Here is a 1,153,433-nt window from a genome sequence, read left to right on the forward strand (position 1 = left end):
ATTGATTATCTCATGCTCCCACAAACCCAGCACGGCAAACGCTATGTGTTCATGATGGTGGAAGCAGCCACCGGATGGCTGGAAACATATCCCGTGCCCCATGCCACCGCCCAGAACACTGTCCTGGCACCCCAGAAAGAACTGAGTCAGATAATGGGACTCATTTCTGAAATAAGCTCATAGACACTTGGGCCAAAGACCATGGCACTGAGTGGGTATATCACATCCCCTGTCCTGCACCAGCCCCTGGGAAAGCTGAGCAGTAAAATGGGTTCCTATAAACCACACTGAAAACAGTGGGTGATGGAACCTTCAAATGTTGTGATACATGTTTAGCAAAAGCCACCTGGTTAGTCAATACTAGGGAATCTGCCAGTCAAGCTGGCCCTGCCCAGTCATTCTCTCTATGTAATGTAGATGGGGATAAAGTCCCTGTAGTGCATATTAAAAATATGCTGGGGAAGACAGTCTGGGTTATTCCTGCCTCAGATAAAGGTAAACCCATCTGTGAGATTTACTTTTGCCTGAGGACCTGGGTGCACTTTGTGGGTGATGAGAAGGATGAGGGATTCTGATGTGTGCCTCAAGGGGATTTGATTTTGGGTGAAAATAGCTGATGAATTGTATGATGTTAATGGCTAAATAAACTTGTTACTGCATATCATCACTATGGTTGATATATATTATACTAATAGTATCATATTAAGAATCACCCAGCTTAAGGAAAAAGGAACTTTTATAGAGTGAGGACTAATGTCAGCGATTGGTGTCCTGCGACTTCCTCAAGATCGACATCTTCAGCCTGCAGACCATGAGCATGGACCGTGCCAGATACACCAGCTATGAGCTCCAAATGTACCAGAGACTATGTGCCATCCTCCTGCTCCAGCCAAGGTCACTCACTCCACTGACTGAGCAAACTCTGCCTCACCCCTCTTGCCTTGAAAGATTGTAGTGACAGATGGAAGACAAAGTTATGGACTAAATAAGCTCACTATATATTTTGGAGGGCTGGCCCACAGACCAAGGGAATGATATCTGTGTGTATACATCCAGAAACAGGAAAAGGGATGATGATTAATTAGAATGTATCAGACAAAACTGAACCTGAGCATAACAGAAATGGAATGGAATAAGGGGTGGACAATATCCTGGTTTTGGCTGAGAGAGAGCTCATTTTTCTTCTAGGTAGCTAGAATAGCGCTGTGTTTTGGATTCAGTATGAGATTTGGTATGAGAAGAATGTTGATAATATACTGCTGTTTTCAGTTGTTGCTAAGAAATCAAGGACTTACTTTTCAACTTCCCATGTCCTGCTGGTGTGCTGGTGCACAAGAAGCTGGGAGGGAGCACAGCCAGAGCAATGGACCAGAATTGGCCAATGGAATATTCCATATCATATAATATCATGTTTAGTATATAGATGATGGCTGTCCGGGAAGCTCGAACTCTCCTTCCAGGATTGTGGTTTCAGGATCTTATCTTCTCTGGGACTGCTAGCCCGGAACGGGCTGGGCATTGGTTGGCAGGTGGTGAGCAATAGCATTGTTCATTACTTGTTTCTATTTTGTATTACTATTATTATTATTATTACTACTGCTACTACTAGTACGATATTTTATTTCAATTATTAGACTGTTTTTTCTCAATCAACAAGTCTCCTTTACCTTTACCCCTCCAAGTCTCTCTCCCATCCCCTGAGCAAGGGAGGGTGTGTGAGTGGATGTGTGGCTGCTGGCTGGGTTTAAACCATGACAACCTTCTGTATTGTATAGATAGTCTAACAGGTTGGGGGGGAGAGGGTTTAATCATATAGAGTGTTTTAGGGTATTCTGTTTTGTCAGGGGGGAGAAGAAAACTTCACCTGCAGTCTTCTTAAACCTGCAGAGATATAAAACCGATCCAAGCAACAGCAGTTGTTATTCAGAAAGGTCTGTAAAAGTTAGAGCAAGACAAACCATTCCAGTGTTGCCTGAGCACTATTTTGTAAAGCAACATGCTTTTCTGTTACACTACATCAATTTCTTGCTGTGTTCGCTGTCATGCCACAGAGACTACTCCTTAAAAATGTGTCAGATAGTAGGAGTAGCAAGTAACCACATTATTAGCTTTGTTCACAGTATTTGCTTTCTTTCTCCTGTTCCCCCGTGTGTAAGCAAAAGAATTAATTAGTAACAACATGGGTCAGCTGCGATTACTCTTACTGTGGTCCACAGTGAATATTCATATACAGAGAATATTCAAAACCAAACAAGACCTCCCCACTGTGTGTGTGAAGCAGCATGTCCCTGGCCAGTGGGGGAGAAAGGCAAGTTTACCAGCGGTGGCAGGGCTACAAAGCACTCAGAGCTGCACACTCCCCTTCTTTTTTTTCTGGCACTTGACAGGCACATGAGCTAGCCTGGCAGAGCAAGGCAAATACAATGCAAACAACCCGTGAGGTTTTTTTTTTTCCAACTGTGCTTTTTCATTTCTAGCAGCTGTATAACATTTGCCACCTTCACACCAGGCTCCCAGCCAGAATGTTTGCCACAGCATCTTCTGGCTGCCTCTGGCTGTGCCAAGTGGGAAAGGAGGGTCCCTCTGCAGTCAAGTAAGGGCAGTAAGCGACACCTCTGAGCCTTTCTTTGAGCAGCAACAAAAGTTAGATTCAGCGCAATTTCCTATATGTAGGAGAATATGGTATTTCAAGTCATGAAGCTGGTTCCTACAGAAGTGTGCAGATGAGGCTGTGTTCCAGCTGATGATACATCCCGTTCATGGAGAGCCAACAGGAAAGCCTGTGTAGTTAGAAGGGGCTGCTGAGAAGGAAAGGGCTGCTTTCCACCTCCCTGGCTGACTACGTTTTTCTAGTCATGTCCCATCTATAGTCATGTACCCACGTGGGGGACTGGGATACATGGTGATGCTGCTGCTGCAGCCCCACAGGGAGGGGAAAGGCAGGCAAAGTTTGTCTGTTTGAGTGGGCAACCAGGTGTGAACCCTCAAATTAGGGGTGTGGGGCATCTTTGCCCTGAAATAAACACCCCTTTCCTCTGTCCTCCTGCTCTCCATAGCATCCCTTGACTCTAGCGCTGGGAGTCAAATGGAGGTGGAGGCTGGGGGGCAAGCAAGCAGCTGACACAGAGCTATGTGTGGGAGCCCAGCTGTGGAGCACTCACCTGGTGGGCTCTAACACGAGGCACTTACAGGGCTGCGAAAGGTGTTACACCTTGGCAGAGGCTGTACTGGAGCGGCCAGTTTCCGTGCTCTCTGAGGCCAAGTTAATATGCAGCCACGCCAGCTGTGGCATGGGTCAGGATACCAACCTAGGGAAGCACCTGCAGCTGTGTGGTTACTCGAGGAGCTCAATGAGTGTCTCATGCAGCCATGCATGTGCACCCCGCCCACCTTTTAGTAATTAATGGATTTGCCTTAAATGCCTTTTGATTTGGGGGTTCGGTCTTATAATGGATGATAGCTGGATTTGCAAATAAAGTCTTTGTTAATGTTTTTTGGCACTCCACAGCAGTCCCTTAGCCCGTGTTGTGTTAGTGCATCACCCATTTGGAACAAAGAATGGGACACAAGCATTTTTTTTAAATGGGGGGAAAAATTATCCTGCAGTGAAAGAAAGGTTGGCCTTACTAGTGCTGGTAGGAATAATTAGCTACAGGAGCACTGAGCTGTCATGTCGTGGTGGAGGGCTGTCCTGTGCTTGCTGGGCTGCCAGTAGCTTTCTTTTTCCACCGGCATGGCAGTTATTGATCCCAGGCGTTTGTACCAGGGCTCATACGGTCACTGTGCCTGTTCACGTTTGCCTTGCTTTGGGCGACGTGACCAGCACCTCTGGGGAGAACTTCCTGCTGTGGGATGCTGACCTGGCATACAAAGGCCTCCTGCCCCGACACGTGACACTCTCCAGCTGCTGGTGGGCTCACACACCGCTTCTGGTGGGAGCTAGGGAGAAATGCGTGAGCTACATACCTGCCTTTGCAGCCCTGCTTATGAGCCTCAGGTATGTATGTAACAGCCCCTGCTGTTTTTAAGGGGCCCAAACTGTTCTGAAATGACTGCTGGAGCAGAAGGAGCAGTGGTGAACCTTGTCTGCGAACAGGACAACCATTGCCTCTTCCCACTGCCAACCCACCCAGGGGGTGCAAGCCTCTCCTTGGCTCCCTGACTGCCTCTCTCTTGCCCCAGTATCCTCAGCTAAAAGTCCTTCTTGGAGAATTTGGGGAGGAAAGATTTATTTTTCACCTTACAGCAGTAAAGTGGCTCTGAGGTGTTGAATTCTTGTTTCTGCCTCAAATTTCCTCTGTGACCTGGAGCACAGTTGAATTTTCTGGCTGTGATATTTTCCTTCCTTCTGATGAATGTTATAAATTCTGCAGTATATCCAAAGCGTCACACCACTGTGATAAATGGGGTGGGAGGGGGCAAATTTTCTAAGTCTTGACAGATAGGAAACTTATTTTTCTAACTATGCCTCTTGAAAGGTAATTTTTTTCATGACATTCATGGCTCCTGTAATTTTAGGGCATTGGTACAGTTTTTTTGGTTAGGAACTTCTTAGGCACATCATTTTGCATGCACTGACTGACCTTTGGAGGATTCTATTTCTGACCTCATAAACAACGGCTTGGGTGAGACATGACAAGCTGATAGGTTGTGATGATGCGTTCACAGCTGCACACTAATCTTGATGTGACGTGGATGCATGTGTTCATGTCCCAGTGTTTATCAAAAACTTTGTCTATGACTCATATTAGAAGCAGATGCTTGATTTTGATATTTATTTCAAAACAGCTCTGCAGAGTGAAGAGGAAACATGGATATCAGGACTGAGAGACAAATGGATGAAGCAGGGCTGTATTGGTATGATGCCTTTGTTGTTTTGGAGATTCTATTTTTGCTTTATCTAGACCCACAAGCAGGCACACAGGAAGCTGGTTTATTTTTCATGTCATTGCCTTTGTGCAGATTTGAGAAATTAAACTTATCTGGGGTATTAACCTCCGGTATGCCATATTGACCCAACTACAGTGTGTATTCACAGAAGGGCAGCTTTATGTTCTCATCACTTCATAGCATCCTACATGAGTGGGAACGAAAGAGAAAAAGGTGGTGCTAAATGTCTGTTCTATTCAGGGAAATGATACTAGCACTTTGTTTTGCGAAGACAGGAGGGAAACCCAGGAGACTTTGGCTCTGGTCATGCTGTGGCTGAGTCAGTGACAGCTTTAATCATTCACCTGATGGGTGCAGCAGGACTGTTTTTTATCTCCAGGTATTTCACCATTGGTCAAGAGAAACATCTTATTAATTGATTCTTTGAAACAGATCATATGTTTATCTGGTTTTCTTTCACTGCTCACTTTTTGTTTGTAGCTAGTATGTCAAAATGGTCGTATGAGTGGAATGACCATGCAAACAACTCATGTTTACATACAGCTGGCTTGTATTTCCAGTGGAGCTACTGCAGCAGACACACTTGACAGTCTTCCACACTATTACTTCACTGGATTTTCGTTTAAAGAAAGGGAGGAAAAGTGTAGCATAGAGTTTGCCTTAATGTAGCCTGATACAGAGAGTACGTAGGTAGTATTGGTAAAACTACCTAGCTCTAGAGGGGTGTGCCTGTGAATGTAAGTGACAGGGACAATGCCTATGTTAAAGTGTATGACTTATGATGCCAGCAGGACATCACTTCCCAAGAGGTCATCATTACTTTACGGAATAGCCTAAAACTAGGACCCTGACCATGCAAGCATCTTTGTGGCTGAGGGAACCCCTAATAGACACACTGTAATGTGCATTGTAGTAATAGCTTGTAGGGTCAGTGCCTCAGTTTGCCATAGCTCCGCCTCAGAGAAAATAAGTAGAGCTTGTCTCTTGGATGATTTTTATGAGATAATAAAAGTAGCCTGACTATAAAAGCTTCTAGCATCCTGTTGCTAGGTATTTAGTGCCCATTGACATACGAGTCTATTGGCACTAGTGCGTATGCACCTTGAAATTTTAATCTCAAATCACTTTCAATAATCTAACTTCCTTTAGATTTTTATGTTACTGGGATTCAGATTTTTTTTTGAACGTAGCAATGAATTAAGAGCTCCTTCCAATGTATTTTTGAAACTATAAAATGAAATCCCCTGAAGGCCTGCTAAACTTAATAGAAAATCGTAAGAGGTCAAAAATATTAAGTGAATGAAATATACTGAATGTAAAAAGCCAGCAGACAAACTTTAGATGCTGCAAGTTAAATCATCATGGCTGATGTTACTGAAGTATATTCTGCACAACTTACTAATGACTAGGCCATTAAGTTTAACATGTTAATGAAATTTAAGGGCCATAATGAAATACAGGCTAAATTCTCTCACACTACAACTTTTGCCGAATCTAAGTATGTCCGGTATCAGAGCAAAACTAACTTCTGTGCAAATAAAGATGGCAGAATGTGATTTTATAAAAATAATGACCATGTTCCAAGAAAATTCCTAGATTACACTAAAAAGGATAGAGATGGGATGCAGTATTTCTACAAATCACCTGTATGTGTCACTGACAATGATCTCTAAAATCATTCTCCAAAATGCTGTCTGTATATGTTTTCTGAAATCTAAGCCTGACATTGATAAACATGGTAAAACTTGGTGATTGCCACGGATGCTCTACACTGAACTGACTCATGGCAGCCTGGCAAGCTCATCCCATCTCCGTGGGCTAAATACCCTTCAGTAATGGTGCGGCAAAAGCATTCAAGAGTGGACACCTTGCCACAGACCAATAATCCCACAGCACTCAGCAACCGAACAGGAGGAAACGCAAGTTTAGAAAACAATTTTATTAGACAAATTATTTAGACAAATTATACACAGAAAGCTCTGCCACTTGTAACTGAGGCCTCCAAAAAGTGTTTTGTGTATCTGTATAATAGGCAACACATCAAAATAGGCCTATTTTAAATATCGTACATGGTTAACAGGTATTTTTAATAGCTAAAATCACTGCAACATCTGGTATGTCCCTACGTAGCTTGTTGGAAAGAAATTTTCTTTTTTTTTTTTTTGTTTTACTCAGAAGTGTGGATGAGTTCATGAATGTTACAAGGGGGAAGCAAGTTGTGCATGCTTTTAGACACTTGCTACCCTGGAAACAAAATGGCCTTTTGCATGATAAGAATTTGTTCTGCCTTACACAGTAGACAAATATTTGAAGATTTAGTACAAAAAACAGTGACAGTACAAGATGCTCCCCCAGAACAGAATTAGCATTAAAATAGAATAGATCTGAAGAATATACCTTTTAATTTATCCTAAAGCAAATCACATAGGCTGATTCCTATTAATCCTAGCCAAAGAATGAGTTAGGTTAAAATAAGTGTATGGTTGCATTAAAAACCAAACCAAACCAAAAAACTCACAGGATAAACTGCTTGCTTTCTACTTAACCGCATTTTTAGTTTTAAGGATTACAAATTGAAAGCTCTTCCTACGTTTCTAACAGGTAACAGTGTTACTTTAAAAAGCTGGTGCCAAAGTGGGCACTGATTTTGCTCTCACTGCTGTTCTTTCTCTTGTTCTATACAGTTGGCACTAATGTAAAAAATGCATAGCTCCTCTAAATCTAACTTAACATACAAAGGGTTAAAATGAGCGCTTGTTTATATTTTTTTTCCCTTAGAACAATATGTGATTATAATTAAGGCCACATCTGTATTTCTCAAGGGCTTCTTTTTTTCTCCACTAACACCATTATTGTATTGATCGACTGTACTGATCTGGACAAAAATTTATTAACCTTTGATCTATGTTTAAACTTCTCTAGAGCTATATTAGTTGTTCATGAACATGGTGTACCTAAGAGAGAGTTCCATTTGTCTAATTAATTAAAAGTAAAATTATCAAGGTTAGCCTTATAGAATGCTCAACAGCCAACGCAAAACCTAACCAAAGGAGTTACATCTAGGTACAAATGTTAAATTGCCCTGGATGTTCTAATAAAAAAGTATAAAATATGCTCTGTTGGCAAACGATGCAAGTCAGAATAACATTAAAGCAACCTGTCTTTTCTAAATGAAAAGACCCCCTGCACTGTACATCTTTCCTGTATACAACACATTTTTACTAAAGCTTTATTAAATGAATTGCAATAGCAACAGCTGCCATTTTATAGCTATATATACATGTATATATATATACATACCTGTGTGTATATATGTATATATATATATGTATGAGATACTAATTTATTTAACACAACAGAGGCTTCTGCCATATGATACAGTTTACTGTACATAAGAAAAACTTTTTAACACTGTACAATCACATAAAGGTCATATGCACTGGTGCAGTGCAAAAGTAGATTTAACTGTAGTCTTTACTGGCATAGTAATGGCTTTTTGTAATCCTACAAAACTGCATTCTCGTATTGTGGGGCCTGAATGGTCTTTTAACTTCATTTGTTTTGCCTTTTTTTTTTTTTTTTTTTTTTTTTTGCCTTTTTGCCTTTTTTTAAAATTTTTCCATTTTTTTAAACTGCAGGGTTTGCCTTTGGTCCACAGTTAACAGGACACACAGCAGTGGAGCACTGATCAGATGCAGCAGAATATATGAAAAGGACTTAAGTTATTGCAATTATAGTAAAAAAAGGTGGTGAGAGAGGGAGGAGGAGCAAATGCCCTTCTGTAAAGTAATCCTCAGGGTTTTTCTATGCATGAATCGCTGCATGTTTCCTATATTTAAAGTATATGAAAAGCCTGAAGTAACCAACACCTAACGTGGTGATAAATCAAAGAATAAGTTATTCAAGTAGTAAAGAGAATAAGGGGAGACAGAGGAGACCAGACTGAGAAAGCAGAGAAGAGAAGGAGGAAGAGTTGTTACTAATAATCCTGATTCTTAAATAAAATTTAAAAAAGAAAAAAAAAAAACCCAAACTAGGAAATAACCCCCAAATGGATTTAAAAATCCCCTCAAAAAAAAAAAAAAGGAAAAGGAAAAAAGGTTACATCCATGTTAGTCCCACAATATTACAGCTGCTCCTTGCAAAGGGAGTCCTAAAAAAAGAAACAGTGAAGAAACTTGGTCTGATGCTCAGATGGAGGTGCCTCGGTCTGGGTCACTACCGATATTCAGCCCCAGAGTAGGAGTTGGTTGGTAAGGGATAGATGACATTGTTTTGATGGGGCTTCTGAAAAAGCCACCATTGGGTGCCCTGTGCCGGAAAGGGCCAGTTCGGTGCTCAGGCACGCTGCCGAAGGAGAAACCCGAAGCAGCTTTAGCAGACAGCGTGCGGCTCAGAGTCTGGATCTGTTCTGGTATGAAGGTGGTTGTGGTGATGTGAGTGTTTCTGAAGTCACTGATTTGCTCCAGTGCCTGACGTGTGGGTAAAGTGTCAATGTCCAGCGGGGTCAAGTCAATCGATGAGGTGGAGAACTGTTTATGGGGACTGTCGTCATCTGTGCAGAGACTGTTCACACGCCTGTGGAGGTGCTCCAGGTCAATCTCCTTGTCATCCTGGGGAATGAGAAAAACAAGAAGCACCGCTCACCATTGCCATTTGTGCTGGGTCGAAGCTCCACGGTGCGACCAGAACTGCTCAGGAAGCACAACGCACATTTAACTACAGCTGGCTGCTGGCTGACGGCATCTCTGAACTTCACCAGCAAACACCCCCGCCGCCTGAGACTGAGTGGGCTAAGCCAAACTGAGGCAGACCCTTACACCACAGCTACCTTCAAACCCTGAATCTGAACAACAAAACTCCAAGCACTACTTGTAGGTTTCCGCCAGGAAAAGCCAGGCTCAGAGCTAGGTGGGTTGGACTAGCAACAGTTGAGTAACAGTAAACTTCATGCCGTGAAAGCAAAGCATAATCTCAAATGCCTGCGATGATGATGCCAGTTCTTCAACTCCGCAATGAGGACTAAATTTGAATGTCAACATGGGAGGCTCTGAGGGATCAGGTTGCCATCTTTGTCATCCTCTCAGGGTTTAAAGAAGGACTAAATACATCTCAGGTTGCCTTTTACCTTTATAATATAAATTGTGGTGTAGTAAAACCGAACTTCCAGACAAAAAAAAAAGCACTGGTGATTCATCGACATCACACAGAAAAGAGCACACCAGGCAATTTTAAATTATGATACCAACAGAGGGATTCATGCTCCCCTTACCTACAAAGAACCAATTCCATCAATTCTGATGGAATTATGCCCTTGTGGCTGAGAAGAAGGGAAGGCGGCCTGGGGTATTCATTATAATATATCACCTCTCCTCTTACCTCTGTCCCTTTACCTTCTTAAATCTCTCCTCCCAGAGAACTCAATTAAAACAGCTTTGTTTGTTATAATTGAGAATTTAAATGCACAGATGTTAAAAAAGAGGAGAAAGTCCTGGGTGAGACAATAAACCACCTGTATTGTACATACGTATTTCTACTGAACTGCAAAGTTTAATTCAAAGTGGCATTAAGTATACATGTACACAGGTATTCCCTCAGTCTAGGTAGCACAGCTCATTCAGAACAAAAATCAATTTCAACTAACCTTAAAATTTACCTTAATCTCTGTGAAATCTACTGGCTCTTCCAGGCCACTAGAAATATCTCACACTCTAGGACCTCACAGAGGATAATTAGGCAGCCGACAGATGTGCACTGATGACTTCCAGCCTTGATTACTGCAATTCAATGACTGGCTTGATCCAGAGTTCCCTGAATCAATGGCAAAACTCCTAGTATACCGAATAGGCTTGAGAACCCTCCTTTGTCTGGGAATAAAGTCAAGCACTCTGAAAAAGTCCACACCTAGAACAAACTGCAGGAGTTCATCTACTTAGCAAAACAGATCACCGAATATTTGCACTGGTACCACACCAAACACAAGAGACCGACTGGAAGGAGGCTGAGAAGCCAGCTCCCCTCCGGGATTTCACCCTCCGAGGGCAGGGACAGGGAGACAAACCGTCTGGGAAAAGGGGCAGGGAACAGGGCATCAGGGATCTCTCAGGAACTGGGTGATCGCTGATCACAGAGGCTTTGGTGTGAACTCATCATGGGAGGGAAAAAATGCAGTGCTCATTTCTTGGACTTAGCTTTCTGTCTATAGTTTATTTACATGTGGACATAGACATGGATGCACATAACAACCACACAGGTGACACCAAAACCAAACGCATTCACCAAACGCTCTCTCCTAAAAACTTTACAGCTGCATATGGATGCAGAAGAACTGGGGCCACACTGAAAGCTAAAGAAATATACAGAGGCTCCGGTAGCATGTGAAAGCCATGACTATATCTCTGAGGGACAGTCCTAAATATTTTTCCTGGTTTTTGGTGGTTTTTGGTTGGCTTTTGTTTTTGTTTTGATTTTTCCTTTTGTTGTTGTTGTTTGTTTGGGTTTTTTTCTTTTTAAATTTTGAAAAACATACAAATACTTTGTAATTTAAAATGCCAATTGGGAAATAATAAGAATTACATAACTTCTGAGCCTCTATAAGTTACTCAAAATATTCTTCTTTCTTGTCTTACAGAGATGCATTTGGGGCTAGGGTCAGACCAGTGAAAATATATAAGCGGTGATATTCTCCCATGCTTAGCCCACAACCCGATCTCCACCCAATTGATACACCAAAATGAGACCCACTCACAGTAAGATTGTGCATATCTCCATAATATGATCTTTCCTCTTCTCTCTTGTGTGATCAGTAGTGAAATATTCAGCAGTTTTCACATTTAAATTATCATCAGGCTTCAGAGTCAACATCCCATTGAGATTACTGGGGCGGTTCATACTTCTCTCAGAGCTACCGTTTAAGGCTGTCTGCAGACTCAGGCAGACATCATTGAATGGATTACTTCTGGTACGCGACCGAAATGTTATCTTCGCAACCATAAGACAATTTTTTTCAGTATAAATGCTTGCATTCTGGAGCACAAGATGGCAGCCACCAGGAAAAAGGGTTGGCTTGCTGACCACAAACTGGCCCAATCTGACCCCCGACTCTGGACTAGTGGCCTGGAAGAGCCAATGGATTTCATGGAAGCTAAAATGAATTTTAAGAAAGTTAGTTAAGATGTATTTCTTTGCTGAATGACCCCCACATCCAGGATAGTGGGGATATTCAGCACATACGTCCATGTTAAACTGAGTTTTGAGCCAAGCTTTTCAATTTAGCGTTGAGATGCAATTTTAAATGCTGAGCTAATGACCACGTAACAAAGATCAAGGAGGCCAAATTATACCATTTGTGGAAAGTACACACTTGAATTAGAATCTAAGTCTGAAAATTGAAGAAGGAAATTTTATAGTTATATAAAATAGCCAGGTTGTTTTTTTCTTTTCCTTTGTTATTTATTTTTATGTTTTGCACCAGATAAATATGAAGTATGAAGTTCTGAAAGTTTGGATAAACAACAATCTAGTAAATTTTAGGCTTTTTTAATAATTTACCAGTTGAAACTATATGGTTTCCATTCCTGAGAAACCCAATTTAAAGACTAGAGATTTTTTTTTTTTTTTTTGTCTGGTCCAGATCTTGAACAAAAAAAGCTTGGGAATTAAAACAGGCAAGAAAAGTTTAAACGTATTCTAACATCAGTGCCAATGCTGTCTAATTAGGTAGTGTAATTAATCCTGCCTGATTACACAGCATTAGATTAGCAGGAATAAACACAATGGAGAAACTGTAGAGAAGGCGAGACCACTGCAACAAATTAACAGCAATACCCCACAAACTACACAGATGTGTCTAAGCTGCACAGATAGAAAAGCTGTAACTGAGAGTGCTACATTAAAGCTTGTTATTTAGGTTCAGTTTTGGGCATCTCTGCCAAGTACATTTTAATAACTTCCCCCCCACCACCACCCCAACGTTTTTCTAGTATTTTGTAGAGCTAAAGATTTAATTATGAAGGTGAGAAATTTGTTTTAAGACTGTATAAGGCTCAGATGGCTGGTAAAGGGACAGGTAAATTGCCACGGGAAAGAAAGCATTACATATGCAGGTGCAAAAGCAAACTCTGGTGTAAAATAACATATCTCTCCGTGGTCTCTGTCCAAGGTTTTCTGAAAAAAAGTCTGTAGTAGATTTCAGAAATAAGTCTGGCCCAAATCTGAAAAACTGAACATACTCTTGCTTCCCTGGACTTCAGGTGAAACAACGAGAACTGAAATTCATGGAAGTCTCAAGAGATTAACATTTCTGAAAACAGGGATAAGCTTATTTAAGAAGCTAATTGCTGATTAAAGGGATAAACTTTGCAAATCTATTTTGAAAGACTCGGTCACTGATCTTAGGGTATATATTTTTCAAGAAGAATCCAAGAAACCTTTGAACTTACTGGTAAGAATTAGCTCTCACCAAGGGGAATAATGAACTGAATATTGATGTATTAATAATGTACTGTTCTACAAGTAACAGTGTTTTACTCAGAATAGCTGCATATTTATACATCATCAATATAATTTTCCATTCAAGCTTTTCTAGAAAGAATAGCTAACAAGATTTTGAAGAACAACATTTACCTTAAAAAATCAGCAAACTAAGGAAATATCTCTCAATTTGATTTCCCACCCTCTCTAATGCTATAAAGTCAAGGCAGTAATCTTTAGGGTGCATGAAAATTCCCCAGGAGAAATGGAGGGTCTAATACCTCTTTTGATGGAACCCGGGAGCCTTTCCTTTTATTCCACCACGTTTCCAACATTGCAATGAAACAGGACAGGACAATTCCAGCAGCAAGGATGCAGAAAACACCTGCAAAACTTTTTATGTCCAGGGCACCTCCTTTCTGTTTGGTATCCACAGATGAGTAAAGATCACATTGACCATTCTTTGGCCACCACTTATGCTTCAGTATGTCCATGTCGCCATTCTGCTGCAGCTCCAAAATCCTTGAGGAGAAAGCAGAGAGTCAGGGGTTACAGTGGGGCAGTGGAGGTGGCACCTGAGAGTGTGAGGATATAATCCAACTACCTGCAACATTCCCATGTGTCTTGGAAAGCCAAGCAGCTGATGAATCCAGATGGACTGATTTAGCCAGAAAAGAAAGCTTGAACACGGGGTCATCTGTAAGACTGAGCATATGGATATGTATGCTCTACTCTAGATACAGGAAAGCACACACAAGTCTCTCTTTCCTTCTTTTATGACCCTTAATGAAAATGTTTTACTTAATAAACTGTGTTTTCTTAACTGGCTTTCACTACAGACTACGTCAATTGACTTCTACAGTGCATTCGATATTTGACTATATGTATTTTGCATTTTAATTGCTGGAGACATATCAATTAAAAAAAAAAACAACAATGAAAATACAGTTCAGTTGTACCACAGGATACATGTTACTTGATTGTAAACTGATCTTTATTAGGTTACCTACTTGTTGCTTTGGAGAGAGAGCAGAATCATATTAATTGCAGTCAGTGATGACCTAAAGTAACCTTGCTGGGAGCATGTGACCTGCTGGTAAGTGATTTCCATAGGAAGGTTCTTTGCTGGGGAATTCACTTACCTTGCACCTACATACCCAGAACAATGCCAAAGAGTTACTGGGCAGCTTGCAAGGCCAACGTATTTAGTTAGACTTCCTGTGGGATGAACAGTTTAAGAAACGAGAATTTTGTTTGGAAAAAGACTTTCATATGTAGTTCATTTATTCCTGAGGAGAGTGTTTTTTTAAAAACATCCAGAATGACTAGAGTATCAGCTGGGTGCATCTGGTTACCCAAAATAAAAATTCAATGATTACACTTAAAAAGAATAAAACAGGGGGAATGTTTTCTTTCATGTAATAAATTTGTTTTTCATTTCAGAGTTGGAAGGCAAACAATTACTTGTGCAATCATTTGACACAGCATGCAAAAAATCCAAGTGCACACAAACCAGCAGAGGCCTGGGATATTACTACCAGAGACTGTACGGCATCAAAGGGCGAAGAAAAGCTGTCCCACTGACTCAGGGCAACCATAACAGCTCAATGTGGTGGTCTACCTCAACCTCAGAAAAATACATGTATTTTGAAAGGGAGTTATGAAAGGGAGTATGAATGCACCTCGGAAGCGCAGGGTAACTGCTCCGTACAGAGACCATTCAATCTCTAATGCCACTTGAACAGGTAGTCATGTCGATTAAGCCACTAAATTTTCTATGGCACATCCAAATGACCATATTCTTATGCTGTGGTCCTAGCAGGGATGGGAGCCTTCATGCAGCCATCAGTGGCTTAAATCCCAGCATAGCTCTGGCGTGAGCTTCTGCTTCCTACCTAGGAGTAGCACTGATGGCTGAACCCTCAACATGTTCAGAGGGGAACTGCTTGTTCACCTCTGTGCTGTACCAAAGGGAACAGTGCCCTTGAGGAACAGACTGCGGGTGATACGCATTGCTTTGGAAATGCCAGAATCACCTTGTTTGCATAGCTTTGTGTTTATCAGAAGTGGGATAAATTCTGTGCAATGCCTGCTGACAGGACGTTGCTGAAGGTCCACCCCTGCTGAACGGCGAACAAGGTCAGAGGTTGCCTGGGCTATATTTTGAAACGTCCCAATCCCAATGCCAACTTAGGGAAGCCCTATCCCAAGGCTTCCTGATGGGGCAGAGATAAGTCAAGGATGGAAGGACTCTCCATTCTGTTGCAAAAGACAGGATAGCTGTTAGGAGACATCCATGTCCAGAGAAGCTTTGGAGGCGCAGGGACTACATGCAGGATTGCTGTCATTGCTGCCTACAGCTGCCTATTGGGCAGCCTAGTGTAGAGAAGCTGGAGCCAGACCCAGTGACAGGAAGAGATGCAACTGGGACAAACCAGAATGAGCAATTCCGACTATATAAAAGGAAAATAGAAGAGATCAAAAACTGGAACAGAGAATTTGTGGCATCTCCATCCTTGGCGATACTCAAAGGCCCACTGGGGAAGGCCCAGAGCAACCTGACCTAACTGGAACTTCTTCAAGAAAAGGGCTGTTCTGGAGGCCTTGAAGATCCCTTCCTACCATAATTACTCCTCTGTGACTGCAAACAGAGCCTCTATCATGGCATACAGTGCTTACAGACATAACTCACCATAATTCTGGTTCTCACTGCCCTAGCACCCTGCATTAGGACTTAGGTGATTATTCTGGCCCAAATATTCTAGTCTGTCCAGTCTATGCAGCAGATAGCCAGCATAAACAGAATCTTTTGTACAGGTTCTTGTGGAGTAATAGAAGATTGATTTTCAATGCCCAATCCAAACACTTGGCATATGTGTTTTTATGTTTAGAAATGACTGTACCATCTACACAAGGCAGTAACAGAACAACACTGTGGGGCTTATTTCTTCCAGTACCAGCTCTAATCCCTGAACAGGACTATTTTCTCTCTCTTATTCAGTCAGTAATAGAATGAACCATCCAAATGATTGCTCTGTTCTCATTAATTAAATGATTCTTCACTTGTCAGTGTAATTCCTGATTACACAAGCCATCTTTTCAACAACAGGCATTTGCATAAAGACACTGAACTTTAGCTTGTTCTTTAACAGAGATTTATTCCTAATTGTACTCCTGCTAATTACTGTCAATTTTCTTTATGGTTGCAACATATAAGTTCAATTATTTAAAGGAAAACATAAAAAAGAAGCAGAAACCAGGGAGTGTAATTTTATCACTACACGGACAAGCTTGATAAATGGAAAGTTTATCATGAAACCTTGTAAAACTGCAGCTGAAAACAGATGTTGAGAGATAAAATACATACCAAGAGAAATTATAAGAGCATGAATATGTAACTGTATTAAATTCATACAGAGAAAAAGGAGATCCTGCTTCTATTAGACTTAGTAAACTGTTTCTGAATTCGCCCATTTTTGTGGAATCAAATTAATAGTTAACATGTTAAGAAGATTTAACACTACCAACCTGTTACTAGTTATAGAACTTCCTATTTTTGTAGCACATTTTCAGAAATGAAAATCGTACTTTTATTGAAATTCCATGAAAAACAACATGAGGAAGGGAGGTTTCTTGCAAGCGTGCATAGCACGTAGGCACTGCTATACTTGCGTGCTGCAGGAGCTTCCCACACGATGGCACTCTTTCCATAAAAATACGTGCTTTTGCTGCGGTTCCTGGTGGGTGCCCTTACAGACTCTAATCAGATACCTGTTGGGTGGCAGACACTACAATCAGTTTGATACTTGATTTTCATATTTAATAGATGACTAAAATAATAATGCATTAACTAAATGCTCTGAATGGTAATGATGTGCTAAATGCTGTAATTCCAGCAAATGCCTCTTCTCACAAGTCCCAGATTTTTACAACTGAACTTTTCCTTGACGGTCTTGGCTCCCTTGAGCCTGCTGTATTGGCATGGAGTAGTATCGCAACACAGAAGCCAGTAGTAAGAGTGGTAGAAAGTAATAAATAGGGTGCATGAGTTCCTGCTGTTTTGAAATACTATAGTCTTAAAAAGCTTACAAAAGAAGCCTGTATATTGAAATAAACTGATTTGTCTGAAAAATATGACCTTTAAACCTGCTTATGGATAGAGTGCAGGTCTTAACAGCTTTTTCTCTAGCAGGCAAACTGTTACAGTAACATTTTTAAGGCAATGGTGTATAGTTATTAAGCTGCACAAAAGAAAATGTCTGCATGCACTTTACCTAATTTGTTCCCCAAATCACAGTGCCAAGTGATGTCTAGCGGATATAAGCACAGAAAACTGAACTGCCTGTGGTTTCCAAATCTGACAGTGATGTGAACAAATCCTACTGAATCAGTGGGAATAGGGCTGGATTCAACTCAGTAACTACGTACTTTGCTGCTGGCAGTGAAATGTAATTACTCCTGCAAAGTACCCACAGATAAAAAAACCCAACTTACTATGACAGCAAGGTGTCAGGAATGCTACAAAATGGAGACATTTGTGACAACACTGGATTTTTTATCATTTTATTCTGAGTTATCAGTAGCAAGAGATGCGACAGGCCATCTACAATGAGATCAGAAATGCCAATGCATAGTCCGTGATGTCAAAGGTTACTGAATATCAGCTTCCTCACTAGGAATGTGTTATCCAGAGGGATAACTTCACCCTTGGCACTGACAAGGAAGAGGAGATGATGAGGTGCTATTCTGGCTTTAGTCCCCAGGATCAGGCTGCTGCAGAGAGGTGTGCAGAACCATGCAATGAATGCCCACTGTAAGAAGGGGGAGAAAAAGTAAATACATCAAAAAGAAAAAAAAAAAAAAAGCGCGCTATTTGTGTACCTCAGCGGGCTGTGCTTTGGAGGCCTGAGCCAAGGCCCCAGCCCTTGTGCCTGCTCCCGGGTGGATAGCTCACACAGGTTGTGTTTGGGAGTGCTTGGTGCCTGCAGACGGGGCCAGGTAGTTAAAAGACCTCAAGTAATTTCTGCAGTGCCTAGCCAAGAGTCAACCCCCTCAGGCAAAAGCTCCACACTGGAGCTTTTCTAAGAAAAATCTGGTGCCAAGTCTTTGTAGAGTTTGGTTCCACTCGTAAAACAAGACATAAAACTAAGCCGATTTGTGACCATCCTTCAGTTATCAAAGTAGACAGGTAGGAACCCACAAGGAGAGTTTTTTGTTTTAGTGAAGCAGCTGCCTGAATCTTTCATATTCACGGCAGTAACTGGAGTGATGCCAACCCCTACTGCATCTCCCTGAGCAGGCTTTAGGTTTTGGCAAAGAAAGCTCATGTCTCATCGGCAGAGCTCTTGCAGATGCCACCGGCGAGGCTGGCTCAGGGCTTTGGTGCAGGAGAGGAACAGCCACTGCTCATCCCAGCTTGCTGCCTCCTCCCTAGGGAAGAGGCAGACCCAACCATTGGGATGGAAACAGGCAAGCAGGAGGTTCTTGTGGGTCCTTTTCACCTCCTCCCCCACCAGCAGCACCTCATTTTCCCACAGAGGCTTGATGAGTTTTCGTTATTTTGACCTTATCATTGGGGCCTTGCAGGAGATGCTCATTGATGCTCAAAGCATTTTGATGCTATCCCCAGTGCCAACAAATATTGCCATTCCCCAGCTGCCCAACAGATCATGTTTGCATCTTATTACAGCCATGGACTGTTATGAAGCTGCTGTGGAGAGTGAAGGATGTATCTGCAGTTACCTACAGGAGGGGAGTATCCCTGTGTGATTTTGTCTTGCTCAAACACACATGACAAAGAGATAGGGAATGGTCAGAAATAAAACACGAAAGTGTTTAAAGAGCTGGTGGGAAGGCGTTCATTCAAAAATAGCTGCTTGCCTGCAAGCAGCTGCACTACCCAGTTAGCCACCCCTAAACCTAAGCTTAGAATTAAAAGGGACACCAGATCACTGAAAAATACAGCCCAGAAGTGAAGTTGGCACGGGAAGGTGTAGGGCAGAAGTAGCTGACCCGAGGTGAGAGAAAAGGGAGCAGCAGTGATAGTGCCTGCTCCCGAGCAGACTGAGGTGATGCTAGGAGAGCTTGCAAGATGAGCAAAGCATGTGGAAGCAGAGAGATCATTGCTATTCCAGTTCTTCCTTTGACTACAGGTCTTGAAATCTGTAAACAAAAATGCTGGTTTTAGAAGGAGTGTTTTCCCTTTTTCTGTGGTTTGTGTTTTTTTTCCAAGCCAGCATTTTGATGACCTGCCAATCACAGGCTCCACGAGAGGAAATTTTTCACTCCAGCCAAATGCAGCTTGGACTGCCAGATTAGATGAAGCCGCACTCCCTCTCCACCCATTCCCACCACTTAACCCAGCAAAAGAGTGCCCTTGGGTCCAGCTGCAAAGCCTGCTTTCTGGCAGGGACTCCAAGCAGATGTAAAACAAACTAACTTGTGCCCCATGAGGGCAGGCAGGTGGTTGCCTTCTGATCTGCCCTTCAGCAGGGCTTGGCATCACGCTGCTGTCGCTAGGAAGTCAGTGTGCAGAGAAACAAGGATGAGCATCTCACCTTCTAGATATAACAGAAGAATCAGTAGTAAACCAGACCTGCTGTTCAGCATTAAGGATTAGTGTATCAGACAATATTAAAAGAGGGAAAACAGCTGACCTTCCGTTTTGCCCAGCAGTAAACCATTAACTTCAGAAGATGCAGCACTTATGACCTGGATCCCATAAATTAGTATTACTTTGTTCAAATTAGTGAACTTCTTTTTACTTAAATCTGTTAAACTTACGTGGACACTCTCAAATACAGAAGGCTAAACTTACATGAAACGGCATCTGCAGTAATAAGAAATTAGATATTAACTATATTTATTATACAAGTGTGGTAGAATTTTATAAGAACAGCTCTATAATAGTTTTATTCAAGTCACATGGTTTTGTGGAATACTAACAATTCAGAAACCTAGATAAAGGCAAAAATCAAGTTATTCAAGATCTTCTGATTACTTTTAGTATAGAAAAAGTTGAGGTGAGCCTAAGTGGCCTTTCACCATGTAGATCTTTCCTGCTCAGGAGAAAGTAGTGATAAAAAGTATTAGTATCTATTTATAAATCCCAAATGACGAGAGAACATCTACAGACAGTTGCATAAATATCAAGAGTTCATTAAGCTCGGTGCTGTTACAATAAACACCAAATTAATTCATTATGGCAAGTTATGGTACACTGCCAATCTTATTAAAACAAAGAAATGTACTTTCAAGGTATATTGGTTCCTGTGTACTACCCGTATTCCAGTCGTCTCTTAGAAAATTACTTGAAAAATGACAGTGACTAAGCGTTACAAAAAATGCAGTACTTCATGGCCACATGAATGCCTGGGGCCTACTTTTCCTCTTGCTTTCATTACCATAAACCAAAAGCTAGTCCATGCACATGAAGGCAGGAACAGCTCCTGAAGTCTGCAGAAGAATGAAGCAGACTTTGCTGCTCTCCTTGCAACCGGGATAGCTCTGTACCTCCTGCCCTCAGCTGGTGCCGGGAAAGGCTGTCAGGCTGACTGAAATGCTTCCAACATCATCTATGAGATCCAAAGATTCTGGTTCATTCTCATGTTTTCTTGAACACAAAGGGATAAATTAAACACCAAAATGAAATATTAAAATGTTTCTTTTAAGGAAAAAAATATTTTAAAATAAAAGATCATAAAGTGTGGATGCGTATGCCTGGTCGCGAACCTTCTGCGTCACTGACAATGTAAAAGTATCATCAGCATTTGGGTTAGAAGATTAACGACATCTAAATTAATGACGCACTTGTGTTAGAAGACTAACGGTGTCTAGATTAACGACGGCCAAAAGCAAAAGAATTTGTGCTTGTTAGGGAAGAAACAGATAAGAAGGGATTCCTTAAAATAACAAAGCAGAAACTTATCTACCAGCTGTGCACGGTTAGTAGTCCTTATCGAAAGTGGTGAGAGGAACTAGTTTTTGAAATGACCATGCACTAGAGCAACACATGGATTTGCTGTTATTTTTAGAATGTAGAAGAATATATAAGGGTTTTTTTCTAATAAACATTGGAACTTGACTGTTAACCATATTGGTGTGTGTCTTGTCTCACACCCTCATCCTGCAAAAAGGGTTTCCTGCTACAATAAAGAATAACTTCAATCTGTTTAGACTATCTGCTAATGTCCTATGAGAAGGATAAATAAACAGGGAGTTCACTGAACCTGACCTAGCCTTGAATGAATATGCAAGCCTCATCTTCAGCTAAGAAGCAATTACATGAGAAGTCAAATTACTACCATGATTAATCTTAAGAGCTGTAGTGACTAGTAAAATTAAATTTTCATATATTGTATATGTTTGTGCTACTTTTAAAAGTCAAGCACTCATTACAGCTATGACAATATGGTCTTTGCTAATGTCAAATTTGGGCTCCAAAGAATTGATAACAGGCAGAATAAAAGCAAGACAAAAAGACACAAGACACCTGAAAAGGGAAGACAGTATGTCCCACAGAGACCCAGAGTATATCTGCAGTCAAAAAGGGAACACCTTGGGTGGTCTTTGAAAATGTCAGCATCATCCTTAAGCACACTGTGATATTTGGGTTATTGGGGGCAGGAAAAGATCTTTCATTTTAGTGTAAGAATCTGGAAATTATCATCTTTGCTTGGAGTCATGCTTCAGGCAGTGAAAAGCCTCATTCTTATACAAACTACCTACATCCACATTTTGAGAAAGAGAAGACACATCAGTCACATTAAGTCCTGTTAACTGACAGTCTAGAACACCTCATTTTTAAAGAGATCTAGGCAGCACTTGAATATTTGACATTGATTTGCTATTTACATAAGCAAAGATGACAAAAATACATAACTGATGATTCTCAGTTTTTTAAACTTTGTTCAGTGCTTTTTTTTAAGCCCTTAAAAATAAAAACCAAAACCTTAAAGTTTTCTTTTAGATAGTGTTTAAACAAATTATTTACATAGCTCGATTTCCAATCCTCATTTGGATTATAAAGAAGCAAAATCTGTTGTCAGATTTGTACATCTGTTGTGTTTAAAGCTATCTCTAAGGTGAACAGAGCTGTTGATAGAAAAGGAGAAGCTAGACAGATAAATAGAGAGTCTGAAGATCAAATCACAGTAATAAGCTTTGGGTCTGAAATTTGACATTTAAAAATATCTCAGAGGCTTTTATCTCCTAGGTACTTGGTTACAGTAGGGAAAGCTTCCCAGATTCATTCACATCCAGGGTTTTAAACATAGTGGGATTTGAAACCAGTACTTCTGAACATGAACACTGCAGTAACTGACCTTACAGATTAATGTTATACTGAGGAGAGCCCTCTTCAAACAAGCTTCTGGACACTGAGAGTGAAAATTTTTAAAGGTATCACATATGATATATTAGTGCTTCAAAATTTAATTCATTACTTTGATTTGTTTTCCCAGACAAAAGCGTTTCATAGAAAAGCTGTTTCTAGAGACACCCCCAAAACATGTTCTTCCTGTAAAGCCTTTCTCAATTCATACTAATGAATACTCTTCAAATAACACACAGCAGTATAGTGGCTATCTGGGGAAGCCTAAGGAATTGCTGCGATTCTGACTAGGAAGTTACAAGAGTCCCTGCCAAATTTATAGGAGCCACTGAAGAGTGAATTTGACCATCCTTAAGAAAAAATAAGATTTCTTACACTAAATCTTGCAGTTTGAGAAATTCGGTTCCTGCTGTTCAGGTTAGAAGTGTGACAAACCACACTCTGGACACAAGCCTGGCCCAAGTTACAAATAGATCTTCCTGAGATGGGTGCTTCTGGAAATACTGCCTAGCGCACCTTGGCTGCTCTGGGGCTAGTTCTGCCTGCCTTCCCTCCCAAGGTGCATCAGGTAATTTTTTCTCAAAGACACATGAGATCGTAAGTTTCTCTACCTTGATTCAGATCTTTTAACCTCGCCTTGGTGTAGAAGGAAATTATTAGAGTAGTACAGCTCTTCAAGCAAAGCAGCTGCCTGACTGCTGTGCTACACTCAATCTGTGTGCAGCCCTGATGGATGTGATACCTCGCTGCTGCCTTTTGCAACCGTGTTGCTCATATAGGGAGATAAGCTAGGAATTGTCTAGTCACTCTCCTTCACCAGATTTAGCGATTACCTTCAGTAACACATCAGTGTGCCAGACTGCTGACCCTGTGTATGTAGGTTTTCTGCCAACAGGAGAGCTAACTGGCAGATTTTGAAGACAAAGCATCTTTTGGTGCCCTTGCAGGACTACCAGCAATACGGAGAGGTGAAGAAGCCTGGCACAGAAACCCTGCTAGCTATTGGGGGTTACAAAAGTTAATAATTGATGGTTTATTGCCTACCTTCCACTGCAGTGTGTGTCCTAAGGGGGCTGCAATCTACTTTGCATGATAGGAATCAGGGCATTAAGCCGCATGGTGTTTACTGGCAGGATCATACTATGTGAGATTTCCATATTACGGACAAGTGCCTTGATAAGAACTGAGTGCCATTCACTCCAGATAACAATCTGTGGGGGGACTGAGTGTTTACGCTGTTAATAAAGGCATCTCTCACTGGTAATGCTGCAGTTTTTCCAGGAGTCACAGCCAGCTAGCTTGGCTGTATTCTTGTCTCCCAAACTTTGCCTAATCAGGTCCTCTGGTTCCTTCTGCATTGCAATAAGCAAGGGCTGAACCTGTTCATGTGCATAATGGTATTTTTTCTGTCATCTGAGTTTCTGCGCTTCGGAACAAGGCAGTGCAATCCAGACCTACCATTACTTTCTCTGCTGGAGGAAGCAGAGCGGAAGGAATTGGCAGGAGGATCTGAAGCTTTGCATTTCACCTCATACCTTTTCCCTCAAAATCTAGGCCCGTATTATTCATACAAACTTGAGGGACACCTGGTTTGTGCAAAACAAGTTTGTTAGGGAAAATATACTAGCCAAGTCCCTAGCATATCCAAGTCTTCTGTCAGAAGCTTCAGCCCAGGCAGAAGCAGGAGGAAGTAATTACTTTTCTTTGCAACTCATCCATACAGGTCAGAACTGAGACTTTTCCTTTGAGTAAGAAGTGTAAATAAGAGAGTGAGTAAGAGTAAGTTCTTGCCACTGGCAAGAACATTCCCTTCTTAATGCCTTATATTTTTAATATTTCATATTGAAGTTTCCAATGATTACATTCAACAGCAAATGTACATAATCATAAGTTAGAAATAATGTAAACAGGGCAAGTTTCAAAGAGTAAAGCCAATCCTGATTTTTAAATGGAATGTTTAAAAAATAAAAATAAAATAAACTTCCTGACAGAGCAATAGTACAGGATATTGGTTTTTGTCTTTTAAACTCATGAATGATTTTAAAGCATTTCACATTTTACAACACAATTTGTTTTCATAAGCAGTTTTGCCTTCTCTCACTGTGTATCTTGGTTGTCAAAGTCCACATGTTTAAAGTAAGCAATTTTCTTACATTCTATCCCTCAAAGTAAGCAACACAATTTCAGCATTTAGTTCTTCAGTATGAGAGCCACTAATTGTTTCTCAGTGTTTGGGAGGTTTCTGGTGGTTTCAGAGAGGTCATTTGTTTTTTTTCCCCCCTATCCCCAGTCTACTGATAACTGACCTGAAGCTTACACTCCATTCAGCTGAGGGGAATAGCAGACATACGAGTAAGCTTGCATAGCAATGACAGCACGCATCACTTGAATCCTAAAAGTGCTTTAACAGCTTGACCAACCAAATTTGCAATTACAGGAGATGCCCTGAAGCAAAAATCTTTTCATAGTCAGCCAGATCAGATAATGGGCACACTTACCCTCCGTTATTGTACCTACTGTCACTTTTTAAATGAAATGATTAATCCCACTTGCAGTTATGCAATGTCTATGATCCAAATCTCAGAGGAGGAAGTTTGGGAGCAAACAAGTGAACTTTTCCTTCCTTCCTTCTCCCTTTCTTCCCTCTCCCATAGGCACAGCCCATGGAGCAGCTTCCCACAGGGCTGGGCTTGCTCCTGCTCTTAAGACACCATGCCACAGCAGCCTGGCCTGGTTCTCTGCTACTGACAGAAAGCAATGCCAAGGTTTGCCGCATAACATTACAAAACGTATGCCATCATTTTCCTGTGCTTTGTGCCAGATAAAGAAATAACCCCAGAAATAAAACACAAGGCACTCCCAGGTGCTATTCTGTCAACTCCCCTGTACAGAATGCCAATGACTTTGTAGGGAATTTAACAATTTTATAGCGTAGGTCAAAACCAAGCGACTTGGCACCGAGATTCAATTTGGATAAGCCAGTGAGCCTGCTCAGACGATCTGTGCATATCTTTTCCAAGATCAAGAGCAGGAGGTCAAATTCTGCAACTTCTTTTCGATAGCACAAGGAAGCAAGCTCCATCCTTCTGCCAGCAGAGGCAGATCCGAGAGCCAGATGAGGGCTCCTGTTGCTGTCCTGCTGCATGTTGCTCAGCTCAGAGCATGGGGCAGGTTTGGTGACAACCAGGTTCCACCAGAGAGTGTCTCTAGCAAGATCTGCTGCAGTCAAAAGTAGAGTTTGGCGAAGAGACGTAAGAGAAAGGGTGCTATATACAAAACATAAATTCTCCTAAGTTTAGAGGAAGAATCAAGACTGTTCCGACTTCTCTTGAAAAGCTGTCTGGCAGAAGAGATGGGAGCATGAATGGTGGGATATTCCCAACCCTAATTTCCCAGTTCCAAGAAGTAAAAATTTATTTGTGGGAGGGCAAAGGAGGATATTAACAGGTCCTTATTTTTATCCAGCCAGTTCACCTTTCTCTACCTCTGTGTCAGACTGAAAATTAGGATTCCAGTGAATGGCCCTGTTGCCATGCTGCAAATTCACAGCTGCAGAAGATGATGCACAGTAAATCACTGTCCTCTCACTGAGAGCTGCCATAAATAATGCCACAGGAGTTCTCCCCCTGCAACCAGCAGCTGCCTGCAACTGCTGGGAGCAGAGCTGTAACGCAGCCCCCAGGTAGGGAACAGAGAGAAAGTAAAACAGAACAGTCTGAAAAATAAGATCCTGGCATTTATCATCACATTAACTTGTAAGCCTTTCAAAATATTTATCTCTTCTCTACCACAGGAGAATTTCTATAAGCAAGTTGTCATAACTTCAGACAATTTCAGGAATGTGTTATGTTAATTTTCTAAAAGTACCTAATCTTAAAAGTATTTTCATTAACAGCAAGTATTATCGCTCTGCTTTTACTGAGGAGAAAGCTGAGGCAGAGACCATGAAGCCGGCACAGAAGGATCAAACCTCAGATCAGTGGTGGAAGCAGTGGCTGAATCCTGTCCCTACTCTCTGTTCCCTTTCACAGTAGGTATATTTATTTGGGTTTGTTAAGAGAAGGAGGGAAAAGAGAGAAGGCAAGGAGAAAGAGCAGTTTGGCAGGCTGCATGACAGGTGGAAAAGGCCAAACACGTGAAAGTGCATTAGCCATGACTTCCCTGGCCAGCAGCTGGCTGACTCTATTGCTCACTCTTTACATCAGTGACAGCTTTTGAAGGCTTGTGCTGCAGCACAGCCTCTCTCCTGCTGGTCATAGGCATTTCCCAGGCACAGCCCCAGGGTTACTGGCAGGGCAGATCTCTGTGTAGGCTTGGCCCAGAGGGGGACCCTTGAGGCAATGTGCTGCAGGGGAGCGAGCTGGACGGGACATGGCTTTCAGGGTGGCCAGGCAGTACCGCAGCCCCTCAACAGCTCTAGAGGGATTAGAGTGGCACTGGTAGCCTGGCACAAAAGGGGGTGATGGAAGATCCTTCTTGACATTCCCAGTCAAGCTGTGACATTTCCCAGCCCTTTCCCGCCTCACCTGGTACTAGCCCTCCCTGAAACTCTGCACCATTCCTACCTTGGACAAAGTGCTGTCCTTAACTATAATTTTTTCACCTCATTTAGGTCAGACCTCAGAAATACCTGGAGACAAGCTCCAGGGGATACTTCTCTCACAGAGAGCACTTGGCTGAAAAGACAGACCAAGGATAAGGACTGCAGAACATCTCCTAGACACCACCTGCAGGTGGGGGTAAATAGCAAAAAAACTAAGGTAATCTCAGATTCATTCTTCTTACACTTGGCAAAAAGTAGGAGCAGGAGCTTTCTGCAGTGCACCCATGCTGCTTTAAGATTCATACAGCTATGATCAACTATATAAACCAGTTTTAATTAGGATTTTGCTAATCACCATCATGAGAACCTGGCTAAAGTTTCCCATGAATATTTTCCTAGCCAGCATGGAGGAAAAGTGGATTTGCCAGAGTTCTGAATACCTTTTTTTAAATAAAGATTTACTCAATCTCTGAGAATTGGTTAAAAAAAACCCCAGACAACTCCAGCAACATTCAGATATGGCTGTGATTGGCTGTGGAGATAAGTGATGGTAGAGGAAGTGTTTTATGGAGATTGTCATATGGCTATTTAGGGTTGAGCAGATTCCAATGAGTTTTATTGTTTAGACTACTTTCTAATTTTGATTTCAATCATAAACCAAGATTTTTTTTTTTTTTTTCCCTTCCAATCCTCCCTTTTTTGTTTGGGCTTCAGGTCAAACTGGATATTCAGGCCAAATCTCTCAGAAAGATGCACATGCAGGATGTAGGCAAACTGGGCTCCTACACTGTTTGCCCAATTCAAGCAAGGACTGGAAGCCAGATCTTTACAACGGAGATTATCAGGTAGAAAAGTCCTGCCAGAGACAGTGATAAGAGACTCTTGCCCCTGCAAATAAATCTCTAGTTTAGAAAGCTACTGCAGGGTGCAAAAAAATCAGATCTAGGAACCTGCCTGCATTAAGGAGAGCTGTAAGCCTCTGGAAGAAAACAGATACCAAAGATTAGTTTTCTTCTTATTTTTCCCCTGCTCTGAAACATAATTTTTGCTTTCCAGCCCACTCTTCCAAAAACTGGAATTAAATATCCAGCATAGCATTTCTCTAGTGGAGAGGGTCACCTTCAGCTGCACTGCTGTTGGACCAGAGCTCGCACTAGCCACTCATCACCCTCTCTGGCACAGGGATGCAAAAAGGCAAAGCTCACCCTTTTCCTTTGTTCCAGAAAAGCTCTTTAAACTGGTTCGAAACATTATGGAGGACTGGCAGCAACACTTCTCAGAACTCAGAGCAAACGCTTTTCCTCCTGACACATACCTTCTCCCCATTCCCATCTCTTAGGATGAGCAGAGCACAGCAGACAGAAAGATCCCCACCAGCAACACGCTGAGCACAGGGCTATGCCTGCACTGTGGGAATGAACCAACACCTGTTGCCCAAGGAGCCTGTAATCATGGGCTGTGTCTTTTTATTGTGTAATTCCAATTACAGGTGAATGGGAACAAAGGAAATGGAACCAGCTGCAGAATAGGGCAGCAGAGATTTTCCCCTTGCTGGAAACAGAAGCCAGCACAGCAAGGCATCAACTAGTGTAACAGGGGTGGGAGGCATATTTGTTTTAATGCCACTGCTGGCAGAGTGGAAAGCCAGACCAGGCAGCCCAGCACAGAAAGCTTTTGCAGGCAAAAAGATGCTGGCCAGTTTTCTTCTTACACCCATTTTACATTTGAGCAGTAATACTGACAAAAGAGTTGGTTCTTGTTCACGTCTATGAGAGAAGTCAGGTTTTACTTCTTTTCCTGACAGACGATCTCCTTAAGACTGTGCTCATATTTGCAAATTGAATTAATATTTAACATGATATTCTATGGAGTTTTAAAACTTATTTTCAGTGTAAGCTTTGAGTTTAGCCAGGTTTCAAGTGAAACCCTTTAGAGTTAAGAGTGGAGTTCAGAATTACTGCTTGCTTTTTGTTTCTTTTTCTTAAATAAATACAGCAAAGAATAAATCCCATGTGAAGACTCACCACCTGATGAGGGGTTTCAGTAGAAAAAGAGATTCACATTTTATTTTAAAATAATTTTTGGGATGCGCTGTATTTTCAGGTTTTTCTTTTGTAATTTTTGTTCAGAGGACATGAATATATTTTGCATTTGGCACTATCGCTTGTCTTCCCAGTCCTGTGCATGGCCCTGGGGCTAGAAAGAGACTTTACTGGCTAAGTGGCCACATTGGCTTCTGAGATGCTTCAATTTTGAAGTCAGGGGAAGGAGGGCTTTGCTTGCAAGGGAGACATTTGGGTTCATGGGGTTGCTTGAAGTCTTATATCCAGAAAATGTACGGAGAAACCTCCATGATCCTTGGACATGCTGACACTTTGCCTCGGCAACTCTTGTAACAGAGTCTTCTCCCTGAAGTACACACTGAGAAAGGCCAGTGAAAATTTCAGGTTTGCATTTCATTAGCTGTTCAGTGCTTGCAGTTTGCCTTGCTATGGGGGAGAACCACCACAGTGTCACTCTAAAATGGTTAAAAACCAGACAGGAAAATAAAAGATGCATTTCCTTTTCTTCAAATGTATCCCTTCTGAAAAGCTACTATCTGGTTTTCAGGGCTCTGATTCACTACTTTGGGGTGTGCAGTGCTTTAGACCTTCACTATTTCTCTTCAACCTGCAAATGAGGGGATGCAACACACCTCATAATATTTACCTCATAATATTACTTGACTTTTATAGAACACAGATTAAAGAGGAGGCAAAATAGGTCACATGCAAAGCCCATAAAGATTAGAGGATAAAGGCTTATGAGCTGAAGCTGAGACAAGCAATCATACATTCAGGAAAGAGAGGTGGAGATGGGACATGAGCAGAGACTCTGGATATCTGACAGGTTGCAGCACAGTCAACAGGAGGTGATTAGGCTGGTAGAGATAACTGGGTGGCGGAAACTGAGACAGGACATTTAACTAAGGCCACCTACAACAGGGGAAGGAAATCCTGGTAGGGGACAGGGACTTGTGGCACTAACCCTGGCAAAATCCCCCTTAGCTGCAGGGAGATGTCCCCAGGCCGGGAGGGTCAGCGCACTAAGGAGGCATGGTGTTGGTAGGGTCAAAGGCAAATCTCTCCCTAACCACAGCCCATGGCCCCATGGGCATTTAGTGCCTAATTCTCTGTCTAGGAGATTTTGACCTTCTGTGCCACCTTGGAGCTGCTCTCTGCAAACTAAAGGTTTAGCTGAGGGGATGATGTTGTCAAGTTGATTGACCTCATTCAGCTGGAGAGGGACCAGTGACAACATGGGTAAGTAGCCAAGAAAAGTCAATGGGCTAATTTTATAGCTTCCCTGCTTTCTATCTCAGTAAGTCATGTATGAGGGCTTTTATGACAGACTGATAAAAACCAGAGTTACCTGGTAAGTGGCACTGAAGAGACGAGTGCTCGCGTGCTCCGTAGAGACATGGAAGAATGGCACAAAGCTTGTTAGTCATGAGGCCTTAAAATGTAACGATTTTAATTTCTTTTCATACTGACACACTGTTTATAACATCAGTACCTTATCTCCCAAGCTGAGGATTCCAGGGAATGTTTTCCAAAGCAGCTAAATAACATCAGCCTCTCAGGATTTTGCAAAAACAGACCATAGGTTTTGGCAATATTACCTTTCTTGCCACATTGTAAATAGTGGCGGTAAAGGTCCACCCAGTTTATCTCTAACCACAGGACAAGCCTTGCCCATCGCTACATTGCTATTGAATTTTCCTTTATATGCCTGCATCTTAGACATGACTATATCCGTGACTTACATCTGACTCTATCTTGTATGTCACTATATTGCAACAATATCCTGGTGAAGTGCCAGCAGGTTTGGGGAACACCAGCACTTCAAAAGGGGTGCAGCTAGATCACAAGGAGCATATTTAGCAACATTTTCTCATGTGCAGATGCTGTTCAAGGAGAGATTAACATTTCTTGCACTAATGCTTTTTGCTTTGGTATGATACGAGATCTCAGTGTGAGCGCTGAGACCACCAGACACACATGCGCAGCTGTGTTAGAGCAGGGTAGCTGGCAAATTCCATCATCTTTATGGAGCATGCAGTACTGCACATGGCAGTCAAGCAGCAAGGCTATTTTTCCTGTTGTAATTACTTACAACAGCATTTCTTAACCCGTGCAGCACTGCCTCTCTCCTCATCCCACCCTGCTGAAATGCTATAAACAGCAAATGAGGCGTGAAGCCCCCAACTCACCTCAGGAGCCATCAAGTATGGTAAGGTACAAAAAGCTCTTAATTAGGCTACTGTGGCTTAGTGATTTATAGGGAAACACGCATGAAGCGTTTGAGAGGTGCTGAGAGAGGTCCCTGTCTCATAGTGCTCGTACAACCTGAGCTCCAGGTCATTACTGACCTTGACAGATGACTCCCCAGCTCCCTCTTAGTTACAAGGGGCAGGAGGGAAGAGAAGCCATATGAAGCTGCATTTAAGTGTCAGATTTTCCTCCAACATACAGTACCCATCATGCAGAGATAAAAGTGATGCAGCCATAGCTATGTTGCTTAGCTCGATGCCTTTATGGTTTGTATCTGATAAGATGCTGGTTCAGAAAAGGTCTCCAGCAGTGCCACTTCATTAAGAATGGAGACCACAGCCTTTCAAACATGGAGTCTTTCTTATTCTTTAGATTATTATCTGGACCCACTGGGTTAAGTTAAGCAAAAAACACCTCTCAGCTGACTCGTTTCAGCAGCCAGCAGTTGCTCAGTTTTTCTTATTAGCACCTTGTAAAAGATTTCCCAACATGTTTCATTTAAAAAACTTAATAGTTGAAAAGAAAAAAAAAATAGCTAGAAAAATAAGATAAAAGACAACTATAGGAAAAATCATTATCTTAACTACAGAGCAGCTTTGTCCTCTAATGGGAAGGTAATTTTTTCACTAGACAGCTTTGCCCTAATGGAGGATGCACTTTAAATAGGACTGCAGTTTGCACACTGCACTAAACTTCTAACCTCTCACAACTTGTATTTACTGCATTTCGGAATTGTACTAGTGAATAAAACCCACCATTTTTTTTTTTTTTCCAGGATTACAGGTTAATTTTATAGAGCTCTGCTGCTATGGAACTAAATATCCCATGATATTCATCAAAGTAAATCAACAGCAATGGATGCTTTGCTTAGCAGGTTTTTGGTTGGTTGGTGTTTTTTTTTGCTATGGCAGGAATTGCTTTCTCCTCTCTGCAAATACAACAGACAAACTTGCAGAGGTGCAAAACGTGATACTCTGTCTTCTGCCCCCCATGTGCCTGTCAGTCTGCTAGGTGATTCTACGAAATGGTAGCTGAGCCAAAAAGGGATTGTCCATCCCCAAGGAAATATTACCTGCACCCACTTATCCTTCTGAGATTTGATGCTTCAGCTGCAAGGTGAGGGCCTGCTCTGGAACCCAAGCACTTGAAAATGGCATCACTGCTCTGCCCTGAGGTGTCAGGCTGTGCATTACTGGCTGCTGTTGTCTCTGCTCCCATCCCCTACGGTCCTATTATTCTGCAGGTCTCCAAGGTCAAGCTGAACGTGGTGGAGTACTGCGGATGCCTGCTCCACAAGAGACTGCTGAAAAGGAGTTATTGCAAATAACCTTTTTGTTCTGTGATCACTCTTCTATCTTCTCCCTCCAGCAAAACAGGAAAAAAAAAAGGAAAAGGAAAAGCCCACAAGTTCCTTGGTGTAGCTGAGTATCCCTTTGCTAATACTGGGTATTGCACTGCACTATACAGTTGGGAACTTATCTTGATGTTAATTCTGAAAAATCACATCAGCTGAAATCACATAACTTGGAACTAAGTTGTCGCTTTGCATGTTTGGAAATTCATTAAGAGCAACTTAACATGACGGATACTTGGGTGGCTGTGGCCAGGGAGGTGTGTAGCAGATTCTGAAGATATAGCACTATTTTACACAGCTCATATCCTAACAGAAACAATAAAAACATTTCTTTGTTACATGTTTTCCCCTGCAATGTTGTAAGTACTCAGTTACATTCTCTAACAGGGTTATCCTTTTAGAGGGGAATATAGAACCTTTCCTTTTCAGATGTTGTACAAAAGCATGCTTCTCCTGGGTGGGAGTAAAGACTTGGAGAGAATCAGGTTAACTCTGAGACCCGAGGCCATGTGTCCTGAATGAGTTCTTGTAAGACTTATAGAGGACATACAGGATGGAAGATTCAGGCAAACCTTAAGCTGAAGTCTTTACATGGGAGGCCCTTCTGATCAACAGTTGCTCCCGAAAGGTTCAAGGGCAGTTTATAAAAGAGGCATACTCTTTTACAAAGCCAGAAGTGCACAACCATAGCTTTGAAGAACCCGTTGTCAGGGAGGTAAGAAAACTCATGCTCATGATTGCAATGAGAAAATGTGACAGCTATGGGGACTCCTGAAGAACACTGAAATGACTTAAAAATAGGAAGCAACTTTAAGATTCATAGCACTCCTTAGGCTGGAAAAGATGTTTTGTTGCCACCAGCTCACTCTGGTAATCAACATCACCACAAATTTGTCTGCTTCCAGAAGATGTCCTTGAGCTGACAGAAAACACATCCTGCCTGCTTGCTTGGATGTAGGCAGGACAGAAAAGAACATTGGTGCCACAACTTCCCAGTAGTATCTGTAACATCTGTAATATGCCAAATGGGAAGCTGGAGGTAGTGCATGATGTGACTCCTTGCAGCCAGGAAGTATTTCTTATTTGACCTAATGTGTCCTGAAAACTGTCTGTCAAAGTAGAAAAGGTGCTGAAGCACAGATCTGGTCTTCTGGGAGTATGTCAGCAGGAGGATGCTGAATGAATGGTGGCAACACTGGTGCCAGAAGTTCTCTTAAAGCTTCTGAAAGTGTTGTAGATTGCTGCAGAAGTGACTGAAGTCTGAAGGAGGCCAAAAGTATATTTCCCAGCAGGACTGTAGTCCAGTTTAGTAATCCACCTACTACACCTTTCTTAAATAAAGATCCAAGGAACTAGGCTGAAGCAAACCCTGTGGTGCACCACTAGAAGGTGAAAGAATCATTGGATTTGGTCATGAAGGTGACCAAAGCTATCATCAAAAAGCCTTCCCAAAGAACAGCGGAACTCATGGAAACATACTGGTGGCTTTCAGACTTGTGGAAGATCTGAAGCTCACAAAAGGATTGCCCATCTGGCATGCTGGTATGCATGAGTGGCGTGGCCACCGCACTGTCACAGGCAGAGATCCCACAGCAGAATCTCAAGCCACTCACCTCTGGCAGACCCTCAGAGGTAACAGGTACAGGGTTTCCACCTTCATCAGGGACAGACACAATTTTAGGTGCAGCTCTGTATAGAGAAAATGCACATCCTGAACCTAACAAGAGTCAGGCCCAAAGGTCTTTTTCCACTCAATTTTCATGAATTATGTTTTTCTTTCAGTGGTCCATTTTGAGTTAATGATGAGGACATTTCCTCTTCTGTCAAGAATGCATCACCCACCACAGACCCATTCTTGGTATGGACAAGCCATAATAAGATTTACTTCTGATCCTAAGCACTGCTTGGGAAAGCAGTTGCAATTTTCTTAATGTATCTGTGTAAAAAAAATAAATTATTCACCTGCTCAACATCTGTTCAAGATTATTTTTGGCAAAATCTATATATAGTGCAATATAAATAGGAAACCTAAATATTCTGTGCAAAAGTCAAGACACACTCTAAATATTATGACCCTACACAATGCACAGTGTCAAATGTGACAATGACGGCAGGATTTACTGCTCATGGTCCAAATACATAAGCCACCATTAATTCAAGTGCTGCCAGTAGCTGATCAACTTTGTGTAGAAAAACTACACTCAAATGTGAATCAAAATTTGAGTTATGCAAGCTGAGCTTTCAAAAAAATACTGGAAAATATAGTGCTGCAATGGTAAAACAAAACCCACAAATTGTATTTTCAGCACCCAGCTTGGCATATATAATTACTCATTTCCGAGAAGGCAGTTTGGCTCAATTTTTGATAATTTTAACTCAATATTTTATTCATCATGGTGGCTTGTGGAACAGCAGTTAAAGTGGGAATGCTCATACTTGCAATTCCTCTTTTTGTTCAAATAGAACTGCTTGTACTTGCAATTCCCATTTTTGTTCATGCACTTGCAGTCATGGCATTCTTGCAACATTTTTTTCCTAGGGATAGGTGTAATATTTCTGAACATTACCATCAGTAGGAGAAGAGCTGGCTCTGTGTTAAAGATTCAGAAGTAATAGTCAGGCAATACAAATTCAGTTCTTTACCAGGGAACGCCATCCTGTGCTCTCATATAAGAGAGCCTGATTTGCAACTTCTTTGAAGAGGAGGGAAACTAATGCAAAGTGCAAACCAATCTTTTATTCTGAGCTGCCAGGGAAAAATACACTTTCTCTACAAAAATGTAATTCCTTTCAGAGTTTCTACGTCCTCATTCAAATACAATGAATAACCAATAGGCTATATCTACTCTCCTGTCTTGATCCATAAATATCATTATGGAAAGTATTTCTGCAAAAAAACTTTTTCTAAGGGATACTGCAAAGATTGACTCTCAATTCTAAAAATCTGCATTCAAATCTTGGAAATTAAAATTGGGTCTGTACTAACGTTGACATAAATTACTTCTTTTTCTTCTATACTAGAGTAACTTAAAAATACATCATCTCCAAAATTGAGAAGACAGTCTCTTAAATCAGGAATCAAGTCCAGACATTCTTCCTTTAAGCAAAAATCTAAACTTTGACAGTAAGTAATGCAATGCTGAGTTTAGAAAACAAAATGCCTCCTCAAACTTTAGGGCTATTGAGATTAGAAAAGATTATCATCACAGCATGGTCTCCTGCAAAAGAGAGTGGGAGAGAGAGACGATTCCACCCACATCTCCCACTGCAAGCCCAGCTGGTGCTAGAGCGAAGGTACATCTCTCTGAAAGGTAAGATTTAAAATCTTTAACTAATAGAAAATCTTCCACGCCCCCCATCCTTGCCCATGGAATTGTTCCAAAACGTCATTAACATTGTTCAAAAGAAAAACACAAACCAAAAATAACCCACCTCAAGCTTTAACTCATGACTGAGTTCACCTGGCTTCACTCCCAACCTTTAGACTTTACTATGCTTTTCTCTTCTACATTAAAGCACCAAATTCTAGATTAGAGCATCAAAATTTTCTTCTCATGTAATCACACTACAATCACACCACAATTGATCAACTTTTCTCTGTTTCTTTTGATAAGCTGAATAGCTTGAGCTTCTAACATTTTTCATGATAAGTCATGTGTCTCAGATCCCAGACTGCTTTTATAGCTCTGAATTTTTATGATGTATCTGTACCAGAAATAAACTTAGTATTAATGACCAATAAAAATCTCACCAGTGTTGCATACAGAAACAACAACTCCTTTTTGCCTGCTCAGTAGCATCCAACTCGCATATTCAATTCCTATTATTTCTCCTTAGGACTCTCCAAATAATTAATTTTAGGGGCTGTTTGTAATCGAAAAAGATAATTTCATTTCTAACAAAATATTTCATCTGGACTAGAGTAAGATGGTTTGTTTCAGATTTAAGCATCTAAGAACTTTCGTTTTTTAAAGTGAAATGAAAGACAGCTAGATATAGAAATAATTTTGATTATAAAAACTGTTATTAACATTTTTATGTCAATATTTATTTTTGGGACCAATCTCTGAAAAAGACAGACATTTATGTGACCATCCCAGCATATTATTTCTCCTCTTGCCTTCTTTTCCCTCCTGAAATCTTCTCAACAATTTCACAATTTCTATGAGGACTAATTTGGGTTAAAGTAAACTGCAAAACTGAGACACAGTGACTACAAAGGTCTCATTTACATGCAGTTTATTCCATTTTAGAGTGAACCAAGTTAAGTAAGAACACAGTACTCATCTTTCTAAGAAAATAATCTTTACGTGCACAGTTATTTAGATGAAGGTGCATTGTAACAACCTGAATGCAGGGCCCCAATACATGCCAAAGGAAAAGGAGAGTGCACTGAGTCACTCAAGGCAAAAGGCAGCTTGGAGAGAATTTATTAACCATAATGTTAAGTTAGCACTGAGCTGGTGCAGCTGGCAGCTAGGGAAGCAAAGAAATACTCCTGTTTGAAACATGAATACCACTGATCTGAAAATTTTTGAAACTATAAACACTGGACCCAGCATAGTCATTTTAAAGTCCATTTTCAGAGAGCTAATACAAGAGAAGTCAATGCTGGAATAAACCAACACACCTCACTGAACTATTTATCGTCAGAACAATAGCTATGATACACACCGCAACTATTCTGGAAAACAGCCTTAGTATTGCTTTTTAAAAGGGAAGCGAATGCAATAAAAGGTTCTCAGCCACTGCAAGAGCAATAACAATATTAATGTAATTTGAAAAGACGGTCAAAGCACTTTGCTAATACTCGTGAATCATCAGCTGCTTTTGCAATGTAACTGCTGTGTTGTGTTTGGAAATTGCATTTCCCCACTCATTGATATTATTCTAACCATTCTTCCAGTCTTGTCTGGTTTTTAAAGAGTCATCACATCTCCAAGAAAAAGTCAAAATGAGCCTTGGATGTGTTTTTCTCCTGCTTTTCTTACAGAAAGGGAAAATACAGTTGCAGGTGTCCCCTCTGAGCAAGAAAAGCTGTCCTGCCTGACAAGCAGCCCTGCAATGTGACCATGAGATCCTGATGGAGTTGCTATGGTTATAAAGAGGTCCTCGGTGGGAGACATCTTCACTTGTGACTAGGTTTTGACAGAGGCAGAGGGATGCTTGGTGTAGGAAGGAATGAAGGATGAAAAGACCTTCAGCCATTTTATCCATGTGAAAGCAGAGTTACGCTGCATCTGAAGTCTTTTTGGAGAAAGCCCCTTTTCTCCAGGAGCAGTGACCCAGAACAAACCTTGTTTCTGACATACAGGGGATTTCCAAACAGGCCAGAAGTGATGACCATACACAGAAATAAAATAAACAGAAGTGGAGCTGCTCTTGATCCGTGCATTTTCCTGCAGTCTTATGCAAGAGATCACTATACTTTCTGAAGGACAATGAGACTAGAAAAAACCTAATAGATGAGCAAGGACCTGGATATGGCAGGTCCTAAATGAGGTTTTGTGCCCCTGCACCAGAAGCATTAAAGGAAAACAGCATTTGGGCTTTTCATCCTAGCTGCTTCTACTCTTGTTCCTGAAAGAGAACGTGCCTCCTCACTAACAAAGGTTGCTCATGAGGGGAAAGGCAGAGAGGAGATGGGGAAGATGAAGATGGCCTGCCCCAGTTGGGGCAGAATTTAAAGGAATAAAATGTTGTGCATGGGACTGCAGCACTTACAGACTGCTGAGGAGACTAGTTAAATCATCAAACAATAAAAAAGTCCTCTGCCTCTTCTCTGTCCTTTGGGATATAGCCTTTGAACAACAGTCCTCCTCTCTGCCTGCACATTTCTTTCCATCCATGCTCCTCACCCTGGCTGAGAGGGTTGACCATCTGAGATAGCACCGGAGGGGAAGCTATGCTCCATTTTGCCATTTATTAAAGTATTTGCCTCATCATGTAAAATTTGTGGGTTTTGTTTCCTCTCCACATCTTCATCTTAGATTTTCAGAGTAGCCTCTTCCATGGGAGGATGGGGTGGGAGAGCTACATCTTCTGTAAGAGACAGCCACCCTTGTAAAAGGGAAAAATGAACTGAAATCTTTATTTCACAATACCAGGAAAGCTCAAATACTGACAAGCAGAAATCCTTCCAAATGAAGTTTTAGTGAAATAAAGAAGGCTGACCAGAATGTTTCAGAGCGTGAAAAAATGTGAATAATAAACAGTATGAGTTCTGTTTTACTAGCAAATCTCATCACATAAAAAAATCAGTCTGTGAATCATCCTTGATGCTGGCTAGCAGACTCTATGTTCAGAGCACAATGTCTGTACTGTCTATAAATATTACTACAGCCAGTAAACTCAAGGCAATGGCAAGGGGGCTGTAAAACTATTGAGGCTACCATACACTGCAGTGGTTGTAAAAAATGTCATAAAAGAAAAAAGGTCTTTTATTGAATCTTTTGTTTGGGAGAAACTTTGCATTTTAACAGGGCATTTAGCAACCAGCATAACTTTCCAAAAGCAGCAGTCTCTCTGCCCACAGATTGGATTTGGAGCCCTGTGAAGTCTTTCAATGACTTCAGCTAAGAAGTTAGGGCCCATCCCCATCTGAAGAAGTAGGACGTTCAGTGCTAACATGAAGATCAGCTTGCCATCCCCTCTTCCCTGGTCTTTTACAGCTTTTATCACATGTAAGGGGGAAAGCGAGATGTAGCAAAGAGCCTAAAGCCGCCTTTTCTGTTACAGTTTTGTTTTCAGCAAATGGAAACCCCAGTTCGCAAACTCGCTCTCTACCCAGATGATTCCCAGAACCAGTGTGAAGCTTCACTGCAAGTGCAGAGGCAGGAGCTGGCCTCACGGCATGGTGCACAGCGCAAAAGGCCACCGTTGCTCTTGAAGGAGCTACTTCTGAGCTGCTGTTTGCTTTCAGGACACACTTCACGGTTCAGGGTCTGTGAGTGGCTGAGGGGTCACATCTACCAGTTGGTACCAATCCATCCACAGTATGGCAAGGCAGTGCCACTCCTTTCACTTGCAATGAATTCAAGTGACAGGGTAGACTGTAAAGTCTGCCTGTAGTTTTATATGTTCTCAGCTGAGACCAAACTCCAATTGCCTTGCTCAAATACTTTGAATTCAAATATGCAGAAGTTCAGAAAAAAAAAATAAAATTCCTTCTATAAGGTCAATACACAACTGCAAAAGCTCAGTATGGAACTGCAAAGACTGATACCTAAAAAGCTACATCCAAGGCAAGTCCTAGTCAGGATTTACAGGATTATGACCAAATAGAGGGAAATTTAATATTAGAAAGCCAGATGCAACATCCTCTCAGACTACATAGACAGATGTTGATTATTTCAATGGAATAAAAATATATTGTGTACAAAATAAATTATTTTGGAGGTTTGATAGCATTTATCAACATGTGCAATTATAACAAAACATGATACACTCTCAAGATTAAGTATGACTCTCTTGTAATGCCAAATGAGTACTTTGGGAGTTGTTGTTACATATCAGAGGTTTAGAACTTGGCCCTAAGAGCATTAATATTTCCTTTAAGAATAGCACATTAACAGCAAATCCAGCAAAACCCTTCATGGCACACTATAAAACACATCTAAAACAAACTCTACCTCACCCACAAAGAGGTTCAGTCTTTGGATAATTCAACACTTCTCATTCCTATTAAAAAAAAAAATCCTTCAGATGGACATAAATTCAATCTGTATCATCTTTTCTATTACAACAGTCTCTCTATATGAGGACATGCAGAGCCTAATCAAACACAAATGTTTACCTGAACTAGTCAAGATCTGTGACTTTTGTACCAAAGCCAGCATATTGTATCTAATTAACGCTTCTGCTTTTCTGGCCACATTGCTTGAATTGCACCTAAGTAAGTACTAAACCTGTTACAATGGAATTTAAGTGAAGAGTTCATGAGGGAAAAATTGCACTCTGTTAACCTTAGCCTTCTGTCACATCAGCTAGCAACATTTTTAATATAGCCTGTATTCCACCAAAATGCATTCCACAAATAGTTCTGCAACTGTGCTGAGGGGGAAGATGGCAGCACCGCTTCCATCCAAACAAGATTTGCAGAATCACACTATAGGATATAAGAGCAGTATTTGCTCCTGCAGGCATGGTAACTGAATTTCCAGGCTATAATTAGATGATGTGGTTTGCACAGTCTCCAGAACCCCTTGATGGAATTACATCTGCTTGATAAATTATATAGTTTTCAGAACTGTATTTTACACAATGCGTAGAGCCCTGTGTCCTAAAGTCTTGATGGGTATCATCTACCTTCTGCTCCTGACATCCCAAGAGAGGCTTAAAATACAAGGAGCTGCTCTTTGCTCAGGCATGAGGCAGAAAGGGAATGCCCTCCAGCTCTTTGCCTAAAGCACCCATCCTTTCAGAGAGCCCAATTAGTTCTCACTCCCTCGGCTAATGGGAGAGAGAGGAGGTGGTGGGGCAATGGAATGTCCAGTGCTGCCTACAGCTCCTTTTCTTCCCACAGAAAAGCAGTACAAACCCACAGAGCATCAGTCACCAGGTTTTGGTACACTTGGAACACTGCAAGCATGGCAGCATCAGGGACAGGCTGCTGAGTTTGGTTTAACCCAATATGTCTTTATTAAAGAATCCCAGCATTCTCTTATAGTTGAAATTTTAATATGCTAAACGAAGTAGGAATGAAGCAAGATCAAATTTTGGATTTCTCTGATGCCTTTAAATAGGGGACACTATGTGCTAAGGGAGTGGATTTCAATCTGAGAATGTAGAAAGAATTGAAAAATAACCTGTATATAACTGTAGTAGTCCTCACAGTAGCCTAAGCCCCCGAGAACAGATGACGGAACAGGGTCTGCCTTCCTTTATCTATCTCCTGACTAAGAGAGAATACGCAATGAGGTTGGACAGAGAATAAATGAATGGGAAAATAGTCATTCAGTATACTTATTTAATTAGCTCTTTCTGCTTCTAACTGTAATGTGGCAGAATACGAGACTGAACAGAACAAGGTAGCTGCCTATGGCATAATTAGGCCTTTTAAGGAGCGGGAGAAAGGCATCAGTCTGCACAGGCTGGCAGAGAAGGCAACTTCAATGAGCACCCAATTTCCATAGCTGGAAACACATAGGGTCTTTAATTAATGCATCTGATAAAGAATTTAGGGGGTTTTGTTTGTTTTAATTTTTAAAATAGAACACAACCATTATCTGTCAGTTGAAAAGTAGTTGTTGGGTGTTCTTTATGTTAGATGATAATGGAGTCCCCAGCAAAAAGATGCTCCCTAGCCCCAAATATGTACAAGATTATCGTAAGGTTTAACACCTGAATGCTTTTTAAACAAGAGAGTGAGTAGAAATGGGACACGAAGAATGGAGGTCACCAGAAGGGAGGACTGTCCCAAAGCTCTCCTCCTCCACTTTAGAGCCAAAACCAACCACTTTGGATTTTGTCTGAGTGCCCTGGAGCTGTACTCTTCTCCCTTTTCTAACACATAGCAAGGGGCTTCTTAATACTCAGCCACACCCCACCCGCTGCCACACCTCACACAGGGTGGGGGGGACATGGGGAGAACAAACACCTTTTGAGAGGTTATTCAGTCCACTCAAGACACTACTGAAAACACTCAGATTAACTGGGTTACCAGCAGGTTGTAAAACAAAAGCACAGTAAGAGAAAAAGCTGACCTTGTAAAAGAGTGCTCATAGATCTGCATGACATATTCAACACATAGACCATAAAGTATTATTTTGGGCAAAACAAATATTTTCACTGGGCCAAAATTCATATGCATACTTACAGACACTCATCCCTAGGTGAAGTGTAACCCCATTATAACCCTACATTTGTAGCATTAAAATCCAGAGACTCACATAAATTGATTTTTTAATGGATGTTTGATCTCTTCAAAGAATCCTGTCCCAAATTTATGTCTTTGCTGGGACTTCTACTAATGTGTCAAGCCTCCCAACAGCTTCAGTGTCCATCAGCAACATACATCATAGCTTGGCAGACTTCTTTACCTTAAACTAATCAAAGTTTTGCTCTAACCAACATTCCTGTGAGACACAGGACAAGCGTTATCTTAAATGCATCTCTGTTCATTTAACAGTCTAATTTAGGTACAGTAAATACTCATAAGCACAGATCAGGATCATATCTGGTAAGAAGCTGCTCCGATTGAAGTTAATAAATACCTAACAACTGATTTTAGTTGGAATTGGATTGAACTACCCAATAGGTCAGTAAAAATAGTATCTACCTGAAAATGACTATAACTACTCCAAATTGTCCCAAAGAGTTGCATAAAAATAATAGACAGGATCAAATGAGGAATTCATGCCAGGACACCAAAAAACATCCTAGAAAGTAGTGTTAAAAAAGTGTGGTCCAATACTGGTAACAATAGTCTATTCCTAATGCAATGACATTATTGTTTATGCTTTTCTTGGTATTGACAAACACACATTTCCCTGCAACACACAGAGAGAGACTTTACAGATCCTTCAGTCTTATTTATCAGGTAGATAAACATTTCGTAATTTTTTTTTGCTTAGCCATGCTTTGCACGGCATTGCCCTTTCATCTCTTGTAACAATCTAATTATGTAATTAGGAGGTTTTTTCCTTCTTTAAAATTCAATTCAGCCCTGTATTTCAGCATGTTATCTTTATCTGGGGAGATGAGTTACACCTCAACTTAACTTTTATGGTTAAATTTTCAAAGTCTGGTGCTACTGAGGCCATTCCTGGTAGATGTTTGCCATGGCTTGCTCCTGTAGAGCAGGTACCTGAATTTATCATCCTGCAGGATTGCAGCCAGCCTCCCCAGCTGCTCATAAAGCGCTGTATCAGGTAACTCCACACCAATCTGCCCTCATATCCCACCACCCAGGATTGGGACTTGACACTTTCAGTCCAGTCTGTATAGAGGTGCAAGTAGTTTTGACCACAGGGCAGGTTACTTACACCTTTGTGCAAACACAACAGGTATTGGTTAGACACCTGGGGGTCTGACTGCACCCCAAAATCAGTCTCTCTGGGCGTCATGATGATGTCCACTGTGCCTGCATAGGAGCGAAGACCCAGAATTGTGGTGGGAGTTTCAGTCTGGAAACCAGAGATGAAAGTGGGGGTCAGCCCATAGCAGGCAGCTAGCAGGCATGCTGCCCTCACCCGTGTGCAGCAGCACTTGTGGCAACAGCCTGCTTCATTTTCAAGAACTCATCTTTTTTTTTCTCCTAAAGGGAGAAAAAGTCAGGAAACAAGTTGGTAGGTGACGGAGGACTAAGCCAGTGTCTACTAAATTCCTAGAAAGGAATAACCGACTTTTGTCTGTTTTGGATCTCTCCCTCATTTTTCAGGATTATTATTTTATCTTAAGAATGCATTGCTTTATATAATCTTCAGTGCCACTTCTGCAAATAACCTGCTACACCCAGTTTTGAAAAAACAAAGTATAACACCTTTAGAGAAGAGACAGAATTGAGAACAACACTAACAAAACAGATGGTATATCTTGCAAAACATTATTAGTATCTGAAGTCCCTGCCATTCCTTTAATCATATTAGTTAAGCTGAAACAGAGATGTTGCAATTTTCTGAGTGAAATTTGCTCACTGCTAGGAACGAAAAGTGAGCACAGTTAACATTAGACTGGGCAGTGCACCTTCCGGACATGTTTGTAAGCTTCTTAGCGGAAGAAAATAGTCATATGCTTTTCCAATTGTGCTCCTTAGACAAGGAGGTGCTCTTTCCCCTTTCAGATAGGTTTTACTTGAAACAACATATTTTCTGTTACCAAAGGCAAGAAAATAGTAAGTAGGTTTTTTTTTTTTTTTTTGTCAGGTCCAAAGCATCAATTTAAAATTGCTGTGACTAGTATCACTTTAAAAAACAGAACAGGTCGACACAGCATTATTGTTTCCAGACCCATATGCATTTATCTCAGAAACCAGAATATTGGTTTTTCTACATAAGCAGAACTTTAGCATCTCGCCATTCTATTAAAACTGAGATTTGCTACATGAATTAATGGATTTTGTTTACAGTTTCTATTCAGTTTATTTATTGTAGAGAGATACTCAGGTGAGAATGACACAGCATCAGCAAAGTGAAGTGATAAATTTCATAGTGGTCATCGTGTTACTTATTTTTTACTAACAATTTATTAAAAAGATAACATGTACTATATAAAAAAATAATTTAATATATAATATGTAAATATTTGTAAAAATTTATGTAACAACTATGATTTATTAACATAAGAAATAGCTTCTTTCAGGGCTGGGTTCATGGAAGTCAGTGCAGAGCCCTGATATAACCTGAATCAATAAGCTTGGATAACTGACAGCAGCTTTCTGAATACAAAGCATTGATACCAACCTAAGATGGTGGTACAGGAACACTAAAACTATTATTCTTTGAAAGGGCTTGGCCCATAGGTTTCACACAGTGTGTCTCCATTTCTTCTGTCCTTCCTTCCATTTCCTGCTCTTGGTGCCTGCTAGAGCCTGGCAGTGCATGTGATGTGGCTGTTCAATAGACCAAAGTATGAAAAATACTTAATAATGACTTTTTCTCACCACGGTTAGCATGCATGAAATGAATGAGGCTTCCTGCACAAGGGATAAATCTATAACTAAATGTCAAAAACTATAACTCTCTCTGAAGGTAGCTTATTAAGAATTTGCTATGGTTCATTTTACAGTGACACTTCCATATTCAGGAGTGTCAGAGTACAGAGAGGCAGCCTGGGATCAATTCATTCTGACATAAAAAAAAGGAGATTAAAAAAAAGGGAAAAGAGGGAGAACAGAACTGGTATCTAACAAAGCATCTGGACTCATTCAAAGATAAAGCAGATTCAAGATTCATTACTGAGCCCCCCCAGTCCCAATCAGACAGGCTCTGTGACACAGTCAGGGTGATTATAGCTCACTGGAGGAATGCATGGCAGTGCTAAAGCCCCATTTGCTCAAATAGCATGATATAGTTCTTCCTCCCAAATCACGTATTAAAGGTCTATAGAAAAATAACATAAGAATGAAATACACAGTATGCATATGCCAGAAAAGACCAACACCAAGGCTGTTGGGAGGAAAGCAAATTAATGACTATGGTACACTCAGGTTTCTGATACTATTAGTTTTTAAAAGCAATACTGGAAGCAATGCAAGGCTTTGCTTAAAGGCAATAGCAAACCAGCTCTAATTCTGCAGACTGAGAGAGAGCAAGAACATAGGTTTGGGGTTAACAATAAAAAAGATAATCTGTTCTAGGGGCTGCTAAAAAAACTGCAAGTGAAAACTTCTCCTTCGGAAAATGACATATCTGTAGCAGTGTGTCAACCTCACTGGAACACTGATGGGGAAAGCTTCAACACCACTGGAAATGGAAATGTCTCTCTATACTGCCTCCCCCAACACACAAACTTGATTACTGTTTGTCATCATCTTCTGATTGGAAAATGAGGAATGGGCGTTTTCAACCTTTAGAGAAGCTTTTAGACCTCTGTAAAACAGAGAAATTGCAATGGAGGTCAGGCACAGCTCAAGGGAGGGCTGCTTAGCTTGTGTGCTGCCTCCAAACTGCTGCAGAGGAAAATGGTGAAAACAAAGGGGACGTGTGAAAAGCCACAGTGTGTCCCTACTGGCTCAGCAGGACCCCCCTGGCAACGTCTGTCAACAAATGCACGGTCCTGCAGGTATTTCTTTATGAATTTGCTTTCACAATAGCTGTCTGATAGCCGAGATGGGACAGTTACCAAACTATCTGGGTGGTTATTGACTAAGTACTCAATAAAAGGGATTAAGACATGTTCTAGCAGCTCTGTGATATATCACAGTATTCCTGAGAACTACTGTCTCTTACTGCCAAAAGTTTGGTGCCACCTTATTTGTATTTAAGTGCAAACTCCTGGAGCAAGCCTGAACCAGAGATGTTTGCAACATATCTTGGATTTCTTCAGCTCTCAGACTTCTCCAGTTCTGGGGCAAAGCTTGCCCACTTACATATCTTATTTCCAAGTTTTTACACTGAGCTTTATATCCTAGCATTTGTAAATAAAATAAATGAACAGCTGTCTCCTAATCCCTTTTATCTTTTGGGGTTGTTTGTAATTCCACATCAGAAATGAAACCCATCTTCTTATGAACTAAAAGCACCAGCACTCCCAGACCTGTGAATCTTTTATGGAGGTTGACCTGTAAGAGCCTGTTTATGACAAAGAAAATTACTGCCTGGCTCAGATCTTGGACTTTTAGGTGTTGTCTGCCTATAAATCTGCAGACTATCCATAAGAAAAAAAAAAAAAAAAAACACAGGGAAAAAAAATTGGGATGCTCTTCAAGGTTTATAAAAGCAATGGTGATTGTAAACCACCCCAACATAACTTTATGGTCTTGGGTGGGGATAATCTTATCAGTATAAACACAGAGATATCTCTAATAAGCTATCTATTTCCTCTTGGGCCCTCCCATCCCACACTGGCAGTGTCTCACCTCCATGGCTTTGAGCATCAGCAAGGCTGGATGTGGCCTGGAAAGGAGGGATGGTGCAGTGCTGTGGGGAGGCCCCAAAGAAACAAGTCTGGGGAGAAAGTTAACACTAAGTGTCTCTTCTCATCTTCTTAAAAAAACCTATAAATAAATGTAAATGCAAGGAAAGGCGTCTGGCTTTCCAGAATATAAAATCTACTCAAGGCCATGGGAAATTACCTGTGATTTCTAATAGGGGCTTTTCACTATCTCTATTAAAGAAAATGCCTCAAACTGATCATAGTGGCATTACCCAGGCAAGAACAGCTCAAACACTGCTTCTGCTGATTTTTCCCTCCTTATGAAAATGAGGAAAATCTGATGTTAAAAAGTCACTTGACATTGCTGCTGCATCTAGTGCCAGTTTCTCAGATGCTTTATACTGTTTATTAATGTAGAGAAAAATTTAAACAAGATTGAATATTTTAAACAATGAACAAGTCAACACCTCTCGCAGAAATAGATATACAGAGATCAAATGAAAACAAAAAGATAAAATAAATCACTATTTTAAAAAGTGCGTTTAAACATCTTACTAAGGAATTTCCCAATTCCCAGGGCGACTCCACGTGCTCGCACAGAGGATGCCAACAGCTCTAGCGTGCAAGTACGTTGCTGCCTAGAGACTGTTGCTACATGTACCATACTTAAATGCTCCCCATGTTTATTCTCATATGTGTAAGTACATTAACCCTGGCTTCCATTTTGGCAGCGTACTGCCCTGCTTATTTGCTCTGTGCTCCTTGGTGGCTGGAGCTGACTGATGGGCCATCAAAAGCAACGTGAAGGGCAGTGCTGGTTAGGGGGTTGTCTCAAGCCCTGTGCTTTTTGCAAAATTCTTCCCAAGCATATCCTGGCATGGCAGCAACTGTGCCCATGCTCAGGTCCTGAGCCTGATGTGAAATAAATGCTTTGAAAGGGACCGCTGTGGTTTAAACTGATGTGAGTGTGAGCACTTGTAATGCCCTAATGCAGGGTAAGAGGATTCTTTAGTAACTCCATTGGAGTTAAAGGATGATTCACATCAAGCAAAGTTAATTACACAAGCATGTTTCATAATGAAGCCGAAAAAGATTAGATAAATACTTCATTCCAAAACCCTTTCCACTTGTGTTTTTTAAGTGGCTATTGTCTATCATAGCACTTTTGTGCATTTTTAATCACACAATATTTGAGTACAAAGAAACAGGATATGTAAGTAATATATATTACATGTATATTACATTTTATATTAAGATGATTAAAAATACACTTCTGATGCATATAATGCAATAAGGCAGCTGTGTTCTCTCCAAGAGTCAAGGCAGGAGATTTGTCTGGAAACTTCTGGATGGGAGACAGGCACATTTGCAAAGGAACAAACTGAGAAGCTCTCTTCTCCTCTCACCCGACATAATTTTCTGCCTGCTTTGTTCTGCCCATTTTAGAAGAGCTACATTCTTACTCACATAGAGATAATACCTCTTATCCAAAAAAAGCTCCTATTTTAATCACATTAGCATTAATTAGAAGAAAAAAAATGTATAGTCTAATGATGATACTAATTACTTGCAGAGATCTCAATACCTTCAAAGCACTGCATGAGAATGAGTAGAGTAATGCATAACTGTGCATGCCTTTTATCAACTGCAGTATTATTTGATGTTCATTAAATATTGTCTGGAATTAAAATGCACGGTACTTTATAACTGAAAGCCTAATTGTTTGAAAGAATAGAAGCCACAGAAGCAGCTTGCTGTGATGGAAGAAAGTCTAATTTTCTCATCAGAAGAACAAACCACATTTAGCTTAGTGTGTTTACTATTTATCTTATTATTTGAGGGAGCACTGTACATTGCAGTTGTATGTCTGTTTTTCAGAGGGACTGTGGATAAGTACAGTTTATTAAACCCTGCTGAGACAATCTGTTGTGTCTGTCTGTTTTAATGTTGTTATAAGTCGGTTAAGCATGTACCATACTTGTTAGCTGCATATATACTAATTTAATGTATTGATGGGCTGTCAGTACAAATACCTAATGAATATTAAAATACAAACTCAGATACAGAAATGCAAAGCAGAGACAGCATGTGGTCAACATTTGGAGGGACAGGCAGAGAAAGGAAAAGACCAGAGTTCAGAGTAAATGACAGTAAACACTCATGAAATGAGCCTGAAAACAAATCACTAGCAGCTTCCTGGGAAAGATGGAGGAAAATAATAATTAATGGTCTCAAAAATATGGGCTCTAAATATACGCTGTGAACTTTGTCTTCTGCCAGCTGATTTCAATATAAATGAAACAAAGGATGGTTAGAAGACCAGTATACCAGTAAGACAAAGAGAACTAGATAAAACAGAATAGAGACGCTGTACCAGGGGAGGGAGGGGAGAAGGAGAAATCTCCCACTGTCTCTTCCACGATGCTAATTTTCTGTTTAACAATGGCTCTAAAAATGGATAGCAGTCGATACTTTGCATGATCCGCATAATACAGTCTTTCAGCAAAAGCATGTACGTACAAATCTCTCCTGCTCAAGTGAATGAGGCAGGAGTTTTTTGGGCATGTTTCTCCCTATTAGATCATATTCAGAGCTGCAGCCAGCAGCTTGTTAGAGATTCAAAGCCTTGTGCACCATTCAGTCTGAGCTCAGAGGGATGCTGTCTCTCCTTCACGAGGTTTGAAGTGAAAAGTGAATTACAAAGAGAAAGCCCTTGGGCCAAAGGAGAAAATATCAAACTGCTGTGAGCAGGGAGGCAGTGGGTTAGACACGTGAGCAGCCGCAGGGCTGATGAAACCAGGAGAAACAGCCCAAGTCGTGCAGGATCTGCCTGGAGTTCGACTGCTGCTTCCTTCTTTTTCCCTGACCCACCTCTCCAAAATCATAAAAGCGTCTCGAGGGTGATGGGGAATTGGTACACCTACCAGTTGCAGAAAAGAGAAGAAGCAAACAGCAGTTAAATAGCAGGAGAGCAGGAGTGAACTCATAGTGGGCTCCCACCTGGGAACTCCCTGGCAGTGCAGAAGGGACACTGAAAAGGGCCCGGTCCAAAAAGCTACGCCTGGAGCTGGTGGCTCCCTGCACGGACCTCCTCCTCCTGCCCTGCGGGATGGTGACCCACTGCCACCCATCCCGAGGGGACTGCAGGGACCTGCAGTGGCCTGGGGATAAAGGGACTGCAATGCAGATGCTGTGTGCTCATCAGCGTGCAGGGACATGTGGAGACGTTGGGAAAGCTATGCCTCTGCAGGTAACAATGGAGGTACAAACTCAAAGCAAGCTCCATCCACAGTCACTGGGGAGAGTGGTCAGTTTTGATTTAGAGGTGAGTGGCGTTTCTCAGCAGAGACCTTCATGCAGGAGACAACAGGGGGAAAAACCTGCAGATTTATCTATGGCGGAGCCTTCCTAGTTTGCAGCCAACAGCTGTGTTTACTGATGGGGAAGAGAATATGTCTTCATGGATCAAGTGTACAAAGTCCTGTCAAAATTTCAAGCATTACATAAACACTCAGTGGAAAGACAGACAGCAAGCCTTTGAAATTAATGGGAAAATCAGTGGAATTGTGAAATGATGTTAGGAATCCCACATTACATTAAATATACGCTTCCCTGGTGGCATCAGTCACAAAAAGATTTAACAGTAATCTTCTGTTTTAAATACAATCGAATATGATCAAATACCTCACATTGTTTGAGCTAAAAGAGGAGGGTAAACATACAGGGTTCTTTATAATTTCTCTGCCCACTTCGCTTCTCCTGTTCTCCAGTTTCTCTTGAAATGACTTCAAATGTGCCCCTATAAAGTTATGAGGTGTGTAAAGATCTCTGCTTCCCTGATCATTTGGGCTCTGGCTGCTCCTTCTCCAGCCCAGGAGAGGAGTCACAGCAGTGGCCATCAGAAATCTGCTGAGGAACCACAGCTGGCTGGCCGGCTGGGACAGTAAAGCAGAGGAGGAAAGACTAATCATAGCTTGGCAAGAGGTACTTCATCACCTTGACTGTACAGGTAAGCAATCTCCCCAGGTGAAGTGGTATGGGCAGGGACTTTTCTGGTAGAAGAGAAGAATAACTTGCTGAGAAACTTCAGGAACGATCAACTTTTTGGTCCACTAGTAGACGTTGGATGGATGATGGAAAACACAGCTACAGAGACCAGGTGAGGAGAAAGAGCAGGTATTTTGAATCCAAGGGGACCTACAGTTTTAGGATGGTGAAGACCTGAAGCCTGCACTCATTAGAGGTTTCTTACTGAAACCAAAATGTGTGTTGCAGAAAGCTCAGTGCAAAGCCACTGCCAGACTTTTAGTAAAGAGAAGTGGGATATGGACAAGCACTACTGCCGAGGTCAAACCAATTTGTAAGTCACTTTTTCTCCTAATTTCCAGGGTTTCTTTATTTGCTTTCTGCCATCAGAATGAGGCTGGGTACACAAAGGTAGATGTCAAGCAAGCATTCAGTTCAGTTTAATATGATAGAGTGTAAATAACACAGACTACATTTGATGCTCACTAAATAAGACTGCATTATTCCTGTCTCTTGTGGCTTTGTTCATTGTTTCTGGCAGAGAGACATAGAAAGGCAAGAAATAACTTACTCTGAGGTAGAGGTTTTGTTTCTGTTATAACTCACGAAAGGCCTAATCCTGTTGGGTTTGAAAAACTTTGGTGAGACAAAGGATGTTTAATCAAGTATTAAGGTCACATGCAAAACCAAAAAGAAGGAAAATAAAGACAAAATAAAATGGAACCCTTCCTCCAAGAGGCAGAAGGCAAGAAAAAGAAGTAATAGTCTAACTGGCTGCATGGCTAGAAATATTTGCTACGCCCAACAAATAACTGAAACGTCTGAAATCACCCTTTAAAACAGAAAACAGCTCCTGTTGCTGAAAATGTACAAGCCCATATATATTCCACTGCGCAGCAGCAGCGCTGGTCTAAGCAGTGGCACAACAGTAAAAACAAGGCTCCATGCACTCATTTCCCTGAAACTAGGGAGGAGAGGAGGAACGCAGGCTCAGCTCCACGTGCCTCCACCCGTGGAAGGATGGCAGCTGCAGCCAGCTAGCACGGCTCCCAGAGAGCGGGGCTAGAGGGAGGTGAGTGCAGGGCACCTCAGGGACGTGCTGAATGAGGCAGAATAAATCCCTGCTCAGCTGAGGCTGACCTGGTGAGCAGGGGGAGGTGTAAGTGTGCCCACTGGGGCAAAATATTTCCAAATTTAAGCAGCCATCCACGCATCCATCATCCAGGCACCAGAGCAAGGAAAATGACCTCGTTACGACTCACCCATTTCCCTTGCTCAGTCATCTTAACAGCAACTACAACAGAAGAAACCACCCTGAAAGCTTGGTTTAGCTAATATATGCAACCTCTAGTTCCCATCAGTGTCACTCCTGCCTGCCGCCTTCTTCAGCACTGCCACGTGTCTTGCCTTGCTATTACCTAGACGCTAGGCATGTGGGTTAGCTACTGTACAATCCCACTGCTTCAGCAGCAGACTCGACCATCATCTGCTGAGAGTTTTCAAAATACCTCTTTTTGCATTGCTCTGGTCTTGCAATTTCCATGTTGTTAGAGGTCCACAAGATAAACTGGTCTCTGGCACTGTCTTTGGAGGAACTGAGGAAATGGAAATGTATCACAACTAAATTTCAGATTTGAAGCTATGTAAAGTTACTTCCAATCAAGCCATCACTTGTCAAAAATTAAGAGAAGGCCATCATTAGGCCTCATTTCAGCTGGTTTGAAATCAGTAATTAACTTCTCAGAGAAAACAGATGTTTTGCAGGGAATCAGTGATGACATTTTTATGTGTGATGTAGTTTTTGAGCCAAAGGAGGCTGCACATTGACAGTAAACATTATGCCAACAAACCTCGTTAGGTTGGAAGAATCTTCTGCCCTAATTGGGGATGGTTTTCAATGGTGGGGAGATTAAAGCTGAAGTAGGGCAATAAATTCAAACTGCAGTAAGCAGAGCATTAGCAATGTGAGGTGTTCGTATTAACCACTAGCAGAAACAACCGAGGAATAAACACAGCAACAATCAGCTCTGCCCTGCGCTGCTGCCGGCTGAGAAGCCTTGATCTGGGAAAAAAGCAAGCAGGGAGGGAGGCAAAGCAACATTAGCCCATCACAAACCCTAAATTACAGGGCCTTCAGGGTAGGAACACTGTGGCTCACAGGTACTTTGCTCTTGCTGGGATCTCATGTGGACCAGACTGAGTAGCAGTTGGAGGCTATAAAACTGCTGGCAGACCTTGCTGGGCAAGTTGCACCAGTCACAGACATGGAAAGGCTGGGTTTGTCTGTAACCACAGTGCCCAGTCACTTTTGCATCAGTTGGTTAGTTGTTCCACGTCCATTTTTTAAAAAAGCTAGGAATTTGGGACAGGATAGAAAGGCCTGTCTTATCTCACATTGGAAAATGCTGATACAGGCTAAAATCAGCAAGCTCTGTAAAATGCCGCAACTCATTTAAACAAACACATCCGCACACACAAGCATAAGTATTAAGAATACAGCTGACAACCATAAATCATGCTAACCCACTGTGCATGCAGGAAGGGGAAAGAAAGCTGTCACTCGGGTGCTCAGACACCACAGTGATGGGCACCATACAAATGGATAGTGCTCATCTAATATAAATTAGATAGTGGGTGCCTAAAAGAGTACATTACAGAGTACAAAGCACTGAAACCTGGGTAAACCAATAATAGAATATTTCCTGTAGCTAGAAAGACAGGAGTGCCACAGAAGAGTGAGGTTTTTCTTATTAATGACTAGATAAAATACTTGATTCATTCCACTTTGAAAAAACCCAAGGCAGCAGAAGCACAGGGAAATGCAGAGGACAGGTGAAACACCAGGAAAGACAGAGGACAGATTTGCTTTGTCAGGGAAACGAACTGAGTGATCTAACAAGCCTTTTCCATCTCCAGCTCCTGTTCCTGTGTTAAGGGCAGGGTTTTCTTCAATCTGGAGAACTGCCTCTGCCTCAGTCAGGGCAGCATGGGAGAAAACATGCAAGGGGAAATTTCCCGCCCTCTTTCTTGCAGGGGTAGAAGCATGCAAACCTGCTAACCTGCACCCCTGCCTCATCTCGGAGGGTCTCAGCTGCCATGGCTCTGCCCAAGTACCAGTGCAGCCTTTGCTGCTTCAGCTAAGAATCAAACGGGTAGCTTTTCTGTTGAAAAATAAATTTAATAAAACCGGGAAAATAAATTTTATTTTGTTTTGTTCTAAACTGGGATCTACTTGCTGACATGGATCATTAAGTAAAGTAGAACAAAAAAGACTGGGAATGAATGAAAACCTACTTAACAGAGCAGCAGCACTACCTGTAAGGAATAACAACAAAAAAGACAATGCAGAGTGTTTAAAGTGGTAGATGACATTTCATTTTCATCTCATCACGCCAGCATAGTCCAGCTACTCTGAAATTTGTTTATGTAAATCAAAAAGACAGACATAACATACTATGGCAATATGCAATTTGATGAGAGAAAATTAAATTCCACACAACAGCGACACCCAGCACTGTTACAGATGTAGACCCTTGGAACATTTTTTATTATAATCTCTGTTATACAAGGCTTTGAACTGTGGCCATAAAAAAATTGCTTCATTATAAAACTTGGCACACAGCACAAGAAGATTTTAGCCTAGAAGAGTTGTTGATTTCCTTTCTTCTCCCTGCACAGACCAAATCCTAAATTCACTTACAAAACTAAAAACAAATAAATACGTTTTCATTAAAGATGAATTAAGCATGACAAGTCTGGCCTGTCTTACATGTAAAAGAGAGAAAAGAAGGTTGTTCCTCATTTAGAAATATACTGTCTTCTTCATTGGCCACAATGGCAGCTGGGACCTAAGCAGTGAAATCTGGTAACTCTGCATAATGATTTAATTGCTTAGGGTATTCTAACAAGTTCCATAGCATGCTGGATAGCGATTGTTAAAAACAGTTTGCTTTCTTAAAGCTCCCTATTATGCTTCATCTAAATATGTAATCAGAACTGGCCTAAAGCGGCTGAAGCCTGTAAAGCTACAAGTTTTGTATTTCCACTGGGTTGTGTGGGTAACACAGCCCAAACAGACCTTGCAAAACCAGGGTGAGGGAAGGAATCTCCAAGATGTTGCTGAGACAGAAGAAGAAGAGCTCCACAGATCTCTCATGGTAACACAGCCCTATTTGGTCTACTTTCCCAACAGGGACTTTTTGCAGAATCTGATTTTTTTCCCCACAGAAAGGATGCTCGGCATGCTGGAACAGATCTGTGCCAAATGGCAAGAAATCTTGAAGGAATAAACAAACCAGGGAACAACATTTTTTACAAACATCCTCTGTGCAGGCTGACATATACAAAAGTTAAGATGACCAGTGCCTGCATGCCACTAACTAAAAATGAAATTTGAGCATGTTTATGCTCACTAAAGAAGAGGTTGTCAAAGGCAGGTATCAACTTCAGCAAATACTTAGTTGCTTCAGTAGCAAACTGCACAAAAAACCCCAAAACTTGCTGCAATGAGCTGATCCTTGGGTATCTAGCTAATGATTGACAATAAGGGAGAAAAGACTTGCAAAATTCTGAATTATCATTGAATTATCTTTTATTCAGTCAGTCTGGAAGGTGATGTTTTCATGCACTCTTTTTAAAAAGGAATATAAATTAAAGCTGATTTTGCAGGACATATGGAAAACTGAATTCTGAAAAATTAAAATACAGTTCTCCTTTTTACAAATGTGACAGTGCACAAAGTTAAATGCTTTCCATAGTTACCCATGCATGATTACAAAAGATTAAAATAGCAGCTTTATGAGTTTTAATGACAGCAGAAGGCATCTAACCTGTGAGACTGCTGTGTTAACAATATTGGCAGGGACTGTATGAAAGCAAACATCTTCTAGTAGGCTGGGTTGTTCAGTATATGTAGCCCAGACTTTTGAAAAACAAAACAAAAAAATCCTTCTCCATTTGGTGAATTTCATTCCTGGCTATTGTCTCCCAATTTTGCCAATGGCTATCATATACAGGTATCCTTTATGTAATAGATCCCTCTATTACATTTCATTTTCCTGGCTCCTACCAACAGTTTCTAGAAAGAATGCACTGTTATTCACTTAAATTGGACAATTCAACAATAGTGGAGGGAATAATGGAGAGGAACCACAATCCCTCAAAGTGATAATAACCTGCAGAGATATTTCACTGCTCATTTTTTAACCAAAACCTGACATTTCTCATTATTTCAGAGTGCAGACTGGCTAATCCAGAAGTATATCTATCACAAGTAATTCAGGCAGAGAAATGACATTGCAATTATTTTTACTAGTACTAGCCAAAAATGAACTATGTCTCAATGACCACAGATCAAATCTCTCCTACAGATATAGCAGTATACCTGCATTGAAAACTTCCAAGTATTGAAATGAAAACATGTATTTGTCGATCTGAAGAAAGTGTTTATGGAATAAAATCCCTCTGACTCCATTTATTGCTTTCCAATAGCCCATTCCTGTCAAATAACAACAGTATTTTATAAGTTATTTAAAATGTAAAAATCCATCAGAAAGCATAATGAATTTATCTATCAAGTAGAGATAACCATAGTTCTAGTGCAAAATGCTTGCAATAAAATTTCAATCCATGGGAAACACACTGGAGTTGGGCTTTTGCTAGAGACTCAAAAGCAAGCCTGGTTTTGCTAAAAGATTCAGGATCCAGGTGAAGAGCACTGAGGCAATTTATGTTTTTAATCTCACAACTCTTACATGAAACCAAGCTCTTGGTGGCAATCACAAATACTACCTCTGACTATAAGAAAAAGAGAAAAATAGACTTTGTTCTACTTTTACTAAGGCTGTTCTGCTTTTTTTTTGCAATGAAGGGTACCAATGGCACCATAGAAAAATTCAAGATTCCTGTAATTGTTCTACTACAATGAATAATCAGAGACCAAACGTTGTGTTATTATCATCAGCTACATCTCTGATGCAATCTGCATTTATTATTCTCCAGGTTTGCAAAGAATAGAGACTTGCTTGGAAGAACTGTAAGCTTTTTACAACAATGGCATTTTCTTCTGTGCTACCTTTCTCTTTATGCCAAAGGAGTGTAGGTGTGATAAAAGTGAATGGAATTGAGCTCTCTCTTGAAAAAAAATTGAATAACCAAATAAAGGTTTTTTTTTGTTTGTTTGTTTGTTTGTTTGTTTTTTTTTTTCCTGAACTACAGTAATATGTTCACATCAGGCCTCTTCCTATCTTCCTACATGAATGAACAAACTGGTATTACTACATTACTACATGATTGGGATTTTTCTACCAGAGGCCATCTTCAGTTTCAGAGTAAAACAACAAAAAAATAACACCACCACTATATGTATGCCTCTTATATTTATCATTTTTACCGACATTTCAGTACAAAAGATTTGCCATATTGAGGGTTGGAGTCCACAGCTGATGAGGAACAGTATACTATACCAGCTAGGAATTCATTGCTTGGAGATGAATGAGGACAACGAAGGTTGGGGTGTAATAGTGACTAACAACCACTATCATGATGATGTTGCAAAATGGGCAAATGATGTGCCTGAATACGCCAAGCAAAATATTTCTGATTCAAATCATGGAAGGTACAGGTATGATCTCATCTGGCACACTCTGCACAACTGCCCTGACCTACCTTCCAGAAATGAGGACTGGTGCAGGTAAGAGATATAGGGATGAACGGGATAACAGAGACCCTTTTGACAAAACCTTTCTGACGTGCATGAAAAAGAGGAGGACTGAGAGTGAGTGAAGGCAGAAACAGCGACAGAGAAGAGCAATAGGCAAAAGCCAACGTTAACAAAAGCAAACAGTTACACACTGGCTATGAAGAAGACTGGACTGTAAAGAATGCCCTGGGAGTAATACGAAGGAGGAAAACAGCACCAGTAAAGCAACAGGCCTCCCAGGGAAGAACACTGAAGTGAATAAAAATCTGCCAGACTGGTACTGAGATGGCACTTGATGAAGTTATAAAAGGACTCATATGGTGTGCTTGCCTATCATAGCAGGATAATGGATTCGGTGACCCAGCAGATCCCATTGATACTTATGGTCATATAACAGCAATAAAGCAAATTGCCTGTAGCTTTGTCACTTGGGTCTTCTATCAGACAAATTAAGATCTTGGATTGCGGATCTAAAACAAGCACCCCAGCTCAACAGTAATGGGTTTTGGCATGCCCCATTGGTGTTCCCCCAATGGTAGGGGAGACACATGGTGGATGAAGGACACCAGACCTCTCATCTCACTGCTCCTCCCCTTCTCCTCTCTGCCATCCTCCTGCCACTGCCCTTTGGTGCTCCCTCTCCATGGGTCTGCCTGGGAAGCCTGGTATGGGGCACCCGGCTTGCCCCACTGCAAACCCCAAACCTAGCTCCCTGGATAGACAAAATCCAGCGAGAGGGATCTCTGCCCAAAGACCACATCAGAGGCACTTCGGAGCACTTAAGGGGAAGTAACCTCTGGAGACCCTTGTGGGGTGCACAGCTGCCAACAGCTGGCTTTTGAAAACAGTATAGCTTTCAATGGCCTAGAGTAAGTGATCTTTCTAAATAAAATTGTCTATATAATAGTAATGAACCATTAACTTTATTAATGTCAACCAAGCTTACTTAAAATATTATTACAAGTGAGCATATAAATAGCTAAGTAAATGCAAAGTTATTTCAGAGCTCCGCAGGGGATATTAATAATGATAACTTCACTCCGGTGAGACCCTGGAGACTCTACTCAAAAGTTAAGGTTTCCTTATTAAAAATACACTTAAGGCTTCCTGGTCCAGCAGAGATTTATTTACAGCAACCCACTTTTAGTGTTGAGGGCTTATAACACTATTACTCTGGCTTTATTATTAGTGGGTAAAACACATATACTAGTGAGCTGAAGGTTGAATCCAAGTGCTTGATGGATGGATGGTTCAGGAATCACCCCTACTTTCTGCGAGGATTTTACACTCTTTACTCTGTGCTAACTTGTGATATTGGGAAGCACTTTCTTCCCTCTTTCTCATTACATGTCCACAAAGGAATATAAGATTAACGCTCACTTCACCAGCACTCTAAATATCTGTAATCTCAAACCACTATCTGTAGTGCCTTTTGCTGGTAATAATCCTTGATATACAATGTCAGCACAACTATGAAATTAAAGCACGTTATGGCAAAATGCCTTCCAACACTGTTAAAAGTTTTGGTCTCCCACATGAAACGAATCATTACAGTATTAGCTTCCTTTTGGCTTTGCTGTCACGTTCTCTGTAGCAAAAAACTGCCAAGGGTTTTATAATGGCGTCTGCCAACTTGCATCCAACTGCCTCAGAAACACATAAGAGTTGACTCCAGCCATCACTTTATACATAATTTCATCTTAAACAACCCCAAGCCCATAAAAGCCACAGAAGAAAAATTCCCACTTTATTAGCATATCGAACATGTCATGTTCTTGAAATAAACCAGCATCATGAGCCTTTAATTCTCTTTCAAATTCCCCTAAATGCTATCAATCAGAAAACTGTCAGCTCAAGTGTGACAATAAACCTGCTTCCATTCCCCTGAGATACTGGTGAAATGAGTATTATTAGCCCATTTTTTTCCTTTACAGGGGTTCATTACAAAGGAGTGAAACATCAAGAAATGCAGTCTCCAGCACAAGATCAATATTGATACATGCCCTGTTGAGAGGTTTTAAAGTGCTACCTAACACGTGGCAAAAACCTTTGTTATTTTCCAAAGCATGTGGTTAAGACAGATGCTGAGAAAGTGGCTGTGCAACTCCTGCAGGCATGTGACAGAGCCTCCCTGCAGCAAAGCTGAAACATGTATGTGACAACCTGTGTGCAGAGACTTCCTCTTTTCCCTCCATTGTGAAAGCCAGATTCTCAACAGAGAAATAGACAATACTTTCCCAGACTTCTGCCAGTCACTAAGCTAAAGATCCTTCTCCTCCTCTTTATATAAACATAAACTGACCACCAAGCAGCCTGGGATATTTCAAAACATCTTTGTTTCTGTCAAGTTGCTCAGCAAAATAACGAATTCATCCCAAGATGTGCTAGAAGCATAATTTTATCCTATTAGGTGTGTTTGAGTTAAAGCTCTGTGAAGAACTTTCTCCAAATTTTGACAGAAATGTATTTGAACCTGTCCATGGAGCTACGGACTGAAAAAAATTAACACACACTTCTCCCCTTCCCAAAGTTATTTTGCATGGAAAGGGATCTTCTTATTTTAAGAAAAGAAGATCCTAGAAGAGCATATTTGAATAGGTATTTATTGTAATACTGCTTCAAGGCCCCACTCTCCTAATTTTCTCTGTCATTGTCTTACCGAAAAGAGCATTAATAGATTATTCTTATGAACACTTGTCAGGTTTACATAATTTTCTTTATCTTGCATTTTGTCTACCAATTTATGTCTATTTACAAGGATTTCAACTTCCTCAGTCAATACAGACAAAATTCCTGTGGGGGAAATTTAGTGGGTGGAGAGGTTTAGTAGCTGAGGGTATAAAGGCTTCTATTTTGTGTTTATCATCTAGTAAGAATAATTCATAATTCAGTTAGCGGTAATGGCATGCTGTTATCACGTGTGAATCTTCTTCAAGCTTATGTGAAGAGGCTTTCAGACTTAGTTCTGTCTCTGCTTCATAAAAAAAAAATAACCAACCCACCCCACCCCTGTCAGAAGTGTCAATAGGCAGGCCCAACGTTCAAAAGCACTGAGATGGAAATACCAGCCTGTGTGCCCCACCCACAATGTAACACCATCAGATGATGGGAGACATGTGGCTTGCCTCCACTTCTGCAGTCTTTCTTCCCTAGAGCATCAGGGAAGCTGGGGCTAAGGATCAGGGAGAGGCTAAAGGACACTAATGAGAGTCCATGTTTTTTCAAACATGTTTTGGGGCTCCTTTGTAAACTATTTTCTAGTATAAAATGGCCAAACCACATTCAGGATGGGAAGACATCTGACTACTACAGCAACTTGAAGAATGACTTCATAGAGAATGACCCATTTATCAGTTGTTTCAAATGACATTGTGTTTATTAAAAATCAAACCAATAATATTCATCTAAGAGTTAATGTGAAAGACACACAGGATAATGATTGAAGTCAAACTATCTACCAACTGCTACAGCCCCAAACATTCTGGTCACTAAGCAATATTAGTAACTGATATTTTATACTTTAAACTGCTACTTCTTCTGGCCATCAGCTTTCCTACCCTCCTCCAAGCATATAAGTTGCAACCATCCGACAGTAATTGCCATGACAACTGATGCCAGTCCCAAGAGTACAAAAGACAATACTGCCAGCAAAATTCAATAAGCAGTGTAATGAAGTAGAACATATCACAGGAAGCTAGTTGTGAGTTCATGGTATGGACAGTGAGCAATCTGGAGGGCCCTCTGGGTGTCCTAGGGCTATCCACATCCCAGGCTGGAGCACTCACAGAGTTTGCTGAGGGTGACCTAAGTGCCCTGAATAGGATGGAGAGATGCTGCAAAGGAGCAAACTTTGAGTTTGGAGGAGAAAGGCAGCAGGCTGATGGCAGGGGAAGAGCGGTTTAAAATGAAGCAAACAGTTTTGTAGACAGTAGGGCTGGAAAGGCCATTACAACACCTAGTCCAGTGTCCCAGTCCACAAAGAATCTCACACTGATGTAGGAAAAGTCAGGGGAGGACTGTCAGAGCACAAATCAGGATTAGGCACCCTCCTCCCATGCATTTTCAGCTTCCCAAGCTTTCAGTTTACTGGCCTTCCCATCTCTGCCACAAAGTAATCATCTGAAGACAAAAATCTAACATGTTCTTACATAACTGAAAAGAAATACTCACACTTGTTTTTATCTACTCAAGTTCTAATAACCAAGGAAATGCCTAATAATAAGCATAGGTTAACTGCATAGCATCATTATAGGGCTGATTGGGAGTTGGATGACTGAATTAATTGGATCCCTTACCTTCACTGTTTCTCTGATGTGGAACTTTAATTCAGACTTTCCTCATCTTATGATGGCTGATTCTGGAATTATTATAAGCATTCTTTTCTATTGCTTTCTATCAGATAATGGGTTTTTACTTTAAACTTCAACAAAGATTTCAGTTTAATGATTTCTAATGACATTTAAGTATCTAGCTAGTACTAGCCAATTTAACTAACTGCAGTGTTATCATGGAGCAGAGAGGGTAACATAGGAGAAATGGTGTGCTAAGAGCAGCAGTTCTGATTGACAAGGTCTTGAGCAATCGCCTCATAATTTCATAATTTGTTCCTTATTTTGAGTTAAAAAATAATCCCTGAAATTCATACTGTTTCCTCCTTCAACTACATATTACTCCATTTCATTAAAACCAAGTCCAAAAACCTAGCTGAAATTTCTTTGAAAGAAAGCTCCAGTTCAGAGTGGGTAGTAAACCTCCAACCAGGAAGCAATCTCCAGAAAAGTAAATGCTGCCAAGAAAGCTTCCTGCAATCCTGCTGTCAAAGCACTATGACTCAAGGCAAGCACCACTAACACCCCAGATGAAAGCAATCCAGACAGCCAAAAAGAACAGCAGACAGAAATAAGGAACTTTCTTGCTCAGATGCAATGTTTACTGGCAGTACAGCAAGTGGCTCATGAAGTCCAGCATCAGGCCTACGGAGAAAGATTTTGGTTTGTAGGCGGCACGCTAGGTATATTGCCATATCCATGAACAGTAAATCATCAGTTTTACCTGCAGCATCACAAACTGAACTTTAAGAAGGCGCCTCAGATAGGAATAAACTATCCTGTTTATCCAGATCAATATATCAGTGCAGACCTGCAGCATTTCTCCTGCTGAATAAAGATACTGTGCTATTTACAGAGAGATAACCCGCACTATTACTATTATGATTCAGCCCTGTGATAATTCCAGCTGTAATGGATCAGCTAGATGTATATTAGTGATCTAAAGGGCTGTAACATTTAAAAATGTTAGCAAGGAGCTTATTGTTGCCTAGCCAAGATGAAGGGTTGGCATCTCTACTTTTTCCTCAGTTTGGAAAAAGATACTAGTCTGTATGCAAGTGCCTGTGGGGGATGAGAAAGCTTCTCTGTGAGCAAGCAGATCTTCAGAATTGAACCTGAAATGCAGCACTGTGGGAATCATCTTGAATTGCAATAGGCTGAAAGGAGCACAGCGTGGTCTGCTCCCAGTCCTGCCAGCCCAGGACAGAAGTCTCCTGGTGAGAGTTGTTTACCCAGGCTTTATTTCAAACACAAGCAAAAAGATGATGACAGTTCAGCCCAATGAACAGACAAACGGCTCACGCTTCCTCCTAGAAACTGGAAAAAAAAAAAAAAGTCCTCTCTCCTTCACAATAGAACAAATTTCTCACAAACACCAGTTTTGTTTTTGAGGTGGTTTTGAGGCCACCACCCCAAGGGGGCAAGCGCTTACAGCCCACTCTGCACCACCTGGACCCAAACTTTGCCCAGGCATGCCATGGACTGCTCCCTTGCACACACCTGGGGTGTCACCCTGCACAGCCCCGCTGCAGACCCCTATCCCTGTTTGGCACTGCGAGGGACAGCAGGTTTCTATGTGACACTGAAAGAGCTAACAGGGTCCGTGTTAACTGAAGCAGCAGTAGGGAAGTGCTTTGAGCAGAAAAAAGGGAAACAGCCCGTGATGCAAAGCCACCAGGTAATTTGAATTAAGGCTGTCAGAAGGGAGAGGAAGGATGCTGTGCCCGCATGCAGCCAGTGGCTGTGCTGGCTCCGCACACTGCAGCCTCCCTTTAACCTCAGCTATTGCAGCTCTTGGTGGAAGCTCCTTTTCCTAATTTCAGTCCTTAAAAAACCCCCAGTGCCAAAACCACCCTGGATTTCCTCTACGAAAAAAGGCCTCAGAGCAAGTAAACAATTAAGCCATGTGGCCTGCGCTAGGAATAAAGAAGGAAAAGCTGGGAAAATGGCAGAAAAGGGTTGGTGAGAGAAGCCATGGCTTTGCCAGCTGGCCAAGTGATTTGCAGAATTACCGTGGATGTGCTGTTTGTCCCCCCTGCTGCAAGTTGGAGTGACAGCTCCTTCACTTGTAAAGCAGGAGGTGAGGGTATTGCTACGCACTATTCCTCTGCTCTCTGCTACAGGCCCAGCTATGCACACAAACATTTCAAAAAGATAAACGCTTCTGCCAGCACCGTGACTTACTTATATATAAAACCATGTATATATTTGTTCTTGGGTTAAACACCTGTCAGTGGTTCTTTTTACAACCCCTTATTTTCAAGAAGCCTTATATACTTTACTTGGAGCAAGACTGCTACTCAAAAAAATTAAAAATGAGCATGGTAGGTGTTTCTACTTTAAAATGGACGTGAAGATCAACAGACCTTCACTTCTTCTGGGTTTTAACCACGCTTCATTTTCAATTGCTTTTCTTCTATGGATTTTACAATTTTCACCAGATTTATATAAAATGGTGGAAGAACGCAGGGGAATTTGATGCTGCAGGTGAACCCCGATGGCTTTTTGCAAGCCCTGATCGCTGCACAAGCGTGACTGTCAGAGCTGACACATTTCTGTAGCTTTGCATAGTACTTCACAGGCAAAAAAAGAAATGAACATAAATTCCCTGTTTCATGGGGATGTTAATCTTGAGCCTTACATCTAAATTATGCCAAAGACTTTTTTATTGGATTAAATTCTCCTGTCAGCTAAACCAGTATAAATCTGGCATAATTTCATGATCTGAAGATTCACTGCTAATTAACTAAAGTCCCCTCAAATCCAAGGAAATTAATAAAAACAAACAGTATTAAAAAATAGAGTGTATACTTCTTAACTAACTCTAGGCTCAGTTCTGCATGCTTCCTCTCACAAGTTGCTGTAGGAATACTTCAAGCAAAACTGAAAAAAATCAGTCCTGGGCCAGGAACTTCTAATCCCTGCTCTCAAGGCTGCAAATCCATGTTTACTACTCTGCTACTTTTCTCTCCCAATATTACTGTAATGGAGTTTGTTTGGCTTTTTTAATTAAAAAAATTGAATTTTTTAATTAAAAAACCCAACTCCCAAACAACAGCTTACCTATCTTATGGGCTTTCTGTAGGAATCCGATGTCTTTAGAGATACAGATGATCTCTTTGGTCATGTTTAGGCATCCCACCTACAAAACTGCAGCCAATAAAGTTATTGTACCCTTTCATGCTTATTACTAGTTGAAACCTTTCTGCTTTGGTGGGAGAAGCTGTAATACGTAGTTATCTACAAAGCCAGGTAATTAAGTGGCAGCTTTTCTTCACTGCTTTGGAAATTTATCTATTGTTTCAGCTGAAGACAGCAGCAGCAAATATAAGGAAGAAAAAAACAAATTTTAATTACAGTAAGCATAAAAGGATCATTACCCCTCCAAAGAAGTGTGCTTTCCCCCGGGTTCAGTCCTAAACTGTAAGGGCTTTTAGAGTGAACTAGCAAAGTCCCTGCATGCTATTAAGCTCTTGCGAGAGAGGGATGTGCTCATGTGCCATGATAAATTACTACCACTAGGACTTAATCAGGAGTGTAAGCACCCTCTTGGGCTAGGCCAAAACCCCTCGTTATATTGTGCTGTAACCATAATGGACTGATTATTAAAATCCTTCTATTGAGAGTGATCATTAGAGGAATATGATAAAGTATTTGATTAAGAGAAAGTCCAAGTATGACATACTTTACTGACTCACTACCAGGCAGCAGTAAAGAGCAATTTTCAATACCTTGCATATGAATTAAAAAAATTAGATTTTTCCTGATTAATTCTGTTGTATGGGATTATAAATCCTGCCTTGCCCCCCTCTCCTCTCCTCTTTTTTTTTTTTTTTTTTTAATTTTTTTAGCTGGTCATTTAAAGCATCTATTTCTGTTCATTTACTCTAATTTTATTCTGTTTTATCTATTGTTTTATTGAGCAGTTTCAATATTCTGGCTCTATATAAGACTTTTCCCTTAGTCAGGAACTGCAGTCTATAATAACAGCAATCAAGGCAGTTCATTCTGACAAATGTATGTCAGAAAAAGACTGCTGTGACTTTGAAATATTGAAAGTGACTGATAACATAATGTGTGAAGCAGAATAAATGCATACAAATGGAAGTTTTAGCTGAGCAGTCAAAGTATGAACTAAATACAGTGTCAGAGCTCTGCACTGAAAGCTCTACGTGCAGGTGGTTACAATGGCAAATTACTAAATGTACTTTGCAAAAGTGTTTTATTAATGAGGTGGCAAGCACAGTTTTTCCTCTGCCATACTACCCTTCTTTTCTGCTTGCACTTAGGCAAAAAGCAGAATGAAGTCATGTTTCAGTATGAGACCTGGGTCTGGAAAGGCACTTGGTTTTTAGAAAAGTCATCAAAGCCATGGCAGCTGGGATCAGGGCCCTGGTTCATTTTGGGCTAATCTAGCCTGATAGGTACTATAGCAGTGTATGAAACACAGTGTGCAAACAAGAATCTCCAACATATCCAGCTGGTTCATGTTAGCAAATACTTCTATTTGTTTTGACCCCACAAAAAAATACGGAGCCAAGGTACGCTTGTTTGGGAGCCCACTCTGAACCATGTTAGTGCTAGGGACTAAATCTGTGAAATACTTCAAGGGAAATTTGGATCTGAGTGGCACAGCCTAGTTAAGCACACCTACTGTGTGTGCCTGGGTGTCAATGAGCTGCAACCTTGTGCTCCTTGTTGCGCTCGTGCCAGGACAAGCTGCAGCAGCACTACTTCTCTGCCTGGGCTGGGCAGAGGCTCTCTGACGCCTGCAGCAGCAGGATGGCTGGATGTGTGCTCCAGGTGCCTACGTGCTCGCTTCCCATGACGCAGACCCTTGGCGGCTCTGGTACAAAGTGCAGCCCAGCTGGGCTACCTGGTAACTGAAGCACACAGCACAGGAGATTTCCAAAGCCACTTACTGTTTACACCTGCATGCCTGGCAAAAATCTTGACACAAGCCTCTACAGCTTACTGCCTTGGTTTCCTTGACACCACCAAGACTTCTTTGGGATTTGGACAGAAAAAGACCTTATAATACCTCATCCCCAGGGAAATTTTTCCTCAAGGCTACTGAAGTCCCATACGTTCAGAGAGTAAGGGCTTCCCCACCCCATCTTCACTTCCCAACTAATCCAATCCTTTCTAACTACCATGCTCAGACATACTGGTGACTGCTGGGGACACTGTTCAGCTCCTCCCAGTTTCTATCTGTTTGTTCTGGGGAGCAGCCTACCCCACAGGCTTGCTCTGAGACACAGCAGAAAGCTTCTCTGGGTAATTTTCATAGATTTCTCACTTTGTTAATCTCCTCCCTGCATGGAGTTGAGCAATAAGGAACGCTCCATTTATTCACCACTCATAATCATTCACAAGCACCCAGCTCCTCCCTCTTCTCGGTGCCTCACCCTCTCACTCCCTCTGTCCCTGCAACCAGATTTCTTAATCTTTGCATCCTATTTCAGCAAGGGAAGACACCTCCTTTGCAAACCCTGCTACCACTCTTCCTTGGCTCTACATTCCGGAGACTTTCCACACACTTTTTCCTTTTTCTATATCCAAACTTGACTGCAGTCATCAAGCAAAGCTAGCATCTTTCTTCATCTACTGACAATTCAAGGATGGGTAACAGATAGCAGATAGGTATTTTATGGCAGGGGAAATGTCTGCAGGCTGAGGTAGTCCCTGTTGCAGCAGTTCACAGACAGAAGCAAAATTATTCTCTCAGATATGGATAAATCCCTCCAGTTGTCACACCATCTCATTCACTATTTACCAGAGCATATTTCAGTTTTGAAAACAAGCTTTATTTTCAGGCAAAAGCCTTTCATTTTTATCTGGAAAAGAGGACCAGCTGAAGACAAGGTTTATGGTCCAGATAAAGGTTAATTACCTTTTAAGCCAACAAAATAGGTTAGAAAGGATTAATTATTCTCTCCTGTTTTGTTATTCTTGCTCATTTTACCTGAAATAGGTTGACCAATGTTTTGAGCAACTAAGGTCTAGAGTCAGGAACCTTTGACAGGTAGTGCTGGTATGGGGTAGGCGAGTTAAATCCTTACTTATGGTTATTATGGTTCTGTTGTCCAGACAGCTGCATGACTGAATCCTACCAGGGAAAGCTTTGTACTCATTTTCCACCCCACTTTAAAGGCAATGCTGCTGCTCAACTGAGACAGAGTGAGTAGTTAAACCTGTTCCTCTCCAGACTGATGCACACAAATGTAAGAGAAAGTAGCCAGAAAACAAAAAATGTACTACAGGAAAGTGTGCATTAACTGTAAACCTAATCCCTTCTTTAGGAATTCATAAAAAGGCGAGTTCTTGGAGGGAAGCCATTCACTGAGACTTATTTTAGCTTTACTGTCATCAGATTTATAACCAAACGGTTTCAAATTCTGTAGCCATGCACTTACTCACTCTATAAAACTTTAAAACATATGAACAACTGAGTTTGCAATAAATACTGCTTCCATGTAGTTGGATGAGCAACACTGCTTCCACTGACCATATTGCACACATGTCGCTGGGTAGTATCTGGTCATTCTACATGCCAAGTCTGAGGTGCCTAAGGCTATAGAAATGGATAGGATGTAGTAAAGAGTAGCTTGCAAAGAGGTATCTACTGGGAATTTAACACATTAGAATTAGACTGCTATCTTTGGGGTGGTTCATGGGTAACGATGGCTAAATAACATGCATAAATAGCTTACCTGGCTTGCCTTTCCGAAAGTGAGCATTGATTCGGCAAAAGAGAAGGCATGAAGCTGTCTTTTTTGTGGCAACTCCTTCACCACAGCACTGTTTGGATGCAGAGTTACCTTCCCATGATGAAGCTGGAAGGCAGCTCTCTTATTCTCCTAGCTCTACGATGTATGAATGCAAGAAGATCTAATGACTTTCCCTTATGATTTTCTTTCTCATGCTTCATCTCAGTGCTGCTACTTCAGGATGCTTTAACTCACCCTATCAATTAATATTATGGTATATTTTAAAAGTCCACTAATCTGCTTGCTGCCTTTATATGTTTCATTAATTAATTTTCCATTATGTGCTTGTTATAAACTTCAGACCTGCCACTGAATCTTTTAACCCACCTCATCAGTTAATATTATAGCAGATTAAGAAGTTGCTAAAGACTGTGTTTCTGTAGGCATCTCCATCTCTTTCAACTTCTAATCACTAATTTACCGAGAGATCCGCAAGCACCAGATGCACAGCATCAGGAATCAGTAAAACCATTTTTCCTGCTCTTGCAATGCAGTATGTGGGAACCACAGCTTCTCTGTGGTTCTACAGCCAGCAGCCCCTGCTAGCAAGTAGATGTGACTGGATAATAAAGCCAGGAAACACTTCTGATGACAGTGCAGGCATCTTAAAAACCTACAGCTCTTGAATTAGGCAGTTAGTGGAGTAGGATGTAAAGGGACAATATCAAATCTCCTGGTCTGTGGGGAAAGCTGTTAGCAACATACTCATACAGGATTACTGAACACTGTAAGCTTGGATCAGATGGTTGTGGGCTTGATAGAAAAAAGAAGAGAGAATAATGCTGAGAAAAAAGTTTTCTGCTAGGGCTTTATATGAAGTAATGGATGCCATTTTTTAAAATCGGGATGAAGCTATATGTTTTCTTACAATCCATTCGAGGTTACAGGTCCTCAGCCTGGATTCGGTGGCCCAGGAGGGAGCTGCGCAGAACGCGACCACCCTGTGGCTCTGCCAGGGCAGGCAGCTGGCGGGCTGAGCCACGCTTCCACGAGGTGAGTTTCCTGGCATGAAGGCCAATTGCAGTTTATCTTGAAGGACTTGGGACAGGAAAAAGGAAGGTGGCTGTGTTTTGAGACCTAGGGCCCGGTGCAATTCCCAGTTTCACCCATATGAGTGTAACCTAGCAAAAAACAAGGATGGACGGTGTTAGTTTGGATGGACAAGAAATATTACATTGGTGTGTTACTACAGGGTTTTTTATTTAGTATCCTGAGATATATCTGAGAAACTATCTTGCTATTATGTGCTACTCTGAAATTGAGGCTTTTATTAACAGTGACACCATCTGAATCAATTAAAAAATGATTCTCATGTCAGATTGCTCAGAGATCTGGAATTAATTTTGATTTTTTTTCTTTCTCTCACTAATGTAATTTCAGTTATATGAACTTGTGACATGATCTAAGGGCAAGCTCTAAGAATGAAAGTTTTCTATTTAAATTAAGGAGTTTGCTTCAAGTCCAATAATTCTCTCAATTCACAGAGTTTTCTAATTTTATGCAACAATAAGAAAAAAGTTCTTTGGGTGGTGATTTTACTAGTTTCTCTGCTATATTTTTCAGAATATTATACATACAGCTCAGAATAGTATTTCAATTCTAAACAACTAGGCAAAACAAAGCTGAACTCTTACTAAGGCATCCACTGTTCTGGAGATGATCACTGTATTTAATAATGAAAAATCCAATTAGATCATTATTGTCAGTCCTCTGCAGGGTTAGGGTGTAATCCAAACCTCTTGTTTTCCCTGTAGCTGGTAAAGGATAAATCAGAGAGTAAGGGACACTCTCTTGGGTTTTCATGAAAAAATAAAAAAGAAGAGGGGAGGATCTCCTTGAAGAAAGGCATACATAGTCCCAAGGACTCAGAAAAAGAAATCAAAGTAGTTAGGAAGGCAGTAATTTTCCTCAAGCTGGAGTGTTTGGACATCAGTGACCTCCACGACACAGAATGAAAATCTAAGGAGAGAGAATTAATAGTGAGGAGACAGGAAGAACACGTATTTATGACTCAGGGCAGGAACTTTCTAAAACTCAGGGTTTTGCTGATGAGGTAAAAAAAAAGACGAGAGAAAATCCATGCCATTTATTTAAAGCTTATCGCTAATGATTTGCTAGGGGCGAGTCTGAGACACTACACGATGGCTCCCTGCCTCCAAGGTTTTGGACATCCAAAAGTGCAACACTTGCTGCTAGTGAGGTGTCTTTAGGCTTGCTATGAGGAAATCATTGTAAGTCTTCATTTCTTTCTTCCCCCAGGACAGAAAGAAGTGGTTGGTTTCTCTAGCAGCAACACAAATTCTTTGCAACCTTTTATGATTTACGCCAAAGCCAATCTGAGGTTTCTGCAGATGCCGTATGGTAGTTGTACCTTCCATACATTGTGCCATTGCTTACCCCACCTCTCACAGATGACCACCAGGAGGTATGCAGCTGCTGCTTCTTTTTTTGGCACACAGCCAACTTAAAGTGTCCATAAGCCTGTGCTCAGCCATGGTGAGTGCCATTCAGGGAAACACAGCTGATGAGCAACAAGCAAGAGTCCCACACCGTGGGCTCTGAGGGCAATATTGCTTTTCCCCCCCTATTGTCATTGTTTCCTTTTATTTAAAAGTGAAGCCTCAGGGGCAGAACTCACATGGATGCTCTTGGGATATAAGTAATGCAAAACAACTACAGCTTGATTTTTCAGAGGCACTGGGTGTTGACAGCTTCTAGTTACTTAAGTGAAAAGCTGGCTGCTGGTTCCTGATGAGTAAGAAATCAGTGTTTCCTCTCCCTCTGCCTCTGCCGTGCTGTGTGGCCAGGACTGCAGTGCAGAAGAGAGTCAGCCAGCAGAGGAAGAAGGGACGGGAGAGGGATCCAAACACTTTGCTGCCACCCCCTCTTTGACCCCCACCAAAAGCCAGACACCAGCGCAGTGTCTGAGCCATTGCTGCTGCACTGTAGGGAGCACAGATATCCTATGAAATACTCTGAAAAGAGTTTGCAATTATATTTATACCTCCCAGGGGTGCAATGGAAGTTTTAAAGTTTAGGGCTGAAAAGACTTCTTAATAGGTGTCAAATTTAGTGTCAGCACACAGTTCCTCATGAACCAAATGACACATCCTCTTCAAACTCTCCTAGGAAATTTGGCAGTTCCTATTATTAAAGCCTCTGTCATTACTTTGAACGAAAAATATATATATAGAGAAAACTGACATGTTGCCTGCAGGCTGCTGGTGCTCAGAAGGTTAAGTCTTAGTGGCAAAGAAAAGGGGACAGCAGTCTACCTGAGCACATCAACCGGCGGCCTAATGGCATGACCAGGCATGTTTGTTAAGACCTGCAACATGTGAGTGAAGTCATCAGGATGCTACAACAGGTCCATCATTCAAATGATACCCATATTATTTGTGCTACAGTCACACACCTATTCTCAGAATGGACTTGAAGCACATGTTTTCAGAGACCATTAGGCAGAGAGTTGTCACAGGCACTATGTGGGACCCCAGATGGCCACTTTGCATCCCAATACAGCAAAAAGCCAATCTCATTCTGCAGACAGACTACTTGATGTTGCTCATGACTTTGCTTTGGCCTAGAAGAGATTTTCTGCATGTAAAAAGGAGAGGTCTCAAAGACCAGTTTCTTCACAGTGCTTTTGGTTGGCTACCCTCCTTCACTAAACTGTACCTGCACAAAATGCTTTTTTGAAGGCATATTGATATTGCACTTTGAACGGTACAAATTTTCTCATCAAAAACATTTTGTTCACCCCCAGAATGTTAGATTTCCTTGAGTATGGAAAGAATAATCCTGAACAGGGCTTCATCTTCTGTGGTGCGGCTAGAATTAAATTTTTAAAACCTGACAACCGTGCATGGAGTTTCTAAGTGATGTGCTTTTTGCCACACTCTCCACTAATATTTCACTATACCCAAACTTGTGTTTGTAAGAATAATTTTGTTTTTAAATTGCATCAGTTCAAATATGTGGGAGCACTCACTCTTCTCTCTGAGGATATAGGCATCACCTTACACTTGTAAAATTATAAACAGAACGTGAACAAATGCAAGCAAGTGTACCTCAGTGGCAGTGCATTCCTGTGTGATACTTAATTGCATCAACTTAAAATCAAGTATATGTTGAACCTTTCGTGTTAGCTGTAGCCTAATATAAGCATTTTCACTTTCTGGTTCCTTGGTAACTGAAGGCTCATTCCGTACTGGCAGGACTGCATCCCCTGCAAATACACGGGCACTAGCTGGTAGCAGCAGTTTGAGGCTGGGAGCAGGGTGGCTGTCAGCACTGGCTCTGCGCTGTGCTCGGGGCACTGCAGCTTGTGTGCTCCTTCAGTGCAGTGGGTACCCCATAACCAGCTGGTCATCAGCTGTGGTCCCACATCCCAGATGTTGGTATATGGCTACTAGAACCATCACCATGGCTTTGGTCCTCACCACGTTCATGGTTGTTCCAGCCTTCTTTTTAGCATCTCACAAGCTGACAGTGGTATAAAGGGGCATGCCATCATGATCAGCTATGGGAGGAAACGACTTTGGGGAATTTAATTTTTGCAAGGCCCTGGATGTGTTTTGATGGCATCTCAGCATTTCAAATTGATCTCACATTTAGTGTCTTAAGTAGCCTAACTGATGGATATACCCTTGTAGAGACTGGAATACTTCACAGAGCAGGTGAATATCGTTGCAGTCCCCAAAGGCCACAGTATTTTGCATGTGTTAATTCCCTGGAGAACAACATAGCAGATATCTGAGAAATAGAGTGTTTTTGGAAATCCCGACTGCCTAAACTTTACCCCAGTGTTATCTTGACTGCAACTCATGCCCCATAGCATTGGAGAGAAGGGGTGGGTGTTTATACCTATCTCTTTTTCTGTTTCTCTGGGAATCATCTGAACGTTCAGAAAAGGCAATGAAAAGCCTTAAACTCATGCCCATGCTTCCTGCACTGAGACCAAAATCTCCTGTAAGCTTGCCAGACCTTTTACAGCTGCACCCTAGGGATTTAATACTGTGCAGCTTATGAGTTTATATGAAATTTCATAAAAGCGAAGCCCTGTATTTTCACATAAATATATTTATTTCAGGAAAGATCAAGAAATGCCAATATATTTCAAACCAGTTCCCTACTGCATTAAAGAATGTGAAATATTCATGTGAACATTTGCTAATCTTATACAGTGAAATCTATTTCCCTCTCTATTTAGCATGCAGGCTGCAGCAGCTGAAGGTTGTTCAGCCTTTTCATTAGGAAGAAAAGTAAGGATGATTTGTGAAAACTACATGGAAGTAATCATAAGGAACAGTACTGAAGGGTTTTTAGAACAAAACCTTGTAAGCTACCTTGTAAGCACGCTTTCTCTTTCATGTGTTTGTTTCTTATACGGTGTTTCACAGCTTCAAACTGTAAATTTGTATTTATGGACATAATTAGAAGTGCAGTGTAAAATGCTTTCATAATACAGAAATAAAAATTTAAGGGGCAGCACACACATTTTCAGCATATATATGTATCAGGATCTCTAAATTCTCCAGTAGGCAGCATCACTCCAAGCAAATTCCAATTTCTCTGTTCAACCATTATTCTTGATAATGTAATAAGTTACTTTCTCATCAGTGTTAAGTTTTGCGTATCCATCCAGATCCTCCTGTGGCCCAATATCTCACAAATAATCCCTTTCTTCATTCACCTGAACTCTGATAACTGTAGCAGGAAATGGAAAATGAGGAAATCTGAGTGCCTATGATCCCTGATTCCACCAGGGAAAAACATCTGACCTTGGGAATTCATTTAAGTCTCCTTATGCTATGGATTCCCTAAGCATTAAATGGAAATGGCATTTACTTTCTACTGAGAGATGCTAATATTTAAATATTGCTTCGAAGATCCTTAGATAAAAAGAGCTATATATGTGCAAATTTTTATGCTGCTTTCTGCTTTCCTACAGCTTCAAGATATAATAATATACTGAAATGCTGAAATTTTGTTATGAAATAAAATTGTACTTGGAAATGTCAGGTCTGCACAGACCAATGATCCAGAAGTCGCTACAGGCAGTGTATCACAAGAAGATGTAACCTAGCCTCTGCAGGTACTGAATACTGGGTGAAGATAATTGCTTACCAGAAGCAGCTGTGACCATTTCCCCAGTGTACCAAGAACTATAACAAGTATATAAATGATGTCAGAAGCAGACCCTAAGGGGCAGTTCGGATACATCCACCTTGGAGAGTGGTGGTGATGGGGATGAAGAATGCTCATCTATGTGGGCGTGAGCCCTGCCATGCCACTTGGCAAGTTCACTGTATTTAGTAATACAGACACAGGCTATGAAACTCCCCTACATCTTCAAATTTTTGTACTCAAGCTTACATGGGTAATGCTCTGAAGAGGATGACTTAATACCCTGACTAGCACCTGAAATATCTAACAGCTGGAAGCATTTCTTATAAAGATTACAGGAAGAAATTTTTCTCCTTTGTTTTGCATGGAGACCCTGGACATTACAGAGCCAGAGATTTTTAGCAGAGCCAGCCCGGTCATGGCTGGAGTATTAAAGTAAATAATTGCCTATAATGCTAACTGTGATATATAAAGCCTATATCCATTTCACTGAAATTAATTTTTTTTTTGATCCTTTGAACTTTTGTGTTCTATTACTGCTGTGTCAGCACAAAATTCATCCAAATCACTCCCAACATAGAACAGATTCTAAGAATTGAAGCCCTCTCTGTTCTCTGTTTATGCAGTGTGTGTCAGCAAACAGTGATTCCTCTGAATCTGCATATTGTTACTTACTCTTTTTCCCCCTAGGTCATTCTATGGACTGAAGGCCAAGGCAATAGCCTGAATGAAGCGTATTCGTATGGCATAATGGTTCATGTTCATTATGGCAACCACACAAAAGAAATTCCATCACAGCAACTGTAAAATTTTGACACATGCATCTAACACAAACCATCAGAAACTGGGTTGAGAGGATAGGTTCAGAATGAAAAAGGATCATGAGACTAGCCCACATCTTCTCCTAAAAGCCAGACCACAGATATTACACTTCTTAAATGTTTGCTTGTTTTTTATGTTTCACATATATCCTGATTTAGGAATCAATACTAGAGTGAAGCACAAATACTGCAAAGCCACAACACATACAGTTAATTTAGTATTTCTGATCCTAGTAAAAACATAGTGCCTCTAGAGATCTCACTTTTGTAACCAAGAGACCAATTAGTATTGGGATAACTATCTAAGCTTTTGGGTCCTAATAGCAGTCTTTTCACTGAAACATCAAATGTTCTTGTTCATCCCCTTCACTTTTCCCATCAGTGCCCAAGTTTACTCTTTTCTCTTTAACAAAAGGCTTCTGTAAGAGGAAGGGTTGAGTTATGCTGTCCCTCCGTAACAGATGAATCAACTCTTTCCTCATTTTCCTGCTGATGAAGTTCAGCCTCTCTCATTAATGTTTTCCAAAACAAACAAGAACAATTCAAATAAGAGCACTGCAAAGTATTTTTAATGCAGTTTCTAGAAAAGTGAATAATCTTATGTCTCTGAGGAAATGAATGCCTATATAAGAAATGGATTGCAAGCACAAGATGTTTTCCCTTCACTGAAAATTAAAAGAAGGGACCAGAGCTGAGAGACCTTCCCTTAAGACATGCTCCTCTTTCTCCAAACGCTTACCTCTGTGAGAAAACGTCTCTGTAGGGACTGCCGTGCTGCAGCGCGATTCCATATCCTCTGTCTGCAACGGTGTTCCCGACTGTGTAAAAAGAACAGTCTGCATCGTTGATGGCCACGTATTCCAGTACCGCTGCATCCCATACAAAGGCATAGTTTCCATATTTCACCTGTGGTAAACAGAGGAAGAGCTCAGACTATGGATAGTCAAGTCCAAAAGGAGGTCAGTGCAGTTAAAAATGTGACAATTTCAGCACAGTCTGTTCTTTAAATAAAGTGAAGTTTGGGTGCCCAGCAGCTGTCAGCACAAAAAGTTCACCGTGACTGGTGCCATGTGGTGCTCTGGCTGAGCACCGCAGCAGAAATGGTAGAAAAGTGATCTGAGAACAATGTGCCACCAGTGAAACAGTGCCATGCTGGAAACCTGTACTGTCCCTCTTCAGGGAACAAAGGAAACATCAGGCTCCTTCCATCAAAGCTAAATTCCACCCTAAATCCCCACGAAATTTTTTCTTTGAGCTGTAAAACCAACCATTTAGAGGAAAGGTGGGCATTCACACTGGGGTGCGGGAGGGTAGGCATGGCTATGCAGATGGAAGATCACTGCTCAACATAGTCCAGATATCAGTCATGCTTCAGGTTGCCACAGATATCATGAACACCTAATTTGACTTTTGAGCTCTGTGCATGATTGCAGGCAAGATCACACCAATCAGATTTTTTGGGATTGTTTTCCTTAGCATGAAGTGTTTTCACATATATTCAAAGACTTTCATAGAGTAAGATGATGTAAGCGTTTTTAACTGTTTGACTAAGGTAAATCCAAACCAACTCATTATGCTGAAAAGCTTTTAAAGTAACACTACTATCCATTCACATTTGAAACAAGTCCAGATTTTTCTTTTCATTTAAATATATGGGATTTATACAAAATTTCAGCATTTATTCAGAAGCAAGCTTATCAAAATAAGCAATATCAATATATCATTTAGATTAGGCTTTGATGATGTAGACTGTGTTTTTAAAGGCTTTACATATAAAAGTTACTTGAAGCAAGTCATACTGGCTGTTTGCTCACAAGATGTAGTGCACAAGCAATTACATTTGAGACATCTTCTTTTTCATACGTAATTAATATAAATTAGACACTTCAGGCCTGGAAAGGGAATATTTTGTATTACCATTCGTAAGCATGGTAGAGGGAGGATTTGTGCAGATTTTGGAGCAGAAAGGGAGTCATATTATCTGTGGAGTCTGCATGATTGGCAGGATAAAGAAAATTCTTTTCAACACACACACACACACACACACACACACACATGTGCAGGACTGGGTCAGTTTTAATCTTCAGGTTCTGAAAATGGTCAAGAATGGGGTTTTTTTTTGCCTCCCAGTGGAGGCTTAGGTCTATCTAAATGGCCAGGGAATAAGAGATAGAAGTGAACTCCCTGTTAACAAACAGTGCAACTTGCATGCTTGTTTTATAGGCACTGCAACTCACAGATCCCTTCCTAGCTTGGGTTATTCTGATCTTCCTACAGGCACCACTTGGCTAAGAAATAGATAGCATGACTGAGAAAAAAGCCCTTCCTAGGAGCAAATAAAAGGATAATGACTCAGCATGAAAAAGTATCATGATGTGCAGACAGCAAGGGAGGGAAAGAGGAGACAAAAGCAGAAAATCAGAAGAGAGGAAATGAATCCCGAGAAGGATCAGATGGACTTTCCAAACAAAGGAATTAAGGAAAAGTGCATTTCAAAAGAAGAGTAATTTTACATGCAGGGAGATAACCTTTGAGGTGATGGCAAGAGCAGAGAGTTATGTTTTTACACTTGCTTTTGTCCTAACCCACCCTTTTAACGTCCTAGTGCATCGAATTCACCTAAGTGCTTGTAAAGAGACTTATCAGCTGCTCAGCTGGCCAGGAAAAATTCTCTTGATTTGGCTGCCTCACTGTAAAACAACTCACAGTGAGAATGTATAAAAGTGGTAAAAGCACTTACCGTCAATAATATCTGTGATGAAGTGGTATATGTAAGATCCTTAAAGCAGACCTGATAATATCACAGTTCAAGGTTCCCACAAAGATGTTTCTTTTCATAGGTAAGATCACAGTGAGCCTCAATTAAAGCACATGGGGCAGGAAAGAGATTGAAGACCCAGAAGGGATCATCCCAGCCAACTACCTTCAACACATGATTGTTCCATGCAATAAAATACATCCTTTTCAGCATTTTTGCCCTATCCATTTACAAATCTAGGGAATTCAAATCCTTGTAGCAGACCTAAGTTGCAAATGTCTGCCTGCAATCACTCTCTTCATGGAACTACTCCTCACTCTAACAGTTTTCATTGCTATTCATTGTATTCATTTTTACTACTTGTTTTTAAAAAGTAACTTTCTCATGTCATACCTAGTTATTTTTCCTTTTGCATTTCTAAATACTCTGGGGCTGACGTCTTTCAATTATTGATGAACCTTTCTGTTACTTAGCTTTCTTTAATCTTTCCTTGCAAATCAATCAGTTCAGTCCTCCCTTTAGCAGTGACACTACTTTTGAACTGTCTCCAATTCTTAATTTTTATATATGAGAAAAACACCTGTCTTGCTAAGAGAGAATCAGTTATCTGGCAGCTCAGGAGGCATATGATTCCCTTTTTAGCATACCCTTCTTCTGAGAGTCATAGTCTAAGCCATCTGCCCATGGATCTTTCACACGGCTTAAGACTGGGTTTAGGCTAAAGATCTAAAAATATCTGGAGCACTTGCTGATATTTTACAGATTTGTACCTACAAAGGAGAGGTAGCTATACTATGAAAAGGGGGTGTGATGCTCTGTGTGAAAGGAGAAGGGAATTTCAGAACAAAATGTCAATTGAAAACCTATGTCCTTCTCTCTCTCCCTTTTACTATGAGAAGCACATATTCTGTAGCTTTCCAATAGCTATGCTGCAGATTACCACTTTGGACCTCAAAATGAACAGCAAAAATTCCAGCTCTGCATTATAAGAAAAAGTTAAGAAACTTACAGTCAGTCAATTATGGGGGTTAAATGAAAGCAAAATCTCCTTAGAAAAAGAAATGGTTCTTTAATATATGTAACTCACTACTCACAGAAGATCTGCATCCCTGATTCTACATTTCCCCATCATTATATTGTCATTTTGTGTTGAGATAATAACATCTCAGGATGGTGGCAAATCTGAATGCTGTTCACACACGATCACACAGCCCAGGATCGCCAAGGAAGCATCTGTAGGAGGGCAGCACATTATCATTCAGCAGCAACCCCAGCTTTCCAGTCCGCCAGGGCATGGCGAACTGACACTTCAGTCTCCTTGCATCCTGCCTGTCAGTATGGCAAAAGCTAAAAATGATTTTTGGAGTATCTGATGACTACTTCCATAGGAAAAAGAAAAACATTAAGAGAATTACAGGCAAAATTGAACTTGTTAGATGTTCATCAGGATATTTTGCAGTCATGAGCTACACTGGTCATTAAGTGAAACTGGTAGGTACAGTACCAGATAGAAATGCTTGACTTGACTTCATGGTTTTGTGAGCAATTCCAAAGGAGTTACTGTAAAAAGAGTTGTTACACAGAATAGGGGCCATCAGCACATAGATGGTAAAACTATTTCTATAGGGCTGTTATATTTCTGTTTTCTATCACTGCACATTTACAAGATTTTTATTTGCGCAAGCCCTGCCTGTAGATATTGGTTAAAATTTATCTTTGATGACACCGCCAAAACCCAGTTGAGTTATACAAGGAAAGCATTTAAAACCATTACACTGTTGCATATACATATATTTTATGCCAACATGGATGTGGATAGTATTTCTTCCTACAGCTAATCCATTCATGCAAAGTAGGCTGAATAATGTATTTGTTTACAACCCCAGCATTCTAAAAACAGATTTCTAGGTCGAGAAAATGCTAAATTTCAGAAAAAAATAATTGTAAGTAAACAACAACCAGCTACTGCAATTTTTCATACTTGACTTCTTGGACAATTATCTGTTTTGCATTTTAAATTCCTCTTTAAAAGAAATGCAAAGAATCCTCATGAAAGAAAAAATGTACACAGTAGGCTGCAGGTTAAACAGAACTAGCAGTTATTTTCCCTGCAGACCTCTTTTAAATATTTCATCATACATAAAATGTGTTACCTGTTATAAAAACAACAGAACTTTGAAGACCAGGGAAATCTTAAGTTTCAAGTAATTAAAATTATATTAATTTCTTGGAAGAACATCTGAGAATTATTAGACAATGCTGATGAAGCACATTTTCTGAATACACTGTGCCTACCCTCCGGTGGCACAGTGGTGATGTTTTTTTCTACTCATTTCCATTAGGAGTCAGACACCATCTTTCCTCTCTGACCGCTGTACGCCTTTCCCTGCCTATGAAGTTGTCAGTTGTATTTCAGCCAAGAACACATGAAAAGAAACAGACTCTTCCACAGCAGTGACTCCAGCTCTGACCTAAAACCAATCAAGGACACTGATTAATCACCTGCTCCATACCCTCCGAGGGTCACGTTCTCCAATATGGACCATTCCACTGCACTGACTACACAGGGGAAAAACACCACCTGATGCTGCTAGCCCTACGCCTATCAGTGTAGGCCCAAACCTTTGGCATATATAAATATAGAAATTAATTTTTTGGCATAATATTTGCATATTCAGCAAGCATGCAGTAGCTGCAGTCTGTACTCCATTCTATCAAACACCTTCGCCAAGACTACTGTTACATGAGGAATGAAGAAGGAACAAAATTGAACAAGCACTTGCAAACATGTGAGTGAGAGCTATTATACATAATGTGGATATTGTGCTCCAAAGTGGTAAAAGGCAGAGGTAAAATTTGTGGTGGAAGCTTAAATCAAGATTTTTGTGTTGTCAGATGTTGCCAACAGCTGATGGCATTCACAACTGGGTTTTTTCAGCCGAAGGGAATGGAGACACATCAATGTCCAGAATCCTCTTGCAAGAGGCTAATGAAGTTGCTGTTTATCGGACTAGAAGCAGAAGTCAGATCTTCTGCCTTCAGAGAAATTCTCAGTTGCTAATTTGTTTTCCTCCAGGGACAAAGGTTTCAAGTCTTGGTTTTGTTCACAAAGGGCACAGTTTTGGCTAACTTCTGTTTGGATCCCAGTGAAATAAAATACCACATTTCAACTTTGTTGAATAAAACCCATTAACAGGTCTCTCAAAACTAAACTTTCCATAGTTCCGAAGTACAATTTTGGAGCTTCTTGCCCCAAACTCCCTTGCAGGCCAGCACGTGGGGCTGATCTACACAACCTAAAAGTGAAATGCAGTCGTGCAATTGGAAAGGCAGAATACGAATCTGACCAACAGCTCTCTGTGGTGCATGACGGGAGTTGGATTCCCATGGTGGTATTAGAACACAAAATAAAAATTCCTATATACATAAATCTCTGTTCAGTCATCAAGGCAAGCAGCTAATTAAATAATAATAATAATAATAACAACAACAACAACCCTTTAGGATGTAATTTTGCAAGGTCTATAGAAAGGTACTTAAATTCAAGGGGCACTATTTGACAAACATTGAAACTTATTCCTTGTACTTACTCAAACAGAAAAGTGCAGAATCATTTCTAAAAGTATTATCAAGCTAATGCCCAGGAGCAAACAGCAGCAGGAAATGAAACACCAGGGAGCTTAGGGGAAGAAAGAAGAGGTTAGAAATCCCAGCCTCATCTCCTCTTCAGTATGAAGTTTATCTTTCATTACATTGTCATATCAGCTTCAACAGCATGTCTATTTGCTCCAGATAAAACTTCATCAGGAAAAGCATTAATTCCTCAGATGCAACCCACCACCAACTTCTTGAGAAAAGCCTCAAGATCACACTTTTGCTTGTTACACTGGGCAGACCTTGAACAATTCATCTGGAATTAGAAGAATTAACTCAGGTATGAGAACTCTGTAATGAGAGGGCACCTTTGTATTAGAAATTATCAGTGACTAGTGCATTCACATTTTGCTGATGTAATTAAATCTTGCAAGTTACAAGAAAGAAAATAACAAGCAGAGCCAAACAGAGAGGTGGCCAATCAAAGGTAGAATTTCTGAGGGTGGTGGGGGAATGGAGCCAGCTACTTCTCCAGATAACCACAGCAAAACCCTAAAATGCCAGCAGATCACACTGATCACTGATATGCAGTTGAACCACAAGTTCGTTACAGCTAACATCAATTTCAGATGGAAGAGAAATGAGAGAAAAGAACAACAGAAAAAAACCAAACCAAACCATCATCAAAACAGACCTTTGAAAGGTAAGAAACAATTTTTTTTTAATGAAAGCTTCTCATTTATTTTATGACAACTAAGTTCTGTAGATAGTAATGGAGACCATTTTAAGGGTATCACCAGTGAAGGTCACGCACAGAAATGATATGAAATCACTTCCTCAAAAACTTAGATATGTGGTAGCCAAGTGACACTCTCAATGAAGAGGCAAATTTAAATCATTGGAGTGACTCCCCCCTTCTGATGTATTTGTATTTTTGTGGCAGCTAATCCCAAATAATTGAGCATTTAAATGAGGAAATGTACACAGATCAATCCTCTTAATTTGAGTGAAAAAGTAAAATTCTGTGGATTAAAGTATCATGAAGAAGATCAATGCAGGTGAATTTAGAGAACTAGCATCCCTCTTCAAATTAAGTCAATCCAGCATGACACTAAAGGATTCTCATCCCCATTCTTTAGAACAGAAGCAGAGTCAATCTAACTGCAGTTCTTGAACAGTGTTCCTTATTCAAAGAAATACTTATTGAATACCAACTGCAAGGATAGAAAAACTGTCTAAAGTCAAAAAAATACTCATCAAAACCATTCTTCATCTGAAAAAGAACTTTAACCACAAGAAAATTCAGTAACCAATGCTACCAAAAAATTAAAAAGAGCTCATTGAAACAGTTTAATTTTAGAAACTTATTTTAAAGAAATTGATGTAACTTTCATTTTTTTATATTCCTTGTACAAGAGCTCTGACCACTTTCATAGTGGTAATAGGATTCAGGATGTCCCACTATTCATGCAAAAGAATTTAACTATCTTCTTTTGAACCATTTTATCCTTCTCTCTTTGATAAGCCTCTGCTGCCCAGGTTTGGATGAAGCCAGCTTGGCATTGCAAATCTAGACACAGTATCTTGAAGCTCCAAAAGAAATGCTTCCCAGCCTCTTCCACCCCCTCTGAAAATACATTGCACAACAATTCAGCATGGAGACGAGAAGCACTAACTGCTGACAACCTGCACGGCACCTCACAAACTTGGACTGGGGCATGAAGGAACACATTTGGATCATAAAGCTCAGTGCTTCCACATCAGTTTGGCTTTCATATAGACTTTGGTGGTCTTGAAATCTACTTCTTCCTCTGGAAAACCTGAACAAACCCATCAACCTTCTTCTCTAGCAGTGAATCTTCCCCTTAAGTGCAGTGGTTCATGTGGCTGTGGAAAGAAGTAGACTGAGATTTGTCCCAACCCCTTGAGGTTTCTACCTTTTAGTGATACCTGGCATCCCCTTTCCCTGAGAGCTCAGTAAGGGCTACCACAGGGTGTCTCTAACTATTTCATTCAGGACGTAAATTCAGGCTGCTGCACAGACTGGTGCCATGGACGTTTTCCAGCAAAGCACTCTGGAAAAGCTCCACAGAGAAATTTCTGCCCTACGGTATTTCCAGTTAAAGCAATCATTTTAAGCCCTACCAGGTCTTCTGCAGGTGGGTCAGTCCCTTTTGACCACCTAGCCCAGATGGTGGATGCTGCACAGATAAATGTTGCTGTATCCTCAGGTCAGTGCATTCTTAAGAGCCGTTATTCCTCTAACGTGTGGGTTCCTAATGCCACTGCACTGCCCCTTGTCACTGACTTGTCTGGTGTTTGGAGACCTCGCTACTGAATGCATTTAAATTCTTGCAAGAAGGTACTTTGAACCCACAGGAAAGGAAAACATTACAGGTATAAGTTAAGAAGGTTTTCTCTTTCTTTTGCACTTTAGGACCTGTGGAAAACATCAGAAGTTGTGGGAGGAGGAAGACCAGCGCAGCAGCATTTTTTACTCAGTTCAGATTACCTGCTTGGCTATCACACATGCAGACAACTGAGAAGATGACACAACCTAACAAGTTGTCATGTATTGTCCCTGTAGTCTTAAAAACTAGGTCCTCTCTGCTGCTGCCCCCAGCAAACTGCTAGGGAGGGCAGGGTACCGGGGTGAAAAATACAGACAGCTCACCTGCAATCCAAAACACTCAGCATTTTGCAGTCACCAACTAGGAAGTCAAATCCTTCGTATACAACAGTTAATACAAAGAATACAGTTACAGTCATTTAAAACACACAACTAAGCCTCTGCCAGGCAGACCAAGTCCACATAAAGGAGCAGACACATAGGTTCTTTATGTACAAAGGTAAATAAAAATGTAAATAGTGTCCAGAAGGAGTTTTGAGTTCAGACAGCATTCAAACCACTGTAATTTATGAATCTGAGCACTTTTCATATCCAACTAGGGATTTTGTATGTTTATTACAACTCTAATTTCAAGCGATAGTTGGGCTTTTGCAGCCTTACAAAGTGAAATACTTACAGCATTTGCCTTAAAGTGTACACAATTTAGTTCATCTCTGGCTACAATCTGTAGGCATTTCCACTTATCCAAGGCTATAACATTAATTTTGCACACCTCTGTAAATAATGAAAAAAGTGCAAGTCACTGACTCCCATTATATTGGTTTATATTGGTTTCTAATTCATCTTGACCTGCCCACACAATAGCTCAGATGCTGGAAATGAGCATACAGTTGACAGAACTAGGAAACAGCAGCCAAACATCAACTAAAAAAATAATATTGTTATAAAACAATCACTTGATTCCTTATCATGCTAGAGGATTCATTCAGGACTGATGTTTTTCATGAAAGATTTCTAATCCCTTCTTTGTCCTGAAACAGCAATCAACAGAAATTCCTGGGCAGCATACTTGATACAGAGAGATTAAACACAGAGCTTTTGCTTGATGAAAGTGATAAATGGAGCTGGACAGAAATTAGTTATCTTTCTGCACAAGGAGTTTCAGGATTTTGAATTAAGGAAAAGTATCACAAATTTTGGGACCAAAACCAATAAAAAAATATCCAAACTGCAGAATATTTTATTGAAAAAAGTTGACTTCAACCTGAATTATTTTCCCTGCAATGGATTAACATTTCAGAATAAACCCAGAAAAGTTAATAGTTCAATATGGAAATATCCTATGATATGTTGGCAATTTTAGAGCTTTTAAGGATAATGTTTTATAAAAATACCTCCTTCCTTACACAGTTTGTTTCAATTACTGTAATATCCCAGTGCATAAATCCCTAATGGCAAGTCATTCTGGTTTACTTGATCTATGTTTGTAGGTATCTTTAAAATATCTAAGCGTATATAAATAGAATCATTAATACAATAAGCAATTGTATTTTCCGTTTCACTCTCGATTTCCCGTAAGTCTGCTAAATCATGGAAACTTACGTCTCCTTAAATTTTGCCCAAGCCTCTCAGAGTCAAACTTGGACAGAATATGCTGTGAGTCTCATTATATCGTACAAAAGAAGAATAGTTCTTTGGTAAATATACAATGCAATTAGTCAGCCAGCCTTATTTATTTTCTGAATTTGAGTTTGATGTGTATAACCTGTGTCATTGGTGTTCTTTTGAAAAATGTAATACAATTTGGTTAAATTTAAGTACTTGTAGTCCTACCACATTAATAAAAATGCCAAGGCATCTTTGAGATGAGTAATGAGAAAAGTGGAATTAAAATATTTATGGAATGGAAAAAAATTATGGTACAGCGATTTTTTAATTTAAATCATGATGATACAATGCAATCAGCTGATTTGCCTTCTTAAAATGAAGTAGCATTTCACCTAGAACTAGGAACATCAGTTGAGATTTCCTTAGTTCCACAGGACACTTGCAAATAGGTATTTGTGCATGCAGCACAGACAGCTAAGTGCCCAGCTAATCATGTACACCAGTAAATATCTTACTCCAGTGAATTAAGTAATTTCATTAGTTTGCACCAAACAACAGGAAAGGAAAATTAAAAATGCAAGCACAGCATCATAAAATCATCAACTTGACATTCTAGCATTTCACCCAATGTGCAACAGGTAACACCTAGTGTCTGCGTGGGGATGGCTTGAAAAATGCCACAACCTTGTTAGGAAATGTAATCTCATTCAGTGTCACCTTATTAATTTTCCTGAAAAACAAATTGAACCTTGACTAAAAGAATGAATATCTAAACTGATGGTTAATTGTTTGTTACATTTACATCATAGCTTAACTTAAAAATAACTTCTCTTTTACAGAACTATGCCATAAGAGGGATAGTACACTGGACATATATACTAAATGTGGGGAAGTACTGCAATTTTTCTCTGGCTTTGAAAGAATTAGAGAGAAGCCACAGCACTTCACTGCACCTGGGAACACGTGAGCTGCCAGCACAGTGGCAAGGGTAGAGAAAGGGCCTTAACTAGCTGACAAATTAAAAAAGATAAAAATCTACTTGCCCAGGTCTATTGTATTGGCATGCTCCTTGTTCCTTCAGTATGGATTTTTAAATGGAAAAAACAATGAACACAATTTTCTTATTCGCTTGTTTAGGAAGATATCAAAGGATGCTACACAGCTTCTAACAAATTGGCGATACATGCCTGAGCAAGTTTTCAGGAAAAGCAGCTACGTGCCTGCATCTATACACACAGCCCACACAAACATCTATGCAGTTGCACAGTGCTCTGTGTGTAGATATGACTCTTTTCTGTGTTCACTTATATTAAAACGTCACATGCAGTGCAGCTGTACACACAGGGATTATTCTTCTGAAAATATGACCCCTTCAAGACACAAATGGAAAGCGTAATTCCCACTGATGGACATCTACATCAAGTCTAGTGTAGTATATTTGTTACTGTATCACTCATGTTAAATTTGAAAAAAAGATTAATTCACAAGATGTATACAAGAAAGCAGAGGAAATACAATGCCAGCAAAACATATCCGCCTTTATCTTACGTATGACACATCTGTGAAGAATGTATTTTATTGTAGCTGAAGAAGATAAAACCACAATAATATTTTCTCTTGTCTCTTTAGACTTCTTTTAACCGTGTTTATTCTTTTTGTCATATTTCAAATTATTTAGAGCCCAGTAATACAAATTCAATGGGAATCTAAGGCCCAGTACAGGCATCTACATTTGACAGCTACTAAATAAGTAATACTCAGTTCAGTGGACTTACTCTGTACCTACATGGGGCATACGCTCAGAGAAGAACCTAGGTCTAGCAATGTTCAAGATGAATGAACTGAGAGATATAACACAGACCTCTAAGGGCATAAAATATGTCAAGACCACAATAAAAATAAAAATCTACAGATTTAGTACAATATGATAAACATTAAATCAAAACTGCAGTGACATAATGTACATAAAACTTGTCATGGGGTTTTAGGAACACCTCATAGTTTACAAATTTTATGGAGTAGTAATAACTAAAACATACTGAAAGCCATACAGAATGTGTGCAGTATAAATCATGAAAAGATACAATACAATTTGACACAGTATCTATCAAAAAGTGTACCATGTAAAACTGTGGGGACGGAAGAAACTCCACCAGGCCTGGAACTACTTTTAGAAAGAAATTCAAAACAAACCTTCTGCAAGTTTCTCTGTTATTTGGATGTAATTTGTCTTTGTTCAGCTAGAAATGGATCTCGATGTTATATAATGTTATGTAAAGTAATTCTTGCTCTTATGAGATTTTCCTTCCACATTATCTGGTTCATGATGTCTGGAACAGTCGTCTGCTTCCAAATTACTGGATGCAAATACAAACAGAGCTGAGGTCTACCACTGATTGTTTTCAATGGATGCCCAATTTGAGCTAATGATTACTCATGTTGGATATAGGGAGCAATTCACTCTGAAGATACGAGAAAGGGTGTTGTAGAAAGACAGGGAAAAGCTTTGATAGGATGTTCTAGGAAGGTGGAGAAGCAGGTGAAGATGCTAGATGATGAGAGGCTGAATTGGGTGATTCAAGATTTTGAAAAGTGGGATGTTATTCTGGCAGTGGAGAGGAACAGCCAGAAGGTAGTAAAATCCATCAGATGCAAAGAATTTATGTGATCTTGAGTTACATGCTTCGCTGATGTTTCCACTCCTTTCCACTAAACTTCTTTTTAACTTTGCAAAACTGCTATCATGTCTGATAATGTGGGGAGACTCTCAACACCACAGCATGAGAGGACGTATTCAGAAGTACAGTTCTCTAAATTAAGATTATTATTGGCCTCTATGGGAAAACAAAACAATACCCTGAGTATTTTCCACAACGTTGTCATTCCCAAACACATGTTATATTCCATTATTTTAGCCAGAATTTTGGTATGAGCTCTTCTGATTTACTTTTGGGTTTGTCTGCTTTGATTCTCTGCCACGATCTCACATCATGTTTCATTTTTTGTGGTTCTGCTTTCTTTGTTGTGCTCCATCTGCTGCTCACTTTGTTAAATCCAAAATGATTTAATGATCAAGCTAATCGAGAATAAGATACTGTTTAAAGAAAACTGTTTCCTTCATTTAGCTTTCAGCACAACTATAGCATAATCAAAGATGTTCAATTTCATAACAGTATCATCTGAGGGACTGAAAGCATTATGCAAACATTCATTAACTGATGCTCACATTTTCCTTTTGTGAGACATTTTTCCTGCCTTAGCTGTTTACATGACTTGATCTCCACCTACATCATTGTGTGTTGTCTCCAGACTATGCTGCGAACTGCAACATTTGGGACTCCAAGAGATATTCATATAACAATTTGTGTGTAAAGACAAGACTTGAGCAAAATTTTAGCACTTGAGGCAAAAATTTTCATTCTGAAGATACGACTGCTTATAAGCACCTCATTTTTTTTTTCATGACAAATTCTACTTTTGACCAAGCAGTAGCTGTGTGCCTTTCCTCTATAAGGGATGAACAGACTGGTGTCCTCTCTCATACCAATACTCAGTGAAAACCCATGAATGACATGACAGGGTACCAGTGCCCATTAAGAGGCCAAATCCAGCAGCCTCCCCTGTGCATAGTGTCCCATAAAATGCAACCATGCTCAGAACTCCTGTCGTGCACAAAGCAAAATTTAGAAGTTTTCAAATATGATTTTTCATCTTCTTCTGACCACCTGCAGTGTAGGAAGCTAGCCCACATCATTCCTCCATGCTGTAGGACACAGATTATTTTCTTCAGTGTCTTCCAGAGGTCACAAATTCAGACTGTTTCGGACCAAGGTATGTTGCAGTACCTTGGATCAATCACAAGAAAGATGTCCTGGCGATCCATCTCTTATACAAAGGAATACTCAGGAACTGTAGCCAGTGTTTAGCGGAAGACTGATGAGAAATTTTGAGGTTTCCTGGGAATTTGTATCCTGCTTAGGTAACAAGACTTGCTAGTGGGAAGGTGCCACATCCTAGATGTGTTTACTCACAGCTTGAGAATTCCAGCTAGAAAAGTATTTGTGCTGGTTATGGTTGGGATAGAGTTAATTTTCTTCATAGTAGCTAGTATGGGGCTATGTTTTGTGTTTATGCTGGAAACAGTGTTGATAATTCAGGGATGTTTTTGTTAAGATGAGCAGTGCTCACACAGAGTCAAGGCCTTTTCTGCTCCTCACACCACCCCACCAGCGAGGAGGCTGGGGGTGCAAAAGAAGTTGGGAGGGGACACAGCTGGGACAGCTGACCCCAGCTGACCAAATGGATATTCCTGACCATGTGATGTCATGCTCAGCAATATGAAAGCTGGGGGAAGAAAAAGCAGGGAAGGACATTCAGAGTGATGGTGTTTGTCTTCTTAAGCAACTGTTATGCATAACGGAGCCCTGCTTTCCTGGAGATGGCTGAGCACCTGCCTGCTGATGGGAAACTGAATGAATTCTTTGTTTTTCTTTGCTTGCACATGGCTTTTGCTTTACCTATAAACTATCTTTATCTCAACCCACAAGTTTTCCTACTTTTACCCTTCTGATTCTCTCCCCCATCCCACCAGGGGAGAGTGAGCAAGTGGCTGGTGATGTTTAGTTGCTGGCTGAGATAAAACAACAGTATTACAAGAAAATTCTGTCCTGAGGTCAGAGCGATAAGACAACCAAAGTTTCCACTCTTTGATTGATGTTATGACCAGAACCCATTGGTACTTACAAACTTGTATAATACAGCTGCTTATCTACTGTTTTTTCATTACAGATGCATTGTATTTTCCACCCATCTTGAAACAGTCCCTAATATTTATATCCTTCTCTCTGTGATATTCAGCAGGGAATGGGGTCCGTTTTATTTGATTGACTAGCTATTCTGCAAACAGCCATAAATACCAATCAATCCCCTTGCAGTACTAAAGTTTTAGAGCTGGGAATGGTAAACAACCTTCTCCTGCCATTGTAATCCCAGCAAGGGAGTTGTGCAGTCTATCTAGATCAGGTATTTTATGCAAACTGATAAAAGAATGAAATGTGATTACAGCCTGGTTAATATGCTTCTTAAAATACTCCACATGGCACTTTAATCCTCTCTTCCCCTAGCTTGGCTATTAAAAAGAAACTGATTTACTGTAGTCACATTTTCAAACTGGACAACTCTGCCACCTAATTCAAAGAGACATGAACTGTTTGCTGTCAATTTAACTAAATGGTGGAAAGACCACAATTATCATTACTCTTCAGCCTAAGGAAAGAATCTGCTTATTTAACAGATGAATTTTAGCTTTATTTTTGTTGACACACTTTAAGAAAACCAGCTTACCTACCTGGCATACCTTCCTCAATACCATGCTGTTAATTCTAAATTTTTAACTCGATGATCAGAAAGTTCACTCCATCTATACCTCTCTCCAAGAAAAATATGCAGAAAACATCTTGGTTGCTTGAATCAGGTCAGAAGAAGGCAAGAGCAGGAGGCATAATATATGGCATAAAAACCACACAGAATTTCATTTGGCTGTCTAAGGATTGCTTATGAAAGGTGCCGGGCCAATGCCAGAGGATGAAAGGTCTTTTATCATTTTCATTTGTTGCTGTCTATGTAAGTACACCACTGACACATGCCAATCTTGCAGGTTTGAGTAACAGGAGAGACAAAACTATTTTTCCACATCCATCTGATTCTCTGCTCTACTCAGCTGGGACTGCCACATTGGTGACTATAACCATGCAAAAACTACAGGAACTGAAAGTACTGTTCAGGTAGTGTTAAGTATTGCTCCTCTGCACACCCACAAAGGACCTCAGAGAGACAATGTCTGGAGAGAAAGCCCAAATAATGCCCTGCTGGGCTACTCCCTGGTCCATCCCAGGTGCCATCATAGCCCATATGCACAGCCACGACGTACATGCAGAGTCCCATTTTAGTTCAAAACACTCCTCTCCTAGATTTCAGAGTCCTGCACAGATGTTATGAAGCAAGCTATGTGAAACTTCTGGCTGAATGGGATTTGAACTCCCCTGAAATATTTAGTGGGAGTTAAAGAGGTGCATTTTCATTTCATGTTGCTCCAGAGGAGGCCAGTGAATAAGGCTAGAGAGCAAAGCTCCTGTCAGAGCTGCTGACCATGTTCTGACACCAGACCTTAGTGCAGCTTGAGAGTACTGGAGACTTTCTGCTTACTATAATTGTCCTTTAAAGAAATAACTCCCTACATCTCCATCTCAGGATTTTGTTGGCATGCACATGGTTCAAGCTCACAGAAGGTAATCATACATGCTGGCACTCTGCTGAGTAGAACACCAATTACTTTCATGTAACATTTACCCAGATTGAACCACCAGATCTGGTGCTTCAGACTGGTCCTCTTCCTCCTCTCTTTCTCCTTAAACAGAACAGACACTCCCCCCCCAACCACTTGGGGTTCAATAAATTGATATATTCTATCAAAATGCAGTTTTACTGGAGTATTTAACACTATTTATAATCAGATGACAGAGGGCAATTTCAAAAAGCAGCCAGTAGCAAAAGCCTGTTCAGCCTCCAGTCTCCCAGACCAGATGTTTTAACATTAGACCTTAGAGATCTCTCTGGCTCTACAATCTGTACTTGCATTTAAATGCACATAAGTACTTAGAAGCACAGACCTGGAGTTTGTACACCTAAACACCATTTTGGGCATGCATAGGTAAAATTTTGGTTCCTCTTTTGTATTTGAAAAATTAACCTTTTTAAGCTTTATTTCTCTGGATGGTATCTTAAACCACACTGGACTTTCTCCTTCCTCCTATTTTGAGACTAGGATGACTTTAAGGGCATTTAATTAAAGCTTCTGATACTTAGATACTTGATACTTACGTATGTTAGAGACTGGGAAGGTTGATTTTCCTAAGTATTCTGTCAGTGCTTTTTAGTTTACAATTTAATTTTCCTACACCATCCTTATTACTGAACTAGCATTGCATTGCCTACCAGTATGCTTATTAATGTATTGCTTATTTCGGGATGACAGTCTAAAAATTTGCTATCAGATCAGCTGCAGGTTCTCCTTGAGCTATCCTCTTTTGCTTTCCTATTACTTAGAGCTGTAAGAGTATTAGAATTAAAAAATTCTGAATGATTTAATGAGGGACTATTGTGTGTCTTACAGTGAAGACTTGCTACAGATCTACTCATTGCAATCGCAATTGCTGGTCTCTGGAATAGACTTATTGTTTGTTGTTTAGTAACAAGTTATTTAACAGAAATTATACAAATGTCAAACTGTCTTATGAATGATTGGGATAACAGCTCAAAAAATATGAAAAAAGATCTCTGTGTTACCTCTTACACCTCTCTCACCATTTTAGATTTGCAGCCTCATAGTCCAAGCCATTCTTTAGAGCTGTATATATAAATATATATATATATATATATAAATGCTCAAGCGCATTTTATACATCCCTTTCTCATGATTTCTATACATGTCGTTCTTCAGTTACATATATCCTTTAAACAACCTTATATTCAATCCCATCATTTGCATTTGTTAATGCATCACAATGTATTTGGGTATTATTAAAATATGTTAATACACGAAAAATGACAGCTGGAAACATTTAAGCAAGAAAGTGAATACATTACCAAGTTCTGTGCCTGAAGCAAGAGTGTGCTCTCCTGTCTTCATCTATTGATCATTAGACAGAGTCTGCATTTCCCCATATCTGTGCGTGATACGTCCCCAGTGCAGCCCACCACACTGTGAGCCTGCAACTGGGCTTCAAAGTGACAGTTGGGGTTTTGGAAAGCTTCATCTGATTGCAAATTGAAAGCTGCAGAATTCATTGTGCAGATAACCAGTGACACTGTGTAAGCTGATGGAGATAGCAATGGGGATGCGTAATTGCATAGAGAGGCGAAGGGTGGAAAGAAGAAAGTCTCAGACAGCTGGGAAAAAGTTGGAGTAGCTGTTATCCAAACAGAAGGGACAGAGGGTCAAAAAGCAGAAAAATGAAGAAGAGGGAGGGAGCAAAGTGAACTGAGAATTCAGGAGGAAAAGAATGAACCGAGGTTGCTGGAGCTGCGTAGGAGTCTGTGTTAGTCCCCAGACACCCTCAGTACGGTGGTGTTATTCATCTTCATGAACTTGGAAATGTTACAGAACTTCTGTTGGAAAAGCACTAAGTTAATGGAGATAAAATGGAGAAATAAGAGCTCACAAGACTAGACGAATAGATGTCTAATACCTTTCCTGTCCCCTGTAGCCAAACGAGAGGGCTCCAAATGCCAAACTACTCTTCTCTATCAGGCACTTTTATAGAGTTTTTCTTTTTCTAGGATAATGAAAATCCAAAATGAGGAATCGCCGCACAGACACGTCTCTCTGCCATGGAAAGGGACATGAGCCACAGAGAGGGTTCTGTGAGGGAGCTGTGGCTTTACTACTACCTTTGCATGAGTGAGTTAAAAAAAGCAGGGGAAGGACAGGAGGAACCAACAAAGGAGCAGACATAATCCACTTTCTCATTTTTGCCCAAGGCAGCAATTTTTGACAGACCTTTTCCACTGGTGGTTTTGAAAAAGGGATATGAAACTAGATCTGGGCACAAAAAAAAAGTGTGGTTGTTAAACTGCACAAATTCAAATCCTGTCATTACTCTCCCATAGGAAAATGGCCACAAGAAATGACCTGAAGAAGTAACAAAAAATACTTTAAGAAGGACATTTTACTCATCCCAAGCTTTTCTGCCCCATAAGTTGCATGGAAATGCCCCACATCTGATGTGATCAGACTAGGAAAGCATATTCGTAGGAGTTTGTAATTTCCATTGGGGGTCTCTCTTTTTTAATACAGAGCAATCTCAGAGTCCTAAAGGATTACAGGGCTTGTTATGCCATATTCATTCCAACTCCTGATAAAACAAAATAAATGACCACTTGTCATTGTGGAATGATATGCAAGCAGCACACTCAGTTGTTAAAGACACAAGGTGCTAACAGAGCAGAGCAGCGAGTGCTGTGCTCAAAGTCACCCCAACAGTAATAAAACCTGAGATAACGTACGTGCTACTCAAAAATCCAAAGAAGGACCTATCCCTCCACAAGCTGCTGACACACAAGGTGAGATTTGCTGCTCTGCTAGCATCCCAGCACAGCTTCCTCATCCCTCTACAGGTTTTGGTTATTTAAAGCTGCTGGTCATACTTTTTTTGCCGAGTCAATGCCACAGATGGAAGAGTCTGGGAGGGTAGTACACACAATTTCAGCAACTGCATTGGAAGTAGATTTATGGGTTGGAAAAAGTAGAAAAAGTTTATTATCTAGCAAAAGTTTCCCTGCATTGCTTTTTCGTTATATATATCCAACATGTCTTCACTGTAAGATGCTATGTCATCATCAATGTCACTCTAAGCAGTACCCAAATGACAGCTGACACCCTACAAAACTGCCCTCCCAGTACTCTTCTGTCCCAAAGAATCTTCCTCTCCCAAAGCCTTCCCAGCCTCTGCAGCTGATAAAACAGAAGGCAGACCATAATCTTGTTTTGGATTCAGTTGAGAGAGTAACATGCAGCAGAACTTCTATTTTGCTGCAAATATACCCATAAAGACATCTCCTGTTTTTTTCACCCTTTACCAAAGCCTCTAGTTTACTCATGAGGTGGTTTGTAACAGCACCCACGAGAGCTGTTTCTCTTTTAGACCTCTCCTGTGCTAATGCATAATAAAAGCACTCATCACATAGTAAATACTCAGAAACATTTTTTACAGAATATGACAATAGCATTGCTCTGTGAGACCCAAATACGTACAAATTAAGTAAGCTACTCGTTTGTAGGGGTGGGTTCAGCATCCTTTTCTGTTTATGCTACCCTTTTTAACTGGTGCCTCCCTAATACTGAGCATGGCCAGCTGAGAAAACTTCAGCAACAAATAATGCTAGCAAAAAAATGTTCTTTGAGCATTATCCTGATGTTCGGCTTTTACAATCACTGACTGAAAATGCACTCTTTTTCTTAAATTATTTCCTAATTGTCAGTTTTCTTACTCCCTAGTCCCTTCCATAATTTCCCATCCCCTACAAATCCCGGCTTCAGGAGGGAGCACGTAATTTCTACAATTAATAAATTTAATTTCTACTATGATTAAATGCATTACAACCAAAATCAGATATGGAGCTTTAAAAGCTGCAGACACCCACAAGCATGATCTGTAAGGAGGAACTGTGCCAACAGCATACAGTGGATACTACAAAAGGAAGCAACGAGTGCTTGTAGTGGGTGACTCTTTGCTGAGGGGCACTGAGATACCCATCTGCTGGCCTGACAGGAGATATGAGAGGGATGCTGCCTTCTGGGCGCTACAGTCCAAGATGTTGCTGAGAGGGTGCCACAACTTCTCAAGGGCACAGACTACCATCCATTGCTACTCTTTCATGTGGGCATGAATGACAGCATAAGCCAGAACCTGGACAGAACCAAGGAAGACTACAAAGCCCTGGGGGTGCAAGAAAGTACTATTGGTGCCCAATTTATCTTTTCTTCCATTTTATCAGTTAGAGGAAAGGGTGCAGCCAGAAATAAACATATAATGCAAATCAACTTCTGAATTCATGGCTGGTGCTGTCATGAGGGTTTTGGCTTTTATGACAACAGGACATTCTTCGATGACGATATATAGTCTGCTAGGGAGGAATGGGATTCAACTGTCTAGAAGAAGCAAGGGAATCTTTGGGCAGCGGGCTGGCCAGTTTAGTGAAGCAGACTTTAAACTGAAGGACTTGGGGGGCAGGGTCCAAAGCGGCAAAGCTCACGCCATTGCAAGCGAGGCCAACCACAGCAGCCTCAACTGTTCCTTAGCTGCCTCCCAAGATGTGAACCATAAGACCAACAAGTGTATGTATACCAATGCACGCAGCCTGGGGAACAAACAGGAGGAACTAGAGCTCCACACCCAGTCAGAAAGTTATGATATCATAGGAATAACTGAAACATGGTGTGACAACTCACATGACTAGAGGATTGTGATGGATGGCTATAGGCTGTTTCATAAAGACAGGCAGGGAAGAAGAGGTAGAGAAATTGTGCTCAATGTTAAGGAGAACCTTGAATGTACACAAGTCAACTACAGCAATTGTGGAAGCTCTATCGAATGCCTGTGGGTCAAGATCAGAGGGGCTGTCTCCAAGGGAGATCTTACAATAGGCATATGCTACCAACCTCCAAACCAAGCTGATAAGGCCCATAAAGCAATATTTGGGTCACTTAAGCAAGCTTCAGTTCAACAGAACCAGATTCTTGTGGTTGACTTCAACCACCCTATTGTGGTTTAAACCCAGCCGGCAGCCAAGAACCATACAGCCACTCACTAAGCCTCCCCCATTCAGGGGATGGGGACAATTGCAGGACAAAGGTAAGGAGATTAGTTGGTTGAGATAAAAACAATTTAATAATTAAAATAAAAAAGAAGAAGAATAATAATGATAATAGTAATAATAGAAAATACAAACAAGTAATGCACAGTGCAATTGCTCACCACCCACTGACCAGTGCCCAGCATGTTCCCAGTCAGTGACCACAGAAAAGATCCCAAAACTGCAATCCCAGAAGAGAGAGCGTGAGCTCTCAGCCAGCCTCATCTATATATTAAACATGATTATTATATGATGTGGAATATTCCATTGGCCAATTTTGGTCTGTTGCTTTGGCTGTGCTCCCTCCCATCTTCTTGTGTACTGGCACACCAGCAGGACACGGGGAGTTGAAAAGTCCTTGATTTCTTAGCAACAGCTGAAAACATCAGTGTATTATCAATATACTTCTCATACCAAGTCCATACTGAATCCAAAACACAGCACTATTTTAGCTACTGAGAAGAAAAATCAGCTTTATCCCAGCTGAAACCAGGGCATACCCAGACATTTGTTGAAAGAACAATAGAGCAAGGGCAAGTGTAAAGTCTTGCACCTGGGAAAACAATGCAGCAGCGCAGCAGAGGCTGAGCAGCTCTGTGGAAAGGGACCTGTGGGTCCCAGTGGACAAGCAGCTCAATATGGAACAGTAGACTATTCAGTGTGTGCTGCACTGTCAAAGAAAGCCAACAGGATGCTGGGCTTCATTAACAAGAGCATCACCAGCAGAGATAAAGATGTCATCATCCCACTCTACTCAGTGTTTCAAGCCACACCTGGAATACTGTGTTCAGTTTTCATCCCCACTATACAAAAAAGATGTGGACAGGCTGGAGAGGGTCCACATCTGGAGGAGGGCCACAAAGGTGATCAAAAGACTGGGAAGCCTGACATGTGAGTAAGGCTGGGAGAATTGGACTTGTTCATCCTTGAGAAGAGAAGGCTTAGGGGAGACCTTATCACCATGTTTCAGTATTTAAAGGGTGGCTACAAAGAAACTGGAGTCTCCCTTTTTACAAGGAGTCACATGGAAAAGACAAGGGGTAATGAGTACAAGTTAATCCTGGGGAGATTCCGATGGGACACAAGAGGAAAATTTTCACAATGAGAACAATCAGCCACTGGAATAATCTCCCCAGGGAAGTGGTAGATTCCCTTGCATTGGACACTTCTAAGATTCAGCTGGACAGGGTGCTGGGCCAGTTTGTTTGGACCATGCTTTTGCCAAGAAAGATTCCATCAGATGATCCTTGATGTCCCTTCCAACTTGGTATTCTATGGTTACTTGCAAGTGCAAGTGAAAGCAACACTCATGTTGCTTAGTTATTCAGAAATTTAAGGTCTCTCATAAATGAAGCTTGCGATTATACTATTCAGATGTGATGTTGCCATGGAAATAAATAGGGATACATACTATTCTGGCAGCAATTTTCAAAGTTGCACACTACCACAAAAAAGCACATGGAGATATAAGGGGGATAAACTAAGCACTGCCAGCTACAACCTCCTCCTACAGGTAGCCATGAGCAGTTACTCTGTATGCTGTGGTCTCCACTCGCTGTCAAAGCATGGTGTTGTCATCCTACCTTCCCCATCTATCAGAAATATTCAAAGTTCTCCAGAAATTTAAAAAAAGAGAAAAACAAAGGAAACTCTTATTTGTTATCGCTATGGGTGGAGAATGAAGGCTATTTTACACAAAATTAATGCTACTTTTAGCATGTGCTTGAGGATTGTTTTAGACCAAAAGCCTGTCAATGCACCATGTGCCTTATAGTGGCAGCTGCCCACACACTTCTACAGAGTTGATCTCCCACTGTAAGGACAGGGATGCACTCTAGGAGTTTTCCTCATGATGCCATCCTAATTAGTCCACTTCTACACAAGCGAAACCCCAAATGAAATCTCTACCAACAAAGGACTCAATTTTCCTCTCTGGACTGTTTTGACATGTAAAAAGATGACTACAGGGTTAGAAACAGGCTAAGGCGTGAAGTACTTTGCTTTGTATTTGACCATCAGAATGAAGGGTGGGCACCACCCCCATCCCATGCTCACTCCTCAAAGGGCTGTCAGCCATCCCTTCTCCAGCTGAAAAGTCTGTACTCAGCTCTCTTGAAGAATGCAATTGTACAGAATTCAAGCAAAATTAGTTCCTCGGGGTATATTTTGCTATTGATTATTTTACTGTCATTTCTACGGGGTATATTTTGCTATTTATTATTTTACTGTCATTTCTAGTCATGGAATATGATCTTATTTTGATAGGTACTGTACAAAATAACTCGCCAAGAAAAACAGGTTCCCAGATTAGGCACTCCCAACCACTCTCTAGAGAAACTGTCTACGATAGCTTAGGAAAGAAACGGGCACCTAAATTAGGGACCTAAAGTTACATATGATGGGAGTACAGTTGTAGCCATGACAGTTTAAGTATCTAAGTGAATCAAGATTTTAAGAGCGAATTACCTTTGAACAGATGAAGGGATGTATCTGTGGGGGGACCCCTAAATAACCAAGCTTTCAGGCAAACAAACCTTCTCCGAAAACAAGCAGAAAACTTCAAGATTAGAAAATTGTCTCAGAGATTAAAGCTATTATGTTAATCAATGACACAATTCAAGAGAAATATATAGCTGGCACCACTGAAGCTGGAGAAAATGAGAGATAATAAAGACTGATTGCTCAGTATTCCAACCCCCCATCTTTTTATACTGTATCAGACTGTTATGAACTTTAGTTCCCATGCTCATCTTTTGAAGTTAGGCTGTAGCTCTCCTTTGAGGATGAAGGCTGAAAAGTCAGACACAGTGAGGTGGTTTATTCTGGGGTATAGTAGTTCTTTGGTTTCACCCACACCACATCTGTGATGGTATTTAGATGACTATAGCATTCCTCTCTCTCCTCTTATTTAACAGTTATAAAATAAACCAAATGAAGGGAAAGAGCATAAAGAAACCACAAAATAGTGCTGCTCAGTTGATGGGTAGTGATCGTAGTACACCAGAGACCTAGTTGTCAAGGTTTTTGTTAGTGTAATAACAAAGGAGAATGTTAAGGAGTTTGAAGAAAAGACAAGACTACTGTCTTGAGGGAAAACTTCATACCTCACAGAAGAGTTCATGGAGAAAGCATAAAATGCTTGCTTGAAAAAGGAGTTGCACTGAAAGCTCACATGAATGATTTCCAATTCAGCAATGAGAAAGCTACAGGGAGAGCCAGAATTGACCATGAAGAGCTTTGAAACTCAAGACAACACTTTTTTTCTTCTTTTCTGGGAGCATTTTTAATAGACCTAAATGTAGAAAGAGTGTTTTATAAAGGGTCCAGAAAATAACACTGAGAAATACTGAAGTGATGGACTGCAAGTTGTAGGGGTAAATCATAGACATTTTATGGAAGGTAAATTGGAAATACTAAAATAGACACACAAGCTTAAGTAATAGAAAGCTACAGGAAAGAAAATTATGAGGTCAGCTGCTGTAGGTTTTAGACTGAACTAAGCTAATGGTCAGACATGAAAAGACAGTAGAGGAAAACACACAAATTTTTTTTCAGGAGCAGTGTAAGAGAAGCAGAACGGCAAGTTTTCTCCCTGGAGCCACTAGTTGAATTTGTTTGGACTTGAGAATACTCACGGGTGAGATACAGATGGAAAAGTCTTGGATGTAGGATGGCCTACAAAAATTGGAGAACAGATCCGGAATATTCTCCAAAATAATGGAGAGATAAGAGAGAAAGTAAGCAAAGACAGTCGTGGAAGGTAGAATGGCACGGCACCACAGCAGGACATCACTCAGAGACATCTGAGGCTGTTAAAGTGACTGGCAGGCATATGCAGACTGACCTTTGAACAGAAGTCATGAGCAACCTGGATGGCATTTCAGTGAGAGAAAAAGGGGGAAGGTACATACGGGAGCATGCAAGATGAAACAAGAGAAGATGAACTCAGATAAAATTTTCAGGAAACTTTGGAGACAAAAGGATTATGGCAGTAGTTGGCTTGCTTAGGATGAACGCATGTCTGTGCAGATCCATTTCTTGATATGTAACCTGACTCAAATTTTGACTTACATTTTTGTTTGAATAAAGCCCAACTCTGCAGAAAATAACTTTTACAGGTGTTCTACTCAAGATAAAACCTGTGAAAACTCTCTAGAAATTCAAAGTTAGATCAAACTTTAGTATATGCTTAGGAGCATTCATGAGGGAGAGCAAGCCTTTTGTTGAGCCTAACTTGAATTCTGATAAAATGAGGCAGCAGGAAAACAGTTTTTCATTTCATTTTTAAAGCTATGCACAGAATCTTCTTCACACTCTGTTAACTGTCACAGATCAGTTATTATACATCCAAAACACACTGACCCCCTAAGCTAATCCAGATAACTATTAGCCTTTTGATAATGCCTGAAAGTAACATCACACTGCATTTGTAGTGCTTTCTGGTCAGGGTTCTAAATTTTTTTCCCTGCTGCAAGTTTGTTTAAGCCCTAGATATGGAAGCAAAAATACACAGGATTATAGGGAAAAAATCATAAAATCTTTCTTCAGGCTGATTATTCTTTTGAGTCATGCAAACTGAAGCCAATTTGTGACAAGTCTATGAGAAATATGGTTTGCAGTGAAATATACCACACTCCCCCACCCCCATAAATTGACATGTTGACAAGCTATGAGACATTAAACATGCAGTGGATCAGGCATTCTTCCTGTCATTATTAACAGCACTTCACTGGTAAATCCAGCTCAGATTTTTTGTTGAGACTTGCTTTCCAGGAAGAGGATAAGATATGACAAATAAGGTGGAGCCAGACCACCCACGATAATACAAAGTGAGGACAGCAGGTGCATTTGGTACACCCAGGCACTGTCAGCTCCAGGCCACGGACTATGCAGGAGATAGTAAGTGCAAAATAGATAAATTACACCTTCAGCTGTGGGGCTGAATGTATGAAGGCCTTAAAGGTACTCCAGAATTTTATTACTTGTAGAGCAGCAAAAGAACATATCATTTGCCCAAGAAGCATCACCTCTGGAGGCAGAGGGGAACCAGGGAATCAGTGTGTGGGTTGATAATTAGTTTGCTAATCAACAGCTGCAGGGTGTAGCTGATCCCCTTTGTAGTGAATTAAGATATACAGGGGACTGGAGTACAGTCCCAGCATTTTTATATGCTCTTACCTTTTTTGTTTCCTATTCCTTTCTCAGCCACTGTCAAACTGCTAAATCACAGTATAGATCCAATACCCAAAAAGTCTGTCTTGGTTATCTCTTGTTTCAGTGTCTTTTTATTGGCCAACTCCATGGTCACGAATGTTCACAACAAAGATATATGGACTTGCATATATTAACTAGATCACTTTGTGGTATGATCCCTGTATTGGCCACAAGAACGTCAATTTCAATGTCAAATTTGTGAGTAAATCATGATAATTAGTTATTTCAGGACTTTTTTTCCCTGTTGATAGAAATCTTCATGCTGTTGCTACTGCTGAAAACAAGTAAAGACTAACCTTGTCCAGTTATTAACAATATCTTCCAACACAGAATTGCAAATCATTATTACTCCTTTCTTCTCCAGACAAATCACCTTAGTAAAGCTTTGTTACAGCCTATTCATACGTAGTTTAAACAATATTATTACTACTACAGTATTGTCAGGAAGGTAAAAGTGCCATCCACAGTGTCCAGGGAAAACAAACAGGTTCACCAGTTGCTAGCTTGCTTCCATTGGCAATGCAGGTGGGATCACAAGAAAATCAAAATCTCATAGACCAAATTCCTTTTGATAGAGGAGTTTGTTTTAATGTATCATCCAGAAGCATTATTTCGCCTGAGAGTCATTCACAGGTTTCCATAAATATGGAATAAATATTTATCCATAAATATGGCAAAATATTTTTCAGATAGAGTTAAATAGACAGAGGTTTCAAACCCATTCTGATTCTGCCTATGCAGCCTAGGAAAGGAATTTTCCACTTTGTACTGCTGAGAAAAATGCAGACGCTGTAGGCTATGGTATCATGTCTAGAAGAACAAGGTGGGTAGGATAGGGCATTGGGCACTATTATACTCCAGGGAAGAAAGAGCAGACAGGGGCACAATGGAAGCGCTTCATTATATTTTAAATGGGAATAGTTCCAAGGATAGGAAAGCCTGTGGTGCTTGTAAAGGATTAAGCAGGGTAATGCGCTTTTTCAGAAGACATAAAGAGGTATGTAACGTGATATGCTTAAGCCTAAATGATTTTTCTTGGAGTCCTCAATGAATGTTTAAGCAGGCATGACTTAGGCCTCTGTAAATCCTCTCCAAATAAATAACTTCCACAAAAATAGAGGTTCCTTTGACAGAATGAGATGCATATTTCATATCCTATGCAAAAAAGGAAAATCAATTTGAGATACATGAAACACTTGGGAATAATAAAGAAAAAAAGGAAGATAAAAGTGAATATTCTCCAGAACAATCCAAGCATGTATAGGAATACAGCTACACCTTCCCATCCATTTCAATTTGACAGAGCAGGAAGAAAAACAACTGAATGCTTCCCTACCTTCATTTCAGATCTTCAGCTGCTTTTTGTTGGTTTTTTTTGAGAAAGGAAGAGACAATAAGTGGCAGAAAATATCTAAAGTACCTGCACTTTTGAGGCTGTCTCCTGTTTGAGGTATTTAAAACCCTGCTCTCTAGGGTAAATCTACCCAGCTGCTCTCTAACCAGACCTGATAGTGTATATAGCTGTTCACTATGGATGGAAGAGGAGCACACACAGTGTACCTGATTTATGAGAAGAACAGGACCTATAAATATCAAAACCTGAAAACTTACAACAGCATGATCTTCCCATCTTATTTCTCTTGCCTGTCCTGCCCTCCTGCCAGGAAAAGCAGGTCAAAGTGGTAGATTGCCTGATGCAAAATGGGGCTACGCAATCACTGTCATTTGTCTGTATTGTTATTTTCACTCACACAGGTGCCGTTTCCCATAAAGCCACTGGTACAGCAAGTATGCAGTCCTGCTGAGTGAGTGGGATGATGCGATGAGTAAATCAGTGGTTGATCCCTCTCCCCTTCCCCCTGGTTATATATATGTATTAGTATTAAACTGCTACTTTTCTCGAAATAAAAAGAGCGGCAGCTCCACTAATTTGCAGAATAAAAGCAAGGCAAAACTAAAGGACTTTTAAGATATTAAAAAAAATGCTTGGCAAAGCCTCTTCTGTGATGGCTACTTGCAGACCCCATTTAACCTCGGAGAGGGTGCAGCATGGAGTATTATTAAAGAAGAGCATGTCCATTGCATCCATAACATCCTTCCTGCACACCTCTCTCCCATGGCCATCCCTCCTTTCACAGGCCCTTCAAGGTCACTAGGCAGCCTAGTGGAAATCCCTTTCCCTGTACCCATTTGGAAGCACTTGTTAAGTCTCAGCCCTCATGTGGCATTCCAGGAATGTGTGCCGAGGTAACAGACTCAGAGAGTTTGGACAAACTGCTGTTCAGTCATATTTAGTGCTGATTATTGGCGGAAACAAAATGAAGCACAGAGGGAGACCTGATGTTTTAGCTTGTCCAGGTTTATAATCTGGTCAATAGCTCTGATCTGGCCAGTTAAATTTGCTCAAGACACAAAGAACATTTCAAAGTATGTAAGTAGGCTGAGGGGAACCATTAATTCTTTCCTCTGAAATGTTGTGTTTGTTTTTTTCTTTTTAAAGTATGTTACAGAAATTATAATCTCTGCCTTTTATCAATTACCTTTTTAAATATTAATTTTCCTTGCCTAGTATTAGCTTTTAACATCACATTCTTCATCCAGATTTCTTCCTGAGCAAGCCAACTACAGTCTCCCAAAAGCTTCTGTGGGAACAGTGACTGACAAATAATCTTTTTCTGTGTCATTTCTTCTTATAAAATGAAAGAAGGGGAGAAACTGTGCACAAATAGGTGGAGGTATATATTCATCAGAATCAGGCCTGAACCCTCAGGTATTTTACAGTTGGAGAGTGGTTGGCTTGCTCACACACTAAAACTTGTTTTTTCAACATAATTTACAAGTGCTTATTCCTGGGAAGCAGATGCATGGGAAATTAAAGAACTCAGATACTTCTGGTTTTGTAGGTTTTAGGATAGAAACTGCCATGCTTCCAGGAATGAGAAAACAGACTGTAAACTGGAATTACCTGCCAGCATGATACACCAGTTGTTTTTTTCAGCTAAAAGCCATTAGTCAACACAGCTGTGTTTGTCGTGCTCTGGTTTCTGATTCTTCTGAAACCCTTAGTATAACTTGGGAAGGCAAACCAGAAGGAGGGCAGCTCTTTTTTCTTTTTTTTTTTTTTTTTTTTTTATACAAAAGGCAAAACCCAGCTTTATCAGCCCCCTACAAACTGAGCTAAAATATGTTTTCTCAAAAAAAGCAATTTCCTCCAACCAATAAATCTTCAGAGTGTCTTTTTTTTCCTTGCCTTTTCAGCTTATGACTTTATCTAAAGGGGTTTCAAAAATGCAGTTCCCCAGGGCCTCTCTTGCTTCTTCTTTCATGCTGTTTAGTCCTTCAGAGCAAAAAATATGATCTCAGTTATACAGAGGATGGATTAGTGATTTTTAGAGCTCCCAAGAATTTTTGTTATTTTGCAGTTCTTTTATTATCAAGAGTTTAACAGACTCTTTTCTCTTATGCATTAGTATCCAGTGTGAAAACACCAGAAATTACAGGTTTTCCTGGCAAATGGATTTTGGTGGAGACAAAAGGCAGAGTTGGTCTGGATTTTTAGAACCCTCTAAACCAAGCTTAAAACAAGTGAACACACAGCTTCATGGATATTTGCTCTGATCTATCTTCACATTTTGAAGTTTAAAAATAAAATCTATAGAATATGATATTTCTCCAATTTCATTTAAAATTGAATATGAAGACACAATTGGTAGGGGAAAAGTTAGTACACAGTCACTCACTTAACACATATTCATCCTCATACTAAATCCTTTCATGGACTAGTGTTGTTATAAAAGCTGTAGCTTTCAACCAAAAACATGGGAGGGAAACACCGCATTCACAAATGTGCCTTCAAAAATTGACTACCGTTCTCAAATTATTTCCCCACTGCTAAGACCACTACAGAAGTTGGCCGTGAGACTCTTCTTTAAAGCCAGATGATCTTTTTCTGCCTGCCTCTCTCAAAACATACGTGACTCAGGCTACAACTGAAAGCCAAGATTTTCAGTGCCAGGTGTCTACAAAAATAAGTTAATCAATGTCTTGTATCCAAAGTGCTTTAAGCTTTGTACAGTAGATGGCCATATCTTCTGGGGTTCTAAGTCCAGCGATCCTATTCCCATTTTGCATCCTGACAAATGCATCCATCTCTCACACCTATAAATGTTTTCAGAGGAAACACTCTAGGTACTTACATTTTAAAATGTCATTGAAAACAAGCTACATAGCTGAGAAGTTGCAACCCTCTGTGCTGATGCAATGGGCTTGCAGAAATTGATACCCAGATCATTATCTGGGTGCAAATGCATCCCTTACAGTTAAAAGCAACAACTGAGCAACCGTATTAAAGCAGAGCATCCCCAATGGGAAGCAAAAAATAAGTCATACCAGTACCTTTTGAATGCCTGCGGTCGACTCCAAGACGTTGTTCTCTGAGCCGTTACTTCTGTTAATCATCCGCCACATTTGGGAATACATGCTGTCCCTCTCAAAAGGATTCATCCCTTTCACTCGGACGTGCTCATAGACTGCAGAGTCCAAGACAGTGCCATAAGGAATATCCGTCTGCCTTGAGAGATCCTGGAGAGACCTTAATTGTTGGAGAAGAAAAGAGACACAGGAGACTTGAAGCCACATTTTCAAGAGAAAGGAGCTGCAGGCAAGCAAAGGGCAACACACAGGAAGACAGCTGTCAAGCCAGTTTCTTTTGTTGTTTGTCTTTTTTTTTCTTTTTTTTTTTTTTTTTCCTTAAAAGACAAAGTGAGTCTAAAAAAATTGTTTTTATGGTTTAAGACACAAGGAGGAATATGAAGTGAAAGGAAGGGGTAGAAAAAATGAAAATGGTTGAAAAAAAGAATAATGGAGGGAGTAAGAGGATCTGTCAAATGCTGAGCTCCTTCGAGCAGGGGCAAAGGAGAGAAGGAAGCATCTCAGTCCCTCCAGCTATACGCAGCAAGTTTAATAGAAGTTGGGTAATTGCCTATGAAAAGTATGGAGCCACCACATAGCCTGCTGCCAGGGAGAAGGAGTGTTAGCACCAGAACTCAATAAATTTACCCCAAAGCACCTGGGCTGAATACTTCTATGCACTACTGGGTTACCCAGTAAAGAACAGCTTTTTGGTGGTATTCCTGCACTGAACTTTGCACCCATCACACAGGCCACATCCTACACTATTTTCAGCAACCGAAAGTTTTCTGTTGTGGTTTCATGAACTGCCTTTTCATCAAGTTCATGTTATTTAGTCCAGTAAGTTTGTTCTACTTTACATATTATCCAGTCTTATCTGTTCCCTATAAACAAGAAAAAGTAAACAGTTTAGAAGTTGCTAAAGCATCCCAAATATGGTCTTGTCAACCCTACTTTGGACTTAAAAAGTTATATTAGAACCCTTTAAAGTCACCTTACCTCTTGGCCTTTACTTTCCTGTCCTATAGAATTCTCTCTGTACCTTTGGTTCTTTAATGACATTCATTAAAGTTTCAAAATAACTACTGCAGTATGTCTTCTGCCTAAAACCCATTACAGCTTTCCTGGCACAAATTAACTTTGTATAAACTGCACAAATCTAGTGGATAACACCTAAGGACAAATCAAGGGGCTGAATGCTGGCAATAGCAAATTGTAAAAGATCACTGCAGCCACAGAAAAAGGAAGCACAAATGTAGGAAAGTCATAAAATTTCAAGTTGTGTTTCTGATGCATGTAAATACAGAAGATAATGAAAATGGCCCTAGAAGGGGGAAGAGAATTCTTAGGTGTTCCAGGGATCACAATGAAGAAAACAGTAATCGGATCTCAAAGGATATGCATGCCTCTGAACACAACAGAAAGCAGGAAAAGAAGAAATCAATCGAGCTCAATGGCAAGGGTTTAGAGGTTAGTTGAGTCAAAAAGAAATCCTTTGAAAATCAGACATATGGGATTAGAAAAACACTGAACAAGAGCTAAATTCTAAGCAGACAACATATAGCAAATATAAGGAAGGGATAAATTTAACTTTGAAGAGTAAATAATTAATGGTATTAAAACCCCAACAATCCTCTCCTCCTTCTCCAGCAAGAACATAAGCAAAGAATCAATACACATATGGGATCATCAAAGGTGAGCTGCTAGGTGAAACTTTTCCTGAAACCAAGTATATAGGTCTGCTACCAGAGGACTCAGATGCGCCCTTTTCTAGGAAGAAAAATGCGAGACTCTACTAGACTAAGTGTCAGGAAAATAAGTACTGTGGCTAATTTGTAATTGAAAAGTAAAAAAAAAATATAAATTATCCAGTCCAGACAACTACCTGTGAGTTTTGAAAGATTAAATATGAAATGGCTGAGCTATTAGCAAAAATGTGAAATCTCATTACAGCCAGTGTGTGAAAAGGAAGCAGTAAATATTTTTAAAAGACTCTAGTGGTAATCAGGGGAATTACAGAAGTAAACTACTAAGATGTTATACTTAGGTTTAACAAATAAACAGAAATAAGGATACAATTTTAAAGACCAGTCCTGAAGATTAGACATAGCCACCAGTACTTTTCTCTAGGGAAAGCAATTCAATCCTCTATTACACTTTGAAATTACTAAAAAATCCTAAGAATTTCAAAAAGGCCTTCATCTCACCAAACCATATACAGGAGGTGGAAGTTTGGACAGTCTACCAAGGAGGAATTTACAAACACTTCCTGGCAATTCTGGATAGTATTAGTAAACCCAATACTTAGCTAGAATACATACTTTCAAGGGACTTCAAGAGTAGCAAGAGCAGCTTCTGCAGAACTAAAAGGCTGAACAAGGAAACTGTGGACCTCTTGAGGGGAAAGCAGACATGGCTAGGGCTTAGGTGCTCAATGCCTTCTTTGCCTCACCCTTCCCCAACAAGGTTTCCCAGCTGTTTGTGACTAGAGGCAGGGTTCAAGGAGGCAATGAACAACCAGCAGTAGGTGGGCAGGTAAATCCAAACCAGACGAGACAGGGAGTGATTGAGAAAACTAGACCCACAGCAGTCCATGGGACCTGACAGGCTGCATCAAAGTGTGCTGAAAGAACTGGCCAATGTCCTTGCAAGGCTGCTTGCTTCAATTTTTGAAAGGTGAAGGAGACTGGAGGAGATCCCTGACCACCAGAGAAAGGAGATATCCAGACTATAGTCAAAAAAGATGAAAAAGATGATTCATGGAGTTAAGACTGGTCATCCAACATCATGGAGTGAGTCCTCTCAGAGCCCATTTCTGAGTACATGAAGGAGAAGCAGCTGACTGGGAGCAGTCAGCATTGATTTACCAAAGGTAAATCATGCCTGACCAATCTGCCTTCTATAGTAAAATGACTTGGTTTGTGGACAAGACTAGAGAAATTGATGTAGTTTACCTTAACTTTAGCTAGGCTTTCTATACTGTCTCCCACAATATTCTTCTATCCAAACTAGGGCATTAGGTCTGGCTGGGTGGGAAACCAGATGGATAAATTCCTGGTTGGGTAGTCAAGCTCGCAGGTAGCTCACCTGCACGCTGGTAACAGGTATCATGGAGGTCTAACCTGGGACATGTCTTTACCAATAACCTGGAGGAGGTGAGCAAGCACCCTCTTGTCAAGTTTGCAGATAACTTGACATTGGGGGACCATTCAATCGCTCAGGACAGGCTGCCCTTCGGATGGACCTAGAAAGGCTGGAGAAACAGGCCGAGAGGAATAGTGTGAACTTCAGCAAGGACAAATGCAAAGCCCTGCACCTGCGGAGGAATAACCCCCTGCAACAACCCAGGCTGGGGCACAGCTCTGCAGAATGGCACCTTGGTAGACAACAGTGAGCCCTGGTGAGAATTTACCTCTGTTTCACCATTAGGCAAAGTGTTGTGTAGAAGTGGGCGTATGACTGTTGCATTGACAGTCTATCTGTCTGTCAAAAGCATCACTGATGAAAGGCACTAGATAAACACAACATACTATATTTATCCATTCTATTACAGCTGCTGCTGCCAATAAATTTCTGTATCTCCTGACAGTGCTCAGAAGCATAACGAACTGTCACAGGACGCATATTGTAATGTCCTGTAATTGCTGTGTTATTTGTATATTGCTAGAAAAGTGTACAAAAAGTATTTACTGAGTCTCCAATTTCTAATGACAACACCTAGCAAAATTGCAATCATTACTTTGCAAGGCCCTGTATAACCATATAATTTCTAATATAACAAGCAACAAAGCATTCCTCTGAAATATTATTGCTAACTGGTATATAAATGATATGTGTAGCTGCTGCCACAAAACAGCACTGTACAGTTAGCATGGAATAAAACCAGCTCCTCTGTATATCTTGTAGCTATAAAAGCAACCTTGCTGTTTTCAGAAAGGCAAACACACGACACGAGCTGTTAGTCCAGAAGTGTACTACAATCAGGTGTGGGAAGTGTACTACAAACAGTCTGAGAAGCAAGCAAGAGTGCCATCACACACAAAGGCATCACCACCCGCAGGGAAATAACAAGGAGGAGAATTATGTCAATGCCTTCAGGAAGGCATGTTGTAGCTGCCAAGTCTGGCATTAACTACAGTCTCCAGTTCTTTACTGTTTGGTGTGCTATCCTAACACACAGGATGCCTCTCAGCTGCCCTGCTCTGCATCTTTTCACAGCTGCAGATGCTGCTCTATGCTGAGAAAATGATGGCAGGAGGACAAGAGCAAGGTAAGTATGAGTGTACTCTATGGATGTGCTAAATGATGTTGTCAGAAGTAAACCCCAAGTTTTGGGTCATCTGACCCTACGCTGAGGAGTGAGAAAGAAATTTTGCAGCCTTTGAGGTGTACATGTGTGTACGCTGCTGCATAGGCAAGCTGCAAAAATGTAAAAAACCCCTGTCACATCAGTGACTTCATCCTCTCACACAAACATGTCAGATAGGATCGTAAGATATATAACCTCCTTCAGAAACTTTTTTATAACCTGCAACTCTGCAGACTACTGGTATGACATTCACAACCTAGCAGCTAAGGTACAACAAAACAAAGAGAAATGACAAACCTTGACAGAACTAATAAAATTATTAAACCATTGAGGTTCCTTTCCAGAAGACAGAAATTTTATAACTACTTTGCCTCCAGCCTGGTCTGTAGGTTACACGTTGTTCGATGTACCTTTATTCCTGGATTAAACAACTCATTCTCTGTTCAGACAAATACATTTAATGGAGACATAAATCCCCAGCCTCACTCTGTCACTCAGTCTCACCACACAGGTGCCACACCAGATCTCAAACTAAGGAAAAAGTATTTATCAAGTTGATTAATTCCTACGGGGTATCCTTTGATGCCCAAATTTTGATACTGTTATCCACACTGGATGGGAATTCAATTCTGCAATAGTTTTACTGATCTCAGTTGAACTACTTGCAAAGCAAAGCACACATCTGAGTATGGGAATTATAACCCCCCATTTTAAAACATTTATCTCTATGAATTTCTAATTTTGAAACAGTAAGGTAATGGATGATAAAAATTGTTTAAAAGTAAAAAAAAAGCAGGTATAGTTGAAAAAATAGTTTAAAAAGAAAAAAAACCTTTAACCAGGCTTGTATATTGATAAATTCTACTTCTAGGGAAGTGACCATGCAGTCAGGTCATAGTTCAGCTTATTTTTAGTTATCACTTATAAAGCATTGAGGGGAAAAATGTTATGTGTGGGCTTTGTAGTAAGTTTTTTTCTCATTGCAATTATTGGGATAATACCAATATTATCCCATACAAAATATCTACAATATGGGAATATTCTGAGAATGAATTGAGTCATTTGAGGGTGAATTATTAACAGACTCATATATTTTTCAGCATTTGTTGATTTTGTTTAGTATTCTGCACCTTAATCAGGCAGTAGTTGTCAGGTCACTTTCATTTTCTGGTTTAGTACAAATGAATTACTTTGTAATTAAAAAAAAAAAATCTCTGCTTTGCACTTGAAGAAAAAAAAAAAAAAAAAGGATTTGCATGTTCCTTTTCCCAAAGCATGTTCTCTTCTATAAATTCAAATCTAGACTTAGAATTGGTAACATGTTGTTCATATGTGTCAGCCAAAAGTGTTTAAATGGTACACAGAAAATGTAGAGAAACAAGGAATATTATATTCCATAAAGGAATAACCAAATTCCTTTCCAGGTGATTAAATACCACTGAGGTAAGAGGCTTGGGCATCAAAGTATCTTTGTAGATCTGGGTTATAGATTGATTTAGGCTGGCCATGTTAGATTTGACTGTTGCGCAGAACTGTCTGCAAGAAATAGTCACTAAATTTCAGGAGAAAATGACTGATGTCATGGCTTACACTGAAGTCTTTATTTATGACAAATTCAGATAAAGCTTCTCAATTTTTTTTTCTTTTTTTCTAGGACATTAATGATTAATTCACAGGTAGGCTTAGGGAACAGGGCACAGTAAGGCAAGAGATTTGACTGTTGGCAGTGACAGCTGTGTCAAAAACTAGTAACAATGCTTGCTAGCCAGTTTAAAGATCCAGTAAACCACGTTAAAGGAAAGGTTAAAGAACATTCTGGTTTTCAACGTAAAGAAATACCTACTCCAATTACTTCACTCCTGTGTAATTCTCCTTGCAGAAAACTTGTAGGCAGCTGTATAGAGCTGTTTCAAGTTTTGATGATATCTTAGCTTCAAGTGAATCATAATTTAGGAAAGATGTTGTGGAAAGAATGACTGGGCAAAACAAGGATGACAAAAGACATGCTTTACTATGCTATGCCTCCATTATTTGGAGGTAGAGGTCTCACCTATTAAGTATGCAGAATGTAGTGCAAACTTCTTATTTCACAGAAGACAGAAGACACAGACTCTCCTCCATAACACATACAATCTAAAGTCTTAATCAAGCTCCCACGCTTTTAGAAATGTATTAGATTTAAACCTGAAACCACCTAACAACAGCTTTTCATATGACAAGTCCTTTGACTTCTCCTCTACCCAACCCACTCACGCAGCTTTCCTGCAAAATTTCAGTGCCTGTGAGAAGGTGGTGACACCCTCCCTTTACCTGGGAAAACAGTGCAATGCAGTAGTCTCAGTAAAATCAGTCTCTGCCAGTGGACTCTAATTCTGTCCTAAAGGAATCATAAAACACAATAATGGCAATACTGGCTCAGCAATGAAATTCACAGCATCAGCACCTATGAGAAATAGCTCAAGACCTCCAAATTTATTTGGCATTTACCAAGAAAAGCCACTCAATGACTATTCATTCATGTTGCATTTGAGACAGTGATCTAAAGATTTAAGGAAGATTGAGATGATGTTTTGGCATTTGAAATGCTGACTGTCTTGATTTAAATGTCATCTGCAATGTGGGTCAAGTCTGAACAAAAGATGCATCTAGGAACTACTTTATGACTTGTGTGCCTCTACTCCTGATATTGCCTGTTGGCACAAGATGAAAAGCTGAACTCCCGAAGGTATTAGCCATTTGTCTGGAAAAGGAGATTAACACCAACTCTTATTCTTCTTGTTCCTCTAAATTAATTTAGAAATTGTAACAATTTGATCCAAATTAATCAGTGAAGCAGAGAACAAATTCCATCAACTTCAAGTGAGGCTATACAGCAAAGATCTACTTTGAGTCTCTAGGTAAAGGGAACATTTAACTAGTACCCCTAGGGCACTGCCTAACAAACTTTTATATGCTTTTCTTCTCAAAATGCGCTTCTGGATATCATGAAGCACTGACTAGGAAAAGTTGTCCAACCTTCATACCAGCTGAGAAAGGGAAGCTGCAAGATCTCTGAATACAAACTGGTTACACATCCAAAAGCTGAAATACAGTAACTACCAAAAAGTTTCATGGAAATGAAATGTGCTGTGGGCTGCTTGAATCCTCCTATCTTCTGTACATGATATAATAAGGACTGTATCTCCACAACACAATGTAATATCCGATGCTAGCTGGAAATCTGAAATGAAAACCTATTAACTACTTGTTACATCTCTGCAAACCTACTGATTTCAATTTCTTTCATTTTTCTGACTTCTCTGAGGCTGGCTGGATAGCACTACAAGCAGAATCTGGTTTATTTTCTTTACATACTTAAACTAATTTTCATTCTGGCCTTCAAAGCTCCCCAAGGCACAATTTGATGTGTTAAAAAAAAGAAAAAAAAGGAGCATCAGCTTTTTTCTTTATTGCTTATTCATGTTTCCCACTTTGCAGTAATTCAGCATGGTAAACAAACAGCCCCTCTCTTATGTGCGGGTTTGAGTTCCAATTTCGGCAGTTTTGTAAACTGAAGTTTTACACTCCCACCGTAGTTAGGATAACTTCATTCCCTAACGGATACTTAACACATCTAATTACTCTATTTTTGAGCTGCAAGCACCGTTGAAAAATGTCTCTGTTCTTTCATTCCAGGAGCTTTCCAGCTGCAACATTTTCTACTGAATAAAACATGTTCAGTGACTTTGCCTGTAAATAATACAGCACAAAAACCAGCGTAGTCCCAACCGTACATAATAACCTCAGAATTCCACTGAGGGTTTTCTAGTGACATCATAATAAACTGCAAGAAAAAGCTGAAGATGTATTAAATTATAGTTTGGGTATATTTTATTCTTTTTTACATATAAGAAAACTCAGACATTTGTCACAGTAATTTGATCATTTTTCTGGACTACTTCAAAACTAGAAGGGACATAATTTCAAAGCAGGATGCAGAAGCATATTTCATATTTGTAAGGATAAGCTGAATGACTGAATATATCATTATTATTTATTTTGCATGCACAAATTCCCATGTGGTTTCTTCACGCTCTTTACATAGTCAAATGTAAAACTTTTTAAACTTAAAAAAAAAATCATCAACCTCCCTCAAAACCTCAAGATCAATGTTGACAAACATTGACGCAGAATATAATTTTACTCCCTTATAAATTGTGAAGGATTATAATTGGGACTACAGAATCAAACAGTTGGGTTGTGTCAAAATACTCCTGCAGCACTCCATGATCTCAAAGTCTGTTATTCAGATCTCAGAAGAAACTATGATAACTCCCTTTAACTGGTTATGTGACTGTGTCATCGGAATGATCTGCTCATGTGATTTTAGTCTGGTTTACATGTCTCTGTCTTAGCGTGCTTTTTTCTCTAATAGATTAAAATGTTGCGGTTGTTAGCCCAGAAAGGGAGGATAACGACCACAGACACTTCATTTTCCATTGGGAATGAATAAGGCCTGCTAATGCCCGGGCAACTTAGAGCACGGGAAACCAACTTCTCCCTTTGCTCCCCCTCACCCAAGGATCAGGGAGAAAGAGAAGGATGCAGTGCAAGAGGATGTTCCTAATGGGGAGAGTCAGGAGAAAACCAAGCACTCAAAGTGACGGGCTGCTTCTGCTCTTGGGTCTGAGCTTTGGCTTCCCCTTGCAAATAAAACTTGGCTGCTATTGCCGATGTTTACTTGTCTGTGTGCTGCTAAAAGCCTGGATCGGCTGTAGTATGTAGAAAATCCTCACCTAGAGGAAAGGTGTCTTAGTGAGACCGTAGTGATTGACTGGCATGCAGTGATGCTTGAACGTAACCTATGAATTCACAGGAGGCCAAGGCTGCCCCTACCCAGTCTATACCAGTGATTCATTATCTCAGGGCATTTCAAAGAGATTTGGAAAGCAGATGAACTAGAGGCAGCAAGACATTAAGTGATGATATGCAGAAGACAGGGACTTGAATCAACAACTGGAGTGAGAAAACTCAATTTTCCCTAGGGTTAGCACTGAGCCAGTTTCTTACCTTTCTGGAGGAAGAAAGACAGCAGAACATGCCTCTCTTCTTCAAAGTCACTCATCATTTTTGCAAAGAAGGATTTATGGGAAAGGCTAACTTTGCCACTCTCACATATTTTCATGGACTTGCCGTCTCAAGATTATAAACCCGCCATGGAAAAAAGGCCAGTTGCCCCTTGGAGTGCTTGGCTAGCTAATGCTTCACTGCATTTTCTAGTCTCTGCTTTGATCCAAGAGGAAGGATTTGGAGGTGGGGGATGTCACTGGAGCACTGGGATCGAGGATAACTCAGCATGCAGCTTTGCTGAAGGAGAGGAGACTGAAGAACAAAAGGGCAGAGAGGGTAGGAGACCTAGAAAGGTTCCTGTGGTATGCAGAGATGAGATGATCAGGAAAAAAGGACTGGAAAGTGTGACAGAAAAACAGTTCACCATAAAAGGAACTGAGGAAGACAAGGACGTTCATGTTAGGGAGGCATGAAGCAAAAGAACCAATAGACAGAAAAAAAGAGAACAATGCCATCTGTTAATGTGGTAAGAAAGCACCTGGAAGCAGAAGGAGAAAAGATGACTAGTAAGTGAATTCTTATTGTTTGTTGCTGTTAATACATCTTTGCCTTGGCAAGAACAGGTGAATTCATTTTTGAGCTCCCCATACATTGAAGAAGCATTGGGCACCTCCTGGTGTCAGAGCACAAGTATTGTGGGATGCATTTGAGTGGAAACCATAGCCTGAAAACGCACAACGAATTATACTTTCCCATTTCAAAGACTGATACACAGGTTATCTCAAATTCAATTCCTTCTTTCAAAATACACACGTGTGCATACATATGTATGTATATGTGCCACAGAATAATATCTGTCAGAGGCCAACGATGCTGATCTTAAAGACAAAGTGTCTCCAGGGAGACTGGCAGTCTGTGGTATATTGTTATTATTTTAGCTTCCAAACGACTTCTCAGGATGATAAAAATTTCTTCCTTTTCTCACATTAAGTATGACATTCATAGCCCTCTACATGTATATATATATGTTCACCCTCCTTTCCCTCAATTCATTCTTTATCAACTTACTGGATGGAGTTCTCAATGCGTGTGATGGTGAGGAAAGCTGCTAGGTTTGCCGTGTAGGAGGAGATGACAATCAAAGCAAAAAGCCACCAAGCTCCCATCATCAATCGGGTTGCCAGGGTTGTGTAAGGAACCTCTCCTCCTGTGGGGAAGAAGGAAAAGCAAGAATTTTCATCTGGCAGAAGGAAACCCAGATCCTCGTTGCTCATGCATTGCTGAGGAGAACTAGACCCCACGGTCAACAGGGTAACGGGGTTTACTAAAGAAAGGTTCTTTACTAAACTGATCAGGACTTGGAGCCCCACTTTCTATGCAATGAAAAGTACTGAAGGAAGGCCACACTGTCAGCCGTCATTACTGTATTTAATTTCTTTTGGTATTTTGCCTTTAATTGCAATTCATCTGCCAGTCCTGTTGAGTAATGGAAATAGACTTCAAGATCTCAGAAAAAAACCCAGCAGAAGTAAATTCTTACAATGTTCTTTCCTTAGAGATCTTATCTACAAACCTTAATTAAGTTTTTCTTCTGTTCTTGAGAACATAAAAGTTAAAAACCCCATCAAAACACAATTACTTTTCACAGTTCTGTAGGCAGGCAGATGCTCATGAGAACTATATGTATGTGTAAAACTTGCTGCAAGTGATCCTGGACATGCAAAAAAAGATAATCACATGTACTGAAAAATACAAAATTGCTTTGTATTCCCATAGATGCTTTCCTTTAAAATCCAACTGTCATGTAAACAAAACATTAGCAGCAATTAAACTTACCAGGATGAGTGCACACCACTGCTTGTGTGACCAGAGCCCAGTTTATCAAGCCAGGAAAAGCAACAGCATTATTTTTTATTCAAATAGCTTCCCCCAAAACACACTAGTTCAGGGTCTTTTAAAGAACTCTTTCAGTTAAAAACATATGAATCACAGATTTTTATATGAAGCAAAGAATAAATGTTTTAAAAATACCCATTTTGTCTGCAGCATAAATTTTGTCACAGCCACAAGTAACTACTGGGGACAGGTGAGTGCAAAAAATGCTCATAGTCAACTGCTCAAGACATTCACCCTTTTCCTCTCCCCTATACTCAGCAATTTGAAAAGTTGTCATTATTTCTGAGGTAGCGTTCTTAGATGCAAAATCTTATGACACTACAATACCTGGGATTTGCAAAAGTAGTTTGTTACAGATTCGATCATCTGTAAGTATTTTGTGCTGTATCTTCACTTATGTAAAAACTCCTTCACATTTCCCCAGCAAGTAGGTTTAAAGGGAACACAAATTACAATTATTCTCATTCCAAGTACAAACAATTTTCAATTGCGCACTCAAACGAGATATTTAATCAACACTTGAATATGTTTTCTTCAAAGTTTATCCTACCTACACAAAGCATTGGGAACTCCCCATTTCCATACAAAAAACAAATCTGAAGCTTTTTTCCTACTTCAGTGATGTGGAGTTGTACCATATGAGAAATAACTGACTCCATTAATGTAATATTTTTGGTATTTAAGCATTGAAATCCTTTGCCTTTTAAGAATTCCAGTACTGAAAGACAAAATCTATATTAGACCTGTGCAGTCAGAAGTAAATTTCCTTTTTTTTTCCCCAAGATGCCATGTAATTATCTGAAATAAGAATCCACTGATCATATCAGGAGATACTTTTTCAACATAAGGACTTTCAAAGATGAACAGGAACTTCAACATCTGAAGATCCAGTTTTCACTCCTGCATAAATTTTAAGTGGTTTTTAATAGAATATTTCTACTTCACAATAGTTTTTGCAAAATCTTTGTAACTTTTCATTTAAAAATTATTTTAAATAAAAATACAGCAGACAGCTGTATGAATTTGTTGGCAAAGGCTGTTCGCCCTTGTAACTTTTAGGTGTCAATCCCTGCTGATAAGTATCATATTGAATGGAAATGGACAGAGTGACAGAGAAGAAACCAGTGATCTCCTGGACATGCTTGCATTTTCATTTTTCTGCTTAATAAGGGCAACTTCAGGTTCTCATATTTTTTAATTGAAATGAAATGTCAGAAAAGAGAGGACCACTGAAATTCACACACCCACCTTCTGGTTTTCAAGTGAGAATGCTGTGCAACAAGTCATGGCCATGACCATGAAAGTCATCATAGATGCCTCAGCCACAGCACTCCCCTACCGTTCATACAGTGGAGTTTTCCCATACATCAGTAAGGTTGTCCCCACTATTCAGTGTTATCTTTTATCTTTTTTTTTTTTTTTTTTAACCCATGTTAATAGACTTAAAAAACCTGTGAGTGCTGGTCATCCCAAGTGCTTTTAGCTCACTAGGTGTTTTTTAAGTCATTCCTAATTCACAGTTGTACCTTCTGTATCAGCAGTCAATAAATGAAGCTTGAGGACAAAGCTTGCATCCAAGTACACATACAATAAACACAGATCAAAATAATTAATCACTCCTGTGCCTACTCTAAAATCTTTGCACTGATGCTTCTTAAACCACTATTTCTAAAGCAGGAGTGACACTGCAACAGCATAGGTGCATGATTTTTAAGCAGTACAGGCAGAGTACTTCACCTCTCCCAGCAAAAGAAAGAAATAAACAAAAATCAAAGGAGATATTTTGCTACCATAGCATCATTTCTTTGGCATCTATGAGGAGATTTAATGTGATACGGTCTTGTTCTATTGTACTGTTTGCTAAAACACTTCCTGTACCATGACAGCTCACCTTAAGAAACCTCTTTACTACCTTCACCCAGTTTTGTTTCTAAGGATAAAATTTTCCAGAGTTTTCTTTCAGGCCAAAGTTACATGTGTTCTCAGTGCAGAAGAGTATCAAGTCATTCGGGAGAGCAACAATCATTGGTTTTCCATGAACATTACTATGAAAAAGAGCTACAGACCTAACAGTCGCTATTGTTGACTGTAAATTAGTACTCAGAAGGGACATGCATGTAAACATCCCTGGGATCTGCTTCACAATATTTAGTATGAGTTTCATGTGCGTGGACATCTTTACGGATGACAGCATATTCTAGTTACGAGGGGCTATGCACTGGACACACAGTGCAAGGGAAGAGGGAGTCAAGAAGATGAAACAAGTCTTTCCCTGCTATTGTCTTTCATATCACACTAGCAAAGCTTAATAATCTCTAACAGCAAACGGGGCCACCTGATGCCATGTAAACACACGTTGGTGACCAGAGTAAAATCTATCCTATCACACCTCATTCCTATAGCAAAAACCATCAATGGACTTAACTGGTTGTGGTTACACTAAAAACACTGCTGTTGTAGCATGCTGAGAAACCCTTAAAAATATGAGTTCCACTCATGAAACAAGTGGAAATCACAGAAGAAAGTCAGCAGTCCTGGAGTTGCATTGTCATCTTAAGAGACTGACCTCAAATACAGAGGTTGCACTATTGTTTAGACTTGCCCCTTCCAGTATACTGGCAGAAGGGTGTAACACAGCACAAAATGCCACCACCACTTATGCAATGGCTACAGTTACTAGTATAATCCAGCTAACACTTTTGATGTGTACTAAAAATCATTTTAGAATCTAATTTGCCTTTCAAATTTTCAGATTGCATGTGCAGGAAGGAAAAGATATTTTCCTTAGTAAACCGAACTACAAAAAATCAATCTTATTGGGAGTTTTCTGAAAGAGTTGAATTACTGTAGAAGTGACTAAAAAAAATTACTTTTAGTCCTCCCACTCTCATCTAATGCAGCTCTCCTTCATCAATCCTAGACCAGTTTAATGCTGGCCTACTTCAGATGACAGGCTTAGACTGCAACTTATGAATTTGTTTATTCCCAATTCTTTTCAAGTGCTTCATGCTAAATATCAGAAGGCAAGAAAAATAACGCGTTGTCTTGATAATGCAAACAATATAATGCATAATTATGGCAGACCTAAATATCAGGAAAAACCCACCTTAGGGATAAAATGTGAACCCATACAATTCCCATACAGATATCTAATACCTTTTAAGTTATTATCCCTTGTTAGCAGTAAGTTTAAAGGTCTCTTAAGTAAAAAATTGCAAGAGAGGATTACAAGAGGCAAGAAGAAGGAAGGAAATCATGAGTAAAATGGGCAAAACAGGAAAACTGAGGATCGCAACCTGGTGAGATCTAGTTATTTTATAATTCTGGACTAAATTTAAGTAATTCAAAATGCACAGACTGTTTCTCTAAATATCTTGTTTCAGGGATTTGTCAGTTGTTTGCCTGAAGAAAAACTGCATTCACCTGCATAGTCCAGAACTATGAAAGTGTTTCAGATAGAAATGGAAAAAAATATTTTTGGTGGACAGAAAGAAATGGTGAAACATTTCCTGGAGAAGTTTTAACTGTCGTTGGCATTTCTGAGATCAAGCCTGGTGGCAGCCTTCTTGCTGAAAAGTGATGCAATTTTTGTTACTAGTCATCCAGACAATAAATGGGCAAGATAAGGTGTCCCTCTGATTTAGTATCAATTTATCAACTTCACTGGGAATGCACAATACTTATAAATAAAAATAATTTGCTTAACAGCTCAAAAATATTTTTTTTTTTACTATTACTAAGGTGAATAGCTTGGCATCGCGTCCACAATGTTGAGAAAACTCAGAATTGATTTTTGAGAACAATAATGCCCTTTGAATATTAATTACTAAAATGTACTTTCTAAACAACTACACACACAGAGAAAAGCCATAAACCACCTTTACTCCATGTCCTGAATTTTATAACTGTCCTAAATGCGGGGGAAAGTTGAGACCTGGACTGTCTGATGCAGCTATTCCATATGTGAAGAGAGAGGCTTTCATGAGAAGGTTCTACCCTTCTCCTAAAGGAAGGACATTACAAGAATTACGGCTTGCAATTTCTATTTGTGATAAGCACAGGTGCCAGGGAAATCCCAAAGACTAGGTTCTTATAGACAAAACTCAATTTGTCAGCAGTTCTTACCATCAAGGCTACCCTACCATTCTCACTTTAAGAACATATCTCAGTTGTGAGATATTCTCATATTAAAACTGGCTGTCCATGGCCTGGATGAGCGAATGGTCTGCTGGATCAGTCACTGGCTGGTTGGCTGTTCCTAGAGAGTGGTGGTCAATGGAGCTAAATCCAGCTGGTGGCCAGTCACAAGGGGTGTTCCTCAGGGCTCAGTGTTGGGACCATTTCTGTTCGACATCTTTATTGATGATCTTGATAAGGACATAGAGTGTGTCATCAGTAAGTTCACAGATGACACCAAGTTAAGTGGGAGTGTCGATCTGCATGAAGACAGGGAGGCTCTCCAGAGAGACTTGGATAGATTGGATCGGTGGGCCAACGTTAACGGGATGAGCTTCAACAAGGCCAAGAGCCAGGTCCTGCACTTGGGCCACAACAACCCCAGGCATGGCTACAGGCTTGGGGAGGTGTGGCTGGAGAGTGGCTGGAAGAGAAGGATCTGGGGGTTCTAATTGACAAGCAGCTGAACATGAGCCAGCAGCATGCCCAGGGGGCCAAGAAAGCCAACGGCATCCTGGCTTGTATTAGAAATAGTGTGACCAGCAGAAGTAGGGAGGTGATAGTGCCCCTGTACTCTGCACTGGTGAGGCCACACCTGGAGTATTGTGTCCAGTTTGGGCACCTCAATAGGAGAGAGATATCGAGGTGCTGGGGTGAGTGCAGAGGAGGGCAACGAAGCTGGTGAAGGGCCTGGAGAATAAATCCTATGAGGAGAGACAGAAGGAGCTGGGACTGTTTAGTCTGAGGAGGAGAAGACTCAGGGGAGACCTCATCACTCTCTGCAACTACCTGAAAGGACATTGTAGAGAGGTTGGTGCTGGTCTCTTTTCACAGGTGATTAGTGACAGAACAAGAGGGAATGGCTTTAAACTGCAACAGGGGAGATTTAGACTGGACAATAGGAAAAAATGTTTCACAGAAACAGTGCTCAGACAGTGGAATAGGCTGCTCAGGGAGGTGGTGGAGTCACCACCCCTGCATGTGTTTAAGGGTGGTTTAGATGAGATGTTGGGGGAGATGGTGAGAGGAGAACTTTGTAGAGTAGGGCTGATGGTCGGACTCGATGATCCCAAGGGTCTTTTTGAACCTGAATGATTCTGTGATTCTATAACTTTGTCCAGTTTCAATCCTTTAATCTGCAAAAGTCTCTGCTAGATGTCTGCATTGAGCTGAATTTCTGTATAAGTTTTAACAAGATTTTTTTCAGATAATTTTGAGAACCATGAAAAAGATATTAATTGTGACTGTTTTGTTGAGAAACTCCAATACTATCAAACTTGAAAGCAAGGATCTTGATTGTGCCTGGAAAAAGAAGGTGAAGAAATAATAGAGTGGGTTATTTGGGGACAGATATTGGGTTTGCTTTTTCTTGCAAAAATTCTGTCCACATTCAGTGAGTTACTGGCCTTTGGAAAAAGACACAAAGGACTGGGAGTTGGCTGCAGTTTAGCCTTTAGCTTGTTAGAACAGTCACATCAATTATGCTGTGCATCTGCAATTTCCATTTGCACAAATATAAAGTGTAGAGTTCTGTTGCAAAGTTTAGATCAATGTACGTCTTATGTTTTCTTTGTGAAAGGGACATTTAATAGAAAGTATGTGTAAGGGGAGTAGTTTGTACTAACAAAGAGGAAAAGGCATTTTATATTGCAGCTATTTTTGCCATGAGAAACAAAACCTAAAGTTTCACTGGGCTCTGTTATCTTTACAAAACTCTGCAAAGCAGAGCTCTTCAAAGGCAGAATCTTTCAGGGCATTAGCTACTGTTATTGTTCTTTTAAAAACTTTCTTGATAATATAAAATCTCTGCTGTTTTCAATTGGAAATGCTCAATTCAGCACAGGACAAAAAAAATACTTTACAGTCAATGAAGCCTGTACCTATTTCTACCAGCTGTGAAATAAATGCAGCATGGAAGTTGTTGGAAAATCTTGCATTAATTTTTCTTCTTTTCATTTTCATCCATACTTTTCCATTCTTTCTTGAACTGTGAAGAGTGCATTAATTTCCATAACATATAAGCTGGCATGTCAAAACCTGAGTTTGTAATATTACATTGTGTGCTGAAGTTAACACCCATTGACCACAGCAGGCATGACATGTATTCTTCAACTGGAGACTACAATCCCTTCAATTGGTAATGCCTTCCAAATAAGATTGTAAATCAGTGGCTTAATTCTCTAGCCTTGCAAATACTGGCAGATTGCAGGGGATTGGGAGTAGGGAAGGAACTGAGCATGAGGCAGGGCTGGCAGCCAGATTCTACATGATCTGGACAAGTTCAAGAGCCAGCTATCACTTTTATTGACCAAACCAACTGTTTCTCCCCTATACATTGTGGTTTTATTAAAATGTAGTGGTTTGTTTTTTGTTTTTTTGTTTTTTTTTCTTTTAAATTTATATATATAAAGAGACTTTCAGATATTTGTTTCACACATGAGACATTTCTTCAGGTCTTACTTCCTAAAGGGAGTGCACTGCATCTAGGTATTATTACTACCATTCCTATTAATACTGTGACAACACTCCAAGCATATTAGGTAGCAAGTTATAGGAATTATTTTTTTGGTTCACTGGAAGTAGTAGGATTGGAAGGGAACCAATTTTTTTTTTTTTTTTACTAAAGTGATTATCAAAGCTTCCACCAAATCCAAAAGATCAAGAAACATTTTTTTAAAAAATAAAATAGTAAAAGTCTTGTGTAGCAGGGGTTTTCATTGTCAAGATACTGTCACATAATAGTTTTCTAAAAATAAACATGAAGTAAATGAGAAACAAAAACCACTTCAAAAGAGATATTTGAAACATTTAAAAACACTGAAATATTTAGAAATGTTCATATTTTCTTCTATGTCCCATAAAAATAATTTAGTGAAGCCACTGTACATTCATGGAAATGCTGGTATTCATTAATGTTAAAATTTGAAATATTAGATAAAATGTTGATGTCTATCTTCCTAGCATACAATTCCTAGCCTATTCTTTTTGCTGAACACAAGTCAAACACTGTACTTAAGGGACAAGCCAAACATATCCCGACTATACTGAAAGTCTCCTTCTATTTCCTTTGTTGTCAGCTTCCAGCAGTATTCTCTCTCTCTCTAGGTACTGTTCAGTGTCTGGCTCAGGTGTGGCTCCCAGCAATACATTATAAAGCATTTTTCTGTATGCCACTGGTGTACTTAACATGGACGTATTTTGGTTTCCTTTTTCCCGTTATTTCTATACCCTTCCTCCTTCTTCTCTGGATGATTATGAGGAGAATAACTGTTGCTGTACTCATTGAGAAATACTAATGTCTTGTCTAAATATATATGTTCAATATCAGACATTTTAATGGTGGTATCTTCTGGAAATGTTAAGTGTCTGCCTATATTTGTGAAGTCTTTCAAGTTGTTACATCCATATATAAAGATGGAAGAAACACTTGAGCTGAAGGTTCAGTTTGATCTTTAGGTTTTACATTAGATTTTTTTGGTCAGCTTTCTAAATCTGCTCAACGCTCCAGGACTCAGATCAACAAATAATGGTCCCGCAACTCCTCTTCTAAAAAATTGGGTGAAATTTGTCTGGATTTGCTGATTTGAAATTGTCTGACATTAGTAGCTGTCATTTAACATCCTCTGGAGTTGCTCTTGACATGAACAGTATTTAATTTGCTTTTTCACAATCACAGAAGAGAAATATTTATTGCCTTTCTGGCATAACTATTTTGAATAGTATCACCCTTCACCAAAATATCATTAAGCACCATTATTATTAAAGTTTCTTTAGCTCCTAATAAAAATTTCAAAGCCCTCCTTCCTGTTGACTCAGGTCAGTGTACACTTGCTCCCCATGTAATTTCTCCTGAAGTTTGTAACTTCTTTTTCATGTGATCAATATTCCTTTTTCTTTCTATCTGCTCTATATGTGCCTTAAAGATGCTTCAGCATGAGCAGCGTGAGACTTGAAACATGTATCATTCAGACTGAATGCCTGTATTATATCACACATTTTCCCTTATGTATTACAGATACGCAGTAGAGGATCAAATCATCCTCTATTCCAGTGTGATTTGGTGGCTTACAGCAGACACTGACTCCCATCCCATTTTGTGCTCCAGTCATTAGCACATAGTTCCACAAGAAATCAAGACCAATTCTTTCAAAATTCTCAATGCTCCTGAAACACCTAATGCTATTTTGACAGTGACACTCTTCTTCCCCTTCTGCCTACCTTGTCCCTCTGTCTTCTTATTGTCATATGTTCCTAATAGATTTCAGCAACACCATGAAGACCAAATCTATATTGTATGAGTAACTCCAATTATTGTTTATTACTTATATTTCTCACACTGGTCTATAAGCAATCAAAGAATATGTTCACTTAGTCATTTGGTGCCCTGATTAATTTTTTTTTCCCCTTAATGTCTTACTTCTGAACTAAACAATCACTCTCCCATTTGTTGTTGTTAGTGTAATGATCCCCTGACTAATCCCATTATGCTTACTCCCTGGAAGATTATTTCCTTTCAGCTGGGTGGGAAGCACTGCCCTCATCGCCCTCCCAGAAAGCAAGCAATGATGCTCAAGGAAACTCCTCATATATTTCTCCTCTTTATGTGACAGGGAGAATATCTGACACAATCTTTCTTCTCCTTCAGGCTTATTTCAAATCACTCCTAGTCATCTGAAATATGTAAAGTAATTTGAGAAACTGCATCTTATACATGCTTATAGAGCCTTATCAACAACTCTGGAAACCAGCTAACTTAAGGGTATACGCACAACCTTGTGCAGGTAAATGTAGGCTCCCTCCAACTTCCTACCAAGGAGGCCAGGCATGAGCCAGCTCAAATCTAAAATCCATGCTACCTCGTCACTCTTGGTTACTGCTGGCCAGTAATTACCCCCAAGTTATATTTCATATCTTGCAAACTCCCTCTGAAAATCCTCAATTTGCTACTTCTGTGCATTGTTTGCATGAGCCTTTTGCATTTGACTTGCATACTAAGGCTCATTGCTCAGCTGTTTCCTCATTAATAGGAAGAGATTACCCATGCTGAGATTTCAAATGCTGGGGCTAATCAAGGACCAGTGGCACTGCCACTAAGCCCTCATCAAATTGCAGCCCAGTGTACCCATCTCATGAATCTGGTCAGAGAACCTTGACAGAGAACCTGATGGACAGAGAGAAACACCCAAGAGATGGTCCAAACAACCACTTACAAACTTTTTTGTTTGAAACACAGGTTCAGTCATGTTCTTTGAAACCCTCCTCTCTGAAGCTAGAAAATGTTCTAGCACCAAGTGCTATCTAGGTCTAGTGCTACCTAGTGTAGAACACTGCAGCCTACTACAGTGTTGGCTCACCACTGTGTTAGTAACCTACAGAGTAGGTATAAGTTTGAGTTTCTGCTACTTCTATTGTCAAATTATTTTTCTATCTGTCTTCAAATACCAAGCCTGCCCAGGTTGCCACCTCTGCTTCAACGACTTCACTCTAGTGACAGAGAGCTAATCATTTGGCCACCAGACTCCCTTGTAAAACTCTACCAAGATACAGCAGGAACTGTCATAGACATCTTTGAATAAAATTTTGTTTGAAAATTAATCTGCAAAAGTCTGTCAGACAGAGATCGTCACTATATGCTTCCAATCACTTGTTTATACAGAGCTCCCTTTTTCTCCTTGGATCTAATTTATACACAACAGTAGTTAGAGGCTCTATAAAGCTGAAAAATAATTCACGGCAATAGCACTACTAAGAGCAAATCAAGGAGGGCAGCCAAATACAACATCTCTTTAGGTAAATGAGAGTTGTACCTATAAATGTCAGCTTTAACTCTGTCTTATTCCACAGGTACTGAATACAGCCTTTCTATAATATTCACCATTTCCATTTTGAGAACGAATAGATCAGAGTCTCTTTTAAATCACTCCTAAGCTGCTACTAGACCTACAATTCAGCCTCAGAATAATCTAGATAGAACCGTGCTCTGTCTACTACTACTTTTTAAAGCTGCTGCTTTTTTATATCTGTAAACCCAGTTCAAAACCCAATGCCTTATTCATCCTAAACATAATGATCAGGTCTGCAGAGAAGAAAGAGAATGAAAAAGGAGAAAACTTGTTTCATGGGAGAAGTAATAGCAAGCCAAAATCAAAATCAAAATCTAATGGACTTTGTTTAAAGAAGGCTGTATTAAACAAGTTCAAGCCTCTGATTAAAAATGAGAACAGTACAATGATGAACATTTATACTCCCTTTTTCTACTCAGGAAGTTTTAGATAAAACCCAAACGTTTAAATATATAGTGAAAGTATAAAAAAAGGGTCTAATAACTGCATTCCAGAAGAAAGGGATCTAATATGATAATGGAGAGTCTAACCTCTTTTCAGCTGAGTTGAGATTCCAATTTTCTGCATCACTAGCAATGATAATGTTACACAAACAGTATTCAATCATTAAATTAATTCCCATTAAATCAATGTCCTTAAAGGCCAAACAGTCCTTTAATAATTACCTGATTAAAATGATGTTAGCATAACATATTAGTTATAGTATATTTATAATTCCCTTCCCAACATTAAATCATTTTTTTCCACCCATTTTGCTGGAATGGTAACGATGAAGCAGAAGTTGGGAAGGGAAGCACGTAATATCACCACATAGCAAATGTCTGCGGTCTAGCTTCTCCTGGTATTGTTGATACTTCAATATACATTAAACAGACTTCTATTATGTAGTATTTACAGTATGAAACTTCAAGTGCTATAGGAATTAATTCCTGGCTTTTAAGCCTAGACCCACAAAAACAAATTACTTCTTTCAGATATTAACAACTTTGCAGTGGTCAAATTCCATCTTTAAGCAGAATTAGCAAAATATGATGTTTTCAATTGAAAATCAAAGTGCATCACAGATAAAAGAAAATGTTACAAATAACAGCGTGCAGTAATTTCATGCTAATACACTGTAGTGACTTCTGTAACATAATTACACAGAGACAAGGGATGGATAGACTTTAGAGTGCTTCTAAAAGTTCTGGAAAATGTATCATAAAAGTATATTTTGTTTTCCTCTTCTGATGTTGTTACAAAAGAAGAGTAATGACTGCAGCTAAAGGTTGAAAATGGAGGCATCTACTTGTATTTGCTGAAGTTACTGGGAGCTTTTTGATGCAGCATTATTAGACATATCCAGATGCTGAAATATCATGGAAATCTTGATATTTAAAAGTAAATATTTTGATTGCTGTAACTATGACCAGATTGGAACCGTAAGGCTTGCTTCACACCTCTAATGAATAAGTTGGCCAATATCTCTTGTATTAATGCTGCTGAAATGCATTGTTTTATCAGAATACGTAGCAGGGTTTTAAATTTAATTTTGGGGTTACCAAATAAAGTACCATTCAATTACATAATCATAAATGACTGTTCAATAAACTTAGCAATTTTACCAACAGCTGTTTGCTCAAAAGAAGCTCTGACCAGATGATCTTTCATTGCCACTTTTACAACACAGGAGAATAATTTTATGTGATATAATTACACATACATGCAGAGGCAAACACAGACTAGAGCTCAATGTTCATGTGTAAGAAACACAAGTAGTTTCTGGGGATCCTCTTCTGTACCACTGCAAAGTGTGTTTTTAAGATTGCACCTGAATGCACACCTGTATAAAGGCATGACACTTGCAGCCACTGTGGATGCATCAATATGATACATGCTTCCTCGTAGTTTAGAGAATATCAACACCTGATCTTAATAAATAGCCTTGGACACATCATCTATGGTACATATTCTGTGTTCAGTTTTGGGCCCCTCACTACAAAAAGGACATTGAATGACTCGAGCGTGTCCAGAGAAGGACAACGAAGCTGGTGCAGGGTCTGGAGCACAGGTCGTACGGGGAGCGGCTGAGGGAACTGGGGGTGTTTAGTCTGGAGAAGAGGAGGCTGAGGGGAGACCTCATGGCCCTCTACAGCTACCTGAAAGGAGGGTGCAGAGAGCTGGGGATGAGTCTCTTGAACCAAGTAACAAGTGACAGGACAAGAGGGAATGGCCTCAAGTTGTGCCAGGGAAGGTTTAGACTGGATATTAGGAAGCATTTATTTCCAGAAGGGGTTGTTGGGTGTTGGAATGGGCTGCCCAGGGCAGTGGTGGCGTCCCCATCCCTGGAGGTGTTTAAGAGTTGGGTCGACATAGCGCTGAGGGATATGGTGTAGTTGGGAACTGTCAGTGTTAGGTTAATGGTTGGACTGGATGATCTTCAAGGTCTTTTCCAACCTAGATGATTCTGTGATATTCGTAAATGCCTTAGAAGCTGTCACATACAGTTTGCATAGTGGTGGCCCTTCCACAGACTACTGACAGTGTTACATGCAGTGCCTTCTGGGCTGGCAGAACTAACTGTGCACAATGGACTAAAACCAGGCCATCTGTACCTACAATTAACATTAAACTAAACAATGTCATTAATGAGGTATTAAAGTGCTGCTTTAGCTAAAAGCCTGTCATGGAGGACATCATGAACACAAGGGAGAAAGAGTCCCCTTTGGCTGAAACTGAGCAACTATGAACCAAGCAAAACAAAAGACAATTCAGAGACCATAAGGGCACACAATAATTCCAGTCAAGTCTCTGTGTCTTTTGACAGGTACTTTCCCCCATCATCTTTTTTTTTACCTCTGCTCTGCTCTGTGACTCCAGATTTTGTGGGTGAGGAGAACTTTTAAAAAAGATCACATACTGAAAGATAGCTTTTTGTTTGAACTTTAGAAGTATTTTAAAACACTTTATAAGTCTGTTCTTGCAAGCTTTCCAAGCATCCATCATCACAGTGGCACCTGACTACTTCAGAAACAAGTGAATCACAGACATCTTGCATATGTTGGTTCAGTTTTCATGTCACTAATTCTAGTTATCCTTTATTTTTCAGAGTGCTTCTCTTCAATGAACTCCTAACCTTACAGAATTCAATCATCACTCATGCAGGAGCTCTAATTATGTTCCTAAATAACACATTTTAGAATTTAGACTAAAATTCCACTTCAGGTACATCTGTAATGTTGTTATCAAAGTGATCTCTAAAACTCACATGACCTGAAGTAGTACTATGACAGTTCATAGTGAACAGAGGAAAGAAGAAAACCCTCATCCTGTTAAGTTTCACAGAGAATAATGCTATAATGTCATTTATTGATGAAAATCAATACAAATGCTTATGCTTGAAAGTTGAATAACATGGTTTTTACTGCAAATCAGTTATCACCCTCCTTAAGATCATGTCTCAGATTTGTTAGAAGTGAAAAGCAACTACAAAGATGACTTTACTGGATATGGAGGTTTTTCCTCTTTATGGCTAGATATAGAAATGAAAGAAGCTATTGTAAGAATGGAGTACATACTTATACCTAAAAATGTTCTATTAGCAAGTATATCTGGGAATGAACAATGAACATTCCCACTCAACAGATTTCTTCTCACTGTTCCTTAACAGCCTATTTGCAGAAGACTTTCTACCTTTCCCCATTCACTTACATCTTTACTCTAACCTAGTGCGAGGGAAGCAGATTATTCAATCAAAACCACATGTGTTCCTTCATCTCAGTTTCTGTCTCGTAGATGAGGTATTGCACATTTTTAACACAACACCATCTCACTAACTTCAAAAGCACTAAAAAGGTAAAGTCCTGCTTTATGATCCCTCCCTCCCCTATTGACAGTGGAAGAATAAAAATTAAGCAGTGGGAGGTTCCTACACCAGGATGCTACTGTAATGAAGGCAATCCCCTTAATTTGCATGCTGGGAAGCTGACTAAATAAAAATACAAATAAAAACCCAACAGCTCTTGTTTTCCCATATTTGCTGAGAGTGGACCTTCATCTAAGCAGCAATCAGGGAAAGCAATAGGCTGGTTAACTTAAAAAAAAGTTTAACTTGGTATCATTATTTGCTTCCTTTCAATATTAATTTTGGCCTACTCCTTTTATACATATTTTAATATTACAAGAGGTCTGAGGAAATAAAACTCAACAGCTGAAGAAGGGAGACTTTCCTGGCAGCAGCTTAAAAACCTCTTTGCTACTCCTGTCTTTACAGTTTGCAGACAATTTTCCTGGCATCTACCCACCAGTTGGTGTTATGAAGAAATGCTGCACGGGAAGATACAGCCATGGCACAGCTGTTGCAGAGGAGGGACTCCCCATAGACCAAAAAAGCAATGGAAGACTACCATGGGTTCCTCTCTAAACTCACGTTCATCTGGTGCCTTCGATATCCTCTGCTGAAAAAGGCTTATCAGTTTATAGATGAAATTTCTGTCATCCGAGAAGAGGGAGAGTATTTTTAATAAAGCTAAAATTCATTTCTCACTTCCTCCCTACCTTAAATGGCCAAAATTGACAACTTAACCATAAGCTTCAGTACATGAAAATCAAATAGCTGGACAAGTAAAGCTTGCCTCTTCAGCTTCTAAACGTCTTTGCAGGTAAAAATATGGGTTACAGTCCTCCTACATGCAAGAAACATTCAGTTCCTGGCTAAATTGTTCTTCCTCGGTTAAATCTGTGTTATACACAGGTGAACTCAGAAACATCAGAACTGATTACTTAATCTGAATTCTTTATCCAAATATAGTATAAAATCATGTGAGGAATCCTAACAATCAAAGAAACTGTTCTGGGTGGAATATTCACCTTAGGATGCTTTTGAAAGAACACAGAGAGATGGATAGATGCCACAGACATCAAATTTTACTTTTCCTTTTGCCTCATTTGGTCTTGATCAGCATTTATACTATAGCCAGACAGACATTACCTTCTCACAGTCAATTAATCAGGCTTGGAGCTAGTCCTAGGGGAATGAAGGTGTTTTTTGGGCTTTCACAAAGCCATTCATTCTCCACCTCCACACAGAAGATGTGTCAGACACAACATCTCTAAATATACTGCCTCATGTACCCAGTGCTATTACTCAAGCAAGCAGGTGCACACAAGATAGAGAAATCCATTATTTTAGCTGTCTCTGAGAACTGCCTGAGTCTTAACTTCAATTTAGGGGAAAATCCAAGCATAGCCCCTGGCAGTTTAACACTAGTGATATCACATTGCTGCAAACAACTGCCCATGCTACTGAACATTTTAGTTGGGAGTATGGTTATTCCTTGGAATTACATTTTCAAAAAATACAATCAAATAAACCTTTGAAAGTAGCATGCACGTAAAGCCACGTCCAACGTTTGCAAATGTGTACTGTATACATAACAATAATTCTCAGTATATGTTGTCAGTTCCAGTGATCACTTGTAGTTTTCAAACACATTTGAGACATAGGACACAAGTGCCAAAATTTACTTTTTTTTTTTTTATATTGTCATGAGGACTGGCCAAACCATTGAGACATGGAAAAAGTGCATGGGTACCACAGGGCTAGAGTACCCCTTTCAGAGAAGTAACTTTATGAAAGTAAATATACATACTAATACGTAAACCTAGATTTAATATAACAGAATAAGAATTTGGGGGTTTCATGGTTAAAGTTGGAACTATAATGTCACAAATATACCTGCTGCTGCTAGAAAAATGTGGAGACTTGTTTGTTTCCTAATGTGTTTGGTATCTGACTTTCATTTTCCCAGCTTAGTGCTGTGCATTTCAGGCTCAGCAGGTCTGTTCCCTTTGTTGCAGGAATATCTTAAGATCTGAAATTAGTTTGAAGAACAATTAAAATTATTAAATAATGAGGCTGACATTTAAGTTTTGCTTTCTATCAAAAGATATAAAACATGCTTTATGAAAGAAGATAGGTAATAACTCAATTTTACAACTAAGAACTGACATATAAGATACTAACTGAAGTTTCTATAGTCAACCAGCAGATCAGATGCAGAGTCCAAATCAGGAACTAGGTCATAGTCCTAAACCCTTTATAATGGATCCTTTTTTGATTTTCTAAACTTAAAAAATTATTAGGTTTCACCACTAAATATAGCATGTGAAGACATAATTGATTTCTAACACCTTTTTTTCAAAATGCTTTTAGAGTTTTCCTCTGAATATTAAATACATAGAGATTGGTGTACAGTTAATCAAGAGAAAATGTCACTAAGAAAATACGTTGTTACAGCATAATGCTTTCCTGCTGATAGGGATATGCCGAGAGTGAGATAAGCAAGATGGAATAATTTATTGAGCAACAGCACACTGCAGGCAGTGCATTTCAGGAGGATTATATCACGCCTTGGGTGGTAATACAAGGAACAGGACTAAGAATTCTGAGCAGCTTTCACCATCCAAGAAGTATTATAATGACTTAGAAGTGCCAAGGCTTGGAGTCAAGTTTATTGCTCTTGTGAAATGTAATTTAAACAAGGCAAACAGTGCTCATTTACAGGGCATTATGAACATAACTGGCCATTACTGACACCACTGATGACGAATCAAAACCTCCAGTTGTGACCAGCATTTTAAAAGAAGCAAAACATAAGGGGATAAAAAAATGGCCCACCAGTGATGCTTTCACATCATTCATCTCACAACTTTGCTAAGTTAAGCAAGAGTATTGAGATCTCTGAAGAAAATAATACTTTTGAGGGTAATATTTCAAGCACCGATTATCCTATGGTGAAACCCTATTTATAAAACTATACTGAATGTTTGTTTTGTTGCAGTCACTGAGAAGTTATCAAATCTTGAATGATTCAGCTATTTTAAAGATATTTCCTGTTATAGGAAAAAAAAAATCATCTGCCTGGTTCTCTTCCTTACAGATATTTCCAAGTGAAACAGAGCCTTGCATCTTTATCTGCATAATCTAAAATCCTGCCAGCCCAGTTCAGAAATACCTCTCCTTATAGAAAAATTCCAAGTAAATTGAACAGAGTGGGATAAGAGAGAGACAAAGTCTTTCTATTGTGTTTTTCATATTAAATATAAAATACTGTAATTTTCCATATAACTTCATTATTTTGTCTACATTTAGTTGAATTCTGTTAAACTAAGTAAGCTTATTGCTGTATTCTGAAGCAAAATTTGTGAGGATGTTCTCAAAATAAAATACTCTAGAACAGTCCTCTTCAAGTTCTTGGTAAAATTATGCAGCATTATACAAAAAGTGTTGGGAATAACTCTAAATCCTGAACTTCTGCTGCTTAAATCATTGGTTTTCTCTAGTGATGGTAAGAGCTGAATGCTCTCTAGCGTATTTCATAACAAGAGCCCATAAAGTAGTAGGAAGCTAATAGAAAACCTCCAGGAGATTAAACTAGTTTCTCAGCAAGTATAAATAGACAGTGTGCCATTGTAGCAAGTTGATTCAGTTAATCTTGATGAAGTTTTTAGTAAAGATTTTAGTAAGCCTAATTTCCTCTCTGAGACAGTTTTTTGGTCCCTGTTCATATGGCAGGTTTCCAACATTGGCATGTTCTAATAAGGGCAAAATCTGAGGGAGTAGCAACAATATGAGGGCTGGAGAGAAAGAAAAAAGAGGTTGTATGGAATAACGCAGAAGCTGAGCAAAGACTGTATAATGTTGCATTATAATATATCAGTTAGACTTGTAGGAAGGGACCTCTGAAAGTCATCTTGTCCAAACAACCACTGTCCAAGCGTGGCCACCGAGAGCCAGTTGCCTAGGACTGTGTCCATCAGCTTTTGAATATCTCCAAGGATAGACACTCCACAATATCCCTGGGCAACCTGGGTCAGTGCTCAGTCAGCTGCATGGCCCCCAGCATGCACTGGTGCATGGCGTTATTCTTCCCCAGGGGTAGGAATTTGCACTTCTTTGTTGAGCTTTACTGAATATATAAATGCCTAGGGAGGAGCCAAGTCAATGGGGAAGAACATGAGCAGCAGGACCAGTACAGTCACGGGTGACACCCAAGAAGAATGCAATGTGAGGCAGGCAGAGAACAAAACCTGCAAGGAGTGAATTGAGAAGAAGAGGGGAAATATGGAGGGAGAGACAGAGAGGGGAAACTCACTGAAAAGAAAACTTGCCCTTGTTCTTGTGGGACACTAACTTCCTAGACATCTGCTGGAAATACAACACAGCAGAGCGGTACCAGTCCTGGAGATTCCTGGAATGTGTGGGAGACAACTTCCTGACACAGCTGGTGAGAGAACCGACCAGAGAAGGTGCCCTGCTGGATCTCCTCTTTGTGAACAGAGAAGGGCTGGTGGATGATGTGGTGGTTGGAGGCCGACTAGGGCACAGTGATCATGAAATAAGAGTTCTCTATTCTTAGAGAGGCCAGGAGAGGGCTAAGCAGGACTGACATCCTGGACTTCAGAACAGCTGACTTTGTCTTGTTTGGGCACCTGCTTGAAAGGATCCCCTGGGAGACAATCCTGAAGGATACAGGGGTCCAGGAAGGCTGGGTGCTCTTTAAGAAGAAAGTCTTAATGTCTCAGGAACAGGCTGTTCCCAGGTGCTGTAAGAGAAGCCGGCAGGAGAGAAGATCACCCTGGCTGAACAGGGAGCTTTGGCTGCAACTCAGGGAGAAAAGGAGAGTTTACAGCCTTTGGAAGAAGGGGCTAGTCACTCACAGTGATTACAAAGAGGCTGTGAGGCTATGCAGGGTGGAAATCAGGAGGGCTAAAGCCCAGCTGGAAATAAATGTGGCTTCAGCAATCAAGGACAACAAGAAATGTTTCTATAACTATGTCAGCAGCAAAGCCAGGGAGTCTCCATCCCCTGCTAGACGCAGGAGGAAACCTGGCAACAAGTGATGAGGAAAAGACTGAGGTGCTTAATGCCTTCTTCACCTTGGTCTTTAATAACAAGACTAGTTGTACTGAGGGAATCCAGCCTCCTCAGCCAGAAGACAGAGACTGGCAGAACGCCCCGCCCCCCCCAATCCAGGAGGAGACAGTCAGGGACCTGCTGCATCACACAGACACACACAAGTCTATGGGACCAGACGGGATACACCTGAGGGTGCTGAAGGAGCTGGCTGGGGTGCTCGCCAAGCCGCTTTCCATCATTTACCAGCAGGCCTGGCTGACCGGGGAGGTCCCGACTGATTGGAAATTGGCCAATGTGACGCCCGTCTATAAGAAGGGTCAGAAGGATGATCCAGGAAATTACAGGCCTGTCAGCTTGACTTCGGTGCCCAGGAAGCTGATGGAGCAGCTCATCCTGAGTACCATCACGCAACACATGCGGGACAACCAGATGCTCAGGCCCAGTCAGCATGGGTTTATGAAAGGCAGGTCCTGCCTGACAAACATGATCTCCTTCTACGACAGGGTGACCTGCTTATTGGATGAGGGAAAGGCTGTGGATGTTGTTTACCTTGACTTTAGCAAGGCCTTTGACAACGTTTCCTACAACATTCTCCCAGTGAAACTGGCTGCTCGTGGCTTGGATGGGCACAAGCTTTGCTGGGTAAAAAACTGGCTGGACGATTGGGCCCAAAGAGTTGTGGTGAACGGAGTTAAATCCAGCTGGTGGCCGGTCAAGAGTGGTGTCCCCCAGGGCTGGGTTTTGGGGCGACTCCTGTTTAACATCTTTATTGATGATCTAGACGAGGGGATCGAGTGCACCCTCAGTCAGTTTGCAGATGACACCGAGTTGGGTGGGAGTGTTGATCTGCTCGAGGGTAGGGAGGCTCTGCAGAGAGACCTGGACAGGCTGGAGCCATGGGCTAAGCATCAGTGCATTTCAATGCACTGGCCATCATTTCTTGTTTAAATGAAAGGCTTGAGTACAGCATAAAAAACTCCACAGTTCATATACTTTTGTGAACTGAGCCTCCACAGATACACTGCATCTGTATCCTCAAAATTGACTCATGTAATCAAAAATCATATGTGTCTTACAAATACAATAATAATGTATATAAATAGCGATTTCTGTAACAAATGAACGTAAAATTAAAAGTGCAACTGAGAGAAAAATATACCTATATATTAAAAGAGTTTTGAAATGGTACCTAGACTTCAAGATGTAAACTTCAGTGATGGAAGCAGTGACATTAAGTTTCAGTCTACCTTTAAGGAAACAATTAAAAATACTTAAGTTTTGCAACAAGAATGACAGTCATCATAGACCTGCCTTAAAAACTATTGGGCTGGTCTGTGCCCAGACTCTAGTCTAGCCTGTGCGTAGACTCTAGTCTACAGACAATGACTTGGTATTATTATCTGATGTTTCAAATGTTGCAAAAGGTTAAAACTTGTTAACAGAATTTGATCAGAACATCAGAGTTAAGGCTGAAAGAAAATACAAAGTGACACATTGGACTGAACATACCTGCAAAGAGTCTGCAGAGTTTTTTAACTACTTCAGAAGAAACAAGTGAAAGAAGTCATTTCTGTTTCAATCAAAAGAGACTTTAAGTTTTGTTAACAAGTGACTTGTATTTTTGCACCAAAGGACTCTTTTGTCTTCAGAGTCATAGCAGGTCTGGAGCCAGACTGTGTGCTTGCAAATCTTTCCTCTAGCTAGAGGAAAGAAAGAGGACGATGCCAGAACGCGCTCACTTGCCCCAAACAAAGAATTCAGCACTGTCAAAGCATTAGCAATCCTCGGTTCATGCTGCTTTGTTTCTGTTAGTGCAGGATATAAAAGCATCTCTGGCTGTATGTTTTGATAACAGAAATGAGTACCTTGTCATGTTCTAAATCAGCAACTGAAAGACTTCTTAAGTGAACGTGACAGTATTTGAAATGTCCCATGCTGCCACACTTAAGATATGCCAATCACAATTAATAGCAATGGATTTGCTATTCCAAAACAAATAAAACCTGCAGAATTTTTCTGCTGAATGAAGAGCCGCTGAACGAAAACAGGAGCAAAATTACAACGATAGCCAGTTAGCCTGTCAATGGAAATTACTTTCATTTGTCTGTATTCACAAGTGTTAGTAAACAATAATGCTTCAGCTAATACAGTTTTTGTTATATTCAAATTGAATGTGAAATACAGGCTGACATTATAAATAGATCTCTTACTCTTTTGCACTGGATTTCTGAGGTCTTCTGAGCCTTTACATTTAAATAATTTTTTAAGTTTCACATATTTTGGTATCAACCTCAATAAATAAGTGTCATTTTTCCTTCTAGCAAATTAAGGACTGTCCTGCTTGTTGTTTGAAGGAGAGATGTATCTATAGCTTCCCCTCACTCAGTAGAAACCAAGCGAATATTTTATATTATTCCAGTGGATTCTGAAGAGTTGTGCTGAAAATCCACTTGGTAGGGTGATGAGATCTCTCTGTAAATAAATGACTCTCATCTTCAAGTTTGGTGAATCCCTTTTTCTGAAGTCTCAAAACAGTTTTGGTGCTCCCAGCTGCCATGTCCCATGAGTTGACCCTGTTACCATAGGAAGTAGATACAGATCTCCTTGAACAAATTCCTTTTCTTTGTTTTTTGTTTTCTTGGGGTTTTTTTGTTTTGTTTTTCCCCCAGTGAATTCTGCTTTTTTCTGTCATCTTGTTCCACTTCTTTTCATCTAATTTCTTCCTCATCTTCATGCTTGATTCAAGGCTTCCCTTTAAGACCACCTCAAGCACTCATTTTTACTGACTAGCCAAAAAACCTTTTTCTTTGTAAGCTGCTGAGCAACTACTGAAGGGCTCCCTTGTGGGCTACTACTCTGGACCTATGACTTACGAAACTTTCGGACACCAAGCAACACAGGCTTACTTGGATAGACATAAGGCAAACAATTCAGATAATAATTCATGAGACTGAAATGTGTGATTAAATCAGCTTTGTCTGCTTTAAACCTTTACTGGGAAGTCTCCTATAAAGCTTTTAGGGACTAATGATGTTGGGCGTACAGCAGGGATGCTAAGGCTAATACCAAGCAATAAACCTATTTAAAATTACTTGCATTCATGCAGTAAAGAAACTAATTCACAAGTTTTAACCTATCCAGGCAGACAGATGTAATGAGTCTAGTTCTGTAACGGACCAACTGCTCTCTCACAGTTGGATTCCCTAAACAGTTACACTGGGAATATTCTGGACAGAAAGAAAAATTTATAAACCCACCCACATACATTCAAAAAATTTGTAGCTCTCGTCTGGCTCTGAAGTCTTTGGTTTTCTTTTAAAAAAACCCACAACAAACATGAAACAATCTCTTCAGCTTTCCTCAGCTGGCCATCACTGCTCAATGCAAATTATAATTTTAAAGTAATGACTCTAGATCAATGTGTTTAAAATCATACCTCTTGTGGAAATTCTTCTCTTTGGCTTTTTTTCTTTTTTTTTTGATGGTGGTGTTAATTTACCTTTTTTCCCTTCTAGGATTTTCATACTCGATTTTCGTGCATACCTTTAGCTTTTATGGATGTCATCTGATTGATTCTAACAGAAAATAATGTAATTTCTAAATTACCTGTTGCCGGTGTTCCATAAATATGATACTTTTACCTACAGCATTCCATCCAAATTCATGTTAAAATATAAAAAACTATCTGGGTGTTTGGAGGCTGCAGTGGCCATGGGTCTTTGTGGAGCAGATGCTCTGTGCAATTATGAATAGGTGTACCTGCAGTGCCAGTAGCAACTGACAATTACACGGATACGCCAGAAAATATTTGTCCTGTTTTGTTGTCAAGTGTTATTACCTAAATCTTCTTTGTTCTCAGATGAAGCTGTGTTTTCCTACTCCACTTTGCATTACAACCCTAATTTGTAGACCAGAATTTTAAGTAGTATATACCAAGCCAAGATCTGTAGTCTCTGATGTCTTTAGGATGCATGGTTAAAGCTCTGCCAGAAGAGCTAGATCGTGAAGGACTTGGGAATATTAACAGAATGGGGAAGTAGCCTGAGCTACCCCAGATGCTAGAGGGGATTGAGAAAGCATCCAGAAAAGCCAGAGAAGGTTGAGTCTAAACATACAGAAAAACAGATAAATCAGAAGAGGCAGAAAAGCATATCAGATACAAAAAGACCATTTAGCACTGGCGACTAGTCTAAACTTAGCTTAAAAGCCAAATCCCAACATTTTCTGTCTGCCTGTGTAAGAAGATAGCACTCACATTAACTATGAATAGTTTTCCAGCAGATGATGAGAAATACTTTTTCTTCTTCCCCCCTGAGAAAAATCACCTTTCTCGAATTAGACAGCTATAATCAAAACAAGCTAGCAGGTAGTGCTCTAAACTTCTCATGATCCCCACACTGCAGGGCCAAATGTCTTCGAAACCCTATAGCACAAGTACTCAGTCCCTCGCGAGCTGCAGGAGGTAGGTAGGGAAGGGGAAGGTCTCTGTAGCAATGAGGAGAATATACAGATTTTCTCTTGGAGGCAGTGTCTCCCTCTGACGCTTACCTTGTTGCACAAATGATCCATACACAAACCACATGGAGTTGTAGAGCGTTGTGGAGGTCATCGATCCCATCTGAAGACGCGGGGGATTGAGCCAGTTCAAGAGGTAGACCAGTAGCCCTACTAATAGCACAGTGCCAGCTATGCATGCCCACAGGGAGAGGTCAAATGGTGCCAAGCAGGCAAACATGTCCACTGTCTTCTCTGCCTTTCGGAGCAGCACGCCAACTGAGTAGTCCATATAACGTGTTGTGAAGTCCACCACATTTTCTCTGTCGGGGGTGATGGTTAGGGCAGAGATCCCTATATCAGCTCTCTAAGGAAAGAGGAAGAGAGAACAACATGCATAAGTTGGAGCTACAGAAAACATCTTTGTTCCTCTGTGATTTATGGCAGCTAAACTTATGGAGAAGCAGAGGCCAAGGCCGATGTCTTAAGCATCATATATGTAAACCCAGAAACGTGACTAAGGCTTGAACTGAATAGCTGTATCACACATTTTAGTTTCTGCAAGCAAACCTCACTTGGTAGACTTGGGCACATTATCTCTCCACATTGTTATTTTTCAAGGAATCAAAACACTCCAACACAGATCATAGCTGGAGGAAATCTACTTTTGGGCATTTTTCTCAGCCTGGCTTACTGAAGCCATCATAGTCATTGTGGCAGAAGGCAGACCTTGCGTAAAGCTTTTCCAATCAGAGGAAATTAGTTGCCTGACAGAGCCACATGATATCCATTTTGATGACATGATGATCATGACAAAGGGCCACTGCACTGAGGTCACTTGAAATTTTGAAAAACATCAATTCTGGCTGCAGAGTCTGAAGTGCAGAAGAGCAGATATTCCATGCAGTTCCTTTACTATTAATTCCTCTATATCCTCCTGCTAAGCAATTCCTCTCTATGCCAAACCGTTCTGCAGCTATCTTGGACTTGCTTTTACATTTTTTATAATTTAAAGAACCCACTTCAAATGAGAAGAGGATGAATAACATTGCTTGATCTAATCATTGTATTTCACAGCATGTCTGGGTATTAGGTCTCCAGAGACACCAGGCACAACTACAGCAGGTGCTATTTTACTTTTCACAGGTACAATTAGAACTGCAATAAAAACAAGAAAGGATATTTAAAGCAGACATACTAATACCATTTTTAAAAGCCCAAATACTGAACAAAAAGTCTGTAAATTCTAGATATTTTAATATGAAAAGGAGTACTTACAATACTTTAAGCTGCTACTAATTTGATTTAATCCATTTCTGTTGTGCCTAAAGCTGTGTGGTCCTTTGGAAGGGGGTGAGGAGAGTACAAAGGCTTGAAAGCACTGTGTCAAATTTTATTAACTCTCTTGAATTTCTTTCTTCTTGCCCAAAGAAAGCAGAGATTACTAGTTCCTTAGAAATGTGATGTGAAATATTAAGGGGGAAGGCATGGCAGCTGAAACTGATTAGAATCAAATTTGCAAATCATCTGGGCTCTTTTAATGCCATCTGCAAAACACTCTGCAGCTCATGGTACAAACATCGTTTTAATCACAGTGCATTTAAGACATCAGTTTATATGATGTTACTTTAACTTTATATTAATTATTCAGTGGTTTGAGAAAGTCACAAAAGATAGCTGGAGGCCTGATGATTCAGACAAAAAAGGGTTTGAAAATACTGATTTGCTTAAAAGGCATCAATTACGACATCAGCTTTCATTTGTGGGTTAGATTCTCTAGTGTCTTAAATGAAGCTGTGTTGATGTGCACAGCTGAAAGCATGGCTTTCTGAATTCACTTCATGCCCCTTCCCAACAATTTTTTGTGAGTGATGATTTAAGTGCCCTTTCCTCATGGTCAGTAGCAAACTCACTAAACCAAGTAAAAATTTCATCAGAATTGTCCATGGAAACATTCAGATCATCTGAGTCTCTATCCTCTGATTATAAAACTTTTGGTCAACAAGTGACTCAAGTGATTCACAGTATCAGCTAACAGTTAAGTCCTAGCTCCAGTGAGCAAGTTGCAAAGCAGTCATAATTTGAACTGTTTTCCACAATTGTGAATATAAATGCATTTACATTACAAATGTAAAAGTCCAATGCTCTATACCATTGTCAAAACAGGAAAATGTGGTTATACTTAAAGAATAGAGTTGTTTGAGTTTTTTTGGTGAATGTATATCAAAAAATAAAATAGGAATTCAGGGTTAAAGGAGGACACAAGAAAACAAAAAGTCCTAGACTTAGCCACTGCTGTTTAACTTTAGCTGTGTTATTAATTACCAGCACGTTACTAAAGTACTGCCTTACTACACAAGATTATTGTAAGGTGATAATTCAAGTTGTATTTGTAAGATATTTGAAGATTCTCCCCTGAAAAGCAACGTACATAAGTAAAGTTAGTTTTACTAAATAATAGATAAATGTAGGACTGAATGACTAATATATTTTTTCTGTTTTTTTCCCCCATTCTTTTAAAGAGAAACAAATTTCTTCATGAAACACACTGAAGGGCACTGCATGAAAAAGCACAGTATGTGGTATTTGTGAAAATACTTCTATTGTACATCTCCAAAGAGCAGTCTCTTCAAACTCTCCAGCATAATAGTTCCACTCTCGTTACCAGCCAGCTATGACAGAGGAACAACATTGCCCTAATGGAAATGTTGCACTGCCTTTGTCATACTTCAGCAGCAATCATGATAAAATTATGTCCTGCAATTAAAGAGTGGTATTAAAGTAAAACATAAATCAGAGAGTTAAGTCCTGACTTCTAAATATTCCTACGTTCAGCTGTTTAAAAAAAAAAAAAAAAAATTACACTGAAATACGACAACTCCTAACTTATTAAATTGAATCATAAACATCCGTTTACCAGAAACCTACATTTAGCACAGAACCAAGCTTAAGTTAACTTAATATTTGATCTACTGACTGTGAGCATTCTTAATTAGGTACAGATTCTGTCAACTTGTATCAAAATTGGAAGATGAAAAACATTAAATGCTTGTCATTAACATGTCAAATTGGATCAGAGAAGACATCAGTTTGAAGAAGTCAAGGTTCACTTAGTGCTTCTGAGATAGAAAGGCAAGTGCATGCAATTATGTCAATATTTAGATGTAAAGCTGCCAATCTGAATTATAAACATGTAAAGCTCTCCACTAAGTTTTCACAGTGCCAGAATCAACCAACTATCAGTATCTTAGATGTCTGTTTAACACATTTCTGATGAATGAAACTGTGACTCCTGAAAATGACTGACTGAAAAAAACAGCAGAGGGCATTATTTTTCTTTATGTAACCTGTTTACGAATTTGTATTCCTTAACAGCAGTTCTCCAGAGGTCATTGTAGAGCAATGTTATCAGAATCAGAAAGACCAAAAAAAATGACCAAATGGGTCTGGTAGCATTGTTACTGGTGTCACAGAATCAACTCATCAGCAAAGCCTAGAAACCCCTGAAATGTCGTTATGCTATTGCTGAAGCAAGCACATGTCGTACGTATGGAAAGCAATCTTATGATGTTTCCTGTGGTTCCCGATCAAGAACAGGGAAAATACATGAATCTACTTTAAACTGGTCTCATGAGACCTTTCATTTTATCCATTTTCAATGTTGAATCAAGTTTCAATAAATGCTGGAAGCAATAAATCACAGGCCCGCATGTTATGCAGTTATTAATATGGACATGAAAAAATTAATCAGAGAGACATTTTTTCTCAAGTTAACACACATACACTCAAATAATTCTCCTTTTATTCAGCTATTAGTTTTTCTTCTTACTTCATCTCTCTGTGTGCTTTCTTCCTTCCTATGCTACTCACCTTAGGAAGATGCAATTAGAAAAAGAGCCTCATAAGAGGCTTCTACATGGCTTGCAGTTTCTCTTAGAAATGTTTAGGCATGTAATTAGTTTTCCTTCTCTGATGGATCTAAGTTGAATTGGGCAGTTTTCCCTATGTTATTTGCTTCCTGATGGCTCCTCACTGGCAAAAAAGCCTAGCAATCAAGGTAGCATGTTGAAATGTGGGAAATGGTTGATGGATGTGAGTATCACCAGGAAGCCCAGAGACATGCTGGAAAGCCTACTGTCCTCTCCCAGAAGTGGCATTAGCCACTTCTCTTGCCTGTCAAACAAGCTCATCCCTCTGGTAATGTGGACTTGAGGGCAACTAAAGGAAATGCTGTGAAAAGACAGATCACTGAGATAACTGAGACAACTGAGATAACCGAGCAAGAGAAAGCACTGCTCCCCTGAGATGATTTTAGCCTTTCCATAGAAAGCTGATGCTCTCTGAACTAATCCTGTTTGTGAGTTGAAGCTCTGAGGGATGCACTGAAAGCCCCAGTCATTTGACAGGAGAGGGGCAAGAGCACCACGTGCTTCTCTCAGAGTATTTATCCCCTACAGACGTTCTGGTGCAGGTGCTCAGCAAACAGAAAGCTTTCCGTAGTATGGCTACATTCAGTCTATTTTGGCAGAAGAAGGTGTATGGAGCAAGGATGTATCTAACATAGGTCTTGACAATCAAAGAAGGGGGGGCTTGAATCACTTTCCAAATTCAAATTAACAACCAGTTGCTTTGATCTGATGATTCCAGCTCCTATTTTAGCAGCCAACAGGGACCTTGTCTTCGAAGCTGGAACAGAGTGAACTTGGCAAAATGTCACTTCCACAAGGCCAGCTGTGGACCTAGGGCATGTACTTGGCACCGCAGGGCTTCTGCCCTGCACTGCAGCTCAAGCAGGGCTGCTGTAAGCAAGGGCAGCCTGAGATTGCTCTCCCTGATACCAGGACCTGTATCAGAGCCTGCTGCATGCTGAATCAGTTAATGAAAACAGCATATACTGATCTTTAACATAGAAATAATGTGCTTACTACAGCAACTGCCATTTCATATGGAACATCTGTAGGGGCCACAGACATCCTTCTCAATGAGATGCACTGAAAAAGAGATGGCTGCTCTTTTGCATTACCCTCGAGTGGGACTTGTCCTTTGCAGAAATACATTGTTCCCAACTCATTTCTGGCTCACACAATAAAAGGCAAAGAGCACTCTCTGTTTCTGGATTTCGTCCATGTGTTGGCCAGACTATCATGTAAGACTTGGTTGGGAAAACAAGGAAACACTCTGTATTAAACAGGTTAGATCTTTAATTTAAAACTATTCTCTGCTCCTTTGCTTCCCCTTACAAAGTTGCCAAGCAGATAGATATCTGGGTTCTGGGAGCAGAACTCATTTCACAGTAAATAAGAAAGCAGCCTTTCAAGAACAGCTTGCACTTGGTAAGGGGTAGATATACACTGGCTGTTTGCCCAAAGGTTCTCTTTTGACTTAAGAGGGACAGAGAATAGGAGAGAAGGACACAGTGAACCTTTACTGTTAAAATAAGAAAAATAAAATATTACTTTTTTTTTTTAAAAAAAAAAACCCAAACCATGGGGTTTTTCAATTCCAAATTCAGGTCCATTATCTCTTCATACTTTCTAACTGTACAGAAAGATTTTTTAGTCATTAAGACTCATTTACAACAAAACTGTAGCAGACTGGTAAATCTGTCCCACTCATGACATCTGTTTACAGATCTATAGGTGGTTGCTACCTTAAGCATGTTATTAGAGTTGTGTGAGTCTCTGCCTACAAAGGAGACAAGAATGCCACACACATTTTACAGTGAACCATTTGATTCCAGTTTTGAGTTCTACCTTATGAATCATTCCTTTCAAATAAATAAAAACTGTTTCAGGCCCACTCCCATCTCCAGAGCCATCCATCTAGGACTAAGACCCCTCCAGTTTTTGTTATATAGTGGCCTGATGAGTCCTTTGCTGAGTACTGTTGAGAGTAGGATATAGTATAACATCAGATTTAAGGAACAGAAAAAATGGTAAAAATAAGTCAATAGGCCATTGTGGTGTTAAGTCTCATAATTAGACAATGGATTTTTAGTTATTAAACTTTAAAATATGGAGGAAAATACACTTTCCTAAGTGGCTCCAGCTTACCATCTATGTTCACAGCATTCCACTTTCCAGCTTTGTAAGGGCAGGGAGACAGGCAGAAGTTTATTAATACAGTGTAGATGTATGAAACGTGTCACAGGTGTGACATGTGTGGTTATTTTCCATTCCAATAGGCTTTCTACTGCTCAGGGAAGCAGAATAGGTTAAACCTATCACTAAATTTTTTTCCCATGGGGATCTTTTTTTTTTTTCTTCCCTTTATTCTTTTTTCCTTCCTTTTTTTTTTTTTTTTTTTTTTCCCTTTACTGCAAGACATTTTCCAGCAGTTTGCTAAATTTTAGCTGAAGTATTTAATGATTAGGTCCTGTATCTCACCATGTTGCTCCTTAATCTTTGTTGTGATTATCAATTAAATTCCACCTGAAGATTTGGAAAAGTGCTTCCATAAACAACCAGTAAGTTATTTATATGAATATCTATGGCAGTTATTTAAGGATAAACAACACATGTAGGTCTCTATAGCTGTAAAAGCTGCCTCTGCAGGTTAACTAACAGCAAATAATATATATGTATGTTGATGGCACAAATGAGACATCAGCAGAATAGAGTCTGAATAGCCTTTTCTCAGTGGGGGAAACTGCGAGCAGATAAGATGTGAAGAGTGGAAAAAAAGAAAAATAAGGCACATTTATTTAGTTTATTTATGATACAATATTGAACCTTTATGTAAAATTAAGTAGACTAAGTGGTTTATTAATTACCAAATAAAGAATTTATTGCTCTTGATTCATACATCTACATAATGTAAGTGTTATCTATCGATAAAATATTTTCTGTTGATTATATACTTCATGTATTCATCACATCAACATTTTACTTATGTAATGTACACTGATTATTGGAACACCAATGTTTCCTCTTTCAAACAGCCTCTTCAACTCATTTGTGTCAGGTCTTGCCAAATTAATTAGGATGCTGTGCATCTCATTATTTGACTGTATTCAGATTTCATACTGCTGTACTTTGGTTGGAAAAAAGAGATTTCCCTGCTTCTTAAATAGTTACCAGCAAGCTCCATTTCCAGCTTTTTCTTTAGTGCCCAAAGCACCTGGGCATAATATCAAATTCTGGTGACATACGATGAACAACATGCTATCAATGACTCATTAAAAAAGGTTACTGGCTGATGCAAACATAATACACCATGTATTATTTAGCTTTATGAAATGACCTTTATTTAGTAAGTTATTAATAACCTTACCTTAAATACCAGTTCTCCTATCAGTCCATTCCATGACCCATCATCCTGAGGACTCCCATACTTGTGATCTGGTGCAACATAAATTTCATATTTAAAGCCAAGGTAAGTGGCCAAGGCTTCCAGCACATCTATTGAGAAGCCCTGATACTTCTTCGGTTTTCCCAGAACATTTTCAGACACCATAACAAAGGGCTCTTCCTAAAAAGAAAACAAAGGAGGAAACTCTTATTAAAGCAGTTTCATGCAATATTTGGGTGCTGATTTTTTTAAATGTAAAGGAGGAACTATTTAAACACTGTTTATACACAACTTTCCTACAACACATTGTTAGCAGTGCCTCTTACATTCGGTGAAATGCTATTTGTTATGTATTTACTTCAACAGAGAAATTTAATTCTCTATTATGCATTTCAGAAGTATATCTTCTGTTGTAATATTACAACTGAAATGCTTTTCAGTAATGCCTTCTGTCTGCACTTATGCTTGGCAGGGCAGACATACACTCATATGTCTGTCCATAAATACAGAGAGTTTCCACTGACTGGGCAAACACTGTATCTGACAACTGCAACTACTAATTCATGCTCTAAGGAATGAAAAATGTGGCAAAATAGGCCATACCGCAGAAACATGCATTTCTCTTGTCCTTCTGCTGTAATCTGAATCTGAATATAAACTGGTTGATTTCAAATAGTTCTATCGAAAGAACATCCATTTGATTAGTTTAATGGAGAATCACTTACGCGACTTAAGGATACAAATAAGATACTGAAAGTTGGAATTGGTTGGCAAGATTTCAAAACAATATGCTTTTTTTTTTTTTTCCCAAGAGCTTACGTAACTATTTCCTCTATTTTTTGATTAATATTTCTAATAACTTTTCAGAAATAAATTATTTTTTGGCTAACTTCAGTTTCTTTTTTCCCCTCTCTGTTATTCTTCCAGCTATTTAATTTCTAGGCATTTTCCTCCACATCTTTTTAAAATGAAACATATTATTCTGATATATTGCACATTATTCAGATCATATTTCTGAGCCAAAAAAATATATCTGCCATAAATGGATCTCACTTATGTTCATTTTCTCTGGGAACACCTGTCCGATCCACCTAAGTAGAGCAAAACGATCAAATCACCCCAAAAGAGATGAGGACACTGTAAAAGTTTTTTGGTTTGTTTTGCTTTTAAATTTAAATATGCTACATTTCTTCCTTTTAATTCTTTACATGGTGTTGTAATTTAGTATGAGTTTATCAGAAACGTATTCTGAGTTACAAAAAGTTAAGTCTGGCTCATAATGGCTTGGCCCTGATAAGCACATGAAACTGCTTCCTGACCACATCCTCCTAGTCTGCATAACCTACAAGCATACAGAAGAAAACAGAATTGACCTTCTGTAGTATCTGTGGCCTAGACTTTCTTCAGAGGCATTTCTGTTGGTGTTTAAATAATTAATTTTTTTTATCATTCTACTACACATCTCTCTCAATGACTTTAAAGCCAAAATACTTTTCATAAATTTTTCAACAATACTTCAGTAAATATTTTTAGTTTGTTACTATGTCATTCTGTATGAACAGGTATCACTGAATTGCAGGCAGGATGTTCCTGGAGTAAGAAAGCATCATTTGTAAATGCTTGAGTTAACATTCATGAAGATAGCCACATGTTGAGGATGCTGCCAAAGAAGAAAGGATGCAACCAAACTGCACTGGCAAGATGTTCTTTCCTGATTGTAGGAAATCCAGAAAAAAACCCTCAACCACCCAAAACAAAACCAACCCCCAAACCAACCAAACAAAAAAAAACCACCAGGGGAAAAAAAAAAAAAAAAGCTGGTGTTGACTGTCTCAGGTTATTTCCCAGTTATCAGATGGAATTTCTTTCTTCCAAATTATCCAAGATCAGCCAAATGAAATAAAAATAGAAGAGAGCAAGTGCAAGTGAATTTTTAAAGTAGTTTTACAGTGCCTGGGTTCCAAGAACATTGAAGGAATTGACATGACGTTGATGAAAGCTTCTCCTAAATGAAAACACAGAGTGAATTCAGCTTTTCTGATACTTGGATGAGAGATTCTCTACATACAGACCCAAAACTACTGAAAAAAAAAATGTTTCCACAAAATCTAAACACACAATGAATGAAATTCTAAAGATCTGTGTGTACAAAGGGTGTTTTAAAGTTGATAATTTTCATATTAGAAAGGATTTACTCTTATCACTTCTAACCTATTAGAAAATAGTTGCTCATAAACTGAATTTTATTCAGTTAGTTAAAAAGCAATTGCTAATTGTACTGATTTAAAACACCATTTAAAATGCAGTTTTTCCTGACTGATTTCAATCTTTCATTAAGCTATGTAATATTGTTTGCTGTTGAGGGATTTACCAAAAAAACCCAGTGTCTCATATGCTATATACTTAATGAAATATAAAGTCAAATATCTTTATGCAAAGCAACTAACACTTCCCAATTTCTGTTGGAGCCTGGAGCAGCAAAATGTTTAATCATATTCCAAACAAAACAAAAGAAATCTATTTCTGTGGCATTTTTTGGTAATAGTTTACATTTCTCAGAAGGTATTGAAAGAGGACAAAAATATTTGTCTTGACTTTTTTCCTCCTATAAATGCTGCAGGCTGAAATTATGTCAGTTATCCTTCTGTACACTGTGAGGGTGCTATGGGAGCTCCAGAGGAAAGACATATACAGCCCTACAGTATTGATGTTAAAATGATTGTCTCCATCCTTGAGAAAGAAGATCTTGCAGAAGGAAAATACACAAACCCAGCCAACGCATTTCTTACCTACTGAACAGAAAAATAATGAGAACAGCAAATAAGCTCATAGAAAGTAGGTGTCAAAAAGTGACAAGCTAACTGATGAGTTTTGAGGTGGCAAAATTCACTTGAATGATGAAGCTTCCATTCAACTCCAATAAATTGAAGATAATCCTGATGTACTTTCTCTCCAAAGAAAGTGATATTTCAGACTATAAAAGCAGGTCTTTCTCAGAGACGCCATACAATTGCCATCCTTGGAGATACGCAGAACTCACCTGGTCACAGTCCTGAACAACCTGCTCTAACATTAACCCTGCTTCATACAGATGCCATGCAAGATCCCTTCAATACTAAATTGTTCCAGGATGCAATGAAGAGATTCAAGGAAGGCCAGAATTCCTGCTTCTTATTTCTTCCACTTTTGGAGACACCTCTCCAGAGGACTGATGAGCCTCTGTGGGGCAAGAGCAGACTCCACAGACTGTAAAGTCAGGGAAGTCTGGAAAAGCAAAGAAGTCACAACGCACATGACTGAGGAGGGGAAAAAATGGAAACAAATTAATTTCTCCCCCTTAACTTCTTAGCTTCACAAGATGGATGTTCTGCCTCACTGGGCCTCAAAGCCATCATATATATATTTAGGGGATGGCTTTGCATCCAACCTCTATGGAGATCCTTTAAGAGAGGAGCTACTTTCCTTCTACTTTACCCCCAGTGTGCCTCCTTGACAACTGAATGCAGCACTACTAAGAGTATGATAAGGGCTCCTTTTCAAAATAGCTCCACTGTTATCACTGGTTTCTTCTTGGGATCTAAACTGTGCTATCCTGATGAAGAGGTAGATGGGTTTAAGACTTGATGTGGATCAAAGGATTTTTTACACAGTGTTGTGGGTTAACCTTGGCAGACAGCTAAGTACCACACAACCAATACTACCTGCAGCAAAATGAAAGTCAGCAGCAAACAGGTGAAGTTTATACTGGGTGAAGCAGTGCATATTGCTTTTTACAGTTATAAGAAGGCTAAGTCTGGTTCTAGAAACAATTACACCCCGAGCAAGAGAAGCTGCAAAATGTTAGCAGACTAGCCTTCTTAGGAAGGCTAAAGGCAGACCCAAGATTAAGGCAAAATAGCATAAAAAAAGGAAAGTGTTGGGAAAGATGGCATTATAGTACATTGGAGAAGCAGCTCACAAAAACTCTTGTCTCCATCCATTTACCTATTATCACTAGGTTTATAAAAGTTTTTATGGAAGAAGCTACACATTAAGACTGACATAGGTTAACAGCATACTACATATTAAGACTGATATAACTTAACATCTTCCTCCCACCAGAGGAACTAGCTACCTTCTCATGCAATAGCTCTGCTGATGCTTGCCTCCTTTATTAAAGTAATTCTACTACTCAACCACCACAAACCTACTCAATTTTTGTGAGTTGATCTAATTGCCAGGGGTACAGACAAACGCCAGTCAGGACAAGCACTGGAGTAAGACTGTACAAGCAGAAGTGATGGAAGTAGCAAGAATGTGCCCTTTATGGTATCAGGAAATGGTTAAGCAGCTCAGACATCTTACCCAAACCTATTTTCAGATGTTCAACACAATATTTTTTGAGCACATTTCATAAATTAGGGTTTATCATTGAAATAATTGGTTGAATAAGAAGAGTTATCATCACCATTTTCCATATGCAAACCAGAAATGCATGGATTTCATGACTTATACAGCCGAGAAGTGAATCCAAGTGTGCTGGGTCAGGGACAAACGCCTTATCCATAGACTGTTTTCCCTCTATCTTATTTTAATGCACTAAAACATTCATATCTGTGTTCATGAGTCTAAGTGCAGGAAAAACAGTAGTAGAAATCAAGCATTAGATGAGAAGAAAGGAATGTGGGATCCAAACATGAGATGTTGTGGAGGTTTGAACACAGGCGGCAGCCAGGCGCCACATGGCCGGGCCGGCCCTTCACCTCCCCCTCCCCTGTGAAATAAGGGAGGGACAAAAAGGGAGAAAATTCGTGGGTTGAGTAAAAAGAAAGAATTTACTAAATATAACAAGAGAACAACAGTGACAATAGTGAGTCCAAAAAGAAAAGGGTAAAATGCAGCAGTGGCTTTACTGAGAACGGCGACGGCCCCCCCACCCCCAGCAATACACGATGGGACTGGAAACCCGAAATTGGGCGCCACAGAGAGCCCGAGCCCCCCTGTACACCCTGGGCATGGCAGCACATGGTAGGAAATACTCCTACACTGATCCGCACTGGCCCACCGCTGTGCTCTGTGCTCCCTCTCAACCCAGGGAAAGTTAACTCTGCCCTGTTTGAAACCAGGACAGATGCATAGACCCAGGGAGAGAAAAGTCTTACTCCTGAGATGACTGCTAGCCAGGGTAAAACTGCAAGTGGACAACATGGATTGGAAAGTGCCCTAGTCCAGGGAGAACTGACAGCAGGGCAGTGTAGGCACAAAAAGGAATGTCATGCATCCAAAACCAAGCCCTCAACCCCTGCCCTCAATTTTACACAGTGGGAAGGAAGGGGTAGAACATTTATTTTGCTTTATTTTAAACATATCAGTGGAAATCAGAGATTGATAGTATAAATCTTGGAGCAGACTAGATTCAAGATTAGGAGACAGAAATGCTGCACTTTATTATTTGTTCCATCAAGATAAAGGGCTAACAGCTCTGGACTTAGGTTCTGGTGCATGTAAAAATGAAGTAACACAAGGTTTTGTAAGTGCTTCAAGAATCTAAGATTAAAAGTACAAAATACAGTTTTTATTTACTCTGAAGAAACTCTCAGATATGTACCAATAATTTGGATGTAATAGTTGGCCTGGAGCAATCTTTTTACATCCTTTACTAGACTACCTAATAAAGTTAAAAATAAGAAAGAAGAGAAAAGCTTTTGGGCAGAGGAGACTTTCACGTTTGAAAACAGAAACAATATTCAGGATAAACAGCAGAAAGGAACAAGTACCCTCAGTTTAACTTGTTTATGTCAATTAATTAGACAATGAAAGAGAAACATTAATTTGTAACTGTGCTACAGAGGTGAGTGATAAAGTCAAGCAATAAATTCATGCTGTAGAGGAGGCAGAGAGGGAGAGCAAGAGAACAATTGCTTGTGGAGCATTCAGGGAAAACTTTCATGTAGGGAAAAAGTATATCCCTAAATCCAGAACCTCTATTTGGGATTATTTTTAGCAGGCAATAGAAGAGTGATGTTAAAATCCAAACACTGATAGTCATCTTTTAGTTTGTCAGTGAAAATAGGGTTTTGGACATTCTGGTATAGATTCTCTCTTTTTGGACAAATTACAGGAAACTCTCCTGAAAGAACAGAAAAAGCATCATTCAAATCTTCAACATAGCACTCTAAATACGTGAGAGAAAAAAAAGTTGCATTCAGTGTCCTGTTTACAACAATGTGGTGGTCTCAGCCCAGATGTTAATGATTTTACGTACACACCACATCATCAGGAGATCACTGAATGGGCAACAAGGCAGATTTTATCTGTAATTACAAGGGTGGATTCTGTGGCTTTAAGTTGAGACTTATTTCAGGATAATAACTATATGGACCCATGATACACTCCTCTGCTGCACTCATTTATGAAAGTCTTATGCTTGATCTAAAGACAAAAATGCTAAAAAAAAAAATATGCTAGGACATACTTTAAAAATGGAAAACAAAATCAAAACAGAATGCTTGTGATTATTCTCCTGGTCAGATAAATCCTTTTTTTCCCCTTAGTTTGGGCAGAAAAACTTCCTAGACAGGAGGCTATATAGAAATTAACTGAACAAAAAGTTACCGGCTTGTGAGATCATAGAAACGGATCACTTTTGGGATTTACAACACATATTGGGGCTTGACTCTAAAACTGCAGATGGATGGCCTTACGTGCTTCTACTATGTTTGGAAGAGAGTTTTTAAAATTAGGTAATTATATGGGTGGTTAGAATTCATAAAGCATAAGAAAATGACCTCTGTGTCTACTCATCAGAAATTTCTGAACACACTGGAATATAATACTTTAATATTGACACTCTGTATTCATTAAATGAGACTCTATTCATTAAATTTTCCATTCTTCTCTACTGAAAGTAGAAAAAGGAGGAAAAACAGACACAAGAAATGAAGCTCAGTTGTGGGCAAAACTGTCAATCTGTGCTTGGCACTGAGTCTAGAAACAGTGGACAGGCACATTAAATGACTCACATAGCCCAAGCAGAGCCTTGGCAATCACATGAAGTAAATATTCACTGTGACATTTTAAAAACCCTATCACCTGCAAATGCTAAGAAACTGCTCCCAAAACTGAAATTCACTCTCATTACTGGACCTCTCAACTCCCTAGCAATGGCTGCTGGATGACCAAGCACAGCCATTATAACTGACAAGAAGCACTAAGTCTCATAAACCACAACCAAAACATTTCCAAGCACAGGATGCTATTGTCTTGTTAGGCATAATTACTTTTTTCTTGACTCATAAAATAATTAACCCCTCACTTTTAAATGTTAGTAATTTTGCATTTCTTTTCCCGAAAGATTTCAGTGAAATATGCAGCCCCAAATACTTAATTTCCTCAAGTGCTTTATTGACCACTGTTTTGGGGATTTTGTTTGGCTAGGAACAGCACAGCAGCTTGTTACTTTTAATTGAACAGCTATGTACATTATTTCATGGTAGAATCAATGACCAACATTTAATTGAAACATTTAATTTTCTCATTACAGAAATTCTCCCACTAAAAACAGTTACAAAAGTTGCTGCAAAACATAACACATTCCCCACCCCTTAATAACACTAAAACAAAGACGAAGGTTTCAAACCTACAAAATCTTGGATAATTAAGGTATTATACTCATTCAATATTCTATTGTGCCAAAGGGCTGTGTAACAGCATTGGCATCGAAAACCACTGTTCTCAGACCCCATGCTTTACAAATAGACTGATTAGAAAGTCAGTTGTACTATTAGAAAAGTTGTCTTGCCTGCAGCAAGAAGCTAGTTCATGTCCCAGAAGCTGAATACAATATTAAAGGAAGGGGATTTTACATTTGGCCTTTGTTTACCACCGTCCTTATGCATGTGCTTAGTCTTTGTGGGTTTTTTAAACGATAGTTTTATTGTCATCTTCAACAAGACATGAGTTTGTGCTTTCAGTTACAGTACTTTAACCAATATTTTTCCTCCTGAATGAAATGGTGTTTTCTGGATTTATTATGCTATTTAGTTTAGTGTTATTTAGAAGAAACAAAAACTATTAGTCCCCTACCCTAATACATCCCATTGTTCTGCAATGGAACTAAGGCTTCTTTCAAAGCGATCTTGGCAATTAGAATGCAGCCAAGCTTTGTGTATTGATTTTAATTCACAATAACTTAATGCACCTAATAGCTCTTTCTGAACCATTATAGCTATATGATAGGAATATGGATTGAGATCAGAATCGATTGGAGTGTTTTAGAGTATGTCTAAACAGCACAGTGCTAGCTTTAATGTAGCTAGCTCACATACTGGAATTAGCAGAAGTATAGTATGGGTACATTAACCTGCTGGGAGCTGCATTTTACTTCTTCCAGCTGCCATGCAAGAGCTCCTATTCATAACGAATTCACATAATACTTCATGACATTGCACTGTCATGCAGTTCACCTCTTTTTCTATCTTGCATAGTATGGAAGGATAATTTCGAACCGAGTAAGAACTACTTTCTGTTTAAAAGCCAAATTTCCTTTGTGCTCTGTGAACTATATGAATTGCTCTGGAATGCAAATGTGCCCACAGAGCAGACGGGTAAGGGTCAGAGAGAAGATAAGAGCTAAGAAGTCTTGAGAGGTAGCCCTTGACATACAGATGAGGTAGGTTGGTCCTACCAGGTTTTGCATTGCACCTACCTTGCTGCCAAACTGTGGCCCCAGCCAGGTCCCAAACCATTCAAATTCCTTGATATTCACCTCATCTAGTATATAGCACCTGCTGCTTCAGAAAAATGGATTGGAAATATTAACTGAAAACGAAGGGGGCTGGGTTGCCCAGAAGGCTCTGAGGTTAAAGCTTGTAAAACAAATGGTCACAGTAGGCATGTGCGGTGTGAATAACTGTAAAGTTTATGACCTGCCTGTTTTAACATAAGTCAGGTAGCTCAAAGGAACATAAAGCTGTGACCAGTCAGTAGCAATTTCAATTTGGCCCTTGGATAGGCATGGTGGGGGTAAGAGGAACACAAACCTATGGACTGTGTTCCTATGGATTTGATCAGGATATACCCAAGGGTGCTGAAGGAGTTGGCTGGGGTGTTCACCAAGCCACTTTCCATCATTTACCAGCAGGCCTGGCTGACCGGGGAGGTCCCGACTGACTGGAAATTGGCCAGTGTGACGCCCATATATAGGAAGGGTCGGAAGGATGACCTGGGAAATTACAGGCCTGTCAGCTTGACTTTGGTGCACAGGAAGCTGATGGAGCAGCTCATCCTGAGTACCATCACACAGCACATGAGGGACAACCAGATGCTCAGGCCCAGTCAGCATAGGTTTATGAAAGGCAGGTCCTGCCTGACAAACCTGATCTCCTTCTACGACAGGGCGACCTGCTTATTGGATGAGGGAAAGGCTGTGGATGTTGTTTACCTTGACTTTAGCAAGGCCTTTGACAACGTTTCCTACAACATTCTCCCAGTGAAACTGGCTGCTCGTGGCTTGGATGGGCACACGCTTTGCTGGGTAAAAAACTGGCTGGACGATTGGGCCCAAAGAGTTGTGGTGAACGGAGTTAAATCCAGCTGGTGGCCGGTCACGAGTGGTGTCCCCCAGGGCTGGGTTTTGGGGCGACTCCTGTTTAACATCTTTATTGATGATCTAGACGAGGGGATCGAGTGCACCCTCAGTCAGTTTGCAGATGACACCGAGTTGGGTGGGAGTGTTGATCTGCTCGAGGGTAGGGAGGCTCTGCAGAGAGACCTGGACAGGCTGGAGCCATGGGCTGAGGCCAACTGGAGGAGTTTCACTAAGGCCAAATGCCGGGGGCTGCCCTTGGGCCACAACAACCCCCAGCAGCGCTACAGGCTTGGGGAGGAGTGGCTGGAGAGCTGCCAGTCAGAGAGGGACCTGGGGGGGTTGATTGACAGCCCGATGAACAGGAGCCAGCAGTGTGCCCAGGTGGCCAAGGCGGCCAATGGCATCCTGGCTTGTGTCAGCAATAGCGTGGCCAGCAGGGACAGGGAAGGGATCTGACCCCTGTACTCGGCACTGGTGAGGCCGCCCCTCGATTCCTGTGTTCAGTTTTGGGCCCCTCACTACAAAAAGGACATTGAATGACTCGAGCGTGTCCAGAGAAGGGCAACAAAGCTGGTGCAGGGTCCGGAGCACAGGTCGTACGAGGAGCGGCTGAGGGAACTGGGGGTGTTTAGTCTGGAGAAGAGGAGGCTGAGGGGAGACCCCATCGCCCTCTACAGCTTGCAGAGAGCTGGGGATGAGCCTCTTGAACCAAGTAACAATCAATAGGACAAGAGGGAATGGCCTCAAGTTGCTCCAGGGAAGGTTTAGACTAGATATCAGGAAGCATTTCTTTACAGAAGGGGTTGTTAGGCGTTGGAATGGGCTGCCCAGGGAGGTGGTGGAGTCCCCATCCCTGGAGGTGTTTAAGAGTTGGATATACATAATGTTGAGGGATATGGTGTAGTTGGGAATTGTCAATGTTAGGTTAATGGTTGGACTGGATGATCTTCAAGGTCTTTTCCAACCTAGATGATTCTGTGATTCTGTAAATGGAAAGACAGGCTCTGCCTCTATCAAGAGACATTAGCTTCTGTTTTTACAATAAAAATGTTAATAATTAATATTTTGAGGAAATCTAATAACTTCAGAAAAAAGAAAAGTATTTTTCAAAAGATACAGAAATACATATGCAAACGTTTGTAGACAAAGGAAAATGGATTGGGAAGATTAGGGAGAGACTACACCAAACCTAAATCTCTGGCAAAGCAAGGAATACCTAATTAAGGCACACGATGACAAGATGGGTTCTTGTGTGCCAACTACAGTTCTCAGTTATCAACACATCAATTGAAAGAGTACAGCCGAAATGGCTCCTGTTCCCATTTTCTGCTTAGTAAAGTCAAACTAAAACCAGGGCTGGCAACCCTCAGAAGAGAAGCAGGGCAGACGGCTGAGGGCAGGAGGCACTTCAGAACCTTATTTTCTTCCATCTTTGTTTATGGGTCATTGCTCTTAGTCCCCAAGAAAGAAATGCACAAATTCCACTTCTCTCAGCTTCATTGCTTTAATACTGACACATTCTCTGCAATGGTAAACCAAACTTTTTAGTAGGGCCTGTTGTGATAGGACAAGAGATAATGGTTTTAAACTAAAAGAGCGTAGATTCAGACTAGATATAAGGAAAAAAAATGCTTACAGTGACGATGCTGAAACTCTGGAGCAGGTTGCCCAGAGAGGTGGTAGATGTCCCATCCTTGGAAACATTCAAGGCCAGGATAGATGAGTCTCCAAGCAATCTGATCTAGTTGAAGATGTCCTTGCTCATTGCAGGGGGGTTGGACTAGACAACCTTTAAAGGTGCCTTCTAACCTTAACTATTCTATGATTCTACAATTCTGTTCTATATTAAAGATTCAATGTTTTCATTATACACTTAAGTATATTAAATAAACTGATGTGCATGTAATGGTGGCATGTTGTCTGCATATATGGAGGGGAGGAGTAATGTTGAAATATGGCCAATATAATGGCAGAGATAAGGTTACAGAGGTCTGGAATGGATTAGCATCCCAGTGGACCAGCACAGTGTAGAAAGTTTGAGCTTAATTCAGTGTATGGCACTAATACATATTCTGGATGTCTGTGCCTGTGCAGTAAGCTAGGACACGTAGAGTCGGTGCTAGAAGGCACCAGAGCTTAAAGAGCAACTTTTATATGCTAACAGCTCCTGAAATGCTGAATGGAAGTGCAAGTTAGAAAACTAGTAGGTGCTATTTGCTATGCAGGGTAAGTAAGGAAAAAGGGTGAAGAGGGAGAAAGACACATACCAAGTCTTTCCTTGAATGTTCATAATAATTCTAAGTGCCACATAATGCAATTATTACAAACTTTCAGCCTTAAAGTTTGAGAAGCATAAGCTAAAAACTAGGGAACTTCAGGAAAAAACTCTCTCCCTGTGGAACTAGTATTTTCCAGCACTATGTCCTCGCTTTCTAACAATACCTGTCTCAACTAAGTATAGAGGTCTTTCCTTATTTTCAGAAATTAAAGTTTTTATGTGAAGAGCATGAAATAACATAATCAGGCTTAGAACTGAAATAAAAGTACCTGTTTTTTACAATTAAATTGTTTCTAATCCGTACCTTCATAAGATGAAATGTTCACTTAAGAAGCAGTATAAAATGCATTATATAGAGTCTGGGGATAACACGCTCTTGCATTTCCTGCATACTCTGTATTTAAAAATACCTAAATTACAAATAATTCTGACTAAAGTTTCTGAGCAGAATTAGGTCAATACAAACTGTTTCCGCAAACACCTCTCCCTAGTTTGTAATTCTCTATATGTGTTACTATCTTCTGCTATTCCAGTAATACCAACCTATTTTCTCTTATTTGCCTAGAAATATATGTGGTTTCATGGAAATGCAAGGTAAAAAGAACCTCTAAAACCTTCCTTCCTTTTTCCAACTCAGGATAAAAATACCTAGACTGAGAAGGACAAACGTGAACCTACTCTTCCTGGACAGACCTTTGACAAAGCAGAATCCAGAGTCTTACAACTGAATGCCTACGTATTCTTAGCATTAGAAAGTCTAATAGGAGCTCTGAGAGCTACACTTACACTGTGATTGGAGACATTTGGTGTAATATTAATTGTTTGCTTATCCTTAAAATCATTGAGAAAACCTTTGACCAACCAAAAAGCAGTAAGTTCCATTTTTAATTTTAAAGATATGACAATAAGTTTTTAGGAGAGTAAAAAGCGATTCATATTGTCAGCATATACTGTAAGCCATTTTAAAAAAAATACTCCTTACATTAGGAATGAACAAACTAGTATTAAAACCTGTAAAAGTGAATAATAATTTTTTTAGTGTCAAAATTTCAGTTTCAATAAATGCCTGTCCAGAATCATGCCCAGAAATCTGAATTCAAGTTTCCAAATTGGAAAATCTGTCACATGAAAAGATATTCCAATACCAACTGACTTGTCTGTAGGCAATCTCATCATGCATATCTCATAAGTTACTACCATTTCACTAAACATGTTTCTTGATGTGTTTTGTCTATAAAAGATCGATTCTTTCCAAATTTCTTTCAAAGATGGATATGGGCAACAAAAAGGAAATGAAATTAAGACACAAGGGGTTGATGTTGCTTAGGAAATTTGCATTCTTTTCAACTAGCAATGGAATATGTTAAAACTTTAGGTTTTGAAATATTTTAACTATAGCTCACATGGTATATACTAAATACATCACTGAGTTATAGTATTTAGAGATTTTATGACAGAGTCCAGATAGAATTAACTACATCACTCACAGCTTTTATGCCATTCAAACTCAGGTACATAAATAGCAATCAAAGAAGGTTTTATCCCTTACAGGTAAAATAGTAAAATATGTTTGACCATAACACTAATACAACTAATGATGAAGACAGTCAATGTTTCTTAACCTTAGCATCTCCTATGGCATTTCTGCTGCCATAAGAATTTCATGACTGTGCACTATAGTCCAATATGCCGACAATGTGGAGACACAATGTATAATCTAGCACAATACATGCCTTAATTAAAGTTATTTTTTAAAAAGATTGTAGGCACTGGTGTATAGAAAGTGCAGCTTGACAGAATGAAGGATCCACAGAAATGGACACCTCTCAATTATGAAAGTGAGTGAGGAAAGGGATCAGGACTACATGAGAAAAGTGAGCACCTAAAAAATGGGAGAAAATGGAAGAGTCATTATCTATGAGACTGTTCTGACTGTACACTATTATAAAATATTTAGTCAGTATTTCCTGAGGTATCCCATACATAATCTTTGCTGCAGTTGATCTTTATTTTACATTCATTCACTGATATTTCTGTCCTGTCATTTTTTAATCCTTTATCAATTCTGACTGTTCCTCTGCAACTTTGTTTAAATCAGTGTTGGAAGTCAAATCCCAAAGACTAAGTGTCTCAGCTTTTAAAACCAGGACTTATCTTCATATCTTACTTTTCACCTTTTCTCTGAGGGGTAAGTTCAATAGAAAAAGGGTCTGATGATGCAGACCTTGTGCCAGCTCATGTCTCTAAAGATATTATCTGCTTTGAGGTTTGTTTCTTTCCTACTCTGGGCAACAAACACTGGTGCATTTAATGTCAACCATTGAGAATTAAACTAGTCCACATATCATAACACTTTCCCTGGTGTAAATGATGCTTTTTTTTTTTTTTTTTTGCTATGCATGTCTACCCTTCTGCCAGCCCTCTCAGTATACCATGTCCCACAGTGCCCACCTAGTGTCAAGAGTCACCAAATTGCCTCTGGTCCACCTAGCTTTGTGCAAGTAACCTAGGTAATAACTCTCAAGAAATAGTGCATAGGGATGTATGGCAAAGCATAATTCAGTATCACATGCTATTATTTTTCTTTCATTCATCTTGTCTGCATTTTCAGAACCATCCACATATGAAAATACATGCCTCCTGTTTGGGAGCTTTATCGAATATTTGTGACTTTACATGAAAATATTTTGCACCATTAGGAAGTTATACCTTATGCACTTTCAGAAAAAGCTCTGCACTTTTCAATCAAGGTGTTAATTCTTTAAAAGGGGGAATTTCAAACTTTTTCCTTTTTCAAGCAAGAGAGGCTTTTTTAGAAACATGATTTTGCAAATACCTGCTGGCCTATTCATTGTCAAACAGGCCAAATCTCATTCCATTTCTGATGGCTTAAAATTCATATGAATAATTCATTAATTGTCACTGCTACTAAAATGATATTATGAGAATATCTGCTGTATTCTAGCTCTCTTTCAATAAAACAGAGCAGCTGAAAAGGAGGAGAATAAACTGAAATAGCCAAAATGGATATCAAGCTAAATTTGTTCTTGGACAATTGCTCATTCAAGACTATCTGAATTTGTTTGGAGTTATTATGCTGATCTTTGATTGAGCTACATTTCAGAATCTCAGAATACATTTCAGAAATTCACTAGCAAGTCACTTGAACTTAAAAGTAACTTGTCAAACACAAAGTTCAAACTTTGGCTGCATGTGGGGAAGCAGTCCAAGAGAGAGACTTTTAAGTAAGACAAAATAAACGTTTTCTAGAAGTGTAGAAAGTGTGGTACTAATCCAAGTCAGATTAAAATTCTGAATCACGTGTACACAGGCATGACTACAGTTCCCCTCAGAATACAACACAGAGAATTATTTCTTATTTCTATTTATGCAGAGGAGAATATTCCCATTAACTTCAGAGGAGCCAGGATTCACTGCCAAATGGAACCAGAGATTTCCAATTTGGAGACATACTGTATTCTGTCATATTCACAAAGAGATTTTGTTTTGGATTTGCAGAAACATAGCCCATAATTATTAAATTTATCTAGGGAAAGGAATTAGTAGATGGAAGCAGATGATGGGAATTGTTCAGCACTCGCTTTTTGAAGGACTGCTTTGGGGAAATTAGTCGCAATCATTTATCATTTTCAGACTGCAGAATGTTTCATTTCATAATAAGTATAATGCAGTATTACCCAGGTGTTGCAATTTGCAATCCTCTCAAATTCTACTGCGATTTTTAGAACGAGTCCTTTTCAACCTGAAGGCATAACAAAATGAAATTGGAAGAGAAGGATTGCTATCAAGAAAGACATGAAGAGATTCAAATCGTTAATAGATTAACAAATTAATGCTAACTTCTCAAATCTCAGTGAAAAAGAAATCCATTCATATTCAAAGGTATTTTTATTATTATTTAATTCTAACGTAAGCCGCCTTGTTTTCCCGGATCAAGACCATGCTGTTAGAAACGGGCAGAATTAATAACAATAACAAATAATTCATAGTCAGTAATAGATTCTTTACTTTTAGCAGAAATGTATTGACTTAATTGAAAAACTCAGAGAAAGACAGAAAAGGAAGTAGGATAAAGAAAGATCATTGCTAAAATAAAGTTGATGGGTGAAATCCCTCCTGCACTCACATCAAAGGCAAGAATCACATACTTTCATCATACAGGTTAAATATAAATCTCAATTTTGTTCTATCCAGCAGATATAAAACCTGGTGAACACTGATCGTAGCTGTAAAATTAATAGGGATTAATGAAATTCTAGTCAGTGTCTTTGTTGACCGAGTTTTTCTAAGAACAAGTTTTTCTAAATTGAGTAACAACAGAGGGACCAAGAATCTAATTTTAAAATGAGAGAAAACAAGTAGTAATACCTTTTTGATATATATTTACTTCATTTCCAGTGTCACGGCATCCCAGCTAAGACTCCACTCAAATTCAAATATTCTATCTATTTATTCATTCTATTCCAGTAAAAATGACATAATTGCACCATTCTAATAAGCTATGTGAACAAAGGTAGGAACCAAGCTATAATTATCAACAAGTAAAGGTTCTATAAATTTATCCTATAGCGACATATATGTTTGAAGTAATGATATGCTAATGACAGCTATTTAGAAGCCAGCATGTCTTCATGAATAACCTTTACTTATGCATAGTAAGGGCAGTAAGAGAAACTGCTAGAGGGTAAGAACCCTAAATAATGTTCTGTCACCCACAAGGGTGGCAGCAACATCTGTGGATATCCAAAGATTAGAAGAGGTTAGAAATAATTAGCACTTTGCAATTTTGGCATCTACACTGTCCAACTTCTCTTCAGGCATTTGGTCAGTAGCTTCATGTTCTGTCTGTGTCTGTCTGCCTGTCTCTCTCTCTCTCAGCCATTAGAGTTTGTGGGTGAGGGAGAAATGGTATTTTATCTTCCTGATTTCTGGCAGTTGGGGGTAAATACCAACAGTCAAGGGAACTGCTAGTGAAAAATACTGCTTCTGGCTCATGAGTTTAAAGAAGTATTTGCTTACTCTATTCACGCAGTTTACAAAATCCTCACCTCTCATCTTTGCTGAATAAAATCAAATGAATCTCAATGTGTAGTGTGGTTCACAGTTGGTTTTGCCCAGATTGCACTGATCAGCCACACACAGCTTTATGACTTTAAGAGAATAAAGGAAGTTTTATGCTATGATGCCAAAATGAACCATTTGCATCTTTCCCCTATATTGTCTTCAGTGCACATTCTACATAAAAGGAGAGTCAGTTAGCAAAACGATGTTAGCAGATTTTAACAAAGCACAATTCAGACTAATTGTGTTTTTCACTAGTTGTGCATGGAAGTTGTCACCAGTTGTGCTTTAAAACGGTCAACAAAACCAAATGCCTTTTGTGTGCTCATATGAGGCAGCACGTGAGGACTGCAGTGAGGAAACTGAACTGCGATGCGCTGCATGCTGAACTTTAAATGTCTGCCTTCTGTTTTTATTATTAATATAGAATCCTATCAGCATAACTAATGACTTGTATTTTTGCAAGTTGCTAAATATTCATGCTATAATGACTTGAAAGAAGACTGCTCTCTGGCAAGCTAACTAAAATAACTGGAGATTAAATCAGAGTGGGAAGCAAGGGAAGAAGAAGTAAAAAATAAAATCCAAGACAAATTTGAATTTATTTTGCTAGACAACATCTTGTGTCAACAGAAAATTATGCTGAAACATGAGTATCAGGCAAAACATAAAGACCAGTTACTGCTACCACGATGCTATTTTGATGAACATGCACTTAAAGTATGAAAACCCCACCCTATTCCTTTGTCTTTTTCTGTGCATTCACCCTTCTTATTTGGTTGGAGTTTTTTTAGTTTAGTTTTGTTTTGTAGATATTATCACAGGAAGTTTTCTAGTGTACTAAGAGCTGGAACAGACTGGACACCCTGACAGGTAATAGCTTTTAAAGACCCTTCAGATAAATAACTGAAGGGGTACAAAACTGCCCTGTCTGTGGCACTGGCACGCTCTGGTGATTTCACTTTCCACTCCTGACTGAGCCTTCTCCTTCATCATGCAATGTCAGCAAGGCAAATCATGGAAACTGCTCTTGCCTTGTTGTTTATGAGCAAGTGGTCAGGCCCTCAAATGCCGAATTGGCAACGAAAAACGTGAGTAGATAGTAGAGAGAGGGAAGTTGCTCAAAATAACCTTTACAGTTCTGCAGCCCTGGGTTAACTTTGTGTTTGGGTATTGGTTAAAAGATGCCTATACATCCCATTTATTTATTTCCTTCCTTCCTTCTTTCCTTTCTTCCTTTCTTCCTTTCTTTCTCTTTCTTTCTTCCTTCCTTTCCTTCCTTTCTTCCTTTCCTCCTTTCTTTCCTCTTTCCTTCCTTTCTTTCTTCCCTTTCTTTCCTTCTTCTCTAACAACTTCTGCTCCAACAGTCAAAGTTTATGACATGGAATACACTAGCCTCATACCACAAAATACCTTCCTATTCTGGTGAACATTGTCTGTTCAGCTTTAAGCCAACAACTGTGTTGCAGCTGCTTAATGCAAGGTGTCCACACAGGAGAAGAACCTGGCTGAAGAAGAGCTAGGAGTGGGCAGCAAATGTTTTACTGAACTAACATTACTCGCCCTAAGCTGACCTTGAATATTTACCAAGTGTGGCAATTTGTGTAAGATTGCACTCAATTTAGCAAAGTAATTGGAGGGCAGCTACATCTTATGAATCATTTAGAGTTTCAATCAGGCAACTTTAGCTAACAGGGCACTTGAAGTTGCCCTTTATCAATTCATACAGTTGTGTTATATAATTTAGTATGTATCTGTGGAAGAAACACATTCTAATAAGCTTGATTCACTCTGAATGAACTGTACTGATAATTTTATTTTGTGGAAATCACTTCATTGCTCTGGTATTGACAAGCTGAAATCAGACACTCGAACGCTGACTAAGTTCTTGGTAAAATGGTGTACTTAATAAAAAGATGAGGAAAGAGGAAGAAAAATACATTTCTCCTAGTGCAGAAGGATAGGCATCTGCTTACCAGCACAGTCACCACACGCAGAACCACGCCTCGCATGTTATTCTCCAACTTTCTGTCTGTTAGTGACCCATTCAGACCAGTGATGGGATTCCAGCAGCCAAGCTGAAAGAGAAAATAGAAATCATTTCCTCATTGCCCATAAAACTGTGCCAGTCATTCCTCTTAGGTGGCTTTAAGCAGCAACATATGAAATAAACAGAACACCTTCTGGAATCAATGGGATGGAAAGTCAGGGAAAGGCTCGCACACAGATTCATCTTTAAATTGCAAATAAAGCAATTAGGGATATCGGTTTGTGCTTTTAAATACCAGTGTGCAATGGATGACAGCATACAGGGTTTGGGGGTATATGTATTGCTTTAGAAGAGTTCAGGGAGGACTTCTATATTAATGAAAAATATTTTAAAAGTAGCATGGCTGTAACAATACTTCTTTACTTTCAGTAATACACTAATTGGAGAAATAATAGCTATCATAATTTTAGCATGCTGTTTACTCCAGCCCATCTTTTCTAGCAGAACTCTGATGAAAGGAATGACACTAGTTTTATTTAAATTTTATACTACTCATTGATGCTGAAAAAGTGATTTTTAGCCTTGCTAAAAATCACATTTAAAGATGATTGAGGAAAAGATGATTGGACAGGCACATCACGGTATTGAGAAAGGACTGCAATAGATAATGTAGAAAAAGGAACTCAGCTATAAGATACTTTGTATTGGTGTTACTGTATTTCTTGGGCTTCTATGGACAGAAGACTTTTCTCATGGATCTCTCAGGACTAACTGCCTTTCAATATGAATTTAGTAGATAGCGGTGTGTAATTTAGCTTCTCTGAAAATGTAACTTGCCTACATTTTTACATGATGGTAGATGATTATCTTGGGTACAGAGAAACAGACCAAGCAAACACTCATCCCTTGGCACTGCATACAAACATTTCTAGTTTCATTTTTTGAATTCATTACCACATTCATCTGGCCTGTACAATTAGCAGTGTTAAATCTGAAACCCAACAGAAGGACAATGACTGACTTCAGATAATTTTGGAGCAGAGACTCAGTCATGGCATGTAAACTAACTGCCTATGTAAACGTGTTATAAGCTAAAGAGGTAGGCAACTGCAGGGACCAGTTATTGCTCTCAATTGCCCTCTCCATGGACCATGCATGAAATCTATGGCGGGATGCTCATCGTCTGACTTGGGTAGTTAATGTAAGCCTCTAAACTTCATGGTTTTCACATCCTTATTTAAAGGCACAGAAGGTCTTGCTCTGACAAAACCAGGATTAATATCAGTAGGTTACTGCTGGGCCAAGTGGCCTCTACTAAAACTAGTCTCTCAGAGAATTCAACCCTATAATCCGTGAGAAATATCAACCATAAAACATCCAAAACACTACTGTACTTAAATGCACAGTCACAGAAATGGTGGGGTGCCTGAGCCAACTGAAGGGCGCTATGAAAGAAGCGGAGTACCTTTGCTGACCACGATTAAACACAAATTTACAGAAAGCATTATTTTCAGTCCTTCATGGGAAAAGCCTTTGCATATGTATTTCATAGATCTTTCAAAGTGAGATAGGAATCAAGGAACAAACTCTGAGTACACACATTTAGCAATTTAAGAAATGCACCATTTGAAATATTTTTTTTCTTCATTATAACCATTAGGCAATTTTAGAAACTTCTAAATTAATTAATTTCAATATATTTGTATCAATTCTTTGAAGATGCCTCCTTAAGAAACGGGTGCCTCAAAAATTAAAATACCCAAACCTTTCTGCAATGATACAGAGGATAGGTTTGACTTGATCTTAAAAGTCTTTTTCAACGTAAATTTTTCTATGATTCCCAATAGAAGATAGCCTTAAAATAACATAGTAATTTCTCTCTGCCATCTTCAGAAGTGCTCAGAGTTAAGGTTATACTATTGTCTGGGTAATTTAAGGTTATACTATTGTCAGAAGAAGGGTAATGCTGAGCATACTTTTAATCTCAAGTAATAACTAAATCAAGGATATACTGGACTCAGAACTCCAGCAGAAATCATCGGGAGTAGAAATCGGAGGAGGAACTAAAGTACAAGGCATTGCATTAATCTCTTACAATTACTCATCTTTCCAACAGCTCTTTCTAAATAAAATCACAAGCTATCTCTGCTTGGTTTCCTCATCTCATGTTCCCATCTGATCACAAAGACCAACAACAGATTATAGCAGCCATCTCTGCTTCTTCTATACCTCCATAGCGTGTCTAGCTGTTCACAGCAGTATGGGTAGACTACTGTACTGACACACTTCAGGTCCTCATCACTCCTCTGGCAAAGCCCTCCAACACTCTGAGCTGAATAATCTAATTGCTGAAGTGTGTTACCTATAATAATGTAGTGAAACGTAGTGAATATATTTGAAGTGTGTGCCCTGTATACTATATGTGATAAACTACTGCCACCCTATAAAGCAAAGCATTTGATAGGCTACATTTTCTGTACTAAAAATAATGAAAATGGCACTAAGTTCAGAACAAAAGGGCATTAAATTAATTCAGTGATTGTAATTCTTAGTCACATAAAGAAACTAATTAGAACTTAGATCCAATTAGTATATCCAAATGTGTTGGAAATATAATTACCACAGAAACTATAGTGCTTTTGCCAGATTTAAAACTCTAGGAAGTTACTGAAGAGCCTTTGTATCCTTTTGAGGTTAAAGTCCATTTTTAATTATGTAAATTAATGTGTACATATTTATATAATTAGCTTTTTAGCAAGACCCATTCTACCTTTTTTAAGGAAAAAACCCCCAACATAACTGATGCCTAGAAATTTAGGATAGCACTAATTTTCCTTTAAAAAGGCACATTTTAAATTATTGTTAATTTAATTTTCAATTGAATTGTTCCTTTATGCAACACAGTCATGGTGAAGACAAATGTGCAGTGCTTTGCCAATAAAGTTGAAACTGATTTTGAGTGGGAGCAACTTACTATTATTAGGTGAAAACGAATCAACATTTATGACAATTTGAGCTTGTCATTGCAGCAAGGAGCAAATGTAACTATTGCTGAAACAGCAAGACTGGGCTGGTATGAAGCTACTCTTCAACTCTACCTCTCACTTAACCAATTCTGCAAAACATTTTTTGCTTCTGCATTTACTTCCTTCTTGTTTAGTTCTGTCTCTGATAGCTGAAATAAGAGAACAGATCAGGCAATAACAGAATCTCACATGAATTCTGGATGATTTGTGTAGAACAATATGGGCGACAGGAACTCTCTATTGAGCACAGTACTCACCAACTTCATGCCACATGAATTTCATTATTTATAGTGCTTTGTACTTCACTTGTAGTTTATTTTATTTATTCTAATGACAGCATTCACTCTGCTACGTTCAGATATAAAATGCTGAAGATGGAAAAGCTGTCAGTGCTCTGCTTCCTCTGATATCCAATTTACAATCTCTTTCTGATCATCCCACCTTCTAGCTTAACCCCTCCATCATCATTATTAGCTGCATCCTGTTTTGGTGACAGAGCCAAAAATTGACCTCCTTTCCTCATTAGAAATTTTTGCCTATATGAAGTGTGCATTATGTTATGTATATATGCAATTTCCAGACACTAATTTATAAGGAACTTTGAACATGAAAATCTATAATGCCTTTACGACAGAGCTTACAGCCAGATTTTATCTCCTACTTCCTATGAAATCAGTGACTCTACCGAATACCTAAGAGCTTTTTTTTTTTTTTTCTGGCAGAGTGAAATGCAGATTAAAACTATATCAATTAATCGAGAAAAATACATTGACCTGCTGTGATCACAGCTGAGGACAATCACAGAAAATACGTAAAACCAGAAGACTGATATGAATGCATTACTTAAGTGCTTGTCACTACAGGAGAGTGTAGAGTGTTCTGTATACCTCAGTTAACATAAAAAATGTGCAGGACATGGTTCATCTAGCACTGCACTGCAACCACCTCTAAACTCAGGTTGCATCACAGCAACACTGCAGAACAGTCAAGGGCAGAAAACACTCTAGAGAAGCTGCAAGAGGAATCTGAAAGATAAAACACCATTACATCTGCAATTGGAATTAATCAGGACACCAGGATTACTATGGCTCCTCTTTCCTTTAGTTTCCTGGCATGTTAAGGAAAAAAGAAAAAAAGAAGATCTTGGTTTTACTACAGACAGTGTGATAAAACATTTCTAGTGGCAATGCCTACCACAGAGCACTGCTGAGGGACAACTCTATTAGCAGTTCAAAAGAAACTGTGGTCACCCACAGAAATACCAGTCTCCTTGCCTGCAGTACCATATGTTCTTCAGAAACTCCCTTCTCAATTTTCACCCAGGTTCGACCTGCTTTAGGAACTGACATCTTCCAAGATATGACTTCAACAGGAGAAATACATGTTAATATTTCCATTCCAAAGCATAATAAATTCACATGACTGGAAAAGACATCATGAAGCTGTCATGAAATGGCACTCAGCTAGGAGATTCTAACTCCCAGGTGTGCTGGGAAGACTCAAAATGGGATACACAACAATAAAAAAAAAAGAACAAGGATTTTTTTGTGATGTGTGGATTCAGCATTTAAAAAATTTGCTAGGACACCAGTTTAGTCAAAATTGAAGCAGGAAAATATAGAACTAGTTTTGCAAGGAGTATTCTTGATGCCTCTTGTTCAGCTGTTGTTTAATACGTCCAACAGTGACTGGGCAATCAGAGACTACATCCTATAAAGACTCTGTCTCACAGAGGAAATGGCAGAATAGATAAGTTTTGGTTGTCATTCTGATACTGTCAGTTATGTAAAATTTAGTCAGACACTTTGTCATCTGGTTAAAGTGTCCTTTCAGTCCAGCTCCCTAGCCAGCACTCAACATCTGGTCAACGAAGTCTGCAAAAAGTCTGATGGCCAGGGGTTACCTGAGGGCCTTAGTACACTTGGGCTCGATTAAAGAAACAAGGATCAGGTTTTTTTCTTCACAACAATTTTCTAATACGATTGGTTAGCAGGAAAGCTTTCTGTGTTTAACTTTTCCCTTCACTGGAACTCAGGTAATAGTCAGCAAATAATAAGTTGTTAAAATCAATAGAAAACACTGTGTTCAACAAATTGGATAATGTATAGCAGCACTCGTTCCTCCTGCATTCTGTGTGGTGAAACCTATATAGTTCTGTGCATTCAGGTAATTATTTTGTACAGTATGTTTTTTGCTTTAATTTTTCTCTGGACTAAAAGGAATTACCTGCCCCTGGATTCACTCTATTATTTTCAAGTTATGTCTGGAGAATGTGAATACCCAAGTTTAGTTTTATATCCAGTGGCCTAAGTATTATAATTGCACCAGTCGAGGTGGTCTACTTGTTTTATTAACTGATCACAGACATATGAGCAAGTGACCTAAGTCAGAATTTCTCTCCTCAGAGTCAAAGTACATGGCAAAATAACACTCCACACAGTTAATAAAATGTTTTGCTTTGGGGACTGCCCAAATTTCCTTTTCTTATTGAATTGAAATAAAGAAGATAATGGGAAGTTACCTGCTGGTAACCTGATGTTTGTTTGCCTACCAGCTCTTGTCTCAATATTTTCTCAAGGACTTATGCACCCAGATTGGTGTCAGAAGTTATATTTGGATGTTTTAGACCACTGAAAAATGTTGAATATATGGGGAAAAAAGCACAGACTGCAAAGCTGTTCTCACACTGCGTGCTCCATTCATGAAGCTCATGCTTAGTGTTTAGGCCAAACTTCAAGAAGAAGTCTAATGGTATGATTTTTGGAAAGTATAGTAAATCACCACATCTCAAAGGTAATGAACCATCTCCTCAGGCCAGTGGTGTCATTCTAATAGTCCCTCACTTTTTTCCCCTTCATCTCCAGCTTACTTTCTCTATTACTACTTTCCCTTTCACTTGAAATTTTGTGGTTTTAATCTATCATTTCCCACTTCTAAGTATCTTTTATCTTTGGAAAACACCTTTTTTTCCTTCTCTAGTCCTCTCTGTGAATTCAGTACTTCCAGTGGTTCCCTAACCTGTGGTTATCTTGCTCTTTCCTATACTGCAATGCCTCTTGCTATTTCTCTGTGTACTTTCAGCACACTATCTTTTCTCTGTGCTTTCTTTCCCTTGATCTTCCCTGCCATTTTCTGTGCTTTTTCCCTGTCTTGTTCTTTTTGTTTATGGTTTGGGTTGGTAAAGGGACCTCACTTTTCACTTCATCCAGCTTTGACTCATCTTTCAAATCACTTTGGGTCCTTTCTCCTTTCTCTTTAGCCCTTGGATCTCCTTTTCTCTCAGGCAGTCCTCTCAGGAAACTTCCCCTCAACTCCTCCCTCTGCTCTTGTGTTATGAGGGAGATAAGGACTTAACAAAACACATTATTGTATAACCCTGCTTTTCTTGCTTTCACCTTTCAGTTTTTTTCATTCCCGTCCCCTGAAATCCTTACACAACTCTGAAGAAAAGACCCAGGCAGGGATATTAATGAGCCAGATGGTGATCTCTTTCTCACTGACTCTGTATGTCAAATACTCAGAAAAGCCCATTCTTTAACCCAATACAGACATCACCCCTTTTGGTGACTTCACTGTGGATCACTGTGCAGGAAAAGCTCCCCTGGAAATCCCGGTGGGGCTCAGGGATTGCATGGCAGCAAACATTCACAGGGAAAGTATCCATCCTTCCTCATGTGTCTTGTACCACATCCCAGAGCACAGAGAAAGGGTATGTATGCAGGCTACTGGCATGTTCTGGTATTATTTGAATGCCAAAATGACCTTTGTGAGGAGGCAGGTTTTGTTCTCCTTTTGCTGAAAATTGAGGTAAGAATGTAACAGTTGACAAGAGCATGTTGCTAGTGGCTGGGGTTTTGGTCAACTGCTATAATGCCCAGTAACTACCTGAGATGGGTAATGCATTTGCCTTTAAGACGTTATGATTTGACCAGACTTGGCCATATATCACCCAGAATACACTGTAAACTACAGGAAGTCAGGAAGGGGAAAAAAGAACTTCACAGATATTAATGATTAATTCTAACATCTACTTTTATATGATTTTTTTAACAGTATATTTTACTATCTAGAGTTCATGTTATCACCTTGTTATGGCTTATCAGATGATGTAAATTAACTTAAAATAACATAAATAGACTCCTCCTCCTCCAAAAAGAAGATAAAGTAATAATCTTTCCCCAAAACACATACACACTTTCTTTTCATTTCAGGAGGCAAACCATCCTTTAGACTACCAAAGTTCTTCACACTGCTGGAGTAAAACTCATGAATATCACTTTCATTTTACACTGAAAGCTTGCTCACTGATGACTGAATTATTCCAGGGAAATTGATAATACCAAACGAGTTCAGGTTTGTGTGCAGTTTAAATACAGTCACTTAGATTTTTAATTGCAAATCGTTGTCTCCTTTCTCATTAATCATATTAAGAGTTTAAAAGGATGTCTTTTATCTGAATCATGCAAGGTCTGAAAAAAAAATTTTAAAATCAGGCTTTATAAGTGAATTTAGTCCATATCGTGCTGGGACACCACTGCATCTTTATGAAAACAAAGAGAAAAATATTCAGTGTTACTACTTCAGCTCATATTAGATCACAATATTTAAGATTTTTATATCATAGTAAAACCTTTGATCAAACCTGATCAGTGAAAAACAATGAAAAATATTGTTTTCCACTGGATTGTGTGAAGGTCCCTCTTAGGAGCTACAAAACTTGTGTGGCACATTTCTGCTTCCCACCAGTTCCCTGGGAGTATACAAACATTCTTCAATAGATTCCCAGTTTTCCCTTCAAACTTAGTAAGGTGCTTTTGGAGGATTTGATTTTTTCATAAAGGGTCTGACAAACCGGAGTATATGGAGTATATGACTATGCTGTTGCAGGGCTCAAAAATTCTGGGGGCAGTGTTCTAGAAATAAATCAAAATTGTAATAGCACAGAAGAAACCTAGCACTGTTTCACTTGGAGAGAAGTGGATTTACAGAGCAGGATTCTGAACAAACCCAGTCCAATAAACCACATAAGTGAATCCTTCAGAGCAGAGTAAATTGCCCTATGCTGAATACCCTGCTTTTGTGGCAGACCGCTGCCAGTGCAGAGTTGCTTGGGCACCTTCACACCATTGCAGTCAGCTCTGTGAGCAGTCATGCTGAGAAGCATCCTGGCTTTTTTTCTGCAATGAAAATCGCCCCAGGAGTCAGTTCTGAAAGTAAATCCACACGGATAACTGTGTATTAGCTTCACCACTCTCTAAGCTGGGGAGAAAAAGAAAGGCTGTTGTCTAGCTCCAGCCCAGGAGCTGCAGCAGTACAGTAGTAGTACAGACCTGTGCTTGTACTAAAGCAATCTCTGGTTGTTTTAAAGGCAGCTGACAAGGAACACTCTGTTTAAGTATACATGGGGCCCAAGGAGGCTACAGAACATTTGAACTAATCTGAGTGGCACAGCTTTAGTCCTTTTTGAGGTGTAAGCAACATTATCATACCACTGCTTGCACAGAAATGCATCAATGAACTCTACATCTGGTTGTCTTTTCATATGAAGCACAATGTTATGAAGTACCCTTTTTTTTCAGGTACAACATATGGGAATTTCCCTTTCTCTTTGGCAGGCTATAGGATTTGAAATGAAGCAATACTCCACCACTTCTTACTCAAAGGTAGATGTATTTATTTACTTAGCTACTGAATGCTCCTTGAGCAGTACTGCTGCTGTGGTTTTCCTTATGCATGAAAACCAAGTTTCATTCACAGGACTTGGGTAAAGGGTGGGGAAAAGTTCCTAGGAACATACCATGAAAGTCCATGTTCAGAAAACCTTTGAAAGAGAACACTCTTATTTTTAAATATTTACTTAACACTTAGCATGTTTGGCATTGCTACATATTATAATTCTTAACTTCAGCATGAGACACAGAATAAGAAACATGCAGAAAAACACATCCCTGCCTTATTCAAGGCAGTGATGCACTGGCATGAAAACACTCCTTCCAAACCCCACATACAGAGAGGCACGTGTGATAAAATACTATTTTTATCCCAAAGAATGTGGGTCCCTCTCTCCCCAGACACGTTCACCCTCTCATCACTAACATGAGAGACAAAGGAATTAGTATGGAGGTAGTGGGAGAACACGAACCAGTTCAGTACAGATGATATACATATCTTAAGGCATATTGGTGCCTGTCTAGAAGATATTCAAATTTACACAGCATCAAAGTAGCTTACACTTTCTGTTGTTCAGCACAGAATAATTTGCCAGCTCCTTCTTAAATGTAGTACCAAGAAAGAAAGATCTGATCAGAACACCAATTGCATGACAGTGCAACATGCTTCCCAGGCACAGGGGCTATGAAACACCTGCTCACAAAGCATCAACACCACCACTAAAAAAAAGCTGATGGAGCATGAGAAATACACATGAAAGGCCAATTCAGCTAATTTCCATTTTATATATGCATATGTGCAGGCACTCCTGAGAGTGCCTAAAGAATGGAGACCTTTGGTGAAAAGGGGCACACCAAGTTGTTACTTTGATACTGCCTTCAAGTTTCTCACTACAGAGAAGCGAACATGGCAATGCAGCAAGCATAGCACTAGATGATAAACTGCTTTCCGTTGATTCTCCAGATTCCTGTGATGCTTAAATGGGAAGTACAGAGATTGAAACAATCTTTGCTTACACATAGATCAATACTCTCTTCCTAAAATTCAGGATTTATTCTCAGTGTTGACAGAAAAAAAGAGGCTTGCTAAGTTGGTTATGTCATAGACTTACTAGCTTGATGCTGGGTAGTAAATCAAAGCAGCATTTTGTCACTGATGTGTTAGAAAATATTATTCCAGTATAACCCATGCTCACAGGATGTATGGCTAGAGTGTCACCAGTTCTCAGTGCATTATGGACCAGATATTACAAGTGATTTACTGGATCATATATTTTTGAGAGTTTGGTAGTACAGAAAGTAAGGTTGTGGGATGCTTTATCCACTCCCTCAGCACAGAGCAACTTTCTTAGGAATCAGAACTGACAGTGCAGAAATAAAAAAAAATTAGCACAGCAGTGACCAAGCAGAGTATTAGTACCAAGCAACATCTGAGAAGAAGCAACAGCTTTTTCTGAAGGCTGATTTTGGACCATGAGGATTGGGACAGTGTAGAACAGAAAGGTCAAGAGTGAATTTGAGGAGATGGTCGTGGCCAACAACCTCGATTACAAAAGGGAACTTCTTCCCACTAAATGTAACTGCAGTGACAGCAGATGTGTTCACATATGGTCCTAAAGATCATCACAGGAGCCAGAAGTACCAAGCACTGGGAAATATTTGAGGAACTTAGGTCATGGTCCATCTCATACCAGGGGTCCCTCCCTCCATGGGGTCCAGATAATTATTTCTAAGATTTTTGCTTCCAGATGATCTAGCCTTAGTTCCAAAGCACAGGCTTTTTTAGCATCAATAAACTGTTACTGAAATTATTTCTGTGCTAGAGGCCCTGATAGAACTGCTATGTGGTAACCAAATGTTACACTGATAATGATCAAAAGCAATTTCCTCTCTACCTACCAGCACTATAAACTCACCTTCAGCACAGACAATACATTCAGCTTCTTTCATTTCTACATGCCACCACAGGACATCTGCTACATCATTATGAAGCAGAAAGTCTGTCCCTAAGACACAGCTGTGCTCCTCTGGCCTTCTGATGATGCCCTCAATGACACCTCAGAGCCATCATCATCTGACCACCGGGAAAACCATAATTCTGGCTGCACAGCATTTTTTGCTACTGGTGTGCTATACAGCAACCACAGATGAGAGTCCAGACTGTACAACACTTGTTTAAAAAGTTTATGTTACACTTGTGTACATTAGATGACATACATGGTTTATGGCAAGTTTGAAACCCACTGTATCTACTGCTAATCAGTGCTCCACAGAACAGTATCTAAACCCTAGCAGAATCTGTTAGTAGCTGGTTCAATGGAGCCACATACAGGAGTGGGTGCTACTGTATTAGATACAACAGAAGCATGAGTGAGCATAAATTTAATGTACTGAAGTAAGGGTGGGAAAAAAAGCTTTCCTATTAAAGAAGGGCTCAGATGAGTAGTATAATGTTTTGCAAAAAAGTGAAACATTCTTATATGCCTATTATTTACTACTGAAAATTTAAAAAAACACCACAATAAAATAGCATTACAGTGTCCTGGTTTCAGCTAGGATAGACAATTTTCTTCCTAGTAACTGATACAGTGCTGTGTTTTGGATTTAGTGTGAGAATAATCGTGATGTTTTAGTTGTTGCTAAGTAGAGTTTATCTTGAGTTAAGGATTTTTCAGTTTCCCATGCCAGGAAACAGGTGCACAAGAAACTGGGAGGGAGCATGGCCAGGAGAGCTGACCTGAACTAGCAAAGGGATATTCCATACCATAGAACGTCATGCTCCGTATATAAACTGGGGGCAGTTGGCTGGGGGTGCTGATCATTGCTTGGAGACTGGTTGAGCATCAGTCAGCGGTGATGAGCAATTGTGCTGTGCTTCACTTGTCTTTTCTCGGGCTTTATTTGTCTCTCTCTTTTTGCTATATTCATTTTAATTATAATTATTATTATTTTTGTTATGTTTTATTTTAGTCATTAAACTGTTCTTATCTCAACTCACAAGTTTTACGTTTTTTTTCCAGTTCTCCTTTCCATTGCACTGGCGGAGAAGGAGTGAGTGAGCAGCTGTGTGGTGCTTAGTTGCCAGCTGGAGTTAAACCATGACACAGAGGCAGGCTATGACTCTTTCTGATGCATGAAAATCTACTCTGACAATTAGACACAAAGTTTCTAAAGAGTCTTTGAAAACTGCTAAAAAACCCACCACTCTCTTCTGCTTTACCATCAGTTGGACAAAACTGGAAGGTTAAAGAATTTTAGAAAGGAAAACCAGAGTTATGCCTATCAAGACAAAACATTTTTAGTAGATTGCTCTGGAGAACCTGACTGGCTGACAGTGTGAGTGATTTTACAAATTCATTGCTCCATACAGTGCAAGTATTTGCTCTTATTATGGTAAATAAGCTTGTCAGAACAATCTACATATCATAAACATTTAAATGGCAAATGCTACGTAGTAGAATACCTGAAGGCTTAGATGAAGGATCCTTGTGGAGAATAGTAAAGCATTAGTTTAAAAGACAAATCGACACCTCTAATAAGCCCTCTCTAGAACAGCTGAATCAGTAAAATACATTTTTATTACAGATGAAAATCACTGCTTTAATGACACTGAAATTTGCCACAAAAATAAATTAGCAATATATCTTAGTAATTAAAACTACAGCAGTGCATTATAAATCCATCTTGAAAAGGATGGGAATTATATTTGCTAGTGCACCATATTCCCACAATAGATCCTATTTAGCATACACAATGCTGAAATTGCGTAAAGAAAGTAAGAACTTTAAACCACTGAGATTTTTTTTAGTTTAACACTGCAAAGATCCTTCTAAGAACATATATGGCAGTGATTATTTAGCCAGCTAAATGGTTACACTGTGCTGATCACTACAGTGTTTCTAGTATTTAATGTTAAAGGATAATATGAATTTTAAAATAATCTTTCCATTTGAAAAGATCTACTACTTTTAAAGAGGAAGAAATGTCTATTATAATAACAAATCCGTAATTGGGCTCAACTTACCTTCTTGAGCACATTACAGCTACTGTACTTGCCCTGATTGCTTGCTGCTTCCCATTTTCAACAGCACCCACTTGATATGACTGTAAACAATCCGAGGTAGGAACTACATTACTGTATGCATTAGCAGTCCATGTAATGGAGCTTTTTACTGTAATCATAATTATCATTAGAGATATAGCCAGCATCATGTATTTTATCTTCATTTTGTCAGGAGTTTCAGATATACCTTGTTTATGTTGCCAGCCTGACAGCTATTAGGCTGCTTCTCCTGTATAATCAACTAGAGAGGGGTTAGAAATGTCTAAGAATTCTCTCTCTGTATGATTGACCCATGGATATGCCACAATCACAGCCTTTGTGGTATGCTGATAAAAATAAATATGTTAAGCTCCTTCCCAAGAGGAGAAAGAAATTTCTTCAGTTGGAAACATGACTTAAAAATAATAATATCCTTCCAAATGTTAGACACAGCCCAGGAACAGAATCCTGGAGTCCTGTGGGTACCACTGCATTATCTTTCACTGCACGTGTGAAACTAATTATCTTTCTAATTAGTAGGCCCTGAGGTCAACAGCCACACTAGAGAAGGTGGAAATATCATCAGGGCTAGGAGTACTTGCTTGAAAGATGACTCTTGTCTGGGCTACTCTTGTTTGCGTGTTCATCTCTGTTATCGTTGAAACAGAGAATGTTACTGATTAACATAAACTTAGAAAGAAGCCATTATTATTATGTTTTCAAACTTTAGCACAAACTTCCCCCCTTTTTTTTTTTTTTTAATAACATGGTCTTTAAAAACTTTGCTGTCAGACTAACCTCCATCTATGCAATCCCAAGTAATATCCACTACTTCAGGCTGACGAGAGGAAAAAAAAAAGTCAAAAGAGCCTATTACATGGTATGGCATCTATCCATTGTCTAAAGCAGAGATGAAAGCTATTAGCCTGTCAGCATTAGTCCTGATTTAAACACTTTACTCTAGACACTTTCATTAACTGTGTTGACATAGCTATATATTATTCATTTAACCTGCACTTCATTGCACTCTTAATATGCAATCATGTTTTGCAGATGTGAACCTGGATATAAGGCATTCAAGGCTAGAGTGTTGGTTGGTGTAAGTCAGAGTATTTTAGTGAAAATAAGACTCCTTAGTCTAGCTGAGGATACAACCCCATCTCTACATCGGAACATGCTACTATATTTCTTCCTAGAATAAATCCTGAATATGTCTCCATTTTTAGTACAACACCTGGGATTTATGCTCAGCTCACTTTTCACTGCATTAAAACACTCATTAAAATGAGAATTTGTACTGGTTTAGGAAAGGTAAAGTGCCTCTATGCAAGATGTACTAAAACTAAGTGAATAATTCATCTATTTTTCAGATACAAATTTATTCATGGAATAATATCCTCTAATAGATCCTGTTATGGAGATTACAGGCAGTTTCTCCAGAGGAGTCAATAATCAGAAAGCTATTCTGTTTTATTTGGTTGGACACATTGCCCTTAGCAGAACATTATTTCATGATTGGACTATCAGGTTTCTGGCATGAATATCTACATTTATCAATTCAATTCCTACCAGCTTTAGAACCCAAGAAAATAAAGACCACATACTTTCTAAAGTAAGCATTAACAATAACTTAATGTAACTAACACACAGCACACGGTAGTCCTATTCTCATAACTGTCATTCTGCGTTTTTAGAAAATTTGTAATCCTTGAACAATCAAAACTAAGTCCTTAGTCAAACAAGCAGTGGTAAGTCCAAGCCCCTGGCACCTAAACCAGTCTGTCAAGTTGTTTTGTGATTTATTTTTTTTAAAGATAGATTTGAAAACTCAGAGTACTATTAACAATGTATTAAACTATAATGTATTCACTAATGTCCTTCTCCAGCAGCTAATGGGATTCATAATCATCTCACTTTAGTAGCTAAGAGAATTTCCTCAATAATTCTTTGTGGTTACTTCTTATATGCTATTTCCCTGATGAAAACAAGGTTTAAACCACTCCACCAGGTTTATTCCTATCTTTAATGCACTGGCACCTTCTATTCCCATCTCCAGATAGCTATTACGGTCATAGATCTTTTGAAGAAAATTCTCTAATCAGCCCAGTCTATTTCTGTGGTAATTATCGCTATGCTCAGAATTACTATATTGAACAGATAACCTTAACATATACACATTATTTTGAAATGCGCAGGCTTCTGTCTTGCTGCTCATATAGAAGTGTCATTGTAGCTCTGCTGGTGTAGTTCTATGAATGGGCTAGGCTTGTAGGGAGAAGTAATATCTTTTATTAGGCCAAGAGATATAGTCAGGGGAGAGAACAAGCCTTGGACTCAGAAAACTAATGAAAGTCCTCTGAGAAAAAAGAGTTCTTGTTTTTCTTCCAACTGTTATTATTTGGTCTTATAAAAGGTATAACCTTTTTCCTATAGGTCTAACTGTCCTTGGTTATAAGAGATTACTTATGATGGAGATAGGTCAAAAAGGAGTTGTAGAACAAAATAACCCCAAAAGCCAAAAACACAGTTAGGGAAGGTAAAATCATGGCCTAGATAAATAGCAACTCCTTACATAAAATAGCCTGCCTGACAGTCCTGAAGATGGTCTCTTCAACCTCAACACCACGATAGAATTGCTTGCCAAGTCTACTAACCTCTAGACCAAAACACAACAATCACTTTTTTGAAGAGAGTGCACAGATGAGTTGCTAATCAGCACACTGTCATCTATCTGAAGAAAGCAGGCAGGAAATTGGATGGCACTCAGGTGAAGGCTCCCTGTGCTTATCTAGCAAAAATAAGGCTACGGAAAATACAGGCTTGCTGCTCAATGGGCGGGGAACCTAGGACAACCAGCACAGAAACAGCTGAGGAACATGTTTTCTTTGCATCTTTATTGGCAAGGTCTGTTTGTGGGCTTTCCAGCTCCTGTACCGAGGGTCAAGAGTTTGGGGGAATGAATTGCTACCCATTACACAGGGAAATCAATGAGGTGATGCTTAAAAAATCAAACGAGTCCATGGGACTGTACAGGTTATGTCTGATAGGGCTGAGGGGGCTGGTGGATGTCACTAAAAAACTCTGATGTCTGAAAAATCATAGTGATTAGAAAAGACAAACATCACACTCATCTTCAAAAAGCACATGAGAGAGGACCCAGTGAAGCAAAGACTGGCCAACATAACCTCAGTTCTTTGAGGCATTATGGAGCAAAACCCTTTCGGAGACATTTCCAAAGACACGAAGAATAGGGAGGTGCTGAAGAACAGATGGCAGAGATTTTCCAGCCAAATCATGCCTGATCTGCTGATTGCTTTCTGCAGTAAGGAGGACTGGCTTGTTGGATGAGGAAATGGCAGTTTGCTTGGCTTTAGCAAGGCTTTTGACATGGGCTATATTCTTGTAGCCCAGCCTACATTAGCAACAGCATAACCAGCAAAGAGCTGGGTTTGTTCAGCCAGGAGAGGAGGATATGAAGAGGAATCTTACTGCTGCCTATAACTGATGGAGGGGTGGGTTACAGAGCAGATGGAGCCAGACTGCTTGGTAGTGGTGCACAATGAAAGAATGAAAAGCAATTCTCCCAGGTTGCAGCAAAACAAATTCTTTTCTGTTAGAGTGACCAAACACTGGGAACAGAGGACCAAAGAGGTTTTGTTCAAAAGAAACAGCTTTTTTTTGTCACTGCAAACTATGATTTACAAAAGAAAGGAAAATCATTGTAGATGTCATTACTCAAAGGCCATATAGTCACCATGGTTAACAAAACTAAGAATCGGAGGAAGAAGGGAAGGACATGATCCAGGTTTTCGGCTAGACATCAGTGTGATGCCAAGCATGATCTAAAAGAGAAGTGAAGGACAGCCCTTTCCATTTAAGGTGATGCTCTCTTGGATCAAGACAGGACATCCCGTCCGCGTGTTTCACAGGCAGTTGATGCCTTTGAAATGGGAAAGTGAACTTCTGTAAGTAGAGTAAAGAAAAATGGTGGAGATTTTAAAGCCTCTCCTTCATCCAGGCAATTTCTATCTGTATGTTCCACCGAAACAATCCTGTTTTCCTATAAAACTCTGTTTCTTCAAATTCCAGTTTATCAATTAATCCAAATGTTTTTTACAGTAGACAACTACTAATCTATCTGCAAATTTTACCAATGATAGTTGTGTAGTTTCTTGAAGAAGGTTCATAAAATTATTTAAAAGGAAAAGCCATTTTTCTTGAATATAAATAGACCTCAGAACTAACAGCAACTGTAATAAAGAATCATAGCATAAATTGATGTATTACCAGACAGGTATAATAGATGCAGGTTTAATCAGTAATTATTAAGGTCACCCTATGATTTATGCCATGAAGCATTCTTTTTTCAAGTTTGATATTGGCAATTTGAACTACATAGGCTGAAGTTTTCCATTCCAGATGTCAGTTTAGGGTGAAATAAACTGTCATAACTCATACACACATATTATTTGAATTACAAAAGCCGGTGTTCAAATAAATTGGCCATTTTCTAATTTCTGAGTAGTATTCAACCTTGGAAATGCTTTTAAGCCTTTTTTAAAAGTGATAATACAGTAGATAGTGTTTTAGTGTAACTTCTGCCAAGTTCCCCTCCTACTATTTTTCTACTTGTTTCACACTTTCTATCTGGAAAAGTTCCAGGTTTTGTCTTTGACTGACATTTAATTTATTTTTTTAAAAACTAGGGCAAAATTTTTCCAACTCTGCAAAAGGAAGATTGCAGAAAAAGAAGTATTCTCAAAATTATAAAAACCCTAAAGGTGTCATGACCTACTTTTAATGGTATTTGGGACAGGAAGCTCAATTCAGCAAGGAAACAAACAGTCTGAAGTTTGCATATGTTAGCTGAAGCATTTCTGAGATAGGCAAAAAGCTCCATTTACTATTTTCTTTTTTAAACTGTCCTACAACTCACCTGCTAGATCATCTTGGTAAAATCTGCTTTAGACAATTTTTTAAATTCTGCTAATGTACCTTTTCTTGACAGAATGGGACGGAAGTCTTAATTTGTAGCTCAGAACACTAGAATTAGAACTTTAGATTTTAGCAGGCTTTTCAGAGATTGTTTTCAATCACACCACAAAAGGCACTTTTAAGAGTGTTACTAGCACTGAAAACCTGAAGTTTCCTGTGGACTTCATGAAACTGTTTCTGACAGATTAGATAATGGCTTGCCACTAATCAGTCATAAAAAAACCCACAACACTATTTTATGGGTTTGCTTTCTGCCATTTCTTCTTTGATGAAACAGTTCTTTGACCATCATTAATGGCTGTTTGTTCTTTAAAGCAAAGACCTCTTTTTTTCTTGTTGTTTAGTAGAGTACAGGGTTCTCATGTAAAATACCTAAGGAAAAATGTCTCTTTGAATAGGATAAACTTGTCTTTTCTAAGGTAGGCTTGACTCAATGATTTGTTATTTCTCAAGGCATCAGGCTGGCTATTTTGTTCTAACTCTAAGTCTTCTACTTTGAAATCAATCATAGATGCATATTATAATTCGAACCCATACCTTAAAAACCAGTAACACATCCTTCCTTAAAAGCAGAAGAACAAAAGATAGAGAAACTTCTGACACTCAAGAAATAGTATCTTTTCTATTCTTTAGCTAGTACAGAAATCATATTAAAGAAGAATTTTACAAACAGCTGTCTTTCACTCAGGTCCTAAATCAAAGACTCAAGAAACTGATGAAAGTCTGCTGACTTCCAGGCATCTCTGGATCAGAGTGCTCTGGCTTAGACGGTAAGCCCCGTTTTCATTCTGCTCTTCTCAAATTCTTAAGGGATGTGGCTGAAAAATTCACTGTGAATAAATTATCTCACAGAGTGAACTGTCCCACTTCCTGGTGACTTGTTCATAGCTTTCAGGTATTGACAGAATTAAAAACCAGAATATGGCAGAGCCTCAGACCTTCACTTCAGCATTTCACTTTTCTGACTGAATGCCTGAAACTCTTTATCAGATCATCCAATATGAAAGGACTCTGTGATGCATCCTTGGCACAAGTATTTACCACAGAATTCCTAGCCAAAGAAGGAAGATGCACTATGACGGATGACTTCCAAGCTGTCCCCACAGACCTCCAGCTCTGGGTCGTGCCACAAGCCTGGCAACACCACCAGCATTTCTAGCAGCCCCTGTAGACTGCAAAACTGCATGAAATCAAACTCATATCTGCAAATAATAATTTTGGAGTCATATATTGGTTTTAATCCCTGCATCTCTTAGTCCCAGCATTCCTAGACAAAAATCATAAGCAAAACTTCCAGCATATTGTTAGAATTTAGGAAATGAGTTAATAAGGAAAGAGTGTGAAATTCCATAAGAAACAACGGGTGTGCAGTGGGACCACAAAGGATAGGATTAGTTGGAGTACAGAAGTGCTCTCTCTTGAATTTTTTGTGTTAACAATTTTGTAAAACCTCTAATTATTACAGCACAAGACCTACAATTCTAAAATCTAGAGTTTAATATCAGGCTTTTTGGATTTGCTTTTGTCCTTATGCCAAGCAGATGCATTTGCTATGTATTTGCTATTCGCTTTCTCTGCAACAGTGAAACAGCACAACAACAACAACAAAAAAAAATCCAAAAAAGCAAAAGATGACAGAAAAGATACTGTGTGTCATTAGAATAGAAAAATTCATTGCAGCTGCAGAAATCTGTATAATCTGAGTTCATATGCAAGTGAAGAGAATGCACAGAGAAAGAAAACCGAAAACAACTCTTTTGGCTCAGAGCCAGGTTGCACAACATGTAAATTAGCTAGTTCTCACAGACCTCTTCCTAAAGCTGCCATATCAGGTACCTCCTTAAGATTTATGGATAATGGATGCAATTAATGCAATTTAAAATCTTTTCCTGCCACATTCCATTTACATGAATCCAGCAAAGCCAATAAGCACAAGGGAACAGGAATTATGAAGCATAATTTAAAAGCACAGTCAGCATTTTTCTGTAATGAAGCTACTGTCATATTCCTCCAAAACAAAGCTAAAATGAACATGAGGCTTCTTCTGTAGCACAGAATAATCTGCACTTGCAATGCCTATAGTCCCAAGTGGGATATGTGGGAGAAACTTCAGGCGATGAAGAACTTCCCACTGCCCCATATCCAATATCTTGTTGAAATGAGCAAAATCAGACATAAATGGATTTTCTTGCAGAAGACGAAAACACAAAAGAAAGACCCCTCAAGGAAAACCACAAAAAATAGATGAAGATGCTAGCTAAGTGGCTCTGTACCCAATTAACTCAATGAAAATTCAGTATCTTTTCATAAGTCTTCATTATCTCCTTTGATCATGATCTGTCGTTTTAAGACCCATTCTAAACCTTAAAGGGTATCATCAATGTCACATTAAAGAATCACTGTTCCCTTTCCACCTCACACTCCTACTTTTGAAACTGTAGAAATATAATGAACCTCTTAAAATTTATATAGTCAAAATGAAAATGTTGAATGCTGTGATGAGAAGAATTAATTTCCCTTTATCTAGGAGTCATGTTTTTCAAGCCATATATATCTAAGAAGACTATAAATGTGGAATTTCTTCCTTGATGCACTGTTCATTTAAAAGGAGCAATTCAAATAGCCATGGCCAATGCTGTTGAAAACTGTAGTACAATATAGACAAAGTTCCAACACTTCTTCCATAGGGCTCTTATCACTCCAAGTGATCTTCAAACACAATTCAGTAGCAATATGTCTGTTGTGATAAGATTCAAAAGAAAAGGATAGGAAAAAAATGCAACTTAAAAAAAAGCAATTATCTTAATGCTGTCCAATGGACAAGGATCTCATTGTGAAAGATAAACAGAGTGATCCCTATTGACTGTGGCCTTTCCCAACTATTCCATCATCTTCGTCTGTATTCAAGTCACATCAAGGAATTCCAACAATTTGAATAGGCATTGACCTTAGTGCCTCCATTCCCATTCTCTAAATCAGGATAGATTAGCTACCTTCATTCGGATGCTAGGAGTATAGTTTCATAAATGCCTATCACCATTTAAAAGAAATAAACTTTTATGAATAATGTGACACAAGTATTTGGTAAATAACAACAGGCCCAAGTTTAAACTGGAACAGTTCAGAATAAGACTCCAGAAGTCACTTTTGTAACAAAAGTTTCAATCTTTTTAGAAGTTTGTGACATTCCAGCATTCTCTTTGCCAGAAAATCAGCCCCTGAGTTGGTTGCGTAGAGTCTGAGCGCTCCTTTGCTTCCCATACACATTGACAACTGTAATACTGACCTCACCAACTTCCAGTAGAAAGTATGTCCCGTGAAGCTGACTCAAGCAAACAGTCACACAAATTCTATTCACAGTCCCTGCGTATAGCACTCACGGCAACACCAAACATCCTATTTTATGATATTTTGTTTTCAACTCTGTGGCTCTCAAAATTGCATGGTTTATTACATGCTGACAGGCAGCTGATGCTATGGAAAATACAAATCAAGCACCAGATTACTTTTAAGAGAGGCTGAAAGCCGATAGATAGCACAGATGGAATTCTATTAATGCAAGGTATGAGCTGGCCTGCAGATTTAATGCAATAATAGATTTCTCTTCTCCACTTTGTAAAATCAGTTTCCACTGCTGTTAATGAGAACAGTGCATTTAATTTTCCTTGCACCATATGAGCAATCTGATATCACAAACATGACTAAGTTAAATGCTTTCTACCCTGAACGCTGATTTATCAAATACACAAAACCACATCCGTGATATGACACTAGCTTAAGTGCTATTTTAAAAGGGTAAATCACACTGGAATTGTGAAAGAAATTTCAGTTAGTGATGCAAACTGAAATACGATGTAAATGTGCTTAACTTATAAATTCCTGAACTACACAAGCTGATATCTACTATATCTGTACTTTAAAAAACATGTCATCAACAGCTGTGTAGGGCAAAGAGATTTCTGAAAGTTTCCAGACAGTTCTAATTTTGGCAGGAAGTCAGATATCTTTCTTTGCAGGATTATGGTCCATCATCATATATGAAATCCCAACTGGTATGCCTTCTCAGAAATAATGATCCAATATTAAAGATTTAATTTACATACTGAATTACCTGGGATATTTCTGTGTAATTGTTAAAGATTATTAATCATGTCAAGTTGATTAATTTTAATGTGAAACCCAATAAATCTTAAGAATTTTGGACAGCACTTCTAACAGTGACATTAACTAAACTCTGTCCTACATACCCTAAAAATAATTATATTGATGGAGAAAAATTAAGGGATCAATACGCATAAGACTGAAGAAATTCATGACGCATCACCAAATGAGCAGTCATGCAAGAATTGTGATACCACAAATACCAAGGAAGTGTACTTGACTGAAAGAAAAGTCGTTTTGGTTTTTTTGATATAGACATACTAAATCATTCAATCAAGACCTCAAACTCTATCTTGACTATATTTTTGATTTGTGTGATTAGAGTTGATAGTCCTGCTTTTTACAAGTAATTAGGATTCACCGGATTTATTTCTCTCTTTTGGAGCTCCTAAAAGTGGGTAGAGAAGAGTATTATTGGCATGTTGGTTGAGACATTCCTCTATTTCTCATTATAAACTGTAATTTGTAATAGTACTTTTTAATGTAAATTACTACCTTTGCTATTTATTATGCGGTGACATTATTATGATTATTGCTGTTGTTTTTAGATACCTAATCAGTACTAATATCATCATAATGGTGACTGGGAGAAGAATTAAAGCTCCCATTTGGTGAATTAAAATACAAGAAGGAACAACCTCTGTTCCTCAATCGATTTGAGATGTCACTGTCAATCAAGTGCTGCTTTACAGTTCAGCATCTGCTGGAAATATTTTCCTTTTCCACTCAAGCTCAGCTGCAGCTCAGCTACACCATATGTGAATTTTTAGATTTTTCTCATTCACATTGAAGAAATATTTCATTTATAAAATTAAAATGATTAAGACTCTCCAGTTTGATAAGGGTTATTTAGAGATGACAGTTACTCACTAGTGGTTTGGACTGGATTCAAATCAGTGACGTAAAAAAGGGACATTCTGTATGTTTTGTTATCATTTCCTGAGCCAAGCACAATGATGTTTTACATGGTCACATCAAGGAAAAGCATGTAATTTGATCAAGCTGCAAGTGCAAACTTCTTGGCAGAGCCTGAGGGAAAGCAATGACAATAATAAACTGGACAGGCAGGTTGTCAAGAGAAGTGGAAGTACTTTCAACTGCACACTTTTAAAGAAAATCCTGCAGTGGAGGGGCTGAAAATGTTGTCTACAACAGTGCCCCTGGCTACCCTGGAGGTGAAGGATTAGTTTATGAACTGTGAACATGCTATTATTAAATAAACTCAGATAAGAGTTAAATTAATTCATTTATTTAACTCTATTGTTGGCAGTGGAGCAAATTCTCAGTGATGTAAATTGGAATTGGAGCTATGACAATTTCTAGCATGAGAGTGTCTGACCATAGAAGTATTTATTTTGCTTGAAAAACTAAAGACAGTTTATATGTAAATGAGATGCAGCTTTCCGGCTCTGTATAATTTGTCAATATGGATGTTAATTTCACAAAGACTGAGCAATCTCTATTCTTGAATAGTAATAGGACTTGATCCCACCAACCCTTACTTGTAGCAATAACCTTATTATGGTGGTGGGACTAGAGGAACAAAATAAAGGCTACTGTCATGAACATTTTCAAGTGAACACATATCATACGATACTTTCTTTTATATAATTTCTTTGATGTGTTTCCTGGTCTCTTTCAACATAATGAGTGATGCTAAGAGCTAAAATGAAATGCTAGAGCATCTATTAAAAGCCAATGGATTCAATGGATTTTCAGGGAGTAGTATTTTTTGCAATTGCATCTAGATCCAGGTAAAAATATAATTTTATATGGAAATCTGATATCAAAACTAGTGTTACCCTTTCTCCTCTTCATTATAAAAAAATGTATACCTGAATGCAGAAAACATTATGGAACTTAAACCTGTCACATGAAGTGTTTCTTGGGAGAATTTCCCCTCCCAGGAGTTCCAGGTATAAATCTGGATTCTCTGATTTTTTCCCACTCTTCATAGCACTGGAGTCAATTGCAGAGTGCTTTTAAGGATTTGAAAAGAGCCTTAAAGCATCTTTAAAAGCAAGAGCACTAAATCCATTTCAAGGTGTGTCATAAGATCATAATACAGGTTATAGACACAATTCATTTTTCATAAAGAACACATTTAAAGTGTTTTCTCAGACACAACACTAAATTAAATCACTTCACCTGAGAACGACCAGGAATAAAATGCCAAGTGCAGAAAATGAATGAGTCTATTTCATTTCCATTTTCCTTTCATGTTCTCTTTAAAACATTTTAATTTATATTTTAATTTTCTTTTGACCTAATTAGCACTGACTTCAGGACTTTCAGTTGACCGACAAACAGATCCATCCTGATTGTAACATACACATGAGACTCTTTTGATAACATTTTCTAATAATCTTTCTTCAAATCATTCTCGTTGTGATAAAATTTTTAATAATAACCATGCATACTTCTGTGTTACATATGCATCTTGTGATGTAAGTTTAAATTACCTAGAACTCATCTCAAAAGAAAGCTTAGAAGCATCTGTTCTGTTTTAATAATTATTCTAAGCCTCTGCGTTTGGGGCACTAATTTAATTGGTGAATTAGTTAACTTAGTTAAACACACAGTCTTGTTTGATTTTGCTTTGTTTTGTTTATTACAAATTATTTTCTAATATGCTACTATTTTTCTGTTCTCTTTCGGTCTATTTCTCAATTTTTCATTCATTCTTTATACCGCTTCCTCTTTTCTTTATTTCCTGCTGTCTGCTAGATACAATCTCTCCATCCCTGCAGAAAGTAGTGGATATAATTCAGGAACATAATAAAAGCACTTGGTTAGGCTGGGCTTCTATCTACCAAAATGCCAAGGATGTCACTGGAATTTTTGCTGGTACTTAAAATTTTAAGAAAGTGCCAAAATACTCAAGCTCTTTTCAGACTTGGATGATTAGAAAATGGTAACCTAGGAATCACAGCAGTAATAACATTTATCTGGACTCAGAAGTCAACTGCCATAATTAAAACGATGTAGTTCATTTGCTGGGACAGATTGGAGAATGGTCAACCTGTATCATATTGACAATATTAGAAACAGACAACCAGCATCTTCCAGAAAAATTTATTTTTCATACTCTTAATGTCACTTAAGTAGGTGTCAAGTCATTTACCAACACTAAAATAGGTAGAGTAAATAAGTATCTGTCAGCCCCACATGGTTGCTTGTAATATCTACAGAGCACAGAGCCAGCATGCAGGAAGACATATCAACTTTTTTCTAACACTTTTTCCTTGGCAGCGACTACTGCCATTATTCAGAAACAAGCTATAGGGGTAGTCTGAATTTTCAGTCTGACTTTATACAGCAGTTCTTGTCCTAAAAAACCCAAAAGACCTACCTGCCATGTCACAGCACTGCCAAAAGAACATCACTGATGTTCAAACCTCAACTATCAATATTTAGGAAACCAGCTTTATGCAGGATAACACACACAACAAAAGCCTGCTCAGTCCTACTGAACTTGAACACCACTCTAAACAACTAAATACATACTTCATTGCTCTATTATTATTTTTAGTACAGATGAATTTAAGCACGGCCTTAACTGTTTGCCTGAATCTAGCCCTGTACATATTTATTTCTGTACTTGAGACTTAAATCCCCCATAAACAGCCTTGTGCCTTCAAAACTATAAAACATAAAGCATTTAATCCAACATCAGTTTTCTACCTCACTGGAACAAACTGTTAAATCAAGCTCAAAAGCCCAAAGGTAATTTTAAATAAATAAATAAAAACTTTGTTTCTTTTCACTGGAAAAGGTGAGTTGTCCAGGGAAAATCTTCCCTTTTCAGCCCCCTCTTCCACTGACTTCACAAATAAATAAGTAGCACTTTTTTTTCCAGTTTGCTGCACACCTCTCCAGGAGACTCCTTTTACATATGGAACTGTGGGGTTGCAGAATTTGGAACAGGGATTTAAGAGACATGTTCTTTTTGATTGGGAAAACATTAATAGCTTTTAAAAAAATAAGGAAACATGAGTATCTTATGTTTCCTTATTCCTTATGCTAAGAGGATGCAGCTAGAATTTCCATGAGCCGTGCCTGTGCAAAAATATCGGATTCTGCAGATCATTAAATAAGGTTATTTTTTAATTCTTAATTTATTGTTCATTAAGTGCATTTTTGTTTCTTTAAAAACTTACTATAACGCTGTCTTAGCAGGCAACACATACCAAATTTATTCTCTTGTGTCGATGTAGGCCATGGTCCCACACAACATACATTTTGCAGTCAAACTTACAGTTTGCAAGTTGTCAGATTGCTGTACCATTTATTATTCCTGTTATCATCTCAGAATATTTTTATGAGCCAAGAAAACTTTTTTTTTTTTTTTAAATCACCAGGAAAAAGACCCAGAAAATATACCAAAACCAACATTCGCATTTTCCAAGACAGAAGTTTCACAGAACACAGATAATGGTGCCCTTGATGTTTTTGAAATGCATATATTCCTTTGATACTCAAGTTTCAGTATCAAATGACTGGGAAATAAAAATGAAAATCCCTATGCTTCTAAAAAGACTTAAAAAAAAATTGTTGGCCAAAGATACACTTTAGAAAAACCCCTACTAAATTTTTCAGTGAATGAAAAAAATTATTTCTAGTGAATGAAAAAAATTATATACCTTGGCTGTCCTGACAAGTTATCAGGCAATTCAGTTAGCCTGTTCTCTGATAAGTGTAAATTACTCATAAAGAAGAAAAATAATGAAGGAAAAAATCCTTAGTTTATATCATACATTTCACCAACATAAAGCTATTTGATCATCATGTAAAGAAGTGGGGCACAAAATCATGACACACATAAACAGCTGAAAATAGAAGAAATACAGATACAATCTAATTGACAGTGCTGAGGTTTATACTTCCGTTAGATACCTTTACAAGAAAGTCACCGACATCTGTTTCTGGTCGATGGGTATGGAAGTGGGTAATAGGGTCTAAGCGTTGTAACTTTTATATAGATGTCTCTTTCTTTTTCCAAAAAATAACATCAGGTCAAATGTTGCCCAGTTTGATTGCAGATAGTGAAATGTAGTTGTTTTACATCTTTTGATTTCTGAGAAGACCTGGAAGTAGATATCCTATACCATATACATGACTGGATGTCAGCACTGCAATCCCCTTTTCTCTCTCCTCTCAGTTTGCCTAAATTTCTTTATGTGCAAGATTTTTCACTTCACTGATTTATCTGTTTTCTTAAGTAAACACTGACCTTTCTGTCTACTGCCAACTTTCCTCTCAAGTTGTTTTTAACACAGCCCTGTCCTTTGAAAAGTAAACCTGTTAATTTTTGCCAGAGCCAGACAACCCGGCATTTCCAAATTAATGATCTAATCAAACAGGCCTATAATGCTAAAACCGTGATGACAGGTAACTTGGTCATTAGTCCATCTGCATTTTGCTTGCATTTCTTCTGGTAGGCACTTCAGATCAAGTTAAGAGGCATACAGTAATCTCAGTCTGAATAATACCAGTCAGTTCTGCACTTGGGTGGAGGATACATGAAGAAAACCCAAACTGCATCAGGAAATGGAAGGTTGGTCTTCAAAGGCTGTTGTTTGGAAATAGTTAAAAGTATAGTTGTCAGGACTAAATTTGCATGGCCATACTTTAAGCAGCACTGTGCACTTACACTGGCTTTTATTGTGTTGAGCTACTTTTCTACTGATGCTTGCATCTTAGTTTTGAACACAGATTACTTCAGTGTATCAAGATTTTTTTTCCTTTTTGCAAGCAGGAGACTATGTTTCTAACAAGACATGGAATAATGACCTAAGCGCAGCAAGGGGTTACAGATAGGAGTGAAAAATCTCATCTCCAGAAGTTCAATATAACTTGGCGCAAGCCTGTCTCATGGTATGTTTGTGCATCAGGCTCACTCAAGGGAGAAGACAGCCTCTGTGTCTGACACCCTCCCTGAAATTGGTTGTCCACGAAAAGATAAGGCAGTCACTTTGGATGAAAAAAGATTTATTTTTCCTGTGTCAAGGGGGTGGAGAACATCAACTTCTTTTGCACAGGCTGCTAGAAACCCATCAAATTTTTGTAATTTCTGCAGTAAGGCCTGAGTCAGGATTTAACCATAGTCTGAAAGCAAAGCTCACATTGACATTCCATCTCTAACATTAAATCCCAATGCACAAGGAAAATGTTTACATGCAGTTCTTGGATTCAGGCTGCCTCTTATTTAATCAATGTAAAACTTTGCGAAATCTTTGGCAGAAAATACTCTAAGGACTGTAAAAGGACAGATTTTACATTTATATTACCAATAAACATAAGACAAGTTTACACAATTGTAGTTCTGTCTCACAATGAAGTGTTTTCATGCAAAACTATTTAAGGAAAATATATACAATTCTTCATCTACAGTCAGACAAATAAAAGTGCTTTTACAGTAAACAGGCAACATAAGATATTTAACAGCAACCCAAAAAGAGGCTATAAAACCACCACTTTCAACTTTAATGGAGAAAGTAACACTGTGATTTCATGATTAGCTATAAATGCCATGCAGTGCAGAAAGCTTCCTTTACAAAAAAAGATGACTCAAAATGAAACACAAAGTAATTCAGACCACAGCCAAGATGGGGAAAGATAGCATAAGAGGAAAATGAGAGAAGAATCAGATATACAGTTAAAAAAAAAAAAAAAAAAAAGGCACCATTTGGAAAAGGAAATGTAGATAGCAATTTGATCTCAAGACATAACAATGAATTTGCCTGCACAACTTCAGGATGTCTTAGGACAAGGAAGAAATCAAGTGCTGCAACAGGCAGGGCAGGCTGCTCTGCTCCACCATGCCAGAATCTGAGAGGAATCAGCAAAAATGCTGCAAAAAGATGGGGCCGCTCCACTGCTTCACACTTCATAATAACTTGAAGATCCAGCAGGCAACCTTGGCTGCAGCATTAGAAAGATAAGATGGCTATGTTTTTCCCATCTTGATGTGCAATATCCTTCTTTTTCCAAGGAGAATTTTACATAATCCTGTTCTAGAGTAGCCTTTTCTAGTTTTTTTTTTCAGCTTATGTATTATCTATAATTGGATGTCAGTTCAAGACTTACGGACAGAGCTGTAGTTGCACCTACTGTATTCTTGACCCTCTTCCTCAGACTCCTAACTAGTCCCTGCTACACTGCTAACAGCAAATCCTTCTTTTTTTGGGGGTAGTAGCAGTGAAGTGTGAATCTGGTGGAACTCAAGAGTATTTGCCGTCTAGCTAGTGCCCTCTCTCACCTCGCCCTTACTACAGCTTTGTCGTACACAAAATGTACAAATCATCATAGTACACAGACTATCTTCTGAATATTTTACTAGTAAAACCAATATTGCACAGTGATTATTCTTTTCACACAGTTCACAAGTAATTATCAGTGCTCAGAATTAAATCCTGCTATTATTACTGGTAGGACAATAACTGCTGACCACAAATGTGTGTTTGTCCACACAGATGGAGGCATTGGTGTGGAGCAATAAGGGACAACAAGTGAAGATAAAAGCATATAGTAAGAAATTAAGCCCTGTGGAACATAAAATTTTGCAACCTATCAGACAAAATTACAAAGGGATGAAAATATTTGAAAAAGTAAAGCAGGTATGGCTGATAACTACATTCCATCTTGCAGCAATATCAAGTTTTTAAGGTTGTGGTTTAAGCATTTGACTTGAGTCATTCATAAATATGGTCCTAAAAGCCTAAAGTCAAATATTACAATTATTACTTATGTGAGTAATTTCACTGATTTCCACCACTAGAATAAAGGAAGATAAAAGAATGAATGAGGATATATAAAAGGAATTACAATGTTACACACCTACTTTTTATCATACTTTTGCATTTCTGATGTGCTATACTACAACTGAGTTTTAAAATTAAGAATTAGGGGGAAAAAAAAAATTCAGTCTTCCAAAATAATTTTAACAGAAGTTTACATGAATACACGTCCATGCACTTACACATACAGATATTAGTACACATTTGATGAACATGAGAAAGTCAAAGACCTGTGCTTACAAACATGGCCACAGATTTAGAGCATGTACATTTCCAAATACTCAAATTTCCATAATCTAGGCCTGATTTTTATAGAAAGTGCCATGAAGAGGCAATATCAACTGAAATCAATGCCTCATTAGCTCAATCCTTATTAGGTAAACCAGTTAAATCAGTTTACATCTAGAGGACAAAACACAGCTTTGTCACCTGTAAAAAACCCCCCTGAAAATGTCTAGTGGTGTCCAGAGACTTGTAGTTCTAATTTTATCTAGAATAAGCACGGAACAAGCAAGACACAGCGCATAGGTCAAGTGGGCTTGGGAATATGGTATCCACAGAGACAAATTTCTCCTACCTTTCTTCTACCCATGTCAAATAGGCGGAACTCACATCCAGGAAAGAGGGAAAGGGAAGATGCCAGGTTGTCAGTAACCAGAAGAAAAAGAAAGAGATAGAAAGATTATTCCCTGCCTAAGTATTGAGGGAGGTAAAGAAGAAATAATTGAAGAAGGAAGTGGAAGGGACCTTGCATGGCCACCTAACTTCACCAGTTTTTATAAGGCAAAGGTAGTTGTAACTATGCAAACTTCAAAGACAGATCCTTGGCTCATATGAATGTATCAAGGCATCATATTCCCATGCAATGTTTGCTAAGCAAACTGCAGTTCACCATAAGAGTAAAACATGATGCACTTTATTTTAAAGCTCTGTACGACCTTAATGAATGAACAGGTTGGCTTCTGGCTGTTAAAGGTAGACACATCTACTTTAAAAACAAGTCAAGGGAATTGAGAGCCTTCTGTGACTGGATGCACTAAGCAGTAAGAAATTTTTTTTTTTTTTTTTCTACCTGGCTGTTTTTTTCCACTGACTTTTCACCCTAAGCATTAAATCTGGAACTACTGTATTATTTTCCTCCTGTGAATTAACATGTTAGGAAAATCATGACCAAAACCATATTGGGCATAGTTCCTTCTTATACAGCATGATATCCACGTCAGTTGAATGGAAATGTCTACATGAATCAGGCTTACTTACTACGATATTTCATTCAATTAACAGGAACACGTTACTTGATTTATTATAGTCCCATGGCACATCAGTAGCCCACAGGTGCTATGTTACAATATTTAACAAGAGATAGACTATTTAATAAAGTATTTGCGAAGAAATCAGCACCGATTTGTCTGCAGAAACTAAGCATGAGCAAAGTATTTGGCTGTTGACTTTTTTCCTTCTGGTACAGGATGAAACTGCAAAATACATTTTAAAATCTTCAACTATGTTGCAAGTTGCAGTTTGTCATTGGCATTATTAGTCTGACATTTATCCTTTTGTTCAAATAGCTCTGCCTAATAAAATGTCCATATCTTTTTTTTAACTACATAGCTTTCCTATGCACTTGAGGTTTTAAAAGCATTTTAAATATTAACAAAGCTTTGATTAAAATGCAGAAATAGGGGTGGGGGAGCTACTAGAAAAGGCTTTACTCTGTCTCCTTTAGTTTTATGTGGAAGTATTAATCAAAACCTTCATTAATATTGTATGAATTCAGAGCCCTCACGCAATTGGAATGAACATTACTTCCTATTTACATTACTTTACTTTAGGGTACTCCATTTAACAAAAAATGTAGGAGTCAGGATATTTATGCATTTTATGTATAGAAAGTGCTATATTGCAGAACTCATGTTCCAGGGAAACTTCTGGACATAGAAAATGGAAAATTTGAAATTCAGTAGGAATCTCAAGCAGCATTTCCAAAAATACATGTTTGATATGATGATTCCAGCTCTGGGAGAGATTGATTATTGAGCACTCAAGATTTAAGGTTTCCTTCTTTCCTTCCAAGACTTTGGGTGAAAAAATGTGCACTGTTCACAAGCAAAAACATCCACAGCCTCCAGAAAACTGGGAGAGGTTAAACAGAATTATCAACTGTGCTGCTAAATACAGAATTATGGGGGGAAACAACACGTCTGTTATAAAATCACAAATATCAGAAGCTGTCATTGCATGTAAGGGAAAGTCCTTTCTTAGATAAACAGTGTTAAAGGACAAAAATGATAAGAAGAAAGGAACAGTTTCATATTAGCAGGATATTACTAATATCCTGGTATTGGTACTAATCTCCTGGGATCTGTGCAGTTTGACATATTCATACATGATCTAGAAAAGCTGAGGAACAGCAGAGTGACAAAGTTTGTGTACTGTGCTTAATAATTCAAGGAGTAAACATGAAAACAGATGACAAAGATTTCAGATAAATGTCATAGTACTGAGTGACTGTGATACAACAGCAGATGACATTCAGTGTTGATAAATGTAAAGTGAAGTATATCAGAAGGAACTATTTTAACTAGAAAAGGACAAAGGAAGGAGAGGTGTGTGTGTGTGTGTGTGTGTCAGATTTGCATGAATATCAAAATGTTAGAAGGCCTCAAAAAGCAGAAGCAAAAATCCATTAATCCAGGTTCATTAAACACAAAGGCACTATCTTAGTCTAAGAAGTCTTTAAAACTTGCACTGCTGGAAGGTATGATGGTTTATGGAGGGACTGCAATATTTTTCTATTCTTTTTCTATTTCTCCATCAATCTTCAACACAGTATATTAGACCATCCCAACCCCTTCTTATATTATCTGAAAGATTTGTTACAGCCAAAATCAGAACTCTATCATTTATTATCTTTTTTTTTTTTGATAATTATATTACACTGCAAAACACTGAAACAACATGCAGATACTCACACTCTCCCCTTCTCCCATTAATGAAACTCCACTCATTCCTCTACAGTACTGCTTCCTCATACAGTACTGTCCCATACAACACTTGCATACCCAGACAGAAACTTAACAAATTGAACAGTTTTTGTTTGTTTGTTTGTGTTTTGTTTTGTTTGTTTGTTTGTTTGTTTTTGTTGTTGTTGTTTTCCACAACACTGGTTCTACTGGATTAGTCTTGCTCTACATATGAAGAAAAAGACAGAAATTACTAGTTTGGAAAAAAAAATAACCTGCAAAAGAAACAGGCTGTGGGAATTCTGCTACTAAACTTCATTGAGATATAAAATTCACTTGTGGTTCAAACAGGTAGTTAAGAATGTCATTAAAAGGCTTTTTTGGAATCAAATTTTGGACTTAGGATCCAATTTTTAATTGGGGGGGTGTGGGGTGTGGGGTGTGGAGATTGCACAGTAGGCAATTTCTACAAGATAAGAAGAATGATGCAAAACTTACATGATTTTTTTTTTTTTTCTCCCCAATAAGACTTATTCATATCTTCTGGCTATAACATTTTAAATTCCAAACAGCAATACAAAAATGGATAGATATGAAACCCTGAACTAATCTGTGAGCTTCAGTCAATACTATGACTGTTCCGAGTGAGTCGAATGATATAAGTAAGCATATTACATTTATATTCACGGTTCACTTTAATGGTGTAGACTTATCATTATTCAGTATGTGAATTTTATAAACATGTGCAGTTATTTGCCTCTACTAGAAATCCAGTTGAGCGTTTTCATTACATGTATTACACCCAATGAAGTTAAAGGATTTAAAAAAAATTATTTAAGTGTCATCATATGGGGATACAGAGCTTTTCATTTTCAGCATTTTTATTTGCTTTTATCAATTCTCTAAATACATAAAATACAAAGCCAATCTGTATTTACACTGGATGATGTAAGGCAGTTGCTTATCTCATGCTCTGAGATTAAAAAAAAAAATAGAAAAATATTGTCTGTGTTAGACCTTCTCCAGGACTTCGACTAAGAATCAAGTTTACTTAGTTTGTGTTTGACTGCACTCATGTAGCACATGGATATTTGTCAGTTCAGAATGAGTTTATATTTGCCTACAGGAGTACACTGTAAACATAAAGATAAAATCTCCATCCCAGAAAGCAAACAGGAAACTAATTTAAGAGTGGTTCTTCTCGAAAAAAACCAAGCTATTATGTAAGTGTGATGATTAAGCAAAAACTTAAGAGCCTAATAAAATCAGATTTATATAATTTGCCTTATTTTACAAAAGGTAAATGAAACTCTCCTACCCATATTCTATAATACTTGAAATATGTTAAATCCACTTTGTAAATTCTGGTTTATAGCTGTATGCCTTCTAATGCAGATGTCCAGAGTGGTAAATTTGCAGGCAGCGACTTTAAATTTTAGGGTATGAATATATCCAAGTACTACGCATGTTTAAAAAGAAACTGAAATTGTCTTATAAAACATGTTTGTGTAAAATTTGCAGAACCTGTCATTTGAGACTGTTTTTCTAATCTTCAAACCAGAGGTTACTCTAATTCAAGATATGCCAAACTGCTGATGTTTGGGGTGGAGGGGATATATTTCAAGAAGGGACAAGAGAGAAAAGCACCTTAAATTTATTCTAATAAAACTATTCACATTCTGTACATGCCAAATTGGAAGGGGCTTGCGGGGTCACTTGTTTGAAGAAGCTATAAAACTTTGGGAAACAGTGTCATGCTCCACTTCAAGCTCCTCCCTTCACTTTGTTATGCCCATCTATTTAGCTATTTGGGAGCGCATTTTCTGGTGCCTTTCTAATTACACATCAGAGCCTCCACTGTAATTTAAAAAGCATTTTTGCATTTAGCAACGGACTAACAGGCAGAGAAATGAAGTAAAAAAAAAAAAAGTGAAACTTCAGGATTTAAGATGAAACTTTAGGACTCGGGAAAGTTGTATTACACTAAAACAGAGGCAATTTCTTTCTCCAGTCAGAATAAAAATACATTAAAGTATATTCACATAGTAAATAAACATCAAGCGTTATAAACACTAAGGCAAAGGAATTTGAAGAGATAATCTTATCTATTTGTTTGTATGTATATATAAAAATGGTTGCAGATATCAGTGAAGAAGCCATGATACCATGGGTCTGGTGCACCGAAGTTCATACTGTGAATTCTGGGAAGCATGAAGTCTATGCTACCTAAGGAATTTACAAGCTCCCTTTTTATTTTTTATTTTTTTTTATTTTTTAAAATTTTTAATCAAATGACAAAAAGGAAATGTATTTGTTCTTGGCTGGAGCACTACCTTAACTGATATGATGCTGAGGATGTCACTTACACCATTTGATACCTCCTTGCCTCTGAAACTGCTGTGAAGATACTAACCCCATACTGTAGACTTACACATTTTCCAGTTCTCTCTCTTCGTACACCAGATGTCTTGCCCTGTCTTTACATCCCATGAATGGCACAGTTGTACAGCTGGCCTTTGCCAGTTATCCATGGTTTTACTATATGTAACAACAGACTTAGCAGGTAACAGCTAATTATCAGGAAAGACAGCTCAGGCAATCAGCTCAGTTCCTTAAAAAGAATAATAATAAGAAAAAAGATGATTTCTATCGAGGTGTTAAGCTGCATAAAAATTGTAGTGCAAATAGAAGGACAAGAATAGGATTGATTAGAAGCTATGATATGTTCACAGATCATGCTGGGAATCTCTGGTAAGCACAATGCATCTTTAATGCAAATCAATATAGACAGTCTGACGATGGCCCTTGAGAAGGGAAGTGCAATCAAGATGCCGCTCCAGAAGACAGAGCCAGTCCAGCAGTGAGTTCTCTCTTCCCAGCATCAACAGGAGTTTAAGAATTTGTCTGATAATTATGGCCTTTCAAATGATTTTTGCTGTTAAGTAGGCTGTGAAATTCAGGAAGATATTCTGGGTTTTGCCTTACAATGGCACAATTACTCATTGACAGAGCACAGTAGCACCATTGTGGTGAGCTGCTAGCAAACATCAGCCTCACAAGCTGCAGATGATGTATAATTTGAACAGAAGTTGTAAAGTTTTCCCATATTGTCTTGCGAGCTTCAAAACCCCAAAGTTTTTGGAGTCAAAATCACAAAGTTTTACAGTAGCGTTTTTAAAGAGAAAAGTTACAGAATGAAGGCGTGTATGTACCTCCAAACCTCACAGTCTTATTTTCAGATGCTCGGCTGTAATCATTTAGGCCCTGTTCACCAAAGAACAGTAGGTGGGTAGTAATTTTTACAACATTTACTCATTTATTTCAACATGGTGTTTAGTTATACTTTTTTATATGAAAAAATCTTCAACAGTTTCACTAAGCCTCTCCAAAACATATGGTCCTAACCCTACTGTTTTTAGTAGCAAAATGGAGTGGGCTAAGCAGTGATATTCAGCAAAGGAAAAAATGCTTACACTGAAAAGTCAGTAAACTTCTAAAATGTAGTTTACATTCCACATTAATTCAGGAAGTTGAATTAAATGTAGATTTTAAAAATAGGTTGAACTAATTTCCCCTATCCCGTTCTCTGCAAAAGCGTATGTAATTGAACTTGCAGGTTTTTGAAATTAAAATTGAAAGGAAAAAAAAAGCATACTGCTCCCCTAACAAACACATTTCTATCTGAAAGCATTGATTTCTTAAAGGTGTTTCACTGACATTTTAAATGCCACAAACTATATATAGGCACACTGTTGGCAGCAAGTTCTGTTCCTGCACACCAAATGCAGGAGAAGATGAGAGGGCTTGCACCAGCCCTTGCGAGAGATGGTCATGGAGATTAACTGACCCTATCCTTCTGTCCCCCTGCCTGAATAAGTGTGGTGGGGGACGGGAATCAGGAGGGTCACCTCTGAGATCACTTCAAACAGGTTCAATGCAAATGGTTTGAATGAATTGCTTATGCCCAGGCCCCTAGATCACAAAGAGCTACGTGAAGAGCAGCAAAATCCCAAAAGCAGATGAAATGAGCAGAAAGCTTTCCAGGACTGCACTGTGCATGCCCTCTGCACATCTTAACTGGAGGAAACATGCAGGGGGAGAGCAAAGTTAATTATTACCTCAAGGGTAAATCTCAATGTGATCTTTAAGACTAGTGGCTACAGATTCCTTTTGTTTTTTTTTTTTTCCAAGATACTACATCTACTTTTATCTGGTGTGGCATCTGAAGATGTCAGATGATAGTAAATTAGACACAAATTCACAGGAAAGAGCTTTTCTACCATAAAGCACATTTGGTTTTAAGCAAGTACATTTTTTCATGGTAAAAAACCCCCAGACAAGTAACCAAGAAATCACAAATTCCTATATAGTGCTTAAAATTCACATGGGTAAATCACCCTTGGAGCTTGATTGACCATACAGTTCAGAAGATTTTGTTAAATGTATTAAATACCTGTAAAGTTGTAAAAATGCCTTAAATGTTATTATTACTGCTGCACCTTCACTTAGGAACTTAAATCTTTAATTGGCCATATAAATCTAAGTGCTTTCATCTTCTGAGATGCTTAGGACTCTCAGCTCCCATTAACTTCATAAATTTCGATATCTAACCCCTACTAAGCAAAAAACAACGCTCCATGCTTCTAGTGTTTTCATCAAGTATACTTTTAGCGTGGGATGATATTTCCCTCTCCAAGGAACAATTATGTAAATAAAATCAACATATATGTACTTATTTGCATTACACACACTTAAAAACACAGCTAAAATTGCTGTTACATAGTGTACTATTTCATCTTACAATCTTACAGTTTAATGATTAACGTATAAATTTTAAAAATATTTTTAATTACTGATGTGTTAATTTTATAAATATCCTACCACGATAGAATAGGAACTTCGGCTATATGGGCTTTTTTATTTAGTGTATATTCCACCACACCATTTCTAAAGTACTTTAAAGAGTCATAAATGAAAATAGACACCTAAAGGGTATCTAATATATCTAAGGGTTTTCAAGCAGCTTTTCTGAATTTTCCGGAGATAATTTAGCCTTGTTGGAAGAAAAAAAAAAAAAGAAATTAAGCATTCCAGCAAAATGTGTATATATATGTATGTATTTTTGTGTGCGAAGAAGAATTCTATCTAGCCTACAGGAAGATAAAACCAGATTACAGTGAAGAGGATCTATTACAAAGAATAACTAAAGCCAATAGAAAAAAACAATCCAATATGCCACAGATAGACCATGAAGTCTAAAAAATCCACTAATACTCGAACATCAGGAACAAAATTTGAAGAGTAAACATTAAGGACTACCACATGGCAGAAAAATCCGAAACAAGATAGAAATGACCCTAATAAGTGATATCTAATCATGATCGAAGACCATAGCATGACATAAGAGCATAAAATAATGTCCTGCTCATAAATCTGTTGTCAGGACTCACAGTAGCTCTAATCAACTGCTCCATCAAAGCCTAAAACTAAAAATAAATGGCAAGTAACCCTCTTCTAATTCCCCATCCAAGTCACTTGGCTCATTAAACACTTACATTAGAGTGATAGAAGTCTGGTGGGTGAGTCATTTGGCAGATCAAGAAGAAAATACAATTTGATAGCTTCCTTGAGTCAGTCTATCTATCATCATGATAGGGAGGGGCAAAAAGAAAGAAAAAACTGATGGCAAAAATATTAAGGTAAGAAGGTTAGGACAAAAGTTCTGGAGGTTAAGAAGAAAAGAGAAACCAAGAAGTAATATGGCTCCCTGTAAAGCTATTAATCTCAGAAGTTAAACTCCAGGCACAATTTCTTACGACTGTCTCAGACACAATGTATTCATTATTGCTATAAAGAATACCATGATGGCAAAGCTCTGCATTCACCATCGACACCTGGGAAGAGAGGAAATGGGGTAACTTTGCATTCAAAGAGGGATCAAAGGAAAGAATAGGAATAAAACCCAAGAGAGATCAGTAATATGTGCTATGGTCCACAAGCAACCTGTAAGTCTTTTGCAGAAGTGCAGCAAGCAATCCCTCCCAGCAACTTAGGCACCCTCTGAAATAGAGATTTCCAAAAGATGTATGATCACCAGGATGGAAAAGCCTTAGGACTTTAGAAATAGATAGAAAGACCTGGAGTCAGAAGTCCATCTCAACCCTGGGTCATTCAGGATTTCTGAACATCCTGTATGTGAGGCTGGCCAATGTATTTTCGCACAGAGAGCTCTGTGGCCTAGGGCTTCACAGGAAAACTGTAGGCCACCAGCTTTTGCGTGCATGCACCTATATGAACGTATGTATAGGCACATACATTTTAATGAGCTTTGTATGAACTTAAAATGAAACTGAGCTCAGCTGAAAAATTTTCTCAGCTATCCCAGGTCTTTCTAGTGCTCTGTGCTTTAAGAGAGGGGTGCAATTTAAAGACATTATAACTATTTCTACATAAAAAAGATACTCAAATAATAAATTATTTGATCTTAAAATTACAAGCAGGCACTGCATTAAGAATTCTTTTCATTAGCTGAATTATGGGCAGAAGTCTGAGGGCAGTGGCAAAAAGCTAAAAATAAATGTTTCTTCCTGATTAGTCTTTCAACTTACTAGGAAGTCAGTAGTAAAAGCTGGACAATGATCTTCTAACTATATGTAAAGGGGAGCAGAAGAGATATTTATATCCAGCTTTTGGCATTTCACACTAACTGTGTGTACTTGGAACCCTTGGATAGCAAAAACAAAGCAAAAGAAACAACACAGAAAGCCAGCACAGAAAGCAGTTGTGTTCATTCCCTTTCCACACTTCTCCTAAAACACTGTTTCTTCCTCAAAACTCTTCTGTTCCTACAGACAGGGGCACAGGAAAATGAACATCCTAGCTGTTGTATCAGACAGAGACATCAAAAACTAAAAATAAAGAGGAAGAGGTGTCTTGTCATTCTACAACATTATTGAAGGGCTTCTCCCTACTGCCCACTTCTATCTCCTACATGTTTGCCCCATACTCATGTCTCTAATTTGCACCAGTTCTCAGCCTAAAACTCGCCTTCAAGTGGTGATTGTCCAAGACTAGTCAAATCCCATACACAGGCTATGAAGAAATGCACCAGCCAGCCAGCTCTTTATTTCCCAGTTAAAACACTGGCCTTTCTACTAAGACAGAAATAGTCAGTAGAGAATACAACTAGTCATGAATCTGCCTCCTTCAAAAATGCAGTAGGGGATGGGACATATCCCACAAGACTGACTTAAAATAACAGCTACACAAGAAAGAGGGCAGGGAACTGTGTGGCAGCCCTGAGGCACTTTGCAACACTGTGTACCAAGATTGCAGAATCAAATATATTGCATTTTTAAAACATGTCATGATTCCTCTTTTTCTGCTGTGTTGAAAGAGATATGATTGTTTCCCCCTTCAGTAAAGACACAGGCAAAAAATTAATAACCATCTCTCAACTTGGTTCTTGAATTGTTTTTGCTCCTTCTAATTTCCTGCCAAAGCGTGTAGTCAGTTTGCAAGGTGACATTTGCAGAAGCTCCTTACAGATTGATTGGCTGAACTGCTGGGGAGCTGAGAGAATTCATATAAAGGATGACCTTCATTCATTATAAAGTCAGACCTGCTGATATTGCCACATGCCAGGAAAGCCCACCCCCTCTCCAGTCGAGGCTCAGAGAGAGCTGCTGCTGGATGCAGGTCACAAGCAGGACAGCAAACATTAGGTTGGATGATCTGCAAAGCTCCTGATAACCCTCTGGTGAAAAGTCAGGTCATGGTGCTGCCTACCGAATGCTAGACAGGAAAGGATCTCTTTCCATCACATTTCCCTCCCTTTCAGACTTTTCCTTGGAAGCTGCTGCATTCCTGGTGTAGCACAAACTTTCTACCATTGACATGTCTTTTGAACCTCCATCCTTTCAAACCAAGGAGCTCAGGACAGGAGCACTTGTCAAATTTGCATTTGGTACAGAACAAGTCATTGCTCTGTATAAAAACATCTAACACAGTTTAAATAATTTTGCTCTGCTACCAACAACAGTAAATTATGTTCTAAATATTCCGCAGTAGAAAGAAGCATGTCTGTGCTCTGGCAACAGAACAGTATCTGAACTGCTTACATGGCTCTGGACATGTACCAAATTTCTGTTTTCTTTTACATTTTTGGCTTGAAAAAAACACATTGGCAAAAGACAAGACATGTGTTGGTTTATTTTTCCTCGTTCACTGCTTCGTAAATATTGCCATAACATAGACCTCCTGAAATATATGTCTAAACATTACTTTCATCAAAAATTATCCCGTTGGGAGTCGCAAACTATATATACAGAATCTGTGGCATTTCTCATTTATAGTCCCTCCTGCAGTACAACTTCACAGCCTTTCTGAACCAATAATGATATCATTGAAGAATTTGCTTGATTACTTTGAAGTAAAACACAGAATTGACTGAAGTTTAACTACAGTTTTGATTTAATCAGATTTAATCATGGCACAGAAATCAAAGCTCATGTTTTTGTGTCATGTTTCACAAACACTTTCATAATAGCATGTGGTTAGGAAATCAGTCATGGTTTAAGGCCCCATGTATGACTTCTCAATTCACCCAAATATCAGACAAGAAGCATCAGCTCAGGGGTAACTCAGGGAGCTTGCAAAGCTTGATTTTCTTTTCACAGAGATTTGAAGGAGGAAAGATATTTATAGGCTTTGAAATTAAACCGTGAAATTAGCTAGCTAATATCTCCAGATACCTTTTGCAGTTTTGAACTGGCTTCTGGGGCAGCACCTCCCTCTACATGTTTTAGAGGGAGATTACTATTTAACATATGCAATTGAATTAACTGTCTAAAACCAATAGGTTTTATAATAAAATAGTGACTAGCTCATTATTTCAGCAAGCAAATAAAATGTCATTAACTTTTTCACTGCTCACAAGACACAGACTTTAAAGTGTTTTAAAATATTTCTATATGATTATGGAAAAGGATATATTGTCATGATGTTTGTATGATATTGAATACACAAATAAATTTTCCTGTATCAATATGTCCACACATCATAGATCAAACCAGTGAGCTCACTCACAAACTTCAAGCTGACATAAACCATCACAGCTTCACGGATACTTAATCATCCACAATATGCAACTTGCTATGATTTCCTATCAAATAACACCTGCACCAAAGGAAAAATCCTTTTTGCTCTTGGGTGAAGGTTTGTGAAAAAGAGACGAGTTTTAACTCTCACCAAGAGAGGGCAGTGAAATATCTCAGATTATTAGAAGATTCCACACAAGAGCCATATACCTTTATAACACGCATGATAGCAAATAATCTCTGCAGACATTTAATTTTAAATTCTGTGGAGCATTCAGCTCATGCTGTATTATTTTTAACTAATATCCTCCCACCCTTGAGTAAATGTACTGTTGTGTTTGGAACTGCAAAAAATAGAAAGAGCCTATGGATGAAACTATGAGTCCTTACGAAGTAAGATTTTACTTTTTTTCCCTATTTCAAATAGGTTTTTCAAAGCAGAATATTAAGAAACAACTGCCTTCTACAGCCAGGTTCATAGCACTGTGTAAGTTTTATTTTCAGTTTTAGCTGACTTCTCCAGAATGTGGGGACTTCACTGCTTAGCTCTATCCCATACTTCTTCTTCATTCAAAACCCAAAATGACAAGTTAGAGGGCTGCTTTTGTTGCCAGCTCTTAATGATCTTGTTACAGGTAAGCAGCTGTGCTATACTATTCAGGGTGATTGATTTTTATTTGGAAGAAGTTGGTATATCCATTTTTTTAGAATCCAGTATTTTTAGACTGAGAAGTTTAAATTGTCCTACTCCAAAATCTCTCATTAAAATATCTGTCAGAAATCTGTTATTTGTGGTCTCCAAAGGACTGCAGAACCTTCAATTCAGTGGCCTCTTGCAATTCTGACTCTACTGCTATCCCTACAGTTCAAAAAATACAGCAGGCAAAAATCCAAGCACCTTTCTATTTTTTTCACATCCAAGTGAAGATTACTGTATTTCGAGCTAAGATAATAACCAACAACTAAACATGCAACCTTTTAATGGATAGATGTAATCCACTGGAAAATATTTTGTCTTCTACAGAAAGATTTTGGGGTTTGTGTTCAACAGGATTTAAGAGAGATCACATTGATGATAGAAGCTGGCCAATTTGGCACATGATTATATACAATTATATTTGCACTTGCCAAAGTACCTTTCAAAAGATATGGTAAAAGTGTTAAAAAAAAAAATAGAAAGAAAAAAGAGAGAGGGAAAGAGAAATACATTTCCACTTAATCTTATCAATGGTCTTTGAAGATTTAGAGCAGTATGAAGTCCTTTATTTTAAAAATTGGATTTAACTAGACCAGACACTCATATATATGGTCTTTCCCTCTTTCCAAGGCATATGGAATGAATAAGAAAATACAAAAGAAAATAATGATGAATACAAACATTTCTTTAACAAGATATCATAACATTCTGTGCTTTCTTTACTGATGTTTTCATCTTCCCTTGCATAAATGATTTGCCTCAATATTGTAAAGTGGCATAACAAACTAGAAAGCAGTTTCTAATGACTAATGGACTAATAGACAATTTAGATGTTATAAAGCTGTTAGAAAAGAGTCTAGTAAAACTTAGAAGGAATATACAAATGGAACCAAAAAGAATTCAGAGGTATCAATCTGTAATAAATGTGGAGTATGATGTTACATAACTGAACACATTAAAAAAATGAGGATGTGGTACACTATCAGAAAAAGAAGATCAGAACTTCTTATTTAAGTTTCCTATCATGTTTGTCCTTGTCCCCCGTCCCCGTTCCCCCCCCCCCCCCCCCAAATTGTAAAAGCAGCATGAAAATCTTTGCCATGAAATCAGTTTGATGTGAAATTCACTGCCTTTTGGACTGAACAGAAATGCTTCTGTATGTAGGGATGCTAAAAACATTTGTATTCAGTGCATCAATCCCTGTTTAATGCAATCTGTTGGTGGCCTACAGTCACAAAGCGACGTAAAGATTGTATTCTCATGTGGGAAGATATCCATCACTTAGTTGGTCTTGTCATGTTTGCTTTCCTGCAGACAGAAAAAGTGGCAAAGCTAAAAACAAGCAGGGTGTAAGGTCTTTGGCAGTAAAGTTAGTAGTGAGAGCGGACAATAACTTCCACACTGCTGTTTAGTGTACAAAAACCCCAAGGCCACACAGAAAAATCAATTTAACTACCCAGAATCAAGTGTATCAAGAGACTCATTATAACTTTACTGTAGATCAAACTAGCTGTGAAATATTCCAGTCTTTCAAACATACTTGAAAAGGTAATTTCTGAACAAATAGGTCACAAAATATTGGGGAATCCCATTTACCTTAGTCTACACTGACCAAAAGGCTGTACTTCAAAAATCTTCCTGTTAGCAACCAGACACACTGACTATCCAAGTATTGTAGATTGGGCTATGGATAAAATATTTCCATATATCATTACCATTGTAGAACAGAAAGTCCACTTTATCTGTTCCTCTGCAGCAGACTGTTAGAGAGATAATATAAAAATCCATCCATGTGGTAGTTTGTTTTCCAGGTTGTAGCCCCACTGTGGAATGAAGTTCGTGGAATTATGCTCAAAGATGCCCATCCCTAGCTAAAATCCACTGTGTGAACAAAACTGCTCTGACAGTGAACTGGACCCCCTCTCTAATTCAAAGCTTGGACTACCCCTCCTCTAACCTTTTCTAACCAGGTTTTCCCAGTGTGCAAATGAATCTTTCATGCATTTCATGCCACTGCCTACATCCCTGCAGCAAAGCACAGGAATCCTCAGATGTTATTATTTGCTAATGCAACATTACTTGTGATGCACTTCGCAAGACAAAGCAGGCTCACAGAGTCTCCAATGTCAGAAGCAGAACTTGTAATTTGAAGAAAAAAAACAAACGAAGCAGAAGAAACATACACCTAGCAGAAGGTCTGGATGGCTGGTCCAGGGATTGCAAGGCAAGCTAGTTACTGCAGAGCAAAGATGAATAGGAAAATGTAGATAACTCTTAATAAATATAGGAATGGGTACAAGGAAAAAGAGTTTTTAAAACTGTTTAACTGCTGCTGCATGAGTAGGACTGACCTTTAAAAGTTAATAAATATTTTAACAAAATTACATTAATTTACACTGTTCCAGGGAGTGATAAGCATGGTTTAAACATGGATATATGCTACTTAACTAGATCCTAACTAAAATATTTATATAAATATAAAATAGATTTTTTTTTTTTTTTTTTTTACTTTGTATGTTTAGGTCAAATGTGTGCCTCAAGTAATATAATACAGAGCTTAAAATAAACTAACAAGATCTTGACATGCACATTCTATGGGGAAATCACACATTTTATCAATAGTTAATAAATTTAGAGAGCTAAGAGTACCTGAGTACTAATTCTGAATATGAATAAATTTAGAGTACTGAAATATTCTAGAACCAAACTGATGCAAAACACCAGCATCAAGGCTTTAAAGTATAATCTATTATTTTTAAAATCAATCAAGTTATAGTGCAAAATCGGTAGAGGTGTATACAAACTACACATTGCATCAAAATATTAACGTAAAACTTATGGCTCATTATTAAGACACTCCATTAGAATGGATACTTTAAATCAGATTTTTATGAGGTATAAGTACATTAGTTATTATAAAAGTGTGTTTTAAAAAAAAAACCAAACCAAAATGAAGCAAATCCAGCATTTCAGACTAATAGCTTTATGACTAGATAAGGCACAGAAGCAGCATGGATCAGGAAAATATGCAGCAAAGATGAGACTAGATCTAGGCTTGAAGGGACACCATGAAGAAGCAAAGGCAAGACGGAAGAAATACAAAGACTCAAAGCAGCAGGTAAGTGAACTGGGAGCACACAAAACTGCCAAAGATAATATGCAATAATACACAATAAAAGGTAGCACAGTTATCACAGAAGAGCAGGGTGTGGCAGTAACAGAGATAACTCCAGTAATATCTGCAATAACACTGGAATCACTTGAGAATCAGCGAATGGCCCAGCCATAGCGAAACAATCCTTATTTCTTGCTCTAGCCATGGCTTGGCTCCTAATCTCTGCTTTTCTTTCTTTATCCATCTCTCTTAGATAGAAATGTCAGGTAAGTCCATGAAAACAAGGGACTTTATTTCCAGGGGTTTAAGGGAGACACCATTTCCTATACCATAAACTTTACTCTCAATATGTTTCTGCTGACTGCAAATATGTTAACGTTATTAGTTATAGATATTAAGTTATTAGTTTAAATCCAAATGTTATCAACTTCAATTTACTTTTTTTAAAAAATCAAACATACCAGTTCTAGTATATTATGCTACATTTTCCTGAACAAAGTCATAAAATGCTTTACATATATGATTAAAATTAATTTGACCTCAAATTTCAACAGAAGACCTTCTGCAATTTATCCCAACCTATCCTTTTCTGTTTACACAATAAAAATATTCTATCTACTGCTATACTTGAGAAAGAAATGGCCATAATAATTTTCACAGGTATTGAGAAATGGAGAATAGTAGTATTGGAAGTAACGATGAGACTATTTTCTAATAGACATCTCACACAGGTGCCAGACACATCTTGCCAAATTCCTTAAAACTGTTTTCCCCCATTTGTTGCTAACCTAAAGAGTTTCAGTCTTGTTAGTGTTTACAGTTTCATGAAAAGCTTTATTTTTCAGAAAAATAGGTTCTATCACATTAAATTTATTCTGTTTACTGAGATGAAAATGTAAAGTGTTTGAGACCTAATACATATCACTTTTTCTATTACTTCTGCTGTGCATTTCAAAGCAGGAATATGCCATGACAAGAGTATTTATTATTAATTTTTATTGTAACTTACCCTTTGATTAATTATATCATAACTTTTAAACAGGCAAAAATCTGAGCACTGTAATTTTAAGGCTGAATCATAAAAATCTTTCAACACTGTGAGAGAACTATAAATATTATGAAGTCATCGAAAACTTCATCATCCTCTTTATTACTTGCGAAGAACACAAAAGGTGCAAGGAGGTGGCCCTTACCAATTACACAGAAGTAACTTTTTATCTCTGGAAATCACTTTTAGGATTCTTTTAATTACAGGATACATCTATACCCACTTTATGAGAAACGTCTCTCAGCATTGCCATAAATGCAATATTGAGACAAAATGAGATATCACTTCTACTTCTGAAGTTCTTTTGGCAGATAAGAAAACGTAATTGAAAACTTTTACTTTACAATGATGATTTATGCATAGTAAACTCTGTCATATTTTGAAATACATGAGCTGAGTAATTTAGCTGGAAACTACAGTACATTATAAACAATGATACAGCATCCAAGTTGAAATCGCAGGGATGCTTCTCTTTGTCTTCTCAAACATTTCTATTAGTTTCTTATCTGTCTTAAAAACACCACAACAAACAAAGATATACTGTACTTTCAGCTGTGTTGTGCTAACAACAGTGGAAAGCAATTTCCACAGTTTGACGCATCATTTTTCCTCTTTAACTAACCACTGTACCCACATGCATTTTCTGGTCCAACCCACCCATGAGACTCCCCACCTACTCAAGCTGTTCTCCACGGTCAGCACCATTCTCCTCTTGTCAGCGGACATCTGAACCTTGACTCTGCTAACGTAACTCTTTCTGACACTCGCCTAGAGATGACTTCATCCTTCTGAAGAACTTGGGAACCTTTACCAGCTTCATGCATGTTTTTACATTCTTGCCCACTGTAAATCTACTCCCACAGCTATGGAGGCTGAGGGTGGTAGATATTACATATATAGATATACAGATATATAGAGAGTGTTCTCAGTGGAAATCCATAGGCCCTGCATTTTCATTGAATTCAGTTACCAGTTTCCCAACCAGCTTATGACTTGCCTAGCTCCTCTAGATCCCTCAGCCTGTAGAGGGAGGACTACAGGGATTAAATGCTTGGGTTCTCCCTGCTTTAGTAAAAAGTGACATGAATACTCTGGCCACAGAGGCAAAGGTCATTTACTTTATCAGGGCCACTTACTCACTGAAGGAAAATACTGCATACTACTGTCAACAAAATCTCATTCAGCGTCATGCTCAATTAAATACAGTCTTTACATCCCGCCGCCCCCCCCCCCCCTCAAGAAAACTAAACAAAACCCAAACCAACTTGCTTTCATCTCTGCTATACCCAAATATTCAGTGTCTAATAAGACACATTTTCATATTTTCCTGATAGAAAAAATAGACTAGCTTGGAACAGAGATCTTACTGCAAAAGAAGACAGTTCTACCTACTTTAAAGCTTGTACCAGCAAAGTTTTCATCAATATGAGGTTCCAGACCTTTCAGATGTACCATAGGGGCTCATCCATCATTCAGCAGCCTACAAGACAACACAACCTTCAAATGCACAAATGAGAAACAATTTATTGAAAGGCTGGATGAGATGATCTTGTAAATCCAACATGGGCTGTTCTACTATTCTATGATTCGTTATTGTGGGGAGTCATGGTTGGCAAGACATAGCAGGCCATCTAATTATGTCAGTCTTGGCTTGTAGTTCTTGAAGAAAAAAGCAGTTTATCAAATATTGTGAAATCTGTGTAGATCTATTTCCACGTATTATGGACTAAGATCTGTGTTATAAACTTTTGATGTATCAGCCTTCCCAAGGCTGTGCATTGAGCTCTTAATTCTGGGAACTGATAATACCCTTCCAGCACCCTCAAAAGCTAAAGCTAAATGACTCATTTCCTACTACCATCTCTTCATGCCTCCTGTTAAAAGAAGCAGCTCTTTTTTTTTTTTTTTTTTTTTTTTTTTTTTTTTTTTTTTATCATTCCTCTCTCCTGTCTACACAGTTTTCCAATTACTATTCATTTTTGACTAGGATACCCAATTTACAGCCAAATTTGGATGGAAATATTTAACTTACGGAATATATAGCTATTCTCTCCCTCTTCGCATGATAAATTAGCTACAACACTCCCTTCTTTTGGATTAATGGAGGATTACATACACTTATAACTTCTTCTTACTACTGGAAAACGTATGTTTGTTCCAGTTACAAGTATTTGTGAAACGAAGCAATTTTCATGAGGTGATAGCTTTGACTGAAAACAAACCAATTCTAAAGAGCAAAAGACAATAATTGAAAACTTTTGAAAACTTTAATTCTGAAAGGTACCTATAATTCATTGAGAATCCCCACCTTAAAACAAGTAATTCCAAGTTGAGCTAAGTGTTTTATCCTATTAATTTCAAGGATGATGAACCACATTCTTGAAGCAGCACCCACTGAGTGCTCCCTTAAAGGTGAAGAGAAGTCCCTAATGGGATTTCCAAAATCACATAGATGCATTACTGCCTGAGAGGTCAATGAAGCATTAAGTCCATTCTTAAATCATACACCGTTCCTCCTGACATTATTCAAAATGTCAGTTTTGAGGCACTTCAAAGTTCCTAAGCACTTCAGATCTCTGAAGTGAGTTACAAAGCTAATCTGTTCAGCTGAATTCAAACACTTCAGCTCAAAAGCTAAAGCTAAGTGACTAATGAGGAAGCTAATGAGGATAAATATTCACCACAACTTGCCAGCCACTTCTGCAGATCCATGTTCACTGGGAGGCTTTCACAGCTACTCAAGCAGAAGAAAAAGCCACATAACCATAGTAAAGGTATTTCAGAAGTGGCCCAACCAATCATACTGAAAATTAATTGCAAATATTGATTTTTTTTAAAAAGAGAAGTGATATAATCCCTTGTCCTGGTTGACCTGCAGCCAACTGCAAGCAGTTCAAGAAGAGAGGAACACAAAAACGAAGGAAAAATATCTAATGCCTACAAATCAAGTTTCACATGCTACATTAACCTGACCAATTAAAATATAAATTCTCTTTCTCACTGTAGTTATTTAAAAACCCACAATGCTTTTTCTGCTATTCAAAATGTTTCAGGACAAAAAAAATCTCCATTGTGAAAAAGAAATTAACATTGTAGAAATGAACGTTGTTCTTTATCCTTCTTTGCTCTTATGCCCATTTTGAAGGACAGAATAATCACACAGGAGCCTCTGCGGTTAAGCACTTGCCTAGCAGCATCAATAGAAAACAGGAGTTACTAATATGACTCCTAGGGGTTTTTTTTTATTATTATTTTTGACTGATCTTTCTCAAGTTTCCATTGTCATAACAAGATATTAAAGGAAATTAAAAACACAACTTTGAAAGTGGAAAATATTTCTCCTGTTCTTTGCTGTCAAGACAACTGCATTTTCGACAGTAGATGAGTAAAATGTAACCTCTTATCCCGATGAACAAAAATGAGTAAAACCCATGAAACTATATAATTTAAAGAGCATAAAAAAGATTTGTCTCTTTCTAATGAAAGCAATCAGTCAAAATAGGCAGTTCCCAATCCACTGAAAGCAGTTTTCAGTAAGAACATTCATATTAGTTTTGACAAGAATGGAAATTCTGAGAAAAAGAGAGATGGACTCATTCCTGCCAAAATTGCCAAGAGAAATACTACAGAGCACTAAGGTCCCAAGGGGAATTTCTGCTTGACATCAATGCTTCTCCTCAGGATCCCATTGCATGCTCCTCTCCTGTCACCCTGCATTTTCCCTTTTTCCCCACTATTCCCAATGCAGGAACAAACCCCTCTTCACTCCAGAGTGCTGCACTTACTCAGAGGCTTGAAAGATTTTTTGGGGAGTTCAGATCTCAATCCTCTAGCCATATAAATGTCACTGCTAAGAGCCATCCAACTTGCATGCTGAAAACCTGATAAACCCCTGTCTTACTTATTTGAGTTGAATTTTAACCCAGGCACTTAGCGCTATTATTCTAGACTGGGAAATCTGGACACCCTCTTGTCTTACAGCCTAAAATCACCCTTCTGTTTTACAACAGGTTGTGCTGTGTTCAAATGCCTGAGCACACCAGAGCTCAGCAGACATGTCTGACTGTGCTGCCTCTAAGAAGAAATAGGTGGGATAGTATGTCTCTGTTGCACTGTCTTGGCTTTGTGGGCATGTGGGAGTTTGAGTTCTGGGTGATTTTGCTCATAAACCTGATCCTGGCTCTCATGTGTCTTCCTGGTGGATGTCCTGCTCCACAGGTGAATAACTCACAGGGAACAGGTTGCTTGTAACGCTGCCTGTAGTAGCAGATCTGCTCTGCATTTATTAATGATCACTTGGAGGAGGACTTGAACCTTGGTCTTCCATATTCCTGTGGCAGCATCCACCAAACCACTGAATCCATCTGTGGTTTCTTTACTTTGCACTTGTTATCAACACTGAAATGCTCACTCATCCAGACAAACAGCCTGGGGTCAGGGCAAGCACCTGAACAGTCCAGTACCAAGATTTACATTTACTCCCACCCTCCATCTGATTCAGAGTCCAAAACCCGACAAATTCTCCAGATGATACACTACTGGTTACTTTAAGCCAGTCTGACTCTCTGCAGTCTTAGGTTTTAAAAGAAAATGTTTTATTCAAAAGCAAAGAAAGGGGAATTTTTCAGACTTTTAAAATTTTTAAAATTCAGGAATACAATTATGGATAAAGGCATTTTTTCCATTTTCCATTAGACTCAAATATGCATTTGGTTTGACCTTTAAGCTAAATAGAAGTTCACTTTCAAGTAAATCACAGCTCTCTACTAACAATAGTTTCACTGTGATAACATGCAAATTCCCAACACTTTCCAGCCCAATTAAATTTCACTGAACTTTCACAAAAGATTTGCAGAAGCTAGCAGAAAGTAAAGAATTAGTTACTGTATCTTCATATATCGCAAAGCACTGAAAAAGGAAGGAAATGCTACTCTTCAGGAGGTTTACAACAGATTTAAGCACTGTGCTGAACTGGAACAGCAGGTCCCAGATCACCAACGTATTTAATTACCTCTTTACCTTAGTACTACATAGCTTATTTCATTTCTAGTGGGCTGCTTTTGTATTTAAAGTTGCTTTAGAGAGAGTATCATGTTAGTACTGTGCCAGGTCCATCTTTTCTATCAACACTAGAGGCAAAGCAGTCAGACACAGCAACATTTATTTTCAACTCCCTAGAAAATGTCTCTGTAAATTGCAAGTATATCTTTCAGCCACATCATAAATTGCATGTCAGCCTTTAGAAGCAGCTGAAACAGATCACAGCTTAAAGTACTAGGTGCTAATACATATACATTTTTAAAATCACATTGCAGAACTCTACCTTTGATTATGATAACAAAGGGAACAGGTGAACCCATCATTTACCTCAAGTAGCTAACCAAGAAGTACTTTGTCTGCTCTTGGTTATTAAACAGTGTTAGTTAATAAGTACCAGCAGAGCTGCATAACTTCTCTTTTTATCTAATGAAGCAAAAGGGAGTAAGAAATAAAAGACACACAAAAAAAGTTAACTTTGTAAGAAGAGATAGCAGCTTCCCCAAGAAGCTTCCCTCAAAATATACACTTGGAATATATGTTGCTTCCTGATGCAAATGTAAGAAAAAATTATATATCAGATAACAAAGCAATGCCACTACAGTAATCAACAACCTCTCTCAGATGAAGTGAAGGTAGCAATTAATTTTACTAGAATGTAAACAAAAAATGCAATACAATTTTCCCATCTCTGAATAAGTAACACAACTACAGAATGTTCTACATAACCCTTAATAACCTGTGAAATAAAAACCTGCATGTATTGACTCCACAGGGAAGGTCCTGACATTCGCATGGCAGAAAGAGAGGAACAAGGTCCAACACATCCGTCGGACATTATGGCCTAAGGCCTTCAATCACATTCATATGAAATGCTTTGCACTACAGATATCCCTTGGATTAGAAAAGCTAACTTTTCCTCCTCAAGGTCATCAGATTAAAATAATTTAGGATAGAGTCGTACAATCCCACTAGGCAAATGTGGAGGGCTTGAAGCATCCTGGGTTACCAGGTGTCCCACTCAGGTTATCTGTTTTCCTGCATGCCCACAGCTCTATCCTTGATCTGAGGCATGTCTAGGTGTCCTGAATGCAAATAAAGTCTTGACATGGACATCCTGGTGCACGTCATCTCATTCCCCCACAGGGAGGAAACAACAGAAACCATCTTCAGAAGAGAACAGAAACACACAGGAGGTGAGTGTATGCTAACATGGATATGGATACAGAGCAAAATGCACTGTGATCTCCAAATGTCCACACGTGGTAAGAAAACCAGTGTGAGAACATGAAGAAAGTCCTCTGAACTTCAAAAGCTGTAGAACAGAGCCTTTGAGGATGAGCCCATTCGGAATTACAAGGACCACAGGGAAAAAACATGAAAATCACTTTATTTCTGCAGTACTGTTTTCTACACCACTAAGATATAAGACAGTACTCCCCTGAGCTATCAACTCCCTTTTGTTCGTTTGTTTGTTGGATGGTTATTCACGGGAATAGCAGCTTTTATTTCAACAGTATAGATAAAAGTATTGCACTGAAATTTAAATGTCAAAGAATACATACCCAAATGTCAAATACCAACAGACAAATGCCAACAGAGAAATGTCAGAAATACACCCGTGTCTCCCACTGAATACAACTATATCTGCACAAAGGCAAGACATAGCATGTGTAAAAGCAAGAGTTTTTCTGCGGATGGTAACAACACTGGTGTCAATAAAATCAGTATCTGGCAACAATCTGATTGTATTAGCCCAAGTACCTGACCGGCAACACATACAGCCGAAGTGATCCAAGGTCTGCAAGGTGATGGATAGCATTTACAGACATAAGGGTACAAAATTTGTATTTCAGGCAAATCCCACTCCTCAATTTGCTAAGTCATCTCAAGATGAAGGACCCCAACACAATGAACTTACACATGAATGCTCCCACTGCTTTCCAGGTATGACAGTAGCTCATGAAAGCTGAGAGGGGACTTGCAAACAGTTTCTAGTTTCTGCTAGATACATGGCTTAATTTGACCAATGAAAACAAACACAAACACGATTTCCTGGTGTTTCCTTAACTGTTTGCCTCTTCAAGCACTAGGAATATTAACCTATGAACTTTTCAGAAGTAAGCAAATGACTCTGGAACCCAAACAGAACTGACTTCAAGCAGAATTTCGACTCTTGAGGAATTTGAGTGCATTTTAAAATTTCACTTGCTTTAATTAAAACCAATTGATTGTTCCTCAGGAAAGAAAAAATAAATAAATTCTTTACACACTTGACTTGGTATCAACTTCTGGTCCCAACGACTTCAATGGGCCTTTTGTCATTATTTTACCTTTCATTATCTCCTATAAAAGTACTTGGAAACACGTTAATTAGGGAAGTTGCTTTTGTTTAGAAATTTCAGTCAGTCTGGTAATTGCAGCTGCTTCCACTAGAGCTGAGAATTAAAAACGGTTATGCAGTTCTGTAGTCAGACCACTAAATACATGAAAATCTGAAGTGTACTTTAATTAGTGTAGCTAACAAGAATATATCTGACTCCTGTAATTATTGTGATTTGCTTCCAACATTAGTGGCTCATACACTCTAAAGTAAAACTGAATCAAAGATAAAATATGTGAATTTTTATCAAAAGAGTAAAACCAACATATGGCATTTTCCCCTTAAAAATTTCTGATGTAAATGTTTCAGGATCCCCAGCTTGTTTTTTAACTTTGTGACACTGATTATAAATACCATATTTATTTTAAATCATTTTACTTTTCAATTTGGTGTAAAAAAATACATAGGATTTTTTTTTTTTTGAAAGAGATTTCCATGAACAACTACCACATTCTCACAATAAATACAAAAATTTCCTTCTAAAGAAAATTCCTTTCTCTACACCAGGACTCTTTCTAAAGCTTTCTCTGGATCACTGAATGCTGTTTAGAAAAAAAAAAAAAAAAAAAAAAAAAAAAGAACAGATTAGATCTGTTCTGCTCTGGACACTTCCTTCTTTTTAACCAGCTGCAATGCATCACAAAACTTTAACAATAGACACTTATAGTGCAACCTTCAATGGAAAATTTTATGATAATCTCTATATTTAATTTCAAATGTTCATCTTGGCAAACATTAAAAAATACAGCTCTTGTGACACTGAGTTTCATGGTCTAATTATATTCTGTGAAAAACTGTTCTCTGTGACAAACTTCAAATCTATTTCCTTTCAAAGACAATGAATGCCTTTGCCTTGAAATATGATAAAGGGTATACAAGAAAGGTTCAAAAAGCCTGTTGGTACTCTCTCATTGTCTTGCACAACTGTACTATAGTTTAAATTTGAACTATAAAACTAATTTATACCATTGGAAAAGTTGGAAAGGCTAGGAAGTCCTTTTGTACTTCTATATTTGCAAGACCTTTCTGTGGGTCTCTCTTCTCTTCCATGTTTTTGTGAAATGGAAGAGCACAATTTAATGCTTCATTCAAGCATTCACCCAGGCAGGCCTGAAGTCATAAAACAACCCAAGTCAACCAATTAAATTAAATGAAGACATACAGATTTGTTTTAGGAAGGACTACCTGGTTGCTCTAAAGAATGAATAGCTCCCCTCGGGGCACATCATAGAAAATAAGTCAAAATATGTTGAAACAGACTGAATTTATAGGTGAGGAAATAAGGACTCATCCAACATTCTGGTCACCTAAAGGCTTTGTGAAGTGCACCTCCAGATATCAACAAGATGAGGTTCCTTTTAGTTTCTGAAGCATTTGTCAGGAGCTCTGCTCAAGGTGACGTAACTACAGGCACGCGTGTACATTAAGGTATAGACAAAGATGAAACGGCAGGAATGGAATAACAATTCCAATGAACAGTGGAGGAGAAATTTCAGGAGTTTAGAGACACTTTTAACTTCTTCTTTATCTCTCCCTTCTTTCAGAGTACTTATCTGTTACTGCAGAAGGTATGCAAATGATGTACTTCATCATATAGTGACACTGATACATGGAACCAGTTTACATATATTAAGATAACTTTCTCTGTCATTTGCTTTCAATCACTTCATGCTCCTCACATATAAAAATCAGTGTGATGTGATACACTAAATGAAGAGATCTTGGTATTATCTTTCGAGAGTTCTGTCTTTGAAGAAGAATTGCTCCTGGAAAAGCCTATTAGTCTTTTATTTTCCTAAGAGGCACCATATGATTTTTGCTACTTTTGCCATCCTGATGGGCAGTTGTGCAAATTTAAGGATATGCATTGAAAATAGAGACTTGCTTCCAACACTTCTTATACAGGACTATAGATTTATTTTTACATACTAGCAAAACTGAAATACCCAGAAAAAGTAATTTTGTTGGAGATCTATGCCATTTTCTCAAACAACTTAAGTCCAAGTATTTGGACTGTGTGTGGCAGCTGAATACCTAACATTATGCTTATTCTGTAAGAGTTAATTTCTACTAAATCATTGAGTACTTGTTTCATGAAGACAATAAATTTTGTCTATGTTAGAACAGATTTTCTCTTTCTGTACTTATGAATTTTAATCATCTAACAGTTGCAGCATCCCACTTCGACCACAAGTCTCAAATGCCAATATCTGTGCTCTGAGCATTAGTCAATGTAAAATTTGCTATTTTGGAAAGGGTTTGCAAGAGTTTCAAAACAACTGCTTTCACTGGTCTTTTGGGACATCTGACCAGCAGCTTAACACATTCTGTATTGCAAACACCACTGTTATCAGAACACATTACTGCAAGGCCTCTTTGCAATAATAAAATAGATGGGTATCTAGAAGTTCAAGTTTTCCCCCATTCCTTACTCCTCTTAATGATACACAACAGCATGTTATCTGCCATCAAACACTTTACTACTAAAACGGAATACAAGAAAGGTTTTTTAAAAATCAGTAAAAAATAATCTCTTGTTTGAATAGATGTAGCCTCACCTTGCGAATCCCTCTGCCAAGATCTTCTCCATAATTTGTTCCCAAAATTTCAAAATGCACATTGGGATTCCCCCCATTTTCTGCAAACTCCAGTTCTCCAGTCAAGCCGTTCACTCCACCCTATCGGAAAAAAAGAATAATGAAGTGAAAGCTCAGTAGACAATAATAATAACCTTTAGTTTCTCCAAGGTATTTGTACACTAACTATGCACAATACAGACACAACTACAAGAATTCAGACAGTTTTCCGAAGACCGCCTTTCCTTAAAAATTCTGAAGCCTAAGTTGTTTTTCACAGAAGAATCAAACTCTATGCTAAGCAAATGCAATACAAGCAGCAGTCTTATTCTTAGTGTATTTGCACTCCAGTTTTTGTTCTTTGACCCATCAGTGTATATTTATAGACATTCTAGCCTTATTAAAAAGAAAAAAAAAATTTTATGACTAATTTTACCGGAAGAAAAAATAAGGAAAATATATAAACAAAACTGCACAAAAATTAGTTGTTTGTTTATTTTTGCTTTCTGCTCCTAAATATTTTGCACCCAAAAGAGATTTCCACATAAGATCAGGTTGAGATTTGGATAAAGTTAGGTGTTTATTGGGTCAATGTAAGTGATATGCACAAATGATGAGGTCTAGCTGAATATGGTTGTCTTCCTGTTTTCATCCACAACTCTACTACTAAGAATTCATGAGATGAGCAGCAATGCAGCATATTTTAAAACTTGCTTTTACTTTTTACATTTTATCAAAAGGAGTTAACATACTAAAGATGAAACAGTGAATATTTACTATAAAGAATCAGAGTTGAAAAGGCTATACATGCCACAGCAATACTCAAAATATATTCCAGGGCTAATTCAACATGACACACATTTCATCTTTGTGTAAGAACTGTGGCAACCTGAACTGTAAAATCAGCAGAGCCATGTGGAATGCCTACAATGACAACCTTTAGCCTTAAAATATTTCCTCAGTTTCCAAATTCAGAGAAAACTGGATGTTTAACCCACCCCCCTGAAAAAAACTTTAACAATATTTTAAGTATGTATAAGAAAAAAATCTGACTCTGGTGTAAAACCACATGAAATGCATAGCTTTTCTTCAATATATAATGAAAAATTTTTCCAGTTGTGATTCCTCTTTCAGTTAAGAGCTTTATTGTTTGAACTGAAAAAAAAAGGAAAATAAACTCTTGCAATATAATCTACCTAGCTAAGCACGTGAGCCTTGCTGAATCATGATTTTAGAAGTTCTATTCTCACATCTTCAGCTTGGAGAAAATCCAGGAATGAGTACAAAATTTGCATCTCTATTTCAGATTAGTATGAGCTAACAGAATGTTGTCATCCTTTTATAAAACATGAATATGATTATAATAAAAATAAGGAAGTTGACCATTGAGATAATACATTTAAAACTTAATAGAGACCAGTATTGTCACATAAATATTTTATGAAGTTCCGTTTTCAGTTAAAAACCAACAGCCTGATTAAGGGTACATCTGTAGAGTCTTTTGAAAGAAGATTCCAGGTCATTTCCCCATCAGTGAGAGCCAGCCAAGCAATTTTGATGCATGTTGCTATGGTTAGCATGACACTGAGGTTACTTATTAGCCAGAGTACAATCCTGTAATAATCACACTACCATGGCTTTTAGATTGGGGTTAGCACACCTCTGGTGGTTCAGAGTAAAGATAGAGTGAGCTTGTGTTTACCTGCAAAATCATTTGAACATATCCTTAGGTAAATGAGATTCACAAATAGGAACCTTTTCTGATAACTTAAATTTGACTACAACCTATTTACAAACCAGAAATAAAGACCTGCTCCACATACCTTTTTTCTTATACGGCCTCATCTGGCTTTTTGATTAATCATGCTAGAATTTCATGGTACACGTGATGCAGAAATGCCTGCAAAGCAGCACAGATCCGCAAGGCTTGGGATCCCCATCTGATCCCCGAAAGCGTCCATCTGGCTGGTTTCTAGTTCTGCACCACTCTGACCCCTTACCATATAATGCTTTTATTATATTATACTCCTGTTATATTACATTCCTGTATTACTTTCTAAAACTTCCTCCCCCCCTGCAATGTGAATTAGCCCTGTGAGTGTTAGGTAGGTTAAGTATGAAAATTAATTAAACTGTTAAAGACCTCCTGAGCTGCACCATCATTTCAAGTGAGCCACAGCAAGGTCTGGAAAAGGGAAGGGAAAACTCAGGAACAAAATAATGAAAGAAAGGAAATAGTCAACAAAAAATATTAAAATCCGTTGACACAGATGCTTTTTGCAGCAGAAAGTGTTTTCATTTTTTCTCATTTTGTGACAAAGTAGTTTTAAATTGGGAACTTTCAATATAGAAAATTAAAGTGACTTCGTTATCCAGATTGAGTGCTCCAAATAATTTATGGGAAACGAAGATAGAGTCATGTCTAAAGTACAAATGATTTTTTGAGACTTGAGACAGCAATTTAAAATTTTAAATTTTAATTCAATTTTTTTTATAACCTTAGTCCTATTTGATCAAATATGGTACAAAAAATATAATTTGAAGAAGTATTTCACCTCCATTACATTTGAAGTAATGAAATCTACTTTTTAAGAAAACTCAGGATTCTTTGGAAGTACACGGCCCCTAATATATAGCACAGGTTAACAGACTTACCTAACATATTTTGGAATTGAATCTCTACCCAAAACCATTGTGTAAGCTTATTTACCTTGACTTTTAAATGGCTGCAACTGTTGGGGCAAGATACAAATTATAAGTCTGTTAGTTATTTTTATTTGTCTCAAATCCAGCAGTAACCATAACAACAATTTTTGTCATTCATCTATTTTGGCAATTTTATCATGCTTTGAAATTTCCTCATGTAAGAGTGCCTTTGATTAGAGCTTTCTTTCCTAGACTGTGTACATCTGCAAACAGTGTAATAAGAGCTCTGATTAGATGGGAATGCTCCTGGGTTGCAAAGGGCAGAGGCAGAAAAACAAAACAGCGAAGAACCATCCATATAATACCAACAACAATACTAAATCTGATAGGAAACTTCTTGGAGGTCCTGATGCTTCCTCCCTACCTGGGACCTACCTTGCTGGACCTGCAGGCCAGGCAACCATTTTATTGATCTCTACTAGTCCTTATTGTCCCACACAGCCTTCTTACAAGGCTTACATGAGCCTGTTTTATTGCTTAGGGCTGATGGAGTGGGACAGCGTACTGCCTAGGAAGAGTCTCCGGACACTGCTCCAATTTTTCTGCATAGTCTTTCACAGTGTGGATCCCTTTAAAACAGTTACTTGATTTATGGCATTTTTTTATCCCTCTGCTAATGCATAGTGGAAGGAGATCACAGAGGAAATGGCCATCTGTACGATAGCTACTGATCCAGTAACTTCCTGATAGGATTTTTCCAAGTTATTTTAGCGTTAATTATGATAATGGCTAAGAGGCAAAGAAATTTTTCATTTCATTTAACTTGCAGAAACAATGCTATCTGGGGAAAAACGAAGACACATTTATTATCTAGTCTCTCAAATTCTTCTATGGTTGAGCTCCAACTGTGCAATTTCCTGATACATTTAAAACTGAAGAGTGAAATGTCAGTTGTTAGGACAAAAATGTTTTACTTACGTTTCTGATCACTGCTCTGGGCTTTGCAGAGCTGTTATAAAGCTTGGCAATATTGTTAAAGCCTACTTGGGTCCTGTCTAGACTGGCAAGATAAACTACAGTTTATATATACTTAGGCACTACTATACTGTAAGTCCCTGAAGAAATCACTATTTACCTAGCAGTCAGGACCTCACTTGGGAATGTCAGTTTGCCAATCATCAGTTATAAAATATTGTACTTGCTCTCACAGTTCCTGTTCAAACTTCCTCTTTTTTCAAAACATGATTATGCTCAGACAGTAGCTATTTTGTAATCAAAGAAAAAAACTGTGGCTACAGGCATAAAAAATGCTATAAGCGTTAAATATGAGTTTCACATTTTATTCTTAAAAAAATAAGATATTGAAAATTTGTTGAGTTTTGAAGTTGACACACATTTTTAGCTGCTAGTGAAGAGAGTCTAATCTACTAACTGAAAAACAACCTGGCATCTTTTTTGCATGTCACCACAGAACATCACTGACATTTCTGAGACCAGAACTAGTTGACAATTCCACCTATGATTCATGAAAAGCATGAGGTACAGCTCATTTTCCACAAAGGAATAGGCTCTATGTTGCTGCTAGCACAAAAAATTTGCTCTTTGTCAGTAAGCTAAACAAATGTGACTGGGAAGAGATCAGGTAAGCATGAGAAAAGATATATGCAATAACTTGATGTCATTTTTCTGGGTTGATCCTCCATATAATCCTACTTACATTTATTCTCAGGCTATTCGGGAGGATTAATTTTTCCAACAGTAGAATTATTTTCTAGTAATAGTTATTTCCCTCACTGTGAAATAGCTTTACTGAGAAATAAACAAGTTAGCATGTGGTTTGGGGACAGTTCCTATTACAGAAGTGAATTTGGAACTAATTGCTAGAGCTGGCCAAATTAATTAAAAATATTGTGTTTCCTGATTAATTTAACTATTCAGTTCCAGAATGGGTAGAAACAGATTTTAGATTTTAATAATTGTAGTGAGTTTAAAATGATTTTTTAGGCTTTGCCCAATCATCTGGAGTTGTTTGTAGAAATAGTGATGCAGGAATCAAATGTTCATTAGTGAAAAGTAACGAATATAGGGAATGATTCAGACAGCTATTTTGTCATTTCAAAAAACATTTAAAACCAATTCCCCCTCATTCCCTACTCTTCCCTATTAGCTCATTAATTGTAAAGAAATCAGTTTATTTGCTGTCATAGTTCTCCTATTTTTAACAAGTGCTGCTGCAGGTAGAACATCAGCATCCCTTTCTCTTACCTTCTTCAGTGTGTATCTTTATAGAGATTTCCCATCTTTCTTCTTATTTTGCCCTCCAGAAACCAAAGAGAGATTCTCTCTGCAGCTAAAACACTGTCAGATATCTCTGTTTCTGGATGTCTGATTCTATTAGAAGCTATTCTTCTAGAAAAGCTTCCTCTAGAACTGGTGTTTCCTGCTTTTTTAGCAGTAAGAGCTCAGTTGTGTGCAGCAGTAGATGGCAACATCACTTCCACTGTGCTGTTGCCAGGAGAACAGCTACTTCCCTTGCTAGTCCTTTTCTAAGGCAGGCAGGCTGGAATTAGACATCTCTTCCTTAACTCTTTCCCCACCACCACCATAGTTGGCTACAATGCGACACCCACTGAAACTACATTGAGGTGAGGGACAAATTGGGACAAGATGGTGGTTCCCGCTCTGTGATACAGGTTGTTATGAGGGTAAAGTTGTGCAGAGGATAGAAGTTCTTCTTCCAGGAGCATTTAAGAAGTCACAGAACGTATCTTCACCCTCACCTAAAACAAAATCTTCTTATAATATTCCATTATACACTATGTCTTTGGAACAGTGCTGATTTCAAGACCAAAATGAAGAACCTTTTATTCAGAAACTAATCATGTGGTAACTTTTTCATGTTTTGTTTCAAAATTAAGGAAAACCTGTATTTTTTTTTTTTAGAAAAACTTTTTATTTCAGTTGGTTTTAGAAGATTCCAACACGACAGGAGAGAAAATGTATTTAAAGAAAAAAAAAAAACAAGATGGAAATGGAAGCATTCTCAAAAAGAGAGATGAAGTGGCTTTTATTTTTGCTTTCACTACTTTTTATTGCTTTCTGATACCTCATCAGACACTCATCAATGTCAACTTTTTAATTTCAGAAGTACACAGCTGTGATCCTGGAGCTCTACACAAATGCTTTAGTGAAATAAAAGTGAAAGTAAATCATAAAACTGAGGCAGAATTCCTCTTTCTTGTGCAATCCCAGCTTTCAGCTGCAATCTTTAGCTTTCCTCTGCCTAGGGATTGAAATGGTACAGGCATACACACAAACAAGAAATTTCTGTGTTTCATTTTGGATTAAATTTTGACTTTCATTTTTAACATGCTACTTCTAGAAATTAATCTCTGTCAGCACAATGCAGTATAAGGAGTATTTGGATTAGTCAATTTACACCAATAAAATGGTTTCTTATCAAAGCCGTCTCATTAAAATAGCAGAGAAACCCAAAAGCAACAGGATGCAAGCATGGTTAGCTGCACATCAGAAATTTCCTTGGCATTTGATCCATTTTTTAGCAAGCTAACCGCAACCCTGGGATTTCCACTTGCTCCTGCCTTCTTGAATGCTTTTGTATTTCTCCAGACCATTTCTCTTCCTGTTTCCGGGTTAAGAGCTAAATAAACTTATCTTCAGCACAGTGCAGCTCTTCTCTGAAAGGTCACATGGGTTTCTTTTATTAATCGCATTATTTTAGGAGGTGTGAATTGAAAAAAAGGTAAACTGGATAGCTAGGGTTATGTGGCAAAGAATGGAATAAACTCTGAGATGCAAAAAGATGGTAGTAAGAAACAACATAAAAGATATTTATGTAGAACAGGATCAGTCTCCCATCCACAAACAACACAAGCAAGCAAATGGTAATAATGCAAAAATTCAGCAGCCCTTTCCATGGCGAAGTACTAAATTTAGAGATGTTAGCAGGGCTACTAGACTTTGCCCGAAACTCCAGCTCAGATAGTAAATTCTAATTCTAAAGTGGAAATGGGAATTTTGACTTTTCTGTCTCAGGCATCCTATTTGGATTTGAGTAAATAGAAATAGCTGTTAGTGTATTAATGGAAAAGTGTGCACTAGTATTTACAAAATGCAAGTTGAAAAGAAAAGTTCCAGAACCAGCCTTGCCTGAAACATAGCTTAAAGTACATGGGCCTGCCAAATGTCATTTTGAAATTGCTCTGATAGGTTAACAGCAATACAGTTTAGAGTCCCTTAAAGCCATATCCTGCTCCTGAAATAAGAAATGTGTCCTGGGTTATCCTTGCCGTTTCATGACTTCAAACTATTAGAGTGGCAACTGGGGACAGCCACCAAAAAAAAGCCTTGGGCTGTTATATTTTGGAGCTAATGAAGATTGACCTGGGACTGGGGAAAAAGTAAGTAGTGTTCAAAGGAGCCTTACATTTTGCTTGCATGATCATAATAATTACTGGTGTAGTTAAATACCTAACGCAGAACAGTAATTCCTTGAAACAACATTATATTTTAAATTATTTTTTATGTCCTTCTAATGAAAGTCATAAATAAAGTTCTACTTTTTTTTTTTTTTTTTTTAATCTGGCCTGGGTTTTTTTGTATTTACATTGTAGACACTGCCAGCACTTTAAATGTAAGTATACATTACTAGGAAGTACATGCAGACAAATGAGAAGACAGTTTTATGAAAGACATCAATAACATAAGGAGACTGAACTGAATAACTTACAGGAAGGGTAAACTACCAACCTATGCATATTTTGACTAAATACTGACCCAGAAGGTTGTGATAATTGTCTCTAAGTATGTGGAAGCTGTAAACATCATGAAGAAATGGAATAACTAAGAAAAAATATCTTTAAAGACTGAAGAACAGGAAAAGCATCTTGGGCATGAGAATGATTAAGGTATGAAATAATAATCACAGGGAAGCAGCGAGAGTTTAATATTGGATAAAGCACTGCAGAGACTATTATAGGGAACAGTTCTGCAATGGCAGGATATAGACTAGATGAGTTAGAGTTTTCCTCCTTGTTTCTATTATTTCACTATATTAATGTCAATAGCAGTGCAACAGCAAATTCCACAGAACACTACCCAAGTGTAATTCTGCAACCTTTTTTTTTTGTTTTACAAATCAAATGGTAAATTCATCTGCTTTACCTCCTAACCTGTGACACTTTTTCAGTAGGATGTAATTCATGCTCGAAAATTCTACTCGTATGGTATCTTTGGTAAACAAACTCATTGACTTACAAATATGCTCATTATGACATGCAAAAAACCCCAAACCAGTTAAAGACTGTTTTCATTCAGAAACTGTACATATATTGAAACTATTGCTTTGAAAAGACACTGCTGGTACTGGCAAGAATAGTACACACCTGTGAAGGAAATACTGCCTCATGTAAGCATTACAGAAACCAAAGATGAGGAAATAGAGGGAAAAGGTACCTTCTTGATGGTTTCCAACATAGATCGTCCTCCTTGCCAGGGTTTAGAGTTTTTCCTGATGCAGGTGAGGCTGGCCATGCTGTGCCACTTCCTGTCCTCCAGCTTCTTATGAAAGGCATTTGCCAACAGGAGAACAGTGTCGTATATATACAGGTTTGAAATCTGCAAAGACATTAAAAGGGGAGTATTAGCATCATTATTTGTGGTGTCCTGCCAGCAGCCAGAATTTATCATTTGTTTTGCCTCACCCATAATCCTCTTGCAATTTAACAATGTATTTGTTATTAAGAAGAAACTTGTAACAGTCAAAAATTGATATTTTTGGCTCTGGTAAAAACTGCAGCTATGGACTGTCACACTAAAAATGATTTGTAGCATCAAACTACACACATGAAGTACAGGCAACACAATCACTGGCACAGCTCCACTTGCAGGATTTAAAGCTCAACTTGTGAACATAAACAGACTTTCTTTTATTTTTAACCAGTTGCCTGAAACTTTCAAGTTTTCAGTTACCAGATATCTGGACACCATCAAATTATCTTCAAGATTGTTTTGTTCTTTTGAAAACCAGAAACTCTGAAAATTTAAAGTAAACCATTTTATTGTGTTTTTTGTTCATGATTTTTTCAGTAAATTCTGATTGAGGCAATTTCTGGAATTAAATATGACCTGATGAACTCTATATCAATGTGCAGTTGCATGTCTATTCTGCAATTTATAGTTTTTCCTGTCAGAGTACTTGGCAATGGCTGTTAATTCCTTGCAGGATGAAACTCTTACTAAGTGTGTGTATGTTTCATGGTGAGCACAGTTACATGCATACGGTGTGACGAAGTTTGGCATCAAAGAGAGAACAGTTGAACTCAAGAAAAGAAATTACTTGTGTGCCAGTTCCACTTACCCGTGTACGATTTCTATATACGTAATTTAAATGCACACAGTACAAAGTCAGATGTGAAAGATACAATTCAATGTAAAAGAACAGAAGCTCGAAATTCCTGAACACTTATGAAACAAGTAATTTACAATGTAGCTTTATTTCAGTCATTTCAGTCCTCAAATGGCAGGAACATTTATTTATGATACTAACTTTATGATACTAACAGTATCATAAAGAGAAACCTCAGCTCTCCTGAACAGGGATTCTCGGGAAGAGAAATGATGTTCAGAAATGAGAAGGACCTTTGGGAATATTATTTTTAGATAACCTATTTGTCATTTGATGTCATGGGGCCTGAAGTTACTAAGGGAAACTCAAGTTTCCTCAGCTGCACTATGAAGAGGGCTGTAGAGCATTCCCAGTGCCCAAAAACAAATTAGCCAGCAGCAACTTGCTAACTGAGGCAAGGTTGCTGGGTTTTTTCTTTATCAGTCACAGACAAGCCAAAAGACATTTCCTAGATTTGTGGAGTATGTCGATTGCTCTGTGTAAAGTTTTCTCCATACAGATGGTCTGCTCAAAACCTTAAAAAAAGAAGTAAGTTTACAATAGGAAAGCATGCCAACTTTGTGGAGAATGTCCCTACTCTGCCTCTTAAAAATATCCAAAGACTGGGAAAGTCCTGCAGCTAATGGGAGGAGGTATATGCCAAGGAACCATAATAATGCTGAAGATCTGAGACACTGACTGGCAAATCCGCATATCATCTTATAGAAAAAAAAAAGAAAAAGAAAAAGAAAAAAGAATAGCCCCTCTTCCTGTCTAATTACTCCTTTCCATATAACCTATTTTTTATGTTTTTATTTTCTATGCAAATTCCATCTCTATGCTGGCTTTGCCCATGTCATCTGCCATCTGCTCTGCGCAGTTCTCACAGAAAGGTTTTGCGACAGACTTCTTTGCTGCCTAGCATCCAGGAAAGAGGTTGTCTTTCTCCTTACCTTGCCAGAATTCCCCGGGGCATTTTGCCTTCCACATTTTATTGAAGGAGATCTAATGGTCTCTGCTTTCCTTCCTGATAAACTCCCTGGATCCTCTACTGCCTTTGCAACTCTACATTGTTAGTTCCGCAAACACACCGAACTTCTAATCCTTATTTCCCTTTCTCTTTAAATGGCAATAATCCTTCACACTCCCTCTTTCTGGAAGGCACTTCTTTATTCTCACCAAAGCTTTTCCCATGACTCCAGTGGCTGTGAATATTTCCGTTTCAGTATTCACCCAGGAACTAATTTACTTTCCGCAGATGCACAGGCCAGGCATCACTGTGCATGACAGGATTAAAAGCACGGATTGAGGATCTGCGTTCAGATTAATCAAGCATTTTTAAAATAAATTGGATTATTTGTCTGTGTATTGTAAACCTACAAAGAATTCAAAGCATTTCAGCTAAAACCATATTTCCCCAAAGAAGTCAGCACCACAGGGACATTAGTTTGAGGGGGAGAGAAGGAATTATTACTATGCTGTCAGGCAAGTTTATTTTACACAAGCCTTCGCCAAAGGAAAATAAAAACCCCCTAGAGAGCAGAGACAATAAGGTCACTAATGAGACTAAATTGCTACATGAAGAGCTACAGATGCCACGACATCATTTCCCAACAAAATGACATTGCTTTCAAGGTAGCTTCCATAACCTAATATCATGGGAATTGAAGACTATTGTTACAGGTCATGAGGAAGGATGCACTCACTAATCTAAGAGTAATATAGCTGGGCCTTCATCAAGTATTAACAAGGCTCACAAGTACTGATCTCAGCAATTATTAAGCATTGCTATTACTTCACTAATAGTTCAGCTTAACATTTAGAGCAATCTATCATTGATAATGCAAAGATATAGACACGACGATTAATTTCTGCTTCTCAAAATCACCCTTCCCTGTCACTACCAGAAGTATGCTTCATTAGTAACTGTCCCAAAGCACAGGGTGGGGCTGTAATTTGAAGTCACTTTACACTTTTATTCATTTCCCATGTAGATTTACTGAGGACATTTAACGCATTGCCTGGCATCCATTACTGATCCTTTATTTATTCCAAGTCTCTTAGATTAATGGCTGGACACTTGCATTACAAAATAGTATCTAACTGCATAACCTCCTGTTGATGCAATTCACAATTCAGATGTGATTTTTGTTTCAGAACGTAGAATAAAGGTATTTAGCAATCAGATTAAGTATGAGTGATTAATCTGGATTAGCGGTATTTATTTTATGTATACCTAGACTATTGCACATGGGTTTTAGACAAAAGTGTTACAGTACCAAATACTTCTGTGAATCCAGTTTTAACTTCTTGACTCCACAATTATACAAATTTATAGAAATTGTTGTTTTGACTAGGACATTCCTAGAGACACAATGAGAGATCTTCACCAAAATAATTTTCAGTGTTTTAATGAAGATGTTGAAAAAAATTAATTATTCATATAGACTTTAGGGGGAGTAATTCATAAAAAATAAATCAAGAAATCCACCCTTATAATTTCCAGAGAATGTTTCTGATTAGTCACACTTCAATGGCATTAAAAAAAAGCATTAGAAATTTCAATTTATAAACTGTTCTGATTCCCTGCTGGAATAGAAGTTAATTTATAATATTGTTGGGGAGAACAAAGAAGCGGTGAACAAACCCCGCAGCTACTCAAGGGTCTGTGCATTGTACGAAGACACCAGGGGAAACTGTGTCAGAGTTTTTCTTCCTTTCAGATTTTAGTGTTGTCTCACTCAGCTACTAATGAAGTGCATCCATCTCAGGAAAAGCACGAAAAAAGCAACTCAACTATGCAGAACAGTTAAACTAGTCAATCTTCCATCATTCCTTTGAATCAAAACTTTATGGAAGTTTTCAATAGGAATATTACATCTCTCCAAGCTATAGGTTAATCAAGAAGGACAGGTTAAGGTATAAGGTCCAATCTAACACATTAAATGGAATTTGCCAATTTGTAGAGAATAAATTTTGATTTCTAGAACTTTTCTTTCCTAGAGTCAATTCACTGTTGAAGTGAAAATGAAGTGAAAGTGAAGTTGAAAAGAAAAATATATCAAAACGTGAAGCCTCCCATCAATACATGATTATTGTTTTCTGCCTTGCTGTAGTTAATAATTTTGTTCACGAAAACTGTTCTCTGCAATCTCTAGCTGCTGCATGTAATTACACCCTCAGTTTTATGCATTATCCATAGATTACCAAAGCTCCCCCCAGGACCATGCTGTCATAACAGAACAGTGCAACCTAGAGAATTTTCATAGTTCCTAAACAGCCTCTAGAGATATCCTATGAAGCTATTGACCTTACACAGCTCTGCTTATCTTGAGAGCTCTAACAGGATCACTGTGCAGTGTGTTATGGCCATAGTTTTTCACATCATCAGTAGTTCCTTACTGGCTGCTTTGTGAACAATCAGTGAGGCAAAGGCTCTTACAGCTAACCTGAAACAGGACAAGACCAGACACACTCCACCTTTTCCCTTTATATATTTCCATTTTAAGTAAGGACACTCTGCAACACCTCAGTATTTCTCTCCCATTGTTTTCTCTCCTTTCTTTCAGCATCACAAGATGAATGCTCTTTGCTGCTAAGTCAGATATGCTGCTCCTGAACTGTTGCCAATGCAGTCACATTTCCACAACTTTGTAAATGACTATGCAAAAACGCCAAAAGTAAAATTGACATTTTAAGCCAATTTCACACTCCTGATTTGCCATAGCTTTGTCGTGACAAAGTCTAACGGGATATATGAGAGAGATAGAGGACTTGCTCTTGGAAAAGTTGTGTGAAGTTAGGAGGACAGTGACCATGATCCTGTCACTGACTTCATGTGGTAGGAAGGATCTTATAGTTAATTGTGATTTGTAATTAACAAGCCCGAAAATAAGGCCTCTTTGGAACATAGGCATAGATTTAGGTGCGTACACCGAAACACTTGAAACAAATGACACAGGTGCTCCCCAAGAAGGCTTTGCTACTGACAGCACATCTGAGGCTTAGAGAAGCAACTGAGGAGACATTGGCTATGGGGAGGAAACTCTTCTCAGTGAGATGACAAAAAATCAAATTTAGCAGGGCAACAACTACCCCACTGCCTGGAGATCAGGTGGCTTTTTTGGACTTTTTTCTCAATTGCTGTGAAGTGGGCGAGTTTGTCTTGTCCACCAGTCACACTCACTCCTTGCCCAAGTATTTTCTTGTCATGCTATGAGCCATTAAACTACATGTCAGAGAGAACATGAAAAATAAACATTAAATTACACTAAGTCCCTGGGGAAAAAATCTTGAACTTATCTAAAAAGACAGTTCCTAGGTGGAAATAGACTGGTATATGAACTACCTCCATGCTTTGGGAGAAAGGGTCCTTCGGATCACACAGTGATGAAGATATTCTGTGGTTGCCACGGAAACAGCGCTGACTTATGTTTTGGGGGACTGGAAATGTCTGTCGAATAATTGTTAATCTTCCAATTGACCTTCTCACCAGCTCCTGAACATCCACATCATTTATTTCCTGGAAGATAAGGCAAGGGAGAGAATATGCATGAAAGTTAAAATACAGAAATGTTACCACCAGATTATTAACTAAAAATAAACTGATAAGGCCAAGAGGTGTGCGATTGCTACATGGCTATTGTCAAGCTCTGCCATGGCCTCAAAAAGAACATATGCATGCTCTTTAAAACAACAGAAATACCACCCTTACAATAACTGCTAAAGTTTAAAATGTACTGTGCCCAAAACTCACTGAATCTTTGTAGATGGAACTGGGCTTAGTAGTTTCATTTTGGCTTTTCTCTCCCTCTCCTTTTACCTTTGATCTTTTACTTAAAAGTGTTTCATAGTATAGTTGGCAGATAATATGAAAATCAGTAGGAAGTCATACCATGATGTATTTCTAAGTGTAGCATTACTTAGGAGCTGTGGAGGTACAGACAATTATTCAGGCCTTAAGTGTTCATTTCCTGGAAACAGAATATCAGGAATCTATAAACAATGTACAAGTTAGCAGACATCATTTACCAAAAGGGCAAGGAATATGCATTAGAGCATTGTAGGTGTGTATGTGCTTATTTATAGCAAGACCTAATTTAAAACCAACATTTTACTCCACATGGTACCTATTAAAGCTTACAGCTGAACACTTAGCTCTACAGACACACACTTTAAAGGAAAAATAACTAGTAAATACATCAATATGTGAAATATTAAGTTAAATATTAACTTTAAGGAAGGTTAGGGAAATCAGCAAAACAGTTCTTTACATGGTATAAATTCTTGCAGTTTGGGAACATGAGGTTTTACACCAGTGAATGATGAGGCCCTTGGGGAACATGGAGTGAGAAGAGAATGGGCTCACAAGCAACAGCAACTGACTCCAACCTTCATATAAGAACTTGAACTTTAGTTAAATGTAGGCTTTTTCTGATGACTCAAACAGGGTTAGCTGGTAAATTTCAAGGCAATTCTGTGTCTGGATATTTCTGGAAAGCAGGAGAAATAATTTTTTTAAATGTTCATTTTTTTACCTAGACTGTTTCTTGTCCCTAATCTGCCTTAATTTCAGAGGCTGATGCCCCAAACTTTCTAGATGTTTAAATTTGGGGATACACCCCCAGTAAGGGAGGTGCTTGAAGAGCTCCTATTAGCAGCTTTGCATACAGCCACAGTTCATTGAATATTTCTGAATGTCATTTGTGTATTTATAGCTTTTCTTTTTTTAAAGGATACAGCACATCTGCACTGCTACGCCTGTAACATCGTAACTTTTGCCTCTAGCTTCCTGATCTATACCTATAATCAAGAACTTAGGAGACACCAAAAGATAAGACTTGAACTCAAATTACAGAACCTTCCTTGTGAAAAGGAAGCCAAGCGTTTTGAAAAAGCAGCTCTTTAAATCTTAAGACATTTTTCCTAGTAATTTTGAGGGGTTTTTTGAGCTTCAGTTAACATTCTTTAAATTAATTATTTTGAAGCCACTTACGTGAACATACTGCTATTTGTTTATTTCCTCTAAATTTTGGAAGAAAAAAATATGCAAGATGTAAATTTTAACTTCTAGTCTCTTGACTACAGTAAAAGTATTTTATTCTTTTTCACAGATTGTCATAGTTTCTGAATTCATCTGTTATTAATGTTCTTTATGAAATATAGACCTTTCTGCAAACAAAAATAACACATGGCATCAGCTGTGTCCACTGTAATATCTTGCATTTCTGGTCAATTAATTCTTAATGTACCACAGATAATGGCTTCTCTCAGTTTAAGATGCTGTCTTTTCATTTAGTCTGTATCATCTCACTAGCTGCAAGATAAAAAATAAAATAAAATGTTTTAGCAAAATGCATGTCATTTTTTTTAATAATGCTTTAAATATAATTGGAAAGGAGAGCTCAGGAAACTTTTTATCTTGATTTTAAACTATATTCTTTCTCAAGAGTATTTAAAAATGTTTGCCTGGTTTCATTATACACCAAGACTATTAGACTCATTCTAGTAATGTAAAAACTGATACCTGCATGGCCATATTATATTGTTAAATAATACTTTAGAAGAGATTTCTACTTTTAGCTGCTCAAACTATTCTCTTTTCTGCCTCAAAAATGTATTCATTTTATGTGTATTTGGCATTTTTTGGTGCATTTTAAATAGAGTGTTCTCATTTTAACTTTTAGGTTACTACCTCGTATTTTTATACATCACCTGGGAACTAATGACAGAATCTGAACACCAAAGAGATATTTATATGGTTGCCAAGGAGGTATATACATCAATACATTGATGATAGCTATTATTTTAAATGCTGTGAATTCCACTGATTATATCACAAATTCAGATTTTAGGTTAACAATAAAGCAATGCCATGCAAACCCAAATTCAACTTTAGCCATTTGCTATATATTTCTTTGTCATTTTTTAAATACTTGGCATTGACTGAGTGATGAGCCTTTTATATAATGACTCTCCAATATCATCCCTCATTCTTGAATTTTGGATCTGACTTAAGAAAACTATATAAAGCAACTATTGTATGAGAGGAAACAATTTTCATTTGCACTTCAAAGGAGGATACAGTATAATGATATAAGGATGGCAGATGATCTGTTATACAAGCACCAAATGTCAAAAAAAAAATGAAGAAGGTGGCCAAGTTGAACTGAGTTGGCACCTGTATAAATTTAGGCTAGGTTACGTGGGGTTTTTTCCTTGAAAAATCAGAAGTTCTATAAGTAGTTCCAAACCTTTCTTTTGTTGGTCTGAACTTGGAATAAAGGCAAGGCTGTCCTATTTCAAATGGAAGAGGGACAAAATTAGATGTACATTTCCTCTGAGTAGTCAAATAAATAAGAAAAGAAATTATAGTTAAAATTAATAGCTACTTACAGATGAATTGGGAAAAGGGAACTGACGAGGATGACCTCAACATAGCAGGCAGGGACTCCAGTGGGAAGCCAGACTATATACTAGACACCTAAAATACACTGCCGTTCAGCTTTGTCTCATTATTTTAAGATAAGTAACCTCGGCACAGACTTACTATTTACCACAGAGAGACCACACCAGCAGTGAGAGATAGAGAAGGAAAGAATTTATTCACATGCTCCTGTTAGAAGCACCAAACAAAGGCAGCAATACCTCTTCTTATGGAAACATTTTAACTTTGGGCCAAGATGTATTTATCCTATACTGAACATGACCTATTTTCCAGTGCATGATATGTCTTCATCACATCCTTCATGACGCTCAGAGAGGGAAGTGTGTCTTCCTCCTCCAAAAGCCAGCATCAGTGAGCAGGGGGCAGAGCAGGAAAGGGTGGCCACTACACACCCCCTTGAGGCCTGTGGGCTGCCATTGCCCATGACATAGCACACGTGTGAAGTGCTGAATTTCTCAGCACTTTCCAAAGAGGAGTAGCTGAAGTGAAGGCATAACTAGATGAAGCTCCAAGACAAGCAAAATGACATCTTGAACTGCATAATCATTTGCTCCATTATATATCTCTTAGGTTTCTTATGTTCTGAGGAGGATGATGAAAAAGAGAAAATTGATAGGACAAGAAGTCAATTTTTAGCTTTCACAGAGAAAAAAAATCCAAGAGTTCAGAGAAAGCAGGGATAAGTCAACCTGTCCATTGGCTCTCACCTGTTTGAAAAAAAGAGCTGGCAGCTTGGTTGCCAACCTGTACCAAAGAGGGTAGCATTTCACACGTGACCTGCCATCACCACCAGAAAATGTAAAGGTTCAAATGAACCTCTAATGTTACTATTAAAGAGTTATCCCTATTAAAATGTAGAATTATGTGAAATCTTGGAACTGGGTTGTGATTTTAGTACCTGATCTAGCTGCTTGAGATTAAAACATAGTTATGCTCTTCTTCATGGTGGAGTGCATTGGGCTGAAACACAATGGAACAAGCTAAATGCATTGGCCAAGGACTGGCACTCTCCTAGGAAGAACAGGTGTTCATCCAAAAGTTGCCTTTAAATACAACCTTTTGGGTCCCACAGTCCTCTCTTGTGCTATGATGGGCAAACCTGCTGGATCTTTTTCCATAAACTGTTCTTTAAAAGAGTCTGGGGATTTTTTCTTTCTTTCCTCAAAGAAGGAGTTTTTCCAGACTGATGTCTCTGGTAATTAAAAACCTTCTACTAACTTTTGTCCTCAGTTTATTAATGGATGATTTGAACTCATTTGTTCTTGTGCCAACCTTGTCCTCTAGCCCTTCACAATGATGCATTTATTCACACTCTGTATATGTTTATAAACAGAGAGCATATCCTCTTTCAGTCTTTGTTTTTATAGGCTAATCAAGCCAACCTTTTCAATCTCTTCTCACACAAATCAGCTTTTCTGTGCAGCCGTTCCATTCTAATTTTAACAGAGCTGGTCACAACTGTGCACATTATTGCAGATGAAATCCAACCAATCATTTGTACAGTAGCATTAATATTTTCACCTCCTGTATGGTAACTGTAGGCAGTGGAAAGTGTTTTGGGCTGTCCTTGAGTAAACAATTGTAATAGAAAACTGGTGTCAGCCTTGGGCATAGTAAAGATGACCCTCAATGTTTTAACAAAGGAAAATGCTTGAGACAGACATGGATTTAAAATTCCAAAAGGAAATGTATTTCATTTAAGAAGAGCAAAAGAAAGAAAAGTGATGAAAAATCATACACATGCCCCTTCTTCAGTTTCACTAAATAGAACTTAAGCTTACTGTACACTTGTGATTTAAGAGTCATAGAAGAAATATAATTTTACTATCCTGGGATTTTTGAGGTTATATTTACTATTGTACACAGGAAAAGAAGCAAGGAGAGACAGACAGAGGGAGAGAGAGTGTGAGAAATCCATTCTCACATTTTGTTAAGGCATATTTGATCACGACTACATTCAAAACTATGACTCCTGCAAATTTTAAATAAAGAATTGTACCATCTGCTTTAAGGCCCTGAAGAAATAGGAACATTTATTTGGAGAATGTTTCCTCAGCTGACTGCACTGATCAGAAGAGATTTGTATTATTAGCAAAGGACTAATACTATGTATTATGCTTTAGCAAATTATGAATCTTTTCATTTTACGGGAACAACCCCCCTCCTCCCACACATGCATTTCCATTATGATACACAGTCTTCAAGCAAATCTGCTGTATTACATTAAATAGCAACTAATGGGACAATAAAAATTAAAGAACTCTTTCCAGGCATTATAGCATTTAAAGCGAGCAATTAAAATAACAGATGTTACCTCACAAACCTAACTAAAAGCCTGATCACAAAACTGAAGGTGGTATTTCCTTTTGTATTACTATACTCAGTAAGTGTGTTGTATCCCCTTGGCACAATGATGGAAAAGGAAAGACAATTCCATCTTATTTTGGTATCTCAATGAAGGGAATTATTTGAATCATATGTAGATTTTCCAAAACAATTCATTTTCACTGTAATAGATCATCTTAGAATTTTAAATTAGGAGGCCAGAAAAGCAGTGTTACAGTTGACAGTCTGATTTAGTCAATACAGGCACACAAACACAGATGTCTAAGATGTCACAAAAGATTCATGTAAGCCACAAAATGGGTAGAGCTCTGAGATCATTTCACAGTCATATGGTAGTACTGTGGTCATCAACAGCTACCGGACAACCATTAGAATGGACATGGATATGAAGATAGCTGTTTTATATATCACATAGTAAGGGGCCTGTAAATCACTGCATTTCCAAATCTTGCACTGCCAAAGTAGAGACGTGATCTCATTACTGAACTGGTAAAATGTTGCAATAAACGAGTAATGGTATGCAACATTCATTATTTAACTATTATTTAATAGTTAAATTTCTGTTGTAATTTGAACATAGTGATAAGGAAAAATAGGGAAAAAGGTGATTTTTTCCATATCATTATCTACAAGTTTTATTTATTGCTAATCTGATTTTTGTGCCCAAAAAATATTGAGATTATTAGCATTTTGAAACAAACAGGGCTTCAAAGTAAATTACTTAAGTGGGAATATGGATTTAGGTCCAGAAACAGATTAAGCTGAGATGGCATTAGACATGTTCACCTTCTTTAAAACCAACAACAGGAATGACTGAATGAGATAGAGACTAATGACTGTGGTTTGCAGCACAGTTTGTAAGAATAAACTTAACTGTGGCTTTCATCCATTTCATATACAAGACTATTAAGCTAAGAAGGGACGACGTATGTTTCTCTGCGTACATCATTCAGCTCTCCTAGATCCTAGCTTCTCACAGCTCAGAGAAAGAGTTTTGGAGTGGAAAAAGCAGTTGAGTAATAACCACTTCATTTGCTCTGCCATTTGATCTGTTGCAATGTGCAAATAACAATACTCAGAAAGCATAGTTTTTTCCACAGAAACACTTATTTCTAGATAAAAGGCAAAGAGAAAGCATGTACACTAGGAATGGATCCACTGTTTTATTTTGTTTTTTGAGAGCGGAGGAGCTGAAACACAGCTAAAAGCAAGAACCTTCTTTTGAACTTTCTAATTCAAATAGCATTCAAAATGAAAAACCAGTGGTAGCGTCTAACAAACAGCAAGCCAATATATGAGTTTTGTCTAAGAAACTATTGACTAACCTATTGATACAGTTGTTAATGGCGGACTACTTCAGATTTAGTTAACGGTCTTTTTAAAATAATAAGTGTTAATGTTGAAGAATAGAGATGAACACTCTACTTCAAGATTCCACTCACTACAAGTGAAATCTAGTTTAATCTGACAGGAAAAAGAAAACATGTATGTTGTTCACATGACCATCTATAGCTTAGAGCAGGGTTTTCAACCAGTGAGGCCTAATTCAGTGCTGGAAAACACACACATTACTGGTCAGGAACAATATAGAGCCCAAATCAATAATTTCTGCTGGACCTGGGTTGTCTTCAAAGCACTTTCGGAAACATAATTTTCTCCAGGGAAAACTGGTTAAAAATCCACTGGTTTAAATGACTACACCGAAGTACAATCTCACTGCAACATTCTTACTATAACCTTGATGAAAAATGCTTTGGGTTAAATTATCTATTAGCACACTATACTAATGAAAAATCTAGTAGTTAAATATGAAATCAGAAGTGCACAGTAGACCTCAAATTTACACGCACCTTCTCCAATCAAACTTTTATCCTAGGAATATACAGCCCTCACACAGTCTACATGTTAGGGGAGAGTTATCTCCCCAGGGAATTCAGCCATTCTGGACATAAATTGCTTTTCATAAAACAAAAGAAAAATATGAATGTTGTCATATCTAAAAAACCCACACTGTTCAATGTTTTATATGCAAAGCTAGTGTACATATTGACTTGTCATATTCTAGCTGACAAGCATTCATGGAAGAACCTATTTCATAGTTTAAAAACAGGATCTCAGTTTAACTTTCTTTTTTCCTTTCGTGGACATTCATATATGACCTCATCCCAAAGTCCACCAAAAAAGCCTCCCAGTAATATCAATAGGTTTGAGTATCAATCATGACTGAATTCTTAATGGAAAGGGAAAGATGTAATTCTATTATTGCTATTTTTATTATTAATAAAAATCATTAAAATATAAATGAAACACAAGCACTCCACTGTGAAAGATTACATAAAAAAAGACCTTAAAAAGGTCCTCTCAAAACAGTCAGCTCAAGTCAAATGTGAAATCTCAATGAAAGGGGTTTTTTATTTTCCATTTATTCATTCCAGGACTTCTGTTTAAAATAGGCAAGACAAAACAATGAAGTCCAAGAACGTGTCATTATATTTTTATTAAGCAACATCCACTCCCCCAGCATGCCTGAATTTTGTCGTAGCTACTTCTTCCTGTTGGCAAAATCAAGATCAGCATGAACACTGTCAGTAAGCCTGAAAACAGGATTCATGGTTCACAACAATGTTCACTTGACAGTTACCTCATTTATAATGATCCAGTGACAGTCAAATGCAACCAAATTAGTCTCCACGACCTGAAATAGAGAACAAAGCAGCTATCAGTCAGCTTGCTTGTGTAAGCCAGAAAAAAAATGGATGCTCTCTGCAAATGACAAAAAACCAAAGCACACACTCTCAAAGACCTTTGTTATTCAACTGAGGATAGAGAACCTTTAGCGAAATTCAGCAGAAGCATTTGTGTTATTGTTTGTCTTGCTAATTAAACTTGGAAAATACATTTCATTGCCGGCATCACAGAAGAGAATATGTTTCAGTTGACTGAGGAGAAAATTAAATCATTTTTGACTTAATAGTGTGGTTGAGAGGGAGCAACAAAGAGGAAGGCAGAAAATGAATATCAAGTAACTCTTGTCAGATTTGTATAGTGCCTGACTCTTAAGACATTTCCAGTGTACACCTACCCTGGAAGTCTGTGAATTAAAAAAAATCAAAACAAATCCAAACTAAAAAAGCCCACACCACAAATGCTGGAGTTTACAGAAATGCAGAGTGGGGAGGAAAGTGTGTTCTCTTGAGAAAGAGGGCTGTCACGAGGATGATAAATGACGGCCTGTCCCAGGCACCATGCACAGAGGGCCTCTAATCCTCCTCCTATGCATCTTCTCCTTTCTTTTGCTGAAAATTATTCCAGGTGCTGCCTTCTGTACTTCCTAACTCATCTTTCACGCAGCCTTATTCTTTCCCTTCTTGAATCCGCTACACTTTTGTGGTCAGTCATGTTTGATCCACTTTTGCAGTGGAAAGAAAGAGGGAAAAATTACATTTGTTCTGCTTTCATGAGCTAGGAAAGAAATTATTGACAGGAGGGAGGCCAGAAACAAACTATAGAAAAGAATGGACACCTTTCTTTTTTTTTTTTTTTTTTTTTTCTAAATGAAATTGAATTAGCATTGATGCTGAAATAGTTTTAAAACCAAATCAATCCCATTTTATTTGTATAATCTCCATGCCCATTTTGATTCACAATTCAAAACTACCAGATACTTAAAACTGCATTGAATCCCAGAAAAAAAAAAAAAACAAACCAAAACCAAACCCAAAACCAACAACAAAAAGACAAAAATTTGAACAAGGCTTGGAACTTACAGTGTTTTAACGTTTGAGTAGATGACTAGTGCGAGGCTGTTATTACTTGGACCATTGGTTTTTAATGATCACCAACACAGATAGTGGTTGCCAAGGATGATTGCAATTTATATTGTGCCATGCCCAAAGGAGAACAACTTAACTGGCCACAAATCTTAAGAGCAGCGAAAGACCCCATACTGATAACCTTCATTATTAATTCAAAGGCTATTAGAATTGGGGTCACTGCTTATTTACTAGAATGATAGGCAATATTGGAAATTGTGATCTGGAGAGACTGGAAAAAAAGAAAGCAGCAAGAGCAGCAGTATATGCACTAACTTCTTATTCGAAAATCTCACAACACCAATAAGAAATGAGGGGAAATAAAAGCTATAGCTGCTAATGCACTCCTGGAAAATTTCCATATTACCAACAGTAGGAATCAGAGTCTTAATTTTATGTGGAAATTAGACTCACTACTCTTTTTCTGTGGTGACAGCAATATATTTTGTCGTGTTGCTTTGACATTTTTTTTGCATTCTCCACAGTAGGCATCCACATGGCATGTATCAAGGAACAGGATAGAAACTGAATAACTAGGTGATGGGAGGCATCACAACAGGCCTAGACATCATGCTTGAACCAGAGTATGACTGTTCTAATCAGATCTCTCATATCAAATCAGTTGGAAGGCAAACACTTCCAGGAACAGAGAAAGGTTAAAAACGGACAGAGAAGTAACAAAGTTCTCAAGGGAGCATTTGTTCCTTTATATAAAGTTCCCAATCATGGAAAGTTTATGCCATTTACAACATACGCAATACTATTTAAATTTTCCATAAGACCAAACACCTTACCAAAGCAGAAACAATTCTGCTAGTTGATACACATACTTTTTTTTCTGAAAGCAAGCAGAATTTAAAATTTTAAAAAATAAAATTAAAAAGCAACGTCTGACATATTCTGACATACTTTCTGGGGTTTTGTCATGTTCCTGCCAACACTGTCACTCCTAAATTCTGGCTCCAGGATGTCCCACCAGGAATCTCTGCCCTTCCCTAACTACTTCACTCAAGATAGGGTCTCCTGAGGTTCCTGGGGCTCAAAGGCAGCCTGCCAGAGGGATGCCCTCAGAGTCAAAGCTCCCAACGGTGTTAGAGGAATGCCAATGATAATTATGTTCCACAAAGGGCTCCTAAGCTCTTTCTCTGCTTCAAAACAGCAGTCAACTGAAATTTCAGAATGAAGGAATCCACAAAATGAAAATTCACATTTTTCTGTTCAGTTTTTAACAACACAGTAGAAGTGGGGTTGATCCTTTCTTTGTACCTGAATCTTTGGCCAGTCAGGTTTTAATGCACTTTATCTTCCATTAAAACTTTGGTTTCAGATAATTTAGTTCCTTTATAAATACTTGGTTCTGTGCATTTACTTTGCCCAGGGCCTCAAATTTCAATTAGTCAAGGGCTTTTCAACAGACTATGGTTCTAAGTGTCACTATTTTTATTATGTACAGCTCACAGACCACTTAAGCCAGGCTCTGGAAGAGGCTTACTGGGCTCACAAGTCACTCCTATGATTTCAAACAGTTCAGGCTACCTATGATAGATTTATTCACAACTTGTAAATAAAGTGAAATATATCCAATTTTTAGTTACAGTAGAAACTCCTCAGCAGAAAGATCATGTTTTATCCATTAAAGTTTATGCATTTATGAATCTAGTTATTATTAAAGCCATTTTCAAAAAAAGCTTATGTCAAATTGAGATGAACTTGTACTCAGAGACACTCAAACTAATATATCCTAACTTTAGGTGGGCTATGAATAGCCCCTGATTTAAGAATTCACTTTCCCTTTCAGTCTGCCAGAAACTGTGTTTTGGCATTTTCCTTAGCCTATCCACCCAAAGCTTGTTTTAGTATTGACAATGGTTGCTTAAAAAGATGACTGATGATGCCCTAAGTTGCTAGATTTTTTTTTTTTTAACATTTTATTTCATTTAATGTAATACAAGTTTACATGTAAACTGGGACTCAGCATTAGACTGGGATTTCAATGCCATCCTTTCATCCTTGGGCCATTCAGTTTTACGTGATGAAATCCTAGTTCCACTGATATGACTCACAAAAGAGCTGTCCAGTCCAGCAGGACTGGGCTGCTGCATCTGAGTCCCTCACCTCTGAACCTCTCTTCTCTCAGTATGACCTATATCATCCATTTGATTGACTTTAAAGTTGGGCAGTGCACACTCAAATTATGTCGGTATGAACTGAAGGACACTATACTATTATCATCATCATTAATAACTTCCAATATTTTCCAAATATTATTTTTATGTTTTTTAATGCACAGGCATGTTCAGTCTTACAGAAAATAAATAAATACAATACTACATAAACCTTCAGGTTTGATGTTTGAAGGAAAAGGTTGTTCAACCCTAAAGTTTTGTTCAAACGCTAACGTTAATCATATGCATAATCTCACAGTCAGAAGATTCTCTTGATCAGCAGTTATTAAGCACAAGTTTACAAATTTAAGATTATATTAAACCAGCCCAGAAAACCCCCAAACAAACTAAAGCCAGCAGCAACACAACCTACACCCAATTATCTGTCAGTAAAACAGTCATTACTTGGACACAGTGAGCCTCTGCAGTCATTACACATTACACAATGCCCTTGTCTATCTACTGAGTTTGCTGGCTTGTTAACTTAAAAAAGCCACTGCATCTTCCCTTGTAAGGGTTGATAACAAATAAGATTAAAGTAAAAGAAACCAAAAGAACATGGCTGGTTCTGCTTAAAATTGATCATAACTGAAATCATATAACACATCTTCAATAGAAGCATATAATGCAGTTGTGTGGAAGGCTTCTATGACTAATGTTCAGAAAATTAAAACACTTATTTGGCATCTGAGTGATCATCTTTTCCTGGTTGAAACTCAAATCTGCATGCATACCAAGTGAGCTAGCATGAACTTGTGTTCTGTGCCAGGGAATAATGAATGTACAAAATAATGCTTGCAAAGGCATAAGGGCAGTATGAAAAAGAAATCTGATATCCTGTATATTAGACACAATAAAACAATTTGATGGGGGTGTGTAGGAGGCAGGAGCTTCAAGACCCAAAGCATCTGAATACAATGCAAGTTTCAGATTCGTCTGCTGGTTCTGCTGGCTCTGCGACAGGAAGCAGCGCTGTGCATTCCTGAAAGGCAAGGGACAGATTGGAAATTTCCATACGAGACAGAAGGCAGGTGAACATATTGTTTATGCAGCTCACCTCTTAAGCTAAAACCAAGAAAAACTAGAGTGTGCATTCATAATGAGGGCTGAACACCAAAATCCTACATAGATATTAAATGGAAGAGAGCGGACCCTTTCCAAAACAAAGAAAACCATGCACATAATTTGACAAATTCCCTTTTCACACTTCCTCTAGGGGAGATTGTACTAGAATTCAGCTGTGGGTTACTAAACACACAAAGCTATACTGAATAAAGTTAAACACAGCTGCTATCTGAGAGAATATTAGGAGGCAGTATCATACATGCCTACCCTGTTCTTACTGCTTCCTCAGGCATTTGCTTACAACCACCTTTGGAGTTAAGACACTGAAACAGTCTTTGATATAAGCCAAGATGGCTGCTTCTTTGCTTCCAAATATATTTTGCTTTCTTAAGTGTGATGAATCATATCTGCAGTCGCAAAAAGAAGCAGAAACATTAATTCTGTATCAACTGTTGTGCAGTTCAGACTGTTCTTATTTACTGAAAGGGTGTATATTTGAAACAATACTAAAAAAGCTTTTTGTGCTGTTGAGATGCCATTTTTACTGCACCACTGAGTACCTCCCCTGTGCAGGAACATAGATAAGCAGATGAACTCCCGTATGAACTGGGGAGCTGCGTCCTTGCAGTGTAATGCCTGTAGCAACTCACACCTTCCAGTTGTACCCAACTAAATTGGTGTCAGAGAACAAGCAGAGGACAGCCAATATAGCCAACAACTTCAGAAAATTATTTTCCTGAATTCAGCATTTTTTCATCTATAGGCTCTTAGTATTCAGGGTTTTTTTTAATGCCATATCACATAATTCTCCAGTACTGAGAATCAAAGCAGCAAGTTAGCAGGCCAGTTCTGAAATAGATCTCATGAAATTGTAGAAAAACTGAAAAAGAAATTCACTCTCTACCTACTCAACCACTGCTCAGACTGAGAAGTTCATACCGAAGTATTTGAAAACATTGTGTTCATTAGTTGCAAAAATCCTTCAGCAAAGGACACAGCCTATTGAGTACTCAGTGCCATTCACACAGTCATAGAAATTCACAGCAATATAAAAGATCATTCTTAACATCTTTGTAACTTTAGAAATACATTCATGTCAAACTCTAGCAGTTCTCCTAACACCCTATTAAAATAAACCAAACTTCTTCTTCATGAGGAAGGTGTTCCACTTAGTCAAACACAGATGCTATTGAACCAATGAGCAAGAACATGGATGAAGCAGAAGATAATTTTCTTTTTCTAAAGAATTCAGCTACACACCAAGGGAGATTCTGCAGAGAGCAGAAAAATGCTGTCAAGAAGACAAGTGATGAGCAAGGACAAACCATCTGTCATTGGCAGTAACTCCACAACTTCTGAATCTTTGGAAGAGCCTGACAATTTATCACAACTATTTCTATTGTTCATGCTCAAACCTTCACATGGACTAAATGCAAAACACTCTAAAGCAAATAAAGTAGTAGTAGTAGTGTCACCATGCAAGGTTTTCAAATGTGTAATAATAAGCAAGAAAGCAAAATTGCTTCCCAACAAAAAGGGCATGCTATTTAATGGAAAATGACATAAAAGGTTTTCTACATCTCTTCTTCCTTATAATTACGGGCCCACAGGTGTGGGCCAAAACTGCAAGATACAGATCAGAACCCTTACAAAGAAAACCCAAGAAAGCTGTTCTGGATCTTCAAAATTCACCTCCACACATATGCAAAAGTTGGACAAGTCTTGCAAACACCTAATGAGCAGTAATATTGCATGTATGAAAAGAACCATACAGAATCTGACCATCTCAAGTATCACCTGTTTGAAACCTAGGGGAGAGTTGAGACTGCTCTACAACAAGCCACCCAGATACCATGACTCATTTCTCAAAATGCTGAGGAAAAGTGTCTCCAACCAGAGCTAACCTTCCTGTTAATTTTCTGCACCACCAGGAGCTGTGGTAGTGACTGTGAATCTCTTTCTGCTGGACCACCACTGAGCAAACCACATTTTCCATCTGATTTTTCACCGAAGCCAACAGATGGCATTGCATAATCCCTTGTTTTGGAAATAGCTGGTATTGAAATAATTTAGAAAGTGATTTAAAAAGTTAAGTTTCCCGAGAGTTGACCCAGGACACAAACTCCCTGCTAACCATCTTCCAAACATCCTCTATCTAAAATATGTCCCATTTATGTGGTTTTATAATCTGAACTGTACTCTTGCAGCTGGAAGACCGGTAAATTGCTTTTGTCCAATACCACTAGATTTGTTGCCCGTGTCTTTTCATGGAGCAGAGTCACCACTGCTGTTTTATAGATGAATATATGCCTCAACCTAATTTTCTCTCCCAGGGACATAGCAATTTACTGATCACTAAGATACAGTACAAAACAGGTTCCCTGTTCACATGAGACAGAAATCCCACTCCAAGCCCCCAAAAAGAAAAAAAAAAAAAAAAGAAAATAATGCCACCAAACAAATAGAGAAAGTCAGAGGCCATTTCTTAGCGTTTTCTTTAACTGAAGAGATGTGATTTGATTAGTTTGGGCAGCTAGAGCAGTCTCCAATAGTACAGATGGCTTCTCAAGTAGTGGTATGAAAACTGAAATGTGAAAGTTAAAGACTGTTAAACAGCTAATATACAGGTAGTACTAAGAAAGTTAGGTGATAAACTGAAGACTAGCTTAACTGACTAACTTAAGAAGACTAACTTAACTTTTTGGAAAGGTAAATGCATGGAGTTGTACTATTTAGTATGTTGTACTATGTTAAACACTGCAGGACCTGTGCATGGAAATCCTGAGCTTGTCTCCAAGTTGAGGTTTTTTTTTTCCTTTTTTGTCTTCTAGCTGCTAGTTCATTAAACCACTACCATTTTATCAGGCTATCTGTACCTCTTCTTCCTGTTGGTGTCACAGCAAAACCTTTGCTGCGTCTCCACTCTTAGTCTTTGAGCTTCTCAGTAGGGAAATCAGTTGCTGATTTATAAAGCTCATTCTTGCACACCAGAAACTAAAGCTCATAAAAATCTCTCTTCACCGAAGGCAATATTTTTGGAATCTAATTTTAATCTCTACCCATTTCCACTCTTGAGAGGGGAAAAAAATCACACATGGCAATCAATACTGATTATAATTCTTGTGGAGCACCATCTCTTTCTGGGATTCCTTTCCATCAAGTTCCTTCTAAGAAAAAAAGAATACATTGGGTGAAACCTGATAGAGAAATCCCTAGGCCACTAGTTACCAAGGATTAAAAAGGAAGCTTCCACACCACTTGGGGAGGGAGAAGATGTCTTCTAGTCTCCTTCTAAGGAGAGGTGAGATGGCTGACATGGCTTCATTTGCTTGTCTCAGGAGAGCGTGTTTCTTTAAAAAAGAAAGTAGTAGTTGAAGTCCTTGATCAGTTCCCCCCCTCCCCCCCCCTTTTTTTTTTCCCCCAGATTTATTTCAAAAAATGATACTTTTAAACCAAAAGAATTGGGTTAGTCCAATAAATAATTAGTTCCATATTGACTTGGCTTGCCATTGATATTATATTTGAAATAAGTCAAGCTGCAGGGAAGGTTTCATCTCCCTTGCCCTAAGATTTTAGGAGATAGAGGCAGTTCAAGTAATCAGCCCCATGCTAAAGTAAACAAGTCAACAGCTAAATGTTTGATAAAAGTAAATAAACAGAGCATTAATACTTCAATGTGTATGACCATTGGCTTGTATTGAGAACAAAATAAAAACGCATTCTGTCTGGTAGAAATGGTAATTTCAAATTTTTCATTTCCTCCATTACTGAGAAAAATAATGTATTTATTTTATGGGAATCTAAAACCATGCATCCTCCCCCTGAGGTCAGCCTGTAGACTATAGGTTTTAAACAATTCTTATAAGTAATTGACCGTAAGAATAAAATACTCCTTAAAATGAAATATTTTTAAGGATTATTTTATTCTTACAGTCATTTTTTCTATTTCCTAATTTATGTTTTGATTTATATTCTGATTATCTGCATCAAAAGTATCCACTCTGACAAAAAAACCCAAAACAGCCCCCAAAACACCACAGATCTTTTCTGAAACTCCTTGGCTTTAACTCAGATCCACAAATGCATTATGCTACCTGTACTGGAACACAATTGCTAGAAAGCAGAAGAATAGTTTTCTCTATGAACAGTAATGTACCTCCCACTTAGGAACCGCTTATCTCAGAGTAAGAAATTAATTCAAACCGTCATGCTAATTCAGAAATTCAGATTTGGTACTGTTGTACAATTGCCTATACCTTCCTTTCTTTTTAAGAATTATAATCTCGTTTATAAATAACTATATATTGTTCATAGTGATAGTACTAAATTGATGCCTGCAGATCTTTTGTTCTTTATCTGTTTCGGGTTTTTTGTTGGTTTTTTTTGAAGTCTGAAATGTAAGCAGAAATCTTGAGTATATGGGTTGAACATGGGCTTTGAATCAAACTGGTTGTCATAACCTTTGAAGGTGAAGAATCAAAAATAAGAAGCCTAAATATATGCTGAAGTCTCAAAATTTCCTCCTCTGTATGGATTAAGAGCTGGAATCAGAGATTTCTCCCAGCTGTATTGTTTGTTTGAAACACCTCACCATCTCCCACACTTGAACACATTCAGGAGTTACCCTTTAAGTGAACTTGCTCTAGACTGAAGGCTGTTGACAAGTCCTCCAATAGACAAGAAATAATAATGGCCTTGCTGATTTTGACATCTTTATAAGCGACTTCATGAAGGCCAGAATTTCTCAACAACAGGGAAGGCTGGGGATTAATGAAGTTTTTTCATAGATTCAAATTTATTCTATCCATACGCATAAGTTATTTTTCTAAGCAGAATGAAAAGTTCCATTCCTACTTTTGACCCTTTACAGACTTTATAGGTAGCAGCAGGTTTATGCCAAACCTTACTACTATGAAGAAACCTTTCAACCTGTTAACATGACATGAGAAGCTCAGACAAACAGCCAGGTTTTAAACTGCAGAGTTGAAAGAAATGTCATTTTGACAATGGATCATTTTTAATGTAGGCTTTAGGTAATCAGGCTGCTAGTAAAGAGAACTTTGGAGGCTGCAGGAAAAAATACAGATTATAAAAAGGTATCTGTCATAATATCAACATATGCTCTTTTGGTAGCTCATATAAAAATATGCAAATTCATATTTACTATCTCTCTAAATCTGTTGACAAGATGAAAATATATACATGGTGTTTCTAGTTGGGAATCAGGATTAACCAGATCACTTTAGTAAGGCAGTGAACTTCAATGACTAAAGAAAAATACACTTGTGAGGCACAAGACTCCTTCCCAGTGTGCATTAGTATGGGTTGACTGCACTCAGCAAAAGGACAGATTCAAATAAAACTTGAAAAGGAATCACATAAGGGTAGTATTTTAAATAACTTTGCCTTTCTCATCCCTATCTGATTTTATACCTGAGTAATTCTACAGACTGTAGTGCAGTTACTCTGGCTTTATACCAGTTTAAATGAGAAGAAGATTAGTTTATTAGGATGGAAACCACTGTCAGAAAGAGGTGAAAAACATGGGGCTTGAGGAAGAACTTGAAGGAAGGAAGTGGAGAACAGCAATACAAGAAGCAGAGTGACTGATTCAGAAAGCTATTTGGTTTGGTAGTGTGAACAAATACTTTTAGACTGCTGCTTTTTAAAAGCAAGCGAACAAACCCTCCCCCCCCCCCCAAAAAAAAAAAACAACCACCAGTTTTGTTAACAGCAGGCAATTTCCTTAAAAACTTCTTGTCCACCCGAGGTACTAACACCCTAAAATAATTTTAAAAATAAGAATACAGATTAAATTTAAAATAGTAGATTTGGCTGATTTCTGTCCATTTTTTTCTGATATTAGATGTGGATCCTGTTTTCAAAGCTTTGAAAGAATTTAAGTGTAAGAACTATTAAATATATAGATTGAATTTGTATCTTTGAACTGAAAATGCCAAGTTTAGTTCAACTTGTTTTCCCAAGAGTATCAAGAGAATATTTAAGGGCTAGACCCTCTGAATTGCTCAGCATCCCTAAATTAGCCAGATTTTCCTCAACAGGGGCTACAGGGTGCTGGGTGCTTTTGAAAACTTGCCTATTCCATTCAGGTTTTTAAATGTAAATTTTGTGCCTTGAAAATCCAGCCCTGATTATGCTGGCAGTATGTTGTGTATTTTATTAGTGATAAGGAAATGTGGTTTCAACTCCTTTTGCATCCGTTAGCAAACTCAAGATCTAGTCTAACTGTGTAGCAGGGAATATGTTAAACTTCATACACTACAGAATATAACGGTGCTGCTCTTTTTTCTTCTTCGCCATCAGCCTTAAAAGCATTTGTTGCCAAGCATCAGATTGACATTACTGAAACAGAAAGTATTTCACTTTCCTATCACAGGCATTATTAACTAAGGTCACTGCTCAAGTGACTAAGTATCACTAAAGCCATCTGCTCTTTTTGCTCTTCAGCTTTATGGTGGTGCCTCTCCTGGCATTTCACATACCTGTAGAGAACAACAGTGGCAGAGGTTCAAGCAAGATAGCCTGCATTTCTGACTTGCACGTAAACTTAGAATTCAGCTCCTCTCCAAGTACACAGGCTGAAAGCACTATTTTTTTTTTTTTTTTTTTTTTTTTTTTTGGTAATAGGAGTTCAAGAATCAAGAGCAGTTTAATAGAGTTCTAACTGGCTGCAGGCTTGAAGCTCCCTATTAAAAAAATCCTCTCAAAAGCACACATACCAAGGCAAAATCTATTCTAAACATACTGAAAATATTCTGAACACCAAACTGCAATATCAAATATGAAGCCCATTGGTCATTTTCGTTTCTGTGCTTCACAACAGATCAATAAAATGGCTCACTCTTACTAAAGGTCCAAAGGCACTGCAAGCCCAGAAGATCTGCACAAGGACTCATCAAGTCTTAGAGAGGGCATGGATTGAAACAGCAGCCTTTTATCATAATGGTTCTAAATTTTCCTAATAAAGTACCTCCATATTTTGGGAAATTCTGCTGTTACCCTACTTTCAGCAAGTCAACTACATGAACCTAAGCCATAATACAAAGATTTTTAATATTATCATAACATATTTAAGATGAGCAATGTCTGTCTTCAAATCAATCATGCAACACAGTTCAGATTCAGCTTCTCCCCAGAATACTGCTAGGCAGACATCTGCTTTGCATACCTTAAATTTGAAATCCTTCTTATATATCATTGAAAGTCATTAACAAAATAATGTTCAAGATGAATACAAAGTACTCTGTGTATTACCATGTTCCTATAGCTGCTAATGGTTAAGCTAACCAAAGTGCAACAACTCAGCAGAAACTGATACAGGTTAAATTATATTCCAGCACTAAAAAGTAAGAAAACATATACATTTTTTTTCATCATCGTTGGATGTTGGTTTCAAAGGTGGTTCCACACAGTAATTGCATCTGGATCCAAAGTGTCCAAGCAGCATCTATTTTTGTGAAGGAGAGACACTGGGGATACAAACATGACAGAACTGCAGGCTCAGGCACACCCGAAACACACCTGTGGCTGGGACATCAGCTCAGTTCTAATATGGGACAGATCCTAAAAGATTGGAAAGAATTTTATCAGTGAATGAATAGTACAACTGGCCAATGTGTGTTTATTTGCAGAAGATGAAACTTTCTAGCCATCAAGTATGGGTAGATATTCTAAACCACCTCTGTTTTAAGGTATTAAAACCAAAATGCAGAGTTATTCTAGGAGAGGCAAGGGTTGCAATCATAATAAAACCATAAAATTATCAGCATTTAACATACACAGGGTGTTTTGAGCCATTCTTTAATAATTTATAGGGATTAAGTTGCTAAGAATTGTTTCTCAATTTTTCATTGTGGAACAGTTGCCCATTTCTTTTGGCTTACTGAACAAAGAGGCTTAAATTAGATCCTTGCTATCATCTTTTAAAAATAAATTGGAAAGCTTTGATGGGGAAAAGTGAAAAGAATGGGAGAACTTTAAGAAGATTTGAGAATTCCAGAAAAGGAAAAACAGGACGCACCTTGTTAAAAATACAATTAGTTCTGCATTTTAAGTTTGTGAATATAATGATAGCTTTAGCAAAATGAGCTATAAAGAAAAATTAAGACCTTTTCAACTTTTGCAAAAAGAAGTACTGAAGACCATTCTAGTCTAAGCCTGAATTCCAACTGTATTTTTTTCATGAAAAAAAGCTAAACCCATCATTTTAATTGCGCTTTTTTTGAGTTTAGATTGATAAACATCAGTAACTTGACTCATGGTAACAATCCCTTTGAAGTCAGTGTAATTACTCAGTTGATGAAATTACTCATGTGAGGAAAATAATTCATATGTATGAGATTACCGGCACAGGTACTTTGATGTAAATTATGAAAGGCACATTACAGAATGTCATAATTTCTCTAGAATCACATTGCCTTTTCCCACAGGTACCATCAAACATTTTTTTACCTTTAAGCACTGCATTTTTGTGGCATTCTTTCAATCATCCTTTTTGACTAACCTGAACCAGAACAGTGATATATCTTTCCTATTGAGACTATTAATATTACGGGCACATGGTCTTTGCTTTTGGACAGTGATAGAAGCAAACTGACAGAACCGATAGCCAGACAATCCTTGAGGTGATACATGAGCTTTACACAAGAATGATCAACAAGATAGAGCACTATTCTCTCCAGACTGATTGATAGGAAAAACAAGTTGGTTATAAGGTTGTATCTTCAGCTGGGAGCAAGTATATCAGAAGTCCTCTGTGGGCCTCCAAGTATACAGAGTGCAAAGCCGAGCCAGTCAGAAGAATAAAAATAAAGAATAGGGAGAAAAGCAGAAAGAAAAAAATCACAACAATCTAGGAAGGTCTACTATGCAGTAAGTAGGAGAAATACACATCTGTCATGAATAAATTAATTACAGTGAAATTTGCTGTTCACCTAAGCAAAAATCTGAATGTGTGAGCACAGTTATGGCTCACCTCAAATGCAGATAAATCCCAATTTACACGAGCAGACCTGGTGGCAGAGCCCAGTAGAGCTGTGTCAAATGTCAGGTGACTTCCTGAGTCCTTTACCAAAGCTCAGTCAGGGACAGGATTGGTGAAAACCCTTCCCACATCCCTCATCCCTTCCCTGGAAAGGAACCTCACCTACCAGCAAGAATGGATCGTGATCACTGCACACTGCTGTGCAATTAAACATAACTGCTCAGACACCGCTAAATAACTGCAACCGAACGCATGTCTACAGCTGCTTTTAGGGGCACACAGTATACCCTCTACATGCTTTATATATGCCACTGCCTACTCTGGTATGTTCCTGCCCGCTCCAGACCTCTGCCTGGAGTCACCATGCTTTCTCAACTGCCAATGTCACATTTGATCTCCATCAGGAGAAGCACCATCAGGATGAAAAGAAAGATTTCAGAGGCAGAGGAAAATTGCAACAGCGGAGCTGTTGTTGGGTATATTATTTTTTCTGGGTACTCCCCTGCTCTGTTTTTTCAGCCTTTTTGGCTTCTGGTCCACTATTCAGCAAGAGGCCTTCTCCCTGGCTATCACAGTAAGAGCAGCCAGTGAAACTGTGACACATTTGATCCTGCTTCTTGCCACTTGGGTAGAGAGTGCCTTCACATCACAGCTCTTTATGGTACTTTTTCTTATGTGCACACTAAACATTTTGTCTAGAGGTGTCAAGAGAATTATTAAAAAAAAAGAGGAGAAAAAAATTAAAAGTAAAATCTCTTCTGCAAACAACCAGAAACTTGGAGAAGGGAAAGGGAGATACTTTCTATAGATATGTATTAAAGTTCATGAGAAACAGATATGGATTAAAGCTCAGTGAGAGAGACAAAAGTCTATGGAATCGTGAGAAATTCAAGTTCAGATAATCTTCTGCACTGGAAGCCTGGCCAAGTTCAAGGTCCTGTGCACATGGGTCAGGGCAATCCCAAGTACAAATACAGGCTGGACAGAGAAAGGATTGAGAGCAGTCCTGAGGAGAAAGACTTAGAGGTGTTGGTTGATGAGAAGCTCAACATGACCCAGAAACGTGTGCTTGCAGCCCAGAAAGTCAACCATATCCTGGGCTGCACCAAAAGAAGAGCGACCTGGTCAAGGGAGATGATTCTCCCCCTCTACTCTACTCTCATGAGACACTACCTGGAGTATTGTTTTCAGCTCTGGGGCCCGCAACATAGGAAGGATATGATAGTGTTGGAGCGGGTCCAGAGGAGGCCATGAAGATGATCAGGGTGCTGGAGCACTTCACCCGTGAGGACAGGCTGAGAGAGTTGGGGTTGTTCAGCCTGGAGAAGAGCAGGCTCTGGGGAGACCTTATAGTGGCCTTCCAGTACTTAAAGGGGGCTACAGGAAAGATGGGGAAGGACTCTTTATCAGGGAGTGTAGGGATAGGATGAGGGGTAACGGTTTTAAACTGAAAGAGGGTAGATTTAGATTAGAGATATACAGAAGAAATTCTTCACCGTGAGTGTGGTGAGGCACTGGCACAGGTTGCCCAGAGCAGCTGTGGCTGCCCCCTCCCTGGCAGTGTTCAAGGCCAGGTTGGACGGGGCTTTGAGCAGCCTGGGCTAGTGGAAGGTGTCCATGGCAGGGGGCTTAGGACAAGATGAACTTTAAGGTCCCTTCCAACTCAAACTATTCTACGAATCTATGATTACTGCAATTTCTGATGCTTGCAACATAGGTTACAAAATACAACCAACTGAAAAATAGCACTGCGCTGACTAGACAAAAGCTTATTTTCTCCCTGTCCTACAACACACAGTTCATGTATTCATGTATGTACGCACCACACATTTATTCCTATGTTTCAGCTACCATGTCTTGTCCTATGTGCTGTCATTTTTTTCTGAGAGATCAGAAATGTATCTTTGTACATGTGAAAATGTCCTTTACGTGAGTTACAATCCAATCCCTAAATTCAGTTCCCAAATCGGGCATTTTTCAGGATCCTGGAACACTGAAAATTTTCCTCATAAACATCACAGAAAATGTCTTCTACTGAAAAAGATTCCAACTTTGATCCATGACCCTCTGCACACCATAAGATGTCTCCAAAATGGAAGAGAGGCTATCAAAATTGCTTATTGTGTGTCTATTTTGCTCTCCCCCGGGCAAAAGAAGATAAAGGCAGAGCAGTACCGTATTTCTGTCAAAATATGAATCTTCCTGAATGTATGTTTCAATAGCCAATAGATGACTTAGGTTTTTTATATTTATGGCAATAAAAGATACTTTTATCACTATTGCTCTGCACTTGTATGATGCCTAAAAATGGCATCCTAGCATGTGACTACACAATAACTGAAACAAATGAGATACTTCCCTAGCAAGAAGTCATCACTGTTCTTATGATTATACTTTGACATTTTAAAGAAAGAAGTATAATGTTTGCATTTACTTTGAAAACAAATGCAACAAAAACCTTGCAATTAAATATGCAGTACTGTATTTCCCAACCCCAAAACCAAATTTGATCTTAGAGTAGCTAGGATTAGAGGTAACATGACAAGAACTGCTTTAGTTCAGTATGAGGAAGTATGCATGGAATGGAATGAAAAAATCATACTGCTTCATCTAATTCAGCTAAAATAAGGGTTGAAGTGTTGGACTATTTCATACCTTAAGCACAAAACCTCTTTTTGGAGGCAGCAGGCTTTTCATTATATTCCAGGACCAACTCCATTTGTAGTATACACTTATACATGCACCAATGCTCCCCACAGCCACCCACAGCTGTTTTACTTGTTTAAAGGGCATTTAATGTACAAATGTACTTGGCATCACCTAGTTGAAAGAAAGTGCATGGACTGCCTCCTTTGGAGGTCTCTGAGGCTTTGTTCAGTTTTGGCCCTATGGTGTTTTTTTGCAAGTGCATACATATTCAGGGAGATGGAGGCACTGAAAACATTATCCTACGTTAATCAGACCTTTAAGTTCAAGTCCCTACAAGTAAAAATATTGTGACCACTTTTTTTTTTTTTTTTTCTGCTCTTCCTCTGGTCCTAGGGACAAGTGGAAAACACAGGAAGGTGTTACATCATGCTCTCACATGATAAGTGAGCCCATATTTCATGTGCAATAAATTCCCATCTGTTGAGCTTGAGGCAGGACAGTACTTTGCAGATACACAGGCATGGTGAACATGCACCACAGCTCCTGTATATTAACTGTGGGTGCTCTTCTGCACTGGGGCATTTACACCACTTAAAGCTGTCACAATTCATTACTGAGACACTCGAAAGGGCTCTAAGTAAGGGTGCTAGTTTCCCTCTGCTCACTTCAGATTCTGTCACATTATCCACTTACTGATCAGGGCACATATAAATGGGAATGAAGAAAGAGGATATATGGTTCTACATTCCTTTGCAGGGGTAGGTAATATTGAAAGGAACAATTGTGAAATGTGCTACAACAGTTACATGGAACATAATGTAACACGGAATGGCTTTTATTACTTTTTAATACATTTTTGTCCTCAGTGGGGTTCTGGTCCTAGACTCCATTGGAAAACACATTGCTACAAATAAATTATATTAATGATGAGGTAAAAAAACCCCCTGAATTTTCTGAAACCAGTCTCCTGCCTTGAAAAGCAAGCATGAAGGTATTGCTTACCAACTACATGAGCAAAGCAGGAGCATTCTCAGTTATATTCACATTAGCAAAGGTAATATCCAGTTTCCCAATACTGTTGCAGCAGAGTTGGTGTGTGCAAGTGAGCACTTCAACAGCTTTCAAACCTAATTAATGCTGACTGAACACTGCCTGAGGCCTGTCTACAGTAGAGCATGTGTTGGTGCTAGTATGAATGAACCTACAAAGGTACTAAATCAGATAATAAAGTGACCAACATTGATGCAATTGTAATGTATTTTTTCTATATTTTAGTCTGGAAAGCTTCCTTTATAATCTCAAGCACATTAATTATCTGGAGTTTTACCATCTCTGCTGTGTTAAGCATGGAGGAACCCTGAAGGAAGCCATAAGAACGAGGATGAAAATGAACACAGAATCATCACACTGCCTCTGGATTAAACGTACACACTAATAAGCACCTGATAGCTGTTCTGTATAAGCACTATTGAAATATTATTTCTCAGTATCTATAGTAAGTGCCACTAACTACAGATATGAAAGAATACATCCAAAAAACTATATCTGATTTTAAAAATGTGACCTATGAAATAAAGCAAAAATGACACCCTCCTAAAGGGAAGGAAATGTGAGGGAATTTCTGTGGATATTGAATCGCAAAGCACTGAGCGTCAGACACAAAAAACCTCAGACAGAGAAGAATCATTTGCAGCTTACACCTACTTGGCTTATTTCTCATTGTGTTTCAATCTCAGGAAGGGAACACAGATCTTTCAAAGTCTGCACCTTCATTTTCAACCCTCTACCTTCCTCTTTGCTCAGTGACAATATTAAATGAATAGAAAAAGGATATGTGGCCATATTAAATTTGTTCCCAGATTATATCCCTTACGAAGATAATTTTAAGAAGTTTTTACTCATACTAAAGCAAATTATGTTGTTTCCATGACAGCACAGGAAAACCTAGTAAAAGGAGCTTATATTATTTTATGTGAATTATATATGACAATGTCAAAAATGTAGAAGTGAAGGATCTATGTCAGCTAGTGAGATAATGAAGCCAATATAAATTGATTCAGCCTCTGTCCTTACATAACTGGGAAAACTGCTGTGTAATGTTCATTTAAACAAGTGACTTCTCTACCGCAGTACTGTGTTGTAAAATAGGTCCAATAAGCTAATGTTTTACCATCTGAGCTTCTGGTCCCCAAAAAGAAAGCTAAGTCAGCAGGCCTCTACCAATTTATACTTGCTGAGTTTAGACACCTAGATTTAAATACGCATAGTTAAAATGAGTTAAGATTTTATATTTAATATATTTATATCTATTTCATATTGTGGAAAGTAGGTGCAAGGACATACTTCCCCTAAAGGTCTATTTGCTGCCTCAGTCTTAAAGGTAGGAACAAACTTTTATCTACAGCCTCAGGACCTTTGACCCTGCTTCATGCAGTGGAAGCTGTCTGGTTTTAGCCAATTTCTGTTATTTCCCAGTGTTATCACTTCATTCCAATAATAATGGGATGTTATTAGGGATTTATTATGGCAGAAGTACAACTTACTCATGGGAATGAAGAGAAAGTGTCTTTGAAAATAATTACATACAGATATGTAAAAAGATTTTTCCAAATAATTTTGAAAAACAGAGTTTCAGTGTGAAGGGCTCTTATCTGCATTTGCTTTTGTGACAGTGGTATTTTCCGATGCTGTTACTGTGTCTTTTCTTTATAGACAAATACCAATACAAATGACTAAGGATGGAGGGGACTACCATGAGTTAATTTCTTAAATTGTCTCTAGGTCTGTAATTAAACAGCTAAAGAATGTAATAAATACTAAAGAAAAGTTAGCATCTACCAAGCTTATTTTAAATGAATACATGAAGATCAGTCCCAGGCATACACATCCCCATGTGGCCATGTCTCATTTTATTAGGCTTGTGTTTTCTCACGGTTTATCCAATTTCATATTGAATGCACTAAATTCCTGCAGTGCAATGCATTGAGACAGACAGTGGTACAACACCACCTACCCCATAAATCATGGAAACTTACTGTTATATTTAAACCAGATCACCTAAAAGTGCTATAGTGAAAAAGGCAGCATTCTTACAGTGACCACAATCAGCCTGAAGTTAAGCCCCCAGATAGAATACAATATCCCCTGTCAACTGTTTCTCAATGAGATTTGAAGCTGGATGTGAACTTTGAATTGAACTTTGTATTCAATAAGCAAACTCTTTAGCTCATGGATTGCAGGAAGTTGCACATCAGAGCCCAGAACAGTATCAATATACCAGTTTAGATCTTACAAAATAAAGAGTACCCCTTCTCCTTCAGAGGACACTGATTACTGACATACCATGGAAATGCTTGGGAGACATGGGGAGAAGTTTGAACACAAGCTGTTTAAGACCTGTTGATTTACTTGAAGTTATTCAATCCGTTACTGTGCTAAACGAAGCCCTTGGGGTGAAGCATTTACAGTTAATTATGGAACAGGCATAATCTGTCTTGCTTTCAAATTAACAATTTATCATAGCAACAAATTAATTCTCTTTTATTTTATTTTTTTTTTTAACAGAATATTAGCACATCAACCATAGCAGCTAGCCTCATTTCATTCCTATTTTTAAGATGGTTTTTCCTTTTAATTTAGAGAAAGCATGAAATTTTGCCACTGGATCGACAACCTATTGAGAAAGTTTTCATTTTCAGTACAGTTACAGACATAAATTTAAGTAAGACTAAACCACTGTACATAGTCCTCCTGATGAAACCATTAACTTTTTGGACAATAGAACTTTTTTATTTACTTTGTGCTTAGTTTTTACTTTCACACAACACACTAGTGATCCCAATAAACAGACAATTAACAGCTCTAATAAAATGTTTTGTTATGGTTCTTTTCACAAATTAATTGCCTTCAAAATCTGTAGTGTAGTGCTCACTATTCATAAAAAAAAAAAAAAAGAAATAAGTAATTACAGCAAGCAAGATGCTTTCATGTAACAAATTAGCAGTCTGATTGAATCAGAGTGAATGGAACTAAATTCAAATTATTCCACGAAGTTTTGAAAAGAGTTTTCTTCATCAGTAGTTGATTTTCAGTTCCCAGCATTTGACTGAAGTTTTAAAATACACCCCCAGAAAATACACTTATTTCTGTAGTATTTGTGATCTTGTGAGAACCTAGGAATATTACAACAGTTTTTGAAAACTGATTTTTAGGTGTTTTCCAGACTGAAGACTGTTTAGTTAGCTGGACATGCCCCCTGATGCTTATTTTCACCAAATTTTGGGACTGTTTGTGGTTTCTCCATTCATACTACCACATACTGAAAAACACTCAATAATCAGAGAAAGCAGAGCTTTATTTCTAGGTTTTTCTCTCATCATGATTATTGCTTCTTAGAGTGCTCCTGCAGGAGAATCAATAGGGGCATACTGCTGAACACAGAACATTGGGTTCAGTGTTAGAGACTCTGAGCACTTATGAGGACCAGTGGATTATCAACACTCCAAAAAAGTCAGGTTACAGAAAAGTACTTAAGCTATGCCAACTAAATGCAAACATGCTAATGCCAATTATATTTGCTAGTACAAGCATGTGAATATGTTGTCAGAAGCTGATTCTTTTGCTCATAGGCAATATTTACACATGTCCTGCAAAACTATGTTTGAAGAAGTATTTTGATATACAAACCAAACTATTATATTTTTAGGTAACACTGAGAAACTGAGGGTTTTACAGTACAAATTATTTTATCTTAATTTTATAGCTGCATGCTTTTGAAGAAAACCTTTCAGCTACAGGAGAAAAAGTAGCTCTGCATATATGTATACATACTATGTACATGTATTACATGCTGAACAATTTATTTTCTGTGGTATAGTTGCAGCAGAAGTCAGAAGAATAAAAAAAAGTAATTGAATGAAGAACTATTTGAATGAAGCATAAAAAGCAAAAATCTCACATGCAACCATATATCCTTCTATTCAGAAGTCTCTCTGCTGTCCTGAGCCAAAATGATTTATATATAAATTCCTATACATCCTCTGTAGCCCCACTGAATTCTGATAGCAGTTGATTAATCTGAATATACAAAAATATTATCTGGGGAGTTTAACCTTTCTTACAATTTAAAACAAGGAAAGAAGATAACAGAGACACTCCTCTTGGCCCTAAGCCTGAAACAAAATCCTATTAATTACATATAATGACTTCTGCCTTGGCAATTACAAAGCTACCTGTTGCTAAGCCCCAATCAGCATGCTGCACTTTCCTGTCAAATTATATATACATCCAAAATGAAAGTTCCATAACACCTAAGTGAATGATTCTCCACAGCTTGAATCAATGATAGCAATCCTGAGATCTTCACATACAAGCTTTCAAAGGGCATTTTAAATAAAACTACCTTCAAAAAGAAATAAACTAGTATGAAACACATACTTAGATAGTTCCATAATTGCATGAAAGAATAAGCTCATAGAAAACATCTAAACTTTTAATAATAAAGCAATCAGAAAACGCTAGGTGTATGGCCTCAAAATGATCAAGTCTTCTGCCCTCTCATCTGTCCTAAACAAAATCAAATATGAAAACACAGGAAAGAGCAAAGGAAGCAACAACTGGTAAGAAAGCAAGATATGGGGCATCTGTGATACTGACCAACTAAGAGGGAGGAGGACCAGCTTCCCCTTATATTATCTACTCACATGTGGTAATTTCCACAGGTTTGTTATAAAAAAGATGCTGTTCTATAATCCACCATGACACATACAAAAATATAGACTTCTGTATTTATGGTGATGCTTACTAACTGCTAGATCCCTTTAGCCACTGCACTGATGTTCTCCCCGCACCTCAGAGCCGACGTTGTCAGAAACAGACAGGCAAGCAGAGGAAGCTCAGAGATGAGCACAATTGTGTGGCACCTCAAAGCTCCCCCTTCCACCTTCCAACCTTTGCTCTTTTCCTTCCCATTTTCTATTAGTTTCGCTTGCTGTGCTTTTCCTGAACTCCAGCTCAGCATAAAATCCCATTACTAAAAGGTCAAGGCAATAACGATATCTTTATCTGTCTCCTTCTTTTTCCTCCCTGCAAAATATATACACACTGAAGGTGTTATTATGGCTTTATTATTTTAGGTAATTAATAGTTACAGTTCAGAGTAGGAATCGATTACGCTCCATGTTCTGTAGTGCGTTCTGGAGAGCTCACAGTCCATATTAACATACAGTGTACATTACCAATTATATGTAAAACATACAGTTGGTATTCAGTGCAAAAATAGGGAAATAACAGTATGGCAACTATGAGGTTACTCAAGAATCTTAAATCATATAAATAATAGCAGGTAAAACTCAATGCTTAAGGATCTGTACGTTTATTTGCTAGAACTGACAGAGTTATGAAAGCTGATTTCTTGTGCTTTGCCTTAGACACTCAATACAATTTGATGAAAGCTTGTAACAAGTCCTATTTTCTGCAGGGAAAAGGACACTTCTGGTGTCAGCGGAAAGTTTTCTCTCACTCCTTACACACAGACATCCTGCTGACTGCAATTCATTAAACCTCCAAATACAGCCCCAATCTTTCTGTGATACTGCTAATTGACAAATATGAAATGGGGAGCATCCCATCTGGTGCTCTGTTGCAGCAATGACACTTCCCCACGAATCCACCCTCTTCACCTGAGAGAAAGGCCCCTCCTGGAGTGCTTCTGCCATCTTACTTTGCTTCGTGAACAGGCAAAAGAACTAATTCAGTTCTAAAATGATCACAGAATGCTTTGTGTGCAATTTCTAAGCAATCATTCCTTGTTGTGGTTGATTTTTTTACATCTTTTCCCTACAGAACAGGTGCTTGCAGGTCAGCAGGCAGAGACTGCATTGGTCAAGAGTAAATGGAAGAGCAGACAAGGCTAGTTCAGTATATATATATCAAATGTATATACATATACAAAGTCCCTCTAACTTCTATTGTATCATCAATGCATAGCACCACTAGAAGCAGAGTATCTCAGAAGCAGGAACTCAACAACAGATATGTCTGTCCGTTCAGACTGAGAGCCTCTTCAAGTACTTCTCTATACTGCAGCTTTCAGAGCTGAATCAAGAGACAATATACAGGCAATTTTCTTGACCTTTAGTCAGCTGTCCAGACATTGGTAATTTCAGGTATAGTTTTTTTTCTATCTTCTTCTAAAGCAATGAATACATCTCTGAATCCCCTCCCAAACAGGTTGCCTTGCTCAATACAATTCTACTTGAAAAGACATCAACGTACCATTGTCAGTGAAGCATCTCTGCTGCCTTATGTGAACAAAGACAAAACACCCAAACAGCAGAAAACAGGAACAAACTGTTAATGAGAAACAGTGATAATATTTTTCTGGCTTGCTTTACAAATTGTAGACAGAGGGCAAGTCCCTTCACCCTTTGAAAATGACAGCATAAGCGCTACCTGGCAGAGCAGGGCAAAGAGCTATACTACCAGCTCTGTCATACATTATTAAAACTAATACCTAAATAAATCAGGATTGAATCTAAATCTGAAGAATTTCATTTTTTATTTTAAGACAGGCTTGCAGTGTTGAGATTGAAACACTGTTCTGTGCCAGGCTACTTACTTGCAATTCCTGTAAACAGTGTGAATTGACACCACCACAAACCCCTCCCGCATAAATATCAGTGCCCAGAAACGCTGCTCTTGGCGGCCTCACCAGCAGCACTGTAATGAGGAAAAAGAACGAAACGTACTGGTGATCTACCTCGCCTTTCAAACCCATGATTTCTTTTGTTTTACCTGTAAAAAAGGAACTATTGCTGGTCCTACAATGCAAAATTCCCTGTGCATGGCTCTGTCCCTCTGCGGGTGGCAGGGTCCCACTGCCTCTGTGACACTCACTTGGAAATGTGGCCCTACCTCGGAAGGGCAAGGGGGAGCGAGGGCTCCCAGGGCAGCAAGAGCCTGCACACCTAATTGTCTTCTCTCAGCACTGCTTGTATTTTCCAAGAATCAAATGCTGCATCAAATTTGTTGCACAAAATGACAGGCTGAGCTGCTCCCTTCTCTTCACTGAGTTAATAGCATCAGACACATATGCCACTGCAGAGCATGGCCTGCTTGGTGACTGATTTAAGTCTCTTGCTTCATACATTACCTGGATTTTTAAGGTTAAAAGGCTGTCACAGTGCAGGGACTATGTCATTCTTTGCATCCTGTATAGAAGCTAAAGCTGGCAGAAAACTAAGCACAAGACAAGGACAGGGGCAGGATGTTGACAACTACCTGTTGTCAAAAACCTCATCATAATAATAACCTTTCTGATAAAAAAACCCACCACCCTGCACATTTGTTTTAAAACACTTCTTTCTATTTTCTATCATGGTCTTTAGAGATCATATAAATCGTGGAGCCTCATTCTCTCAGCTGGCATGTTCCTAATAAGGCTGCTGATGCAATCCATATTTAAACTAAATTCTTTTAGGATACCAGGAAAACAAACAGAACTGCAAGCTGGAGATAAAAATAGGCCATGTTACTTCAAGGGACCACCATTCTGCCTCTCGTGTATATCTATAAAAATTAACCTCAATTCCCATTCCTTCCCACCTCTTTTTTAGTACACTGTTTGCATCATAAATGCCAGCAAGCAACAAAATTACTATCTTGAGAAATAAGGAGGAATTCTCTGTAGCAGCAGTGATTTCTTTCACTTCCCAGGCTCATTAATTACCAAATATTTTCTTCTGAATGCCTATAGACTATGTCCAATAGAGTGTCTAAGAGCAGATAGTTTAAAATAAGCAATTGCAGAGCTGCTGTAAGACCAGCTAATGAGGTGCCATGAAGCCTATATGCAAACAATTCCTACTGTCGCAGTTTGAATTTATAATGATTTGTAGGATCAGATCTTCTATTATTAGAAGCCATAAGCTCTTAGCATTATCGAAGAAAGTAATAGGAAACAAAACTTTCGAAGTGTTTATTCTCCCATTTCATCATGCACTGATTGTTTAAACTTTAAGGACAGGGCATCTCAGAAGCCCTGCTGCCCAGACAATTTAAAGCAATCATGAAAGTCTGTTCCCATATTCCCAAGAATTTAAATTCACTAATTGCTTTCTTTTACTGCAACACCTAGCTGGGAAGCACTCTTCTAAAGTGCTTAGAAAACTGAGTGGAAAGAACTACTGGGTTTCAAAAAGGAGACCAGTATCAGACTCTGTAATGCTCCATATGAATATCAGAATGAAAGAAGCAGTTCAACAGCACAAATTTTTGCTAGTAAATCTATAAAAGATAAAAAGAAGACAGTTATTTAGAAAAGAAATATTAAGGAAATTATAAGAAAAGTTTGGAACCAACATCAAATTTTCATATGGGAGGAGATAACTTCATGTGTATTTACAACTGATCAAGTTGTCTCATGTACAGGCATTAGTCTCTCATATATTCTAAAATTAAATTATGTTTCCATAGCCAAAATCCTAAATGGACCCAAAATTAGATTTCCTTTCATTTTAAGATAACTTGACCCAGCTCAATGGAATGAAATAGACAACCATGAAGAAATGTGAGGTCCAGGAAAATAAAACTTTTCAGGTATTTATACCTGAAATTCAAGAAAAACTGGACTCAATGCTTTTTAAAAAGCACAATGGATACTATGCTTCAGCATGACTCCAAGAGTTAATCTCAAGATGCCTGCATCTTCATCTTTCTCATGAAACTTTTGCTTTCAGAAAGAATTAATTGGTAATAGAAAAAAAACATTCTATTCCAAGTGGAAAAGTGGATTGTAGAGAAGTCATTCTAGAACAACTTTTCTGGAACAACCATAAAGATTGAAAAATCCGTACTCTTCTCTCTTACAAACTACTCCATTACCTTCTCCCTCTTACATTTTCAGTCACAACTGAGTAAAAGAAAGGTAATAAGAAAGTAAAACTGAGCAGAGTGGCTTCAGATGTAAATGAAAGGAGATAAAACCACAGAACTTTCTCCTAAAAGTTTTTCTCACCTTTATAGCTACACAGTTAGATAAGAAAGCTGGGGGAAAAAAAGAGAAGACAAGAAAGAGGTGTAATTTCTGTAGGGTCTTGACAAAACCCGGAAAATTCCTTTATTAATCACACAGAAATCCAGTACGGTGAAAAGGGCACTTCAGTTAACAAGAGAAGGCTCTTGCGTTCACTTTACTTAAACTGATGTCCAAGGAGAGAGGGGGAGATACAGTGAGCAGAGTGGGAGGTGTGCTAAACAATAACCAGGACAATATCATAGATATGTCAGGCACAATATCATATTATAGCTTGTAGACACTTGACTACCTCTGGGGTAGATCTCTCGCTTATGCATTTATTTTTTCAAAGCTGTATCCTGGATTTTTCTAAAAAACAAACCAAAACAAACAAAAAACCACCCCAAAATGTCCAAACCCTGTTCTCTCCATCTTGATTATAATACAGAATTTACAAGGGGACAGTAAGAAGTAAACCATTTATGAGTAGGATGGTAGCCTGAAGATGACAATAAAGTCAGAGTGCTAATTTTCTAACAGTAATAATCATTTAGAGGGGTGGCCACATTTTCTCATTAGGCTGTAGATGTTTTGCATGCGACTATTTCAAAATGTTTCATGTAACAATTCATTCTGTAGTCTAGGTACTTTTCATTACTCTAATACCACTGCTCTAATATTTCAAAGTGATTCACTCCTACGCTCTCATGAGGTGTTTATTATATATATTTTAATTTCTGCTGATATTTTCTTGTAAAATATTGCCAATTTATGGGTAATAATTTTAGCCATTCCTTAGCTGGAATGCTTGGCAGTGAAGCCAGGAGATCTCAGAGAAATATTCATTCATTTTGGCATTCCTTTCCTGAGAATTTGACAACGAAATATTTTTCAAATTATATTCAGAAACACTTGGCTTACCAGATAGGGAGAGTATTTTTTGTTTGTCAAATGCAACAAGCTGTTTGCATTGCCTGAATTGCCCCTTCCTGAAATAAAGAAACCTCATGAAAACCCGTTACCTAATTCCTAAGGCCTTTGGATTTATACCATAATAATATAATCATTCCCAGCTTACCGACAGTTAAAAAAGACAATTATATAAACCTGATGTTCTGATCTGAGTCAAAATCCATTATGTCCAAATCTATGCAAAAGATTACTTTTCCGCTTCACATGTGGAACATTTCTGCAGATAAAATCTTTTTGAAATGCCTAAGGACAGGATTAATTCAAAGAACAACAGAAATCCCAACTTTTTGAATGGTCATTTGCATCTACATTGCTATCTTTACATCTTAGTCACCAAAATTATTTGAGTGGAATGTGAAAAAGCAAGAGGTAGTGTCAGACTCCTCAGGGTGCCTGATTGCTGGTTCAGTTCTTTCCTCTTCACTGCCTGGCTCCGCCAATAACACACCGAGCTTAAATTGTAAATCATAATAAAGCCAAGCTGAAAACCTTTCCCAGGGGCAGAACATGTTGCTTCTGGACTTTTTTTTTTTTTTTTTTTTCAGATTTATTTCTGTATAAATACAGTGTTTTCTGTAATTGCAATATATGGTTGACTGGTATTCTCCACAGAGCAAGTCAGTTACATGACTGACTTCTCCTAAATTCATCTGCTGTGTTTGTGAGGAAAAATAGCAATATATGTGCACCAATATTCCATGCAAAGCTATTTCTTTGGTTGGCAGTATTTTGACAGTTTAATAGTATAGATTCTATATAGTGTAGTACCTTTTTTAGAATACTTACTATAGGATGTTTTCTGGTGTAAAATATAATCTATACTATAAAAATAAGAGCGTTGCTTTTAAAAATACTTATCAATAATAATATCTCCGTAGCTTTCAGCTTGCAAAAGCTTCTTACATGAGTACTGCTAAAGGGAGTAATTCCATGCTCTGTATTTGCACGTTTCTGTTTTCTTCAAGGTACCATTTAATGAAAGCTTCTTTACATGATATTCATTGCCAGTTGACAGGATTTGTTCAGGGTATTTTATATGCATATAATAACCGTATTGGTCAAAATTTAGATTATATCCAAACCCAAACTGCGTAACTACTTAGCATTTTACTTTTATAGAACTACACATGCTAGAAGGAACCAAAACCAGTTAACGACTGCTCAAATTACTAAGAAAAATAATTTTTTATTATCTAACATGAACAGCCAGATTAGACAATCCACTGATGTTGAGGATGGAAAATAGAAGACATTCACAAGAAATGAGAGGAGCAAAGGACTCATTCCGAAGGGACTGTTTCAGTTCACGGCCCTCTGTTCCTTGAACACAGCCAAGATAAGATAAAAGAAGAAAGGAGGACCTCTGCACTGCTTCTTTCTTCTCTACCTTTAATGGGAAAGGTGCATTAACATGACCTTTCCTTTGATAATATAAAAGACAGGTGGAAATTGTAATAGATTATACGCAGTACTCAGTAAGAAATAAGTGCTGTTTCTAGTTTCTAGTCCAACTTCCTCCCCTCCCCAAAACAACCCCCAACACAACAAACAACAAAAGAAAACCCTTCAAAGGTGATTATAACTTGCTTAGCACATTGTTTAGGCAAGGACAGCAGGGACTCCTCTACCCATCACAGGATCATACTTGTGTTTCTTCTCCCATTGTGTCTGAGAAGGTCATGACTGTTTCTTGTAGCACACTATGCTAGCTACAATCAGGTTAAAAGAGAGGGAAGACCCAAAAGACCTTCTTCCCTTTCTTGCTTAGCTCTTCCCTCCACTGTAAGCAGCCACCTTTCAGATAAAGGCACAGCAGGGCTTACTTTCACCTGGACCTTCCACTACTGCAGCTCAGCATTTTCTTAAGATGGAAAGAGCACTATACAGAAAGACAGTCAAGCTGCTAGCACTGTCTCTACTAGGCACTCAGGTTTGAATGCCAAATATTTATTTCTTCTAAAATAGTAAGCCTTGACCAAAAAGGCAGCTATCAATCTTCTACTTAGTTTCTGAGATGACCTTTTAATTGCTTACAGGAAGATGAGCCCTGTGTTCTTGCTGTAGAAAACCAGAAATAGAAACACAACAGAGATGCCAGAACAGGGCCCTGAGAATCCCTTATTTTTTCTACTTTTTTGCTTGCACTATAGTGTAGAAGCCAGACTACTCAAAAGGAAAGGAAAGAAAAGAAATGGAAGCGACATTTTCATAGAAGTGCTGGACTTTGTTCCTCATTCTGTAGCCACTGAAAACAAAGGAGAGACCTAGCACAATACTTTTCCTTTCTGCAGCATTCTAGCCTGAATCAACAAGTAAGTATTTCAAATGCTTTTTACACTTTAGAAAAATTACACTTTTCATACACTAAGCTAATGAGACTTTCCTCTAGGAGTTTGTTAAGATACTAGAAAAGTTCCTGAATTAAGTGCTGACTTAAGCTTGTTAAAGCAGCTGTTCAGTAACTTTCCAAATAACAAATGATTGCACTAAGTCTTCTAGCTAGAAGAAACATTTACTGCTGCATTTGGACTACATAAACAAGTCCTGACTATAAAGTTTACACAGGTTTTCTCCTGACTGTTCCAAATACTGTTTAGGAATCTGAACTGATAAAGAGTATATATAACTAATTTGCCTCATTTGAAGCACAAATCTTGAAAACTGTGTGAGAAAAAGATGTCAGATATCACAAGACAAACTATATTTCACATTTGTATTATTCAAACACCTGAAATTGAAATGTAAGGCAAGGAAACTTTGCTAGAATGCAAAACAGGTTTTGCTTTAATCTTGGTCTAGTTTCTTCTGCATGACAAAAACTTGGGACTGAGATCCGTAAGTCACCTATGCCGATGTAGCTTAGTCGGTGGGGCGTACAGCTGAGGGTCTGGCCTTCGATGGGTCTGCCATCAGTCCAATTTGAAATGACTCAAGTAAATGTCATTTAAGATCAATCTACCTTCCACACCTTCAATTACTCTTGAAAATATAAACATGCTCCTGTATTTCACAGCACTGAACAGCTTTGTTATTTAGGTCATTTTACCTAGGCTAAACTAAGCCAAGTGGCTAAAATCCATAGCCAAAGGATCCTTTCCAAAGTACTTGAATTTCAAAAAGACAAAAGTGTGGCAGCCACCAAGAAGTGAAGGGACTTTTCCACCTTTACAGAGCAAGTCATTAGCAAGCATAGGACTTTAGATTACTGACCCTTACAATTAATGCAAGAGGCCATCATATATCTTCATGGTTTCTTTTCTCTATTTTATTATAAAAAACCCTGCTTCCATAATGACAGAAGTTTTCAATTTGCCTTGGAAATAAATTTTAACTTCTGGTTTTACATAACCCTGAAAGCCAGGGCTTGTAAATGGAAACATCAGCAGACCCTGAAATGCAGCAAAGCTATAATGCTTCTCTAATGACTTCATCTTGGCTAATGCAAGGTATTGCCAGTCAACAGAGGGTAAAATTTCATTTTGTTATTTATGCAATATGAATAAAAAAATAAATTAGTTTTTTGCTCAATGGCATAAAAAGAAAGTGCTGAATTTTAAAGTCCGCAAATCTCATGCGGATTTCACCTCAATTCAGATATTATACTGGTGTTTGGAAATACGAGCCTTTATGTGAAATTTCCATAAAAATCCAATTTACCTACTTTATAATTTTAAAAGCTTAAAGTACAGTGCATGGTTTGTGTTCTCTGTAGCCTTGAAACCGATTTGGTGTTTTCCTAAGCTTTGTCGAATAGTTTGTGACCTTACTCCTCTCCTCCAAATGCCTGTCTTTAAAACAGTAATACTCAGAATCCAAGAAAAAAACCCCAAACACGTATGTCTGTCAAAGAGATGAGGACAGTAGACCATGGTCCTAAGATGAGAAAATAAGAGTCCTGAGAACAGCTTTAAAACAAAAATAGAAAACCCACCTAATGAGCAAATATACTCAAGTAGAGGCTTCCCTTACTTCTCTCTACATAATTGCCCACTTTCAGCTTATGGCATCACTTCAAGATAGAGAAGTGATCTGGAGAGTGGGGGCAAATAATGTTACTTATTAGGCAACAGAAAATAAATACCTTAAATGAAACTCTGGTACAGTCCATGAAGTATAAAACCTTCTAATTACTGAATTGGATTTCCAGGCTCTCCTTTCTATTATAACACATTACCTTTCAAGACTATAACCATTTTTGTAAAGATGAATGAATCTGTATTACAAGAATCAAGACTTGCAAAGTGTTCTATTCCTGAAAAATGCCACTGAAATTTCCATTATAAATACACTGGTTGTACCCAGAAAAGAGATTTAAAAACCTGGAGGAAGTGTGATCAAGTTTTAGCTCTCTCTAAAATAATACTACTTAAAAATCCATAACCACAGGAACCCAAAGCCACGTGTACTCTAACAGTATTGCCAAATGGTATTTTCATTAATTTCAGGTTTTGCATCTGGACGATATATTAGGAACAAATTTGTGTTTGCTCCACTCATGCTCTGACCTGAATGAAAGTCAGGAGAAGCAAACACTCCATATTAGTATACCCTTCTTGTCAGCAGAGATAATTAAGTGATACTCAGCATTATACCATCTGAACCCAGTTAGCTTTCTACCTGCTCTAACGGGGGACAAAAAAAGCTCATGTCTGCCTGAAATATATTCCACAGGCAACACCCATCAGAAATTCATCTGTTACCAACCTCCTGCATCAAACACAATTACTTTCATTATAAAAACTCCTGTGTGTGTGTGAACTCACAAGTTTATGAGAATATGGTAGTTGTAATATGTTATCTCTAATGAAATATCAGAACAATTTAATCGGACTTCCTCATTTCATCCACATCCAAACATCTTGATATTGTTGTTGTTATGGATTTATGTTTTCATGCCTGTATACTTATTATTATTATTATTATTATGGTATTGTATTTATGCTTTCAGTTATATTTTAGCATCATGAAAAGAAAATGCTTCAGAAGGTTTTATTTTCTTAAATTTACAAACTTTCAAACACTGGCTTTTCATTGCAGCTCATTAAAGTTTAGAGGTCTCAAAAATTATCTCTTCTGATCAAGTCCCTTTACAGCTCAAGTTGAAAATATTCTCTTCTTTATATACACTTAAACATGTAATGGAATTCTCTTTCAGATATTCTGAATGAGTAATATATAATGCATATAGTTGAACTTGTCTATTATTATTTGAGAAGTATCTTTTGTCACTCGAGTCTCTGCCACCTGCACACATATTGTGCTGTTGCTTGATCAGGATGCCAATACAACAGTAGAAGTTTGAATGTATGTCCTTATGACTTGAGATCTGTAACCACAAGGATTTCACATCTACGTTACATGAATTGTCAATAGTGATTTCATTATAAATGTAACACAGATGCATTATTAATAAAAAAATAATTAGATACACCAAATACAATACAGGAGCATATTTAACTCTAAGAGGTACCTAAGGCATGTGTTATACTTTATGGGCATCAAAATATTATACCATAAAGCCAACATTTTTTAAAGAGTGTAGCCAAAGCAATACCTAAGTGCACACTTGAACACTAACCCACCTGCTAGGATTCAAAAAGGGCTACATCATATAGATTTCCACTGAGGAAAACTGTGGGTAAAAATTAGGTTAAATGTTTAACCTCCCTACATGTCAGAGATTGATTTTCAGATATCAGTATAGATTTAATAGCAAAATTTTAAATGTTTAATATATTAAAGAATTTAAACTGAATATTGGCATGCATCTCAAGTAATTTTGCCTTCAGATTTTGAAACTAGATTATTTAGCCCAATCTATATGAATAGCTCGATGGAGTATTGCCATTCCATAACATCAGGAGCCTACCTTAGGTATCTAAATTTAGATTCAAAGCTTACTTCCTTGTCTACATTGTAGAGCAGCAGTTACCTTAAGGACTGATAATACTGATACTGAAAGCCTCATGGCTCTCGGAGCCAAATGCAGGAATATATCTTGGCCTTTTTTGGTTATGGAGTTAAAATCATGATCTCTCTCGATTTTCTGATTGCAATGTGAAAACTTGTTGCATTAATTATGTCTGACATTTTTCAAGAAGTCTTTGCTTATAGCCCTAAATCTTTTCTAATCTAATTTCAAATAATGTACATAAAATCATATGAATGACACATATGACAGAGGTCCTGATCATTTCTGACTGTGAAGGACAGATTCTTCTAGGAACCCCAAGAGTTGACTGTTAAACTCCCAAATTTAATGGTAATTTTATGCTTAATTCTCCTAGGTTCTCTAAATCTTATGTCAAATTTCAGTTTGAGTCACCATATTTTTCCTCCACAACTTGAACAATCGGAATATTTCTGACTTTCTGCCACATGATGCTACTCAAGACAGTAGACCTCAACTCAGGGATATTCTTCAGTACTTCACATTTGACACTTAGTGAGTTGTAATTATTGTTGCTGTTCAATTATATGAAGGGCAAAGCACAATTTTTAGAACTACAATAAAGAAAGTTAAGGACAGTCCTAATCTATATTCATCAAAACAAAGACCATTTTACATTTGCTCACTACATAGATTGTATATGTTTTATGTTATGGTGAAGCACAAAAAAGAAACAAAAGCTCCAGCAACTTAAGTGACAAGGAAAGAGCTTCAGCAAAGATAATTGCAGGAAAGTATATATGAAGTACACATGAAATATCACATACAGGCTGAGAATTGTCATCAGAGTAACCATCTCCATAACTATTTCAAACAGACTTATGAATCTCTCTTCGACACTATTCCATACTCATAAAAAAAGCTCTGAAAAACTGAAATGAATTTTTCATTTAAGAGTTCTCTGAATCCATTCTGCAGTCTCCAAAAAACCTTGAAAGTCTCAGCTCCAGCCTAGAGATTATATGTGTTTAATACAAGATGATGGGCACAATTTACCGTTGTAATCGCGAGGTCTTTCACTGGTTCAACAACTGAGGGTAATTTGATACAGTTCTGAGATACCATATTTGAAACAATGGGAATCTCATGTTTTCTGCTTTTATAACAAACTTCACATTTTCTAAGTAGCTGTATCCCTTGTTCTTGCCTTCTTTTTACTGTCTTTTTCCTAACGCCTCCGAAATCAGTTTCTATTATACAGCAAGAAAGTTGCTACAACAGCAAAACAAAACACTGGATTTCTTAGTTCAACTATTAAAGCTTGTGAAGTACTTTGAAAATGTAAAAATCCATGGATATGTAAAGAAATTTTACTAAAAATAATAAAAGGTGAATGGATATTGGCACTGTTATTAATGTATTTTCTTGTTATGCATCTAATTGTTTCAAAAAAGACAGACATTGTGAAATCACTGTGTAAAACGAAAACCTTTGTCAAGCCTGTATTGAGATCTGCACAGGTAATAAAACCAGTTCCAGTGTCATAGGACAGAGATGGACATTGTCTGACTAACAACCGCAGCATAAGGCCTCCCTGTCTCTGTCAGATACTACCTGGCACAAACTAGTGCCAGAAATAGCAGTCTTCTCTAGAGTGTGAATGGGCATAAGTTAACAGAGCTTGAAGTTCTCAAAAGCAAAAGAAGTCTGTGCTCTCTTGTCACTGAACATGATGTTGAGCATCTGTAGGAAAGCCATTCAGCACCATGTCCTTGAAAGAATTATTTTTTTTGGTGAAGAGGCAGCCTATTTTGAGGCCACACATGCTACCTGAATGAACTCTGCTCAGTTATATTGTTTGCAGTGGTTTAAGTTATGTATGACTTGGCATCACTAATGCCACACAAACACAGAAGTAAATGACCTCTTATTTACCACTTTTGAATTTTCTGTTATTTTCAATTTAGGCAATAAAGATATATGTTTTAGGCCATCTTCCATTCTCTTTCTCATACTGGCAAGTAATTCTTGATTGGTATGCTAATTTCGCAATCTACCATCCTACTGAAATACACTGCTTTAACATTATCAAAACTGAGGTAACTTGAAAACACGTAATTGTTACTAGAAACAAAGGTACATTCCTTGCAAATAATTTTCATAAACTGCTTAGGGATTATATGCATACAGGCAAATAATTTTTTCATACAAATGAAAGATACTCCACTGTACAAGGGAAAACTGCAGTGTGAGAGATGATGACCCTCTGCTTTGACATGTCATGTAGACTCAGGTAGTCTGTGATACTGACTTCCACCTCCGATTAACCTCTTTCTTGCAGTGAGACTTTGGTATTTTGAGATGGTAAGTCTCCATCAGCGTTGCTGAAGTTTAGAAGCATAACTGCCTGTCACATTGTGCGTGAGACTTAAGGTCCTTTAACACCTTACTACTTTTGAAAATTTCCCCTACAGTCTTACTGTGCCAGCTCCACCTTGCTTGTGAGGTAGAAACAGTATAGAAAGTCTATCAAAGATGAAATAAATGCATGCCTTGAAAGAGTTTGATTTAAAGACTGTAATTAAATGGTGCCTCAACATTCCACATTACCAGAAGTGTTTGTTGTTGGTTAACCAAGGGAAAATATTTACCCACCTGTCATAAAAAACAGTATTTCTGATATTACATGAGGAACTAATTGCTATGGACAATTTGATCTTTTAAAATGAAAGATCTGTGGTTCCATCATCACCAAAACAGGAAATATCAAAGATTCTTCTGGGATGCAAAAGGGAAGGAAATGCAACCTTAGAGACAGAGATGCATTGTTGCCTCTTTATAAGAACATACAAATATTGAAGAACACTTGTTTTGGAAAACGTTAAAGGTAGAAGCTCAAAAGGCTAAGTTCTCTTTCCAGAGAATGTGTGTATGCAGGCCAGCTGTGGAGGTAATGTAGATAAATCAAAACATATGCATCTATCTGCGGGAGACTAACAATAGAGAGAAACCCACATGTAATCAATGTGTTCAAACTGCAGAAAATTAAATTTTGTTACTTTTACCAATGACTTAAGAAATTCTCTATGATAGCTTGGTTTATGAAGAACACCTAGGATTTAATCTGAACAAATGCTTGTGGCTTTTTTTTCCCTTTCAGTAATCACAATGGATAGAAGGAAGATGTAGACAATAATTTTGCACCTCAGTGGCTACGGCTGTAAAACAGCCCAATAAATTAAATTAGGATATGCACACTGAATAACAGTTTATATCCAGATATAATGTTCTGATGTATACAAATAAGGCAAGGCATGATTTATATTGAAGTACCAAACTCTTAGAGCAGAGGTATTTTATCCATCCTATGCTTTTACAGTACCTAATACCAGTATGCACTCATCAGGATAGTCTACAAATACTACACATGAAATTGAACACATAGCGTCTTCTGTAGCTCAAATTCCTCCCAGAGGAATCAGAGTTGACAGGGTATGCTCTTGGAAGATGAGAACTTATGAGCAGGTCAGGTACCAGAGAGACAAGTGTCAATGAACAAAAACTTAGGAAACTGGAAAAGATGTAGGTTGCATGGTGCAGTCATTACAACTGAACATACTTATGCACTCAGTGTTACTCAGGTCTTTTAAATATATTTTTTTTGTATTACAATATATTTGAATACATTAACTACTGTAAAGAAAACCTCATTCTTCCTTCACAAGGGTACAAGAACTTCATCTATTAGTTTTATTGGAATTTCCTTTCACTTTTAACTATAAAGGGTTTTGCCATATTTTGTTACCTTAGATGGTTTTAGACTATTTAATTTCCAAGGTTTTCAGTAATAAGTTAGTCTGTGAGTTCTACACACATTTTAATATTTCTTTGTACCAACCCATAGTAGAGCTACATTAAATATTATTTTATGGCTTTATGACAACATGAAGAAACAGTTCACATTTCAAGTTTCAACTGGTGATACAGATGTTGCAAAAAAAGCCATTTCATCTATTTGAAGACTCTTAATAGAAAGTAACATTGTAGCCATATTACATGAAAAATATATAATTATCTGCTAAATTAGAATCATAGCATCATAGCACTTTGGAATAAATAAACAAACAGTTTAACAAATGAAAGAGTTGGCACAAAGGAGTTGCAACATGCAATTAGGGACAGAGAAGGGTGGGACCAAGGCAGTCAGGAAATTCAGCTTGTGTGGGGCCTCAGCACAGGTGAATTATTAACACTGAACATTGCACAGGGAATTCCTATAGGTCAAAATCCGTCTGGACACACGCATAAAGATGAGAGAATTTGCCTTCTGAACGTTAGCATCTGAAGTATAAACTCAAGATAGATAGGTTATGTGGGTTGACCGAGAGATACGTAGACAGGTGGATGGGGAGTACAAAGAAGCAAGAGAATATTCTTAATGGCACAGGAGCAGACTGTCCCCAGCGGCAGAGAAGACCACCCTGGCTAAACAGGGAGCTTTGGCTGCAACTCAGGGAGAAAAGGAGAGTTTACAGCTTTTGGAAGAAGAGGCTAGCCATTCACAGTGATTACAAAGAGGCTGTGAGGCTATGCATGGAGGAAATCAGATTTAAAGCCCAGCTAGAAATTAATCTGGCTTCAGCAATCAAGGACAAAAAGAAATGTTTCTATAAGTATGTCAACAGCAAAAAGAAAGACCAGGGAGAGTCTCCATCCACTGCTAGATGCAGGAGGAAACATGGTAAAAAGTGATGAGGAGAAGGCTGAGGTGCTTAATGACTTATTTGCCTCAGTCTTTAATAACAAGATCAGTTGTTCCGAGGGAATCCAGCCTCCTCAGCCAGAAGAGAGAGACTGGGAGAACAACCCCTCCACAATCCAGGAGACAGTCAGTGATCTGCTGCATCACACAGACACACACAAGTCTATGGGACCAGATGGGATACACCCAAGAGTGCTGAAGGAGCTGGCTGGAGTGCTCGCCAAGCCACTTTCCATCATTTACCAGCAGTCCTGGCTGACTGGGGAGGTCCCGACAGATTGGAAATTGGCCAGTGTGATGCCCATATATAAGAAGGGTCAGAAGGATGATCCAGGAAATTACAGACCTGTCAGCTTGACTTCGGTGTCGGGAAGCTGATGGAGCAGCTCATCCTGAGTACCATCACACAACACATGCGGGACAACCAGATGCTCAGGCCCAGTCAGCATGGGTTTATGAAAGGCAGGTCCTGTCTGACAAACCTGATCTCCTTTTATGACAGAGCGACCTGCTTATTGGATGAGGGAAAGGCTGTGGGTGTTGTTTACCTTGACTTCAGTAAGGCCTTTGACACCATTTCCCACAGCATTCTCCTGGTGAAACTGGCTGCTCGTGGCTTGGATGGGCACAAGCTTTGCTGGGTAAAAAACTGTCTGGATGGCCGGGCCCAAAGAGTTGTGGTGAATGGAGTTAAATCCCGTTGGCGGCCAGTCACGAGTGGTGTCCCTGGAGGTGTTTAAGAGTTGGCTTGACATAGTGCTTAGGGATATGGTATAGTTGAGAATGCTCAGTGTAATGTTAATAGTTGGACTAGATCATCTTCAAGGTCTTTTCTAGATGATTCTGTAAGTATTAGTCACCACAGTAGGTAGTTGTCTCAGTGTAAGAGCTGCCTGTACACTGTCAAGTTAATGACAGGCAACATGACAAAAAATTCTACGGAAAGGTCTGAAGCAGGATAACAAATTGGTTTAGTGTGAATTAGTCGCATGCTCTTTCCACATGCAAAGGAAAGTCACGGCAGAAACAACATCACTCAGAAAGCAAGCAACGAATAATAATAGATGGGCAAAGCAAACGAGAGCTGACATCTGAACACTAGTTAAATTATAAAAGGCAACATTCAATACTTCAAAAAAGGCTCTGAGAAAAAGCCAAAGCTTTGTGTTCTACACCACTAAGAAGACAAACCCAAGATCAGATAGGTGGTTATAGCAACAAGCTACAAAAATAATTTTTCATCAGTACTTTGAATAGCTTCAAACTGGGTGAGATTGTATTTATCAAGACCAGAGAAAGAGATTTTGTAGTTGCAAGCAACACACTGTATCTGTGTGCCTTTTACTAAGCAAGTCTGCACCTCAAAGTTACTTTCTGGAGAGAATTAGCTACATTTAAAAATTGGACAGATGTGAAGATCCTTAGAAATGGCAAAATTGAGCAATAAAGGATGGATGAGAATGTAGCAGCTTGCCCAGAATGCTTTCAGTAAATAAATAAAGATTAAAACTTGCTTAAGTTTAGGTGATTAGACATTGAACAGATGTCTGAAAGACAGGGAACTCATTTAAGTTGGACAAAGATCCAGATAGAGGGAAAGTCTGTGAGTCATCAGCAGATTCTGAATTTATGTTCACAAACAAAATTTTCCGTACATTACGTACATAGAGAAAATGGCAGGAAAAAATTATGCCCAATTGCAGATCCCCAGCATCCATACTGCAAGAGTCATCCATAGGATGAAAGCTTGGGTTAGCAAGAACTATTTGATTGATAAAACTCACTGTAGTAACATTTGAGAGACAAGGGACATACTGGTGCTGATAAATTTTGTTGTCTAATAACTGATACCATCAAATCTTGATGAGACAAGAACCTTACTTTCCACACTAAATGTGATTTTTCATATTTTAAAATTATCATGTGATGAGGATGATATGAATTTATGTTTGTACTTTTGCTATTGTTAATAAACGGAGAACTTAATATCATAGGGAATTAACAGGATAGAAAAATATAATACATATTACTAATGTAGAAAAAACATCCTTGTGCAGAATGTACAGAAATGTGACAGAAGAATCAAATTCTACACACTGAACAAAAGACATTACAACAGCAATGAGTTGTGTCAAAGGAATCCACCCTACAGTTATCATGTGAGATAGGAGCTCCATGAAAAACTGAGCACCACCAGGAAAATTGGTTAAAAGTCATACAAAAGGAATAAAGGAAAATTTTTTATGAGAAACACATTAATTGTGGAAAAGTAGAAAAATGTTATTTATTTGCACAGATATGCTTTGGTATGAAATAAGCTCTTGTGAAAAACATCTAGTACTCTATTTGTCTTAAATTCATGAACTGTTTTTGTCTCAGAAAAAAACCTTCACCGCTAAGTGCTGCATTTTCTGGCAAAAGTGATAAAATTTTCCTTGCTGAAAATCTGGTATTTTTGTATATCACATAATATTAAATAAAAATAGCAAAACCCATGAGGACAAGAAGTGAAGTCCTTGAGCAAGTAGAGGTGCAGGACCAAGCAAACTACAGAATGAACTGAAGTCAACATGGTAAAGAAGCAGACTTCAGTGGAAGTTGAACTATGAACTCTGAGGAGGTTACGGGATTCTCCACACTGACTTTTGAGGAATATGAAAACATGCATCGAATGTAATAGGTGGATTAAACAAAGAAAACCAAAATCTTCAAGCAACCAGAAGCTAAAAGTCCCAGTTTAGTGTTACTGAGTACAGTAGTTGTGATTGACTCACGAAGGCAAGAACCATGTGCAGAAGGCAGACAGCTCATGATCTTCAAATCCCAAGCACTCTGCCTTGTCCTCAGATTGACTGAAGTGAATAAATTAAAGAAGACAAAGTAGAATATTGATAAAGTTTTAAAGGACATCATAAAGGAGCCATACCTCCTAGAAGGCTGTGTGTTACTATGGAGAAGGGCATCTCAAGGGCATTAACTGCTGGTGAGGTAAAAAAACCCAACAAACAACCCACAAATAAGACTTTTTGTGAACACCACCAGATTGACACAAAGGAGGATCTGACTCAGTTACTCCATGAAAAAAGGGATATCATCTGATCAGAAGGGTCAAGGTATGTAAAATTTTATTGTCAAATACAAAATAAGTGGGTGTTGCATCCTGATTTTCCCTCTGATAATATACAGGAGGCCCCACAAAGAGAATGAGCTGTTGGCTGTGGTCTATATGGGCACGAGCAACAAAAGGAGAGGCAGCAATGTGCAGAAAGGAATCTATCCAAAGCAACAGGGAATCAAGCAGTAATCACTTAAGACTGAGAGGCTACAAATAATTCCACGGTTAGAGATGAAGACAGACAAACTGTTTTCCTAAGCAGGTGGCAAAAATCTTTAAAACTGATATACAAAAGGAATGAGACCATAGTCATATTATAAGGATGCTTTCATGCAAATCTTAGAAAGTCAACAAGGCAAGAAGGATGAAGTGAAATACCTGATTTTAAGCAACAATTCATGTACAGGGCATCTTGAAAATCTTGCTCAATGGAACATTTACCAGGCTAAACATTAACGGAATATATTGTGGTACAGGGAAAATTCACTATAGTAAGACTTACATTAAAAAGAAGAGGTAGATATATACAAAAGATCAGTCAAAATAACAAATGCTCTTAAGTGGAAACTGTATGAATTGCATTTAAGTATAAACTATATCAAGTGTTCAGAATGCAAGCAAACTATGGAAATACATTTATTTCTAATCTATTCACTTAAATTGATCCTCAACATTCATTAACTTCCCTTGCCCTTAGTTAACTCCTTCTACTTTCTCAAGACTTTCTGCAACAGAGTACCTCAATCAGAAAAGTAGCTTTTCACAATAAACAATATTACTTCTCAGTTCTGTCAGGGGATGCACATCTGCACCAGGCTTAAAATTGTATCTCACACTCTTACTATGTATGTGTATATTTGAACTCAACAATTTGATCCTGTTGAATATATTTTAAAATCCAAACAAAGTATTTGTCAAAACTGAAAGAAGATCCAACAATATCTCCCAGGGGAATTCTATGCCACTATTCCTCTTCTCCCAAGGGAAAGCATTATGCAACTGAGACATACCTCTTCTCCCTATTTTTTGTAACATACATTAGAAGTATCAGAAACCTTGAGTATATGTATCATGTTTCTTTTTAGTATTGTACAAACATAACAAAAAATTCCTTAAGCAAACACTAACAGTTATACCTCAGGGGACATCACTGCGCTGATAGACAGACAGCCAATATACTGTAAAGCCTCCAATTTGGCTGCTTGATGTAATAAGGATTAGTGAACAGAAAAAACAATATGAGATTAAGATTAATTTTGGATTGAAATAAAAATTCAGTTAACTTCATATATTCTTAATACTGTTTTCTGAAAACTAAATTTCACCTCACCTCTCTCAGATCTCCAGACTAGAAAAAATATTTAGCACAAATAAAAGCATCTGTAAGTTATCAGAATTGACTCTGTATTTCATTATTCGTTCTTTTGCTGAACTTCTGTACTAATAGTACACATTCTTACATATATTTAAGATTGCTTGTGGCAAAATAGCTGTAATAAATCAGATATTAATGTCCTTCTTTCTACCTATGAGTTTACCTTTAGATCTTAGGCCTAAACAGGTGCTTTCATATTTCTTTCTTCATTGATCATTTCCCTCTGAAAATGGACAGAAGTCAGATGATGGCACTGATTTTTGTATGTCAGCAGTGTTTGATGTGGTTCATCAAGTTTTCTATGGTTCATCTCCATGGCAAAGGTAAGGAATACAATCTGAGGGGTTTGTCTCACACTTCAGCACAAGCTCATCCCTGGCAGTGTTCAAGGCCAGGCTGGACGGGGCTTTGAGCAACCTGGGCTAGTGGAAGGTGTCCCTGCTTGTGGCAGGGGGGTTGGAACTAGATGATCTTTAAGGTCCCTTCCAACTCAAACCATTCTATGTGTGACTTCATGATCTCTCACCCCATTCTGCCTCCCTCTTGTTCAATGTGCATGTAGTGGATTCAGCTGCACTTCAGCTTGCATAAGTCTATTGACTAGTTTGAAGATAGCACTTAGCTTTCTGCATCCTATTTGAACATTGGTTTGACAGTCTGCTTGGATTCACTCTTGCAAGCCTAATTAGGATCCTCAGTAATGGCAGGTTGGCAGCCACTATCTAAACAAGATTAAAATGAAGATTGATGAAATGAACAATGAAAAAGTACTTTCAGCCCAAACTTAGAAGTTGGCAACATGGATACTTACATGCCCTAATATGGATGCCTTAACAGCAAAGACAGTAATGTTCTCTCTGTAATGAAAGACTCATGACTGTAATACACCAGGCTGAAATGTAAAGCTCTTGGTTTGGAAGTAAATTTAAAATCTAGTCAGGAGAAGAGCAACGTGAAAAAAGGTCACATAACTCTGCAGAGAATATAGATATTTGAAAATCTGATTTTATTCCAGCTTGGAATGAAACCTAAGAGTTTTGAAATTCTATGAAAAAGATTTCAGAGTTCAGGCTTTCAGGTAGCCTGCCCAGCTATCTTGGAATGACAGACCATAGGAAACTTGCATATTTTGACAGGAAAAAACTCTTAGCTGTCTTCAGTCAGTATCTGAGTTCTTAAAGTCAATGAAGTTTTTCCAGCATTTAACTAATTTACAGAACAGAAACCACAGGCTTTGTTCCTTAAATATTGATCCCAACAGCAGTGTACTGCTGGCATGCTTTCTGCACTATAAGCACACTTTTTGGCTTATGTATGTGTTAGACGATATATATAAAACAGTATATAAATAAAACATGTTTTTATTTTATAATTATTAATTTCTACTTCCTAAAATTAAGGCAAACTGTTTCAAAAAAATAAAAAAGTTAAAAAATCAGAGAAGCATAAATCAGATCCACATTTACATTGCTACTATGAGGATGCGCCAAAGATTTAACAGGGAATATGTTAATAAGTGTGGTGTAATTTACACATTTTAAGCGTACATTTAACCAGCTGGTGTGTGTAGTTTGCAGACTCTTCTCTGTGCTGATTTGCAGAATACAGCTTTTCCAACACTAGCTAATGACTTTGGCTCTATGGTGCACAGTTCAAACCTGGCTGATGGTTATCACAAACCAGTTCTTCAAAGTTGCCCAATTTAGAGTCTGACAGAAAATCACATTGACGAAGAGCTGAGCATGCACCACCTACCCTCCAGACTACCATCTAACTTCATGTGAGACCAAACCACCAGAGCAGTCAGAGAAACAGGTCTACACTGAGAAGGCAAAAATTACTCAAACATTTTATAAACCATAGAATGGTTTATAGCCAGACTGACACACTGAATCACACTCTGAAAGGGACTAGGAGCTACTGTACAGCTAAGGTTTGAAGAGCTCATATCAATTTGAACAGCTAAAGAGACAGAAAGTTATATTTCACCCTTGACAGAACATCAAAGCACCTGAAAAAGTTCTACCCAAAGTACCCTGAGGCTTCCACAAGGTATGTCTCTACTATGCTATCACCTGGGGATTCTGAAGATGCCATGGGCCCCAGTTGCAGGGTTCACATGAAACTGGGATTTTGTAGACCCAACAGTCCTTCTCTCCTGAGAGAGAAAAAATTCAGTACTACAGTGTTTATTTATGAAAAACATATCTGTCTCTGAAAGCTGCAAAGGCTATCAGTATGCATAATCTCTTTGTTCATACATATCCAGGCAATTCAAACATGAACTCTGCTTTAAGGAGATCACACATGAAAAGCTCTCATTCCTCAGAGTGTCTCAAAATGTCAAGTATGGTATTTTTGAGTCTCTGTTTACACCAGAGCTTGTGGGAAGCCGCTTTCATCATTGGTTGATTGAAACCGGAGAAAGCTTGAATCATACACTTTCATTTCCCATTTCCTTACCTTACTTTCCCCTCAGCACATCTCACTTCTTGTTCAAGGCAAAAAAGGTAAATAACATATGTAATAACCTGTGGGATTTTTTCCCATTATAATCCCACAGAGAAATTTCCAGTTACATGATAAGAACCAGTGTACTTCCCTAAACCAAGGCAATGTGGCACTGCCTGAAGGCCTTCTTGTGGCCTGGTCTCCAACTACCTGAGGAGGAGTTAAAAGGAGCCCCTGCTCTGCTGCCTTTATAACCAAATTAATGTCTTATGTGAACCACTTTTTAAGGCTACTTCATTTACCAAATTCCTAAAGAAAGTTGACAATAATCTCTCTCTTCAGTTAATCTCTTTTGAATTTGTGTCCATCTAACTCCTCACTAATGCTGGCTCAGAACCCAGATAAAGCACAAAGACCAAAACAGACTTATACCCTTTTTTAACATGGCTGGCCAACAGTATCATCTCACAAATTTCCTTTTCCTCTTTTTCTTTCTCCTTTTGTTTTCATGTCCAGCCACTACTTCTTAAATTAATTTGTGTTGACAGCATAAACTCCTACTGCTTCTTGTTCTTTATTTGTTTTGAAATAGAGAAACTTCTGTAAGACAAAAATACTTATCTATTTAAAGATAAAGATGGAATCCCTTCCCCAGCAAACCTGACATGCATCTAAAGATTATGTTTCAAGAAACCCTAACAGTCTGGCGTATGGTATCGCTTTTCAGACTTTGTTTCAGAAAATTATAGATTCATAGAATGGTTTGGGTTGGAAGGGACCTTTAATGATCATTAGTCCAACCACCCACTAACCACCTCTACAACATTCAGGTTCATTGGTTACCATGTTATCATCACAACTATTACCAGACCTAAATGATGGGTTCCCACTGTAACATGCCAGGAGCAAGAAGGATGCAATCCGAATCCCAAAGGAGGGCATTCAGTGACTCTGTGGCAAGTTCTGTCCTACATAATCCTGAAAAAGTAACACCACATGATGCACTAGTTACTTTTTCATATTACCATGATTCTTTTGCATTCATCAGAGGACAAACTTTCTGGCAGTTTATGTCAGAGAATCTGTTCTCAGAAGGCTTAATGTTACCAACATCCCAAAGCCAGGTTAGACTAACATACATGTTAGTACTTGTGTAATTAGCTTTCTTTATGAGCAATAATTAGAAAGGTCTATGTTTTTTCACTGCAGAATTTGTGTTTATTGACAGCTTTAGTAGCGCTGACTGCCTAGTCACTTGTAAATAGAGATAAAATGAGTGAACTCTCCAAGGGAGCATAGAAGTCTTATTAAAAGATATAGTCTTTAGTGTGGATGACATTGGAAAACAGTAGATAATATGTTTTTACAAAATCCAAGTGATAGTTTTTACATTTATTCTCACAATCAGCAGAAGTAGCTGTAGTTCTCATTTACGGAAATTCTGAGATGAATCACAACCATTAATTAATTTTTCTTTTGTAATGAGAGCATGCAGGACAAAAATCCAAATCTTTTGAAACTATTTATAGATAGGCTAAATAGTACTAGTCCTAACTAGGGAAAAAGACTGTGGAGAGGTGAGAAACTAATATTGTCTAAAGCTAAAATCAGCTCTTGATATCAGCAGTCCACAACTTGTTATGCTCTGTGGAGACCACAAAGTCAGCTACTATCTGCTAAGTACTTCCAAAATAGAATAACCTTACAACAGTCTTCAAAAGTATCACTGCTGATTATGAAGTGCCCACAAAAGCAAGCTGAATTTTGAGGTACCCATTCGGATACACCTGAGGGTGCTGAAGGAGCTGGTTGGGGTGCTCGCCAAGCCACTTTCCATCATTTATCGGCAGTCCTGGCTGACCAGGGAGGTCCCGACTGGTTGGAAATTGGCCAATGCAATGCCCATCTATAAGAAGGGTTGGAAGGATGATCCGGGAAACTACAGGCCTGTCAGCTTGACTTCGGTGCCCAGGAAGCTGATGGAGCAGCTCATCCTGAGTACCATCACACAACACATGCGGGACAAGCAGATGCTCGGGCCCAGTCAGCATGGGTTTATGAAAGGCAGGTCCTGCCTGACAAACCTGATCTCCTTCTACAACAGGGCGACCTGCTTATTGGATGAGGGAAAGGCTGTGGGTGTTGTCTACCTTGAGTTTAGCAAGGCTTTTGACAACGTTTCCTACAACATTCTCCCGGTGAAACTGGCTGCTCGTGGCTTGGATGGCACACGCTTTGCTGGGTAAAAAACTGTCTGGATGGCCGGGCCCAAAGAGTTGTGGTGAACGGAGTTAAATCCAGTTGGCAGCCAGTCACGAGTGGTGTCCCCCAGGGCTGGGTTTTGGGGCCACTCCTGTTTAACATCTTTATTGATGATCTAGACGAGGGGATCGAGTGCACCCTCAGTCAGTTTGCAGATGACACCAAGCTGGGTGGGAGTGTTGATCTGCTCGAGGGTAGGGAGGCTCTGCAGAGAGACCTGGACAGGCTGGAGCCATGGGCTGAGGGAGTTTCACTAAGGCCAAATGCCGGGGGCTGCCCTTGGGCCACAACAACCCCCAGCAGCGCTACAGGCTTGGGGAGGAGTGGCTGGAGAGCTGCCAGTCAGAGAGGGACCTGGGGGGGTTGATTGACAGCCCGATGAACAGGAGCCAGCAGTGTGCCCAGGTGGCCAAGAAGGCCAACGGCATCCTGGCTTGTGTCAGCAATAGCATGGCCAGCAGGGACAGGGAAGGGATCTTACCCCTGTACTCGGCACTGGGGAGGCCGCCCCTCGATTCCTGTGTTCAGTTTTGGGCCCCTCACTACAAAAAGGACATTGAATGACTCGAGCGTGTCCAGAGAAGGGCAACGAAGCTGGTGCAGGGTCCGGAGCACAGGTCGTACGGGGAGCGGCTGAGGGAACTGGGGGTGTTTAGTCTGGAGAAGAGGAGGCTGAGGGGAGACCTCATCGTCCCTCTACAGCTCCCTGAAAGGAGGTTGCAGAGAGCTGGGGATGAGTCTCTTTAACCAAGTAACAAGCGATAGGACATGAGGGAATGGCCTCAAATTGCGCCAGGGAAAGTTTAGACTAGATATTAGCAAATATTTCTTTATAAAATGGGTTGTTGGGCGTTGGAATGGGCTGCCCAGGGAGGTGGTGGAGTCCCCATCCCTGGAGGTGTTTAAGAGTGGAGTTGACATAGCGCTGAGGGATATGGTGTAGTTGGGAACTGTCAGTGCCAGGTTAACGGCTGCACTAATGATCTTCAAGGTCCCTTCCAACCTGGTTGATTCTGTGATTCTGTTATAGCAATAGTTTCTAATGGTGAACTAAGCATTTTTATTAATGTGCTGTTAATCTGTTTGCAGTTAATTAACCAATTTGGTTGACCAAGTTTTAAAAGAAAGAATTTAAGTTGACATGAAGATTACTCAAGCATATGTGGCAAAAACAGTCAGAATAAAACTACCATGCGCATAGTGAAAAAAGGAAAAAAACATGGGAGACCCTGCAGCTAAATTTCATAAGCAAACTCCATGAAGGGGGTGATAGGATATAAACTTTTACTTTTACTTTAGAGCAAACTAATGAGATAGCTTCATCAGTGCCACAGGGAACATTTTTAAAATAGAAGAAATAATGACTATTAGTTCTTTTCATTTCAGTCTAACAGATGGTCAAAACGATTTAGATATTAACTGACTATGAGTCAAATGTGCTTCAGGGTTAGAAACATTAAAATCTGAATTTCCATGGTCGCTAGGAAATCAGTTATATTTTAGGGAAACTTAGGTAAGCTAATGCACTGGCTATACTTCTATTTACTGGTGGGAAGAAAGGAGGCAGAACAGTTCTGCAAATCAGGCAACATGACTTTGGAGAAAGAACTGGATTAGAAATAGTTTTCTCAGATCTTGCATCTTTTTTTTTCTTTTTTTTTTTTTTTTTAATGTATTTATTCTGTTTGTCTATTGTCCTGGTTTTGGTCAGGATAGAGTTAACTTTACTGTTAATAAGGGGAGGCCTGGTAGATTGGTTATATCACACTCCCACAAACTCGGCAAGGCAAACACTATGTGCTTACAATGGTGGAAGCAGCCACTGTTTGGAAACTTACACCATGCCCCATGTCGCTGCCTGGAACACCGTTTTAGGCCTTGAGGAGGAAGTCTTATGGTGACATGGCACACCAGAACAGATTGAGTCAGATGATGGGACACATTTCCAAAACAACCTCATAGATGCCTGGGCCAAAGAACATGGTATTGAGTGGATATATCACATTCCCTACTATGCACCAGCCTCTGGGAAAATCGAGCAATACAATGGATTGCTGAAAATCACACTGAGAGTAATGGGTAGTGGAACTTTCAAACACTTGACATGCATTTAGCAAAAGCCATCTGGTTAGTCAATACCAGAGGATCTGCCAAGCAAGCTGGCCCTGCTCAATGAAATCTCCTGCATACTGTAGATGGGGAAAAAGCCATGGCAGTGTGCATTAGGAATACATTGGGGAAGACAGTCTGGGTTATTCCTGCACTGGGTAAAGGTAAACCCATGCATGGGATTACTCTTGCCCAGGGACCTGGGTGCACCTGGTGGGTAATGCAGAAGGACAGAGAAGTCCAATGTGTGCCTCAAGGAGATCTGATTTTAGGAGAAAATATCCAATGAATCGAACTGTCAGATAACCCTGTTATTGCAAATGGTGCCCTGAAACATCCTCCTGCCACATCCAAAGCCTCCTGCTCCACTGACTGAGACAACTCCACCTCATTCCTCCATCCTTAAAGAATGTCATGACAGATGGAACCCAAAGTTATGGATTAAATGAACTCAGTAGACATTTTGGAAGGATGGCCCATGGACTAAAGTGATACCTGTGAGACCCAGGAAAAAGGGTCGTGATTCCTTAGGATGTATTTGAAACCTAATCATGAAATAAATAGTATGGAATAAGGGGTGGAGACTGTCCTGATGTTGGACAAGATAGAGCTAACTTTCCTTGGGCTGAAAGGGAGCACAGCTAGATGGCTGGGCCCAGATTGATCATTGGAGTATTCCATTTCATGTGACGTCATGCTCAGTATATAAGGGGACACATGCTCTCTCATTTCCCTTTTCGGTTTTGGTTTCCAGGTCAGTTGGTGGTGGAATTTCTTGTGCAGGTGGGATCGCTGCTGGGGGAGGGCTGCATACTGGTCACTGGTTGGTGAGCAACTACCGTAAAGTACCCATTTGGACTTACTATTGTTACTGTTGTTTTGTTACTATTACTAATTTTTTTTTTTTTTAATTCAACCTACAAATTTCTTTTTTTTTTTTTTTGTCCCTCTCCTATTTCACTGGGGTGGGGGGGGGGTGCGCACATGGAGGGGAGAAGTAAATGACTGGCTGTGTGGTAATTGGCTACCAGCCAAGTTCAAACCATGACAGCTATTTATACCAGAGAGGTAGACCTGGTTCACATCTCGCAATTGAGCTACCCTCTGGCACAGGCTAGAAACCAGCATCATGTGAATATCCATCTATAATAAATGGCACATCACTAAACACCATAAGGCCAAAATGAAGAAATTCCAGAAAGAAGAAAAATGCGAGATATGCTGCAATTTTCTTATGTTGTAAAACACACAAATGTTCCAGTTCATATTGACTTTGGACATAAATTTCAATGAGGGTCTCCTTATACCACCAACACCACACATTAAAAGATGTAAAAGCACAGACCACCATGGTACAATCCACAGGGTGTATTGGTACCACCAGACTTGTCTTTTGTCTCACTTTTCACATCACAAGCATATGAGGCATGGCTGATTGCAAGATGAGCATGCCCATATCCTGCTTCTCCCCAGCTGCTGTTATTAGCAAACTTAATTAAAAAACAAAACCAACGTGCAGCCAACACAAATGTGCCAGCTGAGCTCCAGTCTACTGATAAGTAACCTTATGTTCCAGGAACAGCAAGGTACAGCCTTTGTTCTAAAATTCATATCAGTGCAAAGGACCTCCAGGTGTCTGTCAGCTCCTGGTCTTCTGAATCTAGACCCTCCACATTTGGATAGACTTCCCATTTTAGATACTAAAAGAAACCACCTTAGTTAGCTACTGCAAGCACTGCATTCTGCCCCAGAAATTCCAACACTACATTGTGAACCTGAATTTCATTCTCCTCCTGATACCTTCCTGAAAATACTGAAACAGAAAGCATTGCTTTAAGTTACAGTCATGGTAATGACACATATGATACAAATCCCTCTAAAGCGGTCTTACTGCAACAGTGGACTTTCTTCTTTCATTTTTCTGTAACTAAAATGTTTTATCTTTGAATTTGTAACCTATGGTAAGCAAGTGCATATATAGAATCTATACTAACATCACTCTATTCATCAAGTGTAGGAAAACAGGAATTTTTGCATCCAATCATTGAGCTATGAGATGAATGGACTATACTCAAGGCCGAAAGAGGATAAAAAGTCAAGGAGTAGGACTAAAAGGTAAATCCAAGAACTTTTTCAGATTTTTACTGAAAGGTAAAATCAAGAATTCTCCAAGAAACCTGCTTCCCTTCTTGCAAAAAGACTCTTCTGCTGCATTTAAAAGATGAAAGTTTCAACTTGTTCAGCATTCTGAACATTCCTTTACTAGAGATTTGGAAGATCTTATGAAGTAAAAAACCCTTTAAGCTCAGTTTGCAGCTATAAATTATGTTTAATGCTGGAGAAAGAAAAAAAAAATATATATTTTGTTACATTGTCATTAAAAACAGCAAATTACAGTGGAGCATGCTGAATGGGATTTATCCCACAACAAACTATGATGTAGAGAATGGATTCAAAAAAGGCAAGCATGCTGTGCAGGAAAGTGCAGGTCTAAAAATCTCAAACACTCTTCAAAACAACTGGTGAGAAAGATTACCTTAAAGATTAGCTCATTCAGCTTACTTACAAGAGAGAGGGGAGCCAAAAGTCACTGACAGTCCAAGATCTGATTTTAGCCTCTGAAGACTCTCTTAGATAAAGTCCAGTATAATCAACATAGGCATTTATGACAAAATAATAGGAAAAAGAGATGAAAAGAGCAGTAGGCAAGTTCATATGGCTGCTGCTGATCCTTCACCTTCATCATTGCCACCTAAAAGAGAACCACTTGAACAACTTGTTGCCTTAGAGGCTTCAATCTTGTATTTTATGTAAATAGGATTGTTTAAAAATTCCCAGAGATCATGAATAAACTTTCATAAATAAAACACCGAAAATATCTGAAGGAAATGATCTTTCATATTTGCATGATGGAAAAATTACCTTTTTCATTATTGTTAGTGTCAACCACCTACCAGATACTAGCTACTACTACATTTAGCAGTGACCAGAAAATTATGATGTACATACAAATGTGATAAACCATCAAGTCACCCCTCAGCCTAATGGGAAATCCAACAGGATTCCCATGAGACCTGTGGATGCTTTTTCAGCCTATCACTGAATCAGTTCATCACTGCTGAATTCAACTGACAAATTCTTTCTCTTCCAATTTTCACGTTGCCTTTACAAGAAGAAACTCTTCAGGCAGTAGAGTAAATTTAAAAACATAAAACCCAGGTTAGGTTTCAGATGGTAGATGAATATGCTTTTAGTTTTACAGAAAACATATGGATGTACACAAAATAATGTTATTATTTAGCTCTTATGCACTATACACAGATATTCAGGTATTATTCTTATCAAGAGAAAAAGGAAAAAGTATTGCAGTGTAATTCAGTAACACCTTCAAAGTCACATAGCAAATGCATGGCAGAAGAAGAGAATCCAGTTGTCCTAAATCCCAGTTTGATTCTCATTCCTGAAAGTACCTAGAGCTGTCAGCCTATGGAACACATGTAAAAGGCAAACCAGCAGATTTTAAACGGCAGAAGATCAAAAGCTCAGATTTACAAGATTTCAAAGAGGCATCTGTGGCAAACATTAGCTATTAGCTGAGCTACAAATGCAGCTGTGCTGAAAACAGAGGCAAAGTACCACCTAGCACATGCAGTTAAGGGACGTATTAGAGGATAGTGTTTTCTCCAGAGCTAATTATGTGGACTTCATCTCTGTCTGGAGTCTTCCACCTCTCCCTGGTATGTATGTTATCTGTCCACACCTGAACAAAAATCACTGTCATCTCCTCCCACTGGAAACTACAGAATTTTTGCTACAGGTTTCTGCAGAAGTAGCATCAGGTGCATCGGATCATTACATCCTATTTTTAGCTGCATTCACTTCACCTCATGTCTGTATATCATACTTTTGAGAAAATACAGCATAATTTTATTAATAAAAATAGAAGAATAAAACAACTAAATGCCCTTGTGACATTCCTTAAGATACATGTAAAGCTCAATGAGCACAGCATCACAGAATAAGGTAAAAAAAAAAAAAGGACTGAGCCATGAACTTTGAACACACAAAGGCTGAATAAACCATGTGGAGAAGTTGAATAAACTTTCTTAATTCACAGTAAATAAGCTGTTTAAAGAAATAAGCCTGTTTAGAGTGCTGTGTAACGCTAAAGCAAATCCCTGTCTTCAGATCTAAATGATCTGTCATTTGCTGCATCATCTAAAGCTGAAACCTGGTAAAACAGGGATTATGTCGCTACATGAAAAAAACTGTATTTTTTAAAATACTTAAGTTTAAAATGACTTATTATTTTAAGTATATAAAATATAATAAAACCCAGAACACTTGCCACCAGGAATAATCTCATTTCAGAGACTAGGTGTTACTTCTCATTGTATTCACAGTAATCATTAAAAAAACCACTGTGAAGGTTCCATAACATAAGGCATTTTTAATTTACATTTGCTCCTTAAACATTCACTTTTCTCCTTCTTTTTTGCTTGCCCATTACATGGCAAGAACTGTTCAATTCTTCATTTATATGCTTTATTCTATTTTCCCTGTCTATTTTAATTTAATTTATAAAGAGTTTTTTTATTCATTAAAGTAGTAGTGTAGTTTCTCTTCATCCAAGGTAACCTTATGTCAGTATTGTCCCACATCAGCCTGGGGTAGGAAAAAAAAAAATAATTTGCAAAAATCATGTCTAGTAGATGTCACTAATGCCTAAATGCTACATAATTTTAATTTTCTTTGAAAATTAATACAGACAAATAACACGGTACCTATAGAGATTGGTACAATAAACATGTCTGCATACATAGAGGACTTATTGCTACTAGTCTCAGATTTGGCAGCTGTTAGTTTTGTTGAATATACACTTTATATGTGTGCATGTGACCTTAACATTAAATAGATATTTAACAGTAAACATTTGCAGCACCTCTACCATAAACATTGCACATTTGAAGTCCTGACATTATGGGGCTCAGTAGCTTTAAGTTTACTGCAGAACAGAGCCTTTGGAATAAAAAAACCCCAGTTAATAATCTTTAAGTACAGAAAACATATAGTGTATGTGTACAGTGAGCTGAAGAGCAGTACTCTCACCAGTCTGAGAAATGACAATGCTCACTGCATCAATAGCTTGAAATTGTCAAGCACTCACAGCAGCTTTGTTGGCTGATACACGTTGCCAAAGGTCTGAAATTTTTGCTAAATAAACAGCTGAATCTTGCTGTTGCAGCTAAAGTGTTCTCACTTCTTTCTGTAAGAGGTCACTAATCCTGCAACAGAACCAAGAGAAGGGACCTAGCAAGGGGCAGAAAGGTACACAGTCACATCTGCCGAGTTTGCTGCTGTGGTAGCAATCCCTCCACCGAGGGGAAGAACTGACAGCTGGAGGGGGAATGTCTTCAGCTCCTAGACCAAGGCCTTCAGAGCTTGCCTGTCAAAATTCCAGCAAAAATCCCTGACTGATGCTAGGGCTCTTTCACCCATGGCTTACTGGATTTTCAGTGTGTAAAGTCTTCTGATAGTCAACATAGTTCTCCTCTGTATCTAAAAACCTAAATCAGCTGCATCATCTCTCCCTTGTAGTCTTCTTATCAGCTCCTGGAGTCTTTGCACAGAACTCCACATTCACATGTATTTCTACACACAATTGATAAGGTAGTTCCCTTAGCTAAACAGAAGTACAGTTGTAAGCAGAGATTTACTGACAAAATTTGGCCCCACTGAAGACACCTGGCTTGCTTTCTGAAGTCTTGCTTCCCAAAGTTCCTTTGTTGTCTCCAGAACCTTCACTGGAACCTGAGTTTCCTGGCCTGTTCCTCCTTCTACCCAGACTACTCACACTTGGCTTCAGAAGTCCTTGATTTGCAAGGTAGACTCAGAACAGGGGTGGTTTCTCTCTTCCCTCTGCTAAAATTTTCCTACTCTTGTTTTGAGATGCCTTCCTGCCAAGGCTGACTTGGTGATAGAGAAATTCTTGGCCCAAAGAGTCCCTACTCTTTTGCTAAAGAGTCAGGTGATTTTTTTTTAATCCTTTTTCTACTTTCGTTTTCTGCCACTTGATGCTAGATTTTTGCTCATACTGAGCTGGCAAGGACTTCCTTTTCACTTTCCCCTGTATGGCTTTTCATATCCTGCAAGTTCATCACAGATCAGAAGAACATGTGCAAAAAAAGTCACCCTAAATAAAAAGCAAACAAGTGGCACACAGTTCACATCAGTCATCAATGCTGTCAGACAGCATAGCAATTTCTGTGCAAGATTGTGGGTTCTAAGGTGCTTTTCAGAAACCACAAAAGTTTCAGTGGGAGTATTCTGCTTCACCTGTTGGACCTTGATTATTTGAGGGTGCAGAAAGACCTCACCCTACTGAAGAAAAATGAACAAGTCACTAGTGTATCCTCAGCAAAAGATTCTCCCAGATGCTGCTACAAACTGATCTGGGGAGAGGTCCCAATCTCTGGTAGATGCATACATCCACACCACTTAGCCCCACTAAATGTCACTATTTCAACAGAATTTTTTCTCTTCTGCCCCTCCATCCCCAGGTCAAAGGAGAAGAATCCAGCTTCCTCAGCAGAAGACAGAGACTGGGAGAACGACCCCCCCACAATCCAGGAGGAGACAGTCAGTGACCTGCTGCATCACACAGACACACACAAGTCTATGGGACCGGACGGGATACACCCGAGAGTGCTGAAGGAGCTGGCTGGGGTGCTCGCCAAGCCGCTTTCCATCATTTACCAGCAGTCCTGGCTGACCAGGGAGGTCCCGACAGATTGGAAATTGGCCAATGCAATGCCCATCTATAAGAAGGGTCGGAAGGATGACCTGGGAAATTACAGGCCTGTCAGCTTGACTTCAGTGCCCAGAAGCTGATGGAGCAGCTCATCCTGAGTACCATCACACAACACATGTGGGACAAGCAGATGCTCGGGCCCAGTCAGCATGGGTTCATGAAAGGCAGGTCCTGCCTGACAAACCTGATCTCCTTCTACGACAGGGCGACCTGCTTATTGGATGAGGGAAAGGCTGTGGGTGTTGTCTACCTTGACTTCAGTAAGGCCTTTGACACCATTTCCCACAGCATTCTCCTGGCAAAACTGGCTGCTTGTGGCTTGGATGAGGACACGCTTTGCTGGGTAAAAAACTGTCTGTATGGCCGGGCCCAAAGAGTTGTGGTGAACGGAGTTAAATCCAGTTGGCGGCTGGTCACGCGTGGTGTCCCCCAGGGCTGGGTTTTGGGGCCACTCCTGTTTAATATCTTTATTGATGACCTAGACGAGGGGATCGAGTGCACCCTCAGTCAGTTTGCAGATGACACCAAGCTGGGTGGGAGTGTTGATCTGCTCGAGGGTAGGGAGGCTCTGCAGAGAGACCTGGACAGGCTGGAGCCATGGGCTGAGGCCAACTGGAGGAGTTTCACTAAGGCCAAATGCCGGGGGCTGCCCTTGGGCCACAACAACCCCCAGCAGCGCTACAGGCTTGGGGAGGAGCGGCTGGAGAGCTGCCAGTTAGAGAGGGACCTGGGGGTGCTGATTGACAGCCCGATGAACAGGAGCCAGCAGTGTGCCCAGGTGGCCAAGAAGGCCAATGGCATCCTGGCTTGTGTCAGCAATAGCGTGGCCAGCAGGGACAGGGAAGGGATCTGACCCCTGTACTCGGCACTGGGGAGGCCGCCCCTCGATTCCTGTGTTCAGTTTTGGGCCCCTCACCACAAAAAGGACATTGAATGACTCGAGCGTGTCCAGAGAAGGGCAACGAAGCTGGTGCACGGTCTGGAGCACAGGTTGTACGGGGAGCGGCTGAGGGAACTGGGGGTGTTTAGTCTGGAGAAGAGGAGGCTGAGGGGAGACCCCATCGCCCTCTACAGCTCCCTGAAAGGAGGGTGCAGAGAGCTGGGGATGAGTCTCTTGTACCAAATAATAGGCGATAGGATAAGATGGAATGGCCTCAAGTTGCACCAGGGAAAATTTAGACTAGATATTAGCATATATTTCTTTATAAAATGGGTTGTTGGGCGTTGGAATGGGCTGCCCAGGGAGGTGGTGGAGTCCCCATCCCTGGAGGTGTTTAAGAGTCGGGTTGACATAGCGCTGAGGGATATGGTGTAGTTGGGAACTGTCTTTGCTAGGTTGATGGTTGGACTAATGATCTTCAACATCTTTTCCAACCTAGATGATTCTGTGATTTTGCGAGGAATAGTAGAGAATTTGGCTGGTCCCTCCCTCTCATTTTACATTAATCATTTAGCTAGTAAGAAGACATGCTGTGATACCTGCTCGCAAGTATTTCTGGATTTCCAAGTCCTGGAGAGGGCAAATTATAATTAATGGTTAAAGAAAAGGTGGGGTTTTATCTCCATAGTCAGAAGAGTGTATGTACATCTTAATCTCCATTTTCTTGAGTATATAGGTATAGCTCTCATTTTTGCAATCTCTAGAGATATAAAAGCTGGAGAAAAAGAAGGAATCTAACATAAAAACGCAAGGCTGTTTTAAGAATTAAAAAAAGTAAGAAAATTCAAACCCAGAACTTTTTTACTTAAAAATAAGAATATAAAATAGTCAGAACAAAGATAAATTCTACCACATGGAATCTTCAATTTACAGACTGCCTATTTACACAGTTCAGTGTCTATTTACCCTGGAAAAGTTGTTACTTGCATAGTAATCAAGCCGACGCTTACTACAGCTGCTGCAGAGTGAATGAACCCTCTTCTCAGCTAAACAATGAGGGGGTTCAGCCAAATCAGTCATCCAAGAAAGGACCGAGCAGCAGATACTGTGAGAGATCTGGGGAGAGAGGCTTACAGCTGAATCCAACCAGGCAGCCAAAAGCATCTCCTGGCCAGAAAAGCCATAAAAACCCCAAGGGCATATCTAAATATGCATTTTTTCTTATGAACTTTTAAAATTTTACATGCTAAATCGACTAGGTTAAACTGAATTTCAAAGTTGAAGTGATCATGCAGAAGGCACAGTCTTTGGAATAAGCATGTCCACACTTGAATGGTTTAGGAATATCTTAACCCATAGGCAATTCATAGGCTTTATAACATGTTTGTCCATACAGTACAGCTGTGATTCAACTGCAAAATAAGTTTTTAACATCCGCTGGCAAAGCTATCCCAGCAAATTTCTCCTGAAAAGAGAGACACTGAAGATTGGAGCGGAGTTGTGTAGTTCATTCCCTGCCACCAACAGAAATAAAATACAGCAGTAATCATGCTTCTATTTGAGTAACTTTTCCTAATAAGAGGCTCCTGCTGTCAGTTTTTCCAGTCACACATCATACTCCAAATAAATGCTGTTATTCTGCCAAAACCTGTAAGGTAGCACCTGATGTGAAACACTCTTTTTGAACCCCACTCACAAATGAAGTTAATGACCTTTCCTGGTAGTCTTACAGTCTCCAGGAAAAGAGAAACATTGGGAGATTTCTGTTGTTGGTTTGGGGTTTTTTTGGTTGGTTTTGGATTTTTTTTTGGGGAAAGGGAATTTTAGGCTTGATTTAGTTGGTTTCTTCGTTTTTGGTTTTGGGGTGGTTTTGAGAGGCCAATAAAAAAGTGAGAACTCTAAAATAAACTATTTACATTCTTGGCAACACATACATGGCAACTTCAAAAGATGACAGTGACTTTGTTACTCTGCTCCAGTCTGAGAAATAAATGATAAAGTGTATTTTTTTTTTTTTTAGAAAGAGTGTTTCTCTTTAGGAATACTCCAATACAGGAGTTTTGTTTCACTGAGTTATTGTAGTTAGAGCCCTGAACTCTGTTGCTTTCAGGCTGAAATGTAAAATACCTTGCAATGCCACTTACTGAAAAATAAAACATTTGTGACTTGGTTGATGAAAACAGTGCAGAACAATCTAAAACATGCCCACAAATTGTTTACATTTTATAAGGTACTGCAGACATTTGAATAGAGCAGCGAACCCTCATTACTCAGAACTAGCAAGCTTCAGTGTGTAATGAGGACAGAGAATACCTAGCCAAAAAAAAGAGTGAAAAAATTTCTAAGAAACAAAAAGTCCTCTTCTGACTAAGGTTCCTAACAGGCACTCACTTGAGACTACATATGTGGAGTTAGCTTTTAAGCCTCAGCTTCTGAAGACCCAGGCGATAGGGAAGTATGTAAGTAAGGCAAGTTACAAATAGATCCAAAGAGAAATTATTGCAGAGAGAAAGTGTATGTCTATGGAATGGAAAACAAATTTTTGGCCATTGGTTGGTGATGAAGAGTATAAACGCCTGTAAAAAACCCCACATCTGAAACAGCACAGTGCTGTGTAAAAAAACCCGTGCCATTCAAAGAAATATCACAAGTCATGGTTGAATGTGTATGTCTTTTTCCCTAAATCCTGAAGAGCTTTTTGAAAATTCTGTCCATAGTGCTTGCAGTTTTTGTTTAAATACATAAGAATAACCTTGTAGCCTATTGTCTTAAATTCTTCATTCAGATGCAATACTCCATAAGTTCCATTACCTTATTACTACTCAGTGCTACATAACAGATCATTATTGAAAATGATTTTATATCAAAACTAAAATGCTAATCCGTTAAACACATTTTATCCACAAATACATATATCAAAATAATAATAAAATTGTCAGTTGTAAAGATTTTTTAGTGAGGGACACAATGAACAAGGAAATAACCATAAAATATCCACAAGCTTCAAACAGAAGTCTGAGATCTAATTCTTCTGTATGGTTCCTAAATGCTTTTGCTCATGCAGAACATAGTTATGCTGTTCTCTACGCACATTTTTGTGCATGAAAAAATATCCTTGCACGATGATCTCTGAAGAGAGAATATCTCAATTTTTATTTGGTTTGTGGGGTTTTATGAAGTCAAATAAACTGAATCTTTTGACAAACAGGTGCATTCTTAGTCAACAAAACAAGAAGTTGCCAGTGATAAACACATACCTCTGTTATGAATGATCTGGCTGTCGAGGGGTTCATTATAAGAATAGCCCGTCTCAGAGTATCCCGGTAGCGGTTCAGTTCTTCTATTCGCATAGTGGCAAAGAGCCCTGTGATCATTTTATTGATGTTGTTTTCTACTTTCTGCAGTGCTACATCCATTCCCTGTTGAGATACTTTGTCCAAAAACTCTTGTATTCCACGGATATCTAGGAAAATCAAAAGCCAAAAAAGATGTTAATTGGTAAGTGGAACACAAATAACTGTTCAACTCATCTCACAGAAGCGTTTTGTTCAGTGTCAGGTAGACCCCTGTGGGCTTTCACTTAATATTCATTGGAACTCTTCCTAAGCAACGCTCATGGCATTTCTTAAAATATTAAAACAGGAGAAAGAATGATCACACATCAGCTACTGTCCAAAAGAACCACTAAAAAAAGCACCTAAAAATATTTCTAGCGAGTTTCCTAATTTGGTCATTCAATCATCACACTTGTTCCTTATTTTTCTTACAGGACTTGCACACTAAAATCCATAAAGAGCAGTGAAGCTATGATGACTGTAACACACAGTGCTTCCTTCGAGTGAGGATTGTCAGAGGGCAACTGAGGGGGAAAAATGCAGGGTGCAGATTGTTTTCTTTTGAGGGACTCAAAATGAAGTTATCCACTGCAACACTATGTAGCTTAAATGTACCAAAGTGAAGCCTGGGCTATTCAGTCATCAGAAAGTCTCAATGTTGTTCTAAATTGCACAGCTATTTATTTCCTTCACAAACAAAACAAAAACCAGACATACAGTTGCAACGGTACTGCCTGCTCTTGTCTGATTACCCCTGCTGCTGGCTGAATTTAACAAGTTCTTCCATAACAGAGTGCTCTAGTAGAGCTTTCTGGCTTACTCTGAGTAATCCTTCTTTAAAAAATGACTTGGAATGAAAGAATTCAACAGCAAAATGCTAACTGTGTTCACCACCTAGCCTGTAATGTACTCAATGTCTCCCAAACTAAAATGGCTGCGTACTCACACCTCAACCATGAAGCCTTTGATAGGCCTTCTCCAGTAGTGAATTCCACAGGAGTGAGCAAAGTGCTTGTTGGTGATTTTTCCTGCTCTTTTGAATGGCTTTATCTAAACCCCCAAACTTTAAGCTTAAAATTTAAAATCATGTAATGACTTCATCACTCAAGTACAGCAGGGTCTCCTGGATCTTAGAAAAATCCCTCTAGCCTCAGTGAGTCCTCAATGTCTGACCCCTACTAACCACTGCAGTTTCTCAATCTGTTTTCTGGAACTAAGTCACCAATTCCATGATGCGACTCCTCTACTCAGCAGTTGCTCAGACCTGCTCTCCCAGAGGACATTCAGCAAGACATCCTTCCTTCTCTGCTGGCATGCCAGCTTCCCACACACCCATCTGATCTCATTCAGGGGAACAAGACACAGCCTTAGTGCCAACAGAACATACACTGTCTGATACTGGCATTAGTTACAGGGATAAAAATTTAAAAAGGAAAAAAAAAAAAAAAGGAAAAAGAAAACAGTAACCCAACATCAAAAGGAATTTCCAAAGAAAGATTACTTTGAAAAGAAAGGTTCCTCAGGTTTAGGAATGCATTTATGGTTAAAACCCACCAAAAAAAATTTCTCCCGTTAGACTACCAAATGTTGTCTCTCCTAGGTGCATGGTGTTTAATCCCATCCCTGGGGGATTGCAGCTCCTGCTCTGCTTGCCTCCTCCATGGCTGGTGCTCTATCAGTTCCTTGTCTTGACTGATCATTTTCCAGGGGAATGATCAGACCTGAGGCCACAAGCTGATCATGTGTCTGTCTTCATGAAAAATCTTATATTTGAGAAAGCTTCCAATTAGATTTTCACAACTGCTTGGCTACTCTGAGATCTTTCATCCTCACGTATCATCTTCCCCTACTCCCTGCCCTTCTTATAAAGGTAAGGGGGGGTGGGGAAGGCTCTATTTAATCCTAGCATGGGATGAATAAATAGGAGATGAAGGATCTCAAAAGACTTTATATTACTGGAAACACCTTAGATGCAGTTCACCTGTGATGCGAGAGGCCAGCAAAAGGCTGGAAAACCAGACTGAAAGCAGACTGGAGAGATGACTGAGAATGATAGACTCTAAGCCCTAGCAGAGATGTTACACAGACAGACATAAACTGTCCCAGAAAAGGGCTCTTGGCTGGCCCTTAGGGTAGTCTGTTTTGCAGGTGATAAAAATGGCACCGCACTGGCACATTGCACATTGCAGTAACAGCTCAGGGTAACCCCAAGACAAACCACAGAGAATAGTGGAGGATGTAACTGTTGTTTATCAAGATTGCAGTAGCTACATTCTCATAGGGGTATGCTGATGTGTGACAGTTTCTAGAGGAACTGAATCGCATTTTAAGATCATAGAAAATAATGAAAATCACTTCCTTTGAGGAAAATATTGTGAGGAAGTCTTCTAAAATTTTTCCCCAAAAACTGCCTAGACCCTGGCACTGTCCACTAGCCATTGAGAGAGCAATGCTACCAGCACTCAGCTGTGGTCAGTTCTGCAAACATTAGGCAAATGCAGCTGGAGGTCCAGGCTGCAGGGGGGAGAATTATGTGACTCCGCCCCCCAAGCAAAGCATCAGCAACATGATGGAGAAACATGTGTGATACACCTTGAAAAGATTATGGAGATGTCTTGTGGATTTAATATGGGAACTATGACGGTGGAAGTGTAGGATCAATGCAACTAATGTGTAGCTAGTAACCATAGCAAATGAACGCTACACAGCTCAAAGGGAGCCTAACATGAATACTCCAGCATCCAGACCTGACGGGCCTTCATATGGAAAAGCTGGAAATACCTGAGCTAGAAATGTTTATGCTGACTTAACTGGAAAAACTGTACCAAAACTAAATTCAAGCTTTCCTCTTTTCCAAGTGAATAATCTTTTTACTGAGCTATATGATTTTGGATCTGGGGGGTCAAACATACTCTGAAGTTTCAAGGTTCTGACAAGCACAGGGGATTTTGGCATCTGACTTCAGGTTATGGCAAAATAAGGTATCTGAGAAGTTCTGAGTTTCACATAAGTCCAGCAGCCCTATCAAGAAGATCTGAGGCTTAGACATTCACACCCTGATCTGCTTATTTTCAGCCACAAACAGTAGCATAAAGAAAACAAAGTTCAGACTCAACAGTAGAGAAAAAACTCTCTCTCCCCAGAAGAGACATACTAACTAGAGAGTATTACAGGTAGTCATCCTCCTCCAGCACCTAATTACCGAAAATGATAAAGAAATAGCCATTATAATGTCTTATAATCAAACAGTCCACAAAAAAATTCAACAGGCTTAGTCTTGGAAATCAGACTGTCACAATCAGCAAGTTTTTTCTCTTGTCTAGAGTTCTAAAATACCATGATCTGGAAAGAAATAGTATTTTAGACTTTTAGGTTATTTTAGGCATTCAGCACTGCAACCTCATTCTTCAGACACTGCAGAAATACCAGTATTACTAAACACTTGGAGAATAGTTTAAACATGAATAAAATACATGCTTACCCTAAAAATAAAGTTCCATAAGAGAATCAGATACTAATTACAGCTTCTATTTAATATCTAAATCAGGAAAATTAAATTCAATCTAATCAGAGATGTTAGAAATTTTTTTGGCACTTTAAATACCAATTTAAGAAGCAACAAAATTATTTGTACTGCTAGAAATATGCCTAGTTTTATGCAAATGACAAAATAACAGCTTTCCACTTTAACCCCTTCATTCTAAAGTTCGTGAAGCTCACCCACTCTGATAGTTACCCAACATCCAAACAAATGGAATAAAAACTGAATAAAACTGACCAGTTGGAGTAAAAATTATTGAAGTACAAGGAACACATGTAGTTGGAGTCTAGATACACTATCAAAATATCAGAGGGAAAGTTACTTAGGCTATGAAAGCCTTTTAAAAAACTTCAGTTCTGTAGCAAAAATCCATATATTCTTCTCCAACACCAAAACAGGGTAAGCAGGAACCACCAAAGTTTTATTTGTCCTTTCAAAATAAGAACATAATTTCACTTGACCTGTATTTATAAACACACTGGAGTTATTGGCTGATATTCTGTACAATCTGTATTGTCCCAGCAGACAGATTATGGGATCAAATGGTTTTGTTTGCCATGAATATGTGCAAATATAAACAATGAAACAATGATATTGAATCTTTACCAAACAAAGGGACAAAAGGGACAGAGATCCAGTATTATTCTACAGTTCTACATTTATTAAACCATGCCAACATTACGGTATCCGTGTGATATGCTTTTAGGAAAACAGTACCATTCTAATGAAAAAGATACCAAACCAGGATTCATAAAACTTCCTTACTACTTCTGCCTTTGGCATTGGTACAACACAAAGCTGTAGACAGGAAATAAGTACAGACTTATACCTCATCCTACCCAGTAAAAGAATAGAGGTATCGGGAATGCTCACCTGCTGCTATGAAACAGCAGAGAGAACATCAAAAGCACCCTGCTATTGAAATGCTATTTAAATCATGATGGTGCTTCCAGTATTTCAGCAGCAAGTCACTAGCAATGATCATATTCAAAGCGAATGCCAAAGAACAGATGCTGCCACTGAATGGGCAGCATTATCTTTCCTGCGTGGATTGTCTGAAAGTGGCACATATCCACACTGCACTGTGGAATCATCTTTCTAATGGATAAACTCCTTCTGCAGAAAAATCTGGCAAGCAACCTGTGGCACAGATGGCTCTGCTACAGAGACACAGGACTGTTCATGTCTGGAACACAGGTGTTTCTTGCCCCGAATTTGCTAGCCAACCTGTTGCCCAGCCAGAAGATGCATTTCTATTTTCTATTTAAATCAGATGAGTCACAGTCATTTCCAGAAATGCTGAAGAGCTGCCCATTATCACCAGTATTAATTACCTTGCTTACTGATGAAAGCCAAAGTTACCACATACAGACCAACACTAGAGCCAAAGCTGCTATCTCTTTTCCCAACTCAGTGTCACCACCAGTATTACACTTGGTGTTTTTAAACTGTACAGCCATCACTTCCACTCTATACACACTCTACAAAAGAACATAGTACCATTCTGTAGTCACATACTCAGCATCAGCTACAGGGTTAAACCAGGCTGGAAATTTAGAAGAAACATTCCCAAACATTCTCTTTTTAAACAAAATTGTGGTTGATTTAAGAGGTTGTGAAGTTGGTTTGGAAAGTCTAATAAACAAAGAGCAAGGCAAGCAAAATTGATCAAGGACTCTGTTGGAAATAACATTCTCTGACTAGCCATACATAACCATGCCACAACAAGACAGAGGTCTATAGAAAGGTCTTATGCTCAGCACCACTGATGCACAGAAGGTCCAACACTGGACAAACCAGACTGGCTGCAGCCGCAGCCACAGCTGAGGTGCATGTGCACAGCGTCCTGTGGTCTCCTAAACTCTGAAGACCTGACTGATACATTCATATACAGGTGCCTAGCATAACACCAGTCAAGCTGAGATCTGAATTCAGGTGCCAGCTTTACCACAGGCTTGTCAGCTATTGTGGACCTGACCTAAGAAAGAACTTAGGAAAATAAGCACAAGTCAAATTGGCTGGAAAAATCTAAACTCACAGTGCCTTTTCCATGAACAATCTTTTTGATACTGGAGAAGCAATGAGAACCAGGTATCTTAAAGCCTTCTTTCTTGGCCACCTGGGCACACTGCTGGCTCCTGTTCAGCCAGCTGTCAATCAACCCCCCCAGGTCCCTCTCTGACTGGCAGCTCTCCAGCCACTCCTCCCCAAGCCTGTAGCGCTGCTGGGGGTTGTGGTGGCCCAAGGGCAGCCCCCGGCATTTGGCCTGATTGAAACTCCTCCAGTTGGCCTCAGCCCATGGCTCCAGCCTGTCCAGGTCTCTCTGCAGAGCCTCCCTACCCTCGAGCAGATCAACACTCCCACCCAACTCGGTGCCATCTGCAAACTGACTGAGGGTGCACTCGATCCCCTCGTCTAGGTCATCAATAAAGACGTTAAACAGGAGTGGCCCCAAAACCCAGCCCTGGGGCTCGTGACCAGCCACCAGCTGGATTTAACTCCGTTCACCACAACTCTTTGTGCCCGGCCATCCAGACAGTTTTTTATCCATCAAAGAGATCAGAAGGATTTAAAATCCACAGCTTTCCTCCACACCATATTATAGAAGTTGTATCTTTGCTCTCTTTTCATTAAGGTCTATATATGTGATAAACCTGGAACAGAAGATTACTGACTTCCATGACTTGATCTTAACATGAAAAATTAAAATAAAACGTTGTGGAAAACCCATATTTATCACTGGATCAGATGTTCCTCTCACTTCTTTGTTCTTTCTGGCCCTATGTAACCTTCCTTTCCCATCTTTTCCTTACATCATATTTGAGAATCCACGGCAGTCCAGTGAAGTCCGCATTGACTGGAAAAGGGAAAACATAACTCCCATTTTTAAAAAGGGAAAAAAGGAAGACCCAGGGAACTACAGATCAGTCAGTCTCATCTCTGTGCCTGCCAACATCATGGAATGGATCCTCCTAGAAGCTATGCTAGGGCACACGGAAAATAAGGAGGATATGGTGACAGTGAACATGGATTCACTAAGGGCAAATCATGTCTGACAAATTTGGTGGCCTTCTATGATGGGTTTATACCATTGGTGCATAAGGGAAGAGCCACTGACATCATCTACCTGGACTTGTACAAGGTAGCTTGATGCTGTCTCACATGACATCCTTGTCTCTAAATTGGAGAGACATGGATTTGATGGATGGACCACTCAGTGGATAAGAATTGGCTGGATGGGCGCACTCAAAAGTTGCCGTTAATGGCTCGATGTCCCAGTGTAGAGCAGTGACTAGTGCTGTTCCTCAGGGGTTGGTGTTGGGACCGGTGCTGTTTAACGTCTTTGTTGGTGACATGGACAGTGGGATCGAGTGCACCCTCAGAAGCTACTGACAACACCAAGCTGTGTGGTGAGGTCGACACGCTGGAGGGAAGGGATGTGCCATCCAGAGGGACCTGAACAGGCTTGAGAGGTGAGCCTGTGCAAACCTCATGAAGTTCAACAAGGGCAAGTGCAAGGTCCTGCACATGGGTCAGGGCAATCCCAAGCACAAATACAGGCTGGACAATGCATGGAGAGAGAGAAGCCCCATGGGGAAGGAGTTGAGGATATCAGTGGATGGAAAACTGATTATTAGCCAGCAATGTGAGCTCACCACCAAGAAAGCCAGACATTTCCTGGGCTGCACCAAAAGAAGTGAGGCCAGCAGGTCATGGGAGGGGCTTCTCCTCCTCTTCTCTGCTCTTGTGAGACCCCACCTGGAGTGTTGTGTCCAGCTCAGGGACCCCCAACAAAAGAAGGACATGGACTTGCTGGAGCAGGTCCAGAGAAGGGCCACAAAGATGATCAAGGGGGCTGGAGCACCTCCCTTATGAGCACAGGCTGAGAGAGTTGGGGATGTTCACCCTGAAGGAGAGAAGACTCTGGGGAGACCTTATAGTGGCCTTCCAGTACTTAAAGGGGGCTACAGGAAAGGTGGAGATTTTATCAGGGAGTGTAGTGATAGGATAAGGGGTAACAGTTTTAAACTGAAAGAGGGTAGATTGAGATTAGAGATAAGGAAGGAATTCTTTACTGTGAGGGTGGTGAGACACTGGCACAGGTTGCCCAGAGAAGCTGTGGCTGCCCCCTCCTTGGCAGTGTTCAAGGCCAGGTTGGACGGGGCTTTGAGCAACCTGGGCTAGTGGAAGGTGTCCCTGCCCATGGCAGGGGGGGTGGAACTAGATGAACTTTAAGGTCCCTTCCAATCCAAAATGTTCTATGACTCTGTGATCTCTGTTTCTGTGCAGAGGGAGCAAGTCCCCCAACCCATTTTTGGGGAAAATGATCAGGACATCCTAGAACAAAATATGCCTAGGTTCAGGTATGTCGTATAGGAAAACCAGTATGTATATGCAGTGAAGATTTTCTAAGTTGTACAAAATTAACAGCAAATATTAAACAAACAGCTCACATGCCAAATACCTTTTGTATCCTTATTAGAAATGAGAAATCTACAAATTAGAAGTAGATGTAAAGTTCCTAAAAATTTCAGATCACACTATGACCAGAAGAGAAAGATGGCACTATTCACCAATACTTACAAATTAATCCATCCACCTCTATCATTGCAGTCCATCTAAATTACAAGGCACTCACTCTGCCCTTCAGTTATCTCAAATCTGGTTTACAGTCATTAGCTCATCCTCCCTCTGTTACCATTTTAGATCTGAGAACATTCTCCTCACAGTATCCAGATGATAAATACCAACTGATTCAGCTGTGGCAGTAAAGGTGAATGCACCTGTCATAAATATTCACAGGCTGATTTACACAGAAGACCACTTTATTTGAACAGTTGATGAGAAAAAACATTGTATAACAAATGACAGTGCTCAAATTCTTATCAAGAAAGCTTTATAAGTCTAGCACAGTGATTCTTCCTTACACAATGATGGCTAACATGACAGCAACTATTAATTATGGAAATTCACTGTACACAAGGGAGATGTGCAGCTCCAGCCAGACTCCGGTGGTGCCACTGCTCTGCTTAAAGCCTTGAGCAAAGTGTTCACATTCCTGTGCATGTGTGGATATTTATTAACATGGCTAAGATCTAAACTGAGGAAAACAACAATTTAGCATGATGATTCAATAACACTCCTTCATCTTACTTTCACAGCAGTGGGATTCCCTCTCATTAGTCAGTTAATATGTAATTCAGAGAGCCTCCAAACAAATTAAAAAAAGGCATCTACATAGCTCTTTCATAGTAGCATTTGGGAACTGAAGGAGCAGTTACCTGAACTATTTCATCTGGATGATCTAACTTCAGGGGTAGTTCAAAGTCACTACAAGTAAATTCAAGCTCAACTGTTTCATTACATACAAAAATCTCATTTATATTATCAAAATCACTGGAACCTAACAAGTGTAGATTATATTTCTTAGGGGAAACTGAAAATTTGTAAATGGTGAGAATGACTGTCTTCTCCTCCCTTGCTTGTAATTTCCTGAAATTTCACACATCCAAAAAAAAGACAAAAAATTTTCTCATATTTCTTAATATCATCCAGTTGAGAAAACAAAAATAAATATTTTTTTGTCTCTTTTTGAAGATGTTTGTTTCAAACCATAAGAAAAACAAGTAACTTCAACGTTGCTGGTAATATGAACTACTGTGGCATTACTGAAATGTCTGTGTAATCCTTTTTTTAATGGATCATCCAAATGTCATTTACATTAGCTACTTTTTGTTTCATGCCATATATCAATTATTAGGGATTATCCTTTATGTAAGAAAAACTAATACACAGAGTCTCGAGTAGCTGAATCAATGTTGGGAGAGAGATATTAACTTTTGCACTTTTCAAATCTTGCAAGACTTAAGTTTACAACCTTATTGTTGATTGACACAAGATTTTTCCTTTGGGTTTCTCATTTTTTTTTAACTGGAAAGAAGCAGGAAAAAAAGGAAAGGATAAAAAAGATAAATAAAATTGAAGCCAGAACTAATCCTTTAAGAGTATCAGGTGCTACCTTAGCTGCTCAAAAACAGAAAAAGAGTCAGATTGTGATCACCCCTTACTCATGGAGGCTGACAAGGCAATGTATTCTATAATCCTGTACTTTTGACTGTGTAACCTGCTCTCTACCTCTTCACTCAATTTCTTTTTGACTACAGTTTGCATTAGAGATTTCCAAAAGGCTTCTAGGACTTGCCTTTGAGTAAAACAACCTCTTGCAAAGAAACAAATTTTCCCTGCCTAGTGCCTCCAAAGATGATAATGGCTTACAGCCCAGTACTGTTTATCTTCAGCATTTACTCTTCTGTTAAAAACCATGCCAAACTCAAAGAATTATACTTAAATCCCATACAACTGTACAGCAGAGCTCTATACCTCTGCCTAGATATATGCTTTTATCTAACAGCAAGTAATCTATACTTCTGTCTGTACGGAACAGCAACTCTCCCTGTAGGTCACCGCTGCTCCCTGTTGCTTTTCATGGGCATGAGGAACCACACATCCCCTTCCAAGGAGAAGGCACGGAACAGCAAAGTAACTGTCCTTGCAAGTTACTTGGTAATAAACCATGTGTTGACTGTGTGTGCTCTAATGTTACTTAACACAAATTGTTCTCTGTGCATCAACCTGCTCCTCAATAATTTCTTCAATTGATTAGAAGTCTACACAACAAAAAGGAATATTTTATGAGTGGACTGGTGCTATGAAGAACATAAGCTACAAAAGTAATGCTGATAAACTATGATTTAGAAATATTGTAATAAATATTTTTAGTTTTTTCCTGTCTCTCTGCTTCATCTTTTTCTTGTCTGGTTAAATTCTCAGAGAGAAGTTTACTTTTCAATTTTTTGTACTACTTGACATTTACAATGTTTTTATGTCTAACTCATGCCTTTTTTCCAGTGGAGGTATAATTTCTTCCACCCAACATGGAAAGTACTTTGTTCAATTGTTTCCTCATTTGATAACTGTTCTTTTATTTAGCTGCCAAAATATCAGTTTGCAAACTCCAATTTAATACTTCTGAGAAGATATGAAAACAATGTGTTGAGAGTTGAAAAATACTTAGCAAGTAGATCAGCACAAGGTTTAAGTATTCAAATATTCTTAAAGTCACTTTTCTTCTGACACTTGTAGACTGTGCATATATGAAAAAAACTCATACTTCTGCAAAACCTTGAGATAGCACCTCATTTACAGCAAGTACCCATTACACAGATATTAGGAGAAAGTCTACACTTTTATTTTAAGCTCAGCACTGAAATTTTTGATACAATAAAAAAGAAGCATGGTCCACTAGAGAAATTTTATAGAATAGTTATCTCTGAAGTTGAATAATTTTCAGGTCAACGAAACTATATATTTAATTTTCAGTGGTAATGTCAACCAACAAAAGCAAGTTGTTACCAAAGTTTTCACAAACAGGCACTAACTTGCACTGTAATGAAGTGACACAATAAAGTTATGCAGATGAAAAATAAGTGTTCCTTTCCTTATCTGGATGACATAATAAATACTAATAGAAAAAAAAATTCAATAATAAGCTTGAATTAATTATGTGTTTATTGAGGCACAGTGAACTAAATGAGTAGGGGAAGCTGGCAAAGAGCCAGATGAGTAATAAACAGTTTTAAGACTGTCTGGAGACAGACTTGAGAATATTATAGTCATCAGGCAGCTGAAAACAGCCTCAGGGTAATTATAAGCATTTGCAATCGATTAAAAAGAGCATGATTCTTTTACGAATCTGTATTAAACTTGCATTAAAACTTTAAATGATTTGAAAATGTTATGGTTTCAAGCACATCTTTGTCAGTCGTCATCATATATTTCTGGAAAATATGTGTGCAGGCAAGTGTCAATAGAATTACTCTATATGGTTTGTAAAGAGGATACTAGGAATGGAATCCATGGTCTATATGTACAGATGGGCATCGTCTCAGAATATCACCCTTCTTACAACATAAGAGGCAACTCTCTGGAAGCAGCTCAGCCTTTCGAGTTTCATGTATAATGCCTTCTTCTTCAGGATCTTTAAAGAACAGTACTCCAATCCTACAGCATTACACTCAATTCATTTGAAAACAACCACCTTCCTGAGGCAGGGATGGGGACAATGCTCTCTTATCTTCATAGTTTATCAGATCTCTATGTAGGCTAGAATCCTCAGCAATACAGATCTCACCGCTTTCCTCCTTGGGGCTGTACTTTATTTTGTGTCTTTCTCTGAAATCCTCTCTCAGATTGAGCTTGAGACATCTTTTTACTGATGTGACCAGACAACTCTCACCACTGCCTTCATTCTGTCCTGGTGAAAAAATAATCTGAATCTCCTGTGTATGCTGGGGAGAAAGAGAAGAGATCCATGAGGAAGTTTCTGCAAGACATGTCCTCTAAACTCTTTCCAACTGATAACCTCATTCCTGCCTTTTCAGTGAAGCCCTCAACTACTTCTTCAACCTGTATTTGCTATTGGAATGCCTCCTTTAGCCTTATAGAGCAAATCCCCTTCATAGCCTTAATGCGTGTTTTGTTTCTTTTCTTTACAAAAGTTAAAGTTAAATTAGCATCTAAGGGAACAGCAAATATCCATTGCCAAATATATGTAGTTTTAGTAGGAAGGTCAAAAAATGTAAGCAATTATATCTTAGTCATGGAATCTGTAAATATCACATAGATCAACAGTGATGATTGCATATCAAAGGCACACTGGGTTGAAAAACACAAGGTTAGGCCAGAAATTTGGACAGAGAAGTGGGGTTTCTGAACTTTTTTTTAAATACAAAATACAGAAGGGTTTTAAAACATTACTGCCATCACTTTAAAAGAGAATAGGAAATAAGAAAAAATTGAGTCTCCACAAACAAGCTTATTCCCCCAAACTTTCCAAAGTGCAGAATCTTTCTATCTGCTTTGGCACCACCAAAACATTAAAAAATAAATGTTGTCAAACAGCTAGACTTCCTCCCTTTCATCTTAGAAATGCAGAAATACCTACACCGTAAATTGCACAAAATTCACAATTACGTTTTTGCAATGATTGACTGCATTGTGCAGAAAGAATTTACTACTACAGAAATGTATCTACGTATGCCTGAAAAATACAGTGAACTATAAACTGCCTGAAAAATAAGACATGAATTACAAAAGCTTGCCCCTTGTTGAGACACCACAGAGATAAAAACCAACAATATGCTGTGATTCTAGGTCAGTTACTCTGTTTATATAGCCTGGGCTCACACACTCAGATCTCAAATGACAATTTCATTTGTTTTCCCCTGTGACTGAATGTGTAAGGGTCTTTTTCATGTTACTCTTTGGGGACCGGCCATTGTCAGATGCCACTCTGCGGTTGAAGCAGGTTTGCTGTTTCAAACTGCATTTTATTTGCTTTGAACTTGAAACCATAAAGATGTAGTAACTTGGCAAAACTGCTCAAAATGATTACAGATGTCAGTGGCTCTTTTTATAAATCTAAACTTTGCAATTTCCAAAGTTGTAAGTTATACATTTATAGCGCACAGTCTGAAAATGCCTTCACTGAAAAGGGTACTGATGGTCCTAAGGAAGAGTTCAGAGACTTAGAGGAGGAACTGCCTAGTCTCTACACCTGCTTGTAAGAAGGAGATGCACAGCTACCCTCTGCAGCACAGTGATCCTACAGCTTGAGCTGAACAGTCAAGAATGAAAAGAGTAGGAGTCGATCTGGCTGCTTAAATTGAGGTAAATTTGGCTTGCACATACTGTGTGGATAGTAATTTTAATAGCAGGTTGAAAAAGGCGTCAATCTACTGCTTAATTTTGCTGCATTTCATGCCGCCTACTCTTTAATTCTGCAAGACAACTGTCCTTAATGGCATTTGAAGAAGTGCAGAATTGTCCTTGAATACTTTCCATATCGTCATATGAAATGTTCTTACACAAAAATCACATTTCATGTCCTGGGCTGGCCTTTACCTTTACCTTTACCTCGAGGAACAAAACACACTGAATACAAGGGAACTGAGTGCACTATTTTCACCAGGAGTTTGATCTAGATCATCCCAACAGAGAGCAAGGATGAGGGAAAAGAACACTCATCTCACTCTGATTTTCACAAGTTCATCTGAGTTTATACATTAAAGGTAAAGATACAGTTGCAGTAAATGAAATACAAGCATCACCTAAGTCTACTCAAGTTAAAATGTTCTCTTTTCTCAACTCCTCTTACTATGCGTTAGCCTCACATTTGTAACTGGCAAGGCTCCACCACTGACAATAGACTACGTGCTTTACTAAAATCCTTCACTAGTTACTCAGCTTAACTAAGTCAACAGTAGTAAAATACTTCTTTACTATCAAGGTGGTTTTTGTTTTTAGACTAGTCTGCCTACCTACAATTTTACTTTAAAAAAAACATCAATTAAAAACTTAAATGTCAATTATTTCATAAATGCATTTCTACATCACTTCTTCAACACTGAGCTGGTTCTGACTTAATGAAAGAATTGATTCCTTCAAAGACTAACTTACTTTGTTGGTAAAGAACCTTTAGAGTTGAGTCTTCTAGCATTTATACAGAATTGTTAAAATGTTAAAACTGAATATACTCATCTACTTATATTCAAAAAAGAATTTGGCAGTTTTAAAAAAGGTTAATGCTGGGGAAATAATTCTCAGCCCTGCAGAAAGATACACTTCCAGTTATAAACAATTCTCTAGCTCTCTGCTAATGAAAACAAATCTATGATAGACTGCAAGATAAAAATCAAAAGCAATTCAAGTCATTGGATTAAAAATTCATTACATTGATAAATTGACACATAAGTGGTTGCAGCCTCTTTTAAAGGTGCAAGGGATCTGGTTTAGCACAGTATTTAGTTTGGATATAGGCCCAATTTTACTCTAGGAAATTTATTTTAAATATGAAGGGCACATTTTCTTTCACAAAGCAAGATTATTACTGGACATAATTTCAGTGGTACAGCCAAAGTATTTTGTTATAAATTGTTAGATTAAATCACTATGCAAAATAATTTATCAGAAAGGAAAGTACTGGAATTCTTCTGGTTGCTGGAATCCATCTAACAGCATTTTAATTGTTTCTAACTTAAAAAAGATGGTAACAATGAGAAAAGATAATGGATTAACACATATCAGAACCTATAGTCCCATTACTTCTCAAGTGCCATTTACTGCTGTGGAGACATCACTTAATGTTATGATACACACCTTGAGAAGTAAAGACCACCATGTACAAAAACAGCACTAGGGCAAGAAATTACTATGTTTGCACAAGTGTCAGTTCTACAGAGGATTGTGCAGAACGTATCAATAATCTCTTCCTAATATGAATTTAATTCTAATGCAAGTGTTGATCTTCCAACTAAATGTTACATTAAAATGTCTAATATTAACTGCTGTAAGCAGTTAAACTGACTAAGGTTTCCAACAAGAATTTGATTTTCGGTCTGTATGAGCTGAGAAAAGAAACAAATTTCATACTGTGGCAGATCCTCTCAAGCAAACTAAAGAATGGGACGAGGATGTTCCAGAGAGAATTGTAACCACCCTCAGCTGCACTGACAATGACCAACGGGGTGGCTTACCCCTCAACTTCCACCCTACGTCTGCATGTCCAGGCCTGATTTCTTTCTACAAGAGGCACAGAAGCTAATGGTAATATTCTCTTCCTCAAGCTCTTCTGGAGCTCTTGGGCCAACTCTCTTTTATAGTACGCAAACTGATGCTGGGAGTATTTTTTTTTTTTTTTTAATTAAATATTATTTCACCTCTATAGACCCATCTGAATAAGTGGCTTTCTCAAACATCACAGAATCATAGGATAATTAGAGCTGGATGTGACTTTGCAAGATCACAGAGTCCAAGCTCCTGCTCAGAGCATGATGAATACTGAATTCGAACTTCTCTACTCTGTATTCCATACATTGAATTAATATTAATTCACACTTGGAATTTCTCCACCCCCCCCTCTTCAGTCAATACAGAACTTGGGAAGAAGTGTGCACTGCTAACATACTGGACATGCTTTGAATATATCAATAAAATAGCAGGAAAAGGGAAGAAAGCAACATAATTTGGTGAGATTTAGAATAAACTCCTGGGGAGATTGATCTCCAGGGACTGCTAAGAAAATAATGTCACAGGTACAAGGAAAACTACTGCTATAGATCAAAACGTGGCTAAGAAAATTAAGAACAGGCAAAATACTGTATCAAGCCTATTGATTTCACCTTAATCAGGGTAGTGAGAAAGTAGAGGCATTCCAATACAAGGAAGAAGAGGGATCAGAAAGACAGAGAACAATCCTCATGGTAATGGAAATAACAAGAGAGGCCTTGGGTCAGAGATGGTGATCTGAAACTTCTGCTCTCTTGTTCCTTGTTGAAAGTGGAGGAGGAGATAGTCAATGAAATCACCAACATAAAATTTTATAAAGAAACTGTAGGAAGTGAAAAGATAATATAAACTGTCTACTGCTCTGGGATGGCTGTTGAAATCAAGGATTTCGCAAATTTCAAGAAACATACCTTTGCACAGATAATAGCCCTATTCAGAGTTGCAGTTTCAGTTAGAACTCAGGTTGCATTTTAAATCTTTCTATTCATGGTATTAGTTCCAACTATGCACACACACAAAAAAAGAGAACACAAAACCCAGAAAAACCCATCCAAAACACCCAAACCACAGAAATGGTTAGGAAAGGGGGGCAGACTGTTCAGTATATACTAAATGCAATGTGATAGCAATCAGTGGCCAGTATGTCATTACTTGTAGACTACCAAAGTTCAAATGCCATAGAGGCTGGTAGAAAAACTTAGTATCTGCCACATGTCATGTCTGAGGATGATGTGTCACTGAATAAGATACTGGTATGAAACTTATTCCTTGCTGGCAGGCATCTGAGCTACGTAAGTCACAACACAATGGGATTCTTACCCAGAAATCAAGGACAAAATGACATAGTGTCTGAACTGCATTCTCAAGTTAAATATTGAAACTTGAATAATTTAAAACTAGTATTTACAAAGATAATTATTCAAAAATATTAATTATAAAATTTGTTTGAAGTTTTTAAACTCAGAAGTAAATGCAAAAAGATATCTTTTAGCTGGCAAGATTATGGCCTTCTTCATAGGTACATTGGTACTTAAATGTACAAACTCATAAAACATGAACAAACATACCCTTTGCTGCAAGCATTTTGGATGCCTTTTTAGGTATGTGTTCCTCATCCTATGGCTAATGCTTTTAGGTGTTGCTTTGTTATAAATAGGCATCCTCCTACTCATAATTTTCTATCATTTTAATTTAAAAATTTATTATGTAGCCAGAGAAGAAAAATCTATAACACCTAACCTGAATGAACCAGATATTATGCACAGCAAATTGCTGAAGTGAGCATTTTTCCATAACTTAAAGATTTAACTTTGAAAACAAGTTTTAAAATGTTCACCCAAACCAGTCATGATTGCTTATGAATAATAGATGTATCTGAAGAAAACAGGTCTAGTTTCAAAGCAATTTTCCATAGAAAAAATATCATAAAATTAGCTAGATAATGCACCTATACTACAGAAATCTGTCCAGCTCTCCCTTCAGCTGTATAAAATATCTGTACCAAACTCAGCTGAGTCACCAAGCTGGATGGTGCAGTCTTGTGATGCTGCCATCTGTGTAGCACTTACTCTATCACACAACTACCATCAATTCAGCACCTTTTGGGAATGGAACGACCTCAAAAAAGAAGGAACATTGTCTTCTCCAGCCCCCCTCCTCAAGTTCTTTGCTCTACAGAAGTTCTCTCTACAAGTTTCACATTTACGCATAGCAGCTTATTCTTGCAGAGGCCTCTAGCCTACATTCACCACTTCTTCAGCTTCTGGCCATCAAATATATGTCAACAAAAAGGAGAGATTCACCACACAACAAACAGTTCTACAGAATGTAACATCTTACACGTTGCCTCTTGAATTGTCATCTTATATATTTCTGCAGTTTAAAAAACAAGAGAGCTTGCTAAAAACTTTCATGCTTCAGACACTGGCAGAATAGAAAGCCAGGTAGGTAATTTCTCCATTGATCAGCTAACTCCAACAAAGAAATTATCAAATAAACAAGTAAGTATTGAGGGATTTTAGAAACAGATTTCTCTGAGGTTCTATGAAATGCTGGCAGAACCATAAATGTTCACAAGCAAAACATGAACTATTGGAAGACTATAAAGATGTAATGTGACTGCTTTCAACAGAATTATGGATTTGATAAAAATCACCCTGCTAAGTAAATACTTACCATAGTCGTTATCATAAAAAATAATGAATTTCTGCCAGGCATATTCTGTGACCACCCGCAAGATGACATCGTTTAAGTAGACAGGAGGGCGGACGGAGAGCGTGTAGTCATCATTCCGGTTGCTCCTGGTGAGCCCGCAGCCACTTCTTGGTGTTCCTGCTGTTGAACGCTGGATGAAGAGGTGAGGGATGTGCATGGCATCTGCCAGTGACTGCAGGGATCCTGCTGACGTGCAGCCGATGGAGCTGACAAGGGCCAGGATGCCTTGGTTCATCAGGTCACAGGCTGTAAGAAAACACAGAGATATTCAAGGTGAGAGCAGTTCAGTGCGTAGGGCCTATTTTACTGCTGAAACACAGACACCGGGAATTGAATCACAACAGGTTCAATCAAGTGAAATAAGGATAAAGTCTTGCACATTGAGTAATTCAAGATGTAAAATTCATTAGAATCATGAGCTTTCTTTATTCACTTTGATCTGTCTTGTGGTGAAAGCTGGAAGAATGCCCTGTCCACCTTGCCCAGAAATGAATTATCCCTCAAAAACGAGACCCACCCCTGGGCCTTGTGACGAACAATAAGAACTGATTCCAGCTACTGAATTAACCTGACCACCCAGGGAGATAAGCACACCGCAAAGTCTAGTACAACATCTCCATGAACTGGATCTTTGCATTATACAGAGAAAACTTGAAGAAAAAACAGCTCAGGCTTGTTGTCAACTTTTGAAGACAACAGAGTATGATTACGTACACTAACTTGTCCAAACAGAAACTGAGTTGTTTTGAGACATATATGCAATAACCTTGTGTAACTTATTTTCTTAAAAAAAACCAAAACAAACCCCAAGCAAAAGAAAAACCTAGTCTTATAAATAGCAAAATGTTTTCAAAATTTAGTGAACAGTTTATATACATTTACTCTCCTTGCTTCCGCAAGAAAGGCATGGAATTGTTTATGCAAAAAATATTAACATCTTGTAACTAATGGTCCTGTTAATGAGGGCTGAGTTACAGCAGACAGTCTGAAGTACAATATCAGTGACATCCACATTAATACTAAAGGTGTTTATCATGATTAATGTTAATGCAATCAATAAATATCAAAAGGATTAATAATGATTAGGTTTGTAATTTTGAAGGATTATCCAATGAAATAAAGCAGAGTCAAGTATTTATATTGGATTTCTAACAGACTTGAGAGCTTGAATGAAGAAACAACACGGGTTTATAGCATAATTCCCTAGAGCACACCCAAGGCTAAATATTGAAATACTCAATTTGCCACTGGCAAAACTACACATGCAGTTAACCTGCATTTACACAGGTAAATTAGGTAATGGAACGAGAAAGACTAATATGCATTTATATATGAGTATCCAAAACTAAGCTGTGCAATTACTTATTTTGCAGGAATATTCTGTGCACATAACAGGTGCAAGCAAAAACAAGAAACCAACATGTGAGAATATACTCCCCTAAAAATATGAAAACATATTTTAGTGCCAGACCTGTTATCTCATATCATATGGCTCTTACTCACAGGGAGTAATGTTTTACTCCACAAACACTTATTGATCTCAGTGGGAATATTTACACTGTGAGGAATGAAGTTTCACAGTCAGGCCCATGTGGAGATTGACTTTGTAGGCAAAGGACAACACTGCAGGTCATGAATGCAGAGAACTACCTTCTCCTAAAGCCAGTGCACAATTCTTGTTCAGATACAGAGATCTGGAACTTGCCAGAATAGATTCCCAGGGCATACTGATGGCACGGAGGATGTCGGATGGGAACAATTCTGAATTCCTTCACACAGATAAATATGGGATGCAAGAGTTCCCACAGAGAGGTTTCAAAGTGCTTTGGCTTAGGATAAACTGTTCTCTCTGTATATGCTCTGAATACAGCTCAGCTTTTGGGCCAGCTTCTGGACTTCAGGTTAAAGGTAATGAATTTTCAATAACTACAAGCATCCTTTTTCAGAAAAGTACCAAATATCATTAGCAATTGGACAAAATATATCAATCTCACTAGTTTCTAATATTCAAAACATTTCAAAACAATCTTATTAGTTATTAATCTTTTATGTCACTTGTTACATTCTTCATCATCACTTTCAACAAAGTTAAAAGGCTTGTCAAGTTATCTTTTTTAGGGAGATGCTGAATCTCTTTCTTGATCTGGTTCTCCTGCACCAAGTACTGCAATATCTAGGTTGCATATCCCAGTAAGAATGTTACTGCTTGAGAAACAAACTATTTTGATTGCTATATTGATCTATTCATCAATAAATACCTGTAGCTATCTATATGTCAATAGATATCTTTATAGCTAGATATCAATAGATGAGTCACACTGACGCTGGATTTTGCAAAAGCCTGCTTTTAATTCAATGAAAATTTATGTTGACATGGTCCTGACATCACCTGTTCAAATAAAATATGTAGTGTGACCCTTCAGTCTCTCAAACATGACTTTAAAAAAAAAATCAGAGTTGAACAGCATTACAAAAATAGTTTGAAAATATCTAAATTTCCAGGCACACTTTCAGACTGAGAATAATCACTATACTCCCTGTAATGCTCTGAAGTGGGAAACATGCTTTTTGTGAAAATTGTTATTGAAACATGAAGGGGAAGAAAACAGCATGGAACATTTAGCTCCACAGGGCCGAATGCCAGTACTGACAAACAAACTGAATAAAGGATTAAAATCTTCTCTCTTGACACTGCACCACCATTTGTTACAATAGCCTCAGGACTGAAGTTGCCCCTGTGTCTCTTTCATTCATGATATGCTTATGAGAATCGTGTGTGCTGGGTTGGGGCAATATGCACTTAATTATGCTCACAAATAGGCCTTATTCCTGTACACTTAGAGACTATCTAGTAGACAGAGAGTTAGCTGCTGGAGAAAGGGCTGTTATCTCAGGCAGGTTTTCCCATAGATGAGTGCATGAGTTACAGAGCTTGCCTTTGAGTCAGTCTGACTGGATTATTCTTTGAACAGAAATATAATTTCTACTATATATAGATACAAAGTCAAGCCTATACGATATGTCAAACTATCATGTATGATATTCGTATATTCCTTAGCCAAGCAAAACTTCTCTTGGCTCCAGCAGAAGAGTTGGTTGGTAAAAAGTGTAAGAATGACATCTACATGTTTTCTTAATTCTTCTTCCCCCTCACAAGCAAATGCTCTATTAAATCCTTTTTCTAGTGATCCAAATCTTTCAACTGTATCTTATCAATTGACCAAAAGCTCTAGTTCAAACACATTTGAAATTCTGGTTGCATTCCCTTCCTGAACCTGAAATATCCGAGTTGCATTTTGTCCTAGCTGCATTAAAAAAAATCCACACACCCACACCCACACATATATAAAGGACTTAAAATGGCATTCAAAACTTTGTTGCAATTTAATTTATTATGACCTCCTTAGAGATTGTATTTCCAAGCGGGTATTTACTCTACTGCCAATATGATGCAGGAATATTAGTTTTCCATCATCTATAGAAAGAAAAATATTGCTGTCTTTTAAGCCCTCAGTCAGGATAGTAGAAATGTCTAAAATGGACTTGTACATGCTCCATTGAAAGTTTAACAAAGAAGGAACAGAAAATTATTCTTAGTGTTTATAGAACACTGTTGTTCCATACCATAAGTTATGTTTAAACATAAGTTGTTGAGACATTAATTTGTCCTTATAACCACCAGATAGAAGATACTATTAAAATTGGATCTTCACCAACTAAAGTAATAAAACTGATCACAGAATTTCACACATTGTGTGGAGAGAATATCAAGAATGTCTATAAAAAAAATTTAAAATGTTTCTCCATTGTAGATATATATATAGCACACAGCATGTATAGCACACACTGGCATGCACCCAGCGTTACATTTAATTCTTCAGCTTGTCTTGTCTTTCTCAAAATGCAAAGTTACTGAATTTTTAACACTGGTAGGCTGATTGCCAGTAACAAAAAAGTGATCTTCTAGAGTAAAATATCACCTAATTTAGTTTGGCATGGCATCTAAAGAAAATAAAAAAAAACTAATTTTGTGTTCAACATGCTATTTTTCAAACTAAAGTTCATGGCCAGTGAAATTTGAAATAAATAATTTACATCTAGGCTATCAGCTTGTATAAGTCCTTCCAACAAAGCAGAATTTAAATGGCCATGGTTACAAATGCATCCTTAAAATGTGTTCTCTGTAAAATGGAAACAATGGTAGGTCTTTAAATAACTACCAGTTGCTGTAATTGATTTAAAAAAAAAGAAAAAAGAAGAGCAAGTTTAAAAACAGATGCAGGAATAAATAAAGGCACCAAAAAAAGGACTACTGAGATTTAACTGCTGCTACAAGTGCGAGCATTTTCTTACTTATTTCTCCCCTTTTCTTCCTGATAATAAATCATAAAAAAAAAAAAATCACCCTCATACACCACAAACTGATGAGTCAAACTGAAAAAAATTAGTATAAGATCTCTGAAGACTTCAGTAACAGCCTAATTTTGCTCCCATTTAAATTGCTAGTTAAACAAATTCAGACCAACTCTTAACATTATTTTTTTGAAAGTGTTAAATACTGTCCATAAAGAGTGGGTAGTATCCCTTTAAATAGTAAGAGATGTATTCTAGGGTCCTCTTCATCTTCTATAATTTAGAAACTATTAGGCTTCTTCCAGAACTGTAGTGTTGTTTGACTGAGTATACCTTGAGTGAACAGAAATTAGACATAAACCCTGTTCCCAGAATCCTGGTCCCATGAGCCCAAATTGGACACCCCAATGTCATTATCCTGGACATTCCTTTCAAAGCTGACATCATTTCAATCTCACTGCTCCTGAATGTTTTCCACATACTACCCATATAGAGTAATGCCTCAAACTATGTAGCTGAATGTGAAGCTGGGGAAAAAACCCTCTCTTTACCAATATTTCTCTTTGGGGATGGAGAATGAGGTTTTTTAAACTGTTGTGGTGGTTTTTTTTTGTTTGTTTTTTTTTTTTTTTTTTCCCTGTGCATCTACTTTGTGTTTTGGAAGTGCTCCAAGGACTCTGAAACCAGGAGGGCTTCTTAGAATTGGGCCAAATTAGCTTTCCCTTGATTTCTGTAGAAGGTGAGTACAGCCTTTCCACAGAAACATTTATCTTTTTACTTGCTTTTGGGGCCTGTATGATTCACCACCAGATGGATCACAGGTTCCCTGCAAGGCTACTCAGATTCATTCCCCATTCCAACAAAATAGCCAGGAACCTACAATCTGGTCAGAGGTTGGGGACAAAAATCTAGGCCATAATAACCTCAGGTTTTCAGCATACATTAGCCATGAAGAGAGTATTTACAGATTTATTGCATTCTGGAAATTCATCACCCCTTCCATCACCCTATTTGTATTAATCCACATCCAAATCAGGATAAACAGTTGATTCAAGGGGAAAAATACAACATTAGGCAACTTGAGAACCTATATATGGATATTAGGCAATCACAACTTCTATGTAGCTTTGAAAACATAAGCTATTATTTCTTGTTTACTTTGAGAATAATATGCTGCTGGCTGCTCTTCAAATCTTTTCTTGGTTTCAGGATGCTAATGAAGACTGAGAGACCATAGCATGCAAATTCCCTTTTGCAAAGGGTAAGGAATACGGTTAAAGTCTGGTTTTCTTTCACTGAGGTGTTCTGCTTCCTCCTCCTCAAGTGGCCATGTTAACCTCAATGCAATTTTTTTGGTCTTTGTTGCCTTTAAACAACAGTCTCAAAACATTCATGAATTCACTGCAGAAAGATAATGTATTCACATGAAAAAAAGTCATGAACACTTAGAAGAAGTTTAAACAGATCAGCTACAGGTCTTTTTGTTTGGTGTTCAGAATCTCAAATTCAAGAAGTAAGGATAAAAATGTGATTATGAGACCTACGATCAAGTGAGCCTAGCCTCAAATTTTCCATAAATCTTTTTACTACTTTTGGATAGCAGTTCTACTCTTGCAAATTATTTTTCCTTCATAACACAATGGTTTATTCCAGACTCAGAACTGAATTATTTTGAGGTGACTGACAGCACGTTTTTAATATATCCTGAAAACTATTCAGAAGGAAGTAAGGGTAAGATGTTGGGGGTGGGGTGGGGGTGGGGTTGGGGGGGAAATATTATTGACTGGATTTTAAAGAATCTTCTCTGCAGTGCAAATAATAGACTCTATCCTGTTCCTTTTCTTGATAAGGTTATAGAAAGCCACTTCATTTACATCTCTGTAAACATTAGCCAATCTCCCCCTCCCCTCCACTACATTATACACAACTCAGACTGCTAACAGTATTTTAAATTCACTTGTAATTAACCTTTAAGGGATTTTAGTTTGTCCTGACTGTAAAACAAACTTGTGTTCGAGTCTTAACAGCTGTGCTTCCTAAGCCTTGGGATTTCTTTGTTTGGGAAAAATAATCCAAACTTCTGATATCTAAGAGTAAAATATATTACCAGAGAGTGCACTTGCATTTCCTTTGCATGAAACACTACAACCACTTTTAGATGTTGTTTTTGAAAAGATTTTTGTCAGAGTCTTTTCCAGGTTAGATTCTTCCTGTATACAGGCTTTGCTGATTATGGTAACTTCAAATCCATCACATTAAAATTTAATATCTCATCTGAGCCTTTAAAAAATAAACTAGAAGTCTCACAAGTTTGGAGAGAAGCAAGATTTATACACAAAAGGTATTTTGACACCATCTCTTGCAGGATGCAATAGGAGAGCTTGAAAGAAGCACAGTTTGCAAAGGCTACTAAATTGAATGCTCCACAAGTTCTCTTTTGGGACAAAAGTCCAGATTTTTTACTCTTTTCCTGAAAGCCAACCTGCAGCTCTTCTGTTCAATTCTACAGAGGCACACAGAGGGCATATGTCTTGCCAGATTACAACACCAGGCAGATAAACAGCAGTACAATTTACATTTTTCAAATCTGCTTTCACTTGGTATTCAACAATTGTACACAGACTTTCTTGCAAAGGAGCGATAGCTCATATCCCTTCGAGAATACTGAACTGCTTTGAAAAACATTTTAAAAACCCCAACATTTTAAAGAAGTTACACAGCCACAAATCTTCAACTGTCATCTTCCCTAGCACATGAACATGAGTATACTCCCCAAAAACGTGCCACAGCTTTTCAGGGTGCATATGGTTGAGAGGTAAAAGCTGTGACTGTAGCACTGACAGACCTGGAAAGATGAGACTGTGACAGCCAGCACTGTTGTAGAAAGTTTCAGTACAAGTTCTAGTGGGTGAAGATGGGCAGGGAAAGGAGGAGGTTAAATCAATTAAAATCAGGAGTGACATTCATTGGAGAAAGGTCTAGAGGCACATCACAAAAATGACTTCTAGGATCTTGCCTTCTCAACTGAGACATCCATCTGCAAAGTTAATGTAGCCCATTGGAAAAATAAGGAATGCAAGGAAATCCAGGCCTAGATTCCAAGAATGACTCCAAAATCCTCCCTTTTTTGTGCTCATCCCTCATCAATACATGCTAAATCTTGCCAGCATCCTTGCTCGAAGTGTTACATGAGCAATTTCCATTCATCCATTCAGCAAAATGAAAACTTTTTATTTCATGTGCAGAACCTGATATATTACACTTGATTATCTATTTACTAACAAACAATATTCTACTTTAGTCCACTGTGCAACTTCCTCCACCCTTATTTTGTTCGTCTTTGCCCTTGCACTGTTGCTGAACCTTTAATTTCCCTAACCAGCACTGTTTGAGAAGTTATTAAGCAGCACATAGTGTCTGATACCCTTTTTAATAGCTAGGTTGCCTGCTGCAGAGCAGACAATTGCTGCATAGCAGCAATTAAAAGGAAACAAAAAGGCTGAGTCTTAAAGCAGCTTAATATAAAATTAAAGACGATTTTATTAAAAAGACAGTATCCTGATAAAATCACAGGGACTTGCTCTAGTACTGTGTTCTCTGAAAGTCTGTGTAGAAGTGTTGGGGAAAAAACATCAACAACAGTATCTGTTTGAATCTTGAGCATCAACAGTTTTCATCTTATGGACTTGTCCAAAACAAGTCAGGGCAACATCCTTGTTAGGAGAATAAAATACTGAACTTGATGCCGTTTGACAAAAATTACACTTTTTCCTTGCCACCTATTAGTCAGATTGTCAGACAATTTTCCCTTCCAGCCTTTCTATCTCGGATCTAACTTTACCTTCCTATCTGCTTTTTCTTCCCCTGAGCATTGCAGAACATTGGCTTTCATCCTCCCATTCCATGTTTCCTCCTCCATCTCTTATTTTTTAAAATTTTTTTCCCCACCTACTTCACCCCATCTCTGCCAATGTCAAGAAACAACAAGATCTAAAGGACTTTGCACTGGACTGTAAATCTGAAGGCTCATATCCCTGTCCCACTTCTGTCATTACTTCATTGCTTGACTAATGTGATTTCTCTTATGTTTTGGTGATTATGATACTTTGATACTTCGTAAAACACTTTTGTATGATCTAAATACAAAGGATTACATTTGTGTTCCCCTCCAACCATTTTTTCCAAGGTTAGAAGGTCCATTTCTTAACATAATTCATATTGCCAGAAGTTCCTTTAAATCCCCTCTCTTTTCTGAATGCTCGTCTTTCATAGTTCCCCTTTCTTGCCCAAACTATTAGTATGGAGACAACCGGCTCTGCTGGAGAGATGCAATGTGAAGCACAATACCACAACCTAGTCCAGGGCAGACAAAAGAACACACAGCTGGTAGCGTTAGTTTAATTGGAAGCCCTACAATGGGAAGAGCTGCCTGTGCTGCCCTGGATGAGCTTGGCATTCTCCCAAGCATAGATATTACTGAACAATACTGCTCAAAATAAGACCATCCCCCAAAGGAAAAGAAATTTGTGAACAGCAATCTGGGAGAGCTTTCTTTCCTACAGTGCAAACAGCAAACATTCAGGGAATGTTCTGCTAAGGGGACAGTGGAGCAACTTTTTTTTTTTTTTTTTTTTTAATGTGGCATTGTAGAGACAGAAAAGTTTTTTCATAAGCTAAATAAAGGAACACTTTTTTTTCTGTAAAAAAAGGAAAAAAAGAGTCAATTCTACTAGACAAGTGAATTGAACAGAGCAATTTGAAGAGCAAACAATACTAAGGCCAGATCTTGCATTTGTCATGAAAAAGGGAAACAGACTCTACGTCAAGATAAAAGAGCTTTGTATGAGAATAGAAAGAAAGCAAGGAAGACAGTACATCAGTTGCAAAAAATAAATGGGTGTGAAAAAACTGAGAAGTCTGTAGGAGTTCAGAACATCAGTTCCATTAGCAACTTAGCCACTCAAGAAAACCTTAGATGAGTCAAAACAACTATCAGCATTATTATTTGCTAAGAATAGACATCGTGCCTATTTCACTGACATACAGAATAACAATCATGATAAGAATAAAAATATCAACTACCTTTTATAGAACACTTTTTTATTTGTAGCCTGAAAATGCTTTGAAAAGAAGCTCAACATCTTCATCTCTATTTCACAGAAGAAAAAAACCATATGTGCCATAGGGAATTACTTGCCCAAGGTCAGAAAGCAAAGCAAGGAAATTGTTTTCCATGCCAAGCTAAAACATACACAAAGACTGAAAACAAAATCTTTTGTTGCAGCTTTTCATTGTTTGTTTTGCACATTAATGTGCCATTGAAAGTGTCTTATGTTCTAAGCCCAATGTAACTAAGCTCTATGAAGAGGAAATATTTGAAAGGCAAGGCGATGTGACCTGCAACAATGGGATTAAGTGACAGAGGGACCCCAGAGCAAGACCACTGTTGATTATGAGGGATGGGGTTATGTAACATAATATTGAAACACAGGCATGTACATAATGGGGAGTGAATGAGGTAAATAAAAGCAAAGCTGTAGGTGGGAGACGAAGTCTTGGTGAATAATGCAAAATGCCAGCAGACACGGGGAACATATTATAAGTAGAAGTATTCAATAAAGGAGTAATAATTTTACAAGAAAAACTGCAGATACAGTGTTCAACTGAGAGGAAATTTTAAGATATTGAGGTAAGAAGAAGAAGAAAACCATGGATGGAAAATTCAACTTCTGGAAAATAAACACCCATGATCAGTCTTTTTGGAGAAAGGCGTATACATATATGAGATTGGGTATCTTGTACCAATGACAGAGGAATTCAGCATCTTAGCTTGTATTACTTACAAACATCCTCAACACAGTTTCATATCTGACATGTAGTGTGACTGGTCCTAACAACCCCAGCTACATATTCACTAACAATCGCAGAAGGTGGTGAAACCCAGAACACGACATTTAGAAAGGGTTGAGGGTGCAGTGCTTACATACTGAATATATGAATTCAGAAATGTTAAAACAGTATAGTGGAAGGCATGGGAACAGCAAAAAAACAGAACTCGTTTTTGTAAGGAACAACATTAAAGGAATATGAAGAGTAAAGGGATGTAATCACAGCTTTGAGGTCACAGATAAGGATGTTAAATGTTAGCTGGTAAGTAAATGAGGCAGTGAGGTTTGCAGTTGGGAAGTAATCCATTCAGACATCAAGGAGGAGGACGCAGGTTTCTGCAATGTGGGAGTAGTGGAAGAGAACGGAACTTACAGCAAGGAGGCCAGTGACAGTGACATTGTAACAGCTGAAGTGGTAGATAGCCAATGCATTGACAAATGTGTCAGTTAAAAGGGTACTGAGGAAAAATCAACTTGGTGCATGTTATAGACAAAGAAGCAGCAGGACTTGGCAGCAGCCTCAGTGTGTGAAGAGAGAAAAGACAAAATGTGCCTAAGTCTGAGAGTCTATTTTTGCTCTTACTCCAGGAATAATAATGGTGCAGTGTTCCTTTGGTGCCAGTTGCAACCTTTTACTGAGATTGCTTTGACTTTAATAGTTGCAAAAGATGCCAGTAAAAGAAGGTAATGCAGCTTTTCTTTTCCCTTGACTTCTTTCAATGTCACAGAAAAAGAAATTTGCATAACTCTGAAATGGAAAATACATATTTTCAATAAGGATCATTTGGGTAACACTAAATACTTAACCTTAATACCTTAATTGGAAGTAGCAGTTGTAAACCATGCGCACCGTGGTAAAACAGAATTGCCAGGAGATTTAAAACCCATATCTAACAATGAAGAGATAGATGTCCAACAAAAGACTTATCCAACCAACTACTAGAAATCAATTGGCACAAATCCTATTTGGAATCAGAGGCAAAGCTTCCCTTTGCCTCTAAGTGGCATTTCAGAACTGTATCTCTCCCTGACAAATACAAAACCATGTGGGGAGGAAAAAAGAAGCAGTCTCAGCTTCCAAAACTGGAGCAGTAGTTTTCCACAGCCTGTATAGTGCAAGGCAGCAGTGCCATGTGCAGGAACACCACGTGGAGTGAAGCAGTTGAACTGCTGAGTCTACTTGATCGCTTTTCCGTCAAATGGAAGTTACCATTTTCTTCCTAGCTCTCTTAAAAACTTTTAATTGCTACTGGATCGAAGCACCAGTGCTCGCTGCGTTACTTCAGACACCAGCAACTTTATTCCTTCACTGCAATCTACAATCCTGTGGGTGCAGCATTTCATGTAGTGACTGATGTGATTTTCTCCCCTTCCTCCAGCTCTTTCATGAAAAACACTGCCACAATACCTCCGTAAAACAAGACTCCACCACAGGATTCTGCCTTCTTGACACATTTACTCGTTTTGCATTGGTATCACCTCATGAGTTTTAAATGAGTTGATCTGTCACTATGATGTGTGAATGAGAGAGGAACCAGGCTTGTTGGGTAAATTGAGAGCTCCTGGTTTTGGATGGCAAATAGCGTTATTCCCTTCAGCTTGTTTTTTCTACACAACATCACAGGGGAGGTACAAAACTCAGAGATGTTTCCTTCAGTTGTCAAATGCCTTTCGGGCATCACCTGTGTGTTTAGCTCCAGTACTGAGCTCTATGCCCAAGTGGAAAAAAGGATCCACAATAATTTACCTTGCGTAGCTTGCAGGGATGCCCTGAAACTGGCACTAAACCACAGTACTAAATACCACCGTCTGATTTGCAGTACTACAGATATCATGCTGTAGGAAAGCAAATAGGCAAAGAAGCAAAAAAGAGAACTGACATAAAGTGTATTCTTTTCATTCAGTCATGCCCAATACTTTAGGAAAACAAGAAAATACAGTTATGCCCATTTTACCGCAATATCTGAACTATATAACAGATTAAGTAACACATGTGAAAAGCTGGTGATAAAAACCACAAGTCTGTTTTTCTGCCCAGCACTTAGGTAAGCAGTAAAAGGCTGGTCTATATATATGTACGTGGCAGTCTAAATGCCTGAGGCTGCTGTTTTAATCCTGCATGCACAACAGCAAAAAGGCTGAAGTTTCAAAGCTGTTTCTTTAGGACTGAGTAAAGCACAATTTTCTTAGTAATGTGAGCACTGCCAAGGGCATTGCCTACATGGTCTTTTGCCATTGGGCTGGTCTGATAAAAGAATAGACACTGCCTACCTTTCCCACTGCATCTCATTAGTATGCTGCAAAAGGTTTACCACAGAAAAAACAAAGGTGGTCAGTTTTCAGAAATTTAATTACAGGTCACTAGCTACCAGGAGTAAATAATTTAAAAATGCATTGTAACACATGAGTTGTTTGCATAATTCTACTATATTATCCCATTACCTAGAAGTCATTTTCTGAAGAACTAGTATAAACCAGGAGGCTTAAGCTTAGCAAAGACCCCTGATCTCATTTTACCAGTTTTGAAAGGTGTGAAGTTTTCTGACGTTTCCAAGAGTTATGCCTAAACTTTGCCTATGAATTAGCGAGGAGAGAACCAAGTACACTTTGCTATTTCTCAAGTTTCATATAACCAATTATTTTCCTTTTTAGCAGGGGAATTTCAGGCTGCTAAGGCACTACTAGCCTACAGTTTTCTCTCATTCTCTCCCCTTCTTGATCCTTTTTTTTTTTTTATACCAGCTTATTTTTAATAGGAATGTAGTCATAGAATCAGGTTGGAAAAGACCTTGAAGATCATCCAGTCCAACCATTAACCTAACATTGACAGTTCCCAACTACACCAGATCCCTCAGCGCTATGTCAACCCAACTCTTAAACACCTCCAGGGATGGGGACTCCACCACTGCCCTGGGCAGCCCATTCCAACACCTAACAACCCATTCTGTAAAGAAATGCTTCCTAATATCTAGTCTAAACCTTCCCTGGTGCAACTTGAGGCCATTCCCTCTTGTCCTATTGCTTATTACTTGGTTCAAGAGACTCATCCCCAGCTCTCTGCAACCTCCTTTCAGGAAGCTGTAGAGGGCGATGAGGTCTCCCCTCAGCCTCCTCTTCTCCAGACTAAACACCCCCAGTTCCCTCAGCCGCTCCTCCTACGACCTGTGCTCCAGACCCTGCACCAGCTTCGTTCTGGACACGCTTGAGTCATTCAATGTCCTTCTTGTAGTGAGGGGCCCAAAACTGAACACAGGAATGGAGGGGCGGCCTCACCAGTGCCGAGTACAGGGGTGAGATCCCTTCCCTGTCCCTGCTGGCCACGCTATTGCTGACACAAGCCAGGATGCCATTGGCCTTCTTGGCCACCTGGGCACACTGCTGGCTCCTGTTCATTGGGCTGTCAGTCAACACCCCCAGGTCCCTCTCTGACTGGCAGCTCTCCAGCCACTCCTCCCCAAGCCTGTAGCGCTGCTGGGGGTTGTTGTGGCCCAAGGGCAGCCCCCGGCATTTGGCCTTATGGAAACTCCTCCAGTTGGCCTCAGCCCATGGCTCCAGCCTGTCCAGGTCTCTCTGCAGAGCCTCCCTACCCTCGAGCAGATCAACACTCCCACCCAGCTTGGTGTCATCTGCAAACTGACTGAGGGTGCACTCGATCCCCTCGTCTAGGTCATCAGTAAAGATGTTAAACAGGAGTGGCCCCAAAACCCAGCCCTGGGGGACACCGCTCGTGACTGGCCACCAACAGGATTTAACTCCGTTCACCACAACACTTTGGGCCCGGCCATCCAGACAGTTTTTTACCCAGCAAAGCGTGTGCCCATCCAAGCCACGAGCAGCCAGTTTTGCCAGGAGAATGCTGTGGGAAATGGTGTCAAAGGCCTTACTGAAGTCAAAGTAAACAACATCCACAGCCTTTCCCTCATCCAATAAGCAGGTCACCCTGTTGTAGAAGGAGATCAGGTTTGTCAGGCAGGACCTGCCTTTCATGAATCCATGTTGACTGGGCCTGATCATCTGCTTGTCCATTATATGACTTTTAATGGCACAAGAGCTTATCTGCTCCATGACCTTCCCTGGCACCGAGGTCAGAATGATGGGTCTATAGTTTCCTGGATTGTCCTTTCTGTGTCAATACATCAGAAATTTTCTTTACAAATTAGATGCAAATGTTTTCTTATTTGGTATGTCTGCAGCACCCATACACACAAATATGTATGTATACAAAGAAAATATCACATGACTGTCTCCACCTTCTCCTGTGCACAGTAATACTCTGGGACAAGCTGCATGGGCCAAATGCAAAATCAGGATGAAAAGACAGGCTTCAACTTAAAGACCATATTCTCCATCATTTATGGAAGATGCTTACATTTCTAAGTCATCCTACCACAGAAAAAGTCTAAGGTCAGTATTTAGTAAAGCTTCAATTAACACAGGTGCATATTTAGTATCAGTGCAAGAGATGACCCCAAATCCAGTAATTTTGTCCCCACAAGAGAAAATGAAAGCATTTTCTAGTCTGAAATTGACCTTTGGATTAAGGCAGCTTTCATTCTTTGTTATTTGGTATGAAGGCAGATGAGCAGTGTCAAATACCACGGCATAAGATGATTTGTGCGGAAGTTTGAAACACATATGTCGAATTACCACACTTACCAAAGTAAGAAATAAAATGGCAGACAGAGTAGGGAGAAGAAAAAAAAAAAAAAAAAAAATCCTCTTACTCTTAGTATCACTGACATTCCTAGAGCCAAACTCAAAGTTCAGAAATTGAGGGATATTAAATAAAGAATGGTAAAGAGTAAGCCTAGTAACTCCATGCACCTCTAAGATTTGCAAACAGTAACTGGTAGGGTATTTAAAACACACACACAAAAAAAAACCCACCCAGCCCTGTTCTCAATCTTTTTCGGTTTGAAAAATAAGGACATGGTCCTGGAAATGCAGTATAAAGCCCTGCTTAAAGCAATTTTCCCACTAATGTAACACTCTTAACAGTTTCTTACAGTAAGAAACGTGTTTGGTTGGGGTTTTTTTCTGTAACATCTTCTTTTTTTGACTGCTTGATGTCAATCAGCAGTTAAGGTATCCCAAGATTCTGAGCTTCTGGTGGCAATCTAAAATTGTGACTACACTTCCATTAAATGCCTTGGGAATGCCTCCCAGGTCTGTCATCACCAACATGCCTTTTCCCAATTCCATCTTGAGAGGCCTTATTTCCCCAACTCTTCCTTTCTCTTCAAAGGACATGCAAGTATAGAATCTTGAAGAGACCTATATGAAGCGCTTCAGCCTAGTACCAATTTTTGACAAAATAGGTATCTACTCTTCCCAGTGGAATGACCTGCAGTAACAGTTTCATCATGGAACTTGCGTGTTAACCTCAGTGCTGTAGTCTGTCATAAGGACAGTTAGTTATACAGCTATTCCTCTATCTACACCGTGATTTGCAGTGAAGTCCTCCATGTGACCTTCCACAGAGAAGCCTGGGAGCTCAGTTCCCTTGTATTTCCATCTACAGATTCTTGGGAAGGTCTCCAAGTCTACCACCTAAAGCCAGTTTTGCAGATTTCACTGGAGAACAACAATGAAGTGTACCATAAAAGCTCTTATGAGGTGGAAGGAAGTTTCAGAGAGAGGTGCAGCCCTCAAGCCATCCCCATACATCACCTTTTCTAGAATCCAATTCAGCTGTTTCTCAAAAATGACAAATGTGCTGTTTGGGCCATGGTTAGTTCCCCAGTCGACCATAACCTACTGCCTTGTAATCACACATATACTGAGATGTCACGGTATCACATGTTTCTATCAGCTAAAGGACAGCTTTCTTTACAAGCTAAATTTTTGTACCTGGGAGTATAACAGAAACAGAAATTCCTCTGCCTGCAGAATATGTAAACTGCCCACTGCCTTCCATTATTGTTGTTTTGCTGTTAATAGGAGGTGGCACAGGCTCAGGGATTCACACCAGCACGTCCTGCTGCAGAGCTACGGACTACCATTATTTGTAAAGTGTTTTCTCCTTTCACAAAGGAAGACTATACCACATAATACTGTTTCAGCAGACTGATACCACTGTTTTATTTTTAATAGATACAATTGCAAAGGGGATTGTTAAAAGTACTGTTATGAAAAATAAATTAGACAAAACAATACACTTTATAGGGAAAGCTGTTCACATGAAGAATGATAAAATTAGTTGAGCAACTGTTTTAAAATACAGGCTATGACCACTTTCCTGCAGCTGACATTAAGAGGATTAGCAGTTCTGTGAATCAGAAACCTGACCACTTCACGTGAGGGGATTTTTAAATAGCATGCCCTTATGATGTTAAGTAAGCCTGGACAAGCTAAACCAGGGAAACCTTTACATGAAGACAGAGAGCCTGGCACTGGGGAGGCAGACATCTATGAGAGAGAAGGAGGAACTGCTGGCTGACAAAGATCACTTTTTGTCCGACTTTGCCACTAGTTACAAACAGCCATGCTTCTTTCCACATTCATCTAAAACACCAGCCAAGGGGCACTCCACCTTTCTAGATTTTTTATTTTCACGCCATAACTTCCATCTACAATACCACTTGATTTTCCAAGGTGGTATGAACAGGAAGGGGTCACTGCCAGATATACTATAAATTAAGGCAATTTAAACAAGCTAAAGACCAGGTCTTACAAATTGAACTAAGCTAGCACACACCCCAAAGCTATCAAAGGTACAGGGAAAAAAAATCCAACTAGTCCAATGCAAGCACACTGTAGTATTATGTTTACTTTGTATGCCATGCATTTATTCTGTAATACAACATTAAAAGAAGGACCATTATAGTTAATAACAATTGCACTATGATGTTTACAAATTCAGGTCATTCAGTAGAGATGTATTTAAAGCTGTATGACAGAAAGTGGAATTGAAAATAAAACCTTGACATATTTTCGAGAAATCTATCACTACCACCACACTTGTTCCAGGCAGGATGGATAAAACCCCCAGCTCACACAGGCTACTGCAGGCTTTTAACTATCATGTTACAGACACAGTGTTTGAGAAGACTTAATACAGGACCTCTGCGTAACTCTTACCAGCAGTTGTCTCTGCAAGCAAAAGTCACGAGATTTTAATCCAGAAGGCTGCTGATGACTTCAAATTCCAGAATTTGTGAAATCACAGAATAGTTTGGGTTGGAAGGGATTTTAAAGATCACCTAGTTCCACCCCCCCTGCCATGGGCAGGGACACCTTCCACTGCCCAGGTTGCTCAAAGCCCCGTCCAACCTGGCCTTGAACACTGCCAGGGAGGGGGCAGCCACAGCTGCTCTGGGCAACCTGTGCCAGTGTCTCACCACCCACACAGTAGAGTTTCTTCCTTATCTCTAATCTCAATCTACCCTCTTTCAGTTTAAAACTGTTACCCCTCATCCTATCCCTACAGTCCCTGATAAAGAGTCCCTCCCCACCTTTCCTGTAGCCCCCTTTAAGTACTTGGAAGGCCGCTATAAGGTCTCCCTGGAGCCTTCTCTCATTCAGGGTGAACAACCCCAACTCTCTCAACCTGTCCTCACAGGGAAGGTGCTCCAGCCCCCTGATCATCTTTGTGGCCTCCTCTGGACTTGCTCCAGCAAGTCCATGTCCTTCTTATGTTGGGGGCTCCAGAGCTGAACACAGCACTGCAGGTGGGGTCTCATGAGAGCAGAGTAGAGGGGGAGAATCCCCCACCTTGATCTGTTGGCCACACTTCTCTTGATACAGCCCAGGATATGGCTGGTTTTCTGGGCAGTAAGTGCATGCTGCTGGCTCACAGTTAGTTTTCCATCCATCAGTACCTCTAAGTCCTTCCCCACAGGGATGCTCTCAATCCAATCATTGCCCAGATTTGTGCTTGGGACTGCTCCGACCCATGTGCAGGACCTTGCACTTTGCCCTTCTTGAACTTCAAAAGGTTTACATGGTCCCACCTCTCAAGCCTGTCGAGGTCCTTCTGGATGGCACATCCCTTCCCTCCAGCATGTTGACCGCACCACGCAGCTCGGTGTTGTCAGCAGCTTGCTGTGGGTGCACTCGATCCCACTGTCCATGTCACCAACAAAGATGTTAAACAGTGCTGGTCCTAGTACTGACCCATGAGGAACCAATTAAATTGGTTCACCTGAATCTGGGCTCATAAACCCTTCTCTTTACCCACTTGCTCTACCACAGTGCTAAATTACTTTTCTGTTATGTGATACAGCCCTTGCAACCCAAATGCAGATATTTTCTGAGAGCCTGCAGTACTGGGAAAACTTTTTCATTAATTATAAACTTGTTGTAAAACACAATTTTTGTGGCCCTGCTTAAATGAAGAGACTTACCACTTGTGAGTAATGGCTACACAGATAATCAACACAAAGTGATCAGTCAGGATGTGGAAGATTTGGACCCAATTTTCTTCTTGACTTAACAACACCAACTAATGTGCCCCAGTCCAGGGGAGCCTGTTACTCCTCAGACAGGAATATACTGGGTGCTAAAGCCCCAGACTGCCTCTCTGAGTATTTCACTTTGCATAGGCTCTCAAGTAGGTAATGGAACCAGGACTGTAACCCAGGCGTCCAGCAGCCTGCTACTCTCTCATCAGATACTCTGTCCTTACAGTACAGTGATTGTGAGAGACATAAGTTAAAATCTTTTGTGGCACAAAAAAAATTGTGCCTCCTATATCCTGACTGCGTGCATGAATCACTCAGCTATCATGTAAAAGAAGAAAATCTCCTCCCTTAGGAATTCTGTGAATCTAGACTCTCACCTCGCTTGCTGCTTCTTACAAAAACTTCAGACAAATGTTTCTGCTTCAGGTAGAGCAGATACTTCTTGACTACTAGAATAAAGTTTTTTTTTCTTGTTTTATTCTTTTAATCTCTTCTTTTCAGCAACCAAACCAAGAAGTCTAATTGCACACAGGCATGAAATCCCACATCATCCAAGCTGTCTTTAGTAGACTGCTGAGAAGGTATGTGGAACATATTTCCAGTAAGCATCTTAAAGGAAAGGAATTACAATTGCCTCACTCATCCTAAGGATAAATGATATGGCACTCAGGTGAGATAGGGTAAATGCACATCACTACCATTGTAATTCATGTATTTAATCTTACCCTGTTGTGACCTGTGAAAACAGTAAGGTAACTTATCCCCTTTACTGCAGATGGTCACAGAGCATTTGACAAATCAAAACTTACACTCTATCATAGTACCCAATAGCACATTCTCTATGCCACTGTCTCATAATCTTATTTTCAACTGTAAATGAAATGTCTCTCTGAAATCCATGCACAAAAAAACCTGATATAGAATCTTCAAATCCAGCAATATAAAGAATCCTGTATTGATACTTTACATAGATTTTGAAAGACAAATGTGTATTATTTAATTTAATTGAGGATAAATTATAATATAAAATAAAAATAAGTAAACAATAGGATTTGATTTTTAACCAGTATTTTACCATTGGTTAGATTGCCAGGGAGATAATACTTATGAGGAATTGTCTAGAGGATTCACTTCTTTCTGTTGTTCAAATTAAAAAAAAAACAAAAACAAAAATAAAACCAAAAACCCAACCCAACTAAAAACCTGAGAGGCAAACAGGAAATGCAAACAACACAGTAAAATGTCTGAACATTAAAGAAGAAACTATAAACATATAATGCTTCAAGGATTATATCTTAAAATCAAACCCTTAAACCCTTCAAACCTTTTACTCCCATCCCAAATATTCTCTTACGGAAACTAAGGACACTTTCTGACATACTAAAAACAAAAATACAAAGATGAAAAGCCTCATTTTAGGCACTTACAGGAATCCACCCTGTACTTCCTCTAACTCTGCTTTGCTGAACTGAAATATTTCTATTCTTTCCTGAATATTTCCTGAATATTCTTTCCTGAACTGAAATTTGTTGGCTATCCTAGTTTATGAGACAGGTATGCTTTTAAGCAGGGACCACAGATGAGCACACACAGCTTTATTCATGAGACAGGGAAAACAGATATTGAACTTAGACTTACATGGGAGACAATTTACCTCAACCACATATATTGAGATTTCAGTAATCTCTATTGCGTTGCATCTGAACAAAACCAATACTTCTAAAAGCTGTGCTTTTAAAAACATTTAAACCATAAAAATTACAATGACCAACATTCAAACCTCGTCTACATTTAGTGAAAGTGTGCAGGTGAATGAAAAATTAAAAGGATTGGTAAGTATTTATTTTTATAGACTGAAAATGCTGCAACAGTGGAGACTAAACCAGGATTGTCCCACAATAAGCTAGAAACAGTGTTCATGGCTCTCATCTGGGATAAGGGGAAACTGGAAGTTCAAGATACTGATCCAAAAATCACTGAAAATAGGAATAGGAAGGCAAATGTTTTACATCCTGTCACCTTGTTAACCTGTCTGGTTACTCTGGGACAAAAAAATTCCATTGTGGACATGCATAAGTATTTCCAAATATGTTCTGCTGGAGCATACACAATAGCTCAATTTTTACATATAATTGAAAAAAAGTGTTAGTGTAATTCCCATTAGCAATAATTAATTTGTTCTGAGTGGGAAAACTGGGTCAAATTCAAAGCTGGTATAAGCAAATGGAAATCCACGCTGTCATGGAATTGTGAAAAAAAAAAAAAATCCACTATGCTTCTATTTACCCTTGTTTTCTTTGGTACCATTTTTCCTAGGGGAAAGCTGCCTTATCCCATAACACTTCCTAGAAAGATAAGAGAACTACTAAACCTACCTGACACTACTGCTCTGTATCAATCGGGATGTACTGTTCAGCACTTTGAGGTTAAGAAAAGCACTGTGTAACATCACAAGATTTGTATTAGATTGCTGGAGGTAACACTGCTTCTAATCCTAGCAGAGAGGCTTCATCACTTCTGGTTATTTCTCAGGAAGCAGGGGATAACAGCAAGGATGTTTTCCTCCTCACTTACTACACAAAGGCCATTTCAGGTTGCTGAGTCACTGGATAAGATCTAAGCCATCCGATCATCCTTAAAACATCACACTTAATTAAAACCTTCTTGTTCTCTTCTTTGTCATCCTTCTTTCATCAAATGCAAGCCTGGACACTGAAGCTCAGAATGACATCTTTCTTTGCTGCTGCCAAAACTCACCCTGGCACAAGGGATATCCATGTTTCTAAGTGGCTCAGTGTGCTGGTTTTGGGTGGATAGAGTTAATTTTTTTTCATAGTAGCTAGTATGGGGCTATATTTTTGATTTGTGCTGAAAACAGTGTTGATAATTCAGGGATGTTTTAGTTATTGCTGAGCAGTGCTCACAGAGAGTCAAAGCCTTTTCTGCTCCTCACACCACCCCACCAGCAAGGAGGCTGGGGGTGCAGAAGTTGGGAGGGGACACAGCTGGGACAGCTGACCCAGCTGACCAAAGGGATGTCCCTGACCATATGATGTCATGCTCAGCATGATAAAAGCTGTGGGAAGAAGAAGGAATGGGAGGGGATGTTTGGAGTGATGGGGTTTGTCTCCTCAAGAAACCATTGTGTGTGATGGAGCCCTGATTTCCTGGAGATGGCCGAGCACCTGCCTACTGATGGGAAGTAGTGAAGGAATTCCTTGTTTTGCTTTGCTTGCAAGCACAGCTTTTGCTTTATCTGTTAAACTGTCTTTATCTCAACCCATGAGTTTTTCTCACTTTTCCCCTTCCAACTCTCTCCCCTATGCCACCGCAGGAGGCAGTGAGGGAGCAGCTGTGTGGTGCTTAGTTGCTTGCTGGCATTAAACCACAACACTCGGGCATGTCTCTAGCATAAATGTACTTCTAAAAAAAATTTACAAAAAGAAGCAGCAAATTAATCTTGATTTTTTTTTTTTTTTTTTTTTTTTAATAATGATTCCTTAAAGGACTGCAAGATACTGCCACACTTCTTGATTCATAGTATCTCTCTCGAGGGCTTGTAAAGAGAATGTTGTCAGAGACTCATGCATCTAAACAACTTCACCAGATAGAGAGAAACATAGATAAGAAAAAAAACAGAGCAGGGAAGATAATGTTTATTTTTTCCACTCCCTTTGGTATTTGTAGAGAGGCTATGGAAGAATCAATATGCTCAGATTTATAAGAAAAGCAAGCAGGGGGCCCCAGATTTCATGGCCTTTACAGAAGCAGACTTCCTGTTAGCTCCACCAAAGAAGTGTCAGATCACAATGACAGCCCACATCAGCACCTACCTGAGAGCCATCACATTGACTAAATAGCCTGGAAATGAGGAACTGTGTGAATCATCATCTGGAAAGTGCTAAGAAGCTGTCAAAAAAACCCCAACACACATACACAGGATACCGTATTGTTCTTAGCCCGAAGTGAACACAGAAATAGGTCTTCTGGTTATAAACTATTTTTGGTGCTACAAAGAAGCGATGTGCAAAGGTGATCTCACTAGGTAACAGTCCCCTGCAGAGCAAACAGAGATGGTAACTACTCTTGCTAGCTCACTGGCTGTGGCGTGATTGGCCATGGTGTGCCGAGTCCAACTTCAGGAGCAAAATCTTCTCTGCAGGAAACAGTAACTGATGTTTGACTACAAGCACTATGGTAGCAGTATCATAGAGAAAGCAAACAGCAGAGACATGGCATCCCTTCAAAAAGAAATCAGAAAGCTTCAATGATTTTTATTTTATTTAAAAGAAAGAGAGAGGAAAAAAAGAAAAAAAATCCATGTAAATGCATATTAGTTATGAATGCAACTTGTGAAAATAGTTGTTGGCCTGAGTGCAGGCAAATCAATCCATTATAATTTAAGAGCAAGCTGCTACGATAGAGGCATCTTCCCTACTATATTGCATTTGCCAGTTTAAGGGGAGGGGAAAAAAAAAATGTTGGAACCAGAGACCTCTAGGACTGGGGCTTGCCAATGCCTCGCAGATGTCAGAGAGAACCTTGTTCATCAGATGCAATGATTTATCAAAATGTCCCATATTTACAGCACATGAGAAATGCTCACTTTTCAGAATAAGCAATTTCCTAGGAGTAGGGGCATCTAGATTATATATTCTCATAATATCTAGGATGGAAGAAACTGAATAAAAAAAACTGTTGCCAAGCCAACATGTACTAACTCTCATCAGACTGCAATTTTCGAACAGCACACCACACCCACCATGATGTGAAATATGTAATAGACTCCTTGCCAGAATGACAGACAAATATTTTTCTTTTAAAAACATAATCAGGGGATGGGAGAGGGAAATTGAGATGAATATAACTAAGTAAACATATACATTATCCAAAGATTTCACTAAAATCAAAGTATGGAAAGAAACATCCACATGTCCAGAAGAAGATGGCAGTATATGCTGCATTCATTAACAGCCAGCTTATGGCTTGCCAACTACCTCAACTTTTTCCAAATGCTTTAGCTAGCTCAAATTTGACAGCAGTCCATTTTGGCTGCAAATTTAAAAATATGTCCTTCCGTTCATGTATATTGCAATCATTTTGCTAGTGCTAAAGCTAGGCATTACAATTACAACATGCATTACTCAAGCATTTATGTGCTCTATTTGGTTATTTTTATCACACTCATGCATGCAAGTGTACATCTCAAAACATTCAGACCACATCAATTTTAATTCATTAAAAGCGTAGAAAACCTCTATGTTTGCTTCAGAAATTAATACATCTAAGAGATTCCTTATTCAGGAATGGGAAACATTTCTTTAAATGTCTTATTTTCAAGGTAATTTGTGTTTATTCTTTAGCTTAACTGGCAGTCACGTTAGCTTAGTACGTGGAAGCTGCTTTCTACAATTAAAACACTTAACTGACATTAGTAATCTGGGGTCATTTTCCTATACAATTTGATTTAGGAGGAATATACAGGGAAAAACTCAGATGATTTTCATGAGACTATTTCATACTCCATAGAAACTTCTATATCTGAACTGAACTTGATTTCTTGACATGGCAGTTTCCCAGTATACTTCTGTGACTGAAAAATGACAGTGAACTGAAAAGAGAGCAAGAGAGCACCAGAAAGATATTTGTCTTTTTAACACCTGAGAACTTCTCATCACTTTTTTTTTTTTTTTCATTGATGAAAGTTATATTGCCAGGATCTACCACACTGCATGGTTTATGTGGCACAGGGGGGAGGAACTGTATACAAAAATAGATAAGTAGTCCCGTTATTTAATTTAGCACCTACAGTGCAGCAAATACAGTCCTGGACACTTGCTTGCTTGTCAATATTATCTGATGAATGTGAAGAGCAACTAATACCATAATTGCCAGTGCAAAAAACTGTATTTTCAGGGTGGCCTGTTATAATTCTCCAACAGCATGCTATCTCCATCAGCAATACCAATATTGTGTCTTGCATTTCTGTGTCTGCATGTGGGTACACACACGCAACTACCTCTCCCCCCTTTTGTCAAACCTGTGATTCTCCTGAGGAATTATTTTCTAATTCTTTAGAATAGCAAGGTTGTGTTGAAACAGTTTTCCAGTAATGTAACTGCTTTAATATTCTTGGCATAGTCTTTAAAAAAAAAAAAAAAAAAAAAAAGGCAACAAATAAAATAATAAAATTACATGTGCTAATGGGTGTGTGTCACAAGGTGCTGGCAGTGCAGGAGGCTGCAGGGCAGCCTTTGTGAGGAGAGGCTGGGGCTGCCCCAGGCCAGACACAGAAGGTTCCAGCCAGCTCCAACCAACCCAGAGCAGGTCCGGGCTGAGCCCTGCAGCCACGATGGTGGCACTTTGGGAAAAATGTAATTACAAAAGGGCAGAAAACATGGAAGAGAGGAGGAGGGAACATGGAGAGGGGGAAGGGGTGATGTACATAACAGAGAAGATGAAGGTTGGAGCAGCAGGAGGAGAAGATGCTCCACAGCAGAGGACACATTCCTGAGGAAATGTGGCCTGTACATCCACATAAGGTGAACATCTGATACCTGAAGGGATCAGACTGGGGAGACAACGGTCACTGCTCTTGGTATATTTGTAGCCTGCTTCCGTGTAGCATCAGATTTACCACAGCACAGTAGCAGTAAGCATTAATTTTCATCTCATGTGTTATTACAAATCTCACTTAAACATGATTCTGACATTTTCTAGTAGAAATGCTCAGCTCTTCACAGATCTCTTCCACATCAGTAATGAGTTTCAGCAGTGACAAATGATAGCCTCTGAGTTTTTTTCTCACTCATTTTCTCAATACCTATTTTCTTCAGTATTCCCTGCTGAGTACCCTTTAAAAGTTTGAACTATCTTTTGACATAATAGACAGGGCTAGTGGTTCAATAAAAAAAATATTAAATCTTGCAGGATCAAAACTCCAAATACTACTGGAGGAGGGAAAGAGCCATTGAATAGGTGGGATGTCTATGTCAAATCAATATACCTTATCTGAAAAGCTCAGATTGTTATTTTGTTGTTGAAGACAGGCTAATTCAAACCTTAAACAATTTATAAAAGAAAGTATTTCTAGAAGTGGACCGTTTTACTGTAGAACTGTTAAAAGGCACAAATATATCCCAATAGAAAGCTATTTATTTCATTTTTCTTTGTTCATCCCTTATATGACCCTCTGTTCAGGTATGAGGATTTAATATTAGGAACTTGCTTTTCACATTTATACACCTCTCATTCTAATAGCTAATATCGAAATGCATCACTTAATTTTGAAACATGATAGCAACTTAAAAGTTTTCAAAACTCTGTAGAACTATTTTTGTGTATATTTACCTAGAAGTTAGATACTTACATATGTTTATTTCTGTTAGCCTAAGTCTCCTTTGCCATACATCATTCCAAAGACTATTTCTACCAGCTGGCAAATAAGCTTAAAAATTTGCTGCAATGTACCAGACATGATGAATACCTGTTAACCACAGTCTTAATCAAATAGCCAAAATTCTCTTCACCCAGATGAAACTTGCTATCTAAAACCATCTCCTTTTAACAGATGGTGCTTACCAAATACAGAGCAAGCTAGAAATACAGACAAGACCGTAAACAGATCCATGGTCAAATTCCTCTCAAACTGGGGCAAAATATGGGTACAAAGGCCCAAATTTCCCTTCTTTTCTGTGAAAACTTGCAGGCTGCCTCACTGCCTAGTTCTCCCTATATATTTGATTCAGAAAGAGAAATGTGCTGCTTCCCTGGTGTCACTTCAGTTCGGTTCATGACAATACCTTCAATCTAAAAATTATTGGTTAGAGAGAGGCTTGATAGACAAAAACAGATAGAAACATAAACCAAACAACAAAGCTGTTTAGAGTCAGGTTTTTATATTTGGACATGACAAATCCCATAGCAGCTCAGTAATAACAAATGTATTAACTAGCTGTATTATTATATACTACTGCAGTGGTTTACAATTGTGTACCTTGGTGTTATTAATGATATCATACAAATGTAGAAATTGTCATGAAAAATGCTGGGCTGCAGCACTTGGAAGATGATGAAGATGATGAAAATCCATAGAGAAAACAGTTCTAGTGAAGGCAATGGCTAAACTCTGCTCCTTCAGAAATCCTATTCCTATCAACCTCCTTTTTCTTGGAAAGTGGGGGACTGCTTGCTTATTGTCAGACTCTCATGAAGTTTTACTTCATTAGAAGAAATGTAAAAAAGTTCACAATCACCTACTCCAAACTATATCTAAAATGTCAAATTCTGCTTTTCATTTCAATGACATCAGAAATTTGACAGTTGTACATCAATTATTAAGAGCAGAAGAGGAGACTTCCGTAAACTGCCATTGTTTCTGAATGTCAGTGGTAGCCTCTCCCTCTTTGCATGGGTGTAATAAATGCACGTGTATTATACACACACAAACACATAGTGTACACTTGACATATTTATTATATAGAAGTCTCTGATGATTGATAAAAGTACTGCAAGACAAAATAAAACAGACTAAAAAGCCAGCGCGATGTGCTATCAGAGCAGCCTCATGAAAAGTAATGTCTGAAAACCCCAAGATGTGCTAATGTAATATAAATCCTTCACTTAAATACAGTTTTACATTGAATTTTCTATATTGTAGTCCTATAGTAGTCCTTTAATGAAGAAATCTTCTACTTTTTACATGGTATAAAACTATGAAATACAAGACATTTATGGTTATGCTAGCGATACTTCCAATACATATGGAAACAGTAATTCACCCATTAACTAAAAATGTCTAAAATTTTACCATCATTTTCCATCTCTGTTTCTTTCCCTCTTCCTCCTACTTTTTTAATTAAAGCTTCTGAGAAGCACTGATTGAAATGTCTTTTATCCTCTTATTGCTTTTTAAATTCTTTACCTCAGTCCTTTTATACTCCTCCTTAATCATGAATGCAAATAAAATTCAAAGTGTAATCAGCAGCTGCCTAAGGAGCGTACTAAGCTCTGTTGCCATAGGAACAGTCAAGTCAGTCCTTGACCAGAGGAAGAATCACACCTTTCTCCCCTCACCATCCCTCACCCCCTTCAATTTCAAACCACACCTGCTTCCCTGGAACATGTGATATCTGACAAGTATTTGCCACTGATCTAATGACAAATGACCACCAACATGAAGGTCCTTTACATACAAATTCAGCCGCCATCAGCGGCTTATGTGCTGGTCCTCTACACTGAGCAGCATCCTAGGGTTCATGGGTATGGGGTGAAGGTTCTGGCTGCTCAGAGGTAACCACTCACCCAGATCCTATGTCTCTACAAACAGCACTTCCTCCATCAGAAGTGCTACTTCTTTTTCACTTCAACCTCTAGAGAAATTACATTATTGCCTTCCTATTAAATGTCTCGAGAAAGGTCTAAATGACCCGTTAAACTTCAAGGTTCCAAGAGAGATTTCAGGTTTTCAGATGCGAATAGGAAAATTCACACTAACTCATGACTCATATAGTATCTGAGTCTGTCAAAGTATTTCATTTACATCAGCAGTGCCCATCACATTTTAGGTGTATCTAGCAACTACCATGCCAAAGTTACAGAGCACTAGATTTTAGTCTAATTATCAGCAGGAGATGAAACTAGACAGATGTTGACATAACATTGTTGGGAGCATTGAGATGCCCCCAGCTACCTTTATCGTGGTGTTACTCTACGGAAAAAGAACAGAAAAGCATAACAAAACTGCACCGACAAGGCCATAGAGCTGTTTGCCCACAGTCTGATGGTGTCCTCATGAGGTGGGTTGACCCTGGCTGGATGCCAGGTGCCCACCAAAGCTGCTCTATCACTCCCCTCCTCATCTGGACAGGGATAAGAAAATATAACGAAACACTCATAGGTCAAGATAAGAACAGGGAGAGATCATTCACCAGTTAATGTCATGGGCAAAACAGACTTGAGGAAATTAGTTTAATTTATTACCAGAGTAGGATAATGAAAAATAAAACCAAATCTTAAAAACACCCTCCCCCTACCCTTCCCTTCTTCCCAGGCTTAACTTTACGCCTGATTCTCTACCTACTCCTTCCGAGTGGTGTAGGGGGATGGGGAATAGGAGTTGCGGTCAGTTCATTCCACATCTCTGCTGCTCCTTCCTCCTCAGGGTGAGCACTCCTATGCTCTTCCCCTGCTCCAGCATGAGGTCCCTCCCACAGGAGAGAGCCCTCCACAAACTTCTCCACTGTGAGTCCTTCCCATGGGCTGTAGTTCTTCACAAACTGCTCCAGTGTGGATCACTTCCATGAGGTGCAGTCCTTCAGGAACAGACTGCTCCACTGGGGGTTCCCCATGGGGTCACAAGTCCTGCCAGCAAACCTGCATGGGCTCCTCTCTCCATGTGACCACAGGTCCTGCCAGGAGCCTGCTCCAGTGTGGGCTCTCCACAGGGTCTCAGCCTCCTTCGGGCACATCCACCTGCTCTGGCGTGGAGCTCTCCATAATCTACAGGTGGAGATCTGCTCCACCGTGGGCCTCCACGGGCTGCAGGGGCACAGGCTGCCTCACCATGGCCTACACCACGGGCTGCAGGGGAATGCAGAGCTGTTCCTCTCACATATTCTCACTCCTCTCTCTGGCTGCTATTGCTGTTGTGCAGTTGGGTTTTTACCACAGAGGTGCTACCACTGTCGCTGATGGGCTCAGCCTCGGCCAGCAGTGGATCCGTCTTGGAGCCGGCTGGCATTGGATCTGTCACACACGGGGGAAGCTTCTGGCAGCTTCTCACAGAAACCACCCCTGTAGCACCCCCGCTACCAAAACCTTGCCACACAAATCCAATACATCTCAACACCTAGATCTTCTGCATAGTCGCTCTTTCTTACGCTGGCACACTACTGGAAAAGTAACATATTCAAATAAATATACATTATATTAACTATTTATATAATTTTCAGGACAGTTGTTCTAACATTCAGCACGTCCATTTGCTCACTGCTTCTTGCCATACTTTGATACTTAGAATACTCTGTCAGTGTAAACAGCTTATCTCACTGTTGCCAAAAATCAGGGGAAAAATGACATTGAATTGTTTCTAAAAATCCCCAAACAGGGTCCGTTAAGATCTACAAACCACAGAACTAAAACTACAAAAGATCTGAAGAAGTGGAAGTATCTGAAAATGATGGCCAGTTTTGTCTTATTTCTACATGCTTTACCACAGTTGGAGCTTTTGCTCAGCATTTGGTAAAGGACTGACTCTTCTGGTTTTTTGTTAAGTGCCCTGGGAATCAACAAATTGTAAATATGCTTGAGTCATTCAGCACTAATTAAACTCTTCAATTAATATATAAGAAACTCTGTAATGTTACAAATTCAGACAGAATCCTCAGGGGACAACCTCTGTCCTGATTGAGACAACTGGCAACTGCAGCACTTACATACATACACAAATACATACATATAGACCTATAGACACATACAATAAAGTAAATGAAAACAAAACAATAAATACAAAAATGATAATTTATTCCTTTAACCTTTATCTGAAAACTACATTAAATGGCCAAAGTCTAGAATTTCGTGCTTATTTAAGACTTGGTTAATTGCACTTTTACCCCTTGGCACTTGTTGAATGCAGCTTCATTAAGTGGAATTCTTAGTCAAAATGTCCCAATTAGGCCATAGCCATCTCCATTTACTCTCATTATGTCAAATCAGTCTCAGAGATGTCCCACTGATGTCCCAACTCTAATAAGTCTGTTGTAACGAAACAAAAGTAAATCACACAGGATGCCACCACATGCATTTGGGAGAAAGGAAAACTGAAATACACCACGATCCCCTGCCAAGTGAATTTCATTCTGAGACATTCCCAATTATATCTCTGGGAACAGAGAGAACCAGGTTGCTGCTCCTTTTAAAACTGAGATCTGACAATTAACTGTACACAACTACTTTTCTATATCTTTATTCTTCTTTCAATCATTTGAGAGCTGAGTACAGCACAGAGCATACTTTTGAGGAAGACAAAAAGGCAAGTCCTTGAACAGGACTGTGTGCTTTCTAACACTTCTATAATTAACTGTGTCATATTAAGAAACTTGGAGGCCCTTAAGCAAAGCTTGACATTCAAAGTGCTTGTTAAACATTGGCTAAATACTGTCCATGAAGCATAGTATGAGGTCTATGTTGTGATAATACACAGTATTTTTTGCTGGTAATTGTAAATTCAGTTCACTTTTTGAAACACCTATTGAGGCATGAAGTCTTTGAGTTTATTCTGAATGTTTATCTTCTTTCCAGCAAAGAAGGGAACTGAGAAACCATCACTAAAACAGCACTATCAAAATAGGAGATAAATGAGATAAAAAACAAGAGCAAGAAAAGGAACCTGAGAAGAAATTGCTCACACATCCTATTAGAATGACACCTGTTTTGACACCACGTCTTCCTGGTTTTATGCCAGATGCTTACTCCAAGTAAAAATTATCACGCATTGGTATAAGACTTGATGTAAATAAGAACAACAAACCATAATATAATCTAGGAGATTCATCTAGCATTGCAATTTCTTATGGACAGCCATTGTCTTGATTAAAACAGACAGATATTTTTTAAAAAATAAAGACAATAAAGTGAATGACTACAAATAGTAAAGAGTAAAAAATGAGTAAATGGGAATTATATTGAATGCATAACTTCATTCTTTATTTCTCTGATTGGATATGATTTTCCAGTGAAGGAGGTACAGAATATCATTAGTATAAAGGAATCCTTGATGTGGTCAGGTATCCTGTTTTCTGGCAGACTGATGAAGATGGGGGGAAAGGTGAGATAGGTTGAAAATACATTTTATCTTCCAGTTTTTATTAAAAAACAAAACAGTAATGCACCAACCTCTCTATACATATTTGATTTGTTGAGGCAGGGCTAAACTGGGAAGTCAAACTCTATTAACACCTACAAGAAATAAAAAAAAATCCATCTATCTTAGAACAGCTAGTAATCACAAAATAAATAGCAGCACTCTGCCCTTTCTTGCAGCCTACGATTCTTAACCATGATAAAACATGATGTCTGTACCTCAGTTATGCCATCACTGCCTCTGGAGGGCCCATGAGTTCTTCTCCTCTTTTACTGTGTACTGTCTTGTGCATTTATAATTCATGTCCTTTAATTACACTAATATATTTTATCCAAAGGTTGCTATTGTTGCTCTTGCTTTTTTACTCTCACTCCTGCTTTATAGATTCTTTCAAAAACAAAACAAGATGCTCATGTCTCTTTCCTAAATCAGGTTCTCTTGCAGTTCGTTGCAAGCCTCTACGTTAGCACCGTACAGTTTATGATCTTGTGAACATGACATGTAGTGCACACCCAGCTCTTACAATGTCTTTTAACCATTCTGTTGTTGCACATTCTCTAAAACAAGCCTTGTGGGAGCACAGAGAAGTTACCTACACTATAAGAAATCTGTAGAGAATCACATCCCACACCACCTTCTGGAAATCACCTGAACCTTCAGTTGGATGATAATGACTAGTGATTTACTCATTCCCTTTGTACACAATACCTAGAAATGGAATCCCCTGCAGCGCTTTTCATCCCAATCCCATTGGTTTGAGGCACAGACAAGCTCCTGAGTTGTTTCATGTTCTGAAAAAAGGAGGTGAAAACACTATTCATCACAATCAGTGATGTCCCAAGACTTTACCTGGTCTTCTTCAAGAAGACTAACTCACACATCATTTAGCTACTGATGGACGAGCTAAACTTTTTAAAACTTAAGTTCTGTCTGTAGAATAATTTCCATTTTGTTTGTTATTTACTTGCACAAAACAGATGTGAAAGATACATGGATCACTTCTATGAAATATTTTCTTGTATTCTGAAACCTTAAAATCAGTATTTGGGGCTGCTTTTAGAGCAAAGCTCTGTCTTTAAATTCTATTAGGGCTGCATTATGTCATGTTTCCCCTAGAAATACCTCAAAACTATTTAACATTGCTGTAAGTAATGCACATATACAAAATGTATATTAATGATTTATTTTCTGTGTATTGGGATGGTTACAAGGTGAATAGACAAAAATTATCATTATTTTTAAAAATTTATTTTAGGCTTAGATGTATTGTGCCTTCTTCAGGTAGCTTCAGCTCATTTAATTCTCACATATATGTTTATTTATTCCCATTTAGTTTTTTTAAAAGAACCCTTTATTTTCCCCTGTAAAATCTGTAAATTTTCCATCTTGCATCAGAATCTGAAGCAGGCTTTGAAGAAAAAAAACCCTTCAAGATGAAGTCAGAATGTAATAGTAATTACAGCAAATGTATTTCAGTACACATTTGCCTGAATAAGATGTCAAGAGTCACCTCACCATTAATTGTTATGTATCTTTAATTTTAAATTCTGAAACAGTTTTGCTTGCCCTGTCAGTACCAAAATAAGCCAGTTACTCTTTTAATCTAATAACCTACAATTTTTCTCTTGTAATAAAATGTCACTTTAAAAGCAAAGGCTAGTTTGACAAAAAATTATTTTGTTCTATTTTCCCTTTCTGATCAAGCATGTCTCTGCAATTTCAACATGAAATTATCTTCATCCTCCAGGAGTAATCTGCATTAAATGGATTGTTTTAAAAATGTATCTATTGTTCTGTCTGTGAAATGTAAGGGAGGATGGTACAGCAGTCAATTTTCCAGTACAAAAGAATACTGTGTAAGGTACTGAAATGCTTTAGTTAAATAACTGCAATATGCCTTCAAACAGCATAAACCTGATTGCAAGGTCAAATTAAAAAGAGCAAAAAACAAAACAACCCACACTCCAGACACTGAACTTCAAATCTGCATTTGGCAACTACTTACCTGACTGATTCACAAAAAATTGCACCTTTCATTTCTCTCTTATGGCTGAAAGCCACTTCTATATCAGACATCATTTCCCCTTTCTCCTTCCGCAGAATTAAATAGGATGAAAATATATTGCACTCTCGGTAACTAAACCAGACTATAATCAGCATAAGCCATAACAATGTTAGAACTCCTAGTAAAGCACTATGGGGTTTCCTTGCTGTTTCTGGGAGTTCAGAGCGGCAATAAGTACAGCCAATTGCAATGTAAGTAGCTTAAGTAATTCTAGTTTAACAAGTCTAGTTCATTTAAATTAAAATTTTTCTAGTAACTTTTGTAAGTCAGAGTTGAGTGGATTTATTTCATATAAAAGTAGAATTTAGGGCCACATCGGTATCATAAGACAAGTTTTGGGCATTTAAATGGCTTTTATGTACTCCACAGTTATTGCTAGTTTGTTTCATCTTGTGTTTGCATATCCTCAGAAGTGAAAGCTCTAATCTATGTGGGGGGAAAACAAAGCAATTTATTTGCATCTTGTTTAATGTGCCTATAGAAACTGCTAATATTTTTCTACTGTGGTTGCATTTCTAGGTTTCTTATTTATATGCTTCAGCTGTCCTCTTTAATAACAAAGTTACTCTCTTATTCAGGAAGCAATGCCTGAATATGAAATATTACAGATCAGGTTGCTTTTAATGTAGATAAAAGCATGGCACAGTAAAACAAATAATAAGTTGTAGTGCTTCCAAAAAAAACGTAATTTCTAACTCAAAATCACTCTTTGCAGATACTGCTTCATTACAGCTATACTCTGTTTTAATCAGAAATTAAAGCAGTATTTAAGCAATAAAGATAAAACTTTCATTACAAGCTAAAGAAGTTAGAAAATAACAGAGATCCTAATGACAAATGAAAGACACACAAAACCCCCACTCCTTCACCACAGGAAGTGACATTATAACTTTCATCCCATTAGTAAGTTTTTCCTTTGTTTGCAAAATTTCTTTACATATCTCCATTCCCTAAAAGCTACGTTCCAGAGTATATAACTTCATAACCAATAGACTCATGTTAATGGCTATTTCCATAGAAAGGCAGAATGTTTCATCTCTCCACAGCCTGGAAGCATAGGAGGAAGTTATGAGGCATGAACATAAATAAAAGTTATTTATAACTAAGGCACACCGAAACTATCAAAGGACATAAGTGAATGAAATGCCACAGTACCATGACCACTAACCAAACAGCAGAGAGCAAATACAGTTGTTTCATACCATAATGTAAAAAGAAATAGTTTCTTGTTGAAGGGACAAAACTGGCCCTGAGCATCAGGCACTGACTTCAGATAAAAATTTAACTATTTGAACTACATAGAATTGTAGTTCTCTATGCAATATTCCTGATGCAGCAAAGCTTACAAGTACCTGTTAGGATGTGCTGCTAAATCAGGCCCTTTCAGCATTTACAGGAACTTAGAACACTGATCTATAAAAGGAAAACGAGTATGTGAAGTTAAAGAGCTAAATGTTATCCGTTATAATAAGACAAAAGAAAAATGCAACTAAAGGTAAATCTTTAAAAGCACAAAAAAGATAATTTCCTTCCAGTCAAAACTCTTAACTGCTGCCAGAAGCTATGTAAATATTTAAGCATAACCAATTACCTGCCATGGAGTTCTTAGCTGTAAACAATGCAATGCTTTACAACATGACAAATATACCACTTCACATTTATTTTATACCATATCTTATATGCAAATATATCTCTGCTCTTCTGCTATGGCATAACATGATGAAGACCCCAGCTCAGAGAAACAGCTAGGTGGGTTTTTTTAAAGGACTGATATGTCTGTATGCCTTGGTCTATGCTGCCTTCAGGAATTCCACAAACTTGCATTACAAGCTAAAGAAGTTAGAAAGTAACAGAGATCCTGATGACAAATCAAAGACACACAGAAAAAACACCCTCTCCATCACAGGAAGAGACATTTTAACTTTCATCCCATTAGTAAGTTTTCCTTCATTTGCAAAACTTTTTGACATATCTCCATTCCCTAAAAGCTGTGTTCCAGAATATATAACTTAATAACCAGTAAATTCCAAAATACTCATTAAATCTCCAGTCTACAAAGGCTTAATACAGCAATTTCACTTTTACCTACTAGCCTAAATGCCTAAGAAGTTTACACTGTAAACAAACCACCTCAGATTGTTCTCTTTTCATCATTTCCCACGCTGACTCTTGGCTCAGCTTACCAACTAGCATCTGCCAGTCAGAACGGTCATGCTTACATAGAGCTGTTGTCAAGGGTGAGGAGTGACAATTATACCTCTCTCTGGTGAGAAGCAATTTTTTGGGAGGTGAGAAAATACTAGAAGAGGTACTATAGGCTTGTATTTCCCAATTTATGACAAAGGTTTTCAGGTTTTATTTATCTGGTTAGTTAAGGCAAAATATGTCACTTCTAACTTCACCTCTAACTTTACTAATGCTTAAGGTGTAACTCTTCCTCACCCTTTTCGAATCAGATCCAGCCTCCATGGCATTTATCAAGGGTCTGAACTATGCACTAGAGGAAAGAAGAAAAGTTTGCCTTCTCAAACAACAAAACATATTTGACTGCTACTCTGAGTCAGAAATATCTTCTCTTAGGGTTGATACGAAGATTTCTTTGAGTACTTGTTGGCCATCCTAGATCGACATCTTAAAGGAAGAACACAACACAACTGAAGTCCGAATGGTATTCACAGTCATACTGTGAGATAAAATGTAAACCTGCATAAGCCCAGTAAAACATCTGCATGGTATCAACAGTGAAGTACTTGAGGTAGGAATGCAGCCTTAGAAATTAGGGGTTGGCTGGATATTTTGTGGAAAACAGCCTAAAACCAGAAGTAATTTCCCCTACGTACAGCATGGGGAAACCCTTTGTGAAGACTGACACTATTATACGTACAGTACTTAATGCTTTCCTAGTTTATGTTTGATTTACAGATAAAAACGTTCTGCAGATTTCTCCAGCTGTGCTCCCTTAGCAGATTGTGAGATGCAGCAATCTGTTCGAGAGCAGCTGTTAGTTCACATGTAGTTTTATTTGCATCAGTTTAAAATAGCAGCTTGCTACATGATTAAACCATGCTTTTTCTTTGCCCTATGCTGATAGAAAGATTTATCTATTTAGATTTACAGGAGAGCTTTATTTTTAAATAAGATTATTTGATTTTTTAAAGATTAAAAAATAATTTTCAATTATGTATTTTAAGATTCTGAAAGTCCATGCAGTCTTTTTGGAATGTGTGGGATTTTTCATCTTGGTCTGAACAGAGATACCTTTGCAAATAGATTTAAAAAGGTATCCAGTCTATACTTTGTTTGAAAAGCCCACCTCCATGCCACTCATCAAAATGATCAAATGCACAGTACGTTTGCAGAGTTATATGCAGAAGTGTATCATCTTTGATAGCAATGGTAACTAGGGAAAACTTCAGAAATTTTCAGTTAGTGGTTTATTCTAAACATATAGGGAGATATTAATGATAAACTGTTTTCTCAGTGCCACAGGTGCAAATCAGCACGTAATTTCAGTTGAAATAAGTAAGCCCTAGAAGACATCTGAGAGAAGTTTTAAAGTGTTTAAAGCCCACTTAAATTGGATTTATGCCCATCAGTTCCCAGTGCAACTGACCCTGACTTTTTTGTACAAGGCCAGTGACCTCTCCTGTAACTTCCCTAGGGTTTCAGTCTCTCCCATCAAACTCAACTGGGAACTAGGCTCTAGTCAGGCACTTAAGAGGAACACTCCAAAACAGCAGCTCTTGACAGCTGTGGACCATTTTCTGTGTTCTCTGTGAACGCTTTCAAAACAGCTCTGTTTTGTGGAGAGCAGCCACCCTACTGGTGCCTTAATTTATGTCTTTCTGCCTCAGGTTTCTTTCTTAACCCTGCCTTCTTACTGTTTAGTAATATGCTAGACAGTTTGGATCTGGTTATGGCATATCAACTGGATAAAAGCATTATTAAGTTGCTCCTCACTTCGCTACCTAACAGGCAGATTTATCTGCATTTTCCCTGTGCTCCTTCCCTCCCAGACAGTGGGAAGTATACAAAGATGACTGTAAAAATGCCCCATGCTCTGAACTCACTTGAACATGTTGCCTGCAAAAGGTCCTGTAGAAATGAGTCCCCCTGCCTATAGACTGACTATTCTTTTGTTTTAGACACTCTCTGAGGTGATTATGTCGACTCTTCCCCACTGTACAACCTCCATTGAAGTACTGTGAGAAACAGTGAGTGAATAAATGAGTAATTCTTCATCTTGTTTATACCACATGATTGTATTCTCCTCAAAAATCCTATTGTTTAAATTCTGTGCCTAAAAACTGCCGAGTTCAGCTAACCTGAATTTCAGCTGACCATCATTTTAATAGTGCTGTGTTTGAAAAGTAAGCCACAAAACCTCAGCTGAACCCGACTGCATTTGTATACTGCCACTATGGATTTTACATTCCATTGAAATATCTATAAAAAGGCCTTTCCCATTTAATCACAGTGAACCTTAAGCTTGCAGCAAGAAATTGGTATATTCAGTGCTGTCCCTTCACTGTTTCACAACAGAAATACACTCCAAAATAAACGTTTAAGGTAGAATGGTGAACGTGATAGCAACATCCTATTACTATCACTAAGAGTGATGGGAACAAAATGTATTGGTAACTTCATTCAAATAGTAAAGAATAGGCATGGATTTAGCTAACTGGAAGTGGTGAATAAACTAAAATAGTGTGAGGTTAAATATTAATATACATACTGAGTAAAAAGACTGGAAGGCAGACAGGAAAACTAATAGAAGTGAGCTAAGGTTTATGTTACCGAGGACAAAGATGAGTCAGACCTTTTTACCAAACTCCTCTCTCATATTTACTGCTGATTCTTTTTGCCATATTTCTCTACCTGCAGCATTCAAGTGGCATCAGCTGTAGAAAACGATCTATAGTTCAATGAAGCAGACTAAATGCCCAAAGCCCCTGTTTTCAGTTTTCACGGCAGTTTCCCAAGTCATTTCTTATTGGTATTAAAGATATAGCTGCTAAAAGTGCCTGAAAATTAGTTTTAGAAAATACCCTTCACTCAGAGTGCTCAGGAAACATAACATCCTCAAGAGCCAGACTAAAAGAAGAGTTATCACACTTATTCCTGATCCATTTTTCAAAGAGAAGGCATTACATTTTCATTCCTGGCTCCAAATACATCTTCTCTGGTTTGGATCTTATGAAGCCTTATGAGAAATGAGTAACAGGGTTTGAAATCAGATAGAATTTAAAGTAACAAAAGTCTCATGGAACCAGTTCACTGCACAGACTGACTGACATTTGAGCTGAAAGCCACCAGAATAGCTCAAGAGATTTTTGTGCCCTCCAGTTCAGATTAGACCACTGACACTGCCTTTCAAACAAATTTAAATACAACTATTCATTTCTGATCTGCTCTCACTTTTTTTTCTATCATGTATTAAAAAACATATACAAATTATCTTTGGAAAAAAAATCCAAACCAAAACCCAACCCTCATTATCATCCATGTGCTAAAGTATCCTGAAACAACCCAGTTTGACAGTCCTTTACAACAGCACTGAAGTTATGGGGTTTTCCCCTGACCTTGCTAGGTCTCAGTATGGGTCCCTTTCAAATCTCCATCTCCTTCATACCTGAAACAGCCTCTGTGCCACTGACATCCCATCCAACATATTTCCCAGATCTTCCAAGTAGCCAAGCGCACGACGCACATTTTGGAAAGGATAACAAAAAGGTGAGAAAAGAACCAGGAAAACATGGTGCTAAAGTCAGTCTTTGCTGCTTCCTGCCTTCAGAAATGAACTAAAGCTCTTCCATCTTACGCACTCCACTAAAATTCAAAGAAAGCCATTCTGACAGCTCAGTTTGGTGAGACCTCTGGCTATTGTGGCTCAAAGACTGGAGGTGGAGTGGTGTTGACAGAAGGAAAGGAAAAGCCCTACAGAATTACTTACTTTCAGCCTTCCTATAATTACCAGGCAGTCTGAAACACACCACTAGACTCCCACAAATAATTTTAACCAGAGAGAACTGGCCCTATGTTCTACACAATAGTGAGCACAGAAAGCCAGACCACTTATTTGACTTAGCATTGATAGAGCTTCTGCTGCTTCTCTCTCCTCTACAGGTTTTAGAAGAACATTTATAGTTCAACAAAGCACTCAGTCATCACACCCTTGGTGGGGGGTGAAACAGAGCACCTCAGTTCTGAACTCAACTCTTACACCCAAGGCTTAGGTCCAGGTATGCTCCACAGCTGCCTAGGGACATTTCCTTCTGCTGCAGTCTTTGACATTTTTCTGCTGCAGCTAAAGCATAAAATTCAATGTCAAAGGGACTATCTCAGCAAGAGAAGAGGAGATGATACTAGTCTCATTTTTAGTGGCGAGATTCTCCCACTCTGTATCAGAAATAATCGTGCCTTTTTACCGTAGAAGACCATGAGGCTGTATACAAGCTCAGGCACAGCTTGTGGCGGCACTCCGCTTTTTTGGGGAAAGTCAGTGAGAGATGTGTTACTGTAGGCCCACACAGATACAAAGGCTCATAAAATCCCTATTTACATTTTTTAAAAGGATTTTTTACAGCTATATTCATAGAGTGATTTTATTTTTTTAAAACCACTACACAGTAGTAACACTGAAGAACTATACACACTGCAGAGTAAAAATGATCAGAACCTGCAAACTATCCTAAAAATCCATGTTCTCTCCCGAAGTTAATTTAGTAAAGTTCTCACAAATGTTCCTGTTTGATAATTAAATGTAGTATAAAAAAATAATAAAACCTGGCATAACCACAGTCCTAAAATAATCCTGCACTTGCCCAATGCACTGCTTGTCAACCAGCCAGATGTTACATTTTATTTAAATGCTCACATTACAACATTGACAACATCTCTGTGTACCTTCTCCTTTCTTTTCTTCTCTCATCTTTCTCCAGTAGCACCAAAACTCTTAGAATACTTCCTATGGTTGATCCCGATAGTTCAACATCAGCTTCTCAGCTGTGATTGATTATACATTAGGCCTGGATCTCAGCCAACTTGAAATTACATACAAAAAGTGCTGTACATACCAATAGGAAAATGAGATAAGCACATGCTTTTCATCTTAGGATATGAGGTTACATATGCAATGCTACATTTTATTACAACATGAATGACTTTCTCAGCTCTAGCAGAGCCTCCTTCCTCTCAAGGGATGTAAAGACATAAGCAGAAGTTAATAACCAACAGGCCTCAATATTGCAATTCATATGTTTTAACTGCATAATTTAACAACATAGAAAAAAAAAAAGTATTTGCAACTGACTAGAATCCATACATTTCCTCAGTTAGCAAATGAGTGCTGTATAAGATCTTATCGCACATCATTCCCTAAAACACACTTTTCCCTCCATTTTTCTCATTACCACAATGGCATTGTGCTTTTGTCTCAATATTTCTTTGAATAAACATTACTTCTAATGTGGGCAACAAAATCAAGCCTGAAAAAAAGGCATCTATCTTCTCAAACGGCCTTTTCATTTTCATGTACAATACAATAATATTCTCCTAGAATTTTCTTAAAAATAAAAACTGTTGGAAGACACTTATCTGTGATTCAGAAAGCTACCTGTAATGAAATTATTACAGATGGCCACAATGATATGTTCATACCCCACTGAAAACTCCAAAAGGTGAGTTATTACAAAGCTTAAATCACCCCAACCCTTTGGCTAAGATTAAGTTGAGCAAAAGTTTAATATCAGATATACCCTCTCTGTCTGAGATACAGCAGAAAACCAGATTTTATGATCTAATAAGGTTTTTCCCCTTCTCCCAATACTTTATAATTCTAAAGGTTCTGATTCAATAAGGTTTTCACCAAGGTCAAGTATCTAAAATAAACTATTACCAAGCATTTCAGAAGAGTCAGTCTTCCTTAGCACGTCAATAAACACTGTATTAAAAAGGATTTATATAAGACAACACTTGCAGACTAAAGGGTCAAATCCTCATTTCATAAGGGAAAAAGTCTCAAAATACTGTCAGACTATAATTGTGAATTTTCCTGGTCCTCAAACTATTGGAAAATTATATACACTCTCAAAGTTGTATTTGTGCTCATTAACAAAACAAAGGAGCTATTTTAACCAAGTGATGTATTTTATATATATATATTTCTCAAAAATGAAGCTGCTGTTTGCCTACTGCTGACTTTAGAATATTTTTATCAAATATATCTAACATTTTTATTTGCACAACATGAGATTTCATAAGGAAGCTTTGGCTTCGGAAAGTGCCAGGTATTCAACTTCTGAAAACACAGCTCTCAGGAGTTTCCTGTGCTCCTTACTCCAAGTGAAGCAATGAAAAACACTAGTGAAGTTTTACCTCTTAACCATTCAGTGAGCTTCACACCTGTGCTATCACTGAAGCATGAGCTTTTATAAGTCTTGTTATTATCTGGGACTCCCACAGGTATTTCATTACAAAACCAACATAAATGAAAACAGTGTTCTTTTCTCCCTCATACTAGGATCCCAACGCTAAGAAAAATATTGAGCACAGCAAACCTTTATCAGCAAAAGCAAGAACACATTTCCTCATTCCCGTCTGAGTTCTAATTACACTCAGTTTTAAAACAGAACAACTTAAAAAAAGTAAAGTACACGCTTACTGATAAACAGTGTATTTTTATATTCCGTTATTCCCTTCTGATCTTTTTTCCCTCCTACTACTTACAATAGCATTAATTAATGTCCAGCCACCCACCAGCTGATTAGAGAGCACATGAGGGAATCATTGTACCTACACTAGACTCTGTGAAACAGTTTAACAGTGGTGAGAGAGATGTTCAGCTGAGGTATTACAACAACTTCACACCGTACTTTTAAAAAACAAAACCAAACAAAAAAGAAAAAATGCTCTTTTATGTTCTTCACGCTGCAGTGGAAGGCGTTGCAGCTGCACATGTACCGCCATCATTGCAACACTAATTTAGCAAAACATGCCTTTGCACATGACATGACCACACACTAGCACAGTGATTTAAACACGTGCATACATAGCACCTCATTCTCAGGTAACTATACTCCTGCTGCTGACTAGTTTCCTGGCCTGGAGGACAGAACTGCAACAGAAAGACTCTCCTCTGACATCCCTGCTCCGCTCTTAGCCAGGTCTATGGATCTGCAGCTGTCGCACGTTAGAAGACTTCAGAAAACATAGGAAATGCCCAATGGCCAACTCTATGCGTTACAAAACCAATAACTGCCTAGACCACTGCCTTGTTTGCTACTCCAACACCACATTTTGCACACTAAGACAGTACTTTTCTTTTTTCCAGAATATCCAACGGCTTTATGCAGCCCAAATGTACTGGTTGATTCTGGTCATGGCCAGACATAACAGACCATAATGTATTTATTTTCTCAATATTTATTAAAAACTATTTTCTCATCTCAGATACAAATATCTAAGCTGGTTTTATCTAATCATTCCTGTAATTTCTCATCTAGACCAACCTTCTCCAAGCTATTTCGATATCCACTGTTTTTTCCCCTCCAGAATAAAACTCACCCTCCAGTAATTCCAGCAAGCAGAATACATTAATACTCTGAATCTATTTCAAAATATTATTTCCAATGAAATGTATATTTTTCTTTTGATTACTCTAACAGACTATAACTCTTTACCATGCCTGTGCATTACAAACTTCACGGTAATATATGTTCTTATTAAAAATGTAAAAAGAGATTAATTTACCCACACTCAAATCTTTCCAGATTTTTTTAAAGCCATTACATTACTACTTCATAATCCTATTTTTGTACAGCAGAAAATTCACTGTAAAGATCGATTATTGTCATATTAATAATACTCACACCAACCTTCCAGGAAATTTTTCATATATGGATGCATCAGAAAGTGGAAAGTCTACCCTCTCATATCAGTTCCTTAGTTCGAAGTTTCAAAGGCAAAGCAAGTTACGAAGAATCAGTTTATCTATTGCTTCAATTCCTGTTACAACCCAGAACATGATAAACCCAGATGATAACCTATAAAGACAGGTGTAGAGGTGTAGCAACGCTAATGAACTACAGAAAAAAAAAAATCACAGGGGAGTAACACTTAATGAACCCATGAGAAATTCCCTCACACTCTACTTGCAACATCTAATGTTTAATCAAATGTTTTCTTAATAAATGTGGCAAATACATGACAACTCATGAAATAAACAATTTCACTGTTAAAATTCTGTTTGTTCACATTCACTAGCTTACACTATTAATTTCTCAATTATTCGACCTGTAGCATCAACGCTAGTTATTCTGTGACACTTCTGAAGGAGGCTAAAGAGACCAACTTGTTTGAAAGTGACAGCATGAAAGGTAAAACTGAAATGCAATTCATTGAAATTGAAATGCAAATGATGCACTGATTTGGGACAAACAGCCTTAACAGTCAGTGTCCTAACTCGGTGAACAACTTTTTTTCAGTAACACATATAATATTACATTAAAACAAGTTTATGTCATTGCACTGAATCCAAGTATTTCACTATAAAACAATCAAGAGACAATCTGACCAGGAAAAGAAAATGCCCTAATCTCCACTAGGAAAAAGACAATTTAAAGAAAAAAAAAAAAATCAATTGTGTCATATTTTGACATGACAGTCACATTGTGGCATGTCAAAAAACATTGTATTTGGTGCTTTGACTTATGTCATGAAACACCATACAAATGAAAAGCAAGGCTTGGAATGAAAATGAAACTCTGCTTGAACTGAAATGTCATAAATTTCCTATTATATTCCTCTGAGAGAATTTTAATCAAAATCTGCACCATGTAGTATGTTTTTTTCCCCATAACTTTTCCCGCTGAAAATCTCTTTTGACAAAAATAAAAATAGTCTATTCTTCCTATTCTTAGGACACATTAAATCGTGTTTTCACTACATCAAACTTCTTTACTGTTAGCTTTTAGCAATAATTAGCGTTATCTATTTGACACCAAACACAATGACCAAACATATGACCAAAGGTAATACATAATCCATTGCATTTTTGAACGCAATGCATTTTTTGATTGTGGCAACAAAGATAATATAGAAAATTTGATTTTCAGAAAGCTTCTTGAGAAATCTGCACAATTCATGCTATTTACAAAGAATCAGAAAAAGAGAGCTGGAATGGATCTTAAGAGGTCATTTAAGTCCCCACAGCAGGATATATAAACTATTCCTGTCAGATATTTGCCTAATCTATTCTTAAAAGCCTCCAAAAGATGGAAATACTGCAGTCTCTCCAGGCAATCTATTTCAATGCTTCACAATCTTTAGTTTAAAAGTGTTTCTCAATATCTAGCTTCACACTCTCTTGCTGCAAGCTACTTCCATTATTTCTTGCCCTAAGTACCTTTGGAAAATCATTCGTTCCTGCACTCTTCCAGTTGTTTTTTACATCACTAAACAGCGTTACTGTCTTCAGTTTTTTAAGTTACATAAAACTCATTATTTCACCTTCCCAAATATATTCGTATTTCTAATATGGACAACCCTTTTTGTTCCTCTCTTCTTCACCCCCTATATAGTAGTTCAGTTCATGGCAGAACGCAACAAAGGAATCTTCAAACTTATGCAAAAGCAATTAATTCAGCCACACAATTTACTAGACCACTAACTGAGCTTAATTTCTGGACTAGGACCAGAAAACCAGGAACAATATACTCAAGTAAATCATGTTGCTTCTTTTCACTTCTCCTACTAAAAACTTGTAGAAAGGTTGTACTAGTCAAAGAAGGAAAGAAGGAAAAATTGTGCAAAAGCACACCCACAAGCTTCACTGAATGTGGTGCCCTTGCTACAAAACGCAGTTCCTGAGGCTTCTGTGAAATACAGGCTCTACTTCTCTCTTACAGTGAATTACAGAAGTCCACCCTGGAGCCATTTTACAGCTTCTGTGCAAGCGGGAGATCAACAGTGGCAAAGGGGTGTCTCGTCTGGAGGACTAGCTTTATGCTTTAAAGCTTGGAGGTGTAACTCAACTTAGAGGTGTGAATACTACAAACTCCTAAAGCAAGGGATCTTCTTAACTGCTTAGAAATGCTATCTTCAAGAAAAGGCTCTAAAACATAAACTATACTATATTACTGATCTCTTAAATGCCCTCTCTACTTACTAGTCGGTAACAAGCTACAGAACATTCTAGGTTGATTAAAGGAAGGGAACTGTGAATGGTGTATACATTATTTGCAACAGTAGATAAATTTCTTTGAGGTTAACTAAAAGATAATTTCTTCCACCTCTTTTGCTAGTCAACAAAACTAGCAAGTCACATCCTTGAGACAGCTCTACAAAACTCCAATACAATATCCCTAACCTCTTTGTAAACCATCTGTTAAAGACATTATGAAAGCTTAGATAGGGTAATTCATTAACTATTTGTGGGAATATAGTGGAAGACTGGTGACGAACACTAAACACGCTCAAGTGACTTGCAGCTGGGGTGTTGAAAAAATCATACTAATTGTTTTTTAGTTTTGTATGCTTAATAGGTAGAACATCTGTGTTTAGATAATGTAGGCCTGTGATAGACTCAGAGGCACCTTATTGAACGTGCTTGAGATTCCTGTCCTGCTGTGGGAAAGATCACAGCACAGTGGAAAACTACACCTGTGAAAATCCCTGATATACAGGTGAAAGCAGCAGGTTCAAGATCTTTTTTCCTTTCCCCTCTTTCAGGTTAGCAAGGACAGAGCTCCACAGTGCCTGCATGCCTCTGCCTGGGTGCTGCTGTGGAGATCCCCTGGGTTGCGAGGTAACAAGAATAAATTTACTTTTTCCATTTAATCTGTGGTTGTTCCTGTGTCTTACCTGTGTTGGCTCACACACTGTTCTTTAAGTAGGTTGATAAAAAGTTATCTGAAAGCTATTAATTATAGGAATACTGTATACTTGCACACTAGAAGTGATCTGAAAATACCATGTCAGAGTTGTAAACAAAACAAACCAATTGTTATTGTTCCAAGTTTCTCTGGGTTGGCAAAAATGAAACAAATGACATGTGGCAGAGATTCCAATCACCAGAGACAGCTGCTACTCCTCCTTCAGAACCTACAGTCTTGCTGGTTTAGCCCTAAACCATTCCACCCCCATGTTTGTCTCTAACTCAGGTCATGTATTGTGTTGATTATGTATTTAAGAATGGTAATAAAACATTGTTCTAGAAATTAATTATATTCTCCCATAACTCACTTCTGTGCCAAAATAGACCAGTCTCAAGGCTATCTAATATCACCTTTATAATTATCCTGAAAAAACATAACTCAGTTCTAACAACCACAGAAAAGCAGAAAAAAGTATGTTGGAAGAGACCTTTTTATGGTCACCTAGCCCCACCCCCTGTTCAAAGCAGTGCTAACTTCAAAATTAGTGGCTGAGGGCATCGCCCTGCTGAGTTTGGAAAACCTCCAGGGATGGAAGTCCCATAGCCTCTCTGAACCCCTCTTCCAGGGTTTGACCTCCCTCCTAAGGAGGATATAAGGAAAGATGTTCCTCAATATAAAATAGGACATAATGTCTGTGGGAAAACAGAACTCCATCTCTTAAAACCATCTAAGTTATATATAAAGGCAAAAGGAGAAAGAGAAAAATTTTCTCATCAGAAAAATGCTACCAGCAGCAAAAGAAAACGTAACACATAAATATTCCCATGTAAACAGAGTCCTTTCCTGTAGCCAGCCTGCAGAGGATGGCAATGCCATTTATTTTATAGTGCCCTAACATCATGTCTGAATTGCTTCTTTTCTACAGATACAGCAAATGAGTCTTACATACATTTATCATACTTTCAAAACAAGATCTCCTTCCCTGTTAGACATGCACTCCATTTTACACTAAATGCGATTTGGACAAGCCTGAGATGCTGGGTGAAAGAGCTGCCCTTGCTGCTAGATCTAAGAAACGTCCGAGAAGCTTCGCCATGACTGTGCCTTTGGGAGTTGCACCATCGCATCACTCAGTAGATTGCTGACTCGACAAGAAGCACAACCCTACAATTTGAGTGTGCTTTTCTGTTAAAATAGCTTCCTTACACTTATCGATTGTTTAAACATGGAAGCAAAATCTGTCTGCTCTTTCTTTCTACAGCCTCATTTTTTGTACCACTAAAAAAGAAGCAAAGCTTCATTGCTTTCTTCTTTCAGTAGAAGATTATAAAACAAACTCCAATCACAGCAGCTACCACCATGATGGTATCATGGTATCATGATGGTATCAAAACTGTATAAACATAATAGAAAGATAGTTTCCCAAATTGAGACAACAATTAGGCCAGCTTTAGCTATGGAAATTATAGTATGAATAATCTAATTACTTTTATTTTTCCAAGGAATTCAAGCCACTGAAATGTATGTAATTCAATCAATTATTTTATTGAATAAGCACCTATATTAATCTGTCTTGCATGTAACAAAGTGATGACTGTACTTTCCATTTCTGCTTCCAAAATTACAGTTACTGTAGGAATGAGTTGCAGTACTCACAGCTATTATTGCCTCTCCAGTCCTCACTGGAGGAACTAAAAGCAAAAATCAGCTCACACACAGAGTCAGCTTTATGCTCAGATGCGACTTTGTGAAGCAAGGAAGCCCCGGCAGTACACAGAGGCAAAGCAGGCAATACGTGTATTAAAAAGCTGTGCTATCTCTTCACTGAGAGAACTGAAAGTATTTCATTTAAACAGAATATGAAATCATTCCAAACACTGTGTGGAAAATTAATACTGACAGGATAAAAGTGATCACATTTACTTAGCCCCATTTGCTGTTGTGGTTTTTTTGTTGTTTTTTTTTTTTTTTTCCTAAACTGCAGACTAAAATGCAATTTAAAAATAAACTCTCTTTGAAATATGATCCTTGAAATGTTGAACATGACAGAGGCACATTAACCAGCAGCCTCAGTAGACTAGTCTGCATTTAAAGCTATTCAGTTCTATTAAAAAAGATAACACAGCTCAGGATGTATCTAAATCTCCAAATTGTTTGGACAAGTCAACAGATACGTGGGTGTTTTAAGTATGCCCTTAGTTAGCTACATAATTACACTTGAATTTCAACTTTGTTATTGCTGTAGAATCCAAGGTGTAGAGAAATTTACAACCAGATATATTTACCTCAAACTTTTCAACACTGTGTGGTTCTCTAAGGCTGGGATCATACGCAGATCTCAGCATATTTTTTTTAAAGTGAAAGATAAGAGTATTCAAAATAATAACTTCAGACAGGATATGGAAAATGGAAATGGGTAAACCAAAAGTCTAAATGTCAAAGGAGAGGGAGAAAATAAAAAATACTCCTTCTTACCATCCTGCAACTATGTTTGAATGTGCAGGGTTGACGATACTGAGACCATCTCTCTGATGCTTCTTCCTGGAAGACATGCCATGAGTTGGAACTCAGCACAGCAAAAGATTTCCAGTCATTTGGGGAAAGGACCTTCTTCCTTCCCAAAACCTCTTCTTGTTTTAGCTCTCTTTCCACTGAGGATTGGTTGGATTACTGTTTTAGTTATACAGAAAGCAGGAGAAAAGGTGGTTTTGAGGAGAGTACTTCGTAGAAGAAACAGCCAGTATTGCATGCTTCTACTAAGTATCCTCCATGAACCCACCTTTTCTCCTGCTTTCTGTACAGCTAAAAGTCCTGTTTATGCCTTCATCAGTATAAACTGAGGTTACTGTAATTCCTCCCACCAGGGCCTTCTCTATCATCTGTGTTGCTCTGTCTGTTCAAATGAAATTTAACTGTGAATTTCAAAATTTTTCAACAGTGTAAAAGCTCTGAACTGCAGCACCTATTTTTGGATACTTTCCTTTAATCCATCCGGCCATCGCTAGCCAAGCTCATTACAGGTCTTGCCTTCCTAACAACAGAAACTGCCTAAGAATGCTGCCTCATTTCCTTGCCTCCAGGCTCCTTACCATTTGGGCTTCTGCTTCCACCAAAGCCAGCATCTTCTAGTTTTGGCCAGATGCTTACACAATCATTTGGCTGGATTATGATGGCCAGAGAAGGCAAAATAAGCTTTCTGTTTTCTTCAAACAAGCCAAGGTAAAACTGAAATCTGCACAACAGCCGTATACATCACTTGACTAAAGCTTCCCGTCCTTAGGCTGAGAGAGTTTTTACAGCTACAAGAAAAACCTGTATTTTGGGGGGAAATGCTGCTGAAATTGGTTTTCTACATACAACCGATGAAGTTCAGCCACTGTGGTAGATAGCTGTCATTATCATTTGTTGAGTGTAATAAAGATTTTTGTGTAAGTAATCAGTCATGAATTTGTTATGCTTGCTCTTGCTTGTATGTTTTTCTGTGCAGGCCGACTTTCGCCCATGTAGAAATGTCACAGGCTATGGCTGGAATTCCATTGCCATTTTTAGGTAGAACTTCAGAGCATGAGAAGTGTGTATCATCACATCTTCTATGTGGTCTTCAGAACAAATCCCACATCCCACTACACATGTGGGGCCTGTGACCACAAATTAACATTGGAGTAGCAGCTAAATATTTTATGTTTTCTGAACAGCTCATGCAACCTAAATCTATATTTAATGAGTGCATCAAATATAAACAGAAGCAAATGTTGCCCTCATTTGCTCAAAACATCTGTTAGTAATGACATTATTTTTCCTTGAGGAAAATTCTTTGCTTGCTGTAATCAGATTCAAGATATTTCTTATCAGATGTTTTCCTATTTTAAGTAATTTTCCATACAATTTGCCATAAAATGATAAATTATCAGCAATTAAAAAAAAAAAAATCACATGCTTCTTAGCCCCTCCAAAATTGAGAAATGTATTTTAAAATCTTTGGTTGATGACCAGACTCTAATATGGAGCAAGCTCTGGTTTTGTTTGGAGGAAGGAAAAGAAATTAAAAAATCAAACTCCTTCATTTTGCACATAGGGATTGGAAGTTGGTGCAGCAAACCTTCCTCCTGGTCAGTATCCTCTTTTAGGTTCAACGAAAATGTTCTGAAGTCACAAGGGAGGAAGAGATGTGGGGAAAAAAAGACATCATGAAGAGGATGAACCGTTGGAAAAAGTTGTCAGGAACACGGAGCTGAAACAGATGTGAAAGTGAATTTAGGAAAGAAACAGGACAACAAAAGATATGCATACTTTGAATAGCAAGTAGGAGGAGACAGTACTGTAAAACAATGAAGAAAAAAGATATATAGGGTATAGATTGAAGAAGAGCAGATCATATGAATACATGGTAATTGAAAACCTAGCAGCCAAAGCAGTATCAGGAAGAAAGAATAAGAAAAAGAGTTGGCATTCAGACAAGCTAAAATTAAGAAGAAACAGAGGCTGTTATACTGAAAACAAAAGGCAATGAAGCTATTGGAAAGTGCTAGGAGGGGGAAGAAGTAGCGTGGGAGAATTGAAGAGAAAGTGTAGAGACAATCTAGACTTTCACATTTAAAGTGGTTCAATTACTTTTGTAAAGCAAAGGCATGGATTTATTACTTTCAGTAAGTGGAGGAGGAGTGGGGGGAAGCTCTTCAGAGCAGGATCAGTTTTGAATCTGAAGAACAGCAGATACAATATTCTTGGAACAATTAGTATATTAATCATTTACTGCATCACACAAGAAGTAAAACCAGACAGTCCTGCAAAGTGAAGAATCCTACCCAAGCAACCAGGGAATCTAAGAATTTAATATAACACATTCAACATCAATTCATCAGGCACAATGGCTGTTTGTTTATGTAAAATAATGTATCAAAAGCTTTATGAATTTTGGCTCAGGGACTTGGAATGTTTGATACTTGAAATTTTAATAGGTTTGAGAGAAGAAAATTCTCCAATGAATAAAGCTGTTTTATCTTACAGGCATCTCATAAACTGTTTAAATAGAATTTAAAATATATTATCTATCTGAATCAAAATGTTTTAAAAAATTGACTTATGATGAGTTTAGGGGTTCATTTTCCCACAAGAATCTCAAATACATCACAAAAGTATTGTATAATGTATATAATGTGTCAGCTGCTTTTGTAGCTTTTACTAATCTATTTCTTAGCCTTAAGAGACGTTTGCTCCTGAAGCACACACTACACCTTTACCATAATGCCACCTCCGGATGCCAAGCACTTTTACTATGGGAGGAAGTGGTGTGCATGAAGAATTATTATGTGGACCAATGAGCTATGACACAAGGTACAACACTAAAACACTCCGGGTTGAGCGGTGAATTTTCAGACAAAGCCCAGATTTGAGCCTTGTCACCACATCAAGGAGAGATGTAGGCATGGGTGAAAGGAAGGTGGCGTGCACTGGTTGGAGGTCAGGCAGTGACCACTGGCAGTGGTCGACCTAAAATGATGCTCACCAACTTTAACCTTTTGCTGCCAGGATCATGCATACTTTTGTGATGGTTTAAATGAAGAAGAACACTGTCTACTGCTGTTGGACTCTGAAAGAAAGTAGCAACAGCTCTTCCTTAGGAGATGGGGAAGTGGACTGCATCTGGCTGGGATGGAATTAACACTTTTTGTAGTAGCCTGTATGGTGTTGTGCTCTGAATTTTTGGCTAAAACACCACTGAGAACACACCAGTGTTTTGGTTATTGACAAGTAGTGCTTGCACAGCTGTGAGGCTTTCTCTTTTTTCCACTCTATTACCCTGGTTAGTAGGCTGGGGGTGGGCAAAGAGTCGGGAGGGGATTCAGTTGACCCAAACTGACCAAAAATATATCCCGTACTGTATGATGTAGTCAGCAATAAAAGCTCAAGAAAAGGTGGAGGCATTCAGGACATTTGTTGGTATAACTTTTGTTTTCCCAAGCAACTCATGCTTAGGTCTCGCTTCCCAGGAAGTGGCTGGACAGCTGTCTGCCAATGGGAAGGAGTGAATAAGTTCCTTATTTTGCTTTGTTTTCACACACAGCTTTTGTTTCACTTACTAAACCATCTTGATTTCGATCCCTCAGTCTTCTCGCCTTCCTTCTTTTTTCTCCCTATTTTTTGGGAGAAGAGAGTAAAGGAGCAGATGGGCGAGTGCTTGGCTGCTGGCTGAGGCCAACCCACCTGAGGAACAACTTTTTATTTTTCAAAATATAGCTTGAATTTACAATCAGGAACAACTTATCCTGCCCCCCGCCTCCCCAATCACAGTCAGAAATGCAGGAGCGTCTCATACCCAGATGCTACAGTGCAAATATTGCAACAGGTTGATAATAATATAAAAGCTCTTCCCTGTTCCGAAAATCTACACCACAAGGTGCATGGTTCCGCCTGGGAAAATAGCTTTAGGCCTTTGTAAATATGTTTAACTTTTCTGACTGACTTATTTGACAGATATTTGACTACAAGAGCCAGAGGTAGAGGAACAAAACACATGATTAGAAATTTAACTGTGCTTATGCAGCTCTGAGACATGATACTGTGTTGGTGCAACCTATGGGCTCAGACTCCCAGTAATCTATCTGGAATGCTAACTAATGCTGAAAACATATGAAGCCAGTTTAACATTCCTCATGGGTGGACTTCCTCAGAGATAAGGATTACTACATCATGAGTCTGATATATCTGTATTGTATTTCTTGAAAATATGGCATCTTCTCAAAAATAAATATCAGCTTGCTGAGCTTCTGTGAACCAGTGCAATTTTGTCTGCTGATATTTTTCGAGGATAGGAACATGATGAAACACTGATTGGAATGATAGATCAATGTAGTACTCAGATGAAACCCAGCTGAAAAAAACAGTTCTCACCTCCAGAGTATCTGTGCATTGATCTTAAAATTTTAGATCCTGGATTCGAATCTGGAAAGCACTTTGATTTCTAAATACAGCTGTCAGCAGACATCTGCCTGCCTTTGTATTGAAGACAGCTGGTGTGGGAGAGTTAACAATGAGGAAAAAATATAAAAGGAACAGAGTCCTCCATCCTGACTGAGAGTCAAATATTAATATTTTCAACTACAGACAAGTCCATCAAGATATAATTTTTATCTCTTATTGATCAACATCATCTTAATACATCCTAGGTATGAAACAATAAGTAGAAGAGACAAGAAGGGCCATAATGTTATACGTTTAGCATCAGTCTAAAGACAAAGAGCTGAAATATGTAAATTATGCTGCTCTTTTCACTGGATCTTGTGTCATTGTTCTTTCAGTGAATATGAGGGACAGAAGTGAGGAACTTCAAAAGAATAGATAACATCTGAAGAATGGACAAGCTGACAAAGGAGATTAGTGATGAGATGCCAGAGATCAGCCCAGCCGATAATCCTCAAAATCTGTGTAAGAAATGAAGGAGAACGTGAAGGTTATGTACAGGTTTACTTTTCCTCGCAAGAAGGGTCTGAAGGACAATAGAAAAAAACCCATTAGCATTTAAGACAGTTACCATAAAAAGCTAAGTTTAAAAGTTAACAGCAGTCACTGCTGCTTTATAAAGTGGGAGTCACAGACTACATGAACAGGACTTACTACATGTGAGGCAAGAGGTTTGTTCAAATTTGGAAAATGCCACAAGGAAGAGGAGGAGAAATGAAATAGAAATGTACATGTCAGGAGGTTGCTAGTCTTCACTGTCCCATAATATTAGGCATCTATCCCATCCACTATGTCTTGGTTGTACTTTATAGATTTCCATTTTCTTCCTTGCACGATTTTCTCAGTATGCTCTGGTGCTGACACTGACTTCTGGAATTAACACCTTACTACTACTTATAGAAGAATTTTATACTCCTCAATATTAGCATTTTAGGATGTCCACAGGCTTATCCTCAGTTAGGGCATATGCTTTTTGGTTTATACTAAAATGGCTACTGTGCACTCATGAGATACAAGCCTATTAGACATGCATAGTTTCTGCTGTACAATGTGGCAGCTGCACAAAAAGTGATCGCTGATTTCCTAAACTACATTCACAGACCAGGGAAGTAACAGAACTTGTCCATTTTGTCACTGCCACATATCACACTCTGACATACAGTATGTATTAACTAGAGAGAAAGAGCCATATAGAGTGAGGAAAACACTTGGAGAAGGAAATCTTGTGATTCTGCACATGCTTAGCACTTTGATGTGCATCAGTAATTTGAGGCAGGTATGCAAACGAATTTGTGAATCAATTCAGGAATTACTCTTTAGAAGTTTTTCTAAATTTTTTTTTTTTTTTTCTAAACATCTGCAGAATTCCCCTGGCTTTAAGTAATTGCTAGTGCTAATTAATGTCTTTTTTGGTGAGGTCCTTACATTCACACGTTAGGTCAGTTATGGATAACTTCCACTATTGATTTTTTCCTGTTTCTCTCCAATACCTGAAACACAACTACAGATTCCTACTTTATGGAAACATATTTCTAACCTTTTCCTCATTAGTTGGAGCTACCTTGATTCTATCAGCCTTAGCTAGAAACACTTGCCAGCTCTTTCAATGTCTGACTACTGCTTTACAAAGGGAAAGAAGAGAAGGGAACTCTAGAATTTAGAAACAGTTGTGAACCTTCTTTTGCCTCCACTCCAAAGGACTATTAAAGTATTTTAAACTGAATGTCTGAAAGAAATGTCATTGATGCACCTATAGCACAAGCATTAAGATAAAATACAGTGGCATCTAGGGTATCCACTGGCCATATTTTCAAGCAGTTACAAAGATTTACCTTTATGGATGAACAATCCCTGGCAGAATAATTCTTCTGCACAGAAGGATTACAGAGTAATAAATAAGATCTGCTTTTTTTTTTTTTTTTTTTTTTAAGGACTAAAACTTGTGTCTTGCACACTGTGAACCCAAAACACACTGCACAAACTGTATTATTGCTTCCCCGAAGGATCTGGTTTGTCACAACAGGTAAGTATGTGCATAACCTGGATCCTACTGGTGTACCCCTTTTTCTTAGGTTTCTGAAAACATAAAGATTGAACAACACCCAGTAATACAGCATCAATGTTTTGGAGGAGCTATCTGTGGCTGGAATGGTTTGAAGATTTCTTAGTAATGGCTTCCAAGAACAAAAGTAAGGCAACGCCAAAGCCCAGAAGTTTTTAGACAATGAGAAGCAAGGAGGGTTCTTGTAGTCCAGTATATTGACAGAGGCTCATAAAGGTTTGCTATGTAATTGCCTTCACTACAAGCTTTAATTCATAAATGAAAGCCTCTGTCTTTTCTACACACTAATCATGAATATCTTTATAAGTAAAATGATCAGAATATATAAAAAGGTCTGTGTATAAGAAAGACTGGAAAAAAGGAAGTTAGCTTTGAAAATGACAGCTTTGCCTGAACGCCTGGACAAATTATTTCTGTGCTTTTCATTTCTATCCAACTCTACTTTTTATTTAGATTGCTTTCTTCAGAGAACTGGAGTATTATCGCACAAATTCCCTCCAACCCTTACATATTCTTTTTGTGAACATTAGTGTTCCATAGTAAACATTTTATTCTCAAAAAAAAAGAATAAAAGGAAACTAGAAATTTATTCTAGATACTAATTTTAGAGAGGGAAATTTCATTGTATTATATGCTTATTGTATTTGGAAGAACATAAGGATATCAGAGAGAGGATGAAAGTCTTTAGACCTGTAAGTCTTTCTATACATGTGGAGCTCTAGCAGTGTCATGACCTCAATTCCCCCATGATACTTCCATCAATAATACTAAGGATGTGGGTAGAGTTTTCAACCTCTTTAGCTCTTTCTGTTAATTTGTCACTCTCAAAATCCTGGAGCTAAGAAACTCCCAGGTTTTCTGTCTTCTATGTGTATTTTATTAAAAAGTTAATTACGAGATTTAAAAGTCAAAAAGCTGAATGGAGCTCAGCTGATTTTACTGTAAGGACAATGAAAGATAAGTATCTAATCCGCAGCAAATTCAGAGGCATGTTCAGCAAAAGAAAATATTTTTAATATATATATTTGAAAATAGACATTTATTGGCCAAACACTAATTTCTGAAAATGTTAATCTGATGCAGATTAATCACCCAGCCTATAAATTTTCAGTATTTGGATAATACATTTACAATGAAATAAAAATATATTTTAAAGCATGCACCAAAACCCCACCCTTCTTACTTACCCTTAAGTAAGCATATACCAACATAGCATCCTTTTTTTTTTTAGAAACATCTTCTCTGATTTCTGTGATCTACTATATTGAGGCACCACAGAGCCCTACATTTTTAATAAAGTTTCTAGATGTAACTTCAAATCTTCAAAGGTGTCTAAATGACTAATTCCCTTTGATTTAAATGAGAACTAGGCAGTTAAACAATAAAATGTGCTTGGATATGAAAAAAAAAAATTGTCATATTTTTCAGGAAAATATTATTTAAAAGTTTAAAGTATACCTTACATAACTACAAACAAGCAAACAAAATGTTGTCAGAACTATATAGGAGGAAATTTTCAGATGGTCAGGTTGTTTACTGAATTCAGTGGATTACTCAAATGATCATTGATGCCAAATGTCTTGGAGACTGGGTCGGAAAGGGTCTGGATAATGAAAAATGGCACTACTGCACTACCTGAGAAAGTCTTCTTCCCTTCTAAATTTGCCCTTACCTGAGATGTCTTCCCCTTTCTCTCTTTCCCCAATCATCTTTGTGTTACTCTTCCTCCTCTAGATTACACTCACACTAGGATGCGACATGGTCCCCCCATGCCAGCTGGTAGTGATTCCCAGTCCTTGCGCAGAGATTAAGAACTTCCAGGAGCCATTCCCAATGGGTGGTTTTATTCAGTGCCCTGATTTTTGGAAACAAAGTGAACTCACTGGAATACACATGGCTATTCATGTCAGTTAACTCAGTACCTGGGGACACAGCGACAGTGTCCTTTAAATCTTTGTCTATGTTGACACTATTTTTGCTTGCCCTGCTTCTTATTTCTCTCATTAAGTCAGCTTTTACACATCTATGTCTTTCTAGCATGGGGAAGGGAAAGGAAACGGTCTGCAACTGGGCTACAGTAGGACAGGCAGGTCAGGTAAACTGAAAAAGAGAGAAAAGAGGAAGACTGAGAAGTACCAGTGGTGAAATGAACAGGGCTTTCTCTTCCTGCTGACACTGGCAAAGAGATGACTGTGGTTTCCTCAGAAAAGCTCCCCTCTGTTGCTGCACAGGACATTGGCATGGGCAAAGGGTTAGCCAAAGACAACATTTAGGTTAGTCGTCTACTTGAAACATCCAAAATTTGGCCCCTTCGCCTTCAGCAACATAGTCTGCTGCTGTCTTTAGTGCTACTGCCTGTTTTGTCTGCTGTTTGGAACTAACCCTTCATAAGGATGGACCACAAACATCTGAGGACTGCATAAAGACTCAAATGCCAACTTAAGATATATCTTAAGATAATTTTTTTTTTTTCTTCCAGAAGTGAGTACTGCTAATGAAATTACCCTGATTAGTGTCAGAGCCAACATCTGAATAATATCATGAATGGATGTAATACAAAAAAATTCAAAATGTACATTTGCCATATTATCTTTCAGTTACATAAAAATGATGTCAGTTGAATGTGAGCCTTCTAATATATGATGAGTAGGGAAAAACCACCATTTGAAAAGTTCCAAAATACACATTAACACTAATTAGTCTTCTGTAATGGGATTAAAGAGCCACAGTTAAGGACAATTTAAGCTTATTTCATAATGATTTATTCTTATGTGGCAGTTCTCCACAGTGCTATTTCACCATTGACCTCTTAAGTTCAGTCAAATCAACCCAAAAGAAATCTCTACTAAACACCAAAAGAAGTTTGGTCTCTTTCCTCTTGGCATACTAGTTATATGCCTGAAAGAACATACAAACTAACTGAAACTGTACTATGGAATCTGTGTAGGTATAGAAACACAATATTAGGAATGCAATTTCATACTTTACATGTATATGCACCACTGGTTTCAATTAAACCTCAAAGAAAGCCTAAGATTACAGAAGATAATTTTATGAATCAGAACTAGCAGTTGTTTACGGTGTAATATTCAGAAGTGCATCTAAGCAAACCTAAATAAGCCCACATAAAGAATCTGAAAAGTTTCTGAATCTGAAACAGTTGATGTGTTTTTCCAACTCTCAGTCATACGTGAAATCTACTTTGGCTTCAGGTTCACATTGACTTGTTAATCATGCCAGTCATCTGATCCCCTTGTCCAGGACGGTATACAGTATGGGAAGCAGTACAGGGTGAACCACAGAAGAAACACAAAAAAATCCAGTCAGAAGAAACTACTAAAACCTGTAGATAAGTGAATAGTGGAGAACTGCCTTCTACCATAACTTTAGGGTTTCTTTTTTCATGGTTCAAAGGCATATAAATGACATTTTGATAAGTGGAAGTTATTGTAACATTGGAATCCAAGTTTTGAACTACATCATTTTCCATATCAATTCTAAATTCAGTCTCAAATGACTACTGCATTATCATAGTCTTTTATATAAAATACAGCAACTTTCAGAAAAATGCTGTCTTAGAATAATTTACTCAATGTTTATATACTGTTTGGGTTTTTCAGAAAAAATGAGGTATGAAACAAACATTCTCTTTTTAATCTGAACATACTCCCACAGCAATGCCTTTTATAAAAGCACGTCTGGTAAGTCATGTATTTAAAATGTGCCCGAGCTATATAAATCCTTCAAGACTTTGAGCAACAAAACATCTAGAACGGTATATCACAGGAAGTGGTTTGGGGTTTTTTTTGAAGATTCAGGGGAATAGCTGCCTAGATCTTCTACTTAAGTATGTTAAAAGCCTAAAAAAGCATCCATGTTGAGGCAGCAATATAAAAATCCCCTACATTTGGATGTAAACTACTAGGGTTTGGATGTGCAAATGTCTTGAAAAAAATTTCTCCTTGTTACATCAAAAGTAGCCGTTATATTTTCTGAAACAGAAAATGTAATGCTTTCATGTCTGGCTATATTCCAATTTGGGTAATTGCATCCTACCTGCATAAATTGCATTGGCAGTTTTCATTAGGCATGATATTATTCTTTATTTCTAACCTTACATTGTTGCTATATGCTATTAACAGACAGCTTTTTGTGCTTCAGCCAAGAAGCAGCTGCATGTCTGTGAGGAAAAGCCTACATATCCATTGTTTCTTTTTTATTCATTCATTCCCCACTGCTCCCCCAAAACAGTATTCTGGATAAAATTAAGAAGCAACTGTGAAATCAATAATACATTGCAGTAGGTCTCTAATTTTAAACACACACACTGCTTTTTTAGGGTTATAAAATAATCTTTAAAAAATTTTTTTTTCCATTGTTTTTTAGACAGTTGAGGTAGTTATAAGCTTTTCTGTGTTTTGGTTTTGTTCTGTTTTGAATGTTTATGTATTTGATTAGCTTATGGCAAGAGGAATGAAAAATCAAAATGGTATTCCATCAGAATTTCATCTGACACTAAATATTAAGAAAGTTTGGAAAAAAACTAAAATAAATTGTACCCCCTACATAACATACAACTTGCAGCCCAAGAAACTGAGAAAATCACCACGTGTGTTGACAGACTGAAAACAACAGCAGTCAGGCTATGTCTCCTATGCAGAATCTGTCCCAAGAGAGAGCCTTCTGTTTATTTTGATATGCCTCTGCAGATTTATGTTCATTTGTAAAATTCTGCACCAAGCTAGTCTCTTGCTTTACAGTTATAGTACATTTGCTTTTGCCCAGAGTTTCCAAGTAAGTGTTTATGAAATAATGATTTTCAACTTTTCAAAATCAATTAATTAAGAGTAATTAATGAGATATGCATTAGGATCTCTTCCAAGATATTTGCTGAGAATAAAAGTCTGAGCGGATTTGGTTCAGAAAAATTGTCATTACGTAGGAAAATTCAGATTCTGGTAAAAGAGTCGGGAAGGCAGTTTGGACTGAACTGTTGCAAAGAACAATATCCTTAGCTTGTTTTGTTTTATTTTTAACTCTACGGCCTCTGAAATGGAACATAAAGTGTCAAGACAGCAGAATTAGCCCCATTTTACAGCATCAGCAACATAAATAAGAAGATAACTTAAGGATGGTGCTCAGTTGTACATTCTTCACTGCCTTTGTTCTGACTGAAGTAGAAGTTAAATAAGGTAAGGTAGTTTCATCTTCATTTATCCAAAGATCCTGTTGTCATTCCATAAGCTAGACTCTTGGGAGACATTTTTTATAACATCAGCCTTGATGAGCTGAAGACAGGAACGGATGTGTTCTCCCGTGGCTGCAGAGTTTTTCAGACCATCTACTACAACTCCATCATAAATGATAACTAGGAGGAGGTTATTATTCTCTCTCTCTTCAAAAGTATGATTAGAGCAGAAGCTATACGCACAGTTACTGATCCTAGAAAAACATTTTCTTATATGTTAACACATGAAACCAGTAATGGATTTGGGGGAGAAGAAGGGGAGAGGAGGAGGGCTGCAAAGGACAGACTATCCAGCCCAGTCAATAATCAAGTCTTCTGCAATTATATTGGGGGGGGGGGAGGGGGGATGGGAAGCGCCCTCTAAATGGACTTCCATCAGGCCCTCAAATATTTTTTTTTCAGCAACTTTTTTGTTTTAACATATATGATTTAATATCCCTCAGAAGAGGTGTTACTGATAGAAGAGCTCCATAATGATGTCACATCTGTAAGATAATTCCCAGGGTTGGAACTAACAGTACACAACATGGATCCACATTGGCCAGACTGCGGCTGTCCGCTGATTTCTTGACGGATAAATGAAGAAATATCCTTTCTCTTAGTGGCATGAGATTACCGACAAGAATGCCAAAGGCATTCTCTTATAGGTGCACTTTGCTAACTCACTACATCTGACAGCCAAGGCAGACAAAGAAGCTGTAAAACTTTCTAAACAACTTTTTGATCTTTGTCAATAACTCCTGAAGATTTCTCCGAGATGGAGATGCCAGTGAAGAATGGTCATCACCATACTTAAGGACTGTGATTAACCTTTCTGGAGACTCACCAAATATTCCTTGAAGTGACGCACTTGGAGAACTTAATTGTATGGCCTTGACAAGACTAGCTAAGATGTTTAAAGATTAGCAGAGACACTGTGTATTACCGTGAAGGTTCTGTCCTCTGTTGTAAGAGCAGATCAACAATGATACAGTCAAAACCAGAAATCACTTCCAGTGATACTTGAATTGGCTTAGTGCACACATATGACTAAAAAAAATGTGCATGCTGACGAACGTTGTTTGATAGTCAACAAGTCAGGTGAGCACTAAGAGTTGTGGTGGTATGAAAAAACGACTGACAGCATGAAAATCTCGATGACTTGGTTAGCAATCAGTTGCAGAGCCATTTGATCTGCAAATCAGTTTTTCCTCACAGTTCCAAGGAGGTACCTTTCCTTTGGGTTTTGCCTCAAAGGTGATAACAGACGAGGACAGCTCTCATATTCTAAAGATTGTAAACACTTTAAAGGTGCTCAGTGTCCAAAGTTTTAGCTCTTTTAAATTAAGACTCCAATTTTTATCAGCAGAGATCTAGCATTCATAATTACAGAGTTCCACTAAGTAATCAAAGAGCTGTTCTTTTAACAATGGAAATAAATTTTCTGTTTTTTCTAAACCTTAAAACCAAATATAATGAACTTATTCTACATGTAGGCCCATGCTTTACTAAATTTTTGCTGGAAAGAAAGATTTAAATCTTGTATTTGTAGAGCCAGTGAAAGCCTCCATGGCCTCTGCTGGACAGAGAAATGAGTATGGCCAGGGTAACCCATCCAGAGTACTGCTGAAATCTCTATTATTTGTAAATTTTAGTTTTTTTCTTTCTAATAAAGCCTTTAAAGTGAGCAGAACTATGAATATTACTCATCATCTTGCACGGGTGAATCCCCAAGGCTCAAGTGCCTCTGCTGCATCCAGAAAGGATGTGCATTTCCAACATTGCTCCAGTGGATGTCAGTGGAACCTACCATTTGTTTTATTGTGTTTATTCTATTAAACAGTCTAACTCCAAGATTTTCTCTGATTTCCAAGACATGCATGATTTTGTGAGGTTATAGTAAATGGCAGAACCATTAAAGTATTTTCAAATGCAGCTCTGATAATGGTTCACAGTGGTTTGAATGTTTTGTCTTAGAACCAATCACAGTCCATTGATTCACAAAGTCAGGAATCACAATTCTGAACAGAAAATGCTCTTACCATAGATATACATACTACTTCTAGGACTATATGCATTCTTTATTGGTAACAAACATGAATGCTAGTGACCTATGGAGCATGTAAAAGATTAATTACTATCAGCAGACATCTCCTCTACATCAGTGAGATGAAAGAGCAACCTGATAAAAAATTAATATTTAGGAAAAGTTTCAGCAGCAAAGCTTGAAACAAAATCCCTCTCTTTCAAAGATATTTTAGTGCACTGAACATGCAAATTAAATTTCACAATGAAACAGTTATGATAAAAGCCTCTTAATTTCACATGAACTCTTAAAACAAATATAAAAAGTTTCAAGAAGATGCCTTTTTCTCGGTGTTTACTTTGCATTCCTGCCATAAATTAATTACTTTCACTGTAATTCCCTGGGATTGCTCATTTTAGTGGCACAGTAGGCAATATTAAGAACTGCTTCTTCAGGACACAAAAATCTTGACTTTTTTTTCAAACTGGGAATAACACACATAACTTTCACTACAAATTCTCTCTGTCCCATTTGAGTTTTATTTCCATTTAAACCTCTAAGGCATACCATCTGCACTGTCAGCCTACACTTAATATTTGATGTTTGGTTTGAGGTGAAGGTAAAAAAATCAGAAAGATATCCCTAAATACTGAATGTTATTAGCCTGGTGCAAATCTCCTTATTCCTCCTTGAAGTTCTAACATGATCTGACTGACCACTCTTGAGGGTACTGGACTTTTAAAAAATGGGTATTCAACCCTTTCAATGTACTTTTCCCCTCTTTTGGGTGCCTCTAGAAGGAATGTGCATCCCAAATCAGTAGCACTTTTGGTTTCTGGCCAAATGCCAGCACACTCATTATCTCCTACAGCTTGCAATTAGAGCATCTTTCTCCTCTTGGGGAAACTAAACCCTTGGCAATGGATGGAACTGAAGCACTTCTATAGCTTCCTGGAGGTAACTGCCTGATCAGTCAACCCATGGCTTTACAAAATATCTTTTATCTTCAGAAGATTTTTCTTTTTAGGAAGTCTTCTTCACCAACTGTTTCACTTATATTCAACAAAAATGAAGCTATATTAATCCTAAGTATACGGCAAACAAAGTTTCTCTGCTTCTCTCAAAGTTTACAGAAATCTTGAACAACAGGTTTGTTTTGAATCCTTGACATTTATTAATGCAGCAAGTTCAGTAGCTGACTCATTGAAATACTTTGCATCCTATGTATAATAATTATTTTAAAGATTACTGATAGCATTTTTTTTTTTTAATTTGGCCATAATAACTGCAACAAGAGCACATTGATTTCAAAGTAGGTATGAATTCTTCACGTGCCTTTAAGCTATTACTGCTTCCTGAGGTGTACTGGCAAGATTTTTTGAGACAACTCTCAGGCAACAGAAGAGCTTCATATTTGCTTGGTCTGTCTAAGTCCATGTGTATCAGTTACTACATTTCTGTCAGCTGTCTATGTCACTGTCCTAATAAGTGGGCAATGGCCATCTGCCTGTGCTAACAGCATCACAGCTAAGTGCTGCTCTACAACTGAATAGGAGACATTGGGACCCGACTGCAGTTGTACATGGATGTAGGAGGGGATGCTCCTGGCAGACAATTTCTTACCCATTGAGAATATCAAACAGCACTCACTCACTAAAGTGTTCTGGCTATCCCTTTTATCCACCTTAGAAATGACATTATCTGGAAGACTGTCATAACAACATTGCTCTCCCTGAATGCCCAGGAATAATGGAGCAAATCTCAACCCAGATAATGGATATCTCTTATGTAGTCAAACACCACCTCTTTGGTTATACAGCAGTACAAAGGTGCTTGCTCTTCTTATTTTTAAACTACCACACTGTATCTGACAGAAACTGAATTCTAATATATTCTGGCACGAAAAATTAATCAGAGAACTATAGAAAGGATAAATACATAACCCCCACATTTTGTCTCATACCTTCCACCATCAGATAAATAATGTTTACGAATCATATTGATGCGTATACATTTACTATCTGCCACCATACAAGCTGAGAAGCACAGACCAACATATGCAAACAGCCATACAAGCAATGACAAAGACTAAAATATTTTTCAACATAAAATAGCAAGAGCTCTATGCACTCAGTACACTACAGTTCCATTTAATTTCAAGAGTTCTATTAAGCATTGCTCTAATTGTACATCACTTATCGTTCTCGATCTGTGAAAGGGGATAATAGATGTCAAGTCATTGTGCTAGTAGCCATTCATTCAATTTATATTTTCAAAATAAAATCATACACGAATCAAAAATCCTTATGAGCACACTAAAAGCATCATCACAAAGCCATCTGTTTCAGGCCATGTAGAGCTCAGTAACAAAACAAATGTTGCATTTCATTTTCAGATCTGGGCTTATTGATTATTTTATCTCCTGTGCTGCAGAGTATGCCAGAAGGCCCTGCTCTGGAGGCGAGTTGCAATGAAGAGAGACAAGAATTTTATTAGTGCTAGAAGACACATAGTTCTGCTTTGAGAAAAATTACACAGCACTCTAATGAGAAAAAATAATACAAATGAATGAGGCCTGACAAAAAGCAGAAAAAAGACTGCAGCTGCCATAAAACTGATAAACGCTGAAAGGGATCTCAAAGATAAGTGTAATGATGCCTAAGCCAACGACATTTCATTATCTTACTACAGTTGTCTAGGAGAGCAGGTGAGTCCTTGATGCATTCTCTACCATGTCAACCACTATTTTGCCAACCAAATTAGAGATGCATCCCCCACAGGATCTGCAGAACAGTCTAGTGCAGCTCCTTTTGACAGAACAGCTCCTTTTGACAAAGCAACACCTACAGTAACAGCATTACTGCCAGTTTTATTACCTGCTAACAGCACCTAGAGAATTCATTGCCTTTATACATCTACATTTTTTAACAGTTTGGGATGGCACATGAAAATGTTGAATGCTCTGTGAGTGGCTGCTGTTTATGGCACTGTGATCTTTAAGAAGATATGGCAGAGTCTCTGCTTCACATATTTTCCAACAGAAGAAAACCATTTGTTTGGGGATGTTTTGATCCACTGTTTTCCACTGACAGAAAGATATCTTTAGCAGACATAGCTGGGAACAGTAAATAGAATAATGACCACTGGAACCCATTCAGATATGTGGACGTTCTGTCTCCATCACCATTTGTGAAAGGGCAAAAAATGCGTTGTCTCACTCAGGAAAGAAAAGGCATTTAGGTAAGTGGGTATATGCCACTCATCCCCAAGTAAGAGTAAAGACAAGTTGTTGTTTCTGTCAGTTGTGCAAAGGTGAAAGTTGGACATCAGATCTAGTTTTAAGAAACCTTGACAAGTAGCAAACATGGCTGTACAAACCCAAGTTTGTCCATAAATTAGCTTTTTCAAAATCTTGCTCGACTCCCTTCTGGACCCAGTTTACTAGATGCTGACTCAGAACACTGAGTCTGTTTTTCACCTACTCTCTGCATAGAGAAAGTGATTCAATTTCTTATTAATTAATTTCTTCTCACTCCATAAATTCTTAGATATCTTGGTGGTTTAAATTACTTACCTCTAATAATAGCATATTAGCATCAGTCCTGTTCCCTCTCTCCCAGGGTTTTATATACCTTCATGATACACCTCTCATTCTGCTCCCCCTAGAGCTTCACAGATCAAATTTGGCTAATATTTCACATCTTGCAGACTGTAAATTAGAGGTCTCTGCTGCAGCCTAATCTCAGCAATGTCCTTCTTATTATAAGGTCACTGGAAGTGCACAAATTACTCCAAATGCAATTTTATTATTTCTTCAATTTGTGCCAAAATAATTTTAAATGAATTATAAGCATAATTGCCTATTTACAACCCCATATCAAGACCTGACTTTTTTTTTCTACTGCTATGTAGTATTCTGTGCAGACTGTATTACCTGCAAATAGTTTTCTTCAGTTAAAGTCTGCATTTCTCTCCCCTTTCCTGTTGTAGGGTGTGTATTATTACTTTGGGGTCTCAGTTTCACTGATCTTTAAATTTTTATGTCTCTAATCCATTAAAATAATCCAGCACTGTTTTCTAGCTGGCATAGAAAACAGTGCTGGATTATTTTAATGGATTAGAGACATACTGTATTTAAGGACACAACACAAAGGCTGAGTTATCAGCATCAGCCAAACTTTGGTTTTGCCAGTGGCACAATCTTTTTGTAGTATGTCTTTCTCCAAGGTCATTTAGATATGAGGCAAACATAATCATTTCTAAAAATGATTGATGCTGCCCAAAAATTCAGCCAAAATTTACCAGCATTTGCCCATTAAAAGAAATAACAAACAAACCCCACATTTTAAAGCACTTGAAATGTTCCTATTTGTAGAGCTTGATTTCACTTTTATATAGCAGTCCATTTTGTATTCTAGTAATAAACATTTACTTGAAATTTAGCTGCTGAATACCACATGAAATAGTCCTATGAACATGAATATAACAGCAAGGCTCTGAGGAGAGGCAAAAAAGGTTTTGCAGATAACAGAACCGAATGGTTAAATTGCGATAAACTTTCTACAGATTCTTTTTATGATTGTCTAGGATTTGACAGGAGGGATTTAATCATCTACTAAATTCTATATAACAGTTAAAATAATCAGGTTGATGTACGAAGCACAGTTTGAATTATAAGTGAAATGTCTTGCCATTCATCAGCAATTATGCCCTTAATAAGTTCTGACTATTGTCAAAGCTTTCTAGCTTGTCAGTGAAGGTATGCAAGAGCTGATCTAGATGAAGATTCATGAATTCAAAAAACTCTTTAAAAAGCTGTTGGTAAAATCTGCCTTTAGAATATAACAATAATTTTTATACACAGTTTCATGACAATCACCCAAACTGGGGTCAGAATGAATAACTCAGAGTAAATGCATACTCATCTCTTTAGCAAAGTATTTGTAAGCAGATCACAGTTTCTCTGAATGTATTCATTACCACACAGAACTGCAGTAAGCACAAACTCTTCTATTAATTTTAGCGGGCTCTGGATTAGATCCCATTTTAATTTCCTCTAAATGCATTTTAAGTAGGATTTTACTTGCTTAGAAAGAAACTTCTATACAGAGCTCATTTATAGAGCACTAAGTATTTGCTGCTTGGTTTATTTGGGTATCACGTTGTTGCTCATGTCAACACGAATGACATGACACCATTCTTTCCCATTGGAGGAACGCGACTAATCCTAACGAAAGGGAGCATGTAAAGGTAATGGAATATTTTAATCTCTCTAGAGAGGCTTGGGGATGAAGTGGATTAGGGTTTTTAAAAAAATTTCTACACCAAGTCAACCAGAAAACCTATGTAAGTTGTACTTAAATCACTATGTTATACTGACAGTGTGCAATCTTTATATTCAAGGTATTCTTTACTTGATAGAGATTTGGGGATCAAAGAGGCAAAAATATTGAAGCAATGGTGAGACTATGTCATTTCCAGGGTGACAGCATTACAGCTCAAAGATAGAAATTTGGGGTCCTGCTCCTTCAGCAATATCACACATGGAAAAAAAATCACATACTTACTGATTTTTGCCTTTCTCTGTACTGTGAGTAACAGTTTCTTACACAGATTATCAGTATGCATGAAGTATCCCAGTTAGACTGGACAGAGGAATACTAATACCATGCTCATTTATGAATTTGGTGATGTTTTCAGGTTCCTGGCAAAATCTTTGGATGTGCCTGCAGTACATAAAGGGTACTTCTACCCCTGTATACTCTTTGAAGGAAGAAGTTTAGCATTCTAGACTACAAGAACAGCTGTCTATGCTAGCATCCTGGGAACACATACACTGTATTCACCCACCGCCACAAAGGATATACTACAAAACTTGCTTCTGACTTACATTCATTCTGAATTCAGAAAGCTTCAGCCAGCACGTGCTTAACAACTCAGTAAAACAATTCTTCTCTCCATGCCTTCTGGACAAATGTACAGAGATGAGATGGGAGTAATGGCAGCACCAAAATATATAAAGAAATGCAGTCTTGACTATTCAATGCAAAGCTGTAAACCGGTCATTTATCCACTAAATAATTTGTAAGATCATATATTCTACTAACTACATTGTGTTTCTTAAAGATTCAAGAAACCTTCCCCTAGTTTAGCTTTTAAGCTATTCGCTTATTCTTTGTTATACTCCTATACATGGAATTCCGCTCTAGATCTCAGAATTACCAACACGTGTTGATGTTGATTTATCTCCCTTGTGAGTGTGTCTGTCATGGTTTAACCCCAGCCAGAACTAAGCACCACGCAGCCGCTTGCTCACTCCTTCCCCCTCTCAGTGGGACAGGGAGGAGAATCAAAAAAAAGTAAAACTTGTGGGTTGACATAAGAGCAGTTTAATAACTAAAATAAAACAATAATATAATAATAATAATCATTATAATGAAAAGGAGTAGAACTAAAAGGGAGAGCAATAAAATCCAAGAAAAGACAAGTAATGCACAATGTAATTGCTCACCACCCACCAACTGATGCCTGAGCAGCAATGAGCCCCTCCTGGCCAACTCCCCCCAGTTCATACACTGGGCAGGAGGTTCTATGGTATGGAATATCCCTTTGCTAGTTCAGGTCAGCTCTCCTGGCCATGCTCCCTCCCAGCTTCTTGTGCACCTGCTCACTGGCAGTGCATGGGAAACTGAAAAATCCTTAACTTAGGATAAGCGCTACTTAGCAAGCACTAAAACATCAGTGTGTTAGTGACATTATCCTCACAATGAATCCAAAACACAGCACTGTACCAGCTACTAGGAAGAAAATTAACTCTATGCCAGCCAAAACCAGGACAGTGTCACATTTCATTTTGTAGCAGGATATTTTTTAATCATTTCATCCTAAAGTTCTTCTGCTCTCACCAATAATCATTTTGGATGTATGTATGACAGATCATCAATACTCTGCAGCACTGGTCAATGCAAAATGCTGCTTGACTCACCATCCCCCAAATCTCAGAGCACCTACAAAGAATCCAAAATTTTGATCTTATTACTTGTCTACAAAAGCTGTGCATTTGGTTCATTTGAACTCTCCTGCAGTTACAGGAAAACTGTGAAGAGACTTTCAGCTAGCCAAAGCCCTCTAATTGCACTGTGTTCCCAGGATGTGGTTACTGAAGGGGAGTGTAGGAATAGAGTAGGTTTTGTTAGTTTTATTTCCATAATCACACCACCAGAGAACCATAGCCAATATTCACTTGCATTTATAACTGAAGACTACATTTCACATCAGAAGCCAGTAACAGCAATAATAAGGGAAAGCATCATTAAATGGGAATGGTTTGGTTTTCCTCCAAAGCTATGGTCCAACTTTGTAGGAAAATATTCATAGCTAGACAACATATTTCACAGCTAGATGGACAAGTTACAAGCTGTTACAGTGCTCTGCAGTTGGGTCAGCAGCAGGCAGCACTTCTTGAGTTTATGGTTTGTCTGGAATAACACTACACAGATTTTACCACAAAATGATGAAGTGATTCAGAATTGTACAAGACTCATATGTGTATATATGCAATACATATGCATTCATGTCACAGGACTAAAACTGGATAAACTTACACAGGGGAACAGTGGGGGGAAAGCGAGAGAATGAATGAAGCCCTCTGGAGATTTTATTCTTGCTGTATGTATGAGAAGAGAGCACATTCTAAAAGTGATAATGGCAAAAGAAAACTGTGACAAGGCAAACAGCCCAAACAAATTATGTTTCAAATTCAGTAACTCCTACTAAACTTTGTGGGTATTTTTTTAAAATGCAGATTTACTTAAGAGTGTAGGAAATATCTTACTGGGCCTGCTCTTTTGATCAATGATTGCTCTACCCCACATGAAACTGAGTATGCCAATTTACCCTGTCTCTCTGACTGGCAGTAGGAAAAGCTGTTTTGGAGCAGATATCTGCAGTCCATCCATTCCCGCTTCCCCTTCCCAGGCAACTGTAGTCACGCACCCAGGAATGCTGGATGGAAAAGGCTTCCCTACCTCTTCTCTGCAATGTCTACTATGAACCCGCTGCCTCACAGGTTCGACCAATCCTCCATGAACCTCCCACTCTTGTCTGTCTGCATTTTCTGCTCAGGCAACAAAGTCCAGAAGTTCAATACCACTGTTAACGAAAACGAACAAACAAAGTACTTTCTCTTCTACATTGTAAATGGATTTCCCATAGTTTTGGCACATGCAGCCCTGTTCTACTTTATGATTTTGTTATTCTCAGTCATATCCTCACCACAGCATTTTCTTCTCCAAAGAGCCCCAGCCTTTTTACTCTCCCTTCGATAGCTTATTTCTTACGCCAAGATGAGTGTTATTTGGCTCTTCTAGAGCTACTAACAGCCTTGCCACATTCTGCCTAGCTTAGTCCCAGCTCCAGAAAGTGTGTTTATAAGCAAAACAGAAAAAAACACGGTCTGAGACTCCTACTGGAAGAAAGTTTTTTTTTGCAAAGTCTGATATTATTTAAGAACAGAACAGCTTTGAAATATCAGATCTTTTTCTGATTGATACCTTGGAAGATAGGACACAGCTTCATGGAGCAAATTAGAGTAATACTTTCTGCACTCATGAAACAAAGCATTTAAAAGTGAAATAAGCATGAACTGCATTTTTAAGAAAAAATTGTTATCCCTGGAGTAACTCCAAATCCTCAAGAGCTTTGTGCATTTGTCATGCATTCCAAAAACGGAAAAAAAGGCGGATTTTAGTAATCCTGGTGAAACTGAAGGCTACAGAGAGTAACTTGGTCAATTGCATTATTAGTGTCAATGTTGATAAATACATTCAAATATTATCTCATTTTTGCTGTCTCTGTAGATTTCACATTGCTATAGTAGAAGGCTAAGTAGACACTATATCTGTAGAAAACAAAGATTATGAAAGATACCTAAAAGTGGATCATTATAACATAACAACCATGGGTCCTCCAGGACAAGGATATATTACTGTACTAATATCTGAAATCCTAACACTCAAGACTAATTTAGCATTTATGAAATACGACACAAAACCTGATCTCAGGGGACCATTTCAAGACCTCAGCACTTTAACAGAAGCTATTTAATAAGTAAGAAATAAAAACTATTTCTGTGTAACTTTCAAAGCAAAGAAGTATGAGACAGATGAAAAAAATAATTTAGGTACTTACTCTGTCAAAATCAATGGATCCATGTAAAACTTGGCCTAAGTGTTACAAGTTGGCAGTTTATCAAATATATTTTGTTTAATGTGAAATTACTGGTAGTGTTTAATTGGTTTGTAATGTCAATGTGAAGTATTTCTGTAATCAATTTGCCAATTTGTGAATTGAAACAAAGAAACACAAATAGGGTGATTTGTGGAAACTTTGTTTTGCAGGTTATCAAAACTATATACAATTTTCCTTAATTAAATATCATTATTAAATTATGAAGTTTTAATTAAGTTACAGATTTCAGATAATCTTTCTCACCAATGTTGAAAGCACCCAAACCATGTCAGTCATGTTCCTTAACATAAAATTTATCCTAGGTAATGACAGCTCATAATAACATCAAAGACTTTCTTTCCCTATCCTTTTAATTTCTAAAAAAGAATGGAAATTCATTGCTCTTTCCAATTCAATATGGTGAATTCTGAAAGCAGTCACTCAACTGACGAAGTACAGTACAGAGGAGAGCTCATGCTGTTTTTACTTTCTCATCCTTCACACAGACTCTTGGGCTTTCCACAATGAAACATCCACTACCTCTCTCTTTGTTAGCCAAGGGTGATCTTCAGTAAATTAATATGACAGTCACTTTCTATAAGTAAATAAATGAGACTCCTGAAGGCTCGAGTACAAGATACGATTGTATAGTTACCCAAGAACAAATGATGTGTTCCTTGCCAAGATTAAAAATAAAGAGTCCAGAAAGAGAACAGTTATAAACTAGAGACAAAAATCTGCCAAAATTACAAACTTAAACAAATCTTCAGCTCAGATTTTCCTCATAAGGTCCAAAGGTCGTTTTACTTGTGCATTTTGCCACCAGTAAAAAGTCACTGGTTCTAAATACATAGCATTATTATAGACTTAAATACCTTCATCATACCCATGAATTAAACAGGACTAACGGTGACCCAGCAGAACTTGAACACCAATCCATACAACCCCTTGAGTATTTGGAAATAGACATAAAAGAATACAAATAAGACTAAGGTAAATTCCTTCACTAATTTCATTAAGAATTTACAGAAATCTGACCTATTTACTGGACTGAAGCATCACAGAAAAATGAAGCGTTGGACCATCAAAAAACCAGAGGGTCCATATCCAAAATGAAGACCGTGAAGTTGCTATATTTTTATATCATCTTTAACAAAAGCACACTGTTTCTTCCCCCCTTCCACCGCTCCACCACTGGGTGCAGCTGAGACCTAATTAAAGCTGAATATATGCTTTTTCAATACACACAAGTTTGACCCCAGGCACACATTTCAAATCACTAATTTTCGTGTTTTGTGTATTTCTAATTCAGTTTCAAGTTTCAAAAGAACCTAAATAATATACCCTCTTTTAAAGTTGTTTTTATTTTTCAAATGTATCTGTTACTTTTAGCAAAAAAGAGAAGAGGAAGAGGAAGGAAAGGGAAAGGGAAAGGGAAAGGGAAAGGGAAAGGGAAAGGGAAAGGGAAAGGGAAAAAAAGAAAAGAAAAGAAAAGAAAAGAAAAGAAAAGAAAAGAAAAGAAAAGAAAAGAAAAGAAAAGAAAAGAAAAGAAAAGAAAAGAAAAGAAAAGAAAAGAAAAGAAAAGAAAAGAAAAGAAAAGAAAAGAAAAGAAAAGAAAAGAAGAGAAAAGAAAAGAAAAGAAAAGAAAAGAAAAGAAAAGAAAAGAAAAGAAAAGAAAAGAAAAGAAGAGAAAAGAGAAGAAAAGAAAAAAGAAAAGAAAAAAGAAAAGAAAAAAGAAAAGAAAAAAGAAAAGAAAAAAGAAAAGAAAAAAGAAAAGAAAAAAGAAAAGAAAAAAGAAAAGAAAAAAGAAAAGAAAAAAGAAAAGAAAAAGGAGAAAGGGAAAAGAACACTGGTCCTGATGATGTATATTTAGAAAAGAAATGTCTGAGAGCAACCACCGTGTCACTGCAGTCTGCTTTCCTGAATCATCACTTCTTACCAACTACATTTGTTCAGGAACATACATTTGTTGTAGAGATGGTTTTTTAAATGCCTTCTAGTGCATGACAAACTACATTGACCAATGTAGTACATAAAGATAGGATTTTAGCCAGGAAGACAACTCCATATTAGCTTTTGTTTAGCTAGCACAAGGACAACAACAAAGCCAGAGGTGCGGCCTTCACTGCATTCATCAACTTGCCAGGTACTTCAAGCTAGACGCTACCAAAATCTGTGATTTTTCAGTGATCCTGCTCCCTTGGCAGGCTAAAAAAGTGACCGCATAGTCCCACTTGGGATAACTGTATATTCATTTACTAGCTAGACACATCCTTCCAATTGAAAAAAAACTGCAGGAGAAATGGACATCTTTGCCTCAGATATGCAGTCTTTCCAAATGTTGTAAAATGAGCTAAATGTGCCCAGAACTAGCAACAAATGGATGATCCTTTATCTAAAAGAATCCTGTAGAGTCTGAAATTGTACGATTGTGTATTGTAAAAAAATGTCATATACATGATGCACATCCTTTCCTTTCTTCTTGAGGAATCAAAATCTGTGATTTTTACAATTCAAGCTGGTCATTACATTCACCAGTTCTGGATAACCTATCTTTAGGTCCTTTGCATCCAAATTTAATTAAAGCCTCAATAAGTCATGCAGACTAGATAGTCTAAAACTACTTATAACAGCAAAATAATAGCAAGGGTCTTTGCTTCATATAAAGCTATGTTTTTGCAATGAAATATGTCTGGGGTTATTATCCCAACTGTAGCACTACAGCAGTGCAGCTGTCCAGTCAGCATTAAATTTGTTGCTGAAGTTTTGTTAAAGATTCATGACACTGTACAATGCCATTTTTATACAATGTCTTCCAGAATACAACATGTTCTGACTACAGGTCCTTGCTGTGATGAACAGAAAGTCACTAGGTCATCTTCTAGAAATCAAAGTATTTTTATAGAACAAACGCTTATTGCCCAAACCAATCCTTTGACATTAGAAAAAAATTCCTCTATGACTCAATAATGGGAAACTGTACACTGCTGTTCTGTATGCAAACAAGATATATGACATATAAAACATCCTGAAAGTAGAGGGGTAATGGAAATAAGCCACATGTCTCTTCCAGCCTCTCATTTTTACTTCTGTTTTGGTATTCTCAAAGTATGAAAGTAAACTTGTATGAACAGTAGGTTTCAGTCAGAACCGTATTTAATTTTATTTAGACATACAGTAAGATGCAGCTGAAATTTAGAAGTGAAGTTCACATGCAAATAAAGCTTCAGTAATCTCCCACAGACTAGCTGATTAATAAAACCATGAAAACAAAGTAGTAACAGTTTTAATAGAAACAAACTTAGCTAAAGGTATACATTAAAATGTTTCACCTCTTCAGAGACAAACTGAGATCAGTTTGCCATTGTCTCATAAGAAATAGAAAGGAGGGCATGAGGTTGGATTGCAAAGAAATAAAGACATTTAGCACTGAATTGTTCCATACAAAGCAGGAAACAGTTTCTTGCTGGAAGAAATACTTTTGTGAAACACAGATGCCATGCTGTTTATCTAATGACAAAGCAGCTGAACCAGAAAGATAGATGGATTCTCACTGGCATTTCCTGCTGACCATGTTAAGTACCATAGGTGAGAGATTTTTAGACTTTCCTGGAATTCCTTTCCATAGGACCTGATTGAACTAAATGTGCTCTATGCAAATCTCTGAATGTAATTAAAACTGGAATCAGCAAAAAGGATTTTCCTTGCACTCACTCAAACCACAGCAAACATAGCTATGTAGCCTAAAATGCAGAAATAGCCCTTGCACAAAGACTTCATGGTGGATAATAACCTTTCTGTGCATCATCAGAGGATTTGTGTGTTTTAAGATTTCACCCTGAATTACAGAGGAAATGAGGGTGAGTTTCCACATTACTCAGAGTGCAATCAATTACAATACTTCAAATTAAAGCAAATGTCTCTACGAACGCTCATCACTACCCTGCAACATGACGTAGACATGTTAATGTCATTAGGACATTTTGAAGCCTTAGCTACACATCTCACAATGCAGTTCTGCAAATGAGTTACTGTCAGATTTGCTTAAAATGGCCAAGAGAACAGTCAAAGGCAGTTTTGCTATTACAAAGCTTAAACAAGATCAAAAGACAAACAAGGACTACCACACTGCTAAGGTCTTCAGTCAGCCAGCAACCTCTTCTCCCCTGCCGAACAACAAAAAAAACCCAACTACAGTTTAAATTGACATAAGCACCACTCACCACTTTGTGGCTCAGTGGCTAAAGTAACAATGCAGCAAATCATCTCAAAGGACTTTCAGAGAATAAAGAATACGATCACTATTGTTGTTCAACTGTTGAGACCATTGTTCTCCAAATACTTTAGCCTCACTCAGATCAACCCTTCTGCGTTAGTTTTTAAGTTCAATTTCTTTTCTTTTATAGCTGTAAATCAGTTTGCACTAGCCTGTGCACCCCTTCTCAAAGCATTGGAGCTGTGCAGATGAGCTGTACTTATTTACAGCATCTGAGAATTGGACTCAAGACTTTAAGTAGCATGCTGAGATCGGATATGTAACATCTATACCAGAGCCTCTAGAATTTGATTGCAATATAATGAAGAGTCATTTAAGTAATTACTTTTGCATAAATTACTCTATGCTGGTACATTCCAATCTATAATTGCTGCACATTACAAGCACCATGGTTACTAATCAAGGGGAGAAAGGAATTCAAGACCTGGAAAGAGCAAGAGAAATTAGGTAGAGCAAATATACAGTTAGACTAAAGAACACATTATTCATCTGCCATCTTGACATGTAGTATGCCTATAAGCAGGAGGGTAAAAAAAAGGACCCAAACTGACACACCTACCTACCTCAGCCCATATAACATGTACTTCCATGCATCACAGAATAAGTAAGCAAACTGACTAGATTTGATCAACATAATAAATTCCCTCATCATGGTTTAAATAAAAAGATAAATCAAGATGCCATGTTCCATAATTCCATAAACCCCAATAACCTTCATTGTTCCATTCATTAAAGAAAACCCTGTGTCCCAGATGTAGCAGCCTCCCAGCCTTCCCCTGTTTCAGGAAAGGAGTCTGGGGCCATAGTAAAGTCCTTATGCTGGTTTCCAATAGCAGAGGAAACCACCATGCAGGACTCCTGGCAAATCTAAGGACAGTAACATTAAGTAGAGCACTGGTAACCTGAAGGGAAGCCCACCCACTCCACAGACAGCATGGGAGCAATAGCAGGTGCTGACTTCTGATACATATTTGCAAATTTTTTATGATCCTCGCCCAAACTGCAGGCTTTGCAGTCAAACACAAAGCAGTTTTGACTGGTACTCATTTTTCGTTAGGAATACTTGGCACAGCTGCTCTCTTATGAAACGAAATGTCTTGTGACAGTAAGCGTAGCATGATGAAGGGGGTCTAGCAGAGATGCCATATGATCTTTGACCTTTATTTATATGTGACATTTCCAGAAAAAACATTTTATTGGATAAGCCACTAGGGAGCAATCCTTCATAGATGGCTATGGCCACATTCTTGTGGCAAAGATAAGCTTCTGAGAATGTAAACAACACATTAGGAGGATATATTCTGCAAAGCAAAGTAAAAATGGAAGAATAGGAAGGGAGAACCCTTAAAGTGGTGTTATATTTGGACTGAATGACTCCTGAGGCACCACCACATTAAGAGCTGCCCACAGCATTTATCCTGGTGAAGCACTGGCACTACCCAACCAAGCTCAGCTGTCCCACAGTTTGTTGGCTGATGTTAAAGAAACCATCCATATGTCACCATTATCACAAATAGTGATTACACACCCTCAGACTTTATTAGAAGTAGAGTGCAATTTGGTGTAAATATGGGCAAACTGAGAACTAAAGAAGAACAACATGGTACACTGACATTTCCAAAACACTGCAACTCAAGATGGCTTTCACAAATTTTATGTGCAGTCCTATCTCACATAAAAGTATGCAAGTTACAAAGTCTGTAAGTTTACAGACTGTGAAAAATAACATGTGGGAGAACATATCATGTCTTTGATAACAGCTTCAGCTATCACCAGAAAAAATCATGACCATATATGCAGGAAATTGGGTCAAAGTTTGAACTACTTCCCTATCATCTGGAATGAAGAGAGATTCAAAGTTTCTGCATAAGGCATGGAGAGAGTAATTAGTAATTAAAAGATCTAATTAATGAATACAATGTAGAGTGAGGAATACAGAAAAGAACAGCTTTCCCCCCCCCCACCTCCTTACTGGTTGTGTTGGTGGGCTATGTTGTCTACCAATCTGAAGTTAAAGCTAACAAAGTCTTCTGTGTGGGAATAGGTTTATATACACATATCACACATAAACACATATGCCCAAACACAAGCTAATCCATTTAATGAATCCAGCCCACAACAGTCTAATCATTACAAATTTTCTTTGTAACAGAAGCTATATTCAGATGCACAAACACAGTGAAATCTCGCTTGTAAAGTACTACAAGCTTTATCCTTTTAGAACCTGAAAATGAGGCCAGGTTATTTTTTCTCCTCAAATTTCAGGTCTCCTTGGGCCCAGATTTTAAATATTTCTGATTTAATTTCTGCATCTTAATTATGCTACCATGATTCTTCTTCCCCACTAGACATATAGTGTACAAATCTACAGAGAAAACATCAGTTTCTGGCAAGAGCTCTTGGCAAAGTAGTGATCCTTCCCCCTTCTAAGAGCCATTTTGAATATTAAGATTATGCTAGTAGTCTTAGAAATACGAAAATTTGTCATTAGATGGTTAGGATTTGTTGAAGCCCCTTTGAAACCCTGTTGAAATGTCTGAGTCAGGTTTTGAGCTTTTCTTTAAGATGGACAGAAGTACAACAGAAAGATGCAGAAGAAACAAGAGAAAACTAAAGGAATAGAAAAATATCTTAGCAGACTAATCCCTCCAAAATTCTACCCTTCTAAAACTATTAGGAACAGGTGGGTAAGGGTGTATCAAACCAAAGATGCTACTTTAGATGAAACCTGCATTAGATTTAGAAGTTTCTGCTGCTCATTAGTAGTACTACAAGTTTCACAAAGAAATGTCTTGCAATATATTTATATGTCTGAACACTGCTGGCTATATTTGGTATGGCCAGCTATTGGAAGTTTCCAGTTGGGTTTAGACTAAATATTTGATCTATATATCCAAGTTGATATTATAACCTGTACGATATGAAGGAATTTTTCTCACAGAAGGTAAATAAGTAAATGTAATAAATGAGATAGTGTCAAAAGCAAAACTTCTTTCAGGGAGTTATGGTTATCCAGTCATTACTGCATCTTGTAAAACTATCTCTTCAATAAATACAGACTTCTGAAAATGAAGAAATGAATTAATATGGACAGTCATGTTACCTTAGCTCTTCACTCTAGTCTCCAAAATTAGTGATAACCAGGTGTGATTTATTGTTTTCTTTGCAAGCCTCCCAGCTACATTCACTATTACACATAGTTGTATATGTATTGAATCATGAGTAATTAGATGCAACCAGCTTAAAAAAAACCCAAAACCTAGAAATGAGGCTATCAGGCTAGTCATGATCAGTGAAAATCATCACTGAGATAAATATTCCTCTTCCAACACCTCTGCCTACGATAAGGAAAATTCCCGAGAAACACAGCACTGCATGTGTAGATTGTGCCAGCTGTCAAGTAGAGGAGGTTGTCAGCAGTTGAAAGGGAAAAAACCAAGAATTTTACTAACAGAGAAATCCTTGCTTTCATTCTTCTTCCAATGAAAAATACTGAATGGCAATCCAACACTAAAAAACTGTTTTAAAAACTACCAAATTCACTTATTAGAATAGAGGCATTTAGATAGTCAAATCAGGATACAACCAGTCATGGAGAATGTTAATTGTCCAAAAGGACACAGCCCTTGTATCATCTTTTTTATCCTGAAATATGGTGTCTCCTGTAGATAAATAAATCAGACATTATGGGGATTAGATTTACTACAGTTACAGGAAGAGCAGTATTTCCCTTATAAATTCCTGCAGCACTCCCTTCTTTACCCCCACTAGCTAAACACGATTAAATACCGATAGTATGGTTAACCTTGTATTATTAAGTAATAACAAGGCTTTTAATGCCTAAGATGTCAAGAGGAAGACAAAATTATTTTCAGTTGCCATTTATCTTTCAGTGATGTCAGTAAAAGCTGATGAATTTTCTCTCAATCAAAAACAATTTCAACTTTCAGATTATGCCACTACATATTGATGTCTATACAGCATCTATTGTTTTTGATACCTACACAAGCCACAAATGATTTTTTAACCACAGATGTTAAGGGTACCTAAGATTTCATTTTAGAAGAGCACAGAAAATAGGCTAAGATTTTTCACCTCTGTCTCCCTAGAGAACAACCAGGCGGCACATCATCTCTGCTCATCTCAGTTGTGAGCAGATTTTAATATACTACCCGTGTCACACCTGGGACACAGCTTCAGTGCCCATGCAAAATAAATTCCTGGGTTTTTCTGTTTTATAATACGTATTTATATTATGTTTATATGCTCTATTACTAACATAATAGTTTGGTCTGACCTACACAAGGATATATGGACTGTCAATGTCAGGCGAGCAGAAGAGATCAGGGACCAGAGACATTCCTCCATCTTGTCTGCATTACTCAAATTCAGCATGTGACTGCCAGAATAAAACACAATTTCCAGCTTATGCAAAATATTTTTTTTTTCCTAGCTCTTATTATTAACAGTTATGACTGGTTTATTTAAACTAAGTTCATGGAGTACTCAGTGAGAAAGCCATGAATTAAATTCAAACTGCTTGGTCTGTCACTAAAATAGAGACTTGAATTTTTATATGTGAACAGAAAGATTTATCACCTAACTCTAAGGAGGAGGATTCAAGTTTTACTTACACACTGAGGCACATGGCCAGACCCCAGAGCTATCACATGAGTATTTTAAGACGTACCACTGCCAGAAATTGTATTGTAGTAAGTCAGAGTCTTCAGAAATTTCAGCCTGGGAATAACTCAATTCCTCAGGCTCTCCAGTCCCAGCTGGTTGAAGATTACTGTACAGTGAAAAGGCTTGCTGGAGATTTTGTTGGGGTGCTGCCAGTTTAAGTTCTGGTGCAACAACAGGCGTTCTTTGCTATGAGGGAAACAAGGACAAGACTCAGCACCTGATGTGATCATTAGTTGCCTACCTGTTTGTTTGCATTCCCCAGCAGCATGTGAGGCTTGGGTGCAGGAGAGTGATACAAAATGCAAGCTCCAGTTGCTGTGTAAGTGATGGACTTGTCAAAAGATTAAACACAGCTGCAAAATACTGCCTTATCCATACAACTCCACTCCAACTAGAAAAAGCAATTATATAAAAATTGCATGGCAGAAAGGAAGGAAAAGGAAAATGAAGGAAAAAAATACAAAAAAAAGTAGAGTGTGATGAAGATCACTGCAGAGGACACCTTTAAACAATGAAGTGAGCTGGATGTCCAGAATCACCCAGTGAGGACCCTAATATGACCTGTACGTTCAAAACCTGTTTAAAATTTCTTGTGGTTTTAGATCTTTCTAGACCACTAATAGGCTGAAAATATGTGGCTCTCATGCCACTTCTTTCTCCTCTATGCATGGAGAAATGTAGCAGATGAGCACAAACATCTGATCGTGATGAGGTTTTGCAAAGGCAAACTGCTGAAGATGCAAGGAAACAGAAAGATAAGAACTTGAACAGCCACAGGGAAAAAAAACACAAAACCACAACAGATCACAATCAAAAGAGCACAGTCCAAGTACCTATCATGATTTAATGTGTCCAAATAATACCTCTATTAACCAGTCTAATCAGCTTCCAAACTAGAAATGTTTCCTAAAAAGTATTCACCAGTGTTAAGGCAAGTTTCTTATTCAAAATTGTAAGGATGTAACACCAAACAGAGAGAGTCTATGTTGCAAAGAAAGTTGAACTATCAATCTGGAAAATATTTATGATTCCCAGTTGAACATGAAGTTTAATGAAGCCAGTAAAAATGCAAAATTATCTTCTGACTGCAAACTCTCCAAAACATTTCAATGAATTTATGTTGAGAACAGCCTCCTTTCAACAGTTACTAATACAAACCATTTCACTGCAGCCTTGGAACAGACATTTCAGACTTTTATGGCCATATTTTCCAAGTCATGTACACTTTATGCTATAAACACATCTGTTTGAAATTAACTCATGAACATGATTTTTTAATGTGCACAATAAAGTCAAAGGTTCTAGCTGGCCATATGCTAACAACTGAAGTGTACACCTGCCCTCAACTTCACTATAGATCAGTTTATGCCTCAAACTACAAAAGCCTGGGGAATTTTGGCTGTTTTCTGTTTTGTTTGGGTTTTTTTTCCCCTCTGTATTTGTACACCACTGACATACAAAATATAACAAAATTTGGGTCTGAGATAAATGTTTTCTTACGTGGTCTTCAGCATTTGGAGAATACTATCAGACAGGGCTTACTTTTCAAAGCAACTCTGACAAACAGTTGCCAGCATGCACTTAAATGTGTGTCAATCATGACAAACCTTACAGTCTGTAAATATGTAGGCAGAATTCACTGTGTAATTTTACGTGACACTACTCAGGATTCACAAGTTAAAAAAAAAAAAAAAAAAAAAAAAAAGCCTGAAAAGCTATATCCTGTAATGATCTCCTTCCCAGTTACAGTGAATCAAATGTAACTGAAGATTTATGCTGTGCTCTCTAACATTAATGTTGATGCTTCATGTCTTTATGTTGCTCTTAATTAATTTATCAGCAATATTCTTCAGAAATGCTGCTACTATGCTCAAGAGCTTTCTTCACCTTTCACTACTGAACTCTACATTCCTAAAAGCAGTAACGAGCAAAAGTTTGATGTCTGAAACAATTCATAAAACACATTTTTTACAAATTCTAAATACTGGTGCTAATTATGAAGACAGAGGATGAACTGTAGAATCTTTGGGGGTTTTATTTAAGAAAATGACAGTATCACAGGAGTTACTTATCAATATTTACATAAAACATCAAGTCAATCTGAAATAATTTTTCCTTCAAAGTACAAATAGAAACTTATTTCATGAGCATATAAGGCAATCAGAAATTATATCCAAGTGTCTGGTATTTTAGATAATGCATGATAACATACTGAAACAGATTTTCTAAATGGATTTTTCTGATATAAACTGGGGCACCTCTTGCCTGACTTGAAACATACTCTATCATCCAGAAATGAGATCCAGACAAAGCCCACGACACAGGATAATTAGAAAGTAAATACTCAGCTAGCATATTTACCCAACCTTCCACTACTATTGCCTAAAACCACAGTTCATGTCCCCTAAATAATGGTCCTCCAGGGATTGTTTTATCCTCAAATTTGTCTAATTGCTTTGGACTTTTTTCAGACCTATATAATCTTTAAGTATCTACATCATTTGGCAAGAAGATGCACAACATAAATATTTGTTGTGGAAAGATGTAATTACATTTCGTGTACAAAATGCACTTGTGTGCAAGTTAAGTTCTTGGCTATTATTTACAAGATTCTGAACATGCAACTGGGCCAAATAACAGACACTTTAGATAATTTCAGTTAATTCTATTCTGAAGAATATCTTCTTATAAACTACAACTACCGGGAGACTATATTTAATACCTGGACCTGAATTATGTGATAACAGTAAATCTTCTTTTCAAAACTAAGATGGAGGAGGATCTTTTGTTTGAAATGATGGCTATTATATGTGAAAGAAAAATCATGACATTTGTCTTACACAAAAACAAATCTGCAAGAGTCAATATGAAAGAAAAATCATAACATTTGTCTTCCACGAAAACAAATCTGCAAGAGTCAATATATAGTAATGATAATTCACATGTGCTGGAGGACCTGACCCTTTCATATTAAAAAACCCCACAGATCTACAGAGCCGATGTCTTGTGAATTATAGCTACGCACTCTCAGGTGTTATGCTGTAATAACGACAGACTTGTTTAACATTCATTACTCCTCTTCTTGTTTGCTCAGTAGAGAGGGTATTTGAACTCTAGTGTTCAAATGGACTTTACAGACTAATTTCCTGTGGGTATTTTGTAGAAATTCCTATAAATTGATATTTAATCAAGGGACTAGAAGAGGATGGGGAGAAGTAAACAGTTGCAAAGTCTGCGAGGGTTCATGAAGTGAAAAGTATTTTCATTTTTGAGAGCACTGAAATTTCAGACATCAGAAGATTATTTGAATTTTAGCCTTAAATTCTATCAAATGGTATTTTCTTCTTACATTTGCACAGGTGAGGTAAAGACCAATTTTTAAATTATCAGTTTCATTAAAATAAATAAAATGTACATTTATAGATGAGTCATTCTGTTACAGAACATGAAAAACTCAGAAACAGAAGCCAGTCCTGCCATTCTATTGATCTCAAAGAAAGAGAGGATTTGTGACAAAAGGTTGTAATGCAAAAGGTTGCCTCTGGCAGTGACCAACAGCTAATGTTTTATAACACAGTAAATAAAAACACAATGGCATTTAGTCACCCATGCAGTGTTGTACATAGAGAAGGATTGTTGCTTTTTTTTTTTTGAAAAAAAAAAAAGATTCTTGCGTCAATCAGCTTTTATTTTCTATTTGTTTATTCTTACTCATTTTTTCTATCGTGCAATTTTTTTATTCTTACTTTCACGCAAGCAACAATATACACATCTTGGAGGTGGTGGCCTAGAACCCACTTACAAGATGCATTCTTCTGTAATATAAGGTTTAAGCCACAAGAAAATCTCTGCTCAACCAGTGACCTCCATGGGAGGTGGTGAGGGCGGCCCTGCTGCCTCACCATGGAATACATGGGATACAGGTACTGCTCCAGCATACCTCCCCTGCTTCCTCCTCCTTCTTTCCACTGGCGTCAGTGTTCGCATAGGTGTCCTTCTTGTAACGCCTTCTCACAAGTCCCTCAGCCCCCTCTCAGGTTCCCCTTCTTAAATACTTTATCACAGAGGCGCAGCCACCATCGCTAATTGACTCGGCCTCGGCCAGAGGTGGGTCTGACTTGGAGCCAGAGAAGCTTTGAGAAGTTTCTCATGGGGGCCTCTGCTGTATCCCCCTCCTCCGCTACTAAAAACCCCACCATACAAACCCAGCACATACAAGAACAACCCAACACAGAAAAATGAAAATCATAATCCGTAATTAACAAGGCAACAAATTAACACAGCAATATACCACCTTGAATAGAGAAAAAAATACTACTTTTAAAGGCTCTGTTGGTTATCCTAGTCTAATGGTCTTGTGATTGTTCTCATCTTCCAAGGTTTTCTTTTAGTGTTCCATAATCCATCATTTGCCTTGGAAAACAAATGCTCAGCATTTATAAATGCTTCTGTGAGCAGAAATGTTTTGACTTGTTGTCTAAGATTAATTTTTTTACCTTACCAAGATAATCAGTTTGACTGAAGCAAAAATTCTTTAAACATCCAGGGTGAGCCAACAGGAAGAGAAGGCAAAACTGAAGACAGGGCTGAGGCCACCTGATCAATGAATTACATCTGTTTAGGTGGTAGAAGTCCAAGCTATTATACTGGAGACCCACCTAACAAAATGATTGGACTTCCGACTGTTATTAATACCAAAACACACTGAATGCTGAAACTTCTACACTGACTTGTAGACAGTTCCTTATCTCTAGATCTCCAAATGATACAATGGATGATGTTAGAGCATGCTGAACAGCACAACATTGAAGCCTCCATAGTGGCTTACAGACCCCTTTTCCTCACCCTTGTTTACCGTTTAAATCTTACATTAATAAACAATCAAAGCATACAAATAAAGCCCAATAGCAATTAAGCAAAAAAGAGCCAAGTGGCTAGGGTTGGAGCCTCCAAGTGAAAAGATGAGGAGGCTCTATTTTAATTTAATACCATCTTCTTCATGACATGAAACACCACACTTCCCCTTGCTCCTTTGCCTTCTTCCATTCTCTGCTTAATCTACATGTTCCTGCAATGTGTTTGTGTGATGTCTGCCTAGAGCAATGATGTTTTGGTACCAGCTAGGGCTCTGATACCTTCTGTTGACCCTTTACTCATTCATCATTGTTTGCTAGTGACTCCAAAGTCTGGCTGTGATTAATAATAGGATAATATCAGTCTTGGACTGAGGTTTGATTTGAATTAAAAAAAGTTCTTTCCCAAGCTGCACTAACCTGAAAAAGCCCATAAGAGCTACCTCTTGTGTAATATTAGGTTCTCTTTTTACCCTAGAATCAGAAACCAGAGTCAGATCCATACTGATGTCAGCCCACACTACTTCACTTCTTTAGGGGACCTTTGACTAAATTCTTCACTTTTCCAGACGGATCATGGCTTTCTTGTTTGGTTGGTTGGTTGTTTTTTTTCACCTTTTATTACTGTGGTGAAGTTAGGAAAGTAGTTCTGACCCAGGGATGTTAATCTTTAATGAAAACCCTGCAAAATGGATTTCAGAGCTGTGTCAAACATTATATGAAGGTTTAACAGAGTTCAATAATTTAAACTAGTCATTCACCTACACGATATTACAAGTACTTTTTTGCCTTCCACAAATCTTCATCCAGTGTCTTACACGAAGTGCACCAGTAGCGATCTTTTTATTTATCAACATCTCTATTGCTCATTCAACTTTCATGCAAGCATTTCTCAGAACTGCCCCAATGATTAAGACATCAGTGTCTCATTTTCAAAGTAGACCTCAAAAGAAGTTCTCAGCGTCATAGGAGAATTTTGTCCCAAAGCACTACTAAATTTCAAATCTGAGCTGTCTATTGACTGTCTTTCAGGATGGTGAGATCTTCTGCCTTAAACATTTATGTGTTCACCTGCTTTACATATTTAGTTATGGTCTAGAAAGCTCACAGTGTGGTCAGTACTACAAATGGCTGACCTTGGAAAGCCTCACAGACAACCAGTACAGTAACGCTAATACATCCTTGCTAAAAAGGGCATCTTAGCCACACAGGCACCTCTTCCACAGTACAGTTTCCAGCTCCCAAGGTATCTCGGAGAACAGCTCACCTTAGCTAGCAGCAAGGCCCTGCAAGTGCAAACGCAGGGAGCGACACAGTTGACAGTGTCCACACATCCCATGTTTCAGACAGGGGTTAACTTGGAGCTGTGCTGGGCCTGTGGACTGAATACCCTGCAGTCAGTGGGCTAATCTGCCAGTTGAAACTCACTCAAAAGAAATCTAGTCAGGGTGGTCCAAGTTTACCCTAGGAGGCGGGTGGGTATGATTAGAAGATGGGATTTGAAATCGAAATCCCCATCCAAATAGAGAATTCAACAGCGCATGGTTCTACTCTCCTTCACTGCACAATGCAACCATGTCTGTCCTTTTTAAAAAAACCCAACACTTCAGTTTTCCATATTCTGCAGTGGATTTACAATTCACACTGATCTTATGAAATATAACCAATTACCAGACGAGCTCAAGTCCACCTACACATGTAGTAGTTGCTGTAGCATGGACCCTCTAAAGATTATGGTGGATGATTAAAGGCAGTTCCCTAAAAAGTGTTTAAACTTGCATATAACTAATTATCTGAAGCTGGCAGGACTACTAAAAACATCCAAAGTTAATCACTTTGTTGTCTGTAGGACCCCAAGGAGAAGGGTTAGATTTTTCAGTAAAGTTTTAATATTTGATCCAAGTTCAACTCAATGAGCACAATTCTGCAAGCATCTCAATAGGATGAAGTGCTCTGATGAGAAAAGTTGTGCTGCCGGAAAGCATTCATGAGACAAGGCTACAGGAACTATGACCCATAAATTAGATGTCACTGAGTTTATACAGAAGAAATCCTTCAGTGTAGGAGTGTATCACTGCTGGAGCAATTACTTTTCAGTGGTTTGTTGGGGATTTTTTGTTCCTTTTAAATAATTTTCTAACCCAGCAGGGTCACATTAACTCTGAGTGCCGGTTCTGTTGGAGCTTTGTAAATTGTAAACTGAAATTCCCTGACCTCTGAGGCTCAGAGAAGACCTGTTAACATAATCTGCACTGATCATTATTCCTAATTTAAATTGTTTGGGGGTATTCCTCCATTTTCTGAAAAATGACCACAGTGTGTGTAACAGACACTTTCGGACTCTATAAATTAACCTGTCTTGACCTCCAAAAGAGAAAAATGTTTTAAAAGGGAGAAGGAGTAATTATTAAGCTTTTTGTCTGTGCTGCTTGTCAATTTGCATAGCATTCTCTGTAATGCTTTGCAATGCTTTTTTTGGAGGTCATCTAATCTGTCACAGGGCTGCCACTGTATCAGACTTAGATGACACATTTGCACAACACAACAAGTCCCTAGCAAAGGTGATAAATGCATTTGTTTCTGGCAGTCTGACCACACAGATGCTTATTATGTATGTATGCATGCATTTACATTATTTAATCAGCTTCAGAAAGGAGAAAAAGGTCTCAGGCACACCAGATATAGTTTGCTTTTGTATGTACTTACAGCCTGCTCATGGTACTTGTAAGCAAGCATTACTTGCTAGCTGATCCAGAAAGATCATGAACTTCTTAGGGATTCTACACTGTTAGTGTTGTTACTGTTTATTTACATAGATCTAGTCATGCAGATGGAATAATAACCAAGAGTATCTTTAACCTGCCTAAAATACACCAACTGGAAACTGAAACACAACTGACATCAAGTTCAGATGAAGACAAATACAGCTAGCAAGACTATCTGTACCAGAAATTTGTGGTGGCTAACAAAATACATGAAACTAGTAGGTGGACTGTATGCAACCCAGCTGCTTTTATAAAGCACAAAGGATTGAACTTATTTTCACCTTAGGAATCCAGTCCATAGGCATGCTAGGATCACAAAGAGTCAAAGGGAAAATCTAAAGGCAGAGGTCAATCCTGTAAACCCCCAGAGACAGGAAAAAAATGTTTCACGCACATATAGGACTAAAAACGGCTTGAAAAAAAAAAAAAAAAAAGAAAAACACTATTCAGAAGTTGTCAGTTAAAAGGTAAATTGCAACCAAGCTTTATTGTCCCGAATATGAGGAAAAAAGAGCATGTCTATGTCTCAGCATTTCATAAATAGAAAAGCTAAAGTCAACTAACCTGTTTCAAGAGCAGAATAAATCCATAAATTTCTAACAATTGAGACAGAAAACTTCAGTTTAATTATTGTCCTGAAGTAACATTTCTCACTACTAAATTTTAATTGCTTGAACATGCTGATTAGTATTAATGATGATAGCTTTTATTTCATCAAACTTACAAAACCAAAAAATGCTTATAACCTGGAGTTCAGTATTCCCATGCCACATTCATTTACAGGTGAACAATTCCTCAGAACTCCTAACTGCTTAGAGATACAATTTAATATTTCCGGTATCTTCCATTTCAGCTCAAATTGATAGAATATCTAGAAAAATGGAACAATACAAGCTACTGTACAGGAAAAACATCACATACATGTAATGGTGTCAACAATGAAAAATGTTTTGATGGGCAAGTAAACAATTTGTTACTAGCTACAGTCATGCTACAGTCATGATAAAGTGTGGATGAATTAAGGGAACATGTTTTCATTTTGATAAACTGCTGAATCAATGTAATTAACAGAAGTATTACCTTAATGTCATCTACAGATTAAATGGACTTCACAATTTGAAAGACCATTTATCCTTGTCAATTTAACGACAGAATGTGAAGAACTGAAAAAGACAAGCTCAGGCAGTCCGAATACTGACTCCTGTTCCTTCATCTCCTGTGAGGAACTTCAGTGAATATACTAGTGGAACAATTGATTTGAGATCAAATATTTTCACCCTCTGTAGAAGGGTCTGTTTGCTGGGCTTACTAAGGAGTTAATTCTGTTTCAGACTTGATGTTAGGTCTTCATTTTCTTTGTATGTGAGGGGTTCACCTTGGCCAGGTGCCCACCCAGCCACCCTCTCACTCCCTCTCCTCAGCAGGGTAGGGGGAGAAAATAAGATGAAAAAGCTTGTGGGTTAAGGATGGGAAGATAGTTTACCAATTACCATCACAGCCAAAACATACAGAATGTGGGGAAAGGTAATTTAATGTATTGCCAACTGAAAAAATAGATAGGGATGAGAAAAAGACAAAAACTAAAGCATCTTCCCCCACTTTGACCTTCTTTCCAGGCTCAACATCACTCCTTCAACCCCAGCAACTCATCACAATCTTAGCTATTTACAGCAGACTCTAGACAGGCTTAGGTAAACAATGACATCATATGTTGCAGGAAAACACTAATATATTGGTGCCAGTTTATGATAGACAATTTCCATACTCATATTAGAAGATAACTCTGACAAGCTGCAGCTTGAAGATCGACTTGACTGAAGACCGTAATAAGCTGCCAAAGTCTGTAGATTACTTTTACTCATTTGCCTTTTCAAATCAAGACACACTATCAAGTAGGAATTTATGAAGAGGAAAGCAAAATTGAGAACTCAGGGTTCCATATTACTACATTAGAAATCCTGTTAATAACAAAAGTGTACAGTGATGATTAACACAAACACTCCATACAGCAATCTTCTCTGAAAATATTACTTTCCTTTATAAATAGCAAGTGACTGTTAAAAGCAGAATTAATATTTATATAATTTATACTTAACTGATGTAAGTCTGGTAATTTCTGCAGATTTGCCCATATTTTACAGGGGACACATCTAAGAGTTGATTCAAACCTAGCTCTTCAAACTGCATAATTGGTTTGGAAAGAATAAAAATCACAAATAATAATTAATTTGTATGGATCAAAACTACTTTCACTCTATTTCTAACATAGAATTAGTTATTTTAAGTAATACAGTGATATCATAAAAAGAATTTTGACTTTTATTCCAAAAGTGAATTTTTAGGGTCCAATAATACTTTGCCAAGAATCTTGCAAAAATAATAGACTTTTAAAAAGCAAGTTCCTCAGTGTCCTGCACGGATTGCCAGGAAGAGAGGATCGCAAAGTGATCACATTCATGCTACTCTTGGTGGGCTGATCTGCCAGAGGTTGCAATAGAAGCCTATTCCCAGCTCTACAATTATCCAAATACAATATTCATGTTGCAATCTGAGAATATTGTAGAACAAGACACAGATGCATTCTGGTTATTTCTATAGAGGTTAAATAATCAACAAGTACAGACTGGAATCAACCACTTTTGTACTGATACAGGCCACTGTGTATATTTCTACTTGTACAGCACAACGAGGTGGATTTTCAAGAGAGAACTGTGAGATATAGTTCATCAGCAAATTCTGTTAAATGATGAGATATGACATTCCTCTCAGCACTTCGAAAATTGCCCACATCAAGTGTTTCTACTTCTAAAATAAGAAGTGAAAATTATAGTGTTTCCAGTATGGCCTTCAATCTTTCTCTCTTGGTTATGATTACAAATGTCTAAAATTTCTGGATATATTTTCTCAAGTGGGAAAACAAATATTCATTGGCCTGAATATACTGGTAAAGGGAGACATATAGCACCTATCATTTGCCAAGAAAAATATTTTTAATATATATGAAATATGTGTGTGTGTATATATACATATATCAGATGGTAGACTATGCGGCATATTGTTTATATTATTGCTGTTTCTGTTTAAGAAATAAGCCAATGTATTCAGTACTAAGTCATAAATTCCAAGTCTTCATTGACAGTCTTACTGATGGTATAGGTATGTTGGTGATAAAAGGAAGACTAGGGAAAATGTGGTCTGCTCCGGAAGGATACAGGAGACCTGGTTACCTGGGATATGGAGAAGGCTGAGTTACTCAATGACTTTTTTGCCTCAGTCTTCAGCAGCAAATGCTCCCGCAACACTGCCCAAGATGCAGAAGGCATAACCAGGAACTGGGAGAATGAAGAACTGCCCACCGCAGGAAACTGTTACAGAAGGGATTCCTAGAGTAGGCTTATTAAGCCAACAGCAAAGTAGGGACAGAATTTTTTTTAAGTTTGATTATGTTACAGGTTAAAATAGACACCATCTCAATTTCATGGTCTTCAAGGAGACAGGGAAAAACATGTTCCACTTTCAAAAGCACAGATATAAAAAATGTTGGAAAGTGTAAACCCTAAGAAAACTTGGAGGTAATCTTCAGGAGATGTTCTGAAAATCATTTTGAGAGAGATCTCAATTTTCTAACCTGCTACACTGGGGGTGATGTAAGTTGATGAAGTATGTTCTTTTGTGATTTTGACAACATTGTATCTTCCTAAAGAGGTCAGAAAGCATAAGAGAAATCACAGACTCTGTTATTGATCAGCTCAGTGAAGATGCTACCAAAATGAAACAGAAACTGTGAAAGATTTATGAAGCATTTCCAATAACTATTTCTCTACTACAGAGATGCTCCATGGGATTCACCTTACATGGGCTCAGGTAGACAAAGCTACTTCATCATTCCAGAAATATAGCACAGTCTATATATAAATCTGTTAAGAGGATCATATAAAATAAGTGAATAATTGACAAGTCATTTTTTTACCAGATGACTCCACAATGACAAAGCTACAAACTCTAAGAAAAAAGCAAGAACCCGTACCATCCTTTTAAATATTACAGGAATCAACCCAAACCTTACTTCACATTACTGCGATTAAATAAGAAGTCTAATTAACTTAGTAAATATTTGTGCTGAATCAGGTTACCTGTAATCCTTTAGGGGAGGACAGGCTGATGAATCTATTATTGTCCTCTGGGCTCTTGTGTGCTCATTGAAGAGCGAAAGGTTGTGTTTACAGAAGGGCATGGCTCTGGCAGGGAGAAGGGGAACTCTTAGCAAAGACACCTGCTGCGAGTTGGCAAAGTGAGACAGAGCAGAGGTTTCAGAGCTGGGAACTGCCCAAACTGCACTTCACAGAGCTGGAGAATGTTTCTATTTATGTACTTTATATATTCAATATACCTACAGTTGAACTCAATGATCTTAAAGGTCTTTTCCACCTAAATGATTATATGATTCTATATGTACTATGCAGCATGAAGTACATATATCTATACACAGTTGCCTTTGAACAAAAGCGACTTTCGAGTGCTTGTGACAATTTATTTCTGGGTGCTAGGAAAAAGTCCTGATGATGTACGCTCACATATAACAGAATTTGTTTACATGTACCATGTGCATATTCTTTCTTACTATGTATGTAAGTCCTATTACCCTAAGATAATACATCATTCTGTACTCCTTCACATTTTCTCTTTCCATCTGAAGCTCAGAAATAGGGGGGTGGGGGGGTGAGGGCGTGGGTGTGTGTGGAATCTAGTCTTGGTTATTTCCATCCCAGAAAAAAAAAGCAGCAGCAGGATACTTTGCAAACAAGCTGTCCCTGTGAAATTCCTGCCTATTGCAGATTCAGTTGGCAGCCTAAGCTTCTCAATTTCTAACATGCTTCTTTGAAAGCTGCTGCACATCAGAGTTTCCAAACCTGTGTGAGACATACAAACTGTGTATTTTTATTTTTCATGTCAAGATTACTGAAATATTCAAATCTGGAGAGACACACTAGTAAAATACACTTGCCTCTTTCCTTTGCTATTTAATCATTTACCAAAGACATTTGATGCTGGAAGTTAATGATGCCACCAACTAGATGGTCACACAACTTGTGCTTGTATATATTAAATTATTTACCCCTAAGCCATTTTCCAAATTCCACATTCCCAGAAAACTCTCTCTGAGAGCCTGATCACCTGCATCTGTTCCAGAGACTTTTGGAACCCTCTCCCAATGCTGACAAACTCTAAGATGCCCAACACATGACAAGAGGCCCAGGTCTCTGCTTAATATTCCTCCCGTAATTTATCAACTATTTTGTACACCACAGGCCAGGGAAAAACAGTGTCCAAGGGCTCTGTGTGGGTTTCTCATCTTCCTTAGACCATAATGTCATATTACCTGAAGTAACAGGATCATTTGTTTACTCTTGTTACACAAGGCTCCAAGCCTCTCAGTACTGTTCTTTTTTTCATAACATTCTTAATTCTTTTCTTTTCTTTCTGTACGAGGAGATTGCATATTTAAATGACAAATTGAAAGCTAGTAATGATAAGATGGAAGTATCTGTGGTTTCCACTAGTTGTATCTTGTTCTGTATCTAGAGTCAATTATAAGAGGTGGTGAAACCTGATGTTTCCCTGAACAAATGGCAGATCTCAAGAATGACCTCCCGGTTCATTTTAGGCTAAACAATCTTTACATACCTTCATATGTAAAGATAACTATAATTCCCTGAAGATTACTCCCAATTCACAAAACCACAGATGTCTGACTTTAGATCGAATAGGCCTGAAATCATCACCAAGGGGAAAGGCATATTTCCAAGGCATAACACATTTGAAAACCTTCAGCATCCAAATAAAACTGATGTTTGTTTCAACAAAGTGCTGCAAACTCAGGGGAGTGTGTCTCTTCAGCAGTCCCCCATGACAAAACACAGAGCTTTTTAGGCTGACCCTTCGAGATTACTGGTGTGTAAGAGCACCCACAGGGCAATTCCTGTGAAGATTTTTGTCTACTGTCTACCAGTAGCTGCTAAAATACAACTTCTATAGCATAGAGTTGCAGCTTGTCAACATTTGGAGACACGTGACAATGGAGTTTGTAGTGAGTGCTGCCATGGTGTAGCATGTCAATAATCCATGTTACTCAGAGTGGAGCATCAACGGATTAAAACATTCCCCAATTATGCCACACAGCACAATAGACTAACAGCTGTGAATGAGGCATTGTGTCAGTATTAAGTGTTTTGTCATGGTCTGTCAGAGAATACTAAGGAAAATTCAAGTCTATAGATTGCTGGTAAGATAAAACGTAATGTATTTCAAATACATATGAAGTCTCCTTGTGAAAGATTTACATGCAAAATTCCTCCTAGTGTTAGGGAATTAGCTCTATGAATTCACCACACACTTATGGCAGCAGGATAGACCCTTGTGACAGCGGGCAACAAAGGAATTGGAAATTTGTTCCTGAAAAAGCACTGAAAAATTTACTTGTAGGTAGGCTTGTTTTTTTATTGGCTCTTTCCTTCAAATGGCAAGTTGTTTTTAATCCTTTTGTACTCAAGCACCCAAAAGGCAGTGTTGTTTGTATTTCAAAACTTCAACTAAGTAATTTTTTTCCCCCCTCAAGACCTCCTTTGAAAAGCATCTATACTACTAAATCGCTCTTGCTCCCCCCTTCTGAGTATAAAAGAAAACATTTGTAAATGGGTATATACAAACTTATTTGTACCATGTTAATTCTCAGGGCTTACAGCTGTTACAGGGAGAGAAGATTTCCTGAAATTTAATAGAAAACAGGACTGATGGAGTCACCCTACCTCAGTGAAGCATAGCCGTGATACCAGTGCAAACATCAGGTTTATGGAACGCCCAGGTTGACTGTGCTCATGGCAGGTTGTTATGAGCCTTTAACTAGTCCCACTAAAGGAAGGTATTGAAAGCTACGGTGTGTGAAACATGCCAAAAGAGAACCCAAAGTCATTCCTGTAATGACTGTGTATGCTCAAAGATTACCACTGCAACATGGTATGACAACCCTTATTGTCACAAGCAAAAAACATTCCAGGGAAGAATCCAGCAATTTTCAGATATTTACATTTTTGTCTTGCCTCTGCTGTTTCCAGATACAAGAAAACCAGACATGTAAACAAGTCTTTTATATGAGAAAGTATTGGCTTAGTCCTTGAGGACCTCATTCATAATCTCTCCCTCTCAATTTATTCCTTTATATACTAATCTAATATGACATCTCATACCATCAGAAGCCTCCAATAAGACTTTAAAATACATATGACACCTCTAATGCAATTTTCCTTCTTCCTTTAGACAGATGGTCACACATTACAGCCCACTCTGTTTAGATTCACACAAAAACTAAATAAATCTTGTGCATCGTACTCACTTTAAATAGCACCCAATCTTAAGACTGAACGAAGGTAAGACATATTTAGGGTGATATTGTATACCAGATACAACATGGCAGGGCACAGGCAACATTTTTACCAAGTCTATAACTCACATTGGGTTAGAATTAACACTGGGTGGTTTTCTTTGGGCACCTATTATTAGTCTTGTGTTGCCTTTTAACAAAATTTGTGCTAAGTCTTTCCATTCAATTTTATGCAAACCACAAATATGTTACCTCATTTTAACTTGCAGACTTTTTGATTCACCAGAACAATGGAAAAAAAGGAAGTTGTTGCCAAAAGCAGTCTATCAATGCCAGACTGTTAGAAAACACATTAAATTAGAAGTTTGTATAGTTTGGCCTCACATAACGAAGCAGAGAACAGCTTTGGCTGCAGGGCCATTCTAATACAGAAAGATGTGTTTTAATAATGGATGCAAAGTATTTTATCAGCACAGTGAGGAGGGATGAGGGTGGAAAGATCATGAATGACTTAAAATTCTGCAGGGGTTTACTATTGATGTAGTTGTTTAGAAAGATGCCATGCTCTGTCACACTGCCATCCCTTTCTCCAAGCTATAATGAAAGAAGTACAGCTAGGGAATCATAACCTCATGCAAGAGCACGGCATGGTCTTATCCATCTTTAAGATCTAGTGCTTTACTATCTGCAGTTGTGTGGCATCAGCTCAGAAGATTAATTTCCTCAAAAGAACCAAGTCAGAGTCTAGTCCATTGGCCTGCAAGAAATGCAGTTTGGATTAGCAATCACAACATGACCTTTTTATTGCACTCAGAGATAAAGTCTATGAGGATACACGAGCTTTCTTTCAGACTCTTTACCTGCACTGCAAAACACTAGGACCTTTTCATTATCTATCTCAATGCTAAATATTCAAGGGACTAATTATCTATAATTACTGTCCATGAGTTATATCAACTACACCAATCTTAGATGCTTTCACCCAAGGACTTTCTTCTTTTGACAAAACAGCGAAAGTGTACTTGTCTTTCTTACAGTTTATTTCATGGAAGTGTTCTGTCTAGTGCCTAACCTAGATGCTGACCTTTAGTATCAGCATTAAAAGCAGTTGAATTTATATACACACACATATTCTGTTTAAGACCAACTCACATCGCTGCCAAGAATCCCAGAAATGCACATTTACATTTTACTTTCTCTAGTACCAAACTAAAATGAACAAAAATAAAAGCTACAACTTCAAAAAGAAATACCAACAAGTAGGATGTGGAAACTTGAACTTCACTATTGTTTTAAAAGTAGGCTGCTTCTAGAGAGAACGTGCACTTTTGGAATATAGGGATGCTGAAACCATTTTAGAGTCAACAATTCTGTATTTACTGTACGACAACATAAGTCATAAAGGCCTGATTTTTTTTCTTTTTTTCTCTGCTAGCAGCTAAAGAAACACACAAACCAGAATGCTGTATTTCAGCAATACACATTTCTGTTTTAAATCAGAGGTAGCAAAAGGATGGACTTTCACACTGATTTCAAAAGAATCATTGTAATATCTTTTCATCTTATTTTTGCTCATAATTGCTTAAGGAAAGAGTACTTCACTAACTTTTAGTAAGACTATTCCACAGGTTTTTCAAGGAAAAAACTGAAAAGATCTGAATGTGTAACTAAATAGACAGTTTCAGACACAGTACCTTGGAGTATGTCACTGTATTAAACGATACATTCTACACTCCTAACAAATAACAAGCTGCAAATGCTGTGGCTAAAGCACACAGGCATTAGACAACAAATTAAATCAGAGGGAAAAAAGTGATACTTGGTCTTTATCAGGGGGTAAACCACAGGAACATCAAGTATTGCATACAACACGTATCAGGTGTCAGGGATTTCACACAGCACACACTGAATGCAAATACTGGTGTCATTATACGATGTCCCATTCAGTTGCAAATCAGAGCAAACAAGCAGATCTTGAGTCACAAACCACAACCCCCCCTAGCAAATTACACATAAAATATCCAGGAGTACACCATCACAGAAGACAATTTAACAATATCAGAGATAAAAAGACTTTAAATTAAGCTGGATTTTGAGTTCAAGACCTAGGAACGACAGTAAAAGCTGCATTGCAAACAGGTTTGAGACAGAGAGAAACTGTAACACTGAGAGCCGGAGCTGGCTCCACTGCTTGTGCAAGCGGGTGTAGTTGCCAGTATTTCACCCAAGCTGGGAATCTGACTCCTGGCCCTCCTGAAGGCAGGAGATCCATCCCATTACCTCCTTTGTACATTTATCTCCCAGAAAAAGCATGAACAACACAATCTCTAGTAACAGGTTATGCTTTTGAGGGTCTAAACGGCTACGTAGCTGGTCATTTGCTGACTGAATATATTGTGTTGTGTTAAGTGCCTTTGACCACAGCGGAAGAGGCAGCATCGTTTGATCTATTGAACTGTTAAAGGTCATTTATTGCAATTTTTTTTTTAAATACATGCTTATATTAGATTCCAGAGAGTAAAAGGATGTGTTGACAAAGGCCACATTTATTAGAGGAGACCTAACTGCATACTTAACCTTAGGTACATGCTGTCTTAATGGCAAATGAAAATACGCCAAGCATTTTATATTTTTCAGAACAGGGGCCAAAGGCAACGGAAGAATCAAACTGTCGACACAGAGAAGCCTTTTCTTTTTCCTCATTTCATTATGGCTAAAGCAACCTCTGGAAGCCCTCACATTAAAATATCTGATACTAATAAATAAGATGCTTCACAGAAGAGGATCTCTGTTCTCTGCAATCCCAGTTGTCCCACCCACCACTCTGCATACATAATGCATTCTTATACATCCCAATGGCAAAACAATTGTCCCTAAAACTAATGGACAATATTTGGTAAAAATGGTGTTATATTTAACCTGCTTGCACCTTTCTATCTCCATTTTGTTGAAATTCCTATCAAACCTTGCCTTTCCTACCAGTGCACAGCAAAGCAACATGTCACACTGAGGGAAATTGCCTCCAATCACCTCCAGTTAATCACTATGCCTCTCAGTAGCTGCTAAAATCACAGGGGCCTAAGGGGACCTAAACTCCCCTTCAAGGCTTTGGAGGGAAATGAAGCATGATTATGTATTGAAAAATCCTTTCTGAGACAAAAAGAAGCAAAACAAAACAATATCCACATTCACACAAGAATGAAAAACTGAATTGGGAGAAAAATCACAACACTGATCTTTTCTCTGCTTGAAGCTGATCACAATGATCGCATACCAGGGAATCCTCAGTCCCAGAGTCACTCTGTGGGTTTTAGAAGTCTTTTATGACCTAGCCCCTGAGGACATGAAAGGGAAAAAAACTCAGCCCACAGTCATGTCTATCTCCACCCAACAAGGGACAAGAGTGGGTATTTAAGAAGAAACCTGCCTGCAAGGTGCACAAGAGAATTTTCCTCCCAGAGTGAGGGGGGAGGATGTGAACTGCTTACTTACAGAAAAGACACTGCATCCTCCTTGTTCTGTGAGCAAGGATCATGTCAGTGACCAAAGAGAAGTGGAAACAAAAATTATGTGGAAAAACAACCCGTGAAGCATCAGCAACTGCAATTCAAGACAGAACAGACAAAACCCTCACAGAGAATCATGTTTGTCTCTGGTTTCACAAATCAGCGTCTCCTTGGAGAGACGAAACCCTTGTTAAGTTGGCCCACAGTAGCTCCTGACAATCTGGGTAAAAGAAGCCTGAATATAATTCAAAGCAGACCAGCACAGTGGATGGGTAACTGGCACACACAGATTTGGATATTCACCCCAGTACATCAATCTTTAGGATTGTTCCAATCATGTTACCATGTGCTAAAGATTTATACCAAATCTGGGACTTAGTCTCAGAAGATGTGACTTGTTGAAGAAGTCAGAAAAGAAGAAAAAATAAGAAAACAATAAACACATATTTTACCGTATTCCCTCTGTCTTCACTCCTCGCTTGCGCATGGCTTGTAGGGGCTCAGCAGTAAGAGCTCTGCGCGAAAAGTGTGATAGCAAACCCTCCTGAGACTGCCAGCAGCTGAGATGTGTGTGCTGTGTATGCACCCACTTCTGTTAACACAAGGAACTTAACAACATAGTGACATATTTGCCACAGTCAAACATTAAAATACAAAATAAGCTGGCATTTGAATACTAGCAAAATAACTTAAGATCCTGATGTTACTCAAGTGAATTTAACTATGCTTCTTCCTCTGATAAAGGCAACCTGTACTAAAAATAATGCTTTCTCTCCTCTTGCAATGCTGTCAGCAGATATACAGAGACTAAAATTTCAGTATGTGCAAGTTGTGTTTTTGTATTCTCAGAGGTAAGAAAGTATGGAAAACAAGAAGAATCACAAAATATGAAATACCAATATTTTCTCCTAAAATAGTGGGGTTTATAGTGAAAATAATTCACAAATATTACTTAATTCTAGGAGCACTTTAATAAGCAATATTTAATATTAATAATAAACATATTTTCCTTCACAATTTCACATGAGAAATGGGGGAAAAGAATTGTGCTTTCAAAGTCAGAGACACCCAGGATCCCAACTCATCTGTTTTTAAATCTCCCAATCAGGTGTGTATTAACAAATACCATGTTTGTATTTTTTTCTCTTATCTTGTATTTTGAGAAGGGAAGGAAAGGTTTGCTTGCTTTTAACAGCCTTCTGATATAGTTGGTTGAGCTTGGTTTCTTTTAAAGAATTATCTGTCACTTGCATTTATTCCTACAGACTTTATCAGTGGTGTTAGTCACCCCTTCCATTCTGTCCATACACCCTTCTAAATTTACCATGAATGGATGGACAGATCATTTAAACGACAAAAATAAGTACGGATTATACCCAAGACGAGGAAGGAGCGAAAGACTGGAAAGCCTCTTATTAATGATCCATGCATCATCTATCACTTTTAAGAAAATAGTCTAAACTGTTCATTAAGATCCAATGAAATTTTAAGGTATTCTGAGAAAGGTGAAAAACAGACTATGCAGAGGAAAAAAATAGCAAGGTTTCTACAGCTATGAAAGAATACATGAAAAATACAGAACAGTGAAAGGGGGTTAAGAAATAATTTACTTAACAAAGGAGTAATTAAAAAGTTGACATGGGTCAAGGCTGGAACTACAGCTTATCTGAACAGTCTTAGGCTCCTATAAATAAACAACTAGGCAAACAAAACCTATTTCTGGCGAGTTCATAATCCCCTAATTACCCGAAAAAAATCTGTTCACTCCCTGAAAGTTCACTTAATAGCAGAATGTGTACTTTGTCGTATAAAAGTGTATTTAAAAAATCTTGGAGTTACGAGAGTAACTCCGAACATGTTTGATAGAACACAGTGCACAATATATTGTCTGGAATGCAAGACGTCTGTAAGCAACCCGTTTCAGATACTGAAGGGATGTATGAAGAAAAGGAAGTCTGACATTTCTCTGGTCATTTCTCCCTTCTTCACCACTTTAAAGTTTCATTCAGAATAAAACTCAAAGCTAAAACAACCCCTCAGTGGGTTAAAAAATGCTATGATTTCATCAGCAAAATGACAGACGTCTGTTATCCCAGTTAAGCAAACTGAGTTTATGATTTGAATCCACTGAGGGCAACTAAACAGAAGCTGTAACCACATGGATAACTTACCTGAGTTGAAGTCTAATTTAATAGGCAGCGTAGCCATCTTTCCAGGGGTCAGTATGAACTGTGGATCCGATTTTGAAGAACTGCAGTATTTCGCAGTCAATGGAATGAAGTCAGTGGAATATTGTGAGATTAAAAAACCCCATTCCAAACAACAACAACAAAAAGCTTTCAGGTTGCCATGTTACAATTTGTGAAATACTTACCTACACTATCTACACTTTTCTTTCTACTGAAATTCAAGTACTAAAGAAAAGAAGTACTATCAATTTATCCCTCCACTAAGTGCCATTTTGTAAGGTTTTTTATTCTCTCAATGTTTTCCGCCTGCTTAGATCCAGATTCTGCTGCTAATACCTACTTTTTACATTTTGTGACGTAGGGTACAAACATCAGCATCAACAAAAACAGGGCAACAAAACTGTTCTTACATTGAATGCTTTGCAGTATTAGATTTAAAAACTTGTCTGTACCCTTACCAAATTTCAAAATACACTTGAAAGGACTTTTACTGCACATTTTTCTTCCATGAAGTATGTGTTCAGGCTAATTCAAAAAATTCTGCTTCCACACAGTCAAAAAGTAGGTACAGAAACCTTCCAGAAGAAACATCTATCTCGGTGAGCATTACAGAAAACAATATATCACTCATGATTTTTCAAGACCACAAAAATAAACCAGGAGCATCTTTTTTTTTCCCCTTATGGAAAACTTTATTTAAATCTAACTCAGAGAATTCTAGGAGTACTTTAATTAAAGCCTACTCTGTATCACAAGAAGTCTGAAGATGTAAATTCAAGGATAACTGCTGAAAGCAGGAAAATAAGCTGTAAAATATCTTTGATGCCTAAACAGTCAATAAGGGTACAAGCCTCTTTAAACTATTTAATTGCAAATTTCAAAAACTGCTTAATATCATCACTATATATAGTAAGTTGTTTTATGAATAAATATGTCAAGGTCATTTGATGCCACTACTAATATAAGATGTCATTTCAGTATACAGGTTATTAACTGGGAGATTAATCAGTCATACAGCAACGCTTAAGCAATTTCTTCACAAACCTTGCAAATTCAAGGGTCGCCTCTCCAAATATTTAAAAAGGACAATTACTTTCTTCCCCAGTTTATAAATCTCTCAAGGACACTAAGCCAGGTTCCAGCTATCAACTCATGAGGGACTTTCATCTCCACAGACGAAATCACTTCATACCATTCAAGGAACAAATAAAACAGTGGCTGTTATCACCACTCTCTGTCCTCAGTAGGTTACTTCTTGCACGTTACTAATCAGAAGCCGTTACTATAGCTTCATAAAATTAAGTACGTTTACCATTACACACTTTAGCTTACGCATGACGAACTAAGAAGTATCAAGTGTGGCAAAGCACCTATAAACAGTGTACCGTTTCTAGGTGAACAGCCTCTATAAATTTTAAAAAATAAACACAATTGTATTTATAGAAAAGGCTTATCTTAGTTTAACTATCCTAGAAAAGCATCACTATGTGAAAGTCCTGTTTAATGAGGCAATCATGAAGACAAAAAATCCCACCGTCACTAAAACAATGAAAGATGCATTACTGAGAAATTTAAGAAATTACTGAAACTTGACCTACCTCTTTTGTTTTGCTAGTATTTAACAGTTTGTAGAAAAAAACCCAAACAAACAAATCCCAAGAGCATGATGTGAACAGAAATCTCTAGAAAATAAGAACCTCAGGACTTAAAAATTATTTTATTCCTATTTCTACCAGAAATAATTCAATCTCTTGTTTCTTTCCAAAGGCTACTAAAATTGGAACAATAAAACCAGCACAGATGTTAATCACCGGTATTAACTTCCAAATCCTATATACTGGGCTAACACACTCAAGAAGATACAAGTTTAAAATGTAATCCTCAAAAATTTCTGATTACTGGGGTTTATGTGCATTTTTTTTAAAGATTGATAATTTCTTCAGCATTCACTTTACATTGGGACATCTGATACTACTGTGGGAAGGGAATAGCTTTTGGGTCAAAGAAGATGAAAGAAATGAAAGGAATTTTTAAGCTGCTCATACTGCATTTTTTAAAAAATAAGAGAAATTTTTAGATATTTGATAAGTATTTTTCATAACCATAGACACTAAAGACTTACCTGAAACTAATTAGTGTAAAATGAATAGGATTTTAATTAGCACATCAAATGAGCGATTAGGATATAATTAACATAACACCTAAAAAAGATGGTTTTTTTAAATTTCGGAAATCCATCAAAAGCCTATTGTCTTTACAGATTCCTATCATGTTTGTCAGTAACGCAAAGTTGAAATGAAGAAAACAATATTAGGTCAAATAACAAGAAGATGAACTCTTAATTTTTAAAGGATAAAGAAAATAGCAAGTATTAAGAATGGATAACTAACTCATTACATCACAAATACCATTCATTGAAACACCATTCATCTGCTTTACTTTCTTCACTAGAAAAACCTTCTCCAGCTAGAAAGCACAGACCCGGTTTAATGAGATCGAGATGAAGCCCATATAAATTCATGCTTTCTCATGATGCCAATAGGTCTTGGGTTGGTTCCTTTGGAAATGTTAAATCATAGGATTTCAGTTCGCTCAGAAATGAGTCATTGGGTAATACGTACACAGAAACATTGGCAGCATCCACACATGTGGCATACAAATCCCCTTAAGAAATTAAGTAAGTTCAATATAACAGTAATACTTTAATATAGAATTTATGTTACATTTTATATACATACCTTTATGTATCTATAAAAGTGTATATACATACTTTATGTACTATCATATACTTACTGTTTCTTAAGAAGGCTCTGCAGCTGAAAGTATCATTTAATTTGAACTCAGCTGGCAAAATACATCTGCCAAACTGTTACTCCCCAACCATTTTTTTCCACTGTTTCCTCTCGCCTGTAACACCACAACAGCTTCAATACATGCATATTTACAATGGCTGTGGTTTCTAAAATGTTTTTTCCAAAACATAGTTTCCAAAATGTAGTTTCCTATTATCTGTTCCTCTTTTCCATCCTGTATCAATTGCAAATGCAAATTCATGACTCTTTTATAGGTAGCTTTAAATAACCTCCCCTCTCTTCCCTTCATGCAGCCAAGGAGAAGGCAAGGGGTGGGAAAGCAAAGCATTGACTCCTACCATCAGACACAGCTGGTGAGTCAGTCTCTTGATGCTAAGACTCTATGTAAAATGGAGCAACTGGCCAAAACTTGGGTTGTGACATCTTCTAGGCAGAAAGATATAGTGCATACATAAACTATTACCTAGATAGGGCAAGTGCCCCAAACACTGTCTGTCTTTGGTTTTATAACTGCAATCCTTTTTCAAGATCCACACCTGAACTCAATGTGGTAATTCATCTGCTATTTTAGAGAGGAACTTCACCACACACAGCTTTACCTAAAAGAGAAGCAATAGGGGCAGCATGAGCCTGCTCCTCTTGGCCTGCTTTAATACATGACACTGTGACATAACGTGTCTTTTTACTCTGAGGTGGGTTTGTTGGTTGTTTTTTTTTTTTCCCTCTGCCCATTTCACATCTACTTTTTATAGTACTTGATGAGTCACAGCAAGACAGACAACTGAAATAAATTGGATCATAGCCAGTAAAACTCATCTCACAGCTGCTCTCTACCTCTGCAACAGAAACATCCTTTATCATAAGATCTGTTAAAATAAGCTGTCAATAAACATTCCCCACATTTATCTGGAAAAGAGTGGCTGGCAGAAAAGGCCAGTAGCAATAAAATAAGAGATAAGGCACTGCAGCATCAGTCAGCGTTCAGTGAGGAAACAGAATCAAACCACTGTTTTACATTTATTTAGGATTAGGCAGAAGAAAATACGGGGCTAAATATTCAGTGTTTGTAAATCACTTGAGTTTCACCTAGTGACATCCACTAAAAATAGGAGTCTCTTTCACTGGAAATGAAATATCATATGCACTGATCCGCAAGAGAGAGGAAGATATTTATACACTTATTCATAGCTTGGACATCCTGTCCAATGTTTCCCATTCAATGTAGTGCCACACAGACATATACCAGCCTACCCTGGGCAGGTCAGCAATTCCTACACAAAAAATGTCAGCCCCTGGTCCCGGATGTGGTATCCAGCCCAGCTTCACTGCAGACAAGAAGCTGTACTGCCTGGGCTGCCCTAATGCTGGGTGTGAAACAAGACACTATTTCTCTATGCATTGCACAGCCTTAGGAATAACCTTAATAACCATTCTTGTTGCAAAAGCACTAATATAGTCATTTTACATGTGATGGAAGTAAGGCAGAAAGACAGTAAGTAAATTGTCCAGCCACGGGCAGAGCCAGGAGTAGAAAAGAGATTTTCAAGCCCCAATCCACTGCTGCCACTTCTAGACCGTATTTTCATCCTCTTAATGGTCCACTATTGATCCCAGTATAGAGCTGCTTTCAGGCTCCATATGTCTTAAGCAGAAAAGACAAAACCAGCTGATTTTTATTGGCACGAAGGCACTCTATTGTCTCGGACTGATCTACTAAGAACAAAACAATGTTCAAAACAATCCAACACAAGGCACTACAGCTGAGGAAAAAATAATTAATCTTCTATTCTTCCAAGGTTTCACAATACTTCTTTTTGCTTATAGAAAGCTACTTATACAGCATGTCTAGAATTGCATCACTACTGTTTAGCTGAGAGCTAGGAAGAGGCAAAAAAATGACCCTCAAAATGCCAGTTACAAAAAGAGACTGTTTCAGACCTTTGAAGAATTTTGTCGACCCACATAAGTTTCTGAGATCTCAACATTTGAGTAACTTATCCACTCCACGCAAGTTGTGTCAAGGTCATTCAAACTGGGTGGACAGAAGAGGTCTGATTCTTTAAAAAAAGCAGGCAGAGCTGCAACTCTCCATGTAGAATGTAAGTCGCAATGAAGTCCTCAAAATCAAATTTAAAGAATATTGAAGTACACATAACTCTTGCAGGCTCTTTATCAAGGGATTCCTATTATTCAGACACCACAGAAAATTAGTTTGATTAGCTTCCAGCTTCATACCCAGCTTCTCTAAGAGTCTCGGCAAGAGGAAGCATGGCATAAGCTAGGAACATCTACTCTCCTTCACTGAGGATTATGGAACCTAGTGAAACACAAGTGCTTTTCGTCAACTAGGTTGCTTGTAGAAAATTTTTTTCACTTCTGAAAAATTGATAACTGAAGCCATATTTACATGATAGTTTGAAACTGGATTTTAACATTTGAGGTTTGATTGCAAAACTGTCACAGGTGATGTTGGTTGGTGCTATTTCCCACTGCCAATAGTTAGGGGGCTTGCACAGAATATGAAACTCAGGTTCTCCCCCTTCAATGGAAGAGAGTTGAAGCTGTATCTCCCACTGTAACCATAAGACTATTTCAAAGTCTTGGGTAAAGGGTTCCCAGTTTCTCCCACTGACACTGTTCTTTAAAAAATGGGCTTAAATATTTTAAAGAAAAAGGACTGCAAGTCTGCCGTTCATCTTCCATTCCTTTTAAAGTGACTATGGATTTGACCTCTGCATTTGTCTTTGGGCATCCTATTCATCCACAGACAAAAAACTGCAACCCACTCAGTCTGAAATCTCTGTGTAGTAATTTCTGAAGAGCTTTACTATAACTTGGTTTTGTTTACCATGAATTCTTTTTCTAATCACTGATCTGAATCCTTCTCTCTCTCTGCATAATCCTTACTTGAAGAGAAAAAAGTTTCAGTGCTTTCGTATTGTGTATTTTATTCTTGTACTGTGAATCAATACATTTTGCTTTAAGGCATTTTCCTTCACATTCTTTTAACCAGCAATGAGCTGAATGTTCATCAGTAGCTGTGGGATACAGCAAAGAGAGCAAAACAAGAAAAACACACTGCTTGCTTTGGGAACAAGGGATCAAATCTAATAAAGGACTTACAAATCTTTAATCTAACTTTCCAATGACTGCGTCACAGAGCACAAACAGCATTCAGGGTACCTTACCCTGGAAACTGGCAGATTTCATGATTCCTCTGACACTACAAACTGAGCAAGAAACAGCCCAACATCTGCAGATTGATCATACAACTGCCAAAAGTTCACCAGCAGAAGTATGCAAAAAATGGTGTCAATCCTTGTTGTGCTGCAGCTTCCATAACGTGAGGCACCCTGAAATGACATAATCTACCAGTCACAACAGTCTCCTTGTAAGGCACCTACCTATTCCCTGCTTGCCGAGGGCTATATTTGTTCATTCTTACAGTTTCACAGTGAAACACACTAAAGAGTGAAAGAGGTGATGATGCTGTTCTTACTCCCTTGCATAAGCAGTAATCTAATGTTGGGAATTCACAGTGAGGAAAGGAAGCTCTTAGTTCATTCTTGTTCCTCTGCTAGAGGGGAGCTTAACTCTATATCTACCAAGGGAAAAATGCCCTACACAGCATGCTGAATAAGGAGCTAGGAGGTGCAGCCCAATGAAAGTAAATCAAGGTTTACAAAGCAGAGGAAGGAGTGCAACTTCATACTTGAGAACTAACACTAAAGAAATCACCCTAATCACTTTTCCTTGGAATGCCCACATGCATCATCCAACAACTGATTATCTAGGAAGTCTAAAGCAAAGCCAGAATAGCAGTCCGGCCTCCTAGGTGTAAAAATCAAGCACTAGTCAGGATGTCAAATCTCCTTTCCCTGCAGTACCATACCACCCCGCAGTCTCACTACATCCCTTCAAGCCTCTTCTCCACTAGTCTGAGTGAGGTCAATTCCATGCTTACTATCCAGGAGCCTCTTAATAATGACACTAGTTAACATCTATTTTTCCCAGTAGAAGTTTGATGGACTTATTAAATAAATTTTTCAAATATCTTAGCGGAAAAAAAAAAAATTATGGCTTTGAAGTCTACAGCATTTCCAGCAAACTCCCTTTATTATGCAGTATGCTTTATACTTTGTAATTAAAACAACTTTAAAAGTAATCTGCTGTTTTTTATATTCAAACCTTCTTAACTCTTATCTTTATGAGTAATAACAGCCTTCCACTTCTATAGCATTATTAAATGAGAATTTTCATGTTGAAAAATACGAACACTCCACAAATGCATAGACATTTTTTGTCCATATAACTCATAGAGGAAACTGTTAAGTTTTAATATAGAAATCTGTTATGTACCAAAAATGTTGATGAGGACGGTTCTACTGGTAAAAGAAGGTTAGGAAGTTTTACGTCAGAGAGAACACTCAGTTGTCTCTGGAATCACCCAGTTTCAGGAGGCTCCTTTTCTGCTGCACCCTTGTGAATAATGTTTCCAGCATTACATTTCCTATGGCCATTATGGTCAAATTTCACTGAAGTTATGATTACGTATAAATGTGTGTGTGTGTGTCTGTGTGTATCACTAGAAACAGTGGCATAAGCTATCTTCTCTACTAGCTGTATAATAATAAAATTTGTTGCTCATGCTGACACCTTCAGGGACTCTTACAAAACCAGTATCTCTTGCTGACCATAGGCCAACATATGATATAGAGGATGTATAAGCATAGGTGTCTGTCCCTTATATAGAGAGATGAAAAAAGATGATGATATATAAAGATTAAAAAAAAAAAAAAAAAAAGACGACTCTAGTAAAAGCTACTTTTGGAATAAAAAGGTGCAAGCAGTATTGCAGGCACTTTGATGCTAACATAGGTCATCTAGCAGAACCTTTTACTGCAACAAGTGAAGTTTAACATTTGCCTATGTCATTTTACACCAGAAAAGGCTCAACAACCACCCACCAGGACCACCCTCCCCATCAGGAATATACCAGTTTCACTGGACATTTTTTCCACAGGAGAATTTTTTCAGTCTCAGAAGAGAATTTTGATTGCACAAAAGCAAGTAATGCAGTACCACCAGGGTCTGAAGGGTCTCCAAATGACTCTTGAATTCAGCTCTGCCCCATTAAGGTCAATAAACTAATGGACATTCCAGGCTAGGTGACCACTGTACTGACTTCCACCTACTGCAGCTAGTCTAAGCTTCCTGCAGGGCCCTGGATTTACTGGACTTCTATGATAACAGCTGTTCCAATTTTCACCCATAATACTTTTCTGGAAAGAAAACCCAAAATCAACTACTTTTCACATGGCATTTTTTTTAGTCTAGCTGTATTGGGTCTGGCTGGGATGGAGTTAATTTTCTTTTTCAGTTAATTTTTCAGCTCCTATGGTGCTGGTTTAGATTTGTGACCAAAACAATGCTGTGACACACTACCATTTTAACTGTTGCTGAATGGTGCTTTCACAGCATTAAGGCTTTCTCTGCCTCTCACTGCTCCTGCAGTGAGAATACTGGGGAGTGTGCAAGAGGGGACAAAACCAGGCAGATGATTCAAACCAACCAAAGAGATATCCCACGTCATATAATGTTATGCTCATCAAAAGAGAAGAGAGGAGGGGGTTTAGTGGAATTAGCCATCTTTTGCTCAAGAATTGGCTGAGCATTGGTTTCCTCATGGGAGGTAGTGAGCGAGTGCCTTTGCATCATTTGTTTTATTTTTGTTTTCTATTTCGCTTCTGCAACTTCTCCTTCCTTCATTGCACATATTTTATCTCAATTCATAAGTTTTCTTGCGTTTACTCTTCCTTTTCTCTTCCCTGTGTGCGAAAGTGAACAAGCAGCTGTGTGGTGCTTAGCAGGCTACTGGGGTTAATCCCCAATGCCAGTGTAGTTCAATGATACATAAAAATTGTTTGCTGCTCATCACCGCTGCCTGGAACTTAAGTCAGAAGAAAGGGAAGGATTTTCTTGTTCACAACTGTCATAGTGCATGACAGGGAGGGAGAAGGAGAAAATAGCAAGAAGTTTGGTTTAAGCCCTCTGTCACTCTAAGCACCACTATGAGTAGCATACTTAGGCATGCAATGAATAACAGACTACTACTGCTACACATTTTGAAATGGCATCTAGTCCTGTGTGAAGACATCAAGACACTGAAGATTTCCCTATTTTGTCTAGTGGCTTATGTCACTGCTGAATTGACAAATCATCATCAGTAAATCTGGATTTATCCACCTTTAACTCTTCACCCTTACTTTCTGTTATGCTTTCCTCTTTTCATTAGAAAAATATACACTGTATTTTACTTATTGAGAAGGTGTTTATGCTTTGTACTTCTATACTTACCTCTCTATTTTCTTAAAAAAAGAAATTAAGCTCTAGTGATACTTATTTTATTGCCAAAAATATTTCTCTGATTATTTAAACCTTTTTTTGGATCTCATTTTTGGAGTTAGAGATTAAGTCATCGGTAGACTAGAAAATGATAGTTTCCAAGGATTCAATGTAATGATTCAAAATAAGAGTCAGATGCCCAACCTGGTACACAAGAAGTAAATATCGGTATCTGGTATTTCAAAAGGCCCATTTCCCAAAGCTATTCAGCATTATTTTAAAAAGCTCTGAACAGAAGGAAAACTTTGGGAAACTGACTTCTTTAGATTGGTTCATTAGATGACATCCTAAAATTTCTGATGACTTTCAAATAGCTTCATAATACCATTCTGATGGGAAACGTCACAGAGAGGTAGGCGTACAGAAAAATGGCCCCGTATTTCAGGCAGCAATTTATTCAAATTACTTATGAATCCTTGAATCTTTTCACATACTGTCTCCATACTTTTGCTAGAAGGAGCTTATTTTCCCTTCATCCAGTTCCCTGGGGAGTCCATGCTAGTGACAGATCAAAATACTCAGTAACGATTTCTGAGGCTTTTCAGAACACATGGAGTGCACCACGAGGACATGTTGCAAAGGGCACCACCTTCAGCATGGACACCCAGCCCTTCAGCACTGCGCTTATCAGTTGTATGGAGAAGGGACACAAGCAATATCTTTGTGACGGGGTGCTGGAAGGAGACTTCTCCAACAGGCTAAAGAACTGCCAATTGCATTTTGACCACAAAGAAGGAGGAAAGGAAGATGTGAAGAAAAGCATTTGAATCTCCAGGCATGCACCCAAATCCCAGTGGACAGGACATTTGCCAAACCTTTGACAAAGAGTAATGCTACGATGGAGTGTGTCAGCAAGATCAGGAAATCTGAGATTCCACCAGTAGCTTATGGCTATAACAACTTCTTATGACTATCCTGTACCATTATCTTCACACATTGTAATGTTATATATGTAGGTAGTAAGGCACTACACACCTGTGAAAATTCAGGACTATTCAACATGAAAATACTCTTTGCTATCATCTTTCAGTATTAAGAAGAGTATTTCTGATTTCTTAAACTGAGAGCAGAAGCTAGCATGATGTAGCTTCTAGCTAGGCTGGTGTACTTCAGGGACTTTTTTTAACCTGGGGGCTGAAAGCGAAGTATTTGAGCATGCTCAAACTTTAGAGCTGCTCTACATTTTCACAGGAAGCAACACCAGCCCATCCAACTGCACTCCTTCCAGTGCTGAAACAGCCTTCAATAGCAACACAGCTTTTTGGGCAAGAATTCTCAGGGATTACCCTTTGATTTCTCTTAAAAATAGATGAGATACTTGAATAGTTTATAGTCTCTTCTAAACATCTTGTAGTGTTCAACTTGAGTGAAAATTTTCTTCTTGCACACTGCAGTTATACACATTATGAGCATATAAACGTGAATTTCCATATTTTGTGCAATACCCAGTTACTGACTTTGCAAAACTAGTAAACTTTGTTTCTTAAAATCTACCCAAAAAAGCTAGTATTCAAATTACAAGTAGACCATACTAGGAATAAACTATATTAAGTACCTTCTACTTAAGCATAATGAATTACACTTTCAGAAACAGACCATTCAAAGGGCTTCCTGTAATTGTTTCACCGATAAAAAAGACCTCGCTCATAAAATTATAAGTCTAAACTAAGAACAAGGTAGCTTAAGTATTCAAGTAAAGAATTCTTCCCAAGTGAAATTCACTAGGAACAAGCCATTGCTATAATCTGTTAGTTGTGATTTGTAAAATGGTACTTTTACCAATAGATCAATTTACTGACTTGAAACAAAACCTTCTGCGCTCTTGAAGTCAGAAACTGATTTTTAAATTAACTAAACCTTATATATGTTTCTCTAAAAAGCCTCTTTCAAAACAGAGGAGGCGAAGAGTTGACTGGGTAAATGATTCCGTTACCCAAGAACAAACACAATACAAAGCTGTTTATATTATCTTGCCTACACAGCACAGTGTAACATTTTCCTTCTATATAATAGCATATTCTGCATTTACGGAAGAGAGACATTATATGTTATGACAGAGCTGCTTTATCCTGTTCAAAAAATGACATGCATCAATGGGAAAATATCAAAAGAGCACAAGGAGGAGATTTTTTATTATTATAGAGATGGTAGTCTGTCGTAAATTAGCAAGGCCATTATCAGCCAGAGCACCGATATATGCTCCCTGACAGGAGCTCATTTTGGAAGCGGTGACATCTTGATTAATGCTATATACCAGCACTGCATTTTACATGCTATATATCTTTAGAAAAGTATATCACCTTGGACAGGATTCCATCATAGTTCTTGGCAGCTGACACTAAGAAGCTGGGTATATGCCTTACTTAAACATTTGATTATGACTACTAATTATCACTCAAATTAAGACAATGAGCAAAAAGTCTAATAACTGCTTTTTGGAAGAAAGGGTTTCTTATTTTTATAGTATGGAAATCAATGCACAAACAATATCCAGTGAGCTTAAGGCATTAGTAAGAGAGAATATGTTTTCAGAATTTAAAACAATTCAGTTGATTGAATTAAGTACTGCTTGTGCTTGCAAATTTTCTTAAATGTTGTTTGCTGGAAGCTGTTTCATAGTTTCATAGCTGTTTCCGTAACAGCTTCGTTGTTTCACCTTTCATACAAAAGCAAGTAGGGCCTTATGAGCAAAGCTGCATTGGAGATCTGAGACATAATGCTACTGAGTCACAAATACACCGTATGTTTTGTAATGCCTGCATTAAATTTGGAATTATTATTCTGCTTTACATATGTGGCTGATCTTGAGCCGCAGAGATACTCATCAAAAACAGGTAGAAAACAAGAGATAGCTGTCATTTTTTAAAGAACATAGAGATGTTTAAAAGGAGATTTCCTATTTACCTGCTACACCTCCCGGAAAGGGGTTCCTGCTACCTCCATTCCCATGTCAGGAATAACTGACAAGGAATGAAAAACAATGTGACCAATGCCATATACAAATTACAGCTTAACAAAATTAGTCAGAAGTAGAATTCTGTAATTTATCTGCCTCCAACTTCCTAAACCATGTCCCTGATCGTCCCTTCACAGAAACAGCCCTGCACCAACCTCATCTTCACAGATACCCTTTCCTCCTCTCAGTCTGGATGCTAGAAAGGCAAGATCAAAAAATACAAGTGCTTTCATCATATGGATAATCTGACCAAACTCAAGAGAAAAATCTAATTTATTTTGCAGGAAGCAAGAAGGGAAAATTATGCAGCTTTCAGATACCTTTGGCCAGCAGAGTAAGGCACTTCTGCGGGTTGCTGATTCAAGTGAAGCCAGTGAGACACATCACTGTACCACAGGTGCAACTTCAGCAGACCTGCATGCTTTTCATTTGGCTTCTTTACATTTAAGCCAATTGGGTTGATAGTTTTGAGAGAGAAATTGACTTCATGTACTGTAATTTATTCAACTGGAAGGTACAGAGCTCCAGTTGTATTTGAGACATGCACAGTACAGGCTGTGTCCAGAGATGGCAAACAGGGTATGTTGTGGTCTGCAAACCCTGGAAATTTGTGTTTCACTAAGAACCACCTGAAAAGAGAGAAACAATAATCAACTCATGTTCCAGAGCAATTGCCAACCATACAATGTGGATAGCTGTGAACATCTCACACAGTACATGCCATTTCCCTTACTGAGGACCAGAAGAAAGTAAGTAGACACAAAGAAATTATATTCAATCAATAAGGAAAGCCCTGCCTGGGAAGGCTGATTTGAGATACAAAGGCATGCACCCTCATGGTGCTTCTTTTAACTGCAGCTCTGTTTGAAATACCTTTGTTACTGCTTTTTGGGACTTCACAGTGGCTCAGGGCTTCATTTTTTTCACAGCTTCTGCTGACAGCCTTTCCCTTAGGCACACACTGGTGTTCTCCCTCCTTGTAACTTGTGCAGGTAGGTCAAATTCCTTATGTTGGGTCAGCCCAAGACTGTGTATTTTTCTTTTTCCTGGGTGGATAGTGTCAGGCAAGGGGAAATTAATGCATTAACATGCAGCTTTTGACTTAAAATTAGCTTATCTGTTGAATCTCTTTCAACTGGCCTTTTGAAAACGATAATATATTCCAGCCACTGAGCAAAGATGTCTCCTTGAGCATTGACTGAAATGAAAGAGCAGTTTGCTTGGAGAGGATTCCCTTTCTGACCCTTCTTTCATGTGAGACTTTTGCATGCAATTTTGGTAACCCAAAGCAAATCTCTAGCATACAGTCATTAACCTCATGAACTGAAGAAGAATGACACTTGGCAAGAGAAATACCTGTTTCCATACTTTCGCTCCACTGGCAAATCCCCCATTTTGCTCAATTTTCTAATCACTGTTCATTTATGCCTTACCAGCTAATCACTCCAGTCACAAAAGAAATAATTAAAAGATTGCCTTCATGTACAATTAATGTTCAAATTAATTGCAAGTGAAAGTCAGTTTTTGCTTTTACATAATTATGGAAATGAACACTAGAAAGAGTTAGACAGGTGAAAACCATAGGGTTTGATATGCAAGTGTGTTGGCTTAACTCACCTGGGTTTCTTTTCTGCTTTGATACATCCATACAGAGAATTGACAATTATTTTACAACAGAAAGTCCTTATTAATCCCATTACAACCTATACTGCCTGCCTGTGTGGACAAGAATACAATATACTGGGAATGAAGACTATAAAACTAACTTGAGCTATACCAAAATTAATTTATCACACCTGAAAGGATTGGTAATTAAATTTGCATAGAATCAAGTCAAAATTCTCACTGATCACATATGCCTACAACAGCATACATGCTTTTATAAAATAAAAGGGAAAGCTCTACGTTGGATCCTGTACTGTTGCTGTACAGCAGTTGTTGATAATTTTAGAGATGAAGGTTTCCTACTGGCAAGTGATTTAGAGTCAGAATTAACACTAGATGTGCTCAAGACATTTAATGAAAACAGAATTATTAGAATGCCTTTAAAAAATAAGAAAGCACAAACAGTGGATAAATGTGAGCTACAGCATTTTTAAGATCTTACTGAACCTTTCTTCTGACTCCAGCTAATGTTCAAGAGTTAAGTACATTTACCACTCCCACAGTTGCCACATTATTGTGGCTGTTTCTCATTGAAGCTACAGAAATCAGAAAGTGCATTGTTAGGTGATATCAGCAGGAAATCTCCTTCCCACAGTGAAACTCTTCTACTTCCTTTGATAGACAGATTCAGAAAAAAGAAAGCTTGCCACCACTGACTCTTCAAATGCACAGCTCAAGTGAAGATGCGCCGCTCAAAAAGCAATGCCCTGCAACACTTGTTTCCAAGTAGATTGAGGGTGCACCAAATGCTTACATATGCTATGAAACATTCATGCTTGCTTCAGTCATAGTGAGCTACCAAGACTCAAAGGCCCTCAGGTCTTAAAAGACCATCAAAAATACTGGCTAGGAAAGGATTTTACTACTTGGAAAACAGACCTCCCAGATTCACAATTTGGTCAGCGTAAGAGAGCATAAAAATCTATCCCTGCTCCACAATATCTGTCATGTTTTTTCAGTAGATAAAACTGGCTTTGCTTCAAGCAGATATACTACTGAGTCTAAAGTTTGAGATGTTTTATGACATGGTATGAAGTAGGCTTTAGCATTTTTAATGGAACAGTTGATTTCAATAGTACACAGTATTTACTCTTTGTCGTAGCCTGTAAGTTATAGGAAGATTATCTTTAGTTTTAATACGTTTTACTGTGATATTTTCCAATTATGTTTTTTTTTTTTAAATCCTTCATTTCCATTTTTTTTACAATTATGTGTTTTAAGATTAATGTGAATTACCATATGGTTTAAAATGCAATAGATTTCAATGAAAATTTGCATGAAGCACACCTGGCTAAATTTGGATAATGGCTTTTTTGTCTGTATCGTATTCAGAGCTTAGCTCGTAATCAATGCCTAGTACAGATCACACAAAACTCTTGATGAGCTGTAAATGAGCATTCATCAATCCACAACCCTAAAAGCAAACCCCACCTTGCTGCTCCAACATTTTGACCGCTACCCTGTATGTGAGGGTGGTAGACTGGTGATACACCTCATGAGGGTCAAGTTCTTCATGCTAACTACCTTTGAGACTCAGGAGCTGACTTCAAGAGCCAGAAACCTAGTGGTTACATGCAAAAGTGTACGTGATACTGCTTTCTCAGCTTGCACCTGCAAGCTGTGAACATATGCAGATACGATTTCCTCATGCAGAATGACTAAAGACCTATGTACAGAAGATCCACTCAGATTTTAACTGTTAAGTCTTAGGTTAAGAAACTAGGTTAAGAAACCTCCTGCCCAGACACCTATATGCCAAAGCATCTAAAAGTTCCTAAAACATTATGAAACTCATACTGCATTACAAAACATTTTGTTATTGCACATGACTGCAAGCACTGCAATATTAGCCAACCTGAACACCATGGTGCTTCTACTCCATAAAGTTAGGATTCATAAACTATGTGCCACTGCACTTATATCCTGCCATTAGCTCAGCACACACCTGACACAAGCTCACAACACCCAATTAAGTGCAAAGTAGAGCAGCCGAAACACAGTAGGGAGAAAAAGAAGTATGAATCTTTGCAATAACAACCTATTGGTAGCAGGTGAAGCTTTTCCCTACCAGAAGCAGTTCAACTTTTCTTTTTATTCACTGGTGGTCAATACAAAAGTCTAAACTGGGTCCCTCGATGCATTTTCTCTTGAAATGGAACAAGTGCCTGAGAAACACTGTAAAATTGAAAGGGACAGAAAGAAGTGATTTGGAACATGAGGAAAAGGAAGAATTGAAGGTGCACACCATTCATCCCATCTGTGTGAATGGCAGAGGCAACAACAGACCTGTTGGCCTCTTCCTGGGGACAGGGCTTTATCTATAGGTCTAAAGTCATGCATTTTCACAGCTATTCCTGTCTCTGAAAGGCATGCTATTCATATGTTGTAAATAATGATGAAGTAAAAATACTACTCTGTAGCAAGACTATTGCTTCTAAGGACCTAAACACAGATGACTGAGTAAAGCTTTATTTTAAATTCTACATTATGCCAGAATAATCCCTGTATGTTCCAAGATCACTTTATAAGTGAATATAAAATCATAAACTTACCCAACAAAATTTTATCAGGTTATCTATTTCCCTACCAACCATTTCTTCAAGCTGGAAGAATAAAAGTAAAACTAAACATTAGAAGCCTGTCCTGGTTTCGTCTGAAATAAAGTTAATATTCCAGCTGGTAGCTGGTATAGTGCTGTGTTTTGGATTTAGGATAAGAATAATGTTGATAACACACTTATGTTTTAGTTGTTGCTAAGCAGTGTTTATACTAAGTCAAGGACTTTTCAGCTCGTCATACTGCCCTGCCAGCAGAGGCTGGGAGTGCACAAGAAGGTGGGAGGGGACACAGCAAGGACAGCTGAACCAAACAAGCCAAAGGCGTATTCCATACCGTATGATGGGGGGAGGTTGGCTGGGGAACACGATGGCTCGGGGATTGGGCTGTGCATCAGTCAGCAGGTGGTAAGCAGTTGTATTGTGCATCACTTGTTTTGTATATTCTGTTGTTATTATTATTATTTTCCCTTCCTTTTCTGTTCTATTAAACTGTCTTTATCTCAAGCCACGAGTTTTACTTTTTTTTTTTTTTTTCCCCCTGATTGTCTTCTCCATCCCACTGTGGGGAGGGGGGTGAGTGAGTGAGTGGCTCTGTGGTGCTTAATTGCTGGCTGGTGTTAAACCATGACAAAGCCTTAACCTGTTTGTCTGTACAACAGTTGGAGTCTCTTTGTCAAAGTGATGTGCTGACCTTTGAAACCCAGAATAGAAAGGGAGAAATATATGAAAAATTATAAGAAATTGCAATACACTTAAACTGTCTCTACTCGAAGTGAAGCAGCACCTGAGTTCCAAGCCATGTGCCATCCCACCCAAGTCAGGTAACTCTTCCTCCAGTATCAATGTCTGCAGGGAAGGCTCCTCTTTGTAAAGGAAGAAGTTAGAGAGCTAAATTTTAATGCTGCTCTCATATTTAAATTGCTATCAAGAAAGAATACTTTGCATTTTTATAACACCTAATTTATAGGAATTTTAAAATATGCTGCAGATATGAATAAATTCTATTTCTTACCACCCATGAAGTGTGAGAACATTATCCCCATTTTAAAAGCCAGAATCTTAAAATGCTGAGATTAAGCAATTTGCCATGGGTTACAAAGGAAGTCTAAGGAGGAGAGAGAAGAAATGCTACAATCCTCTCATCTCCTCTTCCCCCCTGCTCTACACAACTATAGCTTCGCAGAACAATTTTAAATTGTATCTCTATTAAAAAAAATAATAATTGAACTTTACATTTGTTCTCAATGTTAAAAGCAATATCCCTCTAACAAAGTGGAATGCACAGCTTTAGCAAAGGGGAGGGAAGATGTCAGCATATTCTCAAAGTCTTCCCTTCACTAGTCTGGTGGTCACTAGCTGGTGACTAGTCTTCACTAGTTACCAGCTGCACAGGTCATTTGTCTTCAAAATATTCTTCAAGCATAACTGACTCCAAACCACCCCATCTGCTAAACAACAAACTGTTCTGCTTCTTCTCAGTGGGAACACTGAAACAGAAAAGTCAAGGGTTATGAAAGGTACCCAAGCACTCATTGTGAAACACGAGATTAGCTAGAGAGGAACAAATATATTTATTTCTTTTGATAGTCTAAGTGAAAAATACTTAAACAATTTTGTGCATGTGACTTTAGGTCAATATGGCGTTCTTTTTTCTTCTTGTAGTGGGAGGAAAAAGGCAAAAAAAGGAAAAATAAATTGTTCTTCTCACCTGAAATTTAATAATCCTACATTTCAGCTATTAGAACTACTAATAAATTTGACTTTGGAAAATAAAAAGATGAGATGTTATTTTATTTTTTTTTTTAAATCGAAAACTATTTTGTAAATATACAATATATTTTAAAACATTTCTGCCATCTTCGCTCTAGTTTGCAGTCTGTCAGAACTAAAGCTAAAGATCCAACTGTCAGACACCACCTTCAGGGGCTGTGCTGACCAGGGAGCTGAGAGAATCACTGAGTAAAGAGCCTCCTACCATAGGTCAAAACCCACTTGTGCTTACCCCACAATTTCCTTCTTAGTGCTAGCCACTGGTCTCCAAATGAACTGACTCTGTCATGTACTTTGATAACCTTTGGATATTTTTTTTCTGACATACTCACTGTATCAGGGAACCAAGTCAGCTACAATAAACACCTGCTTACAAACCTTTCTGTTGCATATGGTCAGCCGTGAAAAAAGGAGAATTGGTGACACAGGGGCCTTCAGCTCCAGGGTTGTAGATGTTATGGTGTGGGCCAAAACTAATCTGGAAATCACTTCCACTATTCTAGATGGGTACTTTCAATTTCTTCTGAGAATAGTAAATAAATACATGGATAAGCAAAAGGAGCTGAAGATAAGCCAAAGGATTCACCCCCTCATCACATTGATTTTCTCCTGGAAAAAATTGCAGGAAGTATAGACTTCCAAGAGTGGATGAAAAAAAGCAGAAATATGGCTGAGATGTGCAATAGTCACATAAGCCAGAACAGTTAAGCTGTTTGGTTACAAAACTGGTAAAACCAAATTAAAGGATTTTGTAGCTATGCAAGTCAGCCTAATCACAGGAATGCAAGGACGCTCTCCAAAATATTTTACTGGTCATTTCCTCTGTACCCAAGCTGGGGCATGTAGTCTGTCTGGCTCTTTATAACTTTGATTAAAATGCTTCAAAAATTTCAGCTGGATTCCACCCTGAGTTTATATGTAATAATAATAAAAGTCCTCTTCTGAAGCAGCACATTAATTGTGAACCTCTTTAAGAAGGTCATGCCAGGGCCAAAAGGTCAAGCTTCAACTGCATTTATCAAACACCAAGGTGACAGGGAGTATCAGAGAATGGTGAATTTTGCTCCTATATATCATCACACACATATATTATTTTCTTAGAAACAGATAAACCAGTAGGTTTCAGTATGTCAGAGGTAATATTCAGATTGTCATGAGTTGCTGTGGATTGGGCTCAGAAATGAGACACCTAGGACTGATTGAGAACTTTCAAAATAATAAAACCTTACAGAGAATATATATATAGGGAATTATTTCCACGGATCTCTGTTCATTACCATCAAGCAACAGTTGTGCTGGATATTTACTCAGGCCATTATGATCATTGTTTACTATGGGAGCCTAGGCAGATGAAACAGAAAAGCACAGTTCTACCACTTCTAGTACTGGAGCTTGTTTTCCACTAGTTTGGAGCCCTTTCTAAGACAGCGTATTGATATCCCTGTATCTTTTCATGCCCAGGAACAGAAGGTAGACAGAATTTAGCATTGGTGAAGGTGTTCCTGCATGGGATACAGAGCTGATGGAGCAACTCTGTACTATACAAGCTTCGTGGTCCCATCAGGATGATGGGTTTTGCAAGGGCAAAAGGCATGTGGCTGTTTGAGGGCTGCAAGGTCAGCTGCCCACCATGACCCATTGCTGCTGCAGCTTCCAGGGGAGAACAGCCCTCCTGAGCCCGAGCCAGGATGGCTCTGAGGGTGCTGTGGTCTGCACCCACCACTGCAAAGGCTCCCACAACAGCCCGTGCAAGCAAGGTGTGAAACACTACCTGAAACCCACTTACCTATTCTGTACTCTGACATCTTTTGCCCTCTTCCTGCAGGGGACATATTAAACCAGAAAGAGAACCCAAGGCAATATATCTTAAGGAAACTATTGCCCACAAATACTTCTGAAAGGTGAATGGACAGGACCTTAAACCCCAAACTGATGATCACCAACAAGCTGCTGTCCACAACACTTCAAGCAATGGTGAAATAACAGCATGTGGCAACTAGACTTTGTGCTTTTAAGGAACTGCATCCTCCCCAGGGGCAGATATTTTAGTTCAGGCCCCAAAGCCATTTATTTTCCAGCTAACACAAAGAATCCCAAACAGCAAAGAAAATTCAACAAGTAGAAAGGAAATTGCATGGGTTTACAAAGACCCTAGCCCTGCAAAACCTATCCATTTCACAAGACTTGAAGTTTTCTTGTTTCCACTACTGAGTCTTAACAACAGATTAATTCAGCTATCACCCATCTAACACGTCTCCCTCTTATTTATCTCTTGTAAACCAGACTGTCCTTTGAGGTCAAAAGCAGTTGTAAAAGCATTTATTTCCCAGTCTATATCAGTGTTATAGCTCCCCAAAACACAGCAAGTTCCCTCCCTGATATGAGTCCTGGAGTCTGTAACTGAACTGTATTCTCTTAAAATCCAACTGGAAACTCAGTATTATTAAGTTTCTAGAGAAAACCCTTAAAATAATAACACCACAGTTCATTAGAGATGAAAAACTTTTAAAAGCTCAGTGAACTTTGCATCGGTTTTCCTCTTGATCCATTTTGGTCCAAGTCTGCTTGAATTGTTAAAATAGCTTAACTCACTCATTCCTAGGTACAGATACATTCAATTTGCATGACTAACCCAGTCTTACTCATGCTGGAGATGATACTAATGCATGTCTATATTTATTTAATTGATTTTAAAAAGTTTTATTCCTTAAAACCCAAATCTTAGCATTTTTATACTTTTTTTGAACACTAAAAAAAGACCTTTGATATGTTATGTGTTTAAAGAAACATTGTCAAATTAGGCTTCATGTTTTAATGCAATTTATATCCAAAGACTTCAATAATGCAGTAAAGAGGAATGGTCTGAAAGCCCAGACCTAAAAAACATGCCTGGAAACACTTTGTACAATTACACTGCTACCCACGTAATAATACCCATAACTTCCCAGAGGTGAGAGGTTTGTGCTTTTCCTTAAATCTGGATGGGAAGTTATGTTTTTGCAACCCTAAGTTATTTCAACCTATACAGGAATAATTCTGGAAAGTTTTATAGTCCGTATCGTACAGCATTAATGATTTACCAATCTTTTTTTCTTCCTTATTTTCCCCTTAATGAAGAGGAAAAACACACATTTAAGTGTTTCCTGATTCAAGACTAATTTTACTAATTCAAGAGAAAGTATAACTCAGAAAAATCAAAGCATGATAGCTATGGGTTTGCAGTTTTTAAATGGTCTCTATGTATAGTGTCTAATGTACTTCCTGTGTACCAAATTAAAATACCTGAATTTCTCAAAACATGGCAGGAGAGGTTGTTTCTTGTCTGCTTAAATACTTTTCAGGTCATTATCAGTATTTAATGAGAAGAAATAATGGGCGAAAGAAGAAAAAGCTGCATAAATATTTTAATAGACTAGCATTTTTATTCACTTTGGTTTTGAAACTGTTTTTTTGTAGCAGGTGAGAAGACCTACCTACCTTCCCCCCTGCCCCCCCCCCCCCCTTTCTTTTCCCCCCTCCTCATTTTAAGGGTAAATTATAACTAAATCTGTCATTTGCATATGAGAGTAAACCAAGGATATTTTGGTAGGGAAGATACTGTTCTGACAGCTAGGTGCACCTTTAAACATTTTAGTTGTTTTCACTCTTATAACCTACAGCCTACAAAACAGAAACATGAGAAAAAAAATGCCATCGCTACGATTAGTGAGAAAGGATTTCATCCTTCATGCATCTTAGACCAATCCTGAAGGAGATGACATCAAGCGCCTCACAAGAACTGCACTGTGCCAGCATTCCTCACTGATGTCACATGGACGTTGCTATCACTCACCACCATTCCAGGAGGGCATCAGCACCTTTAGGGAGTGGGATTTTCATGCAAGTAGCAAGGCAACAATTTTCTGTGTGGCACCCACTTTCCAGGGGCAGTGGGAAGAGTGGAGAAGGAAAGCAACATTACTACTGCATTCTGATGGTTTATGCAAAGAGGAACAGCATCTTATTTGCAAAATGGAAACTGCCAGTCAATTCTGGGAAAAATAATTAAGCCTCATGCAGCTGTCAGCCATGTTCACTCTGGACAAACATTTCAATTCAGTCATGTTTCGTAAATGGACAATGACTGTTTGGGGGGATTTTTTTCCTTCTTCTTCTAAAACCCCAAAATTTTTATATAAGGTCAGCTACAGAACTCTGGAACAGGCTTCCTAATGGATGCTACCATTTTTTAAAAAAAAAAATAACCTGCTATATCTCATGAATTCAGATATGAAGACTTACTAGAAAAAGCTTTTATTTCAGATTCATGAAATACTTTATGAACTAAAAGCTTTCCAAATTTCTTTTGTGGCCCCAGACCTCTGTAAGATGAAGCTATAGGGATGAGCAAAAGGGTTGCTGAATGGGTTAAGAGAGTAGCTAAGAACATCCTTTGCTCACCATCCCGATTTGTCATAATATGTCATTGCTTTAGGAGAAGGAAGACAAACCAAATCATGTCCAGTTGCATTGCTGATATGATTTTAACCTCAGGATAAACATCTGGACCAACTCTCAGCATCATTATTATTTGTTGCCACTATTTATACCATAATCCACAGTTCTGGAACAAGACCACAGCAATGCTAAACCAGTGTGTGTTGGCAAAATAAAAAGGCTGTCTCTTTCCCCAAAAAACAGATATCTGAACAAAAGAACAGATATTATTAAACCACCAAACAATAAAACACCCCAGTAGCATAATACAGATGCGAATGGTATATCATCTCCCTTTCTATTGTCTCCTTTTAAATAATCATTTGCATCTTTTCGTGTCTCTTCCTAGTACACAGAAAGGCATTCGTCATTGAGAAGGGTCTTTAGGAAGCCTTCTGAAATAGCACAAATTTTACTAAAACTTCCATCACACAGAAAAAGCACAGTAACCACATTTGTAGGCAAAAACTCATTAGAAGCACCTGAATCCTGAAAGAATGAATGTGATTTGACTAAAGCACCAACAAGGGAATGTGCTCATTCCCTCTCTCAGAAATTGAAACCAACATATAAACTAAAATTAGACCCTCCAATACCAAACATTTTCCACAGTCTCAATGTTCGTTATACAGACCTGTGCTAAATTTTTCAAATCAAAAGCTGAACAGCTCTTCTGCAGAACCACTTCTGCAGACCGTAATTACTGAATGCATTTACAATGTGGCATAACTGTGACTTTAGCACATTATCTCTATTAGGTTTAAAATCGTATCTAATGTAATAGTAAAATTTACTCTCATGATTTTGCTATGTGATTACCATCAAACCTAAAGAGAAACCGTAGCCCAAGTCCATGCAACTCCTGTAACACAACTTGAGACTGACCCCTAATGTAGTGAAGCCCATTGGCCTAACAGAGTCTCCATCATTAGACCTGAACAAAAAAAGGGAGGGGGGGAATGTTTTGCCAGACTCCTGATTGGGTAAATGCCAAGCTATTTGCCTCCATGTATTCAGGGAGAAAGAATTTCTCAAAAACACCCAGGATTTCTGCAACAAGTTCTATTTTGAAACAATCGTCCTATTAAAACAGTAGAGATTTATCTTTACAGAGACCAGGTGCACTATACTAGCTCTGCTCTTATGAAAGATATCTTGATTTGTTTTGAGATTTTGGGGTTTTTAAAAGATTTTTCTGAGCCTTAAAGAAGATTCATTCTTCCACTACTTCAAGCTAAAGGACAATGAGATAATATTTTGTGTTTTGGAAGCCTGTAAGCCTTCCTTTGGAAAAGTAGTCAGTTTATTCACAAGCACTGAACAGTACCAATTGACAAGTTTATGGTCAACAACCTCATTTTCCTATCAACAGGTCCAGCATGGGAATGCAGCTAGAATGCAGTCCTTAAATCAACTGGAATTCAATTGAATTGCAAGGAACTTTGGGAATCCATGTACTAGTATAAATTCCTTTCATTATTATGAAATTTTTGCATCACTGACTTCTGAATTTATTTATTTTTTAAAGACAAAAAAAACCCAAAAGTATTAACTTCTTCCCTGTCCCTCATTTCACCTACACACAGGACAAACATCTTTTCTCTGGCACAACAGGGGGCATACTGAAAAGTTTGAACGTGGAACTCCGTTGTGTCAAGTTTTTCTGTGAAAATGGGAATACTGTAATCATTAATCATAGAACCAGTCACTGTCTCTGAAAGAATGTCTAAACGTCTTCATTAAAATGCCTCAGGGTGAAGGAAAGTATTCAAATGACTGTTTTGTTTAGATGTATGCACTTCTCATGTTATTTAAAATGAAGAATGATTGATTTCAGAACTTTCACAAAAGCTGCAATTGTGATATAATTGGAAGGAATGAGAAACAGATCTTTGAGACCTAGACAAGTATCATCCAAACCAGTGAAAGACTTGTGAGTCATAGCACGCCTTAAAAGAGAAGAACAAGGGCTGCAGCCTTCCCTGATGAAGGGTGGTTGTAAACACACAGGCACAGCAACATGACACCCAGCACAACGTTCTGGTGAGCACATAGTGACCGATTTTCAAGTGGATTTGTAACAGATGACCTATTACGCTCGCTCTTACCTAGAGCAGTAGATCCCAAGCTCAAGAAGGTTATACATGTGGTCTAGCAAGCTTTATTTCTTATATAACAGCTCTAAAATTATGTTATTGAAATTAACTTTTATTTCTTTAAAAAGTTTTGTAGCTTTTTCTTTTTTAATGTTCCTGTGACACTATTTGTGTTCTGACTCGATCAGTTCTGAGCAACACCACCTGTGTAACAGATTACAGAATGTATGTCTACTTCAAAAAATGTCTTCAAGCAAGATGGGTTTCCCCCATATGCTACGCTTCAGAAGTGGTCTTTCCCCATCTATTCTATGCATGCCAACTGCATTGCAAAGACTGCTTGTGAAGGTGATTGAGCACCAAGGTACTCTGATCCCATACGGATGTGTTATGTATGTAAATCTGCAGTAGTAAACAAAAAGATCAGGATGAAGCTCCTTTGCTGCCTAATCTTGTTGACATTTGAATCATTGCTGTTGATGGTGCTTGTGTGAACCATGATGCTTGTGTGAACAGCTCATGAGAGGCTGTATCACCTAACTCACAGAAAGAGACCTCATGTGCTTAGTTCCTGCCTGAGCAGGACATCAGCATGAAAGGACATCCACTCTAAGTCATGCTTAGCACTTCAGGGCATCAAACAAGCTTCCCTAGTTACCAGAGAGGGAGCCTGCAGGGAAACATTGCTACGTGCTGCCTCTGTCCTGGATAGAAATGAGCTCACCTGTTCTGCTGAAATGAGGTAACCACTACCACTACATCAGACATCACAACCAAGCCACGTTATTTCCCCTGTTCAACAGCAAGTCTAAAAGGGAAAACGGGAGAGCATCAAGTAAGTACTTTTGACAGGTTAAATTATTTAGTAAACAAGTTTTATCAGTGTTGTAAATCAGTTACTCAGACTTTGAAGACTTCCAACAAATATTTCAGCTCTCCAAAAAGAACATTTGAAGAGATTAGTCAGATGAAACATGTTTTTGAGTCCTGAATACAAACTGATCATCATATACAGTGGTAGTGGGGTATCTTCTGGTGATACCACTGATATTAATGAAGAGAAGAACTCTCATTAGTGTTGTGTATATATATATATATATATATATTTAATCTGGGGATTTCTTGAATAAATTTAATTAAGCCATGCCTACGTTTTCACACTTTGAGAGCTTGTCATGGGCAGTTGAAATGTATGTGCTTACTTGATAGTCTGTTCCATTTGCTTAAAAGTCTTGGAGGGAGGAAAAAAAAAAAAAAAGAGGAAGAAAGCAGGTACTCCAAGTCACTTTGACTAAAACCTGCATTTCTGCTTCACTCAACATTTGCATAAAATCATTAAACTTGCTTATCTCATTATAAAAGGACAGAAACTGATTTTAACTCCAATAATCTGGTCACTCCACATTAGCACTATATAGAGAGGACATGATGACATCATTTTTCCTTTTCTTTTGCATTCTGCAATGTAAAATAGGTTACATACCATTGCATGGGTCTGCAGTACCAACCTAGAAGCTGAAAGCATAATATGACCTTGGTAAGCAGGTAAGAATACACAACACAGTTTTTAATCCATCATCATCTAATTGCTGACTCTTTTTCTGGAACAGCCACTGTTTCTCTGTTTGTCAGGATTTTTCCCTGTGAACTCCAAAACGGGTAATCTCATGTCTGAAGTGCTTATTCGGACCTAAAAGTTGAGGATAAAATCTAGGTCTTGCTATAGTTGAAGGGAGTTTTGTCACTGACTTCAAAAGTGTTATAATTTCACCTTGTGAAATTTAAAATCCTTGCCTGGTAAATCTTGCATATGTTTTCCATGAATACCCAATTCTGTCAGCTCTGAAATACCAAGTGTAAAGAGATAATGCAGGAAAAGTACAGGAGAAAAATGGAGCACTTGGTTTAGATGGAAACAGATCTGTGTGGAGGACTCAAGTGAGAGGCCGAATTTGGGGAGTCTATAAAAGAAATAAGGGAGAAAATAGAAAGACTGTAACATCACCAATTTACTATCAACTTCATGTATGCATTCTAAGCACAATACATGTGAAGAGCTATACCATTTCATAAGCTGGTATAATTCTTCTACAAAAATCTTTAAATGTGAGTTTTTGTTAAGATCCCTTACATCACTGAAAGCCACACAGAACTTAGAAAAGCAGCTATAATTACTGCCACCTTTCTGTTCATTCGATACTTTTCTGGGGAAACAATATTTTAATAATTTTTTTTGCATTTTACCTCACAATATGATGAGCAAATCTTTTCAATGCATAATCACACTGGTGTAAATTCTCACTTAGAAAGAGGCTCTGAAAAAAACCTCACATGAGCAAAAATTCACTAAGCAAGAAACGCAACCATACTTTCATCCAAAAACCCAAAAGTACTCAACTCAGATGTGCAACACCAGAATTTAAGCCATTCTTTCACTTTATAGTATTTGAACCAGAGTCTCCAATCTATTTTGGTTTGACAGCAGTAAAAGCAAAATAATACTCCTGTAGACATACTCATTAACATGCAGACTATAGATTCATCTAGAAGAGTGAAAAGCAAGCTAACCCCACATTTATCCACATAAATCATTTACATTTAGGTGGTCTGCAAAGTGAGTTACCTAGTTTTGCCCTTATGTCAACCAGTTTAGCAACTTTAGCACAAGGTCAACCAAATTCTGTATGCAAGTATCATGTATGACAGGCTAATGGACTCGCTTCCTTCCTTCTGCTCCCAAATTCAGTCAAACTATTATTATTCACACATCCCAACAGCAAGATGTTTTGTGAGCCAGCACATACTTCTGCCCATACAGACCTAGAGCACACTATATGCAAACACAGGATAAAAGTGTGTAAACGAACCTTCGTACTGCATTCTCATAGATGTAAATTCTAATCAGCTCCTCTTTCACCTTGTGGCAAGGACCAAGGACACTCCTGTGGAGCCTGCTCCTTTCCAGAAGTACAGACAATCCTCATCTCCAGGCACAATGATTGCACAGATTAGCTTTCTTATCAGACTCAGACATTTCTCAGTTATCTGGGCAACTTAACTAGCACTATCCCATCAGAACTATCCTCCCTGCAGAAAGGTGCTGCACCCATTATCCATTCATCTCCGCACTGCTATAATTAATGCTAAGCTCCAAATTGGATTAGCCATGTAAGGCAGCTCTGTAAACAAGTTAATAGGATCTCTCTGCTAACAACACTGTTACCAATATCCAATTACTGTAACCAGGTATTAATCTAATGCTATTAATATGTCAGATTCTAAAATCTAAAGCACACTGCTGTAACATTTTAATACAATTAAAAAGTAATTTTTCCCCTTGACTAAAATATCTGTACTAATTAACATTTTATTTTGATATCACAGCAATAGATATGCAGAAAACAAACAAAAAACCCAAATCAGCTCAGGACCTGGGACTTCCATTACTGCATTAGTCAAACAATGATTTTGACTTTGTTTTTTTTCCCCTATTAGGTAGAATAAGACCAACATGGCCAACCCATTTCTTTGAATAAATGGCAAGAAGTTTCTAACAATTCTTCTAAATTAAGTTTAAAACAATCAGTAAAAATAGTCATGATTACTACCAGAATCCACTGTGGAATAATAAGGAGAACACCTGCTCATTATTTAAATCTTTTTTCTCCTAGTTTCTTTTATCCAAATGTTAGATACAGTCTATCAAAGAGAAATAGCAGATTACTAAAAAGAGAACCAACAGCTCATTTAGAATAGACCATAAATTCTATCAGCCAACTAACTAGTTTTGATGCTCTATAGAAGAAAGAGACTAACCCAATAAGTATGACTTATGTTTGTATATTCCCTTTTAGCATAGCAAGTCATGAGCTTGCTAACTGCTTACACCATCTTGGGTAGAGGAAGCTACTGTAGTACACTAAGATACAGCAAGATGAGCACAGAAGGAAAAAAAAAAAAAAAACCCAAACAAAAAGACCTACTAGAATTTGCATTCTGGACAACATAGTCATCACTCAAAACTTCATTATTTTCTAAACATCCTTCTCACTGAAAAAAAAAAAAAAAGAAAAAAAGAAAAAATAAAAGAAAATATAAGGAAAAAATTTAGCAACAGCTAATTTATAACATATTTCACGTTTCTGAATGAATACTAATTCCATTCCTGCTCCCAGTCAAACATGCTCAGGTCAGGTCCAGGTAGGCAAGGAGATGCATTCTGCTACAGGCTGTAGCTATGGGCGCATCTCACACCTCCCATGGGCTCCACACTCAGGACTTCCCAGGGAGATCCATCCCTTCCCACTGCAGTGAGGAGCTACAAGTGAGGAGGTACCTGCTGCCAGCCTATTGCCCCCAGGGCAGTGGTGCTGCTGCTGCTGCTGCCAGTGGTGCTGGGGATGCTGGAGAGGCAGACATAGAGAAACTGGTCACAGCTGTAACCAAGCCAGATCACAGTGCAAAGTTCACATACTCTAGTATGGGTAAGGGACTCAGCTTGACCTGAAGTAGAAAGAACTTTTTAACTTAGTGTAGGATTAGAAGACTGATATTTCTCAAGAGTCTGAGGGATAAAGGAGACATTATTTGGGGTATAGCAATTGATATGACCTTAGCTTCATCATGAGTTGTCTGCTAAACTTAAGCACGAGAAAGAAGCATAACAAAAACTAGAAACTAGACTGCAGTTACTAAAGCATAAAAAAATAGTGTGAGACTGGTGTACAAGCGAGAAATCTGAGGCACAAAATCAGATGTAAGTAGAAAGAGATATCAAGGGTTAAAACAAATCACAAGAAGTAGACTGAACTAACTTAAGTAACATCAGCATCAAATGTGTAAATCATATGTCATGGACAACAGAGAAAGAAAAGAGTATCTAAGTGGATATGTAGAAAAGTTTCCAGTCCATCTGATCCAGGTAATGTAAAGACATCTTTGCTAGACACTTAAAGAACTGACAGAAGCACTCTCATGGAAAAATAGGGAAACAGTGGAAAACAATGATCTTTAAAAGCCAGGAACTTACAGACCAGCAGCATGAAGGAGCACAACTGCATGGCAAATGTATAAGCCCACACTGATTCAGAAGGAGCAGAGCTACATTTTCAGTGTGGTGGGGCACAACTAATAATTCCTGGCTGTCAATTTACTTGCTTAATGTGGGTTTAGTGCTTCTTGACCCAAGTAGGTGTATTCACTTCAGCACTTACTCTTCTGGTACAGACCTACTGACTCTGGTGTCTCCATTGCACAGCATGGATATGTCCTACAACTCTTTATATGGAAAACAACTGTACTCACATTTACACTACATTTTCCTTATGAAAAAACAGTAATTTGAGAAAGACTTCAAATATAAATATAATAATATATAATAAGTAATATAAAGGTAATAAACATAATTCATCAGCTTAAGTACGATTAAAAAGATAAATGTATATACTAATAAATTCCCAAAGTATTCTTAACTCTCTCTTACATGGGAGAAACTAGATAAGATTAAAAAATTGTAAATTAAACATTATCGTGTTGTTGCACCTCCCAGATACAAATTATCAGAGGTCCATCAATTCTCCTTATGCAACAGAAGCTGTGAAAAAGCACAGCTGCAAGACTGTGACTTGTTAGCCCACCCTTTTCTGACAGCCCACATAAACCTGCTTTACAGTAATAGGAAAAACCCTTAAACTGAAAGAACTCCAGATCACTCACTGGTCCACTAATAATGCTCAAGTGAATCTTCCTGAGAACTTCCACATGCCTGCCTTCATATGCTATAGTGCACACTGCTTGTAAAGTACTATAATAAAAAGTGCGGTTATATATTTTTAAAGGCCTGATAAACAAATCCTCCCATCTCTTAATACAGCCCAGAGATCTTTGTTTCATTCCATACTTCCTTAGTTAACATAGCTGATTGGAAGTGCACCACATTTAAAAGATATAGGTATATAAAATGACATTACGTTCTAAATAATACCAGTGACTTTTTAATTAAAAATAATTACTACTTACTCAGGATCAAGAGGAGGATGACTTCAGAAAGTGTAATCAAAAACATTTCAGGAGGATCAGGACATGCAGGACAGAAACATAACATGACCCAGGAGAGATACCACAGGGAGATCACCACATTTGGCCATGTAGCATAGACCTGACACAGAGAAGAGGAAACTTCCTCTCCAACACATCGGTCTCTGCGGGACAGCTTTTACCTTTATCTGCATCACTCAGTAATGGGAGGGCTTATATTTTATTTCAGACAGTTGCTACAAAGCAGAGTCACTGAGACACCCACACTCAACATATACACACACGTGTGTATATAACATATTGATTCTGCTGGGGTGAATGAATAAACTATATAGCCAATAGAAGTTTTCTGAATTTGAGGTGACTTGCTGTCTGCAACAGAACAGGTCAACGGTTCAGAAATCTTTTCCTAACCCTTCTACAATCCCAAAAAGGCCTACATAAGAACAGAGAGGCAATCTGCAACACCTGACAGTGCTTGAGGGGTTTATTTTAGTTTTTTACTTCTCCAGGCTAAAGGCAAGCAAATGGGAAGAGACATTGCCATATATCTAATGATTCTGCAACCTAAAACCCGAGACTTACAAACGTTGTGTAAAGTTACCCTTTTGAAAGAAATCTGTATTATTTCCCCATTTATAATTCAATTTTCAATAACTCTGTTGCATGAGAAGTCATACAAGTCTTGACAAAGTCAATACATCAACTTTGGCTGTACAGGGGAGGTATTACAGTGGCAATGGATTACACTTTCCTATATACTATCCCAGCTGCAAGATCCTGCAAACATTTTGCATCTTGCCTACTGTTAAAAACATGACCACTAAAGGATGCAAGTTTTCACTGAATCCCACCTACCTTTTTTTTTTTTTTTTGTAAATAAATAGATTTGAAAAGTAGCCTGTAGAGGTGTGGAACGCAAGACTACAAAAATATAACTTAATCAAAGCACATTTCTGTTATGCAATAAAGAACAGCTGGGAACAGATTTCTATTTCAAATGGAAATTAAAGTGGCCAGGTTTCTCTCTAGGATCACAGTAAAGGTAATATGGTCTGTGGACTGGGGCCATTAAGAGAAGACACTTCCACACCATTTTGATCTCCAGTCCCTCCCCAGGTGTCAGGAGGATCCACAGAATCATCTAAGTTGGAAAAGACTTTGAAGATCATCCAGTCCAATCATTAACCTGACACTGACAGTTCCCAACTACACCATATCCCTCAGCACTATGTCAACTCCACTCTTAAACACCTCCAGGGATGGGGACTCCACCACCTCCCTGGGCAGCCCATTCCAACACCTAACAACCCCTTCTGTAAAGAAATGCTTCCTAATATCTAGTCTAAACCTTCCCTGGTGCAACTTGAGGCCATTCCCTCTTGTCCTATCGCTTGTTACTTGGTTCAAGAGACTCATCCCCAGCTCTCTGCACCCTCCTTTCAGGGAGCTGTAGAGGGCGATGAGGTCTCCCCTCAGCCTCCTCTTCTCCAGACTAAACACCCCCAGTTCCCTCAGCCGCTCCTCGTACGACCTGTGCTCCAGACCCTGCACCAGCTTCGTTGCCCTTCTCTGGACACGCTCGAGTCATTCAATGTCCTTTTTGTAGTGAGGGGCCCAAAACTGAACACAGGAATCGAGGGGCGGCCTCCCCAGTGCCAAGTACAGGGGTCAGATCCCTTCCCTGTCCCTGCTGGCCACGCTATTGCTGACACAAGCCAGGATGCCATTGGCCTTCTTAGCCACCTGGGCACACTGCTGGCTTCTGTTCAGCCAGCTGTCAATCAACACCCCCAGGTCCCTCTCTGACTGGCAGCTCTCCAGCCACTCCTCCCCAAGCCTGTAGCGCTGCTGGGGGTTGTTGTGGCCCAAGGGCAGCCCCCGGCATTTGGCCTTATTGAAACTCCTCCAGTTGGCCTCAGCCCATGGCTCCAGCCTGTCCAGGTCTCTCTGCAGAGCCTCCCTACCCTCGAGCAGATCAACACTCCCACCCAGCTCGGTGTCATCTGCAAACTGATCTGCAAACTGACTGAGGGTGCACTCGATCCCCTCGTCTAGATCATCAATAAAGATGTTAAACAGGAGTGGCCCCAAAACCCAGCCCTGGGGGACACCACTCGTGACCGGCCACCAACTGGATTTAACTCCGTTCACCACAACTCTTTGGGCCCGGCCATCCAGACAGTTTTTTACTCAGCAAAGCGTGTGCCCAACCAAGTCTCGAGCAGCCAGTTTTGCCAGGAGAATGCTGTGGGAAATGATGTCAAAGGCCTTGCTAAAGTCAAAGTATACAACACCCACAGCCTTTCCCTCATCCAATAAGCAGGTCGCCCTGTCGTACAAGGAGATCAGGTTTGTCAGGCAGGACCTGCCTTTCATAAACCCATGCTGACTGAGCCTGAACATCTGGTTGTCCCGCATGTGTTGTGTGATGGTACTCAGGATGAGCTGCTCCATCAGCTTCCCGGGCACCAAAGTCAAGCTGACAGGCCTGTAATTTCCTGGATCATCCTTCTGACCCTTCTTATATATGGGCGTCATAGTGGCCAATTTCCAATCTCTCGGGACCTCCCCGGTCAGCCAGGACTGCTGGTAAATGATGGAAAGTGGCTTGGCGAGCACCCCAGCCAGCTCCTTCAGCACCCTCAGGTGTATCCCGTCTGGTCTCACAGACGTGTATGTGTCTGTGTGATTCATGCACAACAATATCAGGCAGGCAAGTTATTTACATAACAGTCATGCTTCAGAACTTCACATGTTCCTCGCAGGACACACCATGACGTAGGTAGGTACATCAGGGTACCTATTCCTTCTGCCCCCTTATTTTCAGGCCTCTCCTGATGGCCAGAGTACCCAAGGAAACCTCAGCCAAGAGCACATCCTGCTGGGTGCCTAAGGAGTACATCAACAGATACTGAGGAACTCCCCAGCACTTCTTGACTCCACCACCAGCATTTCTGGACTGTCCTGTCTGATCTATTAAAAGACTCTTCCTTCTCTTACATCATAAATACAACACATGAAGAGCACTTCTCTTCTGATCTACGTTTTAACATGTCTGTAACAAAGAGGCCTGCTTGTACCCTTCTCCCTTATATCCTTCCAAACACACAGACAAAAATAATTTCTCCTAAAAACATAAGACACCCTACAGTGCCTTAGCCCATGTGAGCCTATGTCAGAATGAATACTCTTTTCTAACACAGGAGTCCCTCAGTGGACTTCCTAGCAAGTCCCCGCCTCAAGCACACACCTTCTGCAGCCTTTTCCTACTCATCACATTTGCAGCCCAGGGCCATAACAAAGGTGCTGGAGGAGGAATGGGAGAGTAGGGGCACAGCAAGCAGCATGCCCACATAATCATTCACCACATGGTCTGTGTACAGTTACCTATTTGGGCACCTATATGCTGCCCAAGTATTTCCCTAGCTATGGTGTCACCCCATAGTATAGACCCAGGTGCTACTCTCCCTCTCCAGCATTTGTTCTTCATTTTCTCTTCTGCATGTTTTCCGTCTCTGTTGTCTCTGCTCCTTCTACCCAAAGTTGCAACTTGTCAGATACAACCTACATTCAGCTTAATTTTATTGAGAGTAGGTGATCTACTACTCAAGCAGAGATGTACAAAATTCTGTGGAAACACTCAGAGACAGGCAAACACACAATCCCAGCTGTTCAGCTGCTGGACCAAAAGCACTTGGAAAGTTGGGGTACTTGAAGCCCACAGTGTTTAGCAGCTTCAGCTTAACAAGTGACAAGACAAATCCTGCTGGCAGCTCCTGGTCCTAAACATTTTATAGTCCCCTAGCAGCCAGACCAAGTGCCTGCTTGAAGCTCCTGCAGTTGCAAAGTCCCACTGGGGGCCACCACACTTGCACAGAGGGAGGCAAATCCAGAAAGTATGTTATAAACCATGGAAACACTTTGTTATCCAGTATAAAAACATATCTTGTTAAGTGCAAGCAAACTGTACTGGCCTTGCAAAGGGACTACTTAACCTTGAAAGAGGTTCTACATTCAGTGACACTGCATGGATTTACCTATCCACTGAGAAAACAAACAGGAAAACAAATATAAAAGAGAACATTTATAAAAAGGTAAGTCCTTTTGCAGTGACATTGGAATATTTTACTCAGAGCGCAGTCAGATTACATAAATAAATATTTTTTTTTGTTTTTCTTACTGGACAAGTACACAATATTCAAAGCATGGCTATGAACCACTTTTATACAAGCCACCTTTATTTACCTCAGCCAATACAAACTGGCACAATTCTAAAAGAGAGCACTTTACCACAGAAAAAGATCCCTCAAGATCTTTTCAGATTTACTTCTATACTAGAGGCTATTTAAATGGAAAGGCAGATAACTCAGAAAAGGAACATGAATACAAACTATGTCTGTTTTGACCCTTATAGGAAGTTGAAGAATAAAGCACTCCTTGGGAAGACTGATAGTCTGAAAGATCATCTAACTATGCCAAACAAAATTTAAGTTACTAGGCTCGTCTCCTTGTCTTTTTCAGTCCTTGAATGAAAATTATGAGCCATTACAGGTTACATTACAAAATAAGAGCCATGCACTCAGAACACGTTATCAGATTATTCACCCCTGCTTAGATGTGTGTGGCATCATGACAAGCCACGATCACACAGCTGAACTCAGATTCAGCAGTCCAGAGAGTGCAGGACATAGTCTAGGAGCAAGTACACTTGTGGTGGAAGAGGAGATGAAGGCTAATCTCCCAGTCCTTGACCACTGGTAGCCAGAGACACATGGTGTTAGGTCCCACTGTCAGTTTAGAAGCTGAGGGATCTCAACCTCCAGCTATGACTCCAGAAGGGCATGACTGTCTTGTTGGTCCTATGTCACTGCCTCCCTTTGTACCCTAGGCAGTCTGAGACATTATTTGAAGCTTTTGTAATCTGGAATGTAGCTCTCTACCTCTTAAAGTCCACCCTAAATCACAAGCATGGAGTGCGAAATAAGGAGACACTGCTTTTTCTGCAGTCTCATCCTGCACTACAGTGAAAAGAGATGACAATGCCAGCACAAACCCTTGTCCTCAATATTTGGAAAGAAAAAAAGATGAAAAAGGCTGTCACTCGCTAAACAGGTCACCAGCATTCCTCAGTTTTTCAATTTTTATCTTTTTTAAACAGTATGCCAGTCTGGAAGATGAGCACTTCTGTGAGGTTTTGGTCAGGGAACAACCCTTGCATTGGCACTGCCTCTTAACTCTATCCTGCAGCCCTCTTTCAGGATCCCTCACCTAGTTTCAGCTCATTCATAATATAAGGTGATCCAGAAACAGATTCACTGACATGCTGCTCCTACTCCTTAAGGGACTGCTGTGGGTTTCCTAACAGAGGCTATTGATGTAGGACTTGCCTCTGCATTCAGGGTGAAAGAAAAGGTATGGTCCAGATGAACCCTTGTAGTTCACCATGGATTCCTCCTGGGTACCTTACAGCTCTAGAGAAGAGCTGTTAAAGATATTTTGGCAGCTGCTGCTCCACAGATAGCTTGAGGCACAGCCTCCCCAGAAAGAGGCTTTCCACCAGCCTCTAGACATTTCTAAGGCTGTCTAAGGAGCTAGTTGCAATTGTGCACACGTGCAAGGTGTCTGACCACTTTTCTTACATGACATACCTCTGTTCTGGAAGTCCGGTGTGATTCCTGCGCCTCTCTCTTCCCAAAGATGTGCTTATTTGACATTTCAGATTGCTGTACTTTGTCAAAGCCCTTGTGGATCTCCTCTGCAAGAGGATTACCTCCATGAACAGGTTGTTCTAACTTCACAATAGTCCTCCTTGACCTTCCATGTGGCTTTCTGAATAGTTCTGTTAAAACTGTTCCGCATGTACACACTCTATACTGAAAGGAAGGCATAGATCTTCTCCCTGAACTTTGGGCAGAGCAACTCTCCAAAGAAGCACACCATTCATGGAAGCATCCTGGCAGCAGTGGGAGATGGATGGATGGATGGATGGATGGATGGATGGATGGATGGTGTGGGGCATGCTATATGTCCTTTAGAGAGATGTGTTGGCAGAACTGGGTCATTCCAAGTGGGTCCTTGTGAGGTGTGAGTCATCCAAACTGTGCCTACACTTTGGAGAGTGGGTGCTCCTGAGGTTTTACCCACATGTACCAGATGGGGCATGGGGCACACTAACGGCACCACTAGGCACTAGCCGGGGAAACTGAACCCCTGGGGAAGCCTATCAGCGCAGTACCGACACACCCATGAACACCTGAAGCCATAGCAGACACGCTTTCAAGATTGGTGGATGGTGATGACTGATAGGAATCCATAGCTGCTTTTATAGCATTTCCTAGTAGAATAACTGCAAGCATAGATAGCTGAGGTGCTTTTTCTTGGGTGTTTTCCCAAGATGGTGATTATGAGCATGGCACAGACTCTAATGTCCAATAATGACAGAGGTTCACCAGCTATATATGCTATTTTTTTAAATGATTCTTCAGTATCCAAAGGCTTTAGTTAATAAATGTTCTAAGCTGGAAAAGTAGCATTTAAGATTGAAAAGAAGCATTTTTCATGCTCTTATATGTCCTTTAAAATTTCAGTTAGTATATATACCTTTAACAGAAAATAAAGCAAAAATCATGATACACTATGCATCTACAGATGGCAAACGGGTAACTCTGATATCTCGTGCTTATATACAGAAATAAAAACATCCATTTTCTACTGGCTTGCTAACACAATGAATTAATCACTTCTGGGATAAATTAAGGAAGTTCCCTTCTGTAACAAAATAGTAGTGTTCATACAGCACAATATGTAATGGGAACTACAGAAGAAACTGATCTATTCAAACACTGCATGGATTTATTGAAACTGATTTATCAGTTTTAATTGTACTAAACTCAAAAACATCCCGAGATCTCATGAGAGAGATTACTTTTATTTCCCTCCAAAATAAAACATTAATTCAGCTTAGGTTTTTTTTGAGATTTGTCGAAATAGTTTTATGACCTCATCAAGACTCTTAGATTCATTCAAAATTACAAAGAAATCCCTGAACATGGGTGTGTTGTACAAGTCATATCAGAATTTCAGGAAAAGGGTTTAAATGACTCATACTGGAATTTGGTAAAGATGTTAAATTTAACACACTTTTTCTTGCAAAAGTACCAAGGGATTTAAAACGGTCTGCTCAGTTCTTTACCTTGACCTCCCAGCATAAGCACAACAGCACAAATACCATAGTACTTTTAAGCGCCACTGCAGTATAAAATAGAAAGGAAGAGCATACCTCACATTATTTCCATCAGTGTCTATGCTGATACCAGAAATCACAGGTAAACCTGGTTATGCTAATGAAATCCCATAGAAGCACTACACAGATTAGTAGTAGTAAATACAGTTATTCTATATACCAAACTACTCAGAAGCACTTTAATTTAGTTAGATCAATTAATGTTTGATAATGTCAAAATTTCAGGTCATTTGGTTGTTTATACATTGTTTCCCTCTAAGGTTTAAAGTGGTATTAGAGATTTAACATAGAAGCTGCAGTTCTTTTGCTGGTTTTACTCTCTGGTATCAGCTACCAGGTGTCTCTAGGTCACCAACAACTGAATGTCCAGATATGTACACAGAATTCAATTCATTAACTACAGACTTCCGCATAAAAATGAAAAAATATTATATTAATCGCAAACAAGAGTAAACCAGTATTATTTTTTCCACAGAGAGTTTTATACTGTTACTCTATTTGCCTACTACTTGATATAGCGAGTACCCTCAGGAATTATGAGACAAAAAGGTAAGCGACTTCAGTTCAATAGACAATTCATACTACATGGAACAGTAATTCATACATCAGCACATATGAAATCTCTCACCTGTAGGTTTTTCCTCCTCCACTTCTTACAGCTAAACACAAGATACACACTATGAAAAACATAAGTCAAAACTATTCTTTTAAGCTCAAATATTCACAATCCAACTACAAAATTTACAATATGGAGAAATTTCCCATAAGGCATATAACATTATTGATCCCAAGATGTGCAAGCTAAATATAAAATGCTGTGTTCATCCTACTCGTCCACAGATTCTCCTAATGGTGCCTTTTGTCATTATTACATAGTCTCTATTAACACACCTGTAGAAACGACCATGTTATTCCAGGAAGAAAGTTACTACGGGAACAGCAGTTAAAAGAAGAAATCTTGAGTTAGGTGTCCTGCATTTTATCCCTAATTAAAACACAATGTGTTACCTCCTATGAAGCATTTAATTATCTCTCATTTGGATTGAGGTTGGGTACAGTAACATTTACAGGCAATATATCCATATGAATCATATACACACATGTATTTTCTACACATTTATCAACATCACAGATTTGCTACCAAGTCTTGTAATCAGTATCATTGTCTAAAGTTCCTATGCAGAAATATAATTATTATATTAACAAGTAGGCCTCCAGAAATATTATACACAGTGACTAAAGTTCCACATAAAAAAAACTTCATTTCGGTTCACTATATTAAGTAGATAAAAGAGTGCAAGAAAAACTGTTGTGTCGAGTCCTCACTTGGACCACTTCCATCACTAATTCAAATCATCTTTTTTTTTTCAACTATATTGCAGTCCCACAGCTCTATCCTGTACTGGTAATAAAACACAGACAATCATGTGCTGCCATCATTTTGCTGCTTACATCTTGGCATTAAGCAGCCATAAGCAACAATAACGGTTGTTGCAACTGATGGTTTGCTGGACTCCATTTAATAAAAAGTGTCTACAGAAAATATCCTAGATCTACTCCTTGCTGCCCTGGCTCTGGATAACAAAAAACCATAATAAAACCAAATAACATGACTTTGTTAATGCAACAATAAGTAGATAGCAGGTCTCAGCAGATAACCATGGCCACGGGACTTTGGTTCAGCTACAAACTCAGCTGGAACACACTTGTGTTTACCTGGAATATACCATTTACACACCAAAACTGTAGTGACCCATGGGAGACCAGCAAGTGACAAGTCATCAGCAAGTGATGTTGTTTACACAGATGCTGGAGAACATCAAGTCTTTGACTGGTTTCAGTGGCAGAAAACCCTGAGTGTAGAAGGGCCCTAAAGACAGAGAGCAGAGTCTGCAGAGCACAGTACTTGAGAGCTTTTTTGTACCCAGCAACCCTGACGGCTTCACTCTGGCTCTTGACTCTTTGACCACCGATCCCTGACCCCATATTCTGAACTCAGCTGTACTCCTTGCACACCACCTCCACATGCTGCTGCCCTCGAAGCCTGAACAGACCTCACCAGCCATGTCCTGTGGGTATCATGTTGCACATAGACAGCTAGGTTTGGAGTTTATTTCCTAGTTTATCTAAGTAGTTAACTTATCTGAAAGCCTTAAGTGATAGCCAGTCTAATAGTTCTGAACATCCTATTGACTGGAAAAACTACAGGGTTGTTTTCAAGCTCTAAATCTTGATGAAAATGCATTTGGCAAACTGATTTAGACTAAGCAGTGATCTGAGATTCAAGCTGTTTTCCCAACATTTTCTTGACACAGAATCTATTATTACCAGGTCCTCGGGGAAACTGGAAGGAGACCAGAAACCCCACATCTTTGTCTCTCATCTCCAGACCTTAATGCTCCTTGATGGGCACTGCAACGGAGCAAATTGTTTCAATGTAGAAGAGTAAATATGTGAAACCAAAGTATGCTTCATACAATAAACAACACGAAAGTACTAACTTTCTATATTTAAGTTATCTTCCAGTATTTAGCAGAAACATTCACTATTCAGCTCTGTTCTTGAAACATTTTTCCTTGGTACTATCATTCTGACATTCTGTTTTGAATTAACTTCCAAGGCGTATTGATTCCATTTCTCTTTTTGGTCTGCATTTTCCAGATTCGGAACTGTTCATTTCTACTCTCGAGTCAAAGCTTAAAATACTACTACTAATGTCAACTTCTTCCCAAACTCCTCAACTATAAGCCTTATAGTACCTAATATTTCAGAAGAATGTCTAGGTTGCATATGATTTTAAAAACAGTTGCCATTATTGCAGAAATTATTTAAGTAACAAGCACACAAATGCACACACATCTATATATATGAAATAGTTCATACTCAAAAGTCCCACACTAGAAGAATATTAAGACTATAATGCCAAGTACTCAAAACCTAGGCAAAATGTCTCTACATTATCAGTTTTAATTTCACAAAGGTACTTTTTATTCCCCTCCTGTGAGAAGAGTGCCTCATCCACTGTGTAGCGTGGGACCATATGACATGAATGTATCAGGGCTGAGCAGTGAAGGTTGCTGTCCATGCCTCATTTGTTGCCAATGCTGCAAGGAGTTAATAAATGGAGTTGGAGACAGACGGAAGAGAAATGAGGGTTTGATGGTGAAGACAACTGAATGCTACTCTGGGGAATTGGATTCCATCCCCATCTCTGCCATTGAGCTCCGGTGTGATGCTGGGCAAACATTTCACAGATGGCTACTAATTGTGTCTTTCTCATTTCCTGCAAGCACAGTGGGCGACACCTGAGGCCAGATTTACAGAAGCGCTAAGCATTCAAACTGCAGCTGTATTTGAATGAAGCAGTTTTCTGAATGGAAACACTGCTGTAAAAACTTGATACTTCTGAAAATTCAGATCATGCCTCCTCAAACAAATGTTTGCTTGACAATTTTGGTTAATCTCCTGAAGAGTCAAACATGTATTTGTAAAATAGAGATAAGGCAGTAACTTCCCTTTGGGTATGGTTAGGATAAATTCATTAAAGTTTTTGCAGTACTTCAAGACCACGGTCCTCTAATACAACATTCCCACTACAATACTGATAGTGATGATGTATTTAGTGAGAAGTTGCAATGCAGTGCACTAAATACAACATTCAGATATACATTGGGGAGGATTAAAAGTACAAGTACATGCACTGAACAGCTGACAACTTCGTCACTATGTAAGACTTCTGAGAAAATAATGCATGACCCCACAGGAAAAACTGTTTTACAATATAACTATATACAAAAAGGTAATGGATACTGATGGAAGGTCATTTTATCTTTCAGATATTTGATTTTTGCAATCCTAACATTCACAATTTCTGACACAATTTGTACTTACGTGAATACTTATACATTATAGAAAGATATCTGTCAAATTTCGTAACAGTTTGCAACTGTCTCCTTGGCAACTAAATTTAAACAGATCAGTTGGCTGCAATCTTGACCCTTTCTTTCTGAAGTTGTGTTGAAATTTAGCTTTTCAATAATCCTCAATATCCTTTTGCTCTGAAAATGAAAATATACCACAGAGTGCAGCAGTAGGGTTCCTATGAGATTATGGGCAATTTCTATCCATTGTTGTCGTACGCTTCATAAATCAGGCTGGCTGATTGCAGAAGTCACACAGGCTTCCTGTTCTCATGTAGTCTGCTTGAAGAATTATTTCTGAAACAAGCTATACCCCCAATTCATACTGAGAAACAGGTATGGAAGTTTTATCTCTATTTTTCAAACTTTGCAACTGAACTCCATTATTTCTGTCTTTACAGTTTGTGCACGTTGTCTTTCTAAACCGATGTTCAATAAATTCAAGATGAATGTTTCACAATAGGGCTTATCCTGATCCTGCTGATACGCTGGTGGCTATGTCTTGGCCTTCCCCTTTTCGTTTTTATCTTCAAATCACAAATTGGAGCCACCTCAAGGCTGCTCTAAATTGTGCTCAAGTGCTCAAATCCAGGCTCTGTGATTTACTCTAGCCATTTTTTTTTTTTCTGCTCACCCTGCTCCCCAAGGTGTCCTCTGACACATATTTCATACTGCAGGCTGTAAAGAGGAGTAAAACAAGACAGCTTGCCTGGCACAGTGCCACAGGGATTTTCTTCCCTCCAGCACAGTCCCTGGGCAGTAAACTGTGCCAGCTGCCCTACTGCTCCTATCTGCCAGACCAGCACAAAGCAGCGTGGAAGAGTACAGAAGATCTAGCCCATGATATCTTTTTAAGCAAAACCGTAATTCCCACTCAACATTTTTCAGGGTGTTTCAGATCAATTCTTTTAAAACCATAGCTTTCAGGTTGAGGGAAAGAAAGTTCCGTGTTCCCCTCCCTTTGTCTGCCATAAACTAAAGTTTAGGGATTTAGAGCACACAAGACAATGGGAATTATTAGCAGATAAATACCACAGGTTTGCAAGAGTTGGTTAAGCAGTTGTCAATCTGTCACCAGCAGCAGGAAATACCATCAACAGTTCCTATGTCTAAGGTGTTTTTTGAATGTTTCTGTAAAGAGCTTTCCTCCTATAGAAAGAGAACCATGGTTATTTACATGCTGCTTATGTCTAAATAACATTTGCAGGCTATTTTAAAGAATATCAGGAAAACTACTAGTAAAAACTCAACAACCTAAATTTCTTTTGATAATGGTATTCACAAAGCTGAAGAAGCACTGTGTGAAGAACTGAGTTTTGCATTAGAAGGGTGCATTTGGAATGATAAAGTGTAAATTACAGCAAACTGGAACAAAATTTCATAAATATTAGTTATATTAACCAAAGCACAATTCCAACACACTTAAGACAATCAAGCTCAGCTCTAATTAAGCTCAGCTCCTAACCAAATAGCTGCCATTGTCAGAAATGGTGATTGCTTTTCAAGTTCTGAGTTAGAAGTGGAAAAAGTTTTAGCATGTGGTAACATCATGTGGAAAGGGAAATCCTTGTAACTTGGACACATTGTGAAAGGGAAACCCATGTGGCTAAGAAATACTGAGTAATGCTATTAAGATACAGCTTATGCATATTTAAACTTCAATCCAAATCACTTCCATGTGACTTCTTTTCCATGGTTTGAAGTACTTCTCATTACGCTTTTTGACAAAGTTGTGCTCGGTTGAAATCATGCACTGAGCGACTTTGATACATTGCCATTCTGGCCATGGAGGTCCACATTTGCAAGTGGCAAGGATGAAAAAAAACCCATCAGGCAGACAAATGTATTCCATTCTGGAAGAAAAACTTCAGTAAGAGGCAAAACAGACATGCTGCATGCTATTGGGAGTTTGCATTTGATCTGTCTAACCCTCTACACACATAGAGGCCAAAAGCCACATAGAAGACCAAGGCTGGCTTTAGAGATAGCCTTTTTTATTAAAGGGCAAGACCTGCATGCTTTGATTAATTTCTCATTCAAAGTGAATGATAATGATTCAGAAAATAAAAATCAAGGACTGTACTGTAGTATCAGCTATTTTAAGACAATTATCTCTAGAGGAAAATGGAATGATGGATGTACTGGCAACAAGTCCTCCTCAGATTTACACACGCTGAACAGTGAAAGTGGCAACAGATCCCCAGCTTCATGATTCCATCTGCAGCATTTCAAAGTCTTGTTTATGCTTCTTACAGAGACCGACCCATGGAAATGCTATGCTCATCTATCAAACCTAGTAACCTGCACCATGAACTTCCATAATACAGTGCCTGATCTCCTTTATTTACTATAGCTTAGTCCTAAATTTTATTTATTTATATTAAATAGACTTAGCTTTAGCTGAATGTTTCTGACAGTAGACTTTGATCCACTTCATGCATGTATATATTGCATCATGAAAACAGGGTAAAACTACCTGAGTCAGTACATCCACATACAGAATCACAGAATCAACTAGTCTGGAAAGGACTGCTAGTCCAACTGTTAACCTAGCTGACAGTTCCTAACTACACCATATCCCTCAGCGCTATGTCAATCCAACTCTTAAACACCTCCAGGGATGGGGACTCCACCACCTCCCTGGGCACACATTAGCTTTAGTGTAGTAGAGTGTTGCTACAGCTCTACCTCATCTAGTGCGAGCTTGTCTTAGAATTTACTTAGAATTTCAAATTTTATTCCGAACACACGTTTTAAAATAAAAGCCTGAACTTTCCTCATAGCTTTCCCTGTTTAGAAATGTAGTTCTGTATCACCTTTAAGCATTTCTGCCTGACTACATGAAGGTTGTATCTAAATTCCTTTTGGCTGTCAAAATCTCACAGCAGCAACTTCCCATGACATTATTTCCTTTTATGCTGAGCTTCTGTCGCACGAAGATAAGTGGGGCATACAAAAAATTGAGGCTAAACATGTACGTAATCAAATAATTGTCTTTGCGTACATGTACTGTTATTTAAGTCACATCTTTCCCAGATGAAAACTGCCCTTCTCAGGGCAAGGGTTATTCGCTGAGGCTTCATACCATGCTAGCATATTCCTACCACTTTTTTCTCTTGCTCCAGTCACTGGAAAAGAGAGCTGCTAGGCAAAACAAGCTCAGACAAGTAGAGAATGTGAATGTATGAGCAGTTTGCATCCAGCTATGTTCCTCAGATACTGCAAGATAACATGTGTTGCTTTCTGACCAGAAGACTAGAAGTCTGCTGTTCAATCATGAAGTTTTTTGTTAAAAGAAAAGAGGACCCCACACTTAAAATGAAGTCATACACAAGAATAAATTATTTCAGGTTCACAAGAATGCACCAATATTGTATGGTTTAAATGCAATATAATGCCAAACCAGCACACCTCCATAGTGCTACATACTTCTTAGACATATCCTAGTCTGATCATCCTTTCTGGATCAACTTTCGTGGTTATGTTTATTCATCAAAACATTATTTACAGCCAGTGAATTTTCAATACAAAATATTACCTTCCAATATGCTCTCTCCAATAAACCATAAATCTCTAACTCATTACTAATCAGTACAAGATAAAAAGAAAGTAACCAAAAAATGAGCTGTATGCAGAGTCTTAACACAGCCATTTTGGAGTCCTCACACACTTCTGGGAGGGATTGCTGCTCTGCTTGAGGGTAGAAAGGTTCAACAGAGGGATCTGGACAGTCTGGACTGATGGGTCAAGGCCAAGTGTATGAGGTTCAGCAAGGCTAAATGTTGGATTCTGCACTGGGGTGACAACAACCCCATGCAATGCCACAGGCTTGGGGAAGAGTGGCTGGAAACCTGCCCGGTGGAAAAGGACTTGGGGGTGTTGGTTGACAGCTGGATGAATATGAGTCGGCATTGTGCCCAGGTGGCCAAGAAGGCCAAAAGCATCCTGGCTTGTATCACAAATAGTGTGGTCAGCAGGACTAGGGAAGTGATTGTCCCCCTGTATTTGGCACTGGTCAGGCTGCACCTCACATACTGTGTTCAGTTTTGGCCCCCTCACTACAACAAAGACATTGAGGTGGAGGAGAGTATTCAAAGAATACCAACAAAGCTGGTGAAGGGTCTAGAGCACAAGCCTTAATGAGAGGCAGCTGAGGGAACTGGGGTTGTTTAGTCTGGACTAAAGGACACTCAGGGGATACCTTATAACTCTCTGCAGCTACCTGAAAGGAGGTTGCAGCAAGCTGGGTGTTGGTCTCTTTTCCCAAGTAAGAAGTGCCAGGACAAGAGGAAAGAGCCTGACGTTGTGCCAGCGTAGGTTCAGATTGGATATTAGGAAAAATTTCTTCACCGAAATTGCTTTCAAGCATTGGAACAGGCTGCCCATGGAACTGGTTGAGTCACCATCCCTGGAGGTATTTAAAAGACATGTAGGTGTGGTGCTTAGGGACATGGTTTAGTGGTGAACTTGGCAGCGTTAGGTTTATGGTCAGACTTGCTGAAGTTAATGGTCTTTCCAACCTAAATGATTCTATGATTTTTAACCATAAACCTGTGTGCTCTGCTATCTAGGCTCCCATCTTTGCACACAGAAGCTCTGTTGACAAGATCTCATCACACTAAAATGAACAGAATTTCCAGAGTAGATAGAAACAATAAAACTTGACAACTTTTTTTTATTTATTTTGAGTTTGCATCTTCAGGAAATGAAGCATAACAGTATTTATGTCGATATTTCATATTCTGTGTTCATTCGGATTCAAGAAATCAGGTTTCCTTGACAACCTCCATTGCTTTGTCTCCACAGGTTGCTTTAGTCTACCGTCATGGTGACACCTGTGACACAGCACAACCAGTACAGCCTGGACAGAGCTGCCCTTGCTCCTGCCACTACTCACAACAGCCACTGACCTTCAGCTGACCTGTCACCAAAGGACTGGCGCTCTGAAGCTTGACCTTGCCTTCTTGGTGGAAGCCCAATTAATTTTCACAGATCTTTCCCAGAGCTTCAGGTTGTCAAACCACACAGCACCAGGCCAGGTTAAACTGTCTCCAAAGAGACAGCAGCTACAGGCCAGCTCTCTCTTGTACAGCTGGCACTGTAAATGAACTGATATTCAAGAGCTGAAGGGAGGGAATTTGAGAGAGTGACAGACACAGGGTGAAGTCTTGGCTTCCAGAGGAATTGGTGCAATGTGTCTGAACACGTGGTAACAATGAGAAAGAAAACCTATAAGAATATGAACTTAATTTCTATGACAAGTAAATAGTAGCTGAGGCACAAGCCCTTTCACAGCTGAACTGGCATTTGGATTGATCAGCATTGACAGCTTGTTTACCAGGAAGATCTCAAGAACTAGAAGTGCTCACCAAGTAGCTTAAGCTTCTTCCTTCCAACGCAGGGAAAATACAGCGAGGGGGAGGCTAGCTCCTCACACTCTGCTGCTGCAAGAGGAAAAGAAAACCTTTTACTTTTGGGTTTTGCAATGAATTTAGAAAATTTGACTTGCTAATCTTTTATATGTTGGCATTCTTTCATCTTCTTGAGAGATAAATATTTTTAATCAGGCAATTCCCTTCAGGATAACAATGATTCAAATTATACTGATGAATGATATCAATCAGTTATTAGGCATGAAAAATGTATATATCAAAGCCTAACAATGCTTATATTAACAAAAGTGCAAAGCTTTTTCCCCTTCTTAAAAAAAAAATCCTCTAATAGTTTTCTTATACACTCAAGAGGGTTTTTTTTCTTAAAAATGTTAGAATAAATCCAGCAGTTAACTGGTGAGTTCTATTTGCAGTAGAACATTATTAAAACTGGAATTAATCAAATTAATGGGAGATACCCTGCCATATCCCTGCAGATATGTAGAAGAAGATGTTTTCAAAGGCTGCTTTTTAAAATTAAAAATTAACATTAAAATGGCATTGTTGACTTCAAAGCCCTAGACAGGTTTGCCTTTACTTCCCCATTATTTTGCCAGATATCTATCTTGACTCAGACACCATCTGACTTTTAAGGATTTTAAATGATCAGCACATCAGGCCTTCTCCCTGGGGAGTTCAGGCACAGAACTCTTCCTCTCTCTGCCCCTCATCCTAGGAGTTGGACTATGAACCTTGTTGCAGATAAGGTGGCTTCAGTGAAACAGGGCATCTATCAAAACTGCTTATCAATCAACTTCTTCATGCAGCAAGGGGAGCACCTGGACAACACCACGAGGTTTTCGATAGCAAACACCATGCCATGTAAACGGCTGCTCCAGGGCACTTTAGCTAAATCTGGCCATTTTGCAAACCAGTTAAGAATTTGTAGCAGGCTGATGAAGATGTAATGAGTAGACAGTGATTTCAGGCAGAACCTTGGGTGCCACAGACCTTGCTTGTAGAGACCCATATGTTAGCATGAGTAACCACAAGATAATGTAAGCATATACGATGACTGCCTTTAACTTGTTCCTATGGATACATATAGGAACACACTACTCTCGGTAGATCTTGGTGTCTGCTAGACAAACTTAGCTGATGAATTTGTAATAGAGGAGCCTGTATGTGGTTCCCACCTACTCCAGCTGCATGATACAATCTACACACCTCGTCTTACCTTTAGATTATCAGCATACCTATACCTAACATTCCTTTAGCTGACAGCAGACATGATGAATACATTTGCTTACTTTTAAGAAAATCCTATGAAACCTTAAAAGACCACAATGCTGACAAACTTCATAACGAACAGGATCTGTGTAGTGTGATCAGCTTGAAGTGGTTTGTTGAGATAGGCAAAGTTCCCAGCATCAGAAGGGACTTAACCTTACTACCACTCCTTCCCACTACATCTCTCAACATAAGAAGGGACATAAGATTGCTATCACCTTTTTTATTATGGCTATCACCTTTTCTACTACTTCCATTTCTTATGGAATAATTGTTCATCAACCTCAAGTGTCTGTGCCTTTCTTGTTGGGATCCCAAAAGAACCTACACACCCTTTGCGAAAAAAAAGAATTCATGATGTGTATCAAACTCTTCACATGCTTCTGTCAGCTACCATACTTCCTTAAGTTAGGACAGGGGGAAAAAAAAAAAGCCTCAACTCTCATTAACCAAACCATGTTTTGAGGATAACACAGGACTAAAATCTGTAACACAGGGATGGAAAAAATGCACCACAAAAGTCAAGTACCAGACCTGTTCTTTCCAGCTGTGCTTAACATGGTCTGCTTTCTGCATGGGACCAACATTAGGAGTCTGAGCTAGGAGGCCACTTGTGCTTTACCTACACAGAAGACTTGTCCCTCCCTGTCTCCATGGTCACCAGTAAGAGTCAAGTGCTCCATGAAAACCAGCCTGACAAAAGGATGTCAGTAGATGAAAACAGTAAGAATCCACAAAAAAATGACACTTCCAAAGTAAGGCAGGAAGCACATTCAATATCCAAAGAACTCCCTACAGAAAGGGAATAGATGACAAATAATGTTCATGTAGATTAAGTTATAGTAAAATAATTTTGTAAACAGAAAATTAATGTCAGTAATGAGCAGTATAAATGCCTAAATTCAAGCAAGATGCAGCTGCAAATTATGGCATAACATCTTTACAGCTACTTTATCATTATGGAACTAATCATATTGTTTAGCTGCTGGTTGCAGGAGTAATTTTTACAAAACAATATTTGTTTTATGCACAATACATCTGGTGCTGAGGATAAAAATTCAGTATACAAAACATATACATGAAGATATTTTGGTTAGGTTAACACAGACATTTGAAACATCCCATCTTCATAAAACCGGAAAAACTTCCAAGTTTAATTGTCTATGCAAATGATATGTACATTACCAGGGATTTCTCACAAACCATAAATCAGGAGGTGTTGTTCAAAGGAAGGTATTTGGCACAGAGTAGTAAAGAAGACTACAAAAAATACTTGCTCAGAAACATTTTAACCTAAAAGGAGTGCAGAGATAGAGCAAAACCAACCCTGTGCACAAAGACTGTTCCCCAGCAGTGGGTAAATGCCTAATCCAAATTGATTCTGGACAATATTTCAAGCTTTAATCAACAAATATATGTTTCAGAAAGCTATCTGGGGAAATTAAAAAAAAATATCAAAACATAACAAAACATGGGTCCTGATCCAATGCCATGAAGGATATTCATTAATGCAGCAACAGATGGTTAATCTGCAGACTTAAAATATGTCAACTTCATTTAATTAAAAGTCAACATTATTATAATATTGCCATCATAAAATCAGGTTCTGACAGCATGCCAAATTTTATTGCTGTTTTACTTTTAAACAGAAACTTTTTGAGGAGGAGCAGCACACTCACCACTTCTGTGTGAACATTCACATGCCTCAATAAACACAGAGCAAGTTTTCCTGTGGGCTCCCTCCTGCAGTGTCTCTCCCACACACAGCAGGTTTTTGATACCTCTACGCCTACACTCGGTAGCATTTCAGGCTGTAGCAGGTTCCACATCCAATACAGCTACACTACTACTGGTACTCAAGCTAACTGCTTTTGTGTCAGATCAAACTGTCACCCTGTCATTTACAGTATAAATACACAGCAGTGGGTCTAACTGTAAGTGAGGTGTAACTCATTCTAGGGGTATCGATAGCTTAAGTTATTTGTAAGGAACTCAACACAAGGGTGCATCTGACATCAAGAAATACTCATTCTTTAACGTCACATGCTACAAAGTAAACTAGACTGAGGCATGAGGGATAAAAACTAGAGCTGGCTGTTACCACTGGATAGAGCAGTCATTACAAAACACCACGCCACCAAAGTTTTTCTGATCTCAAATCTGTTACGTGACCAAAGTTTTGCCCAAGGCTTCTCAAATATTTCATTAAGGGACACTTCAATTCATCCTATAACATTTCTGGACTTAAAATCCCACATGGTGGGGTCTGCACCACTGAGGGACTTGAGCCTGTGCTGCGCCTATAAGCTCTGCAGGATTTTTATAGTGAAAAGCTCTTCTCCTTACACAGAAGACTCCAGATCTCAATGGGAGAAGAGCATAAGCTGCAGGGACCAGCAGAGAACAAGCATGTGGCACCTGCTGGTACCAGAGCAGAAAGGAATCCAATCTTGATGTGCGGGCCCTGATGACAGTTGTTTAGGGGTTACAAACCTTGCTATAAAAGAGATAAAGAGACAGACAAAGTCCCATCTGGTTATGGACTACCTCTACACTCTGAGGTTTGGTGCAGACCCAGATCTGTTAATAATGTGAAATACCATCTTACACACTTGGAATAATTTGTCACTGTCACAGGAATAAGAAAATAAATACAATACTTTTATCTGGAGGAAAACCAAAGCCGCCTTTGTTTAACTGACAAAAAAGCATACAATAGCTCTGAAGTAGACACCCCACCCCCCCATCTGTCACTGACCCACAAATATAAAGTGTAACAGCAGTACTAAGACGTACTGGCTCAGTGGCCAGAGTATGAGGCTTATTTTATGTTCCAAGAAAACATTTATAGGCAGTCTTTTAAAACCATTAAAAGTGTGTGGTCTGCAGAGAGACTGTGAGAAAAATTCATAATGCAGTTTTGCTGTATGTTCCCAGACATCAAACAGGGAGCTAAATTTCTGACATTCACATCTGCATAATTACCCAGCAGCCGCCTAACCCTTTGAAAGCCCCTATGGACAATTTCACAGCTGCTACAGTTCCTGAGAAGTGGAGCTGGACAAGAGGTCGGAGAGGAGGACAGAGCCAATCACCCAGATGCCATGGCTAGAAACAAGAAGCTAAAGCCTACGTTTTGCAGTTCCTAAGCACACCTCTTATCTGAATGCAGTGTCTGAATTCAATCAATACATCAGACAAATGCATGGGGACAAATTCATCGCTGTTCCAGTAGGAAGGTGTACAATGACAGTATTTACACATGCCTCAAAGTATTAAAGGATGTTAAGCAGAACTTGGTAAATGCTACCAAAACTTGGTAAATACTAACTTCTTATTTACATTTTAATAACTGTGTATTTTCCTTCAGAGTTTTTGAAGATTATTCCTCGAATGCACAGAGGAACTGACAGACACACTCCTCTTAAAAAAACAACAAAACAGAAAATGTACTAAATTCTTCAAATTTGAAGGGAGAAACGGGATGCAGAGTAGTCTTAGCAGTTTGTATTGATTCTTATTTTAATTAGAGACTAGAGCAGCCACTCCAGATGCCAAGCCCAAATCTGGATGCCACAAGAAGAAAGTATGAGGGTTACATACACAGATGAGAAGGCAGGCACCAGCAAATCCTGGTATTGCTAACCAAGTGGGAAGGCAGAAGCTGAAGGGAGCTGATGCACTTCTCACTCCTATTTCCCATAGAACAACCTTGGGTGAGTTCGCTGTTAAGAGCTGCAGAAACATGGCTGTGCAAAAGCAGCAGTCTCTCAGCTAACCACATCCTAATCCACTTGAAGTTGTAGTGTCGTGTAGGGATTTTTTATTATTATCAGTGGACACATAAAAACCTCAACGGAAACCCAATGTACAGATCTAAAGACAAAATACAGGTCTAAACTAAACATGATTCAAACAATCCCATGCAGCATTCCCTGAAGTCCTATGAAAGAGTAGAATTCAATGGGGTCCAACGGTGAGAGAAACATACTTTCTGGTAGAAAAATATGCACTTGAACACACAATCTCTCTACTGCAGGTTGTGTGCTAAACAGCACAGAGTTTCAGTAAACATGATGCCTTTTGCAAGGTACAGAGATGTATTCAATTTTTCCTGATATTCAAAGCAGTAAACCTGGAGTGAACATTAATTATGAGTAATACTGCTATTTGCACAAAGAAAGCATTTGGGGAAACAGGACTTCTTCCTTTTTTGTAATTGAATTTTGAACACTGTATAAGAACTTCAGTGTAAGAAATCATCAGCCAGCCAGTTTTAATAGTTTGGTTTTTTTCGTTTTGGTCAACATAATGAAAAAATTATAGTTTTCATACAGATATCAAATGTTTACACCAAATCCTCACTGAGATCAACTACCTTAGTAACTCATGTCTGTCAGAGCTGGGTAATTCCCTGATGCCTAAATACTTTTTGAAAGCAAAGAATGAGAGTGCAAGAACATCTCCAGTAAAGATAAAATTTTCAGAAGCAAAACAATTCAGTTCCCAGAGCACTTTAGGATACATCCCAAGTATGTCACTATGTCAAAGAAAGAAGAGAGAAATTACAGAAAAACATGAAATGTTTACAGTCTGATCCAAAGGTCACAGGGATCAAAGATGACACTCATAATGACTTTGGCAAACTTTGGGACTTGATCATAGTCACTCAGAAAAGGACATATGAGAAATTTTACTATTTTCTTATGTTATTGCCAATCTAAAAATCAAGAATAGGTTCAAAGAACTAACAATAAATACATACAAATAGTTGAAATACTCAGTACTGCTCAGTGGTAATACACTATCATTCTCACAGCATCTCTTATTAAAATACTGTGAGTATTAAACTCATAAAACTCCTATACACTTTAAGTATAATAAAAAAGAGATCATATTCAAAGATAAAACATATGTCGATTACCTGATATCCCAAACATCACTTTCTAGGTCAAGTCACTTATTTTTAATCCTAACTAAAACCAGCAGACTTGCCAATGATTCTGCTAGCTTGACAAGTAGTCTAGACATGGTTAGATAATAACATTCACCTTTGATGGTGCCCTCTGAGGTATTAAACATTTGTTAATAGTTTAATAAATTCCAGTAAAATGGTGCTCTATGACAATCACATCAGTTAATATATCCCAAGATGTTTATAACTACAAAGATCAGCTTTGTCCTGAGACATGTGAATTAGCATAAATTATGAACATGCGGATGTTATTGACATATGGAAAAGAAACATAATTGATTAAAAACATATTGCAAAATTCTTTTCATTCTCCCACAAATACAGACAAGTAACAGTTACATTTGTTATGACAGATTAATGAGCAAGTAAACTTCAAAATATTTTGTGCCATTCCAGAAATCTTCAGTTTTGCAAAAACGTGTTTACATTTTCCTAATATTATTCAGCATTCTGTAATCCTAACATGTGAACAGCTTTAATGAGAGGCAATTCTGAGTAGCACTTAGATCCACAAGTCCACCATACATTCCTCTACATCTTGAGTACTTCCCGAGTTTCTCTTCTCCTCATTATCCATATATCTTTGCTTTTCTAGAACTACTTAGTTTCTCAAAGTACACCCAGTATCTCTTCATAACATGCCGCACTTCACAAAGTGAAGATTCAGTAATTTTCTTACAAGTACACCAGTCCACGTAGCAAAGAAATTTTTCACATTATTTTAAAATATTTGAAGCATGTATGCTATTTCCAGGATGTATTTATCTAAGCCTTGTCCTTCAGCTTTCATATATAATTTCAAGCGGTCACTGCCCAGCAGGTTTATCGAGGAAGGAAATAATGCCTCTATGTGACTCAGCAGCATCCTAATACAGCAATATATAAATATGTGCTAACCCTAAACCTGCAAAGAGCATCTGTATTAGTTGATAAGAGATCTATACAAACATTAGGTCGCAGATCATTCTGCCTGAATGTTTCAGTTTGTTACAGTAAACTCTGACAGCTTCATTGATGATAAATGCTTTCCTGCTCCTATAATAAAAGGTTTAATATTGCCATACACATTTATTTCCCCCAGCCTTCTTTACCCCCCAACACAGCACATGAACAATAGCAGCCTGTACAGTATGGCTACAATCAATAAGCATATGGGCCTCCATTTAAGGATCAATTTGTTTTTAGCTGGTTAGCTAGAGAAATATAATTGATGTCCAGCTTCGGCAGCTACTCAGAATAACTGGGTTTCCCTGACCTCTCTTTTTCATAGACAGGAGAAGGATGAAAATTCCCTTTCTGTCTAATGACTCTGCAGATAGAACAACATTGCTGCTGTTCTTGGTGGGGAAGGAGGAAAATTGATTTATTGATGTTAACCTGACAAGAGTTTTGGTTAGGACTGTTTTCATCTATTCCAGAAAGGCAAGACAGGGGAATTAATCCACTGGCAGTTAAACTGAGAAAAGCAGAGTCATAAATGATTTCCTGTACAAACTTTTGTTAATTTTTGTACCTGGCCACAAATCAAGATCCAATCACTGCTCTTTCTATTTACAGAGTCAAGGTCAACTGAACTAGTACAGTACCTGTGGTGGGCAGGGGTTGGTCTTCAATGGGATAAAACTTCACTTTTCTAAGACAGACAGAGCAGACATGTTTAATCCTTTTCAGAAAAGCTCTTTCAAAATGTCTGCATGTGCTTCAGGATCTAAAATACTGATTTACAAATTGGCTCACAAATGAAAAGGCTCATGGTTGAAAAGATCTAGAAAAGTTCAGTCCACAGGTGTTAACATTTTTCAAACTATCACTGCGTTGTTAATGACTATTTACTTTTTACACTTCTCATTAATTCTTGGTCCAAGAGTACCAACATCAGTCAAAGCATCTGAGGAGCCATGTCACCTTGCAGTAATTCTGTGACATGATAACTCAATATGAAGAGGAATAACATGCAGTTTCACAGACCCTAGCACATGTGGCTATGCTCAGGTCCTACAGAACTTCACTGGTGTCAAAGCCAGGAGAAAAGGGTGGCCTATGGTTTGGTGTCAAGCTGGCCACAGCTTCTATAAATGGCCAGGCAGAGCCTCAGAAATTAAGAATAACAGCTGAGAATTGTATCCAAAATACCGTACTGCAATTCATTGCAAACTGCAGTCAGGAAAGAAGCTCCACACACCTGAAATAAAGATGAGTCTATTACCTTGAATTTTTCCAAGTAGACAATCAGACACTAAAATTAGAGAATATCTACCCTTTGGATGCTAGCATGGAGCAGAAAGACTGAGTTTCTGGGGCATGACCACATTTGACAGATAAAGACTAGCTGCATCGGAGAGCTGCTAGCCTAGGTTTAGATACTAAGGAGACAGGGTCAGCAAGGAGTGATGCAAGCCTGGAGATGTGTCTGAAGGCGAGATGCATATTCTCAGGGTGGAATAGTTCAGGGCAATCTGCTCCAACCATAATATGAAGAAAACCCTGACATGCCTCTCCCTGCTATGATCAAGACTGCTTCGAGCCCTATCCAGACACCATACCAGCAGAGCAAGTTGTGCCCTTTCTCTGAGGGGCAAGCGATGCTGTGTAGATAACGCTCCCCCTGGCACATCCTCTGCCTGGAAGCGAAAAGACCATTTGCCCCTTTATACAGTGCCTGCTGGGTCCTGCTGTGCAGAACTCTGAGGTCAGCATGTCAGCCACACTTTGGATCTAAACAGCCTGATTTTTCCTGCCATTTCTCCTCACTTCCCCTGCCCCAAGCTTCAGAAGTTTCAATAATAACGATGTTAAAATAGAAAGCAAAATATCCTCCCAACGATAGTTTAGACACATATTGAATACTAAGAGCGAGGGAGGCTGAGGGGAGACATTGCTCTCTACAACTACCTGAAAGGAGCATGTAGCAAGGTAGGCATTGGTCTCTTCCCCCAAGTAACAAGAGATATGACAAGAGGAAAAAGCCTCAAGTTGTGCCAGGAGAGGCTTAGACTGGATGTTAGGAAAAATTTATTCACTGAAGGGGTTGTCAAGCACTGGAACAGGCTCCCCAGGGATGTGGTTGAGGCACTATCCCTGGAGGTATTTAAAAAATTTGTAGATGTGGTGCTTAGGGACATGGCTTAGCGTTGGACTTGGTAGGTTCATGGTTGGACTCGATTTTAAGGGTCTTTTCCAACCTAAATGATTCTATGATTAACATCTTAAAGTCACCTCTGTGGTTTCTTTTCCCTCCTCCCCATCAGTATTACCCTCTGTTTCTCCCCACCACCACCACTGCTCCATAACCAACCCCACAGGAGCAGGTTCTCCCTTTCCATCAGGCCCCTATCCTTTCACTCCTGCCCTGACTAGATGCTTCTCTCCCCTCAGACCTCCTCCACTTTCCCTTGCTCTTGCTTTCTCCTTGCATTGATAAAACGTAAGGAAGTTACTATCTTTTTAAAAAAAACTGTATCTAGGTTTGCAACATCTCTCAGGGTTAGCTAATGACTAACTCTTCAGATCTTTTTAATCCATAACTCTTGAACTATAAAACACACAATTTACTTGCATGTTTCTTTGTTCTTGGTTACAAGTTAGCTATATGCAAACATGAACTCACAGACACTGGTGTAGGTTTCCGAATTTTGGGATTCTTTTTTCCTGGAACATATTTCTCCAGATGAACAAAACACTCAAGACAAACCCCTTCAGAGTATTTATAGTTGAATAAATTGTACAGTTCACTAGCAGCTACTCCCTATGGCATGTGGTTAATATAAGTTAAGCAGCTTTATCTGCTTTACTGCAACCCTCTTGTCTGTCCTTTAATGTTTTTGTGCGTGTGTGGCTTTTTTCCTCCTCCATCATCCAACAAAGAATTTTGACACAGAAAACAAAATCAGGAATTCCTAAATGTCCCTTCTCCCAAATGGGAGCTTCTCTTACTGTCACAAACACTTAACTGGCTCAAAAGCACAAGGCAATTTTGGCTTCTGTTTACTAGGAATACACATTAAATACATGACAAAGTTTAAAAAATAAAAAAATTATTTAAAAAGCCATAAAAACTACCAAGAGCCTATCCTCAGGAAAAGGAGCAACTCCACTTGGGTACATGTTTTGGGAACGATCATAGGAAACTCAACAAAGCTAGAAGTGAGATATTTTTGCAGGTGCATAACTGGTGATTTGACACAGATAGTGAACAAACAGCAATTTTCCAGACGTTATGCACTTGATTTCCCAGCTAGAACTGGCAATTGCATGCTTAACTTGGAACATACTTACACACTTGATGTCTTTCACATTCAGAGAACAAAAGCATTTTCCTTGACTTGAAGCAATCACTGTTACTCACAAATAGGTCTGAGAATGCATACAAGCATAGAGGTAACCATGCAGAATTACATATTTTATTTAGGCACTATGAGACTGATTTCATATTCCTGGTGAATGTTTTTTTCAGTAGAGAAAACTTGTACGGGTCAGACCCTAGCATTATCAGATCACTCCTCTGGTTCAAAGTATAAGTGTACTCATCACTCCTCATCTCTGAGTTGCCGATGTTGAGCACTTTTCCAGGGGGGAGCAGGCAGGGGAAAAGTCTCCTGTAAACACAGTAGTGAAAGTAATGAAGGCAAATGCCTCCAAATCCACCTGAAGGAAGAGGTATTTAAAATTTTATTTTTTTTTTATATTCCAAAATTGGTTTTAGTTCTCCCAATCTATTACCTCTGAAGGTAAAAATTCAATCTTAAACAGATGGCATCAACATGTCTTACAGCCCCCCTGAATAATTTCTCCAGAACAACAAAATAAGTTCAATAATCAAGGAAAGAAACAAAATGAATGTGGAAAACACTAAGAAAGAACTGGACAAATCACTGATAACACAAATTTTAAGTTATTTGATTCTCATGTATTACTCTTCAGGTGAAAAACTCATGAATATATGTTCTAGGTAATACTTTTGGGGCTTCTCTACATAGGATAAGTTTACATATAAGTATGCAAGGACATTAGTATGTATCACACGATTTCCTCATAACTGTAGTTTTTCTTCTAAGGATTCCTGCTGTAATTAGAAAGTATCTCTCTGCCATGGAGTAAAGAACCAAGAGTATCTATACCGAGCACAACCACAGATTACCTAGTGAACTACAAATTTACCCCTAACTTGACTGGGTGTAACTATTCTCTCCAAGCTAGAGAGAGAAGAAAAGAAGAACCAGAATTTATCTAAATCCCACCATCCCACAACACAGGAAAAAGCTACACACTTCCATTTCCAAAAGAAAAAAATAGTACAGGGCTGAATACAATTTCTCAGACTATGAAGAGTTTCAGGGATGGTACTTCTAAAAACCAAAGTTGATAGTTAGCAGATGTTCTATGTGATTTGGAAGAAAACTGATTAATATTTTTGTGGTCACTGTCAGTCAGAAGTATTTCTGTAACAAGAATCAATATTTTCTTCTACTGCAGTATTTGGATGAAGATGGAAGAGAGGTTGTCAAAAACAGGAAAAAAAGCAAGGCCATACTAAAAGCAAAAATCCTCTTATTCAAAATGTGTTGTGTACTGTATTTTGCAACTGAATTGCATGGAAACAACAGTTCAATTTTCTCGTCTCATCCAGTTCTTCTGTTACTTCTGAATTATTTCTATTCACCTGCAAATACCAAACTAGGAACTTCACTAAATGATGCCAAGTTCCTAAAAGACATTACCTGAGAGGTACATTGATTTGGTTACTTTTTTCCAGGAGAAAACACTCCTCTTCAAACGTAATCCCAAAATAAATCCAGAAATGTTAACAGAATGCTTTTTGATCTGCATCGCAGTACCCAATTCTGACATGTAGCTCTTGTTGCCACTAGTGTGTTTTAAAGACTTTTACACTACCTGGAGATCTAAGGCACAATGGAGTGAGAAGATAAGGACAACACACCAGAGACTACCTAACACATTTACCTAAGAAATACTGATGAAAGATAGGTTTTCTTTATTGTGTCCATGCCTTTGTGTTCAATTCTAAGCCCTTCACTTACATCTAAGAAGAAAAGAAAAAAGCATCAGGGACAAGATTCCCCCTCCCTGAGATAACTTCTGAAAGTGATTTTATTTAATTCATTGCATTAACTGAGCAATAGATCCCATTTTTTAATCAAGTGCTGAGTCATTCTCCTGTAAAATCAAAACCGATTTCCTATACTAAGCCCATTATCTGCAGTGCATCTGGTTGGCATCAGACATCTTTAAAAAAATATTATTGTGTCAAGTGGTAGGGTATAGCTTCAGGTTTTTTTCTTAGTTTGTTCTTTGTCTGTCAGTTCACTGACAAAATAAAGCCCCAAACCCAGACTTTCTCTTTTTTTCTTTTGCAGCATCAAACATTTCCATAAAATGTATTATGAAACATACCTGGAGTCTTTACAATAACATTGAGCTGTGTTATGTTTCTAAATCAAACTAAGGAAACTCATTAGAGCTATTCAAAGAGTGCAAGAACAGTTCTTCAAAGAAGCATCAGTAAATTCTAAATATACATATGCTTACTTCAAAAGCTCTCAGTTTAACAGGAATTGGATCTTCAGAAATACTTCATGATCTAAGCAATGTCAGGGAAAGATGAGAAAGACGAGAAAAAGCGGAGAGGGTTTTTTTCTAAGAAGTGACAGGGAATCAAACTGAGCAATGCAAAATTTTCAGAATGAGGCCAAACACCCAGGGAAGAGAGACCTGCTTTCCCAGAGGTGAGAAAAAGGCTAATATTGCCTCCTAGGACTTGGTCATTCTAAGCCCATGTTTAGTTTTCATTACACTGTACTGAGGTAAAGATGTTGAAGAGGCCTCCCATGATAGATTTGCTGCTCTCCTATCCAGTTCAGTAGTACCTATCTGTACAGTCCTGATGTGAAATTGCATCTTCAGTGCTTCATCAGTGCAATGCACTTAAAATATCTCTAAATAGACAATCTAAGGTGTTAGGGCATGGGGGGTTTTTGTTGTTGTTTTTGCTTGTAGGATTTCTTTGTACACTGATTTAATCATACTCAATATTACTTTTCCTTCTCAGTCCATTTGCAAATTAAACTAACATTGCCTTTGCAACTTCCCCTCTTTGCAGCAGCTTGTGCACTACAACAGGAGCCATTCACAGCCTCTGGCTCTTTCCAGCCTTAGATTTCCAAACCATTATGCATTTTACCGTTCTTCACAAACTAAATCCTAAAGAGAAACTGCTTCCTAACAGAGGCTGCAAGCCATGTTAGAACATCTTAACAATAGCCACTCACTTGAAAAAAAGGAGGGAAAAAGAAAATGTCTGCACATCTGCAGTAAATACAGATGTGCCCATGCAGCCGTTCAATTTATTCTCCAGATGTGCAATCCTTCTCACTTGTCATAAATTTCCTGCAAACTGAGATGGATACTGGGGGAAGGAACCTGCATTACATGTACACGTTAGAAGCGGCCGCATGCAAACACAACGGTGACCAATCAATTTAGCTGACACTGCACTGAGGGGATGAGTTTCCAGGGCTTTGATTAAATCCTGATTGGAAGGAAAATAGCTGTACAACAAGCTGTTCTGACTTACTAATGTGAAAGTAGTATAAGTAGTAAAATTTTGTCTTGCAGCAAAGAAGAAAGATGCAAAAGCACCAGTTGCAATGCTGCTTTTATCACCCTAGGAAAATGGGCAAGTTTCAAAATATCCATGTATCCAAATCAGAAAATTACATCAATATCTGAGGCTGAATTTGATCTGACAAGTAATCACCCATTATTTGCTATTATTTTATCCCATCCTTTGCAAATAGCTCGATGAATCATATTATCCTGCTGTACAAAATAACATTCCTGCCATGAATTGTCACATGCAATATATTGAAAATTGAATGTCTTCCCATACAAGAAAGAAGGTGCATGCATGAATACTGCTGCAAGTACTTAATCTCAATTAACTTTATACAATTCATAGTTTATATAATTTTCTCCCTCCCATATTCATTAGCACTGATTGCTTTTCCTTCCACTTCACTTTGACTGATTTTTCATCCAATACTTCTAACAATCCCTGTAGAGACTATAGCATACACTAAAATACAATGTGGGCTCTGCAGGACTCTATTCTGAGTCACACTAAGCCTCTGTACTTTTAAAACATTGGGGAAGGAGAAGCACGTATCAGAGAATCTGAAAGCTCGGTAATGTACAAGATGTAAACAAGGACAGATGTTCTCTGCCAAAGATTTACGGACCCTCTAGACAGCACTCCAAATACAAATAATGGCTATATAAATGTAGAACTGGTGGTCTTCCATGTCCAGCTCAGCTTTCAAGTTCACCATATAAGCACGCAGGTTCTGTCAGGAAGCAATTTCAGGGGCATAAGCCTAGAGTTGAAATCCACCTTGCACTTGCCTGTATAAACCTTTCCCCTCTTTGTAACCTCCAGCCACCGGGATTAACCAACACTTTCAAAGGTGGGACATTATCCAAGGCCAACTGAAGTCAAAGATGATCCTTACAGGCCCAATACAGGTACCATTTGTGAGGCCCAGAAGCAGCAAGCATGCTGTAAATACTAACAGGGTCATCTCCAAAGTCAACAGCAGTTTTCCTCCTCATTTCAGAGGGGCATGATAAAATTTCACAGGTGCTGTTGCAATACCCCAAAACTAAAGTAGAGCATAACCTCTTGGGTTTTTATTATTACTATTATTAATGACTGATCATCCAAAGCACATTGTAGTGAATAGAAAATTACTTGAGCAGGTTTTCATGCATATGCATTTACATATTTGAAATTTCTACAGAGCTACCAATGTCAAATTATATTATGCTGTAATCCAAACTCAAATAATTTCAAGTACTGACACAGGGGATGCAGTTAAGCATTTCAGTAAAAATCTGTTGTTGATCATGAGTATATGGCTTCCTACTGAAGCTTACTTTACCTTTTAATACAAAATGCAGGCTTAGCTACTACATAGTTAAGAATAAACCTTGCATTTCAAACTATAAGCAATGTTTTCATGCAATATTTTATATATATACAAAACGCAAACCCAGAAATCCTGATAATTTTGCTTATGACAGTTTCTCTAGTAATTCCATTTCTTGACTACAGCCAGCTGGGAAGTGCTGAATTCAGTCCAGACTCTGCTGTTAATGATCACTCAGCAGAAGTGGTACTTTCCGTGATGCTTTCAGCAATTACGTGCCTGGTCTCAAATAGCTGCATGTAATAATAACAGTTTCAGGGCCCGGCCCAGATTCTGCCTGGAAACTTCTACTCTTAAAAGAAAATTTCCTATTAGTGAAAGATTTGTCTGGGCAGGAAGATGACTCACTAATGGCAACCCTCATCAGAGCCCCAGTAAGAAAGAAGATTATATGCTAGGCACACAAGAATACCTAAGTCTGAACTCATCTGACCTAGCAAATTGCCAAAAGTAAATACCAGCTCCTTTGTTCAGTCTTAGCAGGCTACAACTGAAGCAGAGTCATCTGCATTACAAGCACATGGTCCTGTAATACAGCAGAGACCAGCAAGACTGTTCCTTCCTGATGGACAAGGACTGACCACATACTCCTCCACAGCACCAGGAAAAACAAAAAGCTGCCCAGAGCAGGTGTTCCTCTTCTGTGTCACAAAGTTATCAAACTGTCAAAAGACTCAGCAGGTGAGCTTTAGTTATTAGCCTCTGCAATTAGCAGATTCAGAAACAATCTGATGGCTCTTAAACCAGGACTCATAAATCCCATTACAGAGCCCAGGTTGGCTGACCATGACCTTGGAAAAGAGCAGAAAAACAAATTCAGCTGAATTAATCTCCTCGTTTTTTTCCCCCTGAAGGATTTTTGAATATCCTCACCATCTTCGGTGGTCATCTTATATGCATTATGCTAAATGCAAACTATGTTCAATTACAGTTACGTTAATTACATTGTAAAAATAAAGCTACAACCTTAATACATGTGTCTATGTCATCCTACTCTGTGTGTCTAAACCAACGAAACCACGGTTGTTGCAATCAGGAAGTCTCAATTTTATTTGTTCCCTAAATTAACATTGAAAATCTCAATTTCTTTCTTTCACACACACTTAACTTCACCTTGTAAAACCCTCTTAGAAATGTTTGCAGGAATCTCCCATCACCTACTTGTATACTTACAGGAAATCTGCAGCAAGTTAATAACCTAGAAGGCCTTCTATCACACTACCAAATCTGGCTGTAACCATCCAGATAAACACACCATGCACATAAACACATTAACTACAGTTCTCTGGAAAAATCACTTTAACCATCATTTAAAATCACTTAATTTCTTCTGGTGAAAGAGATTGTACCAATCACTGTTGTAAGCCCATTGACAGAACGGGCTTAGCTTACACTTGCTCAATTGAATAAAAATGTAGAGACCAGAAGAAGTTGAAAGTAGAACAATTCAGAACATAACTGTCTAAAGTCCTTTTTTTAGTCCTTCTAAATCACAGCAGCACAAAGATTTATGTTGTTCCAATTTGTCTATCAAATTATCAAATCTGTCTGCGACCATTTTAAGCTTGCATTGTTACAGCTACTAATACTTTACACACAGATGAAGAGTTGCTTGTAAGCTGCAAAGAGTCATAAATTTTTATATGAATTTCAGTCATTTTATTTCAAGTTGCTTATCAGTTCTAGCATGAGGACTCAATTATCTGCTAAGCATTCTCCTATTCCTATAGGCACACAGTGCTCAGGAGTCTCTTGAAAGCTTTGCAGATGGATGTTATGTGAAAGAAGTAAGCAAGCAGGAAGAAAATATATGGACCAGAGTCTGCCAACCACTTCAAAACGATCATGTTCTAAAAAGAGAAGCAGAAAGCTTAGAGACATATATATTGCTTCTGGCAGTAGTGCTTCATTAAAAATAACCCACAAAAGTGAAACAGGATCAATAATGTCTTACTGAAAGTAGGTCTTAAGCATTAACTCTTCAGACCCCTTACTGAAAACCTCACCTTTACAACTTCTACACTGTACATAAATGAAGCTTGGCTTCTCACAGAAATGTAAAACGAGGAAGGGCTACTTGAAAATGCAACCTTTCCAGCAGGGTTTGTTTGGGTTTTGTTGTGTATCCTTCAGTCTTTCAGGTTGATTATTGCTTGTCTTTGCTCTGAATATGTTTCCTCTTAGTAACACTGTCCCCTGCCTTTAATTCAACTCAAGGAAAAGCCCTTCATCTTTCATTTTCTTCTTTATCTATGGATATCTTTTTTCATTGTTCTTTCTAGTTTTATATATTCATCTGCAATCCCTTCAACAAACTGTAATTTTTGAAGTCCAGCGTAGAATAGATTTGCATCCAGTCACTGAGTTAATTCTGCTAACACCAGCATAAATCCTGCTTTACAGATGCCCTACGCCTGCAATGAACACAACACTAACTTAGAATTACAAGAGTCCAAGAAGCTTTGATATAGGACTTAAGAGAAAGAGTACTGCTGCCCTATGGCATTTATCATATTTGTTCAGCACCCTTCTCTTCACCAGCAGCTCTGCCACAATCACTTGCCAGTAGCATTATGACTACAACTATTTGAAATGTTTATCCTATGTTTTTCTTTCCTCATTTTTCTCCTTTAACCTTCCCTTGTCCCTTTTCTTGGCTCCAGTCTTTTCAATCCCACTATAATATGGCTTTTGCATTTTTTTATGGCCAACAGTGTTACTGTTTCATCATGATTCTGTTCCAAAACACATTAGAGGAACTTGAAAATTCAGCTTCAATTTGCTAAATCTTTTTTTAAAAAACAAAACCACAAACACTTCTGCTCTTGGAGCTGGCATATTTTCCATGAATGCCCAGTGATATTTCTCTATTTTATGCATTCTTCTCTGCTTTTGCTTCCAGTTCTACAAAGATACCATGTGGAGTTGCCTAGTTTCTACCTGGCTTTTTCTGAGCTGCACCAAGTAACAGTACTTTTAAGAAAATCTTGAATTTATAGATCAAACAATATATTTCTCTGCTAGTATCTTAGAAGTTCTCAGAGCATCTGCCAGTTTCAAATAATACCATTCTTTATATTAGTTAAATTAATGGGGCAAACTAATTTCAGCCTTTTAAAATAACAATCGGTCCCAGAGCATTTTAGAATACCACGCTGTAAATAAAATATGGGTTTCCATATAAATCGACTGTGGTCTTTAAAAAAATATCATTATCTCCCTGTTTTGACTGGATTAATTCTTCTCAATAAATCTAATATTTTTAAATGTCATGTACATTTTAGCAATGATGTCTTGAAAAGGATTATTACTACATAGGGTTTAATTTCCACAAGGACATTACATTAGAGAGAGAGAGAGAAAGGAGAAGGGGCTGGGTTAAGAAGGACATGAAAGAATCTATTATTCAAAAGACATAATGAGGGTGGATTGAACTCACATACTAGGCAGATAAATTTCAATGCAGAAAATATGATTTCCACTGATACATATTTTTAAGTAATTTCTTAGCTAAACTGAATTTTCAGCCAAAAAAAAAACCCAAATCAAAATGTAAAACAAAATTAAATGAGACAAGAAAATAAACCCAATAGAATGTCAACTCTTCTGAACAGCTGCTGAAACAGTGGATTTAAGCTTTTCATATTGAAAGTCAGGATACAAATCAACTTGGATTAACAGATATTAAAACTTGAAATAATTTTAAACCGAGAAATTATACAACACATATAATCTGAAATATCAAAATACATCTCCCACACACCTTATGCAACCCTGACTTGCTGGGGAAATACCGATTAACTGTACTCTATCTACAACTGCTATTGAAACAACAGCAAGAAAAATTGTAAAGAACACAAAATACTTTGAGAATCATCAGTAATGGTATGCTTTGTGTTTGGAAACACATCCTTAACATCTATTAAGAGGCAGACAAATAAAATGTGAGAACACAACTGGATTTTAACAGCCCTGAATCACTTTTTTTCCATTTTAAGGTTGCCCTACCTAGTTATCCCTGAGGAAGGAAAGAAAAGGAAGCACAGGATAAAGCCATGCTGAAAAAGCGTTTTGGATTTTTGGTTTTGTATGGTTGGTGGTCGTTTTTTTGTTTGGGTTTTTTTTTTTTTTTCATTTAATACCTAAACACCTTGTTGGAATCACCTTGTTGATTGAGTGGGTGGGTGGGTGTGTTGCCAGCCCTCTTTTGTGTTAGTTTATTTGGGCATGTGCAGAGAGGCTGCACCAGCAGCACACACACAGTTTAAGAGTATAAAGCAATTATTTATTGATGAGCGCACACACAAGACAGCAAGTTTAAGAGTTGCTAGGCTACTCACTACCCTGATAAAAGACTCAACGGGTTTTTGCTGACCAGGCAGACCCGAACCCAGCGGAGAGGGGTCAGCCTCTGGAGCTCCCACCCTACAACGCCTCTGCTGGCACCAAGGACTCTACGGGCTCACAAATCTGCTGGCCTCCAACCAGCCTCTCCATTTCCTTTACTTTAGTTTTTTATACTTTTCCACATCAGCTCTTTTCCTCTTGGTTCTTTGAGATACTAACAATACATGTCTTTACAGTTCTGCCTCTGCCTGCCCTTACCTTTTTTTTTTTTAATTATTTTTCTTACAGGCTTTCTCACAGCTCTTTCTCACAACTTTGCAATTTTCTCAAACATCTGAGCCCAGGTTATGTAGCTGGGCTGTGTTGGAGCAAGACCTTGGATCCCTGGAAGATACACAGCTGAACTGGGTAGCTCAGGAAGAAGTTACTGGGTAGATGCAGGCAGAGGGGTTTACAGTGTAGAGAGAAATCAATACCACAGGAGTAAAATTCTCATTTTGATACAAATGTCTAGAAGTAGCCTAAGCCAGAAATAAAAATACCTTTAGTGTTGCATTGGGGAAAAAAAAAACCAAAACCAAAAAACCCCCAACAGAATATCTGAACATGGCCTAGGTTCATATGTATTGCAACACTTGCTCTTTAAACTTCAGCATTTAGGAGTTATGGAACTATCTTGCTAAAGCAATTTGCCACAAAGCACTGATACTCTTCTCACCAGCACTGGAAGACTTTTGCCCTTCAGCCATTTCAATAAAATATCAGAGCTTATAATGTTGTTTGTCACCTTGCCCTGATTGCTTATCACCGAAAAATTAGTCTCAGAAATGTTTTCTAGCAGTTAACTTACTAAAACTGAATGTTAGTGAAAAAATTAAATATAAATACTTTAGAAGAGCATTTTTGACCTTCCTTATGGCCCCATCCTCTGCTGAAAACTGGTTAAATCTTTAGAGCATCTGTTTGGATTTGTTTGAAAACATATTTCTCCTCTTTTGTGGTTTAATCTTTATTTTCTCTTTAGTACTCCATTGCCCTTCTGCCCTGTAAACACACTTACCGTTGCACACTAAATCTCTTGGGGTACCCTCCCATGCTGTGCCATAAATCCTATTTCTTGATATGTAAACAGGGTACTTTGGTTCCTCTTACTGAGACAGAAGTTGTCTAATTCTGTGCATTAATATATCCTTATGTTTGGGAAGTTTAACTAGCATTTATCAGCTCTTCAACAGCTTCTTGGAATTTTTTCAGAAAGCAGGAATAACCTTTTGCATCATGAGAAAAACTTTTAATTTTCTTGACTGCACACACAGATACTCTGATGCAAAAATACCCAACTTGAGATGAATAATCTATTCAAAGGCAGCCAAACTAAAATCCGAGTACATATGTACTTCTGGCTGTCCTAAGAAATTACACAGAAAAGACCATATATGAGATCTCAAACTACCATGTTTCCTCATACCAACACCCACATGGATACTGAAATGTGCCTTTTCGCCTACAACTCTTTAAATGTTGTAGACAGGTAACAGATTTGCCTATGAGGCTCTCTTTCTCCATTATATATCTGTCTTTCAAAAGAAGAAGGATCAGCTGAAATAAACTTTATTATAAACGATGCTTTCTTCAACGCAGCCCCAGGCATTTATGCAGCCTAAAATACCAAGATACATCTCAGCATTCTTCCAGAATCAATAATCAGTTAAGAAAGGACGTAAATATAACAGGAGTCAAAAAATTTTGCTTTCCAGCCAGAAATTGATACCTTCCCTTTATTTTCAACTTGAACTTCAGAGGTTAAAAGCCTTTAGCAAGAAGTAATTTTATTGTAAGACCAATTGACAGATACATAAGTTACATTGCCAAAAGTGACAGAAACACTTCAAAGATTCAGAATAGCAACGTAACTTTTCTGAAGGTAACCCGTCTGTGCACTTCAATACATAACCAGTGAGATCGTCATTTTTATGTTCAACATGTGCTCATGAGTTTTACTAAATCTCAGCAGCAATTTATTTATTTTAACCTCTGTCATATTATTTTGTTCAATAGCATGAGGGATTTGATTTTTTTATTGTATCATCAGCCCTTTCAGAACAAACATTTAAAAAAATATACGCAATTATTACCAGAAATGCTTGTGGCTTTGTTCTGATTCTTTTTCTGACCACTGCATGAGTAAATTAAAATTATATATCACAGCTATACTTGCAAACCTACAATTAGTATTTCAAGTTTTTAAAACAGTCTAGAGAGGTTTTCAGAACTCAGTTTTATTATCATAGCTACAGAAAGATGGAAATTTCCAGCTCCCCTCACCGTTACTCTGTAACAAAGATCCCTAAATGACATGTCAAAGTAAACTGCCAATTCATTTTGGGGACATAGTTTCTCAGATAGTAGGGGCTGTCTGGATCTTACTTCAGTATGGTTTATAGACACAAAGGAGGAGAGAATGGTCTCGTTTTTATATACAGGGGGACTTGGCTGGGAGGGGCTGGCTGCTGCTCAGGGATGGGATTTCAGTCAGCAGGTGGTGAGCAATTGCATTGTGCATCACTTGTCTTTTCTTAGGTTATATTTCTCTCTTTTTGCTATATTAATTCTCATTAAAATTATTATTGTATTTTATTTCAGTCATTAAACTATTCTTATCTCAACCCACAAGTTTTACTTTTTTTTTCTGATTCAGCTCCCCATCCCTCTGGGAGAAGGGGGGGAGTGAGCGAGAGGCTGTGAGGTGCTCAGTTGCCAGTTGGGGTTAAAACCATGACATTACTGCAAGCAGACTCTGCTATCTCATTACTCATTTAACATTGGGTTAAAACAAAAAGTTTGCATATTCTACCTCAGTTGCTTTTACAGGACAAAACCAGGTAGGTTTGTGAAGAAAATTTGTTCCTGTCTTTTAGCTTAGTGTAGTAATTCACAAGCATTTGTCAGACAAAAAGCTATTATCACACAGTTTTGGGGTTGGTTTTAAACATAACTTTCTCAAAGTTTTTTCCCCTTTTAACCTTTAACTTTTCCCAAAGTCACTGTTTTCTATTTGGAGAAAGTAGCAGAAGCCAGAAAAGAATTTTGTTCCCCATTAACAGGCCTATCTCAATAAACACAGATCACTCCACCTCTATAGATTCCGGAGGCTCCCACAGCTGGAAATGTTAATGAGCATTGAAAACTGAGCTAAAGCAATGAAGGGAATTTGAATTTGTGAAGGTACCACCCATGCTCATCTCCTACCTAGGCTCTGGGGAAGACCGGTGACTCTGAAACAGGATCAGCTATAGCCAAAGTGTAATCAGGACATTGCCTATGGCAGCCAAAAATAAATCGAGGAAAATAAGACCAGGTTCATAAAGAAATATAGAGATTTATACATGATTATACTTCATCTCAAGACAAGTTAAATAATCAGTAGAATCTGAACTCTACTACCAGAATGGAGAGAGGAGGCAGAGAATTTCATGTTCAGAAAGGCCATCACTTTCTGCCAGTCAGGTGTTTAAACTACTTTCTACCTAACAAAGAAAATAATATCACTTTTTTTCTTTTAAAATATCTAATAACTCAGTAGGAAGAGGACTCATACCAAACATGAGGCACCAAGATTTAAGTTTTCCTCCTCAAGCTTTTAGTCTTTTCCCATCATTCTCAGGAATACATCACTAGAGACTTAAACTTTTTAAATTTCTCACTCTTCAAAAAAGAACTGCAGGTTTCATAGAACATTTGACATGGCCACGGTCATCCAGACTTTGTCACGGTCTTTACCTTATCTGTAAATACACTCAGGTATGCATCCTGCACTGGTTTTGTGTGTTAAATTGAAGAGGTCATGCCCAACATACAGGTAGATATCAAAACAGATGCACATAAAATGGCTCAATGCCTATCGATATAGATTCATGTGTCATGGTTGTGTCCGTTTTAACTTACCTAAAGAGACCAGTTCCGTCTCAAAGACATTTTTTGGTTGAGATTAAATTGTTGACATACCAGACTTTTCACAGCAGTTACTTACTGGTGAGCAAGATTTTCTCTGTTTTCTACTGAAAACAAAATAATTTTCCTTTTTAATTTTACAGTCACTCAGACTTAAACAGTTTCTCCTTTGTTTCTGGGATAACATCAAAATGCTTCATTTTTACATTACTTCAAACTCATTTTTATGACAAAGCCATTAATACTCTTAATTTTCTCTCATTTTGTAAGAGCCAATGCTATTCACATTGTTCCACTTCTGAAACTTTCAGTGCAGCATTTTAATGACATTTTCATAATTTTATGGGTGTCATAACTGGCAGAAAATCACACAAATTACATAGACAAGATTTTCTCAGTTTTCCATCAGCTCATTTTTAAACATCCAACCAGAAGGTATGGGAAATAACTTAAGTCTTCCATTGTAAATAGACCTACCTCTTTCTTTAGTTCTTAAACCTGCACCTTGTATTTTATCTTGCCAGAAACAAACCCCCAGTAATTCAGAGTGAAGCTCTCTTAATAGTGAACATATTCCATATCTCCACTATTAGTTTAAAAAAACACAACCAACCACACAACAACTTTAATTTAAGTGCACCCTGTAAATGCAGAATCTCAAGATGAGATTCAGCCACACCACTACAGTCAATAGGCTTTGGAATTTAATCAATGATGTCTTCCACGAGTGGCGAAGTGAATAATTGCAGGTGCTCTACTGTAGTCAAAAACATCATTTGCAGATTCATTTTAGCCTTCTCTGGAACAACGCAGCAAGTAAATCTCCATCAAGTCACTCAGCAATGCTTTCCAACTTTTTTTAGCCCTTGCAGCCCCAGGTGAAAGAATTAATTTAACAACAAAGCACTCCATCTGACTGGGAAATCATTGCCTCATTGATTTTTTATCACTTCATAATATCACAGCAATATTTCTTAAAGAAAATTTACTAAGCCTTGGAATGGCAAAGTGCACTGGGCTCAGCAAGGTGTGCAATTCTATTGACATCTTGTGTGTTTGAGGTTCAGATTAGACAGACTTATTTTTCTAAATAAGATAACCTCTCACAGAAAATAATTATAATCTCATTTTGCTAGTCTCACATCTTACATGTGTCATTTTAGTTTGTGATCCATATATCCTTAATACTTTAATCACTGCCCAGAATAATTTCCACTGTTACAATGTTTATTAAGTTTGTTTATATATTATATTTATTTAATAAACTTTAATTAAGTCAACCACCACATCCCCTTTACAGGCATTAACTACTTTTATTTATTTATTTAATATTAATAGTAAATTTATTTAATATTTATTTATTTATTTAATAAACTTTAATTATAAGTCAACCACCACATCCCCTTTACAGATTTACCTTTCCCCTCTTCAGGCAGACAAGCTCAAGAGTCATCCAAGCAGTATCTCACCTCTATGGGACTTTGTTTTAAAAAGGCACAAAACATTTTTTGTAGTAATACCTACCAGACCTCGTAATGAAAACCTCGACTAGGAAGCTACCGAGCATTCAGCACAGAGCAGAGAAGAAAGTAAAGATAAATAGAATCTGAATCTATCATAATCATCTTCAAGGGGGCCAATTTGCTTGCTCTCTAGTTATCAGAAATGAAATGAACCTTATCTTACATTTATTAAATTATTAGAAGGCATTCAGTCACAGCTGCCCAACAGACTACTTCCAAGCACAGCTGTGACTTGTTGGTGCCCTATGTTGTCAAAGAAACTATCAAAAGCCTGCTTTCCAAAAAGCTGGAGTAACTCTCATTCATCTCAGCTTCTTTAACAGATTCATTAAGAGTTCATTACTTTTATTACTTACTTCTTAGTTAAGAAGGTCTGTGCTATTGAAACAAGTTATTGTAGGAAATTTGAATCTACAGCTGAACCACCTCACTGCTGGAAAACATTACATTCTGAGTAATAAACTGCCTCCAGTTCTTCTATTAGGAATTTATTTATTTGAGTGTAAACCTCTGATAAAGAAAAGAAATCCCTAAGAAAGTGTCACATGAAAAAACTATAATGAAAATGTACTAAATAAAGTCCCCAAAATGTCCTTACTTAAACCTTCAGAAATACTAATAAAAATTCGCAGCGAATTTCAAAATTGTTTCAGTTACCTATAAATATACATACACACGTATATGTCTGCCTCTATATCCAAAATTACTAACAGTCCTGGTCTACAAGCTGCATGTAAGCTAAAAAGGTTGAATCATTTATACACAACTAAATTAGTCTAAAATACACAAACACATGAAATTAGTTAGAAAGATGCACCTTTGAGAAAGCAGAGATAAGATTTTAATTATTTATAAACAATAAAAGTTCTATTAAAAACCTGACTGTATCAATTTAAGGAATACATTTAAGGAAAACAAGAATTAATTTTTAGAGAGCTCCCAGTAAACCAAACAAATTACATTTTGGACATTCCCAGACCAGTTTCTACAAAAGATTACTGTCCCTTTAGAATAACCCATTCGTAACTGTCATTATCATCCCACTAATATAAAATTGCCAGTCTCTTGATCATTCTCCTCTTACGTTTCCAAGGTTTTCCTGAAAAGTCAACATTATAATCCATTTACTTGAAATGGATTTGTATGTTTCAGGTCTGTCCAAAAGCTTGTGAAAATAAGATCGGCAAAATAAATACTATCTAAGCTCTCTAATAAAATCATACTGCGTTTTTTTCTCATAACAGCCTACAGAAGCATTGTATTAAAATTTATCCTATCAAGTTTCCAGTAAGGTTTACCAAAGTAAACAGATGCTATCTTCATGTGCTAACTGCAGACTACTCTTTCCTTCTTGTAAAATTAATGAGACAAAGGCTCAGTGGCTGTCCTCTCTTGCCTCGCCTTGACAGAAAGCAATTTTCTTCGTGTTTCTGGATCTGATAAACATGTAATAATGAAAACACTCGTTTGTTCTGAGCTGCTTTTGAGCTGGGCAGGACTACACACAACCAGCCCAATTAGAATAAAAAACCCTATGTTAAAATCTCAATATGTGTGCAACATTAATAAGAACATTCTCACAACACGTAGAATAGCAGTTCCCATGGCAACCATAAGTCTCATTGCACATCTATTAAAGTAGGGCCTTTCTTCATATAAGTGCCAAAAGCACAGATAACTTGCCAACAATTTGAACGGTATGTATTTATACGGGTGTATATGCATCCTCTATTGCATTAAGTATTAATCTTAGTAAATACAATTAATGTCACTGTTGTTCTCTCACCCATGATCAGTGAAAAAAGCCACTATAGAAAGTTATCATGTTATACACCATTTCTCAAATATTTTGACACGCTTGTCATGACTGTGTGACCTTCAAAGTGCAGACACTCTTTAAATATCCCCTGATGCCAGTTAAAAGGGTCAGAGTGAAGATTTCAGAGTAGCTGCTAATACTGCATGCCCTGTCCTCTTTGCAAATACAACTTCATGGTTCATATTCCACTAATATTAGTTTTGGTTCCTAAGAACCTTTCTGGTTTCTCCTGTCAACTTATTTTCCCTTTGACAAAACAGTACTTCAATTAGGATTTAATCGAAGAACATAAGTCTCTCAAGTCTCTCCCCATCAATCTGACAGCCCAGACCTCACTCTTGGAGCAAGAACTCTTAGGTTTTGATACTCTACCTTCGTTTCACTGCGAAATTTTTGCTTTCTCTATAGCTGTCGCCCCCCCAATACCCTTTTCAGTCTGCTACAGACAGCAGAATAAATATTCATGCTGCTGTCTGAAATATACCTTGTGATCTCCACCATGCTTCAGAAAGAGCTGGAAAAAGCTTCAAGAACTAACGACACACTTTCATCTGGGTCAGGTTCAAAACCTAAAGCGTAGGCCTGGACCAACTGTCTCAAATACTTTCCCACTCCCAATTAAATATCTCCTTTGGCAGACTCTTAATTCATCCAAGACAGAAATCTGTCTATGAGATTATATAGATTAGGTATATGATATGTAATTAAAATCTCAGTGCTCTCATCCCATTTACATCTTTTATAAATACTGATGCTCCAGGGAACCTGGAGTTATATACTGCACGAGCAAATTTTGAGAAGTTTTAGTATGCAGCTACATTTCAATTCTTTTTCAAAGTCTATACAAAAAGAAGGACTTTATCTAACTCTCTGAAATCTTACAACCCCTTTCTAGAAGAAAGAAGTAAACCAAAGAACACTATTCTTTAGGACATCTGGAAAGTCTCACCATTGGATTATTTTAAAGCACTAACAGAAATGATGCATGTACCAGAAAAAACGCACATTTAAATCTGTTCCCAAATAAAAAGTCATGAGAAACCAACCAAACCCCTCCATTCAGAATGACACACAGACCAAATCTGACTCACTAGGCATTAAGAAGTTCTAAAAGACTCAAGTATTTAGTTCTACTGTTGAAAACATGCTGTGATGTACACTGTAATTCTGAGAATGAAGTCAATTATCTGCATTGTAGGTATGAGTAAAGTCATACTTATGAGAAATATGTGGTACATATATTTCACCAGCTATGTCTTAAACAAAGAGTAAATAACTTGGTGATGTCTCATTACCTAATCATTGCACAATAGCTGAAACAGTGCACTGGAACTTCTCTAAATTAGTAAAACACTTATTAAGATAGCCATGTGAAAAAAGCTCTTCAAAAGAACTTTCATTCCTAGCTTTAAGTTTATCAGAACAGAAATTAAATATTTAATATAAGAAAAATCCAGAAACTCTAAGCAGTTGGAAACAGTTGAAACTTAACAGGCAGGCACAATGGTACAGTACTAGGATAACTGAGAGGGATGTAACAAGATTGGCCTTCTATGTCCCACTCCTGAGTCTTATTTTTCACAGAATCACGGAATCATACAGGTTGGAAAAGACCTTGAAGAACACCTAGTCCAACCATTAACCCAACACTGACAGTTCCCAACTGCACCATATCCCTCAGCACTATGCCAACCCAACTCTTAAACACCTCCAGGGATGGGGACTCCACCACTGCCCTGGGCAGCCCATTCCAACACCCAACAACCCGTTCTGTAAAGAAATGCTTCCTAATATCCAGTCTAAACCTTCCCTGGTGCAACTTGAGGCCATTCCCTCTTGTCCTATTGATTGTTACTTGGTTCAAGAGACTCATCCCCAGCTCTCTGCAACCTCCTTTCAGGTAGCTGTAGAGGGACGATGAGGTCTCCCCTCGGCCTCTTCTTCTCCAGACTAAACACCCCCAGTTCCCTCAGCCGCTCCTCGTACGACCTGTGCTCCAGACCCTGCACCAGCTTCGTTGCCCTTCTCTGGACACGCTCGAGTCATTCAATGTCCTTTTTGGAGTGAGGGGCCCAAAACTGAACACAGGAATCGAGGGGCAGCCTCCCCAGTGCCGAGTACAGGGGTCAGATCCCTTCCCTGTCCCTGCTGGCCACGCTATTGCTGACACAAGCCAGGATGCCATTGGCCGCCTTGGCCACCTGGGCACACGGCTGGCTCTTGTTCAGCCAGCTGTCAGTCAACCCCCTCAGGTCCCTCTCTGACTGGCAGCTCTCCAGCCACTCCTCCCCAAGCCTGTAGCGCTGCTGGGGGTTGTTGTGGCCCAAGGGCAGCCCCCGGCATTTGGCCTTATGGAAACTCCTCCAGTTGGCCTCAGCCCATGGCTCCAGCCTGTCCAGGTCTCTCTGCAGAGCCTCCCTACCCTCGAGCAGATCAACACTCCCACCCAACTCGGTGCCATCTGCAAACTGACTGAGGGTGCACTCGATCCCCTCGTCTAGATCATCAATAAAGATGTTAAACAGGAGTGGCCCCAGAACCCAGCCCTGGGGGACACCACTCGTGACTGGCCACCAACTGGATTTAACTCCGTTCACCACAACTCTTTGGGCCCGGCCATCCAGACAGTTTTTTACCCAGCAAAGTGTGTGCCCATCCAAGCCATGAGCAGCCAGTTTCACCAGGAGAACGCTGTGGGAAACAGTGTGAAAGGCCTTGCTAAAGTGAAGGTAAACAACATCCACAGCCTTTCCCTCATCCAATAAGCAGGTTGCCCTGTCGTAGAAAGAGATCAGGTTTGTCAGGCAGGACCTGCCTTTCATAAACCCATGCTGACTGGGCCTGAGCATCTGGTTGTCCCTCATGTGCTGTGTGATGGTACTCAGGATGAGCTGCTCCATCAGCTTCCCGGGCACCAAAGTCAAGCTGACAGGCCTGTAATTTCCCGGATCATCCTTCTGACCCTTCTTATACATGGGCGTCACACTGGCCAATTTCCAATCTGTCGGGACCTCCCCGGTCAGCCAGGACTGCTGGTAAATGATGGAAAGCGGCTTGGCGAGCACCCCAGCCAGCTCCTTCAGCACCCCCGGGTGTATCCCGTCTGGTCCCATAGACTTGTGTGTGTCTGTTTGATGCAGCAGGTCACTGACTGTCTCCTCCTGGACAGTGGGGGGCTCGTTCTCCCATTCCTTTTCTAGCTGAGGAGGCTGGATTCCCTCAATACAACTAATCTTGTTATTAAAGACTGAGGCAAAGAAGGCATTAAGCACCTCAGCCTTTTCCTCATCACTTGTTGCCATGCTTCCTCCTGTGTGTAGCATGGAGTGGAGGCTCTCCCTGGTTTTTCTTTTGCTGCTCACATACTTACAGAAATATTTCTTATTGTCCTTGATTGCTGAAGCCAGATTAATTTCTAGCTGGGCTTTAGACCTCCTGATTCCTGCCCTGCATAGCCTCACAGCCTCTCTGTAATCACTGTGAGTGACTAGCCCCTTCTTCCAAAGGCTGTAAACTCTCCTTTTCTCCCTGAGTTGCAGCCAAAGCTCCCTGTTCAGCCAGGGTGATCTTCTCTGCTGCCGGCTTCTCTTACAGCACCTGGGGACAGCCTGTTCCTGAGCCATTAAGACTTTCTTCTTAAAGAGCACCCAGCCTTCCTGGACCCCTATACCCTTCAGGATTATCTCCCAAGGGATCCTGTCAAACAGTTGCCTAAAGAAGACAAAGGCAGACCTTTGGAAGTCCAGGATGTCAGTTCTACTGCCCCTTCTCCTGGCCTCTTTAATAATAGAGAACTCTTATTATTTCATGATCACTGTGTCCTTAGTTGGCCTCCAACCACATCATCCACCAGTCCTTCTCTGTTCACAAAGAGGAGATCCAGCAGGGCACCTTCTCTGGTCAGTTCACTCACCAGGAAGTTGTCTGCCACACATTCCAGGAACCTCTGGGACTGGTTCCGCTCTGCTGTATTTCTAGCACATGTCTGGGAAGTTAAAGTCACCCACAAAAACAAGGGCAAGCGATTGTGAGATTTCTCCTAAGTGCCTATAGAAGATTTCATCCACCTCTCTGTCCTGACACTGAACTAACATTGAAAGGGACCAAATTTGTAAAAGATAGATGAAGTTTTCTGTGAGAGGACTTTATGAACCCTGGGTGTGTTGTCACTTTGACAGACTTAGTAGCCTGCAACTAGTCACCATCACATTTCCAGTGCTCCCTTCACTTGCCATTTACCAATTAAGCAGTGTCTTTCCTAAACCAATCCTCTTAAATGTAATATTTCTGAACTTGCCTTTATCTTTCCATCTACTGCTCCATACAGCTCTGCAGACCTTCACAGATCATCTCACCTTATGAAGAGATGTCAACACAGGTGGCATGCTCGATACCTAGTTTAACCCAGGCAATTCTGGCATCCATTTTCAGTTTCCATCCATCTCTGAGTTGATTTTCTTTTAGAAAAAGGAAACAATAATATGCACATATTCTCTTGAGCAACATGTAAGACATTTTGATGACTAGGAAAAGCTCTTTGAACATGTTTTAAGGTCTTAAGTACCCTTACTGATCCAGTCTGCACTCACAGCCACAGAGGGACTTGAGTAGTGCATTCTGGATGACCAGTGAATCCCAAGCACTGAAAAACTTCAGTCTAAATGTTCACTGAGAAACACACACTTTCATCACACTTCTTATAAACTCTCCTGTCTACAACCCCAACATGGCATTTAGGAGTTTAGTACTTCAGACATGTAAAGAATAGCAACTGTGAGATCATCAGTAAATAATCAGCTGCAAAAACAGTGGAGCATTTTCCTCCGTAAGTATCAAGTCAAACAAGTTGGTTCTCATGGTCAAAAACTCAAAACTTACTCCATCCACTGGCGTGAAAATGAACAGCGATAACACTAGCACTTTGGGTAACAGCTGCTGTGGATCTTCACACCTCTGCACACTCATTAACAAATTCTCAAAAAGCATTCAGATACCAAAGTATGAGTAACCTTCTTACTGAATTAGGAAACAAGTATGTGGTGAATTTCTGACTTTTCAAACTGTTTATTGTTAGAATCATAGCCTTAGACAACAGAGATGGAAGAAGTCTTTCAAGAGACATTAGAAGACAGTTTTATATAAAAACCAATCCAAGTCAACTCTTCCTAACATCTGTGCTCTTAAGAAGTTGAAAGCAACAATTTATAAACCATACGTATCGTAAAAATCTTCTAAAAAAAGAAAGAATAATTATTAAGGAGTCAGCTTCACTCAAAAAATTTAAGCATGAATTATGCTAGTTATCAACCCAAAATACAAAGGATAACAAAAATGTTACTGGATTTCTGAAATAAGTAACAAATGTAGTGATTCCAAATAACAGAAATAGGAAAGAAAACCTTGAGAAAAAAAAATAATCCATTTACTGTTAAAGACCTTCAGATATGGCAGATAAAAGATAATGTACATAATGCAGTTGTGCTTATAACTAATATGCATTTCTAATATAACAGAATATGTATACTAGGCACACATTAACAAATATTGCCAAACAAAGTGCATATGATGCATAAAATATACTCAGGATACAGATTTTCTTCTCATCTTTACTTTTTTTTTGGTAAGCTATTCTCCCTATTTCATTTTTTAAAAGAATCTCATTTATTTCTTTCTTACTCTGTGTAATTTCCTCCATCTACCTACCATCATTTTTTTTTTCTGTATATGTTTCTCCACCATTAACCAGTTAAAAACATTTGGAAAATAAATAATGACACAAGATGTTCCTGTAGTGAATGTCATAGGAGGATTACAAAGCTGTTCGTTAAATTTAATTGAACTTAACAACGTTCCTCTGCCTGGATGCAACAATGATTACAACAACAAGCTTAAGGATGGAAAAAATGAAACTCAGAGAAGGTAGGGTCTTGTCCATAGCTCCTGAAAGAGAAAAAATAGATTTGATGTGCTGATTTGAGCTGCTGATGCCTCAGACTGTTACTGATTTGTTATTAATTTGAGCTGATTGTAATGATTTTTTGTGATTTGGATTTAATTTAATCGGATTTAAAGGAACGATTTCCTTAAAAGTCAAGTTATGATACAGAGTCCTTGTAAAGTCTCAGGACAAAGCCACGTAGGCTGGTGATAATCCCTAACCAGATTTCTATACAAAAAGACTCATGTTAGACTGTTCGGTAAGGACAATTTATTGCCCTGTAGTGTTCCAAAAGTTACATTGTGAAAGGGCCTTGAAACATGTCAAAATCGCAATGTGAGGCAAAAGTCCTTGGGTCAAGGGCATTGAAGGGTCTTTCTTTTAGTTCAGTAGTCCATGGTGGTTACAAAAGCAACTCCCCAACTCATTTCAGGACTCAAGTGCACATCACCAGAAAGAGGTGGGAATAAGAAAATGAGTTACAGGAATTAACATGTTTATGTTTGAGAACTTGATTTATACGTATTACTGTATCCTATATAATCAGCATTCTACACAAGTTAGGTGTGCACTGTTGGCGAGACGAGTCCCCTACATGCCTGGCCATTAATAAAGGAGTGTCTACTTATCTAGACCAAATTGGTGTTAAGTTCTTTTATCCCATTTTGGTGACAAGACTTCCCATCTTTTTTCAAATTCACTGATTGCTTCCCTCCTATACGTTCTGCTGAGCAACAGTGTTCTTATAATGTAAGCATGCAGAAGGAGGCTATGCAAAACTAGACTACAAACCGAAGGCACGTAGTGCCAGAACTAATTCTGAGTTAGAGGGTCCCAATTCACTAACAGAACTGACAAAGATCAATGCATTAAGGGTAATGTTCTCTGATTAGGAGAGTTGTAAGAGCATCATAACCTAAGGGCTGCCAGTTAGGCTTTGCAGGGGTGGAGTACATGAGGCCAGAGCACAATACAGAAACTTCTGCTACTTAATTTATACTTGTCATACCTGCATAGCCACAACCACCTGAACAACAGTTTGGCTGGAACATAAAATTACAAATAAAATTAGAAGTGGAAATAAGATGCTTCTAAAGGTTCAAATATGTTCGATTCAGGTATTTGATAAGGGAATTTCGCCATGTTCTATTTCAGTTTATTTTATATCAATTCAGCTAAAAAAAATATCCTTAAAACCTCAAGCTGCAGCAGTTTAGCATGCACTTTTTGGATTAACTGAGTGGTAAGTTTCCAAACAGGAAATTGAAGAGCTATTGAAGCTATGCAAACTAGTGAACAGTTACAGAAATCATTATGAGCTGTACTGTGAAACTTCAAATAATAATAATAATACATTTAATACTCAGTTACACTAGCCTCATAAATCACATGATCTAGGTCTTACTAAAAGAGGGATGATCATCACTTTATACATAATCAGTACTGACACTTGGTCAGAAGAAACTCACAGAAATGGGAGATTTTATCCAAAGGAGGACTGAAATCAGGTAGATCTTTCTTCTAAAAAGAAATCAACTGACAAGAAAGGAAGAATCTATGATTTATTTTTTTTTAATGGATGGAAAAGGAAAAAAAAATATAAAGCTTTCTACACTGTGGCACAAAAGATTATTTATCTTTTTGAATATTCTAATACTCTTCTGTAAAATTAGGACTAAATTTTGATTCACCCAGAAAACACAACGGATTGAAGAGCCATGACTGAATCCATGACTGATCTAAAAATCAGAATTGGGATGTCTTCTTTCCCTGACCTTTTTATTCTGTTGCCATGTCTTCTAGCATCTTGATTAATGTCATTCATAAATGAATGAACCATGTATATAAGCAAGGGTCCTATCTTGTAAGGGCAGTATGTTTGACTTTCAAGCAAAAGTTAAATGGAGCTTTGCTTTTTCTGTATAATTAGCCCATTGATTTTCCCAGAAATATCATTCATCTAGTTCATCCTGTCTGTGTCCTCTTAGGCAAAAGTGTAATTAAAAAGCCAGTTCCCTCAGGTACTGGTAAAATTAAATGCAACATGGGATCTCAGAACACAGGACATTTCCCAAAGCTAGTAGACAGTAAAGAGAGGTTAAATCTTTTTAATGCTCTGAATATTATGGGTCAAATTAATTACTAAGGTGACTAAGTGGAAGTCACAGTAATTTGCCCCAAGGGTAGAGTTACAGAATATATAGGACTGTCTTACTGTTTATGATTTCCTCAGCTGCAAACCAATGGCTGCTATACTTCACGGTTTACAAGTCTGAAACTTTTGAAATGGGTATTTGTTGCTCTGGAAGAAAATAACACTTGTTACTCCAATAAATATGTCACTGCTTAGGGCTCTAACAAGCCTCTAGCTAATCTATTTAACTATAACGAAGTACAGACTGAAATACAGCTGCTTAGTCTTTATTGTGGTGCTAAAAATTTCTTAATAGAAATTAGGATAGACAGGAGTAAAAATAAAAAGTATCATTAATACTGTTAAAATTAAGAGGGACTACGTGATGCTGACAAGGCAAAGAGCTGCCCAAATTCACATCTTAGTGTTCAGCCAACTTGGAAGTGATACGGTACCTGAAGTGAATGACATCAAGTTATAGCAAGAGTTTTTGTAGCTCATGTTCAGCATTGATTCTGTCAATTTTTTAAGGTCCATATTTTCTGCAATCCAAGTGATATGTCATTGCAATGCTTTCTCCTTGGAAAATGGGATTTAGATGCTAAAATATTAATGTATTCAGCCTCTCTCAAAGTTTGCAGTGAAAGGCAGAAAGCCTTAATAATCTCTTTTAATAAACTGTGATGTTTGCTAAGAGAAAAATAAGAGCATTTAGTAGATTTCTACCACCTATAATCCATGCACTTATATGCTTGCCCTATTTGATATAGGTTTGTCTGAAAGGGGGAAGAAAAGAAATGAACAACATGTTTTGTAAAATATTGTGCCAGTGATGTACCTGACAGCCATATAATATTTTCAGCATTTGTCTCTATTCCTTTCTTAACTCAGCCTAACATTTTTATGGTTCCTGAACACTAAAGCAGATGTTTTTACTACAGTAGTGACAATGATATCTAACTTCTGAGGAATGCAGGACGTCCCTGACTACTCACTTTTGGTTAGAGCTTCTTAATGCACCAGTTTTGCAGGATTATTTGCAGCTAAAGTACATAAGTAAAACAAGTTAATTTCCAAGCATTATAGGTCTTAACCAACAGTTCTGTCCATTTACCAGTACTCAAGATACAGCCTGAACAACCAAATACTTTTTCAAGAAGTTTTTCCAGACATATAACTATCATAATATTTTTGAGAGCTGTTTAAAATTTCTTTTTCAGCTCTCAGAGGTTGAGTAAGTACACATCCATTCAGTTATCAAGAGATAAAAATGTTCCAATTAAATATCATTCCAAAAGCTTTCCATGTAGATTCAGCGTAATGGCTAACATGTCTCACTTTGACTTCACACTGTGTTACAATTTACTGATGCCTCTCCCTACAGCTCATTTTTAGTAATATGGTATGTACTGCAATTAGATGCCTGAGTTCATATGTTCATCTGTTTTCTGGTGATCTGCCTTCCATTTCATGCAATTCTTGACTCCATTGGTACAAGCTGCTCACTCATCCAGAGACTAGAAATATTTGCCACATCCTTTCTGGTTTGCACCAAGATTTCTGAGAGTGTGTTTTTGTACTGTCATCAGAGGATATGTTAAATTTGTGCCAAATATGAACTACATGCATATTACACAGGTAATAGTCTACAAAGCAGATGCTTATGGCTTCTTCCTTGTGCATTACACCATCAAAATTTCAATCAGTGTACCCTAGAGTAAGCCCACAGAAATATGGCCCTGTTCAGGATTCAGTCAGCTTCACGCATTCTAAAGTAAGAATGTACACAGATTGACTTATCTTTAAAAATTACAGTGAATTCTGTCAAACCGGCATCAATACTCTAAGACAATCACATCGAAGTTTCACATGTGCAGTGTCACTGTAGAAGACTAATAATAAGAATGAATAGCAAATAAGTTAAGTATCCTCCTGTTAGCTGCAGGACTTTCATGCAGAATCTGTAGTATTTTATATGGTATTTTAATATTTTGTGTATAGAATGTATACAAAATTTGGTATAGATGCTTATAGAGGCTTTTGTAAGTATTCAAAAGTTAATCTATGTCATCCTTAAACTGAGTTAAAAGTATAGTTTTAGGTGCTACATTTGCTTTAAAACCTTTCTGCCAAACGAAAAAATCTAAGACTACAGGCACTGGCTAACTGCTTTTTATGATATACAATGAACTATGAAATTCAAAAAATACCTGTGCAGAATCTGAGTCTGTATTTATACTGGTTTTACTAAGATAACAATTTGTCCTTAATTATCTAATTTAGAAGTCCCTGTTTTAAAAGAAAGGGTTTAAATGTGGTACAAACTGCCTGATAAGTGACAGGCATCCTTGGACTGCATCCAGGGGCAGCAGGCCCATCTGGGAAAGTGGAAGTTGGAGAGTATTAGTTATGTTAGAAGACTTTCAAAATAAACTGACTTAAATAAAAATCCACTTAGATTTCTAAGATTGCTATAAAGAAAAGCAGGAAAGGAACTGTGCAATTCATGTCAAATTCTATCTGGCTGAGATACATTAATCTGGTATTAGTCAACTGAAGAGTACGCAACAGTTTAACCTCATGTCAGTAATAGCCAAAGCAGCGTTCCTATGCTTTGCCAGTGAAAGTGCCTGCTAAGAAATAACTGCAAACAGCACTAATAATCTATGAACATACTTATTTTCTCTTACATAGACCTATATCACATCTCTTAAAGTACCTACCATGGGACAGAGCAAAATCTCAGCAGGATGAAAGGGCAGAGTACAGGTCCAGGGAAACCACACAGAAAACTTTGGTCCCAGTAGTGTTAATGTAAATGCTTTTCTGCCTCTAATATGATCAATTCATTACACTCTAGTAAATTTGCAAGATTGAAAGAGCTACCAATTTCCCCCTTCCTAGCTGCTCAGTCTGTTACATATACATGTATATTTCTCATTTCAGTGATTTTCAATTATAACACTTTGCTCTTTGTCTTCTGAAACATTTCTCTTTCTAAAATCTGATATATAATACATAGCTTGCAGCTAAATACTTTTCTATAATATGATTTGCTAACACAGTCTTTTCAATGGAGCCGTTTCATTGTTGTTGCTGAAGGAAGAACATTTTGCCTCAGAAGTACTTCTGTTTTTCAGTCTGTTGGAGTGACCACCATATAAAAGAAATCTGAAATTGAAGAAACCAGAAAGCTTCCCACACAAAGAATATTAAGAAATACAGTTGAATATTTGGACATTCTCTAAGAAGGCACATCTTAATGTCAGATTTACATAATCTGTCTGAAGATAAAGGTAAGTAAAAGTCATCTTTTATCTGATCTTTTTATTGACCTTCAAGCAGTGATGTAGAAACAGTAAAAACTTCATGGCCCTACTTAAATTAAGGTGAGCTGAATGCATAAAACCTTGTGATAATCAGTTACTGCAAAAAGCATTCAGTCTCAGGCTTCCCGGTTGTTTACCTAAACCCCATCTTAGTATATTTAGATTTTTGGGTTGAGTTTTCTGATGGCTGAATGCCCTTCTGAATAGGACCTTATTTCTTGCTTAGTCCTTAAGCTCTTTAAAAATTGAGGTAAAGAATTATTCTTGAAGAAGCTCAATAAGTCTGATTTGAACTATTTAGTAGTGATACCAGTGAGCTTCACTGTCTGAGGATCATGGATCACTGCAGCCTAGGAGTATTTTGTCTCTGTACATGTATAGAAAAAGGTCGCACCTGAGAAAGTGAGATACCCTGATTGCAAAACCTCTCTAACAATCAGCATTCTGCACCACCCTTAAAGGTACACGTTAGTCTATAGGATGTATGGCCATGCATTTGCATGCATAAATCTTCTCTGTTCCAAGAGAAAAGTAAATCTCCCTAACAAATCCTTCAGTGAGGATAGACTGAAGTTATGTGAAAGACAAATCTGTCCACTGAATGGAATACAGTTTTTCTAGTGGAAACTTCATTTTATTTATATGTCTGTAAAATCTGTCCTACAGGGAAATCCACCCAGCATTAGATTATTACTGTCCTGAAAAAGAGTATAAGAAGCATCAGCTCGGAGATACTATCAGTACTACTCTCAGAACTAAAAATTATTTTACTATAGTCAAATAGTACTAGATAACTGAGAACATCAGTGGGATATTTTGGGTTGGACAGAGCACTGAAAGACTGAGGCTTAATTTATATTAACTAAATTGGTTCTTGTAAGGTCAAATCTTACCTCTTAAAAAGAATAAAACCCACAGAAAGAACATTCTTTTTGTGCTTATAACAAAGCAGGAATGGCAATCTTATCCTTCTTAGCCTTATCACACTTCTGCTAGTAAAACATCTGCTAAACCTGCAGCATAAAATACATCCATTGATAACGCTTTGTTGAGCTCCTTAAATTAATAAGTTTGTTGTTTATAAATTATCTAAAACAGTGTAAGCCGTTAACTGATTACTGGTGAGCACATAGTCTGCAAAACTACTACAGCTCTTCCTGGCTATATATATGGTCACAGTGAAAATACCTGCACTAGTCAATATTGAAAGGCTGTTCTAGTATTGGCATTACCACCTAATTCAGAAACCACAGTCACGATGGTGATAGCACCTATATAGTCTCTTGGGCTGCTTTTGCATTCCTATATGATGTACAGCGTGGATCCCTGATCACCTGGGATGCATCCATGCAAAGTGATGCTTGGGCCACACCCTTGGGTTTTCTGTGAAAAGCAACCAGTGTGCAACAGGAACAGGGACAGGAGGTTTGTGCACACTGCAGAATCAGGACATGGCTGGATGAACATCTGGACTCAGATCAGGGTGAAATAATTTGTGAAAAACTCTGAAATACATAGTATCTATGAAGGTTTGCCAACTTCCCTTTCAAGCAAGTATCCCAGAAATATATATTTGCTTAACAACAGAATTAATCTGACAACTATATTATAGACCAAACCAATTTATAAGTACTTGTGAAGACAGTACAGATATGTGAGGTTGACTGGGAGGAGCAGGAAAAAAGCATAAAAATAAGCAAAGTAACCAATATCCCATTATCACTGCATTTTATGGATACTACTGAGCTACACATCAACAGAACTGTGTTCTTTCTTTAGCTAAACATTAACCTATCTCTTAGCTAAATTGTCAGCATTTGGACTGTACAGTAATGTGTTACTGCACAGTAATACAGCACAAATACAATTACAGTATCCTTGTTTACTTTCTGATACCTATGGAGGTAAAATAAACAACCAGATGAGAACACAGTAACTCATTTGAACAAAGTCATAAACTGCCAGGGTTTTAAAGATAAACCTACCCTGAGGACTAAAAGGTCTATACACAAAGTATAATGGTTAGCTGGCCTTGAATTAAACAGTGTATACATTTAGCAATTCAGCTGATAAACCAGATTATGATGACATTTAAAAAGACGGCTGACTAGCCTCTAGCTCTAAAACAATACACAAAGAATGAGAGAAGAAAATGCACTAATTTTATCATTTTTAATGAGCCTGTAGCAAAAGTTGAAAATGCAAAACTTGAGGTGTGATTGCATATAAGAGATGGAGAGATCAGTTCAGATAAAATGAGGAACATTACAGGCCATAAATTACCCATTTTCTGAAATATAAAAAGTTCAGCTTTAGAGATTATTTTTCCCAAGCAAATTAAAATTTAAAGAGAGAAAATTATAAACACTATCGTAAACCTCAGCATTTTTCTGCTCCATTTGTGATTTTAAGGAGCTATCAGAAAGCTTTTTCCTGGAAGAATTCTGATCATTTTTCCAAGAACCAAAAGTCTCGGAAGGATAAAATCTGAGATTAAAAAAAATCCCTCAGTATGTTCTTAAATGCCAGAAGCATTGCTGTTACAAAAGTTACCTGTTTAAGAAGAGAGGGATAAAGAATGAAGTTTAATGCTGTACAGTCCAAAGTCAATTAAAAACTAAAACCACACAAAAATTGTATACCATTTGTCTCCTCAAAAGGGCTGACATGGCAGGTGCAATACAAATGCTATTTTGAGTGATATTTGAATGACTTCTGGCATTCAGTACAGGGGCATCATGTCAAAGGCAGCCTTTAAGAAGGAGGAGGGGGGACCAAAGCCACACTTCAGTGCCCACATTTCAACCAGATTTAAACAACTAACTTAGATGCCTAAGAGTCAGTTGTTTAAATCTATGCCACTCACACTGATACTCTTTTAGACAATACAGGAAAAAGGAAGCTCCAAAAGGTTCTTGAGTTCATATATCTTAAAACAGGATTATTACCCTTGGAAGTTATCTAGCTTTCCATTTATTTTAGAAGGGCTTAGACAACTATCTTTCACACTGAATTTAACATAAAAACCTTTGTATCAGCTGGTGAAGGGAAACAGTCCCCCTCAGCTGCTGTTATACATTTCAGGTAAAGGTGCATCTGCAAAAATCATCAGCATCTGGTTTGCTTCAACTCTGCAAAGTGCCAGAACTATACCTATGGGCCACTGAAGTTCCCCTTATACTGTTAAAGGGTAGGAAGTTTTGGGTTGGGTTTTTTTTTTGGTCCTCTTTATGAAGAATACTTTCACTCCACAGAAGAAAAGAGAGTGAAAAAATCCATCAAGAAATGCTGGAATTTGCAATTGTGGATCTCTCGTCCTTTAACCATGAACCTACAGTGCAAGGCTGGGCAGATCAAAAATGGAAACTGAAAGCATTCAAACTGTGTTGACACTTTTAATTTGATCTGGTGCTGAGAATAGGCTGCTTTTGAAGGAGCTGTGTAATTTCCCACATAAAAGGATAGAGAATGAGTAAAATGAGAAGCGTACAGTCTTTAATATGTTTTTCCTCCCCAGCCTTTAAAATGTTGCAGCCCTTGAAGACATTTGGAATACCCTGCTTAAAATGAACATAGTAAACACCAATCTCTACCAACTTAGCACCAAGGAAGAAATGAAAAAACAACTCAAAATGCACAGGGGGGAGAGAAAAATAATTCTGAAAGGGTCACTATGGATCAGACTGTAGGTTATAAACTAATCTTTGAGGATTAAAATGCATCCTGAAGAATGCAAATAGATTATAATTATCTACTCTAGATATTTGCTTCATATTGAGAAGCTCCATTCCTTGCAGCATATTACTTAATCTTTTCCAGCAGTGTCTTCATGCTTTTATTGGCTTTAGTGAGAGCTACTATACATTATGCATGATTTATATGGGAGAAACCCATAACTAAAATGCTCATGGCTACCACTTTTATGGGATGCTGCCAGCAACACAGACATTTTCTTTTGCTTGTCTGCTTTAGGTCTCAGATTAACTTGCCTCATTCTAGTCAAACAACCACATGTGACCCTCTAGCTATCAAAAAGGGGACAAGAGCCTGATTTTCACTGACTATATTATGATCCGTGAAGGACATTAAACAGCAGAAATTTCTTAAGGTGAACTTCTAATAAAAGCTGACAGAGGGCACTTTCTGTTTAGATTGTGAAAAGATGCTACTTTAGCAGTGACCTTGCAAACTCACTTTACTAACAACGTCTGCTGTGGAAGAAAATATGCTTGACTAGTTTTTCTTATTTGATTTCTATCATGTTTCTTTTAAACTTGAGTAAGCCATGTGCTGCAGCATACATTATACTCATTTTCACTGAGTTCGTGATTTTCGGCAATAGCAGGCTCCTCCCATTTCCTTCAAAGTCAGAGTTGCTGTTTACTGCCTGGGAAAGTGGTAAGCATGACTCCTCAACATCTCTGCAGCTAAGGTGCTGGCTGTTGTGAGATGCCAGGTGAATTACATGCGCTCCTCCCTGCTGCACACTGTGCATCCACACAATGGCAATAATTCTCTGTACCTGCTCCAAGTGCCACTGAGCTTAAGTAGGTTTTATTGGGGATGGCCTTTTGGATCCCAGGACAAAATTAGTTCTGCATCTTACACTGATATTTTGGTTGATTAGGGGCTTTGTTGTACTACAGTGAGCTGCCTTTAAGTATACACTTTAATATGATTCTAATGTGGAGTGCACCAAATTTGCTGTTGTTTCATCAGCAAGAAGCAAGCAACATCTTCAGCCACTGCCATTCTCCAGCTTCAAAGAGCAATTTGGCTAGCAGCAGTCCATGCTAAGAAAGGGCAATATTCTCATGTACATCTGAAACAGCTGCCTTTTTTGATATTTCCCTTGAGGGGATGGAGCATATGATTTCTTGGCTGTACACATGCTCCACTGGCCCAACCAACAGCAGAGCAAAATTATTTCTAAATTTAACTTTTGTTTAAAATTGTAATTCTGTTTTTCTATTGCATATAAGAATAATTACATTTTTACAGAACCTTAAACATGGTTTTCTTTTTCCTGAGCATAAAAATATCAAAAAATGGCTCTGCCAAAAAATAGTGGTGACAAAAAAGCGTAAGTTCAGCAGATACAGAAAAAAAATAGAAAAAGAAAATCCAAGGAATAAACAACAGATAAAGAGCATCACAAAAAGTACATCATAAATGCTTTGTTTCTTAATCAATGAGAGATGAAGATATGCCAAAATGAGAGAAAATTTCCAGGCTTCTCTTCAAAAGAATTGTATAGTGTTTGCATTTTTTAACTGTGTATGTGAAGTTCAGGTTGACTCTGCTGGTTGGTGATACTAATTCAGAGCAAACAGGAGACAAATGGCTTGTATCCAAAATAAAACAAAATGCTATTTCTTGGCAAAACAGTCACAATAAAGTCCAAAAAAAAAGTTAATTCATTCTCAGAATATGTCAGATTAAAATAGCTACTTTCTGGTATCATTACGATGAGACAGGAATCTAACATCTCCATCATACTATAGAACAGTGATAAGCTTTATTGGCAAAACTTTCACTGTAATTACTGTAAAATTGTCAGTTTGCTCTTTTCTGGAGATAGCAAGACAGTTTGTGTATGATTCAAAAACAATATTTGCCCGATAATTTATTGTATTTGGTTTCGGTGAGTTTTTCTCTACCGAATGGGAAGTGTCATACACTATCAAGCTTTTCTCTCTCCCTTGCAAGACAATCAAAACAGTTTTCAATATGGGAACAAAAGTGATAAAGTCAAAACATCCTTTTCAATTGTATCATCCAGTTCCAGATACAATACAGGGGGAGAAAGGTATTAAACGCCCCATAATTCACAATTGCATTGATCAAATTTAAATTGCTTAAATTATTCTGTCAAAAACTATTCTAGCTTACATCATGATCCTTCAAGCCACAGTATGACCTAAAAAAAACAGTAACAAGAAAAGAGAGCTTCAGGGAAGGCACTGTGTGGAATAATTAATTATATTATATGTAATTTCACTTTCTTTGCGTGACTGGCTCTATAAAGTTTGGCAAATGCACTTATAGCTATATTTCTCAAGTTAGTTCTTAATTGCCAAATGGACCTCCTACCAGTCTGTTACTAAGATTTAGTACAGCTAATAAATAAGATTACAAGCTCCTTGGAGCAGGAGTCACTTTATTATTTGCGTAAAAACTAAGCACAGTTATAACACTACATTAAGAAAACACAATATTATCTATTCATCATGGTCTGTTCCAATGAGCCAGTCAGAGCTGTGGTCTTGTGTATAATTTTATTTTTAAAGCTTCAAATATTCCAAAGGTTCAATAGGTATTAAAAAATACAACTGTAGCTGTTTGATAGTGGATGAAAATGAGGTTTGGTTATTCATCATGCTGCAGAAACAGAACCGTGCAAATTTTCTCAGAGGACTGGTCTGAGGGTTGGGAGTGGAATAGAGCAATGTTGAACAGTTCTACAGAACTGGTAACTGCAACTTTAAGTGACTTCTAATGTTTACGTGCAACCAGGTTCACCACCAAAATTACACATTACCACTGAGAAGTTTAATATGCCTAGATACTGCTTGACAGCTATTTCAATATGTCTATGAAATATTATGTAAATTTAAATATATTTTAATTCTAAACAGTGAGATAACTTCTGTGATATGAAAATCTTACACACAGCCATAACACCACTAGATGCTCTCAAGCACCTTTCTCTTTTCACTCTCAAAATGTATTTAAAATAACAGTAAATTCTGAAATGTCATCATTATTCTTTTTAGTAGTTTTTAGCAGTAGGGCAACGTAGAGTCAGAAACTAAAAGTCAGCATTGGTTTATATAAGGATGATAGCTATATATGGAATATGTCTGAAAATAGCCCAGCACCATAAGGAATCCATCAACAGAGACACACATACAGAGAATGGGGATCCAAGCAAATCCTGGTGTTCCTCTCTCTGGCTTGCATCACTTTAAAGAATCCACGGTAACATAAAGACAGTGTAACATATGAACAGTGAACCCGAATGTTGGATTATGACTTATGCATTAAGAAGCTATGCAGACAGTGTATACAGAGTGCAGCCTCTTCTCTACAGGAGGCAAGCTCTTCCCAAACTCTCTCAGACACTGCCGGACTCTGAAGAAAAGGAAAGTAGCCCCCCACAACACTGCACGTGGTAAGAACTGGATGAAAACAAGGTAAATTGGGGCTTTCTGTGCCTGAATCACTCCATGAAAATGGTAACAGAGTGAAGTGGCCACACTGCATTCAATGTGCAAATGGAAGTTTCCACTACACATGTATTTCTCAAAGAGTTTTGCAGCAAGGTCAAGCTGTTTTAAAGTTGGAAGCACTAAAAAGCACCTTTATAGCCAGACTTACAGGTCTGCTTATTTCAAAGCTGAGCGTAACCATGTCATAAAACTGAGCTAGCGTCACCACTGTACCCCCACAACTTCTGATGTAAATACTAGAAGGCAGTGGAAAACCCTTGGCCTCTGCAGCAGGAGTTTTGTCAGAGTCCACCAGTTGTATTCAACAGTTCTCCTCCCCCAACAGAATGGCATTACAATCTTGCCCTCCTCCAAATCCATTGCATTTGAATATTATTAATGGTTTCTTGGGCTACAAACAATTTTTCTGAATACTTGCAATTATTAATAGCTAAAGGGACATAATGCACATCCTCACAGATTAGCCATTTGATCCTTAAATTGCCAGGTATGATGTTATTCTGAAGTGAGATAACACAAATTGTACTTGGGTGACAGCTCAACAAACAGAAGATTAATTAAAAAGATTAATTAAGACCCAATTAATTTTTCCTTTCTTTTGAAAGTAAAACATTAAAAGGACTTGTTAATATCTGCATGTACAATTTATAAGAGCACATAATGATTTGACTATGGGTTTCTTTTTGATAGTGAGGAGAGAGGCAAATGTCAATGGGAGCTGGAGATTCTCTGCAACTGAAAGTCAAGCCTTTAATTTTCAAATTATTGGCATTTCTTTTTGAAAGATTTAATAATGTTTTAAAATCTAGAAGGCTTTTTTCAAACACAGGCATTTTTGTTTGATTTTTAAACTCCCTTTTACAGTTCTCTTCTTTCCCCCCCCCCATCAATTTTATTCTTCTCCTTTAGAGAGGAAACTACTTTGAGACCACTTATGCACCTGGACTGCAAGGAGCTGCTCAGAGCTCCTGCTGCAAGGAGATTTGAACAAAGAGTCAGTTTAATCTGTGCATGTAAAATATGCCAGTGCTATTTAAAGTGACAAATTTAGGGCCTGATTCTGTAAAAGAATTATGCATATGCCTAACTTGACACACATGAACAGTCCCTTTGCTTGAGTTTATTGTAAGGCTAAGAACAGTTTTCAGTGGCTTAGGGGTTTAAATTCCATTTTCAAGTTTGTCTTACATACCTATAAGACTTCATGGTTTTGAAAATGGAACTTAGCCTCGGTTGTCATCTCAGTGCTTATTTTTTTATACTAACTGAACATATATTGTACAGTACCTTCTAGTCATTTTTCTTATCCACCAATGTAAAGGAATGAATTCTTAATACAGCACACCTCTTTGGAAAGGGACTGCCTGGTGCAATAAATAACACCTAAAAATCAATGACAGTTGTATGTTGCTTAAAAATTAGTTCCACTTTTTTGTCATCTTTGATCATAATTTTCAGGCTTTGGACATTCGGTTAGGAAAAACTTGTGGGTTGTCTGACAGATGAGGCTGTGTACACAGGTTCATGATTAATATGACAATTAAATTAAACACCCTGTACAAGTTCCAAAATTTAATATTCAAGACGCTGGTGAATTAAATTAGGTCGGGGGAAACAGAAATGTGCATATATATATATATATATATATAAATCTTAAACTGTTGAAAACATATTGGCAAAGATCTAGCAAGTCTCAGGCACTTCTGTGCCCACTAAAGAAAAGAAGTTTAACAATTATGTGTACTTGAATGCAATTTCAGTTCTCTAGGGTACTTTTACAGTGGATTATGTTTACAGATTAAATACATAAGATAAAGCAAAAATTTAGAAAGAACCATAATGGCTTAGGCTAGAGGTCCATTTACTCAGTGTCCTGACTGTGATGTGCAAAGATGTAATATACCAGAAAACTGATACACATCCCTTAGCTTCTGGAAATCAAAGATTTAGAGATATCAAAAGCAAACATCATGCAAGTCATCTTCTATGCCTGGAGAGTTAAAAAGTTTCATGTGATAGACAAAGGACGAAGGGCCAGATTGCAGCATTTATTTGAATATTTCTTTAACGCAATGAGTTCTTGTGATGTCCCCAGTATTTTGGAGCACGTCAGATTTCAGTTGCATGCTAGCTCAGAACTACGTACTAGTAGTGGTCAACACCTCATTTAACTCGATTAAGACATGCAGAATTGACTGCTTTTGCAAAAAATAATGCCATAAAAAGTGTGAGAAAACCTATCAATCTCTTGCATTTTCAGGTAAGGAAATACATAGATCTTTTGCCTTTCTGAAGGACAGCTCTTGACCTGAGCCTTCCAAAGAGTCACTGAGATGAAAACAATAATAGGCTCATACTCAGCAAGTAAGGCATTGCTTCACCATGACCATGGGGCTCCTCAGCAGGCATGAGATGCCTGTGTAGGGCAGAGAGAGAGTCCTGCACAATCCACCACCTCAGCTGCCATCAGTGACAGGCTGGTGAGCTCCCAAATTTAAGGTATAAAATTCTCCCTGATTTTATTTTTGACCATTATTTGAGTGTTTTCTTACCCTGATGTCCATTCCCATCAAGGCCTGATCATATCACACTTCTCCCACCTTTGCCTGTGAGGAACAAGGAACAGGAGCTACCAAGCTGGCTGTTGAGACAACCTTCTACTGATTTTGCAATGTAAACGGTTGGGTAAGCAACTGGAGTTTTTTCTCCTTTAGACATGTTCCATGTGTTTGATCACTCACAGTGAAATCTGTGTGAATTTCTGGAAATTTAGTTTAATGAATTCAATGGAATTAAATTATTCAAAAACTTGATAAACCTGAAATAGCGACTTCCAGACTGCATATGCATTTTAGCACCCCTCATTCTAGAAGAAATTATTTTTAAAAAGCTTATACCATGAAGAGATTATACCATTTCGTTACACAGATTAGCAATGATATCTCATTCTCACATAACAAGAATTAAATTCAGTTTAAAATGAATTATCAAAAACAGTAATTCTGCCATAGTGAATCAAATCTTCCTTTCACTTGAAAATCTTTTTAACTTCCAGCTGTCTTTTTGCTGCATTATGAAGGTCGAAGCATCCTCAAAGCTGCAGCAAACCGTACTGTAAAAATAACAACGTGAAGGCTAAAATGTACCAAGCATTTGCCATGTCAACATGTCCCCAGTGAAAATCCCTTCCACTTCATGAACTGGACAAGCTGTATGCTTCATTAAGTCACAGGCAGCACACTCATTAAAGATCAATGACATCTTCCAAATGCATTTTGTTTTTCTTTAGTCCTAACATATGGTCATAATAATGCATCTAACAGTAAGCTTGGACACTGATGTATAATGAAAAATAATGTTCAGACTGGCCCATGTAATTTGCTTTTATGTTTCTGACCTTGTTCTGAAATGAATCCCCATAGTTCCAAAACAGTCTCATTCCAGGTTCTCAGTTCTCTTGCCAAGAAAGGCAGATGTCATGTTAGTAACTTACAACATCTCTATTTAAATCATATCCCTTCATATAATGCTAGTGTTTTCCCTTCCTATGCACACACCAACTTCTAAAGAATTAAAAAAAGAGGTTCAAAACATTACCTGTAGGCTAACGCTAGTGATAGCAACACAGGTATCCCTCACAGAGGCACACTATGCTTCTTTCTGTCATGAGAAATGTCATTTCAGAAACATACTACATCAGCCTATTTTACCATCTGTGTAGGAGCTCCATGAGCCCAGAAATTATCACAGTGAAGAGTGATCAAAGCTCTGGCAACTACAGCAACATATTTAATTTCTGAATGGAAAAAAAAAGTCCCACTGCACTTGCTGCTAAGGCACTGCAAACAACTTCATACATTGAGGTCTTCTTCCAAGTATACTGGCCTCAAAGCACAAACTCCCAGCTTACACTTTCACTTTTGTTTCTGTCACCTTTGTTAATTACATATACAGGGAGTGTCAAACCTTTCTCCACTCATTTTCTTTTCTGGCATTCACTTCATGGTGAATGCTACCATATGTACAGTCAAAGTAAGAGTGATACAGCTGCAAGACATCAAATACATCATTTTAAGGTGTACCCAGAGCCTGTGCACCATATTCTTGTTCATGGATGAACTGAAACACCACTTGTCTCTAAGCTTTTTCAGGGCTGTATCCCAGTGCTAGGCTTATAATCATATTTCTCTTATGGTAGAATCACACACATTTTCAGTTCGACCACCAGACTAAACTACCTACTCAGTTATCCAGCTTTTAAATCAGTCTTTAGGTACTATTTAACCTTCCATTGAATAATCATTAGAATTAAAACATTTATCTTCCCTTATAGAGATGCTGGCTTCTAGAAGAAAAAATTAACGAGGACATGGTTTTTATTCCACATTAGCTTAGTTGAACATTACTCTTTCCTAAAATACCCACTGAGTCCATAAATACTTGTTTTTCTGAGCCTTAACAGTAACTTTGGCTTTAACTAAAGTTCTCCAGCCCAGATCTTCACCACAATGTGCTTGCATTCCTCCAGGCTTTGCTCAATAAACTGACCTCCTAGATTTTTAACTTCCCTGATCCAGAAAGATAATCGTTCCTCCAATACAAGGACTAGGACCCAACACTTTGCATAAGCCTACAGTAAAGAGGGCACTACAGTCACTGATTTCCTGTGCTCTGATACTGACCATAAGTCTGTATTTAATTGTAGTCCATTTCCCGCACTTCTGCGCCAAACTAAAGTTATGCAATCCACTTTCATATCTGTCTTCATCCTATGTGGCTACTACATGACTATTTTAAATCTTTTCTTCCCATAACCCTAATTCAAGCTTAACAAAATGGCAAAGAACCAAAACTGAGTTGTTCCTTCTGTCATTTGTGTTATTTCCTGAGACCCTGCAAAAACCTGCAATAAACTGAGTTTTTCAATCCTTTATTCTCAAAACATAATCTGACCTCTAGCTTTAACCAGTAACACAACTAACAGCTAGTAGATTCCTGTAGGTTTTCCTTTATTATGTAGTTGACAGTATCTTTAAGTTTTTACTTTCCAAGCCCCTTACTTTAAACAGAAATTTGAACCAGAGCATTGTCTCATATTTCTTACATAGTGAAAGCAGGAGTCAGCTATTGATTTTCCTCATACCAGAACTCATCCAAATCTGGGGCACTGGCACAGCACAAAAAGAAATACAGTGCTCCTTCCCTTGATTGCTGGAATCTTACTCCTAACTGCAGCCCTAACCCAAGCTTTTAGCATAGCTGAAGGGATCTTAGCTTTACAAAAGCACACATTCACAGACTAACCATTTCATCAGCAGTGTTCTACCTGGTATCAAAAATAATTTATTTCTGTAAACCTAAAGAAAAATAATAACCAGAGGTCTTCAGTAGCTCCTTTCTCAAAGAGGTCCTAACCTTTGTTTTAATTATAGTCTAACAATGCGTGTGAACACATGAACCAAAACATCCTTCAGATACTAACCATCATCTTAATCCTAGTAGGTTTGCAAGACTCTTCAATACGTAGACCTGTCCAGTATCTAATCCTAAACTTAAGCATAGTTTAATGACCTGTGACTTCATCAATACAAGCATTAAAAGAAACAGCAATCCTTTGCAAAAGGGCCTATCTCTGTCCTGTTGATTTTTTTAAATATATCTGTGACAGATACAATGAGCAAAAAGGTGAGAGATGTCACTAACAAAAGCATTAAAAGAAAAGTATAAAACCAGGATTAAACCTGCTTCAAATTTCTTCATAATTTTGATTAGTTAAATAATTTTTCTTTTGTTCCTGATTTTTTCCCTATAAGATACGTGCCTTTATTTAACTTTTTTATTACATGTCATTAACATTCAAAAGTGGAAATGAAGTTTCTATCAAAGTCAAATGAATTAACACTAATTCAAGGAAGAAAAATGTTCAATTAAATTCCCATACCTCATTTTTACAGTTTGATTTCAAGCTTACATGTCACAACAGTACTAAAGAGACAGAATTGATTTAATCACTTTATGCTTTTATGATGAGGTAATATTTGAGTAGAAAAATCCTTCAGCAGTATGTTTATCTCTAAACTCAGATTGTATGGATGTCTGGAGTTCACATATGGGAAATGGTTCAGATATTTTGTCCAATTCTCAGTTTTGTTCAAAAACTATTTGTCTTTTTTATCTAACCGTGTCTTAGAAAGCTGCCACTTTTCATGTAGAGATGTGTTTTTAGCAGTGTCATTAGGTTGCAATGCACTTCAGAACTGGAGGGGCTGCACATTTAAGTTGTATTATCACATTCCGTAAAATTTATTCTTGACAAGGGTTCTTTTGTGGTTTAAATATCTTATTTTTCTGCTTTCCCCTAATTCGTACTCACTTTTCTAATCCTTCAGATGTCTCGAGGATTTTCTAAGTGGTTGCAGCAACTGGGTATTGTGACATTCCTTTACGTTTTCCTACGGCTAATGATAAGCTTCACTCCCTTTGTTGCTTTTAGAATTTTGTTAGCCTTATTTAAAGATACACTTGGTTTAGACCTTAGAGTGGTCTACCTGCTGAGTTAACAGTTATTATTACCTGTAAGGAGAAAATGTATTTTGAAAGAAGTAAAACACATGCATTAGAGTAGAAGCTTTTATATCAGTAATAAATAACTTACTGAATTACAGTGACAGCTTTGCAACTAAACTAAAATGCCACTTAAAAATGACACTTATGAGAACATCAGTGTGGCACAATTACTTAACTTGCTATAAAGGAATGTAATTTCTCTAGGAATGAGCAATACTGTAGCAACCTGAAGTACACATATATCATTATTTTAGTAAACATGAAAAGACAAACTTTCGCCTCAGTTTTTCATATTAATTTAACAAAAGACATACTTTGTAAATGTGTTTATTGTTGGGAAGATCTTGGTGAAGCCAGCCATGAAGCCAATTCTTCAGTTTAACAAGAAGAAACGCAACTGATGAAAGAGCAAATACAACTATTGCTGAAACATACTCATTCTCAGAAACAGAGGTTTTTAAGGAGAGCATCCTCAAATACTTTGCAAAGAACCAGAAGTACTAGCACATACAAATTCCCTGATGGCAGCTGAGTGTCAGCAAGATTGCTGGTACACACAGATACCCGCACTGGCTGTGTACCACGCGTACTGACCTATCCAAATCCACTGCAATTTTACAGTTGTAGTTAGAATGACTTCACTGAAACTATTTAAGTGCTTCAAGTTAAGCATGTTAATCACAGTTGCTATACTAAAGTCATAATTTGTGAGCTGTTCTGTACCTTCCTAGGATTAAAGCTACAACTTAATTGCAAAATACACTAATACCAGTGGTAAAAAGTATTTTTGCATTATTCGCATATTGCGTAAATAGCGTATGTATAATTTCACTGCAATCAATGGAAATCACAGATTTACATATCACATGCTAAATGCTGAGGCTGATTGCCATTATATTTAATTTATAGTAATCAGTGTGAGCTAAGTGGGGCTTTAATATCACATGGAGATTTACAGCAATTATCTTTTTTCCTTTTTAAGGAAAAAACTTAAATGTACATAGGGCCAGAAATAGATGTTCATATACAACACACAATAGGTGCTTAGAAAAATGATAATACGTATTTTAAAACCGTTTGAATGTTGCTATTCATTAGCATTTCAGTAGAAACCTTTGTCTTTTCTCTTGGAAACTGAAATTAACAACCCCTTTAACCCCATTCATTTCTAGAGATCTCTAGAAACAGTTTCTTATCTTTCTCAGAATTCAACAAAAATAAAACAAACTTCTACATATTGTTTATGTTAGAGAAAATTACAGATTCAAATCATATCAGCACATGTCAGCATATGGCAAACATGTATAGACTGCTTTATTCTATATACTGACAATCGTAAGGCTGCATGTGTCTTGCATTGCACGGAAACAGGAGAAAAAAAGAAAATAGGGTGAATTAAAAATAATTTTCTACTATATTAGCACAAGACTTCTGATCTTTCAAGGAAATTTCAATTGACATGGCAATGCCAAATGTATCCTTTTGAAGATACCGTCAAATAACTGACATCTCTCACAAAACTGAGATGACCCCTGGAAGTAATTACCTAGAACACAGAAGAAATCAACACTGGCTTTGCATATTTTATAATCTTTGGTTAGGGTTTTTTTGATTGTTTGGGTTAGAGCAGGAGGTTGCACCAGCTGTGTAGGGAGGACAATGAAACAATTGGCTTGTATAACCTTGCATGCTATCTACTACTACAGGAAAATAATGAGGCTAGGTTTCCTCTTTGTGCTTTGTTTCAAAATGAAGCATTAGCCGTTATGCTCTACTAACTGCAAAATAATAATATGTGTGCCTTAATACATATAGATTTTCTTTTTTATGGAACCAATTGCTACCTATGACAACAGTGTTACAGAAAAAAAAAAAATCAGGTCTTGGGTTTTTTACACAAGCTTAAAATCTGCTCCCATACAAAATAAGGTGAAGTCAACTGAATTTAATCAGTTCTGGGATCACAGCTATTAAACATTAACACTGAAACTTCAATGGTTTAAGAAGCTAGAGTGTACTAGTGGGGTAGTGTTTTGCCAATTATTAGGCCTAGCATAAAGGACACAGCCAGCATAAAGATGAACCAATAACCAAATTGTACTTGATACAAAAGGGTCAGTACATGGGTGAACACTGGGGGTACAAACAAGTCAGTCAGATTATACGTAATCAACATCAATCCCACTACCCCAGCAACAACACCGCACGACCAACAATGGGGGGAATAAATGGTGAAATGCAGTCTCCCATAGAAGGGACGGGAGACAACCAAGTCAACACGCCAAACACATAAGACCAAGGAAGCCACATACTGAATCTCTACACAGGTCGCGTTTACAAAAGCCAGACCTGACTGGAGCCCAGTTCCAGGAAGGCAGGAGGTCCTTCCCCAACAGGGAACTCTGCACAGGGCATCCACCTCACAGACAGACACTGCCCCTGCCTGCAAGTGGTCCCAGCTTTTATCCCTCCGTGGGACACCTGACCTTTGCTTACTGAATGCAGACACCTGGGGCTCATTTACCCAATGGCTCTGTCTGCAAGGCCGGCACCACCCTGGAGGGAAGCCTGAAGGCCAACTCACCCCCCCTTTGTGAAGGGCTGTGGGAATCACCCATATGCCAACCTTAATTTGGGGCTTGGGGTTGAAACCCCAGCATTTCAGGTAGAAATATAAACCAGAGCTGGAAGGCCAATCAAAAATAACATGTTTGTAGGATGGATTTCAAGTCAAGCAAGCTTACATAGCACATAAGATGATACAGTCCATTTCAGGACTATGATACATCATGAAAAACAAATCAATGGGTTACCTGTAGAGAAAGCAAACCAAGACTGTTGACATAGTGTCTACAATTGACAGCATAAGAAGCATTTGATGCATGGGGATAAAAGCTTGCTCACTTAAGACAGAGAGAGTAAGGATGACAATTCTGAACTGAAACCTGTAGAAGGAACTCAAAGGAAAAATATGGTATCTTCTCACCATGAGAACCTGACAACCTATAGTAGGATCATGAAAAACTGTATTCATTCATATCTTTCTGCTGAAGCCAAAATGACCACTTCTTGAACAAAAGTAAAAAAATAATTTGAACAGGCTACCTGAAAACTTCAACTATTTGAATTGCAACAGCAAATGAAAAAAAAAAAAAAAAAAAAAATAGGCAGCCTTTCTTTGGGACTTTTTTTTTAAAAATCAAGACTCTGATGCTGACTTTATAGAAGCTAGTTCATGCCATTCTGATCTGGAGATAAAGGACATAGTCAAAGAAAACGACAGCTGTCAGAGAAAGAGAGGAACTCTGATCAAATCACAAGCATTTCCTTCAGGAAGGAATATGGAAGGCAAAAGCAGAACCATCAGGTAAGGAATGATAAAACACCTTTAGAAAAAAGATTTGCTTCATTAAACAACATGATGCTCAAACTCATCCATTTCAATTTCAAATGCCAAACCACTACAGTTCAACACAGCTTCCACACTCTGTCATGTCAGAGTTTGAAGGGGACTTCCAAGACCTAACAGGCTGCAAAAGAGGTTTCAGAAGCAAAAGTATTTCCATAAGGAAATACCTATTTGTAGTAAATAAAGAGTAAGGTACTGCAAGATACTCGCCCAAACCTTGTCCCACTGCACCACTCGGTGTGGGGAAGGAGATAGGGGAGTCTGGATAGATGACTTGGATAGACTGGATCGGTGGGCCAGTGTTAACGGGATGAGCTTCAACAAGGCCAAGAGCCAGGTCCTGCAGTTGGGCCACAACAACCCCAGGCATGGCTACAGGCTTGGGGAGGTGTGGCTGGAGCTGTCTGGAAGAGAAGGATCTGGGGGTTCTAATTGACAAGCAGCTGAACATGAGCCAGCAGCATGCCCAGGGGGCCAAGAAAGCCAACGGCATCCTGGCTTGTATTAGAAATAGTGTGACCAGCAGAAGTAGGGAGGTGATAGTGCCCCTGTACTCTGCACTGGTGAGGCCACACCTGGAGTATTGTGTCCAGTTTGGGCACCTCAATACGAGAGAGATATCGAGGTGCTGGGGTGAGTGCAGAGGAGGGCAACGAAGCTGGGGAAGGGCCTGGGGAATAAATCCTATGAGGAGAGACTGAAGGAGCTGGGACTGTTTAGTTTGAGGAGGAGAAGGCTGAGGGGAGACCTCATCACTCTCTACAGCTACCTGAAAGGACACTGTAGAGAGGTTGGTGCTGGTCTCTTCTCACAGGTGATTAGCGACAGAACAAGAGGGAATGGTTTAAACTGCAACAGGGGAGATTTAGACTGGATATTAGGAAAAAAAAAAAAAATCACAGAAAAAGTGGTCAGACAGTGGAATAGGCTGCCCAGGGAGGTGGTGGAGTCACCACCCCTGGATGTGTTTAAGGGTGGTTTAGATGAGATGTTGGGGGAGATGGTGAGAGGAGAACTTTGTAGAGTACAGCTGATGGTTGGACTCGATGATCCCAAGGGTCTTTTCTAATCTGAATGATTCGGTGATTCTGTGAGTCAGGGATGATGGGCTAGAATTTGGGACCTTGGGAGGTGGTGTCCTAATTTATATTTTTTTATATCAGTAACCAGATCTATTTTAGTTGGCAATAAATTAAATCAATTTTCCCCAAGTTGAGTCTGTTTTCAGTAATTGATAGGCAATCTCCTTGTCTTTACCTCAACTCACAAGCTTTTCCATCTTATTTTCTCCCACTATCCTGTCAAGAAGAGGCAGTGAGACAGCAGCTGGGTGGGCATCTGGTAAATGACAAAGGTCAACTCACCACACTTACAGAGTCTGTAGTAACAGGGACAAGAAAAGTGCAGTCAGCAACAAAATTTTCAGGATGTACCTTAATGTGTTGTCCTAAAAGTACACATCACAGGAAAGTGAACTACGATGAGAGAAAAGGTGCCTACATTTTTAATAACTTCCCCTATCCAGGCTACCTGGAAGCTAAAGTGACTCAGTGTCAGAAGGCATCATATCATAGCATGTAATTATTGCTGAAGGATTGAGTGATGTTAACTTCTGCTTAACATTAATAGCTGAGTGGGTAAGGAGATGTCAGGTCAGGCTGGCAGGTCCACATATTACTTACACTAGAGCACATGGTTCTGAGAGTTCACATATGAAATCTCCATTTCTTTGTTGCTTAGAAAGACATCAATTTCCTTATGGTGATTCAGTGTCTACCATCACAGAGCACAAATGGAAAAGCATAAAACAGGAACAATATTCAAATTAGATCATTATTTAGAAGTTTTAAATTATATTCAGGAATGCAGAACAGCTGGACTCTTTTTAAGGACAATATACCATATACACCTATATCTTACTAGAAAGTAATAATATAAAACAGCTTTATGATCCCATCAAATAATTAATTAGGAAGGGTAGATTTTCTATAATCTTTTACATTTATGAATCTTAAAATGAACGCATAACATTCATTGGACTTTGCAATACCAAGCACAAATGGAGACCAGCTAGTTCATCAGAGTATTGTTACATTGTATTTCCATGAAAACTGTTTTCTTAAAATATGCCTTTTGCTCTTTTTGTTACTTCTGGAAATTAAAGACAAAATTACCTTTCTGAAACTCCTTACAAGAGACTGAATCCAATTATCACTCAGCCAGTGAAATTTGAAACTTACATTCATGCAGAGAGAACAGTATTTTGGGGTTCAGGTGCACTGAATATGTCTGAAATCAGATTTCTCTCTATTCTCTGCTCCTCATTACACTCTAGAGAAGACTCTAACCGGACATTTGCAGACGTCTTTTGCAAAGATCAAGAAGAAAAAGGGTGGGGAAAGGAAGTGATTTTGCCTGGGTAGTCTATAAGAGAACTCCAGACACTCTTGCTTTTAGGATGGGTATTGTATTCATCACCTAATATGTTAAGCATCCAATTCTTACTCTCACTGAACAAGACAGAAATTGAGGATTTTAGCTCAGATTCTGCCCGATGGAAATGATGCATATCGAGAAGAAACACAAGGCTGACTTTTGAAGGATAGAAAAATAGAGTAGTTTTACTGTTAAAATTGAAGCAAATTCAACAACGACACCAAGTTGTGTGGTGCAATCAACATGCTGGAGGGAAGAGATGCCATCCAGAGGGATCTTGATAGGCTCAAGAGGTGGGCCTGTGCAAACCTCATGAAGTTCAACAAGGCCAAGTGCAAGGTCCTGCACATGGGTTGGGGCAATCCCAAGCACAAATACAGGCTGGGTGATGAGTGGATTGAGAGCAGCCCTGCAGTGTAGGACTTGGGTGTACTAGTAGATGGAAAACGGAGCCAGCAATGTGAACTTGCAGTCCAGGAAGCCAACCGTATCCTGGGATGCATCAAGAGAAGTGTGGCCAGAAGGAAGAGGGAGGATGAAATGATTTACTGTGAGGGTGGTGAGACACTGGCACAGGTTGCCCAGAGAAACTGTGGCTGCCCCCTCCCTGGAAGTGTTCAAGGCCGGGTTGGACGGGGCTTTGAGCAACCTGGGCTAGTGGAAGGTGTCCCTGCCCATGGCAGGGGGGCTGGAACTTGATGATCTTTAAGTGTCCCTTCCAACCCAAACCATTCTGTGATTCTATGAAAATTAACTCAGTCTCAACAGAAACCATTGTCAGTACGCCTGGTCCTTTTCCTGTTTAAATAGTTTATTGATTTTGAAGACAAATGCAAAAGACAAGCAGTAATTAAAATTTATAACAGCATTCTTTGTTGCTGTATCCAGTTGGATATTTGTCTTTCAGTTTACTTATCTTGATTTAATTTCAATCTCTAAGAATATTAACAAGGGCATCAACCAATGCACAAGAAATAAAGAGCTACAAGTTCTAGAAATGTGCAGAGAAAATTCTACACTCAAAACGTTTACCGGCAATACCAATCTCAGAAATTAGTGTCTGGAATGATTAGACTATAAGATAGACCAGAATTTGTTCCGTTGCTTTGAAAATTAATTAATAGATTTAAACTGTATTAGTAGTTCCACTCAAAACTCAATTTCTTTCCCCTCTGTTATTTATTCTTAAATTATTTTCTCTTAAAAATATGTTTCACAATTTATTTAACCAACAGAAAATTCAGTTTGTAGTACTGACACTGAGTATTGACACTGAATTCTCATTATTGCACTAGCCCGTTGTATAATCACAACACTTTTAATAGTGTTACAGTATCAAAAATAAAACTCAATTTCTGTTCTGAAATTTAGCATCTGAATTTCAGCAAGAATATGAATCACAAACAGAAGAAGCTAGAAGAAAGCTAATTATAATGGTTATTAATATACAAATGTAGTGGTTGAAAGTTGTCCAGAGCTTTCACACGATTCTGAGATGTTAAAAGTTTCATAGAAGGCAGAGATGTAGGAAGGGCAGTAGTGAAGCTTGGTAATACTATCAGAGGATCAGAGTGAATATAATTCTTTCATGTTGCATGGGGAAAGTCAGAAGCATGGCATCTGGTGAAGAAATGCTTTTTCAGGGTTATTCAGATACCCTGAAGATTCTTCAGTTATTGAGATAACTGGGCTTGTGGGCTTGTCAAGTCCAGCAACTAAACCGTAGACTCAGTAGGAGACTAGAGGCAGGAAGATCACACATGCCTTGTCCAGATTATATAGAAAAAGCAGGCCAAAATTCCCACTGAATCTGGCTCCATGCATGTAACTGGAGGACAGTAGCAAGAATGCAGGAGATACAGTCTGTTCCAAACAAATGCAGTTTGACTAACTGTTGTTAGCCATATGAATCCCATTCAGGAAATCTCCAGAAATCTAGCACTCAGTGGTCAGTGATAGCCTGCTGAGTTAGACATTTTCCTGTTTCCAGTGCTATAGCACCACCGTAAAAATCTAATACTCCTTGGCACACTCTTACTGCTTTAAACACTACAAATGAGGGGAAAAAAGTATAAAAAAAATTGCAATGAACTGGTTCCCAGCCAAATCCTATTACTTGGAAATGTAAATTTACATGCTGAGCATGTTTTTTCCTTCTTATCTCCATTTTCTCATTTTGCAGCACTAAAAGTAGCTTCAGGGTGTTTTAATATTTAATTCCATTGAGAACCTTCAATGCTTACATTCAGCTTTGTAAACTTAATAAAAAAAAAATAAAGAAAATAATGCTAATATTATTTCTAGTGCTTCAACATCTAGAAAGATCAAAAGAGAGAACACATGCATTAATGCATCATCCAGTATAGTTTTTGATGCTAATAGTTACCAAACAACATTATTGCTACTCACGGTATTTTAGTAATCGATCTTACATTTAACTTTGACATGAGACAATACACCTGCACGGGTGAGAATCAGTCACACAACAGAGAAATTAAGATGCAATTAATATATTAACTTTTTTTTTTTTTTTTTAAGAGATTTTGAAGAACCCAAGAACATTCTCCAATCTAGGGGAATTCCACAGAATATTTTTCCAGATTTGAAATGAGAGTTTACCGTCAGAGATTTATCAGTGCTCTGATCCGGGTCATACCAAGGAATCTTTCCAATGAACATACATTTCTTAGGGTGAGAATCATGCATGGTTGACAAAGTTGGGGGCTGTTTAGCTGGGAAAGTTGCTGGGAATAACTTTATTTTAAATAGTGAACTTTATGCTTGATTACTGATCTCAGTTAAGAAAAAGATGGACTTGTTCTGTGGTTATACCAAAATGACAGAAATAAAAAATGACTCAATGCACTCTTTTAAAGGAAAGTGTTGCATAAAATATATACAGCAATTATGTCAGCAGTTCTCAAAATATTTAACTGCAGAACTGTTTTATCTTCTTCAAAATAAATTTAGACTAAGCATTAGCTTCTCTACAAGTCTAGACATATATTTTAAGTGTATCACACCTTTGTGTATTAAAATGTGAAATTAGTTTTAAAACAGCAATTCTATAAGGTGCTCCTTTTTCAACAAGTCTTATGGGGTTGAATGCCTTTCAGCCTACCACCCTTTTCTTTTTTTCATTTGCCTCCCAGACTCAACGAAAGCATTCACACTTTCCTTTAGAAAAGCAGGCAGAAACTCTGCAAAAAAATGCAAGAGAAAAAAAATATAATCTACCTTGTTTTAAAAGCTATTACTGAAGTGCTAAGGCTTGGACAACTGGCCCAAGCCAGAGCTGATCTATATTTTTTGTATATTTTATAACTGATAACCATTGTGCTAATAGGCATTGTACTATAATAAGTTATAACAAACCACCTATGCTGATGTAAAAAGCGTTAGTGTTGAAGTATTGAAGCTTGAACAACAGGCCCTGAGATTAAGCTGCTAACTCAGCATGTAATCATTAACAAAGTATGTATGCTCACTAATGAAAAATGCAGCTTAGACAGAATGTAATTAGTAGTTGAGGATGAAATGCTGAGAGAATGTATCCAAGTTTCCTTTCTCAGCCTCGTTCAAGTATTTGGCCTTGTTAGAAACTCCCTTGTTTCCCCCCCCAGCCCTGGCCAGGCTTTGGGTGGAATCCAACAGGAGGATGAAACAAAATATTTTATCCTCAAAACAAAGGTGCCAGCTATTCTGGCTGCTGATCTCTAGTATATAAGGCTGGACGCACTCACAGTGACTTTGGCAGCCTCACCTACGGGTGGAGGCACCGCGTAGGATTTCCCCCTTGTTGGTACAGGCTCTGCAAACCCTCGCTGTAACCGGGGCTGCCCAGTGACTGCGGGTCTGAGTGATGGTAACATATGCAAGTGGTGATGTATCTTTCTTAATCACTATTCTCTCTCTCAGGTAATAATGATTTGATGCATTATCCTGTATTTTCCTGCTTGCTTTAAGTGCCGCCTTCTGCCTTTTCTTACTGCATGTTTTCTGTATTACACTGTTACATTGGTTATCACTAGTAAAATACGCCTACTCTTTTCACTCTGGTGTCCGAGTTTAATTGGTATCCTTCAGCAAAACAATTACTCAGGAAAAATACCTGCTCCATTTATTAAAAAAAAAAAACACAAAAAAAACACAAAAAAAAACAAAAAAAACACAACAAAACCAAAAAAAACCTGCATCATGCTGCACCCTTCTCTTTGCTGTGCCATTAAAGATTTGTACTAGAATTAACATCCAATAGCTCTCTTTTACTCTGCTCCTGAATACACTAAATGAACAAATTTTCTAAGTCAGAGACTTAAAACATAGGACATCAGAAGCCATATTGATTAAAGTCAACAAATATCACATGCAATGCACTTGTCTCTGAAACCAAGAGGAAGGCTACTGGTTTGTACATTGTTTTGGTCTTAAAGGTAATATATTTATTTTTTCCGTTAATCAAAGTAACGACAAGCAAATTGTAATCATAGTCCAAGAATTAAATTAGTAACTGGTTTCAATACTGGCAGCATTAGAAGGGAGCTTGCTATTCAGGCCTGGTTCAAAGAAGCTGTAATCACAGTAAGTTGCTTTCCCTTGAGCTGGGACGGAAGGGTTCACTTTCTCAAACATATTCATGACAATAGGACATATTTCTGTTTAAGAAGAAAAAAATTGTTTATCAGGACTTGAGTACAGTTAAAAGTGCCTACTGAATCTGTAGATATCAGTTCGGTCTGAAGACCTCACTAGAATAAGGTTTTCACAGTAGATAAATAAACATTAATTTGGTGCCTATATTTAATGTTTTTTCTGAATTTTAAAATATTTAACTGTTTTTTTATCTTCTCAGTTTTAAGAACATATTAGATCAATTCTCTTATGATGGAGGGTGCAACTATCAGCTGAGAAAACAGGTCAACAAACATATTCAGTAGCCTGTAGGCAAAACATTTTGAATAAAACAAAAATAAAGTTTGATAATATATAGACAAACACTATGCATGGTCCTCTGTGAGCCTTCCCCAGCATTTTTCACAGAAATGGACAGCTGAAAGGATATTAGAAATGTTAAGGAAAACTTATGCTCAATTTCACTAACTTCTAATTAATTTCCATTTACTGCAACAAATTGCTGTCTTGCGATATAAGACAACCTCACTGTGGACAATGCTAAAGTTCATCAGAAAACATTTTCCTTTAAAACAGAGAAAAGACATATAAAGCCTAGCAAAGATATATGACATAGAAAAAGCTTGTAAGCTTCAGATGTCAAGAAAGGTGTACCTAAGAGAATTAACAATCTGAACATCATCAATTTCATGTCTTCTTCACAGACCTCAAACTCCTCCCTAATTTAGCAATCTAAAGGTTGTAAACAACATAACTGATATGAAATAACATTTGCCTTTAATGCCAAATCTTGTAAGATTTTGTTGTTTTAAATGTGGTTCATTTTTCAAATGTGAATGTCAAAGCAAAACTAAGGTGGTTTGAAAGCCTCAATTCAATAAATGAATACAAGTTAAACATTAACCTTAAGGATGAAATTTGAGCAACATTTGTAAGAGTGTATACAATTTTATTAACTGGTATCATTTATCTATTCATTCTTTTCCCCACTCCATAACAAAGCAATGGTAAGATTAAAGCAATATGTCCATACAAGTGTTTGGAAATATAAAAACATCTTGCAATGGAGCTTATGTATCTTATACACTGTTTCTTCCAAATCATAGCTGTAATTTTTCTCATTAAATATGACAGCACAGCAAAGCTGTTAACATAATATAAAAATTGTTAATAACTAGAACTGAAATGCTCCTACTATAGATCACCTCAGGCATGGGCAGATGCTTGGAGGTATGGCTGTAAGATACTTCCAGTTCTGTCTCTTCAGTAGACTTAAGCCCACTTCAAAAATGTTACCCACAGATTACCAGAGAAATAACAAGCATTTTTGACTCCCAAGTATTTTACAGATAGGAAAGAATGGTCTCAGTGAAAAATGACCTGGAGTCTTTTATCCTGTCAAACACATGGTGTTTCTTTACCACGAAGGCAATGAACAACGAAGAAAAAAAGAAAGAAAAAAGAAAAAAAAAAAAAGGAAAAAAAAAAAAAAAGAAAAAAGAAGAGCAGACAATATGGAATTTATTGAGACCTATGTTTGCCTAAGTGTAAAGATCACCAGCTGAAGATGCCAGTTGTTCAAGTAACCATTCACCTCACATGACATTACTGGAAACTCTCACAGACTCAAAGAGCAAGGTCTGAGCTAACACATGAAGGTCTAACTATGCAAATCACAGGAACATGAAAGCTATAGAAAACAAATGATTAGTAAGCCATCAGCCCATATAGAGGACCTGGGTGACACTGGAAAAACCAAAAGCAATACTGCATCTGGGCTTTCTGCCTGTACCATGTCACTAAGCTGCACTAAGCATAGGCCAAAGTGCATTTAAACACCAAATTCTGCTGAGCTTTCAATCCTGTTTGCAGGGACCCAGGGCTCCTAACCAAGCTTCACCCAGGGAAAACGCTCTCTTCCATCACCACTCCCTGACTAACTAATAAGAAAAAGGGATCTGTCTACTTTAAGCACACCCAGAGTAGGTGGATGCTCCTCTGAGATACATTTTAACAGCTTCACGCTGGGATTCCCTGTTGTTTGAAAACACCCCCTCCCATAAAGAAAGAATGGGAGAGATATAGAAAAGCATGAGGATAAAGAATAAGAACGTGAATTATTTCATCCTTTCACCACTTCTCTAAGTGTGACTCTTCCTTTTATCCTCTTTTCCTTTGCTTTTTCTTAGACAACCTTCTATTCCAAGACTTGAAGATAATAGATTGAGAGCAGATAATGGAATCAGTATTTCGGCTGCCTTGGGAATCTAATATTCTGATTTCCCCAAAGTAGATACTCTGTAGATGAGCTCCTAAATACATACTTAGCTTCCAAAAGAATAGGTCTGACTTTCAAGTATAGAATGACTTAAGCCATGAGCTGTTGAATGTTCAACTCTTTTCAACACCAGTTTACTTACTTTAATATTTTTCTTTTAAAATCTAAGTGTAACTATGTGCTTACCATTACTCATCACAAACACCCCCAGGGTAAAGACACCAACCATACTTGTTTATTGACCAAGCACAACAGGTCCACTGGGTTTCCAGATTCCCATTCACCCAAGGAGTCCACATGGGAGGATAAGGAAAAGTTGTGATCCTGTTCCAGATTTCTTTCATGGATACAGGCAGTTAGAGGCAGTCCGGGTCTGGATTTTATCTTGAAATGAGGAATGAATGTGTCTGAAGACTAGACAGCCCTCTTGGGTTCAAAATTGCAGGCACCATCAGAGAAAAAGGATACACTTCAAAGGTAACTGAAGTCATTAGTGGTACTTTGAAGACAATAACCTATTTAGCAAGATTTTTAAAATTATTAATGTATCTGTCAACACACTGACCTCCCTGGTTGTTTAGTACTTGTTTATTAAACAGGAAGCGATCACTTGCCATGCAAAATGAACTTTTCCCAGGATAACACACTTTAACTGAAAATTTATTTTTCTGTTTAACATCATCTAACGTTTCTACTGCTTATTGCATGCTTTCAGTAGTAAACTCCAAACTGTAGAAATTCTATTATAGGTTTTATAGATTTTATGTGGAATTAGATAAATTAATATAGCTTCACCACTGAGTGCACCTACGTTAATTATCATTCCTAATACCTACTACTTTGAGCTAAAAATACACACCACTGGGGCATACATTTTTTGTTTTGTTTTTGTTTTGTTTTTTAAATAGATTCCATGCTAGGTGGAGGACACAATAATGAAGTATAAGAAACCACTGTTCCAGAAGTTGTATTGAGTGTGTTTAGCCACTCTGTGAATCTTTCGTAAATATTTTCATACAGACACAGAATATAAACTGGCTGATGTAATGCATTAATTTGCTTCAGCAACCATGTGGTTCCAGACACAATCCATCTAAAACATAATTAAAATACATTTGTTAGATCTGAGGCTAAGCTTTTTGAGAACAACAGATTACATTAGAAAGATTTAATGAGGACAGGGCTGATTAAATCCTTGCTTCCTCTTTTGGATAGGAGCTGGGGAATCCTCTGAATGAGGTTAACATACCATTTACCAACTAGAAATATACAGAAAATAAGAAGAAAGGAAAGACTAAAATAATCATGGGGTCTTTTGAGTTTTTAGTAGCATAAAATGAACATGGTTAGCTTGTATTCACTTCACTAGAAGAAAAGCAAGTGGCTGTTATGTATCACTGTCAACAGAGCACTATTATCTATATTATTCCTGTATCATTTCCACAAAATATTGCTGTTTTCGTATTATGTCAGGTATGTTTTAGCATGCATCATCCTCCACAGCTGAACTAAATGCTAAGTACTTGGTGAAAGAAAAACTGTTTGGGTAGAAACGTGCCACACTTGTGAAATAATTTACATGAATCAGGATTCACATTAGCAATGTTAAATACCTTCTGATACCTCTAGATGAAAAGTGTTGAGTCTTCTGTGGGATGATAGGATGTTTTATAATTTTCAAAACTTAATGAGGAAGAGAGAGGTAACGTCCTCCCCAGAACCCAAATGTTGTGGGTTCAATTCCCAGCCTTGTCACTTATTTTCTATTTCTTTCACTTTAGGCAAACCACAATAATTTCTCTACTGTCTCTGGCAGATTTGGAAATGTAGCAATATTCAATATTTATTCTCTGTCTGCAAACTGGAGATAATTTTTTTTTTTGGATGCACTCATTAGTATTTGGGAGACATCCAGATGCTAGGGTGGCAGAGATCATATTAATAATCTCAGTGTTAATGATCTAACACTTAGAAATTTCAAAACAATCACAGATTTGTCCAGATGTTCAAAAGTATTTACCACCTCAGGGTTCCTGTTATAGACATCTTCTGGCCTCTCTACCCCCACCAGTGCTAGAAACTCAGGCCACTGATTTTGGCCTCTAACTATGAATTAAGACCACCATGCAATTATTTCTAAAGATCCTATCTTAAACCATCTACATTTTCCAGAAAGAATAGGTGAGATAGAATATCTGGAATAGAAGATCTCCCTCTGTCATCTTCTTTTAAAACCCACAGGAAAAGTGCAGGAAGACACAAGGAGTGAGCTGGGACTTCACAGAGTCAAAGGTGTTTTAACAATATCATCATGTTAGCAGGCAACAAATCTTCACTGGCTCACTGCAATAGTTTGATTCCCTATTAGGATCCTTACATAGCAAGTTGAACATTGCCCAGTGTTCACCTGACCATTTAAACTTCCCCACTGCCATCACACAACTACTTGAAAACTGCAGCTCCTATAACCTCTTCAGTATTCGATCATAGATTTGTAAGATATTACAGAATTACTATGTAGTACCCAAATGCTGCACCTAGTTACTATTTTATTTCAAAACTTTATTATGAAAATACCTTTTATAGATCACTTAGGTAAACTGTTCTGATGCTATATACAAAAAGTTTAATACCGTGTTCCACCCTACTCTAAATTGGAGAGACATGGATTTGATTGGATGGGCCACTCAGTGGATAAGGCATTGGCTGGATGGTCATGCTCAAAGAGTTGTCATCAATGGCTTGATGTCCCAGTGTAGAGCAGTGATGAGTGCTGTTCCTCAGGGGCCAGTGTTGGGACTGGCGCTGCTTAACATCTTTGTTGGCCACATGGACAGTGGGATCGAGTGCACCCTCAGCAACATCAAGCTGTGTGGTGCAGTTGGCATGCTGGAGGGAAGTGATGCCATCCAGAGGGACCTGGACAGGATTGAGAGGTGGGGCTCTGCAAACCTCATGAAGTTCAACAAAACCAAGTGCAAAGTCCTGCACATGGGTCAGGGCAATCCCAAGCACAAATACAGGCTGGACGATGCATGGATTGAGAGAAGCCCTGTGGGGAAGGAGTTGAGGATATTAGTGGATGGAAAACTGACTATGAGTCAGCAATGTGTGCTTGCTGCTGAGAAAGCCAACCATATCCTGGGCTGCATCAAGAGAAGTGTGGCCAGCAGATCAAGAGAGGGGATTCTCCCCCTCTACTCTGCTCTCGTGAGACACCACCTGCAGTGCTGTGTCCAGCTCTGGGACCCCCAACATAAGAACGACACGGACTTGCTGGAGCAGGTCCAGACAATGGCCACGAAGATGATCAGGGGGCTGGAGCACCTCCCCTGTGAGGACACGCTGAGAGAGTTGGGGTTGTTCAGCCTGGAGAAGAGAAGGCTCGAGGGAGACCTTAGAGCGGCCTTCCAGTACTTAAAGGGGGCTACAGGAAAGATGGGGAAGGACTCTTTGTCAGGGAGTGTAGGGATAGAATGAGGGGTAATGGTTTTAAACTGACATAGGGTAGACTTAGATTAGACACAAGGAAGAAATCCTTCACTGTGAGGGTGGTGAGACACTGGCACAGGTTGCCCAGAGCAGCTGTGGCTGCCCCCTCCCTGGCAGTGTTCAAGGCCAGGTTGGACGGGGCTTTGAGCAACCTGGGCTAGTGGAAGGTGTCCCTGCCCATGGCTGGGGGGTTGGAACTAGATGATCTTTAAGGTCCCTTCCAACCCAAATTATTCTATGATTCTATGATCTTAAACATTTACACCATAACTCTGTTGTAAATAACCACAATGATATGCTCACTTTGCATTTTAGAATTGAAGCAATCTTTCCAACAGTAGGATTCAGATGAAGATGAAGACAATAACTCTTATGGCTGATTGAAAGATGAAATGTTTCTTATGATGGTTAAAAAATAATGCTAAAAAAGACTACTGAGCTTATCTGCAAGCACATCACAACCAAGTGAATATATTTCTCAACATTAATTTGTTAGGTCACCAGTTAAGCATAACTGAAATACCAGACACACACATATTGCAGAAGAAGAAATAAGCTTATACACAGATCCCAGTTAGAATTGGGATCCTTGTAACAGTATTTTTTCAGACTAGAGCTAAAAAAATCTTTCAATACTCTGAATGTATTCTGCTAGTACAAAAATTTAACTACCAGCAATATGCAGAAATGTGTCTCAAGAAATAAGATGGTTTTTCAACAATACAGTTGAAAGAATTAAAAAAACCCAACAGTTACAAGAGTTAGGAATAGCAAAGGTCTTCAAATACAAAGGTGTATTCCACAACCATATACACATACTTAATTACAGTTGTAAACAATCCAAGCAAGGGTTTATGGTGTGCATGCAGACTCAAAGAACCCAGAATCACTCAGTATAAAACTAAAGACAAGTGAGCAAATTCATAGTGACCCACCATGTGACACAGTCATAGAAAAATATAGATGGTATTTTTCGGTTAGGCACATGCTTGCCTTCTGTGCACTCACAGTTGAACAAACAAGCAAGACTCCCATTAGCAAAGCCCGAGCCTGAGGAAATAATCTGTTCAAAGAGATGGGGTATTCTACCCTGGGTTCAGGACTGTGCTTACCACATTCACACAGCCTGCAGGTAGCTCAGAGCACAGACTGAGGAACTCGCATCTGGAACTCACCCAAAGCTGTGCTAGCACAGACACAGATAAAGAGGTTTCATAGGGAGAACTGAGCAAAACAAGGGAGCAATGCACAGGTCAGAGTGTGAAAGGAAGAAGACCAAGAGAAAAGGAATTGGTTACCTAGGGCTCCACCAGCAAGTCACCATGCACATCCTTTGTTTTTCTACCATGAGTTTCTAAATTTCTCGAGTCAACAGAGTATGACCTTAAGATATGCCTTATTTTGAGGCATGCTGTGCTATACAGAACTATCTCTATTTTTAAAAACTGAAGGAACAACTACTAGAATGAGAATTTTCCCATTAAATATTAATTTTTTTTCTGTACTATAAAAACTTTAAATGTTGCATAATACTTTTAGTACTGAAATTCCACAGCCACAAAAACTTAAAGCTCAGAGAAATTGTTTATCATCTTTCTTTTAATTAGTGATTCAAATACTAAAATAAGTTATTTTACTTCTGGGGAATCTCATGTACAAAGGGTTTTTAATTATACAGAAATGTATTCAAATACAATAACAAGAGGCAGGGTTTTTTTTACTGGGACTAGTATAATTCTGAGCAAAGCTAAGTCAGTCAAATACATATGATTCAAAAGCTTAACATGGTGTATAAAGAATAATCCTCAAAATTTTTGATTTTATTGATCCAAAAGTCATGCATCCTCCAATTTTCACTTCACTATGCTATTTACATTTCATAATTCCTTCCCTTTTTATATTTTAAGTAGCTGACATCCAAACTTGACTTGATTTCCAATAGGTCTTTTTGAATGGCAGAATACAAGTCATGAATTATTTACTCTCTCCTGCAAGAGTGAAATACAAAAAACTTGTCCTCCGATTCCAGCAATCCAATGTGTCCTTGTGCAAATCAAATCAAACCACACTGGCCCTTAATTTCAGTCTTTGTAGCAACATGAGCATTTTATACTGGGTCACTCTGAGAGTCTTCATTCTCAATATGGCAAGTGAGTATGACACCTTCCTGAATGTGCAAGATTTTTAATGTGGAACATTAAAATAAAATTAAAATAAAGCGATATATAGGAACTCAACTCATAAAAAGTGAAATGTCAGAGAAATCTGGCATGTATACATGGTCCAGTGACATTACAAAAATAGAACTTGCTTTATTTTCATTACCTACTTTCCCCTTTGTTTTGTTTGCCTTCTCTGTTAATGCATGCTGTGCCATACACTTACTTCTCTTTGTTTCCAACATTTCTCATCAGTTTGAACTACATACTTGTACTTCAGCGAGGCACTTAAGGAGTGAACGTTTTCCATTTCAGAAACTTTTAAAGATCTTTTGTTTCAGTACACAAAGGTCAAAATACAAATTTCCTTAATGAGAGATGGGCAGCTTTCTGGCACCCAGCAGTTGCTTCTATACATTTCACAAGAGGGGCACTTTCGTATGTGACACGTTCTCCTGTGCAATTTATGCGAGGGAGAAAGCTCAACCACAACCCAACTAAAAATTAAAAATAAAATAAAATAAAATAAAATTGCTGAGATTATTTCAGTGACTACATGGTACTGTTACCCGTATTTTTAGTAGCAGTCCTGCTCAAGGTAAGGGATGTGCTATTCAGGATACCTCTGACAGTAGCCACCTAGACTAGAACTCCCAGAGTTATTATCAGTATTTAGCTAAATCCAAGCGATGGCTGTTTTTTAAAATAGTATTGTTAACAAGACATATACACAGTGCAAGTGAAAAAGGGGCTGAAACGGAGCACCCATCCTTCAGAAAATTCAATCTCTACAAAAGGAAGGATTCCAAGCACTGTCTTTCTAGAAACTGCACATAATGTTTCGAGTCTATCTCCTCTAAAAGCCGAGAATTTTGTTTTGCAGTTTCTGCTAATAATAAAACTAGAGAGATAAAGGAGAGCTATAAAGAACTGTTCACATAATTAAAGATTTTCATAAATAACCCTCAGTTTGCTATGCAGCTGAAATTTCTTACAAAGTCTAAAAGGGAATTATATCCCTTCCACTGAGCACTGTGGGAAGGTTTAAGAAAGCTACAACAGGGTGTTATTCTCTGTTCAACTTCGAGTTGTTCCAAATTGTTTCTTTAGACCCCTGTTTTTTATATATATATATAAAGTCAGTTTATATATCTAATACATCATATAGGGTTTTTTTGTTTCTTGGAATTATTTGATGGAAAGATCTTAGCCTTTGAGACCATTACTATTTGTAGGGAGTTATTTTGACACTAGCAAGTTTTCAGCATAAAGCCTCTTTGCTCATAAATGAGGTTTAACAGTTTGGCATGATGAGCTGAGCCCCACTAAGCCTGTACTGTGAGAATCTCCGCTGCTCAGCACAAAAGCTAAAAGGCTATGGAAGTTCCCAATCACACATGAAGTTTGTTGGGTTTTTTTCTTGAATAAAACAAAAAGAGCAAAGCCATACTGCTAAGCAGATCTGCCAATCATCCCACACTCACCTGGGAGATCCCAAGCCAAGGTCCTGAACAGACCAATTTAGGCTGTACTTGAACATATATCTCCTTTGACAGAGGACAGTGTCCTAGATGCTGCATTGCTGCAGTGATGGACTTATTCCTCTGCCTGCCATTATTATAAATAATTAAACATTAAATAATGTCACTCACCTACAGTACAGGACATCAAGGCTCAAACTCCAGATCTAATGAGTAGTTAATTACTAATACAACGTGCCACACTTACAAATGAGAGGTTTTCAAAGAACATGAAGCAGGTATGTGGCATATTCAAGACTAGGGTTTGAATTAGGCGGGGTGGGAATTTGCATCCTGGATTTCTGTATCGGTATTTTTGGGCCTTTACTTTTGATGAGAAGTCTTATCACTGCCAAAACTGACAGAAGTATTCCTGCAGAAAGTTTTGGTTTGACAAACCTGCCTGATCTTAGAAGCAGAAGCAACAATTTTTCTTTTCCCCAACTTACTCCAGACATCACTGGGAATTTAAACTGCAAGAATTACTTTTTTGGGTTGTCTGACAGAAATAACTACCACTGCACCTAAATAATTTAAACAGAAAACAAATTTAAATTAATAATTTAAACAGAAAACAAATTAAACTGGGAGGGATCTCTAATCTCAAATGAACACTCAGCAAGTCCCATGTCCAGATCACACAAGCAATAGAGCAGGTCTAGTGTGGAGACCAGAGAAAAGGCACCTTTGCAAAGGTAAATGCAAAAGATCTGAGAAGTATGTAAGAGGAGGGGGTGCTCCTGACTGGCAGGTACAGCAGCTTGGTCAGCAGTTGACAACCAGATCTCACAAGTATCAACCTGTTATCTAATGGAACATAAAATACAAAGACAAAAGCGCACATACATGGTGAAAACATAAGGGTTTGTATTTAAGGTTTTGGAAACCACATCAAGTCTAGTAAATAGAAGGTCAATGGTATGGCTCTCCTGCTGTATCTTATAAACACTACTTGTCCTCCCATATGATACACAGTAGCTTCCCTGTGCAGAGAGAGGATCTATCTTTGAATTGTACAACACATATAAGTGATTCCTCAAAAACTGATTCCTAATCAAAGAAAAAACATTTACAGCATTCAGCTGTTTTTGTAGGAGAGTCTGTTTCTTTTCATTGCATAATCTCTGTGCACACATTTAAGCTCTTTATGATATTAAAGGAATATGTTCCGTCACTTTAAAAATCAATCATTAGGAAATGGGTAATGTAAAAACACAACAGGCAAGCAGTGCAGCGTAATGAAATAAGAAATACCTTGAAAATGTGCTACTCTGATTTCCCCAGCATTTTGCTAGCATCAATTCACAAGAGTTTATCTCTAGCCTTGTGTTAATCAAGGCCTCTGACACTTACTCTGTAGAGTGTACTGATAATAAAGATTTGCTGCTCGGTCCCCTGTTTGCTGTTGTACTTTTGTAACAGGTACAACACACTCTACTTCCCATGATGGCTGGGGTTAAATAGCCAACAGATGCAACTTCCAATGCACTGCTAGAACTGTTCAACTGTAAAATAAACACTGCTTAGTACGTTTTAAATAAATACTAAAGAATTAGAGAGCACATGGTAAAAACATTAATCTCGTAATCCTCCTAGCATGTCCACTGTTTATGTGAACAGACAGGTGGTTTGGGCTGGGGCTGCCAGCTGCTGTCAGTTCCAGCCCTGAAATACATGCAGGTCCTAAATTAAAAAAACAATGAACAATCACATTCTGCCTGAAGCTGTTGGATCTGGCCTGACTGTTCAGGATAGCCTGCTAACTGATGAAGGCGAGATGTATGTAAGCCCACCCTGGATACATCACAAATAAAAGGTGCAGTTCTTGTGCCCAGAACTCCTTATAAAGAGAGTAAGCATCTTCCTGCTGTTTGGAAAAAGGTGGAAACTACACAACTGACAGCTATATCCAGACTTCAGCCTGTAAGACATATCACACAGTAGGACTCCATTATTTTTTGCAGTCCACCAATGCTTCTGTTTTGCACCTCCTTCTAGGGAGCATAAGAAGCTACTTGGTGTGATACACCAAAACCACATACATGTCCCTAAAACTTGACATGCAGCAGCTAAAGAAAACTGGGTTTCCCCAAATCCAAATCAGCATGTCACAAAACAAATGTACGTATTGATCCTTACTTTGAATATGATGTTCATGACATGGCCTAATTTTATTTCATTCAAAATAATGGCAAACTATGAATGTAGAACAGATCAACTTTCCATTGAGGTTTGAAAGTGTTTTGAGGTCTTTTCTGATCTATTAGTTACTGTCTGTCAAAATACTGGACGTGCTGTGCACAAATGCATGCAGGAGGAAAAAATGCAGCTGATTCATGTTTTTATTACTTAACACTAGCAGAGTGTACCACAGCTCAGAAAATGCAATCTCTAAAATTATTTAGGTCTGGATGATGTTTTGTCATTAACATATTATAGCCAGAGCCCAGAGATAATCTTTGAACTGGAGGTATTATTTTCAATTAAATGAAAACTCACATCCGTTAGTCTTGAAAATAAATTAATTATTCTTTCCATAACGAATCTAATTCCACTTCTACCTGTAAACTCCACATTATTTGGTTTCTCACAACTGGCAGCAAGATTTCTACAGTAGGACTAGTTGATTTTTCTTAAAAATAAAAAGTTCCCCCCTGCTTTTTAAATTTTGTTTACAAATGTTTAAAAATTTATTTAACAGATCCCCAAATTAGATGCTAGGACACTGCAGAAAGATTGTTACATGTGCTAGCTCATTTTGACAGCTGGTTTCCAATAGCTACAGCAAATACTGATGCTAGGAGCCTCTCAGAAGCAGAGTAACTACTGAGAACGGGAGCAGAACTGGTCCTACAAGGAAACTCTTAGTCACTGTCAAATCCAGGAAGAAATTTAAAATCAAACCCTTAGAATTTTTTATTGTTATTTAAAAGGAAAATTATTTCCTTACTCTTACACAACTCAACTTATACTATTCATTATCAAGGCTTCATTTAATTTATATCTTCTGACTTCATGACTCATCCCTCTAAACTCTCTCCGCTTCGTTTTGGTTTTTTTTGTTGTTGTTTTTTAATGTAATGACACAGGAAGAAGAGAGGAGTGGAAAGAAGGAAAAGAAACCGAGGACAACTAATGCAGGGTTCTCTTTCAAACTGAGGTTTAGGATGTGTGTGGATGGGGAGGGAGCAAGAGAGCGCAGGGATATCAGGGGAAGTAGTGGGAATAAAGGAGGTGCAAGTGTAATGGTTCTCTTAAGCAATGAAGTCCATGATCTCTTCTCTGCTGAACCCAGCAATGCTTGCTCTTTCCATCAATACTGTTCTTTCAAATTCACACTGTCTCTCCTTCAACATGATTTTGCTCAAACCATCCACTGACTGGAAAATTTGGGTCAAACTTTGCATTGCATTGCAATTTTTAAAACTTATGCAGCTTTCTCCATACTTTGCTAATTCCCCAAAAGCACAGGAAAAAAAAAAAAAAAGGAAAAAATATGAAACTGTTATTTTGCAGCGATAATGAGCCCATTTTCAAATACAAATAAAAATAAGTATGAAGGCATTAACAGCAAGATTTTAAAGCAGTTTTTAAATCTTTTTTTTTTTCTCCTCCTTACTCTTACTTCATCCCCAGAAAGTTCTAAATGGGTAAGAATTATAATCTTTCCAATGAACTTTCCAGTGTTAGCGAGGTAAGATTTGAATACGGTTCTCAGAAGTAGTAAATTCTTTTCTAGTTTACAAAACATCAGAAGACTAAAACACTAACTAAGTCTTAACGACTCAAGAATATTCTGTGTTTATCATCCTTTTGTCTTGATAAAACTAACTACTGCAGCATGCATTATAGACAAACAGTGCATGATCACAGCAATGGGTGAATTTGGTCATGGAAGTATATTGAAGAGAACTGCTTGCATGCAGGAAGAAGCAAACTCCATACTTGGAGAGAATGTCTCTTTTTCCACCTTCCTTAAAATTAGTTAAGTTACTCTAAGACTTTACTTTTTACAAAGCCTTCGATGTTTCACTGGGCTTTTAAAAAATACCTACGTGACATGGGAGCACAACTACCATTGATTTTTCCAAGAAACTGCTTCCAGATTACTTGTACACTTCTGAAATCCAACTTCCCATGCTTAACCCTCCATTCTGTTCCCGTAAAATATAGAAAAGCTTTTGTGCTACAAATACAGTAAGTGCTGCCCAGGACAAACAGTGATTAAAGAAAAGGGGAGGGATGAACCATGCTAGGGGCATCCCCAGAACTGAGAATCTGAGAAGTGCATCTCACAAATGAAGGCTGTTCATGACTAAAGCGCTTATTTGCAAAGACAAACAGCATTCTTTTCTTAAAGGACACTTTGTGAAATGAGATGAGCAAGAAATTAAAATAAGCTTTCCCAAACATCATACACCTAAATGAATCATATCCTAGTGTCTCCTAGCTGTCTTCGGTCAAAGTGACTGACTTTTACAGAAATACTTGGAACCGTATTTTTTCTGGCAAAAAAGATTGAAATTTTATTGATGCAACAAATAAGTAAGTACGTATGTGAGTACACCTTTGTTTCTCATTCAGGATCTGTGATTCTCAGTACTGCTTTGAACCAAATCCTCATTTGTGCTATCTGAAAACATCTGGAAATTATTACTTATCTCCTATTTCTTAAATGCATCCTGAGGGACTCTGAAATAGTCTGAAACAAATTCACTGCTTCAAATATAGCTACTCAACATTGAAACATATACAAAAGTAAATTTTCAAGAAAGTGAGCTTCATGCCCATATGCACGAGCCCTCACTAATACAGAGCTCAGATAATTTCACATATGCCAAGACATATCTTTCACCCCATTTAAGATTCAACTTTACTGTTCTAATAGCAAAATGTGGACTTAAAGTAGTATTTCAGGAAGATGGACGGAAGATGGGAAAAGGGGATGTGGGTGATGTGGCAGCACTATGTCCCACCAACAACAGTTGATCTAGCAAAGTCCATACTGCTGTTCAGCCTGAAATCACAGGTCATTTCAGCCCCAGTGTTTGGGGAAAAAACTGCAAGCCACCTGTCATTACATGGTACAAGGTGAGCACAGTTTTGCTTCAATATACAGCAGTCCCTCACCCCTCAGCTGAAGCATGTCTATGGACATGCTGCATTAAAGAGTCAATGCCAGCAATTAGCACAAACAAGTGCTATTAAAGTAATTTTTAAACTGTTATCATTATCATTACAATGGAATGAATGAATGAATGGGGATAAAACCACAATAATTTCGATTGGAATAAATAATTTTCCCATGTTTTTGTCAGTCATATTTCAGATGGAAATATTATATATTGGAATGTTTTTTATTGTATGTGTGAAAGAGAAGCTTAAGTACTATACATGGGTATAATTACAAATCCATACCTGTTTACTACAAAGATGACAAATATAACAGCCAGATTTTCATATGATCTACTGATACAGCTAGGCCTGAAATAGAAATGCAACTTCATACTACCAAAAATAATACTGCAAGCACAGTAGCGCAATCATTTTAATAACTTGAAGCTGTCTGTTTCACTGGTATAGGAAATGTAAAGATAAATCACTAAGATAAAATACAATAGGTTCTTTTACAAGTACACTGAGATAAGATTTACTTCCCTTTTGCTTTGTTTTCTGCAGAAAATATATTATGAATTTGTAATTGGTAACATGTATAAAAATAGAAAACAGTTTTATTCATTTAAAGCAAGAAAGCTGGAGTGAAGAGGCAATGTCACACTCTTGGATGTTAGGACTTCACCACAGAGATCACAAACACTTCCTCTAGAAATAGCTTCAGATTTTCAGCAAGACATGATGTATGTTTTCCTGCCATGTTTACCTCTGACACGTCACACATTAGCCATTCATGCAAGCAGGATCATGGCCTCAATGGGCCAGTTGCTTATCTTCTAGAGCAAGTTCCACAGCTACTCCAGCGGTGGTGAAGAGCAAAAAGAGCATAAAAGAAAACCCTGGGAACCAAAATCCAGCTGGAGAACCCTGAAAAGTGACATTGTACTTGATAGGTTGGAAATACTGTAGTTCTGTTTCCAAGAAGAAATGAAAGCAGCAATGCTGCAGCAAATCATTGGAACTTGAAAAGGGGGAAGGATGAGAAAAAATGGCACTGCAAAAGAGAAAGGGTCAGTGAGGTTAAAAAACAGTCTTGGGATCTGGCTCAAAGATGATGCTCAACAGTAAACCCCACAAGGTGGAAAACTGTATCATCAGTGCCTGGCTCCTAAGGCTCCAGGATGCCAAGGAGTGGTCACACTTAGGCTGGAAAGTAAAAAAAATGCAAAAGCTCAGTTGTATTGATATTTACATTTGGAAGACAAATTTAAGTTGCTTGAATCATATCCTGTTTTCTTCTATTCTAAGTGGATATTATTACAATGAAAACATTTTAACAGATTAGTCAGAACTGTGAGCTTTATGCATCTATTTCCCAAGTGTTTAACCAAAAAGGTTTTCAATAGACACCTGCTTCTCTTAAGTTATATTTGATACAAAGCTGTAAGTTCGATACATATTTTCATAGTTCAAGGCAAAATTACATGGCAATTTCTAAGCTTTGCAAGTTTTTTTCTTCACTTTCAGAATTCACTTCCTTGGGCTGACCTGAAATTTTAGAAAACTATGAACACGTGGGGTTTTTTTAATTCTTCCTTTTCCTGCAAAAAAAGTTCAGCCTGTCAATATATATTTAAATAAGCCAAATAAACTATCCTCTTAGTAGATCTAGACCAAAAAAAAAAAAAAAAAAAAAATAAAATTCAAAGCACTGGTAGCATGTGAAGAGGGGAAAATACAAAGAGGAAAATTATCCATTCCTCAAAAGATTTCAGAGGCATGGCTCTCCTACTAGAAGTAGCCATTATGTAATTACTGACTTGTATATTGGTTGTTTCCAATATACGTAATTCCTGTAATTTTAACATTTCTCTACCCTCTCTTACTATGAAGCCTTTCATGAGTCCCTGTCAAACTGCAAACACAGAACAAAAAGGACAGTCTCTGCCCTAAAGACCTGCTAGTCCAAATACAAGGCACAAGACAACAGATGGAGGGAAGCCAGGGAGAATACGAAAACAAAATAATAGTAGTCAGCATGACAGGCACACCAGTCACCTGACTGTTGCCGAGCTTTTTCTAGAGACAAAGGATGCATTAAGGAAAGATATAATGGAGAAACAAGGTGATGAATGTTTTTGTGTGTCATCACAGAATTATAGAGTGGTTTGGGTTGGAAGGGACCTTAACGATCATCTCATTCCGAACCCCTGCCATGGGCAGGGACACCTTCCACTAGACCAGGTTGCTCAAAGCCCCGTCCAACCTGGCCTTGAACACTGCCAGGGAGGGGGCAGCCACAGCTGCTCTGGGCAACCTGTGCCAGTGTTTCACCACCCTCACAGTGAAGAATTCCTTCCTTATATCTAATTGAAATCTACTCTATTTCAGTTTAAAACCATTATCCCTCATCCTTTCCCTACACTCCCTGACAAAGTGTTCCTCCCCATCTTTCCTGAAGCCCCCTTTAAGTACTGGAAGGCCACTATAAGGTCTCCCTGAGCCTTCTCTCCTCCAGGCTGAACAACCCCAACTCTCTCAGCCTGTCCTCACAGAGGAGGTGCTCCAGACCCCCTTGATCATCTTCATGGCCTCCTCTAGACATGCTTGAGCAGTTCCATGTCCTTCTTATGTTGGGACCCCCAGAGCTGAGTAGAGGGGGAGAATCCACTCCCTCAACCTGCTGGCCACACTTCTCTTGATGCAGCCCAGGATATGGTTGGCCTCCTGGGCTCAGAGTGCACATTGCTAGTTTTCCATCTACTGCTATTCCCAGGTCCTTCTCCACAGGGCTGCTCTCAATCCACTATTCTCTCAGCCTGTGTCTGTGTCAATGCAAGTGTTTCCCAAGCTCAAAGGAGGGAACATACTACAATGCTAACATGTGGGTGACATAGGCTATCTGAAACAAGATGCAACAGCATGATATCACACAAACAATACATAAACTGGGAAAGCTCTTCAGCGTCATTAACAGAAAAAACAAGCATCTTATTCTGACATGACAGAGAAAGGGAGAGCCATAAGAAAGGTTAGAGAAGAGCAGGCAAAATGTTCTATGTCACAGGTTAAGAAAAATATTTTGGCAGCAGCTCTGAATAGATGTACATCAGAAAATATGGCATCTACCAAGACCAAAAAACATAATATTGCATTATTGGAATATGAAATATTATGACTTTTATATTTCCTCATGTCTAATTGTAATGGTTTGGGCCCAGCTAGCAACTAAACACCACATGGTTGTTTGCTTATTCCTCTCCCCTCACCACCCTACAGGATGGGGAAAAGCATCAGTATGACAGGGTAAAGACTTGTGGGTTGAGATAGGGACAGTTTAATAGGACAACAAAAGAACAGAAGAATCAATAATAACATGAGTACTAATAAAAGAGTATACAAAGCATGTGATACACAATGCAATTTCCCACTACCTGGAACCTGATGTCCAGACCATTCCCAAGCTGCAATCCCTCCTACCTCTGCCAGCTCCTGCAGTTTATATACTGAGCACGATATCATATGGTATTGAATAGCCTCTTGGCTAGTTTGGGTCAGCTATCCTGGCTATGTCCCCTCCCAGCTTCTTGTGAAAATTAACTCGATCCCAGCTGAAGCCAGGACATTAACAAAAGTTCTATGTTAGAGCTGTCATGTAAAAAAGAAAATCATATAAGAAGAAAACGGATGCTGGGATATAAAAAGGTAATAAAAACTGAGCATGAGATCAAGGTTTTAGGCCAAACAACAGACAAGAGATAATATTGTTTACAGCAAAAACCTGGGAAGGATGTACCCTGTGCTAATGGACAGGAGATGAAGAGCTGTGCTTTAGCCCCTTTGAAATGACAACCAATGCCAGGTGAAAATGAAACATTTCCAGAAGACAACACCACTATTTAAAAGGACATGAAGAAAGAAACAACACTGCTATCCATGTTAATTGTTTCTCAGAAAAATATCTTTCAATGAAAGAAACTGTTATAGATGCTACTGATACCTCAACCACTAGCTGGACCATTACTTGATAAAGGAGGATGAGCTTCCTCTTGCAATACCTTTTATGGGGACCGGGGGTATGCAAAGCAGCTTCTATCCACCCCTACTTTAACTCAGATACAGTGCCTTCATGTTCTTCAAAACACCACAACATCCAAGCTAAATCTTTCTCAAGCTGAAAAGGGCAGGGTGCAGCACCTTTATCATCCTTTCAAAAGGCTCAAGAGCACCGACTATTTCTGTGCGACAAGAAGTTATTCTCAGGACCACAATCACAATCTCTAAAAGCACCACACGATTCCACTCCTCAGGAAAAGACAGCATGAATTCCAGGAATCCAAGTAAACTTGAGAACACCATAAATGTTATTTGTCAAACAAACAATCGTAAATACCTCATAAAAAACAGGAGACTTGAGGCAGCTAGATAACTGATTTTAAGAGCTGAGTAAATTAAACAAATGGCATCCCCCACAGACTGTTTTTCTTACACTTCATGAGTACTTCAGCTTCATTTATACAAAACACTAAAAAAAAAAAAAAAGAAAAAAAAAAAAGAGAGAGAGAATGAGAAAAGGAGACACTTCTTATAATGCCTTTCAGTAAAGGAAAGGTTAGCTTAACCAAACTCTCCTTTTGAGAAGTATGTGAAGACTGAACTGTGTGTAAGAATGGACTGAAAAGGGAGAGGGATAAGATGGACAAATGATGGATAAGTGGGATTAATACATTCACAAGGGGAAGTGAGAAAGTGCCAGTCTAGTCTTACCTGTCTATCTAGAGTTCTGTCTCCAGGTAATGTCTAATTCCCCTTTTTGAGAGTTTAAAAGAAACCTCTGTTCATAAGCCTTACAAAATCAAACGTTTGTGCAGATTCTACCGAAAGTGCTTGTATTTGCCTTGTAAAAAAACATTAAGAGTTTGGGAATTAAACATTAATTTTCAAACACCAAAAGAACAAATCATCAGGCTTTTAAAACCCACACAATTTTGTGCATCTCTAAACATACACCTACACTGTTCCGTACATACAGGAAATTCTCATTAAATTAAATCTGAGCCCATTTGCAGAGCTTCCAATAGCACCAAAAACAAAGTGAAAAGTATTACAGAAAGTTCATGAATAATTTAGGAACAACAGAACTAGCTGTCTTAAGTATTGCCAAAATGCAATAACATTAATCTTGAAACTGGAAGAAATATTTAAAACATTATGTTTTTAACTAACCACAGCATAATCCACACTGCCATTCTGAAACGAGATTTGTAGGTGTTTCTGTCTGTATATAAGTACAACAAGATATTCTAAAGACTTGAATCTAGGCATTTGTCTTGCCATCAGAGGTAATTATAGATACACTTGCTATAACACTTCTGCATTATCTTCCCACACAAAGAGAAAGGATCCTCCTCTTTTTCATCACCACTGCAAGACATTTTCAAAGGTGCTTTTTCGCACAGTGGGGCTAAAGGAGTGATTTTCGCAATGTGCTCAGTTCTTTGGAAACAAGTTGAAAATCTTGGGTGGGTTCTGAAAAACTTTATTTTTTTAATAAAATATTTCATCAGAATACAAAGAGGAAGAAAGGCTCTGCATTTCAAATATTCATTACTCTGAGATTTAAGGTCAACCACAAGTATCACATGAGATCCTAGACTGTTTTATTTCCTCCACATGTATGTTTTTGCTACCAGCTACTATGTTTCCTTGTTATCACTTCATGCATGATCCAGTATTTTTCTGTTCTGTATGTCATATTTGCTCCTTCTTAACAAGGGCTTTTCATAACAAAGTAATCCAATCTATATGTTTAGCCAGGTTGACCAAAGCCACTCTGTGGTTACATTTGCCTACTATGTGACTGCTCACACTTTCTCACGTACTCATTTCCACCAACACACCTGGCTATGTACAGAAGAAGAAAAATCACACTGTCTTTATGGCAGACAGCATGTATGATTATTTACAGCTTTCTATTTCAACACAATTACTTTTTTAAGGCCCCGGTGATTTCCACGACTAGGCCAGTTATCGGTATCTTCCAAGTTTTATCTGGTCTAACGTCTGGCAGGATATTATATTGAGAAAAGATATTTAGGGCCAACTCAATGAATGGGAAAGAATTTAGATGCAAGATAAAAAAATAATAGGACAAGCATAAAGAAAGCCAGTAACTTTCTTAAGTGAAACTCACTTAGTAACATCAGTTCTCATAAGTAAATAGAGAAGTTATGATTATTATCACTGGCATTTAATACCTTAGAAAACAAGCCCACATTTTTTCTGATTGGAAAAAGTATGACAAATGGATTAATTCTTTGGTTTGGTAATGGAGGCAGACAGTTCTTAGCAGTGATGAAAGCTGTAAGAGTCCCAAATTTCCTAAGATTGAAGAAGTCACTCAAGCTCCACACTCCTGAACTTTCCTGGACCAAGATGTAAGACTTCAGGACTAAGCAGATATATCTGAAAGAATTAAGAGCCTAAGACATAATTCTCAGAGATTCAAGAAAAGAACTGATCAAAGACAACAGCAAGTGGTCTGAGACTAAACTCTTAAACCCCAGCTAAAATTCCAAAAGGGGTAATTTTAATCTTCCCTCACATACCTAAATTGCACTGATCTCGGAAGTACCTTTGTCCAGGATGAAGTATCTTTGTACAGGGTCAGGGGGAGGGCTGTTTGGTTTTTTTAATCCAAAAACTACTGTGGCATGTGTAATACTTAACTAGACAGCAACAAAACTGCTCCACGAGGATGCATAAACCAAGGCCATAGGTTGCAGGACAACCAAGGCATTTTAGCTCTGCTCTTAAGTACCAAATCAGCAGTTTCAAACAGTTAGAATTACTCATATTGACTGAAAATAACAGGACTGCACAGGTGTAAGTGGAGGGCAATTATACAATGAAAAATATAATTTAAACACAGCATTAAAGTTGCAGCACAGCCTGATTTACAGCTCCCAGAGGTACTATGTAGGGCTGGTAGTTTAGAAAACACATATTGTAACTGTAAACTGAGAATACTTTATACAAAATCACTGAAACACAGAACTTAAATTCTAAAATGTCATGGTTACAGATCCACCTCTCAGTCTGTGACTTTCACCCTCTAAATACAGTAGTGATTGAAGGAAATGCTTGCATACGGGGATGCAAGAAGAGGAGAACAGAAGGTTCCTAATGCAGAAACGGTGCTTGGAATTTGACCATACTCAAGAAGCTTAAAGCTAATGTAACATTTCTTCCTCGATGTCTTCCAAGCATGTGGGTACATCAGAAATGCTTGTCTACTCAGCAGCACTGGTGAACCAAGTGTGCCTTCCCCATACATCTTCAAAGCCACTACAGGCTATATTAAAACCAGTTTCTTCTGTAACAAGAAGAAACCTGAAAGCAACAGCAGTGGATCATAAAACACTTTAAGATAACTTAAGCATCATCAGTAGAACAGTTTTTGTCATTCTTTAATACCTCTCCAAAGACTGCAGATGAAGACAAAGCTTCCAGAAGGCAAAAATCAAAAACAATACCAAGGATAAATTAAATTTCAAATTTATTGCTAGGCATAACCGTGAAGCATTAACAATGTACAAAATTTCATTTAAAGTTATGAAGAACATGACCAATCTCCAGTGTTTTTTAAAGAAATTAAGCAATAATTTTATTCTAAGTGAATGTTCCAGAGGGTAAATGACTTTCTGCAGTGCAATAAATGGTACAGCAAATTGAGGAGTGTATTTTAAAAGTAGGAGCAATTTTCCTTCCATAACCTTCACTTGAAAGAACATTATTGCTATTTTATTAAATGGACTAAATGAAAAATAAATTAGCAGGCATTTTATGGGGTTTAAATACACTTAATACCACAGTAAGATATGTGGATTTAAATGTCAACTTTCTAAATTATACTGCATTGGCAGCACAGAACATACAGAACATTTTAAAGAAATAATCGAACAACATGACGGGACATTCACTATTGTTTCCTAGAGGACCCATGAATGGTATCAAAGATCTATTCTGTCTCTGTTTATGCAACTTATTATTCAAAATTTTGTTTCATATAAACCCAAGACTTTGGCAGGTTTCTGTTGCCCTGCTAAAAAAATTGTGTCAAAATCTAATATTTTCAGGACATACAGTCTGTACAACGTATGTATGGGGGAAACTGTTAGATAAAGCTTGCATGGCAATCTGATGCAACCAAGGGAAAGAACATACCAATGATGTGCTAAAACAGTTGCTGAACAAAGTTTTTTTTGTTAATAAGGGGAGAGAGACTCAGTTCTCAGAAAATATAAAAAGAGTTTTTGATGTTACAAAGTGTTCTGCAACACAGCACAAAATAATTAGGAAAACGGGTTTTACATTGAAGCTGAACAAAACAATAACTTGCGATTTTTTGCCAAGTTTCCTAGTGGGAATGTCAAAATTAAAGACTTCTTGTTTCATTACAAAAACAATGTCTGTCATGTTTATCTAACATGCCGGTAACTAGATTATTCATGTTTCTATTTATTTAGTTTATTTTCATAATGTAGTTAATAAATTTATACAAAATGGCCAAAAAGTATTGGGCTCTCCGCTTGTCCTGGTTTTGGCTGGGATAGAGCTAATTTTATTTTTTTTCCTTCCTTCTTAGTAGCTAAAATAGTGCTGTGTTTCGGATTCGGTATGAATTCATTTGATATATCATTCCGTATATTCATTTGATATGAGAATGGTAATAATGTACTGATAGTTATTGCTGTTGCTAAGAAATCAAGAACTTTACAACTTGTCATGTGCTGGTGTGCTCGTGCACAAGAAGCTGGGAGGGAGCATAGCCAGAGCAATGGACCCAAACTGGCCAATGGAGCAGTCTGTATCACACATCATCATGCCCAGTATATAGATAAGGTTTAATTGGGAAGCTCATGTTGGCTTCCAGGATTGTGGTTTCAGGATTTTGTCTTCCATGGGGTAACCAGCTGGGAATGGGCTGGGCATCAGTCAGTGGGTGGTGAGCAACCACACTGTGCATTACTCATTTGTATTTTCTTTCATTACTATTATTATTCTCATTATTATTTTAACTTTATTGCAATTCTTAAATGTTTTTGTCAACCTATGAGTCTCCTTAGCCTTACCCCTCCTAACTCTCTCCCCCATTCCCTGGAGTGGGCTAGGGTGAGCAAGCAGCTACATGGTATCTGGCTGCCAGCTGGGTTTAAACCACAACACCACTAAACCTAACCCTAAAAGGATGTTGTTGCCTTATGCAGAAAGAGAAAAGTCACTGGAAAAAAAAAACAAACCACATGCATTGCCACTGTAGAGTAATATTTTTCACTGGCCTGTACTTGAGTATCTGAGGATTTTCCAAGCTGTTACACGGCTGTAAGTTGACTCTGGAACTGCTGCTGTGGTTGATGGCAAAGCTGGGAGTCTTTGGGTGAAGAACTGCATGACCAGGCACAGTTTGCCTTTAGCATGTGTGAATACAGAGTGCAGTGTCATAGCGTTTTATTTTCTCACATAACACTCACTGAACTCCTTCACAAACTTACACTAACATATATTCTGCTCCTTTTGTACGCTGGCAGTTTGAGACTGCCTCTTTGCTACTGTTTTGTGTATTTTCTTACTGAAAGTTTTCATGTGATGCTTCGCGAAGTTGCATAAATATGAATATTTATTACTTGAGCTGCACACATTGAAAAGGCATATGCAGAACCATGTGCAGAAATACTCATTGCTGATTAAAAGTCTGTAAATATGACTACTCCTAGCATTTTTCAGTGATGGTGCTATCAGTTTCTTGTTAGTTCCCATCAGGATATTCAGCCTGCTTTTGGCACAATCCCAGTTTTGCAGCAGGGTGCAGATCTTCACCTTTTTATGCTGACTGAAGGCCACACTTTCTGACATACAGATATTTTCTCAGTATCTGAATACCAAAGAAAAATATTCACAGCTACAAAAACCAGTATTAAAAAAAAAAAAAAACAGCACACCATGCTTAGCCTAATTTTAAGGAAAAAGAATGGTTCCACTTTTCTCCATTATTTTGTATTCACTGGCCAATGAATTATCAAAAAAAAATTTCCCATTTTTTTCCAATTTCCTGCTGGTGGGTAGAGGAGGACCACCACTGAGAAGCCACTCTGGGAAGGTTTCTTTATCCCTTTGCCACCTGGCTATTGCTCTTCATCACTCATAACAAAAAGATATCACCCACAGGCTGAGCTCCATGACCTGAACTAGGGCCCTTTGCTGCAAAGTCAAATTGTACCTTTGAAGAGGGATGAGAGGAGAAAGTGAGACAGACTTTATTAACATTTATTTCAACCTAAAACCTCTTGAGATATGATGTTCAAACAGGCTCTAACTGAATCCAGCAGGAATCTCTTCATAAATCATGGGTCTATCCCAGGACTTTTAAGCTAATAACACTTGAGGCACAGATTTTCCTATGATACAATAATGAGTAACATCTAGAATCATTCTGAGACTTACTCCCAGTTTGGAAAAGTGAATTACCAGTAATGTTTGCAAAGCTCAAACCCACTAAATCTACACTAGGCTAACTGAACCACTTTCCAGTGTCTCAACAGAGCCTTCTTATAACTATTCCTTGCAAATCCAAAATTGCTCTGAATCTTCCACAGTTCAGACATGACCTGTGCTCCACAAATGTATCTTAAACACGCTTTCAAGTCTGTCACAATACTTTCCAAACTAGGGATAAGTGTCATACATGTGTCAGGAAGAAGCTTAATTCTGTGAAACAGCTGTATTTGTAAAGTATAAGCATAAAGCTTTTTAAAAATACATGCATTTTTTTAAAATTATACTTACAGTGGAAGCAAATACTTGCTTTTTAAAATTCAAGAGAGAAGTTTGGGAGTAAAACAAGAAGCCTTGAATATAGACAGTCCTTTGCACTTGATGGCAACAAACTGTCCCCTATCCTGCAGAATCCCCAAAGGCTGCTGTGCCAAGGGCAGATTTCCCTGTGCTGAGACAGTTTAACAGTGGCAGATGTCTCACCCTTGTAGTCCAAATTAATCTGGTTTAGTGAATAAAGGATGCAGTCTGAAAGTAAAAAAAATTAAAAAGAAAAATTCTAAGGCAGTCTTGTAATACACAAGTTGAGGGTTTTTTATTATTATTTGGGTATTTTGCTCTTCTATACACTCTGCCTTTTTTCTTCAATAAATCTCTCTTCAGGATTATTTCTTGCCTATGATTCATAAAAGCTATTAGTTAAGAAATTATGGCCAAACTGAGTGGCACTTGCAAAAATCCAGTAGAATTTATTTATCGACAGATGTAAAGCAATACTTCGAAACTATAAAGCTATTTTAAATCATGGTCATATTTTGCTATGCTGAACTCTGTCATTCCTCCCTTCTCCTTTTTTTTAGTTCTATAATATATATATCCATGAAAATAGCGAAATTAAATTTTAAAAGGTTGTCCAGAAACTGGAACATGGTCTACCAGTTATTTATTAAAGTAAGCAATTTAGAGGCACAAATGCAGTAACCAATATGGGTTTTTTTCATTCAATAGTAGCAAGTGTGTTGAGATGAAAAGAGGTGAAAATTTGAATTTCCAGTAGAAAGGAAATTGCTCGAGAAAGACAATAACGAATATTTTGCACAGACAAGTAATTTAGTTTGTCATTCAATAGTTATCCATTTTGAAAACAAAACTATATTAAAGGATTACTTATGCTCCAGCTTGATTGATGATTTGTCACTTTTGCTACCCTTTTACTGAACAGCAGACCAATAAATAGATAGTGACTTTGAGTGACAGTTAACCCAGAATTTTAAGTAATTTAGAGAAAAATAATCTGTACAGATAGGAGTCAAAACAAATACCGAAGTCTGATTTTTCTTCTCTGCTCATACAAAATTGGGATGTAATTTAATTTTTGCAATGACAGCTTTGAACTAAACCATCTGCTTTTATCTTTTTTTTTTTTTCCCCTCTCCTTATTTTTCATACTTTTCCATTTAGACTATTATACTCTCATTTTCCTAGGAGTCAACAGCAAAGACTAGATTTATTGTACAGTGACATTCTTCTAGAGAACAGTGTCCGAAGATGAAGTTTTACAGGTCACAACACCTAGTCAGATGAACCTGAGTAACACTCTGTGTGGTGTAGGTCAAAAAATGAGCTTGGATGTGCATAAGTAAGCAAAGGCTGAGTATGCTCAGGAGGGTCCTCGTACCTTTGCATCTGTCACTGAATCAAAGTGCTACTGCATTGCTGGGTCCTGCCCGGCTGTTCATAGATACTTCAGAAAAATTGTTGAAGACTGACGAACACTCAAAAGGCAATCTTGAGCCCTGAGCCTAAAGAATCAGGAAAGTATGCCATAAAAAGGAGTGGTAATCTGTTTCACTGATCTAAAGGAACGTGAAGGTGTGACTTGATTACAGTCTTTAAGAACTACATGAAGCAGAAAAATTTGATAATGGAAAAATCACAAATGAATGGCCAAAACCCGAAGCAAGATTAATACAGTCTAAAAATAAGGAGGATATTTTTAACGCTGGAGGTAATGAACCACTGAAGCACCTTATCATGGGTTGACATCAGCTCTGAAGCATTAGAAACATTAACATTAAGCTCAGTGCTTTCCAGAAAGCACAGTTCTATAGTTCAGTGACGGCTTTTCGATGAAAGGTCTCTGGTTAAACAGCAATAACGACCCCTCACAACCTCCAGCACTGAATCTAAAAAAAAATGGTGGAAAGTGGTGGAGAGGAGAAACAGCTGCAGTGAATGGGTCTCAGTCCCGCACACTGAAACCTCATAGGAGAGCAGATGATAAAAAGGTAATATAAGTTCAGTTTCTAGCAGATAACATAAAAAATTGTTATAGTGTCCACTTCTTAATTGTTTTATTTGAATGTATTTCAAATTCAGTGGCATCCCTGAATGATTCCTATTCAGGGGGAAAAAAAAAAATAAATAAAAAGGCAGCTTAATTAAATTCTATGAACTCAAGAATTTGAATTGACAAAGAAGGCCAAAACCAAGATGTGTTGTCAAGGCAACATGGGCCAAGAACTGCCTTTGATATCTGTTAGACCTGACAGTTGATAATATTAGGCATCATTTGTACAGAATACTGATGCATCTAGCTGAAATTTTAATTTATAATGAGAGGCGAAAGCAATGCCTATAAGCAAAGATAAAATCCCATGTTTTAGAAACGTGCTATAATTTTTAGTTTGATTTTTACTTATGCCAATCAAGCAATACTGAATATAACCCCTGGATGTTGGTGTCAAATTCAACACAACACTGGTAAAGAAGTGTTATCTCTAAGGGCCTAATTTAATTTTTAGCAGTTTAGGATTTGATAAATGTTGGAAGTTAGGCAAAAATGTAATTCCCTCCAGCTAACTCAGTCACATAGTTTATTACGGCATTAATAACTCCATCTTTGTCATGTAATTAAAAAGCAAAATGCAGAAAGGTATTTGAAATACATACCGTCATGAGCAACCCAGTTCCTAAAAAAAGCAGAAGAAAAGGAACAGTACAGAAAAAGGAGGATAGGTATTATTCTAACTTGTGACAAGCTTGAGCAAGCCAGAAATAAAATGAAAGACATTTAACATACAGAACTACAGCCATTTCAAGTGTACTTCTATAGGCTGGAAGACAAGATTTAACCCCAACCGTTACATTCGGGGGGGAGGGGGGAGTACAAAATTAGTGTTTAGGGCAGATGAGATTAGTGAACATTTGCATCAGAATCCTGGGGCATTCACTAGCTCTAGTTTTCTTGCTCCAAGAGGAATATCAGTAGTGCTGAACAGCAAATGTTTCTGCTTTTACTAATTATTCATCTAACGAATAAGCACAAACCTGGAGCTATATAGTTGTCAGAGAACTTCTGTTTTTCCTCTCTCCCCCTTCCCTCTTCAGAAGAAAAGTATGACTGACAAAATGACTTATAGTAATATCTTTTTAACACTAGCCTGTTCCAGTTGGTTTGGAAAATAAGAAAAATCTTGCAGGAATTCAAGAACAGGTGAATATGATAATGCCCAATATTACTATGCAGATTCATCTGTATCCAGATGTTCTTGGAACTCCCTCAAACTACAGTTGTTTCTTAAGAGACCACAGATTAAAAATAGTTACCTGAAGATTTTCCACTGAAGTTTCTTTTGTTACTCTATCCTCAGACAAGCAGAAATTTTAGAAGTTCATTATAGTTGTAATTACAATTTATGTAGCTCATATTCAGAAAAACAGTATGGAGTTCCATAGTACTTCATTAGAAAATGAAGATTCACTGAATCCTTTGTATCATAAAGTGAATTCAGACCTGAACACATTTGTCATGTATGTCTGCAATGTATCTGTTGCAATCCCCAAAGATCAGGTCCTCAGGTTGGATTGGGAAGGTGCATTCCTCCATGATCCCTGAATATTTTCCCAGCACCTTGTACTTCTCCACTCACACAAAGAGTAAACTGCGCCATTCTAAAAATAACTAATGTTACAACCTGTGGTGGATTTTAACTTGTCTGGCTGCCAGATGCCCACCCAGCTGTGTTCTCACTTCCCCTCTTCAACAGGACAGGGGGAGACAGTGAGATTAGAAAGCTCATGGGTTGAGATGAAGACAGGGTGACTGCTTACCAGTTACCATCATAAGTGGAAATGACTTGACTTGGGAAGATTAATTTGATTTATTGCTAATTAAAAATAGACTGGAAAGGTGAGAAACAGAGACAAAACAAACCTACAAGAAACCTACACCTAATAGACAACTTGAAGGCAAAACACCAAAGAAAGCACTGTCTCTGCATGTCAGACGTAGCCATAGGTCCATGATGGTTAGCAACTGTCCTCCAGATGTCACATCCAAAGCATCTCATATCTCAGGTAAATGACAAAATGCAGAAACTAGTCCATTGTAATTATGGCAAATAGATCTTCAGCTTTGGTAAGATAGTTGCCTAAATCTGCATTGCAAACAATAAACAGCAAAACAGAGTTTTGCTCCTGAGCAAACTAGTCTCCTGAATTGGCAAAAAGGAAATGTTCACCCTGTTGGCATTTGGTAACAGTGGCAACCAGCACCAAAGTAGTGAGTGGAAAGTTCTGTCCATGCAGTCCATGCTTGATGTCTTAGTATTTCTACCTGAAAAAGTTCCATATAGGGTTTTGGAAACAAATAAACAAAAATACATAAATACATAAAATGTGGACAATAGCCTTGCAGACACAGTTCTGTGTGAAAAAAATAATGTATGGAAAACTAGACTGCATTACGGAACATAAGTAAGACACAACCTATTAGAGGGGAAAAAACATATGAAAGTGAACTTGAGAGAGATGATTCATTTCTATGAAGTAAATTGAATCTCTGGAAATTTATACATTTCTAATTAAAAGTCCAGAGGAAAGAATCAATTATGTTTCTAACCCATCCATTAGTTCTTCTCTGTGCTTTTTTTATTGGATCTGATTGCCAGTGCTACCCATGTAAGAAGCTTCATTATTTTGTTGTTTTAATAAAGTAGTGTGAAGATGAATGGCCCTTCCCATGCTACCGAAAGAAGATTAAATGATCAAAATAAACCTGCAGTTGAAAGTTAAAAGCATGTAAACTTATAACAGCTAAATTAAGAATTATCACAATACACGAAAAAAAATTACTTTCATGAACTATGCTTTTCTTTAAGCCAGGCAGCATCCTAGAATTGCATTTAATTAACTGAAAATGAGCACTGCTATCTAAGTATCACTAACACTTCACTTTCATAATTGTGTTTTATGAGAGAGAAAATAGGGAAAAATGAAAACAGAACTGTCTATACAAGACCAAAGATCTGCTTGGTACAGTCACGCCTTTGGAACATCATCAGTCTGCTTAGCCCATAATTAGTACACCTGTATGCTCTAAAACCTCACTTTCAACTACAAATTACATGTGTGTAGATTTTCAAATTGATCCCTAAAGAACTTACAGCAGAATTTCTGATCCTTCTTGCTTCATATAGCTATGAAGTATACTCACGTATTTTTTGTGGATGGTATTTTAGGTGGAGAGAGGTTGTTTGGTACTTTCATCAAAAATACAGTAAGTTTTGCTGTCTTGGAAATACATGGCAGAGAAACTGAGATAGAAAAGGAATTATTGGAAATTAAGTATGTAATAAAAACACATACTTTGCATTTTTTATTTTGAGGTGTTTGTTTACAGGCTACATATGCAAGCATATGTGCATTCAAAAACAGATTAACCAACTTCATGGAAGCCCACCCAGGTCTTCAAAGCACAAAGAAGCAGCTGTAGCAGGAAGGTGAGGACAGACCAAAGTACTTGTCTATTCTCTTGCTAAATACTTTCCACTACCACTGCCAGCAAATGACCTCATGGGACAGTCAAGTTGTTGTATTTAATAAATTCTCTAAATTGTTTTGGTTTCTTTTAGCATTGCTAAATTACATTTGAACATGGTTCAAACCCTCAAACATCATCTCTGAAACATAATAATACACTTAAGACTGCCAAGAAAAACTACAGTCATACAAAAGAACAGCTCTGATATAAAGGTAGGCAAAATACAGCAGAAGCAAGAGAGAAAACCTTTATTTGTATTTTGTCAATAATATAGAGGGAAGACACCTTCCTTAAAAAAAAAAATCATTCTTTGCCAGTCACATGTGAATGCCTGAGCATTACACAACAAACTGTTCTGCAGTTTAAGAACTGTGAGAAAAGAAAACTCATCCTATACGTCACCCAAACTGCTACTGCCTCCAGCTGTGACTCTGAATTACAATTACAGGTCTTCCCTGCAAGTAGAAAAGAACAAGTCATATTTGATATTCTTTTACAGTGTATATTACTTAATAATGTGTGTAGAGGAGAAAAAAATGAGGTCATCTCTCAGTCTCTTATCCCTCATCTAAAATTTTATCTTTGCACTCTTTTTTCATAAAATACATTTTTGTTACCTGGATTGATCTGATCACTGCTCATGTATGGTCTTGCTTTCCTACTCGCTAATATAACAGGTGGTTATATTAGCCCAAACCATGCATAGTATTTCAAGCTTGAGGTTAACAAGGCCATATATCATAATGCCAAATACACTTCCACCTTATAGATATTTTCTCTTTTGTATCCACTGCACTATCCTTCTCACTGCAACTCTGATTTTTCTTTTTATTCCTCAGGGTGTTTTAAGTAAAAATAACTAAGGCCAAATCCAGTTCTAATGAAATGAGAGAAAGCTCTGCTGTTGACCTTAGTATTAACATGAATTTGCCATTAGTGAATAAAAGCTGTGTACCTTTTTAGTCTCTGCATATTATTCAGTGCTCACAGCACATCCAACACTTCTAGACTTTTGCTGATTTTCTAATGTATTTACATTCTCCGGAAAACATGCAATGTCTTGCTGTGATGACCACCATCTGTGTTATTTTTAATTAGCCATTTACTATCTATTGTACATGTATATTGTATAGGGTAGTTAGAACATAGCACACTGGGGGTGCACATTAGGGAGAAAGCTGTTGTTTCCTTTGTCCAGCTGCTGCATATTGGGTCTCGATGAAACCTCTGGGGACAGCCAGTATTTTTGGGGGGCTGAGATGCAAGGTGAGTTAAGAGAGGGAAGGAAGAAGGAGGACTGGAAATGGGAGCTTACAAAAGGAACATGAGCCTGAACAGCAGAAACAGCTGACAGAAGAGAGGCAGACACACCATCAGGCCTCAGAGGTAACAGCTAAAAGCCTTTATCTGGAGACCCAGAGGAGACCACATAAATGTTCCTCTCTAGCCACAGAATTGCTGAGGTGAAACCAAGCCTGGAAAAAAAGGTTCCAGGCTTGGAAGGTGGTACCAGGGAAGGAAGCAAAAACTGCAAGTCGGGCAGAGTAAAATTTGTAAACTTTTAACGTCATTTTCAGTTTACATGGCTATTTTGAGGTTTTTTCTGCTTTAAAATATTAATTGCTATAATTTATACTCAAGGGGAGTCTGGATTTTTGATTTATTTTTGTCTTCTGAGGACACTTGCTACTGAGAAGAGTCTAGGCAAATCCACCTAGAAGATGTAGCTGACTCAGTCTCATCACATCTACAGAATGCCAAATATTTATAAGACTTTTCTATTACACAAAATATGAACTCACGAGCTCTCACCTGAAGACTGAGAAGCTTTATTACCCACACACAAACTTGAACTTCTGCTTGTACCCCCTCTCCCATAGATATTACAACTCTGCTAGGAAGCCTCCTAAATTCATGGTTCTTTCATGTAGGAACTGCAGTCATTTTAAAAATTTATTATGTATGCTTATTGGAGAGCTAGCTTTCTAAAAATGGGTTTGTGTACAGTAAGTTTTAATTTCCAAGACACTTGCTCTATTCTGCTCAGTGCCAGTCTCCTTCATGACTTATTGTTATTAAGTAGAACTCCCTGGATCTTTCAGGCAGGTAACACTTGATCTCTCTCAGAATTTCAGCAGTAGTACCGGCTTATTTTACATAATTAAAAAACTGTTCTAGTTTGTCAAGTATTTTGATGAAATACGCATTTACATGCCTTATAGTGAGGTGTTCTCTAGAACTTTATTTGCACTTCAAGAAGTTCAGTCTGAAACACTACACCCTTCATATTCTTCACTATCTGGTAAATAGACTAAAACACAGAATACATCAAATGGTTGTTTGGTAATTACAGTTGAGTCTGCTAAATAACTGAAGCATTTTTCAATAAAAGGAGAGGAGACACATATAAAAATGTGGAACTACCTTATATGTGATCTATTTTATAATCTCTCAGAAAGATCCGATTAGTATATTATCTGCATGCTGCCAAATCCATTCATCTTCCAGACAGATCCACAGCAGTTTTTGAGGAATCTTTGGCCTTTTACCTTTCCCTGCCTTCCAGGAGGTTTGCTGTTATGCTTACAGAGTTCCTGCAGCATGAAAACTTTCAAAAACTAAGGCTGTTTACTGTCACCTAAAAGCTCCCATGGTAGTTTCCCTGATAGTTTCCTGCAGAACTAAAAGAACTTTTATTTTTTCATGTTTCATAAAAATCATCCAAGGATTTGGAGCAAAGTCTTCTCAGTGGTTTAAGAGGTGGAGATACATAGGGTAACTAATATTGTGAGATTCTGCCTCATTGAAGACTAAGAAAATTTGGATGAAACATGAATCAGATACAAAATTTTAAACAGGGCACAGACTATAAAACCTGTTCAGGACAGCTACTCCTATAAGGGGAACTGAATACATCAGAGATACTGTCTCACTTTCAGATTCAGCCCCTGACACAGTAGGTTATGTACTACAACACCAAAACTCAGCCCAGAAACTCAATGCCCACTTAATCCTCTTCCAGTCAGTCTGCTAAGGACTTGAAAATATCTGCTAGAAAGGAATAAAATGCAGGCATCAATCTGTAAAAAGAGTAGATAAGGAAAACATCTTGGCAACAGTGACTGGTCACTATATGTGTTTGTAAGCAAAGCTGAAGAAAGCCATTATAAGAATGAACAGATTCCTGCAGACTCTGGACTGAGATGTCAAGATGGGACGGCTCCTCTGTAGTTTCTGCCTGCTAAATAGGCCCAAATGGTAATACCACTTGCATGTACAGCTTTTACAGAAGGAAGTGATGAAAACCCCTATAATTCAAATATTAATCTAATCAAAAATTCCATTAACAAAGAATATTGGAGTGGTGGCGTATTACAGATTAATCAGAATTCATTACAACTTTCTCCTGTGGTGCTAATGATTCATTGGTCTTTCAGTAGAAAACTGAGGGATATCTCTAGCAGCTTACAGGAGTTGTCTAAGAAAAAATGTATTAGCACTAGCTCAGACTAGCAAAATGCTAGCAAAATACTCCTCTTACAAGGGTAATATCATACTGAAGAAGCAGCATATTCATAGCAAACATCATTGTGGCCACACACACAAAGAAAAGTAGATGCTTTAATGACTGATCTCTCTAAAAATTGAGAACACACTCAATTCCCTCAGTCTACACATAGCAGCAAAAATCAAAATCATACTAGAAATCAGCTAAAAGAATGTGGGCATCATGGAAGTAGAAATGTGGAGGTTCAGTTTTTGAGTCCCGGTGTTTACTTAAATTCTGGAGGGAAGCAACATTAAGTATTGTGTTTTCCATCTGATGATTTGGGGGGTTTTAGTTCTTTTTCTCTGGAGCAATGCACATTTTGATTGTAGTGGTATGCTTTTTAATAATTGAAGGCATTTAACCTCAGTTGCAACCCAAACAATTTTATGCAATCTAATTTACAGATCTTTCAGGCACAAGGTCTTTGCACAAGAATAAACAAGAGATGCACTGTGGGCTGTCATGATTTTGCCGTGTGTTTTTTATTTTTCTTCTTCAGAAAGCGTCAACTATACGGTAAAACTAGATAATATTTTGTGGCAGATTATACAGTCTGTGGTATGTACACGTACTGTTCTAGAGTTGTGGTGACAGTGACATGAATAAAATCAATTTGATCTTCCCTGGAATGCATTACAGCAAAAATGGGATGATAACATGAATCACCACTATATTCCATTTTCAACAACAAGCATATAGACAACTGTATTTGTTACCTTTCCTTTTTCCTTCTCCATCCACAAATATTTATACTTTTAAATGATACCTTCTGTGGTGCATGCAAAAATAGTAAATAAATAGCACCTCAGACATAAGAAAATGCATGTTCTGTAGGCTTTACTCAAAGGCATTACAAAACTCAGGTAAGCACCAAAATTATTGTTCTACAACAGACATAACAGCATACCTGTTTTTCATCTTCCATCAACATGTATTTGCCAGCTGCATGGAATGATATGGAAAATACATTTTTATAGGCCATAGTCTGCAGCTATCATCAAAGCTGAGGCAGTGCTGAAAATGTCACTAAATGAGAAAAGGCCAGATTTTATGTTCAGATGATATGTAACACGCAGCATGTCCTGTCACATGTAATTCTTTTTTGCTCTCATAAACACAGTCCTTACTGTGACATCAATTAACATAGATGCTAATGAGGCCTAACAGAAGAACAGACTTAGATGGCCTGGTATGTCTTTCCCGGCTCTGAATTCTCCAAATCTTTGACCCATTCCACTGTACTTCAACTTGTATGTCAGTAAGAGAAGAAAAGAACACAGGATATCTTAAGCAAACTGAGTTTAACCTTAACCAAAGAAACTGCTGAAAATAACCTACATCAATCTCACATTGAAGAGACAGAATCATACCCAATTAATTTTAATTAAGTTACTCCATTAGCACTGATTTTCTTTGACACTGCAATGCATGACCTCTTCTACACTATGGGTGAGCACCAAGGCAGAGCTTCCATCATACCAAACTACCTCACTTAAACTTCATTACATTGTTGCACTAATGGAGTGGAAAGGATAAAGAGAGCATCTTACACTACTACTTCTGCTAATATCTCTGCCCTCAGAGAGGTATTCTGCTAGTTCATATGCTCATATACACACTAGAGAGATGCTGTTGTCTGCTACAATAAGTTCAACATGAACTTCCATCTTCTGCATAACATTTCTATCATAACGTGGCAACAGGAGGCATGTTAACATACCAATTTTTAATTCCACTTCAGCTGCTTTATTCTAACCCACTCACAGCAATTCTGATGCCCCTGCTATCCCACGTGCCTCTCCTTCGCACCCCAAACCTCTTCCCACTCTTGTCTGGAATTAAAGTTTAAAAATGCTTTAAAGATAGAATTTAAAAGAATACAAATAATAGCCTGCTTCTGTATCTTCATGCAACAAGTCCCCTGAGCAGAAGACAGTAGGCTTCACATTGTGCCCTACAGACAAAAGAAACATTCATTTGTAGGAAAAAAGGCACATTTCTACCTCAAATTTCTATATCCAATTTAGTGACACCTGAGATGATAACCACAAGGAATTTAGAGAAAAGACATTAGCCTTCTTTTTCTTTCAAATATATTTACTCAGAGCATTGGCAGCTAATCAAGGTGCTAAAAGGGTCCATAGATTTTAATAAAATCTCTTGGATGAGGATAGTGCTTCCTAAAACTTACTAACTAATGTAACATTTTATAGCTCAATCTAAAGGTAGCTGAAGTCTATCACAAGACATTACTTCAGATTACTTCAGACCACTGTAGACCTCCAGAGATAATTTCATTAGACCATTTGAATACTAGGCTTTAAATAAAAAAATAACGCAATTTTGAAGAGACTGCATTCTTAAAAACAGGTCCAAAAGTTAAATTATAGGCAGAACTTAATATTAAAGCCCTGGAGACTCTTTAAAGCCATTTCTCCTAAGAAATGATCCAAAACTTCTTGAATTATCAGAGGTGGCAAACCTGCTTCCAGTAGAAACTCTGCACAGATCATTTCATTAAACCATTTGATCAGTAGCTATTAAATAAAAAAGGAAACAATTTTGCAAGAAAGCAGAGAGGGAAAAATAGCTATAATTAAGTGTAGCAATTTAAAGTTGCATTCTTCACAAATCATTTCTGTCATTAGAAACATACTAATATGCTAGCAACGTCGCATGCTAGTGAATAAGAAAAAGAGGATACAGTTTCAAGTTCAGTAAAGTTCATTTATCCCCACAAATATGTGAATTGCTTGCTCAGCTTTATATGTGGAAATAATCAAAACAAAAATTAAGTGCCACCTGTGGCCAATTTTCTGTACTTCTTCACCACTAGTCTGGGATTATTGAAAAAATTGAAAAAAAATATTTTGGGATTTTGATTCATCTTCTGCTTGGTACAAATTGTGTTCTACTCTCCTCTTTAAAGAACTTGATCCAATTTCAAATAATTCATATTATTTATACATATATTAACAAATTGAAATGGAATTCATACATTTATGGCATGACCTTGTCTTCTGTTATAAACTCTGGGTCTCTGAGGGCAGTGACAAAGCACCAATATGCCTGCTACATTTTCAGTAATAAAAACTGGAGACAGATGAGGGAGAAGAAAAGGACAATTCACTTGTGTGTACGAAGGGAAAAGAAAGGTAACTGTCATGCAGAGAAAAGGAGATTGCGCATTTGCTAAAACAAATAATTTACAATTACACAAAAAGGTATTCAAATATGTTTTTCCATAAGTAAATCTTAAAAAAAAATAATACAGAAACTGCATTGTTGGAGTCTTTCAAATCAATAAGCCAGTGACAGAGGCTTCAGGGAGCTTGACCATGAAGCATTTACCTAACAGCTTTGGACAGTTGTTGCTTTCTTCTAGTATTTATTATGCATCTTGAAAGACAAGTTTTGTTTCATTTTTCTTAGTATGCAGAACTATAAATGTTATTGAACATAATAAGAAGTCCTTGTATTACAGGCTGATTCTGTTTTGCCTATCTTCAGTGCTGCAAAGCACAGGAGAACAAAGGAAACTGTACTAAATGGATGATGACAACTTCTTTCTTCATCAGACCTTTAGCAGATAGTTCAGAAGAAAGCAAAAACTCCGTAACACATCCTATTGTACACCATTATACTGTTACTGCACATAAATGGAATACCTCTTAACTTCCAAGTAGTACAGACCCCATACCAATTGAATTAATGTACACGATGCCAGAAACATTTCACGGGACTGCAGTGATATCCAGAGCTTAGTAATGTGGAAATTTTCTTAAATTATTTTTTTTTAAACTAAGAAAGAACTAATAAAAATTACTTATATATCAACCTGGACTGCAATTCACTGCCAGGATGAAGATCTCTGCTAGGCACCCTAGCCAGGTAGTGCTGAAGCTGTGACTCCTGAAACTACTATGAGCATGAAACTTCACCAGAGAGCTGATCCAACAAGCAGCTGTTTATGAAAATAGGTAGCTATAAAATCCCAGTCTCCTGGACTCCTACTCACAATTGTATTGCCACTGAACAGGAGACTCACTTCTTTTTGGCTGGGTTTGTCCTTTCCTAGATTGGTAAACTGAGTTGACTTGCCAAGGGAATAAGTGACCAATGGAGATAATTCAGGGGGGTAGAAAAAGCACGTAGCCAGGAGCTGAGGGAGGAGGGAAGTTGTTAGATCATGCAACCTCACTTGCGCACTAAATGTCATAATTTGTCCCAGAACAGACTGAGATAACACAGAACCACCTTCTCAGGCAATAATAACCTCCCAAAAAATCTCTGAGGAATGAAGACTGCAAGACCTGCTTATTTATTACCTGGCAGTTTCTGTCAGGTAATTCATTTATGCTTGCACAAAGGGACTGCCACCAAGTTTAGGGGTATTTTATATCCATTCTTCACAATTTTAATGATGGTACAAGCATGTAACACTGCTCTGGTCTGTTCTGGTAGGAAACATTATATTTTCGCAAGTCAACTGATGGATTGTATGACAAAGCTGCAAAGCCTGAATGGTAGAAATATGGAAACTGAGATCCTGACCTAGGTGACTTGGCTGATAATCAAACTATCACTGTTTCCTTCTTAGGCACTGGAAAAGGACAGAAAAACCTCAACAGCAATCAATCAATATAAGCATTCTGGTCCGTTTCAGTTATTTAAAAATTCTTACCTAATAGTCGATAAGCAATCACCATGATTAAAGAACACATCCTGAGTCTTGGCGAAACCTTTTTCTGTGAGGAGATTACTCAACTGCTTAAAGCCCAATGATGAAACTTCCAATCAACAAAAGGTCTGGGAGGATGCTATTACAGTGCTGGATTGCAACACAGATTCAATTTCACAGCCACTAGCCTAAGACATAGGCCTGTAATGTCATCTTTGCAATTTTTTCAAGTTTTTCATGTTTCGAAGACTTCCTAGTCTGTGCCACCACCACACCTGTGCAAGATAATGCAAACACCTGTATAGTCTACTGAGTTATTCCCTTTAGTCCTAGTCTGCTTTACATCCAACAGAGAAAAAGGGGATATACTTGCAGTGACCTGGCCTATTTAGTTATTTCTCACATTTAGTTCATAGTTTGTATTTAGTTTACTGAGACAGAGAGATGACAAGCAAAAGAGGCATTTTAGTGCCTCTCACCATGGCATCTAATCATGGACCTAAATAGTGTTTGGGGCAGAAAAATGAAATTAAGGTTGCAATGTGAGAAGGATGAGTGAAACTTCTTGACCTCTGATCTTTTAAGCTGAAGAGTGATGTGTCCTCTAAATTTTATGCTAAGGAACATAAAAGGAAAAAATATGTGCTGCCACCGTGGTCTAATCATGCATAGTTAGGTGTTCCTAGCCATCAGCACTTTAGCATACTTGACTAGTGATGTATGAAGTAGGCCACCCCTGGAAATTGGTTTTCTTGCCCTGTGTCCAGCACCAGTGTAACCAGAGGCCATAAATACTTAGGCTGTTCAATATCCTCTTACTTTTATTTTTTTTAGAATGATTTATTCACGTAACCAGGTTAAAATTGCAGCAGTAATTCAGATTGGGGATTGAAAAGCTGTCTGGCTTCAAGGGACTTGGGAGTTATTACCCATTTAGACTACAGGCAGAACAAGCCCTGTAGCCTGATTTGCTGACATTTGTCCAAAAAGGTTTCAGCACTGCTGTGTTAATCGACTGGCCTTGATTTGGGAAGGGGACAGGCACAGATTTACTCCCCTCTTTCACCATAATCTCAATTCCTACTTCCATCCTCTTTTGGAATGCTTAAAACCTGTCACCAGAAATAATTAGTGATACTGAAATGAAATGCTCCTGTTGAGTCGGCTACCCAAATTGTTTTAAGAATTGTGGTTCACTGAAATTAACCATTAACTACAAAGTACAGCAAAATAAAATTTCTAAGATTACAATCCTGTTTACAGAGCACTAGCTATTGGCTTCATGTTGACCCTAGAAGAATCAAAAGATATTGCAATAAAAAGGAGGTTCCTGGTTCAAGCTTTCATAAAAACACCCCATTTTAATTTTCAGCCATATCTAGAAATATTCTAGCCACATCTAGAAAGCAACTGCTCTGAAATTTTCATAATTTTCAGGCTATATTCCAAAAAATGACTTGCCTGTCTCCCTGACACAATCTTGTCACCACAGAGCCAATTTTGAAAGCAGAATTACTCACACAAGTCATGGCAACATAACGGCATAATATCTGGATTATATTCCCTATCTCACCTACTGGATTTAGTGAGTTTTCCATAAGGCCACCTAGAAAGTGAATAAAAATATATCTCATTTTCTAAACAACAAGACAATTTCGATTCTTCCCATCTGTGAAATAATATTATTAGCTGTGTTGGGATAACAGTCCCAGGAATAGCATATTTAAGGTAGCTGGAAAATCAAAGGACATTCAGATTGATTATCTACCATTAACTGCTTTCACTCCTGCTTAAAACTGGATAAACCTGCCTATCCCTTTCCCACCAGTAATAACAGTAACCCAGATTTAGTGAAATTATTTTACAAATATGGGTCTATGAGTTCTGTCCATGCTTCTTGTTCTCATTTCAAAATGGGTCCCTTATGCAATTAAACACTTTCCTAAACAACAAGTGTGAAAAAAATGCAAAAAGTGGTGAAGGAGGTTAACACATCCAGGAACAAAAACTGATCTGACACTCAAAAGTATGCTGAGAGACCCTTCGCACTCACTTGCCTGGATGCTGGAGTAGCCATCCTGGTGAGCACTTTGGATCTGTATCATTTCTCCTTATGTCACCGCTTCCATCTTGCTGACAGATGCAATCACTATTTGCCCAAAGAGCAGATCATTTTTCAACTGGACACCACAGAGTACACACAAATTATGCAGAACTGGAAAGAATGGGGGCATAATCTGTTTTAGTTTGTAGAAATATTACTTCCATCTCAGTTTACCTGCTTGATGCTGAGCTGGCTAACTGCACAAATTGCAACAGGGAAAGATAATTCCATCCCAAAATTATTTCTGAAGTATCCTGTTGACCTGACCTGAGATAGGAAATTTCTGCCAAGCTCTAAATCTGGTGACTGAATGTCTCCTGTAAATTGTGCTAACATACAGCACTCCCAGCACCTGCGAGAATTTTTTTCTGACTCTTCATAGCTTACTTAACTTATCATCATATCTTAAGCCATAATTGCAGAGCTTATCCACAAGTATCCCAACACTATCCTCTGCTTGAAGTGCAAGTCTGTAGGTCCTTCCAAAGGTTACATTTGTCTCCCTTCACTCTGAATCGATCTCAAAGAAACTACTTAAAGTCTTTTTAATCAGATATTGGTCAAAGGCCTTTATGCTGGCATGCAGGTATTAGGAAACTGAACCTCTGAGACCTGTCTACAATGGAACAGTTAGCTTTAAAACCCAAATAAATGTGATGGCACAGAGCTCAGTGAGCTATATTAACTCAGTACCAGGCAGCTCTCAGATTCTCCTGAGCTTCATCTTCATGCAATCTTCAGTATCGGCAGGCTCTGCACGTAGTGGGGTAATAAACTTTCACTGGGGGGAAAGAAGGAAGAAAAATGCAACAGATTCTGTCACCTGAAGGTGCAATGGATACAGAGTGACAGAACATAAAGCAGTTTGCTTGCTGAAAAAAGCCCACACTCTGGAAAGGGCCTGTGTGGTGCACAAAATTGCAGTCTGGGCAAAGCGCTAAGAGAAACACTGGGTGCACCAGAGCTGCATCACACCCTGTCCAAAAATCTGGGTGCATTTTGCAATACCTATCAATGCAAGAATACCAGCTCACACTTGACTGCTTGCTCCTCATGCCAGAGGTAGCAAATATTAACATTATTTACAAATCTCCTGCAAACACAGGTATTTGTGCTAGACCTAACGGGGCTTCAATTCATGTTGCGAGAAACGCCTAGCTGGGCAGTATGAGAGAAGCTAGAAAGTCTGTGTGTGCAGAGATAAACAGAATATTAAACACTGCAGTAACAAACAGTCATTTCCAGTGATTTGGAAAGTGCATTCAATCAGTGGAATATAGAATCAATTTTCTAAAAAAAAAAACCAACAAAACCATCACAACAACAACAACACAAAAAAAAAAACAAAAACAAAAACCCACACCACAACAAAAAGCCCCACCCCATCCCACCACAAGTCTCGCCAGCTGGAAAGAATGATTGAAGTGTTTTCCCTACAGATGATTGTGACTGTCAAGTTTGGTTTTGCAAGAAAATAAAGGTACTGTAGGATTTCCAAGTGTTCAGCCTAAGGACGCCTAAGGAACACTGGACTAATGTCAATTATTTCTGTCAGCAGCCAAATTGAAAATTTCTTAGCTACTCTCTAGCTTCAAGTTGTACCTTTGTCTTTAAAGTTTTAGTTATGGACAGAGTATCCTGCACCTTTGGACCAGCAGGGTCATTACACTATACAAAAAACATATCCATGAGAAGTACAGATTTATAAGGTATATCTTCTTCCTTTTTCACTTATAAACAAAGGTATTTTGCTGTTTGTAGCTGGGAGGAAAAGCCTACTAGAAATTCACCCCTCAGTACTAGATTCACTATTACATACAGCTGCAGGAGCTGGAAACCACAGAAGAAAGAAACCATCAGTGCCAGTTGTCTTCTGATCAGAAAATCTAGAACTGAGATCTTCACCCATCCTACATTTGATGCGGATGACTCTGGACAGGTCAAGTTGCCCAGCTGCTTATGACAGCTCACATCAGAAAGCTTCTTCAGGTAGAGAGAATATAAAATCCAAAATGAATGTGTTTTATTTACATAGATAGAGGATATGTATGCTATTACAGCAGTCTCTAATTGCTTCTTGCATCTTTCTAATAATAGAAACATTCTGATTCCTGGTTAATAGATAGCATAGATAAATAAGTCACCTTACTAATTTCTTTGATAGAAAAAGGCTCCTGTCTTTGGTGCTTTGTTGGTTGGAAAGCAAACTAATCTGCAGTCTATGTGCAGACTGCCAAATGGAATGGCTAATGAGAATCTACGAGACACGTATTAGTAGTACCTTGCTGGCTTTCATTCCAGATTGTTTTGTGGTTTTTTTCCTTTTGAAGAAACCATGATTTTATTTTGAGTGAGAAGGAAGGAGAAAAAAATCACCACACTTAACTAGATTTAATGAGCCTGTGCTTTTCCCATTCAGTAATTTCTTTCACTGTGGATAACTTGTTTAGCAATATATCTTACAGTCTACACAGTATTTGTGCTGTTCTAAATTAAACTTTTTTAAATCTAATACCTTTCTTATTTTCCCAGCCTAAGCAACTTAGTCACTAAGTCAATAATATAACAAAAATAAGGGAGATGGACACCACAGGAAGAAAAAAATTTGTGAAATTCTCCACTTTTTAAAATGATACATGAACTATATCTTCTTGATCTGTCTGGATATTACATTTAAAAGACACTCAATATACAGTAGATATAATTTACGTATAACTATCTCATAAGAAGCTAAGTCACTGATTTTGCAAGGCCTCTCATTCCACTATCTTCAAAGAATATTAGCAGAAATTAGGAACCTAAATACCTTACTGGATCTGAACCTTTATCATTATGCTTGGCAAATATCTAACACTCATTTGTTATAGTACAATAGATATATTCTACAGTACAACAAAGTTATCTGAATCATGATGCAAATTTTACACATTTTACTTTTCTTAATTTGGCTGATATCTGCTAAGGCTTCTTCTGTTTGTAATAATAAAGGAATAGTTTTCCTTTATAATTTATATTTCTTAAGAAAAATGTGCAAGAAATAAATAATAAGAGCAAAGACAATGGAAAAATAATTAACATTTTAAAAGTACCCTCTTGAAAATTTCACTTTTTGCATTACATCCCAAGGGAGAGAGATGAGTACTAATTTAGTGTAGCATTACTGGAGTAACTCCATGAATAAATTACATGGCCCTGCTTCAAAACTAAGAGAAACTGACTGACTAATATACACCATACCAATCAGATACACTCTCAAAAAAGAGAATCTTTTAAAATCTTGGGCCTCTCATATCTATGGTATGGGGTCATGTCTACCTCCGTCAAACACTGTTCATTCCTGTTGTCATCTTTATATATAATTTCTGGTTTGCTTTTCCTCTAAATGCAGTTATGTTTATTGAATGTATTACCAAAGGTAAACTGAATTTCCTGATTTATTTTGACCTAGCCACTCGGTTCAGCAGTGCTCATCCTGTCTTTCTCATGCCCCGTAACTGTTCATAACAACATCATTGTTCTCCTTTTGGAAGTCACAGACAGAAATGACATCAGATAAAAATTAAATCTTACTTTTTTTAGACATTTTTCCACTGGATCTGCTGCTCATTTTTAATATTTCCACCTTGGCTGACAGGGACTGATTTTCTCCTAATTAGCACCTGTGTATGGCCTTTCACAAATTATGCCAACTGGATTGAAAAATACTGTCATTTTAATCTGGTAATGTTTTCCATCCAGATTTCGCAAATAATTAATTTTGAAAGGTTTCAGAGGCACTGATTTCTTTTTTATCTGTTATGCCTCTAACATTCCCTTGGTTTATTATGTGGAGACGCATATATTTAATGCAAGTCAGTGGACAATCACAGCCATACATATGGTAAAGTTAAGGCTAAATAAGCCACAGACATCATATTTCTTTTCAATCACAAAGCAAATATTAAGTACATTAATCGGCATTTATAAGACTTTTAGCTGGGGTTTAGGTTATGTAGATCAGCTATACAAATCTGAACTTCCCAACTTGCTTACTGCTCACATGAACAAAATCCCTTGTCTTGGAATAGAGTCATCTCTAGATGGGATGCAGACAATGCTACTATGTATTTTATATTTGGTTAGAATTTGTATAATGAAAAAATTCCCACATTGGTATGAAAGGTCCATATGAGTGACAGTAAATCATGATTTGTAAACCAAAAAATATTCAAGCTGATGAAAAGGACCATGGAGAAATAGCAATTTTTACGGTGGTTTGTGGGAAAAGGGGAGAACACTTCAAAAACAAAATCTTACACTAGCCTTCCAAGAAAGGAACAGTATAGGATCAAATGAGAAGCTAAAACTGGAAATAATAGTGAATTTCCTCATGACTTTAACTTATACTAAGTCCAGATTCACATACACACCTTAAAAAAAAAGTAAAATGGTGAGTTGGCTACGGTAGATTAGGTCACCATATAATTCAAGAGGAAAAGAAGCTTCTGGTTATTAATATCATCGTATTCAACCATTACCAAAAGCTTGTAAAACCCTAGGAACTATTTCTACTGACACTATTTTACTTTCTCTATCTCAAGGAAGCCGTGTTAAAGTGATTTGACCAAGGTCACCCAAGGAATAGAGGTGGGCTACATCCTCCAGCCTCTATCTGAAGTTAAACAGACAAGGTAAAACAGAAAGTAGTCCATAATGAACACTGACTTTGCGCGCGTGTGTGTAAATTCATACTCACAAAGTATTAAACTGAAAGCAAAATGTTACTACAACACTTTTACAGCCAAATTTTGCAATGCACTGCATTCCACTCTCCTGGATCTGATGGACATCTGTAGATAAGGACATTTTACTGGCAATGATGCTGGATCTAGAACTTATCAAACAGAAGAAAAGGAAGCAAACACCATTTCTTCTTGGCATCTTTTCACATAGGTCTCCTCTCTCTCTGGAAAACAAAATATAAATAAAATCCAACAAACCCTAAATCTAAACCTCAAACCAAAACACATCTATAGCCCTTCTGTACCAGAAGAACAACGGGAGAAAAAGAGCTGCTAAGTGAGGAAACAGTATAGGTCAGTAGAATAAACTTCTACCAAGGTAGCCACGTAAAAAAAGACAAATGATTTACAGAAGGATCCTTCTGCCAGTGTACACTCCCTCATGACAGGAGCTCTCCCAACAGAACAAAGGTGGACTAAGTTTTCTTTCTTTGCGTGGTTCACTGGCTACTTCATGCTGTTGGAAGATTTCTAACACAGACTGGCTCTCAATTATTTCTGGGATACATCAGCATACACTGTAACTGGTGTATTCCTTGCAAGAACCAGACAAGATTTTGTATGAAATCACTACTTGCCTCTAGCTGTAGTGAAGGAAAGAAAACAAGGCTTTATACCCTTTGGGTGTGGGACTTTGCAAAGGCACACACACCTGCCAGAATACTCATTATCCAGTGATGAATAGAACCTCCACAAAAACACAGGTGCTTTTCCACTACCTCACTGTGAAATCCGGCACAAGCCTCAGCAAAATTAAAATTGCTGCTACCGACACCTACAGAAATAAAATTAAGTATAAATCCTTCTACTAAACAGGTGTGAAGTTCTGCTAGTCCTGATACACTCCAAAAAAATCCCTTTTTACCAGAAAAACTCACAAGCAATAAATTGACATTAAACAATAAAAGCAGCTTTTTAACCATTTTGAAGAAGTGTCATAATTTTGCTTGTACACTAGTTTGATGAGCAGAAGTTCAGCTTCTCACTATACTCAAAGCTGCACCATTAACATAAAAATGTATGACATCTATAAAAGTTAATAGGCATAACGCTAAAAGCTGCCAAGTATAAGAGTAGAATAAAAATGAAAGCTCTTGCCTTCAGAATCCCCGTAACTGTGAAATCCATACCCATCACAGCACTGTGCCCTAGGTTTTTCTGCTCCAAATATAACACTGCCGGAATGTTATTTAAGCAGTGCTGTGAGAGCTCATTACATTTTAGAAACACAGCCACTCTTCCATAGGCAAACTAACAAAAAAACCCCTACATACACAAAATAGACATATTTCACAAAGGGATTTCAAGTCACACATCAAACTGGGAGTGAATAAGTCTTCCCACTTTATTTTAAGTACTACTGTTAGCTTGCTTAAACGAAGTCTGGCATCATGCATTATCTGAATTCATGCTTCCAGACTGATGGCAATACCAAATAAAGAACAAATCCATTAAGTCCATTAATGAAGGTTTTCTCATTACCAAACTAAAAGGTGGAATGGTTGATGTCTGCAGTCTGTCAGCTCCTTCAGCAAGATCTGATCCTCAGAAGAAGGTGTAAATTGCTCTCCAATTGACCTACTCATCTGCAAGTAGGCATAAATTATCTCACTGAAATATATGGGAGATCAATAACAATAGAAATTTGATTTTATGCATGTTTATCTCATTCCACAATTAAGCCTCAATTGTTCTACATGCCTGTAACAGTGCTTGATGCTGTCTCTGACAAGAAATATAAACCAGAAGCTCAAGCCTAACTGTGTTTAATTAAGAAATCCCTACACTCCAAAATAGATGGTTGCTTAAATTAGACTTATAAAATTACCATGAAAACTTATCAGAGCAGATGCAAAGACTCATTGTTTCCACTTATAATGATTATGAGAGAAGAGGATGATCATCTTAACAAACCACACAATGAGGATAAGCACTTGCACATTAACATCACATCAAACAAGTTCGATAGGCTAGGCTGACTGAGTAGAATTTTACTATCCTCCTAATAAAACATTTGTTGAATTCCCCAATAGTTATTAATGGAACAGGACATTAGTGGACCAAGCATGAAAGTTGGCCATTTTGTCAAACAAAAATTATTTTCTACTTCTCATCCCAGCAATATCATTCTCCTGGAACCGTTAACAAATTCCCTCTGACTACTACACTGGAAGCAGAAAAGGAAGAAACCAGGTTTTACACATCAGTAAAGCCCACATGATCTGCTTCTCTCTGCATAGCTTGTCTCATCAAATAGAGGCTTCAAATACAAGCTAAATTTGTTACAAAATATGTTACAAAAAATATGTTACAAAAAAATTACTGTTCAGGAATAAATTTATTTAAGTCAATATCCATCCACCTGTGGATGAGAATAAAGACACTATTTGATAATACACAGTAACGCTTTACAGACTTCAGGAAGCATAATTCTTATTCTAGCTAATCACATATGGAGTTAGATAAAATAACCTCAGTTTATTCCCTCAACAAATTTGGCTTTTGTTCTTTAATTCCAGAGAGAGTTATAGGTAGACAGAAAAGGTGGACAAATAGAGTTAACTGAGGCAACAAACATGGAAAGTCCAGAGCAGGCAAGAACCACCAGAGTTTGGAGGAAAAAGACATGGAGCAAGACAGCAATTTGTGGGGACTTAGCACTAAAAGCTCTGCTCAACAACCATAAGAAGGATCTTAGGAAGCAAGCACAGGAAGCCATGTGCAGCAAACATAGGTGTTACCCAGCACTTTTCATGTGTGCACATCTGCCTGTAGAGCTGAGGCATCTATCTCTACAATGCTTTGGAAAAACTCCTTGATTTTGATTTAGCACCACGTTGGTTTGATGGCATGAAAAAATTACCACTTTCCCAGTAATGGCGATTCAGCAGCACGGCATGTACCTATGTCAGGACATGGGATATTTGTACCTTAGCAGAGGGAAGAAAGACATTACTTATTGTATTACCACTTTCAAAATCTGCAAGTATTCTTAACAGTTTCTCATCAATCACCATTTTATACCTTCTTTTCCTACCATTGTTGGAATCAAGATATTTGATTGCTAGTACCAATTACCCCATTCCTTACACTTGTCTGTAAAAATGCACATGTCATAGCTCTTTTCTCCCCTTCTCCCTCCCTACAGGGAGAGTATTAGGGACCTTTTCAGTTTCCGTCAGCTCTTTGGATCCTCAAAGGTTTGTCCTGTGCTGCCAGGTATATGTGTACTAAGTTGAATGTAAAGTTTTTCTACAATGACATAGAGCAATGAATGAAGTGATGAGATGAAAGGAAACAGTAGCTCCTTCAGTGTAGGAGTATCATGAGGTGAGAAGGTGTCATAAAATATGTTCCTCTAGACTAAAACTGTTGCACTGGAAGAGTAAGATAACAGAAAGTTGCCTGCAGTTACATTTAATGATATCCTGAATGTCAGTCATTCACAGAAAGTTGTTACACATCTCCAGCTTTGAGTTTGGTTCTTTCCCAGGTGTGTGGAGCTTATTCAGTATGTGAATCTACAGTGAAAGCATAGGCAGAACTATTCCTTGTATGAAGTTCTCATCACTCACCCTTCAGTTCCTTATGAAAGTAAATAAATTCCTCTTACTCTATGTTGAACTCGCACAAATTAGTTTTGAAAGTACCTATGCAAATAACAGAGTGGGGCACTCCTGTAACTTTTCAGGTATGAAACCACAACCTCCTGAATTGCACCCTTATGATCTGCAAGCATCACTGGGGCAAACCTACCACCACGGGAAGAAAAGACTATGAACAATAGGTCTCCCTCCTCTTGGAACCAACCCATTGTCTCATGCTCTGCATCAAAGCCAGCAAGCCACATAATCAGTTCCCCTCCTCCTTATCCCATCATGCTTTCTGATTTGCTGACCTGGCCTATTAACATAGTCAAAGTAAAAATCTCAGCTGAAAAAAAGGTTTAAAGCACCACTGAGGTATGACAGATAGATGTGACATCTTAATACATGTACCAAGCATTACAGAAGGTTGCCAAGCCTCCTGTTTGCTGCAATCTCACATTTTATTTATATAATCACAGTATATACATATATGCTCTTATCTTTAACAAAAACACAGAAACAAAACAGGCAACAAAAAGACAATAAATTTGGTGCCAAGATTATTTTGACAGCTTCAAGGACAATTCTCATACCTACTCTTTACATGTTAGAGATTATTAATAAGACATAATGTTAAAGCTTCTGCTTTAAGAGCTTCTGCTTGAGGCCTTACAACATTTTCTTGTAGAAATGTTTCTAAATAATAAAATCTGTAAAACTGTATTTGCACCTAGACAATTTATCAGAGTGCTCTTTGGTCATAACTGAGCAGGGTAACTCTATGCTCTCAGTAAGAGCATAACTGACATTGCCAGGGGAAAAAAAAAACCAAAACCCTGTATCACGAATGAAAGAGCCTAACACTGGTTGCTTTTTGCCAAAATACCACACAGACCTCTATTCCTTGTTTTAAACAGGACTGTGGCATTCACTAATGCCATTTTTTAAAACAGCGTTTCAGACATGGAATTATTATTTCACTATAAATACAGAAACCCCTTTGCACAGTGTTTAACCATTTCTACATGGTGTTCTTCAGGCCTCTTGTTGTACAGTAAAGTTAAAAATAAAAGGCACATTTAAAGCAATACTGTGTCTGTCAACCCTAGAGTCAAATTCCCACAATTGCTTCTTTGGGGATCATGTGCTCATTTTAGCCAGCAGATGCTCTTCCCAGGGCTCCCAGTGCTATACAGGAGTTGGATGGATGAAGTTATCACTTGTGTTTTGGAGTTACTTGGTGAAGTGTCCTGCTTTTCCTTCACAACCCTGCACTGCAGTATACATAGATGAATTACACATTCTCTGACTACTCTTCATCTGAAAGCACTAGTTCATCACATAAAAAAATTACAAGTGTCAAATAGCATAAGTGTAATGAAAATAAATTTGCTCTCCCTTGATTTTCTCTTCATATTTTTGAAAAGGTTATTGCACTGTATGTGCTGTAATAATACAACTTCCAATGGGCCTTGGTAACTTGTTAGGAGAGAAAAATATATTACGTTGTGTGGTAATGTCTTGCAAAGAGAAGTATTCTTGGGGGAAAGAAAAGGAAAGAGTGATGGGTAGAAGAAATTATAACTAAATAAGCAATAAAAAATAAGTAACTTCTAAAGAGACCAGTGATTTTGGAAAACAGCCACAACTGGAGACAGCTTTGACTGGAATTTATCACTAATATACCTGTAAACATAATTTTAACAATTGCTACTAGGCAGGATGACACAACAGTACTAATACAATTCCCAGTCAATTTTTTCTCCTCCCTCTCTACCTATATCTGGACATTAAAAATTATGCTGCACATCTTCATTGAAATAATTAAAAGCCTAGCAGACAAATTTCTTTGAAGTTTTCTGCTCTAAAGCCAAATATTCAAGTTGACTCCAACTCTCTACAATGAATAGACGAGTGAACAGGGAAGCCTCTGAGTGCTTTCTTGTCATGGTGCCATTAACCAAACAGCAGCTGGTAATTAATAACCTTTATCTAAACAATAACTTGCACAGGATTAAACTGCTTTACAAACAGTATGGCTTGATGCTGCTGAAATTATTGTGACCTAATTTAAAATTTTTTTTTTCAATGAAATCATCCCCTGACCCATTCTATGTGTATAATTCGGCTTACAAGGGGGTGGTATGAGGTGCAAGGATATTTGATCCAGTGAATCATAACATACCAATCCTTTTACTTGGTCATTCTTATGTCAAATATGTTAGAGTTAAGCAGCCTAAAAATCTGCCTAATGAAGAGAAAGTTAATGGAAAAATGCCAAGCTCCTGCACATTGTACAGAACATCTTTGTCAACTTCAGATAAGTAATAATGAGTATATTCATGATTCTGCCTTCCAAATCATAAAAAATACACCAGAAGGACAAAAATAATGAAGAAGATCTATCACTGTAGGAACAGATAGGACAGGAATCTTGGGAAGATTCACCCAGTTCAGGTCAAAAACTTTGTTTTACACACTTCCGCTATTTTCATACCCATGTTGTAACTATCAACTTCACACCAAAAAGATCTTACGTTTCAGGAACCCTGCAAAAGAAGATGTAGATAGAATAAAAAAACAGTAGAAGTTGGTTATTATGAGCTAGTCTAGAACTGTAAATTGAAATGAAGATGTAGAAGTAGGCTTGGAAGAGAAAAGCATATATAGTGCCTCTATACGTATGTAGTTCAGTATTAGGACACCAACTTTGCTGACATACATCTTTTTAAACAGAGGCTTATATCTACCACCAAGGTTACAAGTAGCACAAAAAAACAGGCATTTAGCCATATTGAAGAAACACTGTTAAAACAGTACATCATTTCTTTTTAAGTGATCTCTTTTTTGGTAATCACAACTTGACAAAACATGAGCAGTACAATTACACGCTGTAGATAAATAGCCTCTTTGGCCCAACTTTAATTACTTTAATTTGATTAAAAGAGATTTTTCTATCTGACTTCACACTTTAGAACATTTATTAGCTGGTTGAAAATATTATCACCTCAGCATCTAATTTGGAGAATGCAGATCCTTCTGCTTGATAGAATTGTTCCCATCTCTAAGTCAAGAATAACATAGCAAAGGGCATACACTGGCTATCAGATGTCCCGGGGTGTATTTGTCTCATCTTATTTGTGGCATCTTTCGTAACACACAATCCACACCACTAAAAAAATGCTGTCTTAGAAGCCCAGATCCTGCAGGCAGACACTAGATTAGGAGACAAATTTCCCGATCACAAGCTTTATATACTCCCTTTTAATATAGGCCATTTTTTGTTCCTCCATTTCTCAGGTACACAATAACTTCAAAATTATAACCTCAACCATTTCCAGGGATGCAGAAATTAAAGGAAGCATTTGGCAGTGTTTAGCATGCCTTGGTAGCCTCTACTCATCCCTTTAGATTTTGTTTCTCCTCCTGCAAACATTTGAAATGAAATGAACAGGCAACACTAAGACAGCTGCACAGTTGTAACTCCCTGCTACTCCATAGGGTGAGGGTGACAGTTTAATACAGGTGAGCTTTTGACTGCTACGCTTGTTTAAGGCTCTGCAAGACTTCCCAATTAAGCCATTTCCGAGAATCTTCGGATCGCCCTACAACCAATTAAATTACCATGTTCAGCGCTGCTGAAGTTGTTATCCTTCACCTTCGAAAACATTAAAAATGCAAATTAAATATACATTATATTAACTGAATAAAACATGAAGCTCTCTTGGCCTCTTACAATAATTCAGAACAAGGAGCAAAAAGTGAATCAGGCAATAAACCTAGGCTTATCTATCCTGTATTCAGAGTTTTAGTTGGAATAAACAGATTTAATTTGTTTGTACAGCTATTGAAAACAACCAGAATGTGATGCTACAGAAGTGGGTGAAGGGAATGGAACCGATTCGTGATGCTCAGGGATGTCAAACGCTTGCTGCTTAGGTACAGAGCCTTTCAAGTGATAGCAATTATCATCGTTTGAGACATCTCCTCTACCCCATCCCTGCATTTCTCAGCCTCCAACAACATGCATTATGCTAAATATCACTCTCGAGAGCCTCCAAAACTTGTGAATGGCAAATGGTGTTAGCTCAGTCTGAGGAACATTTCTCTCTTCTACTTGGACATCTGCATTACATTATCATAGCCTTGCTTTTTCTGACAGATCAACATCACACATTCGATCAGCCCTTCAGAACAGTCCAAGTACCAATGCTATAATCAGATAGGAAGGCTGGGCTGCTGGCTGTGGGCTACTGCAAAGAGAGACAGTATGGAAAAATGGCACTAAGATTCATAAGAGGATTCATTTTCAGTATCTGTTTATACCTTTTTCTGGGAACAATCTCATTCATCAAGGAGAAATGCTTCCAAATGAGTAAAGCTAAATGTCTATAATCCAAGAATCCTGAGAGTTAGCTGAGAAAATCATTGCTAATACGCTGGTACTAAATTTAAAAATAAATCTTGAAATAGTGGGGATTTTCTGCAACACCAAAAATGTTACTATTGCAATACTGAAGGAGGGTGACCCGATAAAGGAGGGTGCCCAATAATTATAGGCCTCTCACTGTGGTATCAACCATCACAAACAGAATAATGAAAAATTATAGAGGTGATAAAGAATTAGAGGACAGGTAATAATTGGTACCAATCATTCTGATAACTGTATAAGGTTGAGATACAGTGCAGGTATGCTCATAAGACAAATATTTTATAACATATTTTAGCAGATTCCAAAATTAGGCTTTGTATAAACTGCTATAAACCTGGAGAGGCAAAACTGCATGAAATGACAACTGTTTCTAGATCATCTCCTAGTAAGATCATAAGACAGTTTGTCTGTAATGAAATCTTAAATAAGTTACTTATTCTGCAGAAAACTAAATCCTATCCAAAACCTCATGTTGTATAGGTTGAGCGCCAAATAAAACACTAAAACAAAAGATAGGAAAATTCCACCTCCAGGAGCACTAAGTTTTCTTCTGCTCCCTCCTGACCCTCTTCTCCAAACCAGATAAGTTGTTTACACACATGAGAATATTAAGCAACAAGAAAACTAAAGTGTCCTAAACAGTAAAGGATTGTTTGTTTGTTTGAGTTTTTTCCCCTACACATCAGGGTGATTCTTTGTCTCAGGCAGGTTGAAATTTTAATACCTTAGAGTCTACCTGCAAGGAAAATTGTTCCATAACAGTTATTCTTAAGTAAATATTTTTGTGGACATTCATAGCCAATAGTCTCTGCAGACTAGAAGAGACCATAGAAAGACTGGATAAGAAATAGTTATTCCCCTTTTAATTCATATCCTAGCTTAACACAAATAAATTTATCTGGGTACAAAGTAACCTTCATCCCACTTTGGCCCACTGTGGATCTCTTGTTACTATGACCACAGCCCTACAGATCTGTAGTGAGGAGGTCTGCCATAGGGAACCCAGCCAAGGAGCATGCACTTCTTTCAAATTTAGTGAAGTCCAGAGCACAGTATACAGAAAGACAAAACTTGCTTCAACAGTTTCAAGAGGCAGCCTGGAAACAGCAAAGGGAAACCTCATAAAACAGACCATTTAAGTTCACACTTTTGTATTTATGGACTATATAATTCTGTGGCAACAGTCAAGGTATGAAATATTTTTATTAATTTTAGCTTATATGAATCTGGAGATAAAGAAACAATTTAAGAAATAATCAGACTGCAGACTTTGAATGAGCTCTAGGAGAGTTGACAGACAAGCTGTTAAAAGCAGGTAAACACTTCAAAGTTCACTATCCTCCAATTGTAACATACAACCTGGGAATCATATTCTACCTCTCCCAAAGTCTGATATTTCCAAAAACTGCAATCTATTCTATCTAGATATATATTCCAGCTGCCAGATGTAATGACCCTGCATGACAGATACTTCTGCCAACTATTATGATTTTTATGTGAGGTAAAGCTTTAGGAAATGTCTATTTCAAATGCTCAACTTGCTGCTACAATGATAGGTTTAACAGGAAAGATTATTGATGCACTTGAAGATGACATCCTGTATGTTCTTGTAGCCTCGGTAACTATAAGAATTTAATCACAAGTTAATATCCTGTATGTACCCACACACATCTCTACCCAAAACTATTCTTTTAGGTTTTTTCCTAATGGCAGTACTTTCTTTGCCATTAATATGTTGCCAGGTACAAATACCAAGAATTCATACAGATGACTGATTTGAAGAAATATCTTCAGATTGTTTATATTAGCTGAAAAATGCAAAACTTTCTTGCAATGACACTGTCCAGGCTTTCTGCAGAGTCCAGCAGAGGTTACAGGCATGGCTTTCTACTCAATTCCTATTTTGAAAGCGAGAGCTAGAGAATTAGGCTTAAACCCTTCATAACTGTGATCTCACAGGAGATAACTTTTCAACTCTATTAACAGAATTTGAGAGTCCTCAGCAGAAGTTGAGAGAAAAAAAAGAGATCCTGGGTTAGTCAGCCACAGTAGACTTAAATTATTCAGCCAATGACCAGTAGGTGCATATCATATTTAAGGTTTCTTTCATTTCCCATTTCAAAAGGGCCAGATACACAAATGCATTTTAGACCACGGAATGATATAATTTAGTCTTGCTTGATAAATATTTAGTTAAAATAAATTTGGTTAATTTTGCATAAATTCTTCTGCACGTCACAGTTGAGACTCTCAGAGGCTGCAACCCTTTCTCCTTCAGGTTCCACAAAGAATCAGAAAGAAATAGCACAGATATTTCTATACGCATTAGTGTTTTTTTCAGCTTTTCCATGGTCTTTACAGAATACAGCTCTCTACAGAAAAGAGATACAGACACCCCAATACATCAAAAGCTCTCCAACTCTGCAAAGTCTGAATAGTAGTATGTGTGTAAAGACTTACACTTATCTTTTGAAATCAGAATGGCCAGCCTAATTCACCTCAAGAAACAGAGCGATTTGAAAAGCTGAAGAAAGTGATAGTTACCTAGATAAGAGAGCTTTCATTCACTTTGTAATTCTGCAACGAGTAGCAAGTATAGATCTCCTGTGATACAAAGATCTCACCAAAAACCGCATTCAAAATCTCTTGCTTTGAGTTAGGATGTTCATTTCTCAAAAATGTACAAGCCCTAATAAATAACATGAGTCTTGCAATGAATCCTGCACTGCTTCCCAAGTGGCTCCATATCACCAGTAATGTTCAAGATTTGAGGAGGTTGCAGGGAAGGAAGACTTCAAGCCATTTTTATTGTGCTACAGTCAATAAACACCTACATTTTTATTGTTCACTTCTGTATCTTCTAGAAAGCATTAAACACCATCAACATTTTTCACTTGGCCTTTGGATCTCAATCAAAATCTCTACCATTAACATGCATGATATTAAGCACGTTTGGGAAGGCACTAACAAATCTTTAAGCATTACTTTCACATTGTTCACTTTGTACCTTCCCTCCCTATTTTCCTACGCATCAGTGCCACAGTCCAGCTTGTCAATTTGTGAGAAAGAAATCTTCTCTGAAAAAATATGATGGCAGTCTCATTTGCTCCATTATTTTTGTTGCTTACATTTCCTATATTTCAACTACTTTTACTGAGATTGAACACCACTTTGCATTGTGAAATTGAACTCTGAAATAAACTCTACTAGAGTGGTACCCACCAAGATCTCGTGCATCAAGAAAACTTCAAAACACACAAAAAACTACAGTCAGATGATAACTTCTGCTGATTCTATTTTGTTTCTATTATTTTCAGCCTTAACTTTGAATAAAATCACTATAACAGACACATTGCTGAGTTCATGCGTTTTTTACAAGTAATATTTCCAAACTTTCTACCATACAACTGATCTCACTGAACCTATCAGAAAGATTTGCTAAGCCTGGTGCTTACAAGCATGAATAACCATGCTGATTTTCAGAGGTAATTTAAACTCTGAGATTTTTATTCTTTCCTAATTACAGCTAAAGCTGAGTACTTTTGTTCTACATTCTTGTATCCATATCATAAAAACTGTTCAGATAAAAACAAGCATTATCAGAAATAACCAATGATCAGCCAAAAATATCCAACAGGAATAAATTGAGCTTGGTGAGAAGAGTGAATAGTTTATGGTCATCGCTTAAAGAAAAGCTCAAGCAGTTCTCTAGAATTTGTTTGTGGAGGAGAATACCATAGTTTAGCAATACAAGAAGTATTCACATGAAGAAAAACAACTCAAAATTCTGCTTTTCATTATCAAATCAAATGTGAAATCACTTATCCACAGTCAGTTTTGAACTCACTTTTTTTTTTAATGTTGTCAAATAAATTACTTCAGTTTCAGATAAGAAAACAGTATCTACTGATTCGTAACAGCTTCTAACTTTCCTATAAAGTTAGACTGCACACAAAATGCATGTCTGAAGAGCAAAAAATCACTGAAAAGGAGAGAGAAAAGAAGTATGTGAACTGGTAAATCTGTTACATGTACCAACATAGTTTAGGGACTTGACACAAAAGTTAGAATTAGAAATTCCCAATACGTGATCTGGGCATGGTCAAATACATTTAGCAGGTACATTTCATTTTTAAAAGTGATTTAATCTTTGGAACTAGTTCTGCTCAAATTCAAAGGAATTTTAGGATTACAGCACTTGCTAAAAAAATTTTAACACATTGACTTTCTTATTTACTGAAAAAAGGAAGAACGGAGGCTAGTGATACCCAGCCCCATTTGTTACATCCACAACTGCTTTTTGTATGTGCAAACCAGTTCTTCAAGGGTTTTGATACTACGTAACACATTGTAATCTGTCAAATTATTTTTGATGGCAATTTTTCTGCAAAGAATCAGAATCTACCTCAAGCAAGCCTTACTGACCTAAAGACTCAGCTGGCAGAAGGTTTAAGTAGCACTTTACATGAATTATGACTGCTTATCCTCCCTTCTGACACAAAAAAAAACCCCTTCACAATAAATTTAATATATTTTCAGGCATGAATTGATGAGGGTCAAGGGATTTTATGCAGAGAGAAATAAACAATGTTACAGAAACTCTTCATGGTATATTGCAATATAAACAACAGAACGTTGATTTCCTCCAAGGCTCTCAAAAAAAAAAAAAAAAAAAGTGGACAAATATTGTAGAACAAGTATGTTTTATGCTTAAAAACCTGTGAATTGAGTGAGACTCATGGGGCCAAGCAATACCTGTGCTTGGGGTTTCCCTGGATGCCACCCTTCTTAAAAGGTTACTCCTCCAAATAATGAAAGTCAATGAAAAAAATATTGCAACTACAGAATTCCTGTGAACTATCAATATAATGCTGTTACCTGGTACTGAAAGATACAGTTTGTCTATTAGGAAGAAAAAGTCTCGCTTCCTGGAATACAGAAAGATGCTCTTCTGAATAGTTTGGGGTTTGGGGGTTTTTGGGTTTTTGAGGTTTTTTTCAAGATGAAGATAAGGTAGAACAGCACATCTTTTAATGCCACAGTTGAAATAGCACAGCAAAGAAAATTTCTTATAAATGTTTTCTTAAGATAGTGTTTTCAGAGGCTTGTTTTACACTCAGTTACTACTATTCAAAATCACAGTCACTGCATCTAACACAATTAAGCAAGGTACTACTTGCTCCTATGCTGCACATGTATCTCTAGACTCCCCCTCTCATCAAAGAAAGTAATTTCCACCCCATGATGTGTGGAACTCAACAAGCCAAGCACACAGAAGAGCATGATTTTGCCTCAGCATTTCACCCATCAGTGGCAAATTAAGACGAAACAAAAAACATATTAAAAAGATAGAAAATATTGGAAAGGTAGAAGAATGAAGTGGAAGTTGTCTTCCTCCTTCACCTATGACCATTTACTCCCTTTTCCTTTCTTCTGTTGGAGAATTAGGATTAGCAAAGACTTAAGAAAGAAACTCAAATTTCCTGTTTCAAGTAGAACTACTGAGCCTTTTTACAAGTGTCTTGACAAGTCTGTCTCTTTGCATCACCTCACACATCAGATTTCCCCCATTAGAGAGCATGTTAGTTGCTATAACCTAGGTAATACTTATTTTAAAAACTCCTTCTGGTAGTCTGAATGAATTTAATCTTCTCCAAACATTTCACATTGCTCAGGAAACAAAGTTTTGGCACCCATTCCACTGAAACAACATCTCAGAAATGAAAGAGTCTATTTTCTTAGGACAGCTGGTGGCTTCTGTATTTGACTGTTTTCAGCTTCTGGAGCTCAACATTACAGCAAAGCTGGTTAAATACCTAAGCAGCACCTGGAAGCAGGGATCACTTTCCCTTCCTCTGCCCTTTGCAAGGACTGGCTATCACAAGGCTTGCCACTGAGCCAGAACTTGGTACTAAAGAGACATAATGTAACATTTTTGAAAAAGAAAGTAGCTTCTTGCTGGCTTCCTGCACCAGGTCATGAAGGGATGGGATGAACATAAATTGTTTACCTGTAACACGAAACTGCAATTTCTGAGTACAGCTCTCTGGCACTTTGTGATGACCAAGCCCAGTACATCATAACCTTCTTGTCATAAAACATAGTGTCAGAAGCAAAACCTCTGTAGGCTTTTACTTATCTAACTGTGTTTTGTGGTCTAGCACTCTGGGAGATTTGTTGTGATTTCAAACTTTTTTTACAGGGCATTGCCGTGACCTGCAGCCACATTTTCTGAAGAGGAACTACAGCCACCTGCCACAGTCATTCAGGCAACCAAAGGTGCAGGATGTGAAAATGCTGCTAAGACCTACAAGTTTCTGGGAGACAATATGACCTTAAAGTAAACAAAATAATGAATACCAGCTGCCAAAGAAAATTAAGTCACTGATTTGGGACTGCTTAAGTATATCCCTGCTCAGGAAAGCCTTTAAGCACGTGCTTAATTTCCACATGAAGCTAAGTCCCATGTGTTAGTGCTTTATACCCTTACATAAAGATCTCCCTCTTGTGTGTCAACAGCACATGAGAGACTCTGCAAGGCTCCCATGTCTATACCAGGCTCAGAGCAAATGTTTTCTGATTACCATCAACACTACCTGTTGCATGTCTCCCTGCGAGTGCTCCGCTTAACAGCCACATGCTTCAAAGTGGCTGGGCTCACCTCAATACTCTTTCAGACTACACAGTGAAGAATGGGAAAAGATTATATTTTAAGAAGAAAAGAAGTTTCAGAAGGGGCAGCAATCACAGAAGCTCAAGACACACTGAGAGTTGAATGGGATGAGCATTAAAATCCCATAGCAGACATGCTTTCAAAAAGATAACATGAAAGGTTATGGTTTTCTGATATGATTAGTATTTTAATAAAACATTGCCTAGTTTCAAAATCTGTCCTTGTAACTGTTCTCTTTTGCTTAGATAATTTTTTATAAATTGATATTTAGTCAAAATTACTTGGTAGTGTACAATATAAAGGGTCTAAGTAACAAGGAACCAGGCTAAAATATAATTAATTTCCCCATCTAAGAGAATGACCTTCATAATTCACTTCAGGCTTCACCTCCAGAGTGTCATGGCTCATTTCCTCATTATCAGAATTAGATTTTAAAACACGACTGTCCTCCATAACATACACTTTGTCTTTGATTATATACAGAGAAGTATGTTTAAAGTTATCTGCATCACATAAATACCCAATTACCTCAAATATAGATCAGTGTACTTTCTAAGAATACAGCCTGTGCCCAAAGAGCTAACAGATTACAACAACAAAAAAGCTTGTAAATGAAACAAAAGATATATGAGAAGTGAAGGAAGAAGAGCAAGGAAGGCTCAAGGGGAGAATTAATCAAGCAATTAATTAATTTAAATTAATTAAAATGAATTACACTGATTTTTAGACAAACACAGCTACAGATGCATACAGCAAATATGCGTCTGTATGCAGCTTGATACATATTTGTACCTAAACTGTCAGGTGAAACAACTTAGTGACTTTTGCTTAATTCAGAGAATTTAGTCAGGAAAAGCAAAAGAAAAATCTCAAATTAACATTATTTTACAAGAGGACTTGGGAGGACTCCATATAACAGAAAACAACTGAATGCAACAGTTTATTGCTTGGTGTTTGTCATAACCTGCTGCAAGCTTACAGGCTGTGAGGCATGTCTGGGAGTATACATTTCTGGTTGGACAGTGATGATTGACTGCTGTAGTGATTTCATAGGACATTGTTTCACAAAAAGAAGGAGTGGATATCCAGATAGGGTGTCCATTACTTTGGGAGATGGACAGCCTAGGGTGCTAGCTAAATAACTGGCATCTAGGAAGATGAAACATCTCTCATTTGCTTTGTCTCTATACTTCTGTTTGTTAATATATCCCAAAAGCCTTCAGGCACAGCGGCTTTAAACATCCAAACATACTACTGATATTATTCAATAACACCACAATTTGTATAGCTCTCTTAAAGGTAAACCACTAACAGTGTGTCAGAGTACATTAACACAGCAGACTGAAGCACCATATTTAATGTCTGAAAACACATATTGGGCACCTGTGAACTGCCAGTGGAAATTCACACATTGCAAAAATCAGAAATTATCTAATCTGGATTTAAAGTGTAAATACTGCAGAATATCAGCCTTTCTAGTTACTCCCATATTAATGTGATAAAAGTCACTCTGCACTCCACCAAAGGGCACCACACTTGTCCAGCTATTGATTCATTTATTTGATTCACCTTTTTAAAAGGGGTAAAGAGGTTAATAGCCTGCCTCACAGTCACATGTTTTTAAGCAAAAGCCTGGGAAGGAAATTCTTTCAAGCCTATTAGAATTCCTGTCTGTCATTTAAAAGTGGACAGTCTGATAGAAAAGTCAAAATCTGCCATAAAAATTAATTTTAAGCCAAACTTTGGCAACTGGCAACGGCAAACGGCCTCAATGTTAGGAAAAACACTCTTGCTGTTTTAGTCATGAGAAAGCAGAAGAAAAAAAGACTGCAGAAAGGTAGTGGGGTAGGTAATGCAAACTCTGAAATGCTAGTCCTTTGTTTGATATGTGGTCCTACATAAATACCTCCAGCTGTATTACTGCATCCAAATGCTGTGAAGCAGCCAAGTAGAACAGTGGGATGTTACTGGGTTTTCTGGTCACCTGAAAAAAAGTGGTTCCCATAGAAATACTAATATTCTTTCCTTAGACCACAACAAAAATATGCAGCAGTCATAAAGCATATGTTCAGTGGGTTTTAGATACACTGTGAGACAATGTGGATAACATTAACTAAAAGATGGCAGGATCTTGCACAAGCCTGCACTCTAGAAAGCCTCCTTTTTCCCCCTTTGGCTCAGCAATTTGGAAAGCATACTTCAGAAAAGGGTCTTCAATCACACTAAGATCTGTAGTTCAAATTTTTTAGATTTGCCATCTGCAAATTAAGGGCTGCTGAAGTTTGTACCTCTTTTCCTCAAATCATGTTTCTCACATTGCTTAAACTACCCTGGAGAAATCTATTCTTGATGGACTGGTTGAAGTTTTTGTTGTTGTTGTTTTTGTACTTTTTCTGAACTGATTTGGATTGGGGGGGGGGGGATTTTTTTTGAGGTAAAGGATTTCTTTTTTTTTCTTCAAGTATCTGAAAGTCTAGTGCAGCTTACAGGTGCCAGGAAACAAAGATACTGGAAGTTTTCTTGCAATTGGAGAAAACATTACTGCAGAAAGAATCAGGATCTAGAGAATATTTGATCCCAAAATTCAAATACTGGAGAACAGTGGAAGTCTTGCAATTACTGTTAATTGCTGTAACAGTATGAAGCCTTATTCAAAATAAATCTGATCCCCTTTTACAGTTTGCAGTATGCACTGGATACATTACTTCCAGGCAAAGGAAGGTCACAACAGCTTTGAAATTATTGTGAAAATCTGTTAAATATGCATCCTGCTCCTCCCAAACTAAGCCTCTATCACATGTCCCTTTTCTAGTTCAGTCAGTGCTCACTATTCCCTTCTCCCTGATCTTCTCCCATGCAACCACTGTCTTCCCAACTGTCATGATGTTATCACCAGTGTGTAAAATCTTTTTTCTTAAGCTGCCAACACTTGGACTCCTGTGGTGCATTTATGCAAATTGGAGATCTGATTGATTTTGTGGGGTTGGCAGGGCTAAAATGAGAACAAAGCCTATGTAAGAGTACCAGGCTTCTCACCCAGCACTTTGAAAACAGGGCATAATGCCACCACTGCTGGTACATTATGTGAATGCATAGAGGATAGGTAGTTCAAAGGATTTTTCTTCCGTATTTTCTGAAGTACTGACGATAGAAGCAATTTGCAATTGCTAACACTTCCAACAGTTTCTGATTTTACAATGGAATTTCATATCACTATTGAAATGCTTCCACTCCTCCCTTAACTTTTTATAGTTCAAATCCTAGTTGAAAATTTTTTTTTTCCTCCTCAGTATTAGTAATGTCATTTCACATCAAAATCCATTTTACTGGGAAATAATAAAGTAAACCTGTAATGAAATAGAAGAGTAGTGAAGAAGTGCAACCCTGTAAAAGTTTAATCTCAAACTGAACACATACTGGTTAATAAACAGCTCAAGGAAGGCTGAGAAATTTGAAGAAATAAGTGACACAAAGTGAAAGAAAGTTCAGCAGTCCATGAAATCTGTGGATTTAAACAGGTTTATACAGCAATCAGAGAAACGGGAAAGGAGAGTCTTATTACATTCACCTAGTCCCAATGGCCAAAGCAGATGTATCCATCAGGCTGTAATTTCTGACCATAAAACTTTGCTTGAATAAAATCCTGCATGTGACCTTCATACATATTGCTGCCCTACAAACCTCTGTTACTCTACAGCTGAATCCCATTTAGTTATGACTCACTGCCTTATTTACTTCAGTGATCACAATAAGCTTTCAAAAGCCATTACGAAGGCTTGAGTTGGTGTCTGTAAGCATACTCTGGTGACTAACCTGAATGACAAAAAGGTTGGTTTAAAAAAAATAAAAATAAACTCTACATATATATGATTGCAATAGGAGAACTCGTCAAACAAAGCGGATATTAAACAGCATCAGTCAAATCTATTTGTCATGTGTTATAGGTAGCCTATAGAAGAACATATTGGATTACTATAGAGATATTATTTAAGATAGGTGAAATGTGATGTTGTCAAAAAAGGAGGTGGGAGAAAGGAGCAGAATAAAAAAATATCAGCACCAAACAAGAAGAAAATGTTTGCCATGAGGTTTAAAATGTTGGCAATGGATATCCAAGGATCCTACATATCTTTGGACAAGGGTCCTGCTGAGCTCTGATGACCCTCCAGATGCTGTAGATGCTCCAAACATCTGCAGAGTTTGCTCCATACGTAACTCTTGGTGTGCAAGTGGAAACAGAAGCACGGGGGCTGTAGAAAGTGTGCTGCCCGAGGAGGCAGATCATCATGAGACAAAGTACTACATCTGGTTCAAGTTATCAATGCCCCCCCCTCACTCCACTTGCTTTGCGATAGGAATTAGACAGGCAATACCTGCATCAATGGAAAACAGTTTCCCCCAAAGATACAGTAAATCAGTATTGCAAGAATGTGACTGAGGAAAATGTTTAGAAGACAAAGAGGGTTTAGAGAATCATTAGCAGTGGATTGAAACAGATATTTAGTAGTATGACTACCAAGGCATCTCAGCAGAGAATCCCACAGAAACGCACAGGCTATTGCATATTTCACATTAGCCATTCAGCAACCATGTGATCATACTATTAATGAGAAATGAAGGATTGGAGGAAATAGCAGGCTTTGAACCATAAAATTTAGGTTTTAATTATTAGCGTATTGAAGTGAGCACAAGAATAATAAAAGTGAGAGAAAGATTACAGAATACAATGATTTTCTGACAAACAAGAAACAATGTATTTCAACCAAATTTCCCATTGAAAGAAAAAAAACCAGTCTATTAAAAAGAAATATAGAAACATGACTCTCTTCAAAAATAACTACAAGTATATTGTAGAACTCAAAGCCTTTTGAAGGCTTATCTCACCCCTACTTAAATACTGCTGTAAACTGAAATCTCACAAGGAAAGAAGTAGACTTTACATTAATATATATATTTCATTATTGACACTAGTATGGATCTGGCATCATAATTCCTTGTTTTGTAGTTGTAAAATATCAACTTGCTACCATGCAAAAACTGACTATCCCTACTTCATTGTTTATACAAACAAAACTTCAATTCCTGATTTGCCTTTGTAGCACCCAACATGGCCACAGCATAAACAAGCCAGCCACAACATTCTTCCTTTCTCAATAACAAAAGCACACAAATATTTTGAGACAACCCATAGAAGAGTATTATAAATATTGTGAAGTATTTTGTATTGAAGAAAGAAAGGAAGAGAAGAGAGTAAGGAACATGCCATGTTGGACATTTCCACAGGTGTATGTCACTGTGACTCATCTCAGCAACTGGGCTGCAGCTGTTGTGAGAGCCTGGGATGCACCATCTACAGGTGGTGAGGCCTCAGCCACATTCCTCCTCTGCAAATTCTCCCCTGTGCCCATCAGGCTGGAGCTATGTACACCTGGCCATGCATCTTGCTTGTCCTCACCCCAACCTACCAGCTGGGCTTGCCCTGGACTTCCCTCCTCCCTCACGGAGCAACCTCAATCTCATTCCATCCTGATGGGTGCCTGTGCCAACCCACGATATTGACAGGAAAACATGAGTCGCACAGTAAACCACACGCATCACACTCGCCGTTGGCCCCCTCTGAAAAAGCATATACCAAAGGGGAAAAAAATTTCCCTAACTTAAAGAAACCCGATTTCACCTCCTATTTCCATGCACTAGAACATGCATATAAATTGTCCCTGAGGGCGCTTCCAGTGATATTATGGGGCATGTCATTCACAGCTCTTCTAGGATAAAACCACTCGGTTTTGCAATACAGGCTTACTGCTCCAATCGGAACTGTTAATGAGATGCTCTAAGGTACAAGTCGAAGACATTTTGGGGTACCATAAGAATTTATAAACACAGATTCAGAAGGAAGAACAGTAAATACCACCCAGCAGCTGATTCTCTCAAACTAATTATCTTTACATCCCAAAATGGATATCAAGTATCTGAACATTCTTGTTTATATTGTTTGGAAGTTACTTACTAATTTAGCTAATGAAATGAAATAAAAGCTAGAAATAATACACGCTGTCCATTAGTGTACCGTTATGAAAAATAAATTTGTAAATATCTCCTCTATAACTAAGGTCTTGTTTTATCAGCTCTTTGCTGATGACTTCTTGGTTTTTGAAATTCAAAATCCTAGGCAGGTTTTGTAAGAACCTTCTGTATTCGCTACAAGTGGCATATTTTAGACAAATTTAGGCCAATTATAAGTTATTATTACAGATCTAATGTTTTAAATTAACATTGTACCAAATGTTAAAAGCTCATTTTAAAGGCTATTAGACAAGAAGAAAAAAAAAAAAGCCTAAACCACAAAAAAGGGTATTGTGAACTAAAACAAAGCAAAATCTAAGCATTTTGTAATATAATAAATAAATAAATAGTAGAATAATAAATAATATACTTTTTGTACATCAGGCTTTACATGATAGGAGAGGCCATGGTACCTCAGACTCATATTAGTGTTGTTATGCTTCCAAGGAAAGGGTCACAATGACATGAAAACAGCAAGTTTGGACATATTTAATGCCACACAGTACATTTGAAAACATGAGATTTAACCTCACTGTGGCATTTATTTTACAAATGGAATACAGAAATGGCCTGAGTGTTTAAATGATCTTTTTTCTGGTATTTAGTATAGTGCATTTTGACTAAGTGTTTTTCCAAGGGATAGACCATTAAATATGTGCAACAGTTACAGAGGTCCCCTTTCACTGCTACTAATGCTTGTAAGAAATCCAATTAAGAATGGGGTGAAAAGTAATATGAAGATGTAGAGGAAGGGAGAAAAGGATGAAACTAGTGCAAAGTAATTGAAACATTACAGTGAAACTTATGCCTGTATTCAGTTAAAACAAAATAAAATAGATTAACTGGTAAAATAGTTTGACAAGAATATTTCACAGATACATGCATGCAAAAGATGCAACCTTTGTTCTTCACTCAAATTATGCCAACCAAACACAGGGCACTTAAAGGATTGAGAATATGAGGCTTTCCTAGCCATGTAACTGTATTTGACCATAAGTTTACAATAATAGTTTTCAGTGGCAAATATTTTGCTTGAACTCATCAATATCACAACAGACCTTTCCCCCCCAACACATGGTAATAAAATCCATCAAACCTGCTCCATTCACTTTTCAAATATTGACTATACCAAGATAGTTTTTAAAATTACAAATCTAAGTTTTGCAAAAAATAAGTAATTGAATATTGAAATATCAGGTCATTAGTTCCTTTGTAATGTTCAACTTTATTAGACACTCCTACTTTCTTTAAGTTAGAATTAAATAAATAATTGCTTAAAGCATTGTTCTGTGAAATTATTTGCAACTGCTCTAACACAATGATAAAGGAAATTGCTGTTTCAGTGTTAATCAATGTTAATTACAGAGCATCAGCTGACATTAGCTATACTGGACAAATTAGAAAAAAAGGTGAAATACTAACAATGTGGAAAGTATCTAAAAAAAGACTGACCTCACTTACCCATTTTCCTCCTCTGGATTCTAAAAGTATCCAATAGCTTCATTTTTTATGTTGGCTTTTTCAGAGTGAAATAGATTGAATTGACTCTGATTGGAATACTTTCAAAATCACTTCTTTTCCTGCCTTGACCTTATCAAGCCAAGACTGTAATGCTTCTCATTATACATGTCTATCCACTTGTAAAATTTAACAAAAATTTTTTCTCGATTCTCCAAAATTAAGAAAGTAACTGATAAAAAAGTTGTCATATAAACGTTAAACGCCTTTTCATTAATACTGCTTTGTCAATAGTCCATTGAAGCCAAACAGGTATTGACCTTTGACTTCATAACTATCAGAGGAATCGTACAAGTTTGCTGCTTAAATCTCAAATTCTACCTCAAGTGTCAATGCAGAACCAATAAGAATATAGAATGTCAACAAAATTTTGTTTTCTTCTTCAGAAATAATATGCCTATAATAAACATCTTCAGCATCTGAGACAGAAGTTAGTATGCCAGAACAGCAAAGAAATAACAAATGCTTAGGAAACAAATTTAAATTCATATTTCTAAAGACTTCATATAGCTGTCTTGCCAGACAACTGCTCAGTCACACCAGTGATTTACTATTCCAGTTCAGAGGGATTTCAAATATTGAGTCCTGTTATCATCCTACTGCTATCACAGAAGCCTAAAGCCACATCCTCATCTCTTGTCCAATAATTGGCCAGTGACAAAGGACGGATGAAGTACAAAATCATATTTGATACAGGTGACTTTCTGAGTCATCAAGTTATCTCTAATCTCTCCTATAAAATAGGTGACTTTTTCAGATGTATGTGCTCAAAAGGTTATCCACACAACAACAACCTATGTTTTCCAACTAAGTGCTGTTGCATGAAATTATGACTTATTAACTATTTTTTGTTTTAAAGTAAATACTGGTTTGACAATAACTTCAATACAGCCTGCAAAAGAGGGAAGATGTCAGCAAACTGTGTCTCACTTCTCTACCATTTTTCAAGAGCCTTTACTTACAAAATGGATAAAAGCTAACCTTATAGCTTGAAGTCACTAGAACAACACAACCATAGCAATTAAATCCAAAATAAAATGCAATATTTGATATTCTATGTAAAAAGAAGCCAACAAAACCTACAAATTTTTCATAAAGCTAGAAAGCTATGAGGGTGGTATTTTGCATGTCTCTGCAGAAACAATAGCAGGAAATCTCTTTAAACGTCCTACCTTCTTGAACCGCCTGAAATGGATTGTTGCCATCCACAAATGTCACTGAACATGTGATTTTCTCTGTTTGTAAGATTTCATCATTCTGGTTGAGATCAGCAACTGCCATTCGAAAAACTTCCTCATCTTTTTTGGCAGATTCATCAAAAATTGCCCCTGGGTAAAAAAGAAAAAAAAAACAAAAACAAAAATCACATTACACCTTTCCCTGCAGTATCCCAAAGCATCAATCATAAGTACTTAAAGACATTTTATGCAATTAACATCATCCCTTTACTCACTCCTGAAGAGCAGTTCTCTCAACACAGAGTCTAGAAGCTACTTCACAATATAAAGAATTTCTACATTTTGACATAATTTAAGACATAAATTGAAGAGAAGCATTGGTTCCAGATAGAAATATTGAGGAAATCTAGTTAAGCACAAAACAAATTATGTGTATAGGAACATGGCCAAGAAATGAGAACTAATTACCTTTCCAAAGGTGCCATTTAATACATTGAACAACTGCAACGGGCTAGGATATACTTTTAACATCAGGTCTAGTGACAGTTAAAAAATATAAAGTTAAAATGAGGTGAGAATAAGCCTAAAACGTTAGCAGCACTGGGAAAATAAGTTAGAATTGACAATCATGATCAATAGACAGATCAGCAGCTGATATAAACTGTTTCAAGTCTAATTTCTTACAGGATTTGTTAAACAACCACTCCAGCTAACTGTCTGACTCGAAGTCAGTAAATTAAGTTTAAGCAGTTAATTAAAATAATTTCTGCATTTATAAATTTGGCAGAAAGTGACTGTTCTACCTTTTTCCCCAAAACATTCAAGCAGAGCATCGTAAACAGGAAACCATTAAACTCAGGAGGAGTTGGCAGAGTGAGGGTGTCCAACTCTCGCACAGCCATTTCTTCAGGTTTATTGAAAAAGAACTCCAAGGCTAATCCAGAGGTTTTAGCTTTTTTTTTTTTTGCTTTCTGTGAACTGTAGTGTCACTTTCAGCATCAGTAATTTCCTATTATCTTACATTTGCTTTTTGTATGAACTATTTATGCAGAGATGGCTCAGATTACACTGTTATAGTCCTATGAAGAACACTATATTGTTTAAAAACTTCAAATCAGGGCTCTTGTTAGATTTTCAAGCACCTTTAAAGCCTTCATTTCCAGGCAGTAGATTAAAGAGACAGAAGGGATGCTTCAAAAACAGACTTTTGAAAACTGTATTTAATAATTATGAAATTTCTTCAGTTTTCAGGTTTATTTATTGAGTGTCTGCTGTCAATACAAAGCTTATGTAGCAAGGCAGCCAAAGATAATAGGAAATGCTGATCACTGACGATTTCAGGTAAATACCTGCAATCAGTGCTGAAAAGAACCGAAAAAAAGATTCATTTATGGGAAATGGCTACTTTAAGAGAAACAAATTTTATACACAGTTTATCGTGTTTTTCCCACTGACCTCCACCACTCATCTCCCTGCCAATACCACTCATCCTACATGAGCATCATCTCTTCCTACAATCTGACCGCTCTGACTTCAGCATTTTCCCTCCTGAAGTTGCTGCCATCTGGAACAGCTGTTCTTTACCTCTCCACCTCATTCACCTGTCATCTCTGTGCAAATCTCAGCTGAAAACATTAATTTTCTCTCTTGCCCCCATTTCTACTTCCCTTGTTTTATTAAGTTCCACAAAGCAAAGCTGCACGTGGGCAAGAATATGCTTGATATGCAAGATGCTGCAAACCATGTCTTCACAAAAGTGGCTATTTATGTATCAAGGTAACATTTAACGGTACAAACTGTCCAGTAATATACCTTAAAACATGTTTTTTTCTAACCTCATGGAACAGTTCAAATCAAACCCACACATGCTTCATTTTGGGGATACACTTATATCAGTGATGATGATGACATATCCCAGCAAACATTGTTAATAAACCTTTGAAGGAACAATTTTACATGGCTAGTAAGTAACAAGGTTAAAAATAAGAAAGAAAAAAAAAAAAGAAAAAAAGGAAAATAATGATAGTAATTAGTCAAATTCTATCCCTGTAGAGTAATTCTGTAACAAATGCCACACTGGAAGGAAGCGAACACAAACAGGTTTCATGCACACATATAGGGCAGCTGTTGACTGTGTTGCAGAACAGCATGGCAAAACAAAGACCTTCCAGCCAACACAGCTTCTTATTCTACAGCTCGAAAAATGTCATCTTAAGCCTGGCTTTGTCCCCAGCACAGTCCAGGTCATTTATTGAGAAGAGGATACAGAAAAGTCCAAAGTTACCTACTGTTTCTTTTGCATGTGTCATCACAAAAATCCCCTTCAGACCCACAGCCCTTCCACCAGGCAGGAGAGAACTGATCCCAAGACAGTGCATTCACCAGTCCAGCACCAATTTTCTCAACAGATGAACCTTCTGGAGAATCTCTCTTATTTCTTTCACAAATAGATATGCCAAATAAACTTCTATGCTTTTTCTCCCATTTCTCAGCCTGACACAAATCCTACCTCTCACAGCATCTGGACATCTAAGGAAGAGGATTAGATGAAACTCCCTGCAGCCTTCACAAATGATGCTCTTTCTCAGTGTAGTACAATTGCTCCATGTTTGCTCCGACTGTCATTTATTTAATTTATGGCTCCCACGTATCAGATGCAAATTTCAGAATTTCTCTTCTAACCAATACTACATCTGACATTTTAAACAAACTACCTCACAGAAATGAGACATTACCCATGCTCTAGTGTAGGACTATCTCCATAGGTAAAACAAATAAATATGTAGGTGAATTGAAAAAAAAAGTTGTAACCATAGCTCCTGTCTGAGCATCCTAGCAGGAATTACATTGCCTTCCTTCAGAAACTAAGGCCTTATTCATTACAGTATCTAATTTTACACAAAAATCCTTTTAAGATATAATAAAGATGACATTGTTTCTTTCAGGAGAGGGCAGTGCACAGCAGCACATGCATTACACTTCAGACAGTAATAAGAGAAAATTTATTTTATAATTGATTCTCAAAGTTTAATTTCATTTGTTAAATAAAATTGGAAACCTAAAAACAAACACACACCCCCCAAAAAAAACCCCAAACAAACAAATCCAATGTCTGAATCATTTCAAAATAGTTCCTACTCTCATATATACAATTTTTAGGTCCCTGTGTTTTATTTCAACTATATTCCATGTATCTATATATCTCTCTACACTACACAGATAGGGGGTTATTATTTTTGTTAGTTTTCTAAACAAAAAGCCATTTCAATTAAAAGGTAAAAGACATTGGATTGTGCTAACATTGATGGAATATTTTTCTTTCCTGTGATTCCAGGAACCATCTGGTTGACAGGAGTGAATTTTCTGATGTGAAACAGGTTTATTAAATTTTTTACAGCTAGCTTGAAATGCAGCCTTTAACTATTTTTGTGAGTATGATTTTCCTTCCTTGCTGAGGCATGAAACTGTACTGAAGTTTTGATGCTTATTCTTTCAAACACAGTCTTTTAACCAACACAAACAAACAACCCAAATGAACAAATAAAGATTAGTACACTTTAAAATTACTTCTGTAGCGAGAGCTACATACTCTCTCATTTCCTCATGTACAGCTGCAAAATGAGACAACTGGAATGACTGCAAACTTACTTGGAGTACGTGTCCAAAATGAATCCTTTTGGCTACAAGAAAAATCATTACAGAAAGTAATGAACAGCTGAGGAGAAAAGGCAAATTATTCCTACAGATAATGTAAGACACTCCCTCTCTAGAAAATGGAAACTATCCAGAAAACAAAACTATTTACAAAGGGAAAAAGTCTTCAAAATTATACAAATGTAGATGCTGTTCATTTATCTTCCACCCCCACTGCTCTCCGCTGAAAGAGGCCTCACACTAAACATGCCATTTCTAACTATACTCAAGGAGTATTCCCATGATTGCATCAGGAGCTGACACAGCAACTCCTCTGCACCAGTTTCCCCCTCCTGTTTTATTAGCATGTCATTACTTTCAGCATTATTTCAGAATCTGGATGAGGACAGCACAAATGTAATTCTCTACTGGCTTTTTAAAAACTCTCAGCACATCAACAATGACCTGTAACTTCGCCGAGAATTATTTGTGTTTAACTATCTCATTCACACTCAAACATGTCACCAGAAATCTGTCAATTTCAATGAATATAGACCAAATCATACAAATGTTCAATCAGTTCTCCAAGTCCCAATGACATAATTAGAAAGGTGTTGCAGGACAAGGTTGTGAGACAAGACACACACCAATACGGTTAACAGTTAAGCTCCGAAGTTTATTAGAAAAACAAGCCCTGACACATTCTTGCACATTCTAAAATAACAGCAAATCTGTGTGTGGCTCTTGCGCATGCTCATTTCAAAAACTAGTTCCTCTCAGCACTTTCGATAAGGACTACTAACCGTGTGCAGCCGGTAGATAAATTTCTGCTTTGTTATTTTAAAGAATCCCTTCTTATCTGTTTCTTCCCTAACAAGCACAAATTCTTTTCCTTTTAGCCGTCGTTAATCTAGACACCGTTAGTCTTCTAAAACAAGTGCGTCATTAATTTAGACATCATTAATCTTCTAATCCAAATGCTGATGATACTTTTACATTGTCAGTGACGCAGAAGGTTCGCGACCAGGCATACACACCCACAGAAAGGCTTTTCAAAGATCACTTGTCCTACTGACCCATACATATAAAAATGTAATCCAAATTAGATATTATCAGCTATCTCTAGAGCAATTTGTACAGTCTACTGGAATCTGCCCAGAAAACTTAAAAATGGGAGATAAATGCATCATGACTGCAAGGATGAAGTATGAAGAGATTTAAAACAATGTTCATCTTTCTATTGACTAAGAAAGGACAAAGTCCACCGCTTGCAGTGTTTTCAACTATGATAATTTTATTATCTATGAACATAGGCCATTTCTGGACCTCACTGCCCCATATTAGTTTCAGAAAATTAAGTACCTTGTTTCAAAGAGGATGGGGAGTACATGGATTAAATGCCATTGTGAATTGAGGTCACAGTTCAATTTCAGCACATAAATTTGATTTTCACTTTCTAACATTACACACACACCCCCCTCACCAAGAGAAGCAATATACACTTTGCCCAATAATTCTAGTTCACAAATCTGGGAATGTTTGGAGAGAAAAGGAAGAAAAAGGGAAAGTGTAAAAACACTGTAACTTTTTGAGCCACTATCTGATGTTCTCAGCAGCTGCTGAATCTGTGAAAATTCTTTGTCCCACTGATATTGCCAGCCTGTTCCAGTATCTGAATCCAATTTCACTGTATTTTCTCAGGTGCTGCTACTGCATTACTATTCTGAATAAGAACACGGCTGCTGGAAGAAGGATGGCCATGCTGTTAACACTCAGAAATGGAAGCTGGGAGTTTTGAGTCCTCATGGCAAACCTCATCGAAGATGATCTTCAGGGCTATAAAATGCATCGCCGCAGGTCTAGTTTCCCAGTATGAAATAAGATTAGGAGACATTAATTTCTGGGTGCTTAAATCAATGAGACTGATACTCGAGATCCTGAGAAACATTGTAGAATAAAATCCCATGTAATTTCTAGGCCATATAAGTGGCCAGTTGGGAAGATTTTTATAGAATCCATTTTTAACTATAATGGCAAATGCCTGGCTATACCATGTACTATGATGTCTGATTGAATGAATATATACATACAGCTTTAGAAGGCCAATTATATTATAATGGAATTTCTGTCAACAAGAACAGGAGGGACTTGATATATTTGAGAGTCTGGCTGCACTCGTGTAGAAATTTAGAAGGTGACATACAGAGACCTTCCCTTGCACATGCAGCTCCCATTATCACGGTATTCAGCATACAGTAATACAGCTAGACCCTAAATTTCACTTGTGACACATTTAGAGCTGCCGTTAAAGTTTTTCTATTGACTGATAGACAGTCAAGTATGTGCAATCACATCTTGATCTTGTCAATGAAAGGAAAACATCAGCTTGCTTTGTCTTTCTCTTTTAAGTTGACTAAATTTTAGAAACTCTCTAGAAAGGGTTTAGAAACCCTTCAGAAAGGGCACAGTAAGCTTGATCTTGTTGCTGCAGCACAAAGTGAGTGGATATCCTCCATCGTCTTGGTATCAGGAGGGAGCCTGAAGCAGACATGTCCTCAGCTACCTCGCACGTCACACCGCATATGTCAGGCATGGCACAGGGCTTGAGCGTTGAGCCCCCAAGCCCTCAGGCACCACAGCTGGCTTACACGGGGCCACTGTGGGGCTCTAGTTCAGGGCAGAGCCAGTCCCTTGCATCTGAAGCCATCATGATGCCTCATGCGTTTGCTCCTCAGAGGTCCCCTACTCTGCACCATGGGGATCTTGGCACCAGAGTGCACCTAGGCCAAACTGAATTTTTTGAAAACACTGTTTGTTCATTTTATTTTTTCAAGACTCTCACAGCTTCCATGATGATGGTGAGAGACAGCACAGTAGGCCAAGGAGCACCCATGCCAGCTCCTTCTGTGGAGAAAGCAATGCCCTCATGCCCACCAAACTGTAAAGGTAAGATTCCTCTTTTACTTTGTATAACATTTTTACAAATACAGCTCAAGAAATTGAACAATACATCAGCACATATCTTTCACTATTTATCGTCAGACATAGAAAAGAAAATTAAAATAATCATCCTAACAGAATGTATTTGCAACACTAAATCTACACATATGTATGAAGGGTCCACTTGTGACTAAGTGGCACAGGTGAGACCAGAGAGACTTCACTGCAGTTTCTGGATTATAACTGATGCAAGACTGCTCATGCAAAAGAAGCATCAGGCCTACTGTCATTTTTATACAACGGACTTTTGTAAAAATCTGCTTCTGATAGAGAAGGGTGGATGTTTTTTCAATGCCAGTTTCCAAGATCACTGACAGTGGCTGAACATACATATGACTGCATACAGGCTGCTGCTACCTTCAAAACACATTCTTTAATCAACCATAATTTAATCAATTTTCAATGTAATGAAAAGAACCCACAAAAATCAGTAAATACACAGTCCACAGCTAAACAGAACACCTGAAAAAAGCCCACATCAAACAAAAAAACCCCACATTATTTTCCAGGGAAGCCACCCTCCCTGCAGATTTTGACATCTTGCTCTGCATTCTGGTGGACACATACAAATTGTAGTTACTGATATTTAAGGAATTACAGAAGCTACCCTTTTAGTTGGACGCAACAACTAAATCAAAGATTAAAGAGCTGGATTGGAGAATAAGAGTTTTCCACTGTATTTCCCCTTTCACACCCAAGTTCAGCAAATGCTTTGTATGCACAAACTGAACTTCAGGCATACGATAATCTCTCAAGTCACACCTTAAAATGAGACTCTTTGCTGAGCTTAGTACAGCGCTGCCAACTTCGTATGGCACCATTTATTCTAACCACTGCAAGAAGGTACCTCTGCGCACTCTGGGAACTACACCATAAAAATACAAAGTCCATTTCCGATCCTTTTTAAAATTATTAACCCCCTGTTCTCAGTGCAGCTATATGACTGGAACACCATGGGGGAAAAAACCAAACCAAACCAATTCCTTCCCTTTGTTGCTCTGTGTTTTCTAAATTTAAATACTTGAAACAAAGAGATGAATGAGGAATTTTACAGGTTTTTCAATCTGGCAAACTAAAGCAAAGTCTGTTTAAAATACAATGAAAGTAAGAAAAGTGCAGGTATAATCTAAACACAGAAAAGTCTCCATTCTTCTGATGAAGCACGGCTGGTTTTTAATATCCCAGTCTTACAGTAAAACAACCAATATAGCTCTGCCTGTTTCTGAAGTCTGCTAATTGTTTTAAGTTATTTGACTACAGGAGGGTATTCTACTCTATTACACCTTTTTTAAAAAAAAAAAAAATTCTTTTTTTTCTCTCTGGAGTATACTACCCAGTTTTGGAAGTACTGAGGTGGCTTGACAGGTTGTCAAAGAAAATAAAGACTCAGCTTTTTATGAGCTTTTCTGAACAGATTTACATACAGTGAGAGTCAATGCTTCAGGTATTGAATCTCAAATCTGTTAATTATAAAGTAATATAAAATTTCTATGAAAGCTGTTACACAAGCCTGAAGGTATAAAATCGTCTTTGTGTTGTCTTTACAAAATTTAATTTTAATACATTTAGAGGTAGTTTGGGGTCAATTCATTTGGCTGCAACAGTGGCCATAACAGATACTGGAGACGTGTGGAGTGCTTAGGAAATTTTGAGAACTACTGCTCTCACAGTTTGCAGTACTAGTAAGCACATTGGTTGGTTGGGTTTTTTTCTGTTTAATTCTACTGCAACATTGTAGATACACATCAGTGTCATTGAGAATTATGTTCACATTTGGAAAGAGAGACTCTAAGACATTATCCTCCTTATTTACAACGTCCATTGGGCACATGCACAAACATAAACATTTTCCAGTTGCCACTGATCTATTTTAAGTTCGTCCTGACAGACATTTCTAATTGTTCTCAAGTTCTAAACCACCATTTTACACTTATATTTAATATAATAAATGGTACAATTTGTCAAAATCATCTGCTGAGTCTCATTAATCTCATTTAAAAAAGAACTGTCATTTGCCAGTCCCTTTTTCTGAAGGGTTACTGTTGGCTACAGAGTAAAAGGAGAAAAAGGAAAGTGGTAGAGGAAAGCAAAACATTGGGTTCCTACTAAAAATGCATTTATTAATATCCTTTTTTTTTTCTATGTAACATGTAACCAAAGGCATCTAAAAAGGCAATTTTAGAAAATCTCCTTGTAAATAATCAAGTCCCTTCACAATTGCTCTACATTCTTATTAACTGAAGTGATCCTTCAGTAGAAAAAGTGTTAAAACTACTATATCAAAGGAATAATAATTGACATATAACTTGTATATTTTTTTATAGCTAACTAATTGATTGCACAAATTGCAGAGCCACAAAGAATTTGTTCCTGCAAATTGAAAAATACTGCACAAACACCTGTTGTGGCACTGGAGACTGCTATCTACTTCTGCAGTTGCAGCAGGGCACAATATTATCATCATACATACATTTTATTCACAATATACCTTTCACACAATAAGAATTAAGATATCTTCTGTGCAGTGTTCCACTATAAACTTGATGTGATGATTAACTACAGTGATAATATCTTCACATCCATTATGCAACAAATGAGCTGATAATAATGAGAAGCTTTTCATGTTTTCTATCATATCCATAACTATCAAGTTGAGGTCTAGCTGTGAAAAGCATCTGGTTTGGTAGATGTTATTGCCACATTATTAATATCCCATACGGAAAGTTAGTGTGATGACTATAAATTTGCTGAATAGTATCTGCATTCTTGAAAAAGTAATAAAAATAAATCTTATGATGTACATTCAGAGCTTGCTTATATGTTTTAGAACCAGAGCAAACACTGATTCGATAAACTCTTTCTTCATTCTTATTAGCCCCTACCTGTGAATGCAAGAACACCTCACAAAGCAATGTCAACAAGGATGACTGTATCCTAAAAAAACCCCTAAATTATTGTTAAGCATCTGTCATTGCTTACTGTCTTCCACTCTTATACTAACTGCTCTGCCTCTACATGCAGTTCGGCTTTGTAATTTTTAAAAGATAAACTAACTATTTAATTAATCAAATGATGGCGATTGCTAGGTAGAGATGGAGGGAACACTGCTGCCAAACCATTTCTTTACCAATTGAAGCAACTGCAGCACCTTACTCCACTAGCCATTGAACTTCGCAGAGAATGAGGTTACCAATATGCTAGAGATGTTGTTGATACACAAACATATGCCTACATACACACACACAGATACAAAAGTGCAAAGATTACAGTGTGAGATTTTTCTAGAGGGCATTTTTCTGCTTTTTCCTTCCTATTTCACTCTAAAAGTTACACAAGGCTTTTGCAACAAATAGTTAAATCATTTCATGCAGTAGAGCAGCCTAGTTTACAACACTGAAATACAGGTGTTGACCTTATAGATTGCTATTGGAAGGATATTACAGGAATAAGATATTTCTTGAGCACCACACAGTGTATAAATCCAGCCTCCTAGTTATTGTAAAAAATAAGATGCTGAGTCAATGTATCACAGACTCACAATGGTTTGGGTTAGAAAGGATCATCTAGTTCCACCCCCCCTGCCATGGGCAGGGACACTTTCCACTAGCCCAGGTTGCTCAAAGCCCCGTCCAACCTGGCCTTGAACACTGCCAGGGAGGGGGCAGCCACAGCCTCTCTGGGTATCATAGAGAAGTAGAGACAGATTCTTGTTAAACACATTGCTTTTAAAAGTCTATCTCATACCATGTGTAGTGTTATGAATGCCACGGTCAGGAATTAAATAATAAGAGGGAGGAAAGCAGCAGTGAAAAACTGTTCTATGTGCCTGTCAAAACGCAACAGCTGACTCTGAAATTAATCCTTTTCTTAAACAGCTTTTCTTTTCTATTCTTTAGAGCAGGTTTTTATTCTGCTGGAGGAGAGGCATTCAGTAAACCTACACACAAACATGCACTTTGAATGGTAAATTAGTCTCATAGTCATCTAGCCCATATTCTTGCCAAGGCAGGACTGTCCTGTAGAGTGCAATTTACATTCCAGCTGAAAATTAACATATGCAACCTCTTTGACTCTTATGTCACACAGAGAGTAACAAATCTGGAAGCAATCCGTTTCCAATTGCAACACAAAAAATACATACAGAAATGCTTAAGAAATAGACACTTTCCAAAAAGGGTACAAATGACCCCATTTCTACTAACGGGTTTCTTATTTACTTCTCAGTACATTTTTTGCCAAACTATTGTTATTCCCCTTAATTATAAACTCTGTATTTTATCATTTTGGTAAAAGGACAACCCATGCTGTTCTAAAATTTGCTTTCCATATATTCACGGCAATGGGCTCGAAGTGACTTTGTGATCACAGATGCTGAATACTTGAATTTGCAATTTTTTATAGAAGATAGCGACATATCATCTTCTTAGTTCTTACTCATGTTAGAGAGAATAATTTCTACTTTCACAACTCATCATTTACATGTGTATAAAAAAAATAGACCCTCAGAATATAATTGACTGATGAGTTAAACTTATTTCAAAAATTTCACTCAATAAATGCTTATAATAATGCCTATATTTTGGAAAGGGCAAAAGAAGAAGTGGAGAATAAGGAAAGCTTAATGTCGTTCTACATGAGACACATCTATGACCAAAAAGGCCTGCTTTAAATTCCTTCAGTTCTTTGCTGCAATTTGACTTCACGCTTTGTTTTTAATAACCCTACAGTTCTTCAGCAATATAAAGCTCTCAGAAAATTGTAATGCTGTCATATGAAATGCCTGTGAATTTACATTTCCCAAAGCCTCACTGCAAGTCAATTAAATGTAGTCAAGTTCTGCTAAAGAGTACTTTCCAGGGTGAAATATATGTCTGTAAAAATTATTTTTTTTTTAAATCAAGCCATAAATTCTCAATTTAAGACAGAAGCTGTGAGGAATGAGGAACAGCTGTTTCTTCCATTGGCTTCTATTATCTTTGTGCTCTTAAAAGGCAAAATTAAAAGGTAAGAGTGTAGGTAGCAGCTGAGCTATTTCCATAAATGGTGGATGTGTCGGATACCTCTTTCAATCCAAATATTCCTTTCCCCTTTCCCACATTTCTAGACTTCCTAAGATAGTGCTATACCATAGGCTAATTACAAACCTGAGGCTGAGAACTTATTGCCTACCATATAAAGAAATAACCATAGAAGAACTAAACGAAGCATAATGTCAACCTCCATTTCCAAGTCCACAGATGCTATAAATTTAAATCACCCCAAGTTCACAAATATTTTTGAGAAACCAGCCTGACCTTTGATATTTTTAATGAAGCCTAGAACCATGCATTTGCTTTAAGTTATCTCCTATCAAGAACCACTTATAAAAAGCCATATGCAAGTGAATAATTATATTATCCTTTAGAGATTAAGGAATATTAAGCAGATGTGCAATGACTTGCTCAGACACTCAGTAATTAGTTGCCTGTCAAAATTAGAAGAATCTATCCTGTCAAAATTAGAAGAATCTAATAAAAAATTGATTATTCAAAGTGCATGTCTTTATTTCTATCACTTAACACATATAATCTTGGAACACTGATATTAAAATAACAGTAAGTATGTTAAGTTGCACCAGGGAAGGTCTAGACTGGATATTAGGAAGCATTTCTTTACAGAAGGGGTTGTTAGGTGTTGGAATGGGCTGCCCAGGGAGGTGGTGGAGTCCCCATCCCTGGAGGTGTTTAAGAGTAGGGTCGGCATAGTGCTAAGGGATATGGTGTAGTTGGGAACGGTCAGTGATAGGTTAATGGTTGGACTGGATGATCTTCAAGGTCCTTTCCAACCTAGTTGATTCTGTGATTCTGTAATCAAGTCCTTTTATGGTCTTGAAAAAGATGAGTAAACTTAGCTTACACTGACTTGCCTGCAGGCCTGTCGCATGATTAGACATAAAAGTTTAAAAATTTGTCTACAGGTTTTGAATTTCATTATTACTGTATAACTTAATTATTACTGCATCATTCTAACTATTACTGTATTATTACAAATTATTACAGTATACCTTGAGTATATTGTGGGACATTTTATCCGGGAGAATGTTAAATTAATTTGTCAAATTATTCCACAAGACTATGCCAGAATTCTACCTGATATAAATGCTTCTTGTGCCCATGACTCCTGGTACTTAATTTCCTCACTAGAATTTATTAAAAACCCTGCAAAATTAAGCACTGCTACAGGGATTTCCCAACAGATTGTTTCAAGCACAACTGGCTTCTTAGAGGTTTTTTTAAATATATATTTCTCTTGCTGTCCTGTTTCCAGGCAAAAAGAGGATACCTAAACATTCTATATTTAATAGTGAAGGAAAAGGCATTTCTAGGAATTAGGTTGCAGCTGCAGGCATGACTCCAAATCCCTTTTTTTAAAAGGGGGTATTTCCTTACTGAAGTCATGATTTCCCATGCTAGATCATCACTGTACATTCATTTACTGTTTGTAACAAAGTGGTTTACTGTAAGATAAAATTCCTGAAGAAAAGGAAAACTATACTGCCCAGGATTTGAGAGCTATGCATATACTGCATAAAAACAGAGTATGTATACTAAACTAGCCCCTTAATGAAGAAGAATATTTACTGAAGAAATGGGACTCCAGCAAGTATTGACATCCAGATTTCTTTCATATCCTGTGTTCCAGATACAATGCAATGTGAATCTGTACTCAGATATGCAGCTCTAAAATCAAATTATTCATTGCTATCCACAGTGTCATGAGCCAAATTCAGCTTCCTTTCCCTTGAAAAAAAAATTTAAAATATCAGAACTGAAAACCAGCTAATACTCTACATATAAAAGAAGTAATTCATTGGACTGACAGGGCAAGTCAAAAGTATTTTCCTGCTTCTTGGGTTGTAGAGGATTTTCTTTCAGTATTACCCTTCAAGCCTTTAGTTATCCCAGTGAAACATGTCTTGATGGTTCCTTCTACAGGTTGAAGAAAAATAAACCTTGCAAAGCATCTTACACACCATTCATACATAAGCATTTCCACTTTTATCTTTTTTCTTCTCCCCCCCACCCCCCCGATCAACATAATTTTCCTCTTTGGTCTTAGAAAAAGAATGTCAAAACAAGAGTCTCTGAAGCTTAAGGTAAAATTTACACCAGGCACTGAAGAAAGGACAAAAACACAGGGCCCTGCCAGGTGTGTCACTACCCTACAGAATCTTCCCACATTTCTCTTCCCATCCCTCCTTCACCTTCATGGGCTGTCCATCAATACACTTTCAGTTATATTCTAGACAGTAGAACGTCTTCACCAGTGCTGTAAATACGTTTGCTGCAGAGTACCAGAATGCTGTGATGGTGGCTGGGACATTTTCATGGGATATCATTTAAACTCCTGAGACAGAATAAAACTGATCAGATATCTTGAAGCATTTTCTGCAAGTTCCTCAACAACATCCTAGCATACAAGAGGAAACTGCAGGACCCCCTCCCCCTATTCCACTGTGTTTCATAGGAAAGGGAGTTCATGCACCCAACTTCTGTAGAGATTCAAGGCTATAAATCCCAAAGGGCTTTCATACTATACTTCCCTGCTTCTCACAACTCTGGAAAGAGACAGAATTGAAAGCACACTTTCATCATCAACTATGCTTACAGAAATCAAGATGTATTCTGGCTGAAGTTTCAGCTTTCCTCTTTGGTCATCTCAGAACAAACATAACCATAATACATACAGGAAGACCATGAGTGTTTCTTGTGATCTAAGTCTCAGCAGCTGATACAAGTTTGATGCCTGGGTAACTTTCTACCCTGTTGAATACATAAAGCTGGCTCTTCCACCTCATATAAGCTGGTTTTGGAATAGCTACCTATCCTCAAAATAGGTAGTCTCTATTGTAGTCTCTATTTCTACCTATCTTATTTCTCTGTGTCTGAATACATACGTGCAGGAAATTGGGAAGTAAACTATTACTCAGGCTTGAAGATGAATGACTTACTGTATTTTGCTTCTCTAATTATTTAAAAAGTCCCTCAATACTTCTTTATATAAGGTGCCAGAGAAGTTCCCTTTCCTATCGATGCAGGGCATATAAATAAAAACATCACTCTAAAAGATCACATTGTTATATTTAAAGTCTGCAGTAAGGCACCCTGAAATATGAAATTTATGGAAACTTTGATTTAAAAATGAAAACACATATACAAGCTCACAGAAAGGGTACCCTGCACAGAATAATCATCTGTGCATACTCATGCAAACGCACTCTAAAAAGTGAGGAACACGTTTCCCCAAAGAAAAACAGCACATCCCATTTTCAAAGCCAAGGCAGAGCCTTCTAAAAGTGAAATAAAAATTGGCCAGGTAGAAGTCATTTTGGATTTATAAACTCTAACCTGGAACACGTAAGAATGACAAAGCTAACAGAGACTAACTATTTCATTACAATTCTTCAGTGTTAACATCTATAGTCCATTATAGATGAGTCCACGACTCAAGCTTCATTTTTAAGAGATGATTATAACCCCAAAGAATAAGGACTCATACATAACAAAGCAGCAACTCAAGAAAAAAAAAAAGCTTGAGTGGACCATTCTGCTTCTTTAAGTAATCAGTTACGCTGAGTCATTATAAAATATTATCATTTTCACCTAAATTTCCACAAATAAAATCTTCCAAATTACTCTTCCATACTTCTAGAGTCTGTTTACCATACGACAAATATAGATTTGCATATTACCTGCCTTTTTTGCACTTGTTCTTTTTATATGAAGTCACTATATTCTCAGAAATATGCAGAAGAGTTAGAGAGAATTCCAGGAACAAAAAATAATAGCTGAATTCTCATTAAGAGATGGGAAAATCTATGTACAAAAAGATCATCAAATAATGATTGAGTGATTGAGCAGCCATAATCACTACTTAAATGCAAAAGGGAAAATATTTTCCAATAAACTCCCTTAAGGAGATAATTTTTTTTAAGAATCCATCAGTAAACAGCTATCCATGCACCTTTCATCAGCAGTATCTTTCTTTTGTAGCCTGTGTTTCCACAAACATTTGAAGAATCAATTGCAATCTGCAATTCTACTCTCATTCAAGTAATAAAGAAATCTACTCTTGAAAATATCTTTCAGTATGTCCTGAGTTGCTTTTTGCAGCCTTTTCACTATCAAATATTATACTCAGTTTTTTGCAACCATATAAAAATCTTGGTATCATCTTCTGAAAGTAAAGAGGAGTACAACCAAGTTTTAGCAAGTGTGTGGTGGCTCTACGGCAAAGCATGCAAGTACCAGGTTACCCTCAGATACTAGAAATAGTATCTGTGTTTTAAAAAAAAAACAACAATTATTACCACTTCAACAAAAAGAGAGCCTGTAAAATAGTTTTTTTAAGCCGCAAGCAGGAAAGTAACCAGGATAATCACTGCAGAGAGGCTAACCTGCCTTTCACCTACTTATGCTGTTTATGTACTGAAACAGTCTTGGTAAGGATGTAATCAAGTGCTTCTTTAAGAAACTAGAACTAATTTTCAGAAAGATTATTTGTGACACATTTCCTAAGAAACCCAAAAAACTCTTTGGGTTTCAGGAAGAGCTTGACACTTGGCCCACATTCTTCAGTAATTATCAGTGCATACAGGACTACAGGATATCTCCGCACAGCTCAAACATGTATCATCACCTTTGAAACAAAACCATTCAAAACCAGATTGTCACCAAGTACTGGAGACTCAGTGCTGGTAGGACATGGAAATTAAACAGACAGAAAGGTCTTTATCAACCATATGAAACCAATGCTAAGAGCTTAGCTCTTGCTCCAGGAAGCAACAATTCCCCAGAAGATACAGACTGGAACTCTTCATATGGAATCCTCATACATCCATCATTTTAAGTTACACTCTAAATGAACTGAATATATTTGAATACGTATTTTTATATATATACTTGAATATATATTGAATATATATGCTTTTTTAATTGCAAATCCTACAAACAGGAGTCAGTGTGAAAAGAGCAGCTCTGGAAGCTGCAGATGAGATTGAAAAAAAAAAAAAAAAGGCAGAAATGGCAAGCAAGTTACTAAAAAAGTTTCTAGCTTTGCATCACTTCCCATGGATGTGCAGAGGGGTTGGAGACATTATGCAGCCAACCTGAAGTGGCTGCAGTTGTTTTGCAGCACAATGCTATTGTACAAGTGAAGTACTGTGCTGAAGTACTGCAAATATAGAGTAACTGGAGGTTCACTTTTTACATGTAATTTTCAAGCATCTCTCTTGCCAAATTAAAGGGCTTGGTAGGTGATTAAATGGCGGCCTGAAGTTGTCGTTAAAGCAAAATGTGGCATGGGCTGCACAGTAAACACATTCTTGAAGAGCAGCCGATCACCTGCCACCCTAGGACTCAAAGTATTTGAGGTAACCTGAACCCGAGAAACACCACTTATAGGGTGCACTGGTTTTCCTACACATTTCAACAGGCTCAAATATTGTGCTGTGCAGCACAAGAGAAAAGCTTGTCCAGTCAACATTCAATAAACAGATCTATATAATAGGCCTTTTCATACATGCATATTCTTTTTTAGCATCATTACTATTAAGTTACAAGATCTTTTAAAGCTGCTTGCTAATCAAAAACCCACCAGGACCATCCATTTGCAGCTGAAGAATGTAGTGTGAAGGAAATTTCTCTATATATTGTGTGAGGAAGAGACACTTCCTGCAGCTTTGCTGCCTTTGAGAGGCAGGCACGCCAAGTGCTGACAGGAGAATAAATAGAGCCAGTCATGCTAAACATGCATCCTATTGTTTTGGGCTGTGTCGGTCAGATTCACTGTCAACACATTTTCTGTTTCTCCCTCTGCCTCCCCCCTACCACCATCTTTTGTTGCTGTTGTTGGCAACTTATACTCATCCCATTGGATTCAAGAAGAATATGCTGTGAACCCTGCTGCATCTGCCGGTGCCGTTCTTTTAAAGAAACACATGCACGTTTCATTTAATTTTTTATTCTAAAGGACTCCAAAAATAACGCCTTGGGAAACAGGAAGTGTTTTTCTCGTTTTGAAACTAAACCAATCTCTTGGAGAAATTCACTGTGTTCCCTCCTCACTACAAGGACAAGAGAGTTTTAAAAGAAGGTGCTGGCTGGGGGGGAGACATCTCTCCAGTGCATGTATGTGTGCTGTTGTACACATACATGCACGTGTACACCTATTGTTATTGCTTTACAACGACTGGGTTCTCAAGAGAGTAGTCTTTCAAAATTTATTCATGCTCTTTTTCAAGATCAGCAGCCTGACCAGACATTTGATGAGGAGCTCAGCCTAAGCCAGCTCTGTGTTTGTGGGCAGAAAGAGCTCTTGTTGAGTTAGAAACCTCAACATGTGCATGCAATTTGGGATTCAAACATGGCCAAAGTCTGAATGCACTATAGGTATTTGAGACTATTCCTATTCTACCACTTTTAATTAGAAACTACAGCTTTTCTACATTTTTTTCACATCCAGGTAAAGAAATAATTGAAGCCAAAATAAAATGTTAAAATTTAAATTAATCTTAGAAAAAGCTAATGAAAACTGTTTTATCTTGTATAGAGATTTATAAATGATGAAGTGAAAGCAAGAAAAGAAATATGTTAACCTCTAGGAAAATATTTTACCCACAGTGTCACAGATGGACCCGTTTCCTTAAAAAAAAACAGTGTCCATGACTTCAGTAAGGTCTGGACTTTTTTTTTTTTTTTTTTTACCAGTAAATTAACACGTGGCTGAACTCCTCAAAAAACAGGAGACATAATGTAGATTCAAGCTCAGAACTTCTGGAGCAAGGACAGTGACTTTCAAGTCCTTAAAAGTCAATGACAAGCCAGAAGGCAGCTTTGGTTTTGTTTCATTTTCAAAATAGATTAAACTGGCAACTAGCCTTGAGCTTAAAGAACAACAATAAAACGAACACATACTGGTTCCTTTCGGGTTTTCCCCTAGGGAGAGCAACACATTTGTCAGCATAGGGAACGCCATCTCTTGCCTTTCCTGTGGCCAAGTAAAGGAACAGCCTAAAGAGATGCTTATAATGCAGCCACTATGAATGAAATCAAAAGATGATAAAAAGATAAGTTGCCAAGGTTCTGGCCAACATGCATTTGAAGGGGACTGAAATTACAACCTACAGGGAGAGGCTGTCAAAGCGATGGATGGCAGAAAGTCACCCTGCTAGACAAAACAGGAAAGCCTGTGATATCTATTCTTTATCAATCACACAGACTGCATGGTATTACTCTTTTTAACCCTCAAGCTTCAGGAAGGAGAATACAGGCTTCTAAGAACCCCTAGGTTATTGAAATAACAGGGAGCCAAACAAGAAATAAATGATGTTAGGGAGAGTAGGATCAAAAACCAAGAGGCTTATCAATCTGTTTCAGGAAAGCTTGGGCACATGTAAAAAAAGGGACAATATTTTCTAAGCTGCAAGATATCCTGAAAGTGACATCCAGAAGTTGAATAAACATCATAGTTCTTCCTAGGAGAAGGGAGGGAAGATGTTCACTTAAGGTTACAGGATTTAACAGGCTACCCCTGATCAGCAGGTTAAGCATCAAGAGATTTTTAAACGTTACTCCTGTTCATCAAGCTTATGCTGACACCACAAACTTGTGATGACATCACTGAAATATGAAAGATTTGATAGATTACTGAGTAGTCCCATTGTACTTCAAACTCTACAAATTTATGAAGAAATATGGAAAGATGAAATGGCTTGCCAAGGTGGGGGTCTTTGACAAATGTTTTGAGTGGTATTAAAAGACTGGACAGTGTGTTCTGCATTGATCATGACCCACTACAAATGATTTAAAAAAAAAAAAAAAAGATCAACAAATAACAAAAACTCCATGTATTTTTAAGGAATTATTGAACAAAATAACATTTCTGAGGTGCACCATCTGCAGAGTTAGGAAACAAAAGAACAAATTCCCCTTGGCAATTTTTCACATCCACATGCTTCAACTTTAACTTGCTAACTGAGTAATAGGTTTGATTATCAAATAATACTGTTTTCATACTGTGGGAAATGTCCCTGAAAGAAACTTGTTATGTGACCTCAGCCTACAACACAATGAAGCGTGGGTTCTCAAAAGTCTCAATTTCTTCTTTAATCTTGGTTTTCATCGGTCTGTTCCCTAACGCCTAGATCCTTTTTTGCACTCTCTCTTCTCACCTCCTCTATTTCCCATTCAGCCTTAGCTCCAATTTTTTTTTTCCCTGCTCCATTTACCACACTATCTCCAATCTATTCCTAACTTCATCCACTAAACTTTTGCATGCCCTTGCAGTCTCTCTCAGGAGCATGTTTTTCAATCATACCTGGAAGTCCTAGTCTGCCTTTAGAATATAAATACAATGCTTAAAAATGAAATAGGAAAAGTTAACAAAATATGTCTAATGATTTCTATATGTTTTCTATTGTCCATCCCAAACTTCATTCTAATTGTGTAACTAAGTGTGACTTCTTTAAAACAAAGCTATTTAGAAGAAATTGTGACTTTAGTTTCCCTAGTTTCCAGCTGTAGTATTACTTTAGAGTTGCATATCTATCTATTTTCCATGTCAAACTCTAATTGCTGTACTCCCTCTACATGCACTTTCTTGCAACTTAAACACAAATAAATAGATGGAGAAGTAAATGGAGGTTACAAGAAAGGAGCGCAAGTGTTAAGAGAAAACTTTCTATAAATCAACTCGATTCAGGAGCCTACATCAGATTTAAATCAACATAAATTATCATTGGGTGCTTGCAAATGGAAATAAGAGTAGAATAGGTCAGCATTTATATTTTGACCCTATTTTTTGAAAGAAAAATAACATTTTTTCAAAGGCTTCTGATAATAGTCACTTTCTAATACCACAGAAATTGTATGAAGATAAGTACATGAAGAACTGTGCAATTTTTTGATACTACAGTAGTTTGGGCTAAGTATCACCCATCACCATTAAAGTGCTAAGGTGGAATTTGTCTTGACCTTAGATTTGTCTAGTGACTCAAAGAAAACCAGTAGGTGTCCATATTCTAAAGGAAATGCAAATTAATCTATCAAAGTGAGAATTCAGAAAGTCAGGAAACCTTAGCCTGGATTTCTCTCTGAAGCATTTGCTTGCTCTTATCATCCAATAGCTAAAATCAGAAAAACTTCAGCACAGTTATCAGTTTTCATTTTTAGAAGTGCACTGGGCTAGACTTGTCCCATATATGAACTTCTAGTGATTGCATACTTGCCATTTTATTAGCAGAAGATTTTAACCTATAATAATTACTGTTATGACATCCTGCAGCATTGCTAATCTGATGTTACAGGTTAGCTCAATGATTCCAGCTTCAGGTATTAATAAAATAAGTTGTAAAGATTTTTTATATAAAGACTCAGTAAAGTTGGAGTATACATTTTTACTTATTCTAGACTTCAAAACAACATTTTACATCATTAGTTTTAATCTGGCTTTATTTAATTTGAATAGAAATCATACATTAAGACCAAAATCACAGACCCAGTGCAACAGCAAAAATCTCTATCATTTTGCAGATATGACATTATTTCAGAGATGTCATTTTTCTTTGCAGAGAACAATGGTGCTAATTACAATATGCAATGAGGAGCATCTGGAATCTAAAAATCAACTTATGCCTGTGTAAAGACATCCATTGGCTTCACTGGGCATTGAATCAGGCTGTTACAGCAGATCGGTCAATGTAATTCTCCTCGATGTGTCAGACATTAATGAAGCTAACATGGGAAAGAACAGCACACAGGAAACAGCTGATGACAAAATCACCCAAAGCGCTCACCTACCACTGAAGCCTGCCCATCAGGCACAATTTCATGACGTTCTGGAATGCTTTCAGACAATATTCTATTGCCGTCATGAAAAACTTAGTGATTTTTCTTAATCCATTAAAGGTTAGTACTCATTAACCTTTTATTATATTATAATTCACTATATATAACTCACTAACCAGTTATTTCTGGTTACCAAGAGGCAGTATTCTGGCACTGGTTTACAAACATTGATTCCAAATGGGAATTTTTCAGCCCCAGTTTGTGAAATGTTTCATTCCCTGCTGTCTACAAAATCAAAGTAACAATAGGATAGATCTTTACCACTTCCCAACTGACCCCTCCAGCAGACAGAAGAGATTAAAAACTCACATATTTCTTTCCTCCTGGATGCATACTGCTCTAATAGAATTTATGTCATCAGCTTGGACACCCTGCATTGCATGAATTTCACCTCCCCTCATTTGGAAACAAATTATTCTGTTGAAAGAGACATATATATACACATAAAAAACCCAAGTAGCATTAACCTTTACAGAAGTGAACATGCCTTTGAAGACAAGATTTTAGATTTCTCTCTAACTCAACAGCTACTAACTATTGAAAGCCTAGTAATATTAACCTTTGCAATCAAGAACCTAGAGTTTTCTGTTCTACTGATAACATACTAACACAGATGTAAAGTCAGTCAGCCTACAGCCTCAGCACAGAGCACCAACTCAGAATATATACTTCCCCAAACATATAAACCCTAATGAAATATTAAAATGGGTGTAGAGCTTCCAGTACTCAAATTATCTCATTTAGATACCCAAAATTCTCTGGAGCACTGCACTGTCTGGATACTCTCAGCATCCTCCATATAAAACGCTCTCATCTGCAGATGTTTTTGTTGCTGTTCTCTTAAATCCCTTGCACTTGGAGCCTGAAACACTTCCCTTGCTCTGCCCCATGTCTGACAGGTGTGAACACAGACTCAGCATAAATAAAACTCAGGAATGAAAATTCCCGAATGAGGAAGGATAAAACGTACTTAATTTCATGTCATGGTCTTAGGAAATTCAGTATTGCTCTGATTTTAAGTGAGGCATACACTTGTATGCTAGCAGTGTTTTTAGAAGGCATTTGAGATGTTCTCCATTCACCTTTTCTGTGTGCGATTCTGGGTATTCAGCACCTCTAACCATCAGATCAATACTGCGTGCTAAACAGTTTCTTTGTCAAAGGTTCCTCCATGCTGGCACACTCAAGGAAGTCAAAAGCAACATAAGTAATTCTGGTGTGAAAGATTTCTTGCAGAGTATACTTTTTAGAAACTTCTTTCTTCTACACAGCTATTCTCCAGTAAGGACCGAACTACAGAAATTTTATGTCTTTAATTTGATTTAGTCTCATTTTTCACTCTCTTATTTTGATTCGCCTTAACTCTGTTTCTGACTGAGACTGAGTAGCTACAAGAGATGTATTTCTGTTCCACAGCAGAGTTAGCTCACTGATGCTTTGATTCCCCTAAGTCAAGTCTTCAAAGACAGATTCTGGAGAATACCTCCACAGTGATAGATTCCTTTGGGTTTTTATTTTTTTTGCATCATTGTTCAGAGTAGGTATGACAGTACTAAGACCACCTCATGCACCTCTTAAAAATTTACCTTTTCTTACAGAGGAAATGCAGAAGGTCTGAAACAAACTGGAAGGTCTTCAGATGGAAAGACTTTGGGTAAAAATGTTTATGAACGTAAAGACTACAGAGAGCTCTGGCACCTCTGGGAAACTTTTTTCTTGTCTGAGAAACACTGAGCCTAATAACTGCAAGATCTATGCTCTGCATCAGTAGGGCATGGAAATGTTTCAAGGAACTGAAAACAAGGTTTTTCCACTCAGAAGAATGAGGGGTCAATGCAATGAAAAACCACTAGCTCCAGAAAAGGGCTCACAGATTAGGAGAACATATAGGTGAGGGAGACTGACCAGGACAAAGGGTGGTGACAAACAATAAACCCTGAAATCATTCAGGCCAGTTGCCAAGCATGCAGAAGAAGAATTAGCAAGAAACTAGGCAAGTTTCACATGGTACCTCCTTTCCAGTAGGAAGGTTTCTGTTGGAAAGCTGCCTTGGCTTCTATATGGTTTTCATCACTATCAGTTTTTTATCAAAATGGAAACATTTTGCAATTAACTGGTTTGTCTAGAAAATACTAACTCTGATTATGTGGGTTTTTTTTTTTTTTACTCTAAATGAAAGTCAACCTGATGCTGACTGTAGTTTACCAAGCCTCAAATAACTTGGACTGTGAATTGCTCCACATTAGAAAAATATCTTTCTGCCCACATTGCAAAACTATTTTCCCTTTGTACAGAACAGAATCAGATTGAGACTTGCAAGGTTTTGGCATTAAGGTGAACAAGTACAATTTTAACTGACACAGCACACCATTCTCTATTCAGGAAATTCCAGAAACATTTTACAATTCTGAAACTGCAGTCTAAATTACCAGGCTGGCCTTCTAGCTCAAGAAATAAAGGCTTATGTTTCCAGACAAAGGGGCCAACAGTTCTCTCTTTTCAGATGACCAGTTCAATGAACATTATTACAGATTGAAGATGTATTAACCTTTAGTCACAGTTCCTCATTTGCAAACACACTGTATTGAATGGATTTTCTTCAGTTAAAAAAGGTTGATGCTCATTTGAAGAGGTGAGTGTCACTTTATCAGTGTCACATTAATGTATCTAAAAATACTGATGGGATGAAAAAAAAAAATCAGTTTTCCTTTTATTCCTTACATTAACTTTATGGAGTACACATATAGTTCCTTATACAGTAACTGTCACACCTCTTTTTATAGTAAGAAAGTCAGCTTTCATTTTCATTGCTATATTACTATTTTAAACAACACAGCAAGGGAGATAAAACACATGAAAGTGCATTGATAAGAACACAACAAAATTGGCAGGGTGACCCAAAATCAGATGCAGTTTCTGAAATCACTGTGAAATTGGTCTTTTTGAAAATGACAGGATTTTGAATTGTCAACATCCCTTTAAAGTACTATTTTCCATCAATGCTTATAAACACCTGTACTTGTATCTTGTAAAGGTACAAAGACAAAATTACATTGTAAATTAATGACACGGTAAGGTTAAAAGGAGAATCAAAGTTGAAAGAAAGAAAGAAAAACCAAAACCAGAGCACAAGTAATCAGACATTCAACGTTAGCCAGTCCCAATAACAAAAAAAATTGCTACTTTCATTGAACAAGCAAGCTGCATAATTTATGTCTGAGACAGGACAAGCTTGGCCACATAGTAGAATGTGTTTTTTCATAAGTTTCAGAGAAGATTGTTTTACCAGATTATCTAATCCTCAATTGCTGTTTTAACAGTATAAAAATTTAGAATATAGTCAAACATAATCAGTCTACTGTTCATCTATCTAAATACTTGAGGAGCTTAAATTATAACTTGTGCGATCACACAGGATATTGTTGATGGTTCACTTCAATCCAAATAAAAATGAAACACACAGACCTATGTCAATTATTCAGGCCTGATCATGGTCAAATTTTGAGGGACTTAACATGATCTATGAAGTCCTGGTGGCATTTTTTTTTTTAGTATTATCACAAACAGGGAAGAGTAGCTAAAGATCTGTCCTTTTAATTCAGCTGCTTATACTGGTTCTGTATAATAAACTGAAAATAATACACAATCCAATTTTGCTGTTCTTCAACTACAGAAAATTTATGGCTACCTTTTCCTGCAGAATGTTTCTAAAATATCAAGTTATCTTAATTCACTTACAATAAACTGAGCACCCCATTTATGGTATGTAACCATATAGGATTTCAGCTTCTATTTGAAAGAATAAAATAAACCTAAAAAGAGGAAAAATGCAGCCAGAAGACATGCACTTCTCATCTGAATGTTAACCAACACATAGCATTTCAGGGCAGTTCACCCACTGATAAAGAAGAGGTTTTCCAACAGGTTACGGTATGAAAAAAATACATGGCGCTTCAGTTTTCTTTCATGTGCTTTATTAATGAAGTAAAAAGACCTTTATTTTCCAGATAACTGTGCTGTTGCAGCATGTGTCTTTCCCATTAAAATATAATTCAGACAAGAGTAAAGCAAACACCTGCTACCTGCCAAACACAAAATAACCAGCATAAAACTCAGCTAATATCCCTTTCTGCATTGCAGAATGTGTGCAAACCCTAGGAGGGAAAAACTGCAGGATTCACTCTGATATAATTAGCTCTTCAAAGGGTGTATATTAATGAAAAGAAAAAGGTTTTATAGAAGAACCTCATAGTAAAATGTTTATTGAATTCAATTCAAAGTGTCATGAGGATGTATTTTCTCTCACCTTACAGCCTACATGAATGTGTAAATCCTCACCATAACATAAAAACAATTTAAGAATGGCAATGGTTGGGTTATCCAGATCATGAGTAGCCTTCTCCCTAGCAATACTCCTACATTCACTTCACTAGCAAGCCAATGTCAGAATTTTGATCTCTGATCATATTTATAAACAACAACAACAAAAAGCAGCTGTCAGTCATAAGCCAGAAAGAACTTGGGTACTGATCTTACCTGAGCACTGCCATGACTGCTAATAGTCTAAGAAAATGTTTACTCGCAGTGTTATATTTCTTGACTGCTTTTGTCACTAAGCAGGTCCAAGAACAGATCAAGAATGCAACCCTACATGCGCACTGCATTTAATATTACAGCTGACAGACAACAACACTGACCTCTAGAGATAGGCCTGGAGGGCAGACATGCCTTTTTTAGAATAAAAAGAGCTATTTCATTGCATGCGCAAGCAGTCCTGCTCTCGGCTCTCTCTTCTAATTGCCTGCCATGGGGTGTTAGAACCAGAAGCCTTTACAACTGCACTGAATATAAGAGTACTTATGTCTGGGGCATGTACAGCTTCTGGTAATGTACAGCCATCATGAGCTTGACCCTAAGCCACCCATCTCTCTGATTTTTTTTCTCTACTTTTTTGCCAACTAGCAGAATCGATGTGGCATCGAGAGAAAACTGTTGTATTGTAGGTATATATTACCACATACCTTCTTAAAGTTAAGAATGCTTGTCTGTCAAAACTGTCTTCATGTGGGAACAGAAATCTCATTTTAGGAAAGCTTAAAGTCAGCCTCACAAAAAGCAGACAAATTTCTTCTTCCCTTTTCTCTCTACTTCAACAAAAATGGCTCAGCATTGACGCCAGTAACTGATTAAAGATGATAGCAGTCTGCTATAACAGGCAAAATTCTGGACATCTGTTCAGGTTAACACCCAGGTGGGTGGATGGGTCACAAAGAAATTTGTTGAAAGAGTGGCTTGTATGCATCAATTAGAGAGGAAAATTGGAGCAACTCAGTTTGAGAATTAGCTAATGATTTTTGTCTGAGAAGTCTGAAATGTAGATAAACAAGAAAATAAATAATAAAGAGTAATACAGACTTTAAATTACAGGAGATTCTGTAACATTGAACAATACTTAACAACATAGAAACAATAGTCTGCATGTATTTAATTTCTATCTTATTAACTAAATTAACATAAATCAAAGAAAACTCATTTGGTCTGAGGCTATGCATCATAAAGCAGAGGTGCCTGTATCCTATCTAAATTTACGTGGTTTTGTAATTAACATGTCTAACTGGTAGTAAATATTATTATAATGAATTCTCACCTGCAAAGCTCAAAACTGTAACTCACAGTCTTAGGCACTAAGACAAACAATTGATGCCTGAACGGTAAGCAAAATTTGGTCTTGATGCCTGAACATTACTTTCTAACTAGAAATAAATGACCCAAAAATAAAAATAAAAAAATTGAACTGGGGTCTCCTTTGCATAGAAATTCTTTTATAGAATATGCATTAGTTCTGCATGAATATTGCAAAAAACTTTCCCTGTGGCTGTCTTCTGTGGGTTGACCTTGTGCAAGAAAACAAGAGGGTAAAAAATGGATAGCTGGACCACTGTGTAGCATGGGAGTGCTAAAAGAGCAAAGCTGTCCATGGGGAGTACGAATAGAAAAATGCTTTTCTCTACTGTTCAATGGTAAGCAGTGGCCCTTGTACTTGCTTCTCAATCCAGACAAGATGATGCTTGCCCCTGTCATAATTTGAGCTGTAAAGTCAAAAGTATATTTTCTATTTAGCTGGCCTTCTGACGTCAGTGTTTCATAGGGATAAGGAAAACTGTTAGGGGAAAAAAACCCCCAAACTTATAGTGAACTGGACTTTGCAGTTGAGGTAACTTGCTTATTTCTGAAGAATCATTAACGAGGCTAGGCACCAGTATATTATAAAAACAAATGAAAAATTCACGTCCAAATTTTCAAGCAGGAAAAGGTGCTGTTGGTGGGGGCCAGAAACCTTATATAGAAGAGACTACCACAGAAGGAAATAAAAGTCGGAGTTATAACTGAGATCTATTTTCTTAGCTCCTCCAGCAAAATGTCAGCAAACTGATTTACACAACAGTGACAGTTGCTAAACCCTTCTTCAAGGAGTAGTTCAAAGTGCCAGTGTGAAACAAACAGGACTCTCATTTCCTATACAAATGCTCATTGCCTTTCTAATGTACAGGGTTTTTGTTCTCTTATGTTTTGGCTTGGTTTTGTGGAGTTTTTTTCCATTCTTTTCAGTATAGCCATGCTGACAGGATAAATTTTAGGTTGAGAAAAATAGTGAGAATTTTTTTGAGAGCTTTCAAAAAATACCAACAGAATAAATAAAACAGTGACTTCATAGAGCTATGTATTGAAGCTCATTTCTTCCCTACCCCAGCAGGCCTGAGAGATGATCTGGCATTTCCTTGTAAGGATGGACAGGGAAACACACAATTTGGAAGACCACGAAGAATATTTGCAACCTTCACGAAGCTGGTGTTCAGGTAACTTTTGAGCACCAGCCTAGAAAGCCCGTAACAATGCCAGGGCTGATGTGAAGTTCATACAGCTAGCAGAGTGCCACAGAAGGTGGGCATACAGGGCGACTGGCACCTGCAGCTTCCACACGCGGGAGACAAACTTCCGTTTGTCTGGATCCAAACCTGAATAGTATTATCACCTCTTCTAGCAGTTCCACTGACACTACTGAGAGGAGCCTGGCTTCTGCCAAAATTTTATGCTAGCAGTGAGCCCACCTCAATGCCCCAGATGCTCTCTTTCATGACAAGAGGCCAGGAGGGAGCTGGCATAGCATCCAGAGTCTGACAGTGAAGCCCCCTGCCTTGCTGCAAGCTAACAGGCAAGTGCTCGATGATTTTTAGCGACCCAGGCTGCACTCTTAACCTGGAAATCTAACAAATGCTTTGAAATACCAGCCAGATTTAATCTGCTAAATGCAGCACCTGAAAGCAACAGTTCCCTGGATTTAATACTTGTCTTGAGAAGCAATGACATACAATCACCTGCTCCGATTAGCTTAGTTATATCTATTGTACGTGCCTGATGTGTCAAAATTTTTCAAGAACGTGTTTCCCCCAAACAGTGCCAGTCCTTAAGATCTAATGCCTTTGTTTGGACAGTGATCAGTCAAGAAAGCTTCTGAAGCCCAGGATAAAAATTCTGGTTGAGACAGAGCTCAACACTCAGTCCTGATCTGGAGCTGAATCCTTCACATCTCAAGTGAACATATTCCCCCACTGGTTACCTCAAAATGCTTTTCCCTTTCATTTATTATTTTCTTCCAATATGAACTGAAAAGAAATACTAAAATAAGAACCTTTTTAACTAATTAAAATGACTGATTCTTGTCCACCCTATCTCTAAGATCTCTAAGATCTCTGGGGGCCAAGTCTGCTTACTGCAGTTTTAACCTTCATGGTAACTTTCAAACTGAGAAAATCCATTGGCAAAGATCTCCCCATTTTTTGCATGGATATCTGAGTGATACAAAATAGGAAGTAGTACAAGAAAATACAGAAAGATCTAAATCAAGTGAGTTAATAATGAGTGTTTCTGAAAAGACACAGAAAGGTCTCTCAAAAAAATTATTCTGAAGGATTTTTTTTCCTGAGATGAATATGCATTGGAAGTCTTGTAAGAATTACATCTTCAGAAGCATGAAGAAGTGATATTTGACTTAAGAAAGAAAGTGACTTTTGTTCAGGTTTCTTAAATATCTCGTTTTGGTGAACACATATTTAACTCAGACATCTGGCAAAGCAGTTGGAAGGAAATCCTTGTGATTAAGGGCCAAAGGAGCTATGAGCACTGGGAAGATCTCCAGCAAAAGAACTGACGAAACTCGTGAGAGAAAAAAATTTAGAAAAGAACTTAAACCTTCTAGGCCTACATCGTAAAGAAGCAGCATCAAAAAAAAACCCATGCCAAAACCAAACCAAACAAACAAAAAAACCCAGCACAGAAACTCTACGTTCCTCTCCTTTTGTTTCAAGTTCTTCTCAGCTCTTTCAGTCTGACCATCTAATTTTTTATTTATTTATTTTTTTAACCATTTTTATCACCACTCTTCATATTCAGATCACGCTTAATGCCATCACAGAACAGTGCAGCCCTAAGGACACAGTAGTACATGGCAACACACTTTTCCCCTGAAAAGAATGGCAGGAAACAAAACTGGCTCAGCCTTTGAGTGTTTTTCTATATGCATCACTCAAGGGTTGTGTGTCTCCGGATGAGCTGTTAAAAGTTGTCTCTGCTTTAATGTCTGTATTCTATTTAGGCATTTAGGGCCGTCAAAAATTCAGAGTCAACAGTCAAACACCCTGTATGTAAATGTGAACCTGAACTCTTTAACCAGCTGTACCTCAGACCTTGAAGAGGATGCTACAGCAACTTAGTTGAATAACACTTAGCAAAACTTCATGACTCTCTCCTATTCAATGTAATTCTCAGTTACTTATATGAATAAAAAACCAAAATAAACCAAAACCAAATAACTATAATAGCAGCAGGGAACTGCTTTTAACTGTTCACTCCCCCAGTTGTATTTCATCTTCTACACAGCTGTCTTTAAAACTCTTAGCAGAGCTCTAGACTTGATAGGCTTCTGAGCTAACCATTCAACTCATCCTCAAGATTTCAAGCTGCTCATTAAAACAGAATGGCTATAGGCAATAACAAAACTAAAAGAGTGCACTACAATCTGATTGCTTGAGGGAAACCAAGATATCCTTGAGAAACTCAAATCCACTAATACTTGAGAAAGAAAATAGTTCTTTGTGGAGAAATTTTGAAAGTTACAGATCAAGCTCATCATGTTCTTTCTCAACTTTTTTTTCCCCTCCTTTACATGCTTCTCACTGTGTTTGCTTACCATAACTTCTTTTTCTTGTACTTAAATTAGAGGAAAAGATCTCAGAGCAGTCAGTTACTTACAGCTAGGAGAAACTGTGACCAGTGCATATTTCAGAAAGGGGATCTGGACATCTCTTCCAGATGTCATGTTGCTTATATTAATATGTTGAAAAGTTCATCTTTGACTTGGTCTCATATTCTGTTCTGAAAGGATAATGGCACAGGGTAGAAGCAGACAGCAAACATTTCAGTCATTTGTCTGGATTTTTTCTTTTTTTAAAAATTACTGGACTAATGGACCATGTTCTAGATGAGCCTTCATGTTATTTTTAAAATGTAAAGAACTTATTTACATAAACTGTAATTACCACAGCGCATATATATATATATATATATATATATATGGATATAATGATAAGTAAAATCTGTATCTGAGTGCAAAGACTGAGCCTGGTTATGTGAGAGGGGAAACAGAGCCAAGCAGTCAATTACTCCAACAGACTTTAAACAATGGAGTAGACCTGACCGAGAGGTTTTGTTCACAATGCAATACACACAATCACAGGATCAAGAACACACTGCACGTGCTTTTATGGTTTCAGGCCTGGATATGCTTGAAGGCTCTGAAGCAAGCAGACCTTCTTCTGTACTTTTAGCTCAAACATCTCTGTTGACTCCACGCTCAGCCCAAAGCAGCTATGAACTAAAATGATATTAAACTGAGCAGTTGTCAGCTAATTTGCACCAAATTATGTAATGACACATAATCTGAGATGCTTAAACTCCTGGTCACTCTATGAAAAATTGATACAGCGGTAATTAATTCAGCTCCCGAATATCTGAAGGGACTGAAGCAATGCCTGAGAACGAGGCTGGAGACAGAGAAACAGAGTAGAAAACACAAACTTTTCAACCACTAATGAGTCCTCCATGCTACAAATGAAAACCCAGCCATCCCTAATGCCTGGCCAATAAGGAGTGGATGGAGAGGACATGGGATCTTGATAGGTAGAAGAGAAAAAAAAAACAAATTCTGAGGGAAGAAATGGATTCAATTGTATCTGAGAAACAAGAAGGGTCTGTGACTCAACATCTCACTCCTTTAGACAACAGTTTCTCAACAGTTCTCCAAATTTACACTAATATTTATACACACTTCTTCCCTTAAAAGTGTATTAAAATGTTATAGATGCTTTCATATGAAACTTTAGGGAAATCATCTGAGAAGACTGTCAGCAACATTTAATGTTGAACTTGTTCAAATTAAACAATATAGCAATAAACATTGATCCTTATGTTAGCTACAATTATTTCCTGTGTAGATTTTAAATAGGTACATTTTATTCCATGTTTTAAAAGTACAGTAAAATATTTACTGTGAGCTACACCAGATATGAATCATACAAATACTGAGCTTTTGCTTCAGTGTTGTTTGCCCAAATGGAAATACCTCTTTACAGATCCTCAGATTTAGTACATGACTGCATGAAAGGGCTGCTTCTAATTTCTTGTTTCTCTCTCTAGATGACCTCATTAAAATCCATATTTACTAATTTATTTCACTTTTATATTTTTAATTGTAGTTTCTCCCAATGTTAGGAAATTATCACATAACTTTGCAATAATTAGGACAATTTTTCGACTTTAGTCCCAAACAGTATTTCTCAGGCCTCTAGGTGCTTCAGAACACCTAGAAAGAAATGAGAAACAATATCTAAAGAAAACTTACATAGAGAATGAAAAAAGGGGTAAGAATAACTAATATATATTATATATTGTTGCTACATTAAAGAGCCTCATCCTATTTTTTATCATTGCATTGGCATTAAAAACCAACTCTGCAGAGAATGTGCTACTAAGAAATGCAACCCACGGGGTACCATTAAAATATAAAATAAAAGAGAAGAGAAGCTGATTTGCCTGGGGATTGAAAGTCGCTCTCAAGTTTAAGACAACATTCTTCTCCTATAAAGCTGTATCTTAATTCTGAAAGATTTCTCTGTAAGATGGTTCCCCTAACAGCTTTATTACGCTTGTTCAAAGAACAGTCTGCAAAAGTTTGATTCTTTTCTCTACACAAGGCTCCCTTCCCTTTGCAACTGGCTGACTCCAGGGCCAGAATATAACATACCAAAAAATCTTAATTGAAACCCATAAGCTCTGTAGACCAGCTACTTCACTAGATAAAAAAAAACAAACCATCATCCCATAAAGAAGCCAACAAACCACCAGAAAACACCAATATATGTGTTTATTTAGCAAGTATCTAGTAACCAGAAGTTTTTCCAGATGTTAATGACAAAAAGGCAAAGTATAGTATCAGGAAAATGACCATCCTCTGAGCAATTAATATTAAATGGAAATCACTCACATAGCAAAGTATGTTTGCTCTGGAGGGACTGTAGTATTAAGAAGAATGGGGAAACACTGTGGTGAACTGTAAAATACTTGGAGATTATTTCTAGTCTTTAGATTTATTCCTTGTGCTGCCCTGAAACCTTGAAGTAAATATAATGGTTCAGAGTTTGTTGACAACACCTTGTATGGCTCAGCTAAACCAGATTTTGGACCAAAATTCTGACTTGGTTCCTCTTTTTAGACTGGTCTGCACTGAGAAGGAAATATTCTGTGCATAAAGTCATAAAGATATATACATCTATGCATCGTTTTAATAAAATGAAGGCCTAGAATCCCCAAATCTCCTGGTGCTGAAAACCTGAAGCTGAAAAAGCAGTAGATAAACACACAGCTGAGTATATGGTGCCTAAGCAGCAAGCGAGATTTTGTTATGCAGCATTGCTAGAGCCCTCTCCATAAAACATCATCCAGAATGGCAAATATTAGGCTACGCATGCCTCAAAGCACACTGCACTTTTCATCAAAACAGAAGCCTTAGACATTAGAGATACTTAAGCAGCACTTCACTCTCTCAAGAGTTCAATAATACCGCAAAACAGGCTGCATTCACCATCACCGGATTTTCAGTTTCTACTATGACATTTACACTGGTCCATAACTAGATTTGTCCAACTTTGGGGGATACAAAACAAAGTTATACTCCACTTTTATTTTTTTCTTTTTTGTCACAACACTAGGAATGTCCACTGTTGTTTGGATTTTTAATCCCATTTATATTCTAACATGTAAATGGATGTAAAATTTGAAGAGAATAAAACTAATATAGTTATAAATGCATGCATGCCAGATAAACTGAGATGCTTATGGTTATCGTTCTGTGTGCACAGCTAGAAAAACTGGACATGATTATGTATATGTTATTAAGTTATGATCTTAACTAAGAAGAGAAACAGAAACAATTATCAAACACATGTTCATAAGAAAACTCACCTCAAAATCTTGACAGAATTTTAATTATTATGAGGCTTAATGCTATGCAAAAAGATAGTGAATGTTATGAAAACAAATAAAATTGAGAGTATGTAAGCAATAAAGACCTAATGATACCCAATAACATCTCACAATATCTAAGGGTAAATAAATACTGTGACTAATTTTGCACACACCGTCCTATTAGTTTGACAAACTGTTCTTGTGAAAGTTACAGTGACTGTTAACCTGTCACTTTGCTGTTTCTAGAAGCTTCCACAGTTCCAACAAGATCATAAATTTAGCTATAGATATTAAGTACTTGCATGATTCACAGATACTGGTTCATTATCTAGACCACCTGGTTCATGTTAAAATTGAAACCTCTTTTCCATCAGCACAACTTCATCAAGTGAACTAGAGGTCAATTCCTTTGATTTAAAACCACAGGGTTTTTTTTCTTGATACTAAGTGAGTACAGGAAAGTTCGGGGAAATATCAAAATAGCCTCTACCTATAAAGTCTCCTCTGAGTCATAACCATTTTATCTGCAGAAAAAAACCCGAGGTGCTCTGTTTGAAACTCAGTGGTAGACATGAGTATGTATAATATCTACAGAGTTCACATATCAATACCTGAATTCATAAGGTGGCACACAAATGCCGAGTTACTAGTTAACTGCATCTAACAGATGGACAGGTTTTTCTTTCTCCCTCTCTCATTAGACCTAGAAGTTGGCCTGCATGTTGAATTGTGCATACTAAACCTAGAAAGCTTATTTTATCTTGTAAAGGTCAAAAATGTACTCAAACTGCTATGAAAATTTAAAACACTACATTAGTGCATTTCATTTTCACAATTTATAATCTTCATGACTGATTTAGTACTATTTAAGAGTTACAAAGAATATATTCATGAGACTGAAAATATCCATTAGGTTTGGATGACAGAATATGGATCAGCAGTCATTATTTGATTTTTTTCCCCCTTCTTCATACTGGTCTTGTCTCAGACTTTTGAGTTTTGTGTCTTGGAAATGCAGACTTAGTCCTAAGCATGACAGCACAGAGTTGAGCCCACTGACCACTGCACTGAAATTACAAATCAGTTAATTTTATGTGCATGCAATGCACTTGTGACTTAAAGAATCACCAGAAAACAAAAAGAAATTGGTTAGCTGCAAATACTGGCTTGAGAAAAATCAGATGGCACCATCCTGAGGCTGAAATACATTACACTTCCCTGGACATCCCTGCTAAACCTCTCTTTCCATCACAAGAGATAAATTAAAAAAAAAAAAAAAAAAAAAAAAAAGGAGAGAGAAATGATATGATTTGGCAAAGGTCATAAAACACATAAGTGGCTCAGTGGGGAAGAGATTTAAGGAGCTCCAAATGTCATTCTAAAACCATGAGTCAACAGTATCTTCTGGGTATGTGTTCACAAGGGAGTGTGTAGTGCACACACAAAAAAGAAATACATAATTTGAGTACTGGATTATTTTCTTTCTTCAAGAGCCAGCACACTTTGTCCCTAATACTGAGCGTATGCTACACATATATACATAGTTCACTTTGTCAACAACAACAAAAATGTATGTATACACCACAATCTAATGCAGATTTAAATTCAAATGATCTGCAATGGCAGATTATCATTAACTGCAGGTAAGATCAATTTCTTAAAGCACTTGTATTATGTAAGAACAAAGTTTTCTGGTCCAGGTTTTTTGTGACAGAAATGTCAGGATGCTGCAACCTTGACTGAGCAGCTAAGAATACAGAATTGTGCTGGCACAAAATGATATGGAAAGGTGCCACACAACTTTAAACTGGAAGCATCCTATTATCAAGGAAACTTAAAATGCAAAGAATATGAACTCCATGAAGAAGAACCAAAGTAAATTAAGTAAAGCCTGGCAGCTTGTTTCTTAGTGAAGCATGCTAAATTTATACAGTAGATGGAGACACCTCTTCCACAGAGTGAAGCAGAACTCAAGTAGCATCAAGCTGGCATCATCTGTGTCACTTTCAATTCAAGGACTAAGGTAACCAAAGGCTACAAAGAAGGAAGTAATAGTCTCTCTGAGGCTGTGAGCTACTTTACTTCAGTGTTAATTCTTTTAATATTTTATTGCTCTCAATACCTTCTTGGTCTGTTGAGTTATCAGTTTCTACTTCTGAATCCTTCAAGGTAGCTTAATAAGAGTGTCAGGCTCTCTAAATAATTATGCACCCCTGTATTTATTTCTCCACTTTCTGAAGATTCCTTTTGTTTTAAAAAGTTGCAGCGGTATAAATCATTGTGTAATTAATTTCAAGGAAGGGAGCATCACAGTATTCAAAAGAGAGCTGGGAAAGTTCACTCTAAGCCCTGCAAAATACAACATATTGTGTTATTTTCTAAAGAAATAAAGAAAAAGTGGGATAATTATAAATATACTTATTTACTTCAAGCTGATTGATTGGACAGTATCAGAAGCTATCTGAGATCATCTACAATTAAAAATATAAAACAATGCATAAGTGCCAGTCTCAGATGTCATTCAATGACTGACCCAACCCCTCAGGAATGAAGCAAAAATGATATGTCTGTACAAATATGTCCTCCCTCTGGAATGAAAAGATAGCTGAAGAGTCATTATTAATTTTTTTTCTTCTTCTTCAAGTTGAGCATATGAAAACAAAATCCAGTGAAAAATGCTTGACAGGAACTGAGGGTGACCAGTCAGAGTATCCAGAGGCTAAGGCGTAACTGTGGCACTAGAAACTGAACCATAGTTCCTGACAAAGCAATAAGGGTTCTTCAGTGGTGGAAGACAAGCAGGATAGAAAATGCAGCGCAAATAAAGTATTTGTGCTAGATATGTGTCAATAATAAGAGACAGGGTTATCCGGAAGCATGGCTGCTTAGCCATTCAGAAGTGTGTGAACATTCTTTAAGTGATAAATATACAGAGTATAACAAAACTGAGTACCCTTGGCTATGAAAGATGCATACGCAAGCAACAAAAGCCTCAGATGCTTGTTGTAGTGCAGACCTCATGCAATAGCTATGATCGTCATTTTCCCAGAGTCAGAGAGATAGGCTTTTATATGTAAATAGAGAACCAAGAGAAATCAAGTATGACCAGCTCAAAAAACTTGTCCAATGCTCCCAACATCTAAAAGAGTCATTCAGATCCTGGACAAGGTTCTACTCTGCTTTTGATTTTCCCTGCTCTAGTTCACACAAAGATACCAACAATGCTTTCAGTACACCAGCATTATTTTTTTTTAGAAGGCAAAAAATTATTTGTTCCTCTCTTCACAAAGGGAATCTCATCCCACCTAATCTACGGGGAAACTTCCACTGATGTCAGTGGAATCAGGATCTGAAATCACATCTTTCCTGCTTATCCTCTAGTGACTGAGTAATTGGTACTACAGTTACCAGCTATGGGAGAGGAGCAGGAAGACACTTGATGCTTTTCTTTAATTATGTTGGTTGAGTGACTTAGCAATAAGTCCTAAAGTAAAAATCAAAATATAATTAAAAAAACCCAGCTAGTCACAGATGTGAAATACTAATAATCCAGATCCCCTACTCACTTGCACAATAGTTCTTCTAGGTGCTATCTTGGTTGAGAGCAAAAGCACAGGAAAATTCCCTATAGTCACTTAAATTTTAAGAGCATTACTTTGACTTTTCAAATGAAAAATTCTAATCTTCAAAATGGGTTTGCAAGCAAAAGCTATCTTGAATTCTGTCTTCCAAAGGAGAAAGCCCTCACGGTCATTTAAAAGCTTTAAAAGTTTATTCCTACTGGAAAATCCACTTAAACATTCAGGCAGACATTTCTTAGTGCAAAAGGAGGTTCTGAAAACTTTAAACATAGGTATAGGGGTTTCAGCCTCCTTGAGGTCAGTTTTTGTCGCACAGTGACTGCCAATCTCAGTACCAATCTTCTTTGGACCTGTCAAACCTATAGTACTGTTTGAGAAATGGTCTACCAAGTGGAAAATATTTCTTTTGCAACACTCAAAACCATAAGCACAAAATAATAATCAGTTATCTTTACTGCAACAATTTAAATATAAACAACTTACAAGAGAAAGGCAGAAATCCACTATATGAATGATATCAAAACCATCTAGCGTTGGTCTATGGCTAACTACAGCAAAAGGTTACCACAGCCTTAATCATAGTCAAAACTTATTACAAGATTTGAAGTATCCAAAAGGTGAAGTATTTAATTGTAGGACAAAACGTAAGTACTTGGGAGAGAACAGAAAGGTTGCTTGAACGACCACCTGAATGAAGGCTGCTGTTAAAACAAAGTGCCATGTTTCAAATAGCCCTTTCAGAAACTGAGTACTGAGACAAATGCCAAGCTAAACCAAATTAATTTACCAAAGGATACGTTATTTCTGTAGTGTAACTGTGTCTCATACTTAATAACACTTTCATAAAACCAAACCAGAGAGGTTGCAGCTAAACTGGTCTGGGAATAGTAGTGGCATCTACACTGGACTGTCCGTAGCAGTGGTCTTGGTCAGACTTTGGCTTCCTGATTTGTTGGTTTGTGGTATATTCTTTCCATCGCCAGAAAAAAGATCTCTCCTTTTGAATTTTTGTCACATCCCATAAATATTCAGTGTGTCTAGCTCCTTCCTGCTCTTGCTCACAGATCCAGCCCCTTGGCTGTTGGGGGCAGGGGAGGGCAGGGGGAGCTATACCAGTCCTCAAAAACTACCAGCAAAGTGTTGCTTTCTAACCTCACATACAATGATCCTTGCTACTTCCCACTGACACATTGTGAAGAGAAAGAAACTGAAGTATAATGTCAAAACAAGAATGCAGAAAAAGCTAAAGCATAAGCTACAGTTAGAAAAAAATGCTCTTACACAAATTACAGGAAAAAAAAGTAGGTTTCTCTTCCTTGGAAAGGCATTCAGATTCTACCTCCATGATTACTACAGGGGCTAAAAGAATTGTCATTACAACAGGAAGCCATTTTAACATGAAAAAACATGCTTCAACTGAACTTAAAGCAGACTGCATATGGTTTTCTTCTGCTGCACCTTAATAGTGATCCTTCTGAGGTACAACACAGCCGAAAGCTATGGAGGTGCCTTTACAGAAGAGAACAAGTGAAATCTAAGATCTCCATCAGCTCTGCCTACATGTACTCAGAAAGTGCTATTAAAATAGGGAGTGCTGACCATCAGCTGTTTACAAATTTTAAAAAAGGAAAAAAATCCACCTGGAAAACTGCTCATGGCAAAAGCTCTGAGCCACAGCATGTTCATGCCCCTGTGCCAATTCCAGATACAATGATCAACCCACATCATCAGGGAGTAGGAATAAAAATTCAGAAAAATGCATTTACCCTTAGTATGAGATATTACTAAATTGTATTCTCCATCTTGGTTTTATGTTAGAAACAAAAGACACAGAAATATAATGTTAGGAAGTACCTCAAGTAACTCAACTCCCTCACCAAAAAAGTCAATACAATCCTGCGCTTATCTGTTCTAACACCACCTCTTAGCACAGAGAATTCACAGCCTAGTCCAGTACTTGCACCAAGAAAGTCTCCTCTTTATGTCCAATTTCCCCAAACTAGAAATCTTCCTTCATTAAATCTCACTTTGGCTAAGGCAGTTGATTACTCAGACAAATTTGAATGCTTCTATTTTTGTAAAGGGTTTTTACATGTAAGACAATCACTTCTAATCCCAACATTTTTTATTTCAAACTCTTCAAATGCATATTCCAGCTATCCACAAAAAACCACGTTTTCTAGTATTTGTACTCTGATCATCTTCTTATACCTTTGTCCCATTTCTTGAAGTGCAGACGGCAGAATGAAACAGAAAATTCTATATAAGATTTTCCACTGCTGATGAAGAAAGTAACATAAATGTTTGGAGCTTTACACTGGACACTGCATTCCTTAAATTTTTTTTTTTTTTTTTTTTTTGGGGGGGGGGGCATTACCCTCTTAACTTGTCATGCAGTTTCAGCTCCATTATTTCCTTTTCAACAGGTCCCAGACGATTTTCTATCATACAGTTTTCCAACCATTCCAGCTATTTCCGGCTATTCCATTTTCCAGTCTTGAATCTTTCTTTTTTATTTATTCCTAAGTAGGAATATCAATAAACCTTTTACATTTGCTCTTATTTAATTTCATTTTATTGATCTCAGATAATCTCTGAAAATTTCTAACAATATAAGTTTATATCCTTTGGGACTGTGATTCTATTTCTTAATGAAATGACAGAGAACTAGTGATGATAACTGTAAAAAGGGTTACCAATAATCCATAATTATCTTAGAAGCACCTTGCATTTGCATTATTTACAATTTTCTCTTTTTGAAAGTCACATGCGAGACTACCAAAGAACTCACTGTATTGCACGTGCTAGGAAAATTTCCCTACACAGAAGGAAGTCACATTGGGTTTGACGTTATTTTTTCTTTGTAAAATCATATGAGCTTATTCTTGTTCTCTAGGTTCTTAGAATTGGTTGTTTGTTAATTTGCTCCAGCCTCTTTTCTTGAAGTCAGGAAAAAAAGACTGCTAGATCAGTCATGCTTGCTTTTCCTCTTTTGAAAGATTAATTATTGTGTTTGCCCTTCTTCAGCCCTCTGGGGCCAAGCATCTTCTATGAGCTCTCAAAGATAAACACTGCTGGTTTCTGAGCCATTGATTCCGTTAGTTCCTGAGGGATTGTAGGTAAACCTCATCAGACCTAGCTGACTTAAATACATCGAGCTGGGATAAATATTCTTTGACTTGTGCTTTTCCTGTTCTGGCCTACATTCTTATCTTACTGTTGATCTTAATTATGTTAAATTGTTATAAGTAACTTTTTTTAAAAGGCGTGAAACACAGAAGAAAAGGGAGAATTTTAGCTTCATTTGAGCTATCCATTATTTTCTCTTCCTCCTACTTAAGCAATGGATTTATGTTTTTCCTTTGTTTTAACACCTAAAATGGTGAACGGAACACTTTTATGGCCTTTTAATGTCTTTTATTCACTGGAATTTTCCACATCTTTTTAATTTTATCCATACATGTTTGTGTCACACTTTTATATGTACCATTAGAAAGATGGTGCTATTACCACTTACAGCATAGTTCTTTCTGATTTTAGAAAGCTCTGATTAAACTGTATTTTTTCTCTTAATATACCTCCTACCAGTGTTTTACATCAAAATCATTTTGTATTGTACTTTAGACATTGCCGCTTTAAGGAACTTTTCTGAAGACCTTTAAATGACTTCTATCTAATTATTTTTTAAGTTGGCTGAAGTCTAACTTTCAATACTCATTGCCACTGATTTTCTGCTATCATTCCTTCTTTTTCTCATAGTCAGAGAGATGGTACTCACTGGTCCAAGTGGTCCTTTGAAGTATTATGTTTCTAAGGTGTTTTCAGAACACTTTCATCCTAATGGCCTTCTGCTTTCAGATTCTGAGATCTATCCTTGCTATTTGTTAGAATTAAATCTGAAATAGTTGCTCCCTTGGTCATTTTCTCCACCTTAGCAGGTCACCTTTGTTTGCTGAAAATATGGAGAAAATGAAATTTATTTCAAGGTGTTTCAGCAAAAACTAATTCTTCTAGCAAATCAGGTACTTTGATACCCCATGTACAAATCTATTATGATAAGTTTCCACTTATTATTTCATTATATCTTCATTTTTTAAATCAATCCCTAAAACTGTGTGATGTGGCACCAGCTTTAGAGTAAAACTCTGCCTTCATGGTATTTAGTACACTTCTACAAATATGTTTACACAGTGAATGCATTTTTTCTGCTCCTGCCTTTCGGGTAGGAATTGATATATTAAGTTCCAGGTATTTAAGGAAATCAGAGAAAAATGTCTGGGAGAAAGCTGTATAACTTCTTACCAAAACCTGTGTGAAACCTCCCAACACACAATATTGTGGCAAGTTCTACGAATACATCAGTGCAATAAATTCTTCAGACAGGAAGAGAGAATAAAACAGAAATTATTTTCATATTCTTCAAATCCTTGGTGTAGCCACTTAATGAATACTTTATGCAGATGTGATCACAGTATCTCAAAAAGCCTATCCTAGAGCTGAAAATAGATTCTTATATCATGAAGAGTTCACTGGGGGAGAGGAGGTAAGAACAAGTGGATGTAGCAGATTAGGTGACACGTTCACTGAAAAAAAACCAAAATGCAAAATCAAGCATTTGATAACTACTATATGCAGCTACATGAAATCTCTCCATTTTGTATTTTAAAGTTGGAATGATGCACATGTGGATAACAGTTGAAGACCAAAGAATCTGTAATGAAGTCTCTGTTCTAACTTTGCCTTCAGTGCTTTTTTAAAATCACAAACTTCTGTATATATTAGGGAAAATGCCCATATTTTTAAGAAGCATTATCATTAAAAAAGCATTTTGAAATACTGGAAAATAAACAATGTTCAACCAGGAAGTATACCTTTATCATTACAGTTTGTATCATCCCTGAAGAGGAAATGCAAACTCTTTACTAGCATACAAAAATGTCTGGCATTTTTTTGGTATTAGCTGAAAAAATGTTGTAAAGCCCCAACTGCAAGTGCACAAATGTAACTGACCTTGCTATACTTTACTTTAACACTGCCTTATATTGAAGGCCAATAAAATTAAGCACATCTTGAAATGTGGAAACTCTTTTGGCAATTTTCCAAAGAATTTCCAGACAAAAAAATTCTGTTACTTGGTATTTGGGATTTAACAATGACCTCTTGTTTGAATAATTTTGTCACCGCATGTAGTATATGAAAAAGGCAATTATCTAGAAACAAACGGATTTTTTTCTTATTACACTGTAGACAGAGTAGTATCTTTCATAATTAATCTGTGCATTACCAGCTGCAAGTAAAAGTGCATTATCAAAGTTCAAACGTATAATATTTACTTTTTCAAATATCACTAACCATTTCACTGCTCAACTGATAATGTTTGAGCAAACAATAGATTAGTCTCCTTGCAACTGGATAATAATGAGCAACTATGAGAAATATTTTGGACTGAGGCACCAGAGAACAACATATTCTTTCCAGCCAAGTCTTGATTTTTTTTTTTTTCTAAATTTGCCTAGACTGCAAATAGCGCAGTACAGCACCCTCTCTAGCTAATGAACAGGGTCTACTGTAACAAAAATGCAGTCTACATGCAGGATTTATGCCATAAAATAACAATAACTAAAATAAATATTCAATATTAACAAAGATTAAGGCCTGAATTACACATTACATAAAGAAAACTGAGGAAGTTAAAATAGACCTCATCGGAAAACTTGATAGAAGCGAGCAGATGCAGTCTGAACAGTCATGCTTTTTCTACCACTTATATTTTGCTGATTTATATCACCAGAACTTGCATTCTTAGTGTTTAAATTACAGCCCTGCTATGTCAGTGCCACAGCTTTCTAAATTAGAAAAAATACTAGGATCAGAGTGCCATACTTCACTGAGCAAGAAGCATCTCCCTGGTGCATTCTGGGTCAAGTATTATTAAAACATAATCTATTGTTTCAATTCAGTATTCCTTTCATTGCATGAAGCCCTCTTATGTGGATAACAAAATGCATCTGATGGAATGTGGTGATGACTCCCAAGATGATATATCTAGAACATGTCACACTTGATATCAGATAGACTGTTCTCAACTGATTACAGAAGAGCCTACAGCTTGACCTCTGCAACACATCAAGTCTTTTGCGTCTTCTTTGGCTAGAAGCAATGCATGATGACAACAAAATAAGTAAAACTTAATGCAGGTTGAGTATTTATTGCCTTTTGCACTACTCAAGCAGTTGAAACTTCTATCATTGGTGAAGAAAGTCTGATGACACGTATACCAGATAAGCACACAACAGAACTGCTATAAATTCCACAACAGTTTTGTGGTAAAGGGAGACATTTTAGTTGGATGGAAAAGAATTACCAGGAATTTTCTATCTCTGACAGACTAACATCATTTTGGTTTTCCTAGATGAAGCCCACTCCATGTAAATTATTTGGCACATTAGCCGTGACATTATGGTGGCCATTAATGGTTTGAAACAAAAAGAACCTTTAGGAAAAAAAACAAACAAAAAAACCCCAACAGTAACAAGAAAAACCCTCCACAGTTCTCAGAAAAAAAGAAAAAAAAAAATCTACTAACTCAGGACAGTTTGAGAGGGTTGGGTTTTTTATTTGTTAACCCCATATTTTCTTTGCTAATCCAAGACATTCAGAAGGTGGATTGTGGAAACCAGACATTACTAACGATTGATGTGATTAACAGTACTGAAATAATAATCACACAAGATTCCGTAGTTGGATTTCAACTGCTAGCCAAGTCCTTACAGAGGTGTGATGCTTTTAACTGAGAAAGATTGTTTTCTATGACTAATCTTGTTAGCTTCACTGGGAATAATAATGATGCTAAACTTTATAGATCACTGACTGACGCTAGACAACATACAGGAAATTGTTTGACCTGTCTGCACTCATAATAAAGAAACCATTTCCCTTAAGGACCTAGAATGTCTGTGAAAAAATTCAGTGCGGAGGTTTCCTAGTTAATGCTTGTAAAACGTTTTGAGGTCTGGGATGGGAGCCGCTACAGAAACACAACATAATTACCTATGATGAAAAAAGAAGGAAGTGCACAGAAAGCAAACTTCTAATCTTGAAAGCAGAAACGTCATATGAGCTCTTAATTGTTTAGCATAATTATAAACATACAAATTCTTAAAAGACTATTGCCCCATTGGGTGCAGCATATTTTCTGTAACAGAAGATGAAAAATGACAAGTTAGGTAATTTTTTTGCACAACACAATTTACATATTGCAATAGATCACAAGCTCAACATAAGTAAACACTTCTGTTTTTACAGGGAATGATAAACATCACATTGAGAAGTACCAAGTGGTGTTTAGCCTAAAAAAGACATCAGTTAATTCTTTCACTCTCTGCAGTGTTTTCAATGAAGCTGCAGGAGTGCGCTCCACTTTGCACACATCATTTAAACAAAAATGTAAGTATGGTGATGGACCATAAGATGGTCCCCCAGAAAAAAAAAAAAAAAAAAAAGACAAACACAGAAAACACAAAACCAGTACATCAGTGAGGACAAGAAGACTTAGAAAAACTGATCTGTGAAGAAAGATTTAAGGAAAGACAGCGTAGTGGTAAAATTATTCGCATTTAAGTTTTGAGACGTCTGGCTAAGAAGTTATCTTTACTAAAGTAACGTTCCTTTTAATTTAAAGTAAGAGTCTGTGATCGTTTCCAACTCCTCCCCACTTCTGAATTAAGATAATACCCAACACCGGTTGTGCCACTTCTATGGGCTCCACTAAGAGCTGCCTCCCCATGTTGTTATGTTATTTACTGTTTAAGACCTTCTGAGAACTGTGGTGGTTAGCAAGATGCTTGCGGAGTCCATCCCTCCCAGGGAGGATGCCTGGCTTTGTTAACACTAAAATGATTGGTTTTCCTCACCTTTCATTCTTTCTGGAGCAGTCTATAGGTTGGGTGTCTGCAACAGAGCAGAGGAATGCAGAGGGGGAGACTTTCTCTCACTGTGACCCTAGTGAATAAAGCTTCTGTCTGACCTATCCGAATTAACACTGTTGTGGTTACACACTTGAAGTACCCACATTCTCTGACAAGGTTAATAATCCTGGAGAAGAAAAAATAGCTATTATGTGTGAAGGAAAACAATACTGGCTTCCCTGACTTCTGAAGAAAGAACAGTAATGACTTTTCATTGGGTTTTAAAAAAATTCATACAGAATTCCCCTCACTCTATTTTTTATTTATTTATTTTCAACTTGCTTTATCTACCTAACATTAAAATGTACAAGTTTTGTGTTAGGATTCAGAAGGGATGAGTGCCTGACCTCTTCGGGTCCTTTCCAGTCCTATTAATTATGATTTTACAAAGTAAAATCTGCTTTGGAGGGAGGATACAGACTGATCATGAAACATTAATTTGCTGGGCATTGACAAAATGGCCACACTGTACTCCAGAAACAGCATGCCTTATAGCTTGCCTCCCTTACCCTGAAATCACCCCCAGGAAAAACCAATTAATTTATTCACACAATCCAAATACTGACAGCATACCTGCAAAAAAGCTTTAGAGATCTCTTACAATACCTAAGACTAACATTTGATCTGATTAAAGATGAAAGACCTTCCACAATAGTCATACAATAATCATCTCAACACCATGAAAATATTTCAGAGCAAGAAAATAACATCTTAAATTTATATACGAGCATTCAAAGCTTGCAATTACCACATCTATGAATTATATCGGAAAAATCAAATACCTTCAGTTAATAATACATCTAGTTCAGACAACAAATAATTTTCTCATGTCTATTAAAGAAAACTTGGTAGAAAAAATAAACTAGACAATATTTCTAATATGTTCTTTTGATGGGGTAATGATTGAAAGAAGAATCCTCAGAAAATTTTACTTTAGAGATGGAATGTTAAGAAAAACTCTAGATGTGTGAAAAGTAGGAGTTACAAGGGAAAGTATTTTACAGTAGTTGCTACTAGCAACTGATATAGTTTCACATACTGTATAAAAAAATTGTTCTGTTTTAGCTTTAGATATCTTTCTGTGAATATTAGCTTTTGTATTATATTCTTTACTACCCTTTCTACCTTAAAGATGAAAATTAAGAAAGCAAAGAAACACCTCGAGATGCTATATTTTTAATGTTTGATTTCCTACTCCATGCTTGGAACATATTTCTTCCTTCTCCCTCCAAATGAAGGCAGCATTCACCACAATAATCCTAAAGACAAGTAAATGATACTTAATTCCTACAGACACCATAAACAACTTCATCACTAACCAATATCTCTTACTTTCCCTATCTTGAAATTCCTGGTTTTAGAACACAACTGTCTATTAAAAGTGCATGCACAATAATTTTGGAGTTCATTAGCAATTTTGAAAAGTTGAGTAAATAAAAATCATTTAGCACTGCGCTAAAGATGACCATTTTCACAGCTGAGAAACAATTGTCTTACATTAATCAGGTTTGTTTTGCTTTCAGAAACTGTAAAGAGGTTTTTTAAAGTAAAATAATGGAATTTGGAAATCATGTAGCTCTGTCATAAACAAAAAGTATGAAAGGGAAAAAAGACATTTTGGGTGAACAATTTACTGAATCAATTTAATAGGAATTAATTTTCTGTTCTGCTTAAAAGAAATGCCCTGCATTTTTGCAGTCCAAGTAATTTTGGGCTTTTTACCCAGTTCCATTAGGACACTCTGAGCAATCTGGCCACAGTTCAAAGAAAATACTCCTTTTTGCCCAAAATGATGCACCACCTCTTCTATTTGCATTGAAAAAATTCCTCCCCTCTTGCTTTAATTGGAAGAACAGAAACAAGGGTTAGAGATTTCTACAGCATAGGGAAAATTAATCATTCTTGCTATGTTCAAGTCAACATTCCATTAGCCCTCTTTTTTTGGGAGCCCTCCTTAATGCCACAGATAACATCAATTACTCATTTCCTTTCTGGTCAGTAGCCTTCTGACTCAATGGCCAAGACAGAAATTCTCTAATTATGCAGAACTTGATATTTCAGTTACTTCATTTCATTTACAGATATTAAAGAAGGAAATGGTTCAGTAGAAACTGAAGTTAACACACCCACAAAATGTGTGCAGACACATGGGCATCGCTGGTTCCTCTCACCCTCCCTTACCCCAGATTTTTCACAGAAAAAAGGCTAATTGTTGCTGCTAAGAAGCTTTTTAGTTTCAAAATACTTATTCCTTCCGAATTTTTATGTTACATTTGTCTTCCACAGAAGCAGGAACATAGTATCATGGGCACAGATCATGGTGTGAGATACAGAATGCGACCCCACAGCCAGACAATCAAAAAGACCTGGCTCCCTCCCTTGCTTTTCTTTTAGTCTGGCACCTTGGTCTCACAGGCTTTGCTGCACGCTCAGATACTACATCAGTAACCAGAAGATTTTTGTGACAATTGGATAACAAGTGAAAGCACTTGCTCCCAAAGGGTAACAAACTAAGATCACAACAATTAAGGTGAAACATTTATAGTTTAAGTACAATTTTTGACATTTCTTCATCTCCAGTCATTCCTCCTGCCATCTTCAAGGGTTCATTACCAAGTCTGTGCACTCTTAGCCTTTCCACCAAAGAACATAACAACACATAATCTAGTAGCGCATGCACCAATGTAACAAACAATGTGCATCTCAACTCAGAGAAGCAGCCTTCCAGAGAGAAAAAAAAGTTAAAATATGAAGAAAAAGCAGTAAGTACAGAACAATAATTCATTTCTTAAAAACAGTTTTCTCCACTCAAAGACTGTTTACACTGAAGGAAGTTCAAAGCATGGAAAGAATTGGATTACAAATAATTTTCATTAGAGGAAGCAGTATAAGCTTGTCATAAAACTGAATTGAAGGGATACGACAATGAAATTTCCATATCTCAAGGAAGTTTAAAACGAGAAGAGCGAACAGACCAGTCCCCTTTCTGCTACCTATAATATTCCATGAATATGAATATACGTATTAACATAATGCACACTTAAAATAGGTAGTCTTACTGGGAAGTCATTACTACAGTCAATTATTGTTAAAAAGAAAAAAAATCCCAATGCCTGAAATTAAGTTTTTTAACCACTCAACTGATTTTCAAAGGTTACCCAATGACGGTGAAATCAGTAAAGCCTCTCCTTTGATTTCCATTAGACTAGACTGAACTATTGGAGTCTTAGTCACTAAAAACTTTGTCTTTCTGAACTAACCTCTTTCTTCCACTAACAGATTAAACTATGGTGTAGACCTCCTGCTTTCTGAGCTGCACTGCATTTTCTGGATGAATCACAGATGCAGTTCTACTTCTTCAGCTTCAGTGAACAAATCGCACTGGAGTAGTGTGCTAATTAGTGAGGAGACGACTTATATTGACAGGCAAATATCATTCTAATTACTAATGATGAGAAAAGAACTACAGAAAATACCCTTGTGGTTTAACTGTAACACCATCATTGATGAATAATATAAATTCCATTTAACTATATGAAAGTTGTGCATGGAGTATTCTCCAGCTTCTCGTTTAATCAAAGCAATTGCTACAACCTCTTTTACAAACTAGACTCTTCTACAATTTCCAATTCTGTCTTCAAAACTACAGAAAAGCCTGAGTCACCCTGCTGCCCCTTTCAGTAACTGGGTGCCTTAGTCTCTCCACTGATGTTTCAGTAATATCTACACATCACATTTTACCCATGCATTGAGCTTTTTCTAAATGGCTCTGAGCCCTGACTTTGCCCATTCCCCAAACACAGATTAGCTTTCCCCATATAATAGGATTGTTTATCCAGCAGTGAGGGAGTGAGATTTTTTTAAAAATACATACTGCAACTGAAGAAGTTTGTAGGGTGAAGGTACCGAAAGGGACTAACCCAGACATAAAATACCACAACAAGTCACAAACCTGTATTTGACCCCAGCCTAAAGCCCGTGTGATGAATCTACAAAACTGCCTCCCACCAGACTCCCATTGGCCTAGAAATGATTTGTAGGTAGATTAATAATAATTTACAAAATGCTTAGAAAACAGAAAATCAGATCAATCAGATTTTCTACATTCTACTTTGCTTTTTTAAAGTTCAAAATGATAAAAATAGATTAATCAATTTACCCATTAATTTTATTTTCAGGTTCTCAAGCAGCTGGACATTCCCGTATCCTTGATCTCAAACACTCTAGGGAAATATTTTAAAAAAGCTAAACAGTAATTCTGTATAGGAGTCTGTAGTAGGCATTGTTTGCCTCTAAGAAGTCATTACAGTACTTGGCTCAATATCATGTTATCTCAATTTTACATAACCTAAATTTCAGGAAAAAACAGACCATAGCAGCCCCTCTGCAAGAAATACTAAGACATAGTTATGGAGTTTCCTTGCTTACTCTGCAGACACATTTGTCTGATTAGCAACTTCCACTCAGAATCTTAATGCCTCTTCACTACCTAAACCAAACAGGGCATCCATCCAAGCACCGCTGAACACTTAGGAACCAACTTCATATCAATGATCTTCTGTTGTCAGTGAAGCAGTGAAACTCTACTGCTCTTACTGTATTTCATGCATACCTTGAGACTTGTTCATTTGAGAGTGCTTACCACTTGTGTGTAAAAGTTATCTTATTAGCAGTTCAGCATCATGCCAAAGATACAGCTCCAGGGATGGTCACAACACCAAACTGACTGGTTAAAACTGCAAGAAGCCACAGCAAGAAGGATAGATGGTGAAACAGAGTCCTCAAAGATAAGCAGCTACATATAATGACCATTAAGCAAATACAACCCTGTTTAAGTGCAAGAATTGGAATTAAAAAAACAGGCCTGACTTTTGGTGTATAGTACTATCCTCAAGAGAATAAAAAGAACATGCTTTGAACAAGCAAAAAGGAAGGACAGGCACTGGCATGAGACACTGCTCCAGTGATAATTTTCTAAGGCTGTTCAGCACTCCAGTAAATCTAAAGTCAAAAATTACCTCAACAGTAAGCAAGCTGGTTCTGAAAGTGTGTCCAGTGTTACAAGAAACTATTGAGAAGTTGCTAAAAATGTCTGGCATGTGCCTCATCTCTGACAACCTAAGCCTCCTGTTGAACTAAATACATGCTAAAGTAATCTCTTGCCTTAACAACTTCATAACTCCTTCATAAAACTTGGTGGGTTTTAATAACCGAAGTTAGGGGAGGTGAGACTTGTTGTTTGGAAAATTAGGTGGAGTTGTTAATGTTCCACGGATACCTTTTTAATCCATTAGAGAGAAATACAAAACCCTATACAATCAAAGACAACAAGCTGATGACTGCCACTGTTAGTCTCTTCTTTGGAATAAAAAAATTAAATGGCTTGAAAGAATGGTTGGGAATTCCAGCATCCCATAAAATCTATTCTGGAGAAATTTGTTTCAGAGATATCTATTTCACTCTACCTCTTTCATGGTGAATTGATCATAGGTAAGACAGTAAAATTCTTGCCTTCCCTTGGACAATGCTTAACTTCCAGAATTCACAATTTTGTCAGGTCTTTGAGATGGCTACTTCATTTTTAGCTCTGTTGTCACATTTTCACCTACACAGACATCAGGAAGACACATTTCCTTCTCCTATGCTTAAATTAGTTCTTAGTCTCAGGAACCCTACCTGTACAACACTTCCGCTCCCCTAAACTAAAGCAATCCATCTCCATCATAACCCTGCCATTCTTGGAAACATTGTTTCCTATTCACAGTGCAAAAATCACTCTTCTTATCTGAAGACTTGAGTTAGTAGTCACTCCTTTCAGCATCCCTTTCTCCTTTTTAGCATGGAGCATAGCATTCTTAATGCACACAGATTAATACTGAATTCAATATTCAGGTGCAGACAGGAAAGGTCTACAAGGTAGAGGAGGAATGAGTAGACACAGCTCTAATAAAAAAGGTAGAAGGCAGAGGGCAGCCTTATTAACTATGAATGACTCTATTTCTAATTTCATTGCTCTTTTGGTCTCTTTCCACACAGTGACATCTAGTCCTAAAGCTACACATTGTTTTGTGATTGCATTTGCATGAAAAAAATGCAAAGCTAAATGAGGTTGCACTTGTTCTTCCATGGTCAGCTAGCATCTCTAGTTTCAGAACTCTCGTCTTCACATGACAACTACTCGCTATGCAGTGCAGGCTGTATTTAGCAGCCCAACTTTCACCCATCCACTATGCCCTATAAGCCCAGGAATGAAATGAGTCATTTCATTGGTCTTATATTACTTGATTGCTTTACAGTTTCCTAATGATCTTCATACTGAAATGAGAAACCAAATATTGTGAGAGGAATAGCAATGACAATGGTGTTTTATTAGACTGTTCAGAAGTGTCTCTGATACACATAGCTCAAAAGCCCCTACATATTTGACCTTAGCTATGTTGACTGCTACTTTCTTAATAATAATGGGGGAATAATACCTTTTAACCCTTCTTTCAATCAATTGAATTAACCAATTATCTATAGCTGTATTTGAGATAGATATTACTGACATCATTGGTTTTCCATGGAATTTAGGGTCTGGATGCCAGAATGCATTAACAGAGATAAAGCACAATTTTATCTTACTTCACTGAAGAGAAAGATAAGAATCTAATATATTATCTGATAAAGGGACTAATTATTTCCTAAACGGGTATCCTGAAGCACATATACTTAGCCCTTCTGAGTAGCACACATCATATACTCACATTAAATTTTTATCTATTCCTTAGCCAGCATGACTTGGCTAAAGGCATATTTCAATCAACAGAAAGATTTTGTTTTACATGCACATATATTTGATTTATATGGACCTGTATACACATACAGAAGTGCACATGCTCACATACACATAATCTTTTTGTCACAAAGTAGAACATGTGCTTAGAAAGCAAGGCAAAAGCTACAAGTTATCATGTAATTTTATTAAGACCTCTCTTTGCTTTGTTCTTAGGTTTTTTAATTCATTCTTGGGAAAAAAAAAGTCACATCATTTCCACTGATGCTTAACCTAATGTATTCTTATCATAAAATATAGGAGGGTTTTTTTTCCCAGAGCAGAGGCATCAAGAGAAAAAAAAAAAAAAAAAAAAAGAACAACAAGAAAAGAAAAAAAGACAACAAAAAACCCACAAAACACAACAGAATTAGATTCAGGCAGATATCTAGAATCAGCTCTGAGATCACTGAAAGTAGGAGTCTGCAGCATGCATTAATGAACTGCAGACCTACACTGCAAGAAGTACAATATATATATATTCCAGGATATTGTCTCTGCTTTTTAGTTGTCACTACAGTACCACAAACAGGCTATGAAGTTTACCTATCATGTATCTGTATTTTCAGACTCAATTATATTTGATATGTTGACAGGTCTTCAGTGCTCATTCAGAGAACTATTCATTGCCAATTTACCATCTAACTTGTTTTTTTAAAAAAGTAAGAAGGAAATAATAGGTTGAGGAAATAAATTGTTCTTGGCAACATTCTTGAACATTGCCACTGCAAACTAATGAGATCTAAGCAAGGTGTAACACTTAGTTTCATCAAATGGGAAAAGAAAAACCCACAGCAATAACAAAAAACAAATTAGTCTAGTTGTGTAAAAGCTTTGGTGACAGGTACAAGCGCTGCACCAAAACATCTAGCTTGAAATTTGTGAGGCTTTGTTCCTTCCTTTTTTGGGGGGTTGTTTTTTGGTTGTGGGTTTCCCCCCCCCCCCCCCTTTTTTTTTTTTAAGAAATAGAGAATTAGGTTAGCAAGTAAACGAAAAGCCAGCCACTAAAGAAAGCTAACTGTGTGCAATGAGGCAGAGCCATCTCTACATCCAGCGTGCAGAATCAGCACACATTCATTAACGTGCATCAACTACGTGGTTGCTTCTTTCCAATTGCTATAGGCAGGCAAGTGCCTTTAACTCATCTACTTAGGACTGGCTCAAGATGGCAGAAAAATAAACTGCTAAGTTTATTTCAAGTGAAAATAAACTGCCAATCATGACATGGCTTACTGTTTTTTTCTGTGCTGAGATTAAGGTAAAGGAGAAACTTTCCGGATCCATTATTACACTGAATACTTGAATTTAACTCAATCTCGAGGCTCTACAGTCAAATTAGGTTAATAAAAATATTTATAGTCTTTATTTTTACAGTTTTGTGACTCTGTTCTAGACAAGGCTAAATGAAACACTAAGAAAAGCTGACACTTCCCACAGTGGAAGTGAAGATAAAATTGTACTGGATATCTACTAAAAAAGATTCTTCATTACAATCGCAGATTGCTGTCACAGTTTCGGGAGGTCTGGAGACCATTAAAGCATTTAGTAAGATTTAGCAGTTGTCCAGTATTGATGCTTGCCCAACTGTGTCACAAAGCTGCAATTTCTTCTTACTAAAAAGTGCCTGGGCAGTCATTCTTCAAACTCACTTTGTTTTACTTCCCTTTCTGCCTCTTCCAGCTGCTTTGACATCAGAGAGGCAACTCTGTTCAAATACATGCCAGGTCAGAAGACATCTGTTAGAAAGAGTGTTTCAATTGTTCTTCCACCTCAGAAACCTGAATGAACAAACCAAGGCATAAGAGCCAATGGCAGCACACCTGCACGCTTAGACAGACAACTTCCATTTGAATTCCCACATGACCGGGCCTAAGATCTGAAAGCAGTTATAACACTTTCATTCACTTCCAGCAGAAGGCCTGGGACACGTAGGCTACTTACAGTTAGCTTAAAAGAAACTTCTATGAAACGGCCTCAATAAATGTGACTAAAACCATACCTTTGGATACACTCACAATAAATATCATGAGACTTAAGGAAAACCAGCTTTCTCCTCTGGCTCTAAGCACTGAGAGAACTACTGACTCCCACACTAGGAATCCTTTACATGCAAACGACACAACCAATTATCACTAAAAAAACCTGAAAAGATTGAGTCAAGTACAATATTGATGTCTAAAAACCTTTAAACTGTTCTTCCTACACTAGGATCTATTCAATTCATGTGTCAGGTTCTCTCATTGCCAAGACAGCAAGCTGTTTTGCTGCTGTTGCTCTTCTAGATCATCAACAGGAAGACTGAGATTTAAGTTCCCTTAGGCTTAAACACAAAAGTTGTTCTTTCAGCTGGCTGCCAGAACTCTCCTGCTCAACCACATTTATAATGAATGTTCCTCTACTAGGTGGGTGATATGCCAAGGAAATCCTATCAAAGCTTCCTACTTTGAATTACCATCACAAAACATAATCATTACACAGTCAACTTTACAGCAAAAGGTATACCAATACCTTTCTGAGATTCCAAATAACTCCAAGGAGAGCTGGATATACAGAATCTAACTTGTGAAGCCCTCTGTCCTCATGTGTAATGATCTGTAGTCCCTTTGTACATATATGCCATAGTAGAAAATCAGCCTCTTTCTTTCTGAACCACTACTGCTTCCTTAGCCATATCTCCAAGACCAAGTTGCTTCTAGGTTTTTCCCTACAAAGGGCTTTCATACTTCCTTTCTCTAGATCTCAGCTTTCACTGCAATGCATTTCTATTATCCCTGCCCAGAATCCATAAGTAGCGAATAATAGCAATATTCACAAATTATATAGGAATTATTCTACCAGCAACATATCCATCTAGAGAGAGAAACATAATGGTAGGGACCTATCCATCCAGTTCCTTACCCTTGTCTGAAGTAGGAAGCCAAGAACAAAAATTAAGCTTCTTATCAGCACTTCCATGTGTCATTTATGCTACATGGCTATTGCTGCTAAAGAGCCCAGCACCATAAAAATAAGTCTAGTAAACGTGCCTTCCTGTCTGTTAGTATTATTTATAATACTTGTCAGAGGATGGGATGCTAGCAAGTTCTTTTCCCAGTTTGGCCACGCGCCCTACCGGTTGATAACAGTGATAAAGTTGAGAGTGTTGGAGGAATTACACTGACTTTAACTGCTTTGAGATTGTTGTGCTTTGATGAAAGGTGTTCAAGAGGAGCCAATAGTTACATAAGGCACAGATTAAAAAACTGTGTTTACTACTTTTACCTTGGCAATGAAAGTGTCTGGATGAATCCACAACGGTAAAAAGATTTTAGGACAGTTTAACTCTTTCTGAAAGTGTCCTATAAAATTTAGGAGCAGAGAGACAGACGAAGTCACTATTAGAATTGATTTTCTTTACCAAAGCGAAGTAATTTTAGGTGGCCTGCAGCACATATAAACAATATAAAAAAATTCAGAACTTTCATGCAGCAGGATCTCAGCAGGCCTTATAAATGACAGTCTATAACTCATAAAGATATAATTCTAACCAGTTTGGGATGGAAATGAGCTGATTTCCTGTCAGAGCAAAAATACTCTCACTTATCCTTGATTATTTTTTTCCCCAATGGAAAACATATATTATCGTTGGTCACTTTTTACAAAGTTTACTACCATACCCATAGTACTTAACAAAACACAACATCACATGAAGTGCTCTTAGAACCAGGGTCTTTACTAGGGGTTGGTGGGTGTCTTTAATAGAGAATTGACTGCACAAGGCCCACACCATGAAAAAGTGAACAAGAATCAAATGGAAAAGGAATACAAGGGATGCCACCTCCCTAATAACAGATGCATCTGTTCTGAGTTACTTCCCCAATTGGCTGCAGCTCACTCTCACCCCCGTTCTTTTGTTTGTTTGTTTGTTTTATTTCTATGGCACAGACCAGTTGTAAATGAATGAAGATAAATAAAACAGGCTTCAACATCATAACTACTTTTCTATTTCCACAGTTCTATCTTACAACATGTGTTATCATACGTTTTCAGATTCTACCCTGTACATATCTTGTGTATTTTATAAGGACACTTCAGTAAATCAGGATCCCCTCCCATAGGATTGTTCTGTGACAATCCTTATACAGGAATAATGGTAAGTACGGATTCTTAAATGGATAAGCTGTTGATGCTCTGGAAGACAGCTATATTAAAAAAATAAAATATGTAGACCAGAATTTCAATTTACCCTTTGCAAGAGAAATGGCTGGTAGCAGGGGTGGGGTAGGGTGGGAATCAGAATTCTGGTTTTACATTTATTTTATAGTGCCATTTAGAACAAGTTAGTATCAAGGGTTAACTGTACTAACATAAGCGGTAACAGTGCCACAGACTAGGGTCAAAAAACAGGACAACCAAAACATAACCAGAATTTAGAGAAAGCTGAGAAGTTTAAAATCCCTATCAATTTCAGTCTCTGTTAGGCTTTTCTGAGAAGTAAAAAATGAAAGTCATATGCAGTCATTGTTTCTGCAGCAAAACCAAGACACACAATAGGAATAGCCAGGTGGGCAGGAGGAAAACAAAATTATTCACATGCTGCTTTTATTTATTCCTCAGAGAGCACTGCAGCTGCAGGGAATCCTGAGTAGATGCTCTCTTCCAGAATTAATGTTATGTAGAAAGAACAAACATAAAACTCTTCACTCTCTGTTTTGCTGCTAACATGCATCCTTTACATACCTCACTGCATGCGGCTATCATTCTTTTAAGTACTTGACAAACCACTAAGCACAATACCTTATCCTTCACTGAAAACAGCTCAATAAAAAGCTGACAACAGTTGGTTTGCAAGTATATCATCAAACTAACAAAATGCCTTTTTGTTCAGGAAATCCATCATTTAAGGGGAGGCAAGCAGGCAAGCATGACCATAAGCAGCCACCTAATTGGGACAATTACGTATTTGTATGAGTGACTCACTTCTATTCATACTAAAGTACACATTGTGCAGATGGAGTAACCCATTGCTATTCAAGCTTTGTATGTTAACATCATGCATCCTTTTCAACTAAAGTTGAATTTAAGTCAGTGAATCATAAGCGATACAGGTAACCGGTAAAGGAGGAAGACTATTCATGCCGCTAGTTATAATGACTCCCTGTCCTTCACAGGAAGGATTTCCATTAACAGTAGTTAACTTCATCACAATAACCAGCCTACCTCCGAAAAACCCCAACCCAGCCACAAAACCCAGTTAAACTAATAATGCAAGGGGTAGCATGGTGAAACACGTGAGAGTAAAACCTTTGTATACTTAGAGGCCTCGCTACCAGCCAGTAACCTATCTTTACAGCACAGCTGTTCTCTGCCTTTTTTTTTTTTTGTACCCCTCTAAGATTTGAATTCTTCCTGCTATAGACTGTTGTCTTTTGTGTGAACAGATCTGAATCTAGCACATTTTAGGCAATACTAGAAACTACAAATCAATGGCAATGTCTCTGCAAAACTCAGAAATACTCTCTTGTTTAAAGAGTGTATTTCTATAAGACACTACATTTGTCACATTTTACTTCTGAGTAGTACTACTATATTAGTGGTTCAATAGATTTCTGTGAGATCATTACCTAGGAGTCAGACACCAGATAGAATCAATCCCTATATTGTTATTCTGAGGTTTGTTTCTGCCATCTTGTACAACATGATTAGGACTGATCCTATTTGTACAGGTGGAACTGGAGAGATTATATATATTTTCTTTATGCTTAAACAGAGAGCCCATAGCAGAACTGCAGACAGAACAAGTTGTATGACCCTGAATTGACAGGATAAGAAGATAAAACCCACAGGACTAAAAGAAACGGGGAAAAAAAAAAAAAAGAAAAAAAAAGAAAAAAAAAACCCCACACAGGGAAGAAGATGCTGTTCCCTATTATCTTAAAGGAAGGAATTAGAAATAGTTAAGTTATAAATCTGTACTTGCACTACAACATAACCCAAGCAGAGTACCAGGGATACTGATACCGAAAAACCAGTCGAAGAAGAACTCTAAGACTCAAGAGTATTGGAAAGCAGGCATTCTTTATTGCAGCGCTGGGTGCATGGGGGATCGCTTCTCCACAAGCATGCACACCCATTGTGGTAATTTGACTTGGCTTTATACAATGAAGAGTTACATATTCATGATAGTTCCAAAAACATCCATACATATTCATGATTTCTCCACAAAAAGGTGGGTTTTATTATAATGAGTTCTGTGAAGTCATTTGCATGTGCTCCACCCTGGTCTCCTCCTAGTTACACCTGCACAGTGGCTCCTGGTGGTCATGGGCGGGGGTCTTCAGGATGAAGACTGAAGATGCCTCCTCTTCCTCTTGTGACTTTTTACCCAGTTATTATTTCCATAATCATGATAACTCAGTATTCGTTGAGTCCTGCCCCTTATCTTGGGACTCAGTAGTTGCAGCTCCTTCCTTAAGAGTCCCTCCTGCTGAGAGCCTCACCTGGTAAGAGTCCACCCTTTTACTGCATTATCCTGCCTGTCCAGTGTCTCTCTTAGTTGTCCTACATTCATTTTTTAAGGTTCCTTACTTCAATACCCAGCACAAATAAAGGACCCAAAAAAGTTCAAAGAACCAAAAGCCTAACATTGTGTACCGTAACAGAAGAATAATTTTCAACATAATTTAAAACCACAGTAAGACCCACTATGGAAGGAGATACCTGAGGCTATGCTGGGCTCTAACAACTTTTAAGACTCTAACAACTCTAAGACCATGTATAGCTAGACAGCTATTGGTACAACAAACTAAGGCAAATGTGTAACTGCCCAAAGACTTAAAGCATTAAGTATATGTGAAAGCAAGTGAGAGAGAGGAATCTCAGAACAGAACAAAATGAAGCAGAAACAGAAAAAAAACTAGGAAAAAGTCTAGGAACAGATTCTCTTGGCATCCTTTAAGCCAAATGCTTCCTGAAAAATGCTGGCTGATGTCAGAAAAGAAGCTCCTGCTTGTTTGATTTCAGTAATGCATGGAGAGATTGGATTTAATACATCCTTTGTACTTAAACAAGGACTGCAGAGATACCTGCTTTCATCAACAATTTCTCCTCACTGATGCAATCCACAGATAATGTGACCAGGCTTTCTTTTTTTAAAAAGTACATAGAAAGTGAGGGGATACAGTCTCTCTTTGTTAGGCTGCATTTATGCTGAGGCCCCTCATTCTTGCTTTAGTATTAGAAATAAAGAATCAGAGGAGATAGGAAAACTCCTATGTTCCAGAATGGGCCATTTTTATCCATGTAAAAAATAGCATCTTAAAGTTGTCCTTTGTAATAAAAGGACATCTTTATGCTCTAAGACTGTTTCAGACACCCCAGAAGTTCAGCTGCCTTCTCTCAGAACTGTAACACAGCGAAATACAGAAAGCTTCAATTTGTATAGCCATGATGTCTGGTACTGGAAGCAGAATTTTCCAGTTATTTTTCAAGTTATGTTTCCTTATATTTCCAGTTCTAGAAGAATTGAATTTCTGTTATCTACAGAAAAAGCTTACTCTTTCAGCCCAATGTTGTGAAGAGCTTCTGACAGATGGCATGACAATGTGTTTTTAGGATTTACCGTGTAATATAAAACAATACCAGATACATGACATTATTTTTGCTGGATAGCTTTTACCCAAAAACCAGCTTAATCTTAACTCAGGAAATTCAGATGGAACAAACTACACCCCATCAACTTGTCAGATAAGTCCACTTTTATAATTGCAGTCTCAGGACTGCTATCAGGACTGATGCAAACCACAATGAACACAAACACAATGAACATGTACTTATGCATGATCAAGCATACCTTTTTTATTTTCTCTCCCTTATAGTAGGGTATAGTTTTACTGGAAAAGCCAGTGACAACATAAGCATTGTTGTCAGTGGCAAGACTAGAAAAACTGACCGTAAAATGGATAGAGGAGATTTGGACAGAGGTGACCACATAATTCTGGTGGTGTAGTGGGCAGCAGCGCATGAATTCATGAGTCCATTTGGCCCATCACTTTCTTTGGTCCCACAGAACTATCAAGAGGGGTTTTAGAAGCGGCTGCAGTTTCCACCAAAGTTTCCATATTTCAAATGAAGGTGTTAAATCTTCCTCAAATAGACTGAGATTAAGAAAAAAAAAAAAAGAAAAAAATCTACACATACGCCCATGTGTTTACAGCTGATGTCTCACCAGGCAGAGTACATGCAGGTACGTTTGTGAATGTGCACTTGTTATTACCCATGTGTGAATTCTATATAGGCAAGTTCAGGCTCTAAGTACCTTTCAGAAAAAAGAACAGAAGAAGATACACACACATTTGAGGGTGAGGAGGAAATGTTTGCTTGCCTCTGCATGCAAACATTTCATTTGTTTCTTACTTTCAGGTCCTTATTTATGGGATTCACCCCAAATTCAAAGTTCCAGTAGAAAATACAAGACACACTATTGTCACCGAAATCCGGGATAAAAGAACTTATCGACACCAATTTGATGCAGATAAGCAGACACTCCTTTATTGACGGCTGGACGTGTAGGGAAGTATCCTCACCAACAACACGTGCCAGGCACCAAGATCATACATCTTATATAGAACTTACTCATACATACTCATTAAGTCTTCATACATAAGCATACAATTTCTAAGAAATCATTAACATATTCTCCTCCTACTTCTGATTCTGCGCAGTAAAGGTTAGAAATGTCCAGAAATGGGTCTGGGGTGTAACGTGAGTAGGTGGTCCATGAGTCGGTGGTCGCGATCTCCCCCTGCCGGAATTACCTTCTGCTTAAGGACACAGTTTTCTTGGCAGGTACCTGCAAGCTGTTACGGTTACTTCCCTCAGTTCCCATTAATCCTAGACCTTGACAACTACTTGCATTCTTCTAGTCCTATGTATGTATTATAAATCAGCTTACAAATCATCTTGTGTTTTGGTTACCTATGTTTTAACTGTTTCTACTAGATAATTACAGCCAATCCCTTCGGCCTTGGTACGGGGCTGTACAGGGAACATTTAGAGTAGCAGCTGGTTGTTAGGTTCAAAATACAGTAAGTGTAAAATGATTTTTACTAAAATATCTTTTAGTTCCACACTTATACTAAAATCAAAACACAATCAAACACAATTTGATCAGTTGATAATAAAATCAGTAACACTATTGCCTCAGATACTTTTAAAAATAACAGAAATAACAGAGAGTAAGAAACATGGGAGTTTTTAACAGTTTATATCTAAATTCCTATTGAAAAGCAGAAAACTACTGCATCCTCCATTGAGGAACTGTTGTCAGTCACCACAGTTTTTGGGTCATGAAAGAGGCAAGAATTGCAGACAGGAGAAGAGGAATATGGTTTGCATGCAAAAGCAAACTGCTCTCCTGCAAGGTCAAACAAAGATAATTTTAGAAGCCATCCCCAGTAATGTATTTATGCAGGTTTTTCTGACCTAACTGAAAACTTTAAACCAAAAAGCCCACGATCTTTGAAGGATAGTTAAAAAAAAAAAAAAAAGTGTCTTGGACATCATTACTTTCAGCTAAAGAAAGAGGAATTCTCTCTATCCACATATCAGTGAAGCAGCCAACAACTTAAAACATGCAAATGAGAGCTTTTAATAAGATTAGTCTTAATTAAATAGCATTTTATTATGGTCCACTTATTAATACAGACAGGATCATAAATACCAGTTCTTTTATACATTTAGATATAAAATTCATCCTATGAAAACCATGCTATCTTTCCCCCACGCCCATAGTTTCTTTCAATTCTGTTGAGTTCTTATAGACCTCAAAAGGCTGAAAACCTGGACAGGTATTAGATAATTTAAGAGACAATGCAGAGAAAGTCAATCTTTCCTATTCTTCCTCAATATTGCCAAATTCTGATTCCTAGTCATCCATAATCCATTTACATCCCTATGTCATAGATATCTCCATGGAATATAAATTCCAAACTACTTTTCCATCCTGGACTTGCATTTTGACAAACCACCAGTTTTCCATCACTGCTGTTGTCTTCCAAACTGTTATTTCTACTGAGAAAAAGGACTAGCACTTGTCACTGAACCTTACTCATATATATATATATATTTCCTGAAATATATCTTCAGCAATGATAATGAGAATCATATCACTTCTAGCTACTTCAGCCATTTTTAAAACGTAGACAATATGCAACATTTAAACTGCCTCTTACTGATGCTGCAAGTATATGATAAACATCACTGACATCCTCAAATGAAAGGCCATACACACACATATATAAGCCACCATCCCCAAAATCACAGCTGGAAAAATGCATTTACAAAATTGCTGAATTATTTTAATAATACGTATACTATCACATGCATTCCTTCTTATCTTGGGTTCCAGAAACCTATGATTGGAAGAGCTTATTCTGCAGCTTCCACTGACTACATCAGTAGTAAAGCAGAGTAAGAAAGCTCTATTTCAATGCAGGAGAACATGGTATTGCACTTCTCTTAGCAAAAATTATGCAGAAGTCAGCAGGCAGCCCACAAGGACCTGCATGGCACTTTAACCTGCCCACTGGTTCACAGCATCACCCCTAATGTTACCTTTTTCTGTGACAAAGCAAGCATCACTGTTCAAAGCCAAGACTAGCCAGCACTCTAAATTTTCATGCTGTATTTCACCAACTGCTTTTTCAATTTTTATTTTTTTTTTTAGCAATATCCTCAAAAGTAGTTGGACAGAAGACAACTTGAGGCAATCAGCTTTCTCCACATTCACATAACATTAATTTTAAATAACTCAAGTTTTCACCAAGAAAAAATATTTTGTGATAAAGTATTGTACTTACTTTAACGAGCCATAAAATTGTGATGTGAAAAAGTGCAAATCAAACACTTTTGTAAAAACTATATCAAAGATTTTCTTATCAAAAAGGAAGAATCAGACATCTACATCTCAGGACTCTCACATTCAGAACTATTTCAAAAACTGAGTAACTATCATGTACACACAGCATTCAAATAATTTTCATAAGAAACAAAATATGAGCCTATACTTTCCCAAGTGAGACTGAGAAGTCCATGATTAAAAAAAGACAACCTCCTTCATGATTTTTTAAATAAACAGTGATATACCAGCTTTATACACCATTTAGTTTAACAACATTTTACAATAAACTCATCACACCAGAATGCTGTATGTCTCAACACAGCCACAGAATACTGAGCAATAAGTAACAATCAAACCTTACTAAAGTTATTTTTAATTTAAAAAAACCCAAACAAACAAAACTTGAAGGCCTGGATTTTTCTTTCTTTTTAAAAATACTTTCATAATAATCTTGACTCTCTTCCATTACCCTGCTCCAACCTGCAGTCCAAACACAACTTCAAAGGCTTGAATAAATGGTCTATAGTCAAATAATTTTCACATTGTGTTCATCCTTTCTGTTATTTATGAATAAGACACAGTCCTACTGCTTCCATAGTATGACTCTGTGATCTTATATATACAAAGCATGAAGGACAGAAAGGCAGCCTCTGACATGAATTTTCACCAATTAACCAAAGTGTCATAGAGACTTAGATAATTTGGAAGAACTTTTGATGGTTTAATCCTTCTATTTTAAAGAAGCTTTTTCACCCTCGAGATATTACTTAAAATCTGATTTGGCACAGGATCAAAAAGTACTCTTAATGCAGAAGAACAATAAATTCCATATACATGGAATTTCCTTGATACATTTTCCTTACATAAACTTGACATAGATTTAGTGTTGACACTCTGCAGAGAGTGAAAGTACCTGTATTTTTTAAATCATCTTTTGTTTTTTTTAAAAGGAACGAATCATCCTGTTTCCTGTTTTGGATGCAAAGGGGGAATAAGTAAACAGGTCATACCATTAAAAACTTAACAAAATGGTATCTTGAATGGAGTGTATAACCACTAATTTAAGGCTGTTTTTTTAAAAAAAGAGAACAGACTGCATATCTAGATTTGCTAAGACGACCATCATTCTTCAAGAGTTGTGAGAGCATATGTGTGAATGAACAGGTCTTCCCTCTTGCATGCAGGCATCTGCCTAGTAGAAGTTGAATGCTACTGCCCTGTTTTCAATCTACTAATAGCAGATAATTCTATTTCTTCTTGATGTGTTTAATTTCTTTATGCACCAGAGCTAGGGAATTTCTATATGATATCTTTGTTGGAAAGATGGACATTAAAGGAAGTCAAGCTTCTTATTCACACCCCAATTTACATTTGAGAGAATCATAAACCAAAAGATCATTCTGATGGGTTAAAAAAACCCCTCAAATTAAAAAGTCAGACTGCACATTTTGAAAGGTGGTTCAAGTTAGTTTTGCAGCCATATACGCATCCAGAAAAGCATAGGTGTTACCATAAAATCATGTGCGAAACGTTTAAAATTAGGATAGGCCAATAATCACAGTGGTAGGCTGGTCCCTCCTATTTATTTTAGGGTTAACTCCCATTCATACCCATCAGTGGAAAGACTAAAACAAGAATCCAACAGCAGCTTCATTAGAAAGCTGCCTGTCACAGAATATCCCAACATTTCAGTTTTTTCTTTGCTTTGACTCCAACAAAAGTAAAAATTTCCCATGAAGTTATATTTTGAAAACATTTGCATTTTTTTGACTTACTGAATGTAAACTTCGTATTGCTGAATCATTAAATTCAGATTAAAATGTTAAATTTCAGTAAGAAAAAACTGCTGTCTTTCTGTATATTTACAATTCATTTAATTCTAACATTTTTACTAGAACATCTTCGTTCCATTTTAGTCTGGATATTCTACATTTACTGGCATTAAAATATTAAATATTTTACCAAAGGATACTATCCTTTTTCTCTAAATACACCTCAACTCATTTGTATTTTTTCTGCTGTTGAAAATTGTCAAAGTTACACTCGTGCAAATCATGCAATTTTTTAGATTAAGTATCTATGAAAAGGAACTGTGCTGTATGAAAGTCTGAATCAGTTCTAGGTGTCAGGTGCCTGCTATGAAAACTTTTGCCCTGCCATTGCTACACCCACTCAGTGCCAAAGATTGACCCTGTAGGCTTTCAAGCATAACAGTGGCCTTCATAGGAGAGAAAAAGCCACCTAGCAGATGAAGAGTGCATGGGTTCAGATCAAAAGTAACTAGAGGGGAAAAGGAATATAAAGAGGGCAACAAACACATGCCTAAAAATCCTACACGGGAGGCATCTCAAACTTCTGTAAATTACCTGAAGAATTTATTAAGTGCTGATTCTTCAGACAGGAAAAGAAGCTTAACATCTTTAAATAAAGTATGATGCATTTAAGTTTTTAAAGTAAGGATTTAAATCATTTTATTTTAAAAAATCTACATATTTCTACTCAACTATTTTCTGACAGAGGGAAGCAAGTACACCAATGGCCTTGCAAGTTGCACTTCTAAAGTGAAAGAAGGATCTTTTTTTAAGCTATGATCATAAATTTATGTCTCAACGATATAATATCTTTTTGTGTTACTGGGACAGAACATCTTTGCCCTTATACAGGATGCACTAATTTGTAACTTCCAACCACAAAGTAATGAGGTGGCAGAACAGAAACAGCAGAACAGACTGGTAAATGGGACTGTATTTTAATGCCAGTCTCAGCCTACACACAGAATAGGTGGAAAGAGACCTGTATTGTTCCCTTTTGGTTCACTCAATCAGCTTCCTTTGTAGGTTAGTTTTATTATTTTCACAGCTGCAAAAGTTCAAATATCCTAAGAGCAGAAGAATGTGAGAGTCCTTGGAGTTTTTTAAACAGCATTTTGAGATGCGTCACCCCCAGAAAAATTTCCAGTGCTCCACTCCAAAGGTGTTTGACCAAAGCAAAAAGATGAGTTAGAGATGTTGGCTAAAACAAAAGCAAAATGTTCTGATATACTTAAAACATTCACAAGTAGTCCGGTCTCTATTCAATGCGGTTTATAGCTTGAAGGGAAGAAAAAAGATTTTGACTACAATAGCTAGATAAAACTGAAAATATAATATTTTCATTTAATTAATTTATTATCAAAAAATATTCATAGTGTTAATAGAGAAATACTGAGATTCTTATTCAGTTGCAATTTGAAACTCAGCCCACCTTTATGAAATTGCATGTGAAAAATTTCAAATAATATTTGCTTTATTCCACCTCTCTTCTTGAAGAATAAGCTGAAAACTATTACAAGCTACTGTTTCTAGACATGTTTAACTTAACAGTAAAATGCTAGTTTTATATAAACATCAGTAATACTGAGGTCTGCTCAATGAAATAACTATGTTGAGCTAGCTAACCCAGGCTAAACAATGAATCCATTAGCTTTCTTTGGTTTTCTACTGACAGAATGGGAAAAGCAGTCACCCAATAATAACCACATCACAGAACACTGTTCATTCCCGATCAGAGCACTTTAAAAAAAAAAAAATTATTTTTGAAAACAAAAATAAACAAAACCACCACAAAACAACAACAACCTGCCAACACTGAAAAATTCCCACCACAGGGTCAACAACAGCATCTCAAGCTGTTTGCTAAGTTCCAAAGTCAGATGGTTGAAGAGGTTGTAAGAATGACTTAAGGGACACTCTCTACTAAGAGACTCCTCTTTTAGGAAAGAATATCCATGACAGCTTTTATTGCGCCAGTAACATTTATATTAAAAACACAACAATGGAAAGAAGCAAGGTCATTGTTCTGAATCACTAAACTCCCAGATTACTCCTATATAATTTTCATGACTGAACTACTATGATTGCTTACTTGCTGTTAAACAGAAATCTGCAAAGTGACAATAAGAATGAAGGTATGAGTTTTGTTAATGAAACTGTATCATGCAACACCCTCATGTACTCCCTTGGATGGTATTTTCTTTTAACATACATGCATGTACTGCATGCATTTGCACATTTTTACACACACATCTATGTAGAAACTTTTTTAAAATACAAAAATTTAATTTATATATAAACAAAACATGGAAAGCTTTCTATATGAATGAGCAGCATTAACAGGCTTTGTTTGAAAAGTAAAGAGGTTAGAAAATACCAAAATCAGGTATAAATGTACCTTGTACATGCAAATAAAAGTAATTTGTATTCTTGGCAATGTTTGTAGTGCTTATCTCTGAAATACTGAAAGTGTACCAGACATGTTAACCTAAAGCAACTCTTAGGAAAGTGTTGCCTCAACTCAAGACTTCAGTATCATTCAGACTGGAGACTTGCTCTTTTGTAAGTTTATACTACAATGCTAAATGCGCAAACATTAACTAGTAATAGTGAACTAAACAGAAATCTTAAACCTAGTTTCACCCATGGAAAATACCTCACAGAACTGGGGTGGACAAGGTTGTCAGATTTTAAACTTAGATTCCATGGCTGCTCTGGGAATTGCTTGAAGAGCCAGTGCCACATAATGTTTGGCTCCTTCTGACAACCCATCTAGAAAAACAGCAAGAATCTTTCCCTCAGTAACTGACCATCTGACATAAATTTCTCGACGCCCAAAACTTGTGAGCATGTTAAAGTGATGCCATGACCACACAGTGATTTAAGAAAAAGCTATAGACAGTTAATCTATTGCTACGAAAAAACTGAAACAATACGGCTAATAATTAACTGGAATTTATAGATATTTTCCAAAATTTAAGACTTTTGAAGACAATAACAGATTGTAGATCCAAACAACCTACAGGAACCTGTCAGTTATCATTTCCATTACAACTAATATTACAGTACTCAACAAAAAATTCTGAAGTGTGTAACAGCTTCTAGTCCCTCTTCAAATTTTTGCTTGTTTCAGTTGTAAGCTGTGACAAAAATATCATAGCAACATACTTGCAAATAAGTATTAAATGAAGGACAAATGAGTACTGAAGACAATTTTTTAAATTGTCAGTTTTACTTATGTGGACTCGTACTATATGATTTCACTCCTTCCAGTTATTTCATTTGTTCTCCATTACAAAATGGTCTATACAAGTATAATCTGAATGCCACTTTTCTCTTTCAAGTTATTATTATTCTCCCATACTTACAAGTTGCCTGTCTGCATTAATAACAGGGTAAATACCTCACATCTTTAATGCACAAGATGAGTATCTTCCTTTCTGATACAACACTAAGTTCAGCCTTTTATGAGTTAAAAGACTTCATTTAAGCACAGTGTTTCTAAGGCAGCCCTGTTGACTTTGAGCTATCTGTGTTAGTCACCACAGGTCACATCACACCTCCAACATACAAGAGTTCCTCTCTGTGCATTGGTGTTCTCACAACCTTTGCTTTCCTCCTTCTGCTCTGCTTTCTTCCACATCCATGTTTCAAACACACTCCTCAAGTCTCCCTTTTTAAATCTACATTAGGAAATCCTTCAGCAGCAAATGATAATTAAAGAGAAAAAAATAATCTTTAATTAAAATATCTTAAAGTATTATTTCATTTCAAAATTATTTTGTCCCCCAAGAGAAATATTTAGCATGAACACTACAAAATTGTCCTGTCACCTTCAGGCCCTCCAAAAGAAGAAAAGGTACCATCCTTCATCAAGCACAGAAGGACCAGTCTGTTCTAGTGGAAAGTGTCGCTGCCCATGCCATGGAACCAGATGATCTTTAAGGTCCTTCCAACCCAAAGGTCTCTTTTCCTCCCTTCTCAAATACTTTCAGTATGTAGCATAATGCCCTCAAAAGTATTCAGACAGCTGGGCAAATTAGAGCAGCAGTATGAATTACAAAGTCAGTCAAATATTCTAAACTATGACTATGGAGGGCTGCAACTAAGACTCAGTGGCATCCCCAACCATAATCTCATGAGTTTCCACATCTTCCTGTGCACACCTCGACAGTTCCTCCACAGCAGCAGAAAAACCTGTTCTAGTGGCAGATCTGCAAGCCAGCAACCCCCTTCACATTAAACTGGTAATAATCCATCTTAAAAGCCTCATAGCATGATATACAAAGACAGCGTGATACATATATTAAGGTCTCAGTACAGTCCTTAGTAATGGAAATGAACACCCTACTCCTATAGTCCTGTTGACTAGCTACTACACTAGGAAGTAATTTGGCATACCACAATTTCTGTACAGGTAAAATTCCAGACTAATATAAGGAATTATTGGGAAGTAAACTACTCAAACTCCATAAAGAATTAATGATAAAACTTTGCCTTATCACCTAATACAAATTTAGTACTTTGGTACGTGACCTTTTTTTATTTTCTTTTGCCCCCTCTCCTGATGAGCTTCAGTAAACTACTTAGAAAATAATTCTCCTTTGAAATATCAACAGTTGTAAAATGTTAATAATTTTATTGGGTAAGTGATCCAATTTTATGGGACATACCAGTTAAACAAAACAACCCACCCCACACCCAAAAAAATTCCCACAACAAAGCCTGAGAAATTGTAGAGAAAAGCAAAAAATACCAAATTGCATTTTGTTGACACTGACCATCACTTTCCCTGATAAACAATGAAAACTACAAGGTTTTCAAGTGCCCCTGAGGAAACTTATATTTCACAGTTACCATAATTTGCCATCTGTAGTTTCCTTCCTTAATGAAGTCTTTAGAATAGACTTCATTGCAGATGAGCAGGAACAGTTAACTCTTCATTGTGTTTTGACAACTTGTGCAAGCTCTTCTAAATTAGAACTTTTAGCATATTAAAGTGTAGGTTTACCCTTTCCTATTTGAATCATTACATACTCAGTTTGTTAGACTCTTAGTCAGGAAGAACAGAGCAGTTGCATTTTAGAAGCTGCAGGTTCTATTACTATCTAATAGTACATTCAAACAACTGAGTACCCAGAACTTCACATTCAGATATGCTGCAATAATATAGGCATGACTAATGTTTCATGTATTCTGTTGTTCATGTTATTAGATGAGATATATTTAAACAAATATGGCAAATATTCTCTTAAAACTACTGTAGTTTATTTTTGTATTTTGGCACTCAGTGTTAAAATCATCACCTAATGCTTTATTGAATTACGGAAAAACATCTATTATTGAAATAGCTCAAAGACCGTATTAAAAGCACCACATATTACAAGAAATGAATCACCTGCAATTATTTTAGTCTTCTTTGCTTTCTAAATAAGCATCTGTATCAACATGATGTTGAGCTGAGATCCACATTCATTGCTTTATTGTCACTTCAACCTTTCATTCTCCATCTGTCTCATTCATCTCTTTCAGTCTGTCATGACCCATAGAAGGAGTTCTTTGAGGAATATCCTGCAGCTAAGACAGCAAACTAAAAGGCATAATAATGTATACAGACAAAATATGAACAGGTGATATTGAAAATGACATGGTTTAGTATGTTTGGCATTTAACTGTTCAAGATATGGTCACTTTCCTTTATTTTCATTACCATATTATGATCATCGGCATATTTGAGAAAACCCTCATTTTGCACCCGTGTCTCATTTGCCTACAGTGTCTTCCGTAACAGACTTAACAGTCTGTTAAATCCACAGGCTATACAAAGTCCTAACATTACACACAGGTAGAATACCTGCTTCCTACAAAAAAGCGCATTGATTTACTATATAGTCAGCATGCCTCCAAGATATCAATTATTATAAAGGAAGAAAAGAGATAAGCAGCCGAATCATCAAATATTCCACTTTCCACCCAGTAGTTCCTCTTTCCAATCTCACCTATATCTTTTTCACTCCCGCACCCCCATCTATGTACTTCAACTCTTTCCTCCTCCTACAGTGAAAGCTTAGACTAAAATCTGCAGAGCTGTGTACATATTTAAGGCCCAAGTTAAAGCTATATGCTGGCTGTTTAGGAGGAAGACTGACTTTTCAGAGTAGAATAATGGAGGTTGGGAATAGGAATATAAACATGGAGTAAGATGGGAAATGGAAAAATTCATCAAGTTGCACAATCTCAGTGTGTAAGATATCCAGTTATAGCCATACAGCTTATAAAAATTAAGTGGAAATAAACCAAGAATCGCAGATATTTTAAAAAAATATATGGCTAGCCATAGAAAGCAGTAGCCCTGTATTAAAACACAGCCATTTCCTTCCTTTAATGAAAGCTGTACACTTATGCAAACAGATATCCTCCAACCGCTTTATATTTACAATTGTTGTAATATAATCTAATAGCCAGTCAAATATGAACCATAAAATATTCAATAAATAAATAGTTCCACTGCAATTTTTAAGCACTTGCATTTAATAATACTGTTTTCTTGATTTATGATCAAAATAGTGAGATGTATTTTCAGTGTTATCAGTACTATACTAATGGAAATGTAATTTACCAAAACAATTTAAATATACCATCCAGCTTCAGAATAGTATTGTAAAAGTTTGCTTCTATGCTGACATATTTTATCTGTGCCATTTCTTTGGATACACTATGTATAATGAGATAATTTATAAAGTTCTAGTTTTACAGCCACTTTTCACACCAGTATTTTCATTTACATTAGTAAGTAAACCTGAACTTTCAGCAAGATGTTACCTTTTTGACACCATATGCTTGAATTTCAATTAATGCCGTAAGAACACATTTATCATTTTCCTTTCTTTCCTCTTGCCAGCTACAATAAGAGAACACTAAAGAATGTAAGGCAGTATAATGTGTGAAGCTTTAACCAAATTTCAGTTTCAGAACATTCAATTTGATTGCCTAGTTCCCAATAATTTTTGACTTCCAGAAGTTATAATCACTGTGTTTCAATATACCCATGCTGTCCTAAAAGCATGAAGGTCAGATGACTGAACTCCATAGAAAATGATGGTTAAATGTCAAAGCTGTTCTCTTGCATGAAAATAACACTAAGCTAGTAAAAGACGAAGGAAGGTTTATTTACAGTAAAGGAGACTTCTTTCTGGCTTTTCACTGGACTCAGACACTGAACATGTTATCCCCAGGATTCTAGAACTAAAACACAAGCTATCTTCTAAATGAAATATAGCTTGAACACAGAACGTATTAGACTTTGAGAAAACACTGTCTTCTTACTCAGCCTTCCTCACAGAACTTAACACAGTCTCTGCACGGGAGAAGAACGGGGACAAATGCACAGCCAGCACAAATGCAACAGTGTCATGATACCTCATGATACCCTGATACCTTGTCGTGAAGTGCTTGAGTAACCCAGAGCAAAATCCAACCTGACTTAAAAAAAAAAAACAACTTACTACACTTGAATAAAAGATACTGGAACTTCACATTACATGAAGCATATCTTAGTCCCAGTGTCAACTAGATCAGAATCTACATAAAATAGTTTGAGAAAAGGGAAAAAGTGCAGAAGTCGTCATTTGGGTTAATTCTTATTTCAAAAATGTAATTGTGAGAAAAAATGTGTTCTGCAAAACAGCAACTGCCCCAAACTCTTACTGGTGCTAGAAAGCTTTAACATTTCACTGCGCTTCCTGTAAAATCATCAGGTTAGTATATATAAGTGCTATTGTTAGTATGAAATTTATAAGCATTTTGTAGATAGAATTTAGAAACATTTATGGAAATTACACACAGTATTGAAACAAGGATTATGCAACAATAGTTTTTAAGAAATCAAATATTAATTTTTTTTTTAATCAAATTGATTAAATAAAATCAGGGGAAAAACAGAAGACAATTTTCTCCACTGTTGAACCATGTTCCAACAGTAAACCAGAATAAGCAAAATATCACATTTTCTTCATACTTCCCTTCTGAGTGAATAAACTCAATTTTTCTGTAAAGAGTATACATGACATATACTCAAGCAAAAAAGAGGTACTTCCAAGGTAAAATAAAGAGCAGTGAAAAATATTGTGACTTTTATGACAGGATGTTCTATAATTATTTCTTCATTTCAATGTTAATTGACTTCCTTGTTCTAGAGTATTTTGGTTTCCCACAGAGTCTTCCTTTACAAGCCCTCTTAATTCACATCCCTCACAATTCATGTCAAAAAACAAACTTTCCTGTTTTATGTAGCAAACTGTAAGTAGATCTATAAATCAAGATCTATGCAAATAAGATTAGAGTTTTTCACAGCAGTGCACAATAGTAGTAAACTGAGCAAACCTCTATATTAACTTTACCCAAGCTCATCATTTGTAATAACAACAGCCAATTTCAAACCATGACAAAGTGGAAATACATGTTAAATACAATAGTTTGTGAACTACATAAACGTATTTGACAGGAATATGTTTTGAAGATTTTTTTAAAGATTCAGTTAACCTAAAGCTGATCATCTTCCAGTTCAAAAAGAACCACTTTCACACTTTGGGAGAATTAAGTAAAAAGGACACCTTGAAGAGCTAGATAATTCCTGAAACAGCCCAGGTGTTTATTAAGCCATCACCATTTAAAACAAATAAATATTGAAGCTTCTTTCCTATTATCACTTCCCTGTTAAAGACTGCTTGGGAAAAAAAAAATAAAATAAATCACCAGACCAGTCTGCCCTTAACCTCTCTATTGCCATAAGCACAACCTCTAGCATACCTTAAGTATAAACAGAGAAATTTTCTCAAAGAATCCAGAGCAGAGTGTAAAAAGAAAATCAGGCAGCAACTGCCAGCAGTAGCCTATTGAGGCATTTTTGTTTGGTAGGCCAGAGTCCTCTACTAAGGACTCAATCATGTTAATTGTCAAGTACATCCTGCAGGGCTGAGTATCCCCAGTTCCTGTTTGGATTTGGACCTCTTAACTGTAATGCTACTCTCTGCCCGATTCAGAAATACATGGCTGTGCAAGACCAGTGTCATCAGTATATGAAATGCGTAACAATCCAAGGAGAAACACTTGGGATTCCTGGTGAACAAGAAGATTAATGTGAGCCAGCAATGTGCCTTTGCAGCAAAGAATCCTGGGCTGCATTAGGTAGGACATTGCTGGCAGGTCAAGGGAGGGAAGAACCTTCCCCTCTGAAGCCACACCTGGAGTGCCTGGTCCAGTTCTGCACTCCCCAGTATAACACAGACATGGGCATACTGGAGAGAGTCCGGCAAAGAACCTCAAGAGAAAGCTCAGATGGATCTTCTGGATGTGTATAAAAACTTGATGCTGGGCAGTAAAAGGATGGAGGGAGACTCTTCTCAGTGGTATCCAGAGAAAGAATTGAAGGCAACGTGAACAAATTGAAATACAGGAAACCCCATTTAAGCTTAAGAAAACACTTACTGCGAAGGTGGTTGAAGATGAGGGTGCCCAGAGAGGTAGTAGAGTATCCATCCTTGCCAATGTCCAAAACCCAACTGGACGTGGTCCTGAGCAATCAGCTCTAGCTGACCCCGCTCTGAGTGGAGGATTGGACTAGATGACCTCCACACACACTTTCTAACCCCAATTGTTCTCTGGCTCTCTGTGTGATACTTTGAAATCAATAAAAAAATTTAGGGACTTCAGATGGTATGCTTTACAACCTTGTATTTTCACTTTTCTGGACCCGGCCTTAAAAAAGTAATTTTAAAAATCAAAGCCTACAGGATCAGTAGTCCACAAACCTTGCTTGCATATTTTTACATGCTCTTCACTTTCTTGGGCTACCTTGTAAAATTCCCCCATAATTTCACATGCATCGAAACTACTGAATACCATCATTTTCAGGTCTCAACATTTACAGAACTAAGATGTCAATCCCTTTCTTGCCTCAGTAGGGAATGTTAATCAATCACTCCTGTTTCCATCTAAGGAGAAAACTGAGTGCTAACAGAAGAGAGTGCATCAGCTCCTTTTACCTTTGACACAAAGTATTTTGTTGGACTTTAAAAGGCAAGCCTGGCTTTGAGTCATTTGGCTGCTCTTGGCCTTTTTTACTGTCAGCAGTGACACTGACCATTTTGTCTTGGAACTCAACTGATTCTTCTACAAGCCAGAAACTGATTCAAAGCACAAGGTTAATTAAATACAACATGTATACAGAGATATAAACAATCATTTAAATGTTTTATAAGCAGGACAATCCCTGAAAGCGCAGGGGGGGCAGGCAGTGGAATATTGGAATATGAAAAAAAGCATACCCCGCATCAGTTTTTTCTAGCTTTACACTCCCAGAAATGGAATTCACACCTGCCGGAATGGAATAGAGAGACAGCATTTCTCAATTCCTGAGCTTCCACATACTGAAATCAACAATATTTTTTTAGTGATGAACTGCTGTAATGCATACTGCTCTTTGTTTCCCTTTTCAACACAACAGAGGACTACTTGCTTTAAAAGATTAAAAAATAATCTGCATAGTCAGAGGAGAAAGAGTAGGGGACGAAAGAGCTAAGAAATTACATACATATTCCAATCTGTCAAAAATAGACCTTTTAATTCATAAATGCTAATATGTACAAAAATATCTAACTAGGAAGAAGAGCATAAACACAAGCTTGTTATGGATAATGAACTGAAATTGCCCACTGTGTAAATAGGGCAATACTGCTGAGTCAATACAGTGTTGGTAGAGTGAACACATCCTCCTCACTTATTCAACATTTTAAAGCTCTCAGAAAAAGACTGCCCTGTAAACCAAAGAAAGTCAATTTAGACATACTGGCTTACATGTGATTGCTATTGTGAGCTGTGTCTAAGGCTTCTGAATTAACTCCTGACCTCAAAATTGATTCAAAGAATAATCCTTTATGAGCCCATCTGAAAGCAGCTCCCCTCCTCTGGAGTGGGTTTAAAAGTGCCCTCTAAAATGGTAAAAAAAGAATCAACTTTAAGATCAAGTAGAAACAAATAATCAGAAATCAGGATATAGTAAGAAAACCAAGCACTACAGTCATTACAGGTAGGATTTTCTCTTTTAAAAGGAGCAGCACTCATTTCCTGATTAAGCAACACTGTTCCATCTTCAGAGAGTCCTACATGTAGGCAGTGAGTAGTTCTGTGAACACCGGTGCTCCCAGGATGGTGTGGCCACTTATGTGGAAGACATTAGGTCCTCCTAGTCTACCAAATATCCAACTCAGTCCAATTTTCCTCACTCACTCCCCCTCCTTCCCCCCCTCCTCCTTTTCAAAGACAGCAAACATATTCTGTCAAACACCTTCCTTTCAAAACATCCTCTTCCTCTCCATCAGAGGAACTGCTGGCTGAATAGGTCATACTCAGACTTAAAGCAAAGCTAACACTAATTTCTGCATCAACTCACCTATTCCTGAAGGGGTATTTTTATAACGTTTTATTAACCTATATTTTTATAACCTTTTATAATGTTTGTGACCACTATAAACTAACAGGTAACTCAACTGACTATGTTTTACAAGGCAGATCAGTAACTCTAAGTCTTACAGTAGGACAGAATCTGTCACAAGTACATTGTACCACATCTGTATAGTCTCCAATAAAGACAGAAGAGACAGAAGACAAACGAGTAGTTACACATAGTAGTACTAAGATTTCCAAGTGTGCAGGGAAACCTAGTCAAACATTTCTTTAAAAAAATCTAGCATTTCAAGGAATATTAACCACTATAGGGATGATGTAGTGCCTCTGACATTCTTTGAAGTGGAAAAAAAAAAAAGTCAGAGAAAAACAAAACCGAAATGATTATGCTAATGACTGCCAAGGTCAAGTGGAAATCTGAGAAAAACTGTCACTTGTAGAAAAATGATACTTGGTATGTATGACCTAAAAGCATAAGCTCTACAAGAAATTAAGTTTTTATTCGCAGTGGCAAGCACCTTTTCCAAACGTTGCCTAAGAGAGTGTCCCACAGTACCAACTAGAAAAAGAAATTGCTAGTTTTTCTCTTGGTCTTCTAAATGTCAATATAACCATGACCCGCATAAAGGTGTGTTCTTTCACGCCAATTAAAGCCATTATTTACTTTTCTGTGTTACCCCATACCCCAACTTGTAAGCCACTGAAGAGCATGAACATTAAATTTAGAATCAAGGTTCAATACTAAGTTTTAAAGCAAGAAGATGCCACTAGAGGTGGCAGGTGGAATGTCATGCCCCTGACAACTTGATGGAAAAAATTTTTAAAAAGCAAGAAATACAAGCAGAATCTTTGTTAAAGACAGATAACAGACAAGGTACTAGTCTTTTAAATTTCAAGTGAATGTCTTATTGATGAAGACATTGTTTCTCTCCCCTTATAGTGATAATACTTAATTGTAAAAATTGCAGTATTGTAAAAAATGTAAACACTTTTACAATTAATGCATACTAATATATGAAATTTTTAAAAAATAGATGTGGTGTACATCTCAGCATCACCATACAACAGCATCATAATCCTGCTCCAAGCAGATAGAAAGAACTGGAAAACTTCCTGAGACTTTTCCTGATCTACCTTTCAAAACTTTTTTGTGAAAACAGATTGTATGACACACTGTACAATAATGTACAAATTAAACAATACACTACTGTTATATAAATAAATATTGCATGAGGAACCTCAACAAATTCAACAAAGGGCAAAGCAAAGCCCTGCATCTGGGACAGATTGACCCCTTCTGCTGGTACTGCCAGGCCTAAGTGCCTGATAGAAGCTTTGTTGACAAAGATCCAGGGTCCTTGTGGATCTTTGCCTAAAGATGAGTGAGTCAGCACTGGACTCTGGAATAAAGAGGACTGATTGCCTACTGGACTATAACAAGAAAGATTATGGTAAACTTAAGCAAATCTGGAGGGCCAACAAGATGGTCAGAGACTGGAGAAAACAGGATTTGTTCAGCCTTGAGGTGAAAAGGCTCCAAGGAGCTTAATGGCACAGCCCCAATTCCTGCAGGGAGGTTATTGAGAAAACAGAACCAGGTTATTCAGGGCAGTGCACAGCGGAAGACTAAGAAACAACAGCCATAAATGGGTGGTTCCAACTGAACAAAGGGGGGAAGAAAAAAGGGTTTCACCATGAGGATAACGAAGCATCAGAAACCAGAGAGGTTGTGGAAGATCCATCCTCAGAGACTTTAGAGCCCTGGGCAACACAGTCTGAATTTAATGCTGACTGCTTTGAGCAGGACCTTGGACTAGGGACCTCCTTGAGAGCTCTTCAGACCTGAATGGTTCTCCAATTCTACATCACAAAACAAAAGAGATACAAAAAACTCCTCAGAAAGCACAGCAACAAAATCCTTTCTGTGTGATTATTTATATAACCCTTGTACTGTTAATGAAGCTGTCTTTTCAAATGTCTGAACAACTGATTTGAGGACTAAAGTATTTGACTATGCTACCATCAAAATGGGAGAAGGCAGTTGCTCATTTCTCTAGCATTATTTAGTTTGGAGAGGCAATTTAGCAAAAAGCATCATTAATGTTGTATGAAGAATAGAAGCATCTGAATCACCAGCAAATACAAGCAGCAGGTTAAATTCTCTGCTAACTCTCAAGTGCTACGTAGTTTGGTCACTCTCAGGAAATAAAACAGGCTAATACACAGATCCACCTCCAGACCAGTAAAAACAAGTACACTAAAGAAAAAAAAAATTATATACTCTTATTTCACCCCAAACTATAACTTTTTTTTCTTGTGGGATAGTGGTGGTTTGACCTTCGCTAAATGCCAGGTACCCACCAAGTTGCTCTATCACCTCCCCCCCTTTCCCCTTGTCTTCTCAACAGGGCAAAGAGGGGAAAGAAAATGATAGATTAACCCTTGCGGGTAAAACCAAAGCAGTTTTAATATAAGCAAAGCGAAGCAAAGGTCCGCACATAGAAGCAAAAAAAGAAAACATTTATTCTCTACTTCCCATGAAGAGGCGATGTCAAGCCTTTTCAGGAAGCAGGGGGCTCCGATACACATAGTGGTTGTCTCGGAGGACCAAGGGTGACCCCACCCCCTTCCTCCTTTCTCCCAGCTTTATACTCGAGCAGATGTCCTGTGGTCTGGAATATCCCTTTGGTCAGCTCAGGTCAGCTGTCCTGGTTGTGTCCCCTCCCAAGATCTTGCCCACCCCGTCCCATTGGTGGTGGTGGTGGGAATGTTGGAAAGAGCCTTGGTGCTGTGTAAGCCCTGCTCAGCAGCAGCCACAACACCAGGGTGCTATCAACACCCTGCCATCTCCCAACATAAAACACAGCACCATGAGGCTGCTATAGGGAAAAACCTATAAACCAATTCCAGCTCATCCAGACCCAGTACAGGGATGCAGGAAGGAAAACATAGGAATGAAAAGACAAATTTTAAAATGTTCACTTTAACTAAAACTAGTTTTCACCTCTTTCTAATATTTAGCTACAGCTGCTTTCAATACTGCACAAGTCAGTGCTATAGCCACAGAATTCCCCAGACCCTGTATGTGGATATTCTGTAGGAAGATAATATACCCCCCATTATTGAAATACAAAAGTACTACAGTTGTTCTCAAACTTTAATTAGCACTGACATGAGTTATCCCTGAAATATATCAAATCACTTGGGATTTTTTTCAGTGCTTTTAGTTATATGTGATACACATTAATTCATCCAATAACAAAGAAAAAAATATTCTATATGCAACCAGTAATTTATCACTGAAAACAAAACAATAAGATTTACAGCAGTATAAATGAATGCCTTGTCCTGACACTGGCTTCCTTGAAGCAAAATGCAGAACATGCCCCTTCACAAACACAAAAAGGTGCCGATTTTACATGCTGTAATAGTCAACCTCAAATATCCTCCTTATTCCTACCTTTCTCAAAGTCTCACATTTTTCAAGGAATCATGCAAGGGACTGTCTTATCCCAGAAAAACAAACAAACAAACAAACAAACAAATTAACCCAAACCCCAAAATCATCTTTTCTGACACCTGACAAACAAAATTCCCATCAGAAATTAAAAGACAGCATCTACCTGGCAGAAACTTTTCACTATAAGAAGACTGAAGTGCAGTAGCTAAAAGATGTCACAGTATCATCATGAGTGCTTGGTGAAATGGAAAATTTAAAAAAAGAGGAAGAAATAAACAATCATTCTTGGACTACTTCCATAAAATATTACCACTTCTAGCATCAAAAACTACTTGCTGGTAACAGCTCTCACTTCAAGGCAACAAACTTATGAATATTCTGGAAGCAATGCCCCCCATTTCCTTAGAAGAGAGATAGAAGTCTTTTGCTTCCCCAAACACCAATGTTCCTTTTCTCAAAAGGAAAAAGGACAAGCACCTTGCCCTAGAGTTTAAGATACTTCATCATGTGACATCAATTGAACTGTTCATGCACTTAAAATTAGGTAGTAGTTTAAACGGTGCTGAATTAGACGCATAAAGAAGTAAAAGTGACAACAAAAAACTCGCTTCCACTCTAGGGCAAGGCACTTGGTTATATATTAGTTAGGCCCACTTATTTTCTAGGCTGGGGTGCTATTCAGAGAAAAGTTTCCCCAAAGATCTCTCAGTGACTGTAAGAGCCACCTTTTTCTACACAGCATGTATTTCCCACACTTCTGCTGGGCAGGTAATGAAGAAAACTGATATCCAGTAAGCTTTATCAAAAAGCAATCCAAAGCCCAGCATTGCTACCAATAATAGAATTGTATTGATTAAACAGAAAAATCATTCTAATAACATGATATACACGTAATTGTGACTTCTTTCTTCTGTACAAAGCAATGGGGAAAAAAAAAAAAGACACAGAAGATCTGTTAACCAAGGGAAAACAAGAGACTGAGGGAAATACAGACAAAGCTAAAATTTAGTACAGAAAGTGACATTTGAAAGTCCCAGTCAGATCAGAACATGTTTTTCATTCTCAGAAGATGGTGTTACGTTCAAGGTACCACCAAGTAAAATTAACCCCTCTATATTAAGATCAACAATGACAGTATATAAAATCTCACTTAATTTAGCTTAAGTCTGTTCTCAAACCAACTGGAACTCTGCTGGCAAATTTCTTTATTCTGCAAATTTCATGTATACAACTGAAGGCGGAGGAAGAATTTTCTGAGAATAGCAGAGCAGAATCGAATTTATGGTCAACATTTCTCCTAAACAAAATGTCTCATCAAGCTGAGGTAGTATGCTAACCCAACAGCTCTAGCAACAGGTATTTGAAAGCAAATACTGTCTACTTTGTTTTTTATATACCTTTCTTAAAAAAAATGAAGCATCATATCACACTATTAAACAAACAAACAAACAAACATTAGAAGGGGACTAGGTTTTCTTCCCTGCGTCTTTAGGAAACTGTACTCACTATGCAATGAATCAAAAGAGATAGGCAGAAAGGGTGTTGGTTTGAACTCCAAAGCATGTTCCTAGCATTGCACTACCTGCCCATGCAAGATATAAGACCACAGCTAACTCAGAAACTTGAAACATAGCCCCAGGGATTGAAAGCAGTACCAAACTGACTTGTTTGGGTGACTATGGCTTACATAAAGAGGAATAGAGAAACCATTCTTCCCTTAAGAAAAAAAAAAAAAAAAAAATCTTGGGAAAAAAAATGCAGTTCAAGTGTGTAGACTAAATTTGAATGCCTGGACCAAAACAGGAGAGGTTCTTTTTGAGGTGACTTAAAAAGGCAAAACCCCAAACTGAATGAAAATAGCCTTGACTAAGTAATTTAAACTCCTTTAAGTACTCTAATCTACTCATCTAGTAATCTAGGTAGTGACCTTAATTATACAGCTGAGGTAAAGCTGTCAAATGATGGGCACAAATGGTAAATTTGGCACCTAAACAATGTTTCTGGCACAGGCAGGGAAGGCATGGGAAGTAGTAGCAGGAAAACGCAAATAAGCTTGGCGCTTTTATCATTCCAATGTGCCAAGGCCAAATACATCTTTTGTGAAAGTGCCTCCCTACTCCTATTAATTTAAACACCAGTTGTGCCATTTACCAAAGTGTTCAGATTCAATAATACAGTATTTCGGTCATGCAGATTATAGAGCGATGGCTGAAGTGCTTTACACGTCCTTAGCATAAAGTCATAAGTCACTGTCCCACTAAGTCTTATTTTGCCTTCACAAATGATGGTACAACTAGAGATGAAATTTTATAATAACTAAGTTCACATTCTGCAGCAAAGACGTCAGTAAGCTAGATATCAATAAATTCATTTCAAGAAACAGTTTGGACTCAGACCCAAATACCTCTAAACATGTACAATGGAGTCAAGCATCTGCTTGATACCTGCTAGCGTAATAGCACTTTTGGAAGCGCTAGCTTTCATTTTTATTCATACATACACAAGTAGTATAAAGTCTTTTACTAGGAAAAAGGGGGTTTCACATAATGAAGTTCAGAGATACCTGACTCTTATTTTCCCCCGGACTTGTGTCCTTCTGCTACCTTCATTAAAGGACTTAACTCTCACTGAAATAAATAGCATCTGGGAATGAAACTCACTTACCATAAATAAGTTGTGACAATGCTCATATAAATGAGCTGATTCAGAAATGTATTCACAGTACACCTTCCTCCCTTCTACACCAACAGAAGCTGTGTCCTTACAGAAAAGTCACCACAAAAAAACCTTAAGCCTTACCCCAGAGGATCCTCCTCCACTATTTCTACAAAGCAGAAATTGATTTAGAGGAACATAATGAAAAACTGGTGTGTACCATTTGACCACCATGTTTCCATCACATTCCCTCTTCATGCAACAGCACCCACTTCTCAGATGATCTCTTACTTTCTGAATAAAGAGTTGGAGTTAAGTTATAGCAGGGAGGTATCCTCAGAGAGGCCCTTCTACCACATGCTGTCTATCAGGTAGATGATGCTCAGCTGCTGTGATTTTAACAGTTAAGGAAAATTTGCACATTACTACAAATACAGTTCTGTTCTACAAGGAGTAGGCCACGCTTACTTTCTTTGATTATAAAGTGGATAAATTCCTGCAGCAGTGATGTGGTTAGAAGTGGTGCAAGGTAATTTTACACTAAGTAACATTCATCATAAAACTGTTAACATAGATGACAGTATCCAAGTCTCTCGTTAATTACTTGAGAGTAAAACTTTAAGAGCTTTAAGTTGACAAGTGTTCTCAATGGAGCAGACATAATTAATTCCCTAGAAAGGAAAAATAAACATTTTTAAAAATGCATACTTCCATGTAACAATGCAAATGATGTTTTTCAAGTTTCTACCTCTCCCCATCCTTTCACAGAACAGGAAACATCTACAAGATTTATAACATTTTAACAGTGGAAAGAAATATAAAAGTTAACTTTCCTTAAGACTTCAACAACAGCAGATATGAGATATGAAACAACAGTCAGAAATAAGAAGAATGTTATTATAGGCAACAGTCTGTAACTATTATTGAAATAGAGTATATGTCATTAAAGTGAGACCACGTTCTATTAATACTAAGTAGTTAGCCTTTACTAACTACTAAAAATCAGAACAAAACAAAATAGGGTTTTCCAGGTATGCCATATATTTTCGCATGACTTTTAGGTTTAGTAAGCAAGAGGTGAGAAAAGTATTAAAATTGATTATTTTTACTGTTTTTTTTCCAAGACTTCTAAGCAACAAGACCCAACAATGTACTATAAAGAAGTTAGTGGAAATGGAATTAATTAAAGCAGCAGTATTTTTAGAGCTGCCATAAGAAAAACAGAAGGCAACACTTGCTGTTAGCAAACTAGTGACACAGGACTTTCATTTAAATAGCAAATAGATATTTGAAGAATAATACAATGTTTTAAGTAAGCTATTAAGGGCTAAGTTTTCCATAATAGAAGCAAATCTCATTGTTTGCAGTGTACATTTTTTAAGGACAAATCAGAAAAAAAGGTCAGTTTTAACTTTTTATGTAATAAGGTGAGACAGAAGAATATTGTTCATGCTTTAAAGAGGAAGAAAAATGTACTGTCAGTTTTTCTTCCTCTTCCCTAATTTTCTTCTCTTACTCTGTAACATACCATATTGACAGATGCAGTTAAGAAAAAGGTCCTATTCCTTTCTCTTATGTCTTCAGAAAAGAGCCTTACTTTTTAGGAGCCTCTTCACATTGGGTGGAAGAGGTGATCTATTTCCATCCTACACATTTACCCCATTTAAATTTTCAAGGCACATAAAACAGAGCTTAGAAAACTCATTGGGTTTCAGTCTATTAATCAAGTTTACATTATCAATCGTGACTACGTTACCATGGAACCGAGCTCCTGTGTCCTGGTGCTCTAATTTTCCACACTTACAAACAGTCTTTACAAGCAAGTCAACCAGCTCACTCTGAGACAATTTTGCTCCGGTTACTATTTCCCATATGCAGTGTGGACAAGATTACACCTCATTTGACCCCTCATGCACACCTAAACATTTTTCCAACACTTTCCCAGTGAGCACTGTGCCTTCAAATACCTCGCATTTATTCTTACACCAAATCCCCATGGCATATATCTCCTACCCTTGTTCCCTTGCTTTAAAAATACAACTTTAGCAGACAGCAACACAGACTTCTCATTATTTCAGTTAGCCAGTACCTAAACTAAACAAAAAATCCTACCCCAAAAAGACCAGAAATAATCTTTACAGTAGAGGATGTAGAGATTACCAAGGACAAGCATTCTATAGTGTTCACTTCACTGTAGGACTGATGAGGACAAAAGCAACTTTGCATGTGGTTTGGAAGTCAGCCATAGTGTGGATTTAGTCAAAGATGACAGTAATAGATGAAAGTGCATTTCATTAAGAACCAAGGTACCAAATTACTAGCAAACTAGAAAATCCCTATTCTGTTTCCCACTGTTAGTAAACCTTAACTTTTTAGACTCAAAGGGGCATAATTGAGGCTGAACTGTGAGTAGTTATAAGGCAACATAAAAGCCACCTGGATCACTCAGCTGCTCCTAACAAGGTATTCCAATAGATGGGTTACCTAAACCCCATAGTAATTTGGAAGATTTGGATGACAGCTGGACTCACAAAAGCTTTGTTTCATCTTGACACTATTTTACCCGTAACTTTTGCTGGCAGACGGAACAAGACAAAGATGCTGATGAATGCAAAGGGCAAACACAGAATGATCCTTCTTCCTTTGCCTTTGCATCTCCTTTCTCAAGCTGCTCTTGTGACACATTGTGTGTCTTTAAAGGTTCTTTCTAGCTGTGCAATGACAATTTTGAGACAGAAAATAAAAAACTAGCATAAGCAGAATATAAGAAGTATGTCTTTGCCCTTCTCCTGCATATTTTTTCCCAGAGCTTTCACATATGCCAATGTTGCATATCATGAAGTACTCATACTGAATGTCATATTGCATGACAGAGTTATATAATTCTCACACTTAGAAAAGTTGCTGTGCCTGTGGTATGAAGTCAGGTTTTTTTAATCAGTATACATTTAATACAGATTTTGAATCAAGATGGTTATTTACATGGAATGCTGTGAGCAGCATACATATCCTGAGACACAGAAAATCAGCATGATGTTGAGAAAGCGTAGTTAACTGATTATAGCTGGAAATTAAGGCTTAGGACCTCTGGATTCTTTTCCTAGGTGTGCCACTGATTATTTTACAACTGGAGTCTACGGCACTTTATAATATCAATGAATCCTGAGGCACAACTAATATTAATAGCATAATTTAAGGCCCTAGGTAAAAGGCATATTCATCAGGACATAGTATGACAACTAAAATTTGCTAGTTAAATAAAAGTCATTAGTGACATAAAAATTCAGGGTAAATGTGAAGTGACCTGGGCTTATTGTTTCTGAAGGAAGTCTTCTGAATGATACCAGCTGAAGATCTGCCCATGGCATTTGGAAATGTATGTTAATAGTTTTTCACAGGATAATTCAGGTTCAAAGGGAACTCAGCAGGTCATCTGGTCCAACCTCCTGCCCAAAGCAGGGTCAGTTGTTCTTTAATCCTTCACAAAAAGCCATTTATCATTCCTTCAGATTTATCAAGAGCATCATGAATTGGTTAGTAACCTGATTACAATGACAAACTAATCAAGCCTGAGTTTTTCTAATCCAGTTACAATACCCTGAAAGACCACAACGCATTTTTGGATGCACAATGCAGTTACTAGTGATACAAGCCAATTCACAATATTTTGAAGATAAAGACAGTGTGGTTTATTTAGCACTGACTCTGCTAAGAGACTGTAGACACTGGCATTCTCTGTTAAGGAGCAAAAGGGTTTAACACTGTGTGTTAAGTGTATATAATGGGAGCTAACACTTACAACAGGTCTTCTATGGATGGGGAGCCAGAGCTCAAGCACCCATCAGGAAGGGGGAACATTATTACGTGTGTGAGAGTGAGGATGCACTTCACTAGCAGTAGCTCATTATTTATACGCTGGGGCACATGAGTCATAAACAGCACAAATGGCCACAACTGCCTTTTAATACAGAGCTGGTAGAGAGCAGTCTTGCCCTGAAAATACGGAGAATCACTTAGAATATATTCTCTCTGTGCACTTTAGGCATGGCTGTGAATGACAATCTCTTTCATTTGAGCTAATGCGTATGTTTATTTTGGGGGAGAAGTACAACACGAGGAAGAAAACTGAAACTATCATCTTGTCGAACTGATCACAGAATTCAATCCAGGCAAACCTTCTTCTTTACCTCAATATGTCATATATACCATAAGATCAGTACTATTCTGGTGTTTCAGGAAGACAAATAGTATTATTAGCAGAGAGAAGTTATGAAGACACAGGTTCTGCAAAGATTTTTGCGTCTACTTGCAAGTGAACATATGCTAAGACTTTACCTAGTCAGATTCCTCTGACAAGACTCTTCAACTGGCAGAAACTGCCATTGCCCTGTTCCCGATTTCTATGTTTTAAATGATTTGGTCCACCAGAACCTAAGTTATATTTTCACCAATATTTTAATGTGCTGTTTATACAAAATTGCTTCTGTCCTTAAAAGGAAAATAAAAAGATGACACACATAAACTAACAGATGATGAACAACTGCTTATTTGAACTGGCATTTAAACTCAGTCTCTAATCCTGCAACCAATGGGGCTCTAAACAACTGTGACCTGATCACAGCAAGCAACCACGAATATATGAATCTCAGTCTAACAGTAACAGACCTAGCAGAAGTACACTTATTTACCATGCATGTTTCATTACAATGGGGGCTTTTTGTACAGATAGGAACTAAGACACATTAAATTTTATTTGCCAAAAACATTAGTTAAAAAAATCCAACTTTAAAATAAGATAAAGAGTTTCAATGTTTGATTTAATCTACAGTTACGTATAGGTGGAAAGTTTAATGCATACAGCCAAGATAAAGGGCAGGTGAGAGAGAAGAAAACTGAACTGTCTGCATGTGGATGCAAGATGGAGATTTGTGTGTGTTAGCTGAAAATGAAATACATTACCTGATTGAGGTACAAACAGAAAGGCAGAAAAGACAGACTAGCAGAGACACTCCATACCCTTCAGCTTGTTTAGCCTGAGAATTCTTCTCAAAACCATACAGAAGGTCTCCAGCACATCTAGACAAAGGCTACATTCAAAACTGTTACCTTAGATATCTCTGGAGAACTTTTTTTTCATTGTTACATCTGTTGATTTCTCTCTCCCTTTTTTCCCTCTCTCCAACACCCCTCCTGCTTTACTTCTCCTCCACTTCCAAGTCTGTGCCTGTACTGAAGGTAGCTTCTCTGGATATCTGCACTTTGGTGACACCACCCTGTATCTAAAGTATCTTTATTTAAATAATATTTTAAATTATGCAGTACTTCATAATAAGGCCACAGCAACCTTCTGTTTTGCTTCTGCTCCTGGGATGGTTACAATTAACCAGAGCATAATGCCATAATGTCATCCCACTCCTAAATTCAAGGGTGTGTGAAAAGAGCAGACAGGGATACACACTGCACTCCAATACATGCATTATGTGCTCCTCAGCCCTCAAGTTTAAGGAGGCTACATCCAAAGTCCTCTGTAATACTAACATGATTAAATCCCTATGTTTAAAGGCTGTAAGTTCATAAGCTGTACTGACATCATTTGTAGAGAAATGATACACTTTCTCTTCCCAAGCACAGAAGTTACCACACTTTATCAAGAGAAAGCAATATTTTCTGTTCTTTATACAAAGGAAGTAGTCTTCTTAACATTCTAAGCAGGTAAACGCTATATATTTCACACATATCCGATAGAGTGGAAGAGCAGGGACACAGCAAAAATACCACTTTCTGTGTCTGTAGAATTCCACTAGGCAAACAATTAAGCAGTGTTTTGATTTATTAGGGCACTTTGACCAAAATTTGCTCTTTCTCATCTAACATAATAAATCAAAGTATATTTTAGGTCATGCCCAGCTCCCTTAATGCAAGTATACTTGCAGCTTTATGCACCATACATAAAATATCCCCATAAAGCCAGTCACAGCATTGGTGGTACTATGCTCCTTTGCACAGTCATTCTGCCCTTGCAGATCAGGTCTTGTACAGTCATAATTAAATTCAATCAGCACTAATTTATCTTGTATTGTAGCCAAAATTGTTATACTGAGATGGGCTGAAAGTAGCTGTAGGGCTTTCTTTATTCTGTTATTACAGGAATCACATTTGTTTCCAAAAACTAATAAATAGTAGCTGATACAGCTAGAGGAGAAATACAGTGGCAATGATGCCAAGCTATGTAGGTTAGAAACATTTCCAGATACAAGAAGAGCACTTAAGAGTGGCGGAAATACAAATTTTTGGTCTAAATGTACCATTAACAAATTCAACTTTTCATCAACCAGGGCCAAGCCAAAGTCTTTCCAGTTGTCTCTTGTTACCAGAAAGGAAAGGATTGCTCAGCACAATATATAAGGGTCCCACTATGTGAGCTTTAGATGCACCAGTCAGGCAAATATCTAAAAGGGAATAAGTAAGTGAAAACAAGCCAGTAGCAAATGCGGAACAATTACTTTGAAGTAACAAGTAGTCTTGACTTCAGAATTAACTTCCCACCCATGCCAAAAGAAATTAATTAAAAAGACAACTGCACAGCAAATAATAAAAAGGCACATAACTAAATACTTGCCAATTTCATTATGTAAAAATAAGACCGGTTGTATTAAATATTGCTATATTTTTTGATCATCTAATGTTATTGCTATTCTGCTGCATGCTAAAAATACCTCCATAGACACAGAATTATTTTTCAGCATCTATATTACTGTTCTCCATGAAGCTATAATGATTTATATTAGATGAGGATCTGTTGTCCTTCCTTAAACAAATTCAACATTTCATATGAAATCCATTTTGCAGAACATCTGTTTACTCTTCATTATTAATACGTGATCATCACAGATCTCATTCTGTTATCTTCTGTATCTGTTTTATCTTATCTTACAGCACCATGAAAGAAACAGCTTATTTATGACGATTTCAACATCTTCAGTACATTCTGTCCTTCCCAAGTCATAACATTTTTTTCTAACCAGATAACCAGTTTCCTAAATCAAATTATATTGTAATAATATCTGAAGTAATTTTGCCTCTGAAATTGTTGTTTAGGCATTGTAAAGTATGGTTAGACTTATGGTGAGATGCTGTCTTGGTCCAGGTGAAAAAAACTTTCCCTAACACTACTACTGGGGGAGGGAATCAAAGAATATTCTACCACCAGTGTATAACATTTACCTTATTATGCTAACAATGAGTTAAAAAGACTTCAAAACCAAAAAATATACAAATAGATCAACCGAATGAGAAGAAGATAGGGACAAGAAGCTACAGAGAAGCATTTCCTATTCTCAATTAAAACCACACAAAAAATGTTAAAGTTGGATGACCCTACATAGCATCATGGATATTATACATATTCAGTGGCTCTATCCAAGTGATGCAAATTATAAGCTACAGCTGAATGCAGGTAAAGAAATACTGACTTCGGGAAATGTTAACTTTTTTGAGATTTTTGCTGATATAGAAGATCCCGTAGCCAAAGACATCCCACAGCCTCAACCACTTAAATAGACCCTATACTTACCAGTCAATGCTACTTGGCAGTAGTGTCACAAGTCCTAGAAATTCTGGCTGAACACTTGCTTCAACAGATGAACAACCTTTCAAAAATTGCTCTGTTGAATTTCACCTATTTTCTCCCTCCAGATTGTGGGGAAAAGCTTGCAGAGGAAAGGAAAGGAAAGGAAAGGAAAGGAAAGGAAAGGAAAGGAAAGGAAAGGAAAGGAAAGGAAAGGAAAGGAAAGGAAAGGAAAGGAAAGGAAAGGAAAGGAAAGGAAAGGAAAGGAAAGGAAAGGAAAGGAAAGGAAAGGAAAGGAAAGGAAAGGAAAGGAAAGGAAAGGAAAGGAAAGGAAAGGAAAGGAAAGGAAAGGAAAGGAAAGGAAAGGAAAGGAAAGGAAAGGAAAGGAAAGGAAAGGAAAGGAAAGGAAAGGAAAGGAAAGGAAAGGAAAGGAAAGGAAAGGAAAGGCGTTACTAATGGAAAGAATTCAAAGCTTCAGTCATGAATTTTATATTTTCACTAGAATAGGAAAAAAATAATTCTAACACAGCATACAACATGTTGGATAAAGTCTTAACCATGAAAGCAGCCCTACATCATGGACATATTACAAAGTGGTTTTAGTGATTTATCCACAAACTTTTAAAAACTGTCTTAATTGTTTTGAAATTTTTTGAAATCTAAACTATTTTTTCTGTTAATAATGGAAACATAAACACCAATGCTTTGTGTTAACTACATGTCCTGATAACAATAAGTAAATAACCATACTTCTCCAGATATCCTTTTTTCTCTCAAAATTGTCACCTCCCCTATAATGTTATAAATAACTTCTCTGCAAATACATCTAGAAATGCATGACTAAAGTTTCCATTTGCATATTCCATTGCACCCTGTGCATCTGGCCAAACACATTGTGGTTTTTTTGTTACCCTTCAGCTCTTACCACCTAAGACTGGGATATCAAGCACTACCCTGACCTGTAGCTTACTGTACTCTGAGTACAGAAACTTCTGACCATTATAGGTCCAACTATCTATATTAAGGACTACTCAAATAAGAAATGATAGACTAGAACGCCTAATTTTGTATAGCATTTGGGATACTAGAAATAATATTATTTTGATAACTGCAGTTATTTTACAGTAACACTTTTTGAATCTTACTGTTTCTGTCAGTGCTTTCAGTGGAGGGGAAAAAAGTCCATTTCTAGAGCTAATAATTAATAATTCGCTTACTGCTGATTACTTAGGAATTGGGTTAGTTCAAGAAATAACAATTTTGCTTCATTCATAACTCACTGCAAAATACAAAAGTGTTTGGGTGTTTTTCACATAAAACCCCCAATATCCTTTTCTTCTGGAGAAATAGCCAATATTGCCACTGCCCTGCTGAGGACTGGCAGGGGCCCAAAAGTAGCATGATCTCTGGCATTTAGGCATTCAGCTTCAAAATTTGACTGTGTCTCACTGACAACATCTGTCTGCAGCTATTAATCCTGCTAGTCATAAAGCAGTCCTTGTAGTGGTGGCCCTGACTTTTTCTGTAAATAATATCTCATCTCAGTCTTTCCTGCGCAAAGCACTAAACTGGAAAGAAGACTTGGGAGAAAATCTTCACAAGTTTTTGCATCACCCTAAGATAAAAGTTGAGCTTCACAACAGTATTTCATTTGTTGAATACTGAAAACTTAATAATTACCTTAAATATACATTTGTGATTATTACTGCTTTGGTCAATTCACTGGTGATGCTTTCTCCAATACTGTAGCTTCCATTACTCTAACGAGCCAGTGACACCCAAAAGACACAACTTAATACTGTTCTTTCCCTTCCAAAAATGAGGAACACCTTTCTATCCTCTCCCAAAAATATTCTCTCGTTGCTTCTCAGTGTCTAAAACACCTAAAAAAATGGTTTTTTCCCCACCTTTGTCAATATGTAATTTTGCAAAACCAAATAAATACAGAGTGTATTTATGGTTTTTTTACACACTATCAACTTGCTTTTGCTGTTGTCAAATCATGCTCTGAAAGAACGATTTGATTTTGTTCCCCACTGTAGATGAATGTGTAAAATGAGGAACACTTTATGAAAAACTCTGTAACAAAACCTATGAAAGAAAATAAACTCTGATCAGGTGGCAGAAGGGGTTGGACACTGTACTGGGGCAGGCGCCCAGGCACTGGCAGTGTGGGAGGCGGCAGGGTGGAGCCCTGAGGAGACGCCGGGGCTGCCCCAGGCTGGACACGGATAGTTCCAACCGCCCCACCGCAGGGCCCCACTCAGCCCCTCAGCCAAGGTGGTGGTGCCTCCATGAAAGTGTATTTAAGAAAGGGTAAAAAAACCTGTGTAGCAGTTGGTAGAGTTAGAAAAAAAAGTGTGAGAAACAGCCTTGCAAACACTAAGGTCAGTGAATAGGGAGGGGGAGGAGGTGCTCCAGGTTCCTGAGCAGATATCCGTGCTGAGGTCCATGGAGAGCCCACAATGGAGCAGGTGTATCCTGAAGGACTGCAGCCAATGGAGAACCCACACTGGAGCAGGGGGAAAGTGTGAGGAGCTGTTACGGACTGACTGCAAGCCCCACTCCCCATCCTCCCGGCACCACTCAAGATACAGGAGCTGGGAATAAAGGAGTGAAGTTGAGCCAAGGAAGAAGCAGGGTGGGAGAGAAAAGGTAGTTTAGTTTTGTTTCTCACCATCCAACTCTATTTTTACTTGGCAGAACATTATTAGTTTTCCCTAAGTCATGTCTGTTTTGACCATGACAACAGGTAGGCAATCTCCCTGTCTTTATCTTGACCCACAAGCTTTCTCATCTTGTTTTCTCTCCCTGTCCTGTTGAGGAAGGGTAGTGAAACTGGTTAGGTGGGCATCTGGCAGTTGCCCAACCCACCACAGACAGAAGAGGAATGTGAAAGCTGTATGCTGCACATGCAGAAAGGGAAATTCTTATTGACTGCAATACTCTGAGTTAGGAGAACATTTCTCTTCACAGAACTGCTGATACCTTTTTTTCCTCAGTGTGGGCACCATACACATACAAACTGAGAATCAGACTACAGATTTCCTGTGTAAATTTCAAAATGTTACCCAACATTGCAGTTATGATAAATTTTTTCATACTTATGTGACAGACATATGTAATGGATATGAACTTTGCCTTTAAAAGTCAGAAGACTTTAGTGTTCTTGCAAACGAAGATTACTCTATTACAAAGTGCATAACCACAATTAATTTTAAGCACATAATCCCACTTACTTCAAAAGAACAACTTAACGATTCAAGTTAGCTACTCAAAATTTAGACAGATGATTATGATTTGATTCTTCATTTCTTAAGAGATACCTGGGGAATGTTTGTTAAGTGGTTTACCCAAACGTAGTAAGATACAGAATGTAACTGTTTTAACCAGACATTTAAAAATGCAGGTTTTATTCCAGTTTTAGGTCTATTTTATTTGCTGACTATGGAACGTAAATTTCTTCCCCCACAACAGAATGATTACACATGCGTCTTACCAACTGTCATTGGATTTTAGCTTTTCTATAGGCTCTACTAACCTGCCTATTAGGTAGAAAATCTGTACAAAAGTAAGTATTAACTATGACTTGAAACTGAGTTTTACCAACTGTCTGACAGTGTACTGCAAAATATAAATTCCCATCTGCAGGAGAAACTAAGTGTCCTTATTCCAGGAAATGCAGTTTGGCCATAACTTTTATGCCCTCAGAAATGTGTAATTTACATTATTTCAGTTTAAAAAGGTCACTGTAAAAGGTGTCACCTTTATAAAAGCTGTTTCAATAAAACTTTACTTCCATGCTATATTTTAGAATTAGTTTGACCTTGAATTCTAAATTTCAGAAAGGTGAGTATATAAGACTTCTTTCTGGATGACCATTTAAAAAAATATATAGATATTTGACAGTATATCCTGCTGCATTTTAGACCACAAATTAGGGCACTTGGCAGAGAAAGATGTGTTCCACCCTAGCTTTTAGGAAAGTGTGTGCTATAGGCTGGAGTGTACTACATCAGTTCACTTAAAAAAAAAAATAAAAAAATAAAAAAAAAAAATTAACAGTTATTAAAAAACTTAATAGACTTGTATTTCTTGCTTTCCTAGATGGCAGAAGCCAAAGCAATTATTTTATATAATTTTGTCAATAAGGAGAAGGATCTGAATCCCTTCAACAGGAGGAGTGTAACCCCAGTCTTGCAAGGAAGCATATAAGGTACGCATCAACATAGAGTAATAAAGCTAAAATCATCCGATACTAGTTTAATTAAATAAAAATAATTAAAAACAAGAACAAACAAACCCCATACAAAACTAAAAGAAAACCAGCTTCTTATATTTCTTATAGCACATATCTCTTGAGACCGAGATCAACTGGCAACTCTAAGTGAACACCTTAAAAATATCACATTCCTTACTGCCCCCTAAGGTCCTATATAGGTGCAGTGAAACAGTATCTCTTGCTAAGGTGTAACTCACCACAAGACAAGTTGTTTTTACAGTATAGCCTGCCTCCTGAAGTAGTGTAACAGTGTTTATTTCTTAATGGTACTTGCATTATGGGCCAACATCTTTTCTTCAAGGATCACCAGATTTGCACTCTGAAGTGGTTTTCTCTACTCAGACATGCAGCCTTACCTATGTTATTTTGCAGGTCGCAGCTATCAGCTGCATTCACATAATTTCTTTTTGTACGTTTCAGTACAGAAATTACATATAATGTATCACAAGTCCCCGCATGTCCTTTTCTCCTTGATACAGTCTTACAAATCACTAAGTGATTCTTCATAGTTAATCTGTTATCTCCCTACCCACTACACATGACACTATACCCTTAGTTTAGTAATTGCTCTCACGGCTTTGTCCTCAGCTGAAAGACATCTTCTCAGAAAGTTTTTTCACATTTCAGTTCTCTCAAACTTTTGATAGCACATGACATCATTTGTGAGAACCAGAGCTTGCAAAATGACTGAAGTGATATTGGGCTTCGATTTCTATGGCTCACTCCTAGGATATATCAGACAACGCATCTCTTTCAGGAAAGGGAAGAGAACCACTCTCCTTAAGAATTAGGATTTTTCTCTGCTTTATTATATATAGGCTGACAACGTAACAGCATTTTGTCCTATGGTCACAAGGAAAGCACTAATTGGAAAAATGCTCAATAGCAACAGACAACTGGTGAAAAATACCTGCCAGTTGAACTCGTCCTATTAAGCTGGTTTTTAGTTCCTAATAGAAAAAGGAGGGCACCTGTGAAGACAGGAATATTTTTTGGTTGCGCATAATACCTGCTTGCAAATATACTTCCCTTCTTATTAGCAGCTGTGTTTGCAGCTTGAATGTATGCTACACCTGATGTTTCATAAATTATCTAAATGGTGCATGTGAAAAGCATGGAAGATATTCTTGAAGCTTACAAAAGCATTTAAATAAATATGCTATAATATAAACATTCTTTTTCTTAAATATTTTGTTCATAGTGCTCTCAGGGTTATCTGTTTGCACTTCATGAACAGAAATACATTAGTCCATTATAAACATTTACAATAAATATTGTATGAGAGTACTTTCAAATGTAGGGCAAATTCTAAAATGTACAAAGAGCTCTACGCTGGTGGTATCCATTCAGGAAATACTTTATGGAATATTTTATTCTTATCTTCTTTCTCTATATTATTATGTATTTACTGTATCTGTTGTAAAGTCTATTCAAATGGAGGGAAAAACTTTTGGAGCAATACCAGCCTACATTCTTAAATGTACAGAGAGAAGAGAAAATTTGAGATCAGCACACAGACTCCACCAGGAATATCTAAGCGTCCTAATTTCCCACTCTCTAAAGAATTACGTATGTGCATTATCTATACATATGTGCAGATTTCCCTGTAGATACCTGAGCTTCTTACATACTTGAACATAAGCATGATGTGTGAGTCTTTGCAGGACTGGGATCTTTTCCAGCTCCTACTGACTTCAGTGAGAATTACTTTATCCTTCAACATATATTGTCTAACAAAAAGCATGTTAATTAGACTAAAGATAAGAATAGATCAGCTAGAAGTATCAATAATCACTGGGGCTATTTCAAATACTACAACACCTAAATTTTCCCACAAATCATTAAACTGAGAATTCCCTAGCTTTCCATGTTATCTTTTCTCCCCGATTTTTGTGCTTGCAAATGCAGGAAGATTTAACTTCTCCTTTTTCAAGTAATACATTTTGTACGTCAATACAAACACAATACAAATATGGTAAAGAAACGTTACCACTTATAGAAAAGGACACACCAGCAGTTCATTTTTCTCTGTTCTTTCCATTACCCAGGACATTACAGAAATACATTTCTTCTCTCTTACTGGAAAAGAAGATTATGGTACAATTTTGGACTGTGAAGACAGCCTCCAAATTGAGAGAACCATCTTTAAGATTGTTGCTATTGAGTCATAAAGAAAGGTTAGTACTTTTTAAAAAATTCTTTTGAGAGCAAGATTAAGAGTTCAATACTGGTTTTATGTTATAATCAAGACATCTTTATTAATGGGCTCAAACAAACCATACTTCTTAAACATCATGTTTAAACAGGCTGAGACTGTCAGCCATTTCTTCATATCATCAAAAAATCCTGCTGTCATTATTAAGACCATTAAGACCAAACAAAGAAGCCCACAGTCTGTATGAGGGATGAATTTATTTCTTGCTCAATAAGCAAGGATCTTAACAGAGATAGTACTTGGATTCACCATCTGGGTTTCTAGAAAAACTGAGGGGGAAAATGAGGTTAGGAGACTAAGAATTTTCAAAAACTTCTTCTCTAAAATGATGTGATAATCCTAATGTTTATACAATATAATAAGCAATATTATTATATAATATTATATAAGCAATATAATAATCCTAAATTATTCCTAAACAAACTGAACAAAAGATTTATAGAGTGGGGTCATAATGCAGGCTTGATTTTATTATATTACTACAAACTGATAACAACCTCAGTCGTAGCTGAGAAGTGGAAAGTAAGATCAATTGCAAAGTGATATTCAAAGCTTTTGAAACTAGAAATTTCCTATAAATAGCAGTCATCCCTCTATAATAAACCCATAGACTTGTCCTTCAGTGAGATCCCATCTGGACAAACACCTTTTCTCACACAGAGTAACAGTCCAAAATTTCTGAACCACATTGTTTCACTGCTGCAGTCCTTGAAACAAAGCCAGTATCTGATCCAGTGGACTATGAAGCAAATAGGAAGGCCTTCACGGCCAATACAGACCCATGACCAGTGAAGTGTCCACCCCTGTACAAAAGCCCTTGTAGCAGGTTACTCTAACTGGTATCTGCATGAAAATGCCAAACTATCCTGCTAGATCTTTGATTTCAAGCCAGGGCTTTGTCTATACTGACAAGTGCTACCTCTTTCCCACAGATTTCTTCATGTATGCATGCATGTATACAACACAAAATTTAAAATACTCTATTCACAGGTGCGGGAAGAGATTACTGGCTTTCTGTCAATGTTAGTAGAAGCAAGATAAGTGGATCTAAAAAGCAAGTAGAACAGTTCTGCTGCTGTGTAAACAGAGAATCCTTTTTCTGAAAGGGACAAATTCTGAAAACTTTTGCCAATTTTAAGACTAGTAGACTCTTTTCAGTTAATATATTTAAAATGAGAATCTCAAATAAAGATGATTTATTCAGAAATATTAATGTAAGATTTTGGTTCACTATAGTCAGCCTTTTCTCTGACACAAATTGGACATTACCAACTTTAAAAAACAAATAAATCACACTTCTGTCTGCATATTTTGTGCTTTACTTGCAGGAAAAAACATTAAAACCACAGTCGTTTTGGTAACTGAGATTAAAATCTTTTCCTTATCTTCCAAGGAGTGTATTTTCTTTGTGCGTGGTTAGTAAACTTTCTTTTAAGAGCGGAAGAAAGATGAAAATTCCAGAGCTCAGACATTTTATGTTATTCTCTTCCCATTGCAATACATGGTCTTGTAAAAAATCCGCAGGATTTTTATTTCCAAAATGGCTTCTCTATACTGTCTAAATGATCAAAAAACATAAATTATTTGGAAGAAAACAGAAAAAATTAGTGATAAATTTTTCTGCAATCAGTGTCTCTAATATGCATGAGAATGGGACATCATTTCACCAAAACAATCCATCTGTGAAGCATGCTAAGGGATGACTGCGTTTGGATACAGCAATTAATCACCACATTATTTATAGCACTTCAGAAGCAGCTTACAGTACATTAATCAGGGATAACTTCTGCTTAATTAACAGAGCTGCCAAAAACGTCAAACAAGACCATAAAAAATAGAATTGAGGAAGAAAGAATTAGCAAGGGACTGGTAATGATGAAATATTCAAAGTTCCTCTTCAGCAAAGGTCTCCCAGTTTCACTTCCTACAGCACCAGTAAGCAACAAATTTCATCTACAAACAGCTATGCTGGGTGACTATATATTAGTAACACTGGACACTCACAAGTAAAAAGAAAGCAAAGCAACAAGAAGTTGACTGCATCAGTTTTAGCGCACTGCCAGGCACACAGTCATGTGGCCATGGTAGACACAGGAAACGAAGAAGCAACTTTTTTTTTATTACTATTTTTTAAAATATTCTTTTGTGTAATTAGAAGGACCACTGAAGTGAGAAGGTGCCTGGATTACGCCAGAATTCGTTGTCACTGCTACTGCATGGACTCTGTTAGAAGGAAAGAAGAGGAGTAGCATGGGGTTTGCTATTTAATCTGCTTTTCAAATCAGGATTCAGATGAAGTCTCTTTATTATGTAGAGGCTCATAAAATAAAATCCTATTTGCCAGAAGTGTGAAAGACTGTGTAACTCTCCCAAAGTACTTGAAAAAAAGTTTAGCAATTAAAACTAAGTAAAACATTAGTGAGATATGGGGAACAAGAATAATTTGCATTTTAGGCATATGCAAATTAGAAAACAAGATTGGGTTTAAAGGAATAAAGAACTTCATAAAATTACATGGCTATTAAAAGTAGCTTATATGCTAAGAAGTATTCTGATTTACATAAGCAAATTTATTTCAATTACTACATGCAAATGGTAATTATATCAAGTAAAAACAAATTTTTATTGAAAGCACATATAATTATAGAAAACATTAATGAATCTTTCAAGTTTAGGTCTTCAGTACGAAAGGATGATGAATAAAATATAGAAAAAATGCTTTTATTATTCAGTGCACAGCTGAAAGTTTAAGTTCAACTATGAAGCAACTGTAATTAGGTTTTGTCAGTCTTTTTTAGCACAGTGTCTATGATCTCCAAAGGTTTTAAGATTTCCACTGGAAATATCTGTGAAGTGTTTATTGTTACTTGCCATACTGTAATATCCCAAAATAAAAATACTCTTTATCTCTGTTGAAACTCTGCCTGTCCTTATGTAAATAAAGATATCTAAATCTATGATTAGTCTAACATTTTACATGTATAAAGATAAGTATGTTTAGGAACTTATCTTTAGTTTAGTAACATTCACAGAAGTCTTCATGAAACTGTCACCTGATATCAGAATATGCATGCACAAAAACCTCTTTAATATGTATGGATGCATGTATATTGTGGTTATGAAATGGAAAAAAATTAAATGGACTGAAATTAAAGTGGAACCCTCTCCATTTCAGAAGTGGTTGAAGAAAGATCTGTCAATTGATGTGAAAGAAATTATTTCTGTGTCACAGTTGAAAGAAAAAGAATCATAGGACCTATAAAGATGGAAAAAACTCCACCAATAAATTCATTTGCAAAATACAGAACTACATAAACACCACAAAGCTCTCATCGTGCCCACCCCAGGTTAGAAGTTGCTTGTCTAGTAGCAGAAGTATAAAAGAGCACTGCCGGCACTTTCTGGTTAGTAATTTCGAATAGTATCATTCACGTGGTTATTATTTGTTTTAACGAGTCTTGAGGTGCATTTGTCTTGTACTGGCAGGAAAGATTGCCATGAGGTCACTCAAAACACACTTAAAGGGCTTACAATTAAATATTCAGGCTACCTGGTAACAGGAACGTCTCCAGCCACATAATTTCAAATTATTCCTGAAAACAATATTCCCCTCCAAACACCTGTGTTTGGATGACCTCACTGAGCTTTCTCCTGATGACTCGAGTGCATCTGAGATCAATGGGGCCAAGGCAGGGGGAGGGAACCCCATACAGTTACATAATGAAAGGATTAAGAAATATGGTTTAAACAGTATTGTGACAAAATAGTGTGAAACTATAAATCAAGAGGCCTATACATTATTCCATTTTATTGTATCAGCACTTTTTAATGTTTTGTTAGAATTCATCAAATGAAGGACGACAGCATGTGAGCATGTATAGTAGCATTCCCTGTCAGTGATTCAGAGCAACAGAACACTAGATTAGTCAATTCTCAGCAATACTGGGCAGATAGTATAGATTCTTCAAACAGATGTGGGGACCTAAAGTGTACCTCTACCTTCACCCAGTAGTAGTTCACCCCAACAAATTGCTTAAAATAAAGAAAAAAAAAATCTAAAGTGGATCAAACAACCTGATTATATATTCTTAAGGCATCCCAGACTCAGAGTGACTTAAATGGCAGTCCAGCATGTACTAGAAATGACAGATGAGTCTTTAAGGAATCTTACAATTCCTACCTAAAATGAAACTCAGTCCGCTATTTCCTGACAAACCCTTTATGCCTGAAACCAAACACTATTCATCTGAACTCACAATTTCAATAAAAATTGCATCAGGCCCCCAGAATCACAAATACAAACCATACTCCTGAATATCTCTGCAACTCGTAAAATATCCCTTCCTCTTCTTTTCTGCAGAAGTCCTTTTATCACTGATAACTGTTAGACAGGCAATGTTCTCTCACCACTGATAAGTACTCCTAGACGGACAGACTATGCCAGACAGATAAAACTGATGCAGATAAGCAGTTTGAGCATTTCATAGAACTACAAATAAAAAGGTTTCTAGAAATTAATGATAACAGAAGTAACACCACAAGCCCAGTGAAAAACCTCTAAACACAATGAGAGGTAATTGCCTTCACTTTACACAGAAAATGTAAATACTCATAAATATGACAGAAAAGGCTCCATCTTTTGCTGTAGAAAACCAGCATTCTGCTTTGAATCAGAATGCATTTAAAAACGCAATGTAAGAAAACCCAGTCAAGCAAGACCTAAGTTCTCTGTAAGTATACCAGAGTCAAATCAAGTAACTCATCATATTTGGTCACAAAATCAGATCTAAAAACTGGGACTATTATGAAGGCCTGTCTGAGGAAGTAACAGTCACCAAATGGTCTTGTGAAAGATTCTGTATGACAGAGAAATTAGCTCCCTGGAAAGCAAATGACATGGCATCAGCTTTTACTGACAACCTCAGAGACACCTTAAAGTCAATGGGAGGATTCTTATCTCTAGAAAAAGAGACAGATTATCTTCTTATCACAATGCCAAAACTGAAACAAGAAACAATCTTCAGATGACCAGTGAAAAGAAGAGATGTTTTTGCATCTCTCAAGGAAAATTCAAGCTCACTGAACCTCCCCAGGTCCTAGAATAGCTGCAGGCATTTGTATAGGCAGATAACTACCAGCTACCCAGTAACTTTGTCAGGCAGGCCCAAAATCACAAGCACAGCCCATTAGCTAAGACCTAGGCCTCAGTGAGAACTCGCTTTAGTGTGAAAAACTATGGCGAAATGGTTATTCCTCATCCAAAACTTGAAACCCCAGGGTTACTTACATTTTCACATGTAATCCAATTAGTAACATTGAGACTAAGGCAATTGTAAAAAAGCATTCATCGGGTCAACCCTGTGGTTTCTGCAGTTTCACACTTTGCCTTTAATACCTGTCTAACACATTAATACAGGATTTTCATTCTGAACCAGCTCCCACTGCAGTGGGACAAATAAATAACAGAACTACTTAGGAGTCATGTGCAATGCATTCCGCATAGAATATTAGGTTGGAAATAAAACCACGCATGCTAGTAATCAAAGGAATCAGCTTTCAAAGGGAAACTAATCCTCTTTCAAATCTAAAAGACACAAATAAATTTAGCAAAACTATACCCCACAAAATCTTTGTCTTTCACTAGCAGATGTTACAAAGCAGTCAATATGATTTAGCAGCATTCCTGGAACTGATGTTTAAACTGGATAATTTCTGATTTATATGAAATGTTATTGGGAAGTATTTTGCATGTCTGAATTAACTAGACACTGAAAATAACTATATTAAAGATTAAGCAGTGAGTTGTTGCAAAAAAGTCACTTGGTAAGCAAAATGTCCTCTTCCCTGCTTCTTCTATTAGCTATGACTTTGAGTTTAACTTTAGCATGCCTTTGAAAGCACTGTGTTTATCAGCCTTAATTTTATGTCTCAGCCAAATGTAAAACACAGTCACTTACCTCATACTCAGTGGCCTTTCCTGAGCCTCTCTGTAATCAACTCTTTGGAAAGCTTATAATATCATTTCATTCACTGGGGAACATTTTTATGAAGAACATGCAGCAGTGGAGTTCACAGAAATTCATTTCTATTTTCTTTTGCTTAGATACCTGGAAGATTTTTATGTTTCTGTTGATCCTCACTATGCTAACACGCTAAACTGACTGTGCTCTGACAGAAAAAATGAACTAATGAATAAGAGAACAAAACAACATAAAAACAAAGTAATATATATACTACTGATAAAAGAGAGGTCTGTGACAAGACCAGGAATGAAATTACATATGGGTTCTGCAAATCTACTAAACTATCTTATAGTCCCTATTTCATTATCATAAATGTGAGAAAACACATACAAAAGAAACCTTGACTGTACTTGAATTTACATCTCAACACAGTTTTGATTCTAGAACTTCGATAATATCTTTAAACACAGCAGTCTACAAACATACCTTAAATATAGTTCTTGTACTTCAAAAATATTCAATCAATCCAACATTTCAAACCAAGGAACCTACAGCATACTATTAGATTAGGATCAATAGGCTTATCTAAGGAAGAAATATTGCTATACACACAAAATACGTGCATTTCCAACTCTCTTCCTTTGCCAGACTCTTGTGGTTTCCATGTAACTCCTTTTCTAAATGACATCAGCACTACCTCAGCATTGGTGCCAAACTCCCATTCTTGCTTCTTCAGCCACCTGCACTTTCTACCAATTCTTTTCACTCCTCTTGTTCCTTGTCTCCAGTCTTTCTCATATAGCCCATTCACACCTTCCCATTCTTCACTACTGTTATTATTTGCTTCCTTTCATCATAAATCCACCCCTTGTCTCTCCTTTCCCATACTTGTGACATCATTTTAAAGATACTTACCTCCAGCGATTTGCTGATTAAGAATTTTCTCAATGAGTGGTGGTACGTTTGTATTTTACAGCCCTCTGAAATCTCTTTCTCTGCTTTTGTGCACTTGTTTTTTCAGATCTGTAAGAACCACTTGCCATTCCTAACACCCAACACCATAGTTTTGTGTAGCTTAATGTCTTCCAAGGAGCATCTTCTCTTTCTCATTTTGAGACTGGCTTCTGGTGCCCTATTGTCCTTGTAGACAAAGAAACTGGAAAGACTAGTTCTCCATTCATCTGCCCTCATCCTAACAATGATTTCTGGATACCTGTCCTATACTCTTTAGTCATATCTGAAGAGTCCTTGATTATTCAATTGCTACTTAGGAGGAAGTCATTACTTAACAAACTATCATTCCTCTTACCTTTACAAGTACTAACATATCTGTCTAAGACAGTCTTCAAGACATGAGCATACTGTGAATGCATACAAAGCCACAAAAAATGTTTTGGGCTTTTTTCCTCTCTTTTCCCAATAATTTCTAATGGCCTAGAAGTATTCATTACAGCACCTACATCTTATTCTTAAAAAACACTAATTCGTTATGCATCACTGTCTATGACTGCATTTGGGATTTTTTCTACCTCCCTTTGCACCTCCTCACATCTACTTAGACTGAATTTCATCTGCTTTTTTGCTGCTCTTAGAAGTTTCTCCTTCTCTTCATTATCCTAGCTAGTTTGGCAATCTCACAAGACTTTCATTATTAGTCACTATAAGACCACTTGTCCAGAATATGCAGACCCCAGTGCAAAATCCTACGACATCCTCTCCGTCAAACTGACAGCAATTCCCACCCCGTTGTTTTGGGGTTTTTAAAAAATATTTCTCCATGCTGCATACCTCTCATTTTCTCTAATGGCTAGCTAGGTTTTTCAACAGTCTTTTTGGTGAGAAACTTTTTCAATTACTTTCTGGAAACCTAAGTGGATCATATCAACAGGCCTACTCTAGTCCTCAAAGTGAATTCTAACAGTGAGCAATGTCTAAATAAGACATGTTGAGTCTTCCCCAACATACCATATTTATTTCTATATCCAATAACTATTCCTTGTTATAGTGTCTATCAATTTGCTAAATGCAGGCTTACTGGTTAATAGTTCCCTGGATACTCTCACAACATCATTTTGTAGCTTGACATTGCGTCTTATTCCAACTCTTTGGTACCAAGGAAGTGTTAGGCAAGAGGCAACACAGTAAATACAGTTCAATTTAACTATTTCACACTTAAAGGTCGTCTAGAACTCTTGGACAAATGCCACCACATTCAGATATTTTTAACCATTATTTGCTGCTTATTTTGATAGTTTGCTCTGCTGCCTCTTTTACATTTTCTAATCAAACCCTGAAAAAAAAAAAACCAAAATGTCACCAGGTGTGAATCTACCCAATTTATTCTGCATTTAGTGTTAATACGACAAATACTTTTTGTGAGTGTGCGTGCTGTGCTTCAACTTCTTATACTCTGATCATGCACTGGCCTTACAAACTGCCTGACAGGCACCCCACACCTGATAAATTAGAGAAAAGTCTTTGAAAGTTCTTACTCAATCTTGCCTGCTCTTACTGCATTTCTTATGTTTAACCTAACAGATTTTACATTCTTTTTTATTTTTCATAGTTAAATGGGGATTCAATTTTGTGACGAAAATTTATGTATTTAATAATCTCTCTAACCTCTGTGTTTAACAATGATGCTTTCTTAAATTGGTCTTTCTAAAATGCTTTAATGCATTGGGGTTTTTTTAGCTTCCAATAGAGTGGCTTAAACAATATCCATGTCAGGTGTAAAGAAGATTTTTTAGGTGCCTCTCAGTTTCTTTTTAACAAACATCCTCATGCACATGGGTCAAGGCAATCCCAAGTACAAATAAAGGCTGGGTGAAGAGTAGGCTGAGCGCAGCCCTGCAGGGAAGGATTTGGAGTATCAGTGGATGGAAAACTGATTATGAGCCAGCAATGTGCGCTCACACCTCAGAAATCCAACCTTATCCTGGGTTGCATTAAGAGAAGTGTGGCCAGCAGGTCGAGGGAGGGGGTTCTCGTGAAACTCCACCTCTTGTAAGACCCCACCTGCAGTGTTGTGTCCAGCCCTGGGGACCCCAACATAAGAAGGACATAGACCTGCTCAAGCAGGTCCAGAGGAGGCCACGAAGATGATCAGAGGGCTGGAGAACCTCCTCTGTGAGGACAGGCTGAGAGAGTTGGGGTTGTTCAGCCTGGAGAAAAGAAGGCTCTGGGGAGACCTTATAGCAGCCTCACAGTACTTAAAGGGGGCTACAGGAAAGATGGGGAGGGACTCTTTATCAGGGATTATAGTGATAGGACAAGGTATAATGGTTTTAAACTGAAATAGAGTAGATTTCAATTAGATACAAGGAAATAATTCTCTATTGTGAAGGTGGTGAGACACTGGCACAGGTTGCCCAGAGAAGCTGTGGCTGCCCCCTCCCTGGCAGTGTTCAAGGCCAGGTTGGACGGGGCTTTGAGCAACCTGGGCTAGTGGAAGGTGTCCCTGCCCATGGCAGGGGGGTGGAACTAGATGGTCTTTAAGGTCCCTTCCAACCCAAACCATTCTATGATTCTATGATTTTTCTAAAACTCCCATTTGTGGAATTGAGTACTGCTGTATTGGTTCTTCTGACTCCTCTTGTTCCTGAAAGGAATTTAAGCATATTGTTACAGAATGTACTTCAGCAATAACAACATGTCAATAAACTGCCCCTTCATTGATTCTCTGATTAACTTCCTCAATGAAAAGTAATTTATGGTGTCTAAAAGTTTAGTCTGAAGTGACTTGACAGCTACTACCCAATTGACATGAGCAGGAAGCAATCATGGTGAGCTGAAATAACACATTTCTCTTGTGTTTCTTGACAAGTGTCTCTGACATCTACTGGTATGCCACATTCATTGTCTCTACTGATCAAGCACTTAACATAGTCTTATTACTTATACTAAATTTAGGCCTGGAAATTTAATAGAGATTCTTAATTACTCCCTGACATAGTTAATTTGTTTATCTGATATAAACTTGCATTTCATTTACTGCGTAACACTGTTTCTCCATGTACATGATCTACTCTTTCATATTTTACCTTGTTATCATCCCACTATTTGTTTTCCTTCCAGAAAATTCCCAGTATGCTTTTTATAGCAAGAGACTAAATTAAAGCTAGGCATCCTATAAAATGCAGGTATCATGAATTTTACAAGCACACACACACACCCCCCTCCCAGCATCTTAGCATTAAAAGAATACAGCAGTGGCAATTTCAATACTTGAGACACTGGGAAATTCCAGAAGTAAGTCTGTCTAAACAAACTCTCCCTGACATCCTTGTATGCATATGGCATATTCTCTATTTACATTCAAATACTATATTTCTAGAGGACATCTGTTTTGTTCAAAGAAGGGTAGTTCAAAGATAGTACTCAACTGATAGTTATTAATCTTTTCTTTTCACATTCACTACCCAGAGTGTAATCCCACAGTGTATTTACTGGGTACAATCCAAACCCTGCACTGAATACAGAATTATTACTTTCCTCATGGGCTTTCTACGGTTCCCTTATTGTATTATCTTAGTGTGCTCCTCTTTTAAACAAACATAATTAATCTAGCTTCGTAACTCTCCTGTAAAACAAGGTGGTCCATATTATACACAAGGAGCAGAAGGGGTGGCAATTAAAGGTAAAATTTGTCTATGAGTCAATTAATTGTAGCTGGCTAATCAGAAAAGAATATCTTAGAACCCACTATGTATCTCTATGAAACATATTTTCAATGATACGATTAATGCTATAACCACTCAGAACTTCCTCAAGTGAAGTATCATGTATATCAAGTGGGAGAGACAGAAAAGAACAAGCATGAAAGTTTAAGTTTTTGTGACTCACTGCATATTCAGCAAATGCTGGTTCTCTATAGCAAAGTTTTCCAGACTATTTTGCTTTCGATTCCATTGCCTCTTCTTCCACATGCTTGCATTAAAGAAAGAAAACAAAGGACAACCTATGCAAATTTACTTCATTTCTGTAGCACAGGCTGTCATGTATACAGCCTTTAAAAAAAAATCCCACCAAACCAAATCAAAAAATACCTAATCATATAATTAGATTGATACAATAAGCTTATGAAATAATTGTTAACAAGCACACTGTGAGCCTCTCGTGTAGACTGTCTGTAGAAGAACATGAGATGTCTACCCTACGATCATGTCTCACTGATCCTCACTGTGAATGACTTCAAGCCCAGACCCTGGTGAGTAATGCATACAAATTCAACTGCTCTCCCCTGCTCTCCCACTGCACCCCAAGCTTATTCCTGTCATCCTCCCCTGTCTACACCTGCTTACACCCAAGCTCATGTTTCTTTACTAGGCTTCAACAGTGGGAGTGAAGTCTAAGACTGCCAACTGCTGAAAACCAAGACAGGGAATCTGAGAAAATGAAGGTGAGGAATGAACAATCTTCTTGCCGTACAAACAGAGCAACAAATTGTTTAGCTCAGCTCACAGGATGGGGAGCACTGAAAACAAGTGCAGCAGGTCCATGCTTCTGAGACAGTTGTTCTTGGACACCAAAACCACATGTCAAAATTTAACTATGTTCCTTGTGTTCCCCCACATTGCTTGAAAAACATAAAGGAGCTAAAAAGGTTATAACTTCTGTCGCTTGTTTGCCAAATCATAACAAATTTCTCTAAATTTCACACATATAAACAGTTATTAACAATTGCTTTCGGGGTTTTTTGAGTTTTTTTCTTTTTTTCAGAGAAAGATGTAGAAGTTTTGTCTAAGTGAAAAGTTTTTAATTTAATTTAGTTCTCAGTTATTTCTAAAATGCTTTGAACTCATTATGCAGTTACAGAAGTAGGAGCACCTTGACAGTCTGAATTTAAGGCAGAAAAAAAGTCACTGAAAAACCTGCAACAGACAGTGGAAAAAAGTCTGCTAGACTTGGGTCTAACAAATTGGGTCCAACAAACTGGGTATGAAAAGAGTCCACACAGATATGAAAGAAATGTAGTAGAGAATTTTTTTTTCCATATAAACAAGGGCTTTTTTCAGTCCTTTAAATCTACCCATCTGCCTGCCTGGATACAGTATCTGCCTTTTCTGATTTTCAGTTAAGTGCCAACAAAGACTATTTAAGAAGCTGGGATAAAATTCTCTCATTTGAGATCTCAGTGATTAGCAAAATAATGTGCAGCAACACTGAGAACAGTCTACAGATAAACTAGAGGAGCTGCAGGATGATCATCCATAGGTGCATAAAAGGCTGCTACAAAGAGGATGGGAATAACTTGGTTTCCATGTTCATTAACGGATTCAACTTGCAGCAAGAACAATGCATATTAAACATAATGGAAACTTTCAAACAATGAAAAGAGTAACAGACTGTGACAAATTGCCTGGTGAGGATGTGGAAAGTCTGTAATTAGAACAGGCAAGACAGATATCTGCTAGGAACAATGCACATAAAATGACTTGGGAAAAGAAGATTACCTCTTGAGGCCCATTCCAGTCCTAGTTTTCCACTTTTCTTTATGCTCTGTAACAACATACCAAAATCAAAACTATTTCCCTAAAATTCTCTCTGTAAGGAGTGTATATTTAACAGAATTCACCTTTTTCAGTAGCTATGACTATTCACCAGAAAGGGAAAATATGAACATTTCAGGTTTCCTTACACTAGTCCATATCAACTGAAATACTGAAAACCTAGGAACTGCTTCCACTTTTATATGTACCAACAAATGGAGTAGTTCTCTGTGAACAGAGAAGTCAGAATCACCGAATCATTCAGCTTGGAAAAGACCCTTGGGATCATCAGGTCCAACCATCAGCCCTACTCTACAAAGTTCTCCTCTACACCATCTCCCCCAACATCTCATCTAAACCACCCTTAAACACATGCAGGGGTGGTGACTCCACCACCTCCCTGGGCAGCCTATTCCACTGTCTGACCACTCTTTCCATGAACATTTTTTTCCTAATATCCAGTCTATACCTCCCCTCTTGCAGTTTAAAGCCATTCCCTCTTGTTCTGTCGCTAATCACCTGTGAGAAGAGACCAGCACCAGCCTCTCTACACTGTCCTTTCAGGTAGCTGTAGAGAGTGATGAGGTCTCCCCTGAGTCTTCTCCTCCTCAAACTAAACAGTCCCAGCTCCTTCAGTCTCTCCTCATAGGATTTATTCCCCAGGCCCTTCCCCACCTTCGTTGCCCTCCTCCGCACTCACCCCAGCACCTCAATATCTCTCTCCTATTGAGGTGCCCAAAACTGGACACAATACTCCAGGTGTGGCCTCACCAGTGCAGAGTACAGGGGCACTATCACCTCCCTACTTCTGCTGGTCACACTATTTCTAATACAAGCCAGGATGCCCTTGGCTTTCTTGGCCACCTGGGCACGCTGCTGGCTCATGTTCAGCTGCTTGTCAATTAGAACCCCCAGATCCTTCTCTTCCAGCCACTCTCCAGCCACACCTCCCCAAGCCTGTAGCCATGCCTGGGGTTGTTGTGGCCCAAGTGCAGGACCTGACTCTTGGCCTTCTTGAAGCTCATCCCGTTAACGTTGGCCCATGGATCCAATCTATCCAAGTCTCTCTGGAGAGCCTCCCTGTCTTCATGCAGATCGACACTCCCGCTTAACTTGGTGTCATCTGTGAACTTACTGATGACACACTCTATGTCCTTATCAAGATCATCAATAAATATGTCGAACAGAAATGGTCCCAACACTGAGCCCTGAGGAAAACCCCTTGTGACTGGCCACCAGCTGGATTTAGCTCCATTGACCATCAATCTCTAGGAACAGCCAACCAGCCAGTGACTGATCCAGCAGACCACACACTCATCCAGGCCATGGACAGCCAGTTTTTCTATGAGAATTCTATGGGGACCCGTGTCAAATGCTTTTCAAAAATTCAGGTAGACAATATCCACAGCTTTTCCCTCATCCAATAGTTGAATCATCCTGTCATAGAAGGAGATCAGGTTTGTCAGGCAGGACCTGCCTTTCATAAACCCATGCTGACTGGGCCTGATCCCCTGGTTGCCCATTATATGACTTTTTAATGGTGCTCAAGATGCCCTACTCCATGACCTTCCCTGGCACTGAGGTCAGACTGACAGGTCTATAGTTTCCTGAATCATCATTTCTGCCTCTCTTGTAGATGGGTGTCACGTTTGCCACCCTCCAGTCCAATGGGACCTCCCCAGTTAGCCATGACTTCAGGTAAATCATGGCAAGTGGTTTGGTGAGCACATCTGCCAACTCTTTCAGCACCCTTGGGTGTAGCCCATCTCATCCCACAGACTTATCAGTTAACTGCATGACATACTGATGACAAAATCAAAATACAAACCGATGACATGCTAAGTCAAAGTGCAGTGACACAACATCATTAATCAAAAAGTTGATTACCTGATGTGAACATGCCTCATCTACCCTTGGCTGCTGAATTTAAAAAAAAAAAAAAAAGGTGGGGGGGTGCCAAGGGGGAATCTGTATGTAATAGTGTCAAATTTTCACTCAGACGAATGTATTCCAATATAACAATTATAAATTCCTTATCACTGTTATAGCCACCTAAGCACTTTTTTTTTTTCCTTTAGTGAGTATCTGTCCAAGTCTGATTTATCTTTTTTAAACACAAGCAATTAAATTGGTACTGTAGAAGAGTGTTCCTCATGTTGCTGTCTCAGCATCCTTTCCCAGTCTCCCCAGATTTCATTTCAAAGGTATGTTGCAACCACCCTCATGGACCTCTGACGTAAGAGGGTTCAAATGTACACTGACATCTGATTCACAAGATTTCTTCTGATCTGAATTCACTACCTACTCCAACTGGTGAGCTCCAGCCCAAGATTGATCAAGACTGTCCCTGAAGCTGCAGCTCAAGTAGACTTCAGGCAAATCAGGCCCAGGAATTAGAGCAGAAAACAGGCAGCTCGTTTCACTAGTACTTTTCCACAATTTATTGGAAGAGGACAGAGCACAGTGAAGGAACCTTCATGATAAGAATACAAAAAGGGGACAAGAAAGACATCAGGATGGTTACGAGGAAATAAGTAAAAAATGGAGAAAAAAGCTTTGAGTGATAGTCATATGTAGGCAAAAAAAAGTGACTGAAGGAGGAAACTGGCAGTGGGATGTTGAAGGGAAACGGTCATGGGGGTCTAAAATTCAAGGAAAAGATGCTTGGGAAAAGCATCCAGAATGTCCATGGAGGGAAACCAGGACTTCTTCAGAAGCAGAGGAAGCAAGGATGAGATAACATTTTGGGTGAGGAATGGGGCACACAGGAATAAGAGCTCTGGGATATAAGAAAATGGAGATGATTTGGAGAGTGGGAGTCTGGATTTGGTTTGCAATAAACCTGAGAAGGAGGAGCTAAGAGGAAGAAATGGAACTGATATAAAGGATAAAAACAGATCTGAACTAAACCTAGGACTGTCAAACAGAGTGGTGGTGGAATGGGACAATGGAACAGGAAGGAGACAGTGGAGCCTAGATAGGGATCCAAAGGACAGAGAGAACAGGACAGGAATCTCATAATGAGAAATGGAAAAAGAGAAGGGAAAAAACGTGGAAAAAGACTGACTCATACAATGGCAGGAGGGGGAGAGAGAGACTTGCTGGCAACAAGCCTAAATAGTGAAAACAAGGTTTCAGTAAGTAAAGAGAAAGAGTCTAGAACAAGGAGAGAAGAAAAGTGGAATCAAACATGGGATAATTTGGAGTAAATGGAGTATACTCTACACCAGAACCTGGAATGAAACCAAAGAATCCCCAGTCTCACCAACACTCTGCTGTCAGCGAGCGTCTATGAATCCCATCTGAGAAAACCCACATATAGTGGGCTTTCACAGATAGTCAGCAACTGCGTACTCTCATTTTCTGGTTGCCTGCCTGGAGACCCTAGGGTCTGATTTGCAGAAATGCTCAGCACTTACAACAGTGAGTGAAGTCAACGGAAGTCACTGTTGTGAAAATAAATTCATTAATGTTTGTGATGTGCTCAGATACTATGGCAATGCGTGCCATGGAAAAGCTCATGAGAAATGAGTAATTCTGACTTCAGAAAGAACTTAAATGGAGTGCAGTAAATAAGATATAGGGATATACATGGAACATCAAGGTAAAAGCAAAGTACTAAAGTTGCTCACTAAGGGAATCCATTCAGTCTGTCCAACGCACTGTGAGGTAAAAGCTGTATAGGGCAAAAAATAGAATAACATAAGTAAAGACTATTAATGTAGGTACATAAAGAGAATATTTGTCCAGCATCATGAATGCTTGACTTTTGAAGCTATATTAGCTGATTGGTAGTATTTCTGTGAATGTTATCTACATACTCCAGCTGCATAGACAAGTATCTGGTATGACCTCAACATACAAGACACATCTAAAATGCAGTTCCTGTACTGCAGACTTATTACTATGGGTCATACACACTAAAGTCAATGGGCAGTTTGGCAATGCCTTCCATCAACATAACTTCAATACCGTGATTACTACCAGTTATAGTTTCTCAAATTTATAAATACAACAGAAAATATAATGCTTACTGGCCCATTACAACCTAATACACATTAACAGAAATGAAGTAGACAATTATGATAGCATCCTAAAATAATGAAGTGATAGTTTTAACAGTGTTGGAGAGGTTTTATTCTGATTAGTACTATGCAATTCCTCTTTTCAGTGTTCTCAATTTGGCTAACTGACAAGGCCAGCATCATATCCACACTTCCTGAGGCTACTCGAATTCAGTTTCTTCCATATTTCTCTGTTAGATGGGCTCAGGTCAGCTTAAATTTTGACCTTCTTCACTGCTAAATTTATTTTCTTCTTGTATTACAGTCCGTTTACCATTCTGGTTTTCAAGTACTGGTACAATTACTGTTACATTACAGTTTTCCAGTAAATAAAAATTTAGCTGGCGTAAGAACTAAGTAAAAGATTTAAGTCAACATTTCTGGAAGGGACTAATGATTCTGCCCAAACCCAGAAGGCAGATGGTTAGCACTCCCAAGAAGCAGGCTGTATTGAGCTGGGCAACCCAAACATTTACCAGCTTAGGAAAAATCGCCATCTGATTGCTCAAATACAAAATAAACTGGAATGTAAATCGCATGTAAATCCAATTCCTTTACTTTCAAAATCCAACCCTTTGGTTTGGAATGGAGCCAAAGATGCACAAAATCATTCACTGCTGATCCAACTGAAGCATGAACGATTTAGATCCTTATCAGGATCAGCATTTTTTCAAGTTACAGTCAAGGCCTATTAGTTTTTCACATTATTGGATAATTTTTTATCTGTTTGACAAGACTGCTTACATCAACTTTTCCTGTAAAAGCAATAAGTCCTGTGCTATTTGTACAACACTGGAATTTCGTACTTACACATTGGGGACACCTTAGAAAACAATTTGAATTCCTGTGTTTATCAATGACACTGAATAAATGCAATTTTCCTAAATGCTTATGTAACATTTGCATACGAGCAAACACAGACCTAAAAGAGAAGTATCTTCCTGCTACCTCCAAGAAGCAAAATTTCCTGCTACTAGGTAAGACCTTTAAAGCGTGCTGTTTCCTAACAAAGCAGTCATTATATCCATACTTCATGGCTTGCGTTTTTTTCTTTAAGTACAACAAAGATGAAGGCTCTCATGGAAATGTTCTACACAGTAATTTTCACTCTGGATATGTGAGCAAATTCAAATAAAATATGAAAGAAACTCCAGCTGAAAGCTTTTTGAAATTCCATTTTCTCAGTGCTTCCTGGTTCTCCCTAACAACACTCCTATTAGCATTGCAGTAGCACTCAGTGACTCCTGATGTGGACCAAAACCCAAATTAACATCAGTATTACTTCAGAACATTTAAATTTCATTTAATAAAACATATACTAATCTTGGTGTTTACCACAGCTGTCATCTATTAATCCCTGTCTTAAATGTACACACAGATAAGCAGAGATCAGTAGCCTTGGCAGCCATGGGCAACACCTTTGCCCATCAGTTCCCTGTCATCTGTGACACACATACATCATAGGTGTTCTCCTTTTTGAGACTGTAGTCCAATTCTCTAAGAAGTTTGGTATTTTCTCCTTGTTTAAATCACAGATAAGAATGGACAAGATGAAGTGGGTAAAAGGGCTACTGTTCTGAATATATTTAGCAGGTTTAAACAGCAATATCATGCTATTTGCATCTGATCTGCAGCTTTACCCCATCTGTTGAGATCTGGAAAGAAGAGCTGAAGTACAAAATACATTCTCTCATGTTATAGTTAACTATGTCAGCAAAAGTTTTCTTAAATCTCCACAGGAAATTCAAAATGGAAGGAAACAATGAAGAAATGTTTGAAACGGAAAGGTCTAAGATCACCCCTCAAATCACAAAAGGAATATGACAGAGTAGAAAACATTTATAAAATTTAAAGTAAATATATTTTAGCTCCTGGTGGAGGAAGGAGGCCCTGACTGAAAAGCAAGAGAAAATTTAAATGAAAATGTAAAAACAACAAGATTTACCGCAATTGCTTCCCATTTTAATCTGCTGCATTAAAAGGGACCAGGATTCAAAATTTCACACTTATTTGTCACCTGGTTAAACAACATTTAGTAGCACGGCACCGGGGAGCTGCTGTGCCACTGAGCAGAACATAGACTAATTCTACCCTGATCAAGCAGCAGTCATTGCAGCTCCATATCATTAAGTTACCCTTAGAGAGATTATCCTAGTACTGTGGCTATTCTCATTAAGCTTACTATGAGCAAGTGAAGTGTGGTGCACAGCAGTTCAAACATTTCTATGGCAGAACTATAGAGCATTTCAACAGGTACGTGAAAAAACTTCGGGGTTTTTTTTGTTTTTTTTTTTTTTTACCTGAAAACTCCCTATAGCTCTGCAGCTATCAGAAGGTGAAACAATCTAAATTTGCATCTTCAAATCTGCCTTCAGAAAGCCAGGACCGAAGTCAACTGATAAACTTCAAGGCTTAATTGAAAGGAAAGCCTGTCAGTAGCTTTCAGTCTCACTTTGCTTCTGGGTTAACAGACTCAGTTTTTAGTTGTTGTGCAAGATGGGCATGAAAAGGTAAGACTGGATCACCTAGTGAGTCACCACACAAAATAAATTACTAATGAGTCTATCTACATTTGACTGATTGAGGTTTAAATCCTTCTGCTGCTTTAGGAAAGGCAGATCTACTGCTTGAAGGAAAAGGGGTTGATGGCACAGGTTATACGGACAAGTTTAAAAACAAAAGCCCAACTACTTCCAACATGCTGCCTTTAGAAAGTTCCTGTTAACTGTATTAAGAAGAAAACATGATTATTGTGTGTGTAATTATTTGCCTCCACATAAACTCTTGCACTGACAGAAAACACCTTCTTAATTCTGCTGATGTCACCCTGGCTCTTATCTGCCCCCTCCACTGTCTGTCCTTTGTACAGCAGGGATTAAATTTCTTTGTATGCTTCCCTGCTTGCCTGTACAACTGGGTTTTCCTATTTGTTTCCCCCACACTAAACCAGTCTGTTCCATCTCTGATTCTTCCTCTCACTTTTGCTTTTCTCTCAAATTCTGAATTAATCAAAACACAGAGGTTTACCATGCCTTCTTTAAAGCCCCTCTCAGAAAGTTTTGCTATTCACTAAAACCAAAATTGTTTTCTGAAGTTATCTACTTAATCTCAGCTTCTTTCCAGCACTGAAGCATTACCCTCAAGTTAGACATAAAACAGAAATATTTTTTTAAAAAAGCGCAGTACACCAACAAACCCCCACCCCAAAAACCTCTGCCCCCCAAAAAAAACCAAAAACCCAAAGAAGATTGTTAAGAAGACCTGCAGCAGTCCAGAGAATCAGCAATCACACCTAGATTAGCACCAGTTTCCAACCTTGATGTTCAGACCATTACATATATTCTGCGGAATGGAAATATTTTGTTTGTGTACCCAATACACTCCTAAACCCCCACACAATTACCACAGTTTTATGCTGATCTACAGTAAATAATCATCTCAGACATGACTGTGTTTTCTGTTCCTCATTTTTAATAGAAGCAACTTGAATATACAGGTTAATTAAGAACACAGAATGGCTGAGGTTGAGAAATACCTGTGGAGACTGTTTGGTCCAACCCCACTGCTCAAGCAGGACCATGTAGTGCTAGCTCCCCAGGACCATGCCCCTAGTTTAAGGGGCTCCTTAGCAGGTTGGTCACCCTTCTGGCAGAGATGTTTTTTTCCCAGCTTTGTACGGTGTACCCTGTCTCTTCCAAGTAGCCCTCAGAAAGAGTCCCATGGTCATAAAACCTGAAAACTACCCATTAGTATTTTCCTTTAGAGTGAATGAGAGGATACAAGAAAAAAATCCCAGGCATAGGTCTAGTCATCCTGTTCAGATGGCCATCTTACTCATACTTTCAGCTTTAGCTGGCTAAAATATATCAGCACTATGCCTAGAAAACGACCAGAATAGTGTGTGCTCTGTTCCTTGTACAATACTTTCAATTAGGGAGCTATGCGTAATTCTTGCTGCTTTGGTGTTTAAGCCAGAACCCTCTAGTGTCAGTGTCTACCTCTTACATCAGCTCTGACTGAAAGTACTTTGGTATCATTTGCTTTGAAGTCAGTAATATTTTCTTTTGGATGCTAACCTCGCTGCAGCAGTTGAGAACACTGCTATGACAGGATCAGAGTTAAACATTTGAGACAAAGTGGAGCCTTTTGTCTGTTCCAAAAAGAAGCAGAGCAGTGCTGAATAACACTTCTAATAGAAATCATCACCTGACTGCACCTGCATTAGCAGCTTGTGGGGAGGAAGACAACTGGAATGAAGGGAGGAAAATTATAGTTAATAGCAAAGAGGAAGAAACAGATTGATGACTTACATTTTTGTTTTACTGCCCACAAAGGCAGCCTGAGACACTGATTTATTCTAAAACAGCAAGTGTTTTTGTTTAATTAGAGACTTAGATTTTTCCAATTACACAAATCTTTATGATCTAGTTTTATTTAATTTGCTGGATATTTCAGAGATGTGACCAAAATGCTGTTTCATGCCTTCAAATAGAGACAAAGTAGTGAATTCATAACAGAGATAGCTTCTTTCTTTTTCTCCCAACCCTACTGCTTTAATTAAGCAATAAGAAAAATTTCAAAAGATTAAAATTTGATTCCTTTCACAGCTATTCAAGTGTTACTTGAATAACATCTTTATGTCAGTGCTTTGTTAGCCAATTGTACTACTTACGGTGCAAATATGTAACAAAGACCTTTTCTCCAAGAAGCTTATGAAGGATAAAACTACAGATAACAGCTGGCTATAATTGATGTACAAAAACAAAATCAGTATCTCGGAGTTCCACAGTCAATCAATTCCACAGTACATCAAGGTCTGAATTTTTAATTAAAAAAAAAAAAAGGAAAAAATTTTAAAAAGGAACTCAAACCTTTCTTGCATATCACAGATCCAAACAGTAGTGAAGTTCCTTGGTGGCAAGAAAAAATTCATTCTGAGGCACCAGAACATGCATAATATGCCTAAACAAAGGGTGTGAATTCCCACCTGCCAAGTCCACTGAGCTGAGCACCACAGTCCAGACCTTTAAAAAAAGTATGAGTAAAGCCTTGCTCACCTTTAGACTTCTGAACTCTTTCAAGGCCAGTAACTTCTTCATCCTGCCTTTAGAGTAGAGTTAGGTTGCTAGCTGACAATAAAGAAAAGCCAATATGATACCACATGCCACTGGAAAGGAAAATTCAGTTTAAGGACTTTATAGACTCTGGGATCTCCATCTGAGTAGGTCTGAAAGGCTTATCAGCCTCGTGGGACTATGCAAGCCAAGGCAGATTGGTAGTGACAAATGGTAGAAATTCTGGCACTGCAGAGGACTAGATGCCTATGGAAACATCACTGGCACCAAATTATGAAAAGGTGTTTCAGTTTGCTGGACATAAGCAACTGTGTTCCAGGATCCTACTATAATGGCTTTTTGTTTTGCTCAGCACTTGTAGGCAACTTTGGTGAAGGGAAGTTGGACCAAATATCCAAATGAATGCTTCAGTACTACTGACAGACTCCACAAGGACTGTCAAACTAACGAACAATGAAAAAAATGAAACTACTTGGACCACCTGAAGTTCCTGTGCTTGTCCCTTCCTTCTTTCTACACAAAAAAGTCATCACGCAGTGTTAAACCCTCCCTCCATTATCCATGCTGGTGTTTCATTTAAACTCAACAGCTGTATGGAAAGGAAGGTTATTGACAGACAGCAGTATTAGCATCCTTTTTTCCCAGAAAGTGATGCAGTAAACAGACTCACTGAAGCTTAAAGAATTGCTTAAAATCACTCACTCCAGCTAGCCCAGGTTTATCAAATTAAAACAAAAAACAACCCAGAATGTTGTTAACCATAATTACTTCCTGCTTTTCAGTGGCTAATGGTTTAGAAACTAAAATAGCAAAATGAGATTTTTTAAAAAATGAAAAATAAAAATCACATCTCGATAGTCACACAACCCTCTATTTTCTAAGTCCCTTCCTCCCCACTATTTTATTCCTTTGTCTTACTAGCTTGTAAAGCACTGCACTCTTCTTGGCCTGCCTCCAGGAGAACACTGGTTTAAGGTAAAGTTTCCATTATATGACTGTGGGGGAAAAGCTTCTTCCAGTTACAGTATCCTCAAGCTTCTGTCAAAATAATCTCTCTCTTTATTATTTGATGCTGACATTCTGGAAAACATTACTTGAGAAAAAAAGGCAAACACACACACACACATGTACACATACTTGGGAGACAGATTTGGGTGGGTGGGCATATCTGACAAACCAAAAGAGCACAATAACCTTCCACAGTAACGAATCTGAGAGGAGTCTGAGGCTCAGCACCACTATAAAACTGCTTCAGTTTCATTTGGGGGGCACTGATGTACAGCTTAAAATTACTTTTGAGACTTTTAATGGATAAAATGAGCTTTTGGGAAAACAGCATCTCTCAGAGCAAGCATCTGGTCCTCCATGTGTGAACATCTCAGTTCACACCAATGTCAGTTCAGGGTACACTGCAAAACTGCCTTCCTTTCACCTCTGACAATCCAGATAAGAGCAGGAAGAAGGAATGCCCACATCCGTGGTGCTTACCTGATATTGACAATCAGTCATTCTAAAGCATCATAAGGTCATTTGGAGTGAAATATGTGCTCTCATTTTCTGTCAGAGAGAAAGTCCGTACCTGTTTCTCCTCACCCTTCTTACAGTAAAGGCTCTGGAACTGCCTACAAAGCTGACTAATCCAGTCCCACAGTATCTGTCTGGATGTAACTGCCTACATCCAGCTGTTGTCTCATCTTGTATTCACACTGTTGGTGATTTAGAACTTCAAGTTATCTTTGTTCTTTATCACTTTAGTAGTAACACAGTAGAATCCCTGGTAAAGACCAGTCTCCAAGTGCTACAGTACTACTACTAATTCCAGTACTTACAACTGTTCACTGGTTTAGTAACATTCTACAGTGTTAGTCCAGATTTCTAACACTGCAAAAGTAAATAATCAGGTATACTATATATAAACACAATAGTTAAATCCTGTTGTCTGGGCGACGGTAAATGTACTATAAAATGGCTCCATGGCTCAGAAAAACATCATTCATAGATTAACTTGTAGTCAGATTTACCGCAAACAAGTGAACAGAAATGAACTTTTCAAATTATGATTAAAAAATGTGTTAAAAACAATATAATCACCTCACAGAGACTTGTGACTAGAAAGAAATATTTTCCAGTTCTAGTCGATAGAATGTGAATATGCTATTCTTGTTTGTAATAGACAACTAAGAATGGTAAAGCTACTGGTAACAGAAACAGCCAAACAGCATTTAGAATAGAATAGGAAAACATATATCCTCCAGTTCTCTTACCACTTCACCTTTTCATTTCAGTCAGAAGGTGGTGATTGCCCCTTTTCCTATCCCCTCCTCCTCTCTTTTCTCTTTCCACTCTGTCTCTCTTTCCTACATATATTCACGGGTATATGTTTTGTAGGAGTTGAATTGCTATGGGTTGATCATTGACTGGTTAGTGGGAAAAGAGTCTCAGAGCCAAAGTACCTTTAGTTGGTCTCCAGAAGGTTATCAGTTGATTGTTATCAAACTGTCTCCATTCACTCACTAAAGTGGTCAGTTAATAAGGTCACCAGCACAATTGTTCCTCGGAGTCATTGTGGCGACTCAGCCCACCCTGTGGCTCTGCCGAGCAGAGATAAGCTCTCCCATGTGCAAGCAGCCTCTCCAGGAATTCAAAAGATTCACTCTCCTCCTAACCCACCGCCTGGGGCGAGACAATGACTTTGGTTAGAAAGAGACCAGGCGGGAGACCTCTGAACACCTGAGAGCAGACCTAAACATCCTGCCTGTGCATAAACCAGACTTTGTATGCTGAAAGCCTGTCATACCCAGACTTGTTCCTCCTCTTAGGAACCAGGTTGTAAACTGAGTTGACACCTAATAAGCCCAATATCCATATCGTCTGACCAAGTCTGGATCCCATGCAAGTCTACTCAGTTACAGTTTAGGCTCCACTGTCTGTATGTGAGTATCGAAATTTAAGAATAAACTTCATCTAAGTGTGAGCACAGTGTTAGCGTAAACTATAGAAAGCAACTTTAAGCTCACTCCACATCTGTCAAAAGCAGAACAAAACATGAAGAGATACTAGTAAGTCTAGCTGAAAACTCAACTGTCCCAAGTTTCAGCGACTACAGCTTGTACAAATTAGTTCAAAGTACTTCCTTGATATCTTTAATAGCTAGCTGTGCTGCTGGGGAAGGTTACATGTACTGGCCAAACAGAAGAACAGCTACCTAGGATAGGCTTAAGGTGCCATGGTCATACTCTCCAAATTCAGAAGCCTAGGAGCATTCTGGAGATAACATTATAAAGTGTGAGCATACAGTGATGTGCAGAAACATTTCCCTGTATCAACAGAAACACTAATTTTGTTTCTCAGTAACTTTTGCTGGAATATTTCATAATGCATACAGTCACTCATAAGCACAGTACTTAAAAGTATTTAGAAATACTTTAAAAATATTGTACATCCAGATTTTTATTAGAGGCAAAATAAACCAACAGCTATGATCACACTAGCATATTAACAGCAGCTTGTACTTTCAGAAGTCCCCAGAAACATCAATAGTCATTACCTCAGTTTTCAATAGAGAGGTAAGGTCTTATAGGACAAAACATTTTTACTGAAGCAGGACTTTGTAACTAATCAACACAGTGCACTTATTTTTATCCTCAGATCCCTAAAACTCCCTCAATTTATAAGGGTGTTTGTTTATGCTAGACCCCAATTCTTATTAGCGAGTCCATAATCTTGCTTTTTTAAATCTGTGATTTATATTCTTAATTCTTCTTAACTTCTTTTTTATGTACGATTTATATTCCTTGGTTTTCTTCTTAACTAGCAGATGCCCTCTCATAATACTATCTTTCTTTTCTGTCCAAAAATCAAGACAGTAAAGAACTGTTGCTGTACGGATGATAAGCTCAAAGACTATTTCAAAGACCGACTTTGAATATCCATAAAATTATTTCAACATAAAACCCCAAATCCATCTGTCAAGACAGCAATAGGTCTGAGATTTCACACAAACATGTACATGTAATACTAAAAAACCACACTAAATCTGTTTCTTTGAAAGATCCATCTTGGAGTATTCCTCCTCTATGCAGCTGTCTTGAAAGTTTTCATCATTCCTACAATCATCATAGGTTTCTTACTTGTAATTAAATTCTATGGAAGCTAAAATTTTGCCTCATTTAAAATAAAAATAAGGAAGACTGACAGCAACTACATTACATGCTTTCCTAAATCATTTACTCTTGTGTTGGAAATATAAACGTCTGTAAATATGAGGTTTACATCAGTAGTAACTCTAATGCTTTTTTGGCAAGTAAGGATCAAAAAAAAAAAATCTACCCCATTCAGATTTATCATAAAAAGAAGAGTTGAAACACACACTTGGATTATAAATCACCACCACTCACCCCAGAAATGAAACCACATGGCAGCCTGGCTGCTGGGGTTGCATCACATTTTCTGCTCTAGTTGAGTTGTGGCATGCCAGTTTTTGAGACTGTGGGAATAGCCAAGGAAAGCCTCACTGACGGCTGATGATGGTTTGAGGTGCCAGGTTTAGTGCTAGCATGTGCACCATCCACAGTTAACAAAGGAGGAAAATAATTCTCAGAAAAATTATAAAGGGTTATAAAGCTCTGGTGGCATTAGACAACACTGTTCTCGTGTAGAAGTCTTCCTGGTTTCAATTCAGACCCATAAACTCATCTTTGTCTACTCCTTTAAACTCAAAAAAGGTGTTCGGATTGATTTGGATTGCATCTTATACCTAGGTTCACACCCCACCATCAGTATTTTGAGTATATTCTTCCAAACGGTTGGAAAAGTTTCTTTCCTCACGAGATCATGTATTTTATTAAGCCGATCTCAGTGGTTTAGCAGCAAATACTTACTCTATTAATGCAATAAACTGTAACCTCCTCAGCTGTAAGATTATAAATTAACCAGTCCCTGATCTCATTAAGAAATTACTCTGTAGAAGTGTTAATGAAACAAAGGAGATATACCTGTTCTCTGATATGTGTTACAAAAACCAAGTAGTTAGTGTTTGTCCAGAAGGGGGTCAAACAAATTCAACAAGGTCAAACAGATTTCATCTGGGCAGCTTCCATTTAACTTAACGATTGTAAAAGAGGAAACAAAAAGAATTTTGTTTTCATTACAGTATGAATCAGCAAGCAAGAATCAAAAGGGGAACAGGAGTTAAGATTTATGTTAAATTGTGCATGTATCTTTGAAACTCCAGTTTAAAGGTCAAAGGTGTGGTATTCAAAAAGAGTGAATTTTGGCATGGGGAAGATAGGCACATAAACAAATTAGATTAAAAGAACAGAAAAGTGTCCATATAAGGTATATAAGTGAAAAGGCTTGTTAAGATGAAACTAGAAAACATGCCTAGATCTTATAAATACCTTTAGTAAAGACTTTATCCATTATATTGTCCACTCACATGCAAGTCACTACTAATTAAAGAATAAATTAGAGCTCTAAAATAAAGCCAGATTATATGTTTTTAAGCAGATGCTACATGACTACCCACCAGAAAGCAGAAGATTCTGATTCTCATAATGTGTAACTGAGACAATTTCTGCACAAACCCACATGGCTCCTGATTTTGAAGTTCAAATATAGACTATTCTATTCCTATTCAACAGAAACAGTAAAACTGCACATTTACATGAATACTTCTCGATATTCCTAATACTAATGGTACTAATACTAGAAATATTTGCAACTGTGTGCTTACCCTAAGAGTCCCTCACCAACTCAGAGGGCAAAACATAACACAGTAAGACGTCATTACCCTGTTGTTTTCCACACTGCCCTATAGCCAAGTCCTGGGGCAATGCTGCTAGGCTTTGGAGACCTGTTAAGGTGGATTTATTGTGGGCCATTTAATATCATTACAAGAAAATCCAACCAAACCAGATGCTGTTGGAGGGATGTCACACACCAACAGAATTGCATATATGAATCAATATGCATTACTCTGGTTTGATATAAATCAATATGTCATGGAGGAAAGTTATATGCTTCATACTTCCTAATCTATAGAGTCTTGTTTTAAGCAGCATCAAATAAATGTTATAATAACTTTTGATTTCCTTAGCTATCAATTGATTACATGTAACCAGCCCTCCACCAGCTCTTTGTTCATGCAGAGAATCCTAAGTAGCGATTTACTATGGTGTTCCAGTGGGGACAGCAAAAGCCCTGTATAAAGAGACAGGATGCTTAGCAAAATGTTTAAGCTTTAACCACACTTGCTGCAAGCTGTCACACAGAGAAATACATGCCAATACAATAAAAATAACAAGGCAAAATTAAAATTGCACAAGTGTGACTGTGCATTCATCCCTGGCCTTGAATCTTGTCAAAGCCTGAGCATGTGCTCCTGACCTTGAATGCTGCCCAATCTCAGCAACCCTGAAAGCTTCTCTCCTTCAACAGGAGAAGCTGAAACACTGAATCCCATAAGAAATTGTCACTCAATTGACAAAGACCAGCCACTCATAGTATGACCTGCACTGCCCGCTGAGAATCCAGCTATAGATACAAGCTTGCTTTGCTAACCCTTCGGGCTAGGAAAAGGCTGCTGACGGCTGTGCCGGAGGCACTCCACTACCCCAACAGGCAGGGTCACCTCCTGTTGCTGTAAACACCTACTTCTTTCTGCTGCATTGAGAGGGCAGTGATGGAGTTACTACTTGGTATGAAACAGTTCTTACTTGCTGATTACACGTTACTGTTAATCCCAAGTGAGCAGGTGTGTGTGAGATCTGGTCCTTTCACTGGGAAACCCATGAACTCAAATCCAAATCATTCAAGGTGGTGTGACAAGTCGCTTAGAGCCTTGTCATTCTTACACTAAGCAGCACTGGTGAGACTCAGCATGCTTTCTACATGTCTTTGTAGGGTTCGGACAATTTCAAGTCCCCGGAGAACTAGTTTCAGCCACGGCATGGGATCATCCTCTGGAAAGTGGTCATGTTTGTGGGGGTACCAGAGTGACAATTGAAAACGTTACTGTCACTGTATCTCTGAAGCTTCATTTATACCAACTGCTTACTGAAATGCACAGACTGTAGTCTATTCATTTCAGACATGTGAGAAGTCAACTAAGCAATCCTTGACCGGCAAAATTCTGAAAAAGCAATTTAAAGTTGTCTGTCTTTTTCCATACCATTTCCCCACACCTAACACTTTGCCACGAATTTCAGCTTGCTGGGATTATTTTGTTTTCACTCTGTATCAGCAAATGTGGCACAAAAAGATGAAACAGCTGCATGCTACTTTTCCTCTCTCAGATGGGGTGTATTTCCCACGTGGAAACAAACAGCACTGTACAGAAACAAAGCAAAACACAGCCTTGCTGACTGCAAATCAATCGTTTTCAAATACTTTATGCTTTTTATACATAGTACATTTAAGTTCCTGTTTAATTCAGCAGGATGTTTGCTTTCTTCTCAACCAGCTCATCAATTCATGACTCTTGCAATGCACCTAAAACTAGTCTGCAGTTTAAAAACAAAAGTAACATGAAGTGTTTGGGAAGTGGTTGAGTCACCATCCCTGGAGGTATTTAAAAGACAAGTAAGATGTGGTGCTTAGGGATGTGGTTTAGTGGTAGACTTGGCATTGTTAGCTTTATGGTTGGACTTAATGATCTTAAAGGTTTTTTCCAACCTAAATGATTCTACGATGCATATAAAGCTTGCCTTTTTTGAAAAAAAATATATACATCATTATAGAAAAGTTATTTAATTTGGTTTTGTGTTTAAATTTATAACCACAATAAATTTTATTTGTATGTCTGCAAATTGAAAATTTTTGAAGTCCTCTGATAGCCCCAGGTATGCATGCCCCAGTCTGTTCTAAAATCAATGTAGCTGAACATCAAGTTGAGAGTCAAAGGAGATCACATTTTTTAAACTGATAAAAATTACACAGAAAGGGACTGGCCAAGAAGAGACAATTCATGGCCTTTTTGAGACCTTCTGATAAAACCTAGTGTCAAAAGCCAAATACAGGATGATCTACATGTTTCCTATGCTGTAGTGATTTTTGTTTGTCTAACTTAGCTGCATTAGTGGTAGGAGACCTTTCTAAAGAACTTAGAACTAAAGAACTCAGTAATGCTGAAAGAACACTGTTAGGAGAGTTTTGAAGAAGTGGAATTAAGATTTTTTTTGTGCCCTCCAGGATGGAGGTGTATTACTTTTTATCTAAAGACTGCTACAGGTGTTGTCCCACAAACGGGGTTCAGTACCTGGTGAGGAATAAGCTGATCTTACACACAGAGCTGAAAAATTTTTTCCATGTTTGTGTAAAGAGGGGTGCTAGGTGGCAATTCCACAAAGTTAGTACACCACACAAAAGAAGTTTAGTGTATTTATACACTACAAACTACACAAATACACATTTAATGTAATGATCACTGGTTAGTTTCTTATCACTTTGTCCCTCATTGATTAACAACGTTTCATCTCGATTTAAAGTTACAGTGTTTTTTAAGTATTCTGCGCAAACTCAAAGGGTGAGGGGGGGACACGTCTTCTCCGTCTCGAATTGCAGAGGTTGCAGTCTTCCCCTGATGCCTTTACCACTCCCCCAGTTACTGCCGATTTTTGCTGACTTTATGTTTCTCAGGCAATCATCCAGCCTTTGGCACCTTCTGGGGCAGGATGTTGCACCCTTATCAATCTTTTAGCTCCTCTTCAAGCACACAGTCCTTAGTAGGCCTGCACCGTTTATACAAAATATCAGGCTTACAGAATAAAGCCAGTGATTAGTTGTCCTCCTTAGATCAGTGCAGTACATTCAATCCTAAATTAAAGTGTCACTATTGCATAGGCATTAACCCGAACATACAGTTTTACTTAGTCTACACAGGTAAAATATATACTTGCAATTTAAATTACAGCACTATAGAAACAAAAACCCTTAAACTTCTGTTAACTGGAAGTATACATTCATTCTCTTTTAATTAATCCGATTACTTCTATATGAATAATGAATGAAAGTTTCTTACAGTTCTATGTTATTGGAACCACAGGAAAAATTCTCACTTACAGATCGTTTTCTATGAGTACTGCGAAAGATACAGCTTGAATAATCTTTCCCAAGGACAGAAATGATCACCAAGAATCAGCCCCAGCCTCCTCACTACAAACTAAACCTAGTTCCCAAGCCATTAGATCAACAACCAGTTCAGTCAATAAGACACTGTAGAAAAGGACCAACCTGACCAAGAAAGTTCATCATCACCAGGCAATTTAAGCAAAGTTCTTTCTGTGTGGTTCCCCTGTATTTCCTGGGCTACTTCTTTAACAATAGTTCACTAAAGTTATTGTTATTTTTTAACAATAAAGGTAATAATATTATTTTTATTTCAGTTGACTTCTTGCACTTAATTTTGCTGGAGCTGTATTCACTTCTGTCTCTGCTAAACTGAGGGACTGGGCTAGTTGGTCATCCAAGCTGAATTAACATGTATTCCTCCCCGATGTGCTAGTGATGTCACTGCAGCTTCTTGCATAAAGGTTGTTAACAGTAGCAACCGCAAATAAGATGATAGGGAACCCAGATTCACCTCAGGTACTTGGACGCTAATAGGATACCGAACTCTACTGAGTAGCTGAGCCAGGTGTGTTCATCCTAAAGCACTGTAACTGTTCAGTGACTAATCCAGTAATTATTCAATGACTTTGTACATATACACTGAAAGAGTTTGTAATTTGGAACATGCTGTGAACACTGAAGCCATTTCTTTACAGAACCATTCATGAAATATGCATGAAGAGTTTAACTTGATTTTCAGAAAGTCCAAGATTCTACTGAATAGTTATCTCAAAGCCTCAGAGGAACTAACTGAGCCAAGAAACAATTCTGAAGAAACCACAAACTTTCTTTAGTCTAAGAACCCATGGAGATAACCTGCACCCTCTGTCCTCAGGTACCATTTATTCCAAGAGCAAGAATTCTCCTCAGAAAACATCACAACAGAGTGAAAAGGCAGCAGTGGCCTAGCACCTGTGATTAAAAAAAAAATGGGATATTTTACAGAGGGCTGTACATAGGAGGGAGAGAACAACTAGAGCCCTTATGGCTTTTCTTTGTTTCTGCTGCAGAGAAATCTTTTGAAGGTCATCACTTGCCAGACAAAAAAAAAAAAAAAAAAAAAAAAAGAAAAAGAAAAAGAAGAAAAAAAGGAGTTTTCCTACTAGAAAACAAAAATACCCAAATTACTTAGGGCAGAAGTTGTTCAAACCAGCAGCTGGAAGTCAAGGGGCCACAGAGTCTGAAATAGATGCTGTAAAAGCCAGATTTTGCTCACATTTCACTGCACGCAGTCCAGAAGCTATCACAGGCAGCAAACACTGCTGCAAATGAGTACTACAATCCAATTATATTCATATTTTGAAAGTACAGACTGGATAAGTATATTACTTGTCATGTATTCATCATTCATTTTCCACACCGATCTCACGTATGGTAAAACATAAATAAAGCTAACAGTTCTGCCAACTGTGTTTGTCTTTTTGCTCTTCCAACCTTCAATTCTTTTGCCTTTCGCAGACATCAGATAGCTGCACAATGGTATGGGCATTAGCAAACCGCAGAGTAGTTCTCTGTAGCATTTTAAAAATGTTTCTGAGCACAACAGCTAGCACAAAAACAAATGTCCTACTGAAAGGCAAGTGTCTGAATCATAATCTGAAGTCTCCAACTCCTTAAGTGTTTTTCAATTGCTACAGACTTACATGGTGATGGAAATCCATCACCTAATGAGTTTCCAGCTACTTTGAATGGTCCATCAGCCCTGTTAATAGAAGTGTGTTTCTTTCTCTTTTTCACATTGCTAATGGCTAAGATTTATCATCCTCCAGCACAACTCTGACCAGCCAATCTAACAACTCACAGTGTAATTCCAGAATGGTTTAAAATGTTAAAATATATAGACTAATCTCATCTAGGACACTCATTTGCTTCCTCTTCAGTGTTCAGGGAATTAAATTCTCCTACCTTTTTACAGAGCAAAAAAGATACCTTTTTTTCCATTCAGAGCAAAGTCAAAGGACAAAGCTGGCATAGAGTCTTGTAGGAAGTTTTGAGAACTGTTGTGGTCCAGAAACCAAACTGCTTGCTTCCTACAGAACTGGATATTGCATTAGGTCTAGTTCCAGAACATAAATAGAAATTACTAAAGTCACTGGGTACACAAAAATAGCAATATTTACATACAAAAGTCCAAGTTAACTGCTAACGTTACATACACACACCTCTCCAGAAATAAACACTGTTTAACTGATAAACAGTTTATATTATAGCTGACTGTCCCTTTTAATAGGCAGCTATGGATTTAAAGAACAGCCAATACACTACATTTCTTCCCTCTTGTCTTAATTATTGTTCTACATAGTTACAAACGATGAATAAGGAAGAGGACAATTAGAAGACAAATTAATTCCTTAATCTATCAGAAAACACTGTAGGATTATACAAACAAATACAGAATTACCCATAAAAGAAGAGCTACATATGCATATTGGAACAGAAGGAAAAATACTTGGTATGCAGGAAAAATAAACATTAGTAACCAGAAAGAATTGTTTAGCCTCTACAATAACAACAGTCTTAACATGACCAGTTTGGATAGCAGATATTCATACCGATAAAGTACTCAAGTCTCAGCCTGGGTTGAGGCATCATTTTTAAGCACCAGAGCATTAAGGAAAAAAAAAACAAAACATATATATATATAGATATAATAGATATCTTACAAGGAAGTTTTCATTAAGCTATAAAAATAACCAATGTCTACCAAAGTAATTTGTCTTTAATAAAAAGAAAATAGTAAGGTAGGGGATTTTTTTCATTACATACAACTCCCCTCACTTTTGATATTAGTATGTAGGTCATTCATGGTTCTATAACAGACCTTCAGGAAGAAATGGGGAAATTCTTCAAATATTTATTTTCAATCAATTGCTGAAATAGAACCAATATTCCATTTTCAGTAATGGTGCAAGTAAACCATTTCTCTGAATACTGTTGAGGGAACAAAATAGTAGAAATACACAGCTGCATGTGACTGTAAGTAAATACGTGTATGAACCATTTAGGAAGTATTCCCACTGCCACACTAAAACATTTTATACATATGCTGTCATCACCTTGTCAAGATCTGGCAATATGTTAGTTACATATTATAGATCATATCATTCAGAGGGAACAGAACATTCTGAGCATGCCTCAAAGTGATATGGAAAAGCTCAAGGCATGGGTTTTGCTTTGAAGCTCCGGATACTGCTTATTTGTTCAGGGTGCCTCAACTCTTCCATGCTCCCTTATAAATCCTAATAATTGCAAAATAATATTCTGAAGACAAAGACAGACCCAGTGCTACTCACAGTTATTCACACAATAAAAAAAGACAAGTGACTTTCCCAATGTTACCCAGGAATTTGTGGAAATGCCAAAAAAACCCACGGGAATCTCCCAAGTACAAGTCAAGTGCTTTAACCATAGCACTGTGCTTACTTCTAAAGTACGCTACTAATCTGACCTTGTTTGCTCAGAAGATATTCCTAAAGCTAATGTACTACAGTGAGTGCTAACATTTCTTCCTATGAGTATTTTAAATAGGATTTGACTAATCCAGCCAGCATAATAAACAATCCAGATCCTCCTAAAATGTAAATTCATGCTTAGCATTTAAGACTTAACAATTGTTGGGTAACTTTAAAAAAGCCTACTTTTACACTGCTTGGCCTGACATGAAATACTATAAAAATATTCATTATTTTAATTAGACTTCCAGATGAAGACTCTGAATTACTTTAAAATAAGCTGTGAAGTACATGAACTTTTGAAAGCTTACTCAAACTTAATTCCTTCAAATATTTTAAGTATATCATGCTGCAAACCCATGGACTTCAGTGTACAGATAATCCCACGAGTTAACAAATAAGGGAATACATATAAGATATTCTTTATACCTGTACACCTTGGCTACCTGTACAAGGCAAGAAAGTTAAGGGGAGTTTTCTGTCCTTAAGAGTCAACTGGAAATACTGACACATGTACACTAGGACAAGCAGATGAGGAGGATGAATCCCAAATTCTAGAAACTCCAGGCAGAAAACAGTACAGTAGGACATCCTTCAAAAATAACAATGGCCATTATCTCAATCAAAGAAAAGGTGAAGCTGATCAAGTAACAGCACACAAGTAAGGATGTGCGCCCTGTTCAGTGGAATAATACGTAATATTTTCTTCTCTGCTCAAAGAACATGGCTCACCTCTTTTTTTTGATACCTACACCAACTTTGAACTTTTTCCACCCCCAAAGCAAACTCTGACAAATGAACATAAGCAATAACCCTACAGATGATTTTTATCAGTTCAAAGTCAACGGATCACTAAGATTGCTTTACATGTTGTGTATATATTTTGCAGGGTGTACATCAATCTGGTGGTGCCTTCTCTTCAAAAACACATGATGTTTATAACAAGCTATTCCTGTTAATTATTACAGCATCTTCTTTTAATACTTCCACTAGAAATGTAGTTCTCAAAAATACTTTTGCATCTAAAGGCAGCGCTCTGGAACAAGAAATAAAGGTGTCAAACAAAAGAAACTTGTAAAGCCTACCTGAAATATAATCACAAGTTCAAAAACAGATGTGCACTTCTCCACATTAAGACTTCCTTTGCATTGTAGAATATATGACAGGCTTTTAATTAGTCCACTGTTTGGTGGATTTACAATGCTGGAGTAGTGTATGTCAGAGAGAAAAAAAAAGAAAAAACAAAACCCTCTGGTAATTCAGGAAATCATGTACAATATTCAGTTTTAGGTTTTCAAACTGGGTATTTCTAACTGAAAATATTATAGCAAATCCAAAATAGAGCAAGCCCTTCAGATAACACAAGTTTTTCTGCAACAGCAGATAAGGATATGTAAAAAAGAAACTGGCAGTTTCCTATACCTGTGGAGATGCATTTACAGTACCATTTGAACCAGTCATAGCTACCTTCACACAAGCTAGAGCTTGACTGCTTTCATAAATACACATATATATTTGAAACTTGCACCTAAAGCCCTAGTTTCTGGCCATAACAGTAGCAATCCACATCAGCACTTTCCACCCTACAGTATAACTGAGCAAACAGTCCAGCTCCATCACTCACGAACAGTCATTTTGGAAGCATGTCACAAAATAAACTCATTGCTTTCATCCAGATTTTGCATTCTTGAATCAGAATAGCTTGTTCTAGTCACTGATGCAAAAAAAAATACATTTTTACAACTAACAGTTGTACAGTAAAATTCAAAGCTCTCAGCTGAAATTATATCACTGTGATTGGCGATGCAGATACAACACAGCATGAGACAGAGCTCTACCTGAAGAGTGCAAACACAGCAGACAAAACAAAAGCCGTTCAAGTAAGGGGATATAACTATCCACATGGAAAACAAAGGTTCAACATGTCAAGATAATGGCAACACTAGCTCATAAGGAGTCCTCATGGTTTCATTTTGACAGTTCGTATGCTTCAATCACGTATGTCCTCCTTGAGTCCAAAAGAGAGTCCAAAACTGAAACCACCTTTCACAAATTCTAATCTTATTCCTTAACTATAAAACTGCTTTTTGTCTCCTTTCTTATTAGTGAAAATAAGAACGAAGCATGGAGTAGGAGATATAGACAGGGATTATGCAGACCAATGGTCTATCTTGTCCTGTCTTTAGTATGACAGAAATTGGTGCTTCAGAAGGGCATTAAGCCCACTAAAATTAACTAGCTTCTGAATAAGATTTTTGCCTCTTTAGACAAAAATACTTAAAGCAATACAAAAGATTATAACAATAACAGGGATAATGTGTCAGTGGGATTTCCACCTATGTTTAAATCTGGAAATGTGAAGATTTCCCTAATCAGTCTCCTTCAATTCACACATGCATGAATACTTCACATGCATTACTGAAAGGCTTCTTGTGAGTATTGGCAGCTACTAAGGACTTTGGATAAAAAAAGGCAAGGAAACAGTTGATGGGAGGGAGAAGGGAAAGATAAAAGGACAAGAAGGAATCACATAAACAGAGAAGATGTGATCCAAAGTCCAATAAAGCCAATGGAATGATTCATACTGACTTCCGAAGTCATGCAAGACAAGAGTCTGAAAAGGCAGAGAGCAGATTTTAGGCCTAATGGTAGACATGTTATTTCTCCAAATGTTCTACAACAGAGGACATGATGTTTACTCTAAAATAATAATCTGTAAGAAGAGAGTTATAGCCCATTTTGTTTCCTTATACATGGCTCTAGCAGCTTTTTCTAATGTATGATACAGGAAATCTTTTCTTTTTCTCCCCATCATATCTGCTAAAAAAGATACTACCCACAGACACTCACATCCATCACTGTGTTAGTGGCCACACAACCACAATCTGTATGGATTATGAATATAACATGAGGTATGAATTACATGCCCTGCTTGAAAAAGTGGCAGTCAGTGTCTACTTTGAAAATCCTGTTAGCCCTTCATCATATTCCAGTTAGAAATGAGAAGAAGGAGCATGGCCAGCAGTCTTTATCCTGATGACTGTTCCAGCAGGACCTATTACCTGGAGAAGAAATAATACAGGAAAAAAGTTCCATCTCAACCCAGCAACATGTTCAAATGCACACTGTAGTTGCTCAGGGTTGCTCAGCAGGTGAGATGAGCAATGACAAGTTCTTTCAGATCTTTACAGAATAGGAAAAAGTTAGAAGTCTGAGAATATTTCAAGGCTGCATTCAGTCAGCAGCCTCAGTGGACAGCAGCTGAAGGCAAAAATACTGTTTTGTATGACAAAAACAAATGCATGAAAATTCCTGTGTTGTGCCACTGCATAAACTTCTTGGCTGCACAATTTATGATTATCGGTTAGAAAAAAACAGAACTTCTCTATCTGCTCTTCCCTTTTAATTGTGTATAAAAGCAGTTGAATACAGACTGTACACTGAACGTAAAATCAAGGAAAAGAGAGTTTGGTACTGTGCCCAGGCAAGTTAGCCCTAGGACCCAAACCAGCACCATTTAAAGGCACTGTAGTATACTATGGAAATTACACCAGTAAGAACCTAAAAACCCTATTTTCCAAGGAGCAGACCAATAAATAAGCAATTTCAAGAGGATTTCATTAAGTATTTTGGCTCCAAAAATTATGTTGTGCTAATAAATATAATCTGTCGGCACAGATGGAGAAAAATAAGAGGTAACAGAAGCGGAAACGTTTCCCAAATAGTTTCAGGCTAAAACTATTATTGAAGTTTTCCCTTGCCTTTCTGGAAACATGAATACAACAGCATTGTTTCCTAGGGCGTGAGACCAAGTAAATGAAGCTGACATGAAAACAAGACAACAAGACTATAGAAACTTCACCAAGAACTGCTTTTTACTATGTACACAGACAGCATGTAAAACTGGTCCATGATCTTAGGTACTATACCACAACATGGATACCAAGCAATGATATTAAAATGAATAGCACCGGGGAACACAAGGCATGTTTCTCTTGCCGTTTAGTTACAAATTTCAGTGACAGCTCTTGCCTAAAAAACTGTTGCCCCAAAAACTTCTCCATTTCCTTCCTACCATTATGCCAGGTCCCAACATAAATATACTTACATGCCACTCCAAACATATAGTTACATTATCTTAAAGGTCTGGATCTCCATAAACCATAGGTATTGTTTGCCACATAGGTACTGTGATGATGTCACTGCAGGTATCAAATTCATTCTGGAGGGACTGGCCCAAGACAGGATGAGAGAGACAGACAACTGCTTGCAGTAAATACCTGCCAAGTGGCAGAAAACTCTCTGCTTGCTCTGTCTCACCCCTTGGCATTTCATGAGCACAAGAAACTGCTGGCATGCAGATAAAGCCTTAACTCTCCTCTGGAACTGGCTTCCCTGGTAGGAAGATAAGGGCAAATCTGGGATGGTAGGAGATAAAAGAAGCTTGTTGTGAATGAGAAAGGTAGGCAGTAGCACACACAAAGCAGGACGGTCAGGAGTGGCCAGAAGCTTGTCTTAGTTTATTTGGTGAGAAGGTAACGAAAGGAGGGCAACATTACACCTGCCCTGTATTACATGCAATCTAACACAAAGCTATAAGCCAGCTTAGTTACCGTGAGTAGCTTCTCAGTAAACTGTACCAGGATATTCCTGGGCTAACTCGCTCTCATTTTTGTCTCATTTAAGACCTCCAACACTTTCAGCCAGGCTGCTCTACTGGTTGGCAAACACGCTTTTTAAAAGACATTTTCTTATCTATAAATAGAGGTAGATACTGAAGAATATTCACTGTAAAAACTGTTTCTGACTTCTACAATTTTTTTTAAACTCACAAAGCACCCTTCTGCACAGTTTTTAAAAAATGTTTAGACCAAATGATTCTAAAGAAAGTAACAGGTAACGAACATGTGCCCTGTATAGCATTTCACAAGTTTTATACTCCATCATGGAGGCAAGAACTCCATGATGACCTGCAACCAAACCACCTCCTCCCTTCCCTTACACCTTACTCTTTGGTGGTACTAGAACAAGCACTTCCTACCTTTGCTCCTGGTAAAATCCATCCCATTCTTTGTCAAGGTGCTATCAATGAGAGGGATCAGTAAAAAGGTAGCTGCTAGAAATAGCTGTGGGTCCTTGCAAAAAAATAAGGGATTTGTGAGATGGAATTTGCCCTCCCTAGCCCTATCACGTTGCCTCTTCATAAAGTTCAGCTCCTGCTCATATATGCTTTGAATCTGTCAGTACTAAAACAGTTTTTAAGAGGAAAGATAAACATTTACATATGATGAGACAGCAGGGAAAATGATGTGGGCATACGTCTGACTTGGTTCTCATGCATGGGTCACCATGCAGTAGACCTGGTAGAGATTACTCAGCACCCAGTCGATAAACGGAGATCCCTCAAAGAGGCAGGTTTACTGACAGGCAACTGTGGGCTAGCCAATTTTATTTCATCAGCGTATTATTCACTGTAAATGTGTGGAAAATCCATCTGTTCTTACTTCTCTGTATACACCAGATATGAAAGGAAACAAAAGCCTGTCTAAGCAAAAAGCAACAGCATGACAAGAATACCCTTAAGATAAGACCTTATTCTCATAGTACAGTCTCTGTTCCCCCATGTCTTAGAAAGACTTTTGCTAACACAATAGACGGTGACTCTTTGTACTTCCTCTCTCACATTGGATAAACCAAAAAACCTCTCAGTGATAGCACAAGTCAAGATAGTTGCTTGGACTGAGCAAGACAACCAAGAAATCTTTCATTTACCCTGGCTCTACAGTGACTAGTCTCAAGCAAGTAACTTCAAGGGTGATCAATCCATCCACATGAAAGACAAGGAAAGCAGCATAGGTTCCTGAAGGGCAGTTTGGAAGAGGTGAAAATCTTTACACCTAAAGTAACAAATGAAAGAGACCTGACTCTTCAAACAAGCAATCAGTTCCAGTTGTACTTCCAGCATGGAAAAATAATAAAAAATAATAATAAAAGGTAGAAGTGGTATATCATTCAGGAGAATTGGTCTTAGAATGTCTTAGCTACATGGACTACAGAGACATTGTACCAACACGCATATGTACACACACAGTACCTGTACCCTAGCAAGAAATATCAATGAACATTATTTCAGCTAAAGGCTTATGAGAGATATGATTTACCTCTCTGCAGAGCTAGTTAAGAGTATTAATTATAGTCTATGTAAGACTGTGAATAAATAAAATTTAGTGAATCCTTTTTAGGAGAGGGAAGAGAAAGACACCAAAAATGTTTCTGGTTGACCACATTTTTCCTTTTCTTCTTGAATGGAATTTTTATAAAATGCATCTTCTAAATACAGGTCTCCAAAATGCTTCCTAAACTAGGTGATAAACAGCTACATTTAGTCTGTCATTACCAGATTTCTCTTTTTGCTCCCTTCTTTAAATACTGTGCAGGATTTAGCAGTTTGTTAATAGGAGTAAAGCAGCCTTAATACTGTCACATAAAACATTTCCTAGCAGATACCAGTGAGTTATGCTGGTGTTTAGAATAGGTTTGAAACTGGTCTGACCCTTTTCTTACTAGATACTGAATTATTTCTGCAAGTTCAGCTGAGAGAAGTCTGGCAGTAGAGATGTTCTGCTACTGAAAACACTTCCAGCAGCAGATCATCCTTCAAGTGTAGACGGACTTTCATGTACGGAAGGGGCTGAGTGTTTAGGTGGTGTTCAAAACCCCATAGGAACAGTAAGCAAAGAGCTGTTTCTCAGTTCACAAGAGCTACATGATAAGGAATGAAGCTTTCTAAATACCCATGGTGAGCACATTCCTCCGCTCTTTTTGCCATACAAACTATATTTGTAGTTGCCACTGAATTGTTACTGTTACGTGAATGAGAAGGGTTGTAAATAGAAAGGATTCTGTTGCAAAACTGGGTACCAAGCTGGAAACTGTTAGAAACAGGCATCACTAGTCATCTACCACAAATATTTACTCCTTTATATGAGCTGAGAGTGTGACACAAAATCTCCAGTAGGCAGTGGTCCCCACAAAGAGTTTGCAACTCCCTGAACTAAAATACTAATTTAGAGTTAGACTTTTCTTCACGCCGTGACTCCTCTGCTCTTTCTGGAAATTATGTAGATTTTTAAATAGTAATAATCCTCACTAGCAGATGGTAGTAACACTTTGTCAGAGCATTATTACATTTAAGTTAACACTTTGGAATTTTAATGCAACGGCTTCAAGACATACTCCTCAAACCCCTCCATAAAAGAGCCATTTCAGAGCTTATATCGACATCTGCTGCTGTCCACTGACTTCAAACCATCATGAGAAGTGGCATTTGAAAAGGCAGTATTAAAAAATAAAACACCTTCAAATCCAAAATAGTCAGGGGGAATTTGTGAAACGAACCGCAGCTGGTAACGTCTGTTGTATTGCTAAAGCAAAGCTAACAACAAAATATATCTCCATAGCACTTACTCCTGAAGCTGCCTCAGAAAACCTGAATGCTGGTTATTCTTAAGTAGCAGACATTTGATTATTCACTGCAGATGCCTGGAGGTGAGAGGGAAGGAAAATGGCACATGCTTGTTCTAAAGAGAGGATTAGGCAGAATGAAGGGATGGGGGTTAAGGGGACAACACCGACAATTTCAATATTCTATTTGTAACTCCAAGTTAGTGACACAAAATGATGCAAGGACCTTGTTTGTATAAAGTTAGACTCTCTCTCCCTTTCACGTTCTGGATGGGAGTCTATAAACCTAGTATTTTCTGAAAACAGTTGTACTCCTTACTTGACACAACACAAAGAGCCAATTAATTCTAGCCTCAGGGACATTTGGCAGTCTTACAAAAAATGAGGGGAAAAAATGCATCCCTTTAAAAAATGCTAAAAACCCCCACAGTACCTTAATGAGCTGCCTTTTTTTTTCTTTTTTTTTTTTTTTTACTCCTAAATCCTGCAGAAGATCATTTTCAGCAATAGCAGTTTCCAAGTGCTATCATTATCTACCTTCCCCTGAGGAAGTAAGTATCTACCTCCTCCTCCCATACATCATTCAGCCCTATTATTAAAGATTATTGATCTCAAACAGAAAAATATTTTAAAATCTATTATCCTCAACTTTTATTGTGTCTCATTTAGAGGAAATACAAGTCAGTGTATTTATATCTATCCCTTTGCTGCTTTGAATGAGAGTTGAACAAAGCTGATGTTGACAGAAAACCAGACTTCAGCTTCAACAGCCCAAAGGAGGACATATGCCACAAAATAAGCGTGAAAGCAGATCCACTCACCAGTCCAGAGCTTCACTGAAGAGAGGTCTAACTCTTAATGCAAGCTATGCAACGGTGAGGGGAAAGCTAGAGCTCTCCCTCTCACTCCACAAAAGACACAGCAGGCTTTGAATCCAGAAGCATGCTGCATTATTTTCCCTTTCCTTCCTTCCTAAATTAGGTCAAAAGTCAATGGAGCAGAAGCTGTGGCTGTGTGCATCCCTTCCTCCCACTCACCAGCCACAGAAGCTGAGCTTACAAGGAGGCATGGTACAAACCAGCAATAAACTGCTGCACAGAGGAAGCAAAAGGACACTATTTAATCAGAGGGATAATGCTAAGGCACAGGAAGATACTATATGCTCGGAGTTATCCTGGGAGCAGAGGGGTGAAAGATGACACTTCAGTACTCACTGTTTGTACCTGTGTACAACAGTACTAGAGAATAAAAGATGGATCTCGCTTTTTTGCAAAGTAACCAGGTACAATTATCAGCTAAAGAAAAAAAAAAAAAAAAAAAGATTTACCACACAAATCAAATGCTTTAAAGTAAAAGAGTATGGACAGGGAGAAACAATCCCATATTCTAATCTATAACTTAAGTTTCTTTAAAACTTAACATTATCTTTTAGATAAATTGTTCTCAAAGCATCATTTGCATTATATTATTATTCTTTTCAGTAATATTTGGGCCATTAAAGTGCTTCACTCCTTCGGATTTCCCAACTTTCCTCATATGGATACTCACACACATCTTCTATACAGCCTGTCCAATCCAACCTGTCCTATTCAGCACCCAACCAACTCCCACCACTTCTAACCACAACTCTTCATCCCCTGCTGAAACTCCCACCGAGAAGGCACCATCAGACCCTTCCCCAGAGTAGTCCTGCTTCCAGAGCCTTTCTGCTACAGAGATAACACTTTGTTTCCTGCCAACTCATGCTGCCCTTTACCTGCAAACTCCTCCTCTCCTTGCAGCTAGACACAGCATCGATGATGTCCCTAAGACATCACCCTCCATGATGGTGACACCAATTGGGCACTTGCTGATCATTCCCTGTCCAGCATTTACATTATATACAGGACACACTTTTCTCCTGCCCACTCCCCTCAGCCATTTTATTTTACATAGTCCCTATACTCCTCTTTGCAGCACTGGCAAAAATGAAAGAACTTTTTCAAGCAGATGGGTATTTCTCATGTAGCTCCAGGATGCAATCCAATTCCACAACAGGAGACCTACTCCAAGGAGTTAGAAAATAAGTTCTCTAGATTGTTTCAATAATATTTCAGTTATTAAAACTCCACGAGGCTAGCTAACATGGCGGCAGAAGCTTTTAGAATCACTGATTATGTTTAAAAATCTCTTTTAAACAAAGTTGGGCATTTTGCAATATATACGTATTGTTCCACCTTCCCCAAAAGGGCTCTTTGTACCTAGACACCTTCCAAAACTATGCTATGAAATATTTGTCCAAACAAAAGAGAGAGAGCACACATGTGCATACTGATGCATTAGTTCCCCTACTAGGTAAAGCCAGAGTCATATGTTGCCAGCTGAGGAGATAATGACTGTTTTTATTTTGCTAATTTAACCAATGTTATTGGCAATAAAGCATTGTAGGTAATGATTATACACACATTGCTATTTCCCCGTCAACCCTCTCACCTCACAGCACTGTAACTTTTGTTATCACATGCCCCAAACGAGAAATACTGACAGCAGCCATGCGGCATCTGCCCTGTCATTACATCCCTGTAGATATGCACATCCCTGTAGATGTGCACATCCCATGTGCTTTCATTCCTTTGTACCCAGAGTGATTATTCACTAATATGAATGAATGAATTTGTCTTGCAAAAGATGCTAAAAGATTGGCAACTTTGTCTCCTGATGTCCGAGTTGCAGAGAGATCCAAGCCCTCTCTTTTAGTTAATCTTCAAATCTTCTGACAGCCAACTTTTTGTTTCATATTTGTACAGCTTCTATCACAGTGGGGTATCATTTCATGATTTGTATTCACATTATGACTTACTCGCCACAAATCTCTGTGTTGTTATTTAAGACAGAAACCAGTGCCATCCCAAATTAAAGAAAACACCCAGTCAAGTATTTTCAAAAAGAAGGCCTCTAATTACTGAAAAAGTGTGTGTTTATACGTTGTACATGCATACTTTAACACATACCCCATTGCTTGTTATTAACCTGTAGCATGGAGCTGGAAATTTGAGTGGTACCCGAGTACAAAATTTTTAAATATATGTGTAGCAAATATATTAGTGGCTATACTGCAATACTGCTTGGGTCGGTACATTCACAAAGTGGAGAGCTGAAGAAAGACTAGCCTTAAGCACGATAACCAACATTTTGAGGTATATTTGTCTCGAAAACGGTCAAAAAAGTGGAATTCCAGAGAAATAAAAAGCAACTTTATCTGTCCAAGTAACAGATATTTGTGTTATGATGTGTTTAAATTTTTTCTTCCTGGACAGAACAAAAACATATATTTAAGAGTACAGAACACAGCGACCATCATAACTGCTTCCCATGAACTTGGAATATGAGAGAGAAAGAAATGAATAAAGATAGTGAAAGGTAGAAGTATGTGTATTTCAATATGACCAATAGTGGCTATCACCTTTCACTTGCCATTTAACACAAATTCCATACCATACACTGGCAGTACACTGTCAGTACTCCACAGGGACTTCGCTGAGCAAGAACCAGATCTTTTTTACTTTTTCCCTTTAACAACTCTCCAGTACATGAAACGGTTTAAAAACATTCTAAAATGTTTAAACTGAACACTATAAAGACTACAATGTAGAAGGCAAAAGGTATACAACAACAAATACCCTCGCTTAATAGCGTTTGGTCTGGAGATGTTCCTGCTGTATGCTTCTAGCCCATGATATACTGCCAGACAACTTTTAATACTGGTTGCAATCAGTAAGGTAACTGAAATTGTCTCTTGTCACCTGAGAAAGACAAGTGACATCTTCAAAACATCTCAATAGCTCAGAATCCTAAGCTTGACTGGCAGTCAGTCAGACTTGAGCTTCTGCGTGCTTTAAAAACAAATCAAGTGACTGTCTGTCATCAGGTCTGGGTCCCGAACACAGGTTTGGAGTGGGAGTCCCAAGTCAGGAGAGCCTGCCCTGTGCACATTTTCATTTCTCTATTTAAAATGGATTTGCGAGAGTGGTCACTGTTGTATCTGTATACATTAAAATCAGGCACAGCGAATCCAGGCCTGACATTCAGGTTTGCTGCTACACCATGCTCTACTGTCTCAAGAGCTAACTTCCACAGCACCGGAGTGGTGCTATTTGATTTTGATTTATCACAAGTGAACTATTATAATGAAATCACCAACTCGATTAAGGCCTCTGAGAAAGATATGGTTGGACTAACAAAAAATTGTTCTGCAAAACAAGCAATTATTGTTAGGTTCATTGGATATTGGCCTTCGCAATCCAACTGATTATAGAAAGTTAATGATTTAAAAAGCAATGAAGAAATAAGATATTAAATCCTTTAAATCTGCATGAAAGACTCCAAGAGGAATTTTACAGTGATTTTCACTGCATATTTTATTAGATGCGTGATATTTTATTCATGGGTAAGGCAAATAAAACAATTAGGAATAATTAGCATTTCAGCACAGACTGTTATCTAATAGGTTAAAATACACATATAATTCTTCATTTAAATTCTGTATTTTCACATTTCCCCCTTTCTGGTTCAGAACTTTTCCATTTAGCATCACTTACAGGAACATTATATAGCTCCCAAAGAAACAGAAACAGAGACAACTAATGGCTTTTGCCTTTGATACCTTATTTTCCTCCCCTCCTTGTATTTTTACTCATTTTCTTTTTCAATTTCCTCTTGAGCATAGCTTGTCAGACAAACTCAGAACAACTTTCAGGAAACTTTTTACCTTTCATCTTTTTTTTTCCACGCTACTCGGAACTACTGTGTGCAATGGAAATCTACTTTAAATCTAACCCTGCACTTGGAAATCCATCAGTTTACAGTTCACTAAAACTACAGTATTTGTCTCTGTATCACTTCTTGGGAGAGACATATATATGTTACACAGAATATAATGCTACACAGAAATGCTGTAGTTAACTGTACTATCTCATTAAGGAAGTGTCACTTTCTACGTGGGTTGGTTTTTTTAATTCAACACTTAGAGCTCACAGGATATCTCTTCCTTGAACTGATGTAGTTACCCCAGACCAAACCAGGAACAAGACGCCCCCTGAAGTGCACTCTGTAGTACAATACAGCATACAAAACATCTCCTTTTCTGAATTAAGTATATGATCACTGAAACTAGGATATAAATTTTGAACCTCACAAAATTACAGCACTGTACAATGTCAAGCCTGTTCCCTTGCCAAGTTTCATAACTGTCATCCAAACACCAGTACATTTTCATCTACTAACCTTCAATTTCAGCCTGTGTCCTCCCTGTTACACAGATCAGTTATAACTCTCCAAGACACATAAAGCATTATTAATTATAGTGGTTGCAGACACAAGAGAATCTTTCTCTTACTCCATTATCTCTCACAGCCACTTGGCTAACAATAACCAGAAACTAACGCCTGACTCCTACAACGAATAGCAGCAGAGGAAAATGCCCTGCGGGTGCTTACAAGAAGAGGCTGAAATACAGAAAGGTACAGCAAGACAGACACCTTTTCCTCACCCACTCTTCCTCTAAATGCTTCCATTCCTCTCTGTTTAAATTATTACCTCAAGAATACACGGTTAACTTTGTAGTGGGAGACAGCAGCACTTGCTCTTCTCTGCATGTTGCTTCAAATGCACAAGCCAGCTAAGAATAGCATCCAGAAGGTTTTGACTTCCTTACCTGATGTTGAGGATGGTTTAACTAGCCCAGCACCACATTTATTTAGCATTTAGTATTGGGCACATATTCCGTGCCAAGTACCACATTGCACCAGCTGAGTATTGCACATTCTCCAATACAGTCTACTAGCCTAGAGGAGCTACGAAGCCATGGTCAATATTACTCTGAAAAAGGCTAATTTTGGTTAGCTACTTCAAGCAACAAGTCAACTCCTACTTGCTCATGGACACAGTAGATGGCGCAGGAAGATAAAATATCATCATAGAAGGAAATAAATTACATCTGTATCCAAGAAACCAGTAGGAAGACAGTTGTAGACAGCCAGTCAGTCTAGGGTAAAAAATGCCCCAGAGAAACATGAGCTTTTGTGCCCAGTTCCCAGCCACTATGACAATTTGCCAGCAAACTGCATGTTATGCTTTACTGTTGGGCTGTGACTGTCATACTTGCCTCTTGGCACTTTTAGACAGCACAAACAAATGAGTATGTCTGGGGGTCTCAGAGATGGGTGTCAGCATCACTGGAGCCATGAACTGGACTGTAAGGCCTATAGGATGCACAGGTGTGGAGTCGTCCAGGCTTTGACAGACATGCCAAGCCTGCCTCTGAAGACAAAGTTTTCTTCCAATTTCACCAGTTTAGAAAATAACTTATTCCTTATGGAATTCAAATCTAATTTAAAAAAAAAAAAAAGTGACATCTGAGTTTGCAGGTGCAGAAAGGTATCCTAGTTTGCCTCATTACCAGTGTATCACCTGAAGTCAACATTTTGCACGTACCAAGGTATCATGTATCATAATATACTCACATAATATATTTTCAGAGTTTAGGTGTTTTCTCATATTTGCTCAAAATATAGATAATTTTATGAATACTGTTTTCCTGTTGGTCACTCCTAAGACCAAACAGCAACAGTAATTGTCTATGTCTAATTAAGTTTTTTAAACACTGAAGACACAAAACACAAACTCTGTTTGGGGAGTGGGAAGATTAAAAGAGTTTTACCATGCTGTCATATATAATTCAGGTAATTAGGAAAAATAACTAGAAACTGATAGCCAAATAAAACTACTTTTTCACAAAAACTATTGTTAAAACCAGTTAGTGTGCTGAAAAAAAAATAAATCATGCAATGGAGTAGCAGTTACAAAGAGTAAAAATACAAACCTCAAAAGGCAAAAGCTTCCAATAAATTTTGGCAAAATACAGTCTGTCATGGCAGATTATAGATAGCTATATATCAAATGGAAGAAAATGATGTAAGCTCAAGTCTATATCTAGGGAGTAACCTAATGGCTTACAAAAGTCATCTCCTGCCAATACCACTTGCTTTACAGGACCAGTGAGTGGAAGGGAACCATACTTAATGCCTTTGTTCATTAAGTTAAATGAACCTCAGTTGGTAGGTTTATGTAGTCACAGTCTTAAAAGATTTTTCTCCAGTGTGTTTTTTCAAAGATGGCATTGTGAGAATAAAGACTCTGTGCATCCATAAGTAGTCATCTGAAAGCACACAGCAGCAGCAGTGATTGCCACATCAGGCATTTGTTAGGACACTACTTGAAAATTGATGGCTGGGTTTTTTCTGTCTTTATCAAGGGCAAAGAACTTGAAATAACCATAACAATTATTTAAGAACATGAAAAGGAGCCACTTGCTGTAGTCAGCAATCCACAAACTCAGTTTAAAATCTTATGAAGCCGACTAAACGACTCACCCGGATTACAAGAGACCGGATCAGGCCCTGCTGATCACTAAGAAACACTCCAGAAAGCAGTGACACCTAATGGCGGGCGTGCCTTTGGAGGATAGCAAGCTGTAATCTGTGGCGTGCAGAACCATCCCTCTTTGGCTGCAGAGTAACTAGCGCTAAAACACATTACAGGGACTGAAATACCACCCCAAATCTAAGCACCTGGCAGAGAACTTAAGAAATAGCACACATAGAAACACAGAGAAACACTCATGCTGTGCACTGAAGCAGAACATAGTTACTAATAAAACCTACTGGCTGCTAAAGCACAGTGCATTGTATTCCAGGTCTTCATTCGTATGTATGTTTAAAATAAGCAAGTAAACTTGGCACACTCCAGAGCAGGGAAAACCGACCTGAATGCTTATCTGTAGACACTACAGGCACATATAGATCTATTTGGTTTTAATAAATCTGGTTTGCTTGCTTGTCCTGTGCTTTAGAAAATATATGTGAGAATACTGTAATGAACAGTTAGTGACATACCCTACATACCTTCTAATGAGGCTTTACCAATAGCACAGCAAATTACATTCTTCTTACCAATGCACACCACCGTACAAGCCAAGCTGCATTGTAGTGCACCAGTTTACAAGAAATGTGGATGTGCATACCACTCAGCTAGAAGACTCCCTTTCCCTTACAAATTTTTTTTACATTTTAAGGGCACTACCAATATCAACAGAACTAGTAAATAATCGACCTCATGTTGGAATTGCCCTGAAATTATTATCCATGGCACAGAAGAGCTTAAAAGTGTGAACCAAAACTCGGGACTCAGTAATGCTGGGAACTTGCCTAACACAAGGAATGCAGCAGTCCTGGCCTGCAAAGTCTAAAAGCTGAGAGGAGTAAGGGAAGAACAGATCCAATTTTCTCTCTCAGAAAAAAATAAATCACAGTATATATATAAAAAAATGTATACTAAAAGCATATGTATAAATATATGTAAAGGCACATATAATATATATAACTATATATCATATATATATATATCTGAACTTGCCACTGAAAATAAAAAAAGCTAAGGACAGTACGCAACTGACTGCATATGACTGAAGCCACTGATAAACATAAAAAATCAACTTGAAGTAATTAGGGTGCCTGAACTATTGCTGCACACTGCTGCAATGAACTAGCCTTTAAAAATACTTCAGTGTATTTTTTCAGCAAAAATTCTTGTACCATACTATGTGACTGCTGCCCTAGGTGATTTTGCTGTACCTAATACATACATATTTGCATATATGTTTCTACAGGCATGATAAGAAATCCATATGCACATACAGATGTACTACTATGTACATGTCAAGAGAAAAAAAAAAGTACAAAATATAAAAGCATGAGACCATCAGCTACAGAAGATACAAAGCAGACACAAATTGTGCAGTTGACAAGGAATGCCACCTAATCCCTGCTTAATTAAAGCACTGTTCTAAACTGTGTAGGGAGTGAGGAGTGTGGGACAACTGATGTATGAAGAAAATATCAGGCAGCGTGGCTAATCTCAAAGACTTTAGAGCTTTCGAGCTACATAAATCAGAGCGACTTTTTGAATAGCCTCATAAAACACAAAACCATTGCCATTCTACTCACGACTTCCAGATTCTTCCTACAGCATACAGATCATTAGGAAACTTCTAAGCAATCAAGTAATGTGGGGCTGATGAAATTACTCAATCAATGCATGGGCTGAGAGAAGCAGCATAATACAGAATTGCACCGTTTTGACAGGGTAACCCTGCCCCTTTCTTTTTTATATAGGGGTAAGCAAAATTACAGTGGAGCCGATTCATTTCAACATTTTCACAAGAGTGCTTAATGTAGTCTTTCTGAACTGCCAGTTCCTATTTATAATAGCAGGGCAGCAGAAACATACAGACTATAAGCAGTCCTACCAATGTTTAAAATATGATCTAGGAAAGCGTTTATTTTTAAATGTACACATTTACATATACACAGACCTGTTCTAATGATCAAAAGCTGCAGCTGTAGCCATTCAGAAGACAGAAATATGAAAAAATGTATCATAGGCACCAGTCACCATACCCCTCCCACTGCCATCACCAAGTCGTTAATCTCTACTCACTGAATTGTAACATTTTTTGTCATTGTCTAAGAGATGGCTGATAATATACTTTGATACAGAAAAACGTCCCTTTAGAGGAAACATATCAAATAATACATAGGCAAGCAAGACAGTGCATTATACTGAAAAAGTACGTGCTATCAAAAAAAAAAAAAAAAAAAAAAGGTCCGCACAGGTAATGTCGTATTTCTTACAACCATCAGCCCCTCCCAAACTTTGGAAAATATTTTCCACTTCAATATTTTAACACATAGAGTGAGAGAAAGGTAATGCATTACAGAGATAATGTTTGTTGCCTAAGGCATTCAGTACTTACTACCTCTGGTAGTATTTCTTTTCCCCTGAACTGAGCATTTGGGGTTTTTCTTTGGCTTTATGTAGTTAATTTGTTCATGGAGTACCCTACTACTGCTTATGCTAACTCATATAAATGAATGCAGATTATTATTTATGTCTAAATATTTTATACATAAGTTTACTCAGTACAAGTGGAAGAAAACAAAAGGGGGTCAGAACATCCAGGTCACAAAATACAGTGGGTTACTAAGGGCCAGATTTTCATCTGTGAGCTGTATAAATTGGAATATTTAACTGTCTACCCATTTAGTGTTAAAATAGCTCTAATTTCAGGTCATTTATTTTGAGTGTATTCATTTTAGTAGACTTAAAGCTCTGTGTAACAATTATCAGTTTGCCATTTTCATGGCAACATAAACCAGTCTATAAAAAGAGGTAATCCCCTTGTCAACTGTTCTAATTGTCTCTCAAGACAAATTAATCGTGTGAGAAACAACTACTTTGGTGGGGGTCTTTTGCTTTCAATAAGGATTTACTGTGTTGATGCATCTAATCACTAACAGCATTATAAAAAACATTAGCGGTAAAATGTCTTGTATCCATCATATATAAACAAGTGAAACAAACAAAATTGTCATTAAGACGCCGAGAGAAAAGCTATCGTCTCCCTTGATGCTAGTGCAAAGGCATACAGCTCGCCCAGCAATGCTCCTTCAGCCAGGAGGATGGGAGACAGGGGATTGCAAAGAAACTCATCTGCTACACAGTCAAAATTTCCCCCCAAATCCTAAGGTTTGATCGGTTTGCTACAGGCTCTTACGAGAGAAATCGTAAGACATAACCGTCTCCTAGTGTCGCTTTAACAGTCTACAACTGGGAAGAATTTAAAAAAAAAAAAAAAAAAAAGTCCTTCTCTCTTTAAAAGGAGGGCATAAAGCGCTGCCTCCCCTGGGCAATATTTGATGCTCCACTCGCACACAGCTGTAAGGACTGACCCCTATAAAGTTGCGGTACCTAAGGGGAGCGGTAGCCCGGGGCTGGGCGCTGGGAGGGCTACACGAAGGGCTGGCGCATCGCTGCCCAAATGCCGGTGTCCTGCAGGAAACCTCCTGACGACCGGGCTTCCCGACCGCGCTCCCCGCTTTCCCCTTCACAGACACCCGCTACGGATCCCCACGACAGGCACCGGCAGACATATTTATAAATCCAACCCCAGGGAGAGCCTCAGCTGCCCCCCGGCCGGGGCCGGCACCGCCCCGGGGACCTCTCCAAAACGCCGGCGGGACCCTGCCCCCAAACGCCCCTTCCCCGGGGCAGCGCGGCGCCCCCCGCCCGCCCTCCCCCGCGTTTCCCGGCTCCCGCTCCGCCTGCGTGCGGTGCCTGCAGATGGGCGAGCGGCCGCGGGGGAAGCGCCCTCCGCCCGCTCCTCTGCGCCCCGCTCCTCTGAGCCCCGCTCCACGCACCCCCGGCCGGCGCAGGGGGGCGACCCGCTCTCGCCGGTCGCAGGAACACGACGCTGCTCGGCGGCGGGGCTCGGCGCTTCCCAGGGATGCGCCGGCCGGGAAGGAGGGCTGCCGGGCCCGGGGATGGCTCCGGATAACGGGAGGCAGCCCGGGCGCCCTCTCCTCGGCTGGGAGGGCGGGCAGCGCCGTGCCCACGGGCATCACCCGAGCTGCCCCGCCGCCGCCGGGAGGGGGGGCCCGCTGCCCCCCTGCACCCACCGGCGGCGAGGGAGGCCGCTCCCCTTCCCGGGCGCCGCGGCCCCGGGAGGCGCCCACTCGGCCGGCGGGGTGGCGGCCCGGGAAAGGGGGTGCGGGGCGGCCGTGGCCCCCCGCCCCTGCAGCCGCCCGCGGGAGGGGAAGCGCTCACGTTGCCAAACCACCTGTTCCGCCGCGGGAGAGGAAGGCGGGATGGGGGGGGAGGCGGTGAAGAAAGGAAAGGGGGGAGGCTTTGCGTGGCTGTCACGGTGGTGTGGGAAATACGGGGAGGCTTAGGTCTCCCCCCGCCCGAGGGCAAGCCGGGGCAGGAGAAAGGCAAGCAGGAGCTGAGGGACTGGGGAAGTGCCTGAGCCCTGCCCCCCCCCCCCCCCCCCCCCGATCATCAGCCGCGCAAAACCTCAAGGTCTAAAGCACCCACAAACCGCGCCAAGAAACCTTAACACAGAGCGGTAGGGGAAGAAGAGGACGCCTAAAATCGTGGTAGAAAGCAATTATAAGAGGGGAACAAACAACAACAACAAAAAAGCGAGCCAGCAAGAGATAAAAGAGAGCGGGGGCTGCGGGGGGAGGCGGGGGGGAAGCCTGCCAAGAGAGGGAAGGTTGTAAAGGAGATCTGGAAAAGTGTCCAGCAGCATCGGCAGACGCAGCACCCCCTTACCGATATGAATGATTGAATCTGCAATCGCCGCTTTCCAGGTTCGAGTCCAACAGACGGACACGACCAGGATGAGGGAGAAAACTTCCATCTCCTCCGGAGGTCCAGGCTTTGTAACAACAGATCTCTTCGCCAAACGGTGCCACCGCGGAGGATAGCGCGGCGCAGGAAACCCAAGAGTTTGAGGTGCCGCCGGAGGAGCGTGTAAATCCCGGTGGCTGGCGCACAGCCGCGGCTGGGCAGGGAGCGAGCCCGCGGCTCCGGGCGCCTCTCTCCTCGGCGAAACCCCGCGTCACTTCGGGGGGCTCCTGGGCAGCACCAGAGTTGCTGGGAGCGCCGGCAGCAAATCCATCCAGCCCGGGCGCCGCCGCGGGCAGCAGACGCCTCTGCTGGTCAGACAATCCCCATCCTTCCGCCGGGTCCAGGGATCCGCTCGGTCCCGGCTGCTGCACAGCAACTTCCAACCCACACCACGCTCACACACACACACACGCACAGACACACACGGACACGCACACACAAGCGCACACACACAAACCCTCTTGGCCAGAGGAGCCCCGGGAGCCCGCAGCAAATAGCTCGCCTTCAGCGAGGGGGGAGGAGCGGGCAACCGGGAGAGCAGGCGATCACGCTTCCAGCAACCAGATTCCTGCAGGAAAAGCCCCCCCGGAGGCCAAAAAACAAAGTGAACTTCAAGGTAATGCAGATAGTAATGCAGAGATTTCCCCCCACCCTTCGTTTAAAAAAATTGCTTCCCACAACTGGAAGAAAAAAAAAAAAATCTGCAAATCAAGCCCAGCGTGCTGTCTCTGTCGCGCAAGGTAGTGGTTGGACAGGGCAGGAGCGAGAGGAGGAGTACCCGAAGCAAGGCAGAGGAAGGCAGATGATGGTCTGCAGGTTGCTTTTGGAGCTTGCTTTGCTGGTGGGATGCAGGGAGAGCTGGCAGCTCCAGCACCAGCCAGCACGTTGCCTAGAAATGGATCACCTAGGAGAAGGAGAGAGAGCGAGAGATAAGTGCTATCAGCCAGAGAGGGAGAAACAGAGAGCGAGCGAGTGAGAGCGCTTCTCTCTAATAACCACCTCCTCCCCCTATCTGCAATACCAGGGAGAAACAAAATCGAGCTCTCGTCTCCCTTGAAATCTTCAGCTGGGACTAAGGAAGAGACAAGAGGCAGGAGTGCATACAGCCTAAAAATACATTAGGGGGAGGGAAGGGGGGGGGGGGGGGAGAGATCTTTTTGAAGTGTTATGCTCAGCTTAAAAAAAAAAAAAAAACAAAAAAAAAACCACCCCATTTATTTAACCTTGCAACTCCACTGCAGGTATCAAGTTCAAAGCTAGATGGGCACTTTTGCTTCTCAGTCTTTGACAACGGAGTCAGGGACACTGCTTGAAGGGGAAAAAGAAAAAAAAAAAAATTAAAAAAAAAATCAGGGACACCTGGCCTCAAGGGGAAAATGAAGACCTCAAAATCTATTAATATGACTTTAATTATCTGTGTTCTTGATGAAATTCTCACAGTTCTTTAAAGCAATGAATTGGCTTTTTTCTTCGTCTCTCTTTAGGTAATGGAGAAATTTCTAAGGGAAAACATTTAGAGTGCACTTTTCATGCTCGGGGTACTATGAATTCATTAACCAATTAATCCTCAGACTTCTCATGCTGCAGTTAAATACATTATCCCCATTACACAGACGGAGAATTGCTCAGAGAGGTTAAGTATGTTCCTATAAACGAGTCTAAATCCCCACTTTACGTCTTGTTACACTTCTGACTTTTATTTTTCTAGTCACACTAGAGACAGGATGCAGAAGTCAAATAACTGCTCCGACATAGTGGCTATATTCTAAACTCATATAAGCCATTGGTAAGACCTAATAGTCCTATTAGAAGTCTAAACAGAGGTTGGTCAACCCCTTTTCTTCAGAAAGAACTTATTTTGAAGGCACCTCCGTAGTTGTAGCTCTTAAATTAAGATCATCATATCTGACTAGCATATTTCTCCTGACTTGCCTATGTCTTCTTTCAGCCAGGGGACTAGTTAGCAAGCACATTTTTATACCTACAGAATTAAGTCTTTCGTTCTAGAGGAAGAAATAAGATCAGTGTTAACTAAAGAAGATTTAGAAGAAACTAAATCAGTGTTAAGGGGCAAGATAATTCTGTCTATAAAAAAAATCACCATCAGCAGGTAAATACTTTCTTAAAAATGGTAACATCAAAAGGCTTTAAGCCAGATCCAAAACACAAGGCATGGCTCATCTTTTCACTGTCTAGAATGGGCTTTCTCTCTCTTTTAAGATCTGTAGCAAATCACAACTAAAATTGATACAAAAAAAAGGTACGTAAAGAGAACAAAAGATGATGAACAGTGTGAAGCAAAAGTCTCACAAATTATGTCACTCATGCTGCATTTGTCCATATCCTCTCTGCAAGTCACAAATCTGTTATCAATAATAGCAAATGGTAAAAAAGGCTTTTTTTCCCATAAATGGCGGTTTAAGCATGGTATCAGCAAGTGTAATGGGCATTTACAAGTAATAAATTCTGATTCATCTGAGAAACTTTTGGAGCCACTTGAGTCATTATTACTTCTCCACAAAAGAACAGAGTTCACAAGAAATGTTAATTTGCTTCTTTGGGGGGCATGTCAGAGCAGTACTCTTTAATAATGTACAACGCACAGTAGGCAGAATAGGAAGTGTAATGGAAACCCTTGGAAAATTATAACTTTTTAATCCTCAGTTTAGATAATACTAAGAATTTTGAGGCTTTATCTAGAAACCAGCTATACTTACTGACTCTAAAGCATCTAGTACCCTGAATTGGCCACACTAAATGGAAATTTTGGCTAAAGTCTGTAGACATTCATAACAGGACAGGAGGCACAGCCAAGAGTTTGTAGTTCGCAAACACCCTCTAACTAATAAAAAATGCTTTTGGAGTTTAGCTCTGAATAATAATTCTAGTAGTGAAGAACACTACCTGAAAATTTGAGAGTAACGAGACTAAAGTAAATTTTAAAAGTAAATTCAAATAAACTTCCTTTAAATAATGAACAGATTATTGACTTCATATACATCCACCAAGGGTAAAATCGTTTGCACTTCCTGACTTGCATTCTCTTCAACTCTTATTCATTAAAAACAAGAACTGGTGTCATCCATTTAAATAGACTGAAAAAAAAGCTGTGTGGTTAGTTCAAGGTGTCAGAGAAAAACACTGAAAAAGAATAACGGTGTCTTCAATATATGCTAAGCATTTGCAGAAAGTTAAAGGGGGGGGGGGGGGGGGAGAATAGAATCCCAGGATTTACTATTACTGTGAAAATATTACAAAAAAGGAAAATACTACTAATCAGACCTGGGCTTATTAGAAGCCATGAGCACCATTCTCAGGATTTCAACAGTTGCTGCCTCAGGCACTTTGGAAACTTAAGTCCCACAGGTTTCAGCTACACCGGATCTTCCTTCACTACAATTTCCCTCCCAAAATGCCCTCAATTACATCAATATCACTTCAGCTCCACCATGAGCATCCATGGGAGAAGCACCACCATTGACCAACTAATGTTTCTAACAACAGGGCGTAGCTGTCTTCTTTCTGTCAGTCTAACTAAAACGTGGTAAATGAGTGATGTACCTTATGTTTGCACTGATCAACTATTACCCTGTTGCACATTAATGCAACTCCTAGAAAAGCAGCAGCAAAGGATGTTATTGTAAAACAGATGCAACAGGGGGGAAGAAAGTATCCATCTAATGTGTTTTCCTCACACCCACACGTAACATACCGCTACCTTAACCAAGCCTGCTTGGGACCTGAGCTTTTATCTACAGAGGAAAGATACCTAAATACAGAAGTCTCACATAGCTTTCACTCATCTAAAGCCTTAATTTTGACAGTGCCATGCCCCTTTTCCCATCTGTTTGGGACATGCAAACAAATCTGACCATGAAGAGGTCAACTCTTTTTTTGTTTCATTCTAAGTCCCAGGAGATCCTTCAAGCGTTTGAAGAAATTAACAAAGTGATAAACCAGGCTCACTTAGAACCTTCACTGATGAGACATAAACAGAATAGCTAAGCCTGACAATGACAGTCCTAAATTACATAGCAAGTATTTACCATTCCCACACATGAGTATTAAACACCCCTTTTGCACATTAGAATTCAATCTTTTACATTCAAGTATAATGCTTAAACTTACAAAAAGTTTAGATGAGGTGAAATCAGGTTACACCCTAGGTTAGTGCACCAGTCTGTTTGCTCCAACACCTTTTTTATGAGGGCCCATAAGTTACTGCTTCAGAGGATAAAAAATTAGTGTGCACCTGTCCCACTGTTCTGTGCTGTGCACAGCGAGAAAGGGAGATAGGAAAAATTTCTCCTGACCCTACTAAGCCATCACTTCCTGTCTTGAAGTTTGATATTCAATTAACCTTTTCATCTAAGCTTGCATAGTTATAGATCTTGTTAAAAGTCAGAGTTATCTTAAAAATAAAATAAATAAATAAAAAAGGGAAAAAAAAAAAAACCAGCAGCATTAAACTTGCTGACCTTCTGTAACGGTGAATTCCAGTAGTGCCAAGTGGCTGTGAAAAGTAACATTTCTTTTACTTGGTTCTAATTTACTCCACTCTCTTTCATAATATAATTCAATATTAGTGCATTAAGAGGTGGGATTAAAAAGAACTGATCATCTGTTACAGAGAGAACCATCAATCACAAATATGGAACAGTCGTACCCAAATTGTTATTGATGCCATCTGAACATGGGAGAAAGGCCAGGAAGGCCCACCTACTATTGCTAAGATTGGTTTCTATTTCTGGACTTTTAATATAATTTGTTTCATTTTCACTGCAGCTTCTTCTTCAAGTCTTTGTGGATCATTTTTTAAATGAATGCTCCTGATGGGAGAATTAACAGTAATTCTGTGAATCTTCATATTTCTTTGATGGCTCTAGAGAAGCGTGGCCTTTTTTTCCCTCTTCAGGTGATATTTGGAAGTTCTGATTTGTCACCAAAGAGTAACATTATGGATGAAACACAGAACCCTGTAACACCCTCAGTACTACAACTCTCAAAATCTAACAAGCAGATTTGGCAACCTGATCAGCACATGCCATTTCAGTGGGCACAGATCTCCGCGTAAGGGTGCCATTCCCAGATCGTATCCCAATTTACATATAACGAGGCAAAAAAGTTATCATTAATATTGATTTAATTCATGTTATTCATTATTATTACGATGTAGGCTGCAAGAAGATCGGCCCAATTTTAAAACTTAGTATACTCAAGGCTGGCCAGATAAGTGTGTCATGATACGAAGACAATCAGCCACGGGCCTCGATCCCCTAATTTATGTAGGACAACATGTTCCACTTGACAGTGCTATTTCAATTTAAATAACACTGAGTTTCCCCTGTTTTAAAAACACAAACTGACAAATATCCCTCACCTTGCATTGCTGGGTGTTTTTTTTTTTTTTTTAATAAATGCAGTCTTAAAGTGCTGACATAAAGCAATTGACTGACAGACCTATCAAGAGACCATGTGCCACAAGCAAATGTTCCCCTGCCATTGAACTGGTGCCCAGACTCCCAAGGAAAGCTGCTAGCTCTGAGAGGTTACTTCAGTTGACATGTCTACTCAGTCTTTGCTTTACCTGGCATAACTTCAGAAAAGTCGTCTGGGAGGGCTTTGGTTAAGAGGACATCTGTCCATTAGGAAATAGACTTGCTTCAGTGACCGCTAAATAACCTTTAAATGAAAGCTTTAGCCTACTGCCAACTTTAAGGTTGTTCTCTGTATTATGAAAGAGATCCAGGTTAATAGGACCATTTGAATTCTAAGTAGTGGCCCAGACATTGACTCCATCTGTCCTGTCATACTGAGTGAAACATGCACTCTTGGGCCTCTGTCACCACTTTGAATAATGGGGATAATCTTGCCTTTACTTAATGGAATAGTTTGAGGACTAAATTAGTTCATTTTTTCACATGCAAAGTATTATATCTTTTTTCCAGTTTCCTTCATTCTGTTTCTCTATAGCTTAAATATGTGAATGTGTGTATATCTGCAAGAGCGTGTCTCTGTGTGTGTGCACATGCAGATAGATAAATAGATAGAAAGTAATTTCATTTGGCCATTATACAAATAAACAGAACATTAAATATTTACCACATTTCAACAGGCAGGGCATGTTGTGGCCATGCATATCTTATCACAAAGGAACAAATACCAAACTAGAATTAAGTGTTACTCTGCTGGGCAGAAAAAATGCAGAAAATCTTGTGCAGTACATAGCAAGGATTTCAAAGCATTTTGCTTTTTTAAAACTACGCTCTTATTGAGTTTAGTTGAGAGCTTGTGTCTTATCCTTTAGCCTCACTACACAAAATTCAGAAAGTGGTTAAGAATTAAAGTCAACCCTTGGAGCAACCAGTGTTATCAAAGTGAATTAGCAGAGACTGCTGCTGAGGTAGATTTGCCTCCCTTAAAACTCATATTGTAGATGTCCTGTGTTGCCTGAGCCATCCTGTTGTGTATCTAGCTTAGAAGCTGTTATGCTACTGGAGGAAGGACACAGTTCTTATTAGCAGTAAAACTTCTTGGGCACGATCTGAACAGAAAAAAAACCAACAAAAACTTGAGAAAACAAAGCAGAAGGAAAAATGGTGTCAAGTCATTCATTTCACTGGCACAGGAGAGAATTCCATGCTCTAAAATATCTCTGTATGTAACATCTTTTCAATGTCATCTAGGCTAAAAGGAAACCAGAGAATAAATTCTCCCTTCTCTTGCTTCATCTGCCCAGTGAGTACTCAGTATCAAGCCAAATTCTAATGCCAAATCCTGCTGACTCCGTAAACACCCAGTTAGTTGCCCTCCTTCATCTCTGAGAATCTTGCTCAAACTCCTTCTTAGTCACTACTTCACAGAGTTGTTTCCTTCTCCATGAAGTGCTAAGGCTTGGACAACTGGCCCAAGCCAGAGCTGACCTATAGATGAATCCTGTATATTTTATAACTGAAACCATTGTGCTAGTAGGTATTGTACTAACAACCTACTTATGCTGATGTAAAAAGTGCTGAAGCTTTGAAGTACTGAAGCCTGAACAACAGGCCCCAAGCCGAAGCTGCTAACTTAGCGTGTAGTCATTAATGAAGTATGTAAACTCGCTAGTGAGAGATGCAGCTTAGACAAAATATAATCAGTAGTGAGGAGAGAATGTATCCAACTTCCCTTGTTTAGCCTTGTTCAAGGCTGAGAACCCAAGTATCTGGCCTTGTTAAAAACTCCCTTGGTTCCCCCCCCTGAGCCCTGGCCAGGCTTTGGGTGGAATCCAACAGGAGGATAAAACCAGAAATTTTCTGCTCAAAACAAAGGTGCCAGCTATTCTGGCCTGTTGATCTCTGGTATATAAGGCTGGGTCCATTTGCAGCGATTCTGGAAGCCTCACCTACGGGTGGACGCACCACGTAGGATCTCCCACTTGCCGGGACAGGCTCTGCAAATCCTCGCTGCAGCCAGGGCTCCCCAGCGACTGCGGGTCTGGATGATGATAATATATGCAAGTGGTGATGTATTTTTCTTAATCTCTATTCTCTCTCTCGTGTAGTAATGATTTAATGCATTACCCTGTTTTTTCCTGTTTGCTGCTTTAAGTGTACTATTCTGCTTTTTCTTACTGCATGTTTTCTGTATTACACTGTTATCACTAGTAAAATACACCTGCTCTTTTCACTCTGGTGTCTGAGTTTAATTGGTATCCTTAATCAGCAGAACACTCCAGGACTTTCCTGGTTCTTCCTGAAGATGACTTACCATACCTGAACACTGTATCTATATGCAGTTTCACTCTTCTCTTGCTGGCACTTTGTGTCTTTCTAATATTCCTCCTCCTATTATTCACCACATTTCATAATTATTGCCCTTGTCACTATCTTCCCTTACCCCTTCTTTCCTTTCAAAAGCTACAGAAGGGTGAGAAAGATGCAAGGCACTTTCTGTCAAAGCCACCTAACAGTTTTATGCCAGGTGAAAAGCAAGTCACAAATGGTGGAGAAAGCCAGTAGGGGAAGCAAGAGAAGCAAGGAATATGCTGATACCTGCGGCCACAGCTACAGTTTCTACCTATGGATCTTCTATTGGCAGCAGGAGAAGAATCACTTCAGCAAGTGCTTGATCAGTTCTAAGAGCTTGGGTACAGTATGAATGGCAAATGCGCTCCTAGCAATTGGAGAAGGACACGTGTGTGTTTTCTGTCTGATGTCAGTCCATCTCACTTACAGCTCCTCTCCTGATACCCGCTAATGACTTTTTACTTGTTCTAGCCACAGGTTCAGGCTATAATAAAGCTAGAACAAGGGCTGATTATGTTTTGTGCAGAAGCCGCCAAGCCAAATACACGAGTCACTGGAGAAGGTGTGCACAGAGAAGAAGTCAGGAAGGCTGGAAAACTGACTTTGAGAACATGATGTGTTATAGTGGATACAGGAATCTGCAGAAAAGCTTTGCTGAAAGAGAGACAGCAGAGCAGTGGAACAGCACAGTGAAGTCACAGTTCAGATCCAAGTAGCCTTTTGGCGTCATGCAGCTGAAGGACTCAGACTATTCTGGGTAGTACATGGAGTGAAAGAGCCAACAAAGACCAAACCATTTTAACTGATCTCATTCTACATCTTCACTGCTGCTGACAAAAGAGGAGGGAGTTTCAACTGTGACAGTAAAAGAAAGGCCAGTCAGAAGTCATCACTGAACCAGAAATGCCACATGCTGTCTGTTTGCTTCATATCATACGAGACCAGAATCAGTTCAGTCTTTACTACTGCAGGTGGTAGAAGAGATAGTCAGAAAATCTTAGTATTGGAAAACAGAATTATTATTGCTCTGTGAGCCCATGGTTTAAGCAGCCGAAAACCCAGCACATTAGATTCTTTTACTCATTTGGAAAAGTTAGCGGGAAGCCTGTTAACTTTGTGGTTTAACAAATATATAACTCTTTTTTTTTTTTTTTTTTTTTTTGTGAAAGACAAATACTGTAGGCATTGCTAGTTAATTAACACTGTAGTGAAGCTGGCACCTGCAAAGCTGTATATATATTTTCCTATTGCATCTTAATTTAGTAGTAAAATCATTAGCATTATATTGGGACTTCTAGCAAGACTAGATTTCATTGTGGCAGATACAGCATAAAATGCATAGCAAAATAGTCCTCACCACAAATAAAATACACTCTAATCACAGAATCCCAGAATCAATCCCAGAGTCACAGAATCGTTTAGGTTGGAAAAGACCTTGAAGATCTTCCAGTCCAACCATTAACCCAACACTGACAGTTCCCAACTACACCATATCCCTCAGCACTATGGCAGCCTGACTCTTAAACACCTCCAGGGATGGGGACTCCACCACCTCCCTGGGCAGCCCATTCCAACGCCTAACAACCCGTTCTGTAAAGAAATGCTTCCTAATATCTAGTCTAAACCTTCCCTGGCACAACTTGAGGCCATTCCCTCTTGTCCTGTTGCTTGGTCCTTGGTTAAAGAGGCTCATCCCCAGCTCTCTGCAACCTCCTTTCAGGTAGCTGTAGAGGGCGATGAGGTCTCCCCTCAGCCTCCTCTTCTCCAGACTAAACACCCCCAGTTCCCTCAGCCGCTCCTCGTACGACCTGTGCTCCAGACCCTGCACCAGCTTCGTTGCCCTTCTCTGGACACACTCGAGTCATTTCTTTTTGTAGTGAGGGGCCCAAAACTGAACACAGGAATCGAGGGGCGGCCTCAGCAGTGCCAAGTACAGTACAGTACTGATTACACAAGAAAAAACATGAGCCAGAAAGGAAAACAAGAAAGTAAAGTGTATTCCCAAGGTCCTATGTCATAAAATCCAAAGCATAGGTTGGATTTCCCAAGTCGCAGTACAGGAAACTCCCCGCCAGAAGTATCCATTCTCTTTCCTGGGGGCATTTGAACACAATCTGGTCTCTTCCCAGCAGAGGCAGCAACACAAGAAAAATTCTTTTTACCTGTGAACTTGCACATGTTTTTAGTATCAGGATCCCAGAAACATTTGATAAAGTTGTTGTAACACAAGATTTGAACTATGGTGTGTGCTACTTTCTGCATGCTGGCTTTTTAAAAAAAAGTTCTCAGTACAAAATAAATCCCATGTCTTGCCTCAGATTTGCTGTCCAATACAATTATTGATGCTATGTTTTTCCAACAAACAAGAAGTTAACTGAACCAAATGAAGACCCAGGTAGAGAAAGATAACTGCTAAATTTGGGAACTTTATTTGAGAACTTAATTCTTTATGTGAAGAGTCAAACAATTCTCCAGGCCAGAAGGCACTGATTGGTCATTACATAGTTGGATATTAGTATGTTTAGTAGTCTCTGAAGAAGTTCATATGTCCCTAATTTATGAGAGAAATGTCTCCATATCTAAGAGTCTTTAACAATCCTTTATGATGCACATTTTAACACTGTTATTTTCAGTAAGAATTTCTCACACCTTTCCTTCATTCCTTTCTCCCCAAAAGTAATGCTAAATCAAGGTAGCTGGAATAACCTATTTGAAATTTCTTGCTTTGATGAATTAAACATAATTTCCTTCTCTCTGTTTTCATCATAACAAACAGCATCATTATAGTTGACATTTACCATATTCCACAGTATTTCTGTCATAAATTAAGAAAGAACCATTAGATCCAATGACATGGCAAGGAAGAAAGTACCTAACTAACACGATAAATTATTTGTGGTGATTTTTAAAATAATTCAATTTTGTCTGTACAGTACCTAAAATTAAAATAAACAACCTATTTTTCTCAGTTTGACCTGGCTTCTGTAAGTACTTTTTCACATAATATTTACCCTATATAACCCTACCAAAAGGACTGGAAAGGCGACACAACTCTGAAGTGCTGCTATTTCAATGAAAGCCAGTCAGAAAGAAATCATTTCAAAGAGCCTCTTAAAAACATACAATTCTAGTAAAACCCTACAACAGATGGGAAAAAGGAAACACAAAGTAAAATTATCTACCTATTATGACCTACTTTTTGTTGATGTCTACTTCATTTGCTTAGAATTACTAACAAGTGAATTCCGAAAAGAAAAAAGCTGCATTTCCTATTTTGACTAGGTTAAACATTTTCTTCACATTAGTGAAGTCATACTGATAAATTGAAACAATTCCTATTAGCATGACTGTAAAATACATTTTGGATGACTCCAGATATTGGATGTTCCTGCTTCACCCCCATCACTCACACAAAAAAATTCTACGCTATCTATTACAAGTTTTCCAACCATAACTGATCTCCATGCTCTTTAATTTCTTTTCCTCTTGAATATTTACTTTTCTGGTCTGTCTCTTTTTCATCAGCTTAAGTCACAAAAAATAAGCTGATGGTCAGTATACATTTAGGTGACCAGCAGAGTATAAGATATTTCTGAGTACCTACCTGTTAGGTGAAACGCTGTGAAGAATTCCACTACTGGGAATGATTACAAAATTGCCCATTTTGTTGGCCTTTGCCTTTCAAGTTTGTGGTCTATTCTGAAAAGGCAAGTGGTAACAATAATTTAGCTCTTTCAAGTGAATCTGCACTGAATACTTTCTACATCACAGTAATTAAGAGCATAACCATAACCCCCACCCCCTAAAGTTACTTCATAAAGCCTCATTTTAGTATTCAGAAAAGAAGATATTGACAGCAATGTAGTGAATGGCTCAATAACATTCAGTACTTCTATTGGTCAGTTGGCTATGGAAAAAGAGGGGAGTGTTCAATAAAAAAAATGCTTGCCCATGTTACACTATAACAGCAACATAATTTGAATGCATAGCAAAGTCTGAAAGAAAAAGCTCAGCACTTTATGTACCTTAAAAACCCCCACCTTTTAATTACTTCGATAATTCTCCAAGTAGTGTAACACTGCAAATGCAGTCTTATTCTATATTATAAATTCTTCTCTATTATAAATTCTTCTTATAAATAAGCAATTATATGCTTTATGACCCTCCTTACATGCACAAATCTGAATTGACTTCTACTGACATGTGAGCTACTTATTTGAAAAGCTGTAAACCATTTAGCCTGAATATCTGTAGCCTGACTGCATACTTCTCTTGGGTATCAAAAAGTTATTCAGGTTGAGTAACTGCTGCTTCACTGAAGGTCTGCTGTAAATATTGTGTAATTATTTCACAGTTTTACTCGTTTTCACATATACAGACATGATGACACATTTATGCAAATACATAGCTTTGGTCCTTTAATATACATTACTCCCCAAGTAGTTGCAGGGAAACATAATGGAATTGTTTAAGGAGCAAAGGACAGCTGATAGTGGTATGCGCATTAGACTGTGGTTCTTGACTTTTCCAAGTTAATTGACAAGCTGCAGTTCCAGATTTTAAACTGCCGCTCTCGTAGAGGGAATTTCATACTGACATGGGAAACAACCAATTAGGGGGAAACAATAATTGCATTAAATCACACTTAAAATATTTTTGACAGGTGAATCTTAGCACAAAGTGGAAAGCAGGAACATCTCAGGGGTTTAAAACTCTGTAAGTATCCAGAAACTTCTGTTAGCATCAAGACTTGGTTACCTGACTCCCCTTAAAATCAGTTAAAATCTCAACTACATCAAGGCTAAACACTGCTCAGCTCTCTGCTTCAGAGAGTTTCACTGAAATCAGAGGCTTTTCCCATATACAGAAAGATAAGTGTGCAAATACAAGTTTGAAGGACCAGAGTTTAATGGCATACAATTTGTCTATCTGTTCTCCATAGCATTTTTTTACTGCTGTTCTTGACAAAATGAAGCATAAAAATCAATAATCCATAAGGAACTGCTGTGTCTCCTTTTTGGCTGTCAAAGTTAAATGCAAAAACCCTCACTTTAGTAGATGACAGAGCATAAGCAACTTTCATAAACACATTGTCAGAGAGATTCTTCTAGCCCCAACTTCGGGTGAAACTACCAGGCACAATGTGAAGTCCAATTTAAATCTCATTACAAGTAGAAAGCAAACAGCTGCTCATTTGTAAAAAAAAGGTGATTTTTGCAAGAGGCTATCAAAATTGGACTTGAACTTAAATATAGTCATTAAAAGGGTTACACAGATGGAAGTCCATCAGACAAAACTGAATTAAAAAAAATCAAGTAATGAATTAAGCACTTTAGACTAATTAGCTCTGTTTTCTATCAAGCTAGATATAAAATGAGAATTACTTCAATATAAAAATGAGGCTTTTAATAGAATGAAGTCAGAACTGAATTTTTGGGTTTAATCTGGGGAGCAGAAATAAGGGAATGACCTCCCCTATTTCATAGAAAGCCACCTTGAAAGAAAGAAAAAGAAGTCTCTGAGGTACTTAACATAAAAGCATCCAGAGGAAGCAAAACTAGTTTCTTATGTGGCAATACAATATTTTTCCAGCATTTTTGACTAAGGGGGAAAAAACCACACACAACATGTCCTCCTTCTTTCTCGATGACCTTTTGTTATCCAGACCCATGTGCAAAACACAGGGCTGTGGATAAGGGCTGAAGCAGGAGTGGACTCTTATAAACCCTATGGGAAATAATACTGAACCAACTGATGGATGTGAATTTTGAATCGCAAAGGCAGTTTTCTGTAGTATACAAAGCAACACAAAGGGACTCATCCATTTGAATAGATGGTTGGAGTATTGCCATCAATTTAAGTTTTCTTAAAAAAAAAAAAAAGTTAAAAAAAGCAAAAACGTGCAAGGTGAAACAAAAACTTTGCATGATAATTTGCTATTCAAAAATAAAAACCCAGAAAAAGCAGTATTATCCGATTAAGCTCTAAGGCAGCACGGTGGCTGGAACCTGAATCTCTGTACATCAGGCAGTCCCTGAATTATTAACCTATAAATAAGGGCTGGCTGAATGGTGCTCAAAGCTCTCAGGTCATGGTTCTCTCAGAGGGGACCTGGCCTGGCCAGAACAGAACCATTTGCCTTCTCTAGGTAACCAAATCACAGGTGCAACAGAGGCTCTCATACACACCTAGGACTAGAGCCTGACACAGTGAGGGTGAAAATGCAGTGCTAGGAGCTCAGAAGTACTCCTTGGTACAGCAATTTAAACAATACACCTGAGCTTCTCCTGACAGAGCTGTCCCAATTTCTATAAATAACGCTCTATCTAAGGGAGATTGACTCTCTGCTTAGGCCATTCTCACATATGATTTAATTTGGATCTCCTACTTTTGTAGTGAATGGTCCAGTCCATAGAGTAGCAGTTGTTCTGAGGTGTGTTTTTCTTTTTTGTCTTTTTTTTTTTTTCTTTTTCTGTTGAGCATGCACTTGGTAAGATTTAAGATTAATTACAGGAATGACTCAGATTTAAAAACTTTAAAAACATCTGTGAAATAGATTGCTTGTACTATATACCAAATTCATGTATATCATAAATGCTTCCACAATTTTTTTGGAAGGCTTTATACCAAAGATGCCATAGCAGAGTAAAGCAGGGGCCCTGAAATAATTTTTTGTTTTCAACTTTGTTTTTAAAAATGCTGAGGGACATAAGGCAAAAGGCAAAGATGTACACCCATCTTTGTTGGAAAAATAAATAAAAAAAAGAGGAAAAACTGAGATGAAAGCATAAAAGGTGTATTCAGCTAGTCTTTGAAAGAGTTTGCAGTAAAAGTCAGTTCAAGTAGAAGAGCCCATCCCCAACATGATGGATCCCCAGCAGGTCATAACCATTCAAAGGAAAGCCAGTATATAACAAACAGACTTTTTCCTGAACTCCAGCCTAATATCAAAGTGACTACCCTTTGTTTCAGCTCCTTTTAGCACATCTAGAGGAGGGACAAGAATGCTTTATGAGAGGTAAATTGACAGGGAGACAGAGAAACAGGGTCAGTGTTAAGCAACAAGTAACACTCCCCATTGCTCTTGGCTGGTTTGTACAATTTCCACCCCTTGGTAGAAGTCAGTTGGAAAAAACTTTAGAGAGAAAAAGCTAAAAAATGGTGCCATGAGCAGAGTTAATGCTGTGCTATGGAAAAAAGTTAAAAACTATTAACAAAGGTTAAGTGTTAGTGATCGACAATAGTTGTCAGGCAAATTTCAGTTGTTTGATTTTTAACCAACATAAATTTTTGCATATGCATCTTCATGCAACTGAACCTCCCCACATGCATCTTAGCCTCAAATAAGGGGGGGAGGGGGAAATCCCTCCAAAACATTTCATGTGGTTAGTGACTATCTACACTTAGACTATCACACAGGAGACCTTTAGCTCTCCAGTTTTCAAGGAAACCCTCTGCTTGATGATTTCTAATGGGCAGTGCTAGTCCACATCGTCTCAATGTTACTAACATATAATGTATGTGAAAACTGTCAAATAAGTTTCCATGCTATTTTTAACAGTGCCTGCTCATCACAGTAAGCTATGCTTTTATCATAACAGACAACACAGTGATGTAAAAGACAAGGTAAGTTACTTCATTGGGTTTTGTCTGTGTGATTAGAAAACTTCAAATATATTCACGTACATTCAGATAATTTGCTTTCCAAGTATGTCATGTTTCTTAACTTGATTGTGGAGCAGAGTTAAAAAGGAGACAAAAAGGTGCCTACAGTTGACAGGCAGTAAATATCCACATATATTTACCTCAAAAACAGTATTTCTGTGTACTTCGAATTTAAATTTATATGTATACTGATGCTGCACTTTTGAGAGGAGATTTAAGGTTTCTTTACAAAGAAAACCTATTCCCTAAGTACAGAACTATTTCAGTTTAGAGTACTAGCAAAACCACTTTCAGAAAACTTCTGAAGTTAGGATAACTTTATCCGCATTTTTTTTCATATGCAGTATATAGTATAAACACAATTTGTTACTGGATTTGAATTTACCTGGGGTAGTTCTGTTTCTACTGAGGTAGCTTTCAGTTCTTGCTAAAAGTTCTGTTAATACTTGTTTTCTTTCTATGCTTGATGCCTTGGATATTTATATGACAAAATGTTATACTGTCTGACTATGGAAGTGAGCTAAGCCCATTTCCTTTACAGGGGAAAACTTGCAACTTCCTTGAAAGACACATTATTTTTAAGACTCCATCAAAACCTCTGAAACAGAACTTCTAAAAGTCCAATATGTGCTTGTATAATTTTGAACTAAAGACGTATCAAAAAGACAGAAGAGCAAAGCTACAGACTGTTGTACTGGCAATAAAGTCATCCTTCTCAACATTTCAATAACTTCAATGTACTTTCAATAAGACATATAAATATTATTTTTATTGCATATCTTACATACCCCCAAAATAGTAAAGAAACAAAATAAAGAAAAATTTCAGATAAAACTGAGAGCATTAACATTTCACAAGTCAATAAACAACCTTAAAATTTTAACTTTACATATATATATACAGACACAAATATACATTCAATATATATATGCACATATAAGCACACTTATTTCAGCAACCAAACACATTTTCTTCAAAGTCTGGTTCTTTTCACTATATGAAACTTGGCTTAATGTGATCTGCCATGAAAGGCAAGATTCAAAGTTTTACTTTAAACATTCATGAATTCCTAGAAACATCAGGATTTTTATCTGAGCTGCACTCCTCTTCAGAGCATCAACAAAATATTTGCATTAATCAGAAACAGAATGATGGTAGTTAAAAATCCAGAACTTGATCTCTGTATCCTGGAAAGGTGTATAGTATGTACTGAAAGGTGACTGGATACCCCTGAAGTATTTAATTTCTCGAAAAGAAATGTCTTATCTCAGCTGTTCTTCCGTATCATGGAAGTTAATGATTATAGTGATAATAAATGTACAACATCAATCAAACATCATTTAGAAAAAGTATGACTTCCACTCCTGGTCTCTTTTTCTCAGCCTAGAAATTTTCCTGAAGGCTTTTCCTCTCATTAGATTAAAATTTGCTGACTTAATCTTATACTTACTTCATTGCTTGTACTCATAATTTTGGCTGAAACACAAATATATTCTGGTCAACAGCAGATGAGCATCAAGAATATAAATGAATCATAGGTCTACAGATCTTTGAGATCACTTTTAAGAGAGGGTTGGGGAAAAGAACAACCTAATTTGATTAAAACAATCAAAAAGAATGTTATGTACCAATTTATTTTTTCCTTGCACATTTAATAATGATAGGTACATATAGATCATCCCTTATCGTAAATAAAATCTGGTCAATGAAATTTAACAGATTTATTTTTATATATTCTTTAGATTTGTTTTATGTCTGGTAATGCTACTTCAATAACCAAGAATACTTACAAGTGGGTGTGAAACACTGACAATTATGAGGATCCATATTTTGCTAATGTAAAACTCTGCCGACATTTTAACAACTTACCTAGATGCATCAGACTGTTTCCACATCATTTGTTCCCTTTCAGACATTCCGATTTCTTTCAGCTGATGTATCCATTTCACTCAAAGCTGTCAATCTGTGGTGTTCCTTGAGTGCATAAAATTTCTTTAGTAATTGGATCATGTATTTTTACATTCCATTTTTAAACACACTTTGAAAACCTACTCCTTCTCACCTGGCATTCACTTAGTCTCAGAAAGGTGTACGTCTAAACTTTGTGCTTTCTCCAAATATTAATGCCACGACTAATTAAAACTTCTCAAGTTGCCACACTCAGTCAACATTTTCAATAGATTCACCAGCAAAGGAATTTCCTCCTTAACCGCCTCATTCCTACATGGTTTGGAAAATACCTGATTTTATAGACAGATCTGAATAACTTAACTTCTTAATATACAGAGCCACTTATTGTAGGTTCATTATGTTGTCTGATAAATTTGAGAGTTATGAAACTCCTGCTAGGGAAGCAGAGCAAGAGTTTTGCTTTAAAAAGACACTTCTCTAAGACATCCCAAGCTTCCTCAAGCAGTTTTCATTTCTGTACATAGGGCCCAAGTTCATCTTATTTTTTGTCCAAAGTGTTTCTTTGCAGAGTCTCTCCTAAATTTCCCACAAATGGTTCAGAAAGCCGAACAGCATTCACAAGAGGTCAGATACCTTCACCGGTTTCTCTTACTACTTCCTATCCCTCTCAGTTATAGTTTCCTTTTTCTAATCCTCAGATAAGACCTCAGGTACCCATATTGGCCCTTCTATGTAGTTATGTGAATTTTTAAATTGCTCCCCACTATTCTTTTAGATAAAAAATGGTAACTGTTTTCTTTTTTTGTCTTGTGTTTTTATGCCTGTCTCTGACTACACATAAACTTAACTATTTCTTAAATGCTTTGAAAATTATGAGACTACTGGGTTTGGCATATCTGAAGATACCACTTCTATTTCCTAGGGCAAACTGTACTTGTGGACTAAATGTGTGGAATTGAATTTCTGCCTCCAATTTCACATATTACATAAAAGGCTTTGAAGAACCTGTTTGAAGATTAATTACGAAATTATGTTTTGTGTTGGCCTTTCTGAGATTAACTGGAGATTTCTGGGCAAGATCTGTTAAAACTACTGACTCTGAACTCAACACAGGATCAACTCAATGAACCCATGTACATCATGCAGTATCATTTTCATTGCAGCAGTGAGCTCACATCATGGATCAGGATTTCACTTGCACTGATGCTATACACTCAAACAACATGGAAAACAACAGTATAAAACCTGGTAAATCAGTACACTTTTAGTATACAGTGTAAGTAAGAATATAAAACTGGTCAGACTGGTTTCTAACCACTATCCTCTCTTAACTGTAGCCAAAAGCAAATATCCACTTTCCCTAAATAGTCCAAGTAGTAGAAAATGCAAGAAACGAGGCAACCAATATTTTCACAACAGTCTCTGAACTTCCAAAAAACTAAGGTCCAGAGATTTCATATGCCTTTTCTTGCTTCCTTGTACAAACATTCAGTTAAAAAAAGTTTTAAATAAAGTACAGGTTTAGCAGTTTTTCCACCTTTTATGCAATAAATTCAGCTAGTCTTTGTAATTTACCCTCCATTATGTAAAACAATACTGCATTTTTAATAATTTTCTATATAGAAACATTTGCTTAGTCAAAATTTACTATATGCACTTTTTACAGGTCTCACTTCTTTGGCCAGGCGCTAACAGTTGTTTGTTTCTCATGAAGTCCACCGATTTCTCAATTTTGCCTCTCCGTCTACAGTCAATTTTTTGTCATCTACTGTCAGAGCAAGATTGAGCACTTTTAATTGTGCAGCATGTCACATTTTAGATTGCCATGACACCAGAGTAAAACTCTGAACTCTCGCTCACTCTCTTCTCACATATACCTGAAAGCTGAGAACTCTTCTAATCACCTACACGTTCATATGGCAAAGAAGTCAAACAAAGCACATTTTACAAGTAGAGAAATAAATACATGAAAATTCTACACATTTTCCTTTCTTAAAATGTCTGTCTTCAAATTATTTTTTCTCCAAAATAAGAATAGCTTCTGTCATTCTCCACAACATGTATATATATATATATATATACACACTGTTGAACTTTAACTGTGAACAGTGACCATTACCAGCAGTTCAAGATATATATCACTTTTCAAGGGATTGTTCCCCATGGTTGATGGTTTTGGAAATAACACATCCTTTATCAACTTGTACAGATTCAATCTAAGTTAGAGAATGTGACCAAGATGTTTACCAAGTATTTTCAGCACTCTGTGTTTATTAATTTCACATTAGAAACAAACAAAAAAAATATTCCCCAACCAAAACCACTGTTCCTATGAAACTATAAAACTTCCCAGGGAGAACGACAGACACTGAAACTAATCTGACTAGCTTCATAAAAACAGGAAAAATAAGTACTCCAAAGAATTTGCTTCAGTTTGTCCACTTTAGACCAGGCTATACAAGAAGAGCCCATGGAAGGGTGACCCCCTACCACAGGGATTAACTGTATAGCTAGCTTAAGGCAATACAAGCACAATAAGTTCTGCAACCCACATTAAAGCAGTAAGGCTTGCATTTATGAACAGATGCATCTTAATACCTTGGATCTCAGCTCTCCGGTATATTTACTTTGTGTTACAAAGTAGTTTTTCAGCCTAGTACTTAACTATAAATAGATAACAGTGTGATCCATGTTCATGGGAGCCATGAACAGTTAGGTCCACTGATGCTGTATTAAATTATTTGATTAATGCTTCAATCAACAAAGTATGTAGCAAGGCTTTGCTGTAATCACTAGGACACAGAAATTTTAGAATTTTTTTTCTTTAATTATCCTTGGTTTCACTTCCTATGGCAGGAACATCAATTTACATGGAAATTAGAAAATTTCAGATCTTGCCAATCTATTTGTCACAGATCTTCCAGGAATAGCATCAGAGCCTGATGTTATGTGTGGTTCTTGAGAAAACATCTTTGTGGAAACAGCACTGGGAATTCCACGATCAGGATTTTTTCACTGATTTCTCTATATTTATTATCTATAAAAACATTAGCACTGTGAGCTCCTTGGGATCAGGTACTCCTTTCTGTCAGCTTCTTATAGAACACATTAACCTAAGTAAGAGAGGGACTACAAACCCATAGATACATCTGCAAAACCCTCTCTTTATACATACCTATTAGTCTTAAATGGGTTTGGATCAGCAGCCCAGGGGAATAATCTAAAAAGATTTGGGTTGCACGGGAAAAGTTAGGGGAAGCAGCAGGCCTGTGGGCTTTCTCTGACTACAGACGATACATGACAAGGAAAAAATATCAGTTTGACTGTTAAATCTAAGTTATGCTTACAGGGCTGCAAGATGGATTTTATGCTACAAATGAGTATACATTAAAGAGGGAGAATAAACAAAACAAGTGAGAGATAATGAACACAGAATCCTACAAAACAAGTACACGAATAGCTCATATTTTACCTAGAGTGACAATTTAAAAAGGCATACTTCTGATATCTCTCATCTCCTGGCAAGACCTCACCGTATAAATCTAACATTAAAATGCCTGTAGGATTTTATTTACAGTGAGCTGAAGACTATGCAAGTTCATCCAACAGTTATAACTTTCATCAATAAAATGATAGGTCACTAAGTCCAAAGGCTTTTATTTATTTTCATGGTTTGTGAAAAGATATTTGAAGATTATTTTGCTCTGTGCATTTCAGTAACAAATTCTGCTTAGTATCAGCTTACTGGGAAACCATGTGAAAAAAAAAAAAATAATCTGGTCTCTACTCTTTATTCAAGCCACCTATATTTTCATACACATCATTCTGTATTGGTAACAGAGATAAGGATTTTCACTAGGATTCATGCTCCTAAATCAGTGAGAAAAAATCCCAAACCAACCTTAAACCAAAACCCCTTTAATCAACCCTTGCAGGTGAATTCTATGCCTCAAAGTATTAAAAAAACCCAGAACACACCAACAAAAATACCCCTCAAAGTCAACAACAGACTATCAACCCATTGCTTTACTCCAAAGCTGAAGGAGTCTCTTACCACAAGACGTGCACCATTCATCAATATTGAATTTCAAAACCTCAGGAAAGCACATGACTTAAATTTCTTGGTGGCTCTCATGATTGATTTTGTGTCAACCTTACAAGATCTGCTAGTAATCCTGTGCAGCAAATCCCTTCTTGGCATTACTCTATTTTTCCTCAGCTGTATAGAAAAACCCATGAACAGAGCTACATAAAGAGAGACATCATCTGACAGTTAGGGCAGACCTTGGAAAAAAGACACTTCAGTGTTCCTGAATCAACATAGGGCTTTTTTTTCCTTGTGTATAGATATCAGAAAAACACTGTGGCCCATAAAATCTTTAAGTAGATACTGCTTTCCGTGTTTTTTGTTAGTTTATTTGCATTTGAGGTATTCAGCTGAGGTGTCAAAGACAGAGACAAAAATCTAGATCTCAATAAATGTGTAAGTTGTATACAAAATAGGATCCCTGGAATTAGAGCAATAGCATTTGTCTGCTGCTAAAAAGCACATCTCTGAAGTGGTCCACCTTTCACTGTGTTGTGCAATCCAGATATCCAAAGGTGGCACCTGCTAGGGGATTCCAGTCATTTTCAGAATAGCATTCAATAGCACCGTGGGAAAAGCACCTATTAATTCAAAAGCTGTAGCACCCAATCGATGACTGCATAGCCATCCAAGGAATAGGATCCTACTTGATATTCATCACCTTGTAACTCGTGACAAATTTGAATGTTTTGCTTTTTGACCACATATATAACCCATTGAATGGAGGGGGCTGAAATATTCCCCTTTTTCCTCCAAGGATAACCATATGAAGTAGAAGAAGGAGCACAACCAGGTTAAGCTTAAGAAACACAAAACAGTACATGGACATGCAAGTAGAGGCCAGAGTAATATCCTGAAAGGGATCTATACAACAGTAATAAGCCTTCACCTTTCCACTGCCCTCTTTCACACAGAATGTGTGCTGGGTTATCATCATAATCCATTCCTGTATGATTTGGAGGTCTCCCTCAAAACTTTTACATCTTGTTGGCAGTTGTAACTCAGGGGGTTTTTGCAATTCATGGGTGCTGAAAGAACTGGGGGAAATAACCTTTGCAGCCCTCAATGCCCAAAGCATGAGGGAGACTGCTTAGTTTCATAGGTAAAAATTTTGAGGAGTCTATGAAACATATATGCAGGTTGGGTACTTCTATGCACATGAATTCACCACCTTGTGTGATTATTTTCACAACCAACTTTTTCTTCAGAAGATGACTAACAACAAAGAATGTGGGCTCTGAGCAACCCAATCTAGTTGAAGATGTCCCTGCTCATTGCAAGGGTGTTGGACTAGATGACCTTTAAAGACCTTTAAAGGCCTCTTCCAGTCCAAATTATTCTATGATTCTATGTGAGCAGCCATCATAGCCTTTGGCATTATACGCCAGGAAATTGCAGCCCCAAAACTTTGTGCCTATAAACAACTGAATAAAGCCCAAAAGATCTGTCATGTCCCCTTTAAACTAATTTTCTTGTTCAGTTTTCCCTCCTGCCTCTCCTTCATCCTAAGGACCATCCAGTAATACCTCCATGGCAAAAGTGTTGTTCAGGATATGCATCCTGGTCTGCTGAATCTGATTCCACATCATAGATAATACAGTCCTGCCCTCCTGGATTTTAGACAACAGGCATGAACAACTGGTGCTGGTTTACATTACAGTTCTGTTCATAGCAGATCTGCACTTTGAGCTTTCACATTCATGACGTTTTTCAACATAGGGACTTCCCTTTTCATAGATAATCACAGTCAAAAAATCCATTTATTTTTTAAAAGCTAGGGTCTTGTGCCTCCCTAAGTACTGTGTAGACCTGGACAGCAGCCTGCTGCTGGGGCACATTATGCTTGTTCCCAAGTTAACTGCAGCCATGAGACAAGAAGAGCTGGCAAATACCTTTCTGACATCCTTAACACCATAATAATGTTAATCATGTAAAAGGACGAACAGTACTTTGGAATATATAAGACTGACTTTGGGCTTAAAAATCCCCCAACACTTTTTTTTCCTCAGATACAAAGATGATGCATATATTAACACAGAGAAGATCCTCAGACAATGAGATGTCAGTGAGTATGACCTTCCTGTGCCCAGACCAACCCTGTTTGTCATGTAGCTCTTTTGATCTGCATCTGTAAGTGCTGTGACACTCCCAGCAAAACATATTGTCACTGTTATTTTGGTCAATTAAATTTTTGCCTGTGATTTTGGAATGCGGGAGAGACTGCAGTGTTCTGCATACCCTGCCCCACAGTATTTATAGTAATGATAGCCAGGCAGAAAGTTGGATCGAAACATAGTTCTCTCTTTGCAGGAGAGTGCTGACCCAGTCCAAAAATTTCACTGTGTTCAAAACATTTAAACTACTATCAGGAGAATAGAAAGAATCACACAAACTGACAGATTCAAGATGAACCTGAGTGTAATCATGTTCAAACAGGTGACGTAAACAATTAAAAAATTGCTCTACACCCTGAACAAACGTTTTGTAAGATTCATATAGTGACACCTGGTTTAAATTAATAAATCTATAGTCTTCTAGCCCAAAACGTCTGGATCAGCCATTCCCACATCTGAATATGCTCCATGGAAACCATGGGATGGTGTGAACAGTAGCCTGTGTCTTGTAGAGAGCAGCACTCAAGAGCTGTCAAAAAAAACCCCAAACTAAATATTTAGAAGTCTGAAATCTTGATTAAAGGGGAGAAAAAGGATGAGAATCAGTTGTACAATGCCTCTGCCAACAGAATAATAGAGAAATGCAGCTAATATCCCAGTTCTGTAATCACAAAAGAAAAAGTGTTTGTGTCCTCAGATACAGCACCCAGACTTGTGCAGTTGCAACAGCTGCAGGAAAATGTTTTATGTTTCTGGAACAGATAATTTTCAGCTACTCTGTAGAGATGATTTATGAAGAGTCTGATGATTTCTGGGATCTGCAAGAAGCCTAAAGAGGTCATAATCTGAATAATTTAGCAGATGAACTCTAAACTGAAAATCCAGTAAAGATTTACTAGAGTTCAACCTAAACTAGAAAGAAAAAAAAAAAAAGAAAGGCAAAGAAATTGTGTTTTCTGATAATATACTATCTCACTTCAATATAAAGACTGTACTTACACTGTTGCTCATTTTGTCTCTTGCAGTAACTAATCAGAGTAGTTTAGGTTGGAAAGGACCTCTGGAAGTCATCTGCTTCAACCTGGCTCTAGAGATAATAAGCTATTAGCCTAGTTTCAATATATTTTGTTACTTAGGCTTTAAGTGAGCGAACAGTAGAAGGCAGTCTCAGAGACCTGCCTTTTCTTAAGAAACAGATCTCTCATTTTATCAGTATTCATAGATGAAATGTTCTACTGAACTGGAACAACAGACCATAGAGTCATAGCATTTCTATTTCACAGAAATACACATTTATCTTTACTCCCACTGAAATCAAAAGCAATCCTTATGTCCTGCTTTACATATGAAAATGGATACAGGCCAATGTGAAAGTAAGGTGATCTCTACACAGAAGAAAGATGGGCTCTACTTGTAACCATCTCCCTATGGAATGGAGATTCCATTTTTAGTTTGAAGTCCAATATGTTTTCATCTCAATCTCCCTCTATTTCTTCTGTTATTCAAAGAGAAGAAACGAAAATCTGCTTTATCTTATGCTTCTTGAAACAGTGGAATATCTGTATTTATCTTCACCATGTAGGAAAACGGAGTCTTGTGTCTGAGACGTGATGGTGTCTTAAACAGCTCTACTCATGTCTGCTCAAACAATGATGATGGCCTAGTTAATTAGAAGTTTCATCCTCAGCTGATGGGGCTGAATGACCCATTATTTGCAAAAAGGTACACGTTTCTCTGCAGTTTGATAAATATTCTTAGCAAGTCTCTCTGTGGCTCATTGTTTTTGTAAATGATGGAGAAAAAGTAGGGTAACTATGGAAAGAATTTTAGTAGTTTTAGTATTAAAAGGGTTTTTAAACTATTATTTTATTAGAAAACAACATTTACCAACATCTTATATCTCGAGTTTTCAGTTTGCTGCCCTATTAATTGGAGGAATGGCACTGTTTATTCAGGCAGATAGAGTACCACTTATCCTTTGGCAGGTCTAGGCCCTTTGACTTGCACATGAAAGTAAATGAGAATCTTCCTTTTGACTACAGTAGGCTTCAGTTGAACTACTTTATTTTAAATACATTTCAGACAGAGAACTGATGTAATTTAAAAGACACAACTAGCTACCCACTCAACAGTACACCATTTTACATACTACCTTCCACTATTTTAAAAGCAACTACAAAATAACCAAGAAATATACACCACACACATGAACACCTAGACACAAAAAGGTGAAGGACAAAATACACAATGCAAATCTGTTCCATTACTGGTGACTCTGGTAGTCTACACAGGTAGTAAGGCAAGCTAAGAGCTGCTTTCTGCAGGACTTCTGTAGAGGGAATTTTTCTAACAAGGGAATTAAAAATGAAGTCACAATGCCATGGAGTTTTGTTGGTTGTAATGGAACAAAGATTACTTCACATACTTACATAATAGAATAAATAGTCTTTTGAGAAAAAGACTGTCTGCTGACATAAAAGACTGGCTGACATAATTGTATAATTAGGATTCCACTGGAATGAGGTGAAAAAACACATCTAAACTATCAGAATCTACTACCAACTAGGGATTTTTTCCCCTTTTGTACAGTAAAATAATTATTTAAATTAAGTTCTTGCCTTAAGGATGATGCTGAGGTGCTCTTCAAATGAGCTTGCAAGTGAGTAATGGCCAAAGCAAAATGAGTTCAAAAGGTGAAAAACCATGTCTCACATCAGTGTAAATGCTAAAAGCTTAAAGTAAAGAAAGCCTAAGCTAACGTGGTCCCTTTGTAAGAAAATTAAGTACTCCTCTAAAGTGCAAAGGGGAGGAGGGGACAGCACCCCCCATATTATACAGGGAAATTTGTTAGTGTTGTATTGTTACTGGCAGATGCTATCAATTTATGTGCTCACAAAAAAAAAAAAAAAAAAAAAAATTACTCTGAATTATTTATCTCACTCAGTATTGTTAAAAAAAAGTAGTAAGAAATTGTTGAGTATACTGGCCTACTACTTGAATAAACAATATCGCTGTTTAATTTAATGTAACAGAGCATCAAAGATTAAAAACCTGGAAACATCAAACTGAAAGATTATTCATGTTTTCAAGAAAATTCTGTATATCAAAGGCCCGTATTGTTAACTGCTGAAGCCTCACTAAGGAAATAGTTCTACCTGCCAAATCAAAATCTGCATTTCCATCTAGACCCTCTTCAAGTTTCTGAATACCTGACTGCTACAGAAATTGCACTATGTCTTTCTTCTACAGGATTCACTTCCCTTGGAGGATTTTTTCGAGACCACTTTACTTAGAATTAGAATTGCAAGCGTCAGACACACTCAAATCCTTTGTGTTTTAAGGCTACAATGTGTCAAGTTCAGTAAGATTTGTGGCTGCTCATCTATTTGTGGAATCAGGTCTTTAAACAGAAGCGTCATGTCTCCTCCTCATACTACAATAATTTAATTATATTATGTATTAATATTGTCATTTATACAAAACACTAGTAAAATATCTTATGTAGGTTACAAGTATTAAATTATATATTCTATATTAGTTAGTCCATTTACTGTATTTTTCAATGATTCCTTTCTTGAGAAATTATTCTGTACGCTTGCAAGGTGATAAATCTTATTTTATCTTTTGTCCTCTGTCAATAATAATAATAATACTTAAATTACAAGATTAAGTATCATCCATAGTATTTTGGCTATTATTTTAATTCTTTTCTGCTTTAGGTGCTTCTTTATAATACTTTAGTAGGCCTTTATGGATAGACAAATACAGTAAGCTATTTTCTGGCTAGGGTATATATTCCAATTTAGTCAGCAATCACTGGTATACCTGTTATCTTCAGAGTTTTCAAAATATGTGTATGCCCAAATACCCTTTAAACTGTAAATCTAGCTCAAATGGAGATCCAGGTATCATGTGTCAGAAAGTTCTCTTATTTTTCGTTGTTATAATTAACTTTTGGTTTGTTGAATAGGAATTGCTTGCTGGGTTTTTTATATTATAAACAATATGAAGGTACTCTGTTATCATAAATTAGTTAATCACAGGAGTGTTGATATCAGAAATGGCTATATGGTACTATAAACATAATTTGAAAAAAACGTACGTGTCCTGATATACACATGCAATAGGTAAAGTTAACACAGAGCATGGAATGTTAACTCGATCATCTCCTGCCATCTAGATACTTTCTTTAAGCATATAATTTTTCGCTTAAGACAACAGCATAAAATTAGCATTATTTGTGTTTTGGAAACAAGATTTTTTGGCACATTCCAATTAAATGTATGTTCACTGGAGCATTCACTTGACAGATTATAAAGTACTGCTCATAATAAATTATGTTGTTTCAGAGCTATAATTACTGGAAAAGTTTTAAAGTATTTTCTTCTGTTTTGAAGTAGAGAAGTAATATTTTATTAGTTTTCTTGTCTTCTAAAGCAACTCTGCTTAAAAAAGCTGATCAAAAATTACCTACTCAAAGTGAAACTACTCAGAAAATTTTCAGTTCTGAGTAGAGAGAATTAAAACAAAACTTCAGTTATACTGATTGCCACAGCTCTGACCAGCTCACTCTCTGGAAAAGGTAACAGGAAGGCATTTTGATTGCTCATGTACCTTCTATATTCTGTAATACAGAGACAACTAACCTACTGCTGCACAATCCTGTGCGGAACTTCAACTACCAAGTTTTTCAAAGGCAGAGATTTTAATTTTTTTTGTATGTGCATATAATTTTTTTAAGCTTTGCAATAAAAAGAAAAAAAGCAAAGAAGGAAAACACCTTCAAAGTAACTGGCAGGGATCACCCTGAAATGTGGCCTTAATTTTTTTAAATGATGATGACATGGGATTTGCATGCCATTAAGAATACTGTTCAGCTACCAATCAGAAAGAACCAGATTGTTATTCTCCAGCTACATGCATCATGATATTTCTACAAGTTACAGTCTGCAACTTTGAAATGGAAATGAAACTTTGAAATATATTTCTAAGACAAAGGCTGCAATGAATTATCCCTTTTTAACTTGACTAATTAGTTTCACTTCCCCTGAGTCCCTCTTTAGTAGTTTCTTTTAATGTCAATGTCACCCTTTCATGATGACACCACCGATCCACATACAAACCCATTATCACAAGCAGGCTCTTGTTTCAATGATTACTATAAAGAGAGAGAGAGAATAAGCAACAAACAGGAATATTAGCTCGACAGGTATAATAAATGAGAAGAGTCTTAAAAAGTAAGAATTCTATCTGTCACCAGAGGTCAATTCTAAAACTTTTTAACATCAGGACTTGGAATATAAATACCTTATCTTTCACTCTCTGGTACATGAGAAGAACATGTATTTATATGAATATATGTATTTGTTATACATTGCACTGAAAGTGACATTATTCTTTCGCACTTTGTCTAGAACAGTACCACATGCTGTCCTAATCTAGCAATGGTTTTTTTTCTATTATTACCTTTCAAAAAGGTCAAGAGTTTCTTTCATATACATTCATTGTGTTCACTCATTTATGCAGATCCTTCTCTACAAAAATCTATCTCTAATTTATATTCAGGGCTTTTGCTCTTAAAACGTATTTTGATGAGAACAAGTGTCTTAAAGGTTCAGAACTAACTGAAGTTAATTGTTACTATGAATTTTTCTTCAATTTGGTGAAAATAACATATTTTCTACACCTAAATGAGCTATGAAAAGACTGAGATATACAAGGGTTTGTTATTTCCAAATACAGAAGCAAAAAATTTCTATAAAAATAACAATTCTATCCAACTGTTCAGTAAGAACTGGTAATTTATTTGCTTGTTTGTTTGCTCTCCAACTATTTGGGATCTATTATTAACCTACTGAATGTGTAATTTTAATCATACACTGTTTCTGTATTTTGAGAGGCTGACAACTTCATACAAGGGTCTGGGACTACTGTTTTAATGCAATCTTCTCTGCTAACAGAGAAAAATTAGAATGCCTCAGTTTCTCCAACTCCATGTGTGCCCAAGAGGGACAGAGCAGAAATCATTTCTTCTCATCCATGGAAAGACCTGCCTACCTCCTGCTGTGAGCATGGACTGAAGTCAGATTTTCTTCTGCTTTCCATTCACCCCTCAATCTATTTAGCCTCAGCCAGGCAGCTGGAAAATTAGAAGAGACTTTCTACAATTTGGCTGGAGTCACAAAGGTGGCTGGGATAAGGCAAGTGCCTACTCCTCCATATGTCTGTCCTTAACCATTAAAAGTATTCTACCCACAGCCTCAATTTTCTCATTTTAGAAGCAGTCTCCCTGGCAGAATATTATCCTCACTGAAATTAGTAAAAAGCAAATGGCCATAATGCAAGGACAGGAAACAAAACATTTGGAAGAGATTCAAACATCCAAAAATCAGGTTTTTTTCCTTTGCCATTTCTCACATTCCAGCTGAAAATGCAGTTCAGTGCTGCTCATTCAGCTGAAAGCCTGCTTCAAATTTTTAATCAGTCACTGAGACTATTTCAGCTGTACTAGCGTTTGTATTGGTCATTAGTGACTTCAAATGCTGAGTCAGGATTATTGTGCCTGGTGATTTTTAGACCCAAGCAAGATAAAGCTGTAAATCAGATACAGGGTTTTTTTAGGTTTCGAAGGAATTCACAACTCCTGTACAATGACAAGAAAGAGAAGTGTTTGAGTGAGTTTTCAGAATGAAACTGGATGCCTTTCTGTAAGTTAGGCATGATTCAGGTTTAAAAAAAAAAAAAAAAAAAATTGAACATTGAGCAGTTGCAACCAGGCAAAATGAGGAAGTGGCTTGTAATATGAGAGCTAAAACTTGATTGTAGATTATGACTTGAAAGGCACCATGTTGCTATTCTGTTATCAATATCTACAATTCCAGTTTTTCCCATTCTACTCAGGCTTCCATTTGGTCCATTAAACCTGTCACCACTGAGCATTGCCTCCTCCGCTGTGCTGGTACAGGAGCTTGCAGAGTTCATCTGTGAAATGAGCTCCTTTCTTCAAGTAGGGGCCTACTACTCCTTAAACAAGTAATGCAAATAAGTCCCACTGGCATAAAAATGGTCTTCAGGAAATCAGGCAATGGGAAAAGTAATGGAAGACTGGCAAAAAGTACATGTGCTGATAGATGATTGAAACATGAAAGTAGGACACACGGCCCTATGTTTTAGCAAGACTAATCAGGCATATAGTAAAGACGACAGTATATGGACATGTGGGAGTAAGTATGTGAAAACCAGTAAATAGAGTGGGTTTGTTGAAAACATAGTAGGTCATACCAAAAGAATCTAATAATTGACTTGTGCTTGTGTTTATTTGTGATTTTACTTTAAAACAGGAGCAGTAGATACTGAGAACTGAGTTTGGTTTGGATTGGACCATGAGAGCATTATAGGGTATCAATGCAGTATTTTATCACAGTGATATTACCTAATGGCATGTACAATGGGATTCAAGTGTAATACAACATAACAAGTTTTAACCATTGTATAACAGTGAATATGTTTCAGTAAGCAACACAACCTTAAAAAAAAAAAAAAACAAAAAAACCCCAAACCAACAAATAAATGCTATTTTGGCAAAGATTAAAAACACTCTAATGAAATCCACACTTACTGCATCTTCTACCTTCTCTTATCTGCATGATGAACTAATTACTGAATGTAAAATACAGAAGTTTGTTTGGCAAGGCTCAGTAGAAATGTTATAAACTCATGTTTATCCATTTAGAGAGTTTTTCTTTATGAATTTTTACATGCTGCCATGTACAGAAATGGTTTTAGTCACCAGGAAAGTATAAGTGCTCACCCAGCATACAGCTCATTTACACTGAGATGTAGTGATAATGAACAGCGCATCCCACGGAAACCACAAAAGAAGTTGTAAGACTCTAAAAACTGAAATCTCCATGACTAGAGCATTTTGATGACAAATTCTCAATTCCTTCTACTTTTAGGACCTGTGAATACCTCAAGACTACCTCTCAGTAGAAAGTCAGTATCAGAAAGTTTCATGTCATTTGGGGAATTTTATCCCATAACACAGGGTCAGAAAATGCATCTTTAGCAGCAGATTTGTCTTAGTTTTTTGTTTGTTTGTTTGTTTATATATATATATATATATATATACAGGCATTAAACGGAACTATTCTGCTTTGCTTGGTTTTATCAAAGAAGGTGTAGGAACCTAGATTTGCACAAGAGTGCACAGGCCATTGTCTTCTAAAAATACTTACATGATTAGCAGGACTATACCCAAATAGATTGAAACAAAGTAAAACAATAAATACAGCTGGAATGCTACAGTAGTGAAGTGTTAGTGTAGTGTTACATGAACAAAACCATCTATTTTTGGAATTATAAAGCAATTATATATACAAAGAAACTATTGGAGCTATTGCATCAAGTATTTACTGATTGTATTACATGGTTTCCTACACCTACACATCTCCTACATGGTCTCCAACAATACACTGTGTATTCTTTATGCTTTCTGGAGAAGGTTGAAAGGCATACAAAAATGTTTTTCAAGATTGCCACCAACTATAATATGGTTTATCTTACAGCTAAAAATGTAAATTTGAAAGCAAGAACATTAATCCAAGAATAATTGAGCACTGTAAATTATATATATCTCGGAAGTTTAGTCCAACTTCATGAGAAAAAAACCATACCACATTAGCAAGAGGAAGATTTGGGAGAGTCCCACTGATGTATGCTGTTCTAGGGATTTTTCCACATTCCAAGGCATTCTCTATATAGTATATATTTATGAACATATAATTATCCCTCTCATCTCAGATGTTTTAAAAGGACCACCCTGAGTAGCATGGCAAAAAGAATCCAAATGAGAGATTTAGCAATCCCATTAAAACGTATGCTAAAGGTCCTATTAATTAACATGCACTTTAACCTCCAAGTATAGGCCCCCAACACTGGTAAATTCCATAGGAACTATAGAGTTCTCCTGCACCAAATTTTGGAAGTGGGGTGTTTGATTATGTCAGAGAAAGTATATACTGTAATAAAATACATATAATGTTTCAGCTGGAACATTCCTTCCATGACAACCATCAGTGCCTGATTTAACACAAAGTTTGTAGTTGCATCAAACTTAATGGGTAACAACAATTTGTTCTGTCCAGAAAACCAGAAAGCAAATTTGGCAACGTTTAAATGTCAAAGTTGATGGACCAAACTGAACCCCTAAGAACAAGTATGAGACAGAACTGTGGCAAAAAAACCAGTCATCTTTACCAGAGTATTTCAAGTTAACTGCTATTTTTTAAAAATAAAGAGTCAGAGGCTGTTAAAAATATTTCGGCTGACAATGGTATCCAAGTGAGTAAATACACTTCTTATTTAATGTTAACATGACACATGAGAAGGTGTGGTGCTAAGTTCTCAGTGCTTTTGGTTTACATAGAGTATAATAAAACTTGCAGGATAAAAGGCAGCCAGACACTCTGCCTAAAATATGACCAATAAACAAGACGCTCAAAATTTGGTTGCTTATATGAGACATAAGCTTCATACTGTGGAACAACATTTTCTATTTATCTGTTTTCAGTAATTCCTGAAACCAGAGAAAAGAAGCTTTTTCTTGTGTCCTGCAGATTAAATCCTTGTACCAGTGAGAGAACTGTGAGGACTATCTCCACCAGAGAGCACATGGCCAGACTTCCTAGCCTTCAAACGAAGGGGGCAGCAGTCTCAATTCTTTATTAACTGCTACTGACACAATGACTTGCAAAAAAACCCAGCCTCTGGAAGAAAGAAATTCAATAGCATTTAAGAGTCTGTAAATTCTTAGAAAATTCTGCTTGTAGTTCAATGCCTACTCAATGCAGATTCAAGATCACCAGAGTGGTTAACATATGGTCTGAAACAGTACTCTCCAGATGGAAGCTGGATGAAAGTTAGAAAAGTCAAAAATTAAACACACAATCCTTCCCAAAACACATATGCAACCAGACACCACACCTTAAACCCCCTTTCTTGTGTGAGTAACAATCACTGTAGACACAAAAGCATCAACTGCAACAGAAGACACTCCTTAATGCTAACTAAACAATAATCAAAATAAGGCATGTGGCTATTCTATTATGTTCTACAATTCCTCATTAACCCTTCCATCATTCTAGATGAAGGAAAAAAAAAAAAAATCCTGAAGAAAACTGGGGAGAACACCAGCTAACCAAATATAAGAAATTTCTTATGACAGAAAATTATTTTCTCAAAGTCTTTCCGAACTTTTCCAGATTCTGAGACAAACATCTTTGATAACCAGTGCTATCTCCTCCTCCTTCCTTTCACTGATGGGTTAACTCCATGATCAGCTTATATAAAACAGTACCTTACACATGTATTCACACAAACATACCATCTCTTTTCATTGCAAGTAGAATATTACCCACCAGTTTTTGAACCATCCCCAGAGATGTCCTAAAACTGGTAAGTATAGTATTTGAAACAGATTTTTTCTGAATACATCTCACTGAACCTTTGTCTATAACATAAAAGGGGAAGATGGATGTAAAAAATAATCTCGCATAGGCATACAGGGAAGCTCTTTAACAACATGACCTTCCTAAAGCATTCACTACAAATAACAGAAATACATTACTTTTCTCAAAGGAGAATAAAAAAAAAAAATGAAGCACTTAATAAAAACAAATTATCAGTTGCACGTAATACAGCTTTCAATCTGTCAATATTCAGAGACATCACACAAAAATTCAAGGGCAGATGCCAAAGACCAAGGCAGTTTTTAAACTTTCTTCCATCTTTGTCCCTTTATGAGTCTATCTGAGTATTTGCTTTATGAGACCTGAGAGCCAATACAACTGCTTTGTGATCATCACACAAAGATACTAACCCATTAAGTGGATAGGTATCTTTGAAGGGCAACTTACAGAAGAGACATCTATCTTGATTAAATTTTGCTTCAGAAACTGTTTCTAAAAACACAGCTTTTTCCCCTCTGACCTTTCATCAACTTTCATAAAAGTTAAGCAACTGGGGGTCAAATTACCTCACAGTGTGTCTTACTTAATCTGACTTTTTAAATTGTAAGTCTTTTCTAGCCTCATTTTGTATTTTTGTGCCTTTGAGTGACCTTTATTTTTTCTGAAGCAACTTTTATTTTCTAGTAACTGTTAAACATTTTATGAAGCTACATAAAATAGTGTGGATATAAGTGCAGGAATACAGGTGACAAATTTAAATCAACAGCATGAATTTAACCATTGACATTTGACTAAAGATTCAGCTATCTGAATCTTTAACTGTATCTAGAACTGTATCTAGACAAGGTTTGTAAGCCTGAACTGGAGTGTAACAATCATAGATTCATGTAATTGTGGATTTAGGATATGCTGGAGAAAGATGGGAATAAATGGCAATGTGTGGTACAGCATGAGGAAGTATTCCTTTGAAGAGAGATGTTAGAAACATAGAGGAACCTTAAAAATTAGTAGGGTTTATTTCCATTTGGAATTGGGGATTGGGAGAGTTTAGCTTTTATCTTTTTACTTGCTATGGTCAGGATATGGTTATTATGTCTAAATGTTTGTGAACCTGTTTTTATTAAGTAGGATTTAAACTTGGGAGAATATATCTACCAGCAGCAGTTTAGATCATTTAGAAACATTTTTACCTACAAGAAAAAGGAAAGATCACATACAAGTAATAAAACCTGAACAGGGAGGGGGTCCTGCTGATACTTTCACTGCCCTGTAATCCTTCAAGCGTCTCTCACCCCAACAGATTAAGTATGTGTCCATACTGCACAAGTGAACAGCAGCAGGCTTCCCCTCCAGTAAACCCTATCAAAAGCAGGGAGCAGTTTATTTGATTAACATTCTAGGGCAAAAGAAGAGACAAGCTTTTTATCAGATTTTGCAAGAAAAACCAACTTGTCTATACATTCCTCAAAGACAGGATGAGCAAATAAAATCTGCCATCTGGCATTTACAGATAAATGGGAAAACAATTTGCTTCAGTGTAGACAAAGGTTGCTTTTACCTCTTGAGAAACAATATAATCTGACTTCATTAGAGTTCTTACAAACAGATTTAAGAGTTTGCATTATGGATCTCCAGAAAGTGTTGCTTCTCTCTAGTATCCCAGTAGGAATATTGGCAGTGACACCTCTGGAGAACTTCAGCTTGCAAGTAAGACACAGGACAGATGCCAGGCCTGTACCACGAAAATGCCTATTTAAGCAGAGGGATGGGATAATGTGGGCCAAGTGAAGTGCTTTAAAAGAAAACTTCTGCAAACTTTAAATTGAGTTGCTGCAAGACTTCCCTATCACCACTTGCAAAACTAAAGCTTTGTCTCTCTACTACTTTCCTGAACTTCTATTCTTTGTGGATATCTCAAAGTACATGGGAATTCAAGAAGAGAGCGAGCACCTTATCTCCTCCTCCACTGGTAGACAGAGCTGGCTCTCCTCTCCAAATGATGGTTCAAATACAAGTGCCAGTATCACTGGGAGGGCACAGGTGCCTTTCAACCTTTTATGCTATGGATAAGAAATGTAGGATTAGTCTCTCCAGCTAATTATCCCTAAGCACATATCTGTGAGGGAGAGATTTCTGTCTACATTATTCACCTCACACCAAAAAAATTTAGTCAAATACTTAAATAACTTGCTAAAAGTTATCTGGGAAACACGGAGTAACATTTCTGCAGGAATATAGTTAAAAGGACAGGCAAAAGTATCAGATTTCATCTAGACATAATAATGTTTTGATATAAAAGATTTATACACTACTTATTTCCATCCTCCCCCCACCTTTTTTTTTTTTTTCCCATAACCTCTTCTACACACACACTCTGTTCACTAAAAACCCTCCAGAAAATAGATACTTATTCTATAGGTACATTTATTCCAAGGAGGAAAACTCCATTTAAACTTTCTCAGAAAACACAGAAGAACCCAAGATGAATAAGAAACACTTATTACAAAAAATCATTACAAGTGGGTAGGCAGCACTAGATCTATTTGTTTTGCTGGCTATATGGATGGATACCAACAACATCTAAACAAATTAATAATCCCATAAAAGAAGAGTTAAAATCTCAAGGAAAACAGTTACGTGCATTATAGTAATTGGTAATTTGGCTTGCATTTTGTGGATAAGTGGTAATTTTGGTAACCTGCAGTTCATTACCATAAGTACACAAGAGAAAAAACTTCATTCCCAGACAGGTGGAAATTACAGTAGAGATTTCTCACAATCCCAGATTTATAATGTCACAGATTATTAGCCAAGGCCTGAGAGACAGAATAACCTAGATATTGCTTAATCTATCTTTGTAGAGATAGATGTGGGCCCACTTTAGCATAATAATTCCAAACATGCAGTAGTTGCCATAACACCTGAGGACTTCACAAGCATACAAGTGCTAGCAAGAAGCTCTGATCAGCTCATTCTCTAGATAATTTTAGTTCTTTAGTACAGTGGACAAAATTTACTGACATCCATGCACTGAAATTCAGAAACTAATTGGCTAGATACTATCATCTTCATACTATGCATAGAGAAACCAGCATCAAGACAGAGCAAGAGACCCTTGTTCAAGATTTCACAACTGTCTCACACAGAGATGGGAGCAGCAGCAATGATCAGACCCTTGTTTAGCCCATCGGATCAACCATCTGTAAACATCTTTTATTAGATACTTGCAGGGCACATCTACATGAATCCAGCATTTCTCCCCATCTACAAGTTGAGGGGAACAACTACACACACCTTTTGTGCTGAAGTGTTGAAGGCTTCTGAAAGGGTTTCTGAAGTTCGTCTTCCTCCCCTGAAGTCTTCTCATAAAGACCAGGGAAGCATGACTCTGTGGAGCAGTCTTCTCCTGCACATTCCCTTTCCTCCTTCCCCACATAACATTGCATGATAAAGAGCTTTTCCTGTTGCTCCCACCATTTCTTTACTGATGGCATCCCAGTGTCAAACCATCCAATTATCTGGAATAGCTGCCCTGCTGCCTCAGACCTCTACTCTGCACCAAGTTGCAAACAACCCCTGCTTCAGGTACCCAATCTGAAACAATGAGATGGACACAAGATAAATCATCTGTTGCATCCAGACGATTCTGATACACAACACTGTCAGACATAAGCACTGTCATGGTTTTCATCTTGGCCACTCTGTCTCCCCTGCAACTCTCTTGCCCCCTTGGGCTTCATCTTATATAGCTTAAATGTCTTTCTGCAAAAATCAGAAAGGAACAGGCTGCCCATGGAAGTGGTTTAGTCACCATCCCTGGAGGTATTTAAAAGACATGTAGGTGTGGCAGTCAGGGATAGTGGTTTATGTGGTGGACTTGGCAGTGTTACGTTAACGGTCAGACCTGATGATCTTAAAGATCTTTTCCAACCTTAATGATTCTATGATTCTATAAAAAGGAGTTGGAACAGGTACAGCAAACAGTGGACATCTATGAAGAAACCAGTGCAGGGAAAGGCTAGGAGGTCTAAGAACCCTAGCAGGAGTCTAAGAGCTCAGGAGTGCACTGCATATGTCAAGCTCCTAACCGTTCAAAGTACAGTACATTAGATATACAAGGGAAGTGTCTGCCTGGGCCAGGGAGCTGAATCAATATTAAAAGGGATCAAGTAGGAAATGTTTAACTGCACTTTGAATAGCTAATTTAAGGGAGATGAATCTTATCCTTAGGGCCACATTTCGCATCCTTTCTTCCTTCCGAGCAGTACATTGCTTAATCCAAAATGACTATTTGCAAAGTATATATTTTACAAAATGAGCAAGGGTATTACAAGCTGACACTTAAACTATGTAACTCCAGAGCCAGGGACTAGCTTTTATTGCGTGCAGAACAAGTTTTGATTGTGCTGTTAGGCACTACTGAATATACAGATATTAACTAGGTAGTAAATAAGAGGTCTAACCAAGCAAAGAATTGTGAATTTAATATTTGTTGCTGAGTTCTCCTAATGACAAAATGTCAAGCAAGGAAAAATTGATTTTTTTTTTCACCCCCACACCTTTTGTTTTCTTACTTCTGCTAGACTTTTACACTTGAAAACTGCTGCTATATTCTTATACATACAAAAAGACACAGGACAACTGAAAAAATACATTTGTTATCATAACCACAGTCTTAATGACAACCAAATGGTTTACAGAAGCCTGGATATGTATGATCCCATCAGGCTGATTACAATTGTCTGTATCTAAAATGTAGTCACAATTAGAGCACTGAATTAGAGCACTGCACAGAACACTGGATTTAATACTGAACAATGACATTGCACATAAATTTATAGTACAAATAACAGGTGAAATTTAAAGACCAAAATCAAGATATCATAAAAGGAAAAAAATATATACATGCTTTATTACATTCTATTACTTAATAAATTGACAGATAATATCAGTGTCAGGCAAGGTATAAATTCCTTAACAGATGTAATCACACTGTTGCCATTTTTAGTAGTAGCCGAATATGAATCAATATATTAATAGTCTTTTAAGTCATCGTTACATCATCTAATCTGATTTCTAGTATTTTACCAATTAAATTTTTGCTCATTTTCCCTGTAGCATGCCAATAAGCAAGACAGCAAGACTTAACTACAGTCAACAGGACAAGAAAGAAATTATAGTCTATGATTATTTGACCCTCCCACATACAAACTCTGAACTAGTACTACTGCTTCCTATGATCCACTGATTATATTTTCTACTTAAATCAGGGGCTGATACCAACTAGAATCCAAAGGAAATTCAGTAGGTGATACTGTGGTTGTAGCAAGGTGAGTGGAAGAAGTCAAAACTGACTAGAAAAACTGTTAATGAAAATAAACCAAAACAAACCAACTCCCAAAATCCAAACCAAGACAAATATCAACTCCCCTTCTAAAACAGATTAGACTATTTGTGGACTGTTACCAAGCCTAACTGGAGCCTAACTGGCAGAAAGAACATTTGGTATTAATTTGAAGTCTTCAGGAACTACACAATCCACATTTCCCCATGGAACTTTGTTTCAAAGGTTAATCACTCTCAGCATAAAAATCTGTGTCTTATTTCTAATTTGAGTTTATGCATTTTCTGCTTCCAGTCATTAGTTCTTGTTATGATTGTTCTATTAGATTAAAATAGCCCATTAGTACATTTTTTCAAGCCTGTCAATCAATTTCTGTGGCTCTTTTCCACATTTTCTTCAGATGGTTGTTCCATTAAATACCAACATCAGATTGTGCAGTGCAACAGAATCAGTCTCAACCATACTTTGATTACAGAATAATAAAAGTAAAAATTTCTTTACTGCAGATCTAGCATAAAAATCATACTGAAAATATCTGCAAGACACCATCTCCTGATGGCAAGTCAGTAGTAGCTAGTATTTCTATATTGTTTCTCAACCTTTCTAAAACCTGTAGTGATATAGATTCCTCAAGCCTTCCTTCCAGCTGCCTTAAAACTTCTCCTAGTTTATGAGAAAAAAAAAAAAATCTTTATTTTATACCCATCGTGTTGTGTTTGATGCATAGGAGAACATAGAAAATACTTAATTCATTCTGTCACTGCAGCTAATTTCTATCCACTTGAAAATTATCACCTTACCTCCTTTGTCTTCTTTATGTTCCAGAATCCACTGCCTTTAAGACTTCCCCAAACCCTAAAGTTTCCTCAGCTTCCTATCAGTTTGTTAGTACATTTTTTCTAGATTTTTTTCCCTTAGTCATAAAGTCCATGAAGTATGGTGTAAAAAGTTAGAAACAATAAACCTAAGGTTTTTACCCCTATTGATAAAGCAGTAGGCAGTTTCCTCATTTTGCTGATGATTGGCATCTGTGTAGTCTGATTACCTTTAAGTACAATCACCAATATTACCATGTTATTCCTCAGAAGATTACATGTATGACATTAAAGATAAGCACAAATGTAGTGCATATTTAAATAAGGTCTACATAAAAGTTAGACAACATTCAGCAATACCCACAACCAGCATAAAGACTCTGTTCAGACACAGATTTACAGATTGGTGAAAAGATATTTTTTAAATTTGTTGAAGAAGCGATGGCAGATGTGAAAGGTAATGGGCTCTATAACTGCTGCTATCACATCTCAACTGGAATGAAAATTTTATTTGCCCTAAACAAAGGGGAACGCTTAGTCTGATATGACCTTAGTCTTTATGTGATGGACTACCTCTGGCTTTACATGTTCTTTGATGAAGAACATTCCTGTCTGTAGTTTATTCCCTTTGATAGCATTAGGTTTGGGTCCTTGTCCATGTCTGTGCCATCTTTATATTACTACCACTACAATCAAAAGTGGCATACCTATGAAAGCTTATGACCTAAGTCATCAGAAGCACATCCAAATGAAATGCAACATTATCAAAATCCCACTATAACAGGTCTGTATTAGAGAGATAAAATTACAGTTTCCTAGGTTAAAATTTCAGATTTTCTAAAGCCTGGTTATAGATTTGCTATTTACAATACATACAACGGAAGTCTTGTGTGGATAATGAGTTCCACAGTTTAAACATACGCTGTGCTACTCACAGCAAAATGCTGTAATTTTACCCTTTGTCCTAGCTTTAAAAGTAACTGAAGGAGGATTTTTGTGTGATGTTTCCTCCATCTTCTATCGTTAATATCATGTTAAGTACAAAATCTTGTCTTTTAATCTTATGTCCTTATTATGAATATTAATAGCAGAAAGACAGTTATTACTTTTCTTATAAAACTCTGTTGGTATAATTAGCTCTCAGCTGAAGCGTAACATATTTTCTATGTTCAGATTTTCAAGGAGTACCTGTACTTTAACTGGAAAAACTTTGCACACATGACTTGTCTTCACAAACACAACTATCACATATAAAATCTTTCTTACATGCAGTTTCAAGAGTCTAGTTAAAAAGACAGACAGGTACAAATCTAGTAAATCTCTAGGAAAGGAATGAACAAGGAAGAAAACATTATTGTAACACTCTACAAACTCATTGTGAACTTGCGTCTCAAGGACTGTACAGCAGGATCCTCTGTCTACAAAGGCTCTAGTAAAACTTGAAAGTCCTCAGAAAAGGAAAATGAAAGGATTAGATTGATTCTGTATAAAGAAATGTGGTTAAACTTGAAGACCTCCTGAAATCCTTCCAACCCAAATTATTTTATGAATGAATAGGTACAGGCTTATTAGTCTGGATAAAGAGAAGGATATGCACCCACCATCTACTAAATCATGAATGGCGTGGAGGGAAAAGGTAGAGAATGATCATCACCTCTTCTGATACAAAAGTAAGTTGTCCCAAATAAAAGTTACTAGGTCACAATTTAAAAATATCCAAAATTAGGCAGTTCATCACATAGCTTGTAATGAAGCTGTGTGTGATTCCTGGCTACAGGATGCTACAAGTCACTACAAGTTCAAGGAGAGCCTGGGTATCTTCATGGAAGAGAAATCCTTTGAGGGTTAAAAAACACACAGAAAGCCCTTCTAGCTCAGTAACTTCCCAAATTATAAATGGTTTGAGGCTGGGAAAGTAATGAAATATTACTATGCACTTGCCTCAGAAGTCTTATGTTCTCCCTCAAGCATTTGCTTTCCCACCTCCCAGCCACTATCAGAGACAAGATAGCAGGCTAGATAAATGTTCAGTCTGTCCCAGTACAACCTTTTCATATTACCTTCTTTTGTCCTTAAGCTAAACCATTGACTTCCAATGTTTTAACCTGAATTTTGCTCATTAATCTTTCGGCATACCCCTTCATTTGCCCACTTTAAATGAAAACAACTCCCCTACTAAATCTTGTCTTGATTTGATCTGCAAGTGCAATGTACTTTCTTGAACCAGGTTTCACAAACCATTAGTAAATTTTAATTATATTTCTAAATTTTCTTAGAGATTACTTATCTGTGAATATGAAGGCCTGACAGGTTTTCACAGTATGTATCTAAAGAGTACATCTACCAGACTCCCACAGTTGTCAAGAAATACGGCTCTAGCACAGCTCGCTCTTACTCTCAGTGGAGTTCATGTCAATCAATAACAGAAACTGGATCAGGCCCTCAGAGTGAAAAACTACTCTCACTAATGACAGAAAAGTCAAGTTACACCTGCAGTTCTGCCCAGGAGGAAAAGGCTGCTGACCAAAAGGAAGCTGAACTAAGCATCTCTAGAGTACTGTGGTACAGCATCAGAATAGACAGTTTGGCTTTGACTGCCTTCAGTGTTTCTGTATCCTGTCTATTGGGTCTTTTAATTTACTTCTATTGACCACAACCTAGTGATAGAAATCTTTCCTGTCCAACACTAACTAAATACTTTATTTAAATGGAATCCATTATTCCATTTTTCTGCCAAACCCTGTGTTTTGTGGGCCTTACCCTGTTTGTGTGATTTATCTATGTCATCCTTCTGATGTGTCCTTTTGTCTCATCAGGAGAGCAACTATATTAGCATTTTCAGTAGAGTACATAGTACAGAGGTATCTTATACCTTGCTGTAGTTCAGTTGCTACAATTAACATATACTTTAGAAGTCAATTCTTGCCGGAACGGATACACAAATCAGATATTTAATACTATTTGAACATGTTTACCAACAGTTCAATCCATCTCAGTTTTTGGACTTCTTTCCAACTTCAGTTCAAATTTTCAGCTTCAAGACTTTTAAATTAAGTCCTCTTTAGATATCTATAGTATTTAAATAGCACTTAGTGATGTTTGAAGGAGCAAAGCACAGCTCAGAGGGTTTGGTACACGCATGAAGTTTCACCTTCTAGTGACACCTAGCTATGCTAACCAAGCCCTTAATAACTGGTCTTGATATGAATGCATTAATCTTGTCCTTATGTGGTTAAAAATTAGAGTAAAGATGTGTGAACATTGACTAAGATACTATGCAAATCAAAGTCTAAGCTGGCTTTAGGATCTATCTCTTCCCTGAAGTCAATTGACACATCCTAGCAGTGAAAATATGTTTTACTTAGTTTTCATTAACTAGAATGTCACATTCAATACCATTTTGCCCATTTTATGTTTTGCCTTTTATTTTTTAAGTCTGTCTGAGTTCTGAGTTTGTTCCTTCCTAGCTAATGAAGGAACTAATGAAGCTAAAAAACCCAGCAAAAAAAGACACAGCTTTGTACTAATAGTGCCAAAGTCCAATCAAGACTAGGTTTCTCTTTGAATTTGTTCTTAAAGAGTGCAGCAACCCGCCTTTTTTTTTCTCACAGACCCATGCCTTTAAATATCTTTGAAGGAAGATGACATAAAAACATGCTCTGTAAACTTACAGTGAATGAAAAAAGTAAACTTTCTTTATTTTGCACCATAAATTACAGCTATTTTCTGCAGAAAGGTCTATTCTCTTTCCTGGGTCATCTAATTCCATCACCTTTCAGATATCTCTTGTTGATAAGCCTAAGAAGCCTCTGTAGCTATCTACAGTTTCCATGATTCTAAGCTATAAAATACGGAAAACTTAATAAAACTGAAGTAGTGTAGCTGCAAGCAAAGAGACAATATCATTCACTTAGAAATTTCATATAGTCAATTGTACAGAGGTCGCATTAAATGCTCAGAGCACAATGATTCAGGTAAAGGCCTCACATATGACTGCTACAGCAGGTCAGTCGTTATTATGGGGTTTATTCTTTCAGCAAAATCTAAGTCACAGACGTCCAGATATTTAAAAACAGGTTGTTATTCTGAATACTGGAAAAGTTAGCACTTAAAGAAATCTTTTTAGTAGCCTATCTCCTCTGCAAAATGTACCCTAGTACACAACAACATATGTACATGGTTATTTTAACGTACTAGAAACACAAACTTTGAACCATGTTCAACATCTAAAAACTACACATATCAACTGTCTAAATATGAACCAATAATTGTCTTAGAAACCATGATCTGGGATAGCAGTTCTTTCTTGCAGAAACATTTACACCACTAGCGTACTTGATTTCAGTTTATAGAAAGATCCTCCAATGCTGTAATATTGCTAATGAATACTACATCTCTATTAGTTTCTGATTTATTGACTTACATTCCTGCTATCATGAAGGAAAGATACCACAAAGTCACTTCAAATACAATACAATATGTGTTATGGGAGAAAAAGTAAATAATCAGATATAAAAAATATATAAACAGATAGATTTATATTCCATTTTCCACTTCAGAAGACAAAAGTAGTTCAATTTTCCTCTGCATGGTGATGCTTTATAATCAAGTTTGTACTGAATAAGTACTTTTCCATTCAGACAGAGAAATCCATATTACAAAACAAAAGGAAATGCTCATGAATTTGGGGGCAGAGTATTATAAACAAGAATTTCTGCTAGCAACAATTGCTGACTCTCAACATCACATTGAGGCAAACCCCCCAAAAAATCAGTGATGACAAGACTTTCAGTAGCCCTTTGCCTGGTAGCGAAGTGGTCCATGCAAATCATATCTAAAGCAACGCTAAAAAAATAATTTGGTTTTATTTTTTATAGAACCGTAAGTGCTAGACAGCTAGAACTTTCGTTATTTGCAACGTCAGCAAGGTAGTCAAACCTTTTAAATGGGGAATTGATGCTTTAAATGCAAACAATTCTCATAATCATAACATTCTCCCATTTTGGAGTCTGGTAGAAGGAATATTTTAGCATAGTAGATTGCCAACAAGCACACCTAGAGCAAGTTACAGAAAAATTATAAAAGTTTTTTAAAAATATTTTTTGGTTTGGAATTATTTTCCCCATTGCAGTCATTGGACTACTTTTGCAATATTACATTAATAAAACAAAACTGCAGGTTCTTGGCAGTTCTTTTGCATCCTGGGGCTTTAATAACACACATGAATTCAATTTAGACAAGGGTGCTAATGCAGTCATTCGGAAGTCCATGGTTTTGAAATTTCAACAGAACTAAGTATTGTGAAAACTCATAATGAATACAAAGATGGAGACAAAAAACCAAAACTGATCTATATGAGAGATGGAAAAACTCTTTTTTGTTGTTAAGTATTATATCAGTGAGGAAAACTAGCTTTAGAGAATTAATACAACTCTTACATAACCATTAAGAAGAATGAGAAACACAGAAGGTAAGAGAAGCAGAGAGAACCTTAAATAATATGAATGAAGTACACGTTCCAGTCATTTTAATATTGTGTAGTATATGAGATAGAACAAAAAACCCCACAACTTTCACCAGCTGAACAGTGAAGACATGATGGCATTACAGCTGATCATTATAACATCACAGTCTGTCTGTTGCCTGAAGATAAAAAAGCAGACCATTGAAAATCCAATTTACCTTTGCAGCACTATTAAATGCTTCAGAGCAGTCAGGTAGAGAAGATCAGTTTTAGGATCCCAGTGCATGCCTCTAAAGTCGTAAATTATCTAGGTAGACTAACACCTAGTTTCATTCCTACAGTTCAGAATTGCATCAACTGAACTTTACAAGCTTCCACAATTTTGACTGCTTTGACTCCAGCTGCTGGGAAGAAGGGCACTGCTGTGGTTACCTCCACTTGACTGTGTTCAAGCCACAGCTTTGTCTAAGAGCACCCGTATAACTGAGGGCAATCCAAAACCTGTCGGGAGAACACTGTTTCCTCCTCCATTGTGGACTATATAGATTATTATTTTACAGAAGCAGTTTCAAGCTCATCACTGGTAGCTGAAACATTCACATGCTTCTGATTACAAATAGTAATAAGAAATTTCATGCAGGACATTGCTTACTCCTAAACACAGAAAGCCAAATGGTGTGTTCTCTTAAGCCATTTTGCCTTAAGTTACAATGCTTAAAATGGTCTTACATTCAGTAACGGGAGATCATGTTTATGAAAAAGTTACTCATGAATATTCAGGAAAAAAAAATCAGCTCTGAGATTAAGTTACTTAAAACAGTAATTTAAATAATTTCTCTTTTTTAGACAGTTCCAATGCTGGGAACCCTGTAGTGCGTGTAAATAATTGCCTGTTTCTTTGAAAAAATTCTAATATTTCTATTACAGCAGATAGTGACCAGGTTATTATTATAAACCTCTTAGTTTCACAACACACAGGAGCTCAATCACATGTTTTAATTTATCTAAGCTCAGATGTTCCTATAGCATGAAAATTACTGGAATAAAATCTCTATTAGATAGAACAGCACAGTATTTTTATTCTAATAATGTAATTATTTTAACATCCTTTGACACATATATTTTCCTATAGCTTCATATTGTTTTCTATTGTCTAGCATTTAGAGACATCATTTGGAGGGGGAGGGGGGAGACAGAATTCCATTTACTGGAGAAAGAGCTCTACAAAATGGAGTAAGTCCCTGTTAGTGAGGGCCTTACTCTGCAATTGCTTATAGTATAGCATAGAATGTTATATACAATCATAGCAATTTGTGATTAAGGTTGCCCACATAGAGGATGACATGTCTGCAGAGATAGCTAAGGAACATCTGTAGTGCAGGACTAGAGCTCATTTTCAGAGACAGGTGAAATCCTGCATTCTGCACTACAAGATTTTAAAAGAACAAACTCCATGCCACTCTCCTGAAATAGATAAATAACTGATCTGTCCAAACTGTTATTTTTACAGCCTTGATAATTACCTTTTTTTTCTCAGTTATGAAAAATAAACTTGGTACATGTGATTTATTACTTTTAATGTCAGTCTGATGACTTAATAAGATAGTTTCTCACACTGAGAACAGCAAGTTAAGACATTTGTGATTTATTAATTGGTTCATCTTAAATTACAAATATTTCTGAAGCTAACACTTAGAACAGCACCTCATTATTTTGAATATACCTTGTTAAAGGGCCAAGGTCTTGCCTCTTTCCCATGAGGAAACTGTCACTTCATATTGTGCACTTGAATTTATAGAAGCAGTAACTCAAGTGAGCCAATGTTTCAATTACAGGGCATCATATGAGTATCAAAGTACTTTTTCTCTTCTCTCAGTTATTGAGGTTTCAGTCTCAATGGATCTGTGACTTGCTCTACATTGCACTTCCTCTTCTCATATTATAAGTTATATTCTTCAAAGTCAAAGTTCTGTGTGAGCAAAGTATTTCTAGGTCACAGAAATAACTGGGATAAAACACATGTGGTATCGGACAGTTTTACTTGACATAATCGGTCCAAGTCAGGCAAGTCAACAGTATCTGTTCAAAAGGAAATCTATTCACTTATGTTCCCAGAGCTGACCTAATCAATCTTTATGTCAGTGTCATCACAGAAAAGAAATATAATAATAATTTACTAGCAGATACTGTATATGACTCCTAACCTTTGCATTCTGCTCTAGGATCATACTCCAATCATCATCATTATCCTCCTCCTTATCCTTAAGTCTCCCTGCATGGAAGGATTCCCCTAAGTCCTTTTCTCACTCTGTTTTCTAATAGTCTTCCAATCTGTACTATAAAATAACACATTAATATCATCTCAGTATGTTTGGGCTATATCCACTGTGCTTTTCAAGATTTGGCATCTGTTTCAGGATTCTTTTTTCTCTTCCTTTTTTTCCCTCATGTTAAGTGCCTTCAAAAATAAAGGGAAAAACACATGAGGAAACTGACACCTGCTTTACCCAGATTTTCAGTTTTATGTACTCATGGTGCAGATATTGTACTCATGCAAGTCAGTCATATGTAGGAAATTCACCAGCTTGGCCAAAAATGTCATCTTACATTCACATCTGTTGTCTCATCCTTACCCACCCATGATTTTTCTGCTCAATATGCATCGATCTCTCTTCTGCTTCAGAATGATGACTTAAAACTATGCAGCATAAAAGAAAAAACACACCCCAAACAAAAAACAAAACCAGCCTATCAAATAAGTGGTTCCTAATCACTTAGGCAACTCAAAGCTTACCAGATATATAGTCTTGATTCTGAAAGTCACTGTTTCCTTGTAGAGTCCCTGTACCTCTGTACAGCAATGGAATCCTTAACATAATGCTGAATAAAAATGGAGAAGTAATTATTTGGGGGGCCTACGTTAATAAACTTAAAACAGAAGGCAGGGGAAGCTGTTAGTCTAGCTACTCGGGGGAAACTATTGTGGTAGCCCTTTGTCCTAGGGTTAATTGATACTGCTATACCGAGTATAAATGAAAACATATCAACCTACCATCACCTCTCACTTGTTCTCTGTTTAACAGATCCCCCATCCTAAAAGGTATTTCTAAGCATCCTAAGTCATACTCTTACCCATACTGACCTGTCTTCTTCACATCACTCTGAATATAGTATATAGGAAAAGCTATGTGCTATCTGCAAAGCAGGAATATGTACTGGAAGTCTGAGGGGACTTTTCTCTTTTTGATAATACCATAGTTACATGGTTACATGTCCAAAGAAGGGCAATGAAGCTGGTGAAGGGTCTAGAGAACAAGTCCTGGGGGGAGAAGTTGAGGGAACTGAGGTTGCTTAACCTGGAGAAAAGGAGGATCAGGGAAGACCTTATCACTCTACATCTACCTGAAAAGAAGTTGCAGCGAGGTGGGTGTTGGTCTCTTCTCCCAAGCAACAAGTGATAGGATGAGAGGAAATGGCCTCAAATGGTACTAGGAGAGGTTTAAATTACATATTAGGAAAAATTTCTTCACTGAAAGTGTTGTCAAGCATCGAAACAGGCTGCCCAGGGAAGTGGTTGAGTCACCATCCCTGGAGGTATTTAAATGACGTGTAGATGTGGTGCCTAAGGACATGGCTTAGTGATGGACTTGTCAGTGCTAGATTAACAGTTGGACTTGATGATCTTAAAGGTCTTTTCCAACCTAAATGACTCTATGATTTTATGGGGTTTTTTTGATCTGTTAAAGCAGAAATAAGAAGTCCCTTTTTCATTTTTCTCTTGTGATTTCAAGCTTTTATCCACCTGCAATTCAGTCTGCAGCTTCCATTTTGGAAAAGTAAAAGATTCCACTATGTGCTGTTACTGTACAACACCCAATAATAAAATATCATTCTGGAAAGCATTTTATACCTTCTGCTAAATAGTAACACTTATACACAAAAAACAATATAAATTTTTTTACCTGAATATGATAGTGTCTGTTGTCTTGAAGAAGTAGCCTTGGAGGTTTCTAGTAATGGGACGCATGTCTGGAAAAATAGTACAATAGGATAGAGTGAAAAAGTAAGTACAGATCACACAAATCTTTGAAGGTCAAACATTTCATATAGGAAAGTAAGATCAAGTGCTGCATAGCCAATTTTCTCTATTTCATCTCCTTTTGCTCTGATCTGTTTAACTTTATGAATTTTTCAATGAAGATGCGAAGAATTCTCGTTTTAAAATATACTGTTATATAGATAGATTAAACACTATTGACTGAGTCTCTTTAAAATTTGGGTTTGTTTCAGTTAAAAATTCAGAGACTAAAAAAAATTTTTAAAGTCACTGTTGTGGCTTGAATCACAACAAAATATTCAGTAACCCTCAGCAAAACTAACCAAGATATAAAACAAACACTAACATTTTTTTTTTCCCAGCAAAGTCTGCTTATTGTTTTTGAACTCTATTTTTATTACCAACTGTTATATTAAGAAAGAAATCATGTAATTATCCTGATATCCTCTGTAGAGTGTATAAATTTATAATAGACTATGTAAATAATGAATTAAAATGATGAAATAAGGAATAACTGCATATTATAATTTCTTTCATCTGAACACTACTTTAAAACAACTGTTTCAGATCAAAACATTATACTCATTCTTTTCATTTTCATTCATGCATTAGGGACAATGGAGTATAATTAGAGAGCTGTGACCATTTTTAAACCTTACAATTCTAAGCTACAATTTTGTAACAAAATAGATTTATTTCCTTTACCAATCCTATCTTTTGTTGCACTGTTAAGCATTTTTCATGCTTAATTTCCATTTTTTTCCCTTAATTTGAGTGTCAGAAAGCCTCTATTCATCTCCTATCACAGCATGTGAGCTGCAATGGATTCCTTGTAAACAACAGTTTTTTTCTATAGGTGTGTGTGTGATACTGAGGTTCTGTGACATTTATGTAGTAAACTAACTCATATGATCTAATAAAAAAAAAAAAACAAAACAACAACAAAACTAAAACCCAACCATGGAATCTCATGTTTGTCTGAGATCTTTTCATACACGTGTGCTAAATACACATCAAATCCATTCCTTTTAGGTGCCATAACCAGCAAAAGGAATGGCTTTGTTCAGTCAGCCATGCCAAATAACATATTTTTCAGATACTAAACAAGTTTAATTTCAAAGTCAGCTCAGATTTGACCTTTACCACACATATACTTGGCAGCTGTTCTAAAAACCTCATTTGTCTGATGGCGAAGTCTTCATGTTTGTATCAGTCCTCATTCTCAGAAGACAGTACACTACCTCCTTGTGCTCTGGTGACAAGCCTCTTCATGCTTCTAAGTTATTTATGACACCTCATCTTCATACTGGTCTCAATCTTCTATCTTCTCACATGCATTTTTGCTGATCTTTCCTCAACCCTTTCACTCCTCCCCTCTCTTCATCTACTGTCCTGAGTCTTTGTCTAACTCCTCTCCAACTCTGTTTTTCTGATATTAATGAAACTCTACTTTGTGAGATCTTTTGTGAAACCTTTACTTCTCTTCATTCCTCACTGCAGGAAGCTTCTTTGACAACTATTTTTTCTCCTCTAGCCAGTCCCTTCTTTTGCCTTGTCCTTGACAGCATGAGCTCCTATGGATTGCCCTTCTTCTCTAGAGTTGTGATCCCTTAATATTTTGTTTAGTAAGCATTTGTAAGTCTCAAGACTATCATCCAGTCTTTCCCATTGTGTTCCTTAGTTGCAACCTGTCACTGCCTCCGCTTTCATCTAAACACAGTATAAGGAACTAGACATAAGGACATCATGTTAGTGCAGGATTACAATCCTGTCTAACATTAGTTATAATCACATCATGCTTTTCACATTAATATAGTTACAGCTTGTTTACGTGGCACAAGCGATACTTCTGTTCTGCAATCACAATGGACATTCAATGGCTTAATGGATGTGGGAAAGGGCAAAAATCCATTTAGGAGTTGTATCAGGTAACTTTTAATTAGTATCTAGCTTCCCTGAAGTTCCTATATACATGATTAGTCCTTATCCTCTCAGAAGTGAAGGGGAGCCTAAAGAAGAAGGCAACTTTATCAGCTGATATAGTCGTGGCCATGAAACTGGTGCACTACTGCACACAGTTAAGCCATCCCCATATATATTTGTCTATCCTGTGTCACAAAAACTACTATTTTGCCTCAGAATATCTTTCCTCGTAGTTTGAATAGAGTGTCTGAAACTGTCTTTCACTTCTCCACTATTACATTGTTTTTCGCTTCCTTAAGTTTAAGGTGAAGAGGAAAAAAGAGAATTGCCTTTTAAGTTCAACAGCAAAGCCACTCTTTCCCTTCAACCACCTGAGTCCTGTCATTGCTGATTGTCTGACATTTTAGGATTTTTGTCTAGTTCAACCTGTTATGCCCAGAAGCTCACTGTTGTTACTAAGAGTAGGTAATCACCCTCACCACCAATTCATGGAGACAACGAGAGATGCCCAGGGCAGGAATTGCTGTCAGCCTCTACTTTGCATACATATTCAAACCCTGATTTCTAATCAGCCTAAATATAAATGTGAAGCTAATTGGGCCCATTCTGAACTATAAGGGATTGGGGTTGGGGATGGACCCCAAACTCATTCCCTCCCACTGTGGATGTTCTAGCTAACCATCCCAACGAGAACTAGACAAACATACTGTACCTGACAATCCAACCGTGAGGTTTTTAAAGTATTATTGCTTATGTTTTAGTGGAGTAACTTAGGGAAAACATCTACACCTTGATTGTTGTATGTCACAGGAGGGGAAGTTCAAACTATTTTACATCTTTTGCACATCTATTTGACTACTGAATTTCTGTTGAGATACAGAGAAAAAGTGTCCCTTATTCCTTATAATCTGGACAAAAGAAATTACACTAAAGGTGTTCCAGGGTAGAAATCTCAATTTATTAATATTACATTTCTAACTCATCTTAAGAGATCAATTTTCTGCATTTCCAGAAAGAACGAACTTCAAATACAATAGTATTTGCACAAGATTAACAATTTATGGTGATTCCATTACCCTTAATCATGTTGAACAACACTTTGCTTTGCCAGTAGCCTGAGTTACTATTTGCAGAGAAAATTACTACCCAACAGCAGAAAGAATGGCCTGATTCATATATGAATTCTAATAAAATCCAAATTTAAAAAGAGAAAGTTACATGGTGTAGTTACTATTAGGAATGCTAATACAATAAAATGGTAATAGTATTCCTTACACCTTTGCTAGATAGATAGCAGCAATTCAACATGAACAGGATTGTTGCATTTGCACTGAGCTCTAAAAAAATTTGTTGAGCCTTTATTGCTGAGAGATTACAGATATTTTTTTTCCTACGAGACCAAGTCCTGAAAAGAGCTGTGTCCTGTAAGCCTGTATGTAAAGTTATCACCAGAGGCGAAACAATATTTTCTCTGCAATAAGGGCAGCAGGAATAATTTTGATGTAGGAGGTTGAATGAAGTTTAAATGGTCTGATTTTTTTTTTTCAAACTCTGATTAAAAGTGTTTACATAAGGTTGAACTGTCAAACTAGCTGGGTCTCCTTCCTCAGTTCTTTGCTTTTGTTACTTGCAGAATAACTAAATTATAGTTCTCAATGGTTACTTGCGTAACACACCTTAATGAGACTGAAGAAACATTATCTAGGAAGACAGTTATAACTAGAAACTAGTACACCTTAATTAAAAAAAAAAAATCACTTATAATCGCATTACATAGCACATTCCTTGATAAGGATGTAATGAAATATCATAGCATTAGCTGTGCCCTGCACTGATTCTTCAGACTTCTGTTGAAGAATATGCATAATTTTCATGGGAACTGAGATGGCCACATCTGTGAACGTAAAGTGTCATTATCATAAGAAAAAAAAATCAAAAAAGTGTAGTCAGCTATGTCAAACCAGAAAACAATCAAGTTTTAATAATCATTCAGGAAGTTATGACTTCTAAGTACATTGTTTCTTGCAAGTTATTATTTTCAAAATAGGTTATCATCCATATGTCAAGTCCCATATGTTTAAAACTATCAGCAAGTCTAGGATTCTTTCTGATTATGCTGATAAAGGTTAAAATCCTCCAGTTTTATGCAACTAACTAAAGAGTAAACAGAAAAACCTTCAGAGTGCCTCGCCACCCTCAAGAAACAAAGCTGAAAAACTATGTTTTGCATTATACCAGTGAAAATTTCACAATTTATAAATCCTTGGAAGCTATCATTTACAATTTTTTTTTTTAAAGTTGAAAGGAAAAACATAAAATAATGCCCTCACATGGCATATTCTCACTGTATTCAGAAAATGGAGGCAAAATAAAAAACCTGAAAATGTAAACATGCAGAATACATATATTTCTATTTTAAGATTTGAAGAAAGTACTGATCTTTACTATCATATTTCAAAAAAAAAAAAAAGTAAACTATAGAAATTGTGACAAGAGGATGCTAAATTAAAATCGAACATTACAATAAATTCTATCTTAATCTTACCCTTTTTAAGTAGGTGTTATAGTGCAGACACTCATTAGTCAGTCTTGTCCTCTTTCATACAAAAGCTGTCCTACCTTTGTGATGCACAGAGATGTGGAAGTAAAAAAGTCAACTTGTAGAATTAGTATTCTTGCAGTTAGTACTCTTGCATTTTCTTACTTTCAGAGACTTGACTTTTCATATATTTTTTGAAGACAATGCAGGACATGAAGTTTTTCAACCAGGAAATCCATCAAGGGCTCACTTTCATTTAGAGCTTAGAATTGATAACATCACCTTTAGAGAGTCACTTTCCCTCAAGAAATCCCATATGTAGCAAACCAAAGACTGGTATAAAGACAGTTACCAAAGAAGGCTCTTTACCAGATCATCTTTGGGTAGGTGAAAACTAAACTAGCTCTTCATGGGGGTTATTTCACCATGAAGTTGCAACTGAGTCCTGCAAACACAGGTACCATGCCAGTCACATGGCAGAAGTGTAAAGTACCATGGTTACTCCCTTGCCCTGTGTATATTCTAGGGTTCACAGAGGGAGGGACACAAGCATCATTGTCTAGAAAATCTCCTTGGAGACCTTGACAGACAGGTTATGCCTCCAGAGCATGTTTAACACACTTGCCCCATCTTTCTGCAGCTAAAGCAAGTGGCAGAGAACCAAAGGGTAAAAGCAGCACACTGAAGCCATGGTGTGCTAACAGGCTGCTCTGGGAAGTCCACAGATCCCTAATTAATCAGCATGCTTCCAGCACCAGCTTGCTGGTGGTAGACATTTGTGGTGTTACTCAAAGCTCTTTACTGTTCAATTACAAGTATGTAGAGCACGCTCTGGTGGAGGGTGATCTCACACTGTACATGCATGAGGAGAGGGAGGAGCAGGCATGCTGAAGTGGACGCACCACTATAACTAGAAACATTACTAATTAATTCTGCAAGGATTATTTGGCTGTTTTTACCCTTTAGCAGTGCTGCAATGGCAAGGCATGCAAGGCCAGAATCCTGTGGAGCTCTGATATGCTCAAGATCACTCAAGCTTTTATTCTTTACTGATGGCAATTGTAATACATTACTAAGTTAATTGATGCTACCATCAGCAAGATTCATTTACCTATCATTCTTTCAGGGTCCCCTTTTCTACTGTTGTAGATGATGAAGCTGCAGTCATATCACATTCAGGCCAAGTACAAAATACAGTTAGTTATATGCTAAGCAGTTAGATGAGAGTGATTGAGTGAGCACTTGAAAGGCTGAAGGCAAGATGGCACTAGCTCCCAGTTTGGATGCAATGGCTCAAAATGTTATTTATAACTCTCATTGGCTACCACGGCTACAAGTGGATGTTTTTCTAAGGCATATACCCTGCAGACTGATTATCTTCTTTACTGATTTGTCCAACAAAATCAACATAACTAACAATATCAGCCCAGCTGCAAGAGAGACAGTCAGCGATGGGCACCATATATGCGCATATCCAGTAACAAGATTTACATCTTGTACATACGTCTTGTCCTGTGTATTACCATGAGATATACCATGTTGACATGGTACAAGAATTTAAGGCCATCCTCATTTTAAATTTCCAGTATGCTGTGAAGTATAATATTTGCAGAGCATGTTGTACTTGTAAAGCTTAATAGACTACAGTTAAGTACAGATGTACAGTTTAGTGAACTTTACATCAGAATTCTCATTAAAATAATTACTACAGGTAATTAAACATTCTCTCAAAATTTTACTAAAAGCTTTTGGCTTAAACATATCTGAATTTCCTCATAGATATGCTAAAGACAGCCAGCTAATAAAAGCAAAACTAAGCATTTAAAATGTTAAAATATGAAAAAGGAAGTTCCAGAAAGACCAGCTTATCACTAGCAATAATAGTATTGTCTCATGATAATCATCATTTAGGATGAACATTGAAACAAAGTTTCACATACTAAGAATGGCTACAGGCAACTTTAATGTCATCAACTTTGTATTTCTGGTGATAACAGTCTGCCATCCCTTCTATTTCTTGCAGAAATGGGCTGCAAGAAGGTGGAAGGATTGTCCTTCTCTCTATGCACCCTGCAGTCACCAATGACTTAGGTCCCACACTGTCTGCTGCCTAGAGCAAGGCAGGCAGAGAGCCTCATGCAGGCAGAGATCCTTGAGCAGCAGCACTGGCCTCTCCAGTGCTCTGCATCCCAACCACTGGCTGCCCAGCAGGTATTTCTCTCACTGTCCTCCAGGTAACAATTAGTGGGCATGCCTCAGGTCAGCTACCAAACTGCGTGGCATGAGTGTGGCACTCTGAAGTTTGGCACTGTAGAAGTCGTCCTGAAACCCAGGGTGGTAGAAATAACAACTGCATTCTAGCATTGCCTGCAAGGAAGAGACTGAACAAGGTGATACGGCATGCCATCCAGCTGCCAGGGAAGCAGGTGGAAAGGCTGGAAGATGCTGGCACAGAGTGGGATAAATAGCACCAAAGGTGTGTCTATTGTTGATCTGTGTTCTGCTGGCATCAAGAAAAAAACACACATCTTCAAAAACCCTTGAAATACACCAAACACTTCCTTTTTTTATGCTAAGCATAGTACAAAGCAGGGAAATGAGCACAAATGCACAGGTAATTTGGCACTGCTTTTATACAATAGATTAACATAGGAAGGAACATTTTTCAGAATTGAGTTTCACATTTCATTCCCCTTTTTTTTAAAGAAAAGAAAAAGAAATGAAATGTGAAATGGTTTTTGGTTTTTCTGTTTGGGTTTTTTTTGTTCTTTTTTTTTTTTTTTTAAGATAGAAATGTAACACTATTATTTTCTAAAATTTTCTTACTGGGGAAAGAAATAATTTTGATAAATTTCTTTGCTGTGGAGAAGAAAATGCCTATATGGCCATCTGCAACACTGTTTAACGAGATACACTGAAATGGAACTACTTAAATACAATAGCAAGTGGGGAGTGGAGGAGGAGGGAAGTCACCCCCTCAGAGAGATAAAGAACAAGTGACAGAAAGACAAGATATGACATTTTCTTACTATGTTTAATTATAGGTGACCACTAGAGAGTGTCCAGGGCTGCAGAAGCATTTGACACAAACTATTGGTTTACACAATGACCTTTAAGAACTTTGGATTTTTTTCTCCCCCTAAAGGCAGTACCTGAAAGTTAGTTACTTATCTAGGTACAGAATATGCTTTCTGACAGCAGTGTATCTGCAGAAGACTGTCTTAATGATGGTAGCTACAAATGCAAAAGCCCTCAAAAAATATACATAAGCCTGAAAAAAAAATCAAACAGTGGTTGATATGTGGATCTTTTTAAACACATCATAATAAATTCCAGGTGTGAGTTTACAAGGAAAATGTTTTACACTAACATACTGCTTCTGTGTATGACCTTACAAAGAAAAGGGTTCATCTCCATTCTAAATAACATTTATAATTAATTACTATAAATAATTCAGATGTTTAATTTTGGACTACATTTAAATGAATGCCACAGTCCACCTCACGGGCTGGTGAACAGCAATCTGACATGAACAGGCTGTGGATAGTGCCAAGAATCCACATTTACCTGCAGGCTCCATAAAAACAAACAAAAAAAAAGAAATCTATTTTTTTAAAGTTAAGGAATTACAGAAGGCACTCCCCTACCCTTCTTGCCTGGCATTCCCAAGGCTCCTGTACCTGGTGAAAGCAATGCTAGCAGAGTTCAACTGCCAAAAATTTTAGCCAAAAGAAGGACTGTGAGACCTGACCTGAAGTAGTTATTATTTCCCCATGGACAACCTGACTTTCTGAAGATCTCAGGGAAATGGTTGTATAGGTATATAGCTTTGTCACTGAAGAGAAGAACCTTACATCTCCTCATGTGATGACAAAGTAGAGCTGATTTCCACTAAGGGATCATTCTTTCTAAGCTCTTCTGAGTTTTATAACAGGATTCAATCAGAACCAAAAGTAATTTGTAGAAGTGCACATATTGGATATCAAGCATCCTGTAACAGTGTTAGAACATCACAGGAGAAAGAAGGTGTCATAATGTCCTTATTTTAACCTTAAAAATACTTTTTCTTTCCAAAAGTATGACTTTTATATTTAGAAAAACTAAATATTTTACCTGAAAAATAAGAAAACCAGATAGTTACTGGAGAATTATGAAGCTGGTATTCATATGCTTAAACATACAAGTAACAACTTTGAATAGTTTGGGTGTTTGTGTTGAAATCTGCAGTTGATATCCTATAGGAAGTGTTCACAGGCTAACAGGAGTCAAAACCCTGATCACTGTGGAATGGCTGGAAAACAACGGACATATTATGAGCGATCCAGACCGAGTGGCCTCACTGTAACAACAGGCTGTAGCTGTTATGAAGAACACTTGCAAGACCAAGAGATTCAGAAACTGCATGCGTAGCAAAAAGGAAGCTGGACTGTTGAAAACAAGATGTTTGCCTAGTAGGAAAATGGCACATGGATACCACACCGGGACCAAACATAGAGGGCAAAAAGGTGCGGGGACAAGTAGCTTTAGCCTATGAACAATCAAGTAGCTGCGCTTGCACTTTATGCTAGTTTATAAATTGCTGTGTATCCTTTAATAAAGTAGCATTAACTTGATCACATTGGTTGTATAAGTTGTGTCCTGAACTTACGCGTCAACAGATCATAAAGCCAAATTTTTAAATTGATTCTTGTCCTTCAAATTTGTTATACAAGCTTAAAGCTTGAAAGAATTTCTGGTGAAAAAAGAATTTATTCCCACTACCACCATCAGTAGTGGTCAAATAAAATGACAGCCAGTGTAATCCAGTCTCTTAAGAGGAGGAAAAGAGGACTCATCGTTTTTAAGCAAGAAGGAAGCACAGAAAATTTTGGTCTGAAATGGGAGGATGCCAACAGCTCTGAAAATCCTGGTGGGGTGAGGGGACCCCAGGACACCACACTTCAGATGTGGCACTAATAGCTGTAACAGGGCACTGGTACAAAAATAAGGATATCTGCACTCTGTATTACTACATTCTTCACATATACAGTAGCATTCACTAATTAGCATTCTGATAAATGTCACGCCCCTCTAATTGGGACTCCTGCCATAGAGCAGATTCACCACGGTGTATTGGCATGGCTCTAAACAATAGATAAATGGTACACCTGCCTATGAAAGACTTTAATTATAACCCTGCACTAGGGACAGCACTAGAGTATCATTATTTACCCACAAGGGAAGAAAAGCCTGATGATATGATCTAATAGTTGGAACATCATTTGTTGTAATGGATCTGGCTTTAATTTTCCTGACACAGAGTCCTGAAGGTGAAGTGATTTACAAAATGAATAGCACCTACTGAATAACTGCTCTTGTTTATTAAAAGTGTTGGGAGGAGCCTTGTGTTAGTACAGATTTGATACAGAAATGTCTCAGTTTCCAGGGGTGCGGCCTCTCAAGTGGAATCAAACCCATTGTTAAGGGCCAAGGTTTTGCACACTATGTATGGGGAAGAGCTGGGCACCTCAAAAACCTGTACAAAATGTGACAAGGACTTCAAAGCAGTCAACATAAAATGTTATGCTAACAGTGTCTGTGAACTGCTCCCCTTTCCTGGGACACCAAACCCTGAACTGGGATCACACCATGCTTTCCTCTGAGCTGCTTCAGCCCCAAATCCTCTCCAGGAGTCAAGGGGCAGAACTGTTCAGAAGGACCTGATAATTTTTTCGTCTCAATTGGGTGCTGGTTCTGGTAATGCCAATAGTGTTATGTTAAAGATGAATTAGTAGCCTCAATTCATGAATTTGGAGACCAGGATCAGTTTCTCTTCTAGACCCAGAAAAAGCATGATGCTATTGATACTCTGTCATACCAAGTAGTGTGCTTAGCTTGGAGGACAGGGAACATTCTTTTCTCCTTCCAAAATACTTTATATATATATACACACACATACACATTCATAGCTCTCTATATACACACAATATATATATTGTGAACACCGAATATTTGGCAAAGAGTAAAAACAGCGTAACCGTTTCTTCTGAAGACAAACACCTTCACTCCGAATGTCCCCCTCTTCCTTCTTCCCCCGGTTTTATATGCTGAGCATGACATCACATGGTCAGGGACATCCCTTTGGTCAGCTGGGGTCAGCTGTCCCAGCTGTGTCCCCTCCCAACTTCTTGAGCACCTCCAGCCTCCTCGCTGGTGGGGTGGTGTGAGGAGCAGAAAAGGCCTTGACTCTGTGTGAGCACTGCTCATCTTAACAAAAACATCCCTGAATTATCAACACTGTTTCCAGCATAAACACAAAACATAGACCCATACCAGCTCTATCCCAGCCAAAACCAGCACAATGGCACACAACTAATTTCTTCTTCCCAGAGGGCTTAGCATGCAGCTGTGCAATAGATGCCATACTGTATAGTTCCATATTAGCTGTACAACTTTTTTCCTGTTAGGAAGCATTTAAGATGTTTTTTGTATCTACCTAAAAAAAGAAAGTATTTTTCACTTACTTGTCCCTGTGGCTGTACCTTCCAGAGGGTGCTGTGATCACCAGGAGAAATATTATTCATTTCTTCAGTATTAAAACACTATTTCCAATTCTCTGACTTCACAATCTCTCAATTTTTTTTTACTACCAAGAAAGAGATCTAAACCAACATGTTGCCCATACATTTTGTTTCAATATATGTTGCTGTCTTTATTTCCGTGTATCAAATATCTGCAACCAGACTGTAATAAATACATTGATAATAATGACAAATTAGAAAACAAACAGCTTTGGTAGCAAGTAGGAACATATGTAAATATAGAAAAGGACAGCAAGTTCCCAAAATAGTTATCAAATTAAGAAAACAAGTAACTATCTCTTTCTTCTGTTAACTGCAGCTTTCCTTGTCCTGCCTGAGTGCATTAGTTTGTGAGCTTCAAATAATATCTAGGGACTTGGGGCATGTAACTACCCTACAACTAGGTTATAACAGAAATAAAATTAAAACACACCAGTAAATAACACATTCCCAAAGTGTCCACTAGAGTCAGTAAATTTCAGGCTATTTTTTAAGAAGATTTGCGGCTTAGTTCTCAGGTAGGAAAACAGGACAATAGCAGTGGTCTCTGATTTTCTGAATGAAAGTGCTTGGGATTCAACAGATCACTTTCTAAAGTCTTAAATTTCTGAAATATTTTTTTCATGATGCTTCATTTGAAGTTTGTCCACTGAACTTGAGCAGAGTTAGAGCCCTACAGAACTGAGGAGAAGGGCTAGAGAAACACATATAGTGACATGTTCCCGCATGCTTCTGAGTGGAAATGCAATTGGGAGACATTGAAATAAATGTGGATCCCCTCAAACACTTTTCAAAGGTTCTGAGGAAAGTTGAGGAAACCTCTGACTGACAAAAAGACTACAACTATCACAGCATGGAAGAACCACCTTGCCGCTATTTGGACAGAAAAATTTGTCAAAAGGGTGAGAAAAAACATCCTATTTCAAGACGATTCCTCATCAATCTTTTTATGAGAGTGAGAGGATATGCTTCTCAAAACAAGTCTTTGGGGCTAGGTCATTGGAAAGCTCCTGGTAATATTCTTTGGAGACTCATCACCGTAGTAATTTTTCAGAAATAAGATGATTGAAAACTAAAACCAAAACAAATCACAGACATTATCATGTTAGTCATGAATCATAAATGGAAAATATTAATTTGTGGTGCTTGACAAAATGTGATTTTTCTAATAGTGACCATTATGGAGTTATTCTCTGTCTACAAAGGCAACACATGGCCTTGATTTATTATCATAACTGGAAGGAAGATATATTAATTCTTACTGAAGAGTAGTGGTTTTAGTCCAAACCCGAACTAATAGTTCACATTTGATTAAGAGTACACCTTAAAAACTTTATAGCAGTCTACTAGGAAAAGAATTTTCCTTTGAAAAGATCTGTTAATTTGCAGTTCTCTTCAGAAAAATGACAATGTGAAAATGACAACTTTCAACTCTCTTCACAAGCAGCCAGTCTCACATCATCTGACTTCAGGTCAAATGAAAGATAATACGTTTTACTCTTCTTTGTCCTACAGGATTGGGATAGACTGAATCATCTGCATGCTATTTCTATACCCAACTGTCAGAACAGTCACTAAATACTAATCAATTACACTTTGCAAATGTATTGTGAAGTGGGTTTAAATTAGCTTGCAGAACTCCATTTCCAGTGATCAAATGGATGCTAGAAAGACGTAATCATAATTGTACCCATAGCTGTTTACAGAGCTGGCAGTTCGTTTACAAGATGAATAATTTCTAAATTAACTGTACTCATTTAATAGAAATAGACATAGTTGATAATTAAGTCAGCTAATAGCTAATTAACTCAGTCAATAAACAGATGTATCTAGAATAGCTACTTTCTATCAAAGAAGCCAATGACAATGATATTTTAAATCTGCTTTCAAAAAAACCCTCCCCTTTACTGCCATTGTCAATATTTAGGCTCTGAATGAAAAAACAGCCTTAAAATGAAATTCTGTAGCCATTGATCCTGAAAAGTACTGCACAGTCCCAATTCCAGCAGGAATTAAAGGTATCAGAGTAAAATAAAGGAGTAGCCAATAATATATAGACAACCGTACCTCATGGTTTGAAGGTCATTTTGTAAATCACAAGATTTCTGAAAAATTTTGCAACAGGTGCAACAGACAGCAGAAACAAGCAGCAGCCAAAGTTAAAACTCTTAAAATCCCATGAACCTTCCTCTAAAGGGTTTTTCTTGCAAGAAAAAGCAACAGTTGATTTTTTTTTTTTTTTTTTCATTTAGACAACATGCAGGAACTGATTGAACAGAAATATTATGAACATACAAGACATAATAATACTGATGTCTGCTGCCCCCCCCCCCCAACCCCCCCGGTTTAAAATAAGCCAGCAAAACATTATTTTACAGGTGTATTCTTAGGATTTATCTTCCTTTAGAAGGTCACCTTTTATAATTAGTGATAATTACAATTTTGCAAGTGCTCCATCTATAGAAGCATTCAGAACTGTACAGGCTTTAATCTTTGCGCAGATTTTGCTACCAAGTTTCCTACTAAAGTAAGACAGACTTTCATATCTTGCCTTCCTCCAAGCTACATTTAACTGTGATCATTGACCTGATTTAAGGATGCAGAGGCTAGACAACTATTTCATAAAGAATTATGCCTTCAGCCAGTAAACTGAACATGCTGGACACCACAGGTGTGATAAGCTGGGTACCTACATTATCCGTCCGTTTCCTGACCCTCAGGTGCATTCACACTATGTAGCCATAACCTTCTAAATTGTCTCTCTGATGTAGAGGCCTCCAAACTCAGCAGATCAGGGGCACGTGCTTTCCTACAGCAGGTCCCACGTGTTCATGCTGAAGTGCCAAGAGTAATTCAAATCTACAGGAGAGGAAGATGCAGGATTCAGAAGCAGCTCTGGCAGCCAATGAGACAGGTTGCACTGCAGCAGCATCCAAGTAACCCTGAGGATCACTTGTGATACTGAACATGAAACAGAAGGTGCCTGCTGCCTGCCAGCACTATGAATGGAAGCGCAAACATGAAAAACAGTAACTTGAGGAAAACAATTACAAAATTGAGACTGTACCTTGAATTTTCTTTCCTCAGTATAATAAGCATGTCTAACACATCTACATGACCCTCAGACCTGACAAGAGCCACATACGGTGAATTCATCTGTATACCTTGACTGCAGCTAACCTGAGCTACAAGGTGACATTCAGCCACATTGCACAGAGCTCAGTAGGAGACAAAAGACTTACCTGGGAAACATCTTGCTGTTAATAATCTACTTCTGGGACCTTACCAAACCAAGTGATACTTACTGAAATATGTCTACTGACCCAGAGACATTACTTGGTCTGTAATATTAGCCTAGCTTTGAGATGCTGCCTGCCTTTGTGTTTAGAAAATGAAGAAAGTGTCTGGTGCTTGACCACACCAATACCTGCACATCACATCCAGATAAATTGCTTCAGATAAACTAGTACAGGATGTTGACATTTCTGGTTTAAATTAAAGCATAGGGACACTACAGAGGTAGGGGAAGAAAATACTAGAATAATGTTAGAAAGATTATAATCAGTGTATAGAAATGCTATATAGGGGCAAAATTCTTATAATACTGACAGTTACCTCATTTTCTTTCTCTGATTTGTAGTACTGGAGTCAGCCCCAACCTCTGCTGCACTAACACTATCTCTCCTAACCTGGTACTAGAAACTAGAATACAAACAGTTACAGGGGAAAGATTTAATCTTGAGATGAATAAATAAGGCTCCCCAGCAATCCGCAGCATGGTAAGCAAGCAGAAGCTGTGTTACTCTCACATTGTATCTTAAGTCTGGTTAGTGATAGCATCAGCCATAAAGGAAAATTATAGTGCCTTCATGCTAAGGTACCCAAAACAGCCTAGGGCTGAGAGGGCATGAAGCTGCTGTAGTGCTAAACCCTACTTTGCCCTCTGCTCTCTAGAGTTTTATCATGCTGTTCTGGAAAAGGCAAGGAAAACTTGTCTTGTAGGGTTTGTTACGTTTGGTGTTTTTTTGGCTTGTTTTTCTTTTTCCTTCAGTGACTGGGATAAAACTGACATTGTGCAACACAAATAGGCCAGAATAGTGTTTCATAATTTTCTAGCACCCCAAAATTCACATGGCTCTAGCAGCAGAATTACAAAGACAGCACACCAAAATGAAGTAGCAGATATAACCTGGCTGTCAAAGTTGACTTGAAAAAGCTTTTTACATCTGCCAATATATCATGGCTCATTGCAGGTGAGCATAAAGAAAAGCTTTTAGATATTATAGCAACACCTGCAGCAAAAAGTTATCCTCAAAGTATGACTCACCTTCACAGTTCCATTCATAACGTAGCTAGCGCCTACTTGTCAAGTGCATGGCTCTGAGAAAAGCAGATGCAGCTACACACAGCTGAGCAGAAGCAGATCAGTACATAGCCTGCAGTCAGCAGAGGGCAGTGGAAAGTATTTTCTTTTTAGAAACTTCGTTTCTGAATGTAATGCTTCTATTATCCTCTGCATTTAGAAACATTTTGTGATGCTCTGCCCTGATATTGATCTCCCATGGTTTTAAAATAAACCGGGTAGAAAAGATGCATGTTTTTGTTTTGTCTTATGCCTCCAGGCTTTTGGAAGGTCTCTCACCCCTCCTTGATTTTAAATTCTGCTTCATAATAATAGATATTCTGGATAATATATCTGCTCAAGTATTTATTTCACCACGTACTGAGTAGTCTGATTTTAAAAGATACAAAGCTTTAGATATAAACCAATTAACAGATCTTCAGCAATCCATGGCAAGCAATTTCCCCAATTTGATATTGTCACAGTACTTTGACATACAACAGCAGAGAGAGTACTAGTTTGGACAGGCCAGGGGTCGTCATCACAGGCACTGCTTGACTGAGATCTGTTTGATCTAAAATCTCATCCCAGCTAGAACACCAGCTGCTAATTAAAATAGATAGTTCATCATACTAGGAAATACTTACATAGTGTTATTTCATGTTATTTGGCCAAATATGCTAGCTTCATTTAGTAACTTCAATTATTTATTTTTTCTAAAAAAAGGACAAATTAAAAAATAGGGCAATAATATTGCCTAATCCATGATTCCCATCTCTACTGTATGACAACACATAACAACCTGGAAACCATTTCTCTTTGAGCTTCCTCATCATACTGCATGTTGATAGATCATTAAATAGAAGTTACCAGATTTTTAAAATTATTCTTTTAACCAGGCAAATTGTTAAAGGGCAAGAAAACAACTCACTTCGCATCATCCATATACCATATTAAACCCATTTCCAGTAAATATCCTTTCCTTGCTGAAATGCTCTTTGAACATTTTGAGAACAGAATATTGCTACAGTAAAAGTAAATTATTAAAGATTTGCAGCTAGTTTATTTCTAAAGTAGAAACATACATGGCCAGAGCCACCACAAACATATCAGCATCCCTGGGAAGAACTGAAACAGCTAAAGGGCACTTTGGTTCTTAGGCTTAGAGAAAAGTTACTGTACAGTAAGGAGACTATCTTAAATGGAGGCATCTGCTTTCTGATAAGCCTTTAGCACATCTTTTATCTAGAAACCATGAGCCTTGATTTTATTCATAAGCTGTAGAGGGGCCAACGAAGGGAAGAAAGACAGAGAGGGTAGATATATGTATGTCATTGGGAAATAAAGCTACCAGCAGCAGTTTCTTAGCGTTACTTTTAGGTCTTCAGCTTCTTTGCAAACCTCTATCCTGTTTCTAGTTCCCAGATGACTAAAGATTTATGGAAAAGAGTCTGAACAGACATTTGGCATCCATATTCTTGTGTTAAGATCAGCATACTAATTTATTTCTGCAAACATCTTGTAAATCAGTCACATGAACAAAACTAAGAAAAGCAGCATTGTGATCAAAACCAGAAAGCATGTCCTATTAAACTGTATTTTATATTTACAGCCTGCAACAATAAATGAATTCATAATTAAGATAGAAATACTGTACTGTAAAAAGCCTACTCCTTTTACTATTCCTGATGATAGGAATGTGTCCAGTAGTTTCCAGCTAGAACCACATGGTATTGTACTAAAGCTTCCATAGTCCATAGTGTAGATTGCCATTAAATTATTATACTATCACCTGCTTGCTATAAACTCTAAATGCAAAGGCAATCTCTACAGTGTTTTTCTTTTTCCTCTAGCTTTTTTCTTGATATTGAAATAGAAAAATTACACTGTGTCTTGCTAAAACTTAGTCTCATCCCTATAAATTTCAGGTGTTATTGATAGTACATGAGATCATTTTATGAAAATTATATTAATGTGGTGTAGAGGGGGCAAAGACAAATACAGTTTCATTTATAATTATCATCCACTCCTGATAACCCCTTACCTCAGAGTCATAAAGCAACGTCAAAAACTTGCTTGCCTACTTTCCCGATGTTTTGTGAGTTGTTGGTTTTGGATTTGTTTGTAGGGTTTTTTAAAATATTTATATGTATATAAAATTGACATTATGTCAGAACAACACAAATAACATCTTACAAAAAACCCACCACAACTTCTGTAAGGATATCAGTTGCTGACAAGTAAACACAGACTATGAATTCTAATCTTGACAGCAGTATGATACCTCAGTGGGGATCACTGTTGTTTCCCCAGCAGCACTGCAAAAAGCCAAAATTAACTTAGCCTAACCTTTTGAAGTTAAGCAGGTAAAGCTCAAAACTGCCCCAGTCCTGCCAAGGATCAATGCTTCCACTACTCACTGCAACATCACGATTTGTTTTCTAGGCAGACACACAAATGCCTATGATCTAATTACTCAGCATCTAGTTATGAGATCCTTAAAAGGCTTTTCATCAGGACAGGAGAAAAAAAAAAGTTTAGGCATTCTAAGAGTAAAGCTAAAATTAATGAAACATACCCAATAATGTCAAAGCAGCTTACTGTCAAAAGGCAGAAAAAATAAAGGTGAAGGGAGTACAGACAGTCCATCCCATTCTCCTCCCCTTTCCACTGTTGGGGGCCTTACTCTCCCTTTGCACAATTATCAGCAGTCTGATCAGCATTCAGCTTAGTTCTACCCAAATCAGACTTTGCTTATTTTAAAGCAAGTGTCTATGAAAGTCCTGCAGCTTGTGGATCAGCTCCAGCCAAACAACTTTGCTGTCTGAGGGCTTCAAAGATATCACACTCCATGAGTTTGCCCTATTCTGAAAGAGGACAGAGGCGCTCACCTGCAAAGGAGATTCAGAATTACAGCTCCAGAGTTGAGCTTGCAACCCTGTAAAAGAGCTCAAAAAGGTCCCCAGTCAGTGCTTATTTATCAAAGCTTGCTATTTCCTATGCCTACAAATCCTAGAGATTTTGCCTTACTAAAGTTTAAACTGCTGTGCCTTCAGTGCTAGAGTTCATACAGCCAAATAGTAATATTATAACTTTAATGTGGATTGGGGGGTATTGGTCCAGAAATCAAGGTTTAATGAATTCCAGCTGCTGGCAAGGCTATTTAAAGCCAGCTGTTGCAAAGTGAGTGAATGAATGAGTCCGTGATGTCAGCAAAACTGAAAGACTTGGACTTTTTTTTCACTTCCCTTAACTTTTCTTCATATGCTACTAGTCAGAAGACAATGGTTTAAAACAAACAAACAAAAAACAACAACAACAACAACAAAAAAAAAAAAAAGGAAAAAGAATTAAATGTTGTTCAGGCTGTTTAAAGCTGCAAGAAAGTGTACCTGAACTTTTTTCACTATGCTAAGCAATCCTGTGCCCAAAAGAGTTACTGAGAATTAACTGCTTTCCAAGCTCATGGAGTTTACAACTGTTCACAACTGCACCTACTATTTCTCATACTGAAAAAAGACACTTCTTTGTACAAGTATTTTCCACTCTCTGGCTTTATGTAAAAGTTTCTTTTGCTAGGTTCTGTCAAATTTCAAATGTCAGATTTTTTTCTACTTCCAAGAATCTATCCATAGGGTCTTCACATATCAGAGTAGAAAAAAAAAAATCTCTCAACAGATCATATTTCAGGTAAGGTTGAGAGGAAAAAAACTCAGCACGTTTACCCTTCCCAAATGGTTTTGTTATAATCAGACAAAGCCAATTTTTATAAAAATATATATTTTTATTTGGGTTCAGTCGATTTAGGGTGGGAAGCAATAGGCAAAGCAGCACTGGGTGCATGGAGAGCCACAAGTCTGCCACACGCACCCCGAGTTCCAAAAAGCAGCGTTTTTTATACTCTTGTGCCATCGTCTCTAACCAATCTCCTCCCGTCAGATAGTTGTCCTGCTCTTTTCCATTGGTCATTTGGGTTGCTGGGGTGCATGTCCTCCTCCTATTGGGTCTTTTGAAAGTCTCGAAGCCTTGGTCTCCTGGCGCGCTTTTCTCCTATTGGATCTTTTAAAAGCCTCATGATCTCATCCTTTTGGCGGGCTTTTCTTCAAACAGCAGTTACATGTCAGCTCTAGGTGGGGTTTCTGAGACACGGTTACATTGTTCCAACCCAATGGCACACTTTACATTTAATTGTTTAACATTTACAGATCATTCAAGTGTACCTACCCACCTTGCCCAACCTAGCAAATTAGTTACAATAGTTTATTACAGCACCCGCCTTGCTTAACTTAGCAAATTAGTTACAATAGTTTATTACAGTTTAAATCCTCAATTTTCATGCCAGCAGCATTTTACATGTCTTTTTTTGGGCATTCTTTGGGGATTCTGCTCTATAGGAACCTAGCTTGCTTTCCCTGCAAGTTAGGGATAATCTCTGAATGCAGTCTTTGCAAAACCATTCTATTTATCCCAGGAACAGTAGCAAAATTTAAGGGTTTAAATATGACTACGCATAAGTGCGTCTCTATAAACTCTAGAGAGTTTCACAGCGTAGCTAAACAACTGGGAATAGTCTCCCCTTTCAGGTTATGAACTGCCTGCTGTGGCCAAGCTGTACAGCTCTGAAAGGCTTTGTGTTATGGATTATGACAAGCCCAGGATATGGCCTGTAGACAAAAATACAAGAATTCCCTAGGGCTCAATCTTATGGGTTTGGTGTCTGGTTTGTTTTGTTTTGCTTTTTAACTGCTCAACGCTTTCTACTTCACAGGGCAAATACAGTATATACCAATCCAACCCAATGTTATATTGTCTACTGGAAAGTGCCTGTACAGGGATATAATAGATAATTATTCAGAATTGCGCTCATACCCTTGCCATAAAAATGCTCAAATATTAAGAGTGTTATAAAGCAAATTATTTTGTGAGCTAGAGAACTATTTGGCACTGTCTCTTTCCTTTTTTCTCGTCTCTTTCTTTACCCTTGAGTGGTATCTGCTTACCAAGCTAAGGCAGCAGCTGTAGCTATACCTTTGGCAGTGAACACAACCTGGATTTAGATGCTAAGCATATGAATACTTTGCATTTTACTGCACCTCCCTCCCACACTCAAGAACAGACTCGGGGTCCACAGATGATCTTTAGCAAGGTCTTTGGCAAAAACTGATCATTGACAATAGAGCAGAATTGACAGTGAAAAGAACTACAGAGGACTCGGAGAATTGGATTGGGTTTGATACCACTTACTTATACCCTCTGCCCAACATAAAACGTCCTGCCATATAACAAAGTTCAACCATGTCCTCAAGGTTTTATTACCAAAAGGAAACGGTTTCACGGTGAATCTTTTAGGTGCTATGCCTGCTTCAAACACAGATATTTCTGTTCAGTAGACTCAATTGGCAAGAGTACATTCCAGCCAGTGTTCAGTATTGCACCCTTTAAGGAGTGCTAGCTGACCAGTTCCCTTCCTAGAATATATGCCTATTCACAACATTGAGAGCTGATGCTGTATGCAGTAGACTCCACTTAATTCTATATATTTCCAGCCCTAAAAACCTATGAGGAAGATTACATGGGAAATGGCAAAGAAAAGAGTCATCACTATTACCTTTTCCCTCTCATTTTTAGAATTAGCCTGGCTGACTGGGTCTGTGCACTGCAAAGACATGCAGAATGGGAGAGAAGTAGTCTTTCTATGTGGAACAGGTTTGGTAGTACCCAAAATAACTGTGTTTTGGGTTTTTTTGTTTGTTTGTTTTTACACTGGCTGACAAGCAATTTGGTAGGAGGCATTTTAAAGAGCAGGCATTTTAAAGTAGTTGCTATCATTTAAGAGCACATTCAGTTATTAGAGGTACCCAACATGCAGCAATTAATGGGATCTGTACACATCAGTCATGGGAGAGGGCTGATACGCACATTCGTAAGCCATATAGATCTATCTGGCAGCACTGCATCCACAATCACAGTTGCTTACAGTTAGTCTGCTGCAGCCATGGAGAGCCAGAGCTGCATCGTGCCTTTCTGCACTGCATTCCTGAATCATTTTTCATATACACACTGCAGTGAAAAGGATATATAGAGCATTCCTCTTGTTCCACAAACTTAAGTGATGTGTGTGTGCTTATGGAGTCCATGCGTGTATGGAGTCCATTAAAACAAGCATTTGCAGCAGCACTGACACAGGGCCTTTTCGCACACGGCATTGTCAAGTCGGTTTTAAACAGACGAACATAAAGACTCTAAAGGCATGGATTTGTACTCAAGTATCTTCATCAGAACCTTTGGGAGGAAGGCTGCAAATAAAACTCATTTTTCATTTCAGCAAGAAATCTATCATCCCATTGAGTCATAAGAACATGGAGTGACTTTTTATTTACACACACAAACACTTCACACTGAAGAATGTTAGTAACGAAGGAGAAGACAAAGCCACAAGAGCCTCTAATAAAGTAGCAAGTATTAAATAAGATGTAAGCCAGTCTACCAGGAGATTAAGTCTGTAACACTGTGAATCAGAAAGTTAACAAAACAACTGCTTTTTCAACTTAAATAGGGAGGTCCTGCTGCACAGAAGCAGCCTTTGAATGATCAAAACCAGCCACATAAAGGTCTGTGTGGAAAATACTTCCTCTAATGATTACATTTATTTTTATGAACTATATTACAATAATTTTCAGGATAATTCTGCCATTGTATTCTAAAAGGACAGAAATATGTTAACTTTTCCTAAGCAAAGTTAAAGGATAAAGATTTTTACATCCCAAAAGTCATTTGGTGCTTGATACAAGAACTGTTTTACCTTAAACACAAAGAGACTTTCTAACAAAACATGGGTTGCACTCTGCTAAGCATCACTCAACAGCCACTCAATAGTGAAAAACCACGGGTCTAGGTATCAACAAGATGAAGCCTGACCTACTTGTTGGCAACTTGATATAACCAGCTGCAAGACATGGAGTCAATATTACAGTCTTTGTTTAGGTAAAGCTACTATAAATTTCTAAGATGGTTTCATCTTCTCAGGAAACATCAGGCCCTCCACTTGCCCAGTAAAACATACAGAAAATGAGTCAGCTTTGTCATGACCAGAAATAAATGCCTTCAGTATTGACAAGACATAAAGAAGAAATTCTTTTACATGGTTCAACTCCAGATATGATTTGTTGAGAAACAGTTGAGAGAGAAAAGAAGATTGATGAAGGCTAGATAAAACATGAGCAAAAGAACAGACCAGAGCACTCTAAAATGAAACTCATTCGGGCCAACAGCAAGATTTCACTCTTTTCCTACTGCCATCAGCTCTTGGACCAAAGAGCGAATGAGCTCTTCTGTTTAACTTATAGGTTAAGGAGGTCTCAGAAACACTGATTAGCTGTGCTTCATTGAGATCTGATTCATAGGTGCACCAGTCAGAGCAGAGCAACCTTACCTGCCTTAGGAATCTGAACTAGTCTTCTCTCTTGCCTTTCAGGTGTTTCTATTTCATGCATTGGGTTTCATCCACTGGAGTTGCTTATAACACAATGTCAACAACAGCCTCCCTTCAGTGTCCTCTGCATTAGGTTCCTATCACCTAGTGCTCTTCACCTGCTTCCTCAGCGTACAGGCTTCTTTCTACCAGAGCTATCCATAGCTGTCAGAGTGAAGTTAAATTACGCATATGTTCAGTAACCTCAAAAAATTTTCCCGCATTTTATGTACATTGTAAAACTTTACATACCTTTATAAATAAAGCCACTAGAAGCTTTGCTAGTGGGATGTCTTCTGAAAAGCAGCAAGTCTTGCACACATCCGATAGCTATATATGCGAGCACCTGAATACTAGTATAGATAAGGGGTCGTTTAGGGAAGGGTAAGGAAGGTACAACAGAAAGCCTAAACTAAAGCAACCTACATTACCCTTTCTACAGAAATAGTAAGAACAAATTAAATACACAGAAAATATTTATAGTGTACATAGAAGTCCAACATCAATGCGTACAAGAATACTTGAACAAAGTTTAGTCATTCATAGATAAAAAACTGTTCTCAAACTTGCACTAATGACTGCCTAGAAAATTATCTTAGAAAACAATCACTCAATCTTTCTCTTGTGATTAGTCTTTTTAGTGTATGAGCCTCTTACTATCAGTCAGAAACCACAGTGATGCAGACTGAAGCTCATTGAAAGGATTCAGAATGGAATGATACCAAGAAAGAACTGTAAAATACAAAAAACCCAAACAGATCAAGTCACTGTGACCAAAATAAAATCTATAAAGCAACAGATGAACTATAATAATAAATCATCTATCACTGAGACCAGTGAAGTATACATATCTGTTGGAGGGAAGTAAGCTTTGTTACAAAGGACAAGAGCATCTGTGATGTCTTCCATAAGTCTGAAGAGGAGCTCTACCTGAAGGGCTTCCCAGAAGAGCTGTGTGGAGCACCTTGGGGAAATGCTGACAGTGAGAGCTTTAGAGAAATCAAGACAGAATTGCATGCAAGACTAAACTAACACATGGCAGTCATCAGCAAAAGCCCAGCCAGCTCCCAGCTAGAAAAACATGCCTTATCCACAGGTTATAGAATAAACACAGATGCAGCAAAATGAGTCACCAGAGGAAAACAAAAATTTAAATTGGAGGCAAATGAAGCTTTTTGCACATGCATGACAAGAAATCCATTGAGCAAAACTAATTTTATATCTGTGCTGGAATAGCTGTCTTGCATGTTAAAAATAAAAAGACTACAATGGTAAGAAGGGAAGTACCATATGACCTCAGATGCCAGGAAAAAAAATCAAAACCCCCATCCAAATAAAAAAATATGATATCCCAGAAATTTATTTCGTCATGAAAAAATATTAAGAAGAGAATAAAAATAATTCAGCATTGTCAAAAACAACGCGAGAGGCAAAATTAAGATGCGCATAAAATAAACATTCATACTTCTTTTATTCATTTCAAAAAAGTTAGGTTCTTTTCACAGAGCCTTATGTTAATATATTTTACTTTCTATTTACTGCAGGCTGAGAAGATACCATGATCATTCAATGAACTTCAGCTGATAGGCAGTAGCTCATTAACCCACAATAACTCAGCTGTGGGTCTAGTATGCATGCTGCCTTTTCACACTAATAAATCTTACTTTATTTCAAATGACAAAGCATAACTAGTGTCACCCTGTATCCTGAGGCATACAGAAAATAAATAGTTTCCAAAACACATAAATACATGAGGAAAACATAAGATTAAAAAAAAAAAAAAGAAAAAAACCCCTCATATCATAATGATCTTATTTTCTTTTTTAATGACTAGCATAATTGGTCATGGAATCAGGCTATTAATTAGGCATCTTCTGAAATGCATGTTAAAGATAAGAAATATTTTCATAACAGCTGAAGTATGAGGGTTGTTTCAGAAGAATGCAGTGTGTGATGCAGGTGCTTCATGCACAGTGGATCCTAACCCTGTACTCTATCAAGGGAAGTGAAAAATGCTTCCAATAATCTGCAAACATTTCCACTGTAAACAGGATTTATAAACTCTTTGAAAATGAAGAAAATAACCTACAGCTTCGAGAAGACTTTTTTATACTATTATGATTTTACATCAATTTATCTCCCCATAATAGCCTTTCCAGAAAAAAAACTCTATTCACAGTATAAGAGACAATAGTTTCCTACAAGCCAGCTTTGCAAAAATAACTGCTGCCGGGGGAAAAAACCTGTTTTGAAGCCAGGATTCACAAGTGGGTCATGCTCTGTTGCTAGATAGTTTTAAGAATTTGCTCAATCTTTTGGTGGACGTCTTACCACCTATATATATGCTGATTCTTGGTTATCCAACAAGAGAAGGAAGTGAAGAAATATTCTGAAAGTGGTCTGTTCTTAGATAAAGGGGGATTTTCAGAAATATACATGGGTATATATATATTTACATTTGTGTGCATTCATGCTTTATGTTTCATAAGTTCAAATACTGTAAACTAAATAAAAGAAAAATACTTAGTTTTTATAGGAATTGAAGCAAGCTCTTAACTCAAATATGTCACTTATTTTAAGAGACATAAAATCACAGTCAGTGAATAAATATAAGAAGTGAGTATTCACTTAGGCATGTATAGCTGGGCCTTACAGAAAAGTCTGTCTTTTTACATGGTAATAAGTAGTGGTGTTCGCAAGGTTGTAGTCTTGATTTTGGCCATGGACCCATAGGAATTGCCATGCATTCTGTTACAAGGCAGCTCTGGGTTTTGGAGTCTTTCTCTTTTGTTTGTTTGTATTTTAAATGAGTAAAAAAAGAAATAATCCAGACAGACTTGCTTGGAGATATACTTGCAACAAAAAAAAATAATTGAGAACTGCAAACGCTAGTTGCTAAGCAATGCACTTTTCATAGTCCAGATGGAGTCCCATCCTGCATGGGAATCTTACTGTTTCCCTTTAAATACTGTATAACAACAGCAGTTGAAATCGTACTCTCCAAATGGCATCCTGTGAGTCTGCGAAGTGGAGTGCTTGATTCAGCCTCGCTGAAGCCATGAGTGCTGCCGGAGGAAAGCCCGGCTGTCAGGCAATTCCTGAGCCCGAGCCATTCAGCAGTTGTCACGTTAGGAGCTCGTTGCATTTATGGGGATAGACAATTACATTTGTAACTGTTCTGGGTTTTTGTCTATCTGGCAGGTGTGGAGGATTTAAAAAAAAAGACAGAAACTCCACTGGTTCATGCCTATGCACTGCCTGCTGGAATAGTCTTTCTTGCCACCTTATTTCCACTCAGGACAAAACTAGGAAAAAAAATTCTAAACCATAAATGCACACACACACAAACACAAGCAAACTACACAAACAGGAAGAATAAAAAGGAAGGATAAAATCAGGAGTGGCAAAAGAACCGTTCATCACAGTTCGGCTTTTTACAGTGCAGCAAGACTGCAAGGTACAACCCCCAGGTTCAGCCAGCTCCACCAACCTGCTTCCCATGTTAAGGATGTCTCCTAATTTGTCATTACCATTCAAGTAGAACAGAATAGACCATGCATATGTAGTTGCACAAACATACAAGAAACTCCTTTCTAATCACATTTGCTAGCTTAATTTTCTGAAATATCGATCAGTATTACCAATTTTCCAAGCAGATGTACAAATAAACAAGTTAAGCCAAATACTCAAATATTTATTTACTGACAACTTTCAAATTTTCTGAGTATCACTCATACAAAAATAACTATAAGATTTAAATATCACAGTGTGTTATTGCTGTGAGATGTTGTGTAACAGCTGGCAATCTGCATTTTCTGGGTATTAAATATTACTGAACAATGTTAAAAAACAAACATATTGTTCTCATAGGGCCTGATTCAGGAAAATGAGCTCTGACTCCCACTCCCTTTGCTGGGAGCTAAGAGAATTAATCTCAGAGGAATGCTTCGGAAGGGTGAGCTTCAAATTAGATTATTTTTTTATTATTATTACATTTTGGATCTATAATAAGCACAGCTGTTTACTTATGTGCTAGCTATGTTTAAATAGACATTAGAGGTTAAAATCTAATTTTCTAATTTCAGTAGTATGTGCAAATGGTCTTGCTGCTGCCAAAAAGTCATAGCATGCTATAAAAATCCATAACCATCTTCATCTCTGTTTTCATAGTGCACATGTATATTAGAATAGATAAATGTGCTGACATTCAGAAGCAGCGATGAACTTTTGGAATGTCTGTTCAAAAATTGATACTGTAGCTGGACGTATATCATAGCCAATGAAACACATTTGAAAATATTATATGGTATTTTGCTTTCTTTCATGTTTATCAGATATTTTGCCAAGGAAGCCTATGTTATACCAAGAGCAAACCAGTTTAGCCTTCCTTCCAGTTTCCTTCCATTGCTATGCTCATTCAGAAATGGCACTGTCAGCACTTGCAGCCCCTGCAGCTAGAGTATTACAGTAAAGACATCAGAATACAACTCTTTCTTCAGAAAGGGGGTATGTTGTGGCACAAAAAAAGAATAAATTAAAGTTTCTTAATTTACTTCCACTTTATTGCATTTTCCTTATTCTGCATGTTGTGCCTGAATGTCTTATAGTCTTCTTGTTAAATAAGGTAATTTAGTGAACATGTGGGTTTTGTCTTTTTATCCTCAGAAACAATTCAAGCAATTGGAAGGAAGAGAATTTATTCCATCATTTCTGCTGCAATTGCTGGTCTTTGTCAAGTTATTGATTTAAAAAAAAATGTTTCTTCACTTAAAATTCTGTTACACTTTGAAGAACCTGTAAAGAGTTTGGACATAAGCTCCCCTATTTTTTGTGAGCTGCAGGGCTATCTTGGTTGGATTTTCAGCCTTTGATAGATGTGTTGTTTTTTAAATATCATGATCTGTGTTTATATTACTATGTATAGCATGTGTATATATACAGGAGGTAAAGCCTTAAGTTTCTGTTATAAAAGGGTAAAATATAACAGACAAATGGCATTAAGCAGCACTGATAGGGACAGCCTTTGAACATGCCTTGCTTAACTATGGAGAAGGTTTAACTCTTAGCTTCCTCAGTGTTGTAACATTTCCACTATTTCAGGATTTAGGAAAGCTTTATTTTTATCTAATGCTAAAAGCAACATCACAAAAAAAGTAAAGAAATACGGAAGTAGATTGACCTAATGTGGGACCAAACGTCATTCAAAAAGGAAGAAATACAGATCAATCCATCAACCTTTCTTCCACATGCACGAGCATGCTTATGCTTATACATCAATATTCTCACATACGTGCTCTGTAGGTAGGGAGATGTCTTCAGAAGTGGGCTGCACAGTACCAGGAAATAGCAGTCAGTTTGCAGCTAATAGCAGAGCTCATAAGGAATCTAAAAGGGAAGGGCTTTAAGGCAAGAAGGAGAAGGGGAAGAAATTGCAAGGAGTGTTAAGTGAGGACACAGTTTCAGAGAATATCAGTAATCCTTAATGCAGTCAGAAGCCTGGTAAAATTGAAGCACTTAACTGCTCTATAGCCATGGAGAACAGGGGTTGAGCTCAGCTGGTTTTGGGACACCATGCTTGGCAATCTGCTCTTCAAGATCCTTAATGACTTCTCTGGGGTTATTCAGGGCTCAAAATACTTTTCAGTATGAGCCCAGGTTCATAGTCAGAGAAAGAAGCCCAAAAATATAACCAAGTCAAATGGAAAGATGCAAAGGAAACAGAAAAGGGGAAAGAGGCAGACATTAAGATGATCTTTGAGAACATTATTATTGCATTTCACAGCTTAAAAACTTAAGAGTGCAGAACTCAAAAGCAAAATAGAGCACTGACTCACATGGCAGTCTGAAGAATTTAAAGACGGGTATTGGGAACTGAGAGATGGGAATTAATTCCCTTGTTGCTGAAAGCTGAGTGCCATTCCAAAGTGGCAGAAAAGAAGGCACTGCAAATACAACATCAAACGCTTTAAAAACCTGATATTATACCATATTTCTACTCAAAAATATGGTGAATGTCTTAGTGTGACATCAAAGGAAAAAAAGGAGGGTAATGTTATTATGAAGGTTGGTTTGAGGCTATCTTATATTAAAAGTCATGAAGTGTAAGTGAACACAGAATAATCCTGGGTAGCAGAAAATATTTCCCAACAACTTGTACTTGTCTGTGGAAATCATTGAGACAAGGCAGAGTGAAAATATCTTAATCTGAATTTTTTGAAGTGGACATCTACCAGGTGGAAAAACATAGGCAGACAGAGTAGATTCCCTAACAGACAAAAATCTATCATATCAAACATGCTATAAGCAGTGAAGTCTAACTTTTGGTGCCCTTCCATGTAGAGACAAACACACATTCACATGAAAAGTCCTTGTAGCTTCAGACTGATGGTCTGGTAAAGTGTAGCCATGGATTTTGTTTAACATTTTTTATCTGTCTGAAAGATCCAGCCTTATCCTACTGGAGGAGGAGGATGGTCAGCCTGAACTGAATTCCCTTCTTAAAAACACTCTCACCCTCTTGTTATCCCTCAAGAACACTTTTATAAGCTTTAAGATCTTTAGAAGATTGAAACTCTAAGCTCCATTGTACTGAGGTCTCTTTCTGACAAACCAGTCAATAAAGTCTCTGTTTGACTCTACAAATATTCCTCTGTTGTCCTCTGCTTCATGTTTACATCAGGAGCCATTTGGGCAGAGATTTCCTGTTTTGCAAAAACTTCTACAAACCTAGTACAAGTTAGTCTTACCCCAGAATAACAATTTTAGATATGACCATAATTAATAGCAAGAATGAGTGGCCAGAACAAAGAAACTGTCTCCAATAAAGCCATGTCACTTGGAGAAGACATTAGCCAAGCAATAATTGGGTTTTCGGAATAATTTTCACTTTATCAGTAGAAATAATATGGAGCCATGCAGTACTTCACGTACTAATACAGTCCTTGAGACAAGCCGTAAAAGAGATGAAGCATCCCATCGCTGGAAAATAGCTATAATTTAAGACTTACTTAGGCCAGACAGAAATATGAATACTCATTTCTCTGCAAATGTAAGAAAATACTCAAGATTTAGAGATACTATCTGCAGTTGTTTAAACAAATTTCCAAGTTGCGAGGAGAGGTGGGCAATAAAATAACTGCAACTGTACTTGGTTTAAAAAAGTGTAAAGTGTTTTAAAAAAGTATAAAGTGATTTTTTTTTTTCCCCTAAATTATAACCAAGTAACATGTTGGCCATTAACATGGAAAGTTAAAGAAGTTATGCAAACTGGCATAGCTTAAATGAAAACAAATGGCAATTCATGTTAACGTGTGGGGAAAAAGGTATTGCATCTAGAAGAATGTGAAAGATATTCCGGTGAAAGGAGGTGACTCGTAGAGGAAAAAATGACTGCTTACTAGCTTACTAGGAAAAATGACATGCTACTCAGAAATTTTAAAGAAAAAAAAACCCAAACCTCACTAAAGCTTAAAGTAGCAATAGCTTTCCAACAGTTTAAACTGTTTGAAAAGCTGGCCGTAGTGAACAGTTAGAAGGCACAAGATGCACCAGAGGGGTTTGCAGTAAAGCCAAAACCAAAGTAGCTTTCAAGATCAATCAGAAACTGCTTTCAGGAGCTGTGCTAGAATTAATGCCAAATAAAATGCATGCTACTCCACAGAGATTTTAATGAACCTGCTTAGAGGCAACAGAATGAAGGTGCTGTTGGCATGGAGCAACATTTCAAAATAACCTGGAGCAAGTTGTTTAAAGTCCAAACATTTATAAAAACCTGAACAAAACACGCACAGAAACTGGAAAGAGGTTAATGAAGTTCTGTAAGCATCATCAATTACTTCCTAAAGCACACAGGGGAAACAAACTATGTTCAAAATTTTTTTAAAAGCACCATGTGAGATACATTAAAATCCTTTTGAAGGGAGGGAAGTTTGCTTAGCTCCTTTGAACAACTTTAAGCATTTACATTTGGTAAACAAGACTCTACAGAAAAATTCTAGTCAAGCCCTCCTGTCCCTCCAAGCTAAGTTCCTTGGTATTTGTCTCTCTTTTTCTTCTCCATCCACCCCACACTCCTTTTCATCTGTGTTTCACTTTCAACATACCGCTTGGGATCAGTACACAACAAGAGCCGCAGTGTTTCTATGTAACTGCGCTGTGACAGAGCTAGCGATAAGTTTATTCACCTGCATGCCTGAGCAGAAATTCCACGGCTTTCCTTATTTTAGTTTTCATGTGTTAGGTTTTCTCACTCCTCCTGGAATCTAAAACATGTTTCAGTCAACTATGTCAAAATTAGAAATTATGCTCTAATAATCACTACATTTTTCAAGCATCTCAGTGTCTAGAAAGTGGATATTTTCAAAGCCAGCACTAGAGAAAAAGGGATGCTTTTCTCATCATCTATAGTATAATCTGTGATAATTCTGTGATACTTTACCCTTTTTTTTTCTACTTATGTTATATGCATCCTGACCCTAAGAGGAAATAACCACCACCTGATACTTGTCGAGCTGACCTGCTGTTGCTAGGATGAGAGTACTGCTTGTTTAACCTCTGAAGGCTGGGCCAGATTATTGCTCTAGTATTATTAATTAATGGTGATGAGTTCCAGCTGTAGCAGGTACAATAAATTCTGGATCCTGGCACAGTCCTTGGGATAGCTTCTTTGTAGTAGTGTCACCCAATGGTGTGAGACTGCAGCTGAATTAGTAAAAGCATGGAAGAAAAATCTTAGAGGAAGAGAAGTCAGGCTATAAATTCTAGCTTGTTCAGCTACTTCAAATTTTGTGGTGAAATCTTAGATTATCCAGTGGAGACCCTTCAGAAATCTACTTTTATTTTGAGGAGAGTCTTTTTCCTTTTTAATTTTTTTGTGAGCAGCTGGAGTGGATGATATTAATGTATAAGGTACTTCAACAAGTATGTCATTCTGATGGAACAATTCGTTTCAAAACTAGTTTTGTAGTTAGACTTTTCAGACATTACAAGGACTTGTAATATACTTGAAACAAGTAGAGATCATGTCCACACTTCAATTCTACTTTTTATTCAATTTTTTTTCCTGGTAATTTTGAACCAAGTGTTATAAGGAAAGAATGCATTAGAAAACTGCAGTTTATCAATGTTATCTTACCCAAGTGAAATGCAAAAACAAGTAACACACATGGGGGCAAAAAGGTAATGAAATTCTTGAAAGTCTTTACTATTTAGTACTCACATTAACAGCAACACTGTTGATGATCATTATGAATATCACTTGTCAGTTCTTACTGCACTGCTGTATCTGAACCTGGGCTAGCTGGAGTTAACACTCTTCCTGAACACTGAGAAATTACAATAATTGATCTGTGCAGCTATTCAAGCCTGGCTGAACATGGCAGGGATGAATGTGTTTGGAGTAGGTCTTGAACAGCTCAAACAGAGCTTATTGGTTAGAAAAAGGGAACCTGTTTCATTAGTTTTATGCATTAGGAACACTTATACTATAAACAAGGAAATACTCACAATAGCAAACACACTTGTGGCTATACCTGGCAAATGCAGGGGTGGGTGGTAGTCATGTGTGTGCGCAGTTAAATCTTTTCTTCTACCTTTTTAAGCTTTTAGGAGTGTTTTAATGAATTATGGTTTGAAAAGTTTCTGGGATATTTGCACGGCCCCCAACAGAGCTGTGGGAAACAGCCATTTCTGGCAAGCAGGTAAATATACCAAAGCTATGAATGTCCTCACAAGAACTGTTTGCCAAGCCATACAAACAAGTATTAGCACAGCTGAAAATCATCATACTTTTTTCCTTTTTCTGTTTGGATTCACATCAAGAAATATCTCTTTTTCTTTTTCTTTCTTTTTTTTTTTTTTTAAGATGAGTCCAGGAGGAACAATAATGAGCATAACACAGAACTGTTACATGTAAGATGAAGAAATAGGCGACTGCCAGCAGAGCACAGTTTCCATTTCCCTCTTTTAGACAGTATATACCGACATAAGTCTTGTGGACCAGCGAAAGTCACAAACAGTGGTGCTGAAGATGCACACGGTATAAACAAAATCTTTCAAAGGAAATAGTAGGCTGGGTGATATCAGGTTTAGGATCTCAACAGTCTTTCACCACAAACCTCAGGGATTTCAGGACTAGGCTGCAAAGGCCTACTGAGAGAAACATTCATTATTTATGACCTTGGTTAAGGAAAAACATAAACAAAACACTGTCAAACAAACAAAAAGTGCAGCAGAAATTATACCATGTGGTTTTACTACATTAGGAGTTTTAGTTAATAAAGTGTGTGGGGTTTTTTAGCAACAGTGTACCAATTTAAAATAATAAAACCTAATGAAAAATTAACAATAACATGAAATGTTTCAGTAATGTTTCCAGTAATGACTGTTGACGTGGGAAATAAATCATCAAAAGGATTTCTGAAGACTGAATTTAACAAAGAAATATGTAATAAGAGTGGCTTAGCTAGCTATATTCAGTACATAGACTTAAAATGTAATTCTACATTCTCCCCCATTAAATATTTAAATTCTCATAAGGAACAGAGAGTGTGCAACTAACTCTCTCTTCAGGCATATTACATTTCAAAGCAAGGATGTCCTTAGCATCCAGTTAAAGCCTGGATCTGTGACTGTATTCTATTGTTTGGCCTCAAACTAATTGTAGCAGAAAATTAATTATGTCCAACATTTCAATCTTAAGTTTTTAAAAAGCAGCTAGATCCTGAAGGGCAGGAGTTGCTCAGCATGTTACATATTGAAGCTCTAAGTGGCCTGATTTTTCAGAACTGCTTGACTTGTCTAACACCTTAGCTTTTGATAGAACCAGATGGTGTTTAAGTCTCAGTATTTCAAGGCACCTTGACACAGATCCTTAAATCAATTTTTGTATAATTCAAACAGATTTTTAATACCTCTGTGGGTCTTGTCCCCAGATACATACTGGCAACATTTGGAAATTGCAGTCTAAGCATTAAAACTGTGTGTATGACTGTGTCTAACACATGTGTGCAGGACAAACACAATCTGAGGAGTAGAGAACAAAAGAAATAGATCTTTTTGTATAAATCTAAAACATAAGGGAAAGATTGTACTAAAGTTCTGGCCTAATTTTTTTTTTTTTCACTTTACATTCTGTGACTTGTAAAAGGACTCCAAGGCTAAAAACTGCTAACTTATCTCTAGCTGAAGATTTCGAATTTTTTTTTTCCAGGGATATCAGGTTCTGTATAACAAATAACTTTTACAATGCATAACTAGAATGGTGAAGGAAAAGCAAGGAGAAAAATCCCATATATAAAAAATAGATTACATAATTTTTTCAATTATCCAAACTACACAAAGAGCCTGAATTTTAATAGTTAAAAGCAAAACAGCTTGAAAAGAGGACTTGTTGACTTGCCATAGTACAGTGCAAGTCTTCTAGAAAATTTTCCTTCTGAAAAGTGGGCAAGTGTTGTGTGGGAAATTCTCAGTTCTTTCACAAAGGTTGCTCATTGCAAGGTGGTTATGCTGAGTGTTCTGTAAAAGGACTGACTTGAAATACAAATGTTCTGTCCTTGACTTGTATTGAAACTCTGAGACACTTTCAAAGTTTATCACAGATGAAAATGTTGCTTATACCTTTTGGACACTTTGAGGTTTTTATGAAGATATTTATAAACTATGAAATAAAAATAATGTCTATGACAGCACCTACTTCGCAACTGAACCCCAACTTATTTTGCGTAACTCTTTACCTCAAATATAATTTTCTAGACCTCTTTGGTTTAGTATTTACCTATAGCTTGACATGCCATTGTCTGAATTTAACTAAAGTTATTGGTGAAATAATGTTAATGTCAAAACCAAAGCAACCTATGGCACCCACCACAAATATCTTATTCTTCTTAATTTTCTTTTCTGTGCTACACTAGTCAAAGTAGACTCAAGAAAATTACTCCCCCTCCTTCACCCTGCTGTCAAATGAGCTGTATGACCTTTACAGACCTACTAGGGATAGCAACTAGAGGGGGGAAAAGTAAACCGAAATTTAAAAATCCTACAGCATTTTTATTCTTCTCTTGGCCTTTTAAACACTGCATTTTCAAAAATAGGGCAGGAGTGAGTGTCAAGGATAGTAATTTCCCTGGTTAGCTGTATTATTCGCAGCACTGCAGTCTGTAAGGAACACTTTTGCTTTTGTTACAAACAGATTTTATTGAGTTTTATTTTTACTGTTGACATTAAAAAGCAAGGAGGAAATGGGAGGTTGCAGAGGAATCAAGAAGAAGCAGCAATGTGTGCAGAATAGCATGCTGAACTACAACCAATCCCACTTTCAGTGCAACATCAGAGGCAAGGCTCGGAGCACAATAAATTTCTCAGCAGAGTTACTTGTTGCCAGTAGGATCCTCTAGTGGCCCCGAGTGGACAAAGGAAGAAGAGCTCACCTTCTTGGCTTCCCTGCTAAAGCAAATCCAAATGCAGAAAGGCTACTTGGGTCTCAAACTGTCTCAGGCAGATTTCAAGGTTGACAGACTGGCAGTATTCAAACCTTTTTTTACTTTAATCTTAATGGATACTTTAGGCTCTGTGACCATCTTCTCTGAAGAACTCTGCTAGAATAACTTTAATTAACCTCATATTTTACTCTCAGACTAGTCAGAAAGTATTCTGTGTTTTAAAAATCCATGCCTTCAACCCGTTATTTACTCAATATCCTAGCAGGAGAGAATCCATTGACTTGGTTTGTTTTCATGAAGCCAGTTTCTTTAACCAACTGTGTATTCATGTGGGGTCATCTCCTATCAGAGCTGACTTTTTATCAAAGACAATAAATGTAAAGGTATTGTACAATGTTTCTCCATTTAAACTTACCATCACAGACATAAACAGTATTTTCTTCTGAAATGTAAGGATTAATGTTTATACAGAATGACCTGAAGAGCATGGAGGTTTTAAACTAACACCCACTTTGTTTTGAAGGAAAATTATGGAAGCACTTTGAGTCTCACTGTGGAGGAAATAAAGTAGTTGACCTGTTTTATGCTGTTCAATGTGATCTTTGCCGTGAAATAATAATGATAACGATGGCAAAGTGACAATGCTTGCTGATTTGAGCTACTCAGAATAATGAAGAAAACATGTCCTTAAACTGATTTATAAGTAAAAATGAGCTGTTAGTCCTCACAGGATCCCTCTAGTTATGCAATCAATAAAATGGCAACTGATTTTTTCCTGTAAATCCATATTCCTCAAAAAAAAACAATAGACAAGATAAACAGAAGAGTTAATCGTACTAAGAAGTATTTGCCTAAGGATTCAAATGATCTTTGAAAATGAATATGTACAACAGTATTATTGAATTATATACCATTCAATATTATTAAAAAATGTGATACATTTGAATTGTTCCGACTCTCCTCTCATGAACATTGATAAAAATAATTTAAAGCAAGGCATTCATTGTTAAACTAGAGACAGGCCAGAATCAGGCATTTTTCACTATGCTCTGCAGCCATACAACTGATTATATGTATGACTCTGCAATATTTTTTCAATAGACCTCGGTGAGACCCTGAAACCTGGCCTTTTCAAAGTGCTAAAAATGCACAGTAAGGAGGAGCACTGAATGAGCAGAGAGATGGATGACATGAACTGACAGTCTTTTCAGCTTTTACCTTGTTATCTTATGGGTCTATCAATAGCCAATGGAGGGAAATCCAATGACTTTCCCAGCCTGAGAATGTTGTTGAATATCAGACTCATTAAAAAAATCACCATTTTTAAGGTGTGATAAACTAGAGTCACAAAGGATTTTGCTGTTGCAATCCTTTAAGCTAATTATTATACCAGTTTCCAATTCTAAATTTGTTATTTTCTGACTAAAATAGCTCCTCCTTCTTTTGCTTGGGAAAGAAAATGTATGGGATAAAATTCGGCTTGCTGAAGTCCACTGTGAAATAAGACTCTTCTCCAAGAGAGCCATGAGTTCACAGCAATGATGTCAAGAGGTTTGGTCTTGTGTTCCTTTTCAAAAATCTTAAGGTGTTGGGGTTTATTTATCGTTTGTTTTTATAGGTGGGGTGTACGCCTTTAATACAGCTTTAGCAACTGTACTGAACAGCCTTGTTCAGATGAACATCAATTATGTTCTATCTAAGCTGGAAAAGTGTTTTCCATGTCTTAATACAAAAAACAGGGGTTATTTATATCCATTGAAGGTTTTCCTTTACATGTTGCTTAATACTGGTTGTACTGAGGTGAAATTAGCTGGATTTTGAGGGAAGTGTAGGCATGTGGAGAACGAGATCATCTCAGCTTAGGCTTCTACTGCCAGTGCGTTCCCTGCACCAAAAGGCTGTGCATGGCTATTTTGATTAAAGATAAGATCTTGACTATAACTTAGCCTGTTCAAAAGGTCATAAACTAAACTACTTAGAACTGCAACGAAAACAATGAAAGATAAATATGATCAAAACAGTCAAGCTCAGGAATGACCATTTCCCTGTATCCTGAATCAGTAAAACACTGACATAAAGGGTACAGAGCAGTCAAAGTCTGAAGTTCGAAAAAATGATTTGTGATATCTTCATTGATACAAAAATACATAATGTATGCAAAAGTGTAATGCAAGACAAGTATCTTTCTATGGATAGTTTAATCACTGAAGTCTTTTAACTGGACTAGCAACCTTGAAGAAATTCCCCTCCAACTACAAGCCAGACAAATTACTGTCCTAACAAGAAACAATTCCTGTTCAATACCATCAATTCCATCTGTTCTCAGAAGTGGGAGAGAAACTCTAAAGCATCTGGTGACAATGTTACTCAGGCTGTCCTAAGGAGCCAAAACCAATCACAAGATTTTTGTATTGCAAATTGCAAACCAGGCACCCTCAAATACGTTGACAATCTACAGGCTTTACAGCCATATCCTCAGCAGCACACATTCCACACAGGCCATGAAATGGACGCTTTTGAGATAGACCACCAACAGTTGATATTTAGAAGTCTGATGTGATATATCATATTCTGGATAATTTACCACCTGACTGGGAACTGAATGTCATTTACATGTTATTAAAACGTCACATAGCAAATATTTGGCATAACTCAGACATGGAAGGTTATGTACCAACAGGAGCAAACTTAGGTTAATGTTTGTATATTCTCACTGTTTTGTTTGTTCAGTCTTTCAAAGGCTGAATATCATATTGCTCACTCACAATGCTCATTAATTACCTATTTCCTTGATACTCGTTTGCATTTTGTTTTTCTTTGGTAATGCATTCATATATAGACATCTTTATTTTTTTGCTTTATTATCTTGCCTGGAAGACTAACAGGATAATATTAGTTACAGAAAGAATACCGTGAGTTAATGTATGAAAACAGATGGGTTTTTTAAAATTACTTAGTTCCAATGTTTAATGTTAAGAAACTTGCTTAATAACCATAAATGTGATGCTAATTAGGCATAATCTATTCATGCATCCTTCTGAATCATTGATGACAATTTATTTGAGAAACTAGGTTCTTCTGCATGTTAGTTTATTTATATGCTATAAAACCAAAAATATTTTAAACTGTATCTATGACTATAGACCTATTTTTACTGTTATTCAGAAGAAAAGAATGACACCTATCTTAGCTTGAGAATTTTTCTGCTGGTAAATGAGTTTTGTAAACTGGCAAATAATTGGTAACTTCAAACAAAACCGAATTTTTGACAACATAAGAAGAGAATTCAACATACATCTGTATGTCCATAGGAATATATACCAGGTCTGAAAACTCCTTCAGCTAAATAAAGGTGCATTCATGTGATCTTAAAATAATAAAGATAGCCAAATAATAAAGAGAGCTAGGCTAAAAGTTTGTTAACAGTTTAATTAGACATGTAAGAGTTACATACAGCACTGAATAGTACATCTTTCCTGAAAATACATGTACATGGCAGCAGTTTCAATCATGTTCCCAGAAATGCGTTTCTGTAAAATATTTTCCACAGTTAGCCACCCCATATGTAAGAAATGGAATGACTATTGGACATGCTATTCCAGCTTATGTGTATTGATAGATATAATAAACTGAAACCAAGCTTGATATTCCTTCAGGTGTCTGGATGACCTAATACCTGCAAATTTACATATTCAAAAATCTAGAAAACTCAATAGGAAATAAGCATCTAAAATATCTGTTCTTCTCAGGTTCTCTTTTCACATGCCAATGAAAGGTTCTGAAAGCTTATTTGAAACAATATGCTTAAAGCACAACCTTGTATTGGTTGTCTGTCATGTCTGTATGTCATATCTAATAGCCTTGAAAATCTTTGTTAGGATTACAGTATGCAGCAGACCTTTTTGTTAAGACCAATTTTCTCCTGAATGATATATGTACTTATTTTGCATCTCCAAAAACATTTCTGACTGATAAGAAAAGAATGGAAATTATTTCTTCTGCCAAAGCACATAGTTTTATACAAACTTTGCTTTTACTATGAGGCAATTGAAGGCAAAAACCACAGAAGCCTTTTCTCCTCTAAGGAATTGAAGTCCAGCAACACTCTCTATTGCTAGAGCTGTGTTAGTAGTGCAACAGAGTCTTTACTGTATGACTCAAACAGGGCTCCAGAGCACACAGAGAAGTCAGGGAGTCCAAGTATGACTCAGTCTTAAAGTGTCAGTGAAGCCTCGCAGAGAGATAAAATGTCAATGGTGATGAAGTATAAAAACAAAGGATCAAAACAGCTAAAATTCAGCGGGTCACAAAGCATGTATAAGGGAAAGAGCATTAAGATTCTGACCATTTTACTACAAAGTTTCCAAGTTGGTATCTTTTGCCTTTTTTTTTTTAAAAAAAAAAACACCAAACAAAAAAACAACAACAAAAAGAAGCAATCAAAAAACACAACTCAGATTTTCTGTTCTGAACCAGCCCTAGGTATTTCTTGGCACCTGGTGAAAATGAATCTAAAGTGTAATGAAAAAACTTTAAGAAAGAAGCTGAAAACCACTTTCTGAAAGGCTACTATTGAAAAAGTCTAGGAATACAGAAAATGGACAAGGAGAGGGAAGAAACTTTTCATTGTCGTAATCTATCTATCTTTAACAAAAAGCCATGGTGTGAGAATATTTGCTTTAGATAAAACACTGACAAGCTGTCAACATCCAAAATGAGAAAGCATTATCATTATTACTATAGTAGCCCTTGGGTACAAACATTATATATCTACAAAGAACAGGAGTAACAAGACCTTCCAAAATCCATGGTTTTCATACTCCTCTATAAATGACTGAGCTAGGAAAACATTTCTTCCAAGGGTACCCATCATGCCAAGGTAGAGACAAACCTTCCATCATCACAGGCCTGTGCAGCCATGAGATGGCACCCAAAGTGACAGACTGCAAAAGGCAAGTTGGGACTCTGGGGTGCCTACATTCTCATTAATTACAATTTCCATTGAACCATACACAATGTCTGTTTAGTCCTGGCAGTTGCACCGTCTGACACGTTAATGAAGGAAGACAGGAGTACAATCTTAAAATGCTTTTCAGAGCCAGACTACCAAGAATTAAGGGAAGAGGAAAAAATAAACAATTGCAAGCAGATGGTGAGATGCATAAAGATAAAGCAATGAGCAGTTAGATTATATTCAACCTTTCACCTCAATAATACCATTTTAAATCTTGCATATTCTAGAGTAGCACCATTTCTGAAACAATAAAAATAAATATAAGACTGAGCCTTTGGCTTTATTATCTCTTGTCACAACACCAGAGAAATTATGCCTTTGGGAGTCTCAGCTCAGTGATAAAAATTCTTATAAGGAATTTAATGATTACCAAAATGGGGGGAAAGAATGGAATATCAAAGTACAACATAATCCCAAAAGATAATTATTGCAGGCACAGAAAAAGATAACACAATGTGGATGGATTTAGTTTGAGAATATAATGACATGATGTACCAGGACATGCATTGCCTTTACACAGAAAGTGGAAATAAACCTCACTTTTTTATGTGTTTGTATGGCTTTTAAATATTAATATACGTTGCCTCTGCAGCAAGAGACATTTACCTATGTTCCCTTATTTGTTTGCAAAGTATCAGCCACACAAAGAATACTGTAAAAATGAAAACAGCAGCAATAGGGGAGGTAAAGAAATTCATGTTTTATAGCTAAGCTTGACCATTTGGTATGTTTCAAGAAAGAAACCCAGGTACCACAACTTATTTCCATCATCTCACATGAACTCTTCACTTACTGACTATACTCTTTTCTATAAGGTTTTGGTGCAGCTTTAATTTCCTCTCTATAAGCATCAATAAACCTGACTAAGAAGCCTGACAAGGATTACTCCTGAATATTCTAATTACAGTGGCCTTTGTATCATCTCTTGCATTATCATTCCTCTTGCACACTGCTGCAAGACAGCTGGGAGAGTCTAATCCCTGTTTGCTGAAATCACTCCTTACAGGCTGCTTACAAATGGCCTGAAATCTAGAAAAGATACAGGTGGCTTAAAAACACTTAACTTCAGCAGTGCTTTTCTGTTGAGCAGAGCTTGGATAGAGGCAAAGTCTCCTAGGACACTTCATATTATGCTACGTTGGCTGTTACAATTATAAGTATAGGAGCACTTTTCAACACGAGTCGCTGTGTAGTGGACCTAACATCCACAGATCTTCATCAGGAATGTGAATGAAATTAGAAATAAAAAACCCCCAAAACTATGAAAAGGAGGCCTAGGTGAAGAGATGAGTTTTTCAATAGAATAATTAAAATAAAATCCATTATTCCCCCCAAATATGCAAGACTCATGCCAAATGAGCAAAATCAAACTAAACGATGATGAATGGCCTGGTTATTTCCCAGTACAGTTGCACTCATCTTCTGAAACAAAGGTTGCAGCTAACTATCTGAAAATAATCACCTTGCTATGACATAATGAAATAAATATCAGATCTCCCGAATGTTGTCACACCTGTAGAGTTATGGAAAAAATACCTTAATTGAAAAAAAAAACCCACCAAAAACCTGTCCTGAAGATTCATAAACTAGACACTTTTCTGTCTTTACTTTAAAAACATCATTAGATTCAAAGCTACTTTTCCGGTTCAAACTTGCATCAGTAAATTATAGACCTACAACACCAAGGCCAAGAAAACTCTTCTGAGTTAAGGCCCGGTACATTTCAGAAGATTGAAAACAAACTGAAAAAAGCTACCCAACAGCATTAAAATCAAAGGGCAATTTATCACTGACTTCTATGAAAAATGAACTTTCCTAAACAAACTAGATACTTGTCTACCAAAGATGACAGTCACTGATTTTTAAAAACTAAAATTATTAGTACAACCATCTCAAGAGACATTTGGGTAGTGAACAGTCACCTAATGACTGTAGAGTAATAGACTGTCCTTTTGCAACCACACATCTGACTGAGAGTACAGCTGGGTTTCTGTTTATGTGCCACTCAGGAAAAAAATAACATTAAAAATTACTTGTCCAAATTAACAGAGCACTATGGTGATGGAGAAAAGTAAAGAACTGGAGGCCTTCCAAAATCTTTTCCAGGGAATCGGGCTGAACCTACACATTAAGATTGTTATGTCTTGTCCCACACGCATAAATGATACAAATTCCTGATAACAGTTTAAATGTGTTGGAAGATTTTCTATTTCCCTATCAATATTATTTATATCTCATATGAATAAAGCAAACCCAGCACTTTTAGCTTTCTAAATCTGAATTGTTATTATTTGAAACCTGTTACTCTCCTCTAAACACCACATCATTTTAAAGGGGAGGGGGGGGGATATGTGGGAAGGGTCATGATACTTCCGAGTATAACATATCTGCTATTATGTTCCATGCAAAATGGAACGGAAACAGTGCCAGCATTAGCAACAACAGAATCTGTTTGCCTTCCTCCTTCGGGAGCAATCCAACATGTGGAAACATGAGGGCTCTGTCATTTGCAGAAAGTGTGGCAATTTTAATAAGACAGGTTCCATCTGCTTCAAGATGAGCAGAAGATTATTTGCATGATAATAACCTCTTTGTATATTGCAGATCTCTGATGCATTAGCAACATAGAGATGATGTGCAATACTACATTTATTTATTTAGCTGTAAGTCATAGGTGTCAATATTATGGAGGATTTTACACATGGTTGACTTTCATTTAGAGACAAGATTACCAACACAGTTACTTGAGAAGATTTGGTAATGGAAGTAGACCCTTTTCTGTCAAAATCTCTGCTTGGCAGTGGTGGTTCACATATGAGGTTTGACCACTTTTCACAAAATTAAAATTTTAACAAATCTCAGCTAACATTATTAACATGAACTGAATTTCAGATATTTCAGATATGTGGAGGCTCATATCTCAAGCAAAAGGACACACAATCAAACCTGCGTGCAGAAGACGTCTTTTATTTGTGACAGAAATAAGAGCAAATACCTATTTTCCAGGTTTCTCTTGCTTACTGCTGAATTTTTATCTGTTATAATAATCTACTCCTCTCTCTCCATTAATTAACACCCATAATTAACTTATGCCTGGTAATTATATAAAATCATATGGAACACTCAAAACTAAGCTTGGTGTGGGTTTTGGTAATAGATGTTAAGCATGTCTGATCAACCATTTTGACCTGTAATATCAGGTAAAAGCCTAAAAAACTACAATTAAATGAGCCACTGAAGACTCAAATGAGACACCATCAAACAAGTCACCAAACCCAGGATGTTTTGCCTGTAGTTAATTTAGTTGAAAGTCCTTTCTGAGATTTTTCTCAGGAGTACTGTTATTTAAAATAATTCCTGTATGCAAAGGATGGATTGCAACGCTCTTCCAAAGTATTAATGCAAATACAGTGATTAGCAATTATTAATTTGTGCTCAAAATGTTGTCAGTTTAAGGTTATGTTCTCCCCTTTCCTTATTTTCAGAAGTGTTTTTTACAGTGGTACAGTGATCTCTCTAAACTGGAGAATTATGATGAGGTAGTGAAGTAATATGCTATGCTACAGCATGTGTAACAATACATCTGCTGGTTTGGTACATTTTTCTTTTTTTTTTTTCTTTTGGTACCTATATAACCTTGCTTTTAACTACTGAAGCATGATTGATAAAGCATAAATTATATTCTTTAAAATACTTTGCATTAATCCTCTGATGGAATATGGATTAAGAGCACGCATACCTATCCCCACTGCTGGCAGGCTATCTAGTACCATAAATTTAGAATGCCTTTGATATGACACACTACGCCACCATGGGAAGAGGCACTGTAATAAAAGCTCAGCCTATGTAATACTAGTCCACAGTTTCACTGTTCTCCTTCTGTTCCACTAGTAGTCTGCACAGGTAAGAGCGGCTCCCTGGTGGTATCATCAGGGACTGGGTTCTATAATTTGCTGTGTTTTCCTCTGTCCTAGGAGAAGACTCGATTTATTTTGCATTTTTATTTCTTACTACTTGTTGTTTTGGGTTTTTTTTAATTAATAAACCTGTGGAATAGCTACAAGACTTTCTTTTCAAGACATTAGCTGCTCTTTCAGCATCTGTTTGTAGTTCAATTCATTTTCCATTATTAACCTATGGATGAGAACTTCCTTGCATATAGAATAGCTGTGGAAGCTTGCTTGCTTGTAGATACCTGAACAAATACATTTGGAATATTAAACATCTGCTAATTAGAGGCAGATTTCCAAAATCAACATGTGTGCCTACTTATGTGGGCAAATTACAAATTCCTCTCCAGCTGGACAAGAGAACTGGTTCAAGGATTTTTTTCAGCAGAGAGATCATAGCTATGTTCATCTGGAACTGATTTGTATATAAGGATGCCTCTAGACAGGATAACTGGCCAATGTAGATGATTTAGACTAGTTATTTTCTAATAGCTATGCCATTAGACTAGCCAAGTATATGACAGGTGTTCTTCTGAGCTTTATGGAATATCGTTCATTCCATTCATTTCCACTGTCAGACTGTATTTCTTTTGCCTTAGTATTCTTCCTAGAAGGAGACCTCATCTTAAAACTTAACAGCAAAATGCCAGCTTGCACTGAAGTACCTGAGGCACCAATCACTGCATGGAGATTTTGAGAAATAGCAATAGCAATGTTGCCTTTTAAGAAAGTATGAGAGAAGCAGCAACAGTTTAAATTATTGCCTTTAAATAGCCTACTGTTGTCCACTAAATGTGTATTAAATTAACAGAATTATAATTTTAAAAGTTGAGATTTTAAAACAAGTTTTTAAGACTTATATTGCCATAATGTTTGTCTTAAGAAAAAAAAAAGTGCCATGAATCAAAAATCAAATCGCTTCTGAATTCAAAAGTATCATAAAATTATTCTGTGTTAAAATTACAGGAATATCCTTTTCTCTGTGTTCTCATTTTATTTCTTTCTCAACTCCTGGTCATACATTCCTGCATGCTATTTCTAAACTCAGAAAAACAAAATTTCTGGCTTTTATTCTTTTGCAAATACTTTCCAGGATTATAATTTTCTTACAAGTAGACTTGTTATGAATGTTTTTATAGTGCTTTTCTTTTTTTCCAAGATGTAAATATACCCAAAGGAATACTGGTCTTATTTTAAAGTATTTTGCAGCATTTTTACATGTGTCAAGCTTTCTGTCTACCAGAAAGAAAAAAGGATTTTACAGAAGAAAAAAAAACCAGAACAACTTAACAACACACTTTGGATATGTTCTTCAGAATAAATCTGATTAAAATAAATCAGTTATTATCAGTGGTATGAATTTCCAGGAGCAAAAATTTCTCATCTCCATAAAAAAAAAATGTCAACAGAAGCAACTGCGGTCCTGTTGCCGCAATTCCAACTTCAGATCCCTAAGGAATACTCTTCAGAAACCTAAAAATTTCCAGTCTTGTCTCCTCTCTTGTGGTACCTCTTACTGTCTATTCACTGGTAATTCAGCATGGATAGCAAAAAAAGCGCTTCCAAACCCCCACAACCCTAAAAATCAAAAATACTCGAGAAGATGGAGAAAATTTCAAATGGTGCCTTAACAGTTGGGAATAAAAAGTAAATGACATAGACTAATGCATGAAGACACAAACCCAAGGTGTATATAAATTGATGGATGAATTAAAAAGCTAAAAATAGAAGAGAGGGGAGTAAGATGGATAATCTGTCATTTTCATAATACATCAACATTTGCTCATGATCAGAGATCTTTTTAAAGCCTATTTTATCACAAACTTCAGATTTCTTTTTGACTTAGTAACAAAGCTTCTGAATAGAGGGGATATAGCACAAATGTCTCGACAGTCTTAAACAGAGTATCACAATTGGATGTTACTATTGTAAAACTGCAACGCTGCTCTGGAGCTGTCACAGAACCTCATGACTGTTACTCAATAAATTTCTAAAAGACAGGTTCAGTAAAAATATATCCAGTTTCTCCACTACAGAATTTCACAAGGCCACAATAGCTTTATATATTTTACTGAATATGCCTGAAGCATAGATTTGTAAATGAAATATTATGTGTTCCTGAAACCTAGCAAGAAGACATCATATTATTCTCCAAGGTTGATCGTATCCCTCTCCAACCTCCCCCTTTTTTTTTTTTCCCCGGACTCTAAAGAGAAGGCTAAAATAGCAGAAGGTATTGAAGACTTTTTTGACTCTTTAAAAATACTTATCTGCATATAACAAAAATGCAGATGATTTTTCAAAAAGTGAACAGTGACATGGTATACATAGGACAGTCTTTTTAATGTTCTTATGGTTTAAAGTAGGTAAGGTTAGTGTGTACATCACTTTGTTAGTGAAGCATAAATACAAAGACTGTTGCCGAGATACAATTATTTTTCAAAAAGCATCTAGGAAATGCTTTCTGTTAATTTTGTTTCCAAACCTAATATGTCTTTTTGACACATCTATGGGTTATCTCTGTGCAAGTGGACACACATGGACACCAGAAAGCCATCAAGTTCCTCTCCATTTTGCATAGAAGAATATTCAAATTATTTGTTTAGTCTTGAGTAACTCACTGCCTTGGGACAGTGGATAACATTCACTCAGAATAGCTATGCTAAATCTGCAAGAAATATTTGTCAGAAGTCATTTCATCTTAGCGACTAACATAGTAAGGAGTTAACCTTTCAAGATAATCTGGGGGGAGAAAAATCATCTAATGATATTTGGATACATCTTTCCAACAAGTCCAGAGTTTCCAAATCAGTGTGGATTCTGGTTTTTCATAAGGCCAGAAACCAGTGTTGCAGCGAGAGAGAGATTGCTGCACGTCCTCTGTAATGTCGCCCAGCAAGGGGCTGTATAATTTAGAAAAGCAAATCAGAAGACTGGTGCCTCCCTGTGGAAACATTACCGTATTTTCACAGACAAATGTCAGACTGATCCAGCCATCAAAGGCAATGCTGCTGACTGATGTCTGCATCAAATACAAACAAATCTAAAGATAACTTTAATGGAACAAAAATATAAAAGGATCAAAGACATAGAGGAAAGGAGGTGCATGCAACAGTAGCACACATTTGGCATCAAGCTGAAAAACAAGGAAATTCAAAGAGAGGGAGGAGACATGACTTCCCACTTCCAAAATTTAGACATAAGCATGGCACCTAAAAAAAGACATAGAGACATAAATCCGGTTCGCTTCTCCCTCACCACAGTGAGCTTACTGACAGTAAAGCCAGCAACAACCTCGCTGCACTCTCGAACAGTGTTCATGCTGACTGCAGGGCAAATACTGTGATCCTAAAAGCATCCTGAAATTTCAGCTACTACCAACTAAGAGTTCCACTGGGCAGTCCTGCTGAGAAGTCACTCCAGTTTTCCACATCCACCACCCATTATCATGGTGTTACAAAGCCACTCGTTTCTTTTCAAGCCAAGAGGTAGAGAGTTTGATGTGTATGGACTACAAGAAGCACTGTTGAATAGATAATAAAGATGAACACTGTCTGGCTAGTGACCAGGTAGGTTTGAAAATGTTTGTGGATAGCAACAGAAAAGGATATAAATGGAGTCAAAGCACTACTTAGGGCATACCAAAGTATGAATTAAGGACTGAATTCTTTTCCTGAATCAGGAGATTCACAGCAGATATGAAGCTATTCATGCTTTAGATGATTCCTTCACAGCCCCTGCTGGTGAGGGCTCAGCTTTTGCTCCAGTTAATGTCATATGAAGAATAATCTTTTAAGGTCCAAAGCAATACCTTAAGGATAAAATAATCCCCTGATCTCTGTCTATCTCCAGAGTGATAGCAAGAGAACAAACCTTAATATTGTTATATTAGCTTAATTATTATTTATAACAGAAAAACTCAGTGTCTTAATCTCACATCAGCTGCACTTTGCTTAGCTCTGCAGCTTAGATTTTCTTTACTTACCAGTAGCTATTTAGCTCTTTAAATAACACACACGGTTAAGTTACAATAAAACCAATTTGCAAGTATTGTTATTCCAGTAGGCAATTGGAAATTGCTTCTTACAGATTTAGTGCACTTTTTGCAGTAAGAAGATTTTTTAGCAAGTCCTGGGACAATATCAGTTTGTCATAATCAGTAAATTGCATCCCTGTAGTGGAATTTTACACAATGACTTCAGTAGAGGTAACTACAACTATTAACTGTTCCACAGTTTAATGAACAGGAAACCTCTTCTGTTATCTCTAAAAATAAGCAGTTAAAGTTACCAGCTTTCCAAAGCAATCTACAATGGAATAACTGCAGCTTGCCTTACTGTGAACATGAGATAAAGGTACTTCCTCAGAAGTATTGACAGGAGAAACTCACCATAACATAGCTGCCAACTACTTATTGACAGCAAACATGAAAAAATGTAGAAGCACCTTTTTCTACCCTGATTGTGTTAATTCCTGCTCCTCTTTCCTTAGAAAGAGTACTTCAGCAGGACAGTTTATCCCTTTGTGACCTTAGGAACACTAATAAGCTGCAAGTCATCTGTTGTGTATTGGCCAACTCTGTAATCCATATATCCTGTCAGCTGGAGACTGGAAAAATCAGAAAATTGCTGTAAAGTAAACCTTTTTTTCAGGAGAGGTCTTATGAATTCTTTTCCTCTAGTTCCCATCAAAACGTTTTGAAGTAAGACTCTTTTTGATCAGGTCTGCTAGGCATATCTACATATTGCAATGATGCCTTAGTAAAATCTATCTTCCCTAAGACTGTAGCCAGAAACTAGCAAATTTTCAATACCTGCCCTTCTTGATGCTTTAAAAATAAGTTTAAAACTGTATTTAGTAGGGAGGAGGGGCCAACAGTGAGGTTTATGGGAAGCCACAAAACACCAAATGAAAAAGGGAGTCAGAGCCTTGTGCACAGAAGATTTTTTTTCTTTTTAACACATTTTTAGGAACACAGTGCACAAAATTATATTTAAGACAGTCTTTAAAAGAGCATTGATTTCAAATTAAACAATTAAGCTGTTAAGAAGTAAATCATAAGGAAGTCAGTGAGAACAAAATTGCCAATTACGAGAGAAGTGGAATCTGAAGAGAATATTAGTTCTCATTTTCATTATTCATTTTCTACACCTGTTATGCATTATGCAGAATCCAATGGTTGTTAATCACTCTGCAGTACCACAAACATTCAAATAGTAGAAAATGTATTTATGCACAATTTTAATTATCTGTATATATATTTATATATCCATGTATAAGTACTACTTGCTTATCATGTATCTATGGTTTCATGAGCTTTCAAGATTCAAACTTCCAAGTTTTATTTAGAACTCTGAGGTCCAGAACTTTAATGAGTTTCTTCTCCTTTAACTAGCTATATCAGGTTGAAACGGCTGAAAAAACAGAAGAATCAAAGTGTCTTTCATGAAACTGGAACCAGCTCTAGGGAAAACAAGCACAGTAGGATAAGGACTCTGACTGCTCCTTTGATTAATGATTGTCTTTTGGGATGGTGTTTTTTTTTTTTACTCTGTATTTACATAGATCCTAAATAACTGTATAAAACATATAGTTCATACTATACAACTTCTTGATTAAATGCAACACCATGCAAATACAAGTAATGAGGGGGAAAAAGGTAAGATTATCATAGACTCGTGACTTCTGGAGCTGCTGATTTAGTATTACCAAATATATGGTAATAATTGCATAAATAGATAATACTAGTTCTGGCCCCTTAGATTAGTCCTCCATTTCATACTGATCTTCAAGTAGTCCTCAATACTGCCTTGCTTGGTCATATGAAGACATAACAATGACAAGTACACTAGTTCAGAAATGTTACCTGTATACAATAAAAAATTAATTAAAATTGCTGTGGGAACTGTAACTTGGATTAAACATTGCACAGTATGATAATGTTAAGTAGTCCCTTTAGGTATTTGATGCTGAATACTTAACACTGAATTTCCTTCTGTTACTTTTGCTAAAGCATTTCCATGTGGTTTTTTTCAATTTGACTTTTTTTAGATTTTGTGATATAAAGAACAGGTTGAATTTTTGATAATTATTTTGCACTTATTAATATACCTGTACGGAATTAATAGCAATTTTACAGGTCATATTCCTTTCTAATTCCACATAATGAAGATGCTGTGGGGAATGCTGTACCACAGCTGGTGAATAAAATCTTTTCATAGTAAAAAAAAAAAAAAAAGGTTTTCTGCCCTTACATAAACATAGGAAATCAGGATTAAATAAAATGTGAAATTAAAAATTTCAAATGTATTATAACCTGTATTTTGATAATCGCTACCAGATTTTTAAAACCTTTCAGCACCCGACTTGACTTTTGCTGAAAGTTTGACTTCAGCAGTGTCTTCAAAGTACTGGAAACCCTGACTCATCCAGCTATCAGACCACACAATTGCATGCATTATAAACTGAGATTACACTTTGTTTGATCACTATAGAATCTACCTAGAACAACACCCCTAGCTAATGTGGCTGGAAACTTCCCACAGTAAGAATTTCGTATCAGTAAATTAAATTCAGTATATGTTAGAACATAAAAAGTTTATAAAAGTCTGTGTGTTTTCCCCCAAAATTAATTTTCCATAAAGGTGCTCAGACCAAAATTTTCTATGTTGCATGTCTACCTCAGGCTGATTTCTTTTTCCTCCAAGTTTCATTTAAAGTAGTTCAACCTATTTTTGAAGGAATAAAATACAGTGCTTTACACTATGCTGGAAAGCTTTCGTGCTTTGAAGTGGAGGCTTGAAATCGGGATGTGAAATGTCTGGGTGACAAGAATGTGCCTTTTGCAATCCCCATGAAAATCCAAGCAAAGGAAAAATAAGTGGCAGGTCACTATTACCCTGCATTCATCTGCTCAGCTGATTATGCTGCTCAATGTGGAGCCTAGGGCAGGACAACACACATGTGTGGGAGGCAAAAAATATCCTAGTTCTGACTTTTCAGTAGCAAAAATATGGCAAGTTGAGCCTGAGGAGGGAGAGGATAGGTCTTCACTCAAGTGGTTTGTGTAAGAGTTTGTGTCCTTTTCAGCAGTATTGAAATCAGTGATCAGAAATTTGTTTTAATTGGTGAAAGTTCAAGTAAAGTTCCCCAACTTCTCTGAGATATGTTGCCCATGACATCTCCTACAGAAGCAACCCTGCTCTCCTCTGCACATTAATACTGACATTAATACTGCTGCACCTACCCAATGAAACAGGGCAGAGAAATGATCTGTGCCCAAAGCTAAACCAGGCAGATTTATTTACAAAGTTATGCAGACCTAACCTCCAAAGAGAAACTACTTTTAGACAGAGGGACAGTTTATGCCAATTTATATGTACATGGAACTATGGCCTTAAAACTGCCTTTTGAAGAAACAAAAATCACATTTTAAACGGTGTTTAATCAGACATTGATTACGCGTGGAACTCTGAGTTAGTCTATTAATAATGAAGCTGCTGACTAAAAAATTAAAGAAACAAAAATCAAATAAAGGTGAAAGACTGGATGCCATTTTTATTCCTGCATATTTATACAATGGAGTATTTTATGTCATTCAGTCTTCTTAGATTCAAAGGAAAAATGATCTCCTACTCTTTTGGGAAAGCTGTTGGATCGGACCAAAACTGTCCACTGAGATACTGCCGGTTAAGGAGATGTTATGGAACTGCACCTTCAGATTGTTATTCTGACATGCAGTTTTATGTGGGGAAATGTTTCTCAAGAGGAAGACAGTTCTTCATAGTTTACAAGAAATTTATTCACTAATATAGGCACAATAGGATCTTGTGAGTAAATGAAGATTCCTCATAAGGTTGTATTCCCATTGCAAAAGTAGAAGTAAGAATCAAGGTAATACTTCATAATTCAGCATACAAGTACGCTTTCCATTTTTCGTGTTAGGGGAAGGAATGATAACATGTTCATAACAAAATATGTAATGACAAAGTATGTGCATGTGCATAAAAGTATAGTTTATGGATTGCTTTGTAAGAGTGTGAGCTAGACAAAATTGTTGAAATAACTCCCTCCCACCTTTTTCTTGCAGTGAAGGTATTGTGAATGATTTTTTGGTTTGTGGTTCTTTTTTGTCTCCAGACAATAATTTCCATGCATCCATATTTCCCCTTTCCAGACCCTTTTATACACAGAGAAAAGGCAGCAAAGGCAAAACCAAAAGAATTATAAATGTAATACAGTCTGCACTATGATGCATTACATTAAAAATTATACTCAAAATAAGAAATTTTAGAAGTAAAAAAATTTTATAACCATTTCAAAGAAATAAATTTTGTCTGGTTCTTTTAAAATTGTCAAATATATTTTGCATGATTTCAGTTATAAGATTTCAGTGTAAATGTATATATTACAAACTTATTGTTTGTAAATACATTGTAAATATGCTCTTATAGTATAGTTTAATGCCTTGGTTTAATCTAATTTGTAACTTAATGTATTTTTCTAATAATCCCATTTTTTTAGTAAAATATTTTGTAATCATACAGCAGAAGACACAAGAATTTTGTGCTTTCCTATGTTTACACTCTCCTTCCTTACAAATTTAGCCATTCTGACAGCAATCAATTGCAATTAAACTGCTGTGGAAGCTGATAAAATGTCCCTGATGGGGCCTTAACATAACAGAGAATAAGGCATGTTCAATGTCACAAGGATTCTTTGAATTTCTACTTCCACAAACAAGACTAAACTCATGTGCTTACTCCTTTTAAATATGATTGCCATTTACACTAAGACTTCTTCACACAATTCATGTTTTCCTAAGTAGCATTAGTGCAAAAGTGAATAAGATCCATTAAGTCAACGAACCAAAAGCTGATCTATTTAAACTGGGGGGGCGGGGCTATAATGAACTCCTTGGGGTTTTCCTGTGGTTATTCCTTTAGATGTGTGAATAGTTAGTGATTACAAGAAATAAAACTGGTTGTGTAGTCCTTGTTGGGCCCTGCTCCTGCCATTACATGTTCCTTTCAGTGTTTACAGTAGTATTTAAGAGCTGCTGCAATTTACCATCATCTGTTTAATGTTTTCATTCATGTTTGGATAGTAAACAGATTCACAAGCCTATCTGGTGGATCAGTTAATTTCTAAACATCCCTGATGAACTCTCTTTAGAATTCCATTTAACAGAGCTGTAATTACTCAGATTCTCTGTGCACCTACAGCACTTCTCAGGCTGCTCAGGTTCTGCATAAGCCAAGGACACAGAAAGAGCCTAGGAGGCTTTAATTCCTCTTAAAGTATTAATATGAAGTTTTCCAATGAGGTACTTGTTGAACAGAAAAAAATTATAATAGTAGCCATGGCTTACTGCTGTGAAAAAGGAATATGGCATGTAGCTTAAAGGAGAGCAAGGCCCCTGTTACTTGAATAGAAAATTAATTAAATGGAAGACACCTTGCTTTATTACTGTTCTGTGGCAAAACTCTCATCTGGAAGACAGGAATAGCAATACTACCCTTCCTTAAAGATGTTTTGAGAGCTATAAGTAAGCAACCCAAACATAGACTCCTTGGTAACATTTTCCTATGAGCACATGAGCTTTTTGCTACAAGTCTTGGTCACAACACATTAGAAAATGATCTTTTAATTGATCCCTGCCAAGGCCTCCAGAAGGGGAAGTCATAATCAGCTGGGACATTTCATGTAGGAAGCTCTCCTTCAAGAGTTTGAATGCTGTTAAAAGAGCATAGTCATCCAGAATGCAAGTCAGTTCTTTTGCTGGTGGGATACTAGATCTTGGAAGAGAAGTTGTCATTTCATGTGATCATGAGACAAGCATGTACTTTCAGAAACACACTCAAGCGTCTGATTATGTTTTATACAATTACATACTTTAAAAAATAATATTAATAAATCCTACTTGAACCTGTATAGGTTAGATCATCACAATGTCTTAAAATGGAGGCTGCTTTAAACTTTTATATTTTATTTTCATTTTTATTTAGACAGGATAGCAGGAGCAGGGCCCAGCAATACCTAAAAGTTACTGGACTAGAACTAGTCTCCTCCCTCCATCAGTTCTCCATTGCCAGCCTAGAAAAGTAACCAGAAAAATTTCTTTCAGCAGTGCAGTATTTACAGAATATGGCCATTTTCCTGCCCCAAATCCTCAGACTAAGATAGCTAAAATGCTGTTAAACCCTGAATCTCAGTAATGAAGCTAGGACTAAAGAACCATCTGCTACTCTATTCTGAAAGACCTCATCTCGGCTTTGCAAGGCTCAACTTTTATTCTTACCCTTTCCTTTCCATTACTTTAACTCATCTCAATATAGAGGTGCAGAGAGGTGACAATAACATTTGAATATATTTTATCCCTCTAGTTTATCTCCTTTTTAGCTCTTTTATTGAGAGAATGACAATGTTACTGCAGAAACATCAGTATTACTGCTGTCCAAAGTAGATTCTTCACATAACGTAAATGTTTAATTATTAGCTTATTTCTATATGGCAAAACAGATCATGGCTGCATGCCATCCTACCACCACCCTGAAGCAGCGGTGGTATTCAGAATGCTCCTGGATTTCCAGTAGTGCCTGCTTGCAAAGCACTGTCTCTGATGTGCCCTTCTCCTTCAGATCCCTAGTGATTGCTACTGCAAGAGAAGGCCATTGCAAGTTACTCAAGCACTAAAGAAACCTAAAATCCTTGAATTATCTGTACATGGCAAAGTGTGTGTTTGGTTTTTTTGGGGGGTGGGGTGGGGAGTGTGGGGACTGCAGGGGTGGCCTCTGTGAGAAGAGGATCAGGGACTGAAATGAAAACAACTTCTTTGCCTCCTGTGATATCCTTTAAGAGATTTGTACAATCAAAGTTGGTATGTTAAAGTCATCTAAAAATCAAGGAAACTTAGTTATGACTAGTTCCACAGATTTCAAAATTTCCATATACACTTACCCAAACTACACAAGCTGCAAAACATGGTGTATCTCACTATCAAAATGCCTCAGCTCAGATCTTCCATTAAACCTGAATTGCTTACCTTTATAACACTGCTAGTCTCTCACATTTTCTGTCAGATGGATCACTTTTTTCTTTCTTTCTTTTTTTTTTTTTTTTAATAACTAATTACCTTGTCACAGCCTACAGTTATATTGCTGACCCTTCTCAGCCAAAGCAAAACTGCTTTGGGTTCTTCCTAGTCACAGAAAACATGATCATGAAATTCCTGTATTTGGAGAAATGCTGTTGTTTACACAGAAGATACAAACTGTCCTTTTCCCTTAAACATAAAGTAACAAGTTACAGTTTCCTTTCCCAGAAAATACTGCCAAAAGGGACATGACCAGCTCTCACTTCAGGGTGGTGGTGGCATCTGATGCACAGCTGACCATTTCAGCTCAGCTGCATCTGTTGTCAGACCCAGGGCATTGCCTTACCCCTTGGGCTTTGCTGTTGATCCTGAATCAGCTAGGAGTGGCTCCTGTGAGAAATGGGACTGCAAAAAAGCACTGGAACAGCCATCTAAACTCTGCTGGTGGTCTTAAATAAATCAAAATTTAAAAAACAAAACAAAACAACAACAACAAAAAAACAACAACAAAAACCTACAATCCTAAATACACTGCTCTGTTGGTGATGCTATTTGGTGCTTGGAAAGATATGAAAGAACTACCCTTCAGTTGAATATATGTACACTGGTGGTGTTCCTCTTCACACAGAGAGGAGGAAAACATCTGTTTTCTTAGAATTCTTCCTGAGATGGGTAGACTGATTCAGCACAGACTAAATGGACTTCTGCTCTGGAACCACTCATTACTTTTAAGTTGGACTAAAGGATATCTGTCAAAAATTTGCTAGCAACACTGATAAAAATATCAGAAGAAAATCTGTAAGTCATAAGCACAAAACAGAGCAAGACCATATGTTTTATAATGGGGCTAAAGACCCATTAAAAAGTACAGGGCAGGGGGGAGAAAGAGAGGGAACTGGTCATGATAATGTTCATCTCTTACCCTGGCTCTATGAAAGCAGAGCTCACATGATGTATGTTGTGATTAAAAGCTTTATAGGTAGAGGAAAACAGATAAAAGAGCTCAAATTAATGCAAGAAGAGAGTTGCAAGTTAGATTAATTTTTTAGTGTAAAATTTCTGAATAAGCCTTGGAGTAGTAAATGGAAGATAAGCTTTTCTTGCCCAGTTATGTGCCTGAGACTATGATATCATAATCTCCCTTTTATTTATTCCTAGTTTATCCCTTTTCTCTTAAAATCAAAGAAATTACAGAAAACATCTTACACAAAAATCACTACAATCCACCCACAGGGACATAAGCATTGCCTCAGGTAAAGAATGGAGCTGAACTGGGTCTCTTACAGTCATGTACAAAGATATTAAGAATGACTACTCTATAAGCAGAGAAAGTGGGGAGGAATATTCCTCTTTCTTAAATGACCTGTATCCTCTAGTAATGACTACTGTGTTAAGATCCATGAGGCAGCAAGTTGCAAGGGAAGAAAATAACTTTATTCTGGATAACAACTCTTTTAGTGTGAACTAGAATACTCAATCCTATCAAAACTGAAGCCTTTTTAGGCATCAACAGAAGCAGTCTTCTATGAGCTTGAGGAAAAATAAGATAAAGTATGACAGTATTAGCAGAGTGAGGCTGGAGCCGTTCAAAAATGTTTAGGGTTGCAATTTAGGTTGCGGTTCTTTTTTTTTGTTATTTCTAGCTTTAATGGGTTTGAAATATGTAATGTGCTTTAAATCTACTGACTATAGCATCCAAGTCTTGGTCCAGGGGTCTTCCAAATCTTTAGAGTTTTGTGCTTGTATCAAGCTTTGATTCTAAAGTTTGTTACCTAAGTCCTCGATAATATTCTCAACAAATCAATAGAAGTAAGAAATTAAGTCTTACTTTCAAACAACATACAGCTTTATTCTACTGATGAATGTGTGCTTATTCACTGGGACAGGGAGGTGGACAGGCCTGGGAGAGAAGGACATTTAGTTTCTATACTACTGCTTTAAAATAAGCCCAGCTGTTATATCCACATCATACTGTGGATATATGTCCATCATACTGTGTCTGGAGAAAATATTAACTCATGACCTGGACTCACTCTCCCTGCACCCACACTGCTGCTCAGACCTAGAAGCAATACGGTTGGTGCTAGACTCAGTAATCTCCAAGCAGAATAGATATCTCTGATCTCATTTTTTAAATCAATGTAATTAGTGAGCCCCTACATCCATTATGAAGTACCAGGTAAACCAAAATAATTTATCTAGGGGGTAAAAATATGTATGTCTCAAAAAATGGAGGGAAAGCAAGAATGGGTGGAAGTAAACAAGGTCATGTTTCTGCAGTTATACTCAGTGATGATGCCAGAAGGCTATTTTCCCTGACTACTCTGGGGATTTTTCTTATGCTTATCTACAGAGTAATCCCTGGTTCTGGATAGGAAAGGACTCTGGAGAAAATTGAAATTGTCCAAGTAGGAAAAAAAGTTGATTCTTCTTACGTAAGTGTGAAGATGTTGGGGGTGGGGAAGGTGATTTCAGGCCATTTATTCTTTTTGCAGGGCAAAGTTTGGGACATTTCTACACTCCTGAGACTTGCAGACTCCTTTAGTATGGTATAAGAACCAAGGAAAAACAAGAACCTTGACTTAATGAAATGCAAAAAAGCCCCATGTTACGCAACTTTTAGATATACCATATGACCAGAAAACTCCTTTTAAATATTGTCATTCAAAACTAGCTAGACTAGAAAAACACAGCTAGCTTACCTCTACCAGAACAAGAACTCACTGCAGCTGGACCACTACTCTGAAGTCAGATGAGATAATGAAGTCAGTTATTAACACCCTGTATGTAAAAAATTAAGAGAAACTTTTCAAGCCAACAATCCCTTTTAGTAGTAATGCTCTTCAAGAGAGATCACTATTCTTGGTGTCCCTGCAGAGTAGAGTCAATCTCTTCACTTATGGTTTATTAATAATCTCTAAATTTCTGCCAAGATAAATTAATTTCTCTCATGTTTTAGGTTTAAATTTGCTTGGGGTTTTTTAAAGGGTTTTTTAATGGACAAGGTTTGGAGAGAAAGCAGCTGTCAGTTACATTTTAGAACATGGTTTTGGCAGAGACATTTATTTTCTGAGCTTTGCAGTCAAATCTGTCTAAGAACTGATAGGCCAAGGTCAAACCACAGTAATCTTTGGAAAGTAAATAATGAATGTTTTCAAGTATTTTGACAGGAAACAAACTTTTCCAGCTGAAGAACCATGGGGATACAGTGTATAGAGAGGTGTGCATAGATATATATATTTATATATACATGTGTATAAATGTGTGTATATATAAATGCATTAAGACCTGGGAAAAATCACGCCTTTTACATCTAAAATCATAGTCCAAAGAATCATTGCTAAAGTGTAGGGTTTATACTACTATATGCCCATTTTTATAGAAAGGAATGAAAATGTGGCTGTGGTGCAACTTTTAGGAAAGTACTTAATTTTTTCAAAACTTCACGGAACAGTGCATCTCCTGCTAAAGAGAGACGTAACAGAAATAGCGAGATAAATAGAGTCAAAAGATTCACAGCTTACAGCGTTTTAAGAAGTGATTGATGAATCAAAAGGATTGTGGGTTAAGTGCAGATATGAATGAAACCTTCAGAATTTACAGACCCTAAATATCCACACAGTAGTTGAACACAAATCATAACAGCTAATCAATGGATGGGCAGTTCTGTCCCTCCAGCCCATGATTCTTTGGGGAATTATGTTAAAATATTATTGATAATTCTGCTGTCTTCCCAGAAGAACCACAGAAGATAATGCTGCTTACTAATGAGACTAGCAAAAACAAATGCATGGGAGATGAGCTCCTATCCATCCATTCTTGCCTGGGGCTACACTTCCACACAATCTATTAGTCTTCTTGCAAACTGTTGTGTCAGACTGCTGTTGTCCTGAGGACAAATATGATGAATAGGGTCCCAAAGTTCTGTTACTAGATCTAAAGTTTGAATTTCATTTCTTCCTAACTCTCAAAAGCAAAAGTATCATTTTTCCAACACAAGTTTGTTAACTGAAATATCCAGATGGAAACAGTTGTAGCAACTTCTCTGTTTTCCCCTATAACCAACAACTAGCAGATACCAGCTGGAGGAAAAGGGAAAAACAAGAAAATATCCTGGCAGTTTGTCAGATCTAGAAAGTGACAGAATAATGTCTAGGCAGCTTTAGTAAAGAGATCACTATTCTCAAGGTACAGTGAGATGTCCTTTTATTACAAGAAATATGCATTTACAAGGGTTAAATGTAAACAAAGTAATATCGATGTTTTCACCAGAGAAGTGAGTATGTTTCTCCCTTTTTACTACGCCTGCATGTAAAATAAACATTAATCAATTTTCTTTTTTAAAGTTTGTTTCTGAGAGCTCATGGAAAATATGTTTTATACAATTCTCATTGCATGTTTGAAGAAATAGAGGTATTTATATAGGTATTAAAATCAGCAATGTGTTTTTGTATTTAGATTTTCAAGGATACTTGAGGACTTTGGATGTTGAAATGTCATGTGTATTTTCAGCACTGTTTCACCTAGCATCACTGAAGAGCCTGTGACTCCAAAGATTTATTAGACATGTAGTTACGGTAAAGGATAACAGCAGTATTACAGTTCTGTGTTTGTCCTTTTATTGTTCTGTTGTTCTCAAAATAGTCAACTCTACAAATAATGGTCTTCAAAGAGCTCTCACCTGTGGCATGTGGTTTCACAGTTTTCTACAGCCCTCTTAACATTGGTAGATTTACTGCTTTTTAAAAAAGGTAGATCTAAAACTTAGCCAAATTTTATTTAATATTTGTCTGAGGGTTACAAAGCCTTGGTCTGCCTTTGAATGAAAGAATGAATAATGGGTGGTGGAATCCATTCCTCTAAAAAGAAGCACACTGATATACAAGGAAGCACTGAAGAGCAATACCACCTGAAATGGAAGAGAAAACCAGGTCGCCAATAATGTTGCTATGCTTGCATTTACTGGAATTATTTTATCTACATGAAAAATGCAGTCAAGATGGAAAAATAGAAATTCATGTTTATAGGGGTTTTTAATTCATATAGAGCTGTGATGAATGCAGCAGCAGTATGTGGAGAATATATTGGATATGTTACACATTTCGAGATCCAAGTTTGATTATCTTTTTAGGAAAAAAAGGGAATTAGGTACAATTTCAAAAAATATAAAATATAAAGGAATAAATTATAGTGATAAAAGAAATATGTGGTTCTTTTGATACTACTGGATATTGAAAAGGAACATTTGAGTGTATTTGCACTTATGGGACTGAGGCAGAATCATGATTTCCAGCTTATTTATGTTACAAAATAGAGTAGTTCTTTCCTTCCACTAAAGAGGGAAATAGAACATCGTAATGTTCAGTTATTGAACAGCTGCTAAATTTGTACAAAATACAAAAAACATGAGAGGAACAGGAAGATAAAACAATCATTCCAAGAATAATGGATCTTTCTTTAGTTCTCCCTGTAATTTAGGCACTCAATCATACAAATATTTATGTACACCTAACTGAACTGAGGAGAAAGCTTTATTTGGACTTTTTAAAGATGAAGATTCACTGAAGTGGCACAAGTAAGTATGAGAGACAGTGGACTTGGGAAGAGGTATTCAGTTTTCCTATGCTGCTGCTAGTTTAGGTAAGTGTAAGCCACTTATCCACTCATCAGCCATTCACTTCTGTGTTCAAACAATCAAGAATAAGTGTATCTGCTACATTTCTCAGCCTAAAAGCTAGCCTAATAATTCCAATTATGACAAATCATGTATATATTTCTCTCTAAATTCACATATGTATACCAGGACTAATTCTGGATATCACACTGCAAATAACTTTCAAGAAGCTGTTATAAGCATTTCAAGGGTAGAAGTAAAATTGATTTTCTGCTTAGAATTTTGTTTCATCTATTTAGAATCTTAATAAGAATATATCTGCAAACTCTCCAATTTCTGCATTTCTAATTCTGGCAACTCTTTTTCTTTAGTTATTAGGACTGCAGAATCAAATATATTCCTATTGTATTATTTCCTAGGGAACATGTAATTTGCTCTCAGATTTCAGCCTGTATGCACATGTGGAGAAATATGCAAATGAAGGTGATATAGACCTTGTTTTTAAAATGGAAGAAGGGGCTAAATGTGTCCCTTAGACCATACACCACTGAAACATACACAGGCTACATTCTTTTCCTTCTACACTCCCCAATACTAAGGTGGACACAAAGAAATTTAAGTTGTTGTGTTTCCCCCTCCTTTTCTTTTCTTGAGAACTTAAGCTAATACATTTAATTAAATGGGGGGCTAGAAAACAAAACAAAACAAAACAAAAAAAAACCAAAGCTAGAAATATAAGGAAAGAGAATATCATATAAATTTGTGGGGGTTTATTTTAATTCTCTCCACAACCTGTTGAACAAAAATAAGTCCTGCTGCCGAGCTTCCTGGCTCTACTCCAATTCAAACTTGTACTCTTTTGGTGTTAATCATTCATTTATAATCTGACTTAAAATATTAGAAATAACAAATACAGAGCTCTGCAAAGGGCAAACTTTGACCCGTTCAAAAGACTGATTGACAAAATTCCTTGGGAGGCTGCCCTGAAGGATTTGATAGTCCAGGAAGGCTGGACATACTTCAAGAGTGAAGTCTTAAAGGCACAGGAGCAGGCTGTTCCCATGTGCCGAAAAACAAGCAGGCGGGGAAGGAGACCGGCCTGGACAAACAGGGACCTTTGGCTGGATCTCAAGAACAAAATGAGAATCTATGACTTTTGGAAGACGGGGCAGGTCTCTCATGAAGACTATAAAGATGTAGAGGAGTTGTGCAGGGAGAACATGAAGAGAGCCAAATCACAGCTAGAGCTCAACTTGGCTACAGCTGTTAAGGATAACAAAAATTGTTTCTATAAATTCATTATCAACAAAAAGACCATTAGGGAAAACCTCCTTTCCATATTTTTCCTGGAATCATGGCTAACTGGGGAGGTCCCATTGGACTGGAGGGTGGCAAATGTGACACCCATCTACAAGAGAGGCAGAAAGGAAGATCTGGGAAACTATAGACCTGTCAGTCTGACCTCGGTGCCAGGGAAGGTCATGGAGCAGATCATGTAGAGCACCATTAAAAGTCATATAATGGACAACCAGGGGATCAGGCCCAGTCAGCATGGGTTTATGAAAGGCAGGTCCTGCCTGACGAACCTGATCTCCTTCTATGACAAGATGACCCAACTATTGGATGAGGGAAAAGCTGTGGATATTGTCTACCTGAATTTTTGAAAAGCATTTGACACAGGTCCCCATAGAATGCTCACAGAAAAACTGGCTGTCCATGGCCTGGATGAGCATGCGGTCTGCTGGATCAATCACTGGCTGGTTGGCTGTTCCTAGAGAGTGGTGGTCAATGGAGCTAAATCCAGCTGGTGGCCAGTCACAAGGGGTGTTCCTCAGGGCTCAGTGTTGGGACCATTTCTGTTTGACATCTTTATTGATGATCTTGATAAGGACATAGAGTGTGTCATCAGTAAGTTCACAGATGACACCAAGTTAAGTGGGAGTGTTGATCTGCATGAGGACAGGGAGGCTCTGCAGAGAGACTTGGATAGATTGGATCAGTGGGCCAACATTAACGGGATGAGCTTCAACAAGGCCAAGAGTCAGGTCCTGCACTTGGGCCACAACAACCCCAGGCATGGCTACAGGCTTGGGGAGGTGTGGCTGGAGAGTGGCTGGAAGAGAAGGATCTGGGGGTTCTAATTGACAAGCAGCTGAACATGAGCCAGCAGCGTGCCCAGGTGGCCAAGAAAGCCAACGGCATCCTGGCTTGTATTAGAAATAGTGTGACCAGCAGAAGTAAGGAGGTGATAGTGCCCCTGTACTCTGCACTGGTGAGGCCACACCTGGAGTATTGTGTCCAGTTTGGGCACCTCAATAGGAGAGAGACATCGAGGTACTGGAGCGAGTGCGGAGGAGGGCAACGAAGCTGGTGAAGGGCCTGGAGAATAAATCCTATGAGGAGAGACTGAAGGAGCTGGGACTGTTTAGTTTGAGGAGGAGAAGGCTGAGGGGAGACCTCATCACTCTCTACAGCTACCTGAAAGGACATTGTAGAGAGGTTGGTGCTGGTCTCTTCTCACAGGTGATTAGTGACAGAACAAGAGGGAATGGCTTTACACTGCAAGAGGGGAGGTATAGACTGGATATTAGGAAAAAAGTTTTCGTGGAAAGAGTGGTCAGACAGTGGAATAGGCTGCCCAGGGAGGTGGTGGAGTCACCACCCCTGGATGTGTTTAAGGGTGGTTTAGATGAGATGTTGGGGGATATGGTGTAGAGGAGAACTCTGTAGAGTAGGGCTGATGGTTGGACTCGATGATCCCAAGGGTCTTTTCCAACCTGAATGATTCTGTGATTCTCACAGAAAAAACAAACTTTTGAGAAAAAAATAACTAAGAGAACAGGTCCAGCATAAGAAAAGAAAGGGCAGGGAATAACCAATGGTAAGTGCTTTCTGAGATACCGTAGCCCTCAATTATTGCACACAACATGAAAGGGGGTAGTGCAGGTCAACAGTATGCTATAGAAATTGATCATAGATCAAAGAAGCAATAATGCAGCTGCATAGCAGTTTTCTATATGTATTTCCTTATAGAGCCTTCTTTTTACCAATGTCAGAGGAAACGCACTAACTTTTCTCTCCTCTTCTTCCTCCACTAAGGAGTAGCATCAATAGTTAAAATGTTGATTTTGGCACAAATGAGATCATGCTTCAGAATACTTACTTCAGCCTGACCTCCAAAGGCTGCTTAATGAGCCCTGTATATTACATTTTTCTGTTTTCACTGACACTGAGCAATAAGCAACCTTGCAGAGATTCTGCTTAAGTCAAATTTTCTTCCACATTTTTTTCTACTTTAGGTACTTGCTAGCTAAGTAATAGATGTATCCAGCACATTTAGAGATCTGTGATACAGGTGGCAATTGTGAATTGTTTTAATTTGTGAACTGTTTTAATACCTGAGATAATAAATGGGTCAAGAAAGAAGGCAAAGATTCTGTCAAGTCTTCTAAGAGGAGAAAAGGTAAGGAAAAAAAAAATCAGTTGAAGTCACAAGTCTTTAACTTGTGCTAGCCAGACCAGAATAAAGTATAAGCAAGTTCCTTGAAAGGATAAGAATTTGATATAAGTTCATGGATATAATCTTTACTATGGCCATTATCATCACTTTTTGGCCTGCCTTTTTAGCCAAAACCAGCAACACTGTGCTTAAATCTGGTTTTGTTGTATTGGTTAGTGGTGCCTTAATATTTAAAAATATCTGTCTTATTCACAGTCTCAGAATGGTATAGTTTTATTTTACATGGGTACACTGTAAACTGTTCTCAGTTTAGCTGTTATAGTTTATGTGATGTGCTGTCAAATGCCTTCCAGATTTGAATATACACTGTCTACCATGCCAACTGTTAGGTCTATGATACTTCGAAAGAACTGAGATTACTCACAACAGATTCAGCCTCTAGCCTCAGTTATCAAATCTCTATACAGAGATTTGGAATGCCTAGACATCTATATCCAGGATTTTTTATTTGCCCTTTATGATGAGAAACTTGGGTCTAAGTCTTGAGTGAACATAGTTTTGACTTTAAAAATCCCCTATATGGCATGCCAAAATCTCGCCATGTAATTGAATATGACTGATCTTCTGCCAACGCTTGACTAGCAGGGACAATACTCTGCAGACATGTTTCACAATTTCTATTAGTAGAGCACTTTACTAAGAGCAGTTTCTTTTTTTTGAGCTTTAAAACTTCATTCTGAAGTTGTGAAAAAAAAAATCTGATGCTTATACTAATTACAAAGCAAACAATTTGATCAAGACTGCAGCACAGATCTGTCATCCACCTCATGACAATCTCAAGTTTACACTAAGTTAACCATTGCTTCCTTTGGTGTTTTCTTACCAGTAGATTCACTGGTACTGACTTCAGGAGAAGCAGAATCTGTCTTCTGGATGGGTAGTTTTTTGTTTAACAGGGACAAAGCCAAGACCTGCACATTGGGCATTTACAGTTTCAGTTGACTTTTAATTTTTGCACAATATACTGCTCCCACCCCCATGTTCCTGTACAGCACTGCTGCTGCCACATGCATCTTTTATTCAGAGCACACAGAACAAATCTGGCATGCAGACTCTGGTACTTAATGGGCATAAATCTCTCACTGGTGCTGTCTGAGTCTGGAAATTTTACCCAAGATCTTTAAATCCAAGAAAATCCTTCTATGCTGTTATATTCCGAGCCCTACTTATTTCCTGTTAGCAGTAAATTGTTGCTTACATTCGAACGTTTCTAGCAACACTTTTGTTTTGTGAAGCCAGAAGTTTGCATTCAGTTATAGCAGTATTACTGAGGGTCCATATATAGCAATTTCTGTAAAATCACAAAAAACTTTGTCTTTCATGCTCTTAAGCACAGATTCTTTGAAGAAACTATTTGGGAATGCTGGAGTGAGTGATTTCCAGTAGATGGAAAACAAGCAAAGCCATCCTCTCTGTCACTGCTGTGGTAGATTTCTGAAACAAGACAAAAGCTACTAAGAAGATACTATCCCATTAACTATAATTGTATAATCCTTATAATTCTCTGGTGTTACATAAAGTAAAGGGAAAGAGAGGGAAAGCTGACTGCTCCTGCAAACAGTTCTCCCGAGCTTGGTCTATTTTTTGTGAATCAAACTTGTATCATAAAAAAACCCCACAGTATCTTTCCTTGACAAGCCTGCTAGGAATTATATGACTGATACCTTTCTCACCAGCACCAGTGGACACCTCACTACTAACATTCCAGAGGAAGACTTGTGGATACACACCTAAGATGAACAAATTCACACTACTGCAGATGCAAAGATGATCCTGCCAGCATCCCTCTCTCTATGGGACAGGAGGAAAGCTCAATTTGGAAGCTCTGCTGACCTGGGCAGTGACAGCACAGCAAAATAGCTAACTCAGCCATAGAGCTTTCAATATCAGGTATTTACATATGCACCCTGTCATAACTCCAGGTCAGTGTTCCGGAATAACAAAAACTCATGGGAAAATTTCATTTGGGAAAAGGTTGTATTATTTTGTAGTCTCCTTCTGTCTCTAAAATCAGAAGATAATCGTTTAAAAGGCAAGCCATGCACAGCTTGGTTTCATAGTGTCCAGCCGAATGACACAATCCAGGCTTCAGTATTTCAGAGCAATGAACAGTATCAGCTCCCCCAAAGATGTTTAAAAACATACAAAAGTGATTAATTTCAGAAAGTTCCATTACTGAGCATGTCTTAATAAAAGCATATTATAAATGCTATCAATTGTGCTGCCAATAGAGTCTCATCTCACCTTGAGACTAATAAGATAAAATATATGTTACACTATGCTATATTTATTAAAATCAGTTCCATATAAACATCTAGGTGTCTTTTTTAGTAAACTGTAACATGAGCTGACCAGAGTATTATATCATACTGGCATAAATAGTCTACAAGGACTTATATTTCATTTCACACAGCACTTAATAGTCCATTAACAGTAATATTGGGATTCAGCTAGAAAAGAAAAGGCTTTCAGAAAGAAAATATTGTTTAGTAGGCTTCTACTGAGTGATTCTGAGACACCTTTTCTAGACTGGAAAAAAAATTCAATGTTATTTTCTGTACATAATCTTTACAATGTATAATCAATCCCTCGTTCCCTCTTAAACAGTTTGAATAAAGGGAAATTTCAAATGCATTAATGCCAGCCAGCTGTTTGATTCACCAGAGAATAAGGAGTATGTTGTCTGTTTTCTATTGTGCTTTTTGAAAAGTTCTACTTTACCCATTAAGAAGTGGTTAAAATAGAAGGTACAATTCCAAACAAGGCAATGAAACAAAATTGATCATTTGGGATCTGATATGGCAGATCATCCGCAGCAACAAGAAACAAAAGAACAGGATGGAAAATAGATTTTTCAAAAATTTGAAAAAGGTCAAGTGCAGAAAAGGAGTAGGAAATGTACAGACATATTATGGGAACTTTACCTTGAACCAAAAAAATAAGTCTTCTTTCTCGTGTGAGCATGACATCAGAGTTTGGGAGGATCTTTGTCCTGGTAGCTAGAGGTATCACAATACATTCTTCCAACAAAGGAGCATGTTGTTACACCAAAGCAAACATTTATACAAACACACCAGAAGTCTGGTTGATTATTACAGGCATGAACAATTCATCCCCAACTCTTACTCCTGACCAGCGAATGTGAGTTGCTGACGATAAACCATGCAACTCCCCTCTTCACTATTCTGTCAGATCGCCTAGTGATGTGAAATGCTTCAGATTATGCACAGCACATGCTCATCACCCATGTGAAAATACAAAAAAGAGAAAGGAACACCCTTGTCCTTCCTGACGAAAAACTGTCTCGACCCGTGACACTTATGTACAAGGGGATCTCTGAGAAACTTATGGCTAATGATTTCTATTTTATGCTGTCAGTATATTTCTGTTCTAAGCAACATAATCAGAGCAACATGTGTTGTTTGGCGGTTGGTTTTTTTTCAATAACTACATCACCATGTCAGCAGAGGTTGAATGAGAGAATAAAGTGTCATTGCATTTGATGTTTCTTAGACACACTGCAAAGATATTCTTCACCTTAAAGAGATAATTAAAAGACAAACACACAAACAGAAATGAACACTCTGAAACCGAGCAAGAGAGGGAAGGAGGATCCAGGTTTTCTTAGTATGCCAATACCCAACAGGTTCAGAATCATATAATACAAAATCTTTTTAATGCCCATTTTGCACATCATCTCCTCAGTGCCATTTACCCTCCTTCCTTTTTGCCTGAGAATCCAGGCCTTGACCTACGACAATATGTTCTGCAGGAAGGTTGGTTCAGTTAACCCTGATGCAAAAAGAAGCAAACAAGGCATTCCTAGTGGTGGCATGAAGAATACCTTACTGAAGAGCATTTTATTTCCACACCAGTTTTTTGCAGTTTTTCCTCAAACAACAAAGTCTCTTTTTTTTTTTTTTTTTTTTTTACTACTGACACCACTTAGATAGAGCTATTGTTACACTGCTTGTGAACGCATCCCCATACTCTTGTCATCTCCCTTTATAACTGGAAAAGTGGAACACATAAACCTATGTCTGTACCTCAATAAAGGTAAACAACCTCTATAAGACATTTTCTGGCTGAAGGCCTGTATTGGTTTAAGCCCTGCCGGGACCGGAGAACACGTTGCCGTTGCCCCTCCTCCACCCTCAGCCAGTCGGGCTGGAAGTTAGGCACAAACCCGGGTTAAAGTAAGAAGAAATTTAATACAACAGTGTGATAAACAATCTGAACAACAACAGCGGCAATGATAACAACAATAAACAGCAATAACAGTGAACAAGACAAACGATATACAGAGAAATACTGCAAATGGTCACGGAACAAAGCCGATGCATGGGTCCTGCCACCAAAAAGCCAAAAAGAAAGTAATATCAAAGTTTCCCGCCCCTGGACCTGACGTCAGCATGGTATGAATAACCTGGCTGGAGATCCCGTGGATGGGTTTGCCTTTACCTTTGCCTGGTGCAGGACTAAACCAGACCATTTTTCCCAATATATTCCTCATGCACACCACAGGGACTTTATCCCCATCTACAGCACGTGGAGGTTTCAACTGAGCTAGGCCAGCTCAACTAGCAGATCCTATTGTGTTGACTAGCCAGGTAGCCTTTGCTAGATGCATGTCCCAGTCTTTGAAGGTCCCACCTCCCAGTGCTTTCAATGTGGTTTTTAACAGTCCATTGTAGAGCTCGATCTTCCCAGAGGCTGGTGTGTGGTAGGGGATATGGTAGACCCACTCAATGCCGTGTTCTTCTGCCCAGGCATTTATGAGGTTGTTTCGGAAGTGGGTCCTGTTGTCTGACTCAATTCTCTCTGGGGTGCCGTGTCGCCACAGGACATAGGTTTCAAGGCCCAGGATGGTGTTTTGGGCAGTGGCGTGGGAAGCTGGGTAAGCTTCCAGCCATCCAGTGGCTACTTCCACCATTGTGAGCATGTGGAGCTTCCTGTGGCGGGTCTGTGGCAGTATGATGTAGTTGATCTGCCAGGCCTCTCCATATCTATATTTCAGCCATCACTCTCCATTTCTCTGGGGCTTCACCCGCTTGGCATGTTTGATTGCAGCACACATATCACATTCGTGGATGATCTCTGCAATGGTGTCAATAGTAAGGTTCACCGCTCGATCTTGAGCCCACCTGTATGTTGCATCTCTACTTTGGTGGCCCGAGGTCTCATGGGCCCACCGGGCTATGAACAGTTCACCTTGGCGCTGCCAGTCCAAGAGCACCTGAGCCACTCTAATCTTAGCAGCTTGGTCTGCCTGCTGGTTGTGTCGATGTTCATCAGTGACCCGACTCTTGGGTACATGGGCATCCACATGGCGCACCTTCACAACGAGGTTTTCCACATGGGCTGCAATGTCCTGCCATACTTCAGCAGCCCAGATGGTTTTACCCTTACATTGCCAGTTGTTCTGCTTCCATTGCTGCAATCATTTCCACAGGGTATTCGCCACTGCCCACAAGTCAGTGTAGAGGTAGAGCCTTGGCCACTTTTCCCGCTCAGCAATATCCAAAGCAAGCTGGATGTCTTTCACCTCTGCAAACTGGCTCGATTCACCCTGTCCCTCAGCAGCTTCAGTGACCCATTGTGTGGGACTCCATACAGCAGCCTTCCATCGTCGATGTTTTCCCACAATGCGACAAGACCCATCAGTGAACAGGGCATATGGCTTCTTCTCATCCAGCAGCTCGTTATATGGTGGGGCCTCCTTAGCACGTGTCACCTCCTGTTCTGGTGACATCCCGGAATCTTTGCTCTCTGGCCAGTTCGTAATCACCTCTAGTATCCCTGGGCGGCTGGGGTTCCCTATTCGAGCCCGTTGTGTTATCAACGCAACCCATTTACTCCACGTGGCATCGGTTGCATGATGTGTGGAGGAGGCCTTTCCTTTGAACATCCACCCCAGCACCGGCAGTCGGGGTGCCAGGAGGGCTGTTTGTCAGTGCCGACCACTTCTGAGGCAGCCCGAACTCCTTCGTACGCTGCCAGTATCTCCTTCTCAGTTGGTGTGTAATTAGCTTCAGAGCCTTTGTATCCCCGGCTCCAAAAGCCTAGAGGTCGGCCTCGGGTTTCCCCAGGTGCTCTCTGCCAGAGGCTCCAGGTAGGGCCATTCTCCCCGGCTGCGGGGTAGAGCATATGTTCTTAACCTCCTGCCCTTCCCGGACTGGCCCGAGGGCTACTGCCTGGGCAATCTCCCATTTAATTTGTTCAAAGGATTGTTGAATGTATTTTTGTCACGATCAAATTCATATTGTAAAATGAAGAGTATTTACATTGTCTGTGAGACTTGCTACTGATGGAATGGATCAGGCTAGATTTTCATTGCTATTATGGACAATCATGTGGGTGAAGCAGCAAAAACAGTGGCATACTGGAAGCCAAGGAGACTTGTGAAACTTTATTCTCATGAGAGGAGAGACTAAAGCACATTAGGATGATACACTGCACTTGAAGTGAAGCAAAATGACCCATTTTGTTCACACACAATAAGCGAGCATTTGAATCTCAGCAGATCTGTATTCGTCCGTTTGAAGGTTACATTCCCCAAAAGAGCTCTAGGTTAGTGCACATTGGAGAGATTTCAGCAAGGACATATGTCAGAGGGGAACTGACATCAGTGACAAGCTTTTGGTTGTCCATTTCCTTTACAAGAGGTGAGGAATTCCTGCTGTGAAATGGGGATCTAAAAAATCCCAATCTCCAACACAGGAGCTCCTTCTAAGGAGCTGTTACCTAAGTGTTGTACCATCTTTCAGAAGTTAATCAGAAATAATTTTGAGAATATGACAACTAAAGCTCTCATGTAATTTTTTTCCCCAAATAAAATAGTTTATGGGACAACTAGTAGGTCCCCACAAAGGCAGGTTGCTAGCATGAATATGACTTTTTGTATTGAGTTTAGCTGTAATGCTGTGGTATAACAATACATGACATTTTTTTCTCATGTTGGGATGGTAAAATTACAAGCTGACAAAGGACAGATGAAGTCACATGTATAGGACAGTGGTTGCCCATTAAGAAATCCTTGCAATTTTCTTCAGTTTGAAAGCATGGCTTAGCATTACACTACTCAGTCCTGTGACCTTTCAAGGCAATGAATGCTCACTGGAAGGAATGTGTTGCCACCTTAATTCCAGTGTAAAATTCAACCAGTCCTTCCTACTTTTAGAACATTAGTCTGTTCATTGTAATTACATCCTAGAAATTACAGTGCAGAAGATATATAGTTTCCTTTAATAGTTGTGAAGATGAATGGCAGAAGAAAAACTCTTTCTCGATTGCTATAGTAATCTATGTTTGACATACTTTAAAATAGCATAGTAGTTGATGTTTGTCACTACTTGTGTCCAGAGCAGCCTCTCCAATGGTCATTAATTCTGCAATTCCATTTCAAGAACCTATTCTCAACTACGTTGGTTATGCCTCCTACCACTAACCTACATTAATTGCCACAGAGGCTTTTTCTTTTTCCCTTTCTCCCCCACACCTCACCCCTGCCCTCAACCCCTATTCAGTTACTTTTATTACAAGCTATAGAAAGTCATGTTGGGCACACTGCTTTCCTTTATTCACAAAACACAAACAGCAAGAAGTATAAAATGGGTCCAAAAAAAATTCAAACCCCAGCTTCCCATTTTACAGATTTTATATAGTTGCTATATTTTGTAGCCCAGATTTTCCTTCTAATTATTCTCTCTGGTCAGGTATCTATTAAAAATGGGTTAATTAACTTTCAAGTGAAAGGTATACTGAAAATTCCTTATATATTGCATAAGGACATTTACCAGTTTGCACATCCATATTTCATAATGCCAAAGCTACCCTTCATGAGGCTGTGAAAAAGTGTTAAAGCTGCAAATGGGTGTCAAATGAACTACTGACTGAATTCTGTGTTTACTGTCAGTTAACTGATAAACTGACTGTATTACAGGAAAATTCCAGTAGGCTTTGACTTCTGTGGACTTCAGTTGTTAGAGAATTTGTTTCCTGGGAGCTATAAAATACCTGTATAAAACACCATTCTGAAAAGCAGCAGGAAGAAAAGAAGGAAATCCATGTACATGGAATAACAAGAGGTTATGCTATTACTTACCTCTACTCCAGACAGTAATAGCACAAAACATTGTATTGTACAGGAGGTTGGATTTCTTTGGTTGTGCTCTTACACGAGCAAAATATGAGTTTTCTACAGTAGTCAGAAAATAAGAGAAATAATTGTCTTAGCCTAGCATAGGAAAAACTGAGGTAGCAAATGGAGGAATGCTCTTTAAAATTTAAGAAGTTTTACTTTCTGAAATAAACACTGTCCCTACAGCTGGGACCCAGAAGCTGACTGAGCCTAGAGGAAGGTTACTTATTGTCATTGTATTTTCACAGCTTGTTACAACTACCAGGCGTCTCCCTGTCTTCAAAGCCATGCAAGCTTCCAGGTGACTTCCATAGCAGAGAAGGATGTTGTAAAAGATTAGAAAGAATCTTGACAAGGCATAGCAGCTCCTTTCCCCCCATTCCAGCAATAACAAAACCAAACAACACCTCTCCCCCCCCACCCCCACAAAAAAACCCAAAAATCCAAACCAAACAGAAAACAATTGAGGTAGTTGTGGAAAAAGAGTAGTTTTCAATGTCAGGACATTTCTCTAATATTCAGCTGAGAATCACTTTCATCTACATATAGATTCAGATGGCAACTGATCATACTTCTAAACTTTCCCTTTGTTAAGCTAATTTCTACTCTTACAATGACACCTTTAATATTTTGGTTGTTCATTATTGTGGTCCTATTACTTTGTTTCCAGACTATATTTGTCAGCCTTTTCAGATAATTTTATTCCTGCAGGTCACCCGTGTATGTACGTGAAAAGATCTACTGATTTTTCTAATTTTTAAATGCATTATCAATAGTGAAGTGGTCATACCTATGGGCAGTATGTATGATTTTACTGAATCCTATCATTTTCCCACCTTCTGATTAGAGGCATCCATCATGTGTATGGATGCTCTACCTCATCCACAGATACATACAAAACATCATTTCAGTAATTCTTTCTCAACACTGTCTTCATGATTAAGCATGGAGAAGAAGAGGTATACAAATCTAAGTAACAAGAGAGAAGGGAAAGCTAGTATCAGAAAAAGGTGGGAGAGGAAATCCCTAAACTGCTAAAGGCATTCAGTGGTGCCAAATACTTTCTCAATAAGATTTGACAGAATGGTTTCTCAAGGTAGGTCTGCAAAGGCACATAGCTGACTTGAGAGTGTATATCTGTTGATGCAATTTGGGGTGTTTACAAGAATCCAGTTTGAAATGTGTTTCGTTTTTTGATGTGATTACCAGGTTTGCCTTGACATCCATGTCAGAAGTCAAGCTCAGTTGATGCTTTTGCATATATAGATAGAAATATTCTTACCAGCAAAGCAGTGTCAATATAGGAAGGTTTGAAAGTCAGGCAGAGATTGCAGTTAGTTCAGTTCCCAAAAGGTGTAGATGATTGGTGCTAAACTTTACACATGACAGTAACACTTTTTCTACTGAAATAAATTTTGCTTGCTTTTTTTCCTTTAGTTTTAAAGTATTGTTCTTGATTACTTATATTAACTGGAGCTGTATCATGATTAGAAATTTATTTCTACATTGAATCATTTAAGGCCATGACCTTTATTTTTTCTATCACAGTTCTCCAATATATCTCTAAAGAATTACTGTAATTTATTTTGGAAATCAGAGATCCCAGGACACTTTATTAATTTATATTTATCGTCTATATTTTAATTATTTTCTCTTGTTACAGGACATGTCTGTGAATTTTATTGCACAGTTTTGTTGAGAATAGAAATGCCGTTTGTTGTGTGAAGTTATCTACTATATAAATCTGATATTGATTTCCTGACCGTAAAATGTATGTGCCTATCAATCAACTGTACGAAATACTTTGCATAGCCTTGGTTTGCATAGTTTTTTACTCATATAATTTTATTTTGAGTATATATTCATGTCACTATTTGTGCTTCTATTTCAGATTACTCTGGAAAAGGTTTTGGTCCTTTAGACCAAAGTCTTGACTTCACAAAATCCATATTTGATCCCATTCCCTCCTATATCTCATGGTTAGTCCATACAAACTGTTATAATATTACCAGTCAGTGGGTAGTTCACACCATTAGAGAATATGTAAGTTATATATATAAATCTACTTCTGAGCCTTGAAAAAAAAACTAAGTCTTGTCCCAAAATGTATCCACCGCCAATGAAAACCATCAAGATTCTATTGTCCTCTGTAATAACAAGGATCATTTCATTCTATTTACAGAATCACAGAATCATCTAGGCTGGAAAAGACCTTGAAGACCATTCAGTCCAACCATTAACCTAACACTGACCCCAGCTATACCATATCCCTCCACACTATGGCAGCCTGACTCTTAAACACCTCCAGGGATGGGGACTCCACCACTGCCCTGGGCAGCCCATTCCAACACCCAACAACCCGTTCTGTAAAGAAATGTTTCCTAATATCCAGTCTAAACCTTCCCTGGTGCAACTTGAAGCCATTGCCTCTTGTCCTGTCGCTTGTTACTTGGTTCAAGAGACTCATCCCCAGCTCTCTGCAACCTCCTTTCAGGGAGCTGTAGAGGGCGATGAGGTCTCCCCTCAGCCTCCTCTTCTCCAGACTAAACACCCCCAGTTCCCTCAGCCGCTCCTCGTACGACCTGTGCTCCAGACCCTGCACCAGCTTCGTTGCCCTTCTCTGGACACGCTCGAGTCATTCAATGTCCTTTTTGTAGTGAGGGGCCCAAAACTGAACACAGGAATCGAGGGGCGGCCTCCCCAGTGCCGAGTACAGGGGTCAGATCCCTTCCCTGTCCCTGCTGGCCACGCTATTGCTGACACAAGCCAGGACGCCATTGGCCTTCTTGGCCACCTGGGCACACTGCTGGCTCCTGTTCATCGGGCTGTCAATCAACACCCCCAGGTCCCTCTCTGACTGGCAGCTCTCCAGCCACTCCTCCCCAAGCCTGTAGCGCTGCTGGGGGTTGTTGTGGCCCAAGGGCAGCCCCCGGCATTTGGCCTTATGGAAACTCCTCCAGTTGGCCTCAGCCCATGGCTCCAGCCTGTCCAGGTCTCTCTGCAGAGCCTCCCTACCCTCGAGCAGATCAACACTCCCACCCAGCTTGGTGTCATCTGCAAACTGACTGAGGGTGCACTCGATCCCCTCGTCCAGGTCATCAATAAAGGTGTTAAACAGGAGTGGCCCCAAAACCCAGCCCTGGGGGACACCACTCATGACTGGCCGCCAACAAGATTTAACTCCATTCACCACAACTCTTTGGGCCCGGCCATCCAGACAGTTTTTTACCCAGCAAAGCGTGTGCCCAACCAAGTCTCGAGCAGCCAGTTTTGCCAGGAGAATGCTGTGGGAAATGATGTCAAAGGCCTTGCTAAAGTCAAAGTAAACAACATCCACAGCCTTTCCCTCATCCAATAAGCAGGTCGCCCTGTCGTACAAGGAGATCAGGTTTGTCAGGCAGGACCTGCCTTTCATAAACCCATGCTGACTGGGCCTGAGCATCTGGTTTTCCCGCATGTGCTGTGTGATGGTACTCAGGATGAGCTGCTCCATCAGCTTCCCGGGCACCGAAGTCAAGCTGACAGGTCTGTAATTTCCAGGATCATCCTTCCAAACCCTTCTTATAGATGGGCATCACACTGGCCAATTTCCAATCAGTCAGGACCTCCCCGGTCAGCCAGGCCTGCTGGTGAATGATGGAAAGCAGCTTGGTGATCACCCCAGCCAGTTCCTTCAATACCCTCGGGTGTAACCCGTCTGGTCCCATAGACTTGTGTGTGTCTGTGATGCAGCAGGTCACTGACTGTCTCCTCCTGGATTGTGGAGGGGTCGTTCTCCCAATCTCTGTCTTCTGGCTGAGGAGGCTGGATTCCCTCAGTACAACTAGTCTTGTTATTAGAGACTGAGGCAAAGAAGGCATTAAGTACCTCAGCCTTTTCCTCATCACTTGTTGCCATGTCTCCACCTGAGTCTAGCAAGGGATGGAAGCTGTTCCTGGTCTGTCTTTTGCTGTTGACATAATTATAGAAACATTTCTTGTTATCTTTGACTGCTGAATGCAGATTAACTTCTAGCTGGGATTTAGACCTCCTGATTCCTGCCCTGCATAGCCTCACAGCCTCTTTGTAATCATTGTGAGTCACTAGCCCCTTCTTCCAAAGGCTGTAAACTCTCCTTTTCTCCCTGAGTTGAGTCCAAAGCTCCCTGTTTAGCCAGGGTGATCTTTTCTGCTGCCGGCTTCTCTGACAGCACCTGGGCACAGCCTGTTCCTGCACCATTAAGACTTTTTAAAGAGTGTCCAGCCTTCCTGGACCCCTATATCCTTCAGGATTTTCTCCAAAGGGATCCTGTCAAGCACATGTCTAAACAAGACAAAGTCAGCCCTTTGGAAGTCCAGGATGTCAGTTAAATCTCTCCTCATTGATTTTGGACTTTTCCTGGTAATATCTTCGCTACCCACCTGAAAAACCAAGAGAGGGTAGTAGTACTTGGGTATCACTAGAGTGGGGAGGTTTTACTGTGAGATCCTTTACCGGGCCTCAGGAAGGCAGTAGACATCCCTATGAAGTGGGTTTGGTCTGCACATTGGTCCTTCAACACCCCTCAGAATGGAGTCACCCACTACAATGACCCTGCTGGGATTATTTTTAGTATTGGTTTTAATGCATGGCCTAGGGTGACGTGGACTTTCATCTTCCTCCTTATTTGGCTCATTTTCTTTATTCTTCTCTGCTTCATTCACAAGTTCCAGGGCCCCATATCTGTTGTGAAGGGGCACCACGGAAAATTCAGATTGGGAATGCAGTATAGTGGATATATTAAAGTGTTTCTCTGTCCTACTTGGGCAGTACAATCTATACCAGCCCGCACAGCATATTCAGAGACTAAAACAGGTATAACTCATGTCAGCAGGGGATTCACATCTTGGCTAATACTGCTGATCAAAAAGGCACATGTACTAACACTGTTCTGCTCACTTCCAGTACACTTCCATTCTCAACATGGTCCAAGTATTTGTACAACCAAACTGCAAATCACACCAGGCAATGATGTAGATTAAAACCAATCTAGGTAAAATTAAAAAATCATAATCTAAAACCAGTTCAAAGTACCACTATAACAACTACAAATAGTTCAAAACTCAGCTATGAAGTGCCATTGACTTCAATGGTCCACAAAACCATGACCCAAAGAAATGGAAAGGTAAATTGCATAACTTTGGCTTTCTCCTTACTCCCTTTCTTCAACTGAAGCTTCCCCTGCATGTCCTACGTATCCATCTTCAGTAGAATTTCCTACATTTGAGACTTGAATTTGATAACAACTTCCCAACTTGCATCTCTTACTTTTCGTGATTACCTTTTATCAGTCTTCCACTTTAGAATTTATTTTGCATTTGTCTCATGAATTCAAACAATTCAAAATAAGTATAAAATAAATTCTGCCTCAGGTATGATATTCCCTGAAGTCACAACTCAATCAGGAAAAAGATGTAAAGTAGATACAGGCTCTGGTCTATTCCGAAGCTCATATTAAGGACATAATTAACTGCTGATAGAGAATAGTAATCTACGCAAGGACCTAAAAGTACAATGAAAGGGAGTTTACAGTAAAAAGGAACAGATATATTTTGTTCTCATGTTCCAGAACTATGTTTTGAATAAACTGATTTCACTTATTATATGAGTCCTCAAGAGAAAAACGCTATCAAGGAACTTCAGTTAAAAAAGCCCTGTATAATATTACCCTTGTCATCTCTGAAGGCACAACACATGCTAGAGTTTCATTAGGTAACAGTCCTCCTGTGTTCTGATGGGATACGTTATTTTTCTACATGAATAGGACAGTGATAATGCATTTTCCACCATCAAGTTTTAAGAGTGAATGAGCATGTCTATAAAAATATATACCTGCAGCATTCTGATGGAGAAGGTGAACCTTGAATCATATAGCCCCAGTTGAAAAAAATAAGTGTGAGCTAATAAAAACAAAAAAAATAGGGATAACACTCAATTTCTTGCATAACTTAGAAGATGTGATGAGAAAGGAATAAAAGGAGGAAGAAAAGCAATCTAGTTAGAATCTAAGATAAATGCCGCATTAAGAATAAACTAGAAGCAATATTGAAGAATCAGCAGTGGTGCTGATGTTGAAATCTGCATACAAGAATTTTCACATACATAGTTGGGTGTGTGTGAAGGGGTGGCATCACACAGAAAAAGTTGATTGACCTAAGATTTTTGCCAAAAGCAGCATAAGCCAGATCACATTTTATTGTATGTCTGCTTCTGGTGTCAATGTGTGTGCAGTTCAGGAATTTGCCCTGTAAGCAAAAATTGTTCACTGCACTGAAAGGAGAGAGAAACAATCTTCTTCCTACAGTATGTCACATTATTTTGATCTAAATTTAACCCCGATACTTGGAGAAACTCTTATTTGGAGCAATCAGATTTCAGATACAAGGATAGTATATGAAACATCATAAATGAAAACTCAACATAGAAAAAGTAAAAAAAAGTATGCACAGGAGGGCAAAAAACCTCAAGCTTACTTTGAGATCAGTGACTATGACTGTAGGGACTGTGGCTGAAGAAGAGGTACTAAATAATCTAGAAGAAAAACAGTTAGATGGGAGTCTTATTCCTCATCGCTGTTGCTGCTGTTCTATATTGTCAGTGTCCTACAGTTCCTATCAGTGAGTCCCTTACACAGGTTCAAGAGCTCAGCAGTACATCTTTCTAATATAAAACCAGTGTAAGTTGTATAATCATTTTTGCTACTCTTCTCACCTAGCTCTTGCTGCTAGACCACTGTCGATAAGCAATCCATAAGGATTATCCACTTTTCCTGACATTTGTTGAGCAAAGAATCAAAGTAAGAAAAATGGACTTGATCAGACATGAAGAACCTACTGAGGAACACCAATTCCTTTCCAGTACAGGCTGTTGCCTCAAAACAGCAGGGTGGAAGAGCAGAGACAAAAATCTTTTCTTCAGCAGGAGGGAAAAATCCTGTTCAGAAAATGGGAAAAAATGGTTAGCTGCTCATCTTTGCACAGATCTGTTGTCCCTTCTTACTGTTAGCTGCCAACAGAGGAAGAGGTTGCCAATCAGCAAATTAGTAGGAAGCCAGAACTAGAGTAACTGGTCTTGTGTTTGCTTGTGGTCTCTAAACCTAAGCTTTTGTGGTTACTTTTCTTAAACTGTTCGTGGGGTTGGGGAAAAGCAATTTAATTTCTTAAAACTGCAGCTTTCTTATAGGACTCCACGTGATAGTCTCATGGAAAATTACTGGTGTTTTATAGCCAATGGCTGTTACCAACCCATTGAGGGCCATTAGTACAATCTTATTTAGTTTCCAATAGAGGGAAAAAAAAAAATGGATGAAGTGGTAAAGGAGTCATCTGTATGAAAAATTATTTAATACATTGATTTACCTTGGATGCTATGTCATATATTCAACAATAGGGTTTTATTTTCTCCCTTTGGAGCCTTTTTTTAGTCAGAATACTTCTGTCATGCTAACAAGCCACCAAAAAATCCAAACCAAGACTAAGTAACAAGTCTTCTCTTGAACTCTTGATGACTAATACATGCTAATCAGAGCAGAAGAGTATCTAATTTGTCACATTTCAGGGTCTGGATTGATTGACAAATAATCACAGTTTCCCACAATATGTCTTTTTAAATGAAGTAAGTTAGAAATAAAGTGTTTCATTTTAAGTAAAATTAAAGCACATCAGAGAATACCATATGACTGCTCCTTCCAAGTATTAAAAGCGAAGCATATACTTTTATGAGAATGACTGATTAATGAGGATTTAATTTAGGATAAATCTCATTTTATACAAATCATCTAGAATGATTTTTCGAGCCAGATATTCTACCAAATATATAAAGATAGTCAATTAATGAAATAATGTTTGTGTTAGGCTGACAGAGAGGCTTTGAATATTTCAAGTTCTAGTAGAACAGAGACTCACATTTCCAGTAATTCTTTGCAATAAAAAGTTATTTTATTTGACTAGATTCAATACTTTATGGACCTTAGAGTATTTTCTTAGTGATTATGCTGTACAAATAAATTTGAAATACTTTAAATCATACATTCCTATAAAACATTAGAATGTATTTTAAAAATTTACATGCTTGTAAGTCACAAATTTACGAGACTGGATAGGGATGCTTTTAGGCAGTACCTTATTAATGAAATCATTGTCTGGACTTATATCTTTAGTTAGGAAACAAATTTTTTTCAGTTAAGTTAGTAGCTAACTTACACTGTGCATCACCTGTCTTTTTGATTTTATAAAGCATACTTAAAATCCATATTTTTAAGAGTCAGTTATCTGATTTGGTCCAGAAGAAACAAGAATATTTTCTTTAAGAGATATGTTAATCTATAGGCAACTGTAGTTGCTTTGTTATTTGTTTGTTGGTTTTTTTTAGTTTATGTATTAGTGCATACATATACATATCCATCCACAGTTGTATTCAAACACAGAATAAGGATCAGAGCATAAAACCGAAATTATTTTTCTATTGAAGAACCCATAACAGATCTAAGTAATGAACAAAGTGCACATGCACTCGAACAGTCTGATCAGTTCCCCTGGTGTAATAAGTTACTTCAAGTTAACTGTATCAATACAACATATGTAAAAATTCAAATTGTATCTAAGACACCTCTAAGGATACCTTAAAATGTGTGAATTACGCACAAGTGTGTATTTATGAGAAGATGAAAGCAAGTGCTTATTGTAAATTTTTTTTGTAGGACATTTCTTTTGCTGATCTCAAAGACTGTTAGAAAAATCCAGCTCAACAAAATGAATCTAAGCAATTAACTACTCTAATTTTTTAAAAAAATGAAAAATGTGAGGATTTTTTCCCATGAACACATGTAGACAGAGAAGAAACAAATAACAGTATTACAAGGAATATGGAGAATCTTAAGTCTATTCATAAATTGTCTTTAATGATCATGAGGAAGAGTTGTCTATAAAGATTATAAAGAAAGAAAATCAAGGGTGTCAAAATGCATATGAAGAAAATTGCATCATCAGATAATTAAGTTGTTTTTAAGTGATGAAGATAATGAATCCATTAATAATGCTGTTCTCAGGATTAATAATGAAACTGGTGATTGTGAATGCAGTGTAGAAGAAATATTTCCATTCTAGACAAAAGAAATGGCATAAACAACAGGTAAATAAAAGTTAACTAGAAAAGAAGCAAGATATACATGCTAATAAGAAAGAAGCAATAGAAACTTCACTCAAATGAAAAATTTTAGAACAGTAAGTGGTATTATTAATAGTGAAATTGGAAACTATACAGAGAAGATTAAATAACACATGAAAGATATGAACGCAAACCTATCTTTCCTTATCTCAGTTTGAGTATTGTAATGCATTTAGCAGGTCATGTATATGCTTTTAAATAAAACAAGCTTATAGTTTTCATCTTACAGTGTACCAACAGCATTGTCCCTATACTGTAAATTTCGAAACCTTTTCACTTATTGGATGTCAGAGGACATCTATAAATCTATTTGAAAAGGAAAAATGCATGAAATGTAGTTTTTACTTCAGTAATGATGTGTTGTCTTGAACAAACAGTTGGTACTTCCTAACATTTTCAAAACTACAATCAGATTAAATAACATTTTTACATATTTATTCTCATTTGTAACTGCTCATTACATGTGGAATTTAGATGTCATTCTCTAAGCATTCGATGGGAAATTTAGATTGAATAAAAATATTTAAAAGGTGCTAGATGTTTAAAAGCATTTAATGTCTTACAGTTCAAGAAACTAAATCTGTCACCCAGAATTCACTATTAAAGCATCTTCAAAATCAAATTTCAAGTAGATGTTCTGCACTGATTAAGGTAAACACATTAAAAAGATTCATGTCTTTAAATACTTGCTAGGTCAAAATGCTATATTGTCAGAGTTGCATTCCAAACAACTACATGCATCTGCTGTACTAAAACATATCTCTGATGTGCATCAGTGTACTGATAAAAATCCAAAATGGCAAGCTGCCACTGGAGTTAAAAAGAAGTGATTATTAACTCTTTGGTGTTTCTTTTTGTTTGTTAAATCTGAGAACAAAAACAAGGGCTTCATTGTACGCTTAGTGTTCAAATATTACATTTTTTTTCAGATGTAGCATAACAGAGAAAAACATTCCAAAAAAAAAAAAATTTCCTGAATGGTGGTTTCATCTCTCCTTACAGAAGGGACAAAAGAATGAGATACCTGAAGGCATTCTGTGCTGGGAATAGCAGTGAAACACAATCTAGGTGTAAATTGCAAAGCATACTGGGAAGAGAATTATTCAGGGCCAGAAGAATGCAGACTGCTATATTAGATAATTTCAGTCACACCTCTTCAAAAAAGACTTTGGGAAGGAGCAATACAGGTGCTACTGTCAATGTTTGCTGTATTAGTGAGGGTAGAGCTGAAGCATTTCAGTCTGGGTTTGGCTTATAGCATTAAAAAGAAAAAAACCTTAGAAAATGCTTTATTGTTTATTGTCCTCATCACCCCTGTTACAGGCAAAATTGCTGTAATTGCTGTAGTTGTCCATAGAAACTAGGAGCTATCTATTCATACACAGCAAAAATCTGTTTGCTTATTTGGACCCAGTTCTCCACAGTGTCATGTTGGAAAGTAAAAGATTTGCATTTTCTTGCAAGATAGATATACATCAGAAGATTAGGCCCTTAATCATCAGGCAAGACTCTTTCATTTCAAAGAAATTACTTAAATCATTGAGTCACTACTTTATTCCATCGTCTGTTCAAACATACTCAGTTTTATGCTGTTTTTTCTTCAAGTTCCTGTATCTTGTCCTTTTGACTGGTAGATGTACAATCAACCAGTGGCACGGTAAGAGTCAATCCCCTCCCCTCAAAGTACTGTGCCTTCTTTGTTACTAGGTTTCATTACAGTTAAAAGTCTATCTGGCCAGCTTATGCCATTTTGTGTGATGTAAGTTAGGGTGGTCAGTTGTGGGGTGTAAGTTAGAGGCCAAAGCACAGAACATGAAATAGTATGTTTGAGATTTTTTTTTTTTAAAGAGTTATTATTGCAGTAAAAACCAGAAGATTAAATTTTCCTACATGTACAGCCATTTCTGTAAAGGGATACAGACTGCAGTTTAATAATCTCGGAAAATTAATATTTAATAATCAGAAAGTATTGTGTGTTTTACATATGCATGTACTGATATGAAATGCGGACTGTCTAATGCATGATGACTGAAAGAAACCACAACATGTTTCATTCAGACTAAAACAATCAGGCAGTTGGAGCTTATTCAGAGCCAGTGCATTTGCAGTTGACAACTTCTGGTCTTTCAGTTTTTCAGTACAAAACATCAAACACTTTTATAAATGACAGGAAGTATAATTATCTGATGTTCCATATCTAAAAACACTTTCAGAAATGAATTGAACTATGTACTACGTACTGAATTTATTGAAAACCTTTGGTACAGTTCATTTAAATTGACTTGCTGTTTCTTATACAAATCACATAATAGAATAAAGCACTTAATGCTGTAAGATACCTTATATGTTGTATTCTCCACAGTAATCAACAGAAGTATATATCTAGGTGAATAAACTGAGTGTAATAGTCCAAATAACTGTAATAAAATTGCCTCAGATCAAAAACCGGGTGTTAAAGCAGAAAATTAAAAGTCAATATTAGGATGTAAGTGTCAGGTTCAGCCTGGAAAAACATTTAAAAGCCTTATTAGGTTTCTTTTTTGAATAGACATAAGAATCAAGATAGATTTATCCACAGAAGCATCAGTTAAAGTGGCATTGTGCCAAGGTATATGGAGTGATTTCTACTTTTATTGTATTTTGATGCCTTTCACAGGACACAACTTCTGAAATATTAAGGTAGGTATCAGATTGTTTCCTGTGCTTATTTGTTAGTTGGACATGTGACTACTAATTCCTGGTCCTGAAACCTGTATAATTTTCTTCTCTCACATCTCCACCAGTGGTAAAGAGCCAGCAGCCCTGAGTGACATGCAACAAACACTTTTGCAATCACCTTAACCATCAAGTCTCTTTCCATAGTCCAGGACCAAGAGGAGAAATTTAAGCAGAGGTGCATCTGCAGTGGCTAAATAGAAATGAAAGAGTTCCTAGAACTCATAGAATATAGTGAGACAGATATAGAGGAAAATAATAAAAATCATTTTCCAAGCTGTGAGAGACTGAAATGTTACATGACTGTCTCAAAGCTTGCTTTTGTCTGTGCAAACCTTCAAGAGAAGCTGCTGCTGCCTGTGAATTGGTCTGGGGGATGTTGCCCAGAGAAGCAGGAGTGTATTGAAGGATGCACCTTTGAGGGGACTCTTTAGACAAGCCTTAAAGGGGCAAATCTGTACTGAGCTGGTGCCATCATGTAGCCATTTGTGTCCCTATTATGTAGGCCAGACCCCACGCACACAGTGCTAATGAAATGAGGCAAACATTCCTGCCCTGAATACAGAAGCAAAAAACCCCAGTGGGACCAGAAAAAAAAAAAAAACACCCACCAAAAAGTGGGCAGATATGCTAATCAGCAGATACAATGAACTTAAGGCAGAAAATTTTCCTCAGTGTGCATCTACCATTGAAGTCAGATCTGTGTGCACCCACCAATGAAGAACCAAAGACTGAAGACCAACAGGACACCGCTGGATCCATGGTGGTGACATTCTTGCATCCCTATCCTTCATCCTTGCTTTATCTCTGTCTTTTCCCTCCATTCTGTCCTATCGCTACCCCTCTTCACCTTTTTAATAATAAAAACCCATTTTGAGTATAGGGCATTTGACTTCATCTGTGTCTTAATATCACTCTTTGGATCATATCAAAACCTCCCCTGTGGTCAAGAGACTATAGTCTGAGGACTGGGTGCCAAAAAGCAATGACAACCCCAATTCCATTTAATCAGAGATTCACAGAATCATCTAGGTTGGAAAACACCTTGAAGATCATCTAATACCAACCATTAACCTAACATTGACCGTTGTCAACTAACCATATCTCTAAGCACTATGTCAACCCGACTCTTAAACAGATCTCCAGCCACTCCTCCCCAAACCTGTAGTGCTGCTGGGGGTTGTTGTGGCCCAAGGGCAGCCCCCGGCATTTGGCCTTATTGAAACTCCTCCAGCTGGCCTCAGCCCATGGCTCCAGCCTGTCCAGGTCTCTCTGCAGAGCCTCCCTACCCTCGAGCAGATCAACACTCCCACCCAGCTTGGTGTCATCTGCAAACTGACTGAGGGTGCACTCGATCCCCTTGTCTAGATCATCAATAAAGATGTTAAACAGGAGTGGCCCCAAAACCCAGCCCTGGGGGACACCACTCATGACCTGCCACCAACTGGATTTAACTCCGTTCACCACAACCATTTGGGCCTGGCCATCCAGACAGTTTTTTACCCGGCAAAGCATGTGCCCATCCAAGCCATGAGCAGCCAGTTTCACCAGGAGAATGCTGTGGGAAATGGTGTCAAAGGCCTTACTGAAGTCAAAGTAAACAACATCCACAGCCTTTCCCTCATCCAATAAGCAGGTCGCCCTGTCGTACAAGGAGATCAGGTTTGTCAGGCAGGACCTGCCTTTCATGAACCCATGCTGACTGGGCCTGAGCATCTGGTTGTCTCCCATGTGTTGTGTGATGGTACTCAGGATGAGCTGCTCCATCAGCTTCCCGGCACCGAAGTCAAGCTGACAGGCCTGCAATTTCCCGGATCAACCTTCCAACCCTTCTTATAGATGGGCGTCACACTGGCCAATTTCCAATCAGTCAGGACCTCCCCGGTCAGCCAGGCCTGCTGGTGAATGATGGAAAGCAGCTTGGTGATCACCCCAGCCAGTTCCTTCAATACCCTCGGGTGTAACCCGTCTGGTCCCATAGACTTGTGTGTGTCTGTGATGCAGCAGGTCACTGACTGTCTCCTCCTGGATTGTGGAGGGGTCGTTCTCCCAATCTCTGTCTTCTGGCTGAGGAGGCTGGATTCCCTCAATACAACTAGTCTTGTTATTAGAGACTGAGGCAAAGAAGGCATTAAGTACCTCAGCCTTTTCCTCATCACTTGTTGCCATGTCTCCACCTGAGTCTAGCAAGGGATGGAAGCTGTTCCTGGTCTGTCTTTTGCTGTTGACATAATTATAGAAACATTTCTTGTTATCTTTGACTGAAGGCAGATTAATTTCTAGCTGCGATTTAGACCTCCTGACTCCTGCCCTGCATAGCCTCACAGCCTCTTTGTAATCATTGTGAGTCACTAGCCCCTTCTTCCAAAGGCTGTAAACTCATTTTCTCTGAGTCGAGTCCAAAGCTCCCTGTTCAGCCAGGGTGGTCTTCTCTGCTGCCAGCTTCTCTGACAGCACCTGGGCACAGCCTGTTCCTGCACCATTAAGACTTTTTAAAGAGTGTCCAGCCTTCCTGGACCCCTATATCCTTCAGGATTGTCTCCAAAGGGATCCTGTCAATCCCATGTCTAAACAAGACAAACTTCTTTGAGTTCTGCCACCAGGCTGAGCAGGTCATCCAGCTGATTACAGCACACATGGGTGTTGTCACTGCTGCCCTCTGACAGGATTGATATGCTGACCTTTTGAACCGTCAGCATCCTTTTTAATACATGCACAAGTTTTTAAATGATTTATGTGCGATTTATATTCACAATACAGAGATGACATTATTTAAATGGCATTTAGCCAATTTTCAATTATGTGCACATTTGAGGTGAGGTTATTGTGCATTAGTTAAGTAAAATGATTCATTTATGATTACAGAGGTATCTAAAACCTTATGTCCTGGTGTAGTCATATTCTGAGACTTTCTTCTATCCGCATCCTTCCTTCACACAAGAAAAAAGACAATGTTATGTTTTTCTTTGTATTTCCATGTCTGCTATTTTATGAGCATTGAACTTGCCCTTTGAACATATTCTCTTAAGCTTCCTAGTAAATAATTTATATTTCTTGAAATAATTGAGCAAATTTATAATTATGGCAAATTACTGTTAAACAAACTGTACTGCTAATTTAAACTGTGCTATACTAGTTGGCAAAATATACTAATATTTATTTTCAAATATTTTGTGTGATTGAACTCAATAATCAAGTATCTACTGAGAAACGATTCATTCTAGCCCTGCAAACAGGGAAATCCTCTTCAAAGATGAGCATGAAATATAAAACTATTACTGCATAAAAAGTGTTCTTTGTGCCTAGAAAGACAAACACAAACAATACCAGCAACTTAGTCATAAGTAATAGCACCCCTCCAGAATACAATGAACAAAATGACTTTATTTCATCTTTTGTGTTAAAATATATAAGTGATTACTTTAAGACCCCTGGGGTTCTTGAAATCTATCTGCCTCGAACTGCAACTCAAAACTCCACAAACACATCCAGGAACCTTCTCTCCCTCTGAACTGTCTTCTCTTTCTTTATGCTTCGGTTTGAGTTTGTTTTCAGACTTTCTCTGCTTGTATTTTTCCCCACAGTCCACTTTGCTTTCCTTTCTTCAATAGACTTATTTTTCTTCTGCACAAAACTACTAGTTTCTTCATTGTTCTTCCATACTCTTTTTCTTTGGTATGCCTCCTCAGTATTAAAAGCTTACTGCTTTGAACAAAGAATGAGTAAGTTGTAGGGACTTGTTATTGTTGTATGTTGTATGTTATTTAACTGTTACTTTAGGCACTTGAGGCTTAATTCAGTCTTGTCAGAACAGGTGAGATGGTTTTTCATTTCCATCATTCTGCCTCTTCATTCAGGTTATTTTTCAATGAGTTCAATTCTTTGCATATTATAATTTCCTCAGCATTTCTTTTTGTCTGTGTGGTGATACAAATAAATGTAAAGCTATACCAAAGACAACCTCAGCAGACACAGTGAGTGTACATGCCACATTGATACTTGTCCTTTTCACCTCTTAGAACTTCACACTTTCCTTTGATGGGTTTTGTCTTGATGGTAAAGATATCAAACAAATAAGGAAATAAAATCACCCCCAAAAATCTCAAAAAATGCTTAACATGATGCAAATATTTGGGTTACTAATAAAAAAAAATTATACAATTTCCTCAAAAAACCTACCAGTGATGTTTTTGTCAGTCAAGCAAAACTAAACTACTGCAAGATCAAGGAATGTTTTAAAGACTACTTAAATACAGAGAATACACTCAAATAGGAAACATACAGCAAATATCAGTGATCCAGTACCTCCCTATTATCCTCACAAAAAGGAAAAATACTTCAGATACTTAGTAAAAAGATTCAAAGCACTCATCTAAAACAAGTTATTCTGAAGAGTCCTGTTACCCAAGAACAGCAGAGTATGAACAATGTTCTGAACTCTCAGTGTCAGAAACTGGGCACTTATACAGTAAGTGCCAGACCTACTGCAGATTTACACACCTAAAACCAGTGATGAATTTTGATCTAGCAGAGTATAGGTTTATGTATTATGAACTATTAAGATGCATCTATGTACAACACTGTAGTTGTAAACAGTGAAACTTGTCTTTCCATGTTAGGATGCCTGAGTTGCCTACAGGCCCACTAACACTCTCAACATTTTTCATAGATGTACTAGAGCAAATCGAATTTATAGTATTGTTTTCAGAAATGCAAATCACTGAAAATAGTCTTTTATAGAAAAACAGTGAGATGCATTAGAAGGTTTGTTGATGATGTATTTCATATTGCAATTTTTTTTTAAGTGTCAGACACTGACAGATTTCATAGAATGATGGCACACTTAATTCTGCTGCTCTGTAGAAGTGGATCCCCAGTTCACGAGGCTCAAGTTTATAAGCCACAGCACATGATTCCACATACACCTACACAGCAACTGGAGTGTGAATGAGTTAAAAGTATCATTGTAACCACTTTCACATTTATTTCAGCATAACTATTGTATGAGTTACTTCAAATGACAAAGGTCCTGGTAAAGTGAAATTTGTAACTTTCATTATTTTAAAAAATCTTAAAGATATTTACCTACCTTCTACTCATACATGGGCTATGCTAATAAATGTCAGCTCACTCACTGGGTCTGTACATTTGTCAATTGTTCAGATTTTCACTAACATGTTAAAAATTAAGTTCCATTTAAAACTAAGTAGAACAGTGTATGATGCTATCCTGTTCTGAAATTTCATCTTGACCAACATCAAGTTATACAAAATGTGCTTCAAATCGAAAAAATATTTGCCAAAGTGTAAACATTTCAGAATTTCTGATAACAAGCTTCCAAGAGCTGAAAGAATATTGATTAAACTGAAGAGTTTATGTACTGTCTAGGTACTTGCAGACCCTGGCAGTCCTTCTCAGGATTAACCCATTTCAGGAACTGTAGAAAGCAAAAGAGTAAATCTGCATATATGGTCAAGAATACATTTTCAGTTTGCCAGAAAAAGTCCTCCCCAAATTATGAACACAGGATCCTTTTGATCACTTAAAGTCTCTGCATGGGCATATAAATAAGTTTTCTCCTACTTCTCTGATGTACTTCTAATGTGTTGTTTCGCTTCACTATCACTAGGCACAAGCTAGTTCACCTACCATGTTTTTTAAGTGTCCTTCATAATTTCAAAGTCCTTTAAAACATCATGACTATTTCAAGAGCTTTTTTTTTCATTGATAAACCAACTTCTTCTAACCTATTTTGTCCAATAACAGTGCTTGCTTCCACAGACAAAACCTCTATCTTGGAATTTCACTTTCTTTCCACAGTTCCATATGTGTATACTGCCCTGGGGGTAAAAAAAAACCCACAACAAATAAAACCCCCAAACCCACCCCACTACACATCCCAAATGTCCGGTCTTGCAACTAAACAAACTGTTTTATTCCATATTGAAATATCTTAGAGTACCTTGAGGGTTCAGTCAAGGGTCAGAGTTTATTATGTAATATACTATGTTAGAAGGTATGTGCTGTTTTTTAAAAAACATCCATGGAAGTGCTCCTTACCTTAAAGAATTTATAATCTAGATAGGATTTCTTTTTGTTGTTGTTACTATCCCTAAGTATTAATCCCGTCTTTCTACTCTACTAATAGAAAAGAAATGGTAATAAAAATAACCATTCTACTTTTAGCTGGTGGTCAATTTTGTATTATTAGAAAATACTGTCCTGTCACTATGTTTGAAATTTTTAAAAAGAGAAGATGATCAGTTTAAAGGAAATGTTCCTCACAAACTTGAGAATGTTCAGAATGTTGTTTACAAAGCACATGAGGTCAAAAATAATCTGAGGGTAAATAAAAAGATGTTTGGAGGCTTGGATTTGTTTTTTTATTTATTTTTTAACTCTTTTGATAGTTTCAAAGAGTTTGAATGTAAGTATTGGGGGGGAATCAGCAAGAAGAATATTAATGGGTAGAAGAGAAATGCCGTCTTCTGTGTCGAGGTCCATGGGGTCAATATTTAGTACCACAGAGAGGTTGCATTTCATAAGCATAAGATAAAAATATCTTTCAGACATTCATGCCATTGTTAGCTTAAAGTTTATATTAATCTGGAGAGTCTGAAAAGCTATTCCATTGAGTGACACTGCATAGAAAGGGAAGATAATTAGAACTGAATGTAGGGTCAAAGAAGGTTTAAGGGACACATTAATGGATTTGAAGAGGCTTAGAGACTATATAACAATAAATAGTACATTTTCTGGAAAAAATTAGTAAAAATCCACATATTATTTTCATCTCCAAGAAATGCTGTTTGTAGTAATATTGTACTTTATTTCTTTTAGTCATCTTAAAATTACAAACTATATACTCTGGTTTTGTCTTATTACATGTTCTAAGAAACAAGTGGGGTGGGAATAGGTACCTGTATGTTTGTGGAATTGAGTGGGAATAAGTATCTGTATATCTCACTGTTCCATGGAATTAGTCTGTATCGATAGGGTTGTAGCTGAGAACAGGTTCTGTATTTGCGTTTCTTTCCTGTACTACTACTTCCAAATAACATATTATAATACTTAAGAATGAAAAAATCCTATTCTTCACCATTCATAACCCTCCTACAGAATTATGTTCTTTCATTACAATTAAAATAATAAAGCTTTTTTAAAAATCTGTGACCTACAGTAATTTATACATTTGAGATCTGGCATAAAATTAAAAACATTGATAAGAAGATTAAAAAAGTACTAGGTTGTAAATAAATATTTTTAGAGCATTGATAGTAAGTACTAAGGACTTCGCCTCATCTGGTTTATGTCATTGTTTAGGGGATTTTTGTTTTTTCTCTCCTTTTCTGCATTGTCTTCTCAGGTCTGTCTTCAGACTTCAGCATTCAGAGCAACAGCGTTACAGCAAGTCAAGAAGTAATATGAATCCTAGCAGAGAATTTGATCAGAGTGGGAATGAGAGCAAAAGTAGGCAGACTGAGGTGAGTGACTAAGGACAGTTAGAAACAACACACAGAAGAAAATACAGTCAGAAGATAGCAAACATGAGAATTATAGAAGTTAAGTTACAGAAACAGTGCATGTTTTGTATTTTTGTGGTTAATGACTGGAGGGGGAGCACTGATTTAGCAAACAGATTTTATAGCTGATGAAGGATGAGCCAAGTTAGGTTTAACAGCTTTATCTAGGAACACAGAATGCGATGTGCCATAGTAATTAAAGTGAGTGAGAGGACTGAGTAGTGGAGACCCTGGCATTGAATCTCAGCCAGCAAGTGACTGAAACCTGTAAGAAAAGAGAAGTACCATTCCTTAAGGAGGTACACCAGAAGGGGAGAGGCCATTGCTAAGAGCTAATCAGTTCAAAAAAAAAAAAAAAAAAGGCCACAGAATTGGTGTGAGAGTTCAACACATATTTTGTTGTTAAGACTTGCAGAGCAACATGCAATAGTGCAAACTCTTCTGTTCGGGAAGACTAAGTGCAAAAATTTACAACAACTGTTCTTGTCTGTGCAAGAAACTAAGAGAATAGCTGGACACATACTGAAAGGTCAATGTTTATGAACCTATGGGGCAAGAAAACAGAGATAGAGAAATGTCAGCAAATGATACTTCTGTATTAGTTCTTAAAAAGCTGACGCTTTAACTCACGTCAAATTTAAATATGATCATGAACAGAGACTAATCTCAAATAATGACATAAAAGTGCAACTACAGTTCACACAAAAACAGGATCATGTGCTCACCTTGTATTTTCACATTGTTTATTGTCCTACAATAAAAAAACCTGACCAAACAAAAAGTAGGATAGAGTGAAATTGTTATACCCTTTTGCATCAATGGCAGATCCCCACAGAAGATAAATCACCACTAGGTGAGGGAAATATAATGAAAATAAAAATGATTAGTAGTAAAGTAACACTTATCTGCAATTAATATCAGTCCTCCTTCAAACATCAGCCATAAAGAAGAAAAATATTGAAAAAAAGAAGTATGTATGTTTCTCTGCATGACACAGGAATTAGAGTTTACATTTCTGATAAATATTGAGGGACATACAAAGTGGGGTGGAAAGGAGAAAACAAAAACCAGAAAAAGTATCTGAACTAAAATCTGAATCCAAATAAATTGATCTAAATTGTCAGATTTCTATTATCCTCACCTTAATATTATTCTACTACTTCTTATTATTACTTCAGACTATATCTTGGAAACATTACGGACTGTATGTTGGAACCTCTGCTATCTCCATGCATTGTTTTATGAAACCTGTTATGCACTATTTTGTCGATTAACTGTTATGTATGTCAGAATCTAGAATTTAATGTTATTTCATAATGCTGATTGTCACAAGACGTTTCTGTAGCATAAGTGAACTTGATAATCATGTTCAATATCCAGAATATATTTACTGTAATGGGTGTGACTAAGATGTGGGGCACTACAGATCTTTAAATGTTTGAGATTGTGTTCCATCTCTTTCATTCTTTCTGTAATACTACCTCTCTATCCTAATTTCCTCCCCTACTACACTTGTGTGCATCACAATGGTAAAGACTTCACGCAGTGGAGTACATTATATACATAAACTCTGTTTTGGGCAAAGAGATATTTGTCCTATACATCCATAATGTAGCTACAAATTCTCACAAAAAAAAAAACCACCTTCCCGAGCCCTCCAGAATTAGATTTCCAGAGAATCTCTCTGGAAATGACAATTGTCTCTAATTGCAGATTACAAATGAGATAAATATATGCATCCATTATGACAGCATGTGGGCATAGAGCCCAAAAAACTATTAGTGATAAGTCAGGTACTGGCCTCCCTGTGTGACACTAAATATTTAACTTAAAGCCAAAGGATAGTTGGAATAAAGATTTTTTTTGTTCAGATTTTTAGTTCAGAAGACTATACAGTGCTCCCTGGTGTTTGGCTTTAAGCTTTCCAGCAAACTGAAAGGTAAATATTAGCATGTTTTTTAAAACACAGCTTTTGTAGACCTACTATGGTGCAGGAAAAGAGGAGTGATACCGATAAATGTTTTGTCATCCCTTTTCCTCTCCTCAAGATCAAGAATGCTATAGCCAGAAGGTAAACAAATCATTATAAGAAGCTCCAGAGCAATAAAATAAAATTTTAAACCACTTACTCCAAAGGTGATTATGAAAAAGCTGTGCAAAATTAAAGGCTCACTGCTGTCAATAAAAAAGAAAATAAAAAAAAGAATTTGGACTCCACCATTTTTGCCTTCTATTAAGTTGTTCCCTCACAGTGCTTCAGTGGTCTAAGTCTGGCACACTCTTCAGTGAACGAGGCTGGCTTAAAGTGACAGAAAAGTGTTTTAAAAGAAATAGTTCGTGTTTTCTGCAGGTTTACTGAGCAGAACTGGGCAATCAAGAAGTCAGTCAAGTGCTAAAGTTTGAAACCTCCTACCTTATAGTTTGGAATACTTAGATCATCCCTTTGTGGCAGCACTGAGTTTGGCTCAGCCATCTCAAACATCTCTGGATTAAATCTGAAGGCTTGCTCCTACCGTTTAGGCAGCTGACCTGCTATTAATACATTTCTGACACTTGTTCTCTCAGGATTTCTGCCTTTCTGATAATGGGAACCTGTTCTTTGGTTGCATCTATTAGAAAAAACCACCAACTAGCACATCATATTTCAGAGGTTTTTTTTCATTTCTGAATGCTTCCAGGGGATATAAATTGACTCGCTACCTATCGCCATCCCTCCTCATGAAAATTGTTTACCTTTACATTACAAGAATCCTTCAAATTGTCTCACTGCTTTGGAGGTGTGAATGCTGCTTCTTTAAACAGATGTTGTTATCTCACATACTTGGCTGTCTAATCAACAATTTCCTCCTTCTGGCTTTGAAGGGATGAGTCACCCTGAGAATACAGTTCAATTTAGATTGAAGCAACTCCACCTACTGAACCCCAAGTAAATCTATACATTAACAAACATACTTGATACTAATATCTAAGTGGGATTACTCTATTCATTATTGAAATCATAAATTATGCTAAGTGAACACTGGAATAATAGGAGATTAACAACTCACTAAAATAGCCTAAAAATATCAAAGTAGACACATTTTATAGAATTCAGCTGTGGCTTACTTTCCCAATGAAGTTTGTGGCCTCCATGTTGCAGCTTCTTTCTACAATGAGAAGAGATACTACTTGATGGAACAGCATACATTCTGCTTTTTGTTGTATGCTCTAATACACATTGTGAGCATTAGTAAGCATTATATGGTGAATGTGGTAGAAACATGTTTACTAGGCTTATAAGCAATTTTCACAAGCATGAACACCTCCAGTTACTATTATTGGCGAAAGGAATCTTAAGTACTTGGCAAAGCAACAGTTACTGGCAATCACTGCTGCATCTAAGTTCATTCTTACATAATGAAACAAACAGAATCAAAACTATTACTAGCATTCTAAGACAATCCACAGAGTACTTCATGGTGATAGCTTCCTCCATTCCTACCAGAACTGTATTAGTGAACATAGTGGTTTTAGGGAAATAGGAAATGTAGAACAAAAATCTTTGTCTCCTTGGGACAACACATAATTGTCTAGTTATCTTTTCCCATAGAGCTATCTACAATCTTTTTATAGATAACAGTTCTTTTGTAATATGAAGAACAAAAGTTCAATATAATTTCTTGTTAGAACATGGAAATTGTATGAATAAAAGCTACAAAACTGAGCTTGCTAAAACCAGTGTTTCACAAACAGCCTTCATGCCACCCAACACATACATAGCAGGAATATATATCAGTTCTTTCAGCGGACTTCAAATTCACAGAAACTTCTCTGTTTAAAAAAGCCTCTGCTTTAATACACACACTCACAAAAGCACACCAGTTGAAAACAGGCCTCCAAGAGGACAGGTTTGAATACACTTAGTATAGAATTGATTAAGCAATAGAATTTACTCATATATTTTAATGAATTTTAATTGGCATAAACCAAGTAATTGTCCAAGCTGAGATTTCAACATCTTCTTTCCTAAAGTAGTTCCAATTGAATGTTTGGGGAGTAAGGGGCACATCAGCGTCAATTCATGTGCAGTGATGATATCACATGCCGCCATTGTTACTTTTGCAGTGCCTTATCACCTGACCATAAGAAAAAGCCATGGAAATGACACTAATGATGTGCTTACAAAATATTGCCTGAAATGACACTAGGTAGATGAAGGAAGTAGTCATCTGCAGCAGCCAGAAGCAAACTCCCCATTCACTATAATAAAAAAAAAAAATGAGGTAAATCAACTATTTATCCCTGTTTGAAAACAGATGTAACATTTGTAGACCTTCTGAAAAAATTGTGTTCATAGACCACTTGCAGGTAGTTTACAGCTATTGTTGATTTAACTTACAGGTATTTTTAATAGAGTGACTATGATTTGTCCTCTGATTTTCCTTTCTGAGGCTCACTTTGGTAACAAACTAAACTTTATAATGATAGACTAAATAGCACTGGTTTTGCTAACACAAGCTTTTCAGCATAGTAGGAACAGCACCCTGCTGGACCCCTGCTGCTGCTAAGATTTCCTGTCATTGATTGAAGAGTTAAAGTTAGTAACAACACTTAAACATTTAGGGCCAGAGATCTATAGCCCCAACCTTGGCATTCTAGTCTACAAAGGATGTCATGGGTAACAAACCATGCCATATGTAATTAGAGATTCTCCCTAGGCTCATGCACTTGACACTTCTGATCTTTTGTAAAAGTAGCTTCTAGTGTTGAAAAATAATTTACATTTAACATTTCATTAGCAACAATGCAACTACTTCTATCTTTACTCATATAAAAGCCTTTAAAAAGGTCTATTTCAATTATCTCGCTTAGGAGATAACCCTGTACCTCTAGAATATCTCCTGGATGTCCCCAAAACACTACTCTTACTGAAGGAGCCCATTAATGACTAGTCCTAAAGCACTGTGTGAAGTGTAGAGCCTCCAAAGAATTCAGTAGACAGTTTCTTCCAGGGTCTGGCTCTGAGTCTTGGTCCTCACCAAAGACAAAGTAAAATAAACCCTGGAGGCAGGGGAGTTATTCAGAAAGCAGTTTGTTCTCCAAATCCTTTTATGGTGCCATCACAGTGTTGGAGTACTTCCTATTTTGCACATGGCCAGCTTTATGCTCAGTTTGCATGTTGGAAGTTGGGTGTTTGGAGTTTGTTTTGGGGTGACCTTAACTCCCATACACAGCTATGTGCTCATAACTGTCCTACTGGAGATACTCTTACATTTAGGGATTTCTTGGATTCCTTTCTGATGTTACGCTTTCTTTTAAGTTAAGCACATTACTTTGTATGCCAATGGAGGGAACACAACTGAAGTTTTAATACATAGTTGGGTGCCTTCTCCTATGATGATCTCAGCATGTAATGAAATCTGTCATTTACATCTATATTGTTAAGAATTTAGTGAGTTTCCTCATGTAATTTAAGCTTTCTATGCCCCTGTTAATAGCTTGGTTTTGTCACAGAAGACTAATTGCTTCGTATTCCATACCTATGTATTTTAAAAAAACACCAACCCAAGATTATACAAAAGTTCAGTCCTTTTTGAAAGTATAACTCAGCTCTTGAAGGCTTGTAGTCAACAATGGGTACCTATAAAAAACACCTTAAATACTAATAATGTATGCACAGTTTGTTCGCCACAAAGTGTTAAGCTTGTGTTAAATTACTCTAAACCAGAAGAATTTCCTTCCTGGACATAAGACATGGGAATGTTAGACTTTGTCATAGCAGTGCATTTATTCTCCTCATATGTTTGAAGTAACTAAGTTATTTTAAATCATAGGTGTGGATCTCCTGCTCTCTCCTTGTTATTGTAACCTGAACAGATTAACAGTTTTGGAGGCTATCATCTGAAGCATGTTTTCCATTTCAGGCTTCTTTGTAATCCATACCTATTGTTATTTATTTTTTCAACGGCCCATTTGTGCACAATCCTCTCCTTCCCAGCTACAATCATGACCTTAGCAGTTATTTTTGAATAACAACAGCTAAGGACACAATATGAGAATGTGTCTTTCCAATTTCACTGTTCATTTTCCTCTGTTGTACCTGAACTAATCTAACTGTCATCTGAGGTTACAAATTAAGTTTGGTCAAAATAAATTCAATTTCAACAAGTACATATTTTTGTTTCACATCAGAATGCACTCACATTCCTGACTCCCTACTCCATTTTTTTGCTGTTGGATTATCCTTGTACTGTGTTCTGCAGCTCTTGTAATCTAATATATAGATCAAAAGCTGGTGAATTTATGCTATGTTAATCTAACAGTAGAGACAAGTTTTAGAAAGATTGCTGGAAGAAAGGGAAGACTGAATAGTTCTGGATATTGTCACCAAAACGTTTAGGTTCCTCATTTTGGTTAGAGGTGAGAAGGCTCAATGTTCTAGCTTTCAGTTATTTCTACAGCAAAGCATGTAAATTCCCTGTGCCTTGTACTAGTAACTCCAGTCTGCTGCTTGTTTAGCAAGACTGTTAATATCAAAATAGCTCTAAGTGTCTATGACTTCCTCACCAACAGAGTGCTAATCAGAAATTCTTAGTATAGTCACTAATCCAAACAGATTTTGGACCATCTCCAACTCTGTTCTCTACTATTTGAACTTTAGAGAACCTGGCTGACCCTACTATAAAACATAAGCCTTTCAAAACATGTCTAACCCAAGCATTCTTGGGGGCCTCAGCATGGGACAGTACTCCAGGTGTGGTTTCACAAGAGCAGAGTAGAGGAGAACCACCTCCCTTGTCGTGCTGGCCATAATTCTCTTGATGTGGCCCAGGATAAGGTTGGATTTCTGATGTGCAAGCTCCCATTGCTGGCTCATAGTTTTCCATCCACTATTACTCCCAAGTCCCTTCTCTGAATCCACTCATTGCCCAGCCTGTGTTTGTGCTTGGGATTGCCCCAACCTGTGTGCAGGACCTTGCACTTGGCCTTGCTGAACTTTGAGGTTTACACAGGCCCATCTCTCAAGCCTGTCCAGGTCCCTCTGGATAGCATCCCTTCACTCCAGTGTGTTGACCACACCACACAGTGTGGTGTCATTGTGAGACAAAAAACGAGGTCTGTGAGAAACATGGACTGAGGAAAACAGCCTGAGAAAGAGATAAAAGTTGAGGCCCTTTGAGCTAAGGAATTCCTCAAGCACTCACAAGATTAAACTATAGTCAACAGGATGGATGGTGTGGAGGTCAAAGTTGATAAGGGTGCCCAAACAACACAGGATGCAACTGGAGGAGGGAGCTCTGTTGAATCAGGACAGCTCTGCTTTGGTGCCCCTGGTGAAATTTCAAGGGCCACCTGTCTGGTGGATGACCTTTGCTTCATTATCCATGAATTGCATATTAAAGTTAACACTCCTCAATATGCTAATGAAGACTAACAAGATCATGCTAATTACATCATCCCATGAAACACCTTACCCCTCCCCATACATTGGATACATAGGTGCATGGGTCAACCTACAGGACAGACCCAAAGAAAATGTGTATAAATCAAGGGGGAGGAAGGGGGGGGGTAAGCGGTGCAGAAGCAAAGAAGATGGATACCTCCTGCAACCCTCACTGGCAGGATCAGTGCAGAAACTCAGACCAGTGATCTCTATTCTTCTCTATCTTCCTCCTTTCCTTTTTCCCCATCACTACTATTAAGAAATGCAAGGCATACTGTATTTCTTGCCACAACTCATTATAGACTTAGCCAATTACTGTGTCCCATTAATATATTGTGGATAGTTAATGTTTGGACTAAGACTTGGCTCACCGTTGCCTGCTGCATTGGGGATTTACAAATCTGAGCCACTTATCTCCCTCATCTGAGCAGGATGTGACAGTCATTGACAAACCTGACAAGGGTGCACTCAATCTCACTCTGCGTGTTGCTGACAAAGATGTTAAACTGTGCTGGTCCCAACACTAACCCTTGATGAACACCACTCACTGTTCTCCACTTGGACACTGAGCCCTTGACAGCAATTCTTTGAGTGTGACCATCCAGCCAGTTCCTTATACACCAAGAGGTCCATCCATCAAATCCACATCTCTCCAATTTAAGAGACAAAGATGTCATGCAGGACAGTGTCAAATGCTTTGCACAAGTCCAGGTAGATGACATCAGTTGCTCTTCCTCATCCACCAACACTGTAAACCCATTAGAGAACGTCACCAAATTTGTCAGGCACGATTTCCATTTGTGAAGCCATATTGGCTGTCACCAATCACTTCCTTATTTTCTATGTGCCCTAGCATATTTTCCAGGAGGATCTGCTCCATGATCTTGCCAAGCACAGAGGTGAGACTGACTGGGCTGTAATTCCCTGGGTCTTCCTTTATTCTCTTTTTAAACATAGGGGTTATGTTTCTCTCTTTCCAGTCAGTGGTAAGCTCACCAGACTAACATGACTTCTCAAATATGATGGATGGTGGCTTAGACACTTCATCTGCCAGGTCCCTCAGGACCCATGCATGCAGCTCATCAGGTCCCATTGACTTGTGCACCTTCAGGTTCCTTAGGTGGTCTTGGACCTGACCTTCTCCTTCAGTAGGAAGTTCTTCATTCTCTCAGTCCCTGCCTTTGCCTTCCACATCTTGGACAGTTTGGCTGGAGCACTTGCTGGTAAAGACTGAGGAAAAAAATCATCTACCTCAGCCTTCTCCGTATCCCAGTTAAACAGGTCTCCTGTTGCCTTCCAGAGAGGCCCCATATTTTCCATAGTCTTACTTTTATCAGTGACACATCTAGAGAAGCTTTTCTTGTTACCCTAGGCATCCCTGGCCAGACTTAATTCTATAAGGGCTTTGACCTTCCTAGCCTTATCCTTGGCTTCTCAGTTTCTCTATATTCCTCCCAGCTGATCTATCCTTGCTTCCACCCTCTGTAGACTTCCTCTTCATGGCTGAGCTTGTCCAGGAGCTCCTTGTACAACCATTCAGGCCTCCTCTTGTGTTTTACTCTTTGTCAGGATGCATCGCTCCTGAGCTTGGAGGAGGTGATCCTTGAATATTAATCAGCTTTCTTGGGCCCCTCTTCCCTCCAGGGCTTTATCCCATGCTACTCTACCAAGCAGATCCCTGAGGAGGCCAAAGTCTGCTCTCCTGAAGTCCAGGGCAGTGAGCTTGCTGTGTGCCCTCCTCACTGCCCTAAGGATCTTGAGCTCCACCATTTCATGGTCACTGCAGTCAAGGCTGCCCTTGAGCTTCACACTCCCCACCAGGTCCTCCTTGTTGGTGAGAACAAGGTGCAGCATGGTACCTCTCCTCTATCACTTGGAGAAGGAAGTTATCATCAAATGCACTGCAGATACCTCCTGGATTGCTTATGTCATCCCATGTTGTCCTTCCAACAGATATCAAGGGGACTGAAGTCCCCCATGAGGACCAGGGCTTGTGAATGTGAGGCTACTCCTATCTGTCTATAGAGGCTCACATCTTCTTGGTCTTCCTGGTCAGATGGCCTGTAGCAAACCCTCACTATAACATCTCCTGTCCCTGCCCAGGCTTTAATCCTGACCTATAAACTCTCAGTCAGTTCTCAGCCATCACTAGGCAGAGCTCCATGCACTCCAGCTCATCACTGAAATACAGTGTGACCCCCACTCCTCATGCCCCCTTTCTGTCCTTCCTAAAGAGCCTATATCTTTCCATTCCAACACTCCAGTCATAGGAGCCATCCTACCATGTCTCCATGATGCCAGTAAAACTGTAGCCCTGATTGTTTATATTACATACCAACCCCAGTGATATCAATCACCATTCTAGAGACTTTTAAAGTATGGTTTAAGGGTTGAGACATGTTTTTTCCACTAATCAGTCCAATCCCAATTTGTATTTTATTTTGTTTTGGCAAACCTGTTTGAAAAGAAAAGCAGCCAACAAAGAACAGAGTCTCAGGTCCTTCATTCCTGAAAAATGTTTTCATTCAATCCTGATATATTTTGAGTTAAAGAAAAAATTCTGATCCAATAACTTTTGAAGTTATTATTACCACTCCTGGTACATCAACATAACTGTTAACCCATGAGGTATAGATCTTTTTTCAATGCTATGGATTCCTTGTATTAGGAATCTGAAGTACAACATAGTTTATAGATCCTCAATAAAGATAATTTTTTCCTCCATAGTGCTCTTATCTTGAGTTGCTTTACTACTCTTAGTCATTATGGAAAAGAAGCAAACCATACTGATAGTCAGGTGAGCTGTTAGCTCTTGTCATATGGGTACTTTTCCTCAAACTCAACCCTTTGCAGATAAGACTGTCATTTTTGTGCACTACTGCAGGAAAGTATTAGGGGCCAGGAGAATTTACAGGTAAGAACCAGGATTGCCAGGCTGCCCTGCAGAACAAGACAGATGGCAGGCTCTTTAAGGACTCACACTGAACTCCAGGATCAAAGTGAGGGATTAAAGTTCAAATAACTAACTAAATGAATCCAGCTACTATTTGTCTTAAATTATGAAAGTGGCAAATCGGCTGAATCTGGTTTAGATCCTTGCTCCTCTTTGTTGAAAGTCAAAGCACAAAGAATTTGTCCCAAAGGAACCATGACTTTAGTAACTGTAAAGAACAGTCCTTTTCCTTAGCAAATAGGAGAGGTATGAGTACATGCCCTCTGGGAACGACAGCTATCATGAGGAAAACTCATGTCAAGCTCCCAGTGGAATAAGACTGGTAATGTATAAACAGGCAGGTGTTCAGCATTGAGCTGTGTTTCTGCAAATCAGTCCTACTACCCTGCATGTATTGAATCTGCTGGAAAATCTGTAAGCAAATTCAACACCCTTGGCAATAGGGGTGTTTCTTTACCTCGTCTGGGAACAAGTAGCTGGAAATGACAAAGATCTAAAATACATGTTGAATTTATCCTCCTAGAACTGCTCGAGATCAGTAAAAAGTTTAATTCCTAGAACTGTCTAGAAAAATAAAAATTAACTAAAAAGTAAATTTTTCTTTCATCCTGATTCGAGTCTAAATCAGGTTCTGTAAACCCGTTTTCTTCTTCACTTTTCTTCTTGGTTTGCAAAACTATCATTTGTAAAAAAGATTAAGGAAGGATGCACTTGCCTTTCTGGATTACTAGGTAGCCAGATACAGAAAGAGAAACAATAGACCTTATCTAATGAACTGGGACATGTATTGGAATCAAGCAACTGTACTCAGTGAAGCCAAGCAAAGAAGAAACCCCAACCCTTAAACACAGCCAGTACCACAATCAACCCTGCAGAAAGACATCCTCATTATCAGAGCACTTTGGCCATAGTATGTTTATAAAGGGTAAAGGACATACCACTTAGAACTAGGACCATTGTTGAGGTCCTGTATAAAATTTAATCTGCTATAGGATCATATGACCTCTGAGAGAAGTCAACAATTAGCTAAATGAATTCCTACTCAATATGCATGTGTCTTTAAACTATGAAAGTAGTTGTAAGTGCTTCCAAAAAACTCCCAAGCTCTGTCACGAAAATGTATCTTTTCCTTGGTTGTCTTACTGACAAAAATAAATCTCTGATCTTTGATAGCTTTTCTGAAGACATGCTAGGTTTTTTCTTCCTTTGTTTCTAACAGCAGAGAAAAACAAGACAAAACTGGGTCAGAAATGAAATACATATTTGATAACAGGTGCAGATTTTCTTAAATACAAGGAAAAACACTGCAGGCTTAGACATTTTGGGGTGTTTTAATTTGAATAATTTTGCAGGTATTTGAGTGCAAATATGTGCATGAAAAACTAACACTCAAACATACTAAAAAATATCACAGGTATTCTTGGAATGAGAAATGAAGAAATCTGATCCACAGTTATTAAAAAGAACTGGGTTCAGCATTTACCATTTTACAGAGGTTCACTTAACAGTGAACACAATCCAAATCCCACTGCTAGTGTCCCAGAATGAGTAGGCAGAGCAGCTGGACAGAACCACTGCAAGCTAGATTCTTTTAACATCAAGACACACAAGTCACAGAAACCATTTGGCAAGACTTTTGACTTAAAATCCATTGGTAGGTGAAGGGAGAAATAAAACTTCACAGAGCAAATTTCAATCACCCTTGTCCAAGCACCTCTCAGATTTTTCCACTCAAGTAGATGAACTCTGTTCTTTATTATAAACTTAGAACTGTGATCACAGTACATTAGCATTCAAACCACCGCCAAGGAAAAGAATGCTTCATGATAGCATTAAATGTTTTTATAACAATGGTTTAATTATTAAAAGCAATTAATACATGTCTGTACCTTTATCTGTGTCTATTGAAAGGTAGCATGCAATATCAAGATCTTTATCTTTGGATTCTCTTCTGCTTTGCTTTGTTATGTGGGCTGGAGTTTTGGGGGCAGACATGTAATATGCCTGTATGTAAGGATTAATACTTTATTGGAAGGCTGTCTCTAAAGCTGTTAAAGCTTTTTCTGTAGGGAGAGTGGTTTCCTATCCACTCTTCATTTGTACTGGACTTCTAATAAATTTTTATCCAGTTATAGTTTTGTTCTGGACTAAAGAGAGGAAAAGAAACCTTAATCTTTTTTTTTTTTTTAAGATGAAATACAAGATTTGTAGTTCATCTGACTCCCCAGACACCGGAAGGTGATCGCGTAAAGAAATCACACTTCAGTCCTGCATGGTTAACTTTCTTCCATAGTTGATGCAAGCTAAAGTATTAAAATTGAGTCTCAGTTTTGGTCATTCAGATCTAGATTTGGACTTATAACTCATGACAAAAATAATTTTATAAGGACCAAGTCAGAAACCTCATCTATAACCTGGAATACTCTAAACTCACATGGCACATCCAAATTTCAGTCATTATAGGGACTGTAATGACTACAAAAACTTGCTATGAACTCGTTCAGGATCAAGTTAGGAGAAAACATGTCTCTCCAAATATTTGTGAGATTAACCTATATTGAGCTTGTGTCATTGCTTACACAGCTCTCAGTATCCAAACTATGATCAATCACTTACAATGCACTGAAAGATTGAAGACTCATTGTTTTCCTGGTTTTGTTACCTGAAGCAGAAAGATATGCTATTACAATGCCATTAATCATATGCTTGGAGGGGGATAACCCTTCCAGAAGGCCTTTGCATGGAATATGATACCAAGAACCATTAGTCACCTAGAACATGCACTATTTTAGCTCAAAACAGTAGGTTTGGAAGAGGTAACATGGCTCTATGCTGTAAAGGTACACAGAATAGGCTATGGGGTTTTGATAGTAATAGACTGGAGGAAATAAAATTATATGTATTATGCCTCATCCCACAGTGCAGGCTGACACGATGTCACGATAATCACATATATGTACTGGCACAGAGCAGACAGTATTTTAAGGGGATTTATCAGTACCTAGAAAGATGAAAGGAAAAGCATAGTATGCTCCTGACAAAGACAAAGCACTTGTCAACACTACCAGTGGCTAAGAAAGGGTCAACCTTCAAAGACACCTTATCTCCTCAGCATTTTAAAGTATCCATCATTGTTTCTAGAAGCCCTACCTGGTATTTTGACACCTAGTACTTTGCCCTTGTGCCCATCCACTCTCTCAATTTTCTTCTCTCAAACTAGAAATTAAGTAGATGTCCTTGCAAATCAAGAAGAAAGCATATATTTCTCCTTCCTGTTTGGGCTTTCTGCCAGCTGGGAAGCAATAACCTTGAAAAGGTGACTGTCAGCCAGATTATTGGCAGGCAACATCATTGTAATTCCAAACAGCAAAGAATAAGAGATAAGGACAAGTACAACCATTTTTTTGATCCTAATCTAACAACCTGCTTTTATTTTTATGCAATCACCATTATATCCATTAGAGACACACTCCAAAGAGTTCTTCGCTATCAAAGATTAAAACTGACAAAGCAGGATCAAGAATTGTTCCAGACTGATATTTGAAAATTACAAGCCCAACTCTGCCATCAGATGTTGATCACATTTTCCAGTAACTCTGGTATGACTATACTTTGTTATGTTCAATTGGGAAAAGCCAACATTTTAAGTGACATCTTCATTTCTGTAATCACATTTATCAATATAATTTCTTGCTCCCCACTGCAGTTTGTCACTGAATATAGTTTCTATAGTGACATGATTCTATTGCCTATAGGACAGACTGTACCAATATGGAATTTCTTCTTTGTCCAAAAAGAATAAATTGTGTTTAAAGAGCAACTGTTGTGACAGAAAGAATGACCAGGGACCCAGACACCATGTTAAATTGGGAGTGCAGATGATTACAAGCATGAAACTGCCTCTGGAGGTACTGTGCCCCTTTTTTGCACCCACAGGAAACAACCCGTTTTCAGGTTTCCCATCCATACTACTTAATAGTCAAGGTATTTCAGTTTAGAAAAAAAAAATATCAAAACTCCCATCATTTTCCAATCTGAAAGCATAATTTTGTCATACATTCTTTACTTGATTCCAAAAAGCACGTTAAACTAAATTTTGTTCATGTTTACTGTCAAAGCTCTGTAATTCCATTCAAATTACATTACTTGATTTCCACCGTTGAATTTTTTTTTTTTAAATCGATTTCAGCAAATCTCTCTCCCCAGCCACATCAGGCTCTTAAAAAATCTTACGTTCACACACATAAGACAAAGATTATGACCAAGTTTTGTCTTAAAAACAAATATATAAGAGTTTAGACAGATCCTTTTGGTTACCATGAATAAAATAGAGGAATTTCCATCTTACAACTTCTGCCCAGACACTTTGTACATTAGTCACCTTCACCACTTCAAGTGCAAATGTTGGACAAGAAAATTGAGAGAAAGTGATTTTAGAACCATAGCACCTGGATTGAAGAGATACAGTTTCAAATCCTGGTTTATGCTACAGCCACTAGATAACCTCAGAAAAATCTGTTCAGTCTGGGTTATAAATTCTGTTTTTCAAAATGCAAATTAGCATCCAATAGGCTTCACCAGAATACATGAGCCTTTGACATTAATTGGATAAAACTACTCATGTAAGTTAGGCACACATTTAAGCATTATACTTAAAGTAAAACAGGAATTAGCCTTACTGCTGTGTTGTTTAGGAGAATACAAGGGTGAGGGAAAAGTAAATCTTAAAATATTTATATGGTAGAACTATAAGGCATAACTCAAGGTTTCTTCCCAGGTTATAGCAATACCCACTTGCCATTAAATTAGCTCAAGGAAAATAACTGATGTTTGTGTTACACTGAGCCATTTGCTAGAATTATTTTTTATGAGGTTAATGAAGTGCAAGGTTAAGTTGTGACAATAGCTGCTATGGTAATACATGTATAGCCAGTAATAATTTACTAACCAAATTTAGTCAAGAAAGCAACAATTTTACATAAAGCACAGAACCTACGCTTAAAGTGACCCTTCCCTTAGAGATATTTGGTACAAGCCATACTGCATCCAGCCTTTTTAATGCTGAAGTTGAGAAAACTTGTCACATTATTTCTGCTTAAACAAGCACATGATTTTACACAGTTGTTTTTCCTGATGAATCATAGAATGGTTTGGGTTAGAAGGGACCTTAAAGATTCTCTAGTTCCAACCCCCTGCCATGGACAGGGACATCTTCCACTAGCCCAGGTTGCTCAAAGCCCCGTCCAACCTGGCCTTGAACACTGCCAGGGAGGGGGCAGCCACAGCTGCTCTGGGCAACCTGTGCCAGTGTTTCACTACCCTCAGAATAAAGAATTTCTTCCTTATATCTAGTCTAAATCTACCCTCTTTCAGTTTAAAACCATTATCCCTCATCCTATCACTACATTCCCTGATAAAGAGTCCCTTCCCACTTTCCCTGTAGCCCCCTTTAAGTAATGGAAGGCTGCTATAAGGTCTCCCTGGAGCCTTCTCTTCTCCAGGCTGAACAACCCCAACTCTCAGCCTGTCCTCACAGGGAAGGTGCTCCAGCCCCCTGATCACCTTTGTGTCCCTCCTCTGGACCCACTCAAGCAGGTCTATGTTTTTCTTATACTGGGGGCCTCAGAGTGGGACATAGCACTGCAGGTGGGGTCTCACAATAACAGAGTAGAGGTGGAGAATCCCCTCCCTCGACCTGTTGGCCAAACTTCTCTCGATGCAGCCCCAGATATGGTTGGCTTTCTGAGGTGCAAGTGCATGTTGCTGGCTCAGTCATTTTTTAATCCACTAATACCTCCAGGTCCTTCTCCGTAGGGCTGCTCTCAATCCACTCATCATCCAGCCTGTATTTTTGCTTGGAATTGCCTCAATCCCTATTCAGGACCCCACACTTGAACTTAATGGGATTTGCACAGGCCTGTCATGGTCCCTCTGGATGGCATCCTCTCCAGCATGTTGACTACATCACACAACTTGGTGTCATCAGCAAGCCTGATGAGGGTGCACTCAATCCCACCGTGTATGTTGCTGACAAAGATGTTAAACAGCATCTGTCCCAACACCGACCCCTGAAGAACAGCACTCATCACTGCTCTACACTGGGACATCAAGCCATTGATGACAACTCTTTGAGCATGACCATCCAGCCAATGCCTTATCCACTGAGTGGTCCATCCATCAAAACAACTTCTCTCCAATTTAAGAGACAAGGATGTCATGCAGGACAGCGTCAAATGCTTGGCACAAGTCCAGGTAGATTATGCCAATTGCTCTTTTTATCCACAGATTATAATTAATCGGTTACAAAAAGCACAGCCAAAGACATAACTGTGGCCCACCCAATCTTCAACTCTAATGATTAACAGCTAACAAAACCAGAGAAAGGAGAAGTTTTAAGAACACCAAGGAGACAGCATTGCCTGGATTTTCCCTTTACTTGTTTTAAAGTTAAAACTTCTTCCAGTAAACCACACTTAAGCTGTTTGTGCCAGGACACCAAGGTAACTGATTTTGGGTCCTTCTTTATCCCTCCTCACTCTGAGCACTGATACTATGAGGCCAAGTGTTGTTTAGGAGAACTTAACTACCTTCAAAACACTACAGGATGAAAAGATGAAGAGATGCTTTTGCTAGTGCATTAAAATATTTATTGAAAATTATTTGACATTATCATTTGGATATGAGATTTTAAAGGAAAGTAATTTATTTTCCATGATTCTTATTTCTTAAAGAATAAACTGGTTAAGTTCACCTTGAACTCATGAAGTTGGATTCTTACAACCATGTTTTGATTGATAATTTCTTTATTTTCTTCTTGTTCTTTAAACCTGAGTAAAGCCACCAAGACACAGGCATTCCTATTCTGAGTTGGTAGAACATCCCTGACAAGGAAAATTTAATAAGAGGAAGGCATGTTTTTCCACTTCCAAGCCTTCAGAAACAGTGGTGATATTCCCCTGGACTGTGATAAATAGTGTATCCCAGTTCTTTGCAAGAGAGCAGGGCAATAGGATAAAAAAACAAAAACATCACCACAAGAACCTTTGCCTGGGTTACATGTAAAAAAAATTACCTTGATGGTTAGGAGGTAGGGGTGTGGTTCCCCTTGACAAAAATCACCAGCTAATGCAGTTTGATCAACCTGTCCTTAAAATAGACTTTCTAGTTTCCCCCTAGTCCCCTGTTGTAACTAATTTCACCCAGTTTATCCAGCCTGTTCTATGGCCAGCTCTAAAGCCTAGATAAAACTTGGGAAAGAGGTTGATGAAAGAGAGATGACCAAAGTGCCACATTTACAACATTTTTGCAATAAAGCCTGTATTGTTAGTCAAAAAAAGCATAAACACATGGTGAATACATTGTTATATTTGCAGTGTTTCCTTTGTTTAGCATGCACATAGCTTGTTATTCAACAAGTAAACATAAGTTTTCCCCCTCCCACCACCTTATTTTAGCAGAGGATGGACATGGTTTTAATCAAAAGCTTCATTCCTGTGATTAAGTATCAAGTTTGCCTTGGCTAGAATGTATCCAAAAGCTCTTTGTAAAGTGCTATAAACAGAGTACTGTTGCAGGATGTTAAACATGTCTTTTTTCCCCGAGTCAAGTTCTGTAAGTGGGAGAAGTTTCTTCAACAAAGCTTGTATTTCAATTAATAAATCACAGTACCCTTACCATGTGTAAGAGACTGAAATGTCATATGACTGTCTCAAAGCTTGCTTGTGTCTGTGATGAACTTAAAGGCAGCAAAATTTTGTTCAGTGTACACCTACCATCGAAGCCAGATCCAGGTGCACCTACCAAAGAACTGAAGACTGAGGACCAATGGGGTGCCGCTGGATCCATGGTGGTGACTATTCTTGCAGACCTATCCCACTTCCTTGCTTTATTTCTGTCTTTTCCTTCCATTCTGTCCTGTCACTACCCCTCTTCACTTTAATAATAAAACCTATTTTGGGTATATGGCATTTGATCTCATTTGTGTCTTAATCTCACTCTTGGGATCCTATCAAAACCTCCCCAGACATTGGATCAGGACACCATGTTACTTAGTCTTCCCCATGCCACAAAGTGTTAAATTCTTAAATCTAGAGACCTTTCTTTAGTGTGATGGTAAACTGCCCTGAACAGCAACCGTCTTTCCTAAAAGTGCAGATGCAGTGTATTAGAAGAGCAACGGCCACAGCCTTAAGACTACAGAATCCACTTCGATGGTACTAATTTATCAAGGAAACTACACTTTGTTAGAAGACAAGTGAAGGGCCAAAGAGCCTCAGGTATCTTCAGACCTTACACAAATGACTGCCAGGTACTTGTTCTGAAGGATGATACTATTTTCGGCTATTAGTACAGAAAAGCAGCACAATTACATAGCTCGACTCAATCCAGGCACAGATGCAGCTGCCAGTCCTTCACTATGCATTTACAGTGCAGTAACAGAGCTGCTGAAAGAGTGGTTGTAATGGCAATCCTCAGGGCATCTCATCTAGGGATTGCTGAAGTCCTCTGCTTCTCTGATACATAAGAAACTGCGTAGAGAGTCCCAGTCTGTCCCACACCATCGAATACAGCTGATAATGGGAATGTTGACTTGTAGCATGCAACAGGAAGTGGTGATGATCAAGCAACTCTGTGTCAGCAGCTTTATGCTGCAGGGTAACATTTCAGAGAGGAAACAGAAATAATACTTCTGCAGACATCTCTATGCACATCACACACACCTCTTCCCCAGAAGATTAAGCATTAATAGATTCACCCAGATTGTCTTGCAAATTCATTATTTTGACTCTTAACTTATCAAAATACAAGAGATGCATTAGAAGGACTTAGTTTAATGTGGGGTTTGCTTTTGTTGTTATTTAAAGATCAGGACTTGCTTTCCTAATGCATCATAGACATCACTGTCTGGGTTTATTACATATGTATGATTGTATACACAGTTTTCATAATCTACATAGGAGATAAACAAATGGCTTTTCTCCCTGCCTCACCTTTCTGATGCTACCAGACAGTTTCAAGATTACAGATCTTGAGCAATCATCAGTACCATTTTTAGGGTCACAGATGGAAATGTTCATTACTTCTATAAATATTTCAAGTAGCTTAAGCAACTTCTATGAATATTTTGCCGCTTTATAAATACCTTAAGTAATTCACTTTCTCAGTTGGCTGTAATGACCACAGAAAGTAAAATAAATAATCAGCATCCTTTATGACACGACCTCCAAATAGTAAGTGACTGTATCTCTTGTTTTCCTATGTGCTATATTTTAATTATACATATGTAAAGCCCACACAGCAATATAATTACCACCAGAAGGTTTTACACTGGGAAACATCACGGTTTTGGTGATACAGCATGAAGTGAGTTTAGTCTTTTATGGGCTAGAAGCTTGGCATCTGTGAAGTTATGCTACATGTAGAAGTGGAGTTTGGGAACTTGAGAAAGTCTGCAGTGATCTTTTGTTATGTCAGAAGGCTGAAGCCACCTGGATAAAATAAACACCTATATAGCAGGTCTGAATAATATGATGTGACTCAGTGGCCACATACCTGTGCTGCTGTGGAACAAGCTGCAGCTATTTCAGAAGGCAGAATTTGAAATTACCCAATACTATAGCACCAAGGTCAGAGAAAGTATTCCATATGGGTCAAGGCATATGTTCCCTATGTGTTCCTGTAGTTTTACTACTTATTTAGTCATACTTCTACAGCAATTTATTAGACCAAGATGACATCTATTAAAAAAAGCCTTAGAGGGGAGGGCAATTTTTAAACCTGGGATGGTTTTGCATCTAGTTTACAGCACAGGCTGTTAGTATGGAGGCAACTTCTTGAAAGGCTTTAGATTCTTAACAAAGCTTAGCTGAAGTAGAAACTAAGTAAGTCACAGGTGTGTCCTCAAGTAGACTGCTGTACAACACTGCATTTTTGGTTTCTTAAGAAATTAAGAACCTTCTTCACTGAGGTGGTCTAGCATTAGTTCTGGCTGATTATGCCCCCATAAACAGTTTACATCTAAAGCATAAAGACAATATGATTCTGTACGCATCTGTTGCTGTAAACATACAGCAATTTGAATGTTCTGTCTGGTACTTTGTACAGAGCATGTGGCACTTGAGATCTTCAAAAAACCCCCAAACTATTTTTGCTCTCAGAAAGGGTGTATATATAGAATACTTAGCTCAGCCCCACAAAGACAGAGCATTTTACTTCTCTAAAAGTACTGAAGAGCACCTCTTGCCTCTGTGCCTGAATTTCCTGGCCTACCCTTGTGAGGCATTAAGAAGTTTAAGTTTGGAGAATTGGGAAATGCAAGAGAGAGGGGAGATGTCCCATGGGGAAAAGCAGAAAGATCCGTGGCAGAAAGGCAACTCTGAGATCTCACATTTGTCAGACTCCACTGTCCAATTTCTTCACAGATTTTATAAGCAAGCTGCTGTAGAAAGCAATCCAGCTACAACTAGGTCCAGCCCTCACAGGTTACCTCAGAAGCAGCAGAAGTGCAATACATGACAAGGGTCTTTAGCAAAGTAATTTCTAGTAAAAGACTATAGAAACAGTCCCTTAAAGGATTTTGTATGAGGAATGCAAGTTACTTTTATGTTTAGAATAATAACTGTAGAGCGTAAGGGAGTAAGACATCAAAATATTGGAAGCAGTTAACACAGAGAGAGACATTTCTCTAATAAGTGCCAACATATGTAGCTCCTCCCCACATGTTATGCAGGCTTTCAAATAAAAACCAACCACCAAAACTTAAAAGTTTTGTTGCCAACACAACTAACTAACCCTCCACAACTACTCAATTATATGTTCAAACGTGAACAAGAGGAGAACAAAAAAACTTCCGTGAGTTTAACAACAACCCAAAACACAGAACAAAGCACCACTTTCTAGGGTTTAACAACAACCCAAAATAATCTATTATATCACTCACCTAACAAGTGAGGGCTCTCAACCACAGGGAACTTCTAAGCACAGCATCCCAACACAAGATACCTCAAAGAGCTTCCTTAGGTAGCATCCCAAACCAAGAGGAGAGTTCTCAACCACAGCACACAGCTCCAGAAGACAAACTCAAAGTGGTTCCTCCAGGGGACTCCATTTATACCCAGGTGAATCTGCTCTCTAGTCCATAGCAGCTCCTATTGGCTAATGGCCCCAGTGACAGTGAAGCCCTGAGAACAGGGGCACTCAATAGCTGCTACATGTCAGCAACCAAGAAATCCTGTCTTCTCTAGGGGGGGTGGGGGGGAAGGAGAGCTGTGCAACTGCCACACCAGGTGAAAGACATTTACTGGTTATTTGAACCTACCCCTCCCCAAACCAGCACAGAAAAGCCATTTTAGTACAAGCCATCCAGAAGCTGCCAGTTGCTGGACAGGGCGGTAACAAAAGTTCTTCAGATTTTTTGGTTTCTGATTTACTACTGGGTTATCTGAACCATGATGGCAGCTAGCTGCTACTATGGCATGTCTATTTTCTTATAGATTATAACCCTGTTGTTTAGAATAGATGAACTTATTAACAAGCCAATAAAAATAAATTAGCTGTTGCCAGCAAAAAGCATGTGTAAAAAAGCGGGGGATTAAACCAGACAGTTATATATATACTATTGCTACCAGGGTAACTCAGCCAATCTGAGTACTTGCTGCATCTCCCCAAGAACTGCCACAGGCAACAGCTTCATTTCAGCTTTTACCTTACCAACTCTACCAATTTATATAATCACACCTAAATGTCAGAATGCAGGACTCAGGGGAGAAAAGGATACTTATTGTTTAGGTGCTTTTTTTCTCTCACATACTAATGTCCTGAAGTCACTAGCTTTCTAGCTACTTCTGATGCACACTGCAAACAACTGTGTTCTCTGAAGTCTTTACTGTTTGTCACACACACAGACCACAGGGAAGTTCTTTTGAAGTATCCTTCACAGCAAAGGTTGCTGACAGGAGAGACGATTCTCCAATTATTTAGCTATCAGATGGCTAGGCCCTCCAATACGTTTTTCTTTCAAGTTCCTTAGTAAGACTCCGTGCTGGTAGTAGACTTTGGCTAAAACTTTTTAACAGGTCAAGGAAGGCAGTTTCACAAAGAAGGATGCTGAAGAACTCATCTGTGGGCATCTGTGTTGGTGTAACAACCCTTTCCTCATCCCAGAGTTTCTTCTGTTCCTGTAGTCAGAACAGAAATAACAATCACCAGGAAATACTCCCAAGCATTTCCAAAGGAAAAAAAAAAACCTCAGCAGGTTGTTATGAATGGGATTTTCTTTTTCTGAACATATACAAAATGCCTATTATTATCAGCCTCACATTTCCACTTTCTAGTTGAATTAGAAGGTTAATTACATTTGAAGGGTAGGATAAGGAAATTAATTTATATTAATTTATAAATTCATTTATGGCCACTTTTGAAATAGAGTATAATAATCAGTTCCTCAAACAAATCTATCTAGAGTTAGTTTAGATGTCCTAGAATACCATGTCCAGCTTCTAGCTGTTACTATGGAGGAGCATAACTCTTGGTTTTTATTTTTATTTTTTCATCTTTTTATCTTGTATATAACCAGGGGCAGAGCTGTTAGTACCAGTCAAACACTTGGTACTTTAGGCTGTCTGCAATGGCATTACATATCTGCCTAGGCAACAGACTCATGCCCGAACCGGTTTTACTTAAAGTTTATTTGTACTGCTCAACACTGCAGGAAAGAATTATTATTTCTATATATCCACCTAGCCTGAGAAAAATAAAAACTACTTGCTTAGAATGTCTATTAATGCAGGCCTCAAATTTCCATGTTCTGATAATTGATGTGGAAAAATCCTTAATAGCATCTTGTTCTAAAAGCTTTTTTTTTTTTTTTTTTTTGTGGGCAGGGACCCATCCTTAAATGGTCCTTCCAGTCTGTTGGGGTCTGCTGAGTGTGGGTTCTGTTTTTTTCAGAATAGGGGCGTCGCTGTAGAGACAGACAAAGCAACACACACACACTCACATGGGTGAATAAGCGGCTAGTTTATTTTTATTATGAAAAGTGTGCATTTTCATATATTTCAGTTGCCAGAGTGTCACAATAAAATTGGTCAAAAAGGTTTTTTTAACATTCTCATTGGATAACCTTTATCAGTTTCCTCCCTGCTTACTTCATCCTGCTGTGTAGTCTGCAGCTACCTGTGAAGTTATTTGCTTGAAGCAAAGCTTCCCTTTCCCAAGGGTACACCAGAATATTATCAAGGTCAAACTCCTCTTCAATCAGGTTGTTGGCACACCAGCTGCCTTCCCCAACACAGAGGTGAGAACTTTTGGACAAAAGATATTTTGATACCTCAGTCTATTTTAGTGCCTCAAAATATTTTGCTGCAAAAAACAACTGTCAGAGCAGGTATAAAGAAAGGAAGAAGTACTACCCAAAATCCAAGCTGGTATTACTAAAATTTTTCTTTTTTAAGTACCCTGCCATTCCAACTTCCTCTCCAATCTGACTTCTTATATAAAAGCAAGAAGTACTAATAATATAGTCAGTCCTTTCTTTCCTAGTTGTACCCATTCCTACCCATTTTCAAAGTACTTGTACTGTAAAAGTGTCTACTGTGCAGAAACTCCCAGACAAAGCTTCTAGATCATAGTAACTCCAAGCTTGACAGTAGTGAAGAAATCAGATTGTTGTTAGAACTGGTTTGGTTTTTTTAAACACAGAATTTGGCCTGTGATTTTATATTAAGAGTCATGTCATACGGTATTATAATTCATATTACAACACACTCACTACTTCAGCTAGGATTTGAAGCAAAGCCAGATATAAGTATGCCATAAGTTTCTACTTGAGTGAGAGTGAAATATGCAACCTTGACTTTTGGGAGAAGCTTGTAAAACTTTCTATATCAAGCCTCAACATATTAGCATGAGCACCCAAAGGGCAATCCATTATATCCTAGGAAACTCAGATGTCAGAAGTTGGAAGAATGCTGTTCTGATTGCGAGATCTTCAACGTTTGTTAAACCAGAAATAACTGAAAATAAAAATAAAAATCCAGATTCATAGGAATTTCTTATACCACAATGAATTTTGGTCTGAAATGAGAACTAAAAGCTTTAAAGAGTTGTGCAGAATAGTTACACATTCATGGGTGTTCATGTTTTTCTTTATTTGAGCTTCTTCAAGTCCCTAAATTGTAGCTTGAATGTAACAAACATTAACTGTCTTCATTGTTACTATTACAATACCTCATGGCCAGTGAGGATACAGTAAGATCCAAGATTCTTTATAGTACTCGGACTGTAGGATAATAGACCATATCTATTCCCCAGTTACTTATAGGCTCACAAATTGCTGAAGATAGATTAGATCTTTTTTCATGACTGTGTATCTAGAGAATACTTAAGTGAAAAAACCCCAGACAAGCAAAAACCCCCAAACAATCAAAAAGCAAACAAGGGGGTGGGAGGGAAGCCTTGGTAGAAAGTCAAAATGACAGTGTAACACCTGTATATACACTCACTGTGTGCATACCCTTCTATGTCCACAGTCTATATGAGCTAAACATTGTATTACTCTTTGAAGGCATTCAGAGCTTTGCCTTTCTAGATTTTCCCAAGAAATGTGAACAAGAAAGGTATAGAGACAGTACTGGTAAGTCTGGCTCCCCCAGGCATCTAATCAACAGCCAAATAAGATTTCCATAATGATTAACATGAAAAAAAATATTATTCAGAGGGAACGAGAAGCAAACAAGGCAGATGGTCAAAGTGGAGTGTGGGATGGGGAAAGAGATCTGGGGTTCAACTAAACAGTGAAACGATTTGACAAAACTGGCATCAAAATAAATTACCAAGGTCTTGAGGTATCAAGATGAATATTATGTAACTGCTAAGAAATAAAGGTAGGGTAACAGCAATTTAAGGAAACTAAATCTATATATATAAATCTGTACCACTACTAGAAAGAAGGACAAGAAGTCTCTGAGCACACCATACAGCCTCAGAAGAAAAGCGTCAAGAGTCACTTGGTCACTGAGCCAGTGCTGCCTTTTGAGAACTACAAGGGGAAGTTCTTTTTCAAGGCATAACCTGGGAGAGTTTTTCAGGTTGTTTCAAACAGATACACTAAATACTAGTTAGGAATTTTATCCTTGGAGTCTGCTTTTCAAGTCAGGAACCTTGTAGCAAAGTCAGAACTGCCAAAGTCCCAGCAGAATTAATTTAGATGTGTAAAAACCTTTACAAACGGACTCCAGTTACTTTACATGATTTGTTGCCTTTACCATTCTATCAGTTTTTCCACCAGTCATGAGTTGAAAGGTCTTTCACAGCAAAAGAAGGTTTTTATTTCGCTTTCATTACCTCTGTAACAGAGTATAATCTTTTTGGGAACTCACGTGGGTCAATGTTTAGCACTGCCATCTCCCAATTCATACAAATTGCATTGACACAGCAATACAATTTAGCGTTATGACTCCAAGATTCAAGCTCTTAATTTTACAGTTACATTGCTTCTATTATATACGCTGCAATTTTCTGATGCCTTTATGTATCAGACAAACAGTAACAGTGTACACGTGGTTGAACTAACACTGCATTATGTGGATGCAATTTCTTGGCTTTATGTAGTGGTGTGTTACCATAGAAACTAATTAAAAAATTACTTATATGCACTTATTTGATGCTTCTCTGTTAAATACTTCTTTAAGCCTTGGTGTAACCAAGATGCCTTAGCTCCTCCTATTAAATGGACTGAAGTGGAGGGCATAGGGAATTCCACAGAGTTAGGTTTCTCTGTTGGAGCCAATGCTTTTCTGTATACTCAAAAGCACTAGTTTTAGCTTCTTTTCCTCTCTCTCCAAGAACTTATTGCAGTCTTTTTCTTCTCGTCTAGTTTGGTCTGTTCAAAACCTCTTTTTAGATTTAAATGGACCTGTGAGCAATTGTATCTTTACCACAAGAAAGCAGAAAGGCTTCAGGAAGGTATAGGAACTGCAGGTCCACAAGGGTTCACCTACGAAATTTTAAATTATATTTTGTATGTATGTGCATGTGCATGTCTGTATGTGTTAGAGCATACCACAGATTTGGACATTTTGCATGCTTGGTTGTTAGAGATCAAAAATTTCCATCCTGAAGCTATTATATAGTCTGAAAAAGAGATAGGTCAAAACTGAGACCAGCAACACAGACTAAATAACTACTCCAAGATTACACACCTAGTTATCAGCAGAATTAGGAACACAAATTCACAGTTTTAATTTGTAATCAGAGTTCTAAGCGATGCTAAGTAAGAAAAATATCCCATTTATTTTATTAGGCATTATTCATGTTTCAAAACAAAAATCACTTTAAGAGAAGTTAAAAGGCAAAGACAAGTAATGATAGGCCAGTATGAATAACTGGTCAATAAGCATAATGAACCAAGGGATTGAAAACAAAACAAAAAAAACAATCCAGACTTATTTAATGGGTACAAAAGTACTGGAAACCACAGTATAACCATCTCCAAGTAATAAAAAATTCACAGTCTTTAAGTGTAGGACCATAATGACTTACCAAAGCATTCTTTCAGGTGGTTTATTGTAGCATTCTTTTGCTAGTTGCAACATTTCCACCCTTTGTGCAGTCAAGTCTTGAATTTGTACACTTGAATCAACTAATGAGTTTAAAAAACCCCCATGGTAATATGCAATTCAGACTATGCTGTTCCCACTTCTTTGTATTGTCTCCCCACAAAATACACTTTCTCTAGACTCGTCTGATTGTTACTTGACCAAGACCCCTGGTACCAATGACAAGAACAACAACTGCCTTTGCCACTGTCACCTTTTAAGGCCTGGCACTTATCTCATGACCTGGTAATTAAAACAAGCATAGGTGAAACTCAGTTCTTAAAGTTCTCAGTGTCTTAAAGGCATCATAACATCTTATATTATAGGTAAAATTTGTAGCAAAATATAAAAGAAAATTAAAAAAGAGGGAAAGAAAGAAAGAGGGAAAGAAAGAGGGAAAGAAAGAGAGAAAGAGAGAAGAAAGAGAGAAAGAGAGAAAGAGAGAAAGAGAGAAAGAGAGAAAGAAAAAGAAAGAAAGAAAGAAAGAAAGAAAGAAAGAAAGAAAGAAAGAAAGAAAGAGGGAAAGAAAGAGGGAAAGAGGGAAAGAAAGAAAGAGGGAAAGAAAGAAATAGGGAAAGGGAAAGAAAGAAAAGAAAGAAAGAAAGAAAGAAAGAAAGAAAGAAAGAAAGAAAGAAAGAAAGAAAGAAAGAAAGAAAGAAAGAAAAAGAAAGAAAGAAAGAAAGAAAAAGAAAGAAAGAAGAGGGAAAGCGGGAAAGCGGGAAAGCAAGCAAGCAAGCAAGCAAGCAAGAAAGAAAGAAAGAAAGAGGAGAGAATGATTAAAATAACTGACATAATTTAAAGCAGAACCTGTATCTAGTTGGTGTTGCTAGGAGTGCACATCTGTGTAATGCAGCAGCATAGAGGTAGATGCATGCCAGTTCCTTTGAAATAGTGCTCTGTATAACATCAGATTGCTTGAAACAGTTCTGTATGTAGATGTAAATATGCTCGCAAATAATTTAACTATATACAGGATTTTTCTGAATTAAATTTATTTCTTAAATAAAGTATTTTACATTTGTCATTAAAAGAGATTAATTTGAGGAACTATGCTGAATTTTAGTGATTTTCTAACACCTGAAAAATCTTTGAGATCAACTTCCTTTTTATATTATTTTTTCTTTTCAGTCTGAAACCATGAATTAAGACTTAGCTCATTGTCTTATATATGGTTTTCTGAAGCAACATTAATAATATTTTAAGTTATTACAACATAAAAAAATATAAATAATAATCCATACCAAATAATTGAGGAATTACTTTACTGTTTGCTGAATATTGTTTCACTCCAAGTAACCAGTAGCTGTTGAGGTATTTATGTGATAGGGAACAAATTCCTGTCCTGTTGTTTCATAAAAGATGAGAACAATTTACAGGGAAGTAAGGAAATGTATATAACATGTAACCATGAAGAAATTCCCAGGCACTTTACAGACTATCACAGACATCGTTTTGGACACAGTCAAGCTTCATAGAAGTGTTGCCACGTGGAGGTTTCTTCAGCTCCCAAACACTTTGTATAACCTGTGCAAATTTCAAATAAACTTCTTCTTCCTTGCACTTGCATCTAATTTGACATTCCTTTATCACTGAGTAGAAGGCTCGTAATACAGTAATTTCATTTCACAGAAATAGCTCGGTGTTCTGTATAGATATGGACTGGTTTAACACTGTCATAGATTAGAATTATTCTTCTACTGATATAATAATGACATATTTCAGTTTTATTTTTCCTTGGAAGATATAGATCGATACATAGATAAATAAAGTAGAATAACCTATTAAGCTTCATATTCCTGCAAAGCTAGAAAGAATTACTATGTACACCACTGAAGTGGAGTAGCTATTGAACAGTATATAGTACCAGTAAGAAAGAGCTTGGAGTAGGACATATATTTTTACCAGTATTATGGACAGAGCAGTAGACATATAAGTACTGTGAAATGAGCTACAACCATTTTTAGATGGAGAATTGTAGGCCAAGCTGAGGTTTTCTAAGTTGGGACTGAAAATGGTATACTGATGGTGATGAAAAAAGAAAAACCCCAATAAACCTGCTGGACTAAGAGTGCAGCCCATATGAATTGTTCACATGCAGGAATAAGATGAAGTAGAACTGCGCTGGCCACTAGACTATCAGTTATGACAGGATAAGCAATCATTTTGGTCTTCATACTTCATCTATTAATAGAGCACTATTAGCGATGACAAATATTTTATAGCCTTATAAGTGTTATAATTTGCTTATTTCTTCTATATTTGAACCATTAATATTTATGATTTTGGCCTTTGAAGGTTAAGACACTCACTTAGATATGCTACAGGGAAAATGAAGCAAAGTGGAAGAGTGTTTTATAACAAGCTGAAGAGAAAAAAAATAAAATTAGGCCTAATTTTAATTATGGAATTAATATTTTCACACTAAGAACAAGTAGAAAGTGGAGTAGGGAAGTGAGAAATGTGGATGTAAAATTACTTTGATACTCGGGAAATAGTGTAATAAGGAACTTGCAAAACACCAAGGCAGAATGGATTTTTTTTTTTTTTTTGCAACACAGTAGAATATTTGTATATACTTTTGATTGTGTAAAAATTTCTGAAGAGATGTCTGTTCTTAATTATTAGCACAGGATCAAGTAACTTCAATCTACAATTCTCACTGTACAATTAAAAGAACCTAGGGAAAAAATAATGTAAGTCTTTTGATTGAGATAGATTGCTAATAATATTATCATGAAAGTATTTGTGTTTATTAAAGCACAACATGTATTTCACCAACAAAAGTATAAAGAAAAGTCAAATAAACGTAAGATATTTAAAAAAAAAAACAACAACACAGGCTCATCATAGAATAACATAAGATTTTTATTAACCAATTCTCTTTTGTCAGAAAGGAAAGAAAAACTAAACTGTAAGAGCCCTTTATGTTCACTTCAAATATGGAAATATCTGAATGTGCAGTAAGGTTTAAAATTAAAATTCCATATAAATATTAAAAAAAATTATTTTTTTCCCATCAAACATAACAGTAAAAATAATGCCAACTAGAAATAGGAACAAACAAATGTCCATTAAATAATACCAAGAGAATCCCATAGTACTGTTTTATGAACGGCTATAACTCTTCAAAGTAACCCACAGAAATGTCCCCAGTAATCTGATGAAAAAAACAACAGAATGCTGGTTGATATTCTTCAGAGACAACAGTGTTTGTATCCAAAGGCTATGTGGTTTTTTTTCAATCAGTGCACAAAGACTGAATTTGAAACAATCAGGTTCTTATTGCACACAAGTTACAAAAATTCAAAATAATTAAAAAAATATAAAAGAAAAACTATAAAGGACTTATACTAAAATCAAAGATTAGGGTTGTGCCTTGAACATTTTAAAATATTAAGTAATATTTGTGTGTTAAATAAGAATAAGAATTAAACTAATTTATGGCTTTGTAGGGTAAAACCACAAAAATCACCAATGAACTTGTCCAATCAGAACACAAACATATTTTACAGCTTCCTATTCAGAACATAACTGAAAGTTAGGTGCCTTGGGGCAATTATCTTCACTACTGTAAATTCTGCTCCAAGATTATTTTTAAGTTGTCTTTTTTAGTGTGTTATCTCTTAGAAAAAATATTTTCATTTCTTTGTTTTTAAATTTAAGTTACTATCTAAATCATCAAAGTGAAATCCTGGACTAGAGCACGTTCAGTGTAAAAAGCTTTCCATTGCCTCATGTAGAAATGTAATCTTTTCAATATTTTTCAACAGTGCATTATTTATACTTAATCTTCAAGTGAATATTTTCCTGTTTTCTCATCTTTGTTACCCTTTTAAAGCCTCTAATTCAGGTAATCTGTACGGCATTACCAATTATATTTTTTAAATTGTTTTCAATATTATATAACAACTGGCTTTGCAGTGTACTGTTATTGAAATTAAATGGATGTTTAGTAGCATATAATACAAAAATCAGTGTCTTATTAGTTCTTCAATTTTTATAGTGGTCAGCAGTTTAAAAAAAATACCATCCTGATCAGCAAGATACTCATCAAGAAGAACACAATGAGAAAATTATCTGATACAAAGTCAAATTTTAATACATAAAGAATACTTCCGTTTTAAAAAAAAATGCCTGAAGCTCTCTAATGGCCATTGTCATTATTAAAAAACAGGTATAATTTTCAAAAATAGTCAGAGTTGTCCCAATTTTAATTCTTATTAAATCAGTTTGAATTTCTCATAGGCTAAACTGGTTGTGGAGGTATTTGTGTAAAAGACTTCTCACAAGAATGTGGTCCTTCATTGGAAAGGAAAAGCAAAACTGTGACCCTATTAACTAAACGCAGCTCTTGATGTAGGATCTGGGTCATGACTCTCTTTAATGTTTCCTTACTGTTTAGAGTATGTCAATATCTAGCATAAGGACATTAACATGGCTGCATGAAACACAATTATATAAACCTACTTCAGAGTTATATAAACCTACTTCAGATAGTTAGAAATGACTACACAAAGTGCAAGGCTTTAGGGATACAATCATTTTTTTTGTATGAATAGTTACAATGCAATTGTGTTGTTTTGCTTACACTTATCCTTCAGATAAAGAAAACACCCTGGTAATAAAAAGATGTAAATTCACTCAGTTGCTATTTGATCAAAATATCGAAGTACCCTGATACATACTTTGTGGTGTTACATGATCATTTAATCTCATTTCTTGTTATTCCAAGAGATTTATTTTATAAATATTACTTCAGTGTATTTCACAGAAAATGGCTATGCACCACCACCCCTGGAACAGAAAAAGAGCCATCAATCTGCCACCCATTACCCTTGCATTAGATTCTTCCCAGCTCTGTTCTCCACTTGCACACATTTTTATATACTGTTGAACCTCTTGCTTAAACAGCATCAGATGCATCACTGCTTAAGGACTTTGATTGCTTATATTCTCATTGTAATACTGATCATCCCTACACACAATCTGTAGAGTATGTAAGAAAACATTTATATTTTTTCGCACTCATAACCATGGAAAAGAAATAGATATTTTTTTAAAAAAATTAATGATTTTGAAAATCAAGTTAGATGGTATAGCTGGACAAGGGACTTGAGTGGGAAGGCTGTTTCTTATCTTTTCTACTTATCTGGGGTTTTATATGTAGATATAAGTAAAAATACTTTTTATACATCATACCTTTTAAACAATAAATATGAATGAAGCTGTTTATGTTAGGAAAAATATTATTTGTTTTTTACCTTCTCAAATAAGCAGGATTTGATTGTTTTACTTTGATGGGATTGTTCACATGCTTGAAGTTAAGCAGAGAATTCTGAACCCTGTTGAAATCAAGTTTAGGTACGAAAAAGAATACAAGCTAATTTGTAGTTCACATTAAGCCCTCATATAAAGTGCATTGACATAATGGAAAAATAAAAATAAATTAAAATTCTACTACTACTGTTGATATCCATATACATTTAAAAACTACCCTATTAGGTCTTTTTCAATGTGATAAAAGCAGGATCAAGCCAGGCAATGTATTTGTTTATACAGGTGCTTAAGTAAGTTTGAGAGTCTTTTTTGGGTAGATGTAAATCAGCTGTAATCACAACTCACCAAGAGGGTTGAAGCCTCCAGTTAGGAAGTGACATTTTTTCTGTGAATGTACCACTTACAACTCTAGCAGTACACAACAGTTCTGGGAGAAAATATTAAATAATTTGATGATCAAATATTTAAAAAATCCAGTGAAGCCTTCTTAAAGCTGAACTGACGCTGTGGAGCAACCTGTCTACACAGTCAGCACAAGGCCATATGTAAAGGGACTGTTTCTGAAATCAAGAGGGACAGAGCAGGGATCACAATACAAAATATAAGGAGATATTACCTGTACAATAGAAAAATCTTCTCAGTGGAGTATTTTCTGCTCTATAACCTCTATATGGACTTGGCAAACCAACAGCTATGACGCCACATCCATCAGATTCTCATAAATTTTTCAGTTAAGACCAATCAGAATAGGTTTCCTATCCCCAGGAATCAGAGACCTTCAGGCAAATTTATTGTTGCCCTGCTTTCATAGGACCAGGATTATTTCTCCAGATATCCTCAGTAGTTCTCCCTGTGTGTTTCAGGTACAGGAGTGAGGGAAAAAGAACCCCATAACTAGGGTAATGAGTTGTTGGTAATGAAGGTAATAAAAATGGTAAGTCCAAAAATATTTCACAGCTGTAGAAAATGCAAATGACAGCTGTTGCTACTGAGAATCTCAGAATTATAGGAAATTTATGTGGATAAAAGTTACTTTTTTCCTTTTTTTTTTCCTTTTTCTTTAGATACAGAGAGACATTTAAAGTATATTTTTTAAAAAATAATAACTATAAAACATTTCCAGAGTATTTCAATAAGTAAGTTTCTTTGCCATTAACTTTGCAACAACTGAAGATCCTGGAAGAAGATAATTAAATCCAGACAGTTCCCCTAGACTGAAAATACACTGCAAATCTCAAGCCCCTCAGAGAGGACAGATATCCAGTGTCTTTTATATCATGAGGAGTTAGTGTCATATGCATCACAGTGCATATACTCTAACAACCTGCACAGATCATCAGTGACGAAGCAATATTCAAACAAACAGAGTTTACTAGGTTAGAAACAGCATGGAGCATTTTTATCTTCAAAAAAGAAAAATATCAGCAAGATACGTTCTGCTGCTGCTGAAATTTCCAAACTATCTTAGAAGTGTCTTACATAAGACATGTTAGAGTAAACTCCACTTAAAGGCAGTCATGGCCTGCATAATTTGAGCATGTTCTCCTGAAGGATCTCTGCCAACTTCTTGCTGACTGGAGAACACTAAAATACAGCCTGGAAATTATGCTGTGTATTTCTCCAAGCTGGGAGAAGACTTTCACCATTACTTTCAATGTACTTTCTCACTCTGTACTGCCTATTGCCTCTGGAACAAGCTTTAAACAGCAAATTCTCCTCCAGAAAAAAAAGTTAGTAGGGAGAGTGGAAGAAAAGGGCCCATGGGACATATTTCATTAATGCGCTCAGACACAGAACTTAAGCTTTTGGACAACTACAAACACCTGTAAGAAGACTCCCCTGGATTTTTTGTTCCAGGTATTTATTTCAAAGTTTTGTTAGAGGTCGCTTTTACTCTACTGGACTTCATTTACAACCTACGTAGATGCATGAAGAGTTTTGCAGGGATTTTGTTTTTGCTTTCAAACATCAAGGAAAAAAGAAAAAGCACATTCGCTATAGCTAGTGAACTGGCATTTTTACAAGGTCAAACCTTCTCTTGTCTTTTCTGTAAACCAGGAAAGATTTCTGAATTCAGAGATCTCCTGTTCATAAACTAGTTGGATCAAAGGCCACAATTCCAATCATCTGGTGACTGACTTATTAGAATAGTCTAATTGAAGTCAGTGTTTTACCAGTGAAACCACTGGAGACATGGCACATCATTTATGGCGTGTAAACTACAGTGTTGATTTGTAAATAGCCTATTTTTATTAGTTTGCAGAGTATACTGTGTATCTAACAGTATAAAGTGTATCAGCACAGGCAGAAATCACTACTTCCAAACTGGCTTTTAGGAAAGGGAAAAATATCAATTTTTAGGCAGTGATTGCAAGGAACTTGTACGACAAACACGAATATCCTAGGCAAGTTTTCAAATGCTTATCTAAACCTCATGTGAACATCTTAGTCTTGATATACTCTGTCTCAAAATTTCCAGAAAAAAAACATGTAAGGAAAGCACTTCTGTGTGGATGTGTGTGTTTTGAAATGAAAAGCAATAAAGTTAAATATAACAGTCTGGATTGAAAAAAAATTAATCTATTTCATATATTTCACATATTTCATATGTTTCATTTTATGTAAAAAGGGTTGGCCTGTCTTGAAAAGGTCGCAGAAATTTATATTGCAGGATGCTTTCAGATGCTGCTAAATAGCCTAAATAGAGAGGAGGTTTGTAGTAAGACTTGTTCCTCCGCTATGCACAAGCACACAGACTGAACTTCATTTATGTGCACAAAGTATACAAAAAAACCCTTTCCACTGCTCTGAAAGCTAAACATAAGAACAGTACCAGACAAGTTTATGACCAGGGCTAGCCCTACCATGTTATTGTTTCTTATAAACATATCCTGTAGAAGCACTCTTTAAGGGAAGCAATGGTAAGTCTAGCGATGATAAACCATTTCAGGTGTGGCTCTATTAAATTACTAAAAAATATTTAGGGCACAGATCTAGTGTTTCTTCTGTCAAGTGATCGTTTCAAAAAATAGGACATTGCTTCAAATGGAAACAGCTTTTCTTTGGGGATTACCTCCTCCTTAAAATGCCCACTATCACACCAGTGATATGAAAATAACAAGAAGTAATTTTCAGCAGAAATTTTAAAGTTATGTTTTGTTGTACAGAAACATATTTTTAAAAAAGGAAAAAGGTACATCTGTGAAAAAATTAATAAGTGCCTTTTCCCCCTGGTGTCATGTCTTTGGATATGTACAGCCTTGGAGAAATGTATAAATCATTTTATACATGGAACTCTTAAAAAACTAGAGATTTTTAGTACAAAGGAATCAATTCACTGCAAGAATGTCCACATGCTGTTGCTTTATGATTTACTATATACACAAGAGGATTAAAGGACCTCTGTTTTACAGTTACTGCTGTACTGTACATTAACATGTGGCTAATACCCTTCTCTGGGTGAGATTTACACTTAGTATTACAAATAACCTAACAATGCTGAAAATACTGATACAAAACAGCTTCAAGATGACATTTTAAAAATACCCCTCACTTTAACTGAACTGTTTTCTCCAGCTTTTAAAAGTTTCAGCTTTATAAAAGATTCTCCAAGAAAATAGTAGCATTTTTAAAATGTTCTTTTTGAAATGTATAGACGGAATTTTTTAATAAAGTGTAATCCAAAAGTCCATTTTTCCAGGAAAAAATAACTATAGATACAGTACATAAGTTAAAATTGAAGAGTTTTGTTGTGGTTTTTTGTGGTTTTTTTTTGTTTGTTTTTTAAATGTAGTATAGTACATTTGTATCCTGGAAAAAAAATTCCTTGATTACAGTATATGTTAATTTATTTACAGATCTGAAATATAATTGCATACATCAACTGTTGAGATGAACAAGACGGAAATGTTTTGTTAGTAAGAATCAACTGTCCCTTCAGTCTACCACGACTAAGAGATTGCTCAGATGAAAATGCAATTCTGAGTAGTGAAATTCTGTTACTACTGTTTTTAACTTTTTTGGTAGACTTTAAACTATGAGTTTCAATGCAGAACTAGGATTCTTGAATAACCATAGTTAATTCGGTCATTTTGTTTTCAATTTTGACACATTCTGTTTTGGCAGTAGCAACGCATACAAATATGTTTTGGCAAATGTTTGTCTTGATTCTTATGTATCCAGCTCTGGATATCCAAAACTACCACTACAGAATATTTAGACAAAACCTGCTCTCTTCAACATCAGATAATGTCATAAAATTTGCTCTAACCAAACTAAATTGCTCAATAATTAGAATCCTGAAAGTTCAGGCTTCTGAAATGGCTTTGCAGAATATATCTGCCAAGCTCATGGTCTAATTTTTTTTTTTAATCTAAGCAATCCTTGTATTAATCTGAATATTAAGTAGTTAAGCAGATATATTTAACACAAGGTAAAACTTGTATCACTAATTAATTTTATATGCCCTATGTGACTTATCTTTTAAAAGTTACAACATTTTTGGTGGCTACAGAAGCTTCATTTTTCGTTATATGCTACTTCAGTTAAGTCACACTGATTTGTTTCTTTGTGTGAGAATGTGCCTTTGCCTTGTTATTAATCACCAGTTAAAGAGAGAGGTGACTTGTCTCAGATCTGCCTCAATCGTACTTCATGTGCCAGATTATTTATAAACTGCTAACTATATGTCTTATTATCATTCAAACATTATCCTCCATCAGAGAGGTTGTAAACTAAGTGTCATTTTTAGTATATGCCACATGTTTAGAGTAACATGACTGAGATGCCTGTTTTCAAGCCCTCTGAAAGGGGAAAAGAGGATCTTTTGTTACTGACAAGTCTACAAGTTCTGTGGTGTGATCAAATGATTTCATATTCCCATGAGACCAGTATGCTGCACGTTAAGTAGCAGTAGATCATCTCACCTGTGTGTAACATTTCAAGACTAGCAAACCCGCTGAGTTGGTATAAACCAGATCATTAAGTGCAGATGATACAGTCTACAGAAATTACGATTTACACAGGTAATCTGGACTGGCTAGTAAGACAATCTCTCTTATTTTAGTCTTTCACCCATTTTTGGTTTGGGAAGTGAACTGAGATTATATGATGCATTACATAGCACATTGTGTCATGTGTGATGCAGTGCCTCTAAAGCACAAACTTCACCACAACTTGGCATGTCCTATAGAACAAAAACACTTGAACAAATGTAGTTAAATAAAGGTGGGGAGAGGGAAGGTAAGGTTGAGGAACCAAAATGACATCTTCCGTTTGGGACCCAATTACTGACTCAAATATCTGGTGAGCCTCTATGAACCTTGCTGTTAGAGGAAAATCAGTCACTTCCTCTACTTGTGGCATGAGGCATCCATAAAGTACATACAGCAGGAAACAGTAACACACCTCTATAAGTGAGCAAATTTCATTGTATTAAAAAAAAAAAAAAAGTGTAAAGAGAGGGTTCTCAAAGATTTCTGACTCATTTCCTTAGTCTCTATGAAATTCAAGAGGGTTTACTAATTACTTATCTATTCATTCCTCACATCTACTTTAACAGTAACATTATTAAACATACACAGTATTATTTAAGATCATGTTCTAGAACTTCAGGGAAAGACAGTGGCTTATAGAGGAAAAAATATTGATACATTTAGCCAATACTGGACTAGCAATGACAGCCAAATGGTCGCATTTATTATACCCGTTGGTGACTTTTGTATGACAAATCAATCTAGTTATTTAACAATCTAGTTCACCCTTTTGCCACAGTCTCAGATGGGAAAGTATGGAACCTGCAGACAATGTTAATTTTTTACTTTATTTTTTTCAGATGAAAGTAGCAGCAAATGAAAACTGAAGACTGAGCTCTGGGTGAGTTTATGTTCCTCTTTAATCAACTCTCCTTCCATGGCAAGAATACAAGCACCTTGTTACCCATCTTGTTGACCTAAAGTCTGTAGTTCTGCTGTGTGTAAATTGTGGTGGAGGAAGACATTTTTTCTGCTGTATGTATGTAAAGAGATGGGTCCTCTTGGAGGCTGTCCAAGTCTCCCTGTGAAAGTCGTATGCTGCCGAGGCACAGCAGTTTGGTCTTTTGGAGCTCCTGAGAACATTGGGTAGCTGTCTGCCTTAGATGCTGGCTTTGTTGTACTTGGTGTTGTGGTGGCCAAACCATTCTGGGTGACCTCTGAAGCAAGGGTTTCGTATGTGCCTCTAGTATGCTTGATGACTTCCACGATCTCCTTCTCTTTTAGGAGGTTGCTCAGACACAAATTAGACAGCTGACAGCTCTTGGTTTCATAGGTTGTTGCTTGGTTGCCTGACGAGTATCTAAAAGGGTCCTCGGTGGGAGTATGTGCTGACTTTCTGTCCCTTGTGCTGAGATTTTGGCTCACCATTCTGTTTGGATATGTAGCCTGAGGAAACAAAACAAACAAACAAAAATTATTAGTAATAGAATATAGTAGGAAAATGGTGCAGAGTATATAAAACACTCCTCACTACAGACGTACAGCACACGGGGTTGGCAGATTAAAATGAAAGACAAATTTCAAAAGCTGGCAAAACTCCCAAAGCACTGCTAGCATAAAAGAGAAGTATTGTTCATTCATATTTAGCAGAACTAATATTGAAAAATGCTTATTATAGGTAATGATTTGGGCACTTTCTTTATAGAAGTAGTTTAAATCAAAGGAGGAGATTTTTTTTTTCAGAACATAATAAATGGATAAAAAGGTTCCATGAATTGTAAACAGACTTTCAAAAGCATTCCACATGATGAAACAACAAGAATTTTGATTACATGGAGTTCAACTCTTAATACTCTCAAATATGTACAAAATGTAAAACCCATCTTTTGTGAATATCTTCATGCCTTGGTTAAGCTCAGAACATGCTCAATTTTCATTGTCCACTGAATCTAGGTGTTTTGTTGTATACTTACAGTTAAATATATGACAAAATGCTCTGCTAGAACAGAGAAATAATTTTACTTCAGCTGCCTGGAAAAAAAACAATATGAGAAGGAGTCCAGCATGTTAGCAACTTCTGATGCTGTGTGAGCATGCATGCATTTGTATTTGTTTAAATAAGGGGAATTTATCTGTACATGGCAAGCCAGATCACTGCATATTTCCAGTGTGCACTCAGTGTGATGCTTCATTTTATCCTCCACAGAACACCCGGCTCAGGAGAAGATGATGGGGCTGTGGAACCTTCTCTCACACATTTAAAAAATGTATTCTCAGTGTATAAAGTAGAACAAATTGTTGAGGAGAAAATGCTAATACAGTCAAAGCAGGATTCTGCCTGTTCCATGACTGACTGTACTAGGCAGCTTCTAGAAGTGATGCCCAGGAACTCAGCTCACAAGGAGATGTGCTTGTGGCTGAGGACTGACACTGGCCAAGCTGTGAATGTTCAAAAGTCTGGTCCCTAGAGGAACTTGAGCTTTGAGCCTATATGGCCTTGAAACAAATCTTTATGCTTCATCTTTTTATATATTGTTACGACACCAATTTGCCCAAGAGGAATTAAACACCTGAAAGCTGTTGTGAATTCCAAAAGTTGTTGACATAACCCACTTAAACTGTACTGTCCTTTGTCACCTAATATTACGTGTTCCAAAAAAAAAGGGGGAGGGGGTCGTGTATGTTTCATTGACTTCTCCAGTCCATACGATATTTCAAGTAAATCTTTAACTTACATTGCAATTAGTGCACCTCTGATTTTTATTTTTATTTTTTTTTAACTAGTCAGGTTACTGTTAACTATGTGAAGAAGAATTTTAATAATAGCATCAACTGTACTTTATTTTAAGTTATTTTGGAACACATATTTGCCCTTGTTTTATTGCTGTCGCACTTTCCCAGATACTGATTAAAGCACCTTGTTCATTTGCAACAGAAGTCTAATTTTACTCCGTATAGGTTTTCTGCAACAGAACTCTGAAATGACATAGTAGCAGCTTCTTGATGTTTACATTGCTGTATGGGCTTTGATGCTGCAAAACAAAGCTGAGAAAATAAAAAATACTCCCTATACTTTGCTAAAACTATTTCAGGATGTTTCCATGAGTCCATAGGAAACTTGTCTATATTGTTTCAGGACAATCTGTATCACTTCACATGCATTTCTATTTTAAGAAACACAGAAGAATGATACAGTCAATATTCACATCAACTTTTTAGTGCAGGCAGGCTAATGGTCATTCTTCTATGCAGATTCATGCACAGGTTTGGACACAAATATTGCAGTGCATTTTAGGCATCAGAGATTTTCAAAAATTATTAGTACATTTTTCCCACTTAATTCAGTGCTGATTGCACTCAGACCCATAAATGGTAGTAGAACACTTCTGGAAAACATCACTTAAGTTTTTATATCTACACCACATAGATGTTGAGATGAAATTCAGTTTATTTCCTAGGGCATCATTCTTGGGGACACCTGTCTGTAAATTCAATCACTTAAAATTTTTATTTATTTCTATGCCAGTAAACAAAATCCCTGTCAAAAATCCCTGCATTTGATGTAAGGGGATGTTTCTGGAGTTATCTTATGTCACTCTATGCCCTCTGACAACCTGAAGATTGATATCAGAGAACTGAGAGGAACTTCATAATGGGACATCCAGCCTATTCTTCACCTCTGGTTAGCATCAGTTTATCCCTCTGTTGTTTATGGCTTTTTTTTAATCAGCTGTTAAGGACCTTCATTGATGTAATCTGTACAACCTTCTCAGCTAACCTTTTCCATACATTACTATTACCTTTAGGAAACATATTCCTAATGTCTAAACTGAACCTTTGTGGCTACAAGTCTCTTCCTTCTATCTCTCTACCATGGAAATGAAGAAAGAATTGCTGTGTGATCTCTGAATACCTGTTTATTTCTTTGAAGAATGCTGCGAGCTACCCCTTAATCTTCTCTGCTATAGAATTAAAAAAAATCACTTTTTTTTTCATAGGACTCATATTCTAGACTCTGAGTCATTGACACTTCTCTATAGATTCTCTTCAGTAGATTTTTTTTTTAAGTAGATGGCCCAAGAGTACAGCACTTCAGGTAATCCTCTACAACTAGGAAGCTAAAGCACTATTAATCTTTTGAAGGACTTCTTTACCTGCTTCTTTTTAATTCATTCCAGCATGAGATTAGTAATTTTATTTTGGAACAGCATGAAATTGTTCACTCATGTTCATCTTGTTGTCCACTATAGTTCCAAGATTTTTTCTACAAAATGACTGAGTTGTTCAGCTGACTATTGTCACATAGATACCTCATTTGCCCCTGTTGAATTTCATAATTTTTCCTCTGATCTTTTCTCTAATGTATCAAGATCATTCTGAATTCCAGTTTTATCCATTAACATGTTTTCCATCCCACCAACTTCATGTAAACTGTAAATTTAATAAGAATATTCTGTAGTCCATCATCCAGGTAGTAAATTAATAGTATCAAACACTATAAAACCCTACTCACTATAGACTTCTGTTTTAACATTGGGTCATTGCTAAGTAATTTCCAAGGACAGTTTTCCATTTACTCTATATTTGTTTAATTTAGTCTGCAGAGTACGTTTATAAAAGAGCATCAAAAGCCTTACTAAAAGCAAGAAATCTGACAACTACACTTTTCTTCTAGTCAGAAGGTCTTGTTACTGTGCTGTTCAATGAAATTAGGTTGGTTTGGCAATTAATTTGATTCGTATTCTATGTTGGGTATTGTTCATCTCGTTTTCTTCGATGTGCTTTTAGTTTGTTTGATTATTTGCCTCAACTTTTTGTCTGAGAATTGAAGTTAAACTAATGGAAAATATTATAATATATTTAAGAGGAATCATAAACTCCCCTCCAACACTCACAAAAATAGATGCTGATACTGTACTCTGATCAATATATACCTGTTTTAATAAAAACACCTCAGAGCTTTTCATGGTGTTACACACTGCTCAGTAAAAAGTCTACAAATTAAGAAACATTTCTCTTCTTACAGCTGCTACTGAAGTGCCAGCAAAAGCATATAATTTATCTGTCTCACCAGCAACTATCCTTGCTCTTCATTCAGTGGGATAAGCAGCATGATGTGTGAATAATCGGGAGTCTAAACATGTTGCTGCAGACCTTTGTAGCCTTGGCTACAGAGGCCACTTCCAGTGAAACGAATGGCCATTGCTGGAGATCTTGGATATAAGTGGTCTTATAGTCTTAATAATGACTTAGCAGATATTTTTGTCTCTTGAAAAATAATGAAAACCCAAAAACTTGTAGAGAACAAAATTCTTGTGAAATGAGTTATATCAGCAAGGTATGTTTTAAAGTAAATATGGAAGAATATGGTTTTGAAAATGTAGAAGCATGTTCAAAGCAAGGCATATTCTTGAAACTGGGTACGAGTAAAAGGTACAAGGTATGATTACATGATTTTTTATATTTCTTCTTCAACCTGATTTGATGAAATGCTCTGTTTTATATAGCTGGCACTGTGGTGTGTCTTTCCTCTTCCTTATCAAGGTTATATTTCACATGAAAGATTTTAATTTTAGAAACTACATGTTGGGTTTATAAGTCTCCAAAATATTTGCTTCTGGTTGTTGGTCAATGTGGGGAGACAGTGTGTGTGTAGGTATCAATAGATATTTAATATTATATATGTAGTGAGGAAAGGTCTTAGTTTTGTGAAGCTGTACCTTGCTGAAATTCCCTTTCTATCAAATAATTAAACAAATACCAGGTGGTGACAAATTAAGAGCTAATTTACCTGGATTTTAAAACATTAATGGAAATTTAGAATATGCTGTCAGAATTCTAAGACATAATTTTGACCCTATCTCCAGCGATAAGACAGAGGTGCTTAACAAGGAACAACAGACTCATTCTATCAAATGTTGTGGAGGTTTGAACACAGGTGGCAGCCAGACGCCACATGGCCGGGCCGGCCCTTCACCTCCCCCTCCCCTGTGAAATAAGGGAGGGACAAAAAGGAAGAAAATTCGTGGGTTGAATAAAAAGAAAGAATTTACTAAATATAACAACAGAACAACAGTGACAATAGTGAGTCCAAAAAGAAAAGGGTAAAATGCAGCAGTGGCTTTACTGAGCACGGCGACGCCCCCCCCCCCCTCCCCCAGCAATACACGATGGGACTGGAAACCCGAAATCAGGCGCCACAGAGAGCCCAAGCCCCCCTGTACACCCTGGGCATGGCAGCACATGGTAGGAAATACTCCTACACTGATCCGCACTGGCCCACCGCTGTGCTCTGTGCTCCCTCTCAACCCAGGGAAAGTTAACTCTGCCCTGGTTGAAACCAGGACAGATGCATAGTTAGACATGAAATGAACAGAATGAACAGATATTGTAATAGAAACAACATCAAAACGCAGTATTATCATTATTATCTATGACAAATTACTGAAGAATAGCTTCTAATCAGGAAAAGAGAGAACAGTGGTCAGATGGGAGTCAAAATAACCAAGAAATCCTCTCTCCCCCCCCCCCGCCCATTATTTAAAAAAACCCAAATATTGTCAATAAAAGTCCAGTGCTTCTTTGAATATCATGCACGTTATTTTTTGTTATCATTCAAACATTTTTATAAAAATCACAACATACAGAATTGAAAATAATTGTATGTTGTTATTCATTTGATGAATTCAGATCATTTAGCTTGAAAGAATGTTGAAAGAATGTACCCCAACTGTGTCTTCTTGCTGGCCCATTTTACAGTTATTTAGGATCCTCATGGTCTGGTCAGAATAAGAAAAAGATCCCAGAATGAAATGCACAAAAGTAAAAACCACATATGCAGCACCAACAAGAAAAATACTTAGGACAAACCTGAACTTTTATTTTTAACCTATTTCTCCTTATCTTCCTGTAAATGTTTCATGCAATATTTTCTGCGGTGGACTGTTCGGTACCAACTGCATTCTCTGAGTGTTAGATGTGAGCGAGCAAAGCCACAATCCCAGTGCATCTGTTTGCCAATTTGGAGGCTGAGCCCTTGTCCAAAGCTGAAGGTGGCTTCGTGCCAGTCGTGTTCCAGCCTAGCCTAGAGCAGCTGCAGGGCTGCTGTAAACTGCTGCTTGGCGGTGCTCCAAGGAGCCAATCTGCCAGCTGGTGACTGCTGAAGCAAAAAATCCATTCATCTCTTTCCCTTTTATTTTTCAGTAGCTCAGCTAGAACCAACAACTTCTCTGCCCCAGGAATCCCCAAATGCCACCCTACAGTCTGTCTAACTGTGGACCCAGGAAATGGGCTTCAATTAGAATGCAAATGTGGCTCTGAAATTTCTTTCAAAAGTAGCCTATTTTAAATATATGGAGAGAAAGAAAAAAAGCTTCCTTTGTTGTTTCAAATACATCTTTAAGACAACATCTGGATTTGAATTTCCTGATCATATTAAACACAAAACCAGTGCATGCTTTTTTGCTTGAGTCTATATCCCCCACCTCCACCAAAAAAAGGATTTCTATTAGAATCTGATTGGCTGTAAAATTCTGACAGGTTTGTATCATGATCACCGGTGTTTTAAGGTACATGAATACAAGAAAGATCTAAATATTTCAGATTCAAATTTTTCACACTGGTGATGAATACATTAAGACTGAACCAAAACCAGGAACTTAATATTCTTGGAATATTTTTTCCATAAATTTTTTGAGGGTTCTTTGTGATTGTCATTCTGGCAACTTCTTCTTATATTAAGAAAAAAAACCCAAACCCCCTCAATGACCTACTTTAAGGTAATGAAAACTGACTACTCTTATAGAAAGCTCCAGAATGGGACATGTTATTAAAAAAACACTGCAACCATAAATCACTTTCCATTTTCAAACCCAATGAGTGAAATATGACAAGAGTTAATGACAAGGCAATACTGCTGCAGGACATTTGAAAATGGATATTGTTGCTGACTATCTTGTGATAAAGTACTAATATAAAATGACAGAAAAAGACATCAATTACAAAAACATCCAAAAAAAAGATGCAGATTTTTAAGACGCCTGTGTGCAGAGACATCTGGAAGTCTTAGATGCTTGTAATGTAATTCTTCCAAATAGAGCAACTTTCTTAAAGACGTCATTCTGACAACAGGCATAGAGAATAAAACCAAATACTCTCTCACCAGTGTACCCAGCACATCTTGACAACGAACCAACAGCAGTGCATTTGAAGAACAAGGTTTTACTACCCCATAGCATTTTTGCTTTCAGAGGTGTTAAGGGAAGCAGACTCTAGAGAGAGTAATTATTCTGACAGAAACCTGAACACTTTCTGGATTCCCTCAAGTTTTCTACCACTTAATTATTTTGTGTTTGCGAATACATGAGAAATGGAAAATTTGTTCTTCATTGTTGTTCTCCAATGTAGTATTAACTATATAGATCAGCATAGCTCACTCAGCCTTTCAGGTCTCAGCTGGACTGCAGCACCTTCTGCAGAACTGCCTCTACTTGCAGCCTAGCCCAGAATTCATAAAATATAAAGCAACATAAAGAATTCCAGAAACAAAACAAGGTGCTATAGCTCTATATCTCTTTGAAAGACGAAAAGGATGAAGCCCTGCATCATGGTTTTGGATTTAAATCCCTTCAGATTCCTTTCACGGTTCTGGCAGTTTATATAAGTACAGATCTAATTTACCAAAACACAGGTTAACTCAGTGCTTTGGTATGCCACATCTGTCACTATGTCGGCTCCTTCATTTCTACACCTCCGCACTTTTCTGCTTACCAACTTCCAGCCTAGAGATGACCCAATACAAAATGTAGTTTAACTGCAGCAGGTAAGTGTTCTTCATTCAAGTCTCTTAAAAAGCACTCACTTTTATTGATTTCAGTAGTTCCTGGACCACAAAAGAGGTTTTTAAAACCCAAGTCTGCACCTATTGATAAAGGTGTTGTCTTACTGATAAACTGATGCTGCCTTCTGGCAACATGTGACACATGAAAGAAACAAAGTTCAGTGTGTCAAAACAAGGCATGGACTAATATCAACAAGTTATGGATAAGAACTAGCTGCTGATCAATTTACAAGCTCTGCTGTCATCTGTTACAAAATTAATGCAGTCAACATAAATCAGAGACATTTCTCTTTCTGCCTTTCAAACATCATTCTTTACTTACCCAAAGTAAAAATTATGACATGTTAAAATGCATGCCTCTTCCCCATAATACTCTTTTAACCAACAGGCCAGTTGAATACAAGTGAACTATAGGGGTCAGCTAATGTCCTAAAAGGATGTTATGGTAGTGGTGATACAGTGAGATAAGTAACCCAGAGAGAGCTTAAATAAGATGTTCATCTTCTCAGAGCATAGAATTATCCTTGAAGAATTTCATTTATGTAAGTAATAACGCACAGTAAGGCAACAAGTTGTAAAAGGATGTAATGTTATTTTATAAAGTAGGAAGAAAACAGTGAAGAATTTCTTCTTAATCTCTAGTAACTTACAGTAAATCACTGCATTTCAAGAGTTAATTGGAAGATTTTTCTCATTAGTAAAGCTAATAGAAAATTTTGCATTTTATGGCGGTTCACTATGCCTTCTAAATTGAACATTAGGAACTTAGGAGCTGTTCACCAGTGTTAGCCATATTCTTCAAAAATGCTACAGAATTAATTTAGATGATACTGAATATGCCTTGTTATACCCTATGGCTTGAAATTCTAAATAACTATAAAAATACTAATGAAAATTAAAACCTAGCAAATCGTGTGGATCTTTCAATGATATGACTACAGAACAGCAGGACAATTGAGTTAATTGAGTTAACACTCAATGTTAACTCAATCTTATTTTACTCAGTCTGTATCTAAGAGTATCTAAGACTTCCCCAGGATCAGAAAGTCAACCCAGAAAAGGTAATTTTTCCCATACAGACTTCTATTATTTTGGACCTGGGGACAAAATGGTAAGAAAGATGCGATAGACTTTTAGCCTCATTTTAAAAATATCATATCCCTGATCTTGGAAACAACCTGTTTAGCAATGACTAGCTCCCCCACCTTAGGCAATTCTCATAACATCTCTGTCTCTCTTGATACCTCTGGCATTTTTTTTTTACCGACCTCCTATCCCTTCAACTTATTTGGGTGGCCACAGCTATTGCAGCCAATGATGAGGAAAATACCTTCATTAAGCTCTTGTTACACAGGCTCCACAATTGGTTACAGGCAGCAGAGTATAGAAAAAGGTGCTCACGTCAGACTTGCTCATGGATCTTCTAGGGTCCATTCAAGGGGACTGAATAGGCCCCACGTTCACCCAGCACTTTGGGTCTTACTATCTTTGTGCAACCCAAGAATTAAGGGCCATTTGTGCCATGCTTTTAGCTACAGTCATATAGAAAGTCATAGGTGTCTACACTTAAGGTCCTCTTTTGCATAACTAATGCAAAATGAACTGATAGAAAATGGAGAAGTCGATCCACGGGAACACCAGGGTCACTTCAAAAGACCCCAGTTGAAGCTGTGTGAGCAGTGACGTATGATACAAAGGTCCTGAAGAAACACTAAGGGAGCTTGCTCTGGAATTACAAGCAGGAAAACTGCACAAGTGCTAATTAGCCCTTCTGAAAGCGTGTGATACTCAGCTGACATTGATTGCTATGCTAACACAGGAGTTCTGGCTTTGCAAGCCAAACTAGTATTTCTATACAGCATGTGATGTGCCATGTAGACATAATAAATTGTTCAAAGACATCCGCCTTGTGCCTTCTCTATTTTTTTAATGATCATCTGCCTGAAAGCTGTGAAGTCCATTTCTAGCCTCAGGCCTGACATGTGGTCACCAAAACTGGGTTATTCTATCTGTAGATCATCTGAATTAAAACTGACTTGTAGATGTCAATTACCTTCATAACTAGCTTGTATTATATACATGTTTAAGTTTTACCAAGTTTCCAATTATAGTTATTTATTTTCCTACTCTAATGACATCTAACATGATTTCCTATAGTATCAGAAATTCCATATGTAAAATGAAATTCATATCACTGTGTATTCAGTTAGATAAGATACAGTTGTCTTAGAGGTAGGAGTCTCGAAAAGATTTAAATTTGCAATATTCAATTGTCTCTATACTATATAGCTCTATATCTGAGACATAACTTTAAGAAAAGAAATAAAACCCATAGTGTCTACATTAATTGCTTATAAATTCTCATTTAAAAAGTGGAGGAATGCATTAGACATTATGCTTACAGATCTATTCCTGTTATGTTTAGGGTGAGAATCTGAAAGACTTGGGCATATGAGGCTTTTGCTTTATCAGCTGGACATATAGGAACTCAAATCGCTATTGTGTTTCTGGATGTTTTTATTATCTTACCTTCTGTGAAGCAAATAATCATGGATACTTATCTTTAAATTCAGGTCTTTCTTGTTTCACTTTCAGTTAGCGAATGTCACAAATTGGATTTCTAATGAATGTGTGCCTTCTGAAAAAGGCACTGCTTGGTCTTTCATAAAAAACCCACAAAAAGCCAGATGAATTGTACTTAGCAAACACTCACCTTTTCACATTACATCTTTTAACAACAATAGAAAAATCCTTCCATTAGTTTCATAAATCAGCATCCTTATTTCTGAAAGCATTAGAGGCTGAACTTATAAGAAGAGCAAGGGAAATTGCATACATGGGCAAATGATGTTCAGCTACTGTCATTTTAATCAGTGACACTATCCCTCAGCTCAATATAGTCTGCAAAGGAGAAATCAAAGGACTAACAAAAAGGGCAAATTTTATTCTGATGACATGAAAAGAAATCCTAACTGTGCTTTAATAGTCTTGACTTTTTATTTTTATGACAGCTTCATCGGGGGCCCAACTTAAATGCCTCTGCAAATGCATGTAGCATGGGGAATGAACAAGAGGAGCTACAGACGCACAGACACCTGCAAGGCCACAATCTTATTGGTAACACGGAGGCACAGTGGGATGGCTCCTATGACTGGAGTGTTGGAATGGAAAGATAGAGGCTCTTTAGGAAGGACAGGCAGGAAGACAAGGAGTTGGGGATCACCCTCTGTCAGTAACAAACTGGAGGGCATGGAGCTCTGCATGGGGATGGATGAGGAGCTGACTGAGAGCTTATAGGTCAGGATTAAAGCCTGGGCAGGGACAGGAGATGTTAGAGAGGGGGTTTGCTACAGGCCACCCAACCAGGAAGACCAAGTGGATGAGGCCCTCTATAGACAGTTAGGAGCAGCCTCACATTCACAAGCCCTGGTCCTCACAGGGGACTTCAGTCATCCCGCTATCTGTTGGAGGGTCAGCAACGCATTTGATGATAACTTCCTTCTCCAAGTGATAGAGGAGAGGTGCTATGCTGGACCTTGTTCTCACCAACAAGGAGAGGCTGGTGGGGAGTGTGAAACTCAAGGGCAGCCTTGACTGCAGTAACCATGAAATGGTGGAGCTCAAGATCCTTAGGGCAGTGAGGAGGGCACACAGCAAGCTCACTACCCTGGACTTCAGGAGAGCAGACTTGGCCTCTTCAGGGATCTGCTTGGTAGAGTAGCATGGGATAAAGCCCTGGAGGGAAGAGGGGCCCAAGAAAGCTGATTAATATTCAAGGATCACCTCCTCCAAGCTCAGGAGTGATGTATCCCTACAAAGAGGAAGTCAGGCAAACACATGAGGAGGCCTGAATGGATGAACAAGGAGCTCCTGGACAAGCTCAGCCATGAGGAGGAAGTCTACAGAGGGTGGAAGCAAGAACAGATAGGCTGGGAGGAATATAGAGAAACTGTCCGAGCAGCCAGGGTTCAGGTTAGGAAGGCAAAAGGCTAAATTTGGCCAGGGACATCAAGGGCAACAAGAAAAGCTTCTCTAGGTACATCAGTGAAAAAAAATGAAGACTAGGGAAAATGTAGGTCATCTCTGGAAGGAAAGAGGAGACCTGTTTACCTGGAATACAGAGAAGGTTGAGGTACTCAATGAGTTTTTGCCTCAGTCTTTACCAGTAAGTGCTCCAGCCAAACTGCACAAGACCCAAAAGACGAAGACAGAGACTGGGAGAATGAAGAACCACCCACAGTAGGAGAAGATCAGGTTTGAGATCATCTAAGGAACCTGAAGGTGCACAAGTCAATGGGACCTGATGAGATGCATCCACAGGTCCCAAGGGAACTGGCAGATGAAGTGATTAAGCCACTATCCATCGCATTTGAGAAGTGGAAGTCCAGTGAAGTTTCTGCTGACTGGAAATGGAGAAACATAACCCCTATTTTTAAAAATGGAAAAAAGGAAGACCTGGGGAATTATAGCCCAGTCAGTCTCACCTCTGTGCTTGGAAGATCATGGAGCAGATCCTCCTGGAAAAAATGCAAAGGCACATGGAAAATAAGGAGGTGATTAGTGACAGCCAACATGGCTTCACTAAGGGCAAATCATGACTGACAAATTTGGTGGCCAGCTATGATGGGGTTATAGAGTTGATGGATAAGGGAAGAGCAACTGACATCATCCACCTGGATTTGTGCAAAGCATTAGACACTGTTCTGCGTGACATCCTGGTCTCTAAATTGGAGAGACATGGATTTGATGGATGGACCTCTTGGTGTATAAGGAACTGGCTGGATGGTCACACTCAAGAGTTGCTGTCAACAGCTCGATATCCAAGTGTAAAGAATTGGCAAGTAGTGTTCCTCAGGGGTTGGTGTTGGGACCAGCGCTGTTTAACATCTTTGTTGGTGACATGGACAGTGGGATTGAGTGCACCCTAGGCAAGCTGCCAGCAACATCAAGCTGTGTGGTGCGGTCGACATTCTGGAGGAAAGGCATGTGCCATCCAGAGGGACCTGGACAGGCTTGAGAGTGGGCCCGTGTAAACCTCATGCAGTTCAACGAGGCCAAGTGTCTTGCCCATGGGTTGAGGCAATCCCAAGCACAAATACAGGCTGGGCAAAGAGTGGATTGAGAGCAGCCCTGAGGAGAAGGACTTGGGGATATTAGTGGATGGAAAACTGACTATGAGCCAGCAATGAACGCTTGCAGTCCAGAAAGACAAGTGTATCCTGGGATGCATCAAGGGCAATGTAGCCAGCAGGTCGAGGGAGGGGATTCTTCTCTTCTACTCTTGTGAGACCCCACCTGCAGTGCTGTGTCCAGCTCTAAGGCCCCCAACATAAGAAGGACATAGACCTGCTCAAGTGGGTCCAGAGAAGGGTCATGAAGATGATCAGGGTGCTGGAGCACCTCCCCTGTGAGCACAGGCTGAGAGAGTTGAGGTTGTTCAGCCTGGAGAAGAGAAGTCTCCAGGCAGACCTTTCTGTGGACTTCCCATACTTAAAGGGGGCTACAGGAAAGATAGGGAGGGACTATCTCCTATTATTTCAAAATTGTGTATAGATGGCAGTGATAGAAAATTTTCCTTACTGTGTAATTCCAAACAAATGAAGTTCCACATGTTTAAGATAGCCCATCAGATCATTACACAAAATATTATCTTCCTGCTTACACCAGTGGCTTACACAAAAGAAGAAAAGTATTTTATAGCATCTTTACTGTACCTCTATAAGTGTCCATTCAGTTCAGCTCTCTTTAAAGCTGCTACTGTAGCATGGTGTTCATTACAAGATATACTACTTAGTATTCAGGAAAGTCAACTTTTATTTCGTATTACACCTCCAACTTTCTGCAATAATGCATATAGGGAGGCATTTACCTACTGCTTGTTGCAGCATACCTTTCTCTGTAAATGTTGAAGTTTACATTTTAATTTCTTTACAGTCCATACTCTGGGTCTCTCACTTGAAAAAAGCAATAGAAGATGATTTGCTCACTTGGGTTTATAGGTTTTTCAGCTGTAAATTAACATAGTATTGCTGACTTACAGCTGCTGCATAATAGCTGCTAAAATGGTTGAGAGTTTTAGGCTTCTTGTGACATAAATATCAGCTCAACTCTTAACCTCTGCTGTTTATCATCTTATTTCATTAAGCACCATTTTAATGGAACCCCAAAATTCTGAAAGGTTTAAGTGAAATCATGGTCCCATTGCATCCACTAGCAAAACTTCCACTATATTTATTGTGGTGTCTTGAGCAGGAATGAACTTAAGCATGTGCCTAAAGGCTATTAACTATTATATAAATTAGGGTCCAGTGTGTTCTTGTCTTGTCTGAGCACCACATGCTGTTCTGATGTTAGTCCTTTATTCCTCCCTCCTGCCAAATTAAGGGTATAAATTACTTTAACTCATACAAAAAAAAAAAATTTGTTCAAGTACATTGTTTTGCACAAAGAAGGTGCAAATACCTTATTTTTAATACCTTTAAAGAAAAAAAAAATTCTAATTAGCAGTCTTGAAAGATGAATATCTGATTAGAGCTATATATCAAAGGCATTTTAGAAATACAAGGTATTCCCCAGGGATCAATACTGTGTCCAGTCCTGTTTAACATCTTTATTAATGATCTGGATCATCATAATGATAGGGCAGAGTGCCTCCTCAGCAAGCCTGCACATGACCACAGAACTGGGAGCAGTGGCTGATACACCAGTCATGCTGCCATCCAGAGAGACCTTGAGAGGCTGGAGAAATTAGCCAGCAGGAACCTCAGGAAGTTCAACAGAGGAAGTACAAAGCCCTGCAGCTGAGGAAGAACAATGTTATGCACCAGTACATGCTGGCTGTCTGGAAAGAAGCTTGGCAGAAAAAGACCCGGGATCCTGGTGGACACCAGATTGAGCATGAGCCAGCAATTTGCCCTTCCTGCAAAGAAGGTAAATGATACCCTTAGCTGCGTTGGCCAAAGTATTGCCATCAGGATGAGGGAGGTGATCCTTCCCCTTCATTCAGCACTGGTGAATCCTGTGCCCAGTTCTGGGCTCCTCATACTGGAGACAATTCAATGAAGAGCCACAAGATGATTCAGGGACTGGAGCATCTCATCTGAAAGGAACACCTGAGAGAGCTTGGACTTTTCAGCTTGGAAAAGAGAAGACTCAAGGGGATCTCACCAATGTGTACAAATACCGGAAAGGTGGGCGCAAAGAGGATGGAGCCAGGCTCTTTTCAGTGGTGTCCAGTGACAGGACCAGAGTCAATGGACACAAACTGAAACATGGGAGCTTCCCTGTGAACATCAGTAAAGGGTGTCAGAGCACTGGCACAGGTTACCTAAGGAGGTTTTTGAGTTGTCATCCTTGGAAAAAGACGTGAAAAGCCATCTGGACATGATTCTAGGCAACCACCTCTAGGTGGCTGGGCTTGAGCAGGGAGTTTGGACAGGATGTCCTGCCAACCTCAACCATTCTGTGATTCTGTGAAGGTGTTTGTTAGTCTGAGAGCAGATTAAAAGCACATATGAAAAGCAAAAGTCTGAAGAAGATGGGGTTTAGGAAGTTACATATATAAAGCCTGCAACTCACTTTGTATTTTCTCTTTTTATTTACACCCTATCACCAGGGCTGAAGCTCTGTTGATCTAGTGTATTGGTCTTAAATAAGACCATAAGAGCTTACAGCTAAATCTGGCAAGGAACACAAATTTTTCCAGGAGGCGGGTTGTTTGACCAGCTTAAGCACTGGCTTGCAGCCATGCCACTCCAGCAACACGTAGCTCTCAAGCCACTCTTCAAGAGGAGAAATCTCTGACTTGACCATTAGGCTCTCTTGGAGTTCTGCTGAACTCCTCCATTTTGTAGCATCATTAGTGTTGCAAATGTTCTTAGTGTTTTTCCCCATAAACCAAACCAGAAGTGTTTTAAAACTGTTATTTATTTATCGAGGATCCATTTAATATAATCCACAGTCAATGGACCTGCTTATTGGTTGAGGGGCCCCAACACTTAAACTGGCTAAAAAATTAGCCAATGTAGCTAAAAAGGCATTATGCTTAAAACTCACAGAAGCCCTAGAAGCAGGATAACAAAACTTTGCACATAGGCAACAAAACTTTCTAAGGCAACACACCAGACACTCCAATTCACTGTACACTGAAAGACAGAAGACAGGCAATGTCATACATGAAGGAGAACAATGTGCACACACAGACTCACACATACCCTGGGGATTGATAAAAGATAGCTTCACATTTGACTGGAATCCACCAACTCACAAAAGCCTATAAAGCACACACAAACAACTCCCCAGAATATACCAACAGCACACCCAAAGTACGCTACACTTACAACTCATCCTAGGTGATCATTATTTAGGAAGAAAGGGATATCTTACAAGCTGCTCATCTCACCTCTGGATTTCTGCCTCTCAGACATTGGCAAATCTCTCCCCTCACTTCATAAACCTTGCAGGAAACAGGGAATACTGTTATAATTCAGGGCACATATCCACTCTGCTGCCTCCAGATGTCCAGCTAGTGCATGTCATCTACCTTTCAGTCTCTCAAACACAATCTCTGTTGTGACCTAGAAGATGCTTAGTCACTAGTTTGGCAGTTCTTTGCTCTGGTCCCAAACTAAAAGCCTTCCTCAGCTGTGGAAACAGAGATTAAGTAGCGTGTCCTGGAGTAAAACCGAGTATACTAATGCCATTCATGCCTTTACTGCTAGGTGTGCCGAAAAAGCATCCTTGTCTCATTAACTGTATCAAGCAGAAACTTTGAAAACCCCAATTCACAAACATTTTCATCAACCAGGAGTAAAAATGATGAATCAAGTGTTTCCTGAGCATTAGAGCACAACTGAGCATATTCGATTTACCACATATCTAATTTACTGCTGCCAATATAGTTTCCAAGATTGCATTTCCCTGCAACAGGCTGAGCAATCCCATGCAGAGCTGCTAGTAACCTCAGGAAGACTGGCAAACAGTAGGACACCCACCAACTGCTACCTGCCACACACAATAAGCAGCACAAAGCCACCCTGTCAGAGCAGTCTCAACAGTTCACCTCCCCAGGCCAAACAGGTTAACAGCTGACTTGTGTTTTTTCCTGTAGGAATAATTACATGCTTCTCAGCAGACAAACTCTCATGCTGATACACTGCCTGTGTAATGCTAGGGAAGGAAACCAAATGAAGAAGCTCTACATCAAACCTGATGATGCCAAACCTGCAACACAGCTTTTTATTTTTACGAAAATCAGTTTCTTAGTGCACAATATGTTGCTGCTTTGACACAATTCAGGCTCAAGAGCATCTCATCTCTGTTTCACCTTTCTCTTCCTTGTCCTTCTCTTTTTCCATTTGTTCATTTTCTTGGAGGTGCAGCTACAAGGAAGAGGAACTTACAGCAGTTGCTTCTATGCCAAAAATCAATTTGTCGAACAGTCACGCTGACAATACGTCGAATAATTCTAACAGAAAGTGTTGAATAAGCTTCAGTGCCGGGCTGCAGTGCAGAGAACTGCTCTTGCCCTGAGCTCCAAGGAATTTGAACACTGGTGTCAGAAGAGGAGATTTTCAAAGTGGGAGTCATACCCTTTCTGCAAGTTTGACTGGTGACATGGCACTCTGAGATTCCCTTTCCATGAACTATCCTGCCTTGGAAAGTGGGAAACACATGGCTGATTGAAATCCTTTCACGAGGTGCAGTGACATATGGGGTAAATCGCATTGCAAAGCTCTGACTGACTCCTTTGCAACTGGTTTTGAATTGAAATGGGAGTCTTAACTTTTCAGACCACTTCCCTTTAAATGCAGAAAAGCATGAGTTAGAAAATAAATAAAAAGTGGCTGCTATGTTGAAAGAAATGCACTCTGCTTTTAGTACCTAAAGATGAATCTTGAAAGTGTACATGAATACCAAGCATTATAACGGGAACAAGAATGTCACATGCCCATGCAAAAATGAAACTGCCTTTAAATAGCAGAAATATAGGTTCTTCTTTCTCTTCAGAGAGTATTTAATTGAAAAATAGTCCACATCTAACACCTTTCACGTCACGATAGAGCACCATTGGTTTGAAATCTAAATAGTGGATTTAACAAAATTTATGCTATAAATTCAACACACATCATTATTGGAATCTGTAACCAGAATGTCTCATAATAAATTCTCGTTTATATTAAGCCACATCTTTCTGAAAGCTCCGATAACAGTCACTAAGATTTTAATAGGATTTAAATCTCACAATACCACCTTAAAATAAGATCAAGCAGACTTGTTGTATGTTCACATAAAAGAAAATAAAATTAAAAGTATAAACATAGAAACTTTTCTTTTTCTATGTTTACTATGTATTTACAAATAAAAAATAGTAATGTTGGTTATTTAAGACCATATTTAATGAAATTATTGCTACTCCCCATGAAGCTTTTAACATTAAATTGTTTTCAAACAATGTTGCCTATATTAAATCTCACAAATTAAGAGAAGGAAAGAACTTGCACAGATATCAAAAAGCAGAAAGAAAAATGAAAAAAAAAGTGAAAAAAATTAATTCCTCAGGCACAAGAAGTGTAAGAACAAGTCAGGTCATCAAATCCACATGTATGTGTGCACATATTTGGGTTTACGTCTATGGACTCATCTAAATATAGATGTCTGTCATGGTTTGAGTTCAGAAGGCAATTTGAGCTCACAGGGGGCCACCACTGTAGCCCCCTCCCCTGATACCAGAAAATCCCTGCCACTCACTCAAACCAGGACTATGACCCAATATGAAAGCTATAGATTGCACAGGTAATATTCCCATAATGTTGCTAGAAAAGTTGACATGATGTACTGGCTGAATTTGACCATTTTTGATTTATATAGCCCGTGTAGACATGACGTAAAAAGCACACTAAATCTGACTAGCCCACGATGCCATAAATAACACCTATTATACTTTATTTCATTGTCTTGGGGAAAAAATATATGGTAATTTGCTAAGCTATTTACACTTCATTCTTAACATTTATGGCTATTACTAGTAGAAAGCAACAACAGCTTGACTTTTTAGCATGCATAATGCTAGATCAGAAAAAGACATATAAAAGAAAAATATGTGCTACTCTCCATTTGTACTGTGTCAGCAAAGCCTTTAACTAGGTATTCTTGGTAGAGTTTGCTAATTATAGGTGATTTCTAGTTCTTACAAATTACCAGGAGATGAGATAATGAGGCATGAGAAGAAGATAATTTATATGGGTGTGGCATTAAATAAAATAATGTCCCTATCTTGCCATAGTTTTGCATGTGAATTATAGCAAATGCACAGTATTCCAAAGCCTATTTCAGAAATGCCCCATATTTAGCAGCTGTGTCTCTATTCAGACTGTATATTGCTATGTTTAACTGCGGTCATCATTGTTTCCTTTGCAAACATGAGGCAACAGGATGCCGACATTGTAGGGAATCATCTCAAGCTCGTACTAAAAAGCAGGGTAAAACATCCACGGAGCATTATGTAAACTTCTACCCTGGGGACTTGGGGTTTTCTGTAGAATATTTTTCTTGGGAAACACATTTTTTAACATGATATCAAATAAAATAGCCACTGCTATGGTAGCCAGTATGAAGCACAAGCTCAGGTGTGCAAAACTTACCCCACTGTTTTGCATTTTATATTTTTGTCATCTTTACTGTTTAACTTTGAGTAAATGTTTCCTGCTGGTTTGGGGGAGGTGACCTACTCCCAGCCATCCTTGCCTGCTAATTCCCTTGTGCCAGTGTCAGAGTTTGAGAGGCTACACAGTGAATGAGATAAGGAAACTGGCATGGCTGAAAACTATGTCTGACAAACCTCTTATGTGGGTAAAGTTATTTTTCACCCAGAGCAGTTCTCTGGTCAAGTTCATCATGTGGTTGTACAAATGCTTTTCATTCACAGGAGGAAAGCAGCCAGAACAATAAGCAAAGAGGAAGAAGAAGAACAAGATATATATATATTTATTTTTTTTTTTCCCCCCCTGATTGGGCAGCAATGTAGTGAGTGAAAGTGGGTTATGCAAAAAACTTGGGTGGGGAGCCATCTCTTTCTCTGCCTAAGCTCTGCTGCTGGATGCACAGTACTCCTGCTTCTTTGATGCTAGCAAATTTGCCCATCAGCACTTGGCCCTGAAAGGAACTACACAGGGGATTATAAAGCTGTGGTGGGAATCGGTCTCACCCATCTCCAGTGCCAGAGTTGTCCCTGTGCACAACTATAACCTTCATACTCCTAGTGCAATGCCATTTTCACCTCCATCCACCCTGCCTGGCTACTGGCTTTGCCATGTTCATCTCTGAGACTTGTTCATACTTCTGGTTTGTCAAGGCATTGAAGCAGCTACTGGCCAAACCTTCTCTTATATGTGACATCAGTGGGAGTTAACAACTCTGGAATTTCACAAGATCACTATCTAACTATTGATTTTGCTGTTAACTTCTTATTCACTACTTCACTATGAAAAAGCTATAAATATCCAGCTATCTTAGGTCCTATTTGGCCATTAAATGAAAGCCATCACCGTGGCAAATTTTGTCTTCAAGTAAATAATGACAAAAAAAATCCAATCCAAACTTAAAATATATAAACAACCCCTTATCATTTTTCTAGCATGTAAATTATTAATATATTGCATTGGAATAAACATATTTGCATGGGGTTTGCATGGGTTCTACAGCATCTCCACACACTAACTGTTCAATTGACTTCCACTATGAGATCAAATTTGTTCAAAGACAGAAATAGGATATCATTCTGTAGGGTTATTTTTTTTAGAAAATACCTGAAAAGGTGTAACGCTCTTGTATTTTTCAGGTTTTAAAAAGAAAATGTAAAGATAAAATTTATGACTAAATTTGAGAGAGAAAATGATTCAGTAAATGCTGCTATGAAAACCTACTGGCCATAGGAGAATGTAAAACATTTTTATCCATATTATGGAAGTGTCAGTTGCAAGGATGGTATCAGGAATAAAGTACTGGAGTGTCTCATCTTTCAACACTTTGGCTTTGATAGTTCTTTCCATTTGAATTTTCCCTCATTTTAACTTCACTCATACAACCACTACCTTCCATTGTATGATTACTTCACAATTAGTCTTATGATAATTATGGGAGAAAAAGAAGAATTATCACTTTATAGGCATATGACAGACAGAGGATTGATGATTTCCTAATTTTACACAAGGATCTTTTGACCCCAGGGTTGACTCGGGTTTTCTGGATTCCAGTCCAGAAGAATATGGTTCTCACTCCTTCTCTCTCTGTAAAAGACACCTGCTTTTACACAGAGCCAATAAAAGGCTCATCATTTGTTATTCCAAAAAAGATAATGAAATAATTAATGCACTCTTGTACTGCAACACTTGAATTCCATCTGTTCTGGTTTGGCAGGCATTGGCTTATTTTTGAAATGTGATGGTCTTTATCAGATTACAATTTATCGCCTTTAATGTTATTCTCAGACACACTACTCAATATAGGATAAATAAATCAGCACCACTTCTATGTTCTGTTACATATACTGAAAAACACTTTTCCAAAAAATTTACAACTTTTAATTACTTCAATATTTCTATTTTGAGAGTGAAGACACTAGATTTTTTGCTTAGCCACACTGCTCACAATCAAGTGATGTAATGACCCAGACAGAGACTTTTTCATAATTAAACCTCTCTTTTCCTTACAGGTTTCTGGGAGGAAAACTTGAATTTAGAGAAATGATTGCAGATGGTGATATAAAGCTGTACAGAAGATGAATCGTAGCTGTGGCTTTCAGGTGAAATTCTCTATTTTATAAAGAGCCCTTGTAAGGTTTCCAGGACATTTTATCTGTGAAAATAGAACTTATCTAGGATTTAAGTCTTTTATATACACTTGTGCTAGCTGCTTACAAAGAGCAGTTGCTCAGTGAATCTATTTCTGTAGTTAAGCATATATCTACATGGAGGTTTGGGGCTTTAAGGATCACACTTAAAAGACTTCTTTGGTTTGTTTCCACCTCCCCGCCATCCTTCTGGTATCTTTTGACTAATGGGAAACATGAGACCTGCAAACTCCCAGAAGTAACAAGTGAGAATTTATTGTCCTTGGCTTTATATATAGCACGTCAGATAATTTAGAAGGAAGTTGTTCTTCTTCTTCATTATATATAGTAAAATGTATATGTTCAGATTTTAGAGTCAGATTTTTTATCAGAGTATATTTTAAGGCACATCATTAAGTACGCAATCATAGTTTCTGAACTTTTAAGCAAAGATCAAAGCGGAAATCCTTGTTCACCTCCCACATTCTCCATTATGATGGAAGATCACACACTGCAAAGTTGCCACAATACAAGAATCCTTTGCTACTCTTTTTTATTTCAAGTCTGAACTCTGCGCAAAAAGCCACATAATGGTATCCTCAGGCTGTCACAAAAAACTGTATAAGGTGTATATATTTCATACATATATCCTTACATCCATTGCACATAGTGTTTTTAAAACAATCCTACAGACTTATTTTAATGCTTCATGCTTAAGCTATGAATTTTTTCCAATAAGCTTGTTTGAGACCTAAATTTCTGAAGTCAGTGTATACCTCCATCAGTGGTATGAGTGGATTTGTTAAAAACATCTTTAATCCTACTTCAAATTTCTGATCTTCTTTATCTTCCCCTTCCCCCCCCCCCCCTTTTCTTCTCTTTCTTTTAATAATTCATATAAATTCATAGCTACTTTTACAGTCTTTTCATTCATTCAGGACTGCTTTCCTGTTTGAAATGGGTAACTTCTGCCCTTCCTTCCCAGCATTGATAACTATCACATATATTAACTTGAAAAAATATGTAGAAAGAATCTAATTTATATTTCCAGGTGCAGTTATATAAAATTCTTAAGCTGGTTCTTAGGCTCCAGTTCAGCCATTAAATGATATAACTCAGTAGTTTCTTACTATGGAATTTACAAATTGACCCACTAGCTTCAGAGAGCTCTGAATAAGGCCCTTAGTAATTGGGATTTATTTCTGAATTTTTTAGTATGTAGGGAGTTCCAGAGCACATTAGGTCCCTGCTGGAAAGAAGGTCCTTACTATATTATACATTTTAAAAGAGAAGCTCATATTGCTACTCTCATCGTGCAGTGATATATCCCAAGTAAGACTGAGTGCTTACCTGGAAATAACAAAAATATCATTCTGCCTTTCAAACCAAGCTCCAGTATTCTTGCCACATTATATCATTATCATGTGGCAGGACAGCAGGCTGAATTTCAATGGACATAATATCCCCACTAAAAGCAATTACTTAAAAGAAAAACCTCAAAAGATTTCTCTAATGATTGAGGTTTGAGCTTTGTTAAAGTTTTGTACTAAACCTTAAAAACTGGAGGAATTATAAAGGACCTTTTGCAATTTCAGTAACTCCAATCGACCCTTTGTGAAAGGGAGATCATGGTATGTAATCTTTTGAAAAGTCCCAATAAAATGTAATGATGTAGTATTTAAATTCAGTTTGGAGACCAAGTCCTAGGGAATATTTAAATAAACAGGGTTTTTCATGTTATTATTTCCTCTTGTTATTTTAATAAAAATTTAAAAAGGAAGCTAATTAATTTGTAACAGAAAGCCATTTTATTTTTCTTAACTTTATTAATGAAGCCAGTTGTTCACATTCAAGATACTTTGGTTCTCATTGAAACAAACAGGAACAACTTAATTTGATTTCACTAGGCTTTAGGTCAGGACCCCAGTGGGTTGCTGCAATTCTGTGTTCTGTGTTTCTTCCTTCTCCTTCATCACAGACTTCAATGGAACAGGAAAAGACTATAACATAGAGCACAATCATCTATTGTACTCTTAATATAAATTTGGGATTGTCATTTCATTGAAAATTGTCGCAGTTCTCTAATTTTACAGCACATGGCAGTCAGTTTGCCACATTTTATTTGGAAAAAAATAGTTTCATAAAAATGACATGAAACTTTAGCATGCAATTCAGGGAGGTTTGGCATATTGTAATGTATTATAAATTAGACATATCTAAATATTACAGATCTTAAACTCTTGTTTATGCTACCAAAGTAGAGATACCTACCTACCTGAGAGGTTCTCTTAAAGCTAGAAAGAACTGTCCACCTGAATAATGACAATCCTAGCCACTGAGATTCTTTGTCACCCACATTACAGGGGATGGGGAGTTGTTTAGATTGCTGTGGTTTATGACCAGCTCCCTGTGGTCAAAACTTTCTTGCAGCCAAGAATCAAAATGCACCCTTTTCCCTCTTGGGGACATGAAATTCATTAGCATTAAAAGCAACAACTGATTTAAAGCAAGAAATTTGGCTTTTTGAAACCACTCAGACTACAGAATGCTGGAAATAGTAACAAAACATGGGAAAAGGAAAAACATAGACTAACAACTCAAATGTGGTAGCAGTCCCATGACAAACTCCAAAACCACATAAATTATTTTTGAGGTATATTAAAAACATCATCAAATTGTTTCATGAAATACTAATTTAGTTAGCATTATACTGTACACCACATAATAGATAATACTTTAAGCTTCATTTCTGAAACAGCTATAGAATATTTTCAGCCCATTTCTTTCTCAGCAAGTACACAGAGTGTCTCAGTCTGCTGATAAAACTGTTGTACAGCAGCATAGTCAACAGTCCTCCAAAGAAAACAATGTGGATTATAATGGCAGAGGTTGTAAAAAAAAATTACTGCATTTTAATCAGTAAAGCTGCAAACCTACCATCTTGTGGGAGTCAAAATTAAATCTGGATCCAATTGTGTTCAAAACCGAGAGCTTTGAGCCCATATAGCACTCCTAATGTTCATTATGAGAAGCAACATTCAAATTTCCAGTTTAACATTACAGTTCAAATTTGCCAGGGGAAAGATTGAAACACAACCTCTGTATTTTCAAGAGAATGTCAAGACAGATTATAACTTACAGCAACTTATTTTGCTGTTTTTTAAATTTTGTTCAGTCAAGCAGTAATGAGAAACATACTGTAATTATGACTAATCAATATTCTGTAATGATCTTGTTCAGAAAAGCTCCCAAGAAGAAACAGAAATCTCAGTTAGCTTATGCTGTGTAATAAAATGGTCAACTTAGTCAATGCATGCTGTTTTCCATTTTCAGTCTTATAATAATGCGTTACTAACAAAGCATTAGTAAGGATTACATTACACTACTTTCTGCAATTTAATTAGAGAACATACATCTCTGAATCAGCAATTCCCAGTTTTTATGCTTTTCACCACCCAACAAATTTTATTCTAGCTAAGGAGGCTACACCATGGTGAAGTCCAAAGAGGCTTGTTGCACCCCTGCATGGAGGCCTTTACCTACCTACACTATTTCACGGGATGAAGCAAAGGAGAAGGCAATGGAGCTTAAATGGACCCTCCTTTGCATAATCTTTCTGTGTGCCTGTACTGAGTGCAGTGGTTCAGGTTTTGGTAGTGGCGAGGGCTATAAGGCAGCCTCTGTGAGGACAGCCAGGGCTGCCCTGTGCGGGACGCAGCCAATTCTAGCTGGCTCCATCCAATCCACCGCAGGGCCCAGCTGAGCCCCTCAGCTAAAATGGTGACGCCTCTGGAAAAATGTATTTAGGAAAGGGCAGAAAATGCTGGGCAGAGAGAGGGTGAGGGAAGGGGAAGGGGAAGGGGGAGGGGAGGGGAGGGGAGGGGAGGGGAGGGGAGGGGAGGGGAGGGGAGGGGAGGGAAGGGAAGGGAAGGGAAGGGAAGGGAAGGGAAGGGAAGGGAAGGGAAGGGAAGGGAAGGGAAGGGAAGGGAAGGGAAGGGAAGGGAAGGGAAGGGAAGGGAAGGGAAGGGAAGGGAAGGGAAGGGAAGGGAAGGGAAGGGAAGGGAAGGGAAGGGAAGGGAAGGGAAGGGAAGGGAAGGGAAGGGAAGGGAAGGGAAGGGACATAAAGGCAAAATTAGTATTAATAATTCAACATAACTTTTTTTCCATCTCTATGTCTGTTCATAAAGCCATCAATGAATACACTCTGCACAGCTTTGCTATTTACATGATGCACAAAAGTATGCTGAGAGCTGATCTTCACAGGTCATGTTGATCACTTGCAATGAATAACGAGATGTATTTTTTGATGTGTCTATAAATTCTATCTCCTTTACTTGAACACAGCAATAACGTTCAGAGAAGGAACTGACTTGTAGTATACACTTTTAAATTTTAAAAAGTCAGCAAACTATTAGCATGAAGTTATTCCTTTAGAGTTATCTGCATACTATATTTCACTGAAGTATAGTACTTACAGATGTATTACCAAAGTTGTTCAGTACAACCTGAAATGTATTTTCAGCCCCCCAAACAACAAACTAATGCCTTTTAGGTTTGAGAGTAGCATTTCAAACCTCACAGTTTCCTTGCTTTATCAGTGTGAATAATAAAAGAACAAATAAGCTTCTCATAAGCCTTCCATTCCTGACTTGGTGAGTATTTTCCTCATACTTATAGAAGAATAAAGTCTTACAGCAATGTAAGTATTGTGTATACGCCTTTGTTTTCGAGATTTGTTGCCTTAAAAATGTATTTTTTATTCTTAATCTGAAAAGCAGTTTCAGTGTTCAGTGGGTATGAAAATGATTCATAATGGAGAGGAAAACACTCTTGGGATATGAAGTGCTTCAGGGAAGAAATGTAATATACATACAAAAAGTAAATAAATTCCTCTCACTACCCTCTGACGTGAATTTTTGTAAATATCTACAACGTGTTCTGTCAATACTAATGTTCAGAACATGCATCAAGCATGTGACACAGTAAGGAATGAACCCAAGTAAAATTCATTAAAAGTATCTTTTTTAGCCTAGACCAAGGAAAATCAAGCAATGACTTTCTCATTAACAGAAAAAGTAATTCTCATGTTGTTCTGATAGCTTATCATTCCAGTGAGTGGTTTTGTGATCCTCTAAAAAAAAATAACCTTGCTAAACAGACTGGTTATAGATTCTTTTAAATTCTATTTCTAAGACAAAGAAATAACAGGAGCAGCATTGCAAATTATCTTTGCAGGTTCTAATATTCTCATGATAAGTCTTGTCACAACATCTAATGCATTTCCCATTGCAACATCTAATCATACAATGCTCATGCAAAATAAAGCTAAAATTGATGTGAATATAGAACACTTAATTCATATTAGTTTGCCACATCTGATTTAAAGAAACATTTTTTATATGATTCTATGGGGCTTCATAATCACTTAAATAGCACATAGCTGAGAAGTTTTATTTAATAATGACAGGACTAGACAGATTCTTAAGGCAAGCTTTTGCTAAATTAATTCATTATAGCAGGACCATATGCAAATACAGATTACTTCTGATGCTATGAGGGTCAGATACACTAGGTAGTGATGTGACATGACTTGACACTGAAAATCATACGCATGAATTTTAGGGCTTTCTCAAAGCTTCTAACTCCATGGTTACTATTAGGAAAGCATCCAAGAATTCACAAAGACTAACATGATAACATTATATGTGTTCTAGACATATAGGTACATATGTACACACTGAAAATCAGTACATAACCAAATTTGCTTCTTTCTTTATCCCACCCCACTCCCCGTACCCCCAGTCCCTTCTTAGTGTTTTTTAATGAAAAATACTAGAGGACATACAGTTGATAAAGTGATATAAAATTCCTTATTTATTGACTTCATGAGATGCACAGTAGAATATATGTCCAAGTATTTGGGATCTGTCACTTTGGTTTTTCATGTCTTGCACATACACATCAGGCTACAAAACTCTGTGAGTACAGAAACATAATTTAAAATTCCCCCCGTACTAATTTCAGCAATTCCCACATTATAGGAATTGAGCATAACAAATGCTTTACCTTATCCTGAACTGTAGTCATGAGCAGACATTTTCTCTTATTCTTACAATGCTAATTGGTTGGCAGCATTGCAGCCATTAGACTATTTTATTAGAGCTAAAAACACTGCTAAAATGAATGTTTCTAATTTTAGAGCCTTTTTGCATTTTAGTTCAATTTTGAAATTTCTAATATTCCTGTTGTAAGACTGATCTTAGCCTGTGCTGTACCAGCGAACTAAAACATGTGAAAAAAACAAGACTAAACCACGTCTGATGATTTAATGGACTGTAGGTAACACATTTTCTTATTAGTGTTGTTGATATCATGGGCTTTTTTACATTAATTTTCCATTCGAAGTCAATCATGCAACAGAAAAGCTATTTTAAATTTTATACATACAAACCTATTTAGTACTCCTCCTCATTCCTCCCTTTAATAATAATTTGAATGATACCTATACTTCTGTAAAAATACTTCTTTAAAATCCCATATTCTATGCTCACATTTCCTATATGCTTCCTGTTGGATATTACCTAATTTAAAATCAGGAAAGAAAAAACAATCATTTTGTCCATCACTTCCGCGGCTTTATAAATCATAAGACCTCTGTGAGTCTTCAAAATTGGGTTCTGTTTTATACTGTCCCCTTCACTAGTGTGCAACGAGTAGATAACTAATAACTGCATTAAAGGACAAAATCTGTTCCCTGAAAGCTCACATTTAGGGACTACATTTGCATCGCGGTATTTGATTTGCATATGCCTCTTAGTTATATAGCTGTAGGTAAAACGGGCAAGTTAATACAAGTAGACAGGTATATCTGATTTTGAAAACCTGATTTAACACACAGGAAACACTTTGATGGCCACTAAAGACGTGTCACTCTGAGATTTCCCACATTAGCTCTGCTAGAAGCCAAAACAAGAGTATAAAACATTACAGCAAAGAGCTACCGTTTATTTGGAATGCAATGAAGGTTCCAATCTTTCAGCCCTAACTAAAGCTAAACTTGCATTTCTTTCAGTGAGTCATGATAACACAATTGGATCAGATAAAAGTAACATTGCTTCTGATTAGAGAGACAAATAAAAGGTGCTCATTACAACAAGTTCCATATACGGGTAGTCAATATTGAGACACCTAAAACCACAAGCAACTCATGAAGTGATAAGGAGAATTTTTTCGGTGTTTCATTTCTATGATTTCTATAAAGACAGTTCATAAGGATTTTTGTCATAAAGAAAATCAAACTATGCAATTTTGTAGAGCTGAATAAAAGGAGACAAAGAATAATATCAAGGTAATGAAATAGTAACACGCAACAGTTTCTAGAGGAAGAGTTTGTCTAGTTCCTGACTTTTTAAAATACATATTTCTCTGAATTCTTTTAACTTTTTGAGTATACAGCTTTGACAATAGCCATCTCCTTACAAAAGTGAAATCCGTCATTTTTGCTGAAAGACTTCTGCTTAGCAAAACTGAATTTTCACCTTCAAGGGCACTGTAAAATATTGCCATAGAGACCACCTATTTTTAGAAAAAAACTATCAAACGTGCATCTAGAGCTCTGCACTTGCTTTTTCTTGATCTGCATAATGGGGAGAATAACATTTTAGAAGCCAGAAGGGAAGTATTGTTGATATTGAACACTGAGAGAAAAACAACAACAAAATTCAAAGAGAGAAGGGGGAAGGGTATAAAAAGTGGGAAAGAATAGAATGGAAGAGACATATTTGTTTCACTGGGTTTTAATTTTTGCTGCAAGCTTTTTTCTTCTCACCAGTTTGGAAAATGTTAGCTTTTCCTCACGTGCAGAATTCTGATGTGCATAATTAAATTTCACTTCATTCTAATTGCAGAAATTTCAACCATTCCCTTGAAGGAGATGAACACCAATACTACTCCTTGTATGTTTGAATAATAAACCAGTGAAATCTTTGCCACAATTTTCTGCTTTTGTTTACTTATTTATTTCTATTTTAGCATGTAATTCCTTGACTATAAACGTTTTCATGAGCTTTTCTGGCATCCATTCCACTGGAGCTTGGTGGAGGAAAGCCACAAAAGACTTAGCAAGTATTAATAAGCAAACCTGTAGTGCTTGCAACCCCTGCAGTTTGGAACTAGCACAGCATGATTAATTAGAAACAGTTGGGCATTGCAACGAGGCCCTGTCTATATTGCCCTGGTTGGGTTAGCTCTCTGATATGAGGATTTTCTGTAGCTGAATATCTCTTCTAAGCTGATTTGTGTAACTACTTTAAGTTGCTTTTGGAGGAAGAATAGTGGTTTTCTACCATCTATGCCATAAAAGTGCAACTTTCTTTGTACACTTCCCCTTCTCCTGTAAACCAAGAACAACAACAAAGCCAAAAATAAATGGTGCACACGATAGAAAGATGAGGACAAAACTCAGAAGGAAATTTCTTTTCACATTTTGTTCACCTAATAGAACTATGAGTTGTATTAGATGCCAGCTATGCCTTATGATTGGTCTGAAAACTAAGAGCTTTTTAAAGATGCATGGAAAAATGAATCAAATCCATCTGTTCTATCGTGTATGTCTATTAAAGAAAAAGTCAAACGTTCCCCTTTCAAATTTTATATTTTTATCAACTACATATGTGGCATATTAACATCCATTTCTTGCTGGAGATAAATACATAAAAAGATAGACTGTTTTAGTGGCCCATAACAGCACAGACAAGAATTACTGTTAATGTAACTTAATGTTCATGGTCCAAAATAAATTCTAAATTATTATATTCAAAGCTGTCTTCACTTACTGTTGTTTTTAACCACTATCATATGAATTGGCTTTTATTCCCTGGGTTTATTCATAAACCAATAACACTTTTATTATATCTATTCTCCTTTATGTAAAAATCCTTTTAATTAGTGTCATTAAATTCATATTCAGTAATGTGTTATTTGGTGTAAACAGAATATTAGGCTCCAGCTCCAGATATTCCTTGTTTCTCTACACATACTGTGTTCATCAAGATCAGATTTTTATCTTTATTTTGCTCCTCCCCTGTTCCCACACATACCTTTTGTCCCTGGACTCCAAAAGAAATGCTTTCAAAACCAGATTATAATGCATGTTTGTAACAATGAAGCATGTTTGTAACAATGCTGAAGGAGCTGGCTGGGGTGCTCGCCAAGCTGCTTTCCATCATTTACGAGCAGGCCTGGCTGACCGGGGAGGTCCCGACTGATATGTAAGTCCATATATAAGAAGGGTCGGAAGGATGATCCGAGAAATTGCAGGCCTGTCAGTGTGACTTTGGTGCCCGGGAAGCTGATGGAGCAGCTCATCCTGAGTACCATCACACAGCACATGCGGGACAACCAGATGCTCAGGCCCAGTCAGCATGGGTTTATGAAAGGCAGGTCCTGCCTGACAAACCTGATCTCCTTCTACGACAGGGCGACCTGCTTATTGGATGAGGGAAAGGCTGTGGGTGTTGTATACTTTGACTTTAGCAAGGCCTTTGACATCATTTCCCACAGCATTCTCCTGGCAAAACTGGCTGCTCGAGACTTGGTTGGGCACACGCTTTGCTGAGTAAAAAACTGTCTGGATGGCCGGGCCCAAAGAGTTGTGGTGAACGGAGTTAAATCCAGTTGGTGGCCGGTCACGAGTGGTGTCCCCCAGGGCTGGGTTTTGGGGCCACTCCTGTTTAACATCTTTATTGATGATCTAGACGAGGGGATCGAGTGCACCCTCAGTCAGTTTGCAGATCAGTTTGCAGATGACACCGAGCTGGGTGGGAGTGTTGATCTGCTCGAGGGTAGGGAGGCTCTGCAGAGAGACCTGGACAGGCTGGAGCCATGGGCTGAGCCCAACTGGAGGAGTTTCAATAAGGCCAAATGCCGGGGGCTGCCCTTGGGCCACAACAACCCCCAGCAGCGCTACAGGCTTGGGGAGGAGTGGCTGGAGAGCTGCCAGTCAGAGAGGGACCTGGGGGGGTTGATTGACAGCCCGATGAACAGGAGCCAGCAGTGTGCCCAGGTGGCCAAGAAGGCCAATGGCATCCTGGCTTGTGTCAGCAATAGCGTGGCCAGCAGGGACAGGGAAGGGATCTTACCCCTGTACTCGGCACTGGGGAGGCCGCCCCTCCATTCCTGTGTTCAGTTTTGGGCCCCTCACTACAAAAAGGACATTGAATGACTCGAGCGTGTCCAGAGAAGGGCAACGAAGCTGGTGCAGGGTCTGGAGCACAGGTCGTACAAGGAGCGGCTGAGGGAACTGGGGGGGGTTTAGTCTGGAGAAGAGGAGGCTGAGGGGAGACCTCATCGCCCTCTACAGCTACCTGAAAGGAGGGTGCAGAGAGCTGGGGATGAGTCTCTTGAACCAAGGAACAAGCGATAGGACAAGAGGGAACGGCCTCAATTTGCACCAGGGAAGGTTTAGACTGGGTATTAGGAAGCATTTCTTTCCAGAAGGGCTTGTTAGGCGTTGGAATGGGCTGCCCAGGGAGGTGGTGGAGTCCCCATCCCTGGAGGTGTTTAAGAGTTGGGCTGGCATAGTGCTGAAGGATATGGTGTAGTTGGGAACTGTCAATGTTAGGTTAATGGTTGGACTGGATGATCTTCAAGGTCCCTTCCAACATAGTTGATTCTGTGATTCTGCCATGAGCAATGTCAGTGGAACAAATAATTTTTAAAATGATAGGTTAAGACAAGGAAGACTGTTTTTTTTCCAGATTAAATATGATTTCACACAGTTTGTATGCATATGTATTCCTCTCCCCCCCCCCCCCCCCTTTTTTTTTTTTCTTTTTTAATTAGGATTTGATTCGCAGTGCCATGCTAGGGACTTGTCCATGTCACACCCTGAACAGGCAGAGAACTTCACACCAGGTCCCAGTCCTGTTCAGCAGTGCCCACACAGAGGTAACAAGTTGCCTGAAGACCCCATCTCTGCATTGGAAATAGCTCTTGAGTGCAAAATCAGCCACAGTTACACCAGGAGGAAAGTCAGCTCAAACACACCCTCAAACATGCAGGTCAAGACTCAGATACACAAGGCAAAACTGTCACTGCAGGATAAAACTCTTGGGAACATGAGGTTGCTTTGGGATTACTTTAGTTTAGTACCAGAGGTGTAACAAATTCTTCTTTAAAAAAGTGTTAGAATTCTGCCTTCTAGATGACACAAATGGAGATGGGGCACCTGGAACAGTTCTTCCACTGTTTCTCAGAATTTACTTTCTGAGTTTCTAATGTTTAACTGATTCATTCAATTCAATCCAATCGTCAAAGTGTGTCAGCCACAAAACTTCCTTAATAAAAATTAAACAGCATGTAGCCTTTGTTCCACTATCTATTTCTAGAGAGAAAAAAAAAAAAGTCTCATGTTTGATAATGAAGTCATGGGGAAATAACTTTTTTCTTCTGCTTTCTTTCTTTTTCTTTTTTTAAAAAAAATAATAATCATAGGCTTATATAAGAAATTACCCTGGAAAATACATAGCACATCAACACCTGTGGCAATGTCATTTATAAACCAGAACTCTAGGAGAGAACATAGTATTGCATTACCACTATTTATATTTAAAAAATGCTCATTAATACGAAGTCATGAATTATGTTCTTTGGAAATTCAGCCGATGACATTTGCATTACAGAATGTGCATTACAGGAATTCATACTACAAAAGGAGAAGACAGGGACTAAAAAGGTTGGCAAATTATTCTCCATCTACGGATAAATCTGCTGATTGATATTTTTGGGAGCATGAAAGACAACATCATCTATCATACATAAAATTCTTCAGCTTTTCATCTGAAACATCACATTATCCCTCCACAAAAGAAAACTGAAAACCAGTATTCTGCAAAGGTTGATAATAATAACTCACGCAAATGTCAATGGTGTTTCTGCTCAATGCTGATCTGACTTGCAATTGTGAGAAAAAGTTCCAATGGCACAGAGCTGTGAAACTGAAACACTGGTCATGAATGCAGTGATAAAAAAATAGCAAGGTCTTCTGGGTGGTGACAGAAAGCTACAAAGCTGAAAGAGCTTCTCAAGTGATAACACATGATATTCATAACAACACAATAACAATGCTAAAGATAAAACCTGAAAGAAAGAATTGTTTTCTATGTAACACAAGGCTGCTGAACAAGAAATGCATAGGAAATTTATGCACAAACAAAATAAGCTGTAAGGTCAATGTGACAGAGCAGTAAGATACTGTGAGTTCAGTGGAATTAGAATATCCATTTCATGTATTTTAGTGTGTGTTTTTTAATGTCCTAAATTCAGTGTCTAATGTGGTGACCACTGGGAGGTAACATAATTTTTATTGGAGAGATTATTAAAAATGTGCATTTAAGTGCACCCTCTCTAGTAATGATATTGTGTGTAATGTAATATTTATTTTGGGAGATTACATCTTCAGCTGATATGGGGCTATGCTGAAATATATGGGGCTGGGCTGGGCAGGATGAACAAACTGCCAAATTCGTAACTCTTTATGTGGAAAATGAGACAAACCCAGCAGACTGGGTTTTTGCCTATGGCAAAGAATCATATATCATGAAGGAGTTTTGTGAAACATGATCCTTCAGTTTGCATTAGTGCACATGGAGTACTTCGTGCTTTCCAAATGCACTCTGTTTAGCTCTAATGCTTACACTAAAGTGATCATTTCTTTCTCTTTCTGTATAATTTTCACCTGCATTCATTGTTCTGTGATTAGAGACAGGAACAAATACAATGTAAATCATATCAATCCCACTGCATTAAGCATACTGTACAATAATAATAATAATAAAAAGAGATAAAAGGAAACAGGAACGGCAAAACTTTGCAGTCATTTGATCTATGTGCCTAGGAAGGATCATTGGTGCTTAAATCATACGCAATAATTTTTTTAATGAAAGTTCTCAGTAGAGCTCCAAACTCTGAGTGACTCCTCCCACATGTTGGTAGGAATTTGCCAGTGTTGTGAATATGTTTTCTTGTTTGCTTGGATTATTCAGTATTTGAAACTATCATTTTGTACTGAAAGCTTCCCTGGATAAAGATTTTCTCTTACTTCCCAAGAGTATCAACAAAGCTTTCACTTAAAACATTTTATTTCTACAAGGAGATGCTGCCACTACAGTTCCCCACCACCAGCAGTTCTTCTTGTGCCTTTTGTAGCGTATAGGTGAGAGGAACAACTAAATTTTATGGTCTTTGGAAGTAATATAAGAGGAAGCCGTTACCCTCATTCTGTATCGTGTGCTCTTTTTCCCCAATACCTGAAACCTTTATACAGTCTATTTAGGTATATCACATGGGGACTATACATCTCTCTCTTTAAATAAAAAACCTGAACAACTCATTTCTTTCATGACTGAGGGTAATTATGAAGGCACCAGAAAGAAAATCAGATAGTACATGTTTAGGCCTCAGATATAAAAGAGATCAAAGGAATTTAACCATTCCACGTTTCAAACCAAATAGCATTCAACTATTTGATGCTGCCTTCATGAGAAATCACTGGACTAGTGACATTCTCTGATGAAACCTTTAGTTCATCTCCCAGCCTATTTAAAAGCCTCACAAGGAATAATCTCATATAGCCCCACTGAATTAATGATACTCCATCAGATTTACACAGAGGAGAATCTATGTTGGTCACAATTTTGTGGTAACGTTGCCTACAGTTTGAAGACAAAAGCTATGAAAATTTCTAAGAATTCCAAAATTTTATCAGGCTTCACAAAGCATATAGATTTGGGATAGCCATCTAGCTTTTGACAATGTACACAATATAAGGAAGGAGCTTACTTATGTATCCTACCTGTCACATCTGAGGGTCTTAAATCAAGATCTCTCTTAGTAGCCAATAACAAACAGTGTTTACACAGCTATATACATGTTTACAATACCCATAAAAAACTATGGTCAGTCTTGTCTTATATTAACCTACCCTAAGGTGATTGCTGACCACCATCTGCTCAAATGCTAGGACTCACATTGACAGAATTTCTTTCATTTGCTTTGATGGAAGAAGGAATTGGCCTCCAAGAAGAAATAAAGATAAGGATGACCAAGGTAAGTTCTGAAGAAAAATAATTCCATACAAGGAGGTAGAATTTTGTCTCAATTTACTAATTAATCCTGTAATGCAGACCTTAAACATGAATCACCTGGAACAAAGAGGTAGAGGGTAGAGTATTCTGCACTAAGATTGCATTTAAGGCACGTGAGACAAATGCAGGACAGTGTAAGACCCCACAAAAATTCATATTACTGGCAGAATAAGGTGGAAAAAAACCCCACACAAAACCAACAATTGTTTGACAATTGAAACATGATTCCCTAGAGATACTTCTTCATATGGAAAATCTCTTGAATTTCTACCCCTCATTTTATACCCAGCCCTCTGTAACTTCCCAGAGCTGAAACTAAATATGCCACCTTAACAAATCAAACAAGAAATACGATGTTAAAAGTGATTAATACTACCCATAAAGACCAATATGCTACATATTACTTTTACTTAATGGCTCAATTACTGTAGTACTTTCAATTTGTATAAAATTATTTTTCCTTTAATATCCAATGTAATATAATCAATAAAGCAGTCAGTCACTGACATGGTGATTTGTACTAGATTATATAAAACTTTTCTCCTCATCCTTTTTTTTGTTTGTTTGTTTTTGTTTTAATGTTCTGTGTGAGATGTGTGTTTGTACAGAGAAATGTGTGTGTACTCCTGTAATATGCAGGGAGGGAGACAATCTTGCTAGCAGCTGACAAAGACCCAAAGGAGAAGATCCATCATATACACGGGCTCCATAGATGAGGATGTCACCTATGATCTGATAAATTTTATGGGATGAACACTGACAAAGATATAGTCAAGCTCCTAAGGTTACGTCAGTTCTTCAAACGTGATGATCATTTTTGTATTCCTACTGGCAAGACAGCTAAAAATTCTCAGAATTTTTTTTTTTTTCATTCCAGTAACAGCTGGCACTTTCTCTCTCTTCAGTGTTGTATGTTCAGTTGTTTACTGTTACTGCTGAAGAAACAAAAAAAAAAGAATGCCAACAGAAAAAATAATATAATGTTTGATATTAAGTACTGCAAATAGGGAATTATCCCAGTAGGGTGGTGTTAAAACAGCACATTTCAGATGCAACCACAAGAACGAGCTGACAAACCACAGGAGTTCTACATATGAGAACACAAATGTTATTTTTATATATGTATGCATGTTTACATGTGTATATATACATGAGAGAGACCTTATTCAGAGTAATTATCACAGATATGGAAATATTTTTTTTATGAAGCTATAGTACTTGATGAAAGAAGTGCTAGTTTTCTTCCTGTGCATTCTTATAAAGAAAATTTTTATTTAAAAATCCTAGGGTTTTACCAGGCTGACTGCACATTTGTCCCTTGTATTTACATGTACATTGTAGCTTCCCATGCACTTTTACTATAGGCGTGCTGTGATTTTTGAATCCTCATACAATCTGTCAAAGCAGAACCACTTTCCATAAGAGCACTCAGCGGTGACTGTCTTCTGGCAACTGTGACCTCTTGACTACCAAGCAGCTTCAGTGACACACTGGCATGACTGGGGCTCTGTTTCACAGCATGCTCCAGCATGCTCCTTCCAGGCAGTTTGATGCTGAAGCTGTTTGCAGAAGTGATTTTTTTTTTCTTTTTTTTTGAAATGAGAAAAAGGTTTTCCACTTTCACCTCTCTTGAAAGTGGATGACACACATTTGGCCAATCACCTTGTAAAAACCTGAAATTCACACATTACAGAAATCAAACCAGCCAAAATGGAAGACAAGATAGTTTAATTTTGAATTAATTTTCAGAAGAGTGACATAAATGGAAAGATTCACTTGAGGATGTGATTTCATATATTGAGTGTGATGAGTGGAAATTAACAGCAACAGGAACATGTTTATAGAGATGTGCAGAACGTAAGGGATTGTCCAGGAGAATTGAAAGCAAGTTGGTGTTTTAGATTGGCATTTTTATAGTGGATATATAAAGTAGGGAAGGGTGCAAATACTGCTAAGGCAGCAATCATGGAGAGTGAGACAAGGAGAACTCATGAAGAAACATCGGGGGACATCACAATGGACTTAAGACAGGAGGAAGTGATCTCACGTTGTCGATCATGGAAAAGTACATGAACGGAAAGCAGGAACAAAAGTATGACAAGACAGTAACCACAGCTTCAAGATAAAGACGTGAGCTTTTATGATCATAAATGTTCATTGATACAGGGAAATTATCATCTGCTGTGTAATTTATAGTAACTTATAGCAACTTATAATGATTCCTGAATATTGCTTAATAATCCTACTTGCCTTGACTGTCCTGTGGAAACTTACCAGGGACTGCTGTGTTCCTCAAAACAAAGCAGTTTTCTGTGGAAACTTACCAAGAACTACTGTGTTTGTCAAAAACAAGAGACACATCCTTGGGAAGCAGATGTGTTCTAACAAGCTGAGTCTTTTCAGAGTACAGATAGCCATGTATGGACTGTAGCAACTAGTATGCTAGTGCTTTTAGATAAGATAGTGAGTAAACTGGCTGGTACCACTCTCGTTGTTCAAGAAATTTTTTAGAAGAATCTGCGCATGCTCCGAGGAACGGGGTGAAAGGTACAAGATGAGGAAGACTGTGAGTCTTCCTGCAGAAGACCCCTGAGGACAACCACCAGGAGGCAATGCGCAGGCATAAAGATAACATAAACTGCTGATGCAAGCCTTTTGAACTAATTCCACTTTCTTAATATATATGTATTGTGTGACTCCATGAGTATGTATATCTACACTCTATAAATTTCTGGTAAAATATGTTGTTGGTGTGCAAGCTTTTTGGAGAAATCCCCTTGCACCCCGGCACTGGAATAGACATACCTGCTTTATAACTCTCTCTGAGTTGTAGAGTTTGTTTCTGCGCTTCTATTTGGTGACCTAGATGGGACCCTCTCTGTCTGGCTGCAGGACCAGCTGAGAGGGTGATGTTCTAAGTGCACCCCAAGATTTCTTCTTGGAGAACCTCCCTTGCATCATCATTTTTGGGGAAACTTTCAAACTATGTCAGACCACGGGCAGATCCTATCTAGAATCAGGTACTATGAATAATGTACTGGTGCAGAGAAGGTGTTCAGAGACTGTATGTGATTTTAGATTAAAAATATTTTGCGCTGTAAGAAAGGATTGCATCTGCATTTTATATCAGAAGCTGCAATTAGGCAGATAGCACAATTCAATCTATTATCCTTAGAGCTCCTCATATAGGGTTTGGAATATAGAGTTTCTCTATGGAGATCAGTGTGACAGTTATCACCAGATACACTGCACAGAAAATCAAATTGTACAATACAGATACTGTGTTTTTCATTGAGCAATAGCTGCACTTTGTTCTTAAAATATCCTGGAAAATGCACACTGCTGCTAGAAGGTGCTGCTAAAAATTCACAGATGTTTTTTCTTGGACTGTCCTTTAAAATGTGCAAATTTGGGGCAAACATTAAGGGACACTGCGCCTCCTGTAAGGCTAATCTGAAGGGTTACCAGATGTTTCTTATTTCAAAGGGACTCTGTGATTCAGAGAAGACCCTGGTAGAATGTTATGTAAATGAGTTATTAAGAAAACAGGCACTAAAATGAATGAAATGAATGCAGGGGGAAAAAAAAAAAACCAACAACAAACATTTTCAGAGTGATAATTTGTCGTGGTTTAACCCCAGCCAGCAACTAAACACCATACGGCCAGTAAAACTCATGGGTTGAGATAAGAGCAGTTTAATAACTAAAATAAAATATAACAACACAAATTATAAAAGATAATAACATTAATAATAATTATAATAAAAGGAATATAATAAAAAAGAGACACAGAAACCTCAAGAAAAGACAAGTGATGCACAATGCAATTGCTCACCACCTGCTGACCGATGCCCGAGCAGCAATCCACACTCCCGGCCAACCCCTCCCAGTTTATATACGTCCTATAGTATGGAATATCCCTTTGCTAGTTCAGGTCAGCTCTCCTGGCCATGCTCCCTCCCAGCTTCTGGTGCACCTGCTCACTGGCAGAGCATGGGAAACTGAAAAATCCTTAATTTAGGATAAGTGCTACTTAGCAACAACTAAAACATCAGTGTGTTACCAACATTATTCTCACACTGCATCCAAAACACAGCACTGTACAAGCTGCTAGGAAGAAAATTAGCTCTATCCCAGCTGAAACCAGGATATAATTCTAGGTTTGCATTGCATCTGAGATTAAAGATGAGACTGCTTCAGTAACAGATTTTTAGTGAATATCTCATTCTAGGTTAGGGGTTTCATATTTAAATTCTCATCTCAACTCAAAAACTGAGTTCAAAAACTAAACCTAGCTTTGCTCTCCAGTTTCTGTTAAAAGACAGCAAACCAACTCAGCAGTTCAAATGCAGTGTTTTTTTGCAGAGGCATGGCTGTTGGGGAATGGGTTTTCAGAAGAAAAACGAAGGCTTAACACACTGCCCTGGCAGCTTGACTAGCCATGAGGTCTTGAGCAGTGATCGATTGCTGCTTTATAATGTTTCTCATTAGTACCTCATTCAGGTCCCAGTCTCACTCAAAACTAATAGGATGCAAATGTACCTGTTACTCTTTTACATGCAACTATAACTGTGCAAAAACACTGTTTCCTTTTACCTTGTTTAATTGTATTAAAGATATATGCTATTTTCAATTCTGCATGAGCAGAAATGTATTAATTTGTTAGTTAAGCAAATGCTTGAACATCTAATTGAATAATCTTTGGGGAAAAAAGAGCCAGGACAGTGAAAGAGGGACTTCCTTGTTAACAGGGTTCTCACAGTTACAGAACTGATATCTTCTAACTGAATTAAGAGTTAAATTCATCCAACCAGACTGGTCTTGCTTCAAAACAAAGGAGGTAAACGATTAGGAAAACAAGATCAGGAGTACTGTAGCTTGAATTTGGCAACTGGAACTAAATGTCACCTGAGCTGGTGGTCAGACAAAGAGCTTAATTTGCAAATTTGATTTAGTCTTCAATTGAGGAGGAAGACATTTCTGGGGCATTAGAAACAGCCAAAAGTGGGTTGGTGAAAGTGAAGACTGACTGCTCCCTAGAAAGTTTAAATCCCTTATCGCAGAGGAAAAATTTCCAGCAAAAGTTTCTTCTTGTTTATTTGTCCAGATGTTTAGCAGTCTTACTACTGTTATCTTAAATTCTTCATCTTTTTCTGCTCTCTCCTTCTCCAGAGAAGTATGATCTTTTGAACTTACAGATTCAAGTGTATTTAGGGGTATTCCTGATTTTTAGTACCTATACACTAAAGAAAGTTATAATTGCTTATTTCTAATTTCCCAACCTCAGTTCTCCTTTAATTCCTAATGGTTATAAAAATTTTTAAATGTGAAGTCAAAGCACTGACAGCTTACCATCATTGCTAATGTACCTTCCCATTAGAAGTTTCTAAAAATAGAGCCTATATGGAAAAAGGAAAACACACATTTATGATTTCAAAACACCAGGCCAGTGCTGCTTCTGAATGTCACCTGGAAAACGTGAAGGGCATATGTTGCTGGACAAAGATTACTGAAAACAGGTGAGGAAGTGAAAAAGAGCAGACGACTGAGTCAGAGATAAAGTAGGTGTGCTAGCATCTGTTAACCTCATAATGCTAAAGCACCAACCTACTATTTCTAAAGAAAATTAACATGATATAATAAACCATCTGCTTAATGAGAAGACTAAATGCAGTCTTTCACCATTTAAAACAAAAACATTATAAGCAAGGTGAAAGAGCAGGGAAGCTGTTGGCAGAATCTACATCTGTAAGATATGCAAATAAGCAATTTATTAAACACAATTTATAACTACATAGGAAAAGCCAGTGAATTCCACTGATTTTATGGAGCTATCCATATACATAACTGTAAGGTTCATATTTACAATTATCTCAGGCATCTGTTAAAAAACTTACCTTTTCAAAGGTAATGAACCCTAAAAAAATGAAAAAGAGGAATCTGTTTTCTTGTAAGAAATAAACAGGCCATTAAGTAATTAAACATAGACACTGGTTTGACTGTGGGGATTTTATAGAACAGTTGTTCTGTGATCATCCAATTCTGGTACTAAAAGTAGCATTTCATGAAGCAAAGAAGAAAACACATCTACTTAATAGAAAAGGCCACAATACTTATAAACAGAAACTGTCTCCTTAGCTAAAAAAAACCCCCAAAAAGCCAACATACTGAGCATGTAGAGGACAATGTATTCATTATGTTGGTGCAGCAAGACCAGGGTTTCACAGGGGGACTGTGAGCATGCACACCACATACACATGAGAAGTAATGTTTTGCAGAATAATTGTTTTGCAGTTCAATCTACTGTTGCATTGCACCTTTTTACAGAGAGAAGGGGGCTGGCAGAGCAGAATGGAACTTAAGTTCCATCTTGTTATTTAAGTAACAAGAATGCTAAAATTTTGGTCCAGGTTTCAATATCTGGGATTTAACATCTGTAAGACATTCTGCCTCAGACAATACTTCTGAATCTATGAGAAAAAAGGTTTTGTGTTTTCTTTTAATTTATGATTTATATCTGTTAGAACACATTCATTAGAGCTGTCCGAAGCCATTTATTTCTCATGTGCAAAGGGCAGTAAAAGACAGAAAAAAAAAAAAAAAAGCTAAATTAGCTATTTCCTTTTTTTAAAAAATTAAAAACAATTGCTTTCCACTTTTTTTTTTTTTTTAAATAAAGTATCAAATGGAAAATGTGGGCTTCTCTCTCTGACCTCAATGTATTCATTGAATTTAATGTAACTTCATGAACTGAACACTTGCTGAACTTGTTCACTGACAACTTGTCAAGTTCAACTTCTTACAGGGCTTTTATATTAAGTTGGATCACTTGCTGAGAAAGTAGCACACTTCTTGTAGCATTTTCTGATCGTTCCCCCTCCAACTAAATCCTCACCTCTGTCAAGATGCTGAGTTGCACCACACTAGCTGCTATTAAACTCTTTTTGTAGGTACGTTTTATAAAGACTTTTATAAAGTCAGTCCATTTTTCCTGAGCTGCTGTGCATTAGAGGTTACACATGCCTCACTGACTTTAATTCTTCTGAAAATATATTTAACTGTCATTAGTTCTATTCTGATATATGATTAATTCATAAAATTAAATATGTATACAAATATTTGTCCACAAGTATGTACTACTGCAAATGAGGAACTTTTCAAAGTAAAAGTAGTCAAAGATTGAGTATTTGTTATCACCACATCTCTAGATGCAGATAGCTGAATGATTTGAATGAAATTAAATACAGGTTTATACAAACATACTATAAATATCAGTTGCTTATTTGTTTTGAATGGTCAACATAGTTCTTTTATTTCAGGTGTCCCTTGGCATAAAAATAACGAAGATTTACTGTTTGTTTGATGGATATGATGTGATACAATTTAGTAATGACTTGTTCTTATCTAGAAAAGCACTTGAACAACAGTCTTAATTTGAAGCATTTTAGTAACTGTCATGGATTTCAGCAAGATTACTTATGTGCTTAAGATTAAAAGTGGTATTAAGAACTGATGAACTGTGAACCTTTGCTGATTTTTTTTCTTCACCGAAAACTGAACCAAAATGAATGTTCTGCCTAAAACTACATGAACTGGTTTCAAAATTTGGAACTCCTGCTATTGCTTCTAACTGACAAAAAACAAAACAAAACAAAACAAAACAAAAAAATCAGAAGATATAGAAAACTTACAGCTTGCCTACAAGTTATCACTGTGCTGAACCACTATTACACCATATGATAGAGTTCAGCTCTTCCTAAATTAAACTTCTGTCAGTGACAGCTCATATAGAAGGCAAAATCCTTTGATTCCTCTGTAATGCAGGAAAAGAAACCTGCAATTCCCTGTCCTTCTTATTGATACCTTTTTAAGCTGTTTGTGTAAATTGACATTTGACTGAATTCCATGTTAGCTAAAAAACCCGTCAGCTGAAAAACAGGGCTGAATCAAAAGCACTAAACTCTGTTAACATTTCCTTGTATAATAAACCATTTACTTATCATTCCAAAACAGTTCACCTATGGCTTTTCCCATTCCCTGTATATTTACTGGTCTGCATGTAGATTATGTAGCAACATTTTCTGTCCTATTCACAAGAGGACAATATACTGTAGCAATTTCTGTATCTAATGATTGCAGTAGGTGTACCATTATTATGTCCTTAGTTCCTAAGCCTCCCTCTGGCCTTTTTAAAAGCTGCTGTTGCTAGTAACCCAAACTCTCTTACGCATTACTGGAAAGGAACTATGAAAAGTCAAGAAAGATTTTTTTTAATGCTGCTACAAAATGAAAGAAAGCTCAAAGGAAAACAACAAGCAATGAGAATCCAAGTCCCATTAATAGCCAAACAATTTTAATCATAAAGATAGTGAAAGTCTGCAAAAACAATGCAGTCTCTTGCTCAAAGAGCTATTTTAAAGGGATTTTAATTAAAACCTGTCTGATGTGCTCTTCTTTGAGCATAGCTTTGACTTTTTCAACTTTAGTGGCACAGCATTCATTTATGGCACAACTTTTTAGAACAGATTAGCTCATAATGACATGGTGAAATCTATTATACCAGTGCTCTTGCAGAGAGACACAGAAATTTCAGACCAAAGCTCCTTCCATGGTGATCTTATTAGCCTTTCAAAGTCTATGAGCATTAGTTCAAGCAGACAGCTAAGCTACCTGCTTAAAACAGGCAGGGGAACTGAAAACTATTCTCCACAGTTGAAATGCTCATTATTGCACACAGAAATGCCTTACCTAATGTTTTGTTCAGTATCCCTACTACCATCTGTTTGGACTACAGCTTGCAGGTTTATGTGTTAAAGAGCTCTTGCCAGATTCCCTTGTTTCCTTGCTAAGCACAACCCTCGTCATTATTTAAAGAGGCACTGAATAAATAAATAGAAGAACAATAAAAGAACGTAACTTTTCAGTAAATTATATTTGGGGAGAGACAGAACATGTATTTGCAATGAAAGAAAATTATTTAATGTATTAAATGTGATATATGTTTGAGTAGAATGGTTCCACTGATTGCATTGTGGCAAAAAGCCCTGCTTCCAAAACACCGAAGAAAAGGCAAAGATTACTTGTTACTGCACTGCTAAAGAGTCACTGGAGCATATAAAACTAGACTAACATCTGAAGTGGCACACTATCATGCTTAATGTATCATACTTTCTCCTTCCTCATACATTAAAAATATATTTGTCAGAGTTGCCTTTGACTTCATGAAAATATAGTTTCAGTTTTCCCTATCATTTTGTAACAAAGATGCAGCAAAAATGGGACAAATTTATTAGTTAATATAAAGAAATATTTAAACTATAAATCTGTCATGATTCAGATATGTAAATTCACTCCTTCCCGTATTCTCCCATTTCCTCCATAATCCATAGCTTTTCTGAGCTTGTCAAATCATCCTTTTGTCCTCTAAAGTATTCTGGAACAATGTCTTCTGATGACAGTGACATTTAGTGATGACAGTAAAGCTGATAAACTGATTATTGGATTACTATAATTTCCTATTCTCCTCCCCCACCTCTATAAAGCTGGAATAAAGAAAGTCTATTACCTGTGCTGCATTAAGTAGTCCTTTTAGCCTTCCCTGTAATATTGGTCTCAGTAAAACTGAGCCATCTGCAGACTGAAGAAAAATGACTCTACTGTGAACTGTTTCTTCTTGCCCATATAAAAGTACACTTATGTCTACATTATATCAAGGAAAACATTGTGCTGCTAATATTGTATTTCATGAGCAACAGATTCAAAGCTGATCATGCTATTTATAATGTACATGTTGGTTATCTTGGTTGTCAATGAAGACTCTTAATGCTGGCATGGCATGGCATGGCATGGCATGGCATAGAATAGAATAGGAGTAGAATAGGAGTAGAATAGAATATTTCAGGTGGAAGGAACCAACAATGATCATCTAGTCCAACTGTCTCATTACTTCAGCATTTTATTAAAAGCATTTTATTAAAGGCATTCTTAAACATTGACAGGCTCGGGGCATCAACTACCTCTCTAGGAATCCTGCTATAGTCTTTGACCACCCTCTTGGTAAAGAAATAGTTCCTAACAACCACTCTGAACCTCCTCTGGTGAAGCTTTGAACCATTCCCACATGTCCTATCACTGTATACAAGGGAGAAGAGACCAGCACATCCCTCTCCGCTTCCCCTCCTCAGAAAGCTGTAGACAGCAATGAGGTCACCCCTCAGACTCCTTTCCTCCAAACTAGACAAACCTGGAGTCCTCAGTTGCTCCTCATAGGACATGCCTTCCAGTTCTTCCACCAGTTTTGTTGCCCTCCTCTGGACACATTCAAATACCTTAACATACTTCTTAGATCATGGGGCCCAGAACTACACAAATACTCAAGGTGAGGCTGCACCAATGCTGAATTACAGCTCTTGTGACCAGCTGGGTCACCATATTGTGATGTACCCCAGGATGTGGTTTGCCCTCTTGGGTGCCAGGGCACACTGCTGACTCATAGCCTGCTGTCAACCAGCATCCCCAGATCCCTTTCTGCAGGGCTGCTTTCCAGCCACTCCTCTCCCAGTGTATGCTTGTGTCTGGCATACTTTCCACTAGCTAGTCTTTTCTCCAAAATCCTTCTGTGTACCAGTGAAGACTGATACCACTTGCGCCTTTATTGCAACTGCTTATCTTCATATCTTTTACAAATATTCTTAAAACAGATAAAGCAATATGCAAGCCAACTACTCTTGATTTCTGCCTGCAGACTGTTAGTTTCCATATTTCCAAATGTTCCCTTTTTCTTCTACTAAGCTTAAGTTTATTTTGTTCATAGTGAACTAAGTACAGTAGGTTGCAATCCAAGTTTTAAAGTCAAGTTAAAATGTGGCAAAAAGGACTGCTTGAGAAGTATCCTACCATGTTTCTAACTGGGTAAATATTACTTTTCATTAGAGAAATGCAGGCAGAAGGAGAATCTGACTCACCCAGAGTAGTCTGCAAGTCACTAGATCATCTAGGAACAGAACAAATTAATCCTAACTCCCTGTTGTTTCCAATCTACTATATAACGTGCAGGTTAAGATGTACTTTTGAAGTGCTTGATTAATGAGTGCATATGCAGGAGGACTTAATCAAATCTTCCCTTTCTCCATCTGGGTGAAGCCCCTTATGCTTTGGCTAAGTGAACATTCTTCCTCCATGGAGCATGGAGGAGAAGGGTGAGAAAAAAAGCTGCAGCATTATTTGTCATCGTTCTCTCATGCATCAGAAGACAGTGTTTCTCACGAGCAGTTCTAGACACCTGACTCCACAGTGTTTTTGGTTGGTTTGTATCTATGCTTTCTAATGAAAGCACACCAATTTCTATCAGCTACTAGTCCAGTCCATGCGTTTAAAAAGAAAAAAGTATTCTACACCTGCTCATGATAAGAATCCTAATTAATATGAGATCTCTGTGTAATGCAGTGTCAGTTATGGACTCATGAACGTTAAGACTACGTTTACTGTCTCCTGTAGAAGCAGCTCAAGATCTTCATTAGAAAAGAAGATCCTATTTTACTCTTTGACACTTTTAACTATTGTTTCTGTTAGCACTATTGACTTTAGTAAAATAAGATACAGCTATGTATAAGTCAGAATATTAAATCTGGTACTTATTTAATACGTCTCTGAGATGTTCTAGCTATACACTTTAGCAGTTCCTCTATTTCAAAAATGCTATAAAATTTTATTATGTCATTTTGATCTATTTTGCACTTAGGAAATAACAGTAGATGTTCTTCTTTCTCAGTAGAATAAAACCAGGAAAGTAACATTTACTTCCCCTGGCAAAGGTGAATCATCAGGATGTGTTCATCTGAGGGAGCACCCAACAGTCAAAACTGCAAATAGCTTTTAATATATATTCCAGGCTCTGCAAAAAATGGAGACAGTATTCCATTCCTGTAGTCTTCTCTCTTGTGTGCAGTGTCCCATCATCTCACTTCAGCTTTTCAGAATTTGTGTTACTTTACATTTCCAACTTGCAGGTTTCCCTTTTTCTAATAAAATATTAATGCTGGTAACTTTTTTCCGCAAGACCCTTTGCTCTTGGCAAATAACAGGAAAGGAATGTATTCTGTTTCTCAAAACTTGAATCTGTTTGTCACAAAAACCCCCACACCTTTAATCTCTATTTCCCTATTTATGCAAAATATAACTGATCCTGTCATGAAAGACAATGCAAACACACAAACATGAGCAAAACCTTTTTACTACTGCTTTTATACATTCATGAAAATTTATAAATCTTGCTCCTACATAAAAATTACACCTCACTTCTCAAGTCCCTTCTTCCCTTCCCCTGCATATGGACAATTTTTCAGCAGTTTTTAGTATTCCACATTTCATAACCAATATAGAGAATTTTGCTTTCTGAGAACTGAGCTGTTCCTTGAGTGAATCAGACTGCTTTTCTAAATACTGGAAGATCCTCCATTAATTTTCGTAAACATGATGTTTTCTACCTACTTTATATCTTCCAACCAAAGCAGACTGACTCTGAATGTGAGTTGTCCTGTGTTTCCTTCCCTCTCTCTGTCTATTAGATTGACACATATAAATAAATGACAACTTGTGTGATGCCTATAACTGTGCAGAACAACATTCTCAGATGTACTGCCAGACGTACTACTTTACTGTAAAAGAAAAAAAAAAAAAGCTGCAATCTTGCAGCTACTTTGTGAAAAGTGACTAAAGTGAAAACAAAGCTGTTCTGGTGGTATTTGTGCCCTTTTTTCATTTAATTCTTTAGAGCATTCATTCACAGCATCAGACACTGGATTAAGACCTCAAAATTTATCTCTAGACAATCCAATGGATTTTAACAGAACTTGAATAAAATAAAAATAAAACCTGCCATAACACAGAGACTAAGGGGGTCTAAGAATTCAACTAAATTATAATCAAATAACATTTTTTTTACCACAAGCAATACCAAGCTCTTAAAAAATGTCTTAAGATGTGAAAACATCCTGAGAAAGGTAGATCTATCATTCCTGTTTAGAGAATAGATAGAAAATCTGAACATGAAAGAAAATCAGATCCTCCATCCATTTGCTATGCGACTTTGCCAACTGAATGTTGTACAAAGTGCAAAATGATGGAATATCCAGACTTTCTGAAGTTGAAGTACCAGAAATTGAGATGGGAATGGCTGGGGAAGAAAAGGTAGCTTAATTTTTTTTTTCATACTTGTGCATACACACCATGTCCCTGCTCTCCAATGGATGACAGCATATAGATCGCTCTTCTAGTAGTCTGAGATGACTGAGTTCATAGCTAAGGAAGCAAGTAGCCTTCTCCATGCCTGTCTCAGTCCACTACTACTCAGTACCACTAATTTTGAAGGTCTTCTCCTAACTCTTGCAGAAAAGGCTTTATATTGGTAACCTAGGTGTTGAATGATTACGCTTTCATAGAAAAGGTATAGAATGCATAATCTAAATGGGGAAAAAAAAAAAAAAAAGAAAAAACCACAAAAATAAAAAAAAATACAAAGAATTGCAAATAAAAGATTAGTATAGAGAGGGCCACGTACTGGTCATCTTTTGTAATATTCAACTAGCACTTTTCTCAAGCAAACAGCACACTAGGGGAGTGGGTGCTTCAAAAGGCCTGCTGTAGGTTTTCTACACATGGGTAAATTTGCACATCAGAAAGAACAGCAACAAACATTAAAAATTAGTGTTTTAAAGAAGTAAAATATTTCCCTGAATGCATTGTTGCATTTTATTTCTGAATTGCAAATTTTACTCTTACCTCAAAGTATAATGTAAAAGCCTGACAGACATGCCACAAAGATGACCAGGTAAACATACAGACAAAAGCCATGTCCTTAGCAGGAGCCCCGAGACATTCCTGATAAGCTCTGCTGAAATCTTCTTGATGGGGAGTAGTTAGCAGGACAAAGAAACCTTGATGGTTGCAGGACAAAGAAACAGTGATAAGGAACTGACCTTCCAGGAAAAGAGGAGTCAGAAACAATTATTCTGGGAACTGATGTCCTGAACCCAGTTGCCCCAAAAGGGATAGAAAGGAAATGGTTATCTACGTGAAATGAGCTTCTCTGCACAAGATCTCCCAGACCCTCCCCGGCTGTGGACACCTTGTTCACTCTGACATGGGTCACCTTTGAAGTGAGACTTTTCTGTCATTGTTTAGCCCCACTGCTGAGAGCAGTTTAGTGAATGTCACAGTGGTAACACCATGTAATATACCTGTAGACGCACACACAGGTAAAGGTTCATAAATACATACTTACTTCACTAGTTGGAATTCTGTAATAACTTTTAATAAACATATATTTGCTTTCCTAGTGTTGTGTAGTGACTTGTATATGTTTATTTATTAATAATAGTTTTTTAATAATTTGCAATAAGGTAAATCCAGACTCCTGAGTCCTTGTCCTTGTGCAATGGCGGTCCTTGAGACACCCACTGTCACAATCTTTACACACCTGTGGGGTGAGTAACTGTCACAGGTCATGTCTGTGATCACTACAGAGCTAAGAAACTATCCATCAAAAATTTGGCATCCACTTAGCTCTTCACAGTCAGGGTGAACATTTGAAGCTTATACTACCAGTGTCCTCTCCTGGAAACATCAACAGCAGGTCTGGAGTAAGCATTTCACTTCTGCCTTAGGGATCTTCTGACAATCCTTTAGCAGATATTTTGCTATTTCTTTGAAAATTTGTAGCAACATAGCCCTACAAAAAGTTCAATTACCACAATTTGCCTCAAGATAGACAGCGAGAAACCCTGAAGTTAAAAATACACAAGTTGCTAGAGTTAAAACTTGTCCAAATATTATGAAGAAAATTAGCTAAGTGAATAAATATATCTTCTAAAAAAACAGAATTATCTAAATACAGATAGTTATTACTGTAAATCCTGAAAAGTATTTGTGTGAAGATGATTATAAAATGTGCCACTCACTTTCATTACTCAATATTAAACCCCACATGGCATAACAATTACGTTTGAACTGCTTTTACTCTATACTGACTGTATTTAAAACAATCCTGGCTCCAAGAATCTCTTCCCTCAGAAATGAAAATAAATGTTACTTCTGTGTACAGCTACTTATCCTCTCAAATCTTTTCATTAGTTTATTGTCTCTTCTCTATCAAGGTCCTGAGCAACTTTCTGGGAGCTTCTGTACTCCTGCCTTCTCCAACACAATGATGGCTCTCTTCCTCAGGAAAGCTCTCTCTCTTGAGTCTTAAAATATTCATATTTTAGAATACCTCATATTTTAAAATACTCTTCATCCATACTGCCGTTTAAGCCTGGAGCTTCCTGGTATATTTCACACTTCCTTAATTTTCTCCTTGTTGAGGCTTCCCTCACAGTATCCATATCCTCTAAGGGGCAGCGGCAAATCCATTACAGATTCCTATTTCTCTCAGCACCCCAAGCTGCTACTCTTCAACAGTTTGTGTGGTATGCACTTGAGAAGGGTCCTATCTGTCTAACAAAACAACACTCCTTTGTGAAGACTTCTGTCACAAACATGTGCTGAGGGTTTTGGTTTGACACTGCAGTATCTCACCTATTAAACTCAGTCTGGAGTAAGGATTTGTAAGATCGAGCCGAGGGACCACATGTTGGGTTTAGGGCAATGATTGCCATGTTTAATTTTTTCTGTGTTCATGATTGTCTCCTTACGAGTTTGATACAGGGCACAAATGGAAGCCACGTTATGAAATTAGATAAGAGAGCATAGATAACAGAAAACTTTCACTCCTTGAACCACACCAAATGCTTCACGTATTTTTGTAAAAAATGGTATTTTCTAACATGGAGATTCTCCCTTAGGCTTGAGGCTGTTACCTGGATAAGACAGGTAACTTGCCAGAAGATCTCTCATCATATTTATCATGTCAGCCTGCTTCAGTCAAGGTGTTAGCCTGCACTTTTCTCACCAGTATCTCCACATTTCTTCAGGGAGATGTGTTTCTTAATTTCAGATGGATTCAGGACACTCCTTCCACTGTTTCTGTCAATGGTTAATGGATTAGTTTTCACTCAGCCTCTTTTCACACTTCTCCAATCTTATGAGAGTATTATTTCTTCTTACCAAGCCAGAGCATGTCTTCTGTATTTCAGGCATAAAAATCTGATACAAAGATATCCAAAGTGATAATGCTGCATGTATTTAAACGCACAACTAACAGAAACTCAGTACTTCTGGTGCCTGCTCCAAGAGATACATCAGGAAAAGAAACATCCCTTGAAGATAAAGACTTCTACATCATTTTATGAGGGATAGAATGTAAATAACAAATGCCCTACTATCTGTCCCTGACTTTCTATTATTCAGCTAGTCAGCTTAAAATTTCAGAGATTTCTTCTTTGGAAGTAGTGTAAGATTCTCTGGTAAGTGACCATGTATCCCAACACAGTGCACACCTGCCCCCCTGGGAGATCACCAGGAAGTAAATCCATTTAACTCTGCCTATTCTTTTATTTCTCCAAATATTTATTAAAAAAATTATCTGCTTGCCAATGGAGGGACAGTATACTGATAATTTCTTAGGAAAGTGGTTATAGGAATAATGATGGTTACTATAACTGACTACAGTTTTTTTCTTCTCGGGGATGGCAATGGAGAGTTTAGTTGGATGAACTCCCATAATGTTATGTTTCAGGTGCATTAGAAAAGTCAAGAACAGACCTTAATCAGCTTGTTGGCTTCTACAGCTGTGCCTAAAGAAGGGAAAAAAGTTGCTGTGAGATAAGCAGTGGTGCAGAGTATAGGAAGGAAATTTCGACAACACAGAAAAATACCTTCATGGTCGGGAAAAATATGTTCGTACCAGTATCTGTCTGAGGCCACAGTCTTTTTTTAGTTATATACAGCTATTTCTACTATGTTTCTCTATGCATGCCAGTTACAGTCAAGTATTTAGTGATTTTTTTTTCAGTGCTGATAACATGCCAAAGATTGAAAATTAATGAAAGTGTTGCTGTTAACAAATGTAATTTCTATAATTACTTGCAAGTATTAGTAGTAATTGTCTTTATGCAATTTGAAGATGTGTATCTGAGAAGTTTTCAAAGGCAAATTTGAATTAAAATTGACAAAACCACAGATATTATGGAAAAGAGGGGTTTTTTAATCTAAGATGAAGAAATGTTTTTTCAATAACAGTTTCAAAAGAAAAAGATTTTTCAACAAAGCATAAGTAATTAATTAGCAATTTTTTTTCTTTATTTTGAAAAGAAGGGAATGCTTTGTACATTCTGATGTGTGCAGATTGCTTCCAAATACAGTAATCATAAATTTTATTTTTTAATTATTTTACTGCATTCTTATTGCTCAGAAGTAAGCTTTGGCCATAAATTATAGAAAAAAATGTTTAACTTGTAAGCATGAAATTTTTTAAACTATTACACATAGTACTTTTGTTCAGTGTTGGGATTCTCAAATTAAAAAATAATTCCTATTCATTATCTTCAATCCAATATTGTCACATGGACAAAGCAGCTGATAAACAAGAATTAATGCTTGATTATCATCTTCCTCTTTGCAAAAGATTTGAAAAAATAAAGCAAATGTGTATTAAATCCAGCCTAAACAGTAAGTACACTGAAACACAGGGAGCTACTCTATTTTAATAATGCTGATGTGAAGTGTGTGCAAAATCAACTCTGAATTGCCAGGTTCTCCTAAAAATTAACTGTTTTGTGGGCAACTTTCTCTAAATGAATAATCTGTAAAATGTTAAGTAATTTACTTGACAAAGCAAAACAGAAAAAAAAAATTATTATAGTATCTTCTAATTTCTGATGCTTTACCCGATCTTGTACATTTCCTGAAACCAAGCTACCATTCCTTAATAAGAGGCAGCAGAATGTGATTCTTAACCATTTTTAGGTCCAGATGTTATCTGACATACATGCACTTCTGTTGATTTATACCAATATTGGTTGAAACACTAAAAAAATTATTCACTTTCTTGGTAACGGCTTCCTTAGGGTGTTATTTTACCAAACCAGATGTGAGACACAAACAAATGTTAAATTTTGCCTTCCAGCTGCAAGTAAATTCCTACTGAGTCAGGTTTTTATGATATAAATGAGGCAGGTAGGTGTTAAGTACAAAGAATAGCCCAGATGAACAGTTTCCTTCTGTGGAAAGTTAAATTAATTGCAATTCAGCAAATTTATTATGCCTATAACAAAGGTAGGGCTATTTAAGCTGACTGAAAAATGCTGTATGTGAAACATAATTTCCTTCCGCTATTGCTTTAAAATTATATAAAATATACATGCCAAATTCATTTGTTTTAAATGATGACTCGCTGCAACCTGGTAATTCTTCCGACTTGTCATTTAGGCAGTATCTTTCCTTACTCCCAGCAATCTCTCAAAGGCATGCTGTGCAATGGCCTATATGCAGTAACACTTCATCTTAAACATATGTTGAATTTCAACATGTTTCACTTCTTTGGTACAAACTAAGCTGAAAATTTTATTTACATATGCAGTGCTACTTTCATTGTACACCTGGAGAGAAAATGACAACACCTACTTCTCATGCTACCACCACACAAATCTTAAACTTGCCTCTCTTCCTCCCTAAAAAAGCTTTTCTTTAATGGACTGTGTTAATGTGATCCATTAAAGCACAAATGTTCTGTCTTTACCTATTGAGCTTAATATAATCTGAAAAAAAAAAAAGGTATATCAAGGTTGGGCAAATTGATTCAGTCTCAAATTAATCTATCCAATGGATAGAGCTAACGCTGCCCATGCAAAAACAATAGTTGTGTGTGTCAGTGTTCAGTTTATTTTAGTCCATGTTCCCCGCACCAACTTGAAAAAACTTCCAGAATCCTAGATACCACTTACATAGCACTGAAGGACATAGTAGGCAAATAATTAGAGGGCTACATTTTTAAAAGTCAGAGGTAGTTTTGATAGAAAATATGGAGAAAAAATTTTAGAAACTTTTAATTAGGTTTTCCTTTTCCTTTTCTTAAACAAAGAATTTTTTTTCCTCTTTATTACAATGAACACAAATTTAAGCATCATTTTGATACAAAAATTTATTTTTTTCTATCCACAAGACTGTGTATGTTTCACCAATAAGGTCTGAGTAGAAACCAGAGCCATTTTCAATTTTTGTTAAGAACCACACAAAGAAGACACATATTTGTTGGGTCTTTTTAAATCAGAACTATAGTCAAGTATTGTACTTAACGTCCCAGAAAAGCATAGAAATTGCAACTTGAAGAGAGAGGTGAGAAGAAACTAGGGGTGATTCTGCATCATCGATACACCAAACTGGAAACAATACAGTTTTTGACACCAGAAAAAAGTTCAAACACTGTTTTTTAAAGGTTACATCCCTTACAGCCTTGTTGCCACCAAATTAAGTGTGGACTCCATTCAGCTGTTCTGTTAGTGCTAAACACACACATCATCTTAAGCAATGACAGCAGGGAAATGAACACAGGTAAATGTGGTGTAAGTGAAGCATTGAGTATTGCCAGTGGTTGTGGAGGAATGGACAGGATGTATCAAACGTGCGAACATAATTAATAAAATAAAACACGGAAAAAAGCATGTACTTTGGGTTCTTTAAACCTCCCATCTGACTTATACAAAAGAAAAGGGCTATTCTGAAATCCCAAGGAAACCTATTTAGACAGAGGTGTTCCTATGCCATTTGTACACAAGCATTGGGTTAGCATGAAACATTAGTGAAATATAGCCATGCTAAATAAGCCCGTTCTGAATCTTGTCAAGCATATATTCTCCTCATAGGACTTGACATTACGCCTGCTGGTGTACCCATACTTAGAAAAAGTGCTAATACTCAGTAAATATCATGTGTCAGTTCTACTTAAAAGTATGTTTTATAAGCAAATCAATCAAAAGTCAGTTCAAGCTTGAAAGTACATTATTACATTTATTTTATAATGGAAGCATCTGATACAAAATCTTTGCTACAGAATATGCTCATCTTTGAGCTCCAGCAATCTATCTGTTCAACTAGTCTCTTTCATTTCCATTGTTCCTTAGTGCAAAGTCTTTTACAGACTACAGCATGCAACTTATTCTTAATGGACCACAGCTCTGCAGCTAGGACCCTGTTAAACCACCACAAATATTTTCCCTGGTTGTACTGCTTTTGACTAGGAAGAGAGTTAAATTTCTTCATAGTAGCTTGTATGGTGCTATGTTCTGGATCTGTGACCAAAACAGTGCTGATAACACAGGGATGATAACATGATCAACAGTGTTGATAACACAGCATCAAGGCCTTTTCTGCTTCTTACACTACCAGTGAGTAGGCTGGGGGTGGGCAAGAATCTGAGAGGGGACACAGCCAGGACCGCTGACCAAAGGGATATTCCTAACCATATGACATTGTTCTCAGCAACAAAAGCTGGGGGGAAGGATAAAGGGGGGACATTTGAAATTGTGGCATTTGTCTTCCCAAGTAACCATTAGGCATGATGGAGCCCTGCTTTCCTGGAAATGGCTGAACACCTGTCTGCTGATGGGAACCAGTGAATGAATTCTTTTTTTTGCTTCACTTGCGTGCACAGCCTTTGCCTGATACATTAAAATGTTTTTATCTCAACCCACATGTTTTGGCACTTTTCCCCTTCCGATTCTCTCCCCTATCCCACAGTGGGGAGTGGTGAGCAAGCAGCTGGCGGGGGGCGGGGCTGGGTTTACATCACGATGCTGATACTACTAGGCTTCAGTCAGTCAGCGTGACAGCACTTTTTTCAGTTTTTAGTATTTATGATATTGGCTATAGGTGGCTCAGACTATTGTTATAGATTTTGAATTTGTCTTAATTGCAGCAGATAGTTCAAATTAGTATCTTCCAGTAATTAATTTAAACTATTATAGTGACACTGGAATGCCATAAAAGTTCAAGCTACAGCGTGATTTCACTAACAATACTATATGTACAACCCTTTATTTAAGACTTTCTGCTCCCACCCCTTTATAAAACTGCAAAAATTACCCTTAACCTTTAACATTTCTGAGAACAAATCAGAGGAAAGCACAACCTGGTTCTACTCAGCACTCCACAGAAAAACATCCTGAAAGGGTTTATGCCTTAAAGACCTCATAAATTTGGATGTTAAAAAAAGTGCAACAGGAGAGACCAGTAAATCGGATGACAGCCGTGTTAACTACTGACACCCAAGCAACCCTGTGTCAGATGGCAACCCATCAATAGAACAGAAACAGAATTGAAGTACAGTACTAAGGATTACTCTTTAGAGAATAAATGTGTAGCTTTGTGATTTCTGATGTAGGGAGACAGGAGAAAGTGATTCTTGTGAAGCTAAACAAGTGGAGAAGTAGCTGATACAACTTTCAACATTTTTTGAACTTCATCAATTTTTGAACTCATCAATACAGCCAGTATTGCTGAGCTGTGGGTGCTTATAGTGTGCGGGCCCTGGTTCACTGAAGTCCAAGCACTGAGGTGCCTGGAAAATGTCCTAAATAGGTGTCACAGAGGGAAACATTTGAACAGGTGGCTATGTTTAGCATTACATTTTCTAAGTGAAAAGGAGTTGTTGGACATTGGCTTGAGAGTTATTCTCTTATACCCTAGAATGCAAGATGATCTGGGTTTCCACTCATGTTATTACCCATAGTCTAGGTCTTCTGAAGAACAGCTAATATTTGAATTCCCCCTCTATTCAGGTATGTTGACTTCCCAACTAAAAACTGCAAGGAGTTCTCTTCATCATATGATGACAAAAACTGTCTGAAATATATTTAGTATTATATTCCAGAAAATCAGAATATGAATATATGCTACACAGCTAACAACAAAGTAAAAGAGAGAGTCTGATTTATCAAGGAGAACTTAGAAGTCCTTTAGAAAGGAACAGGAGAGAAACGAGGACAGAAAAGAATGAGTATGGATGGTGGCTGAATATGCTTCAGACGGCAAGTTAGTTATAGGGACAGAGTGTTGGCCTTATTCTCGGCAGAAAGAACAACTGGACTATGAAATGACTGTACTAATAAAATAGCATTTTAAAAGGTTGAAATGATCGCAGTGTAAAATTTAAATTATCCAGAGAAATAGAGCCTAGACTGCATCTATTTGAAGTAATAAGACCAGAGGGCACGGAGACTGAAATGTGACAAAATTCAACATACACATCAAATTGCAAAGGAATAGAAAGAAAGCAACACAATAGGTGTGATTTAAGGCAGAGAAGAATCTCAGCAATGCAAATTTGATTAAAAAGGAAGTTAAGTTAGGAAGAAGACATATACTGTCAAGGCTCGGTACAGTTAAAGCCATATGGAAGTAAACAGAATGAGGCAGAAAAGTAAGAATAAGTGAAAAGGGAGTAATTGAGATGATTAACTGAACATAGAGATAGTACTGACAGTGATTATAGGAGTTAGAAGGTAAATAATACATTGCTGCAATGCCACAGCTCTGTGACATTTAGCTGGAAAGGTAGATTGTCAAAAGGACTGAAAGCCTTACTGGAACATATAAATATCAGTGAAGGAAGCTGAGTGAAAGATATACAAACAGAAATTAAATTAGAATCTCAGAATGGATGAGGAGGAATAAAAGCAGCCAGTGAAATAAAAATAGCACAGAAAATAAAGAATTGCAGGCAAGTCTTTAAAATACACAGGATATAAGCGGCTCAATGAAGAGACAGTGGGACCATTAAGGGACAAGAATGACACCGTGGTGACAGAAGAAATCAAGTTGCTGAGAGGTTGCATGAAGTCTCTGCCTATTTTTAAAACAGTGAAAGCTGAAGGTGATCTCTGAGAGAGATCTTTCTGATATAAAAGTGCTTTACTTACTATTTTCATTACCACAGGGTAAAAGAACACTTGATAATGGGGCATGACTTCAGGCATGGAGTAAATATTTAATACCCTGAAATCAATTAAATAGTCCAGTGTGCTGGTAACCAAGACCTGAAAGATGCAGTGAAACTATTAGAAGGGCACAGGCCCAAAAATTAATGAGGGAAACAAGTAAACCTTTGGCGGATGGCTTCGTCATTCACACAATGCTGAACAAATTCTAGGAGATAGCCAATACGTGCAGATGTTCCCATAGGTTAAGAAAAAAAAACCAACAAGATGAAGGCATGATTCTGTCTTCAGCTGTGAGGACACACTAATAAAAGAAAAGGATTATATACAACATGCAGTGATGTAAGGGCCAGCCAGCCCAGATCCATGAAAAGAGAATCACACCTGTCAGACATGCTTGAGTTCCTCCAAGCACATTATTGAACTAGAAAGCAAAAATGTGAAGTAATGGATATGATTTGTCTGAAGTGAGAAACTGTCTCACAGTGTAAAATTCATGTCTGCAGTGAGGTTTGACTGCTTCTGTCAGAGTGCTGCCGCAGAGAAGAATTATTAAAATGAATTAAAGCCTATTACAGACAAAATAAAAGGTCTTAGTAAGAAGTAATTACTAGAAATGGAGGAAGAGAAAAGGTGAACTTACCTGTGCCACAAAGCCTAGTCTTGGGTTTGGGTTTTTATTCCTCACATATGAGCATCCAGGGCGATGACATAATTTCTAAGTACAATGGAACAAAGGAAATCCTTTCAAGAAGAAGATGCAATATCTTCATTGGCTAGGCAGGGTTATGAGGTGAATGGAAAGTCTCTCCTTAACTGTCATAATATGGAGATGGCAGGTCTCACAAGAAAATGTGCAGTAAATTGAAAATTATAACTACTGTAAGAAAAGAGTGAATTATGCAAGAACGAAAACCCTCTTCAAAAGAAAACATACATGGTCCTGCAAATGAGATTGTCTTATTTCTGCTAGTTGTAAACTAGCAAACAACCATACATACCCCTCCAGCTCTCACACTCCGACAATTATTTCCAGCCCACACAAGTGTTACAGAGAATATGATCCTTCCTATGGAATTCTTATGGAATAGTCAACTGAAACATTGTGCTGAATGTAGCTTGTTTTAATATATCCAATATCCTTTTAAATTAATTAGAGTAAGTATCAGTAGTTACACAGCCACTATTTTCCTTAATCACAAATTGAGCTGATCCCACCCGATCGATCCGTATTACAGTTACAAACATGGCAATTAAAGTTGTGTTGATATCATAGAGACACACAACAGCCAAGAGCTATTGAGACTCTCCAGTCTATTTTTTAATCTGGTCCATAAGTTTTAAATTACATTGTAATTCAACTTCATTTCCACCACAGCAAAATTTTCAGTGCTTTATAGACAGGAGAGAGAAAAAAGTAAAAAAGTAACAAGAAAAAAACAAGAGAAAACATCAGCTGTAGAAGGTTCTGGATTTCCATTTCTTAACCTTCAATAATCTGTGAAGAGTTTAAGAAAAGACTGACTAAACTGTTTGCAACTAATTCATGCTGATTGCTGTAAGAAAATAAGATCAATTTTAAGAAGAGAATAAAGCTTCAGATAATATAGTAAAAGTGATCCTGCCCTGACAGCCAGGAGGTCCATAAGACCAGATAAATTACATCTTTTATTTCTGTATTGCTGTGCTAAATTTATCCAAAGCACCTGTGAGAAGGGTGGATGTCTCAGGCAAACTGGCAATAGTAGGCATGGGTTGGTTTTCTTCACCATCCTTTACAGCCAGTTACAATTTTTGTAACAGAGAAGTTAGTTCTAAGAAAGTTAAATGCAGCTCCACTCAAATAGAATGTTTTTAGGACAATATATTGATTACATTAAATTTTCATCAGAAAAAGTAAAAATAAATGGACTTCCTTTTTCTGATAATCTGATTTCTTTCTGACTAATTCTGATAATTTCAACCATCATGCAGATGCTTTTACAATCAAAAAAGATTTCTTAGCAATCAAAAAAGAGTATTTAACACTAGGATTATTTTAGCATAATAGAAATGTGAAAAAAGCATAATAAAAATTAAACATTCATGCTTTATGACTAAAAATATTCAGCAGTTTTATTCTGTAGAAAATGTAATCTTATCCTTCCAGTTTGGAATGGAAAGCAAAGTTTTCTGCACTTGATATTCTAGGTATATAAAAAGCACTACTTCTTCCTTGCACAGAATGCAAATGGTCACATAAAGAGGTGCAAGGAAACGTAAAAAATATAAGCAGCAGGAGTGAGTGAAAATAAAAGGTAAAACTACAAGAAGATGAACTGAAGGCAGGTATCAGTGAGAAATAAAAGGGAAAGGGAAAAAGAAAGGACAGGGTAAGATCAGTCAAAAGTGAGGAGACATAAACGCAAGTTAAAAAATCCATATACCCAGTAACAACAAAAAAACTTCCTATCTTCATCACTCATCAAAAAACTGAGGCCTAAATCATTTATCAGAAACTGTGTGTGCATCTGCTTTTTGCCATATAGAGGTGGAGTAACCACTTCTGTTTCTCTTCATTTACGTTAGTGTAAGAGAAGAATTTCAAATGTCAGGCTATGGAATGAGATAACCTTACTGAAATCTCAGTGAAGAATCATAAAAATATAATACATAACTTGTTGTTTATGAATAGTAAGTTATATTTTATTTCTCTGAATTATCTCTCCACCTTTATTTAAAACCCTGTATGTGAAGTTTGACATATTTTTTGGTCTGACAACCCCAGTGAACACAAGCATGCTCATTTTAAATAGATAAATAGGTAAAAGTGGCCTAATTTGACATTTTCCTGCATATCACTCAGGGTAAAAGACACTGCAGAACTTGGATGCAGTGTTTGCAAAGTGCTTATTTTCTGAAAGGAGAAATTAAATCCTAGTAGCACTTTTACATTAAGTAGATAATTTTCATATGAACTAGATTTCTGTTTGAGATGTATCCCTTTATAAAGTCAAAAGAAGTGATGCTCCCTTAAATGTGGAATACACATTTAGCAAATAATGGGCATTCTGCACCTGGGCTTTTCAGCTGGGCATTAGATAACAGAGATGATTTAAATATGGCTTGTAAATCACAGTGTCCATACTATTTGAGCCAGCATAGATTGTTTAGTATTGCTGCTGCTATACATTGGCCCCAAAATCTTGTTTTCTAAAACCAGGTGAGACTGAGAAAGGATATAAAAACTAGAGTCTTGGGAATACTCCTAAAGACCATTGATTTAGCAAAATCTGATCTTATACTCTTGAATAAAAAGGTCATTCATACCTGTGAACGTTGACTGACCTAATACACTCAAGCTTTCTAGAATTAAACTATAAATCTAGGCCCACTATGCTCAGTAGCAAACCTCTTCCTACATCACTGGCTTTCATGAATCCATGATGACTCCAAATCAGCTGAGGTACCTTTTCATGTCATCATGCCAGAAAACATTTATTATTTAGAGCAACATGATCATTAAAATACTACTACTGAAAATATGCAGTATGACAAACAAATCAGGAACACACTAATGTTTTCTACTTTATGTGATACAGTTACAATAATTAAACATAATAAACCTCTGTGTATTATTTCCCATTCACTTCTGAACATGCTACTTCCATTTTTTCAAGAATATCATCAGTTTGAGAGCAAGTAAAGCTATATTAATGGCTGACATTCCTTTTAAGAGATAACCTGTTTGTGTCTATGTTGTTCATCACTCCTTATTTGCACAAGCCTGGAGAGAAATACCATTTTCCAGATTATCACCCTGGAAAGGTGCACAAGGAAGGGGAAAGTATAATGTATCATAGATTATAAAGTATAATTAAAGTTTTCACAGAAGAAACATCATTAAAATTATGTCAGCCTGCTGTAAAAAAAAGCACCCATTAATTATAATGGAGTGGAGGGATGAGAAGAAAGTGGCAAGTAACAAACTTATCTTTAGATGCTTCGATTAATTTCACCCATAAAACTGTCAGTACACTATGGCACATATAAATTCCATAAATACAATTTGGATGACTTTGCAATGATGGCAGTTATGAATAATGTGAACACTAAGTATCTTAGGACTGCATATGAAGATTAAAGCCTAAGGTCACAAGCTATGATTGCACAGCAAGTACTGAATGTGGTATTTGCATAAATGCTAGGATCAATTTTGAGCCACTAGTGGAGACTGAAATGGGTACGGAGCAGTTGTTACAGAAGAATCCCTTGAACAGCTAAAAATTTGTTTTCTGGCATAAAAAGAGTTTATGCAGACCATCATATATGTTAATTACATTATAGTATGTATCATATTACATATAATCTACTCCTGTATGCAGCTGGAATCTTATGCATTTGAACTTGTAGTAGAGCACTACAAATGTACACAAGTCTGTTATGTATGAGTGAATGCACATTGCCAAGCTTCCTTTCTTCCAGGAAGGAGGAGATCTAATGTAACGGAATAATTTCTTTTGAACTAGCCATGAAAAAATTTTGCACAGTTTTACAAATAACTAATAACTATAATAAGCAAAAGAACCACTAAGGTTCAAGAAAATTAAACATTCTCAAGTAAATTAAAATATTTCTGAGAGGAAATGCCTCAGATATTTAAATGCTGTACCACAATATCTGTCAAAAACTTGTCACCCTTTACATTGATTTCATTTTTTCTACCTAGCTAAACTTAATGTTAAGTAGTCTTAACTTCTGCAGTTCTCCATTATAATTTCAAAGCACATCAAGCATTTACCCATACACTCTGGTAAAATGAGACATAAACACAACAGAAAATTTTGAACACTGTATAAAGTATTTATCTTTATGCTAGTCTTATTTATCTGAGAAACTGCAGCCATGAAGGTCCCTATCAGAGACAATACTCATCCTTCAACCTTGGAGAAAGGGAAGAAAGTGGTTTAAATTTAAAACCAAACCAAACAACCCTACATATCACTTCAGGAGAAGATAACTTTCAGACACTTCTTTTGTTCAGCACAAAGCATTTGTTCTGAGAATAGTGGCAAGTATCAAACAGCTCCAGCTTGAGACAAAACAGATTTCAATCTTTATATTAAAAAGAATGAATGCGAAGTCCCATATCTAAGCAAGGGTCATAACCACAGGGCTACACAATATTCTGAGATAAGACCCACCATTTTTTCCTGTTGGTATTTCTTCATTAAAAAGCTTGAAAATGTGCTGAAATAGGGACTGAAACACAGGCATTAGTTTTCCCAGGTGTTCACAGCCACCTATATACCTTATTTTTCCTTCCTCAAAGACAAAAATGAAAAAAAGAGTGTTTAACAGAAATCACAGAAAAGAATCAACAGGAAAGCCTGAAAGTAAGTTACCCCATAATACATGCTGACTCTATGTCTAGGATGGGAGATGGAAACTGTGGTTTCAAATTCTTCAGTCAAGAAAAAGTTTCAATCCAGGTGCCCATTGCCTAGGCTATACACATTACCTAAACTGAGAACACGACATCCTCCTGCTTTCTGGCACTGTGACTGGCTTTAAAGGTTGGCACTACATTTCTGTTGCTTTATTTTTACTAAAAATAAATAAATGCTGAAATGAAAAAAAAACCCCCACAATTCTATTTTAAATAAAATTAACATTGGTTTTGAATTAAAAAGAACAAAATTTCAAGTTTTTTATTTCAAGAAAAAAATGAGAAAATATTTTTTCATTAGATTGATTAAAAGTTAGGTTTCCTCCCAGGGAAGGGAAAAAAAGAGTACACTTCAGGCTACAAAAGCAACTGAGAAGGCACTGAAACAATTTCTAGAGTAACTGTAAGGACATGTTTTTACAGCATAAAGAGGCATATCACCCAGTGTTAAGATTTGAGGAAGACACCAATATGGAAAAATACAAAATTATGCATTTCCAGATGGGGTGCATACTGAGTATTGCTCTATGATGTCACATTTCCCACCTCTGAATTTGTCTAAATTTAAGTAAACTCTATATAAAATGCTTGAATGTGTCCATATTGGCATCTCTCTATCTCCTCTGACCTGAGATTATACTACGCACAAAATCTTAAAACACTTAGACAATGTAATTATGAAAGTTTGGAGTTAATATTTCAATTCTGGCATGAAAAGGAGAAATCCAGGAAATTAAGGAAGTTATTTTAGCTCTTCAACTGTGTCTTGCACACAAAACACCTTAATTTTTAGAGTGCATCGAGTTTACAAACTGTAAATTGCGTGTAACCAGGAGTGTTGGAGTGAATCAGTCCTTTCCATTCTGGTCACTGTGCATTGTTTTGAGTTTCTGTGATGGTACTACACACTCACAGACCTTCATATGACCTCAGGAATTATGCTTATACAATACATCACTTGCCCAGCAAACACGACATTTTATATCAAAACACATGGTAGCCAAAAGCTTTCCTCTTCTCTTGCACCACACCCAAGGTTGGCATTGTGTGCCAGTGAGATTAGCTGCAGAAACTAGGGCTAGATACACTGCATAAACCACTCTGAGACAGACCTGAGTTCATTTGGGACAACTCCCTAAACGTAGGTAATTTCAAATCCCTGGAGAGGATCTGAATGAGTACCAGACAGCATCTCTCCTTCTCCCTTCTCTTCCTTGACCTGCCTTCATACTTCCCCCCCCCTCTTTTTTTTTTTTTTTTTTTTACAGTCTATCAATAGCTTGACATCAATATTCTTTCTACTAACAAAGATCAGAAATAAAGAAAACAAAAGGGATGCAGTATATCTGAGGACAACAAATATAACAAAGAGTACCAGAGCAATTATAACTGCTATCTTCATTTAGACTTCTTCTAAGTCAGGAACCAGTCATAAGTAATGAAGCATGAAAATTTAAAAGCGTCCCAAATTGCTGTTAACTCTTAATTCACATTTTAACATTGAGTATAAATTATAGAGGTTTATGAGTAAAAAAAAAGTAATCAAAAGCTTAGCTCTCTCCTTTTTAACAGGTTGTCCACAATGTATTCCAGTTTTCATGCAGGAGTAGCCCTTCATTGTGTCATATGTACTTTTATAATGCTCTCATCTCAGCAGTATACATCCATATTTACACTCTGTTTCAGCAACACCTCCTTTCCTGGAAAAAATAACTCATCCCTTTGTTCTCTACAGTGCTTCATAAGAGTTAGGTTTCAAGTACTTTAGTCAGGGACAGGGGAGAAGCTCTTACTACTTGAAGATTTCTGCAAAAGCTAATAAAAACTGGAAATAGCGTAGCAAACAAATTCTGAAGTTCAATACCAGCATATCAGTGCAGGGATGCAGCCATGTGAAGTTCCTTAGCTTCAACAGAAGGAAATTACAATACTTCATCTTCTGACAGCGCTTTTTTTTCTTGAGGCTCTTATGTGATCTTCATGGCACTGCGATTTGTGTGGCTAACATATGTTGCACAATTGTGCCTGTCAAAGGATAAATTTGGCTCAAGAATTAATGTATTTATTCTCAAATTTTTAAAAAAAGAAAAAAGAGCTGGGGAAACAGTATCATCTTAAGGAGCTGTGAATTGAGAATGAATGTTGTCCCGCTCCACATCTACATAAAGAAAAAAGAAGCTTTATGAAGCAGAAAAATGAACTTCTCTAATGTGTACCTGTATTTCTGACATTAAATCAGGGCCTGTTAGCAACACCATGCACAGATGCCCCTCCAAAGGACAATGCATCCACCAAGGATCCACCAAGTAATCACCTGTTTACCATTTGGTAATAAAAGAACTTTGGCCATGTCAGATGGACAGCACAATGCACAATTTCACACATACTACTTGAAGACTTCTGCAAGAGCTAATTAAAAGAGTTCAATCAGATCTGTGTTGTGTTTGTATGCACACTTCTATTCACACCATAAAACTACAGGGTTAGAGAAGACCATCTCTATTAACGATGCAAATAACAGTTTTGCAGCTAGTGATCCCATCTTTGAGTTGAGAACATCTTACAGTCAAACATCTAATAAATCATAATGTCTTGCTACTATCATCTCTAACTTGTCAAATAATTCTCAAAAATGGAAGAGATTTTCTAGGAGAATTCTGCCTAACTGAAAAACTTTTCCTTAAAGCATAAGTTCCCATGATGCACTCTGAAAATATTTTTTCCTGAATAACGTTATAAACTAAACCTTCATTTTACTGCTGTGCTTGTACAGCTTTGTAGCCAGCCTATAGCTAAAAAATTAAGGAGAACACCTGGTTAAGATCTTTTTACCTGTCTCCAGGGCTAGAAGGCATCTCTACTAGAAGCCCTAGTTATGGCAAAGTTTTTACTAGTTTTTTCCTTTAATAACTGAGAGATGAACACTGCATACAAAAATGCTTAAATTCACTGTTAAATGGCATGATGAACCCAACTACATTTAATGGAAGACTTCTAAAAGAATAGTTGAACCATATATCAAGGAAGTTCTGAAACACCCCAACATTAAATGCCAAATTTATGGCAGCTTATCAGAAAGGTTTTTTTATTCAGTTAGAAAATTACATTTGAATCTATTCTTGTCAAAGTTTTCCACCTTCCATTAGATGCAAAGTGCCTATTAAAAATGTGGTTTAGCAAATAGATGTTTTGCCTAATTTCTCTTTGTATCTTTCTATGTTTTGTTCAATGACACAGACAAATTTCCATTTGTCTGTCCCTGTTATTGCTTATGGTGGATCCTCTTCTAATATTGTGAGTCTGACTCTTCCTCACTAATGCTAACTGACCTAAAAAAAGAAAAAGCACTACAGCTTATTGTACTGGTTACAAATCATTGGTAAGATGCATCATATTCTCATAACCTCATGTATTTCCTTCTTTAAGGACAGAGAAAAATAGAATGCTTATCTCAAATATTTGACTTACATCTATTGGCTTTACATTAGGTATCATTAAGGACACCAGGAAGCACTAAATGAAATAAAATATGTTAAAGTTTAAATGAGTTTGTCACTTTTTCTGGTGTTTTTTGGAAGACAACAAGAAGATCACCTAAGGGGCTGGTCAGGCTGAGTTTTTGCTGGCTTTATTACCCAGCAGATGGAATGGCAAATGTGTGACATACGGAGAAAGCTATCTTATATGCCAGTTTGTTAAACAGATTGTCTTCATCATCTGACCACTGTTAGAAAGGCAATTGAAAACCACAGGCTTCTAGCTTCTCCATAATGAATGTTAAAAATGCAAATATGGAGCCATTTCTCACCCTTCAAAACGACTGTCAAAACCACACACACAATTAAAAACTCTACACAAGCTAAGGTGAGCCCGTATCGGCAACAATACCCATTCTACAATCCCTCCATGGGACCCAGCAAGAATTTAAAACTTAAGACCTGGTCCTTGGTTCTCTTCTCATGGGTAGTTAGTGGGAAAATTTTCAGAAGTCTGTCAGTGCACACCAACAATAAAAACTGCCTTCAACTTAAAAAAAAAAAAAAAAAAAGGAAAAAAAGAAAAGGAAAAGGAAAGCACTCCTGGTCTCTTGGTCTGCACACTAGATCTCGGTGCTGGAAAATCAGGGAAACAAATTCTGTTTCATGGTATGTGCTGATAATGTACTAGTGTAGCACACTGACAGGTTCTGTGCATTAAATAGGTTGCACTACTATTAGCATTCTCATTATTGTTTAAAATATAGCTATATATTATTATACATACTTTTAGGGTGTGCAGTTGGTATGATCAGGTGATAACTGCAAGTAACATGGCAGTGTGCAAGTGGTCAAATACTTTGGTGCACTATGTCTATATACAGGCTCATTTTCAAGGTATTAAACCAGCTAGTCTTGCAATATATTTAGAAAACAGGAGAAAGGAGTTTTGGAACTGTCCTCAGTGAAGCAGGTCAGGAAAAGAACTTGAGAAACTTATGGGAAGGGCAGTGAAATCACTGCTCTTCCTATAAGTAGCACACAAGTACCACATTTTTATTGTGTGATTTGCATGCATCTTTATTTCTGCTGGTTCGGCGCAGGGAAACTTGTCCACACTAGGAACCTTTTTCCTTTCTGATGCACAGTTTACCTTCAATTGATACAAGATCTACAATTGCAAATAGGATGTAAAGCAAAGTAAACTGATATGAGTTAGTGGTACTAACACTACTGAGGTACTTGACGAGTATCTGCTTTCACACTTGAGTCAAACCATTTGGTAGTTTTGGGGACTGCAAGGACTCTTTGCTCCCATTAGGTTGGCAACCTCACAGGAGCTTTGGTTCATTTTATATAAGAATGTCTTAAAGTGGACATTGACAGTGGAGAGACCCAGGACATTAGTGACATTATTTTCCTCTTACCTAGGGGCATGTTAAAGGTTCAATTTTGAATCTTTTACTACAGGATTTGAGACTGCTATAGACAGTTGCACCTGTCCTGTGTGCAGCACTGGGATGTTGTGGGAATCACCAACCTTTACCGGTGCACTATGTTCAGTTACAGATATACTAATTTTCAGTTCTGTGTTCTTATATAATACAATTATGTTTATACTGTTGCTGAATTTTTTTTTTTTTTTTAAAAAAAGACATTTAAAATAGAAGTCCTTATCATCGTTAGCAAATTGAATCTTTAAAGCTTCCTTCTTCTCATTAAACCAAGCCCAGGGAGCTGACAACGGCAAGTCATTTAAGAAGGACAAGATGCATAGATATGCTCAGAAAAGTACTTGGAAATACTAATGTGTAAGACACACAACTTCCCTGTGAGCCTACAGCAATGTCTCTAATGCACGTATTGCTTAGCATGTGAACAACTGTAATACATTTTAAATCAAGAGAATAACACTGCCTTTCCCTCAGGGAATCTCAAAGGTTAACACTGCTTCAAACACTTTCAAAGCAAGCTACATACAGCTCACAGTCACTTGGTTCAGAGCTGAACATAAGGATAGCTTAAGTGTCAGATGTATTTTACTGAGAAATGTACCATTTCTTTCTAGCATCATTAAGCTATGAATGCAAACAATTAGCAGAACTACAACTGCTAGAATCATGCTGTCTTACCGTTTACATTAATACAGTCCAACGCCATGACACAGTTACAGCCTGTGCCACTGGAAGGCATTCATTAATTTTCACTTCTATCCATTCACTCCACTCATGCTCCTAATGATTTTTTAAAATTTTCTTATTTCAATCCATTCCCACACTGCTTTCTTTGGTACATGCTTTAACTGATCCTATGCCTTCAGAAAAAAAATGAACTAAACAATCTAATGTGTCAGTCTGAAACCTGAACTTTTTACTTTATGGAGACATTTCAAAACAATTTACAGTATTTACTGCTATTAAAGATCCTTCCTTTCAGCTGTTTTCTGATTCCTCACAATACTTTGATACAATTAAATCTTACTACTGTGCCTATAAAGAAGGGTAAAAAGAGACAAAGAGATTAAGTGAGGCTCTCAAGATGCTGTCAATGGGAATGAACGAATAAGAATGAAGGCTAGTGAATATTTTGGAAGCTTTTTTTAAAGGCAAAATTGGTTGGTTATTTTTTTAAGAAAAGTATTTGTTTGAGTTCTTCTTAGAAGACTGAAAACGAGCGGTTTCTTCTGAAAACATCATGTGCCTTTGGTTCTCAACTGAAATATTATTTTTTTTAATGAGTTAGAACAATTTTCTGCTGTGTAATGAATATGGAGATACTTTCTGCCCACCTGTGTTTAGAGTTGCAGTTCAACACTCCAGCTTCAGCTTCACATTCTCAAGGTCTGAATTAGAGAAGATCCAGTAAAATCCACAAACACACCCAACAGTCAAATATCTTCTCTTTCAAATACTGACTGGTGCTGTATTTTCACCTATTTCCATGTATAAATGAAAAAACTGTGTTTCAGAAACAACCTATGAGCTTGAGAGGTCGGCAAATATGACAGGTGAATGAAAAATCCTGCTGACCGCAACAGGAAACTGCCAGGCTTGATGCACACACTATGGGAATCTCCTTGGAAATCACAGTATAGAAACTGAAATCACAATCCGAAATCAAAGAAAGGCAGACATCCTTCTCTTAATATGAAACAGAAAGAAAAGTAAATATTGTGTAGTTTTGGATCCTAAGAGCCCAGTCTGGAGAACTATGGAGAACTACGCAACCAAACGCCATTTCTTACTTTGACTCATCAGGTTAAACAGCTTTTTAATGCTTCTACAGTGTGTAAAACTGTTATCATCTTATATCAGACTCAAATCAGAAATCTTGATGCAGTTACAGCTGAGATTATTTCTCAGGTTTATTTCCACTGAATTTATTAGGACTATTTTGAAGCAAGATATTACGCACCATAATACGAACAGGAGCCAGCAGTGTGCCCAGGGGGCCAAGAAGGCCAATGGCATCCTGGCTTGTGTCAGCAATAGCGTGGCCAGCAGGGACAGGGAAGGGATCTGACCCCTGTACTTGGCACTGGGGAGGCCGCCCCTCGATTCCTGTGTTCAGTTTTGGGCCCCTCACTACAAAAAGGACATTGAATGACTCGAGCGTGTCCAGAGAAGGGCAACAAAGCTGGTGCAGGGTCTGGAGCACAGGTCGTACGAGGAGCGGCTGAGGGAACTGGGGGTGTTTAGTCTGGAGAAGAGGAGGCTGAGGGGAGACCTCATAGCCCTCTACAGCTCCCTGAAAGGAGGTTGCAGAGAGCTGAGGATGAGTCTCTTGAACCAAGGAACAAGCGATAGGACAAGAGGGAATGGCCTCAAGTTGTGCCAGGGAAGGTTTAGACTGGATATTCGGAAGCATTTCTTTACAGAACGGGTTGTTGGGCGTTGGAATGGGCTGCCCAGGGAGGTGGTGGAGTCCCCATCCCTGGAGGTGTTTAAGAGTTGCATTGACATAACACTGAGGGATATGGTGTAGTTGAGAACTGTCAGTGTTAGGTTAATGGTTGGAGTGGATGATCTTAAAAGTCTTTTCCTATCTAGATGATTCTGTGATTCTGTGATAAACAAAGATATCTTCATCATATAAACTTCATGAAGCATTACTCATTGCATTCTCTTAATCATATTTGTTCACAAACAACAAGAATCACTAGAGATCCTCAGGATTTGCATGAACAGTTCAAAGCATCTCAAAGACAGGAGAAGAAACCCAGAAGCAGAACTATCATAACAGTCTAATCTTTGATTCAAACTAAAGGGGCATTTTCAAAGTCATGTGCTGCAAAGCTTTTTTTTAAAAAAAAAAAAATTCCCCCTTTGTATGTATTCTGTTGTCTATGAATTATAACAGAAGTACTGCTTCCAGTTAACTGGTTTTGTAAACTCTTTCTAAAGGCTAGATTTTCAAAGCAGTCTGGTGATCAATGCATCCAAATCTCACTGAAGCAAATACAAGCTACACCAAACTTCATGACTTCCTTCAAAAATCCTGTCAGAAAACTGAAACCGTAAATGTCAGATGACACAACTTATAAAACTTAAGTTTTTTCTAATGCATTTCAGTGATCTGCTATAATGAATTCCCTTCAAGACTGGAGCAGTAGTAGAATTCACTATCACTTTTAAAACCAGAAGTTGAGTCAATTGCTATTTGCAGTGAGAGACCAGGTTAATCATGAGGGGGAAAATAAATAAATAAAATATCTGTTTATTCTGTTACATTAACTTAGTAGAGGCCCCAGTAGGGAATATTCATTATTTCAAATGCCTATAACTTGTCTAGAAGGAAATAAGGACACACTGTGTAACTTAGATGGCACACAGTGAAATACATCAGTATCTGTCTCTCAGGTAAGTGGGCTTTAATATCTCCAACACTTACTTTAAGAGTATTACCTTCAGTTTTAACTATAAGTGAAAAGTTTCTATCATAAATTATGACCCCTGACAACTGATGATGTTGCAAGTAAATATCTCTTCTTGCTTTAAAGCTGTTAACATGTGCTATGACAGGAGGATTTATGCTACGATGCTGCTAAGAATGCACCTTTTTTTTTTTTTTTTTTAAACTGGAATTTTAATTGTCTTTTGCCTCTTTAAAATGTCATTCCACATATTTTCCAGTGGTTTAAATTAACTTGAGGTACTAAAAAAAGAATAAAGATCACTCGATTCATTCATGGACACACACTCTACCTCTACTCCATGTAGGACTGAGCAGAGCCACCTTTGTCTTAAAACATGGTTAGAATTAACAGTGATTTCACTAGGAGGTGATTTAGGTCAATGCTGAACAAATCTGGAAATCTGACCTCAATTATTCATCATCAGACTCAGTACAAACTGTAACAGAGAAGAAAAAGCAAGAAAAATAAATTCTCCGTGATTTTTTTTTAAATCCCATTGCACCTGCCAATTAATCTTTCTAATTAATAAATATTCACTTCTCTGAATACTGTATCTTGGTCAAAGCTATTGTCAAAACCACATGCAGAAGATGTTAACATTTAATCTGCCCTTCAGTGCAGTTTAAACTACTTTGTTCATTGTTAACCCAAGGTGCTAAATATCACAAGTGCTTTAATCACTTAAATTAAAATTGTCAGCTATCAGAAGAAAGTCTTCTGATTTTAGATGCTTAGGTTCTCTGACATGTATTGTTTATGGATAGATCAACATATCACATGAGAGTCTTTTCTTCATTATACCTTCTATTGCTGCAGTAGCTGTCCACAGTAAGTAACAGCTCTGAGAGAGGTAGTCAAAAAAAGGTACTTAGTAAATAATGTCCTGTGATACATTGGGTCCAGTGAGAAAAACAGTATTTACTGAGCGGCATGTTTGAAAATTAGTATCATTACTGTAACACCGTTCCTATGGACAGCATGGATTACCATGCTAAATCAGGCTAACAGCTTCATTCCAAACTAAACTGACTACAGCAGCAGGTCTATATAGCCTCATATACTTGAAAGTGTGCATCAGCTAACAAACTGGTACTTCTGTGCCCATAGCAATACTTTCTTTTTGGCCCTCGTATCAATCTTCCATGGGATTTTATTGTTCTTAAATAAGTAAAGGCATCAACTGAGTCAGTAAAGCACCTCTCACTGAATCTGCAGCAAATCTGCAAGTACTCATCAAAATTTTTTTTACTCAGAAGATTGTCTTTAAAATTGTGTAGTTTTCACAGAAAAACAGATAAAATAGATTTTAGGTTTATTCAAAGACTTACTGTAACAAGTGAGCAGCTTGTGAGTGGGATGGAGGGTATGAATCTGATAAATTAATGAGAAATCTCTTTCTCACGGAGTACAGGAACCAAGTAGGATTCTGCCACCAGATCATTTATCTGTGTTTTGCTTTATATTAAACAGCTCTTTCTAGAAGGAAAGATACTGAAAAGCACATATTGGTGTGCAAACCCCAGTGATAGGCTGCTTGTTACAGGCAGATGCTATCAGGAAACTGATACGCACACCAAGGATCAAATCCATATACCTCACTGGTGTGGAGTGAAATCCTTCACACCATCTGACTGATGAAAGATAGGAGAACTTGGTCCAACAGGAGCAGATATCAGATGTCTTACATCCCAGAGTGGGATCTGGGGACCAAAATTTGAACTCTTTTATTGAGTATAAACACAATCATTGCAAATATCTTTGACTGCATGAAAGCTACCAGAGGAAAACAAGATACAGATACCTGAATGGCTGGCTATCTTTTTGTGCCAGAGACTTTCTCTTCTGTAACTAAGAGAATCAACAAATTCTGAAAAGCTACGAAAAAGGAACATAATTGAAATAGTTCTATTTCTATACAGAAATTCTAAGTGTTAAAAAACTAGTATGTACTCGCATACTTCATATATCATGAGAAAATCTTTCAGATTCTTAAATTAGGAAGAATCACAGAATCATCTAGGTTGGAAAAGACCTTGAAGATCATCCAGTCCAACCATTAACCTAACACCGAGAGTTCTCAACTACACCATATCCCTCAGCGCTATGTCAACACAACTCTTAAACACCTCCAGGGATGGGGATTCCACCACCTCCCTGGGCAGCCCATTCCAACACCTAACAACCCGTTCTGTAAAGAAATGCTTCCGAATATCCAGTCTAAACCTTCCCTGGCACAACTTGAGGCCATTCCCTCTTGTCCTATCGCTTGTTCCTTGGTTCAAGAGACTCATCCCCAGCTCTCTGCACCCTCCTTTCAGGGAGCTGTAGAAGGCGATGAGGTCTCCCTTCAGCCTCCTCTTCTCCAGACTAAACACCCCCAGTTCCCTCAGCCACTCCTCGTACGACCTGTGCTCCAGACCCGGCACCAGCTTCGTTGCCCTTCTCTGGACACGCTCGAGTCATTCAATGTCCTTTTTGTAGTGAGGGGCCCAAAACTGAACACAGGAATGGAGGGGCGGCCTCCCCAGTGCCGAGTACAGGGGTCAGATCCCTTCCCTGTCCCTGCTGGCCACGCTATTGCTGACACAAGCCAGGATGCCATTGGCCTTCTTGGCCACCTGGGCACACTGCTGGCTCCTGTTCATCGGGCTGTCAATCAACCCCCCCAGGTCCCTCTCTGACTGGCAGCTCTCCAGCCACTCCTCCCCAAGCCTGTAGCGCTGCTGGGGGTTGTTGTGGCCCAAGGGCAGCCCCCGGCATTTGGCCTTATTGAAACTCCTCCAGTTGGCCTCAGCCCATGGCTCCAGCCTGTCCAGGTCTCTCTGCAGAGCCTCCCTACCCTCAAGCAGATCAACACTCCCACCCAACTGGGTGTCATCTGCAAACTGACTGAGGGTGCACTCGATCGTCTTGTCTAAATCATCAGTAAAAATGTTAAAGAAAATAATACCATCAAGATTCACTTGCATATGGAAGTGCTTCCAACATCTTGCTTCCAACAGTGATCATGCCACAGGTTTCCTGGGTACTATCAAACAGGACACCTGTGTGTGCTCTTTGGTTAACAGTGTAGAAGATGCAACACTACTTTTGGTAGTCTGTGGAAGTATGCTTCTGTTACAGAGATAGCACATTGCTATGTTACTAAAAAATGTGTCTCCTACAGTAGGAGTGCTTTGCAGTTAGCATGAGTACGGCTATCCACAAACCAGTTAAAGTATATAAACCTAATTGTGTTCCTGAAAGTTACACTTATAAAGATATAAAAAGTTTTAGAAAGAAAAAAAATCATATGAGGTTAAAAATATGAACACAAATGGAATTCACGCTCTCATTGAAGAGAGTCAATTCTGACTGTCACCATATAATGTTTGCATTTTTTATTATAGGCACATGTTTCCCACATACACAAGATGGGCATTAAGGCCAATAACATGACACAAATCACGAGAAGTGAGGATTATTATGTCATTGTCCAAAAAGCTAGTATAATAATTTTAAACAACTCTCTGAACACAGATTACATTATTTGCTATTCATCATATGTGAGAAGTTATGGCAGTCCAGTAAAGTTCCTGCTGACTGGAAAAGGGGAAACTTAACCCCCATTTTTAAAAAGGGAAAAAAGGAAGACCTGGGGAACTACAGGCCAGTCACTCTCACATCTGTGCTCAGCAAGAACATGGAGCAGATACTCCTGGTAACTACGGTAGGGCACATGGAAAATAAGGAGGTGATTTGTGACAGCCAGCATGGCTTCACTAAGGGCAAATCATGCCTGACAAATTTGGTGACTTGCTACAACAGGATTACAGCACTGGTGGATAAGAGAAGAGAATCTACCTGGACAAGTGCAAAGCATTTAATGCCATCCCACACAACATCCTTGTCTCTAAATTGGAGACACATGGATTTGATGGATGGAGCACTTGGTGGATAAGGAATTGGCTGTATGGTCGCATTCAAAGAGTTGCCGTCAACAGCTCGATGTCCAAGTGTACAGCAGTGACAAGTGGCGTTCCTCAGGGGTTGGTGTTGAGACCAGTGCTGTTTAACGTCTTTGTCAGCAACATGGACAGTGGGATTAAGGGCACCCTCATCAAGTTTGCTGATGACACCAAGCTGCATGATGCAGTCGACATGCTGGAGTGAAGGGATGCCATCCAGAGGGACCATGACAGGCATCAGAGGTGGGGCTGTGCAAACCTCATGAAGTTCAACAAGGGCAAGTGCATGTGGATCGAGGCAATCCCAAGCACAAATACAGGCTGGGCAATGAGTGGATTGAGAGCAGCCCTGTGGAAAAGGACTTGGGGGTATTGGTGGATGGAAAACTGACTATGAGCCAGCATAGTGTGTTCACAGTCCAGAAAGCCAACCGCACCCTGGGCTGCTTCAAGAAAAGTGTGGCCAGCAGGTCAAGGGAGGGGATTCTCTCCCTCTACTCCGCTCTGACCTGGAGGTGGTGTTCAGCTCTGGGGACCCCAACATAAAGAAGGACATGAACCTGCTTGAGTGGGTCCAGAGGAGGCCATGGAGAAGATCAAGGGGGCTGGAGCACCTCCCCTGCGAGGACAGGCTGAGAGAGTTGGGGTTGTTCAGCCTGGAGAAGAGAAGGCTCCAGGGAGACCTTATGGTGGCCTTCCAGTACTTAAAGGGGGCTACAGGAAAGATGGGGAGGGACTCTTTTTCTCAGGGAGTGTAGGGATAGGATGAGGGGTAATGGTTTTAAACTGAAAGAGTGTAGATTTAAATTAGATATAAGGAAGAAATTCTTCAGTATGAGGGTGGTGAGACACTGGCACAGGTTGCCCAGAGCAGCTGTGGCTGCCCCCTCCCTGGCAGTGTTCAAGGCCAGGTTGGACGGGGCTTTGAGCAACCTGGGCTAGTGGAAGGTGTCCCTGCCCATGGCAGGGGGGTTGTGACGAGGTGATCTTTAAGGTCCCTTCCAACCCAAACCATTCTATGGTTATGCTTCCACTGATATTATTAAACAAAAAATGGCTAAGAAGTATGATCACACAAAACCAGTAGTAACAGCCACTGCAAAAACCTTGCAAAATTCTTTTTATTACTATATCAATTGAATTTCTTTTATTTCCTCTACCTTTGGAGGAGTAAAGAATGACAGTAAATTTACTATTTATAGTTATAAAAATAGTGACTTCCATATGCTATAACTTGGAACTGCTGTACCAACAACTTGCATGCTTGATGAGATATGAACAGCAAAATATAATTAGGCAAAACGAGTGATGTGTAAAGTCCCTTTTCACTAAAATATTTTTTAAATAAGGCATACTAATACACCAGCCCGACGGTACCTGCTAGGTATACACAGATAATCAGAAGACTGAACATTTTTGGAACATTATCTGGAATATTTTTTCCACTTTGAAGAGATCTAGAGGACTAATATCTCAACACTGCCATCCACAAATGAATATATTACTAAGACAAGCAGCAAGCAAACTTTAATAGATAATATTTAGACAATGATACTAAGAGTTTTGGGGGAAAAAAAAACCAAAACCAACAAAATGAGAATATAGCTGTTCCCATTTTTAGCCTGAAGTATCTGAGCAAAAACGAAAATTTTTAGAAGTGCTTATGTGATACCTCATAGCTCCAGGTACCTACTTTTTATGTAACCCTGATTTTTTAATAAAATATCCATTCAATTACCCACTGCAATATACAGTAGAGATACTGTTGTCAAATGAAAGTATCTCTGAAAATAACAACTGGCAAACTGGAGCATTCAATCATTTTCGGAATATTAAATACACTTTATCCATAAATGACCACATCTAAACTTTGTGAACTAATACACTAAATAAATAAATAAGCTTCACACTTGATCTTCCCCTGCCTGTATCTTTCCATTTAGGAAAATCCTAAAATATTGTTTCTCGGGGCATACTGGGAGAAGTTGCACTGCTAGTATTTAAATTGTAACTGTGCTTTATGAAAGATTTTTTCTAGCAGCTTTTTTCAACAATACGTTTTCCACATGGAAGAGTAGGAACAAAACTCTGTATTTAAATATACCTTGAAGTCCAGCAAATATTTTAGCAGCCCAGGTCTTGTAGCGGTACTCATAAAAACCCAGAACTTCTCACAAATCTGCAGACATTATGGGCATCTCGTCTGTAGCCAGAGGTTTTGTTTATTTAAAAAAATCAAATCCTTTGGTTTCATCACAGAGGAAAAATTACGATTTTAAGTTATACTTTGAGTACTTTATTTTTTCTCTTCACTGTTAAGATTTATCTTTTGCAGATAAACAACACTTCTGAAAGGGACATTCTCTTTTTTCCCCTTAACAACTCCAACTGTAAAATGTTCGTCTCACAAGTTGGTGACTGATAAAAAGCAGAAATTTTAGTTTAAATGCCAACAGATTTTCAACTTCAGAAGAGTCCAAATGATTGCTCCACTGAAACAAAATTAATAGCAAGGAGTTCACAGGAAACAAGCTTTTAAATAAACTCTTCCAGTATGGGAGTATATTTCTTTTTTATTTAATCATTGCAGGCAATCACTCCTAATAAACACTCCTAATTAAGGCAAGGTTAAGTAGCATGATGATAAACACCTTTTATTATTCACAGAAGACAACAAACCCTTCCATTTGGAATTGTTTCAAATGGTCGTGGTTAATCCTATCATGCCCCTTTCTACATGAACTAAACCTGGGTTCATAATGGAATCTAGATCCATAAATCTCACTGGCTGCAAGGGTACTCAGGTTCGCAAATGCTTCTGGCATCCGAGGAGAAATGTCTGACTTGGTGTAAGATTAGATATGACTATCTTGACTACTGAGGAATGAACCACTTTTCACATTATCCTTACTAAAAAAGTCCTCACTTTTCCAATGTTGACAACTCCTCTGTACAGAAAGTTAAAAACCATTGTCTCCCCTGCTTCAGCATGTAATTAGCTTTTAGTGAACTAAAGAGTATGTGAATTAATAAGTTGCAAAACCTGTTGACAATTAAAGGTAAGGTAAGTTTGTTCATATTTTGTCACAATGGAAAAGTTAGAGGCACATGCAGATGATCTACCTGCCTACATTCATCATAAGTACACCCATGAAGAAATTAAGCCTTCTAATGTTGGACTCATGTGCAGTGTCATGCTCGTGACCTTTACAGATAGCACCCAAAGTGCTCTGCATGTTCATTGCGTTTTTGAAGTCTCACCTACATATTGGTGAACAGTCATAACACAACAGGGTTTGCCTGTTCAGAAAAATGCAAACTCCTTTTCACGATCTATTATAATTTAGGAGGGATGGGAATGGCTTATTACACACACACGAGGTTTGCTAAAACAATTTATACAGATATTTTCTTTCTTTCAGTTATTTATTTTTGCTTGTATGTATCTTAGGAAAGGCCAAGCATGAAATTGGAGCTGTAAAGCAAGTCAGAATTTATTGATATGACTCTGCTCGAAGAGCTCAATAGGTGTGCAGCAAAGCAAGAAGGGTAAAGGGGCTGAATTATTCATTGAACCTTTAAGCATCAACAAATAACGTTTACAGTGAAGAATGCCTGTTTTGCAGCAGTAAGTGTGAGGTGTACGCATACAAGAAAACAGATTTTCCAAAACCCATCTTGTAAGACCATCATAGAATCTTTTTCTTATTAGTAATTCTGAGGGATAAGAACACTAGCAAGTTATTTACAGGGGTACATAGCACAAATGGGTTTTTTATTTGGCATAGCACAACATCTTGAACACTGCACCTACTGTATCAGCTTAAAGGGGAAAGAAAAACCGATGAAAAATTGATAAAAGGAACAGCCTTTCTTATGAAGCAATTACAGTGCTGGGATAAAACAGTTTTTATTAGCATAAACTCAATATAAGAAATGAAAATATGTGAACTATACCTAACAAACCATATATATAAAAAAATATATCTAAACAGATATTATAACACAAGTTGTTACTTTTAAGTTCCAGCTTCCATTCCTAAGTCCACTACTGTGATAATTTTCCCAGACAAATCCTTTCAATCTCTGAGCTAAAAATTATTTTCTTATGCTTCAGCTATTCAGATTTTGAAAGCATAATTTTTCTCTGTATGCCCATATCTGTAACCAGATCCATTTTATGGTGAGAGCCACTCAATTAATTCATAAATCTGAGACACCCTGTTGGTAAAGTCAAGTGGCTGCACATGGAAAACTGGTATTACACAAGTAGGTGCAATATTGTTTTCAGACTGAACTAAACTTTGACTAAAACTATGTTGCGGTTTGGAAATATGTAGTTTTTACTATTTACCGTTTTTTGTCAGATCCAGAAATATTAATATTTCTCATCCTCAACTAGCTTTCAGTGTCCATAATTCTGGTACATTGATTTGTTTTGATTTCACCTGCTGCAGGCTTAATCCTAACATTTTACCAGCAACCTACTGCTACGTCTTCTGAAGGACCCCTTGCAGTATCATTTGGGAAAAAGAAAAAAATAAAATAACATGGTACAATCACTTCTACTTTAATTTTGTACTTCAGTAATTCAAATATTTTGCTTTTCCTTTTCATTTCCATGGTAGCTTGTTTCTATCATACAGACTTTCCAAGTTCCCTGCCTGCTGCTTATGAACAAGAGAACACAGAGGAAATGGGCAAAACTGTGGCAATCCAGCATCCTACCTCTGACTGTGGTCTAATGCCTAGGGCAGGGTATAAGACCCTGGGCAACCATACAGGCATAGGTCCCAAATATGTTTCACCAGACTCCAGACTTTAGAAGAGACCATGTAGATTTCTCCCTTGGCTTTTCTCTGTGATTCCTCAAGAACATCACATACAAATGAGTTAGTAATTGCTGCCTTTATCAAGAGAAAGAATGCAAGGCATGGGAATTTTCTCCTCTGCAAACCACATTAAAATGCCACAAAAATGCTCCCCCAAGTACACTGGTCCTGCTTGCTGCTGCTATCAAAAATGACTGCACCTGCAGCAGAGGCAGCAGGAACAAATGCGTGCTTCAGGCTCAGTGGCTGCAGCTCACCACTGGAGCACAAAAATGACAGTTGGAGGGGGCATGACAGTCTAGGCATGCATTGCTATCCACTGCTCCTGCTGTGGCATTACTAACCTTTCCACAGAGGGTGGGGAACAAGTGTTTGGCAATCTCGTAAAACTGCAGCAACCACAGCCAAAGGAACAATGGTGAAATTTGACGTCACGGTAAGACTGTTGCATCACTGAAGGTGGCTTTGGGCAGAAGCAGATTTGACCCCTATTGTGGCACAGGCAGATAGATCCACAGATTGAAATTCAGCGGCAGTACTCATGGAGCAGCATTTCTCATATCTCGTATGTTAGACCACATGTTGCAAAGACACTTAAGACACATACTGCTTTCTCTTTTCAACAAAAACTTAATAAAAGAACATTTCCAAAATCATCACCCATATTTCAGCCTGGCACAGCTTCCCTCATGTGACAAAAGCAATTTCCTTAATAAGTTATCATCTGTAAATATCCACTTGCTCTTTTATGCCAGGCCCACATACCACCAAAAAGTACAAGAGTTTATAGTCTGAAGCTCTCACACAGGAAAGCAAGGTTGTGATGAATTCTCTTCTCATTTCCTAATAACTCATGTACACCTTTATATAAAAGAAATTATCTCTCTTATTTTAAAGTCTGTACAAAATAAATAGCGTTTACAGAGAATGGAATAATTCAATTGTACTTCTACTTTTAATTAACTGCAGCAATTATTTATTATTTTGCTGTATCACAAAGGATGAGAGCTATGTATGAAATGAAAGCCACAGAAAATAAAAGCTTTAAATTTAGTTCAGTGTTATTCCTTCAGCACAAATTTTGTTAAATCCTTGAAGCTATTGTGAAAACAAACAGCTGGCTTTTACAGACAGATTCTGTAAATGAAAGTAGTACGTACACATCTCAAGTAAGAATGGACTCCTATTGTTGTAGGACTTGTGTAAGACATGGCAAGGAGCCATCTTTATCTGAATAACTTTCAGTTTGGTAGCCAAGATGATACAGGGACACAAAAGTGTAAAGCAAAGTCGTAAAGCAAATCAGGGGCAAAGTGGTCATGGACAGCTGATTCACCACTGCATCCACTGAAATGCTTTGCCCTCCTGCTTCTAGCCCTCACTGATAAGCCCAGGAATGCTTTTAAAAGGACTAGCTCTTCCTAGACATCTGCCCGCTGCTCAAAGGGATGTTTCAGGACTGTACTGCCTTAAAAAAAGTTTATTACAACAACTAAGAGAACTGGAGCAGAAACTCCCAGGGAGCCAATTCTGCATTTGTAGAAAGGTGTGAATGACATACCACCGAGACACAAAAGGAGGTGGCCACCACATGAACACTGCTATACCCCAGGTATAAAAAGGTCATGTGAAATTACCTCATGAAGGAGTATCATGCTTTCCCTCTTATTTTTCTATAATGTCTTTGCACTCTCTGTAACATTTCAAACATTGGTTTGCTCTGCTAGGAAGAAGTTGATCCACAAACAATGCATATTAGATCTTATTTTGAGCCAGCAGTTAGACCTTCAAGGAGAACGCAACCTCATTACTCTTTGTTCTCTATCACATGGATTCTACAATTTCATCTACTCCTATCTCCAGATTGACATCCTGCTCAATATTTATTAACTTCTGGCTAGTGAGTGCATGTTCCCCTTTTATGTCCTTTATCCCATGTTACTGTTACTTTATATTTCTCTATGTGGAACTGGAAATCCATCTATCGAACTTCAAGCCAAGTCTCTGTAAATGAATCCCAAGTTCATTGCTTTCTTTGGCAGTTCTAGCTCAACAGAGGATTTAATCACACTTCAAGTTATTTCTCTTAAGTCTTTAAACACATACCAGACAAAATCCTTAGTAGCTTCATATCCAGAACACAATAATTTCACCTCCCACCACAGTTATCAAACTGTGTCTGCTCACATACTTTCTGGCTCCTAGTCTCTGACATGACCCTCAGTTCCTTGTCACAATTTCTAACTTTGAACTTTAGTTATTTACATCTGAATCCCAAACAATTAATAACTTCCCCCACCGTCAACCCAGAGAGGAATCTTTTAATACCTCTCCACAAAGTTTTCTGTTTAAAATCCTTCAAAACTTCAGGGGGAAAAAAAAAAAAGGAAAAGATGAAAAATTACATGTGGCAAACCATTCACTGCCAGAGACGTCTATCAAAGGGATCACTCTCTAAGCTCCAGATGGCAGGTCTCCTACAGGAAGCAGCTGGTCCTTTGGCAGCATGTCCTCAAAAACTGCCAATGGCTAAGTCCGTCTGTGGTAATTCAGGGCCACCACAGGAATTTTATGCTGAAATTATTTCAGCTGTACAAGCTAAGTCTTTGCTCTTCAGCGGACCAGAGATGGCAGACAGACTGACTGCTTTATCATGTACCACCCACCATGCCAGAGATGCTTTCTTCTCCATGAGGGGGTATGTGGGTGTACCATGTGCTTTGAACTGCTTTTAACATAACCAAAAAAGTTGGTAAACTTGATTTATTAGTTGGGCCACTGTCTGCAGTGACATATTACTGCATGTGTAAAATACCTAGCAAACCTATGGTACTAAGATGTGTAAGAAAAAGAACACTAGGTCATCTCTTACATACAGTGGACGATACCCTGATTTCCTTACTTGATTTTTTATTCAACCCTTAAGCAGAAGAATTCTTGCAATTTAAGTTAAATACTACTTGACTTATTACCTTTTCTGAACTTAATACATTCTGCAGTTAAAAAGCTAACTAATTTTGTTTTCAAATTTCTCTTATTTGTGATCAGCATATTTGCTGCATAGTTCTATTTTATTTCTTCCTTTCCGTCACTCTACCTGTCCTCTAGAATCTCCTTTGGACAGGAGATTGGTACTTTGCTTTCAATCACACTTTTAAAGCCAGAAAACATGTAGCTCCTCTCCCTTCTATATAAAACTCTCCTCAACATTTTTAAGATGCTGATCGGCAATTCCTCATTGCAGGGTTTGTAAGATAACCACCTAACTTCTCCAAAGAGCAATTAAACTCAGTGGGTGTTGAGCACATTTGTTCTGCGCTAGTGTGCAATATACTCACAATTCATAGCATTGATCTTCCTACACCAGCTATATTGGTTGACAGAGAAAGCAATTCCCGAAAAATTAGAACACCTTCTAACTTATGTAAGTACAGCAATACCTTAGGAAACAGACAATGACACACAATGTCAAGATTTCCAGTCAGACTGCAAAGCCCTACTCGCTCCACACATCAGTGGCACCAGCTGTAGCCCAATTAAACTCAAAAGTGCACAGGTGTTCCCAGAAATGAGTAACAAAAGCAAACTTCCCTTTAGGGTTCTGAATAAAATTAGAGTTCTTTAATTTCTTCAGGTCTCTAAACATCAAACAGATTGAGAAAATGGGAGAGAAAGAGAAAATGACATACACAGGAATAACAATAATCAGAATTATATCTTAATTATATTTAACATATATTTGTACTAGAACGTACATATGCTCATGGGTTTTTTTGTACAAACCAAGACTCATGGAACATTTTAGGACTTTGACACAAAAATCTACTTTCATTTTAACTTTGTGTTAAAGGAGTTCTAAACTGGGAAAACAGCATTTATCATCCAAAAGACAAAATGCAGTATTTCTAAATAATAGTCTAAAGCTTCATCTTTTATTGACATTTAAAAGCTACCCGCAGCAAAGACAATTTGGAGTAAAAGTAACTCAACTAACTGTCTAAAATTTTGGCAACATTTCAGTGTTTCTGTGAACAGAGTGGAATCAATTCATGTAAAATATCAAGCAGAAAAAGTGACCCCCTCATTTTAAAAACCTGAAAAAGCTTACAACTGCAATATTCCAAAGAGCTAATTGAAAGATGAAAACAAGGAAAACAATTCTATGGAAATGTATTAATGGAAAAAAAACCCACATTAACTTCACCTTAGAATAACCTGTTTAATAAAAGAAATCCACTTCATTTTCATGCTAAGGAATTAATCAAACCGAAGATTTGGAGAGTTTCGTTCATCAGTAAAACATTATTTCATTATACCAATAAACTTGCTCTGACAAAATGAGCAAATGTATGTTTATTAATTAAACTACTGGAGAGCCAAGATATTACAGTACAGTTGTCAGCATGTAAGATTCATAGATTAACATTCTCTTATTAAAAATAAGAACACTTATACTGATTAATTGATCTTATTTTCTTAATAGAAGCTCTAAGGGAAGCTGTGGGGCTGTGCAGAGAGCACAAACAATAAAAAATTAATTACACTATGAATGATGGTCTTTTCAATTGGAGACAATATTTACCTTTATTGATATGACCAGTCAGTATCATAGAATATCACTGGCAGATAGTCAATTGTCTTATAAATTATTCTAATACACTAAATGGTAGCACAGCAGATTTTCCGCTCATAAGAAGATATTCATTAGTAATACTGTTAATACTCACCGAACAGAGAATTTGTTTGTAATTTTATAAGGTAAAAATGGTCAAGAAAGGAAAAACGGCTGTTCAAAAACTCAAGGTACTCAAATAATCAAAGTCCGTAACGCAGCTGCATTTGGTAGACCACGGGACAACATCAGCTCCTAAATTAGTCATTACAACTTCAGCATGATAACATGGAATAGTTTTGGTTGTGCAGTTTCTAGATGAGTAGATATAACCAGCTCATTCACAGATGTCATTTTTAATAGTTTTTTATTACCTGATGTGTTGTCAGTTGAGAAATATAAAGAAGGCACAAGCACATTACTTTTTAATTAATTAACACAGGAGTGGGAGAAGGCAGCTAGCCCAAAAAGAGATTTTCCAAGCCTTCAGAAGTAGTTTGGAAAAACTGTGATTCTGGCTAATAGATCTGATGTATTCATCCAAACTTTGTGATGTTTTATAGATTTATTTTAAGTTGAAATTTAAGAATTAAATAAGGCAGGGGAAAAAATACCTTGTGAACTCAAGCTTAAAGATGGATAACTGAGTCTCTGGGACCAGAAACCTGAATCTTACACTGTGTTCTTGTTATGCCAGCGTATATGACTGTTTACTGCCCCATGTCTACTGTATCAAATCAAAGCACTTCCAAAAAGACATAAAGTTGCACACACCCCCTGAAAAATCTGTTCACATAAATTCTTTTTATTTATTCTGGTGGAGACAGACTCAGAGACAGGATTGAACCTTTCCGTGCTGAGCTCAGATCACATTCTCCCTCTGTAAACAGCTGATTCAAATTGCAATACTACATTAGAAAAAAGGTTTTCAAAGCAATAGCTATTCATATTTTTTTTCAAAGTGCATGTAAAAATAATTAATCCTATCTCTCATTCTTAACAGGATTGCAGATGCTGCCTGATGACAACTGCACTTGTGAACAATGCTGTTGTGGTTTGTTTGGTTGTTTTGTTGTTTTTTTTTTAAATTGCGGTTGCATGGAAATAGAAACCTGAATGCAAAAATCTGCAGTTCTCCTGCAAGTTTCATGAGACTTTGTCCATTATATTGCTGATACAATGTGAAGATAGGTCAGGGAGCTGGCTTTTCCAGAAGCATTTCATAAGCTTGGCCCTGTTCCTAGCCAAGTGCCAAACTGCAGTCTTATAAACTACGGAAAATCAGAGCTACAGACACCTCAGAACTTCTGCCTAGGTCTGGTTTGAAAAAAAGACTTACTTTTTCGACAGTGAAATTTCTACCTTTCTAGGATTACTGTGCTTTCACTAAGAATCAAATGGTCAAAGGCATGGTAAATCAATCACAAAGGAGACAGCCAAGAGATGGCCATGAGCTGCTACAATTGCCAGAAATAGTGACAGTTTCACTATTCATAGTTTGGAAAGATTGGTACACTGGTAAAGAGATACAGCATTTTAAGTCTGCTTTCTGAAGCCACTCTGAATTAACAGTTGTGGGACAGCTCTTTTCTAAAAACATAGTTAATATAGGGGAATAACTAAATGAAAACTGACCAAGAAAGGAATTAATTTTTTCAACCTCTGAACTCATTACTTTTTTTTTCTTGGCATTCTGTAAACCTAGTTAATGTGCTATGGACAGTACGCGGAGCTGACGTTTTCAGAGAAGAAAATGCAGAGACTTTGATTTCCGTCTGCTAGTTCATCACATTTTGATAAAATGGCTTTAATCAAGCCTAGACTTAGTAGGCCTCAGATTACAAAACTCTGGGTGCAGATGTGCCATTTGGCATTTTCACTAAAAATATTTTCCAGTAACACTAGTGAAACTTCTGTAGAGATTACATTAAGGTGAGAAAGTATTTTCCAAAACATTACAAGCTCTAGGAAAACACAGAATAAAGAAAAGCTACAGGTAGCCTTAAGTATGTCACACTTGTTGTCTGACAAGAATTACACTTGTTGTAAGTTTACAATTTATATAAAAGTTGTATTATACTTTCACAATATAACTGACATAAGCAACTGTCACGTAAACACAAATTGTTTTGTGGTTGCTGATTTTTGTCACAATCCCTGAGCAAGGGGCTGAGGGGAGACAGGAAAACATGGCTCAAAAAGGTTTAGTCATGCCTCTCACAGGCACAGGAGATGAAGTGATTAGTATTAGCCTTACTGTGCTAGAAAACCTTAGTAAGAGAGGAAACAGACACAAGTTCCACCATGAAATGTAAATCTCAGAGAACAAGGGAGCCTTAAGAGACTTAGTTTCTTAAAGAGACATACTGTAGCATGACAATTTGGTCCTTAATTTCAGGAATAACCTACTAGTTTCTCCCAGTTCCATTCCACTGGCCAGAGGGCTTTTCTACAAAGGTTGGAATGAAACAGAAATAAAATAAATAAAAAAAAAATCCTTCTGATTGCAAATATAACCAAGGGAGAACTCAATTTCAAAAAGCCTTGAAAGGCATTAAAATGTTATAATGAGATTTTTTTCCTCTCCTTATACAACAATGGATAATCCTCTGAATTACAAGTCTCTTTTTATATCTAGTCATAAATTATGTTGTTAAAATATTGATATAGTCAGACCTGGTTAATTCAAGTCAGTTTTGCTTCTCATTAAGATTTAACAGAGGCTGAAGCATTTATGGTATAATGTCATGCAGACTTTGGGACACAGGGAATACAGCAAGCATGAATTAGGTGGGAATTCAACAGCAACTGAATTGCATTAGAAATAGAGAATATTTGATAGGGAGAAAACAATTTTCTCTTGGGCTAATGGTAAGGGATGGAGACTTAGCCAGTCAATCTCCCCAGAGAGTTTACATGCAAGTAAGACTTTGGGGGCCCCTTTTTATCTGCCACCTTCTTTGCCCAGTGTTTATCAAAACACTTCACTGCTCACCACACACACCTTGTGGGGTGAATATGATCTGTCAGGTGGCCTGTATGAACTGCAGCCATCCATCACGGCTGTCTGATGGGGCTTGGGCTCTAGGCTGCACAAACAAAAAACATGGTAAATCTAAATGTACTTCTAAATCTATTGTGAAATAGAGGAGTAGTGCAAAGTAACTGCATTAAAAAACACTTTACAAAGTCATCACTTTACAGAGTGGCAGTACATGCACTGTAGCTTTAGATCAATATAAGATCCAACTTTATTTAATCCAGAAGAAACAGCAGCATGTAGTAATTGTGACAACAATAACAAATGTGTTCTTGAGAAGTGTTGAGAAATGACTGTTTCCAGGCAATTGTAAGTTGTCTGTACTATTGGAGGCTGCAGACCAGCCAACAGCAGCAAAATATCTTTTGAATAAGAAGTTCAATGATGAAAAATAAGCAAAACCATTTAATAGCTCAAATCAAGTCCCAAGATATTAATCTGAAGCATTACTATGATTATTTACTAACAGAAAATTGCCTAACCCAAGAGTAAGTGACAAAATACAAACTTATGCAAAAAACATCAATTTTTTTCTTTCTTATAGAATCCAAGTTCCCAATGATGAATAAAGTTGTTCACAAGAAAATTCTTTGTTACAAAGTATCTAAATTGGAAAATCTAAACAACTGCAGAGAAATAATCACCCTCCAACCACATTCCTACAACATTACATCTCTTGCCAAAAAATATCTATAAATATAAATCAAATATTAAACACAGTAGATAAGAGAACCTACTGGTCTACATTGTGACCATGCATCATTACCACAAAGTAATGGGAATATCAAGGAGAAGAGAAACATTCTTACTAATGTTATAAGTATAGTAAAATGATGATTAAATTTCAGAGGGAAACAGCAAATACTATCTTTACCAACAGGCAAGTGGAAACTACAGAAATGTTTATTTAGAATTAACTTAGTGCATTTATTTAAAAACAAAATTAGGTAGAATAATTTTTCTTAGTATTTCTGAATTCCTGGAAAAGATGCCTCCTTCTGGGTTCCAGGAGCAGGAGCCAAGTGTGTAGTAAGTCTTACATGCAGTGTTTTAAAAATAGAAAATCTGTAATGGCATCCAAGCTTGCCTGTTATGGCCAGTTACAGATCTGTGGTATAGAGCATATATGTACATTGGGAGTTTCGGAGCATTGCTTAAATGAAATGTCACAGCTCCAGGAAGAGAGATGCTTTCTCTTCAGCAGAAAAGAAGTCTGCTCCCTGTCTGAAATGATGAAACCAGAAGTTTCTTGATCATACATTTATCCTTGAACTATCCCATTGCCTCTTTACCAGCAGAGAAGATGAACACATCCTCCCGTAACATCAGACTACACCATCTGACTAATAATTAAAGACTGGATAAAGTGCTCCTTTTTTACTGTATATCAGAACCAGTGTTCTTAAAAATGTAAAAATCAAAGGATATAACTCATATTGGGCATACTAAGCCCAATTACATTTGAAGGCATTTCTGGGCCTTACAGCAGAATTAAAACATAACTCTCCAATCTGTTTCACAAAAGGAGCTTTATAACATCTCTCCATCATTTCTGAGTGTGGCAGCAGTGCACAGCTCTACAGATGTTAAGATAACTAGAGACTAAAATTTTGCAAACCCTCCTTAAGCAAAAACCTGTGCTACTGGTATTGGTTTAACTGTGATGAGGTAAGGAAAATTTTATGGTGACACAGGACTTTTCACTTGCGCTCTTACTTCTGACAAACACAGAGTGTTATAAATAGGAAATAAATCACAAGTCTCCATTATTTATCACCCAGCAACCTGGAACTTCCTTCTCTAACATCAACAGAAAAGTAACTGAAATACTCACAAGTGTCCTAGTTTACAATATTTACTACAACTGTAGTGTGTAACTATAATTGCAACTGAGCTCTGCTGGTCTCGCATAGAAAGTGCAAGTCTTGGCTTGAGGAATCCTTATGGATGGTTCCCTCAGAGAAGAGCAAGGCACCATCAGAAGAATGGTGTTCTCCATGAAGGCACTGCTTCACTGGGCAGGTGCAACACTGTCATGGGGCTAAAGTTTTCTGCAAACCCTCCACCTGGTATTTTGGGCATCCAAATAAAGCATAGCATGTTCACTACCACTACAATTTGCACTTCTCTCAAAATGTTAATAGTAACATGCTTAGAAGCAGAGGTCTAGCCTCATCAAGAAATGTACTACTATGTTTTAACCTCAGCTGACAACCAAGCACCATGCAGCCACTCACTTACTCCCCCCATGGAACTGGAAGTGTAGAAGTGAGAAAACTTGTGGGTTGAGATAAAGACTGTTTAATAGGTAAAGCAAAATGCATGTGTGCAAGCAATGCAAAATGAGGAATACATTCACTACTTCCATTAGCAGGCAGGTGCTCAGTCATCTGCAGGAAAGAAGGGCTTCATCAGATGGAACAGGTACTTTGGAAGACAAATGTCATAACTCCATATGTCCCCCCTCTTCCTTCTTCTTACCCCAGCTTTATATGTTGAGCATTATACCATATGGTATGGAATATCCTTTTGGACGTCTTGGCAGTGTCTCTTCCCAACTTTTCGTGCACCCCCAGTCTACTCACTGGTGGGGCAGCGTAAGAAGCAGAAGAGGCCTTCACTCTGTGAGCACTGCTCCACAATAACTAAAACATCCCTGAATTACCAACACTGTCTCCAGCACAAATCCAAAACGTAGCCCCATACTAGCTACTATGAAGAAAATTCACTCCACCTCATCCAAAATGAGCACATGCACAAACATATTTCCCATTGTATGCTAAGCAGTATATATGTTCACACAGGAAAGGGCTGTCTAAACCTTAGTTACAATTCATTCCTTAGTTCTGTCTAAAACTGTGGCTGCCTGATGGAATAGAAAGTCCAATGGAGATTCTGAAACAGATACAAGTCTATACTTGAATAAAACATTCCCCAAAGTTAGGGCATTACTCCAAATTAGGTTTTCAGATAGAGTGAATGTCTTGTATTCCTTCTTTAAGAAGGCAGCACAAGAGATGTTTAAACAATATAAAATGTTTCTTAATTTTTCATAGATGAGAAAACTAACAATCCTCCCCTTCTCACTTGTGTGAGTGAGAGAGTAGAAAAAGGGAATTCTGCTAAATGACAAAGAGACTCTGATACTGAAATACAAAGTAAATACAGAAGCTTGAAGATAATAGTGAAGCGTACTTCTGGGAAATTCTGCATTAAGGCTACATACAGATGTGGCCACAAGGACAAGAGTGAAAGGTCCAATAAATGGCTACAAGATACACTAGTGAAATTAATGAGAAAAATTATGTTATCACTGTCAAAATAGATTGCTACTACTTAGACCTAATTAAGTGAAAAATTCAGAGAACATATTCTTCAGATTTATGGGACAGACTAATTAAAAAGTTGTGAAAAACTTGCCAAATTAGATGACAGAAATTACATTAAAATACTGAAAATACAATGTTTGTGGCTTTTGAGAAAATAAACTATCACCGGGTTAATATCCAGAACTGCATTTTCCTTTTATGTCTTTGCCTAGTGGTTCAGGCTACTACTTGTTAAGTGGGAGGACAGATCCCCTGTCGGATGTTTATTATTATTATTATTACTACTCCTAGTCTTAGTAAATCAAGTCTTGCTTTTACAGATTATCCAATGGCAGAAAAAGAGGCAACCTCTCAGATCTGAATAAAAGAAAGACATAGGTCTGTAGCTGATGAGAAATGGAGTAGAACTGAAAAAAGATTAGGAAGCACTAAAATCCCAGAATTGCCTGTAGGAGGTTGTTGGTATGAGAAAACTCATAAAGCGAAGTTGATGATAATACAGGACTTCTACTGAATCAGATGGGGAAACCAGGACTCTTTAATATTGAATCTGCTTAGACCAGAGATGGTTAAAAAGGAAAGGACTAAATTAAAGTTTGAAGGTTTTGCATATCCTACTAAATGAGAAAGACAAAATACTACTGACAAAGTGTCTTCCAGAAAGAGGATAATTTATTTTTAAAAAAGCGAAGATTTAAAAAATGTATGATGAGGAGTCACTTATTCTGCTTCAGCCTTTTTAGAAGAGGCTTATTCTTTTACCTTGGTTATCCACATCTAACAAAATGGCTGGTGTAAGCTTGATGCTATCTGCAAGTACCATTCTTAAACCTCCCTTTTGGTCCTTGGACAGATTTGCTGTAGGCCTGTCACTGTTCTTAACAATGACTCCCAGATCAGCTCACCCAGTAAATGCAAATTTGGTAAACACCTGACATGAGTCAAGACCATACTTTAGGTGGAATGCACAACACAGAAGAAAAGGTAGTTTTAACATCTTTATGCTGGCTTTATGTCAGTTAAGGTCCAGCCATGTCTGAACCCACATAAGGCTTCCCAGGTAAAATCAACCTGTCGAGATTGAGTCAAACAGTGATTTTATACTGGATTAGCACTTTACTTGATATAACTGTGACATTTCTGATTTGTATAATAAAAGGTCCACATGCACCGCTACAGCTCTTCTATCGAGAAGTCCACAGCTCGGGATGTGCTTGGGCAGGGACGTTTAGCTCCCTGTATATAAAGTGTCATCGGCCACTTTACAAAAGGAATTTACCTTCACTGGTCACTACTGCCCCCAAAACATTACATTTTCTGTCTTCCAGAGACAGGGAACTAAAAATGAAGAATGATTCATCATTCAGTTCCTCCCAAAGGATATAGTGTGATGAGACATGTAGAGGCACTAATAGACTGTGAAAGAAGTGTGGGCTAAACTAATTGAGTAGTATTGATCCACTAGTGCCAGGGAGATTATCATGCAAGTTTACTTGTCTAGCTGCAAAGTCCTCACAATATGGAAGATTTCAGATGAAGTGAGTGAATTGGGAAAAAATTCAATGCTACAACTGACTCTTAACTGTGCATTTAACAACCCTGTTGCAGTAATACTTAACACACACAACACATAGCCTGATTTATCTTCAGAGCTCCACAAATATTAGCTAATTAATCTTTCACCATTGTAGTCTCACTCCGCAGCACATCTTAATTTTTCTTTATAACTGAAGCTATAGATTTTAACTGGCATGGAACTATATACTATTTCTAAGGAGAAAGTTCCATGAACTCATCCTGCTTAATTTGTATTAAACACAAACTAATGTGTTTAATGTGTATTAAACACAGCTAAAAACTTTTAAAAAATGGATAGAGGAAACATGCATATTTATATAATGAACTACAATCACTTTTCTGATTACTATTTAAAATAAAATGCATGTTGACAGTCATAACAGTCAGTAAACCTGTTTATGGAAAGTTTAATGAGGGATTTGTGGTGGAAGTCGGTACTTCTGCATTGCAGCTGGTTGAAGTGCTAAAATGTCAAGTACTGACTGATTGCTGCCTAATTACAGACCCATAAACAACTTTATATGGCTACAGAATTACTCCCCGAGGTCTTCACAGTGTTGCCATCAAGACTAATTTCAAGAGAGTTGCTTAACTTGTGCACTGTATTTGACATAAAATTTTCTTGTTGAACATTCTAGCGTTAGCGCTGGTTAAAATCTGGATGAAGATTTCCCAGTTATCTTTACAACAGAAGCTTTGTCTCTTGCCTCTAAAATTTGTCTGTTCATTTATTTCTAGTCCTTACTTTGTATTGAAGGTGAAAATTGCATTGAGAGACATGGTGGTTTTGTGAACATGTAAACGTTAGCTTGAGACAAAGAAATCATCAATTTACTACAACTCAGCTGTGAAGGGGTAGAAAAGTTAGTGTGTGTGCTCAGTGTGTCACCTCTTAGCACATTAAAAAAATAACATATAGTGTATAATTATTTACAAATATATCCCTGCAAGGGTGCAAAACACTTTTAAGCTCTTTTGAAATCATACATGACCTCTATCAATTTTACAATACAGCAAAAGGGCAAGGCAAAAGTTTGAACTGTGTAAACTATGACTCTTCCCCTCCAGGTGATGGTAAAAGAGGGAAGAAAGAATAGAAAGAGCCAAGAGTAAGAGAAAGGCATGAGGAACGTGTCTTTTACTAAGGAGAGGGAAAAAGGCAGAGGTTTGTTTCCAATGGTTTGATTTTGGAACTATCTATGAAATCTTTGCCTTTGGCTTTAGATCATCTGACTTCCTGAAATATCTAAATGACAACACAGACAAGCACAAGTTCATTTGGAGAAGAATTAATAGAGGATTAGTGTGCCATCAAGCTCCACAAATCTAAGTTGCTCCCAAGAACACAAAAGGCAGATTTTAGTAATAAAATATTTTTATTACTAATATTTTAATAAAATTGTAAGTTATAAATACAATTGATATGACCTTTATGTCTTAGTTTGTTCTTAAATTGGAACATGAATTTAAGTGAAAAAAGACACATCACAGTGCATCAGTCTTTAAGGACACTTCTTTACCTGTTTTAGACTGTATAGACTGAGTCACTTATTAACACATCTATTATTTATTTCTTAATGCTTATTAAACATCCCATCTCTTTATCTAACTATATCACACACATTTTAACACCACGAGACTGTGAGGTCAATTAAAGATTTTGTTAAAACAATATAAGAGTAAAGTCTATGTTTTCCTTTGTGTATACTTTAAAAGCCAGTCTCAGGTTTGTTTGATTATTTTGTGTTTTATGCAAATAAGCCATTAAGCTCCCAAGGAAAATTTCACATTTCCCAACACACTTTCAACTCATTTTTCTAATCTGAAAGTGTAAACCTAATTTGAGAATGGTATGGTTTCAGTACCACTGCTGCGTATTTCTTTCATATTGAAAGTGATTCTCATTTTTCTAATAAATAGCCTATTGTATTTATTGCATATTCCATTTTTGTTTGCATCTCAGCATATTTTGCTTCACATAAAAGAAACAACATTTTCACTGCCCTTTTAAGAGCTCGGTACATTTTCTTGAGAACTTGGTTGACTGCACAGCTTAAAAAATGCTGAATATTTCAAACAACTAGCCATTCCCATTGCGTTCTGTAGTGCCGAGTGTTCTGTGAATCTACAGCTTTCACTGTAAATTTGCACAGTTCAGTAAATCTTCAAAATTATACCCTTATGTTTGCCTCTCTTTTCTACTCCTCCCAAAAGACTGCATTACAACTGATAAAAACCTACAACTGGTCTTGACTGCTAAGCCCACTAAGACATTTACATGGAGTAGTATCACTGGTGCCTGCAGTGCTGTCACAACAGTCCTACTTCAGTCTTATTCAGTGTGTTTTAATCCTGACAGCTTGACTGAACTCTCTTTAGACCTACATCACATACTTCCGTGGTCCTTTGCACAAACTTATTCTAAGTTTGCATATACATATTAAAAGAATACTTTTTCCCCCCTCTGAAGATGTAAAATCACATTGTTTTTGTGACTGACAGTGAAGCTGGTGAAACAAGTTTCCCATCTGTCTGTCCCTTCGTTGCTCATTCCTCTCTTCAGGATTGTCAAAATCTCCCTCTACCTGAGTCGTGATGTTATAATTTATGGCACGGCTGCTCTGTAAACCAAATCCCTGTTTTGCTATTTATTAAGAATAAACTTGAAATTCGTTTAAAGATTAACCCATTCAATATGAACTGAGAAACAGAAAACAGTTATGCAGAATGATCCCATAAAGAATTGTACAGGCATGTTTGACAGCTGACAGCATCTTTTATATATATTAAAATGAATAAGCTTTTGATGACCATTTTCTACTATGGCCTATGAGAAATGCATGTTTTATCATTTACCCTTCTTTTGAAAGGTTACATACAGATACTTCTTATCTAAAATTTTCTCCATTTGTCAGAAAATGTAGAGAAGCATTACTGCCAATAAGAAGATATACAACTGAGAGCTTCTCAAGCTAATTTATAGAATTATTTAAATGTCACCACAGTTCTCCTTTTCTTAAGAATTGAAATGTGAACTTATTGGCTTTGTTTATCCTGTACTGGAAATATAAAAAAACAACCTGAAAGCATACCATTGTCATAGATGATACTATTATCACAAGTTCAGGTTACATTCTGTGTTTTATTCCTTTATTTGAATATTTTAATTCATCTTGACTATGACTTCTGGGCCTCCCAACATTTGGAATCAAATATGCACTTGTGAGCTTGAGTTATTTCTTTCTCTCCTGTATTGCCTCACCTACTTCACAGCTTTTGCCATTTTTCCTTCCTGTTTACAGAGATATTCTTGACAGTAGCTAATAAATCATTGCGCCTTAAACACACTGCTGAAGTTTCCATAAAGCTGGAGGTTTCTAAATTAGTATATAAATACACATATCTTTTTGCTCTGCATATCGGCTTTTGAAATTGAATGAAATAGTGTAGCAAAAGCCTCTGAAGAATACAGCAATGACTCCTTCTCCTAAATACTACCATTGTAACTCCCCAGCACTGATTTGCTGAATTCTGTACCGTAGTATGATGCAAGTTTTGTTGCAAAAAAATGTTCTTCATCCTAAGTGTTACAGAAGTGAATTTTACATATGAATATTCTTTTAGATTTCTCTCAGAATTCTTTTTACTCCCATTCTTTCCTTCTCTGCCTGTTTTGCCTCCTGTAACCCTTTTTGCACCTGACTGTAAGCTAAACTAAGAAAGATTTAGAAGAGCTGACGATGGACAAGGTGGCAACTTGTTTTCAATGCCCAGCATTGGAGAAAATCCATAATCCTTATGTAGGCATCTGGATTCTTTATTTGTTTTTTAGGAGTGCTTCATAAAGTGTCTGCTGAAAGGGGAGGTAACCCCCTCTCATGCTAGAGCTGCTGACTCAGGAATGCAACATTTTCACCCATGGGGTACTGCAGGGCACAGCATTCTCCCTGGCAAGGAAGAAATTCTTATCAGATCTTGGAGAGAAAGGCTAAAGCCTCTCACTCTTGGGAGTGAGAAGGAGAAGTTAGACATCTAGAGTATAATTTTTTAAAAATATTGTTTTCATGTCCTCCTTAGCTGCATGTCTGAAGTTGCTCGTCTCCAAGCTCCAATAAGAGGCCTGGTACTGGCAGAAGGTCAGGGAGAGCAGAGCACTTGCTGCTCACCCTGATGATAGTGTGCCACTGCAACAGGGGAGATTTATGGGCTCAGAAAGAATACAAGTGATATAGAGCATAATTTAAGACCTTTGAGGTGAGGGCACTTACTAGACATTAGTCCTAAACTGGCATTACAAAGATCAGCAATTGACTAAAACAAGAAACTGCATTTAAAGTGAGGCTGGCCACTAGAGCTATGTGCAACCGTGGAGAGGAGAAGAAGAAGAGAGTAAAAATTTGAATAACAGTATGGGTATTTAGATCTTGGTTATTACCCCAAATCCTCCTTAAAATAAGGCATGATTTAATGGCAACTTTTGTTTTGATCCTCATGTTTACAATCTCTATGTTCTATGCAGGTCAGCTGAATGAGCAGTAACAACCTTTTTGTCCATCATGGTTCCTCCCTGTCATATTGCCCAGTTAACTTCTGTATTTTTTCCCCAATTACTGACAAATACATTTGACTACATTTAACCATTACATCTCTCATTGATTCCTCACCAACTTGTTATTTATTTGAAGCAAGCACTATACCTCTGAGCAGACATATATACATGTGGGGGTTTTCTGCTTTATGGTTGGACTCAATGATCTTAAGGGTCTTTGCCAACCTAAATGTTTCTACAATAATATACATTAAAATACTTGAGGAAACCAATGAGAATTAGTTAGACAAGCTAGTGGAAGCACATGTTTTCCCAGATGAAATATGTGAAACGAAAAAAAAGGTTTAAGAAATGAAACAAAAGGAACCAAAATAAGACAGAATTGCTACTTTGGAAATCCCTAACTACAGACAATTTCAAAGGCCCATCAACACTCTGTGAATACTGTGATGGTGAGCATGGGAAAAGGCAGTACATTTTCCCAGAATAAAATTTTATTCATATTGATCCTGTCTAAACTCACTCACTTCCTCCTTCAGGAAATGACCTGAAATGACAAGCCACAAACACCTATTCTTATGTTAAAATGTAAATTGTTACCAAAAGGCAGAATGTCCCACTGAGAAGCAGACCTGGGGCCTTGGACATAGACATCCTTGTCCGCAAGACCTCCTGTGGTGTTGTGCACGTGGATCTGTTCTGCTCCAGTGGAAAAAAATCTTGATGGCTAATTAAGAATGCATAAATAATATCTGTGGGAGAGATACATTCTGGAAGTAGTAATTGGCATGCTGTCAAGCTTTGATTTGCAGTTACATTGCATGACAGACATACGGCTGGAAAGAAGAAAACATTCATCGCCTCAGCCTACTGTAGTGTCTTCTTAAATAGCTTAGATGAGTGGCAATGGAAATAAAGTGATTATTCCAATTATCAAAGGCTCACAGGAATACATTGAGCCATGAGAAATTCACCTGCATTTAATAAACTGCTTGAAATTAGAACTGTAAAAAACAGCAAGAGAGTCAATAGTTCTATGAAGTTCAGGTGACCTAACTGCAGCAGCACAGGGCAGGAGCATGTACCAAGCAAATCAGGACATGTTCTTCTTCCCAGTCAGTGCCGACAAACACCAGTTAAGAACTCTAAAGGATTCCTACTAGACTTGAAAACAACAAGAATGACACTGAAATTGACCTCGAATATCATTTATCTATTGTTTAGATTTACTGAAACATGCTGCCCTTTGCTTCTATCCTCTGGCATTTGTCCATTACAGTGGTGTGCCAAAGGTGAATTTTCATTAAGATCTGAAACAAAAGGGACCAATGCTCTGAGTTACAAAAATCAGTCTTTTTGAAAGATACTACATGTAAATAGAGAACACCATGATTCAGTGCCTGCACTTAATTCCATTAGGCATTCATACTCCCAGCGCATTTCAAATTCACCTACAGGCACATTTTCAGAGAAACCTGAGTAATATTTTCTTTATGAGATAAAATTACGGATAGATTTGATTTCTTGGTTTTCCACAAAATTATAACTCTGTACAATTTCAGCTGCTTCATGAGTGGAACTACAGAGATCTCCTTTAAGTTAATTCTTTGGGGGTTTGGGAAATTTTTAGAATTTAGTATGCTCTGCATAAATCTAAAACAGTCTCTTCAGAAAATCCCCTGGCACATTTTTAATGATCTGGGTGAAAAAACCCTTTGAAATCTCATAATTTCATCACAGCATAATTTCTCTATAACCTGAAATATCAATGATATACTGTTTAATGAAAATGTACAGCATTAATTATAAGACATTCCATTCTCATGAACAAATTCTTATATATCTCAGAAAATAATTAAAAACAGCACTGATAAAAACATTAAGTATTTAAATGACAATAGCCATATCCATACAGTCACAGTGAGGTTGCTCAAATTGCCAAGATGTGACCAAAGAAGGAGGTTTTACAAGTGAAAATATACAGAACAAGAAGTTCTGTAGCATAGGCCAGATACAAACAGTACCCCTTGCATAGCCACATTTAGTACTGTTTACATCTAAAAATGCTAGCATATTCTATGCAATCATTTAAGGGATATTTCTGATATATAATACACAAGTATAATTAATATTATATATTATATATTACTAACTACTATAATCAGAGAAGGCTTATATTACCAGGACTGGAATTTATATGACAGTAGCTACACATAAATTTTCTTTTTCTCAACTCACTGCAAATTCATGAGCAATACAGTATAATAACACTTTTTTGTGAATTGTCCTACTCTCTTACTAGCAACATATATTGCAAAAAATAGGTAGAATTATTTTGTAGATTATTAGCACTGTTGTAATCAGTGGTACAAGATGAGGCTTTGCTGTTTGTTCTCAGACTGTCTGCAGAAGCAAAATTCAGACCATAGTATTTCATTCAGATCCTGTTCTCCTCCTCCATTATCATATATCTTCACTTTCTAAATAATTTTCAGTGCCTACAATTTACTGAACTTTGACCAACAGACTAAAGATTATGCTTAAAAAACCCCACAAACGGCTGCTGGAATTATATGCTCCTCAACTCGAAAAAGGAGCTGCTTGAACTTCAGAAGTGATCTCAAGATTGCAAAACCCCAGTAAAAGTGGAATGTGTAAATTCCCAGATTTATATCTTCTTTTAAGTACACGACAGGTATACTGTGTACCTTTGTGACCCAAACACTCTTTAACATGTGGAATTGTCTCTACCAATTTCAATTCAAGAATTCTTGCAAAATCACCAAGCCTACCAGTATAATTATCCTCATACAACTATTTGTACATCCATTACACCTCTAGTTATCTCAGTGTTTCCAGTTCTTCCTTCTCTAGGAAGGTCATTGTTCAAAACAAACCAATTTTTAATTATTTAAATCAAATTACATTTGTGCTTTTGCAAAATGTGATTCTACAGGTACCACAACAAAGCTATTACCTCACATGATTACCATAACTGAACCATGATCCTTATCCATTGGCTTAATAGAGGCAATTAATAGCTAATTTTATATCGCACATGTTTTACCTTACAAATAAGTAAGGAAAATCCATTAAGGTAATGTAATTATACAGGTTGGAACATAACAAGGAAGCAATGTTAGTTCATTTATGTTTGACCCTGCAGTAATGTACCTTGGGAGTTTGCATGCTTGCAGCTTGCAGCTATTTAGGACCACATCTTCTTTACGGCAATATACATCCTGAATAACTCTATGTAAGCTTGTCAATGAGGTACTGAGATGAACCTTAACAGCACTAAATGTTATCACTCAATACGAGAAAATGTTGTACAGATAAATCCAGCTATTTCAGAGTTTACTTTAAAAGAATTACTAGCCACTTCATTTTTTTGACTTCCTAATGTTTATTACCATTTTACAGTCTGAAGTTGAAGGGACAGACAAAACAGCTTCAGCTTTCCTAGCAGAAGAGGAATTTAAACAGCAAGTTAATTATGTCTACATGAGAAAATTATTATGCTGTTAAAGTTGTTGCAAAGACACTCGAGATAAGAATGGAAAAGCTGAGAGATGACTTAAGAGCCTAGAAATGGTCATGCTTTAATTTTCAAGATTTTTCTTCTCATTCAGAAAAAGTTATACCTCTGGCTACATTATGCTTGGAGTCATAAGGACTGTAAGTTGCTCCAAAATAAATGTTAAATAGAAAGAACTGGCATTTCAAATGTTGTGTGAGATGTGTCACCATCAGAAGCAACTGGGCTATACTCATTTTCACCAGCTCTGGATTTGGTAAGTTACATTTAGAAAGAACACTTTTTCTTTCTTATTTCTTGCAAGAACGCTTAGAAACACATCATTCATGTTTAACATGTCCATGTATAATAAATGTGCATAAACTCATGAGCTCACATTCATTAATTACATTATTATTCCTGAAAACCAGGTTGTAAAACATGTTTTTCCACTATCACCAACGACAGTTTACTTGCAACAGCTCGTTAATGAAATTTTCTTCTGTCAAAGTGCAAAAGTGATCAAGGTACAAGCCAGTGATGTTCAGAAATATCATTAGAAAGTTATAAAAATTTGCATGTAAATGAGTATCTTCAGGATCTTGCTACTTTTTCAATAATAAATAAATAATCATCTAGCCATATAGCAATCTGCACAAAACATGTTTCTGAAAGCCATATAAACACTGATGAATGACAGTTTGGCTACTTAGAACTAGAACAATCAGGGGAGACAAAAGTACTCATTGATTCATCAGTCTTTACAACTACAGAGGTGAAAACTACAGTTGAGTATGAAGCATTTAATATAAATTGTTCACAATCACAATTAAAACTAACTGAACAACGTAGCTCAGGGATTTTTCAAAAACAAAACTTCATAGCAGATGTTAATCCGCTAAAAGATAACAGAATCCAGGCCATGACCTATGGCTATCAAAACCCTGCACAGTAATGCTTTCTAGATCATAAGAGAAACAGTACTTCTTTGTTCCAGAGTATTAGATTAATTTTTTGTAAAAAGAAATTAATTTTAAAAATCACTCTTCTGCAGAAATGTTAGTTCATATCCAATGGGAAAGGAAGAGAGGAAGAAAAAAAGTTAACATAAAAGAAATATATGACCATGCACAGCACTGAAAACGTTTGAAAACACACATACATGTTTACAGAGACATGTGACACTGTACCTGGTAATGTGGGGAATTGCCTTCACACGGTGGTAACGATTACACAGACTGTAATCAAGAATGCAATACATGACAATGGAAGGATGGAAGGAAAAAGAAAGAAAAAAAAAAGAAGAAAAAATATTAAAACATATATAACAAAAATGAACGACTAGAACCTTCATGGACATACTGAAGACGACCTATAAACCAAACTAATATTCTTTGCAGACTTAACTCTGACATTTGGTTAATTTCCACTTGTAACTGCAGTAAAGACTCTGGACATAACATTTCAGTTGATATTACCTTCCATTATTAGAGTATTACAGTCTGTGGACTGTCACCAGAGTGCAATTGGGTTTTTGTTGTTGAGTATCTCGATCTTACACTTACATTAGTTTATGAACACATAGAGTGAGGTGTTTAACACTTTTGCAATCACTGGAGAAAAAGTTTGGTTAAATCAATATGAAAAGAGCCATTTAAAATTTATCTTAAAATTCCAAAGAAGGATAGATGTTATATATATATATATATATATATATATATGTATATATATATTAGGAACACCTCCACTAAAACTTCACCCCCAAATATATCTTCCGTTTAACAGCATCAGTCCCACTACTTTGTGAGGAAGAAACAAATGGAGAGATAAGAGAAGCACAGATCACACCAAGCTCTGACTCTCAGGTTCAGTGTGGTACCTGAGGGGAGCTAAACACGAGTGGTGTGATCCATCTGCTTTCAGAAAGCCCAGTCCAGGTGTGATTTGGCCTTAGGTGAGTTTGGTTCCCCATAATGTTATTCTTCAGCAGAAATACCACTTAGGAGGTTCCTGTTGTTTCTTTCTTGTTCTTCCTTCACTGCTGCGCTTAGGCTCCCTCCCCCTAGAGAAGGGCGTAGTGTAACTGAAGGGAAGGGATCTGCTGTGTTCAGGGAGCAGGGATGGGAGGCAGCAAAGGGAAGAGACCTCATTAACCACTGCTGGCAACAAATCAAGGGCAAAATTAAGCAGTAGCAAGACTGTTCACAGCTCCCATAGTCAGCCTTTCAAGAGATACACAGCCAGAAAAATAAAACTGCATATAACCTCGAATTACAGTAAACCATCAATTTTAATCTGTCATTTATATATAGTGTTTTAATTACCTCTGTTACACTAAAATTGAATTTACAAATTTTCAGATACTTTGGTCCACTTAAGGAGTAGATTCAATTGCCAAGATGTAATCACTGATGAAAGCCATTCATAGAAAGACATATAAAAGGAATTACACTATAAGGATCTGCTGTTGCTATTTATTGTATTTTTTTGTTGTTGTTCTTCTTTCTTTCAGGGTACAGATTACTGACTGTAGAGGGAGGAAAGGGTTGCATATTTAACTGCAGTGACCTCTTATGTATAGACAGTGCTCAATATGAAAGAAGCTAAGGGACTGCTTTTCTAGATTCACAATCAGAAATACAGCCATAAGGACTGGGCTCCTATTATGTTGGGGGTTTTAGTTAGAATACAGGTTCATGAGAAAATAAAGATGTTAATATTACTTGGATTGCTGAATCTTCAAATCTGTGGAACAATCTCTCATTCTGAAATGTCAGTTTCTTAGAGAGGAAAATACTAGCCTAAATATAATAAAAAACTGCTACTACATTTGCAAAAAAATAAAATTTGTTGAATTGGTACTCCTTTGTTTACCAATATTATCTGTATGTCCTCTATTAATATCACATTATTGTATGTGTATACTATATAGGTTTTACATATTGTTTATTTTGTATATACACAGATCATGCTCATTTTCTGAACACTATCTAACCATGAAAATTTGGAAATAAATGTTAAATTTAGAACATTAGTCCTTTAATATGAGAAGCAAACAAGCAATAAATTAATTATAAAATTTACACAATTTTATGTATTAGGAACTGAGTTTGTATCTACCTTATGCATTTTGTCGTCGTTGTTTTAAGGAAACTATAATTTAAGTGGTATGTAGGGGTTTTGGTTCATGTATTTTACTAGTGTAATTTGAAAAGCAGGACAAATGAATAAAACTGAGAAACCAAATACAACTAAAGCAACCATGTAACGATGAAAAATATCATCCATTTCTCCTGTTACTCAGCTGATTTATCTGAAAAATCATTACTATTTTCAAATTAATTTAAATTACTTTCTAAATCAGCAATAATTAGATCATAGACTGAAATTCCATGTTTCAAAGCAAAATTGCTATATATAATGCAGCCAACTGATGGTTCAAAGTGAAATGAGGAATCACTGCAAGTTGATTATTTTATGCTATCACTCTCCTTACTGCACCATCACAGCTTTCAATTACCAAGAAAATACATCCAAAAATAAAACACAGAGCTAGAACCTAGATTCTCGCAAAAACTTATGTTCCAAAGTCACATATAAATCAAAGAAGTGAAACTCATTGTAATAGCATACAAAGTGTCAAGGCACCAGGATGAAACAGCAGTTCAATCTACTGATGCAGGCAGCAAAACTACCGTGATATCTTCCTAATATTTTCATTAAAACTGGGAAGCTTGGCAGTAGTTTCAAATAGAAATTCTGCTAAAATTTTGATGGTAGGTCAGTAAAGCCATGATTAACTGATAGAAGTTAAATGCCTTCTACTACTAATTGGATATCACTAAGGACTGAATGAAACCCCTAAACAAATGGCGTTTAACCAAGCCACCTATAACTGAAACTAAAAATTCTTTTCAAGAACTGTGTCAAGGACTGATAAGGGATGATCTCATGAGTAAAAATAATCCTAAATGCAAACCAACAGCAGAATCAAGATTCAAATTCAGCAAATGGCTGTGTGCAAGTGGTCCTGCTGAAGCCACCCAAAGCTCTGTCACAGTTTGCTTGGCTACCTGAACAGTTGGGCTTCAACCTGGACTGACAAAGCAACCCGAGGCAAACTCACTGTAATTAAAATACACATCACATTCCTAGGCTTTAGTTTCCACCTTACATTTTATTATCACTTCAATAAAAATATGAGACCAGAGAATAATTTAGAGGTGTCCCTGAACACCCCTACTCTTCCATCCTTTGTATGGGGACCTACATCATATTCCCACATGGATATATCAATACTCTAGAGGGGCTGGCACATCTTTTTATCTGCTGTTGAAATTCACTCATAGAGAAGTTGTGCTACTTATTCATTAATTTTGGTAGTCTAGAGGAAGTCCTGGAAGGCATTTTTTTCTCTTTTCCCACAGTCCTACAGAGTCTGTTCTCACTGCTGATGTGGACATTGTTAGCAGCTGTAAGATTTAAAAGGCAAACACCAACACGAAAAGGTACAAATCCCTAAGGGAAAAAAAAAAAAAAAAGACTATTTTTTTAAAAAAAGCAGAGGATCAGGGGAGTGCCACCTAGCAGCAGGATCAGCTGCTCCAGGGAGCAACTGAAGGGGAGTCTTCCTCACCTGACTGGCTAAAAGGAACTGAAAACAAAATGAGACCAATTTCTCTGAGGATTTTTTTTGTCTGACACCCTTTCAGCTCTGTCAGCCAGCAATGTTCTGTGTTCAGTGCATCAAGTAGCAATTTCTTTCATTAATTTCTGCTAGGTAAATTCTGTTCTACATGTCACTTCCCATTCCTTTGCATTGATTCCTACCTGTTTGCCTATGAATTAATTCAGAATCCTTGTTAACTACTGCCCTACACCATATACTACTTTTCCCAGATGAAATCATAAGAAGCGGTTGCCTCAAAAAGATATGTCTTGTTTCCTGTTTTAGAAAGTCAATTTGTTCTTTTCCCGATATTTTCATGCATTTTCTTTCATTAATATCATCAGTAATACATTTCTTGGTATGTCTTAATTTGAACAGTTCACAATTGTCTTGGCTACATCTCTTTACTGGGGAAGAAAAATGTTTTTCTCTAGAAATGTCCAATAACCACTTGGAAACCTTCCATAAGAATCATTGCAAGATGAATGTTTATACTTTTTTGATATAAATAGATTTCCTGACACTTTATAACAAGCCTCCAAATTAAAGATATAGCCCTAAATAAATATCTAACATTTTGTAAAACAATTCATATTATCTCTCCAATGGAGCATGAATAGTAAGTCTTTTGGCATGAAAGAAAATAGTTACAATTAATTATTGCTATGATGGTTAACCAGCATGCAAGTACTGAGCATTTAATCTTTTGTCAACAAATTTTATATGGCACTGTAAAAGCGAGACATTTATAGGAAGGCTGGAAAAAGACTCATATTAGTAAATGTTCATGAGGGTTAACTCCACAGATAGTGACAGCACAGAAACTGGAGGTTAAAGAAAAGGATTTGTGAGTTTGGCCTCGCTGAAAGTTTTGAATGCTTGGGGAAAGTGACAGGACGCAATTTAATGGGCAGGCTCACAAGGATTTGTGTTCAACCTTGAGACTGAGAATGAGACTTTTACATTTAATTCTCAAAGCAAGGGATCAAAGAGTGTGGCAAAATAACTCCTCATATATATCATGCTTGAGTACCTTACTTCACAAGTGGGCATACTGATTTTAATTAATCAATCCATTTATTTCCAGTAATTTTGCTGACTGGAAAAAACCTCCTTTCCAAACTCACCAAGTTCCTCCTTTAATTTGCTTTTTGACGTAAAAGTAGGAGTGCTTTGGGTATTAGAGATTCATGCACAAGATACCCTTTAGCTCTACAAAGTCACGTCCTCAGTAAAACACAACAGCAATCCAAGTGTCCTGTAAAACTAGAGTTAGGTGCCAGGTACCTTCAAGAAATGGCAAAAGAAGCAGGCAAACACTGTGCTTTATGCACTATTTTGGCAAAGACCTGCATCTAGCATCTTCTATGAGGCCCTGTTTGAAGCCACAGAGTCTGCTGACATTGCTGTATTAAAACCATATCTGAAAAGTAGAGTTTGCTTAGCTGCTTTATCAGGATAGTGATTAACATTACTCTGAAGCTGTTCTGGGCAAAGAATGAACTTCCCTTCATTTCCTCTTGAAACCTCAAGGCTGCTACTTAAATTCATTGGTACACTGCAGCAGCTATTCAAGAGGATGAATTAGTTTTGCACAGACTTCTATAGAGATTTCATTTCATCAGAATTATCCCCTCCACCCACTTAACACTAGTACATACTTTCTTATTGAAATATTGTATTGCTTCTCACCATATAAAACCTAAACTTGACAGCAGTGTAATTGCAAAATGGTATCTAATATTTCATCTTCCACCAACCCAGAGGATAAATATGTAGAATCATATCTATCACTGGTTCATCCCAAACTGTTACTGTTATAATATAAAAGAAATAAAGAAGTTATACCATCAAAAATAAGACTGACTGAAGAAGAAAGGACTAAGAAAATTGCTAGTAGGATTCCATATGGAGTCCAGTATACATCAAGTCCTCCTTGCATTGCAAAGGATGCTGAATAGATTTTTTTTGTAAACAGGATTTTTCAGTGAGCCTAGACCCTCATCTGTGTTAAATAAAGCAAATTATTTGAAACCACTTCAACATTTTCAGCAATAAAAGCCTGTGAAAAGCATGAAAGATGCAGTTAGGTACCCTGATTACACTAAGCTGGCATGGCAGTTAGGACCTATTGCAGACTGCTACAGTTTATAACATGCTTGTGGCTTATACTAAGCTACTCAGGGGAGAAAGGGAAAGCTGCAAGAGAATAGCTCTCTTCCAGCTTCCACACTGATGTGGACCTACTCCAGACCTATTTATGAGAAACATTAACTTTTTTAATAGACTCTAAAAGTCCTTTAGAGTTTGTTGACCATTATGAATTATGTGTAAATGTATAGAAAATACCCAACTCTGCACCATACAAAAATTATCTCACGTAATGCAAACTCATTTAAAAAAAAAAAAATAGTGGTGGAGAGAAGAACAATAATGGAAAAATATCAAAACACCTCAACGATTATCGTAAGTATAGGAGAACCCAGCATGTCAGCCTGAACAAATGTGTGAACTTCTGAGAGATGACTTCAGTTGAAGCAATGGATGTTCGCCTTCTCAATACACTCAACACCTCGAAGAATTGGTCCTTGAGGGACTTTTGTTTGTTTGTTCTACAGAAAATTCCTAATTGAGAGTTAATGACAAATTGGGGGCACAAGGGATCCCAATGGGTGAATTTTGTACATTTAACTTGTACAATGTGTCTAAACATTCAGCTTGCAGCAATTATTTCATCAGCTCTAGTACAAGATCTTGTTTTTTACTGTGCTAATGAGTTGAGCGGATGTAAATTAAAAGATATTGCTCAGAAATAAAATGTGTCTCATGTTTCTCTCTGAGGATACCGATCAGACAAAAAAAAAGTTGTTGATCTTACTTTGAACATTTCACTTAATTTATATAATTCCTTCCGGAAAGCTTTCCCCTTCCCATATTTATTCATACTTTCTATAACATAAAATCATAGTTTTGAATTTTAAGTTATGAAAAATTTTCAGGATTTTTTGATATTGTATTGGCCATCGATCTTGCATTAACTGCATAATAAGTATGGTTATAGACCAGTTATAGTTCTGGTCTTTAACTATAAAAAAAGTCAACCCAGTAATATCAGAAAGAAAAACAAAGAGAGACTTATTGGCAAAACTGAAAAGATTTCTTTTTGTAGATATCTTCCAAAAGATCATATAACAGCATAATGTTGAAAACTATTATGCAACAGCAACATGGAAGTGTCATGCATATATATTTTAAGTAATTCCATAATTGTTATGACTTTTCAATTTACATGCATACACCCCATGTCCTCCATGGAGGAGGTCAGAACATGACAATTAGTTACAGCTGTCAAATAGCATGGTTTTATGTGCAACAGCGTGCCCTGTTATTAGCGCAGTTATTTCACTGACCTAGAAGGCCATAATGAGCACATTTGCTTTTTTACTGAGATACAGACACACACACACTCTCTCTTAGAATTTATCTTCCAAGCCTAGGCTTGAGAAAAATCTATCTGGGTTTGCTAACTCTTTTGAATAATAGGTGGCACAGATTTGTAAAAATACATGTGCAAACACTTTGAAAGGTATTCAAGTTTTTACTTCTGGATTTCCTACTGAAAATCATCCAAGAATTATGGCAATATGTATACTGTGATTTGTACCATCTTGCTAATTCTTCTGTTCAGCCTCATGGCTAAGTAGAAGAGTTTTCATCACGAAAGTTTCAGAAATTGGCAATGTCCAAGAGTTTGAACTAAATGTCATTTCCATCCTTGATGATGCTGTCAGTTTTATGAGCTGTGGTACACAGAGAATATATTGCACACTTAGAGCATGCTCAGCAGTGTTATTTTAAAACCATGACAGGTGTACAGCCCCAGCAGGATCTCACATTACAGAAGCCAGAGCAACCCTGCCATACAGCTGATCCCTTTGTTCAAGAAGACGGCGTATCACCCAGGAAAACTAACAACCCAAACCCATACAATTCCTCCACCTATTAAGTTCCTACTGAATTCCAGTTCAATTTCTACATCCCATTCTGCAACTCATAAGGTCTTCATGAGACTGATACAATTACAGAGATGCTTTTCATTTACCAGGTACTCATCTGTAACAAGAGGAATGAAAACATACAGAGTAACACTGCTTCTAACAGAGAAGATTGATCACTTGATTTGGTATAGTATGACTAATTCACTGAACAGGTCCTTAAGAGCTCTGAAGTTCACCACCTCTAGAGTAACTTGCAAACAGACTTCTTTCTTTAAGTCCATCCATGATAAAGTCAACAGAAAAAGACAGTGAGTGGGAATCCGCTGTATGTATTTCCAGAGAAAATCTGATGTATATAAGTTCCAAGGGTGATGAATACCTAAAAGTTGAACTGCTATAATTGAGAAAACATTGTGGTAGGATGTTCAGTTAGCATCTCTCCCATGCATTTATTTTTTTTTTTTAATCCAATTATCCATCAAACAATAATCTCTCTATCTCCTGGTGAGAAAAATGAAATTGTGCCTCTATATCAAGCAAAAATTCATATGAGAAGCAATTTAACCTTCTGAAATGACAGTTCACTCATGACAAAGTTATTTATTTGGTGAGAAGGAATAATTGGTTTTGAGCATTTTTCTAGTTTCTAGCCCAGGCAGATTTTCTTTCTTGAGCTGGCTTTTCACTCATAGTGAAAAATATCAACTGTCTTTCAATGTTAGGAGGCAATATTTTTATATTTTGGTTGGTTGGTTGGTTTTTTCCTTTCCCATTGCTTGTTATATCATATATCAGATAGCCCCAGGGATGTCTGTTCACAATATGGAACTCCACTTGTGAGAGCAAGAACTTCAAAATTTCCTGGAGATTCAGGACTGGAGACAGCAGGACTGGATAGGTGTTTAAAGCTATCATAGGGAGAAGGATAAAATATGTTTCTCCTCATGTTCCTCTTTTATAAGAGTGACACAAATGTCCTTTACCCCACCTGAAATCCAACACAGCTATGAGCATCACGGACCTATCGAGAGTATCAGTGTTTAAGAAGAAAATCCAAAGAAAATAGCTGTAGGTAAAGCTTCTTTTGTTGGAAAGGGAATGGATTCCAAGATATTTATCTCAGTAGCCCACAGCCATAAACACCATTCTAACCCTGCTGCAAAGCTGATACTCTAAGAAGGTAGCAAATTAGACCAAGAACAACTTCGGTGAGAAAGCTGGTTTAGAGCTACGTTAGCATGTAATATAGGCAATCCTAAAGACAGATACCTGAGAAGGAAACCTCCACCTGTAGCAAAACAACTGAATGTGCATTATAACTGTCAGAAATGAAACAATCATGCTAATCAACCTCATATCATTCTCACAGAGTCACAAAAAGGTTAAATACTACAATGCTTAAGAGCTTAGTCACATTTCAAGGCTTTTGTTTGGGTTTTCAATGGTGAACTTTTAGGAAATGGAGAAACAAGAGCTGTCATGGACTCCATTTTACTTCATATTTGCCTAACAAACCAAAATGATAGAAAATTTAGATTTACTCAGAACTGAAGAGGGATTCAAAACACGGTGTTCAAAGTCTAGTAGGGCTGTCTTCAAACAACAAAGGAGGGAGGGACAGGACTAGATTTGTTTTGACTCAGATGTATGTACAGAGATATGGTAAAGTTGGAAAACTCATATATTAAATTTCTCTGAATTTGAGAAGCATTCAAATATTTTTTTTAAGTTTTGTCTTTTAGCCAGAGTTGCCTAAGTTGCATCCAGAAGTTTCAGTCAAAGTCCTGGCACCATCTGCTATGACCTGAAATATAGCCAGGTATGACATTGTAAAATTTCAGGTGTACACGGCCTGTCTTCATTGGAAACTGGGTCATTAGTGTGCCTTTCAGCTTTTCTGAACTACATTTCAGACAAGCTTTGTGTACTTCTGGGTTTCTTTGGGAATGATTTGTCCAGCTCTGTTCTGAAACTTCGCCAGTTAATTGGATGCTCTTCTTCCTTCAACAGCAAGCCCCAGTCAGTCAGATCTGCCATTTTATATTAGTCTTTCACCAAGTAACAAACACACACAGATTTAATAGACCCCAGAATTTGCTCAATCGATTCCCAGATGAGGCTAGGATGGTAAAATGGCAGTAAAATGGCAAGGCCATGCCCCAGTTCTCAAAGAGGACATGGTTAAGCAGCAGCATTTATTGATTCAAGGAATTTCAACAGCATAAACTTACTTACATTTCAAAAGGAGAAAACGTTTTCATCCTAAATTACAGTGCAAACAGAAAGAAGGGATTTGCTCCACTTTAAACACAGAATTGGAAATGTAAATCATAGGAAGGAACTGCAGAAGAGATTATTTTCAAAATTATATTTTTCCCAATACTATGTTAAAACAAAAGTTAGAGAAATAGTAAGTAGTGCAACCCTTGCTAATATCTTCTCTAACAAATATCCAGGGAATACTCACCAGCCTATATTGCCTCTCTATCTTATAGTTTAGTTTGAAAAGAGTACCTTCCTGATGTTCTATCATTTGTAACTACAGTAATCAACTTCTCTTTGCATTTGGATGCTGCTTTGGTAAACAAGTAAGTGGCTGACATGCCATGACAGCTGATTAAGACTGTGTATTATACGGTATTCAAAATTCTCTTCCCAGGCTATCAATCCAAGGATAATGGTATGTTTTAAAAACATGCATATTTGGACAATTCCTCTGATAACAACAGTCTCCCAAATGTTTATGCAGCTGTTTAGCAAAGATGCTCTTTCTGACAAGAATGGCTGGTTAGACATGAGCATAAAGAGATAATTTCTCTGTGATACAACTATCCTTGAAGATTTATTGAGTCAAAAAATAGCTTAAATGTGGGTTTGAAAGTTTAGAAAACTTTTAGTTCAGCAAAAAGAGCTACATATTATCAGGCCATAAATTATTCTGCAAAATGTTTCATTTTGCTAAAAGATAAATTTGAAAAGCTTTTATAAAAACAACTGGTAAATCTTACTTTAATTATTATGATAGTATATTAAAAAAATAATAGTACTAATGATATTTTTAGCCTATCAGACCACTGCTTTCTCTTTTATCTGTTTTGCTAGCTTGCTTCTGAGAATTTTTTGTATGGTAATAATCAAGGTTACAGGAAATGTTTTATATTACTTGCTTTTAAATTACACTGCATACATTTATAGTCCTTTATGAGATAGGACTGAAAACTAACATCAAGTTTCTGGAGTTCTAAACCAAGTTGAGATTAATCTCTTTGGTTTTTGCTAAGTAAAAAGAAATTCATACACATATTTAAAATAAGCTGACTTTGTTTACAATATATTACATATTACAGAAAATATTCTGCTGTTTGGATGATTCAGATCTCTGCATTAGTAAATTTCCTTCAGCAATGTAACTATTGGAAGTCTAAAATACTGTCAAAAAGACAATCTACTTAGTCCTACCTATAAATGATCTTTTTTGTTTTAAAGTTGTTATTATTTTAAAATATAAAGCTAAAATATAAATATTTATTGATACAGTATTTAGAGTAGCTCCTGGTAATCCTTGTTGGTACTAGTACCTGTTTCAGTCTGAACTTTCAAACCTTGTAATGGGAATGTGAATCTAAATCCTTTGAGATGAACTGATAAACTCCCATAGAAGTAAATAAGCTTTGAATTCAGGAGAAAATGTTCAGGTTTTAAGAAAAACTGTCAGAAACACTTAAAATGTTTAAAGCCATTTATTTCTCCTCTTCTTCTCTGGTCTCAAAATAGGAAAACTCTTTTCCCTCTGACTTAAGGGAAAAATAAACACCATCAAAAAGAAACACTTCCAAGATCAGGTATTTTCATGTTTGTGATTGTCTTCTTGCCTCAACAAAGCTATCCAAATAAAGCTAAAGGCTCGACACTGCATTTTCACTGTGAAAAGACTGTTCAGGTTGTTTTATTTAGCACCAGCAAAGACAAAATTTGAATACACCATTTTCTCTGTTAGGGAAAAAGTTTCAAAACCTACCAAAACCTAATATATAAGTAACCCAGAACTGCAGCATCAAGTGTAGAATCTCTGATACTAATACACCACATTCAGTTTTAAAGGCCTCTAGAAGACACAAAACCTCATGAAGAACATGTCCAATAAAATTTTCATATCATACATGACCAATAAAATCTGTTGTCAGTTTTAACTTCTGAAGTATTTTAAATAACTAATACATACAGGACTGCTTCTCCCAAATGAGCACTACAAAATTCTCCAGCATGGACTAACCACGAAACTCCTTCCAGTAGGAATAACCCATCTTACTGGCATAAGGGGAGGAGGAAACAGGCAACACTGCAACATTGAGTAAAGACATGTGGCTCACCGGAAATAGACTGTTTGAAAAAAACAAAACCCAGACACACACAACCCCAAAAAACCAACAAAAACCCCCGAAGAGATAAGTAGTTCAGTAAGTCGGAGTATAAAATTAAGAAAAATATGGACATGGAAGAACATATTACAAAGAAAAAGGAGGGAAAATAACAGAGGCAGGACCAGAAGATGTCTGCCTGAGGACCCTAAAAGACCTCAGGGATGAAATAGCTAAATTACTACTTGCAGGATATAATGTCATGCTTAAAACAGCCTTGGCATCTAAGGACTGAAGAATGATAAATGTGATTTCAACAGGGGAAAAGAATGCAACAGATTTGGGGACCACAGATGTTGATGTCTGTACTAGAGGAAATTATTAGAAATAGCAGAAAGTCTAGAATTGGTGTACATCAGAATAAATGTTTTCTGCTTGAGAGGAGTCAACTGGCTGACAGTTTGCTGATGATACCGTGTTATTCAGGATCCGAGGGCAATGGCTGACTGTTAAGAATTGCAGGACATTACAAGGCTGAGTGGATGGGCACAAAGTGCCAGAGTGAGATCATCTCTGGACTATGATCTGTGGCTCTATGGAACATCAGTTCAATGCTCAGCAGCACTCAAGAAAACAAAAGATACACTGGAAATTTTAAGAAATAGAGAAAATCTAAAGAAGGATAATAAAGGACTATCAAAATATGGAAAAGTTTCCTATGCAAGGAGCAACCAGATGAACAAGGGCACTTCATCCTGGAAAAGAAATTATGATAGGACATGGAGTAAGTTGCTAGAAATGAACTATTCACTTAGAATAATCAAACGAACAAACAAAAGGAGATGGTTCTTCATACAGCACATCACAAGTCACAGATATGCCCTGTACAATCGGTGGGAGGCTCCGAAGCCACCCTGACAAATAGCTTGTAGGCAAGGGACTGAGGAAAGCTGATCTTGTAACATTTTTGACCCAACTCAGTGTTAACTTAAGCCAGATCAAGGCAGGCTGAAGGCTACAGCAAGTAGGAGAAAAAGTAACGTGAGTGTCGACTATGGATAATGTGATGAAGCCTCTTACTGGAGGGCTATTTTTGCACAGCCTTTAGGTGCCTGTAAAGACTAATGGATGTGTGTATGGAAGCAAAGAGGAGGAAAAAACCCCACGCCCTGACTTCACGATACCAAGAAACAGCACCAGGATAAAGGAAAACACAAGGTCTCAAATTTCCTCATAAGATACCTAAAAATCTGATCAAATCTCAACTATAGCTCTGCTTATTGGTGATAGATACAAAGTTAATTTAATGCACTATGTAGCTGTTAATTAAGTCATACCTTCAGCAACTAGTAATGTACAGAGTCCCTCTGTGCTGTGAAGCATCGTGGCAAGCCATAATACTTATCTGCCCTCACTGTAGGGATTACTTTGCATACTGCCTTTGAAAACCAACAGGATCGGTATGGAAAAAAATATTCCATTAAGGGTTATGATAAAGTTGAAAGTGTATATGAATTGGAGCTGAAAATACCTGGGCTGTGGGAAAGTATAGATGAAGGCACTATCATAGTGACTTACCACTATTTGAGGTAACACAGGGCAAGCTGACATTCATATGCTCTTATTTAGAAAAATCACTGCAGAAAGCAGCCCATAATTGAAGAAACGAAGTCCTCAGATCCCTGTTAACAATCAGGCTGAGCTGTATTTGGGGTGCTAAACTGAAGAATACTCACTGCTATGTCAATGCATAACTTTAAATAACATCAGGCTCTCACACCAACACTGTAAAACAGGACTAATTTTCTGTGTGTGTATTTTAGCCAAATAATTGAAAGCTCTTATACATAGCCTGAGTGAACTCTTCATTCAGTTCTATTCTTCAATATAGTTAGGTTCTACTGTTGGGTGCATGTGTGAAAATACTCTGTCCTTTCCCTAAACATGACAAAATATGTAGTTGCTTTCAGTGCAATTAGTTGCTTCTATGAAAGAATTCAAGTTTCTTTTGTACTTTCTCTCATACTTAGAAGTGCTGGATTTTAATCAAGAGAAAGGAATATCACACAATTACTTTTCCAAATAAAAAAATTAATTTCCCATTAAACAATTGATTCATAACGTTGTGACTAATGAATAAACATCTCCATTTTCCAAGATAAACCTAATGAATCATTTTACCATCCCCAGTAGTCTAGGCGATTAATATTTAATTGCAATTTCAGCTTGTTTTTCTTGTCTTGGATTGAAAGAGAAACAAAATAGTGCCAAGTACTAAGGATGTGCAGGCACATTATTCCTAGCAAAGAAAAATTAAAGTAATAGAGGAAGAAAGATCTGTGAATTGGCTCATGTATTAACCATATGGAAAGCTGCCAATGCAAGCAAGCAATGTTCAGTACGAGTCTGATGCAAGACATCGCACTACAAGGCTGTGCCACATACTTTAATCTCTGCTTTTCTGTGGACCGCTAACAACTCCGAAAGCAACCTTGACCAGCAAAATATTTCTGTCTTGATCTTTTATCAGTCTCATAAAGTTTATGATAAAAAAAAAAAAAAAAAGACTCCTCTGTTTTCATTGGTTTCATAATTAAAAAGGCAAAAAAAGCAGAACAGAGGATTAGATGAATAAAGGATGGACAATCTGTCTAAAGCATCATTAACTTCTGTGGGCTCTTTTTGGTGCTCTGTTGTTATAACACATCTTTGTATTTTAGCAGGAGGTCAAGCAGCATAATCCAACTCAACAAATGCCAGAGTTAGTGGTAGTCTAACCCAGTAAAGTCAGTAATCCCAGTAAACTCAGTTTCAGATATACTTGGGGTATAGTTTTTCCTCATAAAAATGAACAGTCTTCCAAATGTACAGTAGACCAAAAGCAGTAGTAGTTAATGTACACATCCCTATTACCTCACTTTACTTTTTTCAAATGCTATATTGTTTAGACTTCCCCTGTTTTAACACAAACCAGTAAGGAAACACAGAAATAATTACTCCTACAACTTGAGAAATTATCTGGAGAGGACCACCATGGGCCAGTCAATAGCTTGGTAGATAAGCTTTCACTTTCCTCTCCAAGACACAGAAAATTAGCATGTACAAAACATTTGTGAGTAAAGGCATTGCTTCATGATGACCTACTGAACATCTGAAAAATCTGCTCCAAAATGGATATGCCTCATAATACTGTACAGTATTTGTCAGGAATGAAAGAAGCAATCACGTGGGTCATGGGAACTTAAGGAGTACTAGATCATTCATGCAACTGGTGCATCAGTGAAATAAAATCAGATTTCAGCGCATCAAGCTGCTGCAAATATCTTCACACGAAGAGCAATGATGTGCCAACACAACTGGTAGGTAACCTTTTGTGTGCCTCAAAGCTGCCCTATACACTCCGCAGTGGCAGTTTCCATATTAAACAATGCATTGATCTTTTTGTCATTGTCTCTCTTTTCACCAAAACTCACCGATATATATTGCTGCCTCTTTTATTTAAAACATTGCAAAACCGAATTGTATAAACAAAATATTATTTATGTATAAGGAGCTTCTTATTTTTATGTATAAGGAGCTTCTTATTAGCTGTCAAATGCTTACAGAGGCAAAATTATATTAGCAAAAGAGAGGGGAACTTCTGGAACCAAAACTAAATGCTAACCATGCTTGAATAGTATTTCTTTTAAGCATCTTTAAGTCTTTAACCATATTTTTTTAAGCATCTTCTATTGCTAGTGAAAACAAGGATAGAAATATTGAAACCTAAAATAGCTGTCAGATTTTACAAGTTGTATGAAAAGAAGCCTCAAAAGAGTAAGCTTCAGGAATTACTGTCTCTACCTATTTCTGTACTTCACTTATATGACAGGTGTTCAGAACTGTAATTACTGATCGTTTCCTACCATCAGGCCTATTCAAGATACCAAATTGCTGTGTGGCACCAGAGAAAGAAAGAATAGAAATGCCCACTTCAACATTTAAGGGAGCTGTACCAGATACAGGTTAGCTTTTTTGCTGACCCATAACGAAGAAGCCATACACTGGTAATATGTGTGGGAACAGCATGAGTATGACTATGACTAGCTCCCCTTGTCTGTCCTGTGGTTACCCATGGTTACTCTAGCTAGGGGAAAATTAAGACCTCTCTTGAGCGGTTATACTTACAAAATACACTCCATTGTGTGTCTGAGATAATACAACTGTGTCAGACTTTTCATCAGTGGGTTTGTTCTAATTCAGACAGTGAAGCATACTGTGTAGCAGTGTCTACTTTTATGTTCTCCCACCATGTTGTTCAAGACAGGTATATACTCTCAAAAACAAACACATAGAAGGAACTGCAGTATGATGACATTAAAGATTAATTATAAGTTCAATTATCTGTAATTTAGAGTGCAAACATTTGCTGACTACAGCCAGGAACTAGCTGGTTCATTAATATACATGCCTGCTTGTGTCTGAGCACATGCCTGCATGGTTCTCTATCCATGCAAGCAGGAAAAGAAAATGTTATTCTGGAAATCTGATATGGTGAGTGCAGCTTAGATATTTTCAGTTGATGGTTATTAGGGAGTCTACAATTATTTGCACAAAAGCAGGAATAAAAAAAAAAAAACCAAAAACGAGTGTGATAAAACTACAGGGATCCACATAACGAAAGGTCATTAAATCCCTCAAAGCAGTCAGGCCATGAAGAAATACAAGATATCTATACAGAATGCTTTGACATTCCTGCCTTTTGTGTACCAGAATATATTATATCTCCATAATCCTCTTTTAAGGGTATGCAAACAGAAAGGTTATCTTTGTGGGCTTTTGTCACCCTGTTATGGAAGGATTATTTATATTTCATGCTGCAAAACTCAGTACAGTAACTACACTCCTATGTAATCAGATACTTTTATAGTAATTGATTGCCACAATTAATTAGTATTTTCAACATTTTATATGAAATTTATTACATTCATCCTGAAAATAATGGATTTTTTTAACAGGTCAAAGAAATGCTGTCACTGAAAATTACTGGTTTGCAAATATAACCATTACTTTATCACATTACTTTCTGCATTTATGACGAAGCCATTATATGGTTTTGAAATCAAATCCTTACATAAAAAGTTCTCAACTTCCAGGCAAAAAGCCATGTTGTTCGTATTTCTGCAAGGCTTCAGAGCACCTGTACATCAACCAACAACCACAGCTGGACTCTGAAGTATTTACTAGGTTTGGTACTTAAACTCCAACAAATGTGATTGTGTATGTGAAACTTGTCTCTGCATAGCTTGTGCTACTGTTTCATGGTCTGAATATGCAGTTTGAAAAATTGAAATATATACTGTTTATTAGAGAATATTCATGTTCAGAATTTGATTGGAGTCTTAAAAATACCAAGTGATTCAAGATACATTGTTCCACGCGTGGAGAAAGAAAAAAAAAATAAAGCAAGACTGCGTTCATGTGATCAGGACTTACCTAGGCTTCTGGTGCCGTTACTGTTTGATAACTATGCAGTAAAGAAATGGCAGCATTCCTGATCTCCCCAGAGGAAGCAGTGAGGGCAGCAGCACCACCCTGAAACCACCTCGTGTCAGGAGACACGAGCACAGGCTCCGCTTCCATCTCTGAGAGTACTGGGTGTTGTGGGGACCAGACACTAGCTCATAAGCCTCTCCTGGTACCACGCAGTCAGTCAGCTTAACTTCCCGGCCTCTCCTCTCTCTTGATTGTGTCTCAGGACTGACTTTGCCAGTGTTTTGTGCTAGCTCTGAGAAACCTGTTTCGATCTCTCTGCAATTAATGTGAAAATTCAAGAGGTTTCTAATATAAAAATATTGCAGTATTATCTTTCTTTTGTTCAATAAGGTACAACATTTTAAAAGACAGATGAGATTTTTGTTTGTTTCTCATTCTTCATTATAATACAGTATCTCGTCCCCAAACTTTTTGTTTCATTTTGTAGTGAAATGTTTTTAATCCCTTAACACTACCACCACCTATAGTAAATTTGTTAAAATGTAAAGAAAAGCTTCATCCAGAAGGCTACAACATTCTCAAACTTAGATAATACAAAATTATCATGGCTTTATCATTGTAGACAGCTGAGCTCTCACTCCTTTCCTAGTCAGAGTCCTCCACGTGGGGGAGGTAGCATGAAGGTAGCAGCCTCAAAGCGAAGCAGCTCACCCCTGGATTCTGACTATGACATTTAGCCCTACTTCTTCTTTCATGCTCTTGGTATTCCACAGGCGACGTCTGGCACTGTGCATATTATTAAGGTGCCTATTATCATGACTTTGCACTTTAATAAACAATTGAACAAGTTGGTGAGCTGTATTATTTCTGGACATGGGAAACTGCTCAGAGCTTACTCAGCCACTTGTTCCCACAGCACCTTATCTGCCTCCCCCTCCAATGTGTGGTTTGCTTCATTCACCAGGTGCAATCAAATTATGCAGTTATAGCCTGTCTGGGAATAACTTTCTCCTAGAAGTCTAGTCTGTAAGCTAACAAATTTTCATAATGTGGTTAGGAAAACCATAGAACAAAGGAAAAAAATATTAGGGATGCTTTATACACATACACTGTGTCTAGATATGAAGCTGCAGAACTGCATCCTACAGCACAGCAGGGGCGGGCACACAGGATACACCTATTCATTTATCTATCTGTGCTACGGATGGACTGATTGGATTAATACTGAGGGGTAAGGAATATCCTAAGCTCTTCAGGCTTAACAACTTGCTGGAGATGCTTAATCCTTCTCAGGAATTGCTCTGTGAAAGGAGAGAAGTATAAATCACGTTACCATGACCAGTCTAGAACATAACATCATTTTCCAATTAAGAGGCACTTTGCTGCATTCACTGTCTGAGAAACCAGCACTGATAAAAGCTACTACCAAATGGTAACAAAAGTTTCCATATTTAACCCCTGGCTTTACAAACTAACTTCTGATGGTGGTGAAAAATACATTAAACTTCAGATGCCATTTACATTTTTCCCACTGTACATCACAATTTAAAAAGTGCAAATTATGTAGCTTTATGTAAATAAACACACAAATAATATCGAGCGTACTTCTGGTGCTGGAAGCACTACCTTTACCTGTCTAAACCACACCTATAGGGAAACAGGTAGCATTTTTGTAACAGCAACCTGAATAACCCACAGGAATTTACCGTAATACACCATTAGTGACTATACATCCTGTATGCCACATACTATCCTACCCTAGCACCAAAACCAAAAGTCATTAAATAGTTACACCTAGCACCAGAAGATGACTGGCTCAAAGAAATCTTCCTAGAGCCATGTTTTATATTAATCCAAGCAGTTCACTATCCTAAGATCACCATCACAAGCATCTTCTGTGAGAACATGCCTCAAGGATGCTAGACTGTGAGTGTTGTCTGTGTGTAAAGCAATAGGTTGATCCTTTTCCTCAGTTACTAGAGTAAATACTTCCCAGACATTCCTCTCACCCTTTCTCCTAAAAGAACCTCAACTACACATAATAATACACAATAATATCATAATTAGCTCCTTCCAGACTCCATAGTGAATGAAGCATATGTTATATTCTTGTCTCTTTTTTCCTTAAACACTAAAAATCTTATTGCACCATTTTGCTACTAATATCTCCTCTGTTCTACTCACCTAAAGGGATGCATGTCTAAATAAACTCATAGCAGTTGGTTTTGATTTGAAATTTGCTCTGTCTGTGGAGCCATTCAGAGACTTAGAACACTGGTGTTGAATATGATACCACCTATGACATGGTACCTTGAATCAAACAGGGAATAGATGCCACTCCCCATTTCCCTTCAAAAACTAATATTAAATAAATGTGTAATTTTAATGCTCAAATTGATATTTAAAAGGACAAGCTTCCCTGAAAGATTATCCTTCTGTTTTTTAGCAATAAAATCAATAGTGCCAGCAATCTGTATTGCTTTCCACAGATGAACACAGCAGTTTATCAAGTGAGTTCACTCCAGGATCAAATGATTGGCATTGACTTTGAAGCCTTTGAGCACTTAAGCAATGCTATCTGAATATCATCTAATGACTGTATTATATCAAAACCCACAATTTTCTTGTATTAAAGTTCATATATCACATGTAATGATGTTCCTCAGACAGGGGTTTTCTAAGTATAAACCAGAGTTATTTCTTAAAAGGCAGCATTAAAAACAATAGTGTGCTATTTCAAACATTTTTTCTACCTTATATCCTATATTATTGTATTTATAGCTCTTATGAGGAAGACTGTAAACAATTTCCTTTTAAAGAAGCAGATTATTCCAGGAGAGACACTACCTCACTTGTGCTTCACTTAAAGGGAATGCTATGAGAGGTTCAGTTAGTTACTATAATTAAATGGAATTTAAAACATTATGGAATTAGCACAGCAAAGTAGCCTAGATATTTTATAGTCTGTCATAGGACTTGAACTCATGCTTTGAGGAGATTCTGGTTTAAAGAATAAATAAATAAAATAAAAATTAAATAAAAACCCTGAAGCAAATGGAAGACAGGTGAATGGCCAAAGTAATATTGTATTTGTGAGGTCTCTTATGCTTCAATAAATGTGTATCTATTCAATTTCTTGGGTTTTGCAGAGAGTAAGGGGGAATATAGTGCACACCAAAAACTGGGATTACTGCCATTTAAAGAATACTGCCTGGAAGAGGAAGACAAGGAAGTCAGGAAGTAATGAAGCAGATGAACTACTTGTGATTTTGTTCTATTTGCCTTACACTCAGACATACCAAAATGACTTAGGGTAGGAAGCTGTGAGAGACAAGCGAGACATGACAGAAGCAAAGTGGTTTGTAGCAGCTCTTTGTTTGCTACAGAAATAGCAAAACCAAGATAATTTCCAGCCTGCAACCATTAGAATTACCCAGATGACTTGCAATCAGTAAGCAAATAGTTAATACTGGCCTTAATGAGCCAGAATAGATCCACATACAGGAGATAACACTCATCCAGACAAGACTAAACAGCAGTAGTTGAGCATAAAAAATTACTTAAGGTTTGTTTTTTGCCTGGAGTCTCGGAACCCATCCCTCACAACAATGCCTAGTTCCCTAAAAATAGCAATGGCAACAAAGGTACTGAAAGAGTTAAACTTCTTAAATTTATAGGTGAATGTATATTTCTAAAATATGTTAAAGGTTCAAATTAAATCTAATCTTCAGTTAGTGCAAAGATGATATGCTCCATTTATGGTACAATAAAGGATCCATTAATTTTCCTGTATATTATCATTCTGCATTCTTTAATACTGTGTACAATATAAAGTTTGCCTTGGCATAAGTCACAACAACAAGGATAACGTTCATGAGAATAAAAAGTACTCTGGCTTGAAAGTTACTACATTTTACCAAGAAAACTCTAAAAACATTAAGCACTCATTTGAATTATTTAAACTTTACTGACAACCAGAAATATTTCTTCCCGTGTATTTGTAATGTTCAATGTAAGATTTCACGTTATACAGCATGGCATGACTACTGCTGTACAAAAACTATATGTGGGCTAAGTGTTCTTTCAGACAGATCTGCACCAAAAATATGAAAGACGGTCTTTCATTTTTTTTCTTGCTTTTCACCCTGTTAAAAGACCACAGGTTAATGTATGCTTAATGAAATCCAATTACATCAAATGATTTATAAGGGAGTGGGAAAATAACAAAATTATTTATCATGTCAACAGACTTTCAGGAAAAGTCACACAAACATAGTCTCACTTTTTGGTCTGACCTAGGGCTGGGCACAGCCTAGTAACATGAAGGTAAGCCTCATCTATAATTGTATTTAAATTATTTTATTTAAAAATGTGCTACCGTTCATACTTCAAAGAGAGTATTTACAACCATACTTTGTGTTACATATGGTGCAGATCTCCAGCTAAATCAGAAGGACAAGAATAGTTGTATCTCTCCTTCAACTTATTCAGTGATCGGGGGAGAGAACAGTCCTTGTCCCATGCTGTCATTACATAAACTGTGTATTAATAGCAATCCTATAAATCATAATTTAATTAAAATCATAAGCTTATTCCAATATACAAAAAGACAACAATGTCTCCTCACACTACCTATTATGAACCATAATTGATCTTAAGCAGGTAGGTTACTTTAGATCTATGAAATACATAAATATACATGTCAAGCATCTCAAAATTACTCCTACAGACGCAAACAATCAAGGAAAAATTATAACTGACAAAAAAATTAAACACCGTGGCAAAGATAAAATAATTTATGTCAGTGGATCAGGAAAAGCAAGAAAGCTAAGCACTTAAATTTTCGCATTGAGAAAATCATGGTTTATACTTTTATTCACTTAAATTTACAATAAACTTAGAAAAATCAAAGCAAAACCAAAATCTCCAAGGTTACCTGATAAAAAAAAATGATAAAAATAATTTAAGCTACATCTGAAAAAAAGCTGTTAAAGTTTGCCTGAAGCACAAAGAAGCATTTAATACTTTTGATGTCAGGATCTCAAGGTGAAACCAGCATGCAAAATTTTGTAATGTGAATCACTCTGAAGCTTTGTAAAATGTGTATTGAAATAGAACTGTAACAATCTGTCTAGTTTTACAGATTTGCATTTGTACCAATGAATTCAGTTGGGAATGTAAAACCACATGATGTATTTCATGTTTTCCTTCAGAAGTATGATTGTGCACTATTCTGTTTATCTGCAAGGGCTTGCATTGTTTTCTGCGTGATGGCTGGTGATCAAGAAGGAAAAAAGGCTGTGATAAGGTGGAATAATCCAGTATTTGCTCAAATTTGAGGAGTTGCCCTATTTAAACTTGGCCAAAAAACATCTTAAGTGGAAGATTGCACTGTAAAATTACAGATAAGTTTCCCAGTATATTGATAAATGGGGTTGCCACCATTCACATGAGAAAAACATAGTTCTCTCAGGATTTTTTCTTAGGAGAACAAGAGGTCATCCTTTTAGGATTTTTTCTTAGGAGAACAAGAGGTCATCCTCTTAGGATTTTTTTCTTAGGAGAACAAGAGGCAGCATGAAATGAACAGCAAAATCTTTCTTTTTTTTTTTTTTTTTTTTTTTAAGGAAAACAGTCAGATGCCCTACTTCTGGTGAGGTTGTAACCTCACCAGCTGCTCCCATGGGGCAGAGGATTTGACCTTGCAAGACAAGCCAGCTGTGGACCCAAAGACATGGCCATGAAGATATGGACTGATGGGAATGAAATGTGGCATTCTGCCTCTTATCTTCCTTTTTACCTTAACCGAAAGGGCATAGTTTAAACTATGTTCAGTTTAAATCAAAATGAAGTATAACGTAATGCTAAAAGAGACTGAACGTATTGTTTTGTCCAGAGTCCTGCAAGAAGGGTAACATCATGGCAACATGTTTTCACCTCTCATTTTAGTGTCTGAAACATAAAATTGTAGTTTGTTTCTAGTAAAGGATAATCTGGTCAAGACCTACTCACTGGTTTTTGGCAACAAGTGATGCAGCATTGGTACTGACTCCTCTTTTCTGTTATAACTCACTTTTCTGAAAGCATTACCACTGAAGCCATAGAAGTTCTCATGGTAATGACAACAAGAGTAAACAGATATTAAACTCCCTTGGGGCTTTTCTCATTGTTTTAATTAATCACGTATCTCCTTAACGCTTACTAAAATAATTTGGTCTGCTTACTAAAATTATTTGACCTACGAGAAAATGCAAATAGCGACGAGAACATGGAAAGGTATTTCTTCAACAAAATGTATTTACACATCTACACTTTTTCATACTGTAGAAGCCAATGTTAAGTTCTGTCAGTCTGATTTTTTATTTTTATTTTCACTGCCAATTCTGAATGGTTAGCACATAATGTGCTATATCTTCAAATACATTAATGTCAAGTTGTGCCAGAAAGGGAGTAAAAACAGCAATTACATGTCATTTTGAAAGCACTTGGTAAGGCTAGTAGGGCGACAGAGGGGAAGTAAACGGTCAAACTACTCGGAGATTATTTTGCATTCTGAGTTTTGCCTGCCTTCCTTTTCATCTTATGAGGTCATTGGGCCAATATTTCTTCATTTTCTGCTCAGATTGAACTACTTTAAAAAAAATCAGCTTCAACAAAGTTTTAAGGCATAATTTTTTCCAGATTTCTCTACTTCAAGTGAATATATTATCACAAAATACATGTTTTACTCCATTTACTATTTTGAGGGCTCACGTAAAAATGTATTATGAATCTACATGAAAAGGTCTGGTGCTACCTTAAGAAATACCATAAGCAATAGTCAGTCATTTGAAGTTATCTTAACTGATATGACAACAGTACTTCCATATATTCAGAAAGCCTTATTAGAGTAAAATTAACTCATTGCACTGTTTCTAAATACAGTATATATTTTCACTGATATTTATTTTGCAATAAACTCACATTTATATTACAATTCAAAAATGAAGGCTATCGGAATATGTGTTGTGATTCAGAAGATGCACTCTTTAGAGATGCTGTACATGCCTGGGGATTTCACAGGGCTGCAGAAGAAACAAGAAGCCCCACCACAGCTCATGTAGGCACCGTACAGCACAGCTGCTTGAAGGGTACCTGTACAATAGTCAGTAGGTATCCAATGGATGCTAAATCTAGCATGGACCGTTGACAATCTCAGTAACACAGCCACCACCCTGTTAGCTGTACAAACTTAATTTAAGCAACATCAAATTACTGGCAGGGTGGGAAACCAACCCAAACCCAACTATCGGATCATTCTAAGAACAGATTTCTATTTGCACTTTATTTTGTGGACATACTCTGCACAGTCAGACCTCACAATCCATACACTGATTCCCAACCACTGAAAATATTTTTTATTCCAATATCACAATAGAGAGAAAATGTTTTAAAAAAATCTCTTCAGTCTTTGTTACACAACCCTGATGAGTTAACCTAAGAGCCGAGAAAATACTGCAATCACATAATGGCATGGCAGTAAGTTACTTTAAAATGCAATTATTAAGCATAGTTTGGCTTATGGATGTCAAAGTAAACATATTTTCTTCAATAATAGCTTTGAAATAGCTCCAGATGACCACTGATGCCCTTTCAGAAAGGCATAGTTGTTCACCTAAAGTCTAGCCAGAGAAATAAAAGAGTGAACAAAAAGAAAGCAGTACCTAAACTGAAATTATTTACTACTTTAGATCACTTAGTTTTAAGTATTTTGTTTGTTTATAATTTTCCTAATTTTGGTTTACTCAGAGATGCTGTATTTTTCTCAAGTGAGATTAACTTGAATGGTTGAAATAGTGGAGTTTACTTTCAGAATTAAGCTAAACACACTACAAGGCAGCACAATTTCATGCAAACTCAGTATCACAAGTGCACAGTTTTAGGGAAGACATCTAACACGTTACTGACATACTACAAACAAAAGGAAGCTTGTAACTTCAAAGTTTTATTAGGAAGTTTGTATTAGAAAGATGATCCCACTTCTGAGCAAAGAACTCTTTGTAACTTCATTATTCATTCTACCATTAACTTTCTACATCAAAACAATTTGGTTATTTGCTAGGTAATGCTCTCTAACAAGAACAAGAAATAGAGTTCAGCACGTTCCCTTCATTGGCAATAAAGGCATAGGAGAATTTTATAACATGAAGAGTCTTTTTTCCCCATATATGTAATTTGAGAAAGTCTGAAATCCATTAATGACACCAGAAACTAAGTAGACATTTAGGAATTAACATGTCTAAAATATCAAGGGATTAGCCTATAAGGCTCATTAGTTAAACCTGTCCTTTCAGGAAAAAAAATGGGCAAAAGTATATGGACTATATGTAGATGGAATTGTTTTTCCCAAAATTAGTATCTAACTTGTATAATTTTATACATTTTCTTTACCAGTGTGCACTCTAAAACTACTGCTTATTTACTGATTCATAACCAAGGTTGAGCTACGGTTTAAAATCCAAGCCAACTGCTTCACACTGATCATGTATAACCAGTCCTGGACTTTTTTTTTTAAGAAAACAGCTTTGTATCTTAGCATCACCAGTGCACTTCGCCCACAGTTTATCTCTCACTATGAGACGTCTGTGAAGATGGAATGCAGGACCATGTTATTAAATAAAATGTTTTAAAACACACATAAAATTTGACTATATGGCTGCAAGATCCCATGGCAAAAAAAACCCAAAAAAACCCAAAAAAAACCAAACCACCAAGCCCAAACCAAAACACAAACCTGCCTTTTGCATTTCTTGACATTTTGATCCAGATTCCAGGAGAGCCAAATGGCCATTTCACACCACACAGTTGGCAAAATCTATTTGTACTACAGCTGTACTGCCATCAAGGAAATCAGTTAAGTGCAGCAGAATCCCTCTGGTGCCACTGATTCTTCTCCAACAAGCATTAATAAAAACAGAATAGGGAAAACACACTGTGCCTGGAGCGGGACTCCACATCATCAGCAATCATAAGGATTTATATAAATCATGTAATATTGGGTTCATATTATCTAGGGCTTGACATGTCACTGGGTCGTAACTCCTTTTGTGCTTTCCCAAAGGGAAGCTTGCAGATTTTGTTTGTAGCAAAAGATTTGGCCACTAAAATCTGGATGTGCTAAGGAACAGATTTGTAGAATCTCTTGGCATTTCCTATGAAATCAACACAGGAAAGAGTAACATTTTTCCTTTGCTGCTGAAACTAAAGCTAGACCTCATACCTGGTAAGAGCCACATTTGGCTGGTGAGGGTCAGCATATGCAAATCCCTGAGTGGGATCATAATGTTAATTGCTACATGTTCAAATTATTTGCTTTCAGCTGCTTTAAATACATCACACATGAAAGATAAATTACAGTATTTAAATTGTCGTCTGCCTGTTGTTTTTCAAAGGAAAAATAAAAAAAAAATCAGACTTCAAATATTTAGTTAAAAAATAAGCAATATGAAGATATTTACCTATATTCATATTTACCTTTCTTGATTTTCCACCTAATTCAGAGGCAGGATGGCTGCTTAAACAATATACTTGGAAAACTACAAGAATATGACACCTCATCCTGTAATTATTTAACTAAATATTTTTAGGGAATCTTTGTTCCATGATGTTATGAGTCCATTAGGAAACAATATTATTAGCCTGTTTTGTGCAGTGGCTCCCTTTGTACTTTATAGCTCAATGTAAACATGAATGCAGAATCTGTAGTGAGGAATCCTGTGTTTACAGCAATGAAACATACATTTCACACACAGAAGTACACAGACTCAGTAGTTTTTCTTCTTAGATAAATTAATACTGCAGGGTATTTTTCATGCTATTGTTTTATTTCATATAACTTATTGCACAAATTGCATTTAAATTTATTTTAGCACTGAAGTCAAAATGAACTGTAAAATATCCAGATGTGATTCTCATTTTAGTCTGTGGCTACATTTGACAGTTCCTTTAAAAATATTTGAGATACTTATTCTACCATAAACATATTTAATATCATACTCAATAAATACTAAAAGAGATCGTGTTAGCATCCAAAGACAGATTACAGACCTCACAAAGATGAGTAGAGAAGTAATTTTTCAAATTTTGAGACTTGTGCTCATATTCAACCTGGATATCTAACTGAAATTACTGTATTGTTAAAGCTTTCAGTAAAGGAACAGTTCCACTGCTCTTAACAGATCATTTGGATGTGCAACTCACTGGTAAATTTGACAGTTGGATGCGAGATCTTTCAAGTTTTTATAAACATTTTATAAATTAATAAAACCACTGTCACAGGAAGTCCTCCTAAATGCCCTGATCCTCCTGCAGTGTGGTTAGCGCTGAGGCGAGAAAACACAAAATCTGCCATGGTATGGAAACATCCCTAACCCTGCTCCAGGAACAAAGACACATTTAGTCATACATGGGAACAGTCTCATGTTGAGAACAGAACTCATTTTGTTCTGGTCACACTCATGAAGTTAAACACATACAACTGCCTGCTTGGCTGAAAGGCACGTTAGTAAAAAAAAGTCCAGAATGTAGAAAGTGAGAGGGGACACTCACAGCCCTCCAGGTGAGAATCCCACCTCCCAGGTCTCTGTGTTCTGCTCCCATAGCATGCATGAGAGGTTGAGCCAAGGGGCACCAGTAGAAAAATGTAAACATGTGACTGCTATTGCTAGCATCCAGTCATTACACCTATATTGCCATATAAGCAGCCCAGGGATAATGATGATAATCTGAAGACTAAAATAGTAAATGTTAGTATAAGGCCAACTTTATGAATATGCTCACTATCCTAACAAATAAAATGGTTTCTGTTAACCCTTCTTATAGTTTTTACCTATAAAAACGCAGAATACTGCATCCTTTTGTTAGAGAAGGAGAGGGAGGCTCAATTACCTGTACAATATGAGTCATAGAGCTTTTCTACTTTCTGGTTCTCCAGTCCAAGTCTAGAGTCATTCCCAGAGTTAAGTTGAGAAATCTGGCAGGAGACTGTGGTAGAGGAATGACAGCAACCACTGGACCTTACAAGGGAAACAGAACAATTCTTTCCACTAGGGAATTGCCACTGGGCTTCTTCAGCTATCCTGTTAGTACAGAGGATAAGATTTTTCATTGCCAAAACCTGTAATTTTAAAATAAGCAATAAAATCCTAGTATATCTTTATCATATATGTAGAGTTCATTTTTACTACATAAATTTTTATGTCTATCTTCTTTGGAATTAAAGTCTTTTAAAACCCCAAAGATCAGACATGAAGGCAAATGGGAACAAATATCAATTATGTTTTAAGTGAAATTCCAGAAGTAGGAAACTTTATATAACATGCTATTTTAACAACAAAACTAAGGCAGTTATTAGCCTTTTGAAGAGAAGGAATGTAAAAATTATTATTGCTTTGTAGAAAAGCTTAACGAGGTTTTGTAACAAGTACTGCTTTTATGTATTTTCTTATAACAAATGCTTGAAATAGCTTCCAGAAAACATTCAGCAGATATTTATTTCCCAACAATAGATGACTCTAACAAAGCACATAAAAACCTCCCATTCTCTGTGTGTTTGAGCTTCAGTAGTATGACCAAATGACAATAACGAATTGACTTTTCTATAAAAGTGAAGCAGTAGATACTCTCCAGATATTAGAAATGAGTGAAAAGGAGAGAAAGATTATTAGAAAAATAACTGAAAGAACGAACTTGAATAAACTGAATTTATATACTCACATAAAGTATTATATACATTGTTACTTAAAATTGCATGATACCAAATGTTCATTCTTAACAACACATACCATGTTATTTGTATTTATAGTTCCTAGAGGTGAACTTGACAAATAGCCATTAATAATTCAAGCATTAGCAATGTCTTGCTTTGTCATATTTAAAACAAGTAATTCTAATTAGTCATCTATTAATGAACAAAGGAAAGGAAACGAGAGTGAGTGGATCATTTGTCTAGCTTCTCTCTAGGAAGGTACAGACTGTTATGTCTGCAAGGGATAGAACAGCAAAGGATGCATTTGCAAGCATGCTTGTGTGTCATAGGGAAATGGTGAATGTTTTTATTCCAGGTTTTAACTCTTTTCAACCATCTGAATTACAATGTCTACCAGTCTGCTCTTTCCCCTGTTGATAAAATGCAAAAGTAATTGCAATATTTTCACATGTCTAACCTTATAAGGGAAATCTGAGGAAAAAATCATGCCTTCTATACTAGGAGTTGAATAAAGGCAGCATTTTTAAATCTATCAAATGGATTTAAATACAATGCAGAAAACTGTTATGGTTTAACAGCTATATCAGAAGAACAACAAAATGGTATCATTCATTATTCAGCCTATAGCCATCTGTAGTCATGCCAAAGCAAAGCATGTTCATGATATCTCTAGTCACATGTACAGCAAACAGCAGTATGCCAATAAATGTAGTTTCACAGATTTTTCTCCACTGTGTTTAACCTACTCTAATGGGAATGGCTTGAAAACTTTTTAATATTGACTTGCCTATTAAGCCATTCAGTAATTTAAATAACCATCTTCAGCAGACCCAAATTTCATTAATCCTCTGAAGACAGAACTACTGACCAAAACAATGAATACAGTAGTTTTTAATTTAACTACATATGAGAGAAAAGCACTATCCATTACAATGATGAATGAAAAAGCAAATACATTCTCTGTAATTGTAAATGCTGAATGTCACCCAAGGTAACTAAAATACAAATGTGTAGGCTATAAGTCCTCATCATAAAATGATGTTGTAATTCCTCATATCATGAAGTAACATCTTTTTCATGACTGCACATATTCTAAATCAGAAAAACATGGATATTTTCTTTAGTTTATATTCTGCCTGAGACTGCTTTACTTAAGTCTGTTCAACATCAATGAGAAGACCAGTTCCTGAAGCTGTGAAGTCTGACACTCAAAATTCCTGAGAAAGAGCCTTTTTGCTGCAGGTTTTACATTTGCTTAGCAGATAATGTTCATTGTTCATGTTCATTGTAATGCATCCTTTCTCTACCACAGTTTCTTTCACTAGAAGCTTTATCTTGAATTGCTATATACTGTACTACCCTACTATACTCATTAATGAGATAAAGCATCAATTTTCTGCAAGTCATTTTTGTTTTCCTAATACTTACCTTATATAAACATTTGATAACTCTGTGATCAACAGAATATTTACAATAATTCAACAACTAAGCTCCTATTAGAAAAAGTTTTTCACAGCCAAATCAAAAAAAAGACAATTTGAAAGTATGTATTGTTATTATTACAGCACAGTAGATGGTCACCTGGAGAAAGAGAAAGGGTTTTTGTGTGGAAGAGTCCAGGAACAGCAGCAATATTACAGTGGTCAAAAGGAGAGGTACTGAATGAGGAAGAGTACTCTACTGACAAAGCATAAGCTAACAGAATCACAGAAATCATCTAGGCTGGAAAAGACATTAAACATCACCTAGTCCAATATTAACCTAACACTGACTGTTCTCAATGACACCAGATCCCTCAGTGCTATGTCTACCCGACTCTTAAACACCTCCAGGGATGGGGACTCCATCACCTCCCTGGGCAGCCCATTCCAACGCCTAACAAGCCCTTCTGTAAAGAAATACTTCCTAATATCTAGTCTAAACCTTCCCTGAGGTTTAGACCAGGTCATTGAGGCCATTCCCTCTTGTCCTATCGCTTGTTCCTTGGTTAAAGAGACTCATCCCCAGCTCTCTGCAACCTCCTTTCAGGTAGCTGTAGAGGGCGATGAGGTCTCCCCTCAGCCTCCTCCAGACTAAACACCCCCAGTTCCCTCAGCCGCTCCTCGTACGACCTGTGCTCCAGACCCTGCACCAGCTTCGTTGCCCTTCTCTGGACACACTCGAGTCATTCAATGTCCTTTTTGTAGTGAGGGGCCCAAAACTGAACACAGGAATCGAGGGGCGGCCTCCCCAGTGCCGAGTACAGGGGTCAGATCCCTTCCCTGTCCCTGCTGGCCACGCTATTGCTGACACAAGCCAGGATGCCATTGGCCTTCTTGGCCCCCTGGGCACACTGCTGGCTCCTGTTCATCGGGCTTTCAGTCAACCCCCCCCCAGGTCCCTCTCTGACTGGCAGCTCTCCAGCCACTCCTCCCCAAGCCTGTAGCGCTGCTGGGGGTTGTTGTGGCCCAAGGGCAGCCCCCGGCATTTGGCCTTATTGAAACTCCTCCAGTTGGCCTCAGCCCATGGCTCCAGCCTGTCCAGGTCTCTCTGCAGAGCCTCCCTACCCTCGAGCAGATCAACACTCCCACCCAGCTTGGGGTCATCTGCAAACTGACTGAGGGTGCACTCAATCCCCTGGTCTTGATCATATGCCTCTATTGACAATTCATTACAATTCCAAAATAGTTATAAAAAAAATCAGTCAGATTTTAGATAATTCACTAACAGGGAATAGGATTATTTTGATAGGTAATTTATTAAGAATAAATGAATCACTGAGTTTACTTCTGATGGACATTATCAGTGATTCAATTTCATTACCCAAAATAGAGAGGTAAATAAGGGACCCTTTGGTTTGATGCATGAATGAAAAACACCAGATCAATCAGAAACATTTTGTTAGGCCTAAAATATTACTGTATTAGAAGACTTATTTACTGCATTAACCTTATTTTTAGGTTAAAAAAAAGTATCACTATATTGAAGAGTCAATCTAATTTGAAAAATGTGAAACCAATCAACTTCTTTTAAAAAAATTTACTGGTCACAGTAGCTAGAGTTAGAAGTTTCTTAGAGTAATTGCACATGAATTTGCAAACAGAAAATGAACTCTAAAGAAAGATGCAGCTTCATAGAACTGCACGTCTTCCCTTCTTTCCATCCTTAACAGTGCTTCCCAAGTTACAGACTCAGAGAAGCATTAGGTGGAAGTGACCTCTGGAGGTAATCTTGCCCTGCCTCCTGCTTGGGACTACCACCAATTCCAGGTGAGCTCAGTCATGCCTCTGCCTGGCCAAGTCTTGAAAACCTTTGAGGACAGAGATTTTACAATCTGAGCAACCTGTTCCAGAGCTGAGCTCTTTGAGAAAAGTTCTTCCTAATGCCCCCTTTCTACCAGTCAAGCTGTAATTTATGGTCTGCACCCCTTGCTGTATCATCTGTCACTGTCAGGAAATGTAACTTTCAAACACCCTAGTAAGCTGTCACAAACTCTTAAGGAACTATGGTTAAAAGCAACCTTTTTTGTAGACACAAGCTCCAGCATGAGACATATGAAACTGACTGTGATGGTTTGGCCAGACCCAATACACTGACAATTCCCAGAGTTCATGTAAAAGTTTCATGAATTTCTGTAGAAAATATAGAGCTCAGTCTTTAGGAAAATGGGTATTCACTATTTTAATGATATATATTTTTCTGAGTTGTTAGAGCAAGAGAAGTCTTACAGACCTCTTTCTTGTAGTGACCACACAGTCACCACATAAATTACTAATGGGAACACCAAAAAAATACAGGGTATAAACACCAGTGTCTCTTGAAGGCTGCCACTTCTGCTCAATTTCATGTGAAAAAAAGCAGAAGACTAAAGAAATTACTTTTAAATTAATGAATTATATTTTACAGATGTTTTGAAGACAGAACTTCCAAAAACATACAAACACAGCTACTTGAGGTAGTTCAAGACGCCCAGAGAAGAACACTTTCTTTTTAAAATTGTCCAGTGCTTTAAAATTAATTTAGTAAGAGACTACCAACTTCAATGGATTCCCTTAGTTTTCATTTTTTTAACTTTCAAAAGAAGTGCAGAAGAATGTATCTCATTTTTACACACTATAATGGCAGTGAAAGCAGAAACAACAAACAGAGCAAGCAATTCCTCAGCTCGTGGCTTCTTTACTCTATTTTCTCTTGATTAAGGTGTAATCAATTCTGTGAATGCAAAGCAGGACAGGAAAAACTGATTATGTCTGAATTTGGTGAATCTCACCCTGATAGACTATTTATTTCAATGATGAAAGACTAAGTTGTTGAAGGGCTCTTTTATTTAAACAGAAAACACTATCTATGACTATGGGGTTTTTTCTGTGTTCAGGGATAAGATAGCCAAGATACCAACAACATATTTGTTTTGTTTCTTCTTCCATACTCAGGTGTAGTATGCAAACCAAATAAAGATTTTTAATATATCACAGTACATACCGGTCTAATAAATACTATTCTCACTCATCAAGCACAACCTGATGAAAACAAAAATTAATTTTTCTAAATTCCTCAATGCTCCTACGTACAGAAACACATCCCTCAGTGTAATACTGCTCTTGGAGAGTTCTGTAATAGCACAATTTAAACGGAATAAAGGAATTAAAAATTATTTTTTAAAGAATAAATCCCTCTTTTCAATCATGGAACTAAGAAACAAAGACAAATAAAATCCACATGCTAAACTATAACAAAAACTTTTAATTTCTGTTCTACATCTAAGACTCCATGTTTTTTTGAGTGGGTTCCAAATTTGCTTAAATAAATTCTCCAGTTCCCAATGTTTTAAAATAATAGCTTTTTAAAAACTTTCAATGTGCTAATGTTTGTTTCCATAGAAACAGGACTGGAAGCAGGAGCTCCTGTTAAAAGAATTAGAAATCTCTCCCACAAATTAAAGACTTAAAAATAACAATATATTAATAAAACTATTGTCAGAATATATATTTTCTCATTTTGCAAAAACAGGGCATGATCTTACATCCACTGGAGTTAATAGGCTTATAACTTCTGATTAAACTAGAATAAGCCTGAATCACTAAGAACATATTACTGAGTTAAAAACCCTGATCAAAAGATTATTCAGTTAAATGGATAATTTTCTAATGGATTTTTAAATTAAATTTAGCAGGTGACTGTCAGATGAGGCCATTTTTAGAATTATTACAATGAAGAATTATGAGCCAAAACCGTAAAACAATAGATACTAAGGATTATTACTATTTACATAATTTATTTCTATTACTGTTGCTTAATTTTTTGAGAGTGAATTACCTCATTAAAACCTTATTGGAAGTCTTTTACAGTTAGTCAGATACGATTCTAAACTCCAGCCAGGCAGTAATTGAATCTATGGACATCATGCTGGTATAAACCTAAATTTCTATAGGATTGAGAACATACTTATTTTAGAGCAATTAAGAGGTTTGTATTTTTCCTCACAAAAGCTGTTCTAAGTGCACTTCTCTGCATTATCTTATAAACATTTAAGCGCCTCCTGTAAGAAAATCAGTAACTTAAGAAAACTGACCTACCCCCCAAACCATAGCTTCAGTCAAAATCTTGAAGAGAGAATCTATCCAGCATTGGCTTGCATTTAGTAAAGTTCCTGAACTCACAAAAATCTTACTTGTGTAGAGTCCTACTGAGTTAAGACACTGAGTTATTTGGATTCATTGCTGCACAACTATATTTTTTAAGTCTGAAATGACAAAGACAACCTTTCCACCTCATCAGCCCCAATCACTTCATTGTCTGGATCAGCTTCTGTTATACCCCATATATATACTACTATACAGAAGAGCAACAAAGCTGGTGAAGGGTCTAGAGCAGGGGTTCCCAACCTTCCCTTCACCACAGACCCCCTTCAAATACCTTTCGTGGCCACGGACCACCAAGACCTAATTCAAAATTTAAAGCACTAGACTGAATCAAATATTTACTTCAATTTTCTTATGAAGGGTCTTCAAATTTGGAGACAAGGGGAAATAAGTTAATCTTATTGCACACACTCCTACTATAATATCTTTACTGCAATGATTCCATATGAATTTAAAATAGCATCAACACTCTTGCTCAAATGGTCCATGTTATGGTATTTTAATGTGCTAAATCTGAATTATGTCAATTTATAGATTAAAATTTGAAGAAAAGTTTTTACGATTCTTCTCATCTCCCTCTTCGTTTGTCTGTGTTCAGTTACCATATATTTTTGTTTATGGGTCCAGGGTCACCACTTGGAAGAAAAGACTTCAGCCCCATTGTAGCCCTAAAGAGAAAAACTGCTTAATTAAAATGTGTCCCACCAACCATACTATCACTGAATATACTAGTGTACCAGGGCAGGCTGGCAGGGGGTGTGTGTGTTTGAGAGGAACATTGAGGGGAGAGGGCTGTGGGTAAAGGAGGTGCAGTGCTTGCCGCAGGCCACAACAAATGGCTGGACATTCCCCACCCCCTCTTTAAGCCTTCGCGGACCCTCTGTGACGATATTATGGCCCCCCCAGGGTTCCACAGACCACAGGTTGAGAACCACTCGTCTAGAGAACAAGTTTTACAAGGAAGGGTTATGAACTGAGGTTGTTTAGTCTGGAGAAAAGGAGGCTGAGGGTTCTGTACAAATACCTAAAAGGAGGTTGCAGTGAGGTGGGTGTCGGTCTCTTCTCCCAAGTAACAAGTGATAGGACAAGAGGAAACAGCCTCAAGTTTCTTCACTGAAAGGGTTGTCAAGCACTGGAACAGGCTGCCCAGGGAAGTGGTTGAGTTACCATCCCTGAAGGTATTTAAATGATGTGTGGATGTGGTGCTTAGGGACATGGTTTAGTAGTGGACTTTGTAGTGTTAGGTTGCTGGACTCAAACTTAAGGGTCTTTTCTAACATAAATGATTCTATGATTAAGGCAGACACAGCCTTTCATAGCTCAGGTTTGCATGAAGCTTGGGGATTTCCCATCTGCACATCTTAGAAAGGTCCAATGAATCAGTATTGGTCAAAGTGACAGCAGCACCAGCAAACCCGGTGGTTAGTAGGATAGTTGCCATCAAGTTTGGAAGGAACCATGGCAAAGAAAACAGGTGAAGAGCTTTAGACTTCAAGCATCCTTTCAGATTTTCCACCCTTTAGGAATGAATCAAAGCTATAGTTGCAACTCTCTCACACAAGGTATTACTGCACACATACCTAAATGACTAAAAATTGTGTATTGCAACACAAAAAAATATTCTTCTTCTAAGGTTATTTCTTTACCTTTTCATCACCTAATTATTTACACTGCTGTTCTCAATAATCTGTCATCCTGCTGTACATGCCTGGTCAAACACCTCAAGTTATCCTGAAGCCCCCAACCTTGTTAGGTTCACTAACCTGAATAATGTTGCCATCAAATTTTACTTTGCAAATACCTTTGTCATTATTCTGAAAGGATTTTCATAATTTCAAGCTGAAACCCATCCAACTGATACCAGTCTTACTATAGACTTTGAGACCCACCACTGAAATTGGTAACCCTGTGTGAGATTAAGACATTTAGCATTTTTTTTTTAGTCAGATGTTTAGTCTGAAGAACTCACATGTGGCCTATGGTTGGGGGGAGAGTTTTGCACCCTTCTGTGAAGGTAAAACTTCCTTATAAAGCTTAGAATACAATTTTCCTATGCTCACATTTTTTATTACATATAGGAGAGAATTCTGATAGATAAACTTTCATAGAAAATGCCATGCTTGCACTTTAGAAATGTGCAGATATTTTTAATAAGCTTTTTTAAGGTATTATTTTAACCAAACTACTACTTACATGTCTTGACTTCATATATTTTGATTAACTACAAAAAAAAGACTGCCAGCATTTTTTTAAGAGAATCTATTTGTACTAGTAGGTTAGCCTACTCATTTCTGAATTTCTTGAAAATTCTGACAGAAGTAATTTTAAATCTTTTCATTTGCAACTTACATTTTTACCATTACTACCTTAGGTTACTCCCGATATTAGGAAAGCATTCACATAAATGTTTCTTCCTCCACAATGGACCATGATTCAAAAAAACAGTTAACTCCTCTGCATTGCATCTACCTTCCTTGTTTTCTCCCTCTGGCTGACTAAAGACATCTGCTCCTTTGAAATATCTTGACAGTGGGCAAAATTTCTTTAAGATTGTTTTTTCACTGAATATCTACACTAAGAATTTAACTCTTGTAATTCCATTCTACATTATTTTCTGTAATTTCTGTCTTAAAATCACTACAGCTGATTTAAATTAGCTGATTAGCTAATTTAAAACTCTGAAGTATTTATGTTTGCCTCCAGTAATTAAACTTTGCTTGTAAGGTTATAACATGAAAGTGCCATTTATCAACAAACCAAGGATTTCACTTCTGTGAATTTTCATGGTATGGTGGTTTATTTTTAACAGTGAATTCTTCATTGTATGAAATCCCCTGCCTAAAGGTTAGTTTAACTGCAATAGATTTGGGCACTTTTCTTATCATTAGACGGTATGAAATTCTTTGGCTATAATATGGCTATTTCAAGTGTCTGATCCAATTTGTTCTGTCTGTAAAGTTGATTGTCAGGTACCACATAACTGTATTGATTTTTGTTGAGATTCTACTGTGTTTCAGGAACATCTATTATAGCAAGGTTCTTTCTATGATACTTGTCATTGATTTCTTCTTCTAAGTAGTGCTAATCAAAACTGGTAAGCATTTTTCATTCCCCAAATTACATGTAAATGATAATACATTTTCTTAAGAATTACTTCCCACCGTGACCTTCAGTTGGCAATTATAGTTTGAGGACATGTTAAGTTAAACAAGGAAAATGTCTGGAATAAAGTCTTGATAAAAAGTACCATAGATATAAAAAAGCAAAAGCTTTGTCATCTGGTGCAAGGTCCACTAGCTTAATCCAATAGTTTAATAGAGGATATAATCTTAAAACCCTGACTCTAATGTATTTTTGCGGGAGAAAAGTGTAGTTTAAAGGAAATCTTTCAATGGAAGTGTGTATTTTCAGAACTGTGGGCTTTACTCTTCATGTAATAAGCAAATAAAATATTCTGGCAGCTTAAATTGCACAGTATACTATTTTTTCACTGGTTTATTTGTGCTTCTGCTCCATGTAATGGACAAGTAACAGGAGAAAATATAACTTCTCTCCTCAGGGCAATTATATTGCAATTTTACCTAAAAACCTAGAGCTGCATTTTGTTTTGATACAACATCTTTAGTCATAACTATATTCTCTAACTCTCTATTTTGCTTTCAGGTCAACAGTACTCCAATGAGCAAAGTTGGGTTATATAGCTATCATTATGGACTTCTGATATCTATATTCACTGTGGACTCCCCATTCAGTTTGCCCTCTGTCTTTGCATCTTATTTTGTTGCTAATTATAGATGATCTCATTTACAGTCAGTTTGGATTGTATGTTACTTTATTTCCACTTGTGTTGGTGTCTTCACTGTAAAAGAGAAAGGAAGTTTCAACCTATTCCATTTCAAAATGCAAGTTTTTATCTTGTAGAAAGGAGGCTTAACTTCCATACTGGAATTCATTAGTTATCCTTGTACTCAGTGTCTCGTAGTTTATAGCCAGAGTGTTAAAATGCCCCATCAGTAGAAACTTGATATTTTAAAATGTTATGTAAACAGCATCTTACTCTCAGCCACTCATTACTTTACAATATTTCAGCAGCAGGTTCTCGGTCTGGGCTCCAAGAAGAAATGTCATAGCACAGCATCAGCACAGATGCTACTCAATGTCTATGACATCTTCAGATGCCCAGAAGTACATGACTTCCCGGGGACTTACAACACCACCACTGAGCCTACCCTGCTCATTGAGGTGAAGCAGCCACAAGTCCCCCGTAGTCTAAAATATCTCATGTGAACTCGGATCAAATTAATCTTGCCTCTTCTACTGCAGTAGAGTTACTGTAGGATCACTGGTAAACCAATTGGAAGAAAACACAGCCTACCTTTTGGTTTCTGTGTGACACGACACAGCATTTATCCAGTAGCATTCTTGCTCTGGATTCCCAGACATCCTTATTACCCACTTTTGTACATGAACAATAATAATGTTCAATGCTTTGCAAGGAGCAGAAAAGTTACCACCAATGACTAGAAGACAAGCTTAGGAAATTCAAGCTCTAATTTTAGCTTCCTTTTAGAAGAACTTTGCCACAACATATTCATAGTTCCATATAATCTTTGCCTCCCAGTACACATAAAAGCAGAAAATAGCTGGTTGAAATATTTTCCTGATGTTACAGATTCCCTGATTTATATGTTTCTTTTGCTTCTATTTGCTTCAGTTAAGCCACTGACACATTCTACATATGCAGTTTTAAACCTACTCCTCCCATCTCACCATTTCAGTAATGTTTGTTTTACCATTATTTCAACAGCTAATCATGGAGATTTTGACCACTTCTTTCAAACTATTCATCATTATATTTAACCCAAACATTATGCATTCCTATGTTTACTTCACAGTTCTGCATCCTCAGTTAGGTACACAAATTTTATCCTGTTTGTCAGATAAAACATTTTATGCCCTTCCCACACCTTCCCTTATGTTAAAATCCTAGTCACTTTGTTATGTGACGCTTTAGCATTCATCTCAAAGAGGGGCTCCATGCAGTGGTACCATGCACACTTCTGATTTCTTAAAACTAAGCATGTTGAAGTGTGTTGTCATGTTAGTGTGCTTCCAAAGTCTTCACTGATGTTGTTAATCATATAGACCAATATCAGGATTAATATAAATGACAGTGAGCCAGACAGAATTTTGAATTTTCATTTTAGCAGACTGCTAGTTGTCATACACATTAGATTAAAATAACTTCAGCATTGTTTTTGTAAAGGATTCAATAAGCATATTCTTTCCACCATACCTTAAATAACCATAATAGGAGCACAATTACATTTCATGAACAGTGTTTCATCTTGATATTTTTCCTCCCCTTAGATATACACAGTAGAATAGGAACATCTTAGATAATTGCACAAAAAAAGGACAGTCATATACAGATCATATTTTTTGTTAATTTTGCAAGACCCACACTCATAGACAAATGCTGTGTTTTCCTATGAATACACAAGAGCAGCATCGGTGAATTTATGCAAGCAACACATTTCAAGACTGCCAACAATGAAGCATCGTTCAAACTGCACTGTATTTTATGAATAAGCCTGTAATGTTATATTATGATGAATCTATTTGACATTCAGCAGTGTGATGCAGTGCATAGTAATTATAATAATGCAGTGCATGGCTGTAGCTTATTATGTGCATATGGAAGACACCAATGTCTTTAGGATGGACATTTAACTCAAGGTAGGAGGAGAGAGACAGAAATAGACTCAAGGAATGTAAGAAAGTCCTCATCTCAAAGTCTGATGGCATTCTGAGAATCTATGTATTCAATATACAAACGCGCGCAGTGTTAAAGCAGCAGAGAGATCATCTTGAATTAGAATCTAAGCCTTTCTCTTATTTTTAAAAAAATATAGCACATTATGTTTGTGATTCCTTGGGATTTTGGGTGGACAACAAGGAGGATTTTATATTATATATTGTCAATATTTCCAATGGATTTAAGGAAAAAAATGAATGAGATCCCTCTGTATAAGTTTCCTTTCCTCCCCAACTAAGGGGATGGACTTGTTTTTCAAATTAATTAGAAGGAAAGTCTTACAAGAAATACAGCTGCTCTCAGTAATGTCTGCCTGACACCATATTGTTTGATTTTCCATTTCTTAATTTTTTGAGATCCATTTTTTTTGTTTGCACAATGAAGAGATTAATTTGAACACTGGAAAAGAGAGAATCTTTAGTTTTAACAATGCTTCTCATTAATATGTTGAACACATGATCTGTGGATATTATTCTTATTCCCCTCCAGACTTTGAGTCGTTATGGTATTTCCTTTCCTTCTTGCAACTCTGTAGAGCACAGCACAGCCCCAATTTATGATGTGTTGAACAAAACACAACAAAGAAATAAAGAAGGGGTCAATAGAAGCTGTTAGCTACAAACACATTACAGGCAATATACAACACCAGCGGTTGAATATTGACCTCAGGGCATTAACTCTATATTGGCATGCCATGCTACAGCACATGAACACATAGTCATCTTTACAACACAGAGTGGAATTTAAGAGACTCACATAATTGCCTGCGAGAAGGTACAGGAGCACTTCCAAATGCTGTGCCCTGTAAATAAAACACATTTTTTTTTTGGAGCAAAGGATGTCAGATTAACAGTAGCAGAAAATGAAAAAAAATGACAAGACATGAAGAAAATGAAGGCAGTGAAACGAACTAGAGACTGTTTAGATAGAGGAGCTTGTTATTACTGAAGAACTGCGGTTCCTATTTTCAGATAAACATAAGTTATAGTGGAGAATGTTCTATGAGTAATCCACCTATCAGCGGACACAATGAACCAAAGAGAGAAAAAAGAGAGAGAGAAAGAAAGAAGATAGAAAAAAAGTATCAGCATAAGACAGGCATGCTCACACTTGTCAGAAATAAACTTTGATGGAAAGGACAATGTACAGACTATATATTAAAGTGAACTCCTTTACAAAAATAAGAAGGCTCAATTACACCAATGTCTTAGCTGATACAGTCACTGTTTGAAGGTGAAGTACGTTTCAAACAGGTAAGAAGGAGAGAGAGTGCAGTACAGTTTGGTTGCTGCCACTTCATCTTCTCTCCAAAATTCTTTAACAAGTCCTCATTGGGTCAGTTTGATGACAGCTCATAGGAAGCAGCTTTATTAAATCCCCAATCAATATACACAGTATGCTCTTTCAGTAGATAGAGTGCTTCATCTTTTATGTATTATGCCAGCAATTACCACACATCTCTGAAATACAAACTGTGCATGTAAAGAAAGTATGAATCAAGTGCCAAGTCATACTGGTTGGGATCTGTAGGCAAGTCTCTTCCCAATGCGATCACCTATCCCCACTTCCCCTGCCCCCCCTCAAAAGTAACACACCCCAAACCCAGAAAAACAAATTAGTAACAGTAAGAGATTAAAAGAATGACTAAAGAGAAGCTCTGGTGTATAAAATTTGAAGAGCAGTGTTAAAACAAACTAAGTTGTCTCATTCTAAATCTAGATCATGAATCAGAGCTTTGCTTTGAGTTTGTGTCCAAGACTGCATCCTCCTTCCCAATGTGTAAAAGGGCACACTGATCATTTTGACTGAATAGTCAAGGATGACTAGCTACAGTAATATTTAGATTGCACTTATTGTCTTAGAAAGAATCAAACATCTGAAACTTCTGAGACGTCAGTGGAGTTTGACTTCCTTTGAAGTCATTTTGACTTCCACCATCTTTTTGAATTCAAGGCTAGGAACTGATTTACCAGGCATTTAGACAGTGCTAGGCATTTCTTCTTGGAGATCATTTGCTCTTTCAGGTCTTGTAAAATTCTGATTTCCTTTACCTAGGAAGAGTGAAGCATATGGATATCTAGATACATGCATATCTAGAAAGCCCCACAGAGAAACCATCTTTACAACACTGCTCCCATACCACTTTATTTAAGGAAAGCCATAATAATTAAGGTAACTCATCACTTCAGATGCCATTGCTGTGCCACTGAGACCACAGCTGGCTACGCTTGTGACCACATGCAACACTGAGTAACTCTGCAGAAGCCCTTTGTCTCACTATTCCTCAAGTTTGTCTCTCAGACACTATCTCCTTCCTGCAACTATAGTAAGAGGTCACAGTCACTGCAACAAATAGCCAAGGAAGCAAGCTAGGGTTATCTTGTGTTGGAGCAGCAAAACCCACTCCAACCACTAGCTGCCTCCCTTGTTTCCACAGTTGCACAGACTGTCAGGAAAAGGCAGTTAGCTCTCCTGTTTACTAGGAAAACAGTGCAAGCAGGCAGCGTGTTCAAAGAACTTTCCTCCAGGGCAGGCAGTGCCCTGCAAGCACACTATTCCCCAACTCCACAGTTATTTGTGGAATTATTTCAGCACTGCCGAAGTCCACCTTTGTCTCCAAGTAACTTCCCAAAATAGCCAACGGACAAGTTGATTTGGGTACCAAATCTAATTGTATATTTGGCACTTAAAGCTGTTCTTCAGTGACTACTATGGCTTTATCAATTATTTCCTGTGCTCTCTTAAGTCTTGTGGAAACAAAATACAGTATTTATTTGAAATACTAAGAATACACATATTCATCTAAAACAAAGTTTTAAGTATTGAAGACTATAAATTGCACAAGAGTAGCACCACAGACTCCCCATTCTGTCAACTATATGCTATTCTGTTTTGCTTAAAGGCAGCTTTCTAGAAAAGATGAGGTATGTAGTGAGGTACCTAAGTTTTCAGTTAATCATTTAATGACATTGAACTGATTTGTGAAACAAAATATATGAAACAAAATATATGAAAACAAAAAGCATGAAGTAATTGTCTGACAATGGCTAGCTGACAGCTTGCTCATTTAGCCAAAAGTACTTTTTTCTTCACTTTGAATGTGTAGCATCTACATTTTTTCCCTTCATGAATCAAAAAGAAAACATTTAAACAGTCTCAGCTTACACAAATCCATCAACCAAAGAATTGGAAATTTATTCGTTGTTAGTTACTGTTATCACTATTGACACCGATTAAGTTCTAATGATATAATGCTCCTTTGAAAAGCAAGACACCAATGAATTTGACTGCATTACTTTTTCATGTTTCTGATTTTCAGAGTAAAGGGCCTTCCAGATGGAAAAGGATATATACCTTTATCTTTCAACCAGGCCTGCCTTCCTTTTTTCCTTATTCCAGAAATAGATATTATCCTTCAGTATCATCTGGCACAATGATAAGACGACTTTTCCAAAACTAAGCCAAATTTCAGACATTCTCTGTTGAAAATCCAGGCTCTGCTGGAAGTCTTAGCAGTTCTACAGTTTTAATCACATACAGGTTTTTTTTTCTGTGTGGTATAATACTTAATCATAAAGGTGTCTAGGTTTCCATGACAGCTTCAGCTGTAAATACTATATTGTTTCTCAAGTGCCCTGTGATTCCTAGAAATGTGGAGCCTTACACAGGGATAACGCTGTTAATAATGCAGAGGCATTGTAGATGACTAGTTATCTTGTAGTTACTAAGTTAATGATTTATAAAAGTTAGAGCACTCATCTGAAGTTTCTAAGAGGCTAACCCTTCCCTAATTTTTTTCTGCATAATTTTAATTAAGAGATCAGTTACAGAATAGCATCTCTCAAAATACTGCTCTTAGTATACAGTAAAGTCTGAATCTGGATACATCTTTACATACTGTTGCATGCATTAGGTTCACCACAGGACACTAATATATGTTAAGCATTTCCATACATTCTAAAAGCATGTAACTCATTTTAATTTAAATTGTTTTGAAGTTCTTTTAGAGGGTACATAAAACATGCTAGCGATGGCATCTTCTAAACTTCTGTTATGTAAATGCACAGAAGTACAGATTCAACATCTTTGGATCACCGCAAGAATTTTTGCCACTTAATTTTTAATGGTAAAATTCCAGCATGTCTGTGCTGTCACTGATGAGAAGCAGGAAAAAAGTTTTCATGATGATTGTATTTTTTACCTTTCCTAACCACTTCAATTGGTTCTAAAGACCTTTTTGATTTAACATACATAAATAAATCTCCTTCTGCCAATATATTTAACAAGGAATAAGTTTTAAAAATTATATTCTTGATATTCCTACATACATTATGCTTCCAACAAATACTGAATAGTCTAACAAGCACAGGAAGTTACATTTCTTCGTTAGCCAATTAATGTACCAGTGTGAGGAAATGGAAAAAAGTTGCTGTTTATGATCAGACACCTTCTGGAGAGAAGGTTTAAAAATGGCCAACCCCTAAGATCCACCTTTTAATATACAGGTGAGGAGAAAACAGTCATCAGTACACAAAAAGTCAGAGCTCAGCCACCACAAAGAATACATCAAGATCCAGAAGCCTCTAAAAGTGAAGTTGTAAGGATGCCTCATTTAAACACCTGGCCTATTCAGTGGACTGATATGCAGTTACTAGGACTGCTTTGCACAAGAACATAATATGACAAGAAACCACACCTGCTCGGGTCTGGATTCCTACCTACTTCTTACATCCTGTGGCACAAAAAACCCCCAAGTATTGATATTTCAGTCTGAACTGCTTGCTGGCCTGCTGTTCTAAGAGAGGCAGATGTCACTGTCTAGGACTAAACCAGTCAGCATCTTCTATCTGTAGATGCAAGGCACATTCAGACATCTTTTATTTGGAATGTTTTTGGTTTTTTTTTAAAGCAGCTTAAGTGCTCTGTGCAACCATTATAATTTATTTAATATTTATTATGTCATCAGTTGCTGAACTAAGCACTAAACAGCTAGTTGACTCATGCTTTGGATAGATTCCCTAGGATGTATGTTCCATCTGAAATCAGGGCAAAGACTAATTTTTCTATATGTTCCTGTGCTATGTAATTCAGTGCTAGAGTCTTTTCCTCACAAGGGAAAAGTTAGAGGCTTTTTTTAATCTTTTCTGCCTCCATACAGCATAACCTCAGCATCCCCTCACTGTTAATGCAGGAATGTTGGATTAGCCAAGACATGCCTAAAGTGAATGTGGATTTTATGCACCAGACAATCAGATACACTGTTGTTCTGTTTACGTTCCTACAGTCAGTCACTTAATTTCTTTTCACTTAGCTTTCAGAAATGCAATCAGAACATTACAAAACTTAGCTCTCTTTAAAAACATTACTAATTTTTAATATTGTCAAAGTGAGAGTATGACACTGTTTCCATCAGAAGTCACAGTTAAGTATTCCCTGGAAGCTCCAATGACCTCCATAAGGGAATCTGGCATTTAGTTCCCACAGATATTTTATTTCTCACATCCTCACATCGAATAAAGCCTGTTACTGTCAATTTTTTAAAGTAATAACCACAAACGCCAGCCAGCTTAAATATTTGTGAGTGTAGCTGTTCTGGGACAATGGCAGCAAGGAAGTTGACATGGAAAGGGTTCATAACAACCTATTCAATGAAGCAAATCATCCAAGTATGTATTAGTTTGCTGTTCAAATAAAGCCTTTCAGTAAAAATGCTTTAGCAATTGCATACATTTCCTACATCTCTCTGAACTGTGAAGTTATGAGTTCACCTGTTATTAACTGCATATAGTGACTGAAGTCCTTGAGCAACTTGGAAGTCTGAGTACCACAATATATGAAATGATCAAATCAATTCAGCTGAACTGAATGCCCCCTCTGCAGCATAACTACACAAATATTGCTGTTCTTTTTGTGTCACTTTCTATGAGGAATCTTCAAAGATGTGTATTGACAACAGACCAATCAATGCCAGAAGAAAAGAGAGCTCACTACCCATCAAATGAATGCTTTTCCAATAAATGCTCTCTTTTCTCTTAGAGCACACCCATCTATTACATGGTTAAAAAGGCACTAATTAAAAAAGAGAAACAAAAAACCAAAAAACCCCAAATCCCAAACACCACCTCCCTCAGCCCCAGATCATGATTTTAAAAGGGGCTAGTCATGGTAGGCAATATTTTCCCTAGACAAGTTGTGTAATACTTTGACATGAACTTTGAAAATGAACATATCCTTTTTTCTCATCATAGAAATTAGACTAACACCTCAAAATGTTTCAGAGCACTACTAAGAATGAAAGCACAGTCTTAAATGACAGGCTATACTGAAGTCTTAGATATTACCACATAAAAAATGTTCACCTTCTCACAAGAGTTCTGAAAGATAATCCCTCATCAATATGTGATGACCTAATACCAGATACATAAGATTTCCCAGAGACAGAAAAACTTGTTATATCACTGTCACATTCTCCTCTAAGGGCAGAATGTGTGACTTTCATAAAGAGAGCAAATATTAAAATGGTAAGCTGTGCTCTGAGAGCTTTCACTTGTATCACATAGCACTTGACTGGTTGAATATATCAATGAAATGATGCAGAGTAGCTTGCTGCTACTGAGCTCAGTAAAGGCTGCCTTGGATCTACTACTTTTCCAATACAATGCTATTCTTCAGTGGTTGTAAAAAATTATTTAATTCTATATAATGACATTAGCAAGTTCCCAGATATCATGGTGCCATCATATTCTAAACCACACAGACTTTTTATCAAACTTCATGTCCTTTCTCAAAAATTTCAGTATTGGAGTAAGGAACTTATTCTTTAACACCTTTTTGATCACTGGATTTTACTGTGCACACTCAACCATTCTGAGCACAAACATCTCAAAAGCCTTTGCACAATTTAAGACCTCCTCATTACCATGGTACAATCCATAGCTCCCTTGACATAAGTATTGCTTCTTCCAACTGCATTTATAAAGTGGCTCGTAACAGCTGATTTCACCTTGACACTAATGTCCCACCAATTACTTTTCCATAAATGCCTGAAAAGCCTGCTGTAGGCCTCTTCATTTCAGGCCATTCACTCATTTTGTTTTTAAGATTTTTACTGTTTTGATAGAAAAAAACTACTCTGTCACATGACCTGTTTTTATGTGAACTGATTCAATGGGACTATGTTAGGATAGCTCTCCCCTGTTTTCTATCCAAAATTCATATACTACCTTTAAGCCTTCAGTCTGTTTCTCATTTTAAAAAATTCCCATTTAAAATTTTAAGTGCTGAGACCATTTCTACTTATGTAGAAACCATCCATCCTTCAGGCTCATTTTGACAAGTTGAAGAAACGATCATTTGAATACAGAGAGATGGAGAGTTTCGTATATTTATGCAGATTATTCTGCCAAAATATATCAAAAATTGTAGTCCAAGTAGTAGTATTCCAGAGGAAGACCAAGGCTTTAAAGTAGAACTCAAGCAGAACAGGAATTCTCTTTCCTTTCAGAAGGATAGGATTAGAAAATGTTAAAAATACAAGCAAATAAAACCCCACTACTTTTCACAAGCAATTGTTTACAACTTAATCTCTTTTATAGCATTATCCAACTTTAATAACAGCCAACATTGTCTTTACAATCCCTCTGGTGAAAAACTGCTTATCATTTGTGTCTTTTTCCTTTATTAGATTTCAGATTTCAATGTGTTTTACCTGTAAAAGCAACAAGAAAAAATATTTTGTTCCTATGGTGGCCTGAAATACCACAAGGCCTCCACACAACTCCAAAATATTTAAAGCTATGTGCAATTGAAGATGATAGCACAGCAATCACACATATTTATTTTCATTTTTTTTGAAAGCTATGCCAAACATGAAGAAAATTACTAAAAGAAAATAGCCTCAAGAGCAAATGCAGCTCCATAGTCTTTAGATATATTAATATAAATATGTTATTCCTACAAATATCTTCCAAACTGAAGTTATAGCTCAATAAGGAAGACATATTTCCATCTTAAAGTTATCGGTAAATATTTTACTAGCAGACTCTTGGCACATTTTCAAGTCTGAATCAACATTTACATGCAGTTTTCAGCAATCTGCTTCCACATGTAAATGAAAGATCCTAAAATACTCTTTCACACTACAGTCTGGATTGCAATCTCATAAGGCCAAACTATATATACACCATGCTAGATCTAGATACAATCACACAATGCAGTAACAGTCTTTCTGGGTACCTGCAGTCCCTTATCTGACAGCAATAGGGTAACTGTTTCAAATGGATAATCCATCTAATGTTTCTGTATAGCTAACTTGTGTTTGTTAATCGAATGCTTCCTTGCAACTATCTTACTAGGAACAATAATTTGCTCAAATTGCTTAGGCAGAAATTTCTTATAAACTGAATTCCTGCACACCTTAACATCTGGTGAAATACTGTTCTTACATTGTAAAAAACTATTTGTAAACATAATAAAAAATGAAATAGGAAAATATTAACTCATTTGCAGCTCATTCACACTAGAGAGGTTATGTTACATTAACTTCTTAATCACTTTATGACCCATCTGATTCTTTATCCTCTCAGAAGGCTTAAGAAAACCTGAATTTATCCCTGCCTTCAAACTTGTACAAGTTGTTTTAAAGCCACCCTGCTTTGCTCATTTAAGTTTTTCATAAACTTGGTCTTGCAGGTCTCTTAGGCACTACTGTTCATGACATTGTTCATTTAGAGCATATTAACAATATGCACTTCAGTAGAAGAGTTTCTCTTTCAGGTTTGTGTGTTGGAAATTCAGACTGAAACTGCTGGGCAGCTACACTACTTGCTCAGCTTACACCCCTTCTCATTCTCATCAGCACCCTGTTCCTGCCAAAAGCTGCTCTTGTGCTGACAGTCTGATACCATGTATTTAGGCCCCCTCACTCGCACTAGTTTTTCTACGAATGGTCACTTTTTATCTGCTTGTACCTTGATATGATATCCAGTTCTGCAAAGTGATGTTCATCCATTGTTTGGCAAATATAAGAGATCCCATTAAAAACAACAGTATAAAGAAATTAATTGCATTATATAGCAAGTCAATTTGGCATTTTAAGGGGAATTAGAAGCCTTCTGTGAAGTTTTCACATATTTTAGACAGTGTGTCACAGATGACTAACAAAAGCACATTTTAAATTTGTTTAATGTCAAAAAAATACTTTTTGCTGATATTATATTTAGTACTATATTTTGCTGGTATTACATTTAGACTATAGGTGGCTTAAAGAGTCATGGGTACCTCACCACCTCTCACAGTGCATTAACTTTCCAAGTAGGGTGGATGTCATTTCTTATGTGGACCATTTGGCTGGAAGCAACCCTTGAGGGTGAATCTGATATTGCTCAGGAATAGTGATTCTGAGACATGGCTACAGAGAGGTTTGGTTTTTTTGAAGGCTGGTATTTTTTACCCCTAAATTACCCCCTGCTTCAACCATAGGAAAATTTCTTCATTAGATTCAAAGGGAGGAAAAAAGGCAAATGAGTCTGTGAAGTTAATAGTTTTCACTTCCCATTTTTAGCTGGTTTTGCTTCTTTTTACACAACTGTCTTCATATATATGCATACCTATGCAAAGTGTCCCCGCAACATACAAGTAAAAGTTCAAGAATGCACATGGCGCAGATGTATGCACATCCTTTTCACTGATTATCACAAAATCAGCACTAATCTGTTTGAAAGAGACCTCAACTGGTCACCTAGTTGCCCCTCCTGCTCAAAGCCAAAAATGAATCAAAAATGCAATTGAGAGAAAGGCAGACCATTGGATGATTATAGCTAGATCAGAATATAATGCTGCAGTAAATGTTGGTATAAAGCTTAACTGGATGCCTAGGGATTCACATTCCGATTCTAATTCAGTCAGAACCTAATGCTGAAGCACATGTTTACTGCTACCTTTTCAGCTCATATTTCCACTAGAGCTCATTAATTTCCCCCAAACCTCTCCCGTGCTTTCATAAAAAATAGTGTTAATGCTAAAAAGAAATATATGCCAATGAACAATGAATATGTGAAATCTGGACTTTTCTCCCTATTGCAAACTGAAAATCTATTCACTTGCTTAGAAAGTGCAGACCTACAACATTAGCTTTGCCACATTACATAAATATATCCACAGTCCCATATACTATTTCCCATAATGGTCTCTGTTTGAAATATCCCAGCAAGAAAAACTCATTTTCTTATTTTTAAGGGGTAAATATGAAGTTTGTACAAATCACCACAAATGTGATTACCACTGCAGGTTTTGATGTGATTATACTACAGGTCTGACCAAAAGTGACTGGCAATCTTTCACATCCCAACGTACTTTCTTCTTGTGTAAGTTCAAATACAGTATGGAGCTCTCTCTCTGCATATATATTAATTGCCCATATGAAGTCAGACTTTCACAGTCCTTAGTGTGAGAACATTTTTAAAAGCTCTTAAATTGAGTTAATTTTAATTTTATCTGTCACAAACAACATGAGTAGATAACACAAATAATATGGTAACACAAATAACAGGAGTTATTTAACTAATTTGATGGCTCAATCAGGAAAATGAAGATTATAGTTGAATAATACATAGCTATAAAAAAGAAATCATGATTCTACGTGACAAAAAAGTGACTGACTGACAAGGAAGAAAAGGAATGGTTATCAGAAGATTAAAAAAAAATCTCAGTCAGTATGAAAGCAATTGCCATCAGATCAATGTTGGATGGCCCTCATGAAACAGTGGACCTAGCTGGTAAACACTCACATTACAACAAAATACTACTGCAGGGAGGTGTGGATGAGGTACACAACGAGGGAGAAAACGTTGTACTTACTCGACAAAAAATTGATTGGACAAAATCTCTCCTCTTATGCCCAAGAGCTGAAGCAAACTGTTATTTGAGAAAGATTTTGCTGCTGAGATCCATGTTAATTTGTATCACCTTCAAACAGAAAGCTTTTTTTTTTTTCAGACTTGTTTCAGCTTTGTTTCAAAACCAAATTAAAATAGAAATAAAATACATACCATAGAAGAAAAAGGATAATTCTGGATAAATCTCATTTTGATTTTTACTTTACAGGCAGTGTAAGAAGCTCTCAGAATTTAATTTCAAACTGCCTAAGACAGTTATCTTTCTTGTCTACTCTTCCCCCTCAAACAGAAAATATTTATTTTTTGTTTTTGAAGTAATTAGATAAGAGTGTCTTGCCAGTCAAAACTTACAACTAATAATAATTAAGAACAACCCAGCAGGCAAATTAAAACCACAACATTTTTTATGATTCTGATATCTAAATCATAGTCTGACTGCTGCGTTCATGCTTTGAACTACTTTTTTCATCATCTGAGGTTCTGAATTGATACAATAAAACATTGTTGAACAAATGGTCAATCATGGAAGTTTGTTATTAGATTTAGCTTTACTAACTGTTTCTTCCCTTTGTTTTCATTTAGTTTTACATATATATACACATATATATGTGTTAAATTGACTTACGCTCACCTGAGCTATTTCACCTTTTTTGGTATGTGCAGACGGAGATCAGTGATGAATGGTGTCACTTAGGGGTCTGTGGTGGGACAAGTACTGTTTAATATCTTCAATGACAGACAGTGGGGTTGAGTGCACTCTCAGCAAGTTTGCAGATGACACCAAGCCGAGTGGTGAAGCTGACATGCCCAAGGGATGGGATTCCATCCATAGGGACCTGGGCAAGCTTGAGAAGTGGGACCATGTGAACCTCAAGAGGTTCAACAACGTCAGGTGCAAGGTCCTGCACATGGGTCAGGGCAACTGCTGGTATCAATACAGGCTGGGTTATGAAGGGATTAAGGGCAGCCTTGTGGAAGAGGACCTGGGGGTACTGGTAGATGAAAAGCTAGACATGAGCTGCCAATGTATGCTCACAGTCCAGAAAGGCAACCATATCCTGGGTTGCATCAAAACAAGAGTGACCAGCAGGTTGAGGAAGGTGATTCTCCCCCTCTACTCTGCTCTCCTGAGACCCCACCTGGAGTGCTGTGTCCAGCCCTGGAGTCTTCAGCACAGGAAAGACTGTTGGAACAGGTCCAGAGGAGGGCCACAAAAACGATCAGAAGGATAGAACACCTCTCCTATAAGGACAGGCTGAGATAGTTGGGGTTGTTCAGCCTGGGGAAGATCAGGCTCCAGGGAGACCTTATATATAGCAGCCTTTCAGTAATTAAAGGGGGCTTAGGAAAGATAGGGACAAACTTTTTAGCAGGGCCTGTTGCAATAGGACAAAAAGTAATGGTTTTAAACTAAAAGAAGATAGATTTAGACTAGATATAAAAATGAAATTTTTTACAATAAGGGTGGTGAAACAGTGGAACAGGTTGTCCAGTGAGGTGGGAGATGCCCTGTTTCTGGAAACATTCAAGGTCAGGTTGCATGGGGCTGTGAACAGCATAATCTAGGTGAAGATGTCCCTGTCCATTGCAGGGGTGTTGAATTAGATGACCTTTAAAGGTCCTTTCTAATCCAAATTATTAAGATTCCATCATTCTGGTAATATAGGGCTACCTGCCATGTTTTTACAGAAGCCTTTTAGCATAGTGTTTCAATAACATCTTAGCTGTTTAAGGAGTTTACTGCAAAAAACCAACCTTATACATGACTACAGGGAATTCCTCTATTACTAACATGTGGTGCTATCATTACCTGAGTATTTCTGTTGCTGCTTAATTTTATAGGTTGGCACACCTTCCAGAAACACTATTCCATTTAGTCCTGTCCCTTCCTCAAAATTAGAAATAATCAGTCAAATACTATTTTTTCCAACCTCTTATACCAGTGTTTTCAAAACAAGTGAATGCTTTATACCAATAAAACATTCTCAATGCAGCTCAGTCCTTTGCCTTTGTTCCTTGTCAGATGTCCTGACATCTTGCTAATGCATATTTCCCCAATACAAACCTGCATGCCTTGGACAAAAGGTGTGTGGTATAACAAAACCTAATTTGGCTCCAAACATTTCTTCCTTCCCACACTCTGCAACTGAACTAATATTTTCATGCAGTACCAATATGGAAAAAGTCTTTTTACCACTTGGTGCATTAAAATTCATTACTATAATTAGATTTACTGGCAGTGCATATGCTACAATAAATCCCAACTTTTTATTGAATGGACAGTAGGCTATAAGAAAAAAAGTATCTATTTTACTAAGTAGCTTCATCAATGAGGCATAAACCAAGAGAGAACTAGAGGCAGGGAGGGGTGAACAAAAAGAAGAAAGCAAAAGAAATTGAGAAACCTGGGTAGAACTTCATGAACTAAATGTCTACTTCTCTTATTAGAATCAATAACAATGCCAGAGCCAAGAAGACCTCAGCTACAGCATATGGATGATGCTAGCAGCTATGTGAAAATTATTTCTAATAAACACAGCTCCAAACAAAACTAAAAATAAGGTAGGTGACATTTCTACTTTGAACTGCAAACTGCTGAAGGCATTTTGGGTTTACATTTGGGGATCTTTGAAATTCTCATTTGATTAAAGCAGATTCACAGCAATATTTAACACAGCTTTGTGTAGCTGGAGATACATTCTATCTGTGTCTAATCTTTTAATTGAAACTTCATAACTTCCCAAATTGTGGATATAACTCCACTACAAACAGATGAGTTCAGATATGAGAAAAGAGTAACTGTTGGAAAGAAGGTTATTGAACACAGAAGAATTCAAACCTTTATGACAAGGCAAGAGATTACAATGGGTCTTCTGGTGAGGGGAGTGTTAGCTATAAACATACATACACATGGGATTTGATACCATACCAAAGTTTTCAGCAGTACCACAAAACGGCATTAACATCTGTTTGTTTTCTGGATCACTGACAGGAGTCACCTTGATTTTTCCTTATTATTTTGAGGTGGTGGGTTTTTTTTCTTTTTTACATAGCCTTGAGGCTCTGTTACTGTCAAAGAAAGGACACTAGCTATTAAGAACTAATGATGACAACAAAACTATCCTACCGTGATAGTTATGAACATAATGACAAACATGGCTTCTCAAAATGTTTCCCCTCTCATTTTAGAGAATGTCTACTACAGTAAGAAAAAGGTATTACCAAGAGTATGAAGTACACACACAGCAGCTTGTCTGGGGGTTAAAGGCACATTTTTACTCTTCCCCAATTTATAATAACAAAACATTTAAAACAACATTTAAAGAGAAATCAAAATAAAAACCCCTCCTTTAACTTTGAATATGCTCTATGCATTAGAACTCAAAAGTTTCTCATAACAGTACCAACAGGGTATTTGTCAACCCAAAGAACTTGCACCCAAGTACTTCTGGTCAGAGTACACAGCTAAGTAAAAGAAGAGTTTGACTACTATAAACAAACAAAATTATTGTAACTGCAAAAGGTATTTTAAAAGCTGACAAGGCCTGATTAATAATAGCTAATGTCACACTTAGAAATCAAATCCTCTTTTACAGAACATCCATTGCCCAAATTATACACCTCCAAATAGAGATCCCATCTTTATAGAAATGCTTTTTTAGAAGTGAAACCCACATGATCAAAACAATTTATTTCATTACCCACTAAGAATCATACTTAAGAATGAAAAATTACTAGCATTTTTATGACAGAGAGCACTTCAGTATTTTGACATACAACCACACAATTAGCTTTCAGGAAAGAGAGGCACATCTCTAAGTATACTTTGAGTAACTTAATCTTTGTGAATACAAGAGTGAAACTTCTCAATGTGGCTCGTGTACCAAGCCTACAAAACAGGGAATTTTTTTTGTTCTCCAGAAGAATACGCAGTGTACACTCACACTGCCACTATGCCTTCCTCATTCAGACACACAGCAGGGAAATATTGCACACTACCCTTGCCTTGAGAAGCTTTTCACTTGCTTCTTCAGAAACTCAAAAAGACTTTATCAGAGAAAGGCAGAGAATGGATGGTGAAGAGGTAACACCAGTTAAGGAACCATAGTTACTATTAAGCAACCCTTCTCTCCCCCCTTCACATGGTACTTACATTCACAGAAGGAAGGGTGGATGGGAAGGCCATCTAAAACATAGGGGTGGGGTAGGGGGAAACAAGGAGATTTGAAACTGTTGTTCATTTTCAAAGTCTAATAACTACCATGACTTCAAAATCTTCACAAAATCCAGGTCAGGTAGAGAAGGAAAAAAAAGAATTTTGCATAGCAAGCTCTAGCTTTCAAAGCTCAAGGAGGGAATAAAGTGCTTAAAGTATGAAAATCCTCTGGTTTGCAGCATGTCAGTGGAGCTCCATCCCACTGTGAAGCAGATGCACAGAGGTACTCAAAGTAAAACCTAAACTGCCCAGAAAATACATGTTACATTGTACATGGAGGTGACTTCAATAACCCAAGCCCCAGCAAATATTCACTTCAGGCACCAAAGAAAAACGTACAAGAGCACATGTCAAGGAAAGACAAGTTTCCTCCAAATGAAAGACAAGTTTGACAAAAGGAAAAAGCACATGCCAAGGAAAGACAAGTTCAAACATTTTGTAGATCAGCAAAGAAACACATCATCCACCCAAATATATGCAACAATGTACTTGCAACTGGAGAGAAGATTGAGCCAGATGTAAAGCAGTCTGAAAAGGAAAATCACATGAGTTTGTTGACCCTTGCAGCAACTGATACAGTCAAAACAGACACGAATCAGAACTAAAGGACTGTAGCTCAGAATTTCACCAATTTCCTGTTTTCTAGGGCTTTACTAACATGGATGAGGCCACCAAGGTCTCGTTTGTGCTCCCAGAGAGAACATGGTTTGTGTCCAAGGCCACAGAGGTGGAAGGTTAATGTACTGACTTGCAGCACCAGCTCACCATTTCCACACAAACATTCACTTGTCTCATTTGAATAGCTGTGTGTCTAACTGAACTAGTTAAAATGTGCCAAAACCAATTAGTGCATAAAGATGCTGCTATAGCAACAGCATCTAATTTTCCAATTAGTAATAATTGCTGAAACACCTGCCATAAAACAAATACATTTGGATTGGGGGTCTCTGAAACAAACTTTGCTTTAACCTTGTGGGTTTTTTGTTGTTTTTTTTTTAAATTGACCTTTATCATGATAATAAAAAAGACAGTGCCAGTTTTCTTTTTCCTACTATCAAATGTAACACAAATGGACAAAGTATTTATTTTTAAGGAAGTCCAAAGAATGTGTCCTAAAGTATTAAACTAATTAACTATGCTGTGCTTAGAGATTCCCAGGCAAGAAAAATTCCAGATGGCAGACAGTTTACAATGAAGAGCAATGCAATGAATGCAATATTGAAATACCACCTGTAAGGTACAAATGCTGTGATTCACAGAGGAAAAGACAAAGCATATAGTAGGTGCTATGGTAAACAATCATGGGATCAGGCAAGATACAAACATATTCATCCTAGACATGTTATGAACTCTGAACATATATTTTTTACATATAATTGAGTATATCTGTACCGTACCGTTTCAGTCACAATTGGAAATGGGACTTGTGTTTGCTGTGTGTTGTACCTAGAATTATTTTAGCTCCCTCTAGTAGAAGTCATTGTCCAGCCATACGCTGGAAGTATCTGAAGTCAGTAATCCAGTGCTCAACTTCACTCCTAGATAGCAGCAGTGGATGAGAGCATAAATTCCCATGGCCTTCACATAGTTAAATTTTCTGTATTTCAAACATTTACTCTCACTCCCCACCCATGTAGCAGGGGTTATGCAGTTTTCTAGCACTTCAAGGATTATTTTGAAAATAATACTGTTTTCCCTACTTTCTGATAGGATCCATCTGATTATAGACTTACCTGTGATTGCCCCCCTAAGTACATTCTTATACACACTGAATTTAGAATAATGTGACTAATGTGATGGAAACATAGTCATAACACACTGATGTTTGTAATTTTTCAAACACACATTAAGTATGGGCAACATGCAATCCTTGATGAAAGAGGAGAAAAGTAGGGGAGAGGGGTATTATTTCCTATACAATAACTGTGCCCCTATTTTATTTTTTTATTTATTAAGAAACCCAGGGTGACTCTATGATCAAGCTCTTAGAGTTTTTAAAGAGGTAGAAGAAAGACTATTTTTTCCTCCACAGTGAAATGATTGATCACACAATTGCAGAGCATTTCATATTGGTCCACAATTAAGACTGTAAAAGACCAGTCACACATTAGTTCCCTGCTCGTAAGAACCTAAAATCACACATAAGGATTCCCATTTAAGTCTCTTCAGAGAGACTAATCAGAGTGAACATAAACAGTTAATCAGAAAGGCTGGTTTCACCAATGTAATAAATTCCCAAATGGTCAAGCCCAGCAGTGCTTCTTGAAACAGCAGCAGCAGTAACTGCAGCAAACAGATGTTGTTGTTTCACAAAGATAAGTTTTAACAAACACTAAGATATGACTCAAAAATAATGTTTCTATATCACAACAGATTTTTGACTTGTTTTTTGATTTGAACAGGAGTAGAACAGTGGTAAAGACAAATTTACACTGTTAGTGATGTACACTGCTCACTGCACTTACATTCATAAAATGGTTATGTCACCTGTTTAGACCAGCAGAAAAAAAATCTGTAATTTTTTTCCTGGGGATTTTTAGCTTATGAAAAATAATCCGCTATTTGTTGTTTAAAAAATAGAAAATAACAATTTAACACTTCAAATTCAAATATTTAACATGGAAAAAACTGTTCATTACTATGACAGACAGACAAGTACAGAAAAACTGTTTTAATACTCTATTTTTGCAAGTGACCTAATTAACTTTACAGAAGTGTCCTCTAAGTTACATACTAGTGTATTGTGCTTCAGAGTTTCAATAACATGTTAACTTCAATAATTTATATAAAATCATGGTCCTTGCCCAGTTATTATTCTTGAACTCCAAAGGGACATCTTTGGATAGAGGAACTTATCTAAAAATTACAATTTCATTAAGCAATTCACTTTCACTTCACCTTTGAAAGGTGATGTCTCAGTGACAAATACATTTTGAGAGGACAAAGTTTGTGATAAAGTCTTTTACAGCATTATTAATTATGCCTACACTAAAGGCTTAAAAATAAGATATGCTTCTTTTATATGCTTAAACTGTATTAAGGCACATAAGAGGCCATGGAAGCTATTGGAAATCTTATCATTGAAAGGAATGCCAAATTGTGTCAAGATTGAAGAAAATCTTAACCGTTCCATTAAAGAGCATGAGTTTACTTCCCCCCCCCCCCCGCTGATTTATTTTTGGCCTCTGCAGAACTGGCTTTTCATCCTGAAGCCACCTCCTAGGACTTCTATGAGCCAAAAAGACATGTCGATTAAAACCCAAACAAATCCCCCAAAGAGCCACCTAACCCAAACCATCCTATTTATTATTACAGAGCAAATAGAATTTTCTACACTAATTCTAGTTTATGACCAGCTTCTCAGGACCTTCCTCCTGTTTTACTACATTAGGTAGGAAAGCATGCTTGAAATGCCAGGAAAACTCATTCAACAAGTTTTCTGGTAGTCTTTAAAATACAACTATAAAATTATAAATCAATACAACAATGAAATAAAACTGCACAGGCTGCACACAACTTTTACATGATGGAGTACATTTCCAAATAAACCAAAAAGTCAGGTATACTGTTTATCCCTGGTTCTTTTGAGCATGTTAGCCTTTCAGGGGGACAATTATGCTCTCTGGAAATGTCCAAGCTAGCATGAGAATTAGAGGAGGTAGAAGATAGTCAATTACTTCACAAAAGGACAAATCTACAAAGCATCAACAATGGGCTACACTGCAGGGAATGAGCAGAGTTAAGATTTGCATTGTGAATTAAGATTTAATGAATCCCCAGGCAAGTTCTATCAAAGAAAAAGGAAAGGGAAGGGAAAAGAAAAAGAAAACTGCTTGATCATGGATTAGTTAAATGAAAATACCATGTATGTTAAAAATAAAATCCATCCAAGACAGAGTGACCTTGAACATTTAGCTATAGCACTAATCATCAGGAGGTAAAATACTGTTATTTCAATGTAACGATGAATTGACTGCCATGAAAAGAAAACTACGTTGTAACAGTATTCAAAATCAGTGGTGTATTTCTAATATGCATTTTCTGATAATAAGAGATTGCAAAATATGGGTTTTTTTATTTACAGAAAGGTTAAAAAAAGAAACAGCCTTTTAAAACAACTAAAATGATCAATTAAGTGTACAGAATTTTCAGTTCAAAAACATTTCTCTCTTCTTATATCCCTCCTAGAGACGGTAATCTAAAATTAGATGGGCACCATATCACATCCAATACACAAATATAACTATCAAACACAATTATCTAAATGATGGTAAGAGTTCACTGCACAAAGTGATTTTTTCCTCTAATAACTACGCTAAGGAACTGTTTTTCAGGACAGAGCAAATAGAGTTTATGGACTGATGCAAATACATTATAGACATAAAGTGGTTATTTGGACAAACATTTCAATCAGTCTGTCACAGAAGTAGTTCCATTTCCTATTTCCAACTGATGATAATTTTAAATGTAATTGATGGTAAATTATTTGTGGAGCTGGGAACTAGAGCTTTCAAAATCATAAGTCTGAGGACATTTTTCAACAGTTATTAGACATAAACTGCCACAAAGAACAGTGGGGAATGTTCTCTTCCCAACAAATTGAACTTGTCCATGTAAGATATAATCATATCCCCAATCTCAAGTACCAAAATTGTTGATTAAGAATGCAGCTAAGGAGAAAAAGCATGATCCAATGTCTTATGAAAGAGCTCATTGAACATTGCACGTTCCACAAAATAATGTCAACAATGGCAATTTTATTCTGTTTAAGAGACTCAATGTTCTTCTGTGAAATTGCAGGACAAAAAGTTGTCTATGGGAAGGCAAGGAATTTCTGCAGACTTAATTCCTGTAACTACAATCATAGTTAAAGGTAAGGCCAGAGGCCTAAACCAGATGAGAGGCATTACAGCTCATCCCTATGACTTAACGGAAGTCATAGGAGTCTGACTATGCTCAGGCCCAGACTAGCCAGAGGAGGCTCAGTCCCCCCCTCTGTTCCCCAGTAAGGATCATTAAGCTGCAACATTTACAATATCCTTGCACCACAAGAATTTAAGGCTGTAGAAACAATTTAAAAAAAAAAGCATTTTGTCATTTTAAGGGTGGATCTCTCAAATTATTATAGAAAAATAGGGTTTTTTAAAAGTATGATTTAAGTAACAGAATAGTCAGAATCTTCACTTTTTTCCCCCCTCAGAGTTTAGTTTTTCTTTAGAAATGAGACCCTAAAGGATTAGCTCCCTTCTGCATGAAACAAAATTTTAACACTATTGAAGCTACTTTTCTATGTATAAACATGGTATTACTAGTAATCAGAGATTATTTTAAATTATGTATTTTGTTTTCCTTCATCAGCACTGACTTGAAACAGTTGAAAAAATGCTCATTTTTATTTAACATGAGAACCATGGGCCAGTAAGTTAAGACTGCAAAATTCCCAGTGAGATACAGTCACTAAGAATAGTAAAGAAAGAGCTTAATCCCTTCCCTAAAATGATACTATCTCAGTAATAGGAATATATTTATGTTTCTCCTCTATTCAGGACACATTTACTAGCAATTAAAAAAATAATTCATTCAATGTTAGAAAAATACTTTTTGAGGCAGTTTTCAAAAATCAAGAAATAATTATGGATAAATAGAGGCAGTAAACCATGGCCCTGATCAAAGACATTCAGCTTTCAGCTTCAACTTCTGCTTTTAATTCCTCTTCATAATGTAGCTGTTAGCAGCTGCCCTTTATTCCAATAAACTTTTGGGTACACATATATCCTTCGTGCCAATCAGCACAAAGACTCATTAGAGACAAACAAGGTGGCAAAGAAACCCAAGCAGTATGACAGGAATTCTGACCTGCTGACATCAACAGTAAAACTTCTATAATATTCCTGCATGACCAGAACATCATCTCCATGCTCTTACCCACAGAGAGGTAAAGTGGTCTAACAGTTTCATCTCAAGTCAGAAAACACACAAAACTGCCAGATTTCAGGTACAATCCTGGGCAAGCCACACAGCTGTTCTCAATTCCCTTTTTTGCAACATGCATATAATACATCTATTAAATGTAGAGTGCCATAAAATACCTAAGTGTGATTACTGATTTTTACCTTAACAGGCAACAGTAGCAGACCTCAACTTAAGAACATTGTAGCCCAGTGATAGTAAGCAGGAGAATCTGGGAGGAAGATGATTGTCTACTTCTTTTATAACCATTGATTTTTATAGGCTACATATCACTTTATTAGCTTGACACCCTTTAAGTATGGAGCTTCATAAGCAATTAACAAACCAGATGCATTTATATAAGGTCCATTTGTTCTTGTAAGTAGCAGACCTGCTTTAAAGGACAAAAATTAAAGAAATGCTATTAAACAGGCTAAATGTCAGGGATTCCCAAGTGCTACACTTATTTTGAGAAGACTTTGTTTTAGTAAAGTATTCTTAATCTAAGAGAGTTCATAGTTAATTGTATACCTGCAAGGAACAATCTCCAAGGATTTCTAAAGTCTATAAACGTAAAAACTGAAGGAGACTTTTGTATACATCCTATTTGGGGAGATCTGTGAAGAACAGCTAAGCACCCTCCCATATATATCAAACACAGAAACTACTTTTGGAGCTTCTTCTAAAAGCCAATACAGTTTGGTAGTTAGCAGTTTGTTGCCAGGATTTTAATTGTGCAAGCTCCACACAGAAGCGCCAAGTGCTCAGTCCATGCAATGCAGAGGTTTGCCTGTCCAGGCAAGTCCTGTATTTGCAGACACAAAGACTATCCTTACACATACAGCCTATAACCAGTGGTTGTGGTTTTAACTTGTAACCTTCCCGTGGTTCTTTCATTTGTTTGTTAGCAATAATAAAGTTCTTATCTCTTACATGGTAAAGAGTTGTACAGAAGTCTTACAATATCTAGCAAATCTCTCACAGGCTCTCTCCACCCCACCAACAAGAACCTGCTGATCAAAGGGATTGTCTTTGTGCCACTGACTTGGGTGATCTGGTCCACCAGTTCATGTTGCCTGTAAAATTTCTGGCAGTGTCACCAGGCAAAGAGATATTCTTCACAGAACAATACAGTTTATGGCATGTCACCTACTTATCCTTTACCTACATGAAGTTCATTATTTACGTGAGTAGAAGACTGGTGAGTGAATTGTGTTTTTCCAGAGACTCCTCCAACCAGTTACAAGAAAACACCTAGCAGCTGCATAAACTGAACTGGTTTTCTCTCTTACAGGACTGCCATTATTAAGGACAGTACAGAATGGGGGAAAATCACTGAAGATTGCCAAGGAAACTGCTACAGGGGAAAAAGGTAAAAAATGAACTGATCAACAGATTTATTTTTTTCCATGGAAACAGGGGTATCATTCCATGCAATAATTTATTTTACAACAGATTATTTTTTAAAAGTCTGCTGAAATTTGCTTCTAGCTCCACCCCATTCAACCCGCTCACCACTCCCTGCATAATGTAATTTAAATCATGGGCAGTAATTACCACTGTAGCCAAGACAGGACCTATTAATGTGAAGAGTTAAAAAAGCAAGGGACCATACAACCTTTTAGACCAGCTTTTTCAGAAGAGAAATCATGATGCTGCTACATACTGGCAAATATAAAACACCTTGCTTGCAAAACATCAGAAAGGTTGCTGCAGCTACCACACTGATCATAAATATCAGCAACACTGATACATTATCTCTCTGTGGCAAGCCAAGGATCAACAGTGTTTGCCACCTCATGGACAAACTGTAAAATACAGACAGTGTGTATTCATGACTGGCAGCATCTGGAAGCAGGATTAGAGGCTTTCAGATGAAAATTTGTTCTGTTCAGACCAACAGGATTTGTAGTCCTCCACAACAGTATTGAATATTGACTACAGCTCCCTGCACTTGGATCATATCCCTTGTAAATAGCATAAGATTATATCTTCCTAAACACACTTGTCTGTTTCAAAGGACAAGGTAGAGTTAATAAGAAATCAGAAAAAGAAAACAAAGGAGAGGGACCATTATCTAGCCTTCTGGATCAAAGATTTCTAATGCGCAATTTATAGAGCAAGTTTACTTGCATGCAGCTCAACAAAAGTAAAAATCTTCCATACTAATGCAGAAACTCATTTCACATGCACAACATCCCAGCTCATCACAAGCCACATTTATCAAACTAACATGTATGATTATTGAGTATCAGGATAGAGCATGTGATGGGAGTTTATTTCCCTCTTCCTCCACCAACGTTTAGTAGCATCTTTTTTCTTTCAGAGTAAGATCATCTGTGAAGCTCAACTGGCTTCAAATTCCCTACCCTTCTCCTAAAGTTCCTAAACCTGACCTGCTTCTCCTTATTTCAGTCACTGCAACTGCATAGAAAACATATGTTCAACTTCTTGTTTTTCTTATCAGTCTGTGGCTAGATTGTTTGAAAAACCCATTGCTAAACTGGGAATATCTACTTCTTATCTTAAATGGGTGTTAATACTAAAAGGCCAAGCTCAGCCATTTGAATGCTAGCACTGTTTAACTACTAGATGAAACATGAAGACTCAACATGAGTCATTAAAATTTCATTATTCAGAAATGGATTAGACTAATTTGGTTTTAAATCCCAGTACCAGTGTAGAATAAGAATCGACAATACATTCACCAATCTACAAATAAACCCCACATTTTCAGGGAGACAAACTAGACTGCTTCATTAGTCTCTGCCTTATCTAGGGTTCTCCTCTCAAAAACTGAGCAAAGACTCATTTTGTACAATATTCAAGTAGTATTTCGATCTGTATAAAAACTGGAATAAGAGAATTAAGGGTAAGTGAATGTAGTAACTCTATAACCTAAATTAGTTTGAATTACTAATTTATTCTCATTTCTAAAACCTTTTACTGAGTTTAGTATTTCTATTTCCCATAATCAGTGATTGGAGAAGGAATTCAGACACTGAAGTCTAGTCTGGTTAGGTGCTGACCCATTCATTATATTACTAAAACTTTTAAAAGTAACAAAACGGACCAGTGCAATTACATTGACCTGCAGATATCTTTCAAATTCTGTGTCCATATCATAATGGAAATAAAGATGACTTTACCCGAAGCTAAGCTCTGGACACATTTCCTAAAGTTGTCATTTCTGCTTCTAGAACAATTATTTATCATAAGCTGCCCATCTATCCATCCCATGGTTTTCTGCAACTTTCCTGTGGCCAGTATTAACAGTAGTATTCCTTTGTACTCAAATATCTCTCTCAGCTTTTGGCAGTGCTGAGAATTCCCTCTTTTTCAGGTTTCACATACCTTACCCAGATTTAACATGCTCCTCCACCCAACCAGAAGGGCTGTGATGGCAAGCCTCTCCTCACTCCTCTATAAAAGCTTTCTTAGGTCTTGTTCTTTGATTCTCTCTAGTGCAAATCCCATAACTGATCTGATTTCTCTTCATCCCCATTCTTCAATTTTTCTATCATTTCAGCTTCTCTGTTTTATTTCTTCCAAACTCCACAACCTGAACCCCAGAAGCTTCCTGCACTGTTGAGTTACTACAAAGCATCTGAAAAGTTGTGCTGGATATCTAGCTAGATGTACAGAGATGGGGTGGCTACTCTTGTAAAAGGGCATCTGCCAAGTCAGAGAAGAACACTCCTGCTTCTCTTGAAAGTTCTTGGAAATGTTACTGCCTTTGTCATGAGTAATGGTACTTTGCTTCCTGCAAGTGGCTAGCTTGGGACAATGAAACTTGTGAAACATCATACAGCAAACACCATACAGCTGCATCTTCCTGCAGCACTAGTGATTACAGGGATTTTTACCAGTCTATTAGAACTACTGATTATATTGGTATTTAATTTTTATAACTTATGATTTTTTATAACTTTTTCTCTGCCCCCAACTGAAAGTGATAGGCAGGAAAAATATCGTGATAAAAATCAGCATAATTGAAATGAATTAAACTGGGCAGCACTTTTTCCAAGTGCTCCAATCCCAGATTTTGCCAGCACATTAGCAAAAATAGAAAAAAAGCAGATCGCAGTCACAAGACATTAGCCTGTATTGGAAGCAGTTAGAAATAACTGTCCTCCAATTCCATTTTGCAAAGTAATCTACATCAAATGCTTTCTCATGCACTGAAAAAACAGTGATACCAGAATTGAAGTATATGCTTCCTTTCTGTTTCTAAAACTCTCTGACACACTCTGCAGGTCACAAGGCGTCATGTCATCGTGTTACATTCTGAGTGGAACAAGGGAAAGTGTACTGAGACCTAAGTGAAAGGAAATTAGACTGCAAAGACTCTTCAATAGGGGAACGGGGAATAATAATAATAAAAAAAGTAAAATGCAGAAAACTTCAAGAGTTGTTTGTTTGACCAAACAACCCACTTGCACAGGAATTTAAAGAGTTTTAAAAGCTTACTCAGATACGTTATTTTACTGCTAGATTAGAATAATGGCTTTCGTTTCCATGGCTGTGTCTCTCTCCTTGTCTTGGAGAAGCACTAGAATGGCAAGCGAGCCAGAGACGAGGCAGGGGGGATCCATGCAGTACAGGCACAAAGACACCCAGTAGAGTACAAGAAGGTTTGCAAGAGGAAAGAGGAGTGGGAAGGAGATTCTCCAACTGCAAAGTGCACTGCCCACATCCCGGTGGCTCCTGTGACAGACAGTCACTGCAACCCACAACCCTTGCAATTACACTTGCACTGGTCTGCATAAAGAGAAATTCCCCTTATCCCACCAGAGCTTCCTGGTGCTCCTCCACCTCTTTATCTAGCTGTACAGTATCAGAAACTGAAGCTCTTGTTTTGCCAAGTATGCCACTGGTTTTCACTCCCCCATGATCAAACTGTCTGGAAAAGGAGAAAAGACAAAGGTGTCCAGCACAATACCATACACATGATTTAAAAGTTCAAGTAATGGGTAAAGCAAGCAGCAACAGTGAATCAAACTCCAACACATTTTGAAGCTTAGATTGGAAAAGTGAAAATAGCAAATTTAACCATGTGTGGGGGTAGAGGAGAAGTGAACCTCATGAAACAGCCACAACATCCAAATTAATTGTAAACATTTCTGTGATATCCACAAAGCCTAGAATAACTTTGTATAATTTCCAGTGCTAGTTAGCACAATGTAGGTGCTGCTAGAGTAAATATATACTCTCCCATGTAGGTGTGAATTTTCAGACTATGGGCTATACCTCTGAACTTGTCACTACTTCCTTGAAACGAGCTCTCAATTGTGACAACTGGCTACTTGTGCTATCCATAAATGTTCTCTTCATATAAATAATGTCTGTTCAACATCTCAACAGGAGCAACTCCTGAGGAATAAGGAATAAATAAGTTGAAAATATTTTCAGCTTCTTTAGTAGTCATAGGAAAAAAAATTCCAAGGGTTTATTTTACATTTCTGGTTTACCCAGGCCCTGAAAGGAGAGCTGCTTAAAACTTAAGGGCAAGTTTCACCATCATGGGTGGTAACTACTGATTCACCATTACTGATTTGTATTTTAGAAGTACAAATTTCTGAATGTTCATAACCAATTATAAATGCAGTTTATAAACCTTTATTTTGGCATGATATATTCTAGCTGTGAGGATTGCTCTTGGCATCAAAAATATCTTTATGAGACCTGCTAAACAGTGTCTTCCCCCAATGATTTCAGTCAAGATACCAGATAGAAAAATTGGTATATAAAAAAGGCAGGTACAAGGTACCCTTATGTTATAGAATTCCTTATTAAAAGCTTTTCATATATATACTTCTCCCAGAAATGTAACCTTGGGCATGATGTATCATTAACAATTTCACAGATTAGTTTATTGTGGAAGAATCTTGAAGGCTGATTAAAAAAATAAGATTGATGTAATGGAAAGTTTGATTCAAATTTAAATATTGGGATAGCTACTGCTCCATTATACAATCAAGATGAATGACTGGATAAAAAAGTACCAAAAAAATCCAAAAGGGCTCTTTAAGAAGCCAGCCAAACATTAACATTGAAATAACAAAATCTAAATCCTGCTGAATTACTTGATAGAAAAATTATGGAAACTTGCTAAATCTAAATAAAGATATATTAAAATGCAGGAAAGCTGTCTTGTTTTAATTCTTTTCCAACACTGACAGTTTTATGATGTATATGTAATCAAAATTTGGGTTGTTTTGTTTTTGTTGTTTGGTTTTTTAAAATATTGGGTTATTTGATTTGAAACAACAGATCACATTAAAATATTGTCATAATATTTTTCTTCCTTTCAAGTCCACCATGTCTACATTTTGTGAATATATATGCAACAAAAACGTTTTTCAAAATGAAAAAAAAGCTTTTTACAATCAAATTGTGTAACAACCGAAGTAAATACTTTCAGAGAAGCATTTCAGGATTTTGTATTTAATATATAGTATGCAGATAGCCTAATTAAAGTAATTAGTTAAGCTGACAAACATTTAAGTAGGGAATCAGCTAAATAACTTGGTGAATGTATTCGTCAATGAATATGCCTTTTTTGTTTGGGTTTAGGGTTTTCTGTTTTGGTTTTTTTTCAGTCAGCTTTCAGTATTATCTTCAGCTACTAAACTCCAGAGAAATCTTTACAAAACTTAGCAAGCAGCTGGTAGCTGTACGCTACCTTCTACTAAGCAATTATTGACACCAAACAACTAGGAAACATAATGTAAACAGTACTTCAGGCATCTGAGTGCCTACACAGAATTACACCAGCACCCCTATTAATTTTTTACAAGAAAAAACATTTGTGTGAATCCATAAGAGTTTTTTAATCATTATCTTATGCAGCAATAATATCGACAAGGCAGAGCTCAACCCCTGTTTGGAAGCACTTTCCCATTCTTTAGTCATGCTGTTCAATGTCAAATCTCATGGATGCTGAGGAAATGACATGCTTACCTGGCTAAGTTGGGTTCAAACGCCATACTTTCACCCCTGCCTATCCATAAAGGAAAACTTTACTGTGTCTTTAAGTGCACTGACCTCTAGGCTAGGAAAAATCTCAGCTAAAATACTTCCTAGATATATTTGTACTAAATTTTTGAGTTTGGCAGGGGAAATAAAAACAAAATTAAGGAGCCATGTCCTCTTTTGACTATTTAATAGTCAAACAGAAACAGGTGTGTGATTTAGCAGTGCCATAGTTACATAAGCAAACATTTGAACACACATCCAATTCAAAGCCCCCACCCTCTGGGAATCTGTGTCCTAGTTTTCCAGGTAGCCTACAGCACACACCAAATTTGAAATGGAAATATATGCCTAATCAGCTAAATCTGGGTCAAAATGTCAACTCAGCTTAGGTCCAAGTCATTGCCACTCACAATCTCCAAAATAGTCATAATGAATACCAGTGAGACACAAGGGACTCCAGACATTAACACTGGGGCACAGTCCCCTAACAACTATCACAGAGCAAAAAATACATACACACTTATGTCTGCCTCTGGTACACATGGATCTGACTACTCACCTTAGGAAAGTAAGCAGAAAGCCAGAAACACTGCACTTGTCTCCACTGCCTCTCAAAGGCTGCACAATAGTTCCTGTTTCCTAAAAAAACACTTTGTGATCATGATTCTTGTTGCAATGCAGCTAATTTTCACAGTAGCAGCTTTTGCACTATAGCTCCAGCAAATTAAAGGCATTTATTTTTAGCCAGTCAACTAAGCTACCTTGACTGAAATACACAATATACACAACACTTCCAGATAAAAGCCCACTTGTAAGGAAGGGGCATATATACAATACCTAACAAAGATTTCTCAGCTGTAGTGAAGAGGAGGCCAGTGACAACAGCTAAACTCAGGGGTAAGCAGGTAGGACTCTCACTGACATGTACTGAGCCCCTCACCACCTCTAGTCAGCAGCTACTGATCTTTTGCAAACTAAGATAGCCCAGAAGTTTAGCTGTTCATGTTCATTTATATTGTATAAAAACCCCAAATATTGATATAAAAATATAACATTACACAAGAAAGCAAGGTCTTCACTCTGCAAACTGCTAAAAAAAGGTGGCAATTAATTACTGAGAAAAACTCTGCTCATGAAATTATTGGTTTCAGTGAGTTAAACAGATCAAGAGGACAAAACTAAAGTCTTAAAGCTAGCTAATCCTCTGACTACTAGGCTTATACCCATTTACACCAGCAGCACACCTAGCTCTTTGTTATGACACTTTCATTCTTTTAAATCACTAAGGCACAAACTCAGCATTAATCTCAGTTTTTCTACTCTGTGGAAAAAAGCCACTTACATTAAGTGTAAGAATACATGCACATACATATATTAATCCTACTATGTTACAGATACTTAAGTTGCAATTTGTTCAAAAATTCCCTTACTTTGTAAATGTTTCCTGTTTTGATGTAACCAGCCCATTAAGTCAACGGAAAGCAGACCAAGTACAGTAAAGCTGCATTTCTTGATTGACTTGGACTGCATCATTACATAGTCTGGAAGTAAAACACCATGATCTACAGAAGGCTATGCCCTTCACCTAAACCTGATGTTTTCACACATTATATATATATTTTTGTTGCAAATTGACTCTTCTGGGAGGATATTTATTATACCTGAGGCAGTCCTCCGAAATTCCTGTACTCTGCCTAACCTGGTGCTGAGAGCAGGCAAACAACTTTCCTTAGCTACGGAGAGTACTGTTTCAGGGGTTAGTCATCTGGGATTGTTTAAACAGAGGGACATCTGGCACACCACCCCACAGAGACCAAACAAAAAATTTCTAATCTCCCTCTACTGTATCAGGGTCTGGGTTTCATCCAGTGCTAATTTGCAATTTTACTGCGCATTCCATCATTTCCACAACACTTTGTAGTAAAAATACCCAGCTTTACATTTATTCCAGCAGAGACAAAAAAACCCCACAGAACTATAACCAGAAGAGCTTTAAACTGCCAAAAGACAAAAGAAACTTTCTGTTTCTAAAGAACACTTACCTAGTACTGTTGGTATTGTTTTTAAGAATACATGTGAGGTATTTGGCAGAGCTACTGAAATGTGCAAAACCAAGAGTTTGAAGAATAAACAGAGCAAAACGTGGCAATACAAAATTACATGCAAAAGTACATTATTTGAGATAGAAAGGGTGAAATGAAAAATGATACTCTTAGAAATACCAGTTCTATACAAATTTCAAACCATCAATTTTACGTAGCAAAATGAACAAAGCAATTCTACAGGCAAGGCAATCACTTATTTCTTAATGTACTAAATGCAGAAGAAATTGAATTAAGCAGAAATATTGTTTTTGTGCTTCAAACATAAAACCTTGACATTTCATATGTGAGAAGACTTTAAGCCTTTTTTCCCCCCTTTACTCATCTTTTAATTGTTCTACTCTCACTTTTCAACTGAATATTTTAATGTAAATGAGAAAGAGGATTGTAGGTCTTCCACCAAGGGGCCTCAGTAGTGGAGATACACAGGTGGAACTTTGACTAGGATAAAATCTATTACATTTTATTTGAAAGATGAAGAGATATAAGGAAAAAAAATGATCCTCTGAGAAGTTTATCGCCTGGCATCTGTGTCAAGCAGGGTAAGAAATATGACTATATTACCCAGCTGTGCTAGGCAGAGTATCATAAAACAATTTGAGATTCTATCTCTTAGTTTCATCTGTTAGCATATGTCCTGTTTTTCAGGGAATAACCTAATACAATACAAGTAATTTAGAGGTAATTAACTGTAAAAGCCTTTGAATGGATTATCACTTCAACAGAGAAATCAAGTCATTATCTATATTCAGATATATTCAGAAACTCTTTCATCATAGAGCAATATCACTGCTATGCATCTTGGGAGATAGATTACATTTTAAAGTCTCTCTGTATATACTGCCTTAGGACAGTAATCTGCATTTTATAATTATATCCAAATTATCATTTGAAGTTGTTTTTACAGACTAACAATGTTTTGGAAGAAAAAAATTACTGGAGGTGTGTACCTATCTAGGATTTTGAGATGTTGCTGTTCTTTAACTGGACTTATGTGATGGTGGAGAAGCAGGTCAAGGGCATCCACTGAATTGCTAAGCTGTGGCAATGCCATCGGTCAGTAAACAAAAACTCACCAGCCTTTCTGAAATTTACATATTATTTTTGCCCCCAAAGCAAACAGAAATCAGCCTCAACAGTTTAAATATGGAAGACTGTGTCAGTAAAACTTCTAAACTCTTTGTACACATCTCCTCATGCCCATTGTTAGTATTAAGAAGAAATGATGATCATAATAAATATCATAGCTGAAAAGTTTATGTCTGGCAAAAAGTTCTATTGCAGTCCATACTGTTCAGTAAATCCTAATTCCTTTTCAGGAAAATGTATAACTGGCCTTTTTATCTCCACCCTAACAGCTGCAACAACATAAAAATAAACTGATCCAGGCATGGTCCTACCTTCACCTTGAAGAGACCTAAACATTAAGAGTTAGTTATGTAAATATTACTAAACACAATTCAAGCGATTATTCACACTTTAGACTAAGAAGACTAAAAAAGCTATAATAATGCAATACTAAGATTCCAAAGCGGAAAAGATAAATGACATTTATTCAGCAACACTATGACTTCCTTATATTTAATGATACACATTAGAGAACCTGCCAACATCTGCCAAGGAAGTGATATATTAAGCAGAAAATTGGTCAAGTTAATAATACTAAGGGTTTGTAATTTAACCTCTGAAACTTCACTATTACTAGAAGGCATTTACATACAAATAATTACATATAAGCATATATCCAAATGGGCCCATACATAATGCTAGGCCATATAGCACTTGTCAGGAGCAGCTAATATATACAGTATCATTTCTGTGTAACTATCTACAAGAAGAAACAATTTACTCCAGACACATTTACATTTCTGTGGATTTACACCTACAGCTTATTCACACATTATAAACATAGTTTGCAGATAATTTGCTATGTCTATGCAATCACACCTCACATTATTTTTACATGATGTGTACCTATATACATACTTGTTTTGCCAATTATTAGGCCTAGCATAAAGGACACAGCCAGCAGAAAGATGACCCAATAACCAAATTGTACTTGATACAAAAGGGTCAGTACACAGGTGAGTGCTGGGGGTACAAACAAGTCAGATTATACATAATCGACATCAAGCCCACTGACCCCAACAACAACACTGCACAACCCACAATGGGGGGAATAAATGGTGAAATGCAGTCTCCCATAGAAGGGACGGGAGACAACTGAGTCAACACGCCAAACACATAAGACCAAGGAAGCCACATACTGAATCTCTACACAGGCCGCTTTTACAAAAGCCAGACCCGACTGGAGCCCAGTCCCAGGGAGGCAGGAGGTCCTTCCCCAACAGGGAACTCTGCACAGGGCATCCACCTCACAGACAGACACTGCCCCTGCCTGCAAGGGGTCCCAGCTTTTATCCCTCAGTGGGACACCTGACCTTTGCTTACTGAATGCGGGACACCTGGGGCTCATTTACCCAATGGCTCTGTCTGCAGGGCCGGCACCACCCTGGAGGGAAGCCTAAAGGCAAACTCACCCCCCCTCTGTGAAGGGCTGTGGGAATCACCCATATGTCAACCTTAATTTGGGGCTTGGGGTTGAAACCACAGCACTTCAATACTCTAGACTATAAATATATATGTAGGTATTATATACAAAAATATGTATAAACAAAACAATGTGTACTTATGTTTTATTACTAATTTGATGTGGGTCAGATTTCAGATAGCATAAACCATTTAATTCTCGCAAAAAAATTCCATCCTGAAATCTTAGCATACTTAAATGAGTGACAGTTTATCTTCGAAGTTTTAACTGTTATTAATATGATTTCTATAATATATGTATAAACTAATTATACAACATTATGACCTAAAAGTTTTTGAGAAGAACCATTTCAGTTCAGTTTCTGTAACTAGTAATATCTTGGTTAATAAGTTTCAGTAATGTGGGGTCACTTATTCTGAATTGGAGCAGTCAGTGGAAGGTAAAGTCAGGCTGTAGCACAGAAACTTTTAATTAATCCTGCTTTGCAGACATAAAGCCTCAGCCATTTCAGTTGCACTTCAAACTGTCTTATGTATCAGATACATACATATTCAAATACTTCACACTATTGAAAGATATTAACATTTATATTGACTTTAAAAAATACCTATATAGCCTGGGAAGCAATAAATACTAATTAACTTCATTCCTAAAACTATACAACCTCATCTCAAAACAACAAAGTTTCCATTTCCTGGGGTTTCCTAAGCACCATCAAAGAACATGAAATTATATGTCTGTATTTCCTCTGATATAACCAGTATGCCAGCCAAGTCACAGTAGGCATGAGTTTGATCCGTTTAACAGGTGGTCTTTACAGTTGCCAATGGAGATGCAAGAGCCATGGAAAAGGCAGAGTTAAATGGCATAATAATTACAGGCAAGATTTTATCTTCTAAGAGGATGTGGATTTTTATTGTCTGGAGAAGATCCATACACACGACCTCAGACTGGGCACCACATGGTGGTCATCAAGCTCGGCATTTCATTTGCCATTAAGGACATAGAGTTACTTGAACATGTCCAGAGAAGGGCTACAAAGCTGGTGCAGGGTCTGGAACACATGTCCTATGAGGAGCATCTGAGGGAACTGGGATTGTTTAGTCTGGAGAAGGCTGAGGGGAGACCACATCACCCTCTACAGCTACTTGAAAGGAAGCTGCAGAGAGCTGGGTTTGAGCCTCTTTAGACTAGCAGAAAGTGACAGGACAAGAGGGAATGGCCTCAAGTTGTGCCAGGGGAAGTTCAGACTAGATATTAGGAAGCATTTCTTTCCAGAAGGGGTTGTTGGGCGTTGGAATGGGCTGTCCAGGGAGGTGGTGGAGTCCCCATCCCTGGAGATGTTCAAGAGTAGGGTTGATTTAGAGCTTAAGGATATGCTGTAGGTGGGAACTGTGCTAGGCTAACGGTTGGACTAGATGATCTCCAGGGTCCTTTCCAACCTAGATGATTCTGTGATTCTGTAAATGTTATATATACTGGAAAAGACCAGCTGATAGTCTTTGGTCTAAATGTGGTTCATGATGTTACCATATAGAGTGAGACATAAATGAACCACTGTAATTATTTTTTTAACAGAAACCTATTTATGTTTAGACAATTTGGATTTTGAGTGAATTACATTTAGAAGCATATTAAATTTATTCTGAAATCTTTGTATGCGTGATGACCTTTCAGATGCTAAAGAACTAGTAAAAATGCAGTGTTATAGATGTAATAATCAAAACAAATGGGCACTTGCTCTGCAACTGTAAATAATTCTTGTATTCATGTTTCCAAGGTTTCACAGAAATTTAAACTTGCTGAAAACAATTCACAGTTCTGAATGGTAACTGAACAAATACCTTGCTAATTTGTTAATTCAAGATGGGTTCAATATCCTCTAGAGGACTTTTGAAAACTGAAGAGTGAGTGTTCAGAATTAATTTTTTAATATTGCCTTTTGAATAGCAATAGTTTTAGGTTAAACCAGGATGAAAATTTTAGCAGGTATTTTAACAAAAGAGATACACCTCACTGCCACTGCCTTCCATTGGTCTCTCCAGGTCTGCACACGGCAGTCGTTACCATGGACTTTAAGCACGCTGCATACTCTTTGAGTGCCCAGTTAGTAAACTGGATAACCAAACCAGAGCCTAAAGTGTAAGTACAGGGTATGTCTTGCTGATGATCTTCTTGCACCTCAAAGGCCAATAGCCTTTACTTCCAAAAAGCAGGAAGCATTAAAACCTAACACTACCGATTTGAGAATGAAAATGAGGGAATTTCACTCAGTTTTAAGCCTCTCTGCAACAAAACTAGCATAAGATCTTAGTTAAAATCAGATTTTGGATTACAGAGCACTGATTTTATCTAATTACAGTTTTTCATTAGCACCATATTTACAAGTATCAGTTTTATCACACAATTATATAAAATAATCCCTGATCAGCATATATTAGGTTTTAACAATACCAAACAATAGCACTTGAAAATAGAAACATTTGTTGCCAGTGGCTGGTACATGTAAACTTGCATTTAATTATATTGGAATAATTAAAAATTAGTTTTATTTCAATAACAGCTCGTTTTTTCTATGATCTACACATAAACAGCAATACCCAAATCCCACAATGCTTACAAAGTTTTCAGAAGAGAGACTTCTTTTCAAGTGAATGTTTCATCCTTTAAAGACTGTTCATGGTTTCTAACCTAACATCACAGCAATACTTTTCATACTCTGTGAGATCTTAGCACTACAGCACAGAATGTAACACACGGGGAAAAAGAAGGGAAGATGCATGTTCATGTAGGAGCAGATTTTTTGGGGTAGCAGCTATGTAAAAGAAGTAATAGGAATGGGGACAAATGTGAAGCTAATAGATGAACTGCTCTGATGAAATCCAAGTAGTCACAAAAATGCTTAGAAATATTTTTATTTTTTTGTTTACAATATAGAAAGTACTTTAATAGAGAGCTGTACTTCAGTCCTTCAGGTTCAGTGCAGCCAGACCTCAAACTCATAAAATGGTGTAAGCTTTACTGAATGAAATGGGGTAATGTCATAGTTGCATCACAGAAATAGCTGCCTGGTATATTTTTCAATACCTATAAAGTTCATTGTTGCTGAAGAACAGAATAATGATGATATATAAAAGCAATACTGATTTACAGAGCAACATTAAGATGAACTATATATAATCATTGATCCTTATGGTATCATATACAGCATGTGAATATAATATGCTTATAGCTGGAGAGATTAATATTTTTAAAGAAATGGTCACTCAAAGTGTTTTAAAGTTATGGAAGTGAAGCATTTCCTTTTTTATTTCCGAAGAATAGTGTGTTTCAAATATGCCATTTTCAATATAAAATTTTTAAAATTTTGTCAAGAAACAGAAAATTGATTTCACAGTAAAAAAAGGAAATGCTTGCAATGCTTTTTTCCAAACTTTTTCAGTACCTGCTATAAAAATAGTTTTATAGTGTGATTATTTTCAGTGTTAAAAAGCAGATTCTTTGCTTTGTGAATTTCTCATCTTTCATTAGAAATGAATGATACCATTACTTCTGTGACCTCCTCTCTTTAGTCATCTTTTTGATGCTTACATCAGTAAATATCAGTATTAGAGTATTCTAAATAATTCCAAATAATACTGATTCACAGCTTTAATAATATTTTCTGTATTTGTCCTTACTCTGTTCTCTGCTGGAAGAGAGTAGAGGGGGATTCATACACTATTTCAGACCTTTCTCCTTGGTGTCTGTGTTCCGAGTCCTTGTACAGTTAGGAGAAAAGAGCTAAGATCCAAGTGTATGTGATGGGGACAGAAGGCACAGGGATCTTAATGAGATTCAAAGTTACAGAAGCAGGCAAACAAATGTATTTTTCCTAACACTCTGAATGACAAGTGTAAAGATAATGGCAATACAAAATCTTAAATCTGACAGATAAAAGTATTAGCTCAAGAAATATTACTTGCTTCCTGGCCTTCAAAATCATCAGAATGTTACTGTATTATAAATATTCTAAATACATTTTAATTTTAAGCTAAAGACTTGGAAGTCCACAAAAGTGCCAGAAAGGCACTTTTATGACCTTCCATTATTTCCTTTATTGCCCTTTCCAGATTTGCACATGCAAATTGTAACATCTTCATCATAACTATCTTTTGATAGCTGTTTTCTGCACAGGGTGCTCATTTTTATGTGAGCAGTTAGGTCTTATTGTTTCCTGCTTCTTGAAAGCAAGAGTAAGAAGTAAGATTGTAGAAAATTTATGAAGATCAGTGTGACATATCCTTACACCTCCCAGCTTTGCCAGTGTCTTTGGCCCTGTGTCAGTTAACTATTTACCTCCACAGAGTAACAGGCCATCCACAGAGCATCTAACATGCCAAGATATGATAGTGGCATGGGTCATATGCAGCCTAACAGCAGTAGCAGGTTGTAAGAACATAAAATGCATTTATTAATAAACTATTGAAGCTGCTTCTGCGAGATGCAGAAAGCCACTAATAAAATCTACTAATACTAGACAGAATCAATTTTCTCATTTCTAGGTTCTGAAAAATGCCTTCTGAAACCACAGAGAAGGTACATCACACAGACAGCAGATACAGCAACTACATGTGCCCATTCCTGGGAGATTCCCAGTGTGCAGGTAATATGCAAATAAGTAGCAAAGACTAGCACTAAAACGGTACCAAACCAGTCTGAATAAGGCTAAAGAAGTTGAATGCGCATTCCAGCACCATACTTTGAAAGGGTACAGTTGCTGGGGAGACCAGAAGGTCTTATATTAGCCTTAAGAAAATACTTTAAACTGCCTTTCCTAAGGGAAACTTAGCATTCTGGATTCTGATAAAACCCATGCCACAAAACCAACTACAAACAGGCTAACAACTACATATCATATTCTGATATGAAACTTTCTCTGACATAATCCCACCCGCAAACATGAATTATACTTTCTATTTTAAACTAAGAAGGAATATCACTTATGCATTTTTTTCCTTCAAGCCTGATACAGCTGTAAGATTTTAAATGCCTCTTCATCTAGAATTCTAGCTCTGTAAAGGGCTGAACTTCCATCTACTCTAACAGCAATGTGTTTTCCAGACTGAATGTGTTTAACTATTGCTTGACATGGTTTTTTGATCTTCTGTGGTACATCTATGAGGACTGAAATGGGATTTAGATTGCTTAATCAATAACAGGTTATAAAAGCACATCATTGGGAATGGAGTTTACTTGAAGGGAGAAAGCCATCAAGAGCTACTAGTACAATAGCATGGTCAGCAGCTCACCCTCTTGGTGCCAAGACTGGTATCAACTCAAGTAATAAGTTACTTCAAGGAAGATACACAGATAGCAAGCACAGTAACAGGCACTATCATCAAAATGCTGGATTACTCTGTATTTGCATTTCATGAATTCTGGGCTTATTATTATTAGGAAAAAAAACAACAGAAGGGAGAACTGCTGAGAAATATGAAACTGTATTTCACTAGTTGTAATGCAAGAGAAAACACCAAAGACCTTCATTTCCAAAACAGAACTCAAACATTAAGAGGGGAATTATTAATCTACACAGCATGCATCTTTTACCGTTTGCGGTACATTTTAGCAGTTTTCATGAAGAATGAGGAATGACTATTAAAGATGGGAAAATACCTTAATTTTCCAGTTAAAATTTGGTGGATACTGAGCAAATATCTGAGACCAGCTACTCTGCTATAGCCTATAAAAATACTTCCATATAAATACTACATATTATAGGACAAAGCTTGAACTAGCTCTTTAGGACATTGTAGCATTAGCAACAGTATAATGGCAGCCATGGAAAGTAGATTAACTCTCCTGCAGTTTTCCATAGTGAGATTTTACCATCGTGTGACACTGCAAGTCTTCTAGGGAAGGAAAGCATGTGTGTGTTTGTATGGAGCTGAAAACATTTTGGGTGCTGCCATGATAACAATACCAGCAGCAAAGACTCAATCCCATCAATAGGTGGAACTATCTTTTGGAGAGAGGAAATCTAAGATTTAATAGCCTAACATAAACTCAGATGGTGACAACACTAATAGGATGCGAACTTTCCCTCTGAAAACAGTTTGTAAGTGATGCGAAAATAAGCATCTTGGCTTCATCTCATCATTCATCTGTCAAAGCGGGGTAACATTAAGATAACTGCACACTTGTATTCTATTATCTTTTAACTACATTCACAATTTTTACTGTCAGAAGGCATGATATACATGAGGCTCTGAGTTTCTCCTAGAGCAGGACAACTTGCTATGTATTTGACAGCTACAGTGGGATGTTACCACCCCACCTTTTCTTCCCTCCCTTTCATAGCTAAACAAAGAATGGAGGGGAAAAAAAAAAAAAAAAAAAAAAAAAAAGTAATTTTAGACACAGTACCTCAATTGACCACTTGGAAAACAGAGGACTAAACAATTTAACGTTGAAAAGGTCTGGAAAATTTGCATCCTGACTCGGCTTCCATTAGTGTTATGATTTGCTTTTACCCCTTTCACAAGCCTGTTTACACCTGGTGAATTTCCAGCTGATTTCCTATTTTTAAAGCAATTCCCCAGTTTGATTTGTTGCAAATATCTTCCACTGCTCTTTGTTTGCAATGTCCTATTTACTTATGAGTCTTTCATGTAAATATTTTACTAATGCACAACCACACCAAACTTTAATAGGACTCCCTAAACGCATTTCTTCGGGATAAATTGCATCAGCACAAGGCAGTTATACAGGTAAAGAAAATATTATAGCATGTTTTAATGACATGCAGCACTCTGCTCTGATCTCTTAAAAAGGCATTTCATTATAATGACTCCTATAACATAAAACATGTTTGCTAGAAGTAGTACCAAAAATTTGAAAGGATCAACTATAATAAGTGATCTTCATTGTTTAAAGTGACTAACTATTTTTGGGCAGAAAGATATGTTAAACTCCCTTTTGTCCAACTGTGGACAGAATCTGAGAATTTCTTTGAATATGCATTTGCCTCCTTAACTATGTCATCCATTAATGTAATGAAGATACTTATTTTGGGCCTGGGACAACAATAAAGTTTACATATGAAATAAAGATTAAAAAACCCACATAGAAAGTCCTAAAAAGAAGCGAAATGTTCCTAAATCATAGTTCTACTACTGTTCCTAAATCCTAGCTCCTAGAGGAAGTAACTTAGATTTAAAATTATCTGTAATATAAACTCATAATTTAAACTGCCTCAGCACTGGCTTATTATCCTAAGTAATTACAGCAAACTGAAGCACCCTTTAGTGTTTCTCAAATAAGAAAAGAGTTTGTAGACTCAGCAATTCTGTTCATCTTAAGTATAAAGTAAACCAGACTTGAATTAGAAGTAATTCCTGATACATTTTTTGTACACTTTATGTATAAATGTGTTCTATCATCCTTCCTCAAAAAACATATTGCTAAAAATACATTAGAAGGGTATTAAGAGGTAAGGCTACCCCTGGCCAGCCTGCATTTTGATATCAATAGAAGTAAATTTATGAGCACAGGAGAATATGCAGAATACTTTCCAACTTTTTGGTGTACATACAAACACACTTCAGAACCAATCCTTTAGGCTGGAAAATAATATATAGGATTCTACAAACACAACATAAATAAAATAACGAGTGCTTCAAAAGGCTCTTTCTCAACAGAGCTCTATGTATTCACTTCATATAACTGAGAAAAAGAGAATTCTGTCTTAGCAGAACACAGTGTTTAGATTCAAGTCTTTTACTTCATCTAAGCCATTTATTAATATTACTCTACCTTTTCCTCCGCCTTATGAATTACTATTTTTTTTTTGTTTGGGAACGGCACTGGATTTTCATGTCATCTTTGAAATTTTACAATAATTTCCTTTTAAAATAAGCAGTAGAAAAATATGCTGATCATCCTCAGGAGAAAGGCAGGAGACGGGGGGAGAAGAAAGGATTTAATGGAGGTTATAAGCGAAGCTGGCTGCTACCCAAGAATTCTACCAGCTGAACCACTGAACTAATTGTTGGCCTGAATTCTCATTATATATAGCCGCAGAATTATACTGCCCAATTAGGTTGGTAATCTAATATTCTAACTACACCTTAGATTTTTTTGTACAGTACCCAGCAGTGAATTCCAAGAACTAATTAGGTAGATAATTTGAATCCTTGTCCGTAGTTTTAATAACTTTTAATGCGAGTTTGTTATTTTGCTGCTGTCTTAACTCAAAATCCTTTTTAATTCCTCCCTCCCCTCCAATTTGAAGAAATATGGTGGGAGGATGGCATACGAGGAATATAAAAATATTTTGACACAGGCTATGAATGATTCATTAATTCTTGGTCAATAATTCGAAATGAGGTTTCCAAGATAATAGTCACAACTTTTCAGATTTTATTGGAAAAACACTCAAATTAGAGATGTGCCCAATTATATGATGCAAGCCTGGTAATTCTTAGCTGCACAACAAGCAATCTAATATACTTTTGTGAACAATCACTGAAACTTTCTCAAATTGCATTTGCTTTAGTAACAGCCCATCAGCACACCTTTCCACCCCTCAAATAGCTGCCTGTTAAATAATGGTTTAGTTGAGCATCTGAGCAGAAGTTAGATGCAATGCATTAGTCTGCCAAAGTCAACATGGTTACAAACACGTTTCCAAATGCTCACTGACAACATGGCAAATGCCTCGTCTGTTAGCTACCTTTATCACAGAACACGAAGGTTCTTAACGGCAGTGGGAATATAACATAAATGAAACCTGTCAATTCGGAATGACTTTTCCTGTTATAAATTAAACTCTGTATGAACGAAAATGGATAGGTACTTGCTTTCTTACACACTTGGTCAACAACTACACTTCTCAGTTAGGGGCTGGGGTCAGGCTGAAAGAAGTAGTAGCAGGGAAGAAAGAAAAAAAGGAAGGGTAGGGAAAAAACCCCACCAAAATACCTGAGGTATTTTATTTTTTTCTTCTGTCTTGCTGCAACAGAGCAGTCCTCTAAATACACTACAAGTAACCCTTTGTCTGCTAAGGTGACTGGTAAGTATTGCTCCTATTAGAGGACAACATGTACCAGAATAAACCAACCTGAGTTGAAAACACATCTTAGCCTAAAAATCTAAAGATGCTAGAAAATCCAGAGAATAAAGATATAAGACATAAGAGTCCTGGCCAAGTTAAAATCTTGGTTTGGGTGTATATGAGATCTGGCCAGGCTCCAATCATATCCTCTAGATACAGTGTGATAGACTAGCTCAGAAATCCCAAGGTACATCAGCAGGTTTCATATAGTAGTAGCTTACATTCAATCGGGGCAGTAAGGCCCCAGAAGAGTTTGTAAATTTTTAGTGGAGTTATCACATCCACAAAACAGCCCTCAAAAAAATGATCATTGAAAGTAAATTTTAACCTTTGCAAGAATAGAAGAGGTCTTTTAGTGAGCTGCTTTAGTAGCCGAATGAAAACTGAAGTTGCTGTCTTTTTTCCATGACAGACTGATATTTTGCTCTTCCTAATGTTGCAGCATTTAGAAATAAAACAAAGTGTCTTTCATTAGGATGTCTATATAGCAATGGGAAAGGAAACCAATTTGTTCTAAAATGAAAACAGGCCAGACGGATATGTACGGAGATGACTCTTCAAGCAGATAGTGATGACTGTGAATATGACTAGCTGCTCATACAGAAGGAAGGTTGAAAATTCAGGTAACAACATAAAGCCAAGGACTTATGCTTCACTTATTTAACAGGTCCAAACTGGCAAGGCCAGAAATAAAGCAGTTTTTTTTCTTATGCACATTCTGCAAAGAAATGCAGAGTTCTGCCATTCTGCCACAGTCTCTTGCACTGTTGTGGTTTTTGTCTCTTGGCTAGTTGAACTGCACTCCACTGCTAAAAGGAAAGAAGAAACTGGAAGCTTGACATAAACACCAAAGGCTAACTGAAATAATCAACATTTATGGTGGTCTACACTAGTGATGCCCTACTTAGACATTAGCAAGGGGAAATATTTGTTTGGTGCATTTGGAAGTGTTGAGACAGAGACTGATTCCAAATCCCCCTTCAAAATTTTCCTGCCATCAGCAGCTTTCCAGTCATTCTGTAAAGACAGTAAACTTTACAGACCTTCTCATAATTAAATATCAGACTAAAAGGATATAAAATAACTTCACAGAACTTGCTGTCTGCTTTGCTCAAGTAATGCTAGAAGTATACTCCACTCCCTAATATAAGCATAAACATGGTACCATGTATGACACCATTGACACAAATGTATTTTTAGCATCCTACTGATCAATGTACACTGAGCGAACATAATAAAATCTGACAGAATTTAACTGGGAAGAGATACTAAACAGCATGTGTCAGGGTAACAGGATCTAGTTTACAGTGTTTTCTACATAGTTAAATAGATTCCAGTCCTGCTGTTTCCCAAGTAGGAAAAGCACAGTGCCCAAGATTACACAAAACAACTACTCCTTGTTAAACAGTCTCCATGGTTTTGTACACACTGTTCTCTTAGAGGTCCCCATACTTCAGTTATAAAAGCAGCTTTTCCTGGAAGCTTTGATCAGCAACCATACTGTCTGGTGATGGTTGGGCTTTTTTTAGGAAGGAAAGGAAGAAAGCAGTTTCATTTCTAAGCCAACAATATAAACCACTCATTAATCAGTTCTTTAATTGAAGCTTATTCTCACTCAAGCTAGTTTGAAAGGAACTGGCATGGGTACCTGAGCAATGTCATCAGTCCCACACAGGCTACCCAAGCCCATTTAAGTGCCTCTATACTCAGACAATGCTGTGCAGATATCCCCTAAAATGTGAAATTATACCTTGTCCCCAAGCAACACCTGGTAATAACTGACCATGCAGATTTAGTGTATCAGATCCTGTATACTTATTTTGAATAGAAATCCAAAGATGCATAACTAATAAAAAGCAGTTCCCTGCCTTGCTTCATGTGCTCTCTGATATTACTAAAAGTAGATCTTAACTGAGACTTTCCCTGGAGCAGCTCTGTCCTCAGCCCTGTCGCTGAAAGGGAGGCACAGTTTAATGACCCTGCTCACCTCTGCTTCCCTCACTGCACTCATGTCTCTCTCCGAGGCAGCTTGACACAGCTCCCAGCAACCGAGGTCAAGTCAGAGGCCATGTTTAGTTAAATGCTGCATCCCCAGGGCTGCCTTTCAGGGCTGGTGAAGACTGCAGTTGGAAGATATGGCAGGATAAGTATCTATATGTGTACATGCATGTGTGTATATATACTTCTGCACAAGTGACACGCGGGAACTTTAGTTTGACATTAGCTAGTTGTGCACCGGCATCATAAGATGGTATAACCACCACTTGTTGAATTTGTGCTTCCCAAGGAGTCTCTAATAAGAATTATTATCTTTCTTTTAATCCATGGTTTAGATGAAGCAGGTGACAGGGGAATTGCCTACCCTCTTCTTTTTGGAGGAGAAAAACACACCCCAGACTCCATAGTCCCTCTACTACTATGAATGTAACTAAGTACATGTGAGACTGGCATGGTTCTGCTGTTTGAGACCATGTTGCGGTTGGGTGGTGGGGTTTTTGTTAGCAGGGGAGGGGGCTACTGCAGTGACCCCCTGTGAGAAATTTCTTGAAAGCTCCCCCATATCAAGTCAGACCCATCTCTGTGCCAGGGCTGAGCCAATTAGCAATGGTGGCTGCACCTCTGTGATAATGTATTTAAGAAGAGGAACCTGAGAGTGGGTTGAGGAAATTGTGAGGAGGTGTTATGAGAAGGACACCTGTGTGAACACTGAGGTCAGTGGAAGGAAGGAGGAGGAAAAGGGGGGAGGTGTACCAAAGCAGAGAGCCGCCCTGTATCCCATGGTGAGATGGCAGGGCCACCACCCCACTGCTGCCCATGGAGGTCATTGGAGGACCAGAGATCCGCCTGCAGACTGTGGAGGAGCCCTGGAATTCTGTAGGAAGAAGCCCCCGCTGCTGTAGTCTGGCACTGGGATGACAGCAAGGCATGGGGGTGACCCACTCCAGAGCATTTCAAGAATGAATCCTGTGGGAAGGGCTCATGATGGAGAAAGTTTGTGGATGACTGTCTCCCATAAGAGGGATGCCACGTGGAGCAGAGGGAAGAATGCAGAAGAGTGCTTCCCCCCACCTTGCAGGAAGAAGCAGCGGGCTGACTGCACCACCCATCCCCTGACTCTGTGTCGCTAAGGGAGGAGGTAGAGATGCCAGAACAAAATTGAGCCCTGGAACAAGAAAGGGGTTGGGGGAGGTGTTTTTAAGATATGGTAATGTTTCTCACTCTCCTATTCTGTCTGTTAAGTGTTGGTTCTGTTAGTGTTTGAATTAAAGTGATGTTCTTGTTTTCTGCCCCTACCAAGCCTGTCTTATGCCTGTGATCACAAGGGGTGAGCTACCCCTCCCTATCCTTATTTCAATTCCTGAGCCTTTTGATTCATTTTTCTTTCTCCTTCCCAGCACTTGGGGGGAAGGAGTGAGTGAATAGCTGCGTGGTGCTCAGTTGTCCTCCGTCTCAAACCATGACAAAGTTGGGACAGAAAGCACAGTGAATTTTAATTTTTGTGCAGAGGCCAAAGCCATACTTGAATAAAAAAACCTAGTCTACCAGTAAGATTAGTATTTCTTCTTTGATATGAATTTACTTAATTTATTTAGTCCACACATTTGATGATTTTAAATGTATACTCTTCTACTTGTAGTCTGAAAGCAGAAGCATATTTTTTCTATGGGGATCATCTTTTTTTTTTTTTTTTTTTCCCTAAGAATACAGATAATAAGTATTGAAGTTTATTTGGAACAAACAAACAATGTGAAAAAATGTTTTCTTAATTTCCTTTCAAAAGAGATATTACCCTAAAGTATTTCTGGTTGTTTAAGAATGTAGCTGACATCTGTCTTACATAAAGACATTAACTGTAAAGTTTCACCACAATTAGGATTCTTCCGCATTTTTGCATTGGAAAATGTACAAATACATGCAACTATATAACATATGTAACAGATCAATAATAGCTCCTCAAAATAAATGCTGACTGTATCCTTCTATGGAAAATGTAATTAATAATAGACTAGTTCTTTTTCAGTACATTTTTTTTACTATTTCAGGAGGTTTTACACAAGTGTGATTTTCCCCCCACCTTCTATCAGGCAATTTTGATTCCTCTACGAGTTCCAAAATCATTTATTTCAAGGTACTTACTAATTTCCTTCTAAAAACAGCTGAACAGTGACAGAAAACAGTTGCTGGGGAAAGCATATTTCCCCTTTACAACAGAAGCTGAATTGAAGTACATTGACTTTGCCCAATACCAGTACAGTTTTGAAAGTGTTTTTCTACTGCTACACTCAAATTACCTTACACAGAAGCCAGCTATTGTATTTCATGCTGTCCAAAAACACCCCACAATCAATAAAAATCTTATAACTATGTTCTTCCATTTAAATAAAGAGAGAAATAAAAGGACCTTGTGATGCAGGTATGGCTGCCTTGCATTCCACTGCAGACCATACGTGCCGAAAACTCAAGCCTAGCTTCTCTGTATGCTCTGCTTGGAAATTATTTTCAACATTATCTAGGCTTGGACCTTCCACATACTGAAAAATTCCTCTCTAGTTTGAATGTGTTCAGTTCTAATGAAGGACAGCAAATCCTGCAAAAGCTCAGGCTTGGGGTTAAGTTCCCACTGCGATACAGTGACAAATCTGCCACACTGCAAAACTCACCAGATCTTCCAAGTGGGTAAGGTTACCTGATGGCATGGAGTAACTTCTCTAAATTAAATTAAATCTAATTAAATCACTCTAATTAAATCACTGGGAAGCCAACTGGATTCTGAAGGAAGAGGAAAAAAAGGGGATGGGGGTGTAAATTCTTACGTGACTACAATGAAAATACTGGCTATTTTCCTGACTGGCTCAAAAGATACTACTGGGAGCAGCAAGAAAAAGATAAGGTACTTATCACACTGAATGCCAACAGTGTTTTAAGATATAATGGGAAGATATCTTTAAGAGAAATATTTGCAAGGTGGTTACTTCCAGGCTGGTACAGTTTGTGTTTCTCCAGGAATAAAGGACATACAAGTTATGGCATAGATGAGGGAGGAAATTAGAGGATTGGACAGATGCTGAAATGTGAAACAATCCTAAAAAATGAGAAAACCATGCTGTCTTGGATGTTGATGTAGAAGAATGGTTATGTTACAAACTCACTGATCTAGAAGCAAAACTTACCTGGCCAAAATTGGGCTCATAATTTTTATGTTGTGTTGTTCACTATGCATTTTAGGCTGAACGAATTGCTTTCAAGGGCATTAGAAGGAAGCATCAATCACAACTGGGATATACTTGGAAAACTCGAGGGATCACATCTCAGAAAACATATCCACAACAGATGAATAGTTGGTTTCCATCTTGAATTGCAGAAAGCCAATCCTCCCATACATGTAAAATAGACACTCAAAGGAATCTATGGTGGAAACTCATTTGATGACTCCCAGCACATCGCATATAACGACTGAAGATAATTTGTTCATTAATCTTAGTCCAAAATGACAAAATCACATTTACTATGAGATTTAGAAAATGCATGTTAAACCTATTTTTTCACTCTGTAGATCCTACTGCACTATCTTTTACCAAAAAACCAAGCAATCTGTCTTATGAAAGTTATTACCTAAGGTCAGGACTAGCTTCTGAGACAAGCACACTAGGTAGCAATCCAATAGGAAGTGAAATCAGCAGAAGACTGGATAGCTTAGATGACTTAACCCCAGCCATGGCTCAGGGTACAAAATACCTGAACCACCCCTCAGGCCAAGTAACAGGCAGCCAGAGCTCTGCTAGAAATGGGTCATAGCAGCTTTCACTTCAGTGAGTCTTCAACAACCCCCCAAAAAGCAGAATAAGAAAAGAGAAAGAGTTTCTTACCACACAAGACTGCAATAAACAAAACAAAAAAGAAAAAAAGTTTCTGAGAACAAATAGATCAGTCTATCAGCAGAATGATGAAGATCTAGGACCTTCATTTTTGGTCTCTCTTGTGTGTTACAATTTTCCTTAAACAGCATATAATGGAAAAGTAAATGAGGTGACAATGATGGAAAAGGTGAAAAAATTTCCCCAGTTCAAATTTTTGAGACAAAATTGATTTGAAAATATTTTGCATACAGCCCTTCTTGTAACATGAAGACCAACGAGAGGTTGAGTCCTTCATGGGTTTTTAAAAATTCTTTTCTGATCTGTGGTTTTGCTGGTGTCACCACAAGGTCAATTCCTATTTCAGCATTGCATAGTATTCACTCCTACTCTGACCACTCCCCTACCCCCTCAACAGTATTACCATGGTAGGAAAACAGGGGAAAGGGGGAGTCTGAAGACATGACTGGTCATATAGTGAAGATACAGACAAGCAGCCATCACAGGACCTGTTGGTAGGAAAAGTGTCCATGCAGACTAACTTTTATTCACTGGTTATCTCACTTAAGCGGTACTGGATGAAAAGTTTTACCTTTTGAAAACATCTGATTCTAAAATGTAATGTTATGGGAAACTTCTGCCACAAAACACATGCAGACACTAAACAAATAAATGAAACCAGTGCTAAGCCACAGGGACCATGTTTTCTGTGCAGTGTCAGCCATGCTTCCATTAAAAGGAACAACAATACAATTACAATACTTGTTACCTGTATATCACCTCTCATCAGACTTCATTTTCAGAACATGCATTATTCAAGCTCCACAACACTCTCAGACTCCAGAGTATTTAAATTTGAGCTGGTTTTGCCACCATAAGCTGATTTGACCATTTCCACAACTAGTTTCTCAAGAGAATCTCATTGCCTATTTGGTCCCAAATTTGTTGGTTTTTTTTTTTTTAATTGCTTAAGATCAGTGTAACTGAATGAAGAGCACACTTTCATATGTACTTGTGAGAGATGTTCATAAAATTCAAATGGAACAGTTCTTTTAAACAAATGTATCTTCAGCAATAAACAACTCCAAAATTTCATCATTGTGCAGAAGAACCTGAAACAAACAAACCTATTTCAGTATTCTATTCCTGTAGATGAAAATGAAGGAAAGAAACTAACTACATATAGATGAGGAGAGAAATAGTAGAATATAATATAGTTAAAAGAAAACTCTAATGATTAATTATCCATATCTAATACCAATATGGTAACTTTTTTGCTGATCTTAAGCATAAAGATATTTTTACTTCAAATGAAGCAAAATATTTCTCTGGATTAACCTTTGAAAATGTTTTAAAATATGACTACACTGTAGGAATAGTCATCTCCTGATTTGCCCATTTCTTTTAGATGAGGAGATTCAAATGCAAGCAAGAAATTATCCAAAATGGAAAATAATGAATTTGTTTTTATGACTGAAACCAATTCAGTCTTGCCTGAGGAGAGTCACAGTATCAGATGATTACATTCTGTTAACTCAGCAAAAGAGAAAAACACCTAACTTTAAATTTCTAGGCAATTTTTTTTCCTCAGATTCTTAACATGAGGTATATAAATCACTGAATTGAACAGTATAACAGGCTATTTTTTGAAGAAAAAAACACCCAAACCCAGAAACCATAAGAAGTAATTCTCTTACATCATATAGTGTAACAAATACTAAAAGACAATATTCTGGATTCAGATATGTCTCTATGTAAACAGATTAAAAAAAAAAAAAAAAGTACTGATGTGGGCACTTAATTATTCCTCTATATTCAACTATAGAAACTAATATATGAATGTCAACTCAAATATATTTGCTTTAATATAGATTTAGTAGCCTCAGTCTTTGCCAGTTTACTATACAAACTGATATAAAATGTACTACATTGAGAAAGCATGTAAGTAGGATATTTTGTTGAATTTTTCCCCACTAAATTTTAGTATTTATGCGAAGGATACATTATTAAAAGGATGCCAATTTGAGCACTAGCTCTACTTTAAAAATGTCAAAGTATTGACTGTTTTACAGGGCTTCAAAGAAATTATTTATTAACTTCTCATGCTTTCATCTGGTGGTTTCCACAGTTAACTAGAGGTATTCCCTACTGTGAGACAACTATTGTGTGCATAATTAAGTTCATATCAATTAGATAGCAATGTTTTTAAAAATGACACCAACCACGGAACAGAAAAAAGCTATTACGTTTCATGAGAAACTCTCCTCCTTCCAAAGAAGCCCTATGGATTTCCATAAAATTAAATAGGCATTTGCTTTGGTAGTAGCAGGAAGAAGTAAACCATCCATGAGTACAAACCAGCATATTAGTTAAAGTGAATTTCATGAAGTCTGAAACTTGTATACCTTTTTTTCGTGTTGTTGTTGGCACAGGTGTATCTAACAGAGGCAGGGGGAGCATTTTAACAGCTAAGCAGCAGTTATCCAAGTCATTTCAACAGCCTAACATAGATGTGGGCAGAATGAGTTAAACTGTTTTTCACGTATGCCATTCTCTCTTGCTTCTCAGTAGGAATTTTAACCTCCAAAGAAGCCAACCAGATATAAGTGTTAAGAGCCTAATCTATATCCACAAATGTGGAATATTATCCTTTATATTAATGTTGCAGAGTACAACCAGTGCAACCTAGAATGGACCTTGCAAATGTACACTTTGGTCTGGTTATGTAGGAGAGCTAGAGTAACACTACACAAGTTCAAGAATATTTGTAACAATATCATGATGCTATGATCAACACAAAGACTATGCTTGCTTTTATCAGAGCTACTGGGATCTGTTGATACAAAGAACAAAAGATTTCAAGATGAAATTTAAGATATTCACATGGTAATCTATGAGTGAATAATTTGCTACCCATGGAAAGACAAACTGAAGCTTGCTAAAAAAAAAAATGGTGGAAGATATAAAGGAAAAAATGGTATCAAGACTTCAGAATTTGTGAAGGGTTTTTACTACATTTATAGAGGTCTTAAAGGAGAAGGGGTGGTTTACACTATCAAATAGGCCAGTACCAGTTTGTAGTTATTTGTAAGTTTGCAGGATACAATAGTACAAGTCTGGAAAAGAAATTCCTCTGTTAACCCCAATTTCTTGCTTGTCTGAAGAGTACAATCAAAAAAAGTCATTATCCATAGCAAAATGGGAGGGAAAGAAGAGACATTGGGTTTAGGGCTAAGGCTGAAAGCCTTGACACTTTTATGAAGAACACTAATTCAACCAGCACACCCAGATGATATGCAGACACAGAGAAACTGTTCTTACTCCCAAACATGTGTATAATTACTTTTCTTTTTCTTAAAAAAGCTGTAGATCACATTGTTTAGAACTGTAATTCAGCATAGTTCTTAAAATGACATTACATGCGGGTATATAGAGACATATATATGTGTATGTTTTTCTAGACCAGGACAATATACTTGAATGAAAAATTGAGTCAGTGAATAGGCCAAGATTATTATTATGTAGTTCATCTTCGATAGTAAGTTTTGCATTTTTTGTATCATAACAAATGCTATGAAAAACATTTTTATTTGCCAAGAAACAAAACAAGCAAAAAGCAACAAGCACAGAACAATATAGCGTACTAATTTGTTGCTAAGGGAAAAGTCTTAGCCAAGGGGAGAAATATTGGCTGGAGAACCCAACAAGAGACACAAGACTGTAAATCATCCATTTAAAAAAAGCTCTGAGTGACACTGTTGGCTAGATTTTCCTTTTTGCCACACAACGCCTTCTCCTCTCACGCCATTTACACAATCACTGCTGGGAAACTGTCTGGGAAAGTCGGCTAATGACTAATTAAAGGAATTGCTTGTCAAAGATGGCACAATGACAGTTTGACCTACCTCCCCCATCTTTATACTTCCCCTAAACAAGTTGCTGCTTTTCTGATTTATGTCATAACCATTATATCATTTAAATATAATTACATACATGAGAGAAAGTAATCTTTCCACAGCATGCATAGAGAAAGCATTAATATTAAAAAAGCAGATGACTGCAAATGACTTGAAAGAGCAAGTGATCAAGCTTAATGTTTGCAATTTAAAAGACACAGGCAAAGCACATTCACCTACACACTTGTAGAGCTCTCTTGAGCAAATACAAGCCAACACAGCTCACTAGATAATTTTAGTGTTATTTATCCTATAAAGAGCATTACAGAAAAAAAAAAAAAAAATCAAACCAAATCAACAAAATAATCCCTGCCTCCTATGGTGGCCAAATTTTGATGGCATATGTTCATGAGTACTACATGAATACTATGATGATCAACAAAAAACAACTTTGAACTGAGTCTGTGACACACATCTCTTTCAAGTTAGGCTGCTATTTGAATATGTTTAAGCAGTATCTGCACTGAATTCTGTACGCTGTTGTTGTGCAGTAAAATATATTTAAAGCCACACGTACCTCTGAGAGGAAGAACAACAATTTCTCTTTTTAGTACAGAATATAATTTCACACATCACACTGCATATTCAGTATCAGATATGGCTTTCTGTTGGCATTTTTCTTTTTATTTATGTTTTATATTTTTTTGTTTGCAATATCCAGGTGTATTATGTCAAACTGGTTTGCATAGAGTATGGCAAACATATACTGCTTGCTAACATACTTTGCCCTAATTACTGGCTGCAGCTGGTCATATCCCTCACTAGGTCCCTGCAGAATACTGTGGCAAAAGTGCTGGAAGTCATAGTAATTAGTCACAGTCTGACAAGAGCAAAAGATGCATTTGTTTCACACCCCCACACCCCCCAATTTTTCTTTTTTCTTAAGGGAAAACAAACTCCCAAACACAAACTGCAACAAAATTCTTTCATTTGGGAGTCAGTTGATTATCTCTGTGGAGACACTGAATATCATATTCACACAGCATACTTTTGGAAAGAACCTCAGAGCTGGCTGCAAAAAAGGAACAGGAGAATTTCAGTGGCACACAGGGGCCTGGATCTGAAAATGAAATTTACTACTTCACTACAGCCTGTCAATTCTCTCTGAAATAAGAAACAATAATTCAGACTATACCCTGATTACAGCGAGTATTCAATAAACAAGTCAGCTTAAGTAAATGTGTGTGTTTAATTGACCATTTAGGACTCTAAAAAAGTATTTTTCTCAGCTGCTTCCTCTGATAAGCTCTATGAACTCTCACAGCCTTGTCTGTAAATGTAAAGAGTTTGAATCAGAATGTTTCTCTTTAATGATTAGATTGCAAGTTTAGACATATGTGAAAGCCAACAGGTTTGAAGTGCTTTGATTCAGCTTTTACATCCTCATCACTAGATTAATAATGAGTTGTTTTCTTTACTACTGATCTAACTGTAGGTGTCTATGTAGAGGAACTAATGTCCTAATTAGCAGGAGAAAGAAGCCAATCTACTATAGCAGTAAAGCCAGAAAATATTCCTCTGAATTACAATTACTTACACAGTTGAAATTAGCAGGAGTAATCATGCATTTTGTTTCCTTCGAACACTCACTTCTTGACTGGTAACTCTGAGTGAACATGTGCTCTATTATGAACCTTCCTGGCATGCATTGAAGAGGTTCTTGACCTTATTTGGCCAAAAGGATGTACTGCTCTAGCAGAGAATGATTCATCTTCTTTTGGGGTGATGGTCTTTAAGATTCTTGCTGCATATGTTAAATAGAAAATCATGCCTCCCTACTCAACCTTCACTGGCTGGCTTTTATATGGTAACCTCTCTCTCATGCTTGACACCTTCCTTTTACTGAGTAGTTGAGAGTATTGCTGACATCACATTTTAGGAAGAGTCAAAGAAAGTGGTTAAATTGCCAAAAACATTGGCACTGGTATCTATGTGCCCATAGAGATCTTCAGTGTTATGTACCAAAACTGAATAGCCTTCAGGCTTAAAGAATTGTTTTTTCTTTTATTAAATAATCCATGTTTTTCCTAGTTATATTTCTTAGACATCTGTCAGACTGAGTAAATCCATGCACAGTAACATCATTAGGGATGTGTGAAGCAATGAACTATCCTTCCATACAGACCAACATGACCCTTATGGGCTGATTAAGGGCATTATGAGCACACCTAACTTCCACTGAGTTCACTAGAGTTTTGTAAAGCAGGATGTGAGTCAGAATGAAGTGGTAGATTTGGGTATCAACAGATTTCGCATGAATGCCTGTGGTCTCAATCCATTCTCAACCTGTCACTGAAATACAAAAAGAACCACGTCTCTGGGATCATGTATATTCCTTTAGAAGAGTTTGGGAAAGAGCAGAGCCCAACTCCAATCACAAGCAAAATATCAGGCAGTGAAAAAGACAGTCTCAAGCTTAAACTAAGTTAGTTAAAGCCACTTATCTTGCATAGGAATATCCTAAAGACCTTGATAATATTAGGAAAGAAACCAAGAAGCATTTTTTATTGTTCTCCTCAACAGTTATTGTGTATTTAATACAGGATTTTTATTTTCTAATCTTTGGGAAAATCCTTTTTAGTAATGTATGCTAATGCATAGGATAAAACAGATGACAGGCTGAACTGATAGTTCAGTTCTAAGTATTGTCCTGGTTGTAGTTCAGTCCCATGTATTGTTCTGGTTGCTGAACACCCATCTAGATAAAAGTTTTTTCAAGTGCTTATTGCTTGCTGAATTTTAAACTGTTTGAACCAGTATTTCCCCATCCTCAAGCTGACTTTTTAAAAAAGTTGAAATAAATTGGTTAAGAACGGAATCAAAGCAAAACATTCCAATATAGAGTTCCCAAATCAACATCGTTCACTTTAAAGTTTTACTGCCTCAGAGTTAGGAGGTTAGAGCATCCTTCTCTTGATTTCTTTAGATACGTCCTTTGTCTTTCTTAGGGAAAAAAATCCAAACTTGGGCAAATTACAAGACACTGAAAAGCCTTCTTCACACAACTTCATGGTAGACATGTTAGTATTTGGCCTCTACATTTTCTTTTTTTTTTTTTTTTTTTCTGTGCACAAAGCAAACCCCACTTTCTCACATCCCAAATGTGCCTACAATGCTGCAGGCAGCTGAGTAGGACTTCACTGGCACTCACTCCCACCAGATGTCCAGAGTTTTTTCTGCAGTTCTTAACATGCTGCCAATCCCTTCCCTACCCCACAATTATTCTCTTATTGTGCAGATGCTCACGCAGTGTTGAAAAATGAAAAAGCACTTGGTTTAAAGACAAGGAATTGAGGGGAAAGCCAGAAGACATGCCATAGGATCCAGAGTGCCAGGAAAGAAACAGAGACAGAAGGCAAGGATCAAAGCGGAGGAATGCGTGTGCAGGCACAGTAGATAAGAATGTAAGAAATCAGATACAGGTTGAAGCCACAAAGCTGAAGTGAAGATGAAAAGCAGAGCCTACAATTACCAGACTCCCTGTTCTAGACAAAAGCAACTGGTTCCCTAGTGTCAGCAACCACCTGTGAAATTTCTTTATCCCTAGCAAATCTCTATCTTGCTCCTTGGTGAAATAAAAAATTTCATCAGAAATCACTGAAGTTAAAGTCCAACATTGTCAAGGGAGGAGACGCTGAATTTTAGGTACTTGCTATAGCCTGAATGTACAGCACACTGGGGTGAATTATAACACAGCACCTTGACAGTCACGCATTTTTCCCTATACTGCTTCTGTGATTCAGTGACCAGAGTAGGTACTGCCCAGTGCATGATCACATCTGTATCATGAATGAACCTGTTATCTATATGTATCTTTGATAAGTAGAAAATGGAAGATGTGAAATGACTGAGACAATGAAATTGCTGAAGAGTACGTATAGAATCAGATCCTTGTTTCCACCATCAAATTTCTAAATGAAGAGAAGCAAACACACACCAAATTTTCACAGCTATCCACTAGCCTGTATATTGTACATTTTCAGGGTTGTGTAAGGTACTAAGGGTTTGATTTGATAAAGTACAGAATGCTCATGATTGCAAATTAACTCAGATGGATCCATGCTTAGAAAATTACAAAACTAAGCCCAAAGAATAGTAAAAACAAAAGTTCACATACAAAACCTATGCATTTTTGACAATTTGAAGTATTAGCCTCTCTTTACATCAGTTTTCTATATGTGAATCAGACATACAGCATTCTTGTAATAAAGCCGTTATTTTGAGGTATGTTTACTACAGAATAGCACTATGGGACTGAGTTAAGGTTGCAAGAATTCCAATTCCACCACTTTTAACCAAATTTGAAGCTGTAATAATCTTTTAATATGGTTGTTGAAATGCAATTTCTGAACACATTAACATACTAAACATAATAATATTCCATTAACCGTTGTAATCCAGGCATGCATATATGCTTATTCTAATAATGTGCCCTAATATGATCATCATTACATATTCCTGAAATCTGCAGACAAGAATTTAAGCTAGTACCTAACAAGAACATCAACAAAAAAAGACAGCATACCATCAAAACCCAACAAAAATTCATTCCATCTGCAACAGGTTTCTAAATGCATGGATTGCTTCTGAGACCTCAGAACAGAAACAAAGTGATTTCTTATTTTCTGGCAAATTGTGAGTTTCATACAAACCAACATGCTTTCAGGACTGCTTAGGAGAGAAAAAAGATGATGTAATCCGATTAGAAATTTAATGAGATTATGTATGCACAATTACATAGGTTTCCTATTTAAACTGGGAAAAAGAAAATACCCATCTTGCCACTAATACCTGTCAATGAAAAATAGTGGAAACTTTTCTGTGTGCCTTTCCAAAAAACAATCAAGAATGAGATAATGTATCTAGCTGCAACTTCTGCTAAAGTACAAAATGACAACACAATTAATAGCTGCTCTGGCTGATTATACAAATTGCCTTTGTGGTAGTAGCATCAAAAATTGTCTGTATTCCCCCAGAGCTATCAGGAAGGACAAATAACTCAAGAACTTCAAATTTAGCACTGGATTAATGACAAAATGTCAGAGGTTCAGAGCAAAAATTTCTTACATTTCCGTTACAGAGTGTCACCTGCTTATGAACAGGAACTGGATATTAATGGATTTTCTCACTGCCCTAATGAAGGAAGATGAAGATTGAATATATGTTCTCTTGGCTAATCTTTTAGCCAGGGGGCACTGTTTCTAATGACAAAGGTAAATGAGAGAGAACCTCAGAAAAATCAGTGCAACATTATGCTAAAAGAAATCCCAGGACTGGGGAAAAAAAGCAATTAGCACACATTTTTAAGTTTCCTTGTGGTTTTAGTTAAGGATAAAATATAAAGATAAGAAGTTGAGCTTGATAGGTAGTGGCTTATTTTCCCTTCAAAAGCATTACAAATAAACAGGGATCTAAACAATCCAAATTCAAGACTTGAAACCCCCAAAATAAAAATTTAACTTGCTCAAAATGCTCTTTTTCTAACTCATTTTGCATGAATACCATGCCCAAAACCTTTAGTTTTTCATAGGTGGTCTTGACCACACATTTCAGCTCTAGATTTATTTTTTTCTCAAAGTTTCATTTATTTTTTAGATGAAGTTTTACTTCAACCCTATATAGAAGCAAGGGTTAGTCATTCATCCGAGATTCTAAAGACTAATTAGTGAGGTTTAGTTGTGGTTTTGTTGTTTTTGTCGTTTTTTTATGTCAGTTCTGCTACAAAACTAGATAATGGCCCCTTTAAAGGACATGGTTGGAAGTCCAAAACGTGCTTGGAATCCCCAAAATCTCACCTTTATAAAATTGCACTTTACTGGTTTTATTGTAGATGGGTAAGAGAAGGAAAAAAAGACAAGAAGAAATGATTAACAAAGCAACATAAAATCACTCCAGCTCTAATAGTTTATGCTACATGAATTACTTTAATTCATGGTTTCCCTTTGAATACTATCAGAAAATAGTCAATTCAGAACAAAGTGTTCAATGCAAATAAACTTCTGTGGTTTTTTGAACTCTTACGGGCATATCAAATTGCAAATTACAGTCAGAGAAATCCAATCCCTTTAAAATGGAATTTTTAAAAACTATTTTAAAAATAAATTTGCAAATTTGAGCATCAAATACACTCTAGGGTGTTGGGAAAGAAAACCGTAAACATGCATAGAACATTAATATTCAAACCAGAACAACAACAAGAAAATACCACAACATAGTTATAAAATTAATTAGTTATAAAATTAATGTTACAACCTCGGGCCACTACAAGATTGGAGTGCTTTCAAGTTTGAACAAGAGGCAGTAATCCACATCTCTAAAATCACTTGCCTTGAAGAACAAACTTTGCATGAACCCTCAGCCTCTTTCAAGGCTGTGGATAGAAATCTGCTTTAGATGATCACAGCTCACCAAAGTTTGTGCTTCCTGTAACTGAAAGGATCTTCTGAGTGGAACAGACAGGTGAAATTTTTGAAATCTTCCCTACATAATTCCAAAGGATCGGCAGCTAAGGAGTCTCCTCAGCTATGGAAAAGCAACTATTTCCACAGCACCGCTAGAGAGCGCTGCTCAGTACCCGCCAAGTCTTGGAACATACCTGGCTTATAGAGGAAGGTATTTTCTCTCCTCTCACTAGAGCTCCATGGAAGATTTTCATTCATGCTTTTAGAACTGAAAAACTTACCCCATATTAATTAAAATACATATGGACTGTTTGAATGCTCTAATATTTGTCATTACCCCCAGAAAATTAAAAAATCATAAAATCTAAAAAAATCCAGTGTGAACACTATAACCACTATCTCAGTGTTTCTGTGAAGTACGTATCATGCAAGTATGTAGCTTTTATGTATGAAGACTGTTTGCATAATCCCCTTCCTAAATATCCTCTTAACTATTTCATACAGCTACTACCAAAAAACTGCTGTCACTTTCACTGACTATGGATATAATGTTATTACCTTTCAAGTTATCTTTGAGATGGGGTATCACTTAGAATGTCAGTATGGTATAATTATGTACTGAAATCCTAAACCAGATAAACACAGGATTACTAAAGACAGGCAAAGACAGATGGTCATGAAAAGTACCAGTCATGCCACAAAACTTTATTACTTATTCTATATTTTAATCTCCCAGGAATCTGCCAAATTTCTGAAAACACCACAGCACTTTAAACACGGAAGACATGACATTAGGTAAAGAAGGATGATCCAAATAACTTATCTTGCACTTTTATTACTATTATCTTTTTCATTTTTTTGAAAAATAAAAAAAGAACATGCTACCTTTTCTTCAGTTTGAAATATACTGTTTAAAGCTGTTCTAGTTCAATTTTTATTTCTACATTACATCAGTGTAGTGTCAGCTATTTAGAACCTAAAGCAGTTATTTTATATCAGCTTTATTTCTAAAAATCATATTTAGCTTGAGTTGATACAGAAAAAAATGTAATTATTAAACAATGGATAGTCCCAAACCAAAATATTTTTTAAATTTGGTTCCTCTCAGTGGAAGGACATCAGATATTCTGCAAATAGTCCAGGTAAGTCTTTTATACACAGAAACATCTCTTTAAAGTACTAGCCAATCAGTTATTCTGATTTTTCACCAGTGGAAAGGTATACAAAAAAATTTCTTCTTCGCATCAGCTCCCAGGACCACACCCAGAAACATGCTGATACACATCTACTTATTTTGCTGAACAGGGATGGCTGCTGGTCTTAGCTTTGAAATCTTGATCCAAAGACTATAGACATTCCTTTGGCTGGTCTGAATTATCATGCACTTCCTCTGTAAATTACTGGTCATATTCAAAGGGATGATTAGGCCAGAATCTACTGGCTTCCAAGGAAACTTTCAGCTTAATCCATCTGAATGCGAGTGCCATTAGCAAAAGGGAGACTATGTTAACCCTGAAATCAGAAGAGCAGTAACAGGTTGTAGGTAAGTCCAAACTACCACTCACTTATCTGGTGTATATGCGCACAGCAATGAAATCATGGCCACACTGATGCCAGCTTTCATTAGTTATCTATCTAGGGTACAGGTATACATTGTGTCATACATTCACTGCTGCCTTATCTCTGATAACAGGACACACACAGTGGCTCGAGCTAGAAATCCAACTTTGGCACAGCGTACCATCACCACTGAGAATTAGTCATATTTCCTTGACTGAAAAGGAGTCAGAGAGTATTAAAAATAATGGATCTGAATAGTAATTTATGAGCAAAAACTTTGGGCTTCCACTAACATCCATCTTGGTAAATAACAGGCAGTAACAGGAATTTTTTATATTCTACATGAAAGAAGCTTTTGACTGTCCTGTGAAATACTCTTTGAAAAGCTCTTTAGAAGAAAAAAAAAAAAAAAAGTATTAATTTTTAAGCAAAAGACAGATATTAAAGTGAAAAAAAAAAAGAGTCACACACTATGTGATCTTAGAGTTATTTTAGATTTTTATTTTGCACTGGTTTTGAATTTAAAAAAAATCTGCTAAATTACGGTGTGACAATGCAACTTTCAGGCAGCAAAAATCTATGTCCTGCTAAATCACTGCAGATCATGTGTCTGCAGCCCCTAGAAACAGTACAATAGGTATACTTTCTCTTATAACCTAGCAATCATCAGAGCAAAGTATGAGTTTCAAAGAAAGCATGTCTACTTAAATGTTGCTTTTATTATTTTGAGGAGAACATTAAATTTGACTGCATTTATTACTTTTCCTGGAAACCCCAAATACCCCACAAATGCTGCCATAAGGGAGTAAAAATAGAAAGTCCCAGAAATCCAATTTTCTGAAGGTTCTTAAGAGTTCTACTTAAAGTTTCACTTTTACTTGACCACAATTCATATAATACAAAGTCTTACAGCACCTGGATTTTAGGTTAAATAGCTTCCTCTATTAAAATCAGTTATTTTCAGCTTCGTGTCACCTGCTGAGGTTAAAATCCAGCTAAAACCTAAGTAATCTTTCTAATGTCCTACTTAGCTGATAAAGTTCATTCTCATAATAACAACATTTCAGTGTCAGTGATATGAAAACAACTAATAGGTTTTCCCTCTAGTTAGTTCCCCCTCTCCTGACTCTCCTGTCCTTTCATTTCTGTGGTACTAGTCAAAATATACGTGCTTTGCTAAATGACTTGAGCTATGAATATCTTCTGAGATTTATCACAAGAGCTGATATTTGAACTTAAAACTTTAATGGCACACTTACAGTCTTATAATTCAGAGATAATTTCATTGAGGGTAATTTGTTAGGATCAATCAGATCTAAAAAATGATAGGGTGGGGAAATAAAAAAAAAATTAAACCAGCAAGTAATTTACCTGTGAGACACTCTTTAATAGAACACCTTTCATTAATTCAAATTTTGAATGAACCACTGAACATTTGCAAGATCATGGACAATCAACATCTACAAATCAACTGAAAAGAAAAAAAAACACTGAGATTGTCATGGGGATCACCTATTAGGCTGTGTAATCTAACCTAATATACTATAAACAGATGTTTCTGTGTATTTAGGAACCAAAACTTGAATGTCAAGCACAACCAAAACTTTGAATTCTCATTTATCATTTTTCACGTCTGCATTAATTTTCATCTCTAAATTATCCCTCTGTGTTTACTGTAAGCTGTGCAGAATGACTTCCAAATTGAAACAAGCTTAGCAGTATCCCCACTGGTTTTGCCAGAGGCAGGCTTTGTTCTGGCTCACCTGGCAGAGCTGTACTGATGCCTGCGCCTCAGGACAACCCAGGTCTCAGCCTCTGCTGTGGTAATGTGAAAATTGTACACTCTGTGGAGTTTGTGAAGGATACTGTAACCCAAATTATTGCACAGTCAATCATTCCCCAGTAATAATTGAAAAAGTTCTTAGCATATCAATTTTCTATTATTACTTTTCTTTGTTTTGACAACTGCAGCTTAAATGTACCCTGTTTTTCCCCTCTTGCACCGCCTAAAAACACCGCCACTAATATCACTTATTTGAAATTCAAAATATGAAACAAAAATTACTCAGAAACCTGAAGTAGTCTAAGGAGAGAGTAAAGGTGCATTATCTGAGCATGAGAACACATCCAAAGCCACTACAAAAGCAACAGATCTCACTGCACATGTCAAACACATAGAGTACAAGCTCCTCTTGCTACGTCCACCTGGGAAGAAGAGAGTGGAGAATAAGACTCCTGCTCACCTCTTAGAGTACCCCCTGCATCGATGCATATTTTTTTCCTTCTCTTTTCTGAGTGGACGTTAGCAGAAAAGACAACAGTTGGCCTTAGGCACTAAAACTGGAAGCATCTATGGAGTTTTACAGTCTGCTCATTGATTTCTGACCCCACAGAGCAGAAACAGAAGCACAGAGTCATCCTTTATACCTGATACCTTCCAACCGAGAAGGCTTTTTCATATGCTTGCATAATGGCATAGGGATACTTGTAAATAGTGAATTTTTTCATATAATAACTAATGTTTTATTTAGAGAACTGAAAATTTTATACTCTTAGGAACTACAAACTCTGCACGATAAGAAGTAAACAGCTGTATTTTTCCCAAGGGAAAAGAAAGTTGATGTGTCCTATAATGAATAAAGCAGCCAGCTGTTAAGACTAGGGATGATTTAAACTTGTATTGATTTTATTTTTCTAAACCTTAGGCAGGAATAGGTGGAAGACTGAACTGCAACAAGGTTAACTTCACTAAGTGTTAACCACACCTGTGTGATCCCGTCTCTCTGTAACCCTGCTGAAAGCTCATTCCCCACACCCACCCACTCCAGGGGCTTTGCTACCTGTGTAACAAGGACCCTGGCTCTGATATGGCCCAGCTATATCCCCTTGACTCAGGAGGCTAAACCAGACCTGTGAGAAAATCTGTAGAGAGATAGGAAGGGTGAAATTACAGCCAGAGGGCAGGCTCACTGAGATGGGATTGCTGTTGTCAGTTTTGCGGTTCAAGAGGGAAAACACTAGCATGGAAAGAAGGGCTGGGTCTGGCTGGGATGGAGACAGCCCTTGACCACAGCAGCCCATAGGGTGCTGTGCCTTGCGATTGTGGCTAAAACAGCATTGAGAACACACCAGTGTTTTGGTTGTTGCTGAACAGTGTCAAGGCTTTTTCTCTCCTCCTAGGAAGTAGGCTGGGGGTGTACAAGCAGTTGGGAGAGGACACAGCTAGGACAGCTGACCCAAACTGACCTAAGGGATATCCCTGACTATAGGACATTGTGCTCATCAATCAAAGTTCAGGGAAGGAAGGTGTAAGGGGAGGGGTGTTTGTGGTGCTTGTCTTACACATGCTGAGGTCCTGCTTCCCAGGAACTGACTTGACATCTGCCTGCCAAGGGGAAGAAGTGAATAAATTTGCTTTGCTTGGATGGTTAGCTTTTGCTTTCCCTATTAAACTGTCATTATTTTGATCCCTGAGCCTTCTCACCTTCCTTCTATTTTCACCTTCAAGTGAGAAGGGAGTGGGTGTTGGCTGGGGTCAACCTGCTACAAAAAATATAAATTCCTAAAGAGAAAAATACACCAACACTTCTTGTCTCTGCCAATGAACCTGGTGAGATATGGCGACTCAGCAGCCTGAGGATGCAAACCAGAGAGCTGTGAAACCTGAACCTTCTCTGCCTGACTGATGCCTTCCTAGCCAGCAAAGACCCTTTGGGTGCCTTATTACCAGTGGTGAGATTAAGAGCTCAATAAATCCTTGCCACCTTATTTGTGTGTCAGCCAATAAATAATTGCTTTATGTTTTGAACTGTGTATTTCCTGGCTGCAGAAGACTCCCTACATCAGGCCAAAGATGTCTGAATAAACTGACACATGCTGCTATATAAATCTCAGATATTTTGACAAGCTGCATGCAAAAAATTCACACTTATGTGTACAGATACTATGTAGAAAAGTCTGATCTGTTCTGTGCAGGCAGTAGCTATTGGGGACTCTAGTATCTCAGAAAACCATATCCTACATGGCCAAGTTACACCCTTTCAAACCAACCAGTTTATAAACAATAATGACATGGTGTGCTGCAGGTCTGCTATGAATGGACGAATATACTAACTATGCAAGAATATACCTTGATAAAGTCTGCTGTCAATATTCCACAACTCACTCTGGCTAATCAGACTGCTCCGTTTACTATCGCACCAACACTTTTCACCAAGGGGCTACGTTTGAGATAATTCTTCCATTACGTCAATGCTTGTTTTACGCCACCTCAGAATTTCTTAATGAAAAAAAAAAAAAAAAAAGAAACCAAATAGCTTCATATGGATAGGAAGCAGCTGAGGGTTCAACACTTCCTTGGGAAATAAGAGCATGCTTCCAGATCTGCTGCCTTGAGAAAGACCCTGGTTTTTCTCCCACCCACGCTGCACAGGAGTCCCCTGGGACACAGCTACAGGATACTCGAAGGCGAATCCTAGTTTCTCCTGAGAGCTTATTGAATATGTAAATAAATATTCGTTAGAACAGATAACTGAATCTTGATCTTCCACTTCGTGGGTGACTATAGTAAAAAGTGGGAGAGATTCATGTCTCTCTCCACTGCTCTAGCTGTTCCTTTACATATAAATAATTAGAAATTTTAAAAGCTTTATCAGAATATTTCTACCAGTTCCAAGTCATTAGCCTCCCCCCCCACTCCCAAGACGGGAGTTTATAACTATTTCTGTCTTTCTGGTTTACTCATTCGTAACAGATCCATTTAATCTCCTGAGCCCACAGAAAGTTTCTGGAGTGAAGGGAGGGAGGAGAAAGAGGTTTAACAAAGTCAATGGTAGAAGAAAATAATTTTGCAGCTGAGATTTTAGAAGCTTTCTACAGATTTAGATGCTCAAATCCCTGAAAATTTTTACAGCATCTTAAGGAAAATATTAATGCAAACTCTTAGGAAAAGCATCATCTAATTCTCCAGATATGCAGTTTGCACCATTTAATGAAGCTCATAAGAGAAAGAGTGCTGAGATGAATAAGGAAATGAACTAGAATTTACTTCCTGATTTATCCATATGTTTTGTGTGCAAGCTACTTGAATTTCAGTCTGAACATAATTTTACATTTTCACTTTTATAGATTGCAAATTTAAGCACAGGCTGTATTAAGTAATTTTCTGTAGACTATATAGTGGGCCTGTAAAAGGACAAACCCAGTATTTCATAGGGATGAGAAGAATGATGGCACTCAGCATTATAATACGGCACTCAGCTTTATGGTGATGAAACAGGTAAACTATAACACAATATAAATGATGATATTTTAACAAATTACTTTTGAAGGTACAATAATGGACTAACAACAGCATTCCTCTCAGACACTTAAATTATTGGTAATACCTATTGGTAAAAGACACTGGTAATATATGGACACATCTCCCTTCATACTTACAAATTATAATCCAAGTGACATGGAAAGCACCATTTAACGTTATTAAAATTGATATGGTAGTGAATCAATGTACTATTATCCACTTTTAAAATAAATTAAATTACATTATAATCTTTCCTTCTTAATTTATGTTTGTACTCAGCATGCTGTGTTCAAAGTTCAATACGCTGTCTAGCAAGTGTTTCTCTAGGAGTATTTATCAGTTAGCTAATAGAATACTACTGACTGCTTTTATTTTCCAAGCATACCTCAACTGTTGCCATTTCCTCCAAACTTCTTTTTGCATTGACCCAGTCAGCAGTCACCTTAAAACTATCTGGTAATAGATGCTTTGTAATATACCCATGACTACCCCATGGGAAACAGCTGCAGTTTGAACTAGAGTACATCAGTGCACAGTAACAGGCAATTATTGCAAAAAAGCTCTGAATTTAAAATGTACAATTCTACAGTATGAGTCAGCCCAAGTGTCAGGCCAGAGTTGCATGCCATGCAGCTCAAGATCTCTCTAGCAGGCTTGCACCTGGGGCACATCTAGACAGCAAACTGCAGATCAACTTACTGTATAAGTCAGTGTCCTGAAAGGAAATCCACACAGAGACCTTGCTTACAGCGGGTGATGAGGATACAAGGCTTCTCATGGAAAGACTTGGGCTAATCACACCCATGACACCACCCTCTGTGGATACCCATTATGAACCACACTGTCAGCTACCACAATTACAAATCACAGCTGGTTTATGTAATCAGTAAGGTACATCTGACTAATGGCCATTCCTTGATGAGGTTCAAACTTGAGAGGACTTCTTAGGATCCTACCAGATGGGCAACAGAGTAATTTGCGTTTCTGACTCCTTTCAACATATCTATCCAGTCACCATAAAATTTCTTGTTGTTACATATCAGTGTAATCATTACTAATTTCCCATAATGGAGCCCCATATCTTCTTCAGAGTTGGTGTTCCATTAATGTCTTTTCCCAATCAAATTTAAAAATCAATCTATGAAATAATTACCAGTCATGAGGATGTTATGGATAATATCAAAGGAAATTTTAATCAGAATTGAAACACTGACTTGTGGCATCTTTTGCAAGCCATTTTAATGCTAAAAAATCATATCCATAGTATAAAAAGACTTTTATATGCTATAAAAAGCCATTTATGTACTAGTCTTACATGTGTTTTGTTCCCATGTTCACTAGAAGTCACCTCTATGAAAGTACGTAATTTCTCTTGTATCTCAAATAGTGATGAAGAGCGTTCCTTTGCTATGTTTGAAAGTTGAACCAAATTAAAATGTCAGCAAAGCCTACGCATGTAGTTTTGGCTTACATGTCCCTTTTCTTCTTATCCTTTGTCCCGACCTATTTATGGCCTCTCTTGCAATAAAGTTTGAGTTACCTCTACAGCTACACTTATCTAGGTAACAAGATACATACCCCAGATATTTGTACCCTTTACCAATGGCACAAAAGGGATGGTTAGCCCAGGGAGAAGAAGCATATGCAGTAGCCTTCTGTGTCTACACTGGGTTTTTAAATAATGTGGCCTGCATTACTGAAAGGCTTTGAACAAGAGTATAACTTGTAGGTATCTTCTGTAAGTATCTATCTTCCAGCAAAACAATGACAGTCCATATTTTAATAACATTTCAGCTGTAAAAAAGGAATCCAGAAAATGTCGAAAGCCCTATTTAAGAAAAGCTCTGAATACATTTGAATCTTTCTCTTTTTGACTGCATCAACATCATCATACATTAATTTTACTGCACATGTCATTGGAAGCATCTTCTGTGAAGGCCATATCAGAAACTAGGCTTTACCTAAATACTGGTTGTTTCATCAGAAACATCCCCATCTCACCTCAAGGCACTTGGGTAAACTTACCAGAAAAAAAATCAAGACAAGTACATGCATAGCTTAACGATAGCACTCCTGTTACAGTGAGGAATGCTGTAATGTCAGTTTCTGTATTCTCCCTGCTCCAAATCTATCAATCAGAGATGTCTGGTCCATCACATAAACTGGGGCAGAATTCAGACAGTTTATGAAACACAGACTATGATATTACCTAGATCTTCCGGTGTTGTATTTTAAAGCAAATGAACTATGAAGGAAAAAAATATTTGAAAACCTGAAGACAATGTTTTTTAAAAAACTATCACAATACTTAGGAAAAAAATATAAAGGGAACACAGAATTTTTCACAGCATATTTCAAGATGAACTAGAGCAAATTTAAACAATTTAAGCTCAGAAAGCACCAATTTCTAAAAAAAATTATTGGTGTGACTTTTTGAGGCAGTGAGATTCTACTAAGGGTAACCTAAGAAAGGTTCATGCTACACTGCATACTAAGATACAGCATCTTAATAAAACTTATGATAGTTCACAATCCATTTCAAAAAAACAGAGTACTTTATTAATAAAAAAACACCTTAATATCCAACTATTAAATAATATAGACTCTTCCACTTCTATACAATTTCACAAACTACAGTGCACTTTATCATTACTCTATCACACTCAGCCCACAGAAAAAACACCACATCTCATCAAAGAATAAACAAGACATCCAAAGAACAGAAGAAAACATCATTAACATACAATTTTCATAAATAGACATAGATAGTGAGGCCCAGAAATACCAAATCACATGACCACTGCCACACATGAAGTATATGACAAATCGGACACATTAACAGATATGGCAAACCCAAGTTTGGTACCCTACCACATATAACTTTCCTATCTCTAAATTTATACCCATGCAGACCTTGAGAGAAGTGGTTTAACATTAAGAGGAAATGCAAAAAAAATGCATTAAGTTGTTCAGCATGGACAGTATTTTAGATATGGCTTACCCTGCTTTGCTTGAATACTTGATTTCTTTTGTTTTAAAATACCTGTTTCAGGAAGACACTATTTTCACTGTAAATAATCACAGCTGGAACCTGTTCAGAAATGGGTTTTATTAAATAATGCGTAAGGGGAAGGGGGGGGGGGGGGGGGGGAATTGTACGCTGCTCCACCTGTCTGGACTGATACTGCTAGCTCCCTGTTTAAACAGGCAGGCAGAAAGAACTGCTCATACTTGTTATTCAGTGGGAAAAAGAGAAGAATGCTAACGTGTGCCAAATATTTTTAAGTGTTATGAATTTACATCAGCTCAGAAGTATATGCTTTTGAACACTGAATTTTAAAGTGGGTTAGATTTTTCTTCTGTTCCTTAAAATGCTTTTTCCCATTAAAAATAAAAAAGAAAAACATGATGTTGCAGTGTGAAACTGAAAATACAGCAGACTGACTTATAATCCAGTATGCGTGACACTTACATCTTCATGATGAAAGCCGCAAACTGCTGTTTGTTTATGCTTACATTTTTCATTAATAGACAATGACTTATTAGGTCCTGTCTGTGAGCAACATGAGTTCTGATAATTCTGAGACAGAAACATTACCTAAGTGAAATGACAGATACTGAGACGTTCTTTGTTTCTCCTCCCATTTTATCTGAAAAATTAAGTCATTTTTATCTTGCTCCATCACAACAAAAAAATAAGTTTGTCTACTGCTTACTCTACAATTCCTCCTGCAATCAATATCATGCATGTCAGTCATATGAAGAGACCCAGCCATTTTGAAAATGGCAGTGTTTAAAAAGATATATATATATATATATATATGCATAAAACAAACCTGTCTTTTAGCTGGCATCTTTGCTGTCAACATTAAAAAGCCAAACAACAGTGTGGATAACGGATGAACTAAAAAAGCACATACTGGATGCCCAAAACACCTATAGAGCCAAAGGGAAAACTGGGGACCCAAACCAAAGAAATAGGTATGATATGCACTCAAAAACGCCAGTCAGAAAATTAATGCAAACGTGTTACTGGGTTAAAACAAGTTTTGATTCCAGAGAAACATATTAGCACAAAAGTGAATTTTTTTTTTTTTTTTGATTTTTTGATTTTCTATGTAGTAAAAATTAATTTTCTAGGTAACTATGGAGAATACAATTCCCCAGAAAAAAGCACTATTGTATAGCTGAGATTTTCTGTATTCTTTTAGTGTTTTTCTTTCATTTATTACAAATGCAGTTCTTAAAGAAAAAAACAAAAACCAACCCAACACTAGTCATATATAATAGAAACCTTCTATGTTTTTAATAGTGTGAATAATCCCAAACTTCATGTCACTTTCTTGGGAAAAAGGGGGTGGCAGACAGCAATCCTTTTTGCATGTTGCTTACATTACAGAACATGGGAACTTCATTATGCCAGCTGTTTTGCTCAGGAATTAATATTGGCAGAAGGGTCAGACCAATATATTGAGATTATATTTATTCTCCTATCGGCCACTCCTCTCTACCCTTACACACTCAAACCATAGAAAAACCGGTGAATCAGAGCAAGCATATCTGTGAGGCTGATGTTGTCACCAGACGGCAGCTCAAAGCCAAGGCAGGTGCTAAGGTAGGATTGCTCACCCTGGAAGGTGCCTTCGGCTGTGCTCCCCTCCCTCCAGTACCCACACCTACTCAGTCTAAAGGAGCTCCCATCTGTTTTGTTTTCAGAAGATCTAGTTTCTGAGATCATAAGTTAGAGCAAATGAGGCTGGCACTTACGGTGTTTTCTCTTAAATTGCTTATTTGTTTTTTAACTAATAAGGTGGGGGATTACACATATTGTTGATCTGTTACATTTCTATTTGTAATATTTAATGTAATTATTTAATAGCCTAAGGCCAAACAACAGATAAGTTTGTGTGGAAACACAGGAACACCCACAAAGAAAAGTATACAACTTGCATTGTGGTTTTATACACTTAAAGCCCAACAGAAAGTAAGTAATCATTTCAGTAGCATTTTGATGTGAAGGAAACATATATTTTATTCACATTTTATAAAATATGATGGCACCCTAATCCTACAGGGTAACAGAGATAGCAACCCCAGATGCTTACTTATTTGCAACGTTAAAAGTTTATTAACTTCTGTTTCCACAGCTCCACAGTAAACAGGCACGGTACTGTTTGCCAGACAATCTTCCTGCAGAACCTTGTTGCTGTAGCAACCTGTTGGAACAGCCAGGATGCCAAAGTGACCAGGCTGTACATGTATGCAACACACAATAGTTCCAGGAGAAACAAGTTGAAACAACAGAATAGATTCAGCTGCAGCACTGCTGAAAGGAGCATTTCTGCAGTTATAATTCTGTTTAGGTAGCTAAACCCAATGACAATGAGTCTCTGTACAGGTGAGAACATCAGAAGACCTTATATAGATGGGAATCAGTGTTAAGTTCAGTCTTCATTTTGGCGAGTTTTTTCCCCTTACTACAAAATGTAGTCCTGAATCCATCAGAGACTACCTAACCATGGGCTTATCACCCTGACGACTTGTTTTCAAGGCAGCTGGCACCCAGATGCTCTTTGCAGCCAGGTCTTAAAGTGACCTTGACTATGTCATATTTATGGCATATTTCCAATGCTAAGGTTGAACGTCTGGGTACTTACTAGAACTATTTTCTGTTAATAATGAAGTATCATTAATTAATTTGTACATTAATAAACACAGCAAAATGATAGCTAAGTGCTGATAACTAGGATCACTGTAATTCACGTGACAAACAGAAACCATATCCTTCATGTTATTAGCCAGTATAGTTACAAATTCATATTTATGTATTTCTCAAATTTGGTAAACTTAGATACTGTCTAAGTTGTCTAAATCAGTGTCTCCTTACAACTTTTGGCAGCAGTCTTGGCTTTGGAAACTGTTCAAACTCACTCTGTTGTCTCTCTTCTTCAGTCTGCACATGCAGGGATTTTGTGAGCATTTCATTATTTGGGTTATCTCAGTTTCTTCCACTGTTCATGATATTCAAGTCATGTGATTACAGATTCATGCATATGCACACATACATGCTTCTGAAATCATATTCTCTGCATATATATGCATATATATACATACCTGCTTATGTAACACACATGGGATATTATTCATGTGTATGAGGGATGGAAACACATACATACAAAGTACTGTGAGTATACAGCACAATATTAGGATTAAGACTAAAGTCAACTCTAATAGGCTTTTAAGAAACATGCAAAATACATTAAAATAAATAGAATATTTATGACTGTGTATGTAAGAATGGATGTATGATCAAATACATTTATTCAGAGCAGAATAAAATTTTAGATATACTTCCCTATTGAAACTGAGAGAAGAAACATACCTCCATATGGAAGCAAGCAGACGTACCAGCATGTATCTAACGTTTTCTACATATGTATTAATTATGCATTAACTACAGAAACACAGAGTGGTTGAGGTTGGAAGGGATCTCTGAAGGTCATCTTATCCAACTCCCCTGCTCAAGCAGGGCCACCTAGAGCCAGTTGTCCAGAAACACATCCAGAGGGCTTTTGAATATCTCCCAAGGATGGAGACTCCACAACCTCCCTGGGCAACCTGTGCCAGTGCTCAGTCACCCTCACAGGAAAAAAGTGTTTCCTGATGTCCAAAAGGGCCCTCCTGTGTTTCAGTTTGTGTCTGTTGCCTCTGGTTCTGTCACTGGGCACCACTGAAAAGAGCCTGGCTCTGTCTTCTTTACACTCTCCCCTGAAGTACTTCTATACATTGATAAGATTTTCCTTCCCAAGCCTTCTCTAGGCTAAACAGTCCCAGATCTCAAGCTTTCCTCATGGGAGAGATACTCCAGTCCATCATCTTGGTGGCTCTTCATTGGACACTCTCCAGTACATCCACATCTTTCTTGAATTGGGGAACCCAAAACTGGTGCCAGCATTCCAGGTGTGTCCTCACCAGTCCTGAGCAGATGGGAAGGATTCTCTCCCTTGACCTAGTCATTAATTTGCCTAAGGTGGCCCAGGATACCATTAGCCTTCATTGCGGCCAGGGCACATTGCTGGATCATGGTCACCTTGGTGTACACCAGGACCCCCAGGTCCTATTCTGCAAAACCAGCACCTCTCCCAATTGCCATGATCATTCAAAGACTACAGAGAGTGGCCTCACACTGACAACAGGCAACTGCCCCAGCACTCTTGAGTGCATCCCATCAGGGCCCATGGGTTTATGTATGTCCAGTTTGTTTACATATTCTCTAATCCAGTTGTCTTCTACCAGGGGTAGCAGTCATAGTAAATTAGTTACACAGAGATAATTACTGGATGTATACATAATTAGTACCTTCGTACAGAACATAAACCAAATCACAGATTACAGAAGTTATCTAAATTTAAAACAAAAAAATCCACCCAAAACCAGAAGTGGGGTTTTAATCCAATGACTCCCAAGCTACTGCTGCTATTCTGTTCTTTAAGGCACTTCCTTCCAAACAGCAAAACAGACTTCAATCTTTACTGCCTGGAATTCAGCATAAAGGGTCCTTTCTTGCTCAGAACATTTTTCTGTATTTGTTTCATTAATAGATTCATTTTATGTAATGAAACAATCTATACTTTTATTTAAGATGACTTAAGTCCCCACTTTTAATTATGACCAGATAAACAATCACAACCAGTGGAATTTAGAGGAGGTATAAAAGATAGCCTAATTTGACTCATTTTCTTCCTAAAACAAAAATGTTATCTTTTCTAGCTTATCCTGCATTGTATCAGCAACAACATCTGTAAACTTCCAGTAAATATTTTCACGAGTATTTTAATAACATTAAAACACTACTTAATTATAACAGCACAGATCAGTTTTCCCCTGAATTGTTTTACCGAAAATGCTTCTCAAACATCATTGCCAAATGGCTTGTTCAAATCTCTGCAGAAAGGGCACTGCTCATTGAGAAACAGTGTCAGATCTTTGCTGTCAAAATTATCCACAGGGGAGAGATTTTACCATCTCATAATGTTTCTAAACCTTTTGAAACACTTCTGTGGTCTCATAAAGATTTCCCTTGATACCCTGTAAACAAAGGTCAGATCTGCATTTACCCAGGTTCCACAGTTATGGGAGATTTATCACTGCATTATCTGAAGATAAGGCATGGGCAAGCAAGCTGGAGCACTGTATTTCATTTCAAGAAGCTGAGGCCGCCAGCTTTTATTTTGCTTTTTTTGTTTTGTTTTGGTTTTTTTTCTCCCCTTTAGCAGAACTGAAAACAAGGCTCAACAGAACATTTTGGTTTGTTTTCTATATCACCTAGACTATACAATTAAAAAATTAAAGATAAAACAAGGTATTCATATAAAGAAGCACCAGCAAGAAATGTTAATTCTTTTGCTAGGTTTGGCTGATGAGCAGTCCTGAAGTAAATTTGTTATCTGGAGATACATTTCTGGCACAGAAATTAGTCCTGATTATCAAACATCAAAGGAGCAGTAACAATTTAAACATCATAAGTGAGCCCGAAGAAGCTTTATATAGTAGAGTGCAGTTATTCTAAATCAAATAGCAAAGAAACTTTACTTGTCTTTTCTCATTTGTTTACTTTGGGCATCTGACAGTACTTTCTATGCAGTTTGTTTCTGCTGCAGTGTCAATTCTCTCCGCTGTCTCTACTGTCAGCCAGCACCAGGCACATGCGAAGGACCAGAAGCTATTTTTAAGTTTTTCCTTCCATCCCTCTCCTCACTTCTCTTAATTGGCTAGGTTCAGGTCCACATTTTCCCTTTAAGCTAGAAATCGCTTGAGCTCTTAGTGTTAGGTTTTAGCAACAGATGGTACACTTCCCTCTGAGTTAATTCTGAACCAGT

The 1,153,433-nt window shown here is 37.8% G+C and overlaps 2 protein-coding genes across 5 annotated transcripts in view; both read right to left on the reverse strand.

Moving 5' to 3' along the window:
* Positions 1-8,498: 8,498 nt before the first annotated feature.
* Positions 8,499-756,916, reverse strand: GRID2 (glutamate ionotropic receptor delta type subunit 2). Of its 3 annotated transcripts, none has more exons than XM_074904009.1 (16): positions 756,065-756,916; positions 605,444-605,599; positions 324,401-324,685; positions 306,481-306,686; positions 246,528-246,581; positions 238,442-238,615; positions 233,163-233,324; positions 225,024-225,143; positions 168,419-168,520; positions 149,497-149,694; positions 142,279-142,591; positions 117,985-118,123; positions 107,544-107,739; positions 76,952-77,118; positions 13,644-13,884; positions 8,499-9,503 (listed from the first exon to the last, which is right to left on the reverse strand). In XM_074904009.1, exons 1-16 carry the CDS (start codon positions 756,150-756,152, stop codon positions 9,081-9,083), a joined length of 3,024 nt encoding a protein of 1,007 aa, XP_074760110.1. In that variant the 5' UTR covers positions 756,153-756,916; the 3' UTR covers positions 8,499-9,080. The 3 variants fall into 3 exon arrangements, with proteins under 3 accessions (XP_074760110.1, XP_074760111.1, XP_074760112.1); XM_074904011.1 differs by lacking the exon at positions 8,499-9,503 and adding an exon at positions 11,076-12,034; XM_074904010.1 differs by lacking the exon at positions 324,401-324,685.
* A 177,328-nt stretch (positions 756,917-934,244) lies between these two features.
* The window catches only part of LOC141960316 (serine-rich coiled-coil domain-containing protein 1-like), a 381,350-nt gene continuing 162,161 nt past the window's right edge, over positions 934,245-1,153,433 (reverse strand). Inside the window, exons 4-5 of one of the 2 annotated variants that reach the window (XM_074905574.1) lie at positions 1,080,449-1,080,494; positions 936,455-936,551 (exon numbers count right to left, since the gene is read on the reverse strand). In XM_074905574.1, coding sequence (XP_074761675.1) covers positions 936,466-936,551; positions 1,080,449-1,080,494 — 132 coding nt within the window. In that variant the 3' untranslated portion in view covers positions 936,455-936,465. Of the gene's footprint in view, positions 936,552-1,080,448; positions 1,080,495-1,153,433 lie in introns of both variants that reach the window. The other variant, XM_074905573.1, reaches the window with a different exon arrangement.

This window comes from Athene noctua, chromosome 4 (genome assembly GCF_965140245.1).
Source record: "Athene noctua chromosome 4, bAthNoc1.hap1.1, whole genome shotgun sequence".
Taxonomy (NCBI): domain Eukaryota; kingdom Metazoa; phylum Chordata; class Aves; order Strigiformes; family Strigidae; genus Athene; species Athene noctua.

What these genes read in the sequence shown, in the direction of transcription:
- GRID2 (XM_074904009.1), bottom strand. Translation starts at nt 756,152, where the DNA reads ATGGAAGTTTTCTCCCTCATCCTGGTCGTGTCCGTCTGTTGGACTCGA. An exon ending in TTTTTATGATAACGACTATG is followed by an intron (nt 306,687 to 324,400) that starts GTAAGTATTTAC and finishes TGATTTTCCTAG; the next exon opens with ATATCCGTGGAATACAAGAG. An exon ending in TGGATCATTTGTGCAACAAG is followed by an intron (nt 118,124 to 142,278) that starts GTAAGCGTCAGA and finishes TCTTCCCCACAG; the next exon opens with GAGGAGAGGTTCCTTACACA.